At 37.4% G+C, this 1,153,433-nt stretch overlaps 3 protein-coding genes across 3 annotated transcripts in view; 1 reads left to right on the top strand and 2 right to left on the bottom strand.

Moving 5' to 3' along the window:
* Positions 1–126,557, bottom strand: part of GPC6 (glypican 6) — a gene marked incomplete at both ends in the record, with an annotated part of 807,337 nt that extends 680,780 nt beyond the window's left edge. The window contains one exon of the mRNA XM_082782952.1: positions 126,212–126,557. Coding sequence (XP_082639078.1) covers positions 126,212–126,557 — 346 coding nt within the window. The remainder of the gene's footprint in view (positions 1–126,211) is intronic.
* A 142,418-nt stretch (positions 126,558–268,975) lies between these two features.
* Positions 268,976–1,024,953, bottom strand: GPC5 (glypican 5; the record flags this gene model as incomplete). Its single annotated transcript, XM_082784520.1, has 8 exons — positions 268,976–269,136; positions 619,970–620,132; positions 780,601–780,721; positions 873,790–873,915; positions 877,962–878,095; positions 900,112–900,806; positions 1,010,757–1,010,918; positions 1,024,806–1,024,953. 8 exons carry the CDS (start codon positions 1,024,951–1,024,953, stop codon positions 268,976–268,978), a joined length of 1,710 nt encoding a protein of 569 aa, XP_082640646.1.
* Positions 1,024,954–1,130,361: 105,408 nt separating this feature from the next.
* LOC309873821 (feather beta keratin-like) lies at positions 1,130,362–1,130,658 on the top strand (the record flags this gene model as incomplete). The annotated part of the gene is made up of 1 exon (XM_082751573.1): positions 1,130,362–1,130,658. The coding sequence occupies one exon, from the start codon at positions 1,130,362–1,130,364 to the stop codon at positions 1,130,656–1,130,658; it is 297 nt and encodes a 98-aa protein (XP_082607699.1).
* Positions 1,130,659–1,153,433: the final 22,775 nt, after the last annotated feature.

The following is a 1,153,433-nucleotide window of genomic DNA, read 5'->3' as shown; positions in this document are numbered from 1 at the left end:
ACTTGGTAGAAAAGGTTTGACCTAGTAACTTGTCTTTACATGCATATGTGAGCTTCCTGTGTAATCCCAAGAAGGTTTTAAAGTTGTTCCCCTGGTAGGACTGAGAACCTACAGTATTTCCATCAATGTGATAAGTGCAAATGGCATGTCTCAGCAATTTACTGGGGTGAGGTACAGAAAGGAATAACTGCTTAAGACATAAAACTGTCCAATTTTTTTCATAGAGTTCCTCTCCTTCATCCACCTTAGCATACCAGTGTGCAGCATACCAGTGTGCAGGAGACACATTAAATGAAAAATAAAATTTAAAAAGTGGAGGAGTGAGTAAAATAAAGTACATATAAACCTGTGTCACAAATATGAGCAATAGATCTGTAATTTCCACCTGAAGATTTCTGACGATGTCTGAGTGATTATTTAGGGGGTTAATAATCACGTCTACACTTTTAGTATTTCTTCCATTGTAAGAGAATATAGAATTCCAGGGTGAGGAAATTATTTTGTAAACAAAACAATGCCTTAAAGACAGATGAAAGAATGACAATAGCAACTACTACACTTGGTTTTGCCTTACATAGCTCTTGTCTTAATGAGGAGATTGCTACTGAATGCTGACACAACCAGCCAATGACACAACTGGCTCATCTTCCTATCTTCTTCACCTTCTAATTACTGCACAGACTGAAATTCTTAATGAGCCCTGGAGTGGAAAGTGGAAAGTAAAAGAATACAGACATAGAGCTTCAACAAGAGCAATACAGTAAATAGAAAACGGACATTGCACATAACTGTATTTAATAAGATAAATGATTAAAAAAGAAAAAAAAAAAGATATTTTTAAGTATGCATAAAATTGGATAAATTCAATTCAAAGGGAAACATACTAATTAAAGAGAAGATGCTTAATAAGCACGTGGACTAATATATATATATATTTTTTTTTCCTACCACTCCTAAAACAGGGAGAATGGAGGTGCTGTCCTAAAGACATATTTTCAGGTACAGATCCTTAGAAATTGAAATCTATAAAGTGAATGCTAAGTGCAGCAAATCACAGAGTGTAAGTGAGATAGATAGGCAGCTCTGGAAAAGGGTTATTCAGTATAGATTCAGATATGCTATGATCCCACAAAATGTAGAAAGAATGTAAGAGCAACATCAGTATATAGGCCAATTACCCATAGTTTCCAGTACAGGATATAGGACAAAATTAGACTATTCCTTCCACTTAAAGATGAAAACAAAACAAAACAAAAACAAAACCAGCATTCATTGACTTGTGTAAAAATAATGAGTCAATGGTCCTTTCTCTATCCTATTAAAAAATCAAATTCTTTTTTGGTAGCAGCCAGGATATGCAGTACTACAGACTACATAGACAACAGTAGAATGTCTGATTATTTTTAGAAAAGAATGTAAAGAAAATAAGGCCTCATTAAAAAATAAAATAAAATAAAATAAAATAAAATAAAATAAAATAAAATAAAATAAAATAAAATAAAATAAAATAAAATAAAATAAAATAAAATAAAATAAAATAAAATAAAAAAGAATATAAAAATCACAATGTGAGAAGCTCATTTCTTAAATAAGTAAATAAATAAAACTCATATGGTAGGTTAACTAATACTACAATATAAAAGACTGCTCTTCAGAAAGAGAGACAGTTAACATCAATATACTGAGTAGATCTACTAACTAGTATACTGGAAGAGAAAATTGACTAAACAGTTGAAACCTGAAGGTTGTAATTTCAGCTAATAGCATGGAAGATTTTAAATAACTACACAAAGATTTCCACAAGTTAGGAGACTGAATAAGAAACATCAATTTCTTATAAAATACATCATGATTTGCATAAGGAAAAATGCATAAGTCTTCTAGTTTGAAATAGGGCATTTATCTAGACTTTAAATAAGGCTTATCAGTGTACAATACATATGAGTTAAAAACAAATGGGGTAACTTTTGCAATTAAAAAGTAGTAATTTATAAGTAGGATATGAGAAGGATATAAAATTGCTAGTGTATGTCAAAAGGAAGGCGACAAAGATGGTAATGGGTCTAGAGAGAAAGACATATGAGGAACAGTTGAATACAGTTTGTTCACCCTAGAGGAGACTGAGGGGAGACCTCATGGTGGCCTACAGCTTTCTCAAAAGGGGGAGCAGGGAGGCACACACTGATTTCTTTCCTCTGGTGATCAGCAGTAGTACCCAAGGGAATGACATGGAGCAACATAAGGGGAGGTTCAGGTTGGATATTAGGAAAATAATTAGGAAAATATTTTTTTTCCAAAATAATTTGGAATAATAATATTTTTCACCAAAATAATTTGGTGAAGAAAAAGTTCTTCACTAAGAGGGTGGTCAGGCTCTCCCAGGAGTACCAGTTTCATTGCCAGGCTCAGTCATGGCACTGACACTGTTGGAATTCAAGAAGTATTTGGACAAAGCTCTCAAGTGTGTGGTTTGATTTTTAGGTAGTCCTGTGTGGAGCCAAAAGTTGGACTGCATAATCCTTGTGGGTCCCTTCCAACTCAGCATATTCTGTGATTGTGTAATTTTTTGTTATACAAAACTCTCTTCAGTTGATTCTGACAATTTTTCAATAATGAAATATAGAAGAATCTGAAAGATACACATTTCATATTGATTTACTTTCCAAATTTTAAATAATTAGCTAGTTTTTCGCTGACATATTACAATGAAATCTGCATGTTCACTGAAGACCTTTTATCTGTAGCTTGCTTTGGTTCTTATTTATCTGAACAGTGTAACAGAGCAAATGGAGTCAGAATTGGATCTTTTGTACTTTGCTAGGAAGATCATCTCTTTCTATGAGGTCTTGTTAAGAAGGTTTTATTAAATATTTATACTGTGTTTAACTGCATAGAAGGACACATGACAATCATATGGAAGCTATCAATGGTGCATCAACAACAGGGCAGATCTTCATCACTATTTCTAGTCTTCTGGGTCCCATGTGTTCAAGGAACTACCTGTGTTTTGAACAGCAACAGGTAAATAAGCAGAAAAATCAGTACAAGAAAAATTAGATAGTTTAAAATAATAAATAGTATTTGAAATAATCTGGGTAGAATGGCCCATTTACTTATGAGATCAAGCTGTCACATGCAAAATATTCAACTAAAATCTAGAAAATTCACAAACACAGAGATTACCAGCAGGCATAAATATTCTCAATTTACGTAAAGGAAAGCTGTTCATTAAGACATTGGATGTGAGAGTCCTTTTTTTTTTTTTTTTTGGAAATAAACACAAATATTGCAAAATACAACTTCTGAACATCCAGTGTATATAATGCTACTTAAGACCCTAATGTTCCTATATATTGTAAAAAAGATTGGATGAGAATGTCACACATTAAATATGTGTCTTTACAGCATCATTTTTGCAAAGTCACCTCCCAGACCAAAATCATACTTTCAATACTCCTTAGTGTGCTGTCCTTTATGTCATTACTATGCAGGTTCTTTTTTATCCTGGTGAATTATCAGTTTCTTTCTATGATTTGGCATGCTTCAAGGAGATCTGCAAACTCACTATCTCCTCAATATATCACTGTGGGAATAAAAGATTAGGAAAGAAAATAGTGGATTTCAAGAGTGGGGGAGGCTCTCCCAAGAATCTGATAGACTCAAAAGGTTAATCTTCAGCTACACCTTGTTCATTAGTCTAAATATACATTTAAAACATCAATGTGCATAAAAGTACTTTGTCAGTACCCATTAAGAATGTGCATTGCATATTTCAGACATGTCTTAATAGTAATAGGCACTGAAAAGCAGGCACTGTTCATTGTTTTAATGACTGGTTTTCCCTCTGAGTGCACTGTGAAGCTATGATGCACCATAAAGTGACACTGGTATGCCCTGTGGACATGAGCAAACCATTCAATGAAAATCAAGCAATTAAAAGGCATAATGTGTGAGTGTGACTTCTAAGTAGCTATTATTTCAGAGACTGATTTAAGTCCTGCTTCTTCACGCTGGTATAAGGGAGGTGAGGATCTAAGAAGACCTTCCTGATATTGGCCAACTATACTATTATATGGACAGTTGAAAAAAAGACGCCATGATAAGGCTATTATCCCATCTCTGACACAATATATTTTATTTTATTTTATTTTATTTTATTTTATTTTATTTTATTTTATTTTATTTTATTTTATTTTATTTTATTTTATTTTATTCTAATCATTCTGCTAACATAGCTACACTGTGCAAGTAAATATCCTGCAGCAGACAGATTAATTGCTTCTGCCAGTTAAGGACAAAACTATGCCTATACTGCTAATCATCCCTGAGTCCCAGGCCATGTAATGAATTCCCTTCCTCTCAGCTGGACAGGCAGTAAAGTAGCCTGCAGGGCAGTCCCACTCCCTCATGTTGTATCTTTGTGGTCATTAGACAAAATTGTTTGATTTTTAAGCTGTTTCAGTTTGAATACATGAAATAACAGGCTGTTTTGCAATAAGTCAGAGTCGAGTGGTATGTACACAGCATGCTGCTCAGGGAGTGAATGATATGACATCAGAACATATGGTGTCTTTGAAAGTACATGGTCCATTGGGATGACATAGAGGACTGTGTAGGGCAGAAAAAAAACACCTGGCATGCTTCTGGCTGAGGACAATTTGTCCTCAGATTCAAACATCTCCTGAACTGCATCTGAGTTCAGCTTGGAGGAAGGAAACACTTTGGTTGCTTTACAGGAGAGCCTGGGAATTAGCTAACATATCTATCACTTCATAAAGAAGCAACTGATTTATTTGACAGTGCCAATGCAACCCAATAGTCCTTTCTCACTGATATTGAGACCCAGTTGCATAAGTATATGTCTAGTGTGCCAGCAGTTCTGTAAAACTTGAAGGTAGGAGGAGAGGGTTGCTCTGCTAAGGACCGGGCCAGTGGCGGAAGAATGATCATACCATGACAGTTAAGATCATAGTAGCTGCTCATGATGGAAATGAGCTTCACCTGGCAGCACCTCTAACATTGCTCACATTGTTACAGAGGAAGTGAAATCTCCTCTTATTGCTAAACATGCCAAATATGAGTGAATATTGGAGAGCAACTTTCTACATAGGTAGGATAAAGGAGAATGTTTTAAACTAAGAGAGAAGATTTAGGTGGAAATTCTTCACTTAGAAGGTGGTGCAGCACTGGAACAGGTTACCCAGAGAAGTAGTGGATGTCCCATCAGTGGAAGTGTTCAAGGCCAGGTTGGATGCAATCCTGGGCAACCTGATCTAGTGGGTGGCATCCCTGCCCATGGCAGGGGGGTTGGAACTAGGTGAACTAGCGTGAGAAACTAAGTTGCGTTTTTGCAGTAGATAACTAATTTTCTGTATTCCAAGGTAGTTGTGTAGTCATAATAAGGAGAAATGCTAAGTAGATAAGTGAACAGTAGAAGGCCTCACTGTTCCAAAATAAGGCAGAAGCTTGAGAAGAACAGGATGAGCAATGTGAGAACAGTAAAACAAAGATCACACGTTCTCAAAACATAAGAAAGGAGAAATTAAAGGGTTGAAAAAAAAAGAAAAAAATTACATATAGAGGAGCATCGAGTAGCTGGTAAACCTGTAGCACTCAGCCAATGAGGAAACAGGGGAGATGATCAGGTGTCGGGTAATAGAGAATAAAAGGTTGTGATTTGATGCATTCCTAATTGAATCGCCATTGGAATCACAAATAAAATAGCTTCACAGAAGATCCTGTCTGAAGAAAATTATTTGAGATTTTTCTCACATTGAACAATAGAAAGTTAAGAAAGTTAAAGGGGTAGAAAGTTAAGGTCCGTTTCAACCCAAGACTTTCTATGATTCTATGAATATATGTAAAGTATTGCTTCCCTCAGGCTGGCAGCCTAACTGGGAAGTATAACAATAATACAGGTACTTAAAGTCCAATATTGTTTTTCAAAAAACATAAAGATCATGAAAACAACTCTGTACCTCTAGCACGGTTATAGCATACTCACAGTTGTCACATGAGCAGTAACACATGAACAACTATATTCCATTCTCAACATGGGGAGTCAGAGGACTGGCAGGTTTTTAGCATGACCTACCTTTTATCTTACGCTATAAAAATATTGGAATGAAAAAATAACCATAGTGTAATTTCAAATACTTTGAACTGAGGAGATCTTCTGAGTCTTCCCAACACCCACATGCACGCACACTTACACACACGAGTAATATTTCAGGATTGTGCTGACACTACATGGCACTCTAAGGAGACCCAAGTGCTGCGTTACCTGACACAGTCACTCCCCTTCAGTAGATGCTGGCCATGACGAGCATAGCCAGACCACTCTACATCACTTGACTGAGTGAATGGTTCAGGAACTGATACATTTAGCCTTGTAGATTCAGCCTGCAAAAATGGCTGAACAAACGAATATGCAGAAGGTAAACACAGACTCATGATGACTTTGGAGTGTCAGATATTGCTTGTTCATAGGGCTGACTTTAAATTATTCGGGACACTGGTTGGTAGAGTCCCTTGGGAGGTGGTTCTGAAGGGCAAAGGAGTCCAGGAAGGCTGGGCGCTCTTCAAGAGGGAAATCTTAATGGCTCAGGAGCAGTCTGTCCCCATGTGCCCAAAGACAAGCCGGCGGGGAAGAAGACCAGCCTGGCTGAACAGAGAATTGTGGCTTGAGCTTAGGAGAAAAAAAGAAGGTTTACAATCTTTGGAAAAGAGGGCAGGCCACTTGGGAGGACTATAAGGATGTTGCGAGGCAGTGCAGGGACAAAATCAGAAAGGCCAAAGCTCATCTGGAGCTCAATCTGTCTACTGCCGTTAAAGACAACAAAAAATGTTTTTATAAATACATCAACACAAAAAGGAGGACTAAGGAGAATCTCCATCCTTTACTGGATGTGGGGGGAAACTTAGTTACAAGAGATGCTGAAAACACTGAGGTGCTTAATGCCTTCTTTGCCTCAGACTTTAGTGGCAAGAGCAGTTGTTCTCTGGATACCCAGCACCCTGAGCTGGTGGAAGGAGATGGAGAGCAGAACGTGGCCCTCATAATCCACCAGAAAATGGTCAGGGACCTGCTACAGCACTTGGATGTATGCAAGTTGACAGGGCTGGATGGGATCCACCCAAGGGTACTGAGAGAACTGGCAGAGGAGCTGGCCAAGCCGCTTACCATCATTTATCAGCAGTCCTGGCTATAAGGGGAGGTCCCAGTCGACTGGTGGCTAGCAAACGTGATGCCCATCTACAAGAAGGGCTGGAGGATAGAACCAGAGAACTATAGGCCTGTCAGTTTGTCCTCAGTGCCAGGGAAACTCATGGAGCAGATTATCTTCAGTGTTATCACGCGGCACTTACAGGACAGCCAGGTGATCAGGCCCAGTCAGCATGGGTTTATGAAAGGCTGGTCCTGCTTGACGAACCTGATCTCCTTCTATGACAAAGTGACGCTCTTGGTGGATGAGGGAAAGGCTGTGGATGTGGTCTACCTTGACTTCAGCAAGGCTTTTGACACCGTCTCCCACAGCATTCTCCTCAAGAAACTGGCTGCTCACGGCTTGGACTGGGGTATGCTTCTTTGGGTTAAAAACTGCCTGGATAGCTGGGCCCAAAGAGTCGTGGTGAATGGAGTCAAATCCAGTTGGAGGCCAGTCACTAGTGGTGTTTCCCAGGGCTTGGTACTGGGGCCGGTCCTCTCTAATATCTTTATCGATGATCTGGATGAGGAGATCGAGTGCACCCTCAGTAAGTTTGCAGATGACACAAAGTTAGGTGTGTGTGTCGATCTGCTCGAGAGTAGGAAGGCTCTGCAGGAGGTTCTGGATAGGCTGCACCGATGGACTGATGTCAACTGAATGAAGTTCAACAAGGCCAAGTGTCAGGTCCTGCACGTGGGGCGCAATAACCCCAAGCAGAGCTACAGGCTGGGAGATGAGTGGTTGGAAAGCTGCCTGGCGGAGAAGGACCTGGGAGTATTGGTTGATAGATGGCTGAATATGAGCCAGCAGTGTGCTCAGGTGGCCAAGAAGGCCAACAGCATCCTGGCTTGTATAAGAAGCAGTGTGGCCCGCAGGTCTAGGGAAGTGATTGTCTCCCTGTACTCGGCTCTGGTGAGGCCACACCTTGAGTACTGCGTTCGGTTTTGGGCCCCTCCCTACATGAAGGACATGGAGGTGCTTGAGCGAGTCCAGAGAAGGGAGACAAAGCTGGTAAGGGAGTCTGGAGAACAAGTCTTATGAGGAACGGCTGAGGGAGCTGGGATTGTTCAGCTTGGAAAAGAGGAGGCTTAGGGTCAACCTTATCACTCTCTATAGGTACCTTAAAGGAGGCTGTAGAGAGGTGGGGATTAGTCTATTCTCCCACGTGCCTGGTGCTCACTGAGGAATTGCTGTTCACCAGAACAAAACACAGGGTAACATCTATATTGTTATTTTTGTTTTGCAACTGTTTGCTACAGAGAGTGTGCAGTAGAATTAAAAATACCTTTTTACCAACAACTGGTGGTTTTCAAATGACAATTGTTTCTCCTTTGGAAGATGATAAAATTTCAATTTTGAAATATTTAAAATCTTTACCTTTGTTTCAACCTTTATTTTATTTTATTTTATTTTATTTTATTTTATTTTATTTTGTTTTGTTTTGTTTTGTTTTGTTTTGTTTTGTTTTGTTTTGTTTTGTTTTATTTTATTTTATTTTATTTTATTTTATTTTATTTTATTTTATTTTATTTTATTTTATTTTATTTTATTTTATTTTTTTCTTATTGTAGTCTGTAGCTAACACTGTTCTATAAGCTGTCCTTTAGGATACTAATAACATCATTAGAAACTTTTGTTACTGCCTCTAGAAATTCTTTAAAACCCTGCAGCTGAAAGAAGGAAGGAAAAGCAGAAGAAAATTAGAATGAAAATATATGCCTTAAAAGGCAGTTATTTAAATACTTTAAATAATGCCTAGGTTTTTATAAAAGGAAGCAGTCATGCTTTCCTCATGAAAATATCCAATTGAAAGTTCATATTCATTATTTCTTCTTAATAAGGCAATGATGAGGAAAAAAAAAATAATTAGTGCCAAAATCTTTGTAATTGATTGGATGCAGCTGATTGTTTAATAATATACTTGGAACTGTGTTCTTCTGTCTGGACTAGAAGATTTGATATATAAACATTATTAAAAGTTCATGGCACAATTATGGAGCATTAATGTGCAGGAAATATTTCCATGAACAGTAGTTATTTTGCATATCTGCATGCTTTTATTTTATTTTATTTTATTTTATTTTATTTTATTTTATTTTATTTTATTTAACTTTATTTCAGATGAATGACAGCAATGATTTTGTTTAGGTACAGCTTTTAGAGAATTTAGATTCATTCAGTAGCACTGAAATCAAGAGCACTGTATTTTTCAGGAAAAACAAACAAACAAAAAACAAACAAAGAAACAAAAAACAGGGTTTAAATTCAGAAATATAGTGACTGCACAGACATCCATTTAAAAATTCCCATTTTGATAATGTATTAGGAAGAATAGATAAATTACTCAGTACAAATCAGTACAGATGAACTGCAATTGTCAATTTATATGTACTTGAATACATGGTATCAATACCGCAATGAGACCCGTAGGTTTTGAACACAGAGCTGTAACCACAGCAACATTGACTGAGGAAGAGAAACACACAGGACTAAAATTTAGCCCTAGATGACTGTGAACTTAATGACTTTGAACTCATTGGCTGACCTTGCATATGAAAAACATATTTTCAGATACTTTTTTTTTTTAATGTTTCTTACTCTGAGTCCTTTAAAATGGCTTAAAACCTGAAACCTAAAGATTAGTTCCATTTAAAATAAATAAAGTAAATTTTCTAAATACTTCTGTTCATAGAATCATAGAATCATTAATGTTGGAACAGACCTTCAAGATCATCTGGTCCAACCATTACCCTACTACCAATGTCACCCACTAAACCATGTTCCTAAGCGCCAGGTCCAACCTTTCCTTAAACATTCCCAGAGACAGTGATGCCACCACTTCCCTGGGCAACCCATTCCAATGTCTGACTACACTTTCTGAGAAGAAATGTCTCCTAATTTCTAACTTAAATCAAAACTGGACACAGTATTTGAGATGTGGCTTCACCAGAGCTGAGTACAGGGAGATGATCACCTCCCTGGTCCTGCTGGCTACACTATTCCTGACACAAGCCAGGATACCACTAGCCTTCTTGGCCACCTGGGCACACTGCCGGCTCATGCTCAGGCGAGCATCAATCAGTAGCCCAGATGCTTTTCCTCTGCGCAGCTTTCGAGCCACTCTCCCTGTAGCACTGCATGGGGTTATTGTGGCTAAAGTGCAAGACCTGACACTTAACCATGTTGAAACTCATCTCATTGGCCTCTGCCAATCCTGTCCAGGTCCCTCTGCAGGGCCTTCTTACCCTTCGGCAGATCGACACTTCCCCTAAACTTGGTGTCATCTGCAAATTTATGAGGGTGCACTCAAATCCCTCATCCAAGTCATCAATAAAGATATTAAAGAGGATGGGCCCCAACACTGATCCTCAGGAACACCACTGGTGACTGGTTGCCAGCTGGATTTCACTCCGTTAGCCACCACTCTCTGGGTCTGGCCATACAGTCAGTTTTTAACCCAGCAATGTGTGTACCTGTCCAAGCCATGGGCTGCCGGCTTCTCCAGGAGAATACTATGGGAGACTGCGTCAAAGGCTTTGCAGAGATCTAGCTAGACTACATCAACAAGCTTTCCCTCATCCACCAGGCTTTCCCTCATCCACCAGGCATTTCTATCACTTTGTCATAGAAAGCAATGAGGTTGTTAAGGCAGAAGTTGCCTTTCATACTAACTGGGCCTGATCCCCCAGTGGTCTCACATACATTGCGTTCAAGATGACCTGTTCCATTACCTTCCCTGGCACTGAGGTCAAGCTGACAGGCCTGTAGTTCCCCAGATCCTCCTTACAAGCCTTCTTATAGATAGGTGTCAAATCAGCAAGTCTCCAGCCATCTGGGACCTCTCTGGATGACCATGACCACTGATAGATGATGGAAAGCAGCCCAGACATCACATCTACCAACTTCTTCAGCACCCTCAGGTGGATCCCTTTTGTCCCCATGGACTTGTGACAGTCCAGGTGGTGCAGCAGGTCTTTTGACTGTTTTCACCTGAACTGTAGGAGGGTTCTTCTGTTCCAGACTTCTAGGTCAGGAGGCTGAATACCCCAAGGATAAATGGTCTGGCTAGTAACATAACACATTTACAAGGTGTGTGAATTATATAAAGTACTGGTAACTGTACTGTTTGGAAACTGTATTATTACTTACATACACCTTTCATTGTCTAATATGGTGTCAATTTGGGACAAAATTATTGGTTCAATTTCTTGAGTATGAGAAGTTCTTCCAGGATAAATGTCCCCTGAATTTGTATCTAGATGAATTTATTGCTGTCAGTCTATTTCTATTCTTTAAATGAATGTATATTCTAAGTTCTTTTAAATTCATATAATACATTATCTAAAGCAAGGACCGGATTCTTCTCGTGTTCAAGATGTCTATTACACAAAAATAAAAACTACTTTAATAGGAAATCAGATGCATATACTGTTAAACTGTGATGTAACAATTTAATTTATTTTTATCACATTAGCTTTTACAAACTTTGATGAGACTGTATCTGAAGCTATGTTAAAGTAAGAGTCTACTCTACCACTAATACCAGCATTTTATGGAAGGGAAGAAAAAAATGCGACCAGAATTTGAACTTCTGAAGAGGTGTGGATTTTACTATGTTTTCTGCAAAGTTTCCAGTAATACTCACTGTAGGCTGTTAGTGTAGTCACTACACAAAATAAGATTGGTTCTCCTGGGCCACACTTCTATAAATTTTATTTTTGACAAGAGTGGCAAAGGCAATAAAAAACAGTCAAGGGAGACATACTAGGAAACTATAAATATAGTATTAAAAAAGCTTGCAAAAGGAGAATTATTCACTTAGAAGGAGCACAGTCTCTTCTGTACTTCCATTCAAAGCCAAATAAATTCTCCATGGCAGCTCCTAATAACCTCCACAGTTATTCAGTGAATTTGCCCTCAAATTACAGGGTAATAAAAGGATAACAAACCCTTGACTGACTAAATGAGGAGGTGGGTCCTCAGTAAAAGAATGACCTTCATTACGTGCCTTTTTCTTTTGCTTGTCCAGCAAAGTAATATCTCAAAACTACAACTAAATCACTAACAATTAAGAATCTAATAAATCTTTGTTATACTTAAATCATTCTCGGGAGCAAAACTGTGTCGTCTAGAACTGGGTTACTGTTTGTTTAAAAGTTAACAATGGAACAACAGTAACAACAACAAAAACAGCTACCCTTATTTCAAATAAGAATACCAAGACATTTGGTAGCATTATCTCTGTAAGAATATGGTCACAGGTTTTGTTTTTCTGATTGTTTTTTTTTTTTATTATTATTTTTTTATTATTATTTTTTAATTTCAGATAATTAACATTTTTGCATAACATGTAATTGCATTTAGCTGGTTAAAGTCAGGTCTACCTCATAGGATGCCACCTACATATATCCTGAAAATTTGAAAATTACATCTGTGAATACACCTGTTCTGAATCTGACCTGTTTTCAGTTTGACATCCTTATGAAGAGGAAAATAATCTAAATTATTTTAAACAAGAATTTGCCTGGATAATTACATTGCTGCAAGTGAATTCCTACATAAACTATTACTTTCAGTAGTTTAAAAATAGTTTATTTCTTATTAGTCCTATTTCTACATATGCAAGCTTCTTTAAAGAACTTTCTATGCAATAATGTTAGGGGCATGATCCTCCAAAATTCTTAAGTCAAAGACAATATGACCAGTTTTTAAGGGTACAAATATCTACTGCTCTTCATCATCCCTTTTTAAGGACTGTCAGTGCACAGAAGACCAGAGTCCTCCTCTCTCCCTGCTCCTCCCCTCCCCCCAAACAAAAAAAAAAGCTAGAGTTATTCAAGGCAATCACACAGCCTCTAGTCTCACTGGACATAGTCATATTCTTACATGTGCTGACTTAAACAAGTTTTTCAAAAGTGGTGTAACTGTTATATGAAAAGGTTATTATACAACCTTATGTTGTTACTGCCTTACAGTGCACAGGAGCCAACTTACTGTAAACCACATATAAGCCAGTATTAAGATAAATGCAGTGGTAGGTGAGGAAGAAAAAAAAACAGAGGCTTAAAATCTCTGCAGATACCTCAAAAAAAAAAAAAAAACAAAAAAACACGTAATTTAGACAGCAAGCACACAAAAATACTGTGCAAAATAATGTAGATGCCCACTTTCTTCTCTCCAGGTATCCACTAGCTAGGACTTTTTGCTTTCATAAAGTTAAAAACTTGATAGAGTTTTTGAAAAGGAAACTGAAAGTATCATAATTTCTAAAATTGAAAGAAACCTCATAATTTCTAAAATTGAAAGCAACCCGAGCAATCAAAATAATTTTCAAAATGATTTCACTGTGGAATACTGATGTTGATTTTGATTTCACATTGATAAAGTCAATGACTTAGTGTTGATTTCATTTACCCATGCAAATCATTGATTTTACCACACCCTCCGCACATAAATGGGAATGAGATAAATTACAAAATGTATGTTCTTTTTTTTTTTTTTCTAATTATGTAGCATGTGAGTAAAGACATTTTATATGTTTACTACAGTCAATATTCTACTACCATTTCTCCTTTCTGAAACTGAAAACTAGAGCCAATCATAGATTGCAGTAGGAAGTCTTTCCCACATATACCTTCCATTCTACCTTGGCACCTCAAGTAAAGGATTTTACAAACTTATTTCATTGAACAGGCATATGAACCACATTCCATTTATTCCATCTTCATTAACTGTTTTGTGCATGTTGTAAAAATAATTCTGTGAGAGGAAGCCCTTTTTTCACTTCCTTTTTTAATAATAAGTTAATCATCCTCTTTGAAAATATGAGTGAATCATTTTTTTTTTTTCAGAAGATAAACAGGGCTTAGGTTTTAAAAGTTATGAAGAAATTCAAATTCCACTTTTTTTTTTTTTTCCATTGGTACACATTAATAAACACTGGTGTCTAGATATACTTATTTATAGATATATGTGTATATGTGAACTGTAAAACAGAGTATGTGACACATTTTAGAGACAAAACTGTATGATGGGACATTTCTTTCTAAATTATCTTTCTTTTCTACCGAGTTTGTAACTTTTTATCATATATGAATGTTTGTAAAAAAACACTTGCAATTAAAATACTTTTGTCATCTTACATTTTATCACACGAAATCATGTGAACAAAGATAAAAATATTGCCTTATGTTTTCCACACACTTATTAGATGATATTAAGGAGTACAGATTGGATTGTATGTATTGGCTGATTTGTTTTATTGACTGTAGAACAACGTTTAAAAATGTACAAATGTTGGTTATCAGGATAGCATGGCAAGCTACAGGTAAACGGAAACAAAAATAAAGCAAAATTAAACAAAAAAAAACAACAAAAAATAAAATAATAAAAATTAAAACATCAGAAAATGAGACTGTGAGTCATCATATGGCATTTTTGACTCATTGTTGAACAAATGTCTCAGACTGATGATCTATGTTACTGGAGTCAGAGTCTTTCAAATCAGACATGGAACTATGCCCCTGTTTGCTTATAATTATACAGAGGTTTAGAGGTTTCTTATGCCATTTATTTTTTATTATTTTTTTTAACAGTTATAAGTAGAAAAACCCAGACTCACCTGTACTGATGTTGGTGATGTGAAGGGATGCAAATGCTTCTAATCCAAAAAAGACTATGTGAAATGCCTACAATTACACTTTGGGGTACTGAAGGACAAATGAAATACTGTTTTTAATCAAAAAGAGAAAAAATGTTTTTCTAAAATGCAGTTATATTACTCATTTTCTTCCAAATTCACAGGTATTCATCATAGCATCCCAAAGCAGCAGAAATAAATAGGATTTAGCAGATTCTTCACAAAAATCATTTACCCATTTTAGGTCTGGTGATTCCCCCGGAAGAAATTTTGTCTTATTATGTTGGCTAGATATATTAGCCAGCTCTAGGGTTCTGACTATGCTGTCTTCACTTTTTAATGTAGTGAGAGTGCTGTGGATAGAATCACCTTAATAGAGCTGGCAGAACTACATTCTAGTAGCAGCTGGAAATCTTGGAAATCTTCTGTAATCCCTGATTGTTCAGCTTATTTTTTTTTTTTAGGGCTGTAGTGTCTAATATTATTTGCATCATATCAACAGTTCTGCTAAAGCACCTTGTTCAAACCTGGATTTATTATACAATTCTGCAAAAACTAGTGAGACCAAAGAGGTAAGTACAATTACAGTGCAACACTTTAAACAGCTGACACAACATTTTTAGGTAAATATTCTTCCATTTTTCCTAAAGGAATGGCATAAAAAAAGAAGAAAAGAAATGGAAGGGAGACCTATAATAAAACATGGGATTCAGGGTCAAGGGACATGCCCTGCAGCTCAATGCTAGTTGAATTATCCATACTTTTCCACTGTACTGGGTCTGGCTGGGGTGGAGTTAATTTTCTTCATAGCAGTCTGTATCATGTTTTGTTTTATGTTGGTGACCAAAACAATGCTGGTAACACACTGATTTTTTAGCTACAGCAGAATATTGCATCTGTTTCTCACTCTGCTCCCCCATAGTGGTGAGTGCAAAAGAGTTTATGAGGAGACACAGCCACGCAGATGACTCAAAGTAAACAAACAGATATTCCATAACAATAACATAGAGAATCATGTTAAGAAGGAAAGGAAAGGAAAGGAAAGGAAAGGAAAGGAAAGGAAAGGAAAGGAAAGGAAAGGAAAGGAAAGGAAAGGAAAGGAAAGGAAAGGAAAGGAAAGGAAAGGAAAGGAAAGGAAAGGAAAGGAAAGGAAAGGAAAGGAAAGGAAAGGAAAGGAAAGGAAAGGAAAGGAAAGGAAAGGAAAGGAAAGGAAAGGAAAGGAAAGGAAAGGAAAGGAAAGGAAAGGAAAGGAAAGGAAAGGAAAGAAAAGAAAAGAAAAGAAAAGAAAAGAAAAGAAAAGAAAAGAAAAGAAAAGAAAAGAAAAGAAAAGAAAAGAAAAGAAAAGAAAAGAAAAGAAAAGAAAAGAAAAGAAAAAAGAAAAGAAAAGAAAAGAAAAGAAAAGAAAAGAAGAGTTTAGGGAGTTTAGTCATCAGGAATAACTGGCTGTGCATTGGGAAGCAGTGAGTGATCAGCTTTGCATCACTTGTTTCTTTTTGCCATCCTCCTCTCTTCTTCTACTTCTCTTTAACTTATTAAATATTTTTTATCTTGACCCACAGATTTTCTTGGTTTTATTCCTTTCCTTGGTTTTTGTTCCTTTCCCACTATGGGAGTGGGAAACAGGTGGGTGGAGAGGGACAATGGGTGAGTGGCTGTGTGGTGCTTAACCATCTAATGAGGCTAACCTGCAACACACATTCATGAAGGACCCTAATCATTTTTCACACTGAATAACTCTGATAACTCCTAAAGTGACACATGGTTCTACCCCAATACCCAGTATTACACAGAGATAGTTCGTTGCTCCCTTATATGTGTAGTAATAATGAATTAACCCACATTCTCTTCACATCCTCTGTGGGTGAAAGTTTGGAGGTAGCAGGGAGAGCCCTCTCCCTTACTCTGCTACAAGAGGTACTGCTACTAGAATCAGCAGAAAACGCTACAAATTACAGATGTCCATAGGCAGAATATCTTAATTTGTCACCTCTAGTTAGCTATTTCTGCCCTGAATTATTTTTTATGGATACAACTCCTACCTTTTGCTTGTAGAACTGTGTATTTCTCAGTGTTATTTGAGGATTTTAAGGATACAAAAGTTATCTAGGCAGTTTCCAGCACTCAAGAAGATAACAAATGCATTTTTAAAGCAGAACAATCTGAAGCTTGTTATGCTAGAGGCAAATTGTTAACCTTTTCACTATATAATGACCCATGGACATGAAGAAAATAATAGGATGTGGATCACAGTTCATTTTATTTTCTCCCTTTATTCTTTAGAAATTTAATTCACCTCAGATTAAATGGCAATTCTTTCTTTGCCATTAAGCTTTCCAAAAATAGAGTATAGTGTTTAAATATCATTTACATCACAGTCAAAAGAATAATCACATAAATAAGAATTTATGAATAATTAACTGCCACGGGTATTACATTAGCACAATACTATTTTTAATTTATGGGGACCACAATGGCATCTTTACCAATCTGGCAAGGGGCAAGTAGCAATTAAATTAGCACACTGATTAACTGACGACTTATTGTATAGGCATACAGAGTGTGATTGATTGATTGATGAATCTTTTCACAAGTACACTGTGATCATGGCACAGTATACCAGTACAACAAGGAAAATTTGTGTTAAAACAGTAATCTCAACCACAATAATATAATATAAGTCCCATAAATTTACAAAAGCATTGTTAATGCTATTTTCACTGAAAAAAATAATTATTTTGTTATCATCAAAAAAAGGGATGATTTCTAAATCCTGTCACAGCTGCCATAATCTGCTGAACACTTACAATTCAGTAGGGAGAAAAGAGTTCTGCTTAAGTGCTCTACTAATGATACTTCTGTTTGAAGAGTAACTGAAACTTTCAAAACACTCCAAATACGCACATTTTTATATTCCTGATAGTGAAAGAAAATAGAGTTGTGTTTTGTTTCTTTGTTTTGTTTTGTTTTGTTTTGTTTTCTGTTTGTTTGTTTGTTTTTGGGGGGGATAGGGAGCAATTTGTTTTTTCTCCTTCAGAAAATGTCAGATAAAATATGAACTCTACTTTTGTGCCTTTTTTCTGTTTATCCAGATGTCTACTAATGTGTATAGCTCCATGGAAACAGAACAGCTAACTAAAAAATCTAATAAAAAAAATGAGTACAGAATTTGAAAAGGAAGCTTTTGTTGTGTGTTTCTTTCCTGGTAATAACATGTGAAACAAATACCTGAAAGTTTATTAAAAAAAGCAAAAGTTAAAGCACGGATATCCATTTTTATGTGATAGATCAAGTTGGGATCTCAAAGGGAATATTGAAGATGTAGGTGGTTGGAGCTTTCAAAAAAATTGTTTCTCATTTAGTCTGCAGAACAGATGCTTCCCACACAAAAGTGGAGTTGCTTTTAGCAAAGATGGAACCTCAGGTCATCATTGTTGAAAGGGACCACATGTACACAGTCCCCACCTTTCCACATCCAACAGGTAGCTGCTCACACAGCTCTTGTGTTTTTTCAGAGACAGGTTCACACTACTGTTCTCCCTGATTAAGACATAACTTCAAGTTTATCTGCTTGCTTTCATTCCCAAAGATACTGTTTTTATTCCAGTACAGTACTCGGAAAAGGATTGAAATACCAGAGGTATCTAAAGAGCAGAAAAAATGTTTCATATTCTGTTCTGCTTTCAAATTTCAAAATATTGCCTGCAGATAAGATTTATATGTTTTACAATTTCCTTTCTATTCCCAAATTATCCAGACAGGGGTATTAAGAAGCAGAAATTGATGCTATGAATATTTATCCTTACTCCACACAGGTTTATTCTCTAAATTTTCTGTTAAAGATGGAACATATCTTCATTATACAGTTTAGACTTTAGCAATTGTTTTTTATTTTGTTTCAGTCCTCAAACTGATTAATTTGATGATTAATTTTGACGTTAATTTTCTTAATATCAAAAATGTGTAGAATACCAAAAAGAGAAAACCTGTGCTCTAGCAGATATGATAAAAGTTCACTTATGAAGGTTCACTTAAAAGTTCACTTATGGAGATACGTTTATTTACTTAACAGATCAAAATAAGATGAATAAGTACAGATAGCTTTTAGATCCTTAATTCCAGATATAATACAATTGGAATCCTTCAGGCATTCATCTTTTTAAAATAAGATATCCCTTCAAATTCCTGCACTCCATTCTACTCCAATATCGATATCTATACCTGGGGCTCAAGAGAGGGTCATACAACATAAATGAAGTGTTAGCAAAGAGCTAACAGTTCCACTATTGTCAACAAGGAGGAAGTGTTTTGCAGAATGCAATTAGATTTTTGATGGGACATTTTCTGGGGATGTGTATCTACTTCCACATTTTATGTAGACAGCTGAGGACCACTATGTTTACCATATGTTAATTTCTATGTACATATTGTTCACAACCACAGAATCACAGAATCAGAAAATCACAGAATGGTTGAGGTTGGAGGGGACCTCTTGAGGTCTTCTGGTCTGACCCCAACTATTTGTACACAATTTCTCAGATGTCCTCTTCATCTTAGTCCTTCTGTTTCAACAAGCCACAAAGCATTGATTTCACATGCAATAGGGCTTATGAAATGGTCTTTTTGTTCATGAATGTTAGCTAGCAAAACCAAATGACAAAGTAAAGTAGCAGAATGCTACTGAAGAGCTGAATGCAGCTCTGAATACAGGGCTTTACTGTATTCTGCCCTACCATGCCTATTCCTTCAAAACAGACACTGCCTAAGACAAAGCAGAAGTTGATGTTAAGCCATTGTTACTAAATATGTAAAGCACTTCCATTTAACTTATCAACTTGAAAGTATTAATAGATTATGCTTTGGTTAAATATCTTGAAAATTTGGGGCTGTTGCCCATGGTCTGTTTCTAAGATGCCTATGATAGCCAATGAACACCTCCAGACATCTGAAAGAGGAGTTTGGGGACAGAATAAACACAGAGCACTTCCCAGCTCAAAGGCAGGTGCCAGACAGATATGTGCAGGGTGTTTCACCTGCTTGTGTTGTACAAAGGCCTGCCTATGTCTGAGGCTAGGTGATTAAAAAAAAAAAGCCAAGAGAGCAGACACAACAGGCAACAAAGCAGCCAGGTGGAAGAACTGAATCTGTGAATAAAAGCACATTTCATTACCATACTGTGCTTCAGGAACAGTACTGTGACACGAGCCTATTCATTTCACAAAGAACATACAAAGAGGGATTCATTGTCATTTTCTCCTCCAGCACAAGAGATCCTCGGGACTCTAATTACCAGCTAACTTTTCACATCAAGAAGGGGAAATGCTGGTAGCATATATGGAATTTGTTTTTAAGGTAAAATTGTGAGCAGGTTTTTCTGATGAATCACACAACAGCAAATGTAAGCATGTTTACAAACTCCAAAATGGACAAAGAAATTTCAAATAACACTAAAAGAGAAGAGGTGCAAACGGGGATCAAAGCAGCATCTGGTGCTTTCTGAGAAAACAAGAATCTGACTTGATACTAAATGATACTTTGCTGGATTAGTAGTTATCAAAGGCTTCAGTATAAAAGCATCAGATGAACTGAGGAGATGACCAGCAGCCTGTCTGTTGTAATCTAAAAGAACTTTTCTACAAAGTAAAGAATGCTAATCAAGCTTTGATTCTGAATTTACTAATGGAATTGATCTACATGTATAACTTGAACTGAAAAACTCAGAAATCATGTTTCATAAATCAGGTATAAATCAGTGATCTAGCTATGAAATTAAGCTTGCCAGAACATTTAGACAAATTTTGTGCATATAAGAAATCTATTCATAATAAAATGAAACTCAAATTAAGAGATATGAGATTGGATGGTTAGAATTTTTGCAATGTTGCAACAATATAATAGACCTGAAATCAAGAGGGGGTAATGGTAAACCTTAAGCCTTAAGCCTTAAACCTTAAGGTAAACCTTAAGCCTTCAATAGTTACTCAATGGTACAACCATAAATACTGTGCTTAGCAGAAAAGAAATAATTAATCACTGAAAGGAATACTTACACTCCAGAAGCCAAGACTACTTCTTTTCATCACAGAACAATGAATTCTTTCAAAACAAATACAAGTTTCTGTAAAATATGTAGGGAGTAAAGAAGCAAAACAAAACAAAACACACACAAACCACAACTGTAATAGGCTTGGGAGTACAAAATTGAAAAAATCATGTGGAAAACAGCCACTGTGAAACCTACACAAATCATGAGTAAAACAAATTTTTCCAACAGTGATGTGCATATAGTAGGGATATCTACTGCTTTCATTCTGAGACACACTGATGACTCTTAAACCGGCTTGTATTTCTGTAAAAGGTCTCTATCCAATTTTGATAAGAAGATCAATTTTCTGACTTTCCAGAAATATTGGACCAACACTCAAGATCATTTCTGGCATGTCATGATGAAGACTCCTTTTCTGCAAGTCCTTTCTGTTTTAAAGATTACAGGTATATTTTATTTATCCTACTTTTACAGTACTATCAAGACTCATCAGCAACTTCTCGTGGAAAAGTGAGAGGACAAAAGCAGATTGTTAGCATCACAATAGTGTTTCCCTTCTCTAAGGTCTTAACGTGAGATAAACTGTAGATTTGGATGCAAATTAGTGGTGCTTCATCACATGCCAAGAAGTAAGTTAAAATAAATCAGATCTCAGCATATAGAAGCATATGTATGAGTAAGTGAAATGAAGATCTGTTTATGTGTATGGGTGCAGTGAAAAAAGTTTATGAGAAAAAGACATTTTTGAATTTGTGTTATGACCTTAAATCTGCTAGTAACTTTGTCCTTCCAAAAGCCATACCCAATTTTTAACACAAATATATTTATCTTGTTGAGTGAAATACTAACAGACAGTGGATTATGAAAACAAAAACAATAAAATGTAACTCGTAAAAGGTTTTGCTGTACTCAAGAGTAAGGTTATCGAGCACTAATTCACACAACAAGCTTGCAGACACCTATGCTACCTTATAATCAATAGAGAGAAATTGGCTCCTCTAGAGGGTTGATAATTTTATTCTGTCTGAGAAATGTGAGGTGACTAACTGCCCAAGACAGAACTTATCCAAAAAGAATGATATAGATCTTTCTACAACACGGCTCACAATAAAATAAGTATGAATAGAATTGTTGCCTTTGCACAGTGACTGAGAAAGGTAGGCATTTACAGAGCTTTTCAAAAGTTTCCTACAATTGCAAAATTATGTCACTGCCTAGGGTTTCAGGTCCCAGTTTAGAGTCTGATTCTCATGGGTGTAAGGCACCCAGTGGGCATTCAGTGCTTACCAGCTGTCATTTTGAAAGCATAACTTTGAAAGATAAATGAGTTAGAGAGACTTCACATCTAAGAACAAAACAACAGATCCTCAGACTATTGATGATACTTGTTAGAGGTCATGTCTTTCTTTGTATGTACACATATCAGAATTAAGGTCTTTAATGAAATCCATCTAATTTAATTAAGGCGACCTGACCAGCAAGATCATAACAGCCCTTAGCTACAGCCATAAGCCCAATACTTATGGCTGTAGCTAAGGTCACAAAGAATTTCAGGGAAATCTTCCAAGTTGAAACACCTGATGTGCTGGAAGTATTAACATTAACAGCAGGTTACCTTTTTCTATGTAAAAGATATTAAAGAAGACTCTACTTCTGACTTAGATCCTTACTGGTGTTTAACCACAATGTCAAAGAGTTTCCACTGTGAAGCTATTACATCCGAATGAGAAGCTTTGGAAGAAATTGGTGCTTCAATGAAGTTGTACATCAGTGTATGTGGTTCATTAGAAAGTGAAATGTGTTCTTTTACATTTAAATGGACAAGGAGATGAAAACATTAAATTGTGTTTCATTACAAATAAACATAAGACTGCCCATTTGTTATACTCTCTCCCCGACTCAGCTGGTATGCAACCAAATCACAAATACAAGCTGGGTATATGAGAAAACTGGGTATCTAGATACTATTTGATAAGCTTGTGCGTTTACTACACTTAGAGAAAGATGTTGATTTGCATCCAGCAGAGTAACTAATATTCTGTAGCTAATTGTGTGCAATGCCATGACGGAACATCTAAAGAAGGACACTACTGCATACATCTCAGAGGAATAGGAAGATTTTTCATTTATAGCCACCCATCTGTCTAGTCAAGGCAGAATTATGTGCAAGCACAGTGCAGAAATTGGTGTGCCCTTCAGGAACACCTCTCCTAGTGCAATAGCCCATCTCTCTGCTCACTCTACTTGATTCACACAGTAGTTTTCCATTTTAAAAGATTCTGTATATTGTACATGTGATGACAGGCACAGAAATTTCAATTAGAGCTTTATAAGGGAGAAGACAAAAACAAAACCTATTATCAACATGAGGAACCACAATTACCTTTTAATTGTTCCCCAGTACAATATTTACATTGCTGATGTCTCCCAGTGGGACATCATGTTGTAAGAGGAAAATACTGCAATTTTCAGCTTCAAGAAGTCTTGCCCAAATGTAGCTGACCAAAGATGAATGTTCTGCTCAAGCACAGAAAATAAGTTTCTATGCAGATTTAGATGACTCAGGCATTTTTAACAGTATTTAACTGTTGAGAATATTTATAACTTATAGTTCATGATAAACATGAAAGTCAAGGGAATTCATTATTACCCAGACTTCTCAGTGGCATACTCAGTGAACACACCTCTTAAAGACAGAGAAAATGTTTTTATGTGTAAGAGTATATCTCTCCATCACCCTGAAGCTCACAGAGATCCTGAAGCTGATGTTGACCATGCTCATGTGTCTGGATGAAGTTGCTCAGCATGATACACTGAACAAAAATGCAACACTACACCTAACACAGAACATTTCTCAGTAGGAATACAGCTTGGATATGGCTGCATACGAATACAGTTACATTGCTTTTAAATTATTTAATTGTAGGTTTTATCACATGATTTTAGAGATGGTGTGAGATATTGCCAGCTTCAGTGTTTTTGCATTGCTACCATTATGTAGTATAGTTGTACAGTGCTGTCAGTGCAAGATTATATTAGCCTTGGAAAAATGCCTTTTAAATGTCTTTATTGCACTTTCAGATCATCTGTATTCTGAGTAACTGCCTTTTCACCAATTAAAAAAAAAAAAAGTGTATTCTGTGATATATGCTGACATGTTTGCTATGTGTTTGTGGGAGGCATTTTCATGCTTTATTTCTGGCAACAAGCATTTGATCAACTTATATGGATTTCTACTTCTTACAGTTTTAATTTACCCTGTCCCTTCTGACTGTTCAATACAGATCAGAATTTCTACCACTTCTTTATGAGAAAAACTGCAATTTCATTTCAAACTTATTACTCACATCATACTAATCAGTGAAAACAGATTAACTATAACATACATAAACAAGAAGTAAAGACCCCAGCTTTGCTCACATTTCTGATATTTCCATGACTTTTAAGAAGTTACTGTACAGATTAATCAGTTATATCTTGAACTGAAATTGGTGATACTTTTTTTTTTTTTTTTTTTTTTTGAGACTCCTTTCATAAAAATGAACAGTGTTTCATTCTCTGAATTTGTGGGTCATATTTAACATTAAGAACTTGTATATGGATGAGTCATCACAGAAGGCAGGTCAGGAAATGCTCTAATAGTTCCAGACCTATACCTTCCTACCAAGACCTATTTTCTGTTTTTCTCACCAAACCTGTGCAAATCCAACAAAGTATCTGGGCTTTTGTGTGGAGCCCAAAATATATCAAGGCTGAGCAGAGAGAGGTTTTTACATTGATATATCTGAAGAAAAAGGAAACTTTAGATAGACATTATTTGGGGAAAAAATCAGGGACAGATAATTAGGTATTTTTTAAAGGCAATAAATGATGTTTCATTTTTGCATACCAAGATGAACAGTATGATAGGATATCTTGAGAAATTATATCATAAATCTCCTCTCGCTTAGCCTACATGGCCACCATAATTAAGGATTTCGGAACTAAGAGATTTCCAGATATCCTAGATGAGGGAGATTCAGGAATTTGCCTCAGGGAAACCTGAAATTGGGAGGCACATTTGAATTTTATGAAAATCCTAATATAGAAGCAAGTAAGATCCCTGAAAAGAGATGGGAAGGGTAGAAAAACAAGTGAAGAGAGTGCAAATAACACTGTGCAAATGGATGTGTATGTGGAGCTGCCAGCCTTGGTGAAAAAACAAATAACACCAGTGCAGAAAGTAGAGATGGGAGGTGAGGAGATGCTGCACAGGAGAAAACATGGAATTAGAAGGATGGCAATATGAGGTTCTGATAATGGGAGAGTAGACGAGAACTAGGGAAGCAAAAGAATAAAGAGTCCTGGGTGTATGTGGTGAGCTTGACATATTTATGAAAAGCTAATTAGCAAAGTAATGAAATATAGAAATATTTTATATAAAATATTTGTGATTGTATAACAGAATCATCAATGTTTGGTATCTCTAGACCACAAACAATTAAAAGTAGATATAGTACATATGCAAAAATTTATAATGGAAAAAACTGTAAATACCAGTGAAAATATTTTACACTAATTCAAAAGATGCTGGCAATTAGAGTATGGAGTAGTACCTTAAAAAAAAAAAAAATTATCCCCAGCACAAGTGAAATATATGAGATGTCCTTGTTTCAAGTATTTAATATTTTACTTTTTGATTATGCTACTTCAGCAACAAAAGCAGTTAGTGACATAGGAACAAGACTACAATCATCTATGTAACACATACACACACACACACAAAGAAAAAAAAAAAAAAAGACCGGTCAGACAAAACAACACAATGGCACAATGGAAAACAATAACAACAACAACAACATGTATAAAGGTTTTTGAAAGAGAAAATGAAAGACAATTAATTAAGTTATTAATTAATTAATTAATTAATAACTTATTAATTAATTAATTTCTTAAATATATCACAGACATACTCTTAATCTTGTGTGTGGTAGTTCATTTCAACTTATATTTATATTTATCTTCATTTGCAGTCATTATGTTCCTTTTCTGGCATACTAACTACTGCATTTCCAAATCATATCTGCCACGTAGGAAAGAGTCAATTTTCCAGTTTATGCTAAATTTAAATTATATATAATATAATATAATATAATATATAATAATAATAAATATTATGGATAGTTATAGACTTATATAGACTTATTATAGACAGATAATAAAAAAGTTACTGTGTCAACTAAAATTGTTGACAGAAAGGCACGGAGATAACCACTGTTCATGTTTGAGGATAATTTAACTGGGGCATGTTACTACTACCTGCTTCTGAAGCTCAGTGTAATAAATACAAAACAACATTCCCAGAGGGGTAGAAGGTCTGCAGAATAATTTTTGAGATAGTAAATATTCCATATGTATCATTTTGTCACAAATCTACCAGTTAAAGCATAGTCACGTGAAGTAGCATCTCCTTGATGAAATGGAAATTCTGAGATTTTAATAAAATCCCAAATAAAAAGGAGCTCAAATTTCAGAGAATGCCAATTCTCTGTAATAATATATTTCAAAGAGCACCACCTTCTCAAGAAATTTGGTACATTGACATTTTGTACATTACTGAAAGACTTGCAAACAATATAATGTGCAATATTTCAATAAAATCAGATTTATTACATTACAGTTGATTTGTTGGCTGTTATCTACAAGAATGTTGTATGTGGAAAAGGAATATCGACTGTTATTACTTAAGTATAATAAAGAAAATCTAAGTGTCACAGTATGTGGGTTGTAAAAAAAACTAAAAGAGCTCTGTGAAAGAGTGCTAACCCTGTATTTAAAATCATGACATTAGCAAACTAATATATATATATTTAAAATATTTATTATGATAGGACAACATTTCACTTTGAATATCAAGCTGTCTGTCCATGTAGAGGATCTAAAATGAAGATTCATTTGATGTTTGAAGTGTCATCACTAACACAAGAGGACATAAAAGAGTAGATTTAGTTGTTACAGGGCTCTATTGGGAGATTTTAAACTCATGAAAACAGGCCAGACAGACTGGTGCTTGACCCAAGAACTGTGTTAGTGTTAGCTCGCAATAGTAACGGAGATATACTGTGCTTTTTTTTTCTGAATGCTATTGTGTGGTATTTTAATCCAAGTTGTATTTTAAAGATAAACCCACAGGTATGATACAACACCATTAAAAGACCTCACTGCCTTTCACTTAGTTTTCTACACCCACTAGACGCAGGCCCATGCATCATAAATGACAAAATTCACATAATTTAACAAAAACAACCATAGACCATCATCTAATTAATGCCTAAGCCTGAAGGGGATTAATTGACAGACCTCCAATAACATCAGTGTAAGTATTAAAAGGCATCCAGAATTTTTAATTATGCCACAGAGCCCTAAAGCGCAAATTTATATCATGACTTTCTAGAGCTACTAAGAGTAGAAACACTGTCACTCTAGACAGTGGAAGAAGGGAAAATATTTGGGTGAAAGGGCTGTTTGGTTACAGATAGTGAGTGATTGTCTGTAGTGGGAAAAAGATTTTGTGAGAGAAAGAAAGGAAGCTGGCTGGAGTCAAGGGACTGAGTTAAAGCTAAGTGACTGTCGAGCTACAGTTAAAGGAGCTCTCCAGGTGGGAATTTCAGAGTTGTAGAGATTCCCCCAGGCAGCTTCTGTTGCAGCTCACTCAATTTGTGTGTTGATTAAAATCCTGTGTGGAGTGTCCCAGGCAGTTGTCCTATGCAATTGATCAAAATTGATCAAAACTCGGTAAGCCACTTGAAAATATCCAGAAGAAACTATCCACTGATGCAAAAATAGTAATGTCTGCTACATCTACTTAAGAAAGCTAGGAAATATTTTCTATATCATTTAAGACAGTTTCTAAATGTGGACCATGAATGCACTGCAGTGGTCAAGTAGCAGCACAGGCAACCAGAAGACAGGTTTGGGAAGTCTTGTCTGATATAAAAATGCTACTGTAAAGACCTTTGCTGCTAAGACTCCTTTTTCCATCCAGACACTGATCAGCTATCCTGTTTGAGTGATTTAATTCCCTAGACAAGCATTACTGTATGCAAAGGTCCAAACTGTTGGGGGTGTGTTTTGTTCGTTTGTTACTTTACTATTTAACAAGAACTTTGTCTGAGCAACAATTACTTGGTATCAAAGAAACACAATTCAGAGAAGATGTAGATCTGTCCAAGCTCTACAAAAAGCTGGGTGAGGGTGCTATTGATATTTCTTCCACCACCCACCAAAGGAGGATGTATTATGGCAAGAAATCACAGTGAGATGGGAACTGCAGAATAACTGTTTCTCATCTTCCCATAGTTTGGGCTTCTCCAACATCCATAAAACTGTAAGATTATATAAGAAAATAATTGTCAACAATGCAGTTAAAATCCAGCTCAAAATTACAAGGTGATAGTTATCTAATACTTGCTTAAGAAGATTCAGCATAAAGTTGATAAATGGCATGTCCTATGGGACATGCACCAAGAAATATGATCTAATTCTACTTTAAAATAAGTAAAACAAAACAAAACAAAACAAAACAGAATAAAATAAAATAAAATAAAATAAAATAAAATAAAATAAAATAAAATAAAATAAAATAAAATAAAATAAAATAAAATAAAATAATAAATGAAGGAAAACAATGCCATTTTTTTCACTCTTTATAGTCTCATCATATAGTCTCATTAACTTCCATATGCAGTTTCATAAAACCTTGGACAAAAGTTTCAAAAAATAAAGTTTTATTTAAGTAGTAAAGCCCCTGTCAGTATCATCACATGTGGAAGTGTCATTATTAAAATCACACCACATCAATTACTAAATTCAATATATGTAAGACAGCCATTGAATAAGGAATCTTTCCTGTGAACTGCTTTACTGAAAGTTATAAGAACATACTAATGTACCAACAACAAAAGTTCTCCTCCACAGAACTAGTAAATATTATTAAATTCTTTCACACAGCTTGCTGCTCCAGAAGCAGGAGAAAAGAAAAAAAAAAAAAAAAAAAAAAGCACATAGTTAGCAAAATATTAAATTTATTTCAACATCAGGGTAATCTGATGTAAATTTTGTATTTGCTGCAGTGCACACACCAATCCGTCATTTTCTTCTTCCCATATATGATAGACTCACCTTCTTAGCAAGGAAGCACTGATATTAAATGATATTAAATGATATTAAATGATATTAAATGTTCATTTTATTTTATTTTATTTTATTTTATTTTATTTTATTTTATTTTATTTTATTTTATTTTATTTTATTTTATTTTATTTTATTTTATTTTATTTTATTTTAATTTTCTTGTTTTTCCGTTTGGATTATTTTCACATTTCCACTACTTGATTACTTCTTTCCTATATTAAAAACAGCCTTTTAATGAAACATCAGTTTAACCTGGCAATTCTGCAGTGTTGCACTGAGCTCAACACTTGCTTTGTATTACATAAACATCCTGACAATTTTACAGGATTATTAAAATAAACTTTGAGGAATATTGTATTAAAAGTAGCAATGTCTAAGAAGGAGGAGAAAAGGCTTACATGCACTCATAAGAGTACTTCATCCAGATTTATTTGGAAAAATAAATAAATAAAACAACACTAATGTTTTTAGGTCAGTGGGTTAACAACAAACACATGAGATAGATGAATAATAATAATAATAATTTCAAACCACTGACAATTTTTATTTATTTATAGAAATACTATGGTTGGAGAGCAGTGATGTGCAGACACATTAAATACTGCAGATCTGCAAAAATCTGTAAAATAAACGTGTGTGGGGAGACAGACTGTGAAAGAGTACTTCAGTAAGAAATTATGTTATGCATTTTCTCCCATTTGTTAACATGCATCAATTGTAACAGTGCAATCACACTCCATTGTTGCCTTTATGTATTTAGTAGTGTGCTGAAGGCAAAAATTTACAAAGCATTTCCATACACAATGCATGAAAAGTGTGAAAGACTGCATCCCTGTATTTCCGCTCTGATTGGCCACATTAAATGAGACAGTGTGGTACAGCCTCAAGATGCTGAGATTGTGCACAATTTCTCATCTGTGAACTTCATTCTATGTAATCAACAGATACACAATTCAATCCTGCACCTGTAACCATCCCCGTGGCCCCTCCAACAAGTCAATTCCATATACTGGTCCCAACACGATTACTTTATTGACATTTCTCAGCTGAGAGACTTTTGCAAATACCATCCAATTTTCCAGCTCTTTCTAAAAGATCAAAAGATGCGCCTTGCATAGTAGACAGGAATTTACACTGATGACTGTCTATTGTCTTGAATACAAATGCTGTTTGTGGTGTTTGCCCAAAGCCATATGTGTATGTCTCTATAATAACTAACTGCAGTTAGACCGCTAAAGCACATTTGTACCAGAGATAAAATATGTTTGTGTTGGAGAATACCTTTTGCTTGAACAACCTCCAGGCTAAGATCTTCAAGGCCTCCTAATTACAGAGGATGGTACTGGGCTTCAAACGTGTCATTCCAAATAAAACAGCTGGAAAGAGCACATTATTTTTTGCTTGGAAATTATAATGATAACGATAGGCTATTGCTGTAGGTAATGGGTCCTGGCACAAACATAGCTTTTGGAAGCAAACAGCACTGGGTTCTGGGTTCAGTTGTGCAATGGGAGTGAATAGAATGGACTCAACAGCCAAAGGACAACATAGTTAAGGTACTAAACTAAGTTTTCTAAGATTTTCTTTGGAGTACAGAAATAAGTTCGTATTTTTTTAAACCTCCTAGACAGTGATAATTTCTCAAACCATAGACTTTAATATTTTAGCTGTCCACATTAGGCAGAACATTGCTCTTTCTGCTGAAAATCACATATTAAGGTTAGCAATAAAGCTCACTTTATCATGTTAATCACTTAAACAAAATGTTTAGAAGATGTGAAGCCAATTTATAGTATTTTTTGAGAACACTACTAGGGAATATTTTCAAACACCTCTTCAAATCCCCTGGATTTTGATGATCAAACAGATGACATTAACTTTAAAACTATTCAAAATGAAAAGCTGTGGGACTTTGGCCACCATATGCTCATTGAATCATTAGTTATACACAGAAAAAAAAAAAATCATAAAAGTTACGTTGAACAAATTTAAAAAAAAATAAACATATTATGATCTCTGTGCTGCATAACACATATGGTTAAAGGGATTAATTTTATAGTATTGGATGCTTATACCAAGAACAAAAGAGTGAAAAAAGATTTTATTAGGGTATAACTAGTAAACATAATACTTAATTATTTCAAGTGGTGATGCAGAGCATATCCTTCATGAATAACTTACTTAAAATACCACCTCTTCAGAGTGTATACATAATAGTATTAAAAGTACTCTAATGCAGACATGCATCTTCATAGCAGTTTAAATATTGTATTGTACATATTAGATCAGAGAGCAGCATTACAAGAAATAAAATTTAAGCACATGTCTAACAACGACTCTAAAGTAATCAGTACCACAAACATAAAAATAAATTGTACTATAAAATTTTGAGGCCATGTTAGAGCCTTGCTTATCCTTGTTTCTGATGTAAATGTTTTTACAGCATTACTCTGAATTTCAAAAAACACTTCTCCTACCACATAATTAAATTTTATAGAAATTACAAGAAATACTATTTCTTTTTCTTTTACTATTCAGATTTTTTTGTCTATGTTTTATATATAGCTCTAATTTTTCTTTTAATATTCAGAAAATCTGAATACATACAGATATATACAAATCGTGTAATACTGGGCATGTGACTCAACACAGATAGATTTGAATAAAATAAGTTATTATTTTTTCTATTCTTGCTATTAAACCATACAATACAATGCAAAACTGTTTTATTTCTCATTCTAAAATCTGATATATTCAACTAAAATACCAATTCAGAGAAACGAAACTACTTGTAAAAATAATATGAAAGGATATGTAGAAAACACAAATTATGGATATTTTTCCATGGCACCATGAAAAAATATGTTGACCTATTTACCAACTCCTGAAAATGCAGAATTGTAATAATAACTCAGTTTTCTTAAAGGAAATTAGAACTCTTGCACCTTGAGAGGAGTGGAGAAGAGAGGAGAGAAGGGTGGGGGAGGGGAGGCGAGGCAAGGTGAGGGACACTGTTCTGAACATATACTACAAAAGAAGATTCCACATTATTCTTCAGCTTATGATCAGCACAGTCTTCATTCAGTCTGACTGATTGTTCTCATTCCTGGAGAGTCCCCAGAAAGAGATCATAAACTAAAAGCAAATAGAGGTGGGTGAGGATCTGTTCTTATTATACCCCTGACTACTCATTCCCATGTGCTCAGGGACTTGTGTAGACCAAACATAGCAGAGCAAGACAATGGAACTAACTCCAATGTTGAATATTCTTCATAATACAGTTTATAAAGTGTTGATTTGATTTGAGAAGATAAATTACTGGGAAAAGAAACCTGCAGCCATGACTTTTTTACTATATATGTTTATCATATTACACATATATTGCTTTATATGTATGTGTTTACATGTAGTGTGTATTTTATATACACATTTATTTGTATAAACATATAAAAGTCACATATTTATTTGTGTAATATATATATACATATATTTTAAAATGTTTATCATGAAATATTAAAATTAGAAAAAAATATAAATATATATATGTATAAATATATATATATTTATATAATATATATACTATATAATATATATAGTGTGTATATATATATATATAAAAATATATATATATATATAATATATATTGTGTGTATGTATATATATATATATATATATATATATATATATATATATATATATATATGTATATAGTCACCAGTGCTGTCCCCTGTCCCTCCTAGGAAATCAAGACAAGAGGAAAGAAGGAAGGCATAAAATGTTCTTATTTAGGAATAGAGACAGACCTATTGACTACAGCATCCCTTCTGAGCAGCTCAAGGAGAATTTTCAGCACCTGAAGCACATAAAATGCCTCCTTAAGAACTCTGTCAGGCTTGGGACTACATACAAGAATGTAAAGCTATTTAATCAATCTGCCAGGAAACTGAAATAACTAAGGAAAGTTTCTATTATTAGGCATACCTGCATTAAAGTGTTTTGGGTGTATTTTTAGTTTATTTGCTTGCTTTTTGCTTTTCAACCTTAAATAGTTCCTGTATATATCTTTTTAAACAAACACATTTTCCCTGCGGCTTTTAGAGAAAAATAAAAGAAATAGAATAATCTTTACTGATGAGAGAGCATGATAGACAGCAATATTTCACCCTTATAGGTCTACCAACTTTTAAAGCTATCTCTCAGCACCTCATACTTTACTCTGATATATGCTGTAGGTGATGGGGAGCACAATGTACTATACTAGTATATGCAAGTAATATTTAAATCAAAGCCACATTTTAGAAATTATTGGTAATAATTATTAGAAAACAGCTTATACTTAGCTTCTGAAATTATAAAATACTTTATAATTTGTACTGTGAAAGGGTTAGGATGGTTGCTGCCACAGTTTTCCCTTGTACCAGCTATCATTCTTCCAAGCATGTCCCTGGTACTGTGGATCTGGGCTGTGATGCTGTGAATGTGTTCTTCCTCTACTTCGGCCTTAGTGCTGCAAAATGATACTCAATATACATATGCTATAGCAGCAAGCTCCTGAGAATTCAGCATACTGCAAAACCACAACAGTTTTTTGGTTTAAAAGCCATGATTCACAGTTGCATGCTGAATGCCTGCAAGTAGGACTTGCTGAAACAGCTCAAGTGATGACCGCCTCCACTGTACGCCTCTCTCCTTCCTGGAAGTTACATGAGAAGCAACTGAAAAGGACACCTGCCTCTTCCCAAGCCACTGCTGTTTAGAACCCTGTGCACTTTGTAAACTTAAATTAGCAGTCTACATTAATAAAGCACTCTGTTAAGTACAGCAGCAAAGGAGCAAATAACCATTTTTTCTAACCATGTTGCCTTGGAAAGGTGTAACTATTCTTGCAAAATATCTGCAAACATGAGCTGGGGGCCTAAGTATCCCCCTATAGTTTGCCATTATGGTTTCCACATGATATAAAATATCACAAAAGGGCCATCAGCAATCACAAAGGCATGATTAGAATTTCAGATAATTTTCACCAAACTGGAAAGCTGCCCACTTTGAGAAACAACTTCCATGTGTAGTACGATTCTTCACTGGCTTTGACAGGCTCTCTGATGCCTATAAGGAGTTTCCTAATGATTTCAGGATTTCACTGAATTGTAGGTTAGTATTTTTACAAATTCTCTGGATAGTAGAGTAAAATAATTGAAGTGTTTTATATTTCTCAAAGTGAAAAAAAAAAAAAATACAAGCTATATCTACCATGTTGTTCACAAAGAAGTTATCTATAAATCAAATATATTCTGAAAATAAAATATAACCAAATGCTATCAACTTGCAGAAGTAATTTAAGGCATTATCTGACAATTTGCATAAAAGTACCCTAAAACTGACTGAATATAGTGAAAATGCAAATTAATTTAATATCACCTGTAAATAACCTTAAGATATGTGCAAATAAATGGGCTGAACTCTCATTTTTCTTGTAAGTACAAACACTTACTAGAGTTATTTCAAATAACTTATGCACATGTTAGAAATTACCATTCTTTTGTTTGTGACAGCTTCAGGAATTATTTTTCAATGACTGCTATATTAGCTTGCTGCACTGATTTTTACTACTATTATTGATAATGTATTTTTCCAGCTATATAGCTGTATATAGTTGTATTTTGTATTCCAGTGAGTGCAAAATTTGGGAGTTATATTATATTCATGCTCATTTATGCTCATTTAGAGAAGGTCATATTAGTCATATAATAATCTCTACACCTTGAGGTATTTCCATGCCCACTATATTTGTTTTTTTCCTTAGTTCTATTGTTAAGTATTATTTGTATCAGATATAGACCTAAACTTAAGTTACGTATAAAGAGAGTTTGTGTGTGTGTGTGTGTGTGTGTGTGTTCTTTTACAAAAGAATGAATCCCAGAGCATTTTAAGACTTTCTGCCTCAGTAAAGTTTGTGCCTTTCATTCAGGTACCCTGCTCCACAATACAGATGGCATATTGGTCCTTGATGTGTTGAGAAGCATATTTTTAAAACAGATTTATTATGCAATGTGGAATTTCTCTGCATCAGCTAATTTGGGCAAAATCGTGAAGTCAACCCTCTTATTCCATGACTGAATTCATATTTCAGTGAATTAAAAACAAACACAACAAAGCAGTCATCTTCAATTGTTTTGAAGAAGCCATATTGCTTCTTTGACACAGTAGAAACAAAGTTAAAATTGCAAACATATGACTTCAAAGACTTCAAAATCAGTGTGAATATGTTTATCAATATCAAAATGAATATCTGAACTTCACTCAAATACAGGCATGTCTGCTGCATGTCTGCTGTCAATGACATAGTATTGCTTCTGTCATGCCTTGCTCAGAAAGGACTGAGTGGACTTACATGTTTTTATTTTTTTGTTTGTTTGTTTGTCTAAATTTAGTCTGCTACAACCTTCAACCTTTAGCCCACTACAACCTGACAAAGTGCAGAAGATACTAAGTAATGCTTAAGGTATTAAGTTTCTGTCAGTAAATCCTGACTTTGGGAGCAGCTGATATATATACATAAAATATATATAATATAAATATATAAAATATAATATTTAGGATTATAGAATGATGATATGGAGGACTTCCAAAAGCAGACATTACACTTAACCCCTCCTAGTGTTTTTCACATATTTTCAATGAACTATATTGAATTTGCTGTTCCTTGATAGTTGCATGCCATCTGCTCAGAGGTCAAATTAGATATATCTTAATAGGAGAACACCAATTCTTGGAAAGAACTCTTGGTTAAAGAAAAACGGTTTTGCTTTTCAAATAAACAGCTAGAAAATCTCTCCTCCAAAATTAGAAGGCCATAGATTTAACAGAAGTGGTTAAGATTTAAGGTTTTTGTTATTTTATTTTTTTTTTACAAAATAAATTTACTTGCTAAAATAATGATACAATGGCACATTCAAAATCTCTTTTATAGAATTAAAATGAAATGAAATGAAATGAAATGAAAAGAATAAAATAAAATAAAATAAAATAAAATAAAATAAAATAAAATAAAATAAAATAAAATAAAATAAAATAAAGTCACTGCATTTACAGCCAGGAACAAGATGATTTGCTTTGTGTCATACAATCATTTAGGAGTTTCATTCTAAGACCTGGGATTTGAAGAACAGTTTTTTTATGTCCAACACTAAAATACAGACCAATACAGAACACTAAAATACTCAGACCAAATCCTTGAAATCTGAGAGGTAATTAGCTGTGTAACCACACAGTTATTAAAGTTTGAATTTATAAAGCTACAAATATATATACATATATATGATTAGAGATATTTTTCCATAATGAACTATCCCTTACTATCTCACTTTTTGCATTTATATATCCAAATCTCTTGTCATGCTTCGAAATCTTGCCTTCCTGCCTTTTCTGTTTCTGGTAAATCATAGTAAGTGAAAAATAACAGTACTTATTCAAACAAAAAATGCAAAGAGAAATAAACTGAGTTAAGCATCTGTAAGAGAAGCTTAATTGTTGCTACAGTAGGATCATAACCAAGGCAGCTGTCAGCTTCTACCTACGGCTATCTTTTTCCATACAAAAATGATTTAAAGGATCATGTCAGGCTATGCTTCATCATCAAAAATACTGTAATGTGAAGAGCAATGTTGCTTGAATCATGGAAGAAATTAAATTAGTACTATTAAATAAAAAGACAGGAGGTATAAATTCACAGAATCACAGAATCATCTAGGTTGGAAAAGACCTCCAAGACCACCTAGTCCAACCTCTGACCTAACACTAACCAGTCCTCCACTAAACCATATCACTAAGCTCTACATCTAAACATCTTTGAAAGACCTCCAGGGATGGTGACTCTGCCACTTCCCTGGGCAGCTCATTCCAGTGCCTAACAACCCTTTCGGTAAAGAAGTTTTTCCTAATATGCAAACTAAAACTCCCCTGGCACAACTTCAGCCCATTCCTCCTCGTCCTGTCACCAGGCACTTGGGAGAATAGACCAATTCCCACCTCGCTACAGCCTCCTTTAAGGTACCCATAGAGAGAGATAAGATTGCCCCTGAGCCTCCTTTTCTCCAGGCTGAACAAGCCCAGCTTCCTCAGCCGCTCCTCGTAAGACTTGTTCTCCAGACCCCTCACCAGCTTTGTTGTCCTTCTCTGGACTCGCTTGAGCACCTCAATGTCTTTCATGTAGGGAGGGGCCCAAAACTGAACACAGTACTCAAGGTGTGGCCTCACCAGAGCCAAGTACAGGGAGACGATCACTTCCCTAGCCCTGCTTGCCACACTGCTTGCCATACAAGCCAGGAAGCTGTTGGCCTTCTTGGCCATCTGAGCACACTGCTGGCTCATACTCAGCTGACTATCCACCATCACTCCCAGGTCCTTCTCTGCCTGGCAGCTCTCCAACCACTCCTCTCTCAGCCTGTAGCTCTGCTTGGGGTTATTGCACCCCACGTGCAGGACCCGACACTTGGCTATCAACCATCTGTAGTGGGTTTACGTGGCAAGCTTTTGGTAGCAGGGAGCCATAGGGGTGGTTTCTGTGAGAAAGATCTAGAAGCTGCCCCATGTTTGGGAAGGGCCCCATTGTTTTCCAGATCTGAGCCAATAAGCGATGTTGTTTTGCGCCTCTGTGAGAGCATATTTAAGACAGGGAAAAAAAACGCTGCGCCACACAGCAGCTGGGAGAGTGAAGTGAGTGAGAAAACAGCCTTGCAGGTGCCAAGGCCAGTGTAGAAGGAGGGGGAGAAGTGCTCCAGGCGCCAGAGCAGAAGTCCCCTGCGGCCTGTGGTGAGGACCATGGTGAAGCAGGATGTCCCCCTGCAGCCCATGGAGTACCACGGTGGAGCAGGGTTCCACGCTGCAGCCCGTGGAGGAGACCACGGTGGAGCAGGTGGCCCTGCACCGACAGAGGCTGCCGCCTGTGGAAGACCCCTGCCAGAGCAGATTCCGGGCCGGACCTGTAGCCCGTGGAGAGGAGACCACGCAGGAGCAGGTGACCTGGCAGGAGCTGCTGTCCGTAGGGGAGCCAGGTTGGAGCAGTTTTCTCCTGAGGGATGGACCCCATGGTACGGACCCATATCTGGAGCAGTTCTGGAAGAGCTGCTGCCTGTGGGAAGCCCACGCTGGATCAGTTCATCAAGGACTGCATCCCGTGGGAGGGACCCCACAGCACAGGGGACGAGAGTGACCGAGAAGGAGCGGCAGAGAAGAAGTGCTGTAGACTGACCATAACCCCCATTCCCCCGTTCCCCTGCGCCGCTCGGGGGGAGGAGGTGGAAGAGGGTGGATGAGGGGGAAGGTGCTTTTGGTTTCTTTCCTTTGTTTCTCACTTCTCTAGCTTGTTAGTAATGAGCAGTAAATCTTACTATCTTCTTATGCTGAGTCTGTTTTGCCCGTTAAAATAATTATTGCGTGATTTTCTTGTCCTTATCTCAACCCTTGAGCCCTTTTCACATATTTTCTCCCCATTCCTCTTTGAGGAGGGGGAGTGAGAGAGCGGCTGTGGTGGAGCTCGGCTGCCCACTCGAGCGACACCATCACTCCCAGATCCTTCTCCACCAGACAGCTTTCCAACCACTCATCTCCCAGCCTGTAGCTCTGCTTGGGGTTATTGCGCCCCACGTGCAGGACCCGACACTTGGCCTTTTTGAACTTCATTCAGTTGACATCAGTCCATCGGTGCAGCCTATCCAGAACCTCCTGCAGAGCCTTCCTACCCTCGAGCAGATCAACACACACACCTAACTTTGTGTCATCTGCAAACTTACTGATGGTGCACTCGATCTCCTCATCCAGATCATCGATAAAGATATTAAAGAGGACTGGCCCCAGTACCAAGCCCTGGGAAACACCACTAGTGACCGGCCTCCAGCTGGATTTGACTCCATTCACCACAACTGTTTGGGCCCAGCTATCCAGGCAGTTTTTAACCCAAAGAAGCATACCCCAGTCCAAGCCGTGAGCAGTCAGTTTCTTGAGGAGAATGTTGTGGGTCATGGTGTCAAAGGCCTTGCTGAAATTGAGATAGACCACATCCACAGCCTTTCCCTCATCCACTAAGCACATCAGTTTTTCATAGAAGCATCACTTTGTCATGGAAATTGCTGGAGTATGGGCAGGTAGTCCATAGCATCATTGTATGCTCTCTTGATCTCACACTCTTTCTTTAGCATCTGGTAGTGGTGACCCTCGTTGCACCATATTATATTATACAACTCTTCAATTTGATCTGTCACTATGTTCTTATTGTAGATAAAAACATCTATTTTTGTTTGTTTGTTTGTTTCTTTATTTGTTTGAATCTTGGTGTATTTAAGCTCTGGACCATGGAACTACGTGATTAATATAAAGAAAGCTAAAACTTGTATGAGCTGTTTTTTTTGACATCCTCATACAGTTATAATGTAAGGGAGACAAAGTTATATCCTCAGTCACTTCTATTTTGTTAAAAATGCAACAGGAAAAAGTCAGAACAAACCACCTACATTACCTGGCATCACTATCTTAAATATTCTCTCACACTTCTGAGTAAATACTTTTCCTAATTATATGTTTTGTCTGGAGCTCCTCTGCTTTTGATTGACTTCTGTCCTATATATTCATTCCATGAACACAAGTTTCTCAGAAGTACTCCCTATGTTTTTTCCTAGCCAAAAGCAGAAGAAAAAAATATTTTTCACCCTTCTATTTTTCAAATATTTCTGACATGAGATTTTTCTTGAAATAGTCATCTTTCATCTTCTGAGATCATTCCTGTTTTTCTTCCTACTTCTTTAATTTTGTAGATGAGAAATTCCTGACATTCTCAATGAAAGCACTCTAAATTTTTATGTGTCTCAGAAAGTTCTTAACTATCAGCTTAAGATCATAATGGCTATAAAAGAATTCTTAATTTGGCCCTGTCTGAGACCTTTTTACTCTCTCTTTTATATGTCAGTGAATAACTACATTCTCCTCCTAATATACAAAACTTGGGACTTATTTTTCATGGTAGCTATAGTTCCTAATAATCAGGGATATGTGCAAAATCTTTTGGCACAGTTTCTTAAGCAACATAGCTTTTCATCTTGAAATATACATTATTGAAATATGCCAATGCATTCCTCAGGTTCAGAATCTGATCCTGTGTCTTCATTGGTGTCTCCATCTTTTAATCTGTCCTTTTACCTGTTCATTCACAACTCTGTACTGAAAATATTTCCATGTTATTTTATTCACAAAGTCATTCTGTGACCTCACCATTGTTGTTACAGCCAATATTAAAACTTGTCTTCATGTTCATGCCTGACATGAAATTCTCACTATGCCTATTATCTTTCAGTCATGGTTCTTTAATATCGTGATGCTAAGTTTTACTGTCCACAGATTAAAATGTTCAACCCTTCTTATTTTATGATGTTCCAAATATTTTTGAGGAGCTCCACACAAACAGTCAGATGTACTCTCACTCCTTCAGAACCTTCAAATTCTCCTTTATTATGTATGATGTTTGTAAAAAACAAGGAAAATGTTTCTTCCTTTCTTTCTAAATACTTCTCCTGCTTCTTTTGAATTTCTTTTCTGTTTACATGCATCTGCTATTTCTTGTCACACATTTAGTTCTAATTTGGAGAAGTGGGGACATCCATTATTTTTTTACTTGTGTTTTATTATTCCATGATTTGGGATCTAAATATTATGGAAACAAATTAAACCTATAATTGTTCCTTATGCAGTGAGGAAGCAAGTGAATTTTTGATTCACCAGAATATGTAGGATCTAAGGCTTTTGGAAAATGTTCTTGCTCATAGGTTTCCAGTTCTGATCTTCCCTTAAAATATTTGAAAGCTGTATACAAGCATTTCACTTTCAGAGTCTTTTTTTTTTTTTTTTCAGAATTATGCACAATAACTTGTGACAATTTCGATTAACGTTCCTCTATATGACAAGCAAAGAGATATTACAATAAGTGTATGCACTTTTCACAAGAGAAGGAAGTGTTTAAACAGTCTTTTTTCATACACATCAGAAGTTCCTTCAACTAAAATACCATACATCAATTTGACAGAAGAGCAAGATGCAGCAAAAGCAGTCCTGAAACAGATTTTTTTAGCTTTAGTAATCAATTCATAAAATACTGTGGAGGAGAAGGGTCCCTGAGAAAACTCTCTAAAAAGATACATAACATAAAATCTTTCACACCCTTTACAGGCAATCAGAATGTTTATAGTGTTCCTTTAAGTACAACTTCATTTCCCTACTTCTTAGAATATAAAGTGAAAAGCACACATTGAAAGCACTGCTGGAATGTGATTGACTGACTTCTTAAAACATGCAATTTAAGAACTTGAGCAACTGATGTCTTTCATGAGAATTCAAACTAACTTTAAGAATTTAGTGAACTTTTCCCCTCTCAGCTCACCAGAAGTGTTATTCTTTCCTTCGTCTGTGCATGTATAAATTTGAACCAATCACATTTCCAAGTAGCTCTGGGATAGCTCAATCATTTTTGAGCTTTCTGGGTTATAAGGGCATAGCAAAGGACAAAGAGTATCTTCCAAATCTTGTAGTCAGATATGATCTTTGACTACAGATCCCACAGATAATAACCATAGTGTCCCCAACAGGTCTAAATTAAATTAACATCTGTGACTTGGGAACTGATACATGATAGCATTATTTGAAAAAAAATGCCGTTTCATTTATAACCCAACTTTTCAAAAAGGATAGATAAGTTTTCAAAAAATCCATTCACATGTCTAGTTGCTGTACTTCTGTAATATTTTCCATCCCTCCAGGTAACTGGAGAAGACTCATCTTTCTTCAGTCACATTGCTGACAAACCATTCCTTTTTCAATGTCACTGGAACTTCACTCTTCGTCATTTTTTGGCCTCTTGAGTCTTGAGCAATACAGTTATGTCTCTATGGCATTTTGAAAATGATACTGACTTTTTTATAGACAAAACTCTAACCCAAGTTCCAGTTAACATAACTAATGATTTATGATCAAGAAAATACCATTAAAGTTCTGGGTCCTGGACATATTACGTAATGTCACAAAAGAGATTATCCTTTGCGGTGCTTTCAGGTTTGTTTCGTAGTATTTTAAATATCTCAATATTTAATAGGCAAATTATTGAGAGATAAATTTGGAACCACAAAATCCAGGGTTGCTTTGCTTGTTTTCAGGAAATTTTTTAATGAAATTAGAGATGGCAATTGGCAGGCAAATGTCAGAATACAGAGGAAAGAGGACCACATAATAACTGCTATGCAAAGAGCAAACTACAGAATAAAAGCATCTTTGGTCAAATAAATAAATAAATAAATAAATCTCCCCAAATAAAAGAACTAAGAAATAATACTGCTTCTAACACTTTTATACTAATTATAGAATAATTAATTCCATTAACACAGTTAAGAAATGACTTTATAAACGCTTTTCATCACAAGATTGAAAAGTACAGATTCATCACAGAGAGGAACAATGCAAATCAGCTTAAAGCAGAATTTTCCCAGATACAAGACTGTGTGTGGTGCTGGGTGGGAAATACATGGCTACACAGTGACAAAGATGCTCCCATTTTACCCAGCTATCAGAGAAAAAGTCAAAAAAGGAAAAGAAGTGACATTAGTAACAAAAGTTGTTGTTTATTCCTCCATCTGGAACTTACTATACTTTGTGCTGTCACTTATCATTATTCTATTTCATCTGTTTTCTTGTTGTTTTTTGTTTGTTTGTTTGTTTTCCAATTGAATTATGGCTATTCACATTAGCAGTATGGAAAGCACAATATGTAGGGCTGAACCACATCTCAGTGTTATGAACCTTATAGCTTTCTGATAAGTTTTAGGTTCATAACCAGCACATAGTATTCAGAAGTGGTCTATTTAGAAAAAAAAAATATTGTGGGGATGAATACAAAATTTATCAGTGTCCTCTCAAAGTGGTTGTTTACCACTGTGTCAAGGAATAGTTATAACTTGGCAATGAACTTACATACATAAATTCCCTATTTTTAGTGTAACGTAGAATCATAGAAGCACAATGTTTAGGTTGGAAGGGACCTTAAAGATCATATAATTCCAACACCCCAACCATGGCAAGGGAAATCTTCTGCTAGGTCAGGTTGCTCAAAGCCCCATCCAAGCTGGCCTTGAACACCTCCAGAGACAGGGCAGCCACAGTTTTTCTGGGCAGCCTGTTCCAGTGTCTCACGACCCTCTAAGTAAAGAATTTCTTCCTTACCTATTCTAAATCTATCAACCTTCAGTTTAAAGACATTATTCCTCATCCTATCACTATACTCCCTGACAAAGAGTCCCTCTCCAGTTTTTCTGTAGGCCCTCTTTAGGTGCTGAAAGGCCACTATAAGGTCTTCCTGGAGCCTTTGTTTCTCCAGGCTGAACAACCAGTTTCCTCAGTCTGTCTTCATAAGAGAGGTGTTCCAGTGGTCTGATCATCCTTGTGGCCCTCCTCTAGACTCATTCTAATATTTCCATGTCCTTTTATATTGGGGCCCCCAGAGCTGAATGCAATATTCCATGTGGAGTCTCACAAGAGCAGTGTAGAGAGGGAAAATCACCTCCCTTGACCTTCTGGTCATGCTTCTTTTGATGCAGCCCAGGATATGGTTGACTTTCTGGGTGGCAAGCAGACATTGCCAGCTCATGTTCAGTTTTCATCAACCAAAACTCCCAAGTCCTTCTCCTAAGGTCTGCTCTCAATCTATTCTCCACCCAGACTGTTTCTGTGCTTGGGATTGTCCCAGCCCAGATGTAGAACTTTTCACTTGGCCTTTTTGAATCTCATAAGGATTGCACAGACCGAACTCTTGAGCCTGTCCAGGTACTTCTGGATGGCATCTCTTCCCTCCAGCATGTCAACTGAACCACACAGCTAGGTGTCATCCACAAACTTGCTGAGCGTGCATTTAATTCCGAGGTCCATGTCGCTGACATGGGCATGTTAAACAGTGCTGGTCCCAGTACTGATCCCTGAGGAACACCACTCATCACTGATCTCCACTTTGACACTGAGCCATTGAACACAACACTTTGAGTATGACCATCCAATTCCTTGCCCACCGAGTGATCCATTTGTCAAATCCATGTCTCTCCAATTTAGAAACAACTATTTTACTGGGGACAGTGTCAAATGCTTTGCACAAGTCCAGGTAGATGACATCAGTTGCTCTACCCCTATCCACCAATGTTGTAATCCCACCTCAGAAAGCCACCAGATTTGTAAGGCATGATGTGACCTTATTAAAGCCATGTTGGCTGTCACTAAGCACCTCCTTATCTTCCATGTGCCTTAGCATATTTTCCAGGAGGATCTGTTCCATGATTTTGCCAGGCACAGAGGTGAGATTGACTGGCCTGTAGTTCCCCAGGTCTTTATTTTTTCACTTTTTAAAGATGGGGGTCATGTTTCCCCTCTTCCAGTCAACAGGAACTTCCTGGACTACCATGACTTCTCAAATATAATGGATAGTAGCTTAGCAACTTCATCTGACAGTTCCCTCGGGACATATGGATGCATATGTCCTCAGGTCTCATCAGGTCTCATGGATTTGGACACCTTTATGTTCCTTAAATGGACTTGAACCTGAGCTTCTCCTACAGTGGGTTGTTCTTCATTCTCCCAGTCGTTGCCTTTGCCTTCTGGGAGTTGAGCTATATGTCTAGAGCACTTGCAAGTGAAGGCTGAGGCAAAATGTCACTGAGTACCTAACCTTCTCTGTAACCTGGGTAACCAGGTTCCCTGTTTCCTTCCAGAAAGGTCCCTACATTTTTCCTACTTTTCCTTTTATCACTTTTATTACATACCTGTAGAAGTCTTTCTTGTTTCCCTTGATGTACCTGGCCAAATTCAATTCTTGTAGGATTTTAGCTTTCATAACCTGATCCCTGGTTTTTCAAATGTTTTCTCTGTATTCCTTTCAAGCTATCTACCCTTCCACCCTCTGTACACCTCCTTTGTCTGCTTGAGTTTGGTCAGGAGCTCTTTATTTATCAATGCAGGCCTCCTGGTGTTTTTTTCTGACTTCCTCTTTGTTGGGATGTGTAACTCCTGAGCTTGGAGGAGGAGATCCTTGAATATTAACCAGCTTTCTTGGGCCCCTCTTCCCTCCAGGGCTTTATCCCATGGTACTCTACCAAGTAGATACCTGAAGAGGCCAAAGTCTGCTATCCCAAAGTCCAGGACAGCAAGCATACCGTGCTCCCTCCTCACTGCCTTTGGGATCCTAAAATCCACTATTTTATAGTCACTGCAGCCAAGGCTGCCCTTGATTTTCACATCTCCCACCCTCTTTGTTCACATCTCCCTCTTTGTTGGTGAGAATGAGGTCCAACACAGGTCCTTTCTTCATTGGCTCCTCTATCACTTGGAGAAGGAAATTAACAGTAATATATTCCAGGAACCTCCTGAATTGCCTATGCCCTGCTCTGCTGTCCCTCCAACGACATTGAAGTGGTTGAAGTCCCCCATGAGGACCAGGGCTTGTGAACATCAGGATGCTTCTATCTGTCTATAGAGGCCCTCATCTTCTTGGACTTCCTCATCAGATTGCCTGTAGCAGACCCCCACTACAATGTCACCTGTACCTGCCCTCCCTTTAATCCTGACCCACAAGCTCTCTGTCAGCTCCTTATCCATGCCCAGGCTGAGCTCCATGTATTCCAGCTGCTCAATGATGTAAAGGGGGATGCCCCCTCTTTGCCTCCCCTGCCTGTACTTCCTCAAGAGCCTGTATCCTTCCATCCTAACGCTCCAGTCATGGGAGCCATCCCACCATGTCTGTCTAATGCTAATGAGGTCATAGCTCTGCAGGCATGTGTACAACTCTAATTTCTCTTGTTTTTTCCCCATGCTGTGTGCGTTAGTATAGATATTTAAATTGGGCCCATTATGAAGCTGACTTATTTGCTGAAGTGCCTACAATTCCTTTGTGCTGCTCCTCAGGTGCTCTTCCATTGACCTGTGATCCTTCTCCAGGTTCTGGGCATCTGTTGCTGACACTGGTGCCTAATTGGGAGCAGTGGGATGGACTGAGGTTCCCCTTTCCCCAGAAACCCTAGTTTAAAGCCCTTTTTACCAGCTTTGCAAGCCTATGACCAAATATACTTTTCCCTTCTATGATAGGTGAACCCCATCAGCCCCCAGCAGACCAGATTTCTCAAAGTGAGTTCCATGACCTAAGTAGCTGAATCCCTGTCTGTAGCACCAGTCTGGTAACCATCTGTTGATTTGCCAGATTTGAGTGGCCCTTTCAATCCCTTTCCTTTGACCAACAGGACTGATGAAGAAACTACCTGTGCTCCTGATTCCTTTATTGCTGCTCCGAGGGGCAGCTCTATAATCCCTCTTGATACTCCTCAGACTGCTCCTGGCTGCAACACCTATGTATGGACCGATATAAAATAGTATATGAACCAATGTAAATTGTACATGGGTGTTTGTTGGATGGAGATACTTTTCACCAAGTCACCAGACAGGAGAGCCATGTAACACCACACTTAATTCACTCAGAGTTGACATTCAAACACAGTAATTGATACCTGGCCCATGAAAGTTATATGTGTTTCTGTAAGGAAATGGTTGTTTCAGTTGGAGGAATGGTAAAAGGAAGTCCTAACAAAAGTATAAGTCAATAAGGCAGAAAGAACTGAAGGAGAACAAGTAAATCCATCCTAATGGAATTCATGAAAAGAGACTAGTCACGAAGTTAACAATCCCACCAAGAAGCATTTCTCTTTCTTAAGGTGAACTGGAACTACATGTAAAAAGTATAATCTTCTATGTAATGCATATGGCCATAGAGATACCTTTCAGTTTTATCTTGATGTCAGAAAATAAAGCTTTTTTCTTTTTCTTTTCTTTTATTTTTTTTTTCTCTAACTTAGTGATTAGGTTTTATAAAATTGCAAAATAGGCAGCACAGTAAAAAACATTTTTCCCTCCTTTTTTATTTTACTTTTTATTGAAATTTTTGTTTTAAACAGATTTGAGCCAAGATTTTTCATCCAGTACTGCTTAGCAGATTTATAAGTGGTATTGCAACATGCTAACAAGTGCTCTATGTCCTCAGAATAATTTTCAGAACAACTTAAGTGCAACAAAACATTCCTTCCTTGGAAAATACCTGGATCAGCTTCAGAGCTTGCAGGTCCAGGGTCCAGAATTGAGGATGTGTTTTTCAGTGACTACAAAACACAGTTTTGCACTGGGGAATCTGAAGCATTCCCAAGGAGCTTGTTTTAGATCTCTTTCTTGACAGATGGATAAAGATCTGCTTAATGCATTTCTAAGATCATGGGTTTAATGAATACATCTAGTAGTTCTGACTGGTTAATTCTCTTGACACCATCTCCATTTAAGAAACATAGTGAATCACGCAGGAATTCAACACACTAACTTAGAGCACAGATGTAGTACATCTGTCAGAACAAATGTGACCTGCCTAGGAAATACCAGAAATTTAGGGAGATCACATGAGTAAAACAGTGTGGATGATAGTCAGAAGAGGCATGGAGAGTATTTTATTATATTACATAGTGCATGCATCTGCTCATAATCATGAAATATGATCATATAGACTAAAGCAGTGGATTTATGGTAGGTATGGAGTGCCTGGAAAACAGATGATTTGGGGAGGAAAGCTGAAGAGATATGCAACAAAAGTCATATGCAGGAAAGAAAAAAAAAAGTCAATAAAAGAACAACTATTGAGTGTTACTGGCTTTGGACTAAGCAATTCTCCAAGACAAAGGACTATTATTTTTTGTGTTTGAGTTAAGATTAAATGTCTGTTGGTATGTTTAGCAAACTTGTATTGTGAATTCATTTCCACAAAACTTTAGAAAAATGGACCAATTTAACAACACAAAATACTGTCTTCTCACATTAAGGAAACACAACTTATGCCATAGTTAATGTATTCGTAGGCATCTCCCTATGTGACAGCTGAATTTTGATGTAGAACTGTTTACCTGTGCTCTAAGAAGTCTGCAGTCATGAAAGATTTCTAGCAGAAACAACAAAAGCATGCCAATAACACACGGGATTGTCAATAACTTAATGATCATTTATATCATACTACTGAAACATGTCATCAAATACTAAATGCTATAAATGCTTCAAACTCTTCAACACAAATGAATGTGAATTTCTGGCCATTTTTAAACAGCGAATTTAGACAAACAGTAGTCACACAGTTCCACTAAGAAATTCCTGTATGATCATTACTCAAAATCATATTCTTTTAAATAAGTTATACTTCACCTATTATAATAAGATTACAGCTTATACAAAGGACAAAAAAATGTTTCTGAATCAACTACTACTGATTTTGAGATAACGATGAAGCAGATTCCTTACATAAAAATTACCAGAAAGGTAGCAGAAGTTTTGTTGCTTCCTAGTGAACTCCCTGTTAAAATAAAATAAAATAAAATAAAAATAAAATAAAATAAAATAAAATAAAATAAAATAAAATAAAATAAAATAAAATAAAATAAAATAAAATAAAATAAAATATAGCATGAGTTTAACTGCACTAAACTGTCAGTTCAAGGCTGGCCTCTAAACTCCAGCCTCTATATATTCAAAAGCTTGTATATTTATCTGTGGGTAACATGAGCATTGGCTTTTTTCTGTTGATGGAGAGGAGAGGAGAGGAGAGGAGAGGAGAGGAGAGGAGAGGAGAGGAGAGGAGAGGAGAGGAGAGGAGAGGAGAGGAGAGGAGAGGAGAGGAGAGGAGAGGAGAGGAGAGGAGAGGAGAGGAGAGGAGAGGAGAGGAGAGGAGAGGAGAGGAGAGGAGAGGAGAGGAGAGGAGAGGAGAGGTCGGGGGTGGGGCAGGGCAGGGCAGGGAAGAAGCTGCATATATAAAGGCTCAAATAGTCATTGAAAAGACAAAAAAAAAAAAAAGACATAAAAGACATTGCACTTTTTCAAAATTTCATCACAGACTACAGTGTTTACAGGCACTAATTCTATTCTCCACAGTAGAAGTTTCCTTTGGATTTAAAACCCCAGAATTAACATTATTTTTAAAAAAAGATTCATCTCTCACACGTATGGTTTCTGTGAAAATTTAGGGCAAGATAGGAAACACAATTGCAGGGCAAGCAGGTGATCAGGCCCAGTCAGCATGGGTTTATGAAAGGCAGATCCTCCTTGACGAACCTGATCTCCTTCTATGACCAAGTGATGCACTGGGTGGATGAGGGAAAGGCTGTGGATGTGGTCTACCTTGACTTCAGCAAGGCTTTTGACACCATGACCCACAACATTCTCCTCAAGAAACTGGCTGCTCTTGGCTTGGACTCGCGCACGCTTCGTTGGGTTAGAAACTGGCTGGATAGCTGGGCCCAAAGAGTTGTGGTAAATGGAGTCAAGTCCAGTTGGAGGCCAGTCACTAGTGGCGTTCCCCAGGGCTTGGTACTGGGGCTGGTCCTCTTTAATATCTTTATCGATGTTCTGGATGAGGAGATCGAGTGCACCCTCAGTAAGTTTGCAGATGACACAAAGTTAGGTGTGTGTGTTGATCTGCTCGAGGGTAGGAAGGCTCTGCAGGAGGATCTGGATAGGCTGCACCGATGGGCTGATGTCAACTGCATGAAGTTCAACAAGGCCAAGTGTCGGGTCCTGCACGTGGGGTGCAATAACCCCAAGCAGAGCTACAGGCTGAGAGAGGAGTGGTTGGAGAGCTGCCAGGCAGAGAAGGACCTGGGAGTGATGGTGGATAGTCAGCTGAATATGAGCCAGCAGTGTGCTCAGGTGGCCAAGAAGGCCAAGAGCATCCTGGCTTGCATAAGAAACAGTGTGACCAGCAGGGCTAGGGTGGTGATCGTCCCCCTGTACTCGGCTCTGGTGAGGCCACACCTTGAGTACTGTGTTCAGTTTTGGGCCCCTCGCTACAAGAAGGACATCGAGGTGCTTGAGCAAGTCCAGAGAAGGGCGACAAAGCTGGTGAGGGGCCTGGAGAACAAGTCCTACGAGGAGCGGCTGAGGAAGCTGGGCTTGTTCAGCCTGGAGAAAAGGAGGCTCAGGGGGGACCTTATTGCTCTGTACAGGTACCTTAAAGGAGGCTGTAGCGAGGTGGGGGTTGGTCTATTCTCCCACGTGCCTGGTGACAGGACGAGGGGGAATGGGCTTAAGTTGCACCAGGGGAGTTTTAGGCTGGATGTTAGGAAGAACTTCTTTACTGAAAGGGTTGTTAGACATTGGAACAGGCTGCCCGGGGAAGTGGTGGAGTCACCATCCCTGGAAGTCTTTAAAAGACGTTTTGATGTAGAGCTTAGGGGTATGGTTTAGTGGGGACTGTTAGCATTAGGTCAGAGGTTGGACTCGATGATCTTGAGGTTTCTTCCAACCTAGAAATTCTGTGATTCTGTGATTCTGTGAAAATTCCAGTCACAGTGCTGAGATATTAATTAAGACACATTTTTATAAACATACATCAAAATAAATCCTCTTCCTTCCTCACGCACTTTAACATTACCTTGATTAACATTAAATTGTACATAAATTTTCTTGTTAAATTATTAATTTTTTAAATTATTTCTCCAGAACAGACTGAATGACTGAAGCAAGAAAATAAATGTATATTTTAGATTTTGGTTATCTGCTTTCAAACCATAGGGCTGTTTGCATATCCCCCTCTTTAGCCAGCTCCTACAGCTTAATGAATAAAACATCATAAACCACAGACTGACCACAAGGTACTTGAAAGTGCACCAAGCTTTTTTCATTTGTTTTTTAAGAGGGTGAAGTCTCATCTGCATGGAGACAGCTATCTATTTCTTAAAACAATTGACATGGCAGTCTATAGTAAGAAAATTCATTCCAATTCTCAGCAGGTGGAGCTCCTATGTTTATCCCTATCCCCACACTTCTGAGATTTGGTCTGGATTTGGACTCCTTATCATTACTCTTTTGCTATGGCCACCCTCAGATTTCCAGGAATTCCTTTACTTTTGCAGCCAGCAAGCTATTTAGTTCTACTTTTGCTTTTCAGAAAGATGCTATGAGATCTACTTCAAGAAAAGGAATCAAATTATAATTTTATGAACCCAGTACATATTCTAAGAAAGCATCCCTGCTGCCTCTGGAAAAATAAAAAAATAAAAAAACCACCTTCAATGTATTGGTGTAGTAGGATAAGGTAAAAAGTGTTCCAGTGGCTTCATGTGAACTTCACCAAAATTAGATAAACACCAACATGCAAGTATCTTCACTTATTTTGACACTCTTTTGCTGTTTCTTTACAGCAACAGATGTAATCTTCAATGAAAATGCTTCTGATTAGCAGTGAGAATCTTCCCCAAAAATTAAAATCAACTCAAAGTAAGTGTAAATGTTTGTAAGTCCAATTCAGAATTTATAGTGAAGTAGAATTCCAAATGTTTGGGTCTGAATAAACATTTTGGAACAGAAGTACAATTATGTGATTATGAATAAAACAATTTCTGCTTCCAAACTCTATTTTATGGTACATTGTGTCTAATGTTTTTTTTTTTTTTTTTTTTTTTTTGGTCATTGTAATAGTCATGAGGACCAGATGACAAAAATAATAACGTTATCCTCAGTGGTATGCAAACTGATTACAGTATATTAATGTATCATATATATCTAACTGATGTAGTTCTATCACTGTTTCTGATTTTTGAGTTTAGGCCACTACATTTACACACTCAAAGTGAGATATCTCAGGTAAAAGCTTATAAATAAATGAAAATAAATGTATTTCTCTTCCAAAACCATAACAGTTTCACATTTTAGGAAGTGTCTTTCAAATATTGCTTAGGAAGAACTAGAAATTAAATTATGTGTTCTGTAATTTCTCTCACAAAGTGCACAAAGTACTACAGTAAGTTAAAACTTCTAGTATTTTTTATGATATCAGAAGCACAGCTACTGCAAATTATTGGTGTTTGCATGCAATTCTCAGCACTGACACATCTATGCTAAATCCCACAGCTCAGGGAAATAGGCCCCCAGTATAACAGGCATTTTATGAAGAACAGGATAGTTATTATGCAGCAACAACACTCAGTTGATCTTGGTCCCTGATCTACTAGGCTGTACACTCATCCATGCCATAATCTCCCATCCATTTTCAGGCATGTACTCATCCTAGATACTCTTTAACAACTGAATTACTGTGTAGCCATCATTCTTCCAGAGCCTTCTATATCCAATCTCCTTGGAAGTGATTGTGTTGCCTGCACTGCTACTGTCACCACTACATTGCTTTACTGGCATTTCACAGACATGGAAAGGGGAAAATTGAGATCAGATTAATGAAAAACAAAATAAGATATATTTGATGTATGTGTTCCTAATACATTAAATTTCAGAGTTGTCTCTATACATTATTTCAGGAGCTTATCCCTTTGGAAATGTTTGAAATGAAGTGGGAGTTTCCTTATCTTTCCCATTTGATTGCTTCCTCCTCTCTTTTTCTCTTTGTCTCAACTATTACAGTGCTTGTATTGAGGCTTGCTGTACTATGAGCCTGATTTTGATGCACAATCTTCCTCCTTTGGGATATAGAGGAGGACTGTTTCTCAGGGGACAGGGCACTTCTCTGTCCTCCTTTTGACTCCATGTGATTTTTCAAATATGGGAGGAAGACAATACCCTTCTTTGTGAGATTTTATATCTCTTTATGTTTTAGCTTTCTTCTTGCTCTGAAGTCTTCTTTTAGGTCTGCATATCTTGAGAAAAGTAGCAGAAATTGCATGGTTTTGAACACACAGCTGGCATAAGAATGATATTTAAGTAGTTCTTCCTCTTTTTTACTCACTACAGTACTCCATTCATCCCTTAGACCATAAAGAAAAACCATTATATTTAAATAATTATTTTATCTAAAGAGCCTAATCTTTGTTAGTTCCAGCTCAAATCAACAGATATAATTAATTTGATATTTATTTCACAGAAACCAATTGAAATTAGAGGGTCCAGACTAACAACTGTGTCTTCCTTCCCCATTTCATATCCACTCCACTTCTAACTTCTCTAGGAAATCCAGTGAAGCTACAGGCTACTGGGCAAGCACAGAGAATAAAATGAGCACATTTACTGCATAGAAGGAAAATTATAACCTCCTTACATCAGGCTTATTGAAAAGTAAAATATTAACAATATGACTTACAAGAACAGTCACCAGTAGTTCTGTGACACTAAAAACAAACAAACAAACAAACAAACAAAAAAAACAACAACACATATCATCCATCAGGTCTACCTCAGGAGCATTCAGCAAAGTAAGCAGCTGGATAGGTATGACACTACCATGAAGTTTTGTGCTGTTAGGGATAAAGGCAGTTACACTGTGGCAAATTATGGAATCAGGGTTGCAATAATAGGAATCAGGGAAGAATTTTTCAACTGCTGCACATACCAGCCTATCTCCTTCTTCAGCAAGTCCCCTTTTCCTGTCTCTAACCTCCGATGAAAGCTTTATAAAAATGTGGGGCAGATGGTCAAAACAATCTTGACCATTTGTGTAATTTGAAAGTCATTGCAGCACAACTAATGAATTTTTATTACACTCCCAACTGCTGAAATCATAAAATTGATGTATGTTCCCCCAAAGCCTTCATGTTTTATTTTTATCCTGTTAGCAAATTTGGACAGATTGTATGTTTTAGGTTTCATCTTTTCCTTCCCAGAATATAGACCAATAGAGTGATTTTTTTCTTTTCTTTTTTTTTTTTTTTTTTAAATTTCTTCATATGACCATTCACCTTGCACAAAACTTCTAAACCTAATATGCTTTCATTATATTTTATGTATGCTAATATCAGTATGAATCATATACAGCTGCAAACACACACAAGACTGTAAATGCTTGTAGAGTGTCAGCGCATCTTGCCTTTATGAGACAACTGTTATTTCATTATATCTGATGCATGTGAGTTGTCACTGTAACAGCAAAGTGTTGTACATTGTATAGAAGTAATGACTGACTTCTGGGAAAAAGGGTGGGATACACAGTAACATCCTGTAACACCTATATATGCTCCACATTTTAACACACTCAAAATCATGATGAAATTACCTGCAAGCATACTGTGTAAAACTTACCACAGGTAGGCTGATATTCAGTTCTTTGTTATTTAGAAACTGTATCCTAAACTAATAAACTGATTGGTTAGACAACTAAAATAACAAATATATATTTTGACAGAATTCAAACTGATGTTAACACACTAAATAAACCAAAAAGAAAAATCTTTACAAGGAAAGAGTGTTGACAACATTTGTCATTTAAACACTTGTTGGCAATAGCTCAGCTTGTTAACAGGCAACGAAAGACTGCTCTATTAAGCTCAGGGTGATGCTAAACTGGTTTCATAAAAGATGATAGCAATTTTCCTTACCACCAAGTGAGACTGCCTGTTGAGAAAGACTGTGGCACACTACAGGTCTTTGCTATTCATAGGTATTGATTGTAATGAGTAAGACATTTTATTACTATCTAGTATTATACTGAGTTACACAAACAGCTATGCTTTTATTAGGGGATCATATAAAAGGGAGTCATATAAAAATGACTTAGACTACTCCTTAGTTTAATAGCATTTCCTTTTAATTTTAACTGAAGCAATATTCCATGCAAATAATAAAATAGATTACATAATCCTTTGTTTTTACTTTAAAGCCAGTCTCTGAAAAGGATATGATTTTTTAAACACTACCTTTTAGAGTTTACCTATCAGTTTCATAAATACTTCTTCCTAAGAAGAACTTTCATTAGTTCTTTCTAATGAAAACTATATAAATTTTTTTGTGCTAAGTGAAATTCTGAATTCTTGGCATCTGTCCAGTGAGTGGGAACCTGGCTTCAGCAAATATTGCAAGACACCCCTAATGAGGCATAAGGAATAAAAAAGAACAACAGAAAAAAAATCCACCAAGAGAGAGGGAAATGTAAACCTATTTAATGGCCAGAGGAGTAGAGAAAATCACCATCTCAGCTCTTTGAACTCATTTTGCATTCTGAAGACTCCAGGCATCATACTGCACAGTAGTACTTTTTATATATTTGTATCAGTGTTGCTATTCTGACATAAATCTCTGTTGGAGGGATGTTTTAAACTCCCTAGTTTAAATATTCTGCTAGCCAAAACCTGGTAAATGCAGGACATAGGAACAAGATCTATTCTATTTCATATGGCAGTTAAATTATACTGTCAAGATAATCCTCTCTGCTAGAGGCAGGAGATCTCCGATAAAAGCAAACCTCTAAATGAAGTTCCTATGGAACACTTTCATAATCAGTCTATTGAAAGACCTCAGATGTTAAGTGTCTTAGCTGATGCTGTGGCTGCAGCTCTGCCCTCTTCCACACCTAGAAGATCTGACTTTATAACTGACGTTATAACTGTGATGCTGCCATTTCACTTCAGTAAAATTCCATTTGATTTTAACAGAATCAGACCTGTGTAAAACTGTTGTAAGGAGAATGTGAAAGAGGGCTCCAGACTAAAAAGGTTCATAGACAATCTCAGTCTTTATGTTGCTGGATATATATGTTGGGTTCTTCATTCCCCAGGGAGCAAGATGACACTTAGCATTCAGGACTACTTACAAAGTTTTCGTTAAGTCATCACTGTGTATAAATAAGTTTAGTCTTGTGATCAGTAAATAAGATTTTTCTTTATCGTATATTCTTGTAACCTTTTAGGGCCAAAGAAAGATGATACACACACTTCCTCAGAGCAATTCGGGTCCTAACATTCTCCTTTAATAGTACTGCATTCTTAGCCATCTACCCCTCTGAGGTGGTTTTACTGTGCTGGGCAGCTAAACACCACAACCACTGTCTCACTTTCCCTCTTTAGATGAGGAGGGGGAGAACTAAAGCAAAGAACAACTCACAGGTTGAGATAAGGATAATTTAATTAAAGGGAAACAATAATAATAATAATTAAAAAAGATTATTATGAACTAAACAATTTAACTAAAGGGAAATAAAAGGGAAAGGGGAAAAGGGAGGGGGAAAGGGAAAATAAAAAAAGGGAGGAAAACAAACAAATAAAATAAAGGCTATGTGGAAGGCTCTTCTTCCTGTTTCCACCTTTTATTGCTGAGTGTGACATCTTATGGGATGGAATATCCCTTTGGTTGGTTTAGGTCAGCTGCCCTAGTGATGTTTCTCTCCTCACTTTTTGCCCACCCCCTAGGAGGGTTAGAGAAACGCCCGATGCTGTGCCAGCACTGCTCAGCAGTAGACACAACACTGGTGTGATAACACTGCTGTTACAGCTACAAGTGCAGAGCACAGCACTGTATGGGCTGCTGCAGGGAAAGTTAACATTCCAGCCAGACCCAGTACACCCTCCAGCTCCAGTGACTCAAGCAGTCGCCTAAAGTAAATTTGAGGATGAATCTGGCCTGTGTTGCCAACTATTAAGAGTTCATGTCTCTAATTAAGCGTTTTGATTTGCCATTCATTCTGGGTATCCTTTCTCTTCCTCGCTGCAAAAATAACTTATTTCCACTTTTTTTTTTTTTTTTTTTTTTTGCTATTTTAGGTCACTTACCATGCCCAAAAGTTAAACTACTAGTAAACTTTATATTGCCCAGGATCTATGTAAATTTAACCATGTTTTAACCATGTTACCTGTTAGACATTGGAACAGGCTGCCCGGGGAAGTGGTGGAGTCACCATCCCTGGAAGTCTTTAAAAGACGTTTAGATGTAGAGCTTAGGGATATGGTTTAGTGGGGACTGTTAGCGTTAGGTCAGAGGTTGGACTCGATGATCTTGAGGTTTCTTCCAACCTAGAAATTCTGTGATTCTGTGATTCTGTGATCATGTGTTTTCATTTTCATCTTCAAACTGTCTCCAGGGGAGCAGCTCTCCCTACACAGCTTCTGCTCCATTTCTGCCTGGGACACAGCTAAGATAAATGGCAATTTCTCTAAAAGTCCAATTTTCTTACTGCAGAAACCCCAGATTCCTTTGGTAAAGACCTTTCAAATATCCCTAAAGATACCGAAATTCTGCCAAGTTAGTGTATACCACAGCCCAAAGTATCAATCACTGATCACCTGTGTCTTCTTTCAAAATACACCTTCAGCATTATTAACATTAGAGAATTGGCTATACACATCAGCTTTTCTTCCTGTGGTGCTATTTCTATTGTATAATACATGCTTGCACAATTGTTTTAATTTGAATCTACAGAAATACATGCTGCATAGCAGCAAGCAGATCAACCCCTGTTTTTAACAAAGGAACACACCGATGATTAAAATTCCTGATGACAGGTGAATTACTGTTAAAATCTATGATTGATTTCTAGAAGAAAGATCTGAAGCAGCAGGGAATAGAGCAGCTAGCAGAAAGCTTTAATAAAAATCAAGGTAATAAACCTTTTGCAAATATCAATTTTAATTATTTTTAAATTGCCTTTTCCTCTTCCATCTCTTTCATATGGCCTAATCATGTGAAAAGTTAATCATATTTTATAATAAAAAACGTTTATTGTTCTGTTTTTTCATCACCTCTATTGGAGTTTTTCAACAATATAAGGCATTACACTAAAATGGGAATTTCTTCAGCCATCAGTGCACACAGATGTTTTATAGTAAAACTGTTTCACATCAGTAAAGGCTATTTATTTATTTATTTATTTATTTTAACACAGGAACTGCAGATTCCCAAGCACAATTACAATTTTGCAAAATATTTTTATTTCTAAATTCCTGTATAGCATTTTTAATAGTATCTGTATAATTACTGGCCAATCTCTTTGTTCTGATAGGCTTCTTTACTTAGAATATTTGAACTATTTGCAAACAATAAAAGAAGCAGATCAACTTGAAAGCCTTCACAGTTAAAGCAGTTAAAGTTTCTAAGATGCTTAAAGAAGTTGTAGAAATGACATGCAAAGCAAAGTTGCAGCTGAAAATTAAAGTTTCCTTCAAATTCTTAGAAGACCAATGCCACAGATCATTCATGTTCATCTCATACTCTTCCTCTCCCACAGGCTGAAGGGGATTTTGGCAAGAAAAAGCTTTCAAGATACTTTTATGTGGGCTGAGAGTTACAGACCACTGCATCTTCATTTTTAGAGGTGAAAGATGTAGCAAATTGTGAAAAGTGATTCATTTAATGGAAGAAAAAGTGCCATGAGGGCCACTAAAATGTGGCATCCACAGAAGAGGAATATCTGGGTGCTTACAATTTTTAGTTTCACTCAACCCTCTCTGTTTTCAAAAGAGCTTTTAGCTTACATTGTATTAATCTTCAAATGGATGTTAATGAAGAAGAACAAACTCTGTGATGACTGGAATTGATCAGCTCTAATTTGCGCCATGCCATGAATAGAGGCATGAATAGAGGGTATTTTAAAAAATGTATCACAGTCAGGAATTTAATCCAATTGACTTTTATTTATTTATTTCTTAAAAGTAATTACTGAACTTTCTCAAGCTTTACTGCCATTATTATGACCACCGTAGTTTAACTCCAGAAGTGACTGACCTGCTCAGAGACAGATAAAGAGTAACTCCAAGTAAATGTTTCATGGTTACTGTCTTCTGCAGGGTTTACAAAAATTATTTAGTAGTTTGATATAATTTTTTTTTTCCCTCAACAAATAAGTTCTTCCTAGATAGGACATGGAGCCAACTGACCAAAGGACAATTGATAAATTGTATCTGTAATACATACATATATGAAATACATGTTTTGTGTATGGGACCAAACAGATGTAGAGCAACTTCTTGTGAAAGAAGACCACTTATTTTACCTAAATATACAGATAATGATTTAATATTCACAAAATAATGTATTTTATATTCTTACTCTCAGTTCATCTGATTTGACTTTTAAATCCACATATCTTATTAGCAGTGGCTGAGAATCATGGGTTATAGCCCCTTTTCACCTTTTCTGACACATGACTAAGGCTGCAGTACTGCAGTGGGAAGGGAAGGGAAGGGAAGGGAAGGGAAGGGAAGGGAAGGGAAGGGAAGGGAAGGGAAGGGAAGGGAAGGGAAGGGAAGGGAAGGGAAGGGAAGGGAAGGGAAGGGAAGGGAAGAAACTTCGTCCTCTACCCTGTAACTTGAAATTGTACAAGGAAGAACATTTGCTATTTACAGAATTAGTTTATTGGATTTATTTATTTATTTATTTATTTATTAATAGTAAAAGCTGTTGTACATATTTGCTCAGTTTGATGTTGCATTTTTTAGTGGTAGACAGAGATAATACAAAACATAATTTAATTTACCACTTCATTTCTTCATAAAGTCTACCCAGAAATATTTACTGCTCTATGTAACAGTAGAGGAGTTTAGCAAAATGAGTTAAGTAGGGAGCCTGAAAAACTATAAATAATGCTCTATGCTTCCCTAAGTAATATTTTATTCTCTAGTGAGTGAAATATCAGAAGATTCTTTTTTGATATTGCATCTGCCCTGACTTATGTCTAAGACATCTAAACTTGAGTTAGTCACCCTGCACTAGATTTATGTATTTTCATTCGACAAAATGGACTGTTCAGTTTGCTCTGCCTGTGGACTTTGACAAGAAATACTTGAGCTTATTTTTAAGCTTCTTATTATTTTTCTCAAGTTTCTTCTCAAATGTCAGTCACAAAAGAAGATTAAAACTAAGAGATTTTAAAAATAAAATGACAATAATACTTGATGGGCTTTGTTTGCTTTCTGACATCTTCATTTACAAAAGCACAATTCTGTTACTTCAGAAAACAAACAAACAAACAAAAAAAAACCTATACATACGCTTGCTCACAACAACAGAATTGTAGACCTCTTTTCAGACAATGGAGAGACAGAATGGAGAGAGAGAATACATAACCTTTCTAGCTTTTGATTAACACGATTTGTAACAGTTTTTGCCTCTCTAGCACCGTCCAGCAATCCCCTTAATCACTTGCCAGATATGAATTTGGGGGAGGAATCTGTTTCCTTTTCCTTTTCAATGCCAGTTCTGGTAAACACATTTCTCTTTGAATACCTGTAATAGAAAGGTAGTTATTTTAACTATTTCAATTAATATGCCGTTTGGGACACAACTTTATAGATGTACTTTGTAGAGTACTGCACTGTGACACGCAGTAGATACAAGTCAACCTTATGTTAGCAATCTTTGTTCAGTATTCTGCTGCATAGTGCAGACCTACCTTCAGGGATTCTTATAGAAATGGATGGAATTCAGACAAAAGTGTACACTTCTCAATTCATTAGAGCTTGTAAATGACAGAAGAAGATGAATGCTAACCTCAAAGGTTAAAAGGTATAATTTCACAGGCAGACTTCAAACTTCACTGAAGATTTTTCCAAAACAGAAATTGAAAACATATTTTCAATCAGAAATAAATTTGGGCAGTCCAAAAGATGGTAGTTTCAGAATGTTATGAGAATGAGAGAATAAAAACAAGGAGGTAGATAGAAAAACAACCTGTAATCAACATATAACCACTTCCAGTGACTATCATCATTGTTCCATTTGACTTGAGATTATTTGAACCTAATGCCCACTGAGAAGTGCTCAGTATGAAAGAAGTTGGTCCTGAACAAAGCACACAGTTGTGAAGGTTAAAAATTTATTTTGAAGCTATACAGTTTAGTTTCAAGACAAATTTATTTATTTATTTATTTATTTTATGCATAGGTTCTCACTAATTTTAATGGATTACTTGATTCAGCAACTTCAAAAATGTCCCAGAGCTAACACCAAAGGATACTACATCCAGTTTTCAGTTTGCACAATAAGGATGCAGAGCCATCCTCAGACCTAAATTCCATCCCCATATAATATAATACAATACAGAACATACTTATTTAAATCTAACTACCTTAATGATGACCTCTCTTCATAGAACCATAGAATCATAGAATGGTTTGGGTTGGAAGGGATCTTAAAGATCACAACCAGTTCCAACACCCCAGCCATGGGCAGAGACACCTCCATTTAGACCAGGTTACCCAAGATCTAACCTGGTCTTGAACACCTGTAGGGATGGGGCATCCACAGCCTCTCTGAGGAACCTGTTCCAGTGCCTTGTAGTGTCTTCTCTGAATGAAGAATTTCCTCCTAACCTCTAATCTAAATCTCTCCTCTTTTAGTTTAAAACCATTCCTCCTTGTACTATCGTTATCCGACCAAGCAAAAAGTTGCTCTCCATCTTTTTATAGGCTCTCTTAAGTAGTGAAAAGCTGCAATGAAATCACCTCTGAGACTTCTCTTCTTCAGGTTGAACATCCTCATCTCTCTCAGCCTTTTTTCATAGGAGAGGTGCTCTACCCCTCTGATCAGTTTCGTGGCCCTCCTTTGGACCCACTCTAACAGGTCCACAACATTCTTCTGCTAGGGCCCCCAGACCTACATGCAGTACTCCAAGTGGGGTCTCAGAAGGACAGAGCAGAAGGGGATAATCACCTCCCTAGACCTGCTGGCCACTCCTCTTTTGATGCAGCCCAGGATGCAGTTGGTCTTCTGAGCTGAAAGCACTCACTGCTGGTTCATGTCAAGCTTTTCATCCACCAGTATCCCCAAGTTCTTGTCCTCAGAGCTGCTCTCAATGAGTTCTTCATCCACTCTGTACTCATACATGGGATTGCCCCAACCCAAGTGTATCACCTTGCACTTCAACTTTTTGAACCTCATTACACTTACACAGTCCAACATTTCTCACTTTTCCAAGTCCCTTTGGATGGCATCCATTCCTTCTATTAACTGTACCACACAGCTTATTGTCATCAACAACCCCACGCAGCGCTACAGGCTTGGGGAAGAGTGGCTCAAATGCTGGGCAGAGGAAAAGGATCTGAGGGTGATGATCAATGCTTGCCTTAACACAAGCCAGCAGTGTGCTCAGGTGGCCAAGAAGACCAACAGCATCTTGGCTTGTATCAGGAATAGTATAGCTAGCAGGACCAGGGAGGTGATTGTCCCCCTGTACTCAGCTCTAGTGAGGCCACACCTTGAGTACTGGGTTCAGTTTTGGTCCCCTCATTGCATGTCCAGGGAAAGGCTACAAAGCTGGTGAAGTGCCTGGAACACAAGTCCTATGAGGAGTGGCTGAGGGAAATGGGGTTATTTAGTCTGGAGAAGAGAAGGCTCAGGGGAGACCTTATTGCTCTCTATAGGTACCTACTATAGGAAGTTGTGGAGTGCTGGGGGTCAGCCTCTTCTCACAGATAACTAGTGATATGACTAGAGAGAATGTCCTCAAGTTGCACCAGAGAAGGTTTAGGTTGGAAATTAGGAGACATTTTTTCTCCAAAAGAGTAGTCAAACATTAGAATGGGTTGCCCAGGGCAGTAGTCAAGTCACCATCCCTGGGGGTGTTCAACGAAAGGTTGGACCTGGTTCTTAGGGACATGGTTTAGTGGGTGATATTGGTAGTAGGGTGATGGTTGGACCAGATGATCTTGAAGGTCTTTTACAACCTTAGTGATTCTATGATCTGCAAACTTTCTGAGGGTGCACTTGAACTCACTATGTCACTGATAAAGATATTAAACAGTATCAGTCCCAAGATGGTGTCCCTTGAGGGACACTTTTCACCAGCCTCCACCTGAACTTACAGCCATTGACAGAACTGTCTGGGTACAGCCTTCAAACCAATTTCTTATCCACTGAGTGGTCCACCCTTCAAATCCACCTCTCTCCAATTTGGTATGTCTCTTCAAAGGCCTTGCAGAAGTCCCAGTAGATGACATTGGTTGGTCTTCCCTTGTCAGCTGAGGACGTCACTCATCATAGAAGGCCACCAGATTGGTCAGGCACAATTTTCCCTTGGTGAAGCCAAGCTGGCTGTCTTGGATGACCCCTTTGTCTTGCATTTGCCTTGACATTGCTTCCAGGAGGATCTGTTTCAAGATATTTCCTGGCACAGAGGTGAGGCTCATTGGTCTGTAGTTCTCCAAGTATTCCTTTCTACCTTTTTTAAAAATGGGACTGTTGTTTCTCTTTTTCCCATCACCAGAGACTTCTGACTTCCATGACTTTTCAAATATGGTAGAAAAAGTCTTGGCAACTGCATCAGTCAGTTCCCTCAGGTCCCTGGGATGAATATCATCAGGCCCCATAGACTTATTTCTGTTCAGTTGTATTAGGTGGTTTCAAACTTGCCCTTTGCTTACAGTGGGAGAGACTTTGATCCCCCAGTCCTAAGGATGCAGGGAAATAAGTGATGTGGGAAGCCTGACTGGCAGCGAAGACTGAGGTAAAGAAGTTATTGAGTAGTTCATCCTTCTCCATGTCTGTTGTTACCAGTTCACTCTTCTCATCCATCAGAGGGGGTACACTCTCCTTGGCCTTTCTTTTCTGAGCAATATACCTATAGAATCCCTTTCTTTTATTTTTTGTATCTCTTGTCAAGCTCAGCTCCATCCGTGCCTTGGTTTTCCTTATCCCATTCCTGTACATCCAAACTGCATTCCTGTACTCTTCCCAGGCAATGTGTCCCTGTTTCCACTGCCTGTTCATTTCCTTCTTGTGCCTCAGTTTGACCAACAGGTCCTCACTCAGCCATCTCAGTTGTCTGCCTGCTTTTATACTTAGATGTAAAGCTCTTGTGCTCTAAGCAAAACATCATTGCCATGTCTGTTCAGCATCTTTGTCCCTAAGGACAGCATTCCAGGGGATCTCATCCCCTGGATGAAGTTATGATAACTAGACAATGAAGCTCCTCAAATGGTGCACAGTGGGCTGCTGATGCATCACAGAAAGTGGTGACTAGGTCTTTACATAGGTAGAAATTCACTCTTTGGAAGTTCAGGGTCCTGACTTTGCTCTTCACCAGGCCCATATTCCTCAAGATGAGGAACTCAACCAGAGCATGGTCACTGCAGCCCAGATTGCCTCCAGTCATAACCTTTTTAATGAGTTCATCTGCATTAGTGAGCACCAGGTGAAGTAACGTTTCACCTCTGGTTGGTTTGTCTAAATTCCTTGGCCAGAAATTTATCCTCAATGCACTCTGGGAATCTCCTGGATTGCTCACAGCCTGATTTGTAGCTTTTTCAGGAGACATTTAGGTGGTTGAAGTCCCCCATCAGGATGATATAATGTGCGCGTGATGCTTCTTGTAGTTGAAGGAAGAAGACCTTGTCAACAGTCTCCCCTTGATCAGGAGGCCTGTAGTAAATCTCAACCACAAAGTGTCTTTTATTGGTGTGGTCAACATTTGCCCACAAGCTATCAACCCATCCGTGGCTGTTTCTCAGAGGAAGCTCTTCAAAATCAATCTGTTCCCTAATACTGAGGGCAATACCCCCACCCTCCCTTCCCAGCATCTCTCTTCTGAAAATGTGACCAAAATTATTACAATCATGGAAATAACATAAATAACAGTAGAGGACAAAAACAGACTTATCTATGTCTCAATTCAAATTGTTTTTCTCTTTATATTTGTATATATTTTTTTTCACCTAAAATTAGAACTTGCTAGTATCATCACAGAATTGAGTTTTATTATTTTTTAACTTATTAATTTCTGGGTTCTCGTCTTGCTTGTTGATTCTTCTCATCTTCCCCTCCCACCCACTTTTGGTGAAAATTTAATTAGATAAACCATTATAGCATTGCTCATGTCATTACCAAAAATATCCAATACTACAAGTTCAAGGACACATTCCTACAGAACACACAGCAGCTTGACAAGGAACAATACACTCTGTGTAGTTTTCCAACTAATTACACATTCACATAATAGCGAGTTATTTTTATTATTATTATTTATTTAAGCTTTCATATGAAAATGTTATGTGAGTTAATGTCGGAAGTTTTATTTTTCAAGACACATTACATGTCTTCATTCATGTTCTTCTCAAGAACTGTTATCCAGTCACAAAACTATATTAGACTGATATTACACAATTTCTCCTTGAAAAAAATCATTCTGGCTATTACTCATCTCTCTGCTATTTTGCAGGTGCTTACAGTTCATTTGATTTGGTTATTTGTTCCAGTATTTTTTTCTACAAAATTTAAATTATGCTGATGGTCCATAATTTCCCAGTCGTTCCTTCCTCTCCTTTATAAAGTCATGCACTGAGTCAGCTTTTTTTGAGTTCTAAAACTTCCTCTTCCTCTAAAACAACAGAGAACTGCTAATGGATCTGGAGACTTAAATACTATAAAATAAACTTCATTAAGCCAAACTCATTTAAAAATATCTAATTTATCCATGTGCTCTTTCAAAAGCTCTTATATAATTCCAGTCTAACATCTTATCCCTTTCTTAGGCATAGTAATTATCTGAAGATAATAGGCCTAATTAAGTAAAAAGATATTAAACATTTTTGCATGTTTAGTATAATTTTTCAGTTTCTTTCCTTCCCTATTTGGTAACATATCAACAATTTTCTTGCTCTTATTAACATGTTTATGAAATGACTTTCAGTTTCCTTTTTTTTTTTTTTTTTTTTTTTTTTTTAATTTAAACAATGCATAGTTATGTCTCTTGGCTTTTCCAGTTTTCTCAGCCTTCAATTTGGTGCTACTTTATGCACACCAGTTTAGTACCTTGCTCTAGTTTTCACTTTCTGAGGGATTTTTTCCTGCCCTTAGTCCACTGAAGATGTCAAGACTTAGTTAAGGGAGCTAATTCCTAGGCTTCACAAGAATCAGGATGGTTTGTGCTTCTCCCTTAAACATATTTTCTAGGAGGAAATGCCAGTGCTTGTAAATGTTTTTCCCTTAGATTTAGATTCCCTTAGATTTATTTGCAATGAGATCTTAGTCAACAGTCCTACTAGTTTTCTTTCTTATAATGTATTTGTTTTACTACAATCTGCACTTTCTTTTCCTTGATATAATAAATCATCTTATGTCCTCACTAAGCAGGTTAAAGAAGGTGAGAGTAAACCCTGTTTGTACTTTCCACTGTGTGTTTCTAGGGGCTTCCTGCTGCTATGAATCTGCCTTCATTGAACCACAGAGCTACTGACACCAGGAAGGACCTTTGGAAGTGATAACTGAAGTCTTCTGCACAAGGCCAGGATAATTTCAAAGCTGGATCAGACTGCTCAGTGTTTCAGATCCATCGTTTTCTGAAAAAGCCCAAAGAAAGGTTGAAGGGTATTCCACCACATCCCACGGAAGTCTTTTCTCTCCTTAAACTCTGTTGAAATATTTTTTTGTTGAAATTTGTGACAGTTACCTATTGTCCTTCCATTATCTGCTTTTGAGAAGAATCTAACTTCATTTTCTTTAGAATGTCCTACAGGTAGTGGGAAACTGCAGTTAGATTGCTTTCAGATTTCTTTTCTATAGGATAAACAAGACATTTATTTCTGCTTCTCCTTTACGTAATTCTCCAAACACGTTACAATCTTAATGGCCATCCACTGAACACAATCTGGTTTGCAAGTATTTGTTATTATGGGGCACAAAACCGAACATGGTTTTCCAGATGTAGTTTCACCAGCAGAAGTAATGAGAAGTCCCTTTCACCAGCAGGCTATGCACTTAACTGCTGCAGCTCAGTAGGCAGCTAGCCTACAACATTGCAAAGGTGTACCATGGATCAGGTTTTTATCAGCCCCCAAATCAGGTTCTTCTGCAGAGCTGCAATGCAGGGGTTTGTCCTTTGTGTGCTACTGTATGGGGTTACTCCAGTCCAAGATTTTGTTTTTAGCTGCATGATATTGCTATGGACCTATTCCTGTAGCCTGCTGTGACCCTTCTGAATGGCAGCCCTGCCCTGCAGGCTCTCATCTGCCTTTAATCCACTCCAGTGTCAGCCACAGATGTCATCCCATCATCCAGCTGTGAATAAGGATGTTAAACATTCTCAGTCTCAGTCTCAGCCCCAAGAAACGCCCCTCAGAGATCTGACAGTAGGACTTGATACTACTAATCATAACCTTTGCAGCATAATGATCCTGGCATTTCCCCTTCAATCATGATTTTTCCCTCCACCCTACCTACCCCTCCAGTCCACCCTGCCCTGCTTTGGTTAACAGGACACTGTAGACAGCCTTGACGTTGTTCTCTTCTTGTTCTCTGTTCTCTTGTTCTCTGTACGCAGAGATAGCCATTTCGTCATGCAAAGCAATCAAGCTGGCCCAATGATTTTCCCTTGGCAAATCTGTCAGCTCCTCCCAATCACCTTTTATGCATCTGCAAATGGTTTCCATGATGATTTGCTCCATATTTTTTTTTTTTTCCAGTGAATGAGGTGAAATCAATTGGCATATAGGTCCCTGGATACTCCTTCCTGCTTTATTTTTGAAAATGGATGCAACATTTGCCTTTTCTTCATCATTGGATCAAATTGTTATAACCTTTCAAAAGTACAGTGGCCTGATAATAACATCAGCCAGCTGCCCTTCATGAATTTTGTGCCTATCCAGCTTGCCTGAATAGTCCTTAAATTGATACTGACTACAGTGGATATCATCTTTTCCAGGTAATAACTGGTGAGCTGGTAGACTTGAGATAAACCTTACCAGCAGAGGCCCAGCACAAGGAAGGAACCGAATAGATAAGTTTTTCTCTGTCCTACATCACCATGTTGCCTGCCTTGTTTTGTTGCAGGCATTTCCACATCTTGCTGTGTTGCACCTCTAGCACATGGCTGGAGTTTTCCATTAGCTGAAGATTTACGCTTTGGATAATTCCAATACTTGTTCACAAAACATCCTCATCCCCACAGGCAGCAATGTTCCATTCATCAGCTTGCAATTTTCAATGTAGAAGTAACAGTATTAAAATTGCAAACCTAGTGAATTTATTTATTTATTAATTTCACAACTCGCTGTATGGAACTTTGTTTCAGACTAATCAAATTTGTTTGTATTATGAAAAAATCACTCACTTTATTCTTGTTTTCCCTATTTTAAACACTTCAACAAAGTTCCTACTTGTCCATTTGAATTTTTTGCTTAACTCGTTCTACATAACCTTATTTGCTTTAGAGGTAAACTTATATATATTCTTGTGCATAATGACTGAACATTGCACATTTCTGAATCAGGCTTAAAAGGGAAATTGAGATACTGCAAACCATCTGCAGATAATGATGCACTTTGGAATGCTTTTAGAATTTCCTCTAGGCTGCTGTATTACCTGCCAGAGGCTAATATGATAAAAGATTCATCACAAAATGTTCCTTCTATAGCAATGAGACTTTTTTTTTCTTTTTTTTTTTTTTTTAAACTTTCATTTGAAACCTAAACCAGTGGTAAAGCACAAGAAAGAATATTTTGCAACTGAAAAATCTTTGTTAAAACCATAATCTCTGTGGCATATTCTTACATGAACAATGTGTGGCAGAGGCATCCATACATAACATACATAGTTATTTTTGCTTACAAAAATATTATATATTTTCTTTGCAAAATGGATCATTCACTTTGGCACAAGAGCCATAAAAAAGGGTCTATAAATCCATGAATTGGTGTTTTTTGTTTGTTTGCTTACTTGCTTGCTTGTTTTTTTAAGGAAGCATCATGTGAACTTACTCTTCCTCATTCATATACAATTTGGATATGAATGAATATTTTGCAAGGATTTTGCCATCTACCAGAAATAACACAAATCAAAATAAATGACACGGGATGAGGATGACTTACGGGTGAAAAAAGGTTGAAAACAGATTGTGAGGCTATTTAACTGTCAGAACAACACACATTCTAGCAGCCTACAGCAGCTGTCTGACTGTGCAGTCCAGTATCTCCAAAGACCCAAAGACAAAATCATTGCTGGAACCTTCTAAGTTCAGCAATGTTAGTCCATTTTCATCAGTCATAAATCATACCTTATAACTGCAACTTAAAGTGTTCAAATCAGGATCTCCCTTGTTATTTATTTATTTATTTATTTATTTATTTATTTATTTATTTATTTATTTTTTCTCATAAAGCCTTCCCTGGCCCAGAGGGCCTCAGAATTCGTTAATTCACAGCAATAAAAATGTGCTGGTTTGTGTCTGTCATACAGCTTTAAACATCTGTAAAGATTTACTTTTTGCCAGAAAATATATGTATACCCTCACCCCCCAAATTTTAAGTTATTATTTAAAACATAATAAGGAACAAACATGCAATATCCTTCAGATTTTTTTCCTTTTATTGTTGCTGTTGTTATGTTCTGTTTTTGTTTTTGTTTTTGTTTTTTTGATTGTTTTTGTTTTGTTTCATTTTTTCTTAATTAACACAGAATTTAATCTTTGGAGGACAAAAGAAAGTTATTTGGAAAGGTAAAAATTTCTTTAAGTGGATGAAAAATCTTAGTGTATGCAAACATTTCTCAGGTTAAATAATAGGAGTTAATTTCAATGTTTAAAAGAATACAAATCCAGCTTCTAAGCCTCAGCAGTATCTATCCAATCTATAGTTCATTCATTTAATCCCAGACATAATTTATAGACATTGCCAAGTGGGGAAGTAATTGCAAGAGGGAAGTAATTTAATCAGAAGTTAACCAATAGTTGTCAGTAAAAATTAATTAATTAATTAATAATAATAATAAAAAAGAATTAGCAGTAAGTAAAGTACTTGTTCCGCCCCCCCTCTTTTTTTTTAGCTTTGTTTTTTAAGCTTTATTTTGCTTCATAAGCTCAATGCAATAATAAAGATTAATTTTCTGTGGCAATCATCTTCAAAGGGAACTGAAATGAATACATACATTGTAGAACTATACTGATAAAAAATGGTTCAAACAATCCCCATTATTTAAAATAATATTGTAAAATGATACTCATTATAGATTTTCAGCTTATTTCTCTCTATACATTTTTGATTAACACAAAATATACTACTTCCAAGTGTTACTATGCTTGTGCAATGTATTTATATCTATATGATTACTATCTTCAGTGAAAGGTTTAATATCAACATAAATGTCATTACTGGAAATGTTTCAATTTATATTAAAAAATGAAACTGTAAGATCAGCAACAACTGTCTCAACCAAATCAAATGATTCTTCCCACAAGCCAAATATAAATGTTCTCATTTTATTGAAGTTACACATCTCTTTCATATGAAAAAACTGAGCCATTCAGCTTCATTTCTAAAATTATCCCTATCAACTTTGCTGACTGTCTTTACACAGGACTTATACGTAGTTTGAAAGGATTTCTTCTGAAAGAACTTGATCCTTTATAATGGTAAATAAAAATTAAAATCTGACAATTAGATTTTTATATAATATTGGCAATTCCAATCTTTTATTTTTATATGATATCTGTGTACATATTGACATTGAAGTCTAGCAATATTTCAGTTAGGTTACTGTGATGTTGTGGACACACTGGTTTCACTTTACAGTTGAGTAGATCAAAATAAAAAAGTATATTTCTATTTGCTAAACCAACTCCTTTTCATTTTTGGATTAACATGACTGAAAAAAATAATGAAATAATGTATTTGGCCAATCTTTACTGGTGGATCTTAACAAAAGGAATAAAAGAAACATAGAACATTTTCTACCCACTTTTGGGGACACCAGAAAACATACTCATTTGCAAAATCCCTCCAAAAAAATAAGAAAGAGGTCACATAGTGTACAGGAATTTTTTACATTTTTATGTATATTTTCGTGCTGTGATAAGTAAAAATTCTGGTAATATGAGAGATCTGTTTTTTGAAATAGGGTCAGAGACAAAATGAAGTATGTACAATAATATCTGAGAAGACATGAGGAATAACAGACACAGGTATCCAGGTGAAGTAAGTCTCCTGACACAAGGTTCAGAGATGTGATACAGACCCTTTGGGAGCATCTAATCCTAATAGATCCTGAGACCCAGCAGCTGGGGAACAGACAGAAAGCACAGGATATCTCAAAAAGATCTAATCTCAATATAGGACATGTGAGTTGAGACACAGACAGTACAAAAAAAAAAAAAAAAACAGATGAAAAACTCTTGATTTTTCTTTAACAACCTGTGGAACAATAAGCAATTCTACAGAAGTTTGTCCCAGACCCATTTTTTTTTTCAATATTTGCTATGTGATGCAGAAGAGACTGTGACAGAAGTTAAATAGAGGAGTCAAATATAACACAAAAAATGACATAGTATGTTATTTGTAGTATGTTAGAAAGGGTTTGGGGCTATAGGATTGATCCCTATATACATGTAGTGATATACATCACTAACCATACATGACACTTCTGCAGGAAGAGTGCTATCGCTTTGCATGTGTTAACATGAATATTTTATATGTGACACTGAAAGTATTTACTTTCTTCTACTTCGTACTAGCAGACCTCATCTAGAGAATTGTCAGTATTTTGGAGCAATTTTATCTAGACAAATTGGAAAGCCCAAATGAAAACAAGATGCAAAAATAACAAAACATATAAAATTAATGAGGAAATGTTGAGAGGAGCCCATGAGGTGCAGCCAAGAGGAAGTGGCAGCAGAAAGAACCAAGAGAAGATGAATTTGACTAGAGTAGGTAGAAGCTGGCATAGAAAGCATGAGAACAATTTTTCTTGTGGCCATGGTGGATAAGAAGAGACCATCTTCATTTGAAGCAAATAAGTTTTATGTCTGATCTCAGGAAAAGCATTCTTGATTTAAGAATAGCATATACACAAATATCTGTCACATACAGACATACTTGATCCTGCTTAGTATAGGTGCTGAATCAGATAATCTCTTCAGTTTAATTCCAGCTTTACATTTCCATGATTTAATGATTTCAGCTGTCTGAGAAACTTAAGATTTGTTATATGAATATCTACTTAAGATATTAAAATTAGGGGCACTATTTTTGAAAACAAAACAAAACAAAAACAAACAAACAAACAAAAAACACACAGGGTGACATAGCTTCAGAAAAAGACGTAAAACCTTTTGAAGCCCAAGACTTATACAATATAGGTTAACTCAATAATAATGTTTCACAAGTGCCACTAAATGAGTGATTTTAATATTAGTGGCTGGATGCAGATACACCAGTAGATTCTTCTTTCAGTTTTTAAAGTCCATTTTCAAGATACTTTTTAGATTGAGGTCAACTAAAAGGATTCTCATCTCCTTTCTCCTTAAGGTCAAGTATGTTTTAACACTTCTCACGTGTAATATGAAAAAAGAAATAACAAAACCCCCACACACTAAGTTCACATATAGACTGTTTTGAAGAGAATAAATGCTGCTTCTGTGTTTTCTGGACTACGCTTTTCTTCCTGCCAGCATTTCTGCACTTCCCAGGTGTTGATGCTGGCCATCACACTAGCACCTGATGAGCACTGATGCCAGCACTGCCACTCCAAAGGCTCTCTAGAGAAACAGGAAATAATTGGTACAGATGACACTCTTCTGCTAGTGGATGAGAGCATTTCTTCTGCAATAAGTTAGGTTTTATTTTTAAATTCATTCTCATATGGAAAGGAAAGTAAATAATAACCATTTTACTGCCCACTGCCAACAGCTAATTACACAAATATACATGCAAAGCCTATATACACACTAGCAAAATCTGTTAAAAGATATATGGTTTATTACTATTTCACAAAACATTTGGAGAATTAGAGTAACAAATATATTTAAAAGGAAAAAAACAAACAAACAAACATATTTTCATCAGATCAGGCAAAACTAAGGTCTGCCTTCTAACATATTTGTCACTATATTTCAAGAGGAAAACATATTTAACTGAAATGGTCTGAGAATTAAAGCAGCATTCATCTGAAACAGCTGAAGTATTCAGCTATTAATAAAACCAATGAGCTCTAACCAATGAAATGTGATGCCCCTTAACTTCCTTAAACCAATTTATTGTTAGGCAGTTTATGAGCAAGATCCATACTAACCTCATATCAACTTCAAACAAAGAAAATGAAACAATGCCTAGAAACATGCAAACAATTACTAACCAGTATATCTGACTGAAAATCACACTAACTCTATAAAACATGCAAAGTCTTTTACTGGGGTTGGAGAAAGGGGTTAGCATGATCCCTACACGGGTATATTTTCCTTTCGTTGTCTCGGACTGCATAAAGAAAATGCCATTTGTATTCTCTTCATTAATGACTTAATCAAGAAAAGAAATTAAAAGTAAACATAGATATATTAACCTATAAATTTCTCCTTCATCTGAGCACCAGCCTTTAATTTCAGTTCTAAGGAAGTTTAGTGCCTGAATGATTTTGTTTTTTCTAAAGACTTAGTGAATTTTCTGTGAATTATTAAATTATTTTAGTGAATTATTCCACAATGATTTCTAGGTAAACAATGTTGATAAAAACTATGATCTTTTTCATAATCTAAAATAATTGTTTGATTTTCACCTTAATCAATGTGGTAAACGTACAGTTTTTATATAATTTCCACTTCCTAAATCTTTATCTTATTCAGAATTTATAGCCACCATAAAAGCAATGTTTTTAAGCCTTTAGTTATTATCATGTAATTCATTTTACAGAAATATCTGGATTGCATAATGATACACTATGCTCTTGATTTTAAATGTATTCTTATGCAATACATAAAAACATAGATAAATAAACACTTAAAAAAGAGGATCTGAATATTACCTGAAAGCCATTCCACAATAGTTTTGTATTTTATATATCCTATACTAATATTCCTCCAAACAACACACAGAACATAATAAAGCCAATAGAATGTTGCATTAAGTCTGGGGCTACCTGGACTTTATGTAAAGCATTTGACAGTCCCACACAACATCTTTGTCTCCAAATTGGAGAGACATGGATTTGATGGCTTAACCATTCAGTGGATAATGAATTGGCTGAGTTGTCACCCTCAAAGAGTTGTGTTCAGTGGCTTGATGTCCAGGTGGAGACTGGTGATGAGTGGTGCCCCTTGAGGGACTGTATTGGGACCGATACTATTCAATATCTTTATCAGTGACATATACAGTGGGTGCACCCACATATATATATTGAGTGCACCATCAGCAAGTTTGCAGACAACACCAAGCTGAGTGGTGCAATCAGCCCACTGGAGGGAAGAGATGCCATGACCTTGACAGTCTCAAGAGGTGGGCCTCTGTGAACCTCATAACGTTCAACGAGGCCAAATGCAAGGTCCCGTATCTGGGCTAGAGTAATCCCAAACATGAACACACAGGTTGTATGACAAGTGGATAGAGAGCAGCTCTGAGGAGAAGGACTTGAGGATACCTGTGGATGATCATTATTTAACCTATTGACTTTCTCTTGTTGTATCATAATCACACACTTTTATTGTAAACATAAGCTTTTATTGTAAACATAAGCTTAAATAAGCTTTCAACTTGTACATCTTTCTGATGTCAAGCTTTCAACTTGTACATCTTTCTGATTATGACTATCATGTTATTGTCTACTTCAAAGTTCATATGTTGTAAAGGGATAGTTAGCTGCAATTTGGTTTTACATATACTTATAATATATATGTATGTTAAGAAATTTTGAAACTGGTAGTTTGTCTCAAGCCTTTCAGTTGAATGGAAGTACAATATCATGAATCATCCCAGTAGTTCCTGGATAAGAGCAAGTGTTTTCTAGTTATAAAATCAGCACAGAAAACAGTAAATAATGCAAAATTGTTGAAGACAAAGCAACTATTGGAAAACCTTAGATTCCATGGTAATGTAGGATATTTCATAGAATCACAGAGTAGTTGAGTTTTGAAGCACAATTTTTATCTTGTACTGTGGAACCCAGAACTTGACACCTTGCTCCAGGCGTGACCTCAGCAGTGCTGAGTAGAGGGGGAGGATCACATCCCTCCATCTGCAGGCAATTCCTCATCCAGCCCCAAACACCCTTGCAGCAAGGGCACATTGCTAGCTCATGTTCAACTTGGTGTTCACCAGGAGCCAAAGGTTCTCTGCTTTCCAGCTGGGTGGCCTGTAGCATATATGAGGTACCTGAGGTTGTTCCTTCCCAGGTGCAGGACTTTGCACCTGGGGAGAAACAGCCTGCAAGGGCAGGCTCATCAAACAGCCTGCCCTTGCAAATTTTATCACATCTCCCTTTTAGAAGTTGTTTGGTTTTGTTTTTGTTTTTAATCTAAACTGCCTTTATTTATGTGCTATTACTACTTTGATTCATGCCATCCATATTACCATTTTGTTATCCATCATGAAGACAAACTGCTATTCTGTTTTTCTCAGTAATGCAGAATCTTAGTACTGAAAGTAAGATGTGATCAGTTCTTGACTGAGATATATTTAAGTGTCTAAATATGAACAATTTCCCACTGTAAATTGAGAGTTATACTCAGAACATAGTCTGTACAGAATATCTGCCATCATTTTTAGTATTTATTAATTCCTCATCTTTGGGATGCACTAAGCCATCTCAAATAACACTAGGCCCATTTAAGAAAATGACTTCTGCCCCCAGTGTTCTTGAAGGCAGAGTTGAATCTGGCTCCACTGTTCCAATCTCCATCTGGGCTGGGCCCGTATTCACCAGCCCTAAATGCGTGCCTCAAGAATGCCAGGGCATATCATATAGCATTAAACACCTTCATTCAGGTAACTGAATCCAAAGCCCCTACCCTTACTGACAAAGTTCATTTGCAGACATTTAGATGGCAACTGGTACTGAATCTGAACCTCAGACTTCAAAGATTTTAGGGTCTTAATACACCTTTAACAACAACACTGACAACCTCCTTCAATGAATTCCTTACAACAAGGCATATGCTATAAGCCCAAACATTCTATATATAAGACAACTAATTTCATTGTTACTTAAGTGTACTATTACACAACAATTATGGCACTGCTGTTCCCAGTAGCACTACCTGATGCAGAAGGGCAGTGTTAGAATATGTTGTGGCATACCTGCATCCGTTTTTCATAATTTGAAGTTAGTGTTGCTTTAATTCATCATTTTTCTGGTGTTCTATAATGTACTACTATATTACAGGAGAATTTAGAATTATTAAACTCAAGAGATGAAAGTGCCCTTGGTGACCCTAACTCTGGTGTAGACTTCTGGACAGCTAACGTACACTTGCTAGGAACCACAAATAAACATTACCACCAGACTGTTAAAGCAATTTCACCAGAAGATAGAGACATACAGAGACCAGGACAAACTCTCTTGCTGCTATTACAGTTTTCTCATTTCCGATGGTGCATAATCCTAAATAACATCTCAGCTGACAACTACATGACTCACCTGCTTAAAGAAAAAAAAAAAAAAAAAAAAAAAAACTTGTTCATATAAGGAGAAACAGGACCTCAGAAACTATTCATTACCATAGCGCCTTAAGACTCTCACAGCATGATTTTTCAGATCAGCTAGCAATCTGGAATCATCAGCACTCTTATATAATTCTAGTGATTCTCCTTTCAGTCATCTGTTTTTTGTTGTTGTTTTGTCACCATTAAAAAAAAATAAATCTATTTTTTTTGTAGTCAACATTGACAAAACACTTTATACCTTGATAATTATGCGAAGAGCAAACTGGTACATGGAAGAGAAGCTATACAACAAGGAAGGAGGAAAATGAGTTTCCAAGGAGAATGTGGGAAGTGGAAATAGAGACAGAAAAGAAGAAGTGGTATGAATAAAGGAGAAAGAAAAGGCATGGCAGGAAAACACTGACACAAGGAAGACCGATGCAGAATAAAGAAAGAGCTGTGAAGAAAAAAATACTGGAATGAATACGATGGCATAAATGACAAAGTCTTACAGAAAGGGCATATTTCACAAGCAGAACAAAATAGATGCAGCTAAACTACCAGAACTCATAGCATCTAGGTAACTGAAAATTTGGCAGCCCTGAAAATGGCAGCTGAAACCAGTAAACCCAATACATCTTAGATTCTTAAGACTGATGACAACAGCATGTGAAAACATTATTGGAAGTACAGGGTGAATGAACAAATCAATAAAAGAAAACTTGAAAGAAACTTTGCAAATGGAAAGAAATTTGTTGTTCATATTATTGTCTTGAATTACATTTGCAATTCTACTTGTAATAGAAATATTTGGAGAAATGAACTACAGTACCAGAGGGAGCAAGGATGAGAGATGGAAAGATGAATCTTTCATACAGAAAGATGTAGGTCCTTTTATTATAGGCGTATGTATTTATTATTTCTCTGCTCAGTACTTTTCAATCTATATCACACTGCTATGAATTTATTGATTTTAACTGGCACAGGCAATTTGCAGTGGAAGTAATGACCACAAGACATATTTGGAGAATTTGTCACACTTTGTAAGCCAGTTACTTCATATTACTACTGTTGGAGATATATTCTTCAGGGTCAGGACACTTAAGTTCAGTGTTACTACTGATGTTTAACTAATTAACTAAAAATGATGTAAATCAGACTAATACCCTCAGTTTTATTACTTTTTGAAAGTTATTAGAAGGTTATTAGAAATGTAAGATATATTATTTAGTTGTGTTATAACTGATCATAGATTTAATTTAGACACGAAAGTAACATAATTCAAGTTGATAATGTTAATTTTTCATCATTTATGTTAACTTAACATATATTAAAATATATTTTTACAAGTCAAATTGAAATTTTAATGCATTTCTACATGAGATATATTTTGTCTGAAAATGTAATTTTTTGAAATAGAAATTTAGGGAAAAACAGATTATTCCAACTAAATAAAATTTATTTTAATAAAGTTCTTGATTAATAGAATTGTTTATTTAGGCAAAGAAAAGAATATATAACTTTTTCATTTTACTTTTTTGTTTGTTTGTTTGTTTTTATGAAGTGGAAGGTATGACAACCACCATATCAAAAAAAAAAAAAAAAAAAGACATTACATTACACTAAACATTCTGAAAAACACAAAGAGCTTGTGATATCAGGACTCAAGCTTCAGTTTGCAAAGCACTTCAGAATTTGTCTAATTTTAACACCTTGTGTCAGATCCACCTGCTGCAAGCAAGGACGTTATATTCATTGTTGCAAAGAACTGGACCAAAGCATACACTTAAAAACTAATATGTTAATCACAGATTATAAAACCATAAAGACCATAAAGACCTGCATGTTTCTCTAATCTGGCTTGCTGTGTAATAAAGGACAGAGGATTACCCTGACTCTATTCTAGTTTGAGCCATGCGCTTGCAAATGTTTTTCAGTGCCTGAAAATCTTTTTCTCCCTCAAGTGGAAATTGTTGAGAACATATAAAAGATATGCCTGTTTCCTCCTAAGTACACAATCATCACTTGTAAAAAATGTTTTAAAAAGGAAAATAATATAATTAATGTCAGTAAGAATAAACTAATGATGGCTCATTTTGCCTCACTTTAATATTCATATTGTAGTACCTTTCTGAATGAGATAATAGAATCATAGAATATCCCGAGTTGGAAGGGACCCATAAGGATCATCAAGTCCAACTCCTATAAGATGCTATACAAATGAAAGTTTAAATGTTTTTCATTTTTTTACTGCTTTATTAAGCACTCATATCTAATCTCAGAAACAGTAGATTATTGATGACCTTGACCTTTTCTGCTAATACTGTTTTTGAAATGTTATTCAAAGTATATATAGGCTATTCTAGTTAAAAGAGAAGCTCTATTTTTGTCAAGAGTCAAATTATACTGATATACAATGTAATATGGCTAGGACCCTGTCAGTCCTTATGAGCCCATGGTGCTTGCATTATGGATAGCCATCATAAATAAAATAGGAAGCCTTCTCCAAAGAAATGCTAATCTTCATCCTGATCCTGTGGGGAAGATGGCATAGCATATGAAGAATAAGGAGTTCCAGTCCTCTTGCCTGGCAATTTGTGCTTTGAAAATAAGCAAAGTGTGAATTATATTACACATACTTACAAATTAAGCATACATATCATTTATTCTCTGTGGAAAGCAATAGGAAGTATTTTTTTTAATCACTTTTACTCTAGTTAAAAATTGTATGACTATTGAGACAGATATTCTGCTAATCATAACAGTCTAGAAATTTGTAACCTGCTTTCAGATGAAACTTATTCAATGTAATCACAGAATCACGGAATCACAGAAACACAGAATCATAGAATCACAAAATGGGTGGGGCCTCTGGATGGGGCCTCTGAAGATCATCTAGTCCAACCCCCCCTGCTGAGCACATTGAGCAGGATGGCACCTTGAGCACGCTGAGCAGGATGGCATCTAGGCACTTTTTTAATATCTCCAGAGAAGGAGACACCACAACCTCTCTGAGCAACCTGTTCCAGTGCTCTGTCACCCTCAGAGCAAAGAATTGTGTTGATAATTACTCAGCTGAAAAAACGTGATTGATTTTAGCTGCCTTGTGCCATCTGAGGTTTTTCACCACATCCAAACCACTCCAGTTGGCCTAGAGGGTAGGACACCTGTATCTTTCTGAAGCAGCATCTGTAAGACAGATGGGTATCTCTAGTGGGATCATTATGGCCAAACAAATCATATTCATTGTGTTAACTTTAATGTGAGCTGAAGAGTACTCCTGGCCACATTGACTACTTTGCCTACAACTGCAATGTCTCTACAGAAAGTCTGGACCCCTTGTTCACATTTAGGAGTGTATACCTGTGTTTAGGTGTTTATTTTGAAGTTGAGTCCAATTCTTATTTAATTTTCAGTCATCTTATGGGAAGCAGAGTAGAAAAATGAATTTCCCCCAGTAAATGAAAATACACATATGCATGTGGATGTGCAGAACGTATTTCTCATGGTGTGCACCACTCACACCACAGTACTACAGATGCTGTCTTGGCACGTGCACTAAAATATTGGGAATCCGTAATCCTTAAAATAGTTTGCGAGCTGTATACTCATATACTATACGCACTCCAGATGTTAGAAGGTCCTTTGCAGGCCTCCTGTCAGACCCTGCATAAATGAGTAGGAAGAACAAAAAAACTCAGTTCCTTTAAGCAATTTTTGAGTCCTCTAGTGAGCTTCAGAATCAATCAGGAAGCACACAAACCAGGAAGCAGAAAAAGCTAATGAGATAATAAAAAGGAAAACATATGAGAAGTATGTTTCTTTGCTTTGGTAGCACTCCAGGTAGTATAATCACCACTACGTAATTTCTTCTTAATTGTGTTATAAAAAGTGTTTTGTGTAGCTCCTGTCAAATTGAGTTAAACTGAGGTAAAAATAAGTAGAGGGTCAGCAAAGGATGAACCAGTGCAATGGGTTGATACATTCATAGTAATTGTTTTTTAAAGAATGTAGACTAAATTCCTGAAACTAGTAGTTTCTGAGAAAAAACGTTCACTTTCACAATAGAAAAATATCAAAAAGGTATAAATATAGGACAGTCTTGACACTACATTTTCTGCATTTTAGTTGTTTACCTGTTGCAGTTACCATTATTTAAAGCACTAAATCCTATACAATATCAGGTTTAAAATGTTTTGTAAAATGAAGAACTATCCTCTTTTACCAGGGTTATGCTTTAAAAAATAACATTTGTCCATATTTACTAGAGAGAATACATGCATAGGGAATCACTCCAGCTTGTTGCTTAAATGATATGCATTTAAAATGTACTGTTTAATTACATGCTTAAAGTACCTAGTCAGTTTGAGAAAATGTAGTAAATTAAACTTTAAAGTAAAAAAAAAAAATGCAGTAATATATTCATACATTTTGTATAAGTAACATTATTTATGCAAAAACTATAACCAATTTAGGCTAGCATATAATTACAGTACATTTTTAGCAAGTGTGCTATGTCTATATGAATATACTCATAGTAATTTTCTGAAAATAAATGGGTGATGGTATGCCACAAAAAAAAAAAAAAAAAAAAAAAAAGAAGAAAAAAAAAGATACAAAATCTTATCTTGGCTTCTTCCATTTATCTTATGAATACATATATATATATATTTATATAATGGTAAATGTGTACGTATGGAAAAAGGGGCCTTTTAACAAACACTGACTTTTAGTGAAAACGTCTTTAACCCATGTCTTAACAGATCAAAATACATACTTTTTCCACTGTCCCTTGTATATTATAAACATCTTTTCTCCTCAAAGGATAAAAATGAAAAGAGAAAGCATTCCATAATTTGAGGGCCAAAACATATGAGCAACATTGTAAGTCACTGAGGAAAACAGCTCTGGAGCCAACAGTCCAGAGGACTGAGGAAACTAACTTTTCCTTCTGTTGTTGTTGTTGTTGTTCAGGTGACTGAATATCTTTACATTATCGCAATCAGTATGAATATACAAATTGAAAAGATATTGATTAAGAGAAGGGTCCCTTGAACTTCTACTCATATCTGTTATTTTTATTGCTACATAAATACTGTAAATTTACAAAGCGCAAATGAAAGAAGTACTTCAAACAGATCATGAAATATCATCAGTGGCTTAAGCTTTCACCATGTCATCACAAGTCATACATTATTTAGTATTTTCCTTAGATATCCATTTAAATATAATTATTCAAGACTTCCAACTTTCATCTGAAACAAGAACCACATTTATTATAAGGAAAAAATACAAAAAATGATAAGCATGTATAAAAAAGCCCACTACAAACATTAAATTTGTTTTCATCCTATTTCATAATTAAGAGATTTGTAACTTCTAAATATATTATTAGATCTCGAAACCTAAGATCTAGTAAAACACAAAAATCTAAGGAAAAATATATCAGAGAAAAAGAAACCATAAAAGGATTAATGCTGCAAAGAAGGATTTTACATATCTTGTAATGGGTTTGAAGAAGATAATTGAAAGTGCAAAGGATGGTGCATAGTGTAAAATAAGATATTTTTTTTCTTGTCCTTGTTGTTGTTTCCTGATAGATACTGTTCTGAAGGCACAAAAACATGAGAATATAATAATACCATTGCATAAAAGTAAACACTGCTAACAATATAAATGGGAACTGGAACCATAAGAACATCATTATCCTTCAGATTGTCCAAGATTAATGCCAGCTCAGATATGATGTAAAACCTAACATAGAACATAACATAAGACTGAGAAATGCCAAGTTTATGGTCTCAGGTTTGCCAGGATGTGCTTAAACAAGCAGGATTTTCTCTGTCTTGCACTGGAGAAGTAGGGCTCTGAGTAATCTTTACCATGCCACCTCTATGCAAGTACAAGAAGCGTGGAAAATGTATGTGGGCTACTTTATCAATGTCTTCTTCAGATGCACTAGAAACTATTGAATTTTGCCTATGGGAACAAAACAAAACAAAACAAACAAACAAAAAGCTATACTATCAATCCATCGAAATCTGAAACCACTACAAAGCAGACCTTGGACCCTTATCTCCAGTGACCTGTATATACATTTCACTTTTCAAATAATGATAATTATATTACCAAAAGTAACCGTAAAAATTGAAACAAAAATCATTTCTAAACATTTGTTTTCATGAAGACATGCTATTTGTATTCTACTCTTGCATTCCTGTTATTGTTGATGCAAAGCTCAGTATGATGACAGTACTGTATACGTCTCTGTATCTCAGCCCAGCATGGGGAAAGACATATCTGCCTTTTTACATCGCCTATTATCTTCACTTAGTTACTTTGCTCTGGAGAAGCTCCTAGTGAAGGCTACAGGCCTGTCTGTGAGTAATACAAGACAGACTGTGAGGCTTCTCTTTATTCATTATCAACATTGCAAAAACTAGCATAATATGAACTCATCTTAAGATATATCTGAACTCTGTCCCTCTGCACGTACAGTAGAACTAGAAATGTTCAGCCAAGATGGAGATGACAAAGATAAATGAAGGTATGGATCAACTTCTGTTTGAGAGGAGATTAAATAAATAACAACACTTAACTGTAAAATAAAAACGTAAAATCAATAATGTTATAGAGATGATGAATAGGAAACCACATGCCTAAAGAACCATGCACCATAGTACAACTATCAGAGGGCTATCAAATGAAATTATTGGGTCATTCACATGCAACAAGATAAAGAAGATTCATATAGCATCTGGACAATGCTGAAATTCTTTTCATCAGGAATTTACAAGTGCCAAACAACTAGATGCATTTATATGAAAATCTAACAGAAGCTATTTAAGGGGAAAAAAAAACAAAACAAAACACTCCAGTTTAGAAAATCTCCAAGCCACAGATCACATACAATCACAGTCAACGTATAACTTTGTGTTGATGCAGATCTTACATGCTGTTCTAAGCATTCCCTACTGGGTCTTATTTGACAGAAGAAACTCAGGCTTATGGACAGGGAGTTTGATTTGGTAACCAAGGGTTAACACAAGTTTTTAAAACAAGGAGTTAAATTTAGATTAGGTAGTAACTTTATATGGGACAGAACAAAGATCCTTCAATGCATCATTTGTCTGACACAAGGTAATTGAGACAAACCTTTTTTATAGTGAGGGTGACAGAACACTGGAACAGGCTGCTCAGTGGGGTTGTGGAGTCTCCTTCTCTGGAGACATTCAAAATCTGCCTGCACGTGTTCCTGTGTGACATGATTTAGGTATTCCTGCTCCAGCAGGGGGATTGAACTTTCAAGGTCCCTTCTGATTCCTAACATTCTGTGATTCTGTGTAATCACAGAATGGTTGAGGTTGGGAAGGACCTCTACAGGTCATCTGCTCAAGCAGGGCCACCTACAGGCCCATTGATTATAAAATGAATATAACCACCATTACAAATCTCCTTATTGCAGAACAATCACATAAGACTTCTACACCATCTGCTCCTAGTTCCCAGCAGTGTGTGTTTTCAGGACTTTGTAAACTAGATTTGCATTTGAGTGTTTGACACTCCTTTGGGAATCCTCTTCTATGAATTTATTCAGTCATTGAACAGCTATGTATGTATTTTTGGACTCCAGAGCTGCCTATGGAAATAAACTCCATGATTACATTACACACTGTATAAGAAAATATTTTCTTTTCCTCAATTTTGTACCTTTTAGCTGATAATTTGATTTAATGATCCATGATACTTGCAAGAAAAAGTGAATAATCATTTTTCTACTCATCCCCGGCATGATTTTATAGGCTTTTATCTTATCCACCTTTAGTTACTTCTTGTATCTTACTGAAGCCTTACTCAGAACTCCTTGCCTAGACACCACCCCATATCTACGATTAAACCTATCATTGCACTCCATTTTATATTGATAGATATAGATAGATTCTATGATTCTATCATATCTAGATAGATAGATATTTTATAGAACTATCTAGCTCATAAATGCATTTTTAGTTTGAACAGCCAGTTTAGAGACAATCCCTACATATGAATAGATAAAACTGGTTTTCTAAAACATGCCTGTCTTTATATTTATCATGACTGAACTTCATCTGCAGTGTTACCACCTTCTTACTGAGTATCTTAAAATCTAAGTTTACTACCCTGTATACTATACCCTGTATACCCAGAGTATACTACCCTGAATAATTTAGTATCACTAGAAAATGGCACCTACTATACCATTCTGCATATACAGGGATAAATAGCTGTGAAATTCCACTATTCTACTATTGTGAATATTAATTATTTTTATTCTTTAACTTCATAATTATTCTTTCCTTCATATCCTTAAGCATAGGACTATGGGAAGATGTTCCCTCTTATCCCATGGAAGCTTAATTTCTTATTAAAAACTTGATAAGAACATTTGCTGAGAGACTTTTGCAAATCCAGGATGACTATATTAACTATTCAGCCTTTGTCCATATTTTCCTTTACTTCTTTCAGAAGACTTTAGCAGACAGAAACACTATTTCCCTCCACAAAAGAACAATCCCTACTATAACCCCTACAATACAGTGGTATTATCCTTCTGTTCCTCAGGTCCAGATTACACTTTCCAGTAATTTGCCTGCTTGCCCACAGGTAGAAGAGCATAAGCCAGTACTATATGCATTTACTCCAAAGTCAATGTCCAGAAATTTAATTGATAGGTTTGCTTCCATATTTTTCAGTATCAATACAGTATTCATCTTTATCTTTGCTAATTTTTAAACTGTCTCAGTCAGGTCTGGAAATATTTTCTGTCTACTTGTAAGATACTTTATCTGATTACCCAACACTTTGGATTTTCAGGAAAGCAAATTCATAGTTCTGTTTGAATGGTTATATTTACACTTTCTTCTTTAAAATACACAAATAAATAAATAAAATTAAACTGAACTTAAATATTCTTCTTTCTAAAATAAGAGAAAAATATTTCTAACAAGGTTTGTAGAGCTTAGGGATATGGTTTAGTGGGGACTGTTAACGTTAGGTCAGAGGTTGGACTCGATGATCTTGAGGTCTTTTCCAACCTAGAAATTCTGTGATTCTGTGATTCTATCTAAGGCCCTCCCTTTCCCCCTCCCCTCCAAAAAAAAAAGTCAAATGAATAAACTTATTTTACTGTTTGTAATATGATGACTGAGCACTTTATTACTTGAGGTAAGACTGCTCTCACATTTCCATGAAACAGCATATTGAATAAAATATGCTAATGACATGGTCTAAAATGAAAATAACAACAACAAAAGATTACTAGTACATAAAATATACCACTTTTTTTTATATATATAATATAAGGAATTATGACTTTGAAAATAAAAAATTAATAATTAAAAAAAATAAACAGCAAACTTGTACAGGCAAAGGTGTTTTTTTTGTTTTTTTTTGTTTTTTTTTTTTTTTAAATTGCACATGGCAAAGGTCAGTTACAACAGGGGGGGGGAAAAAAAAAAGGAAACTTTCATAAAAGTTAAATGAAGCATTTGTGATGCAAAATCTGAAGAGCAGTTTATGATCATATCCTATGAATACCAACTAACCTTGGGCTAATACAATTCTCCCTACCACAGTACTATGAAAGACAAGCTTATGACCCATGACCAGGAACAAAGTATTTGTACATGGTTTACAAACTTGTGCTTAAAATCAAGAAAGGAGTGTTCACATTAGCTTTAATTCTGGTGACCCTGTGGCAACAGCAGTGAGAAAGGGTAGCTCTGAGATCAGCCTTGGCAAGCAAGTCCAGATCGCACCAGCTTCACACAGCCTACTGTGAAACTCATGCCATAATATTTTACCTGTGATAGTAAGATTAACATCCCCATCACTCTTTTCACTGTTTAGTTTGCTGTGTGAACACCAATGACGCTATGTAAAACCGTCTGATAGTATAAGTTGATACCTGTAAGCAGTTAGAAAGTCAGAAGAAATGATTTACTCAGGTATCAAACTTAAAACCTAAAGTTCACAGCATCTTCTCCAAGGAGATTTAGGCAAACTTATCAGAAAATTCAGCATGTTTCATGGCCTTCAGAATGTCTCCAGGCACTTCAGCGTTCTCCACAGTTTCCACCAATGTTATTCACTTAATAGCTCCTTGTCTGAAGGAACTACAGACCTATCATAAGCATTGCCCACACTGTTAGGGTGAGTGCCTCTGTTTTAAGCTTGTATATTTTATTTCTCAAGTGTAGCTGGCAAAGGTTACACATTCATCATCACTGCCCATAGCTCATTTGACAAGGAATAGCCATGAAGTTTTGGTGTCTTGATCTCCTGTAATTGTTTGAGTATAAAAGATTTAAGAATCATAGTTATGGTTTCTTCAACCTGTGTGTTTGTCTCCAAGTATATCAAAACCTGTGGAAATTCAGAATAGTATAGATAAGAAAGGGTTTTAATCTGGAAAATAGAATATTCCTCAGATTAAAGGGAAATATCAGCACATAATTATCTCTTGTTATGCAAGATGACAAGGACTTTTTTGGTTGCTATGCAAGAGGAAAACATGACCCTTGTAAGTGGCAATATAACAAATGACAAGAAAAATGGTTAAATATTAGAATTATTGTATTTTTAAGTTACATTATCAGAACTTTGTCTTTTTTTTTTTTTTTTTACTGATTTTTTTTTTTTTTGCATATCAGTAAAATATCTTACCCATGTAAGCCTTGTAAGTAAGGCTTGTAAGTAAGCCTTAGTATGTGTACAACCCTTAGAAAATCTTCAAATCACATCACCTATAAGAAAAGAACAATATTCTATATTCAAACCTGTCAGTACTTTCCACTTTTCTTTGTAAAAATACATCCCACTACACAACTGTAGGCACATACTTCAGCTTTGCCCTTTGTTATCCCTTTGTTGTGTCTTGTAAAGTATGTGAAAAGTCTTCACACTTTAAATATTAGGTAGAATGTTTATGGTTGGAAAATATTCAAAACAAAATTTAAAAAGGCTTACTATATCTAATGAATGTTTCAAATATTAAGACAAACATGTTCTTTTCACCAAAATAATAAAAATATTCTAGTTTTTATAACAACATTTTATTATGCCATTATCAGGAACAGAGAAAGCTGTTTTATATATAAAGTGTGAGATTATTTGGTCTTTTAAATGGTTATCAGCAGGATTCTAGGCTTGTAGAGACAAGAATAAACTGGAGAGGAGAGGAGAGGAGAGGAGAGGAGAGGAGAGGAGAGGAGAGGAGAGGAGAGGAGAGGAGAGGAGAGGAGAGGAGAGGAGAGGAGAGGAGAGGAGACGAGAGGAGAGGAGAGGAGAGGAGAGGAGAGGAGAGGAGAGGAGAGGAGAGGAGAGGAGAGGAGAGGAGAGGAGAGGAGAGGAGAGGAGAGGAGAGGAGAGGAGAGGAGAGGAGAGGAGAGGAGAGGAGAGGAGAGGAGAGGAGAGGAGAGGAGAGAGGGGAAAGGAGGGCAGGGGAGGGATTCTAAATAACTCATGGTATTATGAATAACTACATTAAAATTATGTAAGAAAACATCTAAGGAAAAAGACACAAAAAGCATTTCTATGCCTATTAAACACCATTTACTGTATATTGTGCTTAATACATTAAAAAATTATATCCCAGATCCAAGCTGGAGGATTATATGACTATCAGACTTGAACTGTGCAATATTTGTGCAATGAACTGTCTGTCCACTTAACTGTCTGTTTTTGTTAGAAAATAGGAAAGATTCTTCTGGTACCGAATTATATTCATATCTACATGTCAAAAGCAAGTTCAAAGAAGCTGAAAGGTGGACTATTCATAAAGAGCAGCCTTATTATGCTATGCTTTCTGCATAGTTTTATTAGAGGAATGTAGCATGAAGTAATTTTACAAATGTCTTTAAATTGTAAGATATAAAAGATTTTTTTCTCATTCTAATAATCTAAGTACATAAACAGAATATCAAACAGCTACTGTCTTCATAAAGTATTTACTTATTTATTTATTTCACTTCTCCCTGTTAGGTCTTAATAAAGGAAAAAAAAAATGTCATAGAAAACGGCTAACTAGCCTGATAAACTTTTGAAAAATTCAAAAGCTCTAACCCCACAATAATCCTAATCTGAACTGCCAAACATAGCGTGAAGTTTTTGTGATGTATATCCAACTATAACCAGCATTATTATAATGGCACTGTCATTAAAATTCTGTGTTACGTCTCATTAATTCTAGAAAAAGATGAAAACGTAACCTCTAATTTATTTACAGGAGACAGGAAGTTTCAGCACTTATATTACACAAAACTTTCCATGACATTCCATACTTTCAGGAATATACAATTTTGCTGGTGAAATAAATAAATAAATAAATAATCTATTAAATCTATTACCTAGAATCTATCTGTTTGAGGGTTTTGGTTGGTTGGTTGGTAGGTTGGTAGGTTGGTAGGTTTGTTTGTTTGATGTTAAGTATGGAAAAATTATTTTGATATTCCATTCCAGGCTACAATTAGACTGGAAAAGAGAGGAAAAGATTTGCTTTGCCAAAGCTTTAAATGTTCTTTCTTCAGTTTATTTGGATAGCTTGTCAGTTTGCTCTCTGGAGCAACAGAGTGAAATGCATAAACAAAGCTGTCTTGAAAAACATACTGGATCTGAACAAAACAATATCCTGGAAGACTTCTCTCCTAACATACTCTATGAAAATTAATTTGGCAACTAAAAGCTCCAAAAAATCCACAGTGCCCCAGTGTGCCCTGGTTCAAGGTTACTGTGGTTAAGCAGGGCATCCCCTAGAGTGTATCTTCTCACTGCTCAGTGTGCTGAAAATGAGAGCAGCACCAGAAACTGTGAGGACTGAGGCATCCGTCCTGAGGCTGAGCTGCTTTCAGCTTGAAATGCAATGTATAGTGAGATGGAAAGATGGAAAGGCCAAGGATTGTTTGGAAACCACACCTAAGGAACAGATGGGAAGAGGAGTGGGTAAGAGCAGTGGAAGATGAGGGTGAATACTAAACACGCTGAGGGGGAAGGAGAGCTTTGCATCAAGTAGGTAAGTGAAGAAAGCAGGTAGCTCATGAACAGCTTCCGAGTAACTTTGCTCCTTCAGCACATCCATCTTAATCCATACACATACTGGGCCTCTCTTCTCAAGAGTGGAGGGAAGGTGGCTCAAAATGGTCCTTATTTTCTCTCTCCTATTTCAGGCATGGAGAACCAAGAATAGAGAGCAGAATGAATTTAAAACATTGCCAAATATTGAAAAAAAAAAAAAAAAAAAAAAAGAAAAAGAAAAAAAAAAAAAGGCAGGGCAGGAAAGGGAAGGGAAAAAAGAAAACCAACATCAAAACTTCAAGACTTTTTCTGGTCTTGTGGGTTTTTTTGTAGCAAAGGTACTGACTGCTGCTTTGGCCTGTATCTAGAATCTCCTGAGAGAATGATTGCTGTTTGGCCTCAATGGCAGGTCAGGCTGGTAACTCTGAATCAGAGTGGAAAGCACTAAAGAAAGCTGCAATAAACAGAGTGATGATCTCATGGTACACTCTCAAGGTATGCTTTCCAATACAGAAATCTGCTGTGCGATTCCTTATTACTGGTGCTCCCATGAAAATCAGTAAAAGGCAGTATTGCATAAACAGCAATGGCAGGGTGTAACTTTGCAGAGGAAAGTAGTCTTCCAGGAGGGATCTTTTACGATATAAATCCAGTGAATGTGGTACTAATTTAATGGGAATATTTTTAAATGTAAAAATCAGGTTTCAGGATGAGAACTTAATGTAACTATTTTGAAACATAATTCTGAAACAGTTAACAAATTCTGCATTACAGTATATTATCTGAAGTGTATAGGTGAAGGAAACAGCTAACCTTCATTTGTCAACATAAAGTAATTTAAATTGTGTTTGTTTGTTTAATTTGATCTCCATACTACCACTGGCATTTGAGAGAAAAACTGTATCCAGCAACTACCTGGAAGAAATTCCAACAAAAGTATATAGATATGCTACTAAAAAAATAAAAAACCAAAACAGGTCAACATGATGGAAAAAATAATGGATAAAGAAATTGTGACCTCCCTGGAAGACAGGGAGAGAAATAATAAGAGGAAAAGAGGGTAATAAAGAATAAAATATTTTCAAATTAGACAAGCTAGACAAAGGTGGGCTAGATGTGACACTAACAGTGTTACAGTCTAACTAACAGTCTCACCTAGGGAGAGTGATCAAGTGGCTGTATGGTACTCAGCTACCTGCCAGGGATAAACCACAACAGGTTTGAAAATGTGAATGAAAGCATCACTGGTTGTGACTAATAGACCATAATTCTTGTGCACCCATTATATTGCATGAATAAATAAAGAATGAAAAGGATATATATATATATATTTGTCTTTAAGAAATATTTTGTTTTTAACCTACACAATAAAACTGAATTGCAACTTTTTCTATCTGTGATTAGTTTTACAGATTATTTTCCACCCCATAGATTCAGTAGTTTGAAGCAAGACACCAAGCAAGAACTGTTGTTTTAAGATCAGCTCTTAAGACAGTAACACACATCTGTGGTTCTACTGACAGCTACTGCTCTCTGAGGTGTATATATTACAGTAATAACTGCAATGTAAACCCATTAGAAACTATAAATCAAGAGAATGACGTCTTGTGAAAGACAACTCATAACTGAAAAGTTTTCATACGTATGGATTTGATATGTATATGATTTGATAAATAGATACACAAAAGTCAGTGTCTACAATTTTACAATTAGCATTGGAAACAATTAAAAACTGCGGAAGAATACTGATGTCTAACCAAATAAAACCATGCATTTAAGGTTTTTTTCACAGGTCTAGTTTGCATAGCTTTGTTCGTCAGGTACTGGAACCCACCTTCTCTCAGTTGTCCTTCTAGGAGTATATCCTACTTCTCCAATCTCATCTTAAATTAGCCTGCAACTTTCTTGTTTTGCACTTCTGATCCCCATTTCCACAACTGTTCTCACAGTGGATATCTGACCATACCCAGTGCAATATTTGAACAGTAGCAAACTTCAGAAAAAAGTGTTTCAGTGGAAATCTGTCCTCAGGTGATGATGGCAAACAATTCAGGCTGCAAGCCAACACAACATTGCAACATCAAGTTATCATATTGAAACTCCTCAATTAACCATAAGTTTAAATTATTTTATTAGAATGATTAACAATTTCTAAACATACTACTCTGATCTTCTACCATGATTTCTGTAGCCTTTAGAAATTATGAATTTCTTCCAGATGTTTTGCTTTTCCATATTTTTCCTACTGCACAGTATGTGTCTATAATATAAGACATGAAAAAATATCACATAGCTCATTGGATGCTTAAATGTACCAGTTTTAAATGTGTGATTTTGACCTCATCAGTGTCCTCAATCAATGAAATGAAAATGGTGGTTGTCATAACATCATATCTTGGATACATTACGCGGGAATCAGTAATCAGAGTCTGATCCTCACTAAAACTGCTGTTAAATATATTTGCTAGTACTAAGCTTGATTAAATAATAATAGAGAAAAAAAAAAAAAAAAAAAAAAAAAGATTTCTAGAACTCAATAAGCTAATCAAAATATCTTTGAGCAGACCGGAGGGGAAGAAGCATCCTACATCCATCTTGCCATAATCTTGGTCCACTTGCAAAATGCTGCAAAAAAGGAAAAAAAAAAATCCTTTCTTGTCATAGACACTATGTCATTGCCTAAATGTGTCTTAACATGCGTGTATGTCACATGCTACAGATGTTGCAACAAAGATCAACATGTTTGAAGCACTGTTCTGAAAGCAAAACACATTCTGTGTTTAAAAGACTTTTTGAAAAATATTCCTTACCTTCAGAATGAGACTGTCTTCCTTCCTTCCTTCCTTCCTTGTAATGGAAGGAAGGAAGGAAGGAAGGAAGGAAGGAAGGAAGGAAGGAAGGAAGGAAGGAAGGAAGGAAGGAAGGAAGGAAGGAAGGAAGGAAGGAAGGAAGGAAGGAAGGAAGGAAATCAGATATTTGAAGTACACTTAGGGAGAACAAAGATGCCTAAATTCAGGAATGTTAACCTGAAGACCTGAACTCAGGTGAAAGCTAACTCAAGGAATATTTTTTTTGCTGTTCTTGCTGCTCAGAAGGATCCTCCTAGGTGCCTAAGAATTTCCTTTGGCACATACATACATTTTCACCAGATTTGGGAATACTGAGAAGTTATTATATAGCTAATTCTAAACATACAAATTAAGTTGCTAATCTTCTGCTTGATATCCATGATGAACTGAGTTCATGACATGTTCTTATGACACACTGCATCAGGATGAAGGACCTCTAAAGTACAATGTTAACAAGCCTTTTTAAAATCCAACACAATGTGCCAGTATTCACCATTTTTCAACAGCTCAGTGTAGCTTAACCTATTTTCAGTTTGTCACCTACAAATGTTAGACAATGAACTATCTCAGGGTAATCCATAAAAATAACAAAAACAGCACATATACAAACAGTAGACAAATTTGTTATGAATATATATCTAAGATAAAATACTATAGGGGAAAAAAAATCAAACTCTTGACTCAGTGGGTCAAAAATATACTCGGGATGTTTTCAAGAGATGATGGTTCAGCTCCTTTCTTCATCTACTGCAATTCAAGCCCATGTCACCGTGTACAATATTATCATTGAAGAGATACTCAGTCCAGGCTGATGAAGGTTTCAAATAAACTCAAAGAACAGTGTTGAACTAGCCTGGAAGTAGCTGGCAATTAGCACAGTGGATCCATATATACCTTAAGATCTCTCTCTTTCTAGATCCCTGCACAGATGCACAGGGCAAAAATATTTCCTAAGAAGACCCTTCTTTCAAAAATATGTTTGGAATCACTTTCCTATTTCATCCAACACCAATAAAAATCCATCTGTTCCCTTATGTGCACTTGTCTAGTGGATTCAGATCTTGTTTGAGGTGGGAAAGCTGAACATCCAAATTCCCCAGAAACAGCCTTCAAAGTGAATTCCATATCATTCTGTCTGGGAGAAAGCACCCTCCAGCTTTTTTGGTCAACAGAAGAAGCAAAAAGCAGAGTGTGATTCTGTAGTTTTGACGGTAAATCACGCAAGTGAGAGAGAAGAACCAGTTCCTTCTTTGAACACTGTTTATGAAATTTATTTGGCATCAGTTAACATATGGATCTAGACCACTTTGAACACAGATTCAGAAACCCTAGACTCCCTGTTTTCTCAGTAGCAGTTATGCTGTCTCACACACAGTTCTCACCCTTGTAGCTTACATTGTTCTCATGCACTAGATAAAATGCTGATTCCTAATGTAATTTCCAGTCTTGGCATTTAAAGATCACTCAGCATTCAATAGCTAAATCTTATTTTTATTAGTTTTTTGTTTGGTTGGTTTTTATTTTTTTTTAAGTCTTCTCATGACTGCAAAATCAACTTTATTCCCAACTTCCTCAAAAAGGCCATCCAAAGGAGAAGATGACTTAGTTATAAAAGAGGCAAAATTAGCAGTCATGAAAAGTATAGAAGGCTTGAAATGAAATATATACATGCAGAGGTGGTAAGGATATAAAAGCAGTGACATTGACAATGTCATGTGAAATAGGAATCTGCAGACAGGATTTTTACAGACACTGAGGTCTGTAAGATACTGTACTTACTGCACAGTCAATACGTCCTTTCTTAGAAAGGAAGGAGACGTGAGAGATGGGTGTTGATGAGAAGTCCATAGCCAGTACATTTCCCCTGCAATTAAGCAACAGGTTTACCAAGCCCTGGGGAACCTCCTCTGCATTTTGTGGACCCCATTTGAACATTAGACCCAATGTGTCTAATTCTAAGAGTAAGACTGTCCTCAGACCTAAAAAAAAAAAAAAAAAAAAAAAAAAAAAAAAAGAGCAATATACATCAACTAGCAGAAATAGAGAAATAGCAGGGACAATATTAAATGTCAAGTTCATATTTCTATAAAATATTTAAATACTTATTAATATACTATTTTAAACCCAATACATAATTCAAGACATAAAAGACTCCACGTAGGAGAAGGAATTAAAAGAAAAATCTAGAGTCACTTATCAGGACACAATGCTTCATCAGGGTGGGAACACAGTATCTTTTAGGTAGCATTTATGTGTTTGAAACAGTTGGATCCAACAGCCAGGAAAACAGAATTTAAGTACTGACTCAGAGTTACTGCAGTAACTATGCCTCTGCAGTAAGTATGCCTCTCTTGATAGTATTTTAATCAATTGCTCTTGAACTTGGGCAATACGTCTGCTGTATTACTGTATTTCCCAAGCTATTATATACAACAAGTTTCAAGCTGTTGTAATTTATAAATGGACCTCATGTTGTCCTCCCAGTTATTATTAAATGCAACCACAAGCGACCATTCCAGTACATACTCCACCATCTCTACAGCAATAACCACACTTCAAATTTGAAAAAGGATACCAAGAAATTAACCAATAAAATAAAATAATATAAAATAAAAGGTGGGGGGGGAAGGGAGAGAGATGAGGAGGAAATAAAGAAATATCTCATACATATGTTTCAGGGTTTCTCTGGGCTTCCTCAGAGGCTGAGGAAGCAAAGAGGACAGTTTATAATATAATGAATAGATACAGTGAGCTTTGCATGATTACACTAATAACAAATCTCAATTTAGAAAATATCATAGTTTGTAATGTCTTCATTCCCCCCAAATATCTAATTTAGCAATGTTCTTATCCTATGTTGGTAACTATACACTACCATTTACTTAAAGAAATTACAGTGGAAATATATTCTTATGAAGGAATAACGCATTTTATTGTTAGACAGAAGTAGACAACTGAACTGAACAAAGGAAAGTGGAGATGATTCCATGTGACTTCAATTGCTGATTTTAAATTTTATTGAAGTCCTTGGATGCTATAGCAACTCCCATTTTTGTACATCTTGCAGAATGCAGAAACGATCCCACAATGGTTTAAGGGCATTATCTCCAGTGTTTAAGGGTCTTTTCTTGGGGACATCACAGACCAATTCACATTCTCATATAGCACCTTGGGAGAATGGAGGGGGAGGCAGGAATCACATGTTTAGGGCAAATTTTCAGAAAAGCACAGAATTATCTTTGGTTGTTCACACGAGTTTTATATAGAACCTCAATAAAAGCTTTTAAAAACTCCATCCTGAAAGTAAAGATATTAGGTCACCAGTGATGTTACATCAACCATTTCTTTCTAAGCCTCTTAGGGGCTGAAAACCTTTTCCAAGAAACCACTTTATATAGAGCCATCTCTTTCTTTGGGAACCACAAATGTATACGAAAAGATAGAGTTTGTTCCCATTTAGATGTAGTAGTGCAGTCTATTCGCAGCAAGCAATAGCAGAAAACACTACTGATAGTACATTTATTCTCTTAGTGGTTCTGAAAGGGACCTAAACATACCTCTAGGGTATTTCTATCCCCTCACTTGTTTTAAAAACTACCATTGGGTCATCATTCCTATCTTGTGATAAATATGTGTTCCTGGGTGTTTTTTGTTGGAGGGGAAGGAAGTTTTGTTTTGTTTTGTTTTGCCTTAAATACTGTTTTTCTGGTAACATTCCCATTTACAGACCCACTGGCTGCAATCAAAACTCTTACAAAAGTTATGCAATTCTTCTGCATCGTGTGTGATAAACCTAAACTGTACAAGCATCTGCTTAGCTTAAATAAATACGCAGGAGATACAAGGTGGCTTCCTAAACTGTTTATTATGAAATTAATTTAAATGGTAGGATCAATGATCAAGGACTCTCTCGCATACACAGAAAAAAGACTTGTTATGATTGTGGACTTAACTGTTTCTGAAAAGACTCTTATATGTGCCAGAGGTAAAAATAGATTAACTTTTATGACCTCCTTTACTGAATATCTCCCAAGCAATACATAAAAACAAAATAGTGACTTAAGGTAAGAGTTCCCAACTGCTACAATGATTTATCAAAATGCAAAAATAAGATATAGAAAACAACAGTATCAAAATTAAAAATTGTTTCGGTATTTATGTACATAACAAAAATCTTTCCACATTTTGTACTTCAAACATTTTTAATGTTACATTATTTTTCTAGTCTAAAATTCTGTACTTGCCTTAGCGTTTTGCTAAGATACAATAACATAAAGCTACATATTCTGAGTTCACATGTTATGCCCAAAGCTTGAGACACCTGTTGAGTAATAATATTGGTAGTACAAAAGGCAAAAATTCACTTTTCAGTGAATGAGAGGCATATCTTAAAGTCTGTTGATCCTAGACAAATCCTTTTAAGTCTTCTTAGGAATGTTTTTTATACAAATTAAGCACACACATCTCCATCAGGCTTTGCTCTGTTCATCACTTTGAAGTAAGCAGTCACTAAAGCATCACTCGAGGAACCTTAGGGAGGAAGTAAAGAAATCCCTTCACTTCTTCCTCGGTGCCAGAGGTAGTCATCATGAGGAGTACTCAGAAAAAAAAAAAAAAAAAAAAAAAAAAAAAAAAAAAAAAACTAACACACAAACAAGCAAACAAACAAAACAACAACAAAAAAATCCTTTCTTACATGGCAAGTAAATAGACCAGATCATTCTAGCTCAGGGATGGCAGAGGAAAGCACTAGATTTTATTTGGAAATATTTTCTTTAGGATAAGCAAACTAAAAGGGACGTAGGGGTCTGGAGTTAAGCTTCAATTAATAGAAGGAGAGTCTCTCCTGAGAGAAAAGCAAGAGAGATTAAACCTTTCAGAGAGGCTGGAGCAGTGAAGGAAGACTGCTGTTATTAAGTACAGCATTAATCCTGTTGTATCTTTCTGTGTTTAGGTCCCATTATTGCAAATGTATATTTAATGGCATGGTATTTAGTTCTTAAATTGGGAACATAGCCTGAATGATTTGACAGACAAGAAGACATCCCTGATGAAAGGACAGAGTAAATCTTTAAACAAAAACAAAAGTACTGAAACATTAGCCTCCCCCCCCGCCCCGACTATTTCTAGAGCATTCAGAGATTAAGAAGTATACTTATATGGAACAGGATATTTTAAGGATCAGCACATCAAACATGAGGAAAGGAAGATGGATTTTTCAATGTTTTCCTGGAAATAATCAGGAAAAACTCTCTGGCACATTGCATAACAGAGCATACTTGTAAACTGAGCTAGTTTATGATGGAAAGATTAAAACAAAACAAATAAAATTCTGAGAAGTGAGTTGCTTTTTTTTTTTTTTTTTTTTTTCTCCACTCAAGAATTTTAAATCCTGCCCAACCTTTCGGCAAGCAACTTATTAATAACTAGCCTAACTAAACTTCACTTTTCTGACCTCAGTCCCATTACTAGACCTCAAACATTTCACTCTACTTGATTTTAAATGTCTCAGTTCTCTGTGGTTACAAGCTGTAGCATCAATGCTGCTCCACTATATGAAATACTATATGAAATACGGCTATACTGAGAATACAACACAACAGCTATATTCATTCTCCCTGAACAGTTCCTATCATAGGGTTATGTATGCACTATGTTGCTCACAAAGAACAACACTGCATTAAAACCATTTTTCTCAAAGCACTTCTATATTTAAAAATTAGTAATTTCACTACCGAAGGTACACAGTCTTCTAGTTAACCTGCTTTTAGAAATGTTCAGTGCAACAGTGCATATGGGTCACTCAGAGAAGTTTGGGAAAGAGTCAGCTTTGTTCCTCCCACAAACCATTTGCAGGATTCAAGAATCAGCAAGGAGCTGTGAATGCCTGCTAAAGGAGATTCAGGGGACCTTTATCAAAGGGACAGGGTAATTCTATTTGTAAGTTCAACAAGGAAAAAGAGGGTTCTGCAAGAACTGAAGAATGTCTGGAACTTTTTCCTGCCTTAAAAAAGGTGTTTCACAGTCATTTATTTTCTTAGATTGATGAGAATTATCTTCCTAATATTTCATTTTAGGCCAGAGGCACCCAAGGTGTAAATGTTATCCTCTAATGAAGTATGTAACTGTAGTATATGTGCATACTTAGATGTACAGATGTATAGCTATATCTATCAATCTGTCATCTATCTGTTTACATGCTAAATGACTGGGAGCATCTTAACCTGAGCGATCTTAACCTGATTTATGAGGTCCTACTGGCTAGGGTTAGGTTATTTTAGTTCAGGACAAGTTGTTTTACAAGACTAATCTTGTGATCCCAAGGCCCAATAAGTTTGAGGGAACTGTGTGTGAGGGAAGTTTCTGCCCAGTATAGATGGTCCCACCACAAGATCCCTTTTATCTCAACAATATAGGAGAAATGAGGAGAAATTTTCCACAGTTCCTGCAGTACCCACTGGTTATAATAAGACATATTGAGCTGTCATTTGAAGCTGATGTTAAAGCATTAAAAACTCAGTTGATGAAGACTAAGCTGAGGAGAATCTCTTTGGAAATGAGCTGTTTGGATTCTGATCCAGGTTATATTTACTGGGGGAAGAAAATATAGTGAGAAAGAAGGAACCGCAAGGGAAAAGCTAATGCTGATGCCCACAGAAAACAAAGCTGGAGACTTATTTCCTCTCTGGGTAGCCAATCATCTGACTTTCACAGGTGGAGAAAGTGGGAGCATTACTACAATATTTTTCAGTATTGTTACTTTGGGAAAGGATGAGATAACCACCAAATCATCTTGTAGTGTTCTCTAAATATTTGGGGTTTAACATTTACATACCAAAGGAAAAAAAAAAATAAAGGAAAAAAAAAAAAAGAGGGCTACTTAAACTCGAGCACTGATTCTACAACAATCCCCAGTGTTTAATTAGAATCCAGTTCCCTGAGTATTTTAAGCTGTTTTAACTAGCCTTCTTCAAGATAAGTCTAACTGGGTTATCCTGAGACCAATTCCTGACAGCATATAGACAAGGCATAGCTATTGTTTTTCAGTATTATAAGCATGATAACTTTTCAACCTGTGTGTGCTGAAATACTCCTGAGGAAGGCTCATCTGGAGCCCAGATGACCTTGCTCTTTGTTCTGTTATCTGAAGTGGTATGTCCCATTTTCAATATTTTCTTGCAACATATACAGGACTTTAAAAATCTCTATTAGATGATGACCAGGTGGAAAGATTTTGTCTGTCTCATCTGTCAGAATTACATGGGAAAACACTTTTGAAAAATACTGGGTTTTATGGCACATAATGATAGTGTCCTTGACTCAAATAATGTTGTGGTTAAAAGACTATGAGGTAGAGGATTGAAATTTACATCTTTTATGTCCTCATCTTGTGGGAATCATAACTTTTTATTGGCACTTCAAATGTAGCCACAAAAACACACTGAAAGCAGGCTACCATTAACATTTGGTAAGAATGTTAACAGCTTAACATATTTCATTATGGGGTAAAGATAGAAGGTGAAAGTTCATCAAAGAGTATGTAAAAGAGTATATGTAAACCAAATCATAAAAACTTCAGCAACCAAAACACATCAAAATTAGATATTGTAATAAAATTTCTCATTTGAGTTGCCAGCCTGGGGTTAGAGGAAATGAAAACAGAGAAAGCAGATTAAGTATATTTGACAGTTTTGTAAGTCTTCTACTGCCAGTGCTTCAAGCACTCAAAAAAATCAGAATATTCTGGGGCTATTTAATGGTCCTTGAATATAGCTGAGTTTGTTTGGTTTTGATTTTGTTTTTACAGTAAAGGAAATTAAAAGAATATAAGTCCCCACTCATGACTTTAAGTCAGAGTACACTGTTGAAATTTCCTCTTTGCTGTTAAGAGTGGCACATATTTGTCCCTGTAACAGCAAGCCAAGATCAAAAAAGTGATACCCCATCTAATTCCCTGAAGTTTCAATCTATTATCAGTAACCTTTCAGAAACAAGTTAACTCAATGTTACATTCCTAAGTAATAGACTGTTTCAAATACATGCACTGAGGAAAAAGGCAAAATGATTTCTAGTACTTCATAGCACGAGAATTCACCACAATGACATATCTCCATATTCTCCATGTAGAAATATCTCCATATTTCTACATAGCATTTCTAGACTATTCTGAGCAGAGAGCTTTTATTGATGAAGAAAGGAAACCCCAAGGTAAGTAAAGTTACACTTTCCTACCTTTTATCACACTAAGGTCCATAAATCTATTACTGTACAATTTTTTACATTTATGATCTTGAAAAATCTATGTTGCTCGGAAATACAGATCATATTGTAAATATGAAAATTCAAAACTAACTTTATATGTTATATATATATTTTTTCCTCTAGTTTATATGACCAAAGCAGAAATAATAAATTTATGTACCGATAGCCATTCATTCCTATAGATCTCAAAATATATGTCATGACTTCCCTCCCTCAGATTGATAGTACTATTATAAAAGCTCTGATGTTTACCTGAAAGGAAGAATGCTATTCAGATTTATTTTGAAAATGAATGTTATCTGAGTTATAAGAAGTACTTGTCTGAATAGTGCAATCCTATCTTTTATCGGTAAATGTTTCCAGTTTCAAAAGTGATGTTTGCTTGAAAGTTGTGCGTATAATTCTGTAGTCAAATACAACTCCTGACAGTGATATGTCTGTAAAGCTCACTCTGTCTCTCTGATCTTCATAGGTCTGTAAGAATAATATTCTAAGGTCTTAACATTTTTGGTCTGAAATAAAAATAGGTAACCCTAAGAAATAACTTAATATTGGCATTTCTAGGAAAGATGCTTTTCTTCAAATATGCTGATAATATAGTATAGCAAATTCATTTACTGTTTTTGTGCTAACTCATCTAATTATAAGTACTTATTACTGGTCACCTAAAAACTATTTTTCCTTTTATTTAGTGTGACATTTAGTGCATGGTTCTAGGTTTTCTATAAAGACTCACATTACTTATGCAACTTCTAGGAGTCCTGGTTAGGATGAATCAGTTTTTCTTTGAACAGAGATCTCTGAATGAAAAACAAACAAACAACAACAACAACAAAAAATTCAATATGAGATATTATTCAGATATCTCCCTCTTTCCTATAATATGCACTGCACTCCAAACTACTCTAGAACAGGAAAGCATATAGCACACAAAGTTTTAGCAGCTAAATCAAACCCTGTGCTGGAGAAAGGCTACAACTAGAACACACATATACATATTTTTCCCTTCAACTTCAACGGGATTTAAGAAACACCAAAACAGAAATTCAGTAGAAGCTTGTCTACGAAACAAATGAGTAGAAAATTTTAAAGTATAAAGTATATCCTAAGAAGAAACTAATGTCTCACAAATTCTTAATACTTTGAAAGGAAAAAAAAAAAAAAAAAAAATTGCAACTGATTAACAAAGAGTAGATGGATTTCTAAAAGCCTTCTGATAGCATCCATGAAAGGATCTTTAAGTAACCATGGGAGAAAAGGGAAAAGTCTCTCTGTTTCAATAGATGGTCAGCACACAGGAAATAAATGTTAGAAATAAATGGTCAATATTTGCAATAGAAGAAGGAAGAGTCACCAAGAATGTCTCTCTTGTTCTTGTGCCATTGAACTCATTTCTGAGTTTGAGAAAACAGGATGAAGAATGAAGAGAGTCTGATGACATGGAATTACCCAGAATAGAAAGAATCAAAACTGACTGCAAAGAGATGTGCAAGGATCTCACAATACTGAGTCAACTTGGAAAAATAAATAAATAAATAAATAAATAAAAGAAGAAGAAAAAAAAAAAAGATTAAATTCTCAGTTGCTATCTGAAAAGTACTGCATATGAAAGGCAAGAAGGAACAGTCCTAACATATGGATACATAACCCCAGGCTCTTATAAATTTTATTAGTATTGATAACCAATTCAAACCTTTTGATTATTGTTCTTCATGCATAGTAACAGTTAAGAACAATTATTATTATTAATTACAGGAAATAATATATATATATTATTTTTTTACTGTACAAACTTGGCAGGTTTAAGTGGCAAAGTTTTGGTAGCAGGGTATTATAGGGTTCACTTCTGTGAGAAGAATCCAGAAGTGAATTCATTCATGTTAGGGTCCCACTGCTGGCCAGAGCCAAGCCAATAAGTGATGTTGTTTGCGCCTCTGTGTGAGCATATTTAAGAAAGAGAAAAAAACTGCTGTGACACAGCAGCTGGGGGAGAGAGAGGAGTGAGAAGCAGCCCGGAAGACAGCAAGGTCAGTGAAGAAGGACGGGGAGAGGTACTCCAGGCGCTGGAGAAGAAGTTCCCCTGTGGCCTGTGGCAAGGACCATGGTGAAACAGGCTGTTCCTCTACAGCCCATGGTGTACCACACTGGAGCAGGGTTCTACACTGCAGCCTGTGGAGGAGACCATGGGGGAGCAGGTGGACCTGCACTGAAGAAGGCTGTGGAGGACCCTTGCCAGAGCAGAATCCGAGCCAAATCTGTAGCCTGTGGAGAGGATCCTATGCAAGAGCAGGTGACCTGTCAGGAGCTGCTGCCTGTGGAGGACCCAGGTTGGAGCAGTGTGCTCCTCCTGATGGATTGACTCAGTGGTATGGATCCATATCTGGAGCAGTTCTTGAAGAGCTGCTGCCAGTGGGAAGCCCACTCAGGATCAGTTCGGGAAGGACTGTATCCTGTGGGAGGGACCCCATGTTGGAGTAGGGGAAAAGAGTGACTGAGAAGGAGCAGAAGAGACAAAATGATATAGACTGACTGCAGACCCCATTCCCCAATTCCCCTATACTGCTCAGGGAGAGGAGGTGGAAGAAGGTGGATGGGGGGAAGGTGTTTTGGGCTTCTCTCCTTTGTTTCTCACTTCTCTAGCTTGTTAGTAATAGGCAATAAATTTTACTGTCTCCCTACTCTGAGCCTGTTTTTCCCATCTTGATAATTGTTGAGCGATCTCCTTGTCCTTATCTCAATCCTTGATCCCTTTGCATCGCATTTTCTCCCCCTTCCCTTTCAAGGAGGGGAAGTGAGAGAGTGACTGTGGTGGAGGTTGGCTGCCCACCCAAGTGAAACCACAACTTATAATGCACAACACCAGCATGACAACTTCAACAGGATGGAATACTCAGAAAATGTATCAAGAAGAAAGACCACAATGAATAAACATAAGAAAAAGCTTCTGTACTTAATCTTTGAAGAGATTAAATAAATTAGGAAACTTTAATTTGAAAACCAGTTACATTTAGATTTTATTTTATGAATAATGTCTGCTGTATGCTTGTCTTGGAGTAGACCAGCTAGTTATGTCTCATTTTATTTCTGCCTTTTCAAGATGATGATGCAGACTCTGCCTATATCATTTATATGCGATCATAGGTTTGGGGGATGGGAGTAAAGTAGGAGAAAAACATATTATCTTTTTTTGTGTGTGTGTTTTTTTTTTTTTTTCTAGTATGCTCCTTGAAGTCTACTAGGGCACCAGCTATAGTAATTATGTCAGAAGACAGGAGAGGAGGATGAGAGAAGATAATACAATTTCTTTAGAATGCAAGGAAGGCACAAATGAAATTAGATGTGGGCAATGAACACATTTCAGAATTAGAATTTAAAATTAAGCCTTGAAATTAAGCCTTCAACATGAAAGATCTGCTTCTGGGAAAACCATTTCAGTTGTCAGTTGCTGTGGAGACAGGTAGAATTATGGAGAAGGAGGAGCATTTATGTTGCCAATGAGTCACATGTCTTACTGATACCATACTGCTGGCTGGTACAAGGTTATGGAGCTGCAGATAGAAGCTGCATTACATGCTGCAAACTTCAACATAATGAAAAATGTTCCTGAGATTATGAAAACAAAACCTTCCTTCTTGTGACAGAAATAATAATTATAGGAAACAAGTTTCTCCGTGTACACACAAAATGGTTAAAGTGGTAATCTGATAATGTAGAAGTGGCTTGTGCCAACTGAAAAGTAAGGGATACCACATGATGGTATGTCTCCTAAACCTGGCAACTTCTTCAAATTGTGTAATTCAGTCTTAACTCTAACCTCACTAATAAGTGAGGATGAGGAGATAAGCTAGCTTTCTCTCGTTCGTGGACTTTTGAAGGAGGTCTTGAACTTTGTAGTATGATAACCACAGAAACTCTCAAAAGGAGACAGAAACAATAATAAACTACTCAAGATTAAATGAAGATTCTAGTCTGCTAAAAGTAAATCATTCTAAGAGCAACATTTGAAATAAATAAATGCTTTAGCTTTCAACTCATTTTTTGTGGTGTGTTCAAAATAAGTCTGCATTCTATTTCTGTATGAACCTGGCACGTTAATATACTTACAGCAGTATTTTAGCAGCTGCCGCTTGAACTGAATAAACTGTTTTTTTCACCTCTCTGGAAGAGTTTATGCATATACCAAGCATTAGCCCTTAAACTCTGTTTTTTCCCAGCCTTTGCAAGTGACAGGTCCATGCCACTTGCAAAACATGTTTTCTCATTAGTTATCTCTTGGTCCCCTGGTGACCAATAGTCTTGGAGTAGAATAAACTTCATAAAGAATAGGATCTGTGAGTTAAATCCCCAACAACCCTGTTCATGCATGTATGAACCTGCGTCTCACTCAGATGCTCAGAAGAATCAAATCGTATATCATCTCTATTACTTTTTTCTTTCCTAAATGCCCTTCTGACTTTCCTTTTAGCTTTCCTAATTGAAAAGTAGTATTGTGGTGCTATTTTGTGTATAATTTGAAGCAAATCTCCTGATTTTATCAACTGGTCAAAGTTACGGAATACTTAATTGTGCAGCTGATCTAACATTTTTCATCAAATTGTCCATATTAACACAGTCCCTGTCCATTTTAACACAATTCTCACTAAGTTAATACTTTACGAATACCAGGGAAAATTATCACAGTGCAAAGTTTCTGGAAAGGACTTTTCTTTTAATGAACTAAGACATGATTGAGCAGAGCAGAGATCACAGGGAGACGAATGTGTATTTTATACAGAAAGAATGTGTATTTTATACAGAAAGAATGCAGAACAAGAAGAAAGTCTAAATTCAATACACCTTCACTATAACTTTTATATAGAGTCCTGCTTAAAGATCATTATGAAAGTTAAGAAATTTAATATTTAAAGAATAAAACCATTTATTCTGTATCTTATGCATATGTATCACAATAGTGAACAATACAGGTCTAAACTGGATTTAGAATGGTTAAGATTGGGTATTTTTCAGTCTGTAGGACACTTTTATTTTTTTTTTTTCTAGTGGAAAGTGTTTTGTGAACGGAGACAGGACTTGAGGCTAGAGAAAGGATAATCTTATGACGTCAAGAGCATTTCTCTGGAGCACAACATTATACCACTATTTTTGCTACAGTTTCCTGCATCTCAGCCAAACTTTCACAAATGATTTTCCATGTACATTAATACTTTTCTAGCATCCAAAATCAATTATGATGGAGCCTGATATGCAGACGTAATACTTGGAGACTGCAGTTGAAAGTATTAGTACTGCTCTGAAAAGGGTTAAGTACTCTTTCAACACAAACGGAGCATCTGAAAATTTAAAAACCACATTTCTTGCTCATCTGTGACAGAAGAAGATCTCAGAAAGCATCGTGAAAATAACGGGGTTTTACTAAATTTCCTGATATGGTAGATATGCAAGAAAAGGCTATGATAATATTTTATAGCCTTGCCTAAGAAAAAAAAAAAATAAATCAAATTAAATCCAGTAAATAAGAAAAATAAAGTAATTGTATTAGCACTATTGATAAAAGATCACGTACAAGTATTTGTGAATGATTATACAGCTAGAACTATCTTCACTCATACATACAAGGGAGCTAAACTAAAGTTCCTGCAATTAAGTATCTATATTTTTCATAAGCAATGATACAATTCTAAGTTTCTAGTAATACACTAGGATTTTTGGCCCTGCTTGAGAGCTAATGTAGTATTTTGAAGTGTTTTAAGGAAAAATATATGCTACAGATACTTATGAAAATCAGTAAACTAGGGAAAAGTGCATCACTAAAGACTGTACTATTCTGTATTTCATCTATTATGGTCTTGACATGAAATATGTACTGGTAAACTATTTTTGGAATGAATTGAGAGCTCTGTGTTTTCTGGGAGGGAGGAACAATATCTAAACTGACAGTGAAACAAGATTTACAGAATAACTTTTGAAAGAACAAGCAGGAAAAAGGAGTTAACACCAGTAATGATTTAGATATTTTACTTAATAGCCCTAGTACAAGATCAAACAATTTGTTTAGCTTTAGCCAAGTGATTACAGACAACTGAATGCAAGCGTGGGGAAGGGTGTCTCAAAAGAAACAGGATATGTGTGGGTTTTTTTCTCCTGTTTGCTATGTTTTAATATATACATTTTTTTGTAATATTATCAATGTAATATTATCGATGTCCCTCTGAAACATAGCAACTGTCAACAACCGGAACAGTAAAGATGCAGTGAGATTCTGATCCAGCATACCACTCCATGTCATTAGTTTTGTTTCAGTGGGTTCCATCTGAGCGCTAACAGAATAACTTGCTGAAGGGGATTGAAATAAGAAGTGATGTGCAGCTGCTGTCTGCATTGCCTTACAATATTTTATATGAACAATATGAACTGTATTTATATCACCTACTTGAGACAGATAACGTGAATGTTTCAGTGCCTCAGATTTAGGCACCTTACTGCAAGAGTGATTCAGATGGACTATGCTGATGGTCTAGACTCAACCTGTAGCTAAAAAAGAAAAAGCAAGAAGAAATCTGTGGTTGTATAAACATTAGCAAATAGAGCACTGCAAAAAAAAAACAACCTGAGAACCTGACATCCACACTACACATACTAAAGTTTTGAGATCTATTCTGATCTGGGACTGTGGATTTGAGTATCTGGTAATAATTGAAGTACTGGTTAACCAAAAGAAGTCTAGCTTTTATTCTCAAAGACATTTCTCTTTGTTCTCAAAGACATTTCTCTTTGTTCTTTTTCAGGTAGTTATGTTGTGTTCATGGCAGAAACATATGCTGAGAATCAAAACCTTTAAAATTACCTTTTCTTTATGAGATCATGAACAATTTATATTTAACAATTTAAGTCTTTGAAAAAATGTACTTGATTGAGCGAGAGTGATTAATTATGAGAATAAAAGCAACAGGATAAAAGATGTGTTGAAGGAACTAATCACAACTATGAAGTTCAGAGACTAGGAGTACTGTCAGAAATACTCCAACAAGCACTTGTGCCTGATGAGATTTTGAAAGCAAATACAATTCTACAGAGTTTATATGCAAAACAAGCAAAAACAAATTAAAGCCTCACATCCGAAGAAAGGTTACAGCTTGCCACTTCCTTCACCTCTGTTTCCCTCTGTGTGCTATTATATGCTGCTTGTGGAGTGCCTCTTATCCTTCCTGCACTTTTTATTTCCCATTTGCTTCCTGTTTGATCCTATTGCCAATGGGCTTCCAAGTATTTTTCTCTTTCAATTCACCTCTTCTACTTCTCCCTAGAATCATAAAGAAATACAAATTCAACCATCATCTCAGTCCAGTCCTCATATTTTCCTCTTTTTTTTTTTTTTTTTAACCTCCATTTCTATTCAGATTGAAATCTTTTTTTTTTTTTTTCCCTAAAACCTTCTGATGCATTAAACAGTACATAATAATTTTATATAGTGATCACAGTTCCTCGTTCAGCATTTGTATATGTATTTTTTGTGTCCAAAATCTGAATCAGTAAGAACTATGAACTTTTTGGAAGGAATTAGTAAGTAGTATGTTTGTTTGTTTTAATAAACTGTTTCCTTGCTGTACAGATATATATAGTAAGAAGCCAAAAATCAGCACTCAGGGTAGGCTGTTTTGCTTACAAGGAGTCAGTAAAATAGTTGTACCTTGACCGTGTATTTTTTTAACATGATTTTAAAGTCAAATAAATCATGGTTAAACAAGGTGCGGGGAGTACTGCAACAATTTAATGTTAACAGAACAATGTGTAAGAATGATTTTGCTGATACACTAATTTTCACTTTCCATGGATTCATATTACACTACCATATTATTATTATTATTATTATTATTATTATTATTATTATTATTATTATTATTATTATATCATTTAATTTTTTTTTTACTGTATTGGTGTTTTTCTCAGAAAATTTTGATATATTTGCCTGTCACCAAGCCAACAGTTAGGACACACCAAAAACACCAACAAATACAGTTAATGCCTATAGGCAATTTGCAAGCCAGGAGAGGAGATTAAGGTATCCGTAAGTAGATCTGTTAGGTCTGTTATGCCATGCATAGACTGATTTAGACTGAAGTTACATCTGCCTTTGGTATTCATCACTTTTAGGTAGTAAGAGTTATTTCTCATAATCTGAAACTATCTTCTTTGGTCAGAAATTGTATTCTTTGCTTTTTTTCTAATATAATAGAGAAATTATACTTTTTGTTGTAACTTTTTTCAAAGCTCATGTATACCTTAAAAATAACTGTGGGGATTGAATATTCATTTTATATTTGTGTTTGATTAAGTTGATTATTTTTCAGCATTGTTCAACAGGATGAAAAAGCTATTGGCAGCACTAGGTGTCTCTGCTCCAAACTTGGTGGAGTAATTATGAAATAATGGCATTAAAAATTACCATGCTAATGAAAAATTGAATTTTCCAGTCCCAAAATACAGTATCCTTCTTTTCATCTTAAGAGTCAACATCTCAGTAAATGGTATATGAGTAGTGTTTTGCTTGGAGCTAGCTCATTTTCACGGCAATTTTGTCAGGCTGCAATCTAGGATAATGACTTTTTTTTTTTTTTTTTTTTCCCCTCTATGTTTTGAAGAGGATTTTGACTTTTCTGATTACAGCAGAATGACAAAATAGTACATTTCAACATGTTACTTCCACTTCTGTCTTACTACTGCTTTTTTCTTGTTTTGTCCTTTGTCTGTGTTGATCCCAAAGTGCTGATAATTGATAAGTAAAAATACATTTGTACATGTACAGCCTTTATTATTTATCCCTCCTTCAAGCATGAGGGGGAAAAAAAAAAGGTAACAAATTTCTCATTCCTAATTTCTTCATTTGATTTCCTATCCATTCTCAGACAGATTTAATACCATCATCTACTCCAAATCACATTACTCTCTACGTGGTATAAAACTAAAGAGAGCAGTGTTATTCAACATAAGTAAAGTTATTTTACACAGGAGTGGTTAAGGATGTTTTAAGGATTGGGGTTGAAATATCTGACCTTGTGTGAAGTTCAGAAACACACTTACATATGTGTGTATGCCAGGTTGGCCAGCCTGAGGATCCCACACTACAGGTCTGGTGAAACATCCTTACCTGGGCCCCACCATACCACTCACAACTGAGTGGGACATCACCAGTGCTTTTAATACAACAACCAAGACTTGAAGATACAGAAAAGCTGATTTGACTCAGACTTATTTGACAGCAGAGCAGGATAATATATTGTCTTCATCACCCACCAGTGACCCCTCATAGAACTGTCCTTTCTGCTGGCTCATGAAGCTGCCTCTGCATCTTTTGGGCACATAACGATTTTAGCATGCAGATCCAAGGACCTCTGCTGTGATGGGAACATGAGGGACCATTGGTGGCTTTCAGATCCCTTTTGACAAAGGATAGGAACGTACCGTTTTTAAGTGTTGTAGTCTATAAATTAAATAAAGACACGCATTATATTGGGGTCAGAAAATTACTTTGTAAACAAGATTCCACTATTGTCAAAATTTGCGCAACACATAACTTGAAATTATAAAAGATTATTTCAGTTATTGTGTCTTTTCTTCTTGCAAATATTGCTGGACTTGAACTTTGTGAAGGAACAAAGCATTTAGGAGCACAAAGCACACAAGTTTGCTCTTCAGAGATATGTGAAAGTAGAGGAACAAAGATTGAAGGAGCTCCCTTCTGTATCCACAAGGATAAAAAGTTTCTTACATGTTGGTTTAACCATTGAGCAAATAATTAAAATTTTCCAGAACAAATAGTCCAGGAAAAACTCAGTACAGAAACAAGTCCTGGCCCTTCTAAAATCCAAAAGTTTTGCCATATACTTTGGCAAAACCGGTAGCTGGGAAAAATTTCAATGATAGATCATGAAGAGATGATTTCTGAAACATAGATAAAGCCAAACTCGTGTCTCACAAGCTAAAACTGTAATTCTAAGACAGGTTGACAGAAAATGCACTGGAAGGAGACTAAATCATGAATGTAAGAAGACCACACTCAGTAACACTTTTGGTGTAACTGGCAGATAAAGCTGCTGTTTGGAGTGTCAGAAGCAGAATATTAAGATAATTTGAAAATAATAATAATAAAGCATTAGTAAAAGACTGAGTAATAAGAAAAGCAGCATGGAGTGAAGCTACTGAATATTTATGATCAGTTTATATTTATAATAAAAGCAATACAAATTAAATACAAAGACCTGGCAATGATCAGAGGACAATGAATGAACTCTAGTAACCTAGACAGATAGAGGACATTGAATTGGCAACTCTTCTGACAACTCAAGGAGAATGACTGGTTGTTAAGACTTTTGTATCTATTATGAAACAAGCAAACAAACAAAAAAAGGAAAATCTTTTTCTTGAATGCTCTGTGTACAAAACAGGTTTATTGTCCACAGAGGTAAAGGACTCATCAAAGGATGGGTACAGAAAGAAGAGCATTCTGAGACCATGTCAAAGCTTTGAGGTGTACTGTGGGGGCTGTAGAGATGTTGAAAATGCACAGCATATTTCAGGAAGGACCACAGAGAGGAAATCAGAAGGGACTAAGTGGAGGGACTTTCAAAAAGGCATCACACAGGACTGATGAAATCCTTAGTCACTCAGGAAAACATAGTCAAAGATATGTGATAAATGCATCATGTTAATTTCCAAGTTAGCATTAACCTAGTTTCTATAAAATGACTATAAAATTCTTAATAAGAGAGGCATGATTCCAGTTTTATTTTTGGATGAATAGCAGTAAGGAAGGAATTCCGTCAAATAATCTCAGCCTTTTATGTTCACCCATCATCATTCCACCATATATACACATCCTTAGTCATGGTTATATCTATGTAACTGCATGAGAAATGCTTCTTCAGTTCCTACATCTTCCTGTGTTACAATTCAGTAGCAAAATGAACATAAAACTACCTCAGTCCTCCCTGCCCACTCTGCATCCTACTTTCTCTAAAAATAAAATATATTATTAGTTGTATGTATTCTACTATTTTTCTCATTTTCTCATTACAAAGCTCCTCTGAAATTTTCTGCATAAGTCCTGAATGAATATAATGTCCTGAATGAATGAGAATATAATGATGTTAATCACAAAGGAAAGCTGTTCTCATTTATTTTACTATTGCCTGAAATAACCTTGCCAAAATGTTTTCCATCTTGTTAATTTCATTTTAAGTATTTACCTTCAGTTCACATTTATATACTGTTTAAATTGATGTTTGTGCTGTTTTCCACATGAGAAGATTATTAGAAGGAGTAGGAAAGATCATTAGTGAAGGTCAGCAAACTACAATCAATAGATTCATCACATCAGGTATATCGATTCATCAGAACTTAATTTCCTTAAACTTTGTGATATTTGGAACATCTCTTGCATTTAGATGAACAGCCTCTGGATTTTTTGAAAAGTGGTCCAATTAAAAAATAATGAAGCTATTCTTTCTTAAACTGACTCATTATCCTGGTGGTTTCAAACAGCATCTTAGAGCTCAATTTTACATCAAATTATCTTGTGCCTTTTGGCCAGTGGTACCTTTTTAACCTTCTAAGGTGCTTCTGAAGTCAAGTGATTTCCCCAGGAGAAAATATTAAAGCTGCTGTTATTCCCACTGTCGAGATTGTATTTAGGCTCAGAAAGCAAATAAAACTTATAGTGAAAACAGGCAGAACCCATGGGACGTTCAAGGCCTCTCTTCTACCTTAACCTTAATGGAACACCTGAATAGTTTCGTCTCAAGCAAAGAACACTAAGATTTCTGCTGCTAAATCTCCATGGAATACTTTCTTTACAGTGTTATTAATAATAATAATAAAAAAAAAAGTAAATAAATAAATAATTTAGAATGAAAAACATTCTTTTGGCAGGGGTCTATGAACTAGGAACTCCTCTACCCACCTCCCACTCCCACTAACAGGAACAAAAACACCTTCCAAGTAACGCCTTCTCTCTTTCATATACAAATTTGAGGAAGAATTAACCCATTCTTGGAGATACTAACTACTGAAATCTCACATTTAATGTTATTCTTTATATATTTCCACTATTTATTTCTGTGCATTTCCAATAGTTACACCCACTGCTTTTTCACAAAGACTCACTCCAGCGGAGAATAGAAAATATTTCCTTGTAGGCTCCTACACCCACAATTATTGAGGATTCTGCTCAGTGGGAGTAGGCAAGACTTAACCCTCTCAAGCTGTGTGATTCCTTGGAACAAAACTGATATATCAGAAGGGATTAAGTCATCTGAGAATCTAAAAGTTGAAGGGTGACTTACACCAGAAGTTGTGTTAAACCAAAGTGGGCCCTAAAGAACCTCACTTGTCAACATACAGATGCTTCTTTTTAATGCAGTTTGTTCGTTTAGAGTACTTGAAGAAACAAGGCCTGTTATCACTACTGACAAATCCTAACAAGGTAATAGTAACATCTAATTCACTCTGTTTTGTCCAATTTAGGATATGCAATGCAATGAATTTCCCATAAAAACCCTTGGAAGATTATTCCATAAACCAAAGCATTTCTCAAACTGCTTTAACATTATTGGTGACTGATTGCAATCTAGCATTTGATTACTAATAATTTAAATAACATTACCAGCACAGAAAGAAAATAGGAATTGTTAAAATATTCCACAAGGAGAAAATAAAGGAAACAAACCTTCTATCCTCAGCTATTTTCAAGTTGTTTGAGATTCTTTATCAAGAAATTTTCTAGATATGCAATGTTTTCAAGATAATAGCAGTGTTAGCCTACTTTAAATCTACCTCATGTTTAAATAGATTTACTATAGACAGATTTCTCCTTGTCAAGAAAAAATAATTTTTACATCCTGATCTCAATCACTTTATTGAAATTCTTTTGCTTTGCATGCAGTAACAATTTATTAGGCAGAAACAGAATGAAGAGTGCCCTCACCTCAAAAAAGGGTTCCAGATCCACCCCAGTTGTTTCAGTCAGTTTTACACCTAAACACTTTATACCCAAAAGAATTATACATTTATTGGGCTAGAGCCTAAAAGACTGTTTCAACTCTTCCAAAACAGTGTCCTGCTATGTGCATACAAACATGTACAGAAACAAACATTGCCTCTGGCTTAGCGAATATGCAATTATTCATGCACTATGGAATTGCTTCAAAAGAAAATATCACATGCATACCTCCAGAACAACGAAGATATTTTCTCAAAAGTTGAGAAGTGACAATTCAAATCTCCTACTCATCACCCTCATTCTCAGGAGTGTAGTCTTAGGTTAGATTCACTGCCTGATTACTCACCACAATTGTTGTTATGCGTTATATCTCTTTATGCACTATATCATGTAGCCTTAGATACCTATATGAAAACTCCATCCTGCAAGGCAGGAATATACCTAAAAATAAGAGGTTTTCCATACACACAGAGTTGTCCTAACTCTTTTTAGGAGCATTAAATATTCCAGAAACACAAGAAATGGTAAAAAAAAAATATATGATAAAAATGATAAAAATGTAAAAATAGTGAAAATGGTTAAAATATAATAAATGGTAAACATTTTTTTCTTCTTTTGAAATATGGAGGTATGCATTTGTCTATGTAGAAAAAAAAAACACAAAATATTCTGAGCAGAATAGAAAAGGAATGATTTAGAAAGGAGTCCTCCATAAGCAGTTGAAAAAGTAATCAGAATATATTCTTTAGATCGTCTTTGCAAATTAACTCCTCACTCTTGAAACACATGCATACAGCTCTCCTGTAGAATTAGATCAAGATTTTTTTTTTCTATAACTCTTTGTTTGAATATTAATTTGCTGCTACATGTAGAATAACTTGGTAAATATCTTTGCTCCAAAGAGCTCTAAATGATTAGCATTTGCAGATCTCAGAGGAAAAAAAAAAAAAAAAATTATAAATAAGAAAAATGTTTATGGAACAAATACTAGTAATATTTAAAAACATGTTTTTCATATTGATATAAGAGTATCAAGACCACAAATGTGTACTAATCATAAAATGTAACTGCTAACTTACTATCATCTTGAAAAATGCTTACCCTACCCATTTTAAACTGGCTCTTGAAAAACAAACAAACAAAAAGCTCATATTTGTGAATTGAAACTAATTAAGATTACATGCAAAGGTATAGAAACAGTACTGTCTTTGGTTTTATTCTATCAGTTCTTTCAGCATGACTCATCTGAACAGTCATTGCATTCAACAGTTTGATCAGCTGCTAACATCACAGAATGGAACAAAAGATTAGCATTTATGTATCAGCCATTAAAATGATGAGCCTAATTTGCCAACTCCATTAGTCTTTCTAGAAAGGTTTATTGTCTGTGCTGTACAATAACTGTAATAATGAAGTTGAAATGACTATAAAAACTAACCTAAAACTATATAAATCAATGGCAAAGTTACATGCAGGATTCTTTAGCCCAAGTGCAGTTTATGGACCTGTATCTCATTCATTCAGCAACACAGACTAAAAAACTGCATGAATCTGCTCTTTATAATTTTATTCATCTTTCATTTGATTTTGTTCATGTTTCAGAAAAAAGAAAAAAAAAAAAAAAAGGGTCCATTAAGCACGAGGGATGGCATTGGCCATCCTACCACCAGAAGAATAAAAATTGTTCTAGAAGAAGCAAAACTAACAATTAAAACTATACAAATGTTAAAAAGAAAACTGGACCTCACTTATGATCCAAAATGTGAAAAAAGCTGTCTTGTATATGACAGAATTTCAGCATAGTTTTTGAGTGATAGGGGCTGTTCAGGTGCATGAGTATATACAACTATCCATACACTGTGTTTACTCATAATGCACAGACTGTAATATTTCCAAGTGTTCTTCTCAGAAGAGAAAGCATTAATCTCTTGGGTAGCAATTGGTATAGATGAGCAATTTCAATCCATTCATCAGATATGCAAAAATTCCATTTGGTCAACAATCTGTATTTCTGTTTTTCCATCAGCAACTACATTTAGTACACAAGATGCAAGCAAGAGTATGTGGTTTGCCCAGTTTCTGTACTGATTCTGCTGTGAACAGTGATTTACAGTGTCCAGCTGGAGCTGTTTTAGTGAAAAAAAACTTTTTTTAGAGGAAACTCAGACACTAAATTACTAATTAACAAGGTACAAAGATGCTTCCACAAAGGATCCATCAATTACTCCAGTAATCTCAATGGGATATGAAGCTGGTGCCCTTTAAAAGGACAACTGAAAAATTAAGCAGTATATTTACTTCCACTATATTTGTTATTTAAGTAATAGAAAAATATTGAAACAATATGTACATTGCTATTTTATGATCAAGTGACATGTAAGTCTCATGAGTTAATGTCATAAATATAAAATATACTTTTTTTTTGTAGAAAGGACTGCACACTGTATTTGCTCAGTGGTTCACACAAATTATAATTTTGAATTCTGATAATCTATTGCTTTACTTAATTTTGCAAAATAATAATAATAATAAAAAGGAAGTTAAATCTCAATTAAATTCTGCCACTCACTGCAATTAATGGAGATGGGCAAAAAACAGTTTTGGCAGAATTTGACTAAAAAAATCCTTGTAACAAGTGTGCATGTGTGGCACGACCAATCTGATTCTGGTCAATTTATACATGGCTTTCAGTACTATGTCTTAGTAATTAAAGAAAAAAGAGGCTTTGGAGTTCTCATTTGAAGAATGGTACAGGATTTCTGAAGATCAACTTTAAGAACAAACAAATTGCTTTTTCAGTGTTCAATTTCAGGTAGCTGTTCCTTCATCAGCCAGGCTACATTGCAAAGACAGGTGTTTGTATTTAATCAATGCATTTTAGTTATGTTCCAGGTATTCAATTAACAATGCTCATTGCTAGCCAATAGCAAGCATGATGGACCATCTTGGAACAGAAGCAGTCAAGGAATATTGCTCCTGGCTTTTCACCAGTTCAATAAATAAAGCTCCCCTGTGCTGTTCTTTTAAATACCTTCATTTTTAAATTAGATTTTGATTTTCTGCTCAGAAACAACTGTATCTCTGCTGAGCTATCACAACCTATTTTGCAACTTTGATTAGCATGATCTTTCCACCCACCCTGCTTTTTTACAACTGTACTGCTAGCAGAGTATAGACTGCTTCACAAAATAAACAGTAAAGATTTTATTAAGGTGGTTTCTTTTGCAGGCCAACTTTGCGAATTTCTTTTACAAACTGCATTAAATATGTACATGTTATGCAAAGTTTAGACTAGATAAGAATATTGTAAATTGCAAGGACTCTAATTGTTTAAAGAGAATATGGTCTGAGTCAGAAACTGTTCAAGAGGTATTTTCCATATCTCTCAAAAACACAGATACTGATGATGGACAAAATCCTATATTGCTAAAGTTTTAAAGCCAAAAGCTAATATAGGAGAAATAAATATTTATTTTCTGCTTATACTGTGAGTCAACTTTTTGAAACTAAATAAAATGTAGTCACTGTTTGAACTCTCAGCTTCTTTCTTTGTCAAACATTGTGTTAGTTTAATAGCTTTGGAAAACGCTTTGTTTGGCCACTGGACACTGGGTGATCATCATCCCTTTACTTTGACAGATCACTGCATTGTTTGAATTTCCTGGGAACTAGAACACATTTAAAAACAAGGGCATTGATAAATTAAAAAGCATTTAAACATTCTGCAACAGTTTCTGGAGTTGGCTGACTGATCACTTATTACATGCAAGGGTACTTATTACATGCAAAGAACTGTTCTGCTTCTGTTTTAAACAATTTATATTTCAACAGTACCTCTACCATAAGCTCAATTTTATTTTACGTGTGGAAGCTGCATATAGTTGTGAATGGGTACCCTCAGGTGTAGAAAAGATTTAAAACATGAAAATAACAATAAATGGCAGTATATAAACCTGTGGACTAATAATCCAATCCATTTGCCTCATAAACCACAAATTTCAATATGCAATAAAATCAGCAGACACCTAGTAAACTGACCACATGAACATGATAAGAAGCAGGCAGTTCCCTAAGCATTCTTACTATGATCACTCAGACCAGGCAGATGTTCAGCTCATTCAGTTTTGGAGAACAGATGACTTTACTAGTACAGCTTGTCAATTTTGGTGATGCAGTAATAAAGTCAAGTGCAAAAGTGAGGATAAAATGCAGGAATGCTCAGCTGTTGGTAATTTCTCCTCAATTATACCATAAAAGTACTATACTACTGGCACATTGCATTGTGCTGCCATGTGAAAACAAACAAACAAACAAACAAACAAATAAATAAATAAATAAAATATTTCACTTTCAGTTTCATGATAATCTTAAGGTACCTACCAGAAAGCCACCATCAAAAGAACACATTTAACCTTTCTGACAGAAAACTCCCATCCAGAGGGTTAGGAGTAAATGAAAACATACTTTGACAGTCAGAATCCAAGTCTTTTGCAACTTTTTTTTTTCTTCTTCTTCTGGTAGAAAGGAAGTATAACCTAGAAACTCAGAGCCTGCTCTCTGAGGTTATGGAGCACAGTTAAATAAAGTTATGATATACAGAACTGTGCAAAATCTGCATTGTTCTCTCTGAAACAAGGCAATTACATATCACACATTGAGCTTGATTTATCAATAGTTTTGCTTTCACAAAGTATACGAAGCAAAGAAAAAAGCTCTGAAGGAACCATTTAACATTGGAAATGCCAAAACATCTTGAATAGAACTTTTTCCATTTTAGAGATTTGGACTGATCAGGCCACCACAATCTGCTTTATACTGGATATTTAACCACCTAGATGATAACAAAAAGGAAAAATCTGACTATACAGACCAAGTAGGGCTCAAAAAAAAAAAAAAAAAAAAAAATGGACCATCTCTGCTCCCTCCCTTCTTCTTTGTATCCTATTCATCCAAAACTTTGACTAGAATGAATGCACTTTTTTCAGCCTGGTTGCCTTCTCCTCCATAGGGTTTTAACTATGAGAAGGACCTTAATACCTAACCCAATGATTGCAAAGTGACTTGAGCAATGAGAGAAAGAAGTATCCCCATTCATGTTTCATTCATTTTCCAGAAACAGTCCGCTCTCCAACAGTTCATTCTACCTTATATTTTCTCCCCTGTTCTCTAAGTCAGCTTTTTACTAACCTCATTTCCTCTATCTAGAGCTGTATTTTAGGACTCCAAAGCCACAGATGGCAACACTCACAGAAATCCAAAACTATAACACAGATCAATGTGGCATTTAGAAGGCAAGAGAAAGGGTTGTTCTAGATTCAAATGCTGCAACCATAAATACCAACACTTTATCTAAAAAGTTACCCATTACATGATTGAAAATGCCAGAAAAATGAAACTTAGAAAAGAGCAATTGAAAGAGAAACATTTACAGAAGATAGGAAACTGTATCCTGGACTGATAAGAACCTACAGCAAACATACACAGGAGTCTGGTGGGAGCCTCCCTGGCTATAACCATCAATCAGCACAATCACACTTTGGATAGGATAACTGCACATAAAGATCCTTTCCCTAATATTATACTTCACTTCTTAAAACATAATTCAGTTTAAGAAAGCCACTCTAGTTTCCTATATTAATTACTTTTTATGGGCTGTAAAAGGAAAAATCCAAGGTCAAAAGGGAGCCCAATAGCCCAAAAGCCAACTGCAAACATCATATGTGACAACTGCAGTGAGACACTCACAGACTACATTTTGCCAGATTCGGAGTACTTCTATATACAGTAACAGTTCTCACAACCATGGCAGAATCCATATACCTACTCACGCTATACCATATTGGTGTCTGATACCCAGCTGTGCAACAGCCTCACCCCACGCGTTGACTTCCCTCCAAGATAAATTCAGACGGGTGTCTCTGCAGTGTTTAGTATGTTAAGCACCCAACCCATAAGTCAGTTGGACATAGCCAAAAATACCAGAGGCTGCCACCACAGATATGGCAAAAGCTACTGCTATGGAGGTTCAGGAAGAATCTGTTTCTGGCAACAGAAAGGATTTGTTTTTTCTTAGAAGACAGGTTGTATTGCTTACTTCTTAGTCAAGCATGAGCTTTGAACTAATTAGATTACCCAATCCACAGGATTGGCACAGGTGCCTTGGCCTTTGATCTTTCTGACATAAATGAACTGAACTCTGCGTAGTTTTTCATTTTGCTTATGTTTGTATTTGTGTGTGCTTGGGCATGTTTTTTCAGAGTGCTCCTGTAAAATAAAGTTTCAGCTGGATCACAAATACCTGTCCTGGTAAGTGTGTAGCTTGCCTGTTTTTTCAGTGCCTAAATGTGGCTTTGAGGCCATTCCAGATAAAAGTCGTGCTTTCACCTTCATGTATGCATGCACAATACATTATTCTGTAAAGCATACTGAACTGAATAGCCCTTGTAAGGCACCTGTTAAAAATAGTTGAGACTTCCACTTATTCTGGGAAATTTTCTCTGCTATTTTAATCCCAACAGGTCACTGAGCAGGTCCGAGGCTCCATTGTTATCAGAGTGTCTGTAGAAATGTTCCTTTCAGGAGAGGAAAAAAAAAATAGCTCTCAACGCTCCGTATCCTTTACATCTGCTGCTCAGCTGGAAACGCTGTTAAAAGGCCATTAGAAGCTTAAGGTAACAGACCTCGCAGGCTGCGAGAGCCAGAGAGCAATTTGCTGTTTGCGTTAGGAGCACCGGCCCTCGCCGCTCCCTCTCCGTGGACCGAAAGCAGCTCCTGTCGGGAGAGGTGGAAATCAATCCCCCGCCGGGGGGCTCCCGGCCGGGCTGGCGAGGGACGGCAGAGCCGCCTCCTGGGCGCGTCCCGCCTGTGCAGCGCGGAGAGGCGGCTGCACGGGAAATGCGGAGAAAGCCCTCCCACCCCGCAGCCGGCCCTCACGCCTAGGGCAGGCCGGCTCGCCGGCGGGTAGCTCCCGCAGCCCGCGACACCGCTCACCCCTTTCGGGTTCGGAGCTCGAGAGGCTGCGTAGGAAGGTACCGACGCTGCGCTTAGCTCGAAGAAAGAGGTCGCGTTAAGTGAAGGAAGTTCATATGAGGGTGCTGGCGGTCTTTGTGGCAGCCTCCTAGGACACGGGCTGAAAAACGCTGTGAGGGAAAGGCTGGGTTTGGAGCGTGTGCAGCAGCTCTGTAGCAATAAACGGTGAAGAAAGCAAACCTTCTTTTCAGAAGGCTTTAGGCTGTTTTTACATACAGAAGAATAAAGTGCTATGAATTAATAAAGTGCTATGGCAGGCACATGTTTTCCTGCCATCTGCAACACATTTTAAATTCCTTTTGCATCTTGTAATATATTCTCTCTGTTTAGCATAATAAGTACTCTGCTTTTAAACTCCAACCTTTAAATGCTGTTCCTAGGAATTTGTGGAGAAGTATTAATTCTTTTACACATATTTAAGCTGCTAAAAAAATTATGTCTGGCAGTATGAACAGTCAAAACCACAGAATGAAGGCTCCCATCCCGGGGAGATAGCACCCATTAACCAGGTATGAAGGGTAGCATAAAGTTCATTGAAAATGTAATTTCATTTTGCTAGTAATGGGAGTGCTGATACTTTGATACTGTAATGGAGTTTTAAGCACCAAGCTTGTTATTTCAACTAGAAACTTTAATGTAATTATGCATTTTCACTTTGCTAAGCAGAAAGGAAGATTAGTATGCATAGTTTTCTTACACATATCGTGGGGAATAAGACAGAGATCTCTGAGTGATATTGCAAGATCCTCAAGTCATTCAAAGAAGTGGCAGGTGGTAATTTTAAAGACAGATTACCCAGGAAAGCTTTTATTGTTGATCACTTGTTATAAGATTTGCCATTTGCAAGTAATTGTACATTCAGCTGAAACTGACCTTTTATGAGAGCCAAGTGGTAATATAAATGAAATGAATATATTCTTTATTGCAGTAATATAAAAAGAATGGCCTGAGCTTTTAACATAGTGCTTGACCTCTCTGATGTCTGAACACCACCTAATCTCAGGAGTATTTCACAATAGCATATGATGAAACCAGTACTAATACAGCATTACAACAGTTTAACACAATAGCACTTAAAAGTGTGGAAAATATTATAGCTTTAGGTATGCTTTTGGATTATAAATCAAACAGTTTATAGAAAAAAAAAAAAAAAAAAAAAAAAAAAGATAATTAGAGTACCATACACTGAAATCCATCATTACACTAATTATTAAAGCACTGCTACTTCTACTTTAAATCCTCTTTTCCAAAATACACTACCATAAAATCAGATCAGAAAACTCCAGATGCTAAAATTTATAATTCTCAGTCAAAATCAATTATTTATAAGCATTAAAAACATGCTATTTCTCCTCCAAGGCCCTGATCTTACAAAGAGTACTTTCAGGTTTAGATGTGCATACATAAGTTGTTTTCACTTTAATAGAACTGGTCACATACAAACCAATAAATATGCACAACAGTGATAGCAAAGCCAGGTCTTAGAAAAACTATACTCCCTCCTTGCTAAATGCACACATGCACTCACAATGGGAAAATAGGGCACGTCATAAGGGAGTGTGACCAGAGAGTCTCTTGCTGTTGTAGTTACTGAAATCATGGAGGTGAGAAGCAGTCATACACAAGGTAGAGGATACTTTTACAACAGGGTTAAAACAAGACAAGCACAGTAGATTACATCAAATTCCACATCCATCTTAATTTTCGCCACTAAATTCAGGAATGAATTAACCTCCAGTGGCCCAATTCAGATTTCACAAGTTTGCATTGATTATATTATTGATTTCAATAAGGCTATTCCTTTTTTATACTCATGAGACAACTACACATGGTTTCTTTGAATCCCCATTTGTTCACAGAATTCTCAGTGACATCAGTAAAGAAACAGTAAAAGAAAACATTAATTAAGAAGCACTTTGACATGGACATGGTCAGGAGAATTTTCCACTGTTCTTCTGTAAATCTGTCATTACATATTAGAACTACTTAAAGCAAAGAAAAACATTCATATATTGGAATATTTGGCATGGACTAATAGCTCAATTGCATGAGTGACTACTGAGTTTATTTTTATTATTATTATTACCACTTTAGAGCTACAAGCAACTGTGTTATGTTTGCTAGTTTTCTTCAGCCAACACCTCTAAATTATGCCAGTATGAAACCCATTCATCAAAGTACAATTTCAAGTGACTCCTGACCTTCAAAATGAAGGGTTTGCTTCTGCTTTCATTTCAGTTACTTTCACTATAGTGTCTATGTGTTGCCAAAATCTCACCTCATTCATCATCTGCACAGAACAAAGCCCTCTAACTTCTTAAGAACTATTTAGAATTCAACATCTTTATAGAAGAAACACTTCTAGTGTTTCTTTAAATACACTATTAAATACATTATTATTCAACATCTATTAAAAAAAAAAAAAAGGCAACAAAACAAATCCGACAACAGAACAGTTTGAGGTAAGGACTCCACCTTTAACTTTGATGTCTCATACTCCTGGTTTCCCTTACAATGCTTACTTAAAGTTACTAAAATCATGGCTGGATTAAAAACAAGTATAGTTAACAGATATGTGATGTGACTTCACTTTTGAATTAACTTTTAGGTGACAGATTTTCCTAGACTGAAACATTTCTATAAAGTCATGAAGAGCTCTGCTCAGAACTCCTGAATATTGGATTACAGTAGCATGAACCTGACAGTTCAATTCTTTTTCAAATGCAGGATGCTCAGTTCTATAATAGGACAGATTTTACAAGGATATCCCAGTGTACGACACAAACTACTGACACCCACCCTGTGACTGATGCTGGTTTTGCACAGAATCAGGCCCACAGCAGCATAATACATACACAACAAACTTTCCTCTGTCTACCCCCTCATCATTCACAGGCAAAGTTCCTTTATTGAGGACTTACTTCCTTTGATGACCTGTGTTGTAAACCATCTTTATATGTCATACTCAGTGTAGGTCACAGCACCAGAATTTGGTGATCAGACAAGATGTTATATGCAAGCAAACTGGTTACAAATAACTGCTATACAATTTCATTGAACAATTTAGCATTGTTATAAAGGCATAGCAGATGACCATAATTATATCACTACCAACTTCAACACATTTCATTTGTAATAAAATACAGTAGGCAAACCTTGCCTTACAGTGCACAAACAGGTAGCTTTTAAAATCCTATACTTCCACCTTCTCCATTCAGCATTTTATAGTGAATGCTGGTATAAATAATTTTACAAAAATTTATAAACAAGTTTGTTTTTGTTGCTCCTTTCAGCAGAGGGGTACCTAGCCTCTGTGTGTCCATAGCCTCTTTTATTTAAATAGACTGTTGAGCTCTTCGCATGAGTACATCTGTGCTACCACTTCAGTTTATCCAGTTTCAACAGTCCTTGCCAGAAAGTAGCTTTTTAACAAATGACAAATGGAAACATATGACTACTGCTAAATCAAAAGACATCAACCATACTGTGTATTACTATTTTCCATCATATAACCAAGTCATCAATGAAAAGTCTCTTAAAAACACACTTGTTCAGAAATATGAACATAATTAAAGTACTCTGAACTCTTTAAAACATGGGGCCTTTGACAGACTACACTTGTTTCATAACAGTAACAAATTGCTTTTTTAACCAAATCAGCATGGTGGAAAAGGACAGAAAGAAAACAATTACTCTGAAATCTGTATGTTAATTGCTTTAATTAAGCACTTCCAACATTGTGCCTGGTTGCAAATAGGTAGCTTTCACATTAACAAGATCTCATGCTTCACAAGCAGTTATTATAAAACCTCTCAGCACCACAGGAAAAGTGTTCTCTGATACACACCTTCAACAATCTCAATCTTCCAACAACTGAGTAGCTACACACAAACTGTTTTAAAGTTCATACACCTATACACTAACTAACCAAAAGTCAGATAAGCCACAAAGAAAATAAACAACTTGTAATAAGAAGTGCAGAAAACAATAATTCACACCTGCATAAAACATAAAGTATGTGTTCCTTGTAAACCTTAAGAGGAAACTGAAAAGTAATTTTAGATTTAACTATTATTAAATATTTAGCTACCATGAGTCTTTCTGTATTGGTACATGTTAACAAAAACTTGCAAACTGAGTAACCAGGAGAATTTCTTAAAAGTGCATGGCATCTTTGCTTTGAACATTCAAAAAATAAGTAAGACAATAAAACTGGTCTGTGAGCTGAAAGCAACAAGTGTTTAAACAAACTTACTAAAACACTGAAATTCACTGGAATTCATTCTCCTTTAATTATGACAGGGAATATACCCTGACATATATATGACAGGATATACCACCCTGTCTCCAGGCAGATGGAGTAACAACAAGCAAAGTAACATTGAGTAACATTAAGCAAAGGGAAAGAAAGTATGACCACAAGGTCACAAGAGAGATTTCATAAAACTGTGCATATAACAACAAGGAACTTAAGCAGAAGTTTTTAAATAAGAACACAGAAAGACCAGACAATTGGTGAGCCCAAGGGATGAAGGTGCCTGTGGAACAGTAACATGGACAGGCCCCACTCTCTCCCACTTTGTTCCAACACATGTTAGTAGGTCAGACCTACTTGTCCAAAGGAACCACCAGGGCTATGCAGAGACGGGATCTGTTATGCATTGGCAACATGGAACAAGCTTCCTAACATTTTTGTGAAATACATCTTCACTGTCCTAAGATATTCCACATTTATCATTCCTCTTGAAAAGTGCTAAATTGTGCACAGTAAGTAACTGTGGCTTTATTTCACCTCAGGAAAAATGTACTGCTTCCAACTTTAAAAAGGAAGCAAGCTAACTGAGGAGCATCTAATTCACTGTACTAACAGCAAAATCTAGCAGCAAAGCGTTAGTGGCAAAGCAGAAACCTTTCTTAGGGCTCAAGCAGTCCAATTTGAGCAGCTCAAGCTCATGCCTTCTCATATTATTTCTCTTTTTTTGTCATGCTCTCCAATTGCTAAAGGATTATCTGCCTCGGACATATTTTCATTCAATCAGTTCCAAAGATGCAATATGGATAAGGGAAAAGCTGGCAAATAAAAATTACAATTGTAATAATAATAAAACACCTTTTGTACGTAGACTGAGGTATAACCTGTTGTAGGCATGTTTCAGCATAAGGAAGAGCTAACTGACAGGCTGCCCGGCGTCTCCGGCTGCGGAGCGGGGGGGGGGGAAAGGGGGGGAGATGGTGCGGAGAGGGGGATTTCTCTCCAGCAGCTAATGCTTCTGATCTTTTTGGGCTGCGCCTCCAAGAGGCTGGCCTCGCCCCGTCAGAAAGGGCAGCGGCGGCGGCGGGGGCACGGAGCGGCCGGGGACACAGGAGACAGCCTGCCAGCCTCGGCGGCCCCAGGCAGGGCTGCCTCTCCCCCCTCCTCCTCCCTCACGCCCCGTCCCCGCTGGCAGTGGGCAAAGTTATTGCCCCCTGCACACAACGGCAGCAAGAGCCACTGCGGAACAGCTTTCTGCCTCCAGCAACCCGGCTGCAACTCTCAAGAAGTTTCTGCAGGCGAACAAAATCGCTGCTGAGGCTCACCCGCGTCCTCATTTTTTTCCCCCTTTTCTTTCCTTTTTCTTACCCCCACCCCCATAGCTTTTTTTTGATGTTTCATAAACCCATTCATTTCTTTACACGCGCGCGCCCCGCCGGCGAGCACCGGGTGCCCCCGGGAGCCGGCAGAGCCGCTCCACGCCGCGCACGCAGCCCAGCCCCGCATCCGCGGCGAGTGCGCGCAGCTGGCTGCCGGTGACACCCCTCCTTCCACCACCACCACCATCACCCCTCCGCGACCCCAGCCCCTTACCTGCGATCTCCTGGTAGGGCACGCTGGCCAGGCTGAAGCCCTTGGCGCTGTACGCCTGCCGCACCTCGCCGCAGCTCCGCGCTTTGCTGTCGGTCCCCGCGGCCGCGGGCGGCAGCAGCAGCAGGAGCAGGAGCAGCCCCGCCAGGGCGCAGCGCGCAGCCCCCCGCGCTGCCGGCATGGCGCGGCGCGCAAGTCCCGCGCAGCGCGCAAGTCCCGCGCCGTCGCCGCGCAGCCACCGCGCCGCCGCCGCGCCCCCCGGTTGAGGGGGCGGCGGCCCGTGAGCCCCCCGGCCGCCGAGGCAAACTTTTGGGAGGCGGGGGGAAGGTGGTCGCGCACACACACTCATGCGCGCACGGTGCGCAGGGAAAGAGGCAGCTTCGTCCCTCCGGCTGCTGGTCCAAATGCAAAAGGGTCTCGCCCCCCGCCAAAAAAAATAATAATAATAATAAAAAAAAATTAATGTGGTGGTGGGGAATCTGGCTATAGGTGGTGGAGATTGACACCGCGGGCGCGTTGCTGCGAGCGGAGTCCCGGGTCAGCGGCGGCGCGATCTGCCGCGGAGCTGCGCCTGCCGCCTCTGCGAGGCTGGAGGTGGTGGAGAAAGCAGCCGGCGTGGGGATGGACTGGACAGCGGCTCTGTGCGTGCGTGTGTCTGTGTGTGTGTGTGTGTACATGTGCATGCGTGTGGTGCACTGGGTGCGTGTGCCTGTATTTACGGGATCCGGGGAAACCTCTGCTCCGCGCAGCGCTGGAGCAGCCTCCTGAACCAGGCAGGGCGAAATCCTGGAGGCAAATACAGCGAGGGGGAGACACACACACACACGCACACACACGCGCGCGCACACACACACACACACGCACACACACACACACATACAGAAACGTGCTACACATTGCATATCTGAAATACAGGAGCAGAAAGCAAATCCTGGCGTGGATCGCTGTTTGCTGTCGGAAGGAAGGAAAAGCACCCACATCTCTGAAAACTTCCTCCTCACCACAAATCCAGGCACTTCTGGCCCTAAAATTACAAACTGCCTGCTAGTGAGAAGTCATAAAAGGTACTCATCGACAGTTTTGCTCTCTGTAATGTCAGATTTGGAGTGGGCCTCATAAATACTTTTATTTTCATTAATTATTATTTGTTGCACATGTAAATGCCTAAGATGAAGAGCTATAATGAGGAAGAGCCCATCATCTAAAGGAGAGGGAAGGAAAGCTGTTTCTGTGCAAGAGACAGAGCAGAATGAGGGAGAGACCAAGAAAAAAAGAAAAAAGAAAAGAAAAGAAAAGAAAAGAAAAGAAAAGAAAAGAAAAGAAAAGAAAAGAAAAGAAAAGAAAAGAAAAGAAAAGAAAAGAAAAGAAAAGAAAAGAAAAGAAAAGAAAAGAAAAGAAAAGAAAAGAAGAGAAAAAGCAGTCCTTGACCCAGGTAATTTGCACCACCCTAGGAGAGGAGAACAGGGGACAAAGCCATAAATTCTCTCCTGCAAATGAGCACCTGCAAAGAACTGAATGGGGGAAGTGAAGAAAATTCCTGCAAGGTGAATTCAGTCTCTGCTTAAGGAGAAAGAAAAATATTCTGTTCTTAAGTGTTTGATAGTAAAATCCAAAGTTAGAGCTTGAAAGGATTTACTGCAGTGCTTTTTACAAGTGCTGTAGAGAAGTGTGATATTTTGTCAAAAGTATACAGACAGAGATGTCAGGCCCAGGATGAAGTGAAGCAGGCCAACAGAAGAGATAAAAGATCACAAGCTTTCAGGCACACTTATCAGTGAGAAGCCACACAGCAATGCCATGTCAGTATCATAATTCAAGATGGATTCAAATTAGACCAAAATTATTAGGTACCAATACTACTGTAGTGTCACAGTAACTGCAATATTAGTCTTGGGTCTGGGCCAGTGTATACAGGATGGTCTCACCAGTCATATACTTCCCTAGCCTCCCTTACCATTTTCACTCTCCCACATTGTCATTTCTTACTCTTCCCTCTCCTTTTCTCTACCAACAGAATGATGGTGCTCTGACACTACTTTTGTACCTGCAGAGAAGCAGAATTCACATGTGCTTGCTTTGTCCTTCCTCTTCCTAGCAAAGTTCTTGGATGTGCAGAGCCAAGGGGCCCAGGAAAGCGTGTATGAGCAATGAATTTTGTTAGAAGAGAGTCTTGTAAGCCAGCCAGTGGTAATATCTAGGTTTATCTAGAGTAAGACAGGATAGAAGTCCTCTGTTACCTGCCCGCTACAATTAATAAGCTGCTTCTGTGTGGTAGTGACACCAGATAAATGAAATGTTAGGCAAGGTTCATAAATTTACTACTATTTGGAGAAGCTTCAGCAGATCTTAAAATACATCCATGTCACCCCAAGATAGGATCAAGAGGGTGTTTGGAATGTTATGTGTACTTCTTTTGGAATGCTCAAACTTTCCTCTGCACTGTGGTCAAAGCAGAGAGTTAGCTTACCACATATGACAGACGCCCCCACAATCCAATCTTTCTCAACACTTCAACCCACAGAAAAATTATTTGACACAAATTCAAAGATGCACATGAGTAAAATCAGAGCAAACTGGTTCAAAATGCAGAAATCATTGTAGAAGAGAAAAAAAAAAAAAAGACATGATTAACTCAGGAGTTGATCTAGTTAATCAATATTTCTTTTCCAATAAAAATGTAAATTTGCTAGAAAGGAGAGCTTATTCACCTCTTTTTTTTTTTTTTTTTTTTTTTTTTCATTTTTTCTTTCAAATACCAGTTGAATTCATACCTTTGATAGTATGGCAGTAATTTATATAAGGGAACAATAGTATGAATTAACATGTATATTATATGGAAAACTGCTGTGGGAAACTCAGACTCATTTCCATCCTTGAGTCCTGCCTCTGACATAAATGGTCAAGACATCTGGCTGCATCGCAGTCCTACATGTTAAATGATCACTTGTTCTCCCAAGAGCTCTAATTGAATCTCACGTTTAAACACAGATATTTTTACCACTTCCACAAATCTCCTACTCATCACATGGGAGAATCATTTTGCATTCTCAGTACATATGTAATTAATTTTATACAAAGTGGAAGATCTCCAAAGAAAGCCCAGGTCAGAATGCTCTCCAAGCCAGTGGCTTTAGCAATCCCTTAGAAACATAACACCTCCTATCAGGTATGATAGGCATAAGATAAAATCTCTCATATTTCAGTACCTAGACTATTAGGATATTTCATGTGGTCTCACTATATCTACCCTTTTTCAGCTGTCTGAGCTTACAAAAACACATAACTAGCATGTTGCAAAAGAGGTGAAAATGCCTCTTTAATTTGTTATTTTAGAAGGAGGAACAAGTGACCACTGGTTGCTGATTTAGAAACATTTTAATGTATATAAAATGTTAAATAAAGCCTTCTTCCTCCTCCTTGACATGGTGATTAATACCTTCCTGGTTAAAGTGTTCTCCAGCTGAGATGGACTTGATTCTGAGTTGCTGCATATTGGTGAATTCTCAGGCCTCTAAATTGTCTGGCAAATGCCTAGCTTTTCCGACATCAATTTTGGGAAGCAACAAATTCAGTTAATTTGCATAAGCACCAACAGGAAACATTGAGTTTTAGTTAATGGAACATTTTAATCACCAGGGGGTTGCTTTTGCTTATTTTCTATTTCTGTGAAAAAAATAAAATAACATAACATAACATAACATAACATAACATAACATAACATAACATAACATAACATTAAAATAATAAATACATATTTTATTTTATTTTTTTTAAATATTTTCCTTGCTTTGCAACCAGACTGAAAATCAATTATTTACTCATGTGGAGATCCCCCACCACCAAACTTGTTCAATGTAGCAACATACATTACTCCTTGAATGAAGATTTTGCAATGCATCTAGTTTTTAAGTTTACCATGACTATGGGCCTTGTTGTTGGTGATGTTTTTTTCCCAAGTTATTCCAAGTACAAAGTGTTCATTCATATCAAGTTCTACTGATTGATTTTTTGTGAACTCTTTCCCACAGTTGTGCCAAAAATGTGGAAGATGAATAATTTTTAACCTTTGTTTCCAAATACTTTTATAACAAATGAATTAAAAGTAATAATTCACACTACATCATAATAAAAATGTCAATGCAAAGTGGAGCAACAGCCAGCATTAATTCCTCCAACCATTGGAACACTCTGCCCCACATTGCTGAGACAGTTTTATAGTGCAGGAATGGAGCTATGAAATCTCCAAACAATCAGGACGAAAATAAATATTGAATTGCTGCATCATTTGCCAAGCAGACATCACCCTGAGCTCCGAACAATTCAAGGACATGGTGGAAAAATATGATTATGAATTTCAAAAATTGTAATGTGTAGTACATAGGAATGAAATTGAGATTGTAAAAGGAAGTTGTACTCATTTTTTCATATTTTTGAGTTATTTCAGTTTGCAAACATGATAAATGATGTTACTTTGAAAGATGCATAGATTTATTTTCAGGTGTTATCAAAAAAATCTTGTTGATGTCATAGGTATTAAGGGGACTGTATAGACAAAAGCATCTTTCATCTGACTTGACAACAAAGCTTTGGCAAATGTCAAAAAGTTATATAACTCAACTTTACAAACAAACAAACAAACAAACAAACAAAAAGCTGACTTCTGGACTCACTGTTAAATCTATGTGCTCCTTAGACTTGCAGCTTTCATATAACAGACTTCTAGCAAGAAGGTTTCATGGGATGAGGCAATAATCAGTGGGATTCTTAGATGTTCAATAGAATTATTGCTGTTGAAGTGACTCTGGTGTCTTAGTTAATTTCTAAATGAGGAAGACTCATTTAGAATTAGCCTCAGTCTGTGGATAGAAGGCCTTGTAGAACTGTAGCCCTGCATGTGGGAGTGGCAGGACCTTTTCATCATCTTAGGGGGAGATCCAGTCCTGTACAAATATCCAGTGTGTATTTTTTTAGAGTTCAGAGCACCTCCTGGATATTGAGGACCAAGTCACATACACTCCAGGTGGTACCTACATATGCCTCAACAGAGAAATATGAACATGTTCCTTTTTTGCTAAAACTGTGTGTACAAATAACATGAAGAAAATATTCTTATTCTAGGTCTACGGTGTCTACCTCAGGTGGACATGATTATTTAAAAGCCCAGAAATCTGTAACTTTATGGTGATGACATAACACTGTGAATGAAATTAAGCTATGAATTTGTCCCAATAAAACTTTTTGAAATCAAAGACCAATTCAATGAAGGCATACATGACAGTGTGAAAAGGTCCTTTGTACTTTTTTTTTTTTTTTCCATGTTGCATCCAGAGCCTTCATTGATAGTCTTCCTCCACACCTCACAAACTGATTTTACTTATCATTCTGTGTTAGAAGGAGATTTTATTTCCCTTTACACTGTATAGTGTTGTACTGGGTTTGGCTGCGATGTTAACTTTCCCTGCAGCAGCCCATACAGTGCTGTGCTATGCACTTGTAGCTAGAACACCAGCTACACACCATGCTAGTGTTTTCTGCAAAATTAATACAAAATCCAATTCTTTCCAAAAAATAAGCTCTAGAAGCACAGGTGTGAAGAATTCATCTTGCTCTTGAAGTTGTACTCAAAAAATAGAAGTGTCAACACAGCTGGTAGATAAGTCCTTTCAGAAAAGGTTTTCAGACTCATGGCCAAGAAAAGAGACCTGCTAAATATACAAAATAATGAAACACAGCTAGCTTTCTTTCCTCTGAAATTTTCAGAGACAGAAGGTAAAAAAATGATCTAAGATTCCATATGCTCAGTTACACATAATATAGGAGGCTTAGGCTCCCATAAAAAAGGTTTATAAGTGGTAATCAGTGATATCATATTAATTATAAGCAGTAGTGTTTGTTCTTGAAATCTGCAGGCTATGCTATTTTGGGCAAATAGCAGCATTTTATTTTAGCTGTTCATTTTATGAAACCTTTTGTGAACAAATTCTAGAAGTTTATGACTCTGTATTATAAATATCATAGCGACTGAATGGGTAGGTGGAAATGCCTGGGCTTTGAAGTAAGAGTACTCAAAGGGTTGACAGAACCATTGCTCCTTTTAGCTGATGAGTACAGCAAATCATTCAGAGCTGTTCATAATATGTGTTTTTTTTTTGTTTTTTTTTTTAGGTAGTGTCATGTAATCTGCCTATATTTAATATAAATAATGGACCATATGGTGTTCTCTCTTAAACAAAATTCCTACATTTAGTTTTTCTTTAGAAAAGTCCACTTCCAAAAAGGGAAAAAGCTGAGTGATTTTTAATACCATAATAAAATAACAAAACCATCAGTGCACATATAGAGAGAAATTTGGTTCTTACACTCAATTTCACTGAAGTCCAAAACATTTTTAAAGCTTGAATAAACATTGGAAAAATTCCAAAATCCAAGAATTTGTAGATCTTAAACTGACCAACCACTAGCATTTTAAATATTATGTATTGCTTCTTTTTTGTTTTTATGATGCTTTTCTTCTAAGTGACAGTTCTCTACCTCAGGCCAATTTTGACCAGATCTTTCAATAGTAAAAGACATTTTTTCATGAATAAAAATATATACAAATTAACGTTTATTTTCAAATGGATACTTTTATGAATATGCTCTTCTCTAGTTAATCCATGGATAAGATGCAACATCTGTTTGGATTCTTAACTGTGCAAGAAGATTACATTAAAGATTCCTAAAAATTGCTAAGCATCTTTTTATCCCTGTTTTCCTGCACCATCCTATTGTCATTAGAAAGTAACTATTGAAATAAAACAAAACAAAAGCACTTGAAACACAAAGAAAACTAATAATTTCCAAACAGCATTTAGACTATAGATTAATATCTTTTTTACTAATATTATTTAATTTTAAACAGATGCAGAAATCAGAAATGAATATTCTATACTGAATATCATATCAATATTACAGAGCTGTAAACATTCAGCATGCTATAGATTACCACCAGAAAGTCTAACTAATTTAGATAATAGTCCAGAGTAATGCAAAAGCCAAAAGGTTTCCATTTATGACAATTTGCATTCATATCTTGTCAATTTTGTATTTTCATATTTGTTTTTACGTTCAGTTGAAAATTGAGGCAATGTTATGCAATGGACAGAACATGGACATTATTTCTGGTAGAAAACTACAGTCTGATATGTGCATTAAAACTGTGAATGCAAGGTTTATAGTTTTTAAATTACAATTTCTGAGCAATGTGTTTAAAAGTATGTGATATGTTCTCTGAAAAAAAAAAGATCAAAGGGCTTAATATATTTTGTAAATTACAGCTATAATGATTCCATTTGCAAAAGATGCAATTTGCTGGTCTATTTTCATAATGAATGGGAGTCTAATGAATCACACAACCTTATACATTCAGCAAAAATAGAGGATATGTTAGACTTCAATTGGCATAAGCATTATGATAATAGTTGAGATTTTATTGGTGACTAGATTTCCTTTCATTTCTTGTCACTCTCACCTTATCAGCTTTTCTTGGCTATTTTAGTTTTCTTTACAGAAGGAAAACATCTTTTAGCAATATCACTGAATGAAGTGTGCAGGAGGAGGCTGCTATGGTGCATTCATTCTTGTACACACACAAGTGTTCTGGAAAAGAAAGGTCAAGTTCTTAAGTAAAAATAGACAAGAGGACACTCATAAGGATTAAAGAAAAATGCATCTCAGGTAGAGTTGTATCATTTCATTTTCTTTTGCACTTTTAACAGAAAGATGTTGCCAACTCCTTGTCATGGGGTATGCATGGTGTGTACATGTATAATAAATTTATAATTGTATAGAACGTAAATAAAAATAGTCTTTCTTTTTTTTTTTTTCCCCATGGAAGTTGTATACAGATTTCAGTGGGTTTGCAGAGAGATTAGACAAGTTAATGGAAAAGAAAGAAGCTGAGAATAACTAAACAGATAGAGTCAACTTCTGGTTTAGGAATGATTTGAGAAACCAGTTACAGAAGGATGACAGGTTATCTTAATAAATGTATCCTTTTCTGTTATTTTCATTGGCTCCTGCTTTGGACCACAGTCAGAGAAGAAAGCCAGCTAGGTCTATCCTTTGCTTAAACCCAGTCTGGCTATTTGTATGTTACATTCTTTCTTTGCTTCTTTGTTGTTGGGGTGACAGAGCACTGTAAAAGGTTTCCCAGAGAGGTTGTGGAGTCTCCTTTTGTAAAGATATTCAAAACTCATCTGGATGTCATCCTGTGATATGTGCTCTAGGTGATCCTGCTCTCCAGGACAGTTGGTCTAGATGATCTCCAGAGGTTCCTTCCAACCTCAACAATTCTGTGATTCTGTGATTCCATGATAATGTAAATGTAGAGAAAAATCTTCTCTCTCTGGGTTTGGAAAAACATACCAGTTTCTAAAGTACATCCAGTGAATTCAAACCTCCATCATGGGGGGATAGAGGTTTGTAGACCCCTCCCCCCCATAAACTTGCATGCTTTGTAAATCCCTCATAAACCTCCAGTTCATCAACCAGATGCTCTTCAAGCATTATAGAGATTGACAAAATCTGACTCTTTTGCACTTCCCATAGCCAGGACTGTTCACAAATTATCATATTCTACAAGATCACTGGCCAGACAAATACAGTATCTTCCTTCAGAAAATATGTTCTCCTTCAAAGGAAAACAAAATCCTTCCCTTGCTTCCTTCTCTTCCATTATGTCCATCAGACTTACTACTGAGTGACATTACATGGGAAGGGATTTTTTTTTCTAGTCCCCGAAGTAGCTTCTAGTTTAATTCAATGTAGCTCATGTTCGTTTGAACTTTATGTACATCAGATGGCAAAACAGCTAATATTTTATTAACAGTGGTGTAAAATTCTGTAGCTGTTTAGCCTCAGGTTACTAAGTTTTACACATTGAATCAAATAAAAGGATCACTCCTCCTAAGGAGATGAAAGCTCAGAGAATCTCTCTTCTATATTCACCCTCCTACTGTTCAGATTGATGCCTGTCTACCTTATGTTCTTATGCAGTAAGTAATAATTCCAAGTTTATGGGGAAAAAAAAAAAAAAAAGTTTCTCCATGAGTTTCCCCCATTTCCATTTGTAAGGTTTTTGCAGCTATTAAAAATGAAAGGACTGAATTCATTTAACAATACTTGTGTTCAGGTAATTCTGTTGAATTGCATTTTTGATACAGAAAAATCAAATGTGGCCACTGACCTGTCCCTATTCAATTCCTTTTTGGCCTATGAGGCCTTCTTGCTTCAGCTACAAGAAGCCTCACATTCACAGTCTCTCATCATGACGGAGGATTTCAGCTACCTGTGTGTCTGCTGGAAAAGCTACACAGCAGGATGTAAGCAATCCAGCAGACTCCTAGAGTGTATTGAGGATAATTTCCGGGCCAAAGTATTAGACAAACTAACCAAAGAAGTGTTTCTGGACCTGGTGCTGACTAATGTGGATGAATTCATTAAAGAGGTAAAGATCATAGGCAGTCTGGACTGCAGTGAGCATGCCCTGGTTTAGTTCGTGATCTTGAGGAATATGGACCTGCTGAAGAGCAAAGTCAGGACCCTGGGTTTTAGAAAAGTGAACTTCTAGCTGTTTAAAGACCTAGTGGATAAGATCTCCTGGCGTACTGCCCTTAGGGACAGAGGAACTGATCAGAGATGGCACCTCCTTAAGGACACTTTCATAGAACATAAGAACTCACAATCTCCCTGTGAAAGCAAGGAATCCAGGAAACAGATGGCTGTGCCAAGACCCGTTGGTCAAACTGAGGTACAAGAAGGAAATGTACAGGAAGCAGGGAAACATGGCCTGCACAGAGAACAGGGACACTGTTCAGATGGATGAGAAGGGAGAACCGGTAACAACAGATATGGAGAAGGCTGTGTGGTGGTTTTACTCAGGTGGGCAGCCGAGCTCCACCACAACCGCTCTCTCACTCCCCCTCTCCTCAAAGAGGAAGGGGGAGAAAATACAACACAGAGAACTCGAGGTTTGAGATAAGAAAGGTTTAATTAAAGGGAAAGGGAATGGGAGGAAAAAACAGAGACAAAAGAAGCAATCAGTCCGCGCGGAAGCACAGAGAGAGGAAAAATTATTCTCTACTTCCCATCAGCGAGCGGTGTTCGGCCACGTCCTGGGAAGCAGGGCCTCAAACGCGTAGTGGTTGTTCAGGAGGAACAGCCCCCTCCCCCACGAGAGCCCCCCCTTTTATTGCTGAGTGTGACATCAGGTGTTATGGAATATCCCTTTGGTTGGTTTAGGTCAGCTGCCCCAGCAATGTCCCCTCCCCATCACTTGCCCACCCCCAGCCTGCTGGCTCTTGGGGGCTTGGAAGGAGTCCTGATGCTGTGCCAGCACTATGCAGCAATAGACACAACACTGGAGTGATATCAGTGCTGTTCCAGCTACAAGTGCAGAGTACAGCACTGTGTGGGCTGCTGCAGGGAAAAGGTGACTCCAGCTCAGACAGACCCAACACAGGCTGAGGTACTCAAAAACTTCTTTGCCTCAGTCTTCACTGACAGTTAGGCTTCTCAAAATAATGCATTACCTTTAACTCTTTTGTGATAGTTAGGTTTGTATTCAGCCTCCCTTGGTCTTCAAAGAGTAGCTGGCTTTAGATATAAAACAAATATTTTTTTAGATATTTCAGATGCACTCTACCTTGTTTCCAGGATCACAGATTTTAAATGGAGGCATCTTTCTCTCAGATACTATTTCCTTTCTCATATGAACTCTTCATCAAGATATTCCAGTATTTATTTTTTTTTTTTCTCCAAGAGCTGGGACTTAATATTAGGATTTCAAAAAGTAATAGGAGTGGAAATGACAGTTCATTCATAGAAAGGAAGAAGAAAATATGGGCCACTTTTTTCACTGCAAGTAGTTCTTTGCAGTTTCCTCTGCAGCAACTACAAAATTGTGAATTCCAAAGCAGTTTAAAACACAGTAGAGAAACTGTGGGAACCCAGAAGATAAAGGTGTATGTATTTATATAGGATCCAGTAGTATACCTGATCCTTATGCATGGCTTGCTCCCTTGTGATATCATGCTCCACAGGCATGTAACAATAATATGAGTAATATATGGCCCCACAGGCATGTAACAATACATGTCAAGAGGCCAGCTGCCTGTGGAAGACCTTTTGCCTAACCTGGTAAGGAGAAGATAATTGGCTAAAACACTTCTGATGAAGTCTTCAGATTACTTCTTTATGAAGACAGCAAGCCAATACCCTGCCTTCCCCAGAAGAGAAAAGGCAATGAGGTAAAAAAGAGTCACTTTCATCCTCAGATCTTTGAAAATAAGTCTCTCTGTGGAGTCAGAATATCAAGACAGATATCAATTCCTTTAGAGTAAACAGAAGAAATATAAAACATTTTTTCTGTGTTATCTGTGGTTCCAGTGGGAGTTTTATATACAAAGATTGCTTAATATGTAGAAGGTCATTTTTCAAGAAAAAAAAAAAAAAAAAAATCCACTTGTAATTCTTACACATCAGTATAGGTGCTTTCAGTAGTGATGAGACCAGATGACTGTCTGAGTTTCCTCCTGCATAATTTTTTCTATGACTCTGTGACCTCAACATGATATGCTATATATATTTTGGGTGAGAAATAAAGCTATGCAAAGAAAATAAAATATAATCCCTGAAGAAAACTTGGAGAAGAGTTCCATCTCTCTCTCAATCCTTTGGAATTTGCTTTGCAAAATGGAACAGCAAAGCTGGCTTGGGAGGACAGAAACTTGGAAGTGTTTCTTTGAGATGGAGCAGAGCTGCAACTCTGTGATGCCTATTCCTAAAATGCAGCCTCCTGCATTCTTTTCTTCCTGTACAAGTGGACTCATCACAGCTCATCGTCAGTACATCCCCTTTCTGTTTCTTTAATTAGTACTTTCTTATGTATAGCTAAAATGGCTTCCTGGTGCTTGTTTTCTAACTAAAATATGTATAAATCCTATCACAATAAATAATTACAAAATCTACATCTGATAAAACTCACAATTTTACAATGCTTTTGGAAACCTTAGAAATCACAGTTATCTTAATAACAATTTAAATGAGCTTGGTATCCTGGCACATAGAGTGTGCAGATCCTGCTGTAAATCTGTTTTCCCTTTCTCCCAGGCAAGAGCTACAGAAAGAGTCTTTTAATGGTTTTCCTACATCTTGTGCTTGTTTTCAGATGCAAAGCTTAAAAAACAAAGCTAAACCATGAAAATAAAAGAAGTACTACATTACTCTAATCTGGATAGAATTATTGCAATTGATACAAATCACAAATGCTATCTCTGCTTGTACCTTATGCAGATTACATATTTTTAAATGGATACACTAAATGTATTGTCTGTCTAGTCATGTGCAGCAGATTGTATTTAAACACACAGTCTACCCATGTGCAAGGTCCTTTTATTTGGATTTCAGGTTAGATTAACTGGAGTCTCCTGTCTCCAGCTGTTGAAGAATTCCAGAAAACTTGATCCAGACAATGAACTGAAATAATTGATAACATGCAAAAACATACTGTTATGCAATAGAGAGTAACATGAATAAATAAATAAATAAATAAACAAACAGATATAGGATGGACTTACCTAGATATCTAACCAGACAGTAAAATAAAATAAAATGTGTGAAGAAGGAAGTGAAGGGGGAAAAACATAAATAATAATAATAAAAAATCCTGTTATTGCTAGAATTGGCATATTCCTCTTTCTAAGATTATTTAAGATTAATGTTGCAAACATTAATGTTGGAGATATTCAAGGCCTGTTGATGCCTACCTGGGCAGCCTGCTCTAAGGAACCTGCTTTGGCAGAGGGGTTGGACCCAATGATCTTTCGAGGTCCCTTCCAACTCCTACAGTTCTGTGATACTGTGATTCTGTGATTAATCCAAAAGGTAACCTTTGTTTTTGATAGGAAAAAATACCCCAAATACTGAATAATGTCATTATAGAATCAGTCCAAGAGCTTCAAGCTCTGTTTGTCCATATTGTAGCGATTCTTTTCTGTATATTTGCTCAAGGATTTTATCTGAATGCAAGCTAAAAATTTCATGCAATCTTATCAGAAAAGTTTGTGGCAGAACTTTGCTACCTCATATCTGTAATCTGCAAGTCTGAACACTGCTTGAATACTAAACCACACACATCTTGGAAAAAACGCAAGGAAAAGCAGGAAGATGCAAAGCAGAAGAGACTCAATAATTTAAGTCTTAACGCAGGGGACATGTAAGGCACATGCAAATAGTTATCTGAAGAGCACATTTCCATACCCCATATGCAATCCTTCCATTACATGATCCTCTTATTTTTGTCAGTTTGTAATGAAATTACACTGGCATTGTGACATAGTGTGATCACTGGAGTGAAAGAGAACAATACAAATATTGTGCGGTACACATTTGCTGTGGTGCAAAAGAAAGATTTCATTCACTATCTTCATTGCCATCTTGAATTCAGCCCTGTAATACCTTTGCAGAGCTTCTAGGGATAAGTTTAAATGCTCACATAAAAGTGGCAGATGTTTTGAATTTAAAAACTGCAATTTATATAATATTTTCCAAAGTATATGTGAAAAAGAGCATTAACAAGATGAAAAAGAAATCTGATTCCCACTTGCAGGATAGTTTCTGAACATTAAAATAGTATGTTTATTTTTAAAGGTAATTAATACAGTATTGAACTGCAAATAAGCATGTAGGTGTTTTTAGAGAAGTTATACTCATCCAAGACATTTATGCTCAAGTGATAAATTGTTTTTTTGAAAAGAATGACTGTTTATCATGAATTTACGGGGGAGTAGTCATATTTATCATAAACTATTTGATCAAAAAATTAAGAAGAAAATATTGGATCTTTCCCCTGACCATCAATAGCAATGATACCATACCTTGCTTTGAAAGGAGAATTGAATGATAAGCTTATTTATTTAAAATAATGTTGCAGGTATAGAGGTTGCAAACATGTATTCTATGCACAACACATATATATGTTGTATTATGACCTGAATTTAGGCATTTCTTACATAGAGAGATTTATTACCAAATCTATGGCTAATACAGAAGGTGAATTTAGGACAAATACCATTTATCTTCCCTGAAAATACTGGAAAATTACATGCAACTACTGCAAAAAGAAACAAAAGAGTCACAACTGAAAATGTCATTTGTCATCATTAATACCTGTTTAGCTTTTATTTTATTTATTTATTTATTTTTAAAAGAAAAAAAAAAAAAAGGGGGGGGGGTGATTGGCCCCTCAGTTCCACTAGACTGTTTCACAGGTGATAGAGATAACTCTCTGAAGTCTGGATGGGAAATAAACACTGTATTTTATAAATAAACTTTTAATTTCCATCCATATTTCTTCAATGTATTTAAATGTTTCCATAGGATTTATGGTTTATATTTTTTATAAAGTTATGACAAAACTTCTGTATGTATTGCAGAGTCCCCAATTAAAGATACCCCAAGTAAAGGTGACCAGTGTTAATGAGACACTCGCCTGACAGTGACCACTGTAAATATATTCTATTTAGGCCATTAGACCTAAACCAGGGACATATTTATGGAGATATTAGTTTAGCAACAGGTGAGATATTCTGAAACTAGCAAATCTTGTGCAAAGTATTAGCTCCTGAGAATTTTACAACATAGTTACTTTCCAAAGGGAAATGGAATATTTGAGCTTAGCAGGAAGGATGAAGTTTAAAAAGTCTCTAAATAGAAAGACAGTGACCTCAGCTTACATTACTGTTAACAAAACATTAGTGACATATTCAGTGACCTCATATATTTCCACTTTACCTTATCTTTTTAGCTACTAAAGAGATCTTGAAATCTAAAAGGGTATGAATGTTCATGACTATAACTGCTGAGTGAAGCCAGACATTTTTAGCTAAGAGTTCCCAAAGAATATAAAGCTGAAAACTGTTTCTACCTGTGAAACCCTCAATTATCCTGACTGATAATTTGGGAAGGTATAGACAGCACACAATGTATATGGAATTAATAGCCCTCCTGTGGGCTATCCTTCATCATATTAGTGTTTTCTCCTTTCTGATTTTCTTACCTACATTATTTTGTGAATGCCACAAAGTGTTAGGTACAGAGCAAAACTATGCAATATTAACCCACATTAACTAAAGAAAGTGAAGCTAGCTAGGAAGGAAAAAAAATGACAAAACGGACTGGTTTGAATTCACCCAAGACACCATTTCTCACTAGAGAGTACACTGATGGAATGAAATGTTGACAGAGTAATAACAATATTCTTTTTAACATTACAAAAACTAGAATGAATATTCACAGCAAGTGATCAAAACCTTGGATAATAGGAGGAAAATGGTGAAAAAATATGTTTATTCCACAACAATACTACTAATAAATGAATAAATAATTTTATTTACCAGGACTTTACAGAAAACAAGGAAGGAAATGATCTTATCTTAAAAAAAATAATAATACTTAGAGTAAATATTCTCTTGATTCAACTTCTAGCATCCTTGTAATAAAAATGTTCCTTTAACACATTCAATGATAGAGTATGCTTTTATCATCTCAATCTCTCTGTGAAGTCTGAGCAAAAGTATTCTGTGGGTGGTAGAATAATGTCATTTGAGTCACAGCATAATTCTCCAGATGCTGGAAAAGGAGAGAGTTTTACTGATAAATATTTACCTATTTAAAGAAGCCAACAGGAGTGCATAATATTTAATCATATCGATTTTATCACTTACCTGAGAGTGTTTAATGCATTGAATTCCAGCTTCCAAAGCATTTAGAATTCCAATACAGGAATAAATTTCAAAGATTATATACCATATATGTGATACAGCATGTAAATTTTAAATGATATAATTTTCCTGCTTTTTCCATTTTTCAAAGGACTTGTAAGTCTTCTCCTGATCTTCATTTAAACAAACAAACACATGTTACGCTATGTATACTGTCCTGTATCTACTTATTTTATTAGGTGGAAAAAAACACAAACCCTAAGACATTATGTATAAGGGAAATGGAAGTATACTGAATGTATGTTAACACAAGTTTTCAGGTCCCTAATAAAATGAATGGACTTAATACAGTTGCAAGACATCAGTTTTTAAACATTGGTATCAGCTCTTGTGTTTCTAACCTTGTTGGGTAATTTACTACAATGCTTGATCCAGTCATTTAAAAACATATCCTATGCAAAGTCTTACTAAATTTTACCTGGTGCAGTGGAGATGTTTTACTGTGAGGGTGGTCCAAAACCAGAACAGACTTCCTGATTAGGTGGTTGATGCTCCATGCCTGTCAGTGTTCAACAGGTATTTGGATAATGCCCTTAATAATATTCTTTAACTTTTGGTTTACCCTGAAATAGTCATGCAGTTTGATTCAAGGTCCCTTCCAATTGAACTATTCTAATTCTAATTTTGGAGCTTTTGACCTTAAGATGTCATATGGCTCAATTAGAACATCTGCTTTTATTTATTCCATCATTGAATATAAGTTCCATTAGTTTCAGCTGTTATCAACAGCTAGCTCAAACTACCTGTTGAAAGGCCAGCCCAGAAACATATGTATTCATCAGGAAATTATGAAAAACAAGACTGAGTATTTAATAAAGTTGTTTGTGTATCCATGCAGGACAGAATCCTTTCAGATCAATACAGAAAATGGTTTTCTATTCAGTCCTTGCACTTAAGAAGAAATTTCCTTTTCTTACCTTATCAACAATGACATGTAAAATAACAGCCTTGTTCCTTTGCTGCTTCCAGAAATCAAGGTTAGAATATTGAAGACATCGTGTCACCCTATACTACAGAGGACAGGCAAGTTCTTTAGGGATCTTTGATGGATTGAGGACTTGCCACAGGGTTTTGGTTATAATTAGAGATATACTATCATATTAAAAATTAATTAATTAATTAATATTGCTTGTTATCTACAATTTCTAGTACTTAGTTTGTAGTTGCACAGAATTTTTAACATTCTCAGTCATACAGGCTTTTCAGTCACCTTGACAGACCTTCTGCAGGTCAGATCAAATTCTTATCAATAAGTGTGTGATAGAACCATGAACTAGACTCAGGCTTTGTGTAAAGAACATGAGTCAGTCAGTACTCAGAGGAAGAAAATGACAGTGGGTGCATCCTTGGCCACAGGGGAGATCATGGATTTTGCTATCCAACAGCAGTTCTGGTCTGTCTGACATGGGTCTTCCTGACGCCTGATTTTACAGACAGTGCTCCCTGTGCTGTTGCACTTCCCTGTTCCAGGACAGATGTCACCAACTCCTGGCAACCTAGCACCTGTGTATTAATAACACTGACAGGTTAAGCTGACCTGGCAGTGGGTGTTCTTCATACCTCCTTGGTGACTCAGTATTTAGGTCTTGATAATAATGTTCTTTACCATGCTGAAAATGGGGTGATGGCCTGGGATGGGGGGAAGAAAGGGACAAGAGTTTACATTAATAGCTCACTTACATATTATGGATATTTGCCTTACTGTTGGTTACACTAACCATAATGCCAGGAGTCAGGAGCAGGAGTTACTAATCACACACTGGTATAGAGATATGTCCCAAAACAGTGAGCTACATATTTTTCTGATCCTCCCTCTCTTCCTTCCTCCCTCCTTCTCTCCCTCCCTCCCTTCCTATTTTTCCTTCCTGTGCAATGACAGATTTGAATCATCAGGTCAGCCTCAGACTCTGCTTTCTGAGACCACACTTTTTCAGGGTGTATTCTTGGAGACTGAGATTGCTTATTTCTTAAAATTTTGGGTTGAAACATTTGATCAGTGCAACAAAAACAATGAAGAGACTATTCACTCTTCTGATCCAGTCTGGCATGATAAAAAATTAACTCAGACCTTGCTGTGTTTCATTCAGTAATAAAAAGATAACAGAAAACAAAACAGCTCACTGGGCAGTATGTAATGTAAAAATATATCAGTAGCATACTACAACACACAGAAGAAAACTCTTGAAAGAAATACCACTAACTCATTCTTGCTATACAGAATGATATTTCAAATCAATTTACCTTACATCCATGCAATTTTTTATCCTTGACTATATTGTGAGGTTGTAAAGATTGCACTCGTTGACATAAAATGTATTGTTTCTTCAGTTGAAAAGACTCGGAGGATTTAAAAGATATAATCAGAATGCTTTGAAATACTTCCTTTTACTAACAGTTCAGAATTGATTTTGTAAATGAAAAGGTGAAATATTAATCAAAAAACACCGGAAGAAAAAAAAAAAGTGACGATGAAAATAAGTAGGTGAATTTGAAAGTTAGTTTAATTAACACAACTTTAATATTAACAGATAAAGTTATTACTGTACTGATCATTTGCTTATTTCACTAATGGACAGAGAGTATAAAAACAGGATACAGTACCCCAATGTAGCTTAGCATAATTTCATAATTTTCTCCAAACCCCTTCAGCAAAATTGCATATCTTCAAATGCAACTCCAATTTGCATTCCCATAGCATCATTATAACTGCACACAAACTTTGAGATTATCAGTGACCTACTTGCGTAATGTAAATTCTGCAGTGAGTAATACCAAGGACTTGATTTTTCTGTGGGACAGGTAGAAAACCTAGGAATATAACAGTTATGTTTTTAATGCTTATAAATGCAAATAAATGTATTATTAAATTATTACTAAATCATCTCATTATACCAAATAAATCTTCTCAAACTTCATAAGTCAAACACCCCAATGATTTTGCTCCAAATCTCAAGGTTTATTCTGGCTGTCAAACTTAAAACTACATATTCTAAGTTGCCAGACATGACTTGTCCAAAATATTTGACAACATGGTTGACATGCAAATGTAAATGTACACTGTATGCAAGTAATTACCATATTGAAGTTAGTAAATAAGGCACTAACGTGTAGTGCCTTGTTTAAACCTTGTAGTTTAAAGATTACAAAAGATATTCATAAAATAATCAATATTTCTTTTTCTCTCTTAAAAGAGTTCTTAATATATACATTTGAAATGCTCATGTATGTCTTATTTCTCATAGTCTAAGCAGCCTTCAAGTTTTGCACAATTCATTTGAATCCCAGTTTTTCAGATCTTCTCTCACTTTTTTTTTCTTTTTATGTAAAATGAAAATTTAAGGTATTATGAAGTATGAAATTAACATCATCATTATGGATTTATTATTTTTCATTCTTTCAAGGGCCATGAGCATTTCCATTGTCTTTTATATCACATTTTTCCTGTTTCATGCCTGGGGATTTTAGATTTTTGAAATCTTATAAAAATCATCCTTGCAGCTACCATAAGACTCAAAGCAAGAAAAAACTCTATCTGAAGAGAAACTAAAAGACTATTGCTTGAAAGCATTATAATTCAGCATTAGGAAAAAAAAAAAAAAAAAAAATTGTCACACTGGTGACCGCAACATTCATACGTTCATATTTCCTTCAAAGAATTGTGGAACTGTATTTGTTTGTTTGTTTAAATAACTTAATTACTTCATTTAATAATTGTGATAAATGGATAAATGTAGAATTCTTTTGGGGGTGTTATTTTTTAAGTTTAGACAAAGACATGTAATTAAAACTTCTAATCCATTAAATCATTACTAAAATTATGGTTCAAAACAAGAGAAATTGTATGGTACTGAAGCTGAATCTTCTGTCCTGTTGGTATTTGACAATATTTTTTCATCTTCATAGTTATTGTAAGTTTTGACTTCAAATGTTGTAGCTTTTTTTTTCATTTAGTGTAGGCTGAAACTTCATAGAAGGAGTTAAAAACAAGAAACAAAAGTGGCAGATCAATAAGAAAGCTGATATAATATTTTAGATACATGTCATTGTACTACTCATAAATGTTAAAATATATCAGCTGCATGAAGATATATTTTTTATAAATTCAATCAAAAACATCTTGAAATTCTTGTTTTAGTTTAATTCTAATAAACAAAATTTATAGTTAAACAACGTAACTTTAGCTGTTTTCATTCAGCATTAAATGAAAAATCATTAACAATTTTTACTGTGAAGATATGAGAGTAGTTTCTTGGTAAACACAGAGCCACATAAAATCCACAATGCCATATGGAAAAATATAAAATAAAAAAGATAAAAATACTAGAAAACTATTATTTTTTTTTTTCAACATAATTGCCAAAACTTGATAGTTCTTCCATTACCACCTACCTCTTTGTGCATCAGTCCCTCTGAAATAATGCAGCAAGCCTAATTGTTCAGGGACCTGATCCTGCTGAAAGCTATCTTCCTCACCATCCTTCTGAGAAAATACCGGCAAAAGGAGTGTGGGAAAGATTGGGAAGGGTGCAGGGAGGATCAAGTGAAGGTGAAAAGAGAATGGAATAGATGGAAAATGCAATATCTCTGCAGCACCAACTGAGGCTAAACTACCAGAGCTCTGTACACTGTACTGAAAACCATCCATAGAAAATTAAAGAAAATGGCAGGAAGTGTAAGCTGCAACTTGAGGAAATCCATACAACAAAACACACTTGGTGTTTTAAAGAAAAACATAAAGACCTAAGATATTCACTCTTAAGTTCCCAGAAAGCCGCACAAACTAGTTGTGGTAAACGTACTTTATCTAAAGAAATAAATTCACCTTTAAGGAAAGAAAAGATAACTATGCAGCTTGGCATTTTAAGCTTTATCCTTGATTCATGTCTTTAGGAAACTTTCTTCCTATATGCAGTAGGAAACTTGCCTCATCAACTAGCTCCAGCATCCTTGCTGAATCTTGGGTGCAGACTTGGAACATCATGGCAACCACAGGGATACACTGCAAGAGATGACATAAAGTATATGTCCCATAATTAAGGGAATTAGGGGATTTTTTTTCCTGGTAGACAAAAGCAGGAAAGTGACACCAACAGCTTTGTAGTTGGTGGCACCACAAATAATGAAGTTTTCACCAGTCTTGTGCAACTCTTCCACCTCTACACCACTGTAATCAACACCATGATAAATACCTATGACAAACAGCAAAATTCAGGGGAATTTACTTATCCAGCTGTAGTAATTCAGTTATACCAGGGAAGGAATGAGAAATCCTGTAAGTCCACAAGACAATGAGATCTGTGTACCACATGGAAAAAAAAAAATGCTATACAATGGATAACAGAAGAATTACAGAATCATAGAATGGTTGAGGTTGGAAGGGACCTCTGGAGGTCATCTGGTCCAACCTGCCTGCCACCCAGAGCAGGTTGCCCAGGACCAAGTCCAAGTGTCTTTTGAATATCTCCAAAGAGTACCAGTGTGCCATCACCTGCATGGTAAAGAAATGCATCCTGGTATTTAGACAGAATCTCCCGTATTCCTATTTTGACCCAGTGCCTCTTGTTCTGACACTGGACACCACTGAAAAAAGACCGGCTCTGTCTTCATTACATTCTCCATTGGGGCATTTATAGACATAGATAAGTTCTCCCTTGAGATATGTATGTAAGATATTTTAATAATTAAGATATTTTTGTATTTATATAAATACAATATATTATGTATAAATATATTAATATATCATTAATATATAAAATTATATATAAGTAACATATTACTTATAAATATATATTAATTACTTATAAATATCTTTATTTCATAAGCATAAATTAATTTATGCTTAACTTCATAACTCAAGTAACTACACATAGCCAATCCTTGGAAAATCTGTCCTTGCCACCCCCCCTTTTGTTTGCATATACATGTACAGTAATAAGACAGTATATGAGATCCAATAAGACAGTACAGCAAAGTATGCTACCTTTCCCCTTTGTATTATTTTATTGACACATCACACTCTCTCTCAAAAAAAAAAAAAAAAAAATCCTTTATTTATATTTTGTGTGTTGCCTAAGGGTTAAAATCAGGGTTATTACTGCTGGCACTGGCTGAAGCAATCCTTCGGATATGATCTTTGTTTTTACTCTCTGTGAAACCCTTTAGCTCACTGACTACGCTGATGCTGAGTGTGAAGAATGAACCTGCCAATCATCTAGGTATTTAAAGCTATCGAACCCTGATAGACCACTCAACTAAGCAAGTGCTTTTCACTCACACAAATTTTAAAATAACCTTGTATCTCCCTTTTGAAAAAGAAATCATGCTTATAGAGAAATCCAGAAGCACAAAACTAATAGGGGAGAAATGCAGTGTTCAAAGACAAACACAGCAGTGGGGTTAGCCTATTGCAACAATTCTTTGTTTATGATCATGTATATGAGAATATAAGACTAAAGAAGAAGATATTTATAGTGTTAAGAAAGTTCAGGATTTATTTTTCAGATTAATTGTTGCATGGTATCAGTTAACAAGAGAATATAATCACAAAATATTCAATTTTGAGTGAATTGAACCCTATCATTAAAAACTTCAAACAACAATATTTATAAGAATGCAGTGCCATAAAAGTACTCTGTGAATCTTAAAACAATAACATTTTACTGTGGTAAAATAAGACAAAATAGAAAATAAGCTCAGGTAACTAACTTTATGTACATGTTAATTAGATTAATAAGTTTTTTACAATCTTTTGGGAAAAGATTGCAATAGTAACTGCATAATTTATGCAAATTGTATCCAAATATACAAAATAGACATAACCAGATTATGAATTAAATTTCTTTTAAGTGATTATTCTGAGTCTATTTCTAGAAAGCAGAAAACCTTATTAAAAGCATTGTCTTTCTATATAAAAGTGAGAAAAGTTTCTATTTTTCTTTTTTATCATACTAGAGTACTACATACAGAAAATAAGTATTAACATTACTTTAAGTCCTCATTTTTCTCCCTTTTGGGATTGATCTTGAATCCATGCAAGTTCTTTGACAAATTTCTGAAGGATTAAGCAGTTTAAACAAAATACGACAGCTTTACAGCACCTAGAACTCATCAGAAGTTTGAGTTCAACATGTAGCAACATCCTCCTTCCTGAAGAAAATATGTGGGGAAAAAACATTCCTATATTGAATTAACTCCCTAGCATAACAGAACAAGCATACTATTAGGGAATATCAGAACTTTATCAGGCTTGTTTAGTCATGTCTTGCCTTTATTTGGAAATGCAGAAAAAACTAAGACATAATACCTTACTTAGATATGAATTGTTATGCATATATGTTATATTTTATACAGGGTAATGATTTTCTTTGCTGAATCTATAATGGTTTAAAAGCATATTGCCCTTCAGAAAGCAAAAAATCTGTATTTTGAAAGTATCGTTCCTTTTAAGACTTAGATCAAAACCTCAAAATCCAATTATTGAAACTTGAAATGACCATCAGACCACTGTCACAATTAAACTTATTATCCTACTCCTTCAAATCTATTATTTTAGCCCTTTTAAAATTTAAAAAGTGTAATATAGACAGCAATCAACGAGCCATCCAAACTTCTATCAGCAGTGTATTATGACAACCTGAAAAATTCAGTTCAGGATCATTTTTGTGCTTTTGGATTCCAGCTTTGAGAACTGCCAAAATTCTTAAACAATGGAAAATAGGAAAAGTACAAGACACAGCTTGATCTCTTTCACTTCAGACATACGGTTTCACACATCTGCTGTAGGACTTTTGTTTTAATGTTTGTACGAGCACTTAGCTTAAAGTTTTTCACTTAGCTATACAGAGAAGAAAGGATGAACCAGTATACCAGCAATGAGGTTTCTCTACCCTATGTCCAACAGACTAATTTTTCCAAATACAATCCTGGTTTAATGGGATGACACTCTCTTGTCAAAAAAGATTATTCAAAAAGTAATTTAAATACTGCATAAAAAAAAAAATGTATAAAAACTGCATTAAAACAAGTAGTATGCTGTAATAATTCTGAGGTCAGCAAGTTTAAAAAAAAAAAAAAAAAAGTGGAATAGTTGTCTATACCAGTAAAAGGGAAAAAAATAAAAACAAATTTGTGTCTAAAGTAAACAACATCTTATTTCATTTTTCTATTTTCCTGAACTCTGGAATTGAAATTGGTTCTAAGTTGTAGGGTTTTTGTTGTTGTTGTTGCTGTTGTTTGTTTGTTTTCTAATATTTTTATTATTTTATTTTTCTACTTACTATTCTGCTTTTATTTTAACCCTACCTAACACATAAACGATCTCAGCTTAAGTGCAACATTTTTGACTTGTCAAGATAAAAAGAATTGAATCATATTTTTCTTTCATTTCTGTGAAGTCTGCATATGCACATTCTTATTTTAGAATAAGAGTAGTTTATTTAGATGTCCATGAAATGTTGATGTTTCATATATATATATATTATATATATATTTTGTTGTTGTTGTTCCATTCTGAACTAGGAACAAATCCCAGATTACCCTTCCCTAAATCAAATCAAGGGCTCTTCATATTGAAAATTCTAGGCCAGCAGAAATATTTTCCTATTTAAATATGATTCTTGGGATGATTATAGGATTTTAGCATTAGAAACAGAAAATCAATGTAAGTGCCATTACATTTACATTTGTCTTTGAAAAATGTGGCTACTTTGAAGGAGATGATAGGTAAAAAGTGAAGAAGAGTATTGGACCTACATATGTTTCTTGAAATGCTTAAGGAATGTGTTGAGTCTCAGTGCTGCTACTGGCTAATAAAAAAGCAACAAAATAGAATTAAAAACGTGTGGAAAATACTCCAGTAATTAAAGTTGTCAGTGAGAATATGCAAGTGTTTCTCTGCAAAATACAATATTTTCTGAGTTACAACCAGACAACCTGTAATGATCTGATTACTTTTCCATAACTCAAGTACTATGTGACTGTATTGTCCACCTCACATAACATGTAAAAATACAAACAATGAAGGGATATTAAACAGATCAGCTTCCATTTGTAAAGATGGCTATGCCAAACATATTGCACTTTAAAATTTATGTTTTATAAATTGTGTTTATAAATTGCACTTTATAAATTGTGTTTATCCATAATAAGCAAAACAGCAATTATCAATAGCTACATTATACTCAGACTTCCAGACAAGGAAAGAAATAGCAAACCTAAAATCTACTGGCAGCTTTCTGAATCTCACAACATCAAAGTCTTCGAGTACTAGTCCAACTGCACCCAACGTTACTAACTTCGATTATGTTCCAAGAAAACAAACAACATACAAATAGCTATTAATACCTTTCTCCTAACACAGCTTCTGACCTCTTCAGGCAGCAGTACTGATCCGCACGTCTGTCTCTTACTAGCCAGCCTACTGTCCTTTATCGTTTTTCATAGTGGGCTTGTTAGCTGGACTTGAGGTTACTGCCCTACCTGCCTGATATGGTAATGAGGCTCAGCTGCCCTCCATAAACGTATACAAGACACAGAGAAAGCTGAAAAAAAAATAGCAATGAGGTTTCAAAAAGCTTCTATCAAGTCCCTGGCATCAGTTATTAATCTATATAAGTTTATCTGGGAACTTCATCCAGGCTAAAAATGTAGAGCTTTCCTTTGGACACGACAGATTGACTTGCCAAACCTGCAGGACCTTTCACATTACTCAGCAAAAGGAAAGAACCAGCTCCCTGTTCTTTGGGAGAACATACAAAAATAGGATAGCTAAACACTTTGAGCAGCTTTTAGCATTTCAGACATTCCAAGTAGGTGTGTTGGGAGTGATTCACAGTAAATTTTGTGATGTACAGAATCTCTCAGCTGGTTTGTAGGGTAAGCAGTTTGTACTCAAGTTTAGGAATTGTGTTTATATAATGCATTATTTATATACTTATATAAATATATAAGTATATAAAGTATATAAGTATATTTATATACTGCATTTTATACACTCTCATGAGTGTTTTGTGAAGGTCCTAACCAACCAGGCTCCACTTTGTCACTGTGTCCAGAGGATAAGGCAGATGTCCTCCCTGAAGACATTACAATTTTTATTTTATTTTTCTGTGTCAGAGGACTCAACTGAATGCTGTACAATTTGTTTTCATAAAACAAGGGATGTGGAGAAGGCAGATCACATGCACCTCTGAGATATGTTCAGAGTAAAGCTGGGAAGGACTAGGATGAGCTTCCAAATCTCTCAGTCTAGGACAGGTATGCACATGATGACCTGATTTTAACAAGTGTATTAGTTACAGAGACAGGCTAAAGGGAAGTTCCCATTCATTGAAAAAGAGTATTAATCATATTTTCAGGCACCACACTACCACTGATTATCTGCTCTCCTCTCTGTCTTAAAAGAACCCATAATACTGAAACTGAGAAAAAAAAAATAAATAATAATAATAATAATTAAAAAACAACAACAACAACAACAACAACAACAAAAAACCACGCATTTAAAGCAGCAGCAGGCCTAAAGTTAGCTAACAGCTACCCATGCCTGAAATCCCAGTACTTTTAGAATTGCCAGTTTCTTAGGAAAATGAAATTAAGAGAAAACACAGGTGTCTTCACCACTTAGCATCCAGATCCTGGAAACTACATATATGCCTGTGCACTGAAAGATGCTAGTAAGATGATGAAGAATCAGGAGAACATGGCATTGACACACATTTCCTACTTTTTAAGACTTGTTTACAAAATTAGAAAACCATTCAATGACAAAATAAAAGCCTAGATTATATTCCCTGCTTATCTAGAAATATAACAGAGCCGCATTTCCAAGTGAATACATAGATTTACTTGTTTTCTGGCCACTGGAATTTTACATTCTTCAGCACACTGCAACAGCCTCATTGCATAGAAGAGAATATAGCTTCTGCTTTGATAGTCTCATAGTAGCTTTAAGATGTGAATTTATGGCTTCCTAGACTGAGAAGAGATGGGAATCTAGATCACCTACATCTATTTCCTAGGAGAGTGAGCATATTCTTCCTCAGCATTTTAAAAATGATGTATATAGTAATAATAATAATAATAATAACAACAACAACAATACTAGTTATCTTCATTATTATTATTATTTCTACTATCATAATATAATTATATTTAATAATTCAAATAATATAAATTAATATTATATTATATCAATCATATCATATTATATTATTAATTGTATTAAATATATGTGATATACACATAAAATAATATTGTACATATAATAAATTAATTAATTTTATGGTCATATTATTTTAATTAATTATAACATGTTATTATTTTCATTATATTAATTATATTATCTATTATGTTAATGATATTTAATTATATCTATTATATAATTATATTATTATGCTATATAATGATGCTAATAATAATAATAATAATTTATTAATATAATTATATTATAAATTTTAATATATTATAATTATATCTATTATTATTATTATTATTATTATTATTATTATTATTATTATTATTTATTATACGATTTGTCTTTAGAAAGACCTGGGTATTAGATGCATTCAAAGCACATATGATTTGCAAGGATCAAATGTGCTTCTGCTCCAAAGCAGACCTGATGTAGACAATAAAGTGACCAGCTGTAGATGTTTTTAATAAATTGTTAAGTGTTAGTTTTGCACTAGATCATTTAAAATTTAACTTTATACTGTTTTAAGAAGCATAAAACTTTCTTGAAGCTGGTTCAGATATATGTTTCTACTCAAATACTTCTAGTATAGCACCTCAGTTATTTTTTTTGTATCAAAAAGGAATACATATTAAACAAGCAGGACAACATTTTTTTGGACCAACACAAGATCATTTTACACTACCCTAGTTTTGTCAGTGGAGCAATAAGAAGGCAAATTTTGGGGGCTATGTAAACTCTGATTAAAAATTTATTGGAATTATATTTAAAATCCAATGTATAAAATTAAAATGTGTAGAAATAAACAGAGTTAGCATGCTTTAGAAAGTTCTACTGTTTCTTTGGGAATAATATGCATAGAAAGAATGAATTAAAATTACAAAAATCATTCCTCATGGAATTACTAGCCAACTAAGACTAGAAACAGTGGTGAGAAGAGCTGAGTGGTCATTGGTAGTCATTTATTGACAATCATTAGTTTTTCTTACTTTTGTGACAAGTAAGAAAAGTAATGAAAGTATTGTGGATGGTCAGGGGTTCAGCTCCTGAATTGTCTTGATGGTGTTAATAGTTCCCAAGGTTCAGACCAGTGGGACATTCAGCATGAAACCAAACTTCAAAATGCTGACCTTGTAGCAAAATCCAGAATAAGGCCAAAATCCAACAGAAGACCAAATGTGAGCTATTTTGACACCCAGCTTTTGAGTGGCTGACATCTTCATTGAATCCGCATCTTTCTACACACGTACCTCTTCATAGGAACGTAAAATTGGAACCATGACAGGACGTGATAATATGAACATTTTACATTCAGCTGCATGGTAATTCCAAATTCTGTTTTGGTGATGGTGGTGGTGGCGGCGGTTTTATTGTTTATTCATTTATTTTTATTATGATGAAAAACCGTAGCCAATTTGGCTGCCTGATATTAGCCACATCTTGCAAACGTAGGCAGCATGAGAAGTGTAAAAATATAATTGACCATTACTACGTGTCTATGCATCTCTGTTAGGTCCTTGATGCACTAAGGGGTATTAAGTACTGTATTAAGGTGTCTTCTGAGCTCCAGATCCCCTATCTCCTCAACACATTATCTTTTGAAATGTGCTCAAAGCCTAAATATGACACAATTAAGCTTAAGCACATGAGGCTAACAAGTGGACCAGTCACAGAAGAAGAATGGCAAGAATTAAACCATGGTTTCTTGGCAGATTAACATCCCCTCCCCACCTCCCCCACCCCTCCATCCCACCCACTCCCATTCATGTCTGATACTATTTTCCTACTCTCTTTCTTGAGCCTTTGAGCTTGTGAGACAAGACAATGAATCAATTCAGAGAGCTGTTTTGACTTAAAACTTACATCTTTTGCTAGGTTAGCTTTTGACTGGCCACTCATAAATTCAGATGGCAAGAATCCCAAGGATGCATTTCCTTTCACTGTGATGACTAACATCAGCATAACACTTTTTTGTAAGATACACACTATCTCTGGACAGAAAGATCTGTTTATTGGATTGAACTTTGTTGAAAGCTAATTTTGAGGTGATAGACCCAAGAAGATGAAAAGACCTGTTTTGACATCCAAAGGTATACTGTTAAAATACCAATATATGGAACACCATGTAGCTAATTAACTTTTACAGACAGTATATAGCCAATTAACTTTTTCACATTTACCATATGTTTATCTTCCTGCAGGGAATATTTCCAGGAGGAAAACATAATGGGAGATAGTTTTGTCTTTTATATGGGAATAATATCTGTTGTTGATAGCTACAAATTCTTACATAGCTCATAGTAGCTTCAAAAGAGTGTGCTGTTTCAAATCAGGGAAGTGAAATACAGGAATTTGGTAATGAATTTCATGGTTTCACGATGTTCATTTCCATAACTGGTTAACTTTATAAATGTTCTTATGTTTTTTCCTTGACAACACCCAAAGCACTCAGTATCAGCAGTACTCAAAAAAGAACAGGATATCAGTTCAGTGAAGACACTAGCTGAATAAATTATTGTAACACATTGGTACAGTGTAGTTCCAAGCTCACTCACTGCTTCTCTTGGGAATCACCATAAATTACTATAATACAGTACTGTTCCAGGTCAAGTCTCAGACCATGTAGCTGTGGTGAAGGCTACAGCCCAAACCTTTATAGAAGGATCTAAAATATTAGTAAACATCTGCTCTTGTAAATAAATGATGATAATTTTTTTCTGCTCTAGATAATAGCCATAGTACCACTGGTGTTCCTATAGCTTTCCTCTCTTCAATATCACCAGACAGAAACATTACAGTCATCTTACAAACACCCAAAATGTGTTAAATGTAGAAAGCTTGACTAGAATTTCAAAACATTTTCTTGAAATTATGAAACTAAAATATATAAATGTATGCACTGACCACCTCCAAAGTCTGACATCGTCTTTGAGCTGTTCGGTAGTTTAGTTCCCCAGTTCTGTTTGCTATCCTGGTCTCTCTCCAAAAGAGCCATTAGAGTACAGTGAAATCTCCTTTTTTGCAGCTGCATTTGCAAAAGGTTTCCTTCCAGTGGCAAGTCATAGGGACCAGGACTAATTCTTGACCAATTGGAAGATGCTAGTTTGTGCAGATAGATCGAAGGACTTCTGGGTCTCACAAGTGTGAAGTAGCCTACACAACTGGGTCACTAGTATCACTGCACTTAAGAGAGGGAAAAACACTATTGCCATTTGTCAAGTGAAAGAACACTTGCTGCTCTAACAGCAATAGTGGAAGAAGAGAGAGTTGATTGGGTGTTCAGGCAGGTAAATTCTCAAATCAGAAGAACCTGAATGAAAGGAACTAACGAGGAGTAATTAAGTACTGCTGTGGTGAATTTGTTGTTGTTTATCACTGTCTGCAGTTAAATAGTCAGCTCATAATTAAATAAGACTTGCTAGAAAAGGTGCAAGTGTTTGCACACAGGATTTTTCAATTTATTCCAGTACAGTAGCTTATATATTTATTTGATTAACAATGACATTTATCCTAGAATTGCAGTGGTAAAATATTTACTAGGGTAGTTGAGATAATTTATATGAAAAATTGTATGAAAAAATAGATATGAAGGATTATCTCAGTTATGTCTGGCTAAAGGTTGGATCTTAGAACTAAACTCTATTGCTTAAAATATTATTTGAGCTTTCTGACACTGTGTTTTTAACATAAGCATATAAGTAATTATTAAAAGAGTAATTTTACAGCTGCCAGCATTTTAAAAATATGAAAGGAAATATTCTGATTTCAACACTATAACTTGACAAAGGCAGTAGAATATCTAACATGAATAAGACAGAAAAAAAATATATTTTCAGTTAAACAATAAAATATTTTCTATAAATAGCTGGGGGAAATACACTTATGGGTCAAATTAACAGTCTTCCTCCCTTTTCTTCTTAAAATGTGAATAAACTCAGCCAATGTAATTAATGTATAACACTTTATTTTTGTTATATAAAACTACTGGTTTCATTTTGAGTTATTGAGCACTTTCTCATTTTAATGTAGGTACACATTCAAAATAAAAAAATACATATCAAAATTTTAATTTAAAAATTGCAAAAAAGATATTTTATTCTGAAGACTAAGCAACTCATTCTCTCTCTCTCTCTACATATATATATATTTTGTTTAAATTCTTCACTAAGTTTTCAAATTTTGTTGATCACTCCAAAATGTCACTTATCTCACAACTAAGCATTTATTGAAAAAATTATCTAACACTGACAATGATCATACATCAGCACAATAATCTATTAGTTTCAAATATGACGTCTTTAAATTAAATGGATGGAAGAAAGGTTAGAAATAATCCAAGAGCACCATATTAAATAAAAAAATATATGTGAACATAGGCTATTTCATAAGATCTGAGGTTCCAGATAATCTTTTTTTTTTTTTTTTTCCAGGAGTACGATAGGTACTTATAGGGGTATATAATATATAATGACACACTGCCTTTATAACTCACACCTTTCTGAACTAGCAGGTTGTGGTCAGACAGGGTCACAGAATCACAGAATGGTTGTGGTAGGAAGCTGGCAGATCAGGTTATTTAGATTAATAATCTTCAGTCTTTCAACACAAATTCATCTACCTCACACAGAATGTGACAAGTGAAGATTTATTTTAATTATATATTTAACAAGTGTCCACATGTATATTGTGAAAGTCCTTTTAATGGACACTAACTTTCCTGGAGTAATTCTTCCAGTGCACTTCTGGATGACATCTATTCTGAACTATTCAATTGCAACAACTTTGATTCTGGAAGTATTATTGCTCTATTTATTATCTTCAAACCTGCTAATAATGCTTTAATAATGCTTACCTTAATGCTAACCCTAATGATGCTACCTTAATTGTTGGCAGCCTTTTTCGATTTAGTAAAAATTACAGAAAACTGATCTCTGAATAAATCATTGTTAATAATAATCAAATACAATTGGAAAATGCATCTTTGTTTTCTATTGTATGGAAGATAGGCAAAATGCAGGTACAAGTTTATTGTGGAAAGCAAATGGCTAACATGACTTTGGAATGAAATTAAATTAAATAGAATCCCCACAGGACATAAGATGTGCTAAATCACAGGGTAATTCTGCTGCTAGATTTTTGTCTTGAAACATAAACTGAAATATGCATCTATCACAGTTTGAAGTTTTCTCATTAACACTTGGCTTGACAAAATTAAAAGATTTCAAGTATTGTAATACATATTATTTTCTTCAACCCTCCAACATTATAAGCCTTGAAGATTGTGAGTACTGACTTTTCTTTACATTCTTTATCAAATTCTTCCTCTAACATATCATACTCTTCAAATGACTTCTGATTACAATACTCCTCAAAAACAAACTCCTCAGCTATATACCATCCATCCTTACATTTGAATTATGCCCTGTTGAATCTTTCATCACAGCAATGTTGTAGATCAGCAGGGACAGTTGAGAGCAGATATTGAAAAAGGACAGAAATTTGTATGTTTTCCACACAGTTAATCACATTTACTCATTTTTTTTAATTTATTATTTTTAAGGGGAAAATTATTACGTCCACATGTATTGTGTTTAGATGTAGAGCTTAGGGAAATGGTTTAGTGGGGACTGTTAGCGTTAGGTTAGAGGTTGGACTCGATGACCTTGAGGTCTCTTCCAACCTAGAAAATTCTGTGATTCTGTGTTTTTCATTTTAAATTAAAAATTAAGGTCTAAATCTTTTTTCATCTTGATTTCCTTATAAACTTCCTTATTAACATACTTAGTTCTTATTTATTTATTAGCCTTATCCACATTTCTACTATGTGACTTTATAACAGTTTACTATTTAGAAACTTTATAAATCAGAATTATATTTTCATACTTAATTTCTCTTTGTATAATTTCAGTCTAGTTATTTATGAATATTGTTACTATTGAAGCTGTTCTGCAATTAGTACAATCAATTTTATACCAAAGTTTCTGTAGGTTGCTTTTTTTTTTTTTTCATATAAAATTGACACGTCAATATTGTCTGTTTTTTTTTTTTGTTGTTGTTTTGTTTTGTTTTGTTTTGTTTTGTTTTCAATATATAGTGCACTACAGGAGCTAAAATTTTTGGATATAATTTTTCATCAGATCTATTGTCTTCTAAATTCTATTTCCCCCTATTTTACTTTTTTTTTTTTTTTTTTTGAAAGTGATTTCTGATTTTGATTGTATTTCAAAAATTGTCTTAACATTTTTTCAGGTTCAGTTGTCAGTATCTATTGATTCAAGAAACCAAAATGTGTCATTGAATATACCTATAAAAGCCTTTTAAGGCAAATAACTTGGGTCTTAAGAGCTAAGAATGGGCAGTTGGGTAAGGGATTCAGAGAGACAGGTAACACAATCAAGCAGCGCACAGAGAAAATGATCTCTGCAAGAGCATTTAAAATGAGTATTTTTGGCTAATATTGCAATTTTCAAGGGGGAAAAATCATTGATGTGAGAGATGAAAAAAAAAATCAAGTTCTTTACTTGTTTTCTTGTGTGGGTTGGAAAGAAAGGCCATAACTTAGAAATATAATGCATAAAAAACCTGCAAGTCTTAAGTTTATTAACTGTAACTTACACTCTAATTCTCCTGCAAAAGTTGTGTCAGTTATTTATGGTAGTGCAATTGTATTGCCTTCTTCTGCTGCTTTTGGTACATTTAGACTTCATGATTTTTACATGTCTTAAAATATTTTCTTTTGATCTTTTTATTAATGAGGTGACCTTCAAAACTCATGGAACTGGCAAAGATAGTTGTGATGAAGTAGATGAAAGAATGGATGAAGAAGATGAAATGTAGGCAGGGATGGACCTTAGAGGCAGGACTGAAGTCTTAAGGAGCCCATGCTAGGGCACATTTATGCTAGCTGTATGACAGTCATCAGGGAATCATGCAGAATGTATATTCTCAAAATTTTCCTTGAAGTGAACCAGAAAAGTCATTTAAAAGCAGCTTGGGAAGAGATAAGTCTTAGGATAGCAGTAAAGCTTAAATCTGTTACAGGGCATAGATTAATGTAAGGCTGAATGCATTGCTTCAAGGCATCTGGACTGTCCCAGGGATCAAATGCCAGTCAGGACTGTAGTTAGGCAACTGAAGATACATCTACGGCACTCAAGAGAGAGATTAAAGATAAGTCTGATTTATAGTTTCAGTTGGAGACATGGTTATTTATAATACAACATTCTTGTTTGATGTTCCTGTCTACATTTAATTTTTTTTAATTTTTTTTTCTGATAGTGATATCTCTTGCTGCTATTCTCCCAAGCCCTGCTCATTTTTCCTTTCCTAGTCATATATAATATATTTTTGTGAGATCTTGCTTACACATAAATATTTTAATTTGGTTGGTGGCCATTTTGCTTAAAGGAATAGCTTCAGAAACATCTGCATGTAACACTAAGTAGTAGTATCTTTGAAAGATAGTTCTTGATATCATAAGAAGTAGTTAATACATATTTAAAATATAAATAACTTATTTTTAATTCACATCTTTTAATATTTTAGCCGTGATGAGAAAAATACATAATTCTCTGGGTAATTGATAGATGCTAATCAAAAAATATTTCAGTTGTCATAGTCTGATAGGGAGAAAAAAAAAAAAAGTCTGTGTTTTTGGGGCAAGAAAGGGAAGCTAGAGGAATCATTCTAAAAGACATCTAAGTGAACCACTTACATAAATCACGAAAATAATGGGGAGAGTTGTGGGTTTGGGAATATATACGTTACAGAATGCTTGCAAATGAAACTGATTCATACTTGTACATATTGCCCTCAGAAACATGAAAGTATCAGTTCAGTAAGGCTGAATAATTCTAACAGCAAAATTTGCCTGTTTCATAGGTTAGATTCCTTAAAATTAGGTATATAAGTCAGAAGTAGTCATTCTAAAATGTTGGTGATGGTGGAAGAAAACAGGTACTTTCTGATTAATCTGGCCTTTTTCAAGTGTCTATTTTAGGCTAAGATAAATTATGGTTTGGATCTCTGTTTCTCTCTGCCATCACTAAAAGTCATTTATGACAGACTTAAATAACATTTTGGATGCTTATAATCAGAGAATAATACGTGTCCGTCCACATCTTCCAACCATGCTCATAAAATGAAGACCTGAATACCCACCAGTCTCATCCTTTAAAGTGGGATATTTCCCCTCACTAAGTACCTTTCTGCCTTCAAACCTTCCAAAGGTGTTTGCACCATGAAACACGGAGGAGCAGAACTGTGAATAAAATACTTCAAAGTTCAAAGGGATTCCAAAGATAAAATTTCTTGTTCATTCATGAGCAAGATAAAAGGAGTAGAACTTGTAAAAATATGTCATCTCTGAAAATTAGATAAACTCAGAACAAAATAACTTTTATTTTCTGCAAAGAACCAAAAATAGTTATAAAATATTTAGTTATATTTAAATATATATTTATATTAGTTATATTTAAATATATATTTAAATATTTTATATAAAATATTTAGTTATAAAAATATAAAATATTTAATTAAACAAATAAACCTGGGGGTCTTGGGTTCATTTGGAAAAAGTTTATGTTTGTTTGTTTTCTTCTCCTAAGGTTAAAGTAATTACTTTGGTTAACAATTATTATTATATATATATATATTTTAATTTATTATTCTTTTCAGTCATTTTTGACAAAAGGTTATAAAGGGATCAGAAGGAAAGGGGTTTCAATATATCAGTCAGTCACATAATGATTAAGAGCTGACATGTCCTTGAAGACAGCTTCATAAAATGCAGGAGTTTTAAGACAGCTAGAAAACACTGTATATGCAACTGGATCTCTTTCTCTCTCAAACACATGCATCTTTCACTTTGTAATAGGGCTTGATTATGGTCTTCAGATGTAAAGAAAACCCTGTGATCCTATGAAGTCATTTTTCCACCAGTGCAAGATAAAATGGCATGCACATTTTCAAGTCAAGATAAGCTTTTGTACCGGTCTGGCTGTGATATTTCAATGTTGTACATTGGTTTGAAAGTTAGGTGTTAGTCTAAGACTTTCATAGAATCATAGAATATCCTGAGTTGGAAGGGACCCTTAAGGATCATCAAGTCCAACTCTTGACACCGCACAGGTCTACCCAAAAGTTCAGACCATGTGCCTAAGTTCACAGTCCAATCTCTTCTTAAATTCAGACAGGCTCGGTGCAGTGACCACTTCCCTGGGGAGCCTGTTCCAGTGTGCAACCACCCTCTCTGTGAAGAACCCCCTCCTGACGTCCAGCCTAAATTTCCCCTGCCTCAGCTTAACCCCGTTCCCGCGGGTCCTGTCACTAGTGTTAATGGAGAAAAGGTCTCCTGCCTCCCGACACCCCCTTACGAGGAAGTTGTAGACTGTGATGAGGTCTCCCCTCAGCCTCCTCTTCTCCAGGCTGAACAGGCCCAGTGACCTGAGCCGTTCTTCGTACGTCTTCCCCTCAAGGCCTTTCACCATCTTCGTAGCCCTCCTCTGGACACTTTCCAACTTTATATACATGAAAACATTCTCACAGGGTGAGGAGTTAATGAAGGAAGGCTAAGCTAGATCAAATTATATGACCAGAAGCCAGGAGTACATATACAAGGAACTACCACACATCAGCTGAGGTTTGTTAAATTGCTGCACTACAATGACTTCTTCATTTGTATCAACCTTTGGCTGCTCTTTGAAATCTACTATATTTTCTTATAGTGAGAATTTTAGGTTATAAATGCATTGTTTGTAGACTATTTCTCCACTTTTTACTGGCCAATTTCCTCCAGCTAAGCTGAATTAATCAACAGCCTCAAAAAAATAAAAAAAAATAAAATGGGGGGGGGGGCGAGTGAAGGGGGCAGTGGACAAAAAACACTTACAATCCAGCTATGTTAATTTCACTTAAACTTCTTAACTGAATTATATTATTGATTTTGCTTAGTATTAGATTACCAATATACATGTAGAATGATACTTAGTAGTGATATAACATTAATTATCAATAATGAATCAGGTTAAGATAACTTAATTTAATATGCTATAGATTGTACACAACCCACATTTTCAAGGTACTCTTCCTTTAGCACATGGCCTGCTAACATTCCATGTATAAGTTGAATGTATCAGGTCAGTAGCATAGAGTGAATTATTCCTTAACTCAGGACATGTTTTCAACATCCTTCTCTGACTCTGTTTATACATTGGCTGGCAGAGTCACATGTATCTTTTTTGGTACATCATCCTCATGTTTAATCTTGGAAAAGCTGCTGGGGACAACTCAGTAGTAAACTAGTTGAGGAGCTACAGTTATGTGATTGTGTTAATCGGGGGCAGTGCTTAAGTATGTTTCCTCACCTCTTTTGCTCTGCAATATAGACTCAACAGGCCACCCCCCTTTAGGACCCAGTAAAGTATAGGTGACCTGAGTTATGCTGTTAACCTACTACCCATTTGTAGTGAGGTCTGCAAACATTTTTTAGCATATGGTTTCATGCTACCGCAGAGATTATAACCTCTGAGGATACACATGAGACATGATGCACAAGGAACGTTCAATGGACTCAGTGCAGCAAAGTGCTACTGTCATGAACAACAAGAACAAAAACAAACAAACAAACAAGCAAGCAAACAAAAATATCCCAAACAACAGCTGTCACAGTTTCTTTACCTTTTGGAAAATCTCTCCTGCTTTCAGGCAAATATCCTTCAAGACGTTCAGGATCCTACTCTCCTGTCAGAGTCGATCACTAAATCACAAAGTCTCTCTCTTCCCCCCTCCTCTTCTTCATTCTCTCTCTTTCTCTCTTTGTCTCTGTGAGGTTTCTGGAAAACGTTGTAAACAACTCAGCTACTTTGTCAGACCCTGAGAGATTTTGTCCAAACTGCTGCTCTCCTACAAAGAAACTGCAGGAAGTTGCTCTGTCTAACTTCAACCAGAATAGGTTATCACTAAAATTTGACTGGCATTGTCCCTGCCTGGTAAATACATCACCGACAGCCTATGGTAGATTACACAGTGTGCTTTATTTCCCCTCTGCAATACAGTTGCTTTATAAACACCAGATGAACATATAACCTTTCAAGTGTAGATTCCCTCTGCAACATCCTGTGTTGTGCCTCCATTGCCCTCTCTGAGATCATTTCACTGAGATACATCTATGCTATACATTTAAATTGCAGTAAACAATTTATTTCAAAATGTTTGTTATGAGACGTAAGTTATACCAATAAATTCAACATACTCTACAAACTCTCAAGAGAGACTAAGGTCATCTGTAGTACACAGCATTAGGAAGGATGAATCATTCCTATCCTCGCATTTATCAAGGCTGATATCCATGACAAGCTGAAGTAGAATCAACAGTCACAGAAGAATAGTTAGCCCCTGAATTAAAAGAGCATTTTAAATGGTTTCTATCAATCCATAAGCTTACCCCAAACTCTTTTTCCCATACTCTGCCTTATGTTGAATACTGATGAAGCACCATCCCATTTCTGTAGCACCCATTCAGGTTTGTTTTCATATAATACTGGTATTGCAAACATGCTCTTTGTTTAGACATTTGAGACTTTCAGTTAATCTCAGAATTAAATGTCTGATTTTTTTTTCTGTAAATGTTAGACTTCATAAATTATGAAGACATGAGTATACATATTATCAGGAGAGAAAATCTGGTTGTTTCTATCCAATGCAAACAGACCAAGTCATCAAATTCTCAAATGCAGTTGTGCTTGATCTTTACACAAGATCATATTATACATACCGATCCTCACCAAAAGTGGCAGGAAAACTCTGTAAGCATTCAAGTGCTGGGCAAGGGAATACATTGCAAAATATTAAAACTGTAGAGTCACACTATGCATGAACTTTTAAAAAAATCCACAAAGCAAGAAAATATATTTCACATCTGAATTTCTGAATCTTGTTGAAAGACAGTAGGTCTTTAATATTGCACAGTTGCAGCTGAATAAGGAAACAGATAATTCTTTAAGAGATTATTTGTTTATTTTGACTTCAGTTTCTCAGGGGCATATTAGAAAATATTTCTTTTGGGGAAACAGGACAAGAATTATCAAGTAAAAAACAAACAAACCAACAACAAAAGCAAGCAAAAAAAAAAAAACAAACAAAAAAAATATAGGCAAGCATGGCATTATAATTATATTACCAGTCACAGAGTAGTCCTTTCTCAAAGGAGAATATATTACAGTATTCATTTATAAGATCTTTTAACAGTCTTGTATGATAAATGTCATTTTGATTTTGTCTGGTATTCTGTTTTGTTTTGAGATGATACTTCTTTACAGTTTAATTTTATTAATGTGGCAAGTTAGAGGATGATGTTCTGGATCCACATAGTGAATTATTCATTACATTTCAAATATTAAATTGTCATCAAATGCTTTCTCATCTGCATTACATAAAGTCATGCTGAATCTCTAATGTTCGGACTGTCTGAATGAAGAACCTCTCAGACATTGTTCAATCAAAATATACTTGAGAGAAAGCAGACACAACATTTTGATAAGCATCATGACTACCCCATAGTTATGCTTTTTTTTTTTTTTTTTTTTTTTTTTTTTTTTTTTTAGCAGGAGGAATCCTCAGAGATCACCGCATCTCTACTTCTTAGAAGTGCCTACTCAAGCATGAAAGTTTTTTTATTTTAAATCAATTATGATTACATTATTTAGTGAGTTTCTAGGGCTCCTGATTCTGATAAAGTAGTTAAAATTACATTTTACAGTTCTCTAATTTCCAAGCCAAAAATTATAATAGGCTATAAGGCTATGTAAGAAATATGATACTGTGTTCAAAAATCTCAATGTCACTTTAACAAAGCCATAGGCCCCTTTGGAAAAGTGTTCTCTCCCATTTTCTATGTTCTCTTAGAAAATCAAAATATAAAAATGTGGAAATAATAACTATAAAAATATGTTTGTTATTAACTTGGAAATATTCAACGGTAAATAAGAAGGTTAAATAACATGTTAAAAAAGACTATTTTAGAAGATATATTTTTTATATATATATTTGCAGAATTTGTTGCTTGATCTCTAAAAAAAGTATGTTGTCTTTTTTTTTTTTTTTTAATTTTAGCATCTTAATGACTTAATTTTCTTTAGTATTTCAGTTTCATAAGCACAAATAATTGAAGTAAAATTTGGATCAATCAGATGCATCTATTTTTTGTTTGTTTTGATTTGGTTTGCTTCTGTGTCATTGGAGGTCTGCAAGACCTCCACATAGAGGTAAACCTGTGTTTCATGCTGTGCTACTAGCTGTTTTCATTTACATCCTTAAACATTAAAAAATGAGACTCTCCTCGTGATATGCTGTAATTCCCAGCCATTCCTAACAGTTTTTAAACTGTGATTCAGTGTTAAGTCACTAGGTGGCATGTGGCAATGAGGAGAAGGAAGTTAATATTACATAGTTCTGGTGAGTGCCAGCTGCACTCACCAGAACTCAAGATGCCTTGAAGCAAACATGTTAAGAGTTTGCCCTCTTCATCTGTTTTATTCACTTGTTGGGCCATAGTCATCTATTGCTAAACGTGCTTTTTTAGCTCATAAATGATACTAAAATGCAATCAAATATTTACTTTTTGTAACTTCATGAAAAATCATTCTGTGCCTTATAGTTGTAGAAATTGAGTCTTTTCCACCACTCCCATTCCTAACCTGTTGAATGCACACTTCCTTTATAAAACTAGAGAGCTGCTTGCTATGAACATACCTAAAGTATAAAGAAATAAATGAAAAAATTAGGGACAAGTTGGGGGCGTGGGGAGGAGGAGATGTCGGTATTCTAATACACACATGGCTACATTATTCTGTTATGCTGATATCATTAAAAGAATATATTGTCATTCCAAACATTAAACTTAAATAAAATAAAATAAAATAAAATAAAATAAAATAAAATAAAATAAAATAAAATAAAATAAAATAAAATAAAATAAAATAAAATATATGTTTTTGTCCCAGCTGTACCTGAAACTGAAGGGAAAAAATTCCACCAGATAAGACAGCTTTTCAACATGGAAATCTGTGTAAAGGTGGAAGTCCTGAAGCTAGAAACACAGGAAAAATATGTCTATTTATAGAAATAAGTGGTAGGAAGAACAGCAAGGTGCAAAACAAATAAACAAACACACACACACACAAAATAAAATAAATAAACAAACAAGCAAAAAAGCTTCTCTTTCATCCCTTACCCTTTAAGAGAGTTTCTATCCATGTTCTAGCACACTGATCATAGGCTATGCCATAGAACTATGTCAAAATATTTGTGGAAGGAATGGACTACTGTTTTGGTTATGTGTGTCTTTAGAAAAACACCCGTCTTAAATTTTATACAGTATTGGTCAGAAGACAGCCTATGGTTGTCAACTGTTTAGAAATTTTGGCATCCTGCCATGTGAACTGTGTTCTCTTCTTCTTCTACCCCTGAACACTCTCTTTGCAAAGGTTTGCAAAGGTACATGAAAGATGAGAATTTAGTAAAATGAAATTTGGTGGTACTGAATGAAGAATAATGATTGAATTCCAAAAATATAACCAGTAAAAAAATGCCTATTGTAGATGTATATAATGCTTTGTCTCACTGAAAAAGTCAAAATGAATCTCCTCTCTGGCCTTTTGAAAATTTCAAGTCCTATGGAACAGTAGCAAAACCATGTGCCACCAGATAGTTCTGGTGGACCTCAACACCGATCTTCTCCATTTCATGTTTCTGTACCTTGTCTTCCTGCCACCAGTACTTCTAGCTATGTAACACTGAAATGCACAAATTCTGACCTTACTTAACCAAAAAAAAAGAAAGGAATATCTGCACACTTAAGTACATTTAAGTGCTCTAAACATGCAGCAAGCAAGGTCACAAGGACATATTCATCAGGAGACTCTTGCTGTAAGTTAACATAAATGTAGATGTTCCCCAACACCATAGACATTAAAAGAATACACAGGAAGTACTGTATTTTTTCATCAACCTTCACTTGTTCAGTTCTCTACATAAATCTCATCATTGTTCCTAGAAAATGTGAGATGTTATTAATGCCCTCATGGATGAGAAGCAAAGATTTCTTGTTTTGTCCAATTTCATAGTTCACCAATTCCTACCTATAATTTGGCGTGTGCTTTCTAAATGCAGATTAGGGTTCAGTAGAAAGTTTTCTTCTGGAGTTATGTGTACATTAGAAGTGGCAATGATTTTGCATCATGAAAGAAGTATATCTAATGATATGAAGTCATAAATGATATGAAGTCATAAAAAAGAAGAGTAAAGCGTCCATTAACAAGAGAAGAAGAAAATGCTTGGAAGTGAAGCAGACAACTGAAGTTACTATTTCTCAGTACAGGCCTTATTGTTAGTCCCCCTCATCTTTTATAATGAAGTAAATGTTCTTCTGTCTGGATAATTGAAGTACAGAGTCAGAAGGTCATTTAAGGTTAAACAGGAAGTTCATAAAACATAATCCTGCTTTGCCTATGTTGACAGAGAAATTACCCCTACATTTGTGATTTTTATTTTTACTTTGGCTGTTTGTATGTAGTTATTTTTGCTTTTGCTTGATCTGACACTTTTCTTTCTGAACCTGACCTTGATGAACTTCCTTAAATTTTTATTATATGTTATGTCCCAGTTTTTGTAGATGGCTAAAATTAAATTTCTCTTTAATAAGGCGATTTGTCTTAGCAGACATTGATTATCTACTTAAACTAGTATTTAATCACTCTTAATAAGACTGCAAGGTACCTTCCTAGTATACTGAGGAATAAGAATTGTGAAGGGAGAAAAAGGGGTGGGGGTTGGAGGAAGAGAGAGACAGAGGTGTTTGTTTGTCACTGAAAACTTATCTAGAATTAACAATGTATTTTGAATTCATATATATGAGCTAGTATGCCTACATTTGATTAGTTGTCCAGACTATTTTCATAGACAAGCCTAATTTAAGATGACTGTTTATTAACTCTAAGGGGAGCACTGCAAACTAGTTCAATTGTAGCGTTCTAAAGTTAAGTGAGATGTATCCTACCCATGCAGACAATATATTTAACTGCTGAGGAAAGCTTTCATGTTGATAGATATTCAGCAAAAAGAGCAGTACTTGTTTCAGAATCACAAGGGATGAGAAAATTTCCCAATTTTGGATGTCTAAGTCCATGCTCAACTCTTTTAGAATAAATTTACTTCTGCTTCTGATGTTTGTATAACGATGAGTTAAATCATGGCTTGAAGGCAGTATATGAACAGAGACATTCATGTCATTATTGTCTTCCCTTATAAGAAAACTGTTGCCTGATGTTCAGGCAAACGGCTGTTTACAAAAGGTTTATCATTACATCTGCAATACTCCAGATTATTTTGACTACATCTATATAAGAGTTGGCACTGTACAGTAATACCTAAATGAGTATTTCTGCCATTATCAAGGCTACTTCAAAAAAACTGAAATATGGTTGAAGTACGTTTATTGTGGATTTCCAAGTGTTTCTAGCCTATGACCACTCGAATTTGTACTTAAATTAGTGTAATGTTTCTTACATCATGAATTTGCAAATGGGGAAACAACAACACAATATAGTCATTGTCACAAATCTTGCTTTGTCTTATGTGTATATGTGATGGAATGACAAAGAGTAAAATATAACATTATATTCCTTCTTTCTACATGTTATTTCTAAACTTATCATTTAACCTTTATTCCAGCTACACTTACACAAATTTATCTAGACTTACATATTAGTCAGTTGAATATGAGCCAGCAGTATGCTCAGGTGGCTAAGAAGGCCAACAGCATCCTAGAAACAGTGTTTCGTATGGAAACATCCATAAGAAACAGTGTGGCAACCAGGACTAGGGAAGTGATTGTCCCCCTTTACTCAGCTCTGGTGAGACCGCACCTTGAGTACTGTGTTCAGTTTTGGGTCCTTCACTACAAGAAGGACATCAAGGTTCTCGAGCATGTCCAGAGAAGGCAAGAAAGGTGGCAAAGAACAGCAAAGAAGGGCAACAAAGGCCAAAGAAGCTGGTGAGTGGTCTGGAGAACAAGTCTTACGAGGAGCGGCTGAGGGAGCTGGGCTTGTTCAGCCTGGAGAAGAGGAGTCTCAGGGGTGACCTTATCACTCTCTACAGATACCTTAAAGAAGGCTGTAGTGAGGTGTAAATGTAAATGTAAGTGAGGTGTAAATGTAAATTTAATTTAAGTAAATTAAATTAAAATCATTAGATGGTCATTAGATGTTTGAAGTAGATAAACAGAGCAATGTCCATAAATAAACTCAGAAAATGTCATTGTGCTAAATTTCAATGAATTGATCTCAGTTAATCACAAGCATTATCTCCTAAGTGGAGGACTATTCATTGATGTGCAGGACTTTCCAGTTTTACCCATGATTACACTTTTGGATTAGCTGATCAACTCCAGACAAAATTTAACTTAATGTTTTCTACAGTAGCTTAACTTTTATTCATCTCTACTGAGCAATGATCAGCTTTTATCTTTATTTTTCTACTCTCCTGACTTCTTAAAAAGTTGGCTGTGATTATTATGAAAAGAAGATTATGCAGAAAGAGTTTTTATAATAATAATAAATTAAATATAAAAAATAAAAAAAAGAAATGTTCATAATAATGGCAAATAAGCATTGCTAATAAATTTTCATTTGACATTTGTTGTAGGAGTATGTTTACTGTACAGCTAAATAAAAAAAGCTAGAATAAAAACATAGCAAAATATATCCCAGACACAACATAAAGGTAAAAATAACCCCCCAAAATCTACAGCCCATTAAAAGAACAGTTTTAAAACAGAAGGATGTCTGGCTTTGAATTCCAGTTACAATGGTCTTAAAATCAGAATTTCCTAGTTTGCTCCAGTGCCTTTCCTACTGATGACAACGCAAACATCCTACTATACAGAAATCAGGAATATATTGAAAAACATAAAGAGCTGTATGCTATAACAATATCCACACCACTGAAATCATTGCAATTAAGCTTTAGCCCTATTAGTTATATCCATTAACATTTCAAGACTGAAGTGTGACTTACTCAGTGTTTTGTTAGATAAATAACATCATAAGTATATAAATCATCCTTTTGTTGTATATATATCTCCCATACAATTAAGAGTTTAAATTGGTATAAACATCTCCTAAATAGCTATGAATGCAATGTACATTACAAGAGTTTATTCTCTTGTCACAAAATTACCCTGTTAATAGAGCTGAGGAAAAAAAAAAAAAAATGAAAGAAAGGAAGAAAAGGAAGGGAGGAAGGGAGGAAGGGTGAGAAAGAGAGAAAGAGAAAGAGAAAGAGAGAGAGAGAAAGAGAGAGAGAGAGAGAGAGAGAGAGAGAGAGAGAGAGAAAGAAAGAAAGAAAGAAAGAAAGAAAGAAAGAAAGAAAGAAAGAAAGAAAGAAAGAAAGAAAGAAAGAAAGAAAGAAAGAAAGAAAGAGAGAGATACTAGGAGCAACAGCCTGAGCCTGTGGGAGATCTGACTGTTTGGGGAATGCGTTTGGCAAGTGAAAATTTTCAGACATTTCAGGTATGTTACAGTTCTGTGGGACATTTTGGTTGGGGAATTGGAGACACAGTGATCTGGTGAATTTGTTTTACTCTAAAGTTTACCCACAGTAACACAGATTAACTAAATATGGAAAATTGTATGCATGTGACCTTGCTATTAGTGAAATGCTAATTTTCTGAAAGTCATCAGTGAGCATTTTGACAAGATATATTTACAGAGAAAAATATGTATAAAAAGTTTTGTATCTGAGAGACACATATTTAAGAAGATTGGTTATGGACATCAAACTTTCACCCTGTCTTTTCATTTGAATACAGAATGGACTGCCACTGGTGAAAAATTGTTTCCAGTTGTTTCCAGCAGCTTTAATCTCTGAGCAATGGATTGCATGTTCATTTAATTTCCAAGTATATGTATCACTGACCACAAGTGCTTCTGATTCCAGATGTCTCAGAACGAAACATCCTCCAAACCAGAGCTTCCCAAACAGGTAGGAAAACAAAATCTACCCCCATATTGTTCCAGGTTCATAATATCTTATTGAAGAAAAATTTAAAATTGTCAACCATCTTGAAAGTGTTGACCACAGGCCTGCAATTACTTTGAATTTGATTGTATCCACTGGAAATAGAAATAGAGCATTTTTTTCAGTGCAATACTGATTATTTAGAAAAAAATATATACTCACATGTTTCTCCCTATACATTGAAAATAAAATTACAGAAAAATTTGACAATGTGGAACAAGAATTCCTGTATTTCTAAATGAATCCTGTGTTCCAAAGAATACTATTGTTTTCCAAAATCTGAAATATCCTGTTTTTGTTGTTGTTGATTTTAATTTCTTTCTATGATATAGCTTGCACACTGTTCCTTTTGCCCCATGCCTTTTGTTGTGGGTTAACTTCAGTATGCAGCTAAGCCCCACATAGCTGCTTGCTCTCTCCCACTCAGTGAGATGGGGAAGAGAGTTGGAAAGGTGAAAGTGAGAGAACTAATGGGTTGAGATAAACAGTTTTCTGTGTAAAGCAAAAACTGCATGTGAAACAAAGGAAAACAAGGAATTTATTCACTATTTCCAATTGATAGTCAGGTGTCCAGCTATTTATAGATGAGTAAGGCTCATCACATGTAGGGGTTACCTGGGAAGACAAACACCATAACTTCTCCCACCTCTTCTTTTTCCTTTTTTTTTTTTTTTTTTTTTTTAATCCCAGTTTTTATCACTGAGCACAACTTCTTGTGCACCCCCAGTCTAATCTCTGTCAAGGGAGCATGAGAAGCAGAGAAGTCCTTGACTCTTGAGCAAGAACTGCTCTGCAAGAGCTAAAACATTGGTGTACTATCAACATTTTTGTCACAAATCCAAAACATAGCAACTTTGAAGGAGATGAACTCTATCCAAGATGAAGTCAGTACCCCTTTGCAGTTCTGTCCCTAAAACCAACTATTTCACAGGGCTGCTTGTATTAAGAAACTATTAAAAAAAACATTCTGTGATGTGACATCATCTAGAGGCATGATTCAGTTAAGTGAATTCTTAAGGATTAATTTGTTCTTAGAGAGGCTGATTTTTGTTTGTTGCTTTAATAGTCAATGAAGAGAGACAAAGGCTTCTCAGCTGCTAATTTAGTCTGTAAAGTTAGGTTCTTCCAGAGGATGCAGGATCAAAGCAGGATCCTTCCGTTTTCTCAATCAATTTTACAAGAAACCAGACTTTGTTAGTGCTATTGAGATATTCCCTAAAGACTTGCCTTTTAACAAAAGTGAACAGTCTAAAATACTTAAAAGGCTTCTACAAAACCCTTGATGCCAGACTTGTGAGTACTTCAAGCTTTTTTGTGCATTACACCATACCTCTTGTTCTATGAGATATTACCTCTGTGTAGATAGGAAAAAAAGTCACTTGTATCATCACTAGAGGTATTAATCCTTTAAGTACGAATAGGTGCCTACTCTTCATCATTTAAAGAGAGCATCATTTAAATTACAGAAATCAAATGGAAAAAATAAAACATGTCAGGGAAAACAAAGCGTGTACTGGGAAATTTCAGTCAGACATCTTAGCTCTCATGAACCCTTCTGTCTCGGGTTGGTAAAAGGATTTTCATACAATAGGATCAGCTAATCATGTAAGCAAGATTATGTTATAAAAACATCTTAGTTTCAGCTCTTTGTCCATCTTCTTCATCTATTTTTTTTTTTTTTTTGGTCCATAACATAACATTAAGTAATGGAAGACTTTTGTCTTTTTAGTAGTTCTACTACACTGAACGTAGATGCCAGGTAAAATGAAAATGTAAATACTAAGCCACACTGGCAATAGAGACTGTTAAGATAACAGTTAATAATTTCTCTTAAGAGAAATGGGGGAGTCAACAACTATAGTTTGACAACTGGGGAGTCAACAACTAAAGTTTTAGTCTAAATTTGTTGTTGATTTGATAGCCCCTTAAATTACTACCTCCCTGTTCTTCTTCATATGTGGGCTTCCCCATACATGGAGGAATACAGTTTTGTTACAAAAGGTCAGAATTTTAAAGCATGTTACCTCTATTTTTCATATAGATGAAGATAGATAACTCGTCTTAATCTATCATTGAATGCTGCTTTTAAAAGGTCGAATTATATTAAATTACTTGTACTTGTATTTTGCTGACTAACAGCATCACCTGAATCACCTAAAGTAATTAGAGTTACAGTGTACAAATACAGTTTAAAAATTAAAGGAATAGAGAACTAAAAGTTTTACTTTTGAGGAAGGCTCATCAGAATAAGACATATATTCATTTTAAAATATATTTAAAAAGATATGTTTATTTTAAATGTTTGTTACACTCTTTAGAGATCAAGCCTATTCATTATGATTCAATGTCAATGCAGTCACTTCTAAAAACTGGAATTCTTTCACAGTTGTCATTATATGAACAGTGTTATGAACAGCATGAAAAAAAAATCCATCGTTGAAGTCTTGTTAAGATAGCAAGGTGGTAAGTTCAAGTATGCCCTAAGTGAACAGCTAATTTTGCATCAACTGCTCTCTCTGCCAGCAGAGACTATGTAAATGGTGTTCAAAGGAAAAATAGATGACCTAAAATCCCAGTGGAAAAGTTGACTACATAATTTGCTATCAGATAGAAAGGAGCACACTTACAAAATATTGATATCACCTGAGCTAGCATATTATATGGAATATAATTCTTAAACAAGCACCTTATATATATTATGATGTTTAAATTAATATATTTTTTGCTTTAACAAAAAATAATTTGTATCCAAGTTGAATAATTGAATAATTCATTGTGCATTAGAAATAGAATAAACTCCAAGACTTTGAATTAACTGCTATCTAAAAACCTAAGGTTAATCACTAAATTAAAATAATAATAAAATAAATTTAAAAAAAATAGGTATTTTACTGCTGGAAAGGTGATCACCTAAAGGAAATAATCTCTTGAAAGCTTTAGTACAGTCCTATCACAATCACTGAGTGTCAGCAGAAGCTTTAGAAGGGAATAGATATTTTAGTGGAAAAAATAGCAAGATTTATTTTACCATCCATTTGTGATGAGAAAAAAAAAATAACGATTAAGTTAAAAATACATGGAAAGTGAATCTTAAAAAGGTTTAATTTTAGGATTATGCCAAAGACTGGAGATTTGAAATCTGAAGTTAAAGAGGAAATATAACAGCCAGTATTTGCTAATCTCATTTTTCCCAAATTTCCTCAGGTAAAATATTTTATTTCTCTGTCCATGATGATAGGAAAACCTTTCAGATTCTCATCTGAGTGCTTTTGCAGATTGAGAAAATGGGTATAAATGTACTGTTCTGGAGATAATAATTATGTTTTAAGTGCAGTTCAAAATTTATTTTTAATAAGGAGTTGCAGTTTTAATTGAAAATTACCTTTTACAGAAGACATCTCTCTACTCTTTCTTTGAAAAAGAAATCTCTCTCTATATATATATATTTTAAGCATCTTGAAAAATGTTAATGGAAAGCTGATAAAATTTAGAGATACTAAATTCATCAGTACATCTGCAATCTATCTTTCTCAAGTTCAGCTCTCTGAAAGTGATGCATTTATTTTAAGTTAACCAGCTTACCTTCATATATGATGCAAGGAATAAAGTAATCCAGAATGATGTATCTCACCTATAGGTTCTGAAAGTCATTGAATGTTTTACAGAGATTTTCACCTCTTATGTATATAATTTCATCTGCTGTTAATAAATATGAATGACAAGGCAATTCACCATAGGTGAAAGCTAATTGAAATGAAAAAAAAAAAATAGTATTTACATTCTACTAAATAGCTTGTTCCAGTGGCTTTGTTGCCTAACCTAAGGTGGTTTAGACAATTCAAAAAAAAGTTTCATTCATTTTTAGGTCTTAAATATTCACTGTATTTACAGTCGTTCTGCTTTTAAATATTTTATATATATATATATATATTTACAATCTTGAAATTGTCACTTGTCCTGTTGAGACCATTATCTAGAATGTACCTTAGTTTAATGCAGAAAAATTGCACTAATTTCTGTCTTCCAGCCAGATGCCTCCACCAGACTATGGAATACTTAAATAGTTTCTCTTGTAGCTGACTTCAAAACTTGAGGTAATTACTTTATCACAGCAGGTTAGAAAAGCTATGTCTGGCACAGAGGTTGAGTCCTGAAATAAGTATAGACTTATGTTTTATGCATCTTGTAAAGATAAATTAACTTGATTCAGGAATTTCTGATCATGAAAGATTTAGCTCTGGAAAATATGGAAAAATTATCACCCATTCCAAATAATGTTTCTATTAAATAATTATTTTTCCTTTATTAGAAATTTGCATGTGTCATAGAAAAGACATCACTCAAAAGCGTGAAGATTCATCCCAGGCTCCTGGTCTCCTGGTATACAATGTGTTTGAGGTATGTTGCAACAGCAATATGGGCCACAAGTATAGGACAGGGTCCCCCTGTCTGCCTGCAAAGAGTGGAAGACAGGGGAACAGCACTTTCTTGCTTCCCATAAAGCTTCAGTGCAGGTGAAACATATCAAACCCCTAGAAAATGGAAGAAACTCCATGTTTGTTTCAGCACAAATAGTTCAATAGGGTGGCAAAACTTTTGTGGACTTAAATGAGGCTGGAATTTATCTGTCAACACATTTAAGTAAAAGTCTTCAATGTCCTGTTACATGAATTTGACTCCTAGTTCTCTATGACTGGACTTTTGGAGAGAGCAAAAATAGAGGTAAAATAATCCTACTCAGTTGTACGTTTTGTTTTGTTTTGTTTTGTTTTGTTTTGTTTTGTTTTTAATAACCTTTTACGAGTTACATTTTATGCTGTACTCTGTTTTCAGTCTTCCTAAAGGTATTAGGTTGTTTTCCCACACTCTTATCTTTCCAAATAAACATTTATATAACCATATGAATGATGTTTCAAGTAATAGCAATATTTTAGTCACCATAGAAGATGTCAATATTAATCTTGCTGTAAGTGTTATATAAAGACCAATCATCATTCAACAGGTGATGAATGGGGAAAAGTATCATTACAGAAGTATTTAACTTCTTAAATGCAATGTTGGAGAACAAATGTGACTAACAATTGTATTAGTACTGAATAGCTTTGGCTATTCAGATTTGGGACAGCTGGCAGATTGCTATGTCATTATGAATCAACAAGAAATGGTGTTAAGTTTGTATTGATCTGGTTTTCCTTGTAAGGATTCAATAAAAAATAACCTTAAATCATTCAATTAAAATTAATTAAATGAAAATGTGTTCTGTTAAAAAAATATATATATTCTCAGTTTGAAGTGGTCAGATTTTGAAAAATTTAGGGAATTATTGACAGTTTTGAGAAGCTAACAGTGTTGATTCACAGAAGTCCCAAGACTCCGTCACATTCAAAAGAATGATCAGAATTCTGGAGAAAAAAAAAAAAAAAAAGTGAAAAGATGGCATGGGCTTTACTGATAGAAAAATCAACTGTAACATTATCAGGATTAAAGCTGCAGAAAGGAAGAAAGAAAACACTTAAGAAAAAGTGAACAAAGAAAACACTTAAGAAAAGCCTTAAGTGCTGGTATAAGTGTTCTTGAGTTGTCTGTGTTAGACTACTGCAAGAGAAATTAGAACAAAACCAAAAGCAGTTTTATTTTTGTAAATATCCATGAATTAAGACAAATACATCTTGGAAGAGCTACCTCAGACACCAGAAGCAGTCTAACTGTATTAGCACAGAACTGCCAAAACCAATATACTGTCCTCTTCCATTTTCTTTCAGAAGGATGGGATAAAACATGTAGGCAACAGCTTGCAAAAATGTGAGCATGTCTACATGTGAAGGAAAACGCCAATGATCTGATTGTCTGATGTGAGAAGCACTTGATCATTTCTGTCATGAGACCTTTGAAATCCCAGATATGAAAACAACTCTTACATAATCCTACAGAAACTCCTGGAAAGGGTGGAAAGGGGGGAGGGGAAAGGGGTAGGTAGAAAAAAAAGCCAAAACTGAAACCCTCCAAAACTGTGGAAGCATGTTCTCAGCTGTGTTAAGTAGTATGGAAGGAAATAGAGTATGAATACAGTCATCCAAATGATCACTCTTTGCAATAATGTCCTTCAAATTATGCTGATACTTATTTCAACCCTTTTATATAATAAAAATGAATTTTAGGGCAAAGTGGAAAGATGCTGGAATCACACAAAGCTTATACCTGAATTTTGAATTGCAGATTTTGGAAAGATATATCTTCATTGTTAACCTGTAGAAGTGGGACAATTGCTTCTTATTTAATTGTATCCAAACTGCAATTAGAATAATTTTCAAAAATTTTGTCTTGATTAGCTATTCAGGTACATACTTCCCAGATATGGTGAAACTCAGCATGTAATTTTTTACACTAATTATTTTAATTTGTATCTACTTTTTCAATGATTTGATAGAAAGTAAATAAAGTAATGCATTGAAGATTTCAAAATAAAAAGAGGTGAAATTATCCTTGAGCTTATATATATAAAGACAAAACAATGTCTCTTATAATAAAAATAAACATAAGTGCTCAAAAAAATATGAATATTGCTCATACAGCATTATAAATTATATTTCATTATATTCCTAAAAGTTATGGGGCCAGAAACTTTCTGCTTTGTATTTAAGTCAGATTTGCACTTACATTTTAATTATATTAAGAAAAAAAGTTCAAGAACTGCACTAATCATATGAGATAAATATTTAGATCCTTTCTCAATTGCATTTCCATAAAAGTATTACATTGGTTTTAGGTAATGTACACAAACCAAACCAAAAACAGTGTAAGATACAGAATAAAGTCCTATTGTAATAAAATGAAAAATTGCCTTGTAAAGAAAAACAAAGAATAGTATCTTATAAGTAACTCTGAGTAACCCTGATCCTCAGTTATTTTGGATAACTGGGAAAAAAAAAGGGAAAAAAAAAAAAAAAAAAAAAAGATAACAAAAGATCAAAATCAAGAGATGCCAGCTTTTGCTGGAATAAATCTTGCACCTCAGGAAAAAAAAAAAAAATTATATATATATATATATATATATATATATATATATATATATATGTAGCCAGCTAGGAGACTTTTGTTTCTCATTTAAAAATTAAAAATTAAAAATCTTCAGTCAGGAAACAATGCAACAAACTGGAACAGTGTGATAAATTCTGGTATTACCTGGAAGAGGTTGCAATAAGAAAATAACTTGGAGAGAACACAGTGATCTTAATACTTTGTTTTAAATTATGGCAGATCTTTGGATGGTTATGTTATGCACAAATAGATAGTGCTTTATTCTTTTTAGAATTAAATTTAGTATTTTTTTCCTTTCTTTTTTAATTCATGCATCTTTCAGTGAACATCAATTATAGGTTCTTTGGGACTTACTATATGACACTGATTTCTGATATTCAACGGTAGACAGGCAAATACAGCTTTGACCTATTTTTGACAGAGGTGAGAAAATGGGAGGATATTAATCTACAGGCCATAATATCTTTGCAGAAAAATCTGATCAGCTGATCATAATGGGAAGCCCCTCTGTTCTCTGCTTGGTTCAGTCCTTGAACAATGTGGACCTCTGAGTTCCCTGTGTGCCTTCAACATTTGATCCCAGCTCTCTCAAAGCAGTCCAGGATTCTGTATTACTGTCACTGGTAAAAATAGTGTGAGTAAGGAAATTTGCTGTTGCTTTTGTTTTGTCAGATATTTCTAGAATGAGAGAGAAGTTTCTACAAGATGCTGTGGATGATATGCTCTATTCATTTTCCTAATTCTTCATGATCAAGTTAAAATTTAACTGCTCATAAAAACACATTTAGGAAAATATGAAATCATGTGTTGTAAAATATATGCCTATATTGTAGTACATACATCTATCCTGCTTTCTCTGGTAAAATGGTGGGATAAGAGAATACAGATATCACTTTTGGACAGAAAAAAATACCTGTCAGATAACCCGTCAGGAACTCCCCATTTCTTTGTTCAGGACCTGAATTTAAGTCCTTGCTCTAGTTCTTTGCCCATGCAATACTGCAGCTGTGCATGTACCCAGCCCTCAGCTGAGGAGTCCTTTTCTTCTGGGAAAATAGTCCTGATCCAGCCTGTGTCATACAGTTCAAAGAAGCTCAGCAGCAAGCATGGCTCCCTCTGAATGTCACCATTTCCAGTCCCACCACATGGTGCTGGAGGTGACAACAAGGTGGACGAGGCCATTGGCCTCTGAAAGAAAGGGTGCTGTCATGTCATTTGTGAGCAAAAGGAGCAGAGCAGGACTAGTGATGGTTATCATGGTCAGCAAAGAGCCAAGTAATCACTAGGCAAACCTGTTTCAGAAAGTCAGGTCTGAGGTGGAGCCAAGGAGTCAGCAGGTCTGTATCCAGCTGGGCATGGTCACACCTACAGCATAGCTCAGGCAAGGGCCAGAGGCTGTGGAAGGCATCTTCTCAGCAGGGGACAGACACCTCCAGCAAGGCCTGTGGGAGGTCCTTCTGCCACCCAAACGATTCTCCCAGCTGTCTGTTGCAAGGTTAGATGGGCAACCTAACCTCCCAGAATAAGGGAAGCTGCAAAGCCCATGGACAAATTCAGTCCCATGACACTGACTTTGGCCTTCCTTCAGTAATATTGGTAATGAAACAATGGAGAATATTTCTGCAGGGGACAGTGGAGTCAAAATAGCACTGAGGTATAGGAAGGGTATTTAGCAAGGTATCTTCACACCCTTATTCTATGAAATCTCTATGAATACCAGAAAGAAAGAAAGAAAGAAAAAAGAAAAAAGAAAAAAGAAAAAAAGAAAAAAAACCACTTTAGTTAAAAATGCTATGATTTGGTCAAAACCAACAAAAATCTTGAAAATGTGACTTTTAAAATAGAGATTAGACATCTCAAGTCAGAAGCTGAATTCTCTGATGCCTTTATGATACCTACAGCTCTATTTAATGGTTGCTTCAAAATCATTATAAGTCCAATGTGACTACTGAGAGGTGGAAGAACCATTCAAAACTTTTCCTACATATTAGTGAATAAAAAAGCTGAGATAATGCTTTCAAATCAGGTGGCAAATTCAAACCTATGGTGTACTGAATTTTATAAATGTATCTACGTAACACAAGACAAACAAAGCTCACTTTTGCTGTTAGGAACGTAAAAAGACTGCTGTGTATTTACAGTAAATTCTTAAATGGCTGTTAATCTTCACAGATCTTCACATTTCAAACCTACTAATTTACAATTATTTCCATGTGCTTACTGTTTAATTTAATTTTTTTTTACTGTTGGTTAATAACTGTTTTTGCTGTAGTGAAAAGTGTTAATTACTCTCCTGAACCGTTCTGTAAGGTGCGTAATGGAGAACATTGAATAGTTTAATTACAGATCATTTTTGCAGGTATAAAAGCTGCTCATTTCATAAGTGCGATGTGACCCATAAGTGTAATTCAGTGCAGCATTTTGACAGCAAGATCAAATGCTTAATTTATTGTGGCAAGGAATTTCTTTTTGGAGCTAAGAGCTTTATTTTTATGTTAACAAGGGCAAGAGAAAAAAAATAAATCTTAGTTTATTTTGTTGTTGTTCTGTAGTCTTCTTCACAATTGATGGAAAAATGTAATTATAATTATTGAGTCCAAAACGAATCTCATCATCTTCTGACTAATATTCACAGTAAATACTTTATTTTGTTGCCCTTCTACAAATGCAGTTACAAAGACCTAAATGATTACTCAATTTGACCTATTATTTTTATCTTTAATTTTCAAAGGGGCCTCACTTCTGTGTCCCTTTAGATGTGCATTTTTTTTCCTGCAGAAATAGTCTGTGCATATTTTTCTATAAAGTAGCTAACACACATACTCATATAAGACCTTGGTAGAAATCTGACTAAATAAACCTGTAGGAAAATGGGTTTTAAATACATTAGAAAGCCTGTAAATTTTCTTCCTTATGCTTTTGAATATATAACATTACAAGAGATTTAAACTTTTAAAACTTGTTTTGAAACTACAGTTATTCAAATATCTTAGACATGAAAGAACTTCAACTAGAGGTCGATTCACGTGTTAAAGATAGTGGTCTGCAGCCATTTTTTAAATCCTGAAACACGTTGACTGGCCTGTTGTTGCCAATCCAGATAGGCAAAGGTCTCCCATACATCCTCTACAGACAAAACTTCTGTTTTACCAACCCTGTGCAAAGGTTTCACAGTCTAAAATGATAGTGCTTGTTTAAACATGATGAAAAAGATTCCGTTCCTGAAAAATATTAATTTAAAAGAGGTACTACACAGCATTGTAAGAAACAATTAGGAATCTTTTATAAAGGTTTTTGTAGCTGCTAAGTTTTTTATTGTCTGAAACTACGCACACAGAAACCTATTACATGATCATCAGGATCACATTCTTAGATATATGCAGATATTTCATCTGCTGGAGCTAAAAGGTATGAAGGAAGTTTCCAATAGTAGTGAAATAAGAACAAAGTACCATTGGGGTGAAAAATAAATAATAGTAATAACAATAACAATAAAAGTAATAATAATAAATATATAACTCTAAAAGTGAACTTGAAATTTGTTTAATAAATTGTTGTAATAAATGACGACTGAGAGGGAGCATTGAAAGTGAACTATTTCAAATTTTATTGGTGCAGTTCAAGACAATACTTACTCTCTTATAAAGAGATGGTGTGGTAATTTTGCCCAGCTGGGCAGCTGAGCTCCACCACAATTGCTCTCTCGCTCCCACTCTTCAAAGACAAAGGGGGAAAAAATACAATGAAAAGAGCTCAAGGGTCGAGATAAGAACAGGGAGATCACTCAGCAATTATTGTCATGGGCAAAACAGACTCAGCATAGGGAGATTAATAAAATTGATTACCTATTACTAACAAGCTAGAGCAGTGAGAAACACACATACAACAACAACAAAACCAAACTAAATTAAAAGCCATCCACCCTCTTCTACGTCCTCTATCTACCCTCTTCTACGTCCTTCCTCAGTGGCACAGTGGAATGGGGAATGTGGGCTAAAGTCAGTCCTTGACTCTTCATCTCCTCCACTCCCTCATGGTCACTCTGCCCCTGCTCCACATTGGCTCCCTCCCACGGGATGCCCTCCTTCCCAAACTGAGCCTGCAGGGGCTGCCCACAGGCAGCAGCTCTTCAAGAACTGCTCCCATATGGCTCCGTACCACAGGGTCCATCCATCCCCCAGGAGCAAACTGCACCAGCACACACACCCCACAGGCAGCAGCTCCCTCCGGACCCCCAGCGTGGGCTCCTCTCCACGGGCTGCAGCTCTGGCCTGTGGCTTGCTCCTGTGGGGGCTCTCCATGGGCTGCAGCCTCCTCCAGGCCACATCCACCTGCTAACAGCATCCATGCTGTTCCATGTGGGATCCATGGGCTGCAGGGGGACAGCCTGCTCCAGCACCTGGAGCACCTCCTGTCCTCCTTCTACACTGATCTTGGTGTATACAGGGCTGATTCTCACTCCTCACTCTCCCAGCAGCAGATTTTTTTTTTTTTTTCCCTTTCTTAAATCTTCTCTCACAGAGGCCCAGACAACATTGTTTATTGGCTTGGCTCTGTGCAGCCAAAGACATCAGTCCCATTGGAGCTGGCTGAAACTGGCTAACTGGCTCTTATGTCTGACATGGGTCTGCTTCTGGATTCTTCTCACAGACGCACCCCCTCCCTCAGCACCCCACTACCAAAACCTTGTCATGTAAATCCAGTACAGATGGGAACACAGATACCATCTAGAAAACTGTGATTAGAAGAAACATATCAAAATACTCATTGAATACTAAGATTGTAACTGGCCAGAGCAGACAGATAAGCGGGTCTAATAAAGTTATAAACTTTAACAAATAGAAAATATATCAATAGAATGGACTTCTCAGAGCTGCAGGCATATAAAAAGAGGAGACAATGTACATATTCTTGAGAAATTACAGAAATGGACTGAAAAATTTGCCTGAGCCTAGTCATATGGAAGCTATTAGATGAGTTTTGCTTTTCAGATCTTTGTTGCATTGTATGGAAACTACTCCTACATTGACAGTCCTTAATTTTGAAGATTCATCCTTATGTGGCACCAGTTCCTTTGGGAACCAAAGAGAAATGTCCATCCTAAAAACTGCCATTTCTCCTTTCCAGAAAGAAATTGCATTCAGCAATACTATGGCCACTATAGCATAACATTGCTATTGTATCTGATAGAGGTGTCAAGTATCTTGGATGAATTGATTCCAGTCCAAGCTCTTAGGGCTTTAAGGACATGCTTACAAAAGGTAATATATCAGTCTGTTAGACACACCTCAGCTAGCTCTAAATGATGCAGTGTGAAGTACACAGTGCAGTACAGTACTACAGATGTAGATTTATGCTCCATTAGACCTTGGAAGCAACATAAGCATGCTAAGGTAACCCCCAGCAGGTACAGGCACAGTGTGATGATGATGTGCCTCTGCTGCCTGCAGTTTCAGGATTAGCTGGGACTCAGACTCTGCTTAGCATAGTACTATGCTACACTGCCCAAATATACTTACAAATTCCCACATTTGTGGGGTTCTTCAGTTGGATCCTTCTGTTCAGCTACAATATATGAGCAGTATATACTATACACTGTGTGCTTAAAAGCTGTAACAGCAGTGTCCAGTGACCAGGAGTCCCTGATCTAAGCAGGGCCCTTCTCTATGTTTTCCATCCCTAGGTTCTGAAAAGACTGGCTCAACCCTTCTTTTCTTTGTCTATAACTCAAAAATGGAACTTAGAATACAGGCCACAGTAAGTTAATGTTTGCCTTAGTACACTTGAGACTATATTGACATTAAAATAATTGATAAACTTAAGTAAAAGAAAACATCTATATGTCACTGAAGATCTGAGCTATGCAAGTGTTGAGTGTGTCAATATAATTAGTTTTGACTAGTATTTAATTAAAATAATTAAATATTTGAAATGAAAGATATCATATAAATTACTATAGTAGTTAATTATGTATGGGAACTAAAAAAAAAAAAAAAAAAAACTGTAAAGAAAGTTGTAGATTGAATGGATACTATAGCAAAATAAAAATTTTACCCAGGACTTCTCAATATTGTACTTCAATACTGTATTTTTTTCTTCAAAGACAATAGTTACCTGATAACAATAAATTAACTTAACTGAATTAATACTGCAGTTTAGTCTCATTATATCATGTCATTATATCGTGCTATATAATACATTCTATCAACCAAAGTTGAGACTCAGTCATCTAATCAGACTCCTCTGATATTTGGGCATTAGGAACCTGTCACTTGTTCATGATTCAGACCTCAGAGGTTTGATATTTATACTCTCATCTCTTGGTGTCTAATCTGGAGTGAGACACCGGGAAGACCACCCCAGGTGATGCTGGAGCTCCCTGAGCTGAAGAAGGACCTTTCATGCCCATCAGACAGGACTGGTAGAGCACACGTTTGTTTCAGTGTTGTCCCAGATTTAGCATCCCAGGCTAGAGATGTCTATGAAAGCATTCAAGCCCTAGAAAATTAGGCCTTCCCATAATAGTAACTGTCTGAAATGACTTTCACAAAGATTTAAAGTTTTCACCTTTTGAATAACAGCTTTCCTTAGAGGAGGTTGAGTCAATTCAGCCTGAAAACCTTTCATCTCCTGAGGCAGTATCCTAACTATTATAATATTTTGGGAAACAATTTCCCTTTTCCACATCTGAAAACAGGTATTTACCTCTGTAGCCAGAAATACAGGAGACAATGAGACAGAGGAACAGCAAGAAGACAAGACTTGTTTATAAAGTCTGACTACAGGGTATTTATCCAGAGCTAGTAAAAATTACTTCTGGCTTTGGCTTTCAAAATTTCTATACAACCGGTCATTGTTTAAAGTATGTAGTGCATATTGAACAGGAATCAGAAGATGGATCTGCTTGTGACTGAACCTTTACCAGCCATCAAAAGACTCCTAAAAGAAGAGCAATGAAGATCAGTGTCATGGTATAGTGGTGGACTTTAGTACTAGGATAAAGGTTGGACTAGATGCTCTTAGAGGTCTGTTCCAACCTGAATGACTCCATGATTCTAAGATAACAAATACTCAGGCAATAAATATGCAGTTTAGAAGGAAACCTTCAAAGCAACCAGCATTCAAGCCAGAAAATCAGTGACTTACTGCCCACATGAGAAGTACAAGTTAATTGTAAGTTCAGTTACCTAAGATCAATCACCTAGTTGCAGTAACAAAATGTATATGAATTGCAGATAAAACAGCCATGTCAAAATAAATAAATAATGGAGACACCTGAAGTCAAAAGTAAACACTGGAGAGAATTGAAATTTTGAATGAATGCTATAAAGTAACACATTATAATAATACTGTTAACTATGAACAACAATTGCAAATAGTGAGGGCAAAATGCTTGAACTTTTCTAGATTATTTCATTGTTTCCCTTACAGGTTTAAAATTAAATGTAACATTTAAATGAGAAAAAGCTTCCCTGGACTTAGACCTTGACTTTAAAAGGAGAGAGCACTGTCTTGAAGATAATGGGATAAATCTGTTCATCTGTTTATCTGGTAATGATAAACAAACACATCACTAATTGGCATGCACAAATTTTGTAGACCTGATGTTAGAATATTGCTACCTTGGGATTTGTCTTTGGAGAGAGTGGAACATCAGATAGTATTTTGCAACAGAAACGCATTTTATGCTTCACTAAATAGGTCTAAACAATCAGCTAAAAATTTGCACCTCAAGGCTTGGATTATATGATATGCATAAATGTGTGTGTATATACATACACACACACACATACATGTATATATACACACTATATATACTGTAGTGGTATATACTATATTTATATATGTATATAGGCATATAGGTACATAGATATATATAATATCTATGTATGTAGCACATTTTTGGTAACTGAGAAAGGAAATGTATATATATACTAGAATTCTTTACATTCTGACATTATGCGTAATAAATTCAGTCAATATATTACATAACAGTGTTAGTGACACTAGATTAACATCAATGGCAGCAGGCCCAGTAGCATCCTATAGAAAACAAAGGAACATAACCTCTATTTCCTAGAAACTTCTTTACAATATGTCACCATAGAGAAAATGGTGTCTTGATAACCATATCACAGATTAACATCATTACAGTCCCCAAAGACTACTTAGTTCTCCCCAAACTCCTTGGCATCATCTTTGAACGAGGGAGACATGAACACTTAATTTTATAACCCCACATCAAACTCATCCTAACACTATTCTTCTGTGACTCACAAATCCTGCTCTTGCCATCTCAGCTTTTCCTCAACATAGACATAAAGGAGAGAGAGTTCTCAGAGTTTTAATTTTGATTTCTAAGTCTTTCAGTCTTAGGTGTTGTTTTTGTTTGTTTGTTTGTTTGTTTGTTTCTAAATCAGTAGAGCTTTCATAGCTGAAGGTGTGGAAAAAAAAAAAACACACAAAAAAAAAAACAAACAAACAAAAACACAACCCTTATTAACACTGTTATGTCAGAAAAATCATTTATGCAGGGATATTTGTGCTGACAGAGTCTTTGTCAACTTAGTTTATGTCATTCAGAAGGTCAGTGAGAGTATGATGGCAGAAAAGCATTTTCAGATGCCATACTTTGCATGGCATCTTTGCATTGCGTACTCTAGGGGCTCTACTGGGAAACCACTCGAGATAACAGAACCAGTTGTAAAGACATCAGCTCACATTTGATGTCCTTGACTGATCACATTTGATGTAATTCTTTATGTATGTGTCTCCATCGCCTGAGTTCTTGTGCTGCTGTGGGTGCTGAGGAGACTCACACGGATAAGATGATATACACAAACTTACAGGGTATAAAAATTGTTACAAAGGGTGTAGGTCCTGGACTACATTGCCGTCTTAAATCCCGCTAGTTTTCAATGTTTTCTTTGTTCTGTTAATCAGATATTTTTACATTTCTTGGCAATTTACATGATTGTCTCTGTATAAAAAGTCATGAAAATGGAAAAGAGTGTCTCTTAAACATGTTCATGATAATAATTAAAATGGATGATCGAAGGTGAAATTATTTTTCCTATAATTCATATCATTTATTTATTTACTGAGAAAATAATTTGATAGCCCTTATCTAAGCAGTGAACAGGCAGAACCACTCTAATACAACCTCATCAGTATCTAAAACATATTCCACTTTGATTTCTGACAGGATATTTTGGGTTAGCACCTCTTCAGCACCTTCATTTACTGAAACATGCTCTCTTCGCTCCCCCCACCCCCCCATAATCTTGCAGATACCTTGTTTACTTCCTGCATCTCTGGTTTGTATTTCAATTTCATTTTTTAAATTATTATTATTGTCATTGTTTGTTTGTTTGTAAAGAAAATTATTCATAGGTTTCAATATCTCTGTTCTTCAGATGTATCTGAAAACATTGACTGCCAATCATCCACTGAAGTTAAACCACATTATTATTTTTCTGTGACAATCTATTTGAAGGCAATTGTTTTAATAAATTGCTTCACTTCAATACTTCACACTGGACCTGTAAGCATCTGACCATCTGTACTTTCCCAAAATGACACTATCAAAATGCCTATTAAGAGACAAAGATATTTGCTTTCTCCCCACCTCTCACTTTCATGACTATGTGTCCCCTGGTCAGTTGTCCCTGGACAGTCCTCCATGATTTTTCTTTTTCTTAGTGCAACATAGATGAAACCAGAAGAATAAACGTACAAGATAAATTATAAGATTATATACTTACATACATGCATACATATATCTATTTATCAACACACAACTCAAATTATTTTAAATCGAGTCCTACATCTAAAAAATAGATGAGCATTCAACTTACCTGTCAAAAAGACTTTTATAGGGATATTTTAACTGACTGAAAGAGGTCCATGAAGAAACTCATAGGAAGGTGATGATGCTTCAAGGCAGTTCACATAGTTTGTGGTTAATATGGGAATGAAGCTCAGCATTCAAAACAGAATTATTTTTAGGTATAGAGCAGTTTCACTGAAAACAAGCTCTACTCACCTCTTTGCAGTATCTCATTTCTCAACAGTACAAGCATTTTTCAGACCAATCCTTTTAAGGGAGCTAGTTATATTATTGTTTGTGTACATACATGCACATCCACATATGCATAAAAATTACAAATACATTAAAAATGGTAACTTTGTGAATCTCTAAATCACTAGACACTGTCTTGAAACCACACATTCACCTCATTTCTGTCAGTGAATTTATAATCACTAGAAAGTACATAAAGTTGGTATTGATGGTACGGATTGTCTATCAGAGACATTTTTCATTTTTATGCTTTCTGTCTTCTGCTCTTAACTATCCAACTAACTTGGCCATTGTAGAAGGCTTTTGAGGAAAGGTTAAAAATAGTACTTAGATGCAGAAGGGAAAGGGAGATGCAGTTTCACAGAGTTAGCCGCACACTTACTTTTGAGGTTCTGGACTACGTTGCTTAGAAGAGATGAGAAAAACATTTAGATCACATGCCAGCCCTCAAAATTGGCTGTTATTGCTAGATGGCAAAAGTAAAGACCCACGAGTCAGCTCTATGTACAGATGCAAATCAGACTACATATGAATTTCTCTGTTATGATGGGTCTCAAAGGGGATCCATTAGAGCTCAATTAAGAAACAGCTTGATGTAAATTTTCCTTTTTATTTTACTTATTTATGTTTTCCACACATGATGCAAAGGAGAAAAAAGTTACCAGTGAATTTTGGAAGCAATCACAGTCTCTCTTTGACCATTTCATTTTTGTATAGCTTTCTGTTTATTTTTCTCTTGCACATTTTGCTTACAAGCATGTACTTTGCCTACTAGGTCTTTCTGGGAATTTGTTAAAAAAAAAAAAAAAAAAAAAAAAAAAAAAAAAAAGACAACAACAAAAATAACCAACAAAGCAACAAAACAACCACAAACTCATTCCTCACCTCAAACCTTGTGAGTATTACATAGCAATCAACAAATTAAATGATTTTTTTTCAGTCTAAACAATATCAAAGTGAGCAACAAACAATATTTCAAGATAAAGAAAAGAATTCTGAAAATGATGCATTATTCAGAAGTTTTAGAAGTGTGATTTTCCTTTCACTCATTTATCTTTTGTGACCTCTTAAGAAATCAGCAGCTCAGTGCCTTCAAGGCAGGGTAGTGAAAAGTGGCTGTAATTATTAGTGACAAGTGTTATTTGCTTTACCTTGTCCTGAAATATATGAACAGTAGCTTGCAATTAAAGTTACTGAATAGTAATTAACTACCATCTTGACAGCTGGTGTTAAACCCAAAGTCAATACACCTCAAAAAAGTTCATTTTGTCAACAAAAAAACTGTTTTTCTTTTTCTATTTGTTTAGAAGACAGTTTAGACATTTAAAGTTAAAAGATATGATTGAGACATGCTTTTGTGCTGGACAAAACGCCAGCATAACTTTTTTCTTTTAGCAAAAAGTATTTTTATCTGACACTGCTGATTCATCCTAGTTACAGAGTGGGCAAGTATCCCAACAGGAAATTTTGTGTTTCAAAAAATCAACACAAAATTTTCCCCGCACTTCAGGGAAAATTAATCCTATTGAACAAATTAAAATAGATAAATAAATAAAAATAATAAAGAACTAAACTCAATCTGCCACAAATATGCAACTTAATTTGAATGGAGGGTGAATGATGTTCTGTAGGGTGAATGCAGAAGACCAGCAGATAGGAGGCCGACTATCAACAGTGATACCTCATGGGCATTCAGATAATCCTGCCTGCTTCATCATTTTTCCAGTTCATATATTAAGCTGTCATAAAAAGCTGAACCATTAGTGTTGCAGAAGACAGTAGCAATAGAAGGAGATTTATTTCCTCTATTTAATATGCTGTATTACTTTCTATATTCTGCTCATTATTAGTGTAGGTAGGTCATCCAATCAGTTATCAGTCAAGCACCCATAACAATTTCAGAGAAGCGTGCTCAAATAACAGTCTTCCTAAAGAATGAAATTATTCAGTGTGCTCTTAACTAGGTGTGATACAAAGCAAGCAGATAAATGCAGCTTACTTCTGTTGTGCAAGATAATAATCCACGTATTCTACTTACAACAGCATAACTATAATAAGTACGTTTAAGACATAAAATAATAATAATAATAATGATAATAAAGATAATAAAGATAATAATGATAATAATGATAATGATAATGATAATGATAATAATAATAATAATAATAATGCTATTAAATTCATTATATTTTGGAATTCCCAGGACAGGCTAAAACTTAAGCTTAGGCATTACTGTCTGTGTCTGAAGGATTTTTCAAAAGTCTACCTTTGATTAAAGAAGATAATAGAAAGGTATGTAAAGAAAATAAAACAACCCTTTACTATGCTCAGTTTCTAACTCCCATAACTGTAAAGACTATACTAAAGCCAAGGACAGCCTCTTCAGTTGTAATAAATGACTGATTCCCAAATATGCTGCAGCGTACTTGCTCTCTTCTGGATCCATGGGTATTCTACTATTAACGTGAATGTTCAGAACCTGACAGACCCAGTCCTCTGAGGACCCAAATATCAGTCAAAATACATGGGGTCTTAAGGGTTCTTTTGGTCATTCTATCATACAATACTGGACCATTTTTAATTTACTCTTTCCTTTTCTGGGGCCCCTATCATTCCAATTTCTAATCATTATTCCTAATGGACTTTCTGGTGGTATGTCTGGTAATTTGCTCCCTTTCTTCTGGTCCCTGGTCTTTGATTTTGTCTGAATTTTATTATGGCAATTCCCACAGCCCTTGGTTACCTTAGTAAGAGTGTCTTGCAGGGGGTTTAGGACCTATCACCCACCCACGAATCCTATAGGAATCACTTTGGTCCTTCACCAGCCAAGTCCCTTGTGGGAGATTGGAACCGCGGTTAGATGATCTCCACACTCGTTTCGGAACTAAGTTCCGTCTCAGTCACATTCTTACACACACAGGCAACCGAATCCCACCCAACCTAATGGTATATGCCTTAAATACGACTCCGTCATCTTCGTTCAGATCTTCGTGCACAGAATTATGGGCAAAATATAGTGCTGCAGCTGGCAAGGGATCTCATAAAAAAATTAAAATCTTTGTTTGTCTTTATTCAGGTTCAAGATGGCATTAGTCCCAACCCGACTCGAACAGAAGCCACCAAATGGTGGGTTGCCTCTCCTAGATCAAATTAGAATTCAGGAACCAAAGCCATCCCGGACGAGCCCCCAGTTGTAATAAATGACTGAGTCCCAAATAGGATTGCAATTAAAGCTTACAATTTATTAAATGAATAGAGGCAAGCAAACAGTGCTAGATGTGCTGGGAGTCTCTGTTCCACCAAGATGCACACAAGTTACATCAGGTGGCTGCTTTTTATGCTCCTAGGCTCATACATATTCATTACTACTTCTAGAAAAGACAGGGTTATTATAATTAGTACCTTGAATCCGAACTCTCCCACTGGTGCATGCGTACAAGGGTATGTAAGACAAAAGGTCACATTTCATTATATCATGCAGCCCTAGCATTGTTCCATATTGACATGAATCAGATGAACACATTTCACAAGTGATGTCTACCAGGCTACTTATGTGTTTGGAAGCTATAGTTTTGTGGTTGGGTGGATTTATCAGTGAAGTAACAAGCCTGAGAACTCTCAGCAGTCCTGTCACAAGATGTTGCACTGAAGTCTGTCCTTCTTTCAGCTGTGCCTGAATTAAATAGGGGACACAGTTATTGCAATAATTATCCAGTGGGATAAATTAGTCCTATGGTTTACTTTCCTTTTAAACAGTTCTTTCAGTTTGTGTGGTCATTGCATGTTATAGTAGTCTGGTAGTTTGTCTTGTTTTGCTATGATTCTTTCTTTCCAGGATGGGCTGTTGTGATCTGTCTTCAATTAAGCCACAGAATCACTGAAGGAAATAAAACAGACTTTAGAATTCATAATAATATTTTACTTGGAAGGGACCCTTGGAGATAATCTCATCCAAAATCACACTCAAAGCAGGACCAAATTTTCCCAAGTGGGAAGTATGACAACTTTTATAGTATCTCTTCCCAACTGAAGATACAGCAGCTTCCATAATGTAGTGCTGATATTGATTTCTCCATACATTAGGCTAGTTTACCTGCTGATGAGGAGGAGAAATAAAAACAATTAAATTCTCCAACTAACTTTAAAATGTCTATAAAATATGTTGTTGAAACTAGAGAGTTAGCATTAAGATATCTTGGGTCCCAGCTACCAAGATATTATTCTATTTAATAGTCTGCATGGGAGAACAGGTGCTGAAGCAAGCGTCTCATTTGATGTTTTACTTAACACATTTTATAGATCTTACAATTTTCTCTCTTTTAAAAATTTCTTCCACTTTTAATTCTCTGTTTATCTAACCCTGCACTTCTGTATGCCACAAATTAGAATGAAACAGCTGCATAATTTTAATTTAGATTTGTTCCTTTTATCATCCTTTCTAATGACCCTCATACCAGCATTAGAAGTCAAAGTGAAATGTAAATGGGAGAGGGAAAATACTGTTTGCAAGGGTGGAAAGAACAAGCTTAAGGGCGCCTAATATATCCATCAATCAACCTGCAAAGTATAAGTGATTTTTAAGAGACTTCTTAGATAACTCTCAATTTTTCCTAGAATTAATCATTATAGAATCAAGTGGACATCTGGTTAATTGAACTCTAATTAACAGAAACTATATGTCAATCAGAGATCTATGAGGACTTCACAATATGTTCCTCTGGAATATAGTGACTTTGCTCTTGTGCAGGTCCTAAAATTTGCAAAGCCAGAATATAGCTTCTCAGAAGTGATTCTTTTCTTGTACATCACATGACTTCTGAATGTAATGCTTCCAGTGGTTCGTTCTTCACTGTAGGGTAGAAATCACCAACCTTCTGAAAAGCTTTTGAAATTAAACGTGTCAGACCTGAACAGTTTTCTCCACAAAGAGCCCACCAAGCCAGTGTAAACAATATTAAAGGTACTATAGTGAAAAAATACTTCTTTATGGCTTTATCATAAAAAAAAAAAATCAAGGTAATTATGGAAGTACAAATGAATACTCTAATAGGTAGTTTATTTATTTTTCAGTTAAAATTTCTTAATGACTTGCACACAGACCTCAGTTTAAGAACCTAAAGAGCAACCCCTCATAGTCTCAGAGTCCCTCGTGCCTCCCAAGAGGAATGGGCTACAAGTTGCCTAAGGTAGCTTGGACTAGTTTGTCTCATTTTCAGTGTTCCAGTCCAGAAGGATTATTTTTATATTTACTGTGTACTTGGACAAATTTCACTCAATTATTTCTATCTTGATTCCCAGCCCTTCTCCAAGCATGATTGAAATATCTGCAAGTTTTTAAAAGCTGTGAAAAGAAGTCTTAAAAATATCAACATAAGTTTCCTCCAAGGAGTACAATGTCTGTGGTGGGCACACATAGTGCTAATTCAAAAACTGTCAAACAGGAGTCAATATAGAAAAATATCAACCCCACAAATCTTAACCAATCTGGGGAAATACTATCATGAAACTATATGGCAATTATGGAGCAAAGGGAGAGATAAGACAAATTATAGAATTTAACATTATTATTAGTGGACTATTTTTATTTTTTAAATTGTGTTGTTGAATTGAGTGCTGTGCACTTGATAGCAGTAAAAATTCAGCTGCTGACTATGGCCATCTGCTAGAAAACAGCTGCAGGTACTTGCTATATATAAGCTTTTGTGGTGCAAATAAAGTGGTGACAATCTAACATAATGAATAAAAGAATATAAATTCTTACCTACTCCCAATTGCACAATAAATTTGAAATGCAAATTTATTAATTTTATATTAAATATATTTTTTTTAATAAAAAAGAAAATTTCCTTTAAATCCATTAGATACAAGATTTTCTTAAACAAAAAATGTCATGAGCTACAAATAGGGACTTCATGGCATTGTAATTAAGAAGTTGAATGCAAAGTAATTGAGAAGGTCTCTATGTTTAACAATTGTAATCTCAGATCTGTAATCAACTGTACTTCAATTTAGGTGGTTTTCACATTAAAAACAAACAGACAAACAAACACACTTTTCTGTCAAAGAAATACTTCTATTTGCACTTTTGTTTTTCTTTTATTTTTATTACTGCTGTAATTATTTGTTTTGTTATGAACTTCAAGGGATGTCACCTGATGCTCCTTTTTCAAGTCACATTGTCTTGGCACCCAATGACTGCACAGAAGTAACACAAACACCAAGCACAGTAGGGAAATTACATGTAGTATCTTCAAATTAAAAATGTCAATTTTGTATGACTTTTTTATAGTGAAAGCAAGACCATTGCCAGAGAGGTCAAGTTGCAATACAGATTTAGATTTTTACATTTAGTATTCCACTTGTAAATTGGTGTCTAAAATGTCACTGTATTTGTGGGAGGTTTTAGACTTGATTCAGGTGCCTCTTACGATGTCACATGGTGACAAATATTACACAAGATAAGTCTGAAGTAATGAAAAAATAAGTCTGAAAGTCCTGTGTCCTTCCGGAGTAGTATGGGCTGAATGGAATAACATTGATATTTCAGATAGTGCCATTCACTACTGTCTTATCAACTGTTGGTAGCCATGAGAATCTAGAGAGCGATGCAACATATGGCTTGATATCATGATACTTATTACCAAAATAAGCCCAACTACGTTGTCTAGATATTTTCTTCTTCTTGAAGAAACAAAGTGAATGCGACAAGTCTGATTTCCCACAGTTTTTTTTTTCTTTCTTTCTCTTTTTTTTTTTTCTGACAATTAGATTAAAGAGAAATTATATATGTACATGCGTATATTGTATTACTCTGTAGCTCACTGACATACCAAACACAGCTAGAAAGGTTTCTTGGTTTGAAGGAACCTCTAGACGTCATCTGGTCCAACTCCACTGATCAAGCAGAGTCACCTAGAGGTGGTTGCCAAAGACTTGATAATCAAAGTTACAATTGTAAGCAAACAAACAAACGAACTAATCAACAAAGCTTACAAATACTTCATTCATTACCTGAGAGATTTTATTTGTTTTGTTTTGATTTTTTGTGTTTGGAAAATTTCAGCTTCCAAGGTCATAAAATACAGAATTACAGCATTCAGTTACCTAAACAAAGACATGTAGGACCTTGAAGTTTCCATCATCCACCCTTCGTCTACCATGGTCCTTTTTTAGACCTTATAGATCTGTGCAACTCTATGAACAAACATTGGAGTATCTGTAGAGGTATTACTTGCCCATTTTTAAGCAACAAAATTACTTCTTTCTGAATTGGAAAGAAACATGGAATACATGAGAAATACATCTTAATGAAAATGTGAGAAATAAAACCATCTGTAAAGATTAATCAAAACATTCTGCATCAGTAATTTCTAAAACATTTCATCTCAGTTTTGGCTTTTATTTTTCATTTTATAGATGTATTTATATTTTAATATTAAAAGTCTTTTTCTTCTGAAGAACAGAAAATAGATTTTAAAAGGCCATAAAAGCTTTGACAGCTAAAAATACATTTCTTACCCAGAAATTCAGTGAAACTGTCTTACAAATAGATTGTTTTTATAAATCATGACTTTTTAAATTGAAATATCCCACGTGAAATTTTGAGACTATTTCCATTTATGACATTTCTTTCAAATATAAAAATATACAGTACTTCTATGAGATGCAAAGAAGGATCTTTTTTCTAACTGACTTCATAAGGAGGGTTTTAAGCTAAGAATGTGAGCAGCCATGGGAGGGAGTGATAGAGTTGATGAGCAAAAGGTGACGTGAAAGGAACGGAAGACAAAATCAACAAAACGGGGCTTAAGCAGGGTCACCTCCAACACTTACATGTAAGCAAGGAAGTGCTTACAAAGACTATTATAGATAAGTCTCCCAATCCCTTTCTCAAGGGTTTCTCAATTCAATATTCTGGGGTGCCTCTCTTAAGTGCCTGTCTACTAGTGCATGCAGTATGGAGATAATATAATGAGTTAGAAGTCTGTGTGCAGTTGCAGGGTTCCGACTTTGTTGGGACCATGGAGATGTGGCTGGATGGCTCCCATGACTGGAGTCTTGCAATGAAGAGATACAAGCTCTGGAGGGAAGACAGGCTTGGAAGAGAAAGAGTGGGAGTTGTCCTTTACGTGAGAGAGCAGCTGGAACGCATAAAGGTCTGCTTTGGGATGGATGAGGTGCTGGCAGAGTTTATGGGTTAGGATTAAAGAGAAAACAGGTAAGGGTGCCATAGTAGGTGCCTGATACAGGCCACCCAACTAGGAAGAACAAGAATATGATGTCCTGTACAGACATGTAGGAATCACCTCACATTCACATTCACAGAGCCTACTCCTCATGGGGGACATCAACCACCCTGTTATCAGCTGGAGGGACAATGCAGCTAAACCTAAGTGATCCAGGAGGTTCCTGAAATGCATTGGTGATAACTCCTCTAAGTGATAGAGGAGCTAACAGAGAGGTGCTATGCTGGACATTATACTCACCAAAAAAAAGATGGGCCCAAGAAAGCTGGCTAATTTTCAAGGATCACCTTCTCCAAGCAATGCATCCCAACAAAAAGGAAGTCAGGAAAAAATGCCAGAAGGCTTATATGGATGAACCAGCTGTTCTTGGCCAAACTCAAATACAAAAAAGAAAGCCTACAAAGGGTAGCACTAAAGTCAAGTTACCTGGAAGGAATACAGAGATATTGTCTGAGCAGAGATGAAGTTAGGAAAGCTAAAGCCAAAATGAAATAGAATCTGACCAGGGATATCAAAAACAACATGAAAGACTTCTCTAAGTGCATTGGTGACAAAAGAAAGACAAGGAAAAATGTGTGTCTACTGCTGAATAAAATGAGAGACTTGATTACAAAGGCCATGGAAAAGGCTGAGGTACTGAAAGTTGCCTTTGCCTTGGTCATTGCTAACAAATTTTCCTTCAGGAATCCCAGGTCCCAGAGATCAGAGGGAAAGGATGGAGCAAGTAGGATGTACCCTCGGTGGAAGAGGACCTAGTCAGGGAATACTTGAGCGAATAGTACATACATAAAAGTCCATGGTATGTCCCCATGAGTGCTGAGGTTGCTAGCAGATGTCAGGATATTCTCAACTGTCCTTGATCAATCATAGGAACTGGGAAAAGTGTCTGAAGACTGCAGGAAAGCGAATATCAATTCTATCTTCAAAAAGCAAGAAGGAAGACCCATGAAAGTACAAAGCCAGTCAGCTTTGATCCCCACAAAGACGAAGGATGAAATAACCTGGGAAATAATTTCCAGGCACGTGAATGACAAGAAAATCACCAGGACTAATCAGCATGGATTCACCAAGGGGAAGTCATGCTTGACCAACTTAAGCCGTTGACTCCCTGGAGAGTAGAGAGATCTTGCAGAGAGAACTTGGCTGGGTAATCGCAAACTCAACAAATGTCAACAACATCAAATTCCCTCTGGAATGGGGCAACCCTGGATATATGTATAGACTGGAGGATGAGAGGCTGGACAGCAGCCCTGCAGTAAGGGATCTGGGGTTTCTGGTCAATGTCAAATTGACTATAAGTCAACAGTGTAACTTGGCAGCCAAAAGGGTCCTGGGGTGCATTGCTATCCAGTTCAGGGAAATGATTGTCCCACTCTGCTCTGCACTGGTGCAGCCTCACCTTGAGCACTGTGTGCAATTTTGGGCACCACAGTATAAGAAGGACATAAAACTATCAGAGAGTGTCCAAAAGAAGACTACAAAGATGGTGAAAGGTCTCGAAGGCAAGATGTATGAGGAGCAGCTGATGTCACTTGGTCTGTTCAGCCCAGAGAAGAGGAGACGGAGGAGACCTTATTGTAGTCTACAGCTTGCTTACAAGGAGGGGGTAGGTGCTGATCTGTTCTTTCCGATGACCAGTGATAAGACCTGAGGGAATGGTATAAAGCTTTGTCAGGGGGCGTTCAGGCTGAATATTAGGCTTTGTCTGAAAACCAGGTGCTTATTTCCTGGCTTCCTGCTGTGCTCTTCAAACCAGTGTGGGCTGAAGAACTTCTTGATACTTCACGGGCAATTTGTTATATTTGTCCTCTAGTTCTTTAACAAGTTGGAGACTCTATTCTTAGGGGAACAGAGGGCCCTATTTGTCGGCCTGACCCTACCCGTAGGGAAGTCTGCTGCCTCCCTGGGGCCAGGGTCAGGGATGTTGCCAGGAAGCTTCCCAACCTGGTACGCCCCTCTGACTATTACCCTCTTTTGATAGTCCAGGTGGGCAGTGACAACATTGAAGAGAGAAGCCTGAAGGCTATCAAGAGAGACTTTAGGGGGCTGGGTCGGTTAGTAGATGGAGCGGGAGTGCAGGTAGTGTTTTCGTCCATCCCTACGGTGGCAGGGAGGGGTTCAGAGAGGACACGGAAAGCCCACCTGTTAAACACGTGGCTCCGGGGCTGGTGCCAACGCAGAAATCTTGGGTTTTTTGATCATGGGGCACTTTACTCAGCACCTGGCCTGATGGCCGCAGACGGGTCCCTATCTTTTAGGGGAAAAAGGATCCTGGGCCAGGAGCTGGCAGGGCTCATTGAGAGGGCTTTAAACTAGGTAGGAAGGGGGATGGGGCTGAAGCTAGGATTGTTGGGGCTGTGCCAGGGGGAACAATGGCAAGGCCAGAGGATAAGGCAATGGCCCAGCTGAAGTGCATCTACACCAATGCACGCAGCATGGGAAACAAACAGGAGGAGCTGGAAGCCATCGTGCAGCAAGCAGACTACGACTTGGTTGCCATCACGGAGACGTGGTGGGACCAGTCTCATGACTGGAGTACTGCAATGCCTGGCTATAAGCTCTTTAGAAGGGACAGGCAGCACAGAAGGGGTGGTGGTGTGGCTCTCTATATTAGAGAGTCTTTCGAGGTTGTAGAACTCGAGGCTGGGAATGACAAGGTCGAGTCCCTTTGGGTTAGGATCGGCAGGGACAACAAGGCTAGTGTCCTGTTGGGGGTCTGTGATAGACCGCCGAACCAGGATGAGGAGACGGATGAGGAATTCTACAGGCAGCTGACAGAGGTTGCAAAATCGTCAGCTCTTGTACTCGTGGGGGACTTCAACTTCCCTGACATATCCTGGAAGCACAACACAGCCCTGAGAAAGCAGTCTAGGAGGTTGTATTGGACTGTATATTGGAAACTATATATTGGAAAGTCCAATACCGCTGTATTGGACTTTCAGAGGGCTGACTTTGAGCTGCTCAGGACACTAGTTGGTGGAGTCCCTTGGGAGGCGGTTCTGAAGGGCAGAGGGGTCCAGGAAGGCTGGGCACTCTTCAAGAGGGAAATCTTAATGGCGCAGGAACGGTCTGTCCCCACGTGCCCAAAGACGAGCTGGCGGGGAAGAAGACCAGCCTGGCTCAACAGAGAATTGTGGCTTGATCTTAGGAGAAAAAAGAGGGAAATCTTTGGAAAAAGTGGGCAGGCCACTAGGGAGGACTATAAGGATGTAGCGAGGCTGTGCAGGGACAAAATTAGGAAGGCCAAAGCTCATCTGGAGCTCAATCTGGCTACTGCCGTTAAAGATAACAAAAAATGTTTCTATAAATACATCAACACAAAAAGGAGGACTAAGGAGAATCTCCATCCTTTACTGGATGTGGGGGGAAACTTAGTTACAAGAGATGAGGAAAAGGCGGAGGTGCTCAATGCCTTCTTTGCCTCAGTCTTTAGCGGCAATACCGGTTGTTCTCTGGATACTCAGTACCCTGAGCTGGTGGAAGGGGATGGGAAGCAGGATGTGGCCCTCACTATCCATGAAGAACTGTTTGGTGACCTGGTACGGCACTTGGATGTGCACAAGTCGATGGGGCCGGATGGGATCCACCCAAGGGTACTGAGAGAACTGGCAGAGGAGCTGGCCAAGCCACTGTCCATCATTTATCAGCAGTCCTGGTGATCGGGGGAGGTCCCTGTTGACTGGCGGCTAGCAAATGTGACGCCCATCTACAAGAAGGGCCAGAGGGCAGACCCGGGAAACTACAGGCCTGTCAGTTTGACCTCAGTGCCAGGGAAGCTCATGGAGCAGATCCTCCTGAGAGTCATCACGCAGCACTTGCAGGGCAAGCAGGTGATCAGGCCTAGTCAGCATGGGTTTATGAAAGGCAGATCCTGGTTGACGAACCTGATCTCCTTCTATGACAAAGTGACGTGCTGGGTGGATGAGGGAAAGGCTGTGGATGTGGTCTACCTTGACTTCAGCAAGGCTTTTGACACCGTCTCCCACAGCATTCTCCTCAAGAAACTGTCTGCTCTTGGCTTGGACTGGCGCACGCTTCGTTGGGTTAGAAACTGGCTGGATAGCCGGGCCCAAAGAGTCGTGGTGAAGGGAGCCAAGTCCAGTTGGAGGCCAGTCACTAGTGGCATCCCCCAGGGCTCGGTGCTGGGGCCGGTCCTCTTTAATATCTTCATTGATTATCTGGACGAGGGCATTGAGTGCACCCTCAGTAAGTTTGCAGATGACACCAAGTTATGTGTGTGTGTCAATCTGCTTGAAGGTAGGAAAGCTCTGCAGGAGGATTTGGAGAGGCTGCACCGATGGGCTGAGGTCAACTGCATGAAGTTCAACAAGGCCAAGTGCCGGGTCCTGCACCTGGGGTGCAATAACCCCAAGCAGAGCTACAGGCTGGGAGAGGAGTGGTTGGAGAGCTGCCAGGCAGAGAAGGACCTGGGAGTGATGGTAGACAGTCAGCTGAATATGAGCCAGCAGTGTGCTCAGGTGGCCAAGAAGGCCAACAGCATCCTGGCTTGTATCAGGAACAGTGTGGCCAGCAGGGCTAGGGAGGTGATCGTCCCCCTGTACTCGGCTCTGGTGAGGCCGCACCTCGAGTACTGTGTTCAGTTTTGGGCCCCTCGCTACAAGAAGGACATCGAGGTGCTTGAGCAGGTGCAGAGAAGGGCGACGAAGCTGGTGAGGGGCCTGGGGAACAAGTCCTACGAGGAGCGGCTGAGGGAGCTGGGCTTGTTCAGCCTGGAGAAGAGGAGGCTCAGGGGCGACCTTATCGCTCTCTATAGGTACCTCAAGGGAGGCTGTAGCGAGGGGGGGGTTGGTCTGTTCTCCCACGTGCCTGGTGACAGGACGAGGGAAAATGGGCTTAAGTTGAGCCAGGGGAGTTTTAGGTTAGATGTTAGGAAGAACTTCTTTACTGAAAGGGTTGTGAGGCATTGGAACAGGCTGCCCAGGGAAGTGGTGGAGTCACCATCCCTGGAAGTCTTTAAAAGACGTTTAGATGTAGAGCTTAGGGATATGGTTTAGTGGGGACTGTTAGTGTTAGGTCAGAGGTTGGACTCGATGATCTTGAGGTCTCTTCCAACCTATAAATTCTGTGATTCTGTGATTCTGTATCAAGTTTTTTGATCTTTCTAACAGGAAATATATTTTTTCAGCATGCCAGAAAGTTGAGTCATTTAAACAAATCTACATATTTTAAGTCCACATCAAAATTATTGTCAGCATTCTTATGAAACTCTGTGTCTCAAGGCCTGTGATTTAAATAAATTTATATTGCCTCCTATCACTTCTCCTTTACTAAGAGAAATAAATAAATAAAGGGGGGGGGGGGGGGAGAAATAAAAGAAAATAGTGGAGCCCAACCTCACCTCTGTTGTCACTTTCCCCCAAACCAAAATATATTGAAGCTAAAGCTGAGCCATATGATTACTTAGGACATGTAAAAGAGAGTTTTGAGTTCCTGAAGAATATATTCTAATTTTTCAGAGTGAAGATTGTTTTACACTTCCAAATCTTCTGACATTGTCAGTAGACATATGGATGGTCCTACTCTATATTGAAATATATAGAAATCTATATATATCAGGTCCTACTCTATATTGAAGTAACAATGGAGGTAATGCATTGCCCCATGCTGTTCTTGAGATGGCAACCAAACATGCAGACAGAGAAGGAGACACAGGACTTCTAATGCACAAGACCTAAGAAGCCTTTACAGCCTGATTAACAAAACTCTGTTCAACATTAGAAATGTTTTCTGCTTTTACAACAACATGATTTCTAAGTGTCTGTACAATGTTATGCACTTTTCCAGCCTGTAAGATAGGGCTAAATTATTGTTCCAATTTTTCAGAACAAGGAAAGGCAGATGGCTCCTTCCAGGTAGTCATACCAGACAACAGCTGTGACAATCTATGCTGTTTTCATGATGTGCCCCAGGGTGCCATCCCCATTCCCTGAGCCATTTGGTTCAAAGTATCTTGCTTCAACTCTTTTCTTCTTAGGCCCTCTTTAAAATCAACTAGCCATTTCTTCACTGGAATGGTTCCTAAATTTCAGTTAAAGCACTGGCCTGTGCCATCCTTCTAGCTCCAATGCCTCTTATCCATGCTACTCACAACCTGAAGGCCCTGTGCTTCTCATGTAACTGAATAATCTTTCAGATTTGGGTATTTTGAATCATACTCAGAATGTGTTAAGTTATTAAACCGCCACCACCACTAAAGCCTGTTGAGGAGCAGAAGAAAGACAACAGGTGAATGAGCCCAATAACCATGCGAGTACCAACAGCACCCTGACTCTGCTTTTCCCAGGGCTGCCTAAGGATAACAATGATCCCACTGCCCAGTGTTAAGCCCCTACAATAAGTCAAGGGAAGAAACTTCCTCCTCAAATATGGACTGTAAAGTGGCATTACTGAAACAGGGTGTAGCACACAGTATGAGTTAAAGGGGGAAGAACATTTTAGGACTGTCTAGAGCTTGCTGTGGAATATTTTTAAGGTACTCTAATGTGCAAGACACATTATAAGATGTTTATGGAAAGGACCAAAGGCAAGACAAGGAATAGATGAAGGAGGAAAAAGTCTGGAAAAACAGAGGAAAAATGATAAATAAATAAATAAATAAAAGCATAAACTGGTTACCAGTCAGTGCACTCATCTGAACCATACAATTCAGCATTGCAGTCTAGCTGTGTTCTCATTAAATCATACATGTATTTGCAACTATGTTCTATGTCACATGTTTGACTGCATATATGCGAATACTAGCCAACTTCAAGATGGATTAGCCAAGTACATGCATATAAAAGGTCAGGACTGGGACATAAAACCTGGGGTCTCATAGGCTTAAATGTTAACATTTGGGAAGAGCAGGAAATTCAGGGGCCAGCCATTGGATAGACTGAGTGTCTAAGGCCAGCTTCTGGACTTACGTGTGTTTTGTTCTGCAAATATATATGTTTATATAAATACAGGTGTATGTGTAAGTGTATGTGTGTCTACATAGTTCACTTCTGTACTTCAGTCCCAATCAGCTGGAAAAGCATAGGATCATGCTGTTCATGTTTGTTTGAGTTTACTTAGGTGCTGTTCTCCACCCATGATAGCATGTGGTGACTGATTGCGTGTGTGTGAATTTTGTGTGTGAAAACTTAGCTTAGCCTCACAAGTGGCTGGACCTGTGGACAGAGAGCTTCAGCAGCTGCATCTATGGACTGTGCAACGCCTATCCTGCTGTATTCTTGCAGGTAGATGAGGAATCTCTTCACTTCCAGTAACTTTGATTTCAGGTCCTTCAGCAGATATCCCTTTACAAAATGCCTAAGATAATGAGAACTCTGTTCACATCACTGTATGCTTCAGTTTTTATAGGCTGATACTGACTGTGTGAGCTGTCTGTAGAAGTATGTCATATGGGGATGTACAAAACACACCAGATCTGCTGGAACAAAATAGATACATATGGTTAGGTAAATGAATCACATTTTCAGTGTCAAATCCTCCAGATGAACCCAGTCTGCTGCTCTTACCCAGCCGTGGCTGTAACCACAAAACCCCTGGAGCTAACATGAAAGACAGTCAAAATTTCAAATTGTTGATAAACCTCCAGTCCGAAAAGTGACTGCAGTATTATTTTATATCATTAGGATATTGCAATTCATTTTTGTTGTTATTGCTGTTGTTGATTTTCTTTTTGTGTTGTTGTTTTGTTTCTTTGTTGTTGGTAGTGGTGTGTGTATGTTCAACAACAAATTAACTTTTCAAACTAAAAAATGTTTTATCAGAAATTTAAAAGTTACAGAAAATGTCAAAAACAAAATTGAGATTATTCCAGCACTTTGCTGCTTTTAAATGGGAGAACTTTCTCAGAGCCGACCCTTTAGAGAGAGATTTTTAGTTTAAATAAGTGGAACAATTTTGTCAAAAAGAAAATATTAGAAAATTTGTAAACAGAGAAGCATTTATTTTCCTGTAAAGGGCAAAAAGGTGAAGATTTAGAAGTGAAAAGGCAAATGAAAAATGAATTTATGTTAAGATTGAACACAATTCCCATTTTCTTCTTTAGTGTTTGCTGAGATGGGAGTTTCACATATAAACAATGTAGTTTGGTAATACAAGGGGGTGGAATTTAAATAGACAGCCTTTGATTTAAGAATATAAATATTTCAGAAACACAGTGACTTTCATATCAAGGCACAATGATTTATTTCAATGTTTATTGGCGTTATCCATAATAGCCTTTTAGTGTGTAATGGTCAAATTTTAGATGATTCTTTGTTTTAGATTCTATTCTGGGGTATTATTTTTAGTACTTTACCTTTCTGGTATGTTGTAGGAAAAATATAAAAAAACTTATATATCTGATGAGACTCTTTTTACATTAACCTCCTCATATAGAGTTATTTCAATGTTTATTTATTTGTAATGAAGTAGACAAGGCAGACATGATTTATATATAACTATAAATCTATATAACTATATTATATAGCTATGTTATATAGCTACATTATATGTTACATATTATATATATAACATACATATCTAACTATATAACTATATATCTATAACTATATAGCTATATATATCAGTGTTGTTCTTTCTTCAAATTTGGGGATGAAACAATTTGAAATCTCACAGAAAATTCTCAGTGAGTCTGTCCTATATGTTGTGTCAGGTGGAGAAAACAGTAATCAGTCTTTATTAATCACAGTCCCCTGACAATCTAATCAAGAACTGGCACTGTTCCTCCTCCATGCTTTTTTAGTTCACTTCTTACTGTGGTATTTATGTATTGAATATTGCATTTATTTGCTTCATTTTGAGTTTTACAAAATTTGGCTGCAGACTAAGTCAGTAAAGTGATATTGAAAGTGAAGTTTTAGAACTGAAATTTCTGGATTCAATCTTAGAAGTGCTTGACACTAGAAATCTCATTCCACATAATTATGTGATTTTTATTTTTTATTTTTTTTTTGTCATACAAAACTGTTAAGAGCCTTGCTCTTACTACGTTTCTCTTTTCTCTCAGCTTTCACCTATACTCGGGGTATGGTAAAAGGAATTACTCAAAGGTCTGCTCCTCTTCCTTCCTCCCTTCCTCCCTCCCTTCCTTCCTTCCTTCCTTCCTTCCTTCCTTCCTTCCTTCCTTCCTTCCTTCCTTCCTTCCTTCCTTCCTTCCTTCCTTCCTTCCTTCCTTCCTTCCTTCCTTCCTTCCCTTTCTTTCCTTTCTTTCCTTTCTTTCCTTTCTTTCCTTTCTTCCTTTTCTTTTTCTTTTTCTTTCTTTTATTTTCCTTATCATCCTCATTTTCCAAGTTTATTTTTTTTTCCTCCATGTGTAACTCATAAATGAAATAATATAATGTGAAAAAAAAAAAGAAACTAAGCAATATCAATTTGGTCTGTAGCAAAAAAAAACAATAATAATAATAAAATAAAATCAAGAAGAGAGTAAAGAAAGGAAAAAAACACAATACATTTCAGATGATCTCTTTTTCAGTCAGCTCCAACATTCATTTTACTCTCTTTCTCAATCAGACATCAATAAATGTAGCTAATTTGTGCTCACTAAGAATGCTGTAAACTTACTGATAATTTGTGACTACGATATACTTGCATTTCCTTAGAAATGTAATACAAAGGAAAATAAAGTATATAAGAAAACTTATAAGAAACAAAACAAAACAAAACAAAAAACAAAACAAAAAAAAAAAACAGCAACAACAACAAAAATACCACAAAAATACCAAAAATACCAAAATAGGAATTGATGAATATTTGCAGCTACATATACCTTGTAGTATACCTGCCATACAGCCAAACATCACACAACTATTTGCTCCTTCCTTCCCCACCACCTGCCCCACAGTGATGCAGAAAAGAAAATTTATAAGAGACATTCAAGAACTCATGGACCGAGATAAGGACAATTTAATAAGAAAGAGGAAAAGAAAACAAAAAGTGATGCATAATACAGGTGCTCACCACCAGCCCAGTCACTCTCCTAGCAACGGTGGTCTGCCTGACCAACTCTCCCCATTTTTACTGTTCAGCTGTCATATGGTGTGGAATATCTCTTTTGCCAGTTTGCATCAGCTGCCCTAGCTGTGTCCTCTCACCACTTTTTGTGCACCCCTAGCCTTCTCTCTGGAAGGGCAGTATGAGAAGCAAAAAAGTCTTTATCTTGGCCCTTAGACATATAAATGCTTTAAAATCAAGAATAAAACTAAAAGATATAGAGTATATATGCAGGCATACTTTCTTAAAAATTAGGTCTATAAATGAATAAATTGCCAAGTTATATATGATTTGTAAGCATGCAGCTTCCTTTAATACATTGTACAGATTCTATTTAAACTATAATAAATCATTATATAAGTTTAATACAGTTAATATTACAGTTTAATAGAGCTTCTTAAAATTTGGAAATGTAGAACAGATTTCTCTTAGATTGTATCATTCTGAAGCTGAGTAGGTCCTTGAAATGAGCTATGTGTTCATCATAAGAAGCATCTGCAGATGTCCAGATTGTTACTGATACTTTTATTCCAAAAGTCCATTATATATGTGTATATATATATGTACACATTTTATATGTATTTATTTATAATTAACCATAACTTACAAGGGACAAAATTTAATTGTGCTGTTGTGTTCGCTTGTTCCTAGGTTATCAACTCATTCACAGAACAAAGTGGAACTTTCTGAAACATTGGTTATGCTTTTGCAGTAGCTCTTAAGGTCAAAAAAATAAAAAGTGTCAGGAATGCCTGCTGTTTTGAAACCTACAGACTACAGGGTTTGATGTTGAAATCAAGAATTTACTGATATTTGTTGTTAAGAAATATGTTCATTTATAATTCTCATTCAAAGATGTCAAAATGTCAAAGATGTCAAAGATTTCAAATCTTGAAATATGAGGAAAGGGATTCTTTTTTTTTTTTTTTTTTTTTTTTTTTTACGGGGAACAGGTCACCTGCCTCTCCACTCCCCCTCACAAGAAAGTTGTAGACTGCGATGAGGTCCCCCCTCTGCCTCCTGTTCTTCAGGGTGAACACGCCCAGTGGCCTCAGCCGCTCCTCATATGTGTTCCTCTTTAGGCCCTTCACCATCTTCATTGCCCTCCTCTAGACACTCTCCAATAGTTTAATGTCCTTTTTGTACTGTGTTGCCCAGAACTGCACATAGTACTCGAGGTGAGGCCGCACCAGCGCAAAGTAGAGCGGGACAATCACTTCCCTTGGCTGACTAGCAATGCTGTGCTCAATACATCCCAGGATATGGTTGGCCCTCCTGGCTGCCTGGGCACACTGCTGGCTCATATTCAACTTGCTGTCAACCACAACCCCCAGATCCCTCTCTGCAGGGCTGCTCTCCAGCACCTCACTGCCTGGTCTGTACATATATCCAGGGTATACGTACATGTATATATGTAAAAATCTTTAGAAATGTAAATATCTTTAGAATAAAGATATTTATTCTAAATGTAAATTCATGTAAATATTTTTAGAAATGGGAGTTGCAAATTAGGGGGCAATTTAAAATGCATTCTACTTTTAAAACTGCTTTTAAGTTACTTTTTTTTTTTTTTTTTGCTATTGTTTTCTTTTGTTTTTAGTTTCCTTGTTATTTCAGCCAGTTATTGAAGTTATTTTTCACAATTTGTCTCATTTTCTCTGATATTCATCTGGTTGATTCTATACAGAAATCATAACAATGTAAAAATGTGACATTCTATTTAATATAAATCTGATTACTACTACTATTGAACGCTTTAGATTTCTTAAATTTTTGTCTTTTAAGAAATACATTGATGGCCTGAATAATTCTTATAGTGAAGCTAGAATTCTGTTGCTACAGATTTAATAACAGTGTTTGGTAAGAAATTTAACAGGAATTAAGTTTAAAAGTTTAGATCACTCAAACAAACAAACAAAAACTTTATAATAGCACTGCTATTAATTGAGGAGCCTGAAAATTACAACAAGCTATAAAAAATAAAATAAATAAATTATTGTATTGAATAATGATGTGTTGTCTTGGATATTTACAGTATAGTAGGTGGGAAAATACATCAGGAAATCATAGTGTATATATTCTTTTTAAAAACAAACAAACAAAAAATCTGTATTTACCTCTTGTCTCTTTTCTACCTTCTAGCTATCTTCTCTAGCTTCATGTACATTTCCCAGAACAACTGTAGCTTAGAATATTTTATAGATGAAAACCGTTGAATTAAATATGTAAGTGTATATGTAATATAAGTAACAAATTGTTGCTACATATTTATTCATATTTTATCATATACTGTAGTCATATGCAATCAGTCTCAGCATGTAGACAACACTTTCTCAGCAGCTCATTTTCATACAATTGAGAGGAATATGGATTTTATAATGGTCAAAATGAAGAAATATTATTTGAATTATGTGTGTCCATGTGAGGAAAAAAAGTCTCAGTTACTCTGTCTTGTCAAAAATTAGTTGGTAAGGCTGCAATTCTTAAAAAAACAGTTCAAATGAAATGTTCAGACTAATACCTATTTACATAGATAAGCCTCAGTGTTATTTGAATTAATTTAATATGAACATATGATCTTTCAGTTGACAATTCTTTATAACAGAGGCATATATTTTGTAATCTTTAAGTATTCAAGTAGAGAATATTACTTAGGAAGCCTCAGAGAGATCTTGAAAATAAGATGCTATATTTACTTAAGGAAATCTTGTTTTTGCCACAAAGCTAATTTTAATAGTGAAATTTTGCCTACAGTATGTCTCATGACAGCCAGCTTATGTATAGGATTTCCTATTGTGCCCAGTCTGACTGAAACAGAGTTAACTTTCCCTGCAGTAGCCCAAACAGTACTGTGCTCTGCATTTGTAGCTAGAAGAACATTGGTATCACACCAGTGCTGTGTCTACTGCTGAGCAATACCGGCACAGCATCAGGACTCTGTCCAGCCCCCTCAGAGCCAGCAGGCTGGGGGTGGACAAGCAGCTGACCTAAACCAGCCAAAGGGATATTCTATAGCATATGATGTCACACTCAGCAATAAAAAGTGGAAAAAGGAAGAAGAGGGGAGGGGTGGGCTCCTGTTGTGAAAATATCTGTCCTCCCAAATAATGGCTACATGTGTTGAGGCTCTGTTTCAAGAACTTGTCAAGCATTGCTCGTTTGTGGGAAGTTGAGAGTAATTTCTTTCCTCTGCACTTCAACATGGCCTTTGATTTTTTTTTTTTTGTCTTTTCATTTTCCCCTTTTCCCTTTAGTTAATTAATTAATAATAATTCTCCCTTAATAATTATTTTTCCTTTAATTAAATTATCTTTATTTTAACCCGTGAGCTGTTTTTTGTTTGTTTGTTTGTTTGTTTGTTTGTTTTTCCTTTTTTTCCTTTTCTTCTTCCCCTCTACTTCTGAGGAAGGTGAGAGAGAGAGTGTTTGTGGTGCAGTTCAGCTACCTAGGAAGGTAAAACCACCACACCTATATGACTACTTCACTGTGAGACTGAGCAAAATAAGAGCAAGCAGGTACCATAGAGAGATATGATACTCTGAAGACCATATATTTCAAGAAACAAAAATGGAAGAAAACAGTGATTACAACAAGGTACTTTGTCTAATCACTTTTTGCAATTTTCCTTCTTAATGCTAACTACTCTTTACTTATACTGTAGTTATAGTGTACTATAATATTAAAAATATGATGACAACAACAAAAATGATGTGACAATTTTTTATTAATAGAATAAAATAGACAATTATATTGAAATCAAATTAATATTTCATAGAATACCATTCATCTTAAATTATTTTCTATATCTCTCAAAATACTTTTTGTCCATAAAACCAAAAATAAATCCCATTAAATCTGTGAAGCAGGACTACATCTACAATGGCACAAACAATAATAATTTGACAATATGATAGACAAAACCAATTTGATACATTTATATATTTTTGCCATTTTTAGTCAGTAATTAGATACAAATTTTATCATTTCATGTGAATATTAATTATTTAAGCCATTTATAACAACACATAATCAGTTTTAATAATTGTAATCTATAATGCACAGTATTTATTTATTTCAGTATCTGTCCTTAACCATAATATATAACAATAGCATAATATTTAGCTAAATTAATCAATAATCATTGACATCAATTAACTTAGATCTTCAAATATTAAATACTGGGCTTTTGTACTGTGCAACTCATTTTAGATAATTTGCTAGTGTGAGTAGCTGCAATATAATCTCTTCTTGGTGATCTTTATTTTATAAAACTGAGATGAAGAAGCAGGCAGAAAAAAGAATGAAACATTTGCTTCTCTTGAAGGGAATTTCAGAATGTCAGAATTACTGTTGTGAAACCATTGTGAATCCAAATGATTCCTTTATTTATTAGTATGTCTTCTTTCATTTCTTAGTCTTGTGAATTACCAGTTCTTTCTGTGAAATACTTATTTTACAATTTTACACTCTTGATATTTATTTATTTAATTATTTTTAAGGAAAGTTTAGTTGAGGTTCACTGTTATCGAAGATTATCAAGCTCTTGTGCCGGGTTCCTAAACTTCCATTATATTTGATTTGGCTTTTTGTACTCTCTTTCTAAATTCCTTTCCTAGAAACTGAACTCTCTCAAGTTCTCTTGGACATTTTTCTACAAATTGGGTTTGGGTTAGTGTTCTGGCCTCCAATTCACTCAGAGCACGGGTGAGACACCGAAGAATTGACATTTACTAGAGCACCAGACTTGTGCTGCCTTCATGAGCAGAACCATCACCAATTAAAAAAGGAGTACCTTGCTGTTTACCTGGATTGATAATTCATTTATGCATAATGATCAAGTTATTACTTAATGTTATTTGCTATATATACTTTGAATTTCTTCCCATTATAGATTATTCAAAGCTTTACCAAATAGGAAGGTACAATTTTTTTCACAGGCCATAAATATTTCCATCTTTTTTTTCATAATATTTCATTTTTCTGATAAACTTTTGACTTCCAATAAAACCCTATACTCATCCCTAATTCATATTAAGATCTAAATCAGTCTTTCAGATTTTCAATGGTTGTCTGAGCTCTTCAAAGATGTTATCCTGTTATAATAGATGATAATGTTATCAATAAAATGTTCAATTTATTCTCACTACTTAAAGTTTGCATTATAGCTAGCAATCAAGTAGGTTGGAGTATTGTCTGGGATACAGAAGTGCAATGAAAGTTTCATGGGGTGATGATACTCCATTGTCTGATACAGCATAATTGTTCATGATGCAGTGTATGTTGAAAGGAAGCTAAACGTTTTTAAGAAGATGTTTATTTTTACTAACTTTCATGAACATAACAATTGCAAAGGTACAGTCTGTTAATAAAAATATGTAAACTTTCAAACTTGAAATTCAGACCAAATTATAAGCATCACTTTAAAGCAGTAACATACTGATCACAACAAATAGATAAAAACATTTACAGAAAATATAGTAGTATATTTTAATATACTATAGTATATTAAATATTATATTAGTATAATTTAAAAAAGTATATTATATAAAAAAGTATAATTAAAAAAAGTATATTAGTATAATACAGTATAGTAGAAGTAAAATAAAGTATTATATATATGAAAGTGCAATTTTACCTATGTTTTATAAAACAGCAATAAGTATGTTTTATAGAAACTATAATTTCTGTCTGCATTTTTACGTGAGTCATGGAAAACTAAGGCAATTCAAAGGAAGACTGTGTTAAATCTACAGGAGGACAGTATGACAAGACTGTTCAGGGATGTGTGAGTGTATGGTTCACTCCAGTTGCCATGGGGCAACAGATGCCTACAAAGAACAGTGATATGCAGTGTATATATTTGTCAAAGAGACTCTTGTCAGACATATTTACTTGAACATCTTTAAATGAAGGGATTAAATTAGAAGCCTGTAACATTGTGGCATGTGTTAGATGTCTGAGTAACTATTAATACAATTTAAAGAGTAACTGCCACACATTATGCTAATAGATTTAATTTATTTTATATATTTAAAGACGATATAAAATATTCAAGAGAGGGCAAGTAGAGAACAAAGCTGGAGATGGGTTTCAGTTATCTGGATATCTCCTGTCATTTTAGAGCCTGTGAGGAATACCTTTCGGTCTCCAGCTGCACATCCAGCAAGGCATGGATCACTGGGAAATGTTGGAATCTGGTTGCCAACCCTACTCACATAACGTCGGTACCTGTAGCATCTCAGACTTTAAGTGCCTATGTTAAGCAATTCAATCCAATCCAGAATGACCACTAGAGCAGAAATAAAAAATCTGTGCAAACTATATTATCGATATTAAAAATAAAAATTGCATTTTAACATGAGTTTACCATACTCCTCTTCTTCTTCTTAAAAAAAAAATAAAAAAAAATCTCATGAATACCTAGTGGTAGGTTTATGAAACTTGTGGCCTTGTAAGAAATATTAATATTAATAATAACAATATCCTCTCAGTTCCTAGTAAATCAGTTTATTATTCATGTAAACATATCAAAATATAATAAATTTAAGCACAGTCTCCTGTGCTTGATACAATCTTTCTCTTTCCATTAATAATCCACTATTTAAAATATAAGAGCATTTTCAGCATATTCACTATTTTGGTATTTGAAATCGTAGTCCCACAAATCAATCTATTAGCTTTTTAACTCTATTTTATTATTATTATTATTATTGAATTTCTTTTCCTACAAGCTTTCTTCCTTTGAATAATGCCTGGTTGTTCTTTTGCAAAATGACATACATGTTTATGAAACCTCATGACTCAAGAAATATGCCAAGCATTCACAATAGAGAAATCTCACAAAATGGAAGTACTCTCTTGATCTAATGAAATGTAGTCATTAAAATGCATTCTGACTTGTAAAAATGAGGTTTTTTAGTTGTCCTCTGTTCTGTATTCTGAATAGACTTACAAAATAATTTGTTTTATAAGAGTTAGGATGTCATTAAAAAAAAAACAACAAAACAAAACAAAACAAAACAAAACAAACAAACAAAAAAAAACAAACAAAAAACAAACAAACAAAAAAAAAACATTGTTCCAGTGTTTAGTTTAATACCAGGGCTAAATTTAGAATTAATGAACAAAGCAACCTAAGCTATAGCCCTTCATTAGATCCTGGCTCCAAGGAACCTGAGCTTATTTACACTGGAACTAAAGGAAAATGCAAATTAAAGGTGTCCATATAAGTAAATATGGAATAATGTATTCTGCTCTATATATCTAGCAACCGAAGATTTAAAAGTAGACAATATCAAGAGAAGTTCCTTATTAATCCAAATTTGTTCACAATACCAAAGTATTATGATTGTTCCAATCATAAAAGTGATCCAGTAGTTTTCCGTGACATTTGTTGATTGTATTATAATCAAGCATGTGTGAACTGTGTTCTGTTAGAGGGAGTGGTGAGCAGAATATATTTCTGGTAAAAAATACAAGATAAAAATGAGAAGAGTAACTATTTTCTTTCTACTCAACAAAAGAGAACTTCAGATGCATGCATAGAATAGGACAATGATACACAACAGGTTCTGTTAATAGAGCTGGCACAAGGAAAGACTGGAGACAGATCAGTGTGGGGGGGAAGGGTACAAGTTTGTTGGGGTAGGAGAGAAGTGATCCTCATGCCCTGTGAGGAAATGTTGAGAGAACGGGGCTAGTTTGTTCTGGAGAAGAGAGTGCAAGGTGGATCTTATTTCTACGTACAAACATCTAATGGGAGGGTGAAAAGAAGATGGAGCCAAACGTCTCAGAGTTGTACAGTGGAAAATGAGAGGTAATGGACACAAGTTGAGCACAGGATAATGAAATGAAATAAAATTGTCATAGATGAGAAAAAAAAATAAAAAAAATAAAAATAAAGAATGCCATAAAGGTGGTCATATAGTGTAATAGGCTGTCCAGGGAGGTTGTGGAACCTACATTTTCAGAGATATTTAAAAATTCACTGGACATGTCCTTGAGCAACCTGCTGAACATTCTCTGAATTAGCATGCTGGTTGGACTAGATGACCTCTGGAGGCCCTTTCCGACCTCTATGAATCTGTGATTCTATCCTCAGTTTGAGGACAATCCTTCAAAGACATAGGAAGTTTTCATTTGAATGCCTTTCCTATTGCTCTGGATAAGTAAGGAAAAGAAGGTGTAGGAATGTTAGGCCACAAAGAGTTGTTGGTTACTCTTTTTCCTTTTCTTCCAAGTTCTCAAAAGATAAATAATACTTCAGATTCCCTGTAAATTGATTAAGATTTTACAGATAATCCAGATCAACCACAGATTAGCAAAAAAAAATCTGAATTACCAATTGCTTAGGCTAGAAACAATTCATTATGCTAGATCCAGGCAACTTAATTCTGACTATACTTATGTCAAATATAAAAGGTTCAGGCCTAGGTACCAACACAGACTATATCTTCACATATAGCTTGATCTGCCTCAAAATTCTCTTGTTACAGAATCACAGAATTTCTAAATTGGAAGAGACCTCAAGATCATCGAGTCCAACCTCTGACCTAACGCTAACAATCCCCACTAAACCATATCCCTAAGCTCTACATCTAAACGTCTTTTAAAGACTTCCAGGGATGGTGACTCCACCACTTCCCTGGGCAGCCTGTTCCAGTGTCTAACAACCCTTTCAGTAAAGAAGTTCTTCCTAACATCTAACCTAAAACTCCCCTGGCTCAACTTAAGCCCATTCCCCCTCGTCCTGTCACCAGGCACGTGGGAGAACAGACCAACCCCCCCCTCGCTACAGCCTCCCTTGAGGTACCTATAGAGAGCAATAAGGTCGCCCCTGACCCTCCTTTTCTCCATTGTTATTGCAATGTGTTTTTGAAAGTGCTCAAGTTAACTGTAATGTAGGTTTTCTCAGGTGATGACATGACTAGCAGTCTGTAGAGTAACCAAATTGATATAGTACTCCTTATGTGACATCCATTGAAGCAGCATAACTTTATATCCCAAGAGATAAAACTTGCAGAGTCTGGAAGAGAGCAAGATGCAATCCTTAGATGAAGGAATACCATGTCACTCTCTAATGCCTTAACTACTAAGTAGTATGAAAGGTTCTATTTTCCACCTATGAAGAAGTGAGCAAACAGTTTTCACCAAAACACATTATTTCAGTTTGTGATTTTAATAGACTTCACGATTTCTGAGTTTTAGTTTCTTATAGGTGTTTACCCAGGTCATTCCATTTAAGCAATACAATTTAGGTGCTTAGGCTCCCAAAATAATCAACCAGCAAAGCTATTTTTCCTGTACACTGATTCTATGAGGAACCTGGGTAGTTATGTTAGATGATCAGAATCACAATGGCTCACTCACTAACATTCACTTCTCAAATATGACCATACTTAGGAACATAAAATGGGCTGAGCTATTTTTTCATCACCTTAGCCTATTATAAACAGAAAGAAATAGCTTTTGTATGAAAAGCATTTTTGTCACTAACCTGCATTGAAATTTACAGCAGCCAGTGCTAAATATACAGCCCAAACTAATTAACAGCCTAAACTAATTAATAGGAAATGCTGATGAGAAGAATATGTCTTAAAAATTTCTCTTTTCAAGGCTGTGAGTGTTGTTTGAACAGATCTAACAGATCGCTAATATGTAGTGGAGAAGGAGACAAACTGGACAGGAGAAAATGTAATTTCATTTTGAACCACGTTTTTAAACTTTTATTTTGAAGTTGAAAACCTCAAAGTTTTGCTTTAGTAATCGTGTAGAATCTGAAATAGATCATTTTGACCTACACATTTAAACATCTTCCATAGTCAATAGACCAATTTAGGCATTTTCAGAAGATAGTTCTCCCTACTTATCCTAAAGTGTTTTTTTCATGATTACCTTATGCTGAACCAGTGCAGTGCCCCCACTGAGAGAAGTGATCCTGCCTTCTTTTCTACCTGCAGCCACATTTTTTTCTGTCTGTAAGCACTAGTTATTGTAATGTTTTGAAAGGCACAGGAATGGTACATCTATTGAATCCAACTGCTTTCAGAAAAATGAAAAAAATATTTTGAAGCAATTTATAGCAAGCTCAGCTGCTTTTGAATCAACTCCCCTAAACCACATCTCTCAGAACACCATTCCTTCAACCCCATTTAAGCTTTTCAATATACAAATATAGATGAGATTGATAGCAGGATTAACACTATGGCTTCAAGTAGCCTATGATGCTTATTTCTGTATTTCTGAAGTTACTGTTCAATCTCAGATTACCCAGAAGCTTGTATCAGGCCAAACTTCTGTAGCAGGGTTACACAGAAATGATGGCTTTGGCTCTTTTCTTTTTAAATTATTTCCTTATCGATTAAAAAAAAAAAAAAACAAAAACAAACAAACAAAACAAAACAAAAAAACATTTCCTTTTCTTCTGCATTGCTGAGAAACATTTAGAGAAAAATAAATAAATAAAAACACACACATGCACACAAAATTAGAATAATAATAAAAATAAAAGCACCACAGGAGTCTGGATGACTTTTAATCGTGTTTTGTTGTTGTTGTTGTTGTTGTTGTTGTTTTCTGTTCATTTATTTTTCATGTTTTCTTCATCATAGTACAAGTAAATGCAAACAAAATGAAACAAAAATTGATATATTGGATCAGATCCTCAAGTACTGTAGATCAACAAAACTGTTTTGTTTTTCAGGAATTTTTACTATTTCCTACTAATTAAGTGTTTAGCCTACTGTAATTCCATCTTGAAGCTCTTTTCAGAAGAAAGATTTAAACTCTTTTTTCAGATTCCCTTGAAACTGTGCATATGATTTTTCAATGAAAAGAAGTTGGGAAGAAGTTTTGATGTAAAATAGCAGTAGGGATATTAGTTATATTATTTACCATTAACAATTAACCTCAGTTCACTTCCTATCTTGCATGTTTTCTTCCGCCATATATTCCTGAGATACACATACCTTGTATTTTCTTTCCATGTTGTAAATTTGTCATATATATATATTAGTGTTTATGTATCTTCCACGTAATAACCTATATTTTCATGAATTTCTATATTCTAATACTTCTGTCATTACTAAAAACAACCAATCAACCAAACAATAACAACAATGAACAAACAAACAAAAAAGCACACATATATCTATGGTAATAGATATGGTAATAATTGGTAACTACCTCTACATTACTTAGCAGGATATGCAACAATTTATAGCACAGTATTCAGAATATATAGTCACAATGCCTCAGTGTATAGATAACTTCAGAAATACATGTGCAAATAAATTCGTCAGGTTCAGCTTCCTTCTCTCCCTTTTCAGTTGTAGCTGCCATATCTATCTTCTCGTTTCTCATTTTGTAATATCTGCAGTCTTAATTAAATTGCTAAAATGATGTTCCATTCATGTTTTGCTGTACAGCATCTGCCACTGCTCTCTTCAGCTATGTAAATCACCATACAAATGTCTAATTCATGATTTTTCTCTCTCTAATGAGGTCAGAGTGTCTTGTATATTCTCAGAGTACATGAAATTACTTCATTACATATACCTTGATATGTGCAGAATTTGACCAAAGTAGAGTTAGAAAGTTATATGTTCTCACCCAGAAAATACACTTTTAAGTCCTTCCCTTCCCTTCCCTTCCCTTCCCTTCCCTTCCCTTCACTTCCCTTCATTTTCTCACCTCACCTTGACTTGCTTCTTTTGATGTAGTCATGTTGCCCTGTCTTCTGGCACAGTTTCTTATCACTTCTCCTTCATTTCAATATTTTCAATGACATTTATTTCTGGGAGATGAAATTTCACGGAATCACAGAATTGAACGGGTTGGAATGGACCTTGAAAGATCATTGGGTCCAACCCCCCTGCCAAAGCAGGTTCCTTAGAGCAGGCTGCCCAGGCAGGCATCCAGACGGGCCTTACATATCTCCAGAGAAGGAGACTCCACAACCTCCCTGGGTAGCCTGTCCCAGTACTCCGTCACCCTCACCGGGAATTCTTTCGCATGTTGGTGCGGAACTTCCTGTGCTCTATCTTGTGACCATTCACTTTGTCCTGTCCCCGCAAACCACTGAGAAGAGGTTGGCCAAATCCCTCTGTCTCCCACATCTCAGGTATTTATACACATTGATGAGATCCCCTCTCAGTCTTCTTTTCTCTAAGCTGAACAGACCCACGTCTCTCAGCCTTTCCTCACAGGGAAGATGCTCCAGGCCCCGTATCATCTTTGTGGTCCTCCGCTGGACTCTTTCCAGGAGATCCCTGTCTTTTTTTTTTTGTACCAGGGAGCCCAGAATTAGACACAGTACTCCATGTGAGGCCTGATGACGGCCAGAGTAGAGGGGGAGGATCATCTCCTTTGACCCACTGGACACGTTCGTTTTAATGCACACCAGGATGCCATTGGCCCTCTTGGCCATGAGGGTACACTGCTGGCTCATGGTCAAACTGTCATCCACCAGGACCCCTAGGTCCTCATCCTCAGAGCTCCTCTCCAGCAGGTTGTCCCCCAGCCTGTACTGATACATGCAGTTGTTCCTTCCCAGGTGCGGGACTCTACACTTGCTCTTGTTAAACTTCATTTGGTTTCTTCCTACCCATCTTTCCAGCCTGTCCAGGTCTCACTGAATGGCAGCACAACCTTCTGGCATGTCAGCCACTCCTCCCAGCTTTGTGTCATCAGCATACTTGCTGAGCGAAGACACTATTCCCTCATCAAGTTTGTCCATGAAGATGTTGAACAAGACTGGACCCAGCACCAACATCCACTGCTCTCCCATCATCTACCCAGCTGGTGATGCCATCATAGAAGGCAATGAGGTTGGTCGAGCACAACTTCCCCTTGGTGAATCCATACTGACTACTCCTCATAACCTTATTCTCTTCCAATTGCTTGGAGATGGCATCCAGAACAAGCTGTTCCAACACCTTTCCAGGGACAGAGGTGAGACTGACTGGCCTGTAGTTTCCCGGATCCTCCTTCTTGCCCTTCCTGAAGACCAGAGTGACATTGGCTATCTTCCAATCTTCAGGCACCTCTCCTTTTCTCCAAGACCTTTCAAAGACAATAGAGAGCGGTTCAGCAATCACCTCTGCCAACTCCCTTAGCACACATGGATGCATCCCATTGGGGCCCATGGATTTGTGTGCGTTGAGCCCACTGAGACGCTCCCAAACCACTCCCTTGTCAACAAGTGGGGAGATCTCCACTTCCCAGACTCCTTCTCCTCCCTCCAGTGTCAAGGAGTCCTGGGGGGGAGTCATCATCGACCTCCTCCTCCTGATCTGGTGACCTGTACTAGACCCCCACAACAGTGTCCCCCATATCATCTCACCCCTTAATTCTCACACACAAGCTCTCCACTTGTCCTTCACCCTCCCCCAGGTGGAGCTGGGTACACTCTAACTGCTCCCTCACATAAAGGGCAACCCTACCCCCTCACTTCCCCAGCCTGTCTTTCCTAAAGAGGACATAGCCCTCGATGACAGCGTTCCAGTCACGTGAGCTGTCCCACCATGTCTCTGTGATTGTAATGAGATTGTGGCCCTGTGACCAAACACAGGTCTCGAGCTCATCCTGTTTATTTCCCATGCTCCACACAGGCACTTTAGGGAAGCAGCAGGCACAGTTACCCCTGGAGGGATGCAAGAAGAAAAAAAGTCCAGACAGGGTATTGGGATCATTACCTTCTCTGAGAAGCCCTCGGACGATCCTATGGGACAACTCAGAGGTTTTTCCCTACTATCTTCAACAGTGACAATTTCACCTAGCCCTCCTCTGTCACTTTTAGCTCCCCTCCCTTGTCAAACCTAGTTTAAAGCCCTGGTAATTCGCCCAGAGAGCTTTCTCCCCAACACACTTGTGCCCCACTTGCTGAGTTGAAGTCGGTCAGCAGCCCACGTACCCAGCTTCTCAAAGGGCTGCCCAAGATTGAAATACCCAAATCCCTGGTCCAGACACCACCCCCTCAGCCAGTTGTTCACCTGTACCATTCTCCTTCTTCTTTCTGGGTCTCGGTCACCCAGAGGGAGGACAGAGGAGAACACTACCTGCGCCCCTGATCCCTTCAACAACCTTCCCAGGGATGCAAAGTCCTTTTTAATATTCCTCATTTTTTTAGTTGCAGCTTCCCAGGATCCAGCCTGAATGAAAACAAGAGGATAGTAATCCTCTGGTTCAATAAGCTGTGGCAGAGTCTTCCTAACGTCTCTGACATGTGCCCCAGGAAGACAGAACACCCCTCTGGATAGGTTATCTGGGCGACAAATTGGAGCCTCAGTGCCCCTCAGCAAGGAGTCTCTGATCACTAAGACTCTCCGTTCTTTTTTCGTGGCACTGGTTGTGATGCAGTGCTCTGCCCAGCCCCTATCCCTATGCTCAGTACTTCCCTCAATCTTGACACGCTTTGCAGGGTAGCTTCCCGGGTTCAGACTATTATCCAGACCCTCAACCTCATCCTTTTCCCACCTGAGAAGGGAGTCACCTACAACAATTACCCTTCTATCTTTCTTGGTGGAGGCAGTCTTGAGGCGTGGAGTCTACTTCCTCTCCCTAGGCATCCTCCTACTACCTCATCCTTACCCACCGGTCTCTCAAGCTCCAGGGCCTCAAACCTGCTGTGTAAGGGCACCTGGGAAGGTGGGGCCGGCAGGGGGGGCGTTGCCTGCAAGGTCAAGGAGGGACCTGCTTCCATTCCTCCTCAACTCCCAGGTGCCCTCCCTCTGCCCAGCTGCGACAGGGCAGGGGGTCCACCCCCATTTGGGGTGTCTCAGCTCAATACCTTTCCTTCAGGCCTGACAGGCTCCACCAGTCTATCTCCCATTCACACTCCCTGATGGCATTCAACCTCTCCACCTTGAGCTCTGCCACCAGGTGGACCAGGTCATCCACCTGCTCACACCTCACACACACACAGTATCTCCGCCTCCCTCAGATGGCAGCAACAGGCTCAGGTACTCTCTGCATCCAGAGACCTGAACTGCCTCATTTTTGAGCAGGCACTCAGTCTGGATCACCAGACTTTCTAGAAAGAGCATTCTGCCTAGTGCAGACCATGGCAGTTTAGCTACAGGCATACAGCTGGTAGACGAGCTGTTCTCCTAACCAGGGACAGATGCTCTGCCCTGCCTGTGTGAACTGCCGTGCCCCACCCTTCTGATGCACCATGCCCTGCTTACCCGTCTGGGTCACCGCGCTTCTTAGGGGCTGCTTTTGAATGTCCGGGTAGAGAAGGGCGCTGCTGGCTCTGCCTATGCCTCGTCAGCCTCCCTCGTGAGGGCTGCCAGGTCCTGGCGGCTCCCTTGGCTACCTCGAGTGGCCTCGATGACAGAAAAAAAGCTCTGCCTGTCCCGATCTCCTGCTCCGCTGCAGAACGCATCTGCCCCAGAGCCAACCACCTTGGCAAGTAAGATATTTAAGATATAAAATATATCTTAAATATATTTTATATCTTAAATATCATATATTAAATATTATAATAATATAATATTACAATAACATAATATAATATTAATATAATATTATAATAATATAATTTTATATATCTTAAGTATTTATATGTTTTATGTAAGATATATTATATAGTAAGATATTTAAGATTATATGTAAGTGTGTGTGTGTGTGTGTGTACAGCAAAGTACTCAGCTTTTTGCCCCATTACCTCTTTTCTTCTGTCTGCCCCTGACATGTTTCTTTTTACTGTTTTAATATTAATGAGCCTTCTTAAAAGTAAGGCAATTTACTCTCCAAATTATTGGTTTTATCACTATTAGTCTCAGGTTCTAAATGTTCACACAGCATGTGATAGGGAGGTTAGATCAAAAATTGATATGAATTCAATTTAAACTCCAAGACAGGGAGTGAAGGATGTTTTGAATCTATTTCATCCTACTTGTTTGTACTTTTCTGTTTTATTACATTTCTTCAAAGAAAATCTTCAGATTTTATCTTTATTTGGGAATATATTTTTATGGATTATTTATGTGTGTGCTTATAACGCTTCAACTTATAACTCCAAAATATTTGGGTATAGGTGACCTGTAATTTTTGCTCACTTACAGTTCTGGAGGACTTCATTCTTGAAAAAAGTCTGAACTTTGTCATTCAATCTCTAGAGAAAATAATAAAAGCTATGTGGATCATTTCAGATTTCAACATCATTTGGGGTGATCTACAATGAGCAAACTGTACATGAAAATAATAAATGAACATTTTATTTTATCTGACGTAATAATGAATCTTATTCTTAAAATGAACCCCTTTGCTGCAAGAAATAGTTCAAAGGTTAAAGAGGAGCATTTAGGAGAACTGGAATTTTACTGACAAACAAGGTGCACTGTACTTAAAACTGAGTATATTACTTGAGGCTCCATAAACACAATGCAACTTGAAATATATGTCTGTGTTCTGGCTACACTACAAGTCCTGAAATCACAAAGGCAGAAAGCCCAACAGCAAGAAAATGTGACTTGTAGATTATTTCCCATGGCAAGTAACCTCCTACAGACCTGTGAAAGAATGGCTGCACATTTAATATCTTGCTGCCTTCCACAGCCATTTCAAGTCTGTGATTTTGAAGTTCTGGGATTTCTGAGTACTGCTGTACTTACCAGGTGTTTTTGCTGGCATTTCATGACTCCCTCTTGGACTTGTCATGTTTATTAGCTGACACTCATCATCCTGCACTGCATGTTCTTGAAGCCAGGGAACATAAACATCACTGGAAAGCAATTTCCAATATTATTTCAGACACTCAACTCTGCTACTTCCAGAGTTCATCCATTCTAAACTGTTTCCTTAATCCACTCCTCCTGCAAAGACAAATTGTCTGTTTCTTTTCAAATAACCTTCAGATTCCAGGGTGAGAAAACCCGTAAACTACTGAAGCAAAAAGACTGTTAGACTGGAAATACTTTGCAAGTAATAAGTCATTATTTAATTGCAGCTGTGCTACGGTAGATTTTAACCAGCAAACACCACCACCCTGTGTTGTTGTTCTGTCTGCAAACCTTTAATGTTTGCATAGAAGAAATCTTGGTTGCATAAAAGACTATTTGAGCTATATTGCATGTTAATAAAACTTCTGTAAATGCAAAAACATTGTTCAAAGAGTACAAACTCTGGAAGTGTTAATAATGAATCAGAAAGTCTCTTGCACCATTTTCATTAAATGCCAAATCTCTGCTTCTAACTCCTTGGTTATATGTTTTTCTTAGTTGTTTATGAGATGAATTATCTTTCCAGTTTTGATGTGCTGATCATAAAAGACCATTCCCATTTTTGGATGCCTTCCCAGAGTTGCATTATACTGAGATAGTGTAGCTCAGTTTTTATATACTTACATGGGCGAAATAATGGGTTGATGAGAATTTCTAGAAAGAAAGAAAAACAAAACAAAACTACACAACAAAATAAAACAACATCAAAAAACATATATGTTGAGCAGTATATATTTTTCATAATTATTTCAGTAAAATCATGGAAAGAAAAAGAAAAGTTAATTCATGCTGTAAAATTCATGTTAAGATTACCTAAATACTTGTACATATGTTAATGACATTAAAAACAAACAAACAAACAAAACCCCTGATTTTCAATTGTATAACAGCTAAAAGGATGTCTATTCATAGAAAAAAAAAAAAAAAAAAAAGAAAAAAAAAAAAGAAAAAAAAAAGACTAAACACCTCATTAGGGAGACAGTCATAAAAAGCTTGATGCTATGTTTATTTGAAATACAAATTTCTGTTATGATGTTTTTTGTATAATTTTAATAAAAATCATTCCAATAGTCATCTGGTCAAGAGGTCCTGCCATAAGCTTTTAAAATAGTTTAATATAGATTGTCACTTCCCCCCTTTACTTTTTTACATTACCTATTTTTTTTTTCTCAAACGAGATTTAAACTGCCCCTATGGTCATAACATTTTTACATGTCATTTTCAAAGATTAGGCTCAATTAGAAGTGATTATAACTCCTTCCTTGTTTTCATCTTTCTCTTCCACCTTTCCTAGCAGCACAATGCAGCATCAAAATGACAACAGTTCTTTCAAAATAGTTCTGTGGACTATAGCAGAGCAATATGACATTTCTTTGTAAATAGTTTCCGTAGCCAGGTCTGATGATGGACCAGTGAGTTAATACTTTATATATACTGAGAAATATTTTTTTAGCTCATGGTAAACTATGGCAACAGTCCCGGAGCATGGTGCAGATCATTAAAATTCCTGCTAATGCAGTATTTTACTAGTATCTACTGAAGAGTGAGGGCTTAATGCTAACTGCTATACACTGAGTTTGGAATCCATTATTTTTTTTTTAAGACTGAAAATAAAGTCTCAAAATAATCTTAATCTTAAATCTTAAATGATATAGGCATAAACAGGAACTTCTTTCCATTATTATTGCAATGGTGAGAAATTAATATATTTTTTTCTGTATAAATACTAAAAAAATCCAGAAAATATGAGAACAAGAAACTAACTGAAGTGCTTTGGCAGCTGTTATTTGTTAAACTAATAATACTAGGTTAAAAAGAATGACTACTTCATTGAGGAGGAGAAGGTTGGACTAGAACACAATCATTTTTTATCAGAGCACATTACATCAAGTTTACTGATATAGGTATGACATTCATAAAGTTAGTCCTTTTTGAATCGTTCCTTACTTGACAAAAGTCATAAGGGTATTTTCCACTTTCACACCCCTAGCAAACATTTAATTGAGAAATTTTCACTGCAGAAATGCCACTAGAAATTCTTGACACAGTCTGTCCTGTCTGTCTATATTATCAGTGTATTAGAAAACTTTTTGGCCCACAGTTGTTGATTGCATTGTAACGCAGATTACCTTTCACTCTTGCCACATTACATTCCTTGCCACCATCCATTCCCTGTTTATTTTATGACTGAGAGTTTAATTAAACCTGGAGTTCTGATGAACTGGAGTTCCCATTCCAACTTAAAGTATACTCAAAGAGTCTATGTAAAACTCCTGAAAGAAAGTGTTTTGGTTTGTTTTGTTTTGTTTCGTTTTGTTTTTGTGTGTGTGAGTATGTGTGTGTGTGTCTTTCATAGTTTGTTTGTTTTTTTTTTTTTTTTACAGTAGTTCTTCAGAACTGTGTCTTCTAGATGTTAATATTTTCTTCAGACACAGAAACGACTGAAGGATACCCCTTAGATTTGTGTCCAAAGGAGTGTCTGGATACCAGCTAAAAACCAGTCTTTAGATATAAAACCTCTTCATTCTTTTTCTTCATTTTCTTCTGTGGTTGCATATAGTTGTTTAGTTGTTATTCACTTTAGCTAGTGTACCATTATATTCATCCATTGCTTCTGATACTTAATTGACATATTACATTTACATCTTTTAATGAAATAAGTCTTGTATATTAATCTCTCTTCTTTTTCCCTGTTGATGATGTGCACTAAAAAAAAAATGGGGAATTCTACCGCTTAGGTAATGGAAAACACAACAAAGCACTATAAACATATCCTTTCAAAAATAACAAGTTTGAGTATTCTATTTTTACATCTTGCGTCTGTTTTGGAAATTATTTTCTTTCCAGTGATTGCCTAGCCCGGCAGATATTTAAAATGCACATTGCTATTTTCATTTTTAATTGTATGCCAAAAGAGCTAGTGTGTCTTTAATGAAACAATGCACAAAAAATACAAAGCTATATTTGGCAAATACTGTCATCTTAATTCAGTTTTTTAGACATTTCTCAATATTGCTCATTAAGTTTATTATCACAAATGAAGTTTATACAATCCCTGTTTGGTATGCAGTGGTGACTCACACATAATAGAGTAAGAAATTTCTAATAGTGATGCAATCCCACAGGAACTATCTTTTTACTTCTGAAGTAATGCAAATAATATTCTGTGTTACATTAAATTAGCACGAAGCTGATAAAGGATAAAAACTATCAGCTGTATCATTCTCAATTTTGCTGTTCACTGGTAGTGCTAGCAGCTGCAGCAGCACATTCTGAATGATAAACCTGATGAACAAGTCTTTTAATAGAAGCTCTATATGTAACAATTGTCATATCATGCTAGAGGACCAAAAAAAAACCCTGTAATAATCCAGTAAATCGCTTATGTGTTCATCTTGATTAAATGAAATGCTAAATATGGCAAGACTGACAACCTTTAAAAAAGATCTGTTATAAGTCATGGCTGTTATAAGTCTTTGTTACAAGTCTTTATTTTAAGTCTTTTGTTGTTTTTTGTAGAACTAATTATTTTGGGATATTTCTGTATAAAATACATAGACTTGTGAGTTGGTGTTTTTGTTGTTGTTGTTGTTGTTGCTTGGTTTATTTGTTTTAGTGTTGTTTTTGTTTTTAATTACAATTATATACCTATTTTCCTAATAGGTGAAAACTAAACTGTGGGAGTTACACTAAAGTTCATTCTTAGTTGAAGAAAATAAGTAATGCGTATGGATCACAACTCAGGGTCTATGTTTTGAGAAGGTAGCATCTATACTACAACTAAATAAATTTATATATGTTGACACCCACTTATTCTTGACTAATCAGCAAGCCACATATATTGTTCATGTAAGCCTTTTGTTTACAGATATTAACTTTAATATCCACCTATATTAAGTACTGTTCTTCCCAGGTTTCCCAACTATTTTGAGTAGGAATAAATTAGATTGTCCTTTCATGGGCTAGCTAATGTTCTTTGAACTTTTTACCAGCTACACCTTCTGGTGTTTATATGTTCAGGTTCTAGCTCTTTCCTATCCGTTCTCTGTTAAACCAATTTCACGAAGTGTACATGGAGGAATTATTTTCCCAATATTCCAAATCAAGCAAGAAATCATAAATAAGCACTCCTTTCCTTAACTATCTTTCTGAGTTGATAGTGTAAGTTTATTCAAGCATGCTTGCTTAAAAGTAAGTTATGTACTTTCCAGATTATTTTATTCTAAGACGTTTTATAAGGTCTAAATCCTTTCCTACTTTTCACCGCCCTCCATGTTCACTGTATCTCTCTGCTTTGCTGAGTACACTTTCCTTGATCTTTGCAAAGAATAAACCTATTTAGGAACTTCTGTCTTGAACCACCATAATTGTAGATTGCCTCCAGTATCTAGGGACTAGAATATTCCTGTTTTACATTCCTAGCTGACAAGAGAATTACATAAAATTAACATGATGGAGAGATTAAGATTATCAAATAAATCCCTCTTGGGTTTAACTCATATTATGATTCACATTTATTTATTTATTTTTTATTTCTAGTCACTTTATTTAAAACTCAAAACTGCATATTTTAAACACTTTACATATTTGTTCTAAAAAAAAAAAAAAAAGTGTTGAATTTACAAAAGCAAGAGCTCAAGAGGATAGAAATTTTGAGAATTAAAACTGTCTGTGATATATAATATTGTCCTCTGCATTTACATGGATGTATGTAGTTTAACACCTGGATCATACAGGGAGTCTTATTCAGAAAATACACTGCTCACTAAGATGCTTAAAGTGAAATGCAGGAATTTAGAAGTCGAATACAATGCCTAAATTCCAATCCAAAAACCCCCTAAAAATCCCCAAATCCTCACCAACAGGTGAACAGATCTTGACATTATTTGGAGAAATGTACTGAGAATGTACATGGCAAAGATTTGGTCATTGCTTCTAAGTGTACTGTATGCAGTGACTGTCCACTATAAAATATGTAGCAACCCTGGGAGCAGAAGTAAGATGCTCAGTGAGAAATAGTTGTTTTCTGTATTAGGAGTGTATTCTGTACTCTTAAGTCATAGAATCATAGAATGGTTTGGGCTGGAAGGGACCTTAAAGATCATCTAATCCCAACCCCTCTGCCATGGGCAGGACCACATTCAACTAAATCAGGTTCAAAGCCCGATCCAACCTGGCCTTACAGGGAGGGGACATCCACAACTTCTCTGGGCAACCTGTTCCAGTGCCTCACCACCCTCTGAGTAATTCTTCCTGATGTCTAATCTAAATCTACCCTCTTTTAGTTTAATGACTTTCCCCTTTGTTCTATCACTACACTCCCTTACAAAGTGTCCTTCCTTACAAAGGCCTCCTTTAGGTACTGGAAACTTGTTATAAGGTCTCCCTGGAGCCTTCTGTACTCCAGGCTGAACAATCCCACCTCTCCCAACCTGTCTTTGTAGCAGACGTGCTCCATCCCTTTACCTTCGTGGCCCAAATTTTGCATCCCTAACTCTACTATGGCTTCAACTGGCAGTAGTAGAGAGGGTAGATGGTATGGAATAAATGTGAAATTTGGAAGAAAGATTAATTTTTTCAAACATCTTGAATTCTCCAATCTTATATAGAAGTTGGTAACTATCTTTTGATCCTTTTTTGTTGGCCATATTTTCAAGAAAATTATTGAATTAGGCTTTAAATTCATTTTTAGAAAGATGTTTATGCAAGCACTGTGGGAAAGCATTTACAAAGGTTTCACCATACTTTGCACTTTGTCAGCTATCGCAGCCATTTTAATATAGTAAAACTGCAACAGCAACACATTTTCCAAGGAACCCTTATGTCTATTTGATAATTGATCTTACTCTCACGATTGTTCAGGGTGTGTCCCAATACTTTGTTACTACTTATTCAAGACTTTTTATGAAAATAGAATAATTTATTTCCTGAAAAATTCAATTCTGTGTTAGTTTTACCATTATTCTGTCAAAAGGACTATTATAATATGCCTTAAAATGCTGAACTAAAGAATACTGGTCAGTATTACTGTCTGTTGATGTGGAATATGAAAGATAAACTCTAACGAGTTGAACTGAGGTTGTATTTCTGCCTCCTTGTGCTGAGCAGTAGGATCGGATCAGTTTCTGTTGCAGAAAATAAATAAATAAACACATAAATAAATAAATAAATAAGCATAATCTAATGGTGCAGACACTGCTTTTTCCATAGGTGGATGAAAGCCTGGGATCAAATCTCACATGGATAGACATCGTCTTTCTTCAAAAAGAAGCTCTGAACATTATTTGTTTTAGTTAATTGATTTTAAGCTTAGTGCATGAATCTTTCTCTCACACATAGGTAAGGATAGAGTCAATATACAACAAATGATACGATTTTATTTAGCTTAAAGCTAAACATTTAACTACGGTTCAGAAAATGCACATGCAAGTGCTACACAGGTGAAGAAGTTTCATTGATGCCATCAATTTTTTTGACTTTGTTTAAAAAAAAATAAATTTAAATGAATCTTTTGTGAAGCATGAAAGACAGAGCACTATAGATCTTAGAATACCTTTATTTTTTCTTGCCAATGAATCACAGAATCACAAAATTGTTAACTTTGAAAGTGACCTTTGCCATGTTGGTAGCCCTCCATTGGGTTCTTTCCAATATATCCTGTACTGGAAGGGGAAAGGACACAATGCTCCAGGTGCAGCCTTACCAATGCTGAGCAGAGTAGAAGGATCACCTCTCTTGACCTGTTGGTGATACTTTGCCTAAAGCAACCAAGAATACTGTTAGCCTTCTTTGCAAGGAAACCACATTGATGATTCACATTCAACTTAGTGTCTACCAGGACTGCTAGTTTGTTTTTTTTTTGCTTTCCAGCTGTGTGGTCCCCAGCCTGGTGCTTGGGGTTTTTCCTCCCCCAGTGTAGGACTTTGCATCTTTCCTATTGAACTTCGTGAGATTCTTGTGAGCCCATCTCTCTACCCTGAAGAGATTCCTCTGAATGGATTCACCAGAGCTCTGGTGAATCAGGCATTCCCCCCAGTTTCATGTAATCTACGCATTTACTGAAGGTGTAAAGTATTCTCTGACCTGTCCCTTCTCCAACAAAAATACATCTTACATGCTCCAGCCTTTCAGTCTTCGGGACCTGGAATTCCTGAAGGTTGGTCTTACTGGTAAAAGCTGAGGCAAAGAATTCATTCAGTTCCTTGGCCTTTTCACTGTCCTGGGTAACCAGGTCTCTCATTTTGTTCATCAGAGTTCTTGAGAACATGTAAAATAAAATTTTGTAATGTAAAATAAAATTTTGTAAAAAGTAAATTTATATATTCATCTGCCTCTAATTTCAGCATTCTTAGAAGGAGTTCATAAATTTAACCTTCACACCCCAAAACAATTCACATAACTTGTTAAGTCTCTTGACAGTTGTTTAATGGATGGAGTTATTTAAAAATAAGTCTACAGGATATTTCTCACCTAGTTGATGTGTCTATAAAAATATTTCATCTATTTCCAAAACTAAGTGAACAGTTTGTCAGAAAGTATATCTAATGTACCTGAAACCAGTAAATTTCACATGAAATCCACTGAAATGTGTCTCAATGTAATTTGCAAGATTTAAAAGTTGTTTTTCTTTTTTTATTAATTTATTTTATTTTATTATTTTTATTATTATTTTCATTATTATTTTTATTGTTATTTCATAATTTTATTATTTATTCAATCGTTTTATTATTTTTTTTTCATTTTATTATTTTTATTATTTCATTCTCTTCTGCTCATATAGCTTGACAGTCATTGAGTTATTTATCATCCACTCAGTTGATAGAATCAGTCTATATATATATATATATATATATGTTAAAAAAAAAAAAAAAAAAAGTGCATTAGAATGGTTTAGATTAGATAGACACCATGCATCTGATTACATATAGAATAACCAAGTGGTGACATTTGGTTGTGACTTTGATTGATTTAAGTGAAGTGAATACTTTCATTGATCAGTCAGACTGAATAATGCTCATACACTTCACAGTGACTAAAATCAGTGTTCCCAGAACAGCACCATGTGCTTTCATTCTTCAAAACAGACTAGCAAAATGCTCCACTGTTCTTACACCTGACAACTTTATTTTCACATGTTCAATTTAGTAAAGCTCAAAAGAAATTCCTAAAGTTGTCTGTCTCATAAAATGTTAACCAGATCTCTTACCAAGAAAACTGTTCCACTGTAATGTTCCAAAAATAATGGAAAATAAAATGGACAAGAAAACCACAAGTGACTTGGATAAACAATGATATTTGCTTGAGATTGCTTATAGGCATACAAGGTACAAGAAGTTTTATGCTCATTTAAAATAAATGTTTACTGTTGTAACAAGCAAGAAACTACCTTTAACTTAATGCCTAAACCTGATCTTAAAGTGTTCTGAAGTACAGTTTACTTCAGAACTTTAAACTGTATAACTGTATTCAGAAAACACTTCAAATAAAATCATTTATTAGTAAGAAAGGCTTCTAGGAGGGAAAGTTCACCAAGTGCCAGTCCAAGTGTGTTAAAGCATGTGTATGAGAACAAGTAAAACTGTAAAAAAAAAAAAAAAAAAAAGTCTATAAAAGTCTATAAATACTAAAAATTGATGGGCATATGCTAGGAATAAATACTAGACACAACTCTTCTGTATTTGCTACACGATTCTCGATGATATAAGGATGAAATTGTTATAACTAAAAACCCTGATCATGACTAAATTACTGATTTAATTAATTATTTATCAAATATTTATTAACATTTTCACTAAATACCTGTTGTATTCTTTTTCTGTTTTTTTTTTTTTTTCTCATTTCAGTCTTCTGCCGATGAACAATTCTCTTTTTCATGGTGTAACATAACAAGAAGTATCAATTACAGTAACATGATCAATACGAACCCAAAATCATCAATTCCATGAGCATCAATTCCATGAGCAGCTGAAAAGCCCCAGTAGTACTGGGATGGTATAACAAGAAGGTGCTTAACTGTTACAGAAACTGTTCTCTTCTATGGTGCCTTCTCTTAACTTGTCTGATCTTAAATTTTATCAATCATTCTTATTAACCATACAAAACTTTTTTTTTTTTTTTTTTTTTTTGATATTATAAGACCTTTACAAATGTCCTGCAAGTTCTGCCATTTTGTTGACAGGGTTTCATTCAAAATGTGGAAAGAGCCATTTCTTTCATTCCTCTTCTGTTAAGATGACCTAACCCTATTACATCGGTATTTAAAAGTACGCTGAGTGCACATGTTGTATCCAAAGGACAGTGTCTGTTCGTGAAAGCTCAATATAGGGTCTTAATTCAAAACCTATTAAAGCAGAGAAATCACTGGGAAACAAAAAGTACTGATTCCAGTGTCCATGGAAAAAGTCAGTAAATGCAAAAAAAAAAAGTGTTCATTAACGTACTGCTGTATACAACATTAAGGTACATTCGTCACAGTGAATGCAAGTAATGGACAATAGAAAACCATAACAATGTACTTAGCAGTGAGTGGAGTTCTCACAGTGTAACTGGGGTTCAGGGAGCAATTTGACAAAGAAGGTCATACAGCAGATGATTATCAGCTTGCTTTTGCAAGGGATGTTTGACAGGAAGTGCATGGCAGATTGTGTCAGGAGAAAAGATTCTCTCCTGCTAATAGAAGGAAACAAAATGAGAGATAGCAGGGAAGGTGGGGCAACAGAATACTTTAAAGACAGTTAATGTTATATTAAATTAGGGGAGTCAGAGACCAGACTGCAGAAAACAGAAAACAAATTCTGAGTGATAAAACAGAAGGTAATATTGGTGGCAGTATATCTGATCTCAAAGGAAAGAGCAAAAATTGCAGTTCTTAAGACAGAAAGTGGCTGCAACATCATTGAGAGCTTTAGCTCTGATGCACTGATTTCCTCACACATTTTTTAAAAGAACTAAAAGACAATTGCATCATATTGCATCAGTAGGGAACTGATATGAAGAATAATAAATTTAATAAAATAAAACAACAAGTTCTTTATTCTGGGAGCAAAATATTCAATTAAGGATTTAAAAGTTCTCTATAGTCCTGACATTTAAGACTGCAGGTTTTGTTAAGTAGTTAATTTACATGAAGACCTCAGATCCTAGACACTGTGCAGGGAGATGCCTAGTAAGAATGATGAGTGCAGAGGTAAATCAGAAATCCTAGTATCTTGTTGTGCTGTAGGGATGTCTGTGCATGTGTGCGAGTGCATTTTTCACCTGCTCATGAACACAGATGATGGGTATGTTTTGGATCTTACCTTTCCTAAACAGCCTGTGGTGATTGCAGACGTCTTCATTCGTTTGTGACAGTGAAGTAGATAGGATGAGTGGTCAGTAAAGGTTCCCTACCTTTGCAGACCAAGAGAGTACAAATTCACACCTTTTCAGATCCAAGCGGCTGTCTTCATCAACCTAATTTTCAAGCTACCAGCACTTCTAAGACCAGGGATCCTGTGCATTTTTTGATCTGAAGTGGTGTTCCTGCAGGCAGCTGCTGTTAGAGCAAGAGGCACTGAGACTGAAAAAATAAAAGTAGATTTTGTTTTTGACTGGTTAAATTTCCAGCTGGATCAGTAAGTTGATCTGACTCACTACAGAGGTTATTTGAAACTGAAATGCAGGAGGCAGCAGGAATGTAAAACTATAAGTGTAGAACTGTCTATAAAAAAAGTATAAGTGTTTGCACTGTCAGTATAGGACTGTTCCACATGGGCTTGGGGAGCTCAGGAAGTCACAGTGCTGGTGGGGACAGGGAGAGATCAGATTACATGTTATCCCATTGAACAAGTAGGAAAAGCAAAAGAAAAAAAAAAAAAAAAGAAAAAAAAAAAGTTGAAATATTTTAAACAATTTAAAATAAATATTTTTTTGTTTGTTTTTTGAAAAATAGCAGAACTGCATGAAGGACAGATGGCCAGTTGGGATATGTGGGATGTGGACATGGAGGATAGATGGTCAGTTACTGGGAACAAATGGTACAGCTGCAAATAGTCAGCCATAGAAGATAGTGTCACACAGCTTGAAGTGTTTCAGTAAGAAAGATTTACAGAGGGAAAAAAAAAAAAAATATATATATATATATATATTTGTATTTGTTCATCAGAAATTGAAAAATATCTTCAGGAATACATGCCTTTCCTTTTATGACAGTATTACTCATCTAACTGGCTAAGGGAAGCCAGTAGGTGCAATCTTTTTGGATTTTGACAAAGTTTTCAGTCCTGTCCTGGTTCAGTCCTATCCTGTCCTGTCCATAGTATCTGTCCTGGTTTTGACTAGGATAGAGTTAATTTTCCTCTTAGTAGCCGGTAGGGTGCTGTGTTTGGGATTTAGGATGAGAATAACGTTGATAACATGCTGATGTTTTTGTTATTGCAGGGCAGTGCTCACAGTAGGCCTAGGACTTTTCAGCTTTTCACACTGTCTTGCCAGCGGGCAGGCTGGGGGTGCAGCAGAAGCTCGGAGGAAACAGACCCAGGACAGCTGACTGGCCAAAGGGATATTCCATACCATCTGACATCATGCTAAACAATTAGTATGGGGTGGCTGGCCAGGGTGGGGGGACCAGCTGCTTGGGAATAGGCTGGGCATCGGTCAGCAGATGCTGAGCAATTGCATTGTGCATCACTTGTTTTCTACACATTAGTAGTAGTACTACGATTATCATTATTATTATTTTCCTTACTTTTCTGTCTTAATAAACTGTCCTTATTGCAACCCATAGCCTTTCACTTTTTTTCAGTTCTCTCCCCCATCCCACAGTGGGTGAAGGTGTGAGCGAACAGCTGTGTGGTGCTTAGCTGTCAGCCAGATTAAAACACAATAATATCCTTGTGGACAAAATGTCCAGTTTACAGCTGGACAAGTGCATAATACAATGCATGAACATTTGTCTGATGGGTTGGGCTTAAAGGGTTATAGTAAATGGGGTTACATCAGGCAGGTGACCAGGCATTTGTGGGGTTCCCCATGGTTTAATTTTAAGGCCATTTCTCTTCAATGCTTTTATAAATGATCTGAATGCAGGACTCATGGATATGTATTAAGTCTGCAGATGATACTAAATTAGGAGGAGCTGTTTACTCCATCCAAGGGTAAAGAGGCCTTACAGAGACATCGTGAAAAAATAGAGAACTGGACAATCATGAAGCATAAGAAATTTAACAAGAGCAGGTTCTGGATTCTGCACATGGGACAGAGCAATCCTGAATATATCTATAAATTGAGGGATGAGATGTTGAAGAACAGCCCCACAAAAAGATATCAGGGGGGCTTAGTCAATGACAAGATGAATATGACCCAACAACGTGACCCTGATTCCAAATGGGTTAACCATATACAAGGGTGCATCAATCACAGCACTGCTAGCTGGCTGAAGGAAGTGATTGTCTCACTCTACTCTGTGCTCTTGAGCTCCACAATATAAGGACATAAAACTATTAGGGAATGTCCAAAGGAGGGCTATGAAAATGGTGAAGGGTCTAGAGGGGAAGATCACCCTCCTCATACATTGAAGAGTGGCTGAATTCACCTGATTTTTTCAGCCTAGAGAATAAGAGACTGAGAGGAGACCTTGTGGTAGCCTACAGCTTCCTCACAAGGAGTGCAGTGGAAGACACTGATATCTTCTTTCTGGTGACCAGCAATAAGATACAAAAACAGCACAGACAAGTGTCAGTGTCAGGGCAGGTTCAGACTAGGTATTAAGAAACTGTTCCTCACTGAGAGGGTGATTGGGCACTGGAAGAGGCTCCCTCAGGAAGCAGCCTTGGCACCTAGCCTGCCAGAGCTCAAGAAATATTTGGACAATGCTCTTAGGTGTATGGTTTGATTTGTAGGTATTTGTATATGGAGCCAGGTGTTGGACTTGATCATCCATGTGTGTCCTTTCCAACTCAAGATTTTCTATAACTCTATAATTCTATGATACAATGCTGATACATCCTGATAGATAAATAAAAGTGAGATAGCAGAGATTCCTTCTTACATTCTAACAGAGATGCACAGAATCAGTGTAGTGAAAACTATGAATGTGTAGATACACAAATATGCAGCAATATTTTTACCAGACCTCTTGCTACCTGAGAGCTTTGTGTTATATTACTACTTGAAAAACAATTTTGAGTCACTGTGCTTGATTTGTATATTATATTAAATATTAACATACCAGTATTAATTACTAATATTAATTACCAATATTAATTACTAATAACATATCAATATTAATTACTGATATTAATTACCACTATTAATTACCAATATTAAATAAATGTTTACTTGTTGCAATGAAGATGTTGAGCTATAGATCTGCCATGTTATAATTTTTACACATAAAATTGACATTATTTGAGTACACTAGAAACCACTTGGTTTTTAGGAAACATGTGCATTCACATCATTTGAATATATGACAAATTGGAAGTCATTTGAAAAAAAAAAAAAAAAGGATTTTTCAGATGTTATATGAAAGGGCAGCTGTCCTGGAAATCCTGACTATAATATCTGTTTATTTTTGATGTAAGACTTAGTTTATATCCTAACTAATAATCCTTATCTTTTTAATTTGCCATTTGCTTTTAAATTTTGGCTTTGTAATCAGCATGCAAATTTTCCTTCTGAATGACAGTTGAAAGAAAAGAAAAAAAAAATATCAACCAAAAGGAAGAAAAGCAAACAAACACTATATACTTCCACTGCTTGCCAATACCCCATTTTATTTTACATTTAATTTTTTTCAGGATCTCATAAAGACAGATACGTATCAGCACAAAAATTTAGTTCCTAACTCTGACAGTTGATGAAGATAATAGAGAATCAGAATTTCTTTGCATAATGTACAATGCCCTTATGATCATAGCCAGATGTTTTCAAAAACAGGAAACTGTACTACAAAACAAACAAACAAACAAACAGCTTGAAGGAAAGGTCTCCTTAGCTAGATTTATTAAGATCTTTAATATGCCATATGGTGGCTTGGCTCTTCCAAGAAGCACAGATCTTTGGATGAATGTACTGAAGAGTGCTGAGCAGCACTGGTGGAAAAATTGATGCCACCCTGGGGAAAGACATGCTTTCAGCAGTATTTTTCACTAGTGTCAGTTGTGATGCATTTCCAGGTAGTCCGTTTTGCCCCAGTATGCTTTCAATCAAACCAGTGATCTCCATTTAGCCTGCTGTTTAGAGGGATCTCTAGACATCTTGGTTACAAGGAATGGAGGGCATTTATAAGGTTTGTCATATTATCTAACACAGCTTGCTTTTATCAGAATAATTCATGCAGGAAATCCAAACAAAAAGATTTGCAAAGGTTTTAAAAGCCATTATTCAAGTACATGGAAAAAAAGGCAGAGCACACATTGCTTAAAGTACTGGGGAAATCAGCAGATTTTTTTTTCCTTTACAATAACTGAACACAGTTAACTTTTGCCTATTAATACTTTCTGTCATCCAGGAATAAATGCTTTTATAGCAGTGATTTCCAGCAGAGCATTGTGCTTCCCTTTCATTAGGGAACTATAGAATTTTATAGTTTTATATTTTTACAGGAGTTAGGAAGATGAGCTGTAATATGCATACTAAATGCATCCTCAGAAATAGCGGTCTTACAAACCGCTAGATTTGCTCTTTACAAACCACTAGATATAATTCAATTTTATTTTATTTCATTCAAATCCCTTTTCTATTATGACATTTTCTCTCAAAGCTACATTACTTGACATGTTGTAGCATTAACCAGGCAGTAAAGAAACTAAAGAGAAATACTTAGAAGATGCAAGGACTTTCTCATTAAGAGGCTGATGCTGCCTGTGAAGGCAGTAGCAAAAAGGGAAACGGAGGTTTAAATCTTTCCCTTCCCTTCCCTTCCCTTCCCTTCCCTTCCCTTCCCTTCCCTTCCCTTCCCTTCCCTTCCCTTCCCTTCCCTTCCCTTCCCTTCCCTTCCCTTCCCTTCCCTTCCCTTCCCTTCCCTTCCCTTCCCTTCCCTTCCCTTCCCTTCCCTTCCCTTCCCTTCCCTTCCCTTCCCTTCCCTTCCCTTCCCTTCCCTTCCCTTCCCTTCCCTTCCCTTCCCTCTTCCCCTTGTTTTCTTTCTCATCCATTATCTTCCTCTTTGCACTCTTCCCTCCCTCCCCTTCCTTCATCCTCCTCTTCCCCTTTCTCTTTCTCTCACTCTTCCCTCTTCTCTCTCCCTCTCCTTCCCTCTCTTTTTCTCTCCCTCCTTTCATTTATCAACAGCTGTTAATAAATACTACCAAGAAAATTTTCCCTGAATATAAGACAGATCATAACAAGACATATAAGACAGATATAAGATAGGTAAGTGTACCTTGTAAGCAAGCTATTTTGATTAAAATAAATAAATAAATAAATAAATAAATTACACCTAATTTTAGGTATCCTTCACATGTCTGTCATTCAAGCTGATCTTGGCAGTTTTCAGAAAAAAAATACTTTGAAGATCAAAAAGCTAATGCTAATAAATATAAGGCTCCTTTTTGTGCACTTCTACTCTGACGCAGCAATAGTAAAGTAATTGTTCAATACTCTCAAAACTTCTTGCCATTAACTTTTATGATCTTTTTAAGAGGACTTCTCCGTCAATGAAGATAATAGTTGACAAAAATATGGTCCAGAAAAATAAATTTTATTTACCCTTTGAGCATTTTTAGAAGATATTTGTATAGCAGTATTTTCAGAAGATCATTCTGTTTATAAGTTTACAAGCTGTTAGCTCTATTTCCTCTCAAGCAACTAAAGTGGAAATCACTTGTAGATCTTAAACAATACTAGACTGATAATTGCCATTTAGTCCTGTTAGAAATGGCTCAGGATTCAAATTAGGATTAAATAAAAAAATAGGATTTATAAAAGGAATATAAAGGAATAGAGGTAGGCAAACAGCGCTGGGTGCACCGGGAGTCTCCGCTCCACCAGGACCCACACCAGCCACATCAAGTAGCTGATTTTTATGCTCCTAGATTAATACATATTCATTACTACTTCTAAAAAAAAAAAAAAAAAAAAAAAAAAAAAAACAGGTTATTATAATTAGCTTCCGGGATCCAGTCCCTCCTACTGGAGCATGTGCATCAGTCTCCTCTGGGGGTCTCTAGGGGTCTTTCATGCAGAAGGGTCGTAGTCTTCCTCTCCAAGTCCTTCCCCTTTGTACTCCTTTGGCACCATACCAAGTTTATAGAACATTTTCTGCAAGTCTTGTCTCCCAGCCATCCTTCAGCTTCTTTTTTCTTCTTCTTAATCTCTTGGCCACCTGGCCAGATACCAGAGGTTTGCATAGTATCCCTTAACAGTCACTAGTTGTTATCAGTTGTTCTGAAACCCCCAGACATCAAAGACTTCATACAAACACAAATAGCTTTCTTATTGACACTTCATGAGTAATTAAAACATTCTTCACCAGCCATTCACAGGGACAGTCACACCTATAGCAGTGTTAAGTTAATCTCGAAGAAGACAGAAAAAAGGCTGTAACTGTTAGAAATAGAAGTCCGGAATAACAAAAGCAAACAGGTTCATAAATTTGAGGAGTATTTTCTGAGGACTTGATAAATTGACTAGAATGAGGGGGAGACTGGGACACACTGCATCTGTGGTTCAAGAATTAAATTGCCAGTGCAGGGCCCAGAGGCAGACAGGACTGTTCTTTATGGACACGAATTGTTAAAACATTCCTAACAGTCCTGTTTACAGTTCATTTCCAAAATGAAGCAAACAAAAAGATTTCCTTGGCTCTATGCTTTAGAAATATTTAACTTTTATATCTTCAATGATATATATGAACAACAAACATTAATAATTTTATCACAAAAGTGTTTAGAATTTACACATTTACATGCTTTTCCCATAACAATTGATATTTTCCCTAGAAACAATGTTGTTTGAATTTATGAGTTAGTGAATGAAGAAAAATTACCAGCAAATTAGAGATAATATAAACATATTTTTAGTTTTGCCACTGGAAAATAGTGTTTTCAGTACTGGCAACAGGATCATTAGCCTTTGTATAATTAATCTGTGATACTGAGTCATAACCTGTGGCAGTGTTACTCTGTAGTCTTGCCTTAAAGCAGAGCTTTACTAACAAAAGCCTGTTCTTATTGCCGTTTTGGTGGTGGTGGATGTGTTTTATAAAACAAAATCTGAGATTATCAGACCTTCAGACTGCTACCCAGTCTTGTCGGTTTTAAATATCATCTGAACCAAGGAAGCAACTAATCACTCCTTTGGAAATGGACTGAAAATGTAATATTTAATCCATTAGATGTTAAGGTTTTGTTTATTAATTTCATTAGGAAAGATCAAAAATGCACCAGCCTTTCCTTTTAGGTTCAGGCCCTCTCCATCAATATCCATTGGAAATTATTTAGTTGTTTTTGAAGTTTACAGCTTGTAGCTGAAAGCTGAATTTATGTGTAGTCCTGCCAAACTGAATTTGTAGCAATGCTTCTTAGATGGAAGGCAAGATTATGATATTTTCTTCTTTCTAAGAAAAATTTAACTTGCCTGGTCTAATCATGACCCTATGAATATAACTAGTCTGAAATCCTATCACCAGTTCTTTCTTGCCACAGGGCTGCAGTGTTGGTTGGCTGGAATTAACACACTAGAAAAGTAATTGTATTTATAAAGGCAATTAAACCTATGCTTTTTATTTAATGGGTGTACTTTGCTGTTGAATATGAAACCCCCTTACTCTCTAGATCTTGGAAAGGCTTTTTTTTTTTTTTTTTAAATGCATTTAACCTCAATTGAATTTTCTTGCATGACAATATTCATCCTTCTTATTAACATTTTCATAATCATAACTATATTTAGAATTACTTTAGCTGAAATAAAGAAATAATTAAGGCAATGTTACTTTTCTTGCTCCTGCTGGACATGTGAGGTGGGTCTTGTTATTTGTTATCTCAAAGCTTTGGTACCTTATGTAATCTAGTCATCTAGGCTCTTTTTACAGAGAACTGAGGAAGACTCTCTTCAGTAGGTGATTCATTTCTCCTGTCATAGAAGTTTATAGTAAAATGTGATGTACTGCAAATGTCTCACAGTTAATTAAGAGAGTGCCTGGATGACAGAAGGCCTGAATCAAACACTTTTCTTTCAGAAAACTAAGCTTAGGTAAGATGAGTCCTACCTCTTCTGTCTACAAGCTCAACGTATTTTACAAGGAAGGTCTTGTAAAGAGACCTTTGGAAGGAAGTTTCAAAATACAAGTTTTATTGTGGTAGATTTCTGTGAACCAGTTTTGAGTATACATGATTTCTGTGAACCTCCTTTTAGTATACGTGAATCTCACAAGAAATCCAAACCACCTTCATTTGATATTTGGATAAGAACTTTGGTGGAGAACTTTGACTTTTCCTTTTTCAATCAGTTTCTCAAACTTTTGTTCAATAACTCAAAGTTTTTGTTCAGTCAATAGTACTCCTCTTCCAAGATACTAACAGACTTCAATATATTTCTTGGTTTTTGGATGAGAACTTCATAGAATTTTGTCAAGGTTTTTGTTGTTGTTGTTATTGTTATTGTTTTGTTTTGTTTTGTTTTGTTTCGTTTTCCAGACATTTAATGACAGAATGGATGAAGATGGTTGTTTGAATCTCTACACTAGAACTTTCTGAGAAAGGGAAGTAGGGACCACTGTTATTTCCTCTATTAATGACAAAATATGTTATTTGATCACTAATGATGCTATTTCAGCTGTATAGTCTTGGTGAAGTGTCATTTAATATAAATCATTATTTCCTATATGCTGGTATTTACAGCACCTTTGGTTGGCACCTTTGGAAGTGCAACAAATGAGTCCTTAAGGCCTGTCGTGGTTTAACCCGGCTGGCAGCTAAACACCACGCAGCCGTTCGCTCACCCTCCCCCCTCCCTCTCTGGGACGGGGGAGAGAAATGGAAAGTGAAGCCCGTGAGTTGAGATAAAGACAGTTTAATAAGACAGGAAAATAATAATAATAATAATAATAATGATGATACAATGGTGATAATACGAAAGTAATAATAGTATGTACAAACAAGTGATGCACAATGCAATTGCTCACCACCCGCTGACCGATGCCCAGCCTAACCCCGAGCAGTCCGGCCCCCTCCCCCCGGCTAGCCACCCCTATATATTGTTTAGCATGACGTCAGATGGTATGGAATACCCCTTTGGCTAGTTTGGGTCACCTGTCCTGGGTCTGTCCCCTCCCAGCTCTTACTGCACCCCCCAGCCTGCCCGTTGGCAGGACAGAGCAAAGGCTGAGATGTCCTTGGCTTAGTATAAGCACTGCTCTGCAACAATTAAAGCATCGGGGTGTTATCAGCACTCTTCTCATTCTAAGCCAAAACACAGCATTCCACCAGCTACTAGGAAGAAAATTAATTCTGTGCTAACTGAAATCAGGACATCTATCCACCCCTTATTCCATACCATTTATGTCATGCTCAGGTTACACTCTTTTCCATACATTCTAATTAGTCACCTATAGTAATCATGGTAGTGATAACATACAGTATAATATACTATTTAACATGGTGCAATTCAGTTCATGGGCTATTCTCACCCAGTATTAAATCTCCTTGAGGTACACACCGGACCTCTCCGTTCTTTTGCATTACCCACCAAGTATATCCAGGTCCCTGAGCGAAAACAATTCCACGAATAGGTTTGCCTTTTCCTGAGGCAGGAGTAGCCCAGACTGTTTTACCCAGCATATTTTTTACATGCACTACAGGAACTTTATCCCCATCTACAGTACGTAACAGGTTTGATTGGGCAGGTCCAGCTCGGTTGGTAGATCCCCTAGTATTGACTAACCAGGTGGCCTTTGCCAAATGCGTATCCCAGTTTTTGAACGTCCCAGCGCCCATTGCTTTCAAGGTAGTCTTTAACAGGCCATTGTATCGTTCAACTTTCCCGGAGGCTGGTGCATGATAGGGGATGTGATACACCCATTCAATACCATGTTCTTTGGCCCAAGTGTCTATAAGGTTGTTTCGGAAGTGAGTCCCATTGTCTGATTCTATTCTTTCTGGGGTGCCATGTCGCCATAGGACTTGCTTTTCAAGGCCCAGGATGGTGTTCCGGGCGGTAGCATGAGGCACAGGATATGTTTCCAGCCATCCGGTGGTTGCTTCCACCATTGTAAGTACGTGGCGCTTGCCATTGCGAGTTTGAGGGAGTGTGATGTAATCAATCTGCCAGGCCTCTCCATATTTATATTTCAGCCATCGTCCTCCATACCAAAGAGGCTTTGACCGTTTGGCTTGCTTGATTGCAGCACATGTTTCACAGTCATGAATAACCTGTGCTATAGCGTCCATGGTCAAGTCCACCCCTCGATCACGAGCCCATCTGTATGTTGCATCTCTACCTTGATGGCCTGAGGTGTCATGGGCCCATCGGGCTATAAATAATTCACCTTTATGCTGCCAATCCAGGTCCACCTGAGCTACTTCAATCTTAGCAGCCTGATCCACCTGCTGGTTGTTTTGATGTTCTTCAGTAGCCCGATTCTTGGGCACATGAGCATCTACGTGGCGTACTTTCACAGCCAGGTTCTCTACCCGAGCAGCAATATCTTGCCACAATGCAGCAGCCCAGATAGGTTTGCCCCTACGCTGCCAGTTGTTTTGCTTCCATTGCTGTAACCATCCCCACAGGGCATTTGCTACCATCCATGAATCGGTGTAGAGATAGAGAACTGGCCATTTTTCTCGTTCAGCAATGTCTAAAGCCAGCTGAATGGCTTTCACTTCTGCAAACTGACTCGATTCACCTTCTCCCTCAGCAGCTTCTGCAACTCGTCGCGTAGGACTCCATACAGCAGCCTTCCATCTCCGATGCTTCCCCACAATACGACAGGACCCATCAGTGAACAGGGCATATTTCTTTTCATTCTCTGGCAACTGGTTGTACAGTGGGGCTTCTTCAGCACGACCCACCTCCTCCTCTGATGATATCCCAAAGTATTTGCCTTCTGGCCAGTCCATGATCACTTCCAATATTCCTGGGCGACTGGGGTTTCCTATTCGAGCCCGCTGAGTAATCAGTGCAACCCACTTGCTCCATGTAGCATCAGTTGCATGATGCGTAGAGGGGACCCTTCCCTTGAACATCCAGCCTAGTACCGGTAATCGGGGTGCTAGGAGGAGCTGCGCTTCAGTACCGACCACCTCCGAAGCAGATCGAACTCCTTCATATGCTGCCAATATCTCCTTTTCAGTTGGAGTATAGCGGGCCTCAGATCCTCTGTATCCCCGACTCCAAAACCCCAGAGGCCGACCTCGAGTTTCCCCAGGTTCTTTCTGCCAGAGGCTCCAGGTGGGGCCGTTCTCCCCGGCTGCAGTGTAGAGCACATTCTTTACATCTGGTCCTGTTCGAACTGGCCCAAGGGCTACTGCATGGACTATTTCCTGCTTGATTTGTTCAAAGGCTTGTCGTTGTTCAGGGCCCCATTCAAACTCATTCTTCTTACGAGTTACTTGGTAGAGTGGGTTTACAATCAGACTGTAATTTGGGATGTGCATTCTCCAAAACCCCACAACACCTAGGAAAGTCTGTGTTTCTTTTTTGTTAGTTGGTGGAGACATAGCTGTTATTTTGTTGATCACATCCATTGGGATTTGACGACGTCCATCTTGCCATTTTATTCCTAAAAACTGGATCTCCCGTGCAGGTCCTTTGACTTTATTTTGTTTTATGGCAAAACCGGCTTTCAGAAGGATTTGGACTATTTTCTTCCCTTTCTCGAAAACTTCCTCTGCTGTGTCACCCCACACAATAATGTCATCGATGTACTGCAGGTGTTCAGGAGCTTCCCCCTGCTCTAGTGCAGACTGGATCAGCCCATGGCAAATGGTAGGGCTGTGTTTCCACCCCTGGGGCAGCCTATTCCAGGTATATTGGACTCCCCTCCAAGTGAAGGCAAATTGTGGCCTGCACTCTGCTGCTAGAGGGATGGAGAAAAATGCATTAGCGATATCAATTGTGGCGTACCACTTGGCTGCCTTCGATTCAAGTTCATACTGAAGTTCCAGCATGTCCGGCACTGCAGCACTCAGTGGTGGCGTGACTTCGTTCAGGCCGCGATAGTCCACTGTTAGTCTCCACTCGCCATTAGACTTTCGCACTGGCCATATGGGACTATTGAAAGGTGAATGAGTCTTGCTGATCACTCCTTGGCTCTCCAATTGACGAATTAGCTTATGGATGGGAATCAGGGAGTCTCGGTTGGTGCGATATTGCCGCCGGTGCACAGTTGTGGTAGCAATTGGCACTTGCTGTTCTTCGACCCTCAGCAACCCCACAACAGAGGGGTCCTCTGAGAGACCAGGCAAGGTAGATAATTGTTTAATGCCCTCTGTCTCTAAGGCAGCAATACCAAAAGCCCACCGGAACCCTTTTGGGTCCTTGCAGTATCCTCTTCTAAGATAGTCTATGCCAAGGATACATGGAGCATCCGGACCAGTCACAATGCGGTGCTTTTCCCACTCATTCCCAGTCAGACTCACTTCAGCCTCCAATACAGTCAACTGCTGAGATCCCCCTGTCACTCCACAAATATAGATGGGCTCTGGTCCTTTATAGCTCGATGGCATTATAGTACATTGTGCACCGGTGTCTACTAAAGCCTTATACTTCTGTGGGCGTGATGTGCCAGGCCATCGAATCCACACAGTCCAATAAACTCGATTGTCCCTTTCCTCCCCCTGGCTGGAGGCAGGGCCCCCCTAATCCTGGTCAGAATCTTCCTCGTTTCTGTGTTTGAAGGACTGTCTGCTGGAAGTTGGAGCAGCAAACTTTTCGGAGAATCCCTTTTTCCTGATTGTTTTCTTTTGCAACTCACGTACCCGTGCCTCTAGGGTCGCGGTAGATTTTCCATCCCACTTTCTCATGTCCTCTCCATGGTCTCGTAAGTAAAACCACAGGGTGGCACGGGGTGAGTACCCACCATATCGTCTTCCTTGTGTGGGTGAACGCCTACCCCTGACAGCTGAGACACTGCTTTGTACAGGTGCGAAGGAGAATAATCTCTCTTCAAGTTGGTGAACCTTTTCAGAAAGTTTCTCCCAAGTGTTCTCCTTTGGTCGGTGGGCACTGGTTGGTTCAGGTGGGGAGGACAATAGATTCTCTTCAAGTTGGTGAACCTTTTCAGAAAGTTTCTCCACAGCTGAGACGCAGGCCTGTAAGGAAGAGGAGAGACTTTCTTCGTACTGCCGGAGTTGTTTAGCCGCTTCACCCACTGTGGGTTCCTCATCCTCTTTCCAGGCCATTATTGCCAATGAGCTGGCATATGATGATGGTGCACTCCGTACAAACTTCCGCCACATGGGTCGTGTACACTTGACTTCATCTGGATCTGTGGATGTTTGTTTGAGGTCTGGATCCTCATAAATCACTTCCCATACGGCTAATTCCCTCAGGTACTGGATTCCCTTCTCCATAGTGGTCCACTTGCCTGGTAGACATAAAATATCTTCCTTGAAGGGATACCTTTCCCTCACAGCTGAGAGGAGACGCCTCCAGAGGCTGGTGGGTCGTGCTCCATCTGCAATTGCTTTGTCAATGCCGGCGTCTCGAGCAAGGGATCCCAGCCGCTTGGCTTCCCTGCCGTCTAATTCCACACAATTGGCTCCAGAGTCCCAGCACCGGAGCAGCCAGGTGACAAGCTGCTCACCTATACAGCGACCAAAATCTTTTCGCACATCTCGTAGCTCGCGCTCATTTAGGCTTCGGGTAGTTACTGTTGCTCTTTCGGCATCCTCATCTTCCTCCTCCTGAATCCTTGACGGCCCAGCGTCGTCATCATCTTCGTCATCTCTATACTTAGTTTTGGCAGAAGCCTTACCTGGATTGGCAGAAGACTCTCTGCGTTCTAAACGACTTGAATTTCTATACCATATTTTCACCTTCTCTACAGGGGCAGCTTGCACTGCTACTGCTCGTTTCTCTGACTTTGTTACAGGGTCTGCCACAGGGGTTGGAATGCCCTCTGCAGGGTCAACTCGCACTGCTACAGCTCGTTTCTCTGACACGGCCACAGGAGCTGGAGCGGCTACAGGAGCTGGAGCAGTTGCAGGAACCGGAGCTGTAGCGGCTACAGGAGCTGGAGTTGGAGCTGGAGCAGTTGCAGGAGCTGGGACTGGAGCAGCAGTAGGAGCTGGAGCTGGAGCGGCTTCAGGAGCTGGAGCTGGAGCGACTTCAGGAGCTGGGACTGGAGCAGTTGCAGGAACTGGGACTGGAGTAGCGGCCGGAGCTGGAACTGGAGCGACTGCAGGAACTGGGACTGGAGCAGCTGCAGGAGCTGGAGCTGGAGCGGCTTCAGGAGCTGGAGCTGGAGCAGCTTCAGGAGCTGGGACTGGAGCAGTTGCAGGAACTGGGACTGGAGTAGCGGCCGGAGCTGGAACTGGAGCGACTGCAGGAACTGGGACTGGGGCGGCTTCAGGAGCTGGGACTGGGGCGGCTTCAGGAACTGGGACTGGAGCGGCTGCAGGAGCTGGGACTGGAGCGGCTGCAGGAGCTGGGACTGGAGTGGCTGCAGGGTCTGTCACTAAGTTGATAGCAGTATCCATGGCAGCTCGATAGGCGTAAGCCAGGCCCCAGCATGTTACAATGATTTGTGTTACTTTGGAACTTCCCGAATCGCGACACCTTTTATTCAAGCATTCTGCCAGTTTTTGAGGATTTTGCACTTGTTCAGGGGTGAATTTCCAAAACACTGGGGGTGCCAACTGGTCTAGATGCCTGCCCATATCCTCCCATACTCCCTGCCACCCACAACTATACTGCCTCCAGGCAGATCTCCGGATGAGCTTCCTAAGTAGTTGTTTAACTTTAAGCAGAACCTGAAGTGCATTCAGGAGGCAGAACAACAGGACTATGCTGGTCTGAGTATCCCGAGGATATTCAATATCTTGGAGAGCTATTGTAATAAACTCGGAGGATAAGAGGGTGGTGAAGGAGGAAGGGAGAGTGATCAAGGAGGGTACAGGGGTGGTGAAGGAGAAAGGGAGAGTGATCAAGTAAGAAAAATTATCTTCCCCTTTCCCCTCCACAGATTGACTCCCTAATGAAAAAAGGCAACAGATACAATTGCTAATAGTTTCCAAAATACAGTTTCCAAAGTATAGAATCGAAGATGTTACTGAGTACAAATACCAGGTTAGAGTCATGGCCAGATATTTCATCATCTCATAAGCCACTGATACAACACACAGTACCATAATGGTCTGAAACCAGGGCCCGGAGAGGATAAACAACATGACAGAGAGCACATACGGAAAATAACGTGCTATAATACTCAATTTGGAAAACAGGCGCAGCACAGTTGAGATTAAAGCAATCAGCATTATGACAAGTGACTATTAAGCAGGTCTAATACTTATACCAATTTTAGTTTAACACACTCTGGTCAGATCTGCCGTTATCTCAACCTTTCGTGCCCCACGTTGGGCGCCAAAAAGACTGTCGTGGTTTAACCCGGCTGGCAGCTAAACACCACGCAGCCGTTCGCTCACCCTCCCCCCTCCCTCTCTGGGACGGGGGAGAGAAATGGAAAGTGAAGCCCGTGAGTTGAGATAAAGACAGTTTAATAAGACAGGAAAATAATAATAATAATAATAATAATGATGATACAATGGTGATAATACGAAAGTAATAATAGTATGTACAAACAAGTGATGCACAATGCAATTGCTCACCACCCGCTGACCGATGCCCAGCCTAACCCCGAGCAGTCCGGCCCCCTCCCCCCGGCTAGCCACCCCTATATATTGTTTAGCATGACGTCAGATGGTATGGAATACCCCTTTGGCTAGTTTGGGTCACCTGTCCTGGGTCTGTCCCCTCCCAGCTCTTACTGCACCCCCCAGCCTGCCCGTTGGCAGGACAGAGCAAAGGCTGAGATGTCCTTGGCTTAGTATAAGCACTGCTCTGCAGCAATTAAAGCATCGGGGTGTTATCAGCACTCTTCTCATTCTAAGCCAAAACACAGCATTCCACCAGCTACTAGGAAGAAAATTAATTCTGTGCTAACTGAAACCAGGACAAGGCCACAGTAAAATACTGGTATCTGTCTGTTTTGTGTATTACATTTATTAGATAATTAATGATGTATTATGATTATATCTTTTAAACAGAGGATTAACAACTGGAGAAAACACATAAGGAAAATACTTAAATCTATGCTTACTTCTTCTGTCATAGTCTTAGAAATGTACTTGCAAACATGACATGTTTATGTTCTGGTTCATAGAAATTTCCTACTGTATGGAGTTGGAGGTACATAGCCTTTATTTTCTTGACTTTTTTTGGTTTTTTTTGAGAAAGTTCAGAATGAGCTGGGCTGTACCTTGTGCGTGTCTAGATTTAGTAACATCTAGAAAGATTTAAAGTATTTGTTTTGGTTTTAACTTTTAGTTATAAATGGGAGTAAGGGAATATTCTGAAATTCCAAAATGGGCAGTCTTTCACAATGTCCTAACGTAAATGTAAATAAGTATATAAAAGCAGAGAGAATCCTTAGCATACATTCAAAGTTTCAATAAAACCATTAAATATGAAACAGATCAGGAGGTATGGTACAAATCCTGCCATGAACTTATATAGCATCAGAGTGAACTATTGATAGTTTCTTTTGGAGAAGATAAAATATTTTTTTGAATTTTTATCTATTAGAGGTTCTCTGCACATTGGACATTGGACATCAATTGGACATTGATTACACTGCCCTATGGATTTCATAATTAAAGCTATTTTAGTCTCACAAAAGAAAGAATATAAGATCTCATGATGTGTTTACTGTGTCATAAAGAGTACAACAACATTTAGATGGGATATTTGAATTTGGAAAATTCAATTTATTTCATAGACTCACTATTCTGAAGCTTTTTGAATAAATGAGGATTATTTATTTATTTATTTATTTATTAAATGGATGAGATACAGCCTGAAGGACAGCAAAATAAAATACAGAGTTCAACAAGCAAGAGTTTTGTTTTTAACCTCACAATCTGAGACTCACCATGAACATACATCATATAACAAAAGCTATAATTTGTGAAAAGCCCGTGTCTGGCTTTGATGTAAAGCTATTTCAATACAATGTGCTGTAGATCACAAAAACTCAAGAACATTTTATCTTGCAGTGTTTGAGAAATTATAATTACTAACCTTCATGAAAAGTAGACTTAATTTTACCTTAACATTTGATAGCTTTATATATAAGCCTTTTATATAAGCCTTTTTTGTGTTTTTGAGATTTGTCAGGGTGACAGTACAAGAAGCTAACATCTTTTATCTAGCCTTTGAACAAACAACACCCACGGCAGCACTGCAGTCTTCCTGACATTGCCGTGTTAAAGTATCATCTTGAACTCCATTTTGGAAGAATCAGTGATAGACGTTGGCACAGTTCACCTTCTTGTTTTTCAAATATCAGCCTTGTTGCTGAAAATGCCAGTGAAATATATTAGTTGCAACATGTCTACAACTGCAGTGTTCTTCAACATATATACTCAAGAAAAAAGCTAGAAAATAATGCAAATGGTGTTAATAATTTGGCTAAAATTGTGCAACCTAAAATTGAAACATGTCACAGACACCTTGGTTTATTCAACTTCTGTGATAATTAGGCTAGATTCCTTGGAAAAGACTAGTATATCGTAGAGATAAATTATTTTTTCTGGATTATAGGTTTTCGGATAGATGATAAGGTGATATCACCTATCAGAAGGTCATATTTTATCAAGAAAATGGAAGTAAAAATAGGAGAAAAGAGCACTGTGATGAAGAAGATGGTGTATATAAAGAGAAATATCAATATTACTGCCTACAAAGATACGTATGATAGATATATGGCAAGTGTATACTCTAGTTAAACTCTGGGGGCTGAAGCTGATTGGTTCAGGCCAGCAAGAATCAGACTATATCTATAATCTATAATCTATAAACTATAAGCTATAAGCTATAAGCTATTATATATAATATATATAAGCAAGTGAGCTATTCAGGGATGTCAAACACACACACACACACACGCTTGAGCAGCAATAGAAAGACAAGGAATTTATTAATTACTTAGCTTGTTAACATACCAACCCCTGAGTGATGACAAGGGTACCAATGAGCATGATGTTTTTCCCAGTCATTTATGTCCATTACTGTGAGACCCAATAGTTCACGGATACTTGGCCGGGTCATGATAGGCATCCTTCACTGTGGTAGGCATCAATGTCTTGCAGGCATCGCTGCAGAGACGATCTTGACCTTGGCTGATGTTTTCACCCACTGACACAGAGACACTTGCTCTGTTTATAGGTTTTGCCACTCCCAAACCCAGGGAGCACACGATTGGTAGCCCTGGCCTCAGGAAGCACTCGTCAATCCCTGATGGCTACTGTGATCACACACAGCCACATGGCCAGTGCGTACTGTGCTGATGGCTATATTGTTTCATGTTGAATGACTTGCAGCATGGTGCCATATCGCTGAACAAGCAATATGTACTATCACAAGGTCAGAGTTCTGCCTTGCCAGCTTCACAACAATACATGTACCTGTTTCACATTGGACCAACCTAATGTTTTTTAGTACTGAAACAGTGTAACACACCTAGCCACTTAACAATGAATGAAGAAATGCTATTTTCCTTTTGAGATAGAAGAGCATGAACTCACAGGAATTCCTGAGTCTTAAATCATGATCTGCCCACCAGGGTTTGCTTTCTATTTAATTATAGTCTTTTTGTTTGTTAGTTGTTGTTGTTGTTCTTTTTTTACTATATATATGATTAAGAAAATATATTGTGACAGTCATCATAGGAGATTCAGAAACTGCAAAATGGATGCTGCATCTTGGACTGAAAAGTGTTTTTTAACACAGGACAGGGAGGGACCTCTTTATTCATGAAATGTGCTTACTCTATCTCAGACCATAAACTCACATAATTACTTCCCTAAACATAGCTAGACCTATCTGAAAAACAATATTTTTGAGGGTTGTGGTTTTTTTTTTGTTTTTTTTTTTTTTTTTTCCCACTAGTGTCATCAGGAAATTTGCTGAATAAATTTACAGTTTTATGAATTTGGAAGATTCTTCTAATTTCAAAGTTGAAGTTTGTTAAAATTACTGACAGATGTCAAATGAGAAGTATGTGCCTGGAAGCAAAAGCTGAATTTTGCTTACCACAATATCTTTTACCCAAGGTCTTGACTGGCTTTCCCTCATATTACTGATTTTTGGGGTATAAATAGTTACGGGAGTAAGCTATATAAACCTGAATAATATTGGGATTCCCCTTCAGCAGACCATGAACAAACATACAAAGAAACAGATCTACTCTGAATATCATTAGCCAAAGTAGAAACAAAATTCTAAAATTGACAAGTACAAAAATCTAAATAAAAATGTCATGAAAAAATAGTGACAGGGTAAGACATGAGAGAAATAGTAAAATGAGTATGCAATTGCAGGGATGAACTGTGATTGTACATCTTTGTATGACTGTGTAGTGAGTGATTGTAGATCTGTGTTTTTGCCTATATTGCCAAAGAGCTTGACAGAGGTTATAGTTATGTAGGGATATAAAAAACAGTGAGGGTAATATTTCATATGTTAATTAGTATTTTGGCCCAGTGTTTAAGTTCAAATAGGGAAAATAAGAATAGTGGATATTGATGACATTGGATCTTTTTCATATTTCCTTGTTTTGAAACTAGATTTTTCAATGCACAGAAAAGCAATGTTTCTCACTGAAGATTGGTACAGAAATTGATAGAAATAGTTATGAAGTATGTTGATTTTTTTAGAGATCAAGATCGCAATAAGAAAGTGAATGTTCTGTTTTTCTCCTGAGAATTCAATAAGGTGTATGATGTGCTTTTTCTTAACACAGAAAGATGTTCTTCCAAAATCATATTATGACTTAAACAAGAAGAAACCACACCTGCTAAAAATAAAATAATATAAATAAAAACATATAAAACAACGTATAACATAACATAACTTAAAAATTTAAAAAAAAAAAAAAATGGAAAAGAGTGCTGGTATTTTTAACACTTGCTTTTTAACAAGTGTTTAAAAATATAAAATATTAAAAAAATATAATATATATATTATAACATATTATAATATGACATATTTTATAAATTTTATAGTATAATATAAAAAGTATAAAAAGTATAAAAAATATAAAATATTAGCACTTGCTTTTTAATATTATAAATATTTATACATATTTATATGTATTGGTATAAGTTAGAAAATATTTTTCCTTTCCTCATTTCTACCCTAAGTGGTACTTGGTTAGTATTTCAGTACTCAGAATTCTGATTCCCATTAGCAGACAGTTTCAGCTAGGACCAGGGAACCCATTAATAATCTTGGTTCTTCTCTCCTGGAGATTGCTGCCTTTTCAGCAATTATATGAGTGATTGTCCTTTCTACAACAATTTAGATGCTAATGTGTTTCTTCAAATTGCTAGACTGTAAGCTGTGGCAACTCAGGAGCAGACATGTTACCTTCTAGGGGGACAACAGCCTCTCTTAGAAGCATATAACAAAAAGCTGCTCCACCATCAAAGATCATACACAATGTGATTTACACACAGACAGCCTGAAATCTTGTGATATTCTTTATGGACTGTGTCAGTATGTCATGCAGGAATAATCAAATATAAAATGCACAGACCACTTAGGGAACAGGAATGGAATTTCTGAGGACTTTCATCAGCGATTTCTATTAAGCTAGTGTCAGGTTTTCATCGCTCTCTCTTTCTGTCTCTCTATCTCTCCTTTTTGCTTTAGTTTAATGAATAACATTGAATTTGGTCTGAAAAATTTATATTAAGTTAATACAAAACTAAAGACAAAATCTCAGTAGATATGAAAAAAAAATCATTTTTATTTTCTTGGTAAACCACAGATTTCGGCATGGTTTATTTTATTTATTATTACAAAATCTATCTTTATCTGAAATAGTAATGAACATTGCTCAAATTACTATGTCGGTTTATGGGATTATAAACCTCTCAAATAAGATGATCTGAAATTCCAGTTGTTTTCTAGAAAACCAGTAGGTGATTTTTCTGTGATTTTCAGTTTTGTCACAAATACCATTAAAAATATTTATCTATTTATTTATTTATTTATGTATTTTGCTGGGGAAAACCTTTTTTTCTGCTCAGAATTTCTCAAAAACTGAAAAGATTTTGGAGAGCTAAACCACAGTATACTCCATAGTGTAAGCTTATTTTCCAAACTTCTGTTACCTACATCTTAATTTTAAAAAATGTGGTTAATAGAGAATAAAATTATCTGGAATTCTTTCATTATTTGGATTATTATTGAATTATTAATTATCTGGATTGCTCTTCACTGATAAGATTGTTAGCTTTTGTACCTCTTGCTGTACTGTATGTGGTGTTTGAAAATCTTCATTCTAAATGCAATAAATCCCTGGGACTAGCTGTATTTTATCTCTGTATGTATGGGTTCTATCACTGCTGGAAAGAGAAAAAATATATATATATGATCAGAAAGCATTTGTAATTTCAAAATATTTTCAAAATATGTCCTTGTTTTGAAACTAGATTTTTCAATGCACAGATAAGCAATGTTTCTCACTGAAGACTGAAATATTGAAATTATTGAACTGTGATCTGTATGATCTGTATACCAATAGCTGTCATATATGAGGTGTTATTGGCGGAAGACACGAAAATAGTCATCAAAATCCAAAGATTTTACTAATCCTAAGAGGTTACTTAGGAAAAGGTGAGGATTAAGTTTGGTAGCTAAACAGGAAGAAATGTATTTATTGCTTCATGTGGCTTATAACAATTTTTAATTCTTCTGACAGAAACAGATTTCAAGCAAAAAGGACCAGATTCAATTTCTAGTACTCTTTTATTAAACTCATAGGCAAGTGTGCCTAAAAACCCATCTAGAAGAACAGAAAATTCAGCTGCATTGTTTGTGTGCTCAGTGAACAATGTCTGCTTTGTAGAAAGCAGTAAGTTACATAAGTGGTACTTCAACAAAGTCAAGATTTAAATGAACCATAAATAACCTAACTTTTTGGCAAACCTCAGAAATCTTTGAAAGACGAAGCTACTATTCTTCAAAGTACACTTGCAAAGTTATTCGTGGTGGATATGGAAGGTAGTCACTACTCTCTCCATACATTTTAATCGTATTCAAAGTTTATTGATCAGCTTAGTACTCCAATTGTTGCTCTTACCAAAGTCATAGAATCATAAAATACCGGGAACTTGAAGGGACCCACCAGGATCATCGAGTCCAACTCCTGGCTCCACACAGGTCTACCCAACAATTCAGACCACGTGACTAAGTGCACAGTCCAAACACTTCTTAAACTCTGACAGGCTTGGTGCCATGACTACGTCCCTGGGGAGCCTGTTCCAGTGCACGACAACCCTCTCAGTGAAGAACCTCTTCCTGACATCCAGCCTGAACCTCCCCTGTCTAAGCTTGACACCATTCCCTCAGGTCCTATCACTGGTCACTAAATAGAATAGATCGATGCCTGGCCCTCCACGCTCCCTCATGAGGAAGCTGTAGACTGTGATGATATCTCCCCTCAGCCTCCTTTTTTCCAGGCTGAACATCTTCCCCTCTAGGGCCTTCACCATCTTTGTAACCCTGTTCATCCATGAAGCAAAGAAGTCGGCTGCCTCTTAAAGAGGTGGTTTACAGGGCTCACCTACCAATTCCAGCTTCAACAATCTCTGTCTTCCTGCTGAGCTGGGAGGTCTTGTGGGTGGTAACAGACTGATATTCTCATACCCTCTTTTGCTAGCATGAATTGTGTTAGTTGTTCATTAGATATGAGATATAGTGAATAAAAAAATGTTGTAGCAATCTTTCCACCTACTTTGATTCCCCTCTCACCCAGGGGACCCCAAGGCCACATTTGTCTGGACAGGACTGTGTTTCATTTACCTCTTCTTTCCTCTGCAGCAACATCTTCTCTTCAAGCCTCTTCCAGCCCTGCTCCACCTTCTCAAGTTTTGTGTATGCTCTGTTTGCTCTGTTATTTTGTTATTTCAGAAAGGGTTAACTTACATGCAGGCTTTGTTCACCAGAAATGGTGAATAAATGAATGGTGTCTGTCTCCCTGGCTTTAATCCTGGCTTTAATACCACTACCAATTCCCCCTCACCCCCTCTCCCCCACACACACTTATTAAGCAGCTCCTTTTTTTTTCCCCAAACATTTGCAAACAACTCTGAGGACCCTTTTTCTGCCTCAGAATCAGACAAGAGCACAGTAAAGGTGATTTTCCTATAAGAATAATAAATAAATCCAAATAGATTCAGGAAGGAAATAATTATATTCTCAACACAAGAAGAAACTAAAGAAAGAAGAAAGAAAGAACTGGGTATTTGATTATTCCATCAGTGTTTCAGTGTTTTATTTTTTCTCTCTCTTTATTTATTTATTTTAAATAAAAATATTTGTTAATGGTATAAGATTTTTTAAAGATGTGAGAAAAACAAAGAACATATCAAGGGTAGGACATAAGTAGAAGTTACAATCAAGTCCTCCCCAAGAGGTATGGTCTTTTGCGTTTGCAGATTCCTGTGGCACATACTCAGAAGTGGTTATTGTGCAGCTAGGAGATATGCATGAAAATCCCAGTTAAACATTTCTTTATGTACATTGGTGAAGCAAAAACAATTGGGCAGGTTATCAGTTTTTGTTTATGGCAGTTTCCAAGGATCCAAAAGGTAAAAGAGGTAAATGAAAATATTTTTAGAATATTAATAATAATCATGATAATATTTCACACTTCCATGAAGTCCTTGCCTGGAAGATCTAAAAGCACACTAGAATTGCTAGTGATTTTAACTATAGCCCTAGTCTCACCTTCTTCTGATAATTTCTGCACCTTTCATGCTATATTATATTGCAGAAGGATTCAACATATATGTTTGCTTTTCAGATTAGAATGAGAGATCTAAATTATGTCAGAGTCAGATAAAGTGACATATTTCTTTAATCCATATTTAAATGGATAGTAAACTAGAACCAACCTGTAGCATGGTATTTTGTGGAAACAGTTTTAAAGCTATTAAGAGGTAGGACTCAGACCAGGCCTGAATGGTGGTGTAGAAGATCAGTCCTGCTACTGCAAGTATCTAAATTCCTCAGGCAGTTAATGAAGAGAAGTAAATACTTTAGAAGCTATTTTTCTTCTAGCAGGAGAAGCTGCAAGGAATTAGCTGTATTTAATCCTATGCTAAAAATGATATTTACCTCTTTTCACACATTAAATGAGTCAGTCTTGAACTATTCATTGCTAGAAGAAATCTATATGACCATAGATACCATTCTTAGTATGAGAGGAATCACTTTTTTAAGGTGCTTCACTGATTATGAGGGCTCAGTTAAGGTGGCCACACAGAAGCCTTTTGGGATTCCCTAAGGCATCTGGCAGGAGCTGGCACAAACATTTCAGAACATGGTAGTAAAAGCCCCTGCCTCTCTGAAGTACCCAAAAGGGTGCATCTGATCCTTGTATAATTGCATAGTCTTGTAACATGGTATTGCTGTTGCTGGTAACCTTCCGTTAGCTTTGTAGCAAGTTTTCAAGACCTCTGGACTGAAGCTCATCAGATTTGCTCAGTGACCTTTTCCTGATGTGCCTGTAGTTTTGGTTGGTTTAGTTGTGGCTATATACACTTACATATATATATATATATACACACAAATATATATATATATATATATATATATACACACATATACACACAAATATGCTGTAGCCACCCAGTCAATATATATATATATAATATATATAATATATATAATATTATATATATCATATATATTATAATGTGTATTATACATATATATTATGTATTATATCACACAGAATCACAGAATTTCTAGGTTGGAAGAGACCTCAAGATCATCAAGTCCAACCTCTGACCTAACGCTAGCAGTCCCCACTAAACCATGTCATATATGTGTATATATATATATAAATATAATATCTATATATAATTATATCTAGAGATATAATTATATTATATATAGATATATATATATATTGACCGGGTGGCTACAGCAAATTTGTTTTACTTTTATCTTCATATGAGACAACTATATTTTTATACAGACAGAAGTGACAAGCAGTTAGTCTACATAAATGAGATACCTATGACTTTAACACAATGACATAATGGAGAAAAATACAGGCTTAATGTAACAGCAGAAGCTTTGAGAATTGTAGACACAGGATATGTTGTAGAGCAGCACAGAGACAAGATGATAAAGGACAGGGCACAGGGCTTGCAGTGGAGCCCCAAGGCTATAAACAACTCACCTGTGTTCAGTTAGGAAATGCAGACCTCAAGCTAGACAAAACTGGTTTTAAGGGTAACAAAGAGAATCTTATATAAATAAGCACTAACTTATATAAATAGCACCATACATAGTAAATTCAGATTGGAGCCACAGAGCAATGGTGGAAGAGCAAAAGTATACAAGCATGTCGGCCAACATATGCAAATGACACAAAGTGAATCCTGAGGTGGGAAAGAACCATCAACGTCAGAATATTCATATAATCATAGAATTATTTGGGTTGGAAAAGACCTCTAAGATTATCTGGTTCAGCCTTTAACCTAGTACTGACAAGTCCATCATTAAACCATGTAACTAAGCTCTACGTCTACGGGATTTTGAAGACCTCTAGGGATGGCGACTCAACTTCTTCCCTGGGCAGCCTGTTCTAATATGTCACGACACTTTCAGTGAAGAAATTCTTCCTAATACCCAACCTAAACCTCCCCTGGTGCAACTTTAGGCCGTTTCTTCTTGTCTTATCACTTGGTGATTGGGATAAGAGCTTGATCCCCACATCTCTATAGCTTCTTTTAACCAAACGAGGCATACAGCTATCCAAGCCATGAGCAGCCAGTTTCTTCAGGAGAAGGAGAAGAATAAGTGAAGTCTAGGTAGACCACATCCACAGCCTTTCCCTCATCCACCGAACACGTCACCATAGGGAATGTTTCCTTTTTTCCATATGTTTTCTTCTTTTGTAGGAGACTGGGATCGTCAAGCAGGACCTGCCTTTCATAAACCCATGCTGACTGGGCCTGGTCACCTGGTTGCCCTGTAAGTGCCATGTGATATCACGCAAGATAATCTGCTGCATGAGCTTCCTCGACACTGAAGTCAGACTGACAGGCCTGTAGTTTCCCATATCCTTCTTCCAACCCTTCTTGTAGATAGGTGTCACATTTGCTAGCCAGCAGTCAACTGGGACCTCCCCAGATGGCCAGGACTTCTGATAAATGATGGAAAGCAGCATAGTGTGCACATCTGCCAGCTCCCTCGGTACTTTCTGGTGGATCCCACCTGGCCCCATAGATTTGTGTACATCTAAGTGGTTTATCAGGTCACTAACCATTTCCTCGTGGATTATGAGGGCTTCATTCCACTCCCTGTCCTGGTTTGCCTCTTCTTCCAAATGTCATAAACCCTCTTTTTCTTCCCTTCCTGAGCTCTAGCTACAACTCTGTTTAGCCAGGCTGGTCTTCTTCCACACCATGTCTTCTTTCTGTATGTGGGGGTGACCTGTTGTTGTGCATTTAAGATTTCCTTCTTGAAGAGCATCCAGGCTTCCTGGATTCCTTTGCTCTTTAGAACTGCCTCTCAAGGGACTTCACCAACCAGTCTCTCAAGACCAATTTGGATGAAGCCCTGGGCAACCTGATCTATAGAATACTTCACCTGTCACTTCATCCTGTTGTGTGATCTATAACAGACTCCCACCATGATATCTGCCTAATTGGTCTTCCCCTTGATTCTTACCCACAAACACTCAACCCTGACATTGCCACTGTTCAATTCTAGACAATTAAAACACTTCCTAACATACAGGGCTATCCCTTGTCTCTCCTTCCTAGCCTGTCCCTTCTAAAGACGTTGTAACCATTCATTGCAGCACTAGTTATGTGAACCATCCCACCATGTTTCCATGAGGGTCTCTGTCAAGCCTGTTTTTATCCTGTTCCTGCTTCAAATCTAGTTTAAAGCCCTACCAGTGAGCCTTGTTAAATCCCAAGCAAGGATCTTTTTCCCCCTTAGAGACTACCTGTGAAGATCCCTCAGATGCTGATGAATCTCTGTAATGACCTCTTCAGCAGTCTGAAACAACCAATTTTAAGACTCAGACAAACAGTGGAAGGGTGAAAATAACACTAGAAATAAATAAATAAGTTGAGACTAAGAAGTGTATTCATTACAATTTATTTGTGTTGTTACTCTCGAGACTTTTTCTGTATAGAAATACTCTAACTAGGTAATTATGCTTTCTTTCTTTTGCTAGAATAATTAAATTGAGACTAATAATGATACTTGAATTACATCATTAAGATTTTAATTATATTAACAGCAAATCCCTGGTTTTATATATGGCACATTTCCATATGTGGCACATTGCCACATATATATGGCAAAAGATTGAAATCCAGGAAAATAAGACACTATTTCAAAAAATTTATTTTAACCAAGTAGTGTGCAAGTCTACTTGCATATTTGAGCACAAGTGTTTTTCTCCTGCCCTGGCCATTTAGATTACCAAGACTATTACTATTACTAAGACTATTACTAAGACTAATTTTTAACACAAAATGATGTATTTAATAGGAAAATAGATGTTTTGTTTTGTTTTGTTTTGTTTTGTTTCATTTTGTTTTTTCCGGAACAGTCATATAGGTAAGAGTACACAACATAAATTTTTATTTGCTCAATTATTTTTTTGTTTGTCATGGTATAATACATGTATAAGCATTTTAGAACAGAGAAACACAACTTGTTATTACCTGTAATGTTGGATGCCCCTCTAAAAGCAATCCTATTCTAATAAAATTATTGTTTCAGTTTTGCATGTAAATAAGCTATGCTTGCAGTTATATCCATGGAATTTTATACTGTCACAAATATGTAAAAGAACCTCTCCCATGCACTAGTTACCAGATCTAACAAATGCTCTGACAATATAAATATCGACATTTATTCTTCAGCATCATGTTGTTCTTTGCTTTTATCAATGGACTAGTATCACATATTTTGTTTTACTTGAATAGACTTCTGATCTTTTAAAAAATAAAATAAATAAAACAAAAAAAAAATAAAATAAAATTTAAAAAGACAAGGATTTTAAAGATAGCTCTCTCTACCAAAAAATAAAAAATAAAATGTCAACAGACATTAAAAATATGTTTAAGAGCCAGTATAAAGGTATTGAGTGTATGTAAACTGTAACTGCCCAGGAAATAACATTCTCCTATTATACCATACCAATCCCCTACAGTCCCTATATGGGACAAAAAATAGGGAAATGGCTCAGGCTAAGATATACTGATGTATTGGGCAGTATGCTTCTACCCATTGGTTAAAAAGAAATCTGTTATGGTCTCTCATAAGTAGCCTGTATATGAATAAGATCAAGCATAGCTTTGATTTTTTCAATTTATTTATTTATTTATTTATTTTTAATGATCATATCTTGCTTTAGATAATGAATTATGAATCTGAGATGCAACTATGGAAACATTTTTTGTATATAAGGTTATGTTAATAAACGGTTCTGATGTTTCTAATATTGTGTCCACCTTCTACAAATGTTTTAATTAACTGCCATGAGTACTCTGACCACCAGTGTCATTTTCTGTGGAGATGCACGGTGAACTAAACCAAAGTGATCTTTAGAGATCATCTGACCTGTTTCACTGCACTGTAAACTCTTGTACCATAACAAATGGGAGGGAGTGGGGCACTGAGAGAAGACAGAAAATCAGAAGCTGTCACTGAGAAAAACCTCCAAGTGACTTAAAATCAAGTCTTAACAATTGATTTAGACTGCCTGACAAACTTGGAGAGAAACAGTTGTGACACTTAAATTAGGCATGCACAGCAGGTGATCTTAGCATAGACCTGTGCACTGTAACGGGTAATGAGATGCGTCGATCAAGTCCTCCCAGCCACAGAAGATCTGCATGTTATTCCTCTTCAGTGGGAACTGGTACAAGAGCTTCATAGGGTATCAGATATATTCTCTGGCATTTCACATTTACAAGTTCTAAAATGAGTAAAAGATAAAATTTCCAAAAGACTGATGTAATTTTTTTCTGTATCTGAAAGTCAAGCAGAATTTTTGTTTGTGTATCACCAGCAGGCAAAAAAAAAAAAAAAAAAAAAAAAAAAAAAAAAAGTTAGAACTTTATTAATAGCTAGCTAAGCTTTCAAAAAACATAATCTATTTTTTCTTAGAGCTACATTAGCCTAATGTAGGTAAAAAAAAGTTTTGTTGCTGTTCCTGTTGCCTTCAGATGTGTCAGAACACAGAAAAAGAGCATAATTTGATGAATAAGATTCATGTTTACACAATTATTTCAGATTAGAGCTGAATGTTCAAAAAATAATTAAAACACACACACACACACAAAACAACAAACCAGCAACAACAAAAACAAAAACTCTGAGGCAAAGATAATATCACCATTTACTTGATATTTCCAAGAAGATGCTATGGAAATTTTAATGCTAATCTGAAATCTTAGATGGGTAAATCTGTTATAATCTGAACATATAAGTCTTCTGAGTAAACATATGAAAATATCAGTATAGAGAAATAAATTAAATTTTGTATGTGTATCTCTCCCTTTCTCTGTCTCTTTCTCCAGCCTTTGCATGGTTAGGAAAGGAAAGGAAAGGAAAGGAAAGGAAAGGAAAGGAAAGGAAAGGAAAGGAAAGGAAAGGAAAGGAAAGGAAAGGAAAGGAAAGGAAAGGAAAGGAAAGGAAAGGAAAGGAAAGGAAAGGAAAGGAAAGGAAAGGAAAGGAAAGGAAAGGAAAGGAAAGGAAAGGAAAGGAAAGGAAAGGAAAGGAAAAGAAAGGAGAAGAGAAGAGAAGAGAAGAGAAGAGAAGAGAAGAGAAGAGAAGAGAAGAGAAGAGAAGAGAAGAGAAGAGAAGAGAAGAGAAGAGAAGAGAAGAGAAGAGAAGAGAAGAGAAGAGAAGAGAAGAGAAGAGAAGAGAAGAGAAGAGAAGAGAAGAGAAGTTCAATCTTACCAAATAAAAATATCATAGATTTTTGAAAGGTTGTATTTTTTATAATTTTTTATTAATTTAATTCATTTATTCATTTATTCATTTGTATTTTTTATTCATTTATTCAAGTATTTTTTTCCAAGTAACTGTACTAAGAAATTATTCCTTACAAGTTTCTCTCACCTTATGCTCATTTCTATTTTTTATTGTACTGAAACCAGATACACAACTTTAATAGTAATATCCTTTGCAAATTCAGTATAAACATCATTTGAATGAGTCGTCTATCTGAGAAATGACACATTGAGTAAAACATTCCTACTTTAAACCATATCAGCTGCAATACATAAAAAGCCTATTCAAAACAAAACAGAAATAATCTCATTCAACAAAATTATTTTGTTATTTTTTATTTTTAGATTCAGAAAAGTTTGTACTCTTAAGATGCTTGAGTGGAAACAAATGAAAGCATTTACAACAACCTAGACCTCCATGCTATTTCTTAGGTCACCTGGAGATCTCAATAGCTGCCCTGTGCTTCCTTTATGATTATGCTGTTGAGAACAGCCTCTGCATACCAAGGCTACTGAAGCTGACTGTCTTGATCCATACTGAATACTGTCCACTATTTTTTGTTGGTATAGATGTTTTTATACAGCATGTTAATGATCACTAGTTTAGATTTTTTGTTTGTTTTTTGCCTTCTAGTTTCCCTGTTATATTCTATTTTTGTACTCATTGCTTGCCAATGACTATTCCTCAAATCATTTTTGGGTTTAATACAGGCAACATTTAAGTTTTTGTTGTTGTCAATTATTTTTTTTTTTGTTGTTGATTATTTTTGTTGTTGTCTGTTTTGTTGTTGTTTTACAGTTGCCAACCTTGGAGTGACAATTCAACCATGTTCCCACAGATTCCTGTAAGGCTGCCTCTCTTGCAAGGTAGTCTTGAGACAAATTGCCAAAGAGTGTAGGTCCCTATGTTCCTCAAGGCCAGGCTGGATGGAGCCTTGGCCAACCAGATCTAGTGGGTGCCATCCCTGTCTATGGCAGGGGAGTTGGAATTAGATGATCTTTAAGGTATCTTCCAACCCAAGCCTTCCTACGATTCTATGATTCTTTCCTTATTCTGATATGTTTAAGTACCTAGAGAGGGTTAGGACAGGATGGGGGGAATCTGGTCTACAGGTTGTTGAGGGAATTCCAGACTTATTACAACTGTATTTGTATTGCCTGTGGAAGTGGTCCAAAATCTAGATGGTTCATATCTGTTTGGAAAGAAAAGACCTAGTTTTCCACTCAAGAAAGAATCTTAGAAATGGCAGTGTAGAAAATAAGAAACAGGACATAAACAAATGAAGCAGTAAAAGAGTAATAACATCTGAAGAGGCCTTAGGACATAATTGCTATAATTGTTTGAAAATGAGGCTTGTATTTCTAAGGTGTTATAGAATAAACTGTAATCTTGACCACCCAGTGCTACCAGTAGGTACTTTAGTTTCATAAGAAAATGTAGAATGGGAATTAAGTGCTTTGGGTTATCAAATCTTGAGTATTGCATATTGTTAGAATTCTCCAGTTAAGAATATCTTATACAAAGATTTATTTCATCTCCCTTGAAGGAACTGGTACCTTTTAAAATATATATATAAAAAAATAAAAATAATAATAATAAAAAAAAATAAAGGTGTTGGCCTAGACAGACCTTACTGGTTTGAGCTGAAAAACAAAATGAATGAAATCAGATTTTCTTTCCCTGAATTATCAATGTCATAATTTCATCGTATGATGAGATGATAAGTGAAGTTGGAGGACTGATTTACAAAAAAAAACAGAAAAAATAAAGAGGTCAAGTAAAATCTATACCCTGGCAAACATGCTTATATAATGATATTTGCCTAGGCATGGAATTGCTCTTAGGAATATTCATTTGCTTTTCTAAACATTATTTTTGTTTACCTGAATGTTATCTTGTGTTTACTAATGACTAGTGAATACATTTGGAAATAAAAATATTTATATATGTTTCTTTATATTTATCTCATATAAAATTAATTGCTTTTGCAGTCGAGGAAGAGTTCTAGATACGAGGTTAGTGCATACAATACTATACTTTTTCTTTCTTATTTTTTTTGCTCTTGTGAAGGAAAAAATAACTGCAAAATATTCTTAAATGATTTATTGTCAAAATGACATAGGAATTAGTCATGCAGGATAATCAAATCTTATAACAGTTATATATAATATACCATTAGTACTGTGCAACATTTTAGCTTACTTCATGTTATAAAGTGTAAGAACCTGAGCTGCAATTCAGACTGTGATTCAGATTTGCATTCATGTGTCACCATGTCAGCTAGTTAGGTCCAGGTGTGGATGATGGAGATCTGACATATGATTCACTGGCCCACACATAGATATCTAGATCTATTTGAAATACTCTAGGTCATTTAGCCACCAGCTGCAACTCCACACAGAATCCTTTTAAGGAAGCCTCTGGAATTTCTTTTAAATCCTGCATTCTGATGAGGATGCCTTGGATGCTTGAGGAAATCTCAGGTTGAACTAGCCAGACACTTTTGGGCAGCTGAGTTCTTTTCTTAGGTGTCTGCTGTAATAGGGCTTCATTGACTGTGTTGACAAGGGACTTGGGTCTCTTGCTCATAGAAAGACTTGAGCCCCTTTGTAACAGCAGCTTGATACCTGGGAAATTTTCTCACAGCATCTCAACTGGCATTAATTGCTGGTGTTTTAACAACTAAATGTTACCTTGCTTTTTCACTGACTGTAATGACAGCATAGATACATATAAAATATATAAACATCTGTATGTAGACATATAGATTGAGATAACATATGATTGAATCCAAGCCCCACTGTTCACAGATAAAATGCAATAATTTGTATGTATGTGTATACATACAAAGTATAAATACGTAGTTTTTCTGAGCTGTGAAAAGTAATCCCTACCAAAACTATCTGAGTTTACACTGTGTTTGTTTGCTGGTTTGTTTGTGGTTTGTTTTTCTCTTTAGTGAGAGAAGGACAAATTCTACATTTTCTGTTTTACAGGATTCCCTTAGATGAAGATAGGAGTTTAAATACAAAGCTCATAAAGTGCTGTGCAACTCTTTCATCGGATGATATCACTTGTTTGTAGGGTTGTGATTTGCAGCACAGAGTCCACATGGAGACCAAGTTGTTCTTGGTTTACCCAGGAGTTGATACTATTTAATTTTTTAATGAGCTAAGCAATACAACAGCAAGTTCTCACAAATGATACTGGGGAAAAAAAAAAAAAAAAAAAAAAAAAGATACTGGAAAAACTGGAAAGATCAGCTGATACACCAGATAGTTATTGCCATTTGCAGGGATGTTGCCAGGATGGAGGGATGGACTGACAGAAACTTCATAAAACTCAACAAAAGGAAATGCCAAGTCCTCCATCTGGGGAGGAATACCTCCATGCAACAGTGCATGCTGGTGCTGACTGACTGGAAAGCAGCTTTGTGAAGGAGGACCTGGAGTCCTGCTGGACAGCAAGTTGAACATGACACAGCAATGTGACATGAAAGCAAAAGCAACCAACAGCTTCCTGCACTGAATTATGGAAATCATTGCCACAGGTCAAAAGAGGTGATCTCTACTGAGATTTTTACATGATGAAGATTTTGAAATCATGAAGATTTTTTAATGATAGGAACATCTTTCATTCAATGGGGAGGCTGAGAGATCTGGGACTGTTCAGGCTGGAGAAGAGAAGCCTCAGGAGGATCTTATCAATGTATATAAGTATTTGAATGGAGGTTGCAAAGAAGGTGGTACCAGTAACAGGACAAGAGGCAATGGGCACAGACTGAAATAGTATAGAATCATAGTGTAGGTAATATTAAATGTTTTTTTAAAAAAAGTGCTATGATTGTTCAAGCAATGGAAACAGTGGCCCAGAGAGGCTGTATAATTTCCATTGTCAGAGATATTCAAATACCAGTTGGACTTGTCCTTGGGCAACTTTTTCTAGTAGACTCTGCTGTGAGCTTAGGGTTGCCCTGGATGAGCTCCAGGGGTCCCCTCCACAGTTTTGTGAATCTGTGATTTTGTGGTCTCTTTTTACAAATCTCTTTTAGTGGGTAATGGTGGTAGGGGGATGGTTGGACCAGGTGATCTTAGAGGTTTTTCCCAACCTCAGTGATTCTATGACTCCATGGTAGTTAATTTACTTTTTACACAAAATATTGGTAAAGAAAACATGATTTTGCATGAATATACAGATGTTACAAAAATACAGGAAAAATATTATATAAACAACTTTGTTAATATTCATGCCTAAAGTCAGAGAGGCTGATGTTATGTAACCTGTCATAAATATTACTTTATCCACCAGATCCTTTATTCTAGGCTTGTGACTAGGGATAAGCAGATGACAATGAAACATATATCAAGACAGAGCTAAACAGTTACCAAAGACTGAGAAATAATGTTACCAAGCTCATCAGCATAAATGTCATGTAATCGGCCATTGTTGTACTTCCTACTCCAGTTGTGTCTAAAGTGCTGCCATCGTTGGTTTGATGGATTTGCTTTACATCACTGAGGTTCATCTTGTCTGGCACCCCTGCTGAGACAAATAAGAAAGCACAGTATGATGCCTTGTCACTACTAGTAACATGCTATAGCTAGAAAAAAAAATATATATATATATTCTCAGCACATGGACTGTCACAGCTTGGTTTCTGATTCCCGTGATACTGCCAAATTCAAAATACTTTATAATTGCATCTAAAAACACATACACTATACTATATGGCTATTCATCGTTGAAAGTAATTCAGAGGCCTGCCAGCTCTGAACAAAACTGTTCTTGTAGAAATATATCTCAACAAACATTTGCAGTCTGAAATGAACAGTTTTGCAAGTCCCAGCTGTACCTAAAAGACCACTGCTCACACTTTCTTGGATTTGAAGGAAAAGGGAAATAATTTAATGTCAAATTGCTTGTGTCTACATCCAAATAATATTCCAAAACAACATATACTTGATGCAGGGTATATAACAAACTATGTTTGTTGCTATATAAAACCCCCCTTTTTGGCATAATTTAAACAGACTTTAAAACATTGTAAGGCAAAATTGTAAATGTAACTTTAAACAGGAAACCTTTTACTGAGTTCCGTCTGAATATTTTTACAGCTTTGGACCAAAATAAATATTTCTCCATCTCAAAACAGTGCTTTTTATAAAACAAGTATGTAATCACCCATTTTATTTCCTCTTCATGGTTAAATAATCAGAAGGGCTTGGAGACATTTTTAGATTTGGAAGCATTGTCAGCTACTTGTATTTTCTATTCATACTTCTAGACTGTCTGATCCCATATAGCAACTTGTGGCATGCCACTATCAATCAAAATTAACAGATTTAAATCCAGTGCTATTACATGCAACAAATATTGACATTGTAATTACACTGAGACTGAAAAAGCCTTTATATAAAGCAAAGTCAATATTTATGTAATTAGGTCAATACATATATAATTCAGAAGGTAAGCTCTACTGTTGGAACAGCACTACTAGAATGAAGCTCAGCTCTACTGAGCTGGCATTGATTTTACAGTCTGTTTCTGCATTATTATTCATTGTGTAGGTACTTATTTCCTTTGTATCATTAGTAAAGTTGAGTAAACTACTGATTTTTTATTTTTTTTTTTTTAGGGGACTGTGATGAAGTATAAATATTTTAGTCATGGATTTTTCCTCTTTGTTAAGCTAGTTTAACAGAAGCTACAAAGAATCACTGTGTTTGAAAGGAACAACTTTTTTGGTGCTTGTGTTAAAAATACTCTTTTCTCTAAAAACAGCTTGAAAGCTGCTCTTTGAGAACTTGCTGTATGTACTTAAAATCTCCTTCCTGTAGCTTTGAAAAACCGCATTAAGGGAAGAGTCAGATAAAGTCAATCATGTTGTCTGAAAAAACTGCTAGAATGAATTTGTCTTCTTTGCTGCTGTACTCAGACAGCAGAATAGACTGCTATTTTGTGTGGATTTATTGATCCAGTGCTCTTGCCTGGAATTTGTGAAAATTAGCTCCATGAGTACAATGAAAGTGGACACACAAGGAGGAAGAGCAACAATAGAGGCTGAGAAGGAGTGAATAAATTCCTTCTTATCATGCACATTCAGTAGTAATCTGTCTAGAAAAAGATCAGTCACTCAACACTTCACTGAATGGACGTTTGGTAGATCAAAATGTTTTTTGTTTGTTTGTTTGTTTGTTTGTTTGTTTCAAGGATGTTTTAGAAGTAGATCCAAAAGGATTTGGTGGGGAGCAGGTGTGGAGGGGTGGGAGAGGTGTCATTTCTCCAGAGCATTAGTGAAGAATCCCCTTATCTAAAAATTTCAACAGTCAAAAAAAAACAAAACCTCTAACATGTACAACAAAAAAGTTCACCAAGTGCTATAGGTATAACAAAGCAGATTTCTCCCAGTGTATTTACAGATAATCTATCACATGAAATGTATGGCCTTATCTTAAATATCCAGGATTTTATCTATTTATAATTAAAGGTAATTGCCAAAACAAGGAAAATTTCTAGATTTACACTTAAAAAACAGTGGTCTTCAACTAGAGTGTGTGATCTGAATCTGAAGAAAATGAGACAAGTTATTAATTGCTAACTGAAGAGTCATCTTTAATAGCTAGTGAAGATTTCATTAACAATAATATGGAAAATACAAAAAGAATAGTTTTCTTTTTATAGGACATGTTCTCTCTCTCTCTCCATTTTTTTATTTTTTTTCCCTCTTTCCAACCTGAAATGAAAACTGCAAACTTTAGAAGTTCCAATGAAAAGAGTGTCTATTAAAAATGTTCAGCCATAGCAATACATTTTGCTTTCATCAACTGAAATACCACAGAGTGCTGAATATTTTCTCTGATGTTAAATGGCTATACTTTAAGATTGCAGTATAAACATACAGCAACCCTTTCATCTGTTAAGCCCCATAGATCTATCCCACAAATTTGACTGTATTGAAATGAGAAGTGGAAAAAAAATATACTTAGATATGATCTTAAGAAAAAAAAAAATCACTGAACAGAAAAACACTTAAAAACAGTATATTTTAACAGAACCAGTTTTGTTGGTTTCATTGTTGTTTCCCAAAGAACAACTTTTTTTTTTTTTTTTAGTTTTCAGTTTGGATAAGTTTTATTCCTATACCATACTTTATATTTAAATAAGTAAATCTGTTGTCCATTATATACCTGGATTTGAAAATGTATGCCATCTTTCACACATCATAATTAGTCATAGAAGTCATCCTTTCCTCTAAATGAGTGTAACTTTCTTAGTCCACAACAAACTTGTAATAGTTGTAAGACCTATACAAATGTTTGTATTAAAAAAAAAAAAAAAAAAAAAAAAAAAAAAAAGAGCAAATGAGCAAATGTTTGGATTTAGTTTCCTCACATTTGACTCTGAAATTTTCTTAAAGAAAATGCATTTAAGATTACCAAATCTTTTAAGTGAGTGATGTGTGATAAATGTCTCATTTATATCAAAATCATATTAGAGCTAATATTTTGACTGGAAATGGTGAAATTCAGAAATAATATTCAGAGTTCTTTCTGAAGGAAAGCCATAATTGCAGCAGAGCAGAAGATAAATCTCTAGAATCCAAATATAATATTTTCATGAACCTATATAAAGTAAAATAGTCAATGATCACGTCTCCGACTGCAGCATTAGCTGTGAAATCCAGTTATTGGCTGCAATTTAAAATTTTCTTAGTCAGTTTTAGAAAAGATTAATCAATAAAAGAATTACAGCAAACAGTGTGATATATATAACAGCATCTTATTATAACAGATGCAAAGTATTTCTAATGTTCTTTTAGCTTCTTTTAAAGATATCTAAAGCTTGTGAAATGTAGTGATACTGACAGCCTTGACATCTGACCTGCTAAATTTTCCAGAATATCTACAGCTATTATACAATATCCTTTCAATACACAGCAGCAGATTTTAACTTTGATTTGAAAAGTCATACCTTAAGACATGGAAGATTTTCATTTGACATGGAAATTTTCTATTGAGATTATCAAAATCTTGCAAAAATGGGCTATGACTTTTAAACAGTCTAGGAACCATGCTAGGATTTAAAACTTTTTAAACGTTTTAAACAGAACATCCTTTAATAGTGGCCTGGTTTGAAACCAAACCAGTATTTTTTTGTGTATCTGCAGTCTAACCTCAAACATCTTGCTACCTTAGCTGCTATTTGTTGGGTAGCATATGCCAGAGCTTAGAAGGCTTTTCAAGGGAACAAGAAGCTAGCAAATGAATTTCTGTGGGAATCTGGTTGCACATAAACCCTATCAAAGCTTTACAGAGAAGGAACTACTGGATTTCCCTCTGTGCATCTGCTATGGTTTAACCCCAGCAAACTAGTGGTCCATCCACTTCCAGGAAAGCAAAGCTCATCATGCACAACAGTTTATCAGGAGGAAAAATGCCATCACTCTGAAAGCCATCCACTTCCTCCTTCTTTACCCCTAAGACATGGAATATATATTTGGTCAGTCTGGGTCAGGTGTCCTGACTGTGTCCTCTCCCAGCTTCTGGTGCACCCCCAACTTCCCCACTGGCAGGGCAGCGTGAGGAGGTGAAAAGTCCATGGCTCAGTGTAAGAGCAACTAAAACCATTGGTTTATTATCATGACTATTTTTCACCAAAAATCCAAAACACAGCATTACACTACAAAGAAAAACATCACTCTACAAAGAAAATAAACTCTATCCAAGCCAAAACCATGAAAGAATTATTCTTCTTATGACATTCCAGAAAATTCAAAATACAGCTCTTGTGGCACAAGCATTTATGAGCCTCAAATATGAGGAAGAACTTGAGAAAATGGGATAGTGTTTCAGATAGTTAGGAAACTATTCTGCAATGTAGCTTTTACAAGACAACATTCCTCTGAAGTTGTGTAAAATTCTCCTAAGCAGGGCACATAGTTATTTCAGTCACTATATATATAATCTAAATATCAGGATAACATGTGAGACATGGAAAAAAACAAACAAGCAGACAAACAAGAAAAAACAGTTTGATAACTGGTTCAAGCAAAGTCCCAAAATTCAGAAAAAATATCATAAAGAAGATTTAGAAGAGGGTAAAGAGATACATAGAGTTTAAGTGAACAAAAGAAAAGGCTGCTATACTGTAAACATATGTATAATATGAATTTAGAAATGTAATTTACAGTAGCGAGATACCTGGAAAAAGACAACGTTGCAGGGAGTTGGACATGAATTTATTCATATCAGTAAGGGTCTACAACATTTTGTTGAAACAGAAGCAGTTTGATTTAGGTGCAACTGATAAAGTAAATGGCATAATTTATAGGAAAAGGCAAGAAAGAAGACTAACATAGAGATTAAGAAGAATGAAGGTATGGTGATAACAGAGTAATAGGTTCTGAAACTTATAGATAGCAAGAGCTAAGGCTATCTCCTTATTGTGTCAAGAAAATACCAACATTGATGAATATCAACACATTTTTGTCCTATGAAGGCGAACACAGTATTAGTTTGATTATTATAATTCACTGTAAAGACATCTCAATAATGATTATGCAACCAAACATTAAAAAAGGTATTAGTTGATTTTAACAAACAAACAAAATAACAACAACAAAAAACAACAATGAGAAAAGAACTTTGCACTGGCATTCCAGAAGTTAAAAGTACATAGTAGTTACCATTTTCTTGATCAGATTTTTGCCAGCTGAAACTTTAAAGCCTTTAAAGGTCTTCTCCCTTTCTTTTACTGTTCCTCCCAGCTTTATTCCTAATTCTATAATATACAAAAACATTTCTAAATATAGTTATGCTAACTAGATCACAGAGCTATGTTCAAATGCCTTAGACATGCTTCTGTTTATATGTAGTGGTTTCTGTGACAACTTCCATTTCTTACTTTAAGAAACATATAAATTTGCTTACTAAAAAATCACGATATATATATATATATATATATATATAAGAAAAGAAGTATTCAGTATTGATCAGATCATTCTCCAGATGGTGTTTTAAAGCCATTAATCTTAAAAAACTCACAAAATACTTAATGGTATCCGGTTCTTAGAAAGAAAAGTAGAAACAATGAACTATGAGTAGTATTATTCAGAGACACTTCCAAGTGAAGTTCTTGTGATAATGGCTGTGAAGTCTCAATGAAGGGAGAGAAAGATGGCTGAGAAGAACTACCTTATGAAGGATATATGGCAAATGAGGCCATATTCATATTTTTATGACTGTATCTATATTTGCAGAATCTACATGTAAGGTGTATACCTAAAAAGAAAGCATATGCATTTGTCACATGAACATAGGTCCTTATAGTACACATACAGATGGTGTATACATCTTCTTTAGGAACTCTGTATGTCTTTAACATATTATATAAGTTTTACCTTCTCCATTGAGCAGTAGCTGAAATGAAAAAGAGCAGAAGGCTGTAGTAGGTGATCTAAGAGAACCCTTCCTATCTCAACTGTTCTGTGATTCTGTAAGTATTAAATGTTTCACAATTCAGCACTGGTAATAAAGCAAATGAACAACAAAAATGTATTTCAATAAAAAGTATTAGAAAAGAAAGCGCACACATTACTTTACCGTTCTTTGACTGAACGGCTTTTGAAGAGGGGAATAGTGATATAAGCCATATCCCTGTTGAGAAATTGTCTGAAATTAACATAGTGAAAAATGTGTCTGTTTTAGTTTCTTTAGTTTTCATTTAATGAAGAAGAAATTAACAGCTGATTCAAAGAGGCTAAAAAAAAAAAAAAAAAAAGTCAAAAATTTCAAGCATTTTTCCAGTGAAAGGAACCTCCTTTGGGAGGTTTTTGGCCTTAATTTTAAGGAAAAATAAATTATCTAATAATGCACACGAATTTGCCATATCTGAATTATAAATCAGTTTACTCAGATGGACTTCTTAACATCTCAAGCATGTAGTCTTTCATATAAGTTCTGTTTGATTCATGGTTCATGTGAAAAGGGCTTAAAGAGTCAAAATGATTCATTTAGAAGTAATGGAGGATTGCTTTATGGAATTTATAGCTACATAAACTTTTGTATACTTGTTGTCACTATCAATTAAATTAATGAATCAGCACAGAAAATTAGCACAGGATACACCAATATTAAAATTGTATGTTGTAAGATGGCTCTCATTCCTATCCCATTGTGTAATTTTGTGAGGTTTAAAGTCTTAATTTGGGTGTAATAAATTATTGTATCTGATTGTGTCAATCCCAATAGGTTGTCAGCAACTGTAAGGTGAAAGAGCAGAAAAGGTTCAAAACCAAAATGCATAGATTTTTCCCAAACACTAAAGTTTCTATTTCACTAATTGCTTCTGCCTGTGACCATTGCCTGGTGCTTTAGAGGTTGGAGTAGCGATAGAATATAGTGAACAATTTAGATAACCAGACCACTGGGACACCTAACTTCTGGCACTGATTAATGTGTGCCCTGGAGCATAGGAATACATATTTATAATCCTTATAAAATGGAATGAATTATTCCATAATTCTCATAAATTCATGCTACTTTCTCTACAACTACTTTGCATCATGCAAGAAGAAAGCAAAGTAAAAGCAATAAAACAAAAACAAAACAAACAACAAAACAAACAAAAGCACCAAAGATTGAAAATGTGCTTAAACCTTCACAGTTGCATGAGATCATTTTTAACTATAAAGGCCAGAGTCTTTTAAATACATTAAAAATATTCAGTACAGCTCTTTTTAAAATCACAGATGAACTCATGTTTTGGCAGAGCAGAATTTCATCTTTTTTGCTATAGTGGCTATATGCATCAGTATGTATTAGAAATAAATAGCTTAAGTGTGAGCACCATCCCTAACGTAACATAAGGTAGTCTTATGCTGATACTAAACTGGTGAGTTTAAGAAGATAATCACAGATGATACCTAAGGCATTATTCATTCCACTTCATTTTTCATTTCTATACTGTATATACTGTGTATTACAAAGAGGATTTTGTTGCCTAAACATCGCTATCTACTGACATGTTAGATGCTGAGGAGGAGTGTATTGCACTTGACATACACCTACCCATCCAAAAGAAGCTTGTTTCTTAAAAAGCCCTGTAAGGATGTTTTGGATATACTAAAGCATCTCCAGTGGCATTTGGCACTTCTGTTTAGACAACTGGATCCTGTACTGCATCAAAGTTGCAGCTTCCACAACAGTGAATGTAGAGAGACATTAGTAAATGCAGCAGAAGCAAACGGAGTACTCAGACATAGGTATTTAGTCAGAATTTGATTACATTAATTCTTTGTTCGTTCATTCACTACTGAATGATCAAAAAATATTTTCTTTGAATTAAAGTCAAAACTTTAAGTCAAAGTCATAACTTTGTCTTTAAGCATTTCTTGGTTTCAGCATTAAGTTTGTTTGGTGTTGAAGGGCTGCCATTTTGTCAGGAAAATAGTGAATCAGAGTCCAATGTGCACAAACATCTCTGAGGAACCAGTATTCTATGAAAGTATTTCCTTCTGAAATAGGAAAAGATCCATTGTAACTATATTTACATAACTAAATACACATCCCACAAGGAGATCCTTGAGTTAAGGTGGTATTGAGTGGCTTATGTCTACTGTGCTCAGATATCAGTTCATAGAAGAAACTGCTGAACAAATCACAACTACGTACTGCAGTGTCCTGCATCCCTTCTTAGCCAGAGGTTGTCTCCTTGGCTAGAAGATCCAATTATTATTTCATTTTAGTTCAAAGTGCCTGGAAACAAACAATCAAACAAAAACAAGAGGGCTGTGCTGCAACTCACCAGGTGGTGTTTTAATAACTCAAAACTGGAGGAGCATATAACAGGTTCTGGGATATGATATCCAGGCATGGGAAAGTGTTTTGAAAATAACAAGCCAACTGTTGAAGGACTTTCTAAGTCAGAGAAATCCAAACCTTCAGCTGACTGGCTTGTGCTGCCTTTTGGAAGCAGTCCTTGCAATGAATTATCCACAGAACATGAGGTTTGTTTTGGAATGGGGATGGTTTTCCTTATCACCTAACCATGGAGTGAACTGACACTTATCCGGTTTTCCAGTGGAAAACTGGAACTGAAACCAGGAGACAAGGCGCAAGCTGAGATACTTGGCGGTACAGATGTAGCCAGTGAAATTACCAAAATTCAGAGAATTGCTTAGTGTCACAGGAAGGTTCTGTACTTGGACATTGAGGTGCTTGAGCAAGTCCAGAGAAGGGTAAAGAAGCTGGTGAGGGGTCTGGAGAACAAGTCTTACAAGGAGCGGCTGAGGGAGCTGGGATTGTTCAGCCTGGAAAAGAGAAGGTTCAGGGACGACATTATTGCACTCTACAGGTACCTTAAAGGAGACTGTAGCGAGGTGGGGGTTGGTCATCACCTCGCCTCTGTTGCTGGCCAGTTATTTCTTTCAATGAAAAGCAATCATACAAGTTTTCACGTCTGTTTCTAGGAAAGGTAGGTCAGGAACCTGTTTCAAATCCCAGGCCAGGACCTTGAGTACAAACACCAAAGTATAAACCTGATTTATTTGCTACAATTCAAGGTAGGACAGTGAAATGTCTATTGATAATTTACCTCTATCTTGCCTTCACAAGGGGAGATAATTTATGACTAGGACTTTTGTTTCCATATACAAAGTATGATGCCAATCATGCCATCATTACTTTTTTTTTTTTTTCTTTTTTTCTTTTTTCCTCATAGTAATCTTTGCTTTATCCAGTCTATTCTTAAGTGGCAGAGATTTCAGCAGTTTCTCCAGGGAAAGTTACGCCACTGCCCATATAACGTAGTTCTCCTTAACAAGGTGCAGGTAAGACCTCTTTGAAACACATTGTACTGAGCTGTTTTGGGGTTTTGCTCTATCTAAGCACTAAATGATCTTAAGAGTCTTTTCCAACCTAAATGATTCTATGATTCTATTATTCTATTATTTTATAAATATAGATATTGTTATGAAGAAATTTTCTGAAATAGGTAGTAGGTGTTTATTTGGAGGAAATAATTTGACCTAAAATAACAATACACTATTCATCGCAAATAACAATTTTAAATGCACAGGCAATACCAAGTAATCTCAACTACAAACAAGGAATGCTGTTACAGTCATTAGAAAGCAGTTAAGAAGCCTGTCTAATAGCATCAACTAAGAGAATTCTGCATGGTTAGACATATGTTTGGAAATGAATCTGACATATCATGTTTTACAGCACATGTTTTATGAAATTTGTATATTAGAGAGGAAAAAAAAGTGTAACCAATGATCTTAATATAAGTCTGACAAGTCCTTTGAACTACAAGAGCAGCAGACATTAAGTCTCTAGTCTAGTATTTGAAAGTTTTCATTCAAAGTTGTCAGTGGCATTTGTTTCATATTATATATTAATGAACTTAGTATTTCCATGTAGAAAACAAAGCTTTTATGATTTAATGCAACAAAGACAAGTGATGTCACAAATCAAAACATATCAATTTATTTTGCATTCTTTGAGACTCACAAATAGATTACATTATTTGTTTAAACTGTTAACGTATATTAGGTTTGCTTGAAGGATGACTTTAACATATAGCAAAGTATTTCATGTCTAGAATACTTGCTTTTGTTTTGGACACAAAGACATAACTGTATTTTTCCTCCGAGGCAGAGAGAACCACAGTAACCTTCATTAGCTCTTCTGCTATTGCTTTCTCGCCCAATAACCTCTAAATCCATGTTCATTATAAAACATGTTCAGTGCTCTTGGGAGCTGAAATCAGTATTGTAAATAACATCAGTTTTAGATTAAGAACTCCATCTTTCCATCTTTTTTTCTATTTTTTAACCTTTATCATTCACTTATGCAAAAGCTTCATAATCAATACAAAGTGATAGTAGGGCTAAAGCTCTATAAATCAGACTGGGTAGAAGTAAGCACATTCTTCATTCTTTGAATTTTCATCTGTTCAGTGCTAATTTCTGAGTCAGAATTCTCATATAAATTACTGTCCTTCAGAATAATTTACCTACATGATTCTTTTCTATTTTTTTTTTAATCTTTCTTAAATTATCATTATTTTGCTCTAGAAGGTTTATAATCAACAATTCTGGTCTGAAGAATGCTATCATCTAGAAGAGAGATGAATTTGAACTGAAACTTGTGAAAGTAAGACACAAACTCTGAGAAAGTTTGGGTTGAGGAAGAATGCTACTACTTAGGCCCTTTAAAAAATACATATATATAAATATATATATATAATATACATATATATATAATAACAGTAATAATAATAATTTATTTATTTAAACTTTTCAGATTTCCAAGATTTATGACTCAATTTCACTGCAGCAGTTCATTGTTTTACTGTTTGTCTAGATGTTGCTTTTAAAATAAAGGTATAAAGCACATCTTTTCTAGAAGTTAAGTGAAATCATTCCACATTTATAAAATGATTACGTAATTTTAGCAATTTATTCTAGTTATTCCACCTAGAACACCAGTTATTCTACTATCTTTAAAGGAAATATAACATGTATATTAGCTTAATCTGCCCAAACACTGATATATTAAACTGTGCTTATTTTTCATCAGTAAATCAGTAATGCTTGATATACATGGTATGAGTGCTTGTAGTGATTTCCTCATCTTGTCTGCCAGATGTAGGAATATAAACCCACCTGTTGCCATGTGCAAGATCCCCATAGAGAACTAAGTCAGAGGGGTGAGTGATCAGTTCTATGATCTTTTTTTTTTTTTTTTTTTTTTTTTTTTGAAGTAGTTTTATTGCATCCTAGAACGACTTCAATGTGGGATCAGATAAGTATTGTCAAGAGAGATAAGGATCATGATATTTTAACCTGGAAAAGGACTTCATTTGTCAGACAAACATAACACCATAAAGCACCCAGAAACATGATGAGAAAAATATAATCTGCTGCTGATTTCTGACCTGAACTCACATCAAAAACTGGACTACCAACAAAGAAGAAAGTATGGAACAGTAGAGAAGGTTGATGCCCATGTGTCCATTCCCTCCGTGTAAACAAAAACACTTTTTTGTTGTTTTTTGTTGGTGCTTGTTTTTGTTTGTTTGTTTGTTTTTACTTATAGAAAAGAATGAAAAACAGAGATCTTCCCTAGTTACTAATTTCTCTTCCTTCCTGGGACAACTTTTGTTTCCTCAAGTTTTAGCTAAACTATAATGCTGGAAATGTACCAAAAGCATAAGACTCAAAAGAGTTTAATTCCCAGTATCCTTTTAAAATTGCACTTTCTGCTCAGATTATGAGGTCTAAAAAATACATTTTTTCATAGAAATTTTCATTTCAGAGACAGCCCTTTTTGGCAGAGTGGTCCATTTACTTTCAGGTTAGATGAAAGCCTTTGAAAAATACTATGTGTTTGCTGATGAATATTGATCTGCATTCCTCAGTGTATTTAGTATATTTATTATGAAATGTCATAGAAAGTCTTGTGTACATCCCACAAGCATAAGATTTTTTAGCTGAAGGTACAAAACATGAGCATTAAAACAATGAAACTAGTGCATTCTTGAAATTCAAGGGTAACCATCAGCAATTCAAAGACTAAACCTGTTACCTGTAGCAGTGCTACCTCTCACTGGCAAAGCTGATCTGGCAGAATTCATATCTGTAGGCAGGTTACACATAAATATATGGTTCTTATTCAGAAACATACAAATAGTAGTGTTTTTCTGGCTCCCAGACATCCGTACTTGAATACATCTGTTCTGCTCTTCACACCCCATAGCCTAAAGAAGCTGATCATCAACTTGATTAGCTTTTTTTGTGTGACTAGGGAAAAGCAGTTTCTAAGAAAAGTTTATCTGTCAGTTTTCAGGCTTATAAGAGAAAGAAAAAATAAATAAATAATAGAATTTAACAAGAAGTCTCAGGATAGCATGTAGGAGAAAAAAAAAAAAAAGGTTGAGGAAAAAGGTGATTTCCTTGTTTTCCAGGTGAGTGGTGTGGATATGAGTGAAACAAACAAAGAGAGAAACAAAAAGTATATTGTTTCAAGAGTTTTTTGGCTTCTTATAATATAATATAGTTATAATAAGCTATATATTGTAAGTAATACATTATAAGTTCCTTACTGTTCCTTACTTCTAACTGAAAAGGAAAGCCCATCTAACTTAACTTACAGTGAAACATTAAAAAACAAACAAACAAACAAACAAACAAACAAAAAAACACACTGCTATTTCTGCTTAATTAATATTTGATAATTCATATAGCTTTTTTCAAAGTAGCTTTTTACTCACAAGGTACCTCTTCATGAAGAACATGAGTACAGATAGATGAGAAACAGATGAACTTTCATAGTCTTGAGTTTTAGCTTGAAGATTTTAATCCAAGACAGAAAAAGTTGAGCAAACAATGAATGACAGTTGAAAAGCATAGAAAAGAAAATAAATGAAGAAGACCTCTACAAGAACTACTTTTGGTGCTTGGGAGACACTAAAACTGCCATAAAGCCATTTCCAGTGGGGCATGGTAAATTGAACTCTAGTATTGTCAGTGAGGAGTCATCTGAAAATGTTAAAGAAACTACTTTTTCATGCATGGGTGACAGGATATATTGTGGAGTCATTTTGTATGCTTTCTTTCCATTTCAAGACTTCAAGCCCTTATCCTGACCATTTCCTGTCCTTTAAGCAAAATAAATGTTCTTCATGAATCTAAGTATTAACAGATGAAGCATCAACAATTTTTTAAGTGACAATACAAGAACAGGAGATGGTAACAGAATGATTTTGGCAGATAAAAACTTTTAGGAGAGAAAGAAGCGTTATGGTAAAGATTGGTCTCAGATTCCAAAGGCAGCACAGCAGAGCAAGCTTATACCCAAGAGTTTATGAATGTACACCTGACAACAAAGAACAATAATTCACATACATACCCTTTGTGTATGTTTCCTAGAGACTTGTTAAGTTGAGGTGTTGAGGTGCCTAGCTCCTCCTAGAGCTGATATATTGGACATTAATAGAAAGGGAAATATTTACAGTGGAGTTGAGCCTGGATATGAAAGTTTCAAACATATGATACCTCTCGGAGCCCTGAAACTATTCTTGTCCTCAAAAATTAGAGTAGGTCAATTGCAAGGAATTTTCAAAGATCAAGTCCACCTGTCTGACCTTTTCATGGCTAACTGAAAGTTAAAGCATATTATTTAGGATATTATCCAAATGCCTCTTGAACACTGATAGGCACGGGGAATGAACTACCTCAAGAGTAAGTCTGTTCCAGTGTTTGGCCATTGATGAGATGGTTTTCATTAAATATTTTTTTTCCTTATGTCTAGTCTGAACCTCCCCTGGCAAAGGTTTGTTCCATTAACATGTTCCATATAATCACAGAATCACAGAATGGCTTTGATTGGAAGGCACTTTAAAGATCATCTAGTTCTAACCTCCCTGCCATGAGCAGGGATGCCACCCACAAGATTAGGTTGCCCAGGCACTCATCCAACTTTGTCTTAAACATTTCCAAGAATGTAGAATACACAACTTCTTTGGGCAACCTGTTCCAGTACTTCACCAACTTCTGCATGAAGAATTTCCTCCTAACAACTAATTTAAATGTCTCCTCTTATAGTTTAAAACCAATCCCCATTGTCCTACCATTATCAGCTCGATTAAAATGTTGCTTTCCATCTTTTTTATAAGACCACTTCAAGTATTGAAAAACTGCAATGAGGAGCCTTCTCTTTTTCAGGTTGAAAATCTCCAGTTCTCTCAGCCTTTCTTCAAAGGAGAGGTGCTCCAGCCCTCTTAATTTCTTTGTAGCCTATATATATATATATAGGCTATATATATACCTAGTCTTTATATATAGCCTATATATATACCTAAACAAGTTTTTAGATAATACATCTAGAATATATGTGGATACCTTAATACAGTGTTTTGAAATTTAATGGCCTGCATTATGCACATTACCAGACTAAATGGTCAAAATGGAATCCATTTGTCTGTGGAACTGTTAACTGTTAATGAGGTAGATTGAAATCCTCTTCAAATGGAATTAATATTTATTAACTGGACTTCTACATGATCTCTCCACCCAAAATCTCTCCAATTATATAAATTCAAGTATAAGTGCTCACAAACAGGATAGCCTGACCTGATAATCTTGTCTTGAGCAAACTTACGGAATGTTTTGTTAATTCTTGGCATACTTGTTGTTGTTGTTTATTTTTATTGAAAATATAGACAACATTTCAAATACTTAATATTTACCATAAGACTATTATGCTTACTCACTTTGACATATTTTCTTGATCTTCTATAATTTGCAGATGCCTTTGATCTTTAAAAGACATAAAATCAAAACCAAATTTAAATGATTTCTATTATGAGATTATTTATGTCAGGAACACTTTTGACTTGAAATGAATTCATATTTTTTAAATAAATAAATTTCTTAAAAATAGGGAAATCCTTTACTAGCTGAATGTTGACAGATACTTACCTGAAACACTGTACTTAGCACTGTCATAGTCAAATCCCCAAGCACAATCTAGGCACTAGAAAATCTGTTCTGAGCCTCTTCCTAATTCATTGTATTCAGATGATGTTTTTCAAAGTGTTCCTCTGTACAAATACTTTACCCAGAAAGATATTGTACCTCTGGGAATGAAGGTGATTTTTATGGGTTCTTTATTGGTGCTATGAACCTGAGAAACATATGACTAAAAATGAGTAACTTTCCTCCATGCCTGTCATATGGCAATATATATATATATAAATATATAAGAAATATTTTAAAATAATAATAAATAAAAATATAATATTAACATACAATAATAATATAATATATAATAATGTTATATAATAATAACATAATAAATAAATAATATGTATATGCATTTAAGGAGTATTTTAAAATAATTTGTGGTCTAAATATTCCATAACACTATTAAAGCTACAGCAAGTCTGTGCTCAGCATTTTTACCGTGTAGAGTGAATATGAAGGAAAAAGATTACTACTCAAATCCACATTTCCTAGACCAAAATTTCAGTTTATATAACAAAAATTACTTGCTCCATCCATTTTCCTTCTCTCTCCAACTCCGCCCCCCGCCTTTTCCACTGGTGATCTCAGTATAGAAGGAATCTGGACCATATTTTCCAAAATAATTGATTCAAATGTAAATAAATACATATTTATTTAAGAACACCCTGATGTACTTTCAGATATTTTACAAGAGAAAGAAGAAAGAATTAACTGTCTTTCCTTAAAAATAAATAAATAAATAAAGACTACAGTTGGCAGCATTAGGAATGTTGATGTAAAATCAAGGTGAATGTTAAGGAACAAGTGTGTTAGAAATCAGCAAGATTTGCATGATTACCTAATTTGATTGTGTTCACAACATTTGGTCTAATTATGGATACCCTCTATACCTTTACAACACTGTTCCCATAAAGAAACATTTACAGATTTGCTGCCTCTACCATTTTACATGATATCTGAAAGACTGGAAACCCAGAAATCCTAGCCCAGTGATCACTCTGTATGCACAGAAAGTCAAGGAAAATAAAGCATGTGCCAGCAAGCTTACCATAAGATTCATTATAACTTCTTTTGAGTTTACTAGTGTTGGCAAGACTGGATTTACAAGGTCAGTGGTTTATTGTCTGCCTCCAAGCATAAAGCGTGAAAATGATGATATTTTAGTAAAGCTTTCTCTTAAAAGATATAGTTGCTCTATGGTGAGTTTCACTGATACTTCTTCCTCGGACAAAATTGTAAATTTTCCACAGGGCAGAAATTCAGCAACTTTGCAGTTTCTTGAAGCACATGTTTAGTCAAAGATATATCAATAGCAGATATGTTTTTGTTGGTTTTGTTTTATTTTTGTGGAAAGGTATATACTTTCAATTTCTATCCTTTGTAACTATTGAAATATTTCTATTACGTTCAAAATTAACATTCAAAACATTCAAAAGTCTTGATTATGGAGATATTTCTGTGTACAATGTAGGTTTATATGTGTCTGTTTTTATTGTATTACTTTTCTTATATACTCTGAAGTACAAACCAAAACAAAGAAAACATACACACAAATATATAGATTGTTCATTATAAAAAACAAGCTATTATGTCATCGTCAGTATTTTGGTATAAATGATTTAAGCATTTCACTATTTTGACTATTGCTTTAACCATAGAAATAGTTACTTTCCACTCTCCACTTTATTATATTGATCTATTCTCATTTATGTCTTCCAATACACACAGCAATAATGTGTGTAGTGTTTTTAAGGGACACAGTCTGAGACATCTCTGTATGTATGTTATTATAGTTGTAAAAAATGTAACTCTATATCAGTTAGTAACAAATGCTAAGGAAAGCCACTGAGACAAATAGTTAAATAATTTAAAATAATTAATTAAAATAATCAATATATAATACGCAAAATAAAAAATAAACATATATAAATAAACAACAATAAATATATAAATAATGTAAAAGAAATAGATGGAAAATATGGCGTACAATGGCAAAGAGACTTTTCTTGAAGTATTTTTGGTTTTGGAAAACCAAATTTTTAGTAAACCAATGTAATGTTAACATTCTCACCTTTCCTTGTGGGATTTGATGAAACTAAGAAATGCCATATTGTTACATATAATTTTAACTTGTATTAAATCTGAGTAATTTAAATCTACTAGGGATAATGGATTTCTCATATTACCTGATGAAACTCAAAGTGAACTCTTCATTCCATGCCAAATAGTAAGGCAAATACTGCTGATCAAAATATTTCAGTGTTAGTTTTAAAGATTATTTTTTTTTATGACCCCTTCATCTACAGAATGAAATAATTAATATGAAGAATGAAATTAATATGTGCTAGGTCTAAACCTAGCACAAACATGACACTTGAAGAATTCTTTTCAGCTTTCCAGACACATAGATTTGCTGTGAAGTTGCCAATATACAGCTCAGTGAAATAGAAACCTTTTTTTTTTTTTTTTTTCCAAGTAATAGTTTTTTGGTTTTGTTTAAATTCTGTATTAAATAGATTTCATAGCTCCCTGCCAAAATTTATTTTTGGTTTACACAGCAATGACTAGCTGATAGGCAAGAAATACTAAAAGCTGGTCTTTATTTAATTGTCTATTTTTAGGCTGGGTTGTTGTTTTTTGTCCTTTATTGAAATCCAAACAAAAGTGTTTATTGACTATATTATTTCTAAGTTAGATGCCAATAAGAGCTGAAAAGTTACTTTTAAGAAAACTTTTATTTATGTTATGTAATTACTTCTGAATCAACAATGCTGAACTGTAATATATTAAAAAGAACTATTGTTCTGAATATCTGCTGCTCTCTAAATATTTCCAATATTTACAGTACAAAGTTAACTTTTTTTTTCCAAGACTGGAATTCTCTCGTGATCTTTTAAACAATGTGAAAATCAGTAATGTGTGAAGGTTATCAAAATCCACTCAAATATTCAGAGAAACATTGTTTCAAAAAGGTTAGATTTTATTGAGTCTGCACTGATAATATCTAGCTTGAGATATTATATAACTTTGTATCTCTGTTACTAATGCTACCCAAACCACTAAACTATCCCAAATGGTTAACTGGAAGAATAGAAAACTGTCTTGAAGCATTTATTACTGGGCAAACTGCTTCATATCTGTATGTTCAGCACATCTATTTCAATTTGTTTCTGGTACAAACTAATACAAAAACAAGAAATCACCCAGAGAAAGAAACAGGAATCATATTCAATGATTTCAAAGTACACAATAAACCAATTTAGCTAATAAAACATCTAAAAGATACTTTCAGCTGAATATAGTTTTATCAGAGCATCTAGAAAAAAAATCTAGGTGTAGGAGAGATTTTCAATATTTCAATCATTCTATGATTCTATGAATATTTAACTGAAGTAACTGTATTTTTACTTCTAAAATATGTTTTTGTCTTCATGTATGTGTTTGCATTTGTTTATATCTTGCTTTCTGGGGGGTACACAAGTACATCAGGAAAGTTATATATCTGGCTGAAAAATAAATATATTCAGGAATATTTTACATTTGTTTTAATATTAAATGGAAAAAAATACAAATTTCATAAATTTTTAATTTCAAAAATTGCCAAATTGCCTTTTTTTTTTTTTTTTTTTTCTTCCAAGAAGATAGGCTTTCAAATACTTACAGGCAAAAACTGCTACCTGTGAGTTTGCTGCCAATGGTCTCTGATACAATCAGACCACACTTCTAGGAGATGGGTACCTAGAAAGAATATGAAAGACTCCAGTGCTGCCTGCTGCCTGTTACAGGATGATAATGGGGAATAGAGCCCATCCATACTACGAGAACTTTACAAGCTAGGGACAGCTAAATAGCTGACAAGTTCAAAACTTTAGATCTTCAAAGATATCCTGAGTGATGGGATCAGCTGTAGAGACCCTGGTCATTCAAATTGCACCTTTGCAATTGATAAATGTCTGTCTGCATGGTAGCTTTGCCTCTAAATGTTGTCTCTAGTCCACTATTTTTAAAAGCAATTTCTGAACAAATTGTAGGCATCACAGGCTAAGGTGGACAAACTTCCTGCAGAAGTTCCTTTAACAAAATAAATGAAACAAACAAACAGAAAAGTGAATCTTTACAGTGTTCAGCTGGAAGATATATGTGCAGTGAAACAACGATATCTACATAATTTCTGAGAAGTGAGAATGGATTCAACCTCCCATACCCACCTGACACAGATGACACAGATAATTCCTGCATTTCTGATATATTGTACTCAGACCAGTATGGAATTTACTGGGTTTATTTAATTTTATTTAATGATTTATTTATTTATTTCCGCAGAATTTACTGGGAAAATCTGGAACAGACTAAACATGATTTAGGTACTGTTCAAACTATCTATCCATATATGTACTGATGCCTGACTTCCAGTGTCCAGATGGGCATTCCTGATCGCTGTTGAATTTACTGGTAACCAAAGAATCAAGATGAGAAAACAGCATTTGAAGCATTTCTTCTCAGCACATGAAATATTTTTGGTCATCTCTCAGACTTCTAGAAGCAGTATGGAAACATCAGTCTGACTAGTCAATATAATAATAAGAAATGTTAGTTTATGCAAAAGTAAAACAAAATATCTAGATAAAGAGGAAAGACACATTGAAGTATGTGCATGCCTGTGAGTAGACCTGTGGCTGAACAAAGGGAAAAAATAGATCAGAGCAAAGGCAAATAATTGCTAAGAGTGGTTGTTGTGGAGTGAGTACATTGTAAACCAATATGATCTTTAGAAATTATTTCATGCTTTTGCTACCATCTGTTTTTTTACATAACTTGGTGTCAAGGAGAACTTTATCCCTTTCTGACAGACTTTTCTAGCAGTGGAAGGTTGTATTTCTTGAACTGACCTTCAAATTCCTAAACAAAGATACTAGATCGAATACTTTTAAGCGTTCCTCTTGGTGATCCAACCATTCAAATTTGTTTGTGATACATGCTTTAGATTTATACATGCTTTATATCTGCTCCACCTACACTTAGTTTCCTTGTTATGTTTTTTGTTGTTGTTGTTTCTAATGTATCTGTTTGTGCACTATCATTTCTTTGTTGCATTTACTAATTTCATAACAATTACCTTAATTTTTCAAAGCAGGCTATTACTGTTAGGAGGAATGGAGATGAAACTGATGGAATATGTATTCTGAATGGAGCTCAGGATGGAACTGACTAAAATATGGATTTCTGCATTCGTTATGTGTATCTACAATGAAGGCCTTGAAACATAGATCAGTAAACTACAGAGGAAGGCCTTGCACATATGTCTTTGCTCTGGATGACGTATCTGAAATGTTGAACCACATAACAGGGAAGAAGCCTGGGTAAGGCATGGGTCTCCTGGGAGAATGAACAAGTCTCCAGGGTCTTTATGATGTCTGTGAATCCCAGCTGGGAAATCACTGGTATGATGAAATAGGAGCAGCACTTGTCTCCTGAATGATGATAAATGGCATGTGATTCAGTTACTTACATATAAATCATAGAATCATAGAATTATAGAACATATTGGGTTGGAAGGGACCTCAAAGATCATCTAGTTCCAACCCCCTCCCACTAGACCAGGTTGCCCAAAGCCCCATCTAACTGACCTTGAACAAATTCAGGCATGGAGCAGCCACTACTTCTCTGGGCAACCTGTTCCAGTGCCTCACCAACTTCTGCATGAAGAATTTCCTCCTAACAACTAATTTAAATGCCCTGTCTTATAGTTTAAAACCATTCCCCATTGTCCTACCATTATCAGCCCGTGTAAAATGTTGCTCTCCATCTTTTTTATAAGACCACTTTATGTATTGAGAAGCTACAATAATGTCACCCCTGAGCCTTCTCTTTTTCAGATTGAAAATCTCCAGTTCTCTTAGCATTTCTTCAAAGGAGAGGTGCTTCCAGCCTTTAACATATCCACCTCCTTGTTCTGGGGTCCCCAGACCTGAATGCATCACTGCAAGTGGGGTCTCACAAGGGCAGAGCAGAGGGGGACAATCACCTCCCTTGACCTGCCGGCCATGCCTCTTTTGATGCAGCCCAGGATGCAATCTGCCTACTGGGCTGCAATTGTGTAATGCTGGCTCATGTCAAGCTTTTCCTTCACCAGAACCCCCAAGTCCTTCTCTGCAGGGCTGCTCTCAATGAGTTCTTCTCCCAGTCTGTACACCTGTCTGTGATTGCCCCTGCCTAGGTGCAGCACCTTGCACTTGGACTTGAACCTCAGTAGATTTACATGGAGCCACTTATCTAGCTTGTCCAGGTCCCTTTGGATGTGATCTCTTCCTTCTGTTGTATTGACTGTAACACTCAGCTTGGTGTCATCTGCAAACTTGCTGAGGGTGCATTCAATCCCACTATCTATTTTTTTGATAAAGATATTAAACAACACCAGTCCCAAGATGAACCCCTGAAGGACGTCACTCATCCCACTCATCCCCAGCCTCCACTTGGACATAGAGCCATTGACCACAATTCTCTGGGTGCAGCTTTCAAGCCAATTCTTTATCCACTTAATGATCCACCGTTCAAATCCATATCTCTCCAATTTGGGGATCAGGATGTCATGTATGACTGTGTCAAAGGCCTTACAGATATCCCTGTAGATGACATTGGCTAGTCTTCCCTTGTCAGCTGATGCAGTCACTTCATCATAGAAGGACACCAGTTTGGTCAAGGAATTACTAAGGGATATTTCAGGCACTGCCAGGTATCTTGCTTAATTACTTATTATCACACGAGAAGAATGAGGGCTTTATGTTAAGATTTGTGTTTTAACTATCAGTCTCATGTTTCAGATACCCTTGTCTTGGACACCCTTGGGTGGTGCTAGTGTACTGGGTCTGGCTGGAATGTTAACTTTCCCTGCAGCAGCCCATACAGTGTTGTGCTCTGTACTTGTAGCTGGAACAGCAGTGTTATCACACCAGTGTTGTGTCTACTGCTAAGCAGTGCTGGCACAGCATCGGGACTCTCTCTAACCCTCCTACGGGGTGGGCAAAAAAGTGAGAAAAGAAACATCACCAGGGCAGCTGACCTAAACCAACCAAAGGGATATTCCATACTATATGATGTCACACTCAGCAATAAAAGGTGGAAACAGGAAGAAGAGGGGAGGGGTGAGCTCTCATTGTGAAAATGTCGGTCCTCCATCTGAACACCAGCTACGTGCATTGAGGCCCTGCTTCAAGGACGTCGTCAAGCATCACTCATTTGTGCGAAGTAGAGAGTAATTTCTTTCCTCTGCACTTCCACATAGCCTTGATTTGTTTTATTTGTTTGTTTTCCTCCTTTTTTTTTCCTTTCCCCCTCCCTTTTCCCCTTTCCTTTTTTGTTTTCCCTTTAGTTAAATTGTTTAGTTCATAACAACCTTTCTTTTATTATTATTATCATTATCATTATCATTATTATTATTATTATTATTATTATTATTATTATTATTATTATATCTTTAATTAAATTATCCTTATCTCAACCCGTGAGCTGTTCTTTGCTTTACTTCTTCCCCTCCAAATCTAAGGAGGGGGAGTGAGAGTGTGGTTGTGGTGTTTATTTGCCCAGCACTGTAAAACCACCACAGCTAGGCACCTATGAAAACATGTATAGAAGAATCTCACTCTAGCTGTTTTCCACTCTGAAGCTAACAAAAGTTGGTGTGCATTGGCATCGTGACAATGTTTGTATTTAACATGTTTTCTTCATGGTTCATTTCTGTTTACCTCTGTTTAAGTGGACTATAGATATTCCTGCTTTTTGACATCATGAACTTAAAATTTGTCTTTCTTTGCTTGTGGACAAAACAATTTCATTAAATGACTATTCAGTTGCAATGAACAGATGTCTTATCCAGATAAATAACCAAAGGAACATTTATTAGAAGCAAAATGTTTCTAAATTTCTTCCAAGACTGATAATTAGATCGAGATCTCACAGGTGCCTGTGAGAAAGTGCAGTTCTGCTGATTATCTGACTGTTCGCTGCCCTTGGTTTTCAGAAATGGAATGATGATGGATGTTGATGATGCGCACATGAAATTGTGAGAGAAAATAGTATACTGGTTGTCTGAAAGAGTTATGGCAAATTCCTATTTTTATTCTATTCACACACTCTGCATTATCATTTGAAGATAGTCACTTGCATCCATACGGAAGTGTGTACAAGTGGACCGAATTTCTAATGTTTCATATGAAATTAAACTATTCACTCATATCTTCTTAGTTCATACTTTTTTCCCTGTATTGATATATATTTATACATTATTATTTTATTTTTCAGTGCTTATATTTTATGATCATTTGCTACAAATCACACATCACATGGTTACTGTTATGAACATGTAAGTTTGGATAAGGCATTGATGTTAGACATTGAGGTTTTGTTGCTTCATCTTAAGTGGTGTGTGATGATGATAAAAAGAAAAATGGTATTCTGATGTATACATTACGGACAACTGGATTTTATCCCAACTACTGTAGCTTGTTAAGTACATTTTTTTGTTTGTTTGTTTTCTTTCCAGACAACTATTCAGTTAACACAAAAGTACATGAGAGCATGTGTTTAGGCAGAATAATCAAGAAATGGCAGATCCTCCTGTCTATAACTAACCTTACCCAAAATGTCTGAAAAGAATGAGGTAGCTAAAATGAGTCTTTTCCTTTTGTGTTAATCATAGAATCACAGAATTGTCTAGGTTGTAAGAGACCTCAAGATCATTGAGTCCAACCTCTGACATAACACTAACAATTCCTCCACTAAACCATATCACTAAACTCGACATCTAAACTTTTAAAGACATCCAGGGATGGTGACTCAACCACTTCCCCGGGTAGCCTATTCCAATGCCTAACAACCCTCTCAGTAAAGAAGTTCTAACGTCCAACCTAAACCTCCCCTGGCACAATATTAGCCCATTCCTCCTCATCCTGTCACCAGGCATGTGGGAGAATAGACCAACCACCTTAAGGAGGTTCGTCTATTAAGGCTACAGCCTCCTTTATGGTACCTGTAGAGTAATCAAAATAAAATGATATATGATACAATTAGCACTCTTTCTATTAAAAGAAAAAACTGTGGAGACCTGTATCTTGGTCATACTGACCTTCATTCAAAGTGACTTTCAGAAGAAGGGAGCTGGAAAATGGTTGTTTATGCCTCAGTCCAGTATTGCAATTGATATGGTACCTTAATGCTACATTCACACCCTTCTGAGAGTTCTTTCAGAACATAAAGAACAAAAACAAAACAAAACAACAACAACAACAAAAACATTTATTCTACTGGTGCTTTCAATTTCCTTGTTTTCATGAAAACATGTCTAGTGTTATATATTGCTATCTTATGAAAGTTCAGAACATATGTTGTAACAACAAGGCTGTGCTCTCTAATCTACACTTCTTGTTATTTGTTATCTTTATAATCCTTCCAAATTCTATACCTGCACAAGAAAAATGTTTCTTTTTATTTTCTTTTTTTTTTTTTGAAGTACAATGTGAATCATGTATTACATGATTACATTTCTTCATTGCTCCTTCTCCAGCACATGGAAAAATATTGTTTAAATCAGGAAGAGTGGACAGTAGGAATGTGAAGGGAAAAGTGTCTCATTTAAGAGTCTAATTTCTGCTCCAATTACTTCCAAGTACAGGTCCAAACAATGATCCTACTATTTTCTTCAATATTTCCTATCAATTTAATCTCTGCAGGGGGTAAAATTTACTACATTTCCAATGTCTTCCACACTTTTTTTTTTTTTCCTAGAATCATTTTCTAAATCAGAAAATTCTAGTTATAAGTGTATATGGCACCTCAAGTTTGACAGAACTCCTTTATTGAGATATCAAATTTCACCTAGCTATTAAAAGGGAATAAAAGTATCTGTCTTTCCTGAATAGATATCAAAAAACAATATGCTGAATAATTCTGGATAGTAATACATGTACATATCTTGAAAGGAGCTTAATACTGTCTGCCATCTGATGATCATTGGTGTTGGCAATATCCCCTTTAATTAAGGTTTTCTGGACTTTCCATTAATGATGACTAGCTTTATTCTTGCCAAAAATTAATTATTAAAACACAAAAATATCTGCATATTGTTTGTAGAATGAATTCCAATTCTATTTTTTATTTGGAAATGCTCAGTCGTAAGGATTAAAGTGTATCTGATTGTCAAGAGATTAAAGGAAAACATACATTAAATCCTATTTTTTTTCATCTTTGGCAGACTTTTCTCTTGTGGGATCATCAATAAAGTTTTGTTATAAAACAGTTTCAGTGGTTGAGAGATTATGCTTTTGGTGACTTATAAAATCTTTTTTATTCATCTGCAAATCTATAACTATGCCCAATTACATATGTTTGAGTACACATGGATTAGAAAGTTGATTTTTCACTTAAATGTCTGAAGAAAACATTCTTTTCACATTCTTCTCGTTGTGACTAAACTCTGCCTTCTTCATTAGAGTTACGTAACTGACCATGCTTCCTGTGTAACATGGTGAAAGTTCAAAACTTCTCTCTAGATTTTTTCCAAATTTACTATTTGATGTCCTTAGCTGAGCTGGAATTCATACCACAGTCATACCACTATGACATACCACTGTCATAGAAAAAAAGGTGGTCTTCTCTCTGCACCATTCATGGCATCAGACAACACAGATTGGTGGAGTGGCCGGGAAATAATCTGATTTATATGTAGTGGAAACAAATGTCTCATTGAGAAGGGAATGTCTCACTGGCTAAATGTCTCACTGGCTAAAGGCATGAACTGATACCACAACTATGAAACTGGGGAAGGAGAGGAAGGAGGTGGAATCTGCAGGAAAAGACTGGAACACTGGAAACCATTTGGCTGGAAAAGGTCATTCAGTTCAATAGAAGAAAATGAACAGGCAGGTGGTGAGATGGACAGGAAAATTACATTTGTGAATGAGGAAAGTAACTAAGCAAAAAATGATAGAGCAGAATGATGAAAAGATCAGCTGGTGAGGCAAATAGACTTTGACATGAAGCTAGAGAAGAAAAGGTGAAGGAGGGAACAAAATACAAGCCTAAAGCACATCAGAGTGTTAGTTTGTGAAGCCATGTGGAAATGACTGAAAAGACAGATTAAAATCAATTACCCTTGGGTTAAGTGAGCACCAAAGACAGCACTAGAAAGGAGGATTATCACTTACAGTTGGAGGGACAGTAGAATTGCCTAACTTCTGATATGGCATATTTTTTGTTTTGCTTCTGATGTTGTCATGTTATTTTAGTTCGACCAGCAGAGTTTTTACAGTGGATCTGAAACTTCAAGTCCCACTGGCAGTCACATTAAGTAGTTATATAATAAGTAAGTAAATAAATAAATAAATATGGTTTTTGTTTGTTTGTTTGTTTTTGTTTGTTTTGTTTTGTTTTGTTTTGTTTTCCTGAGATAATTTCTTCTTTGCAGTTTGTTTTTTTAGACCCCCCCCCCCCAAAAAAAAGAAAAAAGCTTATGACCAAAAATTTTTAGAGAATTATTATATGATTACAAGTTGTTCAGTTAAAATCATGAAAAGTAAGAATTAAAATTACTTCTACAGAATTGATACAGATCTTTTATTAGATATTTATTACTAGATTAGACAGAGTTAGGGAGTGTTCTATTATGAGAGTGAATCATTTGCAATTTTATATTGTTAGAGTAACCACTAGCAATTTTTGTCCTGAGCTGATACAAACTCTCCAAATCCACTTCCATTCATAGGCTGGAAAGCTGTATGAAACAGATACCATTGCTAATAGTCTTGTTGTTTATGGACACTCTGTTTTGGCAGGTGAGAGGATTTAAATTATCCATACCAATTGGCTTTAGTGTTATATAACTGTCCTATATACATTTAGTCTACTGGTATAGACAAAGCCATATGATCCAGCCTTTTTTTTTTTTTTTAAAAAAAATTCAGATTCTCATAATACTTTTTTTCTTTCTTCTCTCTGCTTAAATTCCAAGAGTTATAAATGACAACTACTCCATGTGATGATAAGTAATATTACCTGTCCTGCATAAGTAATCAATTGCCTATACAGTTTACCATGAAAATGATTCTGGAGTTTTCACTGTTAACAAACTAATTCAATTTTACTTTTACTAAAAAAGCATGCTCAGAAAACAAAAACAACAAGACAAACAAACAAACAAACAATAAACAACAAGGAAGAGTATATTTGCTTGTACAGTCTGTCAGATGTGTAAGATGAGTATGAAGAGTCCTAAAGGCAGATGAGAGATTAGATTTGGGATTCAAAAGTTCCTTTATAGCACTTAGAATAAGCCTACTCTGTTATTTGTCTTTTGTAACAATCTGATGTATGCTTTTACAAGGTAACAACTGGTGATACTGATCTGCTTGAAAAAAATTGTACCCAGTTTGAATGTCTCTGTAATAGTAATAGAAAGCATGGACTGGACATTCTGTGCAAACCACAGAAATTGGACAAAAACCTTCTTCAAAAACCAACAAGAACTAATTTCTTATAGCTGTTCAACTGAGTAACTAACTGTAGAAGAAAAAAATAATCTAATAATAGGTTTAAAAATGCAAAACAAAACCTTCCCCACTAGTATAACAGTTTGGGCATCTAAATGCCTTTAAAAATCTAGCTACACACTCAAAGTGGAATAAATAAATAATAATAAATAAAATTAAAAGGACATTCTCTACAACCAGAATCTTCTCATTATAATCATTGTCATCATCATTGTCATCATCATCATCATCCATGTTTACCATTGTTTTCTTAGTGTACCATGAAAGAAATATAAAGTTCTCCCACCGTGAAAAAAAAAAAAAAAAAAAAGTAGCAAAGGCAAAAATCTCAGGACAAAATCATAGACTTATAGACCTCATAGAATCATAGAATCACAAAATCATAGAATCATAGAATGGTTTGGGATGGAAGAGACCTTAAAGATCATTCAGTTCCTATCCCCCTGACATGAAAACGGGCACCTTCCTGGTCCACTAGACCAGGTTGCTCAAAGCCCCATCTAACCTGTCTTTAAACACTTCCAGGGATGGGGCATCCACAGCTTCTCTGGGCAACTTGTTCCAGTGCCTCACCACCCTCTGAGTAAAGAATTTCTTCCTGATGACTAATCTAAATCTACCCTCTTTTAGGTTGAAGTCATTTCCCCTTGTCCTATACTCCCTGATAAATAGCCCATCCCCATCTATCCTGTGGCCTTCCTTTAGATACTGGATAGTTACTATAAGGTCTCCGTGGAGCCTTCTCTTCTCTAGGTTGAACAACGCCACCTTTGTGGCTGTCTTAATGAGAGAGTTGCCCTTGATCATCTTTGCAGCCCTCCTCTGGACTTGTTCTAATAGGTCCATGTCCTTCTTGTGCAGGATGATCCAGAACTGAGCACAGTACTCCAGGTGGGGTTTCACAAGAGCAGAGTGGAGGGGGAGAATCATCTCCCTCAACCTTCTGCTGGTCACTCTTCTTTTGATGCAGCCCAGGATACAGTCGGCTTTCTGGGCTGCAAGAACATATTGTCAGCTCATATTCAGTTTTGTCTACCAGTACCCGCAAGTTCTTTTCCATAGGACTGCTCTCTATCCTCTTGTTGCCCAGACTGAATTCATGTTTGGGATTGCCCTGACCCAGGTGCAGGACATTGCACTTGGCTAGTCCCAGTACAGACCCCTGAGTGACACCACTAGTTACCGGTCTCTACCTGGATATAGATGACCTCTTTGAATATGACCATCCAGTCAATTCCTTAGTCACTGAGTTGTCCATCTATCAAATCTGTCACTCCATTTTATGGACAAGAATGTTTTGCCAGACAGTATCAATGAGTCCAGGTAGATGATATCATTTTGTCATGTATAGGTGAATAGACTACTTGAAAAGAGGGAAACCCAAGTTCAAATATCTGCCCAAAGTACAACAGAGACTTGAATCTCTGCATTCACCAGCCCTACAGTCTGTAGGTTATTGTTGTTGGTTTTTTTGTTTGTTTGTTTGTTTGTTTGTTTTAGTTTTTATTTTTTTTTCCTTTTTGCTTGTTTTGTTTTCCTCCAAATTTCTGTCTTCCAACATAGCATGAATCTAAAAATCATCAGTAATACAGGTTGTATCACGGTTTCATTTACAATACCCTTTCCCATGAAAAATAGCTCTATCACAACCAAAACAAAACAGAAAATCTTAAACCACTTTTCTTAGAAAGTAATAAGTATGGTAGAACTCTATCTCTCATTAGTTTATCACTGACAGTAGTTCTTTATAAATAAATCACCTTGTTTCTTGTACTCATTACAACTTGAGGAATATTTCAATAAATAATTCAATAAAGATATTTTGAAGTGTGTATTTCAGAAAATGAAGGAATGGTCTTCATGCCCATTTTAATTGTTGTATTTTTTTTTTTTTTTTTTTTTTTTAAGTTGTATTAATACAGAAAAGGTATGTTGTGACACCTGTATTAATACAGAAAAAAAATAGTAATATCCTGTGTGCAAACTACCATTTCCCCTGTCACACTGAACAATACCGTTCCATAGTGAGAAGTAAAATTTTTCATCTTCCTAACTGGTCAGCCTGTCCTGTAAGCAAGTCATGAGCTGACATATAAGTGTGTATGGAAGAAGCTAGATTTCTAGTGCATTTCACTCATGGTCATTAGTTTCACAGTGGTAAAACAGATAACATGAGCAATACTGCTGCAGCCAAACCCTACAAAATGGCAGATTACAATGACCATGACATTCTTAAAATCATAAGGAATTTACAGGGAATGATCCTCATAATTTTGGTGAAGGCAGATAGTCTAAAAAAATCCAGTAGAAATTAATGACTTTTAAACCAAGCTGATACTAAAAGACTTAACCTAAAAGAGGGTAGATTTAGATTAGACATCAGGAAGAAATTATTTACTCAGAGGTAGGTGAGGCATTGGAACAAGTTGCCCAGAGAAGTTATGGATGGCCAATCCCTGGAAGTATTTAACGTCAGGTTAGATGGGGCTTTGAGCAACCTGGTCTAGTGGACCAGGAAGGTGTCCATTGTCGTGTCAGGGGTGTAGGAGCTAGATGATCTTTAAAGTCTTTTCCAACCCACACCATTCTATGATTCTATGAAGAAAAGACAAAGATTTTTACTGATGGCCAAATAAAAAAAAAAAAAAAAAATCCACACAAAACTTCTTTATCTATGCTCTAGTATGGGCATAGTATTTAAAATTCATGCAGTTTGATGCATTGATCTAAATAAAATAACTTCATGTCTTGTGAAAATGAAGGGTACACACCATTTCACTTTAATTAAAAATAAAAACAACACAACAACAACAACAACAACAACAACAAAACACCACTTGAGTAAACATTAAGACCATTTAATTAAGATTGTGTGGGTTTTCTTATTATGTTTTATTATTCAGGACATGAAATTAGAGGATACAAGCAGCTGGAAGAACTCCTAATTTAAGCATTTTATATACTCTGTGGATAGAGTACTTGGTCAGTGTTTTTGAAAAGAACATCCTTTTCTGAATCAATCTTTTCTGTTCAGAGAGTCTCATACTTCTTATTCTGCCCCAGTCATATTCTTAAATAGTGGAACCTCTCCACTATTTATCAAATATTTCAAGCTGCTGCTGCCATTTTTTTAAACTCATTTACATGGAGTATTCAAAAATATAGCCAATCAGGATTCTATGATATCTAAAAAAAAATCCACAATGACATTGAAAATGGGTTTTAATGTACAGTAAGAAGATCACTACTTTCCTTTTGTAGCTGTGAAAAACTTCCATGATTTATTATTTTATTGTGTTTTTTTATTATTATTATTATTTTTTTTCATTAGACATAAAAACTACATTTAATCTCAATTAAATTTAATCACCAAGAAGAATCCAACATGTATGTTGGAAATTTAAAGCAAAATATTTACAGTTCAAAACAAATAGAGACATTTTTTGTGAAATAAAAGTGTTTCCATGGACTACAGTGGTGCAACAAACAGAATGTCGGGTGAGAAATATATTCAACATCAGTCATGAGGAAATCTTATTCCAAAGTAGATGACCTATTTATTACACTTTGATAAAATTTTTCTCTGTAAATTTTTGGTACAAAATGCTAGCTAGAATAGATTTCTAGGGAATTATGGGTATTTGCTTTCTGCCTTTTCATTGTACACACTAATACTGCCTGCCTACCTATGTACCTACCTTATTTCCTGTATGTATTTATGTATATATGCATATACGTGTATGTGTTTTTGTGTATATATATTTATATGCATACATATGTATACATATGCATGCAAATGTTTTTATATGACACTTACTTGGCATGTTTTATTTGCTTATGACTTTAAACAACACATCATTTCTGAAATTTTTAAGGCAGGTTTCATCTGAAAAAATATTTTACTCATAATATTATACATTTCTTTAATTCTTTCTTAAAAAAAAAAAAAAAAAAAAAAAAAAAAAGTGTACAAGAACTTGAATGCAGTGATACCGTTCTCATTGCAACATTTCACACAGTCAATCAGGCTGAAAGAAAATATAAATGATGGATTTTGGAGTTTGAACTAGAGGCATCCAAAGGACAATAAGCACAGTAGACCTGTGCAAAAGCTGGCAAGTGTGATTTTCTGAGTTTTAAACCTTGTTTTTCACAGAATCACAGAATCACAGAATTTCTAGGTTGGAAGAGACCTCAAGATCATCGAGTCCAACCTCTGACCTAACGCTAACAGTCCCCACTAAACCATATCCCTAAGCTCTACATCTAAACGTCTTTTAAAGACTTCCAGGGATGGTGACTCCACCACTTCCCTGGGCAGCCTGTTCCAATGTCTTACCCTTTTGGTAAAGTAAGTAAGGGTTTCCCCCCTTACTTATATGGTTTTAAAGTTCAGCAATCACTTTAAGATTCTGAACTATCTGAAAGAAGTTTTTTACCAGCTTCATGAGACCACATACCTGGGTTCATTTTGTTTAGATTTACAGAACAGATTTTTTTGTTTATTTGTTGTTTTGGAGTCTTTTTGTTTGTTTGTTTGCCTGTTTTAGGAAATTCTATGTTTTGTTTTCAAAACATGTACTCCATTAAAGAGGCTGAAATAACATTTTTATAAATTTGAGTTTTTACAAAAGATGCATAGGCTCCAAAATTTTTAAATTATGCCCAATAGTAAGCCCATATTTTAACCAAAATTGAGTTTTAGATGATTTCCAGTTTAATTTCAAATGTTTTTCTATCTTTAATACATGTTATTACAATGACGATTTTATTGACATAAATAATCTAGTAGAATAAAAATAGGATTGTAGAGAACACTAGCAATTTGGGCATCATTTCAGAAAAGCACTTAAAAGGAAAGTAACTTCATCAAGAGAGACAGCAGACTACATGAGACGGAGTAGAAGACTGTCTCAAAAAGTAAAAGATCCCAAGAGAGTTAGAATTTGGCAGGAGTATAAAGCCTCAAAAATGGAATTGGATGGATTGGAAATGAATGGAAATTGGCCAGAGATGAACGAGCATTTTGAGGCAACTAAATTGTTTGGAAGGCTGTGATTGAACCTGAAAGCTGTGCTTCAAACTTTACCAAAACTTATCTCTGTGATATTGTAGATCTGGTCATTAGTATGAAATCCTAGTAGCTGGAGAGGACACTAAATAGTATGACAGTCTACAAAATCATGATCAATTGAATAAAAAATTATTTTTCACTCTTCTTGTTAATAAAATAATAAAAGGCAAAGAAATTAAGTTAACAATAGTCAGATGTGAGACACAGTGAGACAAAACAAGTAAGATGAAATAAACAAACAAACAAACAAAAAGGGAATTATGTTTTCACTAACCATACATGAGCTGTATGGAACTCCTGCTACAGGAAAACCCAGCCAGAACTATTAAATACAAAAGGCTCAATTTATTTACTTAAACATTTGGTGCTTATTTCATTTTATTTTTTTTTTAAGCATTTAGTGTTATTTCTGATACCTTAGAAACCTGCAAGTGACCTGTAAACCTGCAAGTGACAAAAAAAAATGTTTCCTTTCTTGATCAGAGTTGGTGAGATAAACTTGAGTACTTCAAAAGAGAATAGGCATTTGTGCTTTAGCATCTGAACAAAATATGTATATTTTAGCATGAATTGGATTTCCCTTGAGGTTCTATTGACAGTCTTGACTAGACAGTTCATTAACTACATGCAAGTCCATTAACTATAATTAAAGCTTAGACATCTAGCTCACATCTACACAGTTGCATGGAGACATTTAAATGATATCATATTAATGTTTCACTGAATACCAAAAGCAACTACTTTTAGCTCAAGAAATGGGCAAATTGCTGACCCACCAAAACTGGGAAAATATGCCAGGAAATGATCAATAATCATCGTATTCTTGCTGTATTTGTAAATCACTAACTAAAGCAGCTACCATTAGACAGTGAATACGGATAATGCATAAAATAGATGAAACTAATGGACCTTGAACCATCCCAGCATAACAGTTTATGCAACAGCATATCTTTATGTTGTTCTCTGGGAACAGTGTGTTGTGTATTCTTTCATCTGAAGTTCAGATGAAATCAGTAAAGAGAAGTTATAAAACATGAGCTGTATGAAACTTAACTGTTCCCCAAAGGATTGGAGTCTAGTTAAAAGAAAATAATAAATAAATAAATACATTAAATTAAATAAACTTCTTGCTGCAGGTCATGGCATTTGTTTGTTTGATCTGCTTTATTTGAAGGCATAAACACATTCAAAATATCAGGGACCTACCAAGTCTATGTTTCCTAAACAACTCATTTTCCCCATTTCTCCCCATTCTGCCATTGCATCATTTGCATCATTGCATGTCTGTACTGCAAACCTTGGTGTCTTTACCTTCCAGCTATTTCCAATATTTCTTTACATGTTCTCTAGATCTCCATTTATAGCAACAATTTGCACAAACCAAGAGCAATAGGTTTTATCAGTGGCATCTTGGTAATGGTTAGTTCTGACATGGTTTAATCCACTTCTCCAAAATGAGCCTAGGTGCCATTTGACAAAGAGAATGCACCATGGGATGTTCTCAATAGGCAGAGTATATAATACTTTTTTCCTTCTTGGAGAGGAGGAGTCCAGCCATATGATTTTAAAGTGTCCTAACATTCATCATGTTTTATTTACTAACACATATGTAACTAAGTTTTGCTGTTTGTTGTTGTTTTTCCCCAGAAATTATTTAACCCACTTCTCAAGCAGAGTTGCAAGCTACCCTGGGGTACCAAAACTTATTGCAGATTTATTATTCATTTCTCTTTTATCCGTTATTTTTGCACTTTCTATGTGCTTATTCTCACATTAATGTTTTAAGTACCCTCTACAACTGATCCTGCTATGAGCTTCAGGTGGTTAGGTCAGTGCTCATATAAAACTTCACTGTGCTTTCTGTGAAGCAGCTAGTTCAAATGTAGATGCTATGAATTCTGTTACAGTAATCCTTTCTCCCCATAAGGAGAAATGGTTTTTAATAACAGCTACATCATGATGCAGTACAAAGACAAGGTAAATAACACATAGAATTTCAGAAAAGTGTACAGCAAGAAAAGTTATAGCTTTATTTCTAGAAGTAAAAAGAACAAATTCTTTACAGAAAAAAAAAAATATATATATATATATATTTTCATTCTTTTCTCATAAATTGCCTAACCCACTGACATCCACTGGAATGGGGATGAAACTAGTCAACGCAGTTACTGGATTGCAATGCCATTATGTACACTGGGTTCCAGGTACATGCCACATCATTAATCTGTTGAGAAGACTGAGATGGCTGTGCAATTATCATGGCCGCATTTGATAGTAATAAAGAAAACTTTGCTTTCCAAAAAATTTTAAAGGACAAAGAATGAATTAAAATCTTTTAAAAATGTCATAACGGAACTAACCTCAGACTGCTACTAAGAACACAGTCATAAACTACAGGTTGTTCACTCCAGAAACTTGGGAATTTGTGATAGGAAGATATAAGTGTATTTAAATTCACGCCAAGGGACCTATAATTTAATCATTTCATTTCTGTATAAATTGTTTTTCAAAAGTTCCTAGCTATGTATCTAATAGTTTCTGTTGCCTTCTAAGTCTTAAAGGAGAAATGTGAAAAGGGTCTGTGACTGACCCTGCACAATAAGTGATTTGAACTGTATCTTGTGTGATTGAATGTAGCAAACATTTCAGAAAGTACTGTACACTAAGAAAACCACAATCATTTTTTGTTATATTTTTTCCAATACTTATTTAAACTAGATGTACTTTTTAATCCATCAAAGTCTACAAGCCCTTGTTATAAAAATAAAACAAAATACATCAAAACAAAACAAACAAACAAACAAAAACCTTCCCAAGCACATATGACTGTGAAATAATAAGATAGAAAGTTGTGGTGGCTTTACCTCGCTGGGCAGCTGAACTCCACCAAAACTGCTTTCTCACTCCCCCTCCTTAGAAGAGGGGAAGAAAAAAGTATGCTGGAAAGAAAAACAAATAAACAAACGAACAAAAACCTAATGGGTTGAGATAAGTAATTTAATTAAAGGGAAAAGGAAGAAGGAAAAAGCAAAACAAAACAAAAACCAAAAGGTCAGGCCTTGGATATACTTCTGTGATATCACACAATAAATGTTTTTTCAGTCTGATAATAAACCACAGTTAATTCTTTCGTAAAATAGTTTTCCAACAGTTTTTATCCATGTTGCAATTGTTTAATCTGGACAGTATTTCTTTTGATTGTTTATAAGACTGCCATGTGATAATTTCCAAACCTTTCTAAAATATAGTTATAAAAACACTAAAAATATAACAACAAAAATAAAGATATAACAACATTACTCTCCCTTCATCTACACCTTTTATTAAAATGTAATGGATGTGTAGTTGGAGACTTCTATTTGCTTCCCATGTAATGTTGCCAATTACACAGTAACACAGTTCAGTATTTCTGGAAATTCATGTTTCCTGGAGGTATTTAATAGAACTTAAATTTCACCACTATTTGATAAAGTAAAAATTAAATGAAAGTGTCTGACTCTTTGAATTAAAAGCAGTTTAGCAGCATGGAGTGCTGAAACCAGTTTAATTTGCTTCATATATTCACTTTCTGTTTGCAACTAACTGGATTTTTCTCTATAAAATACTTTCAATTTAACATTATATTATGTGAATCTGTGCTGAGATGTAATTCAAAGTAACTCATGCTTTTGCTATATTGTGTGCTTTTCTCTGTAGTGAAAAAGTTTGGTTTTGCAGAATACTGAATAATTTGCATTGACACTATGTTGATATTAACTTCCTAAGGACAAATTACCATTTATATTAAAGACACTCTGTGGAAAGCAAAAATACAAAAGACTTCCCATACACTCATTTTACTTCATCATCTTGGCTAAAGGCCCTCCAAAAACTTCCTTCTGTTACAGTAAATTGTGAATTATTTTATCCTGCAGTACAATGTCATATTCTATCAATGATATGATCCTATGCATCATTTTTTTCCAGCTACATTAATATTCCTGAAGGTTCAAAGACATCATATCATAACACTTGATGTTCATTTACACCATTAGTTTCAGTGACATTTTGTGCTGAAAAACAGCTAGAAGGAAGAGTAGAAGTATGCCTTCTGTCTTTTACTTAATTATTCAAACAACACTGCAGGTAATGTCAGTAAGAACATAAAAAGGGAAACCGTACAACTCATAGCAAAATTTTGCTGAAGCAAATTCATAATCTTTAAAGAAGAACAAAAAAGATACTGGAAAGCTAAGTAGTCAGTATAAGAGCCATGAGTAAGCTTCATCATGATGCAGCTGTGCTTCAGAGACACTTTTTTTTTTTCTTTTTTTTTTTTCTTTTTTTTTCTTTATAGAAATGTGAATTTAGTGTTTTCAAAAAGACTTTATGAGGAAGACCACCACCTTATTATTTCATAATAAGCACATAATAAGCACAGAGTGACTCCAGAAAAGTAACAATAAATAAATAAATAAGGCTGTGCTGATGAGAAGTAGAGAGCATTTTTTTAGGCACTGTGCACTGCTAAAATGCCTGATACCCAAAGGTTCTGCCAAACTGTCTTTGGGCAATGCTAGATTTTGGTCATGCTTCACTCTTATTGACAACACATATGTCTCAGTATCAGTTAAATGAATATAACTAGGGGAAAGTCAATGGATGCAAAATATTTTTATTTCAAATATGCAGATTTAAAATAGAAGTTGGCAGAAGGAAAGAGTGGACACAGAACTTAACAAAAATAAAAATAAAATTAGTGATGGTTGATTTAACTGATGGTAGGAAACTTATATGTATTCTCCCTGTTTTCTTGAGAAGCTTCTTTAAAGGTTTATACTCCTGTTCCCAGTAACCAGTGTTTTCCTAATCAACGTCTTCTTATGCTTCTGCCAGGGAAAGTGGATGGACAACGCAGGGAAGGGGAAAATACTGCCTGTTTTAAGGCAAACAGAAAAAGTGCGTGTGCACACACACATACACAAAATCAATACCAGGAGAAAAAAGTAAGAAATCATGCCCAAAGTCAGCAGGAGTTAACTCTTCACAATCTAAGAGTGAATCTCTTAGATTGTGAAGAAATCTTAGATTGTTATAGAAATCTTAATTGCACATTGTATCCTGGAGTTGTTAACTTACAAATAAAATGTTATGTTGGGGTAGGTATGTTAGATTGCAAGTAATGCTGTTTGCCCAACAGGTTTACAAAATATAGTCTGCAGATTGTACTGATAAAAATAACGTTTCTGTATATATTTCACTTATGTAGGAGGCTAAATCTAAGGTGTTATTTTCTTTGCATGGGACTTGAAGATCTGTCTTTGCTATTTATATTTACTGACCACTGAGGACAGTGCTAAAAGGTTAAACTATGAAATCACTTGCCAGTTGCTGCTGGCTTCTCCTCTGAAGGTTTCTGCAAGTTCCTTCCTGACTACAGTTGTGAAGGAGACCTCTGTTGCAAATTGTGCTTCTGCATTGCTCAGTGTCTTCTATCAATGCATGCTGTATGCCCTCTCTAAATGTGTAACTTTTTCCTAGTACAAACTTAAATATAAAATAACCATACTAAACATTTCTTTGTATGTTCAGGCACATTCTGCTTCATTTTAATATTTATTTTGCTTCTTCAGATATTGATGTTAGTTCCATCATTTCAATTCTTGCTCTGGCACTGCATCATTCATTGGATAAATTCACTCTTGTGATACTTTCATCCTACTGCTCTGTCTTCTGTCTTATCCTCTAACACTTGTCAAAACCTTGTATGACCCTTTATATTAATTTGTTTGAATATTTGCTTTTGATGCTCCCAAAATGTGATGCTTTAAATTTGTCATATCCTCAGAAATCTCAACATATGCTACCCATTTCATTTATTTGACAAAAAATGTGTGTCATTCTCCCAGGCTAAATCTAGGAGACTATTTTGATTTGATTAATTCTGCCTATTTCTGGGGTCATAACAGAGAAACCTAAGGCAAAAACTCCTAGGGCTCCTTTATAGTTCATGGGAGACAGTAAATTTGCTTTCCAGGGAAAATAAGAATGCTGTGAGAAAGTGTTTTAGGCAACAGTAAATTTCTTTCTCCATTGTCTGTCTTAAGAACTTAACATGACTGCAGTTCTAAATTAAATCCCTATAGTAAAGTGGCATGAATGCACTAGTTGTTGTTTCATTATTCTTTTTTCTTTTGATTTGTCTTCATACATGAGGAAAGACATTTACATTCACAGAGCTAAGCTATATCCATGAGAGAAGACCATGTTTATTTGGTTGTCAGAGATTTTCTTTGCAGACATCATCCCATATGCCAAAAAAAAAAAAAAAAAAAAAAAAAAGAGTATCATGCCTTGTCTGAGCCATCTCAAGGAGATTTCTACAATATACACTGAAAAATCATCAGTGTATGAAGAATAAGAACACAGTAAAATATGCAAAATAGTATTAAAATATATGTTACTTGTTCTTAAGTTAGTTTTATTAGTATTAATATTTGTGTTCTTATTTGTCTTAGCATTAAAAATTAAAAAAAAAATGCAAATAAAACCACAGGATTTTTATATTGCTACATAATGGGAAGAAAAGAAGCATCAGTTATGGATTCATGTTATATTTTTGCACTATAAATATCCTTTAGTAGAAGTTGATTTGATCTGAAGTATAATCCTTTAGTAGAAGTTGATTTGATCTGAAGTATAACATTTTCAGGTACATTAATGCCAGATATGAAAGTCATAGTAGTTTATACAGTATCGCTAGTAGAGTTTTTGTTGAAGCTATATCTTCTTGAACACTCCTGGAAGAATTTTTCTGATTATAAATTTCCTGAAACAATCTGAATATATTACTATATTTTAATCGTGTGAATTTACTCAGACACTTAAGTGTGTGATATATTCAATAATATGTATTGCCATTGTTTCTCTAAACAGAGAAGCTGGGCAAATAGAAGGGGGAAATTAGTTCTCTGATTTACATCTAGAGAAAGACTTATTTTGTGCAATCTACACAAAGTTATGAATAAATGTATATATATATGCAAATGAATATGCTTCGATTCATTTCTTCCTTTTCTTTTTCTTTTTTAATTCTGTTTATGAATTTATATTTCATTTTTTTAAAAGTAAGATAGCTACCATAAACTGCCAGGCTAAATGCATGCAAGTGTGATTGAGCAGCTGCTTTGTTTCATTGTCTCCCTGACTGACAGTGTTTGTTGAAGACCATCCTCTCTTATCCAAAGCACTGGTTTATATTGATGAAATATAGGAATCATCTTTGACTGTTAAAATTATGAACATAGCTGTTCCTGTTCCTTTTTTTTTTTTTTCTTTCTTTTTCTTTTTAAGTTATAAGCCTCCTACAAATATCACTTTAATAGAAAATAGTTGGCAAATGTAAGTTCATATCCCTAGTGAGAATATGATTAATGTGGTTCAGTGAAAATGACATGGTCACAAACAATCAGTCCAGAAAAATATGGAGCATTACCATTTCCTTTTGAATTCAGTAGAAAATGAAGTTACTCAAAAGATCACTAGAAATATTCAACATGATAGGAAAGCCCAAATGCACTGGAATTTGCACTGGTACTGCAGACCCATTTTACTTTTAAAATTGTTTGTTTCTCAGTACCCCTCAAATGAGCTTCAAAAAAAAAAAAAAAAAAAAAAAAAAAAAAAAAAAGTCAGCACTAAAGTGTAGTAAGCATTTTGAAAAAAAACACATGTAAAATGAGTACTTCTGATCCTTTTACAATCTATTAATCCTCAAATTGAAATAAATAAATAAATAAAATAGGGTGGTACTTCATCGAGGCTTAAAAGCAGTAGAGAAAAAAAAAAAAAAAAGGCCTTGAAAATCAAAAACAAAACATTAAAGTGGTTTTGCAAAATAACATTAACGTTCATGAAATAATCTTGAAGTGGAAATTGTTTTGGGAATTTGGGAAATGTTCACATAGTGATATATGTTATCGTAAGATGCAAAACGCAGCAATGAGTCAAGAGTACAGTTAAAGTAAATCCAATATTAAAAGAGGAAAAAAAAAAAAAAGACTACAAATTCCTGAAAAAGTCAATTTCTTTGGTAACTGTATTTTTTTCCACTTTCATAAATACTTTTGATTACCAGCCTCTTCAACCTTTTTCAAAATAAACAATTAATAAAAGATTTGTTTAAATCTAGGATTACCTATATTAGGCTTATTTCAAGGCAAGTGTTTACTGCTTTGTTTATTTTGAGAACAAGAGTGTTTCAGTGGGGTTTTCAAAATAAAGAATATAATTTTAAAACCTCTTTTAGGCAAGGAAATTTCTTTGGATATTTTTGCTTCTGCATTTGTTATAATAACTTTAAATTGATCTAACGTACCAGTGACATCATTTGCATGTTAAGATTCACTAGGATTCTGAGAAATAGAGAAATTCTGAGAAAAACTATTGATTATGGGCAGCTTCTATGTTTTTGGCATTTTTTTTCCAACTATAGCAGCTGGCAAAATAATAGATATTCTCCCTACAGCCTTTCTTGCATTTATGTTTATATTATCACAGCTAAAACAACACTATTATTAGAAAAATATTGTTGTGCCAAGGGAGTTATTCAGATTCTACGCGTTGTGTGCTATTTAGGCAGAGGAAAACAACAGGCGCTGGTCTAATCTCACCAACTAAGCTGCTTTTAGTTGCCAATGTCTTGGGAAAAAGGGGCTGTCAGGCTCCTCCAGAGCCAGCCCTGCCTGTGCCTCGATTTTTACCTCATGCCTACACCCAATTTACCAGCCCCTAACAAGCTGCATCATTTCTGCAACAGAGATGCTGGAGACATTGGTCTCCGCATGGGCACCTGACAGATATGTTGGAGGGTGCTGTAACTCCTTTTCGTTTTTGAAGCAGACACCCTTCTACTCTTGCAGGCCTGCAGTCCTGCTTTCTCAATGGAGGTAAATAGGCCCAGGTCCTCTTCTTCCTACCTGTACTGCTCTCTGCAGAAAACAGAACCAGCACCTAGGCTTCTTTATGGGAGTGATACCATCCATAGCCATCATTATTTACTGGTAAATCATTAATTACAGGTAAATTATAAACTACTGATCATCCATTAATTTTTGGTAAATTTCCTGTCATAGTGTTGGCCGAGGAACCTAAGCTTCAGGAATGACTAGACACAGAGAAAGCACAAGTTAGTTGTTCCTGATGGCAGTTTGAGTGTAGCCATCCTCTTCCAATGAATAGCTATATGGGATGTGCTACACAACGACACTTAATTCAGATAAGATCCTGATGTAGCCTAGGTATAGCCAAAGCAAGAATGTGTCTAGCTAGGACTACAGCTAGGTGAAGAATCCAGGTTTCCATAGCAATAATAAAATAAGAAAACAAACAAATAAACAAAACAAACCATGTTTCACTTCAGAAAATCCATGTAGAATTAGTATGTTTTTATAGAATACCGACATAGAATACCGATATACTGAATACTCTCATAAGAGTATAGCCCACTGTGCAACAAACTTCTGAAATATATTTGTAGACAGCTACCTTGTGCCCCCTGGAGTTTTAATAAACCAAAACAAATTATTTTCTCTCCATCTCCAGTCATTTATGGATAAAGTATTCAGATTTTGAGCAAGAGTTTAATTCCATGAACTATGGATACAGAATTCATGAATAGATTTGCAATGTTGTGAGGAAGTTTCATCAGCTATCCAGAAAGCAATATTAATTGTGTAATTTGTCAATATATATTTGAATGCTGCAAAAAGGAGGAAAAATGAGGTAGAGATTGGTGTAAGAGCATTGTAGAAATGAGTGTTCCCAAATATTTTAGATACTGATATTGTGGATAAGAATCACGAGAATTACCACTACAAAGAAATCTACAATAATGACACACGGCACAAGTGACACTAAAAGTTCAGTTATTTGGATCCGTTTCTTTACTCTCACTTCTGCCAGCCTGAACATCTATTTTGGCTATTAAACAGCTTTAGATTTGTGTCTAGCTCAAATACACTTAAATAGATTGGTCTGAGATTGAGGTATTGCTAAGCTGCTCCTTGTGTAATTGCCCCTCTTTAGGAAATGCTTATTCTTGTTTGTTGTGCCTTTTTATCTAGGAAAGCCACTAGCTGAGAGAAGTCTTCTGTAGTGAAAATATTCCGTGTTATTTATTTATTTATTTATTTATTTCCCAAAAGAGCAAATGGTTGCAGCTCTTTTGTCAGTTAAAATATTTGTGCTTTTATGGCATAGAAATGTAGCAAATACAAAAATGTCAATATAAATCAAATTCATTTCCTTAATAACAAACAAAATATTGCCATTTTAGTCACTTGAAGACAGATTCCTACTTTAGCAATATGAACAGCTCTCAGAATTGATAAAGGCTTTCCAAGATAAGAAAATTTCCAGCTAAACCTGGAAGAAATCCATCTATTGAGAAAATGAATATGACTTTCAGCTTTGCCTATGTAGTAAACAAAGAAAAAGAACTACACAATATGAAGGGGATCTGCAAGTATAAAAAAGTATATTCTTGCCAATGCTGTGGGAATCAAAATCTCTCACATGAACTGCCAGTTTCTACATTCTATTCCTTTTTTTCACTTGTGAAAGTCAAATTACTGCTAGTATCAGGAGTTTCAGAAGAAACTTCAAAAACCCATACTTGGAATGATTTCCATTTTCCCACTAAAATTGTACTTTAATTTAAGTGGAAGTAAGAGGGGTCAAAACTCACACACAAAAACAATTTTTTTAAATACAGAACTGTTTTGAAGTAGAGCTACCATTAAACAGTTTAGCCAAACCTTTTACTACTGCATGTAGCTTTGAGCACCAACACCTGCTTACAATATGGTTTAATATTAAACAAGACCAGCAAGTCATCTCTGTGGTTTGCCGTATGGTGTCTCACCTGCTTTCTTTTCTACACAAAGCCTTGATTTGAGCTGCTCTTGTTGTTTAATATGTTAGTCTCTGACTACAAGTCTATCTTCTCCTTCTCAGTCTGTCATCCAGAAGGAGTTGGCAAAAGTACCTGATGAAACAAATGTGTCCTGTCACTGGTCAGAAACAGCCTAGGTATTGAGGTAGGAGCACCAGTTTCTCCATCAGCAACCATAGCCTGTTTTCCTGATGGAAATCAGGAAATTGACATCACATACCTGGACTTGTGGAAAGTGACACTGTCCCCCCATGATATCTCGGTCTCTAAATTAGAGAGATGTGGCTTTAATGGATGGACTTCTCAGTGGGTAAGGAATTGGCTGGATGGTTACACTTAAAGAATCCAGGTGGTCAAACGTCCAGGTGGAGATCAGAGATGAATGGCATTCCTGAGGGGTCAGTACTGGGACCAGCGCTATTTCATGTCTTTGTTGGTGACATGGACAGTGAAATAGAGTGCACCCTCAGCAAGTTTGCCAATGACACCAAGCTGTGTGGTGCATTCAACACACCTTGAAGGGAGAGATTCCATCCAGAGGGACCTGGACAGGCTTGAGAGGTGGGTCTGTGTGAACCTCACGAAGTTCAGCAAGACCAAGTGCAAGGTCCTGAACCTGGGTAGGGGCAATCCCATGCACAAATACTGGCTGGGTGAAGAAGATTGTATCTCAGTGGATTGAAGGCAACTATGATGAGAACCTGGGGTTGTTGGTTGATGAGAAGCTCAACATGAGCTGGCAATTGTATTTGTAGCCCAGAAAGACAAACGTATTCTAGGCTACATCAAAAGGAATGTGGCCAGCAGGTTGAGGGAGATGATTCTCTCCCTCCACTCTGCTCTTCTGAGACCCTACCTGGAGTATCGTGTTCAGTTCTGGAACCTCCAGCACAAGAAAGGCATGGACCTATTAGAACAAGTCCAGAGGAGGGCCACAAAGATGATCAAGGGGCACCTACGAAGACAGGTTAGAAAAGAGGGTAGATAGATCAGTCTATCTAAAGAGGGTAGATAGTCATCAGTAAGAAATTCTTTACTCAGAGGGTGGTGAGGCACTGGAACAGGTTACCTAGAGAAGCTGTGGATACCCCAACCCTGGAAGCATTTATGGCCAGGTTGGTTGGGGCAACTTTGGTTTCTTTTATTTCTTACCCATTTATGCCTGGATCCTGCTGAACTACCCAGCATGGTGGGTAAAGAGAGTGGGCAGGGAGGATCTCACCCATGCTAATGATGCCACTGCCCAAAGCAGCTGTCTCTGCTAAGATGCAGCCCTTAGTGAAGCCTAATGAGCCTGTTTAGGCACTGCTGCTGCCTTTTTCTAACAGCGCTCCATAAAATAGTCTCAGGGTTTCCAAGAAAATATATTTTAAAATTTTTAAATGTCCACCTATAGATACAAAAGTGTTGAGAAAACAATGGTTAGTTGTCACAGGTATTCATTTAAATGTTTCAGATTTAAAAAAAAAAGTACACTAACAGAAAAAAAAAATACAATAGGCCAAGTGTAATATTTTCTTCTTTATTTTAAAGACCAGATATTACCCATAGAGGTAAATGATTTCAAACATAAAATCAGAAATACTGTCTCATTGCCTCCTCATGCTCATTTCATGTTCTCTGGCACACCTTTGACAAACTGGCAATCAGTAAAATAAAAAGTCTAGTAGGGACTTTAAGGAGTAAAAACAAATGTATGAATGTGAAAACATAAGTCTCACACATATGTTGTTAATGACTGTTAATATAGCTTTTTTAGGAGTTTTACCAATGAAAATATGCAAATGCCATTATTTTTAAAAGCACAAAAATAAGTTGATAAAAAATAAAAAATAAATAAATAAAGCCTTCCTGAAAATAACAGGCAACTCACTAGGGCATCACTGACCTATTCCTTTCTTACTTATTAAATGAATCTGAGGACTGTTTCTGGGGATTGTATTGATTGTGTTTTAAAAATGACAGATGACCTCCAGATCAGTTCACACACCAGTGTCTCTTAATGGAGCACAGAAATGCTTGTCAATGGTGCCCTCAGGATTGAAATAGATGTTGATGGACAAGACCTTCAACTGCCTATTAAAAATATGTATATTTCCCCAATTAAACTGATCTTTTGTTGTTGCTGTTGTTTTCTAATGAGCTTTTATTGATTAGGTTTTTACTGCTACAGTATATTAAAACAATGTTCACAACACCATAGTTAAGAATAAATATGTAATCAATGTCATTATAAAACGAAGTTTTGTCACAGGTTTATAAACAGGTTGATGTTATTAGCTGTAAATATATCCCTCTCTAGTGCAGTACAAAATGTACAAGCTTGACTTTTTTTTTATTTTGAAAAAAAAAAAGTACGAAATTTCTATCAGTAAAACAGGTAGATGCATAAATATCTATTACTTCTCACAAAATGTAGCAAGATTACTTCTAGAGGAGTCAATATAGTGGTTGTACCTCAAAATTTGCTAAGAAGTTTTAGTGTTGAAATATGAAAACAAAAAATGTTATTTTAAGCAACACCTATGATACTGTTACATGTTTGTTTGTTGTTGTTGTTGTTGTTGTTTTGTTTGTTTGTTTTTCTTCCTACAGAGCAATAGTGCAAACCAAATAGTAGTTTTAGAAATTGTGGGTATTATATGCATTTTCTCAGTGCCTGCTTTTTCTGTTGTGACATCCATTGTCTACATAGTACTTCACTATGAAGTTCTGTTCAAAAAAAATAAAATAAAATAAATAAATAAAGAGATCTCGATCATAATTACAGCAAATTGTTATTGAATACATGTAAGGAAAAAAAAATCAGGTTATTTATAATCGTTTATTGAGTTACTCTGCAATGGGGCTTTCCTGTTTTTGTTTTCATTTTCTAAGAGAGAAATAAGTGTTATAGAATTGTAATTGAATCTACGCTGAAGCACATTAACAATTCCTCCAGCTTGCTGTGATAATACTTTTTTTAGAAGTCCTATCAATCATCAAAAATATTTGTTTCAAAAATATTTGCATTTTCTCTCTGCTTTTTCCTTCTTTGAATGAGATTACCCTCCTCTGTGAGGAGAGCTGGTAATGAAAATAGTACTAGACCCAGAGTGGGCTCATGTATGGGGCTATAACACATCACTTTCCAGCTTGACAGTTTTTAGGTAACAATAATTCTCTGTGTGATTCTGGCTTGTGTCAATTACACATACCTTTTTTACACTGTAGGTAAATCTGAAGTATTTCTGTAGTTATTTTTCTTCCCATTTTGCATTTCAACTCTCATGACTTTGGATTGAAATTCTTCACATCATTTGACATGAATCCCATTTGTTCCATCCCAAATCCCATATTTTTAAGAGTTTAAGTGAGGTAATGGATATAATATTAATTCCAATAAAGACACGAATTTCATTCCAAAACTCCTGGGGTGACATTTAGACTACCTTACTCCATCCAAGACTGGTGCAGGCAGACTTTGGACTCATTTGTCTTGGCTACATGAGTTAGGATGGACACAAGGTTCTCTCTCTGCAGTTTGAACTGAACAACCATGGACCAGTCTAGAAATCATGCAATTGCATTTATCTTTCCCCTGTGCTAATATGTCTTGCCTCTCAATAAAGAATATCCACTCTGTTACAGCATACTGTTAATGTGTGTGGAGCATAAACCAGACTCAGTTTAAGTCTAGCCAGCTCGGAAAACAGACAAAGTAAATTCAGAATTTCAGAAGGCAATTCAGACTATTTCTTTTTCAAGTGCCACCATTAAAAATACCTAAATCAGTTGTTGCTCACAAGTGAAGGTGAGCACTGTAAAAAGAGAAAATCTGGGCTTTGCCCAACCTCTTTTAACGTAAGAGCATTGGTATTTTCAGTAACTGAGAATATACTGAACCACAGACTTTCATTTTCTTATTCCAGACAGACAACATTTCATGGGTGAGTGATAATAAATAAGGAGCTATATTGTGTCACCCGATGATTAAGACATGTTAAATAGAGGAGGACAGTATCAGATCCTGGTACTTGCTCCAGGTACTGTTGTGCATTTTCCATTGTCATTAGTATGTAAAAGAGACTTTGAACAGGAATGAAAAACATGATATCCATTCTCCACACCCAGTTACAAAATGTGATAATTTCTGAGTGAGATGAGAAGATTATTTCTTGCTTAAGTGAAATAAACAAAATTGCAAGAGTATCAGAAAACAGATGACACTGAAAATGCAATGATTCATTACCTTAACAGTTGTGATATATTATTGCATCTTCAGCAATCTATAAAGTTATTGGTAATCCCATAATGAAAGCACAGCAGCAAATTTTGGATGTTGGAGGGTGGCCCTGACATCCAAAGTGCTCACAAGTTCAGAAACATTATAAAAGGAAAATATGCAGGAAATAAAGCCTCTTCAGAATCCTTCAAATAATATTACAGTGTTGGAAAACAATTCTGTGTCAACACCTGAAATGCTATCAGCAATAGTCCTCTGACAAAGTGTTTTTTAAAAAGTGTGTATTTTTTTTAAAGTCCTTCCAATTATAAGAAAAAAAAATACTTTAGAGATTATAGGTAGGTGAATAAATTTGTTGACAGAATTATTTTTATTATTTTCAACTCTTTTAATGGTTTGACCATGTATTATTTTCATTTAAAAAAAAAAAAGAAAAAAAAGAATAGCATTTCATGGCTAGGTGTATTTACATTACATTTCTATAAAGAGTTTTTATTCTGTTTGTTTTTTAATTTTAAATGTATGATCACCATCCCTGAATGTATCTCACCATCCCTGGAGGTTTTTAAAAGATGTTGAGATGTAGATCTTAGTGATATGGTTTATTGAAGGACTTGTTAGTTTTAGGTCAGAGGTTGGACTAGGTGATCTTGGAGGTCTCTTCCAACCTAGATGATTCTGTGATCACTACATTTCTAGACTAAACAGCTTCATTCAAGGTCTTGGCAGAGGCTGAGAAAAATGTTATATTCTGTTTCATTCTAAGGCAATGACCAAAGAGTAAAGACATTTTATTTTACCATAAAATGGGAAATTCATAATGAAATTTTGTACATAAATTAATTGTAACAGTTACTTAACAATGATTACTGATCACATTATTTCCATATCAATTTTATACCTCTCAAAGGGATTCAAATGGTATTTTTGCATACCTTGGAGTTTTCTCGGTTTAGTTATCACAGAATCACAGAATTTCTAGGTTGGAAGAGACCTCAAGATCATCGAGTCCAACCTCTGACCTAACGCTAACGCTAGCAGTCCCCACTAAACCATATCCCTAAGCTCTACATCTAAACATCTTTTAAAGACTTCCAGGGATGGTGACTCCACCACTTCCCTGGGCAGCCTGTTCCAATGCCTCACAACCCTTTCGGTAAAGAAGTTCTTCCTAACATCCAACCTAAAACTCCCCTGGTGCAACTTTAGCCCATTCCCCCTCGTCCTGTCACCAGGCACGTGGGAGAACGGGCCAACCCCCACCTCGCTACAGCATCCCTTGAGGTACCTATAGAGAGCGATAAGGTCACCCCTGAGCCTCCTTTTCTCCAGGCTGAACAAGCCCAGCTCCCTCAGCCGCTCCTCGTAGGATTTGTTCTCCAGGCCCCTCACCAGCTTCGTCACCCTTCTCTGCACCCGCTCAAGCACCTCGATGTCCTTCTTGTAGCGAAGGGCCCAAAACTGAACACAGTACTCGAGGTGCGGCCTCACCAGAGCTGAGTACAGGGAGACGATCACCTCCCTAGCCCTGCTGGCCACACTGTTTCTGATACAAGCCAAGATGCCGTTGGCCTTCTTGGCCACCTGAGCACACTGCTGGCTCATATTCAGCTGACTATCCACCGTCACTCCCAGGTCCTTCTCTGCCTGGCAGCTTTCCAACCATTCCTCTCCTAGCCTGTAGCTCTGCAAAAAGCCTGGATTTCTGTGATTCTCTCTCTCTCTCTCTCTTTTTTTTTTTTCTCCTCATCATAAAATTAGCTAATGTTTAATTTAAAATGTATATCCTAGTTGCTTTAATTCTGTACCTGTGAATAAAATTTTAAAAGGCTCACGAGCCAGGGCTATAGTAAATACACCAGGAACTGGAGCAATATGCATTCCAAGGCAAAGGCAAATTTCTGGTGGGTTACCATGGTTTCACTAGCTAACTGGACAAAAATAATAAATTTTAAACTAAGGTGAAAATAATAATTATTCAGCTTTGAATTTTAGAAGAAAATACATTGAAATATCCCTTTCCTTAGACGAATTCTTTCTTTATACAAGCAAACACCTATGGAAAAAAAAATCAATCAAACAATAACAAAAAAGAGGCTGACCAAAATTTGTAGCTTGTAGAGGTAACATCCTCTTCATAAGATAAAGTATCAACATTGTTGTAACTGTTAGAGTTGTCCTTCTGACTGCAACTCTCATACTTATTAATCTGATGCACACTTGTAATGGAAATGTATTTCATAAATAAAATGAACTGTTCGTTATCCTCACTGGTTCATTTCCCAAACCAAAATTTTTGGCATGAAATCCTGCCCCTATATATCCTACACTAAAATTTTCATTAATCCTAAAGCAGCTAGTGTTTCACTCTTTCTTATTGGCCTTTAAAAGTATCGTATTATGAAAGCATAATGAGAAGCTGATATACCTGTGCCATTAGTAATAAAAGACCATATCAGAGCTTTATGCTAATACAAAGCTTTGTGGTGACTTCACTCCTGAGGTTTCCTTGCATTTCAATGAAATAGAAAATTCCACTGATAATAATATAACACATTCTAATTAGGATGGTGGAAGATGAAACATGGTTCTGTTGTTTCAAGGACCCAGGAACCTTTTAATTATTCTATAAATACAGCAGGCACATAATTTAAACAGAATCTGACTGTATAACAGGGTGTGCTAAGCATTTACATACCACTTTCCATCTTCAAAGTCTTGAGCAAACACTGACTAAGTACACTAGGTATGCTGATAAATTTGCATTAAGTGAAGGAATAGCTTTTCTGGCAAGGACTAGGAAGGCTAATTGCCATGGTACTGTGAGCTGTATACAAGTCAGAAATAGAGGCTCTAAAAAGTAAGATGGGGAAGTTAACTATAGAAGAATAAAGAAAAACATTTCCAGATAAGAGAAGTACACTTTTCAGCTAGAATACAATTTGTGAAAACAAACAACAGTGAAAAGTGAGTGGAGAGATGCTGTGAGAGAAGTAGTTTGTGCAAACAGGAGCAAGAAGTCTTATTTAGATTTTGACTCTTTTCATAACAAGCTCTGCTAAACATCTGAGTGCATTAACTTCTATTTCCCCTGCTATGTTTACACTCCTAGTTTCTAACATACGCTTATTTGTTTTGTTTATTCTTATTTGACATGGCAAATGATTCAAGTTTCATCAGGAAAATCTTTAATCACAGCTTTATCATTGCTTCATATTGACAATGTAAAGCACTCAAAAGCAATAAATCTGATGGAAAAACAAACAAACAAACAAACAAACAAAAACAAACATAAATTTAGCTCAGAAAAAAAAAAGACAAGAAATAAAATTAGTAAACTTGAGGGCTCCATGTAGGCTGCCATCTCATTTCTGGGTTGTTACATTACACTTTCTTTATATATTAGGCTTTTACTTTTTCAAAATCATAAGAAATTGAAATACATTTGAAAAATAAATAGATAAAATATGAGATTCTCGGGTTATTATATAAGCAGCTGGGGTTTAAGGAAAAATAGCTAATCTTATTAACATGTTAAAAATGTGAATGTGGATACTACAGCTTACTGAAAGCATTATGTTTACTCCTGTACAGTTTTTTGTTTTGAAGTTTTTAAAGATCTAGCTAAATGTGAAGACTTTGACTAACAGCTGGCCAAGCATGTTGATTGGAAAGGAACTAGATAAACAGATACTGATAAAAGTATCTTTTACTGAAGTATGTTTATGTGTAATTAAATCCCAGTGATTACTGAATATATATATAGTGTTCTTGAAAATTATATTAAAAGATTATTTTAGAAAGAAATGATAAAACAATATCTATGTTGTTGCACCTTCTAACTACCTCTTCCAGAACATAAAATAATTAGCACAAGCTGTTATTGATTTATTGATTTTTCCAATGTCCTAGTGCATTTTCTTAATGCAGCTAGACTTTGCAAAAAATCAAAACTACCCCCCCCCCCCAAACAAAAGCACTGGAAATAATGAGCTTTTAAAGAAGTTCAGAAGTCATCATGCAGTCCCAGTTATAACATCTCTTCATCCATTTACATTTTATATAATTTAATAAAATTGGTTTAATAAAAGTTGTAAAACCAAAGTCTGAAATCCTTTCATGATGCAAACAGTGTGGTCAGTGCAAGACATAACATTGATCCATATTAAGCATCTATTTACTTATTTAATTTGCTATACAGATTCTGGCAACTGGTTCCACAACCAGGTAAGTGGCTAAGAAGTGTCTCACAGTACTGTCTCAGGAGCCTCAGTGTGGTGACGCTGAAGCAAGCTAGCAGACATCTGCATTCCACCTGCAGTCATCACTGAACAGTGATTTGCTTAGCAGAGCTGAAATTTTTGGTTTTGCTCTGTAAACTCCTGAGTAGATTGGCACTTGCTATTTCAGAACTTGTTTCTTTGTACTTGCTCCTTTTGCCAGAGATGGATTGAGCAATCACAGGTAACCTTGTTTCTACTTGCTATATGAGCATGTTGTCACAGAATCACAGAATCATTAAGGTTGGAAGGGACCTTCAAGATCGTCTGGTCCAATGATCACCTTACTGCCAGTAGCACCCCATTAAACATGTCCTTAAGCACCAGGTCTAACTTTTCCTTGTACACCTCCTGGGATGGTGATGCCACCACTTCCTTGGACACCCCATTCCAATGTCTGACTGCTCTTTCTGAGACAAAATGTCTCCTAAATTCTAACCTAAACCTCCCCTGGCGCAACTTGAGGACATTCCCTCTACTCCTGTCACTGCAAGTCTTATCACTCTGTGAGAAGAGGCTAACTGCCAGCACCCCACAACTTCCTTTCAGGTAGTTGTAGAGATCCACAAGGTCTCCCCTGAGCCTCCTCTTCTCCACACTAAACAACCCCAGCTCCCTCAGCTGCTCCTCCTAGGACCTGTGTTCCAGGCCCTTATATGTAAAGGACTGCTCCATTTGATATGTTCTTTTACCAGGGGCTGTAATTATTTTACAGGCTGTAATTATTTTACAACCAAAACCAAAAATAGCTTTTGAATTTGAGAGATAGTACAAGCAACTAGCTGAATGTGGGAATTTATGTTTACCATGGAAATACAAAAGGCAATTATAACCTATGCTCAAATTCTTACTGGAAAGATCAGTAAAGTAAATGTTCATTTTTAATACATCTAAATTTTATGTTTTTCCATGTTAAATACATACACAATATCACATATAGTTACCTCTAGTAAAACCATTTTAACATTAACTGCAGGAGAACATTCCTCTATAATATGCTTCTATTTTTAAGCATTCTTTGTAGTACTATATGGATATTCAATTTAGCAGCCTAGAAGGCAACTACTGTAAACACCACAATCCATTTAAGAAAAGTAAAAACAATTCATGGAATTTTTAATCCAAGAAAAAAAGTTGTGAGTGACCAAATGGAACTGCAGATTGAGGCTTAGCTACTATAGGTCATACTGTATTAAAGATTTACTGAAATAAAAGGGAAGGGAAGGGAAGGGAAGGGAAGGGAAGGGAAGGGAAGGGAAGGGAAGGGAAGGGAAGGGAAGGGAAGGGAAGGGAAGGGAAGGGAAGGGAAGGGAAGGGAAGGGAAGGGAAGGGAAGGGAAGGGAAGGGAAGGGAAGGGAAGGGAAGGGAAGGGAAGGGAAGGGAAGGGAAGGGAATAATAATAATAATAGTAATAATAATAATAGTAATAATAATAATAATAATAAATAATAATAATAATAATAATAATAATAATAATAAGTGGTTTAAATACAAGCTACTGGTTGCCTCATATGTGCTGCCTGACAGGAAATTTGTCTGGGGAAGCTGAACACTTTCACAATTAAGCTATATGGGCATTATTCCTATCTTTTGAAATAAATCATCTATAGGAGTGTCTTTGCAGAAAAAAAAAAAAATCTTTACAGTGATTAAAATGTAATTGCTCACTGGGAACTTGTTGCATAATTCAGTATCTGTCTCTATAACGGGAACAAACTGTATGGTTTGAACATGCTTTTAGATGCAGATTGAGCTCTTTTCTATCTCCAAGATGAAAAGCAGCCTTGGACTTGCCTGATAACTGCATTTGATTTTAGAATGAAAGTAGACAGACAAATTGGGAAAGAAAAATTTCAGGATCAAAGCTCCATCACAGAATCTTTTACAAGCCTGAGAAACAGAATACAATAGTTAGGGTGCTTTTATTCAAAGGTGTATCAAAAGTGCATACTTGATTTTAGAGACAGATTTGCTTTATCTTTGGGCTAGCACAGATAGAGCAGAAAAATAACCATGGTCAGAAAAAGCTTTTGCTTGCCCATTCCTGAGGGTGCTCCTGATGAAGGTATAAATACCTTCAAAGGAAGGTATTTATATCCCTTATATTTTAATATAGTATTAGTCTTTGTAACCCGTTTGCCAAGGGTTGTTAGGAGGCAAGGTCTAGAAATACTCAAAGCACTTTCATTAAATACACACACACACACAAACACACGCATATTGGGCTCGGTTTCAGTCTACTATTTTTATTTTCTCATCCAAGGCTTTAGAAAAGTGAAAAAAAAAAAAAAAAAAAAAAAAAAAAAAAAACAAAAAAACGTAAGGGAGCCCCAATAAGCCCTTTTCACTATCAAGATTAAATCAGTGTTTAGATACCCCAAACCACTCACCTTTACTACTATTGTTTCCTTCCTAAGTAGTTCTAGTGAACATGAAAAACACAATTTCTTTTGTTCATACAAAAATAAAATTAGGAAATAGATTTTCAGAAAAGGCAATGCTCAAGATACCAGATATATAAATGCCATATATTTATGCAGATCACAGCATATTGGACCCTGTGCTCTTGCAAAATTCCTAGGTTCTCAGAAAGGTTGTCAAGAATCAACAATATAGAGATTCAAACATACAACTGTACATGCACAAAGACAAATTTTGTTTCCTAATGTCTATCCATGATCCATCACAGTAATCTCCCACCCCCATTAAAAAAATAAAAATAAAAAATAAATCAATCAAACAAACAACCAAAAAAACTAACCTAGTTCCTCAAGGGCAGTGTATTTCCCAGAAACATACCTAGGCATATCCCCTAGGTATAGGTCACCTAACTCACCTTCCATCATAATTCAATATTTTGAGAAAACAAAGATATATGAATTAGGTGTGTTTGCAGCTGCCAATTTGTTTAGTAAAAGGATTTTCCATAAGTTTTGAAGCAGGTGGAGTTTCCTATAGGATGATGGTTTCATACCCAGGTATGCTGCATTGTCTTAGCTCAAATGATAAAAATACCTGAAAGCAGGCCTGCTAGCCTTTGAGCAAGTGCATGCACTGGTGGTTTTGTAACTGCTGATGTCTCTCACAGAGAAATCCAAAAGCCCTCCCCCTAATTATTTGTGGCCATAAAGCATCCAGCTATATCTGTAAACATGTCAAAGTATTTTCTTCACTTGACATAACCTCTGTCCTGTTTGCCTTCAGTATCAGTTCTTGACTTTTTCATCTGGGAGATGATATCTGCTAAGAAATGGTTTATTTTATTTATGTTGGTTATGTTTGGTCTGGACAAAGAGATGACATTGCTGGAGCCCATAGTGTTTCACAAGCTCATATACAGATTATGTTAGATGTTATATACAGCCAGACCTGCTCATGGCCCAGCAATGTTTCTCTGCTGACAATCTGTGTGTGCTCATGTTTGCGATCACAAATTTATGCAGGAATCTTTAAGAATGAAGAACCCCTGGTGCCTCTTTCACAGAAAATATTTGAATTTCAGCTTCCAAAGGGAATTCCTTGAGCATATATAATGGGCCAGGAAGGAAGACAATAGAGAAATCCCTTAACCTCCATGACCTTAGATGGAGTCAAAATAGGCCAAGGGTAAGGAAAAACAAGAGAAATATAGAACAATGTTGATCAGCTTCCTCTCTAAAAAGCTATTTGTTAGTTCTACTTCCTGTTTTTCCAAGACAACTAATGATTAGTTATTCAGGCCACCTACAGGCAATTTCTTACATCTCTGTAAAAATTGACGATATAATTATTCGGTGACTTTGCAAGTATTGGTTATGTTAAGGAACTGACAGGGTTAGGAGCATGTCAGAGAACTAATCTTGGTTAATTTTGACTTAATGTAATGACAATTTATTTAATCAAGAAGAAAAATTATTTAGACAATATGGATCATGTGGCAAACAATATAAGAAATCACAGTTGTTTTTTCATGTTGTTTTTGTTTCCTCTTTTTGTTTTCCTAAGGCCAAACTTCCATTACTTTTTTTTTTTTTAACCCAATTTCAGTTTGAAGTGTGCCACTGTGCCACTTACCCATATATCTCCTCTTCTCTTAGTTTTACTCCTTCCCATGTAACAGTAATGATTTGAGTCACAGCTGTTTCATTGGAAAAACATACTCTATTTCAATGTAAAAAAAAAAAAAAAAAAAGTAAATCTGTTTTAAACAGCTTCAGTAGTAGATTAAACTAATCTATTTCACTTTCAACAGAAATGGACTGGAAATTAACATGATCAGTTATGGCATCTCAGCTGTGAGTCTGGTAACAAGCAGCTGTGAGGGATAATTTCATAAACCATTTCAGCTAGAGGCATAAGAGCATTTCTGCTTGTGTGTTGACATATTGAGAAGTCCTGTAGTTTGTGGGCTAGTTGCAGGGCAAATGAATTTATTTTTGTCTATATATAATTAATAAGCAAATCACTGCAAAGGTATTGTGAAAGCAGATCACACTTTGCAAATGATCATGATATTTGGGTAGTTAAGGAGAGATGATCTGGACGAGGGCATTGAGGGCACCCTCAGTAAGTTTGCAGATGACACCAAGCTATGCGCGTGTGTCGATCTGCTTGAGGGTAGGAAGGCTCTGTAGGAGGATCTGGATAGGCTGCACCGATGGGCTGAGGTCAACTGCATGAAGTTCAACAAGGCCAAGTGCCGGGTCCTGCACCTGGGATGCAATAACCCCAAGCAGAGCTACAGGCTGGGAGACGAGTGGTTGGAAAGCTGCCAGGCAGAGAAGGACCTGGGAGTGATGGTGGATAGTCGGCTGAATATGAGCCAGCAGTGTGCTCAGGTGGCCAAGAAGGCCAACAGCATCCTGGTTTGCATAAGAAACAGTGTGACCAGCAGGGCTAGGGAGGTGATCGTCCCCCTGTACTCAGCTCTGGTGAGGCCGCACCTTGAGTACTGTGTTCAGTTTTGGGTCCCTTGCTACAAGAAGGACATCGAGGTGCTTGAGCGGGTGCAGAGAAGGGTGACGAAGCTGGTGAGGGGCCTGGAGAACAAGTCCTACGAGGAGCGGCTGAGGGAGCTGGGCTTGTTCAGCCTGGAGAAAAGGAGGCTCAGGGGTGACCTTATTGCTCTTTACAGATACCTTAAAGGAGGCTGTAGTGAGGTGGGGGTTGGTTTGTTCTCCCACATGCCTGGTGACAGGACGAGGGGGAATGGGCTAAAGTTGCGCCAGGGGAGTTTTAGGTTGGATGTTAGGAAGAACTTCTTTACCGAAAGGGTTGTGAGGCATTGGAACAGGCTGCCCAGGGAAGTGGTGGAGTCACCATCCCTGGAAGTCTTTAAAAGATGTTTAGATGTAGAGCTTAGGGATATGGTTTAGTGGGGACTGCTAGCGTTAGGTCAGAGGTTGGACTCGATGATCTTGAGGTCTCTTCCAACCTAGAAATTCTGTGATTCTGTGAATATGCATCTGCCCACATATGCAGATCAAGTCAAGAAAGCAGAGGTGCAAGTGGCACAGCATGACTTTTTTTTGTGTGTGTAAAAGATGCAAAAGTACTTCCAACAAGACAGAAACAGCTAGAACAAGGAGTGTGATGGTGCAAAGCAAGACAAGTAAAAATTGAAAATTGGTGCATGGTAACCTATAAGACGTCAAATCTGCTATTTGATTGTTGCTTGCAAAGTTTATGGTAAAATGAAGACCTGAAGGGCATGCCTTGGTTATCTTCAGTTAACTGATGTGTAATCACAGATTTCTAAGTGTTTAAAATGCTCTAAGATATCCTCCTTGTCTTCTCAGGGGCTGCTCCCAAAGTGTTCAGAATTCCCATGGAATATATGCCATTTTTGCCAGCATAATTTAGAAATGTTAAGTCATCTAAAATGGTACATGGTATATACATGTAGGCAATTGAATTTAGATATCTGAATCTAGAGCTGAATTCCAACCAAAAGCCTCAGCCAGGGAGAAATACTCAATGAAACTAGTAGAAAGAAATGCAAATTAAAATCTTCTGGACTCCTAATTGTGGCAAGGATTTAACTTTGGTAAGTGTTTTATCTGAGTAACAAATCAGTCCTCAGCAAAAGGATCTGATCCAGCTTTGGGATTGCCTTTTCTGTGGAAACAATCTAAAAATCTACTGTATGTTATTGCAAGCAAACACTGCAAAACACACAAAAATAAAAATGAACCTATAAATTTCCAGCTGTGTGATAAAACACTTATTTGGTTTGCTTAATACATGCACAGAACAAAGTTGGTAAATGCTTGGTGTATGCTGTTGGAAAAACAAAACAAAATAAAACAGAAACAAAACAACAAAAAAAAAACTTTATGACAAATAAAAGATCTAATGTAATTACAGCTATCTTACAGATAAAGAAACAGTGATATGAAAATGGCTCCTGTTAATCTGCTAATAAATTGTTTATCTTAAGTTGATAATTTTAACTTTACTATCAAAAATAGAGCTCAGTTGTAGTGAGTAAAAGTTATATTAGAATGAGAAAAAATATGAGTTGTCAGGAAACAGATGTAACCATATAGTCCACCCCCCTCTCCCCAGCATAGGCTCAGTTGCACATAACTCCTGACAGACTTTCCTAGCCTGCTCCCAGATGATGGAGGCTACGCAATGTACCCAGCTACTTAATTCAGTACTTCACTAAGCTTGCAATTCACAAAACTGTTTGATTGTTTTCTCTAATGTATCTTTCTTCTTTTCCGTTTGATTTACCAGTTATACACAGTGTTCCCTTCCTGTTGAGTTTATCAGGCAAAGGCTGCCATTAACTCAAAACAGAACTACATTCTGACTGTGTCTACAGAAATTCAGTTTTCTCTTCACTTCAGACATGAACACATTCCATCACTGAAGGCTATTAGGCAACTAAAACAGGTACGGAGAAAATTAAGAGTGAAACATTTATAGGGTTCAGGTCTATCTATACCTATGTATGTCTGGACTGTTATTCAGGTTCCCTAAACCTGACCTCTGACATTCAGGTTCCCCAAATCTGATATCTACATTTGCTCAGCTGACCAGGTACTATTGCCTGTATTAACTAGACAACCATTAACTACAAGGGCATTTATGTACATGTATCTACAGCTATGATCCTATGATCTCCATGGGCTGCAGCTCTGGCCTGGGGCCTGCATCTGCAGGGGCTCTCCGTGGGCCACAGCCTCCTCCAGGCCACATCCACCTGCTCCACCAGGGGCTCCTCCACCTATGGGGGGGCTGCAGCATGGAGATCTGCTCCATGTGGGACCCATGGGCTGCAGGGGGACAGCCTGCTCCACCAGGGGCCTCTCCACAGGCCACAGGGGAACTTCTGCTCTGCGTCTGGAGTACCTCCTGCCCTCCTGCTGCACTGACCTTGGGGTCTGCAGGGCTGGTTCTCACTCCTCTCTCTCAGCTGCTGTTGCTCAGCAGGGTGTTTCTCCCCTTTCTTAAATCTGCTCTAACAGAGGCACAAACAACATCGCGTCTTCCCTCAATTCCGGACAGCAGTGGGTCTGTTTGAAGCCAGCTGGAACTGGCTCTTATCTGACATAGGGCAGCTAATGGTCTCTCTTTTTACAGAGGTGACCACTGCAGACCCCTTGCTACCAAGCCCTTGCCCTGTAAACCCAATACAACCATATAATGGTTTGGGTTGGAAGATCACCTTTATGATCATCTTGTTCCAATCCCCCTGGCATGAGAAGGGACACCTCCCACTAGACCAAATGGGGCTCAAAGCCCCATCTAACCTGGCTTTGAACACTTCCAGGGATAGTGCATCCACAGCTTCTCTGGGTAATCTGTTCCAGTACTTTATTACCCGTAAACATTTTTTTTTTCCTCATATCTAATCTAAATCTATTCTCTTTTAGCTTAAAGCCATTGCCCCTTGTCCTATCAATACATTCCCTGATTAAGAATCCTTCCACAGCTTTCCTGTAGGCCCTCTCTAAGTACTGGTAGGCCACTGTAATGTCTCCCTGGAGTTTTCTCCTGGCTGAACAACCCCAACTCTCTCAGCCTGCCTTTTTAAGAGAGGAGCTCCAGCCCTCCAACCATCTTCATGGCCCTCTTCTGCACTCACTCTATTAGGTCCATATGTTTTTTAGGTTGGTGGCCCCAGAGCTGAACACATTTCTGCAGGTGGGGGTCTCATGAGAGCAGAGTAGAAGGGGACAATTACCTTCCTCAACCTGTTGGTCATGCTTCCAGTCTGTATATTGTTGACTTTCTGAGCTGTAAGTGCATATTGCCGGCTTATTCAGCTTCTCATCCACCAACACCCTCAAGTCATTCTCCTCAGGACTGCTTTCAATGCCCAGCCTGTATTTGTATTTGGGATTGCCCCAGCCCAGCTGCAAGACATCGCACTTGGTCTTGTTGAACTTCATGAGTCCATCTCTCAAGCCTGTCTAGGTCTGGATGGCATCCATTCCGCCAAGTGTGTTGACTGCTCCATGCAGCTCGGTGTAATTGGTAAAATTCGTGAAGGTACACTCGATGTCACCAACACGTCAACTGTCTATGTCAGCAATAAAAATGTTAAACAGCACTGGTCCTCATATTGACCCCTTGAGGGTCCCTGAGGAACATCACTAGTCACTGATCTCCACCTGGACATTAAGCTGTTGACTACAACTCTTTGAGTGTGACCATCAAGACAATGCCTTACCCACCGCATGCTCCATCCATCAGATCCATGTTTCTCCAATTGAGAAACAAAGATGTTGAGTGGGACAATGTCAAACACTTTGCAGAAGTCCAGGTAAATGTGGTCAGTTGTTTTTTTCCCCTATCCACAAATGCTGCAACTCCAGATTTGTCAGGCACAACTTGCCCTTAGTGAAGTCAAGTTAGCTGTCACCAGTCATCTCCTTATTTTCCATGTGCCTAAGTATAATTTCATCAACTAGGAGCATCAAGGCTACATGATTTTGCCAGACACAGCAAAGGTAGGACTGACTGGCCTGTAGTTCCCCAGGTCATCTTTTTTTCCCTTTTTAAAAATGGGGGTTATGTTTCCCCTTTTCCAGGCAGTGAGAACTTCACTGGACTGTCATGACTTCTCATATATGATATATATATGATATGGTGGCTTAGCAACTTCAACTCCTGGTTCCCTCAGGACCTGTGGATGAATCTCATCCAGTCCCATGGGCCTGTCCACCTTCATGTTCCTTAGCTGGTCTCCTTTAAAGCATTTACATAATGAACATGAAAAACAGGAGGTGGGATCTGAAGATCCAATGGGTGATTAAGACATAAAAGTAATTCTCTGAGAAAATGACAAGCTATCTTAGAAGCTAAGTAAATGTATTCATAGATGTTCACCATGAGAGAAATAAAGCATTTCTCTCTTTTTGCGTAAGGAAGGACAGAAGAAGTTGGACAAACAGGAGAATCAGGAGGAAAAAAAATAGGAAAATTTGACAAAATGAATACTAACAAACAGCCAGGACCTCAGAATGTCAATCCAATTGTTGATTAACAGTATGAAACCTAACACTTTAGAAGATTATTGGGATTAGAAAAATGGAAGGTGATAAATATAACCACAGATGATTCATTTATAAATGAGTAAATCTGAATCAGTAAAGCTAAATCTCCTAGCATACTCATGAAAGTCACAGTAAAAACTAAGTGTGAAGATGGGTAAATCAACAAACTTTTTCTATAAAGATGAGACCTTGCATAAAAATTATACAATCAGAAGTGTTCTGATTGGCATATTTTAGATTACCAAGCAGACATTTTAAAGTCTCCTATAAGAGACTTTTTAAAACAAACAAACAAACAAAACAAGAACAACCAAAACCATAGACTTACTGTATCAGTCAAAGCACATCAAAAATTAGGAAAAACAAAATAAATAAATAAATAAACAAACAAATGACAAAAAAGCACTTTTTTTTTTTTTTTCTTTCTTGCCATCAGAATGCATTCAAATTAGGTCCCTCTTTCTCATAGTATGTGTTGTTCAGCATACTCATTAATTATCTGGAGAAGAAGGTAAGTAGAATAAAATTTGCTGATAAGTTAATCAAGGTAATAAAAGTAAAAGATGACTATAAAGATGTGCATATGCACAAGGATGTCAAAATATTGACTGAGTAGGCGATAAAGTGGCAAATGAAATTCAGTTTTGATTAGTGCAAATTAGTACACATAGGAAAACAAGACAAACTATACAAAATGACTGATTTTAAACAGCTATCCCCACAGAGGTAAGAGAACTTGGATTTACTAAATACAGTTTTATCAACAGTTTGATTCAATGTTCATCATTAAAAGAAGGAAGGAAGGAAGGAAGGAAGGAAGGAAGGAAGGAAGGAAGGAAGGAAGGAAGGAAGGAAGGAAGGAAGGAAGGAAGGAAGGAAGGAAGGAAGGAAGGAAGGAAGGAAGGAAGGAAGAAAGAAAGAAAGAAAGAAAGAAAGAAAGAAAGAAAGAAAGAAAGAAAGAAAGAAAGAAAGAAAGAAAGAAAGAAAGAAAGAAAAAGAAAGGAAGAAAGAAGGAAAGAAGGAAAGAAAGAAGCAAACTTCAAGAACTATCAGACAATGAACAGTAAAAACAAATAAAACAAATGCATCCTTATATGTTGTGCTGAATCATCTTAAATATATGGACTTCTGATTCCCCGTTGTGAAAAAAAGTACAGTAGAAGAGGTATGGAGAAAATAAAGAAGTTTTACTAAAAGTTTCTAAACAGCAATGTGTGCAGAAAAACAAAACAAAACAAAAAACAATCTTTTTATGGATGGAGAAATTGAACACAACAGAACTCATTGAAAGAGAGAGGTGAAGAAGAACATGAAAAAGAATCACTTGTATAAGAAATGGAATTGGAAATGCTTATTCACCTGACAGTAGTGAAAAAATTGAGGTCAACATTTTATTTCTGGGGGTAGTGGGCATTAAAAAAAAAAAAAAAAGAAGTGTATGTAATTAAACTACTGCACACATCATTCCGGGATGAAAGAAAAAAATCAGCTGCTATTAAATATAAAGATACAACTCAGCTGCAGATCTCCAGAAACGAGGAGTGGCTTGTACAGGCTAGTATCACTGTGTTCTTCTGCTCTTTTACTTCTGCATATGTGACCCTCTTAAGATATGCATTACTGGATTGAATGATCAGGTTAAAAACTCTGTGGAACTGATGTAGATGCTCTTATATTCTTATATCTGCATTGAGAAAATAGTTTTATGATGGCAAGCGTATGGAGTACTTGTTTTGCCTAGAACAGAGTTAATGTCCTTTAGAATATATCACATGATGCTATGTTTTGGATTTGTGACCAAAACTGTGCTGATAACACACCAATGCTTAGCTGATGCTGAGCAGTGCTTACATTGAGTCAAGGCTGTTTCTGCTTCTCATGCTGTCCTGCCAGCAAGGAGGTTGAGGGTGCAGAAGAAGTTGGGAGGGGACACAGACAGGACAGCTGGCCCAGACTAGCCAAAATGATATTCCGTACCATGTGATGTCACGCTCAGTAATAAAAGCTGGGGTAATGAAGGAAGAGAGGGACATTTGGAGTCATGGCATTTGTCTTCCCAAGTATCCATTAAATAGATAAACATCTGCCTAATGAATGAATTCCTGATTTTGCTTTGCTTCTGTACACGTTTTCTGTTATTAAACCATTTTTATCTCAATCCATGACTTTTCTCACTTCTACGTTTTTGATTCTCACAAATATTCCACTGGGGAGAAGGGGGATGGGGAGTAGGCGAGTGGCTGTATGGGGTTTAGTTGCCTACCTTGGTTAACCCACAATACAGGATTAGACCAAAGACCCATCCATCAAAGCATCCTGTGAAGAATAAGCCTCAGGGGAGCGGGAGCATGCTGGTGATAAATTGGCCACTTTTGGTTCATGTGTTTGGTGAGACCCAGCACTGGAGGCCTTAGGAGACTGAAGGGCACTGTTAAGGGCAGCTCTCTTTCGTCACCGGTAGGAGGGCTGGCTGGGCCTCCTTCCCACTGCTCAGCAAGTTGAATTTCTGACTACAGCAGATGAAATAACTTCCGTTTTCTTTCTACCACACTACACTCTCTGCATTCCCCAGATGAAGAAGCAGAAGACTTTAGCAGAAAGTAGATGCCTAAGAAAGAATCAAATAACAAGGAAAGCATTCAGAGGATACAATTTCCCTGGAAAACTCATTCAGCCTTAAGCAATCTGGGTTTTCAGTACTTCTAAACAAAAGCAATGTCTTTTCACTCAATACCCTGATAGATTTCACATCTATAAATATATCCATGCCCCAGATCAAATCAGATCTGCACTCAGAACAAGGAAATGAGTGCACAAGTGACATTAAGCTGCTTTCATATCCCAGTGCCCTGATCTAAAACCATATTTAACACATCTGAGGACAGCTGTGGAGCATTAGGATGTCCTCCAACATCCATGCCAGTATTGTGGCTTGGAATATTGTGCAGTGTCACATTGCTGACCATGTGTTATGGGATCAGATACCTCATTAGAGCGCTTCAGTGGCCCATTTTATGAATACAAAGAAGAAGAAAAAAAAGTTCTTTGTCTACCGTATTTTTCTCTTATAGGAAAGATATCAGAACTGATGTTAGAGATTGGATGTAATGACTTTTTTGTTTTCCTTTTTTTTTTTTTTTTTTTTCTTTCTCCTCTACAGAGTATAAGAGTATGAGATGATTTGCAGAGAGCGGTCGATAACATCCTGCCCTGTGGAAGCAATTCAAATTATGGGAGCAATGATTTTGAGGCAAACACAACAGAAAGCAGACTGTAAACACAGTGAGAAGCTGCTTGTAGTTGCAGTGTTGATTCTTTTAATTAAAAGTCAGTTACCTTTCAGAAAGAGTGAGCCTTCTCGCTTTATTAGCCTGGAGGTGGTACATGCAATAACACTATAGCCCAAAAACTGGGAGACAAGAGCAGTTTTTCTTGCTTTGTAAGAACAACTGGTGGCCTCCTTCTGCTTTCCTTACTAAGTTTAAACTGAAAAAAAAAAAAAAAAAAAAACATCTTAATTCAAGATTTCTTTAACTGTACTTATTACAGGCAGAAAGCAGAGCAGGAAGCCTTACTTTTGCCTGTTTTAAATCTACCAATTAATTCCTCTGTTTCACTGACTCAATTTTGTTATGTTTATTATACAAATGCTGTTTTACCTCAACATTAATGCTGTTCCATTTTCTTACTCTTCCATTTACATTTTTCTTTTCTCAACACATTTGATTGTTGAAATAAATACATGGTTATGTAAAATGAAAAACCAAAACAAATCAAGCTCCAGATAGTGAAACCATGCTCATATTAAATGCTCTGCTCTACTTTGGAGTACTTCTGCAGTAGCGGGTTAGCCAAACAAAAATCTTGGCTGAGCTGAATTTGGAAAATAAATTCTTTTACTTGTTGATTTCAAAGATGGAAATTGCCATCTAAAAAATCTCTCTCTTTGGGCTACATATACTTTGATAGATGAAAATATCTGCTGCAACTCAGGATCTACTCTCTTTCAGGACACTGGAATTTTTATCAGTTTGGACCAGTCTGTTTATAGGTTTACTGACAAAAAGGAGAGAAAGACATCCCAGACTGGAAGTATACAACTGCATATGTAAAACCTAAACTGTTGCTATGTGAAACACCTTTCATCCAAATATAAGCTGTGTGTGCACTGTACTCACTAATATGGTAGTAGTCTGGTGTAATGCCCAGGAAATGATGAAATCAGAATATTTGCTAGGGTGCAGTAATAGGCTGGTGTACCCAGGGTGCATTTAAAGTGCACACTGTTCAGCCTACCTGGTTTAACACTGAATATAGCAACTTTGATCAGCTGTGTTAGTTCAGCTGTTAGTGTGGTGCACTTTATTATGCAGTGTAACCATGCTGATGTCTTTTCCCAGCAAACAAGAATTACTTGTTTTTAAAATAGAAGGTACTGTACTTTCACATCTTTCTTTGCAGTAACTTGCATTTACATTTCTGTTCCTACTTTATGTACTACCATAAACCGTATTTGTGTTATGAACCATTTTTATACAACACATTCCTTGTTTATATATCACACATGCTGCCCATGTAATAGCGGATTTTAGTTTTTCTATTTTTTAAACGTTCCAATGTAAAATTGAAATGGTCAGATATTCCATACTTAATATACTCTTGGTTCAACTATGCATGCGGTATTTCTGTAATTGAATCTCCTGTGCTGATATCTCAGTAGCAAATCACAAACACTCAACAAAATATAACACCAGAATAGTGTGTCAAACGGACACTTCACAGAAATATTTACATGATGTCATAAACAGAAACAGACATTTAAATATTAAGAGGGAAATCAATACAGCTTCAATATTAAAAACTGATTGTTAAAGGAAAGCAATATTTTACACAGTTAATCCTTTATCCACATTTTCCTATATTGTTACATATGTTTGGGCAATAGCACAGATTCATGACATAAAATGAAGCCCAGGGACATGCAAAACCTCTTATCTTTTATGCCTCATGTTTCACAAATACTTTCAAACTGAAATGAGCAAGCTGGTACACCTAAAGGTAGGAAGAAGAACACGATCACATATAACCCTTCTTCTAGGGGTAGCAGCGTTTTATCCAAATATCAAGAGGCAGACATTTGCTGTGCCTTAAAGCTTCAGATTCCATCATCATATGAAAATATTATTTTTCGCTTTGTGTGGCACAACGTCTCCAGCATCAGAGAGATTTTTTACTGAAGTTTTTTTCATTCTCAGATTTTTTGAGAACCTAATTCATGATGGTTGCATTCTTTCAGGTTAGCAATTATTATATTTTCCTATTGTTCTCCAGAGTTTTTTGGGTTTTTGTTTGTTTGTTTGTCATTTGTCTTTAGGAATAAAAGCTACTGCTGTGTTTTAATTTGAATATGATTTCCTGCACTGATATAGCCTTTGGAAGCCAAACTTCATCTCAAGAGAAATCTTATAGCTGAACTGCTTTTGAAGCTTTCAAATGACAATAAATGAAATAAAATGGTGTACTCATAGCAAAACATGAAATAATTGAAAAAATAAATGAAAAAGAAAAGATGATTTAAATTAATAAATTAGAAAACTTCTATTAAATGAGCTATTATTCCCACAAAATGGCAGATATTCCAGTGTTTTATCAAACACTTGAATAGAGAGACAACTTAATTCAAACTTAGCAAGAAAAAGAATAATATATTCTTCACATAAAAGAGGTTAAAAAAATAGATTGGATATTTTCTGTCAAAAAGACACTAAAACTGAGGCAATGATGTTGCTGCTGTTACTTGTTTTAACATGTCTTTCAATCAAATATTGAATAGGCAGCATATATCTATGACTTGTTAAGTTTAATCATTGAATCATACAATATCCCGAGTTGGAAGGGATCCATAAGGATCATCAAGTCCAACTCCTGGCACCACACAGGTCTACCCAGAAGTTTAGACCATGTGACTAAGTGCACAGTCCAATTGCTTGTTAAGTTCAGACAGGCTTGGTGCAGTGATTACGTCCCTGGGGAGCCTTTTCCAGTGTGCAACCACCCTCTTGGTGAAGAACCTCTTCCTGATGTCCAGCCTAAACTTCCCCTGCCTCCGCTTAACACTGTTCCTGCGGGTCCTATCACAGTTGGTTACGGAGAAAGGTCACCTGCCTCTCCACTCCCCCTTGCGAGGAAGTTGTAGACTGCGATGAGGTCCCCCATCAGTAACAAAGTTTTTCATGATTTAAAACCAGATATCTATAGTGCTATATGGAAAGTAGAATTTTTAGAAAACAAGTTCAACTCTATTTTTAATTAAAATCTCAGAGCTTCAATAATGAAAATTATTCTTAGAATTTCAAATAAAATTTAAATATCAGAAACTAAGCCAAACATGTTAATTTTAAACTTTCATTTCGAAAAAAATCTAGAAAATATTTGTGGATTGAAAATACACTTCCGCTTTTCCACCATCATGTTGTCAGCCTGCTGTAACAAAAAAGAGTTGCATCAAAATAAATAAATATAATCAGCTTTTTTTTTTTTTTTTTTTTTTTTTTTAGGAAAATGTGAATGTGTAAAGTTGTTCCCTCTTATAAGTGTGTGACACTTATAATACCAATAAGCTTTTTTTTTTATAATACCAGTAAGCTTAAAATAACAGTAAGCTTTGTGCCTAATCCTCTTTCAAAGACAGCTGCACCTCCTTTTAAAGAGCAACTAGTGAATTCTATATTCTAGTCTTTTTTTTTTTTTTTTTTTTTTTTTTTTTGTAGGATTTTCAATGCTTTTTATTTACAATGAACATTTATTTACTGAGAAACAGAATGTTGCTTTCCTCCGTGACTTTCTTACTTCTAGCTGACTGTGAACTATTAAAATGTGCTTATCAGAGTTTTATGGAGAATAGCCCTGGAGGTTAACTGCATATAATGCTTCTGATAAACCCTGAAAAGATGGAATTTGGGCTTGTCTTTCAACCAAGATTTAAGTAAGCTGGCATTAGTAAAAAGGATTTAAAAAGAGCTATGCCCAAGTCTGACTCATCATTGACCTTACCCATATATGAGCAGGAGAGGGTGAGTAAACATGATTATATCCTCCCACTCTGGTTGTACTGCAGATATTTCGAATGGCAGTGTCTCAGTGTAGTATATTATGGCTTGTTTGTTGAAAGAAAAGGCAATTCTATAAAAAGAGGTAAAGAGAAAAGGAAATTAGCTCATGACCTAGTATTTTTCTCTCACCCACAGGAGAGTCACAAAAAGGGTGTCAGGCTTCTCTGTAGGATGAAATTTCCTTCCCAGTGCTGAAGAAGTTCCAGCAGAGAGCATGGCACACTGACCTGGAAGAACTTGCTCTTGTAAACTTTATTTCCTTAATCACAGTAAGGTGCCTGACTGTTTTACTGCTGTTAAACTGTGGCACAATCACCTTCCCTTATTTCTCAGTATGATAAAAGGTTTTCATAATGCACCACATAGTGTTAGTGCAGTTCCTACCACTGTGTTCTGTATTTTGCATCCTGAAATGGACTCTGGAAAACATAAACAAAGCAAACAAGCAAACAAAACCTCCTTTTATCCTCTGGCCTTTTTCTTTCACAGGAACATAAATGCCACATTTATTCAAAACAAACAAACAAACAAACAAACATAAACAACATTGTCACGAATGGACGGTAAAGCTCATGATGTTTTGAGGTAAGTGAAAAGACAATTAAAGCCAATGAAGTATTAAAGGAAACCAAAGGGAAATTTAATATGAAAGTGAAAAGTAATGCAGAATCCTACATATCAGATGTGTAATGGAGTTCACTTTCTCTTCAGAGGAATAAAGTCAGATGCACAGAACAGTGACACAATGAACAGAAGTTTCTCTCTGCAAAGATACATCCATTGCAAGAGTTTGACTGGGTACGTGGGGAAAAAAATCACAGCAACAACAGAAACATTTTTAAACTTGCAGGATCTGTCTCAGATAGAAATAGTGCAGGGGAAGACTGCAAAGCAAAACCCAAAGTTCATTCTGACAAATGCAGAAAGGAGGTGCCTTACTATCAGGGAGACATTGCAGTCTCAGTTGCACTGTCAAAGCAAAGATGGCTGTTGACATTTGGGCTGCCCTGGTTTTTACTTCCTGACCATGGGCTGCATCTCCTGAAGGACACAGGCCTTTTATATGGTATCTGCCACCCTTCTGTGGGGTCCTAGATACATTAGGCCATGTCAAATAGCACTGAATTGCTGTGTTGACTGTATCAACACTTTCATAGGTTAGTGTATATTTTAATATATGCAGATTAATTTTTTATTTAATGTATTTCACCATAGAAAACCTGAATGCAGTCTTCTTGGGCCTGTTTAATATATATAAAATATTTTTTCTGCACACTGATTGTACCTTCTTAATTAAAAAATAAAGGCCTGAAAATAGAGCAAATCACATGAACAACATGAGTCAAATAAGTCAGTCCAAAGTTCATGTTCTGTGGGACCTTCTGTCTAATAATGACTTGTAGATGATATTTAGGGAAAAATTTGGTAAGTGTGATACTTTTCAGGCTATTTTCTCAGCTTTAAACAATCTACAGTTCAGGGGCTTCCTCAGGCATAAGTGATATCTCTGTGTTTTTAGATTTTTCTTCCACGACTATCAGAGGCCAAACAATCACTCATTCCAAGTGAGTGATGTGACTGTTTTCTAGGAGTTTATTAACAACAAATAAAAATAAGAAATGTAGTTATTATGGATAAAAATGAACTTTTTGAGCAGTGCATATGATATAACCAGCTTCTGGAGAGATCCTTTATATACATATATATATATGTGTGTGTGTATTTTAAAAAAATCAGGATTTTTATGTTTCTGAACATAACAGGTTTACATTTTTGAATTGGAATGCTTAATTTCAAATGTCACAATGCAACGGTGACAAAATGTACTTTATGTTGGTTTCATCACTCAAAGCAGTATGTGTTACATTTTATCAGAAAGGACAGTAATGTCAGCAAGATGAATGACAATAGCTGTTTAGGTATGGCCCAGCAGAGAGAAGGAATAAAGGAATTTGAAAGGGCCACACAATTCAGTTGAAAGGTAAGTTGTTACTGACTGACAGCTTCTTTTTTACATAATGTCAAAATAAACTTACGCAACTGTTATGAAAAGACACAACAAAAGAGGATCTAAATTCAGGATTGATTCTGTCCCACAGAGCATATCAATAATTTTAAACTGTTATGGAAATAAAATATTATTTTCTCTCTGTTTACATACACTTTACAGAAAAAAAAAATAACAAAAACATGGTAATTTTTCCTTTTTTTTTTTTTTTCCCATAAATTATGGGCTTTGCTTAAATCCATAAGATTGTATGCTATATAAATTCTAAGACATTGCGCTTTTGCACTTAAATATCAATATTTTACTGCCATGTAAGTCAGGGAAAAAAAAAAAAAAAAAAAAAAAAAAGTTGATTTTAGATGAAACACTTTATCATTAAAAAAAATCTCACTTTTCTACTTCTTTCCCCAAGGAGGAGCTTAAAACATAGCACTCACCCTCATTAAAGCTGAAAAAAAAGAATAAGAGGAAGTACACTGTGCTTTTCCATAATTATCAACTAGAATATTGTTTTATCCATATATTTTATAGCATTATCTCATGAACATATACAGTAGTTTGACCTCTGAATGACCTAAGAAATGTTTTATTCCTGTTTTAGGAATAGAGAGGAACAAGGGGATGCTTAAAATTAACATGCTCCATGCAGGAAGATAAGGAGCCTGGTAACACATGCAGTGTAAATAATCAGGCTGAATAAGCCTCTCAGGGAACAAACTGATGGTACCTTTCCCTCCCCTTACAACAAGCCACATAATCTTCCATCATTTCCTTGTAAGCAAACAAGCTCCTGAAATGTTTTAGGGTTTTTATTGATAGAAACATTGTAGGATATTTACCCAGAGCATACACACTGTGTATTAAAAGCAATCTAACACAGTACCAGCATGGGATTCACTACCAGCCCTTGCTTCCAGTCATGAGTAAGTAAGAAGACAGGACAATTTCTAGAAAGTCTCACCAAAGACCTACGATTACATTTCAGGATCTCTGTGCTTGAAATACATGTCATAGAAAGAAAACCATGAGAAGAATATTTTTGCTGTTGGATTTTAGTGTATAAAAAATCCTGTAACAGTACAATTTGGTGAACAATAGTGGTGTCTTGAGTGTATAGATGTACCTCAGAGATATAGCTTAAGACAAGTACAAAAGTTTGCTTGTTGGTTGTGTTTTCCTCTTTCTATTTTAAAATTAAATATATTCAAGGTTTGAATTATTTATTTATCTATTTATTTCAGATATTTTCAACTCTATTTTCTTTTTGTCTTTCTTCCTCCTAGATTCTTATTTTCCTTCTTACATATCTTCTTTTTCTTTTTGCCACTGGGGAAATAAAAAAATACAAATAAAAATAAAATTAAAAAAAAAGTGGTGCTGTTAGAGAGAAAAAAAAAAACAACAACATTTTCTATTAAAAATATATATTATTATTATTTTAATGTGCTATTGGCGGTAATTTTTATCTCTTGTATATATTTCATTTTACTTTTGCAACAAGTTATACATCAAGAATGGGATTGCTAGCCAGTCAAGGGAAATGATTGTTTCGCTGTACTCTGTGCTGGTGCGGCCTCACCTTGAGTACTGTGTCCAGGTTTGGGCACTACAGTATAAGAATGTAATAAATGGCTCAGTCTTCAAAATAGGACCATAATCAAAATTTACAATTTATTAAAGGAATACAGGTAAGCAAACAGTGCTGGGTGTGCTGGGAATCTCTGCTCCACCAAGACGCACACCAGTTACATCAAACAGCTGATTTTTATGCTCCTAGGCTGATACATATTCATTACTACTTCTAAAAAAAACAGGGTTATTATAATTAGTTTCCAGAATCCAAACCCTCCTACTGGAGCATGCGTATCAGTCTCTGGTGGTCCCTCTGGGGGTCTCTAGGGGTCTCTTATGCTGAAGGCTCATAGTCTTCCTCCTTTGTCCAACTTGGCTGTATGTCAGAGACTTGTGCAACGTCCCCTGCAAGCTTTGTCTTTTAGTTTTTCTTCAGCTCTCCCTGTCTCCTTAATCTCCTGGCCATATATCAGAGACTTGCATAGTGTCCCATGCAATAGTCATAATAGTTAGCAGTTATTCTGAAACCCCCCAGATATCAGAGACTTCAAGGAAAAGCCTACAAATACATTTCCCTTCAAGCTCTCTATTGACACTAATTGCTAAAACATTCCTTTGCAAGATACAAGAATTATATACATTAACCACTCTGTTTTTCTTAGACTCGTGGTTATACAAGGGTATGTAAGACAGAAGGTCACATTCATCATACAATGCGGCCCTAGCATTGTTCCATACTGACACGAATCAGATGAACATATCTCACAAGAATGACATAAAGCTGTTAGAGTGTCCAAAGGAGGGCAACAAAGGTGGTAAAGGGGAAGACGTATGAGGAGTGGCTGAAGTCCCTTGGGCTGTTCAGCCTTGAGAAGAGGAGACTAAGGGGAGGCCTCATTGTGGTCTGCAACTCTTCCTCACAAGGGGAGTGGAGAGGCAGGTGCTGATCTTTTCTCTCTGGTGAGCAGCAATAGTACCCGAGGGAATGGCTTGAATACGTGACAGGGGTAGTTCAGGATGGATATTAGGAAAGGGTTCTTCACCAAGAGGGTGGTCGGGTACTGGAACAGGCTCCCCAGGGCAGTGGTCATGGCACCGAGACTGTCAGTTTGAGAAATGTTTGGGCAGCACTCTCAGACACATGGTCTGCTTTTTTGGGCAGTCCTTTGGGTCCTTGTGGGTCCTTTCCAACTCAGATATGCTGTTATTCTATCATTGTATGATACTTTTTCCATCTCATATAGTGTGGAATTGGTACCATGCTAGAATGTCTTTAGAAAGATAAAACATTCTTAAGCCTGTATCTTTTTTTTTTTTTTTTTAAATGTAAAAAAAATGTAAATGTATACATGGATAATCTGAAGTTATGACTGCTGTATGTTATATACTAACTGAAGACTGTTGTAGTTCAGGATCAGCTTCTCCTTCTGTTCCTATTATGAGGATGGCATGGAAGATGGGAGGGAGAGTGTGAAGGGGAATGATTGAGCCAACACTCCCTGTCTGAAATACAGACTTGAATCATTAAGTGAAGTGCTGGCATCATGGAAAATAATGGAAAAGCTCTTTCTTAATTCATCAGAGTGTGAATTTCATCACTAGTTTAATGAGACAGCTAATGTGCAATGCATTAAACACATCTTTTGCTCTTTACACATGCAGGCTTCAGACTCGCATTTACCTATCAATATTTAACTTACCCTTGTTTTATCATCTCACAGGATGTTTCACTAAAGCTAGCACCTAAAAGGCATCTAAAATACTGGATGAATCAAAAAACAAATGCCAGAGAGAAAAGTGATATTTATATATATATACATATTAATTTATTAAACCTAATGTTATTCATACCTCTTTTTTCCACCTCTGGTCATAGTAGCATACATTGTATTACCCTGTTTCCTAAGTAGTAGTAAATAATTGTGAGTGACTGTGAATATAAAGAACACTATTCTATGCCACTGATTTTCATCTTACAGCAGCGAAGGGACCCTGGTAACTCATAAATATAATTTTCCTATTATTAATCATTTTAAGTACACATGCACAATATTGTCAGCTCTCATGCTGTTGTCATGTCTATTAATAGATATTGTTTAACATCTATTAATAGATATTGTCTAACAATAGATATTGTTTAACATCATTTAACATCATATCAATAGATAATGTTTAACATCAATATCTAGCTCTTGAAAGAGATGATAATGTAAGTATTTCAGATTTCATTAAAGAGAAAAAAAAATCCAACCTTAACAGCTCTAAACACCTAAGTAGGCCCCACCTCACCAGAAAGAGCCTTTTGCTCTTTCTCAAATCTTTTTAGACATTTGGGCTCAGGAATGATGAATATTTGGGTGCTTTCCCCCTATACCACAAGGTCTAATTGAGTAGGAACTCTGATGCCTTCTTTATCTGTCAGTTAGTTCCACAGATTTATTCATCTCCCATTCACATTGGTGTTACTTGTATGTCTCATGTCATGTGAGATGACAGTGCAGAGAAAATGAAAACACCCAAACAAGTCTTCTTTCCTCACTTTTTGATAGTTTATTCCACTGGAGATGGAAGATTTATTTATTTATTTTTAATTCACAGGATGTCTTGTACTTCAAAAGCCCATAAAGCTTCTGTGACTAATAAGCTAGTAAGTTGTCTTCTGGTCTTTTAAATTTATTGCAGTAGACTTTATTCCCTCTAGAAAGTTACCTGAAACTTACATGGCAAATTTTAAAGATGAATAGGTAACTTTTTTTAGAACTTAGGACTTATATTTCATAATAGTAAAAAGTCTGACAAATTAAAAAAAAAAAAAAAAAAAAAAAAACAATTCAGTAGCAGGTAATTTTCAATACACAGTATTACAACGGAATCATCTTACTATAGATTGTCATTGGCAATAAAAAGGGAATAAAACTCAATAAAAGGGAAAGTATGATAAAAAATAAAATGTTATGATTATTTTTTCTGTGCTATCTTATCCAGTAGCATTAAAATTTTCATTTTTACACAACTAGAATGACTAAGGAAAACTTATTTTTCTCATGGGTCAATCCTTTCTTTCGTAATATAATTCTGTTTTTATATTAAATTGTCTAACCATTTTATTAGATACAATAGCCAGATTGTCCTGTAGAAAGGACATCTGCTTTGTCAAGTAATACATTTAAACAAGCAAAGGAACAATATTTCATATTTTCTGATTGTATTTTTGTAAATGCATGCATATTTGCATATGCATGCATATATACACATGTATATATGTGTATACGCACAGATGATCTTCCTTCAATGACATCTCAAGGCATTGCTATGGGAGGATTGTTTTCTTTACCCTTGACTTATGTTAAGTATTCCACTCAGGTTAGGGAAGATGGTTGTCTGATTGCCTGCCCTATTTTTCTTTGCCAGAGCAGAGTATGCTTAAAAAAAAGCACTCCAGAGCTACATTAAGCTTGGACACCTGTGGAGCTTGTCAGCACGGGTTCTCATGCAGGTCACTGGTTGCTGGGGCAGCTTCAAGAACAGAATAGCTAGAACTATTTGATATGGGAAACACACTTTTTTTTTTTTTTAAATTAGCATACTTATTAAAAATTCCCTTGGATAACGACATGTAAAAGCTCTCCAGACAAACTTGGCTTTTGTGTTAAATTCTGTATTTTTTGTCATCTTTGAAACAATTATTTTTATTCTTGAATCACAGAAAAATTTAAATCTTTGGAGTGACTAGGATACCTATGTATCACCTCCAGTTCTTCTTAGAGAGATCTCTTTGATTTTATGCTGTGACTGAAAAAAGAACAAACGAGGAAAATGCAGGCAGTCTTTCCTGTAGCTTTCACTTTCAGACAGAGTTTAGAAAAGAAAGCTCATAGACACAGATAAAGAATTGACCACCTGTGAAAAAGGGGGATAAAAGTGGGATTGGAATATGAGCCGTAAGAGAGGATTTGTCATGAAATCATACTATGACTACAGGTTTTTAGGGATTGTATTCAGTTTTGCAGTCATAGTTGCCTGGTGACCTCAGGCATCTGAGAAAATTCTTTGGATACCTAAGACAGCTACATATCTCAGTCAAGAGCCATAGGAAAGTTATGGTTTTCTAGAATGGAACTAGGAAGGAGAACTCTCAAAATCTAAAAATATATGAGACATTTATGTTCAGGAAACTTAACTGGTCACCACTAAGTTTTACTTTTCATTATTGTACTGCTGTGTAATGGACGTAACCCTGCGCTCATGTAGAGGTGTTGGTAAATGTTGAGATTCTCAGTGACATCCTGCCTGGCCCTAGAGGGTCTTCTGTTGGTAGTGTCTCCAATAAATCAGTGTGTCAAAGCTGACATACTTAATGCAATTGTCTCAGCTTCTCTAGCACATCTCAGATAATACTAGATGCTTTGGCATGAACAGCTGCATCAAGCTGCTGAGTAAAGCTGGTAATAGACTGTCCACTGTAAATAAAGTAAAAAACAAATGAGGATACAACTATATTTTTTTTCAATATTTTATATGAAGATACTCTTCACCATTCTGAGTAACTTCTGCATAATAGTAAATGCAGGATATTGTACTCATTTCCTATAATTCTGGAACCTCCAAATTATTTCTTAACTGAATAATTTTATTAGCCTTTTGCACAAAAAGGTTACCAGGACAACCAGAATTTCTGTATTATCATGTAAAGATTAGTGTATAAGTATTCCTGTTTTCAGGATATACTTGAAATGCTTAAAGTTTTTGTTTCACATATGTCTGCTGTTTTAAACCATGGATATTTTAAACAAACAAACAAAAACCTACAAATTTACTCATTAACTTATTTTCTGGTAATTTCCAATTAACATAAAGCTCTTACTTGACACTGTTCAAATTTCTTTGTAACAGACTTTAGTTGTAGATAAACATTTATCCCTACAGATATAACCATAGGAGATTTGTTATTAGTCTACTGCATAACCCTTGTCTCATACAATCACCTAAGATAGATTCACTAACTTGCCAGCAAACATCATGCAGTTTCTGGCTATCATCTATATAATATTTCCTTTTTTTATTAGTCTGCTTCTTGGTTCATTCATTTCAGGAAGCTTTTCACAAAATATAATTCCCTTAAGTGCACAGCCATTACACAAAAAAATATGATATAATACATGTAGAAGTGAATTCTCAGTATCATAATTATTTTGAATTTACAAATTTTGTTATGTAATTTTAAAAATGTTTTATTTTAAACACTGATACAGTTTGACCATTTTCCTTTACCTTACAAACTGAATTTCTTTAAAGGACAGGCACTACTGCTAAATTTTGAGTATAAATATATAACTTATATGGATGTTACACCTTGTTTTAGGCACTGAATCTGTCCCATTTATTGTAGGCAATAAATATATATAATATATATTTCCTAACCACAGATTTATCTTCAGGTAAGATTCTTCAGTAAATGAATATATTTCCTTCTATAAGTGGTTGTCTCTAAGGGATCTAATAGTTACACAGCAAGTACAGTCAAGCATCTGGTGCAAGTTTCCTACCTGACTTTTACTGTGGTAGTATTGGTGTTTGAATCCATGATAAAGCTGAAGTTGTGTCAAAGCTTATTTAATAAATAATTAAATAAATAATATGTCATTTCTTTGTATATACCTCACCTTCACCTATGTCTCTGTATAAATTAAAAATATATATATACAAAAAACAAACAAACAAACAAACAAACAAACAAAAAACCACCATTGTTTGGAATAGCTGATTGTTGATCTTTTTAAGGAAAGCTGTGACTTCAGGGACCTCCTGAATTTCAGTCTACTCATAACTAACTAACATGAAAGTATTAGTTAAAATATAAGGTTTGCTATAAAGTTTCAAAATATTAAGCAATGACCATGTCCTGGGCATGATATCTGTAGATGCAAAGGATCTACAGATACAAACTTTGCAATGACCTAATATAAAATCAAAAGAGAACAAATAGTTTGTAGGAAAAATGTTGAAAACTTCAGAGTTTGAGTAATGTACAGTATAGTACAGAAAGAACATTAGGAGGCATTGTTACTTTTTCCTGGTCTAAAGATTCTTGTAATTCTTCACATTGTTCTCATATAACCTTCCTTTTCTGTATAGTTTTATAGTTTTTCTTCCCAGCCAGTAGTCAGTAGTGCAAAACATAAGGATCAGGGCCGGATGGAGCACCGCATTGTAACCTGTGCCACAAAAAAAGAGCGGAGAATCCTGGTGACTGGGGACTCCTTGCTGAGGGGCACTGAGGCTCCTATCTGCCACCCAAATAACCTAGGCAGAGAAGTGTACTGTCTTCCTGGGGCACATGTCAGAGACGTTAGGAAGGCTCTGCCACGACTCATTAAACCGGAGAACTACTATCCTCTCGTAGTCATTCAGGTTGGATCCCTGGAAGCTGCTATTAGAAAAATTAAGAATATTAAAAAGGACTTTGCATCCCTGGGGAGGTTGTTGAGGAGATCGGGAGTGCAGGTAGTGTTCTCCTCTGTCCTCCTGCTGGGTGACTGAGATGCAGATAGAAGGAGCAGAACAGCACAGGTAAATGACTGGCTGAGGGGGTGGTGTCTGGACCAGGGATTTGGGTATTTTGATCTTGGGCCTTCCTCTGAGAGGCCGGGTATGTGGGCTACAGACAGACACCAACTGAGCAAGTGGGGCGCAAGTGTGTTGGGGAGCAAGCTCTCTGGGCTGATTACCAGGGCTTTAAACTAGGTTTGACGGGGAAAGGGAGGGGAGCTAAAGGTGACAGAGAAGGGCTGGGGGAAGTCGTCACTGCTGTCACTGTTGAAGACAGGGAAAAACTTCTGAGCTCTGCCATAGGATTGTCTGAGGGCTCCTCAGAGAAGGTAACATTCACGATCCCCTGTCCAGTATCTTCTTCTTTACATCCCCCCAGGGGTAACTGCACCTGCTGCTTCCCTAAAGTGCCTGTACACCAAGGAATGGAGCATGGGAAATAAACAGGATGAGCTTGAGATCTGTGTTCAGTTGTGGGGCCACGATCTCATTGTGATCACTGAGACATGGTGGGACAGCTCGTATGACTGGAACGCTGTCATGGAGGGCTATGTCCTCTTTAGGAAAGACAGGCTGGGGAAGTGAGGGGGTGGAGTTGTCCTTTATGTGAGGGAGCAATTAGAGTGTACCCAACTCCACCTGGGGGAGGTTGAAGGACAAGTGGAGAGCTTGTGGGTAAGAATCAAGGGGTGGGCTGGTATGGGAGACATGGTGGTGGGGGTCTACTACAGGTCTCCAGATCAGGAGGAGGAAGTTGATGAGGCCTTCTACAAGCAGCTGCTAGTAGCCTCATGATCACGAGTGCTGGTTCTCATGGGGGACTTCAATTACCCAGACATCTGCTGGGTAAGCAACTCAGCCAGGCATGAGCACTCCAAATGGTTCCTACAATGTGTTGAGGACAATTTTCTGACGCAGGTGGTGGAGGAACCGAGGAGGTGCGGGGTGCTTCTGGACCTTGTTCTTACCAACAGGGATGGCCTTGTTAGGGATGTGAAGGTTGGGGGCAGCTTGGGATGCAGCGACCATGAGATGGTGGAGTTCCAGATGGAACTAGGCAAAGGAAGTAAGGCTAAAAGCAGGATTGCTACCCTGGACTTCTGAAGAGCCAACTTCGACCTCTTCTGGGACCTGCTTGGGAGTATCTCATGGGATAGGTTGCTAGAAGGCAAGGGTGCTTGTGAGAGCTGGGATATTTTAGCAGCACTTCTTCCATGCTCAGGATCAGTGCATCCCTAAGAGTAGGAAATCGTGGAAGGGGGGCAGGAAACTCGCATGGATGAGCAAGGAGCTCATCAATAAGATCAAAAGGAAGAGGATGGTCTATGAAATGTGGAAAAAGGGCCTGTCCTTTTGGGAGGAGTAGAGATGTGTTGTCACGGCCTGCAGGGACGTGACGGGGAAGGCTAAAGCCCACCTAGAGATGAGGCTTGCAAAAGAGATAAAGGATAATAAGGTTATTTTTTCAAGTATGTAAACAGCAAGAGGAAGACTAGGGATAATGTGGGTCCCTTGCTGAATGAGGGGGGTGTCGTGATCACGGGAGACACTGAGAAAGCAGAGATATTGAATGCTTTCTTTGCTTCAGTCTTTGCTTCAAGGACACTCCCCCAGGACTCCTCACCCCTGGCAATAGGACACAGGGTCTGGGAAATGGAGGGCTCCCCCCTGGTGGACATGAGAGTGGTTCAGGGGCATCTGAGTGGGCTCCACGCACACAAATCCATGGGCCCCAATGGGATGCATCCGCATGTGCTAAAGGAGCTGGCAGATGTGATCGCCGAACCACTCTCTATCATCTTTGAAAAGTCCTGGAGAACGGGTGAGGTGCCTGAAGACTGGAGGATAGCCAGTGTCACTCTGGTCTTCAAGAAGGGCAGGAAGGAGGATCTGGGAAACTACAGGCCAGTCAGTCTCACCTCTGTCCCTGGAAAGGTATTGGAGCAGCTTGTTCTGGATGCCATCTCCAAGCAATTGGAAGAGAAGAAGGTTATGAGGAGTAGTCAGCATGGATTCACCAAGAGGAAGTTGTGCTCGACCAACCTCATTGCCTTCTATGATGGCATCACCAGCTGGGTAGATGGGGGGAGAGCGGTAGATGTCATATACCTTGACTTTAGCAAGGCTGTCAATACTGTCTCCCATGAAATCCTGATACCAAAGCTGAGAAAGTGTGGGATAGAGGAGTGGACAGTAAGGTGGGTTGAGAACTGGCTGACTGGTCGAGCTCAGAGGGACTGGTCGAGCTCAGAGGGTGGTGATCAGCGGCACAGAGTCTGGCTGGAGGCCTGTGACTAGTGGTGTTCCCCAGGGGTTGGTGCTGGGTCCGGTCTTGTTCAACATCTTCATTGACGACCTTGATGAGGGAATAGTGTCTGCCCTCAGCAAGTACGCCGATGACACAAAGCTGGGAGGAGTGGCTGACATGCCAGAAGGCTACCATTCAGAGAGACCTGGACAGGCTGGAGAGATGGGCAGGAAGGAACCAAATGACATTTAATAAGAGCAAGTGTAGAGTCCTGCACCTGGGAAGGAACAACCTGAAGTATCAGTACAGGCTGGGGGATGACCTGCTGGAGAGGAGCTCTGAGGAGAAGGACCCGGGGGTCCTGGTGGACGACAGGTTGACCATGAGCCAGCAGTGTGCCCTGGTGGCCAAGAGGGCTAATGGGATCCTGGCGCGCATTAAAAGGAGCATGGCCAGCAGGTCAAGGGAGGTGATCCTCCCCCTCTACTCTGCCCTGGTCAGGTCTCACCTGGAGTACTGGGTCCAGTTCTGGGCTCCCCGGTTCAAGAAAGACAGGGATCTCCTGGAAAGAGTCCAGCAAAGGGCCACAAAGATGATACGAGGCCTGGAGCATCTTCCTTATGAGGAAAGGCTGAGAGACCTGGGTCTGTTCAGCCTGGAGAAGAGAAGACTGAGAGGGGATCTCTTCAGTGTATATAAATATCTGAAGAGTGGGGGACAGAAGGATGTAGCCAACCTCTTCTCAGTGGTTTGTAGGGATAGGACAAGGGGCAATGGCTGCAAGTTAGAGCACAGGAAGTTCCGCACTGACATGCAAAAGGTCTTCTTCATGGTGAGGGTGACAGAGCATTGGAACAGGCTGCCTAGGGAGGTTGTGGAGTCCCCTTCTTTGGAGATATTCAAGGGCTGTCTGGACGCTTACCTGGGCAGCCTGCTCTGAGGAATCTGCTTTGGCAGGGGGGTTGTTCCCGATGATCTTTCGAGGTCCCTTCCAACCCCCTACAGTTCTGTGATTCTGTGATTCTGTGATTCTGTGACTTGAAGTTCAGCTGGAGGCTAGTCACTTTTAGACTGTAATTAAGCAGCTTCTATTGAACAATTTTACTAGGATTAATTAAAGATGTCTAATGGTTTTCCTATTGTATTGGTTTTACATGGCAATGTTTTGGTAGAAGTTGATTTGCATGTCTGGCTTCTCTGAGAAGAGACCATGAGCTGTCCAATGTCAGATCAGAGTCAGGCTCCAGTGCTCCAGCCAGCTCCAAAAGGGACCCACTGCTGGCCAGAGCTGAGCCAGTGCACGATGCTGGCTGGGCTTCTGGGACAGAAGATTTAAGAATGGGAAAAAGCTGTTGTGCAACAGCAGCTGGGAGAGCAAAGAGTGAGAACCAGCCCTGCAGACCCCAAGGTCAGTGCAGGAGGGCAGGAGGTACTCCAGACTCAGAGCAGAAGTTCCCCTGTGGCCTGTGGAGAGGCCCCTGGTGGAGCAGGCTGTCCCCCTGAAGCCCATGGGTCCCACATGGAGCAGATCTCCATGCTGCAGGACATGGAGGAGTCCCCGGTGGAGCTTAAAGTTTTTTAAGCTTTAAGCTTTAAGCTCCAGGATGTGGCCTGGAGGAGACTGCGGCCCATGGAGAGCCCCCACAGGAGCAGGCCCCAGGCTGGAGCTGCAGCCCATGGAGAGAAGCCCACGCAGGAGCAGGACATCAGGGGGGAACTGCCGCCTGTGGGGGTTCCATGCTGGAGCAGTTTGCTCCTGGAGGATGGACCCCATGGTATAGAGCCTTGTGGGAGCAGTTCTTGAAGAGCTGCTGCCTGTGGGCAGCCCCTGCAGAATCATTTTGGGAAGGATGGCATCCTGTGGGAGGGACCCCACGTGGAGCAGGGGCAGAGGGTTACCGTGAAGGAGTAGTGGACTCAAAGTGTTAGGGACTGACTGCAGCACCCATTCCTTGTTCCACTGTGATGTTTGGGGGAAGGATGTAGAAGAGGGTGGATGAGTGTGAAGGTTTTTTTTGTTTGCTTGTGGTTTCTCACTGCTCTAGTCTATTGATAGGTAATAAATCATATATAAATATATATCTTATGAAACAATATATATATATATAATACAGTAATAAAATTGTTTTGCCCATGACAATAACTGGTCAGTGATCTCCCTGTCATTGTTGCAACCCTTGAGGCCTTTTCATCGTATTTGCTCTCCCTTTTCCTTTGAGGAATGAGAGTGAGAGACAAGTTGTGGTGGAGTTCAGCTGCATAGCAGCTTAAAACCACCACACCTATACGTGAGTAATATACATTAATTTCTTACACATTAATTAATATTAAATGCAAATATTCACATAAAGTAGGCGTAGTCTTTTAAAGGGCACAGATAAAACAGGCCACCACATACATTAATTCTGAAAACACAATTGAAAAAATCGCTGGGACAGTTGAGAGCCCTTATATATAAAGAGATTAATAACATTATTTTTAACAGTTTTGATCTCTTTTGAATGGATCTGATCTGAAATATGTAATGCAAATAGTTATATGACCCTAATAAAATAGTCTGTCTTTATTTAAAAAGTCTGTCTTTAGTTGTATGTTTGTTTCTTCCCCTGAAGAATATCTCTTTGATTCTTTGGAATTTGTAGCTTACAAATGTCAGGTCATAGTTCCTCATATTCTATTGTGAGAAATGTATTCACCTTCTATGACACTACACAAAAGTGTTTAGCACTCAACTAACAAAGTGTTCATATTGAATTGGAGATGATGCATAATTCATACAGTCCAATTTAACATTTTTTCTGTGCATTAGATGATAATTTAGAATAGGGCATAATTAATGATTTCTGAGGTACTGAAATTCAAGAATGTACACAGTAATATTTAGAAAATGTACAAAACTATGCTTTCATAGATAATTTAATGCAGTGGGTATTCTGTGTCAGTCTTATGGTATATTAAATTGTACAGCATGTGTATATGCTTTCCCCAGATAGTCAGAAGACACTCAGCAATTCTAGCATAGAAATATAAGATGAAATATTTGTTAATATCCCATCAGTAGGTTTTGACAACCTTGGCATTTCCACCTTGCCTGTGAGAGGAATTCCAGACTGGTAAAATTATTTTATGTTTTTTTCCTTTTGTTTTTTACTACCTTTTCCTTTTGGCCTAATGAGTCTATATATTATGTCATATACAGTCTAAAATCAAGGCCCAGGACAGAAGTAAAGGAAATCTACCATGAAATACTACTAGTAATCCTATTAAAATCCTTTTAGTTTTGGCATTTTTAAAATGAGCCAAGATTTCACTCCTGTGTTCTGTCTTAGGTTCTGTCATAATTTTTGTATGTGACTTTGGGAAAGCAGCTTGGGTCAACCTTTTCATATTGGGTATATGTCTATTGTTCTTGTTTTTCTCAGGTAAAATCATTATAACACCTTGTACCAGAAGAAGGGTGAGATTTTGCGTGTTTGACATTCATTGACATCACATTGAACTGGTGCATCAGAAGTGATCACTGCATGGTGGTTCCTTTTCTGGAAGCAGGAAATCCTGTAGCAAGGACAAAACCTGGTACAAGTTTATGCAGGCTGCTGTGACGTTTTCATTTGACACCATCACAAGGGCAAGTCAGTGTGTAAGCAGCTTAGGTAGTAAGTGCTGCAGCTGGCCTAACATAAAACGAAGCTTTGTTGAAAAACGAAGTATGTTGACTAGACTGTGTTATTGTTTTTAGTAAACACAAAATTGTACTCTCTTCTGCGTTTCTTGAGATACTAAGAACAGACTTCAGCAGTACCTATTTGGAAACATCAAATTTCTTGTAGAATACAAGAGTAGAATACAAGAGTAGAATACAATCAGAGTTCTTGTAGAATAACTACCATCAGCAAGTTCAGACTACCTTGACAGCTCAAGACAGCTTTACTCTAATTCCAGCAATTTTAAAACTATTTCACTTAACTGATTTTTATGTTGCTGCTAATTAATCCCACTGGCAGAGTTAAGAATTGTGTCCTAAAATATACTTCATTGTTATTCTCTATGGTTTTCTACTCTGGGATAGGGAAGGGAACAGAAAATTTTCTTGAAGAACAAATCCTGTTGTGTTTCATAGGTCAGGCAATCATATTGGTGTAGAGAGTGTCACTGATGCTCATTTTTCTTTCTGGAGACTCATTTATCTTCTAGGAAACAACTTCTTTCTGAACTAGAGTCAACCCATTAGTGATTGTCAACACAATGTTGCTGAGCTAACTTGGATCTCCTATCTTCTTGTTTTACCAGCTATGATGAATGAAATGTATTTTGTGACAGTAAGTCTAACAATTAAGGGCTAAACCTGCTTTAGAGCTTTCCAAAAGAATTTATTTGCAAGTTGACTTACACTATTATAAACTGTAGAATCTCAGGATTTATTTGATGAAAATTGCTGCAGTCTTTATTCTACTCAAGCAAAATACAGAAATGTCAGGGTTTTTTTTTTTTGTTCACAGAATCACAGAATTTCTAGGTTGGAAGAGACCTCAAGATCATCGAGTCCAACCTCTGACCTAACACTAACAGTCCCCACTAAACCATATCCCTAAGCTTTACATCTAAACGTCTTTTAAAGACTTCCAGGGATGGTGACTCCACCACTTCCCTGGGCAGCCTGTTCCAATGTCTAACAACCCTTTCGGTAAAGAAGTTCTTCCTAACATCCAACCTAAAACTCCCCTGGCACAACTTAAGCCCATTCCCCCTCGTCCTGTCACCAGGCACGTGGGAGAACAGACCAACCCCCACCTCGCTACAGCCTCCTTTAACATACTTATAAAGAGTGATAAGGTTGCCCCTGAGCCTCCTTTTCTCCAGGCTGAACAAGCCCAGCTCCATCAGCCGCTCCTCGTAGGACTTGTTCTCCAGACCCCTCACCAGCTTCGTCGCCCTTCTCTGGACTCACTCGAGCACCTCCATGTCCTTCTTGTAGTGAGGGGACCAAAAACTGAATACAGTACTCGAGGTGTGGCCTCACCAGAGCCAAATACAGGGGGACAATCACTTCCCTAGCCCTGCTGGTCACACTGTTTCTTATGCAAACCAGGATGCTGTTGGCCTTCTTGGCCACCTGAGCACACTGCTGGCTCATATTCAGCTGACTATCCACCAATACTCCCAGGTCCTTCTCTGCCTGGCAGCTTTCCAACCACTCCTCTCCCAGCCTGTAGCTCTGCTTGGGGTTATTGCACCCCAGGTGCAGGACCCGGCACTTGGACTTATTGGACTTCATACAGTTGACCTCAGCCCATCGGTCCAGCTTATCCAGATCCTCCTACAGAGCCTTCCTACCCTCGAGCAGATCGACACACGCATCTAACTTGGTGTCATCTGCAAACTTACTGAGGGTGCACTCAATGCCCTCATCCAGATCATCGATGAAGATATTAAAGAGGACCGGCCTCAGCACCAAGCCCTGGGGAACGCCACTAGTATCTGGCCTCCAACTGGATTTGACTCCATTCACCACGACTCTTTGGGCCCGGCTATCCTGCCAGTTTCTAACCCAGCGAAGTGTGTGCCAGTCCAAGCCAAGTTTCTAGCACTGTGCTTGATATAGCAACACTTTCTTTCAAAGGAAAGTTGAAAATACAGAAAATAAACATATTACTCCATCACAGAAATGTGTTTTGTTACATTTTGCATTATTTATTAATTATGATCTTTCCTCCAGTTTGAGAAATTTCATTTTGTGCCTTATTGCTCAGAAAAACGGAAAATTGTAAAAGTCACACGCAGCAAAAGTAATTTTGGAGACTCAGATAAACATAGGACTGGGTGGGAAATAGCCAAATTAACCTTAAGAGTAGTACAATGTATTTGGTGGCATTTTTTTGCATCTAAGATCCAAACCTGTAGCTTGACATAGGACCAGGATTCCTTTTGTCCATCTGCAGCCTCACTAAAGCTTGGGTTTTAAGAAAAATGCCTGGTTTTGCAAGAGTCAGTTTCCATTTCCCAAAGTGTTCCTACTCAGCTCCTGAATTTCTTGACTTCAGGAATTTAATGAAAGTACCTAATTTAGTAACGTAGTTGCTCTATGATTCCTGTATTGTTGCAGAAGAGAGACAATAAATTGATTTAGAACTTCTTTATATTATTTCTCTCCATTGGCTGCAGAAGGAGATATTCTAGTTGAAGAAATAGCACTGAATGAAGTGCTTATGTGCACTCAAGAACTATGCTAATACACAGATTATATATATGTAATATATAATATATATTATATATATTATATTATTTATATAATAATATATAATATATATACCTTTGCTATAGACAAATACATTTAAACTTGTGTAAGTACAGAGAAATAAAACATGGATGATTAAAGGATGGGATTTCTGAACAAGGAACATCTTTGAATGGACTAAGGGAATTTGGTTTATTTAAACTAACAAAAAAAATAATATGGGAGATATTCAGTAAATATTTTGGAATGAAAAGACATTAACACTTCAGATAAAAAGGATTTACTTTGGCTGAAGGATATAAGGAAAACTGAGACATAGATAAGATATGTATAAACCAGAAAAGAAAAAAAAATAACCACCAAAAGTACTGTGACTGTGCTACTACAACTTTCTAGTAAAACTTGGAGCATTGTTCAGAGAAGTTCACGTAACTGTATCTGAAGCTACATATGCATTGTGGCATAATTTCAGTACTGTCTTTGCTACAATTCAGCAATCTATAACATTGTGTTATTCTGCATATTTAAGAACAACAACAAATCCAATGGTAAATTAGTTTATGATTTAAAATATAGTCACTAGGATATACAGAACATATATATATAATATTTTGGACTGTAAGGTACCTTAAAGATGACCCAGTTCAACCCCGTCTTCATCCCAACCCCTCCACCTCCCAGGATGCGCATGCATCTCTCAATAGATCAGATAGCCCAAAGACACATCCAACCTGACCTTGAATGCTTTCAGAGATGGGGCATCCACAACTTCTCTCGGCAAACTGTTTCAGTATCTAACCACCCTCACAGCGGTTTTCCTCCTTCTACCCTCTTTTAGTTTAAAGCCATTACTCTTTGATAATGGCTTTAGTGGGTTTGGGGTTTTCATGTACTGGGTTTGCATGGCAAGGTTTTGGTAGAGGGGAGGTGCAAGGGTAGCCTCTCCGAGAAGAATGCAGAAACTGCCAAGTCAGATCAGAGCCAGTTTCAGCTGGCTCCAAAAGGGACCCACTGCTGGCCAGAGCTGAGCCAATAAACAATGTTGGTTGTACTTCTGTAAGAGCTAATTTTAAAAAGGGGAAAAAAAGTGTTGTGCAACAGCAGCTGGGAGAGCAAGGAGTGAGAACCAGTCCTGCAGACCCCAAGATCAATGCAGAAGGAGGGCAGGCTCAGAGCAGAAGTTCCCGTTCCCCTGTGGCCTGTGGAAAGGCCCCTGGTGGAGCAGGCTGTCCCCCTGTGGCCCATGGGTCCCACATGGAGCAGATCTCCATGCGGCAGCGCATGGAGGATCCCCCGGTGGATCAGGTAGAGGTGGCCTGGAGGAGGCTGCAGCTCATGGAGAGCCCCTGCAGGAGCAGGCCCCAGGCTGGAGCTGCAGCCCATGGAGAGGAGCCCACGCAGGAGCAGGACATCAGGGGGGAGCTGCCGCCTGTGGGGGATCCATGCTAGAGCAGTTTGCTCCTGGGGAATGGACCCCGTGGCATGGAGTCATGTGGGAGCAGTTCTTAAAGAGTTGCTGCGTGTGGGAGTAGTGGCCACAAAGTGTTAGGGACTGACTACAGCCACCATTCCTGTGCGCTGCAGAGGGTGGATTGGGGGAAGGTGTTTTTAGTTTTCTTTTAGATTCTCACTGCTCTCACATGGTAGTAATAGGCAATAAACTTTATTAATTTTTTAATAAAAAAATTATATAATTTATAAAAATTAATAAAAAATCTTTTTTTAATAAAAAAGAGACTTTGCTGAGTCTCTTTTATCTGTTTTGTCCAAGATTATAATTATTGAGTGGTTTTCCTGTCCTTGTTGCAACCCTTGAGCCCTTTCCATTGTATTTTCTCTTTCTTTTCCTTTGAGGAGTGGGAGAGAGGTTATGGTGGAGCTCAGCTGCCCAGCTGGGTAAAACCACCTCAGTCTTATCATTACATGCCCTTGTAAAAAGTCTCTCTCCATCTTTCTTATAAACCCCTATTGAGAGACTGCAATAATTTCTCACTGGAGCATTCTTCTCTCCAGGCTAAACAACCACAACTCTCTCAGCCTTTCGTGATAGGTGTTCCAGCCCCCTGATCTTATATTTGTATTAATTAAAAATTACATTTTATACTGTATCTTTATAATAGTATTATTTAGAATAAATATATGTACGTTTTTGAGTACAAATATTTATTTTTCTGAAATGTTAGAAAATATACTCCAGATTTTCTGAAGGTACCACATGTATGCATACACATACACTTACACGTATATGTATATAGGCACAGACATGTAGACATTTTTTACATAACCTCACAAACTTTTTGATTTCAGCTTCCTCAGTTTCAGACCATGTCACCAGCACAAAAAAAAAAAAAAAAAAAAAAAAAAAAAAAAAAAAAAGAGAGAGAGAGAGAGATTATTATTGAAGAATAAAAGATACTAGGGAGAGGATATCCAATTTAATGTGAAGGGACTTCTCAAGGAGTTCTTTTTTTTTCTGAACCATCAGGAAGTTGTAATCTCTGAACAACCAAAGGGAAGGTGAATTTTATAATGTACGTAGTCAAGGTAGGAGTTCAGATGAAGGGACATAATAAATTTGTCAAAAGCAACCAAAAATTAATTAAACAAATAAATCAACCAATTTACTCAGTAGTGGAAGTGTTTGAAGCACTTATTATGTGTCTCATGTTACTTGCTAGATCTTCAGCCACATTTATAAATTTTACTTTTGACTTGACCCAACTTTGTTCCCATTTAAGTGGTAAGGAGTGACAGTGTCAGTCTTTTAACTGCAGAGGGGAAACGACTGGGGGGAATTGATAACAAAAACTGGATCTCGTTTAGCAATACAAGCAGATTATGTATTCAGTATATTAAAAAGCACCAAGTAGAACTGAGTTGACTTACACAACTGGACAGAGAAGATAATTGCTGTTTGTTTTGATGACTTACTCATAAAACATATAGTTATTTTCTAAGATCCAGGTCAGAAATATAGTCAGGGTATACTTTTAAATCCATGAGGCTTTGATCATATAATCTCCATTTACTTTCAAGGGAGCTGTGAATGAGATCCCAACAGACATCGACAGTGGACTTGGACTACTAAGAGAATTTCCAAAATCCTTTGTAACATGTCTGCCTCTTGTATTTTAACTGAAAGTGGAATCACATAACTGAAATATATTGGTGAGTATTATGAAGAACATTTCACATGCTGCTGAGTCTAATGGAAGTACAAGAGAGGAGAAAATGTATTATAGATTAGGAAGTTTGATCAGAATAGGAGTGACAGGTTCATTTTTGTGAAGCATACTCTGTGTCTAGTGAAGACAATATTTTGAGTTATTCTATACATTAAAAATTATAATATACTTTTTACTACTCTTTTCCATGTAGCAAAGAATAAAAATGCTCTGTGTACCCACCAAAGAGGCCATTCTGCTGTCCTGGGCAGGATCCCAGTATAATATATATATACATATATTTTTATATATATAAATATATACATATATATATATAATTTTTTTTTTCCAGTTGGGAGGAAAAAAGTCCAGACACAAATACAACAAAACTTCCTGGAGACGTGCCTCATAACAGTATAGACTGGCAGTGATAAAGGAAAATGATGCAAAAGAAATTCCCAGTCCATTAGAAATCTTCCTTAGCAGCCTTCTGTATTAGAATATTGGCAGTGAAAATACGGACAATGAAGTCTGCCTAAAATTAACTCTGATGTAACAAGAGAAAAGAATAGTAGAAATCTATGGCTTTGCTCTAAGGAGAATGTATCACCAGTCTCATGACATTTAAATTAAATATAGAGGCTGTCAGTTTAAATGTCCCAGCTGATGTCAACTACTGATATAAAGCAAAAAGACAGAAGAGGTCTGTTAAGATACTTAGGAGTCAAGCATTAAAAGGTTTTATGGGCAAAATACAGTTCCTTGAAATGTACTTGAAAAAGAATGAGAAGACAGAGAAAATGTTTTAGGACTGGTGCAATGCTTTCTTGCTTGTAAAACAATACAGGAAGGGGAACAAGTGTTTGTTTGTTTTTTGTTTGTTTGTTTTTGATTGTTTTGTTTTGTTTTGTTTTGTTTGTTTTTCTTCAAAAATATAATTTTCCTGTGGTTTTCAGGTGTAGATTTAGCTCGGTTCAGTTGTATGCATCTGTAAGTGGTCCACAAGTGGGCCAACTAGCATTTGATAAAGAAAAAGAACGACACATATTTGCAACCAGACTACATTCATTCTGATAGAATCTCTTTCAAACATTGAAGTATTTTAAGTAATAAGACAAATTTAAAAGAATTATTTCAATGCAGTTCTGAAAATATGTTTTCTTATTGTTACGTAATTAGGCTACTGTGACTACTTTTTGTTTGCATCTACAGCTTCTCTGGACAACCACATCACCCTCTGAGTAAAGAATTTTTGTCTTCCTTATATCTAATCTAAATCAACCCTCTTTTAGTTCAAAGACGTTACCCCTTATCCTATCACTACACTGCCTAATAAAGAATCATAGAATCATAGAATCATAGAATATCTTGAGTTGGAAGGGACCCTTAAGTATCATCAAGTCCAACTCTTGACACCGCACAGGTCTACCCAAAAGTTCAGACCATGTGCCTAAGTGCACAGTCCAATCTCTTCTTAAATTCAGACAGGCTCGGTGCAGTGACCACTTCCCTGGGGAGCCTGTTCCAGTGTGCAACCACCTTCTCTGTGAAGAACCCCCTCCTGATGTCAAGCCTAAATTTCCCCTGCCTCAGCTTAACCCCGTTCCCGCGGGTCCTGTCACTGGTGTTAATGGAGAAAAGGTCTCCTGCCTCTCGACACCCCCTTCCGAGGAAGTTGTAGACTGTGATGAGGTCTCCCCTCAGCCTCCTCTTCTCCAGGCTGAACAGGCCCAGTGACCTCAGCCATTCCTCATACGTCTTCCCCTCCAGGCCTTTCACCATCTTCGTAGCCCTCCTCTGGACACTCTCCAACAGTTTCATGTCCTTTTTATACTGTGGTGCCCAGAACTGCACACAGTACTCGAGGTGAGGCCGCACCAGCGCAGAGTAGAGCGGGACAATCACCTCCCTTGACCTACTAGCGATGCCGTGCTTGATGCACCCCAGGACACAGTTGGCCCTCCTGGCTGCCAGGGCACACTGCTGGCTCATATTCAACTTGCTGTCTACCACGACCCCCAGATCCCTCTCTTCTAGGCTGCTCTCCAGCGTCTCATCGCCCAGTCTGTACATGCAGCCAGGGTTTCCCCGTCCCAGGTGCAGGACCCGGCACTTGCTCTTATTGAACTTCATGCGGTTGGTGATCGCCCAGCTCTCCAACCTGTCCAGATCCCTCTGTAAGGCCTTTACGCCCTCATTTGAGTCCACAACTCCTCCAAGTTTGGTGTCATCAGCAAACCTGCTCAAAATACCCTCTATTCCTACATCCAGATCGTTTATAAAAATATTGAAAAGTACCGGCCCTAAAATGGAGCCTTGAGGGACCCCACTGGTGACCGCCCGCCAGCCTGACACGGCCCCATTTACCATAACCCTTTGGGCCCTGCCCGTTAGCCAATTGCTCACCCATCGTATGATGTTTTTATTTAGCTGTATGGTGGACATTTTGTCCAGTAGGATCCTATGGGAAACCGTGTCAAAAGCCTTGCTGAAGTCCAAAAAAATCACATCAGCTGGTTTCCCTTGGTCCACCATACGGGTGATCTTATCATAAAAGGAAATCAGGTTAGTTAGGCAGGACCTACCCTTCACAAACCCATGCTGGCTGGGACCAATGACTGCTTTGTCCCCCAGGTGCGCCTCAATAAGTCCGAGAACCAACTTCTCCATGATTTTACCAGGCACTGACGTGAGACTGACAGGCCTGTAATTGCTAGGGTCTTCTTTCTGACCCTTCTTGAAAATTGGCACAACATTTGCCAGCTTCCAATCTACCGGGACCTCTCCAAATTCCCAGGATCGTTGAAAAATAATTGAGAGAGGTTCCGCGATGACGTCCGCCAGCTCTTTCAGCACCCAGGGATGAATCCCATCCAGACCCATGGACTTGTAGGGATCCAGGTGGAGTAGCAAATCCCGCACACGTTCAGGGTCAGTTGGGAGTTTGTCATCCCCACAAAGAGTGCCTCCCCAGCTTTCCTGTAAGCCCCCATTAGGTTTTGAAAAGTTATTACAAGGTCTCCCTGGAGCTCTCTTCTCCAGACTCAACAACCCCAACTCTCTCAGCCTCTCTTTGTAGGAGAGGCACTCCAACCCTCTGATCATCTCTGTGGTCCTCTCTCCTTCTTGTCCTGGGACCCTCAGGGCAGAACACATTACTCCAGGTGGGGTCTCATGAGAGTGGAGTAGAGGGGAAGAATCATCTCCTTTGACCTGTTTGTCATGCTTCTTTTGATGCAGCCCATGATATGGTTGGCTTTCTGGGCTACAAGTGCGCATTGCTATCTCATGTGGAGTTTTTCATCAACCAACACCTCCACGTCCTTCTCCTCAGGGCTTCTCTCAATCCATTCTCCACCCAGCCTTATTGCATAAAATCCTGTATCCTGACTTGAAAGAGACCCACAACTATTACTGAGTCAAACTCCTGGCTCCACGCAGGGCTACCCAAATACCAAACCATATTTCATATTTCTCTGGACCCTTCACCATCTTCACAACCCTCTTTGGACACTACCTGATAGTTTTCTGTCCTTATATCGTGGTGCCCAAAAACGCATACAGTACTCAAGGTGAGGCCACAATAGTGCAGAGTAAAGCACTTCCCTTGACTGGCTAGCAATTATGTGCTTGATGCACCCCAGGATATGGTTAGCTCTTCTGGCTGCCAGGGCACACTGTTGAAAGATACCTTTCTGTGGGATACCTTTCTGTGGGGCGGTTCTCCAGCCTCCCATCCTGTGGTCTGTAAATATATCAGGGATATATCTGTAAGTATATTCAGGGTTGCAATATTCCCAGGTGCAGAATCCATCACTTTCTCTTGTTAAACTTTGTGTTTAACAAGTTAATTTTTTAATTTGAGGGAGGGAGGGGTTGCCCCAACCCAGGTGCTGGACCTTGCACTTGGCCTCGTTGAACTTCATGAGGTTCACACAGGTCCACTAGTTTTCCATGCATCCATGGATTCATCTTATCCAGTCCCATGGACTTGTGCACCTTCAAGTTCCTTAGACGGTCTCAAACCTGATCTTCTCCTACAGTGGGTGGTTCATCATTCTCACAGTCCCTTTATTTGCCTTCTGGGACTTGGGCTGTGTGGCTAGAGCACTTGCTGATGAAGGTAGAGGCAAAAAAAAAAAAAAGTCACTGAGTACCTCAGCCTTCTCCATATCCCATAGTCATTTCTCCTATTTCCTTCTGGAGAGGGCCTACTTTTTCCCTACTCTTCTTTTATCACCAACTTACCTGTAGAAGCTTTTATTGTTGCCCTTGACATCCTTTGCCAGATTGGCTTTAGCTTTCTTAACCTGATCCCTAGCTGCTTGGACAGTTTCTCTGTGTTCCTCCCAGGTTATCCATCCTTGCTTCCACCTTCTCTAGGCCTTCTTTTTCTACTTGAGTTTGACCAGGAGCTCCCTTTTCATCCATGCAGGCCTCCTGGAATTTTTGCCTGACTTCCTCTTTATTGGGATGCATCACTCCTGAGCTTGGATATTAACCAACTTTCTTGGGCCCCTCTTCCCTCGAGGGCTTTTCCCCACTGTACTCTACCAATTAGATCCCCGAAGAATTCAGAATCTGCTCTCCTGAAGTCCAAGGTAGCAAGCTTGGCTGTGCACCCTTCTTTCTCTCCTCAGGATCCTAAATTTCACCATTTTATGGTCACTGCAGGCAAGGCTGCCCTTAAGTTTCACATTCCCCACCAGCCCTTCCTTATTGGTGAGAACAAGGCCCAGCATAGTTCCTCTCTTTGTTGTCTCCTCTATCACTTGAAGAAGGACGTTATCAACAACACATTTCAGGAACCTTCTGGATTGCTTACATCCCACTGTGTTGTCCGTTCAACAGATATGGAGGTGATTGAAGTCCCCCATGAAGACCAGGGCTTGTGAACATGAAGCTGCTGCTATCTGTCTGTAGAAGGCCTCAATCTTCCACTCAATCTTACTGGTCAGGTGGCCTGTAGCAGACACCCTCTACAATGTCACCTTTCCCTGCCCTCCCTTTAACCATCACCCATAACCTCATAAATCCATAAGTCAGTTCCTCATCTAAGACAGAGTTCACAGAATCACACAGAATCACAGAATTTCTAGGTTGGAAGAGACCTCAAGATCATCGAGTCCAACCTCTGGAGGTTTCTGGAGAACAAGTCCTACGAGGAGCGGCTGAGGGAGCTGGGCTTGTTCAGCCTGGAGAAGAGGAGGCTCAGGGGCGACCTTATCACTCTTTTTAGGTACCTCAAGGGAGGCTGTAGCGAGGTGGGGGTTGGCCTGTTCTCCCACGTGCCTGGTGACAGGACGAGGGGGAATGGGTTTAAGTTGAGCCAGGGGAGTTTTAGGCTAGATGTTAGGAAGAACTTCTTCACTGAAAGGGTTGTGAGGCATTGGAACAGGCTGCCCAGGGAAGTGGTGGAGTCACCATCCTTGGAAGTCTTCAAAAGACGTTTAGATGTAGAGCTTAGGGATATGGTTTAGTGGAGGGCTGTTAGCGTTAGGTTGGAGGTTGGACTCGATGACCTTGAGGTCTCTTCCAACCTAGAAAATTCTGTGATTCTGTGATTCTGTGAACCTCTGACCTAACACTAACAGTCCCCACTAAACCGTATCCCTAAGCTCTACATCTAAACGTCTTTTGAAGACTTCCAGGGATGGTGACTCCATGTCGTGGTTTAACCCGGCTGGCAGCTAAACACCACGCAGCTGTTCGCTCACCCTCCCCCCTCCCTCTCTGGGACGGGGGAGAGAAATGGAAAGTGAAGCCCGTGAGTTGAGATAAAGACAGTTTAATAAGACAGGAAAATAATAATAATAATAATAATAATAATAATAATAATAATAATAATAATAATAATAATAATAATAATAATAATAATAATAATAATAATAATACAATGATGATAATAGTACTACTACTAATAACATGTACAAACAAGTGATGCACAATGCAATTGCTCACCACCCGCTGACCGATGCCCAGCCTAACCCCGAGCAGTCTGGCCCCCTCCCCCCGGCTAGCCACCCGTATATATTGTTTAGCATGACGTCAGATGGTATGGAATACCCCTTTGGCTAGTTTGGGTCACCTGTCCTGGGTCTGTCCCCTCCCAGCTCTTACTGCACCCCCAGCCTGCCTGTTGGCAGGACAGAGCAAAAGGCTGAAGTGTCCTTGGCTTGGTATAAGCACTGCTCTGCAACAATTAAAACACCGGGGTGTTATCAGCACTCTTCTCATCCTAAGCCAAAACACAGCATTCCACCAGCTACTAGGAAGAAAATTAATTCTGTTCTAACTGAAACCAGGACACTCCACCACTTCCCTGGGCAGCCTGTTCCAATGCCTAACAACCCTTTCAGTAAAGAAGTTCTTCCTAACATCTAACCTAAAACTCCCCTGGCGTTTTGACCATGACTCCAGCTGGTCATTTACATAGGGGGTGACACCCTCTCTATTTCTGGCTTTAGTCCTTTTTTAAGTACTAAAAAGCTATCATTTTTCCCATAGGTATAGCATTATCCATCAGTATGTGCTTAATAAACCTGCTTATGAATTAACATCTCCATTTTCCAGATAAAAAACCTAAAACACAGATAAAATCTCTCACAAAATCTCACATCTTATTAGCAGAAAATAAAATAAAAAATCCCACATATATTTTGATTTCTATTATCCAAGTCTAAATGAAAAACAAACAAACAAAAACTTTATTTCTCCATTGCAATTACACTGTTGAATAGATATCTGAAATGAAATGAAAAATCTCTTCAAATCTCCATACCCTGACATATCTATATGAAAAGCAATTCAGGTTTAAACAATGTTAAAATATATTTCAGTTTCCTAATCTGTGAATTAGTGAGTCTTGGTTGTTAATTATCTCTGTTAATTTTATTTAGGTGACTAGAGGTCACCGTTTCTTTCCTCAAAAAAATAATGTTGTCTTCACAGAATAATTCATGGTCATGTGTCTTTTCAATCAATTAATTCAATTAATGAGACTTCACTGCTTTCACCCATGCACCCTTAATTAAAAAGGCAGAGGAGAGAGGCACAAAGAAATAACATATGGCACAACTAGTGTTGTGCCCAAGAGATCTATTTAATAACAGCTCAAGCTGTTTATTGTTAATAAAACCTAGTCATTCTCTCAAACTGCATAGGATTGTATGGATAACCTGTGAACTTTATAAAGTTTGTTAACTATTCTCTGCATCAGTCCTGATGAATAAACATTCTACCTTCAGTAGCAGTAAGGTGGAATATTCACAATGACAAACCTGGATTTAATCATGTCAGCACATATCTTGAACAGAAGTCACTTGCCACTCTTCATTGCTGCTGATGAGTTTTGGGTAGCTAAAACTGTGTGCAGATTGAGTAAAGTATGTATTCTTCAGGGAGATACACTCTCTGAAGAGTATTGAAGAAAATATTTATGTAATATAGTTTGTTTCTCACTGGATCATTTTCTGAGTTTGTTGGTGTAACTAAATAAATGAATTAATCTTAGTGACCAAAGGAAAGAGCTAAAACTGAAAATACATATATATATGTTTTATTATTATTACTACTATTATTTTTGTCATATGAACAATAGGCAAGTGTGGGGATCTGGAATAAAACAAATGGTACCTGGAGTGCTTAAGTCATATGTGTGACTTCTCTTAAGTGATTGTCTTTTCCCCTCCTAATTTCCTAACTCTTAAGAGAAATTAGGGTTTTTCACAAACACTACTGCACTACTGCACATATGCACACACCACCATCCTGAATAAATCCTGGAGGGAATCTACTGGGAGTCTGGTTTTAAGACCTCAACAAGATCCTTCAAGACACCTACTGCACAGCAGCAGAGGGAAGTCAGTGGTGGCATGTGGCATAACCCTGAAGGCACATAGAAGTGTGGACAGAAAAACAGCAGCTAGAAATTACAAGTCTTTTATTTACAAATACCTAAATTATCTGACTTTGCCAGTGGTTCTGTGCATGCAGTTGTATCTAAAGAAATTCTCAAATTTCATTCACAAGGAAAAAATAAGAACTCTTGCTATTTCAAAGCTTTATAATAGAGTAAGTTCTTCCTTTTAAGCACAGAATACTCAATCATTTCTTAGTCACTTCCATTCACATGAGAATCATCTGACTCCCTGTTGGTAGAATTTCCCAAGTTTCTCCCAAGGAACTAAATTAACGCTTTGCAGATGGATTTTAGTATTCCAATCTGTTTGTGTTCATTGGCAATACATTATATCAGTATACATTCAGAATAATTTCATTCAGCTCTATGACTAGTTTTAATTGAATGCTTTAAATAATCAGTGCTGTATTACGTTTCTACTAATATGAAAAAGGTGCAAACCATTCACATGAAATATATTAATGCATGGAACTGCATAGACTTATTTTAATTAAATGAGTCTCTATACCAAGGCAAATAAAAACATATAATAATTAATAATCAATAAAGCTGTATCTGTGGTGGATATAGGGCATGAAATTTTGTATGCTTCCCACCCCCCATCTTGCCAGTCCCCCCAGCAAAATTTATTTATTTTTCTTTATTACTAACAAAAGTTAATTTCAATAACCTTTTTTAGATATGAAAAGCACCTCTTTTCACTTTAATTCCTACACCAATTATCTAATGGTGGGAAATATCTAAATCATGCTTACTATTTTTGTTATTTTCCAATAACAAATGTCAATAAAAATGGAGAGAAAGCAGATTTTTATTCAAAACCAGTACAGAATTTTTCTCTATATCATTTTTATTCTATTTTATTTTTAATGTTTAATGTATCCTGGATAAGGAAACTTCCTGAAGATAATCTTCACTATTACTTAATTCTAGTTGTTTTAAAATTAAAACTAAACCATAATTTATTTCATTATATTGTCCTAGATCTCTCATCACAATACTCTTTTTATTGTTCTAGTCTTTCTGAGTATGTTCCTTTACCATCCAAAAAATTTGCTTTCTTCTGGTTTAGATTTCTGAAATAACCACAAGGACAGAAAAGTGTCAGCTACTAAAAAGAAGAAATCAGAAATGTCCAGACAAGTGTATAAGTGAAGAATTAATTGAAGTAGCACCACTGTAGATCAGCTTAAACTGTTGCAGAACTGTACTGTCCACTGTTTCAAATACTTGTATTATACATATTCTGTATCTTTTCTTAATTAGCATCTGGAGAAGCTAGACACATCGAGCCATTTTCGTTGTTCTACTTTTATTTATTTGAATCCCTTAAACAAGTTGTGGTTCTTGAAATTTCATTTTATTTCTTCTAAGCACATTTTACATCCATCCATTGGAAACATTCACAACTGGGAAATTTACAGAAACTTACTAATACATCTCCAACTCCTGTCTAATTTTTATGACATTAATAACAGGCCACCTCACCACTTGTGGTTGTGGTGAATTCTTTGAATTATGTTAAGAAAGCAAAAGAGAGAGTGAGAATCTTAACTGAACTGTCTTGGATTCAGATAGTAGATTAAATTATGCCCACAATTTTACTGATTTATTTATCTGATCACTTTCCTGGCACAAAGGATTTTAGTCATACTGACATATCTTTTTGACATGGATTTTTTTTTTTCAACTTCCCCTTTTCAAACATCTGTTTTGAAATAATATTTTTTCTTCAACACAGACACATACATGTCTCATGTGTCTCATGTAATACACAGTAAAAAGGGGGGAAAAAAAAGGAGAAAAATTAAAAATAATAATAAAAAAAAAGAGTTCACTTGCAAAGAGACAATACAGTGAGCTATAAAGAATATAAAGGCAAGGAGATTAAACAACAGGTTTTATATTTTCTACTGGTAGTTGTGTGCAAAATCTTGGTTAAGTTCTGTATGTCTCTAAAAGTAAAAACATTTCAAACCAGTTTTAAACATCTGTTTCAGTGAAGTCATCTGAGTTACACAATACCTCGCCTGAGCAGTCAGGCTAGTATTTGACAGGCCTGAGTAGTTTAGATCACTAAAAACAGGTCTCTAAGATTCCTTATGAATTATTTAAGAGGCATAATCAATTCATCCGAGGTAGTAGAAACACGTTTAGTCTACAAGTGGTGAAACCTGTGCTCCATGTCTTTCTCACCTTTCTCACATTCATACATATTTGGTATGACCAAATCTAGGCCAAGATGAAGAGTCAAGTGAAACCATTCTTATGTCTTTCACTAAAGCTGGATGACTGTGCACATAAATACAATGTGCACAAATCCAGAGATGTTATAAGTAAATGCAAATTTGTTTCTATATCCCAGTTAACAAAGAATCTGTTTGCTGGTCTATGTTCCAAAACCTCTCTGATTTGTTTGGTAACAAAGGCTAAACACATGGCAAGGACTGATCAAAAGTTTATTGATGTCAAAAGTTTAATGATGTCAAGTAATGTTTTTTCAACTTATTTTTTTCCTCCTGAGATTTTGAGTGAGAACCCCCCCTCCAAAAAATAAAATAAAATAAAATAAAATACAGATTCTAGGTGTTTATTATTTCAGATATTGCATGAGTATTTGTCAGTATTCGGATTACAAAATTGTGCTGGATAGGTAGAAAAAATGATAAACTCAATGTTCTAAATATATAAATGAATGACTTCATGCTCTTTTTCCCAGTGCTGGTCTTAGTGAGACATTTATGCATTTTACTAGAGCTTTTATAAGGAGCTGTTCTGTTCTCAATCTCTTCAGGTGTTAATTTTGTATTTAAAATGTAATTATGATAATCCTAATCCCAGGTGCATTATTTTCTCTTAGTTGAGGATCATAAATAGGAAGAGTAGGGGACAGCAAAATTCTATTTTTTAAATTAAAAACTTGGCAAGTCACCTTTTAATAGATTTATATATGCACAGGGATTTATATATATGCAGTAAAGACGTAAAAGTGGAGACAGCAATTAAGAATTATCCTATGGGATATTATTATGTGAAGCCATCATTTCCCCATTTGTAAAAAAGCTGTGTTTCCTATCAGATGTCAAACAGCCTAAGCACCACTGTCAATAGGCATTAAAGGAGCAATCACTCTGGAAGTCATGGACAGCTCTATTCAGGACTGGATCCTAGATGCAATGAATAATGTTCTCAGATTTCAAATTATGCTCAGCATCATAAAGGAAAACTAAGATGAAAATAATTTTATTGTTCTTCTACATGTGGGCAAAAGACAGAAGTGTCGGTAAGGCAATGAAGATTCAGCCCTGGAACATCTCTATCCAGGGAACTGTGTGGAAGGGGAGAACTCATCAAAAATGTATTTGATCAAGCTAGCTAGCCTAGGATAAATTATTCAGCGAAAGAATATGTTCAAAATACCAACTGCTTTTGTTTCTTAAAAGATATCTGGATGATTGTAAAATGTTGAATAAAAACCACAAAGTGCCTAGGATAGTGGATGGGAATCACATTATATGTTTGAACAGATGACCAACCTGTAAATTTAGGCTATGTGAGGCAAAATAGAACTCAGGAAGGCAGAACAAAATTCTACTTTTAACATATTTTTAGAGTTTTAAATAAGTGTTTAATTAGCCCTTTGTAAGCATTCTATGTGATACGTCAGAAAGGTAAAAGCAACCAGTGACATTTGCAACAATGATAATTTCAGGAATTGTAAGTGAAGAGAAAATAGTAAAGAATTAATATAATGTTGGTGCTCTTAGGCTGAGAATTGCTCTGACCTTTATGAAGATGGCCAAGCCTGCAGTCTTGTAATTACAGGAACAGTTGAAGAATTGGCCTTATGACAGAACTCATAATTCCTTTAATCACTGGTCTTCAAAAATAAATATGAGAATCAATTAAGAATAAGAATAAGAATAAAAGAATTGAAATGCATGCATATAATTAAAATGCTAGAAAATTTAAGATGGGGATAAAAATATATATGTATTATTTTAATTTATTTTAGGAATCAGCCTCATTCTTTATTTAGGAATGCTTAACTGCTTGGTTTGCATGGTTTATATCTCTATATCAATATATTTGATGCCTCTGCTTTCTTTAAAGTACCTTACACAAATGACAACCTTCTTTAATTTTTTTTTTTTTTTATATATACAGCCAAGATACTCGTATTCAGAAAGGCACCTGTAGTAATTTTGAACAGTAAATAGTTGTACAGGAAGTTAATAAAGAATTGTGAAGTGTGGCACAGATATAATGAAAGATTATATCACGATAGATAAAAAGCACAGCAATGCTTTTCTCCTTGGGATTTTGAAAAGGACTTGACTTCATTTATAGTCTTAGGTACTTTAATCCTCGTTCTTTATTCACAGTAATAAATAAATCAGTAACAAATTTACTGAGTTAACTGATGAGAAATATTCCTTATTTTAGATTATATTAGCTCCCAAACTTCTCAAGGGATAGATCAGTTGTGTCAAACTGAGGTAATTTCTAAGATCTTTAGTAACATAAAAAAAAAAAAAAAGAAACACATATGCTTAGAAATGGAATAATATATGCTTATTCCCGTGACATGGAGAACAAAAGACCTTTTGTTCAAGATTTCTTTTTTTTTTTTTTCAAAATTCAGTCTCATACTTTCCCTGAAATTATTTTGTTGTTTATATCTATTAGATCCACCATCATCACATTCAGTACTTAGCAAAGGAAATAACATTTGGAGTCTAGAGTTGTCTTAGAGCTCTCTTGTGGTCACTGAGAGAAACATATATTTACAGGGGACATTTTTTAGTATTCTTTTGGATTTCCCTGTGGAGTTATTGCTGTAATAGTGCCAGTGCATAATATGTAAAATAAAGTGAAATGAGTCTATGTGACAGAAGTTAGCAAACATATTTGCTTTGAAACTTTAAGAGAACTTGGCCTATACGTGTTTAGGTCCATAGGTTCATAGGTCCATAGGTCCATATGTCCATAGGTTGTGCAAAACAATGCCACACTACTACCTTCAAGGGAAGTACAGGCATGTTGGCTTAACACTTCCTTTAAAAGCAATTAAAGAAGGACATATTCCAGAATTTCTAAACACCAATGACCTGGCCTGAACAGTAGCTTTGATCAGTGGCCAAATATGTAATCGTTCTGAATAACACCACTGAGTGATCACTATGCAGTCAGTGCAATGCCTCCAGAACACATGGAGCTTATTGTATCCATGTTGGCCATCTGTGCAGCTCATGGGCAAGTGCTCAATCACATCACAATGTAAGAGACTAACCGTATGTTCCTTGTACATCACATACCCTCACCTTTCCTGAAAGAAAGTGACATTCACAGAAATGGAAGGAATACTTCTGAAACCACTTGATACAGTTACACCAGTGTTAAAACCTCTTGTCCCCAGTTAGTTTGGACATCATTATCTACTTGTTCATGAAAAAGTGTCATACAACAAAGGCTGTTCTATAGGCTAAGAATTACATTCTCTTTATTTCAAATCCCAGTTTTTCTGCTTCTCCTAAGTTAAGCAGTCCAAATACATAAAACTTTCCTCGTTTGTAATCCTTTGCATATTTCTAAATATATATATATATTTAGAGATGCTTTCTGGACACATGCAGAAAGTGCTGCAGAAAGTTGTACATGTATTGCCATGGACTGGAATCTTGCTTTTCAGGATAGGCTGCAAAGAACCTTTATCTCATTTTCAGCATTGTATTTGCAAGCAGACCTTTGTGATTTTGTCCCTGATTGCTCGAACAGTGGAGTTTCAGTGGAGAAGTTTTGAACAGCCTGAGAATGAGCAGACAATATATCATTAATGTATCTAGAGGGTTGCACTGCTTTCTGGATCTATTCAGAATGAAGTCTTTCAGTGTGATAAAAGATGATTTGGGTGGAAGTTCTTCTCCCCTCACTAAGTTCTCCTGGTAGAGTCACATCCAGAACAGTGCTATAAATGTGGTGTATACATTCGGCTACCACAAGGCACAGAGGGACAGATAAGTAACTACTCTTGAGAATAAAATGAGGATATCCACTGCAATCAGTGATATCAGCTAGTCACACATATTCAATTGTTGAAAGTTAATTTATTAAAAGATACATAAAATCAAGCTCTTAAAAATAGTCCTTGACATAAAGGTAGATTTACTTCTAACCTCATACTTATCCCTTCTTGTGGAACTCAGTTTTGTTTTCTTCTGTTTTGGCTATGAATCATAGAATCATAGAATCTCCCAAATTGGAAGGGACACACAAGGATCATTGAGTCCAACTCCTGGCACCACACAAGTCTACCCAACAATTCAGACCATGACAGTCCAAACACTTCTTAAACTCTGAAAGCAGTGCTGTGACTATGTCCCTGGGGAGCCTGTCCCAATGTGCAACCATTCTTGCAGTGAAAAACCTTTTCCTAATATCCAGCCCTTCACAGCTTGACCCCATTCCCTTGTGTCCTACTGAAATTTCACTGAAATCCAAGAAGATTACATCAGCTGTTTTCCCTTGATTGACTAGATGGATGATCTTATATGATTCTTGCTTACCAAGACTTTATTACCATGGAACTGTTTTGTGATTCTCATCCTAGGGTATTATTTTAAGGATGAAAAGGGTCTGGAATGGAAGTCACACCTATGGGACTCTGTCCACTATGTTCACTTCTTCCTCTTTTTAAAAGCAAAAACCAAAACTATCCAAGTATGCATTTAGTTTGCTGCCAATTCTCCTTGTTATCAGAAATAGTGTCTCTGTTTAGTAATAACATCAACATATGCAGTCATTGGGCTCCTGGCTGTAGCTGACTTGTGGAGCGGGACACCATTTGTCCTTTACACCTTTGAAAAATCTCTTCTACCTGTTGAACAATTTCATTAACATCTCAGGAAGCACAGCATCTCAGCTGGCTGATTTGCACATGTTCAGCCTTACTTTCACAGGGTTTTCTTTCCTTGTTGAGTATTCATATATATATATATATATATATATTTTTTTTTTTTTTCCACAGTAATATTTTACAATGGAAAAACTGTCAGCTATTTTTAAATTGACACCTGTTTCATTGCATGCATTATTTTATCATTTTAATAGATCTATTTTCTCCCCCTTAATTCATTTGCCACTGATATATTTGTATAATATTTTCTCTTTCACATTGACCTCTATGATTAACCTAAACACATTTTGATTTTTACTTCCTGTATTTTATCATGAACACCAATAATATGCATAGTGTTACCTGGAAATCCAGATAGCATTAATGCCATTACAAGTCAATGAATGTTTTCACCTTAGATAATAGTTTTTGCTGGGGAGTAAGTTCAAAGACAAGTGTGTTAAGAATGCATAAATGATTTTGCTTGAAGCTTCGGCAGGTATTGAGTCATAACCCATTAATCTTTTCATATACTCCTCAACACGAACAATTAGTATCTCACTTTGATGAGGCTATTAAAAGAACTCGTGATGTTAAATATTAAAATTAAAATTTAAACAAGCAGACAAACAAAATTTTAGAGAGTATTAAGTGAGTATTAATTATTGCTAACCAGAACCAATACTGATTCAACTGACCAATACTGATCAGTTCAACAGAGGCTTACCATTACAACAGATAATATACTTTCAGCTCTGAATACTGCCCCATAAGATTTAAATTACATGATCATAATTCATGCTGGTGATAAGCCAGATTTATATTGACGTAATTTCACTGACAGCAATAAGGATACATCTGCATGAATGCAGAGTAATGTGTTATGTTGTTCATTTTAGTAACAAAGGACTTAGCTAGCTATATATATATATATAATATATAATTATATATAATATGTAATTATATATAATATATATAATAGCTATATATATATATATATATATATAGCTATATATGTATATAGTTTAGTCCTAGAAAACAACAATGGTAGAGACATATCAAGGAAGAGGATTTAATGTTACAAAACATAACGACTACTATGTAAAATCTCAAGGAAGGCATTTCTGCACTGTTCATAAAATCAAGACAGAATTCTAGACCAGTTTGTGTCGAGACCCTGTTCCATAAAATATTGTTGGATAATTTGGGTTAGCTACTTTAAAAAAAAAAAAAAAGTTATATACTGTAAAATAGCTGTGGATTTACAAACCTTATTTATTTATTTATTTATTTTTAATTACATCTTCAAGAAGTCAGGCTCTGCCACTATTACAAATTGGAACATAAATCTCTGTACAGTGGGAATGCTGCAGTAGAGACACTGGAAAATATCCTCTGGAATTAAAGGTTGCCATTTACCCTTACAGTCTTGCAATATATTAAACTTTTGGAAAACAGGAAATTGGGTCTTGTCTTATCTAATTTTGTCTCTTAATTGAACTTGTAGTAAAGAGATATATTATCAGCATGAACAAGGAGTTCCAATTGCTCGAAGGCTGATTTGTTTGAATATAGAGATCATGGTTATTTCAGAAACTGTAAGAAGTTCAGTAGTGACAGTACGCAGTGTTCAAAGGCAGCAGCAGATTCTTTAAGAAAAGTTCCATCCTTTTTCCATGAGAAAAAGAGTCAGTCTCCTAAAATTACTTTTTAATGTTCGTTACTTTTTCAATTAAGTAGAAAAAGTTACATCAAAAATAGGACTAAACACTAATAACGTCAAACAATGTTTTTAGTTAAGACAAATTTATACTTTAGGCACTTTATTGTCTCTGTAAGTTCTTCCTGTGCAGGAAAATGGAAGCTGAGTTTCAGCTCAATGAGTTTTCTTCCATTATGTCTGGATTGTCATCAAAGTCATATAAAAAGATTCAAGTTAGCATCGTAAAGCTTTAGATTAGGTCTCTATTAAGGTGTAAAAGCCTGCTTTTTTCTTTCTCATACGTAGTTTCCTGAATTTCTCTCTTATGATTTAGGAATGCATGTAGCCTTTGGATGTAGCATTTTTCTCTCTCCCTAGCACTCTTGAATGACACAGCTTCTGTTTAAGTTTTATGAAAACGATGCTGAAGGAGCTCTACTGAAAAATGACCTTACACCTGAATGTAGATAAACTCTCCTAGAAGAGTAGGCAAGGTGGGAAAAAAAGATCATGCTCTTATGGAGATTGGGAAAGGAAGGCAGAATATTATAATATGGATATGATCCATTCTACTGTTGCCTTTTCAAACAACTGAGACAATATTAAGCCTTTCTGCCAAACACAGAAAAGGCCTTTCATGAATTTCTCAGGATGCAGTTATATTGCAACTGAGATTCAAATGTAACTCAGATGTCTACAAGTTAGATATCTGAGTTAATCACTCTAGCTCAATGTAAAGTTTCTACCAAGACGATTCATCTTATCCTGAGAAGTATGTACAAGAAAAATACTTTGGAATCGCCCTTTCCATTGACTGTAGAAGCTTAAGGTGACCAATTCAGACATCTCAATTTAGTTGCAACATAAGTTGAAAGCCTCTGGAAATATATAAAATTTTATTCCTCAAAGAAAAATACACTTACATTAAAAATAAATAAATAAATAAAAATAGATTGTATTAAAAATGTCTGGTTTACAAGATTTCCTTTTCCTAACAATAAGGATCTTGTTTTAGCAGACTGGGAACATATGACTTTAATCAAATGGTGTATTAAGTTAGGACAGATGAATCATTCCCAAAACATATCCAGAAAATGTCACTATTTTGGTACATGAATCATCTGTAATTTCTAAAGGTATAAATTATCAGAAATCATTACCCAATGAACATAGAATATAATTCTTGCTCAGTCATTTATGGGAATTTCAGTAAGTTTCTAAGTTATTTTGGACTGTCTAAGTAGGCCTCATGGAATATTTCTGTTCTCTGATGAGATTAATATAAATCCTGAGATCTGATGTGTTAACATATTTGAATGTGAGTTGGAAACTCACTTCTTGCATGATTTATATTAAATATGTCATTGACAGAAACATGTGAAAATGTGTGTTAAAACAGAGACATAGAATGCATGACATTTTTGCTTTTGAATTTGTTTCAGTGAAGTGGACATAAGCTATTTTTCATTACCCGCTTCAAAAAAATAAATAAATAAATAAAATAAAATAAAATAATAGCAGAAAGCAAAGTAATCTATGGTCCAGAGCAGACATATAATGAGAAGAAGCACAGCTTCATAGGTTCTGCACAATAAATATAGTCTGACCACTGCTCTTATTTTCTCCTTTTGCCTCAATATTTTTTGAATTTTTTGTTGCATGCAACTCAACTGCTGCCTGAGCAGTGGTTGCAGCATCCCTCTGGGGGATTCAAAAATCCCGTCTCCTCTTCCTAAATCAATGCTTTCACCACAATATTTTGGAATGATGAGAGGTTTTCACTTCTGATTCCATCAGATAAGCTGAAGCATGGCTTTTAGCTCCATGAGCTACAGGTATTCATGCAGGCAGCATGAAGACCCTAGGTCACACATGCTCCAGTTCCTACTGTATCTTGTTTATGTGACTCATGATGACAATATATAAGTGAACAGCTTTTTAGGAGTGGCTATTTCATCTCCTTTAATCATACCATGATAAGTTTTCCATCTCTATACTGGCCTATATCCTGCTATTTGTAGGGGCTACAGTGCCTGACAAGTCATCTCAGCAATCTGATTACAGCTGTATGACTACATTAATAGTTTCAGGATTGAATCTTTTTCCAGTCCCACAATTTAATACATCACTTGGAAGCCACATCCTGAGAAAATCTTGAATAAACAAAAGAAAACAAAACTAAATAAAGGAAAGGTGTACATAAACCAACAAGACATAAAGGTTTATTATCAATAATTTGGATGCCCACTATGCCCCAACATTTTCTTTCTTTCAATTATAGAAACCCAAGCCTTTTTATCTGGGCCAGTCAATTACCATTAATTTCAATGGATTATTTTATGTGTGTTGGAGGTCAAACTTTTGAGTCACATAGCTTTATTTAAAAAAAAAAAAAAAAAAAAACACGTTTAATTTTAACAATTAAAACTCTGTGAAGCAATGTATTGTCATCTACTTTTTACTGTCATCTATTTTTATTGTCATCTACTTTTTCTACATTTAGGAAAAAAAAAAAAGATTTTGTGGTATTACAAAATGACATATACAGAAATAAATAGGACTGTAATCAATCAGTTTCATAAACCAGGTTTAAATTTCCTAACTTTTTAAAGTACATAATTAACTGGAAATAGTTAATTTATTTTTAAAATGATTTACACTCATTTAACTTCTGCCTATACATCTACACTGCAGCCATATTTTCCACTGTATTTTCTAGAAGAATCTTTCCTCTTCCAGCAGAATTAAAATCCATACTGGGGTTAATTAATGACTAAAAGCATAGCATAAACCTCATGAGGGGTGCATACAAAAATAATTTAAGGCATAAACAAAAACTTTTCTAGATGAAATCATGTATGTCATGTTACTAATTGAACACACTGTTCCTTTTCAATGCTATATTTAATGACAATAAAATATTGTTCTGTCATTTTAAGCTGTCTTTTTAGTCTTAGTTTAAATGAAGAAAACAAATAATGCTCATGAAACGCTAACAATCCTTTCCTAGAATTTGGTTTGGTCTTTTAAAACAACTAACATGAAACTTGCTACGCACAAACATGCTTGTTTCAGTACTCCTGTATTTTCACCAGCCATTCAAAAGGTAGCTGAGCAGAAATAAGTTGACTTTCTATTTTCTCACTTTTGGATAAAAAAACACCAAGGTGAATAATTTAAAATAATTTTATTTTAGAATATTTTTAAACTTTGTGTTATATATACTGACTCATCCCAAGAAACAGAATATTGGTAATTTATATCACAGTTTATGATATTCATGACTTTGTAGTTTTTATTTATTTATTTATTTATTTTGACCAGTAAAAAGGCAAAATGTTTGTTTGTTTTGGGTTTGGTTTTGTTTTTGTTTTATTGTGATCTGTCACAGAATTGTTCTAGGTGTTTGCATAAGTCATTTCACCTTGCTTTTCTCATACAAAACACAACGGATTACTAGGTACACACTTTTGATATCTATAGGCAAGAATTGTTAAGCAGGTGCTAAAAGTGCACAGTAGTAACAGTTAGTACAGCCCTCATTAATGCTCTGTGCATGCTACTTCATTGTTGTCAATGTTGTTTGGAGCAGAGACTGTTACTGAACTTCTAGAAAGCAGGTAAAAGCAGAAATAGAAAGAAAATTAGCAGGCCATTGTACATTGTACAATGTACATTGTACATTGCCATTGTACAAAGAATTGCCATTGTACAAAGAATTTTTGATAGCTGAAGGGAAATCTGCCTCCATGACTGGGCCAATCATCTGTACAAGGTAGGGAGAAAGCATGGTGCTCTGCCAGGACCAGACAAGCCCAGGGAAGCAAGGGACAGAAATAAATGCAGAAATCCTGCTCACTGTGAAATGGCTCTGATTAGATGATGAGAAAAAAGTGAGAAGTGTTTTAGGAAGGTGGAAAGAATTTTCAGTTATACTCACTCAGCTATTTACAATTGTACTAAAACCTTCTGCTCATCTTCATCTTGCTCAGGATCCCTCAGATTTCTTCAAGACTACAGTCTGTCCTACCAAATACTGCTTACTTTCTTAGCTAGTTTCTCAGGAAGTGGCATAGCATTCCTACCAGTTTGCCCAAAATTTCTAGCTTCCTCTAGTGCAGTATCATGACACAGGTGCTCTTTTTCCGTGTTTTTTTTCCCCACTAGTTTGTTCACATGTATGTTCATTCAGCTCCAAGTAGCATCAAACCACTAATATACTTTTTCTCAGCTGAGTCTCCATAGCAGCAAATTACAGCCTTTTCAATCAGCCGGCACTGCTCTTAGTGCTCCTGGACCTGACCTAACAAACATGGACAGGTTAGCCTTGGGATGGGCAGGGTATATGCCAGTGAAATAGAAATGGTAGCACAGAGACTAGGTGTAGAAGAAAACAAGCAAGAACATGCACTGTGAGCAAAATGTTTAATGAAAAATATCTCCTTTGCATAAAAGGAGAGAAAACAGAAATAGATTAATTACCATTTCCCAGTGTCATAGGAACAAGGTTTGGGCCTAAGTTTAGATAATCTGAATCACTGTCCACTGGTCACACTATATTGCACTGGCAATGGTGAAGAAAAGAGCCAAATAGTAATTGGTGCTTAACTAGAATTTACCCCCAGGAACTAATTTCACTATCTTTAAACTAAGGGTAATAATAACTGCTGTTCAGTTGTGACATATGTAAAAACATTACACTTAACAGGGATCCATTTGGCTGGTGTTAGTGTGTTAAATGGTGTGTAGCCACTGGTAAACAGATGTAAAATTTTCATCCTTTCAGTTGGAAAATGAAAATGGGAAAATAAAGATAAAGTTAAGTGAATAGGATCTTTACTCCTGTGCCATTATTTCTGAAGTGATGTAAATGCAAGATATATTTAAATTTTGAAAGCAGAACAATCTGTTCATTCAAAAAAGAAACAAAGCCATCATGAGGAATCCATTGCATAATGGTATAAAATTTAATAACAGACAGTATTTATAGCGCCAATGCAAACCTCAAAAAATTTCACTTAATACACTCTCAGTAAATACAAAAGGGGATAAAAAAGGAGGGCAAATATCAACAGACTTTGAATATTGTAAAAATAAGTCAACAGTAGACTATAGCAGTGATAAAAGTCATTTTTTAATTATTGTTTTATTTTGTTTTTCCACGTGGTATTCCCACTAATTTCTAAGAATAGTAAAAAGCCAAGAATTTTAAATCCTGATTTTACCCTTTTTATGGAGATACTTTGACCTGAAGTGCACTACAAGGATGATCAAAGGGCTGGAGAATCTCTCCTATGAAGACTGGCTGAGAGAGTTGGGGTTGTTGAGCCTGGAGAAGAAAAGGCACTGGGGAGACGTTATTGTGGCCTTTCATCACATAAAGGGGTCCTAAAGGGGAGGGACTCTTTGTCAGGTAGTGGAGTGATAGGACAAGGGGTAATGACTAAATTAAAAGAGGTTTAGGTTAAAACTATTGGGAAGAAACCCTTTACTCTGAGGGAGGTGAAGCACTGGGACGGGTTGCCCAGAGATGCTATGGATACCCAATCCCTGGTTCAAGGCCAGGTTGGATGGGGTTTTCAGCAGCCTGGTCTAGTGGGAGGTGTCCCTGTTCATGGCAGCTGAACCCCACCACTACCACTCTCTCACTCCCCCTCCTCAAAGGGAAAGGGGTAGAAAATATGATGCAAGGGGCTCAAGGGTTGAGATAAGGACAGGGAGATCACTCAACAATTATCATAATGGGCAAAACAGACTTAGTATAAGGAGATTAATAAAATTTATTAGCTATTACTAACAAGCTAGAGCAGTGAGAAACAAAACAAACAAAAACAAACACAAAAAAATAAAAACACCTTCCCTCTCATCCTCCCTCTTCTAGCTCCTCCCCCCAGGTAGTGCAGGGGAACAGGGAACGGGGGCTGCAGTCAGTCCCCAAAGCTTCGGCTCTGCTTCTTCATAGTCACTCTCTGCCCCTGTTCTAGCATGGGGTCCCTCCTACAGGATGCCATCCTTCCCAAACTGCTCCAGCATGGGTCCCCCACAGGCAGCAGCTCCCCCCAGACCCCCTGTTCCTGCGTGGGCTCCTCTCCACGGGCTGCAGCTTCAGCCCAGGGCCTGCTCCTGCAGGGGCTCTCCATGAGTCGCAGCCTCCTCTAAGCCACATCCACCTGCTCCACTGGGGGCTCCTCCACAGGCTGCAGCATGGAGATCCACTCCATGTGGGACCCATGGGCTGCAGGGGAACAGCCTGCTCCACCAGGGTCCTCTCCACAGGCTGCAGGGGAACTTCTGCTCCAGTGCCTGGAACACCTCCTGCCCTCCTTCTGCACTCACCATGGTGTCTGCAGGGCTGGTTCTCACTTCTGTCCCAGCTGCTGTTGTGAGTAGGTTTTTATTTTATCTTATTTATTTATTTATTTATTTTTATCTGCTCTCACAGAGGTGCAAACAACATTTCTTATTTGCTTGGCTCTGGCCAGCAGTGGGTCACTTTGGAGACAGCTGAAACATTCTTATCTGACAAGGGGCAGTTGCTGGGATCTGCTCACAGAGGCAACCTCTGCAGCACCCCTCTACCAAAACTTTGCCACATAAACCCAATACAGGGTTGGAATGAGATGATCTTTGAGATCCCTTCCAACCCAACCCATTAAATGATTCCATGATTGTACTGCCAAAAAAAGAGTCCAGTAACAAAAGCTGAAAACCCAAAGGTCCCATAGAACAAGGGCTGCAATTTAAAAAAAAAAAAAAAAAACTTTGTTGAAAGAAGGATCATGTTAATTCATCAAATTACACTAGAAATGCTTTGACTTTGTGGCATTATTTTTCTCCAATAGAAATATTCTCATCAAAGAAGAAATAAGTATATCCAGCATACAGAGTTCAGATGCTGAAACTTATATATAAGGTTAAATGAAGGAAGATACTAAGCATTTTATCCATGCTAAGCATTTTTGCTGAAATATACAAGCACTCTATTTCATAAAGCAAAAGCAATGAAGGTTGTATTCAAAAAAAGATTGCTTTTTTCTGACCCCTTCTTCATTGTTCCCATAAAGTAGTCTCTGAGCAAAATGAATATAAGCAGTAAGAAAACAAGACTAAATTTAACTAAAGAAACTGCATGAAAAAGTTATATCTTCTGTTGAAAATACTGTGCTATACTAACTGTCTTGATGGGTAAAAAAAAAAAAAAAAAAAAAAAGCACAAAAAATTTCTTAATAATATCATACCAGAAACCAAAATATTCTAGGCAGCTAAAAATTCTGTACCCCAAAGACCTTCCAAATTAAAATTAATATTGTGACCTCACTAGGAAGTACTAGGAAAAAATACATTCTTTGCAGTTCGCTTATACTCTAAGCAGCTGCACTTGAGTCTGTGGGTTGCACAGGCTGTAATAAAGATTTTGTATATACAATATATAGTTTATCTACTTAAAAAGTAGATACTTAAAAAAGTAGTACTTAAAAGTCTGTCTCCTTTAGCCCAAAATAAACTAAATTTGTAGTGAAAAAGACAACAGCCCTACTCTTAAAAAAATACAGTGCATTAGTGAAGTAATTAAATACCTTTACTTCAGTGTTTATTATGGTATTTTTAGAAAACAATATTGGCTGTAAAGCTTGTTACAAAATTTCCTTATAACCAGATGCTCTTTTGAGACCAAAGTCCTGCTGACTGGCAGAAGCATCTGGCTAGCTGTCAGGATTAATTTGGCTCAGTAGAAACAGGCATGAATAACAGAATGGAGGAAGGCTGCAATTACACTAGACAGTAACCCCTCCAATTCCAATAGGTTTGAACTAACCTGACACCTGATAAAGAAAAACAAACAAACAAAAAATGATACTTGCATTAGCTAAAAAAAGATTTCACATAGTGAAATTTCACTGGCTCTTCCTCAGCAGCACCCTACAACAATCCAGCAGGAGGAAGAAATGGCAACTAGAGAAGAAAAAGTATGAGAAGAAAAAAAATATGCTGTACTTCCTCCTCTTTTTCACTAGCTTCTTTATGCATAAGCTTTTTATTTGTTATATTCTGTGTCTGTTAATGACTCACATTTGCAGTGTCCTCATAAGTACATTCTTGTCAAATGATTTGGGTTTTGTTACGTGTATGTGAATCCTCCCATGACTGAAAACTCTGACTAAAGAGTGTTGTGGTTTAACTCCAGTAGGCAACTAAATACTACGCAGTCACTTGCTCATTCTCCCCAGGTGAGATGGGGAAGAGCATCAGAATGATAAAAATAAGAGAATTTGTAAGATAAAGACAGTTCACTAGGTAAAGAAAAAAACATGCATGCAAGCAAAGCAGAAAAAGGAATTCATTTGCTACTACCCATCAGCTACTTCAGGAAAGCAGGGCTCATCACATATAATGGTCTCTTGGGAAGGTAAACTCCATCGCTCCCAACATGTCCTCCCTTCCTCCTTCTTTACCCTTCTCTTTTTTCATGACATCATATGGCATGGAATATCTTTTTGGTCAGTCTGGGGCAGCTGTCCTGGCTGTCCCAAATTCCTGTGTACTCCCAACCTCCTCTCTGGCAGGGCAGCATAACGCTCTGTATAAGCACTGCTCTGCAACCACTGAAAACAAAGTTGTGTTATCACCACTACTGTCATCACAAATCCAAAATACAGCAAACATTATACAAGATTCTATTAATAAAATTAACTCTATACCAGACAAAACCATGACAGTAGAAAAAGGCAGGAAGGAGCCTCTCTGCTACCTTCAGTGAGAGCTGCAATGAGCTGCAGTTAGCTGGCACATGACAGATTCTATGACAATTTGTATATGTCACTTTTGTATTGTCAGCTTTCACTGACATTAAGACTGCTAGGAGAAGAAAAAAAAAAAAAAAAAAAAAAAAAAAAAAAAGAACATATCTGTAATACCTCTGTCTGTCATCTTACTTTCTTCTGTCTGTATTCAAAAGCCATTATGTACTCTCGTATTAGAAGTACCTCTATAAATATATGTCTCTTTCATCTGTAGGAATATAAGGTATTGAGAGGATTATAAAGAAAGAACAGACCACCAGCATACAGCAGGGATGTAAAATAGAACCAAATTATCTTTCAGAAATTTAGATCCAGAGACCACCCAGCCCAAGTGGACTGTTTCATACCAGGTTTCAGTCTGTCACAGAATCAACAGCAGCACTATAGCTTCAATGAGAGTATGTGCTGAAGTGCAAGAGACTGCAAATTTCTTCTTGTCCTACAGGAAGGGATAGAGATTTCCTGAGCAGTATAACCTGGAGGATATTAAGTTCCTTATAGAACAAACAGAATTCTAAAACTCCTGGAAAACTTTTCCCCCCCTCTACATAGTGAGTTTATGTCTTTGAAAAACAAATAAACAAAAAACATATTTTTCAATCTTATAAATGTTTCATGGTAGAACTATTTCCCTACTGCTATCTATGCAAACAGTTTTAACTTTAAGAGGTGTAGCTCTTAAAGCGTATGCAAAAAAAAACACACACAACCAAACATTTTCACTGAATGTGTAAGTAGTGCAGTAGTGTTTTTCTTTGCTGCTACTGAAAATTGGTTTCTATTAGAACAGCCTGAACTGTTCTAAAATTCTTACCTTATATATATAAATGTATCACTCTTTGATAGTTATCAAAAGTGGAAAAAGTACTTTAATAAATCCTAAATGAAGAAGATGAACCAGTCTGCAATCCCTCAGGTCATACTAATGGAGACAGTATGCTTTGTTGGTACCACTACCACTGTTGTAAGGAGTTTGTACTTTCCATGGCTAGACATACAAGTGCTTAGATACTGCTCAGAACTCCATTACTTATATTTAATGGTATTAAAAAGTCAAAGAAAAATTACCTCTGCCTTGTTTACTGCCATCTCTTGCTATATTTGTTTACTTCAGCTGCTAAAATGGCCATGGTAGGAAGTTATCATTCAAATTTTCTAGGGCATTGTGCACTATTAGTTCAGATTGACATTGCTGTGTATCATAACTCATGAACAATATCCACAGTCTTATAAAAATCAGTATTATCTTGCTGGAATGGGATCTCAGAGCTTCTTCTGGGAAGGGATTAGAGTCACAGAATGTTGCATGTAGAAGGGACCTCTGGAGGTCATCTAGTCCAATCACCTGCTCAAGTGGGGCCACGTGGAGCAGGTTTCCCAGGACCATGTTCAGGCAACTTTTGAAGATCTCCAGGGAAGAAAACTCTGGAAAATCTATGCCTGTGCCTGGTTGTCCTCAGAGTAAAGAAGTATTTCCTGATGTTCAGAGGCAACCTCCTGTCATTCAGTTGAGTCTGTTGCCTTTTGTCCTGTTACTGGGAACCACTGAAAAGAGTCTGCCTCCAACTTCTTTGCACCCTCCTTCCAGATAAACTGATAAAATCCCTTCTGAGCCTTCTTTCCTCCAGTCTGAACAGTGTCAGCTCTCTCAGCCTTTCCTCAGATGCTCTGGACCCTTTATAGACATTTTCTGGACTCTTTCTAGTAAGCCTGTCTCCCTTGTATCAGCAAGCCCATAAATGGACATAGAACTCCATATGTGGTCTCACCGGTGCTGACTAGAGGGGAATGATCACCTCCCTCAACCTCCTTTGCCTACAGAGTCCAAGGCACCATTAGCCTTTGTTATTCCAAAGGCACAAACTATTTCTGAAAATTGCCAGGAGACCCAAGTCTTTATTTTGCCAAGCTGCTTTCCAGCTGAGTGGCCCCCAGCATGTACTGGTGCCTGAGGTTGTCCGTCCTCATGTGTAGGACATTGCAATTCTCCTTGTTGAACTTCATGATGTCCTTATTGGCCCATATGTCTGTGCTGCCCAGGTCCCTCTGGATGACCTTCTGGTGTATCAACCACTCCTCCCAGTTTTGTGTCATCTTCACAGTTGCTGAGGAAATACTCTGCTCCATCATCCAGATCATTATCTTTAATGATCATATTGAACATGCTATGTATTTGAAAATCACTGTAATAGGATTACTGTGGATTTTATCAGTTGCATCATTGGCTGAAAACATAAATGCTAGATATAGCCCATATGAAATGTTCATTGGGTTTTGAATATGAAGTCATATTTAGAATATTAAAATTATTACAAAATTGAAACACCTGTATATTAGAAATTGAATAAATGACTTAAAAATTGACAGGCACACAAACAAATATGTCAACTGAAACTACACAGCATCTAGATGGAGATGTTTTGTAATATGCTATTGGTCTAAGGTATCACAGGACAAAATAAAGGTGTAGAAGAGGACAGAATACTATGACCTATCTTTTCTATGGTGGATTTTATTAAGCAAAGAATAAAGTGTCTGTTCACACTCTCTTAATGGATTTAAACCACTGAATCAATACTAAAGGATAAAACTAAACCACTTAAGAAGGTATTGCATTAATAAAATCCCTCTCACCTGTCTCTGTAAAAGAGGATATACAGAGCAGAGTTTCAGGGGGTGATTAAGAGAGCATCAGGTTACAGTGAAAGGCTTAAAGGGGACAGCCTTTGCTGTACATGGAGATAAGGCAAAGGGCTGCGAGGCTTAGCAACATATTACAAGCTTACAAGGTTTTACAGACAGATTAAACAGGGTTTTTTGTTGTTGTTGTTTTTGTTTTTGTTTGTTTGTTTGTTTTTAAGACACTATGGGGATATCATATGACAAAATATCTTGAGGCTGTTTATGTATCTAATAAAAAAGATGGCAAACTGCTGGGCTAGAGCTACCCTCAGGGCTGCTTGTTGGTCTTATTTATTGCAGCCAGAATTATACTTGATTCATAGCTGTTCTTGTATTCACTCTGTAGAATGCCTACTGGGACGTGTGGGGAAAAATGTGGAGATTCAGTATGATTTCATTTCATTTTAATAATAAAGTGTATTAGATGTAATACTTTTATGAGATTGTTAGTTTATAAATATGATCCTCCCTTTCTCAAGCTTCAGTGATTGAATCCCTTATACCAGTGTCTTTGAGCCTTTTTTTGTTTTGTTTATTTGTTCTCAGATGGCAGCTGTCTTCAGAGTTTCACAGATTTCTGGGTCTAGAAGGCCCTTATTTCTTGGAGGTGAATAACCACTCAGTTGTACTTCTATCCTACCATGACTGAATAACTTTCTGGAGTTATAACAACCATTAAAAAAGATTTGGTTGACTAGGCCTATCACCAAAGATTATTAGGTAAATTATAGAGTAAAAGGTCTTTGTATGTATTTAGAGATGATTAAAAAGAGAATCAGAAAGTGACAGTAAATGGCCACTCTTCACTGTGAATGGAGTCCAGTAATGAAGTGCCTTAAGAATTTGTGCTGGGACCCACATCATTCACCGTAAATTCATAAATGACCTAGAAAAGAGGGTAAGAGTGACCTAGGGAAATATCTATATCTATATCTATATCTATATCTATATCTATATCTATATCTATATCTATATCTATATCTATATCTATATCTATTGCTGAAGATACCAAGCCATCTGAAGTAGCAAAGACCTGGCCAAATCTGAGGACTCTGCCCAAGGATCTTGTGGGATTTGGGAGGAAAATAGTCAAAGAAATTAGATGTAGATAAATATATGTTCATGGGAAACAATTATCTTTCATTTTAAGCTCTGAGTGAACCACTATCAATCAGAGGAAAGATGTTGAAGCTATAACAGACAAAAATATGAAGATAGGTGAATCTCAGTAGCAACAACTACTGAGTTATTAGAAATGAAACAGAATAATAACAGAATGTCATTATACAGCTGTATAAATAACTTTGCTTACTGCGTGTACTTTATGTCCCCAGAAAAGGGGGACATAGAACATCTACCCCAGGGTGTACAGGAACTGTGTATGGTCAAGAGTAGGGCAACGAATCATAGAATATCCCAAATTGGAAGGGACCAACCAGGATTATTGAGTCCAACTTCTGGCTCCACACAGATCTACCCAAAAATTCAGACCATATGACAGAGAGCATAGTCCAAATGCTTCTTAAACTGAGACAGGCTTGGTGTCATGACTATGCCCCTGGGAAGCCTGTTCCAGTGCGGGACCACTGTCTTGGTGAAGAACCTTTTCCTGATACCCAGCCTGAATCTCCCCTGTTGCAGCTTGACTCCATTTCCTCAGATCCAATCACTGACCACCGGAGAGAAGAGATTGGTGCCTACCCTCCTCTCACCCTCATGAGGAAGCTGTAGACTGCAATGAGGTCTCCCCTCAGCCTCCTGTTTTCAAGGCTGAACAAACCACATGACCTCAGTCACTCCTCATATGTCTTCCCCTCTAGTCCCTTCACCATCTTTGTCGCCCTCCAATATTTTCACATCCCTTCTGTATTGTGATGCCCAAAACTGCACACAGTACTTCAGGTGAGACTGCACCTCTGCAGAGTAGAGCAGGACAATCACTTCACCTTGACCAACTATCGATGCCATGCTTGATGCACCCCAGGCTACAGTTGGCCCTCATGGCTGCCAGGGCACATTGCTGGCTCATATTCAACTTGCTGTCAACCACAATCCCCAGATCTGTTGGGCTTCTCTCTGGCGTCTCATTGCCCAGTTTGTATGTATACCCAGGGTTGCCCCTTCCCACCTGCAGGACCTGGCACTTGTTCTTGTTAAACTTCATGCAGTTGGTGACTGTCCAGCTCTCCAATCTGTCCAGATCTCTCTGCAAGGCCTTTCCACCCTCGACAGAATCAACAGCTCTTCCCAGTTCAGTATCATCAACAGACTTACTCAAAACACCTTCTAGTCCAAACCATTTATGAAAACATAGAAAAGAACTGGCCCTAAAATGGAGCCCTGGGGAGCCCCACTGGTGACTGTCTGCAAGCCTGATGTAACCCCATTTACCATGACTCTTTAAGCCCTACCCATCAGCCAACTGTTCACCCATCGCATTATGTTTTTATCTGGATGTGTTTTTATCTGTATGCTGACATTTATTCCAGTAGGATCCTATGAGAATCTGTATCAAAAGCTTTACTTAAATCCAAAAAGATCACATCAGCTGGCTTCCCTTGATCAACTAGATGGGTGATCTGGTCATAAAAGGAAATTAAATTTGTTAAACAGGACCTACGCCTCGTGAACCCATGTTGGCTGTGACCTATGACTGCATTGTCCCCCAGGTGCACTTCAATAACTCCCAGGATAATCTTCTCTATAATTTTACCAGGCACTGACATGTGCCTAACACACAGGTCTGTAGTTACCAGGGTCTTCTTTCTTGCCCTTCTTGAAAATTGGCACAACATTTGTCAACTTCCAGTCAACTGGGACCTCTCCAGATTCCCAGGACCTTTGAAAAATCATTGAGTTCCCATGATGACGTCAGGCAGCTCTATGAGTACCCTGTAATGAATCTGAACTCATGGACTTGTATGGATCCAGGTGGAACAGCAAAACCTGTAGACTATCAGGGTTGGCTGGGAATTTATCATTCCCACTGTCATGGCCCTCCAGCTCAGGGCACTTGGGGTCCCAAATCCCATCATTAGCATTGAAGACAGAGACAAAGAAGGCATCAAACGTCTCTGCTTTGCCTATGTCCTTTTTTGTGAGGTGATCATCCCCATCAAGTATCAGACCTATGTTTTCTCTGGTCTTCCTGTTTGCATATTTTAAAAAGCCCTTTTTATTGTCTCCCACAGATCTGGCCAGCTTCAATTCTAATTGGGCTTTGGCCACACAAATTTTCTCCCTACAAATGAAAACAGCATCCCTGTAGTCTTCTCATGTTGTCTGCCCTGCTTCCAGCAGCCATACACTTTCTTTTTATGCCTAAGCTCCAGAATAAGATCCCTGGTCAGCCAAGCCAACCTTCTGCCCCACCTGCTTGACTTCCATTATTTTGGAATTGTCTGATTCTGTGCTTTCAGGAGGGAATGCTTAAAGACTGACCAGCACTGAAGGACGGCAACGCCTTCAAAAGAAGTTAATAAGAATGTGAAAACTATGAAACAGTTTCTCTACAAGGAGTAAATAAGTAGTCTAGAACTCTTCAGCTTGGAAAAGAAATGACTGAAGGGGGAATGATAGAGCATGTAGAGAGCTGATCTGTTGTTCTCTGTCCCTTGACAGCAAAAGAATTAGTAGGCATCAAATGAAGCTGTCAGCTGTCAGGTTCAAAACACAGTTAGGGACAGATCGTGTATCTCCTTGACACAGAGTGTTATGGATGATAAAAATGTAAATTGACTCAAAAGAAGATTATAAAATTCCTGTTGGAAAAATCTATAAAAAACATTTCTGCCTCAGGTAATCTTGTAGGCTAGAAGTATTACAATATGTTGTTGCGTTATTTTTCTCTGGACTTTTACCTACAGTTGATGTTGGAAACCAGCTCGTGTGCTAGCTTAACCTTAGGTTAATTTTGTATGATGTCTTAGTATCAATTGCCCCAGTGATGCCAAAATCTACAAAATCTAACAAGACATCTACCAACAAAGAATGAAGAAGACAATGAAAGCATTTATCAAGAACAAACAATATTCTTCTATTTTTCCCCCCTTTGAGCTGCCTTGGATAAAGCATTTCAGCTAAAGTTATCTTCAAGTCACTTTATTCCCATAAAGATGAAAATCTGTGGTCTAAAGCAGGGTTTTTTTTTTTTTTTTTTTTTTTTTTTTTTTTAAGTCAATTATATTGCTTTGTAGGAATTTGATAGATTAATGATAACTGTCCCTGGAGAAAGAAATCAGGCATCTTATAACTTCAACTGTAGATGACATAAGAAAGTAGAATCCTAGAAAATTAGCTCATTGGCAAGCAGTGGGCATGATGTTCAGGCTGACCTGATGCTAAAAGTGCAGATATTTACATGTGAGCTATAGGTGTATAAGTTGCGGTCAACAAAGAGCCACTGAATTCATCCTTGAGGAGTTAGAGAATGATTCCATCAGCAGGAGCTTTTGTATATCTAAACAAAAGCATCGCATGTCATTTGAAGTACTCAGTAGCATTTTCCCAGGGATGGCAGAGATGCAATTTGCATCTAGGCCTGCAACAGATCTGCATTCTTCTGGAATATCAGCTGGAGGTTTAGGCATCATGCATGAAAACATCTCAAATGTTTAACCAACTTCATAACATCCTGTTGCCTACTTAAGGATGAGGTTATCATTTTTTCCACTCTATTGACATTATCAACTACATTTTCATTTATGATAATCAAACTTTATGCATCTACTGCCTATGTATATACCAACATTATTGTACTCCAAATAAAGGTATTCTAAATCCCATCCTGAACTTTTAGAAGAAATTCACAGAAAGAACAAATTTACCTAGCAATATGATCTCTTCTATTTTGTGATTCTAGAACCCTCTCATTGCTGTGCATCAACTATGATGTATTCAGCAGAATCTTTCTTCCAGCAGGCTTTTTGGAAAATCAGCTATAGATAGATAGATAGATAGATAGATAGATGGATGAAATGTAAATATTTGCAAATAAATATAAAAATAAGCAAAACCTTAAAAACTCTAATTATAAATATATATAGTACACTTGTCTGACAGAAAATTCACTGTGATAACATATAATGTATGTTCATATTTCACAATTCATTACAAATAGCTTGAATATATTTAAAACCTATGCATAATGAAAATGCAATTTTTCTGAAAATGAAGTAACAAAAGTTTTAGTTGTTGCTGGTAGGTTAGAATAAGCCATGACACATTCAAAATGAAATAAAGACATTTATGCCAGCTAATGATTCTGTAAGCCATTTGTAATGAAATATACATTTCTTAACTAAAGGGAATGCATAAGCATATGTTAATGTGTTAAAATTAATCTTTTTTTGAAAGTCTTATGCCTGTTTATAAACAAACTTTTCATAAGTCATTGACAGACAACCATTTAAATCACTTCCAGAAAAGTATCTCAGGTGTATGTCTATTATATTCTGTAGTTACAGCAAAATTGTTTCTCATAGAATTTTTGTAAATGACATAATTATGTGGAATAAATACTCCTTATTTTAAGATCTACATATAAAACAGTATAACTTTTTTTTTTGAACAATTAAGTTAATACAATTGTAATTTGAAAGCAAATATATTATTTTTTTTCTGTTGCAAGTTTCATGTTATGAATCCAATTTTCCACTTCTGAATGATACAAGGAATGATGATAAATTTTAAGATTCTGATCTCAAGAAACTCTGGAATATCTCCTTCTGATTACTTATAAAAATGCAGTATGTTTGTAACATTCTTTACTTGGACATACCATGTTTCCTTGCCAAAGTAATAAAAACACAATTGTAAAGCTGTTGAAAACAATGGAAAATGATGATATAAAAGTCTGGAAGGTGTCACGTTTTATTAGGTGACTTTGCTGAACATACACTGAAGTTTCTGTTCTCTTTTTATGGCACATTATAATTTATAACTTTTACACTTCTTTACTATAGGTATTGTATATTAGTAGGACTGGATAAGTGTTTTATGGATTACAGTGTATGCAGAATTTCAGAAATTGGATGCTGTGCAAATGCTTCAGGAATATATTTCTTTGATATGGTTGCCTATCATGGGAGGTAGCTCTTTTGTTCTGACAAATCCCTTAAATTGTCAAAATGTGGTTTGCAAGGCCAGACTTATGAGGGGCTGCAAAATAAATAAATAAATAAAGGTTTACCTGAGAGAGTAGCAGCCTGTGTGTAACTAACACAAGTGTCCTGAAAATGAGACTGAGAAACTTGCAAAAAGTTTCTAAGAACCTTTATATGTTATGCTACCAAAAGGTACCATACGTAATACGTGTTGCGTATAAGATTTAATACTACCTAGTGAGTTGCTTTTGGTTGTTGTTTTCCACTTTCTTTCCAGAGTCCTTTTCATGCTTGTTTCAGGGACTCTGTTATAAAAACCTTGGTTCTAACACAATAAGGCAAAGAAGACTGAAGTAAGATTTGTGTATTTTGAGAAAGATATTTCTCTTTTGTAGAATAATGGTCACAATTAAAAAATAAATAAATAAATAAACACCAACAAACAAAGAAACATTTAAACCAGGGTTACCACTCAAGTGCAAAATGTATTTTTTCCACAGCACTGGAAGCTGTGGAAGCCCCATTACTGTTAGCCCTACACCTTGTTAAACATGGCTGGGCTAGTTTTACATATTTCAGTCATTTTTAATAACAATGATTTACTCATTGTGGCATGAGAACTCTTCATATTCTTCACTTCTAGTTTCCTTTAATAAATTGCACCTTGGATCTTACTCTCAACATATTCCATCAAAATTATACCTTCCTAATTTCCCACTTCCTATCTTACATGGCCACTGAAAGAAAAACAAAACAAAAAAAAAAAAAGTAGGGGATTCATACATATTCTGTTGCCTTCTGAAAAATGCACAGGAACTGACACTAGTACCTATCTTATGTAGGATATAGAACATAGTATATAACTTCCTTTTCAGCCCTTCCTCAGTAGAAGACTGCAAATTAAGTGATCTCAAGGGGATACCCAAGAATATTATTACCAGTTTCAAGTTTCACCAATACTTTTTTTTTTTTTTTTTTGCATTAGGATTTCTTTTTCATTTGAACTATGACAGCAGTTTGGAAAAATAACTCCATATTTTTGTATCTCTTTAGACAGCTTGGACTGTCTATATATCTCTGAGTTATTAATAATGGGATTTTTACTTACATTGCTCTTTCCAATGGGAAGATATAACAAATGCCAAAAATAAACATATGTCTTAGCTATGTCTGTAGCTATTTGAATCCTAGAGAAGCGTGGAATCAATGTAAATTTGTAGGGTCTTAATTATGGCATAATTTCATCCTCAACTTCTATAGCATCTGGCGTTGCTGTGACTACATTACAGCCCTTTTATTATGCCTGTGTGGCAGAAGGTGTTAAAATAATAATCAGGTATTTCTTTTATTTGAAGTGATTCCTTTTTTAGAGAAGAACACATCTGAAAAGAGCTCAGATTGACTGAGCTCCTTTTTAATGCAGATGATCAGGAATTATTTGAAGCATATGTAGGGTGTTCATCTCTAAGGACTGTATGTACCATACAGACTTAGAGTATAAAAGGAGAAGCCAGGAAAACAGTGAGGGGTGGGATTCATCTCATCCACCCTCAGAAAAAATATAATAGACATAATATACATCATCAACGTCTGCATAACAATTAGATGTTTAGATTCCATCTATTTTCAGTGAAAAAAGCACTTATCACAGTTCATCTAAGATAGATGTGTAATAAAGCTCAGCTAAAAAATTTGCTCTGGGAATGTTTCTTCTCTTTATTGGCAGCTAAAGAAAGACTAGTCTCTCAGTATATCAAGCCAAATGAGATGGTTAATATTCAACCCATCTGGTTAAAAATTTTAGTGGTCAATGCATCTAGTTAAAGAGGAAGCAAAACTAAAAAATAAAGGACTGGCCATCCTCTGGTCTTGAGGTGAATGCATCTATACACTCCCTTAAATTCTCCTTCCCCAGAAGATCATTGAAATTACTTTCAGGAGTGTCGTGGTTCCGCTCGGGTGGGCAGCCGAGCTCCACCACAGCCGCTCTCTCACTCCCCCTCCTCAAAGAGGAATGGGGAGAAAACATGTGAAAAGGGGCTCAAGGGTTGAGAGAAAGATGAGAAAATCACGCAATAATTATTGTAACGGGCAAAACAGACCTGGCATAAGGAGATAGTAAGATTTATTGCCTATTACTAACAAGCGAGAGAAGTGAGAAAACAAAGGAAAAAGCAAACCAAAAACACCTTCCCCCCCATCCACCCTCTTCCACCTCCTCCCCCCGAGCGGCGCAGGGGAATGGGGCAATGGGGGTTATGGTCAGTCTACAGCACTTCTTCTCTGCCGCTCCTTCTCGGTCACTCTTGTCCCCTGTGCTGTGGGGTCCCACCCACGGGATGCAGTCCCTGATGAAATGATCCAGCGTGGTCTTCCCACAGGCAGCAGCTCTTCCAGAACTGCTCCAGATATGGGTCCGTACCACGGGGTCCATCCCTCAGGAGAAAACTGCTCCAACCTGTGTCCCCCACGGGCAGCAGCTCCTGCCAGGTCACCTGCTCCTGAGTGGGCTCCTCTCCACAGGCTACAGGTCTGGCCCAGAATCTGCTCCGGCAGGGGTCTTCCACAGGTGGCAGCCTCCGTCGGTGCAGGGCCACCTGCTCCACCGTGGTCTCCTCCACGGGCTGCAGCATGGAACCCTGCTCCACCGTGGTATCCATGGGCTGCAGGGGGACATCCTGCTTCACCATGGTCCTCACCACAGGCCGCAGGGGACTTCTGCTCCGGTGCCTGGAGCACCTCTCCCCCTCCCTCTATACTGACCTTGGCACCTGCAAGGCTGTTCTCTCACTCCCTTGACTCTCCCGGCTGCTGTCTCGCGCAGCATTTTTTTCCCTGTCTTAAATATGCTCTCACAGAGGCGCAAACAACATCGCTTATTGGCTCAGATCTGGAAAACAATGGGGCGCTTCCCAACCATGGGGCAGCTTCTAGATCTTTCTCACAGAAACCACCCCTATGGCTCCCTGCTACCAAAACCTTGCCACGTAAACCCACTACAAGGAGTAGTCCCTGCACATCCTGCCTCTCGACACCCCCTGCCGTGTAAGGAGTGTGCAAGCTAGCATGGGGCAAACCTGTTGGGGAGCAGGCAAACATATCTGTTTTACAGCCAGTCACTGGAAAATGCTTGAGGACATTCACTAACCTTATATGCATGGCTAAAAATTCCTCCAGACTAGAGTTAGACTCTGTAGCATATACAAATACAGTAATTGATAGAACAAGAAATTTTGAAGTTAGGACATTGGATGGATCTACTAAAACATTCTTTCTCTGAATGCAACATACTGCATTTTATACCTGTGTGGAGTAAACTGTGTAGTTAGTATCTCCAGAGTACGGATGGTTCCCCAAAGGCCATACAAAAACCCTTTTACAATGGCCCATTATTTATTTATTTATTTATTTATTTATTTATTTATTTATTTATTTATTTTTCACAGTACTTTGTGCAGAATTAGAGTTTAAAAGATTTCCATGCATACACATTATAGATTAACTAATCTTGATTTTCTGAGTTACGTATAATTGTGATTATAGACGAATGTCAGGGAAAAATAGAATTGCACAATACAGGCAGATTCAGCCCTGCCCTGTCTGCCATCTCCCAAATAGACTTACAAGGAATAACACCCTTGGGAAACATTATATGGTTTCTTAACCCAACAAAGAAGGGCATATGGCACTATATTGCCTGTCTCAAATGTGCAAATAAACAAATAAATAAATAGAGATATATTCATTTCATGATGTATACGTGCCGATGGCTCCTCTTTGAGAGATGGACTCTCTACCTGTTAGCGAAGTCCATTCCTAAAAAGAAATGGATTCAGGCTAAACCCAGATATTTGAATAACATGGTTTTAGCTCATTCATTTGGATACATATGATACAAAGATGTTTCATTCTATTCCACTGACCTTATTTTGCAACTTACCTCCCACACATATGCAGTCTCATTAAAAAGAAACCAGATATGTATTTGGAAAAATGTTAATGACTAAATGATATTTCTATTTGATCAATTCTGAAAAGTAGATAAGGAAGTAACAGTGCTAGAGATAATTACCAAATTTCAATATTTATAGAAATCAGGCACTTGTGTAGATAATAAGACAATTCTCAATGTGCTTTGATGATGACGAAGTGCCAGTTTTCTGTAAATATTGAAATAAGGTAATTATCACTTGAACTATTCATTATTTATCTGCTTTCAAATCTCAGTGAATACAGTAAAATTGCCGTTTTTTCATAGGAACATAGATCTAAAAATAAGTATTGTATTAACCTTTTATATACTCTTCTCTTGGAATTAGCTTGAAAAGAGTTTTTAAAAATGCAATGAGAAAATCTGTACATCCACAAGTAAAGGCAAATTCATCAGTTTATTCTTGAAGTTAAAAAAGATTTTCTATAAAATGAACTATCCAACTATTTTTTAATCTCTGATCCTGCAAACTCTGACATCCACAGATAAATCTATTGGGAATGTATATGTGTAAATCTAAGTACATAAGATGAGAGGGCATATACAGAGTCACTGCGCTTTGTACTTGTAACAGCTGTGCCATGGCACAATAAAGCTGAAAAGCATCTAGACCCTTTTTTAAACTGACTGTCTTCATTGACCTGTTAGTGTGAAGATGTACCGGTTTTGCTTGGAATATAGTTTACTTTCATCATAGTAGCTCATATAGTGCTGTTTTTTGGATTTGTGATAAAAACAGTATTGGTGATATACTGATATTTCAGCTATTTCTGACCAGGGCTTACACTAAATCGAGATCTTCTCTCTTCCTTATTCTTCCCTGCCAGCGAGGAGGCTAGGAGTGCACAATAAGCTAGGAGTGGTGTATTGGGCAACAAGGGCTTGGTAGCAGGGGGGCTACAGGGGTGGCCTCTGTGAGAAGAGCCCAGCAACTGCCCCATGTTAGGTAAGAGACAATTCCACATGGCTCCAAAAGGGACTCGCCACTGGCCAGAGCCAAGCCAAGGAGTAATGTTGGCTGTGCCTCTGGGAGAGCAAAATTAAGAAATGGAAACAACTGCTGTGCAACAACAGTTGGGAGAACGAGGTATGAGAACCAGCCCTGCAGTCCCCAAGGTCAGTGCAGCAGGAGGGCGGGAGGTGCTCCAGGCACCGACAGAGAAGTCCCCTGCGGCCTGTGGAGAGGCCCCTGGTGGAGCAGGCTGTCCCCCTGCAGCCCATGGATCCTACATGGAGCAAATCTCCACGCTGCAGTCTTTGGAGGAGTCCCCGGTGGAGCAGGTGGATGTGGCCTTGGGGAGGCTGCATCCCATGGAGAGCCCCCGCAGGAGCAGGCCCCAGGCCAGAGCTGCAGCCTGTGGAGAGGAACCCATGCAGGAGCAGGATGTCTGGGGGGAGCTGCCGCTCATAGGAGACTCATGCTGGGGCAGTTTGCAGTGAGAAGTGGCTGTGTTGCAGTTCAGCTGCTCAGCAGGGTAAAACTACCATGAGGGGATTTAGCCAGAACAGCTGACCCCAACTGTCCAAAGGGATATCCCATGCCATATGGCATCATGCTCAACAATAAAAACTTAGGGAAAGAAGCAGTGGGGGGAACATTCAGATTGATAGTGTTTGTATTCCTAAATAACTGTTACAAGTGATGAGCCATGCTTTCCTGGAAATGGCTGAACATCAGCCTGTTGATGGAAAGTAGTGAATGAATTTATTGTTTTTCCTTATTGGCATGCACAGCTTTTGCTTTACCTTTTAATTTGTCTTTATCTCAACTCATGAGTGTCGTGGTTTAACCCGGCTGGCAGCTAAACACCACGCAGCCGTTCGCTCACCCTCCCCCCTCCCTCTCTGGGACGGGGGAGAGAAATGGAAAGTGAAGCCCGTGAGTTGAGATAAAGACAGTTTAATAAGACAGGAAAATAATAATAATAATAATAATAATGATGATACAATGGTGATAATACGAAAGTAATAATAGTATGTACAAACAAGTGATGCACAATGCAATTGCTCACCACCCGCTGACCGATGCCCAGCCTAACCCCGAGCAGTCCGGCCCCCTCCCCCCGGCTAGCCACCCCTATATATTGTTTAGCATGACGTCAGATGGTATGGAATACCCCTTTGGCTAGTTTGGGTCACCTGTCCTGGGTCTGTCCCCTCCCAGCTCTTACTGCACCCCCCAGCCTGCCCGTTGGCAGGACAGAGCAAAGGCTGAGATGTCCTTGGCTTAGTATAAGCACTGCTCTGCAACAATTAAAGCATCGGGGTGTTATCAGCACTCTTCTCATTCTAAGCCAAAACACAGCATTCCACCAGCTACTAGGAAGAAAATTAATTCTGTGCTAACTGAAACCAGGACATCTATCCACCCCTTATTCCATACCATTTATGTCATGCTCAGGTTACACTCTTTTCCATACATTCTAATTAGTCACCTATAGTAATCATGGTAGTGATAATATACAGTATAATATACTATTTAACATGGTGCAATTCAGTTCATGGGCTATTCTCACCCAGTATTAAATCTCCTTGAGGTACACACCGGACCTCTCCGTTCTTTTGCATTACCCACCAAGTATATCCAGGTCCCTGAGCGAAAACAATTCCACGAATAGGTTTGCCTTTTCCTGAGGCAGGAGTAGCCCAGACTGTTTTACCCAGCATATTTTTTACATGCACTACAGGAACTTTATCCCCATCTACAGTACGTAACAGGTTTGATTGGGCAGGTCCAGCTCGATTGGTAGATCCCCTAGTATTGACTAACCAGGTGGCCTTTGCCAAATGCGTATCCCAGTTTTTGAACGTCCCAGCGCCCATTGCTTTCAAGGTAGTCTTTAACAGGCCATTGTATCGTTCAACTTTCCCGGAGGCTGGTGCATGATAGGGGATGTGATACACCCATTCAATACCATGTTCTTTGGCCCAAGTGTCTATAAGGTTGTTTCGGAAGTGAGTCCCATTGCCTGATTCTATTCTTTCTGGGGTGCCATGTCGCCATAGGACTTGCTTTTCAAGGCCCAGGATGGTGTTCCGGGCGGTAGCATGAGGCACAGGATATGTTTCCAGCCATCCGGTGGTTGCTTCCACCATTGTAAGTACGTGGCGCTTGCCATTGCGAGTTTGAGGGAGTGTGATGTAATCAATCTGCCAGGCCTCTCCATATTTATATTTCAGCCATCGTCCTCCATACCAAAGAGGCTTTGACCGTTTGGCTTGCTTGATTGCAGCACATGTTTCACAGTCATGAATAACCTGTGCTATAGCGTCCATGGTCAAGTCCACCCCTCGATCACGAGCCCATCTGTATGTTGCATCTCTACCTTGATGGCCTGAGGTGTCATGGGCCCATCGGGCTATAAATAATTCACCTTTATGCTGCCAATCCAGGTCCACCTGAGCTACTTCAATCTTAGCAGCCTGATCCACCTGCTGGTTGTTTTGATGTTCTTCAGTAGCCCGATTCTTGGGCACATGAGCATCTACGTGGCGTACTTTCACAGCCAGGTTCTCTACCCGAGCAGCAATATCTTGCCACAATGCAGCAGCCCAGATAGGTTTGCCCCTACGCTGCCAGTTGTTTTGCTTCCATTGCTGTAACCATCCCCACAGGGCATTTGCTACCATCCATGAATCGGTGTAGAGATAGAGAACTGGCCATTTTTCTCGTTCAGCAATGTCTAATACTTATACCAATTTTAGTTTAACACACTCTGGTCAGATCTGCCGTTATCTCAACCTTTCGTGCCCCACGTTGGGCGCCAAAAAGACTGTCGTGGTTTAACCCGGCTGGCAGCTAAACACCACGCAGCCGTTCGCTCACCCTCCCCCCTCCCTCTCTGGGACGGGGGAGAGAAATGGAAAGTGAAGCCCGTGAGTTGAGATAAAGACAGTTTAATAAGACAGGAAAATAATAATAATAATAATAATAATGATGATACAATGGTGATAATACGAAAGTAATAATAGTATGTACAAACAAGTGATGCACAATGCAATTGCTCACCACCCGCTGACCGATGCCCAGCCTAACCCCGAGCAGTCCGGCCCCCTCCCCCCGGCTAGCCACCCCTATATATTGTTTAGCATGACGTCAGATGGTATGGAATACCCCTTTGGCTAGTTTGGGTCACCTGTCCTGGGTCTGTCCCCTCCCAGCTCTTACTGCACCCCCCAGCCTGCCCGTTGGCAGGACAGAGCAAAGGCTGAGATGTCCTTGGCTTAGTATAAGCACTGCTCTGCAACAATTAAAGCATCGGGGTGTTATCAGCACTCTTCTCATTCTAAGCCAAAACACAGCATTCCACCAGCTACTAGGAAGAAAATTAATTCTGTGCTAACTGAAACCAGGACAATGAGTTTTCTCACTTTTACACTTCCAATCCTCTTTCCTATCTCACTGGGCGGGAATCAGCAAGCAGCTGTGTGGGACTTTGCTGCTTGAAACTGTTAGACCACAACACATGACAATGCTGTTTCAAACCTACTTGCTCAAAATGGAATCTTCAAATTTACCGTTAGAATTAATCCTGAGTAGTTGATAAACATTTATTCTTATGTTATTATTGCTAAGTATATATGAAAACATTTTCAAGAAAAATTCTTGGCATGTGCAAGGACTATATATTTGCTCTGTTCTCTATTTCATTATAGACACAGAAATACTTAAATGCACTATTCTTTTTGTAGATACTAAAACACTACATCACTCTCAGTGCATTTATTTTTAGGATTTCTGATAAGGCATCAAGTGACACACTGAATTGTTTGCAAGAGAAGTCTGATAATAATTTGGAAACACAGAGACATTGAAATGCAAATTAGCATGCCTAACAAAGATTTACCTTATGATGAAGTGATGCCTATAAAACATTAAGTTCTGTAGTATTTTACTGCCTGGGTGTACTACACTCAGAATTATATTTTATTTTTTAAAGTCACAATGATCACGTATTTCTTTAGCACCTGATTCAACAGTATATTTTTAAGCAAGTAGCAGGAACAGTCTGGTATAATACCAGATACATTGACAAAATAAAAGATCATTTGATTTTTTTTTCACTGCCCATTTGAAAATCAAATATACTCTATGTTTTTTAAAACTGTATGACCACAATCCCTTAAAATATTCAGAGATACATTTGCAGAAGGCATTTAGCTGTCATGGAACCTAGTCTTAGGAGTGCTGGCTCTGCAGGGGCAGACTTTGTGGATTTCCCTGCATTCAACAATTTTCCCTTTTTCTCAACAAGATGATGCCTCTCCTCTGCTTCTCAGACAAACCTGTCTGGGATTCTTGTCTTGCTATCTATGAGACCCTTGGAAATGTTGTACGGATTTGATGTGGCACAACTCTGATTAGGTATTTTATTACAACAAAGATGAGTTACTGTTAGTCTTATGCACCTAAAAAAGATTTGAGGTGAAAACATGCTTCTGTTTCTTTTCCTTGAAAGCACTAAAACTCTCTATATAAGAGAATCTGTAATAAATGGGGAAAGATAAAATTTTTGGATAAAACCTTGCAAGACATTACAACATTTCACTGAAGAGCACTTAAAACAAAATAAAATATGCCTGCTAGCTCGTGGTCATAGTCTTGGTTCTTTTTGAAGAAAAACGATTTACATGTATAACTACATATAAGTAAATAAACTGGGGAACATTACAGTGAAATTCTCTGGGGACAGGCTCTTTTGGTTTCTGGCTAAATAGCTTGACAGATCTGGCCATTGTTGTGGTTCAACCTGGCAGGTAGCTAAATACCACACAGCTGTTCAGCACCCAAATGCTCCCCCCAGTGGGATGGGGGAGAGAATTGAAAAGTGCAAGACCTCATAGGTTGAGATAAGGAGAGTTTAATAAAAAAGCAAATAAAGAACAAAACAAAACAAACGGCAAGGCAAGGAAAATAATAATTAAAAAATATACATAACAACAACAAAAAGAATAAACAAAGCAAGTGATGCACAATGCAATTGCTCACCACCAGCTGACCAATGCCCAGTCAGTCCCTGAGCAATGGCACCCCAAACCCAGACAACTACTTTCAGCTTTTATTGTTCAGCATGATGTCATATGGCATAGAATATAATGGAGAGCTGGGCGATCACCAACCACATGAAGTTCAATAAGAGCAAGTGCCGGGTCCTGCACCTGGGACGGGGAAACCCTGGCTGCACGTACAGACTGGGCGATGAGACACTGGAGAGCAGCCTAGAAGAGAGGGATCTGGGGGTCATGGTAGACAGCAAGTTGAATATGAGCCAGCAGTGTGCCCTGGCAGCCAGGAGGGCCAACTGTGTCCTGGGGTGCATCAAGCACGGCATTGCTAGTAGGTCAAGGGAGGTGATTGTCCCGCTCTACTCTGCGCTGGTGCGGCCTCACCTCGAGTACTGTGTGCAGTTCTGGGCACCACAGTATAAAAAGGACATGAAACTGTTGGAGAGTGTCCAGAGGAGGGCTACGAAGATGGTGAAAGGCCTTGAGGGGAAGACGTATGAGGAACAGCTGAGGTCACTGGGCCTGTTCAGCCTGGAGAAGAGGAGGCTGAGGGGAGACCTCATCACAGTCTACAACTTCCTCGGAAGGGGGTGTCGAGAGGCAGGAGACCTTTTCTCCATTAACACCAGTGACAGGACCCGCGGGAACGGGGTTAAGCTGAGGCAGGGGAAATTTAGGCTTGACATCAGGAGGGGGTTCTTCACAGAGAAGGTGGTTGCACACTGGAACAGGCTCCCCAGGGAAGTGGTCACTGCACCGAGCCTGTCTGAATTTAAGAAGAGATTAGACTGTGCACTTAGGCACATGGTCTGAACTTTTGGGTAGACCTGTGCGGTGTCAAGAGTTGGACTTGATGATCCTTAAGGGTCCCTTCCAACTCAGGATATTCTATGATTCCTTTGGCCAATTTGGGTCAACTGTCCTGGTTCTGTCCCTTCACAGCTTCCTGTGCACCCTCAGACTCCTCACTAGCAGGGCAGTATGAGAACTTGAAAAGTCCTTGACTTAGTGCAAGTATTGCTCAGCAACAATTAAAATATCAGTGTGTTATCAACATTGCTTTCATCCTAAATCCAAAACACAACACCATATTACTAGAAATTAACTAATTAATTTTAATAATAATTAATTCATTATTTATTTATTTATTATTATTATTTATTTTTTTTTTAATAATAATTAAATTTAAAAAACTAATTCTATCCCAGATGAAATCAGGACACCACAAATGGGATTTATGCATCTAAACACAGGTAGTTCACCCCATGTACCCAAAACACCTGCCCAAAGCTGGCAGATATCAAACAGGTGTTATGTCAGGGCCACACTCTGCAGCTAGAGACCTATCCCAGAGACTTTAAAAACAGCACTAGATGAATGAATTTAAGCAACTGAATCTAAATCAGACAAATATCATCTGCCATTGACATCTATGACTTTAAATGTGTGCAAACTGCAGGCTGCAATGAGCAGGATGTTCTGCTTTTTGGTCTATTGTAGTTATGTGGTATTAGAAATAAAATCCTATGGTTATTGTGAAAGTGGTTGCAGCCTTCTTTTTTAAAAAAAATAAATAAATAAAGCACAAGAAACAGACCAGAAGAATACATTACCACATCTTCAGCATTTAAAAAAAAAAAAAAAAAAAAAGAGAGAGAGAGAGCAAGAGAGCTTCAAGATAACAATCCTAAGGGTTACTATTTTATTTCATGCAGACAATAACTGCCATTTTTTTCTAAATATGTTGGAAAGCAAAAATAAGTAGTGAAACAATCTGTGGGATCATCTGCAAAATTACATCTACAAAGTAAGTTCCATTTTGTTTCTGTGGTTTCATACACTACAGCCTTTCTAAGGATGTGTGGCTTCTTTACATTTTTTCCAGTCTATTGTAAATATACGTGCCATGGCTCATTGGCACTCGTATTTAAATGTGTGCATGAGGGAGTGCATATCTATGTACAATTGCATGGGAGAAAATATATATATATATTTATATCGGTGGATGGGGGTGGCATAACAATGCTGCAAGCACATGTAATAGAAATCCAGAAATGAACGCAAAAGGAGTGTAACTTGATATGGATGACGATATAAGTGAGTACTCACATGAAGGTCAATTGCATATCAGCATTACAGCAGTATTAACTCTACAATGCTACAAATAGGAAAGAATTCTTACTCCTGTTTAAATAGTTAAAATCCTGTTTCCACATGGGCTGCCTGCAGCTGGGATTTGTGTCAGTGCCAGGTCCTACTGACTTCAGACAAGGATCATAACCAATGATAGTTTATTCATAGCACTACAGTTTGTTCCAGTCTGTGTATTATTAAAGCATACATAAAACATGCCACCACACTCAGAATCGTTACTTTAACAGCACATTGTTTTTAAGCATAGTATGATGAATATTAGCTTTTGGATAGGTCTAATTAACTGCATTAAAGCAGATAGGCAGCACTGTGGTTTGCTCTTATCTGTATTCACACAGGTTAAAAGTGTGCCCTGGCAACACAAGAAAGATGTAAAACTATTAGAGAGCATCCACAGGAGGGCTATATAGATGGTGAAGAGTCTACACAGCAAGACATATGAGGAGCAACTGAGGTCCCTTGGTTTGTTTAGCCTAGAGAAGAGGAGGCTGAGGGCCTCATGACAGCCTACAATGTCCTCATGGGTGAAAGAATCACAGAATTGAAGGGGTTGGAAGGGACCTCGAAAGATCAGTGGGTCCAACCCCTCTGCCAAAGCAGGTTCCTCAGAGCAGGCTGCCCAGGAAGGCATCCAGACGGGCCTTACATATCTCCAGAGAAGGAGACTCCACAACCTCCCTAGGCAGCCTGTTCCAGTGCTCCGTCACCCTCACCATGAAGAAGTTCTTTTGCATGTTGGTGCGGAACTTCCTGTGCTCTATCTTGTGGCCATTACTCCTTGTCATGTCCCTGCAAACCACTGAAAAGAGGTTGGCCAAATTCCTCTGTCCCCGACACCTCAGGTATTTATGCACATTGATGAGATCCCCTCTCAGTCTTCTCTTCTCCAGGCTGAACAGACCCAGGTCTCTCAGCCTTTCCTCATAAGGAACATACACCAGGCACCGTATCATCTTTGTGGCCCTTTGCTGGACTCTTTCCTGGAGAACCCTGTCTTTTTTTTTTTTGTACTGGGAAGCCCAGAACTGGACACAGTACTCCAGGTGAGGCCTAACAAGGGCAGAATAGAGAGGGAGGATCACCTCCCTTGACCTGCTGGCCACACTCCTTTTAATGCACGCCAGGATCCCATTGGCCCTCTTGGCCACAAGGGCACAGTGCTGGCTCATGGTCAACCTGTCATCCAGTAGGTCCTTCTCCTCAGAGTTCCTCTCCAGCAGGTAGTCCCCCAGCCTGTACTGATACTTCAGGTTGTTCCTTCCCAGGTGCCTTTCCACTTTCCACTCAACACTTGCTCTTATTAAATTTCATTTGGTTTCTTCCTGCCCATCTCTCCAGCCTGTCCAGGTCTTGCTGAATGGTAGCACAGCCTTCTGGCATGTCAGCCACTCCTCCCAGCTTTGTGTCATCGGCGTACTTGCTGAGGGCAGACACTATTCCCTCATCAAGGTCGTCGATGAAGATGTTGAACAAGACCAGACCCAGCACTGACCCCTGGGGAACACCGCTAGTCACAGGCCTCCAGCCAGACTCTGTGCCGCTGATCACCACCCTCTGAGCTCGGCCAGTCAGCCAGTTCTCAACCCACCTTACTGTCCACTCCTCTATCCCACACTTTCTCAGCTTTGGTATCAGGATTTCATAGGAGACAGTATCGAAAGTCTTGCTAGAGTCAAGGTAGTTGACATCCAGTATTCTCCCCTCATCTACCCAGCTGGTGATGCTATTATAGAAGGCAACAAGGTTGGTCAAGCACAACTTCCCCTTGGTGAATCCATGCTGACTACTCCTCATAACCTTCTTCTCTTCCAATTGCTTGGAGATGGCATCCAGAACAAGCTGCTCCAATACCTTTTCAGGGACAGAGGTGAGACTGACTGGCCTGTAGTTTCCTGGATCCTCCTTCTTGCCCTTCTTGAAGACCAGAGTGACATTGCCTATCCTCCAATCTTCAGGCACCTCTCCTGTTCTCCAGGACCTTTCAAATGAGGAGCAGGCACTGACCTCTGCTCTCTGAGGACAGCAACAGGACCTGAGGGAATTGCATGGAGTTGGGACAGGGGAGGGTCAGGCTGGGTGTTAGGAAAAGGTTATTCACTGAGAGGGTAGTTGGGCACTGGGACCAGCTCCCCTGGGAAGCGGTTAGAGCACCGAGCCTGCTGGAGTCCAAGAATTGCTTGGACAATACTCTCAGACATACAGTTAGATTTTTGGGTGGAGCTAGGAGTTGGACTCAATAATCCTCATGTGTTCCTTTCAACTTGGATATTCTATGATTCTATAATTCTTTTTTCTTTTTTTTTTTTTCTGTTATTGAAACAAAATTTGATTTCAGAATATCTCTGCAATTCAAAATATCTCAGTCCTTAGGGGTGCTTATCAGCTTTTATAGCTCAGAAAATACAAAGCTTAAGATTCTTTGGAATAGTACCATATGTTGACTTGGGAGTTTGCATAATACTGAGAAAAAATTATATATATTTTTTTCAGAGTATCCCCAAGATACACATTTTTTTAGATAAATAATAATTCATCTAAATAATACAAGCTGCAAAATTTACATCATTGCTATTTTACAGACACATGCTTGACCTTTTGGGTTTGTACATGTGCATATGGTACATTCAAAAATATGATTTTTTTTTAAGTATGTATCAGAGACAAGAGTCATAAGCTGTGTTTCATGGGCACCAAAGGAAGTTTCTGGCTCAGTTCCATCCATTCCACATTAACAAATTTAGATACCACCAGACACAGTGTCTGGTGGTATCACAGAGGTCTTGCTAGAGACCTCTAGCAACCTTTCATCACAGTGAAAGGGCCCATCTCTCATTGTTTCTACATAAGGAACAATGCAACATAAAGCAGGTTCATTGAGCAGCATTTGATGGAGCTCACTGAGCATGTAGTCTTTCTACAGGTAGACTTCAGAAGAGATATGAACATGATTTGTAAATTAAACTGCTTTAAGAAGTGTTTTTGTCTCTAGAGTAACATCTATCTATGAAAATTAAAGCATAAATAACTATAGACAATCAAAACATTTTTTTTTCATCTGATTTATTGCAACAGAAATACTTCGGGGTTTTATCTTATATTTTTAATATAAAACAAGTTATACCAATTGATTTCTCAAGTTTATTTTTTAATTTAATGTTTATTTTTACATATGCTAGAGAAACAGACTTTTTTCTTATCACTTACTTCTTTGAAGACATGAAGTTGAATGGCTTGTGCCTTAGCTTGATATCTTGTCCTGACTGGCTAATCAACAAGCATGCATATGTCTTCACTGAGAAATAAACACAGGTCCACTGAATCAGTTGATTTATTCTCCATGTCTTTCCTTTGAGTCTATGCATAGCATGACAATCAGAGGTCATACTACCTTTTTATCTATACAGGCCATGCTATCTAAATAGGGAGTATAATACATTCAAAAGGTAGTACAATTGTTTCTGAAATAGTTACATATATTTTGAAGGGCTGCTCTACTGCTCTAGCTAAACTTCAAGCTGACTTTCAAAATTGGTTAGTAACAGTGGAAAGGTAACTTGTGTATTCTTACAGGTCAAGATAAAAAAAAAAAAAAAAAAGTCGAGAAAGCTGGAAAAACTAAGATAAGGAGTTAAGGTGGAAATGAATGGTATGGTAAAGAATTCAGGGAGAAAAAGCATTTCTGCTGGTAATACAAAATGAAAAATGGTCAAGTTCTGTGTGATTTGACAGCTCTCATTTTATTATAAGGCCAAAGGCAACCAAAATCTGGTTTGGAAAGTTACGTGTCTAAGAGGTAAAAACCATTTGCCTTGGAAAAGGCATGTACATGAAAAAGGATCAATAGAGAAATAAAGCTCATTTTCTGAAACTGATGCTTGCTTTAGTCAGTTTGGCACCTCATGTAAAATTTTAATTGGAATAAAATGAATCCAAGAGTGGTTCAGTTGCCTAAGAAAAGTCTTTGAGTGCCATTTTAGATGCCCTGGGGTGTCCACATGGCTTCCAGCTGTCTCTCTGGAAAGACATCAAAGGAAAATTTATAGACACCACAGGGACCGTTAAAACGAAAATTGCCTATTTTCAAGCTTATATAGCATTATTTAATGTCTAAAAAAGGAAACAAACAAAAAAAAAAAAAAGAAAAAAGAAAAGAAGATTCTTGAATTCTTGAATACACATAGACATCTATCATCTTTACTTTGTGTGAAGCATATTTGATGCCTACACGTCTAACTTGGAATTATATAAAATTTTGAAATCATCAAACCCAAATCTTAGGCAATGCCTTGTAACTTGTGACACCTTCTGCTCAGAATTGGCCTAGGAATCACTGTTCTAGTGACAATACAGTGTTCTTGAAACACAATATTAAAAAATAAATCACTATTTCTTTGAACTTTAGTCCGGTAATTATGATGGATGAATTAGCAGAAAGTGTAATTATGGCCCTTTGTGCATTTGCTTCCCCTAAAATATTAGTGGTAAGCCTACCTGTCTCATAATTGTTAATGCAAAGTTAAATTAATTTGTTAAATACCATAATAAGATATGTGATATTATTTTTACATTATTATTTACAGAAGTATTGAGGCCACTTCAGAGAAGTGGAAAGAAATATGTAACAGGTGTTCCTTAGAGTCACTGAGGAAAGACAGACACTTCTAGAGCTTCAGAATAGAAGCCTATTGTAAGAGTTCTCAACTGCTTTTTAATCAGAGGAGGAATCTGGGTAATTAGCTGCTTGAGACTAGCTATAGCCCTGTTGATCATGTATATACTAATACATAAAAGACTAACCTAAACCAGAGATTGCCCGTGCTGACCTTCTGGCAGCAAATGCCCTGGCATAGGCCTGGCCTGTCTGGTTTACATGCTGTCTGGAAAGTTCAAGGGATAGTACTTAGAATAAGTTATTCTCCATGGACAGCTTTGGAGCTTTGCACAAGACTGCTTCAGGCTGGGATCTGCCACCCTTCCCAGTACTCCAACATTATTCTAGCAGGTTTTGTACCTCCAGGTGTTCCAGCATGCTTCATGCTGTAACATATCCAGAACATTCTGCATATGTCTTACTTCAGTTTCATGTTATGCAACTATCAATGTCATGACCTACATGACCTACTCTCCTTATATTACATTAAACATTGTGAAATTACAATACACACAAATGATATTAATCCTTTCTTATGTCCAGAGTTGGTTCAGGGTTAGATTCTATGAAGGGGGAACTGTTTTTTCTTCAAATTCAGGGCCAGAATAGAGCCCATGGACCTTATCTGTTAGCAGAATGATTAACCACTGTTTATACTCTTTTTTAGCTTCCTGTCTGCTCTCTTCTTGACAAAGCCTCATCATTTGTTTTATGCCTGTGCTGCCATGTTTATAATGTGATTTAAAAATTTGCGCTGCACTGATTTCAGATCTTGTGAAGATGTTTCTAGGGCCATGTCCAAAAATACTGTTGTCAGTTATTCCTAAATAATTCACCTGAAGCTTTCTTCCTCTAAAGGTTTGATTTGGTCCCCAAACTATTTTAAATATAAAGCTGTGGTCATGCATATTCACAATATCTCTTAGGTTTCTGTTTTGAGAATAAATGTATAGATATCTATTAGAAATCAGTAACAGAAATAGTATAATTTATCAAGATTATTTTAAAAGGCTCAAGAGACATACACTTCAATTTTTTCTTCATAATATCTCTTTTCCTATGTATAAATAATAAAATATAAACTAATAATAACATTATATAAAATACTAAATATGTAAATAATATAAATGCATATGTATTTTTACATGTATATATTTATGTGTGTGTAATCACAATGGATCTACCAGAACACAACACTGCCACCTTTTCTTATTGTATTTTTATGAAAGAAATAAGCATACCACCCTGAAAAATGACAAGACACAAGTTGCACCCTGTAATTCTTCCAAAACACAGTTTCCCTATTTTGCTCTGAAATCTTGTCTTCACAGCTTGAGCAACCATTATTGATAATCCTGTTAAGCTGCATATACTTCATGCATGACAATCTCTTCAGTGTTTCCCTTCCATCTGGGATTTCTTAATTTGAATTTATCTGAAACTCAGTGTCAGCTTGTAGCTCAAGAGGATGCATCATCTTTAACATCCTTCACCTAATACCAAACATGACTCTTCTCCTTGGCATTTGTTGTTTTTCTTTTTAAGACCTTAAGACAGATGAAAAAATTATTGTTTTTTAAACTGAAATGCATTCTGTTTACTGAATTTCAAAGATAGAAGTGTAAAGGCTTTATGCATGTTAAACGCAAATGCATGTTAAATGACTAAGACTTATTTACGACAAACTTCTAATAGAGTGAAATCATGTTTGTCCTTATTGGAGATAAAAAGTTAAGATAGGACAAAGAGATATGGTAGCCACTTTTCTTTGCTGATCAAAACTCAGATAAAACATATAATTTCTTCTTTGGAATTTTTGTGCATTTTGAGAGGTACTTTTTGCTACATTCTTTTATTGTCACAATGGTGCAGTTTTACAAAACTTTACCGTTAGAGATCCAACTGCTCGTTTGTTTTGCAAGCCTTTCTGATAAGAAAATGGTTCTGCAGGATAAGTAACAGCAGGGATTGTATTTTTATTACTTGTGAAGTACCAGTGCCTTGCCAGAACAGCCTGAACTTCAAAGCCAGACTAAAAACACTATACACAGTTTATTTGTTTGGAAGATACAAAAAATAAAACCAGAGCTGGAGTTGCTACAATGGTATTTCAAACAAGCTATTGTGACAGCCAAGTATTTGTCAAGGGCTGAATAAGCTTTTCATCACAAAACTATTCTTCTGTTCCTGAAGTTAGTAATTGATCGCTAACTTGACTGTTTTATTGCTACTCAAACTGTCATACTGTATCCAGAGCACAGAAAAAAAAAAAAAAAAATCTATTCCATCCTTTTATTTTCTTTAATAAGCAAGGCTTCTAATAGTTGCCTAGTCTTAAATTCCTGTCAGGCTCCTTTAATTGTTTTTTGACCTACATACTATTATGGGCCTGATTAACAATTCCCCAGTCAAAGTTGCAAAACATTCTTCTTTGTGTTCAATAATTTAGAGATCCATGTGGGAGATGTATTGTTGCTCATGGTCTCAGTGTGAATTTAGTTCATTCTGTGCATGTATTCTTGAGATTCATTTGAGACAAAGTAATTTCAAATAAAAAATAAAATAAAATAAAATAAAATAAAATAAAATAAAATAAAATAAAATAAAATAAAATAAAATAAAATAAAATAAAATAAAGAGCTTCTAATATATACCCAAAGAATGCAATGAGTCTGTAAATTGTATTTCTCTTTCACTGTTAAAGAAAACTACAAATTCATTTGTCAGGTATATTGATAATTAGCAAAATGGCGTGTTTGTTCTACCGGAAGCATTTAGGACTAAATATTAGCACAATTACTTTGAACCATGTAGTCAGAGTGCTTTATGCTATTGAGTTGTAACGGGCAGTCTTGAGACGAGCATTCCGATTCCTGAACAAGTCACAGAAGATGACGTAACATTTACTTCCCTCCTTTTCTACTGCCAGGAATAAAGGAGGAAAGTAGGAAAAGCATCCTGAACACAAAATACTGAAGTGTTGTGTTTAGAGGTTTCTAAGGCCAAAGGTCTCTCCAAGCCTAATTGGCCTGTAAATCACTTTGTTTCAGTAGCCTCAAGAAAAACAGAGCAATGCGTGCAGCTTAAAGTCCACTCAACATTTTCCCATGGGAACAAATGCCCTTTTTGAAAGCCTAGCAGGTCATTGGTCTTACAGGACCTTAATGACTTCAGCCCTGGTGTCTACTTCTTGATTCTTCCTAAATCAGAGACCCTACCATAGCAAGAACCTTCTGCTTTCCTGAAAACATTTTCCTTTCCACACAGAAAATTGCTGGCTTGGATTCAGATGTGTTTTAAATGTAGGGAATGTTTTTAGATTGTGCCTCAATTTCTTTGCAGTTTATGCCTTAAATATAAACACCAGAAAATATTATATGTGTGATCACTGTCCTCTTATGTGATTCCAGTGATTGATTCATAAGGTTGGACAATTTCTTTCACAATTTGTTGGAAAGGAACCAAGAGTGCTGTAGCCGAAACTGCTCCTAAGTACACTGGCATAAGAAAAATCTGGTGAAACACATGGTACTGTGGACAAAGTTTTCCTCAAAAAATGCATACACAAAGTTTAAGTCAAGGTGTTTCAGCTAGTTTGCTGATGACCTTAGCTAGCTGTTTGGCAACTTAAAATAGTAGCTTTAGAATTACTTAATGAACATCCTAAGACTGAAGATGAGGGAACAAGTTCACTGATAAACCTGAGACCTGTTCTTTACAGCCAGGGAAATTTATGTCTCAGAACAGACTTTTTAAGGAATAAATGCACATTTAGCCAGATGTCTGATGCTTTGCAAGTCAGTTTTCCTTCAGGGAGCTATGTTGAAATCCATTATAAATATTCACCCTCAGACATGTCTGTAGATAAATTAACAAAATCCATTAGGTAATTACTTTTTGCAAAAATCATATGAACTATTTTCATCACCAAGAAGACAAGAAAATGTTTATAAAATATGTTCCTTGTGAATAATGTGTGAGCAGCAAAAATTGGCTGAAAAGTTCTTTTAAACAATTTCTACAGCATAACATGAAAGCTGAAGAGTATTTGTTTCATACATTATTTTATATTCTTAGTTTTCTTCAATGTTTAAAAGTGTAATGTGTATCTTTTATTGTTTACTTTTGTGTAAACTACAATTATGAAAATGCATTTGGTCCTTAGCATTGTTTCCCTACATTGTGACAGAAGCAAATTTGCCACATTTTAAACAAAACAAAAATTCACATCTAGCATGGTTACAGGGACTCTAATGCTATTTATGGAATCTAAGGGGACACAAAATAAATAAGATATAAACTTCAGAGTCAATTTTAAACTCAGCAGATAGATTATATTAATAAAATTTAGACCCTATCAGATAGACATTATCAATGCAAAGGTTATCAAGATGTTGTTTGAATGTTTATATTAAAAGCCCCAAACAGAATGCAAATTATAGGAACTGTTAAAGAAAATGAGTGAAAAAATCAGCATGCGATGTACTTTTATGTCAAGGTTATAAAAGCTCTCCCATTTATGTACTATATTCACTATGTATCTGCAATAAATTATATGCAATTTAATTTAATCTAAAACACACATTATAATTTCTGAAGCTAATGAAGGATCTGGGGAAAAAAAAACTTCAGAGAGCACATAGAAATTGGCAAGAAAGCACTAGGGGTCTTAAACTACATAAGAAAGTGAACTGTAATTGCTAAAGATTTATCTAAATGTTTAGTCAAGGTAAATGATGAAGATGACAAGCTCAAAGGACTTTCCTACCTATTAGGTTTAAAAGTTGTTTCAGATCATGACAGTGTTGGACAAGATCAGTTTGGAATAATAACAATAATAATACATTTTATTCAGTTACATACTAAGAAAATACTTAGTCCAACAAGTTTCAAGTTTCAGTTGATGTTTTGAAAAAACAAAACAAAACAAACAAACAAACAAACAAACAACAACAACAACAACAAAATGTTGTTGAGCTCTTCACAGTATTAACCAAAAATGTTATTGAGCTCTTCATAGTATTTCTTTTCATGGGAGACAATCTAAAAATTTTCAGACTGTATTAAGTGTATCAGATTTGCACGGCAAGTTCCTGGTTGCAGGGGGGGCCGCAGGGGTGGCCTCTCTGAGAAAAGCCCAGAAGCTAACCAGAGCCAAGCCAATAAGAGATGTTGTTTACAGTTCTTGAGAGCAGATTTAAGAAGGAAAAAAAACAAACAAACGAACAAAAAAAAAAAAACTGCTGTGCCACATGAGCTGGGAGAGTGAGAAGTGGGAACCAGCCCTGCAGACCCCAAGGTCAGTGCAGAAGGAGAGCAGTAGGTGCTCCAGGCACCAGAGTAGAAGTGCCCCTGCGACCTGTGGAGGGGTGGAGAACCCTGGGGTGGTGGAGAACCCTGCAGCCCATGGGTCCCACATGGAGTGGATCTCCATACTGCAGCCTGTGGAGGAGCCCCCAGTGGAGCAGGTGGATGTGGCCTGGAGGAGGCTGCAGCTCATGGAGAGCCCCTGCAGGAGCAGGACCTGGGCCAGAGCTGCAGCCCATAGGGGACCCATACTGGAGCAGTTTGCTCCTGGGGGTTGGACCTCGTGGTATGGAGCCATGTGGGAGCAGTTCTTGAAGAGCTGCATCTGTGGGCCACCCCTGCAGGATCATTTCAGGCATGACGGCATCCTGTGGGAGGGACGCCACGTGGAGCAGGGGCAGAGACTGTGAAGAACTGGTGGACACAAAGCCTTAGGGACTGTCCGCAGCTCTCATTCCTGTGGGAGCGTGGCCATGGGGGTTGGCAAGTCCCATGGTTGGTGATAACATCAGACTCTTAATGATTAGGCCATCAGGAATGTAAAGAATTTAGAGGGAACAAAGAAGGGTGATTCAGGAGACCCTGTCTGGGACTACTAGTTCTCCAGCCCATAAGACATGGAAGTTGCTGGGTGTTTGCTGTTGCTGGGGAAAGTTGTTTGACCAATGAATGGTTAGTGGAAAAGTACTGCTGTGGGGCGAATGGGATAGGAAGGGATCCTGTCTTCAATAAGCAGATGAAGTTATGCCCTCAATATGAGGAGGAGTTGAAGTTATGTCATCAATAAAGTAGTAGCAGTTACTGATCCTAAAAGAACCCTGGTGTCTGTGTGGTCATTACACGATACATTCCCTGTTCCCCTGCACTGCTCAGGGGGAGGAGGTAGAATAGGGTGGATGGGGGTAAAGATGTTTTTATTCTGATTGTAGTTTCTCACTGTTCTAGTGTGCTTGGTTAAGGATGATGATGATGATGATGATGATGATGATGATGATGATGATGATGATGATGATAATGTTTTTATAAATATATTAATGGCAAGAGGAGGTTCAAAGAGAATCTCCCTCCTTTACTGGATGCAGGGGGAAACATGACTACTAAAACTAAGGGAAAGGCTGAGGTTCCTAATGCCTTCTTTGCATCTGTTTTTACTAGTCAGACCAGTTGTCCTCAGGGTACTCAAACTCCCAACCTGGAAGTCTGGGATGAGGAACAGAAGAATTCCCCCACAGTTCATGTGGGAACACTTAGAGACCTGCTGCTCCACCTGAACTGTCACAAGTCGATGGGGCCAAATGAGATCCACCCAAGGGTGCTGAGGGAGTTGGTGGATATGATTGCTGGACCATTTTGCATCATCTATATCAGGGAACATGGTCATCCAGGAAGGTCCCAGAGATTTGGAGATGTGATGTCCATCTTGAAAGGTCATAAAGAGAACCCAGGGAACTACAAGCCTGTCAGCCTGACCTCAGTACCAGGAAAGGTGATGTAACAGGTCATCTTGAATGCAATCACACAGCATGTGTGGGAAAACATGAGGTTCATGCCCAGTCAGCACGGATTCATGAAAGACAAATCCTGCCTGACCAACCTCATCTCCTTCTATGACCAGGTAACCCACCTGGTGGATGAGGGAAAGGCTGTTGATGTCGTCTACTTAGACTTCTGCAAGGCCTATGACATGATCACCTATAGTACTCTATTGGAGAAGCTGGCAGCCCATGGCTTGAACAGGTACACTCTTTGCAGGGTTAAAAACTGGCTGGACAGCTGAAGAATTGCTGGAAAGCTGTGCAGAGGATAAGGATCTGCGGGTGTTGGTCAATGCTCATCTGAACATGAGATGGCAGCATGCTCAGGTGGCCAAGAAGGCCAATGGCATCCTGGCTTGTATCAGGGATAGTGTAGCCAGCAAGGCCAGAGAGGTGATCGCTCCCCTGTACTCTGCTCTGGTGAGGCTACACCTCAAGTGAGAGGTTGAAGGGGGAGTGAGAGCAACTGTGGTTGAGTTCAGCAGCTCAGCAGGGAAAAACCACCACGGAATTAATTAATTAATTAATTAAAACATAAAATGGAATTTAAAATATTAATTGAAGAGAAAGGTGAATATCTGAATTAAAACCATGACTTTATGAGATTAAATGCTGATTAAATGTTGAACAGGTTTTCAAAAACAAACAAAACCAGACAATACTTATTTAAAAATTATTTTATTAGAGAAAAAAAAAGAAAAATAATAAAACAAAAAACCTTCCAATTTCCTTACACATTTTTCCAAGAGAACCTACATGACAAAGTATTCATAATTTTGAATTCCGCTGCTTAGAAAGAATACACTATGTAGAAAATACATAGTTTCATCCATATTAAAGTGCATTCTCTATTGTCTTGTGCACTTTACGTTTCCTGTGAATATTTTAACAGTGACTGTACATTTGTACAGTTGGAATGGGTGGTCACCTATTCCTGAGGCTATTTTTAGAATACATTCCTGTCTTTACAGATGGAGAAAGGAAAGGAAAAGGGGAAAGGGAAGGGGAAGGGGAAGGGGAAGGGGAAGGGGAAGGGGAAGGGGAAGGGGAAGGGGAAGGGGAAGGGGAAGGGGAAGGGGAAGGGGAAGGGGAAGGGGAAGGGGAAGGGGAAGGGGAAGGGGAAGGGGAAGGGGAAGGGGAAGGGGAAGGGGAAGGGGAAGGGGAAGGGGAAGGGGAAGGGGAAGGGGAAGGGGAAGGGGAAGGGGAAGGGGAAGGGGAAGGGGAAGGGGAAGGGGAAGGGGAAGGGGAAGGGGAAGGGGAAGGGGAAGGGGAAGGGGAAGGGGAAGGGGAAGGGGAAGGGGAAGGGAAGGGAAGGGAAGGGAAGGGAAGGGAAGGGAAGGGAAGGGAAGGGAAGGGAAGGGAAGGGAAGGGAAGGGAAGGGAAGGGAAGGGAAGGGAAGGGAAGGGAAGGGAAGGGAAGGAAGGGAAAGGAAAGGAAAGGAAAGGAAAGGAAAGGAAAGGAAAGGAAAGGAAAGGAAAGGAAAGGAAAGGAAAGGAAAGGAAAGGAAAGGAAAGGAAAGGAAAGGAAAGGAAAGGAAAGGAAAGGAAAGGAAAGGAAAGGAAAGGAAAGGAAAGGAAAGGAAAGGAAAGGAAAGGAAAGGAAAGGAAAAGAGATATAAAAAAGAGATATAAGGTAGATAAAACATAGCATTTATCAGTGTGCCTTTAGGGATAACTGACAGCTTCAACCACGATGGAATTACCCTTGTCAAAACAGGTGGTATTAGTAGTGATCAATGTTGAAATTGTAGAGGTATTTGACTGAGTTCTCCAAGAACAGTATCTAATATTTTTTCCTCTGTTATTCACTTACAAAGAGTGGACTTTGCAGGTAACCAGATCCTTGGCAGTAGCTACATTAGATATGGTTCAACCTCATTTAAAACTCAGTAATGTTTCCAGGCACAACTAGTCAAAGCCATCAGCACCAGAGCTCCAGAAAAAGAGCGTCTGAGAATTCACCTTTGGTAACACAGCTACTGTTGTCCAATAGTACTGTTTGAAACAGGACCCTATAAGATGACATCCTAAATTGCCATGCTCCATCCCCTATCAAGAAACTTGTTTCTGAAAAAAAAAAAAAAAAAGGAGGTAATATTCATGACTGTTGGGATTTATTTAAAATATGAGGTATATTCTTGTGATTTTTTTTTTTTTTTAAATCAAGTTTCTTCTTCATTTTTCAGAGAGAGGAAACAATTCTTATGGTTTCCCTTTCCCCCATCTTCAGACATTCAAGAGCTGTTCTGAAGATTTCCTCTTTAAAAACCTTATTGAACACGAAAGAATTGGGCAGAGTGAAACTTAATGAAATATAATGAGAGCAAATGTAGAGTCCTGCATCTGTGCAAGAACAACCCCAGATACCAGTATAAGTTGGGGACTGCCCTGCTGGTAAGCAGTGAAGGGGAGAGGGACCTGGGGGTCCTGGTGGACAGCTGCATGACCATGAACCAGCACTGTGCCCTTGTGGCCAAGGCCAATGGCATCCTGGGGTGTATCAGAAGTGGTGTGCAAGAGAGGTTCTCCTCCCCCTCTACTCTGCCCTAGTGAGACCACATCTAGAATATTGCGTCCAGTTCTGGGCCCCTCAGTTCAAGAAGGACAGGGAACTGCTTGAGAGAGTCCAGCGCAAGGATGATTAAGGGAGTGGAGCACCTCCCTTACAAGGAAAGGCTGAGGGAGCTGAGTCTCTTTAGCTTGGAGAAGAGGAGATTGAAACCTTATTAATGTTTATAAACATGTAAAGGGCAAGTGTCTGGAGGATAGAGCAAGCCTCTTCTTGGTGACTCTTTTTTAAAAGTGCATACAAACTTCTTGAGACTAAGATATGAGACTTCCATGCTAGATGGAACATCGAATTTGAAGAGGGTCCAAAGCTGTGTCCTGCCCAATTGAAGTTGAAAATAAGTACACTTCAAATGCCATAGAACCAGTAAAAAAAGCATGTGTTATAAAGGTTAATTCTTTAAATGTAAGTAATATATATATATATTAAAAAAAAAAAAAAAAAAAAAAGAACAAAATTTTCAATTTTTTATTTTATTGATACTTGACCACAAAGTGCATTTGCAGCTGGAGTATTAAAGAACTGGTCATAAATCTCATTGTGATATGCAACAGTATCTTCAATAATACTTTCCAAAAAGAGCTCTGCAGAAAGCTTTTTATTCAGTGAGCGTTTCATGGACAGACTTATTTACAGCAAATTTTTCTATCTATTGAGAGAATTGTCAATAGTTTGAGGACAGAAGGCACAGAGGGAACAAAATGCATAGAAAGACACATATATTTGTCACAAGAGAAAGAGAAGTATAAAAACATCTTCAAAATTCTTCAGAAATAAATTAATCCCCTTTTTCCCCTTCCATCTAGTGTTACAACTCAGACGTCTTAGTGGAGTGGAATGTTGTAATAGTTATCATGAGCCTGGTCTAGTTAACAGAACTGTTAGTATAAGCCCCTGAAATTTAACCAACTTTTTGCTGTGGCAGAGGTAAACAAAATATGATCAACCATCTTCTCCAAACAACAGAAAATTGGTATGCTCAAGGAGATACATAGCTGAACTACAAAAAACAACCAGTTGATCATCATGAAGTGCAATCATATCTGGGAAAGTCCAAAGCAACAAGACTGTGAGCACCAACAGCAAAAGCAAATCAGTTAACAGTGCATTTGATCAGACTAACCATCAATGAGATACCCTCTACCCAATCCTGCAGATGAGGACACTTAAGGATACCCACAGTAACTGAGAAAAGCCAAAGAATGACACTCCATAGGGGACCCAGAAAAAGGAGAACATGTGAGTCTCTGAGGGGCCTCATGGTTCAGGATGCACTAGGACCTGTATTATCTCTTTAAAACCCCAACAAACCCTATGACACTACAACTGCACACACCAGACCACTGCAGTAACCTCCCAGACTGCCTCCAGTCAGAATTCTCTTCTGACTGCATCCTCTCTCCCATGAAACATGAACACTATGTAATTTGTAAAACTTTGTATGCCTGTGATTGTGATTTAAGTGTTTTGACATTCAACTCCATTTAGCATTCACACTATGATTTGCTCTAGACCACAAGAATAAGGTTTATGTTAATTTATTTTTTTTTCCTACACGAGCAAGAAAACAAGAAGGGAGTTTTTAAAATTAAAAGTTCAAGTTTTGGTCCCCTGCTACATCACAAAACATATCCATGAAGTTCCTGAGAGTCTCTGCTCTTACAATCCACTTGAATGGATGAAAAAACAAGACTGAGCAGGGACATGGGATGCATGTCTGTATGCTCGCTAGAACAGTCCTCTGGATAATCACAACTGCTTCTGCATCTTACCCATGCTACAATGTAGATGTAGGTATGCAAGCCTAATCTTGCAGAAAGGATCTTATCACACTGCTCAGGGCTAGACACATTAAAGCAGTCCAGGCATTTTTCTGTTGCCCAGCACTTTTCCTGGATCTCTTGTGGGACCAAGATGTAATAATTATTTCATGTATTTTTCTAAATGGTCTGGGAGCAGTGTGCTGAAGCCTAACAAGCTGAGTTATACCACATGAAACAGAGAACAAGTATGATATTCTGGAAATATGGCATGACAAAACAATGTATTTTTTAAGGCCTAGAGGTACTTGTGAACTAGAGACACCAGTCTTAGTCTTGTCTCATTTGTATTGACTGTAAAAGCTACTCAGGAACAAATTATCCTAAAATTCGTTTGGTGTTTTGTATCAATGAGAAAATAAGTGTTTCTACTCCAAAAATTATTCCAGGGACCCAGTTATCTGACACATCTGATTTTACCAGAACAGTTTGGAATTGAAAAGATATATGGGTATTTTATACATCATCATAAATCCTTGAGATTTTGCCCATGCAGACATAGCACATAATTTCATTGTGCTTGAAAGACAATCTCACTCCCATGGAACAATGTCTTATGCACATCTACCACACTAAATCTGCTATGCTTGATGCCCTCAGACTATGAAATCTTCTAGCAATCCTGCATAACTACTAGGTTAACATGTTAAATAATTATCTTTCCATCTCAAAATAATGTTAGACATTCAAGGCCACATCCATACTGTCACTACCTACATCATTTTGTACTCCATAGAATAATTTAGGTTGGAAAAGACCTTCAAGATCATCAAGTCCAACTGCCAATCAGACCAACTGAATGCCATCACTAGGCCATGTCTCTTAGTGCCACATCCATGCATAAATACCTTAAATGTCTCGAGGGATGAAGGGATTTTAAAAGTAACCATATAGATTAAATCAATGTACAGAAGCACTTAAGAAGCAATTTAAAAATACCAACATGCTTATTAAAGCCTAATAAAGAAAATATGAAGAAGCAAACCATGTTTATCATGTTTTTAGAATCTATATTAGCATTTAACAGTTTGGCTATATGGAAGAAAATATTATTCAGTGAACTGAAGCATCACAAACATCCAAACACACTGGAAATGCAACAGTGAAACTAATCTAACAAGTAAATTCTCCAACAGATGTGACATTTTAAAAGATTAATTTAATTATTTAAATAGCCATTGGAAATTGAAGATGTTAGAACTTTTTCTGCTGCACTTAGTATCACACTGAAGTTTCTGACATTAGTTAGTTGTAATCACACTTTTAAAGGAAATGTTTCTCAATTTGTGTACAAAGTAAGGAAACTGATGCCTCTGAAATTATATCCTGTGGATGTATTTATATATTTGATAACAACTTATTACATAATTATGAAGTAAACTAATAAAATGTGCACTTTCCTTATCTGTAACTTCACTGACATACACATGCTATATTAAGGAGTTTGGATAGGTAGTAACAAGAATATCAAGGCTGGGACAAAAATATTTGGAGTGGTGCAAGTTTATTCTTTATTTTTCTTGCTTGGTGGTTAAATTGAAAGTTTATTTTATGAAAAAGCATAAGCCATAGAAATGTTCTGATCCATACTTCTGATCTGTACTTAAATGCAAAATTCTTCAGTAATGAGAGCACACAGTGATGTCACCAAAATATGAAATTTGTTCTCTGAAGACCTCAATGTGCCTTTATGTTAATTCCTTGAAAGCTGAAAATGCACATGTAGAGTTCTTTTGACCAGAAATATTTTGATCTGTTTAGACAAGTTAATGCTGCATCTGTTTAACAAAATCCTGCTTAACAAATTTAATTTCCTTTTACGATAAGATCACCCCTATCTAGTCAACCAAAGGAAGCCAGTTAATGTAATCTTTTTTGGATTTCAGTAAAGCTTTTGATATGGTTTCTCATAGGATTGATTCTACTGGAATAAATGTCCAGCATAAAGCTAGGTAAAAACAAAACTGGCAAACAATTGGCTGATGGGTAGGGATCAAAGGGTTATAGTAAATGGGGTTAAATCAGGCTGGCAACCCATTACCAGTGGTGTCCCCCAGGGCTCCATTTTAGGGCCAGTCCTTTTCTATGTTTTCATAAATGGTTTGGATGGAGGTGTAGAAGGTGTTTGGAGTAAGTTTGCTGATATTACTAAACTGGGAAGAGCTGCTGACTCTGACAAGGGTGGAAAGGCCTTGCAGAGAGATCTGGACAGACTGAAGAGCTGGACAATCTCCAACCATAGGAAGTTTAACAAGAGTAAGTGCTGGATCCTGCTCCTGGGAAGGGGCAACCCTGGCTATACGTACAGACTGGGTGACGAGACACTGGAGAGAAGCCCTGCAGAGAAAAATCTGGGGAAATCTGGTAATGGAAGTGACTTATTTTTTTTTTCTTCTGTCTTCCCTTGTCCTTCTCTCATCTATTTATCCAACAACAACAACAACAAACAACAACAACAACAACAACATAATAATAATAATATAAAACTGACAGCTTAGCTTGGATAATGGGAACACTACACAGTGTCCCAGTAAAAATGCAAGCTAAAGCTTATGCTGACTGTGCAAAGACCTATCCTAACCTATTCTTCTTGTTATCAACTTATTATGAGAACTCGGTGTGTGAACTGGAGCTTGGTATCAGGTGTCTCTTGGTATGATGTAGAGTTTAAGCAAGGGATAATAGAAATTGCCTTGAAAATATTGTTGATAACAGAGGACCAAGACCTATAAACAAGCCACAGATGGTCAATTAATTACTGGTCACTGAAGAAACACAATTTTCACGGTGGGGAAAAGACTGCTTTCAGCATACGAAAGAAAAGAAGCTGATAAGCAAGAAAAAACAGTACCTGTCAAAGTATTATCTTCTTTATGGAGTGCATATTCCAGGGTGCAGAGAGTGAAAACTGCCTAGAAGCTCAAACATCCTCTAAAATGACAGGATTTGGAATCGGGTGGGGTGATGTGGGTACTGTTAGGGGATGAGGAGTGAGGTGCAGAAAAGAGGAAATAATTATTACAGGTACTGTTCTGCACAACCAATATAGGATTGCTGGAGTTCCAAGGCTGCTGTCTGCTTTCCCTGCCTGTTCCAAGAGTAGAAGTTCACTCTCTCTCTTGCTGCTTGTCTGATCCAGAAGCTCTTCTCTCCTTAAAATAATCTTTTGACCTGATAAGGCAACTGTCCAGAATTGTGTATGGAGGTGTGTGTATTTCTGTCTTTCCCTGCCAAATGTTATGTATATCTCCTCTGTAACACTCTAAACCTTTATTATACATAAACACAAATAAGACATTTTGTTTCCTCATTTGCTCTTTATTTGACTCTATGTCACTCAGTTCACGTACCCTTGTATTACACAGTTTGACACTGACTAGGCTATTTTACATCCCCGAAAACACATTTTGATGACTCTTAACACCAGTCCAAATATTCAACATGCTACATGCAAGGAATTTATCAGGAGTGGATGGCTACCTATATCTGTCAGTCAGTTTAGTATTTTGTAGTCAGTGGTCTAGTAATGAGTTTAACCATTATTACCTTATGTCTGTCCCTGATCAACTTTGAATCAGCTCACCTTCATAAATGGTTCTTTGCAAGTGAGGGGTCAGTCAGAAGACAGAGCTTGTTCTGTTGCTGATGGAAGCTTTTCCTCTCTCTGAGGACTAAAGAAGATAACGTCTCTGTAAGGTTAAGAGATCTTGATAGACTTCACAAGTCTCTTTGTTTTAAATCTGTTTTTCCTGTATTTAATAAATCTGACTTAAAAAATTTGACTCTTACATAGGTATTTCAGCAGTTTACTTCCAAGGGCATAACAAGCTTTAAACTACAAAGTAGAAACGTGAAATAAGTGCTAAATGACACAGTCAAAGGGCATGGGTAGAATTTGTCTTTACCTCAAGGAAATGTTATGAAAAATGCAAGAGCAGATTTCACTCTATAGGAAATGACAACAGCATCATTGAGCTGTTAAGAGAAGTAAGATGCCTGGTTTGTAGAAAATTCTCCTGCTAGCTTCTAGTCAATAAATATTTTTGCTTTTATTATGTTTTCCCTTTTTCTTGTTTCTGAGATGAAATATCTTCCCAAGATTGAATAGGGTAAAAATTCCCAATAGTGAAATCTATTACATGGTGACATAGTCTCAAAAGGGAAGTAGTAGAAGCTTTATTGCTAGGTACATTTAAATCTAGATGAGACAAAGCACTGGAAAATATACTTTAGGGAACAATCAACTGAGTACATGAAATAGAAGACCAAATAGGTATTTTCAACTTTAATTTCTACCATTAACATCCATGTTATGGTACGAATTGAAGGTTATTCAGAGATTAATGAGTTACAGTGCTGCTAGATGAGACATTCATTATGTAAAAAATCTGTATTTCACAACATTGTGCTCATTATTATAGATTCTAGGGTTAGTAATTTAACCACACTTAAAAGGATGCATACATTAATAAGGATTGAGCTGCAGCCAAAAATATCCACCTGATTCTAAGTGGTTGCTTTTCACATAGCAACTAGAAAATCACATTACTAATCTGGCCTTTCCTCATAATCATAGATGTTGCCAAGGAATAGCAATTCAAAGAACATGTCAATGAATAACTCTCCTCGTGTTTTAATAGTTTAAAAATGGATAACAGAGACAGAAACAAGAAGACAGAACACTTCTGGCTGACGAATATCTATGTAATAAAGGGTTTTTATTTATTTATTTATTTATTTGTTAAGTTGTAGAACTGGAATGCTTATATTGCTACAGACTACAATTAAGCAATATAAAGGGGGGATATGGTATAGATTTTATTCTTCTTTAGATTCCTTTTCACAAATATAGCTAATTCAGATACAAGTGAGCACTCCTGACACAACTGAAGGAATTTCACAAACACTCTCTACTAAATAAGAGGCCTATCTTCCTATCCTTGGCACTTAGAACAGAGTGAAATGGATATACATGTAAGCCTTACATTTCAGTTTCAGATCCAGAAACTAACTTCCCCTGTGTCTTGAAGACACTTTATTTTGTTGCTTTATTTGTGGCTAAAAGTGATGGGCACTTGGAATCTTTGCTTTTGAGTCTGTTTTGTCACTAGACTTTCCTTTTGATCCCTCTGCTCATAAAAGATGTAACCTTATATACGAAAAGTGGCAACCAGGAAAATCAGTCTTGCCTTTTTGGTGATGTGTAGTCAGAATTATTATAGCTTCAGGTGAGTAGTAATTCTTGAGCATGTTATACGAGGAGACAGATGGGTAAAAATCAGTGCAATGCAGTACCTTTATAATGACTCTGGCAGTGAGAGTGTGAAACCATAGAAACAGCTACCTATAGCCTTCCTAACATTAGAGAAGATCCATAGCATGTAAAACCTCCTCTAAATCACGCAGGAAAGCTTCAATGTTTAATGTAGAACACTGCTGGCAGAATGTTGAAGATAGGACTAGAAAAGATGTGGACACATGCCAGCTTCAGTGACAACATAGAAAGTAATACAGACCATAGATATAACGTGGAGGAGGAAAAGACAAGAGGAAGCAAGGAAAGGATTAAGCTAATTTTTCCTATAGGTTGCTGTCTTTTTGGCATCTAAAAGGAGGTCAACAGTACAGAAAGAATGTGCTGTTCTTACAGGACAGAGAAGACGAAAAACTTTGGATGGACTTGAATTAGTGTTTTGAAGCTTTCAGGCATATGTTGACCTGCCCCTGGTCCCATGTTAGCCTTGCAGCTGCATAGCTCATTTGGCAGGCCAGCTAATATCTTTGCCTTTAGCTTTTGCACTTTTGCACACATCTCTTTTCCTTACCATTCCCCTGCAGCCAACATACACATATTAAAACAAAAAACAAAAACAAACAAACAAACAAAAAAACACACTTCAAGCAGAAATGCAGGTTATACTGTAGCTTACCAAACTATCTAATTCATGTTGCTTAAAACACAGCTGGTGAGGGAAGAACGGTTTATTAGAGATCAAGCAATCAAATTATTTAAACTAGAATGAAACTATGTTTCACTTACCATTATTTTTCTTACAGAGTGAGTTTTATTCATTTTTAATGCCTAATTTGCAGTTTTTAACTTCAAAGAAAATATAAAAGGAATATTCTGCACCTTTTGTAGAAAACTATTTCAGTAGTTCTGAAGCTTCCACGTATTCTCATTTGTAAAACTGTCCATTTACGGGCTGTATATGACTCTCACAGGAAGCGACCAAAAATCTTTCTATTTAAATAAGGTTCCTACTGACGGCTAAAACTAAAAGTGCCCTAATGAAAAATAGGCTCTGTTATCATTCTCTCTGTCCCTGGATGGCATTTGCTTTCAAATAAAATATGCTGATTTACCAACCTAATCCTTTACTGGCAGAAATATAATGTTATTCTGTATTTACTTCTGGAATGGTGTTGGAAGGACCTGGAAAAAGCACTGTCAGAAAATACGTAGATATCATCCAGAAGGATCAACATTTAAAATGTACTTTACAATAGGGACTTTACCCTTTTTACTGTTAGGATTTTTTTTTTTTCTATTGTGATTTCCAGCTGTATTTGAGACTGGGGCTGAAATTACTGTTGTGATTCATGTGCACTAAGGCTATGCTACACACAGTAAATGGAAAACTGGGGGAACTTAACGTTTGTCAGCTTTAATGTGTACAAGTAAAAACATGTGGTAGGTAGACCTTACCCAGCAGCCAGATTCCTATCCAGCTGCTCTTGCTTCCCTTCCTCAAAAGCACAGTGGAGAAAATAGGATGAGAATTGTCATGGGCTGAGATGAGGACAGGGAGATCACTTAGCAGTTACCATCATGGGCAAAACAGACTGGACTTGAGGAAAATCAGTAGAATTTATTACCAATTAAAATAGATTTAGATAGTGAGAAACAGAGACAAAATTCAAAACAACACCTTCCCCTCACCTTTTGCCCAGAGGCTCAACTTTACTCCTTCATTCTCAAATATTTTACATCTCCCTGCTTTGAGTGTTGCAGAGGGGATGGGGAATGGGGGACTGCAATACATTCTTAACATCTCCTCTCTTCTGCTCCTTTCACCTCAAACTTTTCCCCTGTTCCTGTGTGGGCTTTCCACAGACTGTAGTCCTTCAGGAAATATCCATGTGCTCCAGCATTTTTTCCCTTTTCTAGTTATATTTTCATGGAGGCATCACCACCTTGGCTGCAGGGCCCAGCTGTGCCCTGTGGTGGGGTAATTAGAGCTGGCTGGAACCAGCTGTGTCCATGGCCTCTCCTCACAGAGGTTGCCCACCAATCTCCTGATACCAAAACGTTGCCATCTATACCCAATACAAAAGTATAGGAAGTGGAATAGCCATCCTGTCATTCTAGTCAAGTATTAATTTCAAAGATCTAGCTAGACTAGTTTTAGTTCCTTTCAGGAGCTGAAATCTTCTACAGGAAGTCATCTTGTAAAGCCCATCCTTTCCAAGAGGATACCACAGTGTTAACAGGTCTGTTGGCTTCTCAGATCATAGAATTATAGAATGGTTTGGATTGGAAGGGATCTTAAAGATCATCTTGTTCCAACTGTCTTGCCATGGGCACACCTCTCACCAGACCAGGTTGCTCAAAGCCCCATTCAACCTGGCCTTGAACACTTCCAGAAATGGGACATCCACAGCTTCTCTGTGCAACCTGTTCCAGTGACTCACCATCCTCAGAGTAAAGAATTTCTTCTTTATATCTAATCTAAATCTATCCTTTTTTAGTTTAAAGGCATCACTCTTTGTCCTATCGCTATACTCCCTGATAGAGAATCCCTATCCTACTTTCTTGTAGGCCCCTTTTAGGTTGGAAAGCTGCAATGAGGTCTCCCCAGAGCCTACTCTTCTACACGCTGAACAGCTACAACTCTTTTAGTTTGTCTTCATAGGAGGGGTGCTCCAGCCCTTTTATCATCTTTGTAGCCCTCCTCTGGACTTGTTCTAACACATCCATGTGCTTCTTATGCTGGGGGCCCCAGAGCTGAATGCAATTCTCTAGGTGGAGTCTCAAAAGAGCAGAGCAGAGAGGGAGAATCACCTCTCTTGACTTTGCTGGCCATACTTCTTTTGATGCAGCCCAGGACACAGCTGGCTTTCTGGGTTGCAGGAGCACATTGCTTGCTAATTGCTGGCTCATCAACTAATACCCAACTTGATGAGGGTACACTTGATCACACTATCCATGTCACCAAAGAAGATATTAAACATCACCAGTCCCAATACTGACCCCCTGAGGAACACCACTCGTTACTGAACTCCACTTGGACATTGAGCCATTAATCGCGACTCTTTGAGTGTGACCATACCACCTAGTGGTCCATCCATCAAATCTATGTCTCTACAGTTTAGAGACAAGATATCATGTGGGTTCTATAGGTTTCTCATAATAAAGGTCCCTGGTCCTGATATACATAGGAGTAAGCAGAGTTCCAGGGAAGGCAAACAACGGACATTTGTGCTGTCCCCATCACTGTTTTTAAACCCTGGTCATGTACATGTATGACACTTCCTGAAAAGGAGGGACTAGACTTAAAGACATCTGCAAATAGATTTTTTTCTGTATTTCTCAGCTACGTAATGCACCAAGACTCAAAAGAGTTCCTGAACTGCATATATGATTCAAGTCTGCAACTGAGGTACCAGAGAATCTCTCTGATACTGCTAGTAAGGATTTTCTATTATTCTGGCTTTTGTCACAAGGGAAAAGCAGAACAAATACAATTCAGCCAGAAACTTCTAATAGTACTCATCTTGAGGTGGTGAAGAGAAACTTAATGTAAATTTTATGTCTGTTTTTTGCCTAAATAATATTTGTTGTTCAGATATATGAGCTCCCTAGAATTCAGAAAATAACTCAAAATACATTGTTACCTTGCTAGACATTTACAAACATAAGATTAAAAAAACACAAAAACAAAAACAAAACAAAACAAAACAAAAAACACTGGCTTTTAGCTTTCAAGGACAATACAGTAACAGAAGTTAAAGTCTCATCATCTAAAAATTCAGGATTTTCTATGTGCATAAATTAAGATACCATTCCAAATTATATATTACAGAATCACAGAATTTCTATCATTCTGCTTCACCTTTCCTAGAATCCTGATGTATTTTTTCCTCTTTCTTTGGCTCCTTGAATGATTATTATTAACATAACCATTCATCTTGTTGGCATAATGAAAGATATTATGAAGAGTTATTTAATGTAAAAATTTTAGGGAAATATGTGTTGCTTGGGGACATGTAGTTCTTTTAAAGTCATTTGAAAATGTACACTCAGGTACTTCAAGCCTTATTTTCCTGCTAAGATTTATGCTGAAACCAGCCTTTTTACATGATAATGAAAGGACGAGCTAAAGCAATGAAATATACTTTTACAAGGGAAAGATCCTCTCTGTATTAGTTTAGCAATATGGCTGGGAAACAAAATGCTAAGATTGCTTTTTCACTTTCCTGGTTTTAGCTTTATGTGACCATGGGTTTAGTGTAAAATTCTAAGCTTTTTGCTGAGCCTTAGTTCAGAACCTCTATATGTATACAATTTTTTTTCATGTATATATACATATATGTATACATATATAATATATGTATATATATATTTTTTTTCATGGAATATAGAGTCCAGGCACTTGCAGAGTCTTTGATACCAAGGGAAACTCATTTTACTTAGAGGTACTCTGAACCGAGAAAATATGGTGGTTGTGGTTGTTGTTGTTTTGTTTGTTTATTTGTTTAAGAAAGACATTCACACATTTCTGGAAGAGAGCTGTATAAAAAAATCATTATTCTTGACATGAATCCTTCAAAAACACTTTTTTATATATTTTAATTGCTACATGATAAATCATAACACGGGCGAATATCTAAGTATTTCACAGCCCTTGGACTATTTGCAAAAGTACATTTAAATCTTCCTAGGAATGATAGAAACTTTATGCTATAAATTCCTCTAAAACCAGAACTATAAATATGACTTTATGAAGCCTGCTTCTGCCTGTGTTTTGTAGGTTGCCCTGATCTGGCTCTTGTTTGAGAGATCTCAGATATTACCTGTGAAAGATATAAGGCTTTTCCTTCCCAAAACCATCTGCTGAGAATCACTCCAGACATACCATCACACAAGTATTAATAAAAAAGGCTTAAACATGAGATCAGTCACTGCTGAAATGGATCTCATTTTAAGTCAAAACGGGAAGAAAATTAAATTGGAAGTTAATGAGAAAAACTTCCTGTACTAGAAAAAATGTCATCTGGAAAACAAAGACAGGTTGTTTCCAAAATAAATGATTTCTCAGATTCTGGGCTACCTAAGCATTACCTCTAACAGCAGGCAATAATTTATATGTATTGAAGAATATAAAACAGGATGTGTATAGGGTTGGCCTACTCTTCCGTTTCCAGACTGCGGGGCTTTTATAGTGAGAACTTGCATCTGTATTGTAATGTCTGGTGCTCACAGACTATTTCTCCATGAACTTTTTGAATCTTTTCTTGACAGTTTTTGGAAGGTGCAATATCTTGTGCTGAGTGAACAAGTATAGGTGTAGCTTATTTTAAACCCATTTCCTGAGAATTTCTTTAGATCCTTCAAGGTTCTCACATTTCATGATATAGTGATAATAGTGATAATACTCCTTATTCAACTCCATTATTTAAAGCAACCTAATATACCACCGAGGGTCACATGAGGTTTTCTAAACAGGAAAGGTAAGAGAAATACAGCGAGATAGATGCAAAATCACAGAATCACAGAATTGTAGGGGTTGGAAAGGACTTCAAGAGATCATCAGGTCCAACCCCCCTGCCAAAGCAGGTTCCCTAGAACAAGTTGCCCAGATAGGTGTCCAGACGGCCCTTGAGTATCTCTAGAGAAGGAGACTCCACAACCTCCTTGGGCAGCCTGTTCCAGTGCTTTCGCATGTTGGTGCAGAACTTCCTGTGATCCATTTTGTGGCCATTACCTCTTGTCCTGTCCCCACAAACCACTGAGAAGAGGTTGGCCAAATCCCTCTGTCCCCTACACCTCAGGTATTTATACACATTGATGAGATCCCCTCTCTTCTCCAGGCTTAACAGACCCAGGTCTCTCAGCCTCTCCTCATAAGGAAGATGCTCCAGGCCCCGTATCATCTTTGTGGCCCTTTGCTGGACTCTTTCCAGGAGATCCCTGTCTTTCTTGAACCGGGGAGCCCAGAACTGGACACAGTACTCTAGGTGAGACCTGACCAGGGCAGAGTAGAGGGGGAGAATCACCTCCCTTGACCTGCTGGCCATGCTCCTTTTAATGCACACCAGAATCCCATTGGCCTTCTTGGCCACCAAGTTTAGTTCTGTCAGTGCCTTGGCTTTCCTGATCCCAACCCTGCACATAGCGACAGCATCTCTTTACTCTTTCCAGGGTAAATGGCCCTGTTTCCACTTTCTGTGCATTTCCTTCTTTTGCCTAAGTTTGACTAGCAGATGATACGGTCCTTAATTTTATACACAGGCTCTCAACCTGCTCTTGGCTGTTTCTTAGAAGGAACTTTTCACAATCTATTTCTTAACATAGAGAGCAACACCCTCACCCTTCCTTCCCTGCCTGTCTCTCCTGTAAAGCTTGTAGCCCTCTATTCCAGTGTTCTAGATATGTAATCTGTACTCATTTCTGTGATAGCAATTAGATCATAGTTTTCTAACTGCACCATGCATTCCAACTCCTCCTGTTTGTTTCCCATGTTGTGTGCAATATTTTCCCTTCCATGTGTGTTACCAGCTTGGTTGGGGTATATTGTCATTCTCCCCATTTGTTTCATTGTAGTCTCACTCTCATTACTCCCATGAATCTCAGGTACATTTATAAATATGTGACTGAGAATATTCTCCTCATTTCTCGTTTATTTCCTAATTTCTATTTCCTACAAAATTCATGAGTTCTATCCACATCCTTTTGCAGTATACCTTCACTCCTGTGTTAAGTAGTTTATTTTCTTTAAGGAGTCTAGTGATACAACCAATTATTTTAAAATTATAATGCCCACTAAAATTATAATGCCCACAGGTGGGGTGATCAAAAATATCATTGTGTGACTACAATTCATTCTTTCAGAATCCATGCCAGAAGTGCCTTAACAACAGGAACAGAAGAATTTTATTTTTTATGACAGGCTTTAGGGTCACACTTCAATTTCTAATACTGATTGAATCACTTCATTTTATGTATTAAATTGCTTGTCCTTTTATGTTGTGAAATTGAGTAGTCAACGTAGCAGAGTAATGTTATTAAAATTAAGTTTGATGGTGTGCCATACTATGGCATTTGCTTTGGAAAAACGTTTGAAAGAATAGCCACAGAAGCTTATTTGATGAGATTTTTTTTTTTTTTCTTGAGTAAAATACATGTATGTCTCAGTTCCCTGGGATGGGAGGTACAAAATACAGGAAAGTGATTTTCTCCCTCATCTACAGTTCTGCACAGTGCTTCGGGATTTTTTAATTGGTTGGTTGGTTGGTTGGTTTGTTGGTTTGGCTATTTGTCTGTTAGCTTACTTTTTGGTTTTGTTTCTTTAAGAAATCTAGAAGCATATTAATAACTCTTTGAAATACTGTTATAACTCATAGTACCAGTGGAAGAACATTCTTCCTCTCTTCCTCTCTCTTATCATTTCTTGTTTGTCCATTCAGTTGCAGGTCACCTTTTTCAAACAGTTGAATTATTTTAATTTTAATTCTGACTTTTTCTAGACTGACAGTAAACTTCTGTCTTACTGGCTTTGAAAAACATGGGGTACATACCCTATAATTCAACACATGAAAGGAAAAAAAAATCATATGCCCTGTGTTTTATGTTTAAACATAAGAAAAGGATAGTCATCTGTGCAATTTACTGTATACAAAACCTGGTCCTGCTATTCCCATTTTCATTGAATAGTCTGCCAGTAAGAGTTAGTAGCATTGCTAGCACACCATATGGCAACAACATTGAACTAGGTCTACGTTCAATCATGAAGACTTATTGTCACTGCAAGTAAAGAACATAATGCCTACTCCAAAGAACTGGCTCAGAGTCAAAAGTAGACAATAGTCAGAGATGAAGGCTTACTATGACTTCTTTATTGCCCTTTCTGCATAGTCATTTTGCAGAACAATAAGCGATTTGTACACTCAGAGGAAGATTATGATGTTTTCCACTATATTGAAATATTCATCATAACAGGATTCTCAACAACATGGATCCACTTAATTAATACTGAATTACCCTGGAAATCCTACCAAAGCACTTACAATAATTATAATAATACCAAATGAATTAATGGAAAGTAATGTTATACTAAGATATACAAGATATAGTATATAGTATATATACTATATACAAGATACACTAAATGAATTAATAGTGGTAAAAGTGGTAAAACACTCGGCCTAGAAACGTTGAATCCTCAGAAGGATAGTTCAACGGGATTGAAAAAAACAAATAAACAAACAAAAAAAAAACAAAAAAAACCACTCCAGAATGTTCATATATGGAGGGATCGAATAGCATTTTAGTTCTTATTTAGAGGCTCATATGCAACTTAAATATACACACTACATGTGTGAATACATCCGTATTTCTCAAAGATGAAACTAATGGAAGGATAGAGCCTTTTCTAAATGGCATTGTCAAAGCTAAAGATGAATTAGAAATGTCACCTTGGCATTTTCCTCAGATGGGTAGTGCTTGCAAAAATAAGAATTTCACATTAACCTCCTTCCATCAGTGGCTATAAGAAGACCATCTGGACCCTTGTAAATTAAGAATACCAAACTTTCCAGTAATACTTTGAAGTTGGAGATACTTGTGGTCTGTGAAAAAAAAGTTTGTGTATGTCTGTCTTCCTTGTCTTTAATTGGGTGGGAATAACAAAGGAGAAGGTCAATAGTAATTAAGTAGTCCTCAATACAGCATCCTTGATGGAGACCCGCAAGAAGGGAAGATAGTGTTAAGTCATCTAAGAACATGCCTTTTAAGTACTTCACTGCCAGACATGGATATTTTTCAAAATTCAAAATTAGTCTTCAACTCCCTATGCATAAATGTTATTCATTACTGAAAACAAGTATTCTATCCTCTTTCAATTTTCTATACGGAAGTCTTGACACACTTTTATTCCCCCCCATCCCCCCATGCCCAGTACTAGTAATACAGTAATTAGCAGAGCAGTTGGCTATGTAGGAAAAGAATAATTTGCCAAAGGATTGTAGGCAGAAGCAAACTGTTGGGACCCAACTGGGAGCCAACAATAGTTGTGTATCACAGTATATGCATTGTACAATACTAGTGGTGAAAAAAATATATTTTTTATAACAAGAATATATGAATAAATAGAGGGAACTCTAAGCCTAAATTTAAAAACTGGAAATTGCAAATTGGAACTGGAAATACTGTAAATTGAAAATACAAAAGAAGGAAAAATTATAGAATCATAGAATCATTAGGGTTGGAAAAGTCTTCCAAGATCATCTGGTCCAACCATTACCATACTACCAATGTTACCCACTGAACCAAAGCACCATATCCAACCTTTTCTTAAACACTCCCAGGGACGGTGACTCCACCACTTCCCTAGGCAACCTGTTCCAATGCCTCACTACTCCTTCTGAGAATAAATGTCTCCTGATTTCTAACTTAAACCTCCCCTGGCACAACTCTAGTCCTATCCCTAGTTATCTGTGAAAAGAGGCCGACGCCCACCTCTCCACAATTTCATTTCAGGTAGTTGGAGAGAGAAATTTCTATTTTTTTAAAAAAGCATGGTGATGCTTTCAGTAATGAATCTTTACAATAAAGCTGGATTTATTATATAACTTGAATGTTGATACCATTTAAATGGAAAAGAACTTTAAAGTAAAGTTACATTTCCCCATTTAGTTTATACTACTACCATTACCACTAAAATATGAACCAGAAAAGAGAGAGTAAGAATATAATAGAATCTATTTTGGGCTAGAACAAAGAAGTATAAAAAATTCAATCCTATGTCTTTGCTGAGTTGATGAAATATTCTATTCAGTATATACTTTAAATTTACTGTGCTGTTTAGATGCTTATTGAATTACAGAATTACCATAGCACTTTCTATCATGGAATTTCAACTTATTTTGCAGTATAATATAATAACATTACATATAATAAAACAATATTTTATTACAAATTGTCTAACAGAAACATATAGTTTAATATGAATATACTAATTAAACAGTTAATACAACACTAAAACACCAGGTATTTCTTTATAATGAAGACATCCAAGAAGAATTGTCCAGGAAATTTGTGACACAAAATACTTGCTGAGCAAACAGGAAATCCATTTCACTCAAATTGACTGACACTGCTCAAAGGGGAGATATTTTATTTGCCTTTTTTTTTTTTTTTACTTTTTCTTTCACTTTCAATGTCTTCAAATAAATTGTTCCAATTGACACATAAAAATAAATAATAGTCCTTTATCTTGTGATAGACCCTTTGCTACAAACAGCAATACTGACTGTAGTTATAATGTGGAAACTCCAACAGAGGACTAATTCACATTGAAGTATTAATTTCACAATAGCCATAAAAATGAAAAAAATACAAAAGACAAATATAGAAAGAAGCAGAATAAAAAGATGGAGCCCTTAGTAGAGATCTACGATGTTTTCAGTACCACCTCCATTTTCCCCCTATATAGAAAAAAAAAATCAAAACAGGTAGTTTAGTGGGTGTGTTAATAAAAATTTGTATCTCCATGTGAATACATTAAAGCACTAAGGAAGTGACTTTCAAGTAGTTGTCCTTCTTAAGAATCACTTGGCTAATTGTTTAGCTTATTATCAGAGTGCAGTGTGCATATATGATTGGCAATGACAACATCCTTTGTCTTCTGACCCTTCTGAATCACTTGGTTTTGGTAGCCAGGTGGGGGGGACCCCTTCTGTGAGAAAAGACCAGGAGCTGCACACATGTCAGACACAGCTGTTTCCAGCCATCTCCGAAGGGGACCCACTGCTAGCCAAAGCTGAGCCACTAGTGTCACTCTTGTGACAGGATATTTCCAAAAGGGTAATAAATTCTGCAGAGCAGATGTGAGAGAGAAGAGTGAGAAAAATGTGAGAGAAACAACTCTTGCAGACACGAAAGCCAATGAAGAAGCAGGGGGAGGAGGTATTACAGGCATCAGAGATCAGAGATTCCCCTGCTTCATTCCCCTTCATGGGGAAGAACTTGTTGGAGAAGGTTGTCCCATGGAGCCCATGGAGTACCATGTTGGAGCAGATGTGCACACTGCAGTCCATGGAGGACCCCATGCCAGAGCAGGTGGATATGTTCTGAAGGAAGCTGCATCTCATGGAGATCCCACATAGGAGAAGGCTTCTGGCTGGCACCATGGCCCTTTGGAGAGGAGCCCATGTAGGAGCAGGTTTTCTGGCAGGAACTGTGGCCCCCGAGGGACCCACACTGGAGCAGTTCTTGAAGTACTGCCTGTGGGAAGGAGCTATGTTAAATCAGTTCATGAATCCCTTGGGAAGGACCCCACAGGGGGGCATGGGAAGAGTGTGGAGATGAAGAAGTGGCAGAGACGAAGTGTTATGAACTAACTGCAACCACTGTTCTCTTGCACTGCTTGAGGGGATAAGGCTAAGGAATTGAAAACGAATTTCCCCACACCCCTGGGGTGTGGGGAAGGTGTTCTTAGTTTTGTTTCTAGTTGTTAATATTCTACTTTGTTATTAATTTGAAATGAATGGAATTAGTATTCCCCAAATCAATGCTGTTTTACCCATGATAGTAGTTACTGTGTGATCTTCTTGTCCTTGTCTCAAAACACACAAGCTTTTCTATTGTATTTTTTCCCTTGCCTTGCTGAGGAGAGGGAGTGAGAGAGCAGTCTGGTGGGCACATGGTGACAAGCAAAGGTTAACCCACCACACAAGGTTATAAAGTAGGTTAAAGTTTAATCTTATCTTTTTCCTAATTAAGGGTTCCATATAATATAAAAACAAATGTGAGATTTTTAAGGATAAAATTTTTATAGTTTTACATGTTAGTGAAATACATCTTGCTCTGACACTTTTTACCTTGGGTGATGCTGCTTAATATGAAAAAAATCTTAGAAGTGTCTCAACTGAATCTGTAAATGTGTGCAAATAATTTTTCTAAAATACACAAAATTATGAGGGATATTTTCAGTAATTGTTGTCTGTTTTGTTTTAAGTACTTCCACACATAATAAACTCTGTACCCTACGAGTGAATGAAATCATAAGAAAGAAAGAAAAAAAAAAAAGAAAGAAAAAAAAAAAAAAGATTATCTTTTATTAATTAAAGAAAGCTGGAAAGGTCAGAACATGACAGGAAAAAAAATCTTGAAGTATGTAACAGGAACAAGAAACTGATGTATTTGTTTGTGGCTTTTTCTATTGGTTTGAATGCTTTTCCTGTCACTGTATGAATCTCTGATGAACTGTGGGAATGTGATTGACTGCAGAAGAGATGACCCAGTGCTCTGATGGGTACTGTGTAAAAATCTTATATTCAGTTCTAGCAGCTACTGGAATGAGAAAACTCCAAAAGGAAATCAGAGGAAAGAAAATATATTGCAAAACAAAACAAAACAAATCCTTTTAGACTAAAGCATGTTTTGTGTTTGTTTTTGTTTTGTTTTTAAACTAGTGAAAGGGAACTCATAACACCAAGAATTTGATAGAAGTGTAAGTTCTTTGATACAAGAAATAATGTCTGGTGATACTTATACTGTCCTTTCAAAAATCTAATTTTGAAGAATGATAATTTCCTTCCAATATTAGAGAACATTACTGTTTATAATAGTTAAATGCAGGCACAATCCCCCAAATATGAAATGTATATATTCCATTCTGAAATGCATAGCATAAATTGTAAAAATCTTAACAATACAAATATTTTTGAATATCTATTCCCCTGTAATAATTCATTGCATGATCTAGCTAGAGACTGAGGAATGTATTAACAAGAACTCAGAAAATTAAAAAATCTAATGAAGGAGTTCCTCCTCAAAATATTGCATGACTTCATCACAGCTTTGATCCAAGTCAAAGAAAATACATCAAGCTTTACCTGCTTTTATTTATAATTCATATTCTATGATTTTGCATGGAAAAATTTCTCCCTTTATCCTTTTTCTTAAGACAGTAACATCTTTTTATTGCCAACTTATTTACAGAGTTTAAATCTACACAACAGGGTCTAAAGAGTTTGCCAGATTCTAGCATAAGCAATAAATTACTTCTACTTTCTAAATATTTATTTTATTTTTTTTTTCAGCACTGAGAGGAAATGGAGTTTCTATTTCATTGGGTGTTAGAGCACCCTTCTGTGTAATTTCAGCCTGTCACCATCAGAGAACCATAAGGCTCCAAAAATATTGCTGTATGACTTGCTTTTCTAATATAATAAAGATCCTGTGCCTGTAAAAGAGGTAAAAATATATACATTAGAGTAAAGGCCTGATAGCACTTGCAGGAATCAGCAACGTAGTAACGGTGTGGTAGTACCAATGAAATATAAATGGCAAGTACTAGGCTTTAGGACAAGCCAAATTCTATTGAGTTTATGGGGCAAGGTTTCGGCTGCATGGGCTGCCTCTCTGAAAAGAGCCCAGAAGCTGCCCCAAGTTAGATAAGGGCAGTTTCAGCCTGCTCCAAAGGGACCTACCACTGGCCAGAGCTGAGCCAATGAACAATGTTGTTGGTGCCTCTGTGAGAGCAGAATTTTAAAAGGGAAAAAACTGCTGTACCACATGAGCTAGGAGAGTGAGGTATGAGAACCAGCCCTGCAGACACCAAGGTCAGTGCAGAAGGAGGGCAGGAGGTGCTCCAGGCACACAGCAGCAGTTCCCTTGTGGCTTGAGGAGAGGCCCCTGGTGGAGCAGGCTGTCCCCCTGCAGCCCATGGGTCCCACATGGAGCAGATCTCCATGCTGCAGCCTGTGGAGGAGCCCCCAGTGGAGCAGGTGGATATGGCCTGGAGGAGGCTGCAGCCCATGGAGAGCCCCCACAGGAGCAGATCCTGGGCTGGAGCTGCAGCCTGTGGAGAGGAGCCAATGCAGGAGCAGGACATTTGAGGGGGGGAGCTGCCACCCATGGGGGACCCGTGCTGGAGCAGTTTGCTCCTGGGGGATAGACCCCATGGTATGGAGCCATGTGGGAGCAGTTCTTGAAGAGCTGCTGCCTGTGGGCAACCCCTGCAGGATCAGTTTGGGAAGGACAGCATCCCATGGGAAGGACCATATGTTGGAGCAGTATCCTGGTTTCAGTTAAGACAGAGTTAATTTTCTTCCTAGTAGCTGGTAGAATGCTATGTTTTGGCTTAGGATGAGAAGAGTGCTGATAACACCCCAATGTTTTAATTGTTGCAGAGCAGTGCTTACACCAAGCCAAGGATGTCTCAGCTTCTTGCTCTGTCCTGCCAAAGGGCAGGCTGGGGGTGCAGCAGGAGCTGGGAGGGGAGAGACCCTGAGCACCTGACCCAAACTAGCCAAAGGGGTATTCCATACCATCTGACATTATGCTAAACAACATATAGGGGTGGCTAGCCAGGGGAGGAGGGCCGGACTGCTCGGAGTTAGGCTGGGCATCGGTCAGCGGGTAGTGAGCAATTGCATTGTGCATCACTTGTTTTGTACACATTATTAGTAGTAGTACTATTATCATCATTACTGTTATTATTATTATTGTTATTATTATTTTCCTGTCTTAATAAACTGTCTTTATCTCAACTCACGGGCTTCACTTTCCTGTTTCTCTCCCCCATCCCAGAGAGGGAGGGGGGAGGGTGAGCGAATGGCTGTGTGGTGTTTAGCTGCTGGCTGGTTAAACCATGGCAAGCAGCTGTAAAGAGTGACCATAAAGGAACAGTAGAGACAAAGTGTTAGGGACTGACCACAGCCCCCATTCCCTCAGTTCTCCTGCAGCTCATGGGGAAGGAGATGGAAGAGGGAGGATAGGTGTTTTTAGTCTGTTTCTTTTTTTTTGTTTGTTTGTTTGTTTTTGTTCATTTGTTTGTCTGCTCTAGCTTGTTAATAATAGCTAATAAATTTTATTAATCTCCCTATGCTGAATTTGTTTTGCCCCTGATGATAATTGTTGACTGATCTCCTTGTCTTTATCTGAACTCTTGAGCCCTTTCCGTCATATTTTCTCCCCCTTTTGCTTTGAGGAGGGGGAGTGAGAGAGTGGTTGTGGTGAAGATCAGCTGCCCATCTGGGTAAAACCACCACACAAAGGAAACAACTCAGTGTTCTGCAATTGCTTTAAGAGCATCCCTATATATAGATTGGGGTTTGGCTAAAACAATGGAAATAGTTCCCACCAAGTGTCAATTTTTACTATTTATTCTTGTAATATCTTGGTTTATTTTTTCTCCTTGGAAAAAAAAAATCTGTTCTAGTCTCATCTCATCCTCTTTCATGCAACTCTGATATGTCAAGGGTCAGGGATGGGTTCTGCTATTGCACTAGTGTAATTTTTCCTTTGCCCATACTTTCCCCATAAGCTTTAAATCCAGTTCAAACCAAATAACAGCCTTACCAATAATTGAAACCAGTGTTGATCATGGCTAAGATGCATGGTTTTTAAGTGAGATTGCAGACTTAGTCCAGAAGACTAAGAAGAAATAAAACTCAATTTAAAAACAAGCACATATTTTATGTCCTGTTACTGAAAACAAACAAACAAAAACAACAAACAAACAAACAACAACTACAAATGGCTTTGAATTAAGTTCTAACTTATGAAATATATGAATCAACTGTTTTATCCGCCAACACTGAAAATGTCTGATGGTAAAAAATTTTTGCCCCTCTCATCTGATGACTAGAAAAATTGGTATTAGATTGACAAGGAAGTCACAGTTATCATTTTAAAACTACCACTGGTGACAGCCACAAAACTATATGAAACAGAGATTTGCCATTCAAATTTTACTCTTCTTTATTTTCAGTATTATTGTGAGACCAAAATTATTTAGAACTGTATTAACAACCCCTTCAACTATCAGTTTCAAAATAAGCAGGTAATATTATTAGGAAAATATGCTTAGTTTTACCCATGGTAAAGCTGTGTCTATTCAACAGATAATAGAGTTTCTTGTGGACGTATAGAGCAGTTGACACAACTGACCTCTTCCAGAGCTGTCACAGTTTGCAATGTAATTATGCATGAGATCCACATTTTTAAGCTGATAAAAGGCAAATTCAACACATTTGAAATGTGAGGCTCAAAGGTAAGTGCTGAATCAATGGAAAGGCAAAGATCATCACAAACCACAATGAGAACAGAAGTTGCCTGGAATTTGTTCAAGGACAAACTTTTAGATAAAATGAGGGGCATTACACTATTAGTAACTTATTGTAAAAAGTCATAAAGAAAAAAATAAATAAGTTCCCCTCTAATTTTACATGTTCACAAAATATTCTCTCTGTTACTCAAAACCATCTTAGCAGAGAGGCTAAACACATGAACAAGAAATCATCACAACAATGACAGCAAAATAATAAAAGTACTGTAAACAGAGAAATAAACTATATTAACCTCATTATAAAGTGATAAACTCCCGATAAACTTTACATATTGTGACAATGCTTTTTGTAAGTCTCATCTGAGTAGAATCTCAGTGACATACCAAATGGAAAGTGCAGTATGAGTGTACTTTTTTTTTTCTTTTATTTATTTATTATTACTTTGCCTTTGCTAATACAGAAGCTGCAACAGGGAAAATAAAGCTTCAGTCATGTTGCTATAAACAGCATTTAGCAAACCAAGCATGGTCACTGTCTGAAAAGCACATGAGAAATATACACAGATGAAAAATAAGGGCAGTGGGAACACTACATTAAAACAGCAGTCCAAACAAACAAACAAAACGTTTTTCAGGTTTTCTGCATCTTTGTCTTTATTTTCCTCTATCTGAAACAAAATAGGACAGGTGATGGGAGAAAGGGGAACTGTAGAATATGATGAGCTACTAGAGAACTAGAGAAAAAGAGAAAAGAGGAAAAAAAAAGAAAAAAGAAAAAAAAAAAAAGTAAAGGAAATTAGTGAGAGAAAGGAAGACAGGAAGAGAACCACAAAGCAGGAAAAGGGGACAGTGCAAATCTTTTCCTCCAGCTTTCACTCATTTTATACCTGCTATGTTGAAACTGAATTCTAAATCAGAAAATGCAACAAACAACTGTCTGTGAGAGAATGATCAAAGGTGATGTGCAAGTTTTGTTCTGGCAAGGATGGTGAAGATATGAGTAAAAAAAAAGCAATTAGCTTGGGATCCATAAGAATATGGAACCCAGAAGCCACTGACCTATTTTTTTCTTAGCCAATTCATTAGTCCAATTGTTGAATGAAAACCAAGATTATTTCCTGCAATACTTGTGCTGTACATGATTACATAACTTTGCTGCATCCAGGTCTGCAGGATGGTACATGCTTCTGCTCTCTGAATTTCTATCACACTGAATGAACCTCAAATTCAATGTGAGATTTGGCAGAAACCACACAATTAACAGATCTATCAGTGTGTTTATGATAATTCTGCATGTGAAACTCCATACGTTTTTCTCTTCATATTAGCAATTTAACCGTGTTGTTAGAAATCTGTTTTTCATTTTCAAAATACATGTTCTTTATTGTAAAGACAGTGTGTTCATGTTCACAATATTTCCAGATCCAGAGTGTGGAGAAATTTGTGAGAATACAGGGAAAAAAAAAAAAAATAAAAAAAAATAAAAAAGAGAGAGAGGAGAGAGAGAGGAGAGGAGAGGAGAGGAGAGGAGAGGAGAGGAGAGGAGAGGAGAGGAGAGGAGAGGAGAGGAGAGGAGAGGAGAGGAGAGGAGAGGAGAGGAGAGGAGAGGAGAGGAGAGGAGAGGAGAGGAGAGGAGAGGAGAGGAGAGGAGAGGAGAGGAGAGGAGAGGAGAGGAGAGGAGAGGAGAGGAGAGGAGAGGAGAGGAGAGGAGAGGAGAGGAGAGGAGAGGAGAGGAGAGGAGAGGAGAGGAGAGGAGAGGAGAGGAGAGGAGAGGAGAGGAGAGGAGAGGAGAGGAGAGGAGAGGAGAGGAGAGGAGAGGAGAGGAGAGGAGAGGAGAGGAGAGGAGAGGAGAGGAGAAGAGAAGAGAAGAGAAGAGAAGAGAAGAGAAGAGAAGAGAAGAGAAGAGAAGAGAAGAGAAGAGAAGAGAAGAGAAGAGAAGAGAAGAGAAGAGAAGAGAAGAGAAGAGAAGAGAAGAGAAGAGAAGAGAAGAGAAGAGAAGAGAAGAGAAGAGAAGAGAAGAGAAGAGAAGAGAAGAGAAGAGAAGAGAAGAAAGAAAGAAAAGAAAAGAAAAGAAAAGAAAAGAAAAGAAAAGAAAAGAAAAGAAAAGAAAAGAAAAGAAAAGAAAAGAAAAGAAAAGAAAAGAAAAGAAAAGAAAAGAAAAGAAAAGAAAAGAAAAGAAAAGAAAAGAAAAGAAAAAAAAGTGAGAGTTCTAGCTCCTATGGCTTAGTATGAGAGTTCATAGAAGAAGAGAAAATATGAACATGTGATAGCAGTCAATAGTTAATGTATGTAAAAATGCATGTGTTGTTAGTGTCCAAAGTGGAGAAGACAAAAGTATCATTCTTCAAGTAAAGCAAGAAACATTGTGCATCATAATCCTATTGAGCATATATATTTTGTAACATGCTTTTATTGTAAACATTTGTTCCCTTAAAGTAGGGTTTGCTGCTGATTGATTTATAGATTTAGTATAAAGAAAAAAGGAAAAAAAAAATAAGGAAATAAAAGTAAACCTTTGCTTTTACAACATGTGTCTGTATGTATATATGTCTATTATGACAACTCTTATTTTGACTTAGAGTTGGAGGAAATCTTGAGTTCTTAGGGTCCTCTGATGACACCACTTGTTAGTGTGTATTATCTTCAACATGTTAACAGTACTAGTTCATATATTTATATTTACATTTTTATTTCTTATTTAAGCTGTTAAATAGTAATAAATTAGATTTTCCACTTCTAAATTTAGAAGAAAATATTACTTCCAATTACTTAAAATAACATGCTAATATAATGTGCTGGGGCTTTTGTACATGCAGCCAACTGTTAAAATACAATTACTGCTGTATTTTATTTGTTTTGATTACTTAACCCTGTTAGGGAATAGTAAGTTTTATTCTTACATAAAATATTCAAATGCACAAGTAACCTCATAAAAACCAATGAGTTACACATATGTTTAAAACTAATCATGACAATAAACCTTCGGAGACTCAAGACCTTTAAATTATATGTACCAAAAGTATTATAGTAACTTTCAAGGAATGATAACAATTGTTATTAAAAAAATGCAGCAACACCAAATTGCAAAACACTTCTTTATACATTATTGAGCAATACCTTTGGATATTTACTTTTTCCATTAAATATCCAAACCCTAAAACAAATTAAATGAAGCTTGTCATTTATAAAAGGAAGAACACTAATTAAGACACATATGTGCTAGAAGGAAGAGGAAAGAGGGGTATAGTACTCAGAAAGTTGTAACTTAAAAGTAATTTCTAAGCACAGTTCTATTCAGAAGAATTTTAGGGCTGGATTTAAAATGGTGTTATAATCATGAAATGCAACTTACGAGAGCTTTAACATTTAAGAATGTGATCCAGACTTCATTACATTACATATTTACATAGCCTTTACAAAGGAGCCAGTAGATAAAATTCATAAACAGACGCAAAGAATGAGTCACAGCACAAGACGTTTCCTGCCCCTGTTATGCCTACGATGTTATATTTATGCTTTCCTACTTTTATCCCTTGCTCAGACATTCCTGTATTTCTTGGCTGCAATATGGTCCAACTTCAATCTCAGCTATGCATATGTCACAGGCTGTATTCCAGCTGGAAAGGTATGAATTGTATATGCTTGAGCTGAGTAAAGCATTGGACCCAGACCTTTTAATCTCTCAGCAAGAGTGATAATGCAAAAGGTGGAAGCAGTTTGCCTGTTGAACAGTGTCCCCCTCCTCTATGGCCATATAATGAAGGTAGAGAGTCAGCTATCAGTATCTGAAAGGATGATCTGAAGTACATCAGTATGGGTCAAACTGAGTTAAGATGACAGCTGCCCAAATTGGTAAAATAGAAGGTAGCTGTAGTTTGAAAACCCTGTAGCTGGACTCTTACAGATGATAGCCACAATAGTGACCTGTTAAGGTCAGCCTGACTGATCTTTGTGCAGGAACAGACTTGGAGTAATGTTATGTATCTATTTTTAGATTCAATACATCTTATGGCCTGCTTATGGCCTGCTTCTTCAATGTGTAAGTGGAAACGTGTCATGCTGATGCCTCCCTGTACTACCATGTCATTAGACTCCTGAGTTAATTAGTATGTGTCTTCCTGGGCAAGGATTCTAGGAAACCTACCTGTTTCTGTGGATTTCAATATAGAATTATAAACATTACATAAGTACATGATTTTGCTATACATAAATCCTCGGGACCTCATTTCCTTATGACTTAACAAAAGGCATTTTCTCTGATCAGCTGGGAATTAGCAATTTTTTCTGAAACCATATGAACAAAACAGACCAAGTTTTCACTGTGTACACTGAAAAATCTTCTAACTAAATGTATTGGGCTTATGTGACAATGTTTTAGTACTGGGGGGGGCGACAAGGCAGGGGGGGAGTTGCAGGGTTTGTCTCTATGAGGGGAGTCCAGAAGCTGTTACATATTAGATAAAAGCCAGTTCGAGCCTGCTTCAAAAGCCACCTGCTGCTAACCAAAGCTGAGGCGCTGGGTGATAATGGTTGCACCTCTGTGAGAGTGTATTTAAGAAAGGAAAAAATAGTTGTGCAACAGCATTTGCACAGAAAGGGGAGTGAGAAAATGGGAGAGAAAAAAACCCTGTAGGCACCAAGGTCATTGAAGAGCCAGGGGGAGGACATCCTCCAGGTGCCGGAGAAGAATCACAGAATCACCTAGGTTGGAAGAGACCTCAAGATGACCAAGTCCAACCTCTGACCGAACAATAACAAGTCCTCCACTAAACCATATCACTAAGTTCAACATCTAAACGTCTTTTAAAGACCTCCAGGGATGGTGACTCCACCACTTCCCTGGGCAGCCCATTCCAATACCTAACAACCTTCTCAGTAAAGAAGTTCTTCCTAATATCCAACCTAAAACACCCCTGGCACAACTTTAGTCCATTCCCCCTTTTCCTGTCACCAGGCACATGGGAGAATAGACCAACCCCCACCTCACTACAGCCTCCTTTAATGAACTTATAAAAAGTGATAAGGTCTTCCCTCAGCCTCCTTTTCTCCAGTCTGAACAAGCCCAGCTCCCTCAGCCGCTCCTCATAGGACTTGTTCACCAGACCCCTCACCAGCTTCGTTGCCCTTCTCTGGACTCGCTCGAGCACCTCCATGTCCTTCTTGTAGTGAGGGGACCAAAAACTGAACACAGTACTTGAGATGTGGCCTCACCAGAGCCAAGTACAGGGGGACGATCACTTCCCTAGCCCTGCTGGCCACATTGTGTCTTATGCAAGCCAGGATACTCTTGGCATTCTTGGCCACCTGAGCACACTGCTGGCTCATATTCAGCCGACTATCAACCAATATTCCCAGGTCCTTCTCCGCCTGGCAGCTTTCCAACACATCATCTCCCAACCTGTAGCTCTGCTTGGGGTTATTGCGCCCCAGGTGCACGACCCGGCACTTGGCCTTGTTGAACTTAGAGGACTGGTCAAACTGGGTTTGACTCCATTCACCACAATTCTTTGGGCCCAGCTATCCAGCCAGTTTCTAACCCAACGAAGTGTACGCTCAGAAATGTTCAGTTTCTTGAGCAGAATGCTGTGGGAAACGGTGTCAAAAGCCTTGCTGAAGTCAAGGTAGACCACATCCACAGCCTTTCCCTCGTCCACCAAGCGTGTCACTTTGTCATAGAAGGAGATCAGGTTCATCAGACAGGACCTGCCTTTCATAAACCCATGCTGACTGGGCCTGATCACCTGGTTGCCCTGTACGTGCCGCGTGATGACACTCAAGGTAATCTGCTCCATAAGCTTCCCTGGCACTGAGGTCAAACTGACAGGCCTGTAGTTCCCCAGGTCTACCCTCCAGCCCTTCTTGTAGATGGGCGTCACATTTGCTAGCTGCCAGTCAACTGGGACCTCCCCCGATAGACAGGACTATTGATAAATGATGGAAAGCGGCTTGGCCAGCTCCTCCACCAGTTTTCTCAGTACCCTCGGGTGGATCTCATCTGGCCCCATTGACTTGTGTACATCCAAGAGCCGTAGCAGTTCGCTAACCTCATAACCGCATTTCCTCATGGATAGTGAGGGCCACATTCTGCTCCCCATCCCCTTCCACCAGCTCAGGGTACTGGGTATCCAGAGAGCAACTGGTTTTGCCACTAAAGACTGAGGCAAAGAAGGCATTAAGCACTTCTGCCTTCTCCTCATCTTTTGTAACTAAGTTCTCCCCTGCATCTAGTAAAGGCTGGAGATTCTCCTTAGTTCTCCGTTTTGTGTTGATGTATTTGTAAAAACATTTTTTGTTGTCTTTAACGGCCGTAGCCAGATTGAGCTCCAGATGAGCTTTGGCCTTTCTACTTTTGTCCCTGCACTGCCTCGCAACATCCTTATAGTCCTCTCAAGTGGCTTGCCCTCTTTTCCAAAGATTATAAACCTTCTTTTTTCTCCTAAGCTCAAGCCAAAATTCTCCGTTCAGCCAGGCCAGTTTTCTTCCCTGCAGGCTCGTCTTTGGGCACGTGGGGACAGACCGCTCCTGCACCATTAAGATTTCCTTCTTGAAGAGTGCCCAGCCTTCCTGGACTCCTCTGCCCTTCAGAACCGCCTCCCAAGGGACTCTGCCAACCAGTGTCCTGACCAGTTCAAAGTCAGCCCTCCAGAAGTCCAATACAGCAGTTTTACTGGTCCCCTTCCTTGCTCCTTCAAAAATGGAGAACTCTACCATTTCATGATCACTCTGCCCAAGACAGTTTCCAACCACCACATCTCCCATCAGTCCTTCTCTGTTTGTGAAGAGAAGGTCTAGCAGGGCACCACCCCTGGTAGGTTCACTAACCAGCTGTGTCAGGAAGTTATCTTCCAAGCTCTCCAGAAACCTCCTAGACTGCTTTCTCTGGGCTATGTTGTGGTTTCAGGATATATCTGGGAAGTTGAAGTCCCCCCCAAGAACAAGTGCTGACGATTTCGCAACTTCTGTCAGCTGCTTGTAGAACTCCTCATCAGTCTCCTCATCCTGGTTCAGCGGTCTATAGCAGACCCCCACCAGGATGCTTGCCTTGTTGGCCTTCCCGCTGATCCTAACCCATAAGGACTCAACCTTATCATTCCCAGCCTCAAGATCCGTGACATCAAAACTGTCTCTGATATAGAGAGCCACACCACCATCCCTTCCATGCTGCCTATCCCTTCTGAAGAGCCTATAGCCAGACATTGCAGCACTCCAGTCATGAGAGTGGTCCCACCATGTATCCGTGATGGCAACCAAGTCGTAGCCTGCCTGCCGCACGATGCCTTCCAGCTCCTCCTGTTTGTTACCCATGCTGTGTGCATTAGTGTAGATGCACTTCAGTTGGGCTATTGCCTTCTCTACCAGCCAGAAGTTCCCCTTTGGCCTGTGGAGAGGCCCCTGGTGGAGCAGGGTGTCCCCCTGCAGCCCATGGGTCCCACATGGAGCAGATCTCCACACTGCAGCCCATGGAGGAGCCCCCGGTGGAGCAGGTGGATGTGGCCTGAAGGAGGCTGCAGCCCATGAAGAGCCCCTGCAGGAGCAGGCCACAGGCTGGAGCTGCAGCCCATGGAGAGGAGCCCACGCAGGAGCAGGATGCCTGGGGCAATCTATCACCCGTGGGGCCCCCATGCTGGAGCAGTTTTCTTCTGACGGATGGACCCCATGTTAGGGACCCATATTGGAGCAGTTCATGAAGAACTACATATTTTGGGAAGTCCATGTAGGATCAGCCCATGTAGGTTCAGGAAGAACTGCATCCCATGAGAGAGACCCCACACTGGAGCAGGGGAAGAGAGTGACCATGAAGGAGCAGCTGAGACAAAGTCAGACTGACTGCAGCCCCCATCTCCCTACACTACTTAGGAGGAGTTAGAATAGGTTAGATGTAGGGGAAAAAGGTGCTTTTCATTTTCTTTTAGTTTCTTATTGCTCTAGTCTGTTAGTAATAAACATTAAATTACATTAATCTCCCTATGCTGAGTCCGTTTTGCCCATGACATTAATTGATGAGTGTTCTTGCTCTCTGTATCTCAACCTGTGAGCTTTTTTTTTTCATCATAGTTTCTCACACTGATTTTTTGAGGAGGAAGAGTGAGAGAACAATGTGCTGGAGCTTAGCTAAGTAATCAGTATGAAACCACCACACTAAACAACCCTAGAGAAAACAATCTAGATAGAACTGCTGATCAAAATTAGAGAGAGGAACAAGTCTTGAACTTTTAAAGGACTGCTACTCCTGGAAAGATATTTTTTTCCCATAAACTTGGACCACAACAGCAATAACATTAATAAAATCATAGAATCATTAAGGTTGGAAAAGACCTCCAAGATCATCTGGTCCAACCATCACCCTACCACCAATGTCATCCAGTAAACCATGTCCCTAAGTGCCAAGTCCAACCTTTCCTTGAACACCCCCAGGGACAGTGATGCCACCACTTCCCTGGGCAACGTGTTCCAATGCTTGACTACTCTTTCTGACAAGAAATGTCTCCTGATTTCTAACCTAAATGAGTATATCAATATATATATATATCAATATTTATAAATTGCTATGTCAATGACTATAGCATCTTTTAAAACTACTTACGATTACTTATCAGATGGCAAGTCTTTCCTCTGCTCTCCCACCTCCTCCTTTTATAGCAAAAGACATACTAATGCTGTCCTTAATCCTCAAAAATAAAGCAACTGGTCAGCCTTTGCCATTAAGTAGCATGATGTTAATTCCTACAATCAAGAGAGAAACAGATACATTTGGAAAGTGTCATGGTTTAACCCGGCTGGCAGCTAAACACCACGCAGCCGTTCACTCACCCTCCCCCCTCCCTCTCTGGGATGGGGGAGAGAAATGGAAAGTGAAGCCCGTGAGTTGAGATAAAGACAGTTTAATAAGACAGGAAAATAATAATAATAATAATAATAATAATAATAATAATAATAATAATACAATTATGATAATAGTACTACTACTACTAATGTGTAGAAAACAAGTGATGCACAATGCAGTTGCTCACCACCCGCTGACCGATGCCCAGCCTAACTCCGAGCAGTCCGGCCCCCTCCCCCGGCTAGCCACCCGTATATATTGTTTAGCATGATGTCAGATGGTATGGAACTAGCCCTTTGGCTAGTTTGGGTCACCTGTCCTGGGTCTGTCCCCTCCCAGCTCTTACTGCACCCCCAGCCTGCCCGTTGGCAGGACAGAGCAAGAAGCTGAGAAGTCCTTGGCTTAGTAAAAGCACTGCTCTGCAACAATTAAAGCATCGGGGTGTTATCAGCACTCTTCTCATCCTAAGCCAAAACATAGCATTCTACCAGCTACTAGGAAGAAAATTAACTCTGTTCTAACTGAAACCAGGACAGAAAGTAACATTAGGAAAATAATTTCAAATTCACAAAGCACTATTTGTCCTTTTTCATTGTCTGGAAAAACCTGATAATGTGAAGATGTTTGCTACTGCCTTGTTATTCTCATTTTACAGAGATCTGTCTATCCTCTAATCTTGCTGTGAAGGCATTCTGCTCCTTGACTATAATTCTGTTATATAGAGACCTTGTAGGTTGAAACAAAGTTCTTGTCACTTTTCAGTGATTTCTGTTCTTAATCATACCCACATAATTGTGCACAAATCTAACACTAATCAATAGGAGAAGTAACACTACTAACTTATTTTGCATATAATGGAAAAAGCTGATCAATTTCTGTATTGTTGTATACATATACACATATGGAGAGCATATAAAATACCTTTCAGAGCATGATGAAAATCAAAGGAAACTACTGAGATACAAGCTCACTCTGACAGAACAAGGAGCCAAGCTTAAGACTGTCAGGCACTTCCAGCTCCCATCTTCATGACAAAAATTATTCTGGTATTCCTGGCTACTACTAGATCTATTTACTTCTGGCATCTTGTGGGTAGTTCTTGTTAGACGGTCAACCCTGAAGTTACAGGTTCAATATTTTTAGGTTACATAAATCATGGACTTGTGGTAAGAAGATATCTCCCAAGCCTAAAATGTGGTTGGTCTCCAGCTTGAGAGTTGCTAGTCAAGAATCTAACCAGGAAAGATTTCAGAGGATAAAATCTGTAGAAGTAAACATGGTCTTAATAGGGTTCAAATGTAGTAATGAAAATGGTAAAATATAAAAATAAAAGTGAAACATTAGGGGTTCAGCCCATAGATTTTCTAGTGAAAGCCTTCTCAGAAAATTTCCATTTAGTTCTATTTGGTATGGAAATTATCATGCAGATGTATACTTTCCAGTCGTGTATTATATGGCAATTAAGTCTATGTATATGTATGCAGATGTATGATATATGTATCAAGCACTTCTACCCTTCTATAACGATTTCCTGTGCCCTTTAATATGACAGAACTTGTCACGGATGAAGAATTCTCAAAGCCAATAGGAACACACACACACACACACACAGAGGCGAATATAGGTATATAATGTGTTCATCAGGAGTAAGAACAACAAATAAATCAGAACTCTGAAACAGGTCTTGCATATTTAGAAAACACAATGAGGCTCCAACTGACAAAAGGCGTTGAGATGCCCAGCCCTAATTGCCCAGCATTAATCCATTCATTCATGAGTTTCAGTACTGAAATAATCACTGCCCTACATGGTCCATGATTTTGAAAAGGGCTTTATATTCCCAATAAGGGATTGCAATGCACAGGGGGCGGATCTCTGGGTAAGCAGACATCTTCTAAGAAAATACATTATGGTAGTACATAGAAAATAAAGAAAATTTTAAAATATTAATTGCTTATGGAATATTATAGATAAATATCACCCTGAAATTAGAATGATAAACTCTAAGAATAACTGTCTTCAGTCACTAACCAATTAGCTAAGTCTCACATGCACTGACATAATATGAACAGCAAAACTGGCACAGTGCACAGGCTGCTCCTGACAGAGAAGACAATTCTGGGCACATTCCATTTACACAAACACATCATCCACAGAAACTGCATGGGAAAGTTCACAATAGACCACGGAACTGCTGAGACATTCTGGAAGGTCACAGTGCACAGGTGTCCTTGCCTCACCTAACATGGTAGTATTGTGATTCCAGGATCTTGATCATGATTTTGTTTAATATTTGATCAAGCAGGGAGGCAGTGGAGACATATTTCCTCGATCTCTCTACCTGATGTTGACTACCTATGGCTAGGTAGTTACTATCTTAACAATCAATAAATATTAACTTCAAAGCTACTGACAATTAATAAGCTTGAAAGTAGACACTTGTCTGAGCATCTATTAGTCAGACAGTGATGATATTTGCATCTTCTTAAAAGCCCCAGCTGCTGTGTTTAAATGAAAATGTAATACTGTTATCTGCTTTCATGTATTTAATAATAATAGGAATATTAAAGATGTGGATGCTGCTTCAAACTTTTATTACAGAATGACTTAAATGTAACATAAATTCAGATAATTATCTTCTGATAATCTTCTGAAAATACCTCCAACTCAAAGAACTTTTCATCATTAGATCTAAAAGCACTACATGAAAGCAACTGTGTTATCTCAGAGCAGGGAAACAGCAGCCATAGTTTCACATCTGTTTTCTTTTGCTGCCCTTGAGAGGCCACCTCAGTTTAGAAGGTATAATGGTTTGTGACAACATGCTGCAGAGTGGATCAGTATCAGGTAGCTGAAGTGATTTAGTTTAAAAGTGTATCTTGAGGGGAAAAAAAATAAGAAAAAAGTTTATATTCACTCACCATGCTACAGCAGAACCCCCCCAGACACATTTACATACCCATCCATACACATTTACAGTGGTTCAAATGGAGCTGGGCAAAGGTATCTAGGAATAGTGGTGGAAATAAAACTCTGTAAGCAGCTGAGAAAAAAAAAAAAAAAAAGATGGTATGAATGCCTGATGCACTGAATGGTGAAATGTCTACAGAAGAATTATCCTGCTGAAAAGGAACATACCATGTAAATGGTTGCAGATCCTGTATCTTCACAGAATACTTTTTTCTTTTTTTTTTTTTTTTCTCCCATTTGGCTAAATAAACATACAACAAACAGAACAGAAACTTTTCAGAAAAGAACAATATCAGTGATTTAGGTTAATTACTTAAATATTTGGGTTTTATGATATTACTAGCTATCTGTCAGAAATACCTGCCACAGGCTACATTAGAGGAAATTAAATCAGTGACCAGTATTCTGGTTTAGAAAGGAAGACGGGTTTACTTTATGATGTATTAATTTCTTTAAATTACAGACTGCAGTCAGTTATACCAGCTTGTTGCTTCTTTATAGTGCTCTTTGGAACTTTGGACAGAAATGCCATTAATTTACATGATCATTATTGGACCGTCCCCCTCTACTTTTTTCAGAAAGGAAGTACAGTGGGTTTTCTCTCAGAGGGTTCAACACAATGTATTTCCCCTTGGGAAATTTGTTGGTATTCAAGGGTTTTCCTGTTACTTGTTACCCAGGATATACACTAACAGACAGATCCAGAATGGAAAGGCATACATTCTAGGACTTCCTTTTAGCACCCTGCTGCACACATGAGGGCTTCTCCAATATTTTTTAAACCACTATGTAAGCAAATTTAAAATATCAGACCTCAGCTGGCATATCTGTTGAGTAGCCATTCAAACATGTAATGGGAGCAAGCACAAAAGCAGAGACTCCTCAATAAATAAAGAACATTAACAATAGGTGAAGTGTAAAATGTTATTGGAGTTAATCTGAGAAAAATAAATAAAAAAAAAAAAAGTTTTTAAAAAAAGTTCAGATATCAGCTGACGTTCAAACTGATTCCTACTTTGTATAAGTTCAGCCAAGCATAATAAATCCTTCACAAACAGTAAAAACTCACACAGTGAGAAGAACAGTACCGCTACTTTTCATCATAATACAGGATCATTGTAGATTGATTTTCTTCCTGAAGACTTTACAAATGCATTGCAGCCAAACCTCTTTATGCCTAATGACAGGATGAACAGCTTGTAGTGAGTTACAATGTCTACAATGGGTGGAAAATTGTTAAAGTGGTACAATTTGATTATATTAAGCTAAATATCCAACACCCATTAAAATCTGTTCTGGTTCTGTTAATGAATTTTAAAATTATTTTAAAGCATTATGCTAAACAGTTTTCTAGGCTCTCAGAATTAAATTTTTCAGCATCGTCCCACAGTCTGCAAAACTTTTCTTGTTGAACTGGTATTTCCAAGACTCTGTGCAACCATTAGTACAGTGTTGGGTTAAGCCATATAAGTATATAGCAAATCCTTTTTCTGTTACTGTAACTTACCCTCAGCTATGGAAATCAGTATTTCCCTTTAGGATGTTCTCCATAAATTATATTTGAGAAATTTATTGTATGTTTATGTAACTAAACATACATATACATAAGTTACATATGTTTATGTAACTAAAAATAAGTAATAGAAAATGTTATTCCTTATTTAGTTCATATGCAATGTAATTGTGATTTTTATAACTTCTCCTCCCACCTCCCGCAGTCATTATGAAGTGCAAACTTTATCTGCAGCGTAAGTTAAAAATAGATAATACAATAATTGATATTATAGGTAGGTACAGCCAATATGTTTTAATTATCTGTTTCTTCTGTTAAATGATTATGAGTTGAAGCAGTTCAAAAAAACATCATCATAGCACTGCAACTTTACTATCAGGACATCAAAAGAGTAAACTCTTCTGTTCATGCACATGTTATTCAACGAAGCAGCTCTAGAAATGTGGAGTTTGAAGACCTAAATTTAAATACACACTTTAAATATCTGTGAAGTCAAAACTATTGTCAAGAAGGAACATCAAATTTCTGGTTGTTATTAGTCACAATGCTCTACCACATTTTGGTGTTCTAAAGGTAAAAGAGGTTTATAACATCATAAATATCTTTTTTTTTTTTTTTTTTTTTTTTTTAATATCTATATATAAATGGACAGTTTGATCCAATGAAGAATCCAAATTACTTTGCTTTGGTCATATGGAATAATTCAACACCACAAAGGACATGGAATGGAAATTGTAGGAGAGTAAATAAATTATTTGAACGTGTAAGTTTTCAGTTCCTTTTTTATTAGGATTATTAACAAAAATAAGCTTATTGTTTAGGCAAGTGTACAGGGATGAAAGAGTCTAGTCACTCAAAGAAGCAGGCTGCATAAGAATGTACCAAACATGATCAAAGCCATGAATGTGTTAGCCATAGATACGTTAGAAACATCTGTTAGAAGCTGAGATTACAGTGCCTTCTGTTTTCTGTCTTAATTTTTACTACCAGTAGACACCTGCCCTCAGCTAATACTTTCCTGTTGCACCTGGAGTAGGCCTCCATAATTCTTTCCAATACTTTTAAAAAGATTGAATAGGTGACTGCAGATCTTACTCTCCAGAAGAAAAAATGTCTGCAAGAATTCTGAGAACGGTCACAGTAAAGTTAAACACTATTATTTAGGCACTATGAATGATCTAGAAGGATCCTCTTCTCTCTCTACTATTATAAATTAAATTATAATTTATAAATGCACATGCGCTGAACTATACCTGTACCTAGAATAACACAGATAGAATGTAATTATTTATTACAGGAGATGGCATATTAATAGAAGATATAGCTCAGTTCTAGTCAAGAAGTTCGTATATCCAGTATCACCCAAATTAAATTATTCAAATGTATGCACCCTTAAGGTTAATCTGTGAAAGAATCCCATATTCTGTGTTTGCAGAAGACTACACTAAGATAATAACTTCTACAGTGTGCCTTAGAAGATTGTTTCCTGCCTCCTTCCTTCAGAATATTTCTGAAATTCTCATACACTTCTCCAGAAACTAATGTAGCCACTAAAGCTTTATATATATTTCTACTGTACAGTTGGTCTTTATACCTTAGTTCTGTTTTGATATGAAATTACTAACCTGCTTGCAAAGACTGTCTATAAACATTACAAACAATATTAAAATAAAAAAAGATCCAGGAAAAATGTGTTAGTTCATTTCATAAGATTATTCTTATCAAAAACTACTAAAGGAAGTCTTACTTTCACAGTGTTTCTAAGAAAGAAGGATCAGTTTTTCCAGCAGCAACTGACGAGCAGTTCTGTAGCTGGGGCACATTTTAATGCATAGAAGCTGTGAAAGCAGACTTTGTCAAGATTTTTATCAACAGATCTTTAATATGTTAGCCTATCAATTTTCTTCAGTTCCTTGGCTGTGTTCTGACTTCTCTCTATCCTAACTGCAGCTAACAGAGTTTAGCTGCCTTCTGACTCTTTACTTGGCTTGTAATTGCACACTGCCCTCTGTGTCTTCTAATCTGTTTACTGAACGACAGTATGTGTTGGCATTTTGTGGCTTTTGGATAGAGTCTGTGAAAATATTTGCAAATATTCCTGCATCAGTGTTGCATAACCAGCTGTGTGAGGAACTATTTGCATTTACAGGCAAAAAAAAAAAATGATTTAACTTGTAATGTTTCCATCTGTTATGTTCCACATACTCATTAAGGTCATTCATCATTTCTCCCACCTCTTCTCTTTTTTTTAATGGTCACATTTGATTTGACATAAAAAAAAAAAAAAAAGACCCTTTCTTAAATATATTTATGTATATTTATGTAAGTAGAAATCATCAAAATCTGTAAGTTACATGTTTCATGTCATCAGCTTCCCTAGCAAAGACCAAAAAGTACTTATTTACCTTTCCACTCTCTCTCAGACCATAACCCCGTTGAGATGGATTTCATGGTCTGTGTGACCCAATTCACAGTGCAGGAAAGAATGCCTAGAATAACCAGTAACAAGTATTTTATAGATCAGTTGAAAATTTGGGTCCACATCCTGATACAACTTTAAAATTTTTGGCAGCCTGAGAGGTCTCTAAAATATATGCATTATGCATATACTAGGAAAAAATCTTTCCATCAAGAAAAGAATTAAAGAATTTCCAATTAGTACATACTTTTTAAAATCTAAAGTATTATACCTTCTCTTACCCAAAATTTTTCTTTTCTTTCTTTTTCTTTCTTTCTTTCTTTCTTTCTTTCTTTCTTTCTTTCTTTCTTTCTTTCTTTCTTTCTTTCTTTCTTTCTTTCTTTCTTTCTTTCTTCCTTCCTTCCTTCCTTCCTTCCTTCCTTCCTTCCTTCCTTCCTTCCTTCCTTCCTTCCTTCCTTTCTTCCTTTCTTCCTTTATTTCTCTTTCTTTCTCTTTCTTTCTTTCTTTCTTTCTTTCTTTCTTTCTTTCTTTCTTTCTTTCTTTCTTTCTTTCTTTCTTTCTTTCTTTCTTTCTTTTTTCTTTCTTTTTTCTTTCTTTCCTTTTCTTTCTCTCTCTCTCTCTTTCTCTCTTTCTCTCTTTCTCTCTCTCTCTTTCTCTCTTTCTCTTTCTCCCTCTCTCTCTTTTTAAATTTTCTTTCCTTCTTTCCCTCTTTCTTTCCTTTTTTTTCTATTTCCTTCCTTCCTTCCTTCCTTCCTTCCTTCCTTCCTTCCTTCCTTCCTTCCTTCCTTCCTTCCTTCCTCCAGATAATAGTTTAGCACACCTCTGGAATGGTTTATCACTTCCAAGTAACTATTGAGGTACCTGGAAGAGGAAACCTTTCTAAATTATCTGAGCAGTACAAGGAGTAGCTTGTTGTTTTCATATTAAAGGAAAACATGAATTTGTTTGTCTGGTCTGCTTGAAAGAGCATTGTGGTACAATGTTCAACTTACATTTCTCCTTCCTATCTGGAAAATGGCAGCTTCCTGCTGCCAATAAACTTTCGTTCTTCTGAGTATAATAACTGCTGAAACACTGCTCAAAAGAGTCAGAAAAGCACAATTCAATGGGCAACCTGATCTGGTGGGTGGCAACCCTGCCCATGGCAGGGGTGTTGATACTGGATGATTTTTAAGGTCCCTTACAACTCAAGCCATTCTATGGTTCTATGAAAATAAATTAGGCTTCTAAATCACCTTCTGGTGGTGCTTCTTTCCTTTCTCTTTGACTTCATCCTACATATACAAATCTCACGATTAAGACACATGTAGTGGAATTAGACTTCTGAGAACTTAATTTGTCTGTCTGAATCCATTCCTGAGTATTTGCCTCTCTTAACAGAATGTCACCTTTACTGAAGTAGCCAGTGCTTTTGATAACCATGTGTGGTCCTTCTGGTTTGGGCCTTCCAGATTTCAAGATCTCCAGAAGATTTCAAGATGTCCAAGTTTCCATTGAAAACCAGACAGGCAGATTTCCAATAACCTCAAGTTAGTGGACATAGTGCACATATGAAGAAGGTACCTGATGTACTTCAGTGACACTGACATGCAACCTCATTAAAAATATGATATGTAGTCTTGCAATAGGGTCTGTACTTATGCAGGCACTAAGTCTGATTGCTGAGTATACAGCAATTCTACTGCTTTTTAAATGCCAGTGTCAGTAAGACAGCTAGATGTTGGAACATATTCTCTTCATATGATTTGAACACCAGTATGTACCATCTGTCCTAGATAACCAGACCTCTGCAATTTGTTTAACCATTACTATACACTAGAAACTCTGACACTAAAATGTTTGTCATGGTTTTGAATGGGATAGAGTTAATTTTCTTCATAGAGATTCATACAATGCTGTGTTTTGGATTTGTAATGAAAATAATGGGGACAGCCCACCAATGTTTTTAGTTGTTGCAGAGCATTGCTTTTAAACAGAGTCAAAGACTTTTCTACTTACTATGCTGCCCTGCCAGTGAGGAGGGTGAGGGTGTACCAGAAACTGGGAGGGGACACAGCCAGGACAGCTGACCGAAACTGACTGAAGAGATATCCCATACCATATGGCATGATATTCAGCACTAAAAGTGGGGGTAAAGAAGGGCAGGGGAGAGGGGGGCGAAGGGCGCAACACACATTCAGAGTGATGGCATTTGTCTTCCCAATAAACCATTACACGTAATGAGCCCTGTTTTCCTAGAAGAGACTGAAAACTTGCCTGCAAATAGGACGTAGCAAATTAGTTCCTTATTTTACTTTGCTTGTGTGTGTGGCTTTTGCTTTACCTGTTAAACTGTCTTTATCTCAATCCATGAGTTCTCACACTATTACCTTTCCAGTTTTCTCCCTCTTCCCACCTCAGGAGAGTGAGTGAGCAGCTGTGTGCATCTGAGCTACCTGTCAGGGTTAAACCACAACTCTACTTCTTCTCATTTAATATCTTTAAACTTAGTTTTATAGTTTCTAAATACAAAGGTAAAATTTCAAATTTGTTGTATGCTCTGAAGTATTTTTCATTTAAAATTCTAAGTTTACAAAATAGGATCTTAGGATATGTTCAGTAATATATGTGTTCTGTGCTGGGCTGAGCAAGCTAGCTCCTGCGGAATAAGAATATGCTTTCTGTGGTTCCTATTTAAAAAAGAAAAAAAAAAAAAGGTAGCAAAGAATAGTGTAGCAAAGAATGGTCTCAAGCTTCACCAGTGGAGGTTTACAGTGGACATTACAGTTAACCAGTGATAGGACTAGAAGAAATGGCCTTAAGTTGTGCCACAGGAGGTTCAGGTTGGAAATTAGGATAAATTTCTTCTCAGAAAGAGTAGTCAAGCATTATAACAGGTTGCCCAGAGAGGTGGTGGCATCACCACCCCTGCGGATGTTTAAGGAAAAGGTTGGATTTGGTGCTTAGAGACATGGTTTAGTGGGTGATATTGGTGGTAGGAGAATGGTTGGACCAGATGATCTTGGAGGTCTTTTCCAACATTAATGATTCTACTTTTAGGAAGAATTTCTTCACTGAGAGATTGGTTAAGACTTGGAAAAGGATGCCTGAAAAAGTGCTGAAGTCCCTGTTCTTGGAGGTATTTAAGAAACGTGTGTGTATGACTAGTGATGGGACTCAGAAGGTCAGGCTGATGGTTGGACTTGATGATCTTTAACATCTTTTCCAATCTAGATCATTCTATATTTCTATGATTCTAAGAATCAATATTTTTCAGAGTAGCAAGCATTTAACTTCTTTATAGCATTATTTTCAGCTTTGTGTTACAGGTTTTCTAAATTCGAAGCAGGACTGGAAGCAAGAAGTTGCACTAGAAATTCTACAAGCAGTATTGTGAGGGCTGTATGTCAACTGTGAAACCTCAAATAAATGTATTTTAAATGGTGCTTTGCTCTGCCAGTTAGTCAAAATCTCCAGTGTCCCTCATCCTATTGTTCTATTTGGGCTTAGCTATGTACTGAAACTCAAGGAAACATTTTCAGTTTCACTGAAGTGACTAAATGGGAAAAAGAAGTGGTCTTTTGTCCTTCAAAAATATGGCTGAAGAAGCTTAAAGGGACTGCTAGTGTGTTTAGAGACTGGCCTATGGGATCTTCTGCATTTATTTATTTTTTTTTTTTTTGTCATTATAGATGCTCATTTTAGATTTTTTATCTATATAGTTAGCAATGAAAAATATTAAAAATTTACTCAGTGTACAGAAGTGTTTTTTAATGATGGAATTGCCCATTATCATTGTTTTATCCTTGAGAAATGGCTCATAGATGGTGCTAAGTAGAGTCAATTGCTACCCACTCTCTTGTGCTGACAGATAATCACATTGCTCTTGAGGACATTTGTACAGAGCAGAATTATTTTTAGTTGCAGATACTTGGGAACTTCAAGTCATTACTGTTACTCATGTGGCATTAAACACCTGCAGCAAACTGCCACATCTGACAAACTTTTCTGTGAACCAAGAGAGACTACAATGATCCTGCTTACAAGACCAGGAATGGCTAACCTACTTTTTTTTCTTCCATCTAGACTTATAAAAGACTGTTAATTACATTGATGATATATAGTCATGCTTTTTTTCTGATGAGGATTTCAGTAAAAACCTACAGCTGTTTATATCAAATATTACTACTTCCATCACTGACTAAAATTTAAGTAATTTAATTAATTTATTCCTTTGTGATATTTTGGAAATGAAGTATCTCTGAAGTTGTCATTGAATGGAATCTTAATATTCTAACAAAGCATATTCCAACATAAATCTAATTCTCTCAATAAGATGACACTTTGAATATAAAAAGGTAGGAAAAATGAATCTTTTTCTTAGTATGAAAAAGCATGTGCAGTTCAGATATCCTGGAAAAATACTTCTGCTGAAAATAAAGATTGATGGAAAACTGAAATTTACTTGAGAGTAGGTGGTTTCTAGAAAGGGTGCTCTCAGTGGCAGTGGTGATTCCACATATTTTACATATTCAGCCTCACTCACAATCGATGGGTGCTGCCATTAGTTCTTACTATTTCCTGGCACATGTTCAACAGCTAATTTCATAGCCTTCTCATCCTTCTACAGACACATTCCAAAAAATTATTCTCATTTTTATATTTCTTTATAATTTGCTCTTTTATTGCTCCAAAGTTAAACCTAGTCTGCCCCTACTCTACTTCCACTTGCTCCTTTCTTTCACCCAGTGAAGTCATATGCGCTTTTCTCAGACTTTACAAATATGTATGGCTCTCCATAATGACTTCAGGGTAAAATTTCATTAAAAAATTAACTATTAAAAGTTGTTTTTTTTTTTTTTTCTTTCAAAGACAATACTCATGTATTTAATGAAACAAAATATATATATATATATATCTATCTTCCTTAATTTTAAAGTAACATTTTCATGAACAGATTTTTTTTTGCAAACAGAATTTTATTTTTTTTTTTGTAGCAATGATGCAATGTGCATTATCTCTAGTAAAGGTAATTAGATATTTCCTATATGAAGATAATTTTCAATAATATTAGACCATACTAAGAGGACCTGAATAAGCAGATACATCTAATCAAAGATAATTTTATTTTTTCTCAGATGAAGATATATAAACATTTCAGTGAAGGGAGGGTACTAATAAGAATTATGATTATAACTTGTCAGTTGGATACAGCATGCAGTTATTGCACTTCCAAAAAAAAGTAAAAATAAAAAATAAAATCATGTTACATAATTCTTTATTAATATCTATATGCATCTCCTAATTAATAAAAATAAATGTATACTACTTCTAAATTAAAGCTTTGCTTTCTTTTCTCATTTTTGAACAACTACAGAGCAACATCAAAATGATGCAGGTTCCCAGAGTAAAATGTTCATCTTAATCTAAATTCTATGATTTCATGTAACTATCTTGTTCATTAGTTTATTTTGTTTTTGTTTTTTTGTTTGTTTGTTTGTTTTTAAGTATATTCATGCAGGCTCAGATGTTTTGGATGTTCCTACACTACAACTACTCTATTTGACCACAGAATCACAGAATCACAGAATCACAGAATTTCTAGGTTGGAAGAGACCTCAAGATCATCGAGTCCAACCTCTGACCTAACGCTAGCAGTCCCCACTAAACCATATCCCTAAGCTCTACATCTAAACGTCTTTTGAAGACTTCCAGGGATGGTGACTCCACCACTTCCCTGGGCAGCCTGTTCCAATGCCTCACAACCCTTTCAGTGAAGAAGTTCTTCCTAACATCTAACCTAAAACTCCCCTGGCTCAACTTAAGCCCATTCCCCCTCGTCCTGTCACCAGGCACGTGGGAGAACAGACCAACCCCCACCTCGTTACAGCCTCCCTTGAGGTACCTATAGAGAGCGATAAGGTCGCCCCTGAGCCTCCTCTTCTCCAGGCTGAACAAGCCCAGCTCCCTCAGCCGCTCCTCGTAGGACTTGTTCTCCAGGCCCCTCACCAGCTTCATCGCCCTTCTCTGCACCCGCTCAAGCACCTCGATGTCCTTCTTGTAGTGAGGGGCCCAAAACTGAACACAGTACTCGAGGTGTGGCCTCACCAGAGCTGAGTACAGGGGGACGATAACCTCCCTAGCCCTGCTGGTCACACTGTTCCTGATACAAGCCAGGATGCCGTTGGCCTTCTTGGCCACCTGAGCACACTGCTGGCTCATATTCAGCCGACTATCCACCATCACTCCCAGCTCCTTCTCTGCCTGGCAGCTCTCCAACCATTCCTCTCCCAGCCTATAGCTCTGCTTGGGGTTATTGCGCCCCAGGTGCAGGACCCGGCACTTGGCCTTGTTGAACTTCATGCCGTTGATCTCAGCCCATCGGTGCAGCCTATCCAGATCCTCCTGCAGAGCTTTCCTACCCTCAAGCAGATCGACACATGCGCATAGCTTGGTGTCATCTGCAAACTTACTGAGGGTGCACTTGATGCCCTCGTCCAGATCATCGATGAAGATATTAAAGAGGACCAACATCGACATGAAACATAAAATGGGTACTCAGTTTGCATACAGACAGTTTACATATGGTATGGACTCATGCAGCCTTGTACAGTTCAGAGAATCAGACTCTTACTACATTTCTTTGACATTAACAGTCAGCTAAGTGCATGTTTAAAACTAGGCAAGTACTATGTGATTTTTCTAAAAAAGATATTTTTTAGGATTATGTACTTTTTTTTGAATCAGTTCACCAGGTTTGTGACATGAGTAGAGTAGCTAAAGTGGTAGCTATGGTCATTACAATAACTGCAAGTATTGCTATTTTATCTCCAGTGAGAACTGTCAGTGCCATCTTTACATCTAAATATAACATAGTAAGAATTGCCACAAAGGAAGGCAGGGTCTATCTCCTCCACACCAGAGGGAGAAAATATCTTCCTTCACTCTTTGCTACATGAATCTCATGTATTACTTGAAACACTAACAGTGTTGCTTACAACTTACTAATGACTGAAATTTCAGAGTATAAAGCATAAAATAAAATGATTTCCTCAAAACAAATATGAACAGGAGATAAGTTATCCATGGGCCAATATGGGCCATATGCACCAGGTAGAAAATCACTTAGTGTGAACAGGCCTCAATGTAACTCTTTTTCTTGGCACTGACTGTGCAATAATTCTTGCTGAGGTCATTTTAGTCTATTTGAGAATGGTGAAAAAACAGCTACCCTTCTAATAAGGGAGCAGAGTCAATGAAGTCTATTGCAAAGGTATCACAGCCAGCTTGGCCGTGGGAGGAAATAAAACATTAAGTCATTTCTGATATGACTCAATTTTGGGGTAATTGATAGTTACCCTCTAAACTACCTGGCACTCTCAAGGCAACATATTCTAAATTTCTGGCAGCCGTTAGAATGCTAATGTTTAAGGTTGGCATAAATTATACTTACCCAAGCCAATCTATTTCATGCTACTATAACATGCTTCGGTTGAATGCCTCATGTTTTTGTTACTATTTTCTGTGGATTGCTGCTTTTATTTTATTGCTGTTCTCCAAGACAGATGCATTTTGTTTTAATTAAGTCATTACTGCTATCTGGTAGATTTGCTTAGCACTTTCAATGTTTAGCAATAATCTACATCTGTAATCTTCATCTCTATAATTAATGCTATTTTTATGATATTTTAATGTGAAATCAGTTTGAGAAAGACATCCTTTAGCTGCTAATGTAAGCTTTAAAGAGATAAAGCTCCAAAGGCCAGAAACAGCTTTGATCCTCAAGGCTTATTAATGAAAACAACACACTTAGAGCTGTTCTTACATATTCAAATATTTTCAGATAATCCGAATCAAGTCTCAAGGCTCTACAAATTTGCATAAGTGGTTCAAATTTCCTAAAGCTCTGAATAAACTGGCAACCTGGGGAGGTGAGCTGACAAGAATCTCATGATCTCAATGAGCATAAGTGCAAAGTCCTGCACCTGGGAATGAACAACTCCAGGCACCAGTACATGCTGTGGGTCACACAAACGGAAAGCAGATCTTCAAAAAAGGACCTGGTGGTCCTAGTAGACACTAAGATGAACATACGTCAGCAATGTGCCCTTGCCACCAAAAAGGCTAACCGTATTCCTGGCTGCATTAAGGAAAGTATTGCCAATATGTCATGAGGTGATCTTTCCCTTCTCAGCACTGGTGAGGCCACACATTCAAAATGGCCCTACTTCTCATAACCACCAATCCCCCTCATTCAATTATATCTGATTTGCACTTACTTTCTGAATCTGAAATTTGCTCAAGAAGAAAGTACATGTAAAATGACAAGAAATGGGATGAATCACAGAACTGTGCATGTGCTCACTTCCATAGGTATAAATGATGCAAAAAGGTCCCAAATTTTTGCAACAATTTCTTTTGATTACTTTGTGATTCTTCACAACACTCAGACTTTCACTTACTTAGCATCATATACCTGGAGATATTATCCATCCCCCATGAGCTGCTGCAATTTTTCTTAAAATATTCCTGGCTTCTTACCTTTTTGATTAAATTAACTATAAACCAGATATTAGCATTAAACCTGGTATATAACAACTGATTTCGTTATGTATGTTATGTTGCAATGTAATTTCAATTGATTTTATACTGTAGTTGTCCTAGAAACTTTAATCAGATTTCTCTCTTCTATTTGGAATATAAAACTGTCTATTAATATATAAGAGATACAGCAACTTATGAAGACACATGGAAGCTCTTTGCAGCCAATGTATTATTTTTAAAAGAATGGAAAGGAATCATACAGAACTTTTTTTTTTTTTTTTTTTTTTTTTTTTCTGCTGGAAATTGTTGGAGTTTACATTAATTTGCAACACATTGTAAGCAAAAGCACTTGAACACAGAAATATAGAGTGTTTTCTTCTGATATTAAAGGAGGCATCTAGGCCTCTGCACAAATATTAATATACATTAATTTAAAAGCATTGCACTTCGGTGTGTTTTTTCATCATTCTGTTTTCATATAAATTTAATCTGGAATTTAAACAGTATGAAAAAATATACAACAATTTTTAATATAGCTGTGAAGGTGAAACTGTTCCAAGTTAGAATGGAAAAGTAAGCACTGAAAAAAAATATGAGCCTTCCTATTCAATACTGCCAAAAATTATTTTATTCCAAAATTAGATTAGATGGTGTATAGAATTTCTTATTTACAAAAATACAACAACAAAAAACACCAAATTATGAATTGTGTCTCTATAAATGTTTCAGCAGCTTGTGCAAATGATATATTTGGATTCTTTTAATGACTATTTTATTAATACACCAAGAAGGAAAACTGTGTCTAAGAAGGGAACAAAAGAATAACTCTGCACCACTTGCTTCCTTTACTAAGCTTTCAAAAAACAAAAACAACAATAAAAGTTAAGTAAAGCAAAAATTTTTGAGCTTTTTTGTTATGTAATAATGAAGTTCAGACATATTGCCATTTGTTACTCGGATAGATTGTATTAATAACATATTCATTTGGCAAACAAGAAGCAGATTTTGTACATTCTTTCATAAGAAATCAAGATGAGATATAAGTGTGACTGTAGTGCACTACTGAAAGAAATTTTAATAATTTTTACTATCACAAAAGCAATTTGAAGACTGGAGAGACTAGTTCATTGTATTAATCATCAATAGCCACATAACTGCTCTGTACTATTACTTAACCTTTTTAATTTCAAGTATTTATGGTAAAAAACAGCAGGTGTATTGAAAGTCAGGTGGCTCAATTTGCTTGACATACATTCAGATGAACAGACCTGTTTTAGTCTATATATGAACAGGATGCCAGGTCACTCAGTAAAGAATGGTCAATAAAAATGGTGAAATAGGTTTTGTCCCAAGGACTGATGGCTGGATAATATGTGAAAAGGATGGAGAAGAATCATGAAATGCCTCTGGATCAATGGCTATTAATTTAAGAGCAGCACATTTCCTGGAATGAAACAGTTGATGTTGCTATGTGGAACAATTACCATTTTCAATTAACTGACATTTCACATAGCTTTGAGACTAGAAGACAATAACCCCCAGCATTAATCTCAGCTCTCTGTTAGGTGAGTCTTTTGTCAATAGTTTTGTGGTATTATTTTGAAGGCAAACCCAATACACTGTGAGCAATTACTTTCTTTGTCTTAAAACACTAAGAACCACGCAGATACAGTTCAGGCAGAGTTCAGATACAATGATCACTATGACAACCACAGCATTCCATGCATATACATATATTTAAAAATGTGTGTGTGTGGTTTTAAATAGCTATATATATGATTTTTTTGTTGTTGTTTTTGTTTGTTTTTTAATCTTTATGGTACTCTTATCTCCATGGCATTTCACTAACATGAGCAGCTCAGTGAGCTTGTTAGTTAATTATAGTATGTCCCAATAAAATGGTTAAATAAATATCAGTGATATACTAGTTATTAGAATAAAAATAAGTTGTATGCACATGAACACTAAGTTTTATATCCTGCTGTATAAACCACCATTTAATTTCCTTAATTAGCTAAATATAATTATTGGGATAATTCAATGAAATAGTCTCAGACTGCTTTCTTTTTCTTTTATTAATATCACAGAATCACAGAACTATAGGGGTTGGAAGGGACCTCGAAAGATCATCGGGTCCAACCCCCCTGCCAAAGCAGATTCCTCAGAGCAGGCTGCCCAAGTAGGCATCCAGACAGGCCTTGAATATCTCCAGAGAAGGAGACTCCACAACCTCCCTAGGCAGCCTGTTCCAATGCTCCATCACCCTCACCGTGAAGAAGATCTTTCGCATGTCAGTGCAGAACTTCCTGTGCTCTAACTTGCAGCCATTGCCTCTTGTCCTATCCCCACAAACCACTGAGAAGAGGTTGGTTACATCCTTCTGTCCCCCACTCCTCAGATATTTATATACATTGAGGAGATCCCCTCTCAGTCTTCTCTTCTCCAGGCTGAACAGACCCAGGTCTCTCAGCCTCTCCTCATACGGAAGATGCTCCAGGCCCCATATCATCTTTGTGGCCCTCCACTGGACTCTTTCCTGGAGATCCCTGTCTTTCTTGTACTGGGGAGCCCAGAACTGGACCCAGTACTCCAGGTGAGGCCTGACGACAGCCAGAGTAGAGGGGGAGAATCACCTCCCTTGACCTGCTGGCCACACTCCTTTTAATACACACCAGGATCCCATTAGCCCTCTTGGCCACCAGGGCACACTGCTGGCTCATGGTCAACCTGTCATCCACCAGGACCCCCAGGTCCTTCTCTTCAGAGCTCCTCTCCAGCAGGTAGTCCCCCAGCCTGTACTGATATTTTGGGTTGTTCCTTCCCAGGCGTAGGACTCTACACGTGCTCTTATTAAATCTCATTTGGTTTCTTCCTGCCCATCTCTCCAGCTGGTCCAGGTCTTGCTGAATGGCAGCACAGCCTTCTGGTGTGTCAGCCACTCCTTCCAGCTTTGTGTTATCAGCGTACTTGCTGAGGGCAGACACTATTCCCTCATCAAGGTCGTCGATGAAGATGTTGAACAAGACTGGACCCAGCACTGACCCCTGGGGAACACCGCTAGTCACAGGCCTCCAGCCAGACTCTGCTCTGCCAATCTGAGCCCTCTGAGCTTGACCAGTCAGCCAGTTCTCAACCCACCTTGCCGTCTACTCATCTATCCCACACTTTCTCAGATAAATATGGATGAAGGGAAGAAGGGAAGGGAAGGGAAGGGAAGGGAAGGGAAGGGAAGGGAAGGGAAGGGAAGGGAAGGGAAGGGAAGGGAAGGGAAGGGAAGGGAAGGGAAGGGAAGGGAAGGGAAGGGAAGGGAAGGGAAGGGAAGGGAAGGGAAGGGAAGGGAAGGGAAGGGAAGGGAAGGGAAGGGAAGGGAAGGGAAGGGAAGGGAAGGGAAGGGAAGGGAAGGGAAGGGAAGGGAAGGGAAGGGAAGGGAAGGGAAGGGAAGGGAAGGGAAGGGAAGGGAAGGGAAGGGAAGGGAAGGGAAGGGAGGGGAGGGGAGGGGAGGGGAGGGGAGGGGAGGGGAGGGAAGGGGAGGGGAGGGAAGGGAAGGGAAGGGAAGGGGAGGGAAGGGGAGGGAAGGGGAGGGAAGGGGAGGGAAGGGGAGGGAAGGGAAGGGAAGGGAAGGGAAGGGAAGGGAAGGGAAGGGAAGGGAAGGGAAGGGAAGGGAAGGGAAGGGAAGGGAAGGGAAGGGAAGGGAAGGGAAGGGAAGGGAAGGGAAGGGAAGGGAAGGGAAGGGAAGGGAAGGGAAGGGAAGGGAAGGGAAGGGAAGGGAAGGGAAGGGAAGGGAAGGGAAGGGAAGGGAAGGGAAGGGAAGGGAAGGGAAGGGAAGGGAAGGGAAGGGAAGGGAAGGGAAGGGAAGGGAAGGGAAGGGAAGGGAAGGGAAGGGAAGGGACCTTGTGTTTCAAACTATTAAATGTATAGAAAGATAAAGAGATGGTTGAAGGACAGTGGTACAAAAAATATAATATTACACTGTCAACATTAGACTAATAAAGGGATATCATATCCCCCATTTGAGGGGACAGAGTTAAAATTCAGGAAGAGCCTGATACAGTTTGCTTATCAACAGCTACAAGCTGGTGTAATTTTGCACTACTCCGTATCTCAACTATATCTTTCTTGGTACTGAATTCAGTCATCATCAGTTCCTTCTGACAGTCAAATACCGTTTTGTTGCATTGAACACTGAAAAGGTGGATGATGTGTCCAGCAAACTCTGAAACAAGCTCAAGAAAGTGGAATACAAGTGACAGATGAAACAAAGGGTGGGACTGCAGCAGCCAGTTTTTACATCAGTGTAGGCTGCTTTTTAGTTTCAGCCACATTAAGAAGCAGTGTATGCTACAATTACGGAGGTTAATGCATTTTTAAACACACACCAAAAAAAATCATTTTCTTACATTGAAGATAAATTACAAACAATATGACAAATTTTAATGAAAAAGTATGAAGAATGCTACATGATATTTTTATGTCAAAATAAAAAGTTAAAATCCTTAAGAAATTTATCTGAAGTGAACCTCAATGTGGAAAAAATAATAATAATAACATTAAAAATATATAAACTGATGAAGAAAAAAATAACTGGATTGTATAATTATACGAAAAGATGAATTTGTTTTTTGAGCTTTGGAATTGTGTTCTGGAGACTTCAGGTAACCACTGATGTAGGATTTGACTACCAAGAAGTAAGCAACTTATTTTATATAATGAACTAAATAATGTAAATTTATTTTTAATATATTGGACTTATGTACAATTTGTAAAAATATCGGCTCCTGGTATAAAGCAGAAATCACAATTGGTGTAGATTTAAATCAGGAAATTAATAAAATAAATGAGTAAAGAATAAACAAGATAAATAAATAATTGTACTACTGCTTTTGAAACAACTGGAAAAGTTCTCAGCTTGAACCAACTTCTGTGTGAGATCAAAATAAAATCCCATCCAAAGATGCTAGTTTCTCTTGGAAAAAAAAAAATATATATATATATATATGTGTATATATATTATTTCTTTACATGCTTAAATGCATCTGCTAGAGACAGAATTGTCAGAAGTATATCCCAAGTGTTTATTTAAATTGGATTTAAATCTTAAATGAACCTTTGTGAATAATGAGCAAATTTGCATATAAGACTATTAACCAGGATTATTTTATGTTTCAAACATGTGGCCACTGATTTAAAAATATAAAATGTTTGGGTTTTGAGTAGTAATAACAATATTTTTCTATACTGTAGAAATTCCTACAATATACTAATTTTTGTGTTATCAGAGTATGATACATTCCAATAGCATTCTAAGTAATGACATTTATTACTACTGTTATTATTTATTATTACTGTGACAGTAATCTGTCACAACTGTGCTTATCACATATGTATTCTCTCACCCTCTCTTTAAGGAGAACACACATGTTCCTCCATTTTGAACATTTCTAGTTTTGTTTTGCTCTAAAATCTGCACACATCTATACTGGAGAAATCATAGTGAGAGGCAGGTGCCTTTTATTTACAGAAAGGTGTGGTGGGATTTATTATAATTAACACTCAAATAGTTGTTAATTATGAAATATCTGAAATTTTTATACACAGCAGAAATCATTTCCATTTTTGAAAGATTTCTGCATGCCAGAGTTGCAGAACATCAGCCCTAATTTTCAACTTGGAATTCTTAGATACTGTTGGTTTGGTCTGTTGAGCAGATCTTGAATATAATTCAAAATATTTTTATAAAAAATAGTTTCAGGAAGTATGCAAATGTCCTGTAATTGATGCATAGTATATATATCCATGTAATAAAGTCTTATGCAGATATATCTTTCTGCAGTTAATGAAAAAGAATAATGATCTTAAGGTAGGCTTTTCTCAAAATGGGTGGAGTCCTTGTATCCCAATTCCTTTCTTCTCTCTCATCCCCATCTTTCTCTCTCCTCTCCTCTCCTCTCCTCTCCTCTCCTCTCCTCTCCTCTCCTCTCCTCTCCTCTCCTCTCCTCTCCTCTCCTCTCCTCTCCTCTCCTCTCCTCTCCTCTCCTCTCCTCTCCTCTCCTCTCCTCTCCTCTCCTCTCCTCTCCTCTCCTCTCCTCTCCTCTCCTCTCCTCTCCTCTCCTCTCCTCTCCTCTCCTCTCCTCTCCTCTCCTCTCCTCTTCTCCTCATCTGATTCTTTGTTCTCTGTAAATTTGTTCAGCTCACTAAATCAACAGAAATCTATAGGCAAAATTTGCAGTGAAGTTTACTTTCTATATCACCCGGACATTAAAAATATACACTGTAAAAACATCTAAGTAAAATAAGCATATGTAATATTGCTGGCTCTTGGTTAAGATCAACTACATCCATGCTGAGGTAATTGTTCCTTATTGTCTTTCTTCTAAGTTTGCTGTAAACATGGGTGGTATTTGCCTTGATTAAATCAAGATATCCGCAGTGTAGGTGACCATATGTAATTGTGAGCTCAAATAGCCAGCTAATTATACATATGTAGTACAGTTTGAGATAATATAGAAAGTCTGAGAAATTCACAAGCTAGCATTAATGACACAGGACCTACAGAAGATGTGTACTGAAACAGTATATGCGGACTTAACCTTAAATCTTATCTGCTACACCTTGATTTGAATACATCTTTGAAGACTAAAAATCTAATTGTGAATCCCCATTTTAGAACTTTCAATTTTACAGGCTCATCTAAGTCTTCAATTCCTTATAAACAGGTCCGAATTAAATAGAAAAAAGAAATGCTAGATAGACCTGATTCTAGAATATGATTTTTTTCCAATAGCTGGGAAAATTGTCAGATAAGGACATGCATTTATGAATAAAAATATATCTATAATATAGAGACATATTATAGAATATATATTGCATAAAAATATATGGTGTGCTAAATTACAATTCAGAGACTGTTCAACTGTACTGATTTGGGTCTTGATCCCACATACACACATTTGTGTGTTTGTATACAACTTGTGTTTGAATTAATCATCTGTGTAAAATGTGGTCAGATTAAGATCTTGGGTAATACACTCTATCATCTCAAAATCTGTTTTGTTCAAACCTTAATTAGAATAAGGAAACTATTAGCTTGAACTATAGCTCTTAAAATCCAGCTTTTATGTAAATGTCATATTAAATGATGGGGCCACATTTTTTTCTGATACACTAAAATTTAACTCCTGTTAAGGAGTCCTGTTAGGACCAAGTATCAGTGTAAATTCCACAAGTCAAAAACCATTCCCTATTCCATTTTCTAATATGAATTTTGATTTCATATGTAGTGTAATTATGTGAAGTTTAAATGCTAATACATTTTCAAATTATCTCCATATTTGAAAAGACATGAATCAATTCCTTAATAAGTCAGACTCCCACGTATCGATTTGTCATGGGGATCTGATGTTCTTTGTAAGGTATCATTTATATGAAATTAAGATGAATGATAATCTTTCTACTATAATATTTAAATTCTTTCTTATTTATCTAACTAAACAGTCTTTTAGCTTTCTAATTGTTTGGATGAATGCTCCTTTGAGATATTCCCTCTTTACTGAAGCTCATACTTTGAGTCTTCATTGAAATTGCTGGTTAAAGAACATATATTACGATTAACATTACATCACAAAGCTCCTGATTCTATCAGGAGTCTCTCAAGGAGCTTACATTGCCACAAATGTTCTGCATTATTTAATTGCCTTTTTCTCAAAGTTGTTCTTCAAGGTTTTTACAGGCACAGATGTTATCTTTTCCAAGTATACACTTTGGGCTAAATCTTCCACTGTAGCCAAATCAACAAAAATGTTACTACGCAGTGTGAAAGGAAACATTTCCAACACTCTAAATAATGACACAGTTAATCTGAACATCAACCGATCTGAACTGAGTCTTTCAACAAACCATCCAAAAGCACTTTATACTTAAACAGTAACTTTTATATCATCAAGCCCACAAATATCTGCTAGAGGAAGAAATAAACTGTAACTTTTATATCATCAAGCCCACAAGTACCTGCCAGAGGAAGAAACCAACACCCTTTCTCATATTTTCAGAGACCCCTACATAGTGTGATTATAAAAATTATAGTTGAAGCTTATCTTTTATAGAAGCTTCCTATTTTCTCTTGTTCGTAGTAGTCGTATTTTTCCTCTCTGGCTGAGACTTTGATTCTTGATTCTTGAAATACAGCCCATAAAGGACATCAATACTTAAAATCTACATCTCCTATTTTTGGTAGTCAGCCACTGGCTTGGAATCCATAATCCTGTATTAGGTAGTAAACTCCATCTATACTTTTATAGTGTATTGAAAAAGTAAGGCAATACCTTTAAAAATAAATAAATAAATAAATAAATAAATAAAGAGAAAAGGAAAGAAAACTGAGTCCTAAAGTGGTCCAAAATGAGCAATAAATAATTTGGACAATAAATTACCTGGACAATAAAAAAATATTTTGTCAGGAGATGAATTATGTCTTAGACCAACCTATTTGTATCTATTAACTGAAAAGAGAACTTCAGGTAGCTGTCATAGGTATGGATATCTACACTATAAATTTGGTCAATGAATACCACATTACGTGTTCTGTCTTTTTCTCTTGAGAATGCCTAGTACAGATCAGTAACACAGAGCTTACTGCCAATGTGTTTTTTTTTTTTTTTCAAAAGGAAGAATGGAAAGTGCGTTTTACCCATTTGTTATTAGAAATACAAATTGCCAGATGAGGTCCCTATTTTCAACAGTATTACTGAGTTTTTAAAGAGGATGGATGTGGAGTACGCCACATTCAATTGGCATGCCAGTGGGAAATAGAAGACCCAAGTTTCTACATGCTGAAAACAGTATTGAAGTAGGAAGCTCTCCTTTTCTCTTTCCTATTTCTCTGACCACTACAGTACTGTATAAAAGAGGAGTAACATCCCATCATCTAACCAACTTTAGGAGAAAAAACTGTAGACTTTGTGGAATGTGATCCTGCCAATCTCCATTAGTTGTTCTCAGCATACACAACATGCAAGGCACTTGAGTGGAAAAACTGCTGATTTAGACCCTAAATTTAGTTGTCACCTAGATGTCAAATTTCTGTTCCAGTCAACAGAAATTTGGAATTTAATTCTCTTGCTTTAACATAGTGCTATTTGAGATGTATGTCTGTTTTCAAGACATCCACATAATGCTGCCAGGTTTGATAAGAATTTACAGTGAAATCTAAGCCTTTCTGAGGTGGGGAATGGAGATTAACTTAGGTCAATTTAGTTTCTAAAAGGTTACTTTCTATATCTCAGATGACACTAGATACCAGCCTGAGGTTACAACAACAAACTGTAGATCTCCGTTCATTTAGGCACCTGGTTTAAACATAGACATCTGAATATTTTAATGTGACAGCTTAATCTTTCTCTATTTTCTGAACCAAAGCAAAGTGGTAAGTTTGTTTTCAAATTCTGATAACATCTAAAGAGACCTGCACTGAGTCTAATCCTAGGTTATTACAGCACAAATTGAAACTTTAAGTATGTATGGTTCAAATTCTGTATTGATGTATAGTTTACAGACCTTTCAAATAAGAACTATGAATTTTAAGGTGGCAATAATATTTTGTTTGCTTGCAAAGGTAGCACATTGTGGCAGTGTTTATGGATGGGGTGCATGTATAACTTTAAAGTGGGGTACACATAGAAGAATGATGTACATATATGTGGTTGCAGATTTGATCAATGTTTTTATTTCTGAAATCGGTCTTTACAAAAGCTTCCACATGCTCTGTACTCACCATCAATACGTTAGTCTAAACACAATAATGGAGGGAATATTATAGAAGAGGATAAGACAAAATTATTTGCAGACATGAGTATTACACAGAACTGTTAGAAAAGCTAGAAACATTTACATTTTTTTGGGGGGGAGCCATTAACCAGGCTAAAAAATATCATATACCATGAAATGCATTGCAGTTTATTGATGTTTGATTATACTTGTTCTTTGGACCACAAAAGTTGTGTGAATTTGTTAAGAAAACAATGCAAAAGAAGCTGGACCATCACAGATTTTAAGCATATATGGAGACGCTACCTCTAAAATATATAGAATTGGCACATTCTACTCTCAGCAATAAACTATATCATTGTAGGGGCTTTCTATAAAATAAGTTAGTATTTCAATTCAGCATTCTTTTCCTAACACAGCTTTTGTACTGTCCTTTAAGAGAAATTAATATATCACAACTTATACATATGCATTTCCTGCATTTTTATCAAGGTTAACAGGGCTGTGACACCTATACTTCAGTCCAGTCCAGATAAATAAACGTTTTCCTCATTTTTCACAGGATTTTTTTTTAGGTATTTCTAATTTTGTTTTGTTCATTTATGGGTAATGTACTTTAACAGTTTTCTGAGGAGGAAAAAAAAAAAAAGCCTTCCACAGCCTTGGTTACCACAGAATTTCACTCCTGTTCCCCTAAATAGAATGTGTAGCATTAACAAGGAAAACAGTGTTACTGCATTTTTAACACAACATTTAGTGTGTTAGGCATTTCCCTACTTTTCTTTCCACTAAAATTAATTAGAATCTGTCAATGTCTGATAGATTAGGAGAAAGAACACTTTTCACTTCTCGCTTCTGAACTGCTTTAAATATTCTTTTAAATATTCTGCTTTAAATTGTTGGGATCAAATACTTTTTGTAGGGTCAAATACTCCTGTCAAAATCTCCTTTTGACAGTAATATGTATTACTATAATATATAATCATAGTAATGGTAATATTGTTATAGTAACTATAGTAACTATAGTTATAGTAACTATAATACCAGAGAGATAGTTAAATATTAGGGCTAAGATCAAACCAGCAGAATTTGCATGTGGAACTCCAGATGTATATCCTCTCAAAGAACTTACTCCTAATCTTCTTTTGCACACAAGCATTTACAAGATTTCTTCGTGAATAATTTCTAGGATTGGAGTACTACAGGGCAGAAAGCTCACACACTATGTGATATCATTTTGTCTATCTTCTTAAGTCTTAGAATCTTAAGGTTTAGAATCTTGGAAGCCTTGGAAGGCTGCTGAACCTAATGTCTTAGAGACACAGCCAGATACGTCTTATAAATACTTCAGCCTACAATGAAAACTTTGACCAGAAACTGCAATCAACCACAAGACACAGCACTGAATGAAATAGCTTCATTGTTTCTTATGTTCATGGAAAAGGAAATTACTTGTATTTTCTTTGTGAAAAGTTTAGTATTTTTGCTTTTACAAAAGCAAGAGGTAATTTCCCTCTGTGCTGTCCAGGCCTTTGTCAAGGATAAAAATAAATAAATAAATAAATAAATGAATAAAAGTAATAATAAAATTACTTGAAATGCATAACAGGTATAGCTATGTTAGCAATATATTCTTGCCACAATGTGGCTCAGTGCCACGTCTTTTGCATAAAATACTTATCCCTCTCAAATGTTCAGTCCTTAAAAAATATTCTCTCTTCACTACCTTTTGTAGCAATAAGCTTATTTAAGTATCCCTTCCCCCCTCCCCCACCAAGTTTTATGTATAATGTATGTTAAGAAGCATTTTAATTCTAGGCAAGATCCTTTGTTTTCACCTGTTTAAAGAAATAGCAGTTTTATATTCCTGTGCTAAAATAGTTAAGTTGGCTAAGGGCCTTGATTGTTAACATTATTGTTATACAAAACAAATGCAGCTGTTCCATGTAGTAGATATGACAAAAGATCGTAATAGCTATATATCATGTGATAACAATATAAACTAAATATATGCATATATGTTATCTGTGCTCTTTAGACCATATACAAAACACTTTTTTTTTTTTTTTTCTTTTAATTCCTGGCTTTTGTGTAGACATTTATTGTGATTAGAGACGAAAAGTATTTTAACAAACTCTGAAATTCTATTCTTTGCATGACCACCACCAATGCAGTTGCAGTATGTTCGTGTTTCACAAACATTAACCTATTTACTATCACAAAATCCCATGGAGACAAGAAAGTATCATCTCCACCTCAACAGATGTGGCCAAAGACCATGCAGTTAAGACTACATCAGACACCGGAACTGAAGTACTCTAAGCCACAGCCCAATATCTTTCTGGTAAGGCCATTTTCCATTATCATTCTCATAAATTTCCTTGAAGACTCCCTTTTCAGTTGTCAAAAGTATTTCAAACAATACTCTATAGCATGAAGTGGTAATTATTCAGCGCTCTTCAAGAGTTTCCACAACTTGAAACTCGGAACATTTTCTTTAGTATAAAGGAAGTCAAGGTCACATGTTTTCTTCTTCCCTTATACTTTAAATCCAAGTAAAAATACTTTCAGTTGCCTTTAATAATTCCAACATTGACATTAATGCAATATACCTGATTACCCATAGTGTGTGTAGCACAATATGCCTTCTAATAGAAAAAGGAGAAATAAACAAACAAACAAAAACAAAAACAAAAAGGAGAACATTTTAAGGGATAGGCCCTTTCTTGATATAGCTGCCAGTACTCTTACATTACCAAATATTTCATGCCTATCTTTTTATGGTTGTATTTAATCCAAAGATTTATGTTGATAGACTGCTAAAACAAGGTATTTATGAAGGGAAAAACAACAACAACAACAAAACAAAACAACAACAAAAACAAACAAAACAACAACAACAACAACAAACTTAAAATATCACACTTGCAATACAATCTTTTGTTCTTTTCTTCTGTAAAGAGAGTGGTTTTGTGTGTGTGTGTGTGTTTGTTTGTTTGTTTTGTATGTTTAATAGAAAATGTATATTTTCATCTATTAGGAATTTACAAGTTATTAGATGTTGCAGGAAGAACGGCTGAAAGCACAACAGACACTAGTATGGTCAGATCATGCTCCATTTATTTCCCAAATAGCCTAGCTTTTATAGTGAACTTAACAGGGGCGGATAGTGTCTCACAGAAGATTATTGGTCAAAAGCACTCAGACAAACAGCTACAAGAAAACAACCCCACCTGCAAGAAAACAACCCCCTTGTGATTAGCAGTCACATAGACCTTGTCCTTGAAGCCAGCTGCTGGCAACAATATTTCTCTAAATTCCTCAATTGGGCGATGTGGGAACACTGTCATGGGAACTTCTCGTAGTCATCCTGGTAGCTTGGTTTGCTCAGCTGCAGCAAACCATGGGATCTTTGCTGTTTCAAAAATCCCTCAACAATTAGATATCTCGTAATTAAATGTTTAATTTTGCACTAGTTAATAATGGTCCCCTTTTACAGTTGATGGAGAAGATTAAGTAGTAAATGATTGATCTGACCCAACTTGAAATGAGGTGAAATTTATTCCTGAAAAGTCTCTATCTTTCTAAATACACCAATAAAGATATTTTTGAGGACTCAGATTTTGACGTCTAACTTTTGGATACATAAATTAAGAGTGATTAATTCTATCTCTATTTGTAAAAATAGACATTCCTGATCTGATAGCAACACCCTGGTGTTTTTTCACTTCACTGCTCTTTTGCAGAGCAATATGTACCTTCTGACTGAATAACAATATAGTTTTTGAACTGTACTCCTTGTTAAGCACACTAGCACTTTATTTTAGAGAAAAATTTAAAGATAAATTTTGACTAGTACAACTTTTTATATATTATGTACAATGCTTTAGGTGTTTCTTCTGTTTATAAATTGAAAACTAATGCTATTTTTATTCTGTCCTAAAGATTATATCATTTCAAAAAATCATTTCAAAAAATAGAATTAAGTGATTGTCCTCCAAACTGCATCCATCATATAATGTAGATAGCTTCATAGTTCACATCTATTTCTACAAAACCTAAAAAAGAGAAACACTTTTAAAATGCACTTTCAGAGAAAAAATAGTTTATAGATTTTATCTTTTTTTTTTTGTTTTATGTGAGATTAGGAAATATTTTGTATTTCACAACTGGGGTCCATCTGGCAGGCAATACAGAAAAAAAAAAAAATGTTTTCTCTCATGAGCAGCTATGACCATGGGGACACCTTATTTTTTAGTATGCAAGATGCACAGATGCAAGTCAAACAAGGAGATTATGGCTTATATCTGAAATTTGGTCTACAACCCTAATGAATGCATTAGTAGCCACAGACAGAAAGTGATTTTTACAATATCATTATATTATTAGAATTGATGTTGTCTTTGTAGTTCAGAATAAGGCTAACATGATCAGAACACAACCAGGGTAATTTAAATAAATACATTTCACTGGGCAAAACAATTGACAAGCAAGAAACCCACATTTGGTTACTATGCTTTCAGAAACAGAAATAATTGGAATGTGCTATAAAATTGTACTAACAAAACAGCAAGCAGTAATCTGACCACAGCCTAAACAGTGCAGGCAGTCCCACATGGCTCTTCCTGGGCATTGCCTCAGAACAGTCCAATATCTATGGTAATTCTTTGAGAAGTATATCTTCAGTGATGTAGGGCAGTCAGTACATTGGACTGACTGAATACAAACAGAAAGGATCCATCAGTTGTCAGTTTATTTCATTTACCTCACCCTGCACATGTGCAGATACTGGAATACTCCAGAGGGAGGAACAATAGGGGAAATATAGAGAAAAATTTTCTCTTTAAGGCAAATATGAGTATAATTGGTCCCATGAAAAGTATGTCAACAGCTAACAGTCATTAAACAAAGCAGAATATTTCACCTGTCCACTTCGTACTACAAACTGATTCGTTCTTAGTGTACTACATATGCATATAATGTATAGTATATATATGTATATGTATACATGTATATGTATAGCTAAGTAGCCTTTTAGCTACTAAGGGAAAGATATTTCTCTGGGGACAAAAACCTGACCAAAATACTGAATGGTGAACTTGTTTATGGATATTTTCTTTACTGTGGTACTGTTAGGGTACCATGTGGGCCTATCAGCAATAGCTGTAGTGCTACCTTATGGCAGTGTTTGGATGTACTTCATTTACTGTTTGATCAGCTTTCAATATGTTTTAGAGAAAGTCTGAATTATGTTTTCAGTCTTTCTGTGTATTTAATATACTCAAATATGGGTTAGTTTACAACCTTATTTAATTATGATTTTGATTTTTTTCCTGTGACTCACTGGGTCTTAGACAATGGTAAATAATATAAATACTTCTCAAATGTAGTTAAAAATAATATTGAATCTGATAAAAGCAAGATACTTCCAGCTATTACCTTTTGTATATTTGCCATTAGCACATACCTTGAAACTGATTTTATAAATGGCATTCATACTTGTGTTACACATGCTGGGTGCTATTACCAACTATAGCTATGAGAGGAGTTCATTAAATTATGATTGGGTGACAGCTTCCTAGTGTCTTGGATAAAGATTTCTGAGTAGGTATATTGAACATTGAATTTCTTATTTAGAATTGTATATATACATTAGAATGCATTATCAAAAGTATATATTCAGGCTTGACAACAAAAAAAATAATTTAATTGACAACAAAAAAATATTTTAAAATCTGTGCTTTCAGCTGTAAGGATTGCGTCTTCAAAGACATTGGTATTTTACTGGTACCTAAATAGTATCACACAATACACAGGCCTTATCCTGGTGTTCCTGAAGCCTTCATATTAAATGTAATGGACGTTCATTCATCAGAGCTCTTAAAACATCTGTGTTAATAAGCTTTACAGATCTGTTCGATTCGGGAGTCAAATGACTCTATGGGCCTTCAGACCTCTGATAAAGTACTTTGTCTCTTTAGAAGACCCTTCATAAGGCATCCACTGTAAAAGAAAGTGAATGCAATTTCCAAGGATTTCAAGGGCATTTAAGGCCCTAAATATCCTTAGGCCTTGGGGCCTTATTTGGTAAAGCATTTAGTGATGTGCTTAAACATTCTTTTTTTTTTTTTTTTTTCCAGTTAATTGTCACAGAAAGGAATGAATAAGGTGCTTCTGACTTTAAATGAGCTTACTTCTCTTTTTGACCTCCTAAAGCAGGTGGTCACATAAGTGTTAAAATCTAGATATGATATACTGTCTGTCATGAATGTCAAGCAATAAGGACCTACCAACTTTGGTATGCTTTTAAGTAACCCTTTCATTACTAGAAATATGTAATTTTGTTTTGTCAAAACCAAATAACTGACACACACACACAATTTTATTTTAATTCAAAACAAAGCTATTATTTTAAGTATTCTTTTAAGCAGCAAAAATCACTTACAAATATTCAGTTTCCCTAATGAAAAAATGCAGTTATAGCAATTTCTTTACAGAATAATTTGACTGTAAGTGGCTTTAATATTAGCCCAGATTTTCTTTGAATAGGTGAATATATCCTTTTCTGCTAGCTGGTATCTTAATTAATATATTAATTTATCCTCCCCGATTTTCACAGCCTAAGAAGTGTCAGATTCTTTTTCACAACATAGTAATTATTTTTCATTCATTCACAGTTTGCATGGCTCATGATAGTATATTAGTTATTTAAAAATTAACTCTTTACTCTGGAAAGTTTACTTCCTGTAAATGGTATTAAGAAATGGTATTAAGAAAATGTTTGTGTATTTCAATTTAATTTATATGTTGATAAGGCAAGAACTGCAGAGATACCGGCATACTATAAAATAAATAATAAGGTTTATCTTCTTCTTAGAATAAGATATGAAGGAAGCTTTTATAAAATATTAAAATGGTCATTATTTGGTTCAAAACACAACACTATATACAGGAAAGGTTTTATCTTCCTCTATCTGAAATATGATGAAATAGCTGTGGTATTATTAACATCAATATTTATTGCATTACACTTATACACTTCTAAGTAAATATCTAACAAAAATCTAACAAAAATATAAAAAATCTAACAAAAAGTAGGAATTTTTCCATATGCTTATTATGATCAGAGGACTTTAAAGCTTCTCATGGACTGTTGAATCTGGTCCTGTTATGTAGCAGGTACTCCATAAAAGTGCTTCAAGCCTTAGATGACAATAAATTAGCTCTCCAGTTGCTACCACTTCTGTTGAAAAGATTTACATGAGTTGTGTTTACCCATCACTGCCACACCACCTCTTAAAATTCCAGACTCAATTTCTTCATAAAATGTTACAAATGTCCATTCTCATTCAACACCATCTTAACATACAAACTTCTTCCTCTCTTCCCAGCATTTATTCCCTTGATCTTTTTATAATCGATATGCCTTCTCCTTCTTTGGTAGGCTAAGTAAATTATATTATTTTACTCTCCTCTTACAAAATAAAATATTCTTCATTCTCCTTATTTTGTTAAGAGCCATTTTTATATTTGTTTCTTCTTAAATTAATCTTTTTTGAATTTGAATGTCCAGAAATACACACAGGACTAGATGATGCCTTGTGAGTACAATGCCTTGTATCACAACACTGATGTCTGTAATGTAAATATTTCACATAATACCTGTAATATTTTGCTTTTAGGAAAAGTGCTTAGGAAAAGCAAAGATGCCTTACATTGCCCATAAATCTTGGGGTTTATATATATACAAAATATAATCATAGAATGTCTTGGGTTGGAAGGGATATTAAAGATCATATAATTCCAACCTCCCTGCCATTGACAGGTACGTTACCCACTAGATCAGGTTGCCCATGGCCTCATGTAACCTGGCTTTGAACAACTCAAGAAATGGGGCATCCACAACTTCCCTGGACAAACTGGCCTCACCACCCTCTGAGTGAAGGCTTTGTTCCTATCATCTAGTCTAAATCTACCCTCTTTTAATTTAAAACCATTCCCCCTTGTTCTTTCATTATCTCCCCAAGTAAAAAGTTTTTTTTTTTTTTTTTTTTTTTTTTTTATAAGACCCCTTTAAGTACTGCAAAGCTGCAATTAAGTCTCCCTAGGGCTTTTTCTTCTTCAGGTTGAACATTTCTTAATAGCAGAGCTGCTCCATACCACTAATCAACTTTGTGGCCCTCCTCTGGATGAGCTCTAACAAGTCCACATCATTGTTATGCTGGATGCCCCAAACCTGGATGGAGGGTTCCAAGTGAGACCTCACAAGGGCAGAGTAGAGATGGACAATAACCTCCCTCAACCTGCTGGACATGCCTCTGTTAATGCAGTTATGTATATATGTATATGTGTGTGTGTGTGTGTGTGTAATACTGAATCTTTCTTGGGTTATTAGTTGTTTTTTTTTTGTTTGTTTTCTGTCAAACTTTTAGTTCTGTGTTCAATGTCATTAGGTTTCATGACATTGTTACTGCCTGGATCTTCAACAACAGTGATATTTTACTGTTCCATATATAAATGTTGCTTCTGAGTTAGTCATCAGATAATTCCTTCACAGTTTGCCTGTAACTTGTGTTTAAATTCTTACTGAAAATATTAAGTAAGACTGTGTAATCCAAGTGTGATCCTAAAAAACTCCACTGCTAACTTTACAGATCCATATTTCTCCTGAAGGACCAGTTGATTAATATCAGCTTTTCACTCATTTTATAATACTTGAAATAATCCCCATTTTTCAACCTAGAATTATGAAATCTCATGTGTCACCAATAAAATGGGTTTCTGAAATCCAGAAACTGCAGAAACTGCTCTGCAACAATTAAAACATCAGCATGTTATCAGCACTCTTCTCATTCTAAGCCAAAACATAGCATTCTACCAGCTACTAGGAAGAAAATTAACTCTGTCCTAAATGAAACCAGGACAACTGTTAACTCTTCATCTTTGTCTCCACATATTATATTATTAATTCCTTGTTGAGAACTGGGTCATACTTGAGATAGGAAAAAAAAAAAAAAAAAAAAAAAAGGTTTCCAGTTTATACAGTGTGCATTAGTTCCAAGACAGCAAAATCATAGGAGGGAGGAAATCATTTAGGTGGAATGGGGCCATAAGGGAAGGAAGAAATCAGTAGGGAGAATGCATGGAAGATGTAAGACATACTTATTGGAAAGATGCAAAGGGTCTGGTGGGCATAAAAAAGAAAATTATGCTTGACTGATACAACAAATGTTCAGACATTAAGAAAAATCTTGCAAAGACCTATTTCTAGATGTGACCTTGGATAGAATAAATAGTCTTATAGTGATAAGCACACACTTTAGATGAGACACGTCAAAGCAGTAACAAAAAGAACATCAAACAAATTACTCTGAAAGAAAATGTAATGCCCTCATTGTTAATGTCTAGCAATATGGTAATGTCTAGCAATGTCTAACAATAGCTCATATCAATTATTTTCAGTTTTTACTTTCTATAATTCCTACCAGTTTGTCATAGTGTATCCCCTGAACAATAGCTTGAAAAAAATATTTTTGTTTTAAGTGTTTATACTGAGGTTTATTTATTTATTTAAAAAAAAAAAAAAAAAGTTATCATACACTGCAGGTGTTTCTTTTGCTTGCTTATTTTTCTTTTTCACATAATAATATGGTGCTTCAAACATTAGCAAAAATATTTTGTACAGTATTACAGTATGTGCTTCTGGTATTTTACCCATTACATAATTTTTGTCTAAGTATCAAAGAACACACATTGTGAATCAAAGATGTTTGTACCTGGGTAGAGTTTGGGGGATGTGAGAGTATGACATTGTGATGAACAATGCAGATCTTGCAATACATGTAGGAGGCTCCAGAATTTTGACAAATGTTTGTTTCCTTCAGCTTCTCCTTCTCAAAACCCTTTTCACTGTAGTTAGTGGAAACCAAGACCTTTTCTTGGTTTTGGAAGGTTACTGTTTCCTGTACTCCCTTAAATAAGCAATTTTCTTTCTCTTCTGTCTCCTTTCACACTAAACATATGTGAGCTACTCAGACAGGAAAGATAAGCCGTTTAATGACAGCGCAGTTCATGAAAAAAAAAAAAAAAAAAAAAAAAAAATTAAGTTAAACATTGTCCTGGGTTTGGCAGGGATAGAGTTAATTTTTTTTTTCATAGTGGCAGTTATGTCTGGTGTTTTGTATATAGGATGAGAGCAATGTTGATAACACATCAATGCTTTAGTTGTTGCTGAGCAGGAATACAACTCAAGTGCAACAACTAAGCCAAAGACTTTTTAACTTCTCATACCACCCTGCCAGTGGGGAGGCTGGAGTTACATTGGAGGTGTACCCAGTGGGGAAGCTGAAAGGGCAGAGAACCAGAGCAGCTGGCCCAAACAGGCCAAAGGGATATTCAAGGGATATGGCATCATGATGAACAATAAACTGAAGGGAGTTGGCTGGGGAGGCTGCTGTTTCTCAGGGACTGGCTGGGCATTATCAGCAGATTGTGAGCTGGGGGAAGCTTTGTGCATCACTTGTTTTTATTTGTTTGTTTGGTCTTCTTTTTTATTCTTCTTTTCTTCCTTTCTCATTAAACTGTCCTTATCTCAACCCACAAGTACTCGTACTTTTATATTTTTCCTATTCTCTCCCCCATCCCACTGGCAGAGAGTGAGTGGATGGTTGAGCAGTGCTTAGCTGCCTGCCAGATTAAACCACAACAACATAAAAAAGTGGTCTCAAAAATGGAACCTTCTGTCTGATGGGTTATCTCTTGCAACAACATTTGTCACCTCATATATACCTATACCTATACCTATACCTATACCTATACCTATACCTATACCTATACCTATAGGTATAGGAAAAGGAATAGGAATAGGTATAGGTATAGGTATAGGTATAGGTATAGGTATAGGTATAGGTATAGGTATAAGTATAGGTATAGGTATAGATTAGTTATAGATAGATAACTAATAGATAGTTATAGATAGATAAATATAAATATAAATATAGATAGATAATATAGATAGATAGACGCTTCCAGTACAAGAAGCATTCTGCTAGGGCAAAATCATTCAATAAAAGTCTAACAGAAATTCTCAGCAAAGGCCATAGAAATTTAATCTGTATAGGGATTATGTAAGTATTGAGGTGTGAATAAATAAAACAGCAAAAAATAAAACAGTTTCAATTCTGACACATATATGAGAGATACTGAGAAAACAGCAGGAATTTTTGAAGACAGGATTAATATGAAAGGATGCATATTTAAGATGGATTGTATAATTCACAAATGAAATGAAATTATTGCATTTCTTTTCATTTGGGGCTAATTCATACTGTCCTGAGGGATGATATAGTCTTTTTGAAATAAATGCTAAACACAGAGCATGTTTGCAATGAAAATAATTTCATGGTTACAGAAAAATAAAGTAATCAATTTTATTGATTTCACAAACTGATTTAATCACAACAATTTATATGCATAACTATCCATTAGTGCATTTCAGAATAACATTGCAATTTTTCATTCAGCGTATCTACTGTGTATCTTGTCCTTTGAGTTAAGATTAACCACAGAAAGTAAGGAGCAAGAAACTGACTCCAAAAATATTTCATGTTGCTTAGCTAGCTAGTACTTGCTGTTCAACAGTTGGGGCATTTGTTAGTTTTCTGTCAAGATGTTGATCAGAAAACTCACATTCTTCTTGATGTATATGTTGATTCTTCTAGGAATATATACCTACTTAACCTCTTTCAATTTTACTGCATTTACAAGCAAGTTTTATCATAGAATCATAGAATCATAGAATTTCTAGGTTGGAAGAGACCTCAAGATCATGGTGAAAAGAAAATCATATGGTAGGGATTGATAAAGTGTGTTTCTTGTCACATTGAAATGCATCTAGTATGTTTTAGCTTATTTTAGTTTTTCCATTATGAAAGGATCATGAGGAAAAAAAAAAAAAAAAAAAACATAACTAAGAGTATTTTGAAGAAAACCACAACCTTTCATATTCTTGCTGTCACCCCAAGTTTAAAGCTGAATAAACAAAATACTTATTTTATCTGCCATAAATAGTTGCATAACACTCAAGGCATTGTTGTTTGGGGTAGGGTTTTTTCTTTTAAGTTTTTACTGTTTATTTGGCTGGAGTGATCATAAGTATTTACACTAATGATCAGTCACATGTTGATGTTCATCGTTATATAGTTCCATGTAACTGGGTAATTAAAGCTTGCAGGAGACACAGAAAATTCATTAATAGTCATGTCTTTATGGAAGGTCCAGAAAACTCTTAAACTCTTTTCTATTTTTTTTTTAATTTTTTTGATTCTGTCCTTTTTCTGCTTATTATAAACAAACATGTATGTTCTACTGCCTTCACTTGTTCTTACAGCCTTCTTTCCCTAATGACCCTGATTGTTTTACATGTTTGTATGTCTATGACTATCAAAATCCCATCTGTAGTCTTTCCAGTTCCTGAAGCCTACTTTTCAGTGACTGTCCCTTGCTCTATTTAATTGAAGAGTTTTTGTTGTTGTTGTTATTTTTCCTCATAGGTATTTCCCATATCCATTATTTTTGGAGCTAATCTGCATATTTTGATGTGCTAGTCAGGTGTTTAAGTCCCTGCAGAAGAAACTACAGAGATGGCACTAGTGATTATTTTTCAACATAAATTGAAAACTGGTCCTGAAAATCATGTTACAATTTTGACCTATTTGAAGTGAGAGAAATCCCAAAATCTTACAGAACTTTTCCACAAACAAGAGTAAATCATTAATACTCAGGACTGATTTAAGATCAAACCCTATACAATGGTCACAAATAGGTACCCTCTGATACAACAGAAACCTCTGAAAGAACCATAACCTTTGAAAAGTTATGAAAAAAAAAAAAAAAAAATGCATATCTCAGTCTAGAGCTGAATCCTACCGAAGTTTATAAAGCTCTAGGTTCAGATTAATTCTTCCTAGTTGTAGATATATATTTTAGGTGACTATTTCAGGATACAAGTTATCACAGTAATCTTTATATACACTCTTTACTAAAACAAATAGTATTCTGAAGGGTTAAGAAGTACAAGGAACGCAGATTGCCTCCAAAGAGTACCTCTAGTGAGATGAATCTGTTCTCTAGGTATCCTGATGTACAGAGATGCATGCTTATTCTAAGGTATAGACTCATTTTTAATGTAGCCTCCAAAAATGACTTTTTACTAAAGACTGCCAGTCTTTATAGTAATGTGCAAATGTAAGCTATTCTGAAATTAACTAGTCAAATAGGTATTAATCTGCTATATAAAAAGAAAAGACATTCCATCTCTAAAACGAAGTATTTAAATAGATAATCAGGGCAGTTAACCACTAATGACACCAATTAATCAAGAAATGAAAGCACATTCACCTTGTAACCCCCCCACACCCACACCAAATCCATTACGTTTTGAAAGAGATTGATTGTGTTTATACAAAAAGCCAACATTTTAATTTAATTATTATAAGACAATGTCAAACAGCTTGTAAATTTGGTATAAGAACTACAGTCCTTGTTCAGACTAGTCTTGCACAGTCGTTAAATGTTTTGCTGTGTAAGGAGTACAGGACTGAACACTACTTGAATAAGTAGGAGCTAGAAACTAGAGGAGGAGAAAAAAAAAATCCCCTGTGAAAAAAAAATAATAATAATAATGTTCTTTTTAAAGTATTCTAAAAACAGACAACAAAAAACTTAAACATTGCCAAGATACAAATTTCATCCCAAGACTCATTCTTATACAGTTAATGAAAAGGAGTTTTACAGAAAGGTAAGATCAGTTTTTCTGATCCAAAGGCATTATAAGATGGAAAAACATAGAATTCTACAAAAAGGAAAGAATACAGTTGATATTACTAGTGAGGCTGCCAAGAAAATAGACATACCTATAGAAAACCCAACACCACCACACCTCTGACAGAGACTATTAACTGATTTTAGTAAGAATCACAATTTTAAAATTGCAATTAACTGTAACAGTGACTGCTTGGCTGACACTATTTAATCCTTTTTCTCATCTATACAAGTTAATTAAATCAGGATTATATATTTATTTGCATTTTTTTTTCTTTTTTTTTTTAACGGAAAAATTATGATGACTTTCTGCTCTTCCTCAGTGCTTTAATTTTGTTTACAATCACTTATGTGGTTATAATGTTCTTCTGTGATGCCAGCAAGAACCAGCATCACTGAGACATATGCAGGATTCTGACAAATACAAGTATCCAGGAAAGGTCAAGAAAGATAAAACACAATCAGAATATACCAAACTGATGTACTGATATAGGAAAGATAAATCTGAGAACAAAATAAGAACAGAATTACCACTCCTCTATCCTTTCATTCTGAAACTTTCTGTAATGTTTTATTGTTTGCAGCAGAGTATTCATAGAGTGAGATATCTGATGGTCATTGCTTTCACAGAGAGTATACAGCTTAATAGTACTGATGTGCTCAGTCAAGGTGAAGATCTATAAGCTTCATGAGATCAATTTGTTTTGAATCTAAATCTCATGCAGTGCACAAAAACAACAAATAACAACAGCAGCAACAACAAAACACAATCATTAGTGTGTATTATTAATTGTGTAATGCAGGACGACAACTCACGAACAATATATGTTAAGAAAAAAAAACTCTCTAATCATTATTATTAACATTTAAGACCATTGTGGCCAAAAATTCCGTAAGATTTTAAGATATTTGGCAGTCATGTTTTTCAGATGTTTAAAATGAATGTTCAAAAGTTGCCTGCAATCGCACTCTTAAAATATACTTTATATCTTGACTTCATTAGAAAATAGGTGAAAGCTTTCACCTATTTTCTAATGGACAATGCACACTCTATATAAGAAAAGACTAAAGAAGGGCTTCTGCAATTGTATTATTTGATATGGTATATAGTACAGAAGATTATCACTGACCAGTTCTAATCACCAGAAGGAATGCAGGGTTCCAGAAGGAACCCTTTTCTTTCCTCAACAGTAAAGTTCTCACACACAAATTTTGAATTCACCATCAGTATATGTAAATCTGATATAAATAATTATGTTCCCATGATAGCATTTCTGCTTTCATCTGATTTTGAAGAATTTTATATTCTAAGTTTTGTGGTTAATAAAATATGTTTCTTATTCCATATAGCTGAACAGGTGCTACCGCACACCCCAAAACAAATTGATGAGTACTAAGGATGCAGAAGCAGCCCTTTCAATACAGTGGAGTAAATTAAAAAAATAAAAAAATAGTTCTCCAATTACGTAATGAAGTAAGTTCTAAAACTGCCTCAGGGGAAACACAAACCAAACCAAAACAAAACGACAACAACAACAACAAACTTAGAAAAGACACTGATCAGGCAGATTGGTTCTTTCAACCCTTACAGCAACTGGACTGCTGCTAAATTTAAGGTCACTGGAAGTCTATTAGCTCTTGGCAAGAAGCTTGACATATTCTCTAGCAATTACAGTAATTTAATTGTAGTTATCTTACAATATTAAAGTGTATGAGCCAATTTCCTGTAATAAGCTTGATTAAGATGCTTCTCATATATCCACTGATACAGTTTTAAGTCTCCTTTGAAAAAGATAAATCATGAACAATAGAACCTGTTTCCCTTAATTGCCTGTAAAGGGTGCACAAGTAATTAGGACACAGGTAAATGACTGCTTTGTAGACCCATCTATTTGACCAGCTGAAGATTATCCTCCATGTCTACTATACGTGTTTGGACACAAATGATTCTCAGGAATTGCATTCATATTTTGTCTTATTTTCCATAGGAATCTACCTATCTGCAAACATATCACTTCAAGCCCCAGCAATAGTAAGGTAAAACATCAGACTCAATCAACAATGAAAGAAACAGAAAACTGAGGTCTGAGTCACATGGCACACACAGATAGAGGCAGAAAGTCATATCAGAAAAGTAAAAGACTTTTTCCAAGCATCAGATGCTTAAGCTACTTATTCATCCATCATTTTTCCACAGACTAAAACACAGTGCTAACTTAAGCACAGAACCGTTAGGTCAATGCTCAGTAATTTAAGTAAATATCTCACATCTATATGGGCCAGACCTTTTTAGTTATAGTGAAGGACTAAATCATGTAATGTCTGTCTGAAAGTCAGATCTTGCTAGTGACTTCAATTGTCAGCTGAACCACAACAAAATTCCAGTCTTGACAACACCAAAGTATATTATTTTTATATAAAAGTGTATATGCAGAAAGTTAAGATGAATTCAAGTTTTTATGACCTTTTTACAAATCCATTCATCTACCTATCAGTCACAGCTATGAGTTAGAATCTATGTAGTAAGATGAAGATAACTATATCTCTGTTGAAATTATCCTTGATATCTCTCTTGAGTTTTTTGTTTGTTTGTTTGTTTGTTTTTCATCTCTGTGAGTTGTAAATCATTAGACAGCCTTATTTAGAAATGTCTAGGCTGTTTGTTATTAAGGTCTTAAGATGAGTATCTTATGGTGCTCTCATGTCATTGATTTAGACAGAATGAAAAAGCTGTGCATTGAATTCTTGAAAATCATTTCCTGTATTAAACTAGTCATGAGTACAGACAGGAAAGACACTTTTCTGAAAGTTCTTTTGAGTGTTAATATCCTTGAGCCTGAGATGAAGAAAGACTTTGCTAAAGGTCATTATTCTGTCCATCGAGAGTAATGTCCATCAACATAAAGTTCTCTGAAGATCCCTGAATTTTTGTCTGCCTTCCACAGTTATTGACTTTATAAATGTTCTAACTGTTATGATTTAATTTCACATTTGCTTTCTGGAGGGATAATCTTTTGAAAAAAAAAAAAAAGTGTTGATATCTTTAATGTATGGAAATAGGGCATTTGAATGAGGGGTTTGGTGCGTATAACATTCACATTTCACATTCGTAATGGTAAGGGCAGAAAAACTGAAAGGCTAGAAATATGCCCTGCTTCTATTAAAGAAATGTAGTACATGAGGAACATTGAAGGAAAAGAACATACGTAGAAAATAATTCAAGAACAAATATTGTTCATAGATACCCATGGTGGAGGGCATTATTCATTTCAATAATGTTAGTTGTCTTCTTTTAGTGTTTTACTACTATGACAGTTTGCCTACTGATAGTGGTCCAGTCTTCTCTAGGAAAAAAAAAAAAAAAAAAAAAAAGGAAAAAAAAAAAAAAGAAAGAAAGAATCTGACAAAGTCCTGAAATCATTGTGACACAACTACTCCGAAACTATACTGAAAGCTTTTCTGTTCCAACATGAAAATGACACAGAATCATGAAAGAAAATGAAAAACAAAACAAAACAAACAATCAAACAAACAAAAAGATAAAAACATTAGGCACAAATCTTTCTTTCAGGAATCAAGGAATCAAAGCTATCACTTAATTTCTCCTCTTGGTACATGTTTAGCTACCAAGTCTTTGACAGTTTAAGTCTGTGCATCATTTGTGCAAATGGGCAGATCTAGGTTTTGACATCTTTGTATTTTGCTAAGCTAAGGAAAGTGATCTTTTATAAATGAACTACTTTATTAACTAAAATCACTTATCAATTGGGCAGCTATGTTAACAAGAGTCATTTGTATCATTTTAGACTTTAAAGTTGGTTGCATATAGCAAGTTTCCATCTAGATGGAATGTGTGTTCTTAATAAAGATTGTTACATCCATTTTTTAATTGAATTTTTAAATATATAAAATCTCTGGACTTATGAGTTGTATTTCTATATTTGGTGTCAAGATATTTTCTGTACTGATTATAATGTATAGGTATTGTAATATAGAGAAAATAATAGGTGGTAAAAGATTTTTTCATATAGGAGACAGAAACATTTTTATTTTGTAGGTGGTTAGCTATTAATACAGACTATTAGTTAACAGTTAATTTACTGTTATACTCAATATATTGGAAACCTATTAATTTTTGAGTATTCTCTGGTACCAGAAGCATATTCCGGTCTTGTTATTATGCAGTACTGAGTGTCATTGATAATTTCAATGTTCAAACTATAGCTCACAACTTTTGGTTGGAAAATATAAATGTAAGAAAATTCATATAAATCACCTTATTCCTGTAGAACACATGAGAAAAAGTGTAAGAACACTCAGGATTAGCCTAAAATAACTCTTCAGAACTGTCTCCTAGTGTCTAGAATCAGTGGTTTTAGTTGTTGATACTTTGATGTTTTTTGTTTGTATGTTTGTTTTTTCTTTTGGCTGTGGAGCAAGGGTGTCCTTAGATTTTAGTCTGAGGAGGTTTGATTTTCCCCAGTGATATTTTCTTCTACAAAATTTTCACAGTTGCTTTGTAAACTCATATAATCACCTATGTGGTGAGGAATTCCACAGAATACTGTGTGAATAAGGGTCTTCTTTCTGGGTAGGAGTTAAATATGACTGCAGCTAGTTTCATTATGTCCCTTATTTTTTAAAAGAAAATGACGTTCCCTTCTATTTTCAATGCCACTCAGGATTTTAGAGACCTATTTCAATCTTATTTCATCTCCTCTTTTGCCCCCTGACAAGTTCAACAAGGCCAAGTGCCGGGTCATGCACCTGGGGTGCAATAACCCCAAGCAGAGCTACAGGCTGGGAGATGAGTGGTTGGAGAGCTGCCTGGCAGAGAAGGACCTGGGAGTATTGGTTGATAGTCGGCTGAATATGAGCCAGCAGTGTGCTCAGGTGGCCAAGAAGGCCAACGGCATCCTGGCTTGCATAAGAAACAGTGTGGCCAGCAGGGCTAGGGAAGTGATCGTCCCCCTGTACTCGGCTCTGGTGATACCACATCTCGAGTACTGTGTTCAGTTTTGGGCCCCTCGCTACAAGAAGGACATCGAGGTGCTCGAGCGAGTCCAGAGAAGGGCAACGAAGCTGGTGAGGGGCCTGGAGAACAAGTCCTACGAGGAGCGGCTGAGGGAGATGGGCTTGTTCAGCCTGGAGAAGAGGAGGCTCAGGGGCGACCTTATTGCTCTCTACAGGTACCTTAAAGGAGGCTATAGTGAGGTGGGGGTTGGTCTGTTCTCCCATGTGCCTGGTGACAGGACGAGGGGGAATGGGCTAAAGTTGTGCCAGGGTAGTTTTAGGTTGGATGTTAGGGAGAACTTCTTTACCGAAAGGGTTGTGAGGCATTGGAACAGGCTGCCCAGGAAAGTGGTGGAGTCACCATCCCTGGAAGTCTTCAAAAGACGTTTAGATGTAGAGCTTAGGGAAATGGTTTAGTGGGGACTGTTAGCGTTAGGTCAGAGGTTGGACTCGATGATCTTGAGGTCTCTTCCAACCTAGAAAATTCTGTGATTCTGTGATTCTGTAATATTTTCTGCTTCGTTATCCATTCACTGTCTAATTATTTTCAGTGTATGTTTTACTTTCATGTTCATTCCTACTGAGCACTGGTAGTTTCATAGAACTACCTATTAAAATCTTAAGATCTAATTCCTGAGTAATACTTTATATTTGTCATAAATTTGTTGACTTCAACTACATGGGATATCTACATCCAGATAGAGAATGACCTCTTCATGTTTTAGAACTAACCATTCATTCACGATTTTGTTGTTGTTATTGTTATTGCTTCTTCACTTCTTGACTTTTTATAAGTCTTTAGTGGGGACTTGATCAACTGGTTTCAAAATCCAAGAATACATCGTTGTTCATTCCCTGACAGAACTCTAATAAATGTTGTGACTCGTGGTTTCATTTTACAAAAGGCATTTCTTTCCTTTCTCAATGTACCATATCAGTCCCTGGGCTAGCTAATACATTCTTTAAAGTAATCTGTACATGTTTTATAGCATGTTGAGCACTCTTGTGCTTTTGCCACCATTGTGATAGTGTCTTGGCCACTGCCAGGACAGTTTCAAACAAATGTGCCCATGCCTATTTTATCCTTGTTTTAGAACAAGGATAAACAAGGTAAAACATTTACAGTAATTTGTTATAGTTTTGTTGTTGTTGTTGGTCTGTTCTGCAATGTTTTCCAGCAATATTTTCTATTATGAAACATGATCGCTAATGCATTTCACATTAAAAAGTTCTCATCTGGGACTCTTCAAAAGCTGTTCTCTGTGAAATAAAAACTGGGATAAAATAAATATATATATATATATATTTATATATATAATATATATATGTATATATATATTATATATATATATATATGTATATATATATATATGTTCTGACCATGTATTATTTCAGTGCTCCTTCATATTTTAATTGTATGCTGATCCTAAAAGTAATAATAATTAAAAAAAAAAAAAAAGTAGATAAAAAATAAGTAAATAATTAAATAAATCAGACAGAAAAAGTTATTTGCAAGTGAATTTTTTAACTCTTTGGTTCAGAAAAGAGTTTACAAAACAAATGTAGGATACAGGCAGACTGAGATAACATAATTGTTTTTATAAGGTATGTATTTGTATCATCATCAAAGTTTAAAATGGGACACTGTCTATCGAACTATATGTAGTACCTCTAATTTGCAGTTAGCATTCTAGCTCAGTACACACGAACAAGCATTTTGTGATTCAAACAGTTCTGGTGGACAGGAAGAAAATGAATATATCAACATCTCACACCCATCCCCAAAGAGTCTACCAACCTGAAATCAGTTGTCAAAAATGCATTAAAAACACATTCCAAGAGATGAAAATTCACAGGAGTATTCAAAGAAAATAAAACATCAGAGCAAACCCTCTGACTTTTTGACCTACAGTCAGTCCTGTCTAATGTAAACAACATTTGATGTAGGTCAAAACACTGAAAATTTTTATTCTGAGTAACCTTCAGTTGAGCAAACAGAATACTTTCTCTGAATGATATTTTTCCCTCTTGTGTACTCTCTAAGTATGTATGTGTCTGTGTGTGTGTGTATTCCAAACATAATACAGGTGTTTTTATTTCTGAAATAAATAAATAAATAAATAAAAATTCTGGTTTTAGTTTAACACTTAGGCTCTTCAAGGTAACAATAAGAACCTCCTTCGTTCTCTTTATTACTGTAAAAATGCCTTTTCTAATCCTTTTGCCTTTTTTTACATTGTGAACACAGCTGAGACTAGATTCCAGCAGCAGATATGTTAGCTTTTTATCTTGCCAGGGTAACATAAAAATCTCTGTGTACAAATGTGTCAAACATTGCTATTTTTAACAATGTAATGGAAAAAAAGTACTTGCAGTCTCCAGTAAATTTGAATATGCATAAGCCAATTTTTAGAAGCGTTAGCCTTAAGAACTGCTGAGTTTGACAGCTTACTTATCTGAATTTAGTAAATATTTATTTATCAAAAATAAATTCTGAATGTGTGATTCCTTGCAATAGGTGTGTTACAGTGAAAAAATTATTTCCCACAGGATCTTTTTTCACTGCATTCAGACTAATGAGTATCTTCACAGAACTATTTATTTCTACCTGTGTCAGTAGAAAATAAAATTAAAAAAATAGAGATGATACTGTATTTTGAAAGCACTATTTGTGACTACAATTCAAGATCGTCTTTAATTCACGGACCTGTGACACAGATACATGTGATTTTTATTTTTTTTTTATTTAAATGATATTTTAAAGATGTTACTCAAAGACAATTAATTTAAAACAATTCTAATTAAAAATTGATTGGTTATGGTATGCAAGTAGGAAGTAAATTTTTCACCTTCCTGATTTTTTCTCAGACACTACATTTAATTCTGTTATACATCATTGTAACTTTGAACACCATTGCAGTTTGATGAGATCAAACAGAATGGTACAGAATAAAGCAGAGCATTGAAATGTGATGTGGCTCTATAGAACAGCAAAAAAAAAATTGTCTGCTTTTCAAACTATTTAAAAAATGAGTGAAAAACCTTGGGAAAACTCTCAAATATTTTTCCAATATATGTATATTTAAAAATACTGATTTATTTTTTAAATCATTCAATTTTTTAAATTTTTGTATCTATTTTATATATAGAAAAATAATTCTAAAGACTGTTTTTTTTTTTTTTTTTGTAAACTTCCCTAGTATTGTAGAAGCAAGTTTTACCTTGATAGATTTTGTAAGATAGATAGGTTTTGTAAGAAAGCAGGTAAATTTACAGTATAATAGCTACTCCACTTGTACTTTAAATTGATAAATATTTAATATTTAATAAATTGATAGTATTTAAATTGATAAATATTTAACATTCATCCTTAATTCATTGGACAATGAATTAATATCTTAATTAAGTTGTGAACAGGTCTACTTTTCTTTACTGACTACAGAAAGATTTAGAACTTTTGTCTTCATTTAGATGCCAAGGACAAAGACCTGAGCATCCTTGTCCAACCTCATGTCTGGCCCTGCTTTGAGCAGGAAGCTGGAGCTGGAGAGCTCTTCATGCCCTTCCAAGCTGAATCATTCCATTATTCTGATAGAAGAGAAGAAAGATAGCCCCAAACCACTTTATGTGATGTTCATTGTTCCACTTTGATATTTCTTATGCTTCTGGTTAGATTTTTCACCCTCAGTGTGGTCCTGTTACACCACAGTCACATGAATATATGAAATGTGACATTTAAAACTTGTGTTATTACACCATGCAGTGTCACAGCAATCAGTATAATGGACACAGACACTGAGAAAACAAAGGGGAGGGCTTGGGGTAAAATATCCAGTAAAGGGTCAGATATCTGGAATATACTGGGAATTATTGTAAGCAGAGGCTTTGAGCGCACTTATCCTGTCTGCATATTGTACGGCTGAAATTGCCCTTAATTTTGAAAAGCTTTGTCCCTTAAGTTCTTAAATAAGATACATATCCAATAGATGATTTACAATGTAATTACAAAACATCTAAAAGTATTAGTTCAGTTACTAGTAATGCAATAATCAGTTTTTAATTTATGCTTCACTATTTTTCTCCTGTCTTCTAACATGTATCATTTCAGTTTTTAGAAGAAATGTTAAAATCACATCTGTTAAAATGAAGGCCTGTATACAAAACAGTCTGGTGTACTATGTGACAAAATTACTCCCTGCTAGGCCATGCTTCATTATGTCTATTAATTTTAAACAATTACCTCTGAAGGAAATGAGTGATAAGCAATTTATGTGAAGAAGAGCTGATAGTTATCTTGGTCCTCTAAAATATATGTTTTAATTACATATTTTTGTTAGTGTTTGTACTTTAAAAGTTCATAAAAAGAAAGTAAAATATGATAAAATAGAATACCGTGTTCTTATGTAAGAGAATGTACATAAAGTAATGAAGGAACAAACGTTACAACTTACATTTTTAAGAAAAAAAATAAATGCGGCTAACCTTGTAAATTTTGGTCTTGAATAGGGGTGTATGTATGTACATGTGTGTGTAACTTGTATGTGTGTACTTGTGTGCCTGAACTAATAACAACAGTAAATGAATTGAAATCTTGAATCACATACATGCATATAGACTATGCAATTTTTATGTACAAAATTTGGGGGAATTATACATACTTATAAAGAACACATTTTTAAAATATATATTACAGCAGTAGAATGTTTTCAGCCTGCATTCACCTTTAATTTTTCTGTTAGCAAATTGCATGTATTTTTAGTGGTTTTTTTTTGGTTTTTTTTTTCCCATCTGTTCCTTTCATAGGTCATCCACTTATCATAAAATCATAGAATACCTCAGGAAGGAAAGGACCTTAAAGATCATCTAGTTCCAACCCCCCTTAGGGCAGGGATGTTGCCCATTAGATCAGGTTGGCCAGGGATGGCCTCATCCAACATGGCCTCCAGGGATCACCTCCAGGGATGGGGGATCCGCAACCTCTCTGGGCAACCTGTTTCAGTGCCTCATCAACCTTACAGTGAAGAATTTCCTCCTAACCTCTAATCTAAATCTCTCCTATTAAAAACATCCCCTTTGTTCTGTCATTATTTGACTGAGCAAGGAGTAGCTCTCCATCTTTTTTATAAGCCCCCTTTAAATATATTACTTATAACTCTAAAATACCACAGAGTCTATGCATGCATATGTATCAGCAAGCATTACATAATGGAAGCACAAAGGCAGAACAAATAATTAGAATAAAATGTCAGGAATACATATAAGTACATATGAGTGCTTAGAAATGAGAATATCAACATACTCTTGAATTTTTACACAGACTGAATGTTAATGTTAAAACCTACCCCTTTTATTTTGATCATTATTTTTCAGTTCTTCCCACTGTGTATGATAAGGGATCTCTGAAGTATTTCTATTTTAATTTTGCAAGAGATAAATGATAAGCTTTTCTCTTCATTAAAAATGACTAGGTACAGAAAAATTTGTATGTTTTTGTTCTCTCCAAATATTTTTTCTTGTTGTTTTTCATTAGATGTAAAAAACTGGATGACTAGTATAAATAAATGTTGTAGTAAACATCCATCCTACAAACAGGTAGTCAGATTATTTATACATGTATTGTTGTAAAGATAAAGCAATATGTCCAAGAAAAAGTCCTAAAGCCCACTATTACTTGAGAAATTGCAGTTGTGTAAACTTAATTTGATGATGTGATTCAGTGAGGTGAATTAACCAGTAATATAGTAATATACAGCAAATGCAATCACAGTATATCTTTTTTTTTTTTTTTTTTTTTTTTTTTCCCTAACAGGTTCTGCTGTGGTTTAGTCTATGTTACAACAAAGTCCGATATTTCTAATGTTGGTTTCTGAAATCAAATACATTCAGAGCATTAGAAGAAAATACAACATAGCAGCATTTTCCCCTGTAGTGGCAAGTTCCTGCTGCTGGATAAATAGGCTTGTAAACTAAAGGTTTACAACTTTTGTGGACTGTACCAATGTAAAACCATGCACATTTAAAAAACAACAACAAAAACAACAACCACACACACACACAAATAATAATAATAGTAATTTTTGTTGTTGTTGTCTACAAACAAGATAATTTGGGCGTAAATATTCTTGTTCTCTATAATTACTGACCTTCCAGAAAGTTCTGGGCCAGCATTTAAGTTTCTTAGGAACTTATCAAGGGTATAATGAGCTCAGTAAAAGCAGAAAAGAAAATTCCAGCATGGTCCAGTGTTGATCTGGATCTGTTCTTTGATGTGTCTCTGTGGCTACAACACCGGGCAGAGTGTAGCATCCAGGAGTGAGCATCTAAGAAGACCAGAGGAAGCCCATCTAGTTTCATTTGACATTACTATTGGTTTATGAAGGTTTAAATGGATCATGAGTTTAAAGCTCCTAGTTCCTGAATACTTTCAGTGGGAAGAAATAGCACTCACCTATGTGTCAGGCCCCTTACAATGTAGAGACATATATTTTCATCATTGAGTGGAAGGGAAATGGGTTCCCATCTTTGTACTTCAATCAAGTACTGAAATTATCAGAGATGAAATTGAGCCTACAGAAATGGCAGAATTTTACATTTGAATAACTAATTTTCTCTTTTTCTCCAAAGGAAGGGTAGATAACTTGTTGACAGGCATTAATAGAAGTCAAATATTTCACAGCATAGTTAATTTCAGAGATTACAATGAAATACCACATTTTAACTGCTTTGGACCTACGCAAAAATATCTTGAATGGATTCCAAAATTCTTTTAACACGGCAAATAACGTAATTTTATCTCATAGGTTTTTGTTGTTGTTGTTGTTTGTTTGTTTCCAAAACGTTACTCATTATTTGTAATCATTCTGCCACTGCCTTAGTTTCCTATTACAGAGGTTGTGTTTATGTCAACAGCGTGCATAATGAGTTGCGTGTTACACTATTAAAAATTATGAAGCTACCATATTAATAACTTTAATATTTTTAATATTACTTAGTGCTAAGTAAGCAATAACCATAAAGAATTCTCCAGACATATATGGCCCTCTAAAGCAAAAGAGAGACATCTAAAAATACACTGTATCATAACATGTTACAGGCAGTCTGAAGAAATTTGAAAGAGGTGATAGGAACTTCCACAAAACTACACAAAGTCCATATCTGAAGTTTGCTACAGTAAATAAGAAAGGCAAATTAAGAGAATTCAAAAATGCATCTTGGCATCTGAAAATTCTTCAACTTTATCCAAAAAAATTACAACATCAGGTTAGGACACTTTCCCCTTCTACATATTTAAAATTGTGCCAGAGAGAAACATAACAAATCTCTTGATCTTTCAAGTGTTCTATTTCCCCCTAAGCCTATCTCACACAGACTTTCTTCCCCAACTGTCCCAGTGAGACTTTTATCTTCCTTTTCATTTGATCCTTCCCTGACACAGCACACAATAAAATTCAATTTTCTTCCCCTAAGACAAAGGAAGAAAAAAAATAAATAAATAAATAAAAGCGCAACATACCTTAATGTTTGCTTTGAAAGGGGAATGGAGAGATCAATTTTAAATAAATAAACAATCAGATAACTAGATAAATAAATCAATAAATTAATCAAATAATGAAAATAATCCAAATAATAATTTATGTCTAAAAACTTCAGTATTAGTAGTGGCACAAATCATCACTGTCACAGATAAACTTGCTGCTTGATTTTTTTGGATGACTGCATTGATAATAGCACTCAGGATTAGTTGAAATTCTGTATGTTGTTGGAAGCCAAACTATTCCCTAGAGAGTTAGCAGTACATTGAGCAGATTACAGTTACTACTTTTAGGTAATTTCTTTTCTGAAACCTCTTTTCTCATCTTCCCACACATTTTAAAATAAACAAATAAAAACTCCCATTTCTGAATTTTGTACTGTCATGCACAGTAGGATCAAGCAAAGGGATGAGGCAGAAGAGTAGAATTTCTACTATAGTAGAAATTTTACAGGTGTTACAGAAATGAGAGTCTATTGTGCCAGTTCATTTAAGCTCCATTTATGTTCGAAGTAGTTACCAAGACACTAAAAATGAACAAGTCCTGCCAGGCTTATTCAAAAGCATTTTCAGTAAACCAGCCTGCACTGCTTCATTTAAAAGTTACAAGTTTTAATTTCATGTGGGAATAATGGGAAAAGTTTATGTCTACCATGATTTTATCAGACTGATTTTATCCCCCCTCATCATGCAAGGTCTCTCTTTTTTACTTTTTTTCCCATGCATAATTGGCACACTTCATAGATACATCTCTAATCTGCTCAATTATCTACCTACACAAATTTTCAATTAAAGAATCACAGTATGCATTATGATCGTATGCACACTTCTTGAAAGGCCACAGTATCTGTATGCAAGCTAAGAGTTTTGTTATCAGAAAGGGTATACACTGATTTTTACCTGACATTTCATCTTCACTGTAGCCCAGCATGAACATGAAATATGAAAGAAGCAATCCTTAGTCTATTTCGCTGACAAATATTTAATAGAACAGCAGTAGCTGTAAGTGTTGGTGGCCTTAGCTCTGAATTGAAATGTCAGTAGTAGAACTATAATGCAACGTCTATCTGTTCAGACACTTCAGAGAGTGAAATCTGAGCACAATACTTATAATAAGACACTAGCATTTATCAGTGCACACAGGGACACACACACAAAAAAAGGTACAAAAATATATGAATTATTGTAAGATGTTTTAAGATATGTTATTATCTATATTTTCAAAGGTCAAGTCATATATAATGGACATAGAATTACAGACTGAAAAATACTACCTGTTAACCAAATTAAAGAATTTTTAAAAATGTAAATTTTGTCCCTCCAAAGACGAAGCCTTCATTACAGAAAGTCAGTAATTATATTTGGAAGAAAAAGATACTGAATTCTGCATCATCTCATCAGCAAAAACCTCTTCCTCCACCTTTCCGGGTTATCTGGGTCCAAACCATTTGCTCTTTTCAATAAATATATTTCACTTTTCATGTTGTTCATGTAGTATAATATTAAATAAATTATATAACCATGTCTTAATTAGTTCTGGATGCTTTTAAAAAGCCATAGCTTTTTAAAGGGTATCTAGGATGTCAATATCAGGCTACCCATGTATAGATTGGACTACCACATGATATTTAGGCTTCTGCTCTCTCACCCACACATGCTTTATTTGACTTAAAGATATATTAACTCTGCTCTGGTTGATCTTCCACCATTTTCTTTATCCAGCATAAAAAAATTATCTTTATCTTTATATTCTTTATTCTGATCATTTAATGACTGAGTTTATTCCCTCTGCCCACTTTCTCAGCTTCTCTGATAAAATGTTCTGTTTTTATGTTCTCCTCCCCATACATTTACAGTGGACTTTCTCTAGGAAAAAGTCATGAAACAATCTAGCAAATTTTACTTTCCCATTATAATTCCTTCACAGACTGCCAATTCCAATGTTTCTCATCTGCCTTTTTAAGAGGTTTTATTTTGATCATCTGTATTAAAGCAACAGATTTGACTGCACTGTCAAACACAGAGCAGATGTCCAAGATATTCTTCCACTTTGAATCTCATTAGTGAAATCTAATGTGCTAATTTAATACCACTTTGGGGCCCAGAGAACAGCCATAGATAATGTATAAAACATGTATTTATCACGTCTTCCTCTGCAGCCTTTTTCTCCAATTGCAATAGAGAGAGTGCTATAGTGTTCTGCTTGTAGAGGCATTAGCAAACTAAATTTTAACCCTGTAGGTAATAATAGCTATTACTTTCTTTAATAATAATAATAATAGGTAAGTAGAGTGTGACGTATTTGATAGTAGATATGTGGGATGCCTTCCTTCTGGAGCAACAGCTAGATCTAGGCAGGATACCTTGGGGCATCTCAAAAAGCACTGAACACCTACATTTAGGCAACTAAATTCCACCCTGTTGTCTTGACCTCTACTGATTACAGCAGCCAGTGGCTCACTAATCCACTTGTACCTTGTGCCATGGAAGAGAGAACTCGAAGAGGAAAAAATAAAATAAAATAAAATAAAATAAAATAAAATAAAATAAAATAAAATAAAATAAAATAAAATAAAATAAAATAAAATAAAATAAAATAAAATAAAATAAAATAAAATAAAAATATATTGGGAGGGATTGAGAAAAAGTGTAATAAGTGAAAGTAAAACAAACAAAAACAAGGGATACAAAGGCAATCACTCACCACTTCCCACCATCAAACCAATGACCAGTCTCCAAGACATTAACTTGGAAAAACTATCCCTAAGCTTTATTGCTGAGCACCATGTCATATGATACAGAGTATCCCTTGGATTGGTTGGGGTCAGCTGTCCTGGGTGTGTTCCCTCACAGCATCTTGTGCATCCCCAGCTTCCCTTTTTTGTTTGTTTGTTTTGTTTTGTTTTGTTTTGATTTGTTTTGTTTTCCCCCAGCTTTTTTGAAGTAGAAAATTTTAGAAAGTTTTGACACAGATGACTGAACTGTGACTTTTTTGGAAAAAAAAAAAAAAAAAAAAGAGCAGTATGTACTCAGTCATACTCTGTCGAAAAGCAACATGTATCTCTGTATCTTTAATATTTTTTTAAGCCCTTATCAAAAGCAGTCTACTTTAAATATGTGTTTTACTGGTGCTTTTACCAGTGAAAGAAATAAAGAAGGAACGAAAAAAAAACGAAAAGGAGAAAGAGAAATGAGCACTAAGCTATCTTGGCAGTGATCAGTCCTGATTAATTAAAAAAAAATACATACAAGCAGAGGTAAAATAATAAGATTATAAAAGAATGAGTAAATTAGCCAAGTGAGCTGGGGAAGAAAGAAAGAGAAGAAAACTGTACCTGCCGTACACATCACCAGTTTCTAAAGATTCAGTCAAAAGAATAATAATCAATATTATTTTTAAAAATGGGAATCAGTTCTTTTAATTCCAAGTATTGTCCGAGTATGTCTGTGACAGACAGAATTACATAATTGCTCACGCTGATAACAGTAGTGAGATAAGAAACATACTTAAATTCTCAGGAAAGAATCAAAAAAACTTCGTCAAAAACATCAAAAGCATCAAAAAAACTTCAGATTCTTCTGTATTTTTCCGTACAGTAAAAATTGAATTTTATCCAAGAGTTATCCAAAGTTATTGAGAAAATCAGATCTTTCCAGCTTAAGACTACTCCTAACTCATTAGTATCTCAACAAAATTCCTTCTGTTTGTAGTATATGGGTAACTATCATTTGCACAATTAGTGTTTTCGGAGAATATCTTATATTTCTATCTCTGACATTTGTTTCCTTGGTAAGTACCCAGGGATATATTTAAATTACATAATTCTCTATTTTTTATTTGCAAATGTTATGCTTTCGCATTTTAATTTCATGGTGAAGTTGGCAGTGTGATTCCAGCTCACTGTCTATAGTATGGTTTAGTTTTGTGACAAAGCTCTCAAATGTGTCTCAGAATCACATAGCAAATGTGATTAATGATCTCTTGGCAAAATTATCTGGGTTAGTAAACTTTTTTTTTTTTTGTCCAAAATGTCATACTAAATATGATAAATATACATTTTATATAACAACATAATTATGTTTAACTGTGTATTTTATAAAGGTGTATTTATATATTTCAATGTTTTTTTCTCTTATGTAGAGAAATGTGAAGGTATAAACATTCTTATTTCAAGTCAAATGTACATAATAAAAAATAAACACATAATTCATAAGAGAAATTGTCCCAGAAGCAATGTGCACAAAATAAATACTCAGAGGCTATATAAATGCAGCAATGAAGAGGCCTGGGTCATGAAACTACAGCTCTCGTTAGTTTTTGACAGATCGCAAGAAATAAATGGTGGTTGTAAATTTTTAACACTACTATAAAGCTGTTGTGACAAGAGGAAAAACTGGAAATGAAAAGGAATCAGACCACGTTGTAAAACTATCTATGTAACAACATAATTTGCAACTAAGTATATTTTTGAAAGCTAAAGTTTCTGCTTCTTAGCAAGGATTTTATACTCAGATCTTAAGAGAAAAATAATGCTACCTACATCTCTTCACCTAATGAAGTTGGGAAAAAATATTTATTTCAGTTATCTTCAGAACTGTAAAAAAAAAAATTCATTGATAAGTATATTTCTTTTAACATTTGCATTTTTTACAGAATACTATATGTGAGTATATTTTGACTCCTAACTGTCATGTAGTGGCCCAAGTAATCTTTCCACCTACAGGTACCTACAAGATTGCATCCAGATTTCGGACACCAATCATTATCTAAGACCTACTTCACCTTGGTAGGAAATAATCACAACTATATTTAGCTGCTGGAAAGTTAGTAACTTATGCTAAGCTTGCCTTTTTTTTTTTTTTTTCTTTTATGAAAAGTCCAAGAAGCACTTCCAGATATCTATCCATCTAAAGATAGACATCCAAAATAGTAAGGATGTCATCTTCTGAAAGAATCCTAGAATCATAGAATTCTATGGTTGATTCTATGAATGATGATTGATTCTACAAATGTCTCAGGTTAGAAGGGACCTTAAAGATCATCTAACTCCAACCCCACTGACATAGACAGGAATGCTGACTCCATCAAGTGAGCCAAGGTCCCATACAGCCTAGCCTTGAACACCTCCAGGGATGGAGCATCCGCAGCTTCTCTAGGCAACCTATTCCAGTGCCTCACTACCCTTACAGTGAAGAATTTCTTAATGTCTAGTCTAAATCTATCCTCGTTTAGTTTAAGACCCTTCCCTCTTGTCCTATCCTTATCTAAGCTAGTCAAGAGTCCTTCTCCATCTTTTTTATAAGACCCCTTGAAGTACTGAAAGGCCACAATGAGGTCTCCCCAGAGCCTTCCCTTCTCTAGGCTGAACATCCACAACTCTCTCAGCCTTTCCTCATGGTAGAAGTGCTTCAGCCCTCTAACCATCGTTGTAGCCTTCCTCTGGACTTACTTTAACAGGTCCCATCTTCACTGAGCTGAAGCCCCAAACCTGGATGCTGTACTCCAAGTGGGACCTCACAAGGGCAGAGCAGAGGGGGACAATCACCTCCCTCGACCTGCTGGTCACACCTCTTCTGATGAAGTCCAGGATGAAGTTGGCCTTCTGGACTTCAAGTGTGCACTGCTGGCTCATGTTGACCCTTTGTCTACCAGAACCCCCAAGTCCTTCTCCACAGAGCTGCTCTCAATGAGTTCTTCTCCCAGTCTGTACTCCTATCTGGGATTGCCCTGACCCAGGTGCAACACTTTGTACTTGGACTTGTTGAACCTCATGCAGTTCAGATGGGCCCACTTCTCCAGCCTGTCCAGGTCCCTTTAGATGGCATCTCCTCCTTCTTTGGTAACAACCACACCACTCAGCTTGGTGTCATCTACAAACTTGCTGAGGGTACACTCAATCCCATTGTCTATGTCTCTGATGAAGATATTTAAAAACATCAGTCCCAAGACAGACCCACAGAGGGACACTGCTTGTCAACAGTATCCACCTGGACATAGAAACATTGACCACTACTCTCTGGGTACAGCCATCGAGACAATTCCTTATCCACTGAATGGTCCACCCTTCAAATCCATGTCTTTCCAATTTAGAGATTACGATGTCATGTAGGACCATGATAAAAGGCCTTACAGAAGTCCACGTAGATGACATCAGTTGTTCTTACCTTGTTAGCTGATGCAGTTACTTCAACATGGAAAGCCACCAGATTGGTCAGGCATGATTTACCCTTGCTGTCTGTCTCGGATCACCTCCTTCTCCTGCATGTATCCTTAACATTGCCTCCAGAATGATTAATTCCAAGATCTTGCCAAGCACAGAGGTAAGGATCACTGGTAAGTAGTTCCCCAGGTCTTCCTTTCTACCCTCTTTCAAAATGGGAGTGATGTTTGTCTTTTTTGCCTTTTTTTGCGCAAGTCGATGGGGCCAGATGGGATCCACCCAAGGGTACTGAGAGAACTGGTGGAAGAGCTGGCCAAGCCGCTTTCCATCATTTATCAGCAGTCCTGGCTATCGGGGGAGGTCCCAGTTGACTGGCAGCCAGCAAACGTGATGCCCATCTACAAGAAGGGCCGGAGGACAGACCCAGGGAACTATAGGCCTGTCAGTTTGACCTCAGTGCCAGGGAAGCTCATGGAGCAGATTATCTTGAGAGTCATCACGCAGCACTTGCAGGGCAAGCAGGCGATCAGGCCCAGTGTGCATAGGTTTATGAAAGGCAGGTCCTGTCTGATGAACCTGATCTCCTTCTATGACAAAGTGACACGCTTGGTGGATGAGGGAAAGGCTGTGGATGTGGTCTACCTTGACTTCAGCAAGGCTTTTGACACCGTTTCCCACAGCATTCTCCTCAAGAAACTGGCTGCTCTAGGCTTGGACTGGCGTACACTTCGTTGGGTTAAAAACTGGCTGGATAGCTGGGCCCAAAGAGTTGTGGTGAATGGAGTCAAATCCAGTTGGAGGCCGGTCACTAGTAGCGTTCCCCAGGGCTCGGTGCTGGGGCCGGTCCTCTTTAATATCTTCATCGATGATCTGGACTAGGGCATTGAGTGCACCCTCAGTAAGTTTGCAGATGACACCAAGTTAGGTGTATGTGTCGATTTGCTCAAGGGTAGGAAGGCTGTGCAGGAGGATCTGGAGAGGCTGCACCGATGGGCTGAGGTCAACTGCACGAAGTTCAACAAGGCCAAGTGCCGGGTCATGCACCTAGGGCGCAATAACCCCAAGCAGAGCTACAGGCTGGGAGAGGAATGGTTGGAAAGCTGCCTGGCAGAGAAGGACCTGGGAGTATTGGTTGATAGTCGGCTGAATATGAGCCAGCAGTGTGCTCAGGTGGCCAAGAAGGCCAACAGCATCCTGGCTTGTATAAGAAGCAGTGTGGCCAGCAGGGCTAGGGAAGTGATCATCCCCCTGTACTCGGCCCTGGTGAGGCCGCACCTCGAGTACTGTGTTCAGTTTTTGGTCCCCTCACTACAAGAAGGACATGGAGGTGCTCGAGCAAGTCCAGAGAAGGGCAACGAAGCTGGTGAGGGGTCTGGTGAACAAGTCCTATGAGGAGCGGCTGAGGGAGCTGGGCTTGTTCAGCCTGGAGAAAAAGAGGCTCAGGGGCAACCTTATTGCTCTCTACAGGTACCTTAAAGGAGGCTATAGTGAGGTGGGGGTTGGTCTGTTCTCCCATGTGCCTGGTGACAGGACGAGGGGGAATGGGCTTAAGTTGCGCCAGGGTAGTTTTAGGTTGGATGTTAGGGAGAACTTCTTTACCGAAAGGGTTGTGAGGCATTGGAACAGGCTGCCCAGGGAAGTGGTGGAGTCACCATCCCTGGAAGTCTTTAAAAGATGTTTAGATGTTGAACTTAGTGATATGGTTTAGTGGAGGACTTGTTAGTGTTATGTCAGAGGTTGGACTTGATGATCTTGAGGTCTCTTCCAACCTAGAAATTCTGTGATTCTGTGATTCTGTGATTTTTCCAGTCACCTGTGACTTTGCCTGACTGCCATGATTTTTCAGATATGATGGAGAGTGTTTTGGCAACTACGTTAGCGAACTTCCTCAGCACCCCGGGATGCATGTCATCAGGGCCCATAGATTTGTATTTCTTAAGTTGCATCAGGAGGTCCTGAACTTGCTCTTCATTTACAGTGGGAGAGACTCCAGTACCCCAGTCCTCACCTAGAGCTTCAGGGACTGGAGAGATGGGGGAATCCTGCTTCTCTTAGGACTTGTGTTCCAGACACTTCACCAGCTTCGTAGACCCTCTTCTGGAGGGAGCTCCCTGTTCTGGAGGGAGCTTCTTCTTGGAGCCAAGGCCTTGATGTCTGTCTTGTAGGTAGGGGCCCGAACCTGAACAGAGTACTCAAGGTGCAGCCTTACCAGAGCAGAGTACAGGGGGTGATCATCTCCCTGGTCTTGCTGGCTACACTATTCCTGATACAAGCCAAGATGCCATTGGTCTTCCTGGCCACCTGGGCACACAGCCAGCTCATGTTCAAGCAAGCATCAACCAACACCCCCAGATCCTTTTCCTCTTCACATCTCTCCTGCCAAACTGCCCCAATCCTGTAGTGCTGCATGGCGTTGTTGTGCTCCAAGTGCAGGACCCAGCACTTAGCCATGTTGAACCTCATCCCATTGGCCTCTACCTAACCTGTCCAGGGCCTTCTGCAGGGCCTTCCTAAACTCCAGCAGATCAACACTTCACCTCAACTTGGTGTTGTCTACAAACTTACTGAGGGTGCACACAATTCCCTCATCCAAATCATCAATAAAGATATTAAAGAGGATGGGCCCCAACACCAACCCCTGGGGAACACCACTCATGACTGGTCATCAGCTGGATTTAACTACATTCACTGCCACTCTCCGGGTCTGGCTGTCCAGCCTGTTTTTAACCCAGCAAAGAGTATACCTGTCCAAGTCATGGGCTGCCAGTTTCCCCAGAAGAATACTGTGGGAGAAGGTGTCAAAGGCTTTGCTGAAGTCTAGACAGACTACATCAACAACCTTTTCCTCACCCACCAGGCATGTTACATGATTATACAAGAAGATGAGGTTGGTCAGGCAAAACTTGACTTTCATGAACTCATGCTGACTGGACCTGATCCCCTGGTTGTCCCGCATATGCTGTGTGATTGCATTCAAGATGACCTGTTTCATCACCTTTCCTGGTACCGAGGTCAGGCTGACAGGCCTGTAGTTTACCAAATCCTCCCTATGAGCCTTCTTATAGATGCACATTATGTTACCAAGTCTCCAGGCCTCTAGAACCTCCCTGAATGACCATGTTCCTTGATAGATGATGGAAAGCAGTTTGGCAGTCACATCTGCCAGCTCCCTCAACACCCTCAGGTGGATCCCATCTGGCCCCATGGACTTGTGACAGTCCAGGTGGAGTAGCAGGTCTCTAACTGTTTCCACCTGAACTGTGGGGGGTTTCTTCTGCTCTCCGTTCCAGACTTCCAGGTCAGGAGGCTGAATACCCTGAGGATAACTGCTCTGATTATTGAAGACAGATGTGAATAAGACATTGAGAATCTCAGCCTTTTCCTTATCCTCAATAGTTATGTTCCCCCCTACATACAGTAAAAGATGGAGATTCTTCTTGGCCCTCATCTTACAGAATCACAGAATCACAGAATCACAGAATAACAGAATTTCTAGGTTGGAAGAGACCTCAAGATCATCAAGTCCAACCTCTACCTAACGCTAACAATCCCCACTAAACCATATCCCTAAGCTCTACATCTAAACGTCTTTTAAAGACTTCCAGGGATGGTGACTCCACCACTTCCCTGGGCAGCCTGTTCCAGTGTCCAACAACCCTTTCGGTAAAGAAGTTCTTCCTAATATCTAACCTAAAACTCCCCTGGTGCAACTTTAGCCCATTCCCCCTCGTCCTGTCACCAGGCACGTGGGAGAATAGACCAACCCCCACCTCGCTACAGCCTCCTTTAAGGTATCTGTAAAGAGCAATAAGGTCACCATCAATATATTTGTAAAAACATTTTTATTTTTTTATTTTTTTTTACCACAGTGGCCAGGTTGCTTATGCTGGGCTTTAGCTTTTCTGGTTTCCCTGCATATGCTAGCAACATCCTTGTACTGTCCCTGAACTGTCTGTCCCTTCTTCCACTGGACACAAACTCTCTCCTGGACACTCACAACCATGCAGGTCTTCTTCCCTGCCAGCTCATCTTATAGCACATGGAGACAGCCTGCTCCTGCACCTTTAAGACATCCTTCTTGAGGAGCACCCAGACTTCCTGGATGCCTTTGCCCTTCAGGACCGACTCCCAAGGGACCCTCCCTACCAGTGTCCTGAACAGTTCAAAGTCTGCCCTCCAGAAGTCCAAGGTAGAAGTTTTACTGACCCCTGACTTCACCAAGAGTCATAGAATCAAAGAATCATAGAATATGCTGAGCTGGAAGGGACCCATAAGGATCGCCAAGTCCAACTCCTGGCACCGCACTGGTCTAACCAAAAGTTTAGACCATGTGACTAAGTGCACAGTCCAATCACTTCTTAAATTCAGACAGGCTCGGTGCAGTGACCACTTCCCTGGGGAGCCTGTTCCAGTGTGCAACCACCCTGTCAGTGAAGAACCTCTTCCTGATGTCCAGCCTAAACCTCCCTTGCCTCAGCTTAACACCATTCCCACAGGTCTTATCACTGGTGATTAAGGAGAATAGGTTGGTGCCTGCCCCTCCACTCCCCCTTGCAAGGAAGTTGTAGACTGCGATGAAGTGTCCCCTTAGCCTCCTCTTCTCCAGGCTGAACAGAACAAGTGACTTCAGCCACTCCTCATACATCTTCCCTTCTAGTCCCTTTGCCATCTTTGTCACCCTCCTCTGGACACTCTCCAACAGTTTCACATCCTTTTTGTACTGTAGCGACCAGAGCTGCGCACAGTACTCGAGGTGAGGCTGCACCACTGCAAAGTAGAGCAGGACAATCACTTCCCTCGACCGACTTAAATGCCATGCTTGATGCATCTCAAGATACGATTGGCCCTCCTGGCTGCCAGGGCAAACTGCTGCCTCATATTCAGCTTGTTATCAACCAAAACCCCCAGATCCCTCTCTGTGGGGCTGCTCTCCAGCATTTTGTCCCCTAGTCTGTACATATAGCCAGGGTTGCTCCTTCCCAGATGCAGGACCTGTCACTTCTTAAACTTCCTACAGTTGGTGATTACGCAGCTCTCCAATTTTTCCAGATCTCTCTGCAAGGCCTTTCCACCCTCAGCAGAGCCAACAGATCCTCCCAGTTTAGTATCATCAGCAAACTTACTCAAAACACCTTCTAGTCCTACATCCAAACCATTTATGAAAACATAGAAAAGGACTGGCCCTAAAATGGAGCCCTAGGGGACCCCACTGGTGACTGGCCACTGGCCTGATGTAATCCCATTTACCATAACCCTTTGAGCCCTACCCATCAGCCAATTGTCCACCAATTGTATGAAGTTTTTATCTAGCTGTATATCGAACATTTATTCGATGAGAAATCCTAACCTATGAGAAACAGCATTGAAAGCTTTACTGAAATCCAAAAAGATTACATCAACTGATGTCCCTTTGTCAACTAGATGGGTGATCTTATCATAAATGGAATTTAAATTTATTAAGCAGGACCTACCTCTTGTGAACCCATGTTGTCTGTGACCAATGACTGCATTGTTCCCCAGGTACACTTCAATAACTCCCAGGATAATCTTCTCCTTAATTTTACCAGGTACTGACATGAGACTGACAGCCCTGTAGTTATCAGGGTCTTCTTTCTTACCCTTCTTCAAAATTAGCATCATTCTTCTTGAAAATTGCACAACATTCTTTACATTTTATATTAAATATCTTATGAGATATAAAACAGAGAAGAAATGTTAAAGAAAACTTTGAATGTACTTCAAAATGCTAAGAAATATAGCATAGTTATAAAAAATTAAAAAATTATAATTGATTAACAATGCAAAAAATGTTATGCAACTTTTTCCATTGATCTGATTTTAAACCCAGGACCCAAATATAAAATATAACTCAGCTGTTATAAATGGCTCAGGATTCAAATTAGGATTAAATAAAAAAATAGGATTTATTAAAAGAATATAAAGGAATAGAGGTAAGCAAACAGCGCTGGGTGCACCGGGAGTCTCCGCTCCACCAGGACGCACACCAGTTACATCAAGCAGCTGATTTTTATGCTCCTAGACTAATACATATTCATTACTACTTCTAAAAAAATAGATTATTATAATTAGCTTCCGGGGTCCAGTCCCTCCTACTGGAGCATGCACAGTCTCCTCTGGGGGTCTCTTCTGAGGGTCTCTAGGGTCTTTCATGCTGAAGGCTCGTAGTCTTCCCCTCCCCCTTTGTACTTACTTGGCACCATTCCAAGTTTATAGAACATCCTCTTCAGGTCTTGTCTCCCAGCTGTCCTTCAGCTTCTTTTTCCTTCCTCTTTATCTCTTGGCCCCCCTAACCAGATACCAAAGATCCGCATAGTATCCCATAACAGTCACTAGTTGTTATCAGTTGTTCTGAAACTCCCAGACATCAAACACAAACAGCTTTCTTATTTGACACTTCACGAGTAATTAAAACATTCTTCCCCAGCCATTCACAGACACATCTATAGCAGTGTTAAGTTAATCTCGAAGAAGACAGGAAAAAAGGTTGTAACTGTTAGAAATAGAAGTCCGGAATAACAAAAGCAAACAGGTTCATAAATTTAAGGAGTGTTTTCTGAAGACGTGATAAATTGACTAGAATGAGGGGGAGACTGGGAAACACTGCATCTGTGGTTCAAGAATTAAATTGCCAGTGCAGGACCCAGAGGCAGACAGGATTCAAACAAAATTGTTCTTTATGAACACGAATTGTTAAAACATTCCTCACACAGCCTCCAGATGATGTCAGAATCTGTAGCTTGATAGCTTCAAAATATACTCTTCTCAATGCTAGTAGCCCTCAAGACTTCTGTTTTTTTGTTTTGTTTTTTGTTTGTTTGTTTGTTTGTTTTGGTGGTGGTGGTTGTTTTTGTTTGGTTGGTTGGTTGGTTGGTTTTGTTTTTACTGGGATTTTCTTGATCATCTTGGAGAACAACTAGAAATGTCTATTGTCCAACAGTTTTAGCTTTAGCCTAGCTTTGTACAATAGTGTGGTATAAAACTTTTTGTTACAATAACTTTGGTATATTTGTGCAACTATACAATTTCAAAAAACAAAAACAAACAACAACAAAAAAAAACCGGTAGTTTTTCTATATAGTTAGGGGGTTATAACCCCATAGACTGCAAAAGTCTATGGGCAACAATCCCCAGTAACCGCTGGGTCCATCTGAGTTACTGGATTCTTCCTATCATGACACCTTTCTCATTTCTTGCATGTCATCTTGTCTTGAGGACAGATTCTCAGATATATTTCCTGGCCTGTTTACTGAAACTGGGGTATTGAAGAGATACTTCTGACAGTGAGCTTCTGAACATATTGATGTGGGATAACATCAGTGTCCCCTGAGAAAAAAAAAAGTAGTGTCTATTTCCAGCTGTTTATACAACGCAAGTACAACAAGCCCTAAATAGAAAAGCATGATCATTACAGACACCAGAGAAATCATTCCCTAGAAGTACTTTAATTTTCAATGTGTTAAGTGCCTTCTATTTGTTAGGTACTTTAATAAACCAGATGATTACTGAACAAATAGACTCAGTCCTGTTTGTATGAAGTGTTGGTGTTAAGCTCCACAGTAACAAGGATATACAATTCAGAGACCAATTCATCCTGTCCTAAGATTTGTCCATTCCTCTTGATTAAAAAGGAAGACTATACAAGAAGTAGCTCAGACTCTCTACCTGTCCTTGAGATTATTATTTTAGTGATCTATATTCAATATATAATAAGGAGCATTCAACAATCAGTTTTCCCCTTCATTCATGACCGGTGTTTCAGGGTACTTTTGAGTACCACTACACACACTTTATTTGACCATTTAAAAAAATAATAATAAAAAATGAAATTGCATTTGCAAAGCTGGCCAACTGGTACTTTTACTGCTTGTATTAGTGTATATATTTTTCTCTGTAGATATAAGGCAGAACATAGCCATTAGCACAGAGATTGTTCACTATTTTTATTAGTGTTTTGATAGACCTGAACATTGAATTTACAGAAATGTTTTTTACTTTGTGTTTTTTTCCCTCACAGAAATTCTATTGCTCTGGACGTGCAACTCATGACATGCAACTCATTTTTTGCATGTAGTAAATTGAATCTGGAATAAAAATATATCTGAATTATAAAGTTTAAATCAGTTCAACAATGAACTTATCCATGTTCAAAAGTTTCTGATAAAATCTTCCAGAGCAGCGCCATCTCCATTCTTAATAATAGTGTGATTGATCTGGAAGCATTAGAAAAGCTGAAATTGAAATTGCTTTACGTGAAAGGCTTAAGGAAAAAAAAAAAAAAGAAAAAGAAAAAGAAAAAAAAAAAGTAACAGGGCTAGTCAGAACCTATTCTTCTAACAACCATCTGTTACATATGCATGAAGTCAGTCTAGTATTACTGGAGTGAAATTACATATTAGTGCATCCAGCACAGTCTTGTCCATAAACTTAAGTCATAGAAGAAAGATTGCTTACTGTTGAAAAAATGTAGCTGTCTGATAAATGTTCATAAATTCATCAACTATCGAATTTAGAGGTTTTCCATTTCTGATTTCTAATTTCCAAATACCATACATCTTTTCTGCATCTGGAGTTTTTTTAGTCTTTCTGTAATCATGTAGCTGTAATATGAATGATATATTTAACTTGTTCAAAAAAAGCATGAGTTTTTCACATAAGAAATCAGACAGAATAAGATGGAAGCTTACTAACAGGAATTAATTATAAATATGAGAAACACAATAGCAAAAGAAATGAGTTTAGTCCACAGAAGAAAAAGCTGTGCATGTAATATTTCAGTTTTTACTATTTAATCTGTCAGAAGACATCTCAAGAACTGGAAAATATTATACAACAATTTTCTTCTCAGTACACTATGCTCAAATGGTGTTTTTTTTTTGTTTTGTTTTGTTTTTTAATCAAAGTTTTTGTTTCATAAGGCTGTATAGACAATAGTTTTAAGTACACTCGTATTTAATTTCATATTCTAATGAGTGAACGATGAATGAGCAATTAAAATATAGTTGCTACATTATTAAGGAAATACTAAAAATGCTAAGAAGTTAAAATTATGCATAGCACATTAAATTTCCTTCTTCCCCATTGTTTTTCTTGTTTTTAAAGTTGTTTATTTATTTTGTTTAGAAAAGTTATTTGCTACAGTAATACATTGCAGCAAATATATACATTTCAGGTAATAAAACATATCCTAGGTACGTATTTACTCATTTATCAACATATTTCAAAACTAATAAGTATTAAAAATCACAGATTACCAAAGGATTCTACAAAAGGATATTTTGAAGTAGATTCTGTTTTCAAAAATGCCTATATAAAACACTAAATCAAAATATGCTGTTGTTACACAGTAATACTGCAGTTCCTTGGGATTCCAGTGTTTTCCCCAGAGATACAAAAATATACGTGTGTCTTCATTTTATTATCTCACCTGTTTCTTTCTCATTTCAAACTATTTTTTTTTTTATTATTTTTATTATTATGCTGTAGAGAAAAGTAATCCCTTTTGTATTATGTGTCCAGAACATTTATAGATGCATTCAGAACTCTTTTTTACAGCACCTTAAGGATTAGACAGAGTTTTATTTCTGCTATTTTATAAGCAATTCTTTCAATAACTTGCAGGTATTCTGCTGATCAGATTCAAACAAGATGAATAAAAATATTCCCTCTGTTGCAATGATTTACAAGTTTTATTGCCTAACTCAATAAACTCAGAATATATCCTGTAGGTTATTGGACATCAGTGAGATGTGTGATATGAAGCTTTTTCTCCTAGCTAGTTTTATATTATCCAGTTTAGACACAAGAGAAGTATAATTTTACCATCCAGTTGATTTTTGCTTTATTTAAGCCAAGCACTATACTTGAGAAGTATAATGATAGAAAATTTGAAGACCTACTTTAAAAGACTAACAGTTATCTGCAAGAGTAATATGTAAAATGAGGAAGAGGGATGATATGCCTAAAATGTATTTGGATTATTTATTTAGTTAGTTATTTTTGCTTATACCACTCTACAGTGGCTCTAAACCTAATCACAGAATACCATTTTAATTCAAGGGTTAGACCTCCTTAAAAACCTCCTCAGAAAACTGATATTTCATGCCACAAAATGATGTATCTTCCATCTTGGCACACTTGTTAATGGAATTTTGTCCATTAGGCATAAGAGTTAATTCATTAATGTTGATTTGCATTACCAACAAAATAGTTGCCACTACTTCTGTGAAGTGTACCTTAACAAAATTTTAGAAGTTATATCAATGCCTAGAAATGGGATGACCGTCCACCTCATTTTCTGAATGTTGCAAGGTTCCACAGTTGATTATTGGATTCTTCTTCATCATAAAATAATAATAATAATAATAATAATAATAATAATAATAATAATAATAATAATAATAATAATAATAATAATAATAATAATAATATAGTAAATGAAAAAATAAGTTGAACAGACCGATCTTTTTCATATTCCAAACTACAGGCTGGTCAGCTCCACCTCCCACCCTGGGAGGGTGATGGAGCTGCTAATCCTGGAAACCATTTCCAGGCACAGGAAGGACAAGAAGTTTATCAAGAGTAGCCAGTATGGATTCATTAAAGTTTCACCAACGTGAAGTTGATGAAATCATGAAATGACTGGCTTGATAGCCAAGAGAATAGCAGTAGATATTGGCTACCTGGATTTCAGTAAGGCTTTTGACATCCGTAAGATACTCATAGAGCAGATGTTGACGTATGGTCTAGATGAGCAATGAGGTGGATTGAAAATCTGGGCTCAGAGAGTGGTGATTAGTGGAACAAATTGTGGGTGGAGGGCAGTAACTATCAGTGTAGCCCAGGGGTTGATATTGGATCCAGTCCTGTTTAATATCTTCATTAATAATCTGTATGATGAGGCAGTGTTCCCTCAGCAAGTTTCAGATGCCACAAAAGTGGAAGGAGTGGTTAACAGATGAGAGCTTTATTTTGCTATACTTTAACATGGTACAGAAATGGGCTGACAGGAACCTTATGCAATTCAACAAGGGGAAGTGTAGAGCTGGAAAGCTCTACAAAAGTATGAAAAGCTCTAGAAAAGTATGTGTGGGATCCAGGTGGACATGAAGTTGAACATGTGCCAGGTATGTGCCATTGCTGTAAAGAAGGCTAACTGTATCCTGGGGTGCATTAGGCAGAGTATAGCCAGCAGGTCGATGGAGGTGATCCTTCCCTTCTACTCAGTCCTGGTGAGGCCAGATATGGAGCACTGTGTGCAGTGCAGGAGCACCCAGTACAAGAGAGACATGGACATACTGGAGAGAATCTGGCGAAGAACCACAATGATGATTAAGAGCCTGGAGCAACTCTCCTTTGAGGAAAGGCTGAGACAGCTGGGATTGTTCAGCCTTGAAAAGGCTGAAGGGGAAACATCAGTTAATACAATACCTGAAAAGAGTATGTAAAGAAAATGTAGCCAGGCTTTTTACAGTGGTGCCCAGTGACAAGAGGCAATGGGCACAGTCTGAAACACAGGAAGTTCCCTCTGAATGTCAGAAAATGCTTGTCTACTCTGAGGGTGACCAAGTGCAAGCACAGGTTGCCAAGGGAGATTATGGAGTCTCCTTTTTTAGAGAGATTCAAAAGCCATCTGGACATGGTCCTATGCAAGTGGCTCTAGGTGATCCTGCTTAAATTAAGTAGGGCGGTTGGACCAGATGGCCTCCAGTAGTCCCTTTCAACCTCAACTATCCCATGATCTGTGATAAAAATTCCTAGTCTAGAAACCTGTATTCACTTAGGTTTTTCTACCCAGCTGATCTCTTTGTTCTACCCAGACCAATTTCAGTCCATCCATGTTTCTATTAACATGTAAATGAGTGTGGCAAGGAAACATGGTGCTCAGATCACGAAGCATTTACATTTGGAAAGTCTTCCTGTCATTCTGGTCCACTTTTGTAACTACATTTTATCAAAAATTCGCTAGTCTTCCAACCCTTTCCAATTAAGGGTTATCTGAAAAGTTCTGACTGATAGAATAACATCTGTGAGACTGTATTTTTTTTTCATCTCACTTCTTGACTTGAGAAAGATGAGATGATACCATAGAGACCTGAATGATAGATCACCATTAGCATTTTATTTCAAGCACAAAATGTGCTTTTGAAGTTAATTTTCCAATCATCCCCATTTACCTGATTTAGTTCATATGGCAGATTTTGGAGAACAGTAAAAAAAAAAGTCCTTATTTGGATGAAACTGGAAGAGTCACTCTAGGAGTGAACTTACTGCATTACAATGACTAACATTCAGACCACAGGATCAGCCTGGAGCTAGATAGCACAATGCTACAAGTATGTATCATAGAATCATAGAATCATTAAAGTTTGAAAAGACCTCCAAGATTACCAAGATCAACTACCCCTACCACCAACATCACCCACTAAACCATGTATCTAAGAACCATGTCCAGCCTTTCCTTAAACAACTCCAGGGATGGTGACTCCATCACCTCCCTGGGCAACTCATTCCAATGCCTGACTACTCTTTCTGAGAGTATCTTCTAATTTCCAACCTAAACCTCCCTTGGTGCAACTTGAGGCCATTCCCTATTGTCCTACCACTAGTTATCTGCAAGAAGAGGCCAACCTCCTGTAGTGGGTTTACGTGGCAAGGTTTTTGTAGCAGCGGGCCATAGGGGTGGTTTCTGTGAGAAGGATCTAGAAGCTGCCCCATGTTTGGTAAGGGCCCCACTGCTGACCAGAGCCAAGCCAATAAGTGATGTTGTTTTGTGCCTCTGTGAGAGAATATTTAAGACAGGGAAAAAAAATGCTGTGACACAAAGCAGCTGGGAGAGTGAGAGGAGTGAGGAACAGCCTTGCAGGTGCCAAGGTCAGTGAAGAAGGAGGGGGAGAGGTGCTCCAGGCACCAGAGCAGAAGTCCACTGTGGTCTGTGGTGAGGACCATGGTGAAGTAGGATGTCCCCCTGCAGCCCATGGAGTACCATGGTGGAGCAGGGTTCCACGCTGCAGCCCGTGGAGGAGACCACGTTGGAGCAGGTGGCCCTGCACCAATGGAGGCTGCCGCCTGTGGAAGACCCCTGCTGGAGCAGATTCTGGGCCAGACCTGTAGCCCGTGGAGAGGAGCCCACGCAGGAGCAGGTGACCTGGCAGGAGCTGCTGCCCATGGGGGAGCCAGGTTGGAGCAGTTTTCTCCTGAGGGATGGACCCCGTGGTATGGACCCATATCTGGAGCAGTTCTGGAAGAGCTGCTGCCTGATCATTTCATCAAGGACTGCATCCCGTGGGAGGGACTCCACAGCACAGGGGACAAGAGTGACCGAGAAGGAGTGGCAGAGAAGAAGTGCTGTAGACTGACCATAACCTCCATTCCCCTGTTCCCTTGCGCCGCTGGGGGGTGGAAGGTGCTTTTGGTTTCTTTTCTTTGTTTCTCACTAGCTTGTTAGTAACAGGCAATAAATCTTACTATCTCCCCATGCCAAGTCTGTTTTGCCCATTACAATAATTACTGCGTCATCTTCTTGTCCTTATCTCAACCTTCGAGCCCTTTTCATCGTATTTTCTTCCTGTTCCTCTTTGAGGAGGGGGAGTGAGAGAGCAGCTGTGTTGGAACTCGGCTGCCCACTCAAGCGGAACCACCACACCTCCAGCTCCCCACAACTTCCTTTCAGGTAGCTGGAGAGAACAATAACGTCTCCCCTAAGCCTCCTCTTCTCCAGACTCAACAACTCCAGTTCTCTCAGCTGTTCCTCACAGGTCTTGTGTTCCAGGCCCTTCACCAGTTTCGTAGCCCCTCTCTGGACACGTTCCAGGGCCTCAGTGTCCTTCTTGTACTGAGGGGCCCCAAAGTGAACACGGTACTTAAGGTGTGGCCTCAACAGATCTGAATACAGGAAGACAATCACCTCCCTCTTCCTGCTGGCTACACTATTCCCAATACAGGCCATAATGCCATTGGTTTTCTTGGTCACCTGGGCACACACTGTCGGCTCATGTTCAGGTGAGCATCAATCAGCACCCCCAGATCCTTTTCCTCTGCACCACTTTCCAGCCTGCACCACTTTCCAGCTCTGCCCCGAGCCTGTAGCTCTTCATGGGGTTGTTGTGATTTTATTCATAAAAAGATTACTTTCTAGGAATAACTAACTTTAACAAATGCATGATATGTACAACCTTTTTTGTTTTGTTTTGTTTTACTGAAAAATAACATCCAAAATGGCCAGCTGTAGAGAGTGGTATGGTTTAGTAAATTTCTTAATTACTAACAGTAAACACACACACACACAAAATAAATAAATAAAAAATAAAAATACTTGAGCAAAACCCTTGGACAGAGTCTGGCAGTGGTGGTGTTCTTCATGTTAGCAGGAAGGAAGCCCAGCTGGGAGTGGTTTGTCAAGAAATCATCATGGACTGCAGAATGTCATCTTTCCAGTCCCAGACAGAGGGAGAAGAAGAGCTGTGGAAGCAGCAGGTTATGCTCAACCGAAGACCAAATCACACTTAGTCTCATACTGATTCTTAAGAATACAGGAGTTGAACAATTTCATGGTCTGTGTAAAAGAGCTTAACAGGGCACTTTCAAGTAGAGTTATCCTTAAGCACAGTATGGCAAGAAAATGGGTGTTATAAGATATTAAATGACTCGCGTAATGTGCCGTGAAGCATGATGACCACTTCACAATGAGATGAGTTTTCAGGATTGCTCTTGTTGGTGGTGCATAAGCAAGAAGCCAAAGGACAGGGAGATTTACTGAAGGATCAAAGATGTGGAAGGGAAGTGGCAAAAGGACTAACAGTCTTTCACTCTACTTTTTCTTACAGTGCTTAAGATTATACACAGAAAATTGCTGCAAAGCTTTCCATCATCTTTCTGGCTACATCCAGTCTGTGATGTTCTTCAGGTACTTCAACAGTAAAAGAGGATAAATTGCTTTTAAAAATATTCCTTTTATTTGCAGTTCACAGAGGAAAAAGAAAAAGAAGGAAGGAAGGAAGGAAGGAAGGAAGGAAGGAAGGAAGGAAGGAAGGAAGGAAGGAAGGAAGGAAGGAAGGAAGGAAGGAAGGAAGGAAGGAAGGAAGGAAGGAAGGAAGGAAGGAAGGAAGGAAGGAAGGAAGGAAGGAAGAGAAAGAGAGAGAGAGAAAAAGCAAGAAAGAAAGCAAGAAAGCAAGCAAGAAAGAAAGAGCAAACTATTTTCAATTTAGTTCAAAGTTAAGTCCCCCTCCCCCCCCCCAAAAAAAAAAAAAAAAAAAAAAAAAAAAAAAAGTGCAGGTGGTAGGCTCTTTTTAACCCAAAAGACTTGAAATATTCATTGATGCATGTCAGAAGACCCAAAAGCTACCACAATAAAAAGGAATGAAATAGCAAATAAATTTTTTCAGAGCAATAACTTCTTCATGAAATTGTTTACATGTTTCTGTAGGCAGATTATTTGGGGTCTTAGGACAAGTTGTTGTGGTGGTTTTACCGTACTGGGCAGCTAAACCCCACAACCACTCTCTCACTCCCCCTCCTTTAGATGAGGAGGGGGAGAAGTAAAGCAAAGAACAACTCACGGGTTGAGATAAGGATAATTTAATTAAAGGGAAATAATAATAACAATTAAATAAAGACTACCATGAACTAAACAATTTAACTAAGGGGAAATAAAAAGGGAAAGGGGAAAAGGGAGGGGAAAAGGGAAAAATAAAAAGAAGGGAGGAAAACAAACAAACAAAATAAATGAAGGCTATATGGAAGTGCAGAGGAAAGAAATTACTCTCTACTTCCCACAAATGAGCGATGATTGACCACGTCCTTGAAGCAAGGCCTCAACGCATGCAGCCGGTGTCGAGAGGAGGACCAATGTTTTCCTAATGAGAGCCCACCCCTCCCCTCTTCTTCCTGTTTCCACCTTTTATTGCTGAGTGTGACATCACATGGTATGGAATATCCCTTTGATTGGTTTAGGTCAGCTGCCCTAGTGATGTTTCTCTCCTCACTTTTTGCCCACCCCCTAGGAGGGTTAGAGAAAGGCCCAATGCTGTGCCACTGCTGCTCAGCAGTAGACACAACGCTGGTGTGATAACACTGCTGTTCCAGCTACAAGTACAGAGTACGGCACTGTATGGGCTGCTGCCGGGAAAGTTAACATTCCAGCCAGACCCAGTACAGTTGTAAAAGTGTGATTTTGCAAACTGTCTCTAATTGTAAAGTTTAGAAAAAAGATTTGTTGCTTGTCTCTGTGTAGAAAGCAATTACTATTTTTACCTTCGTAACTTTCTCTTGCTGTGCTTGATAATGTATTATATAAATTTATCTCTTTTGCAGTTCAGCTTAAGGTGTGCTGCATTCTTTAGATTAGTATTATTCTTGCTGAAGAGTACTGGATGTTAATGAGATGTGATATTACTCTTCCAGACAGTTAATAATAATTACAATCTCTAAATTGTTCTGTCCTCACACAATGCTTTTATCTTTTTACTTTTCATTAACATTACACAAAAGCCTCAAATAAGGATTATGGTCCTAAATTCATGATTCTGAAATATTTAGGGGGGTTGGAGATTGTTTTTTTCTTTAGGATTAAAGTTATATAAAATGCACAAGCAAAGGAACATTCATGAAAACATGATGTCTTCTTGTTCACAGCTAAGAGTCCTACTTATCAGATGCAGAAACATGTTACTTCATGAAGCTTTCCACAGGATTTTGTGAATCTGAGCTTCCTCCATGAAAAGAGGTCTGGCTTCAACAGGAAATAGAGGCAGCTCCCATCCACTCCATCCTAACTTATGGCAGGAGTTGTTGACTCAGCCCCAGTTTAGGCTACTAAGAAATAAACCCCAGGTCTCCACTCTTGAAAAAATGGCCTTAGCCTTAAAGTTACTGCACAACATCTTGGCAGCATCAAGACTATAAGGCTGCCTTTTGAAAGTAAAAGGCTAAGACAGACATGGTAAAGGGGGAGTATAGGTCTGGTTACAGAAGTGTGTTTCATATGCTTGCAGTTGGAAGTTCAGAGGTAAAGTACAAGTGAGCCACTGTTTCAGAAATACCCCTTGTTTCCATGCCCTGTGCATCCATATCTGTACCCTAAGACTTGCAATGACACTTTGTGGTACCCCATTTCCTTGATTCTACTCACTATGTCAAACTTATATTAAGTTAGAAACTTCATCTTATAATTTTCACAGTGAAAGCCAAACACCAGTGTATTATACGGACTTAAACACTGTAAAAGGACGAGAGGTAGAATGAGCAGAAAAGGATGTGCTTATGAAACAGATCTAGCCATGAGAGGCCTCTTTCAGGTATTAAAATGGGATAAATGGGACTTAAATATACTTGGGAACAATACAAATGGAAAACATAAAAAAATCACTTTGATCACTGCCCAGCTTTAGAAATGATTTTCAGAGTCCTTCCAGTAGGTAATTTTCAGAATTATTTTGAATAGATAATGACATATGACTTAAGAAGTACACTGAGTTCTTCATTACTCATTTACCAAAACTGTGCTACCAGACCAGACCTCTTAACCTACTCAACAGCCTAAATTTTGCTAGCATGATGCACAGGAATAAAATTAGGAATAGAGCTTATTAGGAGGATGGACTGTGGTAATCAGGCTAGGGCTTGTCCAGACAAATATATCAACCAGCAGGTTATTTACATGTGCCCATCCATCTTTATCTCCTTTCCTTCCACATTTGTTCTCCCCAACCTAATTTGACTCCAGCTTCACTTAGTTTTTGTCCTTTCCTCTAGGCATCCTATACTGATTTTTTCTGAATCCAGCAAACCTCTTCAAATATCCCAAGATAAATTTGTTTTTTCCCCTTGTAGTGGGTTCACATGACAAGGGTTTGGTAGTGCGGGGCTGCAGAGGTGGATTCTGTGAGAAGAATCCAGCAGCTGACCCATGTTAGATAAGGGCCAATTTAAGCAGGCTCCAAAGGGACCCACTGCTGCTCAGAGCCAAGCCAATGAGCGATGTTGGTTGTGCCTCTGTGAGAAGAGATCTAAGAAAGGGGGAAAAAAAAAAAAAAAAAAAAAAAAAACACAACACATTGACACATTGCACAACAGCATCTGGGAGAGAGAGGAGTGAGAAACAGCCCTGCAGATACCAAGGTCATTGAAGAAGGAGGGCAGGAGGTGCTCCAGGCACTGGAGTTCCCCTCCAGCCTGTGGAGAGGCCCCCGCAGGAGCAGGCCCCAGGCCAGAGCTACAGCCCATGGAGCTCATGCAGGAGCAGAGGGTCTGGGGGGAGCTGCTGCCTGTGGGGGACCCATGCTGGAGCAGTTTGTTCCTGATTGATGGACCCTATGGTACAGACCCATATTGGAGCAATTTTTGAAGAGCTGCTGCCTGTGGGAAGAAAACTCGGGATCAGTTTGGGAAGGACGGCATCCCCTGGGAGGGATCCCACATGGAGCAGGGGCAGAGAGTGGCTGTGAAGAAGTGGGGGAGATGAATTGCTATAGACTGACCACAACCACCATTCCCTGTTGCCCTGCACCACTCAGGGGGAAGAGGTGGAAGAGGGTGGATGGAGGGAAGGTGTTTTTGATTTCTTTCCTTTGTTTCTCACTTCTCTAATTTGTTAGTAATAGGTAATAAAATTTATTAATCTCTCTATGCTGAGTCTGTTTTGCCCATGATGATAATTGTTAATTGATCTCCTTCTCTTTATCTGAACCCCTGAGCCCTTTCCATCGTATTTTCTCCCCTTTTCCCTTTGAGGAGAGGGAGCGAGAGAGAGGTTGTGGTGGAGCTTAGCTGTCCACCTGAGTAAAACCACCACATCCCTGAGATCCATTATATTAATTTCCCCCTTCTTACCAATAACAAAGTTATGATTGAACCTCTTCAAGGCTTCTAGTGGTTCATTCAAAGGTCCATCAGGCAGTGATCCAACTGCTCTAGTCTTTGCTATTACATCTCCTGCTTCTTAGAGTTCTTGTACTTGGGTCCTTAAATTATTACTTCTCGTGTCTCCTGTCCTAGTTATTATTACTGAATAGCCATTCACAAGCTAGTTTCAGAAACTAGGTATCTTTACATAGCACATACCCTTACACGCTGAAGCTACATATCTTTCTGTCTACCTATTGAGATCATTAATTAAATCACAAACTACAGAGCAACAGAAATCCATTTTAATAAAAGTAAGCTAGAAGTGTTAGTGAAATATGCAGCAATGTTCACCAGTCAGAAACCCATACACCATGGGAAACAATCAAGATGTGTTGCATAAGTGAGCCCCAATTAATATTTCAATATCTAAACTACTTAAAATTTTGAAAAGAAAAACTATTTGATTGCTTTACTCTTTGTCAATGACCATTTGGCTAGCAAGCCTATATAACAGGTCATTATTAAACTTTTCCATCTCATTAATAAAGTTAATTTTTTATTTTACTTTTTTAATATTAATTTTTGTTGTGTAAGTATCAGTTTTGTGTAGAATTTGAGCATCAGCGAAATCAGATATTAGTCTTCTTTTTAGAATTCTGAAGCATTATAATGCTTCCATAGCTCCTAAAAAGAAGCTAAAGTCCAAGGCCCAGGAGATATCCTTGTTATTAAATATATATATAAATACTCACATGCACACATATACCCATACATTCTGACATGAAAGGACCTAGCTGAATAGAGAAGTGTAGAATTGACTTTTGTGAGTCCTCTATTAATATAACATTAATAAAGGCAAATATTGTGTCTCTTGCTATTAATCATTTAGGAGGTGTCAAAAGCGTAAGGCACAACAGGAATATTACTAGAGCAGGTCATGTGTGTTTTTTTTTCACAGAGAAAAAGAAAACATAATTTGATAGTACTTCATTAAATTAATTATCCCAAAAAGCAAGGTTGTAAGAAAGATTATATAGGACAGAACAAGAAAAAGCATAGCAAAAATACATGAAAAATCCATGCTGTAGACTAGTGAGAAACAAAATCCTTAAAAAAAAAAAAAAAAAGGAATTAACCATGTAAAGAAAAATAGATAATCTGAAAAGCAGATGGCATGGTCTGTTATAGATACGTCTATAAATGTCTGCATTTGGACCTTAGACAGAGGGGACAAGATCACTTGTGTCCAAGCTGCTCAGAGCTAGCCCCTGCAACCACCTTCATCTACGGAATCAACAGAAACTGTCCAAAACAGTATCATACACCTAGCAATTAAGTAGTGAAAATGATCAAGTCTTCATCTCTTAGTATTGCCACAAGTATTTTTTGTTTAGTTCAGATGAGTCTAGAATATTAATCTAAAAAGATTAAGAGAAAAAAAAAATAGGAAAATAAAACATCTGTTAAAGCATCCACAGTTCTCATGAAATTTACCCCTTTTATCAGAATCTGAAATGTAAATATAAATGTAAATGTAAATGTTCACTTTTAAAATGACGAAGATAAATAACTAAATAAAGGACTGCAAAGACACAAACAGAATACTATAAGCTTCAGATATAGCTTTTTACAACATAGAGTGGACTTCCAAAATATAACTTATCTTTAAACATGTTGACTCTGATGAAAAAAGTGCTGCTTGTTTTTAGCAAAGGTGCAGTAGCACTACCTAGTTTTTCCACTGCAAATGGAGAGACATGCTCCGATACAACAAAAATTCTTTGTTACAACTAGGTAAAATGCAACATTTCACTTTCTTTTAATAAAACAGGAAGCTTTTCGAACACGAATGTCAAGAAACAACTCTTTTTCAAGAGGCAATATTTTAACCTGTCTTCCTCACCACCACATTTCTAAGCCGTTAGAGATTTTTTACTACCATTTTTCAGGTAACTCAGTTTCTCCAAGTGGCATATGAAGAAATAATGAAATGCTAATCTGTTCGTTTATAATATATTTGAAAACCATTCTGTGACTTCTACCTGCAATACTTTTTATATTTAATAATTGTTTTCTAAGCCTGTGCAAACCATTAAATATTAAAAGCGGTACAGAAATGTACTGTATATATTTCTCCAAAATAAAAATGAGTACTGCCAACTATTAAACACTTCCCAATGCGGAGTATATTTATGTGGGTATTTGTGTAGCTAGTTCAACTTTATTAGTTGCAATTTCTCTGAAATCATAATTTTGTTTTCCAGTTTAAAATGTGCATGGTTATGTGGGAGGCAGCTAATGTGCAAAGACAGAGCAGTATTTCCCTGCTGCACATTAAACTTGACTTGCACACTACCATAATATTTGTATGAAGAGCATCTGAATAATACTATATTAAGCTATGATTTTGAAAAATGGGCAAAAAGAACAAATGCTACAGCTGCATTGCAATTAATAATACTTATTAAAGATATGGTGCTCTTATGTAGTTCAACTACACAACCATGAAGTAATAAAATATCACGTGGGTTTCACACTGAATAAATGTAAATTAATAAATACTGTTCTTTAGAAATAAAAGTCATTATCTTTCAACAGGATTGCAGATTTCTGTTCCAATTCTCCATGAATTAATCTGTGCAGAATAACTGGTCAAAAAAGTTACACCTCGTTGTTTCACTTCCTAGTAAATATAGAAATAAAATGTAAAAATAAATAAATAAATAAATAAACACTATATAGAGAGATTTAAAATGTTTTATAAACAAATGTAATAATAACCATTAGATTATACGATAAGCATATTTATTCATGAAATACACTTTGATGCATCTCATTAGTGCAACTCATCTGCTGGCTCAGATTTCTTACAAACACATGTGCCTAATACTATCAAAGTGTCACTTATTGTCACACCAGCTATTTGACATTGGCCACACCCAGAAACTGAGCTGTTTCACTGCTATAAACAAATAAGGCACCTACCCTAGACTTGTTGATAAGGGCCAGCACCTGCCAGCTTCAAAGGGGCCCACCACTGGCTGGAGCTTGAGGCAGTGAGTGGTGCTGGTTCCTCTGGGAGAGCAGATTTAAGAATGGGGAAAAAACAACAACAAAAAAATCACTGCTGTGCAACAGCAGCTGGGAGAGAGAGGAGTGAGAACTAGGCCTGAATACACCAAAGTCACTGCAGAAGGAGGGCAGGAGGTGCTCCAGGCACTGGAGCAGCAGTTCCCCTGCGGCCTGTGGAGAGGCCCCTGGTGGAGCAGGGTGTCCCCCTGCAGCCCATGGGTCCCACATGGAGCAGATCTCCACACTGCAGCCCATGGAGGAGCCCCCGGTGGAGCAGGTGGATGTGGCCTGGAGGAGGCTACAGCCCATGGAGAGCCCCTGCAGGAGCAGGTCCTGGGTAGGAGCTGCAGCCCATGGAGAGGAGCCCACACAGGAGCAGTGGGTCTGGGGGGAGCTGCCGCCCATGGGGGCCCCATGCTGGAGCAGTTTGCTCCTGACAGATGGACCCCATGGTACGGAGCCATGTGGGAGCAGTTCTTGAAGGACTGCTGCCTATGGGAAGCTCTCGCAGGTTCAGCTTGGAAAGGATGGCATCATAGCTTGTTAGTAATAAGTAATAAAGTTTATTAATCTCCCTGTGCTAAGTCTGTTTCACTGTGATGATAATTGTTGAGTCATCTCCCTGTCCTTATCTCACACCTTGAACCCTTTCCATTGTATTTTCTCCTTCTTTCCCTTTGAGGAGGGGGAGTGAGAGCAGTTGTGGTGCAGTTTAGCTGCCCCATTGGGTAAAACCAGCACACTGCTGAAGTGTCTTATGCATCACTCTTTACTGAAACTGTGGCCTTGAATCAGAACATATTCATAGAACAAGATTACATGATATTCTGAAACAATGTTGAACTCAACAGAATTTTCATGGAAAATACATAAGGCATAAGCAATAATATTGTAGGAAAAATTGATTTGAAAGAGAACAGTAGAACTAACATAAAATGTGCTTTTACTTGTCACACTAGAGAATTAAGTGTGAAATTATAGTGAGCATTATGGGAATTATAGTGAGCATTGTGCAATGTATTACTCTAAAGTAAAAATAGGCACTTGAGCATTATAAAATTTTCACACAAAATATTTGCACAATATTTCTGTCTTTTTAAAAATACGAAAATAGGAAATTTGCCTACTCATTTCAGAAATTTCTAAACATAACTTCAAATATAAAAAGCAGACATTCACTGATTTTATCTATGAAAACTTAACCATCTATGTTTAATTTTCAGTGTGGACTGTAAATTTTGTGATGTTCAAACAAACACCCACAAACCATATTTGCTCTCCATTTCCAGTCACTGATAGTCTGCTGGAAAGGATTTGAAGTGCCATTTACCTCACAGTTGCTCATATGGTGTTATACTAATAAAAGCAAAACAAAAAAATGGTTACCTGAAAATCACCGTGTGATACCGGAGATTTACTCTGAGTATACAAGCTGCGATACAATAGTAGAGGAGACAAGTGTGTCTAAATTGCTGACTTAGGCAGTAATAAAACAATTAGCTTGGGTACCAGTGATAACAAGTTAGCAAGGAGGGTGTGGACTGCTTTGTGAGTTCAACTATTGTGATTGTCAAGTGGCTGTTAAGACCATATATCCTGATCTAATGTGTTCCTTATATAGGGTTGTACTTACATTATCAGTTTAGCAGTCATCAATTATTATCAGTTTAGCAGAATATAAAACACAGCAAAATATTTGAAATTAATGTCTACATTAGCAGAGACTGCAGCACACAAGTGGGATTTATAGAGTGTAGATATGTGGAACTGGGACTGTGTACCGAAGCCTGCTTTATACACATTTTAGTGTATAAATTGTATAAAAAGTGTATTTTTGATGAATTCTCACAGAATTTCACAGAATTTCACAGAATTTTCTAGGTTGGAAGAGACCTCAAGGTCATCGAGTCCAACCTCCAACCTAACGCTAACAGCCCTCCACTAAACCATATCCCTAAGCTCTACATCTAAACGTCTTTTGAAGACTTCCAAGGATGGTGACTCCACCACTTCCCTGGGCAGCCTGTTCCAATGCCTCACAACCCTTTCAGTGAAGAAGTTCTTCCTAACATCTAGCCTAAAACTCCCCTGGCTATTTCTTTATTTTCTTTATTTCATAAAGAACCAGAATTCTGGTTCTTTATGTCTTTCCACTAGCAGGTAGAGGTGTATTCTTAGACAGCATCTTCCAATCTGAGTTATTCTGAAATCTCCCCTTTGTACACTCTAAGACAGCTGCACTATGAGAGAGTAGTAGCAGAGCAATCAGAAAATATGTTTCAAATGTGCATTCCTCACCCAAACTCAAATGTTAAAGTAGATTAATGCTTATAACACCTTGCATCTAAAAGTATATCACTTTAGCACAGTGGGAGGCTGACACTTTAGTACAGGTAAAGTAGAAAAAACCCAAAGCTCTAATCCTACGACTTACAGCTCTGTTTCCTGCTGCACTTGTTCTACCCAACCAGAATTTGAAAGCTGGGTGCAAGATAGCTGGAACTAGATAAAATAACAACAACAACAACAACAACAACAAAGCATTCTTATAGTCATTATAGCAGAGAGGTTGAGAACCTAGTGCATCTCTGCAGTTAGTAAGAGTATTTCAGCCTGGAGGAGGTAAATGATTACATAAGTATTTCTAGTCTGTATCAGGACAAACACAAGTACATTCATTTAAACTAGTAAATCAACCTCGCCTTCATGTGAACTAGGAGAACTCATACAGTTACACGGTTACAGAGGAGAAATATTTTCAGAAAAAGTTCCTCACTGCCTCTCAGCTATGAGCAAACATCTAGCTGAAGTGCAATATCTGAATGTAACACTGCAAGTGGTTTTAGCAGATTCTAACATATTAAGTAAGGATATTAGTCAGTGCACAAGCAATCAGCTGTCATAATAGATAATTAAATAAATAAATGAATAAATAAATAAATAAAATCATGATCTCATTCCTGCCCAGATTCATTCTCAACTACTTAAGAGCTTGACTTAACTAAAAACGTGCCTAGTTACAGGTGTTGTTCCCTTGGGAGCATAAGTAATACAGCTACTTAAATTTTCTGTACAATTACTAAAGAGAAATAGCCAACTCCTAAGATCACTAGATCATAAGGCAATCAATTTACATTAAGAATCTTAAGAATCTGTAACTGAGGTTAGGCAACCAATAAATCAGGGCTGGTTCCTTTAGAAAGAAGAGAGAGCAGCAATGTTCCCTCTCCACCACAGTTGCAAAACCATTTATTAGACGATATTCACTCTAGAAGTGGACCACCAGGTCCTCAGCATCATGAAGTTATAACTGATCTTTGAAGGGATTCCCAGCATGAGGCACTTTCCTCTTCTTTTGTTGATATGGGCAGTCAAGAGACCAGAAGGAGAGGGATCAGAAAGGACTTGTGACTTTTTACAAGGGAATGAACAGAAGTGGGAGAAGAAGAATTAGGTCCTTGGAATATAGATGTGAAACTGTCCTAGTAGAGGAAACTGTTGGTTTCGTTCAGTCTTTCATACTCCATACTCTTATTCATACTCCAGCTATACTCGAGACTTGGATTCTTGTCACAGTGTCTAGGTATCATATTTAGTCCTTCATTCCTGTAAACCAGGAGAACCAACATCCCACAACTTAAATTCTCACTTTAGTTTTAATACTTCCAATCAATTTTGCCTGGTTTGGTTCTTGTGTTTTTGTCTGTGTGTGCATGTGTGAGTGGCAGTCTCTAGAGTAGGTAGTTCTTTGGTGGGGGCCAAGCACTTAAGAGCATCTGCTTAATACACTGGCTTCAGGCTAATCTGGATGCTGATCACATACAATTTTTTGGCACAAGACTGGATGAGGAGGCCTCTGCTCTGATAAAACAGAGATTTAAGACAATGTGGTTTTGTAAGTGTCAAGGGTCAATATATGATTAAAAATGCTTCTTACAACACTCAAGCTGGAACTCTTTACAATCCTAATAAAACACTTGAGGGAAAAATCTGTTCAAGAAAAAAGTACATTTCTACAATCTTTTCAATAACTAAATTAACACAAGCAATACAATTTAAATATCATATAGAAGAAATACTGAAGAAGGAAAAATTACTAGGAAAACCACATTTGCAAAATGTACTTGTGTCCCAGGAAGCACAACAGAGATTTAGAGCAACCAAAATGTTCCATATTACAGGTAACATACTACGTGAATGATTGTATTAAAGCCAGATTATGTATTGTGTGTTTTCCATATATCAAGAAATATCTCCTCTTCCACAGGAAAAATAAATAAATAAATAAATAAATAAATAAATAAATAAAATTGTTCAGTGTATTAGAAAATGAAGTATTTTAAAGCTTTTTTTCCAGTCTTATACTGGAGATAATCCAGATTATCTCTAAAGAAAGAAATTCTTTGCTAAAGAAAGAAATAGACATTCCTAGGACACATCTCACACTAATATAGACATTAGTGCTAAATTCAGTTACCTAAATGTCATTTAAGATGTTCTAAGATATCAAAAACTTGGGAATTGTCAGATGTTTGAAGCTGCTTTCCTAACATTTTGGAAAAACAAACAAACAAACAAAAAACCAGACAGACAAACAAAACAACAACAACAACAAAACTTAGGGGATCTGTGATATGTTGTTTCCCTTCTGGATCAGCAGAAGGCCAGATGGGATATCTTAGATCTCCTCATGAAACTAGGCTTGTCTAGTCAGTTTAAGTGAGCTTTTGGGACTGTGGTAAATTGTCTCCTAAATGAGCCCATTTCTCTCTATTGTCTGTAAAAGGAGCTTTCAGAGTTAGCTTGGATGTAGATTTTATCAGATGAATCCTCCCTGGAAGTTGCAAAATGGCCTTCCTTACCACTGTAGGACTTAGTGTTAACCTGGGATATGCAAATTATATAGGTGCTGTATTCCCTTGAGTTACCTTAGCGTTTATCCTTGATGGATGAGCTAGATCATAAGAGTAACAAGTTCTAGAAAGTATAATACCAGTTGTATACTTTATAACACTATATAGTTATAAAGTTATAATGTGTCTGTTCATCACGGTAATGACAGGAAGGGGGTAAAAAGTCATAATCTTCTTGCGTGTAAAAACTACACGGACCCAACCTGACGATAAATGCATCAACGACTTCATTTTGAACATCTCATTTTTTTTTCTGCACAGTACTGAATGCTAGATTACTCACAGAACAGTATTGTGTTGAAAAAGCATTTAAGAAACATTGCAGCAATGTCAATGACTCCCACAACATGTAATGCTCTGAACTGCTACTTCAGTTGGTGGAAGAAGAGGGTCTCTGTCATGTGAGAAATGAGCTTAATTTATCATAGGATTCTCCCACAAACTGAAGAACCATTCTGTTACTTTTTTTCCAAAATCTTTATTGCATTTGAAGAAAGTATGTTCTCTAGACATTAATGAAATATTGCATAACATCTTTGTATACGCAGAACTTTCCACTTATACTGAAAAAAAAAAAAAGAAAAAGAAAAAAAAAAAAAAAGGACAAGGACTCGTATAGTATAGGGAAGAACTGAGAATTTACTTCTCAGTAAAGTATTGATTTCAGCAAGAACTGGATAAAGATAGAACCCAATGTTGGAGAATGCATTTTTTATATTTTATTCACTAAATGAATAAACAGAAATTGTTGTAACAGAAATGTACGTGCTTGTTGTGGTTCCGCTCGAGTGGGCAACCGAGTTCCAACACAGCTGCTCTCTCACTCCCCCTCCTCAAAGAGGAATGGGGAAAAAATACGATGAAAAGGGCTCAAAGGTTGAGATAAGGATGAGAAAATCATGCAGTAATTATTGTAACGGGCAAAACAGACTCGGCATAGGGAGATAGTAAGATTTATTGCTTATTACCAACAAGCTGGGGAAGTGAGAAACAAAGGAAAGAAACCAAAAGCACCTTCCCCCCATCCACCCTCTTCCACCTCCTCCCCCCAAGTGGCACAGCGGAACGGGGGAATGGAGGTTATGGTCAGTCTACAGCGCTTCTTCTCTGCCGCTCCTTCTCGGTCACTCTTGTCCCCTGTGCTGTGGGGTCCCACCCACGGGATGCAGTCCTTGATGAAATGATCCGGCGTGGGCTTCCCACAGGCAGCAGCTCTTCCAGAACTGCTCCAGATATGGGTCCGTATCACGGGGTCCATCCCTCAGGAGAAAACTGCTCCAACCTGGGTCCCCTACGGGCAGCAGCTCCTGCCGGGTCACCTGCTCCTGAGTGGGCTCCTCTCCACGGGCTACAGGTTTGGCCCAGAATCTGCTCCAGCAGGGGTCTTCCACAGGTGGCAGCTTCCATTGGTGCAGGGCCACCTGCTCCACCGTGGTACTCCATGGGCTGCAGGGGGACATCCTGCTTCACCATGGTCCTCACCACAGGCCGCAGAGGACTTCTGCTCTGGTGCCTGGAGCACCTCTTCCCCTCCTTTACTGACCTTGGCGCCTGCAAGGCCGTTCCTCACTCCTCTCAGTCTCCCAGCTGCTGTGTGGCGCAGCGTTTTTTTCCCTGTCTTAAATATCCTCTCACAGAGGCACAAAACAACATCGCTTATTGGCTTGGCTCGGGTCAACAATGGAACCCTTACCAAACATGGGGCAGCTTCTAGATCCTTCTCACAGAAGCCACCCCTATGGCCCCCTGTTACCAAAACCTTGCCATGTAAACCCACTACAGTGCTATGGCACAAGTTGTGGAACAGAGGTTAAAATAGATGCATTCACTTTATATAACCAATGGTTGAAAAAATAATTCACTAGACTGCTTCTGGAGCAGAACAATGATTCCTTTTCATGTTTCTGAAGAGTCATGGAAATGAATGTAAAAAAGATTCTTTTGAAAAGACACACATATAAATATAAATATAAATACATATATATATAAATACACACATATATAATATATATTATAATATATAATGTATATAATATATATATATATAATGTATATATATAATATATAGAGAAATATACATATATATATGTGCTCCAAGGACAGCACCAGCCATAGAAATGATTATAGTATATAGCGTTTGTCTATGTCTACAATAAATAAAACTTCTGTAAACTAATGAAGAATTCTTCTTTAAAGGGAAGTATTCCACTGTAAAAATGTATGAATGTCCACATAACAGCTCTTCTCCCCACACCACACTGTTCTCAGAGATCTGAATAACATGACAGGTTTTTCCCAGATGTTAACAGGAGTTTGTTAGTAAAAAACACAGCATCAAAAGCATTAATTATAATTGTCTCCATATGTCCTTATGCTTTACTCCTTCCCAGTCTCCAGATTAACAAAAAGCACAAAAACTTTCTCTAAGTATGTTATGCAAGTAGGCAATATCCCCTTCTTTGCACACATACTGAGATATCTTTGCACGTTCTGCAAAGAATAATTTTAAATGATGCTTATCAGCACTTTAAATCCATCCATAACATGGTAAACTTAAATTTAGCATAATCAATGTTTGATGTAATGAAAATCTCTTGACAGAAGTTGATATGCTTAGAAATAAGACTCTGATGCTTCATTATGCATTTACAGAAAGGTGAAATTTGTGGTGATCATCCACACCTCTGAAATGTGTCTCATTGGATTAACAGCTATAATTAGCACTTAAATTTATGAAAGTCAGCTTAAAAATATTACTTCTTCTACCACAGATAATACTCTTATTGTTAATAATATTTTATTCCATGAGCAAAAATAAAGTACTATTATTTTGCAGAATAGCAATTACTGTATTTAATTTATCACTGATTGAAAAAGTCAGGCTTTTCTTTCAGTCTGGAAGCTTTTGCTGATCTAAATTATCTGTATGCACAGACGTTTTCCTCACCACTCTAAAAATGCTAGGGAAGCAATTTCAAAGCACTACTTTCTATGCCAAATAGAAATAGGGGACTGTCTTCTAAAAGTAGGGACAGTCTCAGTAAATTTCCATGACCAAATCCGGGAGTATGTGCTTCATATTATTTTTATTAACTAAAGAAATTCCAGAAGTAGCAAACTTCAAGTAATGGCTACATGGATCAAATGTTTATGTCATGCATTAAGGAAACCTACACTAAGTCACCGTGGTGTGGTTTCACTGTTACAGTAATGGCAACAGATTGCATATGTCATTTGGAAGCAACAAAACAGAGAAGAATTTTCTTTGCTAGACAGATGTGTAAATAAATGATGTCTGTGTGGCCTACTGCAGCACTTTTTTAAAGGGACTGTAAAGAAAGGTAGTACTTAATCCTTTCATTAAAGCGGTGATAATTTTTTATCTAAAGTGATGTCTGTATACATACCTACAGATGTCTGTATGCAAACATAGGCAAATATATATGTATGTGTTTTAAGTATTTATAACATATGTGGATTATTTCATCCAGAACGAGTTTTTCAAATGATGTAGACAACCTGGAATACTGTTTCAATCTCAGTCACTTAGGTAGCCAGTAATTTTTTTAATTCCACAGTGTATGTAACATCTAGAAAGCAGAAATGTTCCTGTTACTAAATGAGAAATATTTCAGGAAAATTTATGAAACAAACAAACAAACAAACAAACTTTTGCATTTAGTTGTCATTTTAATTATTATTTTTTTACCCCCAAAAATATTTTATAGATTCATAATTTTGGTGTTTTTGTTTTTTCTAGCAGACACTCCTTGTCTTACAATTCAGAAGGTCACTGATGGAGTAAAAGCTTTGTATGAATTGCCGTTAGCTACAAACCTTCACAGTCTCTGCTCATTAAAGATTATAGATAAAAATTCCTATGTGAGTGCACTAAATTTAATCAAAGCTTAGTCCTGGGCACCGTCATTTGACCATCCAAGATATCAAATTGCAAGCATGGGGCTGGCACAACTTTGGCCTGAGACAAGTAGCACTCCCAGGAAATGCCTGGGTATGATTTGAGTGTTCAGGGTAAGTCTGAATAGGCCTTCTGCATGTAGGTATTTTTGGGAGAAGGCAGGAGAGTTTCACTGCCTGTAGGTGAGCTGTTCCATGCCTGCTGAATTCAGAACCAGTTTCTGTATATTTGCTCACAAATATATAGGTTAGGGAGTCAGCTCAAGACACTAGGGCAATAGCAGGCTACAGAATATTCCAGTCAAGATACACTGGTTTTGTAATGCGAGTTTGCATCCGCCACCTATAGTGGAAGGTTATACTATACATTTTTTTTTAATTTTTTTATTCATAGAAACATTTGATTACCAGATTATTGTTGGTTACTAACCAGTTTTCCTTGTAAGAAGTTATTTTTTGTTTTTTAAGTATAACTTAATTATTGCCTTTAGTTAGCACTAAATGTGTTTATAGAAAATAATGATATTTTATATAAGCCTGTCTTTTGCCTGACAGAAAGGTCAAACTCTTTTAATCTTTTAATAAAGTAAGTTCTCTAATTCCCTCCTCAGAGAAGTACGTTGACTAAATCAAATCTGGAGTAATATATATATTTTTTAAGTTTCAAAACATGGTTTTACATGGGTCCTGTAGAACCAAACTAAAAATACTTCATGTGATGCATCCAGAATAATGCTTGCTATTCTCCACCATTGCCTTACATTGATAGTTCATAGTCACCTTGCAACTAGCTAATATATGCACTGTTTCTTTATTGTTTCTTTTCAATACCACAGTATTTCAGACAGTCTATATTATTGATGGGTTTCATCCAATTACTGTTATTCAGTCACCATAAATATCTCGTTATTCCTGTGAGATATTCCAAACCTTCTCTGTACTGATGAGAATGTCGTCAACAGATTTCATGACTACATTCCTGATCACTGCACAAAGGTCATTTAATCAAAAATGATGATAAAGTAATCTTCAATCCTAAGAATGATTGCTGAGAAACTCAACCAAACACCTCCTTATGGGCAAAGCTTTGCATACATATGGTACCCAGTTGTCTTCATGATGTGTTATCTGCATTTAGAAAAATCAGATGAAAAGAAGATGAAGAAAACTGACACATACTCATATTTCCAATAAGTCTCTAATAATGGGTTTATAATTACCTTCAGCTATAGAATGAAAATTTGAGGTTATTGAGGTTATTGCACTTTAAAGAACATTTTTCAGGATCACAAACTCATTGTATCACAGAGAGGAGGAGAAAATACAGAGAAATGTTGGGGTGCTGCATTTATTCATTTCCACCCTTATTTTTGGAATATAATAGGGAACCAGAAGTTCAGATAGGCAGAATTTAATTGCTATAACTAGTATGTTTTACTTTTATCAGGCTTACAAAGGGTTAGTATTATCTATACTCATTTTAACTTAAAATAATTTCCTGTCTTTTTCCAGGGTTCATATCAAGCAGATTTAAATCAAAGCACTGGCAACGCTTCATCAAACTTTGACCTTTTAGATTTATATTGGACACCTTACCAAAGTCTTTCCTAAAATAAAAGTAAAATACATCCATTATGGTACCTTTAGCTTAATCTCCCTTTTAAAACACTTTCATAAATATTTCAATCAGAACATTGTTTTCTAGTCCTCCTTTACGTTTTCCTCTTCTAGCAGATCTTATTTCTAATTTAACTTTACAATACTGTATCAAAAATTAACGGCTGTTGGTTTACTTATTTTAAATACTACAGTTTGGCCCATTTCTTTCAGCGACATAATGGCTTGCCATTTCCCAAATGTGTCTTTGCAGGATTTTGGCAGTGTCAATAAACTCAATGGAGTTTTTGTTACTTATTTTTGTTGTATTGTAATACCTTTTTTTGTATCTGTATTGTTCTGTCTGCAAGTCAGATATTACTTCATTATGCTGGGTTTTTGGCTACAGATGTATTAATCTCTATTGTAATAATCACCATATATGGATATATGTTTAACATATAAAAGGGATAACCAAAAAAGCAGTCTTGAAAGTGTAACTCTTTAAGTAGCTGTAGTGGGTTTACGTGGCAAGGTTTTGGTAGCAGGGGGCTATAGGGGTGGTTTTTGTGAGAAAGATCTAGAAGCTGCCCCATGTTTGGGAAGGGCCCCATTGTTTTCCAGATCTGAGACAATAAGCGATGTTGTTTGCGCCTCTGTGAGAGCATATTTAAGACAGCGAAAAAAACGCTGCGCCAGACAGCAGCCAGGAGTGAGAGAACAGCCTTGCACGTGCCAAGGTCAGTGTATGAGGGAGGGGGAGAGGTGCTCCAGGCGCCGGAGCAGAAGTCCCCTGCGGCCTGTGGTGAGGACCATGGTGAAGCAGGATGTCCCCCTGCAGCCCATGGAGTACCACGGTGGAGCAGGGTTCCACGCTGCAGCCCGTGGAGGACACCACGGTGGAGCAGGTGGCCCTGCACCGACGGAGGCTGCCGCCTGTGGAAGACCCCTGCCGGAGCAGATTCTGGGCCGGACCTGTAGCCCGTGGAGAGGAGACCACACAGGAGCAGGTGACCCGGCAGGAGCTGCTGCCCGTAGGGGACCCAGGTTGGAGCAGTTTTCTCCTGAGGGATGGACCCCGTGGTACGGACCCATATCTGGAGCAGTTCTGGAAGAGCTGCTGCCTGTGGGAAGCCCATGCCGGATCATTTCATCAAGGACTGCATCCCGCGGGTGGGACCCCACAGCACAGGGGACGAGAGTGACCAAGAAGGAGCGGCAGAGAAGAAGTGCTGTAGACTGACCATAACCCCCATTCCCCCGTTCCCCTGCGCCGCTCGGGGGGAGGAGGTGGAAGAGGGTGGATGGGGGGGGAAGGTGCTTTTGGTTTGCTTTTTTTCCTTTGTTTTCTCACTTCTCTCGCTTGTTAGTAATAGGCAATAAATCTTACTATCTCCTTATGCCGAGTCTGTTTTGCCCGTTACAATAATTACTGCGTGATTTTCTCGTCCTTATCTCAATCCTTGAGCCCTTTTCACATATTTTCTCCCCATTCCTCTTTGAGGAGGGGGAGTGAGAGAGCGGCTGTGGTGGAGCTCGGCTGCCCACTCGAGCGGAACCACGACAGTAGCCATTATGAAATAGCATATTTGGGGCATTGTTTATTACATTAACTCAAACTCTAAAGATGTTTGTGCTCTGTGAAGAGAAAAGATTTATGGAGTGTTATGGAGTGTAATACTGAATTGGAAAAGACATCTCTCTCCCTTCACTGTAGGGCATTTTGGGACCCCATGAAACACCACATTCTACCAAGGTGCATTTAGATTGTGCATTAACATTGCCATATGGGAAATATGCTCTCAGGGAAATAAGCTCTCAGGATCTCTGTGAATGACTTATTGCACTCTTCTCATAAGAAGCAAACACATCCAAGATGGTTGAGCTGTGAAACATTGGTATTTCATGAACAGACAGACACAGACAAAGAGGATTATTTTCAGATTATAGTTTTAGGACCAGTTAGAGTGGGACCTGAATTTCACTGCTTGACTCTTGCTTTAACTTCCTTAATTTTAATTCCTTCATTATATGTGACCCTAAACTAAGGAGTAGCTTTAAGTTTTGTATTTTTTGTGTCACTTGGAAACAATCAATACTAAAATAAATAACAAATACACTAAATAGCTAGATGACCATGCCATATAACAGCTTATTTTTGCATAATGTGTGTGTACTCTGTTAAAACTAATGAGCTGCTAGAAACCTACAGAGTTTATACTTGCATTAATATCAGTATTAACAGGATATCCTGTAAAAACAGGATACAGAAATCCTTGTGCAAATCTGTATGGTACTTTTAATTTTTCAGAAAACAAAAAGTCCTGTTTTCTGCATTCCTGGGTTATCTTTCTTATAGCATTAATATGTAAATTTTTGACATCTTTTGGAATGCTTCCATTATGGTTTTGTTTTCTCCCAAATGTTTTTATATTTATTATTGTTATTTCATACATTCTTATATTCTTGTAAGTATCCAGTTAATTTACTGGCATGACAAAGGATCTGACCTGGCCTTTATTATCAGTTATTTCTAAATGCCTGTTTAGTAGCAATGACTATGATTTCACGTTCTCCCAGTACAGCTTCAGGAGCTGTAGAAATCATGTTCCTGTCAGGCCATGCATTGTTTGCTATTGAATATACTTGACCCGCTTAACTTCAGCTGATAGTGACCTCGATCAGTGAACTGCTCCTAAACCAGTGCATTCTAAGAATGCCTATCTATCTATATCATTTTATGTATTCAATAAGTCTATGAAGAGTTTCATCTATTGAAATGTACAATAAAATTTACAGAAAACATGAATTGAAGTCCTTCTATTCCTCCTCCTCCTCCCCCCCCGCCTCCCTTCCCTTTCCCTCCCTTTCTTTTTCTCTGTTTTAATCCTGGCATATCTTTTCTGGTACAAAACAAGGTATGGTGAAATTGACTTCCTGTCAGCTTAATAAATACTGATGTATTGGATGCAGCCAAGCATCACCCTATGTGATCCATCATTAAAGGTAAAGTTGTTTTGCAGGAAGGTCACAATTATTTATTGTTCACACATTCTTTCATCTTTGGAGAGAAATCATTATGTAAATATTGAGAACATTAATGAATAGATAAAAAATATTTTGGGTACTTTTCTTAGAAGTTTAAACTGGTAAAATCCATAAAGCTGCCAGCAATATAGTGAGACATTTTTTTAATATTTTCTCTCTAGTGACCAGTATTTTTTAATACATTTTTCAGCATGGTATGGTTCAATTCCATTAAATGAATCTAATGTGCTTATTTAAGTACATTCTTTACTAATTCTATTTCATATTTGTAGATTTGCTCCAGTGTAAAAGTGGTCTGAGATCTAATTTGGATCAACATTATTCAGTTGTCAATACAATAATACTTTCAACACTAACACAGTTATAAATCCCAACATTTTGGAAGTGTTTCAGAAACAAAACATTTATAAGGCCTTCAAACTGAATGCAAGCCAAAGGTATTCCAGGTTCCAAAAGGTTAGGCTCATTCCCTTTTGCATTCTCTCTATGTCTAATAAAGTGATACAAGAAGAAGAAATATGACAGAAGGTGTTTATAATAAAATATGCATTTTTTTTAATCCATATCATAATTAGTCAAAGTCAAATTAATTCAGAGAGTCAGAAACAAACTGCAAATTGGAAAAAAAAAATGCCTTTAGCCATTGGCCTTTATATGAAATTTCCTGCAATTAAAAAAAGACCGTCATAAATTAAATTTCTTGTTTTGTATTAATCATAAAGTATAAGAACTCCAGGATAAATGCAAACATATGTAAAATGTTTTAAGAAGGATGAAAAATCTGATTTGTCCTTGCTGAATTGTTTTGAGCTATTTTTATTAATTTACTAATTCTGAGCAAAAAATTACAAATTGTCTTAATATCTTTCCTCATGGTGAAATTCCTCACTATTTTCTGTAGTCTGGATGCAGTAATCTCACTTACACCTTTGCAAATACAGCTCAGTTTTCAAGTGCAGCTCAGTTTATCATAAAAAGCTTGTTAGTACATTATTGATTGTGCCTAGTTTATTGAAAAGTTAATTGCAATATGTCCTGGTTTAAGCTAGGATAGAGTTAATTTTCGTCCTAGTAGCTGGTAGGGTGCTGTGTTTGGAATTTAGGATGAGAATAATGTTGATACCACACTGATGTTTTAATTGTTGCAGAGCAGTGCTTACACTAAGCCAAGGACTTTTCAGCTTCTCACTCTGTCCTGCCAACAGGCAGGCTGGGGGTGCAGCAGGAGCCGGGAGGGGACAGACCCAGGACAGCTGACCCAAACTGGCCAAAGGGGTATTCCATGCCATCTGACATCATGCTGAACAATTAATATGGGGAAGCTGGCCGGAGTGGGGGGGGCCAGCTGCTCGGGGCTGGGCTGGGCATTGGTCAGCGGGTAGTGAGCAATTGCATTGTGCGTCATTTGTTTTGTACACATCATTAGTAGGAGCACTATTATCATTATTATCATTATTTTCCTTTCTTTTCTGTCCTAACAAACCATCTTTATCTAAACCCACAGGCTTTAATTTTTTTCTGATTTTCTCTCCCATCCCAGAGAGGGAGTGGGGAGGGTGAGCAAACTGCTGTGTGGTGCTTAGCTGCTGGCCGGGTTAAACCACAACACAGTAGAAGAGTTTTCAAATAAAATATCTTCTTGCTGTATAATTCTGTAAGATAAATCAAAACATTTTTCCAACTTTTATAACATTCTATAATATTTTGGTTTAGAAGTTTTAAGAATATTTCTAATTTTGGTTACTATACAGTAGTTTTTATTTAAGACATTTCCTTAAAAAGTAGTGATATTTAATATCCTATTCTACAACCAAACAGGATCCTTCTCCAATTTAGAAATGCATTATTGTCCTACAGTAACTTTCTGGGAATAGCCAGAAATGATTGCCTTAGGAAAGACCTCTTACACTATTACCAGGTTTCACACTTCCGTCTTGAAATGATATGTGTACCTACTCTGGACTAAACCTAAGCAGGTAGAAGATTGCTTTCACCCACATGTGAAAGCTAAAAAGTTGCCACAGCTGCAGAGCAGCCTGTGCCTTTGGAATTTGTTGGCGATAACAATAACTAGCACAGAGCAGTGAGATGCCAAAAACAATATATTAGAAATTGTAAGGATGATGGATGATTTGCAGCTTCTCTCCAGGGATCTGAGTCAGCAAATCATACATAGCCCTTATTCCTTGCCTTGATGTAAGCATATGAGCCCTTTCAGAGGGGGACATCAATGTTGTATTTTAAAACAGGGTAGGTAAAGCAGGCAGTGCTGGAAGCACCATGGAATCACTTCAGGTACTGGAGACACAACAGCTAAGAACAAAGTGTCACCTCATTCAGCTCTCAAGGAGCATGTGCTCACCTCATCCTTCCCATTCTGCCATCATTAGTTTTAACTAGAAAATTTCCTCCTAGGCCTAGTAAAAATAGCATTTTCCAGGTGGAAGTACTTTTGTCTGGTATTTATACTGACCACTGTTTTGATTTTCTTTCTTTAAGAAATAAGACTGCAGTACTTAAAACAGAGGTTAAGACACAAATGCTTCTTAAAATCTTCATTTTTTCTATCATACTTAGAGCTTATAAAATGCCAGGATTTAATTGGCTTGATAAATTATGTCAGTGTACTATGCCAATCATGTATCATAAACACACAATTTAATTGCATTTTAGTTTGTTTTTGTTTTCAATTACTGTAGTAAAAAGAAGTCATGGACAGCAATTCAGTGAGGTATGGTTTTAACTTTTCCCATATTCATTGCTAACATTGCTTCAATGGTATCCATTCTATTTTCACACAATGTTCCATCAATCTACTTTTCAAAACTTCATAAAATGTTACCATTTGTTATGATACTGCATTGCAAATTTCATGTATTATTTTTTTATTTGTATAAACTGAATTTTAGCATATATGGCCTTACAACAGCTTCATTTTTTTTCCTGCAATTCTTATTCTAAATTTGAAAATTTTATGAACTTAATTTCTTCAAATTTTCTTTCTTTTTCTTTCATACAGAGGGTTTTTTTAACCAACATTTTAACCTGTTAGACCTTATCATAGTTTTAATTCTACAACGAGCTCTTAAGTTTGCAGGGTGTAAATTTCATAACCTGGTTACTTTTACCTGAAGATAATTTTACCAACACCCCAGGGTCCTTTTCAGAACTGCTCTCAATCCATTCTCTGCCCAGCCTGTATTTGTGCCTGGGACAGTCCTGACTCATGTGCAGGACCTGGAGAGCAGCTCTAACGAGAAAGACCTGAGGGTGTTGGTTGGTGAGAAGCTCGACATGAGCCTGCAATGTGCACTTGCAGCCCAGAAAGCCAACTAATGCAACTGCGCTGCATCAAAAAAAGGTGACCAGCAGGTCAAGGAAGATGATTTTCTCCCTCTCCCCCTCTGCTCTGCTCTTGCAGGACTCCACCTGGAGCACTGCTTTCAGATCTCCCCAACATAAGAAGGACATGGAACTATTAGAGTGAGTCCAAAGGAAGGCAATGAGGATGATCAGAGGGCTGGAGCACATCTCTTATGAAGACAAGCTGAGGAGATGGGGTTGTTCAACCTGGAGAACAGAAAGCTCCAGGGAAACATTATAGCAGCCTTCCTCTACTTAAATGGGGCCTATAAGAAAGCTAGAGAGGGTCTCATTTTCAGGTATGTAGGGCTAGGACAAGGAGTATTGGCTTTAGGAGTAATGGCTTTAAACTAAAAGATAATTGATTTAGATTATATATGAGGAGGAAATTCTTTACTCAGAGGGTGGTGAGGCACTGTAACAGGTTGCCCAAAGAAGTCGTGTATGCCCCATCCCTGGAAGTGTTTAAGGCCAGGTTGGATGGGGCTTTGGGCAACCTGATATAGTGGAAGGTTTCATGTCCATGTCAGCAGGGTTGGAACTGGTTGATCTTTAAGGTACCTTCCAACCCAAACCATTCTATGATTTTATGATTCTACGATTCAACAAAATTGAATTTCAAGAGGATTGCACAGACCTCTCAAGCCTGTGAAAGTCAATGGCATCCCTTCTGTCCAGGATGTCAACTACACCGCTTGGTGCCATTCACAAACTTGCTGAGGGTGCACTCGATCCCCCTATCCATGTCACCTAGCATGATGTTAAACAACGCCATTCCCAATACTGACCCTTGAGGAACACCATCATCAGTTTTCACTCAGACATTGAGCTTTTGACTAAAACTCTTTGAGCATGACCATCCAGCCAATTCCTTATTCACTGAGTGGTCCATCCATGAAATCCACATCTCTCCAATTTAGAGACAAGGCTCAAATAATGAGTTTGTCTTCTCATCTATAAATCCTTGCACATCTTCAGAGGCATCATAGCAATTATCGGTAGCCATTATAGCCATTATCAGTGTCCCATATATAACTGATGAACATTCTCTTTGTTTTCCTACTTTCTGAAACCCCAGGAATGAATATGAATCTAAAGAGATTTTTTATTTTTTTTTTCCCCTTAAAATAATCATTTTCTTATATTCAGAACGTACCTAGTAACAAGAGCAATGGTGTTCAAACTGAATGCTAGCTTTAAAATAGCAGGGCTCTTGTTTGGCTGGAGAATTTCTGGAGCTCCAGCACAGTTGCACATAATCTGCAAATGCAAAATCAAGTGAATCTCAAAGAAAATTTCCAAGGCACATTTATTTCCTAGGATTTTTTAGAGTTAGGACATTCATGGACAAAATCTATAAATATTGTTATACTTGTTTGTTTGTTTGTTTTACATTGTGCCTCCTATACTAGGTTACATCATTCTTTCTTATAAACCTTGGATGGTGTTTTGCTGATGAGCTGCTTGCTTGTTACTGTATTCAACCCTGCCACTCATGGTCTGGAATAAGTAAGTTTTTATTTCTATTTTTATTTAGGTCTAAAAACACAATATACAAGTAAAATGTCCTCAAATAAGTTGTTAATGCACTATTTTACTAGGATTCACACTACTACTAAACTTCTGTAATGGCTTCAGAGTCAGTACCTTAGAGGATGATACCTCCACTAACACAGAAAGAGGAGATAATTAAAATCTTTACAAAGCATCTGTCAGCCAACTATACTGATGAGGGATTATGAAAACTGCAGATTACAACAATAATAAATAAATAAATAAATAAATAAATAAATAATCAGAAGTTAATACATAAAAATAAAACACAATCTTTAATGAAAAACAAAAAGACAATGTTTTAACCTTCACGGAAATACATGAAATACACGGATGTACTAAAATAAAATAAAATAAAATAAAATAAAATAAAATAAAATAAAATAAAATAAAATAAAATAAAATAAAATAAAATAAAATAAAATAAAATAAAATAAAATAAAATAAAATAAAATAAAATAAAATAAAATAAAAATAAAAAGGAGAAAAAAACTTTCGGTATCATTTTGATGCATAAAAAAAAATCACCATGTAGCATTTGCTGAGAAAAATCAGAATGATGAGATAGAGTGTGGATCACAGATTATTGCACTTTAATTTATAAATGAGCTTAGACATCTGTGAAATTAAAACCCCAAGGCCGACAATTTATGTGACACTATGTTGAGAAAGGAACAAAGCTTTGAGATGCAAATTCCAGCTTTACATTGCGTCAGAGCAGGTAACCTTGCAAACAACCTTCACACAGACCAGTCCTCTCCACTCTGACTGATGTCTCCCATATGTATCTATTTCTCCTCTGTTTTCCAATCAAGTCGACAGCAATCCCCAGTTCATTTTCTAAAGAGACTGATAAAAGCCAGGCTGGACCTGTACCTATCATTAACCTCTGTTGTACCATTATTACTTATTTTTCTCCTTTGAGATAAGCAGTTACATTGCACTTGCTGATCTTTGCATGTGATGTGTTATTACATAAAAATGGTACTGCAAATGTCAGCCTGTTACTGGTTCATTAAAGTCAGGTCATGATATTTGAAAATTTGATGTTCTTAACCTTTTCAGGAGTAAACCAAAATATATCATGGGTTTATTTGTCTTTGTTGTTTTTGTTGTTGCTGTTCCTCACATTAATTATTCATGAATACAAAAGACTATAGTACACTAAAAAAGAATTCATGAAATTTAATTGATTTATACATATTATTGAATAAACTATGATTTAATCATTAAAAATATTTACATTATTACCTTTGCTGGCCAGTTTGAGGCTCCTTCTTCATTATTTTGAAGGAATAACCTTGAACTTGACATATGCACAAATAATTTGCCAAATCTTTTCCATATATACTATGCAAATATAAATGTCATTGTTTTGTTTTCTGTAAGTAAATAGGGTTTTCCTGCCTGTCACTAGCATAATTGTATCTTCTTTTCAGTTATGTACAACTTCATATTTGTCACAAAACAAATATTTAACTGTGATAAAGAAGGTTAAGCCAAGCAGATAATAGATATTTCTCATTTTTAACTACTATAGAAAATATTCAATAAAAGGTATATATGAAAATAAGCTGGCATGATATTTTGCAGATACAAATTAAATGCAAATCTAAGGTAATATCTGAAACCTATCCTGTCAGAGAGGCATTCTAAGATGCCAAAAACTGTGATACTTCCTTTTAAAAGATCAGTCCCGAACGATAAATATCTCAAGAGTTAATTGTTTGTCGCAAGACTAGCATCACTCTGTGTCAGCACCTGGCAAAAAAATAAAAAATAAACAATAAATAAAAATAAAAACAATAAAACATGAATAAAAATAATAAATAAATAAAATTAAAATAAATAAATAAATAAAAGAATGGGACTTGAAATTGTATCAGAAATCTTTTGGGGAAACCATTCAGAACAGAGTTTAAGAACCCAGACTCCATCTTCCACTCAGATAGTCAGATTCTCTAATAAATCATTCCAAGAGTACACACTTTAATTTCTTGACTTTTGTACATAACACAGGAGCCTATGCTTTCTTCAGACAACCTATTAATATGAGTTGTCTGGTGCTTTTTTGAGGTATTAATTTGAAATTCTTACGTAAACAACATACAGAGAATAAATTTTCTATGTCTACATAAAATCATTTTATATATATATTTAAAATATGTTAAGTTTTATTGATTTGTTCAATATACTTAATGAAAAGAGGTAATTTAGAAAATATTCTATGAGAACATTATTTGGTTGCTACTAAAATAATTTTTGGAAGTTACTAAAGAAACCATATTTATACTACATTTTATAGATGGTTTTATAGATGAATACCAATGGAAGGCTGACCATCTGCTGTCCAGCTTTAAGAAGTGAATTTTCATTCTTCATCTTTAAGAAGATATCACATTTTTCCCCTTATATCATTGTTCATGGACAAATGCCCCTGAAAGTTTTAAACAAATCCCAAAGGGACTATCCATTGTTTTCAGTTACAATACTCAAACTCACTTAAAATGTGCAATTGATAACACCATGGTAGAAAGAATACTTTGCTTATTTTTGAAACAGAATTTCCATAGATGGAACAATATAAAAAGGCAGTTGGACAAACTAAGGGTTAAAGAAAAAAAAAAAAAAAAGCATTTCCCAAACTATAAACTGCACAAGATTGCAGCATTACTGTATTAATCACTTTAATTTATGAGAAAAAATGGCATGAAATTGTTATAACTACTAGGCAAAATAAGCTGTAAAAATATCACATAGTAATGACTCTAGCAGTCAGGAAGATATAAGCTGCAAAAGTGATTTATTGCCTTCCTGGGAAAGTGGATGAGCACCATGTGATAAAACAATTCTGAGAATGTACATTTTTAGGGGAAGCTTTCCTTTCATGTTATCACAATAAGCTCTTGGCTCAGTTTCTGAATGTGACACAAACAGCCAGGGGTCACATCAGAGGGTCACTCACCTGGTGAAATGTATTATTCTTCCTAGAAGTACTGATATGGTAAAATTGTCTCCAAAATGCAAGCATTACGGCTTTTCATATAAGGTTTAGTTCATTTATTCATTTTTTAGTTCACTTTTTTTAGTTGATTTTTCTTGAGTAGTTCTTACTACTTTGTGGAAGAAGCTTCTTTTGCCTTTTGTTATTGTGTTATTTCTGCCACTGGTAGAAATCCAGTGGAAGTGGAATGCTAACGGCATACCTTGATATTTGAACTGTTTTCTTTCTTTAAGAAATCCTCATCTTTTTATGATTATCTTAGACCTTTGATTTTATTTATTTATTTTTTTAAAAGATGTTCTGAGTTTTTAGTCAACATTTACTAGAACAAGAATGCATAATCTGCCTTACTTTTGAAGTAAATATTTCTCCAGAGTTTTGACCCTTCCTTCAGGGAAATATTCCCCTGCCACATTTGAGAGAGAAATTGTTTAAATGAACTTTCTAATAATTTTTACACAGTATCTAATTGTAGACTAGACTAGCAGGAAGCCCCAGCAGGTGCATTTCTTTCAAAAATAATTTCACTGCATCTTCTATATAATTGAATTGACTAAGTTCTGCTGCATCATGATGTTTTCTCTCATTATAATGACAGCTGTGATATATTGCAAGTTAGTTGCTCAAGCAGGAAAAAAGTGGGAAAAAGAGTGAGAGGAAAAAACATCCAATTCAACTATAATTCTTCAAACTAAGCATCTGGGGAAAAAAATAAAAAATCCATGCCAAGATAAGTGGCCAGTAATCTGGAGTATTAAATATTTTTGTTCAAAAAGTACCTAGACTACCTGCACTTAAAATATTATTCTTTGTGAGAACAGAAAAAAAATATTAATACATTTTTTAGGTTTCCCAGCAGTGGAACAAGCTCTGAAGTTCTGCAAGGTAATGTAAATCAGTTTTTCTTTCACTTTGCTCACCAAGAACACCCATTTCAAAGCAGTCAGTTAATATAAGCAGAACATATCATATGAATCATCTGAATGTCACACTGTAAATGCAATTTGCAGCCTTTGAGGAAGTGCCCTAGGAGTATTTTGCTTTCAAAAAAGGGAGCTTAATCATAAATAAATAATTAAATAAATATGCCTCTATATCTGTTTTCAGAAAAGTACAAGGAGTGATTTATTGTGATTGAGAACAGTGACTACTGAATTAAAGCAGTACCATATAGTAGCAACATCATAAGTAGCTTTTAGACTCAGCTGTATTGTAGTGTGTTCAGTTTTCTAATAAGCAGAAATAATCTTCCTCAAATAGGACTTACTATACTGCCATAATTATATTTTTTATACTGAATAATACTTTTTATTTCCATTTGTAAACATACGTCATATGAGATATATAAATAATAAGATTGTTTATCTATTAACTAATTCACTTGTCATTACCAGTTCTCAAAGATTTCACCTGATGTGACAAATTGCTATAGTTCAAAACATCTTTTAAATGTTTATCAGAATAAGTATTTGCATGATTATATTTTACATTCACCAAACATGTTCCCTTTCTCAAAACCTTTAAGATGCATTGAGCTACTATCTTTTACTATCCTGTGCACTACCATTCAGAAACAGATAGAATGATGACATTAGACACTTAAGGATGTGGTGGTTTTACTCAGCTGGACAGCTAAGCTCCACCACAACTGCTTTGTCACTTCCCCCCCCCCCCCCCCCCCCCCAAGAAGAAAGAGGGAAAAAATAGGATGCAAAGGGCTCAAGGGTTGAGCTAAGGACAGGAAGATCACTCAACAATTACTGTCATGGGCAAAACAGACTCAGCATAGGGAGATTAATAAAATTTATTACCTGTTACTAACTAGCTAGAGTAGTGAGAAATGAAAGAAACAAAAAACACCTTCCCCCCCATTCACCCTCTTCCAGCTTCTCCCCAAGTGGTGCAGGGGAACAGGGAATGGGGGCTGTGGTCAGTCTGTAGCACTTCATCCTTGCTGCTCCTTCACGGTCACTCTCTGACCCTGCTCCACATGGGGTCCCTCCCACAGGTTTCCATCCTTCACAAACTGAACCTGCGGGAGCTTCCCATAGGCCCTTCAAGAACTGCTCCCACATGGCTCTGTACCATGGGCTCCATCTGTCAGCATGGGTCCCCCATGGGCAGCAGCTCCCCCCAGACCTGCTGCTCCTGTGTGGGCTCCTCTCTTTGGGCTGCAGCTCCGGCCCGGGGCCTGCTCCTGCGGGGGCCCTCCATGGGCTGCAGCGTGGAGATCTGCTCCATGGGCTGCAGGGGGACAGCCTGCTCCACCAGGGGAACTTCTCCAGGAGGTGCCTGGAGCACCTCCTGCCCTTTTTTTGCATTGACCTTGGGGACTGCAGGGCTCTTTCCCACTCCTCTCTCTCCTCGCAGCTGTTCTACAACATTTTTATTTTCCCTTTCTTGAATTTGTTCTCACAGAAGTGCAAACATTGGACATTAGCTTGGCTCTGGCCAGAGGCATGTCCCTTTTGGAGCCAGCTGGAACTGGCTCTGATCTGACATGGGGCAGCTGCTGGATTCTTCTCACAGACACCAACCCTGCAGCCCCTTGCTACCAAAACCTTGCCACATATACTCACTGCACTGGAAAGATTTCAGTCTGTGCAGAAAGGCGGGCCCAAAGAAGAAAAATGTAAATTAGTAATATGCATCCTACGTGAGGCTCTTTGCATATGCATGGGGAGATATGTGGGGATTCTTTTATAGCTTCTCATATGAATGACACACAGACCATATGTACTGCTCAGTTGTACTGCATCAGACTGCTCCCAGCTGCCAAGTGTTCTTCTTTCCTTCTTAAGACAACTAAAGATTCAAGATTATATAATGGCGGGAGACCTGAGAAAACCCCAGGGAAAAATAAAAAAATAAACAAATGATGCCTGCAAGGAGGTTGTTGCCCCAGGTATAACTCAGCATATTTGCTTACAATTTGTTCATTGCACACTGAAACCTTTTTTTTAGAAATGTTGACAAACAGGAATAGGCTTCAACATTTAGTCTACCATCCTGCCTTAAGTGGCAAAGCTCAATCCAAGCTGGAGAGTGGATCTCCATTGATTTTAATCAAAATTTATAAACCTAACTCATATGTAGACACAAGCTCAAAGTGTCATTTGAGAAGCCTTTGCCTCACCTGTCAGTGAGGAAGTTGTTTACTGGATCACACATCAATGTCTACAACAAAGGTGTCTACATTTGCTTTTATGTGCTGCATTGAGAAGTTTTTGGGTGAACAAGACAGAGATGTCATCCTCGGAACAGGAACAAAATTCTAGCTCTTCCTTGTTTCTACTTAATCCAGAACTGTCAGGAATTGTTTCTTGATTTCAGTTTTGCCCTCTCTTAACATTGGTGTCTTTGCAACAGAATGATTTGAACAGAAAGATACATGTCAGTGTAGTCCATATCTTGAGAACTGTCAGACTCTTATGAGGATCCAAGCGTAAACACCATGGGCACAGAAAGAAAAAAGATTCAGATATTCCATTCCTGAAGATCTATTCCACCACTCAAATAACAAGACACTTGAGAAAATTTTGGCATGTCAGCACACATTACTGTACCTTCTAAAATGCAAATTATGACATAAAACATGAGACATTGATGAAACTCTCCAAGTGGAAATAGGAACAAGCAGATCTACGTGACCCTATCAACCTATCTGAAAAGCTGCTGTGCCATTTGTTTTCACATTTTGCCATAGACCAGATGTGATTTGATACACAATATGTTTGAACAGCTAATTAATATTTGAAAGTGTCATTCTGGCATATTCTGTATAAACACACATTTGGAAAACACAACATCCTGTCAAATATAATCTAAAAAATGCCTAGCTAACTGGCTCATGTTCAGTAAAATGGCTACAAAAGTCTACACAGTTGCATATGATGTGAATACTTCTGTCTTTATTGAAGACAACACAAACACAAAAAAAAAAGCCATTTTTTTCTCTCTTCCCTCAGAAAATTAAATATCTATAGAATCACCTTCTTGTTTTTAAATAAAGTGAAAACGTAGTTTCAATTAAAAACCATTTGAAAAAAAATCAGTTACATCTATCTGTCTTTAAAATAATTAAATTTTACTGTTCGAAATAGTAAGGCATTTAGTAATAATTTAGTTATGTAGTAAGAAAACCAAAATTTTATCTTTAATTCTGAATTAGTACTTCGAATAAATGTTTAATATCTATTGAATTATATTATGAGCAACCTACAGTTAAATAAGTAATTTATAAATTTAAAATCTCATACTATTTTCTTAAAAGGTGATTGACAGAAGTGTTTCATCTACCAATTTGATTCATACTTATTCAGAAATTAAAGTTCATTTTACTTCACTGTCACCATAAAAATAAATAAATAAATAAGTTGGGCCATCTGCAGTGATGTCTTCCAGGTTGTTTAGTTACAAACAAAATATACAAAAGAGAACTACTCACCTGCCATACTGCAGCTATGATTAAAGAAGCACAAAGCATCAAGAAACTAGACATGATTTCTGAAGCTAATACTGTTTTTATATGAAAATGCAAAATGCCAGGAATTGCCATAATATCCAGTGCTTAATTTCCATTCTGTCTTTACCAGTTCTTTGAGTTTTAACAGTTCATTAAGTGGAAGAATATGGAAGCCCACTGAAATGTTAACTTTTATAGCCAACACCTTCAGGAGCTTTTCTGCAACACAGGATATAGTACAGCAACAATATCAACCATAAAATATACTTTTAAGGTTTTATCTAACCCTCAATATTATAGGTAACTTCCTTTTTTGTAACATTTCTCAGACAGTTAGATTCAAAATTTCACACTATATAATGAATATTTACATACCTGTGTAACTATAGTCAGAAGAACTTTGACAGCAGTAACTAAATTGAGAAAACACTTGTATTCAAATGTATACCAATCGGTAATAATAGTAAATTACAAAATCTGAAACCTAAAGCATCTAATGTCTTTTAATTCATTTAGGACAGTTTGTGGAGTTGCACATGTGGAAAATCTACTTTGTAATGAATAAATTAATGGTGTGAGAAATAAGGGGTGGTCTATTCATCTAACCATAAATTGATCTATCTTATTCAGGTCATGGACCCTAGCATTATAGATGCATGGAGGCAAAGCTTTGTAATCTAAATGTTTTTTACAAAAGGCCATATAAAAGGTGTAAAAGTAGGGTGACCAGAGAAAAAAAGAAAAAAAAAAAAGCAATATAAAGCCAAGATAAAATAAACAGCTGTATTTCAACAACTTGTCCCAACAACTTATCAACAACAGACCTATATTTTATTATAAGATTTACTAATACAGAGGTAATACATATCACATTTTACAAAAAAAATAAATATTAAATGGCAAGCAGTGATATGTGGTATATTTTGCTACATTTTACACAAGGGAAGTTGAGGGTACAAGTAATTTCTTCTGTATCACAGAATATGTAGAATCTGAGGAAGAAAATTTTAGAACCCCTGTTTTCAAGGAATGTACTAAATGGTGTCTTGCTCATAAAATGTTAAATAGATCAGAAGAATCATTCTCTAAACAGCTTGTTGATATCTACAGATTACAAAACAGTCTATCTTGTTTAAATTGAGATATCCTATATAGCATGCAATAGCTTGGAGACATTAATATGCCATCAATTTTCTTAGGCAGTGAGATTTATTTAGTCTAAGGTTCCCATTTCATCTTGGCTGCAGTTAACTGCGCGGTCAGATATTCCCCCAAAAGATATTGAAATCAAACATGTATCCTCCTTGGCATGATTTCAGTACTGTCCAAAGACCTGCTTGAAGTTGGTCATTTGACTTATAGTTCTGTAAATGTACTGAGAGCTATGCTGTTGATTTTTATTTTTTTCCCAAGCATGTTTAAAAAAAAAGTTTTTCCTGCCCAAAGTATCCTTTATCTGAGAAACTTTGGGTGAATTCTGTATTTAATAAAGAAATAGCTGTGCATTGTGCATAAAGGTCAGAAGCAACACATTGATTCATTAGGAATCACAGTATTGCAGACTTTCAGTAATGCATTCAGTTATTTTAACGTCCATTGAATATTTGATAAAGTCCAGTAGACATTTCATTATCTAGTCATAGTTTAATATATATATATATTTTAGGATGCAGTAGAGATCCTTCTAATCTGGATGATGTGCACCCACAGCAAATTTGCAGAGGATGTGAAACTAGGGGGGGTGTCTGAGGGCCTTGCTGCCATCCAGAGTGACCTGGACAGGCTGGAGAGGCGGGCAGACAAGATATCTGATGAAATTCTATGAGCAGAAGTGCCAAGTTCTAAACCTGGGGAGGAACAGCCCCAGGCACCAGTACATGCTGGGGGCCACCCAGCTCTGCAGAAAAGGACCTATGAGACCTGGTGAACACCAGGTTGAACATGAGTCAGAGAGAGGGCAACTGTTAACATACATCTACCTAGCTTTTTGTTTGTTTGTTCATGATTTCAATATACCAGTTGAAAAACACACAACCGCCACCCCCTCCCCAAAAAAAAAGACGTTTTTTTAGTTCCATTTTACTAGTTCCATGAATTTTGAGTACAAAATGTCTCTTAATTATAAGTAAATAAATAAATAAATAAATAAATAATACAAAATAAAAAATAAATAAAAAAAATTGATTCGCTCCTTTTCATAGATAATATATGATAAAGACATGTTGAATGAATGGTTTTAAACTAGAAGAGGGGAGATTTAGATTAGAGGTTGGGAGGAAATTCTTCACTCAGAAGATGGTGAGGCACTGGAACAGGTTGCCCAGAGAATTTGTGGATGCCCCGTCCCTGGAGGTGTTCAAGACCAGGTTGGATGAGGCCCTAAGCAAACTGATCTAGTGGGTGGCATCCCTGCCTATGGCATGGGGGTAGGAACTGGGTGATCTTTAAGGTCCCTTCCAACCTGAGACATTCTATGATTCTATGTTGACATTTAGTAGACTCTCTTCTCTCTCAATCTGCTGTTACAGCAATGTAAAGTATAGCATTAGATCATGAACTATTTCAAGAGCAGTTTTTCAAAGGAGATTGCATGTGTTTGTTAGGGCCATTGACACTGTTCTCATAATTTTCCCCAACAAATTTTTATTTTCTTTTTAGTTTTGTCGTTGAAATAACTGTGTGATCTGTGTAGTAAAGTTATGTATTGTTGGATTGCTATATTGAATTTTTTATTTTATTTTTTTTTTATCTTGATGCACTTGCATTTCAGAGAAACATTAACACAGTTTATTATATGAAGTTGCTAAAGCCCTTCCCTGTGGAAGACAGGTTGTACATAAACATAAGATGCTGTATCAGAAGACAGAATAACTTTTCCTTTATTCGTACTCAGCTCATATTTCTGGGTGAAATCCTGACTTAAAATTAATTAAATGGGAATGCTGCCATTGACTTTCTTAGAGCTGGAATTTGACTGAAGTTTCTCTCCTTCCCAAGATCTCAAGAATCTGAACGGATTCTTTTGCTTTTTCACACTCGTATTTCATTTATTGTTGAAAGAAGTCAGTATCACTGCAAACTCATTTTGAGTTTTCATTAAGGACTACACCACAAAAGCACCTGGCAATGTTGCTGCTCAGCTTTATCACATGTAACTTTCAAGTTCCTGCCCTCCGTAACTTACAGCCCTTAGCTAGCCTTTGAGTTAAAATCTTTTCTTTGATTTTATGTCAGCATTGCTCCTTTGGGGAGAGAGCTTATTTTCTCTATTCTGTTTAAAAATAGGTGGAAGACCATGGTCATTTTTTTATGTTATCACTTTGAAAATTCATCATCTTAGCAACTACAGCCATATTATATTGTAGACATTTCTGAGATAGCTGGCTGTATAGTCAGTCAATGGGCAGAAAGAAATAGGTATTGCTAGAATTCATTCTTCAGTAGATGTCTAAGCTAGGTCCCAAGCATTAAGGAATCTTTATCAGAGTCAGTGAGGTAAAGGTGAGGAATACTGGTATACATCAAATAGCTGAACAAAGCGTTTTTCTCAGTCATGATGCATTACAGCTTTAGCAGTCATTTGCAGATCTGTAGCTTACTTTAAAGCAAAGTTCTAAGTATGCTTGTATAAGTATGAAGAGCATCACCAAAGTACTTGGGATGTATCACATATACTAGCATATATACATATACTATACTAAAAATATTACATATCACTTTATCCAGTATGTAGGTATATGAATGCTTCAGTCAGAGATAATTTCCTTTTTATATTCCCAGCTTTCAAATACTGCTATAGTTAAATATAATATCTTGTAAAGTTTCATATTAAATTTTAGTTAAGCTATTTATCTCTAATTTCCCATTGTAAGAACTGCTGGGACAGTTCAGATGAAGGCCCTAGAGAGGTGTGACCTGACAATTTACCATATTTATCTGGTAATTTGGGAAAACCTAAGAGTAGTAGGTGCTGATGGACCCTTAATACTAAAAATGAAAATGAAACTACATTGTTCCTCTGATGCTAGACATGTACTGGATGCCTGGCATTGGTAGTCAGATATTGGGAAGTTTAATTGACAATGAATTCTAACATAAGACATTTTTAAGGAACACAGGTTGAGTGGTGTAAAACACAATTAATTGCAATGAACTTCCAACTCCAAGAAACATGAACCACTTCAACCTCTTCCAATTTCTTAAGGGCCGTGAATTCTAACTGCATTATTAATATTTGACCTTTTCTGTTAGAGCAAGTGCACTCAATAATCATATGAGGTGCTAAAAATAATATAAATACCATTGAAAAGAAGTGTGAATTAATGAACAGACTGTGATAAAATGATGCTGAAAGAAGATGCTGGATAAAAATTTGCTTGATATCCTTTCTCCCATTACATGCTCTACCAAATTTTGCAACATCAATAACTTAAGAATACCTGAGCAAATCCCTTGCTCCAGTATGCATATCACTGTTCTACTAGATGAATATGCCAATTTGCATTTGTTTTCAAAATATTGAAAGCTAGACCCATGACTGTTGTAAAGAAATTATTGTGAATGATTTTTTTAATAAATGTGTACTAAAGGAATTAAGTTTCTCAGGATGAATAATTTTTAAATTCTACCCATTGCCCATTTATTTTCATCCTTTTCTCACTGCTATTTTTCCTCCTAATACTTTTGTAATGTTCAATATTTTTGCACTAAAAGTTCTTACTCCCAAGAAACATTAGTCTTCCAGTTCTACATTCTGTACTATGCTTTTTGATTTAGTTTATCTGCTCACTTTCACTCTCAGGTCACCTCAGATCACTACTGTCCACCTGCCCACATGGCCTGCCCTGACTGTGAGGTACTGCAGAAGCCTTACCCACCTTACTGGCTATGTTTACATTGCTCAGTGAAACAGGAACATGGTACGTTTTCTAGCTCTGACACCAAATAAAGGGCATAACTGAGCCATATCCACACTACACCTGCTTCTGGCTGTTGTATGTATCTCCTCAGATTTATCTCATTTGTACTTTATGTACATATTTCAAAATGACATAAATAACTGGAGGGTTGTGTTGAAACCTATGAGCTTAGTGCTTTCATAGCAAGAAATGGAGGAAGAGGGAGAATGGCTGCAGGGACATTTCAAGGTGCAGTGCCTGCAGGCACAGCACTGAGCAAGTGGGTAGATTGCATCACAGTCAGAAAATGGTCTTGCCTCTACATGCCGCTTCTCTCTCTGCCTAAGGGATGCCTGGCATAGTTCCTGCCCAAACTGTGCCTGAAGGGGGATCTGAGGAATATGGCAGTTACTTGCTTCGCAGGCCTCTTTTGGCAATATATATATATATATATATATGCTCCCAGAATCCATATAATTTCAGAGCAAATATTTCTTTTTAAGGAAAATAACCTGAGGTTCTTTCTTTTAAGGTGTTCCAGGATTTTTCCCCACAGTTATCTCAGCTGCAAGATAAAGAATCTGTCCTGCAGAAGAAAGAACAACTCTTGACAACATATAGGAAGGCTTTCAACAACTGTCAGCAATCCTGCTGATTTGCACCTTCTCTGAAAATAGATGGTTACAAAATGAGATCAGATTCTGCTTATATGATAAGAGTTTAACTTATTGTTCTGCTCAAACAAAATGAAATCTGGCCAACTTTATAACTCACACAATGCCACATTCCCTTTGGATGTCCCCACTCAAAACTCATTTAAGCACTTTCAGGTAAAAATTAAGAAAAAGTAGAACAATAAGTAAATAGCCATAATCTAGAAATTATCACATTACAGAGCCAATCGTATGGCAATTTCATATTTAGATCATATAAACTGTTAAATCTCTGAACTCTACATTTTTAGAATATCCAAGGGTTCATCCAAGAATGTTTATGGACCAAAATTATAAAGCCATCACTTCCATACGTGAAGAAAAGTTACCTCTTTTGCTAAATGGAATATTTTAGTAGTCTAGTGTTCACGTTGGTCATTTTTTACATTTTTTATCATGTAAACTGAGAAAAAAAAAAAAAAAGATTAACGTTGTGTATTTCTGTAAATCTCTTGGAAGCATCATGGTGACTGATTTTCATTTTTTTCAAGAACAGAAATTAAAGGTGGAGTACTTTTATTCATATCTGTAAAGTACACATATCAGTTTGTAAATACAAATCAGAATCCTGAAATTCCAGTGATATACATTGCTCCTCTACCATGTTCCTCTGTGCCTGAACTGCCATAGCAGAATCAAAGCTGAAAATGCTATGTAACCATACTAATTAAGACATTATTGAATGCTGACATTTGCACAATCTGGTCTATGAGTTTTGTTTATTCTTTAAACAAAATCATCACCACGTCAAAGGTGGACAGAAATATGTACATCAATACATGTTGCATTTAATCCCATAACCCTCTTTTTCTTGTCAAAATTTGCTTATCTGGCCTGTGTTTCACAGTATTCTAGGGCAAATATACCTAACTAATTTAACCAAAAAGTACGAAAAGATGTAATAATATGAAAAATATTTTTTCCTACTTTCACCTTGTACAGTCTATCTGGTTTCTTAAAAGGTGAGTAGTTATTACAAGATATATGCTCATCATTTATTCATGAACACATAAATGTATATGCATCATGAAGGAAAGAATGGAGATAGTTTCCTTTTCCACATTTTCAATATAGATAATGCTATATCAGATTTTATAAATCTAAACAGTTTCATGTTTTATTTCTGTTCAAATGTTCATTTTTACTTGGAATTAAGTTTTTATTTATATATGATACTCACAGCAAGTTTTGTTAGCTTTTAAGTTAACTTTTCATTAGTTTGCTGCATCAGCACAGAGCAGATTATTTTTGAAAGGCATGGTTTCATACAGCCAAAGAATCTCCAGAGATTAATATATAATTAAAAAAAAAAATCCATTTAATAATAGCTATTCTTTGAATGAAGTTTGATTATACAGGATCAAATACAAAAGCTAGAAAATGCTGAGTTTCCTTTTTAATACCCTTTTCAATATATATTTTTAAACAGTATAACCAGAAAAAAAAAAAAAAAAAAAAAGATAAAAAGATGCAAACATTACAGCAATAAACATTTTAAAAATTATAGCAGCAAACATACTGAACTACCTTCCCTTTACCAGTTTCCTTCTCTGTTGCTGTACATTTATGTTTGCAGAATATGAAATACTGAACTCAAGTTCTCTGTATTATGGAAGTTACAAAAAGTTTCTCAATACACTATCATATAATAGATAAAAGTATATGCATATGTAATGGATATTTTTAACAGCTAGATTAGATTTCCAGTGATTTCATGTGCATATAAGTACTCTGAATGCAGCAGTTCATAAAATGAAACACTGCTTCAGTGGTATTTGGATTCATAAATATTCTAAACAGTTTCTTATAAACAGTGATAAATATAAACTCTTAATGCCATTTAATATTCTGAATTGCTAATTTCAATTTCTTTTTCAGCACATACAGTAGTATTTTCTTTCTTATTTTTGCTTCTTTGCACAACACAATTTTGGCTAATACAAGCAAAGTAACTCAAACATGGATGAGGAAGACATGACGTGCCTTATTTTTCATAATATCTTATTGTTTACATGAATATCTAAGATGCTGAAGACAAGCACTGAAGAGTTATGCTTATTTATTAAATATTTTAAATAATTACAAAATTAGAGCGCATAGCTGACAATGTATAAGGCTCAGGAATAATTATATTTGTTATGCGGGTTTCACTGGTATAGAAGTACCATGAGAAATCACCAAGTAATACAGCTGTAAACATTCTTGATACATATGAAATAAACTGAAAAAAAAAAAAAGGAAATATAAATGACTATTCAGTAAAACCTCCTTACACATTCATATCATATCACAGAGAATAAACTATATGTAACTTTAAAATTTTAGTGTTGACAGCTAACAAAAAAGATTAGTGTACCAAATAATCTACAATTAAGATGAATTAATTAAAAAATCAGTGAGGAAAACAAATGTAATAAACTTGAAATGTAGTGGAAAATAGCTTTTTGAAACTAGAGATTTAATACGTTAGCATTTTCTGAGCAATTAACAAATAACACTAGGGAGTTTAAAGATGTATATGTAACACTCAACAAACTTTTGATCTTAGTTCAGTGAAAACAAATAAACATTTTTTTTTAATTTCCCAAATTAAGATTTATGCATTATGCCATTCTGCAAGCTAGTGAAAATACAAATAATTCAAAATTTCTGTGGGTGTAAAAAAATAGGAAAATATTTTTTACTATGCCTGTAGAAGTGGTAGGAAAAAGAACAATGACAAGTTGTTATCTCAACCCTTTGAGCACCACATTGGGCCCAAAATGGACTGTGGTGTTTTTAACCAGCTGGGCAGCTGAACTCCACAACCTCTCTCTCACCCCTCCTCTTAAAGGAAAAGGGGGAGAAAATACAGTGGAAAGGGCTCAAGGGTTGAGATAAACACAGGGAGATCACTCACCAATTACCATCATGGGTAAAACAGACTCAGCATAGGGAGATTAATAAATTGTATTGCCTATCGCTAGCAGACTAGACAAGTGAGAAACTAAAAATAAACCAAAAAGCACCTACCTCCCATTCTTCCTCTTCTACATCCTCCCTCAAACTGGTGCAGGGAAACCAGGGCATGGAGGCTGCAGTCAGTCCCTAATGTTTCACCTCTGCCGTTCCTTCACAGCCACTCTCTGCCCCTGCTCCATGTGGGGTCCCTCCCAGGGGATGCCGTCCTTCCCAAAATGACCCCATGTTTTCTTCCCACAGGCAGCAAGAACTGCTCCAATAAGGGTCTGTACCACAGGGTCCATCAATCAGGAACAAACTGCTCCAGCACTGGTCTCCCACTGGTGGCAGCTCCCCCCAGACCCCTGCTCCTGCATGGGCTCCTCTCCACGGGCTGCAGCTCCAGCCCAGGGCCTGCTCCTGTGGGGGCTCTCCATGGGCCGCAGCCTCCCCCAGGCCACATCCACCTGCTCCACTGGGGGCTCCTCCATGGGCTGCAGGGGAACTTCAGCTGTGGCACCTGGAGCACCTCCTGCCCACCTTTTTCACTGACTTTGGTGTCTGCAGGGCCGTTTCTCACTCCTCGGTCTCCCAGCTGCTGTTGCACAGAATTTTTTTCCCCCTTTCTTACACCTGCTCTCCCAGATGCAGAACCAGCATTGCTTGCTGGCTCTGCTCTGGTCAGCAGAGCCAGTCTGCTGGGAGTTTGGAGATAGCCCCTATCTAACATGGGGCAGCTCCTGGATTCTTCTTGCAGAGGCTGTCCCTGCAGCCCCCCACTATTAAAACCTTGCCATGTAAACCCAATACACATATATAATAAGGCAGTGGTAATAACAAACATTTATTAGGAAACTAACACATTTTAACTTTGCAAATCTAGAAATGTGGATGTCTCTTGGAGTATTTTCTGTGCTCCAATAGGTAAGTTTCTACTCTGTGCTAGATTCTAGAACTAGGTTTGATGGGGGAAGGGAGGGGAGCTAAAGGTGACAGAGAAGGGCTGGGGGAAGTTGTCACTGCTGTCACTGTTGAAGAGAGGGAAAAACTTCTGAGCTCTCCCATAGGATTGTCTGAGGGCTTCTCAGAGAAGGTAGCATTCCCGATCCCCCGTCCAGGATCATCTTCTTGCATCCCCCCAGGGGTAACTGCACCTGCTACTTCCCTAAAGTGCCTGTACACCATGGAGCATGGGAAATAAACAGGATGAACTCAAGATCTGTGTTCGGTCGTGGGGCCACGATCTTACTGTGATCACTGAGACATGGTGGGACAGCTCACATAACTGGAACGCTGTCATGGAGGGCTATATCCTCTTTAGGAAAGACAGGCTGGGAAAGTGAGGGGGTGGGGTTGCTCTTTATGTGAGGGAGCAATTAGAGTGTACCCAGCTCCACCTGGGGGAGAGTGAAGGACAAGTGGAGAGCTTGTTGCGTAAGAATAAAGGGGTGGGCTGGTATGGGAGACATGGTGGTGGGGGTCTACTACAGGTCTTCAGATCAGGAGGAGGAAGTCAATGTAATCCTTCTATGAGCAGCTGCTAGTAGCCTCACGATCACGAGTGCTGGTTCTCATGGGGGACTTCAATTACCCAGACATCTGCTGGGTAAGTAACTTGGCCAGACACGAGCAGTCCAAATGGTTCCTATAATGTGCTGAGGACAATTTTCTGACGCAGGTGATGGAGGAGCTGATGAGGCAGGGGGTGCTCCTGGACCTTGTTCTTACCAACAGGGATGGCCTTGTTAGGGATGTGAAGGTTGGGGGCAGCTTGGGATGCAGCGACCATGAGATGGTGGAGTTCCAGATGGAACTAGGCAAAGGAAGTAAGGCTAAAAGCAGGATTGCTACCCTGGACTTCTGAAGAGCCAACCCAGTACAAGAAAGACAGGGATCTCCTGGAAAGAGTCCAGCGGAGGGCCACAAAGATAATATGGGGCCTGGAGCATCTTCCTTATGAGGAGAGGCTGAGAGACCTGGGTCTGTTAAGCCTGGAGAAGAGAAGACTGAGAAGGGATCTCCTCAGTGTATATAAATATCTGAGGGGTGGCGGACAGAAGGATGTAGCCAACCTCTTCTCAGTGGTTTGTGGGGATAGGACAAGGGGCAATGGCTGCAAGTTAGAACACAGGAAGTTCCGCACTGACATGCGAAAGAACTTCTTCACGGTGAGGGTGATGGAGCATTGGAACAGGCTGCCTAGGGAGGTTGTGGAGTCCCCTTCTCTGGAGATATTCAAGGGCTGTCTGGACACCTACCTGGGCAGTCTGCTCTAAGGAACCTGCTTTGGCAGGGGGGTTGGACCCGATGATCTTTTGAGGTCCCTTCCAACCCCTACAGTTCTATGATTCTGTGATTCTGCATTTCTCCCTCTACTTGCTCAGCTGCCCTGTGTTCATCTGGAAAAGCTGTTTACACAACAGCATTGAAAAAATATATATCATTTTTTTACTTGTTGTTTTGTTTTGTTCTGTCTGTTTATTTTTTCATGGTTTTCATTTTAGATAGGTCAGTTTCTCAATCTAGATCTTTGTACAGCTGCAAAAATGTCCATGCTAGCACAGAACTGCTGAAGGTGCAGCTGGGGTAGAACAGGGAATTACAGAATGAAATAGACACATTAACAGCAAGTCACAGCAAGAAATTATGGATGTCAATTAAAGTTCCTAAGTTAGATTCCTATAAACTCAGAGTCTCAGATTTCCCACATTCTACTGCCCAAAGTATAAATTTAATATAGGTAACAAGGATAAAAGACAATAAATAAATAATCTAAAAGTCTCGGTGTTTGTACGAACTAAGAATTCTACTTCTAAGAAGCACTCCAGAGGAATCAAAGGCATGTTTTCAGATATATCTACCAGCAGGAATAAAAATAACAGGTGTTTCTTTCCTTTTTATTTAAAACTATACGAGAGGTTGTGCTTTTTTTTTTTTTCCCCTTTCTTTTTTATCTCAATGAAGGAGCTCATTTTGCTGTTTCTTTCTAGAAAGAAGTAAGAAAAGAATGTGGTAACATTTTATTTTATTTTTTTTTTCAGTTTATTGCAATGTTGCTTGGGGAACTAGCTGGCTGTTAGCTTTCTGTGTAGACTGACTCACATTTCACTTCTCAGCTGTGAAAATGTTCCATTCTGCATGAAAATCCTTTCCTATTACATAGATGCTTTTTCTTCCATTCTGGTATGCTGAGGTTCTATTAAGACATAATCAGTTAAATCATCATCTTCTTTTCCTGGTCCATGTAGCAAAAGCTATATGTATTCTAGACAACACAAAATACATTATGGTTTGGGAGTTCAATTTGCATTTCCAGTAATCTATAGCAATGCCTAATGTAGTAGAAACTGAGAGGGAGGACAACAAAGTACAAAAGAAACACAGAGCTCATCCCAAACATAATAGGCCCCAGTCAGTTTGTATCTGGAATGTCTGGGATTTGAGAAGTTGGGACTCCTTTACATCAAAGAAAAATAAAATAAAAATAGGCCAGTCAAAAATTTTCTGGACATCTTGTGTCTATTGCTGAGAGACATTTGGTTCAAACACTCAAATGGCAGATGTCATTATTATATTAACACTATTATATATGTGAAAAGTAATGTGGTGTGGAAAGCAAGTGGTCTCAAATTACACATAGAAAATGTTTACATTTTTTCCTGAAAGAATACAGGTTAAGAAATTGCTCTAAAATCTAGTGCATTAAAAGAGCTATGTAGAACAGGGTTCCCACCATCTGAGCATTTACACAGGGTCCCAGCTCATTCAAGATAATTCAGGACAAAACACAGGACAAAAATAAGGTTCACCCTTTTGCTTCCTGACTTCCAGGTACAAATCCAAATTTAATTATTTTAATGTATTTTTATATGGCATATATTATAGAAGTAGTAACTGGATCTGAAAGGAGTATTTAATAACAACATAACTGTTTGCTCCTAACTACATAATTGTTTGCTCCTGGGCAGTCTTTGCATGTAAAAGTGAAAGTGGCTTGCTTTTTTTCTTGTTTTTGTTTTTTAAATTATAGCAGCAGAAACATCTTACCATATTACTGAATTAAATCCACAATTAATGAACAATTTAATTGATCAGATTAGCATACAAACACTCAAAAATCTTGAAATTTGAATTAAAGTGTTTTCTTTCAAAGTTGTCTTCTATTTTTAAAAGATTTTTTTTTTGTTTAGCTTTTCCTGATAACTAGATTTATTCCCTGCCTCACACACACACGCACGCGCCAAATTAAAATGGACTTTCTCATGTATTCCTAATGGGATGAGGTTCAATATGGCTTAGTGCTGGGTCTTGGGTCCTGGGTCCACTTTGGCCACAACAATCCCATGCAGCACGACAGGCCTGGGGGAGAGTGGCTCAAAAGTGGTGCAGAGGATAAGGATCTGGGGATGTTGGTCGATGCTCGTCTGAACATGGGCCATCAGTGTGCCCAGGTGACCAAGAAGGCCAAGGGCATCCTGGCTTGTATCAGGAATAATGTAGCCAGCAAGACCAGGGAGGTGATCACTCTGCTCTGGTGAGGCCGCACCTCCAGTACTGTGTTCAGTTTTGGACCCCTCATTACAGGAAGGACGTTGAGGCCCTGGAGCATGTTCAGAGAAGAGCTACAAAGCTAGTGAAGGGCCTGGAACACAAGTCCTATGAGGAGCGGCTGAGGGAACTGGGGTTGTTTAGTCTGGAGAAAAGGAGGCCCAGGGGAGACCGTATCACTATCTACAACTACCTGAAAGGAAGTTGTGGGGAGCTGGGGTCGGCCTCTTCTCATGGATAACTAGTGATAGGACTAGAAGGAATGGCCTCAAGCTGTGCCAGGGGAGGTTTAGGTTGGAAATTAAGAGACATTTCTTCTCAGAAAGAGTAGTTAAGCATTGGAATAGGTTGCCCAGGGAAGTGATGGAGTCACTGTCCCTGTGGGTGTTCGAGGAAAGGTTGGACATGGTGCTTAGAGACATGGTTTAGTGGGTGATACTGGTGGTACAGGTACCACCAGATGATCTTGGACCAGATGATCTTGAAGGTATCTTCCAACCTTAATGATTTTATGATTCTTTGGGACTACGAAAGCCCTCAAACTATGTCATGGTTTTGGCTGAGATGAAGTTAATTTTCTTTGTAGAGGCTCATTTGATGCTGTGTTTTGGAGATTTGAAGAAAATAGTAAAGATAACACACCAATGTTTTTAGTTGTTGCAGAGAAGTGTTTGCACAAAGCCAATGACTTTTCTGCTTCTCATGTTGCCCTGTTAGCAAGGAGGCTGGGGGTGCAGCAGGAGCTGGGAGGGGACACAGCTAGGACAGCTGACTGAAACTGGCGAAAGAGATATGCCATACCATATGGTGTCATGCTCAGCAATAAAAGCTGGTGTAAAGAAGGAGGAAGAGAGGGACATCGGGAGAGATGGTGTTTGTCTTCCCACGAAACCATTATTTGTGATAAGCCCTTCTTTCGTGGAAGTGGCTGAGCACCTGCCTGCTGATGGGAGGTAGTGAATGAATTCCTTGTTTCGCATTGCTTGCATGTGCAGCTTTTGCTTTACCTTTTAAACTGTCTTTATCTCAATCAATGAGTTCTTGTAGTTCTACCTTTCCAATACTCTCCTTCATTCCACCTGAGGGGAGTGAATGGACAGCTGTATGGTATTTAGTTACCTGCTAGTGTTAACCCACAACAGTCTTTTTGGCATCCTACGTGGGGCTTGAAGGGTTCAACAAGATGCCAGATTTGACTGGAGTGTGGAGCATGTTAAGTCAAATTTATAGATGTTATATCTGTTATATTATATCTGCTAATTGGTGGACTCCTATGCTTGTCACAGGGCTTACTTGCCTTATTGTGTATTTGAGTTCAGTGCTTGTTAGTGGCTGCTTTTACTTTTGCAGTTTTCTCTATTCCTTATCTTCTTGCTTTGCTGTGCCTGGGAACATTTTGATAACAGCTACGGCCATGAGCCTGGGCTGGCAGATGGCCAAGGCATCACTGCTGTTCCCATGCTGCTGCACTGGACAGGCTGGAAGTCTAGACTGAAATCAAGTCAGAGGGACTGTGACCTTTGGATGAGTCCATGTGGAAGCATGTACACCCTGAAGCATCTGTGACCACAGATAAGTCCACTCTGGAACGAGTACACCTTGAAGCATCTGTTGCCACAGAGAAGTCCAGGTACACCTTACAGTGTCTGTGTCCATGGAGAAGGCCATGTCAGAATACCACAAAGTATCTGTGACTACAGATAATACTGAAACACAACAGGTGTCCGAAGGGACCTCTGAAGGAACTGTGGCTAATGGAGAAGGCCGCAGCAGAGCAGGTACACCTCTAAGCAACTGTAGCTATGGATAAGTCCATGCCAGGTATGTATACATCTGAAGTGGGTGTGGCCCATTAATAAGTCCACACTAGAACAGGTAGACCTCAAAGTGTGGCCATGGATAAGACAACGACACAGTAGGCAGACCTCCGAGGGGACTGTGGCTCATGGATAAGCCCATGCCAGAACAGGTATACCTCCAAGGGACTGTGGCCAATGGACAAGCCTAGGCTGAAGAAGGAACAAGGAGAGGAGTTCACTGCAATGTTAAACCCTATGGCCTGGTCCAGAAAGAGAAAAGGTGGAGATTGTAATGGATATGCCTCTGAACTGTTGTAACCCATGATTTGAGCTGCATGTTATAGGAAGCACTATAGTAGGGACCCCTTGCCACTCACCAGGGGAGGGAAGGAATTCATTGTAATTTTAAACCCCAGTCTGAAGCTCTGTGAGTAGATCAGTTTTCTGCCTATATAAATTGGCAGCACACCACTAGGAAATTCCTGCTGTTGAAATGTGCTCGTCAGGGTCTCAACAGGTTTTAAGGGTTTAAGGTTTTAAGTAATTCTGATATGGATGGGGTAACAAAAAGAATCTTCTGATAGTCAGCATATGAGCTGCTTCAAAATGTGGGAAGTCTTCAAAGACATCTTTAAGGAATAAATTTCACTACCTTGGAAATATCTGAGATATTTCTTTTTCCTTCAGTGTTCCACACAGTGGAAAAAGTAAGCCTTAATCAGAGTTTTTTTGGCAAAGTTTAAAAATTTAATCACAGAATCACAGAATTTCTAGGTTGGAAGAGACCTCAAGGTCATCGAGTCCAACCTCTGACCTAACGCTAACAGTCCCCACTAAACCATTTCCCTAAGCTCTACATCTAAACGTCTTTTGAAGACTTCCAGGGATGGTGACTCCACCACTTCCCTGGGCAGCCTGTTCCAATGCCTCACAACCCTTTCAGTAAAGAAGTTCTTCCTAACATCTAACCTAAAACTCCCCTGGCTCAGCTTAAGCCCATTCCCTCTCGTCCTGTCACCAGGCACGTGGGAGAACAGGCCAACCCCCACCTCGCTACAGCCTCCCTTGAGGTACCCATAGAGAGCGATAAGGTCGCCCCTGAGCCTCCTCTTCTCCAGGCTGAACAAGCCCAGCTCCCTCAGCCGCTCCTCGTAGGACTTGTTCTCCAGGCCCCTCACCAGCTTCGTCGCCCTTCTCTGGACCCGCTCAAGCATCTCCATGTCCTTCTTGTAGCGAGGGGCCCAAAACTGAACACAGTACTCGAGGTGCGGCCTCACCAGAGCTGAGTACAGGGGGACGATCACCTCCCTAGCCCTGCTGGTCACACTGTTCCTGATACAAGCCAGGATGCCGTTGGCCTTCTTGGCCACCTGAGCACACTGCTGGCTCATATTCAGCCGACTATCCACCATCACTCCCAGGTCCTTCTCTGCCTGGCAGCTCTCCAACCACTCATCTCCCAGCCTGTAGCTCTGCTTGGGGTTATTGCACCCCAGGTGCAGGACCCGGCACTTGGCCTTGTTGAACTTCATGCAGTTGACCTCAGCCCATCGGTGCAGCCTATCCAGATCCTCCTGCAGAGCTTTCCTACCCTCAAGCAGATCGACACACGCACCTAACTTGGTGTCATCTGCGAACTTACTGAGGGTGCACTCGATGCCCTCGTCCAGATCATAGATGAAGATATTAAAGAGGACCGGCCCCAGCACCGAGCCCTGGGGGACGCCACTACTGACTGGCCTCCAACTGGACTTGGCTCCATTCACCACGACTCTTTGGGCCCGGCTATCCAGCCAGTTTCTAACCCAACGAAGCGTGCGCCAGTCCAAGCCAAGAGCAGCCAGTTTCTTGAGGAGAATGCTGTGGGAGATGGTGTCAAAAGCCTTGCTGAAGTCAAGGTAGACCACATCCACAGCCTTTCCCTCATCCACCCAGCGCGTCACTTTGTCATAGAAGGAGATCAGGTTCATCAAGCAGGACCTGCCTTTCATAAACCCATGCTGACTGGGCCTGATCGCCTGCTTCCCCTGCAAGTGCTGCATGATGACTCTCAGGAGGATCTGCTCCATGAGCTTCCCTGGCACTGAGGTCAAACTGACAGGCCTGTAGTTTCCCGGGTCTGCCCTCCGGCCCTTCTTGTAGATGGGCGTCACATTTGCTAGCCGCCAGTCGATTGGGACCTCCCCCGATAGCCAGGACTGCTGATAAATGATGGATAGTGGCTTGGCCAGCTCCTCTGCCAGTTCCCTCAGTACCCTTGGGTGGATCCCATCCGGCCCCATCGACTTGTGCACATCTAAGTGCTGTAGCAGGTCACCAACCAGTTCTTCATGGATAATGAGGGCCACATCCTGCTCCCCATCCCCTTCCACCAGTTCAGGGTACTGAGTATCCAGAGAACATCCGGTATTGCCGCTAAAGACTGAGGCAAAGAAGGCATTGAGCACCTCCGCCTTTTCCTCATCTCTTGTAACTAAGTTTCCCCCCGCATCCAGTAAAGGATGGAGATTCTCGTTAGTCCTCCTTTTTGTGTTGATGTATTTATAGAAACGTTTTTTGTTATCTTTAACGGCAGTAGCCAGATTGAGCTCCAGATGAGCTTTGGCCTTCCTAATTTTGTCCCTGCACAGCCTCGCTACATCCTTAAAGTCCTCCCTAGTGGCCTGCCCACTTTTCCAAAGATTATAAACCCTCTTTTTCCTCCTAAGATCAAGCCACAATTCTCTGTTGAGCCAGGCTGGTCTTCTTCCCCGCCAGCTCGTCTTTGGGCATGTGGGGACAGACCGTTCCTGCGCCATTAAGATTTCCCTCTTGAAGAGCACCCAGCCTTCCTGTACCCCTCTGCCCTTCAGAACCGCCTCCCAAGGGACTCCACCAACCAGTGTCCTGAGCAGCTCAAAGTCAGCCCTCCGAAAGTCCAATAGAGCGGTTTTACTGGTCCCCTTCCTGGCCTCGCCAAGAATAGTGAACTCCACCATTGCGTGGTCACTCTGCCCAAGACAGCTCCCGACAATCATGTCCTCCACCATTCCTTCTCTGTTTGTGAAGAGAAGGTCTAGCGGGGCACCACCCCTGGTAGGTTCACTAACCAGCTGCGTCAGGAAGCTATCTTCCACGCTCTCCAGAAACCTCCTAGACTGCTTTCTCAGGGCTGTGTTGTGCTTCCAGGATATGTCAGGGAAGTTGAAGTCCCCCACGAGTACAAGAGCTGATGATTTTGCAACTTCTGTCAGCTGCCTGTAGAATTCCTCATCCGTCTCCTCATCCTGGTTCGGCGGTCTATAGCAGACCCCGACCAGGACACTAGCCTTGTTGTCCCTGCCGATCCTAACCCAAAGGGTCTCGACCTTGTCATTCCCAACCTCGAGTTCTACAACCTCAAAAGACTCTCTAATATAGAGAGCCACACCACCACCCCTTCTATGCTGCCTGTCCCTTCTATAGAGCTTATAGCCAGGCATTGCAGCACTCCAGTCATGAGACTGGTCCCACCACGTCTCCGTGATGGCAACCAAGTCGTAGCCTGCCTGCCGCATGATGGCTTCCAGCTCCTCCTGTTTGTTACCCATGCTGCGTGCATTGGTGTAGATGCACTTCAGCTGGGCCATTGCCTTATCCTCCGGCCTTGCCATTGTTCCCCCTGGCACAGCCCCAACAATCCTAGCCTCAGCCCCATCCCTCTTCCTACCTAGTTTAAAGCCCTCTCAATGAGCCCTGCCAGCTCCTGGCCCAGGATCCTTTTTCCCCTAAAAGATAGGGACCCGTCTGCGGCCATCAAGCCAGGTGCTGAGTAAAGTGCCCCATGATCAAAAAACCCAAGATTTCTGCGTTGGCACCAGCCCCGGAGCCACGTGTTTAACAGGTGGGCTTTCCGTGTCCTCTCTGAACCCCTCCCTGCCACCGTAGGGATGGATGAAAACACCACCTGCACTCCCGCTCCATCTACTAACCGACCCAGTCCCCTAAAGTCCCTTTTGATAGCCTTGAGGCTTCTCTCTTCGATGTTATCACTGCCCGCCTGGACTATCAAAAGGGGGTAATAGTCAGAGGGGCGTACCAGGTTAGGAAGCTTCCTGGCAACGTCCCTGACCCTGGCCCCAGGGAGACAGCAGACTTCCCTACGGGTAGGGTCAGGCCGACAAGAAAAACTATTTATAACAGAAATTGCTACATAACCTTGATTTCCTTCAATTTGCCCAAGTGAAAATTAGGGAGGATTTACAAATAATTGAGACTAATAAACAGTCTTCCTTGTCTACTCCCAACATGTTCTGAATTAGGAGTATAAATGAGAAGCAGTAATTTGTTTTGAAAGTTAAAAACAACAATAATAACTTGTTTGCATGGAACATGTTATTCACTTTGAGTAACACCTTCTTCTGCAAATCCTTAAAAAGATTTCCAGGGAATTATCATGGATTAGATGACTGTTCAGAGTAAGACTGGCAGAACTAGGTCCTAGGAGATTTCCTGTACTTTGCTCTGTTTCCTGAAGAGGAGTAGGAATTACACTATTAAAATTATATTTATCATTTAATATATAGTTTAAGAAACATTCCCGCAGTTGAATGGGAACAGACAAGAGGACTTAAAGAGTACACATATTTTTCTCATGTGTAATTCATATGACACTTTTAACTTGATCCTTATCAAACATAATGCTGTTTAATTTTATTTTTAAATCTAATGAATTATAATTCTTTCCATTACTGGAATATATTAAAATTATTGTCTGAAACTATGAACCCTGTTACAGAAGGGTTTTCTCTCCTTTTCTTTTTCTTTGTGGGGAGGGAAAAGGAATAGGATGCAACCATGGACCATATGATGGGAGAAAATAGGAACAGGATAATTATACAGTGATTTATTTTGGGAAAATGAAATAATATAACACCTCACTGTACACTGAAAATGAGATATTTGAGACACTGAACAAAGTGAATTTCACTAATACATCATCAATAAAGAAATACTAAATGAAATAACTTGATATGTCATCTACTGTGAATATTCTCAGTGTTCAGTGACTTTCATTTCCTTTTATCTTACGTGCTTTTTCAGTATTCATAGTTTCTTATTGAAATATTACAGTATTCAAAAGTTATTTGAAATGCTTTCTGTAAGATTTTTTAGAATAAGTAAAACTTTGCAAGTGTGCATCAGGAGCACTGTAAGGACCTTTGAAACTATAAATACTCTACAAAATTGTCTGTAGTCCTGATATCACTCATATTTCTACATGATTGTTGTTAAAAGACAGAACAGAACGCCACCTTGTGATCTGACATATCCTTGTAGAGGAACTCTATAAACCTAGGTGCCCTACAAAAATCCCTTACTCTTCTCTTCTGTTTTGTCTTCTCTTATTTTTCCTTCATGTTCCTTTAAAAAAAAAATGTATATATATATCTTTTTTCCTTTGTTTTCATGGAATCATAGGATGGTTTGTGTTAGAAGGGACCTTAAAGATCATCTAGCTCCAAACCCCTGCCATGGGCAGGGATGCCTCCTACTAGACCAATTTGCCTAAAACCCTATCCAACCTGACCTTGAACAGTTCCAGAAATGCAACATCCACAGCTTCTCTGGGCAACATGTTCCAGTGCCTCACCACCCTCTTAGGTAAGAACTTCTATATGTAATATAGATATAACTTCTATATATAATATATTTAATATATTCTAAATCTCCCCTCCTTTGGTTTAAAACCAAAAAACCCCTTGTCCTACCATTACACTCCCTGATAAAGAGTCCCTCTCCAGCTTTCTTGTAGGCCTCCTTTAGGTACTGAAAGACTGCTGTTAGGTCTCCCCTGAGCCTTCCTGTTTCCAGATATTTGGGAGTTTTGTTGTCACTTTGGGGACTCTATTTTTAATTTGTTGTTGTTACTTTTCCTCCTCCTTCCCCCCCTCCAGTTACCTCTGATATAACCTATAAAAACACACATATTACATAGCAACATGCTTAAACCACAGTTAAATGTGAGCTAGTATTGAAGGGAAGCATTTCTGGAACTGCTATGAAATGAAGGGCATTACTTACTGAACTCAGTGGTGTGTCTGAAGAAGTGGAATCTGTGCCTCTAAGGAGCAAGAAGAACTGTGTGCTTCATGACAGATGCTTCTTAAACAAACAATATGAAAATGAAGAAGCACACAAATGCCTAAGAAGGAAAATCTAACCTCAAATCAGTTTTTCTTTGATTTTCTTGATTCACCTTGATCCAGCTCTGTTTCCCAAACAATCACATTTAACCGAAGAAGATTTGTGTAATGTGTAAATAAAATACAATGTATTAAAAAAAAAAAAAAAGTTTTTTAAAAAAAAAAACAAAAACACCACCCATCACCACCAAAACAAAACAAAACAAAAACACAAACACCAAAAACCACAAGAGTTAGCACATTATCCAGATAACAATATAGGTAAAATATTGCCTATAATAACAAGAGTATGCCACCTGGTATGTGTTCAGAATCACTGTTACTGCATGCAAATCAGTTTTTACCATATGAACACACTCTTGAGTAGGCAATTTTCTCATCTGCATTAACAAACTTGGGTCTCAAACACATAAAGTTTTTGTTTTGTTTTGTTTTGTTTTCAAAATGCAAATTGGATTTGCACACCTGCTTGACTCTTTGACCTTCTTTAGAGACCTATTCTAGACTTTTTATAGTCTTGGCATTATTGATTTTATTCCTACTGCTCTTTATTTATTTTCTTTTTTCTAGGTCTCTGTATCTGGTTTTAATTTTTCTGTGCTTGTTTCTCTTGCTTGTTTATTTTTTGCAGTTAATTTCAAAGAGCACTCTGCCATCCCCTGTAGCTTCTGCTGATTGTGCTTCCTACTTTCCATTAAGTATTGTTTGAGGTAAGTGGATATCAGGGGGCCATAATATGTTACAGAGGTACTGCAGATGCACTCTTCCACCCTCAACCTGTCCTCAACAAATACCGAAATTAGCCACATCCCAGGGGAGATCTTTCCCCAGGCTGCCCTGCCCCTACCTACATCTGCATCTCTCACCCTCTCCCAGGGTCTGTTCCCTCACAAAAAACTCTTCTTCTCCAAAGTCTATCCTCTTTCTCCACCTAATAGCTATTACTGATGTTCTTCAGTTCAGTTTTCCAGTTCAGAGCTGCTCAAATATGGTAGCTACAGAGGCAGGATCTTGTTTCAAGTTGTTCCACTCAAGGAAATAAGAAGTAAGGGTAGGCTGGATCAAAGGCCTGGTGGAAGGATCTATGAAACCCACACAAGGCTGAGAAACTGTGATCAACCAATGTCACCAATTCTCCCATGTGTTTAGCTGCTTATGCAGAAGGTGTATGTCTTATTTTTTGACAGCATGTATTGGGTGTAAACCCCCCCCCCCAAAAAAAAAAAAAAAGAAAAACGTAAGTGGCAAGGGTTCAGTAGCAGCAGGGCTTCAGGAATGACTTCTGTTAGCAGATCCCAGAGACATGTGGGAGCAGTTCTTAAAGAGCTGCTGCCTGTGGGAAGACAACACAGGATCAGTTTGGGAAGGAGGGCATCCCATGGGAGGCACCCAACATGGAGCAGGGGCAGGAAGGAGACGAAGTGTTAGGGACTGACCACAGCCCTCACTCCTCGATTTCCCTGCACCATGCGTGCAGAGGACATAGAAGAGGGTGGATGGGGGGAAGGTGTTTTTCAGTTTTAGTTTCTCACTTCTGTAGCTTGTTAGTAATAGGCAATAAATTTTATTAATCTCCCTATGCTGAGTCTGTTTTGCCCATGACAAAAATTGCTGAGTGACCTTCCTGTCCTTATCTGAACCTTTGAGCCCTTTCCATTGTATTTTCTCCCCCTTCCCCTTTGAGAAGGGGGAGTGAGAGAGCGGTTGTGATGGAGCTCAGCTGCCCAACTGAGCAAAACCGCCACAGCAATATTCAAAATTTAAATTTGGGGTTTAGCATTGCATTAAAATTTAACTACATGAATTTCAAGTCAGACTATGGATTTTTAAATCCTTTTTTAATGCAAGAAGCTTCTGAGATTGTTAAATAAACTTGACCTTGCAGCAAACTTAATAGAAATTTTCAGTTATAACCAAACCCCTAAATTTTATGTTAATCTTTATGAATTAATGTACTTCTAGTAGGCATGGAGTATTTAATTTTGTTCCTGAAATAGCAATATGATAAAGTACAACTTGTTTGTAGTTCATTAACCTATGCAAAGGTATTTTATGTACAGCTTGTTTAACTTCATTTCAAAAGAGGAAAAAAAAAAAAAAAAAGGGAAAAAAAAATAGTATCAGATATTCCACATAAATTATTTCTATGTTTTGTATTTTAGAGTAGCTGGAGCATTCCCTTCATTTGTTTCCCTTCTTTTGCAGCCTACAGGTATGGGAAATTCACAACATTTAGTACTTTATTTAAAGGTAGGTTAAAAGTTTTGAAGAGAGCACAGAGCATAAGAGTTGGGAAGGTGACTCTGAGCTGTACACCTTGCTCCTCATTCCTGGTAACATGGTTACCATAAATAATGCTGTTTTACAAGGCATCATTTCTTTGTATAAGGCCATTCTCTGTGAGTTTGTCATATATCAGCCCTCTTTCCTCTCCTCATCAAGCCTTGGAGGTCCCTGGGTGCCAAGCTGTCTTCTTCCCTCTTTACAAGCCTTGAATGTCCCAGGCACCTGGCTAACCTGGTTATGTCCCTGTCTTAGAACAGGGAAATGTGACAGGATGCACAGCACATAAAATCAAGCAGCTATAAGTCCTAAGTAGGTCTTAGACTGGAACTGTCAATTTTATGTTTGTTATATTGCACACCAAGTATTAAGATTTGACAAAGCTCTCTGCCTGACGGTAGCATTAGGTGACAGTGAAGCAGCCAAGTTCACATGGTTACATGTGGAAAGCAGAAAAAGGAAGGGAAAGCAACAGCAGGGGCCAAATAGAGCATAAGGACAAGAAACAGACATTAGTATTTAGGAACAAACAAGAAAGAGCTTCCATCATGGAAGATGAGTAAAAGACAAGAATTATCTTTGGAGAAACTATGCAGAAAAAGGGGAAAAAAGTCAAATTTAGAAACTGTAAGGAGAGGCACAGATGTGAATTGCTTGCATCTTATATGTACCTTTTTCTATGTACATTTGCTGGAGGTCTCTCATGGATTGTACTTTCAAATATGTAGGCAGAGATAGTATTGAAGTATTACTGAGAGAAAGTCTTTGTATCGGTCCTGACTGATCACATATATCGCAACAAGCTCAGATTATCTACCATCAATGAAGTTTTGCAGATCAAGTACTTTCAGGAATAGAGATATGGAAAAAAAAAATAAATAAAGGAAAGCAGTTCTGTTTTTAGTTCCAAAACTTAATAGGATATCCAAAATATCCAACCTGGAATCAGACAGATTTTCATCTTTATGGCTAATTTCTCCTCATCTTCCTTTCCTTCTCCTACTCAGACACCTTACCAATCACACAGATCCCTCCAGAACAATTCTGGCACTGTCCTTATTTCTCATTTTTTCTAATTTTTGCTTCATTTGTCTTTAGAGAACCTATTTTGAATCAGTACAAATTCACTCATATAATAATGTGCCTTCCAGAAACAGGACAAGAAAGAAAAACAGCAAAATACGTGGGAGAGAAAAGCAGACAGAGTAGTTAGTACAAAACTAGGGTTGAAAACATCTGGTAATGTATAATTAGCATACACCATGTTCTAAAATCCAGATTATTATTTCTGTAACTTAATAAAGTAATTCATATAATTCTGAAGTGCTTAGCATGGGCAGTGATAGCATGAGATAGCCTTTTACATATAGATACTGTGAATACAGATCACTGCTTCCTTATAGTTTCACTCTTGTCCAAATTTTCATACAGTACAATCAAGTTTTTATACAATACAATCCAGGATTATATAAATAGGTTAATCTCAGGTTAAAATATGACAACATGCCTTATGTCATACAATTTACTAGCTAGAAATAGCTTTTTCTTGCACCCTTATACAGGCAAGAACTACAGACACATGTTATGGTGTTCTAACCAAGCAAACAGACTTAGAGGGGCATACTTATACAGGATAACAATTTACTTATGGTAAAAACGTAAAAGTAGGTTAATGATTAGGAAAAGTAATTATCAGAAAACAATATAATGAAGGTCATCACTTAAGCAAAGGTGTTATTACTGTTTGCAACAGCATGAATTTCATAGCCTTTGCCCAGCCCTTTGTCTGATATCTTTACAAATCTTAGGAATTCCTCTAGAGGATGTTCATCATGAATAATATTATAATGAAATTGTTTACACTGTTGTAGTTAGTGATGTACCAACAATTTCTCTGTAATCTTTGGTTACAAGGGTTCAAAACTCTATAGTAAAAGTGCTCTTGAATGAAGCTTGGCACACCAAAGTTCAATCCTGAAAACACTAATTCAAAATATGAAGAAAAATGTGTTTGTTCAGTTTTGAGTTCTGACAAGAAAGGAGTTAAAATAAGTACAGCAGTCTAAAACTTATTTTATTACTTTAAAATTAAGAAATTTGTCAAGCTTCAGTGTGCCTTTTTTTGTGCGTTGATCTGTTTCTTAATGAAAATAGGTTCGCTGTGACAGACTAACTTACTTAATTTTTTTTCAGAAGTATTTCAAGTTGTCCAGTCCTCTGCATGTGCTCACTACCATGTCAGCAAGTATCCTGCAGTGATTTTTAGCCTGCTAATCATAGAATTACAGAATCTCAGAGTCACAGAATTGCAGAATCACAGAATGGTTTGGGGGACCTTAAAAATCATCTAGTTCCAACCCTCTTGCCATGGGCAGGGACACCTCCCACTAGACTGGGTTGCTCAAAGCTTCATCCAACCTGGCCTTGAACACTTCCAAGGATGGAGTACCCACAATTTCTCTGCATAACCTCTTCCAGTGCCTTAGCATCCTCTGAGTGAAGAATTTTCTCATAACATCTAATCTAAATTTTCCCTCCTTTCGTTTAAAGCCTTGTTCTATCATTACCTGCCTGAGTAAAAAGTTGTTCTCCATCTTTTTATAGGCCCCCTTTAAGTACTGGAAGGCTGCTATAACATTTCCCTGGAGCCTTCTCTTCTTCAGGATGAACAACCGCAACTCTCTCAACCTGTCTTCATCAGAGGTGCTCCAGCCCTCTGATCATCTTCATGGCCCTCCTCTGGACTCACTCTAATGTCCTTAAACTGGGGGCTCCACAGCTGAATGCATTATTCCAGGTGGGTCTCAGAAGAGCAGAGCAGAGCAGAGAGGGGACAATCCTGTCCCTCGTTTTGCTGGCCACTCCATTGTTGATGCAGCCCAGGATGCAGTTGGCCTTCTGGGTTGCAAGCACGCCCTGCTGGCTCGTGTTGAGCTTTTCATCCACCACAATACCCAAGTCCTTCTCCACAGGGCTGCTCTCAGTTTGTTATTCTCCCAGTCTGTGCTCATGTCTGGGATTATCCCGACCCAGATGCAGCACTTTGCATGTGTCCTTGTTGAAACTCATCAGCTTCACATGGGCCCAATTCTCAAGCTTGCCCATGTCCCTTTGGATGGCATCCCTTCCTTCTACTTTATTAACAACACCACTCCGCTTGGTGTCATCTGCAAACTTCCTGTTGATACACTAGATTCCATTGTCTATACCACTGGTAAAGATATTAAACAGCGCTAGTCCCAAGGTGGACCCCTGAAGGATACCACTTGTCACTGGCCGCCAACTGGACATAGATCCCTTGACTACAACTCTCTGGGTGCGGCCATCTAGCCAATTATTTATCCACCAAACAGTCCACCCTTCAAATCCTTTTCTCTCTGATTTAGACAAGGATATTCAGATATCCAAGATGAATAATACTAGGTAAAGGCAGGAATAAAGATGTAATGCTTTAACCTCAAATAGTTAAATAGTTCTACATTTCAATTCCCCCCCCACATACACACACGCACACAAAAAAAAAAAAAAAAAAAAAAAGGTGTCACAATTATAATTTTGGTCCTCTCAGTCAGTGTTCAAAAGCCAAGATTACTTTAAGCACCTCATAAATGTTGAAAAAGGGACATTGCTTAAAGTAATTTTTAATTTAAGGCTACTTTATATGTTTCCATTCAAAATATTGCAAGTTATCAGTAACAAAGGCCACAAGACTTCCATTCTTGTAGTAACAGACAAGAAAAAAAAAAATATATATATATATAAAAGTTCAAAATTTAATGTACATTGGCAAGATGAATGTAATTTTTAAAGTGGATGTCATTTCCTTTGCTACTAATAACATTAGACTTACAAGGCTGAGAAAGGAGAAGGTAATTTAATTTTCACAATTTGTGTTGTCTGCTGGCAAAGGTCAGTTTCTTTGGAGAGCACTCTCTGTATCTGCACTTGGTAGTATGTGAATAAGTTCACAACCAATTCCACCAAAAGAAACAAAGAAAAATGATATTAAAAAAATCTAATGATTCAACTTGTATTTAATAGGAGAGATGACGTTTTGAAAAGCACTGAGCTTTTGAGTAAGCAAACATATTGTTTACAGGGCACATACTCACTTGGAGCCCAAAAGAGTTAATTATTTACTAACAACAAAAGAAAGCATACTGCTAGATTTACCACCTTAGTAGATCTACTACAGCAAAATAGTGACTTTTTTTTTTTTCCACAGAAGCTTTAGGTCTCCAGACAATTTAGAAATCTAGAACTGATCAAGAAATCCAGAACTGATCATTCACTCTAGACTATCTTGTCTGCTTATAACAAATGAATTTGGAGCTGAAAGAAATCTTGTTGCTACTTAACCTTATTAGTTATTTGTTATTTGTTATTAGTATGCAGATGGTACTATCTTAATAGAAAGAGACCATTTAATTATTCATTGCTTTAGTATCCCTAAAGACAGCAACTGAAATCTCTTACAGCAAATAATAAATATGTATCCTGCCTCAGATAATGTCCAGAAGGGCAAAGCTACTATAACTTTAATTATTCCTATCTCCACTGAAGAATAAGAAAGGCACCCCAAGTAGCAGTAAAGATGCATGACAAGACAGTAGTGTGAGCTCTTGCCAGTGGGTGCACTTGTCTATGAAATAGTTAAGAATGGAAACTGAGACCAATGCTGCTGGAGTGCAGCAAGAGTACCTAAGCAAGGCATGGAGAGATCAAAGTTGTTTACAAAATTGTTGCAAAGGGTAGCTTGCTCCAGCCAAAATCAGAGGCAGAACAAATGCTAATGTAAGAATATACATGTAGTTAATAAGACACTACACTGAGCAGATGACAAGCCAGAAGTCTTGTGCTACGTATATGTTCTTAACTTTCTTTAGAGCACTAATACTTCTAGTAATAATCTACTATAGGACACTTATAAAAGTGTAACTTATGTCCATCCATAAAAAGACACCATATCAAGCCTTTACAAATACAGTAATATTAAAATTTCTATCCACAAAAATACCCTATTATTCTTACACAGAGTCCACTTGCTGCTTACAAAGAGCTAAAGAAATCTAACTAGAGTGTAAACTACAACTACAAATATTATTTGTCTCCCATAAAATACAATTACTATCTGAGATTTAGAAAGAAAGGTATGAACAGAAAGAATAAAAAGTACAGTGTTACTTTGTAAAATTCATGTTAATATGATTTTTTTTCCTAGATACTAGAAGTTCATCATGTCCATGTAAATAAAGAAAAAGAATTTCACTACAAAGTTTTGCATTCAACAAAAATTAAGTTTAAAAAAATACATAACAGTAAATTAAATCCTATGGAAAAATAAGCACATTTAAAAATACTATTCCTTCATAGTTCAATTAATTCATAGTTCAATTAATTCATGTTATTCACAGAAGGGATGTTTCTTATACTGTCTCCATTGGGAACTGTTTTAGATAGCAAATAGTCAGCACATAATTGACAGGTCAAGAGTGTAGGAGCCCCTCAGAGGTTGAAAATATCCTTCTACATTTGTAATATTAATGCCTTGTTTATCCTTGCAAAGAAACAAAGACTGTTTCCTATTTATGCTGAAAGCCCTTTTTAAGTTGAAATTCCTTTTTCAATAAATTATGTGAGCACTTGGTGTGCTTAGCATGGACTGGTATTGTCCAGGATAAGAAATAGAACAGATTGGATTTGATTTATTAGGTTCTTGTAATAGTTGTCCTTACTGGAACATATAGAATGAATGCAACTTTAGACTGTTAAATCGGTTATGAAAAATTACACTAAAGTATGAAGAAAATGGTATGCATTAATTATTATATTACATGAAACAGTCTCAAGATATTCATAATTTTACATCTGTTTACATATGTTCTTAGAATTTTCTCATGAATGCACTAGAGATTTAGTTCTCCAGTGTTGCTACAAAAAATTATATGAACGTTCTCAATGGACTTCTTATGTGCTAATATAGAGAATTTAGCAAGCATGCCCACAATCATAATTTAGCAAAATAAATACAAATGCAGTTGTTTTTAAAAAAGAAATATTGAAAGGTCATGTACACAGTTATGTAATGCACTGCATATTACAGTCATTATTTTTGTAAAACAAGAACTGTTTTTGGCAAAAAAAGTATAGGTTATTATTAGCTGTATAGTCTTCACAGAACCAGTTAACAGTGCATTAAAACCAGATCGTTTTCACCTACATCAACTCCTTTGAGAAATGACAGGAAAAAAAATAGTCATTGCACATTAGGAAATCTAATCTCCCAATAATCTCCTAATCTCCTAATAGTCTCTTAACTTTCCTAAAAATGCATTTTTATGTTACATATCTATTATTAGTGTTTATAAGTCAGCTTGCAAACTCAGCCTCTTAAATATTTATTATGAACCAGTTTCCTCTGGTTCATCATTTAGCTGTATGCTGGACATTTTGTCCAGAAGGATACTGTGAGAGACAGTATTGAAACCTTTGCTAAAATTCAAAAAGGTTACATCAACTGGCTTCCCTTGGTCAACTACATGGGTAACCTTGTTGTAAAAGGAAAGATCAGCATTACTCCAAAAAATAAGCAATCTCTTTATATAAAACTTTGAAATGCAAATTTCTGTCACTGACTTCAGTTTGCCATATATTTGTCTGCTATTACATATTTCCTTTTCCTTTCCTAGTATCTGTAGCTAATTATATGTAGCTAAATATATGTAGCTAACTATACTCCAGGCAAAATGTAAGAAAATACAAATAAAAAGATTAACTAAGATTTAAGAGTGAAACATAGACTTTATATAGTCTTGTATAAAAAAAAAAAAAAAAAAAAAAAAAAAAAAAAAAAAAGGAGGGGAATCTGGAGTACTGTATGTCACATCACATTTGTATAATGTAATCAGAAAAAACGTATAAATGACAATGTAAGTTTTTTTCCATTGACAAGGGTTTCTCATAGCTAAACACAAAATACTTCTATACTTAAAGTTATGTTTCTTTACTGTTTTTGCTTAATAATTTAAAATAATTTCATCGCATTTTCATTTCCATTTTTCTTCTGATGTAATTTTATGTTCAATCAAAAAAAAAAAAAAAAAGAAAGAAAAGATTGAGTAAGTTTAATAGGACTATTTTGTCTGATTACAACATTGAAATGTAATCACAGAATCACAGAATTATCTAGGTTGGAAGAGACCTCAAGAGCATTGAGTCCAACCTCTGACCTAACACTAACAAGTCCTCCACCAAATCATATCGCTAAGTTCAACATCTAAACGTCTTTTAAAGACCTCTAGGGATGGTGACTCCACCACTTCCCTGGGCAGCCCATTCCAATGCCTCACAATCCTCTAAGTAAAGAAGTTCTTCCTAATATCCAACCTAAAACACCCCTGGTGCAACTTTAGCCCGTTCCCCCTTGTCCTGTCACCAGGCATGTGGGAGAATAGACCAACCCCCACCTCTCTACAGCCTCCTTTAATGTAATTATAAAGAGCGATAAGGTTGCCCATGAGTAATGAAGAGTCTCGTCAAATAATGTGAATTGTTTCATATCTTTACAACTTTCATAAATCCTTTCAGACTATTCCGGCTCAAGTAATTATTTAATTCTAAAAATAAGTTTTCATACTCAATATGGCTGTTAATATATATATATATATATATTTTCTTCTCTGGATTTCCATCACTTTAGATAAACATCTTACTGTCACTGTCTAGTTTTGGATATAATTGAGTAATTTCATGTATTTGAAGGCTCTTCTCAGTGATATGGGTAAATAACAAAAATTCTGTATGCATAAAGCTATATAGGAATATATAAAAATAAGAGAAATTGAATTTCTTTTCATCTGTGCAATGACTTACTCTGTCAAACTGATATTTCTATCTAATAGTTTGGGCCTGATGATGGGAAAGAGGATTTTACCATCGTACACACATATATTCAATCTCACATCTACTGTTGTGCTGTTTTTACCCAGCTGGGCAGCTGAGCTCCATCACAACCATTCTCTCACTCCTCCTCATCAAAGGGAAAGGGTAAGAAAATGATGAAAAAGTCTCAAGGGTTGATAAGGACAGGGAGATCACCCACCAATTATCACAATGGGATAAACAGACTCAATATAGGAAGATTTATATAATCTAGTGTCTATCATTAGCAGACTATCACAGTGAGAAACTAAAAAACTTAAAACACCTTCTCTTTCATACACCCTCTTCTACATCCTTGCCCCAAGCAGCACACAAGAACAGGGATGGGGGCTGCAGTCAGTCCTATAGCACTTCACCTCCGCTGCTCTTTCACAGTCACTCTCTGCCCCTGCTCCACGTGGGGTCCCTCCCACAGGATGCCATCATTCCCAAACTGATCCTTCAGGGCCTGCCCACAGGCAGCAGCTCTTCAAGAACTGCTCCAACATGGGTCCACACTACAGGGTCTACCCATCAGGAGCAAACTGCCCCAGCACAGGTTCCCCATGGGCGGCAGCTCCCCACAGACCCCCTGCTCCTGCATGGGCTCCTCTCCACAGGCTGCAGCTCCAGCCCGGAGCCTGCTCCTGCGGGGGCTCTCCATGGGCTGCAGCCTCCTCCAGGCCACATCCACCTGCTCCACTGGGGGCTCCTCCATGGGCTGCTGCATGGAGATCTGCTCCATGTAGGACTCATGGGCTGCAGGGGGACTGCCTGCTCTACCAGGGGCCTCTCCACAGGCTGCAGGGGAACTCCAGTGCCTGTGGCATGTCCTGCCCACCTTTTTCACTGACTTTGGTGTCTGCAGGGCTGTTTCTCACTCTTTGGTCTCCCAGCTGCTGTTGTGCAGCAGTTTTTTTCCCTTTCTTAAATCTGCTGTCACAGAAGCACAAACATCACCCATTGGCTCAGGTCTGTCCAGAAGCAGGTCCCTTTGGATCCCACTGAAACTGGCCCTTATCTAACATGGGACAACTTCTTGATTCTTCTCACAGAAGCCATGCCTGCAGCCTCTTGCTACCAAAACCTTGCCATGTAAACCCAATAGATCTGTAAATTCAAGAAATGAATTCAAAGTTCTGGTGTAGGGTAAAACTTCTCTTTAAACTCATTTGATCTCTTTTTCCACATTACATTTTCTGGAGGCTGTTGCAAGAGGATTTTTTTTTTAATAGTTTTTTAACTAATTAGTGTTATTAGAAGATAGAAAAATGTTATATCCTTACTTTCAAAGAATTACGGAAATGTAATCCTGCTACTGAAAATCACTATGTGTTTCTTTTAGAATGTTATAAATCATTTTAACAGATCAAGTAAATTTGGAATATAGGACATTTTTTATCAGTGATTCAATTCCTTCTGATTAACCTTTCTGATTAATTCATAAAGGTATACTTCCTGCTTAGGATTCTCTAACAAGACATGTTTTAGCAAAATAAAATGGCAGACTGCCAAAAGCACACCAGTTGGCATGAATGCAAGAGATAAACCACAGTTAAAACAAACAGTAATTTAGATTCAGGAGTAGTCTTCCAAATCGATATAAGAATAAGGACTGTTTTGCTAAGAATAAGCTCAAACATAGAAGGAGTGTCTACAGAAAAAGTAAGTCAGGAAAAATGAAAGCAATTTATTAAGGCAGAGCAACACAATAAAAAATATATGTGAGTTTGCAGGTTTAGATCACAGAATCACAGAATAGCAGATGATTCACAGGAGTTTAAAGTAGAAAATACAAGTTAATACTGTGGAAGTACAAGATCAACACTGTTTTGTTGTACTTGAAAGAAAATGAGGGGTTAGTAGAGAAGGAAGTTAGTTTATGACATTTTTAGCTTGAAAGTGTTTATACATGAATACACATCATTATCTGAAGAACTAATATGATTATATTCATAAATATTCATGGATACTCGAAGTACGATTGAGATGGTGAGATCCATAAAAGTGATTTAGCAGCATCAATAGCCTTTGTTCTTTCTAGAATGTCATCCACAATACCGAAGAACATTGCTTGACTTTCACCAGAGTCATATTACACATCCCGTAAAAAAAAAAAAAAAAAGTCTCCAAAAATAGAAGAATAAGCAAATAAAATCGAAGAGATCTGATAATACTGGTTGATTAATTTCTGGAGATGTGTTGTTATGATGGAAAGGATCACATACTTTTCTTCTTGACTTTCAAAAGGTGATGTGCTGGAGGAAAGTTTCTGAGAGAATAGTCTAGGTACAAACCATGTTGTAATTGTGAAAGTCTTACGGTGTACACTGACATATAACTACTGAGACTTAACTGAGAAGTGATAATGTATCAAGCTCCTAAAACTCAATTATGTGGCTTACAATTTAAAAAAGAAAAAAGAAAAAAAAAAAAGGAAAAAAAAAAAAAGAGGAAGAAAATATGTAGAGTTATTAGAATAAAAAATCCACTGCTTTCTTAACTAAAACTCTTCTGTTTCTGAATTTTCCTTTATAAACATTTTATTTAAATTATTCACAATGGAACAATCGGTTCTTAATTTTATAAGCAATGAATATTAAGGTAGCACTTATACAAACAAAGATTTTAAAATCTCTTCAGATCTGCTCAGAAAAGATAAAAATAAATGCCAAGTATATTATTCAAAACTGTATTTAAATATGTAGGTTAGACAAGTGCACACCGCACCGAAATTGAGGGGATTGGTTGGGTTTGACCTTGAGTAGGAAACTCCCAGGCAGAAACTGAAAAAAAATAAAATAAAATAATGTGTGGCATTAGCATTTCCTCATATCTGTTTTTATCCATTCTTATTTCTAATGATCTAGTCAGAATGTCATTTTTTTTTTCTCTAATCATCCTTCTTCCCTGGCAGAATTTGGAAACATATGGGTGCCTTCTGTTGGAAGCAAAACTACATGTATATACAAGTTTTTTTAGGATTCCATGAAGAGGTAATGGATAGCATGCCTTAGTATACTTTAAACATTTTTTATCTTAAATGCCACATACTTGCATGGATATGTTTTTATCTCCAACTGAGAGAACTGGGCTAATCACATACTTCCACTTAGAAGTTCTCTTTAATGACAGCCCAGGTTCTGGAGCAAAATTACAAACCAGGTCTTCATTCTTAGTAATTTTTTTTGCTTTCAAATTATCTATAAAATATTGTAGCTAACTGTGGAGGAGAAGACAATTGTACTCAAAGTGAATAAATACTTTTTTTTTTTTTTTTTTTTTTTTTTTGTCAAGGAAGAGAGATGTTTGAGGGAATTACAGAGTTCTGGTTTGAAGTCTGAAGGATTACTGAAGTCCTTACTCAAGCCAGAAGGACCATCAGAAGCAAAGCTTCAGATAAAAGATGCAATTCTTTGACCTTGATTTGTAGTGAATAAAAAATTCCAATACACATGTAGTACTCACTCCATGAGGAAGAGGAAAAAAAAATCATATGACGCAACAGGTCATTAGTCATGTTACTTAAGTTAAGTAGTGATTGTGTGTTGATAACCATGATACAGAAACCTTGTTAGGTTTCTATTAGGAATAGCAAATTCTCCTTCAATAATCAGCTATTGTAACAGAATTATCTTTGATCTACTTTTGGAGTCAGTTGACTCACACTGTGCACTTCTAGGTAGTCAACACTAATCCCCATAGGTGGGTGTTTTTGTTGTTGTTGTTGCTGTTTGTTTGTTTTTCCCACTATAGGAAAAGCAAATCTCATTCTCAATCTTTGACTGACTTCCCTTATAACATTAATTCTTTTTCAGTGTTGGCCTATTTTCCTTAAAAAATAAGGCATTGCTAACATTACACTAATAGTTTCTGTGTGTTTTACCTATGCTATACAAAGCAAAAAGAAGGGTGTATGTAGTTAGTCAGTATCTGTTAAATTGCAAAAATCCTAAGTCAAAAACACTACATAGGGCATACATGTTATTGCATAATAATAATAATAATAATAATAATAATAATAATAATAATAATAATATAATCAATGCTCACCGTTTAGATAATTGAATCTTTAATAACTTAGTTATTTATAATTTTATAGGGTCTTTTGATTAAAGAACAAAAACCTGTTAGTTGGAAAAAAATAAGTGCGCAAGTCACTATTTGATTTTATATGTATTGAAATATTTCATTTGGTTTTACATAAATGTTTATTCAGACCAAACAAGCTAACTATGTTCATTCACTATTATGTATGGCTTAGAGCCAAATAGTCTGCTAATAAAATAAAGTTACAGGAGCTGGTCATCTTTACAGAGAGAGAGTCAAGTCTCCAACTGCTTCTATCCTCTTCAGTGTCTCAACAAAGTATGGAAAAAGAAGCAGCGATACATTTAGTATCTCTTCAGTTCTTGATCTCTTGGGGAAAAATATATATATATATATATTTATTTATTTATTTTCTTCAAACAGATGAAGAAAAGGAGGATACTGATTTTGTGTGTGGTATAATCAGTGAATTAGTCTAGACTAGACTGGACTAGACCAGACTAGACTAGAATAATTCTTTTTGAAGGAAGGGACCTTCAAAGATCATCAAGTCCACCTGCCTGACCTCTTCAGGGCTAAGCAAAAGTTAAAGCATGTTACTGGGGATGATACCCAAATGCCTCTTGAACACTGACAGACATGGGGCATCAACCACCTCACTAGGAAGACTGTTCCAGTGTTTTTGACGGTAAAGCAATTTTTCCTGATGTCTAGTTTGAACCTCCCTTGGTGCAGCTTTGTGCTGTTCCCTCATGTCCTGTCATCAGGGAGAAAAAAAACAGAACCTCTCTCCCCACTTCCCCTCAGGAAGTTGTAGAGAGCAATGAGGTGGCCCCAGCCTCCTTTTCTCCAGACAGGACAACTCAATTGTCCTCAGCCTCTCCTCATAGGACATGCTTCCACTCCTTTCACCAGCTTTGTTGCCCTACTCTGAATGCTTTTTTAACATCTTTTTTATATTGTAGACCCCAGAACTGCACAAAATATTCAAGGTGGGGCCATACCAATGGTAAAGATAATGGGAGAATCAACTTGTTTGACCAGTTGGCTATGCTATGTTTAATGTGTTCTAAAATGAAGTTTTCCCACTTGGCTGCCAGGGATACTGACTCATGTTGTTTGCTGATGACCAGATTCCTTTCTGATGAACTGCTCTCCAGCCATTCATCTCCCAGTCTGTACCTCTGTCAATCATTGCTCTGTCCCAAGTGTAGAACCTGGCATTGTTCTTTGTTGAACTGCATGCCATTGATCATTGTACGATGCTCCAATCTATTGAGACCTCTCTGTGAGGTTTCTCATCACTCCAGAGAGTCAACAGCACCTCCCAGTGTAGTAGCATCAGCAAACCTGCTGTGGATGCCTTCCACTCCTTCACCCAGATAACTGATAAAAATGTTGAACAGGACAGGCCATAGAATTGAGCCCTGTGAACACCACTAGTGAGCAGCTGCCAGCCATTTATTATGACCCTTTATAGCAGCCCATTTATTATGACCCTTTGAACTCTGTTGTTCAGCCAGTTCATCACCCAGAGTAGTGTTAAACCCATTTGTTTCACAGCTAGATGATTTGTCTGGAAGAACACCATGTGGTGGAGTGTCAAAGGCCTTATTAAATCCAGAAAGTTTACATCCACTGCTTCGTCTTCATCCGCCAAGTAGATGACCTTATCATACAAGGAGATAAAATTACTAATTAAGATTTTCCCTTGATGAACCCATGTTGACTATGCCTGATTACACATTTGTTCTTTAAATGTCTTTCAATATCTCCCAGGATATTCTACTCCGTAACTTTTCCAGGGACTGAAGTTAAACTAACAGACTGGTAGTTTCCTCTTCTGTTATGTGCTTTTTCTAGATGTGTATAGTGTTGGCTAGCTTCCAGCCAGCATAGACCTAACTGGATTCCCATGACCTTTGGTAAATGGTGTACAGAAATAACATCCACTAGCTCCTGTCAGGAGTGAATTCTGTCAGGTTTCATGGATTTATGAGCTGATACAGCTGTTCACTTAGAATTTTGGTGACCACAGATGGAAAGTCACTGTACCCCCAGTCATGGTCATCCAATTCTGAGGTTGGGGCAGCCCAAGATCTTTTGTTAAAACTAAAAACCGAGGAAAAAAAAAAAAAAAGAGCAAAAATAAAAAAAGCATATAATGCCTTTTCCTTATCTTCATCCTTACTTGTTAAGTGACCATCTGCTGCAAGTAACAGAAGTAACAGTCTAGTGTTTTGCTCTGATCTCCTCTTTCTGCTACTATACTTAAAAAACAAAAAAAACAAAACAAAACAAAACAAAAAAAACTTTTTTTTTGTTGTCTGACACCACAATGGCCAATGTCTACTCAAGCTTTGGATTTTTTTGTTTTCTCTCTGCAGATGCAAACTGCAGCTCTGTACTCTCCCTGTGAAGTCAGGCCTTGTTTTCAGCTTGTTTCCAGCCATCATATATTTCCTTTTCTAATCCATTTCCAGGAGAAATCTCTATTTAGCTAGGCCAGTCTTCTGCCCTGCTTACTCGACTTGCAGCACAATGGGTTCAACTGCTTTCAGATGGGCTTTCAAAAGATGCTTCTTGGAAAGTGACCATTTCTCATGGATCTTTAAACCCTCTAGAGCCAATTCCCAGGGAATGCTACCTACTATCTCCCTGAGAAGCTCAAAAGTTTCTCTGTTAGAGTCCACGGTGGCAACTCCGCTCACCATCTTTCTCCTTACACCAAGAAATTTGAACTCAACTATTTCATTATCACTGTGGCCTAGACAGTCATCTATCATCACATCTTCCACAAGGCCTTCTGTATTCTCAAACTATAGATTTAGAGAAATTTCAAAGTTTTGAAAATTTAACAGCTTAGAAACAATAAAAGTGGGATAAAAAGAAATAAAGTACATGTAAATAAAGTACTCATGAGGAAATTCAAACCCATTAGAAATTTGATTTTTGAGGAAGTACATTTTTAATGGATATTCAGTGAACCTTGTTGAAGCAACTTGAGGACTTCCCTTTATTTAGAAAAATAATAATAATAATAACAGATGTAATCGTATGCTAGTCAGAAAACTAAAAATATATATATATAAAATCTTTGTTCAATTTGAGAACAGGGAGATTACATCCTAATGAAAATGAACTAATAACACAAATTTGAAGACTCACTAAATAATTAGGTCACAGTGAGAAGTGAAGTACAGAAAAATGACACAAAGGTTTCAAGAAGAAAAATCCATTTACAATTTTTATGTTTTATTTATTTCTGATTGCAACTAAAAGGCTGGATACAATCTCAGTACACATTAATAGGATATCTTTTGATGAAAATTCCAAATAAATAATATATTCTTCAAATATATTCTTGGTGAAGAATGAACTTTTTTTTTTTTTTAACCAAAAAAGTCAAAAAACAGTCAAAGGAAATGAAAAATTATGCAGTCTGAACAAACAGTCATGAGACTACATAGTCTCATGTGATACTGACCACACAAAACATTAATACAATGTTCTATATTGTATTCTTCTTTCTCTTCATAGGATTTTCTTTTTGATGTGTTGGAAAACTCTTCTTCAGAGCTTATAGTAATATATATACTACAGTAGACACACTGTACATAAACTACTGGTTTAGTTGTAAAATATCTTACTGTTGTGATTGATGGCAGTTTGACTCTAGAACATTTTGGCAAGAAATTAAAAGGAAGAAAAAAAGAACATTCAAACGAACTATTCCCCATGACTTTGGGAAAAGTGATTAGTCTGATTAAAACATTTGTTTAAAAGCAAACCACCTGGAAGCTAAATGATGATCTGTTTCCTATTTTCGTACATCTGTATTACGTCTCACGAAGCCTGATAAAAAAGGCTTTTTTTTTTTTTAATTATTATAATTATTTTATTAGTGGTACTATTTTAGCCATCTTGCCCTCACTGCCTGGATCTCCAGGTCTTCTACTTTCAATCCCAGCTTTGAGTTTTTCCCCATTGACTTGAAAAAATTATCAAAATCAAAATATATAACACTCCCACCCAAACTTCAAAAATGAACTAAAAGCTCATGTGTGTTCTCTTTCTTTCTGTTTTGCATCCCTCCTGTAATTTAATGAACTATAACAAATGTAATTTATTAAAAGGGAACATTCAGGAGTGATCCATCAAAGTGTTTCATTTTAATTACTTTCCACATTTTCTCACAATATTTACCAGTGCTGTTTTCCAAAATAAGAGAAGACTGAGAAATGGCTACAGTTGTGACAAAATGCTTCATCACAATAATTTTATCTATTATACCTTTTTTATATAAGCAACAGATGAAAACAATGCAGTGAATTAAGAAATGAGCAGTTTGTCATTGCAAAATTGATGTGTATAGTGACATATTTGTTGGCCATCTCACTTGCCCTGCATTTGAGTAACTGAAAAATTTTCTGTTGCATAGCAAATGCCTCAGCCACACAGTACTCTGACTCACAGGTACCCACAGGTACTTCTGAATAATACATTTCTTGCTGAGCAGCAGTAAACATGAAACCCATAGACTATAGTACAATGTTAGGTGTTCACTAGTATCAAAATTCATTTGGTCCATAATTTTATTTTCAAATCTACCTTTACATTTAGCTGTATGTAAGGTAAATATTTTTTGGATAAATCCTATTTTCTGAAGTTGTTGTAGTTACTGACAAAGTAACTGTAGTTACCGATAAGTTTGAAAAAAAATGTGCTATGCAATTTACTGACTTTATATTCTTTGTCAAAATGTAAAGTAATTCTGTGCATCAGAAAAATGCTGGTTGTGCATTTAAGGCATTAATTTGCCTTTTAATTATAAAAATGTAATTTAACAATGTAACTGTATTTTATATCCTTAGATTTAGAATGTGTTCTTAGTATTCACAAAATCAAAATTAAAAAAATAAAAAATAAAAAGTAAAAGCAAACATGTGATCTTATGAAGAGGTAATGCAAAAACAGTTACCGTAATAGTCAACAGAACAATGCATAATTGCTATAAAACATTTTTGTGGTGAGTCTAGCAAGAAGGCTAAGGTTCAATCTATAGGACTGCCATCACTTAAGACAATTTTGTGTTATTAGACCAATTTTATAAGAGTGTTCAAGTCCTTTGGCTGTTCCAACAAATAAATAAATAAATACTTGGTAGAAGAATATTTTAATCAAAATTATAACAGGCATATAATATGTCAGTTGTAGTTACGTCCCATAGTAATGAACTGTTCAATATTCTCTCACTTGATTAAACATTATTTCCAGTTCCTTCCTACATGCTACCTCACAAGTTTGAAAGAAAATACAGACTTTTCAGCTAATACTTATGAAAATAGCTAAAGCATAAATTTCAGTATTGTAAAAAGCATCCTCAGTTTCTCCATGTTTTGGTAGAGATCAATGTGCCTTTCAAAGCCATGCACAGAGACCACCCTCATATTCCACATGGTACCCTCAGAATTCAGATGACAAATTCTGTTATTTGCAACTAAAGAGATGAAAACTACTTCTAATAATCAAGCTATCTAGCTTACAGAACAGGCTGAACAGTTGTGCTGGAAATAGAAACATCATTTTTGACCAACTGGAAAGAACCCATCTCTATACCCAAATTCCACGTTGAGTTAATTTATGTCTGTTTCTAATAGGCAGGAGCACCATCAACACCTACTTAACCTCAAGACATAAAGTCTGTATGTAGTTACTGAAAAATACATCTTTTTTGCTGATGACGAAACATAGAGTTTGCATTGTGCATCCCTTGTTGTTTGTTTTTTTTTGTTTGTTTGTTTGTTTGTTTGTTTTAATGGTTGGTTGCTTGCTTGCTTGCTTTGGTTTGGTTTGGTTTTGATTGTTGTTTGTTTGTTTTTGTTTAGGCCTCAATGTGTTTTAAATGTTTCATAGTAGAAAACACTGCACAGCTGTGGTGGTTTTACCCAGCTGGGCAGCTGAACTCCACCACAACCACTCTCTCACCCACCCCCTCCTCAAAGAGAAAGGGGGAGAATATATGATGGAAAGGGCTCAGGGGTTGAGATAAGGACAGGGAGATCACTCAGCAATTGCTGTCACAGGCAAATCAGCCTCAGCAAATAGGAAGATTAATATAATTTATTGCCTATCATTAGCAGACTAGAACAGTGAGAAAAAAAAATTGAATAAAAACACCTTCCCCCTCCATCTATCCTCTTTTTCCTCCTCCCCCCACATGGCACAGGGGAATGGGGAGTGGGGGCTGTGGTCAGTCCCTAATATTTCATCTCCTTCACAGGCATTCTCTGCTTCTGCTCCACATGGGGTCCCTCCCATGGGATGCTGTCCTTCCCGAACTGATCCTGCAGGGGCTGCCCACAGGCAGCAGCTCTTCAGGAACTGCTCCCACATGGCTCCATACCACAGGTTCCATCCCCCAGGAGCAAACTGCTCCAACACGGGTCCCCCACAGGCGGCAGCTCCCCCCAGATCCCCTGCTCCTGCAGGGGCTCTCCATGGGCCACAGCCTCCTCCAGGCCACATCCACCTGCTCCACCAGGGGCTCCTCCACAGGCTGCAGTGTGGAGATCTGCTCCATGTGGGATCCGTGGGCTGCAGGGGGACAGCCTGCTCCACCAGGGGCTCCTCCACAGGCTGCAGGGAAGCTTCAGAACCCGGAGCATCTCCTGCCCTCCTTCTGCACTGACCTTGTGGCCTGCAGGACCGGTTCTCACTCCTTGCTCTCCCAGCTGCTGATGTGCAGCAGGTTTTTTTTGTTTGTTTGTTTTGTTTTGTTTTTGTTTGGTTGTTTGGTTTTCTTTTGCTTTTCTTAAATCTGCTTTCCCACAGGCAGAAACATCATCGCTCACTGGCGCAAGCTCCAGCCAGCAGCAGGTACCTTTTGGAGCCGCCTTGATCTGGTTCTTCTCTAACATAGGGCAGCGGCCAGGCTCTTCTCACTGAGGAAGCCTCTTTGGTCCCCCTGCTACCAAAACCTTGCCACGTAAACCCAGTACAACAGTTAAATTTCAAGAACTCATTCTGGTGACATTTGATAGTGAATTGAAGTGTCACACTGTAAAACTTACATGCACACATGCTTTCAATATACATGTATATGCTTTCTTTTTTACATAGGCATCATTTTATCTCTTAAAAAACAAAAACAAAAAAAAAAAAAAAAACACAAATTAATTGAGAACTTGTTCAAAAGATATGATTTTAAAGACACTTCTTCCACTGACTGTATGTCATTACGGATGATAACTTTGAGCTTTTTTTGACCATCAGTGGGGCTGATGGTAACCTCCCTCCCTCTTCTCTTCTGTCACCAGGAAATCATCCTGCTGCCAAGAGGTAGTAGTTTCAAATTGTTACTAAAATAAAATAAAATATAAAATAAAATAAAATAAAATAAAATAAAATAAAATAAAATAAAATAAAATAAAATAAAATAAAATAAAATAAAATAAAGCATGTTTTTTGATATATCTTTGTGGGAAGTTTGTGTTTTGTTGTTGTTTTTGGCTGGCCTCTTTATTTATTACCTGGGGAAAAGCATAGTTTCTAAAGCTAGTGACGGAATGCTCACTACTGGCATTTTTTGGGAAAATGATTTTAAAAAAGGAACCCTGACACTGTTGTAGATAGAGGATATTGAACCTCTCTACGATTAGCTGGGTGTAGAAGAAAATGAAATAGTAACCTAAGGAGAGATTTATTTTTTTTTTTTTAAGTGATTTATACAGTATATTAAACAGTGGGGAAATCCTTTCTAGAAAAACCCCTTTGAGAAAGAACATTTACTTACACTGATGTTTGCTACAATGTCATGCACATACATATCTATGTTGGTTAATAATGTACTAGGATTTCACTTAATAAAATTATGCCAAAAAAAAAAAAAAAAAAAAAAAAAAAACCTAACTATTCCCTTTAATTCCTGAACTCCAGATGCTTTTCTTTTCTGAAAAAAAAAATATATATATAGATAGATATAGATATAGATTTCAAAATCTCATTCTCCAACAAAATTAATAGCCTTGACTTTTAGGATACTCCCAATAATATCTTCTCAGGAGGAATCAATCAGATGCTGCACCTGATAATATTCATACTCTTCTCCCCTGCCATCAGTCTTTCCAGTTTGCCAATGAGTTCTACAGTGGCATCTTCTGGCATACAGAAGAACTAATAGCCATCTCACTGTAAAAGAGCATTTCCATTAAAAGCATAAGCTAAAAAACAAGCTTAAAGAACTGAAATAATAAAGCACCTGTTGCTCTTCTTCAATTATTCTGTTTAGACCAATTGAAACAATAATGAATGATGAGAAATTTAAATCTAGTGGCTTGATAAGTGCCCCTTTGGGCCTGAGAGTTTACGTATGAGGCAACTGCTTTGAGGGTTATTAGTATTCCAAATAACAGCTTTATAATTGTATCACTTGACATAAGATGGGAAATGATAATTAATTAGAAAAAGGGAGAGCAAGAAAAAAAAAAAAAAAAAAAAAAAAGGTAAAGGCAACATATAGGACTACCAAAAACAAACAAACAAACAAAAAACATACAAACAAAAAAAAAAAAGAAACTGATTTTTATCTCTTTTTGAATCCATCTCTCTAAACACTTTCTGTTATCACTTACATTTAATAGAAACAACTGTTTCCAGCCAGCTCCAACAGCCCCAATGCAGGGCATGGCTGGGCCCAGCAGCAAAAATGGTGGTGCCTCTGGGGTAGCAGATTTAAGAAAGCAAAAATCATTGCCTGGCAGTGTGAGGAAGACAAAATCCCTGTGAATTTCAAGGTTAGAGAATAAGGAGAGGGAGGAGGAGCTGAAGCAGAAATTCCTGCAGCCCATGGAGGATTCCACACTGAACTGGGTGGGTGTTCCCCAAAGGAACTGTACCAGATGGAGAAGACCCACACAACAGCAGTTCTTGAAGGACAGCAGCCCAATGAGAGGGCCTATGCTGGAGCAGGGGAAAATATAAATAAAGGAATGGCAGAGATAAAGTATTATGATCTGATCACAACCCCCTACTCCTGATCCCCCCTGAACTGCCTGGGAGGGGAGGTAAAGGAGTCAGGAATGAAGGAATGAAGTTGAGCATGGGAAAAGGGGATGTGTGGGGGAAGTGTTTTAGTTTTTGTCTTTGTTTCTTACCATCCTGCTCTATTTTAATTGGCAATAAGTTAAATTAATTTTCTCCAAGTCAAATCTTTTTTGCCTGTGATGGTAACTGGTAAGTGATGTCCTTGTCTTTATCTCAGTCCACAAGATTTTTCCTCTTTCTTTTTTTTTTTTTTTTTTTTTTCCAAGAGGGGGCATGAGAGGGCAGCTGGGTGGATATCTGGCAGCCAGCCAAGATCAACCTAAGATAGCTATATTCATGTACAGCAGAAGTATATTTGGTTTGCCTTAAAATGTTGGTCTCCAAATTGTTTTGGTTGATTTCCAGTATCTTGCATAATTCCACTATTCTGGCTAGAGGAGACACAGATCCAGAGGAAGTGCAAAGTGATCAGCAGAACCTACCTTATTAACTAAATCAGTTTGTAAAACGGGAATTGATGCTCTTAGTTTACCTATATTTAAGGTTTGTCTAAGTGTCTTGTGAGTCTCAGTCTTGAAAGAGAGAGACTAGCACAACATAAACTGGAAACCTATTAATGTTTTTTACTATCTTCATTTAAATATATGAGCATGCATGTTTAATTACTGAATATAAATTCCCTGATGTGTACTTTTAAATAGCCAACATTTAGCAAACAATAAATGTTTTAATAAATCTCAAGTACTTATCCAAGTCACAATGTATGATCAATATTTTTGTCTGCAATGAGCTTTTGCTGAACAATTTGATTAGGAAACCTTCACCTTAATTAATAGTTATTTATTTCTTTCTTTTTTCCTAATGACTGAATTTGTGTATGTAAGGTATCCACACAGTATGTACAAAGTGATTATTAGACAATTATTTAGTTCATATGTAGCTTCTTCCTTTGTAAACAACTGTATTTTTCTGATTTTTCTTCCCAGTATTTCAGAAATGGTCATTTTTAACAGGCAGTTGTCTCCATGCTGTCTGAAGATGGACATATTTTCCAAATGTCACCATTGCAATCTGTAAAACACTCTTGTTATACTTTCTATATCGCTACCACCTGTGTAAGTGTTTCTCACATACAAAAGCTGGTCACAGGATCCACCCTTTTGCCTTGGAAATGCAATCTTATACACATCAGCATTTCTATTCAAGCCTACAAACTTAAGAAATGGCAGAATAGACACAGTAAAAGTAGTGAAGAAGGAAGTTTATGCCTGTTTCTCATATGTCTTTCTCAACTCAGACTTGTTCTCATTCAGATATTCCAATCATACTTGTTCCTCAAGAAATTGTTTTCTTCACCTCCAGTTTCTTATTCTTAGGGTTTCCATCTCAGTCTATAACCTTTTTTTAAGGCTAAGGTTTTGTTCTTCTAGGTTGGATCTCAGGCACATTTTGGCCCTGAATTACAATGACATTGATTGATTCATTTCAATAATGCCTAAGATTGATTCATTATCAATAATGCCTAAGGGTATTATTGATAATTAAATTTAAAACAGGCTTGGTGCCCTTCCCTGAAGCCTGGAACAACTTTACGTATGGTTTGTCCATGCTCACAGCATTCATAATTCCAAATCACGTCTGAATGAGAAATGTACCATCTACTCAGGGAGCCCTTATTTTAAGGTTGTGCAATAAAAGCAGTTACCTAGGGATGACTGTATACAGCACGTGTTTGTATGAAGCCAAATGGGAGAAAAGATACATGTTTCAGAGACCTAATGGATTTGACATAAAAAATACTAGTGACTATATGGTACCACAAAGGATATATTTAATGAAGTCTGTGTCTATTGAGCTGTGGCATAACCCTCTGTGCCTCCAAACGGGTAAATCACAATAAAGCAGGAAATATTTTCTTCCTTAATCACGTCCACTGGCCCTAAGCAGAATCTGCTAATGGGACTCCAAGTAAGAAAAATGACTCATGTTTAACATGTCTAATCTCACTGCTACTGGCCAGCATCTGGCAGAGTGTTGTTCTACTTAGCCAACCACTGAAAACACAAAAAGTGGAATTTATCATCAGATTCAGTTACCTAAATGTAGTTGTCTACAATACAGGGTTTAATGTGAGCTAGCTATTGTTGCTGGAGACACAGTTCATACAGTTAGAAGGAACCAGTGAGCTATTCAGCACATACTGAAACAGATTTGTGAAATGATCTGCAAAAATGATCTAGGCATGATCATGTCTAGGCAATGTAGTTCCACCCCTACAATTAGGTGTCTGATCTAGAGGGGAAATCTTCCCAGAGGATCAGGACAAAACAGAACACTCTTTCTCTGCATTTCTTCACAGAAAGTACAAAACAGTACTCATGCCTGTTAGAAGACTAATTCTAGCAAGCAAGCATCAAATTTGTAGGTCCGATGGGAATTACACTGACCTCTAGCCACTTCCCTTTAAAAGAACAAAAGAAAAGGGAAACTCAATTGCTGCCCTGTGGATATGTTGCTTTGGAATATGTAGGTCATAAGTATGACTATAGAGTAGATTCAACATTTTTGGGGAAACTTTTGCAGAATTTTTGTTTGATAATAACACACCTTTTGCAAATTTTATAAACTAGTTCTAGCATCATATTCCTATCTCATGTTATTTCTAAAAAAAAAAAAAATGTTTTGTGACAAACAAAAATTGATTAATTCTCTCTTATTTAAAAAGTTTAAAATGATCTGAACATGAATTATCAATAAACAGATTATTCAAGGCATTGGATTTGTAATTTATAATAATAGAAGACACAAATAAGAAATTAATGTAAGTCTCTGCACATGATGCAAAAGAAACTCTTGAGATTATGTATTTTGATTTTTAAAATAAATATAGTAAAGACTGAAGACATCCATGCCATGCAGAGGGACTACTTTTCATTATAAACTTTGATTTTTCATTTTCATTTCACTATTTCATTATAATCTTTGATTATACAGATGTGACATTTATCATGGTTACTACCTGTTCAAACATAGATTGAAAGACAAAGGTCTGATGTGATTCACAGTTTTGAGAATGAAACAGATTCTCATAAGCAGACAAAAAGTGTTTTACTGTTCCTTTTTAATTCAGTGAAAGAGTTCATTTTTAATTTAGTGGTCTTGATAGTTTTAGTTTGCTGTAGATTTAACATCTATTTATCTGTATTTCAAATCTAGAATGAGAAAAAGATAAAACAGACACCAAGACACTTTGAAAACTAAATATACCATGGGATTCAAAGCCACTCATACATCCTTTTGCTCCAGTAACCATTATCCCCATCACATATGATGGAAAAAAATAGATTTCTTCTCCTACAAAATTAGTCTTTTCAAACAATCTGAATCCCACTTTACAGACATTATTGCCTGTATTTCCAAGTAGCTCCTCTGCTTTATGTTGCAATCATAAAATCATTAGCGACCATTATGATAAAATCATAACATACATTGAAAAATATTTAACTCTTACATAAAAATAAATACAATGAAATTAAAACCAAAGTGAAAGCAAAGGAACCTAACTTAGGGAAGGATTTGTCTGACTAACTAGATATCTTTACTTGAGCTACCAAGGCTTCAGTCCTTTGACAATCATTTGAGAGAAGTGGGATTCTAGGTTGCAGTTTTCATCCTAATAGAGTTGCTTAACAACTAATGAATTGTGCCGTCACATATTTACTTGTTTCCAGTGAAATATATTTATTCCTTTCTGGTGACAATAAAAGAAAGCTAAATTCAGGCATAGATGTTTACATTACCAACGGCTAGTATGAAGTAAGAAAAATCTATTATGCTTAAAGTAGGATTAAATGCTGAGGAAAACAGAAATGAACAGTAGTGTATAGCTATCATCCAACATTCATATTTAGATTTTTGGTAGTAAGAATGTAGTGTTTTTATTGTAACATTAAATTACCTAACTGCATGGATGAGGGAAATGTTACTAGAATATGTTGATCCTTTAAAAATTCAGAGGCTAGCTTTATATTTCCTTTCCCTCAAAGTAATAAGAAGAGTCTGTTTCCACCAAAAAAAAAAAAAAAAATCTTTTTCCTTGAGACTTTTTCTTTGAGGCGTTATGTCAGTAAAGTAGGAACACAATAGAGGAGTAAAAGAAGCATAAAAAACAGATCATAAAAGCTATCACAGAAAGTATGAGAAATGAAATATCAACACTGGTCTGGTTTTTGTGTGTTTGTTTGTTTGTTCATTTTGTTTTATTTTCCCATAGAAAATTAAATTAAAATATAGAATAAATCTATTTATGAATATTTTTATTTGTATAGATCAAATATATATTTCAAAAATCTATTAATTAAATGTTATATATGTAAGCATTTTTGTGAGAAACCTCATGCTCATTTTTATTTTGTACAAGGGAAATAATATAAATTTTATTTCACAGAATTTGTGGAAGAACTTAGTAGAACAATAAAGATGTTTTGGTTACGGGTTGGGAGACCTGGTCACCCAGGATATTGAGAAGGCTGAGGTACTCAATGGCTATTTTGCCTCAGAGTTCACTGAAATGAGCTCTAGCAACATGGCCCAGGGCCCAAAAGGGAAGGGCAGGGACTGGAAAAATGATCAACTGCCCAGTGTAGAAGAAGATCAGTTTCAAGACTATCTGTGGAACCCAAAGGTGCACAAGTCCATGGGACCTGATGATATGCAACCATGGGTCCTGAAGGAAATGGTGGATGAAACTGCTAAGCCACTATCCACCATATTTGAGAAGTCATGACAGTCCAATGAACTTCCCACTGACTGGAAGACAGGAAAGAGAAACCCCATTTTCAATAGGGAAAAATACGAAGGCTCAGGGAACTACAGGGCAGTCAGACTCACCTCTGTGTCTGGCAAGATCATGGAGCAGTTCCTCCTGAAATCGATGCTAAGGGACATGAAAAATAAGGAGGTGATTGGTGACAGCCAACATGGCTTCACTAAAGGCAGATCATGCTTGAAAAATCTGGTGGCCTTCTACAGTGGGGTTACAGCATTGGTGGACAGAGGAAGGGCAACTGACATCATCTACCTGGACTTGTACAAATCATTTGACACTCTCCCCATAATATTCTTGTCCCTAAATTGGTGAGACATGGATTTAATGGGTGGACCACTTGGTGGGAAAGGAATTGACTGGATGGTGGCACTCAAAGAGTTGTGGTCACAGGCTCAGTGTCCAAGTGGAGATCAGCAATGAGTGGTGCTCCTCAGGAGTCAGTATTGGGACCAGTATTCACATATTTGTCAGTGACATGGACTGTGGGACTGAGTGTGCCCTCTGCAAGTTTGCAGGTTATGCCAAGCTGTGTGGTGTGGATGACATGCTGGAGGATGGGATGCCATCCAGAAGAACAGAGAGGTGGGCCTGAGAAAAACTCATGAAGTTCAACAAGGCCAAGTGCAAGGTTCTGCATCTGAGGTGGGACAATCCCAAGTACAAACATAGTCTGGGCAGAGAATGGATTGAAAGCAGCCCTGATAGGAAGGACCTGTGTGTGTTGGTTGATATGAAGCTCGACATGAGCTGGCAATGTGCACTTGCTGCCCAGAAAGCCAACCTTATTGTGGGCTGCATCAAAAGAAGCATGGCCAGCAGGTTGTGGAATAATTGCTAGAGGTGACTTATTGAGGCTAAATGTATGTCCACATCTTAAGAGAAAGTTCAACATTGAGGAAACTTCCAGGGTGAGGTGCATCAGATATTTGAGCAATCTCTTCCATGACAGTCCCCTTGGTGACATAACCTGCAACCTTAGGTATTGATAATAGCAAGGGAGCTTGGTGTCCTGACTCTAAGAGAGAGAGTACAGGGGGTGGAGTAGAGTGAAGACACTGTGGCCAGGCTATTTGTTATCACTGTAGGCATGGGGAACCTGATAGTACTATGGAACTGATAGACTGCATGGCCAGCCCTGAGTCTAACTGATAACCAGATCATGTCCTCTGGGTGAACTGGGTGAACTTTGCTCATTACAATCTTATTATAATGCCAAAACACATCACAAAGGCTACCTGCCTCCAAGGTGAGACCACCCCTAACTGAGCATGCACTCTGAATTTCTCTGAGCCTATACAGAATCACACAGAATCAGAATTGTCTAGGTTGAAAGAGACCTCCTTTAAAACAAAAGCAAGAAAAAATTATACCAACCACAACAAAGACGGGTATGACTCAAGCTCCACCTAAAACTAATAAAATAGTATAAAAAATGGCTCAAAAGGAGAAAATGTCAGGAAAGAAACCATTACAGACAAGTTGGAAGGAGATTGCTGAATTCTGGGATCAATCAATGGGCTGAGCCTCTCATCCCCCCCCTTCTCCCCTGCCCCCTGCAAAGGGATGACTATGGGGTGAGATTTAAACTATTGGTTATTCCGAGTGGTTCCCCGGGAAACTTAGCATTCTCTATAGAGTTGTTTCATAAGTTAGCACATGTGTAGTTGGTTGTGTTTGTCATATTCTTGGTATTTGCATGTGCTTTGCAGACAGTGTGAATCCAGTATCACTGTGAATCCAAAAGAACCTGTAATCCTGTTGCTTCAATAAACCACACCAGTCATTTATTAGACAGAAAGTGTATTTCACTATTTGTGCATCTGTGATCATGATAATTCAATATAATTAATGCAACCAGACTTACAGTACTGCAATATTGTGCTATTTGTGCATCCATGATCCTGATGATTTAATATATTGAATGGGACCAGACCTATATTGCCAAATTGGGCATCACTGAGAATTTAAGCCCAGCCACACCCAGCCCCTCTAATATCCAAGTAAAAGCTGGAACGCAAGGGGGTTTAGGTCCTGCAAAAGTTCCTTACCCCTTAATGACAGGATGAGGGATGTGACTTGTGAGAGCATCTATCTGCTCTACTCTCTTAAGACCCTACCTGGAATTCTGCATTCTGCTCTGGGGTCTACAGCGCAAGACAGACTTGGAAATATTAGAATAAGTCCAGAGGAGTGCCACAAGGATGATCAGAGGGCTGGACCATCTCTCCTATGAAAACAGGCTGAGGGAGTTGGGATTGTTCACTCAGGAGAAGGAAGGCTCTGGGGAGACCTTATAGCAGCCTTCCAGTTCTTAAAGGGAATTACAAGAAAGCTGGGGAAGAATTCTTTGTCAGGGATTGAAGTATTAGGATAAGTGGGAATGGCTTTAAATTAAAAGAGACTAAGTTTAGAAAAGATACAAGGAAGAAAATCTTTTCTCAGAGAGTGGTGAGGCACTGGAAGAGGTTTCCCAGAGAAGCTGTGGATGCCTTATCTCTAGAAGTGTTCAAGGTCAGGTTGGATGGAGTTTTGGGCGACCTGGTCTAGTGGGAGGTGTCCCTGCCCATGGCAGGGCAGGATAGCACTAGATGATCTTTGAGGCCCCTTCCAGCCCAAACCATTCTATGATTCTATGATACAGTGATCCCAACAGTCATAAAAATTCTTCTTTTCAGATCCATAGTACATTATTATAAACTACATTAAAAAAAAAAAAAAGGGGGGGGGGGGTTACAAATAATAACAAATATGATTCAGTGAAATAATGTTAGAACTCCTGCTAAAGTCAGAATGTGTTTTCTCAGGAAAATACAAGCTCCTATGAAGTCAGTTAAATGATGCTTACTGACTTCAGAAAGAACCTGATCAGAATTTATTCAAAATGTAACAGGTATTAGCCATAGTACTGTAATATTCTGTAATTGACCAGACTTTCCATAAATGAGCAGTGTATCTTGATTTGTTTTTGCATATCTCAGATACACAGTAAAAAAAATAATAAAAAAACAAAAATCATGAAAACAAAGCCCTAAATTCCCATCAGACACTGTTGAAGTGGTTGTTTTATTTCCATCCCACATACTAGCTGAATGACTTTAACCACAGCTGTAGAAACAGCCTGATTATTATCTCCCTACAGTTTTCCCTCATCTATCCAAACTAAAGAGTCTTTGGACCAGAGTGAAACAGCCTTATAATAAGTAAAGATGGGAGACAATGTACTTGGGCACAAGCTGCTTGGGCATAGCCTTCTATGATGAGACGACTAGCTGGGTAGATGAGGGGAGAGCAGTGGATTTGGTGTACCTTGAGGTAGATCTTGAGCAAGGCCTTGAACAGGGTTTTTGATGCTGTGTCCCATAATATCCTCATAGACAAGCTCAGGAATGTGGCCTAGATGTGTGGACAGTGAGGTAGATTGGCAATTGTCAGGATGGCAGGGCTCAGAGGGTTATGCTTAGAGGTGCAGAATCCAGTTTTAGGCTAGTGGCGTCCCCAGGGTGCAGAAATGGGTGCAGCGTTGTTCAGCTTACTCACCAACGAGCTTGACAATGGAATGGAGTGCAGCCTCAGCCAGTTTGCTGACGACACAAAGCTCAGAGGAGTGGCTGATTCCCCAGAGGGCTGTTGTGCCATTCAGGGGGACCTCGACAGGCTGGAGGAACGGGCTGAGAGGAGCTTCATCAAGTTCAACAAGGGCAAGTGCAGGATCCTGAATGTAGGGAGGAATAACCCCAAGCACCAGTACAAGCGGGGATGGGGGGGGCAGGGGGTGACCTGCTGGAGGGCAGCTTTGCAGAGAGAGATCTGGGAGTCCTGGTGGACAGGAATCCTGGTGGACAGCAGTCTGGCCATGAGTCTGCAATGTGCCCTTGTGGCCAAGGAGGCCATTGGTATCCTGGGGTGCATTTGCAAGAGTGTTGCCAGCAGGTCAAGATCCTCCCCCTCTACTCAGCCCTGGTGAGGCCACACCTGGGGTATTGTGTCCATTCCTGGGCTCCTCACTACTACAGAGACATAGCACTACTGGAGTGAGTTCAAAGGAAGGCTAAGATGATTAGAGGACTGGAGCACCTGTCGTATCAGGACAGGCTGTGAGAACTGGGCCTATTTACCCTGGAAAAGAGAAAACTGAGGGGAGACCTCATCAGTGTGTATAAATATCTGAGGGGACGATGTTGAAAGGATGGAGACAGTCTCTTTTCAGTTGTGCCCAGCTAGAGGACAAGAGGCAACAGGCACAAACTGAAGCACAGGAAGTTCTGGCTCAATATAAGGAGGCACTTCTTTACTGTGAGGGAGACAGAGCACTGGGACAGATTGCCCAGAGAGGTAGTGGATTCTCCTTCTCTGGAGATATTCAAAACTCACCTGGATGCCATCCTGCTCAATGTGTTCTAGGTGATCCATCTCAGCATGGGGGTTGGACTAGATCTTCAGAGGTCCCTTCCAACCTTGGCCATTCTCTGATTCTACACTGCTTTTTGAAGGACTAACCTTAATCAGTTTTCCACTGGCTCATTTGAAGGTACTGGATTAGTAAATAACATGAGTGTAATCATATTACATAATACATCAATAAAGTCATCATAGGTTAATATTAACTGGAAGGCTATTGTTATCTCATCCTTCCTTGCCACAGTAAAACTGCCATAAATCTCTTCTCTCTCTCTTACCCTTGTCTTTCAGGAACTGAAAGTCTTTTGAAGAGAAGGATTTACTGTAATCAGTACATTCCTGTGAAAAACGTACATTTCACTAAATCAGTATTTTATTTCAGAAAGAAGACACATATTGTCAACATATATGAAGTTCAAAGATTTTTTCTGTATGTATGTTACAAATGTTGGCACAGAAATACAAATGATATAAATTACTGAAACATAAACAAAAAAAGCCGCAGTGATACCCAAGTTGCAGTGATTTCCATGATAAAATCTCACTTGTGGACTATGTACAGCCCACCACCGGTCTATGAAGTTTGAGCAGGTAAATCCATTGAATGTATAGACATGAAGTCATGAAAGAACAAAGCAATGCCATTTGAAGTATCATGTGAAAACTGAGATAAATTAAAAGATAACTTCCTTGCATCTTATTTTACTAAAAGGTATACTGACATGTTCATATTATCCATCTGGAAAAACAAATGATGATATTTTCCACTCCTGCTGTACTCTGTGCTGGTGTCACTCTGAGCAGTGCTTACAGTTTTGGGTGATACAGTGTAAGAAAGATATAAAACTATTAGAGAGTGTCCAAAGGAGGGCAACAAAGTTGAAAAGAAGCCAAAGATGTTCTGGAGGGGAAGATTTATGAGGAGCAGCTAAGTCATGTGGTTTGTTCAGCCCAGAGCATGCTGAGGGGAGGCCTCATGGCAGCCTGCAGCTTCCTCACTGTGGTGGTTTTACTCAGGTGGGCAGCCGAGCTCCACCACTACCACTCTCTTACTCCCTCTCTCCTCAAAGAGGAAGGGGGAGAAAATACAACCCAAGGTATGAGATGAGTAAGGTGTAATTAAAGGTAAGGGAATGGGAAGAAAAGAAACAAAAGAAACAAGTCCGCGCAGAAGCACAGAGAGCATATTCTCTACTACAGAGAGTATATTCTCTACTTCCATCAACGAGCGATGTTTGGCCATGTGCTGGGAAGCAGGGCTTCAAAACATACAGTAGTTGTTCAGGAGGAACATCCCCCTACCCCATGAGAGCCCCTCTTTTATTGCTGAGTGTGACATCAGGTGTTATGGAATATCCCTTTGGTTGGTTTAGGTCAGCTGCCCTGGCGATGTCCCCTCCCCATCACTTGCCCACTCCCAGCCTGCTGGCTCTTGGGGGCTTGGAAGGAGTCCTGATGCTGTGCCAGCACTATGCAGCAATAGACACAACACTGGAGTGATATCAGTGCTGTTCCAGCTACAAGTGCAGAGCACAGCATAGTGTGGGCTGCTGCATGGAAAAGGTGACTCCATCCCAGACAGACCCAACACACTCACGAGGGGAGCGGAGGGGCAGGATCTGAGCTCTGCTCTCTGGGGACAGTGACACGACCTGAGGGAATGGTATGGACCTGAGACAGGAGAGGGTCAGGCTGGATGTTAGGAAAAAGTTCTTCACCCAGAGGGAGGTCGGGCCCTGAACAGGCTCCCCAGGGAAGAGGCACCGAGCCTGCTGGAGTTCAGGAAGTGTTTGGACAGTGCTCTCGGTCATATGGTCTGATTTTTGGGTGGTCCTGTGTGGAGCCAGGAGTTGGACTGCATGATCCTTGTGGGTCCCTACAAACTCAGGATATTGTATGATTCTGTGATTTCAGTTTTGAATTGCTTCCTATTTAAAGAGTATCAACTCTCCCACTTGAACACAACCATTTGTCAGGAGTCAACATCTGTACATATTGTGTAATGAATTTAACTTGATTAATGGATTAAAGCTGAGCTGTCAAGTTGGATCATTACTTCAAAAACAAATAAAGGGAAGGGTTATGTAAAATTTGTTGAGGGAATTCACACAGAGGCTGAAATAAAGTCAGCTAATGCAAAATCTTGTACATTTCAACAGTGCATTTTCTGGTATTGATATGTTATACTCAGTAGGAAGATTAAATTATGACGAACTACCACAAATGCAAACAAAAAAGCACAATTACTTTTCAAAGGCTCTAAGTTATCAAAAAGCATTTAACAAGTATACTCACTAGTCTAAAACACAGTGCATCAGAGCAGTGTAATTATTACAAATTACCTGCATTAATAACATGAGGTTATATCTTACCCTATAAAAATACCACTAATTCTGAAGTTACCAGAAAATTGGAGTCTTTTACTGCACATATTATTTCACTGCAACCCATATCTTAATATTAATATTCACAGTTACCAGTAAAGAGACAAACTTTCCAGCAAAGTACCAAGATATATTGCTTCCTTATTCATTCTTCTACATTTCCTGAGGAAAAGGAATAAGCTAATAGTTACTATAACTATTTATCTGGACAGAGAATGGCCTGAAGGCTTTCTGCAGCAGAAGGAAAGTAGCCAGTGCTACTCTTACAGAAGAGTTACCGTTAGTGTTCAACCACCTGTCTCTTGAACAAATTCAGCCTTACTACTCCTCAGTTTTTAGTAGCTTTCCAAAAAACTGCTTCCTGCTTTATGCTTTCCAAAATAGAGCACGGAGGATACACTCTATCACATCCTTTGTGTTCTGAGTTCTCCTTGTGAAGGTTATAGCTCTTTAGGAACTCTTCTTGGAATAGTCAGAGAAATACATAAAATTATATTGTTTGGTCAAGGTATGATGTAGCTTGTGTATCGTATGAACTACTTTTAAATTAATGGGCTATATAAGAATAAAGTTGGCATCCTGAAGATATTCACTTTATGTGGTACTGGAGCAGTAAAAGGTTAATTTATCAATCTGGAAAATAGTGGGGTTCCAATTAACAGGGCAGAAAAGAATGCTCACTCCTTTCTATGGACTCATTCACTTCTAAATTTTCCTTCACATCAGCTGGTGTACCCTTCAGGCTGTTTCATTGGTCAGAGAGGGGAAAATAGAACAACCTAAATTCAGGTCTTACAGATATGTAGACAACCTTGGGCTGTTTGAGCCAACAAGTTACATACTGAATGAAGAAATAATACAGTTTGCTTGTTTCACCAGACTGGCAGTTACAGATACAGTCCTTGCTCAGAACTGACATGACAGTGACTACTATGCCGACACCCACAGTGGACTATAAAATTGATTCTGAATGGTAGTCCATTTACATGAGGGTAAAAACGCTTTTGTGTGAAAGTATGTTTTTGCCTGGAATTAATGGAGAAGTCACAGTGGGTGTTACAGTGCGGCAATGCACCCTCTTCTTGCATTTCAAAATGGAATGAATTGTTCCGTAAGATCCCTCATCTTTCTGATCCTCCTCCACCATCATCTTTTAAACATTCTCTCAAAGATAACCCACCAACTATCAACAGAATTATTAGACAGGGAATAAACAAAGTCAACTACTGAAGAATTTCATAAGGTTAAAATGACATTAAATGCCATTAGGTTAAAATGCAGTTCAATCCCATCAACATACAAGAACTATTGTTAAATATCAGTTCTTCTAGCTAAACAATAAATGGTTAATCATACTCATTCCATAAAACACAATGTAAAATCTGAATAAGAGCATTTCACATTAACAGTGGGGGATTAAGAAGAATACTGTTGTGTATTAAAATAAGACCTGAAACCCTACTTAGGCATAAAGGTGCTCTCCCTTTACTGAAGTTAGAGAGAATGCAGATTAGACTTTAAAACAATGTAACAGATGGCAAACATCATAACAGAGATTTTAGTGTTTTCACTATCTGGTGAATATCATTAATCATAAATCTTTGAGTCCCAAGACACTCAGAAATCTACTGAGAAGCCCTTCACCACACTGCTTCCATGATGGTTTGGACCACAGTACTGCTTCATTTTTGGGGCTGAGGATGGTGAAAGGGGTAGAAATAGCAGAACAGATTGGCCAAAAAACACAAGAACAGATTCACTGTGTTATGTGACACCATGTGACACCATCAATTTATGACTGGAAGTATAACTTTCGGAGTTATCTACTTATTAGTTTTTGTCTTCCTTTTTTAATTAGACAATAAATATTTAAGGAAAGTGACCTGTGACATGTGCAAAAGATGCTAGTGGATGATATTCCTACTACTTTAATATGACTTGCTTTCTGAAACAAAGATATTGTTCTTCCAATATGATGGGATAAAGATGCATTCAAAAACACTAGACAACAAGTTAAATATCTGTGACAGAAGCACTGAAATATTTTGAAGTAAATCATAAGATTCAGATTGGACTTTGCAAATAGAAAACCCTAAAAAAACATTTTTGGATAAGCCATTTTCCAAAAGTCAGGTCATTAAACAATTATTGCTAATCAGAATGCTTTAACCTATATAATTTGTATACATATATTCTTAAATCTGCATCTATATGAGTTAAAATATGGATTAAGTTTATGTTTTATGATTAAAGATCTCTATTGTTTAGACGTTCAATAATCATCTAGAGTCTCTTCTTTTCATGTTTGACATTCTGCGTGGTTGTATATCATTTCCACATCAGACTGTAAATTCTCATTCTTCAGATTAAAATTTTACAATGAATCTATCTCAGTCTAGTGTTGTGATGATTCATTTAAACCCTACCTACGTAATGACAGATGGATTTTTTTACATGTATAATAAACACAGATCTAGGTAAATGCAGTCAATTTGTCACATTTACTTTTGCTGCCTAAAATTTTCATGTCCCAGTCAAGCACCTTGAATGAACATTACCTCAGTGAAATCATGTGTTACAGTATAGCTAAGATTTGTACTCAGCCTAGTTATTTTGTTCAGTGAACAGTAACTGGTCAATTTCAGTACTTCTAGGATATGAATGAGAATGGCTGATGAAGCACTTGAGAAAAACAGCTGTACAAATGGCTGATACCTTTATCATTGTTGCCATTGTACTGGAGAAGGGAAGGGGAAGGGGAAGGGGAAGGGGAAGGGGAAGGGGAAGGGGAAGGGGAAGGGGAAGGGGAAGGGGAAGGGGAAGGGGAAGGGGAAGGGGAAGGGGAAGGGGAAGGGGAAGGGGAAGGGGAAGGGGAAGGGGAAGGGGAAGGGGAAGGGGAAGGGGAAGGGGAAGGGAGTGAACCATACTGAAGTAAGTGAAAGAGGAGAAAAAGTGTCTGCAACCTGAGAATGTAGTACACAATCATATAAGAGACATAGATTAGTTTGTGTGTATCATTGTACCCTCTTTTTATATGGAGGTCAAAACATAAAGCCTTTTCCAACTTATCACGCTATTGCATAAACTGAACAAGACTATAACTTTCAATGAATTAAGTAGTCATAGAAATCAAACATTTTGGAGACTTCTTTCCTCAGACAGGGTGAATATCAGATGAGACAAAATTCAAACAAGAGACAAGATTTGCCTGTATATAAAATAAGCACAAAGCATAATTTTACATATATGAGCCCTGAACATGGCTGTAACTTAAAAATAAAATAAAATAAAATAAAGTTAGGCAATAGCTGCACTGAATTTTAAAAAGATGAAGAAGAAAGGCAAAGCAGTGGTACAGCACTTTTCAAAAAATTAGTGGTCTTGGTGTAAGTCCTATGAGAATTTTAATAAAACATATTGAGTACCTCAGAGGAGTGATAGCAGGATTAGCTCTTCCTTGCTACAGCTATTTGAAAATAGGTTCAAATCAATATATAAATAATAAGTATTTGTCATTAATACCTCTTGAATTTGGAAGGTTTGTTTGTTTGTTTTGTTTTGTTTTGTTTGTTTGTTTGTTTGTTTTTTGTGGAGGTAATTCATTGTGACACATGAAATAGTCCTGTGGGAATTGCTTGGTTAGGGTAAAATAAAACTATCAAATGCAGTGTCAAGACTTTATACTACTGTTCATTTTATACATTTAAAGTGCACTATCACTTGTACCATTGCTCCAAAGGACAGCATCAATTTGCTATATTTTAAAGCTACTTGCAAAGAACGAAGCAGTCAGAGCAATTGTAGGACTTTGAAACACCGAATGACTGTTAGATATAAAAACAAATTTTCAAAACACAACATATTTTAAGCGTTGGTGTAATGCTATGGCTATCATTTCTGAGTCATAAATAGCAAATTTCTTCATTAGTCTTCCAAAGTCTAAAGCCTGTCAGCACAAATTTGACACTCTGCAACACTAAGTGAAGACCCTTCTTACGTCTGTAACACTGAATGGAAAAATAAGTCATCTTCAACTTCAGGGGCTGTTAACATACATGTATGTGGTTTAGTAACATACACATTTTAACTGGATTCATTATGCACATGGAAAGTTTACTTTATATTCTTTTGGTACATGCAGGCATATAGATGGTGTTATTTTTTTCCTTACCAAAGAAATTTTTCATAGTCTTTTGCTTCTGGTCAACTTTTCATTTTTTTCATAATCAGCCGGGAAAGAAAAGGAGATTGCTACGTATTTCGTATTATAGTAAAGTCTGGGGGCCTTATACAAAGCCAACTCTCCCCTTTGTTAGCTATTCCAAAGATGTTCACAAAGGGGAACGATCCTGTTTCCAATAAATTCATAATCTAAATAAGCTGATAAAGTATGATACAGAATTATCCCTTCTAAGCACATTATTTTTTATAGAGGTAAAAAATGTAAAGGCAGATGTGTATCTGCCTTTTCTGAGATCATGTCATTGTCTTCTAAATGTGTATGATTCTAAGATCTGGGAATAACAGAAAGGAAGGGGAAGATGTTTGCCAAGATAAAACTTTACATGTAGATATAAATACAGTAGTCAGACATCTATGGCTATTTGTATGCAATTAATATATATACATATATGTATTGGGATGTATAAAAAGCATCAGAACTAACAAACTACCTAACTAACTAACCATGGTAGACCATGCCTGATATTTAGTCATGTTTTACAAAAGCAGTAAGCAATACAGGCTGCATAAATCTAGCATTTCAATTTAGAAATAGGGAATTCAGGATCTGCCTTAGCTTAGAATCAGCAGCAGTCATCTGAAGCTAAGAAATTTCCACCAGATTAAATAGTGATGATATTTATTTCTTAATGTTTTCATTCTTGTTCCTCAGGAATCTTGAAAAGATATTTTTGTTTGCTTACTACAATAGGTTTATTTTACTTTTTTTGGACTTTCAACTTAATTTTTAATTCCTAAAATCCTACTTGTATATCCCAGAGATGCAAAAGAATTATCTGAGCTTCAGTTTGTTATCTGAAGTATACCCTTAAGTGATTTCCCAAGATGTTCATGACCTATACTGTAACAAAATTTGTACTACATGGAATCTTTTAATAATTCACAACAGGCCACTCAAGCAACTAGTAATCAAGAAATATATAAAAGTCATAATATAAAACACTATGGACTCATATTTTTGTTTACTAGTGTCTTAGAAAAGGTTTGAATGAAACAGCATTAAATGCAAATTTCAGCAAGCCTAATACATAGTTTATAATCCCAGAGATGCATGTAAAATAATGAGAATACAAAGTTTAATTAGCTATCTTTTTGACATTTTTAAAAGATTACATTAAATATATTAATATGAAGAAAAATAAAATGCAGAGTGTAAAAAAATGTGCAATTCATTCAATATTTTTACAATGTTATACTTGTTTAATATCCCTAGTCATTTCTAAGACTATTTTACAGTTTGTCCATACCATTGAGTGTCATTAGCTAATAGATATATCCAGTAGTCCAAAGTACATCTGCTTTTAAGTATTTGATCTCTAACTTCTTTTTTTGAGTTTACATGTATATGTTCAAAAAAGCCACTCTCAGGAAATAAATGCCTCTTAACATTCCATCTAAAGAAACATCAGCAGGCCTTGAAAATATGTATAGTAGGTAGCAGTGCAACAGCATCTTAGGCTGAATGCAGACTTACCTGCTAATGCATGCCCAGAATGCTCGGAGTCTCGTTTCTCCAATTATTTAAATTGGAATTAGGCAAGCAAGTATGACTTCTCTGCGACTGAATTTCTAAATTGTCTTTTCACTATCAAGTCAAGAGGACCTATCCTCGGAAACCCAGAGCACACTCAAATTCAGTAAATATAGGTAAACTCAGGGATTAACAACAGCCTTTACTACTTATCTATTAGTACTGAATATTGAAAAATATAATTTTGATGATGGCAGGCATCTATTCCCATCATCTCTGCCTATATTTCTACACTTGAAAGAGAAGTAAGAGATGCACAATATAGCACCAGTTCAGAGAACCAGACAACTTACTTGTGCTTTAACCCAGTTGCTCATACTCATAATTCTATGTCGCTGAAATGCATAAACAAAGGTCTTACAAACATTCTTCTTACAAAATTCTTACAAAAGTGGTTCAGGAAAAAAATTAAAAAGTAAGCAAGGCGGAAAGAAGTGTAAGCAGTACTAATGGCACTGATGCTTAGTGGGCTACAGCACATTGATTCCAATAGTTTTCTAAGAAATTCAACTACCACAACTAAATCTTAGCTTTTTGCCATAGTTCCATTACAAATTAGAAACAATTTCTGTGCAAAACTTCCAAGTAATACTTTTCATGCTAAATCAGTAACTCACATAAACATGTCATTGTACTGACTTTTAATGGGCTAAAATACTGTGTTGAGGTCAGTCTACATAATGCAAATATGTAGATATTGCATATGCAAGTATGCAATGATGAAACTGATACTTATCATCATACCATTCTCATAGAAGCCTTGTAATTATAGTCCTATTCCTGTATATCTTGGAAACAAACAGACAACTTTTCCACACCTTTTTCAAGATAATTCAGTGGTATTTCTTAGTGGAAAATATGTCAAATTCACTCTTAAAATGTATGAAGGAAACAGAATCATGGACTTACAGTCTGTAATTTTCATTACTCTTTTTACTTCTCCAATTCCTGATCCTCCACAACCATCTTCATCATCACAATCTCCACTGATTTCTTCATCCACACTTCCACCACTGCCTGTTTGTCGCAGATCCCAGTTATAATATTTAGGAAATGATTTGCTCTGCAATAGCTGAAGACAAGATACAGTGTATAAGTTAGCAATACAGATGGAAAACTTCAGTGAGCAGCCAAAGTTTCAGGTATGTCTCTCTGATATTTATATGCTTTAAAAGGAAAACTTTAGGTTCCACATAAAGGTAATTCTGATTTTTTGTTTCCTCTGGTTTGCAGTTAGGTTTAAAAGAGTGGTATCTGGACATGTATACCTCAGTTTTAATTTAAAAATGTGTAACATTTCTGTATCTATACTGCTAAATAAGAGAGGATAAGGCATTAATCCCTAGCCCCGAGGCCAAATCACATGGATAGAGACATGTCCTTCACACCTTCATACTAGTGTCCTTTAGAGCAGACAGACAGCATCCATGTTACATAGCAACTGGCCCTAGGTCTTTTCCAGACCCGTGAGGTGTCCACATTCTATGATTCTATCACTAGGAATGTGTGGGTTTTGTTCAGTCCTGTAGGGATTGGTAGGTCTTCCAGATCATTTAGGATTTTCATTAATAACCTGGAAGGCAGTATAAAACACAAACCATGCTGGTAAATCTTCCACTGCTATAAAAACTCGAGACTTACTAAGTAAAAAAGAGAAGTGGCAAACTGTCTAATAAGGTACCTCATCTGGTAAGCCAGGCAATAGAATGAATTTTTAAATACATACTATAATAAAACAGACAAAAGTAAATTTGCAAGTCTAAATATTGTATTACATTCATATTAAAAGATAAAATATTCTGTTCTATGAAATAGTAGGCTATGAATTATCAAGACTAGTGTTATAGCCAAAGGTTTTAATGGGATAGCTTTGAAGACAGAAATAGGAATACTAAATTAGATTAGGTATGTTATATTACTCCCAAATCCAGGTCTTGCTTCCTCTGTTCAGAAAGGATGGCACAGAATTGAGTTATACTGGGGTGTTTAAAAAAGGGAATAAACAAAATAAAACAAACAAACAAAAATATGGTATTTTTAACCAATGTGAAAATAACAAATGAACCAAAAACTTTGATTTATTCTTTCAATTAAATCAAATGAATCCACTTTATCAATATTGTACATTAAAAATAAACCAAACAAGGGTTGTTCTATATCAAAATAATTTATTAACAGTTGTGGTCAAGTTCTTAAATATATATTTATTATATATATTATAATATATATATAATATATATATTATATATATACATATGCATGTATTCTGGTTCAGACAGAGGTTTTAGTCTTAAAGCAGGAATTAATCCAGAAGTTCAACACCAGGATATGCAAGAGGTCAGAATAAGTAACCAAAAATGGCCCCTTCTCTCAAAAATGTATGAATCCATGTAACTAAATTTGGTTTAAATGGAAGACTGAATTCTTTTTTATTTCCAGTGCTTGTAGAAAGTTACAAGTGAGTTCATCTCTCATGAGTGATGAACACTGGAAGGTGAGGGAGCTTATATTTACACTGTTGAAACTGATATGATACTGGTTCCCTTTCAACAAAAATCTAGTATCCCATTTACTTATCATACACATCATACACCTTCAGCGGAAACACTGTTTTTTTATTAATTTAATTTTATTATTTTTTTAACAATAACATCTTGATGATATTCTATTGCAGTCAATGTGAACTAAGCTCAGTCATAATATTGCTTCTCTTTCATTTATGTGCATACCTTAAACACCTGTGGAGGGAATCCCAAAGGAGACCAGCAGTAAATCCAATTTACCTAATCAAATCAAGCCTAGAATAATTATTTCTAGAAGCATGACTGTTTTGAACTCCTTCAGATGAGAAGGATAAACTATGCTAAAGTTTATTCCTCTGCTTAGTATTACATATGTAAATATTTAAAAGGACAACATTTCTCTTTAAAAAAAATACTCATGCCTCAGTCTTCTCTATTTTAAAAATCCCTCTTCATATCTGGAAGCACATTGTACAGCTAAAACCCCTCAATTCAGGTTCTCACATGATTTCTGTCATGAACAACTGATTTTCTTTCCAGTTATTACTAGATTTGAGTGAAGAGAGAGGCAAAAGCTTTGCTCTTGTCCCTTGATACACTTCCTACTAGCCTAGCTATGCACACTATCAATTTGGTTATTTCACAAAGTATTAATTTTTTTGGTCTCTGGGAAAAACAAACAAACAAATAAATAAACAACAACAACAACAAAAATGTGTCTTACTAACTTCTCACTGCAATTTAAGTCATCCTCCGAAAATTAAGTAAATGAGTCAGGCATATCTAAGATAACCAATGTAAGCAAAATTAAAGCCTAGCTTGTACTCCTTTCTGTCTAGGTAGTAGAAATAGCAGAACAAAGTCATATTACATATGATTAATGTGTAGAGACTAATGTTCTTTGCCCGTTTCACCCATCCATGAAGATAGCATAGCTACAAACAGAAATAAATGAGAAAAATAACAAGAGAAACTTAAATTTAAGAGGTAAAACAGGCCAACAACAATGGGGGGGGGGGGGGGGGAGGATGGGGAGAATCATCAGCAAAATGTCATTTAAAACATTTCTAAAGTTATTTTATGAGCATTTTTAGCATCTCTTCTATAGAGCCATTGATCTGCTTGGATTTTTTATTTCACTGTTCTTTACTGCTCACCTGTTTCATTGTATTTGTTTTAAGGTTATTGGTATAACCCCGTCCACTAGACAGAGCAAATATTTTGCAGCTAATTTGCTAATAATTTTACCTTGATCTCATTCTCATGTGAATTTTACACATTTCTCCCTCAGTAAGAGTGGATACGAATAGCCAGGACATCTACTTATTCCCTATTTCTACCCTATTGTGAGTGAGGAAATTGGTGATTTATCTAAAGAACCAATTTCAGTGAATGTAATTCAGTGGCTGATCAGGGGAGCTGGCTCACAGCAAGCAATACTGCTTCACACGGTGTTTTCTCTTACACACCAGAAGCATGATAAAATTACTTCTTCACAATATTTCCAAACCCCATCTGAGTGGATTCTGGTACAAGTGAGAAGAAGATGGGATCTTGGAATGAGATAGACTAATTCTTAGAACACAGCTACTTTGCTCTATTGGCAAGAAAAACAAATTCAGATATTGAAGATTTGACTGTATGATTCCTAAAATTTCACACTGTTGAGAAGGTATGCAGGGCAATTAAGACATCACATAAGGAATGCAGTTTTATTTGCATTCCACATTATACCAAAAGGTAGCTATTGCTAATTCAGTTAGAAATCAGCTATGGTCATTTGCCCTGGGAAGTCAAAGATATACAAAACTGCTGGTAACAGCAGATGTTCTTTTGCTCCTGGCTTAACAAAGTGCATGAAAGTCCTGTGAACTGACTAAGCATTCAATGAGTATTTCCTTGTTGTGACACACAGTACAAATCTTTGCCTTAAAGAAAACAAATAAACAAACAAACAAACAAACATGCTACATCTTCTTAATCATCTGTTTTATCTGTACCATTTGGTTGTATAAAAAATCAACAAATAAATTCAGTTCAGTAGACTTATTCAGCTACTCCATACAAAGAACTGACTGAACTTTGTTCATCTTGATTTACTGGCTAACTAATTACATCCTTTTTAATTATTGCGTAAAGCTTCGGAAATAAATTAATTTCTACCAATTTTGACATTATAATTTAACCTCACATCCACTATTTTACAATTTGAATAAGCTCTATTGACAGATCAAAAGTATATTACATTCAGGTGAGGCACTGTGCATGTTTGTTACACAACAGTGGGTAAAGTTATCTTGGATTATAGCCTGGTGGAATGTTAAGGGAGTTAGAGAATTAATTCCTCATTTTTGCCACTTCCCAAAGTGGAATTTCTTTCCCCAGATCTATGACATTTTCAGATAGCACTTATCCAGATCTTTGTAAAGAAAAATGAAATCAAGAAGCAAAGGAAATAATGTTTGCTTACATGAAATGGAAGATGACCTCCTAAGGAAAAAAAAAAAAAAAAAAAAAAAGAAAAAGAGAGACCACTCATCTGAAAGCATCTACTTCGATGTTAGAATTTGGACTAATCCACTGGAACAATGATTATTAAAATATAGTATGAAAGATGCAGATGTGAGGAATGATAGCTCCTCCTAAGACACACTGTAGGAAAGTATTCCATAGTCCGGTTTAAAATATGTAGGGGAATAGCACAGGGCAGTCATGCCCAATTTGTATCACTCTGATTATTAAATAGTTTCTGAATAGAAAAGTAAGAAATAATATTACAGCAGGAAATAAGAAAGTCAGAAAACAGCAAAGAAAGTTGTTTCTGTTCAAGTATAATGCCAATCTAATATTGTGCCAATTTGCAGGCTCTGTGCAGCTGAATTGTTCTGACAGGAATTCTGACTGCCACAGTTCAGTTACATGAATAAGCCATGAAGCTAATGAATGATTATAAAGTCTATTCTCTGACAACTAATAATGGCACCATGAAATAATTCACCCACAGTTTATCAGTACAATCAGTGAGAGATGATAGGGACCATTATCACTGGTGCCTAGCATATAATGCAGACTAATCAACAAATTATTGACAAACAGGACACAGAACACTCTTAATTCCTCAAGGAGAAAAAAACATCTTTCTTTTAGTCCTAAAGAGGACTACTACTTTACTCTTAAGTAATGCAAACTGGAAGTAAATTACAATGGCTACTGGCATATAAGAGGTAGACTTTATATTCGTGCACATCAATGATACCCACAGCAGCACAGTGGAAGTGAGCAGCTCGGGGAAAAAAATAGCTGGGCCACAAGCTGTGTTTGTAGTAGTCCTTAACATTTCAGAAATCTCTGCATAAATGTCAGAGTATGCCTCTAAGACACTTAAGTCTACCAACAAATAATTGCTGTAGAAGGCTAGCTCCACAAAAGAGTTGTGGTTTGTACTTAGCTGAGAATACAGAATATTCTTCTAAATCTGCATGTGAAGCATTGATTCTTATAGAGTCTAGGTCTGAAAGAATGATTACAGAATAATGGCTTATGCAGTCTTCCATTAGTTCCAATCGAACTGAGGCATACACAAACAATAGGTGCTACCACAAGTGATATATGCAGACAGAGAAAAGAGAGACTCTTATGCACAGTTATCACTGAATTACTGAATTACAGCAAACTATGACACACTTCATCACATCTCATTATGTCAGAATCTTATAGGCCCAAAAAAAAAAAAAAAAAAAAAAAAAAAAAAAGATAAGTGTTTCAGCAAGACAAAAAAATATTTAAACTGTATTTTTATAAAATTGGTAGACTCCCAGAAGTATTTGAAACCAAGTTAAATAAAAGAAGGCAGTAAAAGGAATCCATTACTTTTGCATTAGCCATTGTTCTGTAGATAATGTATGTTATAAATGATCACTCATAGTTAACAAAATATAAACATTAAAAATACATTTCCATCAACAACAGCTGCACATGTATTTTTTTTCTCATATCAAGGCATTCTAAATTGATATAGAAAATGATGTGGGAGTAGACACCTAAAAAAGTAATAAAAAACTCAACTACTATGAAAGAAAAACCTTGAAAGTTCATTTATCTCCCAATGAACTATATCTGTGTTGATTATAGAGTAGTTTTGGTGGGGAGGGATTATCTGTGCAAAAGTAATTTCCCCCCCTACTATGAAATAAACTGAGCAGAAACTTAAAGTTATTAATAATTGAGAATCTCCTTAGGTAAGCGAGATCAAGTAGCAATTACAAAAGCATATCACCAGTCCTTAACTATGACTGTGTCTGGACCAATCCTTTATGAAGAGTTTGCTGCATTTCTTTTCCACAAAACATACCATAGAAAAAGCATACATCAAGAGGCCTTCTACATTATTTACCAAGTTTTTCTTAAGGTCCAATATATCTTCTTTTAATTTTCAGTGTATATTCTTAAATCAGAAAGCTAGTAAAAACTCGCATACATCATTTACACCCCACTTAAGCCTTACAGAGAAAGTTTTCCAGTTTCCTTCCAAACAAGGCCTTCCTGACACACAATTTACCCCCTGCTCCTGTTCCTGAGCTGCCATTTATTTTTGTGACTTCTATATAACTATACTCCTCTGGCTATGCTCATTGCGCAGCAAGGCTGCTTTGCATGAATTGAGATTCATCACATATGAAGGGTTATATTTTTTAATCCTCTTTACCACCAAACTATTCTTGAAATAGACCTTTCTACTGCCTACTCTTGTCAAAATTCATTATGCCTGTTTTTCAAAAACTTCAAGAGAATTAAGGTATTCTAGAAGCATGGAAGTGGTGGAGGAGGGGATACTATATTAGTTGAGAACAGTTTTCTTGGTATATAAAGAAGTGAACCATTTGCAATCAGAGCCTTCTGAATGGTTTGATAGAACTATTCTTTAAGTCCCATTGGGTCTTTGTACGTGTGATAAGGTTGTAACTTTTTTTCAGAAAAACTAGCTTCAAGTTCAAGTAGCTGCCTATGTCATTTGTCTGCAACATTACTTATTCAGATGCAATCAAACATCATGCAGAATATTATCACATAGAAAAAGCCTTTTTTGAAATTCCTGAGAAAGCCTGGCTCATCCATTTTGCAGCTGTAATATGTGCGCAATACTCTAATTATAGTAATCCTAATCTATGCAGACTATGTCATTAAACGTGACATATACTTTAATTGTTGACAGATGGCTTTGAACCCTGCATAAATATTTATAAAGTCACATGTATTCCTACAGCTAGCACACATAAAAATTCCAGGTACATTAGTCTGTGTTTTCAGAATCGTTTTACATGCACATGCAAGCTCAGGATTTCCATTATCATAACTATTTTATTGTTTAGGTTATCTGAAGTCTTCAAAGGGACCACTTTCCTCCTAGAGTGAAATGAGTGGTGTATAGGTTATGGAGAGTTTATATTATTTTGGAAATCAGATAATTTTTCAACAGCACATTGTATTATGTTAGGCCATGTGCTCTCAGTTATTAAATATTTCCATCACACCATTTATTTGTAATTAACCCTGTTCTTCCTGCTCCTGCTAATAGGAGAAATTAACAGAAATCTTTCAGTCTTGAAGAACAGTTCAGAATCCGGATCAATCCAGCAACACTGCTCATTGATGTGAATTTAATTCACTATTTCTTCTTTTTTAGAATGCAGAAATCCTAGTTTCATGACATATAGAATAAGAAACTTGTTTATATGTGCATTATAAAAGCAAAACTATACACAACAGAGTAGAAAAGAGGTAGCATTTACAAACAGGAACATGATGCAGCTGGTTAGTGAGCCTACCAGAAGAGGTGCCCCACTAGACCTTCTGTTCACAAACAGAGAAGAACTGATGGGAGATGTGGTGGTTGGAAACTGCCTTGGGCAGAGTGACCATGAAATGGTATTCTCCATTCTTGGAGGAGCCAGGAAGGGGACCAGTAAAACCGCTGTATTGGACTTCCGGAGGGCCGACTTTGAACTGGTCAGGACACTGGTTGGCAGAGTCCCTTGGGAGGCAGTTATGAAGGGCAGAGGAGTCCAGGAAGGCTGGGCACTCTTCAAGAAGGAAATCTTAATGGCGCAGGAGCGGTCTGTCCCCACGTGCCCAAAGACGAGCCAGCAGGGAAGAAGACTGGCCTGGCTGAACAGAGAATTTTGGCTTGAGCTTAGGAGAAAAAAGAAGGTTTATAATCTTTGGAAAAGAGGGCGGGCCACTCAAGAGGAATATAAGGATGTTGCTAGGGAGTGCAGGGAAAAAATTAGGAAGGCCAAAGCTCATCTGGAGCTCAATCTGGCTACTGCCGTTAAAGACAACAAAAAATGTTTTTACAAATACATCAACGCAAAATGGAGGTTGAAGGAGAATCTCTAGCCTTTACTGGATGCAGGGGAGAACTTAGTTACAAAAGATGAGGAAAAGGCGAAGGTGCTTAATGCTTTCTTTGCTTTAGTCTTTAGCAGCAAAGCCAGTTGCTCTCTGGATACTCAGTACCCTGAACTGGTGGAAGGGGATGGGGAGCAGAATGTGGCGTTCACTATCCATGAGGAAATGGTTGGTGACCTGCTACGGCTCTTGGATGTACACAAGTTGATGGGGCCAGAGGGGATCCACCTGAAAATACTGAGAGAACTGGCGGACGAGCTGGCCAAGCCACTTTCCATTTATCAACAGTCCTGGCTATTGGGGGAGGTCCCAGTTGACTGGCGGCTAGCAAACACGACACCCATCTACAAGAAGGGCTGGAGGGTAGACCCAGGGAACTATAGGCCTGTCAGTTTGACCTCAGTGCCAGGGAAACTCATGGAGCCGATTATCTTGAGTGTCATCACGCGGCACTTACAGGGCAAGCAGGTGATCAGGCCCAATCAGCATGGGTTTATGAAAGGCAGGTCCTGTCTGATGAACCTGATCTCCTTCTATGACAAAGTGACACGCTTGGTGGATGAGGGAAAGGCTATGGATGTGGTCTACCTTGACTTCAGCAAGGCTTTTGACACCGTTTCCCACAGCATTCTGCTCAAGAAACTGGCTGCTCGTGGCTTGGACTGGCGTACTATTCGTTGGGTTAAAAACTGGCTGGATAGCCGGGCCCAAAGAGTTGTGGTGAATGGAGTCAAATCCAGTTGGAGGCCGGTCACTAGTGGCATTCCCCAGGGCTCGGTACTGGGACCAGTCCTCTTTAAAATCTTCATCGATGATCTGGATGAGGGCATTGAGTGCACCCTCAGTAAGTTTGCAGATGACACCAAGTTAGGTGTGTGTGTCGATCTGGTCGAGGGCAGGAGGGCTCTGCAGGAGGATCTGGATAGGCTGGACCAATGGGCTGAAGTCAACTGCATGAAATTCAACAAGGCCAAGTGCCGGGTCCTGCACCTGGGGTGCAATAACCCCAAGCAGAGCTACAGAGTGGGAGATGAGTGGTTGGAGAGCTGCCTGGCAGAGAAGGACCTGGGAGTATTGGTTGATAGACAGCTGAATATGAGCCAGCACTGTGTTCAGGTGGCCAAGAAGACCAACAGCATCCTGGCTTGTATAAGAAGCAGTGTGGCCAGCAGGGCTAGGGAAGTGATCGTCCCCCTGTACTTGGCTCCAGTGAGGCCGCACCTCGAGTACTGTGTTCAGTTTTGGGCCCCTCGCTACAAGAAGGACATCGAGGTGCTCGAGTGAGTCCAGAGGAGGATGATCAAGCTGGTGAGGGGTCTGGAGAACAAGTCTTATGAGGAACAGTTGAGGGAGCTGGGTTTGTTCAGCCTGGAGAAAAGGAGGCTCAGAGGTGACCTTATTGCTCTCTACAGGTACCTTAAAGGAGGCTGTAGCAAGGTGGGGGTTGGTCTGTTCTCCCACATGCCTGGTGACAGGACGAGGGGGAACGGGTTAAAGTTGCACCAGGGGTGTTTTAGGTTGGATATTAGGAAAAACTTCTTTACTGAGAGGGTTGTTAGGCATTGGAACAGGCTGCCCAGGGAAGTGGTGGAGTCATCCCTGGAGTCATCCCTGGAGGTCTTTAAAAGACATTTAGATGTTGAACTTAGTGATATGGTTTAGTGGAGGACTTGTTAGTGTTAGGTCAGAGGTTGGACTTGGTGATCTTGAGTTCTCTTCTAACCTAGATAATTCTGTGATTCTGTGATATAGAATATTGATTGAGTAGTTGTATCTGAGCTGTTCAAAGATGTCCTAGGATAGGCTTATACAAATGAAAGGTGAAGACTAAAGGGCTCACACCAGTCTCACAAACTGCTTATGTATTTTTTCATCTGTTAGGGTGGGAGTCACTTAACATAACTTTAGCAATCTAAACTTAGGCATCTATCTTTGCCGAAAGACAGGTAAATCCAGGGATTCTTTCATCTCAATCTAAAGTAAAATGAAAGATGTTTATCAAAGCCAAAAGTCACATTCACAGAATCACAGAATCACAGAATGGCCAAGGTTGGAACAAACCTCTGAAGATCATCTAGTCCCACCCCCTTGCCAAGCAGGGTCAGCTAGAGCACATTGTGCAGGATTTCTTCCAGGTGGGTTTTGAATATCTCCAGAGAAGGAGGCTCCACCACTTGTCTGGGCAACCTCTTCCAGTGCTCTGTCACCCTCACAGTCAAAAAAAAAGGCTTTCTCAAATTTAGCCAGACATTCCTGTGCTTCATTTTGTATCCATTGCCTCTCGTCCTCTCACTGGGCACAACTGAAAAGAGACCAGTTCCATCCTCTTGACACTCTACCCCCTGTTCTAGTCTCAATTTTCAGCTAAGAATATAAAAAACTAGCTTCTTTGTAAAAATGAGGTTTAAATGTTCTTCACTGTAAGATTTGTGTACTAAATTTAAACGTCTGCAGGCTAGCTAAATGGTACTAGACACCTTTTAGAGTCACTAGATCTTTCATAGTCAATGGAAAGAAGTAGGCATCTTCAGAAGGTCGATCTCATCTTACAATAAGCCATGTAAGAACACACAGACATGTTACTGTTTTTGGAAGGGTATTAGATTGCACTACAAAGTGCACTCCATTGCACTCCAAAGAGGGCTAATTATTTCATTGGATTCTTGCACTAAAAACTCATTCTAGCAAAACTGACTCTGTCAGAAAAAGAAAGATGGGGGGAGAGAAAAGTGACTATTTGAAAGAACAAAGTGAAAATGTGTCGTGGTTTAACCCGGCTGGCAGCTAAACACCACGCAGCCGTTCGCTCACCCTCCCCCCTCCCTCTCTGGGATGGGGGAGAGAAATGGAAAGTGAAGCCCGTGAGTTGAGATAAAGACAGTTTAATAAGACAGGAAAATAATAATAACAAAATAATAATAACAATAGTAACAATAATGTTACAATGGTGATAATAGGAAAGTAATAATAATATGTACAAACAAGTGATGCACAATGCAATTGCTCACCACCCGCTGACCGATGCCCAGCCTAACCCCGAGCAGTCCGGCCCCCTCCCCCCAGCTAACCACCCCTATATATTGTTTAGCATGACGTCAGATGGTATGGAATACCCCTTTGGCTAGTTTGGGTCACCTGTCCCCTCCCAGCTCTTACTGCACCCCCAGCCTGCCTGTTGGCAGGACAGAGCAAAAGGCTGAGATGTCCTTGGCTTGGTATAAGCACTGCTCTGCAACAATTAAAACATCGGGGTGTTATCAGCACTCTTCTCATCCTAAGCCAAAACACAGCATTCCACCAGCTACTAGGAAGAAAATTAATTCTGTTCTAACTGAAACCAGGACATCTATCCACCCCTTATTCCATACCATTTATGTCATGCTCAGGTTACACTTTTTTCCATACATTCTAATTAGTCACCTACAGTAGTCATAGTAGTGATAATATACAGTATTATATAGTAATTAACATGATACAATTCAGTTCATGGGCTATTTTCACCCAGTATTAAATCTCTTTGAGGTACACACCGGACCTCTCAGTTCTTTTGCATCACCCACCAAGTATATCCAGGTCCCTGAGCGAAAACAATACCACGAATAGGTTTGCCTTTTCCTGAGGCAGGAGTAGCCCAGACTGTTTTACCCAGCATATTTCTTACATGCACTACAGGAACTTTATCCCCATCTACAGTACGTAACAGGTTTGATTGGGCAGGTCCAGCTCGGTTGGCAGATCCCCTAGTATTGACTAACCAGGTGGCCTTTGCCAAATGCGTATCCCAGTTTTTGAATGTTCCAGCGCCCATTGCTTTCAATGTAGTCTTTAACAGTCCGTTGTATCGTTCAACTTTCCCGGAGGCTGGTGCATGATAGGGGATGTGATACACCCACTCAATACCATGTTCTTTGGCCCAAGTGTCTATAAGGTTGTTTCGGAAATGAGTTCCATTGTCTGACTCTATTCTTTCTGGGGTACCATGTCGCCATAGTACTTGTTTTTCAAGGCCCAGGATAGTGTTCCGGGCAGTGGCATGAGGCACAGGGTATGTTTCCAGCCATCCGGTGGTTGCTTCCACCATTGTAAGTACGTGGCGCTTGCCATTGCGAGTTTGAGGGAGTGTGATGTAATCAATCTGCCAGGCCTCTCCATATTTATATTTCAGCCATCGTCCTCCATACCAAAGAGGCTTTGACCGTTTGGCTTGCTTGATTGCAGCACATGTTTCACAGTCATGAATAACCTGTGCTATAGCGTCCATGGTCAGGTCCACCCCTCGATCACGAGCCCATCTGTATGTTGCATCTCTACCTTGATGGCCTGAGGTGTCATGGGCCCATCGGGCTATAAATAATTCACCTTTATGCTGCCAATCCAGGTCCACCTGAGCTACTTCAATCTTAGCAGCCTGATCCACCTGCTGGTTGTTTTGATGTTCTTCAGTAGCCCGATTCTTGGGCACATGAGCATCTACGTGGCGTACTTTCACAGCCAGGTTCTCTACCCGAGCAGCAATGTCTTGCCACAAAGCAGCAGCCCAGATGGGTTTGCCCCTGCGCTGCCAGTTGTTTTGCTTCCATTGCTGTAACCATCCCCACAGGGCATTTGCTACCATCCATGAATCGGTGTAGAGATAGAGAACTGGCCATTTTTCTCGTTCAGCAATGTCTAAAGCCAGCTGAATGGCCTTCACTTCTGCAAACTGACTCGATTCACCTTCCCCCTCAGCAGCTTCTGCAACTCGTCGTGTAGGGCTCCATACAGCAGCCTTCCATCTCCGATGCTTCCCCACAATACGACAGGACCCATCAGTGAACAGGGCATATTTCTTTTCATTCTCTGGTAACTGGTTGTACAGTGGGGCTTCTTCAGCACGACCCACCTCCTCCTCTGATGATATCCCAAAGTATTTGCCTTCTGGCCAGTCCATAATCACTTCCAATATTCCTGGGCGACTGGGGTTTCCTATTCGAGCCCGCTGAGTAATCAGTGCAACCCACTTGCTCCACGTAGCATCAGTTGCATGATGCGTAGAAGAGACCCTTCCCTTGAACATCCAGCCTAGTACTGGCAATCGGGGTGCTAGGAGGAGCTAAAAGCCAAAACACAGCATTCCACCAGCTACTAGGAAGAAAATTAATTCTGTTCTAACTGAAACCAGGACAAAATGAGAAACTTTACTATGTAACTAGGAAAACCCTAATACTAATTCCTGCCAAGGGGGGGGTTACAATTTCTTCCTTCAGAGTCTCATGAAGAGATCAATAAGAAATGAAGGAAAGAAAGTGAATGTCAACCTTTTGATGTCAGACTTCCTTCTGTCTCAAAGACAGAGAAAAAATGTTTTAAAAGTTCTATCTGAGAGCAAATTATAAAATAATTTATTTTATTCATTTGGCTTGCAATTAATATATAGATGTTATGGTAAGTTTTGTGCATTGTTTTAGCACAGCAACAGTAAGCTTTGAATGCTTTTTCTCATATTCAAAATACTTCACATAAAGCATGCCAACAAATAAACATCAGAAATATGTGAGTCAGCATTCTACAGCTTTTATGAAACATAAAAAATTCTGAATTCCTTTAAGATGAGCTGTTCTTATTGTTTAGTGTTTTTTTTGTTTGTTTGTTTGTTTGTTTGTTTTTCTCCCACATAGAACATCTAATTGGAAGAATACTAGAAACACCTATTCAATGCAGCTATGTGTTGTTTTTTTTTTTCTTTTTGTTGGGAATACGAATATCATTAAAGGCCTGGCTACAAAATTAAGAAAATATTGTTAAAGCCTAAAAGAATATCTTAAGACTTTTTCTAAGACATTTTTGGTGTTTTCAATTTATTATAATCCAATTACATATGTGTATATCCTTGCTGCTCCAGAGATAATATGCAAATAATATGAGATAATATGGCAAACTGAGTTTGGATTTTGTTTCAAATGCTAGTAGAATTTCTTTATAGCACTTAACCTGACAAGGATTTCATTATTGCAATGCATTCATTTCTGCATGGTTCTGTAGTGTAAATTTATGCAGAAATAAGAATCATCACAAGATCAAGTATTAATGCAGAGAAATACAGAACACCTTTGATACAATATAACATATGAAAATACAGCACAACAACATATAACACAATACAACATATGAGAAGTCTGGGGCTTAGTTTCTAGGGTTCAGTGTTCCCATTTCTCTTTATATCTTTAAAATATCAAACATTTAATAAATTATAAGCTGAAAAGGTGTTTGAGTCAGAAGTTTTGCACATAATCATTTCAATAATAGACTACTTGAATACATGTACTATAGATGTTAGTATAATATGGTTGCATTTATAAACTAAAAGTCACTAAAAGATCATCTATCTATCACATTTAGCAAAATGCTATCTTCTTTTTTTTGTAGTGTTATTGTAGTGTTCTTTTACATCCAGAACTGGGCTATACTACTCTATAAATTACAAAGAAAACCAAGTAGTTTTAATGGGAGCTGGTAGAGTGTAGTGCAGTACTAAGCACTACCAGTAGATTAACAGCTTGGTAGAAAAATAACCCTCCTAATGTTCCCCAAATGCAAAGATCATTCATATAGGCACAGCATTATGGAAGAAGATACAGAATTAAGAATCTACATGTTTCACTGTTTCCTAAGTTTCAGCCAACAGAAGAACAGACATTACTCATTATCTTTCATGTAATAGCTTCATTATTAGGGGTTTTTATGCAGAAAATGGGAGATTCAGACTGAAGCACTTCCACTGTCCCCAGTGATTCATACCCACATTTTCTCCTATTGTCTAACTCTCATGTTGTATTCCAGTTTTATTAAGATAAAGGAAGATGTGTTCTCAAGTTATTCTTATGAAAATGCATCAGTGAAGAATAAATTACTAGCATTTTCTGGGCCCAAAGTTCTGAAAAGAATGCATAGATTAGTAGCCTTATAGTTAAGGTCACAATGGTCATCTGAATGTTATACTTACTGAAGAATAAACAAAGTTCTTCCTTCTCAAAGATCCTACAACTTTGACATAGAGGATCTCTCAATGGAGGAAGCTGAACTTGGAACTCTTACTTTTCAAGCTAGTACTTTAATCTTTAAATTGTTATTTGAGGAAAAAGAAGAGAAAGAGCAGCAACTTTTTCCCTCAGATCTTAGAACACTTCAATATTTAGATAATGTGATTAAATGATAATCTTCACTAGTACAAAGGAACATATTGACACAACGATGGGAGAGGAACCTCAATAACCCAATCAGAGCCCTTCCCAGAAGATCCTCAGTCCCATATGCTGGGAGAATACCCACCACACCCACTGGGACACAATTTCCACAGATCACCTCAGAGACTACGATGGTTACTCCATAGGTGTGGAATACATTACGTTATGCACGGGACGGGCATTTGGGATTATACTAGACTGAATATGAGATGCTTCTAAACTTAATATGGAATATTTAGGGGGAGAACCAAAGATGGGGAACAGGAGAGATCAAGGGGATTTAGGAAGGAATAAGCATGGGAAAATAGAAACATAGAATCATGGAATGGTTTGGATTGGAAGGGACCTCAAAGATAACCTAGTTCCAACACCTCTGTCATGGGCAGGGACACTTTCCACTAGACCAGGTTGCCTAAAGCCCCATCCAACCTGGCCTTGAACACTTCCAGGGATGGGGCATCCACAACTTCTCTGGGCAACCTGTTACAGTGCCTCAGAGTAAAGAATTTATTCCTCTAATGCCTAATCTAAACATACACTTTTTTAGTTTAAAACTGTTATACCTGTCCTATCACTACACCCCTTGAAAAAGAGTCCCTCACCAACTTTCATGTAGCCCCCTTTCAGTACTAGAAGGCCACTATAAGGTCTCCCTGGAACCTTCTCTTCTCCAGCCTGAACAACCCCAACTCTCTCAGCCTGTCTTTGTAGGAATGGTGCTCCAGCCCCTTGATCATCCTAATGACCCTCCTGCGGACTAATAGTAACACACCCATGAGATATATTAGAATAAAAGGGTAAAGAATAGAGAATAGAGGAAATAAATAACAGACAATAAATAGATGGTTAAAGAGATGAAGAGAGGTAGTCATTTGTAAACAGAGGCTTGTCAGTACACATCTGGCCATGCCCTGCACATTATCATCACAGATCTGCCCTGTCTTCTCATTAAACATAATCTCTAACTGTTATTTAGAATGAGGAACTTTATTCTGTGTTTGTGTGTATATGTGCATGAGGGTATGAGTGCTGTCCACTGTCTTGTAGACCATTAGTCACACAGATCTGTGTATCTGTGTTGCCATTGACAGGAGGCATGGGTTTGGGTTTTACCTTTTTTTTTTTTCATTTTTGTGGTGCAGGGGTTGGTGTCTATTTCTTACAGAGGATGAATAGAACCCTGAAGACAGGCCACAGTCACAGCAGATACACTTTTCTGGTTGGTAGGTTGTGCAAGTTCTGTGATTCTGTTAGAGTCTTGCATACATTAACAAATACAGGCAAACAGTACATAGTCAACGTAAGAAACATGGCCGTTCTTTAAGAGGCACATAAACTCCCTCTGGCTTGAGCTCTAACATTCTTTTTTAAGCTTGATTTCACAGAGGAATTACTTTTCAGACTTGATGTCAAGATTCAGATTCATGATTAATTTTTCCCTTTTTTCCTAACTAATATACATACAGACACACACACATGCACAAAAAAAAAAAAAAAAAAAAAAATAGTTTGAGTCCTTAACTGCAAGATGAAATACATATACAAATCCGTATTTCTAAAGAGTTCATACAAACTCTTGGCAAGTCTTTCATATGTTAATGACTGTATGTTGGCTGGTCCCCCACATGCTTCAATATAGATCTGTTGTTTTAAAGTAGTTTTGACACTAGTTATGTTATCAGTTAGTATGTGAGGAATCATTACCCTTCTTTGTATAAAGAACAGTGAAATTGTGTGGTATAAAGTAATTCTAGAGTTTCTATTACCATAGTAATAAAGTGTAAACATTGCCAGGTTTTATTGTATTTACTACACGGGTCCCAAGGACATATTTATATTTCAGCCTACATTTCAGCCGTACTCATATGGAATTAAACTTCTCACAGGTTTTTTAAATCTGAAATGATCATATCTTTCTTAGTCTATTATTTAGAATTTCGTAACTTTTGTTTATATGCTGTAATAGATAACATCCAGGTAATCTGTTCTTCACTAAAATGAATTGTTCAGGATGAGAAATTTATAAACTCTGTACCATCAAACTGAAATCAAACTTTGATCAATGATTTTTCAACAGGACTATTTCCTATTAGAATTCTAGCACTTCTATCTTCATTTCTATTGAAGATATTTTATTCTTGCCCAAACACGTAACATTGCTGTCAGTTTTTATTTGTGCACAGATTTGGACCAATTTCACAAGTCATTTCACCATAAGCTTTACAGTAAAATCTTTGCGTATAACTCAGCTAATCATGAGACCATTAGATCTAAGAGTTAGCATAGGTGTAACAATATTCAATTTAGAAGAATTTTAGCTTAATGATAAGTATGTTTACAGAAATGCTAAAGATTCAGGGCTGTAAAACTGTTAAGAAGAACCTCCAAGCTAGTTTTACTTAATAGGCTAGTTTGAGACCCTCTCCTTATGTATGGACAGACTCAATGAAGTAAAATGGAAAAGAAAATATGTGGTATGCAGAAGCTCATTTTCTTTTGTTCCTAATATTGTTTCCACTAAGTTTGCCATGTAGAGTTTTACCCAGACACAAGAAAGACATACCTATTCAGCACAAATTCTTTCAAACATTTCAAAGACTCATTAAACTTCTTGAAGTATTTACTTTTGTTTACAGAAAGAGAGCAACTAGCTTAATTTTGAAATAATATCATAACTGTGCTTCTGGGTCTTTAGGCCAAGTTATAGTTGTCCAAATCGGGCATTTAATAGGTTAGTTATTTCAACCTTCATTTCTCTCACTGTTTGCAAAATATTCTTGGCATGTGTAGCCCAGAAAATTTCTTCCTCACTAAGAACAATCAGCTCTCTAAACTTAGCTTTGTATAAATTTTCAGTGAATGTATGAATTCATCAGAGAGCCAATTGTTTGCAGTCGGTATGAAAGGGACAAATATATATGTATGTTCCTTTGTGGAGTAGAATTTTATTATTAATTTTCCCTCCTCTGCCCCCATTAATAAAATTGAGCTCTCATTATTGCAATTAGACATAGGATTCAGACGAAGGAGACAAGGCAACACTATTTAATATATATCTTCCTCTTCCTTGGGGAAATACAGGCAGTGTTTATACAGAATGAGCACACCTTTGGAAGAAAAGCTAAAGATCTCAGGTTTTACTTGCTTCCAAAAGGCCAATTTTTTGCCCTTTCTGACTTTTCTAATGAATCTCCTACCTTCCTGGTAGGAGCTTCATGGTTCCAGCCACATCAGGATTTGGAAGAAGCAGACTTAATCCCTTGTTTTCAGGGCAGACCACTAACCCTTCGCTGCTTTAGGAATGCCGTCTTCCCAAGTTTATTACACTGGTGTCTGGAAAACATGTGAGAGGACACAATCACAGGTTTAGCTAAGTGATTTGCAAATAATCCAAGCAATTTCCTTGAGCTCCAAAATGCGTTAAGACCATTTTGAAGATGTTTACTGGAAAGTCTGTTCCACATTTTATTTCTGTGCACTGTGGCTCTACTTTAATTTTTCTCTATATAAATTGGACAATTTGCCTCACAGTAGGTTTTTTACCATCTACCACAGATTCTATCCCCACCCTCCTACCTGGGTATTTAACAGATAAGGTAAATCTTTCCTAAATTTCTGGTGTGCTTGCAGCAGTCCCTAAAAGTTTTGACTATAACTGTAAGCAGTAGCTCTAAATATATTTCATATGCTTAATGGTTAAATCATAAATTAATAACAGAGAAAAATAAAAATGCTGTTAATGATATGTTAAGTAGTATGTCCTTTAATACACAATTACTTATGCACAATAAAAAAGTCATTAAATAGTTACTGGTATGATCAAAGAAAGTCCTCACTGGATCAAAATTAAAGATTTAGAGATAATATAGTCAAGTATATAGATTCACAGAATTTCACAGAATTTCACAGAATTTTCTAGGTTGGAAGAGACCTCAAGGTCATCGAGTCCAACCTCTGACCTAACGCTAACAGCCCTCCACTAAACCATATCCCTAAGCTCTACATCTAAACGTCTTTTGAAGACTTCCAGGGATGGTGACTCCACCACTTCCCTGGGCAGCCTGTTCCAGTGCCTCACAACCCTTTCAGTGAAGAAGTTCTTCCTAACATCTAACCTAAAACTCCCCTGGCTCAACTTAAGCCCATTCCCCCTCGTCCTGTCACCAGGCATGTGGGAGAACAGGCCAACCCCCACCTCGCTACAGCCTCCCTTGAGGTACCTATAAAGAGCGATAAGGTCGCCCCTGAGTCTCCTCTTCTCCAGGCTGAACAAGCCCAGCTCCCTCAGCCGCTCCTCGTAGGACTTGTTCTCCAGGCCCCTCACCAGCTTCGTCGCCCTTCTCTGCACCCGCTCAAGCACCTCGATGTCCTTCTTGTAGCGAGGGGCCCAAAACTGAACACAGTACTCGAGGTGCGGCCTCACCAGAGCTGAGTACAGGGGGACGATCACCTCCCTAGCCCTGCTGGTCACACTGTTCCTGATACAAGCCAGGATGCCGTTGGCCTTCTTGGCCACCTGAGCACACTGCTGGCTCATATTCAGCCGACTATCCACCATCACTCCCAGGTCCTTCTCTGCCTGGCAGCTTTCCAACCATTCCTCTCCCAGCCTGTAGCTCTGCTTGGGGTTATTGCGCCCCAGGTGCAGGACCCGGCACTTGGCCTTGTTGAACTTCATGCAGTTGACAAGTTCACTTCACTACCCATGACTGAAATACTTATTCAATTCAAGAAAATGAAGAACAAAATAATTACTGAGGGCTCCAGAGGCTTTTTATTTATATTTGCTGTCTAGTTAATTGTAAAAGAATATATTGAGATATGAAGTAGTGTCGTTCAGCACAACCTTTCTACTCCTGTAGTTTTGTCATTGTTCATAGTCCAGTTTAGGCACTGGTCTATAATACTGCACAACTAAATTAGTCAGTTTGGTATTGGGTTTTGTTGTTATTGTTGTTTGTTTGTTTGTTGTAGAATTTGCTATGTAAGCCAGGACTCAAACAGTACATCCCAGAGTCCTGGTGCTCTGATTGTCCAGGTCAGGCAGACCTGTGAGAGTGTACCATGATCTTGTATCTGCCTCTATGTCAAAACTTTTTCAACTGAAATCAGAATGCAAATATGTAATGGTTTCAGCTGGGATAGAGTTAATTTCCTTCATAATATGGTGTGTGGGAGGATATGAGCAGGTATATCATGACTGTCACATCCAAAAAAATCAGGTAAAGCCATCTGGTATGATGTACTGTGGCAAGGTATTGCTGCCTGGGTAGAGAGCCTAGTTGCAAAAGTACATCATATAGATGCTCACATACCTGACGACCTGCTGTCTTCCAGGTTAAATCACAAGTGAATGTATAAATGAAGAAGCTGAACACCCAGGTTTCCTCCCTAAATGTAGTCTACAGATAGCAAGAATGTGAATGCATTGTATAAATTGAGAAAATGCTCTCTAGACCTGAAATTTAGAAACACCTAACAAATATCAATCATGAACTGAAAATACAAATCAGTGTTTCAAAAACCCATAGTGTGAATACCTTGATAACGTTTCAATAAAAATAAAAGCAATTTATTCAGCAAATGTTCTTTATCAAAATCCAATTCAGTCCTTTACCCAAAGTTTTCTGTAATGTGTCAAAGGGTCCACTACACTAGTCAGCAGATTGCTTCAAGCCTGCCAGAAAGGAATTCTGATAGTTCTGTGTTTGCATTAGGACCAGAGGTAAAAGAAGCAACCAAACAGCACTCCGAGACTAGAGAAACATGCAAAATACAGTGAGGGGTCATGCACCCAATGCTCTATACAAAAGCTTCTGTTTCTCTGGATTCAAAAAAAAAAAAATGATCTGAACATCATAACTGACAAACATCTTCACTGGTTGAACAATACTGAAATTTTACATCAAAGTCTCTTTTTATGAAAGTAAGATAGCCATTAGATATATTAAGATTCTGTGGTGCATGCCCATCAAGGCTTCAGCAATGCTTCCTGTCTTAGTAATTTGATCTCCTTCTATAATAAGGTCATCTGCTTGTTGAATGAAGGGAAGGCAGCAGACATAATCTTTCTGAATTTCAGTAAGGCCTTTGATACTGTCCTTTGCAGCATCCTTCTGGAGAATTTGTCCAGCTGTGAGATATTGATTATATTCAGTCAAATATTGTTTGTTGCATGAAAATCTGGAACAAACCTGAGCTTCTTTCATATCAAGTATATCATATAGTAAGAATAGACAATGTTGAATCCCATTTTCTTTATGTAGATTTAATGCCAGCTCATTTCCTGATCAGAACATAAATAAAAATCAGCTTCTTTAAAATGATCTTTATCATCACAGACAAAATAATAGAGGGAAAAAATCAGCAATAATCATATTCATATCAGTGAAGTGATAATACCTGAATGTCATAGACTTGTATCCACATTACAAACATTATAGCAGTAGCAAGACCTTGAACTGCAGCAAATGAAGAGATTTAATTTTCTTAGATGGTAACTGCTGCTGTAATCAAAGCTTCCATCTCATAACAATTGCAATATGCTGAATTGAGATGAATCCCACCCTAAGTATAAGTAAATCCATGGTAAGTGTCTATGTGAATGATTTTAGCTAATGCACTATTACTTGAATTGTTAGCTTTCTATCAGTAAAAGCTATACATACTCAATCTTGTCCTGGTTTATGAATGCATATGCTCATAATTACTGCATACAGTAACTGCTTCAACAGTTAGCATATAGCAGTTTATTCCTGTGTTTGAGCCATAGGTTTGCAACTTCAATTATGGATGCTGCTGTAAGGCTATATTTACATTAGCAAATTCTGTGCATCAGCAGAAACAGACCTAAGAAACAAGGCAGTATTGTAGTCTTAAACTAAAGAAAACAAGGAAACCTTGAAGAAAACAGGGAGACTGGTAGCCTTGAGCTAGTAAAAGCAAGGGAGATAAGGGATGAAAACTAGAAAACAAGAATGAGGAAAACAGCTGAAGCTGGATTCCAGACTTACCTATGGTTACCTTTCGCTCATTAAGGGTCATTAACATATTAAAAAACACACCCATCAAACTGGGAATGTGTGGAATTGTGGGATTTGGTGTGTCCCCTCCCCTGATGGTTCCCTGTAATGTGCATGCTCAATAGAGATAAGTTAAGTGAGCTAAAACAACCATTCAGAAGCAGCCAGAGAGAGGTTTCACAAGTTAGCTGTATGTATATGAATATACATATATAATGCAGAATTATATAATTAATTACTTAACTAAAAGACCTTCCTCCTCTTTAATATCTTTATTGATGATTTGGGTGAGGGAATTGATTGCACCCTCAGTAAGTTTGCAGAAGACACCAAGCTGGGGGGAAGTGTCGATCTGCCAGAGGGTAGGAAGGCCCTGCAAAGGGATCTGGAGAGGATGGGTCACTGGGCAGAGGCCAATGAGATGAGGTTCAACATGGCTAAGTGCTGGGTCCTGCACTTTGGCTACAACAACCCCACACAGTGCTTCAGGCTTGGGACAGTGTGGCTGGAAAACTGCACAGGGGAAAGGCAGCTGGGAACTTTGGTTGATGGTCACCTGAACATGAGCCAGCAGTGTGTCCATGTGGCCAAGAAGGCCAAGGGCATTCTGGCTTGTATCAGGAATAGTTAATTATTGAATTGAGTCATTTAATTATTTTCTTTCAGCAGATCATTTTTCCCTGATTCAAAACTTCCAAGTAACACAAGTCAGGAATAGCAATATGAAAGCCAGATATTAAAGCAGACATATTTTTCTATCAGGAGACCTCAAAGCAATAGATGATCTAGGAGAACATAAGTTCACCTATAGTTTAGACACTAGGGCCTCATTTTATGATTTTAATTATTTTGTTTAGCCATTACAGTTTTAAGTGTTTTGTGGTAATCAGCAGAAACTAATTAGACATAAAACTATAAGACATTCATTTTCAAACACTTTATCTTAATTACATTGCAAATGCCAATATTAACAGATTACACAGCAGTTTGTTTGGCTGCTTCATTAAATGATTGCTAGAGAGTGTTTCAGAAGCAGTAATAAATGCACACTAATGCCTTCAGAGTCCACAGTAGATGCGGACAGCTGATGGAAAGACAGAAGTCATGTACATGTACCTTCAAGTACAATAGATAAAGAAAGGGCCATTACTTATATCCCCGAGGTTGCAGAGTGATTTCAGGGCCACCTTCCATCATTAAGGACAACAAAATATTCTTGGACATGTGTTGCAGGAAGAACGGCCGAAAAGAAGACAGACACTACTATGGTCAAATCATGCTCTACTTTATTACCCGAATTGCCTGACTTTTCTAGCAAACTTAACAGGGGCGGATAGTGTCTCACACAAGATTATTGGTCAAAAGCACTCAGACAAAAAACTGCAAGAAAACAACCCCACCTGCAAGAAAACAACACCTTTGTGATTAGCAGTCACATAGATCCCGTCCTTGAAGCCAGCTGCTGACAACAATATTTTTCTAAATTCCTCAGTCAGGTGATGTGGGAACACTGTCATGGGAACTTCTCATAGTCATCCTGGTAGCTTGGTTTGCTCAGCTGCAGCAAGTCATGGGATCTTTGCTGTTTCAAAAATCCCTCAACAATTAGACATGAATGGATAAAACAGAAATGTGTCTACCACATTAACTCTGAATTGTAAATCCTCATAAATCAAAACAAAACAGAAGACATCCTTGAGTAAACAAAAATAAATAAATAAATAAATAAATAAATAAATAAATAAAATCAAAATGGCATTCAATTACACCAGGGGAATAATTCAGTAGTGATAGGACTACTTAAAGGACAAATGCAGCTCAAAACATGAACAAATATATATTTAATTACATTCAGTTATTTCTAGGTAATTATGTAGTTTTAAAATGCCATCAATTTGTTTTGGCAATATCTCTGTGGTGAACTGCTATTATGCTGCTGAGAATTTTCCTCCTGCAACGGGATGATTATAAAAAAAAAAAAAAAAAAAAAAAAAAAAAAAAAAAAGCTAAACATACCAATGTGACATGCTATTAGAAAAAAACGTACAAAGAACCTTGGCTTAACCCTAGCAAATACTTCTTTAGTTTGTTGTGTTTATTCCAGAAGTCCCAATTCAATAATGGAGTAAAATCTTGGCAAATCAAACAGAAGACAAAACAGCTGGATGCATTCTTTCCAGGCAGTTTCATAGTTCATAATGCACATGTGCACACACACACAAAATATGAACAGAAAATAATTATTAGATTTTTACCAAAAATCTTTACCCTCACATCTAAACACAATAGCGTAACCTCACTTTTGTCCAGAGAAGGGCAACGAAGCTGGTGAGGGGTCTGGAGAACAAGTCTTACGAGGAGCGGCTGAGGGAGCTCGGATTGTTCAGCGTGGAGGAGTCTCAGGGAAGACTCTACACGTACCTTGAAGGAGGCTATAGCGAGGTGGGGGTTGGTCTGTTCTCCCACGTGCCTGGTGACAGGACGAGGGGGAATGGGCTAAAGTTGCACCAGGGGTGTTTTAGGTTGGATGTTAGGAAGAACTTCTTTACTGAGAGGGCTGTTAGGCATTGGAATGGGCTGCACAGGGAAGTGGTGGAGTCACTGTCCCAGGAGGTTTTTAAAAAACGTTTAGATGTAGAGTTTAGTGATATGGTTTAGTGGAGGATTTTTAGTGTTAGGTCAGAGGCTGGACTCAGTGATCTTGGAGGTCTCTTCCAACCTAGATGATTCTATGATTCTGTGATTTTCCTAAAATTGACCCATGCTTACTTCAAAGTCTTTCTGCAAAACAATCAGCATGCCAATAAGTTCAACAAAAACAAGACTAATTTTACCATTTCATTATCAGAAGAAATCATGGGAAACCATTACAGACTTCAGTTAAATTTGGAACAACTTTATTTTCTCTGCTTTGGATGCAGAGCATGAAAGTGAATCATCGCAGTTTTGTATGACACAAAAAAAGTAAGAAATATAGGGAATGACAGCATGTATAGAATTCTGTGAAAAGTTAGTATTTGACCACTGATATGCAACAATTACACTATCTGTTATTCTAAATATAAAAGAAAACTCACCATGACAAAGCTGAATTTTAGCTGTATCAATTGTACGTTAATAATCTACACACTGAGGATCCTTTTTAAAGCTGGCACATAAAATAAGCTGAACACTTTCAAAGACTGCCATGGAATTTGTGAAACAGATTTTACTGAAGTAAATAAAATGTGAATAACTTCTGTAATTTAACAAAAAATATTTGAAAGACTGGTAGATAGGTGTTGTCTTGATATGTCTTTCACTTTTGAGTTTAGGAATTTACTCCCTAGTCAGTGTCTTTTAAAGATTTACATGCATAATTTAATTGTATTCTGTAGAATCCACCCAAGGATGTCTGAGAAAGTTGCTTTCTCAGACAGTCCTTCATCTTCACTATCCTGTATAGTGAAGACTGACTGTATCAGTTGGCAAGGGCCTTAAGTTCCAAAGAGTATATTAACATTTAAACATTATGGTTGATCTTATGTTAGTGCTTAGGCTGGCCTCGTGCCTTATCCCAGTGTGGATATAGCCATCCATCCAGTCCAGCAGGGTGATGTTTAGTGTGTCCATGTGAATTGTCATATAATAAAAAGGATATTGACAAGCACAAGACTGAGGCAGTCAGTAATTATCACAGAGCTGTTGACGCATAGGATTAGACTGCCCGAAGTTTCTAAGCTCAAATTCATACAAAATAGAATTTGGTCTTCATTGCAATACTTAGTCTCATTGAGACTATTCCTAAAACATTAAAAGCAAAAGGCTTTTAATGCCTTTTTATAAAGTTTGGTGAAATCAATGAAGTAACTTTATCTGATTACAGAGGCTGGTGAATCAGACTGCAAATGTGTGGAATAGTTATAGTGTGAAACAGTGAAAAAAAAAAAAAAAAGATGTAAATTGAACAGCATATTTGTTTTAAATGCATCCTCTGTAAAAGCGAATGAATGATTTAATATGTGGGACTCAGACTAGAAGTAATTGTCAGAAGTAAAAATCAATAGATTGAAGAAGAATTGCAAAATTTCAGCATGACATACATGTGCAACTGACTGCTGAGAGAAGAGTTGAGTACTGAATTATATTCAGTTTGTTTACACAAAATATGAAGAAATACTAGTGATAGCTGGTATTTGCTTTTTCACTTTCAAATAAACTTTTTCAGTTTCAAATTCATCATTTGAGTTCTAAGTAAGTTACAACGCCAACTCAGTTTGGAATTCATGGTTCATATTATTCTCAGCACAATACTTCCTAATCATCCATTATTGCCTACAGGCATGAAGCCAAAGAAATCAGCAGAGTAAAATGTATTTATTTATTAATTTTAATCAATGCAGTTAATGCCAGGACCTTTAAACCATCTGCTTCAGTTAAGATAAAAGTATGGACCACTGGTGATGTTACTATTGAAAAAAAAAAAAAAAAAAAAAAAAACATTTAAAGGAGAAACATATGTTCTGATAGCATTTGCCTCCTGAGTGCAGAGGAAAAGAGGTAAACACTTAAAATACAAAAACAGGCTCTGTGGCTCTGTGGTTACCGTTCCAGTATTATGAATATTCTGAATTGCCTTCCTTTTTTCTTTTTTTCTTTTTTTTCTTTTTTTTTTTTTTTTTTCTTTTTTTTTCTACAGGTCTGGTAATGCTCAAGGAGGTAAGGGAACAGAAAAAAAAAAAAAAAAACACTGCAAGCAGGCAAAAACTCTCATAATTGATGACTGGAACAGCAACCTAATCTGGTTCACTCAGACACACTCAGACTAAAAACAGGCAAGCTTACCATAAATAACAAGCTTACCATAATTGACATTATGGTTTAACATGGATACAAACTTTTAACTTAACCTCTGTCACTGCTACTTTTACTATTTCCTGGTTTATACACATTAGGAATCCCAAGTTAAAATGGTTGTAGAAGGCCAGAGGCATGAGTAAAGGGCAGAAGCTGTTTGTTGAGGCAAACGATTACCTTCCTTCATCATTTGGGACTGACCTGTGTCCAGGGACCGCATACAGAGGCAACACAGTGCAATGTGGGCAACTCTCATGAGAAATTGTTTTGTCAGCATCTCGGCTACAACTCCTGCCCTTCCTATCCTTCTTTACTGTAACTAAAAAGACTGAAAGCACTTCTTCATTGAGATTGCATTGAGGCATGTCTCTCCACAGAAAACATGAAAAGGCAAACAAAGAAAGAATCTCCTATGGAAAGAGAACTGACTGAAAAATAATCTAAAAAAGATTTGTCTGTGACCTTCTTACTGTTAAGTAAATGAGGACCAAGAACCAATCCCTCCTCTGAGCTTTATATTGCTTTAAGCAAGCTCTGACCCCAAGATGCAATGATTCTTTCATGGGATTTCTTTTTATTTGAGTGTTTAGAATAACATGAGGGAGCTGTGCCAGTCCATCATCTGTGCTTTTTCTATATTAAAGAATGAATATTTGTGGCAACTTCTCAGTTGCAGTATGAGTATGTGGTGGTGCCTGATGCTCTAAAGCCTGCTGAAAGTCTACTGAAGGTCTGCAGAGATGCAAGGAACCAGACTTACATGAGTAGCAGTACAGCCTAAAAAAAAAAAAAAAAAAAAAAAAAACAACAAAAAAACACTCTCTAGAGTGTAGTAATCTTGAACTACAAATTGGAGAAAGACTGTTCTTTACAGATGTAAAACATACATTCGTGCAAATGGCATTTACACACGTGTATTTGTTATGATTGACAGTCCTCCCAGGAAGCCTTCAAAAAATCACTACAGTGCAGTAAGCAGCTGAGTGAGCTGATCAATCACTGAGAAGCCATTCATGTGAAATGAATAGAATCTGGTATTCATTAGGCAGTATGCTCTTAAATGGTATATACATCACATACTATTGTATATGTGGTTATTGTTTTGTTTTTTTAAATAAAAAAGAATTTCCATGGATTTCTCTGTTTTTACAGATCATTAATGTTTCATATGAAGAAAACAGTTACTATTTATTCTGTATGAAAACTGAACTGAGATGACTGTACACCCTGTAAGGATTTATTTACGACATCAGCATTGTCTTATCCTTCATTGCACCCAGCAGGCATAGTGTGAAGTGCCTAAGGAAAAAATTCCTAGAAAGGATTTCTGAAGGAAAATGTAATCGGAATTATAGCTTCTTTTTTTTTTCTTTTGTGTGTGTGTGTGTGAAAACTGCTACAGAATATGGTCCTTTCAAAATTAAAAGTATAGATGTAATGAAATTAATTGGGAGTACATACTTATGCATGAGATATAAAGTTGGAAACATGTATCTGAAATCTGCCAGCATGTAAAACTAAACAGCATTCAACATGTATATATTACAGAATTATATTGTTTCATCAAAGCATAAAATTTTAAAGGTATCACCCTTTGTGAATAAAAACAGCAATTATTTTTTTTTTTCATTCAGTCAATTCCTAAGGGTAAAGCAAACAGACAAACAAAAAATAAAAATAAAAATAAAAATAAAAATAAAAATAAAAATAAAAATAAAAATAAAAATAAAAATAAAAATAAAAATAAAAATAAAAATAAAAATAAAAATAAAAATAACTGCTACTTAATTTTCATATCTGTAGATAATATTAAACTCTTTCTGCTATTCAAATGCAGCATCCATGGCAAGGCCCTCCAGAAAGACTGAGTGACTGGCAGATACAATTCAATGTAGGTAAAGAAAGTACCATCATTAGAGAAAAATAATCTCAACCAAGACTATGTGATGCTCAGGACTCAGTTACAAATCAGAAAGAGGACTTTGAATTAATTTTGACAAATCTTTAAAATTTGACCTCTCAACAAAGTCAACAAAATTCTGATGATATTTCAGAATAAATCAGATTTAAAAAAAAAAAAAAAAAAAGAGAGAGAGAGAGAGAGAGATAGGGAAGGTAGGGAAGGTATAGCAGGATAACAAGGATGAAGCAATCGCCACATCAAGAGACGATAAATAAGCTGGCACTCTACAATTTGTGAGGAAAGCAATTGAGCAGATATGTTACTAAGGTGAATTAAGCTGACAAAATAGAAGTATGACTGAGTGACTGACAAGGCAGTGACATAAAGACTGATGATATGCTGAATGCAAAGATATTATTCACCAAATTCTGCAATATTAAAGTTGTGCAAGAATGCTTTTGACGGTGCTAATAATAGATAATTTCAGAGAGATAAAAGAAAGTAGATCAGGAAGTTTATTTGTGGAACTTTTTGCCATAGTGTGACAGTGACAGTGAACAGTATTAGAAGTTTCATAGAGGAATTCAGCAAATTCCTGGATGACCTTAAACATGTCCATTAACACGTATCAAAAGGGACAGGCAAGAATGCATCTTCTGATACAAGTATTGTGAATGCTAGAAGAATGTAGCAGGAATGGAGCAAAGATGGTGACCAGGATCACATTCTCTTCAAATAGCACCTCCTATTGCTAATATTAGAAATAAAATATTGGACTCTGGATCTATTTATATCACTGGTCTAAATGGAGAGGGTATTTCTGGTGTTCTTAATCATTTGACACTGTAGCAATATACATTTGAAGGGAAAGAACGGAAAATTCTATACATAGGATTAACTAATGCTATATCAGTTGGTGGTTAATTAAAAATAAAAAAAATAAAAATAAAAAAAGGAGAAGAGAGAGTCTTTGCAAGGCAGAAGAATAGGTCTGCTTTAAGGCTAGAATAAAGATGATGCTATATTTCCATATATTTTAATATTTAAAAGTTGCTGGTGTAATTTCCAAATAACATCACATCCTGGCCTAGGAACATAAATGGGTTTGCTATACTGTGTGTTGTCCAAATCCATATAGCACCTGATGACGTAGACATAATTGTGCATAAGCACCTTACTGAGCTTCAGACGTTTGAATGATAAGCACATGGGGACACCAATACAGGACAAATATTTGCATAGAAGATTTAGATAGAACATTTGAATTTAAAATAGATTTTGAACATTTGGATTAAGAACCAAAGCTGAGTGAGAGGGATGAAGACAGATTAGAGCAGAGAAAGTTATCTTTCAGCAATACGCCTTGAGATGCATAACTGTAGTATTTATGAATTCTAGGAATCATTCACACTTGAGATGTTTTCTCTTAAGAAATTTGAAAAAAAAAAAAAAAAAAAAAGATCTCAGGAATTCATTTTTCAGTCCTTCACATTTTTCCCTCATTTAAATTTATCCAATTTTTAAAATGAACCAAAAAAAAAGATACCTAATAAATGTCATTACTGTACAGCTGTCCCAACTGTATTAATTAGCATGAAAGTTTTTTTTAAGAAAGCATTATTCACTTATCACTTTGAACAGCTAAATTACAATTTATAAATTATAAATTTAGTCTGAGTTAAAGACCAAAAGGATTAATGGGATAACAGTTAAGTTGCTTGTAGTTTTTAAACAGTGTCTGATTCAGTGGTATTCTAACAAGTTTCTGATTAATCATACTCAAAATAATCACAGTTTGTTTTTCTACATACATGTAATGATTTAATATGACACAACAATGAAGAAAAAAAATCTCTGCAAGAGTTCTACCATCTAGAAATAGCTGTCCTGGTACAATAATCAGGAATAAAAAAATTTTTTCTTTCCCCTGCATTGGGAATAATGAACGTTCATGCAGTCCACAATGAGATTCCCTCCTTTGGATAATTCAGGCATTTGGCTGTAAGGCCAAGCACACTACTGTTGATCCACTAGTAGATATCCTAAGATTTGCTCTTCCCAAATACAATGTGGATGTGTTTCAATCAGATGAAAAGTTTGAAATATGGATGGAAACGTTTAAATCTTTCAGTTTGCTGTTGGTCACTATTTTCATACAACAGTAAACATACAGCTACTTGCAGATTAAGGTGTAAAACCCAAGCCTCTGCAGTCTAAGCCACTGTGATGGTAACTATATTGTTCTATCCACTATATATCTATAGTGTTCTACACTAGTTCTACACTACTATATATCTATAGTGTTCTATTCACTGTGATGGTAACTATAATACCTGATCAAAGATTTTGTAAGAGTAGAAAATAACCTCTGATATTGACATTAATATTAAAAATACATATAGAGCATGATGCTAATAGAACATGTTCATGACAAAATACTGTTCTACATTCAAGTAAACCTTTCAAATAGGCTGCTGGTTGACAGTATACAATATGAAAGGCAGAAAATATATTTTTGCTTTCGCTAGAACATGTTTGGCTTTTACAAATAATATTTTTCCTAATAAATATCTTATCAGTGACATTACAGTAGTATCAGTGGGGCTGGTGACACCTTTTATGGAAAGAAAGAAAGAAAAAAATAGACAACAAACATGTTTTTGTTTTTGTTTTTGTTTTTTCCAAAATAATCCCAAGGAATGATATTCCATGATAAAGCTTCCATTGTTTGCCTAGGCTGCAAAAAGAAATAGCCACTTAAAACTAAAAGTTTTTGTTCTGAGTAATGTTTTATGAAAAAGATATATGACACAATTTCATTCTGACAGAAATAACACAATGAAATGGCCATCTGTGGGGAAAATATTTCTGTTAAAATTAATTTCTGTTGTGACCTTTAATTCTAAATATAACTTGGGTCTACAAAATTTAGGTACCACTGTGATAGCTAGTAGCTGATGCAGAACTTATCACAGAAGTCATATTTATAGTAAGAGTCCTTAGCCTAAAGAAGGAAATTGCTTACTGTGATATTTTATTTTAGTTACAACACAAATCAAACACCAAAACCTTTGCTCTTGCCAAGCATAAAAGGGAACATGGCCAGAAGAAAACATGGTACCTCTTGGTAATGGCTTTATTTTAAAGAGGATGGATACCCGACACCTAGTCTGGTGAAACTCCTTATTATCACAGAATCACAGAATGTCTAGGTTGGAAGAGACCTCAAGGTCATTGAGCCCAACCTCTGACCTAACACTAACAAGTGCTCCACAAAACCATATCGCCAAGTTCAACATCTAAACGTCTTTTAAAGACCTCCGGGGATGGTGACTCTACCAGTTCCCTGGGCAGCCCATTATATTATATATATGTATGCATATATTTTATATATATATATATATAAATGTATATATATATAACTATATATATATATATGCTTAACTTTTTGAATATTTCCATTACAGTCAATATGATAATTTAAATGCTTCCAGGATGAAAAGAGTACATTGAACATTTTTTACCACTGAACAATGAGCAATGAATAGTATAAACATTTTGAACCTGATCCTCAGTAGCTACACAGATTTACAGCCACAAAATAAACAGAGAACTAAAAATTTGTTAAATGCAAAGTATGGAAGAAATGCCACCATTTAATCTCTATGCCACCATTGCTCTCCATGAAAGCAAAAAGAAATAGTTTGCATTGATTAATAAGACCATGGATAGATACCACTTTCTGGTAATATTCCATTTGTTTCCATCACACAAGGTAAATATTCCATTAAAATTGAGCTAATAGATTCTACAGTTTTCATAATGTAGTCAGATTAAAAAATGAAAATAATTTGTTATTAACAAATAAATAATCATCTTGTAATTTTTCTCAGAGATTCAAATACGTTCAAGGAGCTAACAAGATATGAAGATCAAATAAAAATGATTTGAAAGTGACATTATTTAAGTATTGAAATACATTATGCACAGCAACAACACTAGAGATTATAATTCGTTCTGAATTTCTGTCTTTCTTTCTAATTTTCTAATTAAGTATATAAACTGGCTTCTACTGACATTTTAAAAAAGCTACTTCTAGAGTCATGCCATGCTTTAAATTATTCCAGTTTGAAAGAATTGATTCATGACCAGTTTATCTGATTTTCTTCCCTGCCAGATGGTTACAAAGATACAGCAATGTTCTGTTTCACCAGCTGTGCTACTGGGTCTGGGAAAATGACTGGATTATTTTATGCATGGCACCTGAAGTGGCTTTCAGTAATAAGAACTCCATAAATCATCTTAATAAATAAATTTAACACTTAGTTTGCAATAGTTATTGTTCTTAAGACTACAGGAGAAGAAAAGTATTTCTTGAATTGTGTTAGCACTTATAGGATAACAGGTTCCCTTCTGGGTATCATGAACATGCACTTTGAACAGAGAGTCTCATTTTATTGTGATCAAATGCAGAATGCCAGCAAAGCCTTTATTAGTGATATCCCATGTGGGGTACATATCTGAAATTGAAATATATAAGCTTTGAAAATTCCAAAAGATAATGATATAAGAAAACAATTGAGTCTGGCTTAAATTCTGCGTTTCAATATGCAATATGGGGAAAAACTTAATCTGGCATCAGTCTTTCCAAAGTCCCCCCCCATAACACTTTCCTTGTCAAATTAAATCTCATTGAGAAGAGCAGTGCTATGAAATTATTATTATTATTATTATTATTATTATTATTATTATTATTATTATTATTATTATTATTATTATTATATACTTATATATATATTTAAATTATTTATTTTTTTCTTTTCTGTTTTCATCACATATTTCTTCATAATAATTTTAAGATGAATATAGGAAAAAAAAAAAAAAAAACAAGAACTGTAACTTAAAGAAAACATCACTTCAGCATTTTCCCTCTATCATTCTCTATGCAAGCACTCTTTAAAAGCTCCAAATTTATCCATAACACTGACATCTAATGTGCAACCTACAAACAAGGGCTCAGTGAACGTCCAATTCATTCAGTATGATTTATTTTTTCTAATTTTTATATGCATATATTTAAAATTATGCATATAAACATGCACATATGCTCCTCCTTTTGGCCTAATACATTAAATGGGTATCTTAGTCATGCCTGTACATCTACAGTGGTTGCCTTTGTTGTACAATTCAAAACGACTAAGTAAAAATCTAGGCAGATGAAGAGGACATTCAATAGCCTAAAACCTCATTGTTATTGATGAAGCAGTTGAAGTCCACAAGCGTGGGAAAAAGATCAGCTAGTTAGACTGTTTTGGACACTTTATTCATTCAAAACATTAAAAAGAGTGTCTGATTTTTCTAAAGTCATATATAACAGAGCATCTCCCTGGCAAGAAGGTAAACTGGCAATAATCACGAAATTAGTACTCTAATCAGAACAGCGAGCAGCACCCATGGAAATTCCCTCCTGAGAATTTCAAGAACAGACAAAGTTAATTTATTAAAAGCCCTTGGTGGCACCTGCTGCAAAGGAACTACAGCAGCCTCTGAAGCCAAATCCTGGTACTCACATTGTGAAAGGAAAAAAGACAAAGTATCTTTAAGCCCAATGTTATCATTAAAGCTAGTAAACAACGCTGTTCTTTATAAATAAAGTGCTATGTAATATCTTAAATAAGCTGAGAGAAGGTGCAAAAAACCTTGATGTAGATCCATTAACTTAAAACCAAGTCACATAATCGCCACAAATATTATGTTGATGAGGTGTGATTAGCATGCTAGGTGACCTGATTTTATTTTAATTATTGTCCTTTAATATCTAAAAAATAAAAATAAATAAATAAAATAAAATAAATAAATAAAAAAGAAGGGCAGCAACTGAAAAAAAAAAAAAAAAAAAGTAGTAATGAAATGTTAAGCATAAAAATATGCTCTGAGGTACATTCTCCCATTGAAACTACTTGAACTAATAAGAATAAGCAGTGCTAGAAACCACTGAAAAAGTTACAATTATTGAGTGACAGTTACTTTAGGATGTTGCACAGGTATTCCAACTAGTAGTTTCAGATGCATATTTGTATGCAAAGATAAAAGTGCATCCACGTGTCATGTATAATCATTGTTAAGAAATTGCATTATTTGCTATCTTGACAGTTGAAACTTGTAACTCATTTTTCAAACCCTTAAATAATTTTGACCTATACATTATCAGATACATAAGTGGAAGTGTACAGAGATGTTTTATTTATGTTATCTTATCTCCTCAGCACATCCCACAGAAATTTATGTTATACTCATACTACACCACTTGGGAGCACTTCTGATTTCCTGGACTTAGGTGTTAACACCAGCCATACTGTCTCCATCCTTAAGGATGAAAAGGGATGCTACCCAATGTTGAGATCAGACAAAGGAAAATCTTTTATTGGAAATGAAATGCAGACATCCCATACAGACTGACTCAAGCCATGCTCAAGGTTCTTAGTTGGGATCATTTGTTGACAAAGGTATGTCCTGCCTCAGCTTGCCCCAGCATATAACATAGCCACGTCTTTAATTTTATTCTGTTTTCAGACATAAGCTCCTGTTTGTGCATTGTAACAATACACTCAGACTTGGTTTCGCTGTAATACATCTGTGTTTATAGCCTTCTGCATGCTGATATTCCAGCAAGGTATATTCAGAAGTTATATTGAACATGTATTTACTTTAACATCCTAACTACTTTTTCCAGATACTCTTCTTGAAACTGCATATATATTCAGTTTCAAGAGAGAATAGTTTCCATATTTCATTGGCAGATTGCAAATTTAATCTTTATGATATGTGGATTTTGTTCAGGGATCTGCCAAGGAGCCATGCATCAGGATTTTATATTCATATATTTCAGCTCATTTTAAACTTCAAATAATGCCTATGATTAAAAGACTGAACTTCTGACAATATGTTTCTGATTGTACATTCGTTCCTTGGGGTTCTCTAGGGCTATAAAGTATAGCTCAATAAAAAGCTTAATATAAATATATGTTGTTCATCATTTAGAAAAACAGAAAGTTTAAAATCTTACAAAATCTAAAAAGTTCTTTTTACCAGTACCCCCATTTTTTTCTGTACTAAACTAAGATTATTCTTCTTATTTTACCACTAACATTTTCAAAGACATAGAAGAGCTGATCTGGTCTGTTAATTCAGTTTATGCAGAAAACTGCCTTGTGCAACAGATAGCACTCCTGTGAATTTTAATATATTTAGTCTGCTGTACTACCAGAAGACTAACAACATTATGCTGATACTTCAAAGAGCAATCAGTCAGTGCTCTGAGTGAGCAGGAGGTGAGCTCTGGAACCCTTCTCCAGCTGCATCACCGCTTCTGTGCTTTAAAATTAAAGAAGGCTTCTTACTGCTTATCTTGACCAAATGATGAAACTAAAATATAAAATGCAAAATGGGAACTGAAATCCATTCTGGTTGCAGTAAAGGGAGGAGAAAAATACAGCAGATTCTTTATTGAGGTTCTCCTACTTACATCTTTTTGCTCTGAAGTATGTAATCAATCTCTATCATATTTACCCATTTGACTGATTTTGAAATGGAATCACTACCACTTAAGGGCACTAGACAGAATTACTATGCATTTTCTGCTGGCTTCTGCATTAGTTATAATATCTGGTCTTCATTTTATTTTTCCTTTTTGCGTATTTATTTTAGCTTGTTTCTGTCCACTGCCACAACTATTCCTAATTGCACTCAATACTTTGCATGTACTTGAGGTTGGATTTTCATTATTTAACAATAATTTACCTCTCAAATGCTCATAATTTACAAGGTTGCTGCACGGCACATTGTATATGGGAATACGCATATAGGAGTATAATAATACACCTTGAAGCATTTTCTTCATGTTGTATTCTAAATCTTACTCCCTTTGACACCTTTGCTGTGTTATTCTTGATTTGAGGAAAGGGATAGGTCTATCCTTACCACAATTTGTGTTGACTTTCTTTTATTCCCTGAAGGTTAGTAAAAACAGCTGATTTTTAAATAGCTTTTATAAAGTAAAATAAAGGCTTTTGTAAAGCAGCTTTTACAACCATTTAACTTATTCTACTTTATTAGCAAAACTGAAAACTGCAAGGATCAAATTTCAGCATGACTAAAATTTCTGATGCCAAAACATAGAGAGATCAGAAATATAAAAACAGAGCTTGTTAGATCAAATAATTCCAATGCACGTTTCCAAAATTATAAATTATAAAGCCACAGTAAATACTACAGTCTTCCTAGCTAACACTTGTTCTCACAGATTTTGGCACTGGCAACAGGAGCATATAAGTCCTAGCTAGATCTCTTTCTCCCATACAGGAGGAAACCATTACCCTCACACCCTACACTCTCTCATTCCGTCACTAGGCCCAAACCAGTTGATAGTCCTCTAGTAGGATGTTAACCCCACACCACCAGTTTTTCCTGACAGCCCTTCAAAGAGGTACCCTCTCTATCCGTTTAACTTCCTGACATTCTTTCTACTGAGAGCTGTAATCACCTATGGGCAGGGATGTAATTCTACAGCCAGAAGCTAGCACCTCCATAAAGGCAGTTATTACTCTGAGACTGTTGAGCTTCAAAGATTTAGATATAGAACCTTCACAAAGGCAATCATTAATAACTGGTATCTACATTATCTAAGGCATCCACCATGCAACGCAGGTGAGCTTCTCAACATGGGCTATGGGATCTTACAAATATGTTTCCTGTAATACCTTTTTCAGGGCTCAAGCAGTCTGAGAAGTCTGTAGGGAGGCTGAACCATCAGATTTGATAAAACATTTATAAGTCAGTGGTACCATAGTTCCTCCTATTTCACAGAATTTTAAAATTTAATCAGGATACTGATCTGGAAAATCATGACTGGACCAGAATAATCCAATCCAGACTAGTGAAAGTAACAGTTTCTAAGTGTTTTGGGAAGGAATTGTATTGGCATACATGTATTTCATCTTTTCTCCAAAGATATGAGAGCTCGACATTTTCTGTCCTGGAAGAACAAAAGAGGATTTTTTCAAAAGAACTGTTCTTTTAATGCCTGTCTGACAGCACATACCTAATAATTTTTAAAGGCAGTAGTGATTTTCAAGCAAATTTGATACAGGTACTGAAGTCCAGTATTCTGTGGAAGACTGGAAATCAATGACTAATAGCCATTTCAAAAGGCAGAAAGGAGAGTTTAGTTGTGTTTGGCCATGGTCAACTAACAAGTTGTGACTTAACAGAAGTGAAATATAGGAATGGGAGCGTTCAAAGGACATGTCTGCAATATACACTATGAATGGGCTTGTGATGATAATGGATTAGAACTGTGCCTATTTTAATGATAAAAAGTTCTTAAACAGTAAATGAAATGCCTAGAAATAATCAAAAACTTTTGCCAACCTAATGAACAAATATGGTAATTAATTTTATTAGTTCAATAATGCTCACTTCAAATTAGAAATTACCAATTTCTTTAACTCTGTTAATTGTTTTCTTTTTCCATCAAATTTAGTGTCTAATAGCTGTATAAGACCTAGAAAATGTGAAGTGAATGCAAGACTATTCTTTGAGAATGGACATTAGGTTCTACAAGTCCAGAAAGAAAATAAAAAGAAATAAATGTTCAAGCAATTGTTGGAGTCTAGAAAGATGAGAAATCAAAAAGAAAATGTGCAGAAGCTGGTATTCGAGTAATATATATATATATACTAATTAGTAAACTGGTTTACTATTGAAATGCTATTTTCTATTGACCAAATATAATAGCACTCCGACTAGAAAAGTCTCAGAGAGTTTTATTATGCATGGATGCCACCTACTGGAAATCAATGAAAGAAGAAAATCTTACCAGTGCTCAAATACTTAAAAGAAAACGAGTGAATTACTGTCATATATAATGTCTAAACTCATAATCCTTGAGCAAAAATACAGGCACACTTGGTGCCAAAATTAAAAATACAATACTATCTAGGTCAGTAACCCAAGGCAGTGCTAGGAATATCATACCAAAGCAAAGTAATCTGTCAATTCCCAACTTCGAACTCTAAACTAAATGACAAAAATGGTCATCATTGCTTACAGGATTCTGAACTGTTAATTGCTTTTGTGCAAGGTAAAATGTTAAAAAAAATACACAACCACAGGAGACATTTAATTATAGCCTCAGGCCAGGAACAAAGATAATTTCTGTGGTAAGATTTGAAATAGACCTTCCAAACATATTTGGTCAAAAACATATGAGAATTCCTAACAAAACAAAACAAAACAAAAATGGGGCAACAGACTGTGTAAAATGAAGTCACAATATTATATAAGAAGAGTTAGTAGGGCCTCCGATGTATCCCTAATGAGGAACTTGAGCAAAATACAAATTCTCTTGAATATTATTTATTGACTTGAACAGCAGCTAGTATAGCCACTTAATCAACAGTTTATGTTCTAAAGCAGAATGGGTCGTACTCCTATTCAGAATATTAACATATTTTGTTCTTTTTTCCTCTCACTGATATCTTGTTTTAGTTTTTGTTTTGTTGTTTTGGTTTGTGTGTGTGAGTGTGTTTTAATCACAAACACACACATATACACATTCTAGACATAAATACTTCATGACAGTTCAAAGGGCCTGTGAAGTCAAACTCCACACATCCTAATGATATAGTTCAGTTCCTACTGTCACTCAGATCCTGCCTAGCAAATACCAGAACACTTTTTAAGTACAAGCTAAAGTGTGAAAGCACAAATTACAAATGATATAAAATGATAGATATTCTTAAAGGCAATCACTACTGCTCCTAAAATAGCATTTTATTTTTTGGGGGGTATTGCAATCTTTTTAACAAAAATAAAAATCAAAGGTTGTGCTTGGTTCTTAGTCTCTACTGCTCTGGTCTCTTCAACATATCTAGTCTCCTCAACACATCTGTATATGTTACAAATCACAGAATCACAGAATCACAGAATGTCTAGGTTGGAAGAGACCTCTAGATCATCGAGTCCAACCTCTGACCTAACACTAACAAGTCCTCCACTAAACCATATCCCTAAGCTCTACATCTAAATGTCTTTTAAAGACCTCCAGGGATGGTGACTCCATCACTTCCTAACTTATACAAATGAAATGCTTCAAACAGAATTAGAAATGGGTAGAAGACATGGAAGAAATGGAATAAGAATGGAAAGAAGAAGAGAGGAATTTGGCCAAGTAGTCTTGCTATAATAGCTTTACTGAAACAAAAAACAAACAAACAAACAAACAAACAATATTTATATATATATAAAACAAACTAAATAGAATGTGACAAGAACAAATCCTGTATTGGATGTTGAATCTACTAAGAAATAGTTGTTTGTTTGTTTGTTTTTTTAATAATGCTCTGTAAATGATAACATATATCGACTATATGTCAATTCCTTTCCAGATTCATCTACAGACCTTCATCAGTTTGATACAGTATATATCTCAAGAAATAAACCCTATTCCAAAGAAAAGTGTTGTTCCCTTGTAAAATGCCAGTATTTTTGCACTGCTGTTGGCAAACACAAAAGTAAAGTGTAAGGGAAAGATTTGGACAGTGATAGTATCCTGCTAAGCTGTAAGCACATTCTAGTAGTTCTTGCATAGGAAAAAGAATCGTGAAGGGCTATGTAGGTAAGATACATGCTGAACAGAAATTGTAAAAACAGTAAGTCTGGTCCTAAAACTACGCAGAATATACTTTACAGTTACTAACTGATCACATATATGCAGTGACAGTATATTCCCGCCAAGATAAGAGAGCATGGAAGCAGTTTCCATAATCTTAGCATAGTTATAGCAATATTGAAATTCCTTAAAGCAAGCAGAGTGATTTTGTCTCCATGGCTGCATTCTCTGTGCATCAGTTTTCACTGATCTTGGAAGAAGGAATTTTAGATACAAGTACAGAAAAGTCAAACGCCATGTCTCCTTATATAACATTTTCAAGTACTACAGATGAGCAGAACAGGTCTGACAAAGTACAACTAGCACTGAACATAGGGGATGATCTGAGGCATAAAGTAAGGTCACTGTAGTTCAGGAAATCCAAGCAAACAAATAGATCTGAAAAAGAAAAAGGGGAAAACAAAATTTCAGGAAAATCAATACATGCAATTGTCAGAATGGAAGAAAGCCTGACTACTCCCTTCTCTCAAACCTCACACAACATGAAAAAAATCTAGACTTCCCCAATTACCAAACACTTTCATGTCCTTGAATTTTATAAACTGTATGTAAGATAAGGAGGAGTCATGCCTGACCAACCTGATAAGTTTCTATAATCAAATCACCAGCCTGATGGATGAGCAAGCAATATCATCTTCCTGGACTTCAGTAAGGCCTTTGACACCGTTCCCCATAAGATCTTCATACACAAGCTGTTGGAATATGGGCTGGATGAGCAGACAGCTTTGCCTAATGCAGCCAAATGTACATTTTTATATATATATATGGAGTACTCCATATATATATGGAGTTCTGCAAAAGAAATAGAGGTCCAGATCAAATGAAGGTCCCTGTACCTCCAGCAGAACTGATACGGAGTTGGGTAACTGAGCTCTGTACAGAGAGCATGACAAGAAATACATGTAGTTATCTAAAAATCCTAAGCATGAAGATGTCCCTTGGCAGCAGGCACAGCTCATAGAGAAAATGTGGAGAGAAAAGAAAAAAGAGTATGAAATCCTATCATTTTTTGCAGTTTAAGTATACATTGTGGATTCCGTTACCAATAATCACTTTTTAAATCACACAGAATCACAGAATCACAGAATTTCTAGGTTGGAAGAGACCTCAAGATCATCGAGTCCAACCTCTACCTAACGCTAACAATCCCCACTAAACCATATCCCTAAGCTCTACGTCTAAACGTCTTTTAAAGACTTCTGGGGATGGTGACTCCACCACTTCCCTGGGCAGCCTGTTCCAGTGTCTAACAAATATTTACAGCTGTTCTTTCAGATAAATAAGTAACTAGAGCACCCACATATTCCTTCTGGTTCTGATAGAGATACTGCATCCTATGTGTGTGGTACTCCTCATGCTCCTCTTGGAACTGTTTTCACTGCTCAGCAAAGAATATAAGGAATAAGATGAGTAAACACCTGAAAAGGTTACTAGTGGCTACAGCTAAGAAGACACCTGTTATGAGTTCTTGTTGCAAGGAATGCACATAAGTTTTTATGCAGTTATGTTTAAAACAAGAACTACTATACCTGAAATAAAATGCCAAGCATTTCATACTGAAATGCTGAGTTGTTTATCTTAAGGTCCTTATGAACTGCCCATGGTTCTTAGGTTGGACAGGTACAGCCAAATTTTATGAATGTAGGAGAGAAACAAGTCCTTAATTAAAGACTTCTAAACTGTCCCATTAATACATATTAATGGTTTAACCATAATACTATGGTTAAATCTGGTGTGCCTTGGACTTATATCTGCTTTCTCATATGTTCCCTCTGCCTATGTTCACTGAAATAAAACTGCGTCTCACCTCCACCTCATCGTTACAGCAACCCTGCTGCAATTCTGTTCTCCTCTGACAGTTCTCCATCCCACAATAGTATTGACAGGTCCTGCTACGCCCTCTGCTTCTCAGAATTTAGCAGTCTTTCATCACCAAATCCTCCCTATGATCCTCAGTTCCCTCTAGCAGTAGTTCCTCCAACTTCAGTACCACTAGCTCCCTGCCTTCCATTTTGGTACATGAATCAACTTAGTCAAAATCCTTGCAATTTCCCATGACTGAGTGACATCTATTCTTTTGTTAAATGTGGTTCATGAAGGCTACAAGTTCCAGAAGCTATCAGGAGAACTGGCAGACGTAGCATCACTGTGAAGACTTGTTTTCTTTTTTTTAAAGGAAGCTACAAAAATGTTCATGACTGATTAGCAAATCTATTATTGTAGGCATCAACATTTGTATGTTCCTATTTCTCTAAAACCTACTTTCTGTTGCAAAAAGAATGTGTTCATTCATTTTTATCCAGATGTAGTGCTGCTGGGAATTTTTTAACACATTGTATTTAATTAGGCCAATGATTGGCATGTATCTATACTGTAGTCAGAAATATAATTTTTGCTAACCCTTTTGTATCTCAGCAATAATCTTATGTATCTTACAAGCATGTCAGTGATGCATACTCAAGTTTCCCACTATAGAGATGCATGCTACAGGCATAACAGTTTTAAAGCAAAAGAATTAACAGATTTACTCCATCTTGAATCCAAAATGGTACTCAGACATGTTAGTCCAGTTATGAACATTGTCTGCTATTCAGGTTCATCTTGCAATGTGGTTTTGTGGAATTTTAAACCACATCTTTCTTTCATTTCAATAGACAATTTCCTCATCTGAAAATAAATTACACTTGAAGATATTTTGGTGAAAGGAAAAAGTTTCCAAGCATTTCTCATACATAAAATATATCAAGTACATGTGAAATGCCTCAAACAGAACACTCAACTTGTAGCAGTGGCTTTCAATTTTACCTTTTATTCTCTGTAATAGTTACAAGCAGTTTTTCCCTTCTTTTCTGTATTTGAATGGCATATTTCATTTCACACATCCATTGCTTTCTGCCCAGCACTGTAATTCAGCTAAAGAAAAAAGCTTAGTGTTTGAAAATGTCAGCTGCCCAAAAGATATTTGGAAGTGTGTGAATGTTAACCTTTCTAACATTTGCTTAAAGCCATCTGAAATTAATTCTCTTCTCTGCCTTCCTGTATCTAAATAAGGAGAAAGAACTATTCCAAGATGCCTATTTAAGCAGAAACTGATACAAAATGTAGTATCTCTTTGGGGAAAACAGGCCTCCTAATACATGTATATAACTCCCATTCACTTTACCAGAACTGCAAAGGAACAGATTACTGTGTCCCTAGATAGTTATTCAGTAAAACAAAGTTCTGTTGACCCCTCTCAGTTCCTCTTACTTAGTCTCATAAAAAGTTTTCTCTTCTGATGTTCTGTGCACACCATTTTTATTAGTTCATTATACATAAAACTAAATGAAAATAGATATACAAATAGTTTTAAATAATCTTAGAACTCAGAACATTTGTTTTAACCACTGATTATCAATTCAAGTCAAGACTATGGGCAGACATAAATACTGAAGAAAGCTTTGAAATGATTATCATAACAAACAATTAGGGCTTCATCATTTAACCACAAAACACAACTGAACGACAAAGTAAAATCTTTTAAATTTCTGGGTCATCATTAACATGAGCCTGAGACAACACACTATATGTTTGATTGCATCTTCTCTAAGTAAAATGAAGCTGTAGTTCTGATTTAAAAACAAATAAATAAATAAATAAAGTAATACTTTCAAAGAAACACAACAGAGATACAATTGTTTATGAAAAAAAAGTAATCATTTAAAACGATTTAAGTAATGATCTTAAAATGATTTATGTTTGAAGGAAGTAACTTTTTGTTATTCATTATTAATACAGTTTGTTCTCTCTATCACAACAGGCTGTTTTAAACTTTGCCTCCAAAAATAAATATCATTTCTTTGACGTAAATATGTCCCATTTGGATAAAATGATACGAGTCTATAAAGGTAAATCTGAAAAGTTTGTTTTTTTTATTTTTTCTTTTCCTTCTCTTGCCTAGAAAAAAAGTAAAAGGCACACCCTCTCTAGCTGATATATAATCACAGCCTTCTGCAGAAAAGTTGCTCTGGTCCATGTAAGTGGAAAAATGACCAGGGCAATCAGAGCCAATATTAGACAATGGGAGGCCAAAACCAAGACTTATGTAAAGCTCTACATTTTTCCTTCTGAAATACTTAGCCTGTGCTTTTCCTTTCAGAATCACACCTAAGAAGCATCTATATCGCTCCATCATCCATTCAATTTTTCACACATCATCTTCCCAAAACATGATGTCTAGCCTCCTACCTGGACTATCCTACCAGATATCCATCTTCTCAACCCATGATAGGTAAATTCCAAGTGTCCCCCAAGGAAGACCAGAGATTCCTTTTTGCACAGCTGAGTAGTTTGTTAAACTGAGATTGCAACAAGTGCTAGCTGTCTTCTTGGTCACCAATACTTTGCGGAAGGAAGAAAGACAGGGCTGTTAATATCTGTTAGCTATAGTGTGTAGAACAGACATCTTGCAGTCTTTGCAGAACTGCTGGCACCAGGTATACATCTACAAATATAACATGTTTGGTTTGCTTTGCTTTGTCTTTTTGCTTATTTGTTTTGCATATGGTCTTCACCTCACAGGAGGCATAGTTCCATAATATATGGGTGAGGGAGACATTGCCATATTTGAATTGGGAATAGATAATTATGTTCTTCAAAGATTAAAAAAAAAAAGGGGGGAGGGGGGAAGAGAAAAAAGAGAGAAAACAAAACCAAACCAAACCAAACAAAACAAAAAAAAAAGAGAAAAAAAGAAAAAACTACATCTATACTAAATTCTTTGTTTGTACTAGGCAGCATGCTCTTCCTCTCAAGTCTACATGCTATCTAAGTCTCAGACACACTGACCTGGCCAGTCCAAATCCAAATTATACATTGGAGAATAGGTATTGAATCATAGAATCATAGAATGGCTCAGGTTGGAAGGAACCTTAAAGATCTTCTAGTTCCAACCTCCCTGTCATGGGTAGGGATGTCACCCACCAGAAAAGGCAGCCCAGGGCCTTATCCAACCTGACCTTGAACACCTCCAGGGATGGGGCATCCACAGCTTCTCTAGGCAACCAGTTCCAGTGCCTCAACACCTTCTGAGAGAAGAATTTCCTCCTAAACTCTAAATCTAAATCTCCCCTTTTTTAGTTTAAAACCATTTCGCCTAGTCCTGTCATTATCTGACTGAGCAAAAATTTGCTCTCCATCTTTTTCAACAGCCCCCTTCAAGTTTTGAAAAGCTGCAATGAGGTCACACTGGAGCCTTCTCTTCTTCAGGCTGCACAGCCCTGGGTCACTCAGCCTGTCTTCACAGGAGAGGTGCTCCAGCCCTCTGATCAACTTCATGATCCTTTTGGTCAACAAAATATCCAGCAACATTTCAAACATAGCATAGTATCAGCATTTCTACTAGATCACAATGCCAATGATCTAACCCTCGTGCATCATGTAAGGAAACATGCAACACATTTGCTTTGACATTCACTTTGAACACATCTTCTTGCTGTTTCTACTGTGCTGTTTCTGCTCTTTGCATTTATTTTTGCCATAGAGACAGACCCTTCTGACAGTATTACTGCAGGAAGAGTCTTTATTAAAAGGATGAATCTGTCATCCTTAAGCAACCAGTGGGGCAATTGGCAGAAAGTCAGGGAATATCTGCCTGGAACATTTCACACTATTCTCCAAGACAAGAAGTCCCTCTATTCTTAACAGAAGATTTGGCACAAAGGAGATATGCTCTTATGTATATGATCTTATTCTGTGCAACTGAGAACAGTATCAATGCAAGGCATTTAGGAATGGCAACATTTAAGGTCTTTTCCTAGGAGGTAATACAACCTTTCAAGAACCACTCTCTATTGAGAAACAGTCGCCACTATTTCAATCTATCAAATAGATTATTAATGGGCAATAGACAGCCTTCTGAGGTAACCAAATTCAACATGGATCTGGTGGTAGCTAAAGCCTAAAAAGAGTTGTTTCTCATGTCATTAAGCTTAACACGATTTGCATAAATCACACCCACAGCAAGAGGCAGGTCTTCACCCAGGCTGAATTCCACAACTCTAGGCAGGCATTAGGGGACTGTCTCATAAACACAAAATACCACTAGACTCAAGTTAGACCTTCACCTCTCAGGTCCTTCAACAGAGATTGCCAGTGTGCATGGTGAACCATATCCTCTTGCTGTTTTAAGATGTAGAGTTATATCTATGATCTGGATATCTGCAGTTTTCAGCCAAGATTGAACTACTGTAAAACTCTACACACACCTTCAGGCAACTTACTAGATGCTGAAGGACTCTCGGGGACAGTCATTATGCCTACATCCCTAAAACCGTATGAATTATCATGGTTTATTGTACCTTGCTATATTTTTGAGAGGATTCTTGAGAACTATAACACATACATGAAATCAAAACATCCAGTTCAACTTCTAGTTGACCTGGAACAACTGCTGCCAGCTGTTCTGGTAATCAGGAAAGGAGACAAATGAAATATGCACACAAAAAAAAAAAAATTCTGGAGGCCACACTGCCATAGCTGACATCAATGGCACTGAAACTTTATTCTCCGCTTCATCCTCCCCTCTAACAGAATTTCTGCTCTGCTTTTCCTACCCACACAGGAAAACCAGGAGGCCTATTAACAGGACACTGCATCTGCCAAATAAATGGCTTTTGTCTGTCTGTTTGTTTGTTTGTTTCTTTTCCTAGTCATTACACACACATGTACGCATAGGTAGATGATACAAGGAAAGTCTCTCTAAAATACTCCCATGTGCTCCCCCTCACCAAACCTGAAAAACCTCATAAGTGGAGAAGCCCAATTGTATTCTTGCCTCCCTGCTGCACCCAGAGTTTGTCCCCCTCAGACTGGAGGTGGATTTCATTCCAGTCTGATGTGAAAAATTTTGGTCATATGGGAACATGACAAATCAGAAATCCCACAAGACTGGCAACCATCACTTTTCTGTTGCTGCTTATTTCTTCTAATCATTGACCTACCTGGATGTGAGCCCCTGCGGGCTCATGCCTTCCAAGAAGACTGCCCATTCATGCAAAAAAATGCAACAGCAGGGAGAGAAAGAAATGAATCACATGAGTTTCTAGAGAAGAAAATGACAGCACAGCACATACTATCAAAATGTAAATTGATTTACAATAAACTATTCTAAAGGGCCAGTGTAGCTTAAAATTAAGGCACTACCTAATCTGTCACTGACTCACAGAATCAGCCAGTCTGGCTGGAAGAAAATAAAGAAGGGGAGGGAGAGGGAAAGAAAGTACACTCTGCCTACCTGCATCAGCCACATGACAGTCAGCCTGATTGCTGAAATGAGATGAGTGATGGTATCCACACATCTGTCTTGATCCTGGGTCTCATGTGATTCTTAAATTACATCCTATATGTTTCTAGGCCTTGGTACAGCTTTGATAATGATTTTATAGTTAAAGGCCTGATATAGGTCGATAAAGCATATATGCCCAACTGTCCAAATGGCAATTTTCTAGAGACTTTTTCCTGCAGCCACCAACTGTTCTACAGATGGGTATGCTTTGGATAGGAACAGTGGGCTTCCAACAGGATTGGTTATAGCATTGCTGCAGAACTGAGCTCTCGGGGTTAGGCTGATGTTACACATACTCACAGGTAAGAACAAGCTGTGGCCAAAGGACAATCCTCCTCCTGTCAGCTCCTCAGATGCAGGTTCCCACCATCACTTGGTGTTAGACCTAGCTACCATGCAGCTGAAGACTAAATCAACCCAAACTGAAGATCTAGCATAAATTGCCAGAGCCCTGAGGGTACCACCAGGCCTCTCTGTCCCTGCCCAGCTTCCCTCACTCTGCCCAGGACACCATTTCAGCACTCAGGGCCATCAGTCCCTGCCCCAGCAAGGTTGCAGCTGGGCTGGTCTCCAGCTCCACACAGCACTGCCCTGCCCGGCCATGGGACCTGATAAGCTGGACCCATCTGCAGGGCCATGTCCTGTCCCAGCCTCAGCTCACCCCTGGACCCAGGGAGGTGTTCAGTGTCCATGGCTGGCTCTGTCCTTAGTGCCGCTGGCTGCCCTGCTCCTGGCTGTGTTGGTGGGACAGGTCCTGGATGCCAGGCCTTGCCCTTATGGCCCCCAATGTGTAGCCCCTGCCACCCCCAGCATCTTGGCCCATGGGAGCAGCTGGCCTGCAAGCAGAATGATAGAAACCTTTTTCTGAGGACGAAATGAGCATTTAATCAGGTGAATTTACTCTCCTCACAGCCCTGTTATCATCAGCTCCAGAACAAGTGAAATACGAGGGGAGAAAGTAAGGGTCATTAAGAATTCGAAGGAGTACCCTTACAGCCTTTCAGTTTCCTCTGAAACTCAAAATAAGATATTAGATGTATCAGAGCTAACAGACTGGTCCTACAAAAGCAAGGAGATTTAGAAAGCTCTTCTTCACCACCTGTCTCTGCCTCTCTCTGCTTTTGGCTATATACTCCACCTACTTTCTGTTCATTCTAAGACTCGTGTGCAGCTCAACACAAGTTGATATAATTGTCTACTCAGTAAAACACAGGAGAAAAGAAGGTGAAATTAATATAGACATTGTAGATTCTCACGCTGATATCCATATCACAAACACTTTAATTGTCATCATCTTGCGTGGCAACTAAAAGAAGCAGCCTTGCCTTTGCCTTCTCCCTGACTTTCCCATTGTATTTTTTTTTATTGGTGGTGATTTTGTTTGTTTGTTTAATTGTTGTTTTATTTTGTTTTTTTTTTTTTTTGGTGGTTTTTGTCTGTTTGTTTGTTTGTTTGTTTGTTTCCTTCACAGAGCTTGTGCAGCCAGAGAGCTGAATCTGAAAAATAACCAGCTTGCATCAGTTGTATGATCCAGTTCACTGTGTGGTTAGATGGATATACATGCTAGCACAAAAGATGTAGCTGTGCTGGGCAGGGGAGAGGAAAAACTCTCTTTCAGAAGCTGTGTCATTTGATAACTACTCAAAATGTGACAGCCCAGTGAAAGGTAGGGTAAGAATACTAGTCATGTATTTTTAAATAGTAGTTAGGAAGGATACATAGGTGTAGGAAAATGTGGTTAGGCATCTGCATCTCATTACAAGCCAAAGACAGGAAGAACAAATATACATTTCAAGTGTGAAAATCTGTGCCATCTACAGAAAATATTATATTTAATTGCTCTGACACCACAGCGATACTAATAGGCTCAAGTGTGTGTCAGTAACAAAATTATGTATAACTAAGATTGTTATCAGCATTAGGAAATTTCTAAACTAGACTAACAAAATAATACTTTTAATGACCTTTTATCCTCACTCAATTGCTCTTGATCTTATTTTTGGAACACTGAAATTTGGTAACAGCAATAACAGCATATTTAAAATACTACCCTCCTTCCTTCTTTTTTATGACTAAATCAGATTTTCCACAGATGACTTCAGTATTTTATGATTTTATGGTTAAATGTAACTAAAAACTCTTAAAAACTTTCTTGAACTGATTTCTTCCAAACATTCACTCAAAGATTTTTCCATCCAGTATGCCCCAAATAAAATTTTGCATCCTTCCAAATGCACTTTCTTGTGTGGTGGAATGTCTACCGCCAGGCCTTGCCTTGAAGTAGTTCACATATAGCTCTTATTTGAGGTCAGTGCATGTTCAGCTGTGAGAAGTACAATTAAACAAATTAAACAAATCTCGCAGATGACACCAAGTTAGGTGCGTGTTGATCTGCTCAAGGGTAGGAAGGCTCTGCAGGAGGATCTGGATAGGCTGCACCGATGGGCTGAGGTCAACTGTATGAAGTTCAATAAGGCCAAGTGCCGGGTCCTGCACGTGGGGTGCAATAACCCCAAGCAGAACTACAGGCTGGGAGATGAGTGGTTGGAAAGCTGCCAGGCAGAGAAGGACCTGGGAGTATTGGTTGATAGACAGCTGAATATGAGCCAGCAGTGTGCTCAGGTGGCCAAAAAGGCCAACGGCATCCTGGCTTGTATAAGAAGCAGTGTGACCAGCAGGGCTCGGGAAGTGATTGTCCCCCTGTACTCCGCTCTTGTGAGGCCATACCTTGAGTACTGTGTTCAGTTTTGGGCCCCTCGCTACAAGGACATCATGCTCAAGTGTGTCCAGAGAAGGGTGACGAAGCTGGTGAGGGGCCTGGAGAACAAGTCCTATGAGGAGCAGCTGAGGGAGCTGGGATTGTTCAGCCTGGAGAAAAGGAGGCTCAGGGGTGACCTTATCGCTCTTTATAGGTACCTTAAAGGAGGCTGTAGCAAGGTGGGGGTTGGCCTGTTCTCCCACGTGCCTGGTGACTGGACGAGGGGGAATGGGCTAAAGTTGTGCCAGGGGAGTTTTAGGTTGGATGTTAGGAAGAACTTCTTTACCGAAAGGGTTGTTAGGCATTGGAACGGGCTGCCCAGGGAAGTGGTGGAGTCACCGTCCCAGGAGGTCTTTAAAAAACGTTTAGATGTAGAGTTTAGGGATATGGTTTAGTGGAGGACTGTTAGTGCTAGGTCAGAGGTTGGACTCAATGATCTAGAGGTCTCTTCCAACCTAGAAATTCTGTGATTCTGTGAAATTCTCAGATAAGTTCTTAGAATAACAACAACTGAATACATGACTATGTACATTTTTAAGGTGCTGTGTTTTTGTTTGTTTGTTTGTTTGTTTGTTTGTTTTGTGGGGGTTTTTGTTGATGATGACTTTTTTAGTTTTTTGGTTTGGTTTGGTTTGGTTTGGTTTTGGTGATTTGTGACCAAAGTCAGCTTGCAGTGAAAACATTTTAAAAACCGGTCAATTAAAAAAGAAAATGTAAGAAAAGTTGATTAAAATCTATATGAAGAACTCAGGATGACAATTAACTTCACGGATATCCTGCTACATGTCTGTTTTGCTCATGGTGATGTGTGAAGACTTAATATTTTCTGATTCCAAACAGTGAACAAAGAGAAAAATATATGAAATGGGGGGAAAAAAAAAAGTTTTAATTTTGGAATATCAAAATTAATCTTATTTATATATTTATATAAATATGTATATTTATATAAAATTTAATTTTTGGAATATCAAAAAAAGTGTGGATTTAGGAGCCCATGTATCAAAGATCATATCAAAGATCAAATTAAATTCTATCATAGCTGACATTGAGTGACCTGACCCATGCAAAACCAAGAAGATCTTAGAAAAGCAAATTCATCCAATTGAATTCAATCTTCCAGACTTCTCTTCATATCCTTTTATGGTATGAAATAGTTTCTTTTTTTCAGTCTTCCTTTTATTACTGAATATAACACGTTACACATGAATACAAAAAACTAAAGATATGTATATTAAAAAAAAATAATAATAAAATACAGAGGTTTTTAGCTAATTTACCATAACTTAAAAGTAATTGCTTATGTTTTTGTAAGTGTTCTAAAAATCTGATACAAAAATGCATTTGTAGTGATGTGAGATGTCACAATAAATTCATTAGCAACAACTAACGGAAATCACTAAAACTTCAGGATTCAAATGATCTTTTGAATTCCAATATTCCTACCTCAGTAATTAGTATGAAATATGTTCAAACCCATGTTACTGAAAATAATACATGGAATTTTCAACTTGAAAGATAATCATAAAATATCATAGGATATACTAAAGATATGATTTCTTTTTTTATGAAGTCTCATTTCAGAGCATTCAATACGTTAGCACTGTAGTTAGCAACAGATTCCCAGTCTCTTAACTTCTGATGGTGATCTGAAGTGAAGAAAAACATATTAAATGACAGATGTTCACAGCTGTTGCCTAAACTTCAAAGCACTGTACTAAACATATCGAGGATTTTAGATCCTAAAAAAAAATCTGCAATAAATTCATACACTCAGTCAAAAAGACTGAAAAAAAGAAAGAGAGAAGGAGAGAGAGAAAGAAAGAAAGAAAAAAAAAAAAAGAGAAGAAGGAAAGAATGAAGGAAAGAAGGAAAGAAAGAAGGAAAGAAGGGCAGCTGGGAAACAAGAAAGAAAGAAAGAAAGAAAGAAAGAAAGAAAGAAAGAAAGAAAGAAAGAAAGAAAGAAAGAAAGAAAGAAAGAAAGAAAGAAAGAAAGAAAGAAAGAAAGAAAGAAAGAAAGAAAGAAAGAAAGAAAGAAAGAAAGAAAGAAAGAAATTTAACCTTGAAAGAGAAATACTGCAGTCTTTGCATGCATCCGTATATTTCTTTGCACATTGCTTTTCTGTGACTATCCACAATTGAACACATATCCACATGGACAAAAATTAAAACGATCAAGGCTTTCTCAAATTCCCTAGACTCTGCAGAATTGCACCATACTGTGGGGTCTGGCTTGGCATCTGTCAGCAGGTGCACTTCTGAACTTGCTTAGTATATTCCTTTATCATAACTATTATCATTATTTCCCCTTTCTTTTCTGTCCTATTAAACTGTTTATCTCAACCCACAATTTTTACTTTATTTTTATATTTTTTTTTTATCTCCCCTATCCTGCTGGGGGAACTGAGCGAATAGTTCTGTGGTGCTGAGTTGCCTGTCAGATTACACCACAACGTTTTATAGGGTATCAAGGTCCTCTGGAGAGTGGAATGGGTGCTCTGTGAGATCCTTCTGACCCAGGCCTAGGGGAATCAGAACTCTGTGATCCACACAGCACCTTTCTAAGCCTATGCTTTCATACAAAAACTATAATTATACTTGTATGTTCAAATCTTGAGGAAACATCATGTGTAAGTAACAGTACTGAAGTTTTTGTTAATATAAATGTTGCAATTTTTGCAAATTTGGCTATCAGCAGTGAATTGGATAAAGTTCACATAAAATCCTTAAATAGTATACAGGAGAAACCTGTAAATAAAGTGGCAATACATCTGTTCTGACTTTCAGTCTTTGTGTAATATATATGGAACAAATAACTTTTAGAAATTTGTCAAAAGAAATGAAATCAAACAACAGATTATTTCCATCAGCTCCTTACATTCTTATAGACTTCTTACCATCACAAAGTAGTTAGTGTAAATTTGATACAGACCCTGAACCACATATTTTACGTTATGGCTTCTGGAACTCTGAAAATGAGATTAAAATTCAGTGATGCTCAATTACTTAAGATGATATCCATTTTTTTCCTATGTTAGTATAAAAAAAAAAAAAAAAAAAAAAGAAAAATCCAACAGAGACATACTTATAATGAGCAAAAAAGTACACATAGGTCAGTGTGAATGGACACAGCAAGTAAAATGTTGTAACAATGTCATTGGTGAATCACAATCGTTCTAATTAAGTAATAGGAAATATTCATATCAGCCAAGCTTTATTTCAAAACACTGCAGTTTGATTGTTATATATGAAAGTAGGATAAAGAAGTTAACTGATTCTATTATATATAATTCTCTTAGGTAAGTCATGCCAGTTTAGTAGGCTGATTGTCCTGACTTCAATGAGTCTGCACTAGGGGAACTAAAGTGATGTTCTTGGCATTTGCAAGTGTGGTCACGTCTACAGTGAACAACCGGAAAATTAGGCTAAGTTGCTAAAATATATATATATATCACTTATTTAATTACTAGCTGTTATTAATTATTTCTGTATTTTGAGAAAGTTTTATTGCTGTAGTGCTACACTTCAGACTGATATTACAACTCTCTTTTCAACAAGGAGAAAAAAAGGGAAACCAAGGGAAGTATCTTGAAACTGATGATGCTGCTTTTCAGGGTGAAAGCTAGTTCTTTATATCCTAATTTCAACTGACCACCTATAAATCATAGCCTTCAAACTTGTTCTGCAATATGAGTCTATACATACGAAAAATGTAAAATTCCTTAATCACAAAGAAGCTAAAAGCAGGATGACATTACAGAGCAGCAATGGGTTTGCCGGGGGCCAAAGAGAAATGTCACCATCAAGCTTTTGAATTCTTACTCTTGTCTTCTTGCTAATTATTTTCTAACTTCACTACAGTTTTAGGCTTTACTCTTGAAGGTTTTATAGTGGTTTAAAGTTCAGTTTAGATTACCACACGCTGATACTCATAATTGCCATGGGCTTCACTTCTGTGTTAAAAGGGAAGGTAGTCAGAGCATCATGTGGAAGGCAGTGGAGGTCAAAGCTAGCCTGCAGAATACGTTCTAAGACAAATAGGCTTTGCATTTCAGACTTACGTTGAATGATAAACTGACACTTAGAACTGCAGAATTCTTTTGTCTGATGTCTTGATTAAAGTCTCTGCTTGAAAAACAAAAACAAAAATACCACAGAAATCTCAGTTTGTTATTTATGTCACAATACATTTCTTTCTCTCTTTAAATGCTGGTTAACAGCTAATAAAACTCAAAGAAGCATTTCCCTTAAAAACAATTTTTTTAGGGAAGCAATTAGCTACAACAGACCCTTAGCTAAAGACAGATGGGACTCAGAATCAATGGTTTTAATTAATAAATTAGCATATGTCATGTAAAATATATTTAAAAGATCTCACAAAGTTTTTGTCCAGATGCAAAAGCTGCATATCTGTCCTTAGCTGTTAGAGAGATGTTTCGAAGTACACTGAAAAGGTTATCATCAATATTAACAATGCTAAACAACATGAAAAATAATGTGTCCCATTCACTTGCAGTAGCTATCTGCACAAATGAAGTCTATTTATAAGGAAGAAATAAACATAGCATATAGAAGCACTTAAAATTATCCCCAAGCATCCCTAGCAAATGTTCAAGTATAGTGGACTCCCCAGAAGAAATAATATTTATTCTTTTCCTAAGAAATTTCCTATTCTTATAATAATTCTTTTATGTTATTTTGTATAGAGTATATATTATCCTAAGAGTAACAATTATTAGAAATTAAATTTCTAATTATTATTTAATTCTGTGGAAGAGGTAAATAGAGTTTTCTACAATAGTCTATTCGTTTCAAATAGATTAAAACAAATAAATATATGTATATAAAAATAAAAAGTACTGATATACAAAACAGATGCCCAGATCATGGCTTATTTTGTAATAAAGAACATTCACCTCTACTGTTTTGCAACAGGATGGATGTTGAGAGCTGTCACAAGCCATGAGAAAAGAACCTCCTTATCTTTGGACATCAAGAGATACAGAGAACATTTAAAGCAGCTCACTGGTTAGGATCCACACTCTTTTATATGTCATGAAGTCATCATTCTGACAGCAGAGGTACAAAGTCCTGAGCCATTATGCCAGGTTCATTAACTTGAATAACAAGTTAATTTGAAGTACAAGATGAGGTGCTTTTTATCTGGTTATCTCTCAAAAATCAGCCATATGTCAGAAACATTCAAGGAGAAAATCCAGGTGTACTGAACCAACCTCTAGAAATGTCTTCCTCCCTGAATAAGCAACTGTATTTGCCTAATTACAGAGACAGTATAGGAAGGACCATTCCTAATTTAGGTGTTTTGGTTAAATACTTAAAGGTAAGTGAAATGGATCTAGTCTTATAATGTACTAGAATTTTGGACTCTGGCCCAAGATCTGAGCAAGTTGTCTCAGGTGCTGAAAGCAACACAGTTATGCTAGTACAGTGCTTCAGGCAAAATAAATATACCGCTGGTAAGCAAAGTATATTAGCTGAGACAAAGCATCATACTAGTAAGGATGGATGGCTTCCAGCATGTCAGCTAATTTAATATAAATTGAAAAATTTATATTATTTATATTTAAATATAAATAATTTAAATTTATATTATTTATCCTTGAAAAAGCAGATTTTTGAGCTGTGAGACATATTGAAGATCCACCAGCTAGCTTAGCTGTTGTGATTGGCACAAATACAAAACTACAAAATTATTTATTAGCTTAGAAGTGGAATTTTCAAAGATAGTTTCTTTTACTCTCCTGAACTCAGAAATGATTCTCCCACTTCTCCCACTGACTGCTTTTGACATTTTATTCTAAAATGAAAAATTTGGACAAACATTTAAAAAAAAAAAAAAAAAGGGGGGGAGAGATATTAAATGGAATTTTTAAAATCAGACCATGAGACTTTAAGTTCTACTGAAAGTCAGTTGGACCTGTGCTTTTTAGACATTTAGATTTTAGTAAAAATATTTCCCTAGTATAGACATATCTGTACTTTTCTGCAATTAAAGAAAATTGGTAGATGAAACAGACAAAGGGAAAAGAATTTGTAGAAAAAAAAAAAAAAAAAACTCTCAAAGAATTAAAAATAAATCAGATTACATATTTATATCTCCATGCTAATGCAGTGTATGCTCTTCAAACTAGAGAAAAAATCAGTCATGTACAGTACTTTTAAACTTTCCCATTCACACTGGATGCATACCAAATTCCAGAGTCCCTGGTTGTTTAAAATGACACTTAATCTATGACCTAATCTTGAATCTCTCTCTCTCTTCTCTCTCTCTCTATATATATATATTCAACATTATTGGTCCAGACAGCCAACTCTATCTAGTTCAGCTTTCTTCTTAGAAAAAATCTGTATATATATATATATAAATATTTATTTCAGTCCTTTAGAATTTTAACTTACATCTATGAGAAACCACAAAACTAAGTAGTTAAGTCAAGCATCTTCACTTATCAGATGTTTTTAACTGTCAGCTTGGAAATTCAGAGATGACAAATATTTCCAGTGCTTCTTCAGCACTTTCCATCACTGAACATAATTTTATGCTAGCAAAACAACAGAAATGCAGCTCATGTCTTCAGAGTTAGAAAAAACTTCCTTCCACACATCTTTTGATTTTGCACTCAGTAGTGGTGTGTGCTTTCGTAAGTGGATAATAAATTTTCACAAAATATGTGTTGCTTCCCTAGTTCCAGCTACATTTACAGGTGGCCTTTAACAACAGCTATTTCTTCTTTTGCACTGACTTGTTGTGTAACAAAAAATCCGTTCTATTCCTGTATGATATATATATCACTTGCTGTTACCAACAGCTTGTGAAGTTGAACATATAAAGGAGTTTTTGCCCACCAGTCAACATGCTGCAGCTGTAGATTGTTATAAATGAAGTCTCAACTCAATCTGAAGTTAGTAATATTTATACTTATAAAAGGTATAAAAGGTATAAAAGGCATAAAAGGCAAGTAAACAGTGCTGGATGTGCAGGGAGTCTACGCTCCACCAACATGCACACATGAACATCAAACATTCTAAATATACAGAACATTGCTTTACATACTAAACCCAAGTATGCCTATACATACGTACAATCAGGAAAGAACAATCCTTTAAGTTCCATTACTTACTAAACTTGAGTACGCCTATATATATGTAAAATCAGAAAAGGTAACAAACAATCCTTTAAGTTCCATGACTTAACAGTCTCTATTTTCCATTCCTTTTCTTGATTACAAACAAATCTCAATTTTCCATTCCTTTTGAACAATATGTCTCGCTTTAAGTTGTCAAGCAACTCGATCTTCAGGCCTTATGTATCCCGTTGTCCTGGTTTCAGTTAGAACAGAATTAATTTTCTTCCTAGTAGCTGGTGGAATGCTGTGTTTTGGCTTAGGATGAGAAGAGTGCTGATAACACCCCGATGTTTTAATTGTTGCAGAGCAGTGCTTATACCAAGCCAAGGACATCTCAGCTTTTTGCTCTGTCCTGCCAACAGGCAGGCTGGGGGTGCAGTAAGAGCTGGGAGGGGACAGACCCAGGACAGGTGACCCAAACTAGCCAAAGGGGTATTCCATACCATCTGACGTCATGCTAAACAATATATAGGGGTGGCTAGCCGGGGGGAGGGGGCCGGACTGCTCGGGGTTAAGCTGGGCATCGGTCAGCGGGTGGTGAGCAATTGCATTGTGCATCACTTGTTTGTACATGTTATTATTACTTTCCTATTATCACCATTGTAACATTATTGTTATTATTGTTATTATTATTTTGTTAGTATTATTTTCCTGTCTTATTAAACTGTCTTTATCTCAACTCACGGGCTTCACTTTCCATTTCTCTCCCCCGTCCCAGAGAGGGAGGGGGGAGGGTGAGCGAACGGCTGCGTGGTGTTTAGCTGCCAGCCGGGTTAAACCACGACACCCGTTCTTCCCGGATCGAAGAAAAGCATATCCATCTCCTTCTCAAGGCCAATAAGCCTGGGTCAAAAGGCACGTCCAGGTCAGCAGGGGGCATAACAACAAAGGCCTGTGATGGCAGTAGTGGTGCTGGGGCCCATGGAGTAGCAGAAGGATCAGTGGATGAGCCTGCAGCTCCCTCACTGTCTGGCAAACCACACGTTTCTGACTGGTCCCACATGGCTCTTTAAGGCCTCAGAGACTGCTCACCAGGTGCCAAGCAATTCCACTGTAACCTCGTCATTTTTAGTTGCAGAGTCCCACACCTTGACATCAATTCGGTCCCATGTTTCAGAATCATAAACTGTCCAATTGTTAAGAAGGAGAATAAACTGTAAGGCTACCAGGAAACTCTTTGATTCTGAGGATGTATGATTCCCCATAATGCGCAACTGCTTACCAGTGAGAGGCAGTTGTGTGCACAGGTCCGCTTCTCTCAGCTTGAGCTTCTCTCCAGCTCCAGTGCGCCTATTTCCAGCGACTTTCTCTATGAGCTTCTCTGAGCAGTTTGCTGAGTCCGGCCAAACCTGTCTTCATGAGGCAATCAATGTTCCTGTTCCCGTCCTGGCCTCCATTCCACTAGCCTGTTCCTTTTCATTCCTTCTTTCTACTTCTTTATTGATGACATAACTTCATCATATCGCGTTGCCTTTTTTTATCATGAGGGCAGGCTCGCCTTTTATACCCTTCTCTCCACAGCAGTTCTTTTCAAAACAACTTTGAATATAACAACAACAGCAAACACCCAGAAACTTCCATGCCTTAATGGCTGGAGAACAAGAAAACCAGCTGGAGAACAAGAAACCAGAGACTGCATGGAGTCTCCTGAATCACCCTTCTTTGTTCCCTCTAAACTCTTTTATATTTCTGATGGCCTCATCGTTAAGAGTCTAATGTTATCTCAAGCACGGGGCTTTCCAACCCCCATGGCCACATTCCCAAATCTCCCCCTTCTTTATTAATATCAACCATTGTCTCGACACGAATTACCACTCCATATATAACAAGATCAACAGCAAAACTGTTGTCTGCATAGTCCTAAAGTAAAATTTAAACCTGATTTTATCAATAAAAAGCAGAATTCTAGTTTTATTTTAGATTTTTGCATTTTCAGTTTGTTGAAATAACCTGAAAGGATACTGGGAAAAAATAAAATAAAATATATTTTAAAGATTTAGGTGGTAGTTCCTGCAACTGTCTCAAGGCATATTGCTACACACGGGCCTGAAATCATCATATCAATTTCTGAAAGCAAATGAGACTGGGGAAGGAAGTAAAACTCCCTTCTTCACGACTGGAGAGAGCAAAGAGTCTATCAGTTTAAAGGAACATTTATATAATGTGCAGAATCCCTCTTTGCTCTCAAAACTGGTCACTTCATGGGCTTTGTTTTTTTTGGTTGTTTTTTTTTTTTCTTTTTTTTTCCTCTTTAAGAACTGTAGTCGTCTCTTGTGAGAAACACTCTGTAGCCAATAACTTAGGCTCAGGCGAGGATCTCAGTGAAGTAGTAATTTATTCGCGATTGCAATGCCGGGCGCCCACAAGCAGGAGAGCGCATCTACTAGTTCCAAAACACAGTTTATATACTTTTTGATGACAGGACCCTCCCCTGTTTCCCCACTGAGTGGGTAATCCAGGTTCACAATCTATCTGATGCTTCACAAACAATGCATGGCCTTCAGTTGCTAGCCTGACAAATTTCAAATTTCTTTTGACTTTTTTACTGTTTGAAGTGGTAATGTTTCTTCTCTTATCTGACTTAACACCGTGATTGTCACCTAATTGTTCTAAGGAGTCTGGTTGTCTGCATTTTACAAGGTCACCTGCTCAAGCTTTCTTATCACTCTAAGCATATGTCAGTACCACATTCCTTCCTTCTAAACAATGTAACTCTGCAAAAACAACATTTCTATTCCCACACTCTGTAAACTCAGAACAGGATGATGCTCCTATAAATCTACCATCTCATACCAAACTCAGTGAATCATATCATATGCATGTTTTTACCTCAGGATATTTCATTTTTTCTGCAGAGACCTCTTCTAAACAGCATGCTTCTTTTAAAGGCCTCAATGTACTTGCAACAAATATACATATATATATATATATTTTTTTTTCTCTCTTACAGACTGTGTTACTGTGAAAAAAAAAAAGGTAAAGCACCTTACAGACTTGTGCATAACTGAGTACTGTTTTTATTTGTCTTTAAAGTCCAGTCTAATAAAAAATAATCTAATTTTAAAAGAAAATCACAGTTTCTGCATAGATGGCAAAGAACAAAATGAAGACTTGAGACCTATTGTATGGGAAGCATAACAGGGCATAGTTAGATAGTTATTACAATTCTTAATTGCCAGTTGAGGCACAGGGTCAGTGACCTTCAACCTTCAATGATTCATTTAGAGCAACATAAAAAACACTGTGAAACACCTCCTTCCAATGATGTAATGATCTACCTCTATTCGTTTTTCTACTCAGAAGAGTGAACAAATTGTTCTTATTAAAAACATACAACAAACAGTTTCTTTCAAAAGCATACACTGAACTCCTGTTAGTGTTATTAAAACTGATAAATGTTCACTGAGCAGAAAAACATACCCTATTGTAGGACCTGGGTTAGCTATCAGTGAAGCATTACATAAAGTGGCAGACTCCAGGCTGGTAGGAAGCTCTGTGAAATGCAGACTTATTTGACCTGTGGCGTACAGGGTGTGCAGTACTCAGTGATGCTTTAATTACATCTGTGCACCTATCAACTGGTGGTATTAAAAAGGCTTACTCTACAGCATTCCATGGTATATAATATATATTGCTAATAATAATAACTTACAGTCTGTGTGGTAAATTTTATTATATTCACAGTTTTTGGGGAAAGTACAAAATAGAAATTTCAGCAAGCTAATCAGCATGCATAGTTAGTGCATTAAAATTCTACCAAAGGTAGAAAGAGATGAAACAAAATAAGTCATATTTTAAGTTCCTTTTTTTTTTTTTTTTTTTTTTTCTGAAGGTAGACTTCAGATATCAAAGCTGGATATCAAAGATATCTAAACTCTATGTTATGTTCCATACATAAAAGTAAAGTACATAATCTGTAAAGTTCCTGCCTCAAAGAGCATAAAATATGTGTAAGTAACAGAAGAAAAGGATAGAAAAAAGGAAGCTCTGTCTAAATGTTAGAAACCCTAAATTTAGACCCAGTGAGACTCTAACCACCTAAACATTACTAGAATGGTACTATAACCAGGGAGTTACTGATGTCTGTAAGTACTAATGAAAAGTCTATCATCCTGCCCTCAATGTTCATAAAGATCCATAAGTCTTAAGCACTGTTATACTGAATTCCATGACTTCTACCCAGACATGCATGACTCAGTTTGCTGTAGAGGTTGGAGGTCACACAACATATTCTGTGCCACAGAAATCAGTTACAGAGAAATGCTGAATAGAGGTATATCTAAAAGGGCATCCTTCTGAGTGGTCTAGATACTTAGGTGTGCTTTAAGGATTGCTGTCAGAATTGCAAATAACAGCATTTACTGTGAGGATCAAGCCCATTCAAAATCTACAGTTTTAGAATATGCAGAGAAATAAATTAGGCATGGATTTGAGAAGATGCCTTTTTGAGTGTCTAAACTGTACAGACACATTTAGTCTCACCAGGCGTATGTCACTGTGAATTTTAACTTTAGTAACCCATGTTTCCTGAATTCCAGGCAAGTATTTCCACCACTACGCCAATATTTTTTTTAAATAAAGCCTTAATACTGTAGGTAATGAATGCACTTGATGTTAAAGTCTAAAATCTATGGTCCCTTAAAAGCCTTATAATTTCATTCTCTGTTTATATAAGCATATATCATCAAGGAATCCCTCTCTAGCAGACATCTGTTTTTGTTTGTTTGTTGTTATTGTTTTCTTTTTCAGGTGGAATCAGCATGGCTTGTTCCAAACTAAAATGGACACCCTTGTATTCCACTGAGACATCTCATTAGTTCATTAATTGAATTGGGGTGGGGAGTAAGAGAACAAAATAGGTAAACAGATATATTAATATTTATAGCATGCCCATTAGCACTTTTTTTTTTTTTAATTACAAAAAGAATACATTCCTCCCCTCAGATCTATTTGCAACCAGCCAGTTGCACCAGTGCTAGAGGTTTGTGGGATCACTTAATGAATGAATCATCCAATTAAGAAAACCTGTAGCCAGAGTCCATCAAAAAGCCACAACACCCTAAAACCACAATGGAAGTGGCAATTTTCATGTGTTTTGTAAAAATTTACCGGAAGACCACAGTTTTAACAACTGTATTGTACTGACTACATTTCATTAACAATTCTTTCCCCAATCTTTCTGTATGTTTTGTCACTTGAGAAAAAATAAATAAATAAATAAAATCTTTATTAAAAAAAAAAAAAAAGTGGTAACTAATTACACCACCTCAGAGAAAAAAAAAAAAAAAAAAAAAAAAAGTAATGCTTAAAAATTACCTAAATTATTCAAATTATTTTAACCATGCACCAATTACCTAATAAGATTGTCTTTTTGTAACAACTATATCTAAAAATTAAAAACAACAAAAAAAAAGGCACTAATACATAGAATCACTCAGTTGAATTTAATTGTTGGAAATAAATTTCCTGTGCACTAGGAAGAGAAAATAAAATAAATGTGATGAAATCGCTTAACTCTATTACATTTAATTAGATAAGGTCAGAATTCATTAGCAATTTTGAACTATTCAGTTCTGGCTAAAAAAAAAAAAAAAAAAAAGATTCAACAAACAGCAGTGATTATTTTTTATTATACAAAAGTAGAGCAAGTGTATGTTGCCCAGGTATTCAAGATCTAGTTGATTCTAGTCATGTATGTTGTGGTTTAACCCAGGGGGCAGCTAAGCACCACACAGCTATTTGCTCACTACTCTTCCACCCACAGTGGGATGGGGAACTGGGAGAAAAAAAGGAGAAAAAAAAAAAAAAAAAAAAAAAAAAAAAAAAAAGGTACGTTTGTGGGTTAGGATAAAGATAGCTCAATAGTACAATAAAAGGAAGGGCAAATGATGATGATGATGATGATAGAATGTACAAAGCAAGTGATACACAATGCAATTGCTCACCACCCGCTGACAGATGCCAAGACTCTTCCTGAGCAGCAGTGTTTCCTCCTCCCATCCCCTCAGTTAGTTGTTCAGCAACAATATTAGTTGTTCATCATGATGACATATATAATGGAATAGCCCTTTGACCAGTTTGGGCCAGCTGTCCTGGTTTTCCCCCCTCCCATTTTCTTTTGCACTCCCAGTCTCCTTGCTAACAGGGCAGCAAGAGAAGCCAAAAATGCCTTGACTCTGTGTAAGCACTGTTCTGCAACAACTAAAACATCTGCGTGGTATCAGCCTTTTTCTCATTCTATATCCAAACCACAGCACCATACCAGTTACTGGGAAGAAAATCAACTCTGCCCCAGCTGAAACAAGGACAATGTATCTGGGAAAAAAATGATTATTTTCGTCTTTGAAATACAGGGATATCTGTGCTTTTAAAAATTCAGTATTTACTCATAAAGAAAAGAAAAATCATTCTTCATGCAAATTATTTTTATTCTTATGGTTGAAATAGGCAATTGCTCTTTGGCTAAATGTGTAGAGACAGAAGGGCATTTAACATTATTAATGGCTAAAATTGTCTTTCTATATACAAGCACATTTTTTTACACCTAATATTATATTCATATGTTACAAAACTTAAATTACTAAACAGATTAACTAGCTTTCTTTCTAAAATGTAGTATTGAACTATCTGTATATGTCTCCTTAAGACTTTGCACATGCCTCTAAATTTGTTTGAAAAACACAAGGGATATTTGTATTTCGAATAATTTCAATATTGTTTTTTAAAATTGAAACAGCTCATTTTATTAAATGAAAAGAGATGTAACAATCATTATAAATGTTTGAAATTTACCAATACAAGGTTTAAAAAGTATTGTGTGTTAGAGTGTAAAACTATTAAACTTGGAAATAGCAAGATATTTGGTAGTTGCATATTTCATCAACTTTTCAACAACTCATTAAGCCAAAACCACTGATAATGAGGAGCCTCAGAAGACGTTAAATATGGTGAATAAACAGGGAACTAAACATATAATGAAAGTGCTAGAAAAACAAAATCATTTACATTAAAATAACTCTACTGATAAGTCACTCTGAGATCCAGGACTAGAGAAGTGACTGCAGAATAATTAGGGATAGATGGATTCTTGCAATCAAGAAGGCTAGCAGTATGATAAGATTATTTGAAAGTGAAAAGGGAAAAATACAGCCCTCACAACAATATATGTTGGTAGAAACTTTTTTCATCAATGCTGCATAGATTCTTTTCCACTGATATCAAATGGTTATAAAATGGCTGCTCACTTCAGCAACTAGTGAATTCAGTAGATACTGGGTCAGGTCATATTTAATTTCTCAGATTGAAAAGACATTTTTAAGAAACTGAAATAATGGTCTGGCCTGAGAAAATTCTAGTAGAGTATTATAACTGCTAAATCATTAATGTGAAGACAGTGAGCAAAACTCAGATTTTTTAATAAATTCCTTTTCTGTCTACTTAAATTTCTATTGAGTAAAATGGAAATACAGATGTTTTGCCCATGAAATGAAATATCACTATCTTCAGGATGATAAGGTATTCTGAATATAAAAAATTATCAAGCAGATGCTTCCTCAAGTCCATTTTTTATTAAAATACAACTTACAAAATCATATAATGTTCATATAAAATATTGATTCATTTAATTGTTTAGATTTAAAATATACATTTAAAGTTCCTATCCAATTCTCATTTCCTTTTGTGTCATACACAGAGACGAGAAGCAGTAGCAAATCATGGGAGATATACCAGCATTTTATAGCAGCTGCAGTTCTGTGTTTATGTCAGACATCATGTCTTCTTAATTAAATAACTAACTGTTCTCAGTGACATATCAGTGGGGCCCAGTCTGCAGGTTATTTCTGCCTTTCTTTCCTCACTCTGTAATGTATAACTAAAAAGGAAAAGAGAATCTTCGAAATAGGAATGCAAGGAGGAACTTGAAAATTCAAAAAATTCAATTCACAGTGCAAGGTGATCACCATGGTGACAAACCAGTAAATATATTTATTGCATATTACAATTTAGGATATTGTACATATTTTACTGGTAAAATATCTTTTGTAGACTTTAGAGAATACAAGTTTTATCTTCAATATAAAAGAATATTGAATTATATATTGAACTATTAAATTATTCTAACATAAATTCCACATACATTCCAGATTTTATTTTTAGGCACCTTATTTTGAAAACCAAAATTATCTTGTAAAATGTATGCAAATTTTAACATAAAATGCCAATATATACTACAGGAGAATTTTTAGTAGTGTTCCAAATTATAACATTATAACTTCTCCTATGAAGATCTATGCACTGTGAATAATGACACTACACTATGATGATACACATGAAATGTACCATTACTGGTTGTTTAGGCCTACAGAGCTGAAATTCTTGAACAGAGTCTTTTTTGAGACCTGCATTATCTTCAGCATTAAGTTCTTCGTAGTGTGTAATATGACTCTTCCTCATATGAATCATACCTTATTATTTTTTGTCCCATCCATCATGGCAATAAAGAACAAATATTTATGTTCCTCTTTACAATAAAGTTTTTATAGACCTGAGGTCTCCTATTTCTACTTAACTTTCTTTTTGTTAGCCCAAACACTCAAATTCTTTCTTAGATTGTATTTTAATAAACATTGATTACTCTTTTTGAGGCACACTTTACAATCAAAATATTGTCACAATACTCCAAAAGAGAACTTATTAATATATATGCAAGAGCTAGAAAATCCCTTGCATAAATTCAGAATGCTGAGGGGTGAGAAGATCTGTGTAAATAAGACTAATTTTCCTCTTGCTATTTCTGCAATATACCCTCAGTATGTCATGTAGTTAAGAAGTCATTGTAAAAGCAGTGTTCACTGAGGTGGAATTTTCATATATACTAAATGTATACTACAAGAAAAATACAATGAATATATTAATGTTTATGAGAATATTCACTTAGAACTACCTAAATAAAACTACATAAAATAAAACCTCTCTGAAGGATGTCCTATAGAGATCTTTAGTGTTCAGTAAGTTTAAGTTTGTATGGAATTTTTAGACAAATAGAAATTCTACACTGTATCAATGACTTCTCTGAGTAGATAACATTAAATCCAATAACTGAGCTCCATACACTACATATCAAGCTGCTCCCTGTACTTTCTAAATATATCTATATCTCTGTTGCTGATTTATGATTAAATGTGATTCTACTCACAGTGAGTCATAAAAATCCTATTTTTTCCCATGCACATAAACATAGGCACGAATTTATCACTACAGTTATAGTCATATGAAAAATATGGGATTGGAACTTGAAAGATGAAGATATGTTTTGTTTCTCTTTGACAACACTAAAATGTTTTCCAAACTAATAGATATAAATATTTGTTTACACCTATAGTTACTGATTTGAACCTTGACAAATGAAGAATACTGTATGCTACAGAAAAGTTATCCTTGGGGAAAAAAAAAATCTAAATACAGAATAATTTTTCTAAAATGTACAATCAAGAGTATAAAGGTTTACCATATTCATATTTTGACCAAACTTGGGAAGGTACACAAGCTTTCATCGTGCTGTGACTCACGCCATTGAGATCTTATCTTTTATTCTTTTATGTCAGAAATAAAGGCAAGTTGATATATACCTCGACAAGCTGTATGCATACCAATGCCACAAAATCCTTGCTTGCATAAATTTCTGAGAGCTGAATAGCGTTATTTACTATAGGTACTCCTGTTCAACTAAAAATCAAGACAGTCCAGGGAGAGGTCCACTCAGATTTGGAGAAGTAGCAAGAAATCCTGCCAATTTTGGTCATGACAACTGCTGTAAAATTCTTGGCCCAGACAAAACCAGAAAAGTTTATAGACAGATTTTGTATATATTGTATAAATTGTGTATTATTAACATAAATCATACGTTACACTTTGTTTTACTAACTAGTAAACTTTTGGTAAGTAAATTCAACTGCTTAGCATTTGAGGGAGAATGTTATCTCATCACAAGATACTAAAAAGTGTTTAGTTTTGTCTGCTTGTAGAATTTTCACAGAATCACAGAATTAGTTTGGTTGAAAGGGGCCTCTGCAATGGCCTGGGCTAACTCCCTGCTAAAGGTAGGACCTACTAAAACAGGTTGTTCAGTACCTTGTCCAGTTAGGTTTTAAATATATAGCCAATGCCTCCATAATGCCTCTGGATAAGCTGTAGTGTTTGACCATTCTCAAAGCAAAACAAAATAAATCAAAACAAAACAAAATCATTTAATTTAAATAGTATTTCCTGTATTTTATTTTGTGCACATTGCCTCTGTTCTTTGTACTAAGCATTGTTCTGTCACTAGAAGACTGACTCTTTACTACTCTCACATCAGGTAGCACATACTAATAATATCCCCAAGCCTTGTCTATTCCAAGCTTTTCCACCTCTCTCATCTTCATTCCATATGAGATTTTTTTAAGATTTTTTTCCAATCCCTTCATCATTTTCAAGGCACATTCTTGAGCTTGCTCTGGTATTCCTATGGCTCTCTTGGACTGTGGAGTCCAGAACTGGAGGCATGGCCTCACCAGTGCTGAGAATCCCCTCCCCTGACCTGCTGGCAACAAACCCTCTTCCTGATGCTTGTAACAAAGCCTTTGCTGCAAGGACACATTGCTGGCTCATGCTCAGCTTATGTCGAAGACACCAAGTTTTTTTCTGCCTTCTACAGGCCTTCTAGCCTGCTCCCAGCATGCAAAGGACTTTGTCTTTCCCTTTGCTGAACTTCATGAAAGTCCATCCATTTCTGCAATGTCAATCCATTTCTCCAGCTTGTCAAGACAGCAAAACCATACAGTGTACCACCTATGCCTCCTAATCCTCCAGTTCACCACAACTACAACAAAATAAATGGTATTACAACAAAACAAATGGTCTCCTGATAATGCCTCTTTCTCACCACTAATTACATGTATACAGGAGTCTAGATGACTAGCTCATCCTATACACAGAACTTTCCAACTGGTAAGCTTAGGCAAAATGAAGCTATGCTGAGTTATGTGTCAGAAGAACTATGGGAAATCCAAAAGTGTGTAGTTAGTTCACCAGAAAAAATGCTTCACTTTTCTCAAACCTTCTCTCTTTAGTAGTGGAAGTCTTGGATTTACATTTTGTCACACATTACATCTCTACATTTTATATATTAAAAAAGAAACAAATGAAAAAAATAGACAAAAATAAAATCATTCTTATTTATCTAGTATAACATTTGTATATCAATTCAATAATTCAACTTAGCATCTAGATTTCATTATCCTGTTGGCAGAAAAATGTTTATTGAAGTTTTGCTTTGTAAATCCTTCAGATCAAGGAAAATATCGTATTTTAAGGGTTTTCCAAGGCAAATAATAAGATATGTCCACAGAGTAATAAATAAAATAAAATAAAATAAAATAAAATAAAATAAAATAAAATAAAATAAAATAAAATAAAATAAAATAAAATAAAATAAAATAAAATAAAATAAAATATTGTCATTTAGCCTGACAGAATGAATGATCTTTAAGACAGGAGGCAAATATATATGCAGTGGCATATGCAGCATTCATTACAGTCTACATATTCCCAAAGCAAAGAAGTTTATTCTGTTTAGGTATCTGGATTATACCTACTCAAATATTATCAAAGTAAGTTTTGGCCTCACCACCTCTTACAGATTCTGTTTGATTTTTTTATCATGTTTTTCTAGTATTCATGACTTTGGCAAATGTTAATCCTTCAGGCTAAAACTTCTCAGAAAAGAAATCATATTGTCAGTGTAAATCATAAAAAATGCCCAAGTTCAATCTCAGACTATCATAACAAGTCCAATTTGATATTGGACACCAGATGGGACACACCAGGTGGAACAAGAGCATTGTGGGCAGCACACTGGCTGAACTTATTAGCAGAGCTTTAAACCATATTCAGCAGAGGAAGGGGGTGTACCTCTGAGTGACAGAAAAGAACCAGGGAACAGCAACACTTTAGGAGTAATAAGATACACCTGTGAATTATCCCAAAAGGAATTAGGGAGGACTCCTCTAAAAAGGTGATGGGGCCAATAGCCCAGCTGAAGTGCCTCTACACAAATGCACACAAGATGGGAAACAAGCAGGAGTTGGAGACCACAGTGCTACTAGAAAACTGTGACCTAATTGCTAGCACAGAAACACGGTAGGATGAATCAGACAACTGGAACACTGGAATTGAGGACTACAAGCTTTACAGAAGAAATAGGCAGGGAAGGAAGAGTGGAGGTGTTGCCCTCTATATTAAGAAATGGATAGATTATGAAGAGATGCCTCTACGAAACAGCCACAGACAGATTGAGAATTTATGGGTAAAAGTTAAGGACCAGACCAACAAAGGACACCTTGTGGTTGCGGTCTACTGCAGGCCCCCCGATCAAGGGGAGCCTGTTGACGATGCCTTCTTGCTTCAGCTGTAAGAAGCATTGCGCTTGCATGCTCTCATCCTGATGGAGGATTTCAACCACCCAGATGTATGCTGGGAAAGCTACACAGCAAGATGCGAGAAATCCAGGAGACTCCTAGAACGCACTGAGGATAACTTCCTGGTCCAGGTGTTAGACAAAACATCTAGAGAAATGTTACTGAACCTGGTGCTCCCCAGTGTGGATGATTGCATTAAAGAGGTTATGATTGGAGGCAGTCTGAACTGCCATGTCCGTGCCCTGGCTGAGTTCATGATCTTGAGAGATAAAGGCCTGGCAAAGCGCAAAGTCAGGACCTTGAACTTCTGAAAAGCAAAATTCCAGCTGTTTAAAGGCCTACAGGATGAGATCCCCTGGGACACAGTCCTTAGAGACAGAGGAACTGATCAGAGACAGTAACTCTTTAAGGACACTTTCCTTAGAGTGCAAGAGCTTTCCACCTCCATGTTTAATAAATCAGGCAGGGAAGGCAGGAAAACAGCATGGCTGAGAAATGACCTGCTATTCATACTGAGGTGTAAGAAGAAAATACACAGGCAGTGGAAGCAGGGACAAGTGGCCTGGGAAAAGTACTGGGATGCCATCTGGATGTGCAGGGATGGGATCAGGAAAGCCCAGGCACCGATGGAACTGAGCTTGGCAAGGGATGCAAAGAATAACAGGAAGAGATTCTATAGGTACCTTGGCCAGAAAAGGGAGGTCAAGGACCTCCCTTGAAAAATGAGTACAGGTAACAACAGACATGGAGATGGCTGAGGCACTCAACAACTTCTTTGCCTCAGTCTTCACTGCCAGTCAGGCCTCCCAGCTCTCTTGAGTCCCTGAACCTGCATATGAGGACTAGAGGAGAATAGTATCTCCTACTGTTAGCAAAGAGCTGAACAAGACCACCTAATGAAATTAAACAGGTACAAGTCTATGGGGCCTGATGACATGCATCTCAGGGTCCTTAGGGAATTGGCTGATGGAGTTGCCGAGCCAATCTCTGTCATATTTGAAAAGTCTTGACAGTCAGGCGAAGTCCCTGGTGACTGGAAAAAGGGAAACGTCACTCTCATTTTTAAAAAGAGGCAAAAGGAAGACCAATGGAACTACATACCAGTGAACCTCACCTCTGTGACTGGCAAGATATGGAAAAGATCCTCCTGGAAGAAATGTCAAGGCACATGCAAGACAAGGAAGTGATCTGAGACAGCCAGCATGACTTCACTATGGGCAAATTGTGCCTGACCAATTGGTGGCCTTCTATGATGGAGTGACTGCCTCAGTTGACAAGGGAAGACCAACCGATGTCATCTACCTAGACTTCTGCAACATCTTTTACATAGTTCCCCATGACATCCTGGTCTTTAAATTGAAGAGATATGAAGAGTGGACAATTTATTCAGTGGATAAGAAATTGTCTGGATGGCCACACCCATAGAGTTGCGTTCAGTGGTTCTATGTCCAGGTGGAGACCTGTGAAGAGTGATGTCCCTTGGTGTCCATCTTGGACGCCAAGGGACAGTTCCCATGGCAGAGTGGTTGGAATTAGATGATCTTTAAGGTCCCTTCCAATCCAAACCATTCACTAACTCTATGATTCTGTTACATTTTTAACATACATTTGTTGTTGTTTTCTATGCATTACGTACATACTTCTGCTCTTGAAAACACTTGTAGACTTGCTGGACTCAAACTTTAAAATGCTGAGTGTGACCGTAGCACAATTAGAGGGGAAAAAATAGCTGGGATTGTAAGCAATTCTATATCTTTCAGTGGTTTTGGGGATTGACAGTGTACATAATAGAAGTGCTGCAAGGTATATGAGTTCATCAGACATATTTTCAATCAACCTAGAAGTTTTATTGTTTTTGTTTGTTTGTTTGTTTGCTTGTTTTTTATTGGCTTAAGAAGATTCTTTTTTTTAACTGAAGTAGCTCTCTTACTTTGTGTCACGTTAAGGGGTGTAGCTGATCAACCGTTATGGGCCCGGTCAGATTCAGGGTACTGAACTATCACAATCACAGATTTCACCAATAACACATCAACCGTTAAGGGTCCGGTCAGATATTCACCAATAACGCATTAACCGTTAAGGGTCCAGTTGGATATTCACCAATAATGCATTAACCGTTAGGGGTCTGGTTGGATTCAGAACACTGAACTATCACAGTCATGTATTCACCAATAACGTATAAGCACCCTTACCCTAGTCGCACTTAATGAGAGCTATAACAATGCAATCAAGTGTGATTTATTACAGCAACAGGTACACAGGTTCTTTGGATTGCCGGCGATAGTGACTGTCTGCAAAAGCCAGCAATCATGCATGAAATACACAAGTGTTACAGATGCACAACCTAGAAATTAATACGTTGAAAGGATTGAAGACTCTAGAAAGATTTATAACCAAGTGTTCAAGTCTCACCCAAAGGCGTCCCAATGGGGGGGGAAGAGAGGCTCAGCCTGTCGACTAGTCCCAGGAGTCAGGGGGTCCTAAGGATGTTGTATCTCCTCGGGACGGTGGTATCTTCCCTAACATCCCCTCTCTCTTAGGCCAATTTATATTATTTTCTATCTTTTAGGTGGAGCTTGAGTGTCTCTAGTAAAGTGTATCTTAGTTGTGATTGGCAAAAAGTTCTCCCGTCTCCGTTTACAGTAATAAGCTCTGAGAAATTCAGAGCGCATGCTCAGTGAGGGGTGGTTGCACCTTGGAGGTGGGTAGCTTTTGGCATGGAGGTATGTTTTGGTATTATAATGTTATTATAATGAGCAAAAGTACACTAGGGTACAGCATTTGTCAAAACATGACAGGTTGTTGACTCAGGGTAGCAAAAAGTGCAGCTTATCAGTCTCGGTGTGCACAAGAACAATAGAGTCCCCACCTGGTTACAGAGCCTAGCCATGGTGTCTCCACTCCACTCTACAGAATCACAGAATCACAGAATTTTCTAGGTTGGAAGAGACCTCAAGATCATCGAGTCCAACCTCTGACCTAACGCTAACAGTCCCCACTAAACCATACCCCTAAGCTCTACATCTAAACGTCTTTTGAAGACTTCCAGGGATGGTGACTCCACCACTTCCCTGGGCAGCCTGTTCCAGTGCCTCACAACCCTTTCGGTAAAGAAGTTCTTCCTAACATCTAACCTAAAACTCCCCTGGCTCAACTTAAGCCCATTCCCCCTCGTCCTGTCACCAGGCACGTGGGAGAACAGGCCAACCCCCACCTCGCTACAGCCTCCCTTGAGGTACCCATAGAGAGCGATAAGGTCGCCCCTGAGCCTCCTCTTCTCCAGGCTGAACAAGCCCAGCTCCCTCAGCCGCTCCTCGTAGGACTTGTTCTCCAGGCCCCTCACCAGCTTCGTCGCCCTTCTCTGCACCCGCTCAAGCACCTCGATGTCCTTCTTGTAGCGAGGGGCCCAAAACTGGACACAGTACTCGAGGTGCGGCCTCACCAGAGCTGAGTACAGGGGGACGATCACCTCCCTAGCCCTGCTGGTCACACTGTTCCTGATACAAGCCAGGATGCCGTTGGCCTTCTTGGCCACCTGAGCACACTGCTGGCTCATATTCAGCCGACTATCCACCATCACTCCCAGGTCCTTCTCTGCCTGGCAGCTTTCCAACCATTCCTCTCCCAGTCTGTAGCTCTGCTTGGGGTTATTGCGCCCCAGGTGCAGGACCCGGCACTTGGCCTTGTTGAACTTCATGCAGTTGACCTCAGCCCATCGGTGCAGCCTATCCAGATCCTCCTGCAGAGCTTTCCTACCCTCAAGCAGATCGACACACGCACCTAACTTGGTGTCATCTGCGAACTTACTGAGGGTGCACTCGATGCCCTCGTCCAGATCATCGATGAAGATATTAAAGAGGACCGGCCATACTGTTCCTTAGAGCTAGTACACCAGGTTTCCCCAGCACAATAGCATCTAAGGTTGGAAGCCTAGGGAACACTCAGGTAATGCAGCTATGCCCCACCCTGAAAGCCTCTTCAATGCTGTACATTTTCTTTAAAATGTGAATGTTAGTTTTATTTTCCTAGTTACTTTGGGCAATTACACCACACATTGTTACCTGCAGAATTATAATTAGCTGTTATACAATAAAGTTCTCTCCCTTTAAAATGTATTTATGATATATCTTTTATTGCTTAACTTTGATCACAAATTTTGGCACCTAAAACACCTCTGTTTTTGTGGTATGTACCTTTTGTGGTTTTTTTGTTTTTTTTTGTTTGTTTGTTTGTTTTGTTTTGTTTTTGTTTTTTGTTTTTTGTTTTTTGTTTTTTGTTTTTTGTCATTTATTACAACTTTTACTTCTGTCTCAACATCTGAGATACAAAAGGCTAATCTGTGAACATTCTGTAATTCCATGCTGAAAAAGTCTATTTATAAAGAAAGCAATTGAAAAATATAAAAGAAAAAAGAAAAAGAATTGATTGTGACCTTCCAACACTCACAGAAGAAATACTTATCTTTTATAATCAACAGAAAAATGTTGGTTTGGAGGATTCAATGAGTGAAAGGAAACAGAGGAGATTTATCTTCACTGGAGGCAAGGGTGAGGAATGACAGTTTGGCTAACCACTTGCATATATATCTACCTAGCCAGCATGCACCTGTGTAGTTGAAATTCAGGTCCCTTTTCTGTTAGTACATATGTTTTGTTTTTGCAGGTGAAGGAAACCATAGGGGGATGTTTAATTGAACTCTGGTGTGGAGGACAGACACAGGGAAAGCAGAATAGCTAGCAGCTTTCACTTACAAATTAAATAAAATCCTAAGGGATCTTTAACAGCAGGCATTTGGAGGAAATTAAATGCTAATGGGTGTAGTTGTACTTTTTACACCCACAGACATCAAATATATAAAGACATTAACTCCTCTTCTGTTGTAGAAAATTCATAATATATGCACAAGGTGTAAGGTTAAATCTTACAAAGTAAGGTAGGAATTCAATATCAAACCATGCACTTGCAATTTAACATGAGCCAAGACATCTTCAACCTTAAACTGTTAAAATAAATGAGTAACATGTTTTATTTGCAGAAATATTGCACTACTGCAGAATTAAAGAAGGTCCTTGTTGAATACTACAATGTGAATTATGCCCAGGAGAATACAGTAAATGAGATTCTGGGATGGCATAAAAATTCTTATGCAGAAGCTTTTGGTAGTTCCACTCAAAGAAAAACATTTCAAATATTTTCTTCTTAAGAGACTTGGAAAAGACTTCAGCAGCTGAGGATAAAGAGTATCTACCAATAATGGCACAGGATGAATGCTGGTCACAGTGATTAGAAAGGTCACATGCTTTATCATAGTGTTTTTTTTCTTTTTTCTTTTTCAAGCTATGAAGAACCTGTGCGTGTATATAAAAGACAAATAATTATATTATTATTTATGTTTTATTACTGTCAACTTTAGGAGAGAGATCAGAATGCAAACAGCCATCTTGGGAACAAGTTGCAGGGCAAAATGATTTGGGAAAGCACTGGATGACCATTAAAACAGACTTCAAGAAAAAAGTCAACCACTGAACATATAAAGAGATGACAAATCATGTAAAACACATGCTTTAAAATTGAAGGAAAAAAATTGAGTTTAAAATAAAAGGTTAATTCTTAGGTTTTGTTTTTCTGCAAAGAACAAAATAATACAGCTGTCTCCTTAGAAACCCAACATTGAATACTACAGTTTGTATGACCTAGTTGCTATCTAAATCTGAGCTAGGCTTATTTTGCTGTCAGTGAAGAGAAATTGCGACTTAAAAAGTCAACCTAGATGAGTAATCTTTAAGCCTTTAAAGCTAACAAAGGTGAATTCCTTCCCAAGTTCTTACTAACACTTTTGCTTGACATTATTGAATTGCTTGGTATGGAAGTCTGTAGAACTTAGGCCAAGGTGAAAACAACGTTTCACCTTGTAGATAAGCATGGTACCTAAAAGTTAACTGTTTCAATGGTATAGTCCTTTTTTAAGTCTAATCTTTTGTAAACACAGAAAATCAAAACAGAAATTCATGGAAAAGGATTCAGATACTAAAATGTTAGAAGAATCTAAAAAGATAATAATTGGAAAATAAAAATAACAAAATGTCCTTTGAAAATGACATAGGAAAAGTTAATGAATAATGCAAAGGAATGCATGCATGTACAGTCAATACATCTAGATAAAAAAACTCCCAGTATAGGCACGGCAGTGATTCTGCAAAGCTTTGTTGGATTTCTGTCTCAGCTTGGTCCTCTTTCTGCATCACCATGTAACCTGACTCTTCTAATTGCTCTTCCTTGTGTGAAGTCTCTTCCTCTGGTCTCAAATGTTTCTAATACACATTAGGCTGCCACACCTTTTACATCCCTTGAGCACACTAGTGGCACTTTTAATGGAAATGTAGAACATTTTCTAGAAAATGAAAGCAGACTGTGGAGTCCCCACTCTTGCAGATATTCAAAAGCCAACTGGACAATGATGTGAGCATCCTGTTTTAGTTTACTTTGCTTTGAGCAGGGATGTTAGAACAGATGACTTCTAGAGTCATCTAGTTTCCCTTTCTGAGAATAACTTGGTGTTCAAAACAAAGGCTCTATATGCCTTGGAAAAAATCTATTCTGCCACCTGCAAGCTAGACCTACATTCCTCATAGGTTGTGAAAACTATTGTGAAATAGCAGGCCAGAATTAGAGCTGTACTGACAGTTGCACCGAGAGAGAGAAAACCACAAAGAACCACGAAGAAAATTTCATTGAGTGGCCAAAAATTATCTTCATACATCTCTTGTTCTGGCCTCCCATTCCTGCTGCCTGACAGTTTCTTGCAACATCTGTAAACAGAACCCTTGAAACTATCATTGTTCCTTATTCTTTTGTTTAGTAATAAAGCGTTCAGATGCTTGTAGTGTTTACTCCGGCAAATGAAGAGCTTGAGGATGAAATGTGCTTGGAAAGCCTTTCTTATTGCTACAAAAATGCATGCTACTAAATTAAAAAATGTATCTTTGAATGTATTTTTAGTTGTTTTTATATACATAAACAAACAAACAAACAAACAAGAAAAAAAAAAAAACAAAACTGAAGCATACTAGCAAAGAAAGCGAACTGAAGAGTGCACATTTTCTCTTACCTTATATCAAAATGTTGCTCAGCAGAAAGGACCTGGGGGCGCTGGTCAACAGCCACTTGACCATGAGCCAGCAGTGTGCTCAGGTGGCCAAGAAGGCCAGTGGCATCCTGGCTTGTATAGAAATAGTGAGGCCACCAGGACTAGGGATGTGATTGTCCCTTTGCACGCAGCACTGGTGATACCACACCCTAAGTTCACTCTTAGGTCACTCACTATAAGGATATTGAGTTGCTTGAGCATGTGCAGAGGAAATCAACAAAACTGGTGAAAGGACTAGAAAACAAGACTTATGAGGAGCAGCTGAGGGAACTGAGACTGTTTAGTCTAGAGGCTGAGGTCTCCTCTCTGTAATATAGGTATACCTCACCACTCTCTATAACAACCTGAAAGGAGGTTGCAGTGAGGACTAAGTCAGTCTCTTTTTCTCAGGAGACAAGTGGTAGGATGTGAGGCAATGGCCTCAGGCTGTGCCAGTGGAGGTTTAGATTAGATACATGGAAAAATTTCTTCACAGACAGAGTGGTTAGGTGAAGAATGGCTGCCCAGGAAGGTGCTGGGGTCATCATCCCTTGAAGTATTTAAGATATGTGTGGTATGGTGCTTAGGGACATGGTTTAGCAGTGGACTTATAGGGTTAGGGGGATGGATAGTCTTGATGAGCTTAAGGTCTAAATGATTCTATGAAAATCAAGGATCTTTTTCCTTACTAACCAGGACACTAAGTGGTGCTGCTCACTCACTGTCTTTCAGGTTAAGAATTCTGAGAATGTTTTTATCAAACAAGGTTATTATAATGACCAAATGAATTTTAATACTTTTAAAGAACACTCTTGATGTTGTCTGCAAACTAAATCCCCTCTACAATAAGCTAAGCTCCATTCCACTCCCATGAGATTTATTTTTTTTTTTAATACTAGAACAGTCTAGTAGAAATAGAAGGCTTCTACTCCTTTAGAACTTATTGTTAGTAAGCAATGAGAATATCTCCCAAGTTGATGAACATCTTTAATACCATATATGTAATGAGCTCTTCCACAACTAGAAACTTAAAATAAAAAGTTTTTCTTGAAGAACAGCCATAGGATTCCAGAGAGGAAAAGAGAAAAGGTTAATACATGTAAGTTTACATGATGTCAAAATATTTTCTTGTTCACAGAAAGATATGTGCTTTACTAAGTTTCCAAACTCTCTGTCTTCCACAATACTCAAAATGTTTAATACTTCTATTCCTGACTTCTATTCCTTCTATTCTCCCACTGAATTATGTCTTCAAATTCAGTCACACTGAATTATGTCTTCAATGAAGCTAAGATGCTAGCCAGATGGCTGGAAGCTATCCAATGGCTACTTAACAGAACCCAGGCAAGATTTATTAAAAAACTATTGTTCATAGGACAATATTGACTCTTAACAAATGTCAGTGAATGAACTGGTTTATATCAGAAAAGTGAAATTCATATTGCAAGTCATAGCATATTTCAGGTTTAGTTACAGCCATTTACTAATGTCTATCATTATTCTTTTTCGAATCAGACATATATGCATTGACTTTACTTTTGTTTAGGGATCTCATTTCCCATAGAACATGAGAGCTGTTATAGAAGAGTATAAAAAAAATCGCTGAGGACACATCATGAATTCATGTACGGTTTAATTAATTTTCAGGAACTTACAATGCCAACTTGTTGTACACTTTGTCATGCAGGGTACAAAGAATGCTTCTCAAGAAGACTGTTCCATATCAGGAGTTTATCTTCCATGAAATTCTAGAAAAATCTAGGACTCGAAATGAAGATGCTTGGAGAAGTATTTTATTAACTGCTATCTCTGAAAAGAATGCACATTTCTCTGGACAAATAAATTAATATTCATGGTTTTAGAAGTACAGTCACACACTAGAATTTTCATGCCATAACATGCAAAGATGACTGAAATTTTTCTACTGACATGCACATGATGAAAATGCATACAGGCTAAATGTACATTTTCATCTTTCCAGGTTGCAAAGCATTCTGTGATCCAAAAGATTAAATATAACTTTGCCTACAGAACCCCACAGAAGATCTCCACAGAGGCTGTTTGTTGCCTTTTAAAAGAAAGGACCATTTCTCTTTCTTGACTTAAAAGACAGAATAAGCGTTATCTATCTCCAAGGCAGACTTTCAAACCATAAATATTGTCCTCCAGGCTATGAGACAGAGTAGACTGAAACCACAGGTCTATCAGCCCATGTATTCTGTTCTAGGTAGTTTAAGGCACTTCTGCTGTCTCTGTGCTGCATATAACAGAGCTCGTTCTAAAGCACCTAAGAATCCACATGCTATTTATTTTGTTTAAGGTCCAACAATGTTTAGTTTAGGAGTTGCAGCATAAGCTCAGGATTCTCCTCCAAACAACACAACAAAAACTTGAATCTTATATTCCAAAGGAAGAAAAAAAAAAAATGAATCCTTTCTTTTCCTTTTTGATATAGCCTATTTTATGTAAATCGAGAACCAGCATTCTCCATCTCCAGAAAAATATCCCAGTTCTAAAGTCACTCAGGTCTCTGTCCTTTCTGTTCACAGTTTCCTACAACATCTGGAATATGGATGGATACGTTAGTTGATTTTTATGTTGTCCAGGTCAATAGAATAGGAACACATATGTGTGCTGACTTATTTCTAGTGTTCTTTGTTTTCAAAATTCCTATTGGAACATGTTCCACAAAAAAAAATAAAGAAATTTATAGACTAAACATGCCATGGTGGGTTTATTTATTCATTCTAATGTAAGATTTGCTTACATTTGACTTAAGTAATTTTGCATGCTATTAGCTATCCATATAAATATTAGGAGGGAACCTATAACCTACTCTGATCCGGGGACCACAGCTAGTTTTTATATGGCATAGCCCTGTGCTATACTGCTATACAGGTTTACCAGCTAGCTCAGGGATCTTGCAACAACACCGCACAGACATTACTGTTCAGTGCACAAAACAACAACAACAACAACAAAACATCACCTCATTGGTTAGAACTGCCAGCAGAACTGGCCTTGACAAAAGAAGATAAGCTAGGGCTGAAGAAATGACAGGACTGGGCTTGGGAGCTCCATGCCTAAGAAGAAAATGACTGAGCAGAACCTACCTGTGGTACCAACTGGGAGTAAGTATCAGAGGAGAGGTTTTACCTCTGTAGTGGCCCTATATAGCTGAAGTGTTATGATGCTGTTATGATGGAAGTTAACAATTGTACTTTATGGATATGGTTGCAATAACAGTGTAGATTTAGTAAAATATATGGACATGGCAAGAAACATTTCAACTTTGCATTAAAAACAAAACAAACAAACAAACAAACGTTTTAATTGCTTTGCTACAGAATATTGCTTTCTATTTATCTAAACTGTTGCCAATCCATTGTAAAGAATAAAATGTATTATTCAAGGCAAAAGTATTTTGGGGAACCTCGGCCAAACTAGTCTACCATTATTACAAGGAAGAATGTAGGGTTTGTTTATTTATTTGCCTGTTTTTTGTTTGTTTGTTTGTTTTTTTTCTGAAGTCCCTAACCAATTTGGAAGCATAAGTCCAGTACACTTTGATACATCTAGAAATTGTACTCTACTGAATGTTTTTCTTTCTCAGATTATGAGTTTTAAAAACATACAAGGTGTACAATGTTCAATATAGGTGTATAAGATGTTCAATGAATACTATACTAGCAAGTGTAATGCAAGAAGATAACAGGCTGATATATCCCTGAGAAAGTGTGAATCTGCAACTGCTATTGGTTGTTCAAGCTGATAGAATTGAAAATAGTCTGGAAAAATAAAAATCTTGTCTGAGAAAATATAAAACAGCATCATCTATTGGCTGTCATAGAAGAAAAACAGAAATTAATAGCATCTATTGGCTTCTTAAAGTGATATTGTTCTACACACCCTTAGGTCTGTATAACATAAAAATGGCCTGATTTCTACGCAAAATGGAGCTTCTCTAAGAAACTTCCCATGCTGCACATACTTCTCTCTGTTAAATTGGCTGAAACATTACTAGAACACTGGGTCCACTTTTATATCTGCATTGCTATGTTAGATTAATGGTTAAGCTCTATGATGCTCCAAACCCTGTGATGCGGGTCTACCTTGAAGTGACTTTCAGTCTGTTATTTTATTGGTTACCTTTCCGGTCCCACTCCTGGGGGCTGGCCTTTTCTGAAGTCATTCTTTACTGGTCCTGTTCTGAGATTGGTTTTCTTAATTAGGTCCTGTGAGGTTGGTTTGTCCCCCATTTCTGGGATTGGTTTTGTAAGGAATGTTCCAGCAATTCATGTCAATAGAGGGCTTGAAGGGTAAACCTTCAGTCTTTGATATCCAGGGATAAGAGAACAACGGGGTTTCAGAATAACTGCTAACCATTGTGACTATTGCATGGGACACTATACAAGTCTCTCGTATCTGGCCAAGGGATTAAGGAGAAAGGGGAAGCTGAAGGACAACTAAAAGACAAAGCTTGCATGGGATGCTGCACAAGTCTCTGATATCTGGCCAAGATGGACAAAGGAGAAGGACAAGGACAAAGCCTGGGAGGAAGACTATGAGCCTTCAGCACAAGAGACCCCCAGAGGGACCACCAGAGACTGATACGCATGTGCCAGTGGGAGGGTTTGGATTCCGGGAAGTAATTATAATAACCCAGACTTTTCTAGAAGTAGTAATGAATATGTATTAGCCTAGGAGCATAAAAAACAGCCACCTGATGTAACGTGTGTGTGTGTTGGAGACCAGACTCCCTGCACACCCAGCGCTCTTTACTTGCCTTTTATTAACCCCATAAATAAACCTTATAAAGCTAAATTGACTCAGAATTTACAACAGTTTGATGCAGCACTTGGTAGTGGTCATTTTATTATATATATATATATATACATATATATACATAATCTGTCATATGTATAGTATTGTTAAGGATAACCTGTCATAAGTATAGGCTTGGTAGATACAATGATATGATAAATCATAGAAACATAGAATCACTCAGGTTGGAAAAGACCTCTAAGATCATCTATTCCAATGTTTAATCTCATACTAAGGTACACCATTAAACCATGCTAATAAATTCTACATCTACACATTTCTTGAAGACCTCCACGGATGGTGAATTAACCACTTCCATGGGCAGCCTATTCCAGTGTCACACAACCCTTTCAGCAAAGAAATTTCTCCTAATATCCAACCTAAACCTCCCATGACACAACTCAAAGCTATTTCCCTTCATCTGATCACTTGGTGCTTGGGAGAAGAGCCTGATCCCCACCTTGCTATAGCCTCCTGTAAGGTACACCATGATAAGGTCTCCTCTGAGACTCCTTTTCTCTAGACTAAACAACCCAGGTCCCTCAGCCACTTCTCATAGGACTTGTTTTCTAGACCCTTCACCAGCTTTGTAGCCCTTCTCTGGGTATGGTCCAGGGTCTCAAGTCTTTCTTGAAGTGAGGGGCCCAAAACTGAACACAGTATTCAAGATGTGGCCTTACCAGAGCCAAGTACAGAGGGAAAATCACTTCCCTATTCCAGCTGGCCACACTATTTCTGATACAAGCCAGGATGATGTTGGCCTTCTTGGCCACCTGAGCACACTGCTGGCTTATATTCATCTGGCTACAGACCAATAACTACCTCCAAGTCCTTTTCTACCAGGCAGCTTTCCAACTACCCTTCCCCCTGCCTGTAGTGTTGCATGGGGTTGTTAAGCTTCAAGTGCAGGACCTGACACTTAGCCCTGTTGAACTGCCACCAATCAGTCCAGACTATCCATATCCCTCTGTAGAGCCTTCCTACCCTCAAGCAGATCAACACTTGCGCCTAAGTTGGTGTCAGGTGCAAATTTACTGAGGGTGCACTCAATCCCTTCATGCAGATAATTGATAAAGATAGTGAAGAAAAGTGGACCCATTACTGAGCCCTGGGAGACACCACTAATGATTGGCCTCCATCTGGCCTTAACTCCATTCACCACAACTCTTTGGGCCCAACAACTACAGTGGTTTTACTCAGCTGGGCAGCTGAGCTCCACTACAACTGCTCTCTCACTTCCCTTCCTCAAAGGGAAAGGGGAAGAAAATACAGTGAAAAGGGATCAAGGGTTGAGATAAGGACAGGGAGATTACACACTAATTATTGTCTTGGGCAAAACAGACTCAGCATATTGCATTGGGTCTGCCTGGGATGGAGTCACCTTTCCCTGCAGCAGCCCACACTATGCTGTGCTCTGCACTTGTAGCTGGAACAGCACTGATATCACTCCAGTGTTGTGTCTATTGCTGCGTAGTGCTGGCACAGCATCAGGACTGCTTCCAAGCCCCCAAGAGCCAGAAGGCGGGGGGTGGGCAAGTGATGGGGAGGGGACATCACCAGGGTAGCTGACCTAAACCAACCAAAGGGATGTTCCATAACACCTGATGTCACAGTCAGCAATAAAAAGGGGGGCTCTCGTGGGGGAGGGGGTTGTTCCTCCTGAACAACCACTATGCGTTTTGAGGCCCTGATTCCCAGGACGTGGCCAAACATCGCTTGTTGATGGGAAGTAGAAAATAATTTATTTTTTTTCCCTTCTCTCTGTGCTTCCGCGTGGACTTATTGTTTCTTCTATTTCTTTTTTTCTCCCCATTTCCTTCCCCTTTAATTAAACCATTCTCATCTCAAACCTCAAGCTCTCTGTGTTGTATTTTCTCCCCCTTCTTCTTTGAGGAGAGAGTGAGTGAGAGAGCAGTTGTGGTGGAGTCAAGTTTTACTTGGCTGCCCACCTGAGTAAAACCACAACACATATGGAGATTAAAATAATTTATTACCTGTTACTAACAAGGTAGAGCATTGAGGAACAAAAACAAACTAAAACATCTTCCCCTCACCCACAATCTCTCCCACTTCCTCCTCCCAAGCAGTGCAGGGGAACGGGGAATGGGGGCTGCAGTCAGTCCCTAATGCCTTGTTTCTGCCTCTCCTTCACAGTCACTCTCTGCCCCTGCTCCATGTGGGGTTCCTCCCACAGAATGCCGTCCTTCCATCCTTCTGCCTTCAACACTGATGATGGGCTTCGGGACCCAGGGTGCCCTGAGTGGGAGGACCATGACAGTGGGAATGACAAACTCCTAACCGACCCTGAACGTGTGCAGGATTTGCTGCTCTTCCTGGATCCATACAAGTCCATGGGTCCGGATGGGATTCATCCCAGGGTGCTTAAAGAGCTGGCTGACGTCATCACGAGACCTCTCTTAATTATTTTTCAATGGTCTTGGGAATCTGGAGAGGTCCCAGTAGACTGGAAGCTGGCAAATGTTGTGCCAATTTTCAAGAAGGGTAAGAAAGAAGACCCTAGCAATTACAGGCCTGTCAGTCTCACATCAGTGCCTGGTAAAATTATGGAGAAGATGATCCTTGAAGTTACTGAAGCACACCTGGAGGATGATGCGGCCATTGGTCCCAGCCAACATGGGCTCATGAGATCCTGCCTAATAAATTTGATTTCCTTTTATGATAAGATCACCCATCTAGTCGATCAAGGAAAACCAGCTGATGTGATCTTTTTGGAATTCAGCAATGCTTTTGACATGGTTTCCCATAGGATCCTACTGGACAAAATGTCCAGCGTACAACTTAACAAAAACATCATACGATGTGTGAGCAATTGGTTGACATGCAGGGCTCAAAAGGTTGTGGTAAGTGGGGTTACACCTGGCTGGCAGATGGTCACTAGAGGGGTCCCTCAAGGCTCCATTTTAGGGCCAGTCCTCTTCAATGTTTTTATAAATGATTTGGATGTAGGACTAGAAGGTGTTCTGAGCAAATTTGCCGACAACACCAAACTTGGAGGAGTTGTGGATTCAGATGAGGGTGGAAAGGCCTTGCAGAGAGACCTGGACAGATTGGAGAGCTGGGCAATCACCAAACACATGAAGTTTAACAAAAGCAAGTGCTGGGTCCTGCACCTGGGACAGGGCAACCCTGGCAATACATACAGACTGGGCAACAAGATGCTGGAGAGCAGCCCCACAGAGAGGAATCTGGGGGTTGTGGTTGACAGCAAGTTGAATATGAGCCAGCAGTGTGCCCTGGCAGCCAAGAGGGCCAACCGTAGCCTGGGATGCATCAAGCATGGCATTGCTAGTCAGTCAAGGGAAGTGATTGTCCTGCTCTACTTTGCGCTGGTGCGGCCTAACCTCGAGTACTGTGTGCAGTTCTGGGCACCACAGTACAAGAAAGACATTAAACTGTTGGAGAGTGTCCAGAGGAGGGCAATGAAGATGGTGAAGAGCCTAGAGGGGAAGACATATGAGGAGTGGCTGAGGCCACTGGGCGTGTTCAGCCTGGAAAAGAGGAGGCTGAGGGGAGACCTCATCGCAGTCCACAGCTTCCTTGCAAGGGGGAGTGGAGAGGCAGGTGACCTATTCTCCATAAACACCAGTGATAGGACACACGGGAATGGTGTTAAGCTGAGGCAGGGGAAGTTTAGGCTGGACATCAGGAAAAGGTTCTTCACCAAGAGGGTGGTTGCACACTAGAACAGGCTCCCCAGTGAAGCAGTCACTGCACCAAGCCTGTCTGAATTTAAGAAGAGATTGGACTGTGCACTTAGTCACATGCTCTAAACTTTTGGGTAGACCTGTGTGGTGCCAGGAGTTGGACCTGATGATCCTTATGGTTCCCTTCCAACTCGGGATATTGTATGATTCTATGATTCTATGATTCCCAAACTGATCCTGCAGGGGCTGCCCACAGGCAGCAGCTCTTCAAAAACTGCTCCCAAATAGCTCCATCCATGCACAGAGTCCATCAGTTGTCGTGGTTCTGCTCGAGTGGGCAGCCGAGCTCCACCACAGCCGCTCTCTCACTCCCCCTCCTCAAAGAGGAATGGGGAGAAAATATGTGAAAAGGGCTCAAAGGTTGAGATAAGGACGAGAAAATCACGCAATAATTATTGTAACGTGCAAAACAGACTCGGCATAAGGAGATAGTAAGATTTATTGCTCATTACTAACAAGCTAGAGAAGTGAGAAACAAAGGAAAGAAACCAAAAGCACCTTCTCCCCCCATCCACCCTCTTCCACCTCCTCCCCCTGAGCAGCGCAGGGGAACGGGGGAATGGGGGTTATGGTCTGTCTACAGCGCTTCTTCTCTGCCGCTCCTTCTCGGTCACTCTCGTCCCCTGTGCTGTGGGGTCCCACCCACGGGATGCAGTCCTTGATGAACTGATCCGGCGTGGGCTTCCCACAGGCAGCAGCTCTTCCAGAACTGCTCCAGATATGGGTCCGTACCATGGGGTCCATCCCTCAGGAGAAAACTGCTCCAACCTGGCTCCCCTACGGGCAGCAGCTCCTGCCAGGTCACCTGCTCCTGCGTGGGCTCCTCTCCACGGGCTACAGGTCCGGCCCGGAATCTGCTCCAGCAGGGGTCTTCCACAGGCGGCAGCCTCCATTGGTGCAGGGCCACCTGCTCCATCGTGGTCTCCTCCACGGGCTGCAGCGTGGAACCCTGCTCCACCGTGGTACTCCATGGGCTGCAGGGGGACATCCTGCTTCACCATGGTCCTCACCACAGGCCGCAGGGGACTTCTGCTCTGGCGCCTGGAGCACTTCTCCCCCTCCTTCTACACTGACCTTGGCACCTGCAAAGCTGTTTTCTCACTCCCTTGACTCTCCCGACTGCTGTGTGGCGCAGCGTTTTTTTCCCTGTCTTAAATATGCTCTCACAGAGGCGCAAAACAACATCGCTTATTGGCTCAGATCTGGAAAACAATGGGGCCCTTCCCAAACATGGGGCAGCTTCTAGATCTTTCTCACAGAAACCACCCCTATGGCCCCCTGCTACCAAAACCTTGCCACGTAAACCCACTACATCAGTCAGGAGCAAACTGCTCCAGCATGGGTTCCCCATGGGTGGCATCTCCTCCTGGATCCCCTGCACCTGCGTGGGCTCCTCTCCATGGGCTGCAGCTCCAGCCCGGGGCCTGCTCCTGCAGGGGCTCTCTATGGGCCACAGCCTCCTCCAGGCCACATTCACCTGCTCCACCGGGTGCTCCTCCATGGGCTGCAGTGTGGAGATCTGCTCCGCAGTGAGACCCATGGACTGCAGAGGGACAACCTGCTACACCAGGGGCCTCTGCACAGGCCACAGGGGAACTTCTGCTCCAGTGCCTGGAGCACCTCCTACCCTCATTCTGCACTGACCTTGGAGTCTGCAGGGCTGTCTCTCATTCCACTCTCCTAGCTGCTGTAGTGCAACACTTTTTTTTTCCTTTCTTAAATCTGCCCTTCCAGAGGCCCAACCAACATTGCTCATTGGCTCTGCTCTGGCTGGTGGTGGGTCCCCTTGGTGGTGGTGGGTCCCCTGTCATTGTTATAAAGTATCATTGTTATACTACTGATGTATGCAGTCCTTGCTAAGTATATTCATTACTCTAGTATTGATACGTTTGTTGAACCTATAATACCAACCTATATTTGCTGCTCTACTACTGATTTTTACTACCTCTAATTGCTTTTCTACTACTTCTAATTCCTGCTACAATTAATTAGTGCTACTCCCTCAATATCTACTGCAAATATATTTACTTTCCTGGTAATATATATTGTTTGTATCTTTCTATATACTCGCCTTATTAATCATAGTATACTCACTGGTGGCAGTATGTGATAATCTGTAATAAATAGAACTTTTAGAAAACAAAGCCTCCATGTCCTTATACATTATGGAATCCTACCACTTCTACTATCTCTGCACCTACAGGTCAGGTAACCCTTGAGATCATGATAACATTGTCTCATGTCCTTTGTGCACCATTGAAAAGAGCCTGGCTCCATCACCTTTGCATCCTCCTTTCAGGTATTTATGCACATTGACGTGATCCCCTACCAAGCCTTCTCTTCTCCAGGCTGAATAGTCCTGGCTCTGTCAGCCTTTCATCACAGGAGAGATCTTCCACACCCTTCATCGTGTTAGCTTTCCTTCACTGGACTCTCTCCAGTATGTCCATATCTCTCACGTACTGGGAAGCCAAAAACTGGACACAATACTCTGTATGTGGCTTCACCAGTGCTGAGTAGTGGGGTGCAGGAAATAGGCTGATAAAATAAATAAATAAATAAATATTTTTATTTTTTATTTTTTTTTTTTAAAAACACCTTCAGATGTTCAATAAGGGGAAGTGCGAAGTCTTGTATCTGGAGAGGAACAGCACTAAGTACCAGGGCACAGGGCATTCTGAGGGCCACCTGGCTGGAAAACAGGTTAACAGACAAGGACTTGGGGGTCCTGATGGACACCAGGTTGAACAAGAGCAAGTATTCTATGGAATAACCTCATGATATTACATTACATTTGTTCCCAAAAGTCCTTTCAATATTTTGACAAGTTTCACAAAACTGTATTTTAAACTGATTTCTTTAATTCAAATAAGTAAATCAAAACAGAAATCTGGATTGTAGTATGTGTGATCACAACTGAGTAGCAACCTGATGCATATTCTTGTCCGTCTGTTTCAGTGGAACTTCTTCAAGAGTCAAGTGCTATCTAAAATAAGTATATGATGTTCTCTCATTAAAACTGTGTATGGATTATTAGTATGGAAATTAGTTGGGAATGTACTCATTAGTCTATATTGGAAGTAGAATTTAAAATTAATATTGGTTATTAGACCATGACTAATTTTGGTTTGATTTTATTTTACCTGTTTCTATGAAAAAGAAAAAAAAAAAAAAAAAAAAAAGCAATCACAATTGAAAGGAAGTTATAGAAATGTGGAATAGTGATAGCTAGTAGGCAGGAGAAGATGAACTGCTACAGCGCTGTTTAAATCCACAATTTTCCACATTGATCCTACTTCCAACTATTCTATTCACCGCACAAATACATTCCAATACATTGCTTTTGTGAAAGCCTGGTAAGAGTTATCAAAATCAGAGTGAGATCAAAACAAATATTTGCTCTCCAAGACTTCTGTAGGGAAAACATGACCAGAGAAATACACTATACAATGCTTTTCCAGATTTAACTTAATGACAAGGAACTGCCAACAACATATATCACCAATGGAAAAATAGAGAAGCTGACAGGCATGTGTAGTCTTTGACAATGAGGAAATAAAAATAATTGATAAAAGAATCTAAATATATTCATGAAACTTCTAAGGCAGATATTAAGGCTAATAAGTATGACACTTTGTCTGGAACAAAAAAAAATATATATCTATATATATATATGTATATATACTCTAGCACTGACATATGACCTAACATTGATGCAGATGGCAAATTCATCAATAAATCATAATGAAGCATACCAAACGAGTATAAGAATACTTCTATGTTTGGAACAAAGAGAGGTGAAATATTCTGCTGTTAGTGATAAAAAAAATATCTCCTATCCCATCACTAAATAAAATGTTTTTAAATGACAGCTGTTAAATATTTAAAATACAGTTTATTTTTAAATGATAAAATATGGACACTGAATTTCACCACAACATAAATTGAAAAAGTTGTAGTAGGTAAGTCAGAATATACATGCAAACTAATCAGAGTAACTTGTAGGAAATAACATTGAAATAATGGATCAAATTGCAGTTTGGATGAATGATGAAGATTCTTTAACAAATTTCAGGTTACAGTGTAGGGTCTAGGGAATTTAAACAAGCTCTCCTCAGTATTTTTAAAACGGAAAATTGGTTGTCTAAGGCAACTGTGGGTCTGTTACATCAATCTCATGAAAAAGAAGAAAAAAATTACATGGGTTACAGTCTATAAATACTTAACAGATGGCAATAAAATCTTTGCCAATTTAACATGGCTTATATATATGTCTTCATGGACAAGATTTATACATGTGTATATTCTGATATGCATTTTTGTTTTTATGCATATATGATCATTTATATGGGTGCATATATTCATATGAATAATCATCATTCAGAACAAAGAAAATTAACAATAAAATAAGATTTCCATCGAATAAAGCATTCATGTTTTAAAGGCATTTAGCAACCAACCTGTCATTTATTTCTGTCTTGCATTACATTAGAAGAGTGTTAGACTAAATCAGGGACATCCTTTTGTCATGTTAAAATCATGAATACTCTATTCAAACAAAGCAACATACCGTTACATGTTTATGCTGATCTCTCAGGCAGGAATGTGTTTTAGCTGTCTGTCAAGACTGGGGGGGTGGAGGGGAATGTTTGGTGATAAAGTTTAGATGTAGAGCTTAGGGATATGGTTTAGTGTGGACTGTTAGCCTTAGGTCAGAGGTTGGACTCAATGATCATGAGGTCTCTTCCAACCTAGAAATTCTGTGATTCTGTGATTCTGTGATAATCACACTGAGCTTTTTTTACTTCCTTTTAGGAAGGAAAGGTGTTCTTGGCTTCTGTTTCCATCTTTTTCCTATTTGCTTTCATAAACTACTACTGTATAAACATGACAGATGTAGTTTATCTATTTGCTGCTAGAAACACAAAATTTTAAGACTGCTTTGTAAAAGGCCAGACTTGATTTCCTTACTAAAGAGCTAGTACTGCACCTGTTATATGAATTCCCTGTTCAGAACCAGGTGAAGCAAGAACAGGGAATGAAGGTTGAGCATGCAGGTCAGAACCTTCCTGTTCATAATTAAGTAGCTGACTAACTTAGAGTTTGGCTAGAACAAAAAGAGGTGTAGACAACAAGGTGGACAAAACTGAATACTCAAAACATGCAGGTATACCTTATGTATACATACATAGCTGTTGTTCCAAACGTTACCCTAGAGGAATGCTGTAGAACTGATTAAATGTGTTGGAGCATTTGACAAGGGAGGTTTTTGGTTTGTTTGTTTGTTTGTCTTCTTCCTTTGGGGAATGATATGAAAATCACAATTTACACAAAAATTCTACCCTCGCTTGTAGCAATTACATGCTGATCTAGTTCCAATTTTCAAGAGATGAAATACAGGAACTAAAGCTCTTAAAAAAGATAATAGGAATGACTATTAACTCAAGAGAAATAAAGGTATGCTGATTCAACAAGCAGTGGTTCTCTTCAGCTAAATCAGTGGAGGAAAATTAAGGTTCTATTTTCCTTCTCTTCAGGATTCTTCTAAATCCAGATTTAGAAGAATGTTGAGTTTCCTTGTTTTGTTTGTTTGTTTTTTCCAACCCCCACTCACATAGATCTCACAGACCTCTAGTCTCATAAAAGTATGTACTAAATCTCTATTTCATTTATAAGATTTGCCTTCTTTGAACAAGCCTTGTTCATACTGTGTATATGGATTTTTTTTATTTTCTTTTTTTAAGATGAAATGTAGATATTACTTTCACAACCTTTCATGAAATGATTAGCAAAATAAACATGTCTACTGAACACTATATAAAGTTGTGGCACTGTGAGAAAAATCTCAATAATTTTTTTCAGACAGGACCTTCTGTGAAGCTATTTTATTTACTATTGCAATGGGGGGCATCCTGCAAACACGAGCACACAGTAAAAGTTTATCGTAACCTTAGTAAAAGTTTATCGTAACCTTATATTCCCCATTACCCAAATCCTTATTTCTCCCCTGTTTCCTCATTGAGTACTAAAGGTTCACAACCTACTCGACACACTTCTGTATGTACAATTTAATTTGACCAACTGCTAATTTCTCCTTTTCCTTTCTTTTCCAGTCTTCTCTCATGACTAGAGGGCCCATGATTTTTGTTTTTACTGATTTCGTACCGCCCATCCTGTTTTTCTTAACTATCCTCCTTATTTTGGAACAGTGAGACCTTCCCCTTATCTGCTTAACATACTCCCCACTGCTATGCTACACAATCACTTTTGAATACGCAAGGTTAGTGGATTTTTCCACTGCAAAAACACCTTCTATTGCAAAAACACAACCTTGTTTTTCACAGCACAGTCTAGTTGCCTCCTCTACAGTCTGCACCTCAGTGTTCTACTTAGGAAGTTTTAGAAGAAAAAGCTAAGGTGTCAAGGAGTGAATGAGTTCCAACATGTGTGAGTGGCACATCTTTTACAAACTCTTGTTAAGACTGAATAAAAAACAAGTCCAGCTCTTCAACTCATTTACTAATAAAGAATAGTACTTACATTTACAAGCCTTGTAAATTCTCTTTAGGCATGTCCACTGCATAATGTGAGAGAAGTAAATCCCTGCTCTTCTTGTCAGGATCATTAAAGGCAGTCTGAAATCACTGAAGTATTGTCTTAGCAGAACTTCAGGAAATCTTTCTTAAACCTGTTTTGCTTAAATACATATTAACTTTGCTCTTGGTTTGTGCTGATTTTTAGACTCTTTGGCTCCACTTGTATTTTCCTTGCAATATCCACAGGAGGATCTCTTTTTTTGCAGTTCATTTGGTGCAGGCTGCTTGCATTCTACTCTTTGTTAGACTCCTCTACGGTGGACTGACTACAACTCACTCCAGGACCTGGAATTAGCCTTGGCTTGGTAACTAAATGCCCTATAGACCTTTATTCTTATCCATCTACAGGCTCTTCAATGCTTTCCACATTCTATGCATGGTATTTTTCTGCTCAAAAAATGCATCAAATTGTGCAGTTTAAATATATTGTTTGTTGTTGTTGTTGCTTTGTTTTGTTTTATTTGTTTATTTTTATATATCCATGAACATAGCCTGGGGCTGCACACACACAAGTCAGAACCACCATCTTCAAATGTAGAAGGAGTTGTAAGTTGCTGATTTGCCATGAGAACTCATAATAACACCTTCTAGACCTGAAACATTTAGATATATTTTTAAGATGGTTTAATAACTTACTAAGTAGTACATCAAGAAGATGTACACAGATAATATGTACACATGATAGTATGGACAAATCCCTTCATCATTTAAAGTAAATGATGGGAAAAGCTGTGTTTATTTTTTTGTTGCATTTTCTTTTGTTTGTTAGGTGTATTTTTAGCATTCCTAGTATATCAGGCCATTAGGGAATACAGGTAAAGATACAAGTGCCTGGTCTCAGTTTCACTTCAAACTCACTTAAATTACTTTATGTAATTAGTGATTCTTACCATTTTTGCAGATTTTTTGCAATCTGCAGATTATTTTGTCTAGCTCCTCATCTGTTTTCTATCTGCCTGCAGTATTTCTTTAGTATGAAGACAGATTAAAGAAGATGGAATTCTTTCCATGTACTATACTACTCAGTACCTTAAAATCAACAGCAAGAATCACAAAGGTGGATATTAATCATAACGCATTGTTAACTCTGTATCACTTAGTTGTTCATTCGTTTCTTTAAGAACCTATTAATTGTCAGCTTTCTCAAGCATCTTATTTATTCATTTAAGCAGAGAAATAGAAAATCCTGCAGGCAGGAACTAAAGTCTATCACATAAAGCCTATCCATTCACCTTTCAGCATTAGTCTGAAGCTCTTTTTAAGGCAAGTGGCTTTCACTTGGCAAGTGGTCTTAAAATAAGTAAACAAAGACTTGTCACAAAATACAAGTAAAGACTATAATATCTCATGGCAACAAACCCTTCAAACCTTTTCTAGTTAATGACTCTAATGCTTCACGCCTACATTTTCTTTTTTGCTTTTGAAATTACCAAACCTTGCTTAAAAATAAATAAATAAATCATATGTGGATGACAATATTATCACATTCTCCCTAACTTACCTAACTCTCTTTAAGATAGATGTCCCACCACTCTCTGAACATAACTTCGCTGTTTCCTATTTCTACCATTTGTTATAAAAGAAGCTGAGTGTTACCAGCTTCTAGGTTTTGATTTTTAGATATTTTAAGTTATAGGATGTAAATCCCACCGAAAGTATAGTTTACATTAGTTTGTATTCTGTGTAATCCATAATGTTTACCATTAGATGCTTTGAGTATAGAAATTAATAATAGTTAATTCTGTGATTTAGCAAGTGTTACAGAATTACTAAATAGAGTTCAATCATTTCAAAATTCCATGTTGACAGATACATTTCTACTAGGTGTTTATAAATATCTCACTATGATATTTATGTAACAGGAAAAAAGAATCTACAAGTATTTATTATTATAATTAATGGCAAAAAGCAAAGGAGGAAAATTCCGTGTAAAACCTAGTCCTCTGGTTACCACATTGTATTTGACAGTGTGTTTTTTAGCATCCTAGGTGAAGCGAAGATTAAGATATAGTTTGAAACTTTGATCTTGTTAGTACTGTGTTCATTAGGAGTCCAGGTCAGAAGCTAGAGCATTAAAGTCTATTCTTAGGAATATTGTATTTTAATAAACAGTTAGATGGCTATGTTCACTTATGTTAGATTTATAAAGCAGTTAACTAATATACTAGTGACTCTATCACCATATTCCAAATTTTCTTTCTAGTTCACTTCACCAGCCCTCGCTTGTCTTCTTTTGTCAAGTCCCCATAGTAGTTTTTCCAAAGCTATCAGGCACAAAAAAGGGCAGTGAAAATAATACATATAACAAAATAGTCCTGTTAACAGCACTCTGTCATAATTAGAATATCTGAAAAGAACTCAGATCTTTAAGTCTTTTTAAAATATTAAGACTCAATTAAAAGAACTTGGACTGCTGACTCATACAAAACAAAACGGAAGACATTCAAAATAAATGTTACAATTTTATTTTTCAAGTATGAAAATAATATGAATATTTCAATGAATATAGTATTTATTAATTCATCTTAAAACTATTAAGATAAGAAATATGCATGCAAGACTAACCTCAATGGTTAGCCAAACAGTGAAGATGCTAATTAATCATGTCATTGCTTTCTGATTTTATGTACACCTGACTGAAAATAACTAGATGTACTATGGCTTACAGAGTGTTTAGCTGTGACTGTCTTAAATTATGGAACTCAAGACTGATATTTTAAATGCATTACCTTTTTCCTCTGTACAGCCTTTGTGGTATTTACAAGGTTTTTAATCTCTGAAAACTCCACAAGTTTGATGGATCTGAGACCATTAAAGACAATGTGAAAAACTTAGCAAATTTCAGTGAGCTCAAATCGTATTTTGGGTAAGAGCAGTAAAATATTTTTTCCCTCAGAAATGTTATTTCTTAATTTAGCAGTATAGAAAAAATAATTGCAATTTGAATTTAAAATATAGACATAGAACTATGACAATATTTTTTTTTCTTTTAAAAATCTTACAGAAAAACAAAGGGTTTTCTTTGGGATAGTGTCCCTTTAAACAATTCATTCACCCCCATCTTGTTTGGATACGCTACATTTTGTTAATAGGCAGCTAGATCTTTTCCCTTTTAAATTCAGTCAATGAGATATGTATCATTGATTTCAGGTGAGGGATAGCAGGGAGCCTGGACGTGAAAGGGCAAAAAAGAGACTTAAACACATTTGTTTATTGATTATAGTTGACCACAACCACAAACCCATTAACAACTAGAGAGGAGAAGAGGCCTTGCCTTTCTTATTGTTTTGGAAAGGAAAACAGAGTGCACACAAATGTGAGACAGTTACAAGAAATGAACTGGTTTTGCAGAAATTACATTTTCTGAGTGATAGCAAGGCTAAACAGGTATACTGTGTATGTATATATGTTTAAAGTAATCCAGCTTTTAAAGTCTAAATATATGTTAATATGTTGATATCCTTCAGAAGAGAGCAGCTAAACTGAATTTCTGGTACTTCATTGGTCAGTACTACTCAATTTATCTTTATAAAGTTAAATTGCTGTAATTAAAATTAACACATTAAATGATTCGTGTTCACTTTTTTTTTTTTTTTTCAAAAGTTAAAATATCACAGCAAACTAAAAATTAGTAAATAGGACCCAGAACAGATACCCAGACACAAGATTAGAAATCCCAATAGCAACATTTTGGGAGGGACTTGGGGAAGAAGGAAGGGGAAGGGCGTGCAATAGAAAGAAAGGAAAAAAAAAAAATCTGATAAGGAATTTTTAGGTTGTGGTCAAAAAGTGGTAGCTAATAAATCAGATATTGAAGTGAGCTGGAATGCTAACAGAGCATTTCAAGTGCAGCTGAGGGATAATTTCATTAAGTTAGTGAAATAACTGATGAAAATATATGTTTCCTCTATCATCATTGCCTAACATGCATTATTCTTCATGAACAATTATTAATAATAATATTGGATTTCAAGCTCCAATTGCCTAAGTGTTGAACAACATAGCCACACTTGGATCTGTGTGGACCAATGGAAGCAAAAGATACACAGACATATTATTCCAAAGCAGAGTACGTAACAACTAACTTTAAGTCCTCAACTTAAAACATAAGATTCAATGTCACAAAATGAGTCGATAAAGTTAGTGGAGAAGAATCCTACTTTACTCTTGCTCAGAAATTTAAGACAAGAATGGATCAAAAACTGCTTACTGTCAAAAATAGGGGGTGAGGGCCTTATAGTTTGTAAATACTTGCTGCTCTGCTGTTCAAATATGTCCTGCCCTAGACCCAGCCATAAAGTTTTACTGCTCTACCCACTTATATCTGAACTAAGTCTATCCTGAAAAAATGTGACCAGTTCGTTGACTTATATCTGTTCCTTAAGCACTAAAGACCAGAATTTCCAAACGACATTCACAGGAAGATACTATGAATAATCCAGGCCACTTACAAATACTGTGGACTATTTCCCTCAATTACTCAGAGAAACAAAACAGTCGGTAGGCCTTCACCCCGTCCTTCTTTACATTTTGTTCTCCAGTAGTGTATATAGCCTGGACTCTACAGTGCCTTGATGCAGAGAATGATATGAAGGGGAACAAAAAAGCAAGCATGACACACTCCACTTCTCAGGGCTGAGGGAATAAATGGATACATGGTACGCTTATGTTCTGATAAATTCTGGGGCTATCTGGAGTCAGCTCAACCCAGCATCAACTTCAGAAGCTAAAAATTTTTGGATTTATAGTCCCCCAAATTAATTCCCTGGATACTGTTATGGTAACTAAGAATTCTTGAAGCACATCGAGCTATTACTTATATAACTTCCTTTTCTGAGAAAAATTGACCGAAGTCAGTAGAGGGACAGACTGATATAAAACAGCATCCCCAAAGGACCATTCTGGCCGTAAACCCAAACAAATATATTATCATTTCAGCAGTGTCTTCTGGTCATTGTTTTATTCCAAATAATATATATATATATATATTTTATTTTTTTTTTCATAAAAAAAAAAAATAAATTCAACAATTGGCCTTTTTGCAATACTTTGCTGGCCTGTTACCTGAACAGCTCTAATAGTGCCAGCACAGAAATATATTCAGTGCCATATGTCAAATGAAAGAATGAAGTACCAAGAAGTGTTGTGCACTGGATATGCAGATGTGCCTATCATGCATGATTAGCATAATTCTGTGACACAGGCTGAACAATGAGGCAATTACAGGAACCATCCTGCATCAATCCATCCATTGAGGAACCATCCTCAATCATCACTTCAGAAAACATTTTGTACACACAGACAGTCATGTTGTTTGGAAAAGAACTTATTTTGAGATTAGAGCTGATTGATTGAAGTCCCTGGGGAGAACATTTTAACCGAATGTGCTTTACTACAGCTTACTGCACTTTAGTTTGTGTTTACTGTATGCAGTGCTGCATATTCATTCGTAGACAATGATGTCTCTGTCACATGATTATTATGATACTGTGACTTTGTTAGCACGTAAATCCATTTCCATTAAATTATTTGCATCATATTCAGTTCTGATGCAACTCAAAGGGTTTCACTGAGCAAGGAGATGAAATAGAGTTCTACAGTCTAATGTGATATTACCTCAAAATTAAGGAGTAAAAAAACGTTGAAAACAGGATGCTTTCCACTGCTAAAATCAATGGCGGCTAGTCATGCTATTTGTAAAATGTAATCTGAATTTAAAGTTGTCTTAAATATCAAATCCATTTAAAGTTAATTATACTTTAAATCCACTTACTACTCTGTAATACGTTTTATACTTGTAATAGATAGGCTCAGCCCATTAAAACAATAACTTTTTATTAGTGAGATGAGACCAAATTAAAACAAAATGAATCTGTGGATGGAATGAGGATGGCATTCCAGTAGTCTAATATCTGAGACACAATATACACTTGCCAAGGGCACCCCTATCAGTATGCACCATATCATTCCACAGTGTAAAATATACTGAATTTGTCAGCCTTTTTATTCCACTATGATGGCCTCCAAGAACTGGCTTTGGCTTTATATAGAATAAGAACTGCTTCACACTAAGTATGGAAAAAAAAAAAAAATATATATATATATATATATATATATATATATATATATATATAAAATAGTCATTTCTGGGTCTCCGTATAAGTTCTGTCAACACTTTCAAGTGAAGCTTGTGTTTTCTAATACATTTGCAGAGAACAGTAAATCTGTTGTGGCAACATACATAAACAAAGACATTTTTAGGCTATTCTTGATACAGGAATTAATACTTCTTAGCTTTCTTTTTTGTAGCAAATTTCCACACTCCTCAGGAATACACTAGGAGAATGATGCATCACTCTTGCCAATTGGTTATTTTTTCAAGACTGGCTCCGTATCCTGTAAATACTTAGCAACAGTTTCTTACGCCTAAAATTCCGTTTTCTTTTCTCTTCACTTTAGGTAATATGAATTCTGTATTTTGACTGAAAAGTTTACATATAGGATAAATAGGATTATAGCTTCTATTGCATCCTAAAGTTTATCTCTTAATCATATAAGTTATTAATTCTGTATATGCTAAAAATTCAGGTAACTTATACCCAGAAGGAACCACAAAGATTTATTATTATAATTGGCACTAAAGTAGATTTCTCATTGATGTTAACATTAAGCTGAAATGGTGGGGGGGGTGAATTAAAAAAAAAAAAAAAAAAAAAAAAAAAGATACATATTCATCATGACTTTGCCTGAGATCTTATATGCGTTTTGGCAACTTGTTGATCAGTTTGATTACTGCTTAAAATTTGTATCTTACAATATCTTACATTAGGTTTAAGTATTCACTTCTAATTTCCAGCAAATTTCTTTTTTTTTTTTTTTGACTGTGCTTACAAGTACAGAACAACATTTGCATTATTACATAGATTATGACATTCCTACCTATGAACTTTGTTTTAATTGACCTCAAGTTGCACCAGGGGAAGTTTATGTTGGCTATTAGTAAAAAAAATCATTACTGAAGGGGTTGAGAAGTATTGGAACAGGCTACTCAGGGAAGCAAGTGAGTCACCGTCCCTGGAGTTCTTCAAAAATGTGTAGATGTAGAGCTAAGGGATATGAGGCTTGCTTAGGGATGCAATGAGCTTACCTGTGCTAGGTTAAAGGTTGGACCAGAAGATCTTAGACATCTTTTCCAACCTAAATAATTCTATGATTCTATAATTCATTGCAAATTTTAATAAATATTTCACATTTATAAATTAGCATTTTACTACTGAGCACTTCTCTGGAGTTAGCAGTCAGATATTTTACCTGCTCTTGCATAACTACTGTTGTATATAACCTTATTTAAAAGTTAAAATTTATAAATGTTACAGTTGCAAAGTCAAATAGAATTAAGTCTGTCACACTGAATTAATTCAGTTTCTTACTGCATGTATATGTATTATAATCATCTTACTGAAGTTAAAATGAGAGTCCATAACATAGCCAAGAAGATAGCCCCATAATATAAGATTACTCTTCTATATTTTCAACACCAGAAAAAATAATTGCTTAGCTTAAAACCCTCTAAGTCAATCAACATCCTTGCTCATCTTCAGTCCTGTCTCTGAACAAAGACATATTCAAGGGTCCCAGCATTTCTTTCCTACTCGAATGTTTTAACCCAAAGCTTTTAGCTGGGTACTGTTAAAGTACTTTACTTCACAAACCACAAAGTGCCCTTTTCATTCAGAGTATATTGTTAGTACAGGATGATTGTATGAAACTCATTGCCCATATCTATCCTAAATCCAAAAGTTAAGTGATTAAAGATGTCCTCCAGCATTTGTAATACATTGGCTCGTTTTTTCGTTTGTTTATTTTGTTTTTAATTTTTTTAACCTTAAAGCTTTAAATCCATGTTTCTCCAAATGGTGTTGTAATGATCAGGTATAACTGTTAGGGGTACTTTCAACTTCTGTAGCTGAAGCTTATTCTTCACATGTATTCACAAATATTTATTAGCTAGAACAAGAATGACTACTGCACTTTACCAATTAGCATACTGAAGGGAGGGGTTGTACAGCTGTCATTTCTGAATCTACTGTTTAAATGAGTTAAAACTAACCACGATTCTCTCATTTGAAATGTTAATTTATTTAATGGTAAAGGCTATATTATTGCTTATTGTATGCAAATAAAATGCTGGCCAATTCCTCCAACCCATTCCACTTTTTTTCCCCATCCATCTTCCGTTTTGACCTTACTGATACGTAAGGTCTGATAGACCTTATAGAACACATGAGAGATGTTTACACATCAGAAATGTAAGGTTTACATTATGTGTCTTAACTCCCATACAGGCACAAAGGGCTAGAAAGTAAGTCTAAGTTTTACTTCTTCTCCCTTTTATATTGTCAGTAATAAAGCTAATAATAATAATAATAATAAAATAAAATAATATTGGTAGGCCATTAAACAACTATAAATTATACCAAACTGATCTTAGTCAAGCTTTATAGAGTCATATATTTCTCCAAGGAACATCTAAATACCATTTTGATATGTTTCCTTTGTTCTCATTTGGCTTTTTAAATAAAAATCATAGATTAGAGTTATTATAAATCTTTCCATTGCAGAAAACTCCTGAGTATCAGGATGAGAATCAAAATATTATACTGAATACAATGATCTACTGTACCGTTCACCAGCAGGGTTTCTGTCACTTTTTTTGTTTGTTTGTTTTTCATTCTCACAGTCCTTAAAGTGTCAACAACGGACACTCTCTTCTGGTCATGTAAAAACCAACTGCTTTATATTAGATAGTGATTATCATGTGGAGAGCAAAAATAGAGTTATATCTTGTTTCTCCAGAATTCAGCTTAAACCTGTTTCTTTATAAGCTATTAATTGTTCTTTTCCATATTTGATATGTTTATGATGTGTTCATTTAATATAGATTGTTAGTCTTGATATAATATAAAGCATTATTACTGAAGAATATTGCTGTAAAAATCAATAGAAAATCATAAGCTAAAGTTACATCAGGCAACATCTTAAAAAATAAAGGAAAAAAAAATCTATTTCACCCCTTTTATACAAACACACTTTCTCTGGGCATATTGAAGTAGTGAAGTATTTCTGGATTGCAGTATTTTTTTACTACAGTAAATGGTAAATGTGAATCTCTACAAAGTCCATTATTATGTTAGTATTGAAATATCTCACCATCTACTGTTTAAATTGCATTCACTAAATTGTGCAACTGTGTTAAAGATGATTTCTAAACAGTTTTGAAAAAGGCACATTCACAATTACACAGCTGAAACTGTACTTTGCGTATAGCAGTAGTTTGTATTTACATTATATAGGAAAGTGTATTAAAAACAATAGGATGTATTGATCTGTATATACCTACATCTCAGCTACATATCAAAATTGGTTTTGTAATCGGTGGAAAAAAAAAGATACTTTTAAGGCATAAAAATAAACTGCCAACACAAGATGGTATTTACATAAGAGATCTAAAAGACTTCAAAGATAATATCGTTGAACCAACAACAATAACGTTATCTCATCTGTTACTTACAATAGCCTTTGTATCTGAGGACTGGGAATAGCAAATACGATATCTGTGTTTAAAAATAAATAAATAAATAAATAGAGATAGAGAAGAAAAGAAGAAGAAAACACTCTGCAGTATCTTAGAATTTGAAGCCAGTAATCCTGATTTTTCTTCAGCCAACAGAAGCTACAAAACACAGCTAAATGAGTGGATAGCTGTATAATATATAATATATATTAACAAATCTCCTATGAAGAAAAGCTGTTGGGCAGTTTAGCCTAAACAAGAGAAGAAGAAGAGAAGAGTGTAACCTTATTGCAGCTTTTCAATACTTAAAGGGGGCTGATAAAAAAGATGAAGAACAAACCATCAGTGAGATAGTAATAGGACAAGTGGGAATGATTTTAATCTAAAAGAGGGTAGGCGTATATTAGATATTAGGATGAAGTTCTTCACTCAGAAGGTGTTGAGGCACTGGAACTGGTTGCCCAGAGAAGCTGCGAATGCCTCATTCCTGCAGGAGTTCACGGCCAGGTGTTGGAGGCCCTGGGCAGCCTGATCTAGTGGGTGGAATCCCTGCCCATGGCAAGGAGGGTTGGAACCTGATTATCTTTAAGGTCGCTTCCAACCCAAGCCATTCTATGATTCTGTGATATATATATTATTAATAATACTATATTATATATAGTATTATTATACATAGTAAATATATTATGCAATTATACATATTATACAAATTATACATATTACATATATATATCTATTTATTGCTTTCTACAACTACCTTAAAGTAGGTTGTAGTGAGGTGGGTGTCTCCATCCTTGAAGGAGTTCAAGACTCCACTGGATGTTACACTGAACCTAAACATGCTTTCAGGAGGCTGTTGAAGGAAGTGACCTCAGAAGGACCTTTACAGCCAACCTAAATTAAAATTATGATTTTCAATGTCTTCATTAATCCATGCCTTGAAAAAGAAACTGGCAGTGAAGTCTGAAGGATATTTTATGTTACAAAGTTACTCAGATTAATAAGGTCAAGGTTCAACTATGATCATCTGTGCAAGTATCTTATAAGTGATTTGCTGAGAGAATGGGTGGTGTCATTTAATGGGGACAAATAAAAAATGGTTCATATGGTTGAAAAAAAAAAAAAAAAAGAATTCCAACTTAATATCCTTAATATCTAAGACAACAATAGGTTTTGATTTTTTTTTCTCCAATTTAGAATATTAGCCTTATGACAACCAATTCCATCAAAATAGCAGATCAATCAAAAAGAGAAAACATATGCTAGAAATTATTAGGAAAGAATCATGAAACAATACAGGAAGCCCTAGAGAACACTTCAGCATTTCAAAATTCATAAGTCACACAAATATTTAGTTCTATGTACAGTTCTGGTCACTCCTATTAAAAAATAAAATATATATATTTTTTAAATCATATAATATCTCAAGTTGGAAGGGACACACAAAAATCATAGAGTCCAACTCCAGCTCCACACAGGACCACTCAAAAATAAAACCATGTTGCTGAGAGCATTGCCCAAACACTTCTTGAACGCTGGAAGACTTCATGCTGTGATCCTTTTCCCTGGGGAGCCTGTTCGAGTGCCTGACCACCCTCTTGGTGAAGGACCTTTTCCTAATATTCAACCTGAACCTCCCTGATGAAGATTCATGCCATTCCCTTGAGTCCTCTTTCTGTTTACCAGGGAGATCAGTGCTTGCACATCCACTCCCCCTCATGAGGAAGCTGTAGGCTGCCATGAGGTCTTCCCTAAGCCTCTTCTTCTCTAGGTTGAACAAACCAAGTGACTTCAGATGCTCCTCAACCGTCTTGCCTTGCAGCCCCTTCACCACCTTTGTAGCCCTCCTTTGGACATACTGTAATACTTTTATGCCTTTCTTATATCAGGGCACCTAAAACTGCACACAGTACTCAAGGCTGCACCAGTGCAGAGCAGAGTGGGACAGTCCCTTCCCTCGACCTGCTAGCAGCAATGCTATGCTTGATGCAGCTCAGGATAGAGATAGCCCTTTTGGCTGCCAGGGCACACTTCTGACTCATTCAATTTGTAGTCAACCAAAATCCCCAGATCCCTTTATGAATTGGAGACTCAACCTGTTAATGTAAATTAATGGTTATTGAAAATACAGAAACCACACTGTAGTAAAATGAGCATTAAATGAATATATTTTCCTTTTTTCTCTCTCTTCCTTTGGTCATCTGTTCTAGCTAATGTTAGAGATGGGATATTGGACTTCACAGACCTTTGATCTGATCCAGGATAACCATATCAAGTTTTATGGTATGATTTATCTGTGTGCCCTAATAAAGCTGAAACTTTCTTCAAGGTGTGTTTGATCTGTGTGCCACAAATCCCACTATCCGACAAAGTATAAAGAATGAAAGTATGCCAGTCAAAGGCAATTATTATAGAATCATAGAATATCCCGAATTGGAAGGGACCCACAGGAATCATTGAGTCCAACTCCTGGCACCACACAGGTCTACCCAAAAATTCACACCATATGACCAAGTGTACAGTCCAAACTTCTTAAACCCCAACAGGCTTGGTGCTGTGACTACTTCCCTGTGGAGCCTTTTCCAGTATGCGACCACCCTCTCAGTGAAGAACCTTTTCCTGATATCCAGCCTGAACTTCTCCTTTTGCAGCTTGACACCGTTCCCACGGGTGCTTATTGCTGGTCACTTAAGAGAACAGATCAGCGCCTGCCCCTCCACTCCCCTTCTTGAGGAATCTGTAGACCACAAGGAGGCCTCCCTTCAGCCTCCTCTTTTCCAGGATGAACAGACCAAGACCTTAGCCACCACTCCTCATACTTCTTCCCTTCTAGGCCCTTCACCATCTTTGGAATTGCCTGATACTGTGCTTTTAGGAGGCAATGCTTAAAGACTGACCAGCAGCGATGGATGCTGATGCCTTCAAAATCAGTTTCCCAGTGGACCGCACTAACTAGTTCCCTGAGCAGTCTGAAGTCTGCTCTCCCCACATCCAGGGTTGAAGTTTTGGTGGCAGTTTCTCTCCCTGTCACAAAAAATTTTCAACTCAACCGCTTCATGGTCACTATGACCAAGATGGCCACTAAAACAAAACTCTGACCTACAGCACCCAGTATTCCCAGGAGGTCACCCCTCCAAGTACTAACTGGACCCAGCCCTGCTTAACTTGCAGAGATTTAGATGGGATCAGGCATGGTCAGGGTGGTTTGGCCATAGACAACCACAGCTGAATGGACCCTTCACTTAACAGCAGAGTGCAGTTTCTTCACTGCTAGCCAGGAGCTAGGAAAGTGAGAAAAATGGCTTTGGGGGTTTCTGTGAGTGCTTGGAGGAATGACAACCAGCTTAAAGGGCACATTGCTGATGCTATCTTCCAAATGCTCTTCTTCGTCCCTTCAGCACCTGGACCACATTTATCCCTCACTTGCTTCTTGGCAATGGGAATTAAAAATAGATAGCATGAACTAGTTGCAAAGGGGAAGAAGAAAAAGTATTACAGCAGAACTGTTTCTGAGAAGAGACAGAGAAAGAAGAGGAAAGGTCTAGGCTCAATGCGTTATCTAGAGCATGTAAAGAAATAATCACTGAAGTAAAAATGCAGGAGGGAAGAGCATGGCTGCTGGAGACAGGAACAAGAAATTACTTTTAAGAAACACACTGCATGGAAGAGGTCATTGTAATGTTTACAATGATCTCAATCAGCAGCCAAAATAAAGCTCTCACTGATATTTATTTTCTGGGGCAAACTTTTTCACATAAGCATGCCATAAAAATGTGTGGGTGCGACGCTGCTGTACAGTGACGGTGGCTACAGTCAAGTATGATGTTTACTTTTGTTTTCATATTGCATCAAAGTAAATGTGAAGGGAAACTTTCAGATGTATATTTTGTGCTGGTTCACCAAGGGATGTTTATTAAATCCCTGTAATTTAAAATAAAGCACTATGATGTTCTGTTTAAATTCATTTTAAAAAATCCTACTTATTTTACAACTAGAAATTCCCCATAGTCATGACATGGAAGAGAGTAATTTCCCTGTAATACTTGGATGGATAAATAAGAGCTGACAGATGGTATAATGCTCAACAAAACTTCCTATTGAGTTTGGGATATATATTACATAAACACAATACACATGTTCATGTATTCCCAGTGGCACTGATCTAGATCCTAGTGAAATCATCAGGACTATTTCCACTAAATCTGTTGTATAGCACAAGAAATTTAACTCTTTTCTGGTAATTTCATAATCAAAAATAAAGAGAAAAATATTGTTTGTATAGACTATTGAGAAGCCTTGATTTTAATAATTCATGATCCTCATTGTGTTTTATGTAGTACAAGCTGAAACTATATGATTAAGAAATTATATGGAAGATGTATGTGGAGTGGCTGAAGTCACTGGGTTTTTTCAGCCCAAAAAAGAGAAGACTGAGAGGGGCCTGCAGCTCCCTCACGAGGGGAACGGAGGGTCAGGCGCTGAGCTCTGCTCTCTGGGGACGGTGACAGGACTGAGGGAATGGCATGGGATGAGGGAGGTTCAGGCTGGATATCAGGAAAGGGTTCTTCACCAAAAGGGTGATCAGGCACTGGAATGGGCTCCCCAGGGAAGTGGTGACAGCACCAAGCCTGCCAGCATTCAAGAATTGCTTGGACAATGTTCTCAGACACATGGTCTTATTTTTTGGGTTGTCCTTTGGGGACCCGGGAGTTGGACTCAATGAATGCTCCTTGTGTGTACCTTCCAGTTTGGGATATTCTATGACTCTATGATTCTATAAGAAAACTATATGGTAGTTAGGCCAGCAGGAATGCGTAAAATATATGTAGTAATAGCAACATTTAATTTGACTCTTTGAGCATGGATTCACTCTATGATGTCCACAAGAAACACAACACTGTCAATAAATGTTAAAAATAGGTAAACCTGATCATTACTAAAATGATAAAAAGAGGGGAAAAAGAAGTTCACATTTGGTTGATGATAAAAGTCCCAGCTCAAACAACAACACGTCTAGAGAATTTAACCTGTAAGTACTACTTCTATTGTTCTTGGGTTCTCTTTTCCTAGTTGTTAATTGTAAGCTCAATTTGATTAATTGATAAATAATTAGAAGATTTTGACATTTATGTATGACAAAAAAGGAACATGAAACTGTTCTTCCTATTTGTATTTGGCAAGTAACTTGATAGCTGTGACAGAAAAAGGAATTCCTTAGAAATGATTTTCTTTCTTTTCCCAGAAAATTGTTTCCTTTTTAAATAGCTGAAGTAGAAAAAAAATAGCATGTTCAAGGAAAAGAATTGTAATTACAAAGATCATTGCACTTTCTGCATTAAAACCGATCAGTTTGTGAAATATGTTCATCTGATTCGTGTCAATATGAAACAATGCTAGGGCCTCATGATGAAATGTGACCTTCTGTCTTATATACCCTTGTATAACCACAAATCCAAGAGAAACAGAATGGTTAGTGTATATAGCTCTTGTATCTTGCAAAAGAATGGTCTAGCAGTTCATGTTGATAGAGGGTTTGAAGGGTAAACCTTGAGACTCGGGTCTAGGAGATAAGAGAACAGGGGGGAGTTTTTTGAGATAACTGATGACTATTGCACGGGACACAACTTTCTGACATCTGGCCAAGAGAAAAATATGGAGAGGGGGGAAGCTGAAGAACAACTGAAGGGCAAAGCCTGGGAGGAAGACTACGAGCCTTCAGTACGAGCGACCCCCAGAGGGACCACCGGAGACTGATACGCATGCGTCCATGGGATGGTTCGGGTCCCGGGAAACTAATTATAATAACCCTGCCTTTTCCAAAAGTGGTGATGAATATGTATTAGCCTAGGAGCATAAAAAACAGCTGCCTGATGTAACTTGTGTGCGTCTTGGTAGAGCGGAGATGCCAAGCGCACCCAGCGCTGTTTACTTGCCTCTATTCATTTAATAAATTGTAAAGCTTAATTTAATTGCAATCCTATTTGGGACTCAGTCATTTATTACAAGTTGGTATACCAAAGAAATGACAAATTACCAAAAAAAAAATTCTTTCAAAAGGTGTAGGACACCATAAACCTGGATTTTCCTTCATTTCATTTACCTTATTCCTTAGCTTTTCAAAAAGCAGATTTACTTTTTATTTATTATTTTTATGAAATGTTTGAACTTGACAGCTTTAGCAAAATTAAACTTCAGGTAGACATGAGGTAGACCTCAGTGATTGTGTTTGTCCTCATACGCAATTATCTGTGGAAATGTTAGCTTTGGTGAATGCCCTGTTCCCTTGTAGCCAAATAAAATGAGCTCCCAATGGCAACTGTGTGTGTCATCCTTATTGTGCTTTTTGATTTTTTTTGATCTGTTCAAATTGAATCTTTTATACTTGAGGTGTTCTGTTAAGTTGCCTGCTCCTTGGGTTTTCCATATCTGTTTTCTGAGATTTATGTCTTTATATGTTTAAATGCCACCTGGGTCAAATACAGCTCTAGCCACTTTAAATTATTTCTGCAAGTTTAAATACTTGTATCAGTGTATTCTTGTTACTTTTTTCTGCTTCTATTTTTCAATGATTTTCAGGTCAGAATTCTTATGTATTTTGCAGACTTGCAAGGAAAAGATGAGAGGGCAGTAGTTGTGAAAGCCACTCATTCTGATCCATCTGTCTATTAAGTGCAAGGTCATGCATTTCATAAAGTGAAATTATGAATATGTGATAAAATTGTCTTGCCAGAGATTAGAAGGCTAGAATTTGACAACAGTGGGCTTTGAGAGATGTACTTTTCTGCATGGTAATCTATAAGGAAAATAGGTGAACAATTTCAAAATATCATAGAGTCATAGAATCATTCAGGTTGTAAAAGACCTCTAAGATCATCTAGATCAAACTTTAATCTCGCACTGCCAAGTCCACTATTAAACCATGTCACAAAGCTCTACATCTACACATCTTTTTTGAAGACCTCCAGTGACTCAACTACTTCCTTGAGCAACCTGTTCCAACACTTCACAACCCTTTAAGTGAAGAAATTTTTCTAAATATACAACCTGAACCTCCCCTGGCACAACTTAAGGCCATTCCCTCTTGTCTTATCACTTGATGTTTGGGAGAAAAGCCCAAACCCCACGTCACTATAGCCTCCTTTAAAGTAATTGTAGAGCACAGTAAGGTTTCCCCTGACTGTCCTTTTCTGTAGGCTAATCAGCCCCAGCTCCCTCAGCCACTCCTCATAAGACTTCTTCTCCAGACCCTTTACCTTGCCCTTCTTTGGACACGCTCCAACATCTGTCCTTTTTGTAGTGATGGGCCCAAAACTGAACACAGTATTAGAGGTGCAGCCTCAACAGAGATGAGTACAGACAGATATGGTAAACCATGAAGTAAGGTAAGAGTAGAAAAAATATCTGATTAGTTTTCAAAAGATTCCTTGAAACAAAATGTGGAAAAAACAGACCTTGAAAATTTTATATATTATGGTAATTATAGGCAAAGCAATCACTGAACTTTGAAATCGCCAGAAAAGAGAACTGCTAAACAATTTCCAGAGGTTCTGCTGATGTTAACTTCAATTTGTAAAGGACTTAAAAAAAAAAAAAAAAGGTTTATATTTTAAATTAAGTATAATAAACATCTTCAGAAGAAAAAAAAAAAAAAAAAAAGGCTGTTAAGAGATTTTGGAAATAAAATAATAGTAACACAGACTTATAGTTCAGATAGATCTACTGCTGATCCCCTCTGCCTGGGTTTTTAGAATAACTTTTAATAAAGGTTCTTAGATAGTGAGCGAACACTAGAAGAAAACTGAAGTGCAAGGAAAAGATATTCCAGTAAAACAAAGATCACAAACAAAGAACATCTCTTTGCAGATATTATCTTACACTGATGTTTCTGCAATTTCAGCAACCAGTAGTTGGAGCATCACAATGCTCTTTGGTTCTGTTTGGGAGTAGTGGTTGGAAAAATTATTTTTTAGGTCACTGTGACTTTAAATAACAAACAAACTAACAAAAAACTAAAACTCCTAGCTGCAAACTATTACACAGTGATTCTCTGTTCCCTAGGTGAAGTGAGACGAAGAATGATATGAACGTACTTATCTGCATCTCCCAGTTCCTTGCCATAAAACTACTCACATACCCATGTCAGGAATGAGAATTTTTCTCAAGATGCTCAATTTAATCTACAAGACTTTGTGTGTCACTGAGAATTTCTAAAACTCTGTTTTCAAAGGAAGCCATTACTGTGCTATACTATAGGAAAAAAAGATGGAGACTGACCATCTGAGGCCAATACTTCCTCCAGGCTAGAACAATGTTATTCTGTCATCCACATGAGGTAATTCATGTATGCAAGGATTCAGATCTAGCCTACAAGCGTAAGTTTATCTCTAAGCTAGGAGTCTAAACTATCATTATAGTCAATGCAGATCCAATCAACAGAGCTATTTGTGTCACTGTAAAACCAGACATTGACATTTGATCAGCTGGTTCCCTAGACACTATTGTTGTGCTGCCAAGGGGCTCAATTCACTTCACCACAGATATTGATTTAGTGTCATTTGAAATGGCAAAGTGTATCCTGCCTGGCTTCCAGATGTTGATTCTATATGACACTTGTAGGTTCTATGTTATATTTGCCAGCCACGTGCAGGTGCCTGAGGCTTGCACAAGCCTATGTATGGGCAGCAGAACTGATGCTTCATTGTCTGAGCATGTATGTAGCAAAGGAATTGAATTTCATGGCACACCCATTTCCAGCCTCCTTCATACTTATCCTCTTCCCTCCCCATCTGCAAACCAGGACATTTGGGGGCATAATAGAGCTCTTTCATATCAAGTACTGCCATCAAATCAGAGGTTGGGACATGAGAAGAATAATTTATTTTCAGGTTACAATGCCAGCACGTTTTCCTAATGTATGAAACTGAGACACTATGTACCCGTATTTGGACATAGCCTTAGAAAGCAAGGTCAGTGATACCATATTAATAACATGTTTGTGATGCAAAAATATTCACTATAGGCGATTAAGTAGCCATAACCATAGACAAGACTGACTGAAAGTCAGAACAAAAACTCAGCATTTCTTGAGTACTGAATGTTCTGTTAAGTAAATTACTTATTTCTACTGGTTTTACTCTGATTATGTGCAGTTTTTTAGAACATAAAAAAGTGGTATTTTTTATTTTTTTCATTTATTTTTTTACATTTAGAAATTATATACACTATATGAGACAGCAGTTAAGCTTTTACAGCTAGGAAGCTTGGGTAAATTGAGAACTAAATTACTCATATTGACAGGTATAAGTTAACATGACACCATATTTTCATTTGGAGCATTTTAGAAAAGCTCCAAATTTTCTAGAAATTTCTTAGAAAATTTCAATTGTAAATTTTACGACTTTAAACATCTAAGCTTTAGGTGTGCTTTAAGTATTTATTTTGAAACAGCTAAACAAGATTAAGTTAATCTGTTTTCCTAAACAACCGTTAAAAACAAAATAAAAACTCAAAAAATCTAACAACAAATCAGTACAATAAGTACTTTATATTATTAAAATTAAATTTCAGAAGGCTTATTCTTTTTTCCTTTTTTTTTTTTTTTTTTCTTTCAGTGTTAGTGCGATTTGTGATTCACTTATGACAATGAAAATAAACTAGTCAATTTTAATTTTGGTTATGTACATTTGAGTCTTGTAATCTCTAGATCTGTGCTTCACTTTCAACTGAAAATTGGAAGTAGAATAATGGAAGTATTTTGCCTTTGAGTCTGAATCTATCCTTTTTTTATACAAAGGCTGGATTGACTGTAAATTGCACTTGGTTCTATATTTTTTTCTAATGCAGTATTTGATCATATAAAAGCAGAAGCAGGGTCTGTAAAGAATTTAGAAACTCACTTTTTCAAAATGTAAAGAGACTTTTTTCTACAGATATCAATAAAATTACCTATATACTGTTTTTTTGTTTTGTTTTGTTTTGTTTTATTTTATTCTAACAGAGTAGTGAGTGGGTATTAGGATTATGTTTCAATGTTCAGCATTATCCAGATTATAGAATTAAGGGTATGTTTTAGAATATTTCATAGGAAATGGAAGTTTAACATAGAAGTCACTTTTAAGACAAACCTTAATAATCTAGTTGGTTATTTATTTATTGTTAGTTTTTCCTCTGTGTGCTTTTACAATGGAAGTTACTATGAAAAGAGAAAGTATCTGAGTTTTTTAGATGCCTTGGGATGCCCTAAGATAACCAAGACATTCTCACTCAGCAGACATGCTGACCCATGAACTTCTGTTTTGGTAGGTAGAGGCCAGGCATTTCAGATGGCACAAGATGGCATGCAGTAAAATTAATTGAATTCTCGGGACACATTCAACTCACCTTCAATTCAAACCCTTAACTTAAGATTTAAGTATCTGTTGCCCTCTTATATGCTATATTTTATGCAGATTCCATCTGCCACTACAGGACAAGAATCTCCTCTACGTTCTGGATTTGCAAGGTGTGCAAGCTTCATGCAGATACCACTTACAGAGGGCATTTGGAACATCAGCAGGTATATATGTTCAGGAAATTGAATCCTGCCCATTGTATCGTAAAAAGCTTTTTCACTGAGTACACATCAAAACCTGCAGTGTAGATGCTTACTTGTAGATATCTGAATCTAGAGGTGAATTCCACTGTTGGTTCCAGACAGTGTGATCAATTTGTGAAAATGCCACCTTCTCCTTAGATTAGAATGTATTTGTACATTTTTTTTTTATTCAAATCCTTAGCCAAAACAAAAGGCTTGTTTTCACTTTCTCTACAGCTGTTTCAACATCCAGATTTTTTTTTTTTAAAAAAAGGATAAAACATCAGAATATATGTTTTTTAGTTTTTGATAAGTTAAGTCTCTTTAGTTATTGTTTATGTTGAATACAAATGGGTGATACTGATGCCTTGATCCCTTCTTTTTGCAGTATAACTATTCAAATTTCTTATATTTGAACTAGTGTTAACAATACTTTATAGATGCAAAATTTCCTTTATTGGTCCTTAAACAACTTGATCAAAAGAAGAGCTCTGAAACTTATTCTGAAACCATAAATGTTGCCCTTTTAACTTTTCTTTTTCCCTTGTGTTATTTTTTGTTGTTGTTTGTTTGTTTTGTGTGTGTTTTTTTTTTTTTTCTCCACAGTATGAAAGGAACTGTCATTAAGCTCTGTTAACTGAGCACACCTTGTACTTGCAATGATCCTATTCCTTGTGCAATTCTCTTTACAGTATCAACTGAAGTGCTGAATTTTCAGTTCACTGAACTGCTTATTTTCTTGCTTATATTTGGATTCATGCCTATTCTATTTCACAAATTCAGCACTGCTCTTCCTTACAATAGCCTAGATCAATATACATGGCTTCAGAGTCCACTTCTTCCATACTGGGCTCAGAGCTGTATCTCTAACATTCCTAAGTATTCCATCTAGTTTCCATCCTGTTCATCCAATTTCTCTTTCTAAAAGCTGACTTCCATGTTGGCCTTTCACTCTATGATTTCTCTTTCCAGTGATATCTCCTTTCTGTGACTCCCTGCTACAGATCCCCTGGTTTCCTGGTTGAAATTGATGCAGCTGGACTGTCCTTAAGTGTCTAGGATGTTATAATTGCTTCCTCAACAACGATTTCATCTCTGTAATCTACCAGAACGCTTCCAGACAAGCTTTGATTTATTTGACAGGAGTAACATACCCCCAGGGTTCATCTATTCTTGTGCAACAGCTTACCCTTTTTAACTTAATGACAACTGAAGAGCACGTGCTGGTTGCTGAGGCATTCAAGTTCATAGCCTGGCACATTCATTTCCTGTGCTACTGGTTTTAATTCAAATTGATATAGCAGGTGATGAACTTTGAATTGTAGCTATGTGCTTGCTTCTGGCAACTCTGGTTTCACTGGGGCAACTTCTGGAGAAAGATACAGCTGAAGAGATGTCAGAAATAACCTCTTTAATTACGTGAAGAACAAGAGTTTGTCTGTAGTTATTACCACTTTGGAAAATATCTAGATCTTATTTTAATTCCTTAATTGAGGCCTTCAGCTCCTTAAGTTTTACTTCAGATTTTCTGGGACATGCTTGAATTCCCCATTCTTTTTTTTCTATTTGATTTTTTTCAGAAATGTACAAGTACATGCATTGCCTCCATGGACACTGAATACTAAGTTTGTCATCAGTACTGCCCTTTTTGACCTACTTGATTAGAAAAAGTTCAGGGCTGTGTGGAGTCAAACAGTCCTTATGTGAACTTTATTTACTAAGGATATGCAGAGCTTTCTTTCCATGGACACAACAGAATTCAAAGGAGACATTTTCTCTATATAGTGGCAAATCTCTTTCAGGCAACACTTGGTCCATAATCTTTCTTCATTAACTTTCTCTCTGTTACTGTTGTATTGCCTTTTCTCTCCTTTTCTTCAGTCCTTCTGTTCTTTTATGGGAAATATAAAGCTTCACAGAAAGTTATCAAAGAAAATTTTCTTCCATGTGTGCCTTTATTCAGGAGGCAACACCACCCTGAGTTTGAGGGAAAGGCTCCTATTTTTGTATATATTGAAGGTCTTCTTACAACTCTTGTCAAATGAGGTAAAAGGTTTATACTTCCAGAACCAGTGAGGATGAACCTGGCTTATAGTAACACCACGAATCATGGAACTATATTGATTTCTAAGACAATTTACATTATGTTACTGTAGATGTTGAACAAAGCAAGTTTTCTTTTATCTGTACTCAGATTTTAATGTTATGACACATCAGTTTTCCTACTGTTTATCAATGCTTGTGGCTTTTTGCCAGTATGCTCTTTTCTAGAGTCATAAAAACTCCAATGAATGGTAACTTGTCTTGCTCTAGTATAACTAAGTAACTCATTCACTTTCCAATTAAGTATTTCGAATAGATAAGAAAAGCAGTCAAGAATACCTATAACATTTATCTAGATATGGTTAGGACTGAGATGATCCCTCTGGCAGATTTCATTCTTTTGGTTGTTGATTTTCTGTTATAGAATAAAATATAGAGTGTGATATAACTACTGAACCTAGTTATATTTTATTAAAATTCTCTTCAGGTATTCAGAAATGTTTCGAGGCATCCATTTCTTCACACTAATGCCTAGCTGCCTGATTATCAGTTCATTTATGCTTTCCAAGGAATCGTTTATTTTTTTAAGACAGTGTAATTTTTGTGCAAGCCTGACTTTTATCCCATTTGCTTGCAAAGTGACAATTAATACCTGATACATAGCCTCTAGTGTACAGTCCTCGTCAGTTACATAGTGAAATGTTCAGACATTTGCTTGGAAGTCTGTAAGAAAAAATTACTAAAACTTGTGTAAGTCTTATTTTTTATTTTTTAATACACATGAAATTAATGTAGCCACATAGGTTTTGCATATTCACTACAGCAAAGCAATTTTTATAAATTGTATTCACAACTACATTACTCCACGTCTGATGATGCTGTCATTTCTTTTTCTTTTGAAGTTTTCCAAAGAGTGATGTTTTAGACAGAAAGTTCCTGAGAGCACTTCCTTAAGACGGTTGCTCTAGAAATTAGCTGTCTAGTGTGACCATCTGTTTGAAAGCTAGTTAAGTTAGTAAATTACTTTCAAACAGAAAATTACATTTAAAAACTTTAAAAATATATAGGTGACTTAACTTCCCCTAAACACGTAATTGCTCATTAACACACATATTTGGAATGGAGTGTTTCTGACTCAGGTTAATAGGAGTTATGCCTTTGATATCAATGAAAGCCATAGAAAACATTCAGAGAAATGTGGGAGGTAGAAAAATATCAGCCAACACAGCAGACATCTTTAGATGGCAAACTTTGATGAACTGAAGCAATATGAAGGGTATAAAATATCAATATCATTTTTAACCAAGGAAGAATTCCCTCAGAAAAATACCGAGGCAGGCAGACAGCTAGAGAAAACAGCTAGAAGACAGCCTAAAGAAGCTTTAGCAGACCATGTGGAGAAAAATAAAATAAAATTAAATTAAAATTTAAAAAGTAATGTAGGGAGTAGGGGAACATAGATATCAGTGAAATTTACATATTTACATCAGTAGAAGTAGTCTAGATTTGAAAAGATGGGAGAAAAAAAAAAGGAAAAAAAAAAAAGGAAAAAAAAGGGAATTAATACTGATCTGCAACCTTGAACTGAGCTCGGTTCCCATTCCCACACCTGTAGGAAGTTTCTTTTTGTTCAATAGGACTAGTTTATTTTGCACCTAATTTTGCCTCTAGATTAGCTGTCTTTGTCCTAAAACAGGAGATTACTAAAACATGTTGATGATAACTTCTTGGTACAGGTACTAAGGGAGCCAACTAGGAAAGATGTCCTCTTAGATTGTTGCTTGTAAACAGGTTTTGTGGGTGAAGTGGTGATTGGTGGCTGGTTGCCTTGACCAGAGTGACCATGAAGTAGTGGAGTTTAAAATCTTTGGTGATAAGAGGAAAACTGCCACCAACACTTCAACCCTGAATATGGAGAGAGAAGACGTCAGGGTGTTCAGGGAACTAGAAGAGCAGAAAGCCAGCTTGGCTGAGCAGGGAACTTCTTCCAGGTCTTAGGCAGAAAAATAAAGTATATGGCTACTAGAAGTGAGGTCAGCTGATGTGAGAGGACTACAGAGATGATGTTCATCATTGTAGGGACAATATGTGTGTGGCCAAAGCTCACTTAGAGTGGAAACTGGCTAGGTCTGTGGGGTACAACCAAAAGGTGTGTTGTATTTTAATCTGTTAATAGCAAAGGGAGGACCATAGATAGCACTGATCCATTATTTGCTGAGGACGGTCATCTCACAGATAGAGATGTAGACAAAGCAGAGATGTTTAATGCCTTCTTCATCTTTGTCTTCATCATCAGTGATGGGCTCTGGTACCCCCAAGTGCCCAGAGATGGAGGACGATTATGATAAATTCCCGGCCAACACCGAACTCTTGTGGGATTTGCTGCCATAATACATATAAGCTTGTGGGACCTGGTGGGATTCACCCCAGGGTACTCAGAGAGTTCACTGATGTCACCAAGAGATCTCTCTCAATTATTTCTCAGTAGTCTTGGGAATCCAGAGAGGTCCCAGTCAACTGGATGCTGGCAAACTTTGTACCAGTTTTCAAGTAGAGCTAAAAGAAGACCCTGGAAATTACAGGCCTGTCAGCATTGCTTCAGTGCCTGGTAAACTTATGGAGAAGATTATTCTGGGAGTTACTGAAGAACACTTGTAAGAAAATGCAGTCATTGATCATAGCAAGGAGGGATTCATGAGGGGAAGGTTCTGCTTAACTAATTTGATTTCCTTTTATGACAAGGTTACCCACGTAGCTGACCAAGGGAAGCCAGCTGAAGTAATCTTTTTTGAATTCAGCAAAGCTTTCAATACTATATATATATATATATATATTTTTTTTTTTTCCACAGGACCCTTCTGGATAAAATGTCCAGCATACATCTTGACAAGTACATAATATGAGTGAACAATTGGCTGATGGTTCAGGCTCAAAGGGTTATAGTAAATAGGGTTACATCAGGATGGCAGCCAGTCACTTGTGGGGTTCATCACAGCTCCATTTTAGAGCCAGTTCTCTTTTACAGTTTTATAAATGATCAGAATGCAAGACTTGAGCATAAACTGAGTAGGTTTGTAGATAATACTAAATTAGGAGGAGGTGTTTATTCCTTTAATGGCATGGAGAGGCCTTGCAGAGAGATCTTGACAAACTAGAGAGCTGGGCAATCACCAAACACATTACATTTACCAAGAGCAAGTGCCAGATTCTGCATCTGGGACAGGACAATGCTGGATATATGTACAAATTGGTGGATGAAAGGCTGCAGAGTAGCCCCACATAAAGCGATACGAGGGTCCTGGTTGATGGCAAGTTGAATATAAGTCAGCAGTGTGCCCTGGCAGCCAAAAGGGCTAACTCTATCCTGGGTTGCATCAAGCATGGCATTGCTGCTAGCAGGTCGAGGGAAGGGAGTGTCCCACTCTGCTCTGTGCTGGTGAGGCAGTTTTAGGTGCCCTGATATATGAGTGTGTATTAGAGTGTGTCCAAAGGAGGGCTACAAAGGTGGTGAAAGGGCTGAAGGGCAAGATGGTTGAGGAGTATCTGAAGTCACTTGGTCTGTACAGCCTAGACAAGAGGAGACAGATGGGAGACCTCATGGCAGTCTACAGCATCCTCATGAGGGGGAGTGGATGTGCAAGCACTGATCCCACTGGTGAACAGAAAGAGGACTCAAGGGAATGGCATAAATCTGCATCAGGGAGGTTCAGGTTGAACATTAGGAAAAGGTTCTTCACCGAGAGCGTGGTTGAGCATTGGAACAGTTTCTCCAGGGAAGTGGTCACAGCATCATGCCTGGCAGAGTTCAAGTGTTTGGACAATGCTGTCAGCTGTACTGTTTTATTTTTGGGTGGTCCTGTGTAGAGCTGGAATTGGATTCAACAATCCTCATGGGTCTCTTCCAGTTCAGGATATTCTATGATTCTAAATTACAACAAGGCTAACTCTTATGCATATATCATTTTTTAAAATATTTTTTCTATTAAAAAAAAAAAGTAAACAAAGTCTTTGTAGCAATAGTATAAGGATTCCCATTCTCATCCTACTGAAAGTAGCAGTAAAATTTGAAGTTTTTTTAATGAATTTTGTCAGCATTAATGAATGTTTAACCAGAATAATGCATCTGTCCCCTTATCTAGAGTAATGGATTCTAGAAGCAAAAAGAGAAGGAAGAAAGACTATACAGTATTAAAAGGTAAGAGCAAATCCAGAGCTAACATATTATTTACCAGACAGAGGCTCCAATTTAAAGCCCAGGAAACAGAATAAGCAATAACTTTGGGTTGATATTGCTGAGCTTTGCATGACTATGATAATGACTTCATTAATCTGCAATTGCAAAGAATTAATTTCCATTTGTTTTACTGTCCAAATGTTGCTATTTTTTAAAGCTCCTAATGCATCCCATTCCATACAAAGTTATGTTCTTATTAAAAATATATATTTACATACACTTAGCAACTTGGAAGTATACTTGAGTTGTTTTCCAGTATCATCACTAATATAGCAATGGTAGGACAGGAAAATAATTTGATCTAGTGAAACATATGATAGAACAAATTTATCTTTGAGCTCAATCAGACAAATCATGAGAACATTAAACATTTAAACTCTATGCGATAACTGAGAGCATGAGTGGCATGTATATGTATATATGCAAAGTCTGCAATTCATTAGGAACTTTCTCATCTCTGTAGACGTGCACACAAAAGAATTAAGTATTCATTTCTTTTTTTCCTACCTCTCTTTTAGTTTCTCTTTTTCAATGGCACCCAATTTTTTCCTTTCTTGGGGGTAAATTTTCTTACCTTTTTTTCTCCATTTTTAAGTGTTTTTTTTTTTTTTTTTTTTTTTCTTGTCTACATATCCCATTAAATATTTACTAGCATTTCCCATTTTTTTCTTCAGACCTTCTATTGTTTTGCCACACTTTTTATCTACCTTTCACTGCGTCTTCATAATTTATATTTATCTTTTACACTTTTCTAGATCTTCTGTTCCCCTTTCTTCTCCTCCATTCAGTTTTTTAATTATTTCTACTCAGCTTTCCATTTGTAATAATCAATTTTAGGTTGGACTTTTTTTTTTTTTTTTTTTTTTTTAAGTCATGCAGATCTTCCTGGGTAGTTGTGAATTGCATGCAGCACAATATAAGCATCACATTACCTGTTCTAAGACAGGTTTCTCTGCAAAGCTTAAGTTACACTTTAATTCATTTAAATATGACAGCAATAGATAAGACTAGGCAGAAAAAAAATCTGCTTCAGCATATTTGGGAGTTGTAGTGAGGGGATATATTACTTTAATAAATTATCTATTGCATTCAGTTTAAAGTTATTTTGAAACATGCCATATTGTCATTCTGTTCATACTCTATGTAGTACTTCTTGTTGATCTCAAAGACTGTCAATAAGTACTACTGCAGCATTCCTTGGGCTTCTCAGTCTTTTGTTTTCTGCATAGATATCAATTTGTTAAACAACCTGGATCTTTGACAACTTACACAACAGTTCAGCTAATGGTCCATGCTTTAATGCATCTTTTCAACTGCAAACATCTGCCTAAAGATGGCTGTGCTTTCATGACTGTCAAGCTCTAGGGAAAATGTGAAGTTAGATGTCATTTTGTTGATCGGGTTTAAAGCAAGAATGGAAAGATAAAAGATTCCTGGCTCTAAGCAGAAATTCCATGTAAATAATTTATAGTCTAAAAATAATGTACTATTCAACACTCACAGGAAGGAGTCTTCTTTCTGTGTCTGTTTTCTAACTGTTCCTTTAGAATGATTCCAATTAATATTCAAAGATTACCAACTTCCTACTTATAAATGAGTTGCTTATTAATATAACATAAGCTGTCCTTCTTTCTTCTTAAGAGGCAGAGCACAACATGCTGTAAACAGTATTGACAGAAAAATACATGGTCTGGAACTGTAGTGAAGCCATTTACCATTCATGAAGTAACTTACTAATAATCATTGTCTGCTTATGAATTTCTCGGTATAGTACTAAAACGAAAATTCTAATGTTAAGGTTTTAACAGGGCAATGAGATCAAAAAAAAAAAAAAAAAGAAAAGAAAAAAAAAAAAGTAGTGAATGACCTAGAACTGATTTTATTTTAATTATATATATGTATATACACACAGCTACGTAAAGGGTTCGTTTTGATTTGCACATGCAGATATAAGAAATGTACTTTTAGTTAGTTGGAAAAATCAGCAAAGAAATATGGTCTTATGATAAGCTAACGCAAAGCTCAAAAACTTGCAAATAGACCTAATCTACTGGCCGTAGCTAGTAAATAACAAAAGGGTATCCTTCCATCAGTATGCCTTTGGGGAAATAGAATAACTATTCAAACAGGACAAATTTAAAACAATTAACAATACTCTAATTAGTGGTCAAATGCTAAGTAAAGGTTACGTTTCATAATGATTTTACAACTCAAGAAGTAAACAAAACAAAACAACCTACATCTATGTGCCTAAAAGCATGTAAAAATCAAACACAATAGCAATAAATGTAAAGCAGTGCTACGTTGAATGCAGCTTCATAACTACATGCTGATTATTTTGACAAGTTCAGCTGTTCAATATCATGCCTGACTGCTCCTTTATGGTTGATGGTTTCCTTTTCTTCAATATGACAAGGCTAAATGAATTTGAACCCAAGTGAATTACAACCCTGATTCATTTACTTTGGCTAAAACCCCTTATGCACAAAAGAAATGTGGTTGGTTTTGTTGTGGTTGTTGTTGTTTTTCTTCTGCTAATTCATTGGTAGAAACATTTGACTGTCAAGGAATACATCTAGTTTTTGCATATTCCATACTTGTTTTGCACATGACAAAAGACTCAGACACTATTCCTCAGAGGAGTGACTAAAGCCATCTTATGGCTAAAACTAATTTTTTTAAAATAAGTAAATGATGAAGATTTTGCTGGCTCTTGATATAAATTCAGATCAGTTTTGTAGATAATAACTGTGGTATAACTTTGAAAATAGAAAATAGTATATTATTAGCATGAGAATAATGTTTCCTGAAGGACACAAAAAGATTGCTAAGGAATGAACAGTTTCTGTTCAGGCAGAACTATACCAGGATGCAATACTTTATAGACTAAAGTTAACCAGAACATCACTGGGATGGGAAGAAAAACATGTGATGGCATTTTCTTTACTTAATACAAGCATCAGTGACTCTTTAATTACTCTCAGGAGGATCACTACTACAATATTGTCTTTCAAAAGCAACTCAAGCCTTTGCTAGATGAAGAGGTAGCAGGTAGATGTGCTATAAATGAATTTCTGAACACCTACAGTACAGCAGGTGTGACCAAGTCCTGTGTATCAGGAGAAGAACCATATTGGTGTGTGCTAATGATGAGGCAGCATACAACAGCACCAAGCTATTCCTGACGTGCTTGAAATTCTGGTTTTGTAGGAGTTTGCACTCTGACAGGGCTTTGATTAAAAGAATTTGTTTTCCTTATCCTACAAGTGGTTCTTTCAAAGGGAGACTTACTGTTTATTCACAATCACCCTTCCCTGTCCTCTTGCAATAAAAGCAGACAGCTGTGATTTTCTATATTCAGTATAAAATAAGGCAAAGATATTGGATGTGTTTAGTTAAAGCTTGGGTTTGTTACACTGGAAGGAACTCCGTTATTTAAATTTAGAAACTTTGTTAGTTTGTTTGAAAGCTGAAAGCTGTGAGCAGATTCATAAGCTGGTTCAGACACGCACAAACACAAGACTTTAATACTCCACTGTAAAAATTCATTAACTTAAGACAAATTTTTACTCATTGAAAAGATATATTTATTCCATAAACATATTGCACACGTCCCTTTAAAATTCTCACCAAACTTTACTCTGGTCTCCAGTAACTATCAGATTTTTTTTTAATTGTTTCATTAAGGCTATACATCCCCAAAATGCTTTGGGTTTGTTTGTGTAGGAAAAAAAAAAAAAATAATAAAAAAAATCTCCTCTGTTAGCACCACGTATTGTCTTGGGGGACATGTGGAAAATGCAATTTCTCAGGTACTCTTCTGTTGTTTTTTTTGTTGTTGTTGTTTTAAAGGAATGCTTTGATTAAGTAATTCATTTGGAGAATTTAAATAATTGCCCTTTTGGAAATCTGGACTGTACAAAGTCTGCCTTAGAAGTAAATTCAAGGAGCTTCTGAAAAAATAAAAATAATAAAAAAAAAATCATACAGAATAAATATTTCTCAGGAAAAAAAAAATCCCATGGAGAAATTTTGCAGTGAATCTTTTGCAGATATTTTTTCTTTAAAGCATTGTAAATATTTGGAACATCCATTTTAATCCACTGTGTGATAGCTCGTATTGTTTACATATACCTGAAATAACACAGAAAGTTACTGCATCATGCACCCACTCTAGTAATGTTGTTTTTTTTTTTGTTGTTGTTGTTGTTGTTGTTTTTTTAAATAACATTTTACTGAAATGTTCTTGTTCTAAAGAGAGGTTATAAATTCTACCATTTGACAGTGGCTTCGGAAACATCGGTAAACTGGTATGTAAAGAGGTTACTATATTTCACAAAGCTTTCTGAGCTAACTGATTTAAAAATTAAAGAAAACCCTTTCAAATATATATATATATTTATTATTATTATTTTGGGGGGGGGGAAAAGCAAATGGTAAAGTACTTCCTGCTTGATTTTCCTTTGTTTACCTGAACAGCAGTTTCCTAAAGTGTTTCTAAAACATGAAAGCTATGGTCTCATCAATTGTGTTCAGGAGTTCAGTTAGGTGACAGGCTAATTGCTGCAACCTTGGATTCATGTGTGGCCTTATAAAGCAAAGGAAAATCTGGTGTATATTTCTGTCACTTCCTCCTTCAACAACACAATGCACTATGTCATCAACATCACGTATGCTTGTTCCTAGGCTATAACTTTTTTTCTTCCCTACATGGTTTCTATAGCCCATAGGCTATATAAAGTAATTTGGACGCACAAGACAGCAACTCGTCTATAATGCTGTTAGTATTCCTGGGATTCATTTATGTTTGAGCGTAACATACTGACTCTGAAAAATAAAAACATACTTTTTGGAATTCAAACTACAAGTCGGAATACAAAATGAAACTGAAAAAAATAAATGAGCATTCTTTCACACGTACCTTGTCTTCACTAGTCAACAAATAGATAATTAACTTGTGTCCATTTGCACAAAGCTCTGATCATGCAAACACTCCTATCACCGTTCAAAAAATTCTTAGATTCTTGTCAGCTTGTACTGGGCAGACCCCTGCTGATTTCAATTAAAACTTTATTGACTGAGAATTAAGTAAGGCCTGCACATTTCAGCTTTATAGTATTACAATTCTGGATAAAGGCTTAGTACAGAAGCAGGCCTACAGGGTAATGATGATATTGATAATTCTGCAACTTCCATTGTGGTATACTGTTTTAACATGATAAAGACATAAATCACTGATATTTAAAATAAGGAGAAACAGTTTTGATGAAGTAGTTAGAAGTGAAAATACATATATTTACCTGTATCTACTTATATACATATATAGATACAAGCATATGTTTAAAAAAGTCATACTGTCAAAGAAAATTTTGAAAAGTGGGATGACCTTAAGTTGTTCTCTAGTCTCAAAGCCAGTCCTAGTTTATGGATATGCTTTTTAGAACATTTGAGAGTATGTGCATCCTGAAGGAAGCTATACTCTTGTATACTCTTGTCTTCTTGCCCTTCCACAAAATATGTGTATGTAGTTCTTCTCTTGTAAGAGTCCTAAGATTCTGTCAGGGTACAGATAGGAGAAACATAATTCAGTTCCTGTCTAAGGAGAAAAGGCAACAGTAATAACTATACTTTCATTGTATGACTGGTTTTGTGTAGAGAAATTAAAATTAGAAACCACAAAGACCATGCAATTGCAAAAAGTGATTTCTGAAGCTCATACAATTCAGAATTCCAGTTAAAATAAACTATTAACAATCAGCTACAAAATAGTTAGTACTGTCATTAAATGAAATGACTTCTAAGCATTTTCTTTTATAAGTGGTCAAAGGATACTTTTCTTTTTTTTTTTTTTTTTTTTTTTTTTTAAATGTGAGCATCTCTTTGGCTGCATGAATGTACAGGAAGCAGAAACCATTAGTGGATGTTCCTTCCAGATGAAGACCCAAGAAAGTCAGCACACTCTTAAAGCATCCTATGAATATTTTAATGCTGTTTGAGTGGTAACAAGGTAAATACCCTTTGTGCTTTCTTATTCAAAAAACATATGCATTTTCTCACTTAACAGATTACAGCCTTTGATGAAACTGAATTAAAAATCCTAGTTTCTGTTACTTTTTTTCATGTAGAAACATACACTGAAATCCCTTACCACAGTCACCAATATATGTTTTTTAAATATGTAGGATATGTTAATTGTTCTTTCTTTTCATTTCTCACCTGAGAAATGCTGTAATACCCTAAAAACTAGAGGTCAAACTCACTGGAGGGGCAAACTGGGACAGCTCTACAATTGACATCTTTTTCACCTCAGGCCAGTCAAATGCTTTTCTTATAAAGAATTCTATTGCTGTTGAGCTATCAAATTATTTTTTGTTTCTTCTGATATCTTCAGTGGAAAAAATATGAAAGGCTACCTTTTCTTTTCAATTCAAAATTTTGAATGTGAGTTCTTGTGTGTGCCATAAGCATGCCAGAACGCCATATGGAAAACATGATATGTGAGGATAGATGTAGGAAAAAACATAGATATGAAAAGGAAGGAAAACAAAAGACAAATGCATTTTCAGAATTAGTGGCATGGATTTGTGGATGTTTTTAGAATGTGACTAGGAGGTAAAATAACAACAGTGAAATAATTAGGATCCTGTTCTTAGATTAAACCTGGTCAAAATATAAACAGGAAGTTCTTATATTTTGCTACCCTTTTTTGTCACTAACAGTGGACAAAAAATAAATAGGATTTGTTGTTGAGATGTTGGTTTCATTTAAGCTTAATTCAATAGCTATGAAGCTTTCTCTGGTACCCAACCACTGAAGTTAGTGTTAAGTACCTTCCTAACATTGAGGTAAATGGCATCTGCTTCTTTACTTGTCTGCAAATCCAGTGATTTTATCACAGAAGACAGTCATCATTTAATCCTAGTGAGATGACTTACACCATGGTTTTCCCAGGGAACAAAGTGGAGCTGATGAGCCTGTAAGGTTGACCTTTTGACATTTCTTTTTTACCAGTCATTGGGTAATGGCATGAATCTTTATGTCCTTCCAAAGATGATGGAGAACAGCATTGCAAGGATATCAGCCAATTCTCAAAACACTCCTGGATGCAGCCTATAGGGTGCCAAGGACCTGTATGAGTCATTTGTTCTTTTGTAACTGTCCCTGTTTCCACCCCAGTATGCCGCCTTTCTGCACTGGAGCACTCTCATGAGCTCTCTGTGTAACCAAGCCGGTCTCTGGTCTGCTTATTTCCCTGTATATCATGATGAACTGTTTTTGTGCTAGAAAGATCCTGTCTTTAAACACCTATTGTCTTTCCCAACCTCTTTGTCATTCTGTGCTGCTTCCAATGGGATCCCACTGAACAGTTTCCTGAAGAAGACAAAGTCTGCTTGACTACCTTCTAAGGCCTGAACTCTCCTGCTGCTGTCCTCCTTACTACTCTTTGGATCCCAAACACCATGATTTCATGTTAACTGCAGCCACAGCTGCCACTGACTGCCATATCCCTAGGCAGTTCTTGTTCACGAGTATCAGATCCAGCTGTGAGTTGATCCATCCCCTAGTTGACTCACTTGATACCTGCAATAAGGAAATATCTCTGGCACCCTCTGCTTGCATCTTTCTGTGTAGCTCTTCCAGCAGCTGGCAAGGAGTTTTAAGTTTTCCATAAAATCCAGGTTCTGTGATAAAAAGATTTCCTCTAGTTATTTAAAGAATTTGTCTTCTTCCTGACCCTGATCAGGTGGCCTGGCAAAATTTCCCACCACAATGTTCACTGGCTACTCCTCTAATTTCCAGGTTGCCACACCTTTTCAACCAGCCTGCTGTCTGCTGTATACAAGACCTATATACTTCAAGCTCTTTTGCATAAAGGGCAACCTCTCCTCGATTTATTCCCTGCCTGCCCTTCCTCCCTTTCTGAAGATCCTGTATCAATTCATCACAGAACTCAAGTCATGCAGGCTGTGACACTACATCTGTTATTTCATCACCAATGATGTCACAACTCTTCATCTGTATGTGGAGCTTTAATTTCTTCTGCTTCCTTCCAAGGCGGCATGCATGGAGGGTCTTCATTTGCCCCATTTTGTTTTTCCTAAAGTGTCTGTTTTTCCTGGCACTCTGAACCATTTGCTTTTCCTGGCACTTTGAACCCTGTCAACAGCTTCCACACTTCCAACTGGGTTGTAATTTCTCTCCACCTAGTTTAAAACTCTCCTCAAAAGCTTTGAGGTCTTGGCCAAGAGCCTTTTGCTCCACTTCACCAGGTGTGTCCTGTCCTTACCCAGCAGTCCCCAGGTTTGGACCACTTTGACTGCAGCTTTGTTAAAAAACAAAATGAAAACATGGCATATGAGGCAGAAAGATTTCCTGAAAAACACTGATCATAAAGCAAAGTGATGTATAAAAAAAGAAAAACACATCCACATCCACAAAACTAATAGCAATACAGTTATTGAACTTAATGAAACTGGAAAGAAATGGACAAAGTTAAAAGTTACAAAACATGAAAAAATATACCAGGCCAACAACCAGGATTTTGCCAACTACAACAGTTTTTGATAAATGTCTAGCCCAAGTAAATGGGGAACTTTTATTTTGGTAATATATTGCATCTTAAAAATGAACTCAATTTTTATTGATTTTGAAAGTAACACTTGCAAGTATGAAGGTAATAGCTTTTTGATTGATTCAGTCAGGATGAGTTAGGCTTTGTGAATAAAGAGGGAATTAATCAGTAAGGGTTTGATTTAGGACCTCTTTCATAATATAGATTTCCATTTTTTTGTGTCATTGTTCTGTTGTTAAAGACCTGATGGACTGTTTGTACTGAGGTGAATGATTAAAAGACTGTTACTGAGAGTGATTGAAAAGTGAGGCCATCTCAGAAGAATTAAAGTCTTCCTGAAATTAAATGCAACAATCAAACTCAATCTAAGAAAGCCTGCAGGAACTTATACAGTAAGCAAGCAGAAATTAAAACATTTTCCATTCCAAGCAAAACATCTCAGAAAAGAGACAGAAATGGTTCAGAGATTAACTTTCAGAGAGAGAAAGAATTGTTTAGGTGGAAATACATAGAGACATATATTGAGGTATTTGTGACAGGCATTCAAATGAGTGACATACTTCCTACCCACATCATTTTTATTGGCAAGAATCACTGTATAAATCTTTTCCATATTGTCTTTTGAGATTCTTCCCTTTCCTCTCTCTCCCCATGTAGATAAACGCTATCTTGGCAAGGTGCAAAATATTATTAGGCTTGCTAATCTGTGGTTGAAACAGAGATCCTTGGATACTGAGCTGATCAAATAGAAAATATTTTTTTTCTTTGTCTTCAGTGATTAAAAGTAATTATTCAGGAGAAGTTAAACTACGGGAAGTGAATACCGTTTCTTTTTTAAAATTCTTGAAAACAAATTGCCTTTATACTATGTGACTAGTTCTATTACAGGATTATAATCTATATAAAAACAAATAATACTGAGTTCTTACTTCTTAGGAACATAAGAGGCCCCTGCTTCCTACTACCCATGAGCAGAGGACAATTCCACCACAGCTCTTTATTTATTATTATTTAATAATGACACATATCATAATAATTTATGAACTCATGTCCTTCAAATTGTGATGATTCATAATATTGTCACCTACATCTGTGCAGTATCAGAAAAATAACATTAGGGAAAAAAATGTCACAGAAAATAATTTAGAAATATTATTTCTAGCCCACATTTTGTGCACTTTTACTAGGTTTATTGTACACTTTTAGTTCTGATAATATTTGAGTCATAGTATTATTTCTAGGAAATTATTTTAGGATAATAGGTAAATTATTGTAGGGATTTATAACCACTAACATTTCAGAGTAGAAGAATAATTGCACATTACAACAGGCAAATTTGTGTCTCTAAAAGCAAACTATACCAAAGAAAAACAGAGCAGATCATGTGAAGTTGAATCTAGTGACAATAGTATAAATAAAAACAAATAAGAAAAACCCTCAAAAGGTTTTAAATTATTCAAAGGTGCCAGAAGTCATATTGGTATGAAGGAGTGTTGTGGGAACCCTGATACCCTTTGATCCATGCAAAGTATATTTGGGAAATAATTAGACAGAATCAACGTCAGGCAAATACTTGGCATGGGTTTTGGGGTCGGGGTTGTGCACAGGCGAACTGCCAACATTTTGCAATATGAGTAATATTTGTACAGAAATTGCAAATATCTATTTCCTTGAGCTGACTTAACTGCTGATGAATGGCTAGTCCCTTTTAGAATCTAGGCTTCTTTAAGATAGCATAGATTAAGAAAAACTATAAAATATGGCTTCATGATCTAGAGCTACAATACCTGTGACATCAGATAATCTGAACAGAAAACTTGATTCTGGCAGACAACCTACATTAGACACGGAAACCAACCATTCTAATAGAGATCAGACACAGCGTAAAATAAGAAAGATGGATAAGAATAACTTTTCATTTCTTGTGATGAGTAGAACAAGTATTTCCTTGGGGAGTGGGGGGTTGTTTTGCTTTGTTTTGCTTTTCCAGATTGTCATATAGTTTCTACAAGTTCAGTTTACTACATTTGATTAAAAATGTTATGGTTATGCATCTGGGTGGAAGTCAACTTGTTTATGTTGGCTGCTGTCTTCCAGGTCAGCTGGATATTTAATAGACCAATCTAATGAAACAAGATAGATAGTCAGATTCACAAAAGAGCACTAAGAAACATTGGCACTAGGATTTCCTGGACTACGCAGTGCTATTCCCTGTATTCCAAAGAGGGGAAAGTCATGAATAGCACTCTCACCAATGCACCATGAGAAAACTGTAGCAAAATACAGAGAATACTGTGTAGTCCATCACACTTCAAAAGAACCTACTGCTGTGGGCAAGCACACAGAAAAGATAATGGATCTTTTTTCCCTTGAACATAATTGCCAATTTTCTCATCTGGTTTAGTATCAGTCATATTTGGCACCACATATGCCACACTAACCTATATAGAAGAGGTTCTAGGTTAACACAAGAGAACCATTTGCAGATGCAAATGTTTTGTGTTTTTTTTTTTTTTGTTTTTTAATAAAAAAAACAACATTGCATTAAAAAAAAAAGAGAGAGAGAGAGAGAGAGATCATTAGAGGTGTTTTGTTTTGTTTTTCTATTTCTTTAAGCAAAAAACAAAAATCTTGTATGTGCCTGTTTTTGTATTATTTTGTTTTAATGTGTATAGACTGCATAGAAATGGCAACACAAAAGGTAGAGAGCTGCTGGGTAGGGCAGGGGAGTCACTTAAGGGTATGACAGGTTTCCTGTCGAATACCCGCAGATCCCTCCTGTTCTAACAAAGTATGTCATTAGGACAGTTGAGAAACCATCCCACAAATTGTAGTGGATCTCCCAAACTCTAGATCAAAGAGCATTGCTGGAAAAATTTCAAGCATGCTGTTTCAAGTATGCTGTTTGGACAGGAGTCTCTTGACCCGTGTCTCTATATTCTTTCACCTTTGTTCCCCCTGACTTTACATGCCCCATACATTCTGTACATTCTGTAGAAGGAAAGCTGTACTGAGAAAGTCATGTTCTTATCCTTGCAGACTACTCTGCCAATGAGGGAGATATCTGGGGCATCAGCTGTATATTCACTATACTTTTGTTGCCCATTAACAACATATGAAAAAATGAAACGTGCGTGTTGGGTGCTTTCAGTTGTATTATCAAAAAAGCATAAAAAACAGTGCTAAAAATTATACATAGACGTCATGACAAGAAATTCTTTTGCTGAGGCAGATGTACATTTAATGAAAATTTGGGAACACAAAGTACTAAATTAATGGATTTTCATACAATACTTTCAAATATCTTTTAAAAGTAGCTCCGATATCTTATTTCCTAGTGTTCATTTTATGTTATTTTTCTTGCCAACAATAAGCAATAATGTTTGTTGTTGTTGTTGCTGTTTTGTTTGTTTGTTCTTGTTTTGTTTTGTTTTGTTTCCTGTGGCAAAGCAATTGTACAAGGCAAAGATTTTTGGTGAAAATATTTTTTACTTCAATGGAGGGACTTCATTAGAATAAGGGGAGAAAAAGCTATCAGAAGACTCTATAATCAATGACAATTACTTGCTGAATTGAAAACTGGCTGAACTGGATAGGCCCAGAGGGTTGTGATCAGTGTTGCAAAGTCCAGTTGGAGTCCATTTACTAGTAATGTACCCCATGGGTCAATACTAGATCCAATCTTGCTCAATATCTTTATTATTGATCTTTATTATTTTTCCTGTAAAAATGAATTCATAATAAATAGAATTATGTGGGCTTTTGGGGGAAAAAAAAAAAAAAAATATATATATATATATATATATATATATATATATATATATATCCAGCTTTAGAATAAGCATAAGCCATTGAAAAATAATAAAAAAAGAATGATATAGCTAATGAAGGTAGATATTTTAATTAATGCTTTTCATTTTTATTAAGCTTTACACTTACTAAGAAGAGAAAAAAAAACCTGTTTAGGTATGTAAATATGAAAAAGGTACAAGACAGAAACAATTAAACATTGAATTCAAAGCCTGTTTTCCACCTCAAAGTTGACTAATCAGAGAATTAAAACTGGAAATTTACTTGGGAGTTCAACAGGATTTTATTTTTCTTGGATGAAGCTCCACATTCACTCAAGGGTCAGCAGACACTGAATTTTAATAAAAGTGTTTTTATATATTTTAGGGCTGTGCATGAAGTTTGGGGAGTAATCTGAACCTTCAATTTTACTCAATTTACTAATAGTCGAAATATCATTTCTGTCAAGACAATAAACTCTGAAATAAAATAAGTTCTTCAACAGAATTTCAAAAGAATGTGGAAGGCACTGTTACAGTCATTTTTAAAGTACCATTGATTTAAGTCCCAGCTATTCTTATTCATGTGATTTCATGAAAAGCTCCTCAAAGTAACACAATCATAATTTTCTGAGAAGAGTAAAAGAGAGGAGAGGAGAGGAGAGGAGAGGAGAGGAGAGGAGAGGAGAGGAGAGGAGAGGAGAGGAGAGGAGAGGAGAGGAGAGGAGAGGAGAGGAGAGGAGAGGAGAGGAGAGGAGAGGAGAGGAGAGGAGAGGAGAGGAGAGGAGAGGAGAGGAGAGGAGAGGAGAGGAGAGGAGAGGAGAGGAGAGGAGAGGAGAGGAATTTTTTCATTTTCAGGAAACAGGCTATCATAACCAACTTTAGAATGAAAAAAAAAAAAAAAAGAAAGAAAGAAAAAGTTTAATATTTATATATTGATTGGAAGTACTTAAATGTCTTAATAAAACAGAAGTATGTAAATATAAATTTACACTAGCATCTCTTCCTTGTAATAATATGAACCACTAAAATTAAGCATAGGATTTGAGAAACAGACTGGAAAGTTGAAAGGATTTCAGTTTCAAAAAATAATTAATGTATATATTTATCCAATGGTTCCCCTCCCACACTGAAATTTACTATCATATTAATAATAATATTATTAAAGCCTTTCTAAATAAAAAAGCATAAAAATAAAAAGGGAAGCAATAACGTACTGAATTTGCAGAGCAGAAATAGTAGATTTGATTTTATATGGTTTATAATTCTAAAAGAATATTTAAATGTGATATCACTTTAGAAAAAGCATTAAAGTTCCTTCTTCCCCTAAATGCATATGTCATCATATTTTAATAATATACAGAAAATAACTGGGAAGAAGATAAATAAATGTTAAGAAACCATCCCCAAATCTCTAGCTGTGCTGAAAAATAAGCTTCCCATGAATCCAAATTACAGGGGAATGTAGATGACTCAAATCAATCTGCTGATCAGTTACCCTGGTCTTACCTTCCTCATTTGCCTCCAGCTGATGAGCTTCAACCTCATGGAAATTCTTATTACTAATTGGAAGGCTGTCTCTTATGCACAAGCTTACATTTTGCATTTTTGTATTTCATCCTATTTTTATTACTGCATGACTTAAATCACTTATTTGTTGCTGTACAATCTGACTTGCTTCTGATTGCCAAATCTCATGTATGCTGGGTCTGGCTGGGATGGAGTTAACTCTCTCCACAGAAGCCAATATATTGCTGTGCTCTGCACTTTTAGCTAGAACAGCATTGGTATTGCACCTGTTTTCTGTATTGCTGAGCAGTGCTGGCACAGCGTCAGGGCTCCCTCCAACCTCTCGACAGGCCAGTACGCTGGGGGTGGGCAAGAGGTGGGGAGGGAACATCACCAGGGCAGATGACCTAAACCAGTATGACATCACACTCATCAATGAAAGGTGGGAAAGTGGAACAAGAAGAGGGAACTCCTGTTATGAAGGCGTCTGTCTTCCCAAGCAAATGCTACATGGATTGCTTCCAAGATGTGACCAAACATTGCTCATTGATGGGAAGTAGACAATGACTGTTTTCTCCTTTTGCTTACATATGGCTTTTGCTTTTTTTTGTTTTGTTTTGTTTTGTTTCTTTTCAGTTACTTATATCACTCCTTATCTCAACCCACAAACTTTTCTATTTTCTCACCCTGTCCTTACAAGGAAGGGTAATCAGAGAGCAGCACAGTGGAGCTGAGTTGTCAATTGGTTGTTAAACCACCACATCACGTTATTTCCAAACTCATAAAATAAGTGATTTTTAAATGAAGATTGTTAAAGAAAGTATTTAGCACTGGCTGCAGTGCCAATATTTGAGGAACTTTCTTAATCTTCCTACAGCCTAACAACCGCTTTTTTAAACATAGGTGTTGGCTTCTTCCCTCCCTCCCTCCCTCCCTCCCTTCCTTCCTTCCTTCCTTTCTTCCTTCCTTCCTTCCTTCCTTCCTTCCTTCCTTCCTTCCTTCCTTCCTTCCTTCCTTCCTTCCTTCCACTACAAGGTCTATACTATTTATAGTTCTATCTAGGGAAAACAATTCATACAACATTATAGTAACCATCTTAATGACACACAGAAAATTGTCCTGCTATACTCCTTCAAGCAAAGAAAATACAACAGGTCACTTGCTTGGAGTACTGGCAAGAAACTATCTTGCTACATCACAATACGCTCTCTGTAAAGTCATGTTGTCTCTGAGCACATATTCTGTTTTCTCCTTCTTTCACATTTTTCATCAAACTGATTCACAGAGGTGTGGTCCATCTCTTAGGTGTACAGAAGCCTGAATTGAGCCTTACATTTTTTTTTCTTTTATCTTAATCATCTATATTTTATTTCCTTGACCTCATTCCCATAACTCATTCTCCTTTATTCAACATCAGCTTTTTTATTGGAAATGTTTGTACTCAGTTCTCCCTAACTTGTTTTTACTAATCTTGATGAAAATTTTTATTACTATTTTGTCATTCGCCATTTGCTGAGGCGATCGGCTCCGGGGCAGACGTGTTCTGCAGCGGAGCGGGGGATCGGGCCAGGCAGGGCTAATTTTTTCCAGCATCGAGCCTACTTGAGGGAGCCGCCAGGACCCGGCAGCCCTCGTGAGGGAGGCTGACGAGGCGAAGGCGGAGCCAGCAGCGCCCCCTCCCCAGCCGTTCAAAAGCTGCCCCTAGGGAGCGCGAGCGACCAGGAGCGCGGCGACCAGGGCGGGCAAACAGGGCGTGGCGCGTCAGAAGGGAGTGGCGCGGCAGTTTGCGCGGCAGTTCGCGCAGTTAGGGCGCGCAGGAAGGGCAGAGCGCTCCCCCTACACACAAACAACACCTCGTTAACAACAGCCGTAACTAGGCGATAATGGTCGCCACCAGGCACGGCGCGCTCTCCAGAAAGTCGGTACACACGCAGACCGACTACCCGTTAAAAAATGCCGCAGTTCAGGTCACCGGATGTAAGGAGTGTCTGAGCCTGTTGCTGCCATCGGCGGGAGGCAGAGAAACTGCGTGCGTGAGGTGCGAGCAGGTGGATGATCTGGTCCGCATGGTAGCGGAGCTCAAGGAGGAGGTGGAGAGGTTGAGGGCCATCAGGGAGTGTGAGCGGGAGATAGGCTTCTGGAGTAACTCCCTGCAGGGCCTCAAGGGGAGGTGCCGAGGTGAGACTCCTCAAATGGGGGTGGACCCCCTGCCCTGTCCCCATCGGGCAGAGGGAGGGGATCTGGGAGCTGAGGAGGAATGGAAACAGGTCCCTGCTCGACATCGCAGGCGATGCCCTCCCCTTCCGGCCCCACCTTCCCAGGTGCCCTTACGCAACAGGTTTGAGGCCCTAGAGATTGAGAGGCCGGTGTGTGAGGAAGAGGTAGCAAATGTTCCCAGGAGGATGCCTGGGGCGAGGAGGTCAACTCCGCACCTCAGGACTGCCTCCACCAAGAAAGGCAGGAGGGTTATTGTTGTTGGAGACTCGATTCTTAGGGGAACAGAGGGCCCTATTTGTCAGCCTGACCCTACCCGTAGGGAAGTCTGCTGTCTCCCTGGGGCCAGGGTCATGGACGTTGCCAGGAAGCTTCCTAACCTGGTACGCCCCTCTGACTATTACCCCCTTTTGATAGTCCAGGCGGGCAGTGATAACATCGAAGAGAGAAGCCTCAAGGCTATCAAAAGGGACTTTAGGGGACTGGGTCGGTTAGTAGATGGAGCGGGAGTGCAGGTGGTGTTTTCGTCCATCCCTACGGTGGCAGGGAGGGGTTCAGAGAGGACACGGAAAGCCCACCTGTTAAACACGTGGCTCCAGGACTGGTGCCAACGCAGAAATCTTGGGTTTTTTGATCATGGGGCACTTTACTCAGCACCTGGCCTGATGGCCGCAGATGGGTCCCTATCTTTTAGGGGAAAAAGGATCCTGGGCCAGGAGCTGGCAGGGCTCATTGAGAGGGCTTTAAACTAGGTAGGAAGAGGGATGGGGCTGAGGCTAGGATTGTTGGGGCTGTGCCAGGGGGAACAATGGCAAGGCCGGAGGATAAGGCAATGGCCCAGCTGAAGTGCATCTACACCAATGCACGCAGCATGGGTAACAAACAGGAGGAGCTGGAAGCCATCGTGCGGCAGGCAGGCTACGACTTGGTTGCCATCACGGAGACGTGGTGGGACCAGTCTCATGACTGGAGTGCTGCAATGCCTGGCTATAAGCTCTATAGAAAGGACAGGCAGCATAGAAGGGGTGGTGGTGTGGCTCTCTATATCAGAGAGTCTTTTGAGGTTGTAGAACTCGAGGTTGGGAATGACAAGGTCGAGTCCCTTTGGGTTAGGATTGGCAGGGACAACAAGGCTAGTGTCCTGGTCGGGGTCTGCTATAGACCGCCGAACCAGGATGAGGAGACGGATGAGGAATTCTACAGGCAGCTGACAGAGGTTGCAAAATCGTCAGCTCTTGTACTCGTGGGGGACTTCAACTTCCCTGACATATCCTGGAAGCACAACACAGCCCTGAGAAAGCAGTCTAGGAGGTTTCTGGAGAGCGTGGAAGATAGCTTCCTGATGCAGCTGGTTAGTGAACCTACCAGGGGTGGTGCCCCGCTAGACCTTCTCTTCACAAACAGAGAAGGAATGGTGGAGGACGTGATTGTCGGGAGCTGTCTTGGGCAGAGTGACCACGCAATGGTGGAGTTCACTATTCTTGGCGAGGCCAGGAAGGGGACCAGTAAAACCGCTGTATTGGACTTTCGGAGGGCTGACTTTGAGCTGCTCAGGACACTGGTTGGTGGAGTCCCTTGGGAGGCGGTTCTGAAGGGCAGAGGAGTCCAGGAAGGCTGGGCGCTCTTCAAGAGGGAAGTCTTAATGGCGCAGGAACGGTCTGTCCCCACGTGCCCAAAGACGAGCTGGCGGGGAAGAAGACCAGCCTGGCTCAACAGAGAATTGTGGCTTGATCTTAGGAGGAAAAAGAGGGTTTATAAGCTTTGGAAAAGTGGGCAGGCCACTAAGGAGAACTTTAAAGAAGTAGCGAGGCTGTGCAGGGACAAAATTAGGAAGGCCAAAGCTCATCTGGAGCTCAATCAGTCTACTGCCGTTAAAGATAACAAAAAACGTTTCTATAAATACATCAACACAAAAAGGAGGACTAAGGAGAATCTCCATCCTTTACTGGATGTGGGGGGAAACTTAGTTACAAGAGATGAGGAAAAGGCGGAGGTGCTCAATGCCTTCTTTGCCTCAGTCTTTAGCGGCAATACCGGATGTTCTCTGGATACTCAGTACCCTGAGCTGGTGGAAGGGGATGGGGAGCAGGATGTGGCGCTCACTATCCATGAAGAACTGGTTGGTGACCTGCTACGGCACTTAGATGTGCACAAGTCGATGGGGCCGGATGGGATCCACCCAAGGGTACTGAGGGAACTGGCAGAGGAGCTGGCCAAGCCACTATCCATCATTTATCAGCAGTCCTGGCTATCGGGGGAGGTCCCAATCGACTGGCGGCTAGCAAACGTGACGCCCATCTACAAGAAGGGCCGGAGGGCAGACCCGGGAAACTACAGGCCTGTCAGTTTGACCTCAGTGCCAGGAAAGCTCATGGAGCAGATCCTCCTGAGAGTCATCATGCAGCACTTGCAGGGGAAGCAGGCGATCAGGCCCAGTCAGCATGGCTTTATGAAAGGCAGGTCATGCCTGACGAACCTGATCTCCTTCTATGACAAAGTGACGCGCTGGGTGGATGAGGGAAAGGCTGTGGATGTGGCCTACCTTGACTTCAGCAAGGCTTTTGACACCGTCTCCCACAGCATTCTCCTCAAGAAACTGGCTGCTCTTGGCTTGGACTGGCGCACGCTTCGTTGGGTTAGAAACTGGCTGGATAGCCGGGCCCAAAGAGTCGTGGTGAAGGGAGCCAAGTCCAGTTGGAGGCCAGTCACTAGTGGCGTCCCCCAGGGCTCGGTGCTGGGGCTGGTCCTCTTTAATATCTTCATCGATGATCTGGACGAGGGCATCAAGTGCACCCTCAGTAAGTTTGCAGATGACACCAAGTTAGGTGCGTGTGTCGATCTGCTTGAGGGTAGGAAAGCTCTGCAGGAGGATCTGGATAGGCTGCACCGATGGGCTGAGGTCAACTGCATGAAGTTCAACAAGGCCAAGTGCCGGGTCCTGCACCTGGGGCGCAATAACCCCAAGCAGAGCTACAGACTGGGAGAGGAATGGTTGGAGAGCTGCCAGGCAGAGAAGGACCTGGGAGTGATGGTGGATAGTCGGCTGAATATGAGCCAGCAGTGTGCTCAGGTGGCCAAGAAGGCCAACGGCATCCTGGCTTGTATCAGGAACAGTGTGACCAGCAGGGCTAGGGAGGTGATCGTCCCCCTGTACTCAGCTCTGGTGAGGCCGCACCTCGAGTACTGTGTCCAGTTTTGGGCCCCTCACTACAAGAAGGACATCGAGGTGCTTGAGCGGGTGCAGAGAAGGGCGACGAAGCTGGTGAGGGGCCTGGAGAACAAGTCCTACGAGGAGCGGCTGAGGGAGCTGGGCTTGTTCAGCCTGGAGAAGAGGAGGCTCAGGGGCGACCTTATCGCTCTCTATGGGTACCTCAAGGGAGGCTGTAGCGAGGTGGGGGTTGGCCTGTTCTCCCACGTGCCTGGTGACTGGACGAGGGGGAATGGGCTTAAGTTGAGCCAGGGGAGTTTTAGGTTAGATGTTAGGAAGAACTTCTTCACTGAAAGGGTTGTGAGGCATTGGAACAGGCTGCCCAGGGAAGTGGTGGAGTCACCATCCCTGGAAGTCTTCAAAAGACGTTTAGATGTAGAGCTTAGGGGTATGGTTTAGTGGGGACTGTTAGCGTTAGGTCAGAGGTTGGACTCGATGATCTTGAGGTCTCTTCCAACCTAGAAAATTCTGTGATTCTGTGATTCTGTATAACTATTCCCTGCAATTTTAAGTCAGCTTGACTTTTCACAATTCCATGTTATCCCTGCACTTTCTAACTAGATAAATTTTTTCTCTTTATTGGTCTTCCATCAGATCTCTTATTTCCAGTAGGCTTTTCAATTTATGTTTATCCATTGCATTTGGATCCCCATGGTGTTATTTTATTTTTCCTACTGTTTTGTGACATTCAAATTAGAGACAGTATCTACAATTCAGAAAAATTATGAACCTCTCAGCAGATTTGCTTTCATGTCCCTTATTTTTTTCAAAGTTTGCTGTTTGAAATAAAAAATAATTAAAAACAAAACAAAACAAAACAAAAAGATTGCTACAGAACTTTTGTGCATGAATGGCTTCTTTTTCAGCAGTATGTTAATTTAAAATGTCAGGTTTTAAGGTGATTAAAGCAATTCAGTAAGGTGGAAAATGATCTACTGATGTCACTGCCAGCAAAGCATACAGGACTACATTTAGATTCCTTCTAGTAAAGAAAAGCCCATTTGAGTGCCATCTATTAAGGTGAATAGGGTAGAGACTGCACAAAAACCTTCACAGTGACACAACATTTCCTCTTTGCTTACTCTTTGTCCATAATTAAAGTATATTTCCTGAAAAGCATTGCAATTCACACTCTAAACAAAGCAAACAAAAAAAGCATTACTGGATTGTTATTGCAAACTTTTCTTGCTATAAATTTTACAATTAAAAATAAAATAAAACAAAACAAAACAAAAAATACAATTCAGCCCTTCCATCTGAAGTTTGGGAATTATAGAATCCCATATTCTTTATTAAATTAGCTTTGGGTTCATTCTTACCCTGCTTTACAATGGCCTAGAACTGAAATTTTACATTTTCTGGGCAAGCACCAAGTTATTTTATGTGATCTCAGCCCTGATTTTTTCTTGTCCTTAGAATTATTTCACTACAATCATATATGTATTAAGGAACAGTACTGATGGGAAGAAAAATTTTGTCCTCATCTTGGCAGTCCTGAGATAACTGGGGACCTCTACTGGTACTCAGAGCTGGGTAAAAACAGTCCTCTCCTACCTATTCATACCCCACCCTCTCACACACACACAATAAAATAAAATAAAATAAAATAAAATAAAATAAAATAAAATAAAATAAAATAAAATAAAATAAAATAAAATAAAATAAAATAAAGTAAAATAAAACACAAAAAAAATCAGATAAACCAAAGACTCTGAAAACAAGAATGAGGAAAAGAACACTGAGGGAATCCTTTACTATTTCTGCTAAACCTTTATGTCATTAAAATATAACCTGAGTTAATTAAGTATGCTCAAATTACTCCTAATAAATCAGCTCATCAGGGTTTTTTAATGAAATTTGTGTATCTGGGGAGCAGATAAAAGGTTTTAAGAACCTACTGTGTTTTTGTGGTGCTAAAAAGTAAGTTGTTAATCTGTTCTTGAAAGATAGCTACCTAAGGTCAACATGAACACATGCAAACTGAATTTGGTGTCACCCACAATGAATGAGATTTTATGTTTTCTTCCAAACACATCCCATCTATCTATAACATATCTCATCTGTGATATCACCATTTGGACTGTGATCATTCTAGAATGCCAAAACAGAAAAATTAGACATTCTAGAGTGTAACTGAGGTCATCTCAAGTGTCAATTTATTCCGTAGGTGCCTTTTTCCCTTCATTAAAAAGAAAGTCTCAGGAACTTAATGATTCAAGATGGTTTGACCCCAGGTTACTACATTGCTTTCAACATCAAAGGAATTATAGCTATTCATGTTTGCTTTGCTTTGTGTTGTTTTGTTTTCGAGAAGTACACTCAAACCCAATGAACTATTTTCCTGTCCTGAAGGACCTTGCATATTTCATATCCTGAATAATGGAACTGTCATACAACTTGGAAAGCAATAAAGGTAGGAATCAAAAATAATTATTGTAATGCTTGAAATTTGCTATTTTAAATACACTGGCACACAAAACAGAGAAGGAAAGAGATGGAAAATGAGCACTGAGCTGTATAAATATAAATAAAATAATAATTTAAAAAAAAGCTTTACATGTGAGCCACCCATTCCTGTGCAATATAGAAGTACAAAGGTAAAGAACACAGTCTCAGGATTTGCAGATGACTTTCCATGTTGGTCTATGACAGATAATAGCCTTGAAAGTAATCAGATGGTGCTTTAGCTAAAATTTCCAGAAATAAAAAGTAGTAATGAAAATAATTTTCTGTTATTTGCAGTATTGATCCCTTTAAACAGACCCAAGTCTTTCATATTAGAAAAATCATCTGAAATGTTTTTAAAAAAATAATTGCAAGATATATCCTCTAAAACCAGTTATTTAGTAGCAAAAACAGCAACAGAACTGAATAAGACTTTTTTTTTTTTTTTGGTATGACGTGGATCATCAGTAGTTTAAAACTACTAAAACTTTCTCTGAAAATTCTCTGAGGGTTTTTGTTACAAATAACATCTAAGACCACTAAGGATGAAAAGGAATATATTCCACTTGCTCCATTTTTAAAAGTTATTTCATTTTTCAGGCCCTTATGTGTAGATACATTCCCTGTAGGTTCTCAAGAAACACTTTGTTCACCTTACTTCTCCACACCCTCACAACTGCAAAATTCTCTGAGCCAGGAGGATGCTGGCACAGTAGTAGCTAACTGGATGGTTGCCCTCTAGTATCATGGAGAGAGTTGCATTTCACCCCACCAGTTATGCTCTCCTTACAGAAGTCTGTTTGTAGAGGAAGGGAAGTAACTAGATGTACTGAAGCTGAGAGAACCTTGTGGCACCTGGAGTGCAGGGGGTGTGGAACAATTCAAAATAGCATTTCCAAGAGTTGAAGTATCAATGGGGTAATTCTACCAGTTCTCATAACAGTCTAAGGTACATTTTAAGGTGTAAAATTTAATACCTTGAGCATAAGGAGAAAGGTAAACATAGATTTCTGCATTCAAGGGACTTAAACAGTATGATTAAGGGTCTGACATGTGACGTGTGCAGGCTCAGCAGTTCAGAAAAATATGAGTATGAACTGAATAGACAGAAAGACTGGCAGAACACAAAGAACAGATCATTAAGCCATGCACAAAATGAAAACATGAATAATTCACAGCACATGAAAGAAAACTAGAAATAAGAATTTCAAAAGCTTTAGAATATATCCTGACTGATATCCTAAGAACTTCATACACTACACTAGTGCAGTCTCAGCATCAAATACAATACAATACAATGGGGAGCAATAATACCTTTCTCAGAAATATTAGGTCTTCTGTATGTATTTATATACACATATATATATACACACACAAGTATTTTAAATCTTTCCTGGAAAAATCATAGAAAGCTTCTTTTTTTCACATCGTCTTTAACTGTAATTTCTGAAATGTTCAAGAAAATACTGTTATTTTGAAAACAATAACCAAAACACACATGCACATGCGTGTACACACAAACACAAAACAGTCATGCTGACATGCAATTCTTTGGAAGATGTGGACAAAATATACAAATTTGTCAAAATTAGAAATCTTCAGTTATCTCTATTAAAACTGAAAACAGAATAAAAAATTAAAAGAATGGTGAAGGGAAAAGTTCTGAAGAGAACCTATTATATAAATATCAATATAGAATTGCAAATACTCACTGCTGTTTCTTAGTCATTCTTTTTTTTTCAATAAAAAAATACTATTCTAGAAAAATTTTATTTTTATTTTTATTTCAGTAAAATTTTCTTTTTTTTTTCCCATTGAAAAACAGCACTAGGAAAACTAAAAAAAAAAAAAAAAAAAAAACAAAAAAAAAAAAAAACAGAAATTAAAAGTATAGAAAACACAATAAGGTATTAAAAAGTAGACAAAGTTAAAAATAAAATCTTTTCAATTGTGTCACTTAAGACAAATATTTTTTTTCTCTTTTTAAAAGCTCCAGATAAAAGCTTCCTTAGAATCCCCTTGAACTGTCATTTTTACTATTTCTTAGATTTATGCACAAAACATCGTTTCTTGATAAAACTCCTGTTCCCCAAATGCTTGTAACTAAAGAGATCTCCTCCTCCATAAGAAGATACAAATCTTCCCACTGATGTGTATGAAAATTATTTTCTTGCAACTCGAATTCTTGAAGGTGAATTCTACACACATACTCCCTCAGGATATATCAAACTGACTATTATTCAGCTCATATTACCTCGATTTCAGACACCAAAACACAAATATATGTTTGTAAACATCTGCAGACTTTAACTATAGTCAGATGAGAGAAAAAGACACTTTCAGGGTACAGCGTGACCAATCCAGTATCCTGTAACTGCCAAATGAAAGAGTCTGAGTTATGAAAGTGGGTTCTGGAAACTGGAGATGTCTGCACTTCACCAGCTAAATCCTAACTTTAGATTTCTAATCTGATGATAGTAACCTCCTCAAATAAGACTACCTTAAAAGGATTGAAATACAATCAAACATAATAGCGAGTGAGTTTTTGAAGGTTTTGCACAGAATACTAGTAATAGTAATATATTACTAGAAGTAATATAAGCAATAACAAATGCAATCTTTATATGATTTGTAGTAACTAACTGATACTTGACAATCAAGGTTTTTCATAGAATCAAGTTATCTTTTTTTTTTAAATGATTCCAGCTTGATCTTTTTTATTTTTTTTTTTTAATTATATATATAGATTATTATTTTTTAATTGTGGTACTGAATTTAAAATAGCATGACTGGAGGGTCCTAGCATTTTTTGAAGCCATTGTCTGTAGCTACTGAATTTCTAATAGAAGATGCTTAATGAATTTGAACACCCTAAGATCTTTCTGTTCCCGATAAAATAAATCTGGTACTCAATCTTTCTGGTACTAAATACAGTAAATATTTACTTTATTGAGTAAATACCTGGAACTGTGTGTGTCAATAAAAACTTGGATTGCCTCCAGAAGGATCTTAAATATATTGTGGTTCATGTTCTGGTTTATCTGATATTCTTCTTACAACGTTCAGTGAGCACATATCACAGAATCACAGAATTGAAGGGGTTGGAAGTGACCTTGAAAGGTCATCAGGTCCAATCTTCACTGCAAACACTTCAAGTATTCCAGGAGAGCCTGACTGTTCATTTGACTCCTAGCATAGCAAACCACTTCATAAAAGTTAAGGCTGGGAAAATAAGAAATATTCTTGAAATTCCCAGGTGATTCCAACACCTATTCAGCTCTTCACCAGTCTTGCACGGTATGAGCCCTGTGTCTTCATGAATGAAACTACACCACCTGTATAATGAAGTGGTTTGGTAATACATTGTAAAGATAAAATCTGAAAAGACTTCTCAAAAGTAGTAACTAACCTGCCTTGTAAAGACATATATAAATACTTATTCAATACCAATATTGACATGAATATTGATATTGAAAGCCATGATTTGTTATATATGTAATGAACCTTGTCAAGTTTTTCTCTGTGAATGATTTTCCTTTTTTTTATTCTGTGCTTATTAGAGAAACAACTCAGAATCATTTTGGTTGGTTGGTTGGTTGGTTTTTGTTTTTTACAATGTATCAGTCAGCTGAATACTAAGCAGTTTAATACTCCCCTTCCTGAAATACTTTCACTACAAACCTAAGAACTAACTTCAATCTGCTAGGAAGTATTTGTATCTGCCTGTATTGTCTCTTGAAACAAAAACTAAATTAAAAATTGCATAGCTCAGCTTGTTTATGCCACATTAAGCCATAATGCTGAATGATGAGGCTTCATGTAAACTACATGCTTTCCCTTCAGCTCTGATTCTTCAACCAGGTGCTGGCTGGCTCTCTCAAGATAACAGCAAGGCTTTGCTGAGCAAAATGTGTGTCCTAAATATATTGTATAGTTTAAAATATAGATATATAAATATATAAAAATAGATTTCACATGCACATCACAGGAGTGAAAAGTAGTTTAATGCCAGTGCATAATACTATCATGATCTTCTACAATTTTCTACATTTACAGAGTGAAAAAGACTAGGCAAATGAGTTCTTTAGGCAACAAACAGCTCTCATAGATAACACAGGATTTTTGTTTATAAGACATCAAAGTAAAAGATTGTTTTCCAGACTATTTCTTGTGCCTGCAGAATGCATTGCTTATTGCACAGGCTGACAAGTAGAACAAATTATGATGATACCTGCGGCAAATGACTTGCTCTGTACTGCTGTCTACAGGCCACTGACTTGGAGGATTTCCCAGGGCTGAGAATAGAAGGAAATAACCTGTCTCAAATAGGAAACATTCAGTATGCTTAAAAATGATGTTTCGTTTTTCAATTCAAAAAGTCTGTTGACATCAACTTTCTTCTCAGTGACTGCATACCACTGAAATACTGCTACAGTTTCTTTTTCGTAGTGTTGTACTACTGTGGTACCTGCTTTGTTTTAGATGCCATAGCTTTGCACAGTGAGCATTGCATGTATTCTAAAAATATTTTTATGATAACTGATAAAGACAGTTTCCTTTGACTTTCTGTTTTGTAGTTGATGACAACCTGTTTTCGTGGTTACAGCACTTATAATAACTGTTCAATGTGTATTATTTGGTGTTAATAACATACAAGTTCACACAGTAGAGCTTACCAAAGCTGTAGAACTTTGACTGGCAAGAGGTAATATATTTCCATTTTATCAACACTTACAGAAATGTGATTATCTTTGAAATGATCTCTGCTGCTATACAGAATCCACAACCAGTAAATTAAAGTGGAGAAAGTACTGATCATCAAGCAGTAACACAGGAATGTATACACGGCACAGTCATCTTGCTTATTCCCTTAATACATCAACCTAGAGGAACTGCTCACTCAGTAATTTCCATAGTACTGGTGAGACCAGAGTTTCTAAGTGCCACTTAGATCTTAATGGTATCTACTCTAATTCCAGTTACGGTTCCAACTCTTTTTTTTTTTTTTTTTTCCTTTTAAATGAGTTTGCTTCATAGAAATTATTTAGCTAATGTTTTTATGATATTGACAGACTACATCTGACATTAATTAGTATTAAAAGAGATAGTAAGATACTTCTCAAATTTTTGTTGATATCTTCCATACAAATGTGATATTTGCTTGCTGAGCCTCTACTCAGAAGAGACTGTCAATGAAGCTGTGTGATGGTTTTATGATATGTATCAGATTTCATAAGTTAGAGTCACTAATTTGATTTTCTCTTCTGGCTAGAGAGTTGATTTCCTGCTGTACTTAAATCTTTTAAAGTCTCTTTTCATATGAAAGTCCACACCTCTCTTTCCCAAATATATTGTCCCAAGTATGTCAGTTTGGGAATATTTTATTCTAACTTTTATCACTCTGTTAGGTTTTTTTTATTCTCTAACTTTTATTTCTTTAAAGAAAAAAAAAAAAAAAAAAAAAGAAAAAAACAAACAAACAAACAAACAAACAAAAAAAACCCAACTCTAACTTTTATTCCTTTATTGTAGAATCATCATAGGATCATAGAATTGTTTGAGTTGGAAGATCACCTAGTCCAACCCCCCTTCAATGGTCAGGGACACCTTCCACTAGGCAAGGTTGCTAAAACCTCATCCATCCTGGTCTTAAACACTTCCAGGGATGGGGCATTCACAGCTTCCCTGGGAAAATTGTTCCAGTGCCTCACCACTCTCTGAATGAAGAATTTCCTCCTAACCTCTAATCTAAATCACCCCTCTTTTAGTTTAAAACCATTCCCCCTTGTCCCATCAATATCTGCCTCTGTAAAAAGCCACTTGCCATCCTTTTTATAAGCTCAAATATAAGTACTGAAAAGCTGCAATAAAGTTCCCCTGGAGCCTTCTCTTCTTCAGGCTGAACAGCCCCAGCTCTCTCAGCCTGTCTTCATTGGAGAGATGCTCTGGCCATCTGATTATCTTTGTGGCCCTCCTCTGGACCCATTCTAAAAGGTCCACATCCTTCTTGTGCATGTATCCCCCATACATGGATGCAGCACTCCAGGTGGGGTCTCACAAGGGCAGGGCAGAGGGGGACAATCACCTCCGTTGGCCTGCTGGCCTCCCCTCTGTTGATGCAGCCCAGGATGCAGTTGGCCTTCTGGGCTGCAAGCATGGGCTGCATGGCCTTCTGGGCTGGCTCACAGCTTTTCATCCACCAGAACCCCCAAGTCCTTCTCTGCAGGGCGGCTCTCCATGAGTTCTTCATCCAGTTTGTATTCATGCCTAGGATTGCCCCAACCCAGGTTTAGCACCTTGCACTTGTCCTTGTTGAACTTCATTAAGTTCACAGGAGCCAACTTCTCAAGCTTGCCCACGTCCCTTTGGATGGCATCCCCTCCTTCTGTTGTATCAACACCTTGATGTCATCTGCAAACTTGCTGAGAGTGCACTCAATCCCACTGTCTACGTCATTGGTAAAGACAGTAAACAGCCCTGTTACCAAGACAGACCCCTGAGGGACACCACTTGTCACTGATCTCTGCCTGGACATTGCGCTGTTGACTGCAAATCTGTTGAGTGCAACCATCCAGCCAATTCCTTACCCGTTGGTCCATTCACCAAATCCATGTATCTCCAATTTAGAGAGAAGGATATCGTGGCCACCAGTTTTTCCTGTTGCGATCTGTCCTTAGTGAAGCCATGTTGGATGTCACCAATCACCTCCTAATTTTCTGTGTGCCTCAGCACAGTTTCCAGGAGGATCTGCTCTATGAGAGCACAGAGAACACAGAGGTTAGACTGACAGGCCTGTAGTTGCTTGGGTCTTCCTTTTTAAAAATGGGGGTTATGCTTCCCCTCTTTCAGTCATTGGGAACTTCACCGGACTGCCATGACTTATCAGATATGATTGATAGGGGCTTAGTAACTTCATCCAATGGTTCCTTCGGGACCTGCAGATGTATCTTATCTGGTCTCATGGACATGTGTATGGAACCTTCAGGTTCCATAAATGGTCTCAAACTTGATCTTCTACACTGGGCAGTTCATCATTCTCACAGTCCCTGCCTTTGCCTTCTGGGAACTGGGCCATGTGGCTGGAACTTTTGTTGGTGAAGTCTGAGGCAAAATAGACATTGGGTACCTCAGGCTCCTCCATATGCCCACCAGGGCTTTGTCCCGTGGTACTCTACCAAGCAGACCCATGGTACTATACCAAGCAGACCAGAATGAAGAGGCAAAAGTCTGCTCTCCCACAGTCCAGGGTAGTGAGCTTGCAGTGCTCACTCCTTACTGTTCTCTGAATACAAACTGCACCATTTCATGATCACTGCAGCCAAGGCTGATGTTGAGTTTCACATTCCCCACCATCCCCTCCTTGTTGATGAGAATGAGGTCCATCATAGCACCTCTCCTCATTGGCCGCTCTATTACTTGGAGAAGGAATTTAACATCAACACATTCCAGGAACCTCCTATGCCCTGCTGTGTTGTCCCTTCAACAAATATCAGGGTGCTTGAAGTCCCCCATGAGAACCAGGGCTTGCAAATGTGAGGCTGCTTCTATCTGTCTGTAGAGGGCCTCATCTGCTTGATCTTAATCAGATGGCCCGTAACATTCTCCTACTCTAATGTGCCCTGCAAGCTCCTGGTGGGTCTCTGCGCTCCCTTGCAGGGGATGTTGCATACTTGTTCTGTTTGAGTTTTGCTCATTCATGCAGGTCTCCTGCCCCCTTTGCTTGCCTTCCTACTCATAGGGATACATCAGTCTTGAGCTTGGAGGAAGTAATGTTTGAATAGTGACCAGCTCTCTTGGACCCCCCCTTTCTTCTAGGATCATAACCCATGGGATTCTTCCAAGTAGGTCCCTGAAGAGGCCCAAGTTTGAACTCCAGGAGTCCAGGGCTGCAATCCTACTTTTTGCTCTGCTTCTTCCTTTACAAGATCCTGAACCCCACCATTTCCTGGGCACTGCAGCCAAGGTTGCCTCCGACCTTCACATCTTCAACCAGACCTTCTTTGTTAGTACAAGGTCCAGCAGCACACATCTCCTTGTTGGCTTCTCCACCACCTGTGCCAAAACGTGGTCATCAATGCACTGCAGGAACCTCCTGGACTATTTGTGTCTAGCTGTGTGATCTGCCCAGAAGATAACAGAATGGTTAGAGTCCCCCATTAGAACAAAGGCTTGTGATTGTGAGGCTACTTCCAGCTGTACGTAGAAGGCTTCATCTACATCCTCTTCCTTATCAAGTGGCCTGTATCAAACACCCACAACAGCCATGGCAGCCTGACTGCTAATCCTTACCTGTAAACTCTCAGCTTGCTTTTCATCCATCCTTAGGCAGACCTGGATGTATTCCAGTTGCTCTCTCACATAAAGAGCAACTCAACCACCTTGCCTTCCTGGCCTGTCTTTCCTAAGAAGATTGTAGTCCTCCATGACAGCATTCCAGTCATATGAGATATCCCACCATGTCTCTGTAATTGCAATAAGATCATAGCCTTGTGACCGCATGCAAATCTCCAGTTCTTCCTGTTTATTTCCCATGATGTGTTCATTGGTATACAAGTAATGAAAACAATGAATAATGCAGTTTGTACTGCAAGTAGCTGATGCTTGCATGCATCTCTGCAAAGTACAATTGTTGTTCCACATGAGAAGAAGTGGATGTGGTTCTTCAATCATAAAAAAGAAAAACTTTTTAAACAAATCCAGATTCCATTAGGCAGGTCACTTTCAAGCTGAATTCCTAACCTCATTTCCAGTTAATTGTACACTAATTGGCATGGTTGCCATTGCAAAGCAAATGATTCTCTAAATGTAAAGGCCAAAAGCAAAAGTAATCCACAATACTGCTCCCTAAAACTATTGTCTACTAAAAGTGTCCTGAGACAATGTCCAGAGTACGCACCATTGTACATCAGGGCCTTGAAGCCCTCTTGAACTCTATAGTCTGTCCTATTATATATCAATATGTATATTCCATTTCTTTTCTAAACTGAGATTGGGTATTAAGGGCATCAGAAGCTCCTTTTCACTTTCAAAATTGCCATTATTTTCATGTGGTACAGGAACAAAACCCCTTTTAGTTTTATTATCTATGGCCACAGTTATGGGGAGTCTGAAATAAAGTATTAAAAAATAAATGAATAAATACATTTTTATCAGAGTCAAGGAGCATAAATGATAAATTATAAATAAGAAAAATAAAATTACATGGTTTTTCAGACAGTAAAGTAGAACAGATTTTCTAAAGTAAGCATCAAAAAAAACTGTGCCCTGACCATATTCTATATTGCCATAGAAAAAATCCAAAAATCTCAAAACCCTCCTTCCTTCACTTAATATTGTACTTAAGAAGATAGAACAATACTTCTCTTTTGCTGAGAAACCCTAGCACAAGCAGTTTTTACCAGTTATAGCAGGAAGCAATTTAGGTGCAAAATAGGCTTTTGTAGAGAGAATCTGCACCATAATTAATAATTGTTTAATGTCGCTGTCCACCTAATACTGCTGGAAAAGTCTGTCTTGTTTTCTGTGCCACTGTTTTCCGCACTAAATGGATAAGAATTGATAGTACCTCCCTGTTGCATCAATGTGCATGTTTTCTCACTGTGCACTGTTTTATAAGCAAAAGGAGGAGAAAAAATAATAAAAATACAAATGTAAGTTGTGTTGTTTTTTTGTTTTGTTTTGTTTTCAATTAGCTTTACACAAATTTAGACCTTAGCCAAAGTTCCAGAAAGCTCTGTAAAATGTACATTTTTTTCTTTTGTTAGTCACATTTAGGAAAATCAAAAGCTTTTCATTTAAGTACAAATAGTATTTTAAATCATTTGTGCTAAATGACTGGAACTCCGATTAGCCTTTAATAATGTTGGTAAACTTCCTAGTGAAAAACAAAATAAAGCAGGAAAAAAAGATTATTGAGCTTTTATTACTGGGGGGAAAAACAAACAAACAAACAAACAAACAAAAAACCACTATGCGGTTAATGACCATCAATGACCATCCCAACATTGGGAGATGCATGTTCTCATCTTCATGCCCTCATAATGACTTTTTCCTTCTCTGTCTTCATTCTGTACACCATAGTTTATTACACATAGGACATGCAATCATCTCAGAATGTTCACATAAACTTTGGTGTTTTGAATTTCAGGAAGAGAAAGGTTACCTTTGTGAACAACAAAAAGAACAAATAACTTCATTATAATCTCAGAACTGTTGAGAGAAACTTTTCACTCAAGAGATTTGAAAACATCAGCAATCCTGAACTTTTGATATTTATTTTTGAGGTTGAAATATATCGTAAAAGGAGGAGGATGTAACTCAGAAAAGAATTTCCCATCTCATCCCTAGCTATTTCCTACTCTGCGGAAATTATGTCAATATTTTATGAATAATGGTAATACTCAAAATATTTAACATAACTTCAGCTAATAGTTAAATTAATACTATGTGATAAGCCAAATTGATTTGGCCATCTTTAGATGTGCCAAAACAAACAAACAAACAAACAAAACAGGAACAGCTTACAACAAATACAGAATAGGTTTCTCTGTCAAGTATGAATATCCTCATACGATGACACATAATTCTGCTATCATGCCTTGCCATAGATGGAATTTGTCCAAGGGTTTGTAGCATGACAGTAGTATTGTATTAATTACAGAAGTACAATGAAAGAACAAGCAAACACATAAAAAATTAAAGGGAGAGCCAACAAATCACTGGAAAAAAAAAATGTAATGAAGATATCAAGCTGTTCTCTACCTGCAGGAGTGTGATAATTTTAGAAGGAAAAAAAAAAAAAGTGGAAAAGGCAGAAAAAAAAATCTATGCATTTGTAATATGTAAAACAAAACAAAACTTGTGCAACAGTCTTTCCCATTGAAAAAGAAACAAAAATAATAAATAAGCAGTTTAGGTGCAAACAGATGAAATCAAATCTAGCACAAGTGAATGTTGTATGACAAAGTGCACTCAAATTTTACTTCCCAATTACCTCAATGGGATACCTGTTACAGAACGATGCAAAGTGCAGGCTAAAATATAGCAACAAAAAATTTTTGAGTAGAGGAAATAAACAACGTTTTGAAAGTGTGTTTCAAGAGCTTGTTCCTGTTTCTGAAGAGTATATCAAACTAAGGCCCTAAGTATCTGAATGTTAAATGCTGTACACTTCAGAATTCACTTGTTCCATGAGAAAGAACTGCATTTCAGTCATGAATAAAGTCATCAGAATATATAATTCATTAAATTTATACAGCAGTTTGAACTGTTCTAAGAGGCAGAGGGATTTTAACTGTTAGGCAATTATCATAATGCTAAAGAAGGAACAAACATGTTATCAGTGATCAAAGGGAAGTGCAACTGCAAGTACCACATCTTGCATATGAATAATTTAAAAAAACAGTTATTTGTATGTATAGTTGAGAATTCAGGCAATGTGTTCCATCACCACTTCCAATATGTACTTGGCTTTCACAAAAACATATATTAATTTGCCTGTGTTGTGTCCTATTAATAAAGCATTTTTTTTTTTTTTTAAAAAAAAGCTGCAAAGTGTAGTTAGTATGAAAAATCACTGTCAAAATAAGATCCTACCTTACTATTTTTGTGATATTTTTGAGACAGGTAAATAGACAAATGATGGCATGGTCAAACACAGTGCTTACAACACAGTAATAATGACCACTAGTAAAGGAAAAATAGTTGCCACATTTCATGTCTTTTAAAGTAATGGCACCTATTCATTCACTTAAAGGCTATAGACATCATTTTTAGCCAAAGCCTATGCTTGGTGTGCACACGTAGTCAAAAGAAAGTAAGAAATGTTAAGATGCATAAGGAAAGAAATAGACAAAATTACTTAAGGAGGCCAAATTAACTACATTTCTGCCTCTAAATTTTTTGAGTCATCCCTAGGGAGTCTCTGACAATAGGTAAAAATAGAACGTGGTATTAGATTTAATAGCCCATAGGTCCAATCATAGAATCATAGAATCATTAAGGTTGGAAAAGACCTCCAAGATCATCTGGTCCATCACCCTACCACCAATATCACCCATTAAAACATGTCCCTGAGCACCACGTCCAACCTTTCCTTAAATACCCCCAAGGATGGTGACTCCACCACCTCCCTGGGCAACCTATTCTAATGCCTAACCACTCTTTCTGAGAAGAAATGTCTCCTCATTTCCAAACTGAACCTCCCCTGCTGTAACTTGAGGCTGTTCCCTCTAATTCTATTACTAGTTACCTGTGAGAAGAGGCTGACCCCCAGCTCCCCACAACTTCTTTTCAGGTAGCTGGAGAGAGCAATAAGGTCTCCCCTGAGCCTCCTCTTCTCCAGACTAAACAACCCCAGTTCCCTCAGCCGCTCCTCACAGGACTTGTGCTCCAGGCCCTTTGTGGCCCTTCTCTGGACACGCTCCAGGTGCCTTTCTTGTACTGAGGAGTCCAAAGCTGAACACAGCACTCAAGGTGTGGCCTCACCCAAGTTGAGTACAGGGGGACGATCACCTCCCTGGTCCTGCTGCCTACACTATTCCTGACACAAGCCAGGATGCCGTTGGCCTTCTTGGCTACCCAGGCACATTGCCAGCTCATGTTCAGGCGAGCATCAATCAGCACCCACAGATCCTTTTCCTCTGTACATCTCTCCAACCACTTTGCCCCAAGCCTCTAGCACTATATGGTGTTGTTGTAGCCAAAGTGCAGGACCCAGCACTTAGCCATTTTGAACCTCATCTGATTGTCCTCTGCCCATTGATCCAACCTGTCCAGGTCCCTCTGCAGGGCCTTCCTACCCTCTGGCACCTTGACACTTCCCCCAAACTCAGTGTCATCTGCACACTTACTGAGGGTGCCCTCAATTCCCTCATCCATATCATCAATAAAGATATTAAAGAGGATGAGCCCCAACACTGACCGTCACCTGGGGGACACCACTTGTGACCAGTTGTTTGGTAAGGGCCCCACTGTTTTCCAAAGCTGAGCCAATAAGTGATGTTTTGCGCCTCTGTGAGAGCATATTTAAGACAGGGAAAAAAAACGCTGCGCCACACAGCAGCTGGGAGAGTGAGAGGAGTGAGGAACGTCCTTGCAGGCACCAAGGTCAGTAAAGAAGGAGGGGGAGAGGTGCTCCAGGCGCCAGAGCAGAAGTCCCCTGTGGCCTGTGGTGAGGACCATGGTGAAGCAGGATGTCCCCCTGCAGCCCATGGAGTACCACGGTGGAGCAGGATTCCACGCTGCAACCCGTGGAGGAGACCACGGTGGAGCAGGTGGCCCTGCACCGACGGAGGCTGCCGCCTGTGGAAGACCCCTGCCGGAGCAGATTCTGGGCCAGACCTGTAGCCTGTGGAGAGGAGCCCACTCAGGAGCAGGTGACCTGGCAGGAGCTGCTGCCCCTGGGGGACACAGGTTGGAGCAGTTTTCTCCTGAGGGATGGACCCCATGGTACGGACCCATATCTGGAGCAGTTCTGGAAGAGCTGCTGCCTATGGGAAGCCCATGCTGGATCAGTTCATCAAGGACTGCATCCTGTGGGTGGGACCCCACAGCACAGGGGACGAGAGTGACCGAGAAGGAGCGGCAGAGAGGAAGTGCTGTAGACTGACCATAACCTCCATTCCCCCGTTCCCCTGCGCCGCTCGGGGGGAGGAGGTGGAAGAGGGTGGATGAGGGGGGGAAGGAGCTTTTGGTTTCTTTCCTTTGTTTCTCACTTCTCTAGCTTGTTAGTAATAAGCAATAAATCTTACTATCTTCCTATGCCGAGTCTGTTTTGCCCGTTACAATAATTACTGCGTGATTTTCTCATCCTTATCTCAACCTTTGAGCCCTTTTCACATATTTTTTCCCCATTCCTCTTTGAGGAGGGGGAGTGAGAGAGCGGCTGTGGTGGAGCTTGGCTGCCCACTCAAGTGGAAGCACGACACCAGTCACCAGCTGGATTTAACTCCATTCACCACCACTCTCAGGGCCTGCCCAGCCAGCCAGTTTTTAACCCAGCAGAGAGTGTACCTGTCCAAGACATGGGCTGCCAGCTTCTCCAGGAGAATACTGTGGGAGGTCATGTCAAAGGCCTTGCTGAAGTCTAGGTAGACTACATAACAGCCCTTCCCTCATCAACCAGGCAGGTCACCTGGTCATAGAAGGGGATGAGGACTGCTCAGGCATGGGTCTTTCATGAACCCATGCTGACTGGGACTGATTTCCTACCTGTCTTGTACATGCTGTGTGATTGCACTCAAGATAATTTGTTTCATAACCTTCACTGGCACCAAGGTCAGGCTATCAGGCCAGATCCTCCTTATGAGACTTCTTATAGATGGGCATCACATTAGCAAGTCTCCAGTCATCTGGAACCTTCTCCAGTTGATTTTGATACTATGATTACTGGCTTTGGACTGCCTTCTGCTGATGACACACACAAATATATGTACTCTTACAAATCTGCACTGTACAACTTTTCCGTTTGTCATAGTTAGTCAAGGATTTTGCCAAAATTTAGGCTTTATTTACTGCCGCATGATCTTGAAAATTCTTTAATCTGATACTATTTATTTCACAAACCCATTCAGCTTTTATAGTTACTCATTTGAATGCTGGGTTTAGTCTCCCTTTGGCTTTTAGAATTTCTATCAATAACAAAAATACTATATTATTCTCATTTTGGAATAAATTTTGCTAGTTATGATCAGATAGTTTTTCCATTAGTGACATTTTTCAGCCCTTCATGGAAAAAATAAGTATTAATCCATGTATATCAGCTAGTGATACAGGGGTTCTGCAACATAAGACGTGATCCCTTCCAGATAAGTTCAAGCACATCTTTTGCTACACCCAGAAATAGGAAACTATTAATCCTAACCAAAGTGTTTAAATTTCCAGTATAGTCAATAGAGAGGAAGGTGCCTCTGGAAATCTCTACAGGGAAATTGTCTGCCTCATATTGTCAGATATACACAGTGGTATTTTCTACTATGGCAGGATTTTCTAAAATTAGCAAGTGATTATTTCACCTGTTAATATGAGCTCCAAGGAATGGCTATTATTTTCAAACAAGTATCTCTCTGAGATTATCTTTTAAAAGAAGAAATACATTGAAATGACCAAGATCCAATTGCCTGTAATCACAGCACCAAAATATCATACTTACTTCATAACCTTAGTATTTGTACTTGCAGGCAAGATAAATCATGTTTTTAAATTACTGGGGAAGAAAGAAAAATAATTACCATTATTATCGCTGCCATATGCAACTGACTTTGCTTATCATGATTGCCTATTAAATAAGAGTGATAGCTACTGATTTCAGTACATAAGAGAATATGCACTGAACCCATTGTTGGCCTACCGTGAAGATAAATGAATGAGGAAGAGCCCATCATTTAAAAAGCTCTCCAAAACACCAGACTGTACAAGTAAGGATTTATACAAAAGAAGGTGACTTTGTCAAACCCTTTTCATCACTGACTGGTTCACCTGAATTCATGCTAGCTCCTCTAATTGTACTTCAATGCTGGGAGTACGAACCTGTGGAGTCCAGAGCACAGATTATAGCAGTCAGGGTCCAATGGAATCAAAAGTGTTATTGATTTTTGGTAAATCCACTATTTACAGAAAAAGAAGGAGGTTTACTGTGAGCCTCTCACAAAGGAGAAATGACATATGGGCCACTGTGGCATATACTGAAAAGGTCTCTGCCATAAAGTCTGTGAACAGTTGTAACTTAACCCTAGCACAGTAGCCCAGAAAACAAACCTTACTGGGAAGAGTTCTCCTTTAAGCAACAAATTTAAGCAATGAGTTAAAAATTTGTAATTAATAGAACCTAGAAAAGAGAGACTATGTTTAAGCACCAAACATGTACATATTTTGAAGTAGATTCTTGGCTAGGGATTTTTACATGCTTGTATATCTGCCCAGTAAGAAAAGAGGAAATACTAGGAGACCCTTATTCTTTTCTGCAGGCAGGTCAAAATAGTATTTGATCTATTTTCTCATGTACACATTAAAGATGACCAGGAAGCAAATTTTAATGTATCTGTTCTTCTTTTGCTACTTGATAATATTTAGCCATTTGACAATAAATTTGTATAGTCTGATTTTCTGAGAGCTTGCTAGGTCCTCCTTGAATGAGCCCTCCCTTTACATCTCCAAATATTAACTTCACTCCTACTCTCCTGCTCAGATCCTTGAAAGTACAAAGAAAAATGTAGTGCAATTGGTGAGAAAAGGGATCATGTGCTTTGATGACAAAGAGAAAGGAACATTTCAGAAGACAATGTATTTCTTCTACCTCTTCATAGCAGAGATAGTTACTTTTTCTGTTCTAGAAGAGCAAAATATAATCAGGATGTATTTCTGAATCTGAGTTTAATTATGTACTCTAAATACCAGACTGTTCATCCTCTTCAAACTAGTCTTTCTATAATTTACTTTTTTTTTTTTTTTTTTTTTTTAAATGATTAGAAAAGACTACATAATCATAAAATCAGAATTGTGTCAGGAGCTCCCCAAATGTTTGGACATATCTTTTTGAGTTCCTGACTCTCTGAACTGTACCTAAGGTCTCAATCATTTCACAAAAATTAAAAACCAAACAAATAAAAATGTATCCTAAGTACATGCACTTCAGACCAACTCAGACACCTGCAAAAGCAAAAGGCTTCATTTTCCAGCAGACATTAGGTTGTTTTATAGTTTGATAATTCTGTGGTGCAACATACCCTTTGAAAAACCAGAATGTAGTAGTAGAATAAGAAGATACAGTGTACCTACTAACTATTTATTAGAATTAGAAAAGGACACATTTCTAGTTTGTGTTTTCCAACTGGCATCCTCTTGGAAAGGGCTCAGAAATATGACACAAGGTGAAATCCTTCAGATCAGGCACTTAACTGCAGATGTTTATAATGTAGATGCCAACATGTGGGCAATACACCCAAACTCATTTTATATAGTCTGAGGCTAAAGACCTACTTTTCTTATTCTGAAGCACACACTCAGATTTGGCCAAATGAACAGCTGTCTAAGCTTCATGGACTAGACCTGCATATGAGGGAAGCTTAAACACCTCAATGTGTGTGTTTGATTACAGAAATAAATCCTATCCCAGCTGCAAATAAATGTTTTATGTTATCACTGATTACATAACATTTCAGTGCATTTCACCATATTTATTGTGTGAAGTACCAGAAATAAAACCTCTGATTCTTTTCTGGATACTGATATTCACCAAATGTTAGAGGCTTTTCATTTCTGAAGGTCTTGGCACCATGACAGGCTATACAAGCAGAAGAAAATCAGACTACACTTACACTGATACACACAGCTCTAACTGTGATTGGAAGGAAGGGCCATATCCTCCAATGGCATCATGAGACAGAGAGCAATGCTGCTTTGATATCTTGTATGGTGTTTAAAGGCTGATGTGAAAGGTCATATAAACCTGAATTACCACTCATTTCCATTTCCTAACGCAGAGATCAAATTGCCACATTTCATGCTCCATATAAAACACAAATAACAAAAATGGACTTATTAGAAAGCAAGGCTACAGCAACATGGAATTTATATAGAAATATATATAGTTTCCTACACAAATAGAAGGTTACACATCATGTTGCCAGTCTTAAAACTAAATTAAAGTATATAAACCTTTATAGATTACAGGAATTATTAATTATGAAAAGTAGGACAAATATGATTTTTTTCTACAGAACTACCTGTTAAAGTTTTTGTATTGCATAATACTACTCAGATAGAGTGCTGGAATTAAGTAGATAGAACTAGGACTTATACACAAGAGGTGACACCACAATCCATTAAGCTCCCCTTATTTAATCTCTCCTTCATAAGCTTAATATGTGATTCATCCTTTTCATATCACAAAGGACAAAAAGGTGATCTTTTGTATTTGAATCTCTAATTTACCCTCCCCATCCTTCTTTTCCAAGCAGTAAAAGCTAGAGAAGAAAGCTTTTTCTGCAGTTTCTTCATCCCTTTTATCTGAGGAAAAACAGTTATATATTGGGTCTCTAAGGTATTTGATGGTCTCTTTATCCACTGCCCCATTTCCATACTCAGAGCTACAAGAAAGGAAACTATGATATAGAAAGATAATATATTTGCAAGTTAGTAGGACTTGCAGTATGTAGGTTATAAGTTCTTCTTTCCAAGACCCTCACCAGTCTTCTGAGACAAGGACAAATAAGCTCTGAAAATGAAATGCCTTATAATGGAATTGTTCTATTCCATTTGTTTAGATCCTCACCTAAGGAGGAAACAACACAAATCCTAGCCTCTAGAGGAAAACAATACAATAAACTCTACACTGCAGGTTTAATATCAAAGGACAACATTCCTGACAGATAAAAGACTTACCCAGTAAGATTTGCAACATATTTCTTTGTAGAGTAATTTTTAGTTCTTAATTAAGTCATAGCATCTATTCGGACGCAAAATTATATTTATTTTCTTACCATGGTAGTCACAATTTTAATAAGAAGTAGAGACAAAAGCATGCTGAAGCTGGAGGGCTAAATACAGTGTTTTATTTTAGGAGGAAGGAAAAATGACTGCCTTTGAGCTTGAATCGGGATTCCACTTATCCCAGAGAACAACCCTACTGATGGAAAAGATTCTATTTATTTGTTTATTTACTATTTCACCAATTCTGTCCTTTTGTTGTCAGTTATTTTTTTACCAATAGAGAAATAAGAACCCAGAGAGTTCACCATGAAGTTATCGGTAATGTTAGAATGGCTTGCCTATTTCAACTCAAGAAACCATTTTGGAAACTGTACTTAAAAGCAGCTGTCAAGAAGATGGAAAAACAAAATTAAAGGAGCAGTCTTTAAATGGAACTCAATGCAGTAGGCAAGGAAGAGCTGATTAATATCTCTTCTCATGATTAGAAAATGAGGTAGAGAAGGGGAATGGAGAAGGTAAGGTTGCCAAGCTTGCATGCCCTCCCTGAACAGTCTCTTTTCACCAGTGCAGATAAGAGGTTGCTGGACTAGATGGGACCATGACAAGAAATGCTAGTAAAGTAGTTCTTATCATTCAGGCTTCAGATCATGGTGGAAAATTTTATTTTCTAACTGAAATACAGAATTGTCAGCAAACTTACTGGTGCTTTCAACAGAGTCAGGTTTTCATCCTGTAGTTATGGCTATCCATGATACAGATGATAACAGTATAACAAAACATACATGTAATCTTAAATGTATTACAGTTCTACAGTTGTGCAGGATCATATTGGAACTGACTGCTTTATAAGCCTTAAATTTAGTAACTCACAAATATTCAATGAACACCAACTTGCTTAGCAAGCATGCTATTCAAACTTTCTAGTGTTTCTATCTGATTAATAAACAATAAACCTTGCAGCAAGACTGATTAAGAAAAAATCTCAATTTAGTATAGATGGATGAGGGAAATTATGTTTTATTGTTTTTAAATGTTAACCCAGTCAATATCCCTAAATTATTCTGTTTGTTCTTCTGTACAATTAATGAAATGCTATACTGGTACTCACAGGTACAGGTGGCCCAGCTCACAAATTCTTACTTCCTACACTTCTCTACCATATGCAAATTTTTTGACTACATCATTTCCAATAACTGAAGTGAGAGGGAGCAGATTTTTTTTTTTTCCTGGTGTTGACATACATTGAGCAATGACTTGAATTAACAATTACCCTTTAATGTACAGTAAATTTATACTTTCACTAGAGTTGCCTTTAATATTATATTATATTTATAGGTAAAAGAAGCTTACCTGAATTATATGTTTCAGCTTGTCAATAATTTGATTTATTACAGGATCTGTTCCTTTCACCTTTACTTCTGGATTCCCAAACTGAGCTTTGATTCCACTGCCAACCACGCGAAGAGTATAGCTATTTCAACACACAAATACACACACAAAGATGATTTAGTAAGTTATTCTGCTCTCAGAGAGTCATCTTCTAGTTCATATTAACTCAATTCTCATGGCACCAACATTGCATTTTAATGAGATGCATTAATTTTGTGCACATATTTTTAATAGAAAAGAAATATAGCAGAATATAATTACTTCATTCCACAAAGTTGTGTTATTTATTGTTGCTTTAATTTTACTGCAAACTTTAACAAGAAAAGAGTTGTTTACATTTTGAAGGAAGAAACATTTGTCTCTGCATATTTTTTGTGTATGAACTGTCCTTCATTTTGGTTTTGTTAAATACAAGTGAAACCGTGATTATCTAAAAGCATGACATATCAGGTTAAAAACAAAACAAAACAAAACAAATAAATAAAACCATCCAGAGACTACACACATGGTAGGTTCAGAACTACATCTGAAGTTTTCTAGTGTTTTTGCGAATTCACATGCAACTACAATATTTATTACAGGACAATAGACAAGTTATGCATATATTATTTGACATTACATAACTGATACAAGTACAGAGAAGGACAAAATTTACTTCATAGACAGATATGTGCAAAAGAAGCAATGGAAGCCAGATATATTCACATTCAAGAAAGAATTTACATAGTAAGTAAAGCATTGGTTCTAACACGCCAATATATCAAAACTCAAAATATAGACACTAAAATTAACCACTTTGCAGAATTCTGTGGCTTATGAAGATGCAATTCTACATTCAACTTCCTATTTTTTAGGTAATAGTCAAGTTATGCAAGAAAAAATGAATTGCTACATTATCACAAATACCCATTATGCAAATCCCCTCCATATGTTATGTTTTGTCTGCATACTCTGCAAGAGGATAGCTCTATATATCTCTATCTCAAAACTATTGTCCCAGCTGCTAAGCTGTAAGAAAAAGAAATTCCTCCACTATGAGGAATGGAGTACAGAAATGCCTAATTCCTGCCTACCATTACTACATATGAGCAACACAGTATATTTGAATTCAGCAGAAGCTGAGTTTTATGAAAAACATTGCAAGACCTCTAAGCTCAACAGGAAACCTTCCATATATGAAGCAACCATAGGAAGATTAGTCTGCTGCCTGAGTTTGCAGAAAGCTATGAAGTATAACTCTGAGGGGCAAGGACTGTTTGCCTTTTGGCCGTCATATATGGAAAATGCCCAAGGAGAGCACTTTAATTTTTCATTTATTTATTTGTTTATTTGTTTATTTATTATTATGGTGAAAATGAGAAAAGGAATTACCAAAAGGATGAAGGGGGCTATGAGCTGAGTTATCATTAGTGGGAATTAGCACACAGAAAAGAATATGGAAAGAAAATTAGAGGAAAACTAAAAGGGCAAGAACAAAGAAAGAAAAAAAGGAGGATGTGAAGAGGAAAAAAAAAATAACACTTGCAAAGTATAAACATGTTTTCCCCACTTAACTGTATTTAAGAGAATGCTAAATACTGAATGCTGGTCATTAAAGCCAGGTTACCACATAGCAACATTTTTTTATCATTGATCTTTGCTTAAATATCACCTTAAGTGAGACTGAGGATATTTCTAAGGAGGCATACAATGGTCCAGATACCATTCCTAAAGTGACATTGGCCTTGTTCATGGATATAAATTTACTCTGTCATACAAAATGACTTGTTTTCCATAGGAATCAGAGAGTAATTCGCCTTCATACAAATACATTGCTGCATGTTATATTGAGGGCAAATGTTCTATTTCTTTTGCACTCATTTTAGTATGTAAATATACCAAATTTAAATTCAATTATGTATCAAGATATTGCATCAATGATTACCTGGAATTAGTCACAAGTTAAATATCCCAGCTTTTTTCACTCTTCATTAGAGCAAATACATTGTCAGCTGTATTTAGCTAAAGTAAATACTAAAGTAATATGCCCATTACTAAAGCCCTTACTGAGTCTGTCACTAATTCACGAGCCATACTATAACTTGGAATAGATGTTAATACTGCACAATTAAGATAGCAAGGCTTAATGAGCATAATATAGTTCACTTGAACATGGTAGTTGAAATTAGATTTAAAAAAAAAAAAAAAAATTCTTCATAGCAGTGTTGAATACACTGATTATATGAATGGCTTGTATTCTCCACAGTGAAGTATTTTGGTTTATTTGAGAAAGTATTGATTTGAGAAAAATTTGATTTGAGAAAATATTTAACACTGCAATTTGAGTAGAGTCAACAAATTTTCTGGTAGCTCCTAAGAAAATAGGAGAGGAGAGGAGAGGAGAGGAGAGGAGAGGAGAGGAGAGGAGAGGAGAGGAGAGGAGAGGAGAGGAGAGGAGAGGAGAGGAGAGGAGAGGAGAGGAGAGGAGAGGAGAGGAGAGGAGAGGAGAGGAGAGGAGAGGAGAGGAGAGGAGAGGAGAGGAGAGGAGAGGAGAGGAGAGGAGAGGAGAGGAGAGGAGAGGAGAGGAGAACCTTCTTCAATGCTTTACTTTGGAAATCCATCTTTCTTAGTCATTTGTGTACATCAAAATAGATAATTCAGAATGGATTTACAAAGCTCACCTCCCTTCTTCCCTCCCCTCCTTTCTTCCTTTTCCAGATGAATAGTGCAATACAAGTGCTAGGACAAGTGCTTTAACTAAGTACAGGAATTTTTCTTCATACTATAACACTATAAGAAATTCTTAAAAGGTTATGGATATCCATCCTTTACAGTGCTCTCATTTTCTGTATTGCAGCATGCAAAACCTATATTCCTCTTACTTTCTGTCCCTCTTACTTTCTGTCACTGAGTTTTTCAATTAACACCTTTCATGAAATGCTGTAAAACCAAATTATTGTACATTTGCCTATGAAATGCAGAACTATGTGAAAAAGAATACCTTTTTTTTTTTTTTAATTCAATTGATAATACTCATTTCTCTAGCCATGCAGAAAGAAATAAGCCATTGATTTGGCTACAATTTTATTAATTTAGCTCAGCTGGGAATTATCTGGCAATGACTCGTTCAAAGCTGGCTATCATTCTATTTTCATTTATTTTCACAATGAAATCTGCACCTTTGCACAACTGGTCTTTACTGTAGGACTAACTCTCTTCCTCCATTTGAGGGCAAGGGACACTGTCTTGAGAATGAAACAGATACTAGGAGCGTCAGTTATGTTCCATAAGCTTTTCAGAACTTTCATCCTCTTATGTTCTTCTTCAGTACCAATGTATTTACTCTTGGGCTCAAAACTTACCTGTAGAAAGTGTTAGTTACTTCTCTCCCACTCTTTGTCATTATGTTATAGTTGTTTTTCCATATTCTCTCAAAGATAAGATTTATATCTGCTCCCTAGGCAGAGAAGTCTAGTTTTGTTGTTGTTGTTGTTTTGTTTTGTTTTGTTTTTTCTACATGATTGATTCTCCTCTCTTATGCAAGAATAAAATAAAATAAAATAAAATAAAATAAAATAAAATAAAATAAAATAAAATAAAATAAAATAAAATAAAATAAAATAAAATAAACACTCTTTTTCAAATTTATACATTTTCAATGTTCTAAACCTTGTGTGGTCCAATGGCTCTTCACTGTTTTGGGTTGGAAGCTTGAAGTCATCCTAGAAAGAGGCTCTAATTCCACTTGAATATTTTCTCAGTTCTGATGGCTAAGCCAATTCCTATACAATGTTCAGATGTTCATACCCACTGCACTGCTCACGGTAAATCTCATTCAACCTTTACTTCTTTTGTTGTCTTTTGTAAGAAATGCATCTCTGTACAGAAAGCGGATATACAGTATGGATGGGCATGCTCTACTCTGGGAATATCCCTGTCCTTCATTCTTTTGCCTGCCCTTGCATCTTTGTAAAGAAATTGACTTTGGTAAGCATTTTATTCTTTTACAGCATACAACATGATCCTTAAAAACATTGAGAAGATCAAGAGGCCTCGGAGCAGCAATGCTGAGACCCTCTATTAAGTGTCAACGTTTGAACTTGAGAACTGCTCAGTCACACATAACATAACATAGTTATATCAGGCTACTTTTCCTTTCTGTTGGGAAGGAAATCCATTCAGTCACTTGCCTGTCAAAGATCCTACTCACATTAGTTACCTAAGCTGTGCCCTTGCTGACTGATCTGAGGTAGGGTTTGCTCTTCCAGTTGAGAGTGGGGAAGGGATAAAAGCTGAAGCAGAGATGGCAAGTGAATTGATGCAGCAACAAGCAGCACACTAATACTTGGTAATACCACAATTTTAAGTGTGTTAGCATTGAAAAAGTAGATCTTTAGGTACTAGAAGTAACAGGCTCTGTATTGTTTGGTGTTACTTGCTCTGAACTGTTTAGCACCATTCTTTCTACGTTCTTTATATCTCTTGGCCTTTCTCTGACCCGTGGCTGGTGTGATCCATTCCATCTCTGAGAGAAGTGATTTTGTGATTCCAAACCACCTACAGGCTCCTCCTCTACAACTATATTCCTAAGCAAAGTAGAGCACCTCCACAAACAAAACCTTCATAAATGCATTGTCTGCCACCAAAATAGCTCAAAACTTGCTCTGTGACAACTGATACATTTTAGCCCACCCTTCTGACATTTTTGTCCATTGCAGGCCCCATCAGACTGCAAATAACACACAAGGTTACAGGCATAGTAAACACAAAGAAAGCTTTCTGTCCACGATTGATACAATCACTACTCATTTCAAATGCTTCTGATTTATCTTCAGGTCAAAAAAAAACTTGTTTGAATGGAACAAAAATAATACAATATCATTTTTGAAGTTGGAAGCAAGAATGGTTTCCTCCAAATTTGACAATACTGTCTTTGTGTACCAGTTCACAGAATAAATGTTAAACTGAGTTTTTCACAATGCATTGCTAAATGATGGAGGTCTCAGTATAGAATACATTGGAGTAAATGAACTCATGTGATTGCATTTTTTCCTGATACTGGAAATCCTAACCCATATTAAATCTACCTTCCCTGCAAAGTGATCTGGCTTTGAGCAATTCATATTAAAACCCATACTCTAATTATTGGCTCCAATAATAACAAGGCAGGTTGACCCCCGTTTTCTTCTTCAGATTGATAATAAGGCATTGGCAAAGCCTAATGAAGCATTGTTTCATTGATTCTTACCATGAAAGTAAATTTATGAATGTCAGCCTCTTGTTTAATATATACTTTTTTGCTGATTGAAATGATATTTTTTGCATAAAAATTATAACCTTACTTATATATTGCTGTTTTATTTTCCACATATCATTGTGTTTAATTAACAAATGTCTATAAATATAACATCTTCAAACACTCTAATGTGGACTAAAAGATCTGTTCGAACTAAATGAACTATTGGGAATCTAAGCCTGGTACACAAAACTTCATCCCTGTAGACTTTCATTTGCATGCAAAACATGTTTCCATTTACTTGGCTGAAAAATATATAAATCTCAAACTCTTTGTTTGAAAGCCTTCACTCATTATAAAGTTTTAATACAGCATTAATCACTTTCTGTTTTCTTTACTCCAAATGTGCAATTAATGGAAAAAAAAAAAATTAAAAAAATTTAAGGATTCCCACAGACGTAGACCAACTTGAGTAAGTGTCGGTCAAATTTGAATCCTGGGGAAAAAAAAAAAAAAAAAAAAAGACAAATTTCTTGCTAGAAATAATAGACCCACCATCTGTGCTCATTTCTGTACAAGCATGGTAATGTATCATAGCACTTTAATAGGCAGACTTGGTCCCCAAATACTATTCATTTTCATCAACACAAGAAAAAAAAAAATAAAAAGCACCAATATATTTGTATTCTATAAACATGTTTTTAAATGATGAATAACAAGTTGCCCATTCTCTAAGTTCAATATTCATATAAATATGCTATTGCTCTTTATTGTATCTATGAATACAGTTTTTGATTTTTACATTTGATTGTATCAATATCTCTATTAAAAGAGAAGGTCACACTCTGTTGGCTATCACTTGGTTTTTGTAATTAGAAAAGCTAATAGAAATTATATAGATAGGAATTCTGTTCAAAATCAGCCAAAATTGTGGACAAAGTGCTTAGAAGATCTGTATCTCTATATTACTTCAACATAAATAATCTATATTATATTGTGATAACAACGAACACTGATACATTATATTTATTGTCAAAAACTAACTGACCATGATTTTCCATTCCTTTGCACTAGCTTTATGGAGTCATATCAGCATAGAATCACAAAATCACAGAATCATAAGAATAGATGCATCAGAGTATGAGATTGATGCTAAAATGGGTCTGAGCCATAAAGTTTTGATCTAGATACAAACTTCCCCAGAATTCAACAGGTAGTGCTGGCAGCATTTTCCTTCCTACATGTTGCCTGGGGAACAACCCAGAGCTGGACAACTGGACCTTCTAGGAACAGGTGCCACCAAGCTCTTTAACTCTTTCAAGACCCTAACCTAAGTTTGAAGAGTCAAGAGCTTTGATAGGTGGTAAGGATCCTGAACTCCAAGACATCTCCAATCATTCTGGAATTCTGAACTCTTTATCCCAAACTGTAAACTTTTTTTGTTTGGTTTGGTTGGATATGCTTTCCAGTTAAAACCCAAAGTTAAACACTTAAGTGAGAAGCATGGCTTTCTAGTGTGTTTGTAGAGGCACAACATCATGTCTTCAGACTCACAGCAGTATGGCATAGCCCTGCCACTTCACAACACAAGTAAAATGAGTGCACATGCTCCATAGACTTAACAATGAATCCAAGAGATATGCATGCAGTATTCATCCATTAGAGATGGAAAGAAGATATGTAAGTAAAGGGAAAGTAGGAGGGGAATATGGTTAGGATAGACTTGTTTCTAATAGACTGGCTTCTAAACAGGTATATATATATTTAAATAAATAAATAAATAAATAAATAAAATAATAACCAATTGTTAAATAGAAAGCTTATGTTTTTCCTTGTTCAGCATAAGAACTGAGATGTAGTGAAGTAAATGTGCATAGTTCCAAGAAAAAGATGGCATAGTCATGAGAACGCCCAGATGAGATCTCAGGCTTAGTTTGACACTTTCTAATAATTGCACCAGTAGGACCCTCTCAACTGTGGGAAAGCTGCATCTTTAAAGTATAGGAAGATTTCAAACTGCTAAATAATTTCAAAATGTTGACAAAAGTTCATATTGTTAGAACAGAATAATAAGAATTGTGTAGACAAAGATGCTTATATAACTATGAAGATCATTCATAAGTCAAGTATTTAAAGAAACTTATTTTGACTTGTACTTGAAGATAAAGTGCAGTATTACCTGAAGAAAATTACATATAGTTGTATATATAGAAAGTATGTGTATATGTAAACATTTTAAACATCAAGATTCCCTCCCCCCCCCCCTTAATGTCTCATTCTGCTGATTGTCTGTAGGTTTGACAGGATTCAAGCCCATGAGACAAACCCCAAGAACTTGTACTAGAGAGAGGGAGGGAGGGAGGGAGGGAGGGAGAGAGGAAGGGAGAGAAATTTTTTTCAAGCAGCTCCAAAAGCCAGGAGCTGTTGTATCTGAAATCCAGAGGTCTTGCACTGTGTTTTCATAGCTGTGTAGAGTCTGAATTAGGGTCTAGTATTCATGATATTCTTTGTCTAATTGTTCTATATCTGTGTCCTTCATATTCCTGAGGATCCCAGCCTCAACAGGAGAAAGAGTGCTCCACAGTTTTCAGGAAATGCTTTTAATAAGCAAACATTATTTGCTGAGTTGCCATCAACAGCAGATTTTCAGGCAAACTGCACACCACCAAACACCATGGTTTCTTATTTCTTATTTTCTTTTTAGTGCAAATAATCCTTTTAAACAAAAGCAAATGAACTCAGAGCCACCACAGATGAAGTTTCTCTTGATCACATATTAGACTGCAGAAGAACTTGGGAAGTCTCTATCCATATTTTTAGTAAAAGATGCTTCTGCATGTTTTCATATTCCTGGGAATCTGCAGTGAAAAATGTAGGCACAATTCAAGCTAGTAACTTCCTCCACTTACTAGCAAAAAAAATCAACATCTATAACAGTTTGTAATAATAACATTTATTTCTTATGTATGTAAGCTTGAAACACTGCACAGACAAGCAGGTGAGAACTGCATTCTTCCTTATGATGCTAAAGAAAAGTGAATGACAGAGTGATTAATCCTGCCTTTAATGTTTTCAGGTTGACTGGGTATGTGCAAGCACATCTAGCAAAAGATGAACAGAGAATACTGAGTGGGATTCAAACTTGCTGTTTGGAAGAAGTGACATTGAGCTTCTTTTAGAATGTGGACCATGTCCCACAAGTGACATTAAAGTAACAAAATGTGCATTAGCTCAACAGATTATGTTTTCTGGAACAACCCTAAGACAGGCAAGCCTCTCCTGAAAGATCTGGTGATGTTCTACACTTCAGCAAGTTCAGCTGTTCCATGTAACCTAATGTCTGTCTACCAGATGCTATCATCACCTTCTACCACCACCTTCTTGGGCTTGTTAGTGTTTGGCCCTACTAAGTTACTCAGGAATCTCTACCTTAAGTTGCCCAGTTACAGGATCATGATATTGAGAAAATTTCTCTGGTCTTAAAGGGTATAATCAAAGGGTTGCATTGCCTTACCTCTGATATGTCGGTGTGTATCGGATAGGGATACTGCTACTAATTTGGTATAAATGAAGCAATGTTTATTTTCATCAGCTGACAATTTAAGTAAGAACAAAAATGCTAGGGAAATTGTTTGAAACTGGGTGCCTACTTTCTGTGGGTTCCTCTGAAAGCTCCAGTCAGACAATATTATATACAGGAGACCAAATAATATAATTTAAAAAACAATCGATTTACTGTATTTACCCTTTTAGTAAAAACCTTTAATTCACCTCCTTTAACTGACACTGATACAGTAATCAAGATACACTTTTCTGCAATATGTGCCTCTTTCACAAACTGTGTTTTCTTGTTTTCATGTTCTAGTGTGGAAAAGTAGGTATTGAATGCTAAAGGACTTGTTTCATTCAGCTTCTCACTTCAGTTGAATACTAAATTACTTCACAGCTTAGGCTGCTGGCATTCAAAATTACAAGCAAGCACCTGTATTTATATAGTTTATATAGTCTCACTGTGGTTTAGGAAAGTATGAACACAGTGTGTCTACTTCTTTTTTTTTTTTTTTTTTCTTTTCCATTTAATTTCAAATTGGTAAATATATATATATATTAAAATAACTCCTTCCTAGCTTCCTTGCTTTATGATTGCTGATAACAGCTGTTTTACACCTGCTATTGCTAACATCTTCATAACTGCTGTACACTTCAAGATTACAGGTAACTTTTAATTGAGAAATCAACCATTACCTGAATACTAGTCAAAAATTAAACATGTACAGGAAAAAAAAAAAAAAAAAAAAAAAAAAAAAAAGTATAAGAGCGTTTGGTAGTCCAAATTTTAATTAATAAAGCTCAACAAATCAAAGAATCACTTAAATCATTAAAAACACTTGGAGCTTGGACAGGGGTGTTGGCTGGCTTTGCTTAGCATATAGAGAGTTTTGTAAAAGCAAATACTATTGCAAAGGAAGCATCAGAAAACCCATCAAAATATTTTATACCTAGTTATCAGAGACAGCAATTGTACTATTTCTGGGACAGATACCATTTTTCCTACACATTTCAAATACTTCTAAATTGATCAAATTTATTTTTAATGAAAATGAAATGGCTTTGAATTTTTGAATGAGAAATTACTTTTAGGTCTGTAATGTGGTATATGTTTGGGAATAAAATAAATAAATAAATAAATAAATGTGATTGTATACTCTATTGTTAAATTTAGAGATTGCATAATTTGTGCTTTAGAAAACAAATCCTGTAACCTTTTAGGTTAAAACATGTCTTATAAAGTATTTACATTTATTTTTTCATCATTGAATAGAACTGCCTGTTAAAAGAAAAAATAGCAAGTCAGCCTTTGAGTTTCCTCCACTGGAAAAGTGACATTTGACTAAGGTGGAATACTCCACCTTAAATAGATAATTCATAAAAACCTTCCTTGTTTGGAACTAGATCGATGTCATTGAGACAAATCACATAAAGTAACACTTGCAGAGTTTTTCAGAATATTTGAAAGAAACTCCAAGTGTAACCTACTGCATATTTAGAACTAGCACAGTTCTGAGCAGCTGCCAAAGCTGTAACCGTTTTGAAATAAACCAAATTTGTCAGGATCTTCATTAACTCATTGCAGTAATCTATTTCAACCTAAACTTGTATAAAGTGTTTTAAGGACACGATCTTTTCCTTCTGATTTTCCTTCTCCCTTTTCTTGGATTTCATCTGAATGAAGTAGGCCACATGAACCTACTCGTAGAATCCTAAAATAATTCTACCCTATGATATGAAAGCTTAGATAAATTTCCTTGTAACCAATGTTATTTCCTGCTGTAAAAATTCTGTATTGTGTTACCAACCTCAGGGAATTTGTTGTTGTGTGTGTGTGTGTCTGTTTTTCTTTCATAAAATTTAATCTTTGCATTGTTTCAAAAGTTCAAGAACTACAGGAATTCTCACTTGAAAGATAGCATGGAAATTGGTCTTCAATTAATGGTAACAACTGTAATACTTATCTACATATCATCTATCTGTGCTGCAAAATGAGCTCCACAAAGAACAAGACAAAACACCCTAAATAACAGCACTATGCTGCCAATGACAAGCTTAAACTCTATCAAGTGTTGCACACCCAAAATCATTTAAGGAAAATGGGAGAGTTTTTCACTCCAATGATCTCCAAAATCTACACTGAGGCAAGAGAAGAGGCATCTGAGAGGGAATCACTATCAATCTGCAGTGCTCCTTATTAAATAAATATGTTCTAGTAATTGCAAGCTCTGCTGAAGAGAAAAGAACTGACGATGAGCTTTGAGACAGATATTTCATTCAAACTAGGTGCCTTGGGTAAGTCACATTTACAACTGAGAAAATAAATTCTTACTACAATAGAAAATAACTAAACAGAAGACATATGCAAGTACGCTAAATCTACATATCTAAGGACAACAATATCTCCACCTTCTTGTAGTATTCTTGAAATCTTCCTATTACTTTAATAATTCTACCATAACTTCACTTAATTGAGCAATGAAAAGAGATATGTTAATTATCATAAACAAGCACATAAATGTTTACAGCAGATAGCTGGCAAAACAAAAGGAATTATCTTGGAGAAACAATATAATCAACTTGGAAATATGAAGCTTTGATACACCTAATTAGTCTAAAATTGGGAAACCTGCTTCCGTATAGGAATTAACAAAAGCTCTGCTTGGAAATGGCAAAAGGGTCATGTAACTATGGCGTTAGATAGGACACAAAACCTTGGAGACAAAAGTCTGACATTTCATATTTTCTCCAACATGATGCTTCAGGACACAAACCGAAGTATCTACTAGAGACTTGGAATGTACCTGATAATTTTGGGACTGATACCTGACACAATGCTGACATGGTCAATATTTATCTTACAGCAGCATGGGAGTTACTCAAATACAAATCATGTCAAAGGTGCAATCCCACAATCCATTCTTTGTTATTGAGTGGTTTGGTTTTTCTGAGGTTATTTATGGAAAATAACCACAAAATGACAGTTAAGTTATGGTGAAGGACTATCAAGCAGATAATAAACTTGAATAACATTATTGACAAAAGAAAAGAAAGTCACTCAGCAAATAAAGGTCAAATGAAGGAATCAGCCTAAGTTGCTGTGCAATGCCAAGTGAAATGCAATTTCAGCAAATCCCCTCACATGAGCCACTTGACAGATCTTCCCATTTATTCTCAACAGTGAAATTCCCTGTGGTGGTAAAGCTGCTTTTTAATGTCCCTCTTTGTTGGCAGAATACACTAAGAGTTAGCAAAATATTGGTAGATTAATAATCAGTCCATATAAGTCACTGATTCATCTCTGTGGCATTGGATTAATCGTATCATCCCAGTTTATCTGAATGTGCACGAACGACAATGCTGCCAACTAGGAATTGATGATATGTATCGAACACATTGTGTTTTTCATCTTAAATGTTTTATGACTCCTATGTTCTTCATATTAATTGTGGGGTGTTTTTATACTTTTTTTTTTTTTCACAAATAAAACATTTTCATCTAAGACATTCTCAGTTTTAATACTGCAAAATCCTAGACAATATGACACTGTCTTCAGGACACATAATTGTATCTTCATTTAAACCAGTTTTACACTTACTCAAGCATGCTGTCTTCTTGTACACCTGGATGGGAAGAAAATCAGTCCACAACTGTATTAATACACAGTTTGGATTGGTTTCATTTTCCTACAAAGGATATCACACAAATTACAGAAAAAGTGTTTTCTGAACAATGAGAAGTTTGTTCAGCTACTAACCCATAACTGTATTCTTATCAGAGCTTTGTAATTCACAGTGCCTCTCCTGAATGCATGTTACCTGAATTGCAAAACGCCTGCATTACCACTTCTTAGAGTACAGTGAATAGCTTGTTAAAGACACGTACAGTGGTACAGGTCAGAAATTGTACAGTATACTGTATTCTATTAAACAACAGAAATGAGCATTACAATTTAATATGTGTTATGTGCTTGTCTTAGTTAATCTCTATGGGAATTTGAAAACTTTTTTGAACATCATAAATTGCAATTGAGTAACAGTCTCATTCAGTACTAGTCTTTAACTGGTCTTATACCAAAGATAAATATATGCATTAACTTTCTTAATTCTTGATGCATTTTACTATCCGTGATGGTAGGAAATTTTTAAAGCATTTCAGGACAAATCACAAAAAATATAGACTTTAAATAAAGTCATATTCAAAGATACTGCTGTATGCATGAGGAGCTCCAATTTCAGAAGAGACTTTTATCAGAGTAGTCAACTGAAGAGTCTGTAGAAGGTTAAAGGGTTGTGTGTGAATGCACTAAGAAGGTATTTGAACTGGCTTATTATCCTTCATCTCAAATGTTGTTAGACAAAATCATATCAATACTACACAAGCATATTTTAGATTATACATTTTTATATCAGAAAAAAATATAGGAAAAATATAACCACTGTATAGTACAGGGAACATAAGTAGGGATAAAAACACCTTTGAGGATGTTTCGGTGTTTTCCACATTTCATCCTGACTGTACTTACACCCATGTACAATGTAGCACCATCTTTTAATGTTTCTTTAAAAACAAGAAATTCTTCTTCCTTTGTGTGCATAACCTATATACATAGGTTATATATATATATACATATATATATGCATATATATATATGTATGCAAGCTAGCACTCCCTTCATAATTAATACTAAATTATTTAAAGTTAGCGATTATATTGGAGGTTTAAGAGCGTTAATAAACCTTTTGTTTTTCACAGAATCAATGAATCACAGAATTTCTAGGTTGGAAGAGACCTCAAGATTATTGAGTCCAACCTCTGACCTAACACTAACAAGTCCTCCATATCACTGAGCTCTACCTTTCTTCATATCCTCTCCTTTTTCTGTCTCTTTTCAAAAACCAAATACAAATTTCCCTTATCACATTGAGTTATTGTTTTATTTTAGATCTAAATGAGTGAATGTAGTTATATATATTCATTTTCTCTTTGGTGAATAATGGTTCACTGTACAACAGCAGCAAAAATATCTTTTACAGAAGGGTAAAGAAGATCATACTATGAAGACCTAATAAAAATAGCTGGTTCTCATTAGTTGCTCTTTGTTTCACTCAGTGATAAACATATTACAACAAAAATATGACAGTGACTCAGTCTCACATTTTTCTTCCCATTCCCCCAAAACCTAGCAAAATAGAGACTCTAGACAAATATGACATCATTTTCATCTGAGAATGCCCCTATAAGAAGAAATATGAAAAAATTACTTTCATTTGTACTGAAAATCCTATCATCCTGCACATCCTATCTTTAACTATTTAAAAATAAGGCACCTACTCCCTAAGTACCTATTGATCAAACTTCCCCTATAGTCAGAGTTGGGGAAGAGAGGAAAAAAAAAAAAGAAGAGCCAAGGCTTTGGTAGAAATTTAGCACCTATGGTAAGATGGAGTTATGACCTCTCCATCTCTGCTGGACATGTCTCCTAAACAACTAGCCTGGACATTATACTGTTTAAATAACTAAACTGAAATGAATGTCATTTGCATTAGCCTTGGAGTGCTCATGATGAAGTCATAGGGCTTCCGCAGCAAGCTTATTATTGCCTCAGCTTTCCAGATTTCCATTTCTAAAATCATAGTAACTCTTACATACCTGTGTCATGGCAGGTACAATGAAAAGACAGTGATGAAAGTTAAATATTATGATGCTTCTAGATATTCCAGTAATGGGAACTGTGTATCTGAGCAGCAGTTCTTATCAAAGAACTTTGATTTTTTTTTCTGGCACATGCAGTTCAGTGCATTCTAGAAAACATTGCAGCTAATGGCAAGCTTTTATCTTTCTTTTTCTTCCTAATGAAGCTTAAAGTATTTCATTTACTGAAATACTCAGTAGATCCTGACAAATTGAAGGACAAACTTATAAGAAATTTATACAGATTGTAATGGACTGCTGGAAGCTAAACTCTTCCTAATAGAAGAAGGGTTCCACTTTCATCCTTTGGGATCAAAAGGAGAAGTCTATTGTCTGCTGTAAGTTTGGAAGTGTCTGGAGTGAAGTTCTATGTGACTGCTTAGTGTGCAGTCTAAAGGGAGAATCAATCCAGACAATGTTATTCTCAGAGATTTGATATTTAACTTCACTTGAGATATTGCCTTAGTTACAGAAATTAATGTCAAGTAAGTAACAAGGGGTTCAAGGATAATGTAAGTCAAACAGGCTATCTTCCCTAAGGGAAAAGCTGCCAAAAGAAGGAAAGAAAATGGGGTCAAGCTGTTGCCAAAACTGTTCTTCAGGGAAACAGCACCCTGCAGCAAGTATTACAAGTCTGAAAACATTAAATGAATTTTGTGTTGCAAAAATATATACCTTTGCATAGGTATATATTTGTATGTGAGGTTTACCAAAACCAGAAGTTTTTGGTAAACAGTTTTGACATCCAAAATAGTAAGGATGTGTCGTCTTCTGAAAGAATCCTAGAATGGCTCAGGTTGGAAGGGATCTTAAAGACTATCTAACTCCAACCCGCCTGCCATAGGCAGGGATGCCACCCACTTGATCAACTTGGACAAGGCCCCATCCAGCCTGGCCTTGAACACCTCCAGGGATGGGGCATCCACAGCTTCTCTGGGCAATCTGTGTCACTACCCTTACAGTGAAGAATTCCCTCCTGAAGAATGTGCCCTCCTTGCAGCAAAGTGGTGCGATAAGTCAAGGTTCAACAATCCTTCCCTTCTACCCAGCACTGGTGAAGTTGCACCTGGCAGACTGAGTCCAGTTCTAGGCTCCCCAGGACAAGAGAGACATGGAGTTACTGAAGGCCACCAAGATGATTAAGGGAGTGGAGCATCCCACAAATGAGGAAAGGCTGAAAGAGTTGGGACTGTCCAGCCAGGAGAAGAGAGGACTCCAAGGGGATCTTATCAGTGTGTTTAAATATCTGAAAGGAGGTTGCAAAGAGGACAGACAGGCCATTTTCAGTGGTGCCCAGTGACAGAACAAGAAGCAATGGGCACAAACAGGAACACAGGAGATTGTCTGAACATCAGGAAATACTTTTTTTTTTTTTATTGTAAAGGTGGCCAAGCACTGGCACAGGTTGTCCAGAAGAGATGTGAAGCCTCTGTCCTTGGAGATAGATCTTCAAAAGCCATGTGGACGGGGTCCTGAGCAAGTGGTTCTAGGTGGCCCTGCTTGAGTAGGGTGGTTGGGCTAGATGACCTCCAGAGGTCTCTTCCAGACTCAGCCATCTTGTGATCATGTGAATGACACTGCGTTGAGTATTATGTTCTTATCATTACAGTCTTACTCACACATGCAGCTGTGTATAATTGAACAGTTCAGACTAATCATTGCAACTGTGTGGTAACTGTGACTTCCCTCAATAGAAAAATTTGTCCTTATTTTTTGTGTGTAAATTTTATTTCAGATTTGAAGAATGTTGAAAAATGCAGGTTTTTTAGGTTTGTAACCAAAGATATTTTTTTTTTCCATAAAATTCTCAGCCTGCTACCAAATATTTGGCTACTTTGTCATTAATTAAAACAGTCAGAAAGTTGAACAACTGATTCAAAAAGTAGACCACTTTACACATTATTTTTTCAGTGGATTTGAGCAGAAAATTTCTTAAATAGGACAGGATGCTAAGCAGCTTCCAAATTTTGCTTTTTTATTTTTTATTTTTTGTAAACTGCCAGGCATGTTGCAGGCTATACCTATGAATGAATGAACTGCTTCATAGAGTGGCATCCTTGGAAGAATGCAGCGACTATTACTTTGTATTTGGGAGGTCAACCACATAATAAAATGGCCAGTGAAGCACACAGGTACTAAGAAGAGCAACCCAGAACTCTGCAAATCATAAGAGACAGCAGATAGCTGGGCAGGGCAATGGGGTCTCCAATGGACTAGACCACAAAGAAAAAAAAATAAAATCAGGACCCCATGAAAGTTTCTTTTTTGACAAACAATGCTTTTCCATAGAAAACTATTTCATAAGACAAGTTTTGTTTACACTCACCTATTTCTAATAAGAACACATATTAGCTTGTCAGCTAGTTTTTAATTCTGTGATTACATATAGTAGTTGAGATGCATCAAGACCTTGGTGAACATGTTACACAGGCTAGAAGATTATAGTGCCAGCTCTAAAATACACCCTTAAAGTTGGATATTAAGTGGGCCAGGCTCTAAGTATGAGGTTCTTTGCAAATGGGTTCCTTGGCTGCAGTTTAACAGGATATTCAAATACCTGAAGCTCATTGTTAAGCATAAATCTTAATTTCTCCTTAAATTATCTTAAATTCTCCTATATGCTGCCAAACACCACCCTAAGCCCTCCAGCACGGTAGACATGAGATTTGATTCAATGCATCCAAACTGAAAGTAGTTTGCCTAGTGGAATCAAAGACTGACAGAAAGTGCTGTATATTAAGTACGAAAAAAAAACTAAACTCAAAAGTATCACTGATACATAATTCTCAACTCACTTTATGAATATACCAAGGATCTAACTAGACAGCAACTGCACAGAAGGAATTGTGATAAAGTCATTAAATATATATATATTCAAATCACATTTCTTTTCACAGTCCCTGGAATCTCTTAATCTAAAGCTTGGCCTGAGAAGTGCAGGGTATATACTTTGGGGAAAATATGTACATTTCTGTTCTGGTACCTACCTCAAGCCCTTTAATACCTTTTTTCCAATAAAATAAGTTAACAGTGCTTACTTTCTACTTGTATGTAAGGTTAAATAAATCTACCAAATAACTTTCAGAGTGACTAACAGCTTTTTTGAAAACTTCATAATATTGATGGAGTAATTTTCAGAATGCAAATATGAGATAAGGAAGTTTACTTTCTGATTCATCTGCTGGAAGTGTGATTCCAAAACTGCTTCATAAATAAAACGTTTGTCCCTCAGAAAAACATAGCTTTTAATCCTACATTTCTGGTTTTTACTTAATTTTGATATTTTCCAATATGATTCATGGTGATCTGAATTTTAACTGCTAGTTCTCTTCAGTCTTCAGTTTGTCCCATATGGCTAACTCTAATTTTCTAAAAACATGTTCTCTTCATTCCTGCTCATGAGTCTGTCCTGTGTTTCATCCTTGCAAATAATTTTTGGGGAAATTTTGTTTGTTTGTTTCAGGCCAACTGTTCTTTAAGTGTATGCATAGTTACTGCACAGCCTCACTGGCATAGCCCTGAAATCCTTCTATGAGATACATTCTCATTTTGTCTGAATAGCAGACAACCTGTCTTTCCAGACAACCAAAATTCTGGATAGCAATATTGTCTTACTTTAGCTCTTAGTAGCAGTTGAGGACAAATCCCATCTTGTTCCCCATATTCCTATTTGTAGCCCTGAAAGATCATGGAAAGGTTTCACTTGCCAGGTCAGATTTTGCTCCTTACTAAAAATCCTACTGGCATTGTTCTTTACCAGACTACTGGTACACTCTTGTGCCTGAACAATTTTTAAGAACTTTTCTTATACACAAAGGGCTTTTATCCCTTCCCTTCCCTTCCCTTCCCTTCCCTTCCCTTCCCTTCCCTTCCCTTCCCTTCCCTTCCCTTCCCTTCCCTTCCCTTCCCTTCCCTTCCCTTCCCTTCCCTTCCCTTCCCTTCCCTTCCCTTCCCTTCCCTTCCCTTCCCTTCCCTTCCCTTCCCCCTCTCCCTCTCCCTCTCCCTCTCCCTCTCCCTCTCCCTCTCCCTCTCCCTCTCCCTCTCCCTTTCCTTCCTTTATTTTTTTAACCTGGTGGTAACAAAAAAAAAAAAAAAACAAAGAAAAGTAATTAATTAATTAATTAAATGAATAAAAAAAACAAAACACAGTGTAAGCTATGTATTAGCTTTGCTTTGTCAGTTTTTCTCCTAAGGATGGGACAACAGCTTAATTAATGTAACATCTTTACCATTTATAGTTTGAGCTTCATTCTGTTTAGTTATTAATCATAGACTGTAATAAATAAATAGCACCTGGAGACCAACACTACAGCAATGTTCGTATGTGAAGGAGACCTGTCACAGAAGCAAGCATTGAGGGAAATGGATGAAAAAGCAAGGTCAGTTGCTGTACATGTATTTCTCTCTGAAAATGTGTCTTGAAAAGTTTGGTCACTGAGGGATTGACTTGTGAAACTTGTGACTAGGAAGTGCTTTGCTAATATGGACCACTGATGGAGCATTTCTGCTTGCCTTTCTCTGTAGTTATTCATTAATTTTTAATTGCTTCTGGAATGGTTTCAGCCACCAAGCTTTATTATACTGCAGCCCACATTGTGATCTATGGAACATAAAATCAAAAAGGAATGGAATAGTTTTGAGAGCTTCACAGTGTCTCTCCAAAGTTAACACTCACAGGTTTAGCTTGTAAATTGCATGGATCATTCAGTCATAAACTTGGCCACACACTGAGCTTAGATTTGATTTCCTAAAGAGCTAAATGCTTTCTGAAAAGCTTGTAGGTCATTTCACTTAGCTAGTTCTGCACTAATTGTTTAGATTTCCTCTTCCTTTAATTAGAAGATCGAACATGTCCAGAAGTGTTATTTATCTCCTTCAGCTATACAATGAACCTAGTGTGCCTTAGCTCAGCTGCAGACATCTAGGATACAGTTCAAATTCTCACACACAAGTGTATAGTGACACTTCAAATGCCAAGATTGTTTTCCATAGGCAGAACAGGTTTCATATCTGACAGAGGGGCTAGAGACCTGCACCCTTCTGGCATGGCACATAGGTGCCCAACAGTGAAAGGCACTGATGTCCAAGTACCTCAAGCAAACCCTGCGTGAGACCCATGCAGATTTCATCAACATACATGTATGTAACAGGCCACTGTTAACTGGAAGAAGGCACAAAAGACAGCAGACCCTTTGGTTTAATAGACTCTGTGTCATAAATGTTCCCATTTCTGAACCCCACAGACATTTCAAGTGCTTGATCCTGAGCTGACATGACATACATCATTGAGTCAAAGATATTAATTCATTAAAGAGTGTTCAAAGTAATCCAGAATGTTTCGCTATTTAATTAATATAGTGAACCTTTTGAAATAAGACCAAAGAATTTGCACTGGAAATATGTTACAATATAAAACATCTTTATGAACTAAACATGGTATACTAATAAAATGATTAATATGCTGTTTTAAAATATTTTGGTGGGAAGTCAGCCCCTAAATGAGAAACTCAAACAAATATGTAGACTAACTTCAAGCGGTTCCTCCAGACAAACAGAGGTACCCTAGAGGCCATGCAACATTTCTATCTCCACTATCATACTGCCAAGGAACTGAATTGCACCCTGGAGATATAGTGATCCCTCTCAGCAGAGCTTAGAAAGCAGATCACCTCAGTATAAGGCTGGAAACTACATTTCATCATCTGAATCACTTTGTAAACATCATTAATTGTATTGATTGAATTGTCTAAACATGGGTGTCTAGTGCTATTCAAGATGACATTGAGTATCACATCTGGTCAACAGCTGTTGCTTCAGAGTTGTGCAGATCTCCCATGCTATATCTGCCTGATCCACGCAGGTCATCCTAGATACTTACTGCAAACAGCACACCTTACCAAACTGTAAGGTTTAGTACCTCACTAAACTGAAAGTCAGTGTTATGAATTCCAGACCACCAGTAGAAAACCCGAACATATTTATCTGTAGTTATAAATTAACACTAACCTAAACATATATAGCAGTTTCTAACATCTATATTGAATGGGACAGTTTAATTTATTTGTTATTTAAAGAAAGGTCACACTTAAATTTAACCCTTTGATTATTATTATTTTTTTAGATATCTGTGTAACTTTCATATGTGATTTTTTTTTTTTTTTTAATTTTTCAGTATTACCCTCTGGGTCTTGCATGCCTCCTTTGCCTGTGCTCCAAGTTGGATGGATGCCAGCCAGCCCTGATCTGAGGATTGTGAGCTCAAGCTAATATGGTAATCCTAATGAGAGTACAGCACCGTGCTAACAAAGATGCACAGCTTTTGGATTGAAGTTTACTGGCCTTCAGCCAGCTCCGTGCACAAGCTAAATGACTGTAGGTTTGTCTGCAGAAGGCCAGGAAGATATGATGTGACTTGCAATAAGGCAGATTCCCAGCACTTCATAAAACGATCAAGTTATTGGCTCAGCCAGGTGTTGAAGGGCAAAATCTCTGAAAACATCTGTGGCTAATGTTTGAATAAATACAGCATATATCAAGACATCTTTCTTGATGTTATAAGTCTTCTAAATTATAGAAATGAAAGAATGAAAAATTAAGTCCTGGTGACATCTAGCAAAATGGTATAGGCATATAAACTATTTTTACAGTGTTTTTTACCCATGTTAACTGGGGATAAGGTACAAAGATAAAAATGCATACATACTGGGTTTAGGTGGCAAGGTATTGGTAGCAGAGGGCTGATGCAATGGTGACCTCTGTAATAGCAGCACATGAAGCTGCCCGATGTCAGATCAGAGCCAGCTCCAGTCAGCTCCAAAAGTGATCTGCTGTGGCCAGAGCTGAACCAGTGAGAAATGTTGGCTATGCCTCTGGGAGAGCAGATTTGAGAAACAAAACAAAACAAACAACAACAAAAAAGCTGCTGTGCAACAGCAGCTGGGAGAGGGGAGTGAAAACCAGCCCTGCAGACACTAAGGTCAGTGCAGACGGAGGGCAGGAGGGCTCCTGGCGCTGGAGCAGAAATCCCCTGAAGCCTGTGGAGAGGCCCCTGGTGGAGCAGGCTGTCCCCCTGCAGCCCATGGGTCCCACATGGAGCAGATCTCCATGCTGCAGCCCCCCATTGGTGGAGGAGCCCCCGGTGGAGCAGGTGGATGTGGCCTGGAGGAGGCTGTGGCCCATGGAGAGCCCCCGCAGGAGCAGGCCCTGGGCCAGAGCTGCAGCCTGTGGAGAGGAGCCCACGCAGGAGCAGGGGTTTGGGGGAGCTGCCGCCTGTGGGGGACCCGTGCTGGAGCAGTTTGCTCCTGGGAGATGGACCCCATGGTCCGGAGCCGTGTGGGAGCACTTCTTGAAAAGCTGCTGCCTGTGGGCAGCCCCTGCAGGATCAGTTTGGGAGGAACGGCATCCTGTGGGAGGGACGCCATGCTAGAACAGGGGCTTGAACAGGTGTTTTTAGTTTGCTTTTAGTTCCCACTATTTTATTGTTAATTGGCAATAAATTAAATTAATCTTCTCCACAACATGTCAGTTTCACCTGTGACAGTAACCAGTGATCTTCTTGTCCTTATCTTGACCCATGAGATTTTTTGTCATACTTTCCCCTTCTGTTCTGTTGAGGAGGGAGAGGGTGAAGTTAAACCTACCGGGTTTAAACTGCAACTGTATACTAATTAGGTGTGGTCCTGATATCTGTACTGGTTCACAATTGGGAATTTTGAAAAGCCATTTAGTTAAGTTAAAATAATAATATAATTGGAATAGACAATATTTTAGATAGATCTGATGAAAAATTGAAATGAAAGACTTGTGTAACTAAGGAGAATGTAATTCCATATTCTTGAACCTATGTGATTTACAAATGTCTGGAAAATGAAAAATTTGCAAGAGATAGAAAAATGGCATAGGAGTTATTAGAAATTACGTTTTTTACCATCATGACAACCTATTTTGTCAAGCCATATTAAAGAATAGAAAAAGATTGCATGTACAGGCATAAATAACAGGAATGGAGAAGGTTTTGTCTATTGTTGTGCATTGTTTTTTGATGGAAGGTAACAGCTTGACACTGAAAACAATGTTAACTCATGACCTTTGATTTCTGCAGAAAGAAACCTGTGACATCTTACAATAATTATAGAGTGACTGATAAAAAATGGATCCAAAAGTTTTCAATTCTACCTAACCTAATCAGAGTCAAGCAAGAACTTCATCAGTATTACTTCTGTTGATGCTGCCACTTGAGTTACATAGAAAAAGGTAGTTTTCCTATTCTCTGTTGGTTTGCCACTACACGTTTTTGGTTATGGGGGGAAAATAGCACTCTTTTTTTTTTTTTTTTTTTTTTTTCCTAATGTGAACATGAAGTCAAAAAGCCAAAAACAAAAAAGAAAATTGTTTTTTGTATTTTAAATGTTTTGTTTTTGTGCTCTCTTTCTTCTACCTTTTTAATAAAATAATGAGAAAAAAATAGCTTAACATAAAACTGTTTTAAACAGGTATAAAATTTACCTGTAGGAAGTCAGAGTAGGAAATACTACTACCTCTGTCAAATCTCATGGTAAGCATAGTATAAAACATGATAAAAAATCAACTGTGTTTATTTTCCACTTATTATAATAATTGCAGATCTTATATTATCAACACCCAGTTGAGATCCTTACACTTAGAGCAAAATTTCAAAAGTTTATCCCAATAAACATCCTAATACTTAGTAGGAAAAAAAAATCCCAGCAGGATCTGACTACTACTAAGTTAATAATCCCAAGAAATGTACTAACTAAAAATATGCATCTACTCAAGTACAGGGAGAGATTAAAATTTCTTTTGGTTCTCAGAAACTCCTCACAGCAAAGCTTGTGATGTCTAGTAATATAGTCCTATGATAGTTTCACCATCAAGGATATACACAGATTCACCAACACACACACATACACTGGATATGTACATACCTGGGGAAATGCACATATATTTGAGAACATACACATATGTGTAACAAACTACAAATATGGTGATTGATCAAATCCCTGAAGTGGAATTTAACACACAATTTCTTGGGTTAGTCTGCTATAATGTACTGTTAACAGAACAAAGTGTAGAATAAAGCAGTCAAATGCTGACTGTAATATGAAGTAGAAAAAAAGACTTTTGACCTGCTTTAAAAAATGATATTATCACTTTTTAGACAGTTCTCCAGTGGGAGGTCATTGTCTGGAGACACACAGGCTTGCGTTAATTCCACCTTACTAAGTAATTTTTTAAAAGCACTACTGCTATATACCCTGGCCCAAGCACCCCTCTGTAGTGAATGAAGAGACAGAGGTAACTTTGAAAGGAGGCGTATCCCATGTAAGTCTGATTCGGGTTTTATAAACACACGAATCTGTGCACTTATGACAATCAACACACCTCTGCCATGAAGTAGGACTAAGAGGAGGTGGGCAAGAATAATAAACTCAGGAAAGAACATAAGGAATGACTACCAATTACTGTAGAGAAAGCTGAACTGATCTCAGCAGAGGACATGGAGGACTGAATCTTTGCTTCAGATATTTGGCTATACCAGTGGGTGATCAGGTTGTGTAAACAGCCTTCCCTGAGATAATAAAAAGTGTAAAGTCACCCTGAGCTAGCCAGACCAGCATGGGGCTGTGGGGAGTGTACACATGGCTCAGCCCAGTATAAAAACGGGGCAACTAATAAGATGAACTTTGAAGAGGGCGTTGGGCTTGAGTTGGCTTTAACCAACATTTTGCTTCCCAGTGACTGAGGACAAACTGTGTCATGATGGTGATCATACAGAGACCAGTAACGGCAATCATGTTTGCATTGTGATTCAACTGCATGTTGCACTCACTATATTGTGCTTCTGTTGTCATTTCAGTACATTGCTCTTTCACTCTGCTAAATCAAAATCTCATGTGATGCTGAATATCTTCAAATAAGTAAATTTGGTATTAAGTAAATTTGGTATTAAACGTTAAAACCTCCTTGTGTGGAAAATCTAAAAGAACCTGGTCAGAAAGTACTGGACTTTGACTCCACCAGACATAGAAGGCTGTAGGACACAGAGGCTCCTACTTTAGGAGACAGGCTAGTCTTTCAGCTAAGATCTGATGAATGAGGGCCAACTGAGATGACCCAGTACATCAGCATTCAGATCACTGGATTTTAAGTTATGGTGCCTAACAGGATTTTAGGGACTATGCATAGCTGGGTTTGACCAGTACAATACAGCACACTCTCTTAGGAAAGAATATGACATAATAACATCTTGAAAAGCATTTTTCCAAATGCTTGTGTCCCTATATACTGAGTACACTGTCATTTTGGAGGAGCATAGAATGTTATATGAATGAGTATATTTTAGTAAACAGTAAATAAAATTCCACAAACAGTTAATCAAGGAAAAAAAAAGTCTATTTTTCTAATATGGGGCTTACCCATAACAAGTAATAGACATTGTCCTGATAGTGCTGTGAGCAAATAGTGGTCAACATAGACACCCTAGAAGGTGTAACTTTATATTAATCACATTAAAGAAAATGCTGGTGTCTCACATGCTATGATAAAAAAGACAGACATTATTATTGGTACAGGAGCTGCACTTTCATCAATCACTTTGATCATCAAAATAACTTATTCTAATAGGAAGATTCAAGGGAAGATGAAAGTGCAGCCATATATTATACAGGGGAAAAAAATCATCACGGTATCATGTAATTTACAGATCAATTAATTGATTGCCTTAGGTTCCTGAATTTTTTAATTCATCTATTGTCAGTACAACTACTGTAGTTCATGCCAACACCATATGTTAACTGACATATACTCCACTCCGCTGCTATGCACTTTCATATAACTAAGTTCTAGCAGAATTATTTACTGCCTTGGCTGAATCAGTTTATAAGGTTTAAAAAAGCTTAGCTCCATGTGCTGAGGCATGTCTTAAGATTGCACTAGGCCTACATGCAGGCTGTAATTGGTAGTAGGAAAACAGATAAATGATACATTCTTGCTTAAATAAGCCCTTGACAAAGGTTAGAAGAGGAAGAAATAGATAAGAAATCTTATCGACATAGATTTGTTATCTATGTTAACAAATGTTAACATATGTTAATGAAGTTAAAATATTCTTAAAATCCATTTGAAATCAAATGATTTAGCTAAAATAGTAATAAAAATATATACACAATTTATTTTTTCCTATGATATGATGAGCTCTAAATTTTTTTTAGGATTTACCAATATAGTTGCCAAACAAGAAAAAATAAAGTACAACTTTATATTTTAAATTTGTATTTTAAAATAAACACTAAAAATATAGACTTTAATATGAATGGAAGCAAAGCTGTATATGCATTCAAAAGCCAAATAAAGATATGAAAATTAAAACAGCTGTAATTTTACTGGAAAATCATATTAAAACACTTGAAAATACATAGTGTTAATGAAGAAGACTTTAAACTTTTCTTCTCCAAAAGCCACAGAAAGAGATATTTATCTTTAGTAGTATCTCAAATAATTTAAAAATATTATATTTGTACTATAATCCTTTCAGTCTTGTTAATGTTTATCCACAGAAACTGTCTCTCTGTTGATATATATATTTATATGCTTATGTATATATGATGCCTTATACATTTTAAAGTGATTTTCAGACTGAACATTACTGTCATAATGCGTTTCAGCAGACTATTTAGATTACCTCAAATAATTCAGTGTAAACTGGGTCTTTGTTCTCTTGTATACAAAAAGAGTAAGACTAAAATTTGCTTAAAGATGCTATAAGCTATCACAGTAAAGAAGGAAAATACCATAAATTTTATTCCCAGACTAGAAAAGGAATTTTGTTACATTGCTCAGCTATTGAACAATTATTTAAGACAATTAACAGAACACGTGGCAGTTACCATTTTGAAAATAAAACTGACTGTCACCATTATGATAGGTGTAGAACTCATCCAGAACATTTGATAGGTGTGTTGCAAGTATGTCTTCAGATATGGCCCATATAGGTTTTAGCAAGAAGAAAACGTAATTTAAAGAATCAGGAAGAAGTCGGGATTTGAGATAACAATCTAGTGGGAGGTGTCCCTGCCCATGGCAGGGGTGTTGGAACTAGATGATCTTTAAGGTCTCTTCCCACCCAAACCATTCTGATTCATTCTGTAACCACTTGAAATTATCTAAGATAACTTTGCCTAAGCACAGAAGCAGAACTTCTGGCTCCCAGTTAAATTTTGTGTTGACTGTTGGTGCCAAGGTAGGTATTTTGATGATCACAGTTTCTTACATGTACATACAAATCCTTTTGTGGATCAGAGCCAAAATTTGTGATGCAGAAAGTCTCTGGCAGAGGCTGGGACTTGGTGGATACTTGGAAGCAAAGGCAGCTCGTGATTACAGACCTGATCTGGAATTAAGGAAATAGCTGTTTTAATTCCCTTCTCTGTCACAAACTTTCTGTGACCTTGACCAAGTCATGCTGAATACATTCATTTACATGTGTAGGTACATCCAGCTTTCTTTTAAATTAATTACTGTGAATCTCTGAAGCAATTCTAGTTACATACACACAGACAGACCTGTGAAGAACATAAGTCTTTGGAAGCTAATTCACTCAATTTCTCTTCCAGTATTTCCTTATCAGCCAGATTGAAGGAATGGAAATATTTAAAATAATTAAGTTTTAGTAGCTATGAATTCTTTCTCAATGGAAAGAAAAAAAAAAAAAAAAGGCAATTTAATTACCTTCTTTTCTACTCAACATGGACCAAATATTTACTTGAAGACACTTTCATTATTCTGATTCAGATACAACCAGATGGTATTTTTTGGTATTTTTTGCTAAATTAAAATTAGAAAATTTTACAGAGCTGCTACTTCAGTATCACTAGCAAATGGGATCTTGGATGATGGCTTCACTGAGTCCTATGCATCACAACAGTTCACACAGTAGATAGACATCATTCCTTCGCATTATTGGCTAGCATTGATCTGTCAAGCTGAACTTTCCTGTTCAAGTATCTTTAATAAAAATAATGCAGAAGGATGACTAGAATTTTATTCTCTCACCTCTTCAGTTTAAAGTAATAAAAAACTTGTATTTCAATTCAAAGAATAAAAAATTAAACATTTCAAAAGGGGTTGAACAGGTTTAATATGACAGTATACATTTCCAGAAGTCAAAAGTATTACATAGGTGTTTTAAGACCAATGATCTTAAAATCAAGACAAAGCTTATCATTGAATTTTTATTCCTACTTAGCACTTTTGTTTCAGGCTCTGGAAGAGCTGGACAGCAAAGCGACTGCATAAATAAACCTGTCATTCTTTTCAGCTGTGTTTTCAGAAAAAAAAAATATGATAGTGAAATTGGAAGACTTAAGGAAGGCCATTTATGTTACCCAGGAGAATACAAATCAATAAAAGTTCATGGCTCAGAGATTCTTATTGATTGGAACATACTGGTAGCACAGTAATTTCAAAAACCAATGTAGGGTTTGCCAACCACACCACATTTTCTGATTGTACACAATAAAACGTTATGACCTAGAAACAGCTCTCTACAGTACAGGCCTTTGAATGTCTTAATGTGTTTGACTTCAACATGGATCAGCTGAATACTGACTACTTGAAACGTATTTCAAAGAATTATAAAACTTCTTTAATATAAAATGTTTAATATAAAAATCTATAAAATATCCTAGCCTGAAAAGCATAGACATTATAAAGACAATAGAGAAAAGTAATATTTCAAGGAAAATTATATTTTGTAAAAATGCACTTGTATACTGTGTAAGACCTTTCAAAAAATACCTAGCTAAACTCTTCTGTTAATTCATTACTTGTTGAAGACAGTATTGGCTGTCAGAGTCAATTCATGCATGTCGCTGTGCCAGTAATTAACTTTAGGCCAGGGTGGGCAGGGAAAAACAAGCACTCCCATTGCTTGTATATCTATATCAGTTAAGTTCTCAAGCAAAAATGGCCTATTCTATCTGCTGCTGCTTTGAAAAAAAGCAGTTTATGTCTGAGCTGTATTGTAGCTCATTCAGACCCATAGGACACACTGTGAATGAAAACAGTTTCAAACCATGCAACAGAGGCCTACATAGTACATTCACTCCTGCTGAGCCAAAACACTTAGTTTAGTTGAAGAATACACAAATAATATTTATTTTTTTCCACTTAAATTTACTACAACTGTAATCACTATTGAGTTATGATAAAACATGCTGCTTTGTGAGGGAAAAAAAAAAAAAGTTAAAAATAAAAGAAAGATAAAGGTGATCATAAAATTATATAGCATATGGTATCTTAAGTATTTTCCAACCTTATTTCAAATTCATGCTAAATAGGAAGATCACTCATTTTCAAGCAAATGCTTGGGTTTGGATCTTAAATATAATTAATGGGTCTAATGCAAATTTCAAAAACTACAGCAAGGATAAATCTACCAAGAGTTCTCTGGTAAATCCAAGAATATCGTTTACCTCATTTTCTGTTTCACATACTCTTTCACCACTGGAGGTAAATGAAAACTTATTGAAGCAATGAGTCTCTTTTCATTGGTTAAAACTTGTTTTAATAATGAGATATGCAAAGTAACTATAAAATAGGTAAAAAAATAAAACTAAATATAAAACATAAACATCATTAGGAAAGATACATTGAATTCCCATCTGCCTTTATTTTCACATTTATGCTAGATGTTCCCCTTCATACCAAGGGAGGTTACCAGATTGTCTTCCTTGTCCTCAAGGACATAGATAGGATGTTTGAACAGAACAGTTAAACAGGTAAAAAAGTAATCCTAGATCTGAGACTGGTACGTGTTTTCTAAAGTGCAGTACAGTTGGTGGTCAAGCATTCAAGACTCCTCATTTCCTGGGCTGAAAAAAACAACTGAAGAGCAGCAACTGCACAAATGTTATTTTTCTTTTTACACATTTTGGTTTAAAGCAATGAGCAGGTTTTGCATGGATGGAACATACTGTAGTCCACCATTTTCTCTTATTCAGTTTGGCTTTATCCTGTCTAATCCTCATAGTCAATAACCTCATATTCCTTTACTTCCCTCTATCACATGTGCCATGTCCACAACTATATTCAGGACCTGTTCTGCAGCTTTTGAAGGATGGTTTCTGCCTCACTGTCTCTGTCCAGACTTGATAAAAGATTTTGTAAATTCCTTTTTCACTGTCTGGAAAAATACTTGACAGTGTCTTTCTTCTAGTTTCTTTCTTGTTTCTTCTATTGTATTTTGAAAAGTATGTCTACCAGACTGCTACAGACAGTTCATCCTACACCTTTGTCCCTAAAACCATATAGGAGATGGAAGAAATTGCTAGTGTCCACAAATTGATTTATTGGTAGGTGATTCTAGTTCATTTCCCATCTGCTGCCTCCACATCTCTCATGGATGCCAACAAAGCCAGATACTCCTATAACCTCTGAGCCTAATTTGATCATTCTCTAATTTATTACCTTCACTTAAATATTTCAGGCTAGAAAATCCCCCAGTTTGTCAGTTTGCTTACTCTTGCTTTTCACTTTTCTTTATTTATGTTTGTAACAATTAAATTATATTTGCATGTAATCTAAAGGCCTATTAAAACATATTCCTTAGTTGTGAGCCAGAAAATTGACTTCAAGCCAAGTGAACATATATCCTGCCAGGTTTTTCTTCTCAAACCATCTGAGAAATCTTCCCCACCATAAGTGGGTTCTGTCCTCACACTGTACATGGAGTCTAAGCAGTCTTCCCTTCTTTTATCTTTTCATATGTTGTCCTCTCCTGCTCCTAGCAGCCCCCTCCTCAACACCTTACATACTCCTGGAGTGAAAAGCTGTGCAATACAGCCTGGCCTGTAATATAGCTAATTTTCCTTAGTCATACTGCAGAGCATCTAAGAACCAGCAGAGATAGAGTCAGTGGAGTTTGAGAAGCCCTGTGGCTGCCCTGAGTTGCAAGGTTTTGGGCAGATGGCTGAGCGCACTTCAAATAGGTTGGAAAACAGTGTAGAAGGGACAGACAACACCTTTCATAAATACAGAAGAGAAAAAAAGGCAAAACCAAGAGGTAATTCTTCTTCTAGAGTCAACAGGATAGGATTTACCAGGTTTCTTCTTTAAGGCAGGAATGAAGATTAAACAGAGGAAGAGGGATGAAAGCTGTACAGAGGTTTTGGGTTGCTAATTGATGCTTGCCTGAACACGAGACAGCAGTGTGCCCAGGTGGCCAAGAAAGCCAATGGCATCCTGGCTTGTATCAGGAATAGTGTAGCCAGCAGGACCAGGGAGGTGATCATTCCCTTGTACTCAGCTCTGGTGAGGCCACACCTCAAGTGCTGTGTTCAGTTTTGGGCCCCTCAGTACAAGAAGTGCATTGAGGCCCTGGAGTGTGTCCAGAGAAGGGTTACGAAGCTGGTGAAGGGCCTGGAACACAAGTCCCATGAGGAGTGGCAGAGGGAACTGGGGGTGTTTAGTCTGGAGAAGAGGAGGCTCAGGGGAGACCTTATTGCTCTCTCCAACTACCTGAAAGGAAGTTGTGAGCTGGAGGTCAGCCTCTTCTGTCAGATAACTGGTGATAGGACTAGAGGGAATGGCCTCGAGTTGTGCAAGGGCAAGTTTATGTTGGAAATTAGGAGACATTTCTTCTCAGAAAGAGTAGTCAGGCACTGGAACAGGTTGCCCAGGGAAGTGGTGGAGTCACCATGTAGTCCCAAAGATTGGACGTGGTGCTTAGGGACGTGGTCTAGTGGGTGACGTTGGTAGTAGGGTGATGGTTGAACCAGATGATCTTGGAGGTCTTTTCCAATCCTAATGATTCTGTGATTCTAAGGTGCTTACTTCAGACCTAGACATTAGCCTTATTGTAAGATGAATGGCACTATGGGGAAACTTTGTAGTAATTTTATATGCTTTGTCAGCTCTTCCTGATGAATTGTCTGTGAATTGCACCTTTTTTTAATGAACTGTATCATTGTCCAGTTCAGCTTCATATTAATTCTTATGATTTATTTATTGTTTATTTTTATTACTTATTGTCATAATCATTGATAAAATCCCCAGGTCGTTACAGACTAGAACTACAGATTTTTGGAGGATCCTGGACATTCCGTTAGGCTGACCCTATGGACTGAGCACTAAAGTTTTAACAGCTACTTCAGAAAAGAGGTCCTTAGAGGAGTTTCAGAAGCTGAGACCAATCTCTTCCATATAAAGCCTGTATATAATGGATAACTATGAAGCTAAACCATTTTTTTTATGCTGATTATTCTCTGAGGGTGACAAAACTGACCAGAAGCGAGCACCACTAGAGATACATCGACACATCTTCACTGCTCTCCCAGGTGGCAATGTCCCCAAAAGCAAATACTGGCTTACAGAGCTTGTCTTCAGTATATATCAGTATACCCCATCAAGGTGGAGAGGTCTCTCTGCAACCTCCATCTGGTACTTCATTATATATTTAAATACAACTAAGATAAAACAAAGGTTAGATTAGAAAAAGTACCTTCATATGCAAAAGCAAAACCACCATCTTGCAAATCACTCTTACTTTTGTTTTTAAGCCAAAAAAAAAACCAGCACATCCTACTGCACAGATATCTCAGTTTCCAGACTTAATAGGCTACAAAGTAAATACATATTCCCACAGGTTCCAAAATTAATCATAAATTGATGACTTCTAATTACAACAAGGTTCAATTTGTGTATATCCCAGTATTATAATACAAACTAAGAACAATTGAAGTATGTTGAAAAAAAAAAAATAAATAAAAGGCTAAGAATAGGTACCCAAGAGGATAATTATAAAAATATGTTTCTGTATCACCTGTCAGTTCAAAACACCTCTACATACAGTCATGGTTTAATGTTTCCTATTTATCTTCTCATGTTCTTTCAAGTCCTCTCTGCTGCAACTAATAGGTTGGAGCCAGTAAGCACGGTGTAAATCACCCCCAAACTGGTGCTTCTGTGATTTCTCCTGCTGTTCTTCCTCTTCCAGCTGCTTCTCCTTCTGCTCTTTTGCCATTATACAGAATAAAGGTGATAATCTGAATTTTGCAGGATCGTCAGTTGACAAATATTTTTGAAAAAGAATGCCAGCCTTTAAGAATACCAGTTTCCAAAATGTTTTTTTTTTTTTGGTAATCTCCATAATAATTTCCAATCTGGTAGCCACTTTAGTACTGAACGCTCAAATGGAATTGTTTTTGCCACCATAAAGTCATACAAGTTGCCAGCAATAACTTGGCACCCTTTTTTTTCTTTATAATCTTAGGAGAAAAACTGCCACTAAAACTTCAACCCTGGCTATATGTACAGACTGGGGGATGAGAGGATAGAGACAGGTGCTGATCTGTTATCTCTGGTGACAGCAATAGGACCTGAGAGAACAGCATGGAGCTGTGTCAGGGGTGGTTCAGGCTGGGTGTTAAGAAAAGTTTCTTCACTGAGAGGGTGGTTGGGCACTGGAATGGGCTCCCCAGGGAAGTGGTAATGATAACGAGCCTGTTGGGGCTCAAGAAGCATTTGGACAATGCTGTTAGCCATACGGTTTGATTTTTGGTTGGTTCTGAACCAGGGGTTGGACTTGATGATTCTTGTGTATCCCTTCCAACTCCAGACATTCTATAATTCTGTGATCCGCAGTTGAATTTCACATGGGAAACATGGCATCATGGACTTTTGTGAATGGTATCGATTTTATCTAAAGATTAACATCTTTCATGGTAAAGATTTCATCTAAAAATCTTGACTTTTTTTGTGTCCAGTTACCATAGAGACATACAATATAATTCAAAACACCCAGTTTTTCCTCTCTACTATGCAGAAGCCATAGCAACTGAATACTCCTGTAGCCCTGGATTAAAGTTTGGGAGACTAATTTAGGAAAGAGAAGTTGTCCCAGTGTGCCATCTTTTCCTCATAAAGCAACAGCTTCAACAGAACAGCCATCAACTAGTCCTGCTATTATTTCAACTAATAGAGCTATTTAAGGCAGTAGATAATTGGGTACATCAGAGCTTCATCTGCTCTTCATTTCCAGTACTTGAAAGATTAACAAAATGAATCTAACTGGCAATAAAATTTTTAAGAGCTGAAAAAACTATTTGGAATACTGCCAAAACTAAAAGTAGTATCTGTATCTTAAAATGCCTCATTTGCAAAGCAACAGTTCAGTATATCTTTACCTGAATGACATTTATCAACTTGCTTCTTATTTAGCTACTCAGAAAAAATCATGTGTCCTTAAAAGAGATCACACTTTTTGCTGATTTTTCAGGTATTCATTTTGTTGATTGTTTATGTTTGTTTGTTTGTTTTTCCTGCATCTTTTATTCTGTATCCATAGTCCAAGAAGAAATCAAAATGGCCAGTTGTTTTACAGCAAAGATCATAATGAATTGTAACAAGTCTGTCTTGATAAATGTCAGTTCTTTCTGTATTTATCTAAAATGAAATAAATAGTTTTACAATAACAAAACACAAAATTAAGTTTAAAAAGAAAATGCAAGAACAAGTAACAAGATAGGGTTACCATAATATTCAGTGTGCTTCCCCTCTTAATGCAAGAACAATCTTTTTAAAATAGTTTCTATTACCATTTTGACCCTTGTGCACAATACCTTACTTAATGCAATGTCTCTGTTTTGTAATAAATCCTAAGAGTATCTCCCTCTAATAGGAATATAATACATTTTCTTGATAAATAAATAAATAAATAAATTATTTGCAATACATTGAAAAAAAATCTCTTTTATCTCTGAATACAAAAGTTTGTTATCACATGCAATTAGTCAAAACTAAATTGAATTCTATGTATACTGGTCATATCTTTTTGATGCCTGGGTACTGAAAAGTGAACACACTATTACTAGATTATATAAAGAAGGATACAGCCTCCCTGCTTCATATGCATTTTAGAAAATCACAGTAGAATTTTCTTTCTGCCTAGTCAAGCTGCAAGGTAATGCATAATTAGCTAAGTAGGAAATGTAACAGAAAAGAGAATATTTATATCCTGCAGGGTCAAATCACATTTTGAACTGTTCCTTGGCAAGGACTTTGAGTTTGCAATCTTCTCTTTAGCAGACTTATAATATCCCCCAGTTCTATTCATTTCAAATGCCTGCAGAGACCTTTTTCAGTCTTTAGAGAACAATTGAAACTTTTCATCTTTCATCAGGAGTCTTTGATGATGCATTGACTACAATGAGGTGCATTATCATAAAGGCTTCTTAAGTCCTTCACTGACCTATTCATTAAATACGATATCATATAAGCAGCCTTTGGAACTCCTTCTGAATTTCTGACCACATGGGAAAGAAATAGAGTCACAGAGCATAACAGTAGCTTCCTGCCTAGATGATCCATTTTCAACCCCTTTCCTTCGTGTTTTCTTTATAATCCTATCATATATGTTTTGTTCCATTTTGTTCCATTCAATTCATGTGAAATACAGTTTTAAAATTCTAAATAAAAGACAAATAAATATAAAACTATTCCTTTCCATAAATAGAAGAGAATTATTTTTTGTTATGTTTTAAAACTTTTTAACACTTTTAGTTAAATTTTGCAAAAGTTGGTGGGTTCCTCAGGAAGGTTGCAATTTTCAATAAAAGGCTGGTATTTTGAAATGAAAGAAAAAATCTTGTAAAGAGTATTTCACTTAGTAATCACATAGTACTTTTCATAAGCCATGATATGCATGTTTATAGAGATAAAATATACATGATTTAATTCCAATTTTTTATAATGCAAACTCATCATAGGTGATGTGTTCATCATTGTAAATTTATAAATGAAAGCTTTGCTGTACATACATACAGTGGTATTGTAAATCATTCAATTTTTACAGGATATATGGGCACATTGGTCTTTGTATATTGTCCTACATCCAAAACTGCTATTACTATTACTATTGTAATCAAGTGGAATATGATGCCTATCTCTCCAACTCCATGTAAAAAATGTGGTCTTCTCCAACAACTCCAACAGGGTTGTTCCTGAACTAAGAACAAAAAAAGTGAATTTAAATTCCAGATGTATATTTATTACCTGGGTAAAAATGAATTTATTAAAATAAATACATTAGTGTACATTAATACTTTTTAAGCATACATAGAGCTCTTAACCTTCTAATTCTTATTAAATTCATTTCAAAGTAAAGGCAAGACAGTCTTACTCAAGAGCTTGAAGAAAGCAGAAACATGCCCTCAGTAGATGGAGAAATGAGGCATTAAGCAATTAAAAAAAAAAAATAAATATAAATAATATTTACTATTTAGGAAAATCAGGATTTTCAGAGACAGTTCTATTACTACAAAAAGGCAAATTTCCTTATTGTTCAGACTTGGAGACTTACTTGACACCAATACTTCAGTTTTCTTTTTCTTTTTTTTTTTTTTTTTAATAAAAGACTTCTTAAGGTTATCTTTATAGGTTACTTCCATTGAATAAATCAATGCTGTATCATAAGTATTTCTCAGAATGTTCTCTTGATTATATTTAAAAGCACTGTTTCTTGGCTTGCTAATAAAACTAAATCTCCAAGGTGCAGCTTTTTCCAGCTCTATAAGGTCTTCAAGAAACTATTAACATTACAGATCCTTCAGTAAATCCCATGTTTGCACTCCAGGCTGTGCCTGTTTATCCATTGTCAATACTGACTGCTCCAATGCATATGTGTAATCCCATCACTTTTAGGGAGCAGACTCACTTGGCTCAAAATATAACTTACTAGACTGATATCAGGACACTTAAATTTCATTGGCTGTGTGATACAATGTCAACTCAGTGGTGTAAATAAAGGCATTGAGCATTATCTGAGATCCAGTGTATTCTATACATGGAACTGGCAAAAATGATCCAAAATCTAACCTGTACCCATAACAGTATGTCCTTACCAACTGACAAGTAGGCAGGAAACACCACAGTAGCTAAAAAGGTGCTAAACACCCTCTTTGGACAACTCAGTAGAGCCTCAAGGTCTGACCAGCTGGATAATTCTCTGCTTACTACTGTCCAGGCTGATGATCATTGGCTACAACAAAAGTTCAGGTACTGAACTTTACTGTAAACATATATGAAGCTACCTTGCATTTACATGTGTGCTGTCCTCAATGAAAGAAAGGTAGCCTTGCATTGTTCTAGATTACAGGATCCATTACCCAATGGGGAGAAGAAAGCTCCCACCTCCAGATCTCTGAGTTACTCTTTAAAGCCTCTCAGAAGCATTTCACACTCTAGGAAAAAAAAAAAAAAAAAAAAAAAAGGTGAGTGTAGGCTTTTAGTTTAGGCAGCATTAATCACATTGGTTTAAGTGTCAAATCTGCCTTCTAGATGCAGGTTCCAAAAGTGTTTGGGCAGTATTAATGAATTAAATTCCATGACAGAGCAGAGTATAGTGTATCTGTTGAATTTTCCACATGAATTCCAAAGTCCTCTCTGCTACATACAACAAATTTTTCTTTATCAGCTACGCTTACTGCTGCAGAACCCTATCTCCACTTCACCTATCACAAGACGTGTGGTATGTGTTCAACTTATGACAAGATTCATTGAATTCTACACTCTAATTTGTGATTTTAAAAAACATGTATTTTACAACCCTGGACTAAAAATCGATTTTTCTTATCTTGCATAGAAAGATAAGAAAAGATGAAAAAATAAGATTTTTCTTTCTTGCATAGCAACAGTCCTGTCAGAGAGTATCTTAACTCATCTGTCTGTTTGAGAAGTCCCATCCATATGTTGTTACAAACTATATGGACAATTCTGTATGCATAACAACATTCCACAGATCTAGCTTTTATCATATATAGAAAAATTGAAATATTTTGCAGTTCTCTTGCTAGCTGATGATGAATTCCTTGCTGATCATTTTTCTTAAAAAAGTAGTCACAATGATAAAATATGTGAAAATTATACTTAAAAGAAGCCTAAGAAATCAACTTTAAATATGCATTTATTTAACTGTGTATTTGCATTTGTCTCCACATGTTAAATCTATCCTGACCAGACCAAAAACTGGAACTAAATAATTCTGGTGATATTTCACAGGAGAAAGATTTAATGCTGGGAATCAGAAATCAGACGTCCATATGGAAGGAATGTTTACTTAATAAATAAAATAATCTTAAATGTAATCCCACAGAAAAATGTTTGTGAAATGTTTCTTCAACTTTTATTACAGATACATACATAGATTGGTAATTAGATAGACAAATATCTGGTAAATATTCAGGTATATACCAAGCTATTATGGCTTTTGAAGTTTTAGAGAAAAAAAAAATTGTACTCCTGAATGTTTCTGACAACTTTACAGCACAAGTAATTCTTAAAAATTACAGATGACCAAACCACATTTTTTTTAATAATGGGATGTTGCTGAAAATTTAACAATAAATATTTTATTTTCTCTATATAACAATAATTAGGAGAATGTGTAGTGAACATTTTTGAGCATAATTATATCACCCATATTGTGGTGGTACTGTGGTTAAGGCCAAGACTGCCTGATGAATATCAGCCATACTTGTTCCCCAGGGTAGGCCACAGCTTTTATTTTACCAACTGTTTCAGATCTGCACTCAGGAAGATTGCCTATTTTTTTCAGATATATAATTTGATTTAGTAAAATACATTAATTCCGTCTATGAACATTCTCTTATAAATATCTCGAATGATGAATTTTTCTGTTCATCTGAGATTCTATTTATTTGTATGATGCAGTAAACAGCATGATGAATATCCAATTTTCAGTCTTCTGATTCACATTTTATAAAAGATCTGGCCAAATTAGAGTATCTTAGGAAAACTATTTTAAATCTTTATCAGTACAGCATATTCTGATTTACATATAACACTGAAAAGATTTTTTGAAACATTTGGACTTTTCCTATATGACTATATCTAGTCTGTTATGATATAAGGACTAAAATTATTAAGATGAATTCTCTGCACCTTTCTACCCCAATAGGCCAAGAGTGACACTACTTCTTTTGGATTTGTGGCCAATAGATATATTTTCTGTCCTACACTGAAAGTGCCTCACAATTTACTCTGCAGTTTCATGATACATAAATTCTCTCCATGGAGAAAAAAACAAAACAGCATGGCCCTTAGGGCACAAGCTTGAATCAAAGGGAAAAAACATACTTTAAATTGCTCTACTCTTTCCTACAAAAAAAAATACGCATTCTCTTCCAATACAGTTGTGTACGAAAAATAACTCCTGCCAAATTTCAATTACCACTTGATAGGCTTCTGAGGAACTTCTAATTTCACCATTACATATTACAGTGCAGTACTGTGGTACTCAGTTTCATTTTCTGGCTTTTCTGGCTTTTTATATTTCTTTCAAAATAAACACTTTCTGAGTTCTGTAAAATATACAATGAGTTTCCCAAAAGAGAAAGACTATCTTAAAATAATCTTTTCATTAAAATGTTAAATTTCATAAATTAATAAGAGGGGATATTTAGATTGGACATGAGGAAGAAGTTCTTTACTTAGAGAGTGGTGAGGCACTGAAACAGATCTCCCAGAGAAGTTGTGGATGTTCCATCCTTGGAAGTGTCCAAGGCCAGGCTGGATGGGGCTTTGGGCAACCTGTTGTAATGGGAGGTGTCCCATGGCAGGGGGGTGGAACTAGGAGATCTTTGAGGTCCCTTTCAACCCAAAACAGTCTATTATTCTATGATGATTGTATGAAAAAGAATGTGAAAAGACTTATTTATCAGTGCAAGACAATATTTAAAGGTTATATTTTAAACACTTTTAATATGTATAAGTAAGACACCCCTTTATCAAGCAATGGTGTTTGTGTATACTTCCTCATTTGAAATATTTAACTTTAAATTCTAAATGAAATAAAATAAAATAAAATAAAATTCTAAAATAAAATGAAATAAAATAAAATAAAATAAATAATTTTAAAAAAGCCCTCAGTTCCTTATGACAAAATTCTATAGTGGGCCTGTTTCTCATTTAAACTGAAGGCCATTTACACATTTCTGGCAGGGTTAAGGAGACTTTTAGTGAGTGTAAATGTAATTTATGCTCAGCTAAAATTGAAGAGTTGATCTCTCCCTGTTCTGCAGTTACATTCTAATGCATAATTTACATATATCTGAAACATTAATGTCAGCTGAAATAATTAATTTTCAAAATCCTACATAAACTTAGTACTAAACTTCATCCTTAAACAAGTTGCTAGATGGACTTTAATTTATATGATGTACAGTAACCTTTTCCACTGGTAAATGTGCAGTTTGATCTGTCAATTAAATTAAAAAGCTATTCATGCCAGGGAAGATGTTCAAAGGATGAGCGCATTCCTGACAGGAATACCTGTAAAGCTTCTTTGCTTCTCAAAATATAACAAGATAACATTTCATCAGTACCTAACATTAACACAGATTTTGTTTTATGTGATGCTGTCCTTTAGCAAGTATTGTAGAAAAAAAAAAAAAAAAAAAAAAAGCTTGATAATACTAACCACAGCATTATCTAATCCAGACCTCTACTCTTGAGAAATTTCTTTGTATTAATGCTACCTCTTCAAATTTTATTAATGTTGAGCTTGGTATCTGAAGACAGACAAAAAATTAACTTACTTCTGAAAGATAATGGTAAGAAATAAAATTAATCACAAGTTACAGAAGTAATATATAAAAATATAAATAAATGCAAATTACAAAATGATTTTAAACATTGAGTGAGTAACATGCATGTCTCCTCAATCCTAATTCACATTTTCTTTTTTTTCACTCTGAGACTGCATATATATCTAATAGTTGATCTTTCTCAGAGCTCCCATAGGAGGATGTGTCCTGCAGTGTGTCCAAGGTCCAGCCTATCCAGATGACTTGTGTGATTGAACTTGCCATTGTGCCTGTCTGGGTAACATTTACAGGTTTTATTTCTGAGGGAACTGGTGCATTGGCTTCTCTCACAAGACTTAATCAGGATGCAGCCCAGATGTGCTCCTCAGCTCAGAAGCCCTGATATCCCTGTGCAAGGTATTGGTATGGTCAGGGAAAGAGATCATATGACCAACCATAGTCATATTAATGGAGGTAGACATTGGCAGTTTTGTTTTTTCAAGCAGACTGCCATATATGTTTTATTTAAATACGTTGGTATTCTGTTAGAATCAGCATATTCAATTTTGCTATAAACTTCCGCATCAACATTAGTAAGCGCATGTATCATCTGAGATGTGATGGAGCAAGTAGATCTGACATGAAAGACCAAGAAAGAGTGGCCATGCCAAATGGATGAATTTAAGAAAATGATCTTTGCAGAATCTATGACTGGGGCAAAAATAAACATGTAGATCTAGTGATCCTAGTTAGCTATTTTATTAATCTTACTGTATCATTACCAATCTAGAACTATATTTTGGAAATTTTGGGTAAATGTGGGCCACTTTCTTTGCTGCTGTAAACCCATGATGCTTGTTTACACCATGTGAGAATCTGGTCCACTGACTACAACAAATTCTGTCTACTTAGCTAAACTAGTTTGATGTGAGTGTATTCTATTCTGTTTATTAGCAAGGAAAAGATCTATGACCTTGGTTACTTTCTTGTGAAAGCAGTCCTTTATCTCAGGATACAGAGTAGCAGTGTGATGTGAATAAAGCTGCTAAATAGAAACCTGAGCAAGAGAGTGCTACATGGGAAATATGGAAATAATGTATTAGGAAATCCCCTATGAGCTTCACAGTCTGGCATTTGTGACTGAAGGCCCTATTTCTCTGTAATGGTGACATTCTTAGTATCTTGAGTGTGAATAAAATAGGCAGCTTCCAGGACAACAGCATTTTGATATCTGTAAGCAAGCTAAGGCTGTGACGAAATGTAGAAGCAAAATGTAAAATAAATTCACGTGTAATTTTTTTTCCGCTAATGTTCTAGAACTTGCAACTGGAATATGTTTCCATTATGTTGGAGTGTGTATAGGGATTATATGGAAATTGTTTGTTTGCTTTTGTTGTTTGTTTTCCTTTTCTGTAAAGATTGCAGCAATCTCTGTTCCTGAATTCCTTATTACAAATTTATACTGCACAGCTGGTGTTCTGTATAAGCCATTGGGCATTTGTTGACACTACGCTGAACAGGTATATTTACAGTTCTCAAGAGAGAATGGTATTGCATTTGTTTTCAAAAAACTCCTAAGATATCTGCAAGGTAAAATGAAAATAAATAAATAAATAAATAGAGTATGTCACCTCACTTAAATCATCAAATGCTGACTATTAGGAAATAATTTACCTTCTACTACACCCTTGATAGATTATAGTCATTTATCTTATCTGCCAGATAAGGGCAAGACCAGATTAAAGTTACCCAGACATTCAGACATTTCAGGATGGTAAAAACTATAGGAAAGTATACATGGAAAATTCTGTCACTAGACAATTTTGTTCAAATCTGGTGTAGAAAAATGAACATATACAATCAAGTTCACTTGGAAGAGATATAGCTACCAAAAGTTATTGTTTTACTACTTTGGGGAGCTATTTTAAAAATCAACAAAAATAGCACAAAATGTCACCTTAATCTGTTCAGAGTGATGGATGCCATGTAAACTTTGGTTATGGTTATGACTGAAGTTATATTACAACATTAAGTGTTATTATTGGAAAGAAATAGTAAAGTCCATGTTTGCAAGGGAGACTAATCAAGATGGTGGATAAATAGAAAAGGTAACAGCACAGGAGTGCCTATAGATGTCAGTATTTCTGATCAGTGAAATAAGCATTGGTTGTCCTGTGTTTTGGTAAGCTTTTATTTGCTGAGGGTACATTCTCTGAAATAAATCGAATGCAAAAAAAAAAAAAAAAAAAAATCCCTTTTCAAGACAGCAGAAGAATTATAAAACTTAACTGCTCACAGCAAAGGGCACGATAAACATACTGCTGTGATTATATGGTTTTGTTTTTTGTGGCAGCATGGACGGTAAGTTCATTACACAGTAGACCTCTTCCAGACATATGTTCTTATGTCTGACTAGTTGGTGTTTGATTAAGTTGACTAAACATACATTTCTAAACATAACAGTTTAGTGCCATTAGATATACCTACGTTTCTACCTTTTAAACTTCATCCTATTTATGGCAACTGAATTTAGGATAAAAGTATGTACTCCTTAACACAGTCAAGGGCATTTGGGAGTCCCAGTCGTTTTGACTAACCCTCTACCAGTAAATAAACTGGACCAAGGCCTATTCCTGCTCCTGAGAAAAAGTAGCATGATGCAGCCCCATACAGCTGTCTGCTCCTCCTTCCTGTGGTGAAGTGATCATGCTAGTACTTGAGTAAATATTCTTTTTCCCTACAGGTGTGTCTGTTTTGGGAATGCAGCAGAATATCCCAAATTAAAGGGTAGTTTCTGCTCATTCCCTTATGCATAAAACTGATATGTAAGTCTCCACTAGTCTCCTGGCTTATGCATCTCGAAGGGGCCAAAGCAGACTGGAAAGAGGGAGGAAAAAAATTTGCAGTGCAGGCATGGACCTCAGCAGATTTCTCCAGTCTCTTGGTTCCTTGTTCTTACCACACTGGGTGTAAATATCTTGCTGTACTAGTTTGCAAAGGGCCTCAATCCTAACTATTTACTATTAATTCTGTACTCCTGACTGCATTTGGTCTAATAAAGAATAATGATGATATTGTGAATCCTACTCTGAAAAGCCTACAGGATTGTTTAAGAAAACTCTCCAAATAATCAAATTAATATAAAATTATTTTGCACTGTCAGTCCTTTTCCTAAGAAAAACTGGCCTGAACATCTTACAGTGCTGCAACCATTCTGTGAGACATTGTTAATATGATTTGCACATTTGTGTATACTTTAGTAAATTAAAATTGTAGCTGTTGTATGTTCAATGCCTCCCAGGTTAAGGGGTATGTTTCAGTAAGAAAGCTTGCTAATCGTTTCATGGTTGTACTGCAGGTTAAAAGTGCAGATAGTGACTGGTCATCTAACAGTAGACATAATGTCTACTGCTAAAAGCTTTATTTGAAAGTATTTTTCACTGATTTTTTACTCATAAAAGACAGTCTTTTGGAAGGGTGAGCAGAAGCAGTCTTCCTTTTTTGCTTTAATTCTATAAACATTTTGTATGGATTCTAGTTTAGAGCAACAAGTCCACTTTCAGCTTTTGTAAATCAGAATCTGTGAAGATTCTCCTATTATAACCCAACATGAGAAAAATCAATGAGTGTTAAATTTCTCTCTGTGGATGCCTGCTAGACAACGTTTATGAAAAATGCTGACACCAACAATGCGAAGGGAGGCCGTGCTTATCTGTAAGGGAAAAAGGAATGCATTACTTTTCCTGTTGCCTTGCATTCTGCTTCAAAAAAATTGGTATCCTGGATGCTAGAGCACATCTTCAACTCTCCAGGTTGATTACTTGGTAACAGAAGTCAGGAAAGCAAGATTTATCAGCATAATTAATTAGTTTTGCCTTGCATACAGTACACTGATGCCACCTATAGACATGAGTAAAAGCATTCCTAAATACTTCCAATTCAATCTGTGAAGCTGCTACCCTAGATATTAATTAACATGTTTATTTCACTGACTGTGACTAGACTACTAATAGCTTACCCATTGGAGATTAGATCCCCCTTGACTTAAATAAAATAAATGTCTCTCACCAGTTCAGCAGAAACTGAATCAGGTCCTGAATCAGTTTTTCAGGCTTGTAATAAACCCCCCTCCCATGCCCTGCAAACCAAATTATGTCCTCTAATTTTACTACTCAAGACAAAATGTTCCCTCACATGCAGATGGTTAATTTCATTTGATTCTGACCAAAGCCTTATGAACCACAATATGTTCTGTTACATCATGTATATCATATCAGCAGACTGTCTCCCACCTGAGCTTATCCCAACTAAACAGTCTTACCTGACAAATGCCAAGAAAAGACTAGCAGTGTAAGGCATACCCTCGGGCATGGCCCTGCATTGCTTTCACAGTCATAGATCATTCAGGTCTTTGAAAGGTTCCTCTTCCACTCACTTATCTCTGTTTTAAGATTAAACAAATGCAGTCTGATGTGGTTTGGATTTTGTTTTGCATTTTTTTCTTTCCTTTCATGTCAGTCAAACCTAGAATAAATAAGACCCTCTTAGCCTTCATTATGTCCCTTGAGGAATTCTGTTATCTCACCTGTCACTAAAATTTTGTTCAAGATATACTTTGTAACTGCAAAACCTGGGACAGTTTATTTCTGGAAATATCACACTGAATGCAGGCATAGTCACTAGTTCATTTTAAGTAGATGCTCTTTTAACTTCATTTTTAGCAAAGCTGGAAGTGTTCTGTCTGTTGTACAGTGTCTGATGAGGGAGGTTCTTGCCAAGACATCTGAAACATGGCTGAATGAATGTCACTAAAGTGTGCTCCTTCCTTTGAGATTACACTTTCTAAAATAAAATTATGTAAAAAAATTGTAAATTCTTTATTACTAACCATGATATAAGATGTTTACAAAGTCAAAATCATTATATGTATAACCTCTTTTTCTGTATGGCTACAAATGTGGGAAAGATCAGGGCCACTGAGAATAGTCAGCACAGATGTACCAATGGCATATTGTTCCTGATGAGATGACTGGCTCTGTGGATGAAGGGAGAACAATGAATGGTGTATAAATTGACTATAATAAAGGCTTTGCAATGGTCTCTTACAGTATCCTTATAGCCAAACTGGTAAGCTATAGTTTGGACAAATGGACTATAGAATAGATGTAAAATTGGCTGGATTACTAAGCTTAATGACTTGTGATTAGTAGTACAAAGTTTAATTGGAAGCAACTTCAGTGGAAGCAACTTAAGTGGAGTTGATAGTGGAACTGATGTTGTTTAATGGCTTTATTAATGACCTTAGAGATGAAAGGAAATTAATGCACTTTCAGCAAGTTTGTGGATGATGTCAAGTTGTGGGAGAGCAGGCAATCTGTTGGAAAGCAGGGCTGCAATCCAGAGGCATTCCTACAGCCTGGAGAAATGGACCAATATATACCATATCCACGCGTAGTTATTACATAATATCCCTTATTCACCTACTTAACAGTAGAAGACAGGAGAAAAAATGTCTTTGTGAAAAGTCCTGCTCCAGAAAAATGTGTATAGCACCAAATACCATAACTATGTTGGAGGGAGAAATTCCAGTGAGAACTTCTGTATGGGTGCCAGTATGATGAAGTAAGGATTAATGCCACCAAATCAAACATACACTGAGAATATATATATATTTTTTAATCTTGGAAACAATCTAAGAAAAAAGGAATAAACATCCTAGAGGACGCTAGAGTTCTGTCTTTAGGAACATATAGTTAGTTAAACAGAAGGAAAATGTTGGCATAAAAAATATTATAAACTGGAGAATTAAAACATTTAAACTTAAATCAAGACTTTATTATCCATTAGTAAAACAGGGTTCATAACAGTATTCCAACCATGAAATACAGGAAAAAAAAAGATTAATTCATTTTCAACTAGAACTTATTAAGATTATGAAAGAATAATTATAGCATCATTGCTGCTGACAATAAAAGTGCACAGTGATCCAAGTTGCCTATTCCAATCCCATGCTCCAAAACTGAAGCTTTATTGTACTCTGTTTTTTCAGAAAGAATATGGGTTGCCTAGGCTTGGACCTCACTCAGTGATCAGCTTTGCAAGGATATGTGTTTTCAGGAATTATTAAAGGCTCTTACAGCCTTCAGTAAGGATGGAGAGAGATGTAAGGATGCAATCTGTGAGGCAGAAAAGAATTTTCTTAAGTAAAAAGTCTTTTAAAAGAGAGTACAAGGAAATACAGAGAGATATCTCCAAAACTAAAATGAAGGCAAAGGTAATATTTTTTCCTTAAATTCACTTTGTAGAACACAAAGAATTGGTACCTGCAGCTTCTGTCTAAAGTAGGAGCTACCTAGGCCTTAGCACTGCTGGAGATAGTAGCTGTTCTACCTTCACCCTGTACTCCCTTACAGTGCAATGATGATGACAACTAATATTTTGTCAGAATTGGTGGAAATGAAAAAAAATCTGAACATTTCACTTTAAGTGCATAAAACTGGAAAAGAATGTTCAGATAGTTAAGTGAATTATCCAATATGTTTATATCATGCTGCTATGTAGAAGTGTGTGCTTTCTTAATATATTCCTCTTTTATTATTGATTGAGATTGAAATATGAAACAGGCTTTTTTGTTTCCTTCAGCAAAGCAACAAAGAAAATAGCTACATTTACCCAGTTTGAACATATTTTACTGAAGATTTTTGAGACGTGTATACGTAACTATAATATATGCTATAAAAGAAAAGGGTACTAACATAGATAAAGTTCTTTGTTTTTAACTTTATCTTGTGAAAGAAGATGTTAACTGTCATGAGCTCATGAGCTCCATGAGCTCCAGCTCATATGATTCAAAGCAACTAGGATAATTTTGCTGAGAGAGACAGAGAGACTCAGCTGATGTATGCACATATAAAAATTTACAGCAGCACAAATGTGAGGCGACTGGCTTCACTAAGAACATGCTGGATTCTGTGCACACAGAAAACAAAAATAGCCTCCAAAATACACTGGCTAGTCAGTTGATTAACAAGCATACAAAAATGCTTATATAGTTGGACAATTAAGACAAAATTATGGTAAAGATGCATATTGAGAAAAGAGCACTGAAGTCTGCACAATGAAGTCTGTGAAAAAGCAGAACTCAAGAAATTTTGAACTTAAATCTTGTGATCTGAATAACTATAAAGCAAAGGTTGAAGTTACTGTATGAGGCAGTCACATTGCAAACTGACTTTTCTACTGTTCAAACTGTTCTTGTGTCCACACAGAGGTGGCTATGTTTTCTGAAATTCAAATGTTCAAAGTTGTTTTGTAATATTTAAATCTGTTGATGTAAATGACATCACAAGAATCATCTTTTTTTTAGGAAGAAACTTCTTCGGTTAGTAAATTGTGAAAGGTGACTTCGAAAATTTTCTATCCAGATTTGCTTTTTTTTTTTTTTTTTTTTTTGACATTTGTTTATTAAACAAGAAAGATGCAGCAAAACAACAGAGGAAATAAATGCATACACTAAAAATAAATAAATAAATAAGATTAACTGAAAAAGTCTGCAACTATTTCCAATATCTCTAAATACCCATAGACACATACAGTTGCTACAAACTGACCACAACCAGCATACTCTGTCCAAATCAAAATATTTATGCATTTAAATGGAAAACAGATATTTTTATACTTAGATTTCTCACAATTGTAATATTATATGAGATCATTTTACTGTAAGCATTCAATTATATTTTAAATTCTTAAAGAGATTAATGATGTAAGTATAGATTTGGCGCCAGCTATTTTCCAGTCTTTAACAAATATGATTCAGCGAGTTCTTGAAGCTGGATGTCATATAGATTGAATAATCTTGAAAAAAGTATGTAAATGCCAGTGTCTGAAATCCATTTCAAACAATTTAGATGAACATGGAGTAAAATGCTAGAAGTTAAACAGCTGTTTATCAAATTCCCTCTTAATTATTTTTGTGGTTGCAAAATCTGTACAAATTAAACATTATCTGTGGGAGGATTTATAACCATTCTAATGAAAAAAAAAAAAAAAAAAAGAAAAAGAAAAACAAAGTGTGAGAGTTCCAGTCAGATTTCATATTTGTAAAACATTGGAGGAGATCTGCTTTTACACTGAAACCTTTTTGAAGCCATTTCCAACTAAATTTCAATTTGCCAGGGTGATTTCTGAGATAAAAAAATTTAGGGTCCATCAGGTAGCTCAGGGCTGGGTGGCATGGTGTGAGAAGGACTTTGAGCTATCAGAGAGCATCTAAAGGAAGGCTGCACGGATGGTGACAGGTCTGGAGATGGAAATGTGAGAGGAGCAGCTAAGGTCCCTTGGGTTGCTCAGCCCAGAACAAAGCAGGCTGAGGGGAGGCCTCATGGCGGCCTGCAGCTCCCTCACGAGGGGAGCGAAGGAGCAGGCGCTGAGCTCTGCTTTCTGGGGACAGTGACAGGACTGGAGGGAACGGCATGGAGCTGGGACAGAGGAGGGTCAGGCTGGGTGTTAGGGAAAGGTTTTGCACCTGCCTGGTGGTCGGGCACTGGGACAGGCTCCCAAGGGCAGTGGTCATGGTACCAAGCCTACCAGAGTTCAAGAATTTTTTAGACAGAGCTCTCAGACTCATGGTCTGTTTTTTGGGTGGTCCTGTACAGACCCAGGAGTTGGACTGAATGAGCTTGTGGGTCCCTTACAACTCAGTATATTCTATGATTCTTTGAGCTCCAAGACACATGTGCCCATATGTAGATTGGCTATTCTGAATGGTCCTTCAACTTTTGCTGACTCCAAATTATCAGAAATATGACTAGTCATGCTTTGCAAGACTGCTGCATAGCACAAAAGTGCCCCAAGCCTTGTTCCAACAACATAAAAGTAAAATTTCTATAAGCTTCAGCACTACACTATACAAAAATACACATTTCTGTGAGATGTAGAAAAGCTTATGCCTTCCCAGAGACTATACATCACATATATGTAAGCTAGTCTCCTTATGTAGTTTTTGAATTGTAGACATCTAATGTCAGATGAATCTGACTTCTAAAATAAGAGATAAATACTTGTTAGTTAGCACATATGATATCTGACACTTTTGCATATCATCCTGTTGTTAGGGAACATGATTGGGAAGATGCCAGTACAATCAGGCCAGGAACAGGCACCAACATAGTGCCTGTGGTGTTCACCTGCTAGCCAGGGAAATCACTTTGCTTCATCCTAGACATCTTGGAGATTTGACCTTTAAACACAAATTCCACTTTAAATATTTGCAAAGTTACATTGAAATGAAAATGGAAAAGTATATTTGGATGGAGTTATTTGGATAATGGTATACTTTATTTTAACTTAGAAAATTCATGGTGCCTGTGTGTTATGAAAATGTAACACTGAAGCAGATGGTCCACTGTGACGAAGCAGATGGTCCACTGTGACTATGTCCAAATAGAAGTCACCCTAAGATTTGTGGCTTATAGAAATGATGTAAAATATGGGCAGCCTAGGTCATTTGGACTGTGAGCAAGAGACTGGAAGGAGGTTAGAAGGAAATTAAGCAATTTTGGTATACATTATAGAATGGTTGTTTTCCTCAGGCTGTCTTCATAAGAGAGGTGCTCCAACCCTCTGATCATCCTTCCACTGGACTCATACTAATAGATCCATGTCCTTCTTGTGCCGGGGGCCACAGAGCTGAACGCAGTTTTCCATGGGAGTCTCATGAGAGCAGAGGGGGAGAATCACCTCCCTCAACCTGCTGGCTATGCTTCTTCTGAAGCAGCCCAGGGCTTTCTGGGCTGCAAGCACACATTGCCAATTCATGTTGTTCAGCCTGGAGAAGACTCCAGGGGGGACCTCATTGCAGCCTTTCAATACTTCAAGGGATGTTATAAACAGCATGGAGAAGGACTCTTTACTCAGGTAGGTAATGATAGGACAAGGGGGAATGCACTTAAACTACATGTAAAAGAGGATAGATTTAGATTAGATGTTAGGAAGAAATTCTTCACTGTAAGGGTAGTGAGACACTGGAACAGGTTGCCCAGAGAAGGTGTGGATCCCCCATCCCTGGACATGTTCAAGATCAGGTTGGATGGGGACTTGGCCAACCTTCTCTAGTGTCCTTGTCAGTGAGGTTGGAACTAGATGATCTTTAAGGTCCCTTCCAACCCAAGCATTCCAACCCATTGACTCATTCTGTGATTCTGTGATTCTTTTCATCAACCAACACCTCCAGGTCCTTCTGCTCAGGACTGCTCTCAATGCATTATCCACCCAGCCTCTATTTGCGCTTTGGATTGCTCCAGTACAGATGCAGGACCTTGCACTTGGCCTTGTTGAACCTCATGAAGCTTGCACAGGCCCACCTCTAAAGCCTGTAAAGGAATCTCTGGATGGCATCCATTTCCTCCAGTGTGTCAACTGCACCATGCAGCTCGGTGTTGTCATGTGTTGCCATGTCTCAGTTTTGCATCTAATTTAGAATGCATCCATTTAGATGTATTCAACTTAAAATACACTGTATTCATTTACTTTAATGCAAATCCAAGAAAACTAAATTCTAAACTCTCCAGCAAAGGCAATGTGAGTTTGGGAGACAGACAACTGAAGGAAAGATAATTACACTGAAATGGCAAATATCCAACCTACATAGAACCTTATTACTTCAATTCATTATCTGGTATACCTGATCTGTCTGTATTACATTAATTGACATTTCTGTTCTACAAACATTCCCTGACACCAAGATAAACAGGTATGGAACAGCCCTTGGTATGCTAGTAAAATCTCTTAGCCTTCAAAACTGGGTGACTACAGCATATTGCTTATTGGGAACAGTGCCTAGAACCTTCTAACTCCCAAATTATGCCTGGGAATTGTTAGGGAAAGTGACAGTTGACACAAATCCAAACCATTCCAGAGACTGTTGTAACAACACAACAGTGATTATCATTTTTCAATGCCTAGGAACATTCCTGAACACTATCTACTTTACTTTACTACTTTATATACACGCGTAAAGAATAAATGCATGCATATGTACATACAAAAATACACAAGTGTGTATGTGTGTATATATATACATATATACATGTCACTTGTGTGAGCAGAAGTTCTGCTTGGCCAGAAGCAATTAATTTTCCAGAAAATCCAGTAAAAAACTTAAAAATAATATTTTGCTCCAGATTCCAATGACCAGAACTTTACTTGACTTCTATTGGACAGCACTTGGCATTGCCAATAGGGAATCAGGACAACAGGGAGTATATACCCGCTTAGCTTCTCCTTCCACTTTCTGATGGGTAACATCTATTTATAGAAGCATACTTCATCTGACTGTGGAACGGAGAGACTTGTGTAGAACACAATAATTTATTTATTTATTTTTCTGGATTTTTAATACCAAATGAGCAATCACCATGAATAAACAAAAAAAGAGAACTATCAGCAGGGGAGGCACATATCAGCTTCCACAAGAATATTTAAACATATATAATCTGGGTTTGGGATAGAGAATAGAATTTGATTTTTTATCTATAAATTCCCTAATGTCCTGCAATTTACTTGGCAGATGGCTGTTGTCCCCTCTTTAGGTAGTACTCTTATAATAAACAATGGGGATAAAAAACTCCCTGTATATCTTACAGTTGGCTGCCAAACAGCATCATACATTCCCTTCCCTTTGCAATTATCCCTTTATTTCTGGACCTATCACACCCCATAATATTTCAAACAGGCTGCACAGACTGTCTTCTCAAGCCAGCTCTGGTGTGGAATTTCTATTGGGAAAATGAAGGGATGCAGTGGGATATTCTTAAAGTCAGTTCACTGCTAATAAGTAGCATCTGTGGCTGGAAGGAAAGTAAAATGTTGCTGGCTTGATCAAATTTGTTTTGTACCTGCTTTTTCTAGTGTTCTGAAAATGAATATACACAAAACCCTGGACTGGCATTCTATGGAGAGGAACTTTGAGAACTAAAAAAGCTTTAAAAAATACAGAAAAAGTAAAGTGAACTTACTGATTAAGTGTCCTTAATAAGAGTGATTTCCTTAAGTATGCACTGCCTATGTCATATGCAAGGCAAGTAGCATAATACTGCTACTTCTCATAATCTACAGATAAAGGCATGATGACTGAGCATGCCATTTCCTCAGCTACCACTAATGCTGTCCTGTTCGAACAGGGACATAGCCCTGCTCTAGACAGGGCTTGTATTTCTTCTGAATGACAAAGTACTCCAAAAACAACTAGTGATAATGGCTTTATATGGAGGGCAATCTTCTTCTGGTATTTTTTAGCAAATAACCAAGAGAATGCCATCACTTTCTGTAAGCAAAGACATGTATACAGCTCACATAGACTCAGATGACTGAAATCCTGACAGAAACGCAATCTAATAGGGTTATTTATTTATTTAATTATTTATTTATTTTCAGCCAGAAGCTTGACTGTTCACACACATTCCTACATAGCTGCAACATCCTGGACTCCATGCTCTCTGGTTACAAATCAGTCCAGTATATATACAAAAACTGAATTGTGTCACACCATTGAATGTAACACGGATATAATCCTCAATAACACCGCTGGTATTATTCATCCATCCGTTTCAAGAACATGGTTAAATATATACCCAGTTCAATGGTACATGCTGTGTGTATTCCTAATAGCAGACAAAATTTCTTCCACTTTTTCCTTCCTTAGAACTCTGAGAGAATAAAAAGTCCTAGTCACAGTTAAATCCACTGTGCTGTGGGATTGTTTTTTGTTTGTTTGATTTTCGTTTGTGTTTATTTGGTTGGTTTGGTTTGTTTGGGGGTGTGGAGGCTGGCTCTACACCAGCATTAAGCTGTTAGTCTCTGCTCTGCCTCTATCCCCTCTAAGCAATCAGGCAATGAAAAATTACTTAAAGAAGAAGGCAGGTATCTTTGCTCTGTTCTGGAGCTTCTACCTCTGATCTGGAGCCTCTGGGCTAGGGCTACAAGATACTACTGTTGCATCGCCAGACTACAGTGCCAGAAATCTTGGCAGACAGACAAAAGCTAATGAAAATTTCAAAAGTACAAGGCTCTTCTTGAAGCTGCAGAAAGTGACAGGGTTGTCAGAGGGATCATAACAGAAACATCTAAGTAAAAAGGAAAACACCAACAATAAAAAAGCTTTTTTTTTTTTTTGCCTTTTTTTTTTTTATTCACAGAGAAAACTAAGAGTCAAGTTTACAAATATTGTATTTGTAAAATACAATATTAAAATAAAGTAAAAATATATATATTTTAAAATAAAAATACCTTCCCAATGCTCAGGAGGTTGTTGCTATTAAAGGAGCTGGCATAAAAGGGAAAGTGAGGGGTTTTTTTGTTTGTTTTGTTTTTTTCTAAGGGCAGAAGAAGTACATCTCACATTAAACATTTAAAAGCCTGGCAGGACTGAAGAATAAACATACAAACATGGATGGCATTCTGTGTCCCACAGTGTAAATGTCTCTGAAACCACAAATATTTCCTCAGTCTGGTCTTTAAAAAGGGAGCTATATTTTCAGACTGTAGACACAAAAGGTATTAGATAAAATCTTGAGTGGTGTATTTAAAATTCACCACGTACTGATCAGAAAAATGAACACTACAATAATATGAATATCTATGTATCTGTGGATTGATTTATCAAGATAATTTTTTTAATCATGATGGTTTTAAAATTTTTAGTTTATTAACCTGAGACTCAGACTTGAGCATGCTTCAGAAAATAAGCTTGTGTTATATATACTGTATTTAAAACAACCTGCCTCAAGCTTTATGAAAATACATCCTTTTTACAACTCACCAAAATCATAACCTGTGCTTTCAGTTCTATTTATATATGCTTCATAGATTTGCAAAATCAGATTAAGGAAGGTATCTGACAGGGAGAGAAAACTCAGTTCTATATCACGTACTTTGCTTTCATCCAAAATGTCATTTCAAACATGAACCTATTACTAACTTCACAAATAGTCGCATGGGCAATGCAAGGGTGAGAAGAGAAGTGGACAGAGAGATCCTTCTCAAACCCTTTCTATATCTCCCCTTCTGCTATATGGGTTAAATAAGCAGTACACAGCACAAGCTTTCTTACAGCTGCCTCTGTGTCACAGCTGATGCAGCAAGAGCTCCCCCCTTTGTTTTCACAAACTTGAAACACTGCTCACTTCTGAAAGGGATTCTAGATTCCTGGAAGAAAGAAGACAGGAAAAAAAGAAAAAAAAGAAAAAAAGAAAGAAAGAAAGAAAGAAAGAAAAAAGAATGAAAAGAAGCTGGTATGCCTTATTGGGGGTGGGGGAAAGGAAGGAAGGAAGGAAGGAAGGAAGGAAGGAAGGAAGGAAGGAAGGAAGGAAGGAAGGAAGGAAGGAAGGAAGGAAGGAAGGAAGGAAGGAAGGAAGGAAGGAAGGAAAGAGAGAGAGAGAAAGAGAGAGAGAGAGAGAAAGAAGGAAAGAAGGAAAGAAGGAAAGAGAAAGAAAGAAAGAAAGAAAGAAAGAAAGAAAGAAAGAAAGAAAGAAAGAAAGAAAGAAAGAAAGAAAGAAAGAAAGAAAGAAAGAAAGAAAGAAACCTTGTTATTTATTGCAGCAGAAAATATATAACCTGTGTGTTTTGGTTTCTTTATGTCTGTAGTAGCCTTTACAAATCTGGCTACTTCATGCCAAGCTGAGCTTGCTTAGGTAACAAGATGTTTTCAAGTGTTCAGCTTGTGGAGAAATAAGTTTGTGTGGCAAATACTTCAGAAAATCTGTCTGATAAATCAATTTTTTTATTTTTTTTTCCCTAGATCAAGCCCCAGAACCTTCTGAAAACAAATGAACACCTGGCATTTCTTAAAAGATCTGAGTTTCCACAAGCTGCTAACACTTCAGCCAACAATCTGGCCGCAAAGCAAGGGCCTCTTAGGTTGAAGTGGCTTTTACTGAAACCTGAAGCAGACATTTGAAGAATTCAAGTACATCCTATGAAATTCAGTAATGCACATCTATTGAAATGCAGTAAAAATAACAAGAAATAACAATTCTGGAAAATCACCTAAGATAGGTAGGAAAAATTCCTAATTTCTCTCTAAAAATGAGAGTAAATGTTTGACTAAGAACAGTTACTGAGAATTTCAGTAACTCTAGTAATTAAGACAGATGCTATTAATTCTATTTCATTGGGCATAAGCTGACTTCAAAAAGGAAGACTTCTGGGGCTTTAGTACTGCTTGTTTAAGGTAACATGCCTTATTCTCAAACTCTAGCTGCATGAGTCAGGAGAAAAGTTGAGGTGCATCTTTTTAAATAGAAGATACTTATACTATCATATGATTATGGAGTGGGGAGGGTCTCCTAATCAATTTAAAATGCAGTTGCACACACACCACACCTTATCTAATGCACTGGCTCAAATGCTGCTGTTTCAGGGAGTGTGTCAGGGCATCTCTAAAAGTTTCTGACTAATTTAGTTGTAGCTCCACAATGTGGCCAATGTGAGAATATATTGAAGGAGAGTGAAATTTCCAGTGCATTTCCAGTTGTTATGTGCATGCTTTCTCCAGCTCGGCATCAATAGCCATGTGCATAGCCTCCTCTCCCACCAGTAAAGATTACAGGCTAGTCCACTGATAGGCTTTTTGCCAATATTAACTTCAGGAAGCTTAACGACTTTTCACAGATGTAAGTTGATGGCTTCTTTAAACAACTTCATACAGCAATAAATAAATAAAATTAGTATACCATTGACAAAGTCAAAAGATACATCTACCTAGTAGATTTCTTTGGTGAAATCATGGAGTGTCAAGGAGGGAAGATGCGGATATTTTAAAGATTGTAAACATGATTGCTTGATACTCTGGAACAATCTGCTAATTATGTCTTATTGATCATTAAATTATCTTACAAATTACTATATTATTAAGGTGAATTATTTGTTTGAAAAGCTTAAAGGTAAATCCATTCAGATTATTTGCTGAAATATCTATATGTGTGCCTAAGCTTGTTTGATTTAGAGTTGGACCACAGCTGTAGATTCAAATATTCCTTGAGGTTATTTGGAGACAATGCTGATCCATTGTTCATTCAGTGTAAGTACTTAATTGCAACGAACTTTTAGAATAAATATATTAAAATTTCCTTTACTCTTAACTTCAAAAGTGATTAAATGTTCTTGAAGTTTAGGAATATAGTTAATTCTGTGCTACTGTTGCTGAACTGATTCATTCAAGTCAGAAAAAAAATTAAACTGGCAAATTACAATATAGTTAAGGTTGCCAGTTTGCATTAGTTTATTCCTAGTTAAATTTTTCAGGCATTCATAAATTGACCGTAAAGATTTGCTCTGGCCTGGGGCCACTGTGATATATATTAGGCTGACAATCTGTTCTCTATTCAGCTTGCTATGTCTAGATAAGAAATATCACACGTTATCCCAAGTCGGCCTGCAAAATCTGACAACAGTATGAAGTTAAGGATCCAGTGACAGATTTTATCTCTGATTTTCTTATATCAGTTGACAGTGTTCTATACAATTTTGGTCACAGACTTTTGAATATCTTCACGATAATATTAACAGTAATACTTCACCAGAATACTTTACAAGCATGATTTAATGAATATTCATTATACCTTGTAAGGGAGTGTACATGTATAAGGTAAGTGTTACTATCCTTATTTAGGGAAACAGAGAAAGGCAAAATGACTTGCAAAATACTGTATAATGAATTCATGTTAAAACAAGATTAAGACTGAGGCTTTCCTGACATATGTATTTTTCCAGATTATACCTCCTTATGTATCTATTAATCAATCATATTTTTATTCACATTTTTATATAATTTCTTTTGAAATTAAAATATTTTTACAAAGCAAATATGCTTTTTTTGTCATATATGCTATTAAATTTTTGTACACTGATGAATTACACAAAACAGTAACCTTCCAATTCTGTCTGTCTTACAGCATAGCACAATTCTTCCATATTAAGACATTTGATACTGTGGATAATATTTATACAAGATACAAATATAAACTCATTATTGCTAAAGTCATAATACCCTTTTGTTCATAATTAGTTCTGCGATCCAACTAAAAATTGGGACTGTATTTTCATTTTAAAAGAAACATAAGAAAATTCCAGTCATCACAAATATGTGCTACACAAAAACAGACTACAGGAACACACTCATAGGCTACAATTCACTTCAGTTTATGTTACACCACATAGACTGCCTTGGAGGTAAGCATCACAGAGGACTGCTTATTCTCTGCATTGCAGAATGCCCCTTGCAATGGCCTAACTCACTCTGCAAACCATCATGATATAAGGGGCATAGAGCTATCTCCTGCCTGCCTCATTCAGAAGAATATGAATGGACACTTCTGTTTTAGAATGTCTTCCAGAAAAATCTAGTATTGCTAAACGAAAGGATGAAGCATTTTTGTGAAGGAACAGAAGAATGAGAGAGAATCGGTTTCAGAAATAAAAGTATTGGACATTGTTTTAGATTTAGAAATTAAAGAAAATCCTCCAAATTGCACATTAGTATCCTTTTGGGATTTAATGATTGATGGTATGACATTTAGCCAAGGAAACACATAGCTTTGCTGAGTTTTTAATTATTATCATTTGTGGATCACCTACTGAAGTCATTAAAAAAAGAGTACAGCAAGTATAAAAACAGTACCATTTCTAAGGCTTCACTGATAATTGCAGTCACAGTCTTCCGTATAAGCTTTCTTTAAGCATTCTATGCCTTTTTTTTTACATTTTTGGAGTATGTTTCACTGGCAAAGAGTGGATCATTTTCTTTTATGTTCCATTGTCATGTCATCAAAAGATGTGAATATATGCTGTATTTTAGTTTCTATAATTAAACTTTTTTTTTTCCTCTGAAAGCATGAAGAAATATCAATTCAGCCTCTGTTTCTGTGTTCCAGAGACACAGAAAAAAATTCTAAGTAACACAGTGAAAAAGAAGAGATAACCTTGACAATATTATGTTAGTAAGAGCACAAAAAGAGCATCACAGAAGAAAATCTCTAAAGCACTTAGAGGCTGTGCCCCCAAAATCTTCCCCTCACCTCCCCCACCTGAAAAAAAAAAAAAAAAAAGAGAGAAAGGAAAAAAATAATCCACATGGATGAGTACTCTCATTAAACCGAAAATCTGTCAATGAATATTTATCTTTGTTCTCCTGCCCAGAAGGGAGGCTGGAGAAAGACTGAGCAAAAACACTTATTTCTGTCAATGAAGCTTAGTAATCATCTCCATCACCAGAAGTCCTCTTACTGCCAGCTGTCATTCAGATGACAGGTTATTTCAATATATCAGCTGAGGGCCAGCTGGCAGGGGGATAGAAATGACATCCTTGCTCGAACAGTGAAAAATATTTTCAGCAGAATTAGCACGGCTGAGTTGTCTGTATATGTTTGGGGATACTAGTCAAGCCAGAGGTGGAAGGTATTTTAGCAAATAAGCATATTTATTCTCTGTCTTCTGATGAAAGTAAAGAAATATTTTCTTCCAAATAACAAAAAGTATGCCACTTGCAGTTAATTTAATGTTTGATCTGCTTAGTAAATTACCCTTTCCTTCTCTATGTTTATTTTTCAGTGTTATTCTCCTGCTCATACATTCAACTCTTAGAAGTTTCATCTCATCCCTGTTTCATTGCATGATACACAGTCTTTTCTTTGGACTTCTTTTTGCCATTGTAACTTTTCTTTCCCTCCCTTTCTTTTAAAGATTCTAGCTCTTATTTTATTAGTTATCTCAGATTCTTCTCAGTCTCTGCCATTTCTTCCTACTTTGCATTCATCTGAATTCACGTCACCTTAGGGGTTTAACTCCAGTTGACTTTGAAATGGGGTGCTTTTGAATGGATAAAACTCATGCTTTAAGAACTTCACTAGTTTGCTATGGTGTGGTGCAATCATATGAAATTTGCACTGACTTTATCTGGAACTGAAGGTATCAAAAATTATTGAAAATCAGTCTCTAATTGCAATTATAGGCAAATGAAAACTTGGCTTTCTTCTGCTACATATTCTGTGCATTTCTTTTATTTTTCACTTATACTACCTCATGTGTGAGGCACTGGAAAACTTAATTTTACAGTCTTCTGTTACTTTTTGAGATGTAATGACTTTTGACATCTTCAGTTTTGGAAGTGTCTTTTGAATATGTCTTTTCAATTCTGACTTATTTCCATTAAAATGTTCACAAGCCCCTTTACTGAAAGTTTCCATTTTCACAGGCAAATTGTGGATTTAAAGTAATAAAATCAAATTAATTGGAATTCTGCCCCCTACTCCTGGATTTTGATTGTACTGTATTAAATAATCATTTTCACCTATAAAAATCTTGTAGAATTCAAAATGTAAAGCAAAACATGCACATAGGTTCTACTTCCTTCAATTTCCTCTAAGTAAATCAACTCTAAAATAAATATTGTATTTTATATACTTTTAGTCACCTGAGTTTATTGAGCTATATAGTATATTGTAGAAAGCACATGCAGTTTTTGGAAATTGGAAAATGGAGGGAGCTCATATAAAGGCAAATCATACCAAGTATTTCTCATGCAGCAAATTGCATTACCTGGAGAAGAAAATATGCCTAGATTAATGTTTCTTATCATATGCATGCCCTCTCCCACCTGTTTTCTGTAAACATGGTCTCATCATCATGGATCACCACAGGTTGGGCTGTGAGAACAACACAAATTTCTGAGCAGTACCTGGATTGAGTATCAATATCCACCTTGTTCTCCCAACAACATGTTGATATGCTATTTATATATTTTTAAGATGCCCCAGGGCATATTTTTGTAGTCTACTATGATATGCCTTGGATGGGTTCAGAGACATAAGGTAACAAAACCACTATCTTCAACCATCTGAAGAAATTTATTAATTCATTAAAAATACCCTAAAGAGTTCTAATTTTATAATGGTATACAGGTTTTTAATTTTAAGATGACATTTCAATAACAAGAGGCTATTTAAAACATAGCACCTTTCAAATTCTAGATTATTTACCATATGAAGTATAAGATAAAATACCAGTATGAATAGTTTTCCTTTTGCCACCTAGAAGTCTTGCACGACTCCATATTAACTTTCAAAAATGTAAAGCCAATGTCGGTAAAAGACTGAACAAAATTCAAAGCTGATTTCAAAATATACCTTATAATATCCTTAACCAGCTTCTGAATATTAACAGCAAGTTCGAAAAAGACTGGGAAACTCTGTGTTTACCTGTGAGATGTGTCTGCATTACTACATTTGCTTTCCTTTATTTGTACTGAGGTATTTGCACAGACCTGGTGGCATCCCTCAAGGGAGCAGCCCTGGGTCTTTGGAGGTACTTGTAAAGGTGCATTTGACACATCCCATTTACTTGGCACTGTAATAGCTTTAAGTAGCAGGTACTGCAGCACCAGCAATGCAGCACTTCCATATCAGTGTTTCTTTGGAGTGCCTGGATGCAGGCACTCCTGGCTTTTCCAGCATGAACACCAAGACACATGAGCAATTCCAATTTTCTGTTCTGTTCTTATTTGCCTTGGGATCACCTTCATATATGGATCATTTTTGTTCTCTTCAATCATTCTACCCTTCTTTCCAAAAGCTTTGTATTGATACTGAACCAATTTTCATTAGTATCTCACTTGTTTTGGCTGGCTGTTAAGAATCAGAGAAGTTCTGGCCACCTCTGTGTTTGTGTGTATGTATGAGTGAAGAGATGTGTACAGGCTCTATATCTGGATCTCTATAAGAAAAACTGTTAGTGAAGTTTAAAGATGTGGGGTTACAAGCACTATAAAAATTTCTACTGAAACTTTTAGCTGTTATTTTGAGCAATATGCAAAATGTTAAACTTTCTGCTGTACTACAGATGCAATTACACTAAGTACACCACCTCAACAGACCTGTTGGAAACCATAAAATACAATTTAACAATGTTTTCACAAGAATAAAATACTTAAATTCTTTAGTGTTTTTGTAAGGAACTATATAATCAGCTGCTGTGGGTTTATATGGCAAGACTTTGACAGCGGGAGGTCATAGGGGTGGCTTCTGTGAGAAGAATCCAGAAGCTGCCCCATGTTAAATAATGGACCTGTCCCTGGCCAGAGCCAAGCCAGTAAGTGACGTTGGTTGTGCCTCTGTGAGAGCATATATAAGAAAGGGGAAAAAAGCAACTGATGGGGAACAGCAGCTGGGAGAGGAGTGAGAAACAGCCTTGCAGACCCAAAGGTCAGTGCAGAAGGAGGGCAGGAGGTGCTCCAGGCAGCAGTTCCCCTGTGGCCTGTAGAGAGGCCCCTGGTGGAGCAGGCTGTGTCCCCCTGCAGCCCATAGGTCCCACTAGGAGCAGATCTCCATGCTGCAGCCCACGGAGCAGCCCCCGGTGGAGCAGGTGGATGTGGCCTGGAGGAGGCTGCCCATGGAGAGCCCCCACAGAAGCAGGCCCCAGGCCAGAGCTGCAGCCCGTGGTGAGGAGCCCACGCAGGGACAGGGAGTCTGGGGGGAGCTGCCGCCCATGGGGAACCCATGCTGGAGCAGTTTGCTCCTGAGGGATGGACCCCGTGGGACGGAGCCATGTGGGAGCAGTTCTTGAAGAGCTGCTGCCTGTGGGCAGCCCCCGCAGGATCAGTTTGGGAAGGACGGCATCCTGTGGGAGGGACCCCACGTGGAGTAGGGGCAGGGAGTGACTGTGAAGGAGCGGCAGAGACAAAGCATATTTAAGTTTCACTTGGGTGGGCAGCCAAGCTCCACATTAACAAAAAGCCAAATATATATTTTGGGATGGACAGTTGAAAAAGCAGGAAAATTATTCCTGATGCTAATATAATCAAGAAAGGAATTTGAGAAAGGTTAGCATTCAAGTGATGGATACTTGAAAACCAGAAAGTTAAATACCTTAACTGCAAAGCAATTTCATAGAGATCTCCAATATAACAGAATCTGAAATGGGATATATCTAAGGCAATGATAGCAGTATATCTCCAATACTTTATTTGCACAGTGATTTTTTTTTTAACATAGTTTTTAATTGGACAGCATTTGAGGGAAAAATGATTTAGTAAATTTATTTTCCTAGCAACTTTGAAGACATGAGCACAGGTATCACTTAATATTCAAACAAACTGTTTTATTCTAAGAGAGAAAATGAATAGTTCAAAAGAAAAATAAAAAAAAGCAATTATAATAGAAAATAATAAAGACTTGCAGTCTTGATTAGTTTTGTGCTACTGCAAAACTATTCCCTGTCATCAATTTATCTTTTTATGTGCCTGTGAAGCCATAAAAAGTCACAAATAGCTTTTTTTTTAGCATTCTATGTAGGACATTGTTCTTAAGTGAAGGCATGCTAAGATTTCTCAAGATTTACTTGAAGTCTTTTTTTCCATTCTCCTACCAAAGCTGTAGCCTGCATGCAAGCCCAGTTACCTCTTCTGCTTCCAACACCACCAACTTCCAATAGCAGGGATGGGATTCAGTTCCAGACTGCATACACACAAACACTGTTGTCAGCCCAGGAGATCAGTATCTATACTCCTACTACAGTAAATTAAATTTAGGGCTCAATTCAGTAGTTTGAATAGAGGCATCCAGTGTCATTTGATGGCATCCACAAAGATATCGTCACTCAGGTCTGTCTCAAAGACCGGAGGACTTGGACTAGGAAAACCACAGAGGTTCTTTCCAAGCAGCATTTGTATGAATCCTACTTGTCAGCTCAGTGCAACATTTCAGATACCCTTGGCATCTCAACTGGGACCTGGTGTCTATGCTTTTTACATATACAATACGTAACATTTAGCATATTTTTACAGTGTAACAGAATTTTTATTGTACCATTACAATACCGTTGTAGCATTACAATAACATTTATTCAGCCACCAGTCTGCAGCAGAGTCCTACCAAACAGTACACTCTTTCTCAGTATCTTAGTAACAACTTAGACAACCTGATCGTGATTAACTTTTTCTCACACACTCTTTTCAGATTAGACCCTCCAACCTCATTCTAAGTGTCAATACATTTTTTTATTTCTTCCTAAAATATTTTAAATATTTACCATTACTATTGTAATTCTATACAGATATGTGTAAGCATGCTTATTATTAATAACAGTGTGAGAACACACTTTCATTTAAAAAAAATAAAAAATAAGTAAATGCAGATATTAGTAAATCACATTCAATTATCAAAGGCAAAATACTGTTTTATGAAATATACAACACTGACAGCTACGATGTGTTACCTCTGGGTTTACATGGATACTATATAAAATATTTTCTTTCATTAAGAATCACATATTGCATATGCATAGAGCCCTTCAACTCAGGAGTACACTACAGTAACAGCTGACTGAGAGCAATTTGAGGAATGATCATGACAGCATCATGATTCGACAGAACATGGGGAATAGAGGGAAGTACTCCTCTGCACTGGAGTCTGTGGGGTTATTCAATTCTAAATTATTCTCTACTTCTTAGTACCATGCAAAATCCACTTCCAGTATCATTTGATATCACACTGTCAAAAACATTAAGTCAGGAGCCCATAGGACAATTAATATGTTCTATGACACTGAGAGGGGCGTATAACAATGAAAACAAAAGAAAACAAGATTTGTCAAGGAACAAGGAGGAAAACAATACATGAGGATATGTTAGACCAAGTTTTTACCAATCTCCTATATTGCTTCTACAGGTGTGGAATCATAGAATCATAGAATGGCTTGGGTTGGATGGGACCTCAAAGATCATCTAATTCCAACCCCCCAGCATAGGCAGGGATGCCACCCAGTAGATCACATTGCTCAAGGCCTGGTCTTGAACACTTCCAGGGATGGGGCATCCACATTTTCTCTGGGCAACCTGTTCCAGTGTCTCACCACCCTCTGAGTGAAGAATTTCCTCCTAATCTCTAACCTAAATCTCCCCATTTTTAGTTTAAAACCTTTTCACCTTGTCCTGTCATTATCTGATTTTGCAAAGAGTTGCTCTTCATCTTTTTTATAAGGCCTCTTTAAGTACTGAAAAATCTCAGTGAGGTCACCCCGGAGCCTTCTCTTCTTCAGGCCGAACAGCCCCAGCTCTCAGTCTTTCTTCATAGGAGAGGTGCCCCTTGATCATCTTTGTGGCCCTCCTCTGGACCCACTAACCCTCCTCTGGACCCACTAACCTTTCTTGTGCTGAGGGCTCCAGAGCTGGCTGCAGTACTCCAGGTGGGGCCTCACAAGTAGAGAGGGACAATCACCTTCCTCACCCTGCTGGCCACTCTTCTTTTAATGAAGCCCAGAATGCAGTTGGCTTTCTGGGCTGCAAGCACACACTGCTGTGTCATGTTGAGCTTTCCATTCACCAGAACCCCCGAGTCCTTCTCTGAAGGGCTGCTCTCAATCAGTTCTTCTCCCAGTCTGTGCTCATGTTGGGGATTGCCCCAGCCCAGGTGATGCACCTTGCGCTTGGCCTTGTTGAACCTCATCATTTTAACGTGGGCCCAATTCTCAAGCTTTTCCAGGTCTTTTTGGATGGCATCCCTTCCTTCTGTTGTATTAACCACACCACTCAGCTTGGTGTCATCTGCAAACTTGCTGAGGGTGCACTTGATCCCCCTGTCTATGTCATTGATAAAGATATTAAACGGTACTGGTCCCAGGACAGATCCCTGAAGTACAGCACTCATCACTGGCCTCCACTTGGGCATAGAGCCACTGATCTGAGTGCGATCTTAAGGAGAACTCCTTATCCACTGAATGGTCCACCCATCAAATCCACCTCTCTCCAATTTGGAGACCAGGATGTCATGTGGGACTGTGTCAAAGGCCTTGCAGAAATCCAGGTGACATTGGTCAGTCTTCCTTTGTCAACTGATTCAGTCAGTCAGTCATAGAAAGCCACCAGACTGGTCAGGTGTAAAAACCACAAAGCAGTAATATTGTCTAAACATTGCCAAAACTCAAATAACGTCAAGTTTTAAGCCTTGTCTTCAATCAAATGCAAAACAGCCAAGTGAAAATCCTGCTGTTTAGGATCACTTCTATTATACAGTAACATCATGAAGATACGCAACCAGAGCATGCCAGGTTCCTGTAGTTTCAATCACCTGATCTCATCAACTGGGACAAGGAAAAAAGATGGCTCAGTAAAAACATCTACAGTATTGAATGACTTTCTGATTGTTTTTTAACAAAAACAATTTTATTTTTTTTTGTGTGTAGTGCTTAATTGTTATTACCATATAAATACTTCCTGCACTGGGAAAAATAAAAATAAAAATAATAATAATTAAAAAAAAGAAACAGGAAATGACTCAGTTTTCATGCAGTCATATATCAAAAACTTCCATGAATCTTACTCACAGTACCTACTTTTTCTTCCTTCACTGGAATGCTGACACTGAACTCTCACTATTCAGATTTGCTTGCCATGCTTTACTTTAGAGGCTATCCCAGCAACTTGCCATGAGCTCTCTTTCTTTGTAAAGTAAGGACTTATAAATCTCAGTGGTAATTGAAAGACCTACTGTCTCGCACCTTTCCCCATGAAATATTCTTTGAAAACTTTCTCTGTACCCTTAAACAATGTCAAAACAGTTTTCCTCCCTCAGTGCAATGCTTCGAAAGGTGAAACTAAGTAAAACTTAAGATATGACCGTTCCCTGTTTCTCATGACAGAAGGAAAGGTGAAACTGCTGTTTATACTTTGACCAAGCAGTACTCAATGTTGTTTGGTACTTCAACAGTAGAATGACAAGTGAGATATAAATACACAGAATTGCTTGAAAACAAACAATAAGAATACTGATCTAAAGCCAGTCCTTAAAATGCATGACTGCACTATGTTTCTAATAAAGGCACCTTGAAGACAGCATTACTGAAAGCACAGAGTGGTTCTGAGTACCCTCTCCCAATCCTCTTGGGAATTTATTACATTATAGAGAGAGGGGGGAAAGGTAGACTCTTCTGAAATTAGATACTTGAAAATTCCATGATGCAGCTTATGGCATAGTCATTAGCATGTTATTTCAAATATAAAAGAAACATTAGAGGATGGTATAAGAAAGTGAATATAAACAAGCCACAAATCACATAATTAGTTTTTCCTTTTCTGGTATGCATCTCTTCATTTTTCCTCTTATTGTCCCTTCCCTGAAATCAACTGAAATTGCTTCAAATCCAAACAAACCTACCCAAGACAACAGTGTTCAGGACTGGAGTCAGCTCAGTCTCACTTGGACAGCTGCTCACCATGAATTCAGTACCCCCCATTTACCACATGTGCAAGAATTCATATTCACATGGTGGTACCTTTCATGTTAAAAGCAAAAAATATCATAAGAAAAAAAAAAAAAAAAGTGATAATTTTCATAAAACTCAAAAAGATATGCTTAGGAAAAAAAAAAATCCAGAAAAACACACAAAAAAAATTAAATGTGTTGTTGGAAGACAACACATTTTAAGATTTTAAACCCGAAATCTTTTCAAAGAACTCATCTCTGCAAATCCACAGAAGTATATCAACCTACTGAATCTTAAATTGCTGCATGGAATGTGTTTTGCAATGCTTAAGTATAATCTTCAGAATTTTTAAACTTCTGACAGAATAGATTTTAAAAGGTTATTGAATAATCATCATCAATGACTCAAGAATGTCTAGAGCAAAAGAGGATGCTAAAGAGCATAAGAGGATGCAAAGCAGAGAGGCACCCAAAATGTTGAGGAGACTGACAAAAGGCTAGTTTTGAATGATATCATCTGATAAAGAAATTAATAAAACAGAAGTCATTAAGGAAATAAACCCTTTTGTAATGCACAACTCTGCTTTCACTAACCTTGCTAATAAAAAAGAGTTAACACACCAAACGAACATTTGGACATACACTCCTAGTTTTTATGAATCTTTGTCTGAGAGACGCAGAGATAAAAATAGTAATTATGAAATATTAGCTCATGTAAATAGTTAAGGAAATACGTAAGTATTTGGTTGGCTATACATTGTAGGCATCAATGACTATTCAGTCATGAAATTTTTTTAATGGTCTCTTTGAGTTCTCTACATTCTTTTTTTGCCTGATATTCCCTGCGAAGTAATGATGTATTATTTATATATTTTTAACTCCAGCAGATGTTGAAGACTTGACTTAATTTCTTAGAGTCTCCTGTAGATTTAACATATCCCCTTGTGTCACGTGGTGCAGCCTAGTTCAAACCATGAAAGCATGCCATATATATAGAACTAAAGTGATTTAAAGAATTGTTGCCACTATAAAATGGTCATAAACGCATAAACTGACTTTCTGGCTTTTTTCAATTTCTTTTCCTCTCCTCTTCTTTTCCCATTTCACACTTGATCCATCTGTCCTTTTAATAACTTGCCTCATGGTATCATTCATCTTTTGCACCTCTACCTGAGCTGTAGTAAAAATCTAGATGTGCAATTTTTCCTGCCTTCTACAACATGATAATCTCCAGTTTTGTCTTTACTCTAACTCCCACTCTATAATTGTCCCATACAACCTGTGTTCTGCTACAGCTCTAGTAGTGCTGCCTTCCCCAGCATGTTTCCATCCCATGTCTGGAGTGATTCTTGATCACCAACTACCCACCGATCACACCCTCAGGTGCTGGGCTGCTTTACTGACCTGGGATTTTATCAGGCCACTGCACTGTGTTGTACACATTACCCTATTCCAAGACTTTTGAGAGTTAAATGGTGGTGTTTTCTGGTTCTGCCCAGTCCATTTGTAACAGCTTGTTTTGTACCAGATGTTTTCAAAAGAAGTAGTGTCTGGTAAGATATTCAGCAGTTATGGAGGTTTCTGTCAGAGTAATTAAAGGTTGTACATATAAACATAAATAAACTCATGTGATGCCACGTCCAGCAGCACTCTGTCCAAAAAACTTCAGTGACTTAAGCTTGAATACTGTAGAAAGATATAAACATAGTTTTGCAGCTTTTGCACTGCACAACATCAGTAATTGTGCTGGGATTTTATGATATTGCCAGGGAGGTAGGAAACAGCTGATATTTACACGTGAATCTATAAACCATTTTTATTCATGCTTATTCAACTGATTGATTTAAACCAAAGTTAATCCTCTAATTTATGGAACCCCATTCTGCATGTTTGACAATTACAAGCATAACTATAGATACTATACAAGTAATTTACATACAGGTATAAATGCATAAATAAGTACATTTATACACAATTAATTAAATTTACATCCTCAGCTACTCCAGCAATGAAAGGGCAACGGTTTCACAATGGTCTTAAATGCATTCACAATATCTTAAACACTTGAACTGACAATTTGCAGGTATTTGATTCTTCTTTGATTATTTGTTGTATGCACTTTTATTATTTAAGACAATAATTATATTTTGGGGGAAAATGATCAAGAAATATTAGCACATATTTTCATTTATTTTTCTCTAGGTAAAGAGATTATGTAGGAAAGAGGAATGGGAAGAACATAAGAAAATGAGTTTAAGGACTGGATTTTATGACGTAATGTTTACTTTGCTGGTATTGTTAAATTAATGTTTGATATTTCCTTCTAGAATGGAGGAAAAGCTTAAATAATAATGGCCAAATATAAAAAGCAATATACTGAAACTGAGCACAAAAGGATCTTATATTCATAAAAACTAACAACTGAAAAAGAAGCTTGAAATGTTCAAAACCACTGCATATTTCAGATACACAAACATATGAGCACTTTGAGCACAGTTTGATATCTCGGAAAGGAAGTTTTATATAAAAACTGTTGCCCTTAAATTGGCAAACCAACTTCAATATTGATATTCTCAGGCATGTGATTTGGGCATAATTTCCCAAAGCTATCAATTTTTCAGGTCATACTTTACTACTCTGCAAACCTCACTCCCTGTAACTGCTTAGCAAATACTTAGAACCACTTCAAGAGTTTAATTGCATCTGCAGATGAGTTAGCATTTTTAGCATTTCATTCCCAAAGAGACTGACACTTAAATTCCATAATTTTTGTGTTCCTTTCTTCTGTCTTCAAAAATGCTTGGTCTCTTAATATTTTGCCCACAAATAGTTATTTCAAAAGTCATATTAATCATTCCTTGACATACGCATCTCATCCAACTGATAAAGGTGGTGAGAAATACTCATGTTGCTTCCTCTGACAAGAATAAATAAGACAGGATTTTAAGAGAAAGAGATTGATCTTCTTAAGAAAAAAAATATCAAAGTTGTCAATCCTTTATCACTTTAATTACTTGCAAATCTTTACAGAGTATACAATATAGACATTATGCTTTTAGAAAAAAGTTCAAATCTTGATTTTATATATGACCAGTGTATCAATGCAATACATTGGTTATACAATAAATTATATTTATTATGTTTATTATACAATATAATTAAACAATATAAGAAAAGCAATTATTCTTGTTGTGAAATTAATGTGTATTGTGACAACTGGGTATTGGAGTTCTGGATTGGATATTTAATTTATAACACAAATAAAAATCTTCAAAGTTGTTTCAAATGTTTTTGGCAGAAAACCAAATAGGTATAATCTCACTCAGCTCATGACACATAAATATAATTGTGCTTATGAATATTACTTGTTAATAAATATTTATTTCATAGAAGAAAATACATCTACTGAGGGGAAAAAATGCATTAAAAATAAACCATTTTCTTCATTTAATTTTGGGGGAGCAGAGCGGTGGCTGTGGTGGATTTGTTTCCTTTGATATTGCGGCTTTGATATTGTGCCAGATCAGGACTGTTTTAGTTGGTTTACATTCTGCTTGCAGAACCTACTGGCTCCAATGAGTACACCTAATAAACTGCCAAGGAAGTAAATAAGTAAATGTCTGGTATAAGATACATATAAAGTGAAACAGTATATATGTATATATATATTTCTTTTTTCTTTTATTTTATTTCTTTTCTCATAGCTCCAGTACTTAGAGTAGCAAGGTAGTCAAGTTTTTAACACAGAACTCTTCTCCAGAAACAAGGCAATCCTACACCTTCCACCTTGTTTCAGGGTGCCATTGGCCTTAACCACAGATTAACCTGTGGTTTCTGTCAGCAGGTTAACAGCCAAGTTACAGATTCAAAAGGGGGAAAAAACGATAGAGAACATATACTAATTTTATATGAATAATAGAAAAAATATTATGGAAACAGTTATTATTTTATACAGAAGACTTTCTAGTTTGACAGTAATCCCAGCTCTTGCAGTCTGATTGAGTGCCTGACCTTTCTTTCCCTTGAATAAGTCTTTTAATAGTTTTCTTCTACATATACAAGGAAGAAGGGGGTAAAAGCTGCAGTCAATCATCTTCTGCTCTAGTGATCACAACCAGGTCAAGCGTAACTGTCCAGTATCAGAAACGGCAGAGTGTAATAAACAGAAATAACGTCTGTATATGCATGTGGATATGGCAATAGAGTTGGAAATTCTTTATAGATACAGTTGTATCTATGAAATACAGTAGCCTAGTTTTTTCTCTGTTTATCATAAGACCCTTCACACAAGAGTAAAACTGTCATCCTCTGGTGAAAAGTACATATAAAATATTTGAGTGACTGTGGCTTTTAAAGTTTCAGTCAATCTTTGCAAGAATTTCAGCATAAATACATTTTTTATCTAAACATAAACATGAAAAGAAATACCACAGTTACTGATTGCAAAAGTAGAGCCTGCTGCTTACTATTTATTTAACAAATAACTCTGCCAAACACAGAGCTTCTTCCTCAAAGACTTCATTATCTAACATCCCAGCTTTGCAAGTACTTTTTTGTGTGTGCTTACACACATAAGCAGTTCCTTTGATTTCAGCAGTATTCCTCTGACTGCATTTACCTTCCAAAATGCCTTTTCATGGTCTGAGTTTAAGCAGATGACAAAGTCAAAGGAAAGGAAGCTTGCAAGAAAGACAAACTGGGGAGATTTGGGCAAGGCTTCCCATGTTATCACAAGAGAGAGGTAGGTGTTTCTTCAAACCAGCTTCAAAAGAAGCAGCTAAACTCAGGTCTTCCCAATCATCTTCCTGTAGAGTCTGTCCAGCTCTATTTGCTGCTTAGGAAGCCTAAGAAGATTAGTCTAGGAAAAAGCCCAAAGTCAGATGCCTAAACCAGAGATTAAAACCATTCTCCATTGTTCCCACTGCTTGCACACCAAGACCTGAAGCACATAGACATCTATCTTGTGGGAACATTAAAATGTAGCTTTCTGGACTCTTAGTCCACTTCTCTGACTAGGCTAGAGAATTAAGATCCTAGAACAGCAAACATGAAAGAAAGCTTAACACTCAGATTTTAGAAAACAAAAAAAGTTTGTTTCCTTCTCCCCACACGGGTGAGGTATGCAGAGATGACAGTTTGTGAAACATTTCCCTCTCAACATGAAAGAGAACTCTTCCATTAAGTGTATTTATGGTGATGCGCTTAGTGTAGTAATCTGGACCCAAAACACTTTCTACACCTAAGAAATATTTCAAAATATTGAAATAATTTTATAATTAAACTTTATAAAAAGTTACAAAGTTAGGTAGTTTTAATTTCTACATATGGTGGACCAGACATTTTCTTCTTGGTCTTTGATAATGCACTAAGAAGATGCACACTCACACATATATGGGAATGACATATACATCTAATAAGGTTTTTTTTGATAACTGATATGAAATATATACTGTCACCTACAAATGCTTTGAGTTTATAGAATTTTCTTTTTTTTTTTTCTTGCTCAGATGTGTCAGCAGGCACACAAAGCTAATACATATGTACATATCTTGCTGTTACCCCATATCTAAAATAATGTATATTTGTTTTTATTCAAAAACCAAAGACTTAATAGTTTCTAATTTTATAAAGTAATGTACTTCACATAACTTAAAAATATTAACAATCTTTTCTTCACAATTCTTGGCAAGTACACAATTTAACAGTTGCTTATTTTGTGGGGTAAGATAAGAAAAAGAAAAATTATATAATAAGATATATAAGATAAAAACTCAATCATACAAATATGCACTTGCCTTCAAAATTTATAAGAAAACTTTCTCTTTCGAAACCACTGAAGACTCTGAAGACTAATTTTTTTCTTCCATTTTTCAAAGTATTTAAAATCTTTACCTCACCCCTTGTAACCATTGGCTGAAATAAAAGGTCTGAGTGCTCATGATTTACAGTCATTAAATTTAGATTTTAGCAAGAGGCTTGCACTGCACATTTAAAAGAATACATATATATCATAAGGAGAAACTACTTAATCTGGATGAATCCCACTTTAAATGCTGTTTTATAAATTATGAGTTTCATTGATTGTTAATTCAAAGAAACAACCAACAACGGTTACTGACATTTGAAAACGTTTCACTAAGCAGTATACACACTTCAAAACTGAAAAGAAAAAAAAAAAAAGGTGACCTGTCACTTTTTCTAGTCACCAGTCTCTTGATTACACTAAAGTGCTCCTCATTGTAGATGACAGTGTTTTAAGATTTGGGACAACAGGAAAAAGATATTCCACTGTCCAAGGATTTTTTTCAGCTCTGAAACAAATACTAGAGAGTTCAATACAGAGAATATCTGACCTTTCAAAAACCAATGCAATCTGTATGACTTCAGAAATGCAAAGTAACTGTTTCAAAACACACACAAGACGTCTATTAGTCTGCACTTGCTGTCTTTTCAGAAGAGAAAGAAAGCCAGTTCTAACCTACCACACAACCAGGCTCATTTGGACATCCTTATATGAATCTCCTGCATTTTATCTTTTCCTCAAGCTATCACATAGCATTGTAGCATTCATTCATTCAATTTGTCTCCTTTGCTTTATTTATTAGTGATGGACCAGGTAGTCTTTTGATACTGCTTACTGAAATGAAAGCACTAGCAAATCACCATCCTCAGTGCCCCACTTTCAAGTTCATTTTTCCCCCAACAGTCAAAAATTTCTCTGCTCTGCTAAGATGATCCCTTTGTTCCAGATGATCATAGCAGTAGGATTTCAAAAGATGTCAGCTCCTTTATTATAACAGAAAAACAATGGCAAATACCTATCACAAAGCACAGATAAGACTGTAAAAATCACAGATTTTCATACTAATAACAACTTTGGTAAAACTAGCAATTTCTTAATTAGTACAGCTAAATGAATCCCTATTATATCTGCAGCAATTTCAGCAAAAATGCCTGATACCTGAAGATTTACTTTACTTTAAAGGATTGTAAAGGATCCCTTACTTTAAAGGATTAAATGGTTCTGTTGCAGGCATCTTTACACCCATAATACGGAACCCACACTGAGTGAGTATCTATACCCAGGGAGTATAACAAGCAAACCTTAATAACAGACTCAGCAAGAAATCTCAGTCACTTTGATATCTTTTTACACAAGACAGGCTGAGAATACACAAGGAGCAAAGCCACAAGTAATTTGTAGCATTTCACAGCTATATTAACACCTCTAATTGTAACTGACAGGGCAATTAAGGCAGAAAAACATCCCAGTACAGTAGCTTGTACATGATGATTGCCCCACTGAAACAAACAATCATGTATTCCATTTGGAGGAAAACTGTTTCATTTTATTTTCCACCATAGCAGTAGATGTCCCAGTTCATCATGTCTCATTAAAAAGGTCTGTGTTGGTATATACATTGTTATTTCAAACAATTACAAGCCTTTACATCTAGTATACAGTTTAACAATTCCCTTCTCAACAAAAGTATCACGATTCTTTAAAAAAATATATATAGTTAATTACTATCTGTAATCCATTTAAATAACATTTTTTAGAATAATGAACAGGCAATATTCTAAATGCAAAAACATTTAGGACACATGCTCCCCCATTTTTTTTTTCCTTTCTTTTTTGACTGAAATCTAAGCAATTGCCCTCTCGTGCCTGCATTTGCCAAGTTTTGTACAGGGTTTTTCCCCTTTGAAACTGGTACTATTTTATATCCAATCTAAATCACTGTACTGGCAATTCACCCTCCTCCCTTTTGCTCTCCTACCTCCCCCCAACATACACAATTCACTATGGTGAGGCTATGTACAAAATCAGCAGGGAGTGAAACTGTGTTACAATAGATTTACAGAAATTTGTTTCTGTAAAAACAAAGGACTCTATATCTTCAAGACTTGTATTTGGAGAAGAGAGAATGTTTCCAATTAGATCTACTATAATCCCAAGGGACTGAATATTCATTAGTAGTTAGGTTGTGTTAGGTGCAATCTTCAGTCGGATCTTTCAATTGAGTTTCATCTGAAAGGAATCCAATTTATTTGCCTAAAACCACTACACAACATGAACTGAAGTGCAGCAACTAGGAATGAATGAAAGATTTCCTTCAAAAGTACACTCCTGATCCAAATCAAAATGTTATTCTAGATGCATCTGTATCTGCTTCTTCACATAGAAAGCAGATCAGTAACATGTCCTTAAGTCAGGAGGAAATAATTCCTCTCCAGTTCCTGTTCATCTACTTCAAATTTAAAATGGGTGGATTTTTTTTTCTCCTCTTTTTCTGCTTTCTCTCCTGTCTCTTAGCTGTTGACTGTTTAATTTTTCAATTGCATTCTACTACACAAATGTGTATATCAAACATAATAAAACTGTCCATACTTTACACAGCTGAGATTATAAACACAGAGGGGAAAAACAAACATTAAGCCCAAATCCCAAAATGTTTTCCCACAATTACAGTCTTAAAAACAGGAAGAAAAATTGTCTGAAAACTGAATAAGGAGGTAACTAGTTCTGGCAACTAAAAAATAAACAAAATGATTGGCTTTGCAAAAATATCTATGACCAAGGTGAGATAGAGTTCATGTTAAAGGTGAGCAATTTCAGAATGTGAGTGTATCACCTTTCCCAAATTACACTTGAGACACTCAGCCAATAAAATAAATTAATAAAGAAACAAAAACCCACAACACAGCAAAACAAACAAATAAAAATAATCACAAAAGTCATGGCAACATATGGTCCTTTATAGGCCTGAAAAGTGAAGTAAATCCAGTAAGATACCACCAAGATGTTTACAGAACTTGAGGTATGAAGAAAGGCTGAATGAACTGTTTGTTCAGTCTAGGAAAGACCAAGCTCAGGGGGGATCTAATCTCAGACTTCAGCCTCCTGGCTTGTATAAGAAGAAGCGTGGCCAGCAGGGCTCTGGTGAGGCCGCACCTCGAGTACTGTGTTCAGTTTTGGGCCCCTCGCTACAAGAAGGACATCGAGGTGCTCGAGCGAGTCCAGAGAAGGGCAACGAAGCTGGTGAGGGGTCTGGAGAACAAGTCCTACGAGGAGCAGCTGAGGGAGCTGGGATTGTTCAGCCTGGAGAAAAGAAGGCTCAGGGGCGACCTTATCACTCTTTGTAAGTACATTACAGGAGGCTATAGCGAGGTGGGGGTTGGTCTATTCTCCCATGTCTGTTGACAGGACGAGGGGGCATGGGCTAAAGTTGTGCCAGGGGAGGTTTAGGTTGGATGTTAGGAGAAACTTCTTTACTGAGAGGGTTGTTAGGCATTGGAATGGGCTGCTGTCGTGGTTCCGCTCGAGTGGGCAGCCGAGCTCCACCACAGCCGCTCTCTCACTCCCCCTCCTCAAAGAGGAATGGGGAGAAAATATGTGAAAAGGGCTCAAAGGTTGAGATAAGGACGAGAAAATCATGCAGTAATTATTGTAACGGGCAAAACAGACTCGGCATAAGGAGATGGTAAGATTTATTGCCTACAACTAACAAGCGAGAGAAGTGAGAAAACAAAGGAAAAAAAAAACAAAAGCACCTTCCCCCCATCCACCCTCTTCCACCTCCTCCCCCCGAGCGGCGCAGGGGAACAGGGGAATGGGGGTTATGGTCAGTCTACAGCACTTCTTCTCTGCCGCTCCTTCTCGGTCACTCTCGTCCCCTGTGCTGTGGGGTCCCACCCACGGGATGCAGTCCTTGATGAACTGATCCGGCGTGGGCTTCCCACAGGCAGCAGCTCTTCCAGAACTGCTCCAGATATGGGTCCGTACCACGGGGTCCATCCCTCAGGAGAAAACTGCTCCAACCTGGCTCCCCTACGGGCAGCAGCTCCTGCCAGATCACCTGCTCCTGCGTGGGCTCCTCTGCACGGGCTACAGGTCCGGCCCGGAATCTGCTCCGGCAGGGGTCTTCCACAGGCGGCAGCCTCTGTCGGTGCAGGGCCACCTGCTCCACCGTGGTCTCCTCCATGGGCTGCAGCATGGAACCCTGCTCCACCGTGGTACTCCATGGGCTGCAGGGGGACATCTTGCTTCACCATGGTCCTCACCACAGGCCGCAGGGGACTTCTGCTCCGGCGCCTGGAGCACCTCTCCCCTTCCCTCATACACTGACCTTGGCACGTGCAAGGCTGTTCTCTCACTCCTGGCTGCTGTCTCGCGCAGCGTTTTTTTTCGCTGTCTTAAATATGCTCTCACAGAGGCGCAAACAACATCGCTTATTGGCTCAGCTCTGGAAAACAATGGGGCCCTTCCCAAACATGGGGCAGCTTCTAGATCTTTCTCACAGAAACCACCCCTATAGCCCCCTGCTACCAAAACCTTGCCACGTAAACCCACTACGGCTGCCCAGGAAAGTGGTTGAGTCACCATCCCTGGAGGTCTTTAAAAGACGTTTAGATGTAGAGCTTAGTGATATGGTTTAAGAGAGAACTGGTTAGTGATAGGTCAGAGGTTGGACTAGGTGATCTTGAAGGTCTCTTCCAACCTAGACAATTCTGTGATTCTGTGACATTAGTTTCTAAAATGTAGGTACAAGAAAACGAGGGGATTCTATTTTTCCAAGGATGCAAAGATAGAGCAAGAGTTAAGAGGCACAAGTTGCTTACAGGAAATGTTACCTGTCTATAAGAAAACATTATTCACTATGCAAACAATTAAACACTAGAATAGGTTGCCCAGAGAAGTGGTGAAATCTCTTGTCATTGAAAATATTCAAGTCAACTTGACAAAGTTAAGCCTATGGCCCTGCCTTGAACTGAAAGTTGATCTCCAGAGGTCCCTTCCTCACTCAGGTTTGTCTGTGATTCTATGACCTCAGTAATAAAAAATGTCTACATACAAGTGGAAAAAAAAATAATAATCCCTTTTGGATTCCTGAACAGTTGCAATTTGTGCATTCTTTTACTTTAAAAGTAAAAAGTAGTCTGCATGTTTTGGGACATACAACAAACAACATATACTTAGGTATAAGGGCTACTTGAGACATTGAAGGCAGAATCGGCTTTGCCCTCCTCTCCTCTCTCTGAACAAAGACATCGGGGTAATAATGTGAAAAATTGAAATACTGGTCATTTAGTAACAGCTTAAAGAATGGGCCTGCATTTCAGCTGCAAATATATGAGGGACAATTTGAAGAGTTTGAATTTCTGTTGCTTTCAGACTTTCTAAAGAAAGGAAACACTGAGACTGTGCTTTGTAACTTGGCTTTTGTCATGGCAATGGCCTACTACAGACTTCCAAAGTAAAGAAGATTCATCCATCATCTTATTTCATTTGTGTTTGGTCCATTCTGGAAACTCATGGACCAGGGCAGAATGATGGCTGCTCAGGAATTGCTTCTGATACGGAAGCTACTGGTCACAGTCTTCCATATTTGTTCCTTAGCGTGATCAGTGTCCTAACTTTTATCTTTTTTTTTTTTTCCCTACTTTTTTCCTTTTTTTTTTCTTCTTTTGTTCCTGTAGGTCAATTCAACTTTATCTTGTGTCTCTTTTCCTTTAAATACTTAAAGTATTTCCTCATGATATACTACTTAAATAGTGGTGGTTGCCAACACTTCCCTAACTAGTTTTGTATCACTTTCCAAGCACTCAGTGAAGTGAGTACAGAATGGGTCAGATGATTCAGTAATATAAACTGAAACCTATTTTGTAATGCTTTTTCCTCAAAGCTGTGAACTGGTTGTTCAAACATAGCTAAGGCCAAATGAAATCACCACTCAGCATCTGCGTTAGAAGAGATTTTAACAGCACATGGCATAACTAACAAAAATAAAAATAAAAATCTTGAAACTAATGTAATCTTTTTGTGGAATTCAAAACCCTGCTACAAATCACAGCTCTGATCCATTGCCATATTAATAACTTTTTAATATTACTATAAATGGATCTGCACTGTTGAATTGGGATGTTGTATGTCATATAACACACTGGTCAAAACTGAGAAATATTTAGAGAACACAGGTAAACCCAGGAGGTTTTCTCCTTAAAATGCTGTGCTATTACTAGTTCACCTTTTAAATCTGCATTAAAGCTACTCAAAACAAACAAACAAACAAACAAACAAACAAAAACAAAAAACAAAGCAAACATTCTATTTACTGAAGGCACCCACAGTCTTTTCCCCTACATAATAAAGGCAGCTTCACCATGAGTAACAAAGCTTCTTTCTGCAACAACTAGAATTTACAGTCTTCTCCACTGGATGGCAACCTAAGATCCAGCAACAGAATGAACAGCTTTCTCCAAAGGACCACCAAAACGAGAAATCCACCACTATGAAGGTTTACCTAAAGTATGTGCTTCTGTTGCTGTTGCAGATGCCATGCTATAAACATGAGAAAAAAATGAAACCTCGAACAATTGTGAATGATTATGGCCTCATCATGTTGGATGAGGTTCAAATCAGTACTAACATAGCCCTAAAAATACCCCATTTTGTGTTTAACTGTTTTTCTGTTCTTTGTCTTAATAGTGTCACGAAATATGAACTACAGTTGCCATTAGAAGTACTTGAAAGTAATGCTGATTTCTGGTAAGCATTTTGTCACATACATCATGAGTAGAGTTCTGCAAGTTCTTTTAGAGAATAAATCGTTTTAGTAGTCACTTGAATTTGTAGTAGGAAAATGTAAGATGCAAATGGTGGGGTGGAGAAGACCAGATCTTATGTCTCTGATTTGTTTAAAATGCAGAATGCAATTTCTCCCAAAAAAAATGAGAGGAGAAGACAGATAAAAGAGAGAGGAGGAAAAAAAATCACATAGGCATTTTCCAGAAAAATAACAGGAAATTATATATAAATTTGAGCTCTTTGTACTTTACAAAATTAAGAGAAAAAATGTTTCTACAGTGAGGAAGCCTCTAAGAGTTGAAAACATTTCTGCTATTATCTCTAGATCTCAATTCCCAATTCTGAGCAATTGCTGAAAAGTAGGACATTGCATAGCCTTGATAGCAAGAATGACCTTGACAATTAGATTATATTGCTTTATATTCAAGTGCCCATCACTATCTTTTTTTTTTTTATTTTTTCAAGATGAGAATGGTTCACAGCAGTATCATGGACAAGAAGTGACAATAATTCTTGAAGAAATATCTCCACTCAGCAAGCTTAAATCTAGTAGCAGCAACCACTGTCCCACTGTCTAAAGTTACCCAGCAAGAACTTGTTAAAAGTGTAATACTACACTTTCTCCCTCTTCTTTCTTCGGAATTGTCACCCAGTTTATGACAATTTATAGAAAGCAGAATTAAATCATAATTTCATCAACAGTCATTGCTGAATTCTTCCATTAACTTATCTAGCCTCTCTTTGAACCCAGGTACACTTTTTGTTTCCACACTATCTCAGCTCAGTGATTCTGTGATTTAACTGTGCTCTGTGAATAAATATCTTCATTTTTAAGTCAGCTGGATAGAGATCATTTATTGTTGGCAACTGTGAAGGACTATTACCTGTTCACTTGTTTTGCAGTTTATGAGCTGGAAATCTGTTTTGGAGTAAGATCTCCAAATACTCCAGGAAAGTGATCTCACTTAAACAGACAGCCACAGTGTCTCAGAAGAACCTATCATTGTCACTATTCTCTTGGTGTCCTTGTGTGGTGCTTTTTTGCTGTTGTTTGTTCTGTTTTGTTTAGGGGGCAGGAGTGCAGTGGGCAGCGGGGAGGCAGAAAACATGTCTCAAGATAATAGGAACACTAATTTTAACAAGGCATTACATAATAGCTTTTAATGTGGATTTGTCAAGGGTTATTTTCATTGTGACTATTTTGGTGCTGGATTTTTGTTTGTTTGGACACAAAATTTTCCAGAAGAAAGTTGTTTCTGACTTTATCAAGATATAGATTGGTTTTTTGCTTTACTCCCACATACACAAAAGTTTAAATGAACAAGCTCAGGACAATGTTACATGCACATAAAAAAAAATGAGAAAAATGAATGTGGTGCATAATTACACTGCCTATTTATCAGGTGAGACTTCCTAGGACATGAACTGTCCTGTCCCTTGAGAAAGAATTTGTTCCTGCCCTATGAAATGATAATCTTGCTTATGCAGCACAATACTAACTGCTAACTTTTCTATACTCAAGGTCTGTTTCCTGTTTATGGAAATGGAAAAATGTCAATTCTAATCCCACACAGTTTAAAATTTGATGGAAGTATTAGAGAAAACTGCTCATTTGAACAAGTGTAGGATCTATTTTACATATGGCTTCTCTTCATGTCTTCCACTCTAATTTGTGTACACAGCTGAGACGAGAGTTTTTCCTGTCATGAGCATCTGTTTGACTCATAGTATGTGATCTGTCTATCTCTGTGAACTGTTCCAACGGCAGTGCTGAAGCATCTGCCACAGTGGCTCTTTCTCTATAGTGGATTCAAATCTCCTACAGAGGAATTTGAAAGAAGGATGAGGAGAAAAGCAATTCATTGAGCCTCTGCTGATGTTCAGAAAACTTGTTTTTCTTTTACCTTCAATGGTCATCTTCTGGTGACATTTACCTGAGTATGGTGCGCAGTGTTATACCTTTAACTACAGCTCCCTGAGGCCCAGGGTAGAAGCAGCCCATTTCTGTAGTCTCTTTCTGAGAGTCATGACGTATGTTCAGAATTCTTTCTGCTTGTCCTTTTACGGTGCAAACCTTTTTCAATCTGACTTGCATGTTCTTGAGGGCATGATTCAGATCATTTAAGCCATGCAGCTCCTCTCAAGATGATCAGTGGATCATCTTGGCTGACTCCCAGTGATTACAATGGGTAGAAACAGGCAGTCCACAAGCACTAGGCAGGACATGGCACACTCCGTTGACTATACAGTCTCTAGGAGTCTAGATAAGACACCTCAATTTTGCATAGCTTAAAATGTCACTTGAATTTCACTCCCAAAACAAAGTCTTCTTTATGTACACAAATATGGCATTATAAAGGTAAAAACCAAAAGAATTAACTGTATTGACTGCATGAGCTGAATTTATTTTTTTTTCAATCTTTCACAAGTGTCTAAGGAACTTCTCACTGTTCTACTGAACTTCTTTATTCCTCAAATATATTCCTCTTTACTAAGAAATTAAAAGTAGAGAAGAGGTGGCACAGGCTACCTATAAACTCTTGAAATGGTTAGGAAAAACTTCTCTAGATATAAAAATATGGGTTTGAAGTTAAATGAGTACTGCCAAGATCTCTAAGTACAGTCTGTGCTGTCAAAAGGCTGAAGGGCAGTACTCCAGAATGAGCTTTCATTGGTTTGGATCATAGTCAAATCTTTTCTGAGCTAGATATGCATGAAATCAAGAGCCAGTTGCCCTGATCTTGGAATTGCTGTTCAAGGAACTGAGGAAAATATAGTGATAATCTGCACATATAAAAGACCTTTGCTCAAAAAATAACTGTAATGATTTATTCGTTTTTTCTCCATTAGCTGCTCTTCCGAACTCTTGAACAGTTCAGTATTGCTCTTCTACCATATGGCACCACCACATGTTAACTGACCACATCTATAATACTTTTGAATGAAAAAGTATTTGATTTTTTAATTAGTTTTTATTACTTCAAACAGCTTCTCTGCAACAATTTCAGGATGCACTAATAATAACATACTTTTCTTCTCTAAGTAGAATATAATATGCTGCTTTGATGTTTGAACTGAAAGCAATAATCTTAGGTATCTGCCATGATATCTTTGTAGCTTCCAGAAGTGTTTCACTAAACAAAACAAAACAAAACAAACAAACAAAAAAAGTAGTTTTATTAGACTGCAAAATAGGATAGGCTTATTACTTCCTCTGTTACTGCTGTCCTTATGTGTGATTCAGAGAAGATTTTAAAGACATTGGGATATGAAAGTGAGACGTACTAATAGGAGGATGAGTAGAAACATACTTGTGTACAGGAACATAAGCTTCCCTCAGATAATGTTGCCATCATATTTCATAAAAGAACATGAATATTCCAATTTTCATAACACTATATTAGAACTGGACATTTAAGACCTGAGTTCTAGATGCTATAACCTCTCCTACAGAGAAAACAGGCTTAGGAAATAAAGGGAAAATGAAAGAAAAAAATTATATTCTTTCCACAACTACTCTAACTCACCTCAGATCCATTACTAATTTTATTTAACCTTTACAAACAAACAACTTCAAAACAATTATGTTATAGTTTTAAAACATAAAACTGTATACCTCATTCAAGAATATGTTTCACCTTTGACCAAAGATAAAGAGCTAGTGTTGCTTGGTCCTGAACACTGTTATCCCATAAAAAGTTATTTTCATATGTCAATTTAACCAGAAGACTTGCACTATCAAAAACTGATCAGCACTGCTATATGTTACTTTTAGAATATGGATCAATATATTTTGGTGAAATATCTCAAAGACTTAAGCATAATGGGTTTGGATCAATATCCCAGGTTTAACACCCAGTGTTTAAGGTATTTTGTTTTTTCATCTTAGTGTGGATACATTGCATTGTTCTTGAAAAACATGTAAGATTCTATATGTTTTAGACAGATAATATAAATCCTACCACTACATTTAAACGTCTACACTGATGACCTTCATAGCCAATGGAGAGAAACATGACCTTCTAGGAATTTCTATCCAACTACTTAAGGACTGAATGAATTGAGTCCTGCAAAGGCCCACATATTTATTTACTGAGAAAAGCCAGAAGACCAGTTCAGGTATGCATTTCTTCACATGCACCTGGAGTAGAAGATATGAAGAAGAGCAAAAGTTTCAACAGTGCAAGCTCTTATTAACATAAGACATTAATGTTGCCAAAGCATGTGTTTAAAAACTAATGTGACAGAAACTCAACACTCAGATTCCTTTGGTAGATACTTAGGAGGAAGAACAGTATTACACAGCAGGATGTTATAGTGCAATTCCTTCTCCTGCAGGCATATTTTTTTCTTAAATATATATAATGAGTCCTAACAGTCTGATGGAAGGGCTTGCTGGCACTTACGTCTTTTACAAGCCATGCAGCAAAGGTGTCTCTTTTACTTAGGAAAGATTAAACTCAAAACATCACTTTGAGTATATTAAAGATGCAAATGCATTAACTGGACTAGAAAAACATTACATTTCTGTGTGAGATACCACACCTTCATAATAAAAAATCTTTCTGAAACAAAGTGTCTTCAATTTGGTTTTCTCACTCAATGAACTAAGTCAAAAAAGTTAACAACCCTGACTTCTAAATTCACAGCCTTCATTAATTCAGCATAATTTTCACCGAGTGCCCGTATTTGGACAAGTAATGAAGTTAGACCTTGAGAATGCAGTGTTAGAACAGCAACAGCTACAACAAAATGGTCACTTTAATGAATACAGGCCAACTTGTGCTTCCCATCATAAAATCCTAATGGAATACAAGAAGATGAGCTGCTAAGGTAGGTAAGAAATCATAACTTTTATTAAAGAGACCAGACAACGCTGTATTTTTGAAGTAGATGCTCGTAGACTCACAGTTGTGAATGGCATATCAGTTTTACTTCATTAAAGAGAAAATGATGATTCTTTTAACTACAAAAGCAGCAAGAATAATTTGATACAATTGGAAAGAATAATACTAATTTATAGAATAAATAAAGTGAACTGTCATTCTTTGAATGCATTAGCAAAATTATATGAATACCAATTTATCAACCGTATTACATAAATGGCATTAATGAAATTAGACTTTACACAAAATAATTTACAGAATATCCACCATAATAGGACTACAAAGCAAAATTGCTCTTATATAGCAATTATAAGAGCTTAGAACAGCTTACTGCAAACTTCACAATTAGACATATAGAAACTATCAGCGATTTTCTCATATGACTCCCAACCAATTTCCAGATTTCTAAAATCAGTCCTGATTTAGGATAACAGAAGTAACTAAGCCTAATGTGGAGATGTAATAAATAAATAAAATAAAATAAACAGCAGAATCTTAAGTTTCACTAGTATAGATACAGTCAGTGCAAGATGCTCATTGAAAATCTGACCTACAACTGTTGTGAGGAAAGTCGTGAGCTGACAACACATACAAAACAAAGGTGGAAAGGAAAACCTGCAAATGCTGAAGTGCTGAACACTTGCACAGTCATAAGTACTCAAAAGTTTCCTGCCTGGACTAATAAGCCTGCAGTGTTTATTCAGGACTGCTGTGAACACTACAGTGAAAAGAGGACCCCTGAGAAGATTTTTCACAACCCAAAATATTGTTTAAATAATTCAGTGAGAGCTGTTGAATTACATTGCCTTTGCTACAGATGATAAATAATTTGCATTTAAAAATATAAAATGCTTCAGAATATCACTGTATAAGGGATCTTATTGTAAAATATCACTAAACACGTTACTTGAAAGGTATCATATATATAAAAGTTTAATCCAAATAGATTGGATTTCATTTATACGAACTTCAGTGAGGCACAAATACACAAATCTTCTGTCAAGTATAATCACCTATGATTCATATTTATTTTACGTTATGCTTATTTTTGAACTATACAGCATGAATTTTCATTGGTAATAATGTCAAACCTTACTATACAGAAAAAGAGATGACAGATCTTTCTGCCTCCATTGTTGCATTTCATAAACCATGGTAAAGTGGCCCTGAACTCCCTAGGAAAACTTTTAATAGTCAACAGTTCTCTAATGCTAAATTCTGGAGTAAATCTGTGGATTTTTGTTTGTTTGTTTGCTTGCTTTAGGGCTGTGTAAAATGAAAGAACAAAACACTCCAGAATGAAGGTATTATAATGCCAGAATTCAAACTCTTAGAATACCCTTGGTCACTGTTCTTTCTCTTGTCTATCTTTCAGACTTTATAAATGCTAGCAGTTATTCAACACAGCTCAAATCATGCTTTTCAGTTTAAAAGACAATACACTTTGTAAATTATTACCAACTTATTAAAAATAAATTCACCCAGCATTAGAACCCTTCCATTATAACTCCTTCTGTGCATGACAAAGGACAAACAGTACAGAAAACTATGCATTTGCTCAAGTAAACAGAAGGATAACCAGATCATTTATTTACAGGTAATCAAATGCAATACATATTTTTTTGCTTTTAAATAATTAAATAAATTATATTCTGAAATGTCATGAGACTTGTCTAAGTATATACTGAAAACTATATTAACATATTAATAAAAATAATAAAACTATGAAAATAATAAAGCTATATTAACATATAACTATATTATATTATAACATTACTATTATTAAAGCAGGAATTATTTATTATGTGTATACTTCCTGACAAAATAGAGAACAAAACCCACAATTAATGTAAACAAAAGAATCATAACATTTCATTTTTCACCTAATATCAGACTTGGATCTCCTAAAAACAACTGACAGAGGGTTCAGAATTTCAGCCTTTACATAAAGTAAATAGTTTTTATACAATCTATTATCAAACCAGTATTTTTCTTTCTTCTGTTTTTTGCCTTTCTCTGGAATAGTTCAGATTATATCCTTACCTGTAATTCCCAAATTCATTAAGATAACCTAAAAATAATATTTCAAGTTTCTCAAAATAAAAGATATCAAAAAGTTACCTCCAGAAAACCAGCAACTAGACAAATATTGTTATTTTATTATTGAATTACATGTTGATGACAAAAATAGAAATGTCTTTTGTTTTCTGTGATGACACAGAAAAAAATTGTCATAAGACCCTCTCATTTTTCTCACAACCAAAATAGGATCAATATCAACTTAATGGTGTTTCTTTTTGGGGGTGTGGGTGGGAGTGGTAAAACTAATGGATATCGAATTAGATATCGAATATAACCTGAAAACAGCACTTTTCCAAATGCAGGTTTATAAATTGTAATGAAAAAATTCTCCTGAATTCATGGAGGACCTTTGGAGCTACATATTCTTCTTACAGGTCAGATGTCCTGATTCTTCATTACAGCCGAGGTGCCATATGCTGGTGAACCATAGGGATGCTCTTCCAAGTATCCCTAAGGGGGCAGCAGCAGTTCAAAACAATATTTCAGACTTAAGGCATTTGGATTTCTTTCAATTGAAGGTCAAAACAAAACTGTGAACAATTCTGATTCCAATTCCTAATCGTGGGATGCTAGGCTGATTTTGGAATGCTGTTGGTGCTAAGATTTCATGAGTTCATGAGAAGACTAAACATTCACTGTTCTGGGGCAGGCATTGCCAAATTTGGCAGTTGTAAGGACACACAAATTTACAGTTGCTTTTCTCTAAGCATCTGTTGTTTGTCGTTATTGACAATAGCATATTAGGCAAAGCAGTAAAAGCCACAGTTGGCTATTCTTAACATTTCAATTTGCTCAGGCTTTTGTTTTTTTGTGTTTTTTTTTTTTTTGCATAGGTTGCAAGTGGTGCCTTCAATAGTAGTTTCACCTCTGCCTCATTATGATTTGAGAGCTAGCTCAAATAGAAGAAAACTAAGAGGAATTCATTATATCTCTTTACATCACCATTTATCTGCTTTTTTTTGGCTAAGAACTAATTTGGGATTGAACTCTTGTTTCAGAATATTTAAGAGTCTAAGGAGAAAATTCCTTCCCCAGCGTAAGAGCTGTGCTAAAGCTAAACATTTATTTGATGATAGATGCTTATTATAATCATTTTCTAACAGCTTGCTCAGCAATTAAAATCAATCAGGCTGTTTAATTCTTCTTAATTTGGATACTTTTGATATGTGTTTCATATGAAACTCTTCCTTCCAAACTTGATTAGCTGTTTTTAATAATCCCTGTTAGTTCTGAGTCCATCAACATGCATAATTTTATTATTTCCTTCTCTCACATCTATTTTTGTTTCAGTGGAATCACTGGTCTCAAGATGGAAAGTCTACATTCAGCTCTCCTCTGTGGACTTTTAATTCATCCCTGTTCACATTCTAGCCATGTGCTTTGGACAACCAAAACTGTGTAAGTGTCAGTTAAACCACTTAATGAACAAGAAGAAAGCTGGTAAAAGGGCTGGAAAGCAGGTCCTGTGAGGAGAGGCTGAGGACACTTGGGTTGTCTACTCTGGAGAAGAGAAGGCTAAGAAGCGATATCATCATTGTCCTCTACAAATTCCTGAGGAGGGGAAGCAGAGAGGGAGATGCCGGCCTCTTCCATCTGGTAAATGATGATGGAACATGTGGGAATGGCACAAAACTGTGCCAGGAAAGGTTCAGACCGATCATTAGGAAAAATTTCTGTACCATGAGGGTGGTAAAACACTGGAACAGGCTTCTTAGCAAGGTGGTTGATGCCCCATGCCCCATGCCTGTCTGTGTTCAAGAGGCATTTGGATAATGCCCTGATTAATATGTTGTAATTTTTGGTTAGTCCTGAAGTGGTCAGGCAGTTGAACTACATGACCTTTGAAGGTCCCTTCCAACTGAACTCTTCTCTTCTCTTGAACAACATGAATACAGCAATTTAGGGATTCTTATCTCAGTTTTGATAAAAGTGTGAACCTACACCATGTAACAGGCTAGACCCAGAACAAGCTCTAGTTTCTGAATTAAGGGCCAAATTGTCATGATATTATGGTTATTTTAAAAAATAAATAAATAAGCCAAAAAGGAAGCAGCTGAAGCACGTGAAATGTAAACTGTTAGGAAAGCTTTCATTTAAATAATACCCCCTTTTTTTTTTTTTTTGATCTGTTCCCATCCAATCTTGATGGTATGAAATATGGCAAAAGCTACAAGATTTAACTGAGATATGGTATTACAGCTAGCTGTTAAAACTCTAAACAACTTCCTTTAAAAAATGCACAAAAGGACAAAGAAGAGCACCAAAGATTTTATTTATTCATTTTTACCATATCCATCTTCTGTCTCCAGGGCTTATTTGCAGTTGTTTGTTTGTTTGTTTGTTTGTTTTTGCAAGGATTTATTTGCAAGGCTGTTTGCAGTTTTAAACACAGATACAGCAAACTCTTCCAGTGCTGATACACATGCACCAGCATTATGTAGCCTATGGAATTGCTTCCCATGTCAGGCCTAAAATTGCAGTCATCAACAGCTATGGTACATGATTTTTAAACAGAAAGCAAAAACAGAGAGAGATGAAGAATGTCACAACAGATAAAAACCATTTACATTCAATTAGTTTGAACAATACTGATTTTCCCCTCCTCTCCCTGAGTAGCCAGAAATACTACACAGACAAATTCACTAGTGTCTCTGTGTGTGTGTGTGTGTGTTTGTGTAGGGTAGGGAAGAGAAAGTTCACAGGTTCAGGTGTTCTGTATTTACAGAGAAAAGTGGTGATGTCTGCTCATGTCATTATTGCTTCTAAAATGTCACAGTATTCTGGGATCATGAGAACAGAAGTTGAGCAACTCAAGATTTAGATAATTCTAGACTGAGAATCAGAAGGCTGAAGCAGCTCTTATGAGGTTATCCAATTCACATTGGTATCTCTAAGGAAAAAAATTTTTTTGCTGCATTGTTTCTCAGTACCTTGCTCTGCCTGTTATTAAACATCTTCATGCAGGCAAATACCAGACCTGAAACTACCAGCTTTTGTCGCTTACCATCCCCACCACTAGAAATTTCTCCCAAGTACTGGCGGAGAAGGACCTGGGAGTACTGGTTGATAGTCAGCTGAATATGAGCCAGCAGTGTGCTTAGGTGGCCAAGAAGGCCAACAGCATCCTGGCTTGCATAAGAAGCAGTGTGGCCAGCAGGGCTAGGGAAGTGATCGTCCCCCTGTACTCAGCTCTGGTGAGGCCGCACCTCAAGTACTGTGTTCAGTTTTGGGCCCCTTGCTACAAGAAGGACATCAATTTGCTCGAGCGAGTCCAGAGAAGGGCGACAAAGCTGGTGAGGGGCCTGGAGAACAAGTCCTACGAGGAGCGGCTGAGGGAGCTGGGATTGTTCAGCCTGGAGAAAAGGAGGCTCAGGGACAACCTTATCACTCTTTATAAGTACATTAACGGAGGCTATAGCGAGGTGGGGGTTGGTCTATTCTCCCATGTGCCTGGTGACAGGACGAGGGGGAATGGGCTAAAGTTGCACCAGGGGAGTTTTAGGTTGGATATTAGAAAGAACTTCTTTACTGAGAGGGTTGTTAGGCATCGGAATGGGCTGCCCAGGGAAGCGGTGGAGTCACCATCCCTGGAGGTCTTTAAAAGACGTTTAGATGTTGAACTTAGCGATATGGTTTAGTGGAAGACTTGTTAATGTTAGGTCAGAGGTTGGACTCGATGATCTTGAGGTCTCTTCTAACCTAGACAATTCTTTGATTCTGTGATTCTGTAATATTTAATCATGTTATAATTTACATGTTACGTGTCCTAACCATTATAGAAACAGATAATAGCTACTTTTCTTCCCCTTAGCAACAGCCTGCTTGCGCTTTGCTTTTTCTCCCATCACTCTTTCTTTTCCAGGTTAAACAGGTCCAGATATTTCATTCCTTTTATATAAACTGAGTTTCCTAGATTCTTGATTGCTCTCATAATGCTCCTGGGAATACTCTTCAAGTTTGCCTTTTTTTTTTTTTCTGAAAAACCTGTAACTGGGATTATGCTGAATTTCATCAAGATGATTTTGAACCACTTGCCCTACTTTTTGTATTTGTATTCATTTTGTCCCTTCTAAATTGGACTGATTCATTGATCCATTCCGACTGTCATTTTCCAGCACAATACATGGAGCAGATTAGGAACCTTTCTTACTTGAACATATTCTCCTTGCGTCTAAATTTGCAGAATTTAAATGTGTTGAAAGTGTTTCTGAGACACAGTTTGACTTTCCATAACCCAAGAGAATACTTCAGGCACTGCACATCTGATCTGTACTCCTGCCCTGAACTCTTGTGTTACATGTGCCTTGTTTTGATAGCAAGCACACGGAACTGCCTAAGAATAAAAGTGCCCATTTTTCCATAGCTTAGCAATTCAGTAGTAATATTAAGAAAAAAATAAATGATTTCAGGATGTGCAGGATGGACATTTTTCCCCTTCAGTTATAAAAGAACAAATAAAAAAAAAATAAAATGAAAATAGGACATTTTGACTGAGTAACAAGGCAAAATGAATGGGAGGAATGGGAGGAAGAGGACAGTCATACAGCTACTGAAGCAGAAGAATATGCATCGTGATATAGTGTACAAGTAGAGGTGCTGAGTTGTGAAAACTAATCTACAGGCTTCAGCTCCAGCTGATAACCTAGAGTAACCCAGAGCATTCTGCTCTTCTGGTTTTAATCAGTTCTCTCTACTTCTAAATATTATCTACATAGTACTGTTAGCTCTTTCAGAAAGTTAACATTAAAATTTAGAGATAAAGTCAATATAAAAATAATATCTACTTTTATATAAAAATAAAATACTTTAGTAAGGAAATGTATAAGTTAAATTAAAATCAAGGAAGTCTTTCATTTAAGATATGGAATTCTTGTCACCGCCTATATCTTTAAGTTGAGCCACAAATAAATTGTGCTAATTAATTATTTTAATCAAATAAAATTACTTTTAAAAACCACTGTAGTCTAGAATTTAATGAGATGTTTCATTGATGTAAAAGGACTGAAGCTTCTAATCATACTTCTTAAAATATAACAGTGTAATAATAGTAACAATATAATAATACATGTATAATGACTAAAATGTAATAGTACTGTATAATAATATAGTTTTGAAAATATATAATATATGGATAGTAAGCCCACCTGCATATAAAAATTAGAATACAAGAAATTTTTTCTTAGGAAATCTGTAATTACAAGATGTTTACTTCAAATTCTTACTGAGACATTTAGTAAGAGTACTATAACTCACTTGGGAAAAAGCATGAAAATAAAAGCCAGGATATAAAGTTGAAATTAAATCTGAAATACAGGTATCTAAGAAAGGATAATTCATCCTGAGAAGATTGTTGACAAATTAGGACAATGAGAGTGCCAAGGGTCAACCACTTATTGGGCCTTAGTGCTTGCAAAGCACTACCCAAGATGATAAACTAAAGCAGATCTCTAGCTGTTTGCTGAAAGGGTATGTACTGTTTTCTTAGACATCACTAATCAATACATTATAGTTCCTACATAACCTATTTAGAGATGCCTGAATCCTAAAATCATAGAATTATTTAGGTTGGAAAAGACCTTCAAGATCATTGAGTCCAACCATCAAGCTGACTTACTGAGTACCATCACTAAAGCACGTCTCAGGGCCACATCCACGTTCTTAAATAGAATAATTGAATAACTACGGTTGGAAAAGACCTGCAAGATCATGTGGACCAACCATCACCCTACTACCAATGTCACCCACTAAACCATGTCCCTAAGCACCAGGGGATGGGGACTCCACCACTTCCCTGGGCAGCCTGTTGTGACGCTTGACCACCCTCTCCTTTTCTGCTGGGCAGCTTTACAGTCATTCTTCCCCAAGCCCATACTGCTGCATCGGGTTATTGTGACCCAAGAGCAGCACCCAGTTGCACCCAGCCTTGCTGAGTGACTTGCAACTGGATGCAGCCCATTGACGCAGCCTATCCAGATCCCTCTGCAGAGCTTTCATACCTTCAGTTGTCCTGCCTAACTCAGTATTGTCTGCAAACTTTCTGAAGATACATTTGATTCCTTCATCCAGATCACTGATAAAAATGTTAAGCAAAACTGGACCCAGTGCTGAGCCTTGGTGACTGGCTGCCAAGAGGATTAGACTCCACTATGACTTCTGGCCATCCAGCCAGTTCTTCACCCAACAAGCTGTATACCTGTCCATGCCAGGAGCAACCAGTTTCTACAAGAGAATACTGTGGCAACCACTGTCCAACTCTTTACTAAAATCCAGGTAGACAACATGAACAGCCTCATCTACTAAGCCCATAATCTTCTTCTCATATAAGGAGATAAGGTTAGTCAGGCAGGACCTGCTTTTCATAAACCCATGCTGAAGATGCAGACTGTCAGTGCCTGATCTGATTAGTACCAGCTATCTCCCATTTTACTAACACACCTTTATAGCCTTTATCCACCTTCTTTGATACTACCTCATCTTGGTAATAAGAGTATGATCTTTATAAAACGTAATTGCAATGAACCTCTCAATATTTTCATCTGTCACCACAAGTTCAGAGAAATACTTGTTTTCTTGATGAGAGCAATAAAGCAAAAACACATATCTCATTTCTCTGAAAATCCATCTGACATTCACAAATGATAGTGTCTTGTAAGTCGTGAAACATATCGATTCCAGAGATATGCATCCAGGAGCCTAGCAGTTTATTTTTATCTCTTCTTTGCCATTGCTACTGAGTGATGTCTCCCAGGCTAGTGCATACATAAAACAATACAGGTGTTTCACCTTTAAAACATTTTATCTTAGTGTCTTAACTTATGGTGCTCTCCTGAGACACCACATATATTAAGAGATTAGTTCATTCTTCAGAGCCAGAGAAAGTTTTAAGCAAACAGCTTGTCTGATATCACAAACTCTGTATTAAAAGGAGCACTTTATAAAGATCATCCCTGAAAAGAAAAATCCATATTCATTTTTTCCAACTATAAATGCCAGTCCATCTTCTCCTAACCAGCATATGGTTAAGCTCCATAAATTTGATGCAGAAATGTCTGAGGACCAGTAATATTCTTTTTTTCTTTAAAACATAAATACAGGTTGTTTTTTAATTCTGTTTATAGATGAGGCCTGAGAGAAGGAAACCCATGCTGACTTGTTTTCCAAATGGGCTTTGACATATACCCAGAGAAACAATGCACTTGACTCCACTTGGCTAATTTAGAGCAATGAGAAATACAGAAGGAAAGACAGAAGTGAGTTAAAAAGGTACCTTCTTACAACATCTTCTCCATTCCAACACGGGAGTCCATCAGCAGCTGCCAACTCATTACCGCACAGCTGATCAGCCAGTCCGCCGTAAAAGGCTCTGTAGAGCCGGAGGTGGCTGATAAATTCTCTGCACAGAGGAACATGGGAAACAATAGACAGTGTCAATCAATAACATTAAGCAGTACTGCTATTGTGCATGTCTACGAGAAGATACAGAATATGCTTTTTCTAATGTTCTCTCCTGGTTCCAATGATGTTTTAAACCAATTTGTCAATTTCTTATTACCTAAGTTAGATTCTCTCTGACACATTTCAGTAGTTTACAGACTTGATACTCTTATTGTCAAAATTAAACAATTTACTCATGCTCTGGAATGTGAGTTATTTTCCTCCACCCTGAAATTTTCTTGCATAATTTTGATACAGCTTGCAATACTACACTTGTACAAATGTAATAAAAAATGATCCAAAGGAAAGCATAGCAAATAAAAAAACAGGTGTATATTAATGTCATCTGTTTTTCAGCGCTACCAACTGGTCCCCTACAGTCCTACAAGTACAAGAAAGAGTATTGGTGAGAGTTATGGAGTAATTCAAGATTTAGGTAGAATGGGTTTAAGATGTAGATGTTAAATATTTAGTGGATATTTAAATTACTGTCTGCCAAAAGACATCAATTTTATCTTGTTATGCTGCTAAATTATAAATTATGTATTGCTATTTTAAAGAATTGCCAAGTTGCCCAGAGCTAATGATAAGGTTTTGCACTTAAATCAAAACAAATGAATGACTTTTTAGCTAGTATGTTTGTAACTGGATTGAGATATTTATGTTTATAAATTGTTTGCTTATGTATTGAAAATCTCTTCCTGGGAGACCCATTCCTGCTGTGAAAAATTAAAATACTTATTTATTCTGGTTTAGAATATCACAGTATACTGAGTTATCTGTGACCCGCAGGCATGAAGAAGAAAGGTACCGACAAATGCTGTACTCATTGCTCTATGAGCCAGCAAGTTTCTCATTATGCTAACTTCTTGAACGCTGTCTGGAATTTTTTAAAAAAAAAAAAAAAAGAAAATAGCTCTAAAAGTTCTAGACATTTCATTACATTTAGTTAACACAGATCTAAAATGGCATATGGAATTAAATTTTTAATTTTTGCTTACTCAAAATTAACACAAATAAAACATGAGTAATTTTATATATTTTGTCATTGAAAAAGCCACTTTTTAATTGTAATTGTAGGGCAAATATTCTACACAAAGCACAGTGATTCAGATTTACTATGATTATTTAAGGGGATCTAAGTGCATTACTGTTCTGAAACTACTGTTCTGAAAATCTCAGGTAGGGTCTTTTTTGACTATTCATCATGTAATTGTATATGCACAGTTTATTTTAAGTATATAAATATGATTCACATACACTTTCCCAACCACAGATAGTTGTATCCTGTATTGTTCCATCCCCCAAATTGCATATAGTGTGCATAATATGTTTGCAGATTTCCTCCATATCCCATTGAGGGGGATTGATTTTGATTTTGACTATGCGTTGTGTTTATGTTCTGGATGAATACTAGTGATTAAAGTCTTCTCATAATAAATAGTTGAAATTTCTTCTTCTGTACAATCAATCCATGTATTATAAAGAAATGGAAATGAATACAGCTGCTACAATATCTTATACCAAACTGCGTTGTAACAGAAAGGTCAGTTATTTAGTTTATTAGCAGATGCATCCTGAGGCAAAGCCGAAGTTAATACAGAAGTAATAACTGATTTCAGCCCCTGTAGATGTCTGACCAAAGTAGTTAGAAGGGCAGATGGTTTGAATGTCAATTTTCACATCAACATCTTTTAGACCAGATAGCATGTAATTATAGGCAGCTGAGCACAAATGTGCAATTGCAGTCAGTGCAAGCTACAAACATTTCTTATCTGTTTGGCAATGTTTTTGTTTGTTTTTGTTCTTACAATTTTATTCTCCTTGTTATAACCTGTCTGCAAAGCTAAGGTTTGGAGAAAAAATCATTATGTATTTTTAAGATTGTATGTTATTTTGTAATGTTCTGCTTAGCAATTTCAAAAATTCATCTGACATTTTTAAGTGTCAAAAGCAAAGTGGAATTTCCTTTTCTTCTTGTACCACATAGTGCTTGAAAACACTTGCCTAAGGTGTTGATGTTTAAATTGATGGTGTTTCTGATAGTGAAAATTATTTAGGAAAAGTTCAGGCAGTAGTCCAACATGTACATTGTTCTTTAATGCACATGTACATGTAAACTTTCATCTGCAGCTGGATTTGAGAAATATTAGGAAACTGGGGAACTCTTGGGAGTCACACATTTAATGGAGTCCTTTTGTTCACTTGTTTTTTTCCTAAGATAATTCTCATTGATCAAGCCTCCACCATTTGGGAGAAGCCTATTCTTTTCTGCTAAAGTTTGTGAAAGTTGCAGAGAGCAACCCTGTTGCCAGAGGTAAACAGGTCGGAAGGTAAAAAAAGCAGAGTTTGACTGGGAGAACCATGCTTCCTTAAAAGCAGGCTGTAAGGTTGCTGAAGTTGCTCTTCTGTTGCCATGCAGTTGCCATGGGAATATGGCAAATATAAATATAATATGGCAAATATAAAGTGATTGTGACTAATAAGGAAGAAGGGGTGATCCAGGAGATAGCAAGGGAAGATGATATGGACTATGAAGTTGCTAAACTGAAATTTCTGCCAGTGCATCTCAAAAACTTTTTTTTCTCATTCTACACCCCCCAGCTTTTTGGTGTAGTACCTGTTGCAAGCCATTAAATGGTTCCAGCATCTCAGACAGGAATAAACCATGGCAAAACAACATTGTTTTCTGCAGCCCACTGGCTCTGGTGTCCCATATGATCTCCCTGAGGTCCACCCAGACACTATTTTTTTGAATCAGAACGGTCCCAGATGAATTGAGATATTAGAATGCAATTTTGTGTTTGCAGAGTGCTAGCATTGAGTAAACATCAGGAACTTGCTTAGGAACATAAAGAACATTGCACTAGCTAGAATGGTCTGCCTTTGAAGCTCAGAGGCACATTTTCTTCTCCAGACATCAGAAATGAGTAATTATTACTTGGAATTCTCTCATTTCAGTCTCCTTTTGCACTACAAACTCAAATGAAAGAAAAAGAGGCCAAAGAAACCATCTCTGTACTTTAGTGGACACTGTGATGGGAATGAAATTTCTGATTTTTCCTTTGCATATGATTTGCATTAATAGAGCCTTTAATCTCACCAGTAATACTATCCTTACTCCTTACAGTGCAATTACTCCTTGCAGGCATTAAAGACTTGATTCATTTGTCTAAAGATAGAATATCTGGTGGCCTTTAAGGTGCCTTCAGCTATCTGAGATCTCTGCACAAGGCTGCAACATATGGCAAAACTTACAGGACACCTGTATCCTTCTGGGAAGCAGAAGATCAGTTGAGATACCTTAGGGCATCCTCAAATGGCACTGAACTCATGCTGTTGTGTGGGCAGCTGAACTGAGTCCTCCTCCCCACTGAATATAATGGCAGCTTAAACACTTAGCTCCTACACAGTTAGGGAAAGTTTACGCTGTAATGCTGAACCAGATATAAATCAAATACCTAAGTTTTGTAGTCACCTGAATTCACTATGTACTGGCTAAAGAGCCAAAGAAAAAAATCAGCAGGATTTGCTTCAATAAGAACTTCAAGACTTAAACCTAAATGCTTATTTTTCTCGTTTATCACAATAGAAAGGTATGTAAGAATGAAGTCATTACGTTTTTTGTCTTATCAATTTGTACAGTCTTCTGGTAAAAGGGACAATCAGGTCTTGACAGATGCAGTAATACCCAATGATGTGCCATTTAAATGTAATTTGAAAATTTACACACAGAGTTGATATTCTTATTCATATTCATATTTTAGTTATCCACTCTTTTAAATATTTCAAAACACACCAAATGAACCCACTCATACATCCATTATACTGGAAAACATAAAGTCATAAAGTCATAAAATGACTCTTTTCAAAATGTAACTGAGCAGACTGTGTTGCTGAAATGCTTCATTCTTTGCATGCCACTGCACTGAATATAAGCTATTCTGTTGTAAAATTAATGGCTTACTTTATTCTTTCTTTCTGGCTGTAAAACTAATGTCTTACTTTCTTCTGTTGGCAAGGGTTTCTTCACTGTCTCTTGAGAACATCTTCAGCCCTTCATTATCTTTGTTCTGATCAAAAGAGCAACTTGGAGACTGTGCAGGCTTCCTTACAGGAGGGCCACATACCTTGTTCACCTAAAAGAAAAAAAGTCATTAGAAGGAAAGAAGATATGTAAGCAAAAAATATTACATATCCCTCAATTCAGTTTAAGTCCATTTTAACAAGAAAGAAAGTCTATGGACATATGATAAATATCAGCTACAAAAATATCATTAATTATCATATTTGTCAACAGTATGTCTATAACGAATGCAGTAAACACAATTCTATTTCATTTTGTAAAAGAAAAGAACAAACAAAATTACTCCTTTTGAAGGAATATAAAGTGTGTAAGCAAGTCACCACATGTATTTTATTGAATGTGGCTTTTTTGCCTTTTATCAAGAAACTGTATTGTTATGCAGACAGCGACAGTAACTTCAGAGATCAGAATGTGTTGTGAACAGCAGCATATTTCCATTTTTCTGTATTACACCCTAATCACATTTTTTAATATGTATTGAACTCTGTGATTTCTTTCAGGGTTGATGAATTATTATGGCACGTTCAGCATAGTTATTCAGAGCATATAGTGAACACTTAGCATGGTGTAAACCTGCATTACAACTTTGCGAGATGTAAATTTAATGATCCAAGATGCACGTTTAATGATTCAGACCATAGATGTTGAAAACACCAAGGGATTTTGTATGCCTGGTTTTCTGATCCAGATGTCAATAGATACATGTTCACATGAATTCCCATTTTCTTCTTTGTAAAATGTGATAGTGAGCATTTTGTGCTATACATGATACCAGTTCATGTTCATTGCTCATTATTCTTCCTAGTCACTGAAGAAAAATAATTAGTGCCATACATATTTATTAAGCAAGAGATACTTGACGGCGAGGATCACATCAGAAAGTATGTTAAGCAGACTGAAGGGCACGTATCTTCTTTAACCTAGCATGTATGCAGTACCAAAAAACTAATACTGCATGTGATTTATTAAAACTCAGTTTTGATAGTCAGCCTTCTTAAAAAGGGCTTTGGGCTCTACAATAGGTATTCAGTTTTTGAAACACAAACACAAGCAGTGAGCGTCAGATCCAGATGTTTGGGAAGGAGCACCTCTCCCATGCCAGGCACAGGTTATGTGTGTAGGTTGTGCTGACTTTGGCCCTTGGATGTCTGAAAGAGATGCCACAGCTGTCCTGGCACTCTCAGAGACTAACTGCAGGGTGTGAGCCTGTGAGGGACAGAGAAACACGGTGTCAGCGATTTACCAGCTAATACAGGCTCTAAGGAGGTGAGTAATGCTCCTTTAGGAAAGAGGAAAAGGAAAAGGGGAAAAGGAAAAGGGAAATTTAGCTCCAGTTGTAATAAACTGAAAAAAACATGTATTTGTTGCTCCATATGTATTCCTATTGCTCCCCTATGAAGGCAGGAGAATCCACAGATATCTATATTCCTTGAATTTAAATTTAAATGTCTTTAAGTTTTACTCAACTAAAATGAAAAAATAAAGAAAATCAGTAGTTCTTACAGTCCTAGTGGCTTGCAGTACGGACAGTGTTCATTTTTTACATTATATGGCTGCTTCAAAATACTATCTCATGACCTTTCTCTCTGTTTACTTACTTTGAGTGAATGTCTCAAGAAATGCATAGTATGATTTGGGGAATTTTGCATTCACTGATACATTTACAAATAAACCTTAGTTTCAAATATAGAATCTTTAAAAAAAAAATAATCTTATATAAGCTTTACATACATATCTATGGAATATTCTGAAAATACCAGTAGTTAAATTGTAAAAAGTGCCTGTACAGGAGCACACACACCTCTGCAATTCCCACAAAGAAGTACACGCCAGTAGTCATACTGCTGAGAGCTGTTATATTAATGATAGCAACATCTCTTGCAGCTGAAAGTTAGCTCACTAACCTTTAGCAAAGTCACTTCCTTCTTCAGAGTTTCTACAAGGTGAGCTACTTCAGCATGTACGAGCAGGTACTCTGATGATGTCTTTGTCTGTTACCTTTCTCTTTTTTATTACTTTTTTATTTTTATTTAAAACCCTGGGAACACTGCCTGGCTGGATAGCTTTGTGTGGTGTTGGTTTCTTTATTTTGTTTGACACATTACACTTGCATCACTCAACCAGCTGAACATGATCTGTTGTGTTGTTTTGTTTTGTTTTTCAGCTGTTCACTGGTGCCTGACATCTTTATGTCATATTCAAACCATTAACTGTACATGGATGCCAGATATATTTTTGCCTTCCTCTCTGTCCCAGTCTTCATTTTCACACAGTTTCTTCAGTAAGCAGTTGTGCACATGAAAAGGTCATATAGTAAGTACTATCTTGCCTTCAGGTGCCTGCTGTGTCTGTGAGACAAATATTTTAAAACTAAAATGTCAGAATTTCATTTTCCACATGATACACTTAAAAAAAAAATCATAATAATGTCTACTGTTTTTTGTATGTATTCCTTAAGTATCTAGAAAGTGTACATGGAACAAGTGTAATGCCAGTTAATTGTATTTCCGCCAATTCCAGAAGGATTTTAACAGCCTTTCAGCCACATCATCTCAGTATTCTTAGCCTTTGGGCTGTAAAAAATTCATCCAGTGCTATTACTGTCAGTCCTTGGAGACATAGACTTGAATCTTCACTTTGGAAGAAGGGGGTTGCTCTCAATACACTAATGAGCTAACAAAAGATCATTTTGCAGCAATATCCGATCAGAATGTATTCTTATCATCCTGCCCTCCAGTTGCACTGAAAAGGTATTTATTCTCACTGAACATTCCCACAAAAATTTGAGCATTTTTCTTGGCCACGAACACAAGATCCTTGAAGAGCATACAAAATGATTCTTGAAGAGGACTGAAAATACCCTGAGGAAAGTGAGACTGAAAGAATCACCGAAAATATTATTCTAAAGAGAATTACAAATCTCACTGAATTTCAGAAAGAATTAAAGATAACTATAAAATTTTAAAACAGACAAGCCTAAGCAACTTACTAGGATTTTTTTCTTTTCTCCTTATCTCCCCACTTTGGTCCAATTTTCTTAAACAGATACTGCACAATATTTAATGGCATAAAAGGAAACCTCAGAAAATTATAAAACTCACGATTTTCACAGTTCAGACAAACCTATTGTCATTATATTCAGCATGCTGTTATTATGCACAATTTGCATGCCACAGAATGATGATTGGGTTAATTAAAAGCTCTTGTAATAACCATGCAGTTAAATTGCAATTAGTGCCACACACGAACTTTATGACAGTTTGATTTTGCTTGGTGCATAGTTGAACATCTCTGGTTACACACAGTTTGGAAAACTTGAGTGTCATAAGCCTTCACATTTAAAGAGGGCTGGACAATGATGTGAGCATTATGTTAGTAACAACGGGACACTGCCATATCAGTTCACAGGTTCAATAGGGCCAATTGGTCACATCCTTTGGGACTTTTTTGCACTACAAAAATGGTTCTTTCTGACCTCAGCGTTTCTACTGAAATCATTTCACTATTTTTTTTTTTTTAATTATGAAATTCAATAATCATTCCTATGTTTAATTCAAAGGCTGAAAATAAAAGTGCCACTCCCATTCACTAGACTAGGACACAGCCTGCTTGGTGTGCTTTCAGTTACTGAACGATAGCTTTTTCTTGATCCCCTCAAACACCTGTGGGAAGGAAAGGAAAGGAAAGGAAAGGAAAGGAAAGGAAAGGAAAGGAAAGGAAAGGAAAGGAAAGGAAAGGAAAGGAAAGGAAAGGAAAGGAAAGGAAAGGAAAGGAAAGGAAAGGAAAGGAAAGGAAAGGAAAGGAAAGGAAAGGAAAGGAGACAGAGAGATAGGAAGAGAGGAAGAAAGAGAGAAAGAGAAAGAGAGAGAAAGAAAGAGAGAAAGAGAGAAAGAGAGAAAGAGAGAAAGAGAAAGAGAGAAAGAGAGAAAGAAAAGGAAGGAAGGAAGGAAGGAAGGAAGGAAGGAAGGAAGGAAGGAAGGAAGGAAGGAAGGAAGGAAGGAAGGAAGGAAGGAAGGAAGGAAAAATACTGAAGTGCAGTAGCCCTAGAAGCTAGAAGATAGCAGAACAACTGGTTTAAACTATATTGCCACCAACAACAATAAAAACTGTGGTTAATTGAATGTTTTCAGGTTTTCTAGGAATGCACAAGTTGAACACTTTGTTCAATAAATAAGATTATTGATGTCACAAGGGTTTCCAGCAACTGATTACTAACCAAACTGCCCAAAACATTTATCCATAAACACAAAGCCTTACAAGTTTACAACATTTCCTGATTCAGATTCAAACCCTACAAGTGGATGTGTAATCCTTGCAGGTAGATGGCTGTGTGTCATACAGAGGAGAAAAAGAAGAGCAGTACAGCAGCACACTCTGTCCTGTAACTCCTTCTGCTAGCCGGCCATTGCTAGCAGCAGAGGAAAGGTCAGCTTCTTGGCATTTGGCACTTTTTGATCATCTAAGCAGGTAACAATGACGATTTCTCAAAGCAAAATTAGCTTCTCCTCCTAACTTGTAATAATCCCCAGCTGAGCTCCTGCAGCAGGAGCCAGTACATCGGCACACTTGGCGCTTGTTGAACTTGCTTTTCCTTCTTTCAGTTAAACCACAAGAGGGAGCACCAACATTTCAGTATTTCCAAAGACTTGAGCAGGCTTTTATCGTTTATTGTTTGTAACAGTTGCTTATTTAATATCAAACTTCTATTGCAACGAAAAAATGTATTTTGAGATGTCAGAGCGCGCAGAGGTGCATGAAAGAGTAAAGGACTCCCTAATGAGACAAAGTTCAAGTTCTTAGATACCAGGAGAACAGGCATTTGTTAAAACAGGATGTTTTTTTCTTCAAATTGGGAAAAAGATGTTAATGAGATTGCCTTAGGAAAGAACAGTGGGGTGCCACCAGTATTAGCAACATAGGAAGATCATGGAGAAATACTGTATTGTTTTCTTTGTTAATTCTTTTTCTGCAACTAGTCTATTTCTCTACTGTAGCCCCAGGATTCTTGGCCATACATCTTAAACATCCAAAGCTTTAAACTCCAGAGTTATTGCAGCAACCTAAAGTTTTATAAATTTCACAAATAGGTTTCATCATTTTACAGAATTTATGAGAGAAGCCCAACATAATCTAGAAGTGGAAAATGTGAACAACAGCCTAGAGCATTACAAACTGAAGCTGATAATTGAATGATGCTTGCACAAATCATTAAACACTCAATTTATAATCACCTGCAAGACTTAAATAAACTTGTTAAATAATTACAAATGAATTTTATTCAAAACTATAATTAAAAATTCAGCTGATACATGAGAAAGTGTATTTACAAATTTTTCAAGTAAGATGGAGTTGTGGTGGTTTTACCCAGCTGGGCAGCTGAACTCCACCACAACCACTCTCTCACTCCCCCTCCTCAAAGGAAAAGGAGGAGAAAATACAATGGAAAGAGCTCAAGGGTTGAGATAAGGTACTGCGAGATCACTCACCAATTATTGTCACAGGCAAAACAGACAGAATAGGGAGCTTAATATAATAAATTGCCTGTCACTAACAGACTAGAGCAGTGAGAAACTAAAAGCAAACTACTAACACCTTCCCCCATCCACCCTCTTCTACCTCCTCCTCCCAAGCAGCACAGGGGAACAGGGAATGGGAGCTGTGGTCAGCCTCAGAATGGGGGTTGTGTCCAGTGCAAAGCAGTAGTAGCCTCATCAGGAAAAATAAATAAAAAATAAAAGAGGATAAGAGGATTATATGTTGAAAAAAAAAAAAAAAAAAAAAAAAAAAAAAGGAAAATATTTTCTGAGATATATAAATAAATGTACCACTGGACAACTAATTATTCCACTATGTTTGGTAGTAGTGGGGCGTCAGTGTCATTGTCATGCACCTTTCTGGGAAATGAAATCTATACTGAAGATGGAGGGCCAAAGAAGAGATGAAGAGACAATAATGCTAAGTATTTACAATATATATATATATATTTATTATTTTTTATTTTTTTTTTTATAGGGGTTTGCAAAAGACTGCTGTCCAAGCTGTTGGATTGGGACCCACAGTTCATGGCTCGCATGTGACTGAGACCTGTATCCTCCTCCTCTACCAAAACCAGTGTTTCAGCCTGGGTTCTTCAGGCTGTTCTCATGTCTTATCAGTCTTTAATTATCTCTGATTTCCTTCCTCATTCTGCACATTGTAACTGTAAAATAAAATCTGCTAGCTCATTAAGTATGAGTTTCTTAATATAATTTCAATTTATGTCTTCCACTTTTTAATTACTAAATCTTAAATTGTTTCAATTCTGCTGCTCCTTTCATGAGGGACTAACACTCAGTAAGTCTGGCAGTAAAAAAAGAGTTTCCTTTTCTGAATGGGGGTGAGAGGGAAGGAAGTGATTTTTTTTTTTAATGGCTTAATGTTAGGGGAAATCCTAATGTTCTTGGCCAAGTTATCCTGCAGCCAGAATGCAGCACTGCCAGTTCAAACTCCTCAAAGGCAGTTCAACAAAACTGCTTCTTGTGAGAGGCTGCCAGCTCTCCCAGTCCAAGTCTGCTTCAGTGGATGCCAAGGTGTTTCATTTACGTTCAGTGAAAACACTCTGTGGTTCTCCTCTGAAAAGCAATTATATAAAACCGGCAGTAGTCCTTTCCAAAGATCAGCTCCCTGTGTGTACTGAGACTGACATATCTGTGCTCTCTAGTGGCTAAAATATACTTTATTGCTCCTTATTTCTGTGTGCGCTGCAAGTATAGCTCTGACGTAGAGGGCTGACATTATTCTGCCTTCTCATCTGATACTCAGAGAATTGTTCATTAAATCTAAATATAAGTCTATCCAGGGTCACCAAAAGAAACTCAGTAGGAATGCAACTGTCAATGAAAAGCAGAATGGGGCTCTATAGCCTTTATCAGGCATGCTGCTCACTTAAAAGAAGAAACACATTACAATTTACAACACATAAAAGAGTTTGTGGAAGCAAAACAAGTTCATCGTGTTTGCATATTTGCACTCTGTGCTTACACTTTGTGGCAGGCTCCAATTTAAGTTTCAAAATTGTGAAGGCAACAGTAGTTTTGAAAACAAGGTCTGTAACAGAAGTATGTATGTTAATAAAACCATGCACATATACAATAACAGTCATAATACATTATTTCATTCAGTGTAAGACACCGTCATCCATTCCTTAGATAACTGGAGGTCTACCTTTTCATGATAATAAAGAATCAAAAACCACTGTTTAAAAAGGGAGGGAGGGGAGGAACCTTACTACTGAGACAGCTAACATTGCAGAGAACCTATTTTTTTTTCACCCATTTCAGACTGCACCTTATGAGATTACTGTTTTTCCTTCTTTTGTCTGTATGTTGAGTGTTTCAATGTCTCCTCACCCTCTCATTTGAACCTCAAAAACAGTTTTCTATGACGATCTTTATTATGTACAAAGCAGTCACTTATTCATATATGTATATATAATGTAAGGGACCAAATTAGTCTAAAAAATTCATTTGCTTCACAATCTCTAGATTTGCCCTCATATAGTTTTTCTCTTGCAGTACAAAGAGCTGATTTAAGGACCAGCTGAGAACCAGAAAACTGCTCAGCTGAGTAGCTCACTGTTAATCTGTTTCAGAATGAAAAAGGAAGAGCAAAGAAAAAAGAGAAAATACAGACTACAGAAAGGATTCGTGGTTCACTTCTTCCTTTACACTTGTTCAAGCTTCTTACTTGGCTTATGGAAAGGAGTGCAAAGCCTCCTTTCTTCTCTTTCTGCAAATACAAAGAACCACACTGTTGCATTTTCAGCCTCTTGGACCATCTTCCTCACCTTCAGTTAGTTTCCCAGTGAACACATTCAGACAGCTTGCCATGGTGCCAAAGCAGAATTAGACATCCAGTATGCTATCTAAACCCAGAATGTGACGGCAGTCCAGACTACTTATTCCACATTATTTTTCAGACCTCTGAGTCTGAAAAAGTCTACAGAATGCAGTCATTGGAAAGAGGAGGCCCATTTTGGATCTGTGCATTTTGTCTAAATTTTGCCCAACCTTCTGTTAAACGTTTCCCCTCCCATTCCCCCCAAGAAAGAAGGTATATTAAGGACTCTATTATTTCCTGACAAAGCAGATCTCAATTTAAAAAAGGAAGTGCAGCAAACTTGAAGATTTAACAAAAAATGTTTCAGATTGTGATGCACATTTGATTTAAGCACATTAAACAGGAATGCATAAAGCATGCCATGATATGTTTCTACATTATTTGGCAGTCTATATTGAACTTACCTTATGCAAAACTGCACTGCTTGATGTTGCTTGCCAAAGCCATGTCTGTGTTGATCATGTGGGGGGGGATGGGACAGCCTGTTCCACCAGGGACCTCTCCACAGGCTGCAGGGGAACTTCTGCTCCGTGCCTGGAGCACCTCCTGTCCTCTGTCTGCACTGACCTGGGGGTCTGCAGAGCTGGTTCTCTCACTTTCTTTCTCTCACAGCTGCCGTGTAACATTTTTTAACCTTTCCCATGTAAGTTTTCCCAGAGGTGCCCATCCATGGCTGCTAGGCCCAGCCATGCCCTGTGGTGGGGGTGTTGGAGCCAGCTAGAAGTGACTGTGTCTGGCATGGGGCAGCCCCTCAGAGGAGCCCCGCAGCCCCCTGCCAGCACCATGCCATGGATACCCAATAAAATGAGTATCTCCAGCGAGGCGTTGCAGAAGAGGAACCCAAGCAATTTGACAAATGGATTGGAAGAACCACAAGGCTTTTCAGAAAGGCGTGAGACATGAACTTGACACTGGATTTGAACCTCTTCTCACCAAGGGTGAGAAATATGTTTTCTTGCATTTCTATAAATAAAAGGAAAATTGGCTGAGAGAAGAGGAATAGGAAATGATGCATCTTGAAGCAGGTATTGAAAGCTGTGCCACCATACACTCAAATACTGAGAAGAGAAATTAATGTAGCCGTCAACTGTATTTGATAGACATGGTTCCATGGCTTCATGTTCTGCTCTAGTATTTAAGAAGTTCTTGGCAGAAACACATGCTTCCAGTGTTTGCCACATATCTGTTGGTGTATCATAAACCTTAAAATAAAGACACTAACAGAATATTAACAAGCGTATGTCCAGCATAACTCATCTTTTTTTATTCTTTCCAATTTGCATTTGAAAAGTGATGCCCTGCTAAATGAAAGGGATGGATCGTATCCTAACATATTTTTTTTCCAAAATGCATGTATATTTATAGATGCATTACTGCTTCTGTTAATATTTATTCTATCCATGGTTGGAAACCTTTTTTTTTTTTTTTCTTTTTTTTTTTTCTACACATTAAAAGCAAATAAACCTATTGCAGTGGAAAAAGGCACACATTTTGAGCTGAATCAAGCATACAACAGGGATTCCGACAAACAAGAGATGCTGAGGGATGTTTGCTACCATTTTTATGTTAAATATGGTAGCACTATAAATGTCCAGGCTGTTTTATAGATTTAGTCATTATTTGGAAAACACTGTTTTTAGTTACAAAATCCATAAAATATTATGGGCATTTATAGTGGTAGAAAATAGAGTGTTGTGAAAAGGGCAAAATTACAGAAACAAGGGAGATTAAGCAAGAAAAAATAAATAGGAAAACAGATAAGCAGAGTCTGGAAATGACTTATTATGCATAAGATGAAATTATGTAAACATACTCAGTTGTTATCCTTTATACAAACATCTTTCAACTAATGTCTACCATACCTGACTTTTTGTTGATCATTTCATATGTTTAAAGAACAAATATAAGCATATATCTTCAAATTGTTTTATATTGGACAACAGAGCATTCTGTCTATTAGAGTTTAACTTTGGTTTCCTCTATATTTCACTTTAGAGTTGTAACAGACTTGCAAATCAAATTGTCTATCATTTACGCTACCAACATCACTGAACTTACACAACACCCATGAAAACCTCCACACAGAATTCCAGATTTTAACTTACATTTTTGATTCTCTAATTTATACTCACCTAAAAATACAGTCAATGGTGTCTCAGAAAATCAGCTCCTGAAAATTGTTCTAAAATAGACCATGCTTCAATGCTGTTCATCTCTAATTCAATCTCTAATGCTGTTTTGTTTTTACTTTATTTGTGCATAGAAACCAAGACCCTTAGCTGTTTGTTGTTGTTTTTTTTGTTTGTTTTGTTTTTTAATATACAACCATGCAATAAATATGTATATAATACATATATATGTATATTAACATGTATATTTTCCATAAACCTCAGAGTTTCTTTAAAAATGTTTGTCAAAGACTACCACAGTAAATACTCTCAGGTTGCTTGGCACTAGAGAGACCTGGGTTTCTTTAATTGAAATTTATTTTCATCTTAAACACTGATTTTCTGTAAAACTTGTGTCAGATTTTTCTGTGTTCTATTTGCATTTATATGAACATTTATATAGAACACAGAAAAAACCCTTAATACCTGCAAAAGTGGACTGTGAATTAGTTTGTATGTTGCTTTGTAAGTACTTAATATGCACAGGTTTCCTGATAAAGGTCTTTCCTTTTCCAGGCAATATTGTGATTGAGCATTGTTCATTTAAAACACCAAACAGCATAAAGCTTCAAGACCAAATATGAGACTATTCATCTTCGGGTCAGCGGATGTATCCCTCTGTGGTCATATAGGTGATGGTGGTTTTTTTTTCATTTTCATTAGGAACCCTGACCACAAGTTCTATTCTCTTTCCTCAAAACATTCAATAGGCTTCAAAACTTACCTTAAAATTACTGTCATCCACTACTAGCTGAGAAGAGTTTATATACTTCAGTGTTGCTGTGACTGCAGTGGTGAGAAATAATACTTGTGATCTCTTCACTGCCCAGTGACTTCCCCTCTTTCACGTCAGACATGAAATATGGCTTAAACCCTCCCATGCTTCTTACCAATGGTTTTGGTAATTTCACTAGTTCCAAGCAAGTGATAAAAACTTGCTTTGTTGATTTTCACTGTTTTCAAAATTTTCCATTCTTTTTTCTTGTGATTGAAGCTCAGTTAAGCCTCTGGAGAAAGCTTCTTGACAGAAGCAGGGAGCTTTTCCACTTTGAACTACTGGGGAAGTGAAACATAACACTAGAGGAGGTCATGACTGCAGTACACTAGCTCCTTGCTACAATCAAAAAATGACTGATGTATAAAAATATTTTATATAATTTATTATATAAGCACACGTTTTTTCACAGCTGCAGTTGGATGCTTATCTGTGGATGGAGGGAAATGGAAAGTGATGGTGTTCAACTGTGTTTTAAGTTAGGTATCAAACCTTCTTTTACAACACAATGAGATTAGAATACAGAAGTGTTTAAGATGAGGACTTTGAATTCAATTACTGTTCAGCAGCTTTCACAAATCAGTTTATATTTTATACTTCTGAAGTAATTTAAATTAATCACTTTATCAAGTTATTTAAATTCAACAACGTAAAGGTGGCACAAGCATAAGCCAAAAGTTTCAGGCAGAACTCCACAATTTTACTCCAAAGTCTGCTTTGCTGAAAATTACATAGTTCAGATTTTCCTTTTTTCAAGAAGTATATGGCATGTAGCTCACTCTGGTTCTGTCTTTTGTAAATTGTTAATGGGAATACATGTTTGCTTAAAGTTAAATGCACACAAGGCTGAATACAGTTAGACTTTTTGAATGAAGAAAAATATAATTTATTTTATGATTAAAATTAAAGATATAATACAAATTGTAATTTTAAAATATAACTAATTTTATAACTGAAGATCCCTTTCTGCTGAGCTGCTCTCCAGCCACTCATCTCCCAGCCTTTACCTGTGTCCAGAATTACTCTGTTCCAGGTGCAGATCCTGGCATTTTCCTTTGTGGAACTTCATGCTGTTGATGACTGTCCAATGCTCCAACGTATCTAGATCCCTCTGAAAGGGCCTCTTGTCCCTCCAAAAGTCAACAGCACCTCCTACTTTGGGATCATTAGCAAACCTGCTGAGGATGCATTCTACCCCTGTATCCAGATCACTGATAAAACTATTGAACAGAACTGGCCCTAGAATTGAGCTCTGGGAGCACTGCTAGTGACCAGCTGCCAGCCAGGTGTAGGCCCATTTATTACAACCCTTTGATTTCTACTGTTGAGCCAGTTTTTGGCTCAGCATAGATTGAACCTGTTCATCTCACAGTTGGATTATATGTTTGATCTATGGAAAGTTGGATCATCTAGTTCAACAGCCCTGTTCAAGCAGGGTCAACTTGAACAAAGCAGCTACAACTTACCCCACCTGCAATGTACACTGTATTCCTGATAAAATATGAGATGTTGCTGGCAGTGGAACCTGGCAATGACCTTGCTCCTCTGCTGCTGCTGTAGTGTAAGCCTGTGAAGAGCCAAAGGTTGACAGAGTGTGGGGCACCTGCACATCTTCCCCAGGATCCACTTCTATCACGCCTACTCATACTCCCTTTCATAGAATCACAGAATCATTAGGGTTGGAAAAGACCTCCAAGATCATCTGGTCCAACCATCACCATACTACCAATGTCACCCACTGAACCATGTCCCTAAGTGCCAGGTCCAACCTTTCCTCAAATACCCCCAGGGATGGTGACTCCAGCACTTCCCTGGCCAACCTGTTCCAATGCCTGACTACTCTTTCTGAGAAGAAATGTCTCCTAATTTCCAACATAAACCTGCCCTTGCACAACTCGAGGCTACTCTCTCTAGTTCTATCACTAGTTACCTGTGAGAAGAGGCCAACCCCCAGCTCCCCACAACTTCCTTTCAGGTAGTTGCAGGGAGCAATAAAGTCTCTCTCCCCTGAGCCTCCTCTTTTCCAGACTAAACACCCCCAGTTCTCTCAGCCACTCCTCACAGGACTTGTGTTCCAGGCCCTTCAACAGCTTTGTAGCCCTTCTCTGGACACTCTCCAGGGCCTTGATGCCCTTCTTGTAGTGAGGGGCCCAAAACTGAACACAGTACTTGAGGTGCGACCTCAATAGAGCAGAGTAGAGGGGAAGGATCACTTCCCTGATCACTGCCCTGATCCTCTCTAAGTCTCTGCATCCTGTCTCAGAGAAAATCCTCCTTTGGAATTAAACATGTCTGTTTTCCTTTCCAGCCAGAAACTGCAAGTGATTCCCTATACATACAACATGGGCATACATACATACTTCTATATGCACAGTGTGGTTTGGCGATTCAATTCCAGAAGTAAACATGCTGTAAATCATCTTGTCTCCCTAACACCCAGACTACTAGTGGTAACAGGACTGAAGTTTGGGAAAAGCTATATAATCTAGGCCACTGGTCCTTACCATGGCCATCCTGTGATAGAACACTCCATCCAACACGAACAGCGCTTCTCCTTTCTGCCCACACAAAGTGCAGCTGGAGACTTATGTTACATGGGGCTTTCTTGTGAACAGAGAGGGAGTGATCTCAAAGGCAGTAAGAGCAATCATGACCAAGGAGCAGGAGCGTGTGTAGAAGGAAGTCTGGGAGTTGAATGTAGTAAGTTGTTCCTGATCTCAAGCTGCTCTTTTTTTTTTTTTTTTTTTTTTTTAAACTACAGAATTGGAGAACTCCCTCATAATGATGCTGCCTGCACGTCTCTGCGTTGTGTAAATGCTAAAATATGATGCCCACACAGCAGCAGATGAATCATAGACAGATGAAGTCAACTATTTGGAAGAGCCAGCTAGATACTTGGCTCTACTTATCTATTTCCAATCAGATAAAGTACACCTAGAATGTCTGCAATAGAGAAATTTACTATGCAGCTTAAATACCAAGAATACATATAATAAACCAAAATAGTCATAAATTATATAATGCAATATAATCTGCTTAATGTGTAAAAGAATAACTGAATAGGTTACTCTGTAATAATTGCCAGTTTTGCTTTAGTATATACAGGAAATTAGGCTGTGAAATTATCTTTTCACATAGTTAATTCTTCTTATATGTAGAACTTTTATTTCTTTTTAACTATTGTTTTGATTTTCAGGCAATGTTATTTCATAAAAGTATCTAAACAGAAGTTTTTATTACATTTAATTTACAAGTAACAAAATCTTGAATGCATCACTTTCAAATGTTTCTCATTTCATTTTATATTAAGGGAATGAGAAGACTGAGGTGGCAAGAGAAAATGTGTGAAGTTAAGGTTAAAGCCCTTAGCCATTTTGATAAAGGTTATGCAGCATTCCCATTCATAATCCTCAAAATCAAGGAATGATGAATTGCTGATTCCTCCAGCCATGAGTCAAAATAAGAGAAGTTGGTGGTAAAATAGTTACTGTAGTTGAGTCAAATGTGGGTCTCTTCTGTGTGTATACTGTTAGGTGCACTGAAACATATGGAAATAGTATTAAAAGACATTCATACGGCAGTGTTTAATTAGAGACACTGAATTGTTTTAGAGTAAATGTTTATTATTTTCCTCATTTCCGCATTTTTCTAAATCTTCATTTTTAATGGAAGTGTTGTGGGTTTCTTTTTCTTCAATTTTCCTGAATTTTCATTAGATGGTTAACTCTTAAGCTTTTCAAATAAATTCAAGGGCAGATATTTTAAATAAAACTTAGAAGTACAGCCTAATATTTTCCTTACAGTAAAATATTGTATCTCTGACTGTTATCAAATCAACAACTGTTTTTGATAAACACTGTACTGTGTGTTCTTACAGGCATCTGATACAGAAGTTCATTTCAGGTGGGCTGAATATAGCTCACAAGCTACAACTTTGTTTTTAAGTATGTGATGAATTTCAGATCTCTTTCATGACCTGATTAATGTAGCAGATTTATAATTATAATTTTCCAGAATTAAGATTCCTTTAAAATTAAAGTTTTATTTTTAATATGATCAAATAGCTTCTGAACTTATTTAACATGAAACCACTCTTAGCAAGTAACCAAAGTGCAGTAGCTATGAAGCAGTATGCATAGTACTGCTATATTTGGAGGTATATAAAAGGGATTTAGATAGTAAGGCAATGGATTCACAGGATAGCTATTTCAAAAGATGCCAATTTCTTGCAGCTCTTTAAGTGCCTCAACTTGTCAAATTATGAAAGTTACTAAATATCCAAGTATGGGAATTCCCACAATTAGAAATATGGTTAATCTGGTCTTTTGTTGACCAGCAAGCTTCCTCCTTCCCTAAAATAAAAACTGCAATTGTACTGTGGCTTGCAAGCAAATAAGTGTGTATTTGGGTCATCCAAATGTGTTTTTCATTGCCTTCATTCAGTTTCTTTTTTAAATCTCAGGAATGAATTGGTTTAGTGCATTTCTGTAAGTACTTTATATTCTGGAATGGCATTGAATACGGTTGTGCAATTTTGCACCAGAAAAGCCCCAGTAAAAAGTAAACCAGATCCTAGAAGAAATAGAAAAGCAAATATTCTATTGATAATGTTTTTTAATATCTCTCTTTCTGGGAATATGAAATTCAGCATGTCACTACTGCAGCAATTCAGACTGCTTAGGTGTTTACAAGTAGTGAGTGAGTGTGGTGGTTTTACCAAGTTGGGCAACTGAACTCAACCACAACCGTTCTCTCACTCCCCCTCATCAAAGGAAAAGGGGAAGGACATAGGATGAAAAGGGTTCAAGGGTTGAGATAAGGACAGGGAGACCATCCAGCAATTATTGTTACAGGCAAAACAGACTCATAATGGGGAGATTAATATTTTTTAATATTAATTTATTGCCTGTCACTAGCAGATTAGAAGACACAAAACAAAAGAAAACTAGAAACACCTTCCCCTCAACCACCCTGTACCACCTCCTCCCCCCGGGGGAACAGGGGAACAGGGAATGGGGGCTGCAGTCAGTCCCTAATGCTTCATCTTCACCACTCCTTCACAGTCACTCTCTGCCCCTGCTCCACGTGGGGTCCCTCCCACGGGATGCCATCCTTCCTGAACTGATCCTGCGGGGACTGCCCACAGGCAGCAGCTCTTCAGGAACTACTCCCACATGGGTCTGTACAATGGGGTCCATCCCCCAGGAGCAAACTGCTCCAGCATGGGTCCCCCCACAGGCAGCAGCTCTCCCCAGACTCCCTGCTCCTGCATGGGCTCCTCTCCACGGGCTGCAGCCTCCTCCAGGCCACATTCACCTGCTCCACCAGGGGCCTCTCCACAGGCTGCAGGGGAACTGCTGCTCTGGTTCCTGGAGTACTTCCTGCACTGACCTTCGTGTCTGCAGGGTTGTTTCTTACTCCTCTCTCTCCCAGTTGTGCAGGTTTTTTTTTTTTTTTTTTTTTTTTGTTTTGTTTTGTTTTGTTTTCTTCCTTTTCTTGAATGTGTTCTCACAGAGGCTCAATCAACATCACTCACTGCCTCGGCTCTGGCCAGTGGCAGGTCCTTTTTGGAGCCATCTGGAGCTAGATCTGACCTGACATGGGGCAGCTGCTGGGCTCTGCTCGGAGAGGCCACCCCTGCAGCCTCCCTGCTACCAAGCCCTAGCCACTTAAGCCCAATACAGCTAGTCATTTCACAAAAAAATAATAAGTAAGCAGAGTTCTAAATATAGTGCATTAGCTTCTTACTGCTGGCATTCTAAGACACAAGCACAAGAAAGATATATTTTTTTTTTCTATTATCAACAGTATTTTAAAAAAGAGCAGGACAAAAGTCTCTTTCTGTACAATATAATCACGCACATTTTCAGAAGACATATAACTTAGAATTTCTTTCAGGATTAAGCTAAGAGAAATATAGGCACGTCTTTGTATGCATATATAGCTTTCTACATCATAGTCACATACTTCATTTTCCTCCAGATCCCCAAATCATGAGTGCCCAGAATATACAATGAACAACTAATCAATATTTCTTTTCATCTCTTTTACTCAGCATTAATCTCAGACACCGTCGATCTTTTGGGATTCAACAATAGTAGCTTAATGTTAAGTTTAGTTTGGAGGAAAGATTTTAATTATAAAGGCTTATGCCTTTTCTCATTCTTTTCTTTACTGATCCCTTCCCCTCTTCCTTCAGCTCTTGACTCAAACCCATTTCACCTCCTCTCAAGTCCACCATGATGCCAGCACATGACAGCACAATTCCTTACACCATGAAAATAAACCAGGGCTCCCTGAAACAGCTTTTTTTTTCAGCTCCCTAACCAGCATCCACACAGGGAAAGGGATGAAGAAACATAGCTGAGGTTGATGCCAGACCAAGATGTAGCAAGCCAAAGTGAGGCTGGTTTAAGCTGTCATTGAGCCGCATTGTAAATGACACAGGAACTTGACTTTCCACGGCATGTGACCCTACCTACCATCAGCGCACCCAGAAAGGGTGCATACATACTCTTCCACAAAGAGTACTCTGTGGAAGAGTACATACTCTCCCCAGGAAGAGTACATACTCTTCCACAGGGTACAATATGGTTAATCTACACTAGAACTCTAGAAATCTTATTACAATCTCTCTTTTTCCTTCTGTCTCATGACTGAGATGCAGTGTCTAGCATCCATAGATGCAGTGTCTAGCGTAACAACTGTAAAATGGAAGTAACATGAAACAATTTATGACCACGTGTAAAAAGTTTCCATAATTTCTTTTTTTTTTCTTTTCCTTTAAACAATGTTTAAACATGTTACAAAGTTCTTGCATATTCATTAGCCTGTATGGTTGCCCTCACTGGGGATTTTCCTGACTATGCCATAGTTCACACAAAACAGCATGTTGCTTAGCACAGAGAGCATAGTAAGAAGTTACAAGGTCCTGTATAGAAACAGGCATTTTTACCTGTTATCCAGTGCAACTGCACAATATCATCTTTTTCAGATTATCTTATTAACAAATAGCTTATACTATTCTCACTTTGTACAATGCTGCTCTCTTAAAACTCTGTGGCATTACATTTGCAGGAGTGTACATGCAGAAGGGTACTAAAAATGTTTCTGTTTCAGCTCCTACTAGCTAAAAAGCATAGAGCACTCTGCACTGAGCATAAACAGTGCATAAATGGACATATGTAGGCTTCAGGAGCACAGAAGAGAACTGGCATTAATTATATGCCAATACGTATATGTGAGCATATATAAGTATGTGAATATTTGCTCAACCCACAGATTTCCACTAGAGTCCGCGGAATAGCATGGGAAAATGTCCAGGTATAAAGATGATGAACTGATGCTGCATTTATCTGTCAGTAAATGGAGCTGTGGGAGGAAGGAATTAAAGGTGTGAATTCAAAATAGGAAGAACGAAGGGAAAGAGAGATTGCAACTGTAGACAGCATGGCACTGCTCTGATGGCCCAAGCAGAAAAGTGAACAAGTTGTAAATTACTGGGGAAAAAAAAAAAGTTTTGTAAAAGGAAGTGGTGTTATGCAGGCATTGGTCTTTCCACACCAAACAGAACAACATAATGTATGAATATACACTAGATTTAAATACAGATAAACACACAGCATGTTAGAAAGAAATCCTTTACATACACTTATTTACACAAACATACGTATGATTAGATACAGAGCTATACAAATACATGTATCACTGAATAGGATACACTGCTGATTCTCACATTAACATTTGCATATGCATATTCCATATTTCCATACATTTTAAGATATTTTTTTTCTTCTACCTGCTTCTTTAACATTCAAAAAAAGTACTTACTGTGATGAAATTCAACTTTAAAACTGCAGAGGCTGCTGAATGCCTAAGCAAGCCATTATTTGCTGGCTCATAATCATCTTCTCTGTGTCTGTTAGGATCACTGATGCATTAATTGCTTATCTAAATTTGAAATAGTTCATGAGTCACTCTGAAGATAAATAAATAAATATTAATGAGCCAATTTCAACAGAAATCATATCCTCTTCTTCTAAAAACTGAGAGACTGTCTTTATTCCATGTCAGAATCAGCTTTTATACCTAATGTATGGGCAATCTGAACTATAATCAAGCCATAATCAACAGATCAATACTGACCAACACCATGTTTGAAGGGATCAATGTATCACAGTCTTATTGACCAAATTACGTATCAAAGAGGGAAAGAACTGATCAACTGTAACAAAGAGATTAAGTGAAAGATGCAACGTGGTTTATGAATAGTCTAAACACGTGGATCTGATGCAGATTGAGAGAAAAATGATTTTTTTAGCTTTTCAGGTTTGGAAGTGATTCTATATGAAAAGACGTTACTGCAACAGAAGTAAACAGTTGATCTTCAAACAAATACATTGCCACAGAATATCACTGCTTAAGAAATTTTCTTATTTCTGATGTCTTCTGAGGAAAAGGGACAAGAAAGACATAGTTTTCAGAAACATCAAAATAAAGCATTTTGGTTTGGACCAATCTGAAATTTTCATAAAGCCAAAACACTGGGTGAAGGACTCTTCACCCATTTAGTTTTTCATTCAAATTGCATGAAAGATATTATGTTGGAGAGTAAAAACTTCCATTTTGAAAACACAAGTGTGCCAAGAGACTTTAAGCTTAGGGCAATGCTGGTAAACCCTTCAAAATGCAACTCTAAATCTTGAGAGGGGAGCTTTTTTCATACCAATTTCCCAGCATGAAGCAGGAAAGAGGCCCTTCCTTGAATCTTTACTTACTTTTCCTAGCTCATTCCTGAAAATTGTAGGGTAAAATATTTAAAAATAAATAAATAAAATCTTAAGAGGAACAAGGACTATCCCTAAAAGGTAAATGTAGCTTAGGAACACATTAGGAATTGGACAGACATCAGTGAGGCACCATTAAGCCAAAATATTAGTGAAAAACCTCTTCAAAAATCACAGCTTTTCTTAATACAGTTCAGCAGCTAGAGATTTTGGCTAAAGTAGCTGTCTTGTGTAAAGTAGATCAAATGGGAAATTCTGAGAAATGGTCAATTTACCTATTACTCATTGACTACAAGCAGGATTCAAAACCTGTTTTAATAGACTGTGGGTTTTAACACAGTAAGAAATGATGAATCCTCTATTTATTATGCTAGGGCAAGTAATTTACTGTCAGCTACTTAGCAGAAAATGCTGCTTCAGCTTCAGCTAGTCAAGTAAGGAGGAAAGTTGTAGTACTCCTAGAAGTATTACTGGTACCTTCCACCCCACAGTGGTGCACAGCCATAAATGGACCTGTGTACCCTTCAAAAGTGAAGACATCTACTTAGACCAAGATATCCAATCCAGCTTTAAGAACAGAATATGCCACTGTCAGTGAAATCTGCATGAAGAAATACACAGAAAAATACACTTACAAAACATATCATGGATTAAATATAGGAAGAATTTAAATTTTGCTATTTACACAGCTTCAATGAATTTGCTGATACACTTTCATTCTAATGTGTAGCTAAATACTGTGTATTTCCCCAAACTGTATTTAAATTCTTCACAGGCATTCACAGATAAGATAGCTGCCACTTAACTTGCTTTTTCCCTTAAATTTATATAAGGAAGGACTTAGTTCATGTTGCAGATGAACTGTGCTACACTTCCTCTGAAACGCATATTATGAAAATAATATACTCTACATTATGGGTTCTGTGAGACAGGCCATTGGTATCTCAAGAAAGAATTGCTTGTATTTATTGTTATGAGAATATAACAATAACAAGGTTAAACAATTTTCTTACGTAGAGCTCATGAAAAACAGGTTTTTGTAATCTGAAAAGTTATAAGAAGATACCAGTTCCAAAACAAACATTAATGCTGAGACTTATACTGTCATTTTTCCAAACTTTGGGATATTATTTTGTCTTTAAAGAACATTTGAATATATGGATAATATATATTTGTGGAGTTACTTTTTCACAAGATAATTTACTGTCCCCCTTTTAATCTTCATCAATGATCTGGATGAGGGCATTGAGTGCACCCTCAGTAAGTTCACAGATGACACCAAGTTAGGTGCGTGTGTCGATCTGCTCGAGGGTAGGAAGGCTCTGCAGGAGGATCTGAATAGGCTGGACCAATGGGCTGAGGTCAACTGCATGAAGTTCAATAAGGCCAAGTGCCGGGTCCTGCACCTGGGGCGCAATAACCCCAAGCAGAGCTACTTGATGAGTGGTCAACTAGGACATGAGTGGTTGGAAAGCTGCCAGGCAGAGAAGGACCTGGGAGTGATGGTTGATATTCGGCTGAATATGAGCTGGCAGTGTGCTCAGGTGGCCAAGAAGGCCAACAGCATCCTGGCTTGTATCAGAAACAGTGTGGACAGCAGTTCTAGGGAAGTGATTGTCCCCCTGTACTCGGCTCTGGTGAGGCTGCACCTCGAGTACTGTGTTCAGTTTTGGGCCCCTCGCTACAAGAAGGACATCGAAGTTCTTGAGAGAGTCCAGAGAAGGGCGACGAAGCTGGTGAGGGGTCTGGAGAACAAGTCCTATGAGGAGCGGCTGAGGGAGCTGGGCTTGTTCAGCCTGGAGAAAAGAAGGCTCAGGGGCGACCTTATCGCTCTCTACAGGTACCTTAAAGAAGGCAGTAGCGAGGTGGGAGTTGGTCTGTTCTCCCATGTGCCTGGTGACAGGATGAGGGGGAATGGGCTAAAGTTGCACCAGGGGAGTTTTAGGTTGTATGTTAGGAAGAACTTCTTTACCGAAAGGGTTGTTAGACATTGGAACGGGCTGCCCAGGGAAGTGGTGGAGTCACCATCCCTGGAAGTCTTTAAAAGACATTTAGATGTAGAGCTTCACTCAGGAAATTTTCACTCAGGAAATTTTTGAAATATCTGTGGTTTCAAGGGGAAATATGTTTCGACATTACTTCACATATCTAGATGATTCTGATTTTAAAATATCCATTTATGAATTTCTTTCATTTTTAAAATCCTTTACTTTAAATGCTGCCAAAACACTGAATCTCAACTTGATGCCAAACTTGTGAATTCATTATGTGAAATTAGAAGTTCATGTGGATGATTAAGGTACATCAAACTACAGTGTTGGAAACACACATTGCTAAATAAAGCTGAATTTTGATACAAATGTGTTCATTGGCATAAAAACGGCCAAACAAGTATTAGCTATTAGTGCTACTTTCTCTAGTGTTCTGTTTGCACCAAGCATGGATAACAACAGCTTCTTACCTGCTCAGATAATTCAGGTCCGTGTACACGAGCTTGTATGAGAGCATCATTAACAACTGAATGAAAGTTTAGAAGCACGTGCTCAATGTCATATGTCCCACGCATGGCGCTTGAGAGCTCCTCCAAGGACTGAGTGTATGCCTGCCAATGAAGATCAACTTCTGCCATGTAGGCTAAGCAGCCTCGGATGACATTGAGGCAGTAGCCCATACAGGGTTTACTTAAAGTCTGCCCTTGGCAATGGGGGCAGTACTGCATTCTCAGTAAAGCTCTGCTGCAGTCTTTAGAGAAATGCAGATGATCTGTTGTATTGATCACTTCAATGCCCAAATTCAGAGCCTGCAGGAAAGTCCGGCTGGGTAACAGTGATCTTCCCATTTGTCCTATGACCTTCTTGGGAATGTTACCAAAGGGTCTGATATCTCTTCTAGCCATTCGGAGGCACTCTGCGTATTCCAGTGAAACATCAGTCTGACCAGGGCTAATAATGTGGTTGTAGACCACTGGGAACAGGTTGTCAAAAAATCTGTTGACAAATTCCTCTGTGTTGATGTCTGTGCCAAATATGAAGAGTCCAACATCTGTGAAAAACTCCTGAATGCGTGTAGCAGCCTCAGCAGCCATGTTCCTATATGCATTGCAGAAAAGTGTGCTTGTGTAATTCTCAGCTAGTCTGATGAGCGTTTCAAAGGTTTCTGTAATAAAAACGAATAAATTAAAAAATAAATAAAATTAGAGCAGGAACTTAAAACAATCACACAAGGATATCTTACATTTATCCTGACAGCATTTTTGTAAAGATTGTGACTTAGAGTTTATGCAGAGGGAATACTCACAAACTCTGACAACTACATTTTCTATGCAAGCAAATACCTTACAAATAAGGTTACAACACTGTAATAATTTATCTGTATTCTTGGAAGAATTTATTAAGTACAGTCTAAACAGATATAAAAGGAAATCAGTTGTAAGCTGAGTTATTAAGCTACAAAACACAACAAAGCTTTACTGTACCTGTCTACACATATACATACAAGATCTCTCTCATCCCACAACTCATTCTGCAACTTGCAATAAAAAGAGAAATGCTCTTAGTCATTCTACCTCAAGTCTTTCCTCTTGCTATCTTAAATGGTTGGGCAAAAGTAGTATTAAACAATTGAAATGACTCTTCCAATCCATTAAAACTTAACCTTTAAAAGACAAAGAGTTTGTCTTCTTGTCTTCCAAAGGAAGGAAATGTACTAAACACATAAGAGAACAAGCTTTTAAAAATAATGCTGGTTAAAAATAAAGCTGTCAATTGCTGTGGTCAAAGTGATGGAACATGGAGAATTTCTCTTGCCAGTCATTGTTCTGGATACACCCATTCTAAGCCTCAAGATCTCCATAGCCTGTTAAGCTTATACTTATGTATACTTAGTAATTTTTATCAAAACAGTTAAAATATATTGGAAAAGAATTCAGTCCTGACTTGATCTGTGATTTACAGGTGTAAAAAGAAAGGAAAAAAAAAAAAAAAAAAAGGCGAAACAGAACAAGACTGTATGCACTGAGGAATTCCAAGATATGCCTGGGAAGTTTTCATTTCAGGTTAGGCAAAGGAGCAATATAGAAATCAATAGGAAACTTACTTGAGAGTTGAAAATAAAAACACAATGAAACATCATGTATTACAAGCATTAACTCATTTTATCCACTAGACAGCTATGACTAGGTCCTTTCAACCCAGGCTATTCTATGATTCCATGATTCTATGATTCTATAAATCTATGATGCTGCAATTCGATAATTCTGTGATTTGGTAAGTTTATTTCATTCATTCAATATGGAATCTAATGCCTTAAAATTAAAATTCTGTGTTAAAAAAAATAAAAATAAAAAACCTTCAGAAGCTACATAGGATAAAAGGCACAAATAGACAAAGGGAGGAACTCATGAGATGCAATAGTATAAATGGGCCAGTGTTACTAGAAAGACTGTAGCCTGGTCTTCAAGGGAGCTTGACTCATTTAAAAATTCTTTTTTTTTTTTTCAGTTTTTAAATGGACCTCTCCATAGAAATAAAATTGAGGGAAAGCATGAAGTACATTCAATACTGTCCTACCAGTGATGTTAAAAATAGGAAGAGTCAAATAGTGTCAAAAGATATCAGGCAATTACTGAAGCAAATTGAAGTCTGATGAATAGGAATATTCAGGAACAGCAGAACACCAGGTATAATTCTAATGTAGTCACTAAGACTGGCTATCGTGTCTTTGATATACATCTATACATAAGAATAAATGCCTGATTTCCAATAAAAAGCTTGTTCAGGTCAATGAAATAACTCTCACTGACTCCAGAGGGTTTTAAATTGCCGTCTTTATGAAGAGAAAAAATCACAGACATGTTTATCTAATCTGCTAATACCTTCTATGCATTGTTTCTTCCAATAAAAATGAGATACGTGCTTAGGTAATACGTCATTACCTCTGTTGCTCTGTTGCCTATTACCTATTAACTGTCTTCCATCCTCAGGAAGGTGGAAGGATTTTGCTACCTATCTCTTTTCCATTCTTCTAGCATGTACATAAGTAAGAAAAAAAATGTTGACTGCATCCAATAAAGAGTAGGAAAGTGCATTCAATTTGTCTCATTTTTGTCATTATGACACATGCATATGTGCCTCACTCGTAAGGTGAATTTATCTATAAGCATGTACACATGACAAATACCAAAGTGATTCAGCAAAAGGTTCAAATCCACATGCAGCTGGGCTCCTACCATACCCCGTGGAGACAATTCCTGGATTCAAAATAGGAAACTCTCTTCAGTATACCCCATATGTTGACAAGTGGAAGTGCTAGCTGACTAAGACACAGTATCAGATTGACCAAGATGCCCACCTTAAGGCAACTGCACTGATGACATCTCCACCAGCTATAAAGGCAGCCTCTACCACAGAGGCTTGACTTAGTTGGCTGAAGAACATTCAGCACCATTTCCAGTGTTAGATGCCATTTAGCTGCCTGTCCAGAAGGGCATGGGTAACCTGCAGGTCCTGCATCACACCTGACAGTTTAATATGGATATTATGCAATTAAAATATTACTAGATAGCTATGTCTAAAGAACTGAAGTAAATTCTAGATATCTAGTTATCACTGACTGAAGAACCCTTAATTTGAAAGCCTTAAGTAGACAGAGTATCAGAAAAAAAAAAAATAAGTCATATCGATTCCTGTTTTAGATGATTTAAAATAACAGCCAGTAAAATGGCTATTTTTGTAACTGTAGATCCAGTCTACACAAATTTTGCTAATGCTTCAGATGAAATTTATTCAAGGAGGTAATGGTAGTAAAATAATGATTTTATAATAATCTCTTTAGAATGACATGAACAAGATTTCTATGACCCTTTTCAATTTTTTATTATTACTTTTTCATGGATGAAAAACATAAAGTATGTGATCTAAAATGTCTGCTATAATCTACGGCTGCAATATTCTATTAACAGCACAAATATTAGATGAAAGAATAAATCAAGCTGCACATGGATAATCAATGGAATTTACAATGTAGTCTAAACAATAACAAACTTCTGAGATTGAATTATGTTTTAGTACCTCAGCAACCCACAGATGAATGGGTACAATAATCAGCTGCATGATTTATTGACTATTTGTGCTTTTCTAGACAGCATATGGTAATACTGGCTACTTGTATTTACAATTCTTCATCACACTGTTTAATTGTCATTTTAGCATTTTATTTCATTTTTTAATTTTTTAATCAGACTTACTCTACTGGCACATTTCTTGCTTCATAACTTCCAAAACTATTCAAGAAATTTGTTTTGCCCACAGACAGCTTGAACAATGACAGAGAACAAAGCAGATCTATGTTTACTTACAATATTGAACAGCTCCTGTGAACATCTACAACAGCAATCTATTTACAACACTTTCAGAGACTTCAAGGACTAACCAGGTTATGCTGATTCAATACTGCAAGCATAAATTTAACAATGTGTTTCTGTATATTTTTAAGTCTATAGGCCCAGACTAACATTATCAGTCTTAATTACTGAGCAACATAAAATAAGTGGCAAGTTTTCAATCAGTATAAAACCAATACATTTTAAATGTAACTAAGATGAGCCAGACAAGCTCTTTTTACTGTTATTAAATGCTCACTTGTTTATAACTGCTTCTCTAATTTTCAGGCACACAGGTGCTCAGTGCCTCTTATCTCCATCCTTTATGAGATCTTTGTCATAACCACTATGGATACTTTCTGCAGCACTACCACGAGTGGTATCTAGCATCTACCCAGGGGAACATGCAACTATATATTTTTGCTAAAACAAAAATTATGATTTGTACATTCCTAAGTCAAAAATCAGGGCTGTCAATATACTAGCCCCTTATTTTTTTGAAAATAAAATAAAATAAAATCTTTCTTGTTTCTTGTAAGCAACAAATCACAAGACTTTTTAAAAAAAAAAAAAAAAAAAGTAGATATTTACTGCATTTATTCAGAGGATTCTTCATATCTGGATTATTTTTTGTTGTTGTTGATAATAGCATATTTAAGTGATTACAAAGTGTGATGTAAAACAACCATCTAGCTCAGTGCCTGCCCCTCCGCTCCCCTCGTGAGGAAGCTGCAGGCTGCCATGAGGCCTCCCCTCAGCCTCCTCTGCTCTGGGCTGAACAAACCAAGGGACTGCAGCCACTTCTCATACATCTTGCCCTCCAGGCCCTTCACCATCTTTGTGGCCCTCCTTTGGACAGTGTAATATTTTTATGTCCTTCTTATATTGTGGAGCCCAAAACTGCACACAGAGGTCAAGGTGAGGCTGCACTAGCACAGAGTAGAGCGGGACAATCCCTTGCCTCAACCAGCAAGCAATGCCATGCTTGATGCATGCCATGATACAGTCGGCTCTTTTGGCTGTCAGCACACACTGTTGACTCATATTCAACTTGCTGTCGACCAGAACCCCCAGATCTCCATCCATGGGGCTGCTCTCCAGCTCTCCAGCCTTTCATATGACAGTCTGTATGTATATCCAGGGTTGCCTTGTCCCAGATGCAGAGTCTGGCAGTTGGTCTTGGTAAACTTCATATTGTTGGTGGTTGCCCAGCCCTCTATTCTGTCAAGATGTCTCTGCAAGGCCTCTTGGAGTTGGATGGGAGTTTATAGTTACCACAGTCATAGTCCTCCAGCTCAGGGCTCCAGGGGGTCTCAGGACCCATCATCAGCATTAAAGACAGAGGCAAAGGAGGCATTAAGCCTCTCTGCTTTATTTACCTTCCTATTTGTGAGGTGACCATCCTCATCAAGTAACAGACCAATGTTATCTCTGGTCCTCCTTTTGCTTGTAACATACTTAAAGAACATCCCCCCCTCCCTTTTTTTTTTTTTTTTTTTTTTTTTTCCCCAGCAATACTGGCAACCTTCAACTGTAATTCAGCTTTGTCTGCATGAATTTTGCCCCTTCAATGGTGAATAGCATCTCTGTAGTCCTTCCATGTCACCCAACCAGCTCACTTTTCAGTCTAGCTTTCTGGCCTCATGAAACCAACCAACAAAAAGTCAAAACCTAGATTTCCTTATGCAGTTCACATATGTACGTATGTGGTCAAGATGCAGTCTACTTTATGAAAATTGCTGAAAACCTATCTTGTAATAGCTATTGGGAATTTTCATGAGATTATCTCATGAATTACTACCTGATTTTTGTTGGCAAGATGCTTTTTAATGACTATTCAAGTTTAATTAGAGCTCACTCAGTGGACCCTAGAACAATAGAGGTTAAATTTAGACACAAATCAATAATGTTTACTGTCGTATAAGTAATTACGTAACTATGTGTTCATGTGCTTATTCCCTTGAGCTTTGTATTTCAATGCTCTTTAACCTTCACCAAATTCTTTTCAAACATAACAAAAAAAATCTTTTTTAAATGCAACATTATTTCAATTTAGAGACACCATTAGTATAACAGTACATTATCTATTTTTATTATCCAGCTTCACAGGGGGTGCTCATAGTCTTTCACTGTATTTGTAGATGCTCTGCTAAGCTGTGTTTTGCTAGTCCTGCTAGAGCACTGCCAATTAATAGGTTCCCAAAGCAAGTAATGGCTTCCAGGAAGGAGATGGATATAATAGTTGCTGGGAACATGTCTCTTCCAAACTATAAACCCCCTGTGAATTCCACTTTATTATATGATTCTACCCCATCGTGCAATACAACAAGGGGTACACTCAAAATTGAATGGTTACCTCCCCATTCCCTTTACATCTGTGTAACCTAGTTTATGAGGAGCTAGAATCTGTCTCAATAAGTTATAAAACCACACAGAAACACAGGGCTAGGAGGAACATGAGATGTCCTCTAACACATCCTTTGAACACAGGACAAGTTTAACTATATATATGTTCTCATATATTAACACATTCATATAACTTATTCTTAAAAAAAGCACAGGGAGGCCACAATCTCCAGGAAAACCATTCCAGTGCTTCACCATCCTCTCATATATTCACTACAATGCAAATAAATTATTTGCTTCTTCCTCCCTTTAGGTATTTCAGCTTAGATCACCCCCACTTGACTGCAAACATCTACAAAGCCCAAATGGAGCTCTGAACTAGATGTTTGCATCACAGCTAATCAGTAGAGAGGAATGGGCATGATTCATCTGACCCAATTTAGGTGTCCACATGGAAATAAGACGAATCACGCTGCTTCTCCCCTCTAATTATAGAGAGAAAGAGGTTGATTAGTTCAGAGAACATATGTAAAGTCAGGTGATTACTTAACACCTAAAGGTGTTACTTAACATCTCTTCTCACATACCCACAGTTTGGTTCCCTGACATGCACGGAAATGAGATTAACTTGGCCTATCTTGTCCCCAGTAAATAAAATTTCATTGTTTCTTATCAACTTGATATTTTCTTGTACTTAGTTTCTAAATATTTCAGCCTGAAATTAAGTTAACCAGTCTAAAATGATCTATCTGTCCCCTTTTTTATTTAACAAAAACAAACAATTGCTTATTCCACTCTTTTGCTACCTCTATATGTCCAAAGACAACTACTAGTATACTTCAAAGCATGCATTTTGACAAGTGAAGATCCTTTACATGCTTCCAACACTGCTCCATAACTGTGCAGAGGTCCTTCATCTGTTAGAAGTGTGATCATCATTGGTGATATCTGGGCTCCACATATGGCATCAGCAGGGCTGAGCAGCTGGGGAGGATCACCTCCCTTGACGTACTGGCAACACTCTTAAATTAAGCCCAGCATGCCCTTGGTGTTCTTGGCCACAAGGGCACGTTGCTGCCTCCCTCCCAGTCCACCAGGCCTGCCAGGTCCCTCTCTGCAGAGCTGCACTCCAGCAGGTCAGCCCCTAGCCTGGACTGGTGCTTGGGGTTGTTCCTCCTAGGTGCAGGACCCCGCACTTGCCTTTGTTGAACTTTGTTGAACTTGATGATCAAAGGAGGAAGGTGCTCAGAAAAAAAAAAAAATCAGCCCATGAAAAGGCAGAGTTAAAAAAAAAAAAAAACAGACCAAAGGAATCCCGTATGTTTCGTAAATGATTTTGAATGCATGCATGCCAATACTGATGAAAGCAGAGATGGATACTAAACAATGAGAACTTCCAAACCCCAAACCCACAAGCAGAAAGGGCAGCAAAAGATTACATCACCTTATCACACCTATCACACAAGCACACAAGGTGGTGATTCATCTCAGCTACCACCTCAGCTGAATACCATATTCTCTTTTTTTTCTCAGTGGAAAGTAATGGGGATGTTTAAGGTGTGACTCATCTTACCTATTTTAGATGTTTATGGGAAGATGAATCATGCCAAAATGTTTATGGAGAGATGAATCATGCCAAAAAAAGTGTCTCTCCCAATTTACTATAGAGATTTCTGAGCGTGACAAGCTTAGCAATCCATTATCGTCATTAGTTTTGGCATTTCACCTGTATAACTCATTTATCTTGGTTACATATTTAGTTATAAATTCTGTATTATTGACATATTTACTTATATCTTCTACATTATTATTACGTATAACTTCTGTATTAACCTGTAGTATCTGCATCTGAATTTCCACTGTAGAAAATTAGATCGAACTGTGTCTCCTCCAGAGATTTCTGTCCAAAGACTTTTCTGTAACTAGATCTGCTTTTAAAATGTTATATTCATTGAGATTCAACTGCACAAATGCAATCTATAACGGATTTTTTTTTTATGAACTCTTAAAGAGAACATACATTCTGTAAAAACAAAAAAAAAAAGCTGATCAATATACCTCAGTAAGTTAAAAGTGATGTCCCATTTCTTTATGAAGTTTACAGCGAGTTGAATGTTGGCCTATCAGCCACACAAATGTGTATTCATTGACTTTTATATGTGCATACTGAACATATATACACTTGTATACCTGAATGCAATTCCTTCACTAAAAGAGGAAATTTAGAAAAATATATATTACATTATCAACTATAGTTCTTTTATCTTTTAATTTCTGTCTCTGTCAAACTATTTTGATTCTGTGTTAATAACCAAAACACGTAAGGTGAAAAAGGGTGCAGGACATAATGGAGGTAAATTTTTGCTTATGCAGACAGACGAATTTTAGTGCCTTTTTCACTAGCAGTGACTCTACCAGCATAGACTCTCATAATTTCAACCACTCTTCATAAGTAAAATGTGTCATGAAAATGCAGTCTCGTTTTTCAAAATCTCCCTTCTATTCACTGTGAACATGACTCTCTTCCAGAATACCACTACAAAAGATGTGTAGTACATAATGTAACTGTCAATACTTGAATGCTAAAACATCGAGAGACAAGCCAGAATTCCAAAAGGAATTCTGTACTTTGACAGTACTTACAAAAGATACATGCAGAATCTGTCTGAAAAAAAAAATATTTTCTAAGACACTGAAGAAAGACAATGTATTTGTAACATTAAATTAGACTGCACTGCCAGCTTTCCACACTTCTAAAGCTATCCACCAATAATGAATAATAAGCCCACTGCAGAAAAGAGGTCTAGGGAAAGAATTTGACCACAAGAGCCATAACCAATAGTTTTCACTTATCTTTTTTTTTCCAGGTCATCCCTACTAATTCTTTCCAAAATAACCTGTGTGATTCTATAGAGAAAATCTACTACAGGTACCACTCCCAAAACACAGTATGGATGACACTGTGTAAGTTTCGGCACTCTCCAGAGTTTTCCAATATTACTCCAGAACGCTTGATAACCTCTGTATCCTTCTGACACTCCAGTAGAGCACCTCAAGTTCATTTTGGTTGGTGTAGTACATTCTTCATACTATTTCTGACTGAAACAAAGCATTAAAAAATAAATTAAAAATAATGTAAAATCAGGAGTACACACACAACCAAGTAGAACATGAAAGGATGTGTCCAGTCTGTTCCAGAAGGAGTTGGCCCTAAGTGGTGTCAACACAAGCAACATCACTGCCTGGCCTGTGGCCTGGTAATGTCTCCACAGATCTGCACAGGCAGCAGTGTTGATATCGCTAAGTATGTCCAGTTCTCGCCAACTTCCTTCTGTAATCTGGGAGACAGTGCTGTAATGCTCTGTCCTTCTTGTATGCCTTCCATCTCACTGCCAAATTTTCATTTGGTTTCAGAATGGCTGATGGGGCTCCCTCAACCCTCTCCTAATAGAGATGGAAGAAATAAAAGAAGTACAGGGTAGAAAAGCATTGAAAGCTGTGTCCCCTACTAAACATTAAGAGTGGTGGCCCCATTTCCCACTCAGTTTAGCAGACACATTTTAACCCCCTGCCAAATCCAGTTTCACAAGCAGATTATATATTAAACTATTTCCTGAACTGGCCACTTGCCTAGCACTGACAAAATGGTTGTAACCACAACTCTTCAGCACACTGTTGAGAACAAGAGCAGGGGGAAAAAAAAGGAACAACAGAGAATACTTCTTTCTCTATTGTGACCATCCAAGAAAAGAAAACTTCCAGTTCCAGCAGTATGTTTCTTTTATAAGAAAGGCATGTCAAATCATCCTACTTTAATCCTAAGGGACGAGTGATAATTCATCTCCTGAACACATAATGTTACCCTTGAATACAGGGTACTCCAAAGATGTAAAAGCTTTCTGCATGACCGTGAAAATCATTTCTCTAGAAAACAACATTCTGCTTTCTCATATGCAGTGCATTCAAGAAATACACTTCCAAATTACCAAAAAATGTGCCGTGAAAACAAGAGAAGGTTGAACAGTAAGGGAAATTCTTGAGAATCTTAGATGTGTTCTGCTACTCACTTTGCAAGTTTGTGTATATTAAATGTTACGGGAATTTTCAGTTGTGAAAACTAATTACCTTTCTCACTTTATTTGTATGTCTTATTGAAATGACATTTACGGCAAAGATACAGGAACGTCTTGCTCTTTTTAAAATGTCCTGTGTACCAGTGGTTCAAGGAGAATCCCCAAACCAGTGAATGTTATGGACTCTCGATGAAGGACTCTGCTTGAGGAAGGGAAATGCATCCAGAAGCTGTCACTTGACTTGAAGCAAATGGCATGGAAGGGCCATTTCCTTTCTCCTTTAGCTGGCAGATAATGCACATTCATATCCCTTAATGCTGCTCTATAGTAAATACATGACCAGTCACATGCTAGGAGGCTGAAGAACAGAGCATGTGTGCAATGAGTAGCACTGAAGTGTGCTTCTGAAGCAGCATCATTTATCTAAAGTTGAGTATCAAGCCATTATTTAAACTACTAATTCTTAGATTCTTTGAGTTCTTCCTTGTTTTTTTTTTGCCTTTTTTTTTTGTTGGTGTTGTTGGTGTTGTTGGTGGTTTTTTTTTTGTTTGTTTTTTTCACTTAACATCTTTCTGCATGGTTTGGTTCAGCTGTACAAATTGTTGCTCATGTATAGCATGATGCAGTACTTTATTTCATGCAACACTAATACATTCCTGCTATAAAATCTATAGTCTTAAATGATTAAATATATATATATATTTCAAATTTCTCCTGGATGGCTTAGTTTATATAGGTATGGAAGACAATTCTAAAATTTGAATTTGCCACTGACGATGTTCTGATTTTGGGGAAAAAATAAACTAGATATTATTTTGTCTTTTCTATATGTTTAAAAATGGTAATTTGTAGTACCATAATAATGAGGAAATTTCTGCTAAAATGTCTTTTTTTTTTTTTTTTTCTTTCAAAGTGCAAAGCAAGATTCACTTCAGCTTACTTTATCCATCTAGAAGTTAAATACTTAGTCTACCCTACCTATGTAGATGATCAGTGGGTTCAGAGAGGCAACTCCTCGTATTTTATCTCTGACGCAAATTCAGGAATACTGATTAATTAAATAGATGCTTTAACTGTGCAAGTCATAGTTCCCACTCAGACAGACAGCTCTGAATGGCAATTCGTCCTGATAATGGCAGCCATCCACCTTAGGATAGGATGAGATCCACTCTAAGTTGCATTTATTTCTTCATGAACTATGTTGAGCCTAAATGATTGATAGATTAGATACTCCTTTAGCTACTTTGTGGGTAACTAAAATTAGAAAAGATGAATCCCACTCATACAATCTGCAAATTCAATCAGGTTTAGTGCTAAGTAAATTTAATATTGACCTTACCTACATCACAGGTCTTCAATTGCCACAAAGATATTTTATTTGAATTAATGTATAGGTAAAAAAAATAATATTAAATAAAAATAAATACTGTAAGATTCTTCCTTATTTGAGAACCTTTGGCTGTTAAATTAATTTTGCAAGGGCTTTCAAGTGTGGATGACTATCACAGTTGTGAAATGTAATTTTTCCTCCTACTCGATTATGTGCTAACTCCTGGTGAAGACTAAAAGGTCTAACCCATTACATGAGTTAGTTACTTTCAGCAAACATTCCCAAAACCTCAGGAATCATGAGGGGGAAAAAAACTGACAAAAATCTCTTCTTAACGGTGCACTGATTTTGTCCAGCACAAATCAGGTATGTTGCTATTCATTTGTTCAGTCAACCCCTGAAACATTGGATAGCATTCAATAAAGGGCAGAGGAAAGTCTTTTAAAATCCTATTAATTGTATCCAACTAAACCATTAGTTCTTATTAAATATATATTCACATTGAATGTATATGAACAGATTTATTTTTTTATTATTATTTAGCTTAAATTTATCAGTAATGTATATACTAACTTGAATGAGTGTGTTGCTTGATATACTGGTCAATTATCACCCATTCAAGAATTTAATAATATACATTTTCCCCAAGGTAAGGATGCAACACACTGTTATTTTAATATAAATAATACTGCAATACTTTCCTAAATAATACTATAGTACACTGGTATGATTTTTTTCTGATTCATCCCATAGTACTAAGTAACTAGAAAAAAAATACTGCAGTAGCAACTGTCTGTATTGTGCTAACTTTATTTAAGCTACCCTTTTATAGCAAACAGTCCAATCATAGAACAACAGAATAGCTTAGGTTGGAAGGGACCTCTGAAGATCACCTGGTCCAACTCCCCCTGTCGAGCTGGATCACCTAGAGCACATTGCACAGGATGGCACCCAGGCAGGTTTTGAATATCTCCAGAGAAGGAGACTCCTCAACCTCTCTGGGCAACCTGTTCTACTGCTCTGTCACCCTCTCGTATTCAGATGGAATGTGAAATGACTTTCTGAACTACATCTTGACTTCTAAAAAAAATCATCTGCCATTAAGTATTCTGAAGATCTTTATCTCCACATACCCCAGAATTAATTTTTCCTGGGTCTAGCTGAATGATCAGTTAATTCCCTGACCTGTGCTGGGACAAAGTACAACTACTTAGCGATTCCCTGTCCCAGAAAATAAACTTCAATTAATTTCCCTAACAAGGCCCACAATCAAAATATCCACGAGAGCAAGACCTGAAGGTAGGAAGCCACTGATTATTAATAACACTTCAGTTTTCCGGGAATGCTGGTATACTAAGTTGAGCTTCCTATATAGATATTTCTAAACAATACCCTAGCATACTGAAGGTGAAAGAAAACTTTTTTAATAAACCGATGCTATTTGATATTTCTAACTTAGAAAGAATTAAAATACCAAAGTTTTACTGACACTTTGGCCAGCAGAGTCTTTTACCTTCAGTGGAAGATGAAGAAAGCAGCTCGCATAACTTCTCAGAGTATTTCCTTTTGATCGCTTCTACTATGCATAAGGGAGATTATTATTTAAAAGCTAATATCCCAAAGACATTCTGACAGCTAGTTATGTGCACCATTGGAAAGTAAGACACCGCAAGCTGTATTGTTAATGTGTAAGTGCAGCCAAGGTTGTGGTACCCATCTATATCCCACACACCAGCATAAAACAGAAAAAATAGCCTGATTTCAATAAAGCTTCATAGATAATGGTTTTCAGACCAGAATAAAAAATATCCGGTAACAGTTTCAAAGTTCCTTTGAGAAAAATGATGCAAGTCACTGCTCTGTTGGATCATCTACTCCTACTTTAACATGTAATCACTTTCTGATCCTTGATCTCAAAGGCCAGAGGGGAGAATGAGCTTGGAAATTTCATACTGTTCATAGAGATAAGGAAGTCATTGTTTATTGATGTTACCGTCTCTTGATCTTTTTTTGTGCTGTACTGTGGTCTGATCCTTGACTGTGAAACACAGGAAGTTCATTCATGTCATGTATTGCTGGAACTTGGTGATTACTCTTTCATTCTGTCCATGAATGAAAAACTGAGCATGGGATGCTAGCTGGAGAGAGCCTGGGTAAAATGCTGCCAAGAAAAACAATTGCATTTTCAAATAATGTGTTAAGTATGCTTATCTGGAGGAAATCAATTTTCTGGATTGATAGTGAGAATAAAGTTGTTCTTTTATTTAGCAGAAACAAAAGAAAAATATTTCAGAGAGTAGAGTTTGAGACGTTTTCAAAGCTGCTCGAGTTTCAGATTGCATTTTCATGATGAATGAGTCAAAAGTTGCAAAATAAATGTTTTTAATTCCTTCAGATAGAAAGCAACTGTACCTGAATCTCCTATATGCTGTGCATCGTTATAGACTAGTACATCAAAGGAGACTACCAGTACCACAGGAGCCTCCAAGACAAATGCCAGGGCTGCCACAGTATTTTGTAGTGAGCCTAATCCTACATACTCTCTGAACTTCTGTGACATCCAGGATCCCAGGAAATTTGGCACGGGGAGCTCTAATTTTCATATGCCTCTAGAGTTAGGTTAAAAGCTTGTAAAGTTAATTAGAAATCAGATGTTTTTACATACTTACGCCAGCATAATTTTGTAGTATCTTTGGGATTTTAGAAACTGCAGTGGCTACAGAGTGTCAGCTAAATGCCAGTTTTTCAGAGTACAGTTCTGGATATAGACAATACCATTTTTTCTAGCTTCTGGTATTTCACTATCAGTCTGAGATAAGTTTGTGAATGAGTCATCCAAAAACACTGCTGTTCAGCAGGACTTGATTGCCTTCTGGCACCACATGAAAGTCTAAAAGTCACAGTTGTCAGCTGTACACATTAATCCTATTCACACACTTGTATCGTGAATGTCTGCCAGTTTACAGGTTGATATAGAATATAAGCCTCAGCAGGCTGACACACATCACAGTGAAATTTGTGTGTCAGACCTTAATATGAGAAGGATGCCTGAGCCCATGGAAGTCAGTTTTTAACTACTGTGTTTGGTGTTTAATTGCTTCTCTGGACTTAGCTTCTTAATACGACTTTTAAAAAATTACTTGCATACTTAGTAGCTTTATGTCATTGCATTTCAAGTACTAAAATCTAAACAAAAATCCATTTTAATTCAATTTTTCGTACCATGTGATAATATAAATCACTTGTTAGTCATACAACATAGTGAGCTATTAAATGGCACTTTGAACTGTGTATTTTATTGAGTTAGGCTAACAGGCTAGCCTGCTCCTATTATTAAAAGCTATCCAATCTTAAGATGAGATCTATTGGAACCTTACTTGTGTCAACAGCAGTTCGTAGTACTTTGTTAAAAATAAAAAATAAAATAAAAATACAGCAAGAGCGGGATGCTTTTGGATCATGTTCCAACCGTGCTTCAGTAACAGAAATGCTTGCAGACTGTACAAAACTAGCAGGTATTCTTATCAAATGTGCTGTTATGATAGGGTTTTGTAAGAAATCTTTTCCGCAGTACTACAATATAATTACATTATAGTGGCAAGCTGCCGCTGAGATAACAGACTGAACTGTAAAATAGGTTATTCAGAATTGAGTACTGAGGGCCAGGCAGAGCTAAATGAGGGTATGGAAAGTAAAGTAAAATAGCTATTATCTTCCATAATAATCTTTAGGGTAACTTGGATTGCTGAATAATACTGGGAATCAGGAAGCCTCAAATTCCAGGAACTTCCAACTGATGTTTATTCCAGCAGGATTATCTGGTGGAGGACTTCTAAGCTGGGTGACAATCACAAGAAACACACCTCCCAGACACATCAATTGGTGGGCTATCAGCCTGGACTTTGTAATTGATAAGACTGTGAAGCCACGGCCCCAGACTGGGAGGGTGCAGAAACTGCAGCACTCTGCAAACCCATGGGGGTGTGCAGGGGGCAGGAGCAGCAGGAGGAACCAAAACAGGGAAAGGCAGACAAGGGGATAAAGGGGACAGCTGCATGTAAAACGGGGCCATTCAGTCTGTCTGACTGAACTCTGGGCCTGATCACCAGTCTGTCCTATCTTCCTATACCTTTCATTCTTTCCTTAACTATCTCCATGCGTATTTGCACACTCTTTCCTGCGTGTACATGTGCTGCAAGGATTAAGTGCCAGCCGCTGGCGAGACCTGGAAGGGGGTGAGTGAACCTCAGCGATAGCTCCTGGAGTCAGGCTAGGGGTGTAGGCCCTGTGGACCAAGGTACCAGCTACTGGAGTGAATGAGATCCTACCATCACCTACTGTAGGCAGTGGGGTCTTCTGCTCCCAGACACTGGGACAGGACCAGTATGTGCTCCTGGGTGCTGGGGAAGGTCCCAGATGAGTGAGGTGAGTATGGGACTCCCCAGCAGTGGCTGGAGCAGGGCCACAACTCATATGCCTGGTGCTGGCTGCTGGGGAGCCGAGTGCTGCCCACTGGACAGGGGGGCTGTGCCAGGTGCTCAAAAGATCCATGAATCTGTGTGAGCTTGTGAACCTGGAGAGTGCTGTGTGTGTGCCTTCAGCATCTCTACCTGCCGGGGAGGAGGAAGGTGTCGTGGCTGTCTGTGTCTATGTTTATGTGAGACCTACAAATAAGTCTTGTTGAAGGCAGCCTTTGCCTGGGACAGCCTGTGTGACTAGCCTGTCTCTGTACATGTATGTGTCTGTGTGTCTCTGAAATACATACTGAGCTTTTCTACCAGTTGAGCCTGAAAAGGGGAAACTAGCAGCCACATCCCCTAGCCTGGGCAGAGACCCCAGGTCCCAAAACACTAAGCTTAGCCCCCACGTCTGGGCAGGAGAGGTCCTTGGGCTGGAGTGGCTGGAGGAGGTAGCTGTGCTCTTGTCACCGTTCACATAACAGTCAGACCACCAGGAACACATACAAACTAAGAAAAGCAAAGGCACAAACTGTGGAACAGCTAGCAAGAAACATACAAAGATAAACCAAAAAAGATTAGTAAGTACTTTAGTTGCAAGAGGAAGACAAAGGAAAAAGCTAGTTCACTACTCAATAGGAAGAAAGGCTGTTAAATCAATGCACTAACAAAACCCTAAATGTTTAATATATTCACTGCTTCAATCTCTACTAAAAAGGTTAGATGCAATCAGGCAGGTAATGCAATTAACATGAACAACAAAGCAGTTAGAATTTAAAACAGAAGAAGGAAACAGGTTAGAGAATACAAATGTAAACAAGTTAGTTGGTTTTAAATCAACTGATGAATGGAATTTTGGAAGACTAAAAGAGATCAAACAAATTACTTTTCTATCCATATAAAAAGGGAAAGCAAAAAGAGCTGGAATACGGTAGACTAATTTCCATTTCTAGAAAAAATCTAGAATATGTTAGCAAGCAAAAAATACTGTGAACCTCAGCAAAAGGGTTGATGACTAAGAGCCAAAACAAATCATCAAAAACAATTCATGTAAGTCTGGGAGGAGGTAAGAGACTAGAACTGCAAATACAACCATATTTGAAAAGAAAAAAAAAGCTTTTAATACACCTTCTGATACATAATTTTCTCATAAACTGTATTAAAAAGGTCTACATGAAGTTACTATTATATGCAAAACTCATTGCAGAACTGTATTTGGAGAGATTTCAGTGTTTCCCTGTCAAACATGAAGAAAATACTGATTTGAGGTTCCTGGAGATCTGCTGTTGGCCTGTATATTTTCTTAATGATAATAATAATTTTCTTAATGATAATAATAAAATGAAAGTTTTGAGGAATGTGAAATTACAAAATCTGAAGGTGTTGCCAAGCTGGAGATAACTGTAGGCAGTCCTGCTGACAGAACTAAAATTGGAAAGGACCACCGTATATTAGAGAAATGTTCTTTAAAAGCACAATGAATTTCCACAGAAAGAAGTGAAAAATAACAACACTCAGCTAGAAGTCATCAATGGCACAAATGCAAGCTCTAGGAAAAATAAAAATAAAAAAAAAAATCTGGAGGCTGGAGTGGATATCAAGGTGAACATAAGTCTTCTATGTCTCATCAAAAAGAAAAAGACCATGCTACTGGCGTATAAAAAAGAGTATTATAGCACATATAATATGTAAATAACCATTCAATTGTAGCTGGCTTTAAGATGCCTTTGGCTAGAATACTATATATGATTTTGTACCAGAATTCCCAAATAAGTGGATTATCTACAATGAATAAAGAGTACATCAACAAAAATCATCGGAGATAATGATTTAAACACGACTTGTAATGAAAAAATACAAGTAACTGGGGCTGTTGACTACAACCTAAACGTGAAGCAGGACATGATAAAAAGTAACTGCAGAGAGGAACAGAATAAACTATTTTTCATGTCCACTGTGGGTAGGACAAGTAATAATAAGCTTTAACTGCAGAAAGGGAGATTAATTTAGACCTAAAGAAAAGCCTACCAGAAGTGATAACTATGCTCTGGAACAGATTGTCTTGTAATGCTGCAGATAATCCATCAGTGGGGATTTTAAAAAACAAGCTACACAAAAGCTGTCTATTTTTGTCTGTTGTTTACTATCACCAATAAAATTTTGCGAGTGTCTATCTTGTAAATATAATGCCACCTTTGCTTCCTAGATTTTCTGAACTTGTTGCAGTGCTTGGTACCCTCATAACCTAAAGGGGTCCCAGTACCTAAAGGGGGTCCAAAGGAAAGCTGGGGAGGGACTCTGTCAGGGAGTGGAGTGATAGGACAAGGAGTGATGGCTTTAAACTGAAATAAGTTTTTGTTTGTTTCTTTGTTTGTTTGTTTTTTCATTCAGATTACGTGTAAGGAAGAAACTCATTATTAAGGGGGTGATGAGTCCCTGAAAGAGGTTGCCCAGCAAAGTTGTGGATGCCCCATCCCTGGAAGTGTTTAAGGCCAGGCTGGATGGGGCTTTGAGCAACCTGGTTTGGTGGGAGGTGTCCTTGCCCATGGCAGGGGAACTAGATGATCTTCAAGACTCCTTCCAACCCAGACCATTCTATAACCAACTGGAGAGGAAGTCTAGTGATCAGCAAGATCCTGTAAAGGTAGAAAAGAAATGCAAGAAGGAAATACTGACTGTTGGTCACACAGACAAGAGAGATGAAAAGCTGAGGCTGGCTAGCAAACAAGTTGGAAAATACAGAACCAAGGTTCAAACTGAGCTTACCAACCTCTGATAGCCAGGATGTCTGAGAAATGAACAGTTTAGCATGGAAGATAGTGATGGATTTGGAGGACAGGTCAAAATTCTATGATTAATCCACATGTTCATGTGGAATATGTGTGCCACTGGATCAGCATTTTCTAGTGAATCTGCTGCCCTAGCAAAATACTGGAAAGCAGTTTTCTGTAATGGAAATGTCTTGGTAGCATGGGGGCTACAGGGGTGGTCTTTGTGAGAAGAACCCAGAAGCTGCCCCATATTAGGTAAAAGCCAGTTCCAGCTGGCTTCAAAATGGACCTGCTGCTGGCCAGAGCCAATAGGCAATAAATCATTATAAGTAATAAATTATTTATTGCCTAATGATAGGCAATAAATTGTATTAATCTCCCTATGCTGAGTGTGTTTTGCCCATGACAGTAATAGCTGAGTGATCTCCCAGTCCTTATCTCAGCCCTTGAGCCCTTTTCATCATATTTTCTCCCCCTTTTCCTTTTAGGATGGAAAATGAGAGAACATTTGTGGTGGAGTTCAGCTGCCCAGCAAGGTAAAACAGCCACAGAACTAGATCTCAAAAAGTTGCTCTTGTTCAAAGACACAGAATCACAGAATCACAGAATTTCTAGGTTGGAAGAGACCTCAAGATCATCGAGTCCAACCTCTGACCTAACGCTAGCAGTCCCCACTAAACCATATCCCTAAGCTCTACATCTAAATGTCTTTTGAAGACTTCCAGGGATGGTGACTCCACCACTTCCCTGGGCAGCCCGTTCCAATGCTTCACAACCCTTTCAGTGAAGAAGTTCTTCCTAACATCTAACCTAAAACTCCCCTGGCTCAACTTAAGCCTATTCCCCCTTGTCCTGTCACCAGGCACGTGGGAGAACAAACCAACCCCCACCTCGCTACAGCCTCCCTTGAGGTACCTATAGAGAGCGATAAGGTCGCCCCTGAGCCTCCTCTTCTCCAGGCTGAACAAGCCCAGCTCCCTCAGCCACTCCTCGTAGGACTTGTTCTCCAGACCCCTCACCAGCTTCGTCGCCCTTCTCTGCACCCGCTCAAGCACCTCGATGTCCTTCTTGTAGCGAGGGGCCCAAAACTGAACACAGTACTCGAGGTGCGGCCTCACCAGAGCTGAGTACAGGGGGACGATCACCTCCCTAGCCCTGCTGGTCACACTGTTCCTGATACAAGCCAGGATGCCGTTGGCCTTCTTGGCCACCTGAGCACACTGCTGGCTCATATTCAGCCGACTATCCACCATCACTCCCAGGTCCTTCTCTGCCTGGCAGCTCTCCAACCATTCCTCTCCTAGCCTGTAGCTCTGCTTGGGGTTATTGCGCCCCAGGTGCAAGACCCGGCACTTGGCCTTGTTGAACTTCATGCAGTTGACCTCAGCCCATCGGTGCAGCCTATCCAGATCCTCCTGCAGAGCTTTCCTACCCTCAAGCAGATCGACACACGCACCTAACTTGGTGTCATCTGCAAACTTACTGAGGGTGCACTCAATGCCCTCGTCCAGATCATCAATGAAGATGTTAAAGAGGACCGGCCCCAGCACCGAGCCCTGGGGGACGCCACTAGTGACTGGCCTCCAACTGGACTTGGCTCCATTCACCACGACTCTTTGGGCCCGGCTATCCAGCCAGTTTCTAACCCAACGAAGCGTGCGCCAGTCCAAGCCAAGAGCAGCCAGTTTCTTGAGGAGAATGCTGTGGGAGACGGTGTCAAAAGCCTTGCTGAAGTCAAGGTAGACCACACCCACAGCCTTTCCCTCGTCCACCCAGCACGTCACTTTGTCATAGAAGGAGATCTGGTTCGTCAAGCAGGACCTGCCTTTCATAAACCCTTGCTGACTTGGCCTGATCGCCTGCTTGCCCTGCAAGTGCTGCGTGATGACTCTCAGGAGGATCTGCTCCATGAGCTTTCCTGGCACTGAGGTCAAACTGACAGGCCTGTAGTTTCCCGGGTCTGCCCTCCGGCCCTTCTTGTAGATGGGCGTCACATTTGCTAGCCGCCAGTTTCTTGAGGAGACTTATCTTTCTTGCTAAAGGAGACTTATCTTTCTTGCTAAAGACTTATCTTTCTTGTCTAAAGACTTGTATTAGGTGGCAATTATGTTATTATTTTCAGATGAAACAAGTTTCAATAAGTAAATGCAATTTACAGTTGAGTAAAGAAACGGAAAGAACTTCTGGCTGTTAATGATTGATACTTCACTCATTCATGTCACTTACGATGTTAAGATATTCATAGAATCATTTAAGTTGGAAAAGACCTGTAAAATAATCTAGTCCAACTGTTAACCTATCACTGCCAAGTCTACCACTAAACTATGTCCCTAAGCACTACATTTACACATCTTTTGAATACCTCCAGGGATAGTGACTCAACTACTTCCCCGGACAGCCTGTTCCAATGCTTTATAACCCCTTCAGTGAATAAATTTCTTTTAATATCCAAGCTAAACCTCCCCTGGCGCAACTTGAGGCTATTTCTTATTGTCCTATCACTTAGTGCTAGAGGTAAGAACCTGATCCCCACCTCGCTACAGCCTCCTTTGAGGTTGTTGTAGAGAGCAATGTCTCCCCTGAGCCTCCTTTTCTCCAGAATAAACAACCCCATTTCCCTCAGCCACTCCTCATCACTCTTGTTCTTTAGAGCCTTCTCCAGCTTTGCTGCCTTTCTTTGGATATGCTCCTGTACCTTGATGTCCTTCTTGTAGCGAGGGGCTCAAAACTAAATGCAGGATTTGATGTGTGGCCTCATGAGATCCGAGTACAGAGGAATTATCATTTCCCTAGTCCTGCTGGTCACACTATTTCTGATACAATTATAAGGCTGATCAAATATGGGTCACTTAGGTTTTTTGTTGTTTCTCCACAGTGATTCTATATTCCTTACCTGCCCCAAAATTTCAGCAGGAAAGACCAAATCTTGGGCTGATTTTTCCAAATGGCCACACCAATAGCATAGCAGCTATGCACGCTATATGACAGTGCATAGCTGCTGTCAGCAGCATGTTAGGCACACAGATGGATGGCAGCAGTACAAGGGTCAGGAAGAGCTAGCTGAGCAGCCCTGCTGATGGTCCCGGGGTAAGCAATCAGCACAGGCAGGACACGGATTGAGAGGAACAGGGAAGCTCAGTGGTGTGTTACAGGGCTCACAGGAAAGTGGGATAAGGTCTTGGGACAGGACATACTGGGTACTTAGTGTGGATGAGGTTTGGGAGAATATAGTCCCTGAGCTGTAGTCTCGAGCAGGAGATTAAGAGGAGTCATGGAGCTTTGAGTTTAAAAAGCTCAAAAGAACTCTAAAAAACTACACTTTAGAGCTAGCCGGACAGGGAGACCTACAACAAACTTAGTGGACCTCTGCTGAGAAGTCATCAAGGCTCTTGAGCAGCTGTGGTAATAATTCAGTTCTGGGTAAAAGAATTATGGTTTGGCATGTGAAAGGGTCTGGGTCAGGAGAATACTGAGTTTTTCAATCTTCTTCCTCCCTCTAACCATCTATAACCACAACCAGAACCTGGGTTCTAATATAAGAAGGGATCACAAATACACACAGCTTCTCCTCTGGCCGACATTAAGTCTGCTGTGTTGCCATATTGAACTTTTAACATGTTTCTGAAGAACATTTATCTCCCTTAATTTTAGATAACTTCTGTGTAAACATCAAGATACAAGTTAGCTGTATAGCTTCTCTTTATTGTCTTTATGAAGAGAAATATACTGAAATATACCCTTGTATGACTACTTCCACCCTAAAATGTACAACTAATAGGGAACAGATTACTCATGAACTACAGATGTCAACTTTGTTCCCCAACTATACAAAGATTAACTCAGATATAAAAACCTAGACTAAAAACATATAATTAGATGAGCTGAATCTCAGTTTTTTGCACGATAAATCTGCTTCTAAAAATACTATTCAGAACCGTTCATGCACATTAATTGTTAAATTTAAAACTGGATGAATTAATGCTAAAATTAAATAAGTGCTTTTTGTAATTGTTAAAGAAAAAAAAATACCACTACAATTTTGGTGGTGTGAGCACATGTCCAATGATCACATTTTTTCTTAGGTTAAGTATATTGTTATGCTTCTATTTCTCTGTGAGCTTAATCGGGTTACTATCTATAATTACATGCCCATCAGCAGCTTCTAGGTCTTGATTAAATATGGGGGCCTATCTTGCACAAACAAGGGATTGTCTTCAGCCTTAGATACCCAAAAATCATATTATAGAAACTGATTTGGAAAACTTTACTACTCCCCTTTGTCATGTTAATACAGTTCATTTTGATTCATGTTGCCAATAAATGAATCCCTGTGAGACCTTCAGAGAAGACCACAACTTCTGCAAATTGCCCAGAAACCCAGTGCTGGTAAGTGGATCATGCTTCAGAAGCTGTTCTGTTTTGCATTCCAGCAGCAGCTGTCAGTGCTTCCTCACACATTTGTTATTACAATGCTGGATTGAAATTTCTCTCATTAACTAATAACATTATGCCGTTTGTTTTATTACTGTCATTTGGAAGTATTGCTCTGCTGTGCTTTGTAGAATCCGTTGTGTATGCATACAGTTAATCAATGTGGCAACCACTTTGTAAAGCTAGATTTCTACAGTTCTATACCTGTTTCTATCTCATCAGAAAATGCTAAAAGCAAATATCAGTATCGTTGACGGAACCCCACCACAATATTTATTTAAATAATTTTACTAAATATATTCCATTCATTAATTAATTTAAAAAATAGAGATGGTATCTCTCATCTGAAATCACTGCATCAGGGGTTTTAAAGAAAACATTCTGGTGTCACAGAAATGTATTTCTAGAACAAATTATAAAAGTATAGATGCTGTTTTCAGATAGTATTTGCAACACCATACATGGACATTTTTGGACTTTTTCATATTGAAATACTCTTTAAATATGTGCTCTCCTTTCCTCATTTCTTATTTCTCAATGCCAAGGTATACTAAACATAGTAACAGTAAACATAATACAACAAACAATTAAGGAAATCATTAACCTTCTTTTTAAATGTCTCAAACACTTCGATGTGGTTCGGAATTAAGATTCAAAACATGATAAAATTAGCTTTAAATTAACTAAAATACTAAAAAAAAGCAGGATCAATTCTCACCTTCAAAGTCACCTATAATTGGTTGACAAACTACAACATAAAGCCAAATTTACATTTACATTCAGCAAATGACAATAGCAAAATATTCAGACTACTTCTAGTTACTTCAGAGCACTCCTTAGGTATTCCAAAATTGAGAGGGGGATGATTACTTGGATGATAAAGGTCAGATTATTATGAATTTAGAACCAACAACATCAATAAAACCTGTACAGTTCTTAGTGATATCAGTCATGTTCCTAGGACAAATCATTTGAACAGGATTTGTATAAACTAGCTAGACAGATTACAAGATTTACGTGGAGAAGAATGACTCTGTCCCTGAAGCTTGTTCACGTTGATGGACATTTTTCTGTGACTTAAATGGACTTTGGACCAGACCTTCTGTATATACTGAATATGTAGTATGTACATATCACATTGAACAATATTATCAGAAGACTGAATTTTCTTCCAAAAGGAGAAAATACTCCAAAATAATTTTCACAGTGCAAAGTAGAATTTTTATGCATTGAACTCATTTTCATGTTCAAAAAACAATCAACGACAACAACAACAAATCAACTACATATACGTGTAGTATATTGTATACACATACATAATTAGGAATTTATGTACTGGCATATCCTTGAATGAGAATGTAATTGAAGTATGTCTTCTCTGTATAAGTTGTGTAATGGGTTCTTGTACTCTTAAATTCTTGTATCACAGCTGCATTATCAACACCATGCTTGCTCATTTTATTGCATGGCTGGATGAAGAGCCCAGAACAGCCTGATAGACATCAACTGCGAGAAAATACACATTTACTTTCTTCTTTCCTAGCTGCAGCAAATGAAAGACATTTATTAGATGAAAAGATATTTAGAAACTGGGCATATATGATTATTTTGAAGAAATGTTTTATTATATGAATCTTTTGAGTGACAAGAAACTGTTGAAGGTTCTTGAGGATTTGCTCACATGGAAGCGATTTTTTTTTAACATACTTGAAAGGAAAATATATGACCAATTCAATTGAAAAGGTAAATGGTGGGATGTCTGATCTCACTTTGATTGTTAGAAAATACAATAGGTAAAAAGTTATACTTCATTCTTCATTGCAATATAATACAATATTGTTATTATATTCCCTTTCCTTCCTCTCTTTAAAAAAAAAAAAAGTTCTCTAAAGTACAATTTCTACAGCATCTAGACATATTACTCTACACAAACTCTCTGCAGACATAGAACTTTATTAACTGAATTAAAACACCATCAGTATGATGAACACATGAACTTTTATAAAATATAATTAAGAAGATGTTTTTGTGAATCTTAAGATTTTTGTTCACATTTTGAACAGTTTTAAAACCAGCTGTTCTAGAGAAAAAGGCAAGAGGTGCAGACTAAAAAACATATTCAAGGATGTAAGAGAAATTAAATTATTTTGGTGTTGAGGAATGTCTTTCAAATATGTGCTGCTTATGCCAACTTTTTCATTTACATGTTATAAATACTATCTTTGTGTGAAAGGCTTCACTATGCATAATGTATTTTTTTCCTGAGACAATCCATTAGCTTGCAGTGCTTTTGCTCTGAATAATTCCCCTTCACCTCCAGCTAACATTTCTCATCCTTGAATTTTGGTGGGCAGAGGGGTCTGGAAAATGTTGGTCTGTTTGGCTTTCTAGATTATTTCTAATTGTTTTCCTGATTTCCTCTATTTCAACCCATCATTCTTTCTTTTAATAAACAGCATTTTTTTCTCTCAGCACTTAGTATCAAGAACTAGTGCCTAATTCTCAAATCCAGAGATGGACAGCAGAGATGGACAAACATACCTGTCCTACTCCTGCTACTAAAAAGGTAAGACTGATGATTGCAGTCTCAGGTCTGAAACACTGACAAGATTAAGTATAAAATTCAGTTAATTAACTTACATAAACTCTCCATAATTTACATGCCATTTTACTGTGTCTAAACACTTCAGATTTGTACTCAGCATATGTTCTGGTATCTTTAAAATCCACAGGAACTAAATATTTTTAAATGGCTGGTAACTGTTCACTGTGACAACAAATCTGTGAGCTTTCTGAGAATACTCCACAACAATGTTAAATTCAAAATAATCTCTTTATCATACTCAAAGTATTCTTGTAATCTAGTGTGATTAATATAAGCAAAGACATATCTGCAGTTTAGATGTTTATTTCAGCTACCAATTCTAGATTTTTTACAGTGGCATCTAATGCAGTTGCAGTGGAATAAGTCTGGAATATGCCTTGCTTGTTTTGTTGGTGGTGGCGGTGGTGTTTTTTCCACTGACTACAAAAGGAGTGGGGACTACAAATTCAAAGGTAACTTCTAATATTATAAACATGAAAGGTTAGATAGGAGAAATCCTATATTATGTTCGTGAGCATTATTTTTTCTTTTGCTTGCCGTAAGGCAAATTTTCCTATCACCAGGACACCATAGTGCCTTCACACGTTGGAAGGTTTGTAAAACACTTGGAGATGAAATGTGCTACAGCACATCAAGTACAGTCTACAAATTTAGTCTAAACTTTCTGTAATTCCAACATATTCCACCTTCCAAACCATTTTGTTTGTTATGTGCAAAACAAAATGACTTTAAAGGAAATGCAAGTAAAGTCTGAGAACATTATATAAAGCAACATACTGATAAATTTAAATCTGGAAAAAATGTGGAGAAGACCAAAAAGCAGTTTGTGACAATAAAGTAAATTAATTCATTCCAAATGTTACGCTACGGTAGGTTATATGATTCTGCCAGATGTTTCTCTTTACATGAATTTTATTATGCCACAGAGGGCAATTTGTTTTAATGAGAATATTTTTTCAGGGCAATATTTGTTCCGGAAGGCAGTACTTTTCTAGCTTCACATTCTAATGAGAACAATTTCCTTTGATTCATTGGTGTTACTATTCTTTTGTTGACTCAGTCAAAACACCAATTAGCTGTATGAATGCTGCAAGAGTGAGAAAGTGGGAAAATGCTGATAAGGGGCCCAATCCTCAAAACACTTGAGCAATGTCATTTACTTCAGTGGAGTTCTTTACATGAACTGACTGCATGATAAGGAGCTTAAAAGATGAGAACTTAAATGTGTAATTCCAAACACAAGATCAGATTACTTGCCTCTACATTTGAATAAACTTCTCAAGTCCACTTGGTACCTATCTTTTAATTAAAAAGTTAAGAATACCTTACTGCTATTGTTCACACTGTGTTATCTTCAGCTGTTTGACTTTCTCAGGTATACTATTGTTGCAACCCTTTTTCTTCAACTCACTGAATATTTGTCTCTTAGGCACTACATGTTACTCATCTAGTGCTTCAGGTTTAGAATTTGAAATCTCTCTGATATAAAGCTGTGACAAAACTAAAATATTTAACTACAAGTGCTCTGTTTGGTCCACCTACACCTCCCTTCATTTACTCACTCCCCTTCAGGCTGCTACCAAAAGGGCTACAACAACCTGTATTTTATGCTGAAAAGATAAAAAGTAAAAGAAGTGATTTTATGGAAGAAGATGAAGTTGTTTTCACTGGGATTTGGCTTGCAGTTTTGTTAGTGGTGGTGGTGTTTTTTGTTTTAATTTATTTCTAGTTACTTTGGCCAACACAGATTTTCTCGGGAAAAAATAAGTGTGTGTTAGGTCTAGAAAGATTCAGGTGTTTAAGCAAGGAAAAGCCTAGTTTATCTTTCACTGCAAGAATGCATCTCATAAATTTCTGCATGTTTTAAAAAGTGTCTGTCAGAATTAGGAATCCCACAAAATTTATACAGCATATTTGTCATGGATAAACTCAGAGTTGTTCATTTCTTGAATTAACAGGCCATATAAAAATGGTTTGTTGTTTACAGAGTAATCTCTATAGGTGATGCTGGCAGTTATAAAGTTTTACTTTGAAAATACATTATATTTTAATGACTATTAAAACTTATCATGTCATTTTTCACAGCTGGATTGCTGGAAGTTTGTCTTCTGATGCTGACTGCAATGTTATAAGCAAAATGATGCAGAGTTCTCTTACCCCAAAACTGAATCATAAAAAATCCTGTAGAAACCAAATTGTAGCAAACAGACATATAAATGGAAATTACAATGACCACGGAGAGATTCTTCAATCTTTCATTTTGAAATTGCAGTAACTTGCAGCAAATAAAATACAACAACAGACTGAGTGATGTTCTGTACATAGTAGCTCTACGAAAATACCTCCAATAAGGATAAGGAAATTTGACAGTTTTATAATAAACTCAAAACCAGAATTATACTGTAAATGTGATTTTCGCTTTTACACATAAATGAAGCAAGGCCATTAATCCAAACTTCTATTACGTTCTCTGGGTTATTTTACAAAAAAACATCAGTTACATAGTTCAGTAAGCATCAGCTAACTTACTACATAGATGACCAAGAATCTCTTTGAAATAAATGGAATTTTAAACTTGGTTTTGAAAAAAATCAAAGAATCATAGAATCCTTTAGGTTGGAAAACGCCTTCAAGATCATCAAGTCCAACCATCCACCTGACCTACCAAGTCTCATCACTAAACCATGACCATTAGGGCAATATCCACACATCTCTTAAACACCTCCAGGAATGGGGACAGCCCCACTCCCCTGGAAAGCCCCTTCCAAAGCTTGACCACCCTCTCCACGAAGAAATTCTTTCTCATGCCCAATCCAAACCTCCCCTGGAGCAACTTGAAGCCACTTCCTCATATCCTATCTCTGGTCACCTAAGAAAAGAGACCAACATCCATCCCACTGTGACCTCTTTTCAGGTAGTTGTGGAGAACGATGAGGTCTCCCCTCAGCATCCTTCTCTCCAGGCTAAACAACACCAGTTCCCTCAGCTGCTCCAAGTCTTGTTTTCTTGTCCCTTCACCAGCTTTGTTGCTCTTCTCTGCATGTGCTTGAGCAACTCCATATCCTTTTTGTCATGAGGGCCTCAAAACTGAAAACAATATTCAAGGTGTGGTATTACCAATGCTGCACCCAAAGGGACAACCATTTCCCTAGTCCTGCTGGCCACCGTATTTCTGATGCAGGCCAGGATGTCACTGGCCTTCGTGGCCACCTGGGCATACTGATGGCTCACGGTCAGCAGCTGGCTGTTGACCAACACTCCCAAATCCTTTTCTGATGGGCAGCTTTCCAGCATCTCTTTTCCTAGCCCATACTGCTGCACCATACTGCTGACCCAAGTGCAGCACCCAGGATTTAGCCTTCCTGAGTGACTTGCTATTGGACTCAGCCCATTGACACAGACTATCCAGATCTGTAGGCCCTTCTGTAGGGCCTGTAGGTTCTGTAGGGCCTTCCTACCCTCAAGCAGATCAACAGTCCTGTCTAACTTAGTATTGTCTGCAAACTTACTGAGGGTGCACTTGATTCCCCCATCCAGATCACTGATAAAAATGTTCAACAAAACAGGTCCCAGTACAGAGCCCTGGGGAATGCCACTGTTGACTGGCCACCAACTGGATTGATTTCCAGACAGATAGTTCTTCACCCACGAAACTGTTCAGCTGTTCAAGCTGTGAGAAGCCAGTTTCTCCAGGGAATACCATGGGAAATGGTGTCAAACGCTTTACTGATGTCTAGGTAGACAAAATCCATCACCTTTCCTTCAACTACTAAGTGGGTCACCTTCTCATAGATCAGGTTAATCAGGCAGGACCTGCCTTTCATAAACCCTTGATGGCTGCATCTGATCACTCTACTGCCCCTTATGTGGCACATGGTGACATTCAAGGTGATCTGCTCCATAACACTCCCTGGTACCGAGGTTGGACGGACAGGCCTGTAGCTCCCTGCATCCTCCTTCTGGTAGACTGGAGTCACTTTTGCTCACCTCCAGTCAGCTAGGATCTCCCCTGTTGGCCAGGACTGACGGTAAATTACTGTAAGTGGTTTGGTGAACACTTCTGCCAGTTCCTTCATCACCCTTAGATGAATCCCGTCTGACCCCATAAGACTTACGGACATTCAGCTGATCCAAGAGGTCACTTCAAGTTTCCCATTGGATTATAGGAGCTTCATCTCGCTCCCTGTCACTGTCTTCCAATGCAGGGGGCTGGCTTGCCTGAGAACAATTGGCCTTACTAATAAAGACTGAGTATCTCAGTCTTTCTCCTCATCTTCTGACACTGTGTTTCCCATCACATCTTAGAAAGGGTGGAGATTCTCCTTAATCCTCCTTTTGCTGTTAATGTATTTACAAAATCGATTTTAATTGTCTTTTACTGCAGTATGCAAACTGAGTTCCATCTGGACCTTAATATGCTAAAGGGTTGCATAAAATATGGAATAGGTTGTTAAAAAAATGTGTGCTTCAACAAAAATGTGACAACAAGGATTTAATAATAAGATCACTGAGGCACAATTTGAAGGAAAAAATGGATTGTTACCTCTGTTATATCGGTTTCCTTTATTATGCAATACTGCAGTTCACAATGAAACATAGTTCATCTTTCCTATTCTAAACTGATCTCAATGGTAATTTTGTACTACCTAAATAAATCATATTTTATTACAACAGCACTCATTCATCCAAATCAGAAAAAGAGTCTCATCATGCTATATAAAATATACATTAGATATAGCTCATTGCCTATGACACGCTAGAGGGAAGGAATGCCATTCAGAGAGAGACCTTGACAGGCTTGAGAAGTGGGCCTGTACAAACCTCATGAAGCTCAGCAAGGCCAAGTGCAAGGTCCTGCATCTGGGTCAGGGCAATCCCAAGCACAAATACAGGCGGGGTAGAGAATGGATGAACGCAGCCCTGAGGAGAAGGACTTGGGTGTGCTGGTTGATGAGAAGCTTGACGTGAGCCAGCAATGTACACTTGCAGCCCAGAAAACCAAACATATCCTGGGCGGCAACAAAAAAAGCATGACCAGCAGGCTGAGGAAGGTGATTCTCCCCCTCTGCTCTGCTCTTGTGAGACCCCGGCTGGAGTAATGCATTTGGCTCTGGGGCCCCCAGAACAAGGACATAGGGCTGTTAGAACAAGCCCAGAGGAGGGCCACAAAGATAATCAAGGGGCTGGAGCACATCTCCAGTGAAGTGAGGAGATCTGCTCCATGTGGAACCTATGGGCTGCAGGGGGAGAGCCTGTTCCACCAGGGCCTCTCCACAGGCTGCAAGGGAACTGCTGCTCTGGCACCTGGTGCACCTCCTGCCCTCCTGCTGTGCTGACCATGGGGTCTGCAGGGCTGGTTGTCACTCCTCTCTCCCTTCTGCTGTTGCCTAGATGGTTTTTGATTGTTTGTTTTCTCCTTTCTTAAAGCTGTTCTCACAGAGGTGCAAACGACATTGCTTATTGGCTTGGCTCTGGCCAGCAGCGGGTCCCTTTGGAGCTGGCTGAAACAGGCCCTTATCTACTATGGGGCATCTTCTGGACTGTTCTTATAGAGGTCACCTCTGCAGTCCCTCACTATCAAAACCCTGCCACATAAACCCAAAACATAATGATAAAAGAAAATACAAAGCAAGTAATGCCCTATGCAATTGTTGACCACCTCCTGACAGATGCCCAGCCAGACCCCAAGTAGCAGCAGTCCCTGCAGGCAATTCCCCCAGCTTTATTGTTCAGCTTGACACCACACAGTATGGGATGTCCCTTTGGCCAGTCTGGGCCAGCTGTACTGGTTCTGTACCCTCCCAGCTCCTGGTGCACCCCCAGCCTCCTCACTGGCAGGGCAGCATGAGGAGCTAAAAAAAGTCCATGGTTCTGCATAAGCACTGCTCTGCAACGGCTAAAACATCAGCATTCTCATCCAAAATCCAAACCACAGCACCATACCAGCTACTAGGAAGAAAACTGACTCTATCCCAGCCAAAACCCCCAGGGCTCGGTGCTGGGGCCAGTCCTCTTTAATATCTTCATTGATGATCTGGACGAGGGCATTGAGTGCACCCTCAGTAAGTTTGCAGATGACACCAAGTTAGGTGCGTGTGTCGATCTGCTTGAGGGTAGGAAAGCTCTGCAGGAGGATCTGGATAGGCTGCACCGATGGGCTGAGGTCAACTGCATGAAGTTCAACAAGGCCAAGTGCCGGGTCTTGCACCTGGGGCGCAATAACCCCAAGCAGAGCTACAGGCTAGGAGACGAATGGTTGGAGAGCTGCCAGGCAGAGAAGGACCTGGGAGTGATGGTGGATAGTCGGCTGAATATGAGCCAGCAGTGTGCTCAGGTGGCCAAGAAGGCCAACGGCATCCTGGCTTGTATCAGGAACAGTGTGACCAGCAGGGCTAGGGAGGTGATCGTCCCCCTGTACTCAGCTCTGGTGAGGCTGCACCTCGAGTACTGTGTTCAGTTTTGGGCCCCTCGCTACAAGAAGGACATCGAGGTGCTTGAGCGGGTGCAGAGAAGGGCGACGAAGCTGGTGAGGGGCCTGGAGAACAAGTCCTACGAGAAGCGGCTGAGGGAGCTGGGCTTGTTCAGCCTGGGGAAGAGGAGGCTCAGGGGCGACCTTATCGCTCTCTATAGGTACCTCAAGGGAGGCTGTAGCGAGGTGGGGGTTGGTTTGTTCTCCCACGTGCCTGGTGACAGGACGAGGGGGAATGGGCTAAGTTGAGCCAGGGGAGTTTTAGGTTAGATGTTAGGAAGAACTTCTTCACTGAAAGGGTTGTGAAGCATTGGAACAGGCTGCCCAGGGAAGTGGTGGAGTCACCATCCCTGGAAGTCTTCAAAAGACGTTTAGATGTAGAGCTTAGGGATATGGTTTAGTGGGGACTGCTAGCGTTAGGTCAGAGGTTGGACTCGATGATCTTGAGGTCTCTTCCAACCTAGAAATTCTGTGATTCTGTGATTCTGTGAAAACAAGGACAAAACAAAATTATGCATTCCTTCTAAAGTCATTTCATTGTTGTTTTTTTTAGCCAATTATCTAACTAATGCAGTTTAAGTATATAGAGAGGGTAAATTAAACACAAAGTGTGTTTATTTTAATTTCTGATGCTTACTATGTTGATTTTTAAACTACTGTAATGTATATTATCTTAAGGTAATGACCCTAAGACCACAGGTAAAATTCAGAAGATGCAGCACACTGATAGCAATCAAGCAAGGTAACAAGAACCAAGTGCCTGAAGGCTTTTCAGTCATTTGATACATATTTATAATAGTCTATGTAGCATGTATATCATGTCATACTCTGAAGTGCAGCTAAGCCTGTAATACTGTTAGCTTGATCAGCACATGCAGTGCTGCGGCTTATCACAGCACTTTCCACAGAAAGAGGAGAAAGAAGTAACTGCAATCTATTAAAGAGGAAACATCTAACAACATCAGGATAAGTATAATTTCTTTTTTGCCTTTGCTATTTGAAGATTAAACAAACAGGAAACGGAAGGGAACGGAAAGGAACGGAACAGAAAGGAACGGAAAGGAAAAGGAAAGGAAAGGGAAAGGGAAAGGGAAAGGGAAAGGGAAAGGGAAAGGGAAAGGGAAAGGGAAAGGGAAAGGGAAAGGGAAAGGGAAAGGGAAAGGGAAAGGGAAAGGGAAAGGGAAAGGGAAAGGGAAAGGGAAAGGGAAAGGGAAAGGGAAAGGGAAAGGGAAAGGGAAAGGGAAAGAGAGAGGGGGAGGGAAAGGGAAAGAGAGAGGGGGAGGGAGAGGGAAAGGGAAAAACACTATTACTACTATTGTAGGACTGATCCTTAAGTGACTAGCTACTTACTGTAGCTAGTGGTTTCCCTAGTGTCTCATGTTTGTCTGGATTCACTAGAAAACTAGCAATTGGAACAATAAGCATTTCTGGAAAAATCAAACAGACACTTGCATTTCCTGTATATATACAATTTCTAGAAATATTCCTCAATATCAATGAAGTGTGCAAAGAGATGTCCTTCAGCAATATTTACTAGAAAAGTGGTGCCTATTTAAATAAATATTTTTCAAGATGAACAAAAATATTCATCATTCATCAAATAAATTTATTTTTTTTAAAGCACTGAACCATATGATGTAAACACAGAGAAGTTAATGTTGAAGGAGAGACACAGCTTTTATGCCAATTCCAATGAAACTGTTCTGCTTTCCAGATTTCAGATTTCTCACTTTTGGCTGTTTGAGATTTTATTTTTTTTTCCTTTTTCTTTTTTTTTTCACTTCTGTAAATCCCTTCTCTCAGTCCCACTACACTGTTTCTATCCCAGCACACTTTAATCCTAAATATGATTAAATATATAAAATAAAACTTGATTTAATATAAACCCATTTGTCTTATCCTGTATTCTTCCTCACTGTATGAGTAGGTTATTTGTTACCTTATTTTTGCATTATTAGTCTGATTGTCCCATTCCAACTGCAGAGCCTAAGAGATATCTTGAGTGGAAAGAAACACATAAACACATGCAGAGAGAAAAAGACAAAGAGTTCAAATATACAGTGCTAACATGTATGTAGAAATAAGTATATATACATACAGGAATGAAAAACTAACTTGTATGAAAAAGAACTGTTTTGACTGAATACAGGCTGAGAGATGCCTTCCATTATTTCATTTCAGACTGCTTAGGACTCTGAAGACAGTTACCAATAGCACAAATTTCCATCTGAGAGGGAAAACAACTATGTTATATCTAATCCCCCTCTCCATTCTTTTCCTTTTTAATCACTGCCAGTAATAATATTCTGGGAGTGCAATTCATTACTTATAACATCATTCTACTTAGTGGACTGGGGTCTTTTTCAAACTAGCTGCCTACTACTCTTTAATTTACTGTTTGTTTCTAAGGCTCTTTTTTCTTACCCTTAAGGACTTAATTTAGACAGACAGGACAGGATTTATGAGGATCAGTGCCCTCCCGCCCCCTCTTCTTTTTGCAAATCAATGCAATCTTAGCTCTCTCTCTTAATCCTCCAGTGCCTTCACACTTTTTTTCCAGCATAAATTACACTTGTAGCCAACTGTGCATAAACGCACAGGGTCCTTTCATATTTATGCAATTTGCAAATTTCTTTTTGTCCAACTAGTGTTAAGTCCAACTGTCATTTACCCTTCTTTCTTTGCTAAAGGTGAGACCGTGACCCAGGCCACAGCAGAGACCAGTAGTGCCAGGGGTCCTCCCGAGCAGCCTCACACATATACCAGCTGCAGCTCGCTGCCTCCAAGGCACCGTGCTGTCACTCCTCCCTGCACACTATGCACAGAAGCTGCATGGTCGTGACTGACAAACGCAAAGGAAGCAAAGGCTTCTTTTTCTGAGATCTATGGATCTCAGCCATCTGATGCTGTGCCTGCTTTTTGCCCCAGCTGCACAGCAACGTCTCACCTGAGACTCGGGGTAGGTCCCAGTGTGCCAATCCACTCCTGTTTGCTCATGACTTTCCTTCCCCCGCCCCCCGCTCACCGAGATTGATTTTTTAAAAATCACTTAAGTACTTGGCCACTTAGAGTCATTAATCATTAATTTAATCCACCTTTTAATTTATTAATAAGCTTACTTTCTCTCAAGCCCTTCATTTTCCCTTGATTTTCCTCTAAAAATTGTATCCACTCTGCTTGGAATTAATCTGCTCTGTTTTGCTGTCCTTACCTTTTTCCCTGAATTTTACATCACCCTATATCCATTCTCAGGCGCCCCAAGAACAGACTGTAGCAAGCAAATGTCAACTGATCTGTTTTTGCACAGTCTCATGTTTATATACTATATGTAAGGGTGAAAGACTGTACGTGGAGTAATTACTCTAGACCTCAATGCATTCAGCATCTATCCTGTGATCCAGTTGGTCACCCAGCAAGGCACCTGCTGCACTACATACAGTTTGGGTGGCTGAAAGCACTGGATAGCATTTGAAAAGTGCAAAAAGATTACCTTGGGGGAGAAGAACTACAAGAACAGGAAGATAGACTGAAAAATGTGAAATTGCATCAAAAACCAATATTTTCTATTACTATTGTTTCCTTCCTGATCCAACTATGGCTTATACTTCAAGCAAGCTGTAAGTGAAGGAGCAGCATTTTTAAACAAATAAAATGTGAAGTCATAGTGATTTAAAATAAAAACAAAAAAACACTAAACACTACAGGTACAATAAACGATGTAGGCAAGGAAAAGCTACATTAAATTAACACAGATTTAAATTCTGCAGGTTTAAATGTATTCTAGGAGTTAAGATGTAGTTTCTATTTTCTTTGAAGCATATTCTTACATCTGGAATATTTTGGGCACAGTACCCACCTTTACATGCAAGATTAGATTTTTTTTAACCTTCTCAGCATTGAACTGTAAATGTAGTAGAGAGAGGCTGGCCCTTGCTGTGCCATGATGATTACAAAGCATTTATGTATACTGCCATGTAAACTTTGTGGCAAAAAGTGGCAAAAAAATAACATGAGATTTTTAAGTGCAGAAACAGGCAAGTAAAATTTACACACAGGGCTTCAAAAATAACAGTTTTACCAAAATGTAAGCCTACCAGAAATAACAATCTTAATTTCTATAAGCATGCCTGCTATCACATCATGATAGAAAGTACAAGCTGCCTTCTATTGATTGATCACACCCTGCATAATAAATAAGGGAAGTGAAACACCGCCCTGTGCTGCATCAATCTTGGTTGTAGATTTGGAGTTGAAATTTGACTTCAGTCAGACCAGCATCTCATTGTTCATTTCTTCTAAGAACTGACCCTTTAAAAAGTAAAATAGCAAAGAGTAACATCCACCCTAAACCCACATTAATATGTTCAGACCAGATGATGTCATCACAAAGTCCCAACAAACCCATAGCATCCATAGGTGTACTACAAGACCCAGTCATCTTTCAAAAGAAAAAAAGCTTTCTTTTTTGCAGAATTTTCATCCTAGCTATAGTTACTATTACAAAACAAGCATCCAAGCAAACAAACAACTAAATGAAAAAAGTGTAAAGGGATTGGTATGTTTTGTCTTTACTTCCAGAGTTTATGTGTCAAGTAAAAATTAGCAAAGATATAGTGAGTTTAGCTGAATGTTACCATCAGTGCTAACATGAGTCAGTGTTATGAGGTAGGCAGGAATACTTCCTGATTAGATTCATCACTTTTGCCAATGCACTAATATTTAAAAGGAAACAATTATTCTCAATAAATAATAGGTTGGCTGTTTTGGGATTTCTTTTCTGCTGCATTTAACTAATTTAAATAACTTAAAGGCTGACTTTATTTATAATTACAATTAAATATTAATTTAAAACATTTCAGAGATTTGATTCATTTGGTTGCTGCCATTTATAGGGTTAGAATGAATTCTATATTTCTTTGATGTCTTCCCCTAGAGGCCTGAATTACCCAACCCTTTGCTCTTTTAAAAATCTACCTTTCTGCTATATTATTATTCTTGAGTCTCATTCTTATTCGCATTTTGGAATGGTAATATACTTTAATTTTGTTGAGAATTTGTCAGTGGAGTCTCTGTGAGAGGATGACAGCTACCTAAATATATATTGTTATTCTACCGATGTTTCATGGTGTGTAGGATAATTACCCTGCTAGGTCTACTCTACTGGGGCAGATTCAGGTCTAGAGTTATCAGCAACCTGGAGCTGACATAGGCATGCAGAGATAGGAGAACTCACTGTATCCTATGTCCTCCTGGGGGGCTTCACAGCCTTACCACATGAGCATTAAGCACATATTTTTGATGGCATTATTGTCTTGTTTATGTAATGAGATTTATATTTTATTTCATGCATTTTGCTTTAAACTTTCTTCCAATACATATGGTAATGCGATGGGAGCATAAAAGCAAGAACCACTAACAAAATCAACTTAACATCCTACATGAGAATAAGGACACAAAAAGTACATGTAACGTTTTGTCACCAAGCAGCAGACTGCTGTCACGAGGAAATACAAATGAAGTGTAATACAGCTGTGTGGCAGAAGGCTAGGATTGACACTGAAAGGACAGTATTTGGATGCATTTAAAAAAAAAAAAGATTGAAACAGGAGTGAAGATGAGACAAAAAGTTAGAAAAGGCATAATAGCACAAAGAATAAAATAGGGCCAAGAGATTTATGTAGATGTACAAAAGAAATGCTGAAACTACGAAAGAAAATGAGAGATGATGATACACAGAGGTAGGAATCTTAAATCACTAGTACATCTGTACAGCATAAATCAGCCATGTTCTTATACTTTTCCTTCATGAAACAAAATGCTGAAACTGCTTTTCCAAAGATGCAAAGCATCGTTCTTCCTCTCTAGAAAAACAGGTCAAGTAAAAACTCAAAATAAAATGATTCTAATAGTCTGAATCACTCAAAGTTTAATTCAGACTGTTCTACACCAGCAACTCCAAGCAAATCATCTTTCCAACCCTTGACCCAGCTCCAGCACTGCAGAGGTGCACCTGCCAGGCTGGCAGGACCAAGCATCATGTCTGAGCTCATTGCATCACATGCACATAGCTGCAGCCCCCACTGACACATGCCATGGCACGTCCCAGGTCCCTGGAAAACAAAACCTTCCTCAAAAAAACAAAACCATGACAAATGAAAATAAAGCACACTGATGGAGTTATGAACTATTGATTCAAGGAATCAGTATTTCGTAATATTAATCAATATATCAACTGTCCTCAAGTAATCATTGTGAGTCATTTAGCAAAAGTGTCAACTAGTTTCCTGGCAACTGCCAAAAATTGAATTTTAAGAATTACTGTGAGAAAAGAAGAAAATAACTAATACCATCTTCCACGGCATAAATTATTAGGTATAAGAAATACTCTAGGCAGTCACACCCTAATCATCTCACATTCAAAAGAAAATGGTAGGGCTGGAAAAGGTGTAGAGGACAGCCATATACATGTACACTTCAATTTCAGTTCCAATACTAGCTTACTGGTATGTCATGGCTGATGACAAATTAACAGCAGAAGAGGGACAATATTTTGTAACTTACATCCAAAATGTTAACAGCAAGTGAAAAGTGATTCCATTTTACCTTATAATGAAAACTCCATAAAATTTTACCTTCAGCGGTTCGCTTACATGTTAAAAATAAAAACTGAAACAAGTAAACAGCTAATTTATTTTCCTCGTCACAGTTTGTTTCTTAAATGCATATTGTTTGTTAAATGCAAATACCCTACCACAATCTGGATATGTTAGTGGTAACCTACAGTATAGGTATTTATGCTTAGTTTAACAATCTTTTATTAACTATATTTTTGTCTTAGCCATAAATAATCCACACCTTTGAGATTTCAGAGGGTGTCATCTTGCAGGAGACAGGATTGGCCAGCCACACTTTCTTCTCCAATGAAATATAGATGCATGCCATACTGTGTTGTAAAGGACAACTTCTCAATAAATTCTTCTTAATTACAAACTCTTACTAGAAATTCTCACAGTTACTCACAATTATGTGCATTTTCCTACTACTCCCAGGTATTAGAGGAAAGTTCTTGCTTACTCAAGGACTTCCATGCTCAATAGAAAATCTCAAGAGCAAAAGAACTAAAAAAAAACTAGACTGATGCAGTTCAAAAGATGAAAAGAATGCTTAGGGATTCTGCAATATTACAAGAATGTCTTTGCTGATCTACATGAAGCATGACAGGTATAATCCAAGCTTTGAGGGGAAAGATTAGTAAAAATCCTACCACAAAGACATGCAAAACACCAAACTATGCTGTCATTAAAACATTACTTTTTAATATGTATTCAACAACACTTCAAAAGATATAAATGGCTCAGTATCGCTAGGGGGAACCTCTACTGCATATCATATTGTATTGCCATCATTCGTTAAGAATATGACTTGCAGAATGAAGCAACAATAATATAGTAATTAAAATAAAAGTAATGGACACTAGATTATCGTTCATAAAATGAATGGCTTTGTTCTTTAATTTGTCACCAATTACCTGTGGAACTTAAAGGAAATCAATTTATTCCTTTGTACTTCACTTCTCTTTCTTATTTACTCACGTTGTGAGCTTCTTATGATTGAGACTTTCCTTACTATGCCTGTAAAGCATCAGAAGCAGATATTTGTCAGTGAAATGCATACTTTGATGTGGTCCAATAGCTATTTTAGTACTAATAAGCTATTTTTATATATATTTTAGCACTGCCTAATCTTACAGATTCAGACACTTCTTTACTCTCTTCTTTGGTTGTCCTAAAAGTTTCCTTCATAGCAATCTATAGAATTTCTTGTATCCTAGGTCAGAAGTGCTCAGAAGCAAGCACGCAGCTGGCTGTTTGCTTCTTAGACTCCAAATTGTTATTTTAAAAGTCACAGTTGCTTCTGAAAAAGATAAAATAGAGTTAAAATAAAAAGATTAAATGAGTTTAGTTGTAACAAAATAATATTTATTACGGTAGTATGAAACTACTATAGAGATCAATTTGAAATGAGAAAGATGAACTACGTTTTGTCGTGAAAGGCAGTATTGAAAAATAAACTGATATAACAGAGGTAACAATTCAATTTTTCCTTCAAATTGTGCCTCAGTGATCTTATTATTAAATGTTGTCATCCTATGTTGTCATATCAAATGTTGTCTTGTTCATCTTGTTATCAGGGCTGAAGCTCACATTTTGTAACAACCTATTCCATATTTTTATGCAACCCTTTAGCATATTAAGGTCCAGATGGAACTCAGTTTGCAGACTGCAGTAAAAGACAATTAAAATCGATTCTGTAAATACATTAACAGCAAAAGGAGGATTACGGAGAATCTCCACCCTTTCTAAGATGTGATGGGAAACACAGTGTCAGAAGATGAGAAAGACTGAGGTACTCAGTCTTTATTAGTAAGGCCAATTGTTCTCAGGCAAGCCAGCCCCCTGCATTGGAAGACGGTGACAGGGAGTGAGATGAAGCTCCTATAATCCAATGGGAAACTTGAAGTGACCTCTTAGATCAGCTGAATGTCCGTAAGTCTTATGGGGTCAGACGGGATTCATCTAAGGGTGATGAAGGAACTGGCAGAAGTGTTCACCAAACCACTTACAGTAATTTACCATCAGTCCTGGCCAACAGGGGAGATCCCAGCTGACTGGAGGTGAGCAAAAGTGACTCCAGTCTACCAGAAGGAGGATGCAGGGAGCTACAGGCCTGTCCGTCCAACCTCGGTACCAGGGAGTGTTACGGAGCAGATCACCTTGAATGTCACCATGAGCCACATACAAGACATATACATCAAGTATAAACGCAAAATGGTGTGTCTAATTCACGTAAATATACATGATGATCAGTATCTGAACCCCCTTATATTTCAAAAATGGCAATAGTAAAAAATGCGTAGTAGTCCTGGGAATATATTTTTGAAACATCACTATCTGTTTCACCTTGTGTAAGGCAGTTAAATTTCATGTTATGTATGATACATTGCCTCAAGTTAAAAAAGAAGGCCAACATCTTAGAATTACAAATTAATATCTGCAAATATAAAAATAAGGATTTTCCTTTACAACCTTTAATGATGCTATTTTCAGTTTACTCAAATAGGCAGTCCTCTAGAAAAGAAAGAGACAGTTCCATTTCCTTCATTTCAGTCCCAGAAATCTCCACAGCTTGACCACTTACTGTTCGGGAAACCATTAAATTTACCAACTGCGTGTATCTGAGATAACTGTGAAAATATCATGCCTTGCTTGATAATAGTAATTTTTAATTTGGTTCACTGTGCTTAAGATCCCACTGTGTCTGATAGTGATTTGGATGAGGTCACAAATAAACACCAGAAAACAGAAGCAAACTACACCCATGCCACGCTGATCTTCGGATGGTGTCAATGTGAATTCATCTGACTGACAGAAGTTAGAAATGTTGTCCTCTTAATTTATTTTCTTGAGCAATTTAACCAAGAGTGATTCAGAGACCCCACACAAAGTGGACGTATTTACTATGCAGCTGTCATTACAGACAGCAGAATCATACGCTGAAGACCACCAACACTCAGAAAGCTTTGAGCTGTGCCTGGAAACTTCCGTAATTGTGTTCAGGTACATTAGCTCTATTATATTTCTTGCTTGCATAAACTCCTACATCAGTCTACAAAGATCACTGATGTGGCAAGATTTAGGTTCCAACTCAGCTGAGCGTTTAAATACAGGTTTATATATATTGCTGTCTAGGAAGGGGTTCAAGCACACGGTTAAATGCTTGGTGTGTCATACCATAGTCTTTACAAACCTGAAGTATAATGTCATTTTTATTTCATAAGCTCTTCTAAACATTTACAAAGTCATATAAAATAGCATAGTATTCCATTTTTATCTTTGGTTGTTTAGCTTTCAAAATCAAGGAGATATAATGCTTTGAAGAATTTAACAAAGTGTCAGACTCTGCAGAGACCTACCAGGAGAGGCTCCAAGGGTGCAGCTCTCAACTCACATCAAGAGGCTTTCTCCTTCCACATCACAGACCTCTGCAGGAATAAGCTTAAAAGTATCTCAAAGTATAGTCATAAGTCCACAAAATCATTGTTGGCTTCTTCTGTTTAGCTTTTTTTAAAATTTGTTTTTTATTATTATTCAGTATAAATAAACACTTTTTAAAAGTCCCACAAATGCTCCCAAACTAGCAACAAATGTAGCTTATCTCCATTTACCTCATTAAGTCAGAAATTAAATGTACTGTTTTCCCTTTTGCCAAGATGATTAGCTGTCACATTAAATAGAGATTTTCATGAAAAACATAATCCAGATGTTACTAAAAAAGCTAAGAGAACAATACATGGAAATTATCCTTTTTTTTTTATGTGGTGTACAACTTACTGCTTTTTACAGCATTTTAAATATCCACTTTCTTCTGCAATACATTAAGCAGAAATTTCCAAAACAGGCATAATGCATACTGTGATATGTAATTCCCAGGATTCATTCTGCACAACTTTGTAACAAATTTGAGAGCTACTACCCCAATGGTATTTTATTTTGTGTAAATCTAGTTTCCCAACAAAAAACAATACCATGTGGGTTCATCCCTTGCCCATGGTATCTCCTGGAATCTGAATATTCTCACCTACAGCACAGACGTAGAAATCCTTTTCTACTGAATTCCCTTCCTCCATTTACTGCCAAGAGGCATTAAGGTCATAGTTGACCTGCTACGGCTACAAGGAATGAATAAGGAATGTCAGAAAAATTTGTTCTCATTGAGCAAGATGTATTTTTGAATGAACATACTTCATGTGAAAATAAAAGTATTCCTAATACAGAACCTTAGACTTCTTTTTCCAAACAAAATTGTGCATCTGCACTGAAAGCAGGTTCTAACCTACCTACACCACATTCATTCCCATGACCTCTACATGCCTGGCCATATAGCACCTCAAGGGGAAAGATGAAAAATATTCTTTTCAGTATAAGTTAGACCAGGGTTTCCCACATTTAAAAAAATTGTGTCTCTCTGCTTCTGGCTGGCTGGATAAAAATACAGTAATGGTGGGACACTTACTTAAAAACGACCTCTTCTATCATGGAATCGCAGGATGGATCCACTGCAGGACAGGGACAGGATATGAAGATATTTTGTAACTGTTGTAACTGATGGGTTAAATAAAACCTATTAAAATGATCGTGAATCATAACAACAAATATTGTATAGGAAATTAATTTGTCTATGAGATGAGAAAAGTAGAAAACTGATGTACATCCCTTGCAGTGTCAACTCCTGAGCAACATGATATTGCTAAGGTTTTGTGAGATAACATGTCCATCATATTTGTTTGCTGGTACTGAAAATTAAAGATAAAAGGACAAGGCACCCATTGCAATCAAGAAATACCATTAATGAACATAGGGTGAAAACAATGCCAAAGTGAAATATATATATGTTGAAAAGGGAAAAGAACCTAAGAGCAGGTACAGTAAGAAACACAATAATTTAGTTTTGATAGGCAAAGCATAATAATCTAAATATTCAACTGTGTGTGTAACATCAATTGCTTTATCCATATTTTATGTTTTGCTGTCATTTCATTTTATTTCCTGTTAAAATCAATTCTCCTTAAACAATAGTTCCTTTCACTTCGTGCTTTTCTACACAATAACAGATGTAAAAATAAAACATCTGTGAGTCAGCTAAGGAAGAAGTCTGTTACACAAAGGTCAGTTAACCTGCCCATGGAGTCAGCATCAAAAAGGCTTCTGACACCGGTTCCCATAGCGTTCCTCTGAAGAAGAAGGCTACTCAAGGCCTGGACAGGTGTATGCTTTCTTGGGTTAAAAACTGGCTGGGCCCAAAGAGTCATGGTGAATGGAGTTAAATCCAGTTGGAGACCAGTCACTAGTGGTGTGTATCCCCCAGGGCTCAGTACTGGGGCCACTTCTCTTCAATACCTTTATCAATGATCTGGACAAGGGGATCGAGTACACCTTCAGAAAGTCTGCAGATGACAGCAAGTTACGTGCAAGTGTTAATCAGCTCAAGGGTAGGAGGACTCTACAGAGGGATCTGGATAGGCTGGACCAACGGACTGAGGCCAGCTGTATGAAATTCAACATGTCTAAGTGCTGGGTCCTGCATTTGGGGCACAACAACCCTAGGCAATGCTACAGGCTGGCAAAAGAGTGGTTGGAAAGCTGCCTGAAGGAAAAGGACCTGGGGGTATTGGTTGATAGCCAGCTGAATATAAGCCAGCAGTGTGCCCAGGTGGCCAAGAAGGCCAACGGCATCCTGGCTTGTATCAGGAATAGCATGGCCAGCAGGACCAGAGAAGTGATTGTCCCTCTGTGTCCATCTCTGGTGAGACCGTACCTCGAGTACTGCATTCAGTTTTGGGCCACTCAGTACAAGAAGGACATCAAGGTGCTGGAGCGTGTCCAAAGAAGGGCAATGAAACTGTTGAAGGATCTAGAAAACAAGTCTGATGAGGAGCAGCTGAGGGGACTGGGGTTGTTTGTCCTTAAGTTGCACCAAGGGAGGTTTAGGTTGGGTATGAGAAGAAACTTCTTTACTGAAAGGGTTCTGCAGTACTGGAATAGGCTGCCCAGAGTAGTGGTTGAGTCAGCATCCCTGAAGGTCTTCAAGAAACATGTAGATGTAGAACTTAGTAGCATGATATAGTGGTGGACTTTAGTACTATGTTAAAAGGTTGGACCAGATGATCTTAGAGGTCTTTCCCAATCTGAATGATTCTATGATTCTATGAAAAATGAATTTTCCATCGGAGTATATTCCATTTCAACCGGTTCTTCACAGTAATTGCTTACAGATAATGGTAGAGCACTCAGTAGAGAATACATACGACAACAGCTCTGAGAGGAAAACAAGTTTCACTCTTTATTTGAACGAGTTTGAACCTAGCACAGAGCACACAAAGCTAACAGTCTGGTTAAGCTCTGAGCTTCTTTCCTGACATTCCAGGTCAATGGAAAGAGACAACAGGCCTATACAAGACTGTCAAAATACAGTAAGGTATATGAGGAAGTGATAGATACATGTGCTATGGATACACATGTATTATACAAAAAATATTGTTTCCTATTTTCATAAAATATTTATTTTTAACGAAAGTAAAGACAAAGCAAATGACATGACAAGGAATCACTGCTGTCACACCATTTGAAACTGTAAAGCCCACCCCACCCACAAAAAATAACTCTTATAGTGACCCCAGACAATAAATAATATCGCATGCTACTTCTGTAACAGGCAGCAGACAGAGGTATGTCCATAATCCACTGGCAATAACAGTTTTAGGAAGTTACTTTGGAAGAAAAAAAAAATCTTTGCATTGTTTTACTCATACAATACACTAAGTTTAAATGGATAACTAAAAAAAGAGGTTTGATACCAAAAAACAGGTATAAATTTCTGTCTAAATATCTGCATATGTGTCTTATTTATTCATGATTTGAAAAAGTAATTTCCTTCCCATAAATGAGACACTTCTTACATATTCCACAATTAGGTCACAAGGCTTAGCATCCACAGAGAACAATTTTCTGAAGAACTCTGCAAATTTCCAGAAATACTGAAGCAGAAATGAACTTGTTATTCAGTGTAGCTGCCACTACCATGACAACATCTCAACTTGGATGCAAAAATGACTTTTTATTTCAAAGTACTCCAACAGTAAAAGAACATCTGAGAAGCATAAAATATAAACAAGTGCACACACACACATAGACACAGGAATGCTGAACTCAGTAAAACTTGTCCTCAAATATATACATGTTAGTAGAGCATGTGCTGCTTGGCAAACAGAGAAGATGATGTTTAGAAGACCGGTATCAGACTCTAGTGTTATGGGCAAACTGTGGGATCAAGAGTGTCCCCAGATATTCAGAACATCTCCAGCTCTCCAGGGACACATATTGTGACTATGTCCTAGGTGCCTGTTGTGATGAGAGGTGGGTGTGCATGTGATGCTTGTTCTCGTTACCATTGGAAGAAAGCACTAACCAGTAGGGAAAAAAGGAGCCAAGGACAAGCACATCTGTTCTGATACTGACTGTGGCCTCTCAGGTCTGCAAAAGTTTCAAAACTCTCCTGAAAAAAATTAGAACTCTCAGTTTTCCTTATTTAAGAATTTCCAATGAACAAGACTGGAGGGATGAATATATTTTAAAAACAACACTACTACTTAATCTTGGATGACGGCAAGGCCTGAAATTACCAACCGGAATAAATGCATAAAAAAACATCTTCCAGTGTTTTTTTTTTTTTCCATACTGAAAAATACATTAATGCACTTATGCTGTTGTCTTTAAAGAAATAACCTCTAAATTCAGACAGGAGGAATCCCTGTATAGAGAATGTTGTTTGAGAACCATGCTGTAAGAAAAAGGGAAGCAGAAATTCTCCCTAGCTTAAAAAGCTGCTCCTACTCTCCTTATTATTCTGTGTCTGTAATCTCACTCTGCATCAACCAGCACATTGTACTCTGAAGATTTTATCATAGAATATTACATCTTTATTATAATGTGTTTTTTTTCCAGTTCTGAAAACACTTTTTAAGACTAATTTTCTCTAAAATGTAAATAATTACGTACTTTTCATTTTTAGAAAGAGAGGGGAAACTGAAATATGAGTCTTTCTTATTACAAAACTAATGATCATGAAAATACTACAGAATGTGCACCAATAAAATTGTTATTAAAATTATGGTATCGTAATAACTGAGAAGCCAACGATAGTGCAATCCATTTTATTTTATTCTCTTTTGTTGCCATTACATTAGCAGGAAATAGAATGAAATAAGGTGTAACAGCTGGCTATTAACAAGGAGTTAAACTAAGAAGTGATGCATGAATTCCATGGAAAAGTACTTGACTTTTTTAACTTCTTTATTTTTTAATTAAACTAATTATTCTTGCACTATCAAGATCCTTCTGAAATAATTCCGTACTGGCTGAAGGAAAATTCACTGCTGGGAGAAAATCAGCTGATTCTTTGAAAGATGCCTGAACAGACACACATAAGATGCTACAGAATTCAAGCAGTTTTCAGACTCTAGGATTAAGAAAACTTTACATTAATGTCTTCCAGTGGCATTATTTACAAAACCTGACATACTTGAGCTTTGCTGGGCTCCAAGGTCAGTAAGAAAGTGATATAAAAATATTATATTTGTTATCACAAGTAAACCTATGAGCCTATACCAAACTCTGAGAGCATAGTATTTATACTGCTGCCTAACCCTATATATCTGGAAGTCTAATAGGAAGGGAAATTCTTTACATAGATCCTCACAACATATGCATGGCTTTTCCCTATTATATTTAGCTTTAGTCAGGGTACAAGAAATATAAATACTGCTGTGGTAAACACGTTATCATCACAGCCATGTGAGCCAACTGATTATGAAGACTGATGGTTCCCACAGATCAGTTTCAGTAACAAAAAGAAAAATGTAATTTATTCTTATTCTAAGACATGTTTCATCAACTTTCTTTAGTAATAAAATTTATTGTTTGCTTCTAGAGGCACTTTCAATATTTGGAAAATTGAAAAGGAGGATGGAAGGCAAAAAGAAGGTGATGGATGTTGCTTTTCACGGTACTGTCTTTGGAAATTAAGAAGTTGTCAGTTACTGAAAGGATGGCCATGAATACTAACTATTGCTCCCAATAACCAAGTGACCAGTCCTGAAATGAAAGCAAAAAGCCTGTAATATATGGATTCGCCCACGTTTTTTATGAGAATTTTTCTTTGACTTACTGATAGAAAATGGGTGTGAGAACATGTAAATCCTGCTTATGTTTCTACAAAGTTACCAAAAATATTCCAGGACAGGATATACTAACATTCAGAACGCCTGTCCACATGAATCCCTCTTTGCTTTGGAAGCTTCTTTGCCATTTAATTGCAATCTGCTGCATTTCCTTATTTCCAAAAGATTTTGCTCTTTTCTCCAGTCTAGAACAGCATTACAATACAAGTTTGGGTATACCGGCATTAAGACTCCACCTAAGATCACCAAGGGGAACACCAAAAATGTGTGTCATCTGCAGCAGGATGTGTAACAGATATTGCCTACATTTTGCACTGTATGTTTGTGTTCAAAAATAAATTCTAGCTCCTAAGCAAACTTAAGGGGACTGAATCTTTTTGGACCCTGAACACTTGGACATACTTAGTATTTTCAGCCAGAGAAAGAACCTAAATCAGTCAGACTGGACTGTTTGCCTGAGGCCATTGTATTCACTAACTGCACAGGAAACACCCAGCTTTGCACAGCAGACTGGATTATCCCCACCCCCAAGGCCAAGCAACCCAAAAGTGAGGTAATGCCTTACTCAGCATCTTCAGTCAGACAAGCTGTATTCCAAACTTTATTCCTTTTGTGACTTTCTCTTCTGTGAGGTTACTTTATTAATTAAAACCAAGCTATGTGCTGCACGCTCTTAAAGAAACTGAAAGAGTTCATTTTCATTTTATTATCAAAGAAATGAAAATCAGCAGCTCAATACATCAGTGACAGCAGAAAAAAAACGAACATTAGGAAAATACTGGGTCCTCTCTCTAAGAGATATGCTAAAAAGTTGAAGAAAGCTGTGGAGGGGCTCTTTATCAGGGATTATAGTGATAGAACAAGGGGGGATGGTTTTAAACTAAGAGAGGGTAGGTTTAGATTAGATATAAGGAAAAGGTTGTTTACTCGGAGGGTGGTGAGGCACTGGAACAGGTTGATTTTATGATATGTGTACAGACTGTATGAAAGGAAGGTAACAAAGATTTGAACATTTGGATTTATTTCATTTTATAAAAACATATCTTATCTGTAAAAGTCCTTACTACACAGGTCAGAATGCACCCAGTAGCTTCTCAAAACCATAATTATGTGCAAGGGAGTCTAAAGAGCACTTAGCTTTCACATGGAAAATATTCAAAGGCAAAGAGTGAGATATGAAATAGAAAAGTGGAATGACAGAAAACACAAAAGTATAGAAGCTACAAATCCGTACAAAGTATGATTGACAAAGGAATGAAGAGTAAAACAAAATATGATTCCCAACTTGTATCATCTCTCATTTTATTCATGGTATATGCAGGGCTTTTATTTCGTTTGTATTTCCTAAAACATCCACCTCACGAAATTCAGAAATGATCTAGAACAAAGAAGAAAAAGCACAGGGGAAAGAAATGAGAGCACTATTATTTATGTGACATTCAGTGCTCCTAACTCTCTTTAGATTTTCTTTTAAGTGGATCAAGGCATTTCCCAGATATTTTGTACTACAATTTCATCTAAAATCAAAGTCCTATAAGATATATCTTTCTCCTGTAGTCACCACTGATGTCTCCTTGGTTCCAAAGATTTTACTGCTCAAGGATAAATTGTAGTCAGATAAAAGTAACATGACACAGCATCAGTTCCCTTAATTACTTCATTTCAAATTCCTCCAGAACTTTTACCTTCTACAGGTCAAATACCTGTGTTTGGCTTCCTTCATATAGCAATGACAAACCTTGATTTATGACACAAATCAGAAAATAAGAAGACCACCAACATGAATTAAAAAATAGCTTTATTGAATAATTATTGCCAAGTGAGAAGTAATCTTAGTTATCTTCTCCATATACATGCTTCCTAACGTAAGTTATTTTTCCAAAGAACTGCATGGGCAAGGTCCTAAGCCAAAGGTTTACTGTAATTACTTCTGTTTAAAATAGCTACCAGGTGAAAACAGAGTCCTTAACTTAATGAGCATGCAACAGAGGTCTCTTTAACAGCAAAAATTACAAGAAGAACATGTAAATACAGTAAACCTTTTCCCTGAGCTTCCAGTTGAGAGCAATTATCTTTGTCAGTAGCTGACAGCAATTGATTTACTGTGATCTCAACACTAATTATGCCTATAGGGAGTCACTGCTCTGATAAATTACTATTTACTTTCTCATGCGGATTCTAAACAACATGATCACAGTTTGCTGAATAGCACTCTCTCTCAATAACAGCCTCATGTACTTGATTGAAAGTATAAAGAACAGACCAATTATGAGTGTCCCTTAGTTATTTCACTATTTAAAGCCCAGGTTGTGATGGACTTTGAAAAATATGAACAGAGGAGCCACACTGTGACACAACACGTGATTGCTTTTCCTTCTCCGAGAAAAATTCAGAAAGGGTAAGTTACTTATAGGCTAGTGGTGCACAGTACCTATTAAGATGACAAAATGAGGCTGCAGCAGTCTGAACGGTGAATTTTGGGTTGTTTTAATGATTTCTTACACTTCCAATTCAAATCACAGTTGAGTCCAAAGTGTAATGCTTGAGTTCCGGGATAGCAAGTCCGCTTGAGGGAAGATGCTCTAGAGCATGAAAGCTAAGTTATACTATAATTGGTGTTTTGACAATCTGTATTAAGATGACCTCACCTTTTAGCACCTTTAGCTAAAAAATAAATCATGAACAGTTTGGATCCTTTGACCTTGAATCATAAAAATCTAGAAAATTCCAGGACAAACAACTTCTGTCTGTATGGAGAGTGTAGCTGCAAAAAATAATGTACAGAACAGAATGGTTCAGATGAAATTCAGGAATCATTTTGGCAATTAGGTTATCTGTCAGAATATATGTGAACTTTTGTGTAGGGCGTATCAGCCTTAAGCACCTTTAATCTTCGGCTAAAGTACTGCCAGCTAAGAAAACTGTGACGTGACAGAAAGAATATTACAAAAAATGTTAAGAATTATGGAACTCATGTGGATTCCTACCAAGATTTCAGGCAAAGGTGCTGATATGCACAGAGATCATAAGAATCTGTTACAAAACTTGTATAGCATTAGAAAAGATATAACATCACCAGTATCAGGAACTTAATGTGGAAGCAAAAGCAAAGAATCTGCAAATTTCTCTTCTGAAATTACCTGCTCCTAACTTTTTTGTCCCATTGCGAATTTTACTTTTGTATAGTTCTAGTAGATTTAACAATAAAGATGACTCAAAAGATTATTTGTGAGATGATTAAAAATGAAACTGTTCTGAAGAATCACAGAATCACAGAATTTTCTAGGTTGGAAGAGACCTCAAGATCATCGAGTCCAACCTCTGACCTAACGCTAACAGTCCCCACTAAACCATTTCCCTAAGCTCTACATCTAAATGTCTTTTGAAGACTTCCAGGGATGGTGACTCCACCACTTCCCTGGGCAGCCTGTTCCAGTGCCTCACAACCCTTTCAGTGAAGAAGTTCTTCCTAACATCTAACCTAAAACTCCCCTGGCTCAACTTAAGCCCATTCCCCCTTGTCCTGTCACCAGGCACGTGGGAGAACAGGCCAACCCCCACCTCGCTACAGCCTCCCTTGAGGTACCTATAGAGAGCGATAAGGTCGCCCCTGAGCCTCCTCTTCTCCAGGCTGAACAAGCCCAGCTCCCTCAGCCGCTCCTCGTAGGACTTGTTCTCCAGGCCCCTCACCAGCTTCGTCGCCCTTCTCTGAACCCGCTCAAGCATCTCCATGTCCTTCTTGTAGCGAGGGGCCCAAAACTGAACACAGTACTCGAGGTGCGGCCTCACCAGAGCTGAGTACAGGGGGACGATCACCTCCCTAGCCCTGCTGGTCACACTGTTCCTGATACAAGCCAGGATGCCGTTGGCCTTCTTGGCCACCTGAGCACACTGCTGGCTCATATTCAGCCGACTATCCACCATCACTCCCAGGTCCTTCTCTGCCTGGCAGCTCTCCAACCATTCCTCTCCTAGCCTGTAGCTCTGCTTGGGGTTATTGTGCCCCAGGTGCAGGACCCGGCACTTGGCCTTGTTGAACTTCATGCAGCCTATTTCCTATAGATCGAAGTTCTAACTTGATTCTTTCCTAAAATATTCTATTATTGAGCAGGTAAAGCTATCTGTAAGATGTAAGAATCAGTACTTGCTAGAGAGCATTTCATTTTTTTAAATCAGGACATGCGACACTGCCAATGCAACCAACATGTTTCGGGTCTGATCAAAGAAATAAGCTGAGTATCACTTAAATGCTCCAGGGTTAAATTTCACAGCTATTGCATACTGCCAGTGTGCTGTTCATACTTTCCCTCTCCACACAATAACACAAATTCCTTCCACAGATGATAACCGAGGTGAGGATTTACATCACATATAACACCAGATTTTGAGCACAGAATACTTACTGATTTAACAGCAATGACTAATTTAATGAGACGTATTTATTTCCAGTAAACTATTAGTGAGCTAACAGTAAATAAACTAATAGTAAATAAACAGTAAACTAATTAGTAAACTAATAGTCTAGTAAACTATTAAGATCATTACTCCTCGCTTATCATCACAGCACGCTTATATCCTCTAATAAATAAAACAAGGCATTCTTCAAACTATAGGGGTAAATAGAACACAGGAAGAAATTTATCAGCACTTAATGAAGAGCTTGGTCTATTTTAAGTGCAGAAAGTATTTACGGATCTTTGACATCAGTAACAGCACCCAGTGTCCAACTATTTGGAGACTTCCAGTTTCAAAAGTGAGTTGTTGTGGCCAATTACATTTTTCTACACAACAGCCTTGACTGGCAAAGAAATTTCTGTCCATGGTACCAAGCAAATGAACATCCTGCCAGGAAGGAATAGCTTTGGCTGTAAAACATGTTTTTGCAAAACCGAGATGCCAGAGCCCTGGCAGAAGGAGGGCTTATCAGATGAGTCTATTATGGACAGGACAAAAAGTAAGAGTAATTTTTATTCTACAATTTGTCGATATCACTTTGCAAAGTCTTATAAACAATGGACACCTTAATTCCCTATCTATAAAAGGTCTTTAAAATGTACCAATAAGATTTTTAAGAACAGTTCACCATTTAAATAGCTTTGCTTGCAGTGGCAGGAGAGACTGATACAAACAGGTATTCCTGATAAGCAACTGGTCAATTCTCCAGAAATTTGTTACCTTGCTGTTCCTTTCTAGCAGATAAGGAATAACCACGGTCATTCCATGAGAGGAATGCCAAGGATGACAGGTCTAGAGTTTGGTACTATACAAAGAAGAAGTGAGATAAGAACTACAGCACCCATAAGTGACAGACAACTGACCACAGAGTTTGCCAAACTAGTGAAGTCTGGCAAGCTATGTATTTACATTACAACCCCTGGCTTTGTTTTATTTCAGGTGGGTTTGATTTTGTCCTGAGGAAGAGAAAATACATCTCTAATGGGATGTTCCAAGAGGGTTTGCCTAATTCTCTAAGGCGCCAAGTGACACCTGAAGTAGTTCTAGGACTGAATTCCACATGAGACTGGCAAGTATGACACGGCCTGTATGACTCACACCTTTCTGAACTAGCAGGTCATGGTCAGACAGGGTCAGACAGGGTCACAGACAGAGTCACAGAATCACAGAGTGGTTGGCGTTGGAAGGGACCTCTGAAGATCTTCTAATCCAACCCCCCTGCCAAGCAGAATCACCTAGAGCACATTGTGCAGGGTGGCATCCAGGTGGGTTTTGAACATCTCCAAAGCCTCTCCTAGGGGCACAACCAGCATCACTCACTCGCTAAGCTCTGGCCAGCAGCAGGTCCCTTTGGAGCCTGCTGAAACTGGCCCTTATCTAACATGGGGCAGCTGATGGATTCTTCTCACAGACGGCACCCCTGCAGCCCCCCACTACCAAAACCTTGCCATGTAAACCCACTACACCACCCCCATTATGATTTCCTCCAACTTTTTCCTTTTACCTTGGAGGACTTTAAAGCAAGAAGAGTGTAAGAAAGGGTATTTAGATACAGGAAATAGTAGTCTTATAGCTTAAACATGAATGAAGAGAGTGATATTCCTTGCACCATAAAACATTAACTATGGTAGAAACTTGCAGGGTGCTGTTGGTTTATTTTTCATCATTTTGACACCTCTGGATCTTGATGCCGTAGTGTACTTTCCTACATTATACCACTGGACATAATTTTAGTTGACCAGGGATGGATTTTCAGACTTTCTAGGAACAGGAACCTTCATTCCAAGCAGTGGAAGTAGCTCCATATTAATCAAAGCATGCATAAACTATGTCTATCCCTGAAGGAAATAAACTGAATGGGATGAATTTCATCTCACCCTAGCTTAATACTGTTGTTTAATAAAGTTGGTTTAATCTCTAACTGGCATACATACTCACTTTAGAGTGAATAAAGGGAAAGAGACACCTTCAGAAGACAATTTGTTTCATTCTGAGAGAAATGTTTTAATAGGTCAAATGAATTGCTCATTGGATTCCTAAGTCCAAAAAGCGCCTTTTCCAAAAATTGAGAAACTGTGAGAGACACTAAGATTTATCTGCCCTGATGAAAATATCCACATCTGAATTAATCACACTAGTTTATGCTGGTAGAATTGATATGGACAACTTAGCATTGCAAACCACAATATATCCCCTTCTAAAGTATACAGTAAAACATGTTGCTGTGTAAGTGCTTCTTTCTCTCCAGTGACTTTAGATGAAGTCTGGAGACCTAGCTCAGGTAGAGATCTCCAAATTATCAATACCTGAATTTGGGCAAATTAAATTCCACCCGAAGTACAAAAAAGCTCAGACCAAATGAGAGGGACAGGACTCCCTGTGAGAGCAACACTAACCTGGTTTACACTCATTTAGAAAACTGACAGGAAAAGGAAAATTATGTTAAAGAAATAGAAAATGAAACTATATTGTTACAAAGACATTTTATTCTACAGAATTATACTGGATAGCAACTACTACATTTTTTTTCAGTGAAAACAATTACAAGGTGTTCATCCAAGGGTATTACAAATTACCTCTAGAACAAATTATTTGGATCTTTAAAAAACAATTGATTCTAGGGGATTTCTGAAAGGTTGAAAATGTTGTGGTGACATTAAAAAAAATGAAAAATGATAGAGTTCATTCATTTAACTTACACTACCCTGATGCTATTTCCAGGCAAAATGGTGTAGGTGTTACTGGAAAAGAGAAAATTCAGAATGTTCTTAAAAGATACAGAATAAAAGCACAATTAATGGCAATATGCATGACTTTGTGGAAAATAGGTCTGCTTGGCAACCTTCTCATTTTTTAATGAGTTCACAAGATCTTTTAGTTGATAAAGGCAAATAAGAACCTAAAATTCTTTACATTAATAATTAACACAAGAACAAGCACTATTTCAAGCAAAAATATTGGAATTCTTATCATTGTTGGATCACTACAATTAATCATGAGGTTTTCTAAGATCCTGTGTGTTGACTTATTGCATTTCTTAGAATAAATGATAAAATCACTGCTGATATAATTTGAAAATGTCATTTTGCCAATGACATAAAAATGGTGGAGATACAAATAATGAAGTGGCCAGGCCAATCCTACAGCTAAATCTGGATCTTTTGGTAATATGCAATTATTTGCACAGCCTAAGACAAAATATAGGTGTCAAATGCAAGGTCAAAAGCATGTAAAGAGTAATGCAGTATCTTGAAATAAACTGATACCGAGACACAGAGATCTAAGCTCTTTTGTGACAGTGTAGTTATAAAGGATAACACAATCCTTGGGAGCATATTAAGTCAGAATTGATACACACATATTTGTCCTTTGGAAATCTAGCTAAGTAACTATTTTTGTCATATGGCTGATAGCTGATTTATTGTGGTAATGGTTGTAACATCACCAAAAAAATTAATTCTGCCATCCAGAATTAGACTAGCTCTAGAAGGTGCTTAAACCTCATTGTAATAAACAACAGGAAGGATCAAAATCAACAGTAACATACTGCCAGGCATGAACTCTATCATGCATAATACCAAAAAGTAGAGCAATACACAAAAGGAACATGAAGATACCAAATACGCACCCTCCACATTTATTGCAGGAAATGAGTAACTTAACAGATGCAGAAAACTAATTAAACAATTATGCAAATGCGTGCCTCCTTTAAGAATCTTAAGACAGTCCCTCACATGCAGCAACTGCTGCAGAAAAGATTTTATAATGTTACTGAAGAGATAACAGTAACAAGGTAAAAACAACAGGCATTTTACAGGAATAAGGACTATTGCTTTTTAAAACAAAAAGACAACTTCATTCTGATAGATGTCCTTGTTTCGTATTTTTTTCTAGTTCCCATTTTGTGGTATAACCTGACATAATACTGGAAGAAGAATTTCAAATCTCTTAAAAGTGATATGAATGAGGCTACAACATGAACTGAAATCCCACATAAAGAGAGAAATGATTCTTTGTAAGAGAATGTCAGGAAGGAAAACAAAACAAAAACAAAAACATGCAAACAAAAAGAAAAAACAAACATAACTCTACTTCCGTAAGGACAATGACAACTATAGAGACACCTGACTAAATATGACCTGAAATGTCATTACTTACAGGTTGCATTTAATGTTGGCAACCTATGAGAGATTCTGTATGTACAAGAATAAACCAGTTCCAGAAATGTCATTTACAATGCACAGAACCACATTTATCCTCATACTGGCTATATCGAAGTATTGCTACTAATCACAAAGCTTATAAATAAATAGGGGGTTCAAGGTTGAGTGCTAAAATAGATATAATTCAGGTACCTGACATTCTCTCCTGCAGAGTTCCACATTTTCTTTGCAGTGTTTAACAGTGACAGAAATCTCTGTTTCAACCATTGTCAAAGGCATACAGAAATAACACAAGAGATCAATCAGGTAAAGATTACTCTCTGCAGATGACAGTAACACATTGTCCCAGTGTCTCAAGTACAAACAAAATAAGCAAAATGTTTCCAGTCATCACTCTTCCTGCATGTAGTATTGACAGGCAGTCAAGGACAGAGGTCACAATACTTGATTAAACTGATTTTATTCATTCTTATTCCTTCTTATCTCAGCCCACATTAAAGACGCAAATTTATTTTCTTTATGCTTTTTTATTATTATTCGAAAGGTTTTATTTTTCATCAGCAGTATTGTTTTTTTTGTTTGTTTGTTTGTTTGTTTGTTTTTAACAGTATATACATATCTCATGAAACCCACTTTATGAAAATCTCCCTGCCTAGCCAGTTTTTATCAATTGGAATAATTAGGATCAATTTGTGGGTTTAAATATTGTCTTATGAACATCACCTTATTTAGCCTGAATTTCTACTAGACATTTTAGACTAAATTTTCTGAGTAGTATGCTTCAAATTCTAATATTAATTGCAAATTACATAGAAATATTAACAAAATGTACAAGTTCAGATGCCACAATTGTGTTATATATATATATATATACACACAAATATATACGCCACCATTATGACATGAGAAGGTTATAAAGGCTAATAAACAGAAAAGCCAGATCATCAGTCTTACAGGCTATAGAAGTGCATCATCTTCACAAACACCTAAGACACATGCTATTCTTAATATATACCTGGAAAAGCTATTTCCATTCCCTCATGTGAGCACAAATAAATTCAGTTTCATGTTTTTCTTTATTCAAGGAGAGCATTTCAGAGACCACATACTTTAAGTAAAATGCATAACTTCAACCTACTTCAGTCACGTCCAGTGCTTCAACTAGCTTCAATGTAAAAATGATATATGCAAAAGCAACACTTAGAGATCCCTCACTACACAGTGCAATACATTTTCTCTTTAAACCTACTGTAGAAGCAATGGAAAGCCAAAGTACTTTTCATGCTTGTTCTTCCACACTTTCAGTGCAATGCTAGTTTATTTTTCTAGCTCTTTGGCAAAGACTGCAGCATAATTAACCATTACATAGATTCTAGATAACCTATAAACTCATGAGCCACCTAAGTCTAATTACTGTGAAAAAATTAAATCATTATTATTTAATATTTGCATATTATTTATTAAGTAGAAATTATTGGACTTCCAAGTACTTACCAGAAAAACAAGACAATAGTTCTCCTACTTTTTTCAGCCATGACTGGCTTTTCACTCCTGAAGCAGATACAATGTAGTGCCTTTGCTAATGAACAACTCTTTCATTAGGACTAAGTTTAAGACCAAATCGTTTTTATGTTAGGAATGACTGACAGGAGGATTCCATTAAAGTTACTGAAACTCTGTGCACTGATCACACACTATTTCTCATATCATTTCTGAACATCAGCCTCACCTTTGGACCGGGGATCATTTTAAAAGCTTTTATGCAATACAAAGCATATGACCACTGTACTTCAGCAGTGATTCCATCAGACAATAATGAACAGCTCTGCACGTAGTTTGCCATTAAATGGCTTTGTGAATACTTCATGTTTGCTTAGCACATTCTTTTGCAAAGTCTAGGAGACATATTCCATTGACCAAGACGTTGCTTGGTAGCAGTTTCATCATTTGATTCTTACTGGAAAGATTAAACCTAGAGCATTTCAACACTGCAGTCAATTTCTAACACAGTGAGTCAAGAAAGAAAGGCAATGAAGAAAAGATCTAATCTGAAATTCACATTAGCACAATTGCTAATCAGATGCAGCTTCCGATAAAAATCCCACATAAAAGCTTTTTGCTTTAGATATCACAGGCCAGAAGAAAGCACAGTTGAGAACAACATTAAAATATGTCTTCAAACCCATTGTGACTCAAAAAAAGAAGAAAAAAAAAAAAAGAATCCCAAATGTAAATGCTAGTGAGTAAACTTTCAAAGAATTTTAATTATGTGATGGTATAGTAGTGTCTTATTAAAAGTAGACTATGGGCAGTTTGATAGAAGTGATGTAGGAGTAATTTTTAGAACTTTAGGTCTACAGGCACCTAACACACTTAAGGTTCATGTTTTACTAATAAACTGAACTTGGCTGTGACTATCATTAGTCACAGAAGCCGTTTCATGGAGTGGCCAACATACACTCCAAAACAGCATGCAGACTCCAACAGTGGATGTTCTTGACCCATATTAACTGCACAGCTGTACAGAGGAAGTTTGTGATATCGCGCTCCTCACAAGCAATCAAGGGACTCTTCTGATCATTGAACAACACGCTGAGTTCCAGAACACAGGCACATGCCCTGGCATTTTCTGATTAATCGGGGAAAAAAACAAACAAACAAACAAACAAATAAAAATAATAATAAAAAAAAGTTTTAGTTTCCAAAGACTTAAAGTTCCTAGATGGGACTTAAATGGAGCACAAATCACAATTAACAAGCATAAAAACATTAGTAAACAAACACACAATGATGAGGAATCCAGTTGTACCAGGGAGGTTTAGGTTAGCAACGAGGAGACATTTCTCCTCAGAAAGAGTAGTCAGGCATTGGAACGGGTTCCCCAAGGAAATGGTGGAGTCACTGTCGCTGGGGGTGTTCAAGGAAAGGTTGGATGTGGTGCTTAGGGACATGGTTTAGTGGGTGACACTGGTGGTAGGGGGATGGTTGGACCAGGTGATCATAGAGGTCTTTTCCAACCTTAATGATTCTATCATTTGATGATCCCTGACTTTGGAAGGGTGGTTCACAGGAACAGCGGTGAGTGAAATAATAAGAAACCACACAAGCAGTGGGACTAGGTGTACACCTCTTAAGCATACAATGATTTCACATTTAATGATTTAATGCTTTATTAACAGTGGGGTACTTCTGTTGGCAACCTACAAGTAGTAATATATACCTTGAGTAAGTACTGGAAAATCCTGAACACAAAAGGATTCCAGCATTCCCATCTTCTGTGGCATTTTGGTGCCTTATTCAAGACTTTGCATTAAGTACCTCCAATTACTTGCCACTTACAGTCCATAAACAAAAATCACTTTCTGAAAATCTGAAACAACATGACTGAGCCACTACTAGTAGCTGTGTCAGCTTACAAAATCTTTATCTTGTTTAGACAAGAAGGGTGAAATCAACTCCTTGTGTTCAAAGAAGCAAGCAGGTCACGCCTTCAAATTCTTAACATTAATTTTCAAGGAAAAGAGGAATTTAACATAAATACAAATTAAATTTGGGGTGACTGATCAACTATGATAAGGTCACCTGCTTGATGGATGAAAGGGAGGCAGCGGACATGATCTTTCTGGATTTTAGTAAGATATTTTATACTGTTCCTCATGTCATTCTTCTGGACAAATTGTCCAACTGTGAGATGAACAGGTTCAAACTATGCTGAGCAATGAACTGGCTCAACAGTAGAGATCAAAGGGTTGTAGGAAATGGGCCTACACCTGGCTGGCGGCTGGTCACTAGCGGTGTTCCCAGAGCTCAATTCTAGAGCCAGTTCTGTTCAATATTTTTATCAATGATCTGGGTGCAGGAGTGGAATGCATCCTCAGCAGGTTTGCTGATGATCCCAAAGTAGGAGCTGCTGTTGACTTTCTGGAGGGACAAGAGGAGCTTGAAGAGGGATCTAGATACGTTGGAGCATTGGACAGTCAATGGCATGAAGTTCAACAAAGGAAAATGCCAGGATCTGCACCTGGAACAGAGTAATTCTGGACACAGGTCCAGATGGGAGATGAGTGGTTGGAGAACAGCTCAGCCAAAAGGGACCAGGGGGTGCAGGTTGGCAGCAGGCTCAACATGAGTAAGCAGCGTGCCCTGGCAGCCAAGAAGGGAAATCACATTTTGGGGTGCATTAAACACAGCACAGCCAGACAGTCAGAAGAGGTGATTTTACTGCTATATTTAGCATTGGTGTGGCCTCAGTTTGAATATTACATGTAGTTCTGGGCTCCACAACATAGAAACGATGTTAAGGTCCTTGAAAGCATCCAGAGGAGGGTAACAAAGCTGGTAAAAGGGCTGGAAGCATGTCCTATTGTTGTGGTTTAACACAGCCAGCAGCTAAACACCACACAGCCATTCACTCACCCTCCCCCCTCCCTCTCTGGGATGGGGGAGAAAAATGGGAAAGTGAAGCCTGTCAGTTGGGACAAAGACAGTTTATTAAGACAGGAAAATAATAATAACAATAATAATAATAACAACAATAATAATAACAATACTGATGACAATAGTACTACTTATAATAATGTGTGTGAAACAAGTGATGCACAATGCAATTGCTCACCACCCGCTGACCGATGCCCAGCCTAACCCCGAGCAGTCCAGCCCTCCTTCCCCCAGCTAGCCACCCCTATATATTGTTTAGCATGACGCCAGATGGTACAGAATACCTCTTTGGCCAGTTTGGGTCAGCTGCTCTGGGTCTCTCCCCTCCCAGCTCCTGCTGCACCCCCAGCCTGCCCATTGGCAGGACAGAGTGGGAAGCTGAAACGTCCTTGGCTTGGTGTAAGCACTGCTCTGCAACAATTAAAACATTGGGGGGTTATCAGCACTCTTCTCATCCTAATCCAGAATGTAGCACCCTACCAGCTACTAGGCAGAAAATTAACTCTGTCCTAACTGAAACCAGGACACTTATGAGGAGAGGCTGAGGACACTTGGGTTGTCTAGTCTGGAGGAAAGAAGGCTGAGAGGCCACCTCGTTGGTCTTTACAACTGCCTGAGGAAGGGAAGCAGAGAGGGAGGTGCCTGTCTGTTTTCCCTGGTAACAGATGACAGGACATGAGGGAATAACACAAAGCTGCACCAAGGGAGGTTCAAACTGAACATTAGGAAAAATGGCTTTATCCTCAGGGTGGTCCAAAACATTGGAACAGGCTTTCTAGAAACAGAGGTAGTTGATGCCCCATGCCTGACAGTGTTCCAAATGAAGCATTTGGATAATGACCTTAATAACACACTTTGACTTTTGGTTAGCCCTGAAAATGGTCTGTGTAGCTGGACCCAGTGGCCTTTCCAGGTTCCCTCCAACTGAACTGTACTTCTTTATTTCTTACTTGGGAGACGAAGCATTACATTCCTAAGTTTCGCTTCAGAGAAGTCTACAACTTAAAACAAAGGGTTAACCCGAAGTAACATAATGAAATATATCAAAAGTAAAGAGGTCTGATTTGCCTGATGAATCCAGTGGCCTTCTACAGCAGGGTTACAGCACCAGTATTTAGGGGAAGTGCAACCGACATCATCTACCTGCACTTGTGCAAAGTGTTTGACATTATCCTCCACAACATCCTCATCTCTAAATTGGATAGACGTGGATTTGACAGATGGACCACTCACTGGGTAAGGAGTTTGCTGGATGGTCCCACTCCAAGAGTTGCAGTCAATGGCTCAATGGCTCAATGTCCAGGTGGAGGTCAGTAACGAGTGGTGTTCCTCAAGGATACGCTCAGTATTGAGACTAGCACTGTTTAATATCTTTATCAGTGACATGGACAATGAAATGGAGTGCACCCTCAGGAAGTTTGCAGATGACACTGGACAGGGGCAATCCCAAGCACAAATACAGGCTGGGTGGAGAATGGATGAGAGCAGCCCTGAGGAGAAGGACTTAGGGGTGTTGGTTGATGAGAAGCTTGACATGAGCCAACAAGGTGCATTTACCGCCCTGAAAACCAAACATATCCTGGGCTGCACCGTATCGTGGCCAGCAGGTTGAGGGAGATGATTACCTCACTCTGCTCTGCTCTCATGAGACCCCACCCGAAGCACTGCATTCGGCTCTGGGACCCCCAGAACAAGAAGGACATGGACCTATTAGAATGTACCCAGAGGAGAGCCACAAGATTATCAAGGGGCTGGAGTACCTCTCCTATGAAGACAGGCTGAGGGAGTTGGGGTTGTTCAGCCTGGAGAAGAGAAGGCTCCAGGGAGACCCTATAGCCTATATACCTGTTTAGGTACTGGAGCCTTCCAATACCTAAAAGAGGTCTACAGAACCACTGGTAGCTAAGTAAAAGAAGAACACATGCCCTACCTGAGGATATTATTTACTCATAGGACACACACATAGACCATAGTCAGTAGGATGAAGCATTACTCATTTAATGGACAATAAATAAGGAAATAAGGATAAATATGCCAAAGCATGAAATTAGCAATCCACATGCATTCTAATTTGCCATCTTGGTTGTGGGGTTGTTTTTCTTTTTTTTTTTTTTTTCATTAATAGGAATCTACTGACCTCTGACATAACAGAGAAGTCACTTTTAGACAGTTTTTGTTGCAGAACAGAATGTTGTTAGTAACAACACAGTAACATCTGGCTTACTAGTTATAACAACCTACAACACTGCACACTAGCTCATAAATGCAGGAGCAAGTATCATTCACCACAACAATCCTCTGAAAATTTTTGAAATGTACTTTAGTGTTAATTACTTATGCCAAAATCACATTAATGTTCTCTGTACTCAGCAAGTATTCCATGTGATATTTGTAAATCCAAAAAGGTTTTGTAACGTGACTTATCACTACCATTATGTGCTTTTTAAATCTTCAGTGAAATATATGAAGTGTTAATTATGACAAGGGTACATATGATTAACTTCTATATGAATTTATAAAGTTATTTCTCAACTGAATACAACAATATTAATTAAATAAATTGCATTCTAAATTTCTATAATGTATCATTTATAGAGTATATATATGTTAAAATCAAAAATATTTTGTCTGATTACCTATTTTAAAGAATAGAATCATCCTTAACTTAAACTGATATTTCCCAATTAGCATGTAGCAAACATAACAACAGTTAAACTAAAAAAAAAATTAATAATCATCATTTTTCAATGTAGTTCTTACAAGCAGGATACCTGAAGGAAAACAATGATTTTTCCACTCAGAACACCATAAATGACATTTTGATTTCACTTAATCTCCTAACAGCCTGGTTAGCTCTATCATAACTGAAAGGATTGTGGAATATTTAATTTACTCATAAAATTGTAACCTTTCTTTCTTTCTTTTTTTGCAGGTTTGTGGCTAAAATGTTTTTCCATCTTAGGATACTCATAAAGATGTTGGTGGGGAGTCCCTTGACTCTGCTTTATGCCCTAGAAAGTACTTTTTGACAGAGGGGAAGAAAAAAAAAAAAAGGTTTGTTGAAATGCTCTCTTTCCTGCAGATGTAGATGCTGAATAGAATAATTAGACTCTCCTACTTTTCCACTGAGAGAGTTTTATGAGCTTTAAAGGATATTATCCAGATCACCAAGATGTGTAAATTCAACATCTGGCATGTGATCCTTCCCATAAAGCTGTGCTCACAAAAATGATCCTTCACCTAGAATAAATTATCCTTTCCCAGGAACAAGCTAATGGGGTTCTTTGTTTATTATGTTCTGTTTGCAAGAAAGATATATGAGATCTCTATCAGACTACACTTTTTACATTTATTTAAGGCAATTTGGATATGGATCCAAATAAGTTCTACATCATATGGAAACAAGTTATCTTGTCTTATATCCTCTTAAAACAATCAGTATAAAATTAATTCATAGTATTAACATTTAAAATTACTGTATTTCAGTGTTAATGCTAATATTATAAGGAAAACCCAGCTCCAGTTTACGAAGTAATTGCTTTTTGTTTTCCCACAGATATATTACAAAATCACATTATGCTTTATATAAGAGGTAAAATCTTTTTAAATGAGTCTGATGACAAAACCTACATTAATTTCTCATCCCTAACCTTCAGAGTGTAAGGAAAAGTTGACAGGAGAAAAGTGAAGAGTCTCTTCACCTTTTTGGATGAAGAAAGGAACAAGAGCTTCATGGAACAAAAAGACAAAGTTCAATGAAGATCCACAGTTTAAGGTTAGGGCACTCAACCATAAAGCAGAATATTGTCTTCCTTTCCTCACTATTTGTATTTTTCTTGGAAAAGAAGTGAGGCATTTTATTAAAAATAAAAAATAAAAAATGAAGGCTTCTGCTGCCAATAGAGCAGCAGAAATTACGTCTTATGAGACTAAGACATCTCCTAGCTGCTTTGACTGTATGAATGAGACTTTGAAGAAGAAAGACGTAAGGGAACAGATTTTTTTATTTTTTACCATTCTGCAGTCACTACATACACTTTCAGAATAAACCTTATCACCTACCTACAGCAATCTGCATTTAAGATCCTTCACCAAGAACTAGAGTGAAAAATTTAGGCACAGTAGTAGCTGATCTGCAAGTAGGGGCTGCACATAATATTTGAACTTACTCCGCAACCAAATTTAAATAAGTTTTTCTACAGTTCATACCTCAATCAATATTTCAAGATGAAAATACAGTAGTATTAATCAACACCTACTGAAAATAAATATTAACAAATCCTCCATATTGTTACTTTGAGTACAAAGTTTTATTTTATGAAAATTTGAAAAAAATCTGTTTGACAAACACTGGCAACATGCCTGTGCAAGACATTATGTACCTTGTTACTAGAATAGACTAAACGTGGTGAACAGATAGATTTTGCATGCTGGTCTTTTAAAATAAAAAGGAAAAATATCTGGGTTTGGAGAAAATGTAATGGTGCTCTTAACTAAACGAAAAGTTATTCTGTTTCAGATAATAATTACAAACTCCCACTGGCAAATATACATATTTTTACATATTTTTTTTACAGTCTGTAAAGAATTAGATATTGAATATCCACAATTGTCTTCTTTACTTTATGAGAATTATATAAATGCAAAATGACTAAATAATAATATTTTTTTTCAAAAAGAATATCTACTAGCAATTCTCGATAAATAAAAAAATCCTGAATTAGCATCTCTTTGGATTTTAATTTCCCTACCTTTAAGTGGTTTAAATAGTTGCATAACGCCATTGCCCACAGTTTTTCCTTTAGCCTACGTTTATATTACTTTTATGATCCATATCAAATAGAGGAAATAATTTCATCTGCTTATAATACTGGACTGGATCAGAACAAAAATCCATCTACATCCATATTGTGTCCGAAGTGGTGGAAGAGATGCCTATTGAAAAGCATCACACCAGAGCTGCCATTCTCCGGGACCCTTTCCCAGCTTCCAGCCATCTGAGACTGTGAGACTTCTTTAGCCAGGGGTGGTAACTTTGCACTTACTAGTGAACTGCTTTGTGGAACAGAACAGATGTAAAATTTTTGCAACCACTCCAGCCTGACGCCATCAGTTTCACACCCTGTATGTTCTGAGAAGAGCTGCCTTCTGGTAGGTTCACCTGATGTCCCCTACTTTTTGTATTGGAGGAAAGAATGAAAAGTAGCTCTCTGATTATCCTCTCCATGACACTCAGGATTTTATACATCTTTAACATATCCTTCCTTGTTAAACCCTTTTGTAGGCCAAAGAGCTACTCTTGTTAAAGACTTTTCCAGAACTAATTTGTCACTCATCACACAGAAGTCTCTCTGTATCTGTGATAACTTGTTTCCCTATCTGAACCATTCCAGTTCTACTACAAAACCCATTATGAGATGAATGAAAAAGAGATTAAATTTTTTTCAAAAATGCAAGCCTACTGTGGCTTTTTGTTCCAATATCTAATGCTCTGTTTTCTTCTCTTTTTGCTGAATTCCTAACACTCCATTTGGTTTTGGTGGTGTTTTTTTGTTTGTTTGTTTGTTTTGTTGTTGTTGTTGTTGTTGTTTTTTGATTTGTTTGTTTTTACTCATGTTGAGCACTGAACTAACTGACTTGGAAACTATCAGAAACCCAGTATCTCATCACTGAATGGAAACAGCTCAAAGTCACTTTTTTTTTTTTTTTAATAAAATTAATATCTTTCTTTTCCATGAATGCCATTAATCTCATACTGTTATCTAGCTTTCTAGCTTTCAGGTCCTCTGTCTCTCAAAAGATACCTCTGCAGCCCTGCAAGGTTGGTCCTCATTTTTACTACTCTGAAATACTCACTACCAGTAATTTTCATGTTGCTGTCCCCTTTTCAGATTACTTAGAAATACGATGAACTGCATAGTGCCCAAAACATATCCATCTAGAAGTTTTCCTTCCATTCTGAGAATTGAATATTTTTTTTATCCCTTAATTTTTATCTGTTAACTTATTATTCATCCATACAAGACGTTGTACTTTATTATATGACTGAATTATTTGTCAAAAGCCTTTTGGAAATCCAAGTAGACTAAGGACCCAATTACTTCCAAAAACTGCAATAAATGCGAAGGATGACCTCTCTTTACAAATCCACAGCGTTTCTCTGCCCACATTACTTATAAATATATATATTTGCTAATTCTGTTCTTCACTACAGCCTCTACCAATTTGCCCAATGTATCCTTTCCCAGATGGAAAATATCTGCAGACCCTTAGCTGACTGGAAAAAGTTGTGAAAGCCCTAAATAAACAGAAAACTTTCCATGCTCAGCAGTATGATACTTGATTCATTGTGTAACAGAAGTGATATCAGCCCTGGTGGCACAGAGAACAAACTGAAAACCAAAACTATGAGTAAAAGCCTATTATGGAACCAATGTGCTCTTACACCCTTCTTACAATTACATAAAGCTTACAACATATAATTCAAGGGCACACATTCTTCTTGTATTTATTTGTCGGGAGAAGGGAAAAAGAGAAAAAGGGGAAACGGGAAAAGAAGTCTGGAGAAGCAATAAAACGTAGCTGGAAATGCTAGTGTGAGCTACTCATTGTAGTAGCACAGTACCAAACATTTCCATGAAAATATGCCGGATTCACTTTACACTTTGATGTGCAGTGTTTGTTTCTTGAAAGTGTTCTGCATCGCACTGATAACTCCACATACTGTTTGATGCAAAACTGGTTACGTAAGTTGCCCTTAATGAATTCCCTTCGGGCAACTATAACCTGAGCTCTCATATTAAAAGAATAGACTAACAACTTCTCAAACTAAAAGGCTGAAATCGCAAATCAATCTATAAATAAAGCGGTATTTTCATGGAGCAACCTCAGGTCATTTTAAAATCCACATTTTCTTCATCTTTTATATTAATAGACTCTCAGCTGCAGTTTTGTCAGAAAATCATAATATTGACTCAGTACAAAGACATGGAGTGTTTCTCACATGCTATTTAATGTAGTTCCAAAATATATGTCAACACTTGATCATACTTTCATTAACTGGTAACAGCAGCCAGCTTTCCAGAACAGCAGTATCCTATAAATCACTGAAAAACACTGCAGTGGATTTCCAACAACTGTGCTGAAGACTGAAAACAGAAGTCAACACTGACACTGATTTCCTTATAGCTCCTCATGGTAAGTTCCTGATTAAACCTTAAACAAAGTTCCCCTTTGTTCTGATTCAACACCTCAAAGTCTTTGTATTATTTATCAAATTTTATATTATTTTCAAGTAAAATCTGCCACCTCTTCTCACAATCCTGTGCAATATTTTCTGGAAATCTATTTTCTATCTCAGGTCGAGAGCAACTGGATCACTGGTTTCAGAAATCTCGTCTCAGTCAAATTCATTCCAACAGTAACTAGAAAAATATTGTAATAAATATAACAGTCTATTTTGAGATATTTCCATCAAGATACACCATCACTTGTATTTATATCATCTGGTACAGACAGGAAAGCTCATAGTATGATATCTTCATCTGAATGCCTTTTATCCTATAAATAAATTAGGACAAAATTAGATGAATTTTGAGCTAACAAGCTAACTCCCAATTGCCATTAGTAGCTCATCATTGCCTGCTTAAAACACTGTTTTTTTCACTGCTTAAAACTCTGCCCCACTCTATCTTTGAAAACAAATTACTTAAAATCTGACTATCATTCCACAGAATCATGGAATGGTTTTGCTCGGAAGAGACCTTAAAGACCACCTAGTTCCAAACCCCCTGCCTACAGGGACACCACCCACTAGGTCAGGTTATCCAGGGCCTTGTCCAACCAGGCCTTGAACACTTTCAGGGATGGGGCATCCACAGCTTCTCTGGGCAACCTGTGCCAATGACTCACCACCCTCACAGTGAAGAATTTTTTCCTTATATCTAATCTAAATCTACCCTCTTTTTAGTTTAAAGCCATTCCCCCTTGTCCCATCACTATGCTCCCTGACAGAGTTCCTCCTCAGCTTTCCTGTAGGCCCCCTGTAGGTCCATGAAAGTTGCTATAAGGTTTCCCCAGAGCGTTCTCCAGGCTGAAGAGCTGTGATGGTTTTACCCAGCTGAGCAGCTGAACTCCACCACAACTGCTCTCTCATTCCCCTTCCCCAGAAGAAGCACAGAGCACAGCACTATATCGGCCGCTGCAGGGAAACTTAACTCCATCCCAGCCAGACCCAGTACTACAATCTCAACTCCCTCAGCCTGTCTTCATAGGAGAGGTGCTCCAGTCCCTTGGTTATCCTCATGGCCCTCCTCTGGACATGCTCTAACAGGTCCATGTCCTTCTGGTGCTGGGGGTCCCCAGAGCTGAACACAGCACTCCAGGTGGGTCTCACGAGAACATAGTAGATAATTATTTCAGGAGAGTAGAGCAGCAGAGTAGAGAATTAGATTTCAAAAAAAAATATGTTTTCTAAACATTGCTAAAGATTCTGGAAATTGCCTCATCAGTTTTCTGTGGAAACAACTGATTTGATCTCTAAACAACGGAACTCTTTATAAACATACTTTGTTTAGTCATTACCTATTGAAAGTGACTGGAAAAATCCAATGAAACTCTGAAGGTTCAATCCTGTAGGGAAGGTCTAAAGTACAGAGATAGGACTGCATGCATGATAGCAAGCAGCTAACACCATGTAACCCAAGCCAACAAAATACATGAATACAGGATATACGCACACCCAAACCCAAACAAAATCTTCTTTGTTTGGGTACACGTATATTCTGTATATATAAATATCCTATGTAACACAAGATTCTTCCTTTCTATTTGGTTTTACTAATTACTCCGAGATTTCTGTTAACTGTTACCCTTCCTCTGAATCACAGAATCATAGAACTGTAGGGGTTGGAAGGGACCTCGAAAGATCATCGGGTCCAACCCCCCTGCCAAAGCAGGTTCCTCAGAGCAGGCTGCCCAGGTAGGTGTCCAGATGGGCCTTGAATATCTCCAGAGAAGGAGACTCCACAACCTCCCTAGGCAGCCTGTTCCAATGCTCCATCACCCTCACTGTGAAGAAGATCTTTCGCATGTCAGTGTGGAACTTCCTGTGCTCTAACTTGCAGCCCTTGCCCCTTGTCCTATCCCCACAAACCACTGAGAAGAGGTTGGCTACATCCTTCTGTCCGCCACCCCTCAGATATTTCTATACACTGAGGAGATCCCTTCTCAGTCTTCTCTTCTCCACGCTGAACAGACCCAGGTCTCTCAGCCTCTCCTCATACGGAAGATGCTCCAGGCCCCGTATCATCTTTGTGGCCCTCCGCTGGACTCTTTCCAGGAGATCCCTGTCTTTCTTGTACCAGGGAGCCCAGAACTGGACACAGTACTCCAGATGAGGCCTGACCAGGGCAGAATAGAGGGGTGGGATCACCTCCCTTGACCTGAATAAGCCTACTGAGGTACAAACAATCATGTTACTGTAAATAGCCTAAAACATAAAATAAAATAATAAAGTGTGTTAAATATCAATTAGAAATATCAATTAGCTGATTACATTAATGCTCCCCTACAAAAGAAAGTCTACTTAATTTACTATAATGTATGCATAAATGCCTCTCATCAGATTGTTAAAAAGAAGATAAACAATAGTTAAGAGCAATGGCTACACTTTCATTTCAATAAAACAGTATAAATGGATGGGAAGTAGATGGAAGTACTAGACACAAATAGAATATATTATTTGGAGAAAAACTTGTAATAGGGTCTAAAAAAGAGAGAGTTTGGTAACGTTACAGAGAATAGTCAGACTTGTTAGTGTCATTGATAAGCATCAGCCTTGGGCAAGGGAGGAGCTGAGCAGTTTGCCCCTGCTCCTCTCTTATACAACATTTGTGGATGGAGGTCTGCAAGCTTGATGTGAGAGGTTACTGAAGGAAGGACTCTTGTGGTGGCAGGACGGCCCTGTTTTGGTGGTGGAACAGGATCTTGAAGGCCACAGTGCCTGGAGTGAAACCTTTTGCTTCATTATTTGTAAAATTAATATTAAATTTAATAATCCTGTATATGACAATGAGCTTAATGAAGAATAGGCTAAATGTATATAATAGTACTCGACTCTCCACCCAGATCATGCTAAACATTGTCCTGAAGGGAAGAGGAGGGATGACAAATAAGGTTAAAATATTAAGGATAAGAGGGAAGTCTAGAAAAGTGTTAGTGTTAGGGAAAAGAGTCAGTGTTAGCATTAGCAGCTTGGTAATCTCTGTGCCTCCACCCTTTGGTGAGGAATACCCAAGATAGCATTTATCTTGCACTATTATCATATATTTGTACTACTGCAGTAAGTGTATTTATCATTGGCAATTCCAAATCTGTTATATCTGTTGCCTTTGCAAAACTGTCTCAGTGCAAAGCCCTAGGTAGGTCTCTGAAACAGGCAAACATTTGACTCTGATAAGTACCCTTTAACACAACATATATTATCATGCAAAATCAATAGATGCACACCTGTTCTAACAGAGGCAGACCACTTCCAGTCATGAAATGACAGAAATCAGTGTGCCAAATTTGAGGAAGGAAATTATTCATAAAAAGCCTGCAAACATTAAGATTTGGAAGGGGAATTTTCTTCATTCTCTTGTCATTGGTAGAATACAGAGGGAAAAGCAAACACCTCACATCTCAAGTCAAGAAGTGACAATACGAATCAACACCTCTAAAGGCAGTGAGAAGACAGTGTTATTGCATCTTGCATTCACCATGAACATACAAAGTTTACAAACAGTATTCCATAATCCATAATCTTTTCAAGGGCTTAAAAGTTCTTGGTTATTGGAAAAATGCTGTTTATTGGATTTAGGATGACAATTTTATTTGTATGCAACTTAGTGGAGTTTGGTTTTCAGCTTTCCTCCTTTGACTCATTAGTTCTACATTGCAAGCTTTCGGGATCAGAAAGACATTATCTGTATACTACAGGTATTTAAGACCATTGTTTCTTAAAAATTCTCCAAAAGTTTCACTTAGCAGTAGGTGAAACCTTGAAGTGTTTGGGTAGGGGACACTGTGGAGGAAAAAGTGCAGTCACCTCTCATCATACTCAGCTAATCCTGAAAGGAAAAAATGCAATATGAGATGTGGTAACAAAGATTACATGCAGGTTCAGGAAAAAGCCCTGTTATATATAAACACGTAATAAGAAGAATGCAATAGAAGTACAAGAAGTACAGAGAAAATATAACTTCTGTAAATGGCATTGACATGATTGATGCCATAAAATCCTATGTAGTTTTTAATAACAACTTTTTTTTTCATTTAAAAAAATGAAGAAAAAAAAAGAAGAGAGATACTGAAGGAAAGAACCAGTAAAACTATTTGAGGATCAGATAAAATGTTTTACAGTAAGGCACTTAGAGAGTTGCTTCACTTACTGAAACTATTATTGAGAATTGTACCATTACATTCATACAGCGAATATTATATTGAGAAAATACCGAATATTAAAGGACTCTTTAATCTACCAGAAAATATGTTCACATACACTATAATTACCTACTAGATCTAATTATCAAGGAAAGCAATGGTTTCATCCTCTCCTCATGAAAACTTCAAAACAAAATTGGATTTCTCTCTGGAAAACATTAGTTAAATTTTATGTATTAAATTCAATATAGACATAATTATATAACATTTGACTAGACAATCTACTGAAGCAACTTAGTCAAAGGTTTTACCACAGTTCAGACAAGGCTCCAGCTGTCAAAAAATACAAGCAAGTAACTATATGAGCAGGTCTCTGGGAGAATAATATACTTTTCTCACATGGAGGTGATGATAGTAATGGTGACTCCCCAAAACTTAGAGCTGGTTATCAAAAAGTACAAACTAGCTACACATCACAGAGTTATAGACTTGTACTACAGGAGAGCAATGCAACCAAACTGACACAGGGAGTCGTGTCAATATGCACCTTAAAACATCTGGATTTCTGTAGGAACAGTAATGGCTGCAGAAGGAATAATTCAACCCTGCAGGCTTGACCTCATTTAGCATTTATGTCCTTTCAAGTTCACAGTCCAGAAGCTGTGCATTAATATAGCTATAAGTAAGTGAATGAACACACTTGCAGTTATTACAACAGAAAACGGAAATTTGCTTCCTCTTTCTTACTACATTTAATCCATCTCATAATGTTTCTTTTAATGTTGCTTTTCTCATATGGTGGTATTTCATTCCCTGGAACATTGGCTTATGTATTTTATTCCACAGGATTTTAACACAACAAGAAGAGATTTTGTGTATTTTTTATCTATTCCAGGGATAATGTATGATTCAAAGGGCAAATCAATTCTAAAATCAATTCTAAAAATCCAATTCTGTAGTGTGAGTGAATTTATTTACTATACAATAAGTATAAGAAGGTTAGTAATCTAGATTCCACATTTTTAATGTGCATTACTAAAGTTGCATATAGCTAACTGAATAGGAGGGGGAAGAAAAACATTTAAAAGAAACAAAAAAAAAAAAGCATCTCTTTAGATGTGATTATGAGTAAGTGGAAATGGATAGTATGTAGTAACTGCAATAAAATGGATTATCCTTATCTAACAAAATCATATTTAAAGGAATACTTTGAAATACATGTGACAGATGCACTCTCTTTATTCCATGCTGGCAGCTCTCTGGCTCAGGCATTGCTGATAATTGGACACAAGTGCTGTAAAATTGTAGAGTCACACCTCAGAAGAACTAATTCATGTCTAACAACATGAATTCCTATGCAGAGGTGGTATAGTTGATAAACCACTAATGAGAAAAGAAATAATCAGCCTGTATTGCATGACTGTAAATGGAAGAAGCTTGACAACAAGTCAACAACTTTACACTATAAATATTTGCAGCCACTAGAGCCCATTGAGCTCTCCTGTATGGCAGCAGGCTGCATGACTGTGATCTCCCCTTGAGCTGGGATACTTCTCAAGGTTACTCCTAAAGAGAGGAGAGATCTCTTACCCAGCATCTGATGTCTGCAGCAAGGTAAGTGACACTTTTTATATGCATGCAACATTCATATATATCAAGTGTAAGAGGTATGTTTTGTAGCTATTAAGCTATCTTAATTATTAGACATGTGCTAAGTAGTATAGTGCTTGACTGTCGTTAAATATTGATTGAAAAGCCCTTTTGGCTAATCTCACTTCAAGAATTTGTTTCCGTAATTCACCTGCAACAATATGCCAGCCACAAAATGCAGTAAGGATAAAGAAATTTGGTCAGGTTCTTTTGGTATGTCTTTTCATACCCATCATCAAGAGTAATTTCTAGGTCCTCACAGTTCCTAACATCTACAACTGTTTTGTTTTTTTTTTTTTCCTTTTGTCTTCTCTAGCACATGACACAAGTGGCACAAGAAAAAACCTTGCCAAAGAGCATAATAATGCTTGGGCAACCTGTATAAAAAATAGCTTCCATCTTCCTCGCAGGCAGTGCATTATTTATTAGTACAGAAAACCTCAGAGCTAACTGAAGTTAGAAAGCATGAATATCATACAATCATAGAAACACAGGGTTGGAAAGGACCTACAAGATCATCTAATCCAACCATCCTCCTATCACCAATACTACCCACTAAGCTACTAAATCGTATCTTGTAGCACCTCATCCAGGCACTTCTTGAACATCGCCAGGGACGGTGACTCCAACATCTCCCTGAGCAGGCCATTCCAGTGCCTGACCACTCTTTGAGAGAAAAAGTTTTTCCTGGTATCTAATCTAAATCTCCCCAGGTGCAACTTGTGGCCATTTCCTCGAGTCCTATTGTTAGTTATCTGGGAGAAGAGGCAGACCCCTCTCCTCATCACAACTCCCTTCATGAAGTTGTAGGATGGAATGAGGTTTCCCCTGAGCCTCCTCTTCTCCAGACTAAAGAATCCCAGCTCCCTCAGTTGCTCCTCATAAGACTTGTGTGCCAGACCCTTCATCAGTTTTGTTGCCCTTCTCTGGACACGTTCCAGGGCCTCGATGTCATTCTTGTGCTGAGGGACACAAGACTGATCACTGTACTCAAGGTGTGACCTCACCAAAGCTGAGTATAGGGGGACAATCACCTCCCTGCTCCTGCTGGCTGCACTATTCCTGATACAGACCAGGATGCTGTTGGCATTCTTGGGCACCTGAGCACACTGCCAGCTCACACTCAGCCAAGCAACACTCCTAGGTCCTTTTCCTCTTCACAGTCTTCTAGCCACTCTGCCCCAAGCCTGTAGCACTACATGGGATTATTGTGGCCAAACTGCAGGACCTGACACTTGGCCTTGCTGAACATCATACCGTTTGCCTCAGCACAGCAATACAGCCTATCCAGATCCCTCTGAAGGGCCACACTACCCTCAGGCAGATCAACACTACCTCCCAACTTGATGTCGTCTGCAAACTTACTGAGGGTACACGCAATCCCCTCATCTAGGTCATCAATAAAGATATTAAACAAGATAGGCCCCAGTACTGACCTCTGGGGGACACCACTTCACAGAATCACACAGAATCACAGAATTTCTAGGTTGGAAGAGACCTCAAGGTCATCGAGTCCTACCTCTGACCTAACGCTAACAGTCCCCACTAAACCATTTCCCTAAGCTCTACATCTAAACGTCTTTTAAAGACTTCCAGGGATGGTGACTCCACCACTTCCCTGGGCAGCCTGTTCCAGTGCCTCACAACCCTTTCAGTAAAGAAGTTCTTCCTAACATCTAACCTAAAACTCCCCTGGCTCAACTTAAGCCCATTCCCCCTCATCCTGTCACCAGGCACGTGGGAGAACAGGCCAACCCCCACCTCGCTACAGCCTCCCTTGAGGTACCTATAGAGAGCGATAAGGTCACCCCTGAGCCTCCTTTTCTCCAGGCTGAACAAGCCCAGCTCCCTCAGCCGCTCCTCGTAGGACTTGTTCTCCAGGCCCCTCACCAGCTTCGTCGCCCTTCTCTGCACCCGCTCAAGCATCTCCATGTCCTTCTTGTAGCGAGGGGCCCAAAACTGAACACAGTACTCGAGGTGCAGCCTCACCAGAGCTGAGTACAGGGGGACGATCACCTCCCTAGCCCTGCTGGTCACACTGTTCCTGATACAAGCCAGGATGCCGTTGGCCTTCTTGGCCACCTGAGCACACTGCTGGCTCATATTCAGCCGACTATCCACCATCACTCCCAGGTCCTTCTCTGCCTGGCAGCTCTCCAACCATTCCTCTCCCAGCCTGTAGCTCTGCTTGGGGTTATTGCGCCCCAGGTGCAGGACCCGGCACTTGGCCTTGTTGAACTTCATGCAGTTGACCTCAGCCCATCGGTGCAGCCTATCCAGATCCTCCTGCAGAGCTTTCCTACCCTCAAGCAGATCGACACACGCACCTAACTTGGTGTCATCTGCGAACTTACTGAGGGTGCACTCAATGCCCTCGTCCAGATCATCAATGAAGATATTAAAGAGGACCGGCCCCAGCACCGAGCCCTGGGGGACGCCACTAGTGACTGGCCTCCAACTGGACTTGGCTCCATTCACCACAACTCTTTGGGCCCGGCTATCCAGCCAGTTTCTAACCCAACGAAGCGTGCGCCAGTCCAAGCCAAAAGCAGCCAGTTTCTTGAGGAGAGTGCTGTGGGAGACGGTGTCAAAAGCCTTGCTGAAGTCAAGGTAGACCACATCCACAGCCTTTCCCTCGTCCACCCAGCGCATCACTTGGTCATAGAAGGAGATCAGGTTCGTCAAGCAGGATCTGCCTTTCATAAACCCATGCTGACTAGGCCTGATCACCTGCTTGCCCTGCAAGTGCTGCGTGATGACTCTCAGGAGGATCTGCTCCATGAGCTTTCCTGGCACTGAGGTCAAACTGACAGGCCTGTAGTTTCCCGGGTCTGCCCTCCGGCCCTTCTTGTAGATGGGCGTCACGTTTGCTAGCCGCCAGTCGATTGGGACCTCCCCCGATAGCCAGGACTGCTGATAAATGATGGAAAGTGGCTTGGCCAGCTCCTCTGCCAGTTCCCTCAGTACCCTTGGGTGGATCCCATCCGGCCCCATCGACTTGTGCACATCTAAGTGCCGTAGCAGGTCACCAACCAGTTCTTCATGGATAATGAGGGCCACATCCTGCTCCCCATCCCCTTCCACCAGCTCAGGGTACTGAGTATCCAGAGAACATCCGGTATTGCCGCTAAAGACTGAGGCAAAGAAGGCATTGAGCACCTCCGCCTTTTCCTCATCTCTTGTAACTAAGTTTCCCCCCGCATCCAGTAAAGGATGGAGATTCTCCTTAGTCCTCCTTTTTGTGTTGATGTATTTATAGAAACGTTTTTTGTTATCTTTAACGGCAGTAGACAGATTGAGCTCCAGATGAGCTTTGGCCTTCCTAATTTTGTCCCTGCACAGCCTCGCTACTTCTTTAAAGTCCTCCTTAGTGGCCTGCCCACTTTTCCAAAGATTAGAAACCCTCTTTTTCCTCCTAAGATCAAGCCACAATTCTCTGTTGAGCCAGGCCGGTCTTCTTCCCCGCCAGCTCGTCTTTGGGCACGTGGGGACAGACCGTTCCTGCACCATTAAGATTTCCCTCTTGAAGAGCGCCCAGCCTTCCTGGACCCCTCTGCCCTTCAGAACCGCCTCCCAAGGGACTCCACCAACCAGTGTCCTGAGCAGCTCAAAGTCAGCCCTCCAAAAGTCCAATACAGCGGTTTTACTGGTCCCCTTCCTGGCCTCGCCAAGAATAGTGAACTCCACCATTGCATGGTCACTCTGCCCAAGACAGCTCCCGACAATCACGTCCTCCACCAGTCCTTCTCTGTTTGTGAAGAGAAGGTCTAGCGGGGCACCACCCCTGGTAGGTTCACTAACCAGCTGCGTCAGGAAGCTATCTTCCACGCTCTCCAGAAACCTTCTAGACTGCTTTCTCAGGGCTGTGTTGTGCTTCCAGGATATGTCAGGGAAGTTGAAGTCCCCCACGAGTACAAGAGCTGACGATTTTGCAACCTCTGTCAGCTGCCTGTAGAATTCCTCATCCGTCTCCTCATCCTGGTTAGGCGGTCTATAGCAGACCCCAACCAGGACACTAGCCTTGTTGTCCCTGCCGATCTTAACCCAAAGGGACTCGACCTTGTCATTCCCAACCTCGAGTTCTACAACCTCGAAAGACTCTCTAATATAGAGAGCCACACCACCACCCCTTCTATGCTGCCTGTCCCTTCTATAGAGCTTATAGCCAGGCATTGCAGCACTCCAGTCATGAGACTGGTCCCACCACGTCTCCGTGATGGCAACCAAGTCGTAGCCTGCCTGCCGCACGATGGCTTCCAGCTCCTCCTGTTTGTTACCCATGCTGCGTGCATTGGTGTAGATGCACTTCAGCTGGGCCATTGCCTTATCCTCCGGCCTTGCCATTGTTCCCCCTGGCACAGCCCCAACAATCCTAGCCTCAGCCCCATCCCCCTTCCTACCTAGTTTAAAGCCCTCTCAATGAGCCCTGCCAGCTCCTGGCCCAGGATCCTTTTTCCCCTAAAAGATAGGGACCCGTCTGCGGCCATCAGGCCAGGTGCTGAGTAAAGTGCCCCATGATCAAAAAACCCAAGATTTCTGCGTTGGCACCAGTCCCGGAGCCACGTGTTTAACAGGTGGGCTTTCCGTGTCCTCTCTGAACCCCTCCCTGCCACCGTAGGGATGGACGAAAACACCACCTGCACTCCCGCTCCATCCACTAACCGACCCAGTCCCCTAAAGTCCCTTTTGATAGCCTTGAGGCTTCTCTCTTCGATGTTATCACTGCCCACCTGGACTATCAAAAGGGGGTAATAGTCAGAGGGGCGTACCAGGTTAGGAAGCTTCCTGGCAACGTCCCTGACCCTGGCCCCAGGGAGACAGCAGACTTCCCTACGGGTAGGGTCAGGCCGACAAATAGGGCCCTCTGTTCCCCTAAGAATCGAGTCTCCAACAACAACCCTCCTGTCTTTCTTGGTGGAGGCAGTCCTGAGGCGCGGAGTTGACCTCCTCGCCCCAGGCATCCTCCTGGGAACATTTGCTACCTCTTCCTCACACACCGGCCTCTCAATCTCTAGGGCCTCAAACCTGTTGCGTAAGGGCACCTGGGAAGGTGGGGCCGGAAGGGGAGGGCATCGCCTGTGATTTCGAGCAGGGACCTGTTTCCATTCCTCCTCAGCTCCCAGATCCCCTCCCTCTGCCCGATGGGGACAGGGCAGGGGGTCCACCCCCATTTGAGGAGTCTCACCTCGGCACCTCCCCTTGAGGCCCTGCAGGGAGTTACTCCAGAAGTCTATCTCCCGCTCACACTCCCTGATGGCCCTCAACCTCTCCACCTCCTCCTTGAGCTCCGCCACCATGCGGACCAGATCATCCACCTGCTCGCACCTCACGCACGCAGTTTCTCTGCCTCCCGCCGATGGCAGCAATAGGCTCAGACACTCCTTGCATCCGGTGACCTGAACTGCTGCATTTTTTAACGGGTAGTCGGTCTGCGTGTGTACCGACTTTCTGGAGAGCGCGCCGTGCCTGGTGGTGACCACTATCACCTAGCTACGGCTGTTGTTAACGAGGTGTTGTTTGTGTGTAGGGGGAGCGCTCTGCCCTTCCTGCGCGCCCTGCCTGCGCTAACTGCCGCGCCACTCCCTTCTGACGCGCCACGCCCTGTTTGCCCGCCCTGGTCGCCGCGCTCCTGGTCGCTCGCGCTCCCTAGGGGCAGCTTTTGAACGGCTGGGGAGGGGGCGCTGCTAGCTCCGCCTTCGCCTCGTCAGCCTCCCTCACGAGGGCTGCCGGGTCCTGGCGGCTCCCTCAAGTAGGCTCGATGCCGGAAAAAATTAGCCCTGCCTGGCCCGATCCCCCGCTCCGCTGCAGAACACGTCTGCCCCCGAGCCGATCGCCTCGGCCCCACTTGTAATGGGATGCCAGCTGGACTTAACTCCATTAACCACAACCCGCTGGGCATGGTCCTCCAGGCAGTTCTTGACCCAGAGAAGAGCATACCTGTCCAGGCCATGGGCAGCCAGTTTCCCAGGAGAATACTGTAGGAGACCGTGTCAAAGGCTTTCCTGAAGTCTAAGTAGACTACATCAACAGTCTTTCCCTCACCTACCTGGTCATGAAGTCATAGAAGGAGATGAGGTTGGACAAGCACAACCTGCCTTTCATGAACCCATGTTGGCTGGGCCTGATCCCCTGGATGTCACACATGTGCCGTGTGATTTCACAATATGAGCCTAAGATCACAATGTTATCACCTTGGAAGAGGCATGTATGTGGTGTGAATCCACATCTTTGTGACCACGTCACACCTTTCCCTGACTCAGAACTGTCAACATAAATCTACCCTTGTGCCCTCTAGGTCAATTATTGTGATTCTGTATTCTGTGATTCTAGGTCAATTCTGTGATTTTGTAATTATGCTTCTTTTTGTTTGACAGGCTGCAGATAGCCAATTGCTACAGTTTTTCTAAATAGCTGAAAACTGGTGTATTTGCGAGCAGAAGGGACTTTTTTTTTGGAAGGGACAACACACATCTAGAAGGACTTACCACATTGAAACAAAAAGGATGTTTATGACAGCAGCTAATATAAACATTTGCCTGTTTCTTTCAGTTTTAAAGTCTCTCCAGAAAAGGGCTTGTCTACCCCACATTTTGTGGGATACTTCCTTACCTAGGAAAAAAAAAGGCATCTTTCACACTCATTATTTATTAGAATTACAATTTTATGAACATGATGAAGCTACTAAAAGCCCAGCAGACTCAGGCAATGATATTACTAAGAATTTCTTTGATTCATAACTGTCTTCTGAATTATTATTTATCACATTATATGAATATGTATTTTTGGTAAACCAAATCTTTACTACCTTTATTTTGAGATAGATGTTAAACTTCAAAATTCTATTTTCTTCAGATGGATGAGACTCTGAGGGATAGAAGAAATATTTTAAATGAAACACTAGTTTCCATCATTGCAACTTCAATGCACCCTTACCTTTTACTCTGAGTTTGATTTCTGCTGAATTTCAGGGTTCGGTTCAAAAATTCTACAGTAACTTACAGATCCAATTTGTGGATCACTCACATGTGTCACTAGAAATCTCTAATATAAATAATATTTTTTCAATTATTGCTATTTTATTGATAGAAGTATGTGTATTGATTAACAACCAATATATTTTCAGTCTGCATTGTACAGAACTCATGCAACAAATTTTCAAACAAATTCTTATGAAGTTGAAATACTGGTTCTCATCCATTTTATATTTACTTGAATATTGATAGCCAATATGAGTTAAACTACTCTATGGACAAACTATGCCTATTTTTCAGTTAAATAGGTTTTAATGTTAGTTACACAAAGCACTTCATGTGATGAGACCACTTCCGTTCCCTGAACTTGAAGCAGCCCATTTGATTTACAGTACACAAACACTATTAATAATTACATGTTGGGATGAATCTATATCTCTGTTCTAATAGGAAAGATTATGAAAACACAAGTTATGACAGACCCATAATCATAGCTGTCTTTTAATTATAAGCACTGGAAGTAGCTCAAAAGCACTGTGTCTAAGGCTATGGTTTCACAGATCTCTGGCTGCAGTACCAGACAGACATGCAACTGTTTGTGCAGCTGCTCCATGAAGCAGATCAGGAAAGTATCCAATATAAAAATAATACAGAAGGAAAATTATCCAGCACCAGTTTCCCACTCTAGTTCACCAGCCACAAAAGTGTCTGGGCTACCACAAAGAGTGACAGGCACAGCACGCTGTCAAAGAGGCAGGAATGTGCAGAAAGGAACAGGAAAACCTGAAAGTTCGTATCAATGATAAAAGTAAATAAATAGAAATTTTAAAACAGCTTTATGAATATCCAGAATCAAAATCAGTACTTTACTAAAAATTGCCAGTAAAAGCTATCCCCTCCTGCTTGAATGGAATACTATTCCTCAGCATAAGAATCAATGAAAAATAGAGTCTGGTGAGTAAAACCAGACAAAACTAGCTACTTCTGTTAAAAGCCATCTCCAGTACTCACCTGGCATGTAAGCCTTTCAATGTATTTCATCCTTCCTATACCACAGATCCTTAATGAGGTAAGGAGATATTATATACAAGCACGGAAACAGAAGGTAAAAAATCATGCTCACAAGAGGATGAAATTCATACTGATTTAATGTAGAAGCTACATAAAATAAGTATGCCAGAATTGTTGGGTGCCTCACATAGCCAACAGAGAAACTGCTTTCTGACTAAATCTACTGAACTTCTATTTGCACAATAGAAGAATAGAGTCAGAACATAGATATTAGAAACCAAAATACTTAAAGGTAGTGAATATACCTTCTTAATACCTGAATTCGCAATGCCAAGCCTACTCCTGAAATCAACCTAATACCTCAATTCATGTTGTCTAACTTTAGGTACCAACCGAAGCATCCTATCATGTCACCCACGAAGGAGGAGAAGCAGACTCATCTTCTGCAGGTATCTTTCTCTCTCTGCAGACTACACCACAGCCCTGGAAAGCTAAGTTCCTAAACATAGGTGTCTCAGCTGAGAGGAAAGAAGCTGGGTTCTGAAGACTGTAGATTTAGGACAGCAACTCAAATGCACTCCACTTAAATGCAAACAGTAAGGAGTGTCACAGCCCCAGGCTCTTTCTCTGGTGTTAATGGAGAAAGGTAGCTCCTAGACTCTGACTTGGGTGCGCTGCATTAACCTTCCTACAGTCTACAAAGGGGCTTTATGTGCCTAATTTAAAGCACAATTACATTCAGCTAATTTTCTAAAGATTAAAATCACTAAGTATGAGCAGACAACAGTAAGAAATCAGTACTTTTAAACAGCTAAGTCAGATGACTTGTCTCAGAAAAGCCTTTTAGCATGTCCTCAACAGATGACTTCATTATCTCAGTGATTCCAACACTCACCTGTCAAGTGACTTAATGCCAAATCACCATACTATTAAGCTAATTTCAGTGAGGTGTACCCTCTACTTACCAACTCTCAAATTAAAAAAAAAAACAACAACAACATAGATCCTGGACTTCAAAGTCTTCACACATTCAGTATATGCACACAAGGGTGGCAAAAGTAATCTATCCGTAAGAATTTATAAAAAGAAAAAAATATATGTGTGTATATGTAACTTGAACACAATTGTGTACGCTGCAAAACCTCCTGCTTTTTCTGTACCAGAGGAGACAATATGCATCGAACTCTACTAGGTTACTGTGCTTGTAGGTTCAAAGCAGAAAAAATTGTTTAGCAGTATATGTTCCTCAAACCCCTTTTCCTTCAGACTGATAGTACAGGTGTTCAAAGCAAATATTTGTAACCGTTGCACCAAATGCAACCACAATGGCTTTTTTATTCTTCTCAGAAGAGAAGTATTAGATAAATATATTCATAAACCATTACATGCAATCATTCATGGTTATTCTTAAGAGATTTTCATGTGAAAAATTAGTAAAGAATAGAAACCATCAGTATTCACTTTCATGTATTTGTAAGTGTGAAGGAAAGGGTCAAAGGCAAGAGTAGAACTTCTCACAATACCTTCCTTGTGAATAACAGCTGAGAAGTCTGGAAAGCAAACTAATTGCTTTGCTTTCACATGATCAACAAAGCTGTCTTTTGAAAGTGCTGTTAAAATTTCAGTCATCTGTTATGTTTGAGCAAGTTAGTTTGGACTGAAATGCTCTCACTGTTGAAAAAGAGAGTTCTATTTTCTTTAAATAGAGTTTCAGAGGCTCTTAAGAAAATCCTGTTTCTTTTGACTTCTAAAACTTTTGGGAAGAAGTTACAGGAAAAGGAATCCTCAAGTACTACCCATCAGATCAATCTAAGTGATGAAACAAAATCATACCAAGTTAGAAAAAAATGTAGACTGAACAATGAATGTCTGTTTATTATATTATCTTGTCTTTCTGATACATTATCATTAAAAATTAAGGGCATGTGATTCTATCACATATATACAGCATGTCAAACAGAATTCATGTTTCAAGTCCCAATCAGCAAAAAGGCATTGCCCAACACAACTCTTGACAGGAACTGAATCTGGCTCCCAGGTATTTTAATGAGCACCAGTATTGGGAAAATGAAAGTTGAATTTCCACAAAAATACCCGACTAGTTCTGCATTAGGCCATCTGTGTGATTCAGACATGAGTCACGTTTCTTTGTCCCACCACTGACATCAAATCCCTCTTTGCAGGAATCATGACACTATCTAGTAATTATGGCCCTTTGATTGCTGTCCTTTTATCCCCAGAAAACAGCTGTGTAACTTCAGCAATGCTTCAGCAAAGCATATCATTGTATCAAATACCTTCTTGCTCTTACTTGGGAAGACATGTTTCTGCATGAGTTCCAGTACACTACATACGTATGCTAAAGTTTTCCTGTCAGCCCAGTAAAAAACTGCTTATCCTCCCAGTCTCAGTGTTCAGATAATTCCTGAATAAGTGTTAACAATGTAATTGACTATCAGTTCCACTGGTTCCACTGCCATCAAAACCTCTGTCAATAAAATCTGCTTTAAAGAAATTTGAATGGTCTTTAGTTACCTAAACACAGACATACAGTGAGACTGGAAAAGCCCCTGAATACCCATGACAGCCAGGAAGATTTGACACAGGATCTCCAGATCCCCAGAACAGCTAATTGAGGCCAGTGAAAAGGTTCCAGGTCTCCAAATACAGTGTTAGATGCTTGTGGTTAGGAAACTAAATCAGATTCAAGGGAAGGTATTAGACAAAAATTATCAAATTAAGTATTGAAAAGAAAGTTATAACCACAAACAGGTAAGCCACATAAACCAGAAATGAAATGTCTGAGCTAGAGAATGAAATATTCAACTTAAAAAAAAGTATGACAATACACAAAAAAAAAAAAAAAAAGACTCCTTATACTCTGCATGACTGGTATGTTTTTGTTCCTTCCCACTTTCTCCAGTGAAGATCAGCACATCCATTAAATGGGGAATAGGGGTCATCAAGCATTCTCCCTCATCTGAAAGTGATTACCATTGGTGTTTCCTGCATTTCTGTGGCAATATAACAACATTTATATTCGCAAGAGATGTTGTCGTGGTTCCGCTCGACTGGGCAGCCGAGCTCCACCACAGCCACTCTCTCAGTCCCCCTCCTCAAAGAGGAATGGGGAGAAAATATGATGAAAAGGGCTCAAAGGTTGAGATAAGGACGAGAAGATCACGCAGTAATTATTGTAACGGGCAAAACAGACTCCGCATAGGGAGATAGTAAGATTTATTGCTTATTACTAACAAGCTAGAGAAGTGAGAAACAAAGGAAAGAAACCAAAAGCACCTTCCCCCCATCCACCCTCTTCCACCTCCTCCCCCCGAGCGGTGCAGGGGAACGGGGGAATGGGGGTTATGGTCAGTCTACAGCACTTCTCCTCTGCCACTCCTTCTTGGTCACTCTCGTCCCCTGCGCTGTGGGGTCCCTCCCACGGGATACAGTCCTTGATGAACTGATCCAGTGTGGGCTTCCCACAGGCAGAAGCTCTTCCAGAACTGCTCCAGATATGGGTCCGTACCATGGGGTCCATCCCTCAGGAGAAAACTGCTCCAACCTGGGTCCCCCATGGGCAGCAGCTCCGGCCAGGTCACCTGCTCCTGCGTGGGCTCCTCTCCACAGGCTACAGGTCCGGCCCGGAATCTGCTCCAGCAGGGGTCTTCCACAGGCGGCAGCCTCCGTCGGTTCAGGGCCACCTGCTCCACCGTGGTCTCCTCCACGGGCTGCAGCGTGGAACCCTGCTCCACTGTGGTACTCCATGGGCTGCAGGGGGACATCCTGCTTCACCATGGTCGTCACCACAGGCCGCTTGGGACTTCTGCTCTGGCGCCTGGAGCACCTCTCCCCCTCCTTCTTCACTGACCTTGGCTCCTGCAAGGCTGTTCCTTACTCCTCTCACTCTCCCAGCTGCTGCGTGGCCCAGCGTTTTTTTCCCTGTCTTAAATATGCTCTCACAGAGGCGCAAAACAACATCGCTTATTGGCTCAGATCTGGTCAGCAGTGGGGCCCTTTCCAAACATGGGGCAGCTTCTAGATCCTTCTCACAGAAACCACCCCTATGGCCCCCTGCTACCAAAACCTTGCCACGTAAACCCACTACAGATGTACTTTCTGAAATTGGTGAAGAGATGATGCAGACAGCACAACTGCTTTAGAAAGAAGGACCAAGAACTTATCTATAGAAATAAAAGAAAATGCCTAAAACAAAGGGCCTGTACGCACACTGCAGCATTCTCCTGAAGTAAGATATGCTGGAGTTTCCTAGTACAATATTTGGGAATGAAGTTTAATTTTCTTCCCTGAAGATCACATTTCTCCCTCCAGCTTAGCAACAGGCCTTTCAATCATTTTTTAGCTATTTATTCAAGCTCTCCTCTTTGCAGCAAAACGACTCAGTTTTCTGTGGCCTCCTCTGGCAAGGAAGAAAGTAACAACTGTGCTGTACTTGGTAAAAAAGCAACAATAGAAGGGATTGGGATCCCCATGTTGTTAAAATACCAAACACCTAAACTATTGCCTGTTTTCTTGAAGATGTATTAAAACCAACAGAACTGAATTAAGTCTTCACACACATTACTCAGAGAAAAAGCAATAGAACAATTAAAGTATATATATTTATTGATTAAAAAGAAAAAAAAAATCATTCCTCAGATTAAAAGGTAAGTGCTCTGTTCTCCTCATGGACAATTTACAGTTCCTATGACCACATAATAAACAACTGCCAGATTTGAATTCTCCCAGATTGATGGCTGCTATGAGTCTCTGTCCTGTGGTTTCTTAAACTTATAGAATCACAGAATGGTTTGAGTTAAAAAGGACCTTAAGGATCGCCTAGTTCCAACCCCCATGCCATGGGCAGGGACATCTCCCACCAGATCAGGTTGCCCAGGGCCTCATCCAACCTGGCCTTGAATACCTCCAGCAATGGGGCATCCACAGCTTCTCTCTCTGGGCAACCTGTGCCTACGCCTCACCACCCTCTGAGTGAAGAATTCCTTCCCTTTACCTAATCTAAGCCTACCCCCTCTTAGTTTAAAGCCATTATTCCTTGTCCTATCACTACACTCCCTGATAGTTATGCTACTTACATTCTCCCAACAATTTACTTTTACAAAATCCTTTGCTTAACACTGAACCAAGTCCAACCTATACTTAGTTATAAGCCTGTTTTGAAGACCTAGTGTCTGGATCAGGGATGTGCTGTTCTGCTCTTACAGAGTCTAGCACATAGAGTGTCAAGCTAAGAAAAGATCTGCACTCAAAAGGCAATCCAGTAGGATAATCTTACTCTTTTAGCACTACTACAGTCAATTTCTGACTTTCTTTCCTTTTTTAATGATGACAGTAACCTCAGTTATCATTAAAATCCATTCCAAGCAGAACAGTTGGGATTTGTAAATCCTTCACTCCTAAACACCACCAGAAGATGGCTCAACTGAAAGGATGGACCAACTCATGTATGTCTGGCTGTGTTTCACCAGCTAACTACTGTCAAACTGTAACAGCGCTTGAAAGAAATGCTCCTGAAACATTCATATTGAAAATAAAAATAAAAATCCCCTCCAACCTTTCGATTACAGAGACCTATAATGGGTCATCTGACTTCCACCTGTGTACTTAGGTGTGCTAGAAAATTCAGATTGTTTCCAACCACCAGTGATGTTACAGAAAGATTCACCTCCACCAGTGCTGAACCCTCTAAAAGCTCAAAACACCACAGCAATATTAGCTATGACTAAGATTAACCTAAACAATCTCACCGTTCTCTGCTTTTGCTTTTATGAGTGATGGTCCCTTCATCAGCTTCATGGCTCTCTGCTGGACTCCCTCTTACAGCTGTTGCACCATATAGTTGCACCATATCTCTCTTGCACTGGAGAGCCCACGACTGGACACTGTACTCCAGGTGCACCTTCACCAGCGCTGAATTGTCAGGTTCATCAACAGGTCATCTCCCTCAATCTGTTGGCAACAAGCCTCCTAATACAGCCCAGAAGGCTGTTGGTCATCTTTGCCACAAGTACATATTGCTGGCTCTCAGGACCATAGAATCATAGAAAAATTAAGGTTGGGAAAGACCTTCAAGATCGGCTGGTCCAACCGTCACCCCACTACCAATGTCACTCACTAAACCAAGTCCCTATGCACCAGGTCCAACCTCTCCTCCAGGGATGGTGACTCAACCACTTCCCTGGGCAACCCATTCCAATGCCTGACCACTCTTCCTGAGAAGAAATGTCTCCTAATTGTTTTAATTTTTGAAGAACATGGCTCCTTGTTCAATTCTTTGTTTTAAATATCGAAGAGTACGGGCATGACATTTCCATTCTTCCACTCAACAGGGACATTGCCCGAATGACAGGACTTTTCAACTATGATGGAGAAAGGCTTAGTAACTCCATCAGCCAGTTCCCTCAGGACCCTGGGATTCATGTCATCAGGTCCCATAGACTCCTACCTGTTTAAATTCATCAGGTGGTGTCGAACCTGCTCTTTGCTTACAGCGGGTGGGACTTTGATCCCCCAGCCTCCATCTACGGGTTCAGGCAAATGAAAGACTTGGAAAGCCCATCTACCAGCGCAGACAGAGGCAAAGAACTTGTTGAGTGCCTCAGCCTTCTCCATGTCCATCGTTACCCAGTACTCAGATATAGAAACTCACTCCTAATATAAGAAATTAGCCACCTGTAATCACTTACACACTACTATTTTCATCCCTCACTCTATTTTCACAAATGTTAAAGGTGCATGGTGGCCCTCTGCGGCCACCCATGACTCCTCCTGTCACTCTAGCATAGCAGCCTGGAGAAAGCTGGGTTCTCCTGCTCTTCCTCGAGGCTCTGTTCAGAAGGGATACCACCTCTCACACAAGGGCTGGGGAATGGGAAAGAAGCACTCACACAACGCCTGAGAATTGGGAAGAGTTCTTTATTGCCGGAACACCTTGCAGTTAAGCCTGCAGGATGTCCATGGTGTTTGGTGGCTCCAAGCTAATGCTTGGGATGGAGCCTGCGTGACAAGTAGGGAGCTTACCGGGCACTCCTGCGACGCTGCTGGTGTGCTCGCATGGCAGAGAGTGAAAAGGTGCCGGAGTAGTCAAAGGTCTGGTCTGGCCGAGATGGATCCACCTCCATTGGTTCCTCCACATCTTCTGGTGGATCCAACTTCATAGGCTCCACAGTATTTGGAAGAAGGACAAGCCAGTCCTTGCCCGGGACTGCCCACATGGGATGCCTTCCATTTGGAATGTTCTCAGGCCAGGGTGCCGAACCAGGGGGTCATCCAGTTCTGTGCCTAGGTCCCATGCCACTGTCCAGTTCATTTCCATGCCTAGGTTTGATGCTGCCATCTGTTTTATGGCCATGGCTGGGTCCCACACTGTGTTCTGGATGACAGGCATGCCTCTGCTCCACACGGCTGTCCGGCTGACACTCCTGCCTTCACTCCATGCCACCGTTGTGCCAATGACAAGGCCCAGGCCCCCTGTCGCTGTATGGCTGAGGGGGCAGCCTGTTCACCGCATCGTGGCAGTGCCAGTGGTACCACTTATTATAAGTGTCTGTGGGCTGGGCGCCAGAGGTCCCTCGGGCACTGGTGTCTGTTGTGCCGCAGGCGCTACCCCTCTGCCCATGACACTTCTCCTTCTTGTTAGGTGCATTCCTTCTCGGTGCTTCCTTGGACTGCATTGCTGTCCTCACACAGAGGAGGCCTGCTGCTCACCTTGCTGCTTTGGCTCTTCTTCCTGCCACACGAGTTGGCTGTCAGAGTGCCTAGAAGCTCAGCGAATGGTGGGCCAGCTGCAGGGGTCCGCTTTTACAGGGCCCAGAGCAAGGGTGGGATAGTGGTGGCCACTGTGACCTCAGCAAACCTCTGTGATGGAGTGGCTGTGCATGGCCAAAGGAGGCTGTGTTGGGAGCGACCTGGAAGATGCCCTCACGTGGAAGGAGGAGGAGGGTTGGGGGGCTGAGGGTCCCTTTTCTGGGACTGGTTCCCCCAGGCCATTTGGCTTGCCAGAGAGAAAGGCTGCCCGCCGCTCCGCCACAGGGTCTGCCCTCCACCTCCCATCCTGTGCCCTGGGTTTATTTTTAACACTGGTTTTTAGGTAATTAAAATTAATTTACAGAAAAGAACAGAAGCAAGGTGCATCTTCAGCCCTAATTACCGCGTGTGCTTTGTGCTCTGAGTGAAGAACTTCTTCCTCACTTCGCATCTAATCTAAATCTCCCCTCCATTTGTTCAAAGCCATTATTCCTTGTTCCATTGCTACACTCTGTGATAGAGTCCCTCTCCAGCTTTCTTTTAGGCCATTTTTATGGGGTTAGGTTAGATGCCAGAACTGCAGGACCTTGCAAATTGCAGCCTTATCTACCTTGTTCCACGTGATGTTTTCGAGCTTAGGCTCTAGCCTCTCATCAGGGTAACACAGAAACATAGCATCATTCAGGTTGGAAAAGACCTCCAACATCATCTGGTCCAACCATCCCCCTACCACAAATGTCACCCACTAAACCATGTCCCTAAGCACCACATCCAACCTTTCCTTGAACACCCCCAGGGATGGTGTCTACCATAATCCCCAATACCTTTTCCGCAAACATCACTTCCAGCCATCTGGCTTCCAGCATCTACTAGTACATGAGATTTCTCCTCTCCATGCACAGGTCTCAGCATTTGCTTTTGTTGATCTGCATGATGTTGCTGTCAGCTCATTTCTCCAGGCTGCTATACTGAGATTATTTAATTTCCATAATGATTAAAATTTATTATTGCTGAAGAGTCACTGCGAAACACATGAATTGCTTAACATGCTTTAAAGCTCTCTCAAGTACAAGAAGATGTCTTAAATGGGCTTCTAACATTTTTATGTTATTGTATAAGATACATGAACATGAAGGCAGGTATCATCAGCCTTAAAGACTTATTGAAGAATTAATTTAAGAAGTATTTAAGAATTTGATCTCCAGAAGTACAAAATATTCTCACCTCCAAAAATGGTAATAAGGATAGCTAATTCCTTGCCAGATAGGGCTAGGGCTAGCTTTGTGACTCAAGGTCACGCAGGCTATGTACATTCAGAAGCCCTGTGGCATAATAGAAATGTATCTACAGAATGAAAAAGTTCATACAGATGATCCATTGTTCACACTACTTGCATTTTGGAGGACTTTCCTTCAGATGAGGTCAAGTCCCACATATCCCATGCCCACTAGTGGCTGGAGAAAAACTGATGTAATCTTAAAACACATCTTTCAGTTAAGATTCATCTGTAAGGAACTGAGCTTTTGAACTTCAGGTGCAACTGCTCTGTGACGTGAACTGAAGTGGAGTCTGAGGACAACAGGGGGAATCACTTTTAAAAAGACATCTCTTAATCCAACCTGAAACATTAATGTAAATGCACCCACACAAGCCCACATTTCTCATTTCTCCTGTCCTCTATTCCATCAGCTTGGCTTTAAATCCTTCCCTTCTCTCTAAGTAGAAATACACATCAAGGACAAACATATCTATTCACTTTAGACACCCACATACTAAGGTAGTGTTGAAAAGTAGTTTGTCTGCATCATTGGCTAGAATTCAGCTATACTTCTAATGGCTCAACTTTAGGTAGGCCTTAGACTGAATTCTCCCAGGATGACTAAATGACTTCTTAGTTCACATAGGAAATCTATGGCATTGTTTATGATTGAACACTGTGGTCCAGCCTACTTGATTAAAACGTAACTATTGTTCTGACACAGTATTATATAAAAAGATCAATTATCAGGTTTGCAAACAAACTACTTAATCTTACTGGGGAAAAAATAGCACTGTATTAAGCTTATGTACCTACAAACAAGAAACAAACAGGTAAGTATATTAAACCACTAATTCACATACACTGATGCACACAAATCCAAGCATTAAGTTGCATTCAGTCTGGAAATGCACAAATTCTCTCCTTTAAATTTGGAGGGAGTCAGATGGGACTCCCCTGTATGGCTATCAAGCAGCATGGGAGAAAACACCTTCCACCTCTCCCATGAAAACTCAGGCAATCACCCTCTGACCTGGAACATCAGGTTCCCATAGCCTGAATGAGAATAGGCAGAAGAAACCTAGTTCTAACTGATTGATCAAAAACTCAGGTAAGAGCAGAAAGACTGTTTCCAAAATCTCTGTTTCCAAGACAGAGAACAAGGATGTCTTGTCAGTGTTGGAAGCATTCCTGTTCCTACTGTTGTTTTGAATCCAGTGGCTCTCCACAATAGAACAAAATACATAAATACAACGGAGAGCAGAGTCCAAGTCCCCCTACTGTCCATTTCTAGAGAGGCACCTTCTCCCTCCTTGAATGCAAAGAGATGAAATACGTGTTAGTATAAAAGTAGCATAATTAAAGCTTCATCAAACACCTTACCATGTCATGCTCCAAGTCCAAGGAAGATTTTTTACCAACGCAATCTCAGCAAGTGAATACTTAGAAGCAGGTGTTACATTTTTTTTTAAAAGCTTGACAAAATGACAAGACAAAAAAGTCAGTCACAAGTAAAAATCCTAGAATTTTCACATAATGCATTTCTCAACGGCATAATTTTACTAGGTTAATCACAGCAACTTGATTACAATAGGCCTTGGTCTTCACAGGGCAACTAGACACCAGTATTAGAAATAGACCTGGGAGTGGACAAAGAAAAACACTTTCAAAAACTCCTGAAGCAGAACTTAACTGAGATAGTACTGAGACAAGAATTTTGTCTTCAGATTGATTGTCATTTATCTAAAATCTTTTATCTTATACCTCTAGTGACCTGATGCAATAGATAAGGTCAGGGTTTGCAGACAGAGGTATTAAGAGCTCAAACAACACAGTTGAAAGCTTATCCACTCAATTCAGTACATGAGACATTACCCCCACCAATTTTTGCCTATTTTATAAAAGAAAATCTAACAAAACTTCAAATTTTAATGATGCTTTATATGACATTCAAGTTCTGTTTTGTCATCCTAGCATGTTCATCTCCTTCAGATACGCATGTTCTCAATTCTATACACTTGCCATAGTAACACTGAGTCATGCATCGTAAAAGATAAAACTGGATAGCAAGAAAGAACATCTGTTGTTCTTCACTAGAGAAGATTATTTCTCCATGAAATAATGTTCACTGGAGAAATGTGTATACAGTATAACCAGGTTTCACTTAATACACAGGTAACTTAAACTGTTTTTTAAGATTTAGCCCACTAAAGAAAGGAGGGGAAATGTTATCTCACACAGAGTAAAGAATCATTAAATAAGTAATAATAAATCATAGCAGCTTGCTTTCATATTTATTCTTTCCTTGTATTATGCTAAGGATTTCATTCGATAACCTAAAGATTGCATGGGGGAAGATTGGAAGGGAGATATTTCTTCACTGTAAAATAACAGCGTTGCAATATTTCAGGATGCTGAAACTATCTTAGATTGGTAAGAAACAAAGCAGTTGTCACGAACAATCTTTCTCCACTTGTGTCCAATAAATCCCACTTAGTTGTAAAGCTGCTCATAGAACCTGAATTCCATTCAGGAACCTGGTTTTCCATTAACTATCTGCATGAGGAAGAATATTGTGGGATAACATGCATAGGGTAGACTGCATTCAGTTTTCTCATTAAATTGATGTTACTCACCTTTCAAGAAAGGGATCATAGAATCTGACTGCTCTAACACACCTTAGGCACACAAGAGATTTCTTTGTTAAATAAGGCAGTGGCTGGCATTTGAATACAGCACATCTACAAAAGCTGATGTTAAACCTCAACTGAAAAACCTGAGGTGGGGTTGATAATCTATCACTCCCCTAGATAGTCTGCTTCAGTGTCTCTCCTAGATGGGCTTGGTTCCCTCCAGCCTATACAGCTGACCATCAGTATTTCAGCAGCATTTGCTACTCGAGTACCACCATTCGCCCCAACACCATACCTAAGAGTTTGCAACACATAGATTTGATGCAATGCTATAAAAACACTGTGCAGACAGGTTACCATCATCATTTCATTCTTAAGTATTAAAGACATTCTTAAGCAAAAAAGAAAACCTTGAAAAATAGTCATATGTTACGGAGTACAGGGACAGCATACAGCACAGCTCAATGCTATGAAAATGGATGTGGTTAGTCTGCTGCAGAAACACTGCCTTGAATATTGCTTATGCCTGGATACTGCATATGCCAAGTTGCCTCACAATACGTGCATGCTTCCTCAAGGTCTGGGAACACCCCCATAGGATTTGCATTTAAAAGCATGTTGTTAATCTACACATCGACCAGATCCATATGCTGCATGCTTTAGATAAGTGTTTACCCTATGAAAGTGAATACAATGGGACTGCAAAACAATGCCACTAACACTGCAACTCCATATTAAAAAGGCAGTAATGACTTCTACATTTTAAGATAACAGAAAATCCAGATGTAGCTCTGTAGAGCACACATAGCACCGTAGAACAGCATATATTTTTTTTCCCAGAATTTGTACAAATTTTAAAGTTTTTGAGTCAGATTAACCATTTCCACTTTCTCCTACAGTATTGTTTGGGGAAATTCATCTCACCTTTATGGGAACTGAAGAAAGTTAATTGCTTTTTTGAGAAACCACTTTGAATTAATCCCAACATGTTCTATTTTGAGTGCTTTTCTTGCTTCATTTTGTATGAATTTGACTTTTCTTGGTCTTAGAATCTTATTTTTTCAGGAAATGTTCTAACTCTGTTCTTATACTGTATGAAATTTCACACTTTCAAATGACAAATTAAAAAATTATCAGCTGTTCTGAATCCTTGACGTACACAGTGAGAAAATGCTGTGGTTGTCCTTCTTTAAACATTACAGAAGACACTTGCACGTAAATGGTTCAAGATGAAGAAGTATCCCTTACAGTTCCTAGTGATAATATGTTTCAATGAAAATTAATGTTAGATGATGCAAAGAGAGGAATCAGTCTCTAAAAAACACAATCAAATTTTATTTTCTTCACAGTACATAAGTAGAAGCATTCGCATTTGAAGAGTGGACAAGCAATTTCCTGGACTCTCTGTGACAACCTGCTGATTAACTGGACACCAAAATCTTAATGCCGTCTTCAAATTCTCCTTTCTGTTACATATTCATTTTAGGCTGTAATTTCTCCAAGAAATTGGTCATAATTGGTCATATACTGCAAAGCATGAAGGAAATGAGAGCATAAAGTTCTATAGAAAAGGAAAAAAAAAATGAAAAAGACCACACCTATTTCCCCCTTTCTCTTTTCTTCTTTCTTCCTAAAGCTCTCATTCTGTACTTCTCCCATTACTTCCCTAAGGTTTTGCTTTCTAGGATTTATTCATATTTGGTTTGTTGTTTTTGTTGTTGTTGCTGTTTAATTGATTCATTTCTTGTTTGATTGCCTTTCCTAGTGCACTCACTTAAGCTGATGCTTTGATTTTTTTAAAGATCTCTAATTGACATGGATATGTTTAATTATTTAAGTGACTTGTGTAAGTGCTCTTGATCGGTTTTATGAGAGGAGCTGAGTTTTAAAAAGAGATGCAAAAAGCTTAAGCCTAGGTGCATCTTCCTCAATCTGCTTGACAGAATGCTCCTGTTCCAGTTGCATTAGGTACCATAGCAACTGCAGGGAGAGAAGCGGAGAATCAAAGAACTATTTCAGCTAGGGAAGCAAATCTGTAGTTAGAAGCAAGAACAAACCTATGATCATGATTTTTTTTTTCCCCTGCTACCTTTCTGTTCTGTATCTAATTCAAAAAGTGTGACGTTCAAGATGAGCAGCAGTCTGAATTACACTTTTTTTCCTTCCCGCCCCAGGCTCCAGTGACTGTTCTGTACTGGTGGCATTGTGTAAGGCCTTTATACTGCCGAGTCTCTTTCTTTTTAAATATTAATATACAGTATATACACTGAATGTAAGCAAAAACTGTATACCATTAAAGTAAGTGCAGTCACTGGAGCCCACAGTGTGTCTTAACTCCACTTAAAACAGACATATTTGATCTTATCTTTGGTTGTTATGGGACCAAATGCCCTTAGCTCACATACAGACACCAGATGTAAGCATCTACAGTCTGAAAGAGTGAACTTCAAACTTTCAACAGAATTATAATGTCATTTGATATTCCCTGGGTTGTGCAGGACACCCACTACAGGATTAGCAGATACGATAGAAGACGGACAGGACCAGCACCTCTGCACAGGTAGGTCTGGAGGATGGACAGGACACCAGAGGGCTTCTGAAACAGAACTAGAGAGATGTCTGTACACAGTCAAATTAAGCCCAGGATTTTATCCCAATGAATTGCTGCTAACACCTTTGTCTCTGGGAAGGCCACACTCTATTACATCATTACCTTTTTTTATTCTGTTAACAGCTGCCTCCTCATGGCCCCTTCTAACTTCACAGTATTTCTATTTGCTCATACTTTGGGCAACTCAGCAGCAGAACCCATAAAACAGGTTTAGATTGCACAGTACCATCCACTGAGAGTGTGCCTCAAAGTTTTTGACCTGTCATTCAAAAGTAATTGAAAGTCTGTTTGATAAAGGAAAGAAAATAAATGAGAGGAAGCAAAATTTAAATTTTTTAAACCACGGGAGTCATTAATCTATTTCACAGTAAGGACTAAGCACCATGATTGTAGCAATGGCTATATTTAAACCTTAAGTTATAATAAATACTCAAGAAAACATTATCTTTAAAAGAAAACAGCAGGTTCATTATCACCAGGTGTAAAAGAAAGAAAGAAAGAAAAAAGCCAGCTTAACACACCATTAAATATAAAATGGAAATATTAAATGAAAAACAAAATCTTTCCCAGGGGGATAATTCCCACAAAAGTTCCCTAAATATTAGCTTCTACCTATTAACAGAGTAAAGGAAAAGCCTTTCAGTTTTCTGTACTATGCTGACAATCGTTTACAATAAAATCAGAATGATAAAGGGAAATTGTCTGTGGGGACCACTTTGCCAGGTAACAGTTTCAGTTTGACACAGTTATACTGAAAAAAAAAAGGTAAATAGAATTTTAGAATTTTAACATGGCTGAACGAGGCCTTACTTTGCTTCCAGATTTTTTGCTTGATGCTTTCAAATAATATATGAGTGACAAAACTGAATGCTGACTGGTGATAATCAGCTGTCCTACATTATCTGCACTTTGTTTAAAATAACATGAGGTTAAAGCTGTGTTAGGCAAAAACAGAAAAACTGGATTACAAACTACATTGAGTTTAAAATTGCCATGATATATCAGAAGCACAATACAAAACCACGCTATACCTTAAAATTTCCAGTCCTCCTTTTTACATCTACAAACCTTGCAAATTATAATAATATAATATTCTCCCAGCCTCCAAATCACAAAGACTGCATGATTTATAAGCACAGCATAAAAAAAAATATATATTTGCAATGTTTAGTTATTTTTAGTTATCTAGCAACAACTGAATATATTTATACAAACATACTGCATTTTACATAAGCAGAGAACAAGTACATGCTATATTCTGAAATAAAAATGACACATTAATTTGATTTGAAAGAAATTTACTCAGCCACCTAATTAGCATGATCTTGCAGAACATGTATTGTATAATTTGCAAAGTTTATCTCATTCAAGCCAAACAGGCAGACCACAACTATCACAGCGGTGGTAGCGGAGGGGAACAACCATCTGGAATTTACATTCTCCCTTCTTTCCGTTTGAGAAGTTAGTTGGCTCCCGTTCAGCACATAATTCCTTCTTTTCAAAGTCCTGCTGACAGTATGCGATCCATTGAAAAGGGCAACAACAAAATTGATGAGATCTAGACAACTAGAAGTATAACCAGCCCAGAATTCACATGTGCCTTGAGAAACACTTGTTCGATAGTGATTCAGGCCTGCCAGGTGATGCTATGCCAGTGTAGTCCCTGTTTATATATAATTCAAACAAAAATACTTACTGGAGCAGGAACTTGCATCTTTCCTTTGTTGCAGATGAATACCTAACTACTGAACTAGAGTTATTTTTTCACATTGCTTCTGTCATAATGAATATTAAGTAGTTACACAGAACAGAACAGCTGCAGGAAAGTTTAAGATTTACATGCTGCAAAATAAGAAATAACCCAGAAAGCAGCCCACTCTACTCAGTAATCTGTATTTTTAGACACTACATGAAAATCTTGCACAAATAGCTACTATACACATATTAAACTGCTATGCAGCTGATCTACAGCAAACCTTAGAACCCATATCACTATTTGCTATGCGTCATTTAAATGCACACGCTTTTAAAAGCATGCACTCAAAAAAATGAATATAAAATATTCTCCTTTGGCACTCCAGAATCAGCAGACCTCTAGCCTGCATAGACCTTAGTTCAAGCCTTTAATGCAAGCTGAAATTTGTTGATTTATTAAAAATTGACACTACTTGTATCCATATTCTTTTAAGGATCAAAGTAAAGCTACCTATGCCTGCTGCTGAACTGTTTAATATCAGTAAAGGCATGTTTCATTACCACTTTTAAAATTACTACACCACCTACTTTATTCGATGAGATGGACATACCTTTCTGCTTCATTACAGTAAAAAAAAAAAAAAAAAAAAAAAAGAAGTGGGAAAAAAAGAAAAAAAAAGAAAAAAAGTAGATAATCATTTCATATTTTGCATGTCTGGCAGGAGGGAAGTAGCAGTAAACCAGGTTTCATTCACTACAGGGTAAAAGCAATCACCTCTTAGTAGCTGATAGGCTGGAACCTTAAATATCGGCTTATTCCTCAATAACCTGCTCGTGTTCCCAGACCTTAATCACACCCTTGAGCTACATTAGACCTGGCTGCTGTAAGATTTCAGAGAGCAGGGAAGTTCTGGGAGCTGTTACTTTGGCGTGTATAATACACATACTGTGGCACAGCTCCAGACAGCGTATGCATCTAAATACTTGCGTCCAAGCTTTCAATACAGTCAAGGACGACAGAGGGCTCAGTTCAGTTGCTTCACCATAGGTTTCTAGTGGCATTCAACATGCCCTAAGGTATTTAGCAATAACTTTGGATTCTTTATCTCCACACGAGCAAAATTCTCTTCCCAGCTTTCTGCTTGCTGTTCAGATCTTTTCTGCAGATTTCCTGGGTTATTTCTCTTTTTATCACTCATCTACTTTCCAAAGTAAAGGTGTAGTCATATACAAGAAAAACCTCAATACTTGCTTTGTTGAATTTTGTAATAGTGTATTTTAATGTTTGTCTGATGAATATCAATTTGATGCATATCTGCCCTCCCTCACTTTTCCTTTTTTTCTATTTTGACAAGATTGTTTTCTAATTAAAAATATCACTTAAAATACAATTATATTTACCTGATTAAGATGTAAAAACATTCAACTTTAAAAATTTCACCTAAGTGCAGACTATTTTAGTTTTGCTGGGAAAGAGAACTGTTTTTACTTCTCACAAAGCCTTTGAAAATACAGTACATAGTTCCATTTCTCCTAAGCATTATGTTCACTGAGATGCAATTTGGAGAAAAAAAAAAGGGGGTGGTAAAGATAAGACTATATTTCAAAAACTACAAAATTAATTGAATTTCCTGTGTGGAACATGGAGTTCTTAATAATATAATTAGTAACTCCACGTATTTTGTAGCTCTATGCACAACAGTTTCACTGTAAAAATAATAAATAATGAAATTATTTTGGGGGTACAAAGTTTTGAACAAATGAATGTTCATTCATATAAATATATCCCTATACTATATAGGAATGTAGTATTCTAAATTTAAGTCCATCTTTATGTTTGAAGCAGTCCATCCCATTATGTTAGAGTACATGTCAGATCATAGCACCCAGTGATTAAACTTAAAACTATTTAAAACATTCAATTCCTTTAACCTTTCTTTATGAATCACATTTTAAACCTGATGTAAGGCTAAAAGCAGGTTGAGCAGTCTAGACTGTCCCTTCTGCCCCAAAGCATGATCAATCATATCTACTATATAATTCTTGGCACACGTTGTCCTGTACAGCTTGTTTCTAAGACATTTGGACATTGAACTTCCCTAGTAGTTTATTCAAATATTTTTAACGTTTCATTGGAAAATATTTCCTCATATTGAACCTACACCTCCCTTGCTACAATATAAAACCTTTTTCTTTTTAATGTACCCCGCATAACAGAATACAGGTAACTTTCTTCTAGACAGTTATCATCCATATTGTTTTTTAAGAATAGTGTAGTTCTTCCCTAGGTCTCTCATTTTAAAGGAACCAGGGCTGTCCCTTTTTTAAGCTACATGTTTAGATTTCAGAGTACACTTTTGCTCCCTTTTCTGGCCCATTTTCTTCTTCAAGTAAGCTATCCAAAACCAAACAGTCTTCCAGCTCAAGGTTTATCAGCACAAAACAGACAAGTTTCGGTTCACAAATCTTATCTGCTGTCTTTCTGTTTAAGAATCCTGAGATGATAGCTGTCTTCCCCACAACAGGAAGAGATTGCTGTCTTCTGTCAACTTTTGATCCATCATTATTCCAAGAACTTTTCTTACAAAAGAGATCCACAGAAAGTTATCCCCCATCTTGTTATTTCTTCTGTTTCTTCGCAATTAAAAGTAGCACCTGTATTTGCTCCTAATAAACACTGTTTTTCAGGCTTTGTTTCTAACTTCTCAATATTACTTTAAGTTCTGTCTTCCAACAATACTTGACTGGCTGACAATGTAGTTCATTTTCTTAACAGAGAAAATAGAACTACTAAACAGAAATATAACTTTTCCACTTGTAATTGAAAATCCTGGAAATCTAAATGGCTACAGAAAAATGTCGTCTTTGAAACAACACTAAACACTTGTCCTAAACCACCAATTTTATACTGCCTTCTCTTGGACTTTGGTCTCCTTTCAATCTCCTACATTCTACCAACAAATCAGCTTCCCAAAATTTTCAGAATAAGCAGTATGCAGGCATCCACAGTTACATGAAAATGCAAGCCACTTCATAGAAGGAAATGATGTTTTAAATTTGTACATCACTTTTCTTTTTTCTAATGTGTAAGCATGGCATAAAGTATAAAAGTTTGAGATTAGCATATGTCTATACTGATCACTTTGTTACAAAGACCTAAACCAAAATAGCACTTAGCTGAGCATTAATATATATATTGCATATATATTATTATTATATATATAAATATAAACGTTATATATTATGTAAAAATCTTAGTATTTATCCAGCATTTGACTCTGAAAATTTAGCTGATATCCATGCTGACAGGACTGCATAAATACCAGTCTACATGTATGTAAGTCAGCCTTACCTGTAACTTACCTGTAAGTCAGCCTTACCTGTAACTCAGGTATTACTGCAGCTAGTAAAAATAATTAAGTGATTGTAAGTAACCATAGTTTGAGACAAGAATCTGCAAGCCTAAGAGCACACCAGAAGAAACAGAATTTTAAGAGAAGACTGATGTGGTGAAAACTGTTATTACAGAATCCCAGCGCATCCCTGTGTTTATAAACCTCAGAAATGCCTGTAGCAAAGCATACATGTATGCAAGTAAGTATCCAAAAGATAAGAATGAAATACAATGAAAGTAAATCCTTCCAGAATCATAAAAGACATTTTTATTATCTGCAATACAGAAATAAAACTCAGGATTAGTGCTTAAAAGTATTAATCTAAATATTGAGATTTCTGCACTTACAACAGCCCCTTAATGCTGTGCTTTTTGTGCATACTGGGTTCAATTCTAAGTTACAATAGTACACTGCTTATCCTGGTTTTTGCATTATAAAGAAAACAAAATACCATCTGAATAGATGATTTCTGAAGTTAATAAGGCTTCTGTAACAACTTTGCTCCCTAGACCAACCAGTGGGTATAATCATTGTCTTGCTATATTATATCTCTTACTATATCTCTACTTTTATTTGAAAATTCATGGCAGACCGTTGAAGTTTCCACCAACTGGAAGGTGGGAAACATAACTCCCATGTTTAAAAAGGGAAAAACTGAAGGCCCAGGGAACTACGGGCCAGTCAGACTCATGCCTGTTCCTGGAAAGATCATGGAGCAGATCCTTCTGTGAAGTATCCTTAGGCACATGGAAAATAAGGACGTGCTTGGTGACAGCCAACACAGGTTCACTGAGGGCAAACCATGCCTGACAAATCTGGTGGCCTTCTATGACAGGGTTACAGCACTGGTGGATGGGGGAAGAGCGACTGACATCAACTATTTGGACTTGTGCAAAGCATTTGACACTGTCTTGCATGATATCCTTGTCTCTGAATTGGAGAGACATGGATTTGATGGATGGACCACTTGGTTGGTAAGGAATTATTGGGATGGTTTCATTCAAAGAGTTACAGTCAACGGCTCGATGTCCAGGTGGAGACCAGTGACGAGCGGTGTCCCTCAGGGGTCTGCACAGGGACTACTACTGTTTAATATTTCCATTAATGACATAAACAGTGGGGTTGAGTGTGCCCTCAGCAAGTCTGCCAATGATACCAAGCTGTGTGGTGTCAGCAACACACTGGAGGGAAAGGATGCCATCCAGAAGGACCTGGACAGGCTTGAGAGGTGGGCCTGTGTGAACCTCATGAAGTTCAACAAGGCCAAATTCAAGGTTCTGCATCTGGGTTAGGAAAATCTCAAACATTACTACAGGCAAGGTGATAAGTGGACTGAGAGCAGCCCTGAGGAGAAGGACCTAGGGATGATGGCTGGTGAAAGACTCAACATGAGCTGGCAGTGTATGCTTTCAGCCCAGAAAGCCAGCCATGTCCTGGGCTGCATCAAAAGCAGCATGGCCAGCAGGTCAAGGGAGGTGGTTCACCTCCTCTCTACTCTGCTCTTGTGAGAGTACCTGGAGTACTACTTTCATCTCTGGGGCTCCCAGCATGACAAGGGCGTGGACCTGCTGAAGCAGGTCCAGAGGAGGGCCATGAAGATGATCAAAGGCTGCAGCACCTCTCCTATGAAAAGAGGCTGCGGGAGTTGGGACTTTTCAGACTAGACCTCTGGGGAGCGCTTAAGAGTGACCTTCCAGTACCTAAAGGGGCCTACAAGAAAGCTGGGGAGGAACTCTGTCAGAGAGCGTAGTGATAGGAATAGGAAATGGTTTTAAACTGAAAATTGATGGATTCAGATTAAATATTTAGAAGAAGTTGTTTGCTCAGAGGGTGGTGAGGCACCGGCACAAGTTGCCCAGAGAAGCTGTGGATGCCCCATCCCTGAAAGTGTTCAAGGCCAGGTTAGATGGGGCTTTGGGCAACCTGGTCTGCTGGGAGGTGTCCCTGCCCATGGCAGGGGAGTTGGAACTAGATAGTGTTTAAGGTCCTGTTCAACCCAAGCAATTCTGTGATTCTTTCCTCAGCCCAAGAGGTAACACTATCATAGCTATGGGGAAAGTTCTACCAGGTAAGAGAATTAGGTGCATAACTCCACTGAACCTGAGACATTTTTGAGACCCTTATCCCTCAGTTCAACAACCCAACGACAACTGGGTCTCAGCCTGTCCACTTCGTTGACTTTTAATATACTCAGTTTCATTTAATTAATGGAAGTTGGGATTCATAGGTACTTGGATTTTAGCTTATTTTTATCACACTTAAAATACAAAGGATTACAGAGAAGAGAAAGGGAAAATATTGGAACTTCAAAGCAGCTCTTTGCATTGCAAATTATACAGAGGGCAATCATCATTTGAAACCTTAAGTGAGATACAGCAGATCTTGCTGAAATAATTTTCTAATTTTCAAATAATTCTTCACAGACTTTCACAAATGGAAAACAATTGAAACAGTGCCAGAGCAGATATAGTATTACAAGGTTGAACAAAATTTCATTATTTCTTATGGCTTAGCATGCTACCAGAGAAAGCAGCTCAGAAGCTTTGAACACATTTTCTAGTTCATATAATTTACTTTAGCTACGGGCTACAAATTTATCATATTTAAATGTAGCACGTGTACTGTGACCTCAAACAATCTGATATAAGTTTGATTTCACTTAATTCTGATCAAGCTTGAAGTCAACATTGATCTATTATGTAATAAAATTATACAGAAAAAAAAAAAAAAAGAAACTGGTTTGGGGCAAGGTGATTCAATATACTCCAGAGCTTACATCACAAAAACTGTAGAGTTTTCCTGCATAGTAGTAAAAGTGTCAGGAAATGCTGCAGTGAAAGAATGTCATTTATTACCTCTTTCTTACAAAGGTATACTTGCCAAGCCCACTATTTTGGTGAAAGGCTGCCACATTCTTAAACGATTCAAGGTTCCATTTTTTTAAATCAATTTTATGACACTAGAGATCCTAAACACAGTAGCACAAACCAAAATCCACTTACTTTCAGTAAACTTACTGATTTACTTTCAGTAAATGGATTGTACTTAATTGTCCTTTTACTTAATTATCTCTTAATTTCCCTTTCAACCAGACAAGCTGCTATGTCATATACTGCCACTTTCTGAAGAGTTATATGTTCTGTGTGAAAAAGTAACAGTGACACAAGATCTGCTATCCTTTGCCCGTAGCTCCACCCCACTCCAAATCACCAGCTTCCTAGATGACTTTAGTTCTTCTTCAAGTGGTTGGAGAGGAACTCCTCTCTGTTGTGATTTTTTTTTCCCCTAAACATAACTTGGCACTGCACTGTGACTATACAAGGGTCATACATCCATGACATGGTATGGCCAGGGTCAGGAGGAAGCCTTTTTTATGGATACAGGACGCAAATTCTTTCTAGTCTTCCATACCCATCATTTTGGCTGCTTGTTTTTTTATTTCAAATGTTACTAGGTGAGCACTGGTGTTATGTAATAAAGCATTGTACTACATGGCAGCTTGTGTCACCTGTAATATGTCATCACATATGAAAACTCTTCAGGTTTCTCTTTCACATTCACAATACTGCTCTGCATCATGTCTTACTGGACTTGGCTATAAGCATCATTTGGAGGAGAAGGTATTGCCCTCACCTCAATAAAGAAAACCTGAAATACAGAGGATTTAAATCTTTTACTGCTTTCCCTTGTCAAAAACAGCAAACGGTGATACTAGAGTAATTTAGAAATCATCCCTAGACAATTCAATGACACCCACTGAGGTTCACTAGCATTTCAATACCAGCACTTACTTATTTCAAACCCAGCTGGCACACATAATGTACTTTTATTAAAGCCTTATCATTGTGAAATTCAAATGTGTTTCCCTCATGACAATCAAAGGCTCTCAACTTCGTTAAGCACTACCTCAATGCTAAATTTTAACTTTCTCTCCCAAATCTTTTGAATTGTAGGATGGTTCAAATCTTGAAAAAAGTATTCGCACATGAGATAGGTAAGAAGACTCCGCTTGACAGTTTATTGACAAGACTGTGCTGAAAACTCCATTTTAGTCTCAACCACCTATCCTGTTCTGCAAAGCCTATCTGGCCTGAAACAGATCAGACAACTTTTTTTCCAGAACCTTTGCTTTGCTCTCAGAACAAACATTTTTTCCTGGTACAGGTCACTAGTGATTTTTTAATTTTAACTGCAGTCCCCATCCTTTCAAGAACCTATTGCAATGCCAAATATTGAAGAGACTGTAAAATAAGAAAAACAGATACCAATTATATTGGTAGAAAGCATTTAATAAATTTGCACTTTGGTCTTTATTGTAATAGAAAGGTTTTCCCTAGTAACATAAAGGGAAGCTACAGGCTGATTCCATTTTAGTGTTACGTATCTGATTCCTATAATCTAATTCACAAATCTGTGCCCAATATTCCTGTTTCTTTTATGAGAAACAAAAGGTAAGTATCACCATAGCACTGTCATGATGATACGCAATAGAAAGGCTAGCCAGTAAGAAACTAACAGAGTGATGTCTGAAATCATTCTTCCTAAGTCCTGAGTGCCGTATTGCTTATTCAACCACTCTTTAAGCAAAACAGATAAGCAAAACTGTGTAAGCTGACTGATTGCTGAGTCTTTCGCTGCCTAGGCTACACCCATGTCACTTCCAACCTTAACCAAGCACCAATCTTCCCAGCAGGTCCCAGGCTCTGGCAGGGTACACAGCATCCTCTGCCCTGTGCCAGTGGTAGCTGACCCTGCAGGTGTGAACACTTTCAGGCAGGGAGCCAGACAACCACTTCTGCCTCCTCCCTTCTGTGTTGGACATCTCCACCCAGCTCTCCATGGAACAATGCCAAAATATTTTTGGAGGAACGGTTTGTGCCAAGACCTCCTCCCAAAAGACAGTATCAGCAATGTCAGGTTTAAACCTCTCAACACTACAACAGCTCAGCAAGCCTAGCTAACACACATCTATGTTCCCTCTTAGATGTTCACAGTGAGGAACTGCTGAGGAACTGCTGTAGTCTTCACATGACTACATGACTACAGGTACTTTGAACTAAAAATAAAAAATAAAAATCTGCCAGCCCAAGACTCATCCCAGAGGAAACTTTTGGCCAAGTGCTACATAAGAGTGTCTGGGAACTAAAGGTCCTACAGGCACCATTCCCAAGCAAGACAGTTACAAACCAGACCATGCCAGTTGACCACTGGTGGCTCTTTGTCTTCTTTCATTTGGAGGTACCAACAAGGGTCAGCTTGAACCTTGTGTAGTATTTAAGAACTCTGCAAAAGTGTATATATATATATAGGTCTACAGCATATAAAATAAAGGTTAAAAAAGCGATTATTTGTTTTTATGGCTTCCCCTAGAATGGAGTACCTAGCATTGCAGTACCTGCACAGTATTCACAGTACTTTTCTCACTTGTTATTAAGACAACAAATGCTGAAAATGCAAAGATGTGCAAGAATGCTATCCTACGTAAAATAACTGTCTTGAAACACTGCTAGCATGCAGCCTAAGGTTTGTAGTCACCTTCCCCAAGGGAAGAATGATTTCTTGCTCTCCACAAAATATCTCCCACTTACTAGATTAATATCTAGGCTGGCATATATTATCTTTTTTAACTTCACTCTCTCTTATCCTTCTGTTCCCTCATCCCTCTTCAAAGGTATTAACAAGAATCAAGATGTGGAGTAAAAAAGCAGACTACATTTTAAAATGCCCTGAAATGTAAGGAAAAACCGTAACAGTACTTGCTAAGAAGCAGTACACAAGTGGTACGATTTACATCATTTAACCTGACGTGTTTTAAAAGGCCTGGATGGAATTTTTGCAACATTTGAAAACTGTAAATAGAAGGCAATGCTTACCACACTATAGTACCACAGGATTTAAAGAAATATTAGCAGGTGGCATAGACATGTCATATACAGGTATTTTTACTCTCATATGAAGATACATGCACACACAGAATTAACAGATAGACACACAGATGCTTTATGAGCAAATACACTGATCCTAAAGCACTTAGTGATCCTTTAGTACTTAGTATCTGGACTTCATTTAATGCATACAGAAAACATGCCTCTGAAGACCTCCGAAGGCAGACACAGATGACTTATTTTAACTACCTCTCACTACTGAATATGTATGAAACTGAAAGAAAATATTACCTATTTGTTTCATTTGGAGCCAGTCAGCTCTTTCAGGCCAAGGCATCCAACCCCAACAATCAAAGGCAGGTAATAACCGTGGTGAAGTCCATGACACCTGCTCCCATCTGCACACACCCCAGCAACCCCCTTCACACTTTCTGCCTAACTGCTGAGATGCCTGACCTGTTGCCAAAGTAGCAGGAAAACTTGGTAAAGTTTTCACTTCGAGGTAATCACACTTCTGGCTGCACGGCCTAGCCTGAACAGAAGATAAGGGGAATGCCTAAAGGTATGATCTTTCTCCAGGTGGTGAATGCAGAGACAAAGGCACTGGGAAGGGCCTTCTGGAGGTCTTCGGTCCAAACTCCTGCTCTAAGAGGGTTAAAAACGGAACTCAGACCAGGTTGTGCAGGATTTTGTCCAGACAGAAGAATGTCTTACTATGTTCCCAGAGTTCAAAACCCAAAAAACATCAGCAACATCGTTTTATGGTTTCTGAATCTGAAATCATACAGCCTGAATTTCAGCTAGCAATGGTAGCAATTCTTCAAAAATGAATAGTATGTACAACTTCATGTTTTCCCACAAATTACTACTTCAAGAGCAAAGGTTTTTTATCTCAGCAACTCTGGAATCTACTGAATATTCTCTCTAATTATACTTCCTTGCATAGATGGAAATAAAAGACTAAAGTACCAAATCATATAATTTGAAATATCTTAAGTATGTAACATATACAAAATATATACTTCATAGTATATGCATTGAAAAATATTAGTTTAAAAGTAAATAATGAGAAAAAGCCAATGGGATTAGTACTGAGTGTTTAGGCTACGTATTTGCGAAAGATGGCTTAGGTTCCTGCTACAAGCACTGGTCACGTGTTTTTCCCCAAAAGATGAAAAAAATGTAATCCTCAAGAGGGCCTCAAACCATCCCTCTAGTGGGAGGATGAATCATCACTAGTGCTTCCTGAAACCCTTTCTACGCTGTAAAATGGCATTAGTGGGATAATTTAAAAGTGCATTTGCTCCTTATTAGCCTCTAAATTGGTGATTAGGGAGACTTCCTGAACTTGCAGGGGTTACAATTAAAATCTTTAAAAGGCAAAAAGAGCCTAGAACCCACATGCTGAATAATTGCTAAGATTGTACATGAGGGAAACACCTCATCATCATTTCTCCTCAAAGGCATGCATACTCCTGCCTTTCAGGGAGAACTCAGCTACAGGGGTAGGTTGCACACAGTGTGAAAATATGCAACAGACTGAGCCTCTCAGGATGTAAAAGCAATAGAAAAGTCAGCTTCTGGGTTCACTAAGTTCACTAACATCACTTTAATTTCACTTAAATCCAATTCCTGTCAAGACTAAGAAATTCTGGGATTGCACAAGTATATAACCTAGATATGTAAAGGTGTTTTTTGTTTTTGGTTGGTTGGTTGGTTTTTTGTTTTGTTGTTCTACGGCTGAGGGAAGGTAGGAGGTGTTAAAATCCCACAGCAGAAAGCACAGCCCTCACTTAAGGAAAGTACCGCTGGTTCCTCAGCTCTACAGAGTCTACAGCATCAGATCAGCAAAGGAACACAACATATTGCAAAAGAAGACGGCTAATCTACACACGCTGGAAGGAAGAATGGAAGCAGATGACAGGGCACAAGATCTTTCTTTGTGCACTTTACCAACGATCTTCTGATCATGACACACACTGACAGCTGTATTATCCAGGCTAAATGGCAATGATTCCAGAAGGCAGACAACAACCTCGTCTTAGCATTAGACAGAACCTAAACTTCAAAAGATGGAAGGCCTTAGGAGCTCAGAGTCAATTTGGGGTCCATTTTATGAACAGTAGTTTTAAATCTGCTAATCATTTTAGATTCAAAGGTTAAAAACAAGAGAGCCACCAAAGGGACAACTTACAAAGCCTGTACATCTTATCCCATCCACCCAAGTAGTCATAAGTGCACAATAAGGCTGTAAGTACACATTAATAGACAAATGACAAGACTGTAGGGATTTGCCCATAATATGTATGAATCCTATTTCTCTTTCCATCACATACAAACGTACATTGCAACTATTTCTCACATATTTCCAGTTCCTGACCAATTTCTGCATTAATTGATGCCTTATTATAAATTCAGAGTAAGATGAATAGTATGCAGGAAAATTTCTTAAAGGCAATCCCACCACCAGCTCAAACAGCTTATAATTCATGAGATAGTTTTCCATCATACATTGAAACAAATGAAATTCACTGGATTCAATTTCATTTTACCAATTTAATTTCAATTTAATTAAAATTCAATTCAATTTGAAATTCAAATTTTACTTATTTTTATCAACTCTAAAAAAAAATATAAAAAAAATTCAAGAACCTACATACCTGGAACAAAATTTGATCCCAGAAACGTACCTCAGGAAAACAACACCCAAGTATTTCCATTAAAACAAGACAATGTGGTAAGCAGAAATAGAATAACAAAATCTCTGTTTTCTAGCACACCAGGCAACAGTATTGCCAAATTAATTAAATTATCATCCAAATTAAAGAGGTCTAGGAGGAAAGCCAAGGTAGTGGTTTACGAGCTTAGTCAATCTTTTTAAAACTGCTTCTTTCTTCTCAAATATTATTTTTCAAAAGTCACTAATTCTAAAAGCAATGCAGTTGCTTATCACCTACATGATTCAGTGCTCCTTCTGCAGGGAAAAGAGAAACTAAAAAATAACAGATAACTTTTATTATACACCTAAACTAATCAAAGACTAAAATCAAGAAAAGTATGAACAGGTTTGAAGACAAAAAGCAGGAAGCCTTACCTTGAAATGCCGCTGCATTACGAGATATTAAAAATTTTAATGTAGCACTTGATGTTTGAAGCACTTGCTGTATATCTTGCTTCGCTGCAGTCTGATATCTTTCTTCCATCTTTTTGTTGCAGCATGTTGGATTTTTTGAAGTACAAACCTGGAGATCAACCCCTAGAGAAAGAAGTAATTACAATGATTACAATGAAATAGAGGTACACAATACATAAAGGCACAGAATTTTTTTTTGGTTTTAGCATAGGTATATATGCTTAAAAGAAATACCCAGAGCTTCAAAGGCATCAGATCTTGTTAAACAAAAATTAGATGGGGGTAGTAACTAAAATTCTGTGGGAAGAATACACTTATTACAGTTAATTAGTGTCATATAACAGCATTTCCTTGACACTGCAATCTTATTCTAGCTTGAATATTACTGGCTAACGTTGGTCAAATACATTGGATATGCACTGTACATCACCTAGAATACTGACCTGCTGGGCTAGCTCATGTCTGGCACTCTTGTTCTCCTGTAAAACTTGGGCTGGAAAGGGCTAACTACTGCCAAATATTAGAGACACGACAACAGAAAGCCCATTCCTGATATGAACATGCTCATATTAACTTTTATACGGAGCAGTCCTAAATTCCAATATAATCTCTCTTACTGGATTTCTCTGATGTCTAACACTCCCATGCAACTGTCATGCCAATTCACTACGTCACTACTGGGATGGGAAAAGTTCATAGAAATGAACATCTTTTCAAGTTGTTGGCACACTGAAATTCAAGAGGGGGAATTCGGTACTGTTCTGACAGCTGTTTCATTTTTATTTTTTTAAACAACTGGAGATAATCAAGCAGGAAAACACCCTATTTGCCCTCTTTGTTATCATGTGGCATTAGAATGCTTTATATTGAATCAAAAAAAAAAAAAATCTAAAATGAAAAAAAACAAACATTCCATGAAAGAAGGAAGATGTGAGGATTTAAATGACATTAACACAAAAATTGTACTGTTCAATTCAAACTCCGCTCTGATACACTGTTTCACTGACAGGAATCACATTTTTATTTGCTCTGTGGGCTGAATCATAATTTGGTGGTTGTGTGTATATACATAATTCTTTCTTCATAATAAGTAGAAAGGGAAGATAATGATTGGAATAAAAAAGCAAGACATTCTAAAGTGAAAACTTAAATCTGTGGCATCCTTGACTCTACTCTCAGTTCTTACACTACCTCCCTGAAGCTAACCTTTTCATGTGAGGAAGGTACCCTAACATCGCTTTTAAATCATACTTCTATTTTTTTTTTCTGTATTTTCTCTGAAAACTCATTCAGAAGTAATCTGAATATAGTTATGGGGAAAGGGAGGCCTTACACATTTGTACCCTCAATATTCCATTAGTTATGTAAGTTAGGTGGTTTTAAATAACATATTCCAAAAAGCTTAAAAAAAAAAAAAAAAAAGAGCTACTGATCATTCTTGGAGAATGTCAAAATGTTTAAATTCATTATATCCAATGTATGTCCCTTTATGTGTGTGTTGGTTGAAGACATCTTAATGAAGGGATTCCTGGTCCTGGAACTTCACTTCAGCTACACAGTGGGAAAAAAATTTATTCACAGACAGCAACAGCATGCCTGAAACAGGAACCCACTGCATCATATTCAGGCAAGTAGAAAAGATTAAGAAGATTCCTTAAAAATCATATTTAGAAAAGCATTAGAACAGAATGACAAAGGTAAGTAATATGGACCATTCAAAAGTTGGGTTCATCTAAGACTCTAGATAAAACTTGTCTCTACAATACTATACAGAGGTAATCTAATTCCCTTGACAAATATAGCATATAACAGATAATATGGTCTCTGATTTGCTCAACATTTCCTTCTGGCATTGGTGGTTTCCATTGTCACAATTCCCTTGTTCTTCCATACCTGCTTTGGGATACATTGCAACCTACAGTATTAAAGATACACTGCAACCTACAGTATTAAATATTACAGATTTTCTCTTCATTTTTAAAGAATCTTTTTCTCTTCATGCATATTTTCAGGCAAAACAAATTGATTGCAGTGAAGAGTGCTGTTCAGGAATTGGTAACACGGCTTCATATCTATGAAGACAACTGTTTTACTCCATATACATCACAAACGTTTGACCCCACATACACAGAACATTTCACCACCCATATTAAGAATGTGTGCCTTAAAATAAATCCATTTCACAGACAGGACCAGGAGTAAATCTCATTATGTTAAGGGAAGAGCAGTAGATACTTCAAGAAATCCTGCTACCACACAGAATTCAGAAATCTGAGATTGCCTTCATGGAAGCATGCAAAAGCAAGAATGTGACCTCTGGATATGAAAATGAACTCAGGCGAGTGATATCCCTGTAAATCTCTTTGAAGTGATTCTTGGCAGAAGTGTAACACAGCAATTGGCACACCTACGTGCCACAGTCCAGGAAGCTGAACCCAACAGAAAGATAAAACTTTATTCTAATGCAGCCACAAATCGCTGAACTTCTGCAACTATTAAGAAATTATATTCTAGTACAAGATACCTTTTTCATCATACTATTAGATGTTTTTGAAAGCTGTTTACCCTCATCATTTATTTAAACGTGATTTCCATGTTCTTCAGTATTCAAATTTTTACAGTTTATGAAATAATTTCTCCTGGCAAGCCGCCTTTACAAATGCCACATAAGAAGGTACACATCCCATCCCCAGACATTCCAATTCAGCAGAAAAAAAATGAAAATAAAACTGCAAAATTAAAGGTTGTCTATTACATTATCTATTAGGTACTTTTGCATTCGTTATGCATGCCAAAGAAAATAGCATCAGAGACAGCTGCTCCCTCTCCTCCATTTCCAGTCCTTCCCCAAGTCTTGGAGAAGTCTTCTGACCCTACTGACTCCCATCTCCCAACCCCATGCTGAATCTCCAAACCAAGTCCCCTAAACTGCTGACCACCTCCAACTTCCCACAGCATTCCCACATTCCCGGTCCTAGGCAGCACCCCCAGATATGGAGACTCATCCCATTTTGCCTTGCAAAGATAATGGCACACCAAATCACAGCCCGAGATGCAACAAAATTTAGGACATAGGAAGTGCTGCTTCACAAAAGAGCAATATAATGCCAATTCACTGCTCTGGGTAAGGGCCCCTCTGCAGAGGGCAATTCCTGCAGAGCAGCTGAAACACAATGAACAGAAAGAGAAGGAGCAGCAGGGGGGATGAACCAGGTCATGGTACCCCAAGCACATACTTCGGATGCTTAAGGCTGGCCACACCTAGCATTTAAAACAGGCAAAGCTGGAACCTGAACTGCGTGAAAGTCTGTTTTTCTACAACCTATAGCTGAAACTCTTATGACATTTGTTTAAAAGTGTTGTGGTGGTTTTTTTTGTTTTGTTTTTAATCAGTGCAGCGGTCATGGCTTCAGCAAAGTTTGGTCCAGTAAAGAGATAGCAGGTTACTCCACAGAATGGGTCAAGAGGACACATTAGTGATGCCTGACTCAAACCAAGAAATAAATATAGTCTGTAGCATGCCAGCAGCAATACAGCTACAAACATCAAGAGAAAAAATGTTTATACTGATAGCAATATTCCCAGCATTGCGTTGCAACAGCCTTTTTTTTTTTTTTCTCTCTCTTTTTTGGTTACTGAATATTATCTACTGCTTGTAACAAAAATCAACTCACTGCTGTTAAAAAAGGCAGCTACCTTAGTCATGTAACTGACACTGTAAAAGAGAGGAACCATGTTACTAAGTTGTTTGGACACATTTCAATGCCATGCCAATTTCAGACTTACTATATTCTTTATTCCCCTACATGTGTTCTTTAAGTTCTTTACTGAAAAGGAAAGGCTTTCTTTATATTTTCTTATTAAAAAATTGATTCTGAACTCAAATGCTTGTTGTTTTTATAATTATTATTTGTGCATAGATTTTGTCTTTCCCAACCTTCAAATAAACCAGCAGAGTGCTCAAAAGGAAAGAATTAGTCGTATAGTCAAACCTGATCTACTAGGGTTTGTCTATTGGTCATACATTGATGCATCAGGCAGTTTTACAACTCTTTGCAGTACTTTTTCTTCCTTAGACCTCCATTCCTGCTTTTTCAGGGAAGTCTCTTACCGTTATAAAGAAGCTTCCAGCCAGCATGACTTCAGAAGAGAAACGGGGGGGGGGAGGCCACTGATACTAATACAAGTCTAAGACAGAGTGCTTTTTAACCCAGATGCATGAATAAGAAGGCCTCAAGAATATATGTTTAGAAGTTAGACAAGAATACATCGTTTTATTTAATCAGACCAACATATGGATTAGATTACGAACTCTTATGTTGCTGAAACCTCTCTGGATACGAGAAATTGTACTACGTGATGTGTGTTAAATTCATGTCTGACCTTGTCCAAAGCCTGTCTTGCTCAAGAAACCCGCTCAGCACCTACTGACACAGAAGCTGATCTGGAACAGTGCAGAGCTTGGGTTTCTCCCTAAACTGCAGCAATTTCATAGGGACAAAAATATTGTGAAATGAAAAAATTATTTCATTTCTAGGTATCCAGAAGATAACCCAATGCTCCTACACTATTCTGAAAAAAGTCTCTCCACTCTTCCTGCAATTTGCCCCTTCAGTTTACCATTAGCTCCCAATGACTTTGACTTCAAACCAACATACTCCCAGTTTCACAAAGCAGCCTGATCCATTCATCTTTTACCTCTCTTTCATAAATACTTAATAACATTATATATCTATTAAAATATTTTGTTTTCTATTATAATTCTCAGTACTTTTCATGTTTCTTGATTTCACGCTTTTTAATATGCTTATCTATCCTTTTCTTCTTCTTGACCTAATCGCATTTGATGTATGATTATGAGCCCAAAAAATTGTCAAGATTAAGAAACATAGCAGTTGTTTGAACTAGAATTAAACCACAATGAGGATTTATCTAGATTAATCTATTATTAATCTAGATTAATTTTACTGAGCATTGTCTACATCAGGATTTCCCTGCAGAGAACTTGATGACAAAGGCGCGACAGAACTAAGCAGTGTTACACTGAAAACTCACATCCTCCACTATGCTTTTTACAACTTGCTTTTCTGTAGCAAAACATCAAATATAAACATTGTCCTGAGATGAATTCAGACACAGAAGTCTACATTCTATATGCAGCACATTTTGAAGGCCACAGACAACTAAAAAAACCCACGAAGTTATAAAAGCAGAAAATTTTGAGGGTTAGGCTGTTAATTCTTAGGTGTAATGTAATTAATACATTTCAAGCCTGCTTTTCAGGGCTAGATTAGCCGGTTTAGTGCAGTTGAAGTGAAAAGCATTAAGAATCAGAAGGATAATTAAAAAAAAATAAAAATCAGACACCTCTACATTATCAACATTAACAAGAATTTAGTATTTCTAGCTAGACATTCTCCAGCGGCACCTAGACAGTGATTAATCAGTCTTTACTGACTGGTTTTGAACTTGGTCTCTGCTCTTAAATATCAGTCTGAAATATCAAGTGCATCTTTTTTAGAGTGCCACAGGACTACTTTCACAGTATTCAAAGTATCATAAGCAATTTTTCTGAATTTCTTTATAACATATGACATTGATTACTTAATTGAAGAAGCACAGTTCGTAAGTGCCTACAGTAAAGCTGATCCAAACAGAGCACAGGCAATTGTTTTATCCTGCTTTTACTTCTTTTCATGGGTGACATCCATAAAGGTCTTCTTGTGTTTTCTTTTTGTTCTGTTTTTCTGTGTGTCTGTATGTAAATATGGTAGGGACCAGGGAGAAGAATCAGCTATGAGTGGTGGGGGGAAGGCTTGCAGCTAGCTGAATTGCTTCAACCATGACTGAAGAGCTAGAATACAATTTTTGGCTTGCAACCCCTAGGGAAAAGGATGGCAGCAGCTACAAGGCAAGAATGACAAAACCACCAAAGCAACCAAAAACCCAGTTAATGAAGCAACCCGTCAAAGCCCATCAAAGCATGCAGAACGCTTGCTTTAAACTGGTAATTCACAAACTGGCAATGTTGCCACTGCTGCTTCGTTTTCCTGTTCTCGTTTGCATGCAGAAGGGCAGCGCGATGGCAGAGAGAGCTCCTCAATTTTAACCTTGGCAGTGCCACAGGGGTGTTGTAAGCCTCAGCCACGGGGCTGCAAGGCAGCAGGCAGTGGGTGAAGGGAACTGTGTGGTCCAGCTCCACGAAGACTTGAGGACTCTCACACACTCTGGGTTAGTTGTTACTGAGGTGAAGATTAATTTACTGGTGTTAAAATAGGGAAAGGGCTATAGTCATGCGCTTTCTATCATTGATTAAAGTCAGTGATGATTAAACGCACACAGAGATACCACGTTTTTTCCCTGAAACCCTTCCCTGAGAATTTAAAATGTCAAACACTCTACCCTCCTGGATGGCTCTAGGCTCTAAATTACCTGAAAAGCAATTCTTGTCCTTTTTGACATTCATTTGAGAACACATTTATCACAGTGCTTTAACTCAATTCCGTTTCTAGTCCAGAATAAAAAGAGAATGCCATGTTTTCCTGATGCTATCCTCAAGTATAACACTTTGTTTTACTAGCAACATACAGGCATCACATTTTATAGAACCAAACTGCAGTCACTAATAAACTGCAGAAGATTTTTTTTCTTTTAATTAGAAGATTCCTTGAAACTACAACCTTTCATTTGTTTCACACAGAAGACAACAAGCAAAGCACAATTTCAGCAGTTCAATTTATGGATTTTGATTATTTAAAGCTGTTTTCATTTATTCTTCTTTACATAATCCACTTATTAATTTAAATATGCAATAAACTATTAATGTTTCCTATAGTTATTGCAAATATTCCTATTCTAAAGAAGGTCTGATAATTCAGTATTTGACTTTTCCATGGCCAGAAGTATTCAGCTAGGTTTGGAAAACCTGCTTTCTATGACACAACATGATCTTTATAATTTATACTGTTCCAGACAATACTGCAGTGGATAAATATTAAACTCTTCAATAAACTTATTTCACAGTCTGGATACCAAAACATTCAAGAACTAAAAATCTCTCTGAAAAGTCCAAAAAAAGGAAAACCAGACATAGTGTGCTTCTCTTACATCACTGTAGTCTTACAATTTTCTGATGGGTAACTTATTAGAAAAATATTATAAAATATTGTACGTTACAGAAGTCTCCACATTAGAGCTCCTCAATCTTCAGATTTCAACACAGCTCATATATGGACAGGCCCAAATGCCAGCAGGGGACTTAGAGCTGTTCCCAGTGAGGAATATAGCTGTGGTGGGTTTGGAGAGGCTTTTTGCTTTTTTGTCATTTGTTTTTCTTTGTAAAGTATTTAAACAGTCAAAAAAAATTAAAATAAAAATAAAAAAAGAAAGAAAGAAGACTCTCAGTACCATAAGTGTATAAGATGATTTGCCTCACTCTCCAAATCTTAGCAGGTAGTAACTACACATAAATGTCCTCTCTCTGCTTGGAACCAAAAACATTACAGAGAAAACCTGACCAAGTATTGGTCAAGTTGCCTAAAACTCAAACAACATTATGTTGCATGTAGCATCATTTTGCACGAGGGCATCATTGCACAATAAACCATAATTTTGTGATGAGAAGTGTGTAGCTGAGCCACCACATTAAGCAAAAAACAGAACTTCTAAGTACTGCTCCTCATTCTCCTACTGAATGGCGAGTGTACCTTTCACAAATAAGCAACAAATTTCATTTCTTAGAAGCAATGATTTCCTTTTCCCTACAAAGTTCAGAAAAGCTGACCTTGCACAAAACCTTTGGACAATTTTTCCAAGATGTAAAGTATAAACCCTGCCTTTATTTCATCTAGTTATTAACAACCAATATACACAGCACCTGCTCACATGCAGTTCTTTGTGCATATAGTCACACATATGCATAATGCTTGTTTAGTATTAAAATTAAATCACCTGCAAATTAGGTGTATTAACCAAATTGTGCTTAATATTTTAAATAAACTTTAGGCACTACTTAGCTTTCAAACTTTGTCATTTTCTCTCTCATAAAGCAGGAATTAATACAAAAATTAATCCAGGCTCGTAACAGACTAGTTTCCAGAAAACATTTAGATTTTTAGCAAAACTAAAACAATAATGATTTTTTTATGGTTTCAGCTGACTCTTCAATATTCTCTTCTCCCTTTGATTTTATGGTAATTTTTTTTTAAGCAGCATATTTTTAATATGGATATCATTCCCAATCCTAAGGGAATTTTGTTTTTACTTTAAGACTGCTAATCACGTACATATAAAGTACATTTTATTGACTTAATTCTGTTCCAGCTCATTAAACACAGCTGTTTTCAATGGTCAGGAAAAAGTAACTGAGAACAACATGCAAAAGAACCAAACAAACTACAAATCTGCAGAGGGGCTTTGTAGTTGTTTCTCAGAGCATTGTGGCACAAGCAACAGCGTAAGGACAGCATTTCAGGAGAGCACAGAAGCAACTGATTCAGGTCATCCCATTTCAGTACAAACAATGTAAAAAACCCACACACTTTTATGTGTTTTCACATCTAAGAGTCCTCCAGTTTTCAACAAGAACTGTTTATCAACAGCCATTTATCCTGAAATACAGCGGGAAAACAGTTTCTGCTCTAATAAGCGATAGTGGCTCTTTTCAGTACTAAATTCTGAAGGCACTACAACTGCAACCTGGGTTTTTTATACAAAACCACAGGAGAAAGAAAGTGAAATAACTTAGCCTGTTATGTGTAGACAGATATTAAGATATACAGTTACAGTCTAGGAAAGGTTTCATAATTGAAAACAATCTAGATGGGTGCAGAAAAAGAGCTCAGCAAGAATAAAATGTAATAACACTGAGATGTAATTTTACCTATTTCCAGAAGATCTGGAACTGATTTCAAACTTTCATTCATGGTCTCAGCCCTACAAATCCATATTTTCAGTAACTTGAGATAAACAAGTGCTGACAGGATGATGATGTTAAATGCCAGGAAGAGAAAATACCACATGTGTGGTATTTCTGCCTGTCAGCTTATACAAATACTTCCATGAGATCAAATCCAGAGTCTGATAAATCCCAAAACAGACCTAGGATTGTCATGATAAACAGTCTTTTAAGAGACAGCACTGAAATGCCACAGGGCCTGGAAGCTGTTGTTCAAACAAGTGGTTTGCTGCAAAACGGACTTGCAACCTGTGTCAGACACGAGTCTCTCACGCTCACACTTTAACATCTATTTGCTAACTCGTCTTGGCTAGAGCCACTGCTCCACACTCAGCGTTCATAACCACCATTAAGACTCCTGTAAAACACTTCAGCCTGGTTAAATAAAATAGGTAAGGATCAAACTCAAGCACGTGACCCTGACTGCCCACACTGTTGCACAATTTACCCAACCTCCTTCTGTGGCTCTGTTTAGACAGTTCCAGTGTGTCTATCTGCTAGAGGAGGTGCATTTTAGGTATGGCCTTCAGAGAATACCACAGGCAACAGGTTTGGCTCCTTAGCACCCTCAAAGATCACCCTCCTACTGGCAGGCACCCTAGCAAGGTATAGGCAGCTCTACATTTGCTCATGGCACAGCTCAACGCACAAAATATGCATTCATGTCACACTACATCCAACATCTCCAAAAAGATTTTCAATTTTTAAGATTGTTTAAACTGGCAGAAGTGGGAGGACACCCCAAAACTCCAGAGTACCTTGGTATTACAGAAGTATTACACTAGATCCTGAGAAAACTCCAGGGCAAACACCAAGTAGTGAGGATACAGTCAGCCCATTTGACAAAATACCAGCCTGAAGCACCACAGACACGAGCCAAACTATGCCATTCAACATGTTGGTCCCATCCTCTATTTCGCAGTCCAGACACCACTTTTCAGATCGTCCCAGCCAGATCAAGGCTTCTCAGCACTACTGACTTTCTAGAAGTGGAAATACGGGAAATAGACATGGGAAAGCTGCCACAATGCTGATTCCCACTTCTTTGTTGTTTTTAATCCCAGAATATTTTTTAAAATCTATTTTTTTCCCCACAGCAGTCATTTTGTGGATCCAGGGGTGACATGCTACTTGCATTTAGAAGCCAACAGCGCATGTTCAGACACAGAAAAACAACACAGGCAAAAATCCTTACAAAACGCACAGATGTGATAAAATGGACCTTAACAACTGATACAACCAAGCAACTGCTTCCATTCCCACCTATATCCTTTTCTGGAGATCTGTATGTGTTCAACAAACAGCATAATCCGAAGTAGGCATACCCACATACAAATCCTTGATTTGAACACCAACAGAACCAAAACCTAAGTTACCTAAATTTAGATCATAAAAGAACCCCAAATTAAAATTCAAAGAATAGGTTGGAGTTTCATCAGTTTGACCCAGATCTTTAATTAACAGTAAAAAATCAGTTTAAACTGAACTAGCAAGAGTATTTTAACTTGAGGTAGCAAAAAAAATAGACATCAACTTTTTCTGAGATTACGTCACCCTTCAAGCACAGTTTTTTGCCTGTTACTCAATTTCATATGTATAACTGCTTTTCATCAAAAAGTCTTTGCAACAAAATTTATACTAATCAAAGAGTCTTCACTCCTTTTATTATGCTTTTTGTTCTTCTGACTGCAAAAATGAGCTCCAAAAGACTGCTGAGAAGAACCCTAGATTGATTCCTGAAGGTAAAAAAAAAAAAATGCTTAGAGTTTGGAAAAATATCTCAAACACTTTTTGTCTACATCAATAGGAAACGTTTGATTCTACAGTTCCAGGACATTCAACTTTTTTCAATAAGCCATGGAACTCAGCTTTTTGGTGCAAAGAGAAGCCTGACAATTTGTTCACTAACATACCTAGTGGAACCCTTTATGAAGAAGGCAAGGGAGACTGGTTTACCATTCATCCTATTCTGCTGTTCTGGGGGATTCTGAGAGAAGGAAACAAGAAGGAAACAATCTTATTTGCAACTGAGAACAAGGAGATTTGAGAAATGAGCTTTCCATTTCATCTCTCTGAAAAATGAGCTGATTATATAAGCTAAAAATTCTAGCTTTACTAGCATATATGGGGTAAAGAAGTGGAATTCTTCAATAGACAGAAAATATCAGAAATAGAGACTAGGAAATAAAAATATCTTTAAAATATAATTTGCAAACAAAACACCATTTTTTTAAATAATCCAACAGCCATACATACACACACATAAAAAGAGGCCTTTTTGTATTTATTTCATGCTTTGTATATTGTTCAATTCTCCATTTCAATTAAAATGGTCTTTCATAACTTGAAAATCATCAAGTTTTACTGTACAGTCCTAACACCAGTGCACATGTAGCACAGAACCAGACAGGCAGAGAAATTAAAATCATTTTTGCAACTATCATTTAAAATCAGCATGACAGTGATAAATGTTTCATTTTAGCATGCGATGGGGCTGACCACAGGTCTGTACACAAATCACTGCTACAAGATTGTGCATAGTTAGATAAGTTTTTCCACTGCTGAGGGCAGCACTAAAAATTTTATTGTTGTTAAGGGTATTCATTTCTCTTGATTATTAGTTGCCAATTTCAACACTAATCCTGTGTTATGTGAACAATAACACAAACTCAAACGTGAGGTCCCCATATCCTTGATGATAATCTTCGCTATACACTTACTGGACAATTTTGCATACTGTTAGAGAGAGTTTTGCTCATTATACAGAAACTACACAGAGGAGCTGCAAAACTAGTTATATAAAATGCATGTGGTTTTTTTTTGTGCTGATGCATATTCAAAATATGGACACACACCAGTCCCTGAATGACACGTAACTACAATTTGCATGATTTGCCGGTATCAGGCTGTTTCATTTCTATCAGCACTAAGAAAAGGAAAAAACAGAAACTATGAATGCTGTTATTTGTATTTGAATACACAAAAAGAGAACAAGGCCAAAATCAGCCAACTTCCTCCCTGTAGTTTGACTGACTGTAGACTTTACCTTCCACTGCATGCTAGTGCATATCCCAACACTCCCACTCCCCTTCAGCTAGCAATCCTTCTCCACATGAAAGGTGGGATTCGGCTTCAGACGTTTAGAAGGTGTCCTTATACAATACAGTAGCACTAAAACAAACGTAGGCAATACAACGGAGGCAGAGGGGCTGCACAGCTCACCCCCAAGCCGCCACCCAACATTTGAGCTGAAAAGGAGCAGGCCCCAACCTGTGCCCACCGCTCAGTGTGGTCACCCACCTGCAGTGCCAAGGGTTCCCACTGTGCTTTCCCACTCCACAAGGTGCCCCAGAGGGATGGGACCTGACAGCCCCACCAGGATACTCCACAGGCTACAGGGAATCCCCAATGCTACCAGAAGCCTACGTTTGGGCAAGCGAATTGAGACCCTTAACTGCAGCTCTGACGCCTGTTTTCACAAGCAGGCACCTACCTAAGGTGCTTATGCATATACATAGGATACACACACATTTCTAAATGCCTTCAGAAAGAGTTTTAAAATATTTTTCACTTCTTGATTCAGAAGAAGGCTAAGCATAGAAGATCATCAGCAAAAGTGACGCTTCTTTCCTATTCCCATTATGTTTCCAACCTACGAATACCTTTAATCAAACTTAAATCATCTAAAACACTCATTTAATCCCCATTTTCTTGTCATCCAACTCTGAACAGATTTTAGCATTCAGAACCATTTGTTTCATGTACCTCTGGGATCAAAGATACTCTAAGCAAGAAATCCTGCATGTGCTCGGCTCCTTGAGGTTTTCCAGGCTGCTCACAGCACCACAACTCCTTGAAAGAGTGAACAGCTGCACCGCACCTCCTGCTGACCACTACTCGCAGGACACCGGAGGAGAAGGGCGTTCTGCTACTCTGCACAAAACCAGCTTTTGCTTCAGGATCAGGAAATTCAGAAAAGAATAAAATGAGAGTGATGATATGAAACTGTTATAGAGGAAGGGAGAAAGACAGAAGCAGGGCAGAAGGAATATGCATGAAATACCACAGTTGTTTCCTCTGGAGGCAACACGTTTTCTCCCTGTCCACAGTACACAAGTGAACATCTGGTGCCAAAATAAATGGTATTGGCAAAAGAAAGTGTAACAGCTACACCAGTCTACGTAATGAGAACACAACCACAATAGCTCTACCATTCATCCTGATGTCATTCACGTGATTAATCAATACCAAACATTTAAATCACTAACAAGGCTTTGACTCAGATTTCAGCTTCCAGATGAAGTATCTTCTTTTGCACAGTACCCATCCAGCCAGGCTTTCCAACAAAAGCAATTATTTATTTTTTTTTGTAAAGACGATGATAAAATTTTTAGCTAGAGACAACGTAAGAAGGCTACGTATATTATTATAAGTACTGGTGGCCAAAATATAACAGATAATCGTAAAAATAACACAGAATTACAGTGCACAATTTACAAGCCAGAGTCTTTAAAAAGCTGTATTTTGAAGTGATTCCTCTAGGAATAGACACAGCATGCCTTGCAGGATGAATAAAACTAAGCAGATCATCTTAAATAAAGGAGGAGGCAGCTGCTGTTTCCAAGTAGGGTGGATGTTAATTTAGCTCCCGCTGCACACAGAAGTCATTTTCTGCCAGGAAAGCATCGACTCGCGCTTACTAGCACGCCTGACACCACGAATGGATTTTACACGCAGGTCTTCATTTTAAATTTGTGAGGAGCACCACTGAGGTACTCACACGGCTGGAGGACGCAAGCCGCAGACCCCAGAAGGTAGGTCTCCTCGATGCGCTCTGCCACAGCACTTTGCATGCGCTTACAAAGTTTCGCTGCCCGCACTACGCTGGGCTGCACTCCCGTTCCCGATATTTAGCACGCTACTTTCCGGGGAGTTTGTTTAATTACAGCTAGAGCAGTGCAAGCCCCTCTCCCTCAGCACAGGGCTAACTCGGTTTCTCCTCGCCCCGGTCCAGCGGCACCGCGACCCCCGGGCTGGGCGACCGCCCCCCTTACCTGCCCGCGGCGAATCCGGCACCCCCCGGAGGGGCCCGAGCTGTCGCAGCTGGAAAACTTTCCGCACCGCCTCGCAGCCCCGCGGCTCCCCGGCCCCGCGGGCGGCCAGCAGGAGCAGGACGACGAGGCCGAGCCCCTTCCCCGCCATGGCCCCACCGGCAGCCGAGGCGGCGGGGGGAGACCGCCAGAGTCGCCCCCTGCGGGCGGGACGGGACCGGGACCGGGACGGGCCCTCCCCCGGTCCCCGCCCGCAGAGTGCGAGGAGGGGTCCCCGGAGGTGGCCCCTCAGGGGATGGGGGCTCGGGGAGCGGCGCTGAGGGAAGAGAAGACCCCGGCAGCACGGGTGTGAGGGGAAGGGGCAGCGCAGCGCTGTGTGAGGAGGGAGCCCCCGAGGATCCGCCTTGAGGACGGCCCTCAAGCGACCTGCTTTTAGAGACGCTGCACAACGGGCTCGCAGCTGGCGGCAGTGGTCGCGGAGGGGTTTTGTGAGCTCGCCTTCTGATGCCAGGCTTGCGCTTTCCTGAAGAGTGCCTCCAAAAACTCAGCTGCCTCCAAGGTAACTTCAAAAATGTCGGGTTTCATAGGCAAAAGTGACAGAGGACTGGTTTGCAAAAATCTCTGATTTTAGAAGCCAATGTCCAGTGGTAGCTGTCGGAGCAACTGGGGAGGCAGCTTCGGTTCATCAGGTTCTGAAATTGCTTCTGAGATTCAGAATCCCCTCACGAATCCCCTTATGAAGCCCACAAGCTTTAATGATGCATCTTACCCCATTTAGCTGGAAATATTTTCTTACTAAGTTTTGAAACTGCCAGTGATCATTCAGCACTTTACAACATCTGCCTGTCCTAGCTCTTGCTCAGATCTTTTTACTGAAATCTTTTAACTGTGGCAGCAATTTCAACACAAGACCGCAAAAAAAATAAATGTGGAGAATGTGAATTATTCTACACAGCCCTTTGAATAAGGGTAACAAATTGAGACATCAGTTAGAAATCAACTACTTCACTGCTGAGCAAAGCAATAAGAGAAGGGAGCATTATATTGACATCCCCTGTAATGAGTGACAATTTGTAACAAGTGGAAAGAACCAGCATTTCCTTTTTTCAGCCACCTATGCTCATGGACTTGGCAGTTTTCTTCTGTCAAGAAATTCCAGCATATATTATTTGAAATGTCCTTTAACAGAATTTGTTCTACTGCTCTTCTACTGTTGGTAAACAGAACCATGGCATTTAATGTAAAGAGTGAACACAGATTACAGGTTACAATCTTTTGATGAAGCAAACTACAGCAAGAGACGTGGGGCCTTACATGAAGAAAAAGAGGGGAAAGCAGAACATGATGTACCCCTGCAAATAAAAAGATTTTTTGGCCAAAGAAGCTTTAGACCAAAATAGAAATAATTAAAAATGCAATGCCTTGTCTGTAAGCTGTTAATGGACAATAAATACCTTGTCAGTTAGTAGAGCACAAGTTCTTAAAATAGAATACTCAAATATTGAAAAATAGTATTGGGGAAAACAATTTGGATGTGGGAGCCAGAAAGTGGAGGATCTTATTCAGCAAACTGAAGACTGTAGAGGAAATTCTGGGAATCGTGGAACACCAACTTCAACACCTAACATAAGACATGCACAGCATTCACAATAAATCTATGAAAATTATTAGAGGAGAGGGGAAAAGCAGGAAAAGAAATAAAAGTATTCCTGCTTTAAAAAAAAAAAAAAAAACAAGTTTCTTGTTAAAAACAGAACTGCACAATAGTTTGCCAACAGCAACAAATGATCCTGGACTCCAGGGATTTACAGTGAACTGATCCCATCTTCTGCCAGTTACAACGCATTGAAACCTCTACACTAATTCTACAGATTAAAGGGAAAAAGAGGTGTTTTGTTTTGTTTGTTTGTTTGTTTTTTGTAAAGACGTTTTATATACATCCTTTAGCTATCTCATTTGAGATAAGGAAGGTTCATTTAGTACAAAACTTTGTTCTGAATGACTTTAGCATAAGAACTATGAAGGAAATAATTAACTTTAGCTTAAATAAGAGACCCAATTTATTTTTCCTGCCAGTTTTATGTTTTGAATCTTTCCTGATCTTAGTGTTATAGAAAAAAATACGTATCTTCTAGCTCACAAGTTTCATGAAACAAATATTCTGGACAAAGTTCCTGCATATTTGCAACAATATGCATAAGAAAATAATTGTCTTATTTTAACATGAGGATATATAGGAACTTGGTGAGAGCAAACATCAGCATTAGCTACAGTCTTGCCCCTTTTCCTGACCAAAGCTTTGACATATACATCGGTGTCTCCTCTCTGATACCTGGCTGTCCACTCAGAATGACTAAAGAACAGCACTTCCACACATTCTCATTTTGCCTTCTTCCTTTCATCGTGAACAAAACCACTACATTACCTCAATCCTCTGGTGCAACTCATCTCTCTGAAATTCATCAAGCTAAAATGAAACTTTATTATTTTGGGCATACAGCACTTAAGTTTCCTATTTACCTACATAGCTAACACTCTTAAGACTGCCATCTTGTTTGCAAATACGGAAACCCTTTATTTGGCTGAACTGCCTTCCCTGACTGGATGCTTTCAGAGGGTGGCTACAGAAATAACTTTCCTGACCCGTTGCTTTATCCACACCTACTTTTTGCACATTCCTTTTGTCATGTCAAATGCAAGTCTTTGATCGAATATCCCTTTACTGTTCCCATCTCACCAATGATGTAAAAAATATGTTCCCACTACAAGACCTGCCTCCATCTTCAACTTCTGAAATGAGGAAATACTTTCATACTATCTCCTGTTTTGCTTCACGTGTCTGAAAGTAGTTCAAACATCCGTTACGGTTTTTCATTCTCCTTTAAGTCATTCTTCAAGGCTTTCTAGGTGCTGAGTCATAACTATTATCTTCACATGCATCATAGCACGTAAGGAAGCTTTTTCTTTATTAAGAACATGGACTGTTGTCTTGATTAGTATGTTCACACCATGTCCCTATGGCAAATTCCAATCATCTATTTCTGCTCTACTGACCAGAGCTCTTTGTAAGCTCTTCATTCCAACACTATCCTTTTGTTTTGAACAGAGCGGGATATCCTAACACTCAGATGGAGCTCCTTGAAGAAACAGCAGGGAACAACTTTTTTTTTTCCCCTCTACTTATGCAGAACTATTTTACAGTTACTAAGTTTTTTTTTTTTTCCCCTTTTTACTTTAGGTTGAGCTAATTAAGCTAGTAAACCAGAACTAAAAGCTATGCACCATTCGGATTCGTAACACTACCTTACTCTGCTACCAATGACCCCATAAATTTACATAAGGCCAGTAAAATAGCACACTCATTTTGAAATTTAGCTCATCTAAGGATCCATCAACTGTAGCACTGAAAGTATTCATACCAGTATTATGAAAGTTTGAGAATGTATTTACAAATACAGGTCTAAGTGTGGATTTTCATTTTGAGTTATTAAATTTTACCAAAAAATCTTTATAAAAATGCTAACAGGATTTTTGTTGTTGTTTTACTATTTGCAATTACAATGAGTTATCAACATGGAGAGAGTTGGTACAAAATGCTGGGGAAATAATTGCTGGTAACAACAGAGCATCATAGCTTATTCTCCCACCACCACCATACCCACACCATACCACACCCATTTTGGTGGTTTTACCCAGCTGGGCAGCTGAACTCCACCACAACCACTCTCTCACTTCCCCTCCTCAGAGGAATGGGGGAAAAAAATATGATGGAAAGAGCTCAAAGGTTGAGATAGGGACAGGGAGATCACCCAACTATTGTGACAAACAAAACAGACTAAATATAGAAAGATTAATACAATTTATTGCCTATCACTAACAGACCAGATTAGTGAGAAAATAAGAGCAAACTAAAAACACCTTCCCCTCTCCCCAACCTCTTCTACATCCTCTCCCCCAAGCAGCACAACAAATGGGGGCTGCAGTCAGTCTACAGCACTTCACCTCAGCCACTCCTTCATGGTCACCCTCCACCCCTGCTCCATGTGGGGTCCCTCCCATGGGATGACGTCCTTCCCAAACTGATCCTCAGGGGGGCTTCCCACAGGCAGCAGCTCTTCAATAACTGCTCCAATATGGGTCTGTACCATGGGGTCCATCCTTTGTGGAGACCACATAACAAACACCCTTCTGCTATTATTGCAGAATGTTGATCAATGCTTATCCCCCTGTACATTTTGCTCCGACCATCCCTTGTGTCCCCATTCCCTGCCCCTGTGCATCTCCTCACAGCATCGTCCTGCTCCCCACAATACCACCAGGCCCAGATCCCCAAAAAGCAGCCCCTAGACCCCGAGCAACACCGCTACATGTCACGCTCCAGGCAGGCAGCCCCCTGCCAGCAGGCAGGGAGGAGCCTTGTCCTGCCTCATCCCCCAACTTTTTTTTTTTTTTTTTATTATTTTTAAAATCACTGCTTCCCTTAAAGGGAAAAATGGTTTTAGAAGTGTAGGCAATGCATGCTGCCTGAAGAGCTTCAGTTCTTTACAGTAATTTATGAGTTCAAACATTCACAGAGAAATGTATCCCTTATGTAATTGCATACATATTTTTTCATATAGGTTTTATTTAATTAATAATTTACACTTCAAGTATGGCTCAGCAATCAATGTACTTTCAAAAGTACTTTTTACTGCTAGGTATAGTATTCCCATGGGGACTTCATCAGATATCCTCCTGTTGTACATTCTTACTCTGTTTCCTTTTGATTAGTATCACTCGTCTTGCTTTCACGATATTTAACTCAGGCCCACCCAATTAAGACATGATCAGACAAGACCATCTGCAGTGTTTCTCTAAGAGGGAATTCAGTAAGGAAGACTGCAGCAGAGGAAAGCAGCAACTTACACAGAATACTCACATGCAACACACAAATGTAGGTGTCACGTAACTAGAAGTACAGCTCTGCATTCTGATCCAAATATAAAATAAGTCTGCATTCAATATCACTATTTACCAACATCAGTATTGAAAAAAGCATGCACTTCATTTGATACTTAAATATTCTTCTTTGAAATATTTACACAAGGTTAACATGCTATTTTGGTCACCCCTAAGCACGTAAGACACAGGAAGCACCTATTCCTTTTCCTGCATGTCAAAAATGGAGAACTGTGCCTATCAGTTAATAAAATATTCAAGTCTCATCATGCCTAGAGAGGTCAATTTATTTCCTTTAGTCCACATGTGATGTTTGCATTACTTTTACTTCATCAGAACAACGATACCCAAGGAGACTTTGCAACCAGATACTTGTTCAACAAGAGGACCAGGCATCATCCTAATGAATTGGACTTGATGATCCTTATGGGTCTCTTCCAACTTGGGATATTCTATGATTCTAATTAGCAGGTAAGTCAACGCTCACATACAAGTTACTGTATGAGCATTTATACATCATTCACAATGTCTGCTATTTACTATTCTTTACGCACTTGCAACTGGTGAAGCATTTATTCCAACTCCGTAGCTGATGCCCAGTTTTTTTCTCTTTATTTATTTATTTTTTAAGTGCAAAGAATATGAAAATCTATTTCTAAGAGGTATAATCCACAGGACTTGCATCTAAACAACATACGTACTTGATCCTTAAACTTCGTGCAACTTAATTAAGTGCTTATATTGTCATGAATTTTAGCATTCCCCCTTTCTACAAGTGCAAACTAGAGTTACATTCATTCTACTTAAAACAGCACCAAAAATTAAAAAAAAAAAAGATATATTTTGCAGAGTGCAATTTCAGTCCTAAAAAAGAAAAAAAAACAAAAAAAATAAACCCACAGAGCTACAACCCTTTTTGGCGTTTTTCCGTCAGCTCTCATGTTTTTCATAGTGTGGCTTACTGTTTGTAGAACAAAAGAATCCAGGCAGTTAAAGGGGACCAATTCATTGGCATTAAATACAGAATTCAGTAATTTTAAATTGTCATTTAGACAAAACTAGACACTGCCAGAAGTCAATAAGGGCTTAAGTTTCCGTCAGTAAAGGCTCTCAGACACTTTTGTTTAGAAGCAGGCTGTTAATAACTACACCCTGTCAGTGTTGAGCAAGTGACCTATACCTCATCACTAGGTCCCACCTGAATCCATAAATTAAGTGAAAAAAATAACCAGAAGTTCAGCCCAAAATGCTCTAACTGTTATGTTTTGTGGTCAAATATCAATAAGGGTGTTTGCACCTATTTTTTGTTTTCCCAACACATACTATAACAGTTGTGCTGTAATAGTTGTAGCAACTGGCCTGAGTGAGAGTAGAACTTCAGTCCACCAAGTTGAGGTACTGGAAGTCAGTACTGGAGTCTAATCTCCTTTGACTTATTATCAAGTATTTCATATATTGAAGTTCTAGTGCAGATCTTTCTGCACTATAAATAAACAAAATGGAGCCATAACTTTCTGTTGAAGGGCTGTTGAGCCTCCCTAACTACATCTCATGCTCTCTTCATAAATCACTGCATATTTAACAAGATGCAATTTACACCACTACATAAAGCATTTATGACCTTGGTAAGGAACTCCAAAACATTGTAAGTCAATTTCCAACCTTACATTTCATGAAAACCACACTGTACATATAATGATGTGCATGTCTACCTGCCCCCTAATAACTAGTTAATGGGTACTTTTGGGGAGTTGTATGGGTATACCTTCTGGGAGGTGTAAGATCAGAAATGTCTGTTACAGAAAAAGCCAAAAAGTGTAAGTTTGATTGCTTCAGACAACAAAAACAGCCACAAAATGACAAGGTTTTCTGCTGTTCCTGAACTACCTATTAAGTTGTACTTCTCATTTAGTTCTCCAGTTTGTAAACAGATAACCTAATGTATGGAAATAGTTAGGCCTAGATCCTCATTATAAAAAAAGAAAAACAAAAACAGTGTGGTTATGCAGATACACACATACCACCAATTCTCATACCATCCCTTATCACCACTCTTAAGAAACTGAACTTCCTCTTGCATAGGAAAAAAGTGTATTTTATAAACTGCAAACTCTCCCAGTTAGTGAGCTGACTAGCTTGAGACATACCCTGGAAAAGGATCTTTGAACTGCATGCATTTCCTAGCTTGTCAATAACATTAACATACATTTCATGGAAACTAAATATTGCATGTGAATGAGGAATATCTAGTTTGGGTCTTACAAATCCACTCTATGAACAAGAATTGGACATTACAGCATGTAAATATTTAGAAAGTTAGCCTGATGTTATCCACCTAGCATTCCAAAGCAGTGTTAAAACAATACAAAGCTAAGTTTAATCTTAGGCTTCATCAGAATTCATGAACACTTGGTAACTTAAAATACTAGAAATAATAAAATAAGACAAAAAAGGAAAAAACATCTGTGAAGTGTTTCTGTAGACTCAAAGGAAAAGCTAAAGCAGCTCTCCTTCATGATTCCTGTAAATAGTGTACCTCTAACTGCATTCCAGACTTGTCTTTAAGTGGAAGTCCTGGATGACTTTGTATACACCAAAAAGAGTCAGGAGTTCAGAAATCTTAATTTTTATAAGCCAAAACAATGAAGGTATGAGTTGAATAATATTTATTTTCACATCATTTTGCTAGAATATACTGTTTGATGAACTATTGCAAAGATACTATGATGTTATAGAGCAATTCAAACTGTCATGCAAATTCTGTTCAGCAGGGCTATTTTTGTTCTTTTATTTCCTCCAGGAGACAGAAAAAAAAGCATCTTTGCAAGGAATTTTGTTTGCATACAGCCAGTGCTGCCCCCCATGCTGCCAATGCCCCAAGAGAACTCCATTGGTGTGTAACACTGAACCCTACAGAAACAGAAAAGCTACACAGACTGCACACTCACCTTGACTCACAGTGGCCTACAACTTCTCAGGCTGCTCTCTACCTCACTCTAGTTCTGAGGGCTAAACCGTATCTGAAGGTTGCTCTCCTCATATTTTTGTCCATCAGGGCTGTTCCCATGATAAGCTACAGAAGTTTAAAGAAGGAAACATGGTAATACAAAAACAGGTGAGAAACAAGGCAAAAATGAAAACAGGAACATAAGGTACCTACACTAGTTCAGGACAACGTAATACAAATATTTCAGTTTTTTTTTTGTTTGTTTTTAAACAAAGGAGAAATTAATTCTACATTTTCATTTTCCAGCAAAACATGTAAACTCAGGGAGGAGTTTTCCATCTCTTCAATTACATTTTCAGGGACTTTGGGGACTTTTTTTTTTTTAAAAAAAAAAAAAATGCAACACACTTCCCTGGAAATTTCTAGTCCAATTTCTACTTTTGTTTTTTAATCCAAACTTTTTTTTTTGCATATTTCTAGAGCTAACACTTTCTACAAAGTTCTCAATTCCACTTAAGTTCTCTGTTTAATAAATGTTTGTGCAGTCACATGAACAAAAATGACAGCTCACCAGCATGGGCTCTTCTCAAGTTATGATCTTACTCTATCAAACTCCACTGCCCTCTAAACCCTTTACTTCAAGTCAAAACAAAACATTTCCCTTTTTAGGTATATAAGCAATTGCCTGTCTCTCAGTTTCCAGATTGACTACATAGTAGACATGCTCCTCTCTGCCTCTTTCCTAGAAACTGTTTGACTATTTTCCCCTGTCCCCCTTTTGGTCAGGATAGCTGTCATCTGTCTTGCCTGTGCAATCCTGCAATATGGAGTAGGAGTGGTCTGTCAGCTGTGCTGGTTTCAAGAACATTGCTACCGATTCTGAATTGGCATTTTGCAAGGTAGCCTCTTACATTTTATATCAAGTTTGACAGGAATGCCGGAGTTAGTGCTTATTTAAATATTAAGAAGGGATCTTACATAATGGCTTAAAGTGCAAGCTGGGTGTGTTTGGCTATTTACTTAGTCTGTCATTGTAAGTTTCTAACTAGTTCAATATATACAGCTAGAACTGAATTAGCTTATTTTGGCATTATGCATACTGACAGCTGCAAAGCATTGGAGCCACCAACTGTTCAGACATGGCAACAGCTAGCTAACTTCTATTCCAGAGCAGTTTATACAAAACACAACATGCAAAGTAAGTTCTGTCACCACTGAGTTTCCCCTTATTTCTTAAGAGGCAATATTATAATTCTTATCCTATTAAAATTCTGAAAGCTTTGCATTTGACTAAAGAAAGTTGGGTATTTATTTTAAAATATTTCTACCTCTAGTGACATGGCATGAACTTAACCTAGAAGCTCTTCCAGTTCTCAGTTCAATTAGGCACCTAAATTAAAAGACAGAGTCCCTGGTAGAGGTATATAGAAGATATAATTCCTGTGTACTAGTTCATGCAAACAAGTTTCCACACAACTTCAATTTTGCACATTTATCACTAAAAACAAGTTTATCACTTATTTTCAAATACTTAATGGAAATTTAACAACAGATTAATCAGCAAAATGAGATAGTACCTTCAAAGCATACTGGTTAAAAAAAGGTGTTCTGCACAATGCATACCTTGGTATCTGATCTAATAGTTTTGCCCAAGTTTGAAAATTTATCTTGAACTTTTATCTTGAAATCTAGATCCGTATTAATTCCCTCTCTTCTGTTTCCTCACAGAGCCTACTTTAACCATTATTTTCCATTATTAAGCTGTACCAATTCAACTGAGGCAGCCAAACTTGTCAGCTGTTGTGAGCCCTGCCATTGTCACCTGCTGAATTCAATCAGCACAGATGATGAAACCTGGACAACATGAACTGGCAACCTTATTAGTATATTTAACCAGCATACAACCATATAACCATATGTACTGCTAATTTCAGTCTCTAAGGCATCCTGAAGTAAGCTCAATTTGCATCACAGCATTCCAGTACTGAGGTACTGGAGCAGACCTCAACATTTGTTGTCAACTACAGAAGAAAGCTCCTAGAGGTAAGTCAACCACACAGCACAACTTAAGGCTGGAACTTACAAACCTTTAGCAGATGTTGAACAAGGCAAAGACTCAGGTCATAGGAACAAGCACCAAGTTCTTAAATTGGAGGGGGAAAATCACAAATAGAGGGATCAAGATTATCATGTTTTTACTATCACTTTGTATGACATTGCACTCAGTGCTTTGAACAACTGATAAATTTTAAGGAAATAATTATACACAACTGAAGTAGACCCTAGTGAGAAAATCTCACTAGATCAACTTCAAGTATTTAAGCTGTCCTAGCTTTCCTACCACCAATTCCATAATGCCTCCATCAAAGAATACATAACACTCCCCCACAAGAATATGAGGAGGGCTGTGGCAAGGTCATACCACAGCTCTGTTCACTCAGTATCCTAACTCTAATAGCAGCTTCCTAGGGCTATCTATAATTTTCTCCTTAATGTCCTTCCAACCAACCATCTGTCACTTTAGAAACACTCAAGTTACCAATCACATATATGTGTATTAAAAAACACATCCCTTAATAGGTATTCTCCTCCCATTCATTTCTTCCAGTTGCACCCACACCACTCAGGACACACTTGAGCATCTTTCCACAACTGCTCTCCAGCTAATGAAAGAGCTCAACTTTCCAATAGTTCAGGGAATTCAAGAAAAAGGAAGAAAACTTGTGTATATTGTGTACCTCCAGGTTCAGCACCTGCACTATCCTCAGCCGATTTCAGTCATCAGAAAATGCATTCAAGCCAAAAAAAAAAAAAGTTTCTTCCCCTCTCAACTGACAGGTTTTCCTGGAAGATTTTAGTTTCACACACACACCAACAAAGTAAGCATAACATATGCATCGAGTAAAGAAATTCTGTCAAGCAACAGTGATTTTTTTTTTCCTCCATATCCTGATCTTTTGTAGCAGATACTATGCAGGAAGGCATTTTACTAGCCAACCTGTTCTTTGCAATTGTGAAAATATGTCAGCTTTTGTGTATTAGTAACATCCCCCTTTATCTTTTGGAGGTGTAAATATAGACATATGTACCTATACAGAGACATACACACACAGTAAGAGAAAGCATGGACTAGGGAAATAAGCAGCTGTGAAGAAATACCATTTCCTGAAGTTTGAAGAAATTAGGAAGGTTCCTGATTTGTTTGTAACATTTCACAACCCCTTCAAGGATGAAGATGTAAAGTCATTAGTAAGTACAGTTACTTTTTGGCCTTGCATGCTCAGGAAAAGGCTAGCTGTAATAAAAAAAGTCAGAACTATCATAGAAATTGTAAACATCTGCAGCTTCATTACATGTCTCCTGTGTTTAGTGGAATCCATGGAAAACCTAATTGAATTCACCAAGTCAAAACTAGATTTTAATATTAAATAATCTTTATTCTAAATAATGTTATAAAATATTTTTCATTATTTATACCTGAATGGTGGGACGGGGAACTATAGTTAAGTGTACAACATCAGTACATCCTGCAATGACAAATTCCAAATCTGGAAAAGCATGGTTGTGGTAGACCAAGAACACAAAAAGCTTTCTGTGCCAATGTCCAGTAATTTCCTTGATTTTGAGGTAATTAAAAGTGACCTTCCAAAGGTATACTAAAGTTCAGAAACAGGATTCCTGCTATCTACATTAAAAAAACATTAAGTCCAAAGGAAGACCTACTCCGTAGTCTCTCCAATTTGAGGCCTGGAATCTGAGTCACAACCCATGGGGAAAACAAGCATCTTTGACAAAAAATTACAGCAGTCCACACCTCAAAAAAAGGGGGCCTTCCCATCTTGAACACACGTTCATCAGTGTTGTGCAGGTTCTACAGATGAACACAAAACCTCCCACACAAAGTATTGTACAATCAGATTGCAACAGGGCAGTTTGTCATGTGAGGTAAAAGGTATCAAACATTCCATCAAAAGGATGTCCACAGATTAGAAGTAACAGAGTTCAACTACATAAATCTATTAAAATGAATGCTATTATCACCTTAGGTTTGTCTTCATGATGCATCCAGAAAAGTTTTCGAATACTTACCTCACACTGAGGAAATGTGTGTTGCTTGGTCTTTTCCAAGTCTTGAGAGCTTAATCCATCTATTTACGGATAAGTACCTCTGAGTTTGTTTCTGATATCCCTAGACAAATTAGGTGGGAAGACTGTAAGCTCCAAAGGCACAAGGGTTGGAAGCAGCACATAAGACACCAGTTTGTTGTGATTTTACTTCATTAGGCAGACCTGGAAACTTTCTTCATTTGGGCAGAAGACCAAGTGTACACTTTGCTAGGTGTTGTTCATAAAACATAGAACTCACCCGGTTACTCATCTTTGCCAGCACTCCCACTGCTTAACACATTCCCTCCTAGTTCCACATTGCTGAGATCTGTGGGCTTCCAGATCAAATGTATTTCTGGATTATCTACCGCTTTCTTGTGGATTTGTGTTTGTACGTGTGGAAGTCACTTTCGTTAGAACAGTACTCCAGGATTCCATTGCACACTAGTCTAAACTCCCTTATCTGACCAAGAAGCATGCTTCATACTCTATTTTAGGCAGAAAGAGTCATTTTACACTAGCGTCACAATGGACTAGAAAACTTTCAAGAGTACCAATGTTCCTAGACTTTGTTGTAACTTCTGCACTTTCAGATCTATTGGCAGACTTAAGGAGTATGAGAACTCTTTGCAAAAGGCAAGCATGATCCTGATACTAGAACAGACAACTTGGTTGATCAGGGATAAACAGCTGCATAGTTACAATTTCTGAAACTCTCTGAATAAGGTAATGCGTTAACTTCCCAACTGAAAACCAGGAACACAAAGCCAACAGATGTTAATCTCAGTCTCAGTAACATCAAGATAGATCTCTCCTCAGTGAATGAGGATAAAGCAGCTAACCACTGTTCTGACAAAGTTCAAATTGTGTGGGAGACTCACACAGTGATAAAATGCACCAGTTCTACAGGTTACAGCCATACTGCACATGCTTTTCCTCAGCAAGCAATGTATGAGCTCACACTGCACATGCTTGGTATCACCAATACAGAGTGGTATTGCTGCCCTATGAAGCTGGTGCTGCACACCTTTCATGAACTGTGGCATAGTCAGGAGCTGTCGTTATTTCTCTGAATACCAGCAGACTTGGACATCAGGCTAAAAATGGCACCCACACACAGGAAATTCTTGGCAACCCAGGTTTTTGAGACTTCAAAAAGTCATGCTTCCACATCTGGTCTTATTGCAATGGTAAGGACCATTTAATCTCAAGGAATGTTTGTTTCAATGCAGTGCCTTGTCAGTTTGGGACTGTGAACCAGCACCACTGTCTGGTAGAAGCCATGACAAAGACCAATTGTTACAACAACAGTCCTAAGGATGATTGATCAATCTGGTTTTCTGTTCTGGGCACAAAGCAAATCTTAACAGGTTTCCTTCTCATTGTTGCTCATTGTTGGAAGCCAGTATTATGAAAACACTGAGAAGGGACAGGTATTTTAATTCCCAGGTTAATTTCATCCAGCTTTTATAGTTTTCTCCTTTCAGCATGGTAGCATCCCTTGGCTGTAATCACACAATCTTCAACAAGAAGGGTCCTGTAACATCGCTCTCCCCAAGGCTCCCACCTCCTCCCAAAAAGAGCTGCAAAAGTTTGGCTGGCAGACCACACAGCCTCAACACTACTTTGGTAGCTCTGCTACAGCACTGAGCTCTCAGCATTTCCTTCTATCCCTCTTTCAGCACAGGAAAGGAGTACAGATGTATATTTTTATGCACCTTTAATTGTTCTGCTGCACTTTATTAAAATAAAACCCTCTAGATTACAAGGCAAATGGCTTTTTACCCATTTATTGTTTAGACTGTTTTGCTAAAGACTCCTTTGCACGCAACTTTTGTAAAAGGTGAGGCAGATTTTCCAAGTCCCTTACAGGCTATAGAAGACTCCATTTAACACCAACAGAACTTAAATGACTACTCATCTTGTTTTACGAACATAGCATACCCCTTAAATTTCTCAAGTGCTCTAAGTTTTGCTTCTGCAATGCCTGCAAGAATACACTTACATCCTGTTGGCTCCCCACGCTTTTTTTTATGACATAAGGCAAAATGTAACCTAATTTAAATGTCCTATTAATCTGCAGACTTCTAAAAGTAGGTGAAATGTGCTATAGCTTCCTTATCCCCAAAGGGGAACAGGCCTACAAATCAATATATATTCCAGACTTTGAACTCTTTAATTCAGTACTGGAGATGCACATGAAGGGAAACTACATATATATACACTGACGGATCAGATAATTTTCATGATTTTCAGGTTAACTGATTTAACTCCATGCGGCTCCATTACACACTGTGTCACCCAACCATCAGTTCAACATCACCCAACTGAATACCTCTGCACATACTTCTGTTCACAGTTTCCACATGCTATTTCCCCAGGAGACCACTCACACGTCAGAGGCATGAGGCATGTCTGTCAAGGCCAGTCGTGGTGCTCCACTTGGGGTGGGAATTATACTGGTAGGTGAAGAGGTTAGCCCAGATTCCAGGTTGTGTCCAGACATGTTTTTGTTTTTTTTTTTTTTTTTTTTTGACAATCACTACGTGAAAGCAACCCAGAGAAACATCCAGTTAGTGTAAGGGTTACCTCTTGGTATACTGAGCTAGATACACTGCCTGGAAACAGCCTTTAGACTAGAGAGAAAGAGGTGGTCTTAATATAATATAGAATCAGTCATCTTCAGTTGGAATCCAGGACAGTATCAATTCTCTAGGGTTGTGAATCCTTTTTAACCATTATTTTCCACATTATTTTCTCATAAGGAAAAAGATGATTTTTTTCTTCAATTCACAAAAGCTAATTTGAAGTAGTGACCTGCAGGACTCTCAGTATCCACCAAAGTGCAACTGATTCATGTCAAAAGAAAAAAAATCTTCACTTATTTGTTAGCCCAGTTCAAAAATTTAATACTCTATATTTTTATCCTCTTAAAAACATAAAAACACAAAGCCTCCATATGCAATACATCACCAGAGCAGGACTGGATACTTTTGAAAAGTCTTAATACTTAGGGCGCATTGAATACCTATATTAAGATATGACATTAAGGAAGAATTAAGAATAGTCCACTGATCCAGCAAAGCTCTGAAGGCTTTTGTCACCCCTTCCATCTCCCTGCACCAAAAACAAAAAGTAACAAGGAAAAAGAGTTTACTTTTAATGAAACGGGGCTTTCAACATATACCTCTACAGCGCTGTGGAAATCCAGAGTGCCTAAACTGTTTCACTCCAAGCAGTCTATCTCAGCACTTTCTTCAATAAAGTTTTAACCTCCCCAGCACGTAGACTTCTATTCCAGTAACGATTTTTCTCCCCTTCCCTACACTAGGGGAGACTTTTAACCCCTATCCATCTCAACCTTATGTTTAAAAATGTTTTATTCACACAAATGTGGTATGAAAAAATGTATTTCTCCTCCAAATCACACGGGAGTCCATGTATAAGCATCTCTTTCAACTCACTAGGTGCTTTATTGGTTACATTTTAATAAATAGATCTTAAAAAAGGACAAAAATAACTTTAACAGTAGACACTAACAAGTGAACATCTGTTGTCAAAGCCATCAGTACAATCCTTAGACATGAGTTGCTAGGAAATAGAAGTAAAAAGAAACATCCTAACTCAGAATTCAGCTTCAAAGAGGAGCTGACTCAGGTCTGGTCAGACAAAGAACACACTTTTGTTTGCACCCATCTGCGTGGATAACCCCTGTTACAGATTGCTCATGCAGTCTCACTGGGCAGAACCTGCTTTCACTACCCTGCTGAAGCACCCTCTCAGACACCGACCATTAGGATGTATTCATAGCTTGACCACTTGATCTCACCTTAGATCACTGGGTTTTCTGCAGACGGAGATACCTGAGTTGGGAGAACAGGAAAGAACTACTTCTCCACTTCTCCAGACACACAGATATTAAAGCACATCAACAGAATTAGAGGGTTGGGCTTGTTTGTTTGTTTTTACCACCTCCAGTCCCAGTTTGCCACAAAGTCAAGAGTGTTTGCAAGCTCACAGGCTGACTGTTGATACTATTCCAAATGCCTCTGGTATGTTTGTTGCTCAGGACAACTCTAAAATTCTCTCCACGTGTATTCTGGCAAGTATGTCAGTAAGTGTGCTTGAGCTTCCTAACACCTAGCTAGTTCTTAGAACATAGTCACCTCCACAGAAATCCAGTCCAGCACTCTCGGAAACACTATCAAGTTGTTTCTATAGGACATTGGCTGTATTTCTACTAGAAGAAACTGGAAAATACAAGGAGCACACAGAATGCTAAAAAACCTTCAGACTGAAGACAACTTAAGAACTGAATAGTTCACAGATAGGTAAAACTCGATCATAGAAGTTAAGCACCCTGTGCAATATTATACTGCACTAAGAACTTGCAGAGTTTTTATGCGATGGTTTAAAGGGAGGCACTTTGTAACAGAGTGCGCTAAGAGGGACCATTTCCTGCCACAGACCTTGGGAAGGTAACCATAATGCAATTTTGAGGAGTTTCCATGACTTGCATCGGAACAGCATTTTTACAAGACATACAGATACATACGTCACAGCCTGCTTTCATGCTTTATCTGATAATACTGATGAACATGTCATTTCAGAATCTGAGTAGTACCTTGCTTACTATCCTATGCTATATCAGGAACTATTTAATATAAAGGAAATATGCAGCTGCATCTCATATATACATACCAGATTTCACTGAAAACTATGTTCAGTACTATTTCAGCGAGCATGCTCTCACTGAAAAGCTTTTGCTAGATAAGAATTGGACTCGATAAGGTTGGACTCGATGATCTTGAGGTCTCTTCCAACCTAGAAATTCTGTGATTCTGTGAATTAGGGAGTTTTTACCTAGAGGTTGGTAATCCACCAATTAGCAGAGCTTATCATAGACAATGGCACTCTTACCTATTCAACTATGTATTTATCTTTTATTTTATACTTACTTAGATCACACTTCATATTTTGAAAGCTTTCCATAAACCAATGTTTCACTATTTTGTTTCAGTATTTTTACTGCACTAATAGAAGAAATCTGATGAGCCACCTAATAGCACTGATTTTTAGAATGAACTGATTAGATACTTGAAAAAAAGCTTTTTTTCAGGATGCCACATTTTTAGTCTTTAGGAAAAAAAATAGGAAGGCCTGTAGAGCTTTAGAGTTTACCATGTAGATATTTTCTATTTCAAAGTATTTATAGCCTTTAAAATATTAAGGGGATACTTGGAAAACTGGAGTAAAGGTTGATTTCCCACAAAAAGTATGGGCCTTTGCCAACATACTGTGTATATGCGGGAATGGGAAGGAGGGGGAAAGAAAAGAGATGCACATATCAAAACAAGTAATCGGTGACTCAGTACTTCCTAAGTGCTCATATTTTACAGCTCTGCAGAGAGGACAGTAAAAAAAAAAAAACTAGAGAAGTGCCTAGAAAAATACACTAAACAGGAACTAGCTAGATTTCTTCTATAGCAGGGAAGGGAACTGTAATAAACACACTTAAAAGATGTGGGTATCTGGAACCTTTTAAAGATTCTATAACATGCCACCCAAAGGATTTCTTATTGTTGCATGGCGTCTTATCCATTGTTAAAACGCAGACCATTTCTATCCAAACTGCTGACATGCCCCACAGCAGGACAGTCGTTCTAACATTCTTGTCAGTCACAGCTGCACAGAAGGCATAGAAAATACCAATTATTAAATAACACAAGTTATAGTAGCCTCCTGCTTTAACTGAGCTTTTTCTTTTCCCTGTCCATTCTTGTATTCATCTACCCTCCCTTCAATGGCATCCTTGATCTCCTCCCATCTCCCAGGCAGTATCACACATTTTTCCAGCAGGCCTGTGTATTTCTACTGTAAGTAGGACATGGCCAGCCATCACTTATCTGCAGGTCAGACTCCATGTAACACGCCTCTCCTCAACCAAACTCAGGAGAGCAAAGACATACTTCAGTAACTTCACTTTCCAGCATTACACCATTAAGGGCTCAGGCTACGCGCTAGCTAGCACTCATCAACTAGATGAGCTGGCAGCAATCAAAGCCAGTCTGAACCCCAAACATGCGCTGAACACTCATCTCCAAAATGAGCGTTTCTTCAGTTAAAATGGTCTCAGCTAGCTCTGTTCACCAACCTTGTGCAACAATCCATGCATTAAGATAGCTTTAGGTAAGAACCATTAAGAACATGAACTATGGAGATGCCTTCCCACAGCCTCAGTGGATCCCTAAACCTGATCTAATTTACAATGGTTGAAATAAATCAGTAGTATTTTTTTCAGTAATGAACAGAAATACTAACCTCCTCAAGTCAAAGAAAAATATTTAAGGCTACACAGATCACAGCTATTTGCTTTTATGGCTCTGTCTACACAGTTTGCTACATATTTATAGAACCTGATTCAATTCCTAAAGAGCCTGAAGAAGTCAGCATGTGGCTGTAACCAAGCTTTCTGTATTTGGATACTTACACTTAAATTACCCATGTGTCATGTCACCCTGGCAATTTAAGGATAATGAAAAAACACCCCACCCTGAAAAGCAGGTGAGCCTGAAAGGAGACTGAACTCACAGAACTGTTCACCCATTAAATCGTTTTGGGATGCTACAGAAAATTAGTTTTGTTTAACAGTAAGAGTTAAACACTTTTTTCTTAGGAAGGTGGAAAGCTTAGAATAACTGAGCAAAGATTCACATTTAGAACTTTTAGTCTCTACTCACCAGGCCAGCATTTGAGTTTCTTACAGCCAGTATGATTCCTGGCTGGAGAGTATTAGCATCCTTGTATTAAATCCTGTGAAAAGAACATAACCCACACAATTCACCCAACATTTCCTGTTCGTCCTCTGTGTCCCAAAGTATCTCCTGCAACCAGAAGCTTCAGAACTGGCAACATGAAATGATGCTAGGGTGGGAACTCATTTCCAGCCTCGGTGATGCCAGACCAACAATTCTCATGCACATGAGCAGGCATCATTCTCTACTCTTCTCCTGTTCAACACACCAACTGAATCAAGACAGATACTTGTTAAAATTGCTACACAGAAGTAGAAGACAAGCGCAGCAGATAATCCATCAGCAAGGTAAGAGAAGTATTTACTCAGTGGACTAGAGATAACCTCAGACCTTTAATATTTTTCAGTACCTTCTTACCTAAACCTATTCCTAAATGAATTGATGAAGCAAGCCACTGACCAGAAATGAAGATTCTTTAGGAACAGAAGTGCAGACTCCATAGCAAGGCTGTGATAAAGAACCAATGCATGATGCAAGCCCACTGCTTTATGATCAGCTGCTTTAGCTCCTCCATCAAGTAACACTTACGTATTCTACCTGGTGAATAATATTTGCATCAATTATTCTGAAGCTACTAAACCCAAACATTTATGAGGGAGAAAGCTGCAGGAATGAATGTCTAGTGACAGAAGGTGGTGCAGAAACAAACCCTGATTTGAAGAAATCTTCAGGTCTTGAAGTGAGACTTGAAGACATCATTTACAAACTACAGGAAGAGATGTGATGTACTTCAAAGACTAGAATTAGAGAAAAACAGAACATCAAGTGCTCTGTTCAGTTTCTCATGATAACGTCAGCTATGCAGAAGAGACAACTCCATGCTGCCACAGCAGGGGATGTCCCCCTCTAGTTTTATGTTCATTTAATGACTATGAACTAGCTATTACTCAAAATGTCTGCTCCTGACAGTCATCTCATTAGTTGCTTTGATATTTGCAAGTCAACACAAGAAAGTCAGTTCTAAAGAACTGTTTTCTCGGTATCATTCAGTGACAAATCAGTGAAAAAGCCGCATAATTTCCCATCATGCTTTCATATACTAGGAGTGTATAGAGAAAAGTTTTCTATGATTAACAGACAAGGTTTTCCTTATAAGGCTAACTGTGATCATGCTAGAAACTCCAGGCAATTAATACTGCTTGGAATTTCTTACTTTTTTGTGCAGCAAGACAGACTAAGTTACAGTCTTCCTGCATAATACAAACTCAAAAGTCGTTTTATAAAATTTCTCAAAATTTCTGCAGGCTTATCTTCACTAGTGCTAAGCTTACATCAGTGTATATGGCTCAAACTAATTCATAGCAGAAGATTGCCTGAAAAATATGATTACCTGTACCAGCAGGAAAAATAAGCTTCCCATTCACGAGTGTTTTAAGAAGCATCTGAACACATCTGCAGAAAATACCTATTTTGGTATTTCAAATATAACTTCCACACATTTCTTAAACTGGCGCTTGTTTCAACTATCTAACCACTCCATTCCAGTCAACCTTTACAGAAAGAAAAGTTACAGGGCTCTCAACTTACTTTATTAAAGCCAAATGAACTTTGTAGCAGCATTATTTCTTACACTACACTGTCATTCAACTACTTTAATGCCTCCACTTCACTGAAGCCAATATATATTGAAAAACAATTATTTATGTGGAGTTTAGCAATAGAAAAAATGAGAAATGATTTACGTAACTTGATGCGACTTACTATATAGCCATCAGAAAGCTACCGATCTGTTGGAATGGGCTGAATCCTAGGGTAGATTTAAGTTTTTCCTCAAAAAAATAAAAATCATGGGACAAGCTTCTGGTAACATTTCACAATTAGTAAGACAAAGCTGTATTGAAAGCATGCACCTAAGATTGTTATTACAGTTACAAAGGCATTGTTATAATTACCCCTTGACAAAGCATGGCTAAGTCTTTAAAACACTAGATAAGTTATAAAATTATTCCTCACAGACTTGCAACATTTTTTGTGTGCACTTTTTTTCAGGCTGGGCAATTAACGGATTAAATGAAGGGAACAGTAATAATTGTGACAGTTGTTTTTTCTACACAAAGGTATTAAAACTAGGTAGGTACTCTCCAACATATCTAATGGACAATTTCAGACTCCATGAGTATAAAAATCGCTTCCATAAGTGCTCCATTTTAACAAGCTTTGTTGTCTAAGATGCATCTTCAAGAAGTTAAAAAATGGGATGCTTGAATGGCAGTATAACCATCACCACATATTAAAACAATTCCTGCATTTCAACTTCTAAGAATGCTGCTTTCAAATTCAAAAAAGGGAGATAAACCTGTTAGTACTAACAAATTACTGGAAAAAAAAAAATATTGAACAGCAACCAGGACATGAGACGCTTGCCTTCTTCACCTGGTGACTTCACTGAGACAAGCTTCCTCTTATCTGTAAGCCTAAAGAAAATTTTAAGCTTGGGAAAAAAGTGTTTCGTGTAAGAAACCTACTCCAAATTCCTTGGATAGGAGTAAAAGGGGCGGAAGTGGAGTAGCACATAGTTAAAGATTAAGTTGGCTTAGCTACTTCAGAAATAAACTTATAGATGCCAAATCCACCTCTATCTCCAACATTTTGCTACACAATGGAGTAATATTCCATGCAGCACCACAGTATACATTGACCGACTCTGGAAAGCACTGCCTTGGAAACAACAAGTTAATGTTGTTTTAATTTGAGGCAAGAACAGCAAGCAAGGGCAGCACTGACCCACATACCCTTATTTTTTCTAACACAAAAGCGTTTTAAAAGGAGCATATAGTTTGTATAGTTTGGCAGTTTAAGCAACAAATTTGATACTTATCTGAATTTACAGCATTATTTCTCAGGAAGCCCGTCTTAGAAAAGAAAGCCGTTGATGTTTGAGCGAGAAGTGCAGTTTACTAACATGTGGGCCATTCAAAAAACTAGATGTGCCAAATGCTCCACTTAGAGATTTTATACTTATGCTTCATAAAGAAACCAGGTACCCAGTCTTCCCCAATCAGCCTTAGTCTTTTTGAAGCAGTGTTATGGGTGAGCTTTTCAGATAGTTTTAGAGATTTTCTGCTTTCATTGCTATGCATCCTATCCTAATCACATTATTCCAAAGCCTGCAAAAGCTGACTAGTGTTAGACTCACCACCAACGTGGGTACTTCACAAGAAGTGGACACCTAACTAGTATTAAAGATTCCACAGGTGTGGCATGATTAAGGCCCTGCCTGTAGCCTCCTTTACTATGTTTGAACTTGACAAATTCTAGATGAAGAACAAAGATTAAAAGCCCATTAGAACATCCCCAGTTTTGATATAATAAAAAGCAGTACAAAAGAAAGCTAAAGAACACTTCATGTAATTTGATTTCGAGAAACAAGCTTACAGCGTACAAGTGAAAGTTCTCATCAGGATTTTTTGATGCTTACGACCCATTTCTTCCCAACAAATTAATGGAGAAGAAATTGTAAAGGAGAATCCACCTCAGTTTAATAGAAAGCTCATAACAGCCTTTTTTAAAAAGGAAACAAAACTCACACTCAAGGACTTCAGCAAATACTTATTATCGGCAACAAATCCAATGCATACAAACAAGCCAGGTACAGAAAATGAAAGTCTAGTTACACAGATGGTTACATAACTTTTTTTTTTTTTCCAAAAAAGAATCTGAAGGTTTTAGTTTCCCAGATCAGTGAAGGAGGGAGAAATTCCTTAAAGCTATGAAGTGTTTCAGCCTCTATCCCCACCAACCTCAACAGGCCGGGACAAGTGCAATACCACAGAAACACACAGCATTGCAACTGATCCCAACCTGTGTAGAAAGGGGTACAATTTGTCCACATCTACTGACTGACTTGTCACTGCCACAGTCAGTTTTGCATGGATTTGCACAGCAGAGTATCATACAGCTGGATGCAAACCTGCAAAACTAACCAGAGAACAGCGTTCAATTAAACAACAAATAAATTGCGAGACACGCTGAATGTGTAGTTCTACAGCTAGCAGTACTTTAAGTGCTTATAATGCAGTAGATTAGTGAACACTACCTGCACTATAAGCACTTTAGTGCTACACGAGCTGTTATTCGCTAGACTGCTGTTAAAAGTAAGAAAGGCCACCAAATATCCCATAATCAGCAGAAAGCATTCAGACTCCTTGATGTAGATTATAACAGGCCACCATCAGTTTTGCATAGATTTGCACAACTACATTCTTCTTGTAGTGCAACTATGCAAAACTAACAGAAGACTGCAAAGCAGAAAACTACTGGAACATCTACAGTCTTAACCTGAGTGACTGGATGAAGACATAACTTCTTATGCCAGAAGGAGCACTTAGGGCAGTAGATGCTAATCTACTTCACTATCTGCACTAGATGCACCTTAGTACAAAAAGCACTTGACACCACCACACTGTACCTTTCCAGTCTCTGAAGTCCTGCAAGATCTCCCGAAGCAGTTGTCAACATAATGCTACAAGTGCCTTCACTGCAGTAGGTTCTACATATCACTACCTGCACTGTAAGCACTTTGACATTACTCTGACGCAACCAGCGCTTTTAGAAATTCAAGATACGTTGCCTACTTTGTACCTGCTGAAAGAAAGAACAAAGTGAGTATTTGATCAAATTTTGAATCACAGTTTTGACAACCAAGCTTTGAAACAAATATTCAGGGTGGTTTTTTTTTTTTTTTTGTCTGTACTGAAGACCTCCCTCAGAAAAAGCTGAACCAGTGCATTACCCCATCCAGGACTCTCACACAGAATTACCAAGAGAGCCAAAATCAATACCTATGACAGCAGAAGAGTCCAATTGTGAAAATGAGTCAACTACTTCTCCCATATGATTCTCATTCTCAGAACACCAACTTGTGGAGGTAAAAATAACTATTAGTTTTCAGAGACCCATCTCAAGTAGGAAGGGCATTCTCCTTGATAAAAAGGGTAAGGCCAGCAAGTATTAGACAAATATAAACAAATTTAATGCCCAATTTAGCTAATTAGACACTTAGAAGTTACACTCAACAGTTTGTACCTCTTAAGCTCAGACTTAAGTCCAGAAAGCATATCATACCATCATAACATGCCAGGTGTTATGTTTTCTACTTATTCACTTTGCTGGCAGAATATAGCAATTACTGCTACAGACACCTTGCCTCAACCTAGAATTCCTCCCCACTGCATTTAGTTTGGCCTGCCCTGAACTGAAAAAGTTTCTAATGACGGCTCTATACGCAAATATGTAATAGCCACAACCAAGTTATGGCTGCTTACTACAGACTTGAGATACTCTAAAGCAGGAGAGTGCTGTATTCAAAATTTGAAAGCACATTTTATTCCTTCTGTAATAGGGCATATTGCACCAATGTAAAAGTCTTACCTGATACAGCAAGCTTACTACCATGGTTTTAACCTACAACAGAACTGTAACTTTTGTTGTACTTCAGAATGAGCTTTTCCCAGAAAAATGAAATCCCAGATATTGAATTAAAAACATTTTGAAGACTTTCTGACCATCCAGCTGCTTCAAAGTGTGTGCTCAAAAGACTTGAATTATTCTCCTCTAAATGAGAGAAATTGTGGGCTGCTAAACCTGCCTCCAGACCCAAAGAAATCTTTGCAATTTAGTGCTCTTCACCAAACTCTCATGCTTTGACTCAGATCCACAGGCTCTGCCTCTACATTAAAAAAAAAATAGCAAAAAAAATAAATACTTACCATTTTCTGCAAAAAAAAAAAAAACACACAACTTTCTCCACGAATCCTCTACCTCCACATCCCCAGCAAGCCTTGTTACCTCCCGCCGCACGTGTCCACGCTGCGAAACCACCGCCGAGCTCCTCGCTTTCTGCCTGCTGAGCGGAGAACAAAGTCACACGCTGAGTTCCCCAGCACCGCCGCCTCCCACCCGCGCTCCGCCCGCCACGAGGGCGCCAAACGCCCAGCTGCCCCCCGCGCACCTCAAAAACCCCCCCACACCCCTCCCCACACCCCCAGACCCCCCCCGAAACCCCCTCCCCGAGCACCCCCACACCCCCCTCTCGTTGGGGACCCCCCCGGGGCCGCTCCCCCGAGCTCAGGGCGCTGCTGGAGGCCCGCGGGGGGCGGCGAGGAGCGCGGGCAGGGCGCGGGGCGGCGTGGCCGTGCTCGGCGGGCCCCTTCCCGGCCGGGCCCGCCGCCCTCCGGCCGCAGCACGTGTTCGTGCCGAGAACACAGGGCCGGCGGCGCGGACCGAGGCCGCCAGGGGGCGCCGGCAGCGGCGGCAGCGCGGAGGTCACAGCCCGGCTACGGCGTGACGCCCCCCTGGGCCCGCCGAGCCCCGCAGCCCCGGCGGAGGGGACGGGGATGGGGATGGGGCCGGGCCCGCCCGCTGCACCCCCCCAGGAGCCGGGAAGGGTCCGCGGGGCGCCGTGGGGGAGCCGTCCCCGCCGGCCGCCGCTGCCCACACGCGGCTCGGGGCCTAGGAGGGAACAATCGGCCCCAGCACGCAGCCGCCGCCATGTCCCCCGCCTCCCTCCTCCCCCTCCCCAGCAACATGGCGCCGCCGAGGCCCCGCGCCTGCCGCCGCGCCGATTTCGTAACGGAGCCGCCGGCCCGAGACCGGGCCCCGGCCCGCAGCCCCCCGCCCGCAGCCCCCCCACACACCCGCCCGCGACCCCCCCCACCCGCCCCCAAAAGGCCGCCGCCGCCGCCCAGCGCGGCCCGGAGAGGGAGAGGGGGAGGAAGAGGAGGGCCCGCCGCCCCCGCCCCTCCGCGAACAAAAGCCCACGCGGAGGGGCCCGGGACGCGCTCGCAGCCCGCGGCGCTGCCCCCTCCCCGGGGCCCCGCGCCCCCTCCCCCGGGGGGCGGCGGAGCACAAAGCCGGGAACTCCCCGAGAGCCCCCCCCGCGGCACCACGGCCGCGCACACCCCTCCCTCCTCCTCCTCCTCCTCCTCCTCCATCGCCTCCTCCTCCTCTTTTACCGCCGCCGCCGTTCCCCGAGCTGGGCGTGGGCGGCGAGCCGAGCCCCCGAGCCGCCGCGGCCTCTGCCCCATGTGCTGCTTTGTTCTGCTGCCGCCAGCTCCCCCCCGCGCCGAGCCGGGCACGCCACAAACTTTCCCGGACGGGGCCTTCCTCCCCGCTCCCTCCCGCCCCAAAAGCCACCCCCCGGGGGGCTGCAGCCCCCTCCCCGGCACCCTCCCTCCCTTCCCCCCCCCGCCCAGCTCCCACCCCCGGCCCCCAGCCGCTGCCATTGTGCTGCGCTCCGCTCCGCGCCGCCCGCCCCGGGGAGGCTCGGCCGCTCCCGCAGCCCGCCCGGCGGCTCGCCCCGGGCCCGGATGGCGGCGGCGAGGGGCAAGGGGAGAAAGGAGGGGAAGGGCTGCGGGGGCGAGGGAGGGGGGCGCCGGGACTCAGGGCGGCAGCGAGCGGCGCGCACGCTTTTCAAATCTCCCTCATTCCGGCCCCTCCCGCCCCGTCTGCGAGCTCGGGAGGCGCCGCCGCCGCGGCGGCCGCTGCCATGCGCCCTGCTCCCGCTCCCCCCTCGCCGCCCACCCACCCACACCCCCCTGCCGCCGCCGCCGCCCCCCGGCCGCCCCCCGAGCCGCCCGCGGAGCCCCCCGCACCGCCGCCCGCCCGCCCCCCGCACCGCCGGGCGGCTCACAACAGGTCTCCCGGCAGCGACACTCACCAGCGAGCGAGCGGCGGCCGCCACCATCTTCCCTCCTCCTCCTCCTCCTCCTCCTCCCTGCGGGGCGAGGCGAGGCAGCGCCGCCGCTGCTCGGCGGGGCGGATGGGGGGCGGGGGGAGAAGCGGCGCCAAGGCCGGTCCCGGTGCTGGTCCCGGTCCCGGTCCCGGTCCCGGCAGCGGCGGCAGGGCTCGGGGACCATGTGGGTGAATGAAGGGCGGCGGCTCCCGCCTCAACGTAAATATCCACAAGCCCCGCTCCGCCCTCATTAGAATAGAAAACAAAGTGCTTCCGAGCGCCGCGCCGCCCAATCGCCGGCCGCAGCACCCCCCACCCCCAGCGCCAGCACGCCCCCGCCCCGACGCGCTTCAGCCGCACGGCGGGCGGGCGGCACCACGGCCTGGCCTGGCCCGGCTCGGCTCGGCCCGGCCCGGTTTAGCACAGCTCAGCACGGCTCGGCTCAGCACGGCTCGGCACAAACTTTGTCGCCCGCCGCCGCCGCGGGGAGCGCGGTGCCCGGCGCCCCGCCATGCGCGGCTCCCGCTGCGGGATGGCGGCGCTGCGCGCATCCTGCCTGCGCAGGCGGTGGGGAAGGGAAGGGAAGGGGAGGGGAGCAGGAGGAAAGGAGGGAGGGGAAGGGTGCGGTGCGGTGCGGTGCGCTGCGGGGGGTGCACGCGGTGGGGAGGAGGCTGAGGGGGGTCCCCGCCGCCGCCGGGGATTGGGGGGGTATGGGGGGGGTGCGGCCACCATTTGCTGCAGGTCTCCCCCCGCGCGGAGCCCAGGCCCTGAGGAGCGGCGACGGGGCGCAGGGTGCGCTCCCCAGGTGGGAAAGTGACAAAAAAAGTGACAAAAAAAGTGACAAGGGGGTGCGGGGGGGCACGGCCGGCCCCTGCCCCCCCTGCCCACGGTGCTCCGGCGGCAGCTGGGCGAGCTCCGAGCCTCGGGGTGACGCAGGAGCCTGCTTCACAAGGATGTGCTGGACTCACGGCTCTAAAGGGCGAAAGTGCCTCAAATCTGGAGTGTTTTATGCAGCACAAGGCCAGCAACATCTCCACGGTCCCTTCTCTTCGTATAACCGGGGATATCATGTCATCTTCCAAACAAAAAAGTCAAAAATGATACCCAGCATTTGCCATTCCCAAAGCGCCTGGAGTTTGTGTTTGCTGCCGTCCCACTGCAGTGATCTCTGCAGACGCTGGAATATATTTATTTTTACCTGTTACGCTGGTTACCTGCAATAAGTATCAGAAAAAGTGTGCTTGTTCTCAGTTCGTCTTGTTCGGTAGCTGTTGGTAGCAGAACACACGTGGTTCCCAAACTGCTCACTGCATTTCATTAGGGCTACAGCGTTATCTTTCAGATGGCTTTGCTGTGTTTGAGCCCTCAGAAGGTGATGCACATTCAGTATTTTTTAGCATTTCTACGTGGTGTTGAATCTCATGGGCACAGACTTTGAGGTTTCTTCACCCACACACCTTAGTTCGTTTTTTTTTTTTTCTTTTAGCTTGAATGTACGCTTGCTGCTACACACACACTTATTTTACAAAGCTGTATTTCATAAAAGACCGTTTCAGTTGAAAGCCATAGCTGATCTTTTACACCACAACAGTATAAAACGTAGTCGTTTTTGTATCGTATTTTAGTAGTAGTGGTGTGGCTCTCCCTCACAACCAAGATGCAGACGCTCTTTCCACTCCTTAACCCTATTCCTCCACACTCCAGTTTCCTTCTTTTGCCTTTTTTTTTTTCTTGCTTTTTGTTTTCTGTTTCACTTTTCGCAAAAAGGCCACCAAGAGGTAATAAGATGTACATATAAACATATTTTTGTTCTTGCTGCTTTGGATGAAATTCAGGCCTTACCAAAGTTGGTGGCAATATTCTTGCTGGTGGGAACAGGTAACGTTTCAGTCCTTATCTTATATCCAGAGATCCCACAGAGCTTTTGCAAAGGTGGGCAAGCATTCATCTCAGAATATAAATGAAGTGGTAAAGAAAGTAAAGTCACAGAATCATCTAGGTTGGACGAGACCTCCAAGATCACCGAGTCCAACCTCTGACCTAACACAAGTCCTCCAGTAAACCACATCACTAAGCTCTACACCTAAACACATTATACCTTACTGGTGAAAAGTGTGCATGAGAACAAATAAAAGTGTAGGGTTTTGTTATGTTTTGTTTTTTACCCCAATGACTTTGATCATTTGCAACAGAGGGGATATACTGAATTCAGGAACCAGGTTTTTGTGTCCCTGCCACCACACCATGCCACTGATGAAGAGAAAGAAATGTGCCCAAGTAGTCGTTCACAGGGGACCAAATCTGGCTCTCACTGAAACCAGTGGAATGATGTTCATGAGGTCCCTGGGCACATAGATTATCTGCAAACACACGTGCCCTAGTATTTTGTGTTTCCGAGCTTTGGGGTATGCTATCAAAAACTTTATTTGGAAGTATCTTTGAAATACAATCCACTACATTAAAATGGGTCTCCTGAGAGGAAGAAGTCAAAGTCAACTTTCCCTTACAGTTGAAATATGTGTTAAACAGTAAATACTGTTCTGCATCTTGTAGATAAAACTCACATACAAAGGTCCTAAGGTCACTCTTCTTTAACATGTGCTAACTCATCTTTTTGTCCTTTGTGGAGTGCTATCCATCTTACTTTTCTTTACTAAAGCAGCTGAGCACATCACATTTATTACAATATTTATCCTCACAACACAGTGGGGCATAGCAATTGCCATTGCCACGTTGCAGATGAAGAATCTGACACAGTAAGGAGCAGACCTCATCTCTTTCACAACCAAGGCTGACACCGTAAGTGCATCTGGTTTTCTCTGTTTTAATCAATACAGAGAATATGGAATAAATCATTATATGTCAGTCAAAATCATGGGTAATATTTATGTTATGCAGTAAACGCTGATGAGAAATCTTTGGAAAAAACTAATTTACCAAGCACCTGTAACCGCTAAAAAGAAAAAAAGAAAATAAAAGAAAAAAAAGAAAGGAAAAAAAAAAAGTTAAAGATCAAAAACTTATAACGTGTTTAAACAACCATAATTACCAAAATGCATGTGCAGTGGTGATGCTAGCTCCTTGTCAAATTGCAATTTCTGAGCTAAAGACAGTGAGGGATAATCAAAAAGGCATTTGTAACATTCTTTTTGGTGACTTTAGGGTTATTTGTTCTAAAAAATAAATGAACTGAGTACTGACAGACTGACAGAAGTTGCTCTACTTGGTATTTTACTTCCAACATTTGAAATTTGCCTTTCCTTAGATCCATATGATTATTTCAAAACTTCACAAACTGTTTATCTGTAGCAGAGATGACAGATTTAGTAGATTTCAGTTAGAAAAATGAAAACAGGACAAAAATAATATCCCCAAATATCTTTTTATATTTCCCTCTCTCAGCTAATGCATAATATAAGTCAGATAATAATAAGTCAGATAATAATGTACTTGAAAAAGTAAAAATTTTTGGTGTTACTGATTTGTCAGAGCTAATACTTACTCTATTCATCGTTTCAAGTACATTATATTAAATTAACTAGACAGCAAACAAACAAAAGTGGTGCAAAAATGGCTGCTCTGTTTTTAGGATTAAAATACACTTTCCCGTCATGCTGTTTTTTTTTTTTTGTTGTTTTTTAGAATCAAGCCTTTAATTCCTACATATTTTATCATACTCCAGCACACATAAATCATAATTTCAAATATTTGTATTTTGAAGGAGGCATGCACTCTGTAGGGGGGTGAGTTATAACAAGATATAGGAGTCCTCAGTCACAGACAGTTAAACACCTATATCTGATTATTATTCTTGGGAGTTCAGTACTGTTCAACCAATAATTTAATTTCCCAGTGTTTATGATGTTATCCTGTCTGGAAATCAGTGTTTGCACAGACTCTACCTTTTCATTTCACTTGTAAAGCATTCCACGTTATATATTAGCTTCATTTGAAGTATAGAAGTTTTTAATTTGTGGATACATTTCAGCATCTGCAGAGAGATGAAAATTTCACAGCTTTCACAGCATGAGAAGAGGGAACACTTACAAACGGAGAGTGTCAGCTTTGCAGCATCGCTTCCCCTATCTCTGTCCTCCTCTAAGGCTCAGGATTTGCATACTCTGAGGCTGGAGTGGCTGGGTACAGGCAGGACAATTCTCATGCTGGTCAAAGTTGTCTGCTTCTGTGATTTTTATGGAGCCAAGTTTCACTGCAAGGTGCCTGGGTTTCTTCAGAATGCCAACAAGAAACTGGAAATGCATGCTCCTTCTGGTTAGGATGTTGGGCTATTCTGAAATACTTTGGAGGGATCTTACTGTGATCTACACTCGGAAGAAGCAAACAAGTTGCTGGGAAAAGAAGAACTAAAGATGAGCTGTCCCATCGTCAACTGTTCTGTCCTCTGTCTCACAATTTTTCTCTCTTGGCTGTTGAAATTCTCACTCCTTACTGTTTTAAGCTGTTCGCTGCCTTTCCTTTTCTCAGTTCCTAAGGATCCTCCCTGTGCTCTCTTAAATAAGCAATCTAGGGGGATGTAGCATGAAAAGCACTGAACAGCTGGAAAACAGGAGAAGCCACAGAATTTACTTCTGAGCATGTAGATTTAAAAACATGGGGAATAAAAGAGAGCATGGGTACAAATGTGGTCTTTAAAAAGAAGGGATTTCAAAAGCAAGAAAAAGATGCTGAAGAAGCAGCTCTGAAGTAAAAGGGGGAATTAAAACTGGAGAGCAATAGGGACAGGATTAAGATTCTCCAGAATTAATCTGTGTTCTGACATTTTATACAAACATCCAGTAAAATCTGTCCACGCTTTTCAGGTACTTTTAGGTGTAGTTCTTGCCTTCCGTACCCTTTGCATTCATGCAAAAAGCATGTACTTTTTTCTGCTTTGTGAACATCTGCACAAATGAGAGCATGGTTTAAAGCCTAGCGGTGCTTGTTCAAGACTAGATCAAAGAAGATGCCAGGAGAAATAAAGTAAAATAGTTGGTGTACTGGTGATATTGCAATGCCTTCCTCAAAATCCCCTCTCCACACTCTGTGGGATAGACTTCTTCCACTGTTCTGTAGGAATGAATCCCAGTGCATTAACATGTATAATTATGTAATATACCTTCACAGACATGTAAGAACAATTATTGAAACAGATGCAGTTACAGAAATATGGTTATCTTTTGGAGATTCCTGTAGCTAACTCAAATGCTGTATAGAACTACCTGTCTCCTGGATTAATTTGAGAATGGAGATGAGCAATGAAGGAGTGGAAAAGGAGGAAAATAGAACATTTAAGGACAGGGACACTACATGTACTGTATGGGTTTGGGAACCTGACAGTTAATAGACTAAGGGAGAAAGTAAACTAGTGTATAAAAGGGAATTATTGTGTAAGGTAGAGAAAATTGCAAGTGGTGAAAAAACTGTGGGAACTGGAGAGACATTATGCATTCATGTAAGAGGTAAAGCTGAAAGCCAAGGTTCAGTGGGACCTTATAAATTATACAGTAACACCTGTAGATATCATTTTAGATATTGTTCATAATACTTTTGATATTTGTATTTAAGGATTTTACACCTCTGGTTGTACACTGAGTCTGTAGGACTACTGTAAAATTGTTCTTCAGGTCTTCTTCTGAGATTCCTGCTCTGTTGGGGCACTTTGACCCTGAAATTAGCCACTGAGAGCCACCAGTGTGGCACCAGGACCAACATAATGTCTAGTAGCAAGTGATAATGCTTTTTGAAGCATTTTCCAACCTTCTTGGCCAAACGTAACCGTACTGTCCAACAAGAGGCCCGAATAATTGGGCTACAGAATGGACTCAGATGACTTGAGAAACGTCTGTTCATGGAGGATATTCAATAACAAATGTCACCTTGCCCTTGTTGCCTGCTTCTTGAAACACAAATCTAAGACACCCTTTGGCAACACCTCCTGAATGGTGCCCCTACAGCTGGGGGAGAATGAAGCTGTCCAGCCTCTGCAAGCTGTGTGCTCTCCCTCATGGTAGACTGTACCCTTATTTTGCACTTCTAGAAACCCTCACTCCTCCTCGCCCTCTCCAATGACATCCTGAGCTCCTGCAAAACCTTGTGCTGCAAAAGTCCCTTCTTTCTGAAATGGGACACTATGAGAAGGATATAGATGAAAAGGATATACACAAAATGTATTCTCTTCTAATTTTAAATCATTCGGAAACTACTAACAGTAATCAAAATACAATGAAACTTCGTGAATTGGTTGGCCCCCCTTTAAATGTAGCTTTACCCAAACCTTGTTACTCAACCTATCATAACAAAATATACTAATTTCATTCTCTTCAATTTACCTGGGCAGCTGTATGAGCTGTGTACTGTCTTTTAAAAGGCGCTCCCTGTTAGTGAGTAAAGTGCAGTAAATCTGAGTGGATTGCTATTCATACTTATGTATTGAAGACCACAATGACTCTGCCCTTTATTGTGGGACTGTTCTTAAAACACTATAATAAAAACAAAACAAAACAAATCAAAACCAAACCAAACCAAACAAAAAAAAATAAAATAAAATAAAAAAATCTGAACAGTATATATAAGCGCATGCATGCACCGATAAAAATGGTATTAATGCCATAAACATTCAGCTTGCCCTAGTCTACTGTAGAAGATTTGGCTAATTGTTCAGATTTCTCTGTAGCTTTGTGTCAGTGAGACTAATGGCGCTTGGTGACATCAATGTGCCCATAGATGAATGCCCTGTGCTGGGTCAGCAACTTGTGAGAATTTATGACTATTGCAAGCTGGGTTGAATATAGTGGTTCTAGAAGAGGATGATAGGTCCTTTCATACGAAGAAATTCTTCTGAAATGCTTAACCACCATTTTAGATGGCTTCAGTCATTGAACTAAATGTATTTTCATAATTCTAATTGTGATCTTCCCTAGCTGTTACAGACAACAAGTTGTCTGTATCAGTGTTCGTATTGTTCAGCTGACTTCAGCTGATGAGCACTCTGCTGCTTACAAGGTATTCTTGACTAGCCCACAACCTCAGTAAGGATAGAGTAATAAGGGAGATACTGAGCCTGCATTTGTAGGAAGGTGTATAGCAGGGAAATAGGAAATAGTAGACAACTATTGGCCTAATTCTTTGACTAGTCCACTTGCCACTTCTTCTTTCCTCCTATCAAAGTGTTATGGAAACTACTGGGAAGTTCAGAAGTGAGGTGCTGGACTAGATGCCGTCACTATGCTGACAACACACAACTCTCCATTTTACGTGTCTCCTGTGCTATGATTCACATCTCTTCAGTAGAAAAGATAATACAGCATCTGCTGGAGACCGTGGCTTGGACAAGAGCTACCTGGTCAGCTAACATTGCAGTAACAGAGCTGGCAAAAGAGAAAAAAAATGGTTCTTTTTTTTTTTTTTAATTAATGAGTTTGACTGCCATTTGTGACATGTATTTTGGACATGCAGTTAAATCCAAGGCTACTTGTGCAGATGGATACATAAGTAACAGAAGCAAATGCAGATGTGCTTTCAACTACATTTAGACAAATTACATCACCTTTGCTGACAGTCAGCAAACTCTCCTCCAGTTGTGCACCTCACTGTTGAATATCAGTTGTAGTTTCGCAGTACAGTCTGCAGTGAGCTCCTCTGAAGCTAGTCCAGACTCTTTCTCAAACAGGGATTCATCTCAACTGAATACAATATTTGTGTTCAAGAGCTGGGCTAAGTTGTAGCATGGAACTTAAAATATTAAACTATAGCAAAACAAATATCACACTCTGCAAGCTTTCACATACTACAAGTCGCTTCCATGCCCTTTACATATGGTGTTTATTATCAGAGTGAATTTGAAAAAAAATATATTGAATCTGTATCTTATTGGTTTTTTAGAACAATATAAACCCACAACTTTTTAATCTCATAAATTAGCCTAAAAATAGCACAGTACAGAAACAATTATGAATTTAATGAGTGAATGAAAATACAGATACAATGGTGTCACAGACAAATTCTCTTTTGAGGGATCCAACAAATACTATTTGAAAATTTAAAATGCAAAAATCACAACTTCTGTATTTAGAGGAAAGAGTTACTTTTATTAAATGCTATACTAGAATATAATTAATTTTTAAAATTGTTTCATTTATTCAAACATAGTTAACCATTTTGCTTCAAATTCTATCACAAATTATCTTTTTAACATAGGCTTAAAATTTTGCTTTTTAATGTGTTATGTTTAGCTTTAAAGACAGTGAGGGAGTCCATAGTTTGGTTTAGCAGAGGAAAGCAGAACTCCATTGCCATTTAGGTAGTTTTTCTTGTTTCAATAAGACTGAATTTTCTATTAAATCTATTTTATAGTGTGAAGTATGACTGAAAGAATAGTATCTGCTTATTTAGTGGATCTGCTCCTTGAATATAATCTGAGTCATTTTTACTCACTTGATTAACAAGATCTGTTTGGTTTAATCCTTATTCATTACATCTTAAAAAACAGTGTCCATGAGAGACTGTTGCATATTTTCCCTATTTTATTTTCATCAACAGAGCTATTAAACATTTCCTTTGTAATGAATGCTTGAGACATAATCCAACAAAATATTTTCATATATTTGAACAGTGATAAGCAACTACCTAAAGATAAAAAAGCAAAAACCAAAAAACTTATATGTAACCAATTGCATTTGCTTTTTTTTTTTTTTTTTTTTAGTGAAACTGAACTACACATATTTCAAGTGTTGAATTGTCTTTAATGAAAGAAAGCACATGAACAAAGTTAGAGACTTGCACAACAATATGTTGTAACTGTTAATCTTAACTGGCAAGTTAAAAATTAAAGCTGGTAATGATGAATCGTCAGCACTAGACATGTGTGCAAGTAAAAAGAAAGATCAAGTGGCTTTGAAAATGTATGAATAATTTCAGTTATTTTTTTCCAGTCATTTTTATAATGAAAAATATTTGTCAATATTGTAAAGTTCAGTTAGTAGAATATGATCACTCATGATTTATATATATATATATAAAAAAAAGCCCTAGGCATTAGTGAACAAATCTGGCATCTTTCTTTTTGTTATGGAATGATATACTAAAAGTTAAGAACATGCTAAATAATTTGGCTAATGTGCCAAATAATTTGAAATACTTTAATATAGCATTATGATTTAATTGGAACAAATACAAGACAAATACAGAGGCAAAAGTAGAATTTCTATGAGGAGAAAGAAGTAAAAATAGCTCATCTTTCTCTAAGAAATTGTAGTCATTAAGACACATACCAATTATGACTGTTAGCTATATTTTTAATAAAAATGGATCAAAGAATTCTATATTAATTAAGCATAGTCATGTTCCTTTTGGAGCAACGGGAAAGCTATTTCTGATCTCAGCTGCACTATTTCCCAACATGAGTAAAACAATCTTATATCCTATATTTTCAGCTTTGATGGAAGACTAAATGTCCAAAAATATCCTGGCCTTTTTCTTTCTTTCTTTCTTTTTTATTTTATTTTATTTTATTTTATTTTATTTTATTTTATTTTATTTTATTTTATTTTATTTTATTTTATTTTATTTTATTTTTTTACTTTTTTAAACATGAACATGTGAACATGTGTCAAAATGAGCAAGTAAGATAAAGTGTTCCAGTGAATACATCAATAAAAGTTTCAAATACTTTCTCTACTTATCCTCAAAATATTCTCTCATTATTTTATTCCATCATTTCCTCTCATTCCATCTGCATCACACACTCTCTTTATTTTTATTTTTATTTTTATTTTTATTTTTATTTTTATTTTTATTTTTATTTTTATTTTTATTTTTATTTTTATTTTTATTTTTATTTTTATTTTTATTTTTATTTTTATTTTTATTTTTATTTTCCTCAAAAAGATTCTTCTGCCCTATAATTAGCCCAAGCATAATACTGTTTCTAGTGCACAAACCAAGCACACTAACAGCTACTTTCTGTATCACAGCATCACACTGCTTTGTAGTAGCCTGTGGACACACTTGCAAGGTACATTTTTTTAAGAAGTGCTAAGCAGCAGTAACTCACAAAACACTAAGTGCCCTGCTCCTGGTTGCTCACACTGGGGTGTAAATATACTTATACCCCCTGTATACCCAAATTGTGCCTTTCAGTCTTGAAGAGTGAAACTGATGTTTTGATGTAATGCCAAATTGAAAAATATTTAAATTTATTTTTACAGTATGCATATCCATATGCTATTGATAAAGTGATATTGATGACAATCAATCTGCAGTGATCATAGTAGTTAGAATTTTTTTTCTTTTTTTTTTTTTGTGAGATTGTCTCATTTTTCTCTGATGAATGCAACACTTAAAGTATCTAGGCTTTTTACTTTTACAAAATTATTTCAGCTTTGGTCATCTATACCATTCAACTGTAAGTTTATCTGGTGAGTAGACAAGCTATGTTAGCAGCTTACAAGTAAGCTGAATTTAGGCTCTTGTATTTTGTATAGAATGAGCTGGAAATATTTGATTTTTGAACTCTATCTACACCATTGTGGCAGGTGGAAATAGGTTTAATTTTTCTCACAATGAGAAAGAAGAATTTCAGGAACTCTGAACTTCAGGCTCAAACTCCTGTGAATAAGAGGCATAAGCAGTAGGAAATAATGACTTGGTACAATATGTACAAACTTTTTTTTTTTTTTTTTAAATCCATAATCTAAAGGGTTTTAAGATACTGCTTTATTAAAAAAAGTTTCACTGCTCTGCCTTTTTTTTTTTTTTTTTTCCCCACAGCCCAGTATCTAAGCAAAATATTTGATATAACACTGATTTTTCTCAATACTTTTTTTCTGGACGGTAACTGTGGGACAGATTTATCAATAGCATAAATTTAGTAGACTTTTGACACCTTATGGTAGCTAACAACTTGATCCAACAAATGCAAGACTGAAGATAAAAACAAATCCCCTGCAGAATGTAGAAAAGCGTGCAGTCAAACTGATATTGACAATATAAAGTGCATTATAACCCAAGTCCTTATGCTCTAACAAACTGAGGAATCAAATTCATAGACAACAGAAGAGAATAAAAATATTATAGATGTAATCACAATGTAAGGAGAACTAAAGAGAACAATAGCAAAGCATGTCGATATTTAAATATATTTAAAAAAATACAAAGATGTTCAGTTAGTTCAACTTTAATATCATTGTCTTTATTCTGATTTAGAAGATTGTGGTTAACGTGAGATGTGAGTTCTCCCATTCCTTTCCATATGTTCCTAGACCAAAAATAGTTTCCTCTCTTCATATGGATTTGTCCAAATAAGGAGTGAAGAAACTGTAAATTAACTTCTCATTACTACAGAACAAATGCACACTTCCAATATGCTGATCTGGGGGGAGAGCAGGAACGAGGAGACAGCTCTTTGGAAAACTCTGTTGAAATCTGTCTTCTAGAAATCTCCCACTTAATTACAGAACTTAAAAAAAAAAAAAAAAAAAAAGCCTTTAATTATTTGCCTTTATATATATAAAAGAAAGAAAGAAAGAAAGAAAGAAAGAAAGAAAGAAAGAAAGAAAGAAAGAAAGAAAGAAAGAAAGAAAGAAAGAAAGAAAGAAAGAAAGAAAGAAAGAAAGAAAGAAAGAAAAAAAAAAGTCCAACTTTAGCAGAAGGTCAATAAATTAATTAAACTAGATTTTCCAGTGTGTTTCATTACGTTTGTAAAGCCTTAATTCTGATTAGAATGTGGTAAAACAAAGAGTTGGGATGATCCTGTCAAAAAGTCCCACACAATGGAACAACATACATACATAGTGGTCACCAGATAGGAAACTAAGATAGAAGTGTCAGGCCAAACTGAACTACACAGTCTGCTGTAGAGAGACACAACAGAAAGCTAAATAGTTTTCTTGGCATGTGTTGTTATCCAGTCCTGTGGCTCTTCAAGAAATGATCTTTGGGAATGACAGATTCTACCTTCTCTTTCTGTTTTGATTATTTCTTCAGCACCACTTGTCCTTTAATGCACAGGAAATACAACATCTGTTACAAGACATAACAACATCTGTTGTCAGCTATTGAAGGAAAATAGACCGGGCTAGATGCCCTAGATGATCCAGAACAACAGCATCTATAGGTCTCTAACACAAATACTTACAATTGAAATTAACAGCAAACATAGACTTTTACGTACACTAGGACATCAGCCTCTACTGTTCTCTGAGAAAACATGATCATTGAGTGGACTTTTTTCTAATGGCCATAATGTAGCTTTATGGAGAACAAATCCCAAAGTATAATCTATTCAGGAAATTATGTGTGTGCATATACATGTTTAGATATATTTAGATTTAAAGATACTACACATTATATCATGACAGTGTTGGCTTGAAGTTCCTTATACCCTAGAAAGTTCTAATAGTGTTTTTTTCTTTTTCTTTCACTTGCATATAAACCTCTGTACATATATGTATATAAGCTAATATACATATTGGTAAGCAGATATTTTTTCTTGTTAATTCAAATGTTTTGACCTTTACCATTAGGCTATTTACCTGACATTTTAGCTCACTTGAGCTCAAAAACGGCATCTGCTTCCCCATTGTTTTATAACAAATCTTCTGCAGAACAAATAATTGCTACACTCATTGCAAGCATAGAGGTTAAAATCAAGTTCCTAACCTTAAAAGTCAATGAACAAAAGTATCTATCAGAGTTCTGTTATTTTTACCATTTCTCCTCACATCCAAAAAAAAAGAAAAAAAAAAAAAAGCATCTACTGTCTTATCATCTTTAGCTCTTTTTGTTGATGCTGCTAACTTCTCCTGGTATTTTCACCTTGTTTACTTTGAAATCCTCATTTTTTAGTATGAACAACCCTGTACTTTTCAAGCTTTTCAACATTTTCAAATATATATTTTAATTAATTTCCCATATATAAGATTTAATTACTTTGTTACTACATTTTTGTTTACACGAACTCTGTTTTACCTTCTCTTATGAAATGCATGTAAGTTGCTGTATGAGCTTACTTACGGCATTTCTTTAAATTAACTGTGTTCTCAGATTGTGTTTCTGAGAATTAACTGTTCTCCAATTATTAACTGCTGCTAAGTGGAGCTGAATTTGAAATTTATATAGTGTTCTATCTCATTATTTGATTCCATGTCTTATAAAATACCCTTTTTTGGAGGGGGGGGGGGGGGGGAGAAAGGGGAAGTTTTTAGGTGCCTCTTCAATCATATGTAAGTTTGACATTCATTTTTAAAAGTTTTACCTTTCCTGCATGCAGAATACAACTTGAAGCCATATATGCTGTAATGTAAATAACAAAATTATATTACATTGTAATATGATATTGTAATTTTGTAATTATATTTTATTTTATTACTTTTTTTTTTGAGGGAGGAATGAAATTTATTTTTTTTAATAGTTTGGGATTGTAGTATGATTTCAGCTTTTAACTGATGTTTGTCTTTTCAATTCTGCAATTTTTCAGTTAGTACTGATGCCTCAACTCTTATAAATGATGATTTAAGGGATAGAAAAGATAGATATGCATTTCTAATTTGATAATAGCTCAAAATCCTGAAAATGAAAACAAAACAAAACAAAACAAAAGAGAAGACTGCTGATTATGATACTGGGCAGTAGTGCCATAAAGGACTGAGTTTTCCAGACATGCTGGACAGGCTGCTTGAGTAGTCTGTCCTTATACCTAGTTGGAAATGGATGAAAAAAAAAAATTACCCTCAAGCACTTCAAGCATTGAATGCCATAAGACACTGGATGCTATATATAAATTCTTATAATGCTGACCTATGTAGCAAAATTAGTTATATTAACATAGGCATCCCAACTAGCACTTGGATCTTGTTTTTGTGCAAAGTTATCTAGTTAAAAAAAAAAGGCAGACAGTGAGATTCACATCTTCAGTAATGAGGAACTATTTGAGAAACTGAAGGCATAGTTTATATGCTCAAATGCTGATATAATATCAAAATGTGTGCAGTTCTCTAAGTTGCTCCCGGATGACTCCAGGAACATTCAAAACTGTCCCCTTTTGTATGGATAAAACAAGAGTGCAAATGGCTTAGGCATTGATATCAACAATATCTGATTATCAGCAAGCTCAGATAAGATTTTTTAGTTTGTTTGGTTTTGTTTTTATTTCTTTCTTATGTATGAAACCTATTTCTTTGTTTATGGAGGGGCTATTAACTGACATTAATCATAAAACAATTACAGATATTGCCAAAGAAGATCTAGCAAATACTTTGCTGCACCCTGAAAATATAGAGATTCATAGTTATAAATATGCAGTGTCGAATCTACATATACAAGTGAAATGAGTTGAAAGAATTCACATGGATGAGAGAGGAAAACTACTCTAAGAACATATATATATCTTTACTTTTTTTTTTTTTTTAATTACAACAAAAACTAGTTAGTTGTTTTAAAATAATAATAATAATAGTAATAATAATAAAAACTTTATGTGTTCTAGACTTTTTCCTTCTTCCAAGCAGTAGCTCTACTAGAAACTAAATAGGAGGTTGTACGTCAGGTCTGTTTTACAGATGCAGTATTTGATTGTGACTTAATTGTCATGAATTTTATTTCTTTTATGTGAAAAAATAAGTTTAGTTATGCAAGCATGAGCTCACATTTAACTTACGTAAAATTATACCATTATTAATGTACTTGGTATAAACTGATGGCAAAACAGATTCTACTCCATATTTAGCATTTAAATTGTGGAATGGCACTTACAGAGCATGTATTGTCTTCTCTTGACATTTGTTCACAGAAACTGAGAAGAAAAGAGACAGCGTCACCTCTCCTTGCAAATAAGTGAGTGGACACATAAAACAAATTAAACCATAAAGCTTCAGAGTATTTAGAACCTCCAGGATACAGTGAGGCTGGAATTCTGGAGGGCTCTCAATAACAACTGTGACTGCTTTCCCAGTGTCCAGTTGGTTTTAAGTATTTTCATGAGGTTAATGTTGGCTTTTGGCATGTTACATTTTTGCTTGGTACAAAAGACCCTGTGCGGCTTGTGCCTTGGGGGGTGAGATTCACAGAAATGATCCTGAATATCTGACATGAAGATACTATCTGCTGGCTTGTAACAAGATATAATAAAACAGAGCTCTTGCAAGCATGGTCAGAGATCCAAAAATGCATCTTGTGGTGTTTAGGGACATGGTTTAGTGGGCAATACTGGTGGTAAGGTGGTGGCTGGATGAGATCATCTTGGAGGTCTTTTCTAACCTTTGTGATTCTACGATTCTATGATACTTTCTGACTGATGTCAGGGGAGTCTTACTCAATACCTTCAATTCCATTTCACACATCTAAAAGTTAGATGTGCATATGTTAGACTTTGCCATACAAAGTTACTTTTTTGATGTGGATCTCAGTGAATTCGATCCTGCTCATTTTTTATCCTACTGCTCACATGGAGAACTGCTGTTGTTTGTGGTTTCTAGAAATTTGTGTGTGTGTAGCCATTACTAAACTCCTATATATTATAGGAGTTTATTTTTTAATAAAAAATTATATAGGAATTATATATTATATATATATATATATATATATATTTGTCCTGGTGTTGTTCTACCCTGTGCAGAATACATCTTACATTTCTCTAAAATCTGTAGGGTTCTACCTTCTAATCTCTACCTTCTAATATTCTTGTGAATCACAGAATCACAGAATTTCCTAGGTTGGAAGAGACCTCAAGGTCATCAAGTCCAACCTCCAAACTAACGCTAACAGCCCTCCACTAAACCATATCCCTAAGCTCTACATCTAAACGTCTTTTGAAGACTTCCAGGGATGGTGACTCCACCACTTCCCTGGGCAGCCTGTTCCAGTGCCTCACAACCCTTTCAGTGAAGAAGTTCTTCCTAACATCTAACCTAAAACTCCCCTGGCTCAACTTAAACCCATTCCCCCTCGTCCTGTCACCAGGCACGTGGGAGAACAGGCCAACCCCCACCTCGCTACAGCCTCCCTTGAGGTACCTAAAAAGAGCGATAAGGTCACCCCTGAGCCTCCTCTTCTCCAGGCTGAACAAGCCCAGCTCCCTCAGCCGCTCCTCGTAGGACTTGTTCTCCAGGCCCCTCACCAGCTTCGTCGCCCTTCTCTGCACCCGCTCAAGCACCTCGATGTCCTTCTTGTAGCGAGGGGCCCAAAACTGAACACAGTAAAGTTACTGTGAAGTTACTGAAGTTGTGAAGTTACTGTGCTATATTGCATGCCTTTTTTTTTTCTTCCAAAAATATTATCTACAAATGTTCATACTATACAGAAAATGTTAAAACTTTCCTGTACCAAAAAAGAACCAAAGAGCTAACATGAAGTCCATCCTATTTCTTCATCAGTCACTAACTGAGAAAAAATTCTAGTGTTTAGTTACTGTCAGGTGGTCAGCCAGTATAAGTCCATCTTTGTTACCAACAGATGAACTTAGTCACAAAACTGCTGTTGACGTGCACCTTATTAAATGTTGGTGTCTACACCTCATCTAGTCATCTAGGCTGCCTTTTTAGACACTAGAGAAGAACAGTTTCTTTTAGATTGGACTTTTTATATCTCAAAGTCAATATAAAAAATTCCTAGAAGTGCCTTTTCCTTTCCTTTGATTATAAAGGAAGTCTATGCTAACTGGCTCATGTTTAGATACTGTAGATACATAAATGAGATGTATCACATACTGGCAAGATGCTTAGTTCTGTTTTCCACTAAAATTAATGTGTGTTCATATAACTGCTTATTACCCACTAAGATCTAATCTAAGAGAAGTAGCTTTCAGCCCTGCAAGCCACAAGTACTTTTGATCACATTTTGCTCCTAAAAGGTTAACACTGCATGTAGGCATTCACAAAAACTTGTATATCATGGGTCTTCGAACTCCTCCCACAAACCTGGGGAACAACACTTCTTTATGCCTTGGCATATAATATACTATACAAATGTGTTATGAACTCTGATTAAATATGATAAAATATCCAACTTCTTTAAATTCTCATTTCTGCTTGATCTTTCTTCAGGTTTTACATCTCTGGAATTTGAAATAACAGGATTATTACCTCTACTTCAGTGTACTTAGTGTCTGAATGTAGAAGTATTCTGAAGAGCTTCAAAGTGAAGTGAGAAAATTTTACAGTTCAAAGAAGAATATTAAATTGTGTCAAAGTATACCTTAGCAGCTGTTCTTTCAGTCTAGAACTACGCAGACAAGATGTTACTGCAGAAAGAATATAAAGAGGCTCAAGGTAGGAGCAGAGACAGAAATACTGATCTTCTGGTACCTTGGTTTATGATAAGTTGTGGAGTATGATCTGTATGCTGATGTGAGCAGATAATTCCACTGGAAGTGGTAATGCGAGGAAATATGTAGTTTTGTAGCTTGTACGATGGTGAAGATGTAATATGATATAACTTGGTAGAAACTGTCCATTTTGAAAAAAATGGTGGGGCATAAAATCTCACCCCTATAAAAAGAAGATACTTTCTTTATAATTACCATACACAATATTACAAAAAAAAAAAAAAAAAAGGCAAAGTTGAAATCTTACCATCAGATGAGGGTAGCTGTGATTTTCCCAACTTCTACTCCTTTCACTTCTTTCAGATATGCTGTTCAGACTAGAGAAAGAAAAATGTATTACAAGACAATTTTGAAAATTAAGAGAACAATACAGCTCTGATGAAAAGAACTACAATATTTATATAATGCAACCATGTCCTTAGCTATGTATGGCTATGTCCTTAGCAAACAATACGTTATAAGAAAAGTGTGTTTAAATACACTCCCTGTTATCTCAAGCCCCTTAAATAATGCAGTAGTGTCTGGTCAGTATAGCTCTATCATTGCTATCACTCTATGCAGCTTCTGGATAGTGATAAAACATGCTTTCTTAACTCAGTAAGAGATCCATGAGTTCTGTGATGATCTGATAAAACCAGCTTCCTTTTGCTGTCAATGTAACCTGAAATTCCTGTTACGTGTTTTTTTTTTTTTTTTACCTCCCCAAGAAGATGTCTCAAATAATTAGCCTTTCTTTCACTGGTTCTTGAAGCAGAACATCATTTTAAGGTTGTAGATGCAACTGGAGTTATAAGCTAGTTCCTTTTATAGTTAGTGATGTATGGTCTCTTAAATGGATGACTCTCGTTTTCTAAGCTAGCTGTTTAGGATAACTGGCATGCGTCACCCTTAGACATTCCTGTTTCTCCACAGCAACCAGCCTGGATCACTAGTATCAGCCAGATACAGATTTAGTTTGTTACAGCTGGACCATGTTAATTCCAGCCTCAGAAATTAGACTGCCATTGCTTATCTTTACTAACCCCCTTTCTCTCCAGAAATATTTTGAATAGATGGAAAGCAAAACAAATGTCGTGTCTTCCTATTGTGCCTATGATGAATGGCAACATGCTTTTGTTCCAAAGGACCTACCATTGGTATAACTGTGCCACTGGGTACAAGTTTGACATTGTGAGGAACATCAAGCCAGCATTTGGCCACTGGATAATCACTCCAGTGAATCTGAAACTCAGCAACAGAAGTGGATGGATGACTTGACAGTGCTGCCAGCAGTCACACATACCAAAGAGACAGAAGGAGACATGAAGGAAGGAGAGAAATGAAAAATGGGAAGCAAAGAGATTGTGGAGAATCACAAAAAGACCATAAAACTCTGCTTCAGAATATCTCTGACAGGATTATGAAATGAACGGGTGAGACATAGATTTTTCATGGGACATGTTTAAGAGAGTATGTAGTTAGAAGAAAGAAACCTCAGTAATATAAACATCTGTGGTTTTGTTTCTGCATAATCATGGACTACAAAATATGCAAGCAATATTTTGGAAAGGGAAAACTAGCAAATGAGGCACAACCCAACAAACGATTAGCAACATAGACTTCATTCTGTCTATTCAAGGCTCTGAAATAAAAACAGATGCAGTATAATAATGCTTATAGGAGCCCCTGGTAACAAGTTTTAATCTTATATCTGGTGTTTGCACATAACTGATGGGTTTAGTGCAACTGTATGCCTGCTTTTCTAGGTTCACTGAATTTAAATGCAAATAAAGAGAAAAGGGACTTTATTCCTTAGAAAGTAAAAAATATTAGAGTTGAATACTAAAACAGTGGACTCAATGTACCATACAACAGTCCAAATTTGCCATGCCACCTGATTATTCAACCCGATTATAGTCTCCAGGCAGCTTACACATGTGACTTAAAATAGCATCCCTAATGTCTTCATAGTAACAGACCATGTCAGGAATAAATTCAGTTGGTGGTTGCTTGTATGTAAAGGACACTTTCAGAACTCATAATTCACATAACATCTTAAATTTAGGAAGGTGATCCACCCTCCCTGAAGACCATAAGCATCATGATGTACTTACCATACCCAATCAGATGAAAGACAGGAGTAATGCTGCAGTTCAGATGAGTCAATTAGAAATGCCATCTTGCTGTAGGGCACCTTTTGCCACAATCTGCAGAGCTCAGAAATCAGTTCAATTAGACAGATAACATAGTCCAAACAGAAAATTTCCCAGCTGTTCAGTTTAAAGACCAAGTTTAAAATTGGTATGCATCTCTTTTTAAATTTGATTCCAACATGGATACCTGCTGAAAGACATAAAAGTTTGTTTTAAGGAAATATTTCAGTGATACATGCTTGTTTATTGCAAACATAAAGGACAGCATAGAAAAAAAACATAAACTGCCATAAATTGAAAGTAGGAAAAGTTAAAGTGAATTGTTTTAGACAGAATTTTTATGGGAGAGAATAGAAACAACAGAAAATCCTTAACATTTTTTTTTTTTTATGTTAAGATATTGCTGATTCCAGCTGGTTACAACATCATTGGTCGTTGGTCTTATGAAATGGTAAAAATGACACTAGCTGAAGTTGAAAGGTCTCAAATAGACCTCACAGTAACCTCAGAATATGTTAAGCTGGGAAAAAAGCTCATTTCAGGCCTTTTGCGTTATTTTGTGATATGTGAAACAACCATATTTATGGAGCTTTCATTTGCAATTTACTGCTGTTTGGGTCCACTATCACCATGTTGGACTCTCATTTGAAATAATTCGCAAATACTTAACCTTAAATGATTATATGTAGAAGACCTTCAAAATGACCGGTCATGTGACTCTGAAGGCAGAGGTGGCAGATGGTAACTTTTGGAAAACTATATTATATATTTTTTGATACCTTTCTGTATGTTTAACATACTTTGTTATTCCAATCATTTTTCTTCATTTTTCCTTATAAACAGTCTATAAAAACACTGATATAAATGAGTACATTAGTATCAGGCCAGCTGTATATATGTTCTCATAAAAGCCTAGACACATCTTGAAAGAATGCTTATTTCTTCACAAATATCTCAAAATTGTTGTCAAGAAGAAGATAATGCTAGAAAGAAATTCACTATTCCCAAGAAAATACCATATTTTCTTGACTACCGTCACTTAAAAGTTACATAACTAATATAAAATATTAGTTTCCAAAATGAACATGAATGTCTATGTCACCCTAGTGATATAACAGTTGCAATACTAGCATGTATTTTTATTGCTATTTCCTTTATTGAATATTGGTAAAAACTTTCAATGATCTCCTATGGAGACAAGACTTCTGTGACTGCACTCACTGTGTGATCATGGTTGTGTATGCTACTAACTTTCAAACGCACAGCTTAATTTTAGTCACCTCTAGTAGAGCTCTAAGTGCCAAAAATACTAAAGTTCTCACAAGTTTCATAAGAACAAGTACTTGGGAGGGAAAAACCACATCATTCTTATTAAAAGAAAGGCTTCGGTATTAATTAATTCAGCCTATGAAAAACGGCCAGAGAATGCACATATGATGGGAGACGTATGTACCACTGCTAAAGAAAAAGTAAAAACCACAACTTTACCCAATTGGCAAGGGGTCCCAATTCACTGCCAGGTACAAACTTGTCCAAAGATGAGTAAGCAAATTCAATATACCTGACTTAGACATCTTATTTCCACCCATAACTGGGATTGGAGTTACCTCAACATCACTAGCCAACTAAACATTAGCTATATGTGGACATATAGGCCACATCTGTTGTGCTGAATGAAGCTCTGAACACAAACAGCACCGAATAGCAGTGACTAATAGCACCAACAGCCCTCCAGGCAACAGCTACTCCTATGAGCAGGACTGTTTCTCTGCAGACATATTAAATTAGGTGTAATAGAGATGGACTGAGTTCTGCTTCAGATTTTAATTAATCTGATGCTCATTGAACAACTTCAATATCATTAATTGCATGTGCATCTTATACAATGGATTTGGTAAGGAGAAAACAAGTTGTAACAATCCAAGGCACTGCCACGAAGGCAGTAAGCAATTATGTACTGTGAATAACTAGGTATCCAGTGTCTGAGCTCATTCCCTGATGCTCTTTTACTTGACAGTAGGGTATCTGCAGTCAGTGCAGCTAATGGGCATCTCCAGAGGATGAGATGAATTATCCTCTGGAAAGACTTACCTCTGCTGTTGATCATAGTTGAAAACTAAGCAATAAGCTTAGATTAAACAATCAGCTTTTAAACAGTTTGAATTAGGTATGATTAATCCCATCCTGTAAACTACTTGAGCTGCTCTGAGGGCACCTAGGTTCCTTGTGCACTCAATGAAGAAGGCTAGATTTTCTTGAAGATACTGTAAGGAAATCCAATTAGTTTAAATTTGTTTGTTAAACCGAAGCAGGTAGAATCACCCTCTTGAGGTCTTCAGATGAAACAAACTCTTACTGTTGACTATCCAGGAAACTTAAGCACTTGTTTTATAAAGATTGCTTCCACTAACTCATGCAATTTGGGTGTATGGTGTCTAATAAAGGTGCATTGACTTCCCTTCCAAGTCTCATTATTTCTGGTGCTCAGTGAACAACCTTAACATCATTGGAGATATCAAAGTTTCATATTAAAATTTATGCTTATGCTGTCGGTTTTTTTTTCGCTGTTACCGCAACGGCAGATCAGAAACTGACAAAAAGTATACTAGAGGAGATACAGCATTCTAAAATGTCCAGTTTTTCACCCATATTGTCAACATAATTTGTGTTGTTCACATTATGAACTTGTCTATATCGAGGAACCCAGGAACATTTTCCAGGTGTTGGATGCAGGTGTAAAACTCAGCTGCTTCCTAATTGCATGATAGCAGTTACAGCATTTCAAAGGGAAATGTGAGTGCACAAGAAGGAAAGAAGCTGTGCAAGAAGACATGTTGCTTTGCACACCTTCTTCGGAGTTTGGGCTGTGAAAATTTAAACAAAAGTTAAAGACGTCAGTTTGGTAATATATATACATGCATATATATATGTACGTAAAATATATCTTTAGATACAATTACAAAACATTATATAAGTTTTGAAAACAGTTTTGTTAGTTTTGTTAACTAGAAGGTCATTTACTCTAGAAGCAACAAGCACAGCAGCAATCAAACATTTGCCCTGAAAGTAGTAGGATGAGGTCTGCTTGCTGAATTTGCTCTGAATAACAGACGAAAAAGGAAGAGAGGATACATTTGTAGCAAAGGGAAGTAAAATTGCTCAAGGCTGCAGGACTGTGAAGGCTTGGGAGAAATGGGAGTGTTTTCAGTCCCTAGGGAACTTTGGAAACGATTCCAAAAGGCAATACTCCAGGATGGGCTGTAGCTGAATTGCTTCCTCATTTTTATGGCTAAGATACACATTAGGGAAATCCTTATGGATAGCAAAGAACAGACTTTAAGGAGTTATTTTGAAGCATGTTCTAAATTTGCCTTTTACAATTTTTGTTTGCTTGTTTATGGCTTTTGTAACTTTGATTCTTGCACTGAGAAGTTTATCCTCCCCCTTTGCTAGGAGAGACCCATTTCCTCCTTTAGGCCTGTCTGTGACATTAAGAGGAATCTCAGGTAACAAACAGAAGTCACAATCTCTCCCATTAAAACAATTCTGTTTTATTTTGCTATCCTCTGGCTACCAATAACCTCGAGTGAACCTAGAGGCTACAGCTAAATGAATAAATAGAAAGGACAAGGTGTTGTCTGCTGGCTCTGATGGCACTGGCAAACATACCTATAAAGCTAAAATCATTTCTCATTCCAACACACGATGGCCTCATCCTTACTGCCTAGAAGAGAACAGTCTTTGTCCGGTGGTATTTCCTAGACAGAACCTAAACATAGTCTTATAGTGCTTTAGCAAGGACTAAAGGCACAGGAGGTTATGTGCTGGTAAATCACACTGTATGGGAGATGGTGTCCTGGTAAGACCTGATCATGTGCCATGTGGCCTCATCCTTTTTATTAGTACTATAGACATAGCATCAAGGTCCAGGCAAGATTCAGGGACAGTATTTTTAACAGTTCTGGTTTCTTAGTTTCCTTTAGTTATTACAGTATTCATATGTGTTGTGTAATAGAACTTCTCCATGCTAGGAGCTGAAAAGTAGACCTTAAAGAAATATATCAATAACCTCCCTCCTCCCCCCCCCCCCCCCCCCAATATTTTATTGTTCCTTCCAACTCTGTCTTTTCTCCTTCCTTCACAGAAAAGCAGGAAAGCAGGGAAATGGCAACCATTAAAACTGGAGTCAGTACTACCAATATAAAACCAAAAGAAAACCCTCAGAAAGAACAGCAACAGAGTTATTTAGAAAGCCCTTGCTTTTTCGCTTTTATGTATATGTAAGTATATGAAGATCAGTTTTATTAACTAGTGGTATTGAGAAAAGACAAAGAAACACATTTTAAATTACATGATAGCTATGTTCTTAAACTATTCAGAATAATCAATTACTTTGGTTAATGATGCACAACACATTACTTGTCTAAGCCATTACATGTCAGTGTGGTTTGTCACAAAATATTTAAAATATTTTAAAGTATTCACAAGTGACTGCATTCATCAAATTCTCTACTTCAGGGAAAAAAAAAAAAAAAAAGCAATGAAATACGCAGATGAACAGACAAGTTTGGAAATGTATCTATGTTTTCAACACTGTATTTTCAGTAGTGCAATTTTTATCTGGAAAACAAGAATCAAGAGTTTTAGCTCATCAGAGGTTTCTAAAGAATCTGTTTCAGATGAGCTGCCATGGTCAATGCTGTTTGAAGGCAGAGATTTGAACTCACAAAGCAGGATTTCAGCTTATTCAACTTTATATATGAGGCTTTAGTAGCTTTGTCTATAATACATGTATCTGGGATCTCTCTTTCACTCATTGGAAAGGAACAGCTAACAAATCAACTGGAATTCAGTTTGGATGGCAAAGTTTTGTCTGTAGTGTTATTTACAGAATACTTTCTCAAGTGAGTTCAAGCATCCTTAATAGATACATATGATACCAGGATGTTCGGTTCCTCAGCCAAAACTATTCACTAGTGCCATTCTAAATTTAAAGCAGTCTGAAGGACAGTAAAACTGATCGGTCCAGGTTTTGGCTTCTGGACAGCTATTTGTTTAAGAAAGACAGAAACATTAGGGTAAATTAAGTAAACGTGTGTAAAGACAGAGAGACCAAGATTACTTTTCCAAACAGACATAGTAAGAGTCACTGCACATACTTTGTCAGTTCTATAATTTTACTTTCTAAACTTAGGATAGCTAGTAAGTTAAATAATAGTTTTTTTTTTTTTTTTTTTTTTTTTTTTAAGATTCTATTGGTAATATTTTGATAAAGATGTCACTTGAAGATGACAATGCTATTGAAAAATTTAGAGTCGTAAGGAGTGAAAATTATAAGTTAAGTCTTAAGAAGATATATTTATTTATCAATGAAAATACAAATAATAATTGAATCACTGCTTGAAGTTGATTTCATAATATTTGATGTCTGCTATGGCTATCACTCTAGTAGATTTCAGTCAATAACCACAATATTGCAGGTTTCTCCACTAGGGGAAATATTAACAAAACAGATGCATTGTAAAATGAAAAGTAAAACAAAACAAAACAAAACAAACTTTTTGTAATGATTAGCAGAGAGCTGAATATGATTTGTGAGCATCCTAAAAAAAACTGAAGTGCCAGAAAAATAATTTGTAAGATGAATGCTTATCTGAAACTTTTGTGACTGGAAGCTCGGTGTAGAGATTTGTTCAAATTTCTGATGTAAAATGGAAAAAACAAAAGGGCAACAGAACAGAGTCATAATCTAGGACACAGGAACAGCAGTGAGGATGCAGTAGAAAAGGGAATATTGTGAGAGTTTCCCTAGTCATTGGAAAGATGGATGTGTGTGAAGTTAGATTTATTTTATAGAGGATTGCTCTTTTTCCTCAGTACTGCTACGGAGACATGGATATGGATCTATAGTAGGATCTGTTTGAAATGAGTCATATCAGAAAGCCAGGTAACATTAACGACAGCTTTTTTTTTTTTTTTTTTTTTTTTTTTAAGTAGATGAGCATCTTGCTAGGGATTTTATTTTATTTTATTTTATTTTATTTTATTTTATTTTATTTTATTTTATTTTATTTTATTTTATTTTATTTTAATTTTATATTTAAATTTTGGTAGATTCTTTGATACCACTTCACATTTGCATAAAAATAAATATTTTGTTGCATTTTTAATTTTCAGGCTTTATTTTCTACAAAGAATTGGGATGATGTACAAGTTGATGCTGATTGTTCACAGGTTCTTGTAAATATACATAACCCTTCTTTGCCTTAACTTTGATAGCTTTGCTCAAATTTTCTAGCTTTGGCTACATGATGAAACTTTGAAGTAAAATTCTATAAACTGATACATTATACTCTTACACTGTGATCAGATATACATGAAATTGCAGACTGTGAGTGCTGTGCTGGTTTTATACTTATGATTTTGAGGTAGTGATCTTTCAAGCACAGCAATACTCCAGGTAAATGTAGCTTTGGAACACTCTCCTGTTACACTATGAACCAGACCTAATATTTAGTGCAACTTAAGCTCACGCTGCACAATTCCAGTTACAAACACAGATCTTCCTGATCTGCTATTTCTGCGTAGATTTGGGTTTTCACGCATGCATTCATTCTTTTGAAGTGTTGAAGATTTCCATTTGAGACACATGGACTGAGCCATAGAAACAGTTTTAGAGTATCTGTACATATTTCAGAAAAAAAATAGTGAAATCACGGAGGGGGGAAAAAAAGAAACACAAGCCAAGGAAAACAATGAAGGTTAATATTCAGCAATCCAAGGTACTGTAAATAAAAATTAATGCTCTGATAAACATAGTAATTTAGACTCTGATAGATTTAACTCAAATGATGGTGAAGTTGTTACACTTCAAAATAAATCTAGATCTCTAGCAATGCAGGCAAGATCTACTCTACTGATTATATTTAATACAAGGCAAAGCTCTATAGAATGGCTGGGTGACAAAGGGTAGGAAGCGTGTTAGTTATTTCTTTGTCAATCAGTGGAAAGAAACAGGTGCTTCCTTGGTGTAATTCATCACACATTAATAAAGAAAACTAAAGCTGGCCAGATGAATTGTACTCCAACAGTACTTCTCTCTTTTGATTGTAAGAGGGCCTAGGATGACTAACTCAAGTGTAATCGTTTGCATAACTGATGCTTAAAACCTTCTGAATATTTTACCCTAAAAATCACAATGGAACTAAGTTTCATTTGTTATGTATACCATCTTACTCATTAATTTGGATATTAAGTTAACATGTAAAGTAACACATTTATGTAAAGAATATTTTGTCTTCCAGTTTTAATTTGAAAAAGCAATGAGAGCTGGTACTATTTCCAGCTGAGTCTTAAAAAGTTAAGAGTGCACCCTCAGTAAGTTCGCAGATGACACCAAGTTAGGTGCGTGTGTCGATCTGCTTGAGGGTAGGAAAGCTCTGCAGGAGGATCTGGATAGGCTGCACCGATGGGCTGAGGTCAACTGCATGAAGTTTAACAAGGCCAAGTGCCGGGTCCTGCACCTGGGGCGCAATAACCCCAAGCAGAGCTACAGGCTGGGAGAGGAATGGTTGGAAAGCTGCCAGGCAGAGAAGGACCTGGGAGTGATGGTGGATAGTCGGCTGAATATGAGCCAGCAGTGTGCTCAGGTGGCCAAGAAGGCCAACGGCATCCTGGCTTGTATCAGGAACAACGTGACCAGCAGGGCTAGGGAGGTGATCGTCCCCCTGTACTCAGCTCTGGTGAGGCCGCACCTCGAGTACTGTGTTCAGTTTTGGGCCCCTCGCTACAAGAAGGACATCGAGGTGCTTGAGCGGGTGCAGAGAAGGGCGACGAAGCTGGTGAGGGGCCTGGAGAACAAGTCCTACGAGGAGCGGCTGAGGGAGCTGGGCTTGTTCAGCCTGGAGAAGAGGAGGCTCAGGGGTGACCTTATCGCTCTTTTTAGGTACCTCAAGGGAGGCTGTAGCGAGGTGGGGGTTGGCCTGTTCTCCCACGTGCCTGGTGACAGGACGAGGGGGAATGGGCTTAAGTTGAGCCAGGGGAGTTTTAGGTTAGATGTTAGGAAGAACTTCTTCACTGAAAGGGTTGTGAGGCACTGGAACAGGCTGCCCAGGGAAGTGGTGGAGTCACCATCCCTGGAAGTCTTCAAAAGACGTTTAGATGTAGAGCTTAGGGATATGGTTTAGTGGAGGGCTGTTAGCGTTAGGTTGGAGGTTGGACTCGATGACCTTGAGGTCTCTTCCAACCTAGAAAATTCTGTGATTCTGTGAAGTTATGCACATAATGTATGGAGCATAATCATGCTCTCTGTATCTCTGAGGTAAAGTGGGACTACTAGATTTGTTTTATTTACACATAAATTAACAATGTGATGTGAAATTTAGCTGAAATATTCTCCAAATATACCCTCTTCCATACTTTCTTTCTTAATTACCACTTTATGCACATAATGAATAAGCAATATATGGTTAATTTTCAGAAGGAAAACTTTCCTGTCATCATATATAATAAAATCTAGAAAATTATTTTTATCACTTTAAAATGATGTATTCTCTGTACATTCTGAAAAGGTCCAGCATCATACTTGTCACTAAATCTAATTTATTCCATATTTTCTTTTAGTAAAGTTGTACAATTGATTTTTTTTTTCATTAATTAGCTTTAAACATAAGGCCTTTGTTACATTCTGAAATATGAAAAATAACCCTTTGATTATCAGAAAACTGTTCAAAGCTTAGTGTATGTATGGATGTTGCAATTATTAAGTAAGCACTGAAACATTTATGAAGTAAAAACACTCTGTTTATAGACTTACTTCAAAAATTTACTCATATAAAAAAGTGGAATTCCACTTTTGGATTTTGATTTTGGATACTTATGGAAATCTTAAAAATCTCAAAGAGATATTTATCTGATAAATTATCAGATGGCATGCTTCCCAAGTTCACTTCTGAGCCCTGATCTTATCACTCCCACAGTGTAACTCTCAGTTCACGTATGGGCTTTCTTTTAAAAAAAATACTCTAGTTTCTTCTGAAACAAAATGGAATGCACTTTGGGGGATACTTCACCTTACTTGCAATTCTAATGTATTTCAGGTGTAACACTAACTGCTCTTAGTAGAATATTTAGTAGTCAACTTGTGGATGGTTTGAGAGAGGCTTCTGAAAGGTCTGAAAAAACAAATCCATAAAAATCACAAGCCATATTGGTTATTCATTACTGTAACACTAAAAAAAAAGAGAGTATCCAGTCATTTTGTGATGGAAAACATTAAAAAAGAAAAAAAAAAAAAAAGAAAAAAGAAAAAGAGCCTTTGTCCTGTAAAGGGCACTGTAACTATGCTCCCCTTTTCATGTTTATCTTGAGTTGCCATGTGTCTGTCTCTATGATGTTGGAAACAGCAAGTGAAATCCCCATTGTAGGGCTACAACGCAGTACACACCAGCTCTGGTGTATGCATTTATTCAGGTGTGTTGTTGTGCTGGGCTTGTTGCCTGCACTTAGCACAACAGGAAAATAAGACTGAGGAAGTTTTTACCACTGGTTTGAGAGGGATGAACCTCAACATCCACAAAGAAAGAACCACACTCTGGTATACTGCAGCGTTATTCAAGCATAACCCATATTTCCCTGATTAGCCTGCTCTGCCAGGCTAATCAGTTATTCCCATTTATCTCTATTTATTGGAGGCATGAAGGGTTTTGTCTTCTCTTTCTCAAAAAGACTTAACATCATTATTAATGCTTAAATATTTTATTTTATTTTATTTTATTTTATTTTATTTTATTTTATTTTATTTTATTTTATTTTATTTTATTTTATTTTATTTTATTTTATTTTATTTTATTTTATTTTATTTTATTTATTTCGTTTCGTTTCATTTCATTTCATTTTTGTGGTGCTTCAGGACAGGGTTGTAGAACAGTATTAAGGACATTAAGGTGAAGAAAATTGTCATTCAGACATACCACATGCATTTTTTTCTGTTACCAGTTTGCTTTCAGAAAGAATTGAGAATTGGTATCACATCCACAAGTAAGGAATTTCCTTAGGTCATTCTTCACCTCTTAGAAGTGTGTTAGGACACATTTCTTACTTAGTTATCTTACATACTGAAAAAGGCTGTTGTGTAGGTAATAGCTACTTCCTCAAGAAAACTTAATATTCATGATCTTTGATGGATCCTGATGGAAGCCAGCTGAGGGCTTAGAGTACAAAGATGATGTGGAATGCAATAGTAAACATTATTTGGTATGAAATCCCATGTAGGATGAGTTCATTTTTACTTCTAGTCATTAACAGGAGACACTAACCCTAAAAGACAACAACAACAACAACAAAACCACTAAAATAAAAATCAGCAGGTATTTTTATGTTGAAGAAACAAATATTGTAAGCTGTGTTAAGTCAGTTATGTAAACAAGATTTCTGAAGAACGAGAAAAAATGCATTCTGAGCTGTAGACTTAATTTATTAGGTTCTTCGCTAACTCCTCAAAATGTATGTTTAGTCCATGACTGTTGAATCATACAGAGATAACTTTTCAGATCACATTTTTGTTATTTCAATCATGAATGTTCACATTTGTGGAACTCACAAACCACAAAAACAAAAACAACAACAAAACCAAAAAGCAACAACAAACAAAAACAAAAGCCACCTTTTTTCTTGGCTAAAACAAAGCAGACCCAGAATGCTCTTTTATATATTGACCATTAACTATGGATCAGTGATTACTCGATATAAACAACCTATTTTCTGTCACTGTTCATCAGCATTTGCAGAAATGTAAGATTTCAGTTGCTTAACCTTTCCTTTCTTACTAAATATTGCAGCTGGATAATTTTCATTATAGAGCCAGCAGTAATGCTTCAAATTTCTACTTTTATATAAAGCTACAGTTTCTGAGAAAACCGATTTTGCTTCATAAGATGAAGAGCATAAAAAAACCTACACCTTTCAGGACTAAATGAGAATTTTTAAGCTAACTTTTTGCTTTTCAAGACTCATGTCTGCTTCTGGAGGTTGTCACTTGAACAGAGTACAGTGTGTTATCACAAATTGAATTAATCTCATGGTTTATATAAACTTTTTGATAAATTAGGCTCTGTAGTCACAGTTCTCATCAGTACTCCTTGATAATATAAGGGAAATCTTCTGTGCTGTCTAGATTCAGATTTACCACTTGAAAACTCCCAGAATATATTCAGAGATCTACATCTTGCGACCAGGAGGCATAATGTAACACCTACTTCACAGAATTATTATCTTATAACAGCATGTAATGTCCAAGGCAAAGTTACAATCTTTTTAATGCTAAGATTTACAGTGCTTTAAAAATCCTACCCAAGCCAATTGAGCTGAGACTCAAAATAGGTCAACTAATTTATTTCATAAGTAGTCGCAGGACAGGGATACTCATAAGCCAATAACTCCCATTAAAAGTTTATCCCAAAGGATTTTTTTTTTTTTTTTTTTGCCATAGAAACAAATGAATACCTAATCTCATTCAGCAAGCTGTAAATGCATCTACAAACTCAGGGACATAAAGTAGTTACACAACAGTAATGAACAATGTGTTGTACCATCTACTTTGTACAATAAAAATACAAAAACTTACTGGTAAATTCCAGTGTATTTTTGTGCTTTTTCCATAAAATCTTAATTTGTGTAGAAACCCAGGTCTGTCAAATACAACAAGCATATAAACTTTAGAACTGCCAAACATGGGTTGGAAGAGAGATAACCAGGTCCAACCACGTAGTTGAAATCGCACCATTTCCCCATTACCAGGCCAGCTTTGGGGTTTGAAACCCTCTAAGAACAGAATTCGTGATGTCAATAGACTCTTCTAGCCTTGCACAACCCTCCTGACAGGTCTTTTGTTTGTTTGTTTGGTTGGTTGGTTGGATTTTTATTTATTTTTTGTTCCTTCCCAAAATGAAATCTGTAGCACTTGCCTGCTTATTACATATTCAGGCATAACTGTTGTCTTTGTAACTGCAGTAGAGGTAGTTACAAGCAATTGCTAGGTTCCCCCTCAGAGTCCTTTCCACGAGACTACAAAAGCCCGGGTCCCTGAACCCCTTTTTTTGTAGGGCATGTTTTAGGCCCTGACCACTTGGTCACCCACCACTGGATCAGTTTCTCCTCATTCTTCCGTAACATGGAGGTCCTGACACTCACCATCGTACTCTGCATTACTACCAGCAACAAGCAGAGGGGCACAGTAATTTCCCTCAAACTGTTGGCCACCCAGACTCTTTGTAATGCAGCCTAGCATGCAGCTGGCCCATGAAAACACGCTCTGGGCTCCTGTTGGCCTCAACATCTGCCGCAGGTCCCTGGTGCTTTCCTGCAGGCCACTTGCTTGCGGGACCGCGGGGACACGGGGTGACACTGTTCTGGTGCAGACCCTGGCACCTCCCCAGACCGAGCCCCAGGAGGTTTCCTTTGGCCGCACCACCCCTGGGCGCTTTCTGGCTTGTGACCTAAGACGGGGCAACTAATTACTGTGGCAGCATTCCCCGGGGGGGGGGCACAGTAACACTCTTTCAAAGTCAGACTTCTTTGTTCCCGGGACAGAAAGTAGCGCGATGCCAGGAGCTGCTGCACACCAGCGAGCAGCGCTCTGGCAGAGCTCCGGGTGAAGCAGAAGCTTTAACCTGCCATAAAAAAACCCACTTCCACGGCACTGCCCGCCGCACCTCGCCCTCTCCCGGGGCACCCCCTGACGGGGCGACACCGCTGCCTCCAGCGCACGGACACCCACCAACTCCCCCCGGCCCCGCCGCCTGCTCTGCCCCGGCCCCCGCCATGCCCGCCCCGGCTCCGGCTCGGGCCCAGGCGTCGGTCCCGGTGCTGCCCCCCAGCGGCCGCCGGGGGTCGGGATGGAGGCGGGGGGCGGCCGGGGCCGGGAGCACGGCGGGCCCCTGTCGCGGCCTGTGAGAGTGAGGAGGGAGCGGAGCGGGCCCGGCCGGGGGTGGTCGCTGTGGGGAGCGGTGGCAGTTTCCCCCTCATGGCGAGCCGGGGGTTGCAAGGACGCCGGGCGGCGTCTGCTCAGGGCTGCGATGCCACCAGAGGAACTAAATAAAACGAGAGTTAAGCCAGAAGGGAAATGCCGCCTGCGAGTTGTGATTGTTGTTAATCCCGCACCCAAACTGCTGGCAACGAAATAAATAAATAAAAAATCGATATCAGTTTTGATATCTAAACTGGTCAGTACTTAGAAAAGTCTTGCTCTATCAATCTTCCTAATTTATTTGAGGAAAGTCCCTCCCGTATCATTTGAAGAGGGTTGTAATTTATTGTGTACTGCCTCTTTAAAATGCTATATGTAAAGTTTTGTTGCCAGGTTCCGTTTTTTTTTTTTTTTTTTTATGGATACCAGATGTAGGGGGAAAAAAAAAAAAAAGCAGTTTATGTTCCAACAAGTCTACAGAGTGGATGTATGCTTTCTAGCTGTTAGCAAAACATTTGCTAATTACAATACTTATTCCTTTGTTCTCTGTACAGCATTGATATCCTGCAAAGTGTGCTCTTTGCTCATGTAACCGAACATTATAGTATCAGTGCTATTTTTTTCAAAGAAACAGCTCAGAAACTGTTGAAAATCCAAATAAACTCAGCAAATACCTTAATCAAGATTCGGGAGAGCAATTTTTGTTTTTGTTTTCCCCGTTCGAAATACAGAGAAAGTGACATCTGAGTCGTGAACAGATGGCATAAATCAGTCAGCACAAATCCTGCCTAACGTCGGTGTCACCATGTAGTACTTTACTCACATAGACCTTAATATTGGACACCGACATGATTAGTAAGGAAGCTTGGAGGAGTAAATTTCTCCACATGCGGTGTATTGCTTAAGTTATTGTAATTTTTTTATTTTTGGAGTGGATGAATAAGCAAATAATTATTAACACATATATGTAATTACCAAATAGATGGGACTTTTATTGTTGTTGTTGTTTTATTGAACAAACTCAAGTTTTAAATAAAGCTTCTGATATCTGACTGGCAAGATTACCCAATGGATTATCTCTGTTCTTCCTATACACTGTGCACTCTTTTCACCTAATGGGTTTTTTTGGCCCTCTTTAGTTTATTTTGCCTTTTCAGTAGTGCATCTATCAGTCTTTCTCCTATTTTTTCCCCTTGCCAACCCACCTTCTTCTTCCCACATGCATGGGGAAGGGGAAAATTGCCTCACATATTCTTGATCTTCCAGCAGGCGAGTGGGAGGTGTTTTATGATACCTTATTCCTCTGTAATAGGGAAGCCACAGATTTGTCCTACTACCTACACTTACTCATATCTCTTTTTAATCCAGAAATGTATGCACACAATTTAGGAAAAAATAGTTTTAGAGAAAGTAAGCAAAATGTGTAATTTTGATTCGGATCTAGTCTGTGTGAACTGAATACTGAACTTCCCCTTTTTCCATAAACCTGTTTGAATGACTGCAGTAAAGGCTCACCATGCATTGTGTATTATTGCCATGCAAGTGGCTGATGTGGTACGAAAGAGATTATAGTCCTTTCTCAAGCTTCAGAGTGGGGAGGACCCACACAACACTCACTGCCCTTGGGGCACAACTGCCTTTAACACCCTTTTACTGTGCAAAGCAGTACTCCATCACCACCTGGGAACCCAGGGAAGCCCCAGGTCTCCCCTGCTCCTGTTCCTGGACCTCTGTAATCACAGGCTCACCCTGCTTTATGCTCCCTGTTTATCCCAGATCACATCTCTTACATCAGCTACCACCGCTGCCAGCTATCATGTTTTTATTACTTGCCACGACATACTTGCTCTTTACAGTTATTGTGACCAGACCCCAGGAGTTCTGCTTTCCCACCGAGGTGTGCTAGGCGGGAGAATGAGGTTGTTTCTTTTTGGCTTTCTCTCTTGAAATTATGGTTCTGTTCCCTATGTGGTGACCCACCAGCCCCTCCATACTTGCTTTTAAGGGTCCTCTCAGGAAAACAAAGTTTCTGGTTGAAACCCCCCTGAGTGAAGCTGGACAGTATTTCTCTCAGTGAGTGGAGAGAGACTGTCTGCTTATTTACAGCACTAATCTCAGAGATGCTTTAGGAGGAGGCTGTAGAGTTTTCTTTGCTGACAGTAAGGAGCTTGAATTAATGTTTTTAACTCTGATGAGGACTTAATATATGTAGGAGAAAAATATTCAAGAAAATGGGTTGTGAGGGAAGGAGAGCAATGTCTCAGTCATCCCAGCTTCTGACAGTAGCAAACAATTTAGGAATAGTTTGTCATAGATTATTCTAGTGGGTGGTAAATCTCAACCAAAGCCTCTTTAAGAACCTGTTATGTTGCTTTGAGCTGCTGATTACAAGCAGAATACAGGCTTCTAATTCACATGCTAAGAATATGGTTGCTGAGTTTAGATGGCTGCCCTTTATGTCCTGCAAAATGGAAATTAAGAGCCTAGATTTGACAGTTTGAACATGACCTGGAGGGAGATGCCCATCAGAGAAGAACCTATGTAGATCCTTTCATGACTCAGTATTCACAACTCTGTGCTTTGCTCTGTCTCTATCAGCTACAGGTACTGATGCATCATGCACCCAGCAAAGTATCAGCTGTACAGGAACTATACAGAACTCAATGTTCACATTCATGGAATAAGAATTTCAGAATATTTTAAGAAGTATGAAGATAGATTTTTTTTCCCCTTTCACAGTAGGTTAATGAAAAAAAGGATGGTGATTTCAATGAATTTGTTTTCTATAGGGCAAGTCTCGCTATGCCTGAAAGCAGCTGAAATAGGAGACCAAGCTGTAATCTTTTTTTTTTTTTTTTTTTTTTTTTTTCCTTTTGGTGAATAATTTGGAAGGGAAACAAAGTCAGAGGTGTGAAAGGAATGGTAGACAAAAAAAAAAAAAAAGAAAAAAGATTTTGATAGCTGAGCTGTAACCAAGCAGGAAGCTTCATTTTGTTTGTTTGTTTGTTTGTTTGTTTGTTTTTTAATTGCTTTTCCCAATCTCATGTTTCTTACCAATGAGAATGGTACTTTTTAACTTTTTAAGTACTTTTTAACTTTTGTACTTTTTAAGTACTTTTTAACTTTTGAAACTATTTTCAACCTGTCATGATCCTGGAATATCTTATTCCACAGCATTCCATGGAAAATGACATATTTAATTTGAGAAGAGTGTACAAAAATTCCTCCATATGATAATATGATAATACTCAGAGAAAATATTAAAGCAAAACCAAACCAAAAGAACCAACCAAAAAAAAAACACAAATACCCAAACTCAAGGAAAAGTATAACAAGTAAATCCTCTCCTATACCGATAAAAATTTTAATAGGAACAGAGTTTTCTTCCTTATAATAACTTATAATTATTTGGGCATGGGCATGTTGTTGCTATAACTGTGACAACCGAGAGATGTATCCTCAATTATGCTATGAAATAAAAAAATGTTTTTCAATTGCCGGTGATTTTAGTTGTCTGTATTATAATTTGAAGAATATTAAAATATCTAGATTATACTGAAAAAGAGAAATCTGGAAGGAAATGTAACCATTTTTCTTGATAGACTGTACAGCAAGAAAGATTACACGGGCTTGTTTTGTTTGCTTTAAAACTAAATTTTTTTTTACCTTCCAGAAAAATGCCAGTAAAATGCATTGGAAATGAGAACAATTTTCTACAGATATTAACAACCCACCCATATTTTCATGAATGGTAAGATCAGAAAAAATCCTTTTATGAAGGAACCTTTATGTTACACCAACAAGGATGATGTTTTAAAAATTTTGGGGAGAGAAAAATATTTTATCTTTATACAATTTATTTAATTATTTATTTATCTACTTTAATCGATCACTCAAAATGCATTATGTTAATTCCAAGAGAGATTTCTGGAACTTCAAGAATCTGAACATGATATATTTGGAATATTCTTACCTCCATTCTTAAGAAGAAACAGTCACTTTGATAACGATCCTCATGTAGTAAAGTTATTCAAAACCAACATTCACAATTTTAAGCCAAGAGTCAAACCTTAGCTCTTTAATGAAATCACAAAGAGAAAAGGAAGAATATACAGCTGCAGTAACAATAGCAGGAAACCAGAAGAAAAAAGGGGGTGGGTTCTATCTCTGGATCTGAATATAATGAAGCTAAAAGTTAATTTTGAAAGTAATTGCACAACAGATGTCCTGTCTCTTGGAACAATTTATTGTTTTTCCCCCACAAGTATCTAATAATTAAGACTTGGATTCTTTAGCTTTTTGACAATTATGCAAGTAGCTTCTCAACTATTTAGAACTGAACTGATTTGGGGGTCCCAACTAATAACACTTCTGCATTTGACTCAGAACTGAAGAAACAGTAGTTGAGGAGCACTACAGAATGGTGCAATTTTTCTCTTTCTGGTGCAATCTCAGTTTTCTTATGGCTCCAGGACAGCAGAACCATGCAGATTCTCCAGGAGCCACAGACATCAGTGTTTTACTTTGGAAACAGCTCTTCTTCCCCTTCTCTCTTCTGAAAAATAAAAATTTGGGGAAGTCTGGTCTCACTCATATTAGGAATGAAAACAAATATTAGAAAGGTAAGTTATTTTTCAAACCAGGAAATATTTAAGATTAACACTGTTGCCATTTCCCTAAAGTCTTCCAGTTCTATTAGGTAGCGTATTAAGCTGTATTAGTTCTATTAGGCTGCTACAGCTATCCTAAAGGATGTCTGTTGTGTCCAAACTATAACATTGTTCTTAGTTTACAGGTTAATTTTGATTTTGCTCATTTCTCTCAGACAAAAAAATGTTTTTGAAGAACATACACGAAGTGTATAAGACAAGAAAGATCTATATTCTCCACTATGTTGTGTGAGTTCAGTTTTTCTGAGCTGTGCATGTTATGAGTGTCTGTAGGAATATGTAAGATATTAATACTCTTGAAACTTCAGAGTTTTGGCATAAAGAAGCATATATTATTCTGGAACCTACCTGAAACAAACAAACAAAAACAAAAACTTCTCCATTTCCTCCTGTATACTTGTATAAAATGCTCTTACACTCAAAAGAAGAACTTGGTCTCTCCACACCTGTAGCATGCAATACAAGGACATTCAGGTATGTCCTGACTTCGACCTTGGCAAAAAATGAGTAAGGATTGAAGCTACTGAAATTTGGTCACCAGCCTCATTTCATATAGCTTGCTCAGGAAAGTGAATCTTGGCTCTTGATAGCAGTCTGGGTTATCCTTTGTACTGAGGCTAAGTAAATGATTCTATGATTCCATACAGGATGGTGTTCTTGGCTACCTTAACACAAAACTTAATAATTTTACTGAGTTTTTCCTTGAAAATAGGACTAGATGTTCAGATACCATAGCTATAGACAAAGAAGGCCTGATTAAGTTAATCTGCTACAAGAGACAGATTTTCCTTAAGGACTCAAGAACTCCATAAAGTATTAAAACATCATTGAAAACAAGGTATTAACTGACATTTTCAGTTTGATCTCTTTACATCTGTTTTTTGATGTCTTTTTCAGGGCCTTTTTTTTTTTTTTTTTTTTTTTTTTTTTTTTTTAATATGTATGTAGCTATTAAACACAAGCAATTTAGTCTCATGTTATTGTTCCTTCAAGATGACCTTTGTCAACTCCAGTTTTTCTGATGGTGCAAGCAAATGTCACAGTTAACTTGGAAGCAACAAGGATGAGCTTAGTGCTAGTACTAAAGTCAGTTCTTTGTTGTCCATTTTACAACTGCAAATGAATAACATAACATGAAATAAAAATTTAAAAAAGTAATTTTAAATATGTCTTTTTTCTTTTTTTTTTTCTTTTTTTTTTTTTATCCTTTCATATTGACTATGAAATTTGGAGGAATTTTTTCTGAAGATATATTTATGCTTATAATGGTAGCAGTCGCAAAAGAGTGACAGTGTTTTATATAAATAAAATATGCTTATATAAATAAAACTTAATGGTAATAATGGGAGAAATGGCAGGATTGCTCATGTGTGCTTTTACCAAATCAGGTACTTTTGCATTGTATTCAGTTGAACTGTAACAAGGTTTCAGATAAAAATGGCGCTTTTTTCCCACTTCAAAGGAAAAGAAAATTGGTTTTCTACTATAAAAATGGCTACTACAGGCAAGTGTTTCTGATAAGTTTGAAGCAGCCTGCATTACAGATGCAGTGGGGGCAGTGATGCAGGTAGAATTTTATAGCAGTGGAGCCCTAGAGAAGGAGTGACATTGCAAAAGGATGGTGGCAGATGAAACACTAGGAAGACAGAAGAAACCACAGAACAAAATAACTGTATCCAATAGATTGTCACTAAACACTGTGAAGATAATTAGGCAGGAACAAGAAGGGGAAACTTGTTTGTAGTGACACGAAGGACTCTGAGAGAATAAGACCTCATATGTTATTTGGGACTCTGGGAGAGAAGGTTGATGTTACAAAAACATTTGAAGCTCTTGGCTTTCAATTCTTTCATTAATAGCCTATACTGATAGCCAGGTATTCATTATCAAATGGCTAATTACTGTTACATTCTACACTTAATTGTAATATATATTACCTGTATCCTAGTCAAAAACTGATATGACAAAAGAAAAAAAGTATGGAATATTTTTATATAATACGTTTTTTATATAATATGTTTGCTGAGTTTTATGATGCAAACCATGCTAGTTCTAATTCTTTCAAATCACTAAGATAACTCATGAGGAAGTTGGAGGTGCTTCAGAAAACCTGTGAGTTGATGCTGGTTTAGAGATGAGCTTTGAGTAAGGAGAAAGAACCTACACTACACTTATCCTCAGTGTACATCAGTTGCAGGCACATCTTTGCTTGTAGGCACAATTTGTCCATTTTTTCAAACCCTGTTCGTATTCTGATCTTTTTCCATATATATCTTTACTTGCCTGTTGCCATGATCCTGATATTAAGAACTGATTCTCTATCAGTTAGGTTCTGTGACAGCATCTCAATTTCAGCTTTGAAAAGCCAATTCATTACAGCCAAAAGTCACTTCTGAACAACTTGACTATCAGAATATGCTCTGCAAGCAATGACTACTTAAACTTGGTGAAGTCAATATGTGAGTGGTTATGTTTTTATAAAACATCAGTAATATTGAATTCAAGGCTAGCTGACCTACGGTTTTAAATTCCCTGACTATTGGAATGTAGACCACTTATTTTCTTCATGTTTCTCTTCATGCGTACATAATAGTAACCAAAACAGATCCTGTGTTGTTTTTAACCAGTCTCAGAGGACTGAGGGCATATACCGTAAGAACTGACTGTACATCACCCCTAGCTTCTCTTCTGGATGCCCCTGAAACAATTACGTGCGTGGAAGTGCTTTCCAGCAGACCTTTTGGTCTGGATGGTGGGGTATCAGGACTGCAGAAAACATCCCTCCTGTCACTCTTGTAGTGGGGTACCTCAAATGAGCACAATACTGCAGCTGTGACCTCATCAGTGGTGGATCTTTTCCTTTTCTTTCCTTGAGGAAAGGATCAATGCCTTTGACCTGCTGTTAACACTCAGGCAACGCTAATGCAGACCAGGATGCCTTTAGCTTTCTTTGCAGGGAGGGCACATTGCTGGCCCCTGTTCAACTTGGTGTCCACTGGTCTTTATCTGCAAGGTTGCTTTCCAGTTGGGTGGCCCCTGGCATGTCCTGGTGCCTGAGGTTGTTCCTCCCCAGGTGCAGGGCTTTGCTTTTCCATTTGCTGAACTTCACTAGGTGATATGCTAGCATCTGTATTTTTTTTGTTGTTTGGTGTGTGTGTGTGTTATTATTATTTATGTAAATCAATTCACATTTTTGATTATTTGAAACAGTTAATACAGAAGCTTCTTGCCATGTTTTTGAAAAAATCTAATCACTGCTTTACACATACAGGTCCACCTGTATTTAGTTGCACTTCAGGAATCTAAGATAAGAAATAATTTTTTGATTCATGTGCGTTAGGTTTCAATAATTGACCTTATATGAGTTTACTGATTTTTACACTCAAATTTCTTTTTTTGCTAAAAAGCTCTGTTATACCTGAACATATTTTAAATAATTTAAAATGATAACTATAAATCTTTTATAACTAACAACAAAGTAGCTGTAAATAAAATAGAATAATTCTTTACCGTTAGTTCATATCTAAATACACTTCAGATAACCACATATATGATCAAGAACAGCATACAGGTCCCATTTCAGCAAAGTACTTGAATATGTAATTTAGTTTGAGTCCTTGACTGACTCTCAAAATAAGTAACTCATACCTAATACCTTCAGTTATTTCGATTAGACTTGCATATCTCATTTATTTCCATATACAATCATGTTACTACATAGATATCCTGCAGTGCATGTCACTTATTTCCATTAATCTAAACAGTAAGTTTAATATTTTTGGTGCTACTATCTGAAAAGAACACTACTTAGTCTCAATTAGAAATTCAGCTGCAGTTTTTGGATGGGATGCACAAAATGAATTATTTTAGAAACACTTTTATATATCGCAACAGACAGAAAACTCCAATAACATTTGTTTGTCTGATTCTGGGTCGTATACAGTATTCAACATATGTATGTATATGTGCATATGTTATTGCATGTTTTGTGCTTATGAATGTATTTTTTTTTTTAATGCACCTGGTTTTGTTAATATTGGACATTTATTTGTCTAGGAAGCACGATGTGTATTTTTCATAGTAAAATATAGCGAAATTATAAACCTAAACCCTGATATTTAACTTGTAGCAACGTACATTTTTTCCTGTAGATGGCAATATATCGCAAGAAATATTGTCGATCTGTTTGCAGTACTTTTAAACAACGTATTTAAAGTGAAACTGCTCTTTCTGTTTACTTTTTTTTTTTTTTTCTTTTTTCTTTTCCAGTTTTTCTTGAAAATATTAAATAGAAATGCAAGGATTCATGACAGTTATGCACTAGCTTATAGAAATCTGGAGCTTATATATTTATACGTATGCTTTTAGAAAATACTGATAAAGAAAAAGAAAAGAAATGAGACACTGCTTGGATTCACCTATAACAAGCTATTTGAGATATACATGAGTTTTCTATACATGAGTTTGATTTTTCCCTACAAATAAAGAAAAATAAATACTGATGCTTTATCTGAAAGATTTTCACCTTCACTGTTTTCAGCAGAAGCTGATAGAGCAATGAATCAGCCCAGAAGATCATTTATCTTTCCCCTTAAACTTCTAGTATAGATTCTTGAGGAATTACTCAAATAAATGTTTTTCCCTGTACTGGTAGTATGAATGTCAACCCTCACTTTTGTTAAGTGAGGAGATCTGGTAGTAGATTGTAATTAGGACACAGCCAGGGAGATGAACCAGCTGTGAAGTATGGCCATAAGAGAAAATGGGAAGGGGCAGAAAAAGGAGGCTGAAATGACAGTTTTAGGGCAACATGTCTCCAAATTTATGAAAGTTAGTCATATATTTTACCTCAGAAAAACTGTGGGTTTAGAACTGGATTTCTCATTACAGTTTATTTGCCCTCTTGAAAAGGATGTGTCTAAAATCTTATGTTGAACTAGTATTATTTGATTGTTGGATCTGATTAGGAGAAAGGGGTGGTATCTGTGTCTAATAAATACAGCAGGGAAAGGCACAAGTAAGGGCAGCTGGGCATTGGTGGGTACTGCTGGTGGAAAAGATGTGGGAGTTTCCTTTGAGATTGTGAAAGAATGGTGAGGGCCTGATTGTTGATTCTACAGATTTTAAGATGACTCAAGCAAGGAAGAGATTAGAAAACAAGTTAGCTGATTTCACTGTACCAAATAGATAAAAGCTGCAGATAGCTGAGAGTTAAGAGTACAAAAGAGGATTTTGCTAGCTGGTTTCTTTGAGATTAAAAAAAACCACAAAAGTTAAAAGACTAGAGGAGGGACTGAACTGTTGAAAACAAAACATAAATAGCATAGATAGAGCTATACATCATTTTCTGGGCAGAACACCGGTGAATAAGCAGAGGAGTGAGTGCAGAAAGAAGGAAAAAAAAAAAAAAAAAAAGCAGAACTTTTCCTTTTTGCTAGCTAGAATGCAAAATTCCCCCTTTGGATGGTTGCAGTTTCAGAAACTTGAAATATAATGAGTTATTGTGACGTCTGAAAGCTATTTTTTGTGTCCAGCAACAAAGTACTGGAAATAGAAGCAACACTAGAACTGAACACTGTGGTGAAATCCTTGAAGGGCTATGGAAAGCCTATGGAAAAAGAGGGCTTGTGGCATTGCCACAGTGGCACATCTTCTGCAGCGGGTGTTGGTGTTCAGCAGTCTTTGTGAAGTCAGGAATTGTTTATATAGCACTTCTTTCTTAAACTGCTTAAGACTCCACTGTAATACGTTTGCAATACCTTATTCGCCAGTAGGAGTCAATGCTATGCTCTCACTGCTACTAAGTAGGTGTTTTTTTGAGGATGATGATTTTGATGATGATTTTGAGGATGAGGATTTTGAGGAGATGGACATCAAATTGCCCCTTAATAAAATTTTGCACTTCATGCTGTTGAAAGATGCATACTTAAGACAAAGAAACAAAGCCCATGTACAAACCTACAAGGCCACAATGATACAGGTGTGTCATACACATGGCCTCTGTGCTGTGGCATCCCTCTGGAGTATATTTCTCATGGTGTAAAGTTATTGCAGAGCAAATATGAGGGTAAAAAGGACAAGGAAATGGGCTAGTAGGGCTTGTAGAACCCATGGACTAGAATAGAGATATGAAACTATCAGATGCTTGTTTTTACTATTTTGTTTTGTCCTCCCAAGAATCAAGGGACAGCTTTTTCAAGACTCAGTATGGAACAACAACACAGATGTGGTGTAGCTCTTACAATATACATGTAGCCTTTCTTTGTTTGTGGCCTAAGTGAAATTGGTGATCTCCAGCTGCTAGATTGGACCTAGAGGATAACTTGTCAGGATAAAAGTCTCAGGCTTTTATTAGCACTACTGAGAGCTCATCACCTTTCTCTGTCTTTGGGATCAGTGAACTGTGTAACAAAAGCATCAAACTGACTTTGCCATCAGCATCTTTGATATTTATGTTGCTTAATGAGGTTAGACAAAGGAAGCATTATGCTAAAACATGAACCAGTAATTATAGAAGTATATGTTATTTAAAATATAACTATAAATCAGAGAAGAATGCAATAAAAATAATGGTTAAGATTCATCTGGCTACACTAGATTTCTAGAAGTTAGTCATCTACTTAGTCAATACTGTCTACCTCAGACTCCTTTGATAGTAACTATGGAAAACCAGGAAGCTCAGAAAGTAATTAATCTCATTCTAAATTAAATATTTAGGACAGATCTGACCAGAAAGTGACCATTTCTTTCTGTTGACTAGCTTAGTTTTAGACACCTAAATTTAGACGAGGTGAATCTCAGTGTCTGCTCTGAACAGTCTTAGCATGTATTATCAAACAAAAGTGCTCTAGGATCTCTCCATATTAGGACCACTATTATGATTATAATGAAGTTACAGCAGAGTTACAGCAGTTTAATGCAGGGAGAGCTGGCTTGTGATGCCATTATAATGTCTGAAACATTACATAAAGTCACCCTATTTTACTGAAATGCCACCAGCATTTCAGCTCATTACTGAAATGAGCTTGCTAACATTTATAAATTAGGGTTTACACAAAGGCAGCTGAATTTTTTAGATATTTTCATATGCAAATTTCTCTAATGAAGACAAATCCTTAGATGCTATAAAAATAATACTCCACTGTCTTGCAACTCTTAAACTCATTTTGATCTATGCTGAGTTCAAATGAATAATGCTGTAAAACAGCAGTATCTATTCTCTTAACACTTGTTTTGAAGATACCTAATAAATGAGATAAATGGCAAGGAAGATAACAACAGTGATATTACCTTGCACTCACCTTGCATTTTTCATCTGCAAAAGGTGGCACAAAATTGAAATAATTCATGAAAGACTTGGCTCTTTACTTCATGTTCAGATGAGAAACTAGTTCTATGAACTGTTACTTAAGGAATCTGATTTTTGATGTTAGTGCTAGAATAGTTATGCAGTTATTCACTGAGAAGGTTCTCTAATCTTTTTTTTTTCACTTGAACATACCCTTTCTGGTTATTTCACTGTTTCACTCTCTCTCAAGAACTACTTTTTCTTGTGTTACCTGTAATTGACACAACAGGGAATATATCATTCTTGAAAATCATGATGTCTCATCTATATTTGTAAAGACATTGTGTAGTATCTAAACATATTTAGGAACCTGTTACTATTTCTAGAAAGTACAACACCTCTATGATTCATTTAAAAAATAGGGATGGATGAAAGAGCATGTTGATTAATGTGGATGAAATAATAGGAATTAGCAAAATTCCATACAGCTTTTGAGAAAGATCCTGTGGAATGTGGCTACTATTAGGACTGTGTCCTGTACCGATATTCATCTGTGCAGTTAAACTAATGCTAAAAATGCTAGACAGCTTTCTGAAATACCAAGTCAGAAGCAGTCTCTCCTTCTCTATTTTGTGCACAGGCTCATTTGACTTAATCACTGAACTGAGAAAGGGACTAAATTACTTTTGGCATTCTACCAGTCTTTATGAAATCCTGAGAGTCTGGGGCAACAATGTTCATATCTGAGCTGTTTCAGATGATGCCAATTCTGAGCTAGAGGATTACACGTAGTTACCTCCACTCAGAGAAGGGTATAGTGTGGCCCAGTTTGTGCTAAGTACATGTATTTTGGATACTTAAATTCAAAGTTTTCTCTGTGTAACTATTAGACTGAATTGTGAATGATTTTTTCTTTAGCATATTTAATGGGAAAATGTGATCAATCATGACAGTTAGCCCTTCTCCTCCAAAACAAGTGTCTGTCATCCCCTGCCTGCTCAAAGATTTCTATCACCTTGCTTTTACTGGTACTGATGTTTGCAAGACTGAGAACTAGCACCAGATAGAAACAAGCCCCAGGGCTATCAGTTCCCAGAGCTGTCTCACAGCCTGAATCCTTGTGTATGCATAAGGAAGACAGCTGGAATGAGAGAAGCTCATCAGCAAACTCAATTTAGTTTAGATTAAAATAAATGTCTTTAGTTTGCACCAGCATAGTTCAAAACTGCACATAGCTGGTGAGTTTTTCTCATCATAGTACTAAAACTCCCCCTGGAAAAGTAGCATTAAAACTTTCAGGATATTGTCCTTTTGCACATTTAGAAGGAAGACAAATCAGTTATTCAAGCATTCAAACAATATACCTTTAATTTAAAGAAATAATATAAGTCCAAACCAACAAATCCATTGGTCAGACACCATCCTCTTCCTTTGTTTTCCCATCTGGTTTTCTGTCTGTCTACTGATATTGATTAGTACTCAACTGTTACTTTGCTATGGTAATTGTATAAGACAGTTCATTAACATTGCCTAGAAGGAGTAATGGAAAAGGTTATAACTTCAGATATTTTAAAGAAACCATTTGGCAAAGGGTTGTTTCCAATAGTAAAAGCCACATAATGAGATACAAATTATTCCACCATCAGACTGAGATAGTAAATAAAATGTATTGGAATACTTCAATTTATTTTTACTGAGATGCTATAAATTTCTGCTTTCTTGCTTAATGCAGAAAACAATGAAATTCTGTTATTTTTAAATGACACATTTTAGAAGTTAGAATACTTGATGTTTCTGTTTTTTGAGGATATGGGCCTGAGTTTCCTGAGCTGTAAAATGGGAATATTTTTTGAGAGGGTTATAAAGAGTCTTAATTAATTAATATTTGGGATATACTTTGAAATCTACAGATGGAAAACTCTTTACGTTAGTGCTTCATGAATAATGTTCCAAAGAACTGAGTATGCTGCTCTTACTCACATCATATCTGCCAAAATATTCTGCCAAATATGCAAACATCAATCAATCTTTAGAAGTGAAAGCAATTCAGAATTGCTAAAACTGGGTACATCATGGAAACTAATTAAATTAACAGAAAATGGAATGACTTGCTTACAATATGGAACAGAAACTACCTGACTTGTGATTATTATGAAGGAAACCTTTTCTTCCACGTTTAATACAGGTTTTTATTTTAGGATACAACAAAGAAACTACTCTCTTTACAGAGCAAACCACCAAGATTTGAACATTAATTGTGAAAAAAGGCTTTTATTTTGATGATCAATGAAACATGCATTTTGTATCTAATGGTGCTTAACTACTGATTGACCAACTTGACTTTAAGACAAGTGCCAAACTGAGAGTATAATTGTTCAAACCTCCCTGAGTATCTGATCAAGAGAATTAAGTATCTCTGAGGACAGGAGTGATTGTAAATGTATGGAATCATTATTTAAAAATACTTATTTTTATCTGCCATGTATATAGGGAAATTAGTTTAACTGTAGCCAACTCCCTCAGTTGCTGAATCTACTTCTTAAAAGATAAAAAAAAAAAGGATTAAAGGAGCAAAAAGACTTTCTAGCAACAAATCCAGCTGTTGTATCTGCTTGTAAGGGACAAAAAAGCACAAAACAAAAGGCAGAATGTAACAAACAAAGAAACATCATCAACAACAACAAATCAATAAACAATCAAAGAAACAAAAATCACCAAGACAGATGTCAGCTTTCTTGTTATTGAGTATAAAGTATATGTACTTTATTTTTGTAGTGGTGTTCTGATCATGCTGAGGAAAATCAGTAAAAACATTAAAAGAAGCAGATATAATACAGGCAATGCAAAAAATACTGTGCCAAAATTCTATTTGGGTATCTTTTTATACATAATGGCATCACTGCACAGCTCAAAAGCATACAGATAAGCCCTTAGTTTATCAGGAGTTCAGGGAACAAAAAAGCAGCTCGCTAGCTTCCTCCACCTATGTCAGGCACAAACACATTAGCTAAATGCTGAATTTTATTGCTAAATAGAAAGAAGCAAACAGTGAAATTTTAGCAGCAAGCAAGAGCTAAAGCTGGCAGCAGAATAAAAACAGTAGCATTCAAAAAAATAACAACAAGAAAGAAGGAGTAACACTGTCCAAAAATGAATAAAAGACGAGGGACAACATCCAAAACCAGACAAGGTTATAAAACATGGTTAGAGATAAAATATTCCCATTGGAAGTAAATGGGAGAAGCACTATATCTCATAATGTGGCCAAGCAGAGAATTCTACAAATCAGCCTTTTGTACAGCCACCAAATTCCACATTGCCACATTATCCCTTCATTGTTGTCCCTTTTTAGGTTTTAGGCATTGTATATTTCTTCCCATGCTTTTTATTTGGGCACAATTTTAATCTATTTTCTATTTTTCTGTTCTTTTAAAATTTGCATTTATTTATTTATTTATTTATTTTTAAGGTAGCTTCTTTTTGATGATTACAGTCATCTTTAATGGGGAGCTATCAACATGGATTTTTAGGATATCCCTACTATTGGCTTCATCAACCTGTGACAAAGTCATCACAGAAAATTTGGGATATTTTACTATTTTGGGTACTGAATGAGCTGTGTGAGTGAAGCCTTTTCCCTTCATTTAAATAAGTTATAGTGGCCTGTTATGATCTCTCATAAGTCACTTCCCCATAATAAAACAGAAGGAGCCCTCAGCTCAAAAATACCTGCACCTGGAATGGAAACAGATGTGAGGCTACCTCACAGAAAACGTAAATAAAGCTGATATAAATGTATTGAATATTGGTCTAGTGAGAAGCTGCACATGTACAGATACTGTTATCTGATGGCCACCAAAGTCAGATGGTTCTGCTCCTCCTACCCCTAACCCTGTGGTTCCCCTGCATCCGCTTTAGCAATTATTGGACTTTCTGATGAACAGATTGTTCAATAAATTAACAGAAAATAAACAGGATACAGAAGGGAGTAGTTTTCAGCTCTTTTAAAGGCTAAAATCAGCCAAGTGGGCACTTACAGAAAAAAAAATAGAAACAGGGCAAAAGAGGGATATGGACTGTGCAGTTTGAACTGCATGGGTATACAGACAGAAGCCAAGAAGTGTTGGGTGTCCACTGTCACCTGATGTATCAGTAAATGGCTCAGCTTTGCCACTGAACTGCATCCTCAGAGAGAGAAAATCCCCAAGAGCATAAAATAAGGAAGTAAAAAAGCATAACATAACTCCCCTGATAATGTAACTGTCATTGAGGAAAAGCTGGAGAGAGAGCTTTTATGTTGAATGCGAATAGTTCAAGTTTCACAACTCTAGGGATGAAGACTGTGTAGTATTTATAAGAAAAAAAAAATCTTATTTCACCAAAGAAGTGACCAATTCTAACAACAGATTCTTTTCTGAATGGAAACAATTTATTCTGAGTTTTTTTCTATCTATGTAGCTCAAAGAGAGGTTAACAAAAATTTTACTGATTGGCCTTCTTTTTAAGAAAGAGGTCTGGAAACAAGTTCTGATGAACCAAAATGGGTAAATGATTCAAGGAAAGTATCTGTGGAAATATGGTATGGGCAAAGGAAATTAAGAAAGTGTCATAATAGAGATCAAATGGAATTCAAACCTCACAGTTCCCCTCTCCCCCTACCTTCCCCTCCCCCCCAAAAAAAAGCAAGAAGAGATGCAATAAAGTCTTTGCTAGAACCATATGATGCATGGCATCTGCTTTATTTATTTATATATTTTTATTATTTGATATATAGTTCATAATTTGTCAAACAAATTTCTGTGGGTGACCAGAAGACTAGTTTGACTGTTTGGCTTGTCTAGACTAGAGCAGAATGGGTCAAGGTGAATCACAGGGTAGCCTAGCAGGGAGCACCATCCTGAAGAGTCACTCAACAGGGCAGGTAGGTTTGGATGGGCAACTCTTGCTGTGCAATATTATGAAAGCAAGGAATGACAGAAAACACTTAGAGTGATTGTCGCGTTAAGGGGTGTAGCTGATTAACCGTTACGGGCCCGGTCAGATTCAGGTTACTGAACCAGTCGGACATTCACCAAAAACACATTAACCGTCTGGGGGTCCAGTCAGACATTCACCAAAAACACATTAACGGCCTGGGGGTCCGTTCAGACATTCACCAAAAACGCATTAACCATCTGGGGGTCCGTTCGGACATTCACCAAAAATGCATTAACCGCCTGGGGGTCTGGTTAGATTCAGAACACTGAACTATCACGGATAACCACCCTCACCCTCGTTGCACTCAATGAGAGTTATCACAATGCAATCAAGTATGGTTTATTACAGCAACAGATAATCAGGTTCTTTTGGATTGCCGGCGATAGTGACTGTCTGCAAAAGCAAGCTAGTATGCATAAAATACACAGGTGTTATAGGTGTTATAGATGTTATAGATGTTACAGGTGTTTATAGGTGTTACAGATGTTACAGATGTTACAGGTGTTACAGGTGCGCAGCCTAGAAATAAACGCGTTAAAAGGATCAAAGACTCTATAGAGGTTTATAAGCAAGTATTCAGATCTCACCCAAAGGCGTCCCAATGGGGGGGGAAGAGAGGCTCAGCCCGTCGACTGATCCCAAGAGTCAGGAGGTCCTAAGGATGTTGTCCTCGGGATGGTATCTCCCCTGACGGTGGTATCTTCCCTAACATCCCCTTTCTCTTCGGCCAATTTATATTATTTTCTATCTTTTAGGTGGAGCTTGAGTGGCTCTAGTCAAGCATATCTTAGTTATGATTGGTGTAAAGTTTTCCCGTCTCCGTTTAAAGTATTAGGCTCCGAGGAATTCAGAGCGCATGCTCAGTGAGGGGTGGTCGCACCTTGGAGGCGGGTAGCTTTTGGGATGGAGGTGTGTTTTGGTATTATAATGATATTATAATGAGCAAAAAGTACACTAGGGTACGGCATTTGTCAAAACATGACAGGTCTTTGGCTTAGGGTGGCAAAAAGTGCAGCTTTGTGCACAAGAACAATCGAGGTCCCATCTGATTACAGAGCCTAGCCGTGGTGTCTCCACTCCACTCTATGCTCCGTGCTGTTCCTTAGAGCTAGCACACCAAGTTTCCCCAGCGCGATAGCATCTAAGGCTGGGAGCCTAGGGAACGCTCAGATAAAGCAGTTATGCCCTACCCTGAAAGCCTCTTCAATGCTGTACCTTTTCCTTAAAATGTGAATGTTAGTTTTATTTTCCTAGTTACTTCAGGCATTTACACCACAGTGATTCCTCAGAAGGGAACAAGTGAATTGCCAGACTCAAGATGGTGGGCAAAAGCTTTTTCTATGGATGATACCTCAGATGAAGTGTGCACATTTTTTTTTTTTTTTTTTTTGCAACCAATGAAAATCACTGAAAGCTGTTAGGTTGAGAGCAGGTGTGGAAAGATGTAAGCACAACTCTTTTATACATTTTGTCTCACCAGTCTTATTGAAGGGGTTCTGCGTTTTCATGAGGTAATTTGCTCAGTTTGGTGTTACAGCAAGATTGGAGAACTATTTCCTTTAGGGAAAAATTCTCTTGAAAATTCTGTCTGCTGTAAGCATTCTCTCTGTTTGGTCATGAAAGCACAGCTGAAAAACTACCAGACTAAAACAGGCAGACGGAATAGGTGTCCAGAAACCTAACTGCAATGTAGAAGAGGTTTTCTCCAAAAAAAGCTTTGGTCAAATAACTGACAAAGATGGACAGTGCAGGAAAGACTGGGAGTGTAAAAATATCATGCAGTTACAGACCTTCATGATGGTGAAAGGTCTAGAGGGGAAAACATATGAGGAGTGGCTGAGGTCACGTGGTTTGTTCATCTTAGATCATAGAGTCACAGAATTGTAGAATCATTTAGGTTGGAAAAGATCTCTATGGTCATCTAGACCAACCTTTAACCTAGCATTGACGTGTCCACTGCTAAACCATGCTACTAAGCTTTATATCTACACATTTCTCGAAGACTTCCAGGAATGTTGACTCAGCCTATTCCAGTGCTGCACAACCCTTTCAGTAAAGAAATTTCTCCTAATATCCAAATTAATCCTCCCACGTCAGCCATAAGAGAAGGCTAAGGGGTAACCTCATCATGGTCTACATCTTCCTCATGAAGGGGAGCAGAGGGGCAGGTGCTGATATCTTCTCTCTGGGGAACAGAGATAGGACCTGAAGGAATGGCATGGAGTTGTGTCAGGGAGGGTTCAGATTGTATATTAGGAAAAGGTTCTTCACTGAGAGAGTGGTCAGGTACTGGAACAGGCTCCCCAGGGAAGTGGTTATGACTCTAAGCATGTCAGAGTTCAAAAAGCATTTAGACAATGCTGTCAGATATACGGTTTGATTTTTGTGTGGTTCTGTGTTGAACAAGCAACTGGACTTGATCCTTGTGAGTACCTTCCAACTTAAGATATTCTATTCTATGACTCTATGATTCCTGGAAAAAGAGCTACTTTGTTTTGATTGGGCTATCCAGAGAATTTATTTAGGATTGGATATTTTGCAACTGTTTATTATTATTATTATTATTATTATTATTATTATTATTATTATTATTATTATTATTATTATTATTATTATTAAACTGAGACCTTGCTAAAGAAGTTTCAATTTGCAGTGAGTCAATTTTAAATATTTAGGAATATGAAGTGGATTTGAAATACGATTAAGTCACTGTGAGTTGTGAAATTTGCTAAGCTATGAAGAGCCCTGTAATAGAAGATGGTTTTTGTGTTTTGAATTAAGAGAAGAATCATGTAAAATTAAATTTTGAAACAAGGGATTATAACAGTAATAGAAACATAATACTTGAGTGTTGATAAGTAATCAAAATACATCCACAAAAGGTCTTTTATAATTATAGTCAGCCTGAACTGAACATTTTTTTGTTTTGTTTTGTTTTTAAGAAATCTTACTGCATCAAAAACTGGATGAGCAGAGAAATTTCCTTTTGACATTATTTGTTTATTTAATATCTCGTGGTTGAAAGATAATGATAGGAGTATTTAGAAACATATTGGAAAGCTGCAGAAATGTTGGACAAGTGAAGAAACTGAAGGTGCTGGATCCTGGTATGCTTAAAAATTCATATTTGAAAGGAAATCTGGGCAGATGAGATAAATCATAAGATAGTCTCCTATGAACTTCAGGGTTCAGTGTGATGTCTAAATCCCTAACTACATGCTAGAGGTCCCTCAGTCCTTGCCACAGTCACTGGAAGACGCTTTTGCCTTCTCTGATGCCCATGGTACCTGTTGTTCTTCTAGCTCACAATGTTCAAGTGAGATGACACTCATCCTTTGGCTACAGCACAAGACAAGCTGAAAGAAATCAAACAAAATACAAATTTAGTCTAGTTACACTAAAATTATGTAAAGTCTCTGCTTTAATAACTTGACTTTGTAGGCTTCTTTCATGCTTGCCTTCTGCATGGTGTCAAATATTCTGTCTCTTATAGGCAGTCTCCTCTTCAAAGTCTTCTAGTGGTTGCAATTAAAAACAGCCTGACCCTCCTCTTAATTAGGGTTAATTTCCCTTCCAGATACATTCAAATTCTCTCTCTCTCATTACTTTTTCCTGTCTGTTTCTTTGTCTTTTTTCCCTTTATTCTCTTTCCTTGTTTCACTCTCTATTTTCTTTTCTCTCTTTCTTTCCCTATTTGTCTCTCTATTTTCAACAGCTAGAGTTGAATATAGTCCACTACCTTCATTTAAAAACTCCAGGAAAGCAGAAACTATGATATTTTTCATAGATGGAATGACAAAATTCTGGTTTAACATCATGAATCTCTGAGAATTCAAACTGTCAGACCTTTAACAGGTTAAAATGTGGAACAAGTTAAATTCTTGCAGAACAAGAAGATTCTCAAACACATTAGATATGAGGATATGAAGAGGTTTGAAGAACTTGTTACAGAAATGGGCTGTGTGCATTTCTGCATGTTGCAATACTACTGCATAGGTGAATGGGAGACAGTTTAAGAGATTTAAGCTAATATTTTTGTACTTGAAAAGGCTGTTACTAATACTTGTGTATGTGTTTCAGGAAGTCTTTTGTGTTGGAAATAAATATTATCACTTCTGGTTTGAGAGCAGTTACAAGAATGATGGATTTTTATAACACGATTCTGAGTTGTCCAAAAAGAAATTATTGTGCTATGAAATAGAGTTCTCAGCAATTCTGAAAGCTGAGGAACATTGCTTTCACTGATTGCCTGAGAGGAAGTTCATGGTCAGGGGAAAACATACATTTCAGCATGTGTCTTTAAATACAGAAATAATGAGAAAGGCAACTCATGAAGAGTCTGGAAAAAATACAGTTTAATGATTAGAAAATGCATAAGGACATGAAATAAGGCTAGCATTGTTGAAACACTAATTACAATGCTCCAAGTGAGAAATTGAGCAACTGTTTACTGAAAAAGATATTAACTCAGATACAGAAACAATCCACTCTTGTCATTTTACTGGTTGCAGGAATGGTGTTCAGAGCAATCAAAACCTATCAAACACAGGGTCATGCTAACAAAATTGTAGGTGATTGTAAGATGATGTGGCAAAATGTTACCTAGAAATATATATATATATATATATATATATATATATTTAAACTAACATCAGTATTGCAGAGGCTTAGCAGTATTTGCAGGGTTGAGCTGGTCCCTTCCCTTGAAGAGGGCGTAAGTTTGTAAGAGAGGCATGCTTTATTTTTTTCACTGAGTTTTTAGTACACAGTCAACAAGAATATCATGTGTGATATTTTACTCCCAATCTGTAGGACTCAGTAAATAAATCTGTCAACTCCTTTGTGTGAGGTACTGAAGGAATCAAAGAAATCTGGATTTTGAAACAACATCCTGTTTACAGCTGGATTTTTATTTTTATTTTTTTTTTTTTTGAGGGATTGATGTTAATCTATTAAAGAGTGATAATGGGAACAGTAAAGAAAAGGGATAACCCTGCCATTAGTTGCACAAACACTGAAAAGGACTATAAACACTACTGATCTGAGTATATATATTTACACATTTAAATATATATAAAATGACTTTACAAGAAATGATTGGATCCCAAGTCTACCCCTAGAGACCTGTGAGAACCATCTGATTGAACAATAATCAGCATGTCTGAGGAACTACTAGCTACAGGAACTGAAATTAGTTAATAGAACAGAGATTGCTCTCTGAAAAATAATTAATAGATGCTTGGGAATTGCTATGCATATCATTTGGGCTTGCTGCAAGGGGACTTCCCAGTCTGTTAATAGGGTACCAGAGGGGTCTTAATGAAACTTTTAATGTTACAAGATTGTTATGAATAACTGGTATAAAATATCCTGATAGAGACAGTACTGTTGTGTGACTAGCTGGAATTTATTAGGTTAGATCTTCTCTTTCTGTTTGCAGCATATTTCAGTAATGCTCCTCAAACTGGGAGTTATGAAAACTAAAGGGTGCTGCAGGAAGGTTCTCTGAAGTCAAAAATTTAGAAAGTGTAATAATTTTAAAAGTTTAAACCATTATTATAAAATTTATAAAAATAAAATAAAAAAGAATATAATTCATATTCTCTTATCTATTTCTAGAATTATGTCAATTCCTTTAGAGTGAGGAAGTAAGAAGCATCTATAACTACTGAGCAAGGTACAGTTAAACTACCTCGAGTTGCTACCAGCAATGTAACTACTTCAGGAAACTGTGTTTCCTTCTGCAGTCAGGAATTACAGCTCTCTGACATGCAAGAAATGAATTGGCAGTACTCAGCATCAGCTTCCTGGTTACTGCATTTTACTGACAGTGATGCCCCCAAAGCAGTATAGTCCAAGAGGAAGTAGTGTTTGAGCAATGCTTTAGACCTTCATCATTTTGACAATGAAGGCAAGTTGGCTTGCAAGAGATATGGCAGGCTGTTGTCTGTGTTTTGTGTCACTTCCTCCCTCCCTCAGTTGCTCCCACCCCCTGTTGTTATACTTAGGTGCTCTTTTTGTGATGCTATAAAACAAAATAAAGTGTCTTTATTGTCTCTGATGAGTATGTGGCATGTCTATTTTTCTCTAAATACCTGTTTTGGTCACAATATTTTTTGCTTGCCTATATAGAGAGAGCTTTTAATGATTTGAATTATAAAAAATAGTAAATGTCACCATGGTATTTATCTTTGTATTATTTTTTCAGTCAAATAATCTTATTACTTTTTCCTAGATCTAGATTGTTCTTTCTTGGATAAAAACTGCTTTTTATTACCTTTTTTTTGGTAAGAAAAAAATCCCTTTGACTACAGTGCAACCAGTTATGATGAACATTACTATTACTATTCATTAACATTACTATTCAGAGTGAGTAAGGGCATTGTAATCTTGTCCTAAATGTGTATCCTTTCCAGAGCTTATTTAAAGAAAGATTTTTTTTTAAATTGGTACCTTGGGAAAAATGATCAGAGAAACAATTTTTTCAAAGTTCCTTATGATATAGCTAAAGGAGGGAGGGTAATTTCTAGCATCATTGTTTCTGTATATGCTTACCATAGAACTGACTGTGGGGTTTATTTATTTATTTATTATTATTATTTTTTCCTTGTTTCTAACATATTTTGTTGACACAGTAGTTATTAAAGACCAAAATTAGTGAAAATGTTAATGTTTTCTAAGTGACTATCCAGGGAAAATGCAATAACCATTATTGTTAAAGCTCCTGCATTGGCAGAAAGGATGGCAGAAAAACTGGAATGTGTCAGTACTTTAATTCAGTTAAATTGAAATGTAAAGAATCCAAAAGAAGCTTTGTTAGGTTTTAAAAAAGCTAGCACTTGCGTACATACCCAGCTGCAATGGCACAGTGCAGTACTGTCTATTACTAGTGCCAGTATAAATGAGAGTGTGCAAAAAAGGTTACTAAATATCCCTAGCATCATTTGGTCTGTAAAATGAAGCCCTCGTCCAAATGAACATCTTCTCTCCTTGTTATGAAGACAGTACATTGAGAGCATTTACTAATGCATTATCCTTCTGTTGTGTTTAATTATCACTTTCATCCTTTTTTTCTGTCATACTTTATAATTTTTCTATTTTCTTCTCCATTTTATACCTTAAATGTAATAAGGTTCAATGTGATAAAATGAAGTGTTTATAGACATTACCTTCCAATTACATACTCCACACACCAATATTTAACTCCACGCATTTCTGTTTTAGTCATTAAACTGAATGGCAATCTGCACATTATGGCTTTAAAAAAAGCCTCCGGCAAGAGAATGAGAAGGGAAGAGATTTAATTTGAGTTCTAGAGAGTTAGCTGTAACTGCTAGGACAGTGACTCAAACGTGTGGGTGGATTTAGGTGGGTTGGGTCTAACCCACTTGTTTTTCCCAAATCCTGCCATTCTTATGTCATTGTACCGGAAAGAATTACATTTGTTCCTGAGCAGGTGCAGTTTACAATCAAGCATGTAAAACATAAACCATGTCATTTGCAGTTCAAGTTCACAATTATGTACATTTTGGGGTCTCTATTTATCAATAGTGTTTTCCCTCATAGGTGAGCATGGCTAGAAACTGGTCATTTACTGTCTTTATTTCCCTTTTCCAGATGGCATTATGCCAGGAAAGGACAATTTTGAGTTTCAATTGGATCTCACTGATTTCAGTGAAGCTCCATTTGTCATAAAACTTGGAGATTCATTTGCAAATCAGACTCAATATATTCTGTCACTGAAAAATTCAAAGAGAGTCTTGCTGTACAGAGAAGGAAAAAAATGTGAAAAAGCAAATTCCACAGTTTATAGGGTGGCATAATAAAGATTTTAGGGTGCTTAAAGAGTGATAATGTAACTTACAGTTTAAAGCAGTCTCAATATTTGAGTCTGCTTCATATAGAGAGAAAATAGACTTCTGCAGTAGAATTTTAAGATAGAATCAGGTGCAGTAATGTAACCTTATGTGAAATACCAAGAAAACAGTGGTTCCACAAGAAGTTATGAATGATCTATTTATCCTCATATATGGCTTATGATAATGCTAAGCTAGTTTTGCTATTGTTTGATATGTTCTTTCAATATTGTAAATTGGAGTGTGCTAATGATTAAAAAAAATCCGTTGCTGAAAAATCAATAGTCTTTTTAAAAGGTAAATCTCAACAATGGTTTGAAGTTAGTTTGAACCATGTTCTCTGGAGCATATTGTCTGAAACCTGGGTTCAAGCACAATCTAGCTTGGAGTAGCCCTAGACAGTAAGTTTCTAGGAATACGAGTGTTTCATGCTGACAAGGAAAGGAGGGAAGTTTGTCTTTCTGTTAGGATGCACTGTAATGTTATACTCAATACCTTTATCTCATATGTGTGAATAAAACAACACAGCCAAGCAAGAAAACACCATTGCTGACAAAATGGTAAATACTCAAAACTGGGAAGTTGTGAGGAGAGTTCTTGTCCTTACTTCTAGAGAATGAGGATATGTCTTGTTTACTTCTGTATTTATTGAATACTAAGTATATTGGGACTCTGACTTTCTGTTGTTAACTCATAGTGATTGTTTTTACTTAAATATGGAATGTAGATATTTTGATGATACAAATTTCCAGTTCATATTTATAATCATATCTTTACATGAAAAAGTGTTTATATTTTCCGGTGTATATATATTGTACACCTAAAATAAAATGTGTGTGTATATTTTAAACATAATTTTTCTATTTTTATGTTCAGACTATGTAATTTTAGATGTTAATTTTACTTACAGATGATCTGCTAAGAGGTTATGTACAGCAGTTGCTCTTTATGGTGTGAGGCAAGGTTGTAATTTTCACTGAAGAAAGTATTCAAATAAGGAAACTAAATCAATGTTTTCTCTGCATATCTTACTTTGGGCATATTACTGTGTAAAGGTAAAGGTATAAATTAAGTATTAATTAAATACTGATTTGTTTGGAAAGGTTCTACTTCACTCATCATCTCTGTCACACACACACAGGTTGAAAAGCAATGATTAAATGCATTTAAACAAAAATCCTCAAATCTTGTCAGTTCCAGCACCGTCGAGGGGAGTTCCTATAGAAAGCATTTATGAGATTTTTATTTATTTTTTTTTTTTTATAGCACTAACTCCATCCCCAAAGCGATACAACTGGGAAATCCCATCTGTGCATATCATCTGCTGCCTGTTAAATTACTTTACTCAAATTGGTTTTCAGTTATATTTATCAAACTCAGGCTTAATGCAATTCCTGTGGAGGTGGTTAACTTTAACATCAGCAACAGGAAAGAGTTTAAAGAGTTTATCATTGTTCACAGGGTACTAGGACAAATTATTTTATAGAAATATTTTAGCTTTATTTGAATTAAACAATACTGAGATATAGATCCGAATTCACAAATTTGCAAAAGTACAAATTCAGCTTGCTTACAAGAGACAATCTTCTCTTCATGCAGAATAAAATAGAAGTCCTTGAAAAGATTAATATAATGTTAGTATTTCCTTTACTTCAAACTCACTACCCACAGAAGAGATAATTATTTTTAAGAAAGAAACAAAACGAAGAAAGGCAAGTCTTTGGAGAAAGGAACCGACAAACTTCATTTACTGACTTAATTGAAATGACAATGACCAGAAATCAACTGCTAATCAGCTGATAGTCCTCCTTGTACCTGATGATGTTGGATTGGCTCCTTCTGGATAAACCAAAGCTGAACTTCATAGCAGTCCCTTTCTTCTAAAATTGGGTAAACCAAAATTTTAGGTCTGATGAACTGGAATGTATTTATCTTTAACTATTAGCTGGTAGAAAATCATAAACTTGAATCTTTTCATTTCACTAAGGCTTGTTTAGAAGAGCTGCCAGTAAAGCAGTGGTTTATCACATAACCTGTCAGCTAACATTCTCTTTTACATGTATCTTTTCAGATTGTAATAATCATGAACTGTGAAGGCAAAACAGAAAGCAGATGGTACAAATAATCCCATTTACTTTATTATTTTTTTTCTGGCTCATTGAAAGGATCACAGAACAGATTTATTTATTTATTTATTTTTTTATTTTTTTATTTTTTTATTTTATTTTATTTTTTCATATGAGTACTAAAAAAACAATTGGTTAAAATGGTGAAGTTTTAAGACATACTGCCAGATTGGAGTAGGCAGTAATAGTGATGTCAAGTTGTAAATGGTAAGAGTAAAACATGTAGAGAATGAGTAAAGTTATTTAAAATGATCAAAAAAAGAAAAAGGAAAAAAAAAATATTGTGTATATTTAATCTGTTTAAAGGATGACTTAAACAGTGAAATATGGGAGATTGTTTTGAATATATATATAATGTCTTTATTATTTTAGAAAGAGAGAAATAAAATATGAACTAGCAATCCATTCAAATTTGCTGGACTTCATTTTCAAAGAACTCAACAAATGTACTGAAAAAGACAGTACAGCAAAATTTATAAAAAACTTGCACAAAGTTTGATTAAAAAAAAAAAAAAAGTAAACATCTACATCAAACTACATGCTGCTCTGGAAGGAAGTTAAATAGTGTTGAGGTTCACCCAAAGGGATGTCAGAGATGTAATCTGACACATACTAAGAGGTCTCCCTCTGCAAAAGCCTTTGAAAGAAAATGTGTTTCCTCTTATTCTCTTAAGATTATACAATATTTAGAAGCAGTCAGCAGCTTCAGCTTTAGTACTTCAAGTTGGTCCCTGTTGTAGGTTAGTCATGTATTATTCAAGACATGCAATGCCAATATAGCAAAACTATAAAACAAGGTTCGAGATAAAAAGTAGCTAATATAGGTTTGAGTATTAATGTAGGCAAAAAGATTCAGCTTGAAACTGAAAATACTCAGAAACAGTCTTTAACTTCTTGACAGCTAGATATATTAGCCCATGGAATGGTCTCTCAAGGGAAGCAGTGAAAACTCATATACTTGGTGTATTTAAAAATAGGTTTGGCAAATACATATTAGATGTATAATAGCAAGCAATACTGCTTTGGCAAGCAGAAAGACTATGCAAATGTCACCCAAAATGCTATTTCATAAGCTTGAGGAATATAGTTTTTGTTAAGATGGGTCCTAGCATATACCTTTTGAAGGTATACCTAGAAGTGAATATTGTAGTTTTGAAATTACTTTGCTATTGATGAGTTTTGCAGTTTTCAAATAGCAAGGATAGAATTGACCAAACTAAATAAAACAAAGGATTTTTTTTTATAGCTGTTAAAAATGAAACAAATCAAAAAAAAAAATACAAACTTGCAGAATCTGGCAATATTTCCTTCCTTTCACTACTTCTGGATCAGGAGAGGACTTCTTTTTGTTTGACTGTTCTTCAAGATCTGTAAACTTGAGGTTTCCTTCTGTTTTCCTGAGTTTGTCTCTGTGATATTTTGAGAATCCATTTTTGAAACATATCTCAAACATATATTTACAGAAATGGTCTGCAAATGCACTCCCATAGTCAGGACCTTGGGATTTTATTTATTTATTTATTTATTTATTTATTTATTTATTTATTGTTTTGGTTTGGTTTATGCCGTAGGCAGAGCAATGGGATTCATCACTGACACATTCTTCTGCATGACCTTTCCTGAACGGGATATTTATCAAATGTATCTGGAAAGTAGTGCCATGATCTTGTCATCCCATAGGTTTCTCACTGATTAATCTGCTTTCTCTGTGAGTACTTTCTGGGGCTATACAGAAGCAGCAAAGCAGGGGCAGACTTTGGGTGATGCCACCAAATGTGTTGCAGCTGGAAAGCTGCGTGGGTAAGTTGAATAGCTGAAAACCCTTTCTTGATTTAATTTTAGTGGTGGCTCGAGACTGTTACTGCTATTCCACAATGAGGTTTATGTCCCTATCAATGAAAGCAGAGCCATCACTTTCTTTTGCCTGACACCCAACCTCATTTTTTCCCACACATTCCCATAGAAAAGCACCAACATTTTCCCTGAAGTAATCTCAACTAGGGACTGTCTGCTAACCAAGACTTCCGCAAATGTGTGACACACTCTCTATTGTAGCTTCCCAGCTAGCCCCCTATTTATAATGTATCCCATAAAGCAATTACATTTGCAATCTTTTTACACTTTTTTTTTTTTTTTCTTTCCCTTCATCATTCCCGGATGCCCTCTCCTAAAATTCAGATAGAACTGAAGCCTGCTTATGTGTTAACAATCTGCAATCATCCTGGAGTTCTCAAATGCACTAGCAATGTGACATGCATCACTTCAGAGAGGACCTAAGCAGTACCTGTTTAAACTCTGCAAACTGACACAGTACCTAACTCTAAAAAATCTGATTTGGGCTCTCTGATAAGGAGGACATAGTTGCCATAGTCTTACTTGACTCCTTCAGCTGAAACTGACAGCATCAACAAAAGTTACTTCTAATGTCTTACAGGTAGTCTTAGGAGCCTTGTCATAGTCATCAAACCAAGCAGTTGATTGTACTAAGAAAAGACCTGGTTTGTAAGTTGAGATATTATTTTTCTTTGAATAGCCTGTATAGTTGGAAAATGAACATGTGACCCCTTAGGTTCGCTGTCGAAGCAACAGACTTCAAAGCTAAATATGAGCTGATGACACCTGCTCAGTTTAATTTGTATTGGTTTCTCTTTATGTTTGTGCCAAATTACTGGCTAGTGGTAGCAGAAAAAGAAAAAAAAGAAAAGATTTTTTTTTTTTTTTAACAGCTTGTTTGCTTCATCTTTGTTTGGTTCCTTCTTCTACTTGTCGCTGCTGTCAGCTGCATTATTTACTCCTCCCTTGTGCTGTCTGCTGTCTTTAGCATTTTGTGGGATTGCAGCAGATTCAATTCTTTAACCTGGTCAACCCCCACCCTGCAACCTCCATTATTTTTTCTTTTCTGCAAAGTTAGATTTAAGGGGTAAATATAATGGTTTGTGGAAGAAGCAACTGCAAGTATAGGAACCACCATTTGAAATATAGACCAGCTGCCAAAGGTGGAAATAAATGGTACTGTTGGAAATGATTTCCATAACATACACATTCTAATAGGGCACTGTACCAATATTTGTTGAAGCTATATGTATGACAAACTAGAAAAATTACATACATATGGAAGACATCAAGGAAGATCCAGAGACATATACATGAGCCCTTATCCTGTGACCCACTGCTTGGGTATGCGAGAGTGGAGCATTAGCAAAATGAGATTTGGAATTCAAAGCAGTGGTGTTTTTTTTTTTGTTTGTTTTTGTTTTTTAATTTGTTGATATTTATAGTCACAATAGATTATTTAGATAATTTAGAAATAAATCATAGTATATCACAGAAACAAACAAAAACCCAAACCAAACAACACTATAAAACATCAGCAAAACATCAGCGATGGCCAACTGCTTAGGTTAAAAAAAAAAAAAAAAGCTGAATTTCCATTATGGATAAAAGTGTGGACTCAAATCATGGTAAACCATGCTTTTTTTCTTTTTTTTCCTGATATTTCAGAATTTGTTTATCTGATACCTGTCAAATGGTTCCTGAAATGGTTCCATTTTAACAATTTTTTATGGAGAAAAGTTTGCAAAGGGAGACGTAAACTTTTTCCCTCATTTCCCTTTCTTTTTCCCTCATTTATTTATTTATTTATTAGAATCATAGAATTATTAAGGTTGGAAAAGACCTCCAAGATCATCTGGTCCAACCACCCCACTACCACCAATATCACCCACTAAACCATATCCCTAAGCACCATGTCCAATCTTTCCTTAATCACCCCCTCCTCTAATCACCAGATAATGCAATTCAGTTTGTTTTTTTGGGTGTATACATTCTGACCAGCCACAATACTGAATAGTATTGGAATGAGTATATTGGTATGAACTTAATGAGGAAGGTAAACCACATAAAAAATGTTCCAGTCAGCACTTTGATTTTAAAATGCTTTTCATTTTGCTTTAGATGATAATAACAAATATTTTTGAGGCAAAGAAATATATGTATTTTTAGAATCATAATTTTCTTTTAGAATTTCAGGGCTTCTTCATCCTCTTTCTATTGATTCCTTGTCTCTCATGGTTATTTTTTTTCCCTAGAGAAGGAATTATATTTGTTGGAAAAAGTAACAGACAAACTGAAGATTTTAGGTGCTCTTTCCATGCTTTTACCTCCCTTTTCTATCATCGGTAAAATTGATTAAAAACATTTATTTCAAAATCTACTTCTACCTTTCAGTTCTCATGCTTATCCTGTCTTTTTTTTTTCTTTTTAAATTTATTATATATTATTATTATTATTATTATTATTAAATTTTATTCTTTCTTCTCTTTTTATTTCTCAGGGAGGATAAAGGGAATGAGTAAGTAAGGCTCCTCCATCCCCATCCTCCATCTCTCTAATTTCTTTTTTATTAAACTTGTCTCATATCTTTCTACTGGAAAACTGAAAGTGAATGTGAAAGAAAAAAACAAAACAAAACAAAACATTTTTCTATTGTTTCAAAATTAGAAAAAAATTAAAATAATTAAAAATGATATTTTTAACAAATTAATTTTGCATAATTTTCACTCAGCCATATTTTGTAACTAAATATTTATATATACATATTTTTTTTTCCTTTCCTTTTTACCTCTGTTTAGTGTAAGCGCAGTGGTTCAGGGTGTCTTATTACTGAGTAAGTGCAGCAACCAGCACAGCGGAATCTGAATGATGTTCCAAACCTGAGATACGCCAGAGGTGGACTGTTAATAAATGAAGTAACAGGAGAAAGTATCTTTATAAAATAATCTTTAATTATTTTTTAGTAGTCAAAAAAGTACAGAAATAGATGCCTATTTAAAATTTAAGAGACTATTTATGTCAAATGTTCTATAACATTTGAAATAAGTTAGTTACAGAAATATCTTTTTTTTACCTAAAGAAATTTTGATAAATATGTATTTCTAACCACTGTATATTTATATAAAAATTTTACATTTGTTTAAAAAAAAAATGACATGAATTTGTATTAATGAAGCTAACTACAGTAAACTAAAGAAACACCTGGAATGGATATTTTATTTGTCAAATAAACATGCACAAACATATATATATATATATATATATATATATATAATTGTTCCTGAGAAATGAAAAAAAGAATTTTCTTTTCATCAAAACATCTTGTGAAGTGACCCATTGTTTATAAAGTGGAGAAATGTTTGTATAATTTCTAATTTCAATATTATTGTAGTTTAGACTTTGTCAGAAGTACTAGTAATTGTTTTAGGGTGATACTAAAATTCTTTTGCTTTCTGATGCCACTCAAACCCACACTGCTCTGCCCCCTGCCCCATCCTGTTCTGTCAACAATGACCTTGTTTTTTTTTTTGTCCTCAAAGAAGCTTTCTGCTTTTCATGAAAGCACTGCTTTCAACTAGCACCTTAATATTCGTTTTTCTGAAATAATGTGTATAGAGCGTGGAGTTCCTTTGAACAGCAGAGAAGCCATACAGAGAACAGGACTGGGAGAAGAACAGAGATAGCTGCCATCTGCCACTTTAGCTAAACTGAGACAAGTTGAAAAGGCTCTTCAACAAATTATTCTTTCTATTTATTTAAGTCCATTTTATAGAATAAGCAACAAAACCCCTTAAGTTAAAAACAAAAAAACAAAAACAAAAAACTTTTGTCTAGCATTGTATCTTGCTTTTACTGATTAGACAGAGATATTTTAGGAAAGTAATATACAGTGTATGACACCATATTTAGCTGGGATTGAGAGCAAAGGATATGATCACATTGTACCCAACAAGATGGAATGTGGAGATTTGCTGAACAAACTTAATCCAAAAACTCTATATTTTTAATTTGAATGTTTCAATAATGAGTTGGAAAAGTAGTCCTGTAAAAGAAGGGATATGCTTTTAGGAGGGAGAACCAAATACATGAGGAGAGAGAACCAAGAAACTGCAAATGCTTTTATTAACCTACATGAGTAGTCCTATTGTACTTATCCTTAGAGCAAGTAAGAACACAGAACATATTTGTGCCTTTGCAAGAACACAGTGTTTGGGACTTCGATCTGTCAGTAGCTGTAGTCATTGTGCAAGTCTTTTGTCTCTAGGTCACAAAAGACTGAAACGAACTGAAGGCTCAGGATTATTTGTATGGTTCTGAAAGAATTGTAATTCTTACATCATTATCTTTTTCAAAAGTTCATATCTGAAGGAAATAAAATGAACAGCAAGTCTTGTCCAAATATATGTGCTCATGACAATAAAATAATGAGATGCAACAAAGTAATAATGATTTCCAGGAAAGTCCCTAAGAAGAATTTTGTTTGTGGTACATTCACAATAAATTTAGAGTCCATACAAATATCTGAATAAACTTATTTATGTAGCAAAGCTGTGAAATTAATGAAGGAGAGCATAAAGTTTTTAAAATTAGAAGCCCATGACTTAGCTGGTGAAATTCACGTATTTAGCTGATAAACTGTTTAATGGAATGTTTTTTTTTTTTTTTTTTGGTAATCTTTTCTTTTTCCCTCTTATTTTTTTGGAGATGATATCTGTAGAAACTGAATGTCTGAGAACTATACTCTCAGTCTGAAGGTCAAGTGTTAAATATAATATGAAATGAAGAAAAATAGTAAGGAACTAGACCATTTGAACTCTTAACTATATATTAGATATATATATTTATATATATATAGATATACTATATATACTATATATTCTGTATATACTATATATATATGTCACACTATATATATTAGTGTGACATTAGAACTATGCCTATCTCTGAAAATCCCAGGATTAATGGGAACAAAGTTAATTTGGAAAAATAATTTGTCTCTATTGATTACAAGGTAATCCAGGTGACATATCTTTAGTTGCTTTGAGAAACAGGAAAATTGTAGTTATCATAGTTTCTTATTTTCAGAATACTTAGTCTGTGTGTTTGTTTGACTGTCTGTGGTTTTAATGGTTTGATACACTGTCACTAACAAGAAATGCAGGATATGTTATACCTTTCTTCAAAGTTCTGCTTTATTATTATTATTATTAATAATAATAATAATAATTATTATTATTATTTTATTTCCTGGTGTTCCATTTCTTTCTGATGGATCCAAGTAGGTTGATTTCTCTTACGAACATTCTATTTGCTTCCAATTTAAATATATTTATATCATCCTATTTTTGAAAGACCGATAAATGTAAAAACTGCAGACAAAATATATCCTACCATCATCTGTGGGATGAGTTCATTTTCAGAAAGATTTGACTGAGCGAAGGGAAAGATGTGACTATTTTTAAGGCAGTCATTTATGAGGCCATACACATACACATAGGTAAGGAAATTTGATTTGAAGTACCTACAGTTTAAATAAGACCTAGAAATTCAAAAAGGTTTAGGTAGTATGACGGTAGGGAAAACAGACTTTTGTTTGTTAAGAGCTTTTGTAATCATTGATGGATGTAAAATATTGACAGAAAAATGTAAATACAACTGAGTAATTAATGCCACCATTTAATTTTATATTAGGATCTGTGGATAAGTTCCCTTAGCAATATGAATAGGCTCACAGATCTTATTAGGAAAACCTGTGCAGATAAATTGTTTGTATTTGACTGAATTCTCCAAATGAGAATTCAAGCTGGTTCTGCAAACCACTGAAGTCAAACCATTCAATGTCAGTTGTGAAGAATATAAAGTAAAAATTTGTGCTACATTGAAGTTATAAACCCGACAGGTTTTTAGTAAAAGTTATAGATAACAATAACATGATAGAAGTCTGAACAGCTACTCATTATGAACTCAGTATGACTTGAAAATGAATACATAGAGAAGCATTAGTTAATCACAGTGCATAGGCACTGGCAAGCAGCAGGGAAATGGGATTTATTTTTTCCTTTTTTACTGTGAAATCATTGAAGTGAGAATTAGTTAACACTTTTCAACAAAAACTATAATAGTCATTTCTGTGAAGTTTTAAGCTATTTTACTCAAGTAGTAGAAAAGGCTTGGACACACAGAATTGAATTTGCAAAGGGCTCAGTTTTGATCTAACCATTTTCTTATGGTCAGTTGTTTTACAATTCAGTTTCAAAACCAACAGACATAAGTCACAGCTCAAGGCTTTTGAAAAAAAATTATACTTAGGAATTTTAACATGTTTGCTAGGATTTTCAAAGTACTTTGTGAGTACAAGCTCCAAGAGTATGAGTGGTGGGTGATAGGGGCTGGAGATTCCCTCCTGAAGGAGATGGAGGCACCCATCTGCCAGCCAGGCATGCTTTCATACAAGGTTTTGTGGCTTCTATGCATCTGGGATCTTTAAAAAATAATGTTAAGCCCAGTCTGTCCCCTAGGCAAGCCTTTGTTACCCATGTGGGAGCTGTTGATGCTGAAAAGGGAACAACCAAGAATGACCAGAGAGACTACAGTCCCTGGTGATACTCCTCTCCTTCTAGAAGGCAAAAAGGATGGTCTGCCTGGCTCTCAGGCAGTACTTTGATTTGTGACCATAAATCGTTCTTTACAGAGGAGAATTGTAACTAAGAGGGGGGTTCTGTCTCTGGAACCCTGTTTAATTTTGGTGAAGAATGACTGTTTTGCGTTGCATTAGAGCCTAGGAACCTACTGAGTATTTGATATTGCTCAAATAAATCTTGATTTCATAAGAATATGATGTCTTAAAAAGCTAGATCCAGGAACCGTAAAGACTTTTTGACTCCAACAGAAATGGGAGGACAGCTTTGGAAGAACTTATACACATTTCTTTTTTTTCATGAAGTACTGGAAATTTGCTTATCAAATTGCTTATAATTAGTTTTCATGTAGAAATTAAGAGATGGCCCATACATTTCACACATATGGCAAGAACTCATTTTGGTTTTAAAAATTTATTACCTAAGTCAAACACTTCAGCCTGAAAGGTTAAAATGTCAAAAACAAAAAGGCTCTTTTCCTTCAGAAATTTCTAGTTAAAACCTAAACAGCTATAGATTATTGCACATTGCTTTGTTACTTTGTATGTAATTAAGAAGATATTTATGGATTGTGATATAAATATTCCATATAGGGCTAACACACATCCTGGAAGTGTTGTAGGTAGTTCCTCTTAATGATTTATTATGGCTACTAACAGTATACCAGTCTGACCTGTGGTTTGCATTGAACACCAACTGCCATCTGCTCTGATGTATTATCTGCTAACATCATTGCCTCCAGATACGATAACACATTTAGTTGAAAGTGGCAAGGCATTTCCTGTTTATGATATTCCAGGTTAAGGAAACCTGTGAAATGATTAGAAATAACACACAATTAGGTGGAACTGAATTTTTACTTGTGAATTTTAATGGGAACAAAGAAAGCAAAAATAACAAAAATCTGGAAAAATTTTAACTTCCTTTTCATAAGTTGTAGATTACTTGGTTTTGGATGGAAAACAAAATATCACAATAAAATGAGAGTTTCACAGCTGTGTTACATCTGAGCTAAATGAACTAATAAGACTTTTCATACACATGTATGTTCACACAAAACTTTCAGATGTGATTCCATGTTTTTCATTTAAACATCCTACAAAGAAGATTTACTTGTTCTTCATTTATTAATGAATAGTTAACATAAAAACAGGGAGACCACTTCACTGTAAATCAAAAGATATCACTGAATAAGCCAGAGAGACCAGTGCAAGCTTTATCTCTGCTCAGGTCAAAACCAAATATGCTGAGGAATATGAACCAAAGACACCAGATTTTTGTTGTTTGTTTGTTTTGTGTTGTGTTCAAGCTGTTCTTAAGTTGCAAGGTGAAGTGTATGGAAGCTTAATATTGCATAGTTTGTTATAGTAAACCAATATTTTGCCTTTTAGTGTTTTTTTTTTTTTTTTTTTTTTCATTTTTGTTTTAAATCAATTTTGTTGTGTGAGGGAAGTGAAATACAAAGTGATATTGTAGGTTATTTAAGTTGTAAGCCTAAAATAAAAATAAATTGAGAATGCAAATTCAGGCTTCCATAGAAATAGAAGTTTACTAGTATTGAAGATTTGAAATGTTTGTAGCTGTTGATGGGACTACTGTGTACTTTGACGAATAATTAGTGCATTTGAAGAGTTAATGGCTCTGTGGAAACCTTCAAGTCTTATGTTTACTGACAGTAATGGAATAAATAATTTTCTATTCAGTATTATTTTCCATTATTTTTTCACAATTGAAATGTTCCTATTCACTAAAGAATTAAATCATCAGCTTCTTTACTATAGTCACTCCTAGTGTCTGATGTGTTTATATGTCAATAACAGCTGGGTGTATTCCCCTCTGTGTCCTTAGAGACCCTTATCTCCTTCCTCCCCACTCTGTATCCCTAGTTATTATATTTAGAAGTAGTTGAAAAAACAATAATTGGTTGTTTTCCATACTAGTTAATAAATTAAAGCTAAGTGCACTTAATTGGTCTTATTAAGCTTGCTCTCTTCATTGGTACCACAACAATATTTAAATACTGTTTAAATTTCTTATGTCTATATTGTACATGTTTTTGGATACATAAATTTTTAACTCTCTTGTCCTGAAAATGTTAACAACAATCTTGGTCTTGGTCTTGGTTAGCTGGTTAGCTAACCAGTATAGCTAGCATCACTAACTAAACTAAGTAAACATGAAACAAGACTGTTGCTTTAATTTCATAATCTCACACTCAAAACAAAGTAATTTCATAACCTGGAATTTAACATTAAAGGATGTGGTGGGATGGCTGTCAATCACAACCAGAAGACCACTGTTACCACAGCATCCGATTCCTGCTAGCCGTTATCTCAAGGAAGATAAAGGGTTTCAAGTCACCTATATTATATACAAGTCTTGTCTCACTGACTCAGAGGGAAACCTTTTACAATGTCTAGGTATATATTTAGACATTGAATACAATTTTAATATGATACTTGTGGAAAAAAAAAAAAAAGACATAAACTCAGCTTTTTAACTTGCAGTAGAGCATAGCTTAGCAGTAATCATTTTTTGATTTTTAATATTGAAGGAACTGAAGCATGGGCAATGACCTGGACATAGAGAAAGGATTTTACATGTATAGACACATTTTCAAAGAATCTTCATGACTGTTTAAGAATAATACTTTTCCTGTTTTCTGAATACTTTCATTTATTACTGTAATGTTCCAAACCACTGCTAGTGTATGTATGTAGACCTTTGCTCTAAAGTAAATGAATAGATTATATTAGCTGCAGGCTAGTTTTCTACACATATCTATTCTATAAAAGAAGCAAAAGTAATTTGTATTTCAAAGTTTTGAAAGCTGGGAGAGTACTGGAAGTTACAAAATAAAAAAAAAAAAGAAAAAAAAAAGAGAGAGAGAGAGAAAAAGAAGATTAAGAATTTTTTTTTGCTAAGCAGACTAGTTAGCAATGAAAGAAGGCTGCCGGGTGCTATCTGGTGCTGTACTTCTGTTACATCCCTTGCTGTATCTTGAGAATTAGACAATGATGAGCAAGTGTGAGCTTTTTACAGGTACATTAAGTAAAAAGAGAAAAAATTATGTTTTGACATTCTTTAAAAAAGATATTTTTTTGGGTTGAAATAATCTTATTCTGGAAATTACAAAAAAATAAGAAAATCATATTTAAAAAATACCTTAAATGAAACATTTTGGTAAAGCTTTGTAAAAGAAAAAATGAAAGAAAACTCTAAAAAATAGATTATTATTATTATTATTTTTTTTTTTTTACCTACTGCTGACAAGTCCTGAATGGGGCACAGACCAGTGCATTCACAGCAAACCAAAAGCAGTCAGTGGTGCTTGACTCAATATGAGTGAAGTTTAACTCTCCTTGCTTAACTAGCTAGCAACAGTTAAAAACTATGTGTTTTATTAACTGTGTATAAAACAAAGCAAGACTGTAAGGCTTGTCCAGAATTGCTCATACCTCCTATATATTTAGTTAATGGGAAAGCAATAGCATATTAGTCCACCTACATAAAATTAACTACTGCAACTTAGAAACAGGATAGTGAGTTCTCTTATGGAATATTGAATCCAGCAGTGACTTTCAGTAATGATATTAATGGCTGATTTTCAACTGCATATGAAAAATATCATGCCCTGCTGTTCTCAGTTCACAAAAAGAAAGAGAAGCTGAATTAACAAAAAATTAGAACTACACATTCTAAAAACACAAAGAAGTCAGAATATGATGCTGTCACTTTGTGTCATCTTGCTATTTATAGATAAATATTTTATGTGTATACATATATGTATATGATTACATATGACATTAGTAGAGGGCTGATGACAGCAAAGGACATCACTGACAGGGGCTACTCACATTAGTTTCTTTTCATTTACTAGAGTCCACAATTCTCAAATCAAATTTAAAATATAGAAGTAGCCCTACATTCTGAATAAATGAGATAAGAATCTTTTATTTTTAATTTTTACTAATTTTCCCATTTTACAGACTGAAGAAGAAACATTTTCTCTGTGTAGATACACATAATGATGTGTTCAAGGATACAGAAAATGAGGATGCAGGGCAAAAGGTACATCAAGATATCCTTAGTCAGTGATTTATCTCTAGGCCAATTCTGTTTCCCAGATTAGTTAAGAGGACTATTTAAACTTTTGTCATTGAGAGTTGGGTCAAATGATCTAATGCTCTGTTGCTAAAATTGCCTGTAGCAATGCAACAGTTTTGAACAGTAACTTCAATACTATAGTTATTATAAAGTTAATATTGTCTGCTAGACATTCTGTTAAATAACTATTTAGATATTTTAATCTGACTGTTTGTGTCCCATTTTCTGTTACAATTTTAACTAACAAGAATAAGAAGCAAAAATAAACTGAATGTAGTCTTGGGAAGTTATATACTGTCTTGGGAACTTTTTGACAGGAATAGTTAAGAGTCATGTACATCCTGCTGCCTACACTGTTCCTGATACAAGCCAGGATACTGTTGGCCTTCTTGGCCACCTGGGCACACTGCCAGCTCATGTTCAGGTGAGCAGCAATCAGCACCCCCAGATCCTTTTCCTCTGCACAGCTTTCCAGCCACTCTGCCCCAAGCCTGTAATGCTGTATGGGGTTCTTGTGACCAAAGTGCAGGACCCGGCACTTAGCCATGTTGAACTTCATCCCATTGGCCTCTGCCCATCGACCTATCCTGTCCAGGTCCCTCTGCAAGGCCTCTCTAACCCTCTGGCAGACTGACACTTCCCCTCAACTTGGTGTCATCTACAAACTTACTGATGGTGCACTCAATTCCCTCATCCAAATCATCAGGAAAGATACTATAGAGGATGGGCCCCAACACCCAGCCTTGGGGAACACCATTGGTGACTGGTCACCAGCTGGATTTCACTCCATTCACCACTACTCCAGGAGAATACTGTGGGAGACTGTGTCAAAGGCCTTGCTGAAGACTACATGAACAGCCTTTCCCTCATCCACCAGACAGGTCACCCAGTCATTGAAGGAGATGAGGCTGGTCAGGCGGGACTTGCCTTTCATGAATCCATGCTGACTGGGCCTGATTCCTTGGTTGTCCTGCACATTCTGTGTGATTTCACTCTAGACGTTTTGTTCCATAACCTTTCCTGGCACCAACATCAAGCTCACAGGCCTATAGTTCCCCATTTCCTCCTTATGAGCTTTCTTATAGATGGGCATCACATTAGCAAGTGTCCAGTCATCTGGGACCTCTCCAGTTGAACATGACCACTGATAAATGATGGAAAGCATCCCAGCAATCACATCTGCCAACTCCCTCAGCACGCTTGGTTGGATCCCATCTGGCCTCATGGACTTGTGACAGTCCAGGTGGAGCAGCAGGTCTCTAACTGTTTCCACCTGAACTGTGGTGGGGTTCTTCTGCTCACAGAAGGGACACACAGGGACTGCTCACACAGGGACAGCCTGCTTCTGTGCCTTTAAGACTTCCTTCGTGAGGAGCATTCAGCCCTCCTGGACCCTTCTGCCCTTTAGGACTCCCAAGGGACCATGATATCTGTTCATTACTGGACTTAAGGAACTGAATGACTTGTAATTTTATTTTATTTTATTTTATTTTATTTTATTTTATTTTATTTTATTTTATTTTATTTTATTTTATTTTATTTTATTTTATTTTATTTTATTTTATTTTTAAGTTTAGCTGATTTTTAAGAAAAGAGAAGGAAGAATAAAAAAGGCAATTAAAGCCAAATATGGGCATTTTTCAAGAACAAGCAGGACAACTAATTATTATAAGATTTCCAACCGAACAGTAGCACTTATTTGAAGGGCAAAAATGATACTTTGGTTAGTTTTCCTTAAGATTGATATTACAAATAATACAAAAATGTCAGTGGTGGTCACAGAATTAAAGGTGTTTAATTCAGTCCTTGCCAGACAACCTACTGTAAGGAATGAGTGTGTTGTGGTTTAACACTGATAGGCAGTTAAGTACCACACGGATGCTCTCTCACTCCCTCTCCTCAGCAGGATGGGGGGGTGGGAGGGTGGAGAGGGAGGACAAAATTAAATGGAGTTCTGGCTAGTTTTCTCTTTCAGCAATCTCTAGAGCCAGTTAGATGGCTTTCATCTCTGCAAACTGACTCAACCTGCCTTCTCCTGCACTTCAAAGACTTGTCATATGGGATTCCATACAGCAGCTTTCTACTTCTCATAGTTTCTTATAACAAGACAGGATCCATCAGTAAATGAAACATACTGCTTTTCATCTTCTGGTAACTTGTTATATGGTGGTGCTTTTTTGTATGAGTCACTTCCTCAGAGATGCTCCAAAATTTCTGCCTTCTGGCCAGTCTATGGTCTTTTCAAGGGCTCCTGGGCAATTGGGTTTCCCCATTCAAGCCTGCTGTGTGATTAATGCTACCTATTTATTACACATAACATCAATTGCATGATGTATAGTGGGGACTCTCCCTTTGAACATCCAGTGTAGCAGATATAGTCATGGTGCCAAAAGGAGCTGTGGTTGGGTACTGTAACAGGTTGCCTAGGGAAGTGGTTACAGCAGAGCAAGCCTGTTGGATTTCAATAACCATTTGGACAATGCTCTCAAGCCTGTGGTTTGATTTTTGAGTGGTCCTGTGTTAAGCTAGGAGTTGGAATCAATGATCCTTGTGGGTACCTTCCAAGTCAGGATATTCTGTGACTCTATGATTGTATAGATTATTCTTTTCCCCTTCTCAAATAATTCCTCTGCTGTGTCACCTCACACAATGATGTCATCTATGTCCTGCAGGTGTTCAGGAGCTTCCCCCTGTTTCAGTGCAGTCTGGATCAGTTCATGGCAAACAGCAGTCCATGGAAAATGTGCACCCCCTGGTGCAGTTGATTCCAGGTGTACTGGATGCCCCTCCAAGTCAAAAACTGTGGCCTGCACTCTGTTGCCAAAGGGATGGAGAAAAATGCATTAGTGATATAAGTTGTGGCATACCACTCAGCTGCCTTTGACTCCAGTTTGTATTGAAGTTCTAGCATGTCTGGCACAGAGGCACTCAGAGGTGTGACTTCATTCAGGTCACGATAGTCCACTGTTAGCCTCCACTCTCTATCAGAATTTTGTACTGTTCATATGGGTGAGCAAGTCTTGTTCATCATTTTGTGCTCTTTGGTCAATGAATCAGCTTGGATGGGAATTAGGGAGTCTTGGTGCAATATTGCCACTGGTGCACCATCATGGTAGGAATTAGCACCTGCTGTTCTTCAACCCTCTGCAACCCTGTAACAGAAGGATCATTTGAGAGAGCAGGAAAGGTATGTTTTGATCTTCTCTGTATGTAAGACAGCTATGCCAAAAGCCCATTTATACCCTTTTGTGTCCCTGAAGTACCCTCTGCTGAGGTAGTCTATGCCAAAGATGCATGGAGACTCTGGGCCGTTCACAATGGGGTACTTTTGCCACTCATTCCCCATTAGGCCCACTTTGGCTTACAATACAAACAGCTGTTGGGATCTCCCTCCCATTCCAGAAACACAGATGGGATCTACCCCTTTGTAGCCTGATGGCATTAAGGTACACCGTGAACTGGTGTCCACTAGAGCCTTATCCTGCAGGTCTGATGTACCAGGCAATCAGATCTACACAGTCCAGTAGACCTGGTTGCCCCTTTCCTCTGCCTGGCTGGAGACAGGGCCCCTCTAGTCCTGACCATAGTATCCATTGCTTAATTCTTGCAAACGCACAACTGAAGGGTCATTAGGATCAGAAATAAGATCAGCCCTTCTACTGTGTCTGGAAAGACTGCTCAACAGAAACAAGAGAAGTTTTGAATGCTTTTTTTTTTTTTTTTTTTTCTTTTGCTATTCATGTACCTAAAAAAAAAAACCTGCAAGGTGCCACATAGTGTACACCCATGGTATCCTTTTCCTTGAGCAGAAAAGTGGAAAAGTGCTGACTTTTAATAACTGGGATATGGGTCTGAATGGGTGAGGAGGAAGACATATTCTCTTCAAGCCACTGAACCAGTTTCTCCACATCTGAGACACAGGCCCATAGGAGGGATGAGAGATTTGCTTCATACTGACAGAGCTGCTGGCCAATCTATCCACTGCTTCTATATGCCTCTATATCCTTTTAGTCTGACATTGCCAGTATGATGGTGGTGTGCTCCATACAGACTTCTGGCACATGGATCACATGCACTGGATGTCATCCAGGTATTTGGATACCTGATTGTTGTCCAGGTCATTACAGACCACCTCCAACACAGCTAATTCTGTCAAGTACTGGATATCTCCTTCCATGGTGGTCCACTTGCTTTGGAAATTTACATTATTTTCCTTCCCAGGATACCTTTCTTTCATGCCTGATAGGAGTTTCCTACAAAGGCTAAAGACTTCTTCCCCTTTTCCAATTGCTTTGTCAATGGCCTTTTCCTTAGAAAGAAAACCCAGCTGATGGGCTTCCTTGCCCTCTAATTCTTGATTATTACCCCAGCCAGAGCAACAAGGTGACAATGTGCTCTCCTGGGTGATGGCTGAAATCTTTTCACATATCTCACAGCTCATTCAGGGACATAGATAGGATGTTTTCCGACTCAGTTATGATTTCTGTCTGCACTTCCTGTTCTGCTCTGATGCAGAGCAGCCTGCCTTTTCTGATTCTTTCTCCTGGTCCCTCTTATGAGAAGCTTCTTGTCTTACTAAACAAGCCGACTTCTGATTTAATTGTTTCTTCTTGTCTATAGGGGTGACTGATACAGTTGAGGATTGGCTCTCCAGTTCAGTCTTAGTGTTGTCAGATACAGAGACCTTATCTTCTCCTAGAGGATACTTACTAATTTGAATACAGTTTGAAGGTATAGGGCAATCCCCAGCACAGATTGTTATGAATTTGTATCCCAGTAAGAAAATGCTCTTGTCACTTGAGATGACAAAGAGATTTTGGCGGGTTCCATCATTGAGAAGATGGAGAACTTTCCTGAATTTCTGAAGCCTAGGGTGTCAGAGGAAGTATAGTATTGCCACAGGTAAACTATGAAAGTGTGTTGTATTGCAGTCTGCTTGCTGAGAATGGAAAATCAATACATGCAGGACACGTGCATAAAAGTAAGACTCTACAGGATAATAACAACTTGCTGATTACCATCTCTTTCTTGATTAATAGCTAATTATCTACTTCTTTTTTCTTTCTCTACCAGACTGCTTCTTCTAGACAGAGCAATTCTCATCCATGTCCATCTAATCCATTTTTCACAGTTCTCAGCTGCTGGGCAATAGAACAAGAGGTACTGAGGTCTGAAATGAGGTCACAAAAGTGTCTGACTTTCATGGGCATGTTGAAGAGGAAAGCTGAGCAAGTCCTAGAGAAACTGGAAAAAAAGTGAGCAAAGTAAAGGTGAATATAGCAAAAAGTAAATATGTCTACTGCTCCCTCATTCCTAGCATAAGCATTCTTAATACAGTAGTTTAGACACATTATTAACTTAAAGAGACTATAAAAAGTGTCCTAAGTACAGAAATACTTTTTTTTTTTCTCTCTCTCTCTCTTTTTTTTTTTTTTTCTTCCTCCGTCAGTACAGGAGTTTTAGTATTTAGATGGGAGGTTTTTCGGAAGTTGATATCAAAGACTGTTTGATTTTGAGGCGGATTATCTCAAAAATCATGTGAAAACTGAACTTTTGTCAGACACTATGATGATCTATGATGACGAATCAAAACCAATATCAAAACAGAGTGCTAGAGCTAGAACATTGGCAGAGGAATTGTTTAATTCTGTAAACAAGACTGAGTATTGATAAGATTTAGTATAAGAATGCAAAAATGCAAATAAACATTAAAAAGCAAACGATCCTATGTTAGTCAACTATGAAAGTAATTGTCAGAAGGCTTCATTTATTTATTTATTTATTACTTTATTTATTTATTTATTTATTTATTTTTACACTGATAACAGTAAATTACCTTTTTCACTTTTTGGGTCCATGTCTCTATCTGCACTAATCTACAACTTTGAAGACTATGCTATGCAGAAACACTGTTTCTGAGAAGGCATAAAAGTTTACATGGCTTCACAACAACAAAGATCTAACATAGAGAAATATCCTGAAGTCAGCAGATATGCACACAGCCAAAGCCCACTGCCTTCTGTGCAGGCACAAGGACCTAACAGGAGGGTTGAACACTTAAAAAAGTAAATAAATAAAAAAATCTGGGGAGAATAGGGACATGATAGGTGAGGTGTCCCCCAGTTAGTGTCCCATTCTAGATACACATCACTATAGATTAACTCTAAAAGACACAGATTTTACATGAGAGCTAAGCAGTGTAAGAAATTCCAAATAACGTGTGAATTTCTCCTGATGTTAGATTGCAGACAGTCTGTCTGCCATCAGGGTATCCAACCTGAATGACAAGTTCATACCTAACTTAGACAGAGTTATGTATTATGTGAAGCTTTGGTGGTGGCCACCCCTGTCATAGGAAAGTGTTTTTAAGTCTTGCCTTGTATTTTAGGATGGGAAGGAAATGTATGTTAAGCATTTTTAAAATCCTCAAAGCAAGTCCCTTAGGTTATGAGGCTGTCATCAAATCCTGTGGTTGGATACCCCTCATTGCAGGCTGCATCATTTTCATGTGCTGATGTATCATTTCCAATGGAAATATTTTGGTCTCTAATCCTGTCACTTGAAAGGAGCTTGTGTAGCAAAATAGGCATGTCATGAACAGGGAAATTAAAAGGTAGCATTACTGGGAACATAAAACAGTGTTCCCATTTACTTAATTTCAGTGCTTTGCATACAAGATGAGCTTGTAGGTAAACACATTACAAGTGCAAATGGTGTTTCTGGACCTGGGGCAGTCTGGAGCAGTATAAAAGCCTGTCCGAACAGCAGGCTTCCTCATCGACTTCTCTTGCCTTCTCCTCCTTCGTGAACAAGGTGAGCTGCAGTTGCCTTCTCCTCACTCTCTTCTTTCTCTTGCCTTATCCTCTTGGTCTTCAGGCCTTGACCAAGTCTTTGCTTCTGTGTAGGTCTTGGTGTGATCCTTGCTTTTTGATGCTGCTCCCTCTGTCGCTGTTCTGCTTGCCACTGTGGGGGGAGGTGGAAGAAGGTCTTGGGCTGTCTTTGCAGGGGCCCCTAAGGACCTAAGCTCACAAGCCTCTTTCTGTTGTTGCACAGCCTGTCCCTGCTCCCCAGCCTATGCCTACTCTCTTGCTGAGCAGGCTGTCAGGCTGCTGTTCACACATTGCCTGTGCTTTCCCTGCCCTCTCTCCCAGGTGCTCCTCCATCCCGCAGCCATGTCCTGCTATGATCTGTGCCGTCCCTGTGGCCCGACCCCTCTTGCCAACAGCTGCAATGAGCCCTGTGTGCGGCAGTGCCAGGACTCCCGTGTGGTGATTGAACCGTCTCCTGTGGTGGTTACCCTGCCGGGCCCCATCCTCAGCTCCTTCCCCCAGAACACCGCCGTGGGATCCACCACTTCTGCTGCTGTTGGCAGTATCCTGAGTGCTGAGGGAGTGCCCATCTCCTCTGGGGGCTTCGGCCTCTCTGGCTTTGGAGGCCGTTACTATGGCAGAAGGTGCCTGCCCTGCTAAAGCCAAAGTGGACATTCAGTGAGTGCATCAACTGGGAAGCCTAAAGCCAGGTGCCAAACTGAGGATGGAGCTGCTGGCCAGGTTTTCCAGATGGGCCGAGTACCCTCTTGCCCTCCTGCAGAGCAGAGAGGGAAGGCAGGGTGCCAGTCTGTACTGTCTGGAAATATGGCCAACAGATATCTTCTCTCGCTTTCTTCTCTGCATCGTGAGTCCTTGTTGTCTCCTGCTGTCCTGTGCCATGGGTTCATCCAGAAGAGAGTGTCCTGTTCTTTCTTCCTCTTGCCATGTGAGAGAGGAAGATGTGCATCGCATGTGGTGAAGGGGTGTCTGACTGCCAGCTGCCCTTGTGGCAGCCTGGACCAGATTCCTTCCAGCAGTCACTGCTTTGATTCTTTCTTCATACCCATTAAAGTTTATGCTGCATTGTAATCGGAGTCTCCTCATGTTCCTTTTTCTATTGGGATGCCCAGCCACACTGTCCAGGGGGAAATGCAGTATATTGGAGTGGAAAAGAGTAGGTGGATATGCTCCTAATGTGGACCTCCTTCCTGGCTGGAGCAGTTAGCTACCCTCAAGGGAGACAAGGGTTACTTTCCTTCATCCACTGTTATTCCATAAAAGTAATAAAGGATAAAAAGGAAAGCAAGAGACAGAATTTTTCTTAAGAAAATACCTTTTTGCAATTTCCAATAAGTCTCCTCTACTTTTACTATAACAATGAAACAAAATTTAGATAATCTATTTTTCATGACCTGGCTGAATTTCACACAGGAGTATTTCATAGTTATTACAAAATAATTAACAGATTAATATATATATATGGCTTCAGATAGATATTGTGGAGAGGTGGAATTCAAGGTGTTATTTTTTCTTCCATGCACAGAAGAACCTGTTTATCCTTGTTTTATTCAAGCTATTTGAGGGTGCAGTTAAGTGCTTTTTCTTTATTGGTGCCTAAAATGGTAAGACACTTTTGCTTAGACACAGATCAGCATAACAAGTTATGAACAGGAGCTTACCTAAGCAGCTGGAGAGGTTTCCTTTTGTATACATGGAAATGATAACTGCAATATTTAAATTGAAATGAACAAAGCAATGCATGTGGTATACATATCTATATCTATGTGTGAGCAAGTATGAAGCCAGGGCATATTTCTGTGGGTCTGAAAACAACTTGACAGTGAGGGAAGCAGTGTGAGCGCTACTCTGGGAGGAAGCCAAGAGAGAGACAGAGTGAGCTTCTTTTAGGCTTAGAACTGACTGCAAAAACAGACAAGGGTTTTTGAATAAAGAGCTGGCCTGCTATTGTTTATTCTGTTTGAAGAGAGGATACTCTGTAATTTTCCCTTGCAAATAAACAGATTGGCACCAAAAGATACCTGAATTAAGATTTTTCCATCTCTCTCTTTTTTTTTTTTTTTTTTTCCTTTATTTTATGGGAACAGCCTGGCAAGGCGGTTAACATTGGTTCATTTCCAGCAGCAACAGCAGCTTGTCTGAGAAGTTATCTTTGTAAATAGCACATAATAGGGATTGCTGACTGTATCCTGCCTTCAGAAAAGAGGAAGATCAGAGATAAAATTGACTACTAGAAGGAGGGATACATACACAGGTGTAATCTAAGTATATTCACATAAAAGTGTCAGAAAAGATATGGTTTCTTGAAGGCATGGCCTTCTTCACTTGTAGGTGATGTAGTAGCTTGTCTCCTTTGCTGGTATGTTTAAGTGTACATACATGTCACACAAACCTGTTCTCCCTGGGACTAAATAAAACATCAAATAAATCTTTTTCATTTTCTCTTACTAATGATAAGAGTTTTTCTCCAGTTCTAGTCATACAGCTTGACTGAAGAAAGTGTTGTATAGGGTGTATGAAGATTTTTGGATAACTGCCTGTATTACTAGGAGAGCCCCCATGTGGACAGAGTGCCTTGCGTCACACAGGCTGAGGCTGGTAGGACAATTATTTTCTGCTTAAACAGGGTCAGGCTCCCGTCTCACTGGTAACACTACAAATTTATGTTATTAGTGGAGCTACACAGCTTTAAAATGGGCAATGTGAAATATACAAGCCATGACCATAAATCGTAGTTCTTTCCACATCTAAGCAATAAGCTATTTCTCATGTTAATCTTGCCTTATTTATTTATTTATTTATTTATTTTTAATAGCTTATATAATCACTGTAAATTAACATGTTTCACATCATGGAAAAAAAATGAGAGAAGAGGACAGCAGCATGCAATCACGTAGAACAGACATGCTAAGATCCCTTTTACATGTTATCAGTGCTTCTCTGTTTAAATTGTGTTTGCTGTTAGCTACCACAGTGCTAAGTGCTTTAGATAATGTACTTTTCAAGGAAATTAAAAAAAAATATCCAGAACAAACTAGTGAGTGTGTAGGTAGCTTCCATTAACAATAATGGAAGTTTGGGCACACTGGTAACTTACAAAATGTTCAGTTTAAAACATGTTTATCAGATAATGGTTTCAGACCCAGAGTGGGAGCATGGGAGCACTAAATTATCATGTCTTTTCAGTCCCATACTCTTTGCATGGAACCAATTCTTCTTAGTTTTAACTCCAAAATATGTATTATTATTATTTTTTGATGTCAAGATTTTTTAGCTTATGAATAATCTCTAAAAATTGATATAGTATTGGGAAAAAAACAAAACAGAACAAAACAAAAAAACACTTTTGCCATTTGAATTTTCCAGCTAAGAGAGTATCCATCATTATTTTTATTCTTTCAGTGTCATTTAAGGACAGTTTTTATACATGTGAGACTGAAAGCCCATAAAAAATGCTGAAAGTACTTTTGGTTATTTTAAGGTTAAGACCCACTCTTTTGTGTGAGTTGTACTACAGAGTGAGTCTTTTGCACAGGATTTGTGAAGTGGACACGTGCCAAAAATCCACCAGATATAGACTGTCTTGGGAAGTTATGCTGTTGAATAATTCACAGTAACCCGAGGCTGAGTATATATTGGTTCAGCTTAAGTGGATGTCTCAAAAAGCATTTATATTTGGGTATTTGAACAACGTTTTATGTAAGAATGATACTCCTTTCTGACCCCTGAAGGGATTCTCCTTTCAAGCCAAGGCCTATTTAGTCTGCCATCTAGTGAGACAGAGGGAAAACACACTGAATCAAATAACTAGGCAATTACTTTGCTTTGCCAATTGGTGGTGTGATTTCAAAATTTTTCTTTATCAAGGCAGTTTGTGTGGATTCCTCTTCCTGCATTTAAATTTAGGAATACATTCTGGATTATTACTGATGAAAAGTCTATTTTTTAGACCAGGACTCTAGATTTTTCTTGGTTGTGTTTTAAGAAGAAGAGGAAAAGAAAAAGAAACAAAATTTGCTTTCTAGAATTGTTGTGTGCATGACTTTACTAGAAGGCACATGTATTCAGCATATCTGAAATCCCTGGCAGTAATTCTGTCACGGCCTGCATGAGATCTCATCTGTGGGTTCTCTGGGTCAGATTTAGAGTTAGTAATAGAGTTAGTAATAGAGTTGTTAGTTTTGATAGATAGCTGAGCTGCACTAACAATTAAATAGTTAAGGTGGATGCAAACTTTTCAACTTTCATTTGGTGAATAATAAACCTAATAATTCTGGATAGATTTGAACAGATTTGATATATTATATATATATATCAAAGAGAGATTTGATAGATTTGAATAGATAGATTTGGCATGTGATACTTGCCAAATTCTTTCACTAAAAAGATAGTAAACAGGAAGTGGAGTAGGGAAAATATAAAAGATTTGTTTAAAGAAAATAACATGAGATGGATTGATCCCAGAAATCTGTTAAATGGAGTTGGTAAAAATAGTAAGAGCTCTATTTAAAATTCATTAGCAATTTAAAGTCTATATTATAAAAATTAATGAAAAATAGATCAAGAGAACAGCTCAGGATCTTAAGGAAGAAGGATGTTAATAATTTCTTTGGTAGATTTTGAAATAGAAACTTTGAATTTCCATCTATTCCATATTCCTTCATGTTTCTCTGACTTGTCAGAGTTTTTGTAACCAGCTTTTATTTTAAACAAAGCATAATTTATATAGTCTTATAAAAAGCAAAGGGGTAATCTGAATGTTGTTTATAATAACTGAAACCACAAACAGTGAGTTTTTTATGTGCAGGTCCTTGTCAATGTACAAATCTATTTTCATACTGCATCACACACTATATAGTGGACCAATGACCTTAAAGTCAGAGCTAATGGGGGCAACATGATGCAAAGCATTAATTGTCTTGAAGATATGCAGGATGGGATCCTGAAACTCTACAACACAGTGATAGAATCTGGTCTGTATGCTTATTATTTCTTTATCAGAATTGTACAGAGATCAAAAAGGATACACAGTTTGATTTTTGTCACTTTGCTTCCACTGGACTCCTTAACTGCAGCAGCTGTTACTTGTCTTCACTGTTGTCAAGGTCATCAAGCAATTTCCAGGATACCCCATTGTTCTCACAACTTTCTGAAACATTTCCCTTTGGAGCTGAGGTGTTTCATGTTTGTCTTTGTACCAAGAGCAAAGTACCTGCAGTTTGTTTAAAGTCTTGGGAAAATTAGAAGCAACACATTATTTTCTTTATAAATTGTCTTTCCTTTTAAAGTAGGCCAGAGAAACTACACTAGAAAGAGATGTTGAGAAGCTGGTACTGGTTTCTATAGTGTAAATACTTTGTTAACATAATTGTGTCCAGATACTAAATGTAACAGAAATTTTAAAGTATGTTTCAGAGTACAATTCACTAATCTGTCAACTATTATATATATATTATTTTTATATATATATATATATTTGTTTGTTTGAAAATGCATTACTATCTTCTAAGAGAAAATGACCAAAACACGAGATGAACTGGAGCTCTTATGAACATGGACATGTCTGCTGAATGTTGGCACTTTATACCAAAAGGTCTGACATTACTGAAGTCTATTTTATTCCTGAGTCTTGGTGTAATATAACTCCCAGCTATACCTAAAATATATTTTTGCATTCTGGCTAAAAATTGTTATTGGATCTGTCTAGCAATTTATTTTGATGTTTTACCTTAGGTGACCTTAATATCACATTACCAGGTGTGAAAGGTTAGTATAATAATGTAATGCTGGAATTGGATATTTACAGTTGATTGTGTTAAACCTAATTTCCAACTGTTCCAAGGTGTAAATAAGAACTGAAAGGACACTGAGAAAAGGAGGGAAATCAAGTCTTCCCTCTTTTCCAAACCAAGTACTGAAAAAGTCTGCTCAGCTTGCTCATCATCATGTTAACTCATAGCTCATGTACTCTTTGATCAGCCACATCACTAGATTGTATGGCTATTTCTGGCTATATAGTTTGTAGACAGGGTAACCTGGACAAGAAACGTCAAAGAGCAATCTGCTTAGAATTCAGCTCTGATCTCATATGAAGTATGAGTGCAACCAACTGGATCCGTAGTTTCTTTTTCTTCTTTGTTATTTATTTTATTTTATTTTATTTTATTTTATTTTATTTTATTTTATTTTATTTTATTTTATTTTATTTTATTTTATTTTATTTTATTTTATTTTATTTTATTTTATTTTATTTTATTTTATTTTATTTTATTTTATTTTATTTTTCCATCACATAATGATGGAAGTTAGATAATACATTACAATTTACAGCAATTACAGTTTTATTAATTAGCATAACAACAAAATATAGAGTGCATTGGTCAAAACTACCTGCACTCAAGATAAATCAATAGCATTAGTCAAGTCAGTTCAGGACACCAAAATGTAAGTTTTTCAATTTTTTATTTTCTGTGATGAGAAGAATCTTGAATAATATATTATCAAAAAAAATACAAAATAAAGGAAAAAAAATCCTACATTTCTTCCAATCAATTAACAAATACTTCATGGTAAAAAAAAAAAACCACAGTCGGTAGGGTATTTCTCTTAAGAACTCAAGAAACCCTACAAAAAACAGTTATCCAGCATATTAGTCCAACATGAAATCTGGAGAAATTAGGAAGTAGTGATTAGGCATTATTTGTCCTATGTGGTCCATTCTCCTCTCTTACAAGTGTTCTTTAAAACAAACAAACAAACAAACAAGTCATCTTGTCAGCAGTCATCTCAGGAAATTGAAGGAATAAAACCAGTAATATTGAGATATATGAAGTTATTGTTAACTGGACAACTTAAAATTGTTCTCTTTTAAAAAAGACAGTTGAATATTTTCAGTTCCAACTTTCATACTAATCCAAATCCTCATCTGATGTGAATTAGTACTTTGCCATTGATCTCAGGGAATTAAATACCTGGGCCATTTTGTATATAGAGATATACTGCTCGTTAGCAGTACAGTAGTATTTCCCTTTGTAATACTTTAATTTGATGGCTGAACTCTTCGGTATATCATCAGCATATCAGTAACTTGAGTTTTCAAAAATTATAAAGATATTGTTGACGAAAGCCTTTTTTTCTTTCAGTATAATATGTTATCTACTACTATGCTACTCTGATGCATGTCATATTTTGCATCTGCATAAAGCAGTATATCCCAACATACTTCATAGAAAAAGGCAGTGAGATTGAAATTCAAAGTGTTATTTTCAGAATGATGTTATTGGATTTTATTGTGACTTTTTCTTCTGAGATTCACTGAACACCATTCATTCATAAATTATCTGAGAAAAATTAATAATCTACGGTAAATTCATATGTCATTCAGAAAGTAAAACATCAATACTTAGAAAATCTGGTTTTATAACTCCCTCAAATTCTTATAACACTTAGATGATGAGATATCCACTTACTCACTTTTAGCTACACGTGTATGTAGTCAGATGTACTGATTCCACAGCAATAATTGTGATTATCTTATTTGATACTAAATTCAAAAACTTCAAAGTCAGATGAGATTTCCAGTGACCTACATTCTGTGTGCATATACAAAGGAAAAATTAATAGTTGTAGATAGATTTTATATTAGTAATTATATTTATCAATATCATATTTAAATTAATCTTAGAGTTGATTAAACAACTGTTAATAATGGAGGAAAAGTTTCATTTATTTGTCTGTCAACCTATTGTCATTAGCATTGTTGTTTAAACAGAGCTAACAAAAGGTTTTTAAAATAATTTAGCATCACAGCTATAAAAACAGAAAAATGTTCATCTCTTTGCATTCTCTGCATAAAAGAAGGACAATATCAGAAGCATAGTCTGTATGTAATGGACTTGCATGGACAGAATGTGTCTATAAATGAAGTTAATTGTGCAGTATTCATTCTTGCTCATCATAGTGTTTCAAGGCATTTCAGAGCCCTGTATGGTGAATATGAAAGCTGTTGATTTTAGATGATGTTTCAGAATGCCAAGTTGTGAACAAAAAATATAAAAGGCCTAACATGGTCCCAAAGTAGCTACATTCATTGCTTTGGATTTGTTGATTCACATAAAGTGATTTCAGGTGTATTCTCATGACCACAGTTTATGATGACAAAAGGACTCCCTGAATAATCTCAGTCCTTGCATTCATTCTGGAGATATTTTTTTGTCCTTTGAGAACTGAAGATAGTATGTGCAGTACTTACTATAATATATACTAAATAAATGGCTCAAATAACAATTGTTCTGAGTTCATTTTGTATCTCTGTCACAGAATGGCTTTAATTTTCTTCTGAGTTTGTGGGACCTGGGCAGTACAGTTCCCCATACAGCCTCTATTTTAATGTGTGAATGTTAGAAATATACAGTCACTACTGTATTTTAGGAGTCCGTTTCTGAGATAATTGTACAGTATGCACTTCCAGGATGCCATTTGTCTGATATTGCAGTACAAATTTTAGATAAAGCAGTCAAATTATGCCTCTAAGTCCTACTTCTTTCTTTTGACTGCAAAGTGGCCTATTCTCACTATAATTCTTTTTCTTTTATTTTTATTTTTATTTTTATTTTTATTTTTATTTTTATTTTTATTTTTTTTATTTTTAAAATATATATGTATATATTGTTTCCCTTTCTTTTTCTCTTGCCCCCCCGGTGAAAGAAGTAAAGGACCACAAATTATATTCTTTCTCAGACTTTGTTTCACTAAAACTAGGTAAGCCTGCTCTTTGGGTTTCTTTCCTCATCTTCCTAAGCCCACAGGATCTCTTCTGTATCTTTTTGAAGTTTTCCTTTTTCTTCTTTCTTTAATGGGTTTATCAGAATTATGTGCAGTATCCCACTTTCTCAGTAGGACAGCAGAACTAACATTTCTGTAGCTGAGAAGGATTATATTTGCTTTGGCTATACTACATTGGCAACTCAGAGCATCCAGAGAAACATAATTGTTTTTCTTCCTGTCCGTTTAGGCACGCTGTTAAATTTTCAGGTCACAATATCATTTGTCTTGTATTGGTCTCTAAATGTTTAATTTAGATGTTTGTAACATTTCTGATGTACACCTTCTTATTTTACAAGTCCAGCCCTCAGTATTGATACGTTTAGTACTTAACATCTCCAGTCTTCACATAAGGTTCAGATTCTGAACTATAGGTACTGACTTTTTGTGTAGGTCTATTATAATCAAAATATTAAATAAAATCAATTTCGTCATTGATCTGGAAAATCTATTTTTCACCTTTTTTCAACCTGGCTGGAGAAACTTCCCTTTCCATCTAACCTGTTGCCACCTCTGCTTTATCCAGTTCCTTAGTTAATTCATGAATTTATTTACTAAGCTCATCTCATTTGCTAATTCATTTACTAATGTCAGCCTCTTCAGTTAAATGAACAACTTGTCATTTTGGCATCACATCAAAGGTTTTCCTAGATTTTAGCTAGATGAGGTCTTTTTCATCTCTTTCATCCAGTCCTCTCTTTGAGCCTGTCACAGTGTTCTCATTTGGCAGCTGATTCTCATTACTGTGGAAAAAAATATTGGAATTAAGTGTAGAAACAGCCATTTACTCATCCCTTCTTCTATGAATTGCTCCTTATTCTGGTTTCATTTTGGTGGTTGTTGGAGAGGAAGGAATAAACATATCTGAATGAAAGCCTAGTTATTCAATGCACTGAACTATTTAACTATTTTACTCGTTAATTTTCAGGAGCTGTTTAGCACAGTGATAATGATCTACAGTATTATGAATAGGTCTAAAAGTATGTAAAATAGTTTGGTTTACAGCTAAGTTGACCCACAGTATAATTCTATAAAACTGCTCCACTGACGTTACAGAAGTGTATATAACCTAGACTTTCTGAAAATATATCAAATTTTTAATCCCAGACTGCATGAGTTAAGGAAGATGACTTTCTGATGACAAGCAGCTGCACTGGCAGCATCTATGTTGTTTACTAATAGAGCAATTGGAGTAAAGATTGGATTTCTAGGGAAGTCATCTCAGGAGAAAGATGTGATTTATAGGAGAAGGACCAATAATATCCTTAGAGATGAGAAAGTTGTGAAATGAAAAAAAATTATAACACATTTAGGAGAATAATGAGCAGATTCTGCTCAGACTTTTCATATTCATCTAGAGACATGCTTTTTTATGATCTCTCAACCAGTTTGTGCACAAGAAGAGGCTCAGAACTTCCATTTCTCTTTGTTCAACCAAACTTGCTGCCGGCCAACCCATACACTGACATAAAACATATGCAAATAATGTGGCACTAATGTGGTAGGGAAATACTCATAATCTATGGCACATCCTCTTACTTAGTGGTAAAAACAATCTAGCTGGAACTCTGCTGGAGTAAGGCATTACAAGTTTTAGGATCTAGATCTTTTCAAACTAATGTTTAACTACCTATAAAATCAATGGAGAAAAGCAGATGTCGTTGAAAGACTCATGAGATATATTTGTTCAGCATTCTAACCTCAAGTGTAGACATGAATAAAGTAATTCTAGGAGAAACAGAATATGATTTATGAACTGTTAATATAGATTTCTTATCATATATGTGTTGGAACATTTGTGCCTTAAATTTATTCTAAAATAAAAAACCTCATGATTGAAAAAATTTTATAACTTTTGAGATGGGCCAGGTCTTGACCCTGCAAAATGAATAGTATTTGTAATTTTATTTCTTTTCACAAACCATAAGAAAAAAAAAAATGTTTGTGTATTAACTGCTGGTGGGGAAGGTAGATATTGAACAAAGCCAAGTATACATGTACAAAGTATTAAGATAGATAAATAAATTCATATGATTATTACATTTCAAATTTTTAATGTAGATATTTTATCTAGATTTTTATCTCCTTTATAGTTATCTCCTATATTTATCCTTTATCTCCTTTTATCTCCTGGATATTCCTGTATGGAAGAAAAGCAAAACATAACAATGCAAACAAACAAAACAACAAACACAACAAAAAACATAGTAACTGCACTGCTTGACATAAAAAAATGAATTAATAGTATGAATGAATATAATGTTAAATAAGAGTTTTGGATCTAAACCCTTACACACTTCACTGAATATCTGCAGTGAAACAGTCTAGGAAAAATCTACATAGGCCTTAAATGGGTCGGGGAGCTGGAACACTGCACGTGTTTGAATGAAATGCTTTTTTGATCTCTCCAATGGACGTTAGATGGCAGCATTAAGCAAGATATGTAAGGCTGTATTACATTACAGTGCTTCACCAAGGGAAAAAGACCCTTAGAAAATCTCGTGAAAAAAATATTTATAGGTTTTGTTTTCCCATTTTGAAGGAAAATTCAGATTAAATATTTACTGCAAATGTATGGAAGTTCCAGGGCTCATGACTTCATAAAATAACGTCTGTTTGTGTACATTAAAAAGGGAAAAAGGGACAAAGTTGTGATATAGAAGGTGGAGCTAATAAAGGATATACAAATTTTCAAATGAGGAGTAAAATCAGAGACATCACAGGGGATGCCAGAAAATACAAGCAAGCAAGCAAGCAAACAAACAAACAGTGGAAATGACTGGTGGAAAAACATGGGAGATGATAGGGTTTTGAGTAAATAACCTGGCTATAAACAGATTCCTCTTTTTAGGCATCTGAATTATTGATGTATTGATCACTTAACTAACACACCTTCTGTGACTTACTACTTAAAAAACCCCACAGCTTTATTACTGTTTTAAAAATAAAACTTCATATCACTCTATAAATGACAATGATGTAAACATAAGCCATGCAGTGGTTGCCCAATATGTTTTTTCAAACAGCATCATTAGAATTTATTTGCTTCGCTCAAGAGATGCTGATGCCTGGCAGCAAAAAGACACCCAACTGAGTCACTCCTAAATATTTGCAGAACTTGCTTCAGGATCTGCTTTTACCTTGAGACCCAAATGACTGCATGCCTATCACAGAACTATTCGTTAAAATTCAATTCCTGTTAAGACACTAGAACACCTTGCTATGATGTCAATCTCTGAGCAAGTGAAGCCTAATAAAATGATCAAAACTCCATGATATTTAAACCATACACCAGTGTATCTTCTTTGTTTGTGTCTGTAACCTGCTTATTCAATAGAGGTCAAAAAGAAATGAACTTCATATTGCACTTCAATATGAAGAAAGGCTCTTCATATTCCATCTTCTCAACAAAGAAACGAGTCATAGTGAATCAAAATATCATTATGCTGATGATGTCACCAAAAATTAAGTGCACAAATGTGGTTGAAAAGATATAGACAAAGAATAGTGTTTGGTTACTTTTCGTCAAAGTGGAAGTGAGTTTTAGGTGAGGTCAAAAGCAACTGTGTCCTAGGCCCCAGTTCTGAACAACATTTCTGCTGGGGTCTGGAGCACCCCATTATGCCCAGAGAGGGCATTTGTGGCCTGCATACAAGGCAAGCATGGGTCTAGACCTGTTACCCAGACTGTTGGGGAAGACCGAAGGAGAAAGAGGTGAGAGAAGCTGGGCGTGTTCCCTCTTCTAGCCTCGGGATTTGCAGTTTAGCCATGGTTCTTGTTTCTGGCCTGATCTGTATCTGTGCCTGGCATTGTTCCTGCTGACTGTGACTTAACTGACATGTTTATTGACTTACAAGGCCCTTTCTGGCCTTGTCCTGTCCCCAGGGAGGTGCCTGGAGCCCAGGGCTGTGGCTGGTGCCCCAGTAGCCACAGCTGCCTGGCTCCTTGCCGAGGTGGCGGAGTAGGTCCTGGCTGTGAGTCCCTGCCCTGCCCACCCACGGGGAGAGCCTGGCTTCTGGGAGCAACTGACCTGCATGGCACCTTGAGAAATTCATTATTAGCTTGAGAGCCCAAATAAAAAATACTTTTCCAAAATTTGTGCTGCTGAAATACATAGGAAGGAATCACACTGTAAGTAAAAGTGGTCACCACAAGGAGAGGAGATTTGAATAAAGTGAGCCTCAGCAAAGACCTTTAGTAAAGAGATCACATAGAAAAGTAATAATATATATATATATATGTATAAAGGAAAAAATGGATGGGCAGCAGTACTAGAAAAAATAATTTTGAAATCATACTTGAACACAAACTAAAAATGAGTCATTGATCCATGTAAAAAAAGTAAAGTAAAACAGCCAAAGTAAAACAGGCAATTTTCATTCTGATATGCATTAGCTAAAAAACTGCATGTGAATCATAAGAAGAAATTCATTATCACACTTTAACTAGAATAGGAGAAGCCTCAGATAGAGTGTTCTTTCAACTTTGGTCACCCAATTTTAAAAAAGATGTAGGCAGTTTAGACAGAATTCAGAAGAAAACTAAAAGATACTAAAAGGTTTGGAAAGCATTGACTGGGAGAAGGCAGTGTCTCCATGATTTGATCTTTCACGTGTTTAACATTGTCTCTATTAGGAAGTGTTGAGTTATTCCCTGTATCTAGCAAGTAAGTACAGGGAAGAACAATAAGACATTAGTTTCATCTGACGGAAAAAACAATTTTATATTTAGTATTAGGAATATTGGTCTAAGTTTGAGAATGGAACAAGACAGTAAAAAAGCTATTGAGAAGACTGTAGAATGTACTTCACTCTCTGGTCTCTTGATATATCTTCCAGCCCTCCATTTCTATAGTCTGGCAGATATGACCTATATCTGATTTTTTTCATATGTATGTATTTTATGCATATTGTACAAACAATAATGGGAGTTCTGCACTGTAAGGAGAGCAGAGCACTGGAGATCCTTTAACAGAAATCTTATAATGGAATTTTGTTTTACAATGCATGCACAGCCCATGCCCTCAAGAACAAGGTCAACCATAATTACAACTCATTAAATGCTGTGGAAGTTCCTCTAGATATTGCAACATAGGTATTGGTAGCATCAAGTACACATCATTATAAGGCACTCACTGAATTACCTGAATTACACAGGTCACAGCTTGGTACTTTAATAATTAGAAGCTCAGAGATATTTTATAGGGTCTGGAAATGTATCTGTCTGTTGGGTAAGCTAGAAAGCTAGCTTATTTTGTGGCTGAAGCTTGTGTTTATAGCTTCATAAAACATGGCCTGTAGTTTTATTACAGTGATCATCCTTGGTTTTCTTTGTGACTGCGGGTAAAAAAAATGCTATACAGCTTAAGAGAATGTTATCATCCCTACAGGTTTTTACAGAATTCTGTGACAGGAATACTGAAATCTATAGGGTGGCTTAGAGCTCTGTAGGAAGCTTCTTGTTCTGTTTATTTTAAATCATCTTAGTGCAATAGAGACATGCTCCTGCTATGGTATTCCTTCTGTATACAAAGGTTGTTGTTCCATATTACATTCTATAAAATCACTACACTGAAAATACAGATGAATAGCCAAGAATAACTTGAAATTAAATGATGAAGTAAGAAATATGTTTATATGTATGTTATGGTTAAAGGGAGATAGAAGTAGTGAAGGAGAAAATGCTTATTGTGGTTCAATTTTTACATTTAGCTACTAATGGGTAAACACTATAATTCAGAGGTTTTCCCCTATTTCCCTGCTTATCAATACCTTCTCCATTTTCCATTCTGACCTTTTATTTCTTGATCACTAGATCAAAAAATATTTTTATTTACTGTTTTTAAAAGTTTTTATTTTATTTTATTTTATTTTATTTTATTTTATTTTATTTTATTTTATTTTATTTTATTTTATTTTATTTTATTTTATTTCATTTTATAGTTTCACTGCTGAAATGATTGCAGTTTAGTTTTAAAACCTATAAAGATCTCACACAATCTATGTGACCATTTCATGTTGAAGTCAAGTTTAAAGATTAAGAAGTAAAGTAAGATCAATGCCTAAAATGATAAGATTATACTGAAAATGTAATTTCTCTAAATTATAACAAAGCAGTATTCTGACAATAAATATATCGTCAATGTTCTTAATAATGTTCAGATGCCTGCTCTGATGCAACATGAAGATGCTCCTCCAGTTTTGTTAGTACTCATGCCAGCTATTCTCAAGAAAACCATTAGATGGCACTGTTCGCAAGACAGTACCTTTGCAGTGCTGCAACGCTGCTGGAAGCTTTAAAGCATTTTGTTTTACATGCGTATATTTCTTATTTTAAACATTACTGTTTTATCACTTTATATATATATATATATTTACAGACTGTAAGAAACCACAGGAAAAACCCTGAGATCCTGTTCATGTATTATCATTCTTTGCAAGACTGCTTCAGAGCTACAGCACAGTATTCTTTATTACTATAGCTTCCACTTCATTTAAATAATCAGGGCAAGGCCAGGCAGACCATCAAGTAGTAGTGCAGCTGTGAAATGAGGCATGCATATCACCATCTTTTCTAGTTTGTTATAATTCAAATACTATAAAAATTTTAGAAAATAAAAAGTGAAATGACGGTGGTTAGATCTCAATGTGATTAGGCTTTAATATTCTTAGATTTTTTTTTTTTTAATATAATATCAATAATCTATTTTTTCCAACCTCCATGAAATTTGATTGCAATGCATTTTATTTTAATATGTTCATACTATTGTCACTTTTCTTTTTCAATGTTTTAAACAAAAAAAGTTCTATATCAGATTGTATACAGATTAGATATGTTGTTTCTTTTTGCTTTATACATACTGGAAAGTCCAAAGATGCTATAACTCTGATATCAGGATTCAGTGTCTTCACTGTCAGGATGTTACAGTAGAAAGGTCAGTGATCATGTTAAGCTACAAGGATGTTGAAAGACAGCTGCTACCAAGTAGAGAAGACTTAAATATTTGGTTGGCTTTTGTCTTTGTCTCAGTCTGTGAAAAAGGACCAGATCATGCACAGAACAAACTGGTATTTTGGAAAAAAGCATTAATGTATTTCTTGTGATGATCAGAACGAAAACATATAACATGACATCATTTTAAAACACTGGGAAAACAAATACTCCAGTCAGGACATATGGTAGTACATTTCAAAACATAAACTGCTAGAAACAGGTGATCAGGCCCAGTCAGTATGGGTTTATGAAAGGCTGGTCCTGCTTGACGAACCTGATCTCCGTCTATGACAAAGTGATGTGCTTGGTGAATGAGGGAAAGGCTGTGGATGTGGTCTCCCTTGACTTCATCAAGGCTTTTGACACCTTTCCCACAGCATTCTCCTCAAGAAACTGGCTGCTTGTGGCTTGGACAGGTGTACGCTTCATTGGGTTAAAAACTGGCTGGATAGCTGGGCCCAAAGACTTGCAGTGAATGGAGTCAAATCCAGTTGGAGGCCGGTCGCTAGTGGCATTCCCCAGGGCTCGGTGCTGGGGCTGGTCCTCTTTAATATCTTTATCGATGATCTGGATGAGGGGATTGAGTGCACCCTCAGTAAGTTCGGAGATGACACCTAGTTAGGTGCATGTGTCTATCTGCTTGAGGGTAGGAAGGCTCTGCAGGAGGATCTGGATAGGCTGGACTGATGGGCTGAGGTCAACTGTATGAAGTTCAACAAGGCCAAGTGCCAGGTCTTGCATCTGGGGCACAACAACCCCAATTAGAGCTACAGGCTGGGAGATGAGTGGTTGGAAAGCTGCCAGGCGGAGAAGGATCTGGGAGTGTTGGTGGATAGTCAGCTGAATATGAGCCAGCAGTGTGCTCAGGTGGCCAAGAAGGCCAACAGCATCCTGGCTTGTATAAGAAGCAGTGTGGCCAGCAGGGCTAGGGAAGTGATCGTCCCCCTGTACTCAGCTCTGGTGAGGCCGCACCTCGAGTACTGTGTTCAGTTTTTGGTCCCCTCGCTACAAGAAGGACATCGAGGTGCTTGAAAGAGTCCAGAGAAGGGCGACAAAGCTGGTGAGGGGTCTGGAGAACAAGTCCTATGAGGAGTGGCTGAGGGAGCTGGGCTTGTTCAGCCTGGAGAAAAGGAGGCTCAGGAGCAACCTTATTGCTCTCTGTAGGTACCTTAAAGGAGGCTGTAGTGAGGTGGGGGTTGGTCTATTCTCCCACATGCCTGGTGACAGGATGAGGGGGAATGGGCTAAAGTTGCGCCAGGGGAGTTTTAGGTTGGATGTTAGGAAGAACTTCTTTACCGAAAGGGTTGTGAGGCATTGGAATGGGCTGCCCAGGGATGGAGTCACCCTCTCTTGAGGTCCTTAAAAGACATTTAGATGTTGAACTTATGGTTTAGTGGAGGACTTGTTAGTGTTAGGTCAGAGGTTGGACCCGATGATCTTGAGGTCTCTTCCAACCTAGACAATTCTGTGATTCTGTGAAATGTTCTACATTATATATTGTAAAAATTCTGGTAAACATGATAATCAGCCCGAATTACTTATCAGTAAGTAAATAATTGCATTTTATAACCAAATGAATGTTATTTTTAAAAATATGTGCATTTCAGTTGAGTCTGAAGGATTCTTCTAAGTAAATGTAATGTCCACATTGTGTATGTCTGAGTCTTAGAACTCTTAATCTTAGAATTCTTAGAATTCTTAAAGAATATGCAGAAAGAAAACAGGGGTTCTGATTAGCTGACCCATTTTGAAAGTCTAGTTTTGTGTAAGTTGAATCATGTCTTGGAAGTCCCCACTTCTTTTCTTTGACTTTAAGGTTAATACAGATGATTAACTGAGATGTAGACAGTCACACTGCAAAATACTTCATGTTTTACGAATCCCACCTTTTATGTGTAAATTCTAAAAGATAAAATTCAGTTTAAACATTTTCATTCTGTTTTGATTATGAAGAGGAAGACAACTTACTTCATTATTTGCATCAGATGCCTCTATTTAGTCTTTGGTTGAGAAAAAGGTAGAATGTATGGTAAAAGATAAAAATAAAAATTAAATCCCTCTCTTCCTGCTACTCCCTCATTCCCCACCTCCTTTTAATTTTTTTTTTTTCTTCGCTTCTTTTAGTCAGGCTAAAAGCTTTTCTGCATTCGCTATCTAACATATTTGCATACAGGAAGTGCCTAGTATTTGGAGAACACAAATCTTTGTAAAATTAAAAAGTGTTTAGAATTGTGGACTAATGTATTGAAATCACCAAAACATAGTTTCTTAGAAGAAAAGTATATCAATAAACAAAATATAATCACAAAGAACAGTCTTGATAGAGTATGCAGAACTAAGGCAGATATCCATTACATATAGCCTTTTTATTTTATTTTTTTAAATTTTTGGAAATGTTTAACTTCTTATGTCAAGAAAATTTCTAGACATTTCAAAGTATTTGAATATAGGCACTAGCTATAGTCACTAAGAATTGCACAGAATTCTCCAAACTTACAGACTTTATTATTATTATTATTATTATTATTATTATTATTATTATTATTATTATTATTATTATTTTATTTTAAGAAAAACAGTATCTTGATTAGGAGTATGCCATAGGCGTTTGAACTTTCTAAGGGAAAAAGAAGCATTTAACACTTTTTTCCCCTCAGGATATTTCACTTGGTGGAATAGTTAAGTACTCTTCCTTTACTAAATACACTGAAATGAGTATTTTAATCAAGAAATAAACTATTTATATAACTAGGTTTTTTAAAATTAACTAAATAATCTCATTAGAAAAATGTATTCTGTGGTTAGTTTCCTAAACCATGTTGAAGTTATGCCATATAGATTTGAGGATGATAGGAACCAATTCTCTTAAAGAAGAAACTGTTCCTTATTGGAGAAAGTTCTTATGAGAGGAAAACCCATCTGCTCAGAAATTTAGGAAATATGTTAAACCTATGTATCAACCTATTTTAAAGAGAGACAGACTTGAACCTGAACTTCTGGAGTTATACATGTAAACTCTCATAATTCTTTTTTTTTTTTTTTTTTTTTTTTTTTTTTTTTTTCCTACTGTATAGCTATGACAGTTTGCATCAATAGACTTTTTACACCATAATTTTCCATGTTATCACTAGCATTTTGACATGAAGATATAAAGCATTTTGACATGAAGATGTAAAGCATGGACAAAATCAACCAGCACAGAGGAAGTGAGTAAGGTCCGGTAATCTTCCTGTGATGTGAAGCCCTCAGATTCTTCACATAGTCAATAGCAAAAAGTGTTTGTTTGTTTATATATTTGTTTGTTTGTTTGTCTGTTCTGTCCTTTAAGCACACCTCTATCTCAGGTGGAAAGCTGTATCAGAAAAGGTCAAAAGGTCTTTTGGTCCCAATTTGTGTTAAGCTTATATTATGTTCACCAAAAGTGGCTTTTTAGTTCATCTGAATTTGAAGTGCCTGTGAGATTCAGCCACTAGAAAGCAGATTTGAAAAAGACAGTCTAAAACTCCTCAAAATTCTTAACAGGCAGTTAGTTAACTTTGCTGTGAGTTGTGCTAGCATTGGATCCTAGGACATCAAAGGAAGCAGTCTCACACAAGAAGATGAATTTGAAAGTGTGATTTTCAACAACAACAAAACCAAACAAAGATTGAGCATTACAGTTTGGATGAAGTTTTTCCTTCACCCCACTGTAACACATGCAAAGACAATGGAGTGAAGAGGGGGAAAGACTAAAACATGATCAAAGCAACTGTATTTCATACAGGGCCACACAACCCTATTACACTAAAAAACAAAAATAAATGGAGGTTATTAACATTGTTTCTCCTTGAGTAATTTTATTAATTTCAGTTTCTCCTTCAGTAATTTAACAACAAAGAAACATCCGTTGGCTCTCTTTCATCACCTTTTTGGAAAATATATTAAGGGAGAAAATGTATGCGTATAGTATATATATTGTATATATCTTTGTTTTGGAAATCATACTTTTCTTTAAAAAATTATTTTTATAGTGAATCTTTGATACTTATAAATGAATGATCTATTTAATTTAACTTGATATTTTTTTATTAGGACTTTTGGAAAATGAAGACACAACATGATGATGAGAGTCTGTTATATCCAATGTTTTTCTTAAACAAATAAGGGAAGCAAATGCAATTTCTTGGGACTCTCAGAGCTGGTATTCCGAAACTGATATATGCTCGGGAAAAAGAAAAAAAAAAAGATGGGAAAAGGTTTGTTAACATTTCTGAGAAAATTGTGATCTTTGGTGAAAGCTCTTTATTTTCAACTATCTTTAAGCTATTTCATTTTATATTTTTTAATTTATATTATTTGATTCTTGAAGAGCAAACACATTTAAAAATATTGTTGGGAAAGAGAAATATAAGTCTTAAAGAAAAATATTTCTCATGATTTCTTTGTGATTGGGGCGATTTGAACATTTTATTTCAGGAGAAAAAGCAAAAATCTAACTTGAGAAACACTTATTCTCAACTTTTCTCTACAAAGCAGACATCAAAACATGATCTAGTTCATCCTAGGTCACCTTAGTGATCAATGGAGAGAAAAAAATGTCACCTCCAAAAGGCAATACATGTATCTCACACATCTGTCTCAAAATTAGGTATATCATATCCTGAAAATGTGTGCTTCTCTCACTTGGTAAAAGGGAGAGATAAAATGAGACTGACTGATAAAATGAGATAAACTCAGACACAGAAGTTTTACTTTAAAATTTCCATGAGAGAACAGGTTGCTTATTCCTTACTAACTGTGTCTTCCATGTTATTCTAAGGCCAAGTACCTTTTCAAGATGTTCTTACTTAAGGCCAGAAATTAAGATACGATTTTTCAAGGGTTTGGCAGCTTATAATATGCTGAAAAAAAATGTGAAAAATGTGTTTTTCAGATGCAACTATCCATTTTCATATATGTGCCTGCACATGGTTCAGATCAAATCCTTTTACTCTTGGAGCCCATATAGTGTGGCTCCCTTACACTTATTTTGGAAACAATGCTTGCAAGAGTGACCTTCTTTGAAGCTCTCTCATTTTGGGGAGCAAAGACAAACAGGCTGGGAGACTACACTGCTGGCTTCCTTGGGTGTCCCATCTCCTGCTTATTCTTGTATGCCAGAGAGGTTCCAGGGCCATGGGAGTCCCTTCAGCCTCTGGCATCCCCTCCATATTTGAGCTAAAACCTTCAACCTTGTTTTCTGTACAAAGTTCTGCTTGGTCAGAGAGGTGAATTATGCTCTTAATCTTTTCTAAAGCAGAATTCCAAAAGCAAAAAGCACATTATTAGTGAGTTTTTGGTAGAATATATTTCCATTCTTTAATTCTCATTTTTATTCATACCTTTTCTTCTGAATTACATTAATGTTAGTATCAATCTCTTTGCATTACATTTAGGGACAAAAAAAAACTGCCATATGAGTGCTTAGTTTCCAGGCACAAAGCAAATTTTTCATTTTGTAGATAAAACAGTTTCAAATCTCCTTTAAGATAACCTCCCTTTACCTTCATACTTTTTTTTTTTTTTTTTTTTTCCTCTGGGGAATATAGCTATTTTTTTCAGAAGGTCAACATAAGAAGTATAACTCTTCAGGATTTCCAGCAAATCAACAGGAATTTTGCAACCAGCTTTTTGAATCACTGTCATTTAATAATCCATAAAGTATGGTTTTACCATTTTTTACTTCACCAGTTTGCTGCAGAATCTCTTTCTAAAATATGAGATTAGAGGTAGTGTAGTGTTTTGTCATTTCGTGAGTGTTTATTGTTGGTCGTTACAGAGCTAACAGAAAATTTAACTCCAGTTAGTGATGAATAAATCTGAATTCAAACACTGTCACAGACTATGGTGTCCATGCATCATTAAACTTAATGAAAAGCTTTTATAACAAGTCAGCATACTAAGGCTTTTTAGACATATTTCATTTTATATGTACTGTTATATACATTTCCTGAAACTAATGAATATACTCATTATCTGAATAATTTGGGGCATTTTTTAATCATTCTACTTCTTCCTTAAGCACTGTTTTAATATATCCTCAAATAAAATAAAATAAAATTACATTTTGGTACAGAACACATATCTCTGTATAACAAAGCAAGATCAATAGTTTTATTCACTCCACTAAGGAAGCCTCAGCCCAAACCTGTTGGTCCTGAAAAGCAGAAAATTCTTTGACTTCAAGATAGTTTTTTTTTTTTTTTTTTTTCCCCTCAGGGAAGATGGGTAGGACTAGACCCACTAACGTGCAAACAAAAGAAACAATAATCAAATGATATCACATAAAGAGCTATTTTTCCTTCTTCACTGCAGGAGAGGCCTGACTCCTTGTGGATTCCCTTGCACTTTCAATTTCAAAGGCTGACACTGAAGCAGTGTTTGACCTCTCCAGAACTGGTCTGATCACAAGAAACCCCGAATGTGCTCAGTGAAGTATCCTAAGTGAGGATGCTCAGCACTAGGACATGAGCACACCCACAATTTCACTGAATTAAATTAGGTTCCTTTGGCATCAGTTAACCAACAAAAACACTGCTGTGCTGATATCAGAAGTATATGAAACACTATATTGGGTTTATGTGACAAGGTTTTGATAGAAGGGGGCTGCAGAGGTGGCCTCTATCAGCAGTGCCCAGAAGCTGTTCCGTATCAGATAAGAGCCAGTTACAGCTGGCTCCGAAAGGGACTCGCTTCTGGCCAGACCTGAGCCTGTGAGCAATGTTGGTTGTGCCTCTGGGAGAGCAGATTTAAGAAACAAAAAAAGGCTGCTGTGCAACAGCAGCTGAGAGAGAGTAGTGAGAACCAGTTAGAGGAGTGAGGGACAGCCTTGCAGGTGCCAAAGTCAGGGAAGAAGGAGGGGGAGGGGTGCTCCAGGTGCCAGAGCAGAAGTCCCCTGCGGCCTGTGGTGAGGACCATGGTGAAGCAGGATGTCCCCCTGCAGCCCATGGAGTACCACGGTGGAGCAGGGTTCCATGCTGCAGCCTGTGGAGGAGACCATGGTGGAGCAGGTGGCCCTGCACCGACAGAGGCTGCGGCCTGTGGAAGACCCCTGCCGGAGCAGATTCTGGGCTGGACCTGTAGCCCGTGGAGAGGAGCCCACTCAGGAGCAGGTGACCTGGCAGGAGCTGCTGCCCAGGTTGGAGCAGTTTTCTCCTGAGGGATGGACCCCGTGGTACGGACCCATATCTGGAGCAGTTCTGGAAGAGCTGCTGCCTGTGGGAAGCCCACGCCGGATCAGTTCATCAAGGACTGTATCCCGTGGGTGGGACCCCACAGCACAGGGGACGAGAGTGACCGAGAAGGAGCGGCGGAAAAGAAGCGCTGTAGACTGACCATAACCTCCATTCCCCTGTTCCCCTGCACTGCTCGGGGGGAGGAGGTGGAAGAGGGTGAATGGGGGGAAAGGTGCTTTTGGTTTCTTTCCTTTGTTTCTCACTTCTCTAGCTTGTTAGTAATAAGCAATAAATCTTACTATCTCCCTATGCGGAGTCTGTTTTACCTGTTACAATAATTACTGTGTGATCTTCTTGTTCTTATCTCAACCTTTGAGCTCCTTTCATTGTATTTTCTCCCCCTTCCTC

Source organism: Aythya marila (genome assembly GCF_965140915.1).
Source record: "Aythya marila genome assembly, chromosome: 1".
NCBI classification, from domain to species: Eukaryota; Metazoa; Chordata; class Aves; order Anseriformes; family Anatidae; genus Aythya; species Aythya marila.
This window is presented reverse-complemented; position numbering and strand designations above follow the sequence as displayed.